General features: G+C 35.2%; 2 protein-coding genes across 2 annotated transcripts; one reads left to right on the top strand and one right to left on the bottom strand.

Annotated features, from left to right (window-relative positions):
• The first annotated feature begins 125,537 nt into the window (after positions 1-125,537).
• Positions 125,538-155,896, top strand: TAFA4 (TAFA chemokine like family member 4). Its single transcript, XM_051980529.1, has 3 exons — positions 125,538-125,717; positions 144,573-144,697; positions 150,515-155,896. The coding sequence occupies exons 1-3, from the start codon at positions 125,540-125,542 to the stop codon at positions 150,524-150,526; spliced, it is 315 nt and encodes a 104-aa protein (XP_051836489.1). The 5' UTR covers positions 125,538-125,539; the 3' UTR covers positions 150,527-155,896.
• A 166,383-nt stretch (positions 155,897-322,279) lies between these two features.
• TAFA1 (TAFA chemokine like family member 1) lies at positions 322,280-846,230 on the bottom strand. The gene is made up of 5 exons (XM_051980516.1): positions 845,686-846,230; positions 843,480-843,600; positions 419,129-419,269; positions 332,059-332,183; positions 322,280-326,026 (listed from the first exon to the last, which is right to left on the bottom strand). Exons 2-5 carry the CDS (start codon positions 843,595-843,597, stop codon positions 326,009-326,011), a joined length of 402 nt encoding a protein of 133 aa, XP_051836476.1. The 5' UTR covers positions 843,598-843,600; positions 845,686-846,230; the 3' UTR covers positions 322,280-326,008.
• Positions 846,231-1,153,433: the final 307,203 nt, after the last annotated feature.

Raw genomic sequence — 1,153,433 nt, 5'->3', positions numbered from 1 at the left:
AATATTTTGTCACTTACATTTGTCATTAAAGAAATTCATAATTTCAGTTTGAGGTTGGTGAAAATAAAAATGCAAGTTTTTTTCCTGTGCAAATTCATGGATCCCCTAAAATCTCTCCCCAGATTCCTGGTTAAAAACCCTTAAATAAAACAATCAACTGAGAAGGGGAGACAAGACATTTATTTGCTTCTATCTTCTTTTTAGGTCACAAAGATGTCACATTAAATTTAGAACTATATATATTTACCATCTTCAAGATAAATTTCATAGGACCCTAGGTGTAAATCAAGAAGGAAACTTATGGACCATCCAATTCAAACCTCTTGTTTTACTTGTGGAAACTGAGGCACATGTTATTAAGACTTATTCAGGGTTACTTAGTCTTGATAGTTGCCATTAATGTCCTCCTTTTTGTTCTTCTGTAGCTTCATCTAAGTAGAATTCTTTTCACTCATAATATTTTAGAGAGAGAGAGAGAGAGACAGAGATACACAGAGAGATCTTGTTTTGAGATTAAAAAAACCAGACCCAAAGAAAGATACAACAAATTATTTATTCTGGATATAATTATATTTGTAAATATGGTCTTCCTGATTGATTTTAAGCTTCTTGATTATAGGGATTATTTCTTTTCTTTCTTTTTTAGATTTTCCTGAAATACTAATTTGATAGTACTTACATATTTAGATTTGTAACCTAAAGATCTATCTAAAGATAGATTTGGGACCTAAGAGAACATCACAAATAACCCTCTCATTTTATAAATGAGATTTCTTGCTCAAGGTTACTTAGATAGTAGGAAGCAGAGCTGGGATTTAAACTGACTCCCTCTGATTCCAAATAGCATCTTGGGTAAATTATATCACTTGGAGGGAGTCGATACTTAGAGTCATATATTTTTGAAAAACAAACATTTTATTAATCTTTTTGTTGTTATTCAGTTGTTTTTCAGTTGTGTATAATTTTTTGTGATTCCATTTAGGGTTTTCTTGGCAGAGATCCTAGAGTTGTTTGCCATTTCCTTTTCCAGCTCACTTTACAGATGAGGAAACTGAGGCAAGCAGGGTTAAATGACTTGCCTAGGGTCACACAGGTAGTAAGTATCTAAGGCCAGATTTGAATTTAGAAAGATGAATCTTCCAGACTTCAGGCCTGGCACTCTATTCACGGTGCTACCTAGTTTCCCTTTCTTTTGTTTTACACTGCTTATATTTCTCATATATCCTTTTCCTTTCTCTCTCTTGGAGCTATGTCTTTTAACAAAATTTTTTTAAAAATCCTCTCAGAGAAGATTAAAAGAAATTCAGCAATACCCATCATCACAGAACACTAGCTAGACTCTTAAGAGTTAATTTTTGGTGGAGAGTCAACTTCTATTTGAAACATGAATTCTCTTTTAAGATCTTTAGTAAGTGATCTCCTGAATTCTTCTTGAAAACCTCTAGTGACAAGAAACTTGGTGCCTTCTGAGTGATCTCAACCTATTTCTTTTTTCAGACAACTCAGATTATTAGAAATTCCTCCTTATATTGGATTGAAATCTGCCTCTCTATAACTTCCCCTTATTTGTCCTGGTTCTTCCCTCTGGGGCATAACTGGATAAGTCTAATCCCTGAGGAAGAATAGATGTTATCCATAATTGATGTTCCATTAAACCAAAAAAAAATTAATCACAGTCCAAGTTAGGGTGTGTGTATGTGTGTGTGTGTGTGTGTGTGTGTGTGTGTGTGTGTGTGTGTGAGAGAGAGAGAGAAGAGAGAGAGAGAGAGAGAGAGAGAGAGAGAGATTAATGGGAGGAGAGAGAAAGAGAAAAGAGAGAGAGAGAGAAAAAAAAAGAAAAAGAAAGAAGAGAGAGAGAGAGAGAGAAGAGAGAGAGAGAGAGAGAGAGAGAGAGAGAGAAAGAGAGACAGAGAGAGACAGAGACAGAGACAGAGACAGAGAGACACAGAGAGAGAATGAGAAAACAAGAAAGAGGGAGGGAGGAGTCATTAGCTTTTTAATTCTTAGGTACCACACTAGTCATCCTTATCCTAATGATTGAATTCAAGGATATTCTTCCACTCCTTCCTCTGGTCTTTTCTTTTTGCAGATGATAGTATTTCAATTTGCATTCAATGAATGCCACTTGCTGTCATTATATAAATCACTTCTTGCTGGATATTTGGGTTCTCACTATGGGACCATAAACAACTGGTATTTTCATTGGATTTTCACTTTAAATCCTGGAAAACCCCATGGAGAACTGTAACAAGCTAGGAGAGCTAATTGGGGCAATTGCACTGGATTGGTAAAATGGATGTGTTGAGTAACAGAAATAGTAAGATGCTTACTTATGTTGTGTGCTTTGTAAAACACATTGGGTCCATGGAAAATGCATTTTCCTTGTACTTCCCGGCATTGAGGTCTGTTGGCTCTGGTGGCCAATCTGGTTCTTTTTTATCATATACACACACTCTCCACATCTGGAGTTGGACCTTAGAAGCCATGTAGTGCAACTTCTTCAATTTACAGATGAAGCAACTGAGTCTCCTAGAAGCGATTCCTCTAATGTCACATAGATAGAAAGTGGCAAAGTTGGGGTTTGAACTTGGTCTCTTGCTCCAAGATCAATGATCTTTTCTTAGCATCCTATTAAGTCCCCAATGATAAACTGAGTCAATGAAATAGGGGATTGAAATGATTATTTAGATTACTTAAAGGAAAAAAAAGTGTGCTTTTGAGGAAATAGACTATCTTGGAATGAAACTTCCATATTGGCTTTTTATTTTTATTCTTATGTTCTGATGGATCTATAATTTCATATTTGTAGATAAGTCTTCCGCTGGTATAGATCAAAAACCATTCCATATCATCCCATTAGTCCATCATCAAGCATTTATTAAGTGTCTACTATATGCCAGGCACTCTAATGAGTTCTGGATCTACAAAGACAGAAATGCAACAGTCTGCCCTTAACGAACTAATTCTGTGTGATTTATATCCATAAATCTTCCAGAGAGGAAGCCAGTAGATACACTAATGATCTTCCTCTTATTCTTTTTTAATTTCTTGGCAGCTAACAAAGTAGCACGTGGGTTTTCCATATATTTTTTCTCTCATTTTCATCCCCTAATAATATTAATAACAGTAATTAACATTTATATATTACTTTTAAGGCTTGTAAGTACTTTCCATACATTTATCTCAGCTGAATCTCACAGCAACCTTGTGAAGGAGGTGCTATTTTTTAAATCTCCATTTTAAAGATGAGAAAACTGAATCAGATCAAGGTGAAATGGAAGATCAAGGTTAAGTGCCCGAGGCAGAATTTGAATCCAGGTCTTTCCCCTTCCAGGTCTAGAGTTTTATCCACTGGGCCTGTACATGACTAGCCTATCTCCTTGTGCAGTTGGACAATAATGTCATTGTTGTTTTCAATGTCACTTCTTATATACAAGTTATTGTTGACATTACGCTGTGGTCTCCCCCCCCACCTCATTGCCCTTTGGGTTATTCATAAATGTCCAATGACATTGACCAAATTCATCAGATAATTGCTCCATCTTTCCACTTCACTTAGTTGGTGCTTCAGGCATAAATCCAGAGATCATTTTGTTGGCTGCTCTAAATTCTATTTCCTTATGTTTGTCTGCTCCGATATTTCAGTCCTTGAAGGGAAGGCACAGGGTTAGCCTTTTCAGTTTCTGGCACCTGTTGCCCCAGAGACGAGAGAGTCTCCATTCTGTTCCCTTCTTTCTTATAGCAGTCTACCAAAAAAATCAATTGACTTTCGTTTTCCTCTGAAAGATAGCCTGACATTGCCCTCCTAGCCCACTGTATTTAGAGCACTGGTTTTTAACATTGCAAGATAGCTTTCAGAAATGCTTCTTTCGAAATAGACTTTTTAAAAGAGCTGTGTAAGAATAATGAAGCCGCTGCCACACTTGTGAGACAGAATACATTACAGTAAGGCACTTGCAAGAGCCAGTGGAAAATGTGGTACTTTCTTTATGGAACAAATTGAGAATTTTTTTTAAACCTTCTAAGAATCATAGTGCATCTTTATGGGCATCCTATTGTGGCACTATTGTGAATAATTTGGTATGCTCAATAGAAAGTCTTCCATAATGTTCCCCCTTTTTTTCTCTCTATCTCCCCCCCAAAAAACAACTTACCATGTCAGCATAGGATGAGTTAATGGACTGCTTATTCTCTTATCATGGGCAGGGGAGGGAGTGGAGGGAGAGGGAGAGGTGAAGGAAGATCAAAACTGCAGTGATATTTCACATCAGGGCCTTTCCACTTGTAAGAGTTGCTAGGATTTCTTTTGAGGTTAATGATTCTACAATAGGGTAAGTCATTTTGGTTGGTGGATGATGTCTTTTCTTTTCTTTTTATCTTTTCTTTTCTTTTTTTATTTTATAATAACTTTTTATTGACAGAGTCCATGCCAGGGTAATTTTTTTTTTAACAACATTATCCCTTGCACTCGCTTCTGTTCCGATTTTTCCCCTCCCTCCCTCCATTCCCTCCCCTAGATGGCAAGCAGTCCTAGATATGTTAAATATATTGCAGTATATCCTAGATACAATATATGTTTGCAGAATCGAACAGTTCTCTTGTTGCACAGGGAGAATTGGATTCAGAAGGTAAAAATAACCCGGGAAGAAAAACAAAAATGCAAATAGTTCACATTCATTTCCCAGTGTTCGTTCTTTGGGTGTAGCTGTTTCTGTCCATCATTTATCCAATGAAACTCAGTTAAGTCTTTGTCAGAGAAATCCACTTCCATCAGAATACATCCTCAAACAGTATCATTGTTGAGGTATATAATGATCTCCTGGTTCTGCTCATTTCACTTAGCATCAGTTCATGTAAGTCTCTCCAAGCCTCTCTATATTCTGGATGATGTGTTTTTCCAGTGGATCTTGGTCAACTTTAATGCCTTCCTACTCAGCCTACTACATGTGGAGGCTTCTCATCCAGGACCTCTTTCTAAGACTGCATTGACAAGAAAAAACATGATGGTGTTTTAGCTTTTGGCCTTCCTTTTTCTCTTTCTTTTGTTAATATCTATATAGTTTTAATATATCACTTTAAGGTGTGCAAATCGCTTTCAGATGTGAACTTATTTAGATAAGTTGTGTTGCTCACAACAATCCTGGGAGGTGGGTGTTATTATTATTTCTATTTTACAGATGGGGAATCTTTGGTATAAATGGCTTAAATCACACAGCTAGGAAATATCTGAGTTAGAATTAGAACTCAGCGCTTTCTTATTCTTGAGCTCTATGTCCTATCTACTGTGCTACCTTGCTTTCCTCATATTATCTCAATAAAACCCAAATAAAAGCTTCCCAATTATAGTGAGATCCTGATTAGAGCAAGCAATGAATTCTGGATCACATGTATTCAAACTTTATTAAAAATTTTTATTTGAAATTTATATATTTGTATTTATAAATTATATTTTTAATAATTATAGTTAAAACATTTAATTTATTTAAAATTTAATTTTATAATTTATTTTAAAATTATAATTATGTAAAATCTATATTTCAATTGATTCAGGCTACTGAATATATATAGTTTGAATATGAATAATATTGCAACTTCATGGGATTTATTATTCACATTAATTGAGACCTAGATATATTATAAAAGTTTCAGTTCATTAGTTCAAAGTATAATAACTTCTCATAGATTTTTAGAGCTGGTAGGGACTTTAGATTCAATCCAATACAAGACTGGTTTGAATTTCCTGCTGTTCGGGGTATAGGATTCCAATAGAAGGGCTCTGGTGGATGTGGTAGAAAAGCCTATCCAGTTACAAACACTAATCCAAAAATAATGCTAGAGATGTGAAAAAACAGAGGTTACAAAATACTTACTAGGTGAAGATCTTATTCTAAGGGCGCTGTAGAGGGTGAGCCCTGCTTTATTTTTGTTGTTCACTCAATTAGTTGTGTCTGATTGTTCATGACCCCATCTGAGCTTTCTTGACAAAGACACTGGAATGGTTTGCCATTTCTTTTTTAAGCTTTTGAAGAAACTGGGGAAAATAGAGTTAAATGACTTGCTCAACATCATGAGTTGCTGTTTAATTGGCTAAAGAGCTGCTGGAGATCCAGGGTTCCTTAACTTATTTTTTGTGTCATTTGTGTTATTTTGGCCCTCTTTGGCAGTCTGGGGAAATCTTTAAAAATAATATACTTAAATCCATAACATAAAATATAAAGTCTTATGAAAGAAATGTGTCATATTAAAATTGAATTATCAAAATCTTAAAAAAAACCTAAATTAATAGATCCATTGAAATTTACTTGCTACTGACCTCAAGTTAAGACTCCTTGATCCAGAAAGAGGGCAGGGAAGGTTGTGAGAGGAGGAGAAATTCAGATTAGTTAATCTCTGAGATCAAAGGCTTGGTGGGAAAGAAGGTCAACCTATTGGCTAAATCGAAGAGTTTAAATATTCTGTAGCTTTTATTTGTTTCTGTTACTTCTGTTTTCCCAATTACCAAGGCTATTGTTTTTAATGGATATCTTTTATTTTTAACATCACATTTAATTTATGGATCTATCACATTTCCCCCTCTTCTACCCAGCAACTCTCTTCTTTTATAACAAAGATTAAAAAAGAAAAAAAAAACCAGCAAAGCCAATGACTGCATTGACTGTTTCATGGGATAGTTAATATTCCAATTATTCATTCATTTACTTTCTCACCTCTGCATCGAAGGGTTGTTACTCTTTAATCATTTCAGTCATGTCCAGCTCTTCATGACCCCATTTAGGGTTTTCTTGGCAAAGATATGGAGTGGTTTGCCATTTCTTTCTCCTCATTTTACAGACCGAGACAAACAGGATTAAATGACTTGTGCAGGGTCACACAGCTAGTAAGTATCTGGGTCAGATTCCAAACCCAGTGCCACCTGGATGCCCACTTTGCCGAGTTTTGTTAGAATTAAAAATTTGTGGCTGAAGAGATCACCTTTTGTTGTCAGAATCTCTTAAATTCTTCCTTTCCTTTCCTTCTTCCTCCTCCATCCCTGATATTTGTAGAGCACTTTAAGGCCAGTGTGCTTAATAGCACCTAATCTAATGGTCTTTCCAACCTCTCATTTGACCCTCACAATAACCTTTTTAGGGAGCTACTTTTATGTTTTATATTAGCTCCATTTAATATTTGAGGAGACTGAGACTTGTCTGAGATCACGTACCTACTATCAGGACAATATTAGAATCCAGTGCCCTTTGGTCCTGACACTATCTGATCAAGAAATCCAGAGGGATCTCAGAGATCTAGCCCAGCTCTCTCATGTTGTAGATGAGGAATTGGAGACCCCCCAAAGTTAAACTATATATTTCAAAGTTGGAATTTGAGCTCAGTTTTTTTTGCTGGTGTTCCTTACTCTATATTATGATAAAACGTAGCAGAAAAATATTGCCTGCCCATTTTCACTCAACACCTTCTTGGACTCATATAATAGTAATTAACTCAGCCATCAAGTCATGAGTGGCTAGCCTTTCCTATCAGCAGCTTGGGTTAGTTTTAGGCAATATTACAAAGGAGGAAAAATTTGCCTTTAGTAAAGGAATGAGTGAATGAATGAAGCATTTATCATATGCTTACTGTGTGTAAGAATTAAGTTGATTTGAGTTGTTCCTGATTGTGTGGTTTAGTGAGTGACACGCTATCATCTGCATTACAGGATCGTCCATTTTTATTTAAAGGTGGATAGACTTTTATTTAGAAATAGGAGGATATTATTTTAAATAGAAAAATCTAGGAAATGACTTTTATCCTTGGAAAAATTGAATTCCTTAGAAGGAATATCTATTATAGTAAGCGCACTGGGGTTACACATAGAAAATTGAAACAGTCTCTGCCTTGTAGAAACTTGTATTCTAAAAGAGTATGACAACCTCTACAGGAGAGTTTTGGTTTAAAAAGTCACTGGATATTAAATAGTGCCATAGGAGACGTAACTGACATGCCCTTTTCGGAAGCAATGACAGTATTCACTTAATTATGGTTCTGTAGCTAGATGAGTATGGAGAGCTTGTGTAAAATATACATGGTGGGAGAATGGCTTTGGATGGATATAGCGGGCCTTGGAAAGCATTCATTGCTTAGGGCTGAGGGGATCCCAGAAGGGGACAGGTCTGAGTCTCCAGGGGATGGTCTCTAGTTGAGCTGAGGATTCAGAAACAGGGCCAAGAAGATGGCCAACTTCTCCTTTTGCTTTGGTCTCCCTCCATTGCATTCATAGTGGTGTCTTCCCCCATCATTGGAACCTTAGAGGCGGATTCTCCTGCACTGTATTCCATGCTTTGCAGCTTGTCTGTATGCTAAATCCCGTGTTCCATTCCCTCTGGGCCCAATCTTCTGCTGGAGAACCGGCAAATGGATTCAGGTGTTAAGGGATACTAATATATGTGGCCTCCCGGTTCACATTTAACCGGCTACATCTGGAGACCATTCAGTCCATTCATTCATGCATGCAGACATTCATTCAATACCCATTCTAGGAATATGTATTAAGTGTCTTCTTATGTATAAAGCAGCAGGCCAGGTGTTGAAGTGGATGTATAGAAAAATAAGGCTGGGGCTCAGTTCTCTAGGAGATTACAATGGGATGGGAGAGAAAATACATGCATACAAATGAATGCAATACATTGTAGACTGTGCAGAGTGCCTGAGAGCAATAAAGGAGGGCTTACAAGAGGCAAGGAGGGTGGGTAGGGGGTGGGGAGACACAGAAGGGTGGGTGGGGGTGGGAAGACACAGAGGGTGGGTGGGGGTGGGCAGGCTGCTTCTGAGAAGGTGGTGTTTGAGCTGAGTCTCTCTGAGGGCAGATATTTTCAAGGTGACTATGATATTTGTAAACCAGAAGTTATGTGAGCAAAGATGTATAAGGAAAATGACAAACCAACCATGTTGCTGAGAATACAAGTTGTGTGAAGGAGGCAGGATGGTTCAGTGGGAAGACTGCTGAATGTGACACTAAATTGTATAGTGAGATAAGGCTAAAAAAAAGAAGCTGGAAACATGTCAGGGGGTTTCTCTCTCTTTCCAGTAAGCTTCAGAAATTGGGTTGTATAGAAGTTGTTAGAGAGAAAAAAAGGCTCTCAGTTCTAGAGTAAACATTTGGGCTACAGTATAGTAAACAAGAGGCAGGCTTTATTTCACCTGACAGAAAATACAAAGCAGGAAGGACTGGTACCTGATGAATAGTCAAAGCTACTCAGGAAGATACTGGGGGCCTCTTCATTTTGTCCTGTCCTTGAGGACCCCTGAAAAAAGGGGAATCATTAGAATTGACCCTTTTCCTTCTAAGGAATTCAATTTTTCCAAGAATCAGAATCATTTCTTGGACTTTTCTACTTAAAATAATATCCTCCTATTTCTAAATGAAATTCTTTCCACCTTTAAATAAATATGGACGGTCATGTAATGCAGATGATCGCATGTCACTCACTAAACCACACAACCAGGAACAACTCAAATCAAAAGGCCCTTTGGGGAACTTACAGGAAGCACCTGATTATTTAATCCACACAGAATAGAGCAGGAGGAATAAATACTTGTTTAAACGCAGTTCTCTTTGCTTTGCATGCTTCAGATGTATTCATCTAGTTGCCTTTTGAAGTCCTGCTTTGAAAGAACAGCTATCATCTATTTGAGCATCTGTGGAGCAAGAGACAGACATAATGTTTGCCCCACAGTAGAAGTTTCAGAAAGGCTTGGTGAATGATGGATCAGTTGGTGGGCCTGAGGAAGGACCTTTGAGAAACCTCTTGGACAAGGGTTTTCTTAAGGTGGGATCCCTCTATTGGTTTAAAAAATATTTTCATGACTATTTCAACATAATTGACATCAGTGGTAATTCTTTGTAGTCCATTTTATGCATTTATAAATATTATTTTGAGGAGGGTGGCCCAAGGGAGCCGTGACAGCAAAAAAGGTGAAGATCTGCTGCAGCAGTGGAGTGCTTTTGGAAGGCACAGACATGGATTGTCTGGGGAGCCAGGTGGCCCAGTGCTTAGGGTGCTGGGTTTGGATTCAGGAAGGCCTGAGCTCAACTCCCATTTCCGATGCCTATTGCCAAGTGACTTGTAAGTAATTTAAACTCTCAGCTTCAGTTTCTTCATTTGTGAAACGAGGGGGTTGTTCTCCATGGCCTTTAAGGTTGCCACCAGTTCTATATCTACTATTCGATCATAGTGCAACTTAAGATCTCCTCTCATGATGGCACAAAGAGTGTCATTAAAGAGATGTTTAGGGGCAGCCAGACGGCACAGTGGATAGAGCAGCAGCTCTGGCGTCTGGAGACCTGAGTTCAAGTCTGGTCACAGATACACACCAACTGTGTGACCCTGAACAAATCACGTAATCCCAATTCCCTTCTCAGAAAAAGTTCAGCTGGAAAAAGGTGTCAGGTCAGTTGTTAAAAGCAAGAAAACCTTGGTTGTTGTCATGGTACCCAAGCCTGTGGAAAGTATCAGAAGAGGAAGGCTACTCCCATAGTGGCTACGTCCCAGTGATGGGATGATTAATGGGAGTAACTGGACATGAATCTCACTGAATGAAAAGAAATGGATAGATTGTTACATGTACAGCGAGGGAGGGAGTGCTACATGTACGATCACCCATCCACTGAAAGGATCTGGACTTTGCTTCTCATCTGCCATGTTTTTAGCTTCCTATGCAATGAAAAGTGACTAATTTTGACAAGCCTAGAAGCTTGTGACCTCTTTGAAGAAGCACACGGATGCCCACAGAACACTCAGCAAATGATATAGTAATAAATAGGATTGCATAACAAGTTCAGAGAAGGTGGAAAATCTTTGAAAGCTGGATGGAGCAGCCTCATGATAGCCATGGATGCTGAGCTAAAAGGGGGTTGATTCCAATCCTCTCATTTAAAGATGAGGAAACCGAGTACTGGAGAGTTGACATGATTTGTCCAGGGTCACAAAGACATTACACACTGGTAGTGCCATCTGAATTCAGGTCTTCCAACTCTGGGTCCCCTGGGATTTCTCACTAATTGGAGAAAGCTTTTTGGAAGGGATGATACTGGAGTCAGGCCAGCTAGGATAGGGACAACAACAATAATAACAAATAACAATTAGGAGTATTAGCAGTGATGGCAATAGCAGTAGCTGCTCATTTTTATTTCAAGATAAATGACTGCTATTTTACAGATGAGTGAATTGAGGCTTGAAAAGGATAAAGTTATTGTCAGTGAATGTCAAAGGTAAGATTTCAACTCTACATTCTAATGCTAAAATCTGTGTTATTTTATTAGGGCAGAGAAAGGGATGACAAAAAGAACAAGGAAAAAAAAGTTGGAAATTAGTGTAGAGCAGGCGTTCTTAATGTTTTTAGGCAGCTAGATGGTATAGTGGAAAGAAAGCTGGACCTGGTGCCAGGAATACCTGAGTCTGAATCCTGACACTTAATAGCGTGATCCTGAGCAAATCATTAACTTCTATCTGCTTCTATAAAATGAGGATCATAACAGCACCTTCTTCCCAGAGGATAAAATGGGTTATGTTTGTAAAGTATTTTGCAAACCTTAAAACATTATATAATTACTAGTTCCTCCTCCTCCTCCTCCTCCTCCTCCTCCTCCTCCTCCTCCTCCTCCTCCTCCTCCTCCTTCTTTTTCTTCTGTTTCATCATCATCATCATCGACCACTCTGGCAATCTGATAAAGTCTACAGTCTCTTTTTTGGAAATTGAAAAAATATTCATTATGGAAAGAAATGTTAAATTTCAATGAGAAGTTAGTGAAAATAAAAATGTTATTTTTTTTCTCATCCAAGTTCATGGAACTCTACTTCCACTTTAAGTACTTTTGGTATAGACAGAGGGCTTCGGAGAGTCTGGTCCAAGGTTAATTTCTTGCTTAGGAAATCATTTTTTAATCAAGTTCCTCCTGGACACACTCTCTAAAGCAGTAATCAAGGGCATAGAATGGTTGATGTTGCCATATGTGGTAGGTGTTATTTCACTTAAACACACAGACACACAAACATATATCTATATGTATATATCTATTCTGTTTATCTGTCTTCTACCTATCTATTTTCTCTCTATCTCTCATCTATATTTCTATATGTCTTTATTTCTCATCTATCTATCTATCTCTCCTTTTTCTATCTCTCAATATATCTTTATCTCTCATCTATCTATCTTCTATCTCTCAGCTATCTTTATCTCATCTATTTATCTATCTACCTATCTTTTATCTCTCACCTATCTCTCATCTATCTATCGATCTATCTATCTCCCAGCTATCTTTATCCCATCTATTTACCTATCTTTTATCACTCCTCTCTCTCTCTCTCTCTCTCTCTTTCTGTCTGTCTCTCTCTTTTTATCTATCTACCTTTTATCTCTCACCTATCTCTCATCTATCTATTTTCTCTCTATCTCTCATCTATTTTTATCTCTCAGCTATCTTTATCTCATCTATCTTTTATCTCTCACCTCTCTCATCTATCTATCTATCTACCTTTTATCTCTCATCTATTTTTATCTCTCAGCTATCGATCTATCTGTCTCCCAGCTATCTTTATCCCATCTATTTACCTATCTTTTATCACTCATCTATCTCTCATTTACCTATCTCTCTCTCTCTCTCTCTCTCTCTCTCTCTCTCTCTCTGCTTGTTTGTCTGTCTCTGTCTCTGTCTCTCTGTGTATGTGTGTGTCTCTCTCTCTTTCTGTCTGTCTGTCTCTGTCTCTATCTCTTACTGAGGCTTTCAAAAAGGTTCAGGGTCAGTTTTGGAGTCCTAGGACCTGGGTTTGAATGTTGTCTCAGGCACTACTTCCTGTGCGATTTGCCCTTGTGGTCCTGGGCAAGGCCCTTCACATTTTTGAGCCTCAGTTTCTTCCTGTATAAAATGAGGAGACTGGTCTAATTCTCCTCGACCCTTCCTTTCTAACGCTCCAGTCCTCTTTGTACCATATTCAATAACAGCTCATTTAAAAGAGGCCATGCTTGCTTAGCCCACAGGAGGGCACTGTTGCCACATGAATGCTTACATCTCCCCTGCTGAAATTTAAGGACAGCGGCTTAAACCAGGGATACGGTAGCACAGAAGATTGTTCAAGAGAAGAATGGGATTTTCCTCTAACACTAAATAAGCTCCAGTTATGGGGTTTTGAGCGTGTGTGGATGCGTGAGCGTGTGTTCACATGCTATGCTGTACATGCTAATCTAATATTTCTTCTATTTCCTGCTTGAAAATATTGTATGACACGAGATGCAGAACAGGGCTGAAAGCTGACCTGGGATCTATAGAATGGCTGTTTTCACAAATATTTGTGATTTCTTGTAGCTGATATTTAGAACAGGAATGAAATTATTGTCCTTCTCTTTTCCTCGCGCCCATAAAGACCCTTTAAGGAAAGTCCAGTTGTTTGGAGCCGGCCAAAGCTCTCTCCCACCCCAAATGTACACTCAGAGTAATTTTCAGTAAAACACTTGTGACACTCTGTTTTGATTACATGAAAAATTAGAAATGAGAGGAAAATTCCAATTAAAAACTGGTCTAATTAAAAAAAAAAAACACCTCACAGTCAGGATAATTGGGCCTTCAGAGATTTATGGCTAAATAGCCATTACAGTTCCCATTTGTTAAGCCCAACAACTGGGCACTTGCATTTGGATAACAAGCTGTGGGGCTACAGTTAGTGTTTCTGAATTCGGTAAGTGTACTTTCATTTTACAGGTACTCCTCTGCTTTTCTCAAAATTTTAGGTTGAACACTTTTCTGAAAACCATGATTTTGTAATGATGATAGCTTTGTCCTCTCTTCAGTTACTCAAAGTCCGGAGTTGGTCTTTGTTATGAAAATGTCGATGGGTTCAGGAACAGCTTCTGCTTCCCTTCCCAAACATTTGTTTAAAAAAGTAATGTTTCACTCCATTTAAATAAAGATGTTCTCTCATTTTCTGTAATCCCGTTCTGAAGATGAGAAATTACGAACCTTATCAGCAAAATGGCACGGCTATTTCATGTATTTCAGAGATCTGAGATTAGAACAGTCTTTTAAGAGATCCACCATCTCACTGAAATGAGACTGGATTGGTTAACACTTGAAATTAAAATGCCACTTATAAAATTCTTTAATATTTAATAGATGCAGTTGTATTCTTTAATAGCTTATTATAAAGCATGTTGTAAAATGCACCAATAGTAAAGTCTTTATAGATGTTTTTAGGCAAGCTGTAAAAATGCATTTTATAATGTGTATATAGTTTATATTGGCAGAAAAATGGGGCTTTCTTTAACATAGGAACATAAGCATGCTGTAAATTACTAAGTAATTGCATACATTATAAAATACTTGTAAATGATAGCCCAGTATAAACGTTGACTACATATCAATGCCGAAAATACAGTCAAACAAGGCACGCTAACCTACTTAATGGTATTTTCCTTGCATCAGCGTTGCCCTTAAGAATAAAAAGCTCACTAAACAACCTGTCTTGTTGCAGGATTGTCATTTGTGAATAGGTTATCTCTGGCTCTGTTATCCTCGGTGGGGAAAGCATTTAAAATGCCAGAAAAGATTTGGGAGTGATTCTATTATTTAGGCCAACTGAAAAAGCCCACATCTCTCCTCATTCCAGGTTAGAGAAATATTGGGTTCTTTTATATAGACAAATCTTGGTTGCTTAATATAGCTACCAGTTATGAGAAAAGATGTCCCTTAGATCACCCGATGGGCACTCGGTGAGGAAATTATTCTGGAAAATAAAAACAACAAAAACCAAAACTATTGTCCCAGATAACCATCTATCTCCCTCCACCAAAACCCCATAAAATCCCCCTTTTTCTGAATATTAAGAATGACACTGATGAGGCAATGTGGAATCTGTATTTAGATATTATCCTATTATTTCTAGTATTACCACAACCAAGTTGTTGTACCAAATTGTTGTTTCCTCATCTGTAAAATGAGAGGATCGAAGTAGATGGCTTCTGAGGTCTTTTTGAGCTCTAATGCTAAAAGGTTTTTTGCCACTTTCTGTCATTTTTATTTTTTAGATGAATTAATTGATGGATTTATGCAGAAGTGAAGGGAATGGTTGGTCATGGCTTTTGACTCTTCAGGGTTTTCTGCTTTTCTCCACTAGGAGTAAATGGTATTATTTACCTGGACTTCCCAGTAGGCTTCAATAGTTTCCCACCTGGGAAGGTCAAATGTGAGTTGACTGTTCGTTAAATCTCTAAATAGCTCATTATCCTGCCATCTCCATTCTAGGAGTGATGCAAGTGAGAGTATGGAAATCGCCAAGGTAAATAGCCATCTGGGAAAAGAAAGATCTATGTCTTGGACTGTGAAAATCTTTTTTTTTTTTTGGAGATAAATTCTTGCTTTCTCTTTTGTATTTTGTTAAAATACTTTTGAATTATGTTTTTTTCAATAATTGTACTACTGAAACATTCATAGAAGAGAACATTTTCTGTCCAAAAGAAGTAAAGTGATTTGCCCAAGATCACACAGGTAGTAAATGTGAGGATTAGATTTAAATCCAAGTTTTATACTCCAGATTTAGTATTCTTTTTTGTTTTCTTCACCTACTATACAGGTTTGAATTATAAAAAGTTATTCTAGTAAAGTAGAATAGTTCATTTTAGAATTTTTTTCTTTTCTTTTTTTCTTGAAAATTTAATATTTTTTTTTGAAAAGTTTGATTTTAAATTCTCTACCTATCTCCCTTCCTCTTCTCTTTTCTTTGCTGTCTCCCCTGCCACCTTGATAATGCAAGCAGTTTGTTATAGATTGTAGGTTATGCAAAACATGTCCATATTAGCCATCTTGTGAAAGAAAATAAAGATCCCAAAACCAAACAAACTAATCAAACTAAACCTAGAACAATAAAGATAATTAACAAAAAAGTATGCTTTAATCTCAATTCAGACTTCATCAAATCTTTCTTTGAAAGTGGATAATATTTTTCATTCTAATTCTCATATAAGCTTAGTATGTACAATGTATTTTTGGTTTTGATTACTTTACCCATAATCAGTCCATGTAAGTCTTCCCACATTTTTCTGAAAGCATCCTGCTCATCATTTCTTACAGCACAATAATATTCTATTACATTCATATACTATAACTTATGCAGCCATTTCCCAATTGATGGGCATCCCCTCAATTTTTAATTTCTTGCCACTACAAAAAGAGGTGCTATAAATATTTTTGCACATATGGATCCTTTCCCCTTTTTTGATGATCTCTTTGGGATACAGATCTAATAGTGGCATTTTTGGGTCTCAAAGGATATGCACAGTTTTATATAGACTTTTGGACGTAGTTCCAAGTTGCTCTCCAGAGTGGTTGGATCAGTTCACATAGCAAACTTATACGAGAATCAATTCAGCAATACAATGATCTAAGACAATTCCAAAGGACTTAGGATGAAAGATGTTATCCACTTCCAAAGAAAGTTGTGCTGGTGCTAGGCTTTGGGGAAGACATTGTCTTAATTGTCTAGGATTAGTTTAATGTCTAGATTAAAATTGTCTAGGAGAGTTTATTATGGATCCCACCAACGGTTGCAGATTTAGATAGAGTTCCGTACTTCAGAGGATGCCTGGTTTTAAGGTCTCTGATTCTAATGCCAACTTTCTCAGTATTATGCTCTGTTTTCTTGTCTTAGAGTATGGTTTCTTCACTGTTGTGAATCATGGATCTCTTTGGCAGTCTGTTGAAGCCTGTGGGCTTTTTTTTTCAGAATCATGTTTTTAAATCATATGATGAAATACCAAAGATTATAAAGGAAATCAAAGAACAGTGAAAATAAAGATATAACTTTTTTTTCTCATCCAAGTTCTCAGACTCCATGAATACTTGTTCATACTTTAAATCACCTTCCATTTGGAGCCTCCACTTCTAAAACCAGCAGTCTTTTCCCTGTTCCATGATACCTCCCATGAACAGTGTGAATAGATGAAGTGGTATCTATGTTGCTGAAGGGAATACCAAAATTGATGAGATCACAAATCTATATAATAATAAAATACTGGAACATGTTACACTCCCATGTCAACTCCAATGGGCCAGAGATAGAAAGGAAATTGTCATAATCCCTCTTTCTATCCCCTGTATTAATTCATCTTTTAAATCATTTTATTTCAAATATCTTGGACTCAACATTTCTGAAAAACCTTTTGTCATGTCTTAGATTTTTAAAGTTTACAGACCTAGGAAACAACAGTCCAATATTTTCTAATGAAAATGACCTGTGTCTACACAAAAGTAAAGCATCAGGTGAGAAGTGTAATCCATCATCCAGTTGTTTGATCTCTATGGCACCAAATATCTGGATGTTTGGAAATGTGCAAAGTTTTCCCACACTCGATGTGATTCGACAAAGGTAATATTTTGCAACATTGAGAATCTCAGGGCTCTATTAGAAAGTGGTAATTTTCTGAAATCAACCTATGGGAACTACTATTCTGAACACTTTATATTGGGAGAAATCCAGAGGTGAAAACAATGAAAAGGCTTTGAGACATCACATGTCATTTAATGACCAGTTTATTAATCATCCATGAGGAATCAGACACATATGATTTCTCAACGAAAAATTGGGGAGCAAGGAGCACATTTTATTTCTCCCTGGCTATTTATACATTGTAAACTGATATAGAAAGCTAGCTATTAAACATATCCGGGATGCTATTATTTTTGTAATCTATATAGAGTCTTCACTTAAGCTAACTGTCATCATCATTATTGTGCTTTAAAACTTGCAAAAGTGTTTTATGAATATTATCTCATTCAATCTTTACAACAACCTAGATGAAAAAACTGAGGAAGGCAGAAGATAAGTGACTGTAAGGTTCTGGTTAGCTTTTGGAGGTCTTGGGACCAGCCTTCGTTTCAGCAGAGTAATCACCACGAGAATAGCCAGGGATAAAGTCCAAATCTTTATTGTCTCCTTCACAGTCTGTCTACTTCACCTGGGGCTCGGCTAACTTTCTGGAGGTTTCTGTGGAGGAAGCAGGAGAGCCACCATGACAGTCTCTGTCTTGAAGTCTTTCTCAGTCCAAGAGCTTGAGCTCCAGCCTCCAGTCCTCTTTCTTCTCCGAGTCTCCTCTGGCTGAGTTTGACCCAGTTTATATGCTCTATTACTATTACATCATCATTGTATCACTACCTACACTCATTGACTTTATTTCCTTTCCCCTCATTCATATCAACAAACATTAAGTGCTTACTTTGGCCAAGGACAGTGCTAAGTAATACATAGGTATCAATCAATCAATTAATTAACTAAATAATAATAAGCAAGGAACACAAAAAAAGTTAAAAAGCAAAAAAAATCTCCCCAAAATCAAAAACCAGTCTCTTCCCTCAGGAGGTTTACATTCTAATGAGGGAGAAAACATACAAAGGACAAGACATATGTAGCATAAATGAAAGACCATCTTAAAAGGAAGGTGCCAATAATGGGGAGTGCAGGGCCAAGGAAGGTCTCCTGTAGAAAATGGGTTTTGAGCTGGATCTTGCAGAAAATTGAGAGATAAAAGTAAGGAAGGACAGATTGCAGGCATTGGGGACAACTTTTGAAAAGGAAGAATTGAGAAATGGAGGAGCTTGTGTGAGGGACAGCAAGAACTATAGAATTTAAGGAGAGAAAAAAATCTACCCCCTAGAAATATTGCACCTAACCTTATGAGTGATCTATTTTTGGTATTAATTAGAAAATGATGATCACAAAGTATTATGTTAGTTCTTCAGAGCTCTGTGATGAATATTCTTTTTTTTTAAAATTTAAAACATTTTAATTTAAAATTTTAAGTTCCAAAGTGTTTCTCTCTTTTCCTCCCTCCTCTTCCTCCTCCCAGAGATAGTAAGTAATCTGATATTGTTTATACATGAGCAATTATGTAAAACATTTTCAAATTAGTTATTTTGTACAAGAAGGCTTAAATAAAAGAAAAAAATGAAAGAAAGTGAAAGATAGCATGCTTCAGTCTGTATTCAATCATCATTTTATTTTTCCTCTGGAGGCAGGTAATGTGCTCATCATCAATTCTTTGGGATTGTCTTGAATCATTATTTTGTGGAGAATACCTAAATCATTCATAGTTCTTCATCAAACAATGTTGCTGTTACTGTGTACAGTGTTCTAGTTTTGTTCACTTCATGCCTCAGTTTGTGTAAGTTTTTCCCGCTATGACTGATATCATCTTGCTTGTCATTTCTTACAGAACAATTATATTCCATTACAGTCATATACCCCAGCCTGTCTAGCCATTCCACATTTATAGGCATCCCTGTGATTTACAATTCACAAACACCAAAAGATCTGCTATAAATCTTTTTGTATAAATACAAAAGTCCTTTTCCTAAATTTTTTTGGTGCCTTTGAGATATAAACCGGGCACTGGTATTGCTGGATCAAAGAGTATGCATAGTTGGTTGTCCTTTGGGCACAGTTCCAAATTGCTTTCCAAAATGGTTGGATCAACCAACCATTACAATTCCACCAACAGTGCATTAGTGTTCCAGTTTTCCTGCATCCCCTCCAAAATGCAACACTTTCCTTTTTTTTGTCATATAGGCCAACCTGATATGTGTGAGGTGGTACCTTAGAGTTGTTTTAATTTCTTTTCTCTGATTAGTAGTAATTTAAAGCATGTTTTCATATGACTATAGAGAGTTTTAATTTCTTTGTTGAAAATTGCCTCTTCAGGAAAGGGACCCAGATGTGCCAAAATGTTTGTGGCAGCCTTGTTTGTAGTGGCTAGAAACTGGAAAATGAGTGGATGCCCATCAGTTGGAGAATGGCTGGGTAAACTGTGGTATATGAATGTTATGGAATATTATTGTTCTGTAAGAAATGACCAACAGGATGAATACAGAGAGGCTTGGAGAGACTTACATGAACTGATGCTGAGTGAAGTGAGCAGAACCAGGAGATCATTATATATGGCAATAATAAGACTATATGACGATCACTTCTGAGGGACATGGCTCTCTTCAACAGTGAGATGATTCAAATCAGTGCCAATTGTTCAGTGATGAAGAGAGCCAGCTACACCCAGAGAGAGGACTGTGGGAACTGAATGTGGACCACAATATAGTATCCTCATTCTCTCTGTTGTTGTTTGCTTACATTTCATTTTCTTTCTCAGTTTGTTTCTTCCTTCTTGATCTGATTTTTTTTTTTATGCAACAAGATAACTGTATCCTGCCAGTTAGGGGAGGGGGTGGGGGGAAGGAGGGAAAATTTGGAGAAAAAGGTTTAGCAAGGGTCAATGTTGAAAAATTACTCCATGCATATGTTTTGTAAATAAAAAACTTTAATTAAAAAAAGGAAACTGCCTCTTTTATCCTTTGACAGCTTATCAATTAGAGAATGATTTGTATTTGTATTTTTATAAATTTGACTCAGTTCCCTATATATTTGAGAAATGAGGCCTTTTATCAGAGATACCTGTTGCAAAATCCCTCCTCCTCCCAGTTTTCTGTTTTTCTTATACCTTTTCTATTTTCTATTTTGGACTGCTGTCTTTGTCTTTTGTGGCCTAAATTCTTTCTTTGTCTAGAGATCTGAAAGACAAACTATTCCACACTCTGTGTGTCACCCTTTATGTATAAATCATGGACCAATTTTTAAAAATAACTTTTTATTGATAGAACCCATGCCAGGGTAATTTTTTACAACATTATCCCTTGCATTCGCTTCTGTTCCGATTTTTCCCCTCCCTCCCTCCACCCCCTCCCCCAAATGGCAAGCAGTCCTTTACATGTTGAATAGGTTCATGTACCAATTTTGACCTTATCTTGGCATAGGGTATGGAATGGTAGTCTATATCCAGTCTCCACCATATTGCTTTCCAGTGTTCCCAACAGTTTTTGTCAAATAATGAGTTTTTGTTCCAAAACCTTGGATTTTTGGCTTTAATGTATACTAAATTACTATGGTCATTAACTATAATGTAATTTGTACCTAATCAATTCCACTGATTTCTTAGCTACTACTAGATTGTTTTGACTGGAGAGTATTCTTGCTGATCACAGGGGTTTTATTTCTAATCAGATGATTTAGTAGCCTGACATAAATAACAACAACAAAAATATCACTTGGTGACCAGGCCTCTGATGATGAGGGTCTGGGAACTGCCATGGTCCTTAGAAGACATACAGTGAGCCGATGAATGCTTTTTGAAATCTTTTCAGCTTGATAGGACTTGCTGAAGCTCTGCAGTATTGTTAGAGTCTTCAAGGACCCAGAGTCACCTCCTTGCCACAACGAGACATTGAAACAGGGCTCGGGGGAGGCATCAGTTACTAAATGTTTAAAAGTGATGTGAAAGAATGAACCTTTCAAAGAAATTGCCTAATAGGCAGACTGGGACAATTTGATTGAATGAGGGTTGGCGAGGGCTGAAATTAAACTGCTGGCACCCCCTAGTCCGAGGTTCAATCCATTTGACCACATTACTTTTCACTGATGGATCCACTCCCACCCATCCCTACAAATTAAAAAAGGAATTCCTAGCGGTTTCCTTAGTTTGATGAAAACAAGACAAATATTAGCAAGAAAAGGTCACTTTAGTCTCTGAGAAGTGAGGAGTTCATTATGGCTGCATCTGATGAATTGTCCTGTGCATTTCATTTTGGGTAGTAGAAGGTCAAATTGTGCTCTTGGGCAGAGAAAGAGACAAACATTGAGAATAAAGGAGGAAGGCCAGGGGATGCAAGTTTCCAGGGTGGTGCTAGCAAAGCCCATGTGGCTCTTTTTTGGTTTGTTTTAAAATTTTAAAGTTATTTTCAATTCTGAATCCTCTCTTTCCTATGGCTCTTAAAGGACATTTTTCTTTTGTTATTTCCAAGCTAATCACTCAAGCTCTTTGAAAGGGGGAGGTTAAGCCTTAATGCTCAGTGGGTTGGTTCTTCTGCAGAAAGTATTCTGTGGGCAAACTTCTTAAATCATCTTCAGGTGTTCTGAAAGAAGAGAAAATCCTAGTTGTTCTTGGGAGTGGATTTGGAATGTGTTCGGTGGGATTCAGAAGTAATTAAAATATGTTTCAAAGGCTAATTCTTGATCACATTTGGAACTTTAATATGCATGGCTGCAAATCATTTTTTCTTTCAAATCTCCACCACTAAAGAGATGTATATAAATTAGTAACAGGAAAAATGAGATGCTTTAATTTTTTATTTTCCGAGGAGTTTACAACAGATGCTATTCGCGTGCTGCTTTAAAAAAAATGTGCTTTATAAATTAGAAAGTTGTTTGAAGCACCATCTATGGATATTTTGTCAGTTGTTAGTATCTATTGGAAAGCAATGTGATAAGGGGCATGAATACTGACCCTGGAAATCAGGTCTGAGTTCAAATCTAACATCAGATATTTACTATCTGTGGATCCTTAAGGAAATCAATTAAATTCCCCAGATCCTGATTTCTTCATCTAAAGTGATGGGTTTGGATGAGTTCTAAGACCCCTGCTGCTATGGATCTGTGAGACAATAGCACCTTTTATATGTCAGATGATTATCAAAGTAAGGATATTTCCCTCTTTCTTCTCTTTTAAAATATTTGTAAGAGAATAATAGAATGCTGGAAACCTTGCTTATTTCACATCTGCTGGACTACGAGTCAGGAGATCTAATTTCTGGATCACTGGACAAAGACTCAGGAAGACAATTTATTTTACTCAGTAACACAACTTGTTTTATTCAGTAAAACTGGGCAAGTTATTTCTCCAAACCTCAATTTTCTTTTCCACAAAAATAATAGTACCTACTCTGTAGGGCTGTTATGAGAATCAAATAAGATGATATAGCAAGCATTTTGTAAACTAAAAAGTGCTTTATAGAAGTAGACTATTATTTCTTGTTTATAAAATTAAGAAGATTAAACTCGATAGCTACAAGGTCATAGGAACGTTGATTTAGAAGGAACCTTAGAAATTATCTAGGCCAACTCTTTTATTTCATAGATGAAGAAAACAAGACAAAGAGGAATTAAAAGATTTGCTTAAACTCAGACTGATAGTAAGTATTGGACCCATGTCCTCTGCCTCTGAGAAAGATACACTTTCTATTGTACCATACTGTTTCCCTTTAACATTATTTGATTCTATGATGGATTATTGTTGTGGTTTGTCCTTCACTCTTGAAGAAGACCATGATATGCAAGCTATGCTGCCTTACTTTTCCTTCCAGAACCATCTGGGTCCAATGGAAAGATATATATCAGGACAACTGGACATGGCTCTGGATCAAAAGGGAAACCTTGACCTTTCTTCAACAGATCTCAGTCTTATTGAGGTGGCACCCATTCGGTGATTAAGGCTGGGTAGCAATTGAGGCAAAGAATCTAAGTTGGCCCCCAAATTGGACTTGGCCAATTGGAAAGTCTCCCTCCCTTCCTTCCTTCCTTCCTTCCTTCCTTCCTTCCTTCCTTCCTTCCTTCCTCCCTCCCTCCCTCCCTTCTTTTCTTCCTTCCTTCCTTCCTTCCTCCCTCCCTCCCTCCCTTCTTTTCTTTCTTCCTTCCTTCCTTCCTCTCTTCCTCCCTCCCTCCCTTTCTTCCTCCCTCCCTTCCTTCGTTCCTTCCTTCCTTCGTTCCTTCCTTCGTTCCTTCCTTCCTTCCTTCCTTCCTTCCTTCCTTCCTTCCTTCCTTCCTTCTTAAAGTGATGGGATTAGATGAGATCCATTTTTCCTTTCTTCCCTCCTTCCTTCCCTCCTTTCCTCTCCCTGTCTATATAGAATATCATACCTTTACCTATAGATGCCCTTAAAAGCATTTCCCCTCTCTTTTTCACCTCTAAACTCTCCCATGATGTCTTGGAGTTTAGTGGCTGGATTTCTTTATTAAGGATCTTGTCTTAAATCAAAACTAATCTGATTCTCATTGACTACTAGAACATCGCAGGCCAAGCCCCATTTGGTCATTGTTTGGGTCCTGATTGACTTAGATGGAGTATAAATAGCAATCATTCTGCTCTGAGGATCTTTCCTTCTCGGATTCATTCATTCATTCATTCTTATGATGGATTGAATAAAAATATGACATAGTATTCATTTTGTTTTGCAAACCCTACAGTGTTACTTATCACTTGTGTTGCCACAATGTTAATATTGTAGGATTCTTTTTCTTTGGTTGGGAGGAATTCAGCTTATTTCATATCATACAATTCTCAAGTAATATTTAGCTAACATAATGTGTTTTTAAAATGCAATTTTACTTCCCTCCCTGTGATAGAACAGCTTAGGCTCCAAGGAGAGCCTTGCTGTCCACAGACTAACCTACTTAGAACAGGAGGTGGCAGCATAAAACAATTACTTTGCTAATAAAAATCTGTTTCATATCAACATTAAAAATTCTAATTGCTGTCTTTCTGGGTTTCCTTAATAGGTAATAGGTCTCCCAAGTGAAGAGGAATTTGTGAATCGTAGCAATGGTTGAGTCTAGCTGCAAATGGAAATTTGGAGCTGTTCTGAAACGCTTTCTGGAATAATTGTGTTTGACTGGAATCCAATTCTTGTGAAGTCCCCAAGGTAAGATGACTTTTAACAGTGACATAGAGATGGCACTTTCTAAAGACTAGAATTTGGCAGATGTGAGTGTTTCTGGGGCTCTGCTCATCTTTTCTAAAGATTTCCCTCTTATCTAGGATTCTAGGGTTTTGAGGCTCATGTTTTTTTTATTTTGAGCTCTAATCTTTTGGACGCCTTTCAGTTTACAAAGAGTTGTACGGAGATATGAGTTGTAAAGACCTTGGATTCTCACTAAACAACATTCATTTTAACCTGGGGAAAGTATAGCCATTTTTGAGAACATTTTTCCCCATCTGAAAATTGAAATCTTGTTTCAGATAAAGTCAAAGGTATCCATCCTAGAACTTGCTTGTATTGGTTTGAGAGAACTGATTGTGAAATTTTCAGTGTGAGCATTTACGCCTTGGAAATCAGCAAATGCTACAAATTGAGACTTGATTTATTGTTTTGTTGATTGTCTAAAATTAATATAGTGATGAAGAAAATGTTAATAATATTTATTAAACTTAAAGGCATATTGTATGTAACCCCACCCCCCCACCCCCCCAAGAATCAGTTTTTAAATACTTACCAGCATACATCTGTATGAGATGGTCTAAGGGACACAAAATAATGAATTTACATTATCCAGAATCATGGAGAGTTGTGAGAGACCTCTGCAGCTATCACATCCAACCCACGCTTGGTAACATCTGAGAAGTTGTCATCCATCCTCTTCTTAAAGATGTCTGAGGAGAGGGAACTCACTGCTTCCTGTTGCAGCCCATTTCACTTTTGAACAGCTCTAATTGTTAGCAAGTTTTTACTGTTATCTAGTCTGTAATGGCTTTTTCACAACTTCTAACCATTGCTCCTGGGGCAAAGCAGAACAAATTTAATCTTTTCTGTATGACAGCCCTTGAAAAACTTGAGCACATTATCATGTTCCCAACCCCATGGTTTTACCATGGCTCACCTTTGACACATACTTCTTTAAAAAAAATAATGAAAGGAGTCTCTAGCCAATGAGCAGCATGGCAACTTTTCAATAAGGTTTCTTTAACTAAATGATAGAAAGCCCAAAGAGAAGTCTGGATTTTTAGTTTGGCATTTCATCGTTTTATGAAGTAGGAATCTCTTTGAATGTTCCCTCAAGCAAAAATGTTACCCTATGATTGTGGTTCTAGATTTCCTGGAGGGAACCCATTGGATATATTTGCAGAGAATCACCCGCAGTGTTGTTCACCATCAGTCAAACCCAGTATGCCATCATTGTAGTGTCCTTCCATGACTGTTTAGAGATTTAGTAATCCTCAAATGCTACTTAAGGGATTAAACAGGGAAAAATATAAAAAATACCAATTCTAAGTCATTTGCCAAAAAAAAGCAGAGTGATACAGTAGAAAGAGCATATTTGCTTTGGTATAAGAAAACCCAAATCTGGAATAATCCCAGTATAGAATCTTAAAGAGATACTTCAACTTTGGTACCACTTGGTCTATATGCCATCTGAGATCACTTCCAGCTCTAGGTTCTGTGATTTTGTTGATTAGTGACTTAGAAACTCCCAATGTGAAATCCCCCTCCAGCCCTCCAAAAAAGATAGATTCCTAACAGTAGTTGTGCTTATGACTTAAGTCCTAAGGAATTGCCAGAGGTATACAGAATTGGAATACATTGGCCAGAATTGCATAGTTAATGATCTTTGAGACTGATTTGGGCCTAAATCTCCCATCTTCAAGGCCTTGCAAGGCCTTATCTATGATCTTCCTCTGCCTCCCAGATTTTGTAAAGCTCAGAGAAGATATCTTTTCTGGGCATTGCATTTGTATTTTTTATTTTTCCTTCAAGTAATGGAATTAGTTAGATCAACACAAATGATTTCTGAAGAGTTTTATCGACTACACTGATCATTTGTAAAGTCTAAATAATTTGATGGCTATAAAAAGACACTTTACAATTCTTGCTCAAGATATCAAATTCTGAACTGTCCTACCAAACCTGGGGGGCCTGTACAATAAAACATATGTCTATATTTTGAGATCAGGGTTTTTTCATTCACAAATGCTTAGTTTTGGGGGGCAGGGAGGGGTATTCAGTATTTCCTCAGTTCTTATATATACAGATATATATATATATGTATATACACACACACAGTGTATTTTAACAAAACTATTTTGAAACATGTAGTTTTCTTAATTCATTGTTTAAAAATAATCCAACCCAAATATAATTATCAGGCCATTGAATTTGATCGCAGAAAAACAGGGTTGATTTTAATACCTAAGTATGGAATTCATTTCTGAAACTCTTAATTTTAAGATAAATTTACAGATTTGATTAATATTACTTTAAAAACAAGCTATCATCTCTGATGATACCCTCTTCCATCCAACAGGTAATTTCGTACTACTGCTTCTTTCTGCATTCTCCCACCTCTGCAGTATTGTCTTTCTCATAGCCCCCTAAAGTATTGCTCCTTCATTGAACTTCTTCTTTTTCTGGCTTTAGGATGAGATTCTCTGCCAAATCAGTGCTACTGTCTCATTGGCTCCTCCTGGTCTCCGTGCTAATGGTATGCAGTAAACTGTTGTCAGCCTCTAGTCATCATCTCCGGGGACACCCAGGTAGGAACTTTAAACTCATTATGCACTACTGAGATCAATTAATCACACTTATTCAACATCAGAGCCCACTTTTTCGCCACTGGTAATTGACCAAACTGTGGACGGTGTCTTAATAACTGGAGCAAAAGATGGCAAAAATAGTGCAATATTTTGATGCATCATGAGTTGATATTCTTGGCATTTTCAGTGATCTGTTTGCACTTTTCTTTTGTTTTTTTTTTAATGCCTGCATTTATATGGTGCCCTTTCCCCAAGGATTCTAGAACAAAAGGCAACCTGTTTTCATTCATTTTCTCAGCATCCCTTTAAAGTGGGTAGAGGTAATCGGCTAGTCTGTATTGAAATCCAATTGAACTGTTGAAAAGTGAATGAAAAAGCATTTATTAAGTGCTTACTGTGTCAAGCACGGTAAGTCAAGCACTAGGGATATAAAGAGAAAAGTTGTAGTGATAACTTGTGTACAAAAGAAAGTTGTTTTAATCCACATTCATGAATAATAATATTAATGATGGTGATGATAACAAAGGTGTGTAGTAAAGTAGAAAGCACAGCCACTCTCAAATCAGAGGATCTGACTTCACGTTGCCCCTCTACGTCATGTTTGGCATCAGTTTCCCGATCTGTAAAATGAGAAGGTTGGATTGCAAGTCAAGATCTTTGATCCGATGAATGATGACAACTCCAGAAAGGGGCAGAGTGAGAACTAAACAATTTGATTAACATTAAGATAAAGTTTGAAACATTTCATTTTGGCTTAATGTAAGGAAAAGCAGTTTTGGACTCTCTGAAAGTGGAATGGGCTGCTTTAGGGGGTTGTGAGCTTCTCATCAGAAGTCTTCAATCAAAATGAGATGTGTTCTTTTTGGGTGTTTGGAAAGGAAAACCCCTTCTGAATATGGGTTAGACCAGATAGATGGTCTCCAAGGGCTGGATTCTTATAGTCTATGTTTCCGAGCAATTCTGATCATTTTCATGGTGGTCTGGATCTGTGATTTTGTTATTTCTGCAGCAAGGTCACTGTCATCAGCGGCTCCTTTATTTTTTCCTTTCCCCCATTTCCCCTCTTTCTTTTGTTTTCCAAATGCACATGTGTGCTCACACACATGCACACACACTCACAAACAACATACGCTACTTTAATCACCACTTAGAGTGACCTACATTGCAAAACTCCCCAAAGAGTCATGCTTTTTTCCTTCATAATTCATGGTTGTCAGCAGACTGACTGTCAAACAATTAATCCAGGTCCTGAGAAACTGCAATTTACAACATGGCAGTCCCAGAAATTCTCAGACTTTTGGATAAAAGACTTTAGCTCGAGTCCTAAGCTGTGCTGTCTGTCAACTTAAAAATTGTAATGTATAACCTGGAAAAGGGTTTTCTTTTGGTTTAGGGATGCTAAACATTTTGATTCTCCATGCACTTGCTGTTTTTCACCACATAACACTTAAATTCGAAGGTCATAAATCATTTTGGACTCAAGTTCATTTTTTTGAAATCCTCTAAAACTCATTTTCCCCCTCGAGCTACACATTTTGATGAAGATCAAGCCAAATCATGATGGAAGTTTGAGCAAATCAGCATAAAATCAATACGGTGCGGCTGTTCCAAAATGCCGACAGCCAGCAGCTTACCCCACGATGTATCTCTAGCTGACTTCCTTCTGGAAAACAAAGTGTTTTAAGTCATTAGCCTTATCTGATTAGTCCACATCGCTTTTCCTGGGTGGAGGTCGAGAGACACGCTTGTCATCAGGCAAGGAAAACATTGCAGCCAGGCAGGTTATTAACAGCAGATTTTTCAGATTTCAGAGGGCTGAGCTCGAGGGACAATGTTGAAAGGTTATTAAAACTTGAAGGAAACGGAGGACAAGGCAGAGCCTTCATTTGATTGGGGTCAAATTCTTGCTTCATTGCTTAGCCCTTTGAATGGGGAAAATGTATCATTTCAGGGACAGATCTGGATGGGGATGACAATGGTTTTGAGTAGTTATATAATAGTAATAAAGGAGGCAGTGTGGGGCAGTGGGAAGAATAAAGGTCTTGGAGTCCAATAATGGGGGTTACAGATCTATTCTGTGATTGTTCCTGGTGAGGTGACTGTGGCCAAACTGTGACTTAGTTTCTTTATCTGCAAAATGGGGGATTTGGACTTGAGGGACTTTGAATTCTTCCCAGTTCTAGTGTTAGGATTCAAAGAAATGATGTAATGATAACTTCCAGTTTTTCTACAGGTAAATGCCTTCTGAGAGGCCTGGATAGCCCCAGCTAAGCATTGAAAGGTGCAATGAAAAGAGGAAGGAAAGAAATCTTCTTAAGAGTGAAGCATTATGCCGAGCAGTTTATCAATATTATCTCATAACAACTCTTGGAAGTAGATGTTATTATTATTGATATTTTATTATTGATTTATTATTGATATTTTACAGTTGAGAAACTGAGGTAAAGATTAACCAACTTGTCAATGGTCATATAGCTAGTATGTGCCTGAAGCTATATTTGAATTCAGGTCTCCCTTCAGTCAGAAGGTCCAATAATCTTTCTATTCTGTCTCCTAGCTACTTCCAAAGCTGTCACTTCTATAGGTTTTTTAAAAATCCCAATTTTTGGTATAATATTCTCATTTTGCGACCTTTTTTTCTCTGTGGAAGAAAATTCCCATCATCACTCTCCTAATTTAGGCCTTGTGGCTTTGTTGTTGTTTGGTTGTGACCCTATTTGGGTCCCAGAAACAGAGAAATGTCAAATAGTCCAGAGTAATTGGAAGCTCTAGGCAAAAACTGGAGTGGTTAGCCATTTCCTTGTCCAGTTCATTTTACAGATGAATAAACTGAGGCAAATAGGGTAAAGTGACTTTCTCCAGGTCACACAGCTAGTAAATGTCTGAGGCAGATTGGAACTCAGGAAGAGGAATCTTACTGATCCCAGAACTGATTTACTATCCGCCATGCCATTTATTTGCCTTTGTTGCTTTAAGTTTAGACTATTAGAATAACCTCTTACCTGTTCACTAATCCTGGCTCTGTAATTTATTACCTGTATAACCTGGAAAGCTCTTTAAACTTCTCTGGGCTTCATTTCTCATCTGTAAAATGAGATTATTGGATTGGGTGGGCTACAGCATCCCTTCCATCTTGACAGCTATGATTCTGAGTCCTCATCCTCCTCACTCCTCCGACTCTCTAGGTCGATCCCAGAGAAGGCCCTTAGCTTAATCTTCCTAAATCACCGCAATGATTGTGCCACTTCCCTGATCCAAACTTGCATTGGTTTCCATTGTCTACTCAATAAAACTGAAGCTCCAAGTTCTCCCTTGGGCTCCTACCTGCTTTATCTCCTCCCAAGCTCCCCATTTCTTCCAATTACTCTGGATTATTTGACATTTCTCTGTTTCTGGGACTTCGAGATATTCCCGCTGCCTGGAATGAGTGTCTTTTTCTTTTTTCTTTCTTTTTCTGCCCTCAAATATATGAACACTGACTGGAGACAGAGGACCTGACTAGGGTTCAAATCCTAGCCTCCTGCTTTCTATCTATATGATCTTAGGCAAACGCCTTTATTTCCCTGAGTCTCTATTTCCTCATCTTGAGAGTAAAGCATTTAGATTAGATATCTCTCACGTCCCTTTCAGTTGTAGAGCTAGGACCTGATACATTCTTTAAGACCCAGCTCAGTTGTATGCCCTACCATGATGTATCCCCTTGTTACCTAGACAGGAATATTTTTTTCCAAGGCACCAATGGTATTTAGTTTGTGCTTCTCATAAGGCACTTATCCCATGGTGCTTTGTATTTAGACATTTACAAATTTCCCAAATCGATTGTAAACTCTGTGAGGGCAGGGACTATATTTTGAATAGCTTTGTGTCTTATGTAGTGGCAAGCCTACTGGTCTAGCCTGTGAATGGTTAACAAGTATTTGTTGAAAGAATGAATAAATAACCATATGATGATTTTTTTAAGTGGTAAAACTGCCTAGGAGTGGCCAAAATGTTGCCCAGTTTGTGGTATGCTGAACTTGGAGTCAGTAAGGTCTAGATTCAAATCCCACCTCAGATACTTACTAGTTGTGCAACTATGGGCAAATACTACAATCTCTCTAAGTATTAGTTTTTTCTCTGGAAAATGAGGGAGTTGGACTCAATTTAACAACGACAACAACAGCAACAACAACAACAACAAGTATTTTTAAGGCTCTTTAAAATTTACAAAATGCTTTACATACAATGTCATTTGAGCTTCAGAACAACCCTTGGATGTAGCTTCTGTTATTTTACCCTTTTTATAAATGATGACACTGAGGTATATGGGGGTTAATTGACTTGCTCATGGTCACACAGCTAGTAAGTGCCAGAGGCCAGATTTGAACTCAGATTGTTTAAGTCCAGTGTTCTAATCACTGCACCACACAGCTGCCTTCAAAGATCCTTTCTGACTATAAACCTGCGATTAAGCTTTAATAGCTTAAAAAACTTAAACTTATGGGGGGGGCAGAATGTTGCAATATTGTCAGTCATGAATTGATATCAGTTGATTTTGCTTTACTCTTTTTCTTTGTTTCAAAGGAAAATTCTTTGGGTTAGGGAGAGGTTTATTTAGAAGTGATTGGGATGCACAAACAAAAGGCAGAAATAAAATTTGAAGGAAGAAGTAACAATGTGGGATATATATATATATGTATATATATATAATATACACATAGATGTGCATACATTTAGATAGATCTATGTATATATACACACATCTGTATATACATACATATATGTGTGTATGTACATACATGCACATAGCCACTTTCTCTCTCCTTCCCCATATCCATCTGTTTCTATCTTCATCTAAATTTTTATTTCCCCAGCTACATATATAGTTATATCTCCTTTCAGAGCATTACAAGGTATGAAATCCCAATTAATTTTGGACATTCATAATGGACAGTTAGGTGGCGCCATAGTATCCACTATGAACAAAGAACAAAGGAGTGGGATCAAGAATATTTGAGTTCAAATCCAGCCTCAGATACTTACTAGCTCTGTGATCCTGGATAACTCCTATAACTCTGTTTGCCTCAGTGTCCTCATCTGTAAAATGAGCTGGAGGAGGAAACTATTTCAGACTATTTCAGTGTCTCTGCCAAGAGAACCTCAAGTAAGATCACAAAGACTAAATGACTGAACAATAATAAAAATAACATCAATTACACTGTAGTCAGTGGGACACTTGACTTCTTCAGTGGATATATCTTTTTATCAGTTGAACTATTGCTTCCTGGATGCTCCCTTGAATGCCCTTCTGCATTGTATGGGTACCAGCTCAGTTTTTAAGGGATCCGTTGATTACTCCTGGCTCTCAGTCCCTTCCCAGACCATCTTTTTCTTTTTTTCTGATCATATATTTCCTCGCTGCTATCTCCTGTGCTCCTTTGGGTGCAGCAATAGTTGGTGGAAAAGAGTGCTATAAATTAGAAATAGAGTGTTATAAAGTGTGCTCAGCACCTGCATCCTAATCCAGAGATCCAAGGAAGGTTTCACCTTCTTGATTATTAGCAAAAACTTTTCCCATATAGTTTCCGATACAATTCTTTGTTAAGCTGATGAGCTGGGACCTATCTACATATTTACATTGATACAACTTAAGTATTTTTTTTTTCTTTCTGATTTCACTGCTCTATAGAAGGAAAGTCAGAATTTCCAGAGTGAGAGCAATTTTGTCAATAAGTATCGAAACAGTCATCACCACCAATTTTGGCTATAATTAAATTCAACATGGATCTAAAAAGTATCCATAACTTGCAAAGCACTGTGGTGGGTACTGGGGATATCAAGGCTATCCTTTGGCATTTAAGGTTCTTTCTTGCATTTCATGTCTTATACTTTCTTCCCTTCCTTGTGTTCTCAGATCCAGGTATACTAGCAATTCCATTTAGCAACATTACCAATAGTTCCTGACCTTGACATCTTCATGACTTTGCCCTGACTATCCCCTATTCCTGAAATCTCTGTCTCTTTACTTTTATCTTTTGGGTTTTCCTTTCTACCTTCAAGACTTAAGCATTTCCCATAGTTCTCTTCTTCTGTCCCTTCTTGGATTACTTTCTATATTTTCTACATATATCTAATATGTATCTAGTTATTTACATATTTTTATTAGATTGTAAGCTTCTTGAGGACAGATAGAGTTTTGAGTTTGTTTTTGCCCATTCTTTATATCTCCAACATTTAGTGCAGTGCTTGATACATCAGTAAACTGCTAATAATCACTTGTTATTGTTGTCATCATTGGATTAGAGATGCAGAATTGACTTGATAATTGACTGACTTTGGAGAATGATGGAAAAGAAAGAATAAAAAAATAACCCAAGTGATCTCACACGAAAGGGGAGACAGTTTAAGGGGGAAGACAATAAGTTTTCTTCTAGACCAGGGGAGAACTTGAGATCTCTAGACCAGGAGGAAATCATCAAGGATTAGTATAAGGGAAATTCATGATAGTATCATTAAGGCCTTGTAATTGGTGGTAGAATTTAAGCCAAACTATGAGAATCAAAGAACTCTCTTTTTTGGGAAAAGATTGCTAAGGGATTTGAGCTGGAAGGTAAGAGCTATAGAATTTTATTTGTGGAAAAGCAGGAATTTTATTTTTTTTTGCTGAGGCAGTTGGGGTTAAATGATTTGTCCAGGATCATATATAAGTGTCTGAGACCAGATTTGAACTCAGGTCCTCTTGACTTCAGGGCTGTTGTTCTATCCACTGTACCACCTAGCTGCCCCAGAAAGCAGAAATTTTTTTTTTTTAACATTTATGCCCAGGGAGATTTATTTTGCAATTACTCCCAAATTAAAGCAAGCAAGGAAGAGACTTATTTATTTATTTTTGGGAAGCTGGTGGTATAATAGTAATAATGATCACAATGAAAATTTGTATATATGCTTTGTGGTTTTCAAAGGGCATATCATACATTTTGTCATTTGATAGGGACACAGGGTATGGTTTTTTTTCATTTAATAGGATAATTGTAATTTGTCCAGCAAGCTGCTGGGGGTGTCTTTCTTAAAAGCATCAGTTCTTAAGAGGAGAATGGCAAATATTCTTTTTGCAAAAGGAAAGCTCTCTCACCCAGGCCTTCATTATTCTACATAAAAATGACAAAACATAAGTCCAGCATTAGGGTATCTTTAACATAAAGCTTCCAGAAAGTGCAGAGGTCAAGGGGCAAGCCTTTTTTGATGGATGCTAGGCCAGTTAGGGTAGGGAGGGCTGAGGCTGACTTCCTAAAGCTTTTTGAATATTGGATCTGTTTTGGGAGTGTATGCAGCACCAGATATCCATCACTAGAGGGAAGCAAACATCACCCAAATCCGAGCATGTATGCCATATGGCAGATTTAAAAGGCTTCTCAGGCTTGCAGAACTGGCCATTTTAGAACCGATATTTTAAAAAAGTGTTCATTTCTGAAGAGATTTAATGAACCCGAGAACCTTCAGAAATCCTTCAGTGATCCCTCCCCATTATTCTGTATTTATTATGTTTATGCTCAGTATATATGGACAAGTTACCTCCCCCATTTGAAAGAAACTCATTGTGGATAGGGATTGTTTTTTGTCTTTGAGTATCTAGGGGATGAAATGGAGTGGGTCCTATAGAAAATATTTGCTGGCTTTTTGATGGAATGATTGATAAGGTCTGAGCAACATCATTTCAAAATCAGAAACTTGGGAGACTTATTTACTAATTCAATTTAGTTATTGACTGTCTTGTGTACACCATTAAGGAAGAGGGAGAGAGACATATTTTTGCTCTCACTTTAAAGAGGGAGCTGTTGAGGCCATGGCAAATTAGTCCAATAGAATTTGAAGGCTTATGTTCAAGTCACCTCTAAACTCTCTGAGCCGCTGGAAAAAGGAGATCAGACCAGATGAATCTTCTTGTTATCTCTCTTTCTCTCTCTCTCTCTCTCTCTCTCTCTCTCTCTCTCTCTCTCTCTCTCTCTCTCTCTCTCTCTCTGTCTTTGCCTCTCTGTCTCTCTCTGTGTCTCTGTCTGTCTCTGTCTGTCTCTGTCTGTCTGTCTCTCTCTCTCTATATATATTTAGAGATACATATTTGATTTTAAGGGAACCTAGGAATAAATCAGACTCACTTGGCTATAAAAAGTTATTCATGCCAATTTTTCACTTTGCAAGTTAGGTTCCTAGAAGGTGACTACTACTTCTCCTCTTTGCATTTTAAGGGTAATTCTGATGAGCTGTAGTTTCTAAACTGTTTCTCAAAAGCCCCACTGATGTGCTCCTTATTAGCAGTCAGAATCAGTTGAACTCCATTAGCTTTTGAAAAAGGGATTTATTGAATAGTGATATCAATAATCAATATAATTTGACATAATTTGTGCTCTCTCCTTGTACACATGTAGTCACTGTGCTCAAACTTACAATGTGCATGTAGAAAGATGGTGGCCACCTGACTTCCAGCTCCTGCAGTCCTTTTCTCTTTTTGTAGAGTTCTCATGAAGTTCCTTTTAAGTATATATAGCTTTCTGTCTACCCAGGGCCCAAGAGTCAGTCCCTCTGTTCAGTCTTTGCAATGCGGGGTCTCATTCTGTAAAAACAGGCTTTTTTTTCCCTATAGAGGCATTTTTCACATATGTGTTTTCCTATTTAGGCTTTTCACCTGTTATCAGTCACTACTACTCTGGAGGCCATTGCTACCATTCTGGTGGCCAGAGACACTTGTTATAGAAGCCTCAGATTTTCCAAATCAGGTCACCTGGAAACTGCTACTCAGAATATTTATTTACTTCATTTGGGAAAGAATAAACCCACTAGAAACAAAGGTGCCATGTGGTCCTTTACAGACTCTCTGTACCCTCCCTATCCCAAAAGCTTAAAGCTTATGGCAACTCTTTTTACTCAAAACCTCCAAGGAAAGCAATTGAGAGATGGAGTCTGGTGTCCTTTTGTTTAGATACTCAGTTTCAGCTCAGTACCTCTTTAGTCATCGGTTCTTTCTCTGAAGTTAATTAGAAGGCTTTGCATCATCACCCAGTAAAAACCCTCCTGTCACTCATGATTGAAAGTAATCTTTTTAAAGTTTTTTTGTGTGCCTAGATTGGAAAGACACAGAGATCAACTGAACATTCTCTAAGGTCTGAGGCCTAATTAACCCATCTTTCCTTTCTCTTTACATGTGAAAAACCCCTTGCCAACTTTAAATGTTATAGAAATATTGTGATTATTATCATATTGGGATAAATAGTATATAAAGAGATAAGTAAATATAACATACACACAAAATAAATATGATTTTTTTTGGAGGGGAGAATGGAGAGAGGGAAGTAACATGAAGAGAAGCAAGAAAGGTCTCTTGCAGAAGGTAACGTCGGAGTTGAGTCTGGAATGGAGCTAGCAATTCCAAGAGGCAAAGATGAGACCAGACACGGGGGCCAGCCTGACCAAAGATGAATGTTATTTCTGGGTATCAGTGAGGAGACCAGTTTGGTTGGATGGTGGAGTATGTGAGGTGGGATCAGGTGTAACCAGTCTGGTCTGATGACTTTCTGGCTCATTGGACATGTCAAGCAAAGATTGGGGTCGTTATAGAAGGATTTCTTCTCTTCAAGTATGGTTTGGACTAACTCAGGGATTTTTAAAAGTTTTTTTTTTTTGTGTATGTATCATGATCCTTTTGACAGTTTGGTGAAACCTAGAGACTCCCCAAGGATAATATCTGTTGCCTATATTCATAAATGAAGCAAATAATATATTTTAGTTAGAAGTTGATGAAACTCAAGATGTAATTTTTTTCCCATACAAGTTCATTCTCCCCTCCTTACATGATTCCAAGGTATAGAGATATACCTTGGAATGTATGTGTATGTGTGGTTTGTGTGTGTGTGTGTGTGAGAGAGAGATCTGTCTGTCTGTCTGTCTCCAGGTATAGAATCTTTAGGTGGCTGTTGAAGACATGGTGATTTTGGGTTATGTTTGACTTAATTTGGCATAGCTTTGTGGCTTAAGTTAACTAGATAATTGCCTAGACCCTTGCCACATAAACCTGTTTTTCTCTTCTAATGCTGAGATATTAAGGGCCATATGAGCTAGACTTTTTTTTTGCAGAAACTTATTAACCTTGTTAAATGGCTTTGTTTTAAAGGAATGTTGTAAAGATTATTTAGAGTAAAACAATTAAATGGGCAACTTGGGATACATTGAAGGGGAAACAAGGACTCTCTTTAATTTGTAGGATCGCTTTGAGATTTTTTTTATTGTGTTTATATCTTTGACTGTCAAGTGGAAGACGAGGCATCAAGGGATCAGCCATTATTTAACTTTCTTTAATGCCCTCCTTGCCTTCTGACACACTCCTCTTCATCCTTTTGTTTACTTGTCTTGGAGCTGTCTTCTTCTCAGTGCTCGAGGTAGGAAAAAAAACAATGTTTATTTTAAAAAAGCTTGTGGCTCAGTCTTGGTTGGCATGTATTCCAGGCATGCATTTTTCTAAGTTTCACTTCTCTTGTTGATCCTAGAGGGAAATTGAATGCACAGAGTAGGTACTCATTCTAGGAGAGGTGCTAAATTCAGTTGCACTAAAGAATGGAAAAAATTGGGAGCAAGGTCGGCTTGAATTTGGCAGTGGTAATGGTAGAGGAAATTTAATCATCATAAAGGAAATCATAGGATCATAGAATTAGACCTAGAATATATGAAAAGGGCCATCAAACCCAATCCTGAAGAAACTGAGACACAGCAAAGTTAATTGATTTGCCCATGGTCAAATATCTATTAAGTATCTGAAGGAGAATTAGAATCCAGATCTTGATTTCATGTCAGGCTCTGTCCATTATATCACTCTGCTCCTTCAGTATTTCAGTGGATTAGTGATGAATTATTTTTCTTCCTTAGGTGCAGCTGATGACCCATATATGTCTTATCATCATGTCCTCAGTCAATAAGCAAGCATTTGTCAAGTGTCTACGGTGTGTGGCCGAGACCCTCTGTGGGATGCTGGGTATACAAAGACAAAATTGAAAAATCCTCCCTTGAAGGAGCTCATATTCTATCAATCAATCAACAGATAAATCAATCATAAGACAAAAATGAAAGTCCCAGCCCTGAGAGAATTTATATTCAGATGAGGAAACTAAGGTCAATCAACTTGTCCAGAAAGTAATTAGAGGCTGAAGTAGAATGAAAAGCCAGATTTTCTTTACTCCGAAGCTATTGTTTTATCCATTTATGATGTCGATATGGAACTCATCAGAATAAGAGTAACATAAATAAATTAAGAAAGGGTTGAGACAAATCTATGAATGACAGAGCCTTTGTTGGCTACTAAGAAAAATGGGGATGTACTTAACCATTAAGAGGGAAATCAAGGTGGATGATCAAGCCTTGTCTCAAAGCCTATGATGGTAATGAAGTCTTGAGTTATAATGATAACAGATTGATTAAAAACAGGGATTCATAGTTCTTTGTATTGGGAGTAAACACCTAGTCACGTCAGTGAAACAGTCTTGATCGCTTATTCTCTTATCAAAGCCAGGTCCCCTTGATATTCTACGAACTATAATCTTGAGATCAGGGACAACGTTACTTATTTAACATCTTCAAAGGGGCCATTTAATGCCTTACAACAAGTAGGTGCTCAATTAATATTTTTCCATGAATATGGATGAAGTTTCTCTAGATGATAAGGTCCTTGAGAGTGGGAACTATTTTTGCTTTTCCTTATATCCCCAGTGCTTTAACACATAGCCGGTGCTTACTAGGTGCCTGTTGAATTGATTTGACAGGAAAGACCCTACCTGGTGTTATAGATTTAGAGCTGTCATCTAGTCTAAATGTGAAAAATGGGGCCTTGGAGAGGTCTTTATCACATGCGAGCTTGACCACAAGGAATCTGAAGCCACTTGGAGGCAGCATCTATTTCACTACTTTCTTTGTAATCCCAGAGCCCAGCGTAATGCCTGGAACCCAGCAGTCCCTTAATCAGTGCTGGCTGATTGGAGACAGATGGAGGGATTTGCTGGAAATTATTCAGGAAAGAAATGACAGAGCTTCTCATTTGAGCCCAGGCTCTTGAATTCCAAATCCACTGCTCTTTTCAGTCCCACTTCAGATACTTATTGATGCTATGACTTTTTTTAAAGCTCCTCCTCACCCCATTTTTATTTCTTTATTTTTTTGTTGTTGAGACAATTGGGATTAATTGACTTGCCCAGGGTCACACAGCTAGGAAGTGTGGGAGTGTTAAGTGTCTGAGGTGAGATTTGAACTCAGGTCCTCTTGACTTCAGGGCTGGTGCTTTATCAACTTATCAACTAGCTGCCCCCTTTATTTTCTTTTAGTTCAGGGATTTTTAGCCTTTTTGTGTGTATCATGGACTTCTTATAATAATGGTTTAAAATATATAACATTAAATAAAAGGATTGCTAAAGAAATCAATCACATAAAAACACATTTATAAAAATGTTAAAAACAATAGTTCTCAGGTTAAGAATCTCTGTCCTAGGTGAACATTCCAGTTCTATTTCTCTAACAAAATATCAGTCCAGCTTGTGTTTTTGTTGGTGTGCAAAGTATTGACAATTTTTTCTTAACTTTTCATTTAATATAGAATCATTAACAAATAGAACCAGGAATTGGAGGATGTTACTTTTCTTTAGGTTAAAAACAAACTAAAAATTGTATCAGGGTGTGGATAACATTTTTTTAAGACAAATTTTACATAGAAAATCAATTGCCTTTTTCTTATAGCCTCAATCCAAATAGACAATGTGTGGCCCATTTATTTGGGTACCAAGGAGACTGATTTACTTTGGAAATGGTCTCCCAAGCTTAGGAAAAGGGATTCAGCTCTTGGGATTGTCGTCCCTCTTTACAGCATCAGCCTCACTGGTCCTTAGATGAGAATGACCATTGTTCTTGGGGAGATGTTTTCCAACAAAAGCTCCCTTCCATACTCCCTGAGTTCCACTAGAGGGCTGTGCAGGGCAAACAATCTGAGTGCCGGAGCTTATTAGACAGTCACGAAGCTTGTTGTCTAATGATGCAAGTCATAACTGTGCATTTTGCTAATTAGAATTATGAGTCCTTTGTCTTTTCCTGGGTCAGACGTGGTTAGTGCACAATATGTTTTATCCCTTTGTTCCACTCAACTCCTTTTATGTCTCGATGTTTTATTCAGTATATTATTTACGCATTTTACAACTTGGTTTCTAAATTTAAGGGGAACCACAGCATAAAGTTCTGTCTGTAATGTCAGGCAGTAAAAAGTGGGGAAGGTAACTCAGATCCAGAAATAGGATTGCTTTCAGAGAAAGAGTCCTCCAAGCAAAAGATTTTTCAACAGAAGGACTATGGGAGGAAACATCATGCCGGTTTGGCGGTAGCTTTGGCCATTAACTCCCAAAGTTTCCAATTGCCAAGCTTGTTTCAACAAATAATTAGATTTGGCACACTCCCACCAGAGTGAATCTGATGTTAATTTGGTATTTTGTGCTGGAAAATGCAGCTCCTGGTGAGATGTGTTTTCTTCCTGCTATGAATGAATGTTCATTTTCACAGTGTAGGATGTGATCACCCAGGAATAGATATTGTTGCTATATTTCAGGAGCAAGAAGCAGGAAAGATTTACGGATTAATTTACAGGGCTTACAGTCCTTTTCAAGCACGATTCTTTATGGGCTAAAAGGGTTTGGCTTTTGAATTCCTAAATTATGTGTGTGTGTGTTTTAAGCCAGTGATGAAACCTCCCTACCGGAGTCTATGCGTTGCATTGTATACTACTCACTTTGAACTCTAGAGTCTTAATATTGATAGCTGGAAGGGACCTTTGAGTTCAAGTCTGACCCTCTCATTTTATAAGGGAGAAAACTGAGACTCAGATTCTCAGCAACTTTCCAAAACTAGTTTATGGAAGAGGCAGAATTGACACTCAGATCCCTTGATATCCAGCCTCATCTGATATCATACTGATATCCAGTACTTTTTCTCCTGACAAGATGGCCACTATCAACTGTGAAACGACTGATTTAAGTATCTTGTGCTGCCATTACCATTCCTTCCTTCCTAACTACCCAGCTCTGGAGGGACTCCAACAGAGTCTTCATTTGTCATTTGCGTTATAGTCCCCCATCCCATCTTTTAAAAAAACACTGATTTTTTTTAAAATTATAGCTTTTTATTGACAGAACATATGCATGGGTAATTTTTCAACATTGACCCTTGCAAAAACTTCTGTTCCAACTTTTCCCCTCCTTCCCTCCACCCCCTCTCCTAGATGGCAGGTAGTCCCATATATGTTAAAATAAAAACATACAATATATGTATAGATAGTTATATACTTATCTTGTTGCACAAGAAAAAAATTAGATTTAGAAAGAAGTTAGAAATAACTTTAAAAAGAAGGTAAAAAAATTAGATTTAGAAAGAAGGAAGAAAAACAAAAATGCAAGCAAACAATAGCAGAAAGAGTGCAAATGCTATGTTGTGGTCCACACTCATTTCCCAGTGTTCTTTTGTTGGGTGTGGCTGGTTCTGTTCATCACTGATTAATTGGAATTGAAAATCACCAAAAATCTTAACTTGGAACATTGGTATGATGACCAAAATTGCTTAGTGACTTCATTTAAATTAAACATTTTGATAAAACATTTAGCTTCTTGAACACAGGGGCAATCTTACTATTGTGCTTGTGTCCCTATTGCCTAGCAATATAATAGCCAAATGGTAATAAATATTTTTTAATAAATTAATTTTAACATATAAAGAATCATATTGATCTTTAGTCATTCCTTCTAAGTCATAAGCTCCTAGATCAGAGTTTTGAGTTGGAAGGGACTTTAAAGTCATTGAGTTCAAACTTTTTATTTTATAGATGAGGAAACTGAAGCACAGGGAGCTTATGGAATTTGTCTGTGGGATCAGTTCCTGAGGAAGTATTTGAACTCAGGGCTTCATTGAACTGAAGTCAGTTGTTATAGCCACAAGGTGGCACTAGGATTCTTTGTTCATTCTGTGGTTAATTCTGTATTTCATTTTCTTGGTTCTGCTTTTAAAAAAAGCTTAAAAGTAAAAGTCTTTCCAAGATTGTTGGTCTTAATTGCATTGTACTATTCCATTGCATTAATAGGCACTACGATATATTTCTCTGACTCCTAATTGTTAGACATTTAGGTTGTTCTTAGTTTCTGTGCTTCAGTGTTATGTTCCTATGAAAATCTGTGAATAGAGTTTCTCTGTCTGTCTCTCTTGGTCTCTTTCCTCTCTCCCCCACTTTCTATTTTCTATTTGCAATTGGAATTGTTAGGTATAATTTTAATTTTTGATAACTTTTATTATATACTGCTGTATCGTTCCTCCCCAAAATTTGCAATTTCAACAGCAATGAATCAATATATCTGTTCATCCACAATATTGTGAAGGTTGAGTTTTGTTGCTTTTAATCATTGTTGTCAATTTGATGGGTGTGAGTTGCTATAATAGAATTGTTTTCTTTTCCATTCCTTTAATGACTATTGACATTGAATATTTATTAATGTGATTATTAATAATTTGCATTTCCTTTTTTGGAAATTGTTCATTCATGTTCTTTTGACCATTATAGATGGTAATTTTCAATGACTTTTGCCTACGGCAGTTGCTGAGACTAAAGGGGCTTCCCAGAAAAAGTAGACAGGTCAGCCGGTAGTGAAAATGCTTTTTATTTGAACGGTTTGAGGAAGGTTCAAAAGAGAAGATCTCATGTGCCTTAATTGGAGATACGCAAAGAAATATTGAGAAGAAAGCAGGGCAATGAAGCATGGGAACTAGTAGCTTATAGACCCTTCAGATTGAGGCTATATGTGATGTTTCCATAGAAGAATTGGGAAGGAGAAGGAATATTCCTTACACCAGAAGACTTCTTCTTGGACATGGTGCATGATTACCTGCAAATCTTCCTGGGATGCCCTGTGATCATAAAATCATCAATTTACTAGGGATCTTAAATGCTGAATAGTCCAAACCCCTTATTAACAATTTGTTGTTTCCTCTTTTGAAAATTGTTCATTATCATTGTATATAGTAACAATAAGAGTATATGATAATCAATTCTGATGGATGTGGCTTTTTTCACCAATGAGATGATTTAGATCAGTTCCAATGATTTTGTGATGAAGGGAGCCATCTACACCCAGAGAGAGACTGTGAGAACTGAGTGTGGTTCACAACATAGCATTTTCACTCTTTTTTTTGTTGTTGTTGTTTGCTTGCATCTTATTTTCTTTCTCATTTTCCAGTTTCATTTGATTTTTCTTGTGCAGCAAGATAATTGTATAAATATGTGTGCATATATTGGATTTAACATATATTTCTACCATGTTTAATATATATTAGACCACTTGTCATCTAGAGAAGTGGGTGAGGGAAAGGAGGAAAATTGGAACATAAGGTTTTTCAAGGGTTAATGTTGAAGTATTATCTATGCATATGTTTTGAAAAATAAAAAGCTTTAATTAAAAAAAAAGAGAATTGATCATTTATAGGTGAGGAAACTGAAGTTTGTGATGTTAAACAACTTTTCCAGAGTCATCTGGGTAGTAAATGCTGGAGGAAAGATAAGACGGCACATTCTCTGTCTTGCCTCTCCAGTGTGTTATTTTAGGGAGTAGATAGTTTAAAGGTCAGAGCAATTCTGATGTCTTATAGATTGGGGTGGGGATTGATTGAGATGAGTTTGATTAGTTTCTTATTTCATGGGTCACCCACAGGGAGATGCTAATCGGTTCAGAAACCCATTTTTCTAGCCTGGAAATTTTCAAGCAAAAGAATTTCTGTGGATGTGGATGTGGATGTGGATGTGGATGTGGATGTGGATGTGGGTGGGTCCAGAAGAAGGGTAGGGGAAAAATTGGCAATTGTGTGTGGGAGAAACAGTGATATCAAATTCAAATAGAAACCTGGCTCACTAAATGGTACATAAGGATTCCAGGACTACATGTAGACTTAGAAAATCACACGAGCATTATGTTTTGTTGTACTTTTATTTATCTTATTTAAATATTTTCCAAATTTTAAATCTTTGTGTAGCTCATGTGGAGTCTTTGGCATTTCCAGGTAAGGCATGGATAAGCCAGGAAGATTGGCTAGAAAAGCCAGAGATTTTTCTAGACTATAACAGCATTGTAATAGTTTCTTATATATTTTAGATGTCAGGACTTCACCTGTCAGATATGCTGTAAATATTTCCCCCAATCTTTTTTTATAATTATATATTTTGTATTGCACAGAAATTTATTTTCATGTAGTCAAGCACATCTGTCATGTGCCTAATAATTCCTCCTTTTTCTTGAATAGAAAACATTAATTTCCCCTCTAAAACTGAGATAGTTTATTTCATTTTCTTATATTGTATATGTTTTTTTTTATGTTTCAGTCTCTCAGATATATTTTACTTCTACAATGCTATCTCAATGCTTTTGTCATAATTATTTATTTATCAAAAAATCAGAGAGGGGATATGTCTTCTTCTCCCTATCTACTTTCAAATTCAAATTAAAATGCTAGTGGGAAGTCAGTTTTTGAGAACAAGGCTTGTAGTGGCTTGTAGGTCTCTTTCAGAATAACTTTGCAATAGAAGGGAGGATTAATTTCCTGAAAGATGTCCAAAGGATTAGAGGTCATTTAAAGACACATGGGAGAGATGCCATTGGATGGTGCATTGGACATTTCACAGAAAAACCTCAATTGCTCATTTTTTGACTCATCAATTGTTGAAGGGACATTTTATCTAATACTGTGCAATGAAAGTTCCTTTCCATCTTTAAGAAATTTTTTCTTAATTATAAACTTAATGTCAATAAACATGAACATTTTAACATACAAAGAATAGAAAAGAAGATTGTAATGAAACAGTAAACTATAACGTACAGTTTAAAAACTATGTATTAAATTTAATCTGGCAATAAAACACCCCATGTGTGTCCCTTTATCTGAACTTTCTTCTGCTCTTCAGTGGTTTTGTGAAATTTTTGTCTCATTGACATTTTCTTCCCCCCTCCATCCATATCATTATGCGACCCTATTTTCACTCAAGTCCCAGCAACAAATAAGTCTAGTTAGGCAAAACAAATGCAACATTGCCTTTGTCTGAAAATGATCATCATGAAGATGTCATGATCCGCCCCTGCTGCCTTGATCAGTCCTGAAGTCTTTCCCAATTATTTTCCTTTATGTTATTGTGGGTATTTTGTAAATTGCTCTCAGAGTTCTAATCATGTTATTTTTCTGTCAGTCTTCCTATGTTATTTTGAATCTGTCATATTTGTCACATTCCCCCCTGTATAATAATATTTTGTTACACTCATCTAACATAATTTGTTCAGTCATTTCCCAATCATCGGGCTCTCCATTTGTTTCCAGTTTTCTTTATTATAAGAAGAACTGACATAAATATTTTAGTGTATGTGGTTCCTTTTCCTTTGTCTTTGACCTCTTTGGGATATATGCCTAGTGGTAGTGTTGCAGAGTCAAAGGATTAGTGACTTTGGGGTATAGTTCCAAATTGTTTTCCAGAGTGGTTGGGCCAATTCAAAGCTTCACTAACAGTACATCAGTACTGTAACTGTCTTCCCACAGTCCCTCCAACCACTATCTTTTTTCCATTCTTATCATCTTACTGATATGATGTTTGACAGATCTCCTCCAATTTGAAGTTTCTTCTGTCCCCCTGCACTCTGATAGCTGAGCTTTGGACTTACTTGCCCTGAACCAGGACTCTAATCACTTCTTGACTATTTTCAAAGTATGTTGATCCATGTACATCTTTCTAATTCCCTTCCCTTTCTAGGTTCTTTGTGTGTTGTCTTCTCCCATTAGAACACATGCTCTTCGAGGGCATTGTATTTATGTTTCTATAGCTTAGCACATTGCCCAACACAGAATAAAGCTTAATAAATATTTTTATCATTCATTCATTGCCAATTGCCCTCTCTAAAACATTTTAGGAATGGTTATTTGAAGTATACAATCTTTGGTAGTTTCATTGTTACCCCTTTTTATATTCCCCTATTATTTACTTTTGGACTCCTTCCCTTTTAATGAGATTTTCTTTGTAGCTAATCTTCAAAATCTTTTCAATTCCCTTTCACTTTTAGCAATAAATGTTTTACTGGCTAAAATCTCTTCCCCAAATGACTTCTTTGAGGACAGAGCTGGGACCACATGAATATTGGGTTCTTTCTCTCAGGCTTAAGGATAGCCACGTGGTATCCTGCTCTAGTTCTCTGTTTCTCAGTTCTCAGGTTGAGCTTTGTGGCAGCACAGAGTATAACTGTCCTAGCTCAGGCTAGCTTTTGCCTTTTGGTTTTCTTTGACTCCAGGAGGAGGGTTGTGGGGTAAGGAAGATTTAGCTGAATTTTGTTGAAAGTTGGTGGATCAGCCCTACTGCTTAGTAGGGGAAAAAGGTGCTGAGGGATGGAGTTAGAGGTTACAGATTAGTCCATCAAATTATTATTTTGTTAAGATTCTTGGTGTTCTGGAACCGAGGTGTCAGATATGCTCTATCCCATTGCCATCCACAACAGAGTGCTGACCCAGATTAAAATGTAATTGGGAAGTGTTTGACAAAATAAACAAAAATGCAGTAGAACATAGGTGTGTTAATATGTGGTTTTTTAAAGTCATTATGCTGCTTTCAGGGATCCATGGGCAAGTTTGGTCAGATCTAGTTTGACCAATGGGGCTTATCCTGGGACCAAATGGTAATCAATCAAATCAGTCATGGTCCTAGCCCATAAATTTCAAGATGTTTTGTGAGGTTTCAGTGATCAAAAATTTATATTTCTTTGGGCAGAGCACTCACAGGTAAGGGCATGATACCCTATGTGGACAGAAAGGAAGGGAAAGAAAGGAACCGAAAGGAGCTATGTTGTCTAACTGGCAAGTTCCACTTGGGTCCCCAGTGGGACAACTCCTGTCCCTTCTCACAGAGATTGTTGTTTGTCCTTCCTTCTGGAAGAAGACCATGACATCGGATACTATTCTGCCAATAAAAGTCAATGAGACGTGTAGCACTTAAAATGGACTCATAAAAAGGAGTCATTACTTTTCATTTATATTGAGTTTAAATAAAGACAAGCAATGATACAAAATAGTCCAATATCTTTATCATTTATTTATTTCAGTAAACTTAGAACTTATATCACCAAGCTCCTAGTAGAGAATTAAACAACCACAACTACAAAAAACCCTCTTTATTAAGTGCCTACTATAATATACGACAGGCACTGGGGACACAAAGAGAGAAATGCATCAATCTCTGTACTCAGGAACTTACATTCTTGGCAGGTGTGGGGAATAAGTGGAAGAAAGCAAGTATTGAAATAATATATAAATATTATCTATATTATTATATAGATTATATATTATACATTATACTATAAATACTACATATCATTATTATGTAAATATTAAATATAAAGAAATGTAATATGATAATATATAAAAGGAAATATAAAGTATATGTATTTATTTGAGAAGGGGGAGGGGAGAAATAGTAATTGAGAGATCTGAGAAGATTTTAAGAAATAAGAAGTTCTCTTGAAGGGAACTAGGAGTTCTAAGAAAAAGGAGACAAAATAAAGTATAGAAGTAGGAGATGAAATATTGTATATTGTTGTTAATCAGTCATTTCTGTAATGCTTGATTCTTCACGATCCCATTTGGTTTTTCTTGGCAAATATACTAGAGTGGGTTTGCCATTTCCTTCTCCAGCTTACTTGCAGAGGAGGAAACTGAGGCATATAGGGTAAAATGACTTGCCCAGGAGTCACATAACTAATAAGTCCCTGAAGTCACATTTGAATTCAGGAAGATGTCTTCCTGATTCCAGGACTTGCACGCTATCCACTATACCACCTAGTTGCCCCAAAAAATTGTGGATAAGGAACAGTAAATATATCATGTAAATTAAAATGTAATGTGGGGGCAGGGTGGGAGGAAAGTCAAGTGAAATTAGTTTAGAAAGATAATTTGGAACTAACTGGATTGATTAAGAGCTTTAAATGACAAAAAAAAAAAAAGGATTTATAGTTTATCAGAGTTAAAGGAAAGTCATCCAAAGCTTCTTGAACAAGAAAATGATTGACAGTAGCAGGGATCTCTCTTTGAAAATTTTGTGGAAGATAGCTTACAAAGCAAACTGGCAGCTGCTAGGCCAATCAGGAAACTTCCACTAATTCAGGGAAGAAGGAATGAGAGTCAAAGGGGTGAGTGTGATAACCATATGAATAAAGAGTAGGGGATAAATATAACTATGAAGGAAGTAGAAGTTTGCAGAAATTGCTTGGTTTTAAGAACATCTACAAATATTCATTCAATAGTTGTAAATTCAAAGTGTGAAATCACTAAGTAGAACCTGACTGAGCTGACATATTACTGAATGAAATCAACACATTCTAGTTATGAATGAAACAGAGCTAACGATACACTAGCTAAATAAAAGGAAGGCTGATTATTTTCATTGGAGATGAGTGGGAATAATAGTTGATTAGAGTTGGTTCCATCATGAGTCCAAAGGCAAAGATAAACATAATTTCATGGTGTACTTGCCCACTTCACCTGTATGGTCATATATCTCATCTCTAAATCTAGGATTTAGATGAATTATCACGTGTGCTAATGGATTATCATGACTGGCTACTCATTGATGTTCATATATGTTCATTATCTGGGCAATTAGTGCTTTTTTTCCCCACAAATTTTACTCTCAGTATGGTGTTAGTACTTTTTTGAATGACCATGAATTTCTCTGAGGTTTTGGATAACTATGGAGCCTGAAAGAAATAAGGAGAAGTTGTGAGGATGCAAGAACATGTCTAGACCCTCATCTTAATGATCAGGTGGACTAGAATCCCTACCTACTTTATTTGTGATCCAAGACAAGTTAATGTCTCTTGATCTCAATTTTCTTACATGAAAAATAAAGGACTGGCTAAATGAGATGTAAAGTCCCATCCAGAATTGGAACTTGGCACAAAGAAAGTGCTTTATAGAATCTTCTTGGTTACTTGATTCATTCTACTCTCTCATTTTGCCCAACTGAAGGTGGTCAAATAAACGAGGGCAACCCAAACGGAAGGGACAACTGACTTGGTTTTCTAGAAAAGTTAAAATAGGAGGAATTCCTGACATGTCTAAAAAGTCCTATGCAATAGTTGAATGAGTAAACAATAAAAAGAGGGAATATTTGAGAAAATAGGGGGAAACAGGAAAAATAATAAAAAAAGGAGCAAAAGGCTGAGATTACCAGAAATACATATTTCAAATAAGTATTCTTAAAATGTTTTATAGGAGAGGAGAGTTGGTAATGAATGAATGATAAAAACATTTGTTAAGCTTTATTATATGCCAAGTAATGTGCTAAATGCATAAATGTGCAAATAAAAATCAGTTTCATTATTAACAGGACATACATATTTTTATGACAGCTTGATGGCAGAAAGAATGGGGCAATGGACTTGGAGTCAGGAAAGCCTGAATTCAAATCCTCCTCATACACTCATTAGCTGTATGACTGAGTAAATCACTTGATCTCTCAGCCTCAATTTCCTAATATATAAAGGGGTATGATAATAAGAGCACACACTTCCTAGGATTGTTATGAAGATCAATTGCAATAATTATATAGCAATCCTAGAGTTGTTACAAGGGTCAATTGAAGCAGTTATTTTTAGTTTTATATAATATATTTTCCTCCCAATTACATGTAAAAACAATTTGCAATGATTTTTGTAAAATGCTTTGCAAACCTTAAAGCACAATGTAAATTCTAGCTAATATCATGGGCTATATAAATTTTTTTTGGCACAGCTGCATGTAAAAGGGTTGAAAATAAATGTTGAACATTAAGGAAATTGATGTGGTCCACGCCTGGGTCAGAGTTAGCCTGAGTGAGACCGGGGGGCTATGTCTTCTTCCCAGCAGATGATCCCAATTATGGACTTGATTATTTTATGAGCTTTCATGAGGGTGAGGAGAGTGCTATTTATTTCAAGTGTTGCTCTTAGAACATCATCTGAACTGGAGCTTGAAAAGCTGAAATGTAGCTGTCGAGTTTTTTAGTTTACTGCAGTCATCTCACATCCTTTGAAGAAAGTGACAACCAATGAAGGGCAGTGAATGCTAAGTGGGGATATTAAACATGTCTTGTTGGTGGTGGCAGGCTAATCTCTTCTCATCAGACTGGAAATGATACCCATCTGCAAAGGAGAAGCAACATCTAACATCCATTATATTCCTTGATAGCAGTCTCTGGGGGAAAAATTATTTGTACAAAATGCGATGATCAACATTTCACTTTTTTTTGACATCTTCTTTAAGAAATCGTTTTGAGAGGGACTTCCCCTCCTCCCTTGCCCCTTTAGTAAAGAGCACAGTTATAGTGTGCAAGATCATAATAAGCATTGTCTCCGTCACTGTCTATTGTCTGAATGCCAACATGGTACAGAAGAGAGTTTTCATTTTTGAGTTAAAGGGCCTTAGTTTGATGCCCAGCTTTGCTACTTAACATTCATGTAACTGTGGCTATTCATGTGACTTTGTGTGACTCAGTTTCCTCATCTGTAAAATGACAGGATGGTACTAGATGGTCTTTAAGATCCCTTCCAACACTCATTCTTTGTGATCTACATCCTAAATTATGCTGGACTTTAGTTCAGGAATTCTTTCCTTGTCTCTGTGTAGAGACTACAAATTTGGATGGGAAAGAGTCACATCATTATTTCATTATAATTGATTTCCTTTGCAATTCTGTATTTAAAAACACTGAGCTGAGAAGTGATCCATCATCTTCACCAGATGGCCATAATGGGCCAGAACCCCAAACAGGATAAGAATAGTTTGATCTTAGCTGACTTTGACAAGTCATAGGTATAACGATGTCAAAGCTTGTGGAATTTCTGTAATTAAAATAAATATTTCAGTTAAAAACTTCTTCATTTGGGGTTTTTGGCAGTTCAGAAAGGGATAGACTTAAATTTATAAGCTGAGAAAAATGATTTTCTAAGCAAATTAGAAGTGCAAACATAGCAATTAGGTAGCTCATTGGATAGAGTGGTGGATTTGTAGTCAGAAAGTTGTTCCGTTGTTTCAGTCTGACTCTCTATGACCCTATTTAGATTTTTTTTTTTTGGCAGAGATGTTAGAGTGCTTTGGCATTTCCTTTTCCAGTTCATTTTGCAGATAGAGAAATGGAAGCAAACAGGATTAAGTGATTTGTCCAGGGTAACATAGTGAGAAGTGTCTGAGACTGGATTTGAAATCGGACCTTCCTGACTCCAGGCCTGGAGCTCTGTCCATTTATTAGCTTGTAAGACCTGAGGCCTCAGAAACTCACTAGCTTTGTGATCCTGGGCACTTATTTTCTGTCTGCTTCTGTTTCTTCATCTATATAATGGGAATAATAACAGCACCTACTTCTTAGGGTTATTACGAAGATAAAGTGAGAAAATATTTGTAAAACATATGCAAACTTTAAGGTCTATATAAATATTATCATTGTTATTGTATAGAATGGAAGGAGAAATGTTTCATTTTTGTCTATTTCAAGTACCTAGTGTACTACCTAGTACATAACAGACTTAATTAAGAATTTGTTCATAGGATCATAGATTTATATGTGGAAAGAAGCTTAAATGTTATTTAGCCATGGCTTCCATTTATAAATAAGGAAACTGAGGCCCAGAGTAGCTAATGACCTTGCCTCAGTTCACACAGATGTTACCAAGAAGTGACATTTCAATCCATGGTCCTCTGACTCCCAATCAGCATTCTTTTTGAGTTGAATTAATTTAAACTAAGAAAATAAAATGTTTTTGGAATATATCAAATCTCATGGTTGCACTATCAGTTAATACTAAAAGAAAGGTTTGATCCACATCTCCTAGGCCAAGGTTAGCACTCTATCCACTAGGCCATGTTGGATCTCCAATTAGTAGCAACTAGTTGATGTGACTATGAATACTTGAAAATGTCCAATTTCTTTCCTTTCAAAAAATGTACAATTCAGTCTTTTTGGTCATTTTGAAGGATAGTCATTCTCCAAATAGTTTGAATTAGAATTTTTGCCATAGGTAATTTTAGTCATACAACTTTTATATTTGTGATTGGACTAGGTCCCAGCCATATAGTGACACATGATTGATATCTGACCAAATCACAGTAGAACGTATCTGTCCACAGTCTTGTAGTTAGTGACAGAGGGATGAATAGGATCTGAGGCTCTGGAAGACTCAAACAGGGGATTCTGCTTCAAAGACCAAGACCATATATGTAATAATGGACAGGTCAATTAACTTGGCTCTATTCCAAGATTCCATCCTAGACCTTTTTGCCTTCAGCCAACTAGGTCACATGAACGATAAGTGATATTAATACAACACATGAAAGTTTGCAAAATACCCTATCTGTATGACCTAATTTGAGATTAATTTGAACAACCCCATGAGGTAGGCAAGTGCTGCAGATATTATCCCCATTTCACAGATGAGGGACCAGGATCAATGAAAAGAAGTGATTTGTTGTGGGAATTTGAATCCAGGGCTTCCTAAGTCTATGGTAGTAGCAAGTCTGTCCAGTGCTATTGTATTCCATTGTGTTATATACTAGATATTGATTGAACAAGAGTGGAGCGGGCTGAATTAACACAGATCCTGTATGCTTACCTGAAAAAATGTCAAATCTATATCTCTATCAATGATCAACAGATCATTATGTCATCCTGATGTACAAAAAACCATATTTTATTGTGTGTGGTGGTATTTCTATCTAGAATGTCTCCTAGTAGAGAAAAGAAAACAAGTGACTTTTTAAAAAGTTGTTTACAAATAGAAGCCTTGATCAGGGTCTTCCTGGTCAAACCCATTGCATTAAATTCTACCTTCTTGACAATATTCTGAGTGCCTCCCTTTCCCTTCCTTAAGGAGGGGGAATGGAGTGATGGAAAGAATAGTAGATTTAGAAATAGGAAAGCCTATTTCAAGTATTATCTCTGACTTTCATGACTATAACTTTATCTTCACGCAGCCTTGGTGGATCTATTTGTAAAAACTGGAATTGCATTATCTCACTTCTAGTGGGGGAGGTGCTCTGTAGCCTCAGAAAACCACCAGAAATCTTCAAAGGCAAGATAGTCGCTTATCGGTGATGTTATGAGTAGGAGTAAGACGAGATAGACTTTAAGTTCTGATTTTATGGAATCATAGAACTAAAGACCTGAAAAGGATTTTATTGATCATCTATTTAATCAATAAAGGAAACCTCACTATCACCTGCTTAATAATTCATCCTCCAGACTCTTCTTAAGGACTAGGAACGTCCTTTCCCTTCAGGTAGTCTCTTTAGGAGCACTCTGATGATTAGGAAGATTCCTCGGATATTAAGTCTAAATCTGCCTCTTGTGATTTCCGCTCATTGCTCTTGACTCTACTCTTTAGGCTTCCGACTTTGCACTGTCTGGAGTTCAACTAGATTACCATTGGAAGACTCTGGCCATATGGACAGAGCATGTGTGAGTAACATATTATGAGACTTTCCTTCGTTGTTTATCTGGAGCCACAGGATTCAACTGAGCAATGTAAAAAGGGCAGTCTCAACAGGGATGCTTTCCTGAGGGTGATATCAACTGTCCCCAGTGTGAAAATTGAGAAAATCATGTCTGGACGGATTCTGCTTTTTAAATGCCAAGAAACAGTCTGTTTACCCAATAGAAGCATATTTCCTTGGATGAAGCATCCTAGCTCAGGGGGTGATTGGAATCCATTTCTTTCTGAATGAGATAAGATAGTGAACCTTCCAACATCCGTGGAAAGGTCATCGGATTTGGCAACACTCGGTAAATCTTGCTTTCAAATGTATGGGCAGTTAGCACCTGCTTTGTCTAGTGTTGGCAATATCTCAGGAATTCTTCTCAACTAGATTACTTGCTTGGCTGACATTTTGGTTGCATTATAGTGTAGTGAATGAAAAATTGCCCTTGAAGCAAGGAAGCTCTGAGTTCTAGTGTCACCTTTGACAGATGGTGGTAGTGGGATTTTGGGTAAATAACTCAATCGCTCTAAGTTACCATGGAGGTGCTGATCTGCAGAGGTTGGAGAAATTTTTTGGAGAGTTCCCTTTACCAATGAAATCACAGATCCAGTTCTTTTCTCTCCTTACTTTGCATGTAGTTTATCAAGAACTATTAAATACCCCAGAATTAAGCTCTTATTTTCTACAGGGAAAGTTTGAAAGAGGATAATTCATCAGTCTAAGAGACCATATAATTGATCAGTCAACAGTGAACAAACATTTATAAAACACCTACTTTGTGCCAAGAGATAGTTGAGGCGTAGTGATGGAGAGTTGATCTTGAAATCATAAGGAAGACCCAGATTCAACATATATTGGCTATGTAATCATGGGCAAAGCATTTCACTCCTGAAATTACAAATTTCAGAGAAGGTGTTAAAATGTATGGGTAAGGAGCAAATTTCCTCATCTTGGAGTTTCTTCTATCACCTAAATGACAATTTTTACTTCTATCCCTATTATGTGCCAGATGACAAGCTAGAAGCTAAGAGTAAAAAAGGACAGAAATGAAACAATTTCTGCCCACAAGTAGCCATTTGATTTTTGGGTTTGTAGTTTGTGGTAAAAACCTCTCCCTCCTTCAATTAAATTTAAGTCAATTCAACAAATCTTTCTGAATCCCTACTCTAGCATTTTTGTAGAGGGGGACACGAATGGGAAAGGGGAACAGAAAGATTAGAAATTTGACAACCTCTGAAATCTACATAAAATTTTCTTTTTTCTTTTGGGCCTAAAATAGAGGTCACCCAGAGAAGTAGTCTGGTATGGGGGGCAGTGCAGTCAATTAATAATTAGTAAGCATTTATTAAGTGCCTACTTTGTACTAAGATGCTACCATTGTGTGAGGACTAAGGAATTTCTTTTGAAGTCTAGATGACCTGGATTTGAGTCCTAACTTGGATAGCTATTGGCTCTTTGATCCTGGGCAAGTCATTTACTGTCTAGTAACATTCTGAGACTCTAATTTACAAGACATCTGTATATTTGGGTTTGTCAAGGAGTTTGCTCACTGGAACTCTCTTTCTATACTAATAATCACTGAAGGTGTCCAAAAAACCCCACATTGGACCATAAGAAATATCCTTCTGTAATAGGAAAGTGCCTTTCAAAACCAAGGTATGGAAGACATTTCATTTTAATTATGAATTGGATGGGGTGTTGACTTTTCTTTATTAAAATTATATGAATGACTATGAGGTCAATTAAATAAAATAATCACTAGTTTGCCCGACTTTACTTTGGTCAGTTTTCATCGTAGTATACCTTGACTACACTATAGCAATTAAATTCAGGTTTGACAAATGCTTGGTAAATTCTCTGACTAAATGTTTCCTGTGCCTCGGTCTATTGCCCAACTTGGTCAAAAAGGCCATGAAAAGAAATGACATTCTTGAAATATTCTCAGCATTTTTTAGTGAGTGTTAACTACTGTCTATTTACAAGTGATTAACTCTTGCTCTGTGTGCTTTATTCCAGATTATGGCAGGGATTTCTAGACCGTGTTCTGTTAAATAATAAATGGTATTAGCAAGGTCATTTTCTGCCTGACCAAGGGAAAACTTTGCAGTATAAAGCCATGAATTAAAAAATGGGATCAATATAAATGAAAAATAGGAGGCGAGTTTTCTAGGGCTTCTTAATCAGGTGTTTCTGATAAAAAAACAAACAAACAAAACCTCCCCACAGGGAATAAAACTAATTGTTGGTTGCTTCTACTTTTACATAATCTTTGGAGAGGTGGAAGGCATTGTGGTACAATGCAAAGTGTGCTGAAGTTGGAGGACTAGGATTCAAATCATTACTACTAGTGACTTTGGGTTTGCTCCATGGCTGGGTTTAAAGTAGAGTTTGGTGCCCTAGTTAGTAAAAAAGAGAGTGCTATGGCATGGTTTTGGATCAGAGCTTGGATATTGCCCCAGACACTAGCTGTACATCTATGGGAAAGTCACTTAACCTTTTTGTGCCTCAGTTTCTTTATTTGTTAATTGGGGACAATAATAGCACCTAACACAGGGTTCTTGTAAGGATCAAGTGAACTAATATTTATTAAGTGCTTTGCAGACCTCAGAGTGCTATCGGTGTTTATTATCATCATCATTATTAACAATAAAGACAAAATGGGTGGATTAATAATCACTGAGATCTTTTCCAACTCAAAGCAGAAAATTCTATTATGCAAAGCCAAATTTGATTGATTATAGGTATATGTTTAAACTTCTAAAAGTAGACACTTTTAGTGTATAAGTATAAGAATTTGTAGTGCTCTTGACATCTGATTGGATAATAAAATAAAAGCTTTAAATTTAAAAAAAGAATAGTTTCTTATGCTATATTGACTGCTCAGAATGGTAACAGATGCTCTACGAGATAAAAATGGAACTGTGGTCCAAGTCTAATCCTTTCATTTTAGAAGTGAAGAAATGGAGATCAAAAGATCTCTGTCCACAGTCTTTGAGATAGTGAGGAACAGTGGCAGGGATCACATTTGTGCCCCCCAGTTCTATTTCTTTTCATGGCCTTTTTGACCAAGTTGGGCAATAGACCGAGGCACAGGACACATTTAGTCAGAGAATTTACCAAGCATTTGTCAACCCTGAATTTAATTGCTATAGTTTAGTCAAGGTATACAAGAAAACAGCCAAAGTTGAATTAGGTAAATTATTTAGAATTTATTTAATTTAATTGACCACAGTCATTCATACAATTTCCATAAGTCCTAATTCAGTCATCCTTGTGTACCAGTCATAACCCTACTTTCCCCAGCTACTTTTCAAGAATACTTTAAAATTTGCAAAATTCCTAATAGACAGTTATCTCATTTAATCCTCATAACAACCCCAATTGATGGAGTCTATTGTTAACCCCATTTTACAGAGGAGAAAACTGAAGTTGAAAGTGGTTAAGTGGCTTGACCAGAATAGGATTGGAACTCAGATTTGCCTGCCTCCAGCTCCAGTTGTCTATCCACAGAATAATCTAATTGCTTTGTGAGATAATCTTAAAAGGATACTGCATCCATCAATTTGTTAATGGCACTCTCATGTGAACAGGAGAACGTAAGAGTGTGCTTCCTAACCAGGAAGCTTTAGAATGTGCCAGATAAGCCCGGGCCACTGAAACCTGGTTGAAATTTCTAAGTTTGTTGAGTATCTATCAAAACTACAAAGAGAGTGAATTTAAACTCTACTTCACTGCCCCCCCTCCCCGCCCCCGCAAAAAAAAAAAAAAAAACCCAGCCCATGAAATTTGATGACTTAAATTTTTCTCTCTGGAAGCAGAGATAATGTCAGATACATTGATAAAAAGACCAGGGACATGTCAGTCTGCAAAAACGGCACTAAAAGCAAGATCATTCATGGTAATTCTGGGGATCTTGTGATATCGTTTTAGTGCTTGGTAAGCAGGCTGATGATCAGAAATCAGATTTTAAGTTGCTGGCTAAAAAAATGAGACGGAGAATTTGGTCTGCTTGAGCCAACGTGTCCCATCTTTACTGGAATCAGAGATTTCAGACTATTGTATTCTTTAGCTAATTTTCTCTCCCTCTCTCACTCTTCCTCCCCTCCCCTCTCTGTGTGTGTATGTGATTACACTGTTGATTACCACGCAGCATAGAATTAAAATGACTTGAAAATATGCCCAAATTCTGATTATCCATTTTCTGTCCCATCTCATTCCTAAGAATATTAATAACCTTTAACTATCCATTTGTTGATTTTTTATTTGGAGATTGATTCTTTGGTCAGGGATAAATGATTGCATATTCAGATGATATAAGAAAAAAATTCTCTAAAATTAAAGTTAGCTGATTCTTGAAGTTATTAAAAATCATTAAGCAAAAAAAGTTTAGGTGATTAGAGGTTGCCTAATTAGCCACATTCTGACATGATTTCCTGTTTATCCTATTTTCCAATTAGCCCAGTTCCTTAGAGGCAGAATCACGGTTTTCCGGTGTTTGTTAAGACCCGTGTATAGGGAGAGTGTTCAGTGAAATGACAGATAAGAATATTGTTGTATTAAGAATTGAAGGTATTTAGCAATGGAGAAAAATAGATATGTTGCAAGCAGGAGAAATGGATAAATCATCATTTGGAATCTATCTGCACTGGGAATGCCATGTGATGTTCCAGTTACCTAACTGGGTACCAAAAAAGGTGTTAGAATAGGAGGTCTCAAGAAAGACAACATCATGGAATGTTGGGTCAGTTTCTTCACTGCTCTGGTCTAAGTCAATATCTATAAAGAAGGAGATTGGGCTAACTGATCTTGAACATCACCTCTAGATCTAGATCCTATGTTTATCAAAGGGACTTGGGGTGAAAGCTGAAGACCGCAACATTTGGCAAGATGGAGAGGCAGTTGAGTGCAGTGGGAAAGATGTTGGACACAGAGGAGGAACACTTTTCTGGATCTATCATGTGCTAAGTGTATGATGCTGGTCAAGTCTCTTTGTCTCTCTGAACCTCAGTTTCTTTACTTATTACATAAGGGGGATGAGATAGATGATCTCCAAACCCTCCATTTGAGGAGGAAGATCAGCTCTGAACACCTCATTTCTTACCTGCTGCACTACTTTGGGATTTCTATGACTCCTTTGCCATGCCCGCCGTGAGGATCTCCACCTTCCCCTTACTTTCCCTACTACTTCCCCGTTCTCCTTTTTTCGGCTTTGTTTGTACATTATCTTCCCCCATTAGGTTGAGAATGGGGAATGTCTTTCTGTTTTCCTATTTTTATTTCCAGCACTTAACACAGTGTCTGGCGCACAGTTGGTGCTTAATAAATGTTTGACTAACCAATTGAAGCAAAAAAAGAGATAATTGTTGTATATGAGAGGAAGTGATACTGTATACCAGTGGTGTCAAACTCAAATAGAAATGGCTATTTAATGTGAACATTCCTAACTCCTTCCCTATTTATTCTAATTACCTTAATTATGTTTATTCAAAAGAAGCTTTTCAATGTCACATTATCAAAATTATCCTCTTTATCATCTCTGATCTTTGAATGCTTTTTATTCTGAGATGGCAGAAGTTGAAAAATATAGGTTAATGAATGTTTAAATTCCTGCATGCTAGATCCATAACAGGATGTATTCAAAGAAGTGGGAGGTAGGTTGATGTCAAATATCCACAGCATATATATTTCTTTTTGTATGAATTTCCTACTTACATACAAGTTTGCCCAGACTGTGTAGTACATGTCCTCCATACCACTACCTTTTGTAATATGTAGTGTGCACACATAGACAGATGCACATGTATACTTTTTCTGTAAGAGAATGTAAACTCTTTAAAGACAGGGACCAATTTTGTTTTTGTTTATCTAATACTAGCACAGAACTGAACTACATTGAATTGAATTAGATTAAATATATTACTTACAGACCAAGTTGCTAAGGATATATAATAAATTGTTGATTACATAATATAGATGGTGAATTAAAAAAAATAGAATTTTAGAATATCAAAGTTGACTGGAATTCTCCTGGAAGGTTTCATGGAAAAAGTGAGACCAGAGTCTTGAAATATGGATGTTATATGGACAGATGGAAAAAAAACCCAATGATGGCTTGCTGTTGGGGGGATGAGAATTAGTGAAGGTACAGAAGTCAGATTAAGCATCTCAAATTTAAACTTTAAGCTGATTAGAAATTTGGGATAATGAGGTTGGATTGGTTTGTTGAATCCTGGAGATGATAACTGTAAATGTCCTTCAGAGATAACAATTATTTTTCTGGTGGTAATTATCCTGCTGTAATAAGAATCATATAATATAAAGAGTACACTTTATTTGATGTTTGTGAGGAGTTGATTTAAAAATAAAACAAACCCCCCCCCCCCCCGTGATTTATTTTTGTGGAGATATACTCTATTTTTAGAAGCAGCTGATAGTGCAGTGGAGTCTAGAGTGCTAGGTCTAGAGCTAGAAAGACCTGAGTTCAAATTTAGTGTCAGATACTTAATGTGTGAAACTGGACAAGTCCCTTAACCTTTGTTTCTCTAAGTGTAAAATAATAATAAAACCTACCTTCTAGGATTGTTGTGAGGATAAAATGAGATTGTATTTATAAAAGCACAGCTATCTATCTATGTCTATCTGTCTATCTGTCCATCTACCATCTCTCTCTCTATCAATTCATCCATCCACTTATCTATCTGTAATCTGCCTATCTTCTCTCTCTCTCTCTCTCTCTCTCTCTCTCTCTCTCTCTCTCTCTCTCTCTTTCTCTCTCTCTCTCTCTCCTTCTCTCACACTAGGTAGTATCCTAGTGCACAGAGTGCTGGATTTAGTCATAAAGACTCATCCTCGAGAGTTCAAAATTGACATTAGACACTTATTTCCTAGCTGTGTGACACTGTGCAAGTCACTTAACCCTATTTGCCTCAGTTTCCTCATCTGTAAAAGGAGCCGAAGAAGAAAATGGCTAACCACTTCAGTATCTTTATCAAGAGAATTCCAAATGGGGTCATGGAGAGTTAGACATGATTGAACAATGGAAAAACAGGTGCTATATAATGCTTTGGTGCTATATAAATGCTTTGTCCCTTTCTCTTCTCTATAGAAATCTGCAATTGGTGCTATATAAATGCTTTGTCCCTTTCTCTTCTCTATAGAAATCTGCCTCAAAGTCCCTGTCATGATTTTGAAGTGACTCAAAAATCAGACAGCAGATTGTTTTTAATAGTTGCTGTTAATTTAGCTTAATTTGAAAAGCATTTATTAAGTGTTTACTATTTGTCAAGATGGTGCTGTTAAAAGATTGGGTCTACAATAGGAGTGCTAGCTTAATTGAGTACATTGTTAGTATGGTGGCCATTGGGCTCATCCATTTGGAGTTGGAATGGACATCAGAGGCCATCTAGTCCTTGAAGATGGGGAAATTGAGCACTGGGGAGATTGAGTGTCTTGCCTCGGTTCACCCAGGAAGAAAGTGGCAAGACTGGGATTGGAAGCAGGTCCTCCATGACTTTACCTCCAGCCCCTTTCCACTGTACATGTTGCACCACTATGGGCTGATATTCTTTGCTTATGCCCACCATTGACAGAGATCTTCATGATCTTAGACTAAGCTGATAAGAAATTTGGACTGCCTTGGGTCTAGTAGCTCTGTCCTAGAGCTAATATCAAATGAACTAACATTTCTAAACTGCTTTGTAAGCTTTAAAGTTTAGCTATTATTATTATTAGTAGTAGAAGTTGTTGTTATTCAGTCATTTTTCAGTCTTCCTGACCCTATTTTTATGGTTTTTCTTGATAAAGATACTGGAGTGATTTATTATTTCCTACTCCAGCTCATTTTACAGATGAGAAATCTAAGATAAAAAGAGTTAAGTGACTTGCTCGGAATCACAAAATTAGTAAGTTTCTGAGGCCAGATTTGGCCTCAGACTCAGGAATATGTCTTCTTTGCTATTTATTTATTTATTATACAGGTCCAGCACTCTATCCACTGCACCACCCAGCCACCCCAACTAGTGGAACTAGTAAGCGTCAGGGATGAGAATTGAAGAGAGGTTCTAACCATTTTTAAGATAAAAATATCCATAATAAAATTTCTGAGAACTAAAGTAATCATGCAATTATATGAACCATCTGAGTAGCTGATGAACACAATTAATCTTGTATGAGAAATGATCCTTCGGGAGAAGTTGCTCAGGTGATAAGAGTGAATGAACAAGTGATAGAAAGAGATGATGTATTTTGGGAAGAGAACTAGTACTGCCTCTAGGAAAAACAGGTAAAAATATTGGCAAAAGGAAATGTCAGAGCTGTCAAAAGAAGAGTATCAGGTCCAACTCTGCATTCATTCATTCATTCATTCAGCATCTCCATGAAATTTTCTGAAGTCAGGTCATGACAACACATACAAAGGCAAAATTAATCTTGTTGACGTTCCTTTCTCAAAAGGGATTCCTCAGCATCTTTCTGAGTAGAATCCTTGACAATAGGTGGAATCTGGAATGTGGCTTTTTTCTAGTTGACATGTTCCATTATTAGAACATCCTGTCAACTGGTCCGAAGTGACCTGTAACCTGTGGATGGCTGGAGCAGAACAGGGCAGGGGAGAAACAGGAGAATTGGCAATCAAACAGAAGTTTAGTTTTGAAGTAAAAGAAATGGCTTGTAAGCAAGGAAGGAAATTAGACACGTGTCAGGACCCTGCCCCTGGTCGGGGGACGCGCTTTAATGTGGTCAGCTCTAAATATTTATACCGGTAGTTGTGCAGTGAGTTGTATCCCTGACAATAGTGGGGGGGGGTCAGGGGCGGGAGCGGGGAAATAGCAACAATGTGATGCTTGATTCATAGCAGGGTTTCTTGACCAGAGCTTGTTTGAACTTGGAGAGCATGTGGTGCTGGTCAAAGCAATACCATAATTATGTAATTTTGCTGGAGGGTGAGATCATCCAGAGAGTGGGTGCAAAGGATTGTGGTTATGCTAAGCTCAGGACACAGCCCACTTGCTGGGTCTTAGCTCTGGAACACAGGGTATCTCCTGATATCTTGACAGTCCCCATGCATCAAAGTTAATGTTCGTCAGATGATCTAATGAGATGGAACAGAATACACTCAGATATGCCGAGTACAGCTCAAGAAGGGAGTGTTTACTGGTGGAAGCGTCCATGCTAGTGAACCATCTGACGTTGCGACTGGCTCTTGGGAGGAATGGGACAGGCTTCATTACTTCTAGTCACCCTGTGGACTAAGAGGAGGCGCTACTTGTTGAGTTTGTGTGGATGTGGAAGGGGGTGTGGAGTGGGGAATGGAAGGGAAAGAGTGTCATCAGGGAAAGGAGACAAGATTTGACCTATTGACCAGCAGTTATCATTAAACTATGTGCACAAGGCAGGTCCTTATCAGGGTGAATGGATTAAAAGTGTTCATGGCATTCAAGTTTCTTCCCCCAATGTGGCTTTTTTTCTATTTTTTAAAAAACATACTATTTCCCCTCATTCAGTTGAATTCAAACCAATACAACAAACATTCAATGACTCCTACCTTGTGCCAGATACTGTAAATACCAAAAAAAAAAAATGAAAAATCTGTCATCAAGGAGCTTATATTATTCTCAGGAGGATTCTGGGGAGATGTACATAGATCTGTAAATGCAAACGGCAGACCCAGTAAATTCAGAGAAGAGCAAAGGGGCTTCTTTTGTTTGTTTTGTTTTGTTTTTGCTAGTCCCAAATACAGCATCAAAGTAACCGGTTGATTTGCTGCTGACAGATATGCATAATGAAAACATCAAAATATGAGGAAAACTGAGTTTGCCTCCTTAGTTTACCTTTCCCCCCATTACTCAGGCTCATTAACTCTCTAAGTCATATGGGATTTTGGGAATAGTTAAGTCTAAATTCTATGAGGAGAGGGCTTTGAGACCTACTGAGACACTAGAGTTGACAAAATAGGACAACTCATTATTTGCTTGTCAGCTTGCCTTCATCAGAACTAGGTTCTAGTCATCATACTATGGCAGGCTGGAGTCTGGTTTCCACTCTAGGAACCAAAATGAATTCTGCCTCTGATCCATATGGACTATATGACCCTCCTCAAACCACTTAACTTGTTAGGTCTCCAGACAACTCTCTTCTTTACCTTTTTTTTGGGTCCTGGACCCCTCTGGCAGTCTGAGGTCATCCATGGACCCCTTTCAGAATAATGTTTTTAAAACATTTAAGATAATATATGCAGGATTATATAAGGACTCAATTACATTGAAATACAATTGAATATATATATAAAGTTCATGGACCTAGGTGAATGACCTTTGCAAAAGACTGCAAGTTACAGAAAAGGTACTGACCTTCAAGAGGTAGAAGGACTTTCTTCACCCAAGAGTTCCCCTTATCAGTGAATTTACAGTTTTAGTACTTCTACCTTATTTGGTATCATCGAATTCTAAAATTTAGTGCTCAGAGGAACATCAGAGCTCACTTCCTAATTGTGTAGCCTTGGACAAGTCATCTCTGTCTGCTTCACTTTTTCCATATGTAAAGTGAGAACAATAGCAACAGGTGATTCCAGGGCAAGAGAGGATAAAATGAGATAATCTTTATATAGTGTTTCACAAACCTTAAAGAACTATGTTAATGCTAGCCATCTCTAACTCTCATTTTACAAAGGAAAAAATTCTGGAGGGGTAAAATAATTTTCCAATAGTCCTGCAGGGATTGTGGGGATCTCTTGATTCTCCTGTGGGTTATTGTCAGTCTTTATTGCCCCTGACTAGATTGTAAGTGGCTTGAGGGTAGCTATTTCTTAACTTTTGAACTTCCCAGCATAGGAGTCTATATGGTTTGCATTGCTTCACCAAATTATGGATTTCAGCCATGATCATGCTGTTTATTAACAGCTGGTCAATTTTCTGAGAATGAATCTCTCTTACCCAACTTAGCATGGCTGAGCCTTGGAAAAGAGCACATCCCTTTTCACTGTACACCAAGCTTTTTCAACTTGATGGGATCTGTTAGAATAGCTATGCAAACTTTCAGAAACCAGTGTCATCTCTGTAACTAGGAGAGGCAGATAATTAGAGTATTATTAATTAATACTAATAATACAATCACCATCATTATTCATCATAATAATGGAAGGAATGTAAGGTTTAGAGATGGAGAGCTTGAGTTCTCTGCCTCTCCTCTGTACTATTTGTGTGACTTTGGAAAGTAATTTAATTTCTCTGGGTTTTTGTTTTCTTACTTTGAAAATGAAGGGACTAGATGGCCCTGAATCTAAAATCTTATGACCTGGGGATGAGTGAATTAATCAGTGCATATCTCAGTTTCCCCATAAATTAGGAGTTGGATTAAATGATTCTTAAGATCTCCTTCAGCTCTAAAGCTATGATCTTGCCATGTGAAAGACAGGTTTGCATGATAGATTTAGAATACCTGTTAACTTGGGAACGGGGTACTAATCCATTTTAGAAAACATGAGATATGTCTCACATACAGCTGTTTTTTGTGTAAGACTTAAAAGTAAGATGAGTTATTTTTCATAAGTTCTCCTTAAACATGGATTGCTATGTATTCTTCTTAGTATATACTAAGAGTCACGAGGTAAAAATATTGAAAATATACTAGGAGAATAGAAGCAGATCTCAAAATGATGGGATCTCCTGATTTTTTACTGGAGAATTCTCCACACACTGACTTAGTGACCTGTGTGAGTCCCTTTTCTCTCCAAATCCAATAATTAATCAGTAGGAGGTGACAGGAGTGAATTCTTTCCTGCCATGTTTGTTTACACCCTCTGATTGAGCTGTGGGGCTTGAGGCCTTCTGCTGTCAGTGAAGGTCTGTGTGAACGAATACAAGAAAATTCAGCAACTAGAGATTTAATGTAATTAAACTGTGGCTTTAGTTTTTTTTTTTTTAAGTACTCAGGATTCAGATGTAAAAAGGAACAAAGAGATCATTAGTGTCGGTGCCATTTTGAAATGTTTCTAATCCTCTTTAGAACAATCCACAGTTCCTATGTGATAAGTGACAGTGGGGTGACTCTCCATAGAGTAGAACATTGCAAGTCATTGCTTTCCATCTCTTGTCTTTACACTTTTTCATGGAACATGTTGGGGAATAGATTTTCTTCTCATTCTTTCCCCTCAGAATCTCTAGCTTCCTTTAAGGTTTAGCTTGAAAGCTACTTTGTACATAAAGTCTTTCCTCTTCATGTAGTCCTTTTAGCCTGAGATAACTTTGTATATATTTTCCATCTGAGAGACTGTGAAGGGTAAGGGAATATAAGTTAAATACAATATATGTATACATGTCCAAATAGTTATTTTGCTGTACAAAAAGAATCAGACTTTGAAATAGTGTACTATTAGCCTATGAAGGAAATCAGAATGCAGGCGGACAAAAATAGAGGAATTGGGAATTCTATGTAGTGGTTCATAGTCATCTCTCAGAGTTCTTTTGCGGGTGTAGCTGGTTCAGTTCATTATTCCTCTATTGGAACTGATTTGGTTCATCTCATTGTTGAAGAGGGCCACGTCCATCAGAATTGATCATCATATAGTATTATTGTTGAAGTATATAATGATCTCATGGTTCTGCTCATTTCACTCAGCATCAGTTCATGTAAGTCTCTCCAGGCCTTTCTGAAATCATCCTGTTGGTCATTTCTTACCGAACAATAATATTCCATAACATCCATATACCACAATTTATTCAGCCATTCTTCAATTGATGGGCATCCACTCAGTTTCCAGTTTCTGGCTACTACAAAGAGACCTGCCACAAACATTCTTGCACATGCAGGTCCCTTTCCCTTCTTTAAGATTTCTTTGGGATATAAGCCCAGTAGTAACACTGCTGGATCAAAGGGTATGAATAGTTTGATAACTTTTTGAGCATAGTTCCAAATTGCTCTCCAGAATGGTTGGATGTATTCACAGTTTCATCAACAATGTATTAGTTGGGACTTTCTTTTCTTAATGGGATCCCAGGTCCAATTCCCATCCTTATCTATCTTTGCTTTGTGTCCATACAATAGCTACTTGAGGGCTGGGACTACAATATTTTTTGTCTCTGTCTTCATAATGCCTAGTATGAATGTCGAAGGTTCTTTTAATTTAATAATAATTCATAGCATTTATGTAATGCTTTGCAGTTTGTAAAGTGCTTTATATATATTAACTCATTTGATCTAAAGGTAAGAGTCCAAGATTGCAGTGTGACAAGGACTTCTGGGAAACAAGACCAGGGGCTAGACTGTCCTGATAGACAGCAGTCATGGTTTGAAGATCTGCCTCAAATTATATATAAACTGGGATATGATATGATTCATATGTCACTTCACTTTTAATTTCCAGTGACTAACAAAGTGATTTGCAGTTAGAAGGTGCTTACATGTTTTTAGAAAACAAATTGTAGATCTTATAATTTAAAAAATTATACTTTTTTTTTACATTAAGGATAATACTATCTAACAGTGGAAGTGAGGTACATGGAAGGCTGTGGGGCAACAAGGTAGGACCAGTAGAAAAGAGGGACAGGCTTTTAATTCAATTCATTCCAATTAACCTTTATTAAGTACCGACTATATGCCAGTCAGTGCATAATGAATTGGTCAAGTGAAGGGTCAGGCTTGTGAAGTATTAAGAATCCCCTGACCTAGAGATTATTATTATGTAGGGGAGTGAAGTGGTCAGGCATGTGTTTTAGGAATATCAGTTTGGTAACTGTGTGGTAGCTGGAGGCAGGGAGACCAGTTAGGAAGTTTTTCATAAAATGTATAACATCCTCTTAAAAGAAGCTGACTCTTTTGTAAAGAGGTCAAAGCTGACTAATTGTTTTGGGTTGTGTAGTCATATGTACAGGAGTTTTACTTCAGGTGTTGAAAGTCTTAGTGGGAGACTTGAAAAGATAGAGCAAGAAAGCCCAGAGGAGAGAAAACTGAGAATTAATTAGAGCAGTGAAAAGTCTATGGATATTGACTCCTAGAGAACTTCTAGGAGCTTGTATCCAGAGACAATGAGCTGAGTGTAAAAAGCTTTCAGTTTTTACTTTTCAGGAAATTCAATGGAAATATTATGCCACAATCTGGTGAATTAGTATTTCTTTTTAAATTTTTAATTTTTTTCATATTTATTTTTAAAAATTGAATTCCAAATTTCCTCTCCATCCTGACCCTCCCCCATCTAATGAAAAGGTAGATAACAATTATACATGTAAAATTAAGTAAAATATATTTCCATATTATCTATGTTACACAAAAAGAATAATAAATATCAACAAAAACAAAGTGAAAATATTCTGCTTTATTCAGCTTTCATCAGTTCTCTTTCTGGAGGTGGGGAATATTTTTCATTGTGTGTTCTTTGGAATTGTCATGGATCATTGTTTTGATCAGAATAGCTGGCTTTCATAGTTGATCACCATTACGCTATTGCTATTGCTGTATATGCTATTCTCCTGGTTCTTTTCACTTTACTTTGTATCAGTTCATATGAGTTTTCCCAGGTTTTTGAGAATGAGTTATTATTTTTAAACTGCTGAAAAGCTCCCATTTCTCTTCACCTCTCTAAATTCCATTCATCTAAGGTAATAGAGAAACAGACACAATAGAAACAAAAGCAATAGCAGATCTGTGTGCTCATGGCTTCAAGTCCACCTCACTGGGTAGATGTAAGAGAGAAATTGGTGGGAGTTCTCTTTCTCTACCTAGAGGCTTCCAGGAATTATTGCCTCCTTACTGGAATTCAGCCAGGGAAGAAAAAAGATAAAACTGGCCTCATGAGAGTCATTTCTGCACACCCAATTTCAGTTAGCAATCAATCAAAAAGACGCAGTAAGGAGATTATAAATAGAGATAGAATACTTGTGCATGTTCTCAAGTGGAACAGAGACCTTCCATTATGTGTTGGAAGCTCACCAGATATTCATGTGGGGATTGATCAGGAACCACACACTGAACATTATTCTAAGCTAGGTTCTCATTACCCACTTCCCTATTAAACGAGCATTAATGAACTCTCAAATGTTGAGAATAGGGCAAAGTGAATTGGTGGAGCCATTGCCCCTGGACTTAAAATAGGAAGCTCTGTTGATATCTGTAGCACATCATAGGGATTCAAATTAATCAATAATACGATTGTGATAATCCAGGTGAGAAATAATAAGTTCCTGAGGTAGGGTAGTAACCATGTGAGCAGAAGGAGATGAGTGAGACAAGTATTGTGGTGGTAGAAGAACAATGCTTAGTAACCCAATTGAATTTTTGAAATAAGGAAGGGAGGCAGGTATGAGAATGATTTCTATGTTTTAAACTTAGATGGCTGGAAGGAATAGGGAATATTCAATAGAAATAGGGAAATTAAGAAGAGGACAAGATTTTTGGGGAAAGATGAATTCTATTTGGGAACTGTTGAGATGTCTATGAGATATCCAGTCAGAAATATTTGAATGGATAATAGAGATAAGGAAAGCAAAGAGTTTGGGATTTGCTAGAATATGAGGAGTACCAAAGAGGCATTCACAGGATGAAGCAGTTCTTTGGTTCTAATTAGAATCTTGGGCTCCTTGGACTTTTACCAATTTCCTCTTCTGGGAGAATCTCAGGGATTTTTATTGCAGCTGGGAATAATCAGTAATAACCCAACAAGTGTTTATTAAGTGCTTGCTCTCTCTACCAGGCACTCTGCTCCATGCAGAGGGGAAAAAGAAAGACAAAACAGTCCCTGCCCCTGAGAAACTTACAGCCTAATGGGGGTGACAGGTTGGCAAAGGGTTGTGTATATATAAAATGTGTGTAGGGTAAATTGGAGATAAAGGGAAACTACTGGCATTTTTGAGGTATGGGAAAAACCTTATTTTGGAAGGTGGGATTGTAGCTAAGACTTGAAGAAAGCCTGGGAATGGTGGCAGATTGTGGTGGCAGGAAGCAGATGGAGGTGTGGGGGGGATCCCAGAGTTACAGAATTGGAGAGTCGGAAGGGATTTCAGAAGGGATCTCCTCAAAGTAGAGAAATAGTATAGATAAAAGAGAGTATTCTTTGGAAATAGAAGAGGAAATAAGTGGAAAGATACTGCAACCATTATATTTTTCATTCTGTTTTCTTTTCAATTTATTGGTATTTATATTTTAGGGACAGTGCTTATTTTTCTAAGATCCTAAAGTTTGAAGAAGTAATCTATACTAATCCCTTACAGGAATCGAGAATCCTCAATAAATGGTCATCCAGTCCATCCTTCAACTATTGAGTATGCATTCGGATTCTTAGTGATAGAGACCATTCTACTTACTGAAATGGTCCACTGAATTTCAAGAGTGGCTGTAATTGCTAGGAACTTCAGCCTTCTTATAACTTCTCATTGGAAAGAAGTTAGATGACCTTGTTTGCCTCTCTGATTTACCCATCAAGTCTTCCTTGCACATATCTCATAAGAGCCAATGCCTTTCTCTAGCTGTAGAGAAGGCTCTGTCAGGTCTCTTAAACTCTGAGCTAAGCCCACGGAGCTGCTTTCTTTAGTCTTTCCCTTTTAATTGTACCCCAAAGACGGAAAAAGCCTTTGAAAAAATGACTCTGCATAGAAAGGATCAACTGATCTCAATGTCAACACTTCTAACAGATATTGGAAAGCAGGGCCTGGGGCCATGGGGAAGAAAAAGGAGAAACCAGAGATGCATTTTAAAAGTTAGGGAAACATATTTTTTTTCAATATGAAAGGGTTATGGTTCAGATTTGGGTATGAATGAGAGCTCGAGTTGGTCTTGACTTTGGAAAATGATTTCACTCTTTTTTAATGTATTTGCATATATTAAGAGAGTCAGTGCATCCTTCAACTAGTGAGTGGTCCATATTCTGCCCCTTTGGGAATGACTTTGCTTGTACTTATGATAAATGATTTTAAATGTCATTAAATATCACTGTGATATTGTTTTATTAATTATGGATGTCATAATTAATGACTGGTTCCAAATGCCATTAGCTAGCATTATACTATTAATAGTTTTTAGTGACATTTGAAATGAGTTGTTAATTATCATATCCATAATTAATGAAATATAGTTAAAATAATATTTTGTCATAATTTAAGATTGACCTATCTTATCTTATTGACCAAAGAATTCATTGTCTGTATTGTAGTCATTTATTTGTCTATTTTATTTTTTCCCCTTCATCCTTGCTACTAGGCTATAACCTCCTAGAAGACAGAAGTCTCTCATTCATCTTTTATCCCTTGTACCTGGTCCAAAAGGGCATCACACAAATGCTACTTGCAATTCAAGCCCAAATTAATTTCTTTGAGAGCAAAGCCAGTATATTCTTTCTTTCTTTGTAAACCTCCTTAGTTCTAACTCCATACTATAAAGAGTTCAGTTCAATAAATATTTGTGATTGATTGGTTGGGTTAGAACACTGACTTCTAGAATCTCCTTTTAGATTGAAGCTATATTACTCTCTCCACAGATTTTGCTTTCTAGCCAACCTGGCAGACTTGGTTTTGTATAGGACATGATTATCCTTTGTCTATATCTTTGGCACAGATCCTCCAAACCCAATATCTATAAATCTCTTCCTCCCCTTTTATACTTATTGGAACTCCTAGCTCTCTCCAGTGCTAAGCTCCATGACTATATACAACCTTTCCTGATTTCAGTTTAATTCAATAGGCACTTATGAAGCACCTACTGTAGGATAGGAACTATGTTTGATGCCTTTCTACTTTTTAATACTTTTCTATCTCACCTTGCATTTATCTTTGTATTTTCTTAACTGTATATATCTTATTTTCTTCCAGTGAATGTAAGCTCTTTGAGGGTAGAGATTGCTTCTTTTTGTTGTCTTTGTATTCCTATGCTTAGCACCTTGGCCAGCACCTAGTAGGTACTTAATAAATGGCTCTAGCATTGAATCGGCAAGAAGTACTTGCACTATGATTATGGACAAATCATTCTATCTAATTGAATCTCAGCCTTCATATAAAATGGTTATAATAATACTGAAAATATCTGCCTTATCCATTTGTTTTGAGGATCAAATGAAATCAGGTATATATGGATGAAAGAATGAAAAAAAGTATTTATTAAACATCTACTATGGGTCAAGCACTTTGCTAGCTGATAGGGGATACAAATAAGATAAAAACAAATGTACAGTTATCTTTTTTTGTTATGCTATGTTAAGTAAATTCTCTATTCCATAAATTAAAAAAATAAATGAATAAAACAAACAAATGAGCAAGACTGACTCTATCCACTATATAAAACTGCATATGTGGAGTTATGTAAAACTTTTCCATAAAAGTCATAACTGTGAAAGAAAACATAGATTTCCCCTTAAAAACCCTCAAGAAAAATAAAGTAAAGAAAGAGACTATACTTCAATCTGTATTCAGAGACAATTGATTTTTTTTTTTTTTTGGCTGAGGCAATTGGGGTTAAGTGACTTGCCCAGGGTCACACAGCCAGGAAGTGTCCGAGGTCAGAGTTGAACTCAGGGCCTCCTGACGTCAGGGCTCTTGCACTATCCACTGTGCCACCTAGCTGCCCCTACAATTGATTCCTTCTGACATTTTTCATAAGTCCTTCAGAGTAGTAGTGGATCACTGTATTGCTGAGAATAGCAAAGTCATTCATTATTATTATTATTTGTCTTTGTATCCCTATTGGCCAACACTAACACAAAATGTAGCAATTTTGCCTGACAGTATGAACTAATTTGCAAAAGATTAACGGGAGATTCTGAAGAATCTTACAAAACAGAACCAAGTAGATGGTACAGTGGATAGAGTGCTGGACTTGGAGTCAGGAAGATGAGTTAAAATCTATCTTTACACACTTAAAAGCTTCATGATCCTGGCAAGATAGCATATAATATCCTTCAGTTTCTGGTTTCCCAAGTATAAAATGGGCAAAATAGTAGCACCTACCTCCCACTATTATTGTAAGGATAAAATAAGATAATAGCTATAGAGTTTTGCAAATTTTAAAGGGTTATGTGAATACGAGCTAAAATGGTCAAAATCAATTGGGTGGGTGGAGAAATTCACACAGTTTTGTGTGAGGCTGGTTTTTCATCCTTAGATCATTTATGGGTTGGACTGGAATAAGGACAACAAACTGGCATAAAATGGAACAGTCTGCTTCTATTTCTGTAATCATCTGTTCTATTTAATGACAATATTGAACCGTCACATCTGAACTTGATGACCTGTGTCCGAGACAATATATTTACTTGCCGAAGTAGTAAAGGCATGTAAGAAAGTGAGCTAGTAAAAACCGTGACTGTCCAAATAGATACTGAAGAAATCTGGGCTGGAAGTATTACAATTTTAGTCAGTGAGGTGCTGAATTTTTAAAGATATTTCAAAAAAGGAATAGATTCCAAAAGAATGGAAAGGCCCACCTATGATTCTTTTTCTAAAAATCTTTCTGAGAATGGTTTATATCTACATCAAGGGTATCCTTGATGAAAACGTGAGAAGGGAAGAGGTAGACTTTTATAATGACCTTCTACAGCAAATTGCATCTTCTGGGTTGCACCACAGACTGAAAAGCCCAGAAAACGTTAAGGTTCCGGTGGCTATCATTTGTCTATTTCAAAAAGGTGTTTGAATCAGTTCTGCAAAATGCAGCTTTCCAGATTCTTTTGTCAAGGTATTTCTGAGCCATCTATTAAATTATATTACCATCTACAATCTATGGAGCCACAGAGATAACTCAGCAGCCTTATGGTTATTAATGTCAAATGATATAGAATAGATAGATGCCCATTAAAGCTATGTCAGCCTGGTTGTGGAACTGCATCCTGCACAGATCCAAAGGGAACTCGATAGGTGATGATAAGTTATAACAGTGCCCTAAGTAATTCTGAAAAGAGAGGAAAATAATATATGTAAACAAGACTTTGAGAAGCCAGATCACATGGTTGCTGGATAAGATAATTTACTAAAATGAGCGCACTACCTAATGTCTCTAAGTCATTCTTTTGAACCTTTAGGAAGCAAGAGGGAAAAGCTGAGCTCTTGAAATCTGGAGAAGTCTAACCTGAGACGCCTTATAGATTTCTTTTTCCATCAGTTCTAAGTATTCTTGCCCCCAGTGACCTCATTATGTCACCTGCGAGCTGTAGCACTTTGTACTTAGGCAACATCGCCATGAGGCATCTGGGCTTTGTAGTGGAAATTCTCACAAATTGGATTTCACTCTCTTGCTCTAGGAGCTAACTTTACCAGTTTACTTAAGGTAGGAAAAAAATAAAAAGGAGATTTCTTTCCATCCTCCCCCATGATGAATTGTGAAATGATAAAACCCACCTGTTTCTGTAATAGGCTCCTGAGAAGGAGAAATGTGAGATTTAATTAATTAGTTTGCTATGGTGTGTGTGTGTGTGTGTGTGTGTACCTTGGAGATGCTGGGTAACAGAAAAGGGATCATAAGAGAAGGGATCTACAGATAAAATGGATCTTAAAGGGCATTTATTCTAACCTCCTGATTTTACAGATGATAAACTTAAGAGTCTAAATTTATGAAGTGACTTCACAAATTGAGAAGTTGGAAGGGTGGAAAGCAGCAGGCAAGAGGGAAAACCTCTTTTTAATTGTAACCTTCCATTAGCTTACTTTTCATCCAGTTATTCCTCTCTTTCACAGCAACATCAGTGTTTTGTTTTTATATAACAACAAACATTTATAGATTACTCTCCCTTTGAGAGAGGTCTCTTATAACAAAGTAAAACAGTTAATTAAAATTAATAATATAGGAAAATCTTTAGAAAGTAAATATATTTCACATCTATAGTATCCCTTCCCATCTATTTTTTTTAAATGAATAGAAATCTGTTCTCTCTCTCTCCTACCCAAAGGACAAAGGAACAAATTTCTTACAATTATGCATAGACAATCAATGCAAATTCTCCCAATGGATCTCTCTCTGTCTCTGTCTCTCTCTTCCTCTCTGTCTCTCTCTTCCTTCCTTCCTTCCTTCCTTCCTTCCTTCCTTCCTTCCTTCCTTCCTTCCTTCCTTCCTTCCTTCCTTCCTTCCATCTCTGGAACCATGATTCCAGAGAAACAATGATGAAATATGGTATTTAAGGTATGATAAGATATATGTATATAAAAATCTATCTGTTTATGTATCTAATCATTTAGGGAAGCTAGGTGATATAGTTGAGTCAAGAAGACGAGTTCAAATTTGGCTTTAGTTATTAGCTATGTGACTCTGGGCAAGTGACTTAATCCTGTTTGCCTCATTTTCCTCATCTGTAAAATGAACTAAAGAAGGAAATGACAAACCACTCTATTATGTTTGCCAAGAAAACCCTAAATGTGGTCATGGAGAATTGGACAACTCAACAACAATGAAATTTATCATTTAAATATTGTCTAGCTTTCTATTTATCTCTCTATCAATCTACCTATTGCCTATTTGTCTACTTTACTCTATCCTATATCCTTACTTGAAATCCTTCATCTTTCTGTAACGAATACTGTATTTCACCATTGCTTCTTTGGAATCTGGTTTTTGTATAGTTTTCATAGTTTTGAAGCTTTCAAAATGGTTCCTGCAGTGTTATATAAATTGTTTTCCTAGTTCTGTTCATTTCATTCTTCATTACTTTCAAAAAATCTTCAAATATTTCAGTTTTATAATATTGATATTATAGCAGAAATTGTTCTTATGGTTCTGCTTACTTCATTCTGTGTCAATTCATGTAAGTCTATGTGCTTTTAAAATAATCCATTTATTTCTTACAGTGCAATAGTACTCCATCATATTCACAGACCACAATTTATTTGGCCATTCCTCAATTTTTGGATCTTTGAAACATCTTAGTTTCCAGTTTTTTTGCCACCATAAAAAGAGCTACTATAAATATTTTTTTTTATGAAAAGGACTTTTTCTTCTTTCTTTGTTGTCTTTTGAGTATAGGTCTATCAGTGGTCTAGCTGGGTTAAAGAGTCCACACTGTTTAGTCATTTTTAAAATATAATTCAAATTGTTTTCTAAAATATTTGAGCTCATTTCCAGGTCTAGCAGTTGAGCATCATTGTGCTCATTCCCCCACATTTTTCATTTTTGTTATAATTCCCACACTGATAGTTATGTAATGGAATCTTAGAATGACTTTTTAATTTGAATTGATTTGGATCATTTTTCATATGGTGACACATATATACACATATATGTATATTTATATGAATAAAAATAAAAATGTTCATATATATATATAGGGGTGTATATATAGTATCTTTCTTTCAGAACGATTTCTTTATAATCCTTAGGGCATTTGAACTAGGGAATGGCTCTTTTCTATAAATTTTAATCAGTTTCATGTAACATAGAAATGAGACCTTTATTAGAGAAACTTGTTGTAAGTGTTTTAAGGGAGAAGAGAGTGGTTAATCTAAATAACCTCTCAACATATGTGATTGTTATAAGGAAAAGCTATTTCATTTTGTTGGGCAAATTCTTTATAGAAATGGACAATAGATTTCAAGAGTCGGTAGGATCTTAGGAAGACAGTACAGTATGGTGGAATTCTGAATTTGGAGTCTGGCTTAGCCTTGATGCTGTTGCCTATGTGATCACGCATAAATTTCCTCATCTCTCTGGATCTTTGTTTTCTCCTTTGTAATATGAGAGGTTTGCCTTGTTGATCTCTAGGGTCCCTGCAAACTCTCATGGATATGATTGCTTTGCTAAACTTTCTAATTTAATACATGATAAAAGGTTAAATGTCTTTTGGAAGGGTGTAGAAGTAGTGAGTTGTAGATTTCATCCTGCCCTTCTAGTGATTCCCAAATTAGGTCCCTTTCCCCCGCTTTTTATAAATAACCTTCATTTCTTTGATAGAATGCTCCTTGAAGGCAGAGAAGGTTTCATTTTTGACATTGAATATTCAGCATCTAGCACAGTGCCTGGCATTTAATAGGTGCTTAATAAATACTTGTGATATGATGGATTGCATTTTACTTTTTCATTGTTAGTGGTCTGAGTTCCCCACCTTTTAAAATTATCTTTGTAGGGCTTATTTTCTGGCATTATGAGAAAAGTTTAGCAGATAGCTAGGGCACAATTAATCTTCTATATTTCAACCAGATTTAGCTGTCTAGCTCTTTAATTGTGTCAGTCAAGAGCAAATCCTAAAACCTAAGGTTTTTGGGAAAAAATGTTTAATATTAACAAAAAAAAAGGTTTAATAGAGGAGAGAACTAAAAAATAGTAAAATTTCCACTCCCAGCCTTTGTGAGTTTTGCATTGTATAGATTCAAACAAGGGAATAAGAATAAGCAGCTGGTTGGCTAGTATGTAGACAACAAGGCAGTTTCCAGAAAAGAACAATTTGCAGGTAAGGTTCCTTGAGATGTACTTCAGCACATAAGTATAAACACTCAATAAAATTTGGGGTTAAGCACAGCCCACACTTTTGGGAAGTGCAGCTAAGACCTGGATGCTTCCCAAAGAAGCACTCTGGCTTCCCTGGAGGATCTCTGAGGTTATCATGACCTCATAGAAAATTTCTAGCTTCACAAAACTAAGTTCAAGCAATATTATTAAATATAAAGTATTTTCCTTAAAATAGTCAACTCTGAACCAATTGGTCATCTGCATATGTCCTTTTGAAGTGATAATACACACACACACACACACACACACACACACACACACACATATAATTGTATTTTTATAAAGTATCAGAAACTTAAAAAAAACTCTGTGAAAATGTAGGGAGTATTAAAGACCATGCCTGGGTGAAGGGGTAGGTTGGTTCTCTGAGAGCCTCTGCAGCTATAGATTATGACACGAGGGAGTTGCGAGGCAGCCTTTGCTGACAGGTATTGTGGACTAGGAATGAAATAAATTGGAGGTAGAGGGAAGAGGAGAGAGGTCAGAGAATGCAACTGCCTCTCAGTCTCCTTGTATCATCATAATCATCCGCTGACATGACAGGTCTGAGTTAGACCTCCAGCAGCCACTGGCAGGTGGCTCCCATATCCCAAAAGGGAGCTATTCTTATATCTTGATTTTAGCATTATAGTATTTTTTTAAAAACCATCTCTTGACTCCCTTTCACTAACACTTTTTTTTCTGAGACAATCAGAGTTAAGTGATTTACCCAGGGTCACACAGCTAGGAAATATTAAGTGTCTGAGATCAGATTTGAACTTGGGTACTCCTGACTTCAGGACTGGTGCTCTATCCACTGCACCACCTAGTTGCCCACTCCTTTTTTAAAGATGAATCCTCACAAGCAGACATTACTTACCCTCTTTCTTCATTTTCAAATTTTATATTTTACATCTCATTCTTTCTCTGTCAAGCAAAGCTAATATAAACAGCAAAGGAATTGATAAGTTGACCAAAGTAGACTTTTTTTTCCTGACTTCTTGAAGTATGTCCCTAAAGAAAAGTTAATGTTGAAATGACAGGATGAAGAGCTCAAGTCAATTCATAGAATTCAATTACACAGACATTTGTTACTCCCCTATCATATGGAGATTACTGTGGCAGAGATTCAGAGTTTTGTTAAGTCATAGTTTCTACCCTCAGAGAATCCACAGTTGAGTTGTGAAATATGACTTGACATCCCCTGCTTTTCCCTCTCCTCTAAATGTGGGACTTTCTGAACACTGCTCTAGCACTGAAGCATATTATAGGTACGGCTCATCATTGTTTTCAAACCAAGGCCAATGAGGACCCTTTAAAGATTTTATCAGTGAAATCTATGAATTTAAGACAAAATACATTTAATTAAATAACAGAGCAAGAGGCTCTCATATGCTCAAGGGTACACTCTCTTACAGGTTACAATATTATCATTAATGAAGGATGGGGGCTACACAAGGCAATATCTGGCACCAGAGAATATAAATGGAGAGTCTCACACATGGAATATATGTGGCCAGGACACACATTTGGTGGGGGGCATTTCTTGCCATCAATGCTACAGAAGGTCTGATATCCTTTGGTGATGTCATCAAACAAGTTGGGATATTCACTGAGCTTGCCAGGTTTGCTCTGACTGCCTTAGTGGGAGACCTACACCACTAAAATCTCTTGCAATTGTATTGGAAAGAGAAAAAGCTAATAGGGGATCACTACTGGAAGGTGGAATTTTCTGCTTGAGTTGGTGTTTTTTGGTAGAAGATTCTTTTTTTCTCAAAAGGAGGAAAACACAGGGAGGAACAAAGTAGGGGGGATTTTTCACTTTTCTTTCCTACACACATGGATTATCAGCATGATCACATCATTAGCAGTGGTGACACTGGAAGTTCCTTTGCTGGTATCTATGCTCCAAGGGAGACCATGAAAGATGAGTGCTAAAAAGCCAGCAGCTTTTTAGGTTATAAGGTTTTAAACCCTGTGAAGTTCACTCAGGTGGACAAGTTGCTAACAAAAAATGACGTGGGGGAATTGGTGATCCTCATTCTCTTACTATGCCTTCCTCTGGGTGGGTCCAATTGATCCTGATTTCTGTGTCCTTTTATTCCATAAAACGTTGCACCTGATTGAGCAGATCTTACAAATTAGCTGGTGCTTAGCTCTGGAAGAGCTAATAAACATATAATTGACCTTGATCTTTGCATCTGGAAGCCATCTAGGAACAAGTAACCTTCCTAGTACAGGTTTGTGATCCTAACCACAACCAGTTGTTAGCTGAGGGAAACATCATGAGCCTTTCAAATGAGTAGGGAAATTGATATTGGAGGGCCTTCGTTCCTTCCTTCCTTCCTTCCTTCCTTCCTTCCTTCCTTCCTTTCTTCCTTTCTTTTTTCTTTCTTTCTTTCCTTCCTTCCTTTTTTCTTTCTTTTTTCTTCTTCTTTATTCTCCTTCTTCTTCTTTCTTCTCTTTCTTCTCCTATTCTTCCTCTCTTCCTGCTCTTCCTCCTCCTTTTTCCTCTTCCTCTTTTCTTTCCAAAGCTTTGGAACACAGTGGACTTTCCACACCCTAGATTAAAGTTCTTTCAAGATTGGGGGAGTATCTGACCAAGATCTAGGAGAATCAGTGCAATCTCATCATCAGTTATATCTTATAAAAGGGGGAGAGTATTTTTTAGTTATTGGTTATTCATAATCATTTCTCAATTTTTCTCTCCTTCTTCTTTTTACCTCTTCCACATAAGCCCTTTATCAGAATAATATTTTAAAATTCATAATATAAAGTAGTTCTGGTTTATCATCTTTCCTTCTCAAAGAGTACAAATGACAATAATTTTAAGTTAATGAATTACAAAGGAAAGCAAATTGAAATAATGATGTAATTTTTTTTCCCCATCCAAGTTTACAGACCCTTTGAAATCTGTTCCTAGACCCTCAGGGCAGCTTGTGAATCCCAGGTTAAGAATCACTGTCTTGGAGAATTGCCCAGAATCCTGAAACCAGTATATATTGAAGGAGGGATTTAAACTCAGGCATTCTAGAGTCCATGCCAGCCTTCTCTCCACAATGCCATGCTGCCTCTTTTTATTACTTTATGTCTCTTCTGAGTGTATTTGTGTGGCTGTGGTTTTCCCTCTTAAGCTCTTTGAAAACAAGGAAAGTTCCTATTTTCTCTTTGTAGCCCTAGTGCCCATCAAATTGCCTGGCAGGGCTTAGTAAATTGAATCTGATTGAATTTCACTTTTAGATTAACCATGTTATGGCAAAGTATGAGGGAAGGATCTTGAGCAAGAAAGGATAGCTCTTATCTCCCAACATTTATTAAGCACCTACTGTGTGCCTGGCACTATGATAGTGCTGGGAAGATATGACTGGGATGCCCTCTTTCCTTTTTACCTTTAAGATTTAGCCCAACTGCTAGCCTTCTATGTCAAACCCTTCCTGAGCCTCCCATCCTTTAGCAATCCCTTCCCCAAACTACCTTGTATTCCTTTTGTCTCTATTTGGTGTCTATTTAGATATATACATGCTGTCTCCTCCATTTGAATGTGAACTCCTTAATATTAAGGATTGTTTCCCTTTGTTTTTGTATTTTCAGTGCTTAGTTATGTGTCCAGTACATAATAGAAGTTTAATAAATGCTTGGAGATTGATTTTTGGAATATAAGATATCCATAAATATCAGCACAAAACAATCCAAGATCAGTGTTCTATAAAGGATCTGGATTTAATCCTTTTCTGTCTTGATGAAAAATAAGCAACTTTAATCAGTGTGTTTATAACAAGTATTTAGAAGCTTAACTGGTAGGATTGTCAGTTTACAGTACTAGTATGCTAGCTACTACCTGTTTATATCTCATTATGTATTTGGAGAGTGTTTTTGCTCACTTTCCAACTGATAATTGAGAAAGACAGTTATAGCAACCACAAATTAACAGGAAGCTTTTCTAGGTTGTCGATAGCTGCCATGTTAAAAAAAATCATGTATGTTTTTTCTTCAACTCGTTAACATGGAAGCTCAATAGAATTGCAGAATTAATTCCAGCAGAAGCTTTCTGCCCTCTGTTTTATTTTTTTTTATCCCAGAGTTACTGTAAGAAGCTCTCCAGAATACCTTGCTAAGTGATGGATTTGACAGCAACATCTTTAAATAGAAGGCAGAATGCTGTTGGCTACTTTTTATGCTTTAGACTTGTCAATATTTTCTTATTTGTGTTGTGGACGGAGATGTTACACAAAAGTAACCCATCTGAATGAAATGTAATTATTTTAAATTGGTCCAACGTGACCTACTATCAGGTTGTTTTTATCTCATAACTCAGGTGAGGAAAAATGGATGGATGTTCTCTGTTTCAAGAAAAGCTTCTACGAGGTTGAGTGAATGTTCTTTGGAAGATGTATCAGGATATGTCAACAAGAGCCACACGGCAGGCATGGAAGGGTTGCTAACTGCAACAGTGAGATCCTAGTTGCATTGGAGTGCTAGACTATTTCAAATTATCAATAATTTCCATCAATGTCCAAATGACAATGATTCATTTCCTATTATGGGAGGAATATTGGATAGGAGGAGGTGAAGAAGGAAAAGGAGAAGGAGGGGCAACGGAATCCAAGTCCTTTTGCTGAACTCAAATTTCATCACAAAGAACATTGTTCAACATGAATTGAAAACACCTTTAATAATTCAGTGTTTCACTACCTGAAAAGATACATGGTTTTATCATTGTGTAAGATGACATTTGCTGCTACAGATCTTTTTCCTTTCCATATCTCATTAGACAGATTTTGTGAGTTGGTGTATCCTACATAATTATCACCTGTTGTTCAGTCATTTCACTTATGTCTGACTCTGTGATTCCATTTGAGCTTTTCTTGGCAAAGATACTGGAGTGGTTTGCCATTTTCTTCTCCAGCTTATTTTATGACCAAGAAAATTGAAGCAAGAAAGGTTAAGTTACTTGTCCAGGGACACATAGCTGATAAATATCTGAGGCTAAATTTGAACTGAAGAAAATGAGTCTTTGTGATTCCAAACCCAGTGCTGTATCCACTGTGCAATATAGCTAATGTTAATCTCCAGGAATATAAAAGAGTGTGTGAGTGTGTGTGTGTGTGTGTGTGTGTGTGTGTGTGTATGTGTGTGTGTGTGTGTGTGTGTGTGTGTGTGTGTGTGAGGGAGAGAGAGAGAGAAAGAGAGAGAGAGAGAGAGAGAGAGAGAGAGAGAGAGAGAGAGAGAGAGAGAGAGAGAGAGAGAGAGAGAGAAAGGGAGAGGGAGAGAGAAAGAGAGAAACAGTCCCTACCATCAAGCAACTTACAGTCTAGTGGGGAAGTTAATTAAAAAAAATAAAAGTTAATAAAAAAAATAATAAAAAAAGGGGTACACAGTAGGGCTTCTTAAACCTTTTCTACTTCTTACCTCTTTTCACCCAAAACTTGACCCCAGCTATATAGGTTTATAAAATATGTACACAAATCAAACATTTACTCACAATAAATCATAATTTTATGACTCCCACATTCAGTTACATGATTCTATTTGGAGTCACAACCCACAGTTTAAAGAAGCTTTGATCTAGAGTACTTATATGGGGTCAAGGTAGAAAAGTTCAGAGACTTAGTTTGGCAGTGCTAGGAGAGAAATATGAATTGGTGACCTAGACCCTTCCTGTAATAGTGGTCCCAGGAATAACTCAGTCAACAAAGAAAGCAGCACCAGGAGCAGAGGCTCTCCAATGAAGGTTGAAATGTCTGAAGAGTTAGCGTCAATGGAAGCATGCATTTGTTCCTTTAATTGTAGCTTGATTGATTCTTCCAAGAGATACAGGCTGGCACTGTGACTTAAGAATTCTAGTTCACCTCAAGGCCTCCATGATGTAATCCAGAAGGCTTTTAATGGAGGAATCATGATTCAAAAGAAAGGCTATCTGTTCCAATTAACTGTGCTTAATTGTATTTACTGTTTTCGGTGGTATAGACTATCCTAAGAAGTAGTCAAGGAATTGGAAAATTTAAAAAAAAATTAAATTTACTTTTAACTCTACAAAGTATTTTTATGCTCATCATCATGACTGGTTATTTATTGAGGCAGCTAATATAGTCTAGGCATTGGAAATTATAGAAAAGAGCCTTGTGATTTTGTCCTTGCCTTGGAAGAGAAAAGAAAAAAAAAGTATCTTGGAGGAGACAGCTAGCCAGCTGGGTGATACAGCAGATAAGACACCTAGCCTGGAGTCTGGAAAGCCTGAATTCAAAGCTGATCTTAGAGACTTATTTATTTGTATGACCCTGAACAAATCACTTAAACTCTGTTTGCCTCAGTTTCCTCATCACCTAGCTCCCAGGATTGTTGCAGCCCAGTATCTGGTATATTAATGCTTATTCCTCATTCTTCTCCCAGGGCATTACACCAAGTATGGATAATCACACAAAGGCAAGTTAATGTCTAGTTCTGGCCAGTAAGAACTAGAGGAGTCTCTAAGGGATATGGAGTGGGAAGGCAAAAAGAACAGGACTTAGAAAGGAGAGGGTACAAACAGAGCCCCAGGGCAGACAATCACATGGTTCATTTCAGACCATCTGCATTCTAAAATAATCCAATTCTGAGCAACCCGTTGGTTGGAACTGAGAGTTTGTAGGCAGAAATATGGGAAAAGGATGATGAGTCTGTTAAAGATCTTGACAAATGAACTAAGAAGTTGGGACTTTGTTACACGGGCAGCTGAAGGTTTTTGAGCACAGAGGAGCACAGAGCTAATGTTAATCTCCACACCTGAAAATGAATTTTAAGAAGATTAATCTGGCTGTAGCACATAGAAATGGAGACTAATTCTGCAACAGCTTTTTTTTTTAATACTCCAAGAGGAAGGGGTGAGATAGAGGAGGAAAGGAACGACAAGGAAAGGACCATTGAGAAACACATTAAGAAGGAAAAATGGGCAAAATTGGGATTGGATGTGCTGGAGAGAGCAGACTCAAAGTGATCTTATTTGTGACTCTGGGTAAGTTACTTATCTCTTTTCACCTCTGTTTCGGCTTCTGTAAAATGAACTGGAGAAGAAAATGGCCAACCATTCCAATATCTTTGCCAAAAAACCCCCCAATGGAGTCACAAAGAATTGGGCGTGATTGAAAGAACTGAACAACAAATGGCAATGACTAGACCTAGAGCATTTCTTTCATTGAGTTGTTATGAAGCTTGGATGAGATAATATATGTAAAGGGCTCTGCAGACTCTCAAGTGCCATATAAGTGTCAATTATTATTGTTTCTTTTCTTAATCTATTGGCAGTGGCCTAAACTTTCCTCAGGGATAATCCAAGGAGCCTTTGTTTCTCTCCCACTTCACTGCTTAATTTTTGTTTTTTCTTCCATAAAATGAATAACCAGAGACAAGAAAAGTATAATTATCTCAAATTTTCCATGATATTTAATTTATTGTGCTCATGTTTTTATTTGTCATCTAGAGCCAGGAAATAAATTCCATTAAGGTCAAGTTCTAATCATCATAATATGTTTGCAAAATTATTTTATATGTCATTGGAAATAATTGTTGGTATTCAATGACAGAATGTGAACATCTAAATATGTGTATGTATGTATGTATCTATATGAATATAGATATGCAAATATCCTATATAGGGCTACCTAACTATCCATATCAGAAAAGAAAGTAGATGAGAAATGCATATTGTGTCAATTATGACATGCAGCTGAATGGACATCTTGTTGAGTTTGTCCATCAGTATTATTACCTTGAATAGTTCTTGAAAATGAACAATTAAATAGGCTCAGAATTGAATAATGAGTCACTTAGCAACCATTTATTAACAATAATAAACCAACATAAGTTTAGAAGGATCTATCACAGGTTTAAGTGTAAACCACAGTTTGATGCATTGTTCTTTGACTCCCACATAGTGGTATCATTTTGGTCCTCTTTCAGAATGGACAACAACTGTAATACCAAGAGAAACTGAGGCTAGTAGAGATTAGTTTTGATTTTTAATATGGAGAGTTTAAGCTAATTGACTGAATGGGTGCAAAGCATTTGGTGCAGATAAACAGAGGCAGAGAGATTATTTAGGGTTTTAGCTAACTAGGGTTTGCAAACAGAATATATAAACTAAGTATACAATTTTTTCCTAACTGCTGTTAACTTTAAGTTGAAACAAAGGTGAATAAAGGGGGCGAGGACATTGGAAAGATGCACAAACCATAATTCCAAGAAAAGGATCATAATTTAAGCCTGACAGGATAGGAGTCAAGATAAGAGAGTCAAGGACAGGAGATAGTGAGGTGTGGGGCAATATTCAAAAGGAGGAGAAGTTATTTTAGCAAGGATCAAGATAATGCACCTGGACGTTTATGATACAATGATATGTAAAGGGAGGTCTGAGCTTTAAGGTTTTAAAAAAAAAAACTAAATTTTCCCAATCCTAATTGCAAGGAAGAGGTGGGAGGGGTATAGTTTATTATCCTGGGCTCAACACAACCAACCAATCATTAAATTACTACTCCATGCTGGAGTGGGCATTGTGCTGAATGCTCTGGATACAAAGAAAGGCAAAAGACTATCCCTGACCTTAAGGAGTTCATAATCTAATGAGGGAGACAATGGGAAAATAGTGTAAATAACTGTCTAAGCAAGATATAGACAGGACCAATTGGAATTAATCAGAAGAGGGAGGTTACTAGGATTAAGAGGGATCGGGAAAAGTTTCTTGAAGAAGGTGGATTTTAACTGAGATGACAGAAACTAGGAAATTTAGGAGGAACAGATATGGAAGGAGAGACAATCAAGGTGGAATGTTTCCAATAAGTCTAAACTTCCCACTATTAAAACATCCTATATATATATAGGAATATATATATATATATATATGCATATATGTATATTATGGATATATGGAAAGCTTCCTACATGTTGAGTAGATTCATTTCTGGTAGAATTTATAAGCACTATACACATATTATTATTTCCTAATATGGGAAGAGAGGAGTGGGTTTTTTCTCCTGGGAATTCACATGGATGATGGAATCATTAGGGAAGTGGATGACATTTTCTACAGGAATGGCAATATTAATTCAATTACTATCTCCAGCACTAGTTTTGGAAGTGGGGAGAAAGGTTGACATGACATGAAAGTAGAGAGGGAACAGAATAAAACTACTATGAATTTTTTCATTATAAAATCTTGGACAGAGTAAGGGTGAATGGCAGAATGGGACCTAAGAGAAGAGAAGAGGTAGATGGCAGTTTGGAGGTAGGAAACACAGGATTGGGAGCCAGAAGACAAAGGTTATATAGTTCTGTGTCAATCTCTTTGGCAAGCCACCCCATCCTTTGGGATTTCAGATTTTTCACTGGTAAAATGGAATTTTGGGGCTGAATTGTCTAGATTATAAAGTCTCTTTCCTGTTTTGAAATTCTAAGATTTATTGGAATTGCTAATAAACATTGGTGTTATGGACCTGGCAGTGATTGTCAGAGGTGGAAGAAAAGCCCCTTTCTATCCTCCTTAAGGGAAAAATAGTTTGCTAGAGGCCTAGAGTCATGAAGACTTAGGTTCTTATGTTCAAATCTGATTCAGACACTTACTAGCTATATGACCCTAGGCATGTCGCCTAATCCTGTTTACCTCAGTTTCCTTATCTGTAAAATGAGCTCGAGAATGAAATGACAAATGTCTCTAGTAGCTTTGCTAAGAAAACCCCAAAAGGGGTCATGAAGAGTTGGACACAACTGAAAAATGACTGAAAAACCAAAAAACCTTCCCTTAACTCGTCCATCCTTTCACTTTAATCTGAAATCATCCTAGGAGAAAGTAAAAAAATAGGAGTGATATTGGGGAGTAGTGAGTGAAAGAGAGAAGAGGGAAAAGGGAGATGGGATTTTTTTATATATAAGGAGATATATAAGTATATGTAAGTGTATATGTATGTATATACATACATGTGGGACTATATACAATTTCTATTCAATTCAATAAACAATAATATTTATTTATATTATATTTATATGACATTTTAAGCTTTGCAAAGCACTTACATATATTCATTCAACAATCTATCCATCTCCATGTTACAGATGAGATAACTGAGGCTGAAAAGTATGGTAATTTGTGATGGTCACGCAAGCTAATAAGTATCAGAGTTGGGATTGGAAACCATTTTCCTCTTGGCTCTATAGTCAGTGCTCTTGCTGTTTTTCTACTGTCCTTATAGAAGGGCTGCATTGTAATAAGCATTGGGAGATACAAAGACCAAAAGGGAAGGAATATTCACTTTCCTCAAGGACTGTTTGATTAGAGCAAACATAAGTTGGGTTGAAGCAAACATCGCCATCCTTTATATGGTTAGTAGAGAATATCTATACATCAAGACATAAATCTCTGAATTAAAATGCTGCCAATTCCCCAGATGGCTCAAAATCTGCATTTTGCAGATTCTCTAATAGATACAAAACACCTTCAGGTGTTCAGATAGCTTTAAATTAGAAACAAAATACATTCAGAATTCTTGTTTTTAACTTATACTTCCTGGTTTGGGGCCAAGTAGAATATTTTCCATAATGAATTCACCAGCACAAAGTATTTGGCAGTTTTTTTTTTTTTTTGTTATAGAATTTCTCTCTATTAAAGGGTAGGCCAGTTGGGTGATAGTCTAGTATGCTTTGGAATCTGAGCACTATGTTCAAATCTAGCTTGGATTACTTATTACCCTCAGTTTAAACTTTGTGGGCCTCAGTCTCTGTATAACAAGGGACTGACTTTCACTAGACAATTTTTGAGACGGATGGTACAGTGGATGGAATGCTATTCTCAGGAAGATTTGAGATTGTAATCCTATTTTAGGCTTTTACCAGCTTTGTGACTCTGGACAATTTAAATCTCTCTCAATTTCAATTTTCTCATATGTAAAATAGAGACAATAAAAGCACCAATTCACTGAGTTGGTTATTGTGAAGATCAAATGAGACAATACCTTTAAAGCTGCTTTATAATCCTTAAAGTGATAAATACATATTTGCAATGAAAAATAGATCTGTTATCTTAAGGCAGCTAGATGACACAGTGGGTAGAGTGCCAGGATTGCATCTTTCTGGGTCCAGATCTGATCTCAGACCTTTAACTAGCAGTATGACCTTGGCCAAATCACTTAACCCTTTTTGCCTCCATTTTCTCATATGTAAAATGAGCTGGAGAAGGAAATGGCAAACCATTCTAGTGTCTTTGCCAAGAAAATTCCAAATGGGGTCATGAAGAAGAGTGGGACATGACAACTGACTAAATAACAACACCAATGATCCAAAGTCTTAATTTTTGTGAGTCCCAGTTGTATCTCTTAAAAAGAAGATGGCCTCTAAAGTTTCTATCAGCTCTCCCTCCATGATTCTAAATCTTGAAATAATAGGTCTTCTTTTTTCTAACTGCATTCTTAATTTCTTGAATATTCCCCAAGAGACCTGCAGAAACTCCTCCATTTTTGTGCTGAGTGCATTTTGCTGGGTGCTAGTCTACAAGTTTGGGAAGTGGTGACTACCAGGTATGACCTTCAGTACTTCTAGAAAGAGATTGCTCATCCACTTAATGTTTGTCTACTAGATGCAACTAATAGCTCTTCTCCATCTTTACAATATGATTTTCTGAGTTACCGTAGGGCAAAATACCTAACCTGAGGACCAATCTTTTGTAGAGGGGCCTCTTCCCAGATGAATTAGAGTGGGGCTCAGACAATAGGCATATAATCTAAGGATTGCCTATTTAATTATAACAATAACAATAAAAAAGAATTAAACAGAACTGCTGTGATTTCACCTGGTAGAATAAACAGTATTTGGTATCTGTTGTCCACCACCTGTTTGTTTATTGAGAAAGAAATGTGTCCCAGCCTTAGCTGTCTGAAACCACTATTGATCACTGTCTCTCTTGTGAATTCTACATTGAGGACTTTTTTTTTGGGTGGGGAGAGGGAGGAAGTTGTAATTTTGTCAGTATATGTTATTCCAGGTATAGAGACTTCCTCCTTCCAATTAGCTAGGCAATACCCTTGTAATATTTAGTTTTAGGGAGTGGTACGATAGAAAAAAGGTTGGGTTTGGAGTTATAGAACCTGGATTCAAATCCTACCGCTTTCTACCTGAAAAGTCTTGACCTAAATCATGTTCCCTTTCAGAGCCTCATCTGTAAAATGAAGGGGTTAGAGTAGATGATCTCTCAGCTCTTTTCTTTCTGCCTCAGGGTGCTGCTAGAGTAGTTATCTAGAGTAGTAGAGAATATCTCTCTCAGATATATTTAATCAGTTAATTAACATGTTATTATTAAAATCCCAATAATAATAACAGATATCATTTATATGGTGCCTTAAAATTCACAAAATGTTTTACAAATTTTTTTAAAAAACCATATGACTTCAAGATAAATGCCATTATTACCCTCATTTTATAAACAGGACAACTGAAGTAGAAAGAGGATAAGTGACATGTCTAAGGTGACCCAGCTATTAAGTATCTGAGACTGCATTTAGACTTGTCTTTTTAACTCTAGGGCTAAAATGATATTCACTTCAACATCTTTAGAGCTAGGGGGAAAAAACTCTTCGAGGTCTTCTAAATATAATGTAAACCCCTTAAAGAGAGGCTTGCTTTCATTTTTGGCTCAGATCATCTCAACTTCAGGTTCAGCCTCTAGCCACTGCCCTATCCTCTTATCTGTCAGAATCAACATATGTTTATCTAATCCATACTATGTGCCAGGTGCCTTTTCTCAGCTTCTCAATTAGTCTATGCAGAGAGGGGGGCAAAATATCCCTCTATTCTAGAGAAATCAAGGCAGAAAACATCATTGTAACAATTCCATTTATTATCTCTATTGTATTCTTCATTCTCATAGCAAGCTTGGATTTTGACAGCAAGTTTCCATGGAAGACGGCACTTGAAGATCCATTTGGAGCTCTAAATTGTGAAAATGTGATAATTTAATAGAAAGAAAAGACTAACTTCCCTGACATATAACCTTTTAAAAATGGCACTGCTGAATTTTTTCATGCCAAGGAAAGAAGCAGATGATTTTTCCTAATTGCTACTATGCTTCCCAAACTCACTTTATGGGGGAAAACACACACACACACACACACACACACACACACACACACACACACACCAAAAAACTTCCTTCTGGCTTTTGCATCAGACATTCTCTCCCACCCCCATCCCAATTGCTCTGCATTGTTCAACATCATTTTTTTTTCTCTTTTGGCTGCATTTCAACCAAGTGCACTTCTACAGCTTACATATTTATGATAACTTCAGGCCATCTGCTGATCTGCTCCTGATCAAGAGAATGAAGAAAAATATGAGCTTTAAACAAAGCTGGGCTTATCACGGGCAAGCACTCACCACAATATTTATCCTCCAGCTCCCCGGACTTGCTCATCCTAAATTCAAATTGAATTATTCTTCACCGTGTTTTTGTTCAGAATTGTTTTCTTACCAGGGAGAGTGGGAGAACATCAGCCCTCGTTTCTTCTGGTTAAGATGCAGTGCATTAAAAAAAAATCACCAAGATTCCTTTTGACCTTCTCAAAGCTCATGTGAATTAGAGGCGCTGCTCCGAGCTTAATGCTCTGACTTCTTTCCAGTTCATGTGTAATACCAACAGATTGGTGTGTATGAAAATGGGACACTTAGAAGCAGATACCATTTATAAAAAGACAACTGGAGTAGACAAAAAAGCCTATAAAAGTTATTTAACCGGTGATTTTAATTAGAACGATGTGGCGTTTGTTGCTTAATGCTGCCGTTATCATTTTGTGCTAGATTAAAAATATCATCTAACCTTCGTTTGGTGTTATATGTTAAATAAAACCCCGGGAGCAGAGACATCCCTTAATATCTTTTGTTGTGTTTGCTTACAAATTTAATAGTGGGAGACACCAATGAGAAGTATAGCCCCTGAAAGTATATCCATTCCTAAGCTCAGAGATTCAAGAGAATGAATTTGCAAGTTAAGATTGTGGTTAGGGGGACTAGTTTAAAATTCATATTATGCACTTGTGGACTCCAGCTTAATCTGTGATCTTGTCAATATGGAGAAATACCAAGAGATATACTGCCTATATAATAGTAGGTGCTTAGAATGATCTTTCCTTCCTTTCACGGAATTATTCACGGAAGGAAGGAACAAGCAATTTAAGCACCTACTATGTGCCAAACACTGTGCTAAGTGCTTTGCAAATATTCCATTTGATCCTCTTTATTTATTTGAATTTGAAAATGAAGAACTGAGGAAAACTGAAATTAATGATTGGTCCAGGGTCCCACAATCATTAAGTGTCTGAGGATGGATTTGAATTCAGTTCTTTCTGACTCCAGGACTAGCATTCTCTACATTGTACTACCTAGAGAGCTAAAAGAAAATATAAAGTCATCTAGCATGCTTTGGAGATATTATAAGTTTGGTCCCAAGCCACTGCAATAAAGCAGATATTGCAATAAATGAGTCACATGAAATTTGTGGTTTCTCGGGGCAGACAAAAATGATGTTACACTATTAAGTGTGAGATAGTGTTATAGCTAAAAAATGTACATACCTTTATTTGAAAATACTTTATTGCTAAAAATTGCTATGCATCGTCTGAGCTTTCAGCAAATTGTAATCTTTTTGCTGGTGGAGGGTCTTGCTTCAAATGATGGTTGCTGATTGATCAGGGGGGTGGTTGCTGAAGGCTGGGGTAGCTGTGGCGATTTCTTTAAAAACCCCCCAGCAATTGAGTCTTTCTTTCTCTTGAGCCCTTAGAGACCACTGCGAGGTCATTAATTGGCCTAATTTAATATTATTGTGTATCGGGAATTGGGGAAGCTGGACAAGAAGGGATAAAATTGGGGAAATGGCCCATCAGAGGAGCAGTCAGAAGATAACTGAACATTTATCAACTAAGTTCATCATCTCTTATCCAAAACAATTACAACTTTAACATCAAAGATTACTGATCCTAGATTAGCACAATCGATATATTAATAATGAAAAATTTTGCGATATTGTGAGAATTACCAAAATGTAACAGACACAATGTAAGCAACTGTTGTTTGAAAAATGGCATCATGAGACTTGTTTAACACAGAGTTGCCACAAAAGTTCAACCTGTAAAAATTGCAATTTCTGCAAAGCACAATATAAGGAGGCATGCCTGTAACATAAGCTTCTTAATTTAGAAGCTTTCATTTTTATTTTTTAGCTTTGTGTCTATAGTGCAGTGCCTGGCATATAGAAGGCACTTAATAAATGCTCATTGATTGATTAATTGATCTAGCTATAGTGAAATGCCTGGCAAATAGAAGGCACTTAATAAATGCTCATTGATTGATTAATTGATCTAGCTAGGCATCCAGAAAGGTAACTTGCCCAAAGTCATACAGGATATTTGTGACAGAGTTTGAATTTAGGTTCTTTGTTTTCAAATCCATCTCCCTTTCTTTTCAAAGAGTTGACTCTGGCACTGAGAAATTAAGTGTTTTATTTGTCCAGGATTGCTTAGCCATTGTTAGATATGGGGTCTAAACCTGGGAATTACTAATTGCAAGTTCCATTGGTCTATCTATTTTCCATTTAAATCCGGGTTATTGGTCCGTTATTCGCATTTACCCAGTAAAGGATATTCAATGTTTTGGAATCATGGCAGGAAGTACTATCTATGAGCAAGGACTGCTTGATGGAATGCAGAAGATGAGTTAGTGGATCCTGTCCATTTACCGTGAACAGATGTTAACAGTAGCAAATGGCCCTCCTGCATTTATGCTCTGATTGGAGTCTTTTCAGAGACTAAGTAGCTTTTTAATCTTGGCCTTTCATGTAAGACATCGAACAGTCATCAGGTGAAATGGGTTTTGGACATTACCAGCCTGACCTATATTTCTTTTCTCCTTGCTTTCTTATCCCCAGGCAGCAGCAACACTACTATTACCAAAACCCTGCTTCCTCCAAGATAGCTAAATGCATGGTGATTCAAGAGATTAATTAATCCTGTAACAAAAAGATGATAAATTAGGCAGTGACCATTCAGAAAATTAAAAAAATGTGGCTATCCTTTGGAAAATTTGGCACTATTTGAGTGGTTTTCTTTGGGAGCACATGCAAGTGGAAAGCCTAGGATGAATAATTTTCAATAGGTGACCACCTCCGGGGAAGGGTAATAAAAGGAGTGACCAGCATATCTGTTCATCTTTTAACACTTGTCAAAAAGAATAATTACTAGATGGGCCTGAGCAAGCCAAGTAGCATGGAGAAGGCAGTCAATCATGGACAAGTTAATGGTGTTTACTGCATTGCCCTAAAGCGGTGCTGTCCACATGGAAGTTCTGATCCAATGTGCCTCTCTTAATGGTGATATCTCCTCTTTGCCTTCCACCCTTTGTTATTTCCTTTACATCAAGGGCTTCCATGACAGAACTGAAAGGTGACCATTTTGATCTTATTACTTTACTCTTTGGCTCATTTTTCATTCTTTGCAAGTTTATGTTGTCATTAAATTGATCAAAAATGGACCTGACCGAGAACCTGGCTTCTTTTCCCCACTCCCACCCTCTTTAAGTTGGACAAACTTTCAAACAAGCTTTAGTGACTGCTTAGGAAGGAGACAGTGACTGATGGACTAGCAGTCCCCTCAGAGCAAAATATCCTCACTGAGTCTGCTGCATCATCTCTAGCATTTATTTAGAACTGTGTGACCATAGGTAAGTCACTTAATTTTGAATCCTCAGTTTCCTTGCCTATAAAATGGGGCAGGTAACATGTATAGTACCTGTACCTATTTCAGTTATTATGAGGCTTAGATGAAATGATAATAATAATAATAATTTACATTTATATAGTTCTTACTATGTGCCAGACACTTCTCTAAATTCAAGTGCTTTACAATTATGATCTCATTAGATCCTTACAACTCTGTGATGGAAGTGCTATTGTTATCATCCTCATTTTACAGATGAGGACACAGACAAATAAAATTTAAATGACTTGTAAAATCATATCCTCAATATGGAAAAAAAATCATATGTGGATCCCTCATGTAGATCGCCTATATGTGGAGCATATGTGGATCATAGCATCATAGACTCACAGCTTGAAGGGACATTGGTAGCCATCAAATTTGACTCTTTCATCTTATACAGGCAAGAAGACAGTCTCACAATAAGCAAGCATCAAAATTGGAACCCTGTCCTTCCTGACTCTTATTCTATTCTTTCATTCATTATTCTATTCTGCCTCTGGAAAGCATGAGCAAGAATGAATTCACAGTAAGAGGATGTTGGGAGATTTTGATCTTTATCAGTGGATGGAATAGCCATGCCACTGAAAGAATTCATCCAAATTCTCAAATACCACAGATATCCACAAAATCATTTCAGTATTCCAAATGCTTTCCTAAATGACTAATGAAGCAAAATCAATTACAGTAGATTTTAAAAATTAGTTAAATGTGTTTCAACTATCATTAGACAAAATTAAAAATATTTAAATATAGACAATATTAGAACAAGACTTCATGTGAAATCTTTTAAAATTTATTTTACATCTCAGCTCTGGTCCCAAGTCCTTTTGTGGTTTGTTTTTCTATGTCTGCCGCTTCCCATTTATGTTCGTGGCCTACCTTTGGTGGAAAACATTAATTATAAAAATAAATTAAATTAAGAATAAGTTGATAGGGCCTATCAGAATATTGAGACTATGGAATTGTTTCTGAATTCTGAAATGTGCCTGTGATAGATATTTTTCCCCTCCTCACATTTGATTGAGGAAATGTAAGTACAATATGAATGTTATAGTGGCAGTTGGATCGTCTCAACTGTCAGTATAAAGAGTGAGGGTTGAAGGCAGAGATAATAGTTGTGTGTCACTAGCAGGAAGACCCAGGCTGAGATAATTGGCCAGTTCAGAATTTTGACCTGGGAAAATGGGTTGGGTAATTGCCATGTAGAGTCTACATTTGTACTTGCTGCCATCCTCATTAGAATAGCCCCTTTTAAGTGGCTCTGCCCTCTTACTACCGGGCTGGCATTTACGCAGACAAATTCCACTCTCAGGAAACTTACATTCTAAAATAGATAATATTAGGTAGAAATTCCTATCCATCCTGGGGAGGAAAAAAGGAGGAAGAGCTGGAAGGAAGGGAGTGAAAGTAAATAAACATTTAGGGAGAGGTGAAGAACAAAAGTGAATTGGGGATAAGAAAGGAATAGGTGATGATCAAGGAGATGGATATTCAAGAAATGAGGGGGAAACATGAAAGTTTATCTGACATTTCACATTTTTAAAACTCTACCAGTGTCCTTTCCACATGGGCTAAGCTGGTTGTTTCCTAAAAAGGCAATGAAACCATCCTTAAAGTAAATCGGTGCAAGAGAATGAGGTCCAAACCATTAGCACAGCTTCCTGGTAGTCTCTTATAAATAGTGTAGCACATGAGCAGTCAGAGATTTTTCAACCTTGACACAGGAAACTGAGTGAGTATCCATTCCATTATGGCAAATATGAAGTCAAGGGATCAGAGCAATTCTCCATCCATGACCCAAATGAATCAATGTTGTATCCTTGCTGAATATCTATGCTATTGTTAAGTAAACTTCCTTTTGTTTAATGTTGTATGGCTTATGAGTATCTCATTTTATTCCATTCCTAAGCCAAATTGCCATATTGGTCTGAATTAATTTGGGCTGAGAATTAATATTTATGTAGTTCTTTCAGGTTTTCAAAAAGTTTTACAAATACTCTTTCCTATGATCCTCACATCAACCCATGTGAGGTAGTGCTATTATCCCCAATGTATAGATAAGGAAATAGAGGCCCAGAGAGATGAAGTATATTGTTCACATGATGTTAGTTATCAACTGTTGAAGGTCAGAGTTGAATCCAGATCTTCTCTGAGTTCCTTGAGAGCAGTGGCCCTTTCATTTTTGCAACATAGTGAGCTATTATTAAATGTTTGTTGATGATTCCTGATTGTAAATCTCCACCCTGCTGTTCTCTCATTCTCTAGTTCTCATATTCTGACATCCAGAAATAAGAACTACAAATCATCAAAGATTTTGTTCAATGCCTGATTGGATATTTTTGCATATAATTCATCACACAGCAGATGCCTAATAAATGAATTTTCTTTCGATTGGTAAATTCTATTCTATTCCACCTTCCTCCTAAACCTGAGCTTCCATTTGATGTGGGAAACTGATAGTGTACATCACTCTATATATCACTGCAGATCTTCCACACACCTACAACTAACCTGGAGTACAGAGAGGTTATGTGATATACCTGGGGTCACATAGCCAAGATATGTCAGTATGTCAGATGTTAAGTTTGAACCCAGATTTTAAGAATAATTCTGAAGCTAGCTCAATGTGGGTCTGGAAGAAAATCTGGATATCATCTAAATCCTGCTTTCTCTTCTTATAGATGAAGAAACTGGGACCCAAAAAGGTAAATTTGTTTGAGTATATACTGTTGGAAAAATCAGTATCTGAACGCAAATCCTTTAAGTTTACCTCTGATACTCTTTCCATTACTAGACTGCTAAATTGCACAATGGCTGAAGTTCTGAGCCTAATGTCGGGAAGATGTGGATTCAAATCCAGCCACAGACATTTATTGTCTGTGTGACCTTAGATAAATTGATTCAAATTTGTCTGCCTTAGTTTCCTCATCTGTAAAAAAGGGGGATAATAATAGTGCTTGCTTCCCATTTGTGAATATCAAGTGAGAAAAGATTTTTAAAGCACCTACTACAGAGCCTGATATAGTAGGCACTTAATAAATGCTCGTTTCTTTCCTTTCTGTACCATGTCTCACTTCAAGAAGTATACACATTTTAAATGCCAGCAAGGGGTAGCACAAACCAAAAAATGAGATCCGTCCCTGTCCTCAAGAAGTTTGAATTTGGGATAGGTAGGTGGTGTAGTGGATAGAGCACCAGCCCTGAAGTCAGGAGGACCTGAGTTCAAATCTGGCTTCAGATATTTAACACTTCCTAGCTGTGTGACCCTGGGCAAGTCACTTAACCCCTATTGCCTCAGGAAAAAAGTAAAACAAAGAGTGGTTTATACCTCATAAAAAGCTTAAATTCTATTTTTTGATATTGTCTCTTTTTCATTACACATGATTTTTAAAGTTCAGAAGTGGGGAGGGCTGTGAAGAACAAAAAGTAGTTGTACTAGGAGAGTTGAGTCCAGTTTATATTAGACAGTAAAAGGGGCATTATTCCCCTCTAAAACACTAACATTAATTAGCACCTTATTCCCAAAGCGTGGAAATGTGGACATCATTTGTAATATACTAAATTTTTTGGTCATGTTAAGGGCAAAATAAAGCCCTTCCATGCTGGTTAGAGCCTAATAAATAATGTTTTAATCCCCAGGCCTACCTTTAGTTCCACAGAAAGTGAGGTTTGGAAAGTAAGGGTTGAGGAGGTCATGATCAAGAACTATTCCAGAGGGAATAGGAAGTGTTTAAGTCCCATCATATTTGAAGGCAACACTTGTCTTGATGAGTTAGTAGTGGATGGAAATGGGGAGAGCCATCCAGTGTCAGAGGTCTGACATCAGTTTTGATTATGCCATTAAACACCGTAAGGTTATATTGTGATTCCAATGGAGGGGGAAATTGAAGTGATGGGTTTTGGGGAATTTCACTTCGTCTGGGACCTTTCTTTCTGCAACTACATTTGATTTATTGTTACCGAGTGGATTACTCTTATGTGCGAGATGCTGCGTTTAAAGCTCATAAGTCAAGGGTGGTTGTAAAGATGGCAGCTCCTTTTTTCCTTATGCTTGTAACCTCTCTCTCTCATTTACAAAAGATCATAATTATTATAGTCTCTGACATTCTACTCAGGGAGTCGCACTACCAAAAACGCCATTGCATACTAAATGTTGCTAATGTTTCTTTCCTCAGATTTAAACTCTGAATTAAAAATGCATTGGGGCCATTTAGCTTTGTGACTGATTAATGAGTGGAATGGCAATACAATCTTTAAAGTAGGCTGAGGATTGTATCTTTAAAAGATTGTCTTTCTTTTCACTTTTATTTTTATTCCCAGTGCCTGACCTGTGACAAGCACTTAATACGTACCTGATGATGATGATGAGGTCATTTCCTTACAGGGAGTTTCCTATAACAAAAGAAACAACATGCCTTCCTTTCCCTAGTGATTTTATTTTTAAATTTACATTTACATTTAAAGTTTGAAATTTAAGATTTTTAGGTTTCAAAATCAGTTTCATAAGCACATCGTAGGAGAGGTGTGTCTGGATAGCACTTCATGTCAATAGATTTGAGAATTTTAATGGATTGGAAGCGCCATATGGGTTAAAAAAAATACCCAATGAGGTCTGAGAGTGCATACAGAAAGCTTCCAGGAAAAGGGAGGTCATAGTCCCTCTCTAGTCCACCCTTTTCTGAATATCTGAAGATTCTGGACACCACATTTTTGGAAAGACATTGATAATCTATGGGTGCCTAGGGAAGCGTGGCTAGTATGGAACGAGAACCAGAGATGACAATACATGAGAATGAGCTGAAAAAGCTGCATATGTTTAGACCAAAGAAGAGAGAAATAAGGCAGCTGTTTTCAAGTATTTGAAGGATGACCATGCTGAAGAGGAATTCAATGCTTGCTGTTTGATTTAGGAGGAAGGAACAAGGAATGAAGGGGAGGTGGAGGACACAGATTTCAGGCTGATGCGAAGAAGACATTCTTAAAGATTAGAGCTCTCTAAAACCAGAATGGGCAGCCCCAGACTGTAGCTGCTTCCCTCTAAATGGAAGCAAAATCTTCAAGCAAAGGTTGAATGACCATTTATCAGACGTCTTGCTGTGGGAATTCCTGCTAAGTTTCAGGTCAGGCTAGATGGCCACTGAAGTCTCTTCCAAATCTGTGGTTGGGTGATTCTCTGCTTCTGTGAGCATCATACTTCAGAAAGAAGCCCAGAAACGAACTATTCAATGATGCTTAAATGGAGGGTGTTTTCCCAGAGCAGTGACCATCAGAGTAAAATTGTTGGCAGAGATAGTTCCATATGCTAACTAGATGCTCCATGAAAAGGTTCACATTAATGCATAATTATGGAATGGAGTTAACCCTGTGTTTTTAGGAAAACTATGCCAAGGGTGCATGAGTTCTTGGAAAGCTCAGGTATCTTGCTGAGCCAGAAAGAATTCAAATATACTTTTCATTGATGAAGGCTATGTGTTTCTCATCCAAGGACCATCCTAGCTAAATGCAGAGAGATTAATCATCAAAAAGATGGCTCCCAGCTGATTGACTGTTCAGCCAAAAGGATTCCTGAAATATAACAGTTACATTGTGGAGGATTGAAGCCTTCTTGCCCCATTTTAGCCTTAATACCTTAATAGAAAAAGAACATGTTTCAACCAATCAGTCTCTCATAGACATTTCCTAAATGCTAAAAATTTAAAAATTGAAATGATGTTAAAAACAAAAATAATGTTTGGATAGGCTAAGAAAATTGGGAAACACTAAGCTCAGGAATCATCTATAAATTATCAAGTGAATTGAGAAGGTTTTGAATTTCAGAAATTGGAATAAGTGTGGTTTTCCAGAATACCTTTTAGGGGGAAGGACAAGGGGATGAAGAGAGAAGATTCCTTAGCCTAGACTTTAGCTATGCTCCTATTAGCGAGAGGATGGCTTTGTAAGTTTTAAAGAGTCTGGAAGATTTGGATTTCCTGTTTTTCCTTTGGTATCCTAGCAGCATCTGTAGGTCATTTGGTGGAAATGCCTTCACTGGGGTTTAAGGCCAGATGGAAATGGATTTGCTAAAGGGAAGATCTTGAGCTGCCTATAAATGGGAGAAAAAGGTTTCTAGCAACTGGAAGTTGTCATTCTTTGCCACATGTGGCATCTAAATTTGAGTCCATTTTCTTCTCTATTCTTTGTGTTTTTAAGAGAAAGTTTCATAGGCTTTTAGGGGGTTGCTTATACTAACTATTCTTACTGTACTACCTTCATAAAAACTCCTTTCTGAAAACTATTAAGGCTGGATGATTAAATTGGTTCTCAGTTCAATTTGATTTAACATTTATTTGTCAAGCATCTACTATGTGCTAGACACTATGTTAAGCACTGTGGGTAAAAAGAAAAACAATGACTGACCTCAAGGATCTCACAATCCAGGTGGGGAAGATAATATACAAAAGGAAGCTAACAAGGAGAGGAAATCTATGGAGCTGAAAATGAACAGATAGTAAGTAAAACTGAAAGTCTGTTTTCTGTCTTCTCTAAAGGAAGATTTTGGGAGTAATTTAGTACTCCTCTAGCCCTCCAATCAAAGGAGAGAAAAACTGAGAGAGGTGGAAAGATGTCTGAATACACAAAATCAAATTAGCAGCATAGTGATGAGATTATATATGATCAGCTTATCCTGGGAAGAGCACCTTGTTCTCTGGAGTGGAGACTGAGCAGAGCTGCTTATCCTGAGGGAAAGCACATTAATAAAGACTTGAGTTTATGGCATTGCAGATTAATTCCTGATCCTTTAAGGGTACCTCTAGGGTCTTGAGGTGAGGTATAGTCAGCTGATCCCTAAAAATCCATGACTGTGAGAGTGGGTATGGAGATGATGATGCTTCCATGCTGACTTGGGCTCATGAAACAATAACTTGTATTTAGAGGTCATTTTGGGACTGCTAATGGCTCAGTGGAGTAGGGAAGACCTGAGTTAAAATCTGGCATCAGACATTTAACTACTATGTGAACCTAGGCAAGTTGCTTCATCCTATTTGCCTAAGTTTGCTCATCTGTAAAATGAGCTGGAGAAGGAAAAGACTAATCCCTCCAGTATCTCTTCCAAGAAAAATCCAAATGGTATCAGACATGCTCCAAACTTCTTAACAACAACATATATCACTTTAAAGTTAGCAAAATACTTTACATAGGCTGTCTTATTTAATTGTGCTAATACCTCTGTGAGGTAAGCACTATTATCATCCCCATTTTACAGATGAGGAAACTGAAGCATAGAAATGACTTGCCTAGAGTCACGTAGCTATTATTTTTTTTCCCCAGTCAGGATAAGACCAGGGCTCTCTGCATCTCTGCACCATTCTGCCTAGCTGCCACATCAATAGGGAACAATAAGGTCTCAATTAAATTGCTATTCAGACTTAATGACTGAATGGGTGCTGCCTCAGTCAAATTGAGATCTGTTGAAGACCTGAACTTAAAAAGATCAAGGTCTTCCATTTCATCCAGGGCCGTCTTCAGTCATCTTGATATATATCTTACCACTGGACCCAGTTGGCTCTGGAGGGGAAATTGAGGCAGTTGACCTTGCCCCGCCCTCACTCACCTAAATCCAACTCATTTGCATGTCATGGCAACACCTCCCTGATGTCATGGTCCTCTTCCAGAACGAAGGACCAACAACAGCAATAAGGAGCAAGAATGAAAAAGAGTACAAGCTAATATGACCCAATGTTCTTTATTACTTCTGCTGGGACCAGATATTAGATTTAATGATCGTAAAAGGGGACAAATGATTCTAGAGGGACATTGTTATCGATAGGAAAGTTTGTCCAATAAGGTTACAGTTAGATTTTATGACTTTATGATAAGGTTTGAGTATAATAGATTAACACATTATGGAACAAAGTTGGTGCAGACACATTATGTACCTTCAACCAACCTAGATGCAGAAATTTCCTAAAATGATCACACATCCCTTTTGTTTCCCTGATTGTTAAATTCTATTTGTGGTTATGATTGCATTCAAAGTTATATAGCAACATATATATGTAAACACACACATACATCTCACTTTAAAGTTCACAAAGTACTTACAATTATTTTCTTATTTTATCTACACAGTAATCTGGAGAAGCAAGTGCTATTATAATCCTTGTTTTACAGATGAGGAAACTGAGGCAGACAGCAATTAAATGACTTGCTCAGGAGGCAGCTAGATGGCAGAGTGAATAATACACTAACCCTGGAATTCAAATTCAGCTTTAAAATTCAACATTTACTATCTCCGTGACTCTGAACAAGTCATTTGGCCCTGTTTGCCTTCCCCCCCCCAAAAAAAAAAACCAACTAATTTGCTCAGGGTCTCATAGGCAGTGATATCTGAGGCCACATTTGAACTCATGTCTTCTTGATTCCATGTCCAGTGCTCTGTTCACTGCTCTTTCTACTGCATCCCTTAGATGTTTCTTTTACTGGTTATGGATGTGGTAGATCAGAGATCAAAAGATGCTTGGAACTTTCTGCTTCAGAAGAGCTGGTCTATGAAATCAAGAATAATACAATTAGAAATTCAGGAAGCAATTTAATCCCACCATCGAGACAATATTCCTTCTGGAGCTCTTCTAAATAGATTTTGCTATAGCTAGATAATGAACAGAATGAATTAGGGTGGATTTTTTCCTCCCTTGTAGACAGCCATCCATTTAACAGATATCTGAAAGTAACAAATTCGTTTCACTTAGCACTTTAGTTTCCTTCTTGGATTTAAGATGAAAGCCCTGATTTTCATTATAAATGAAGGGAAAGTTTTGTTTCTCTCTTCATTGCACATTTTGTTTACTCTAAGTGGCATTCAACTTAATCTAGTTAATTCAAAAATTTCTTAGATGAAAATTATTTCTGCATGAGATACAGTAATTACCAAACTCCATGAATGATATTAGAGCAATTTTTGAAACACAAAAGTTTTGAATCAGCCAAATCAGGACAATAAACTATTCATCTCAACAAATTTGAAAGCCTCCGATGTTGTCTTTAGATTATACAGCATCACATCTTTAATTTTTAGATTAAGATGCAGTCTTAATGTGAGTACAGAGAATCAAGAATGAATACTGTTTCTTAGTAGGCTTCTCATTTGATTTCTAGTTTTATCACTGACTTTAACTTCTCTCTTGTAGCAAAGAATTAGCTTGTTGGAAAAACAAAGTTATAAAAGCAGATGTCATCATTGACATTTGAATTACTACCCATGGTGTTTTCACAAAAATGTTATCTTTAGGACTGTCAGGGGAGGGGTGGGGAGCTACTTGGTCATAGAATTCATATGATATAGAGAAATAACCAACTGAAAGAAGCAATACCTACATCAGAACACACTTTTGGACATTGTAGCAGAGGCTCAAATGTTCCACTGCCTCCAAATCAGTAATTCCTGACTCTAGTTGACTTTTGGTTTATATTCAATTCCTCTTTCTTTCTTTCTTTCTTTCTTTCTTTCTTTCTTTCTTTCTTTCTTTCTTTCTTTCTTTCTTTCTTCTTCTTTCTTTCTTTCTTTCTTCCTTCCTTCCTTCTTCCTTCCTTCCTTCCTTCCTTCCTTCCTTCCTTCCTTCCTTCCTTCCTTCCTTCCTTCCTTCCTTCTTGCTTTCTTTCTTGCTTTCTTGATTTCTCGGAGGCAATTGGGGTTAAGTGACTTGCCCAGGGTTACACAGCCAGGAAGTGTTAAGTGCCTGAGATCAAATTTGAACTCAGGCCTCCTGACTTCAGGGCTAGTGCTCTATCCACCTATCTGCACCCTATATTCAATTTCTTAGGCATCCCTCTGTCACAGAGAAGATTCCAACCAGCATAGCAGAGAATGTTTTTTGATTAAGAACTATCTAATGCCAACAAAATTACAGATTCAATCCTTACTTCTATCCTGTTCGGGAAAATTTTAAAAAGAAGCAATTTTTATTTTGTTCCTCTGTGAATAACCCCCCACAACATCTTCATGAGTATATACACTGTTTGGTCTGGACCTATGATAGATTTGGTTTAGGGAACTTCTAGAGAAAGAAACTCCCTCTTTAATTATAGATTAGAAACTCATCTGTAATCTCAATGAGCCAACATATATAAAACATGTTATAAAACTTAAGGATGTGATATTAAATGTATTATTATTATAACTATTCCCATACCTGGAACTCTCTCCCTCCTTAACTCTGCCTCCTGGTTTTCCTCACTTCCTTCAAGTCCCAGTTACAATTCTACCTTCTATAAGAAACTGTTCCTGATCAACCTTAATTCCAGTGTTTTCCTCAATTGATTATCTCCATTTGTCCTGTATATGTTTTGTTTGAACAAAGCTGTTTGCATATTCTAACCCCCTTTATACTGTGACTTCCTTGAGAAGGATTGTTTTAAATTTTGCCTTTTTTGGGTATTCTCAGTGCTTAGCTCAACTTTGCATAGCACTTAGATGCTTCCTAAATGCCCTGCAACTTGACCATAATTTATGGTCTTAAAGAGTCACTTGAGGGGACAACTAAGATGTTAAGTAATTTCATCATATTTATAGTGCTAATGTGTATTAAAGGCAGAATTCAAAATTAGGTCTTCCTGATGCCAGACGTTTAAGAAGTCCCTTCATGGAGCTACTAGTTTGCAAGTTTGCAAAATAGAGAGAATATCAGACCAGATGTTAATCTACTATTCCATGCTGAGCATATCAATAGAGGGTATTCTTTCCTGCTCCCTCTGCTTCCCTCCTCCCCAATAGTCAGGTACTTGTTAGGAAGAAAGAACAAGGGATACAAGCCTTGAATCAAAAAATAAAAATCAACCATTCCTCCTACAGACATAATTTTCTTTTTAACAGGGCAGAGGAAAAAGAAACAGTTCAGACATCAAGGAAATGTAGTAGCATGAAGGTAGATCTCTCAGCTAATTCCCCAGATACCATATAGTTTTTTCCCCATTCATTTGAACAGAAGTGATCTAGACATGCCCCGACACTGCTAATGATATTGGATTTTGGAGTCCTTCGTTAGCTACTGTGCCTAATGAATAATTTGAATGAGCCAATGCGAGTCTAGCCCTGAGTTTTATGAAAGGGACAGAAAAAATGAAGAGTCTTGATTCCCTGTGGATCAAACTAGAGAAGATGCTGAAATTGTCAAAAAGATCTAAGTTATAAATGTGTTCAGTTTTCAAACCTTCTCAAAACCTCCACTTTTGGAACTGTCCTAAATGGAATACTTCTATAGGGCTGTACTGTGGAGACATTCTCTCCAAATAACACTATCTCCATTCTTCTCAAAGCACCTCAGTTTTTTTTTTTTACATAGTATTTTAAATTTTATTGTGTATTTTTCTCAACACAGACCTTAGAAATAGGTTACATAAGCATTGTGAAACCCATTTTCCAGATGAGAAGATAGACTCCTTAGATTGGGGAGGTGATTTGAATATTACTTAGGATCTAGTAAGTGTCACAGCTGAAATTTAAATCTGGGTTCATTGGCTCCAAGGGCAGAAAAGTTTTTGCTGCCTCAGATGTGGAAGGAATAGGCTTTGCCTTCTGTTCTGGCTAAAATGAAAGCACCTCAATTCTTCAGTTTGATTTCATCCCTACAATGCCTGTGACTAGGGAGTTAGTTGATGTAGAAAGTCCAAACCTGAATGGACCTTGATTCTTTATTTGGCAGGACTAACATCGTCTTCTAAGTAACAGAATGACTCACCTTAATTTCTTCTGGGTCACCCTCCATTTTTTTCTTTTCCTTTCCTCGGACCCATTTTCAGGACCAAGTTCTGTCATAGTTATTTTGATTTATCGACTATTCTATTGTAATGCTATGCTCCTTAATGGAGTCTCAGAGTACGTGTCTACAGAAAGTCCGTTGTTCTATTTTTTGTGGAAGACTTTAATCTCCATACGTGTGACACTCTGACCAAAGAATTCACTATTTGACCTGTACACTTGGCATATACAATGTATTCATCCACCCCCACATGGGAAAGTTTATAGTTCTTCTTTAGCTAAATCTGAGCAATCTCATTATCAAGGTATGAAGGGATGTTCCATGTTTCCAAGGGGTTTCTTTTTGTGTCTCAGGTTGGCGATAAATCACCTTCTCCTATGAGCTAGACTTCATTATAACTTTTATTATAGAAAAGCATCTGGACAGGTTTGAATCTCTACAGTACTGACTGATTACAATTATATAGCCAACAATAAGCTTTTTTGCTTTTTCCTTTTTTCTCTTGCTTTTTCAATACACAGACCATATGCACATTTTATTGCTGAGCTCATAGGCAGTGGTAAAAAACATCATGATAGAAACTTCAGGTTAGGAAGACCCACTTTTGAGTATGCCCTTGGATACATATTAGCTATGTGACCCTGAGCAAGTCCATAATCTCTCATGTTCTATGGTAGCTCTTTTTATAAACTACTATAGAATTGCTGATCTTCACTGCATCTGTGCTTCTCTCTCCAAATAACATTAGCTCCATTCTTCTCAAAGTACCTCTATTCTTCAAAAAGTTCAATTTCACTCCTGAGATGCCAATAAGTACCACAAAATCTTAGGTCAGACCCCTTTCCCTTTACCCTTCCCAATTCCAGAGATACTGAAAAAAGAAAAAAATTCTTTTATTATTTTACTTCAATGAGATACCCTTTTGATTCATATTTTGATGTTGTATAATTTTTACATTGGAAGGTGAAAATACAACCACCTGATTCCCACCCCTTTCTACTCTGACATAAATTGATTCCCCGAATGCTCAATTTTCCAATAATTTTACACATTTACATATAGTTTTTGAATGATTAATGATCTTGATTTCATGCTAGTTAAATAACCTGCTTGCAAAATTGTTTCAAAGGCTTGGAGAATAAAAAATCCAATGAATTTGTCTACATGAAACTTTGAGCCTCTCAGCTGCTTGTGCCTTCCTTTCCCCACCTTCCCCATTATCTTGTTTGGATTTTGAATATACTTATATATGTACATATTTTTTCCTCTGATAGACTGTAAAAAGCCTCAGAATGGGCTGTTTCATATTTTATCTTTGCGTCCTTCATACCTTGGACAGTACTTAGCACATAATAGCCACTGAATGGATGCTTGTTGATGAATTTATTGATTGATTTTTTGATACATATTTGCAGCCTGAACTGTTTTATTATAAGTGCATGCTGGAAACCAGATCACACTAACCCTGACCTTTGTGATAAGCTTACCAAAAATGGATATCACCTAATATCCAGTCTGTTTTTTGAGAAAAAAAAGCTTTTGGTCGGATGGGTGATTGCGTTTGAACTTGAATTTTTTAAGATTGTATGCTTATAAGGACATTTTAAGAATGTATCCATGTCATAAGTCTTCTCCCTTATCATACTTATTCATATCCTCTCTTATTTTCCAGTAATAAAAGAAGCAGATTCAAGCTCACATGCATGGCAAATTGTCATTTTCATAATAAGGACATGGGAGAGACAATATGGTAGAGTAGAGAGGGAGATAGCCTTGTAGTCAAAATCCCTGGTTGCAAATCTCACTGCTTGATGTACACAAGTTGTTTATCTTGGGAGAAGAATCACTTCACTTCTCACTGTCCCCAGGTAGTTTTCTAAGACTACAAATTGCAAACCACAGGTCATTCTGTGTGGATAAAGGAAAGACTTGGGAGGCAAGGAATAATATTTGTCTTCAAAAAGATGAAGGGCTGTCATGTGGAGAAGAGATAAGAATTCCTCTTCTTGGCTGCAGAGGGTGAAACTAATAGCAACAATGGTGGAAATTGAAGAGAGGGTTATTAAAGGTTGGCATTAGAAACTAATAGAACTGTCCCTAAGTGTAATGGGAAGCCTTGAGAACTAGTGAATTCTCTTTTTAGGAGATATTCAAGTATAGGTGGGATAACCACTTGTCACATAATTTAAGATGGGATTCTTTTAAAATATTATTTATGTATTTATTTTAAAGACATTTAAAAAATTGAATTCTATATTCTCTCCTTCCTTTTGTATCCTCATTCTTCCTTAAGAAAGTAAGCATTTGATTTCAATTATACATGTGAAATATACAACATGAATTATACATGTTGAAAAAAAAGCAAGAAACATAAAGAGTAAAAAATTTATACTTCACTCATCACTCACTTCTTCAGTTCTCTTTCTGGACTTGGCTAATATTTTTTCATTATGGATCTTTTGGAATTATCTTGAATCATTGGACTGATGAAAATAAGTCTTTCACAGTTTATCATTATTACAATATTGCCATTACTGTGTACAATGTTCTCCTGATTCTGCTCACTTCACTTTGCATCAGTTCATAAAAGTCTTCCCAGGTTTTGCTGAAATCATGTTCATCAAATCTTACAGCACAATTCCATCATAATCACCTACCACAACTTATCCAGTTATTCCTCAATTGAGTGGTATCCCTTCAATTTCCAATTCTTTGACAGCACAAAAAAGCTGCTATACATATTTGTGCATATAGGTCCTTTCCCCTTTTCTTTGATATAGACTCACTTGTGGGCATTACTGCTGGATCAAAATGTTTGTACAGTTTTATTGCCCTTTGACCATGATTCCAAATCCAAATGCTTTCCAGATTGGTTGGACCAATTCACAACTCCATCAAGAGTGTGTTAGTGTCCTGATTTTTCTATTTCCCTCCAACATTTGTCATTTTCTTTTTCTGTCATATTTGTCAATCAAATAGTTGTTTTAATTTGCATTTTTCTAATGAACAGTGATTTAGAACTTTTGTATATGATAAATAGCTTTGAATTCTTCTGAAAACTGACTGTTCCTATTGTTTGAATATTTATCAGTTGCAGCATGACTCTTATTCTTACAAATTTAACGTTGTTCTCTATATATTTGAGAAATGGCAACCTGCATATTCAGTTTCTTGCTTTTCTTCTAATGCATCTGCATTGAGGGTTTTTTTTTTGCATGTGTATACAAATTCTTTTAAATTTAATGTAATCAAAACAATCCATTTTAAATTGTATAATGTTCTCTATGTCTTGTTTGGTCATAAATTCTTTCCTTATCCAAAGATCTGACATGTAAAGTAATCCATGCTCCTCTCATTTGCTTATGTTATCCTCACTTTTTAGAAGTTATGCACTGATTTTGACCTTAGCTTTGTATACAGTGAGAAATGTGTCACTATCCCTAGTTTCTGCCAGACTGCTTTTCAATTTTCTCAGCATTTTGGTCAAATAATGAATTTTTTTCCTCAAAGCTTGGATTTTGGGATTCATCAAATTCTAGATTTTTATGGTTATTACCACTCTATAAACCTAATTTATTCTATTGATCTTCTACTCTTATTTCTTAGCTAGTACCTTACTGTTTTGATGATTACCACTTTATAATACAATTTGAGATCTGGTACTGCTAGCCCATTTTCCTTTGTATTTTTTCATTGATTCCCTTGATAATCTTGATCTTTTGTTATTCGAAATGAATTTTATTATTTTTTTTTAGCTCTATAAAATAATGTTGGGTTTTTTATATTTTTATTACTATGACACTGAATAAGTTTATTAAGTTTGATAGATAGATAACTCTTAAATTGCCTCTCCCTTTTCCAGATCTGTTGTTTTTTCTATGAGAGATTTGAAATTTTTTTCTTTTTTTGCACTTATTTTTATTATTTCCTAATGTTTCATGAGGTCATAAGCTTTTACTTGCTCAATTCTAATTTTTAAGGATTTTCTTCAGTGAGCTTTTGTTTGTTTCTTTCCCCAACTCCTCCCAATTTGGCTAATTTCATTTAAAAAGTTATTTTCTTCAGGGTTTTTTGTGCCTCTTTACCTACCTATTAATTATCTTTTCATAATTTTTTTGCCTCACTCTAATTTCTTTCCCCAATTTTTCCTCTACTACTGTTATTTTATTTTGAAAATAATTTTTTGATTCTTCCAAAAATTTTCGTTAAGCTTATATCCAATTCACTTTTTTTTTTTTGGTGTAGATTTGCTTGTAACTCTTGTCATTGAATTTGAATCCATATTTTGATCTTCACTGTCACCATCATGATTTCTTATGGATGGGTTGTTTTGTGTGTTTTTAATTAAAAAGAACTCTCTAGCCTATTTCTTGACTTTGAACTTTATGTTCTGTTTCCAGCATGGAGGTGAGAGAGTTTGGGGATTTTTTGTGTTGTTTTCTGTCTCTGGGTCTTTGGAAATTTTTAGAGCTTCCAAGATTATGCTATCTGGGCAGAGATGTGGTAATTGCTTTCTTGCTCTGTGCTTTTGTTCTTTCTTTGGAAGGGTTCTCAAATACTTTATAGTGGCTGATCACACTACTGCTCAGGGTCTCTACTCCCTTCTGAGGAAAAACATATTGCTTTTCAAGTCCCCTGTTCGCTTGAAAGGAAAAAGATGCTATTTTTCAGACCCCTTGCTCCTTAGGGAGTACAAGTGATACTGCTCCTCAGGACTTCTGATCCCTTGTGATTGTTCTAGAACTGTGACTCAAAAATGATAGGCAATAGATTGCTGAACAGTGCCCTGATCTGCATCTAGTCTTAGCTCAAAGGTCTTTTATAATTTCTTTGTAAGCCATTGCCCAATCCCTTTACTGTCTCTGTTTCAAGAGCTTCCCAAACTGAAGGCCACTTTCTAAGTCCCCAGATGGTTTTTGTGGGCTTTGGACCAATAGCATTCTCTTTGTCACGAGATTTTCTCCCACCCCAATCTCCTAAATTGCCTTGGGCTGGAAAATATCATGCTGAAACCGTTTCCCCCCTCCTCTGTCTCTCCAAAATTTGATTTGAGGCATTATTTTAAAGATGTCTGAGAGAAATGTTTGAGAGCTTGGCTTCTGTGCGTCTTCTTACTTTACCCCAAGATGGCATTCTTGTTGAAGTTTGGTTTGTACTCAGTAGCCATTGGGGTCTTTTTCTGAAATTCCTTGGGGAGTCATCCTCTGGAAATGACTTTTTGGAATATAACTTCAAGCCTCCTGATGTGAGAACGTGTTTGACCTGTTTCTGTATGCCTCTGGTGAATTTCCTCATGAGATCATGAAGAAGAGAACTTGAAGCATTAATTTTTTATTACTAGCTTTAATACCAGAGAAGAAAAATCACAGCAAAATCCCCTTTGACTCAGGGTTTCATTTTAATCTCTTAACTCTGGTAGTAGATGCCTTCATGAAATGACCCAACCTGCCAGAAAATATCAGGGATATGAGAGCAGAGATTTTATCCTGCACCAGCATCATTTCCACCTCTTGATAAATTACATCATGCAATTTACTGCTGTAGAATATTTACTTAGAAGGATAATTCTTTTCCTCTGGGAAAAAATGCTACCTATTTTATTTTTACATCTTTAATGTACAGATGGAACATCATTTTTTTTTTAGTTTCTTATAACATGTATATTGATATTTCTGTCTACTGAGGTATTTCTATATACTGAGTTTTTCTTGTGTAAATATTTGGTAAATGAATAAATAAGAAATATATCTAATTATGTATGAAATGATGAAATTATACAGATATTAAAAGAGATATATACATACTTAAAAGGCAGGATCATGGATTTACAGCTGAAAGACAAGCTAGTATAATTTCCTCATTTTAAAGATGGGAAAACTGAGGGTCAGAGATGGGAAATGACAACCAATATCACACAGATAAGATAGGAAAGGAAAGGGGTGGGATTTGTATTTAGATACTGTGACTCTAAATCCTATATGTTTTCCATTTTTTCAGACTCCCTTTTAAGGATATCTATGTGTGTTTTTTAAACTTACATTGGCCCTTTCTTTTTTTAACCAGAAGTTTTTTTTTGTAATGACCACAGAATACACACTATTTTCCATGAAAGTTCTTTTAAAATTCCAAATAATTAATTTTCTTATATGTTTCATTTCTTTTCCCATTTAATCAACACTGAACACAGTTACCTTCCTGTTTCCTAGGAACATATATAGTAGGAGTTCATGTGTGATTGCTTTGAAAAGACAGAGACTCTTCTGATGCCCGCTAACGCACAGCTTAGATGATTCTTGGTCTTGAGTACCTCTGCCTAAATGGAATAATAGTCCAGGATCCACCAATTTAGGAAAACTTGATGCACTTTTCTCAGAAGACCACTCCATCTTCTGGAAGTTTCCAAGCATTCTCTTCTCCAGGCAGTCATAACTCTTATGGAAATAGTAAGGGACTATTCCTTTGTCCTTTTCTTCTCTGTCCTGCAGTTTCAAGGTTGGACTATGTGGTCTAAGATTTCTTCTAGCTTGACATTTAATTAATATCACATTTCTCAAGAAACATTAAGCCCCTATTATGTATAATCTTATATATAGTATTGTATAGCAAAGCTTTTTAAACTTTCTCTACTCATGATCCCCTTTTACCTGAGAATTTTTTGTTATCCTAGATATATAGGTATGTAAAATAAGTATACAAGTCAAGCATTTACTGATAATAAATCATAATTTTGATATCCCCTGCATTCAGTTACATGACTCCACATGGAGCTTTGTTGTATAGTATAGCACTATATAGAGTATAGGACTCTTCTAGGTATTTAGATAAAAAGGCAAAATTATCTTACCTTCATTATCTTATATTCTACTGGAATGGGATGGGGGAGGAAGTGATGGGATTCAACATATACAAGAAAAACATTATCCAAGTAAGTTGATGGAAGAGAAGAGTCAACTAAGAGGATGAGTATGTGCTATGTGGAAGAGATGCATATAAGTTGAGCCTTGATGTAAGACAAGAGTTTGTAGAAGTGAAGATGGAGAGGGAGCATATCCTAGCCATGGGGGACAACTTGTGCAGGTGTCCAGAGAAAGAAATGAAGGGTCAAGTTTGGTGAAGAGCTGGTACTCCATTTTGGCTGCAATGTAGAGTTATAGAAGAGCGGTGTTCCTGAAGGAGAAAATGGTCAATTGGCAACTTCTCAGTGCCAAAAGAACGAGAGGAAGGCTCTCAGTACATTGGGTACACCTCATGTAGGGAACTTTGGGAAGGGCAAGAGTGACACGGAATGGACAGATAAGGAGAGATTGGCTGCAGTCTATTTCAGTGAGGAAAATACAGCTGTTGAAATCACAGATTCATTAGAGAATTGGATTATCCCAATTCATTCCAGTTCAATAACTATACTGAAATATCAGTTTCTGTAGGCATTGCAATGAGTTCTGTTTTAGTTGATTATTTGAATGATTTGGCTTGTGCCCTTCATTTAAAAAGTCTAGAAATTATTTGTTTCGCAGACCCATGTAGATTTAATGCAAACATGAGAGGTGACATTAGGCTTCTTTGGATTATTTAAAAAGCATTTAAATAATTTGCTTTACACAATACTGAACACAAACAAAATCAATTAAACTTGCTTTAAAACTATTTAAATAAATCCCAAGTGGAATAATATATTCAAAATGCTATATAAATGTCAGTTTTTATTATTACTATCATTATTGTTATTATTTGAAAAAAAGAAATTCAGCTATCCAAATGTCATTGCATTTCAATTTCTTCCTCTCATTCTTTATCCAGATTATTTTTTGTTCATTCATTCTCACCCACTTTTCTTTTTAATTGGGTAAATAGGGTTATTCAGTTCTTCTGTTTTTACATTTCCCCTTCTTTATTTTAGAAATGTATTTAATATTTCTTCTATTCAGATGACTTTTCTATATTAATGACTTTGTCATATGCCATTACATTAATCTATCAACATGTAGCCAGTCATACTCCTCCATTGTTAGATATTTAGGTTGCTCTCATTTTTTTTTCATTTATATATAATGCTTCTATGAAATCTTTGAACAGATCACTCTTTTCTTTTGGTTGGTGATAACATTTCCAGGTCACATTTCCAACAATGGAACATTTGGGTTAAAGGCTATGATTATTTTTATAGTCTTTTTAGCCCACTGTCAGGTGGCTCTCTGAAAAGATTCAAGTTTGTAATTCAGCCAGCAATGAATGAGTGTACTTGTTTCTCCACAATCCTAACAGCCTTGAGCTTTGTTGCCTTTATCTCTGTTTGGCCTATTTCTTAACAAACTACATCTTTCCCATGTATTAGCTCACATCTTATATAACATAAACTTTAGGGGGAAGTATTTAACTTTTCAGAACCCTCTCCTCAAATGACTTTATTAGAATGGGGTAAGAATAAACAATTGTGGAGGATTTGGCCCAGTATGAAGTTAAAAATATCTTAGACTGTATTTGAAAATCCACACCCGTTAAGCTAACATTTGTTTGTAACCTGGATTGGTTAAATTTAATTATATGATAGTCGATTATCATGTCAACATCTGTTCTGTGAACATTCAGATAAATGTTAACTTTAATGTTTCAGTACTTTAAAATTTATTCTAAGGTACTATGTATGATCCAAAGCATTTATTTATTTAGTAATCATCTTATTCATTGGTACACATATAAAAAACAGACATTGCCCATATCTGTTAAGAATCAAGCTATATAAAAAGTCTTTAAAATATAGTAGAAAATCTTTAGGGCAGAGCCAAGAGAAAACTGAGTTGACTTCTAAGGGTTGTTGGAAGTTGGTAGCATGAGAAACTGTAGATATTTTTAAAAAGTGAAGATAGCTATCTATAACAGCTGGTTTTGATGTGATCCTGTTGAAAGTTAATGGAAGGAATCAGATACTCTTGAAATGATTTTTTCTCCATGTGCTGGAAGAAACTATTTGGGGATTCCCAAAATGATAGAATTTTGACTTTGGGAACACAGAAGCCATCTCCTCTAACCCATAACTGAATAAAAATCTCATCCATGTTATGTTAATAAGCAGTGATTCAGACTTTGTTGGGAAATATCTAGAGAATGGGAACCTATTCCTCTGGAAAACTATCTCTCTGCTCCTGGTTCTTCTAACCAGGGGAGGGGAGGACAACCAGAGAAATTCGAATCCCTTTTACACGTGGGGGTAACTTGTCAAGTATTCAGTAACAGCTATCATACTCCCTTAAGTCTTCTCTTTTCCAAGCTAAGCATCTCTATTTCTTTAACTTATTTATAAGTCGTTTCTCAACCTGTTTGCCCTTCTCTAGACTCCATTCTAAAATGTGGGCCCCAGAACAAGGCACCATGAGTCAGATGTGGCTGATGGGATATGATGAAACTATTGAAGAATCATTTTGTCTATTCCAAAAAGAATTCTTACTATAACAAATTTGCACTTTAGTTAAAGTCTTCCAATGAAGGTGAAATATAACCCCTCTCCTTATAGGTAGCCCATTTTACTTTTGGTCAATTATTAGAATTTTCTATTAGGAGAGGATTATATTATTAGAATTATTATTATTAGAAAGTTCTGCTTTTCTAAAATCAAGAATTTAATTGAATACTTTTGCTCTCTCTTTTCTTCCTCTTCCACCTTCTTTACTATGTTTTTCTTGTCCTTTGAATATTAGTTTGTCATTCACCATAAAAAACATTAAAAATTACCTTAATCTTTCCTTAAAAAAGCTATCTTCAGTATAAATTACCCTATTGGTGATCATTTTTCTTTATGAGAGTGGTTGTAAACAACAGCAAATGGCTTCCTTCCCAGCAGAAAAAAATCTTATTGTAATCAGAAAATCATAACATTAAGAAATCACCTCTGAAGCAAAACAACTTAGTTCCTTTGAAATGGTATCAAGTTAGCTTATTTAAGGGGAGAAAGTAGCCAATAAGTTTCCTGCTTCTTTTTTCCTCTTGGTCTCTTTCTTTGATCCAGATTCATTTCTTCCCTTCCTCCTGCTCAGTTCTTGACAATTGCCTTGAAGAATTGACCCAGTCACTAGTGATCACTTTGCAGGGTTTCTTTTCTCTCATTGCCTGGGTTTTTCTAAATGCTTGAACAGAAAATGAAAGTGTTAAAATTCAATGACAATGAAAGCAAAGCTGGGAGGGATAGCAGATCTTAGATTTAATTAGTAGCCATCTAGTAGAATCCCTACAATCTCTTGACTAAATCTTTGGCGAGTGATCATCCAGTTTCTGCTTGGCTCTTTGAAATGGAATAAGAGGGCCTCTGGCTTTCTCTTCTTTCTGGAGTGATCTTGTTCTACCATTTTAATTCCATTTTTCTCTGATTTGGCATGCAACAAAATCATATTTTTCATTGTCTTCTTTATGCTGTTCGTGTTGTTCTTCTCACCTGGAATATCAGTTTTTTCCTCCTCTAGATCTCTTATCCTTTAAGATCTTAATCAAGTTCCATCTTCTTCATAAAGTCTTCTCACTACCAAATTATAAGTTTTTTGGAGCCAAAGATTCACACACTCTCAGATTTAGAAAAGAACTTAGAAACTGTGTAGTTCAGTCCATATCCCTCAAAGAATTCTCTTTACAACACACTCAGTAGTTTCTTTGTGAAGATGTCCAAAGAGAGGAAAGCCCATTATTCCTAGAGACAGCCTCTATAGAATTATATAATGGTTATTATAGATAAGAGAGAATATCTAGTCCAAACCCCTCATTTTATAGTTGAGGAAACTGAGATACAGAGAAATAGCTATTTTTCCTAAGTCATGCATGAGTGTAGAATAACATAATGACTAGGGTGCTGGATTTGGAGTCAATAGGAAGAGAGAGGTTCAAACTATACCTCTGATAATTTCTGTTGAGGTCAACCCTATAATAACTCAAAGTTGAAATCATGAAATTACTATGAAGAAATTAAATATTTTAGCAGATTGAATGCTGGACCTGGAGTTAGGACGTTCAAATCCAGGTACTAAGTATATAACTCTAAGCAAGTCACTTAACTACTTTTTGCCTCAATTTTTTCATACATAAAATGTGGATAATTGTAGAAGTTTTGTTGTGAGGATAAAGTGAAATTATACTTGTAAAGTGCTTTACAAACCACAAAATGGTATATGTCATTGTTATTTTTATTTAATATTATTATTATCCTCAATGCCTCACTCTTTCTTATCCCTATATTTAATAATTTACCCAAGTTCTGATGATTGTCCCTAATAGAACACCTCTTATGTTGGTCCTTTATTCTCCAGTTACACATTCATGACTGTATCATTGTTTCTCTGGATGCTTGTGATAATTTCCTTACTTGTCTCTGTCCCTCAAATCTCTCTCTTCTCCATTTTATCCTCCACAAAAATGAGAAATGATCATCTTGAAAGACAGATTTGACTTTGTTACTCCCCCATTTGAAAAAGTTCCAGTGACTTTTCCTATCATATCTAAGATCAGATACCAACTTCTATTTGCCATGAAAATGAATACCACAAAGTCTGGCTCTTAGACATTTCTCCAGGATTTTTTGCCCACATCCTCATTATTTATTCCAGGTTCCAGCCAAATTATCCTTCTTGATCTCAGATACTTAACACTTTCTAGCTGTATGACCCTGGGCAATCTGCTTAACCCTAATTGCCTCAGCAAAAAAAAAAAAAATAAATAAAATAAAAAAGATGGGATAGCCATGTGTAGACAGTAACATGCACAGTTGGAGGTAGCACCGACACTGAAAAAGATTGCAGATATATTTGATTATCTCAATCTCCATAGTTTCTAGGCAAAACAAAATAAAACTCACCACCATTAATAAGAACCAAAAAAACCACAAAGCAAAAAAAAAAAAAACCCAAAAAACAAACCCATAAGGATTTCTTTCCACTAATTCCCCAACATAATAAATGGTTTCAAGGTACTTTCCATGAACCTCTGTTCTTGTAGTGCTCGTTAGAATAGTTGGTTGCCTGAAGTAGTCTGAACCCCCCCCCCCCAAATAACTGTTTATAGGAGCATTGATATAGCACAACAGTTCCAATGAGAAAAATGTACATAGCTATCTTCTAAAAGGTGAGGAATGAGTTCAAAATAACCTCAAAATACTTAAAGGCTATGTGGTATTGGGCAAACCACCCTCCCTTTTTCTCCTTCAATTTCTTCATTTATAAAATGAGGATAATAATAGTTTCCATAGTTGTTTTCAGGATCAAATGTAAAAATGTGTGTAAAGTGTCTGTAAACCTTAAACTACTATATTACAATGATTATTATAGCTCATATTAGTATGATTCTTTTTTTCATGAAAATGGATGTGTTCATTTGGAAGGGGAAAGAAATATCAGAATCATTATTTTCATTTTTAAAAATGGGGAAACTGAGCTTTTAGGAGATTCAGTGATTTGACTAATGTTATCCAGATAGGAAGTGTATGAGATGATTTCTAATTCTAGTCTCTTCATATTATTTTTCTATAATTCCCTATTGTGATGACTATAACTTACAATATGAACAGTTTGTTGATTGGCTCAAGTATTACCTCCTATACTTGCCTTCCCTTATTGTCCCAGATCTTAATACCTTCCCTCACTCTCTGCTCCAAATAATCTATTTATTTTGTATACCTCTTTCTATTCCTAGGCATACACATAATAATTTCCCTTATAGAAAATAAATGGGGATTACCGAATTTTGTCTCTGTAGTCTAATGGCTTAGTACAGTATTTGGCCCATAATAGATGCTTAGTGAATGCTTGTTGATTGATTGATTGACTCCAGCTGACTTTCCATTAGGCTACAACTCTGCCAGTTGAAGTTACTGGATTGATTTTCTGAATGCGACTATACCTGTTTCTCCAAATAGATGGATTGCTTATTCACAGACAGTAGAATTATGGAATCCCAGGATAGTGAATCTGGAAGGGACCTCAGAGATCACATAGCACAACCCTCTCATTTTCTTGATGATGAAGCTGAGAATAGGATGCTCACAGTCAAAATAGGAAATTCTCTCTGAGTTTTCAAATGGAAATTCTCTCTGAATTTTCAGATGGGACACATTAATAGCTCATTTGATAACATTTTCTTCATATTTTAAAAATTATTAGTCCTTCTGAAGAGCCTTTTGTCTGTTACAAGAATTCATTAGAGCATATTTCTCCCATTTTGTGTAACTGGCTCGGCTCAGAGATAACTCTCCCTTCATTTGCTGACCCTCTTGTGTCATTTAGTAATCTAATTAAAGACTAATGGCCAACAGGGAGGGTATTTCCCGACAGATAATTGAGGAGTTAATTCATCTTGGCCCCTCTACACAGTTATTCACTAGTTGCCAGAAAATGCCTGACCTCTAGGTCATTTTTGTTGTTATGAACCTAATCGAGCATTCTGCCTCCCCCCCTCCCATTTCTATGCCCGTTGACAGAAGCACTATTGTAATTTTGCTGCCAACAGGTTTTTTAAATTGTGAACTTGGCCTTTACATTTTGTAAATGTTTTCAAGCTATTGGTAAGCAGTGGGAAATCAAATTCATACAATCATAGGATCTCAGAGGTAGATGTGGTCATCCAGCACAATCTATATTTGATAGAGGATTCCTTTTATAATTTACTCAGTGTTCATCCAACCTTTTCTTCAAGACCTCCACTGAGGGACAAAATCACTGCCTTCTAAGAACAGCTCTCATTTTAATGAATTTTTTCCTGATATCAAGTATAAATCAGATTCTAACAACTTAAACCCATTGCTCCTCTGAATGTTCAGCAGTAATTCATGTCAACTTCTTATTAAATATGTGACCAATGAAAAACCCTGAGATTCAGAATTTCTGGATAATTAATAATCAATAATAATTATTAATAATAATTTTCTGAATGCATTGATTTTTAATAATCAATAATTATTAATTATTGGACATCAATAAACCCATTGAGATCCTAAAAGCTTTAGACATTTTTTAAAAAAGGGAGTGCCAGCGACAAGTGAAAATCAACTTTGATTGGTGGACATTTAATGAGAAGGTGATCTAGAAGTCTTAAGCTTCTTCTGCTGAGACTGTGGCTTGATCAGGAGACTCGGGCTGCCTCTGGATAGATCTATCTCCAACCAGATCATTCTGGTTGGTTTTTCTCCTTTATGACTTGCTCATCCTAAACTTTAATGGAGGTGGATAAAAACAGAGGCTCTTTTTTCCCCAGGTAAGAACTCACCTAAATTGGATTTTTTTTTTTAAATACTCTAAACAGCAGATCTCCTTGTTGGATGGAGTCCTAAGATCAAAGAGCATGTTCCTTGAGGATTAGGGGCAATCTCATGAATCAGTCATGTCCTTCAGAGACTTGACTTTTTTTTTTTTTTTTTACAGAAGAAGGGTATTAATGATAAAATCGATGAGAAAAGCCTGCATTTCAATTTAATAACTTTATGAATATTAGGGAAACAATAATTTCTCTCAACATGGTGTGTATTCTAGACTTTTCCTTGCCTTAACTTTCCTTCTTCAAATACCTGCTGGTTTATTAATGTCTAAATCAGTAGGTTGGGTTTGATCATTGGTGGTTTTGATTTTTTTAAATTCCCATTTGTGTTTTCTGTAGAGTAGTCCCAATTTTCATTTTGTTTGGTTATACCACCTTCATATGAAATAGTAATTAGAGCTTCATTGTTCCAGAGTTCCACGCTACATGTAAACAGATAAAGGAAATACAATAGCATTTCAGGTGGGAGAAAGGACTAACACTTAGATGAAATCAGGAAAGGCTTCCCGTTAGATATGAAACATAATTTGATGTTTCTGGAGGTGAAGAGAAAGTGAATTCTAGACACATGGGACAGATTTTGATAATACCCAAAATCACATGTAGCCCTAAATTCTGTTAGGACCAAATGTGTTCCCTTAATGATAACAGCCAAATGCTATCAGTCATATATCCTACCCCCAACCATGGGCAAACCATTTAATTTGGGACCATTTCCTTAAATGTGAAATGAAGAGGTTAGACTAGATGACCTCTGAAGACTTTTCTAGCTCACAATCCATGATCGCAGCAAGTGTCAGAAGTTAGTTTTCTTTACTGTATAGTATTATTTACTATACCAGGATGCCTTCTAGATAACGGAATACATCTTTAAATGTAATTTTTAATCAATTTATTTTTAAATTATTTAGTTTTAATTAACTAATTTTTAGTTTTAACATATTTATTTATTTTAAATTTAAATATAAAATTAAAAAGGAAAAACATAAAAAGTAAAAAAAGAAAGAAAGAAAGAAATTGTCTTGTGCCCAGCAGCACACCAGGGAAGATTGGAAATACATAACAAAGTTCCACTTTAAGAAAGCACTTATAATAATAGAAGACATAATATTCATGACTGTCCATCTGTTCTTTCTTTTTCTGTTGGTTATTGTTTTGTTTTCTACTGTGTACTTTTTACTTTATTTTTTTTCCTCTTTTATCTCCCTTCTCCACCTCCTCCAAACAGACTACAGTTGAGCATGGATATATTTATATATACATACACACATCTATATATATACATACTCAACTATATATGCACACATATATATATTCATGCATTTAAAACAATATTAATATGGTTGACTATAGTGTAGATTTTTCTCTTGATTGAATCTTTGACTTTGAAAGCATTTGAGTATATCTCTTATTTCCTATTCCTGTTAATTCCTCTACTTCAGTTCTATTTTTTATCTTGCCTTGTTATTACTTAACCTCCCTCTACCCACGAATCCCTTCCTTACCTTTTCTCACAACCTCTTTCTTCCCTCTTTATCCCATTCTTATTAATCTACACATCTTATCCTATTCCCTTTCATCTAAACACCCCTTTTACCCCATCTTATCCTTTGTCACCCTTTTCCTCCCTCTTTATCCTTTTCCCATTAACCTACACACTTTATTCTACTACCATAAATCTACATATTCTTTTCTAACCCATCTTATTTTATCCCCTCCTCTCTTATTTCTTTATGGATTTTGGATGGTTATACCCTTCATGGCACATGCATGCGCATGCCTGCGTGTGTGTGTATATATGTATATATATTTTTCTATTTCCAATGTGAGTTGGTTTTCAGAATTACCAGCCCTCCTTCCCCATTTAATTCCTTCATATTAGTTCTTCCTTTGCACTTTATTCATATAGTATAATCATTATTTTTATCTTTTCTAGATGGTTTTTCTTTTTGCAGTCAGTTCATAATCAGCTTTGTTTTGGACTATTCAATTATTTATTTCAATATGGTTTATAGTTCTACATATAAATTATAAACAATTTGTTCCTATTGATTCTCTTGAAATTAGTTTTTGATGTTGGCTCTTACATGTTAAATTTTCTATTGAATTCAGCTTTGTTTGAGTCAAAATCCTGAAAATATGACAGTTCACTGAATGTTCATTCTTTTGGTTCAACATTATGCTTGATTTTGTTGGATATAATATTTTGGTTACAGATTTAATTCTTTTGATTGTTGATATAAAATATCCAGAATCTTCAGTCTTTTACTGCAGCAGCTGATAAATCCTGTACAACTCTATTTGTAGCTCCAGCATATTTAAATTGTTTTTTGTTGTTGTTCCTTGTAAAATTTTCTCTTGAGATTTATTTGATCTGGAGGTTTTGAAATTTAGTAATAATGCTCCTATGTGCTTTCTTTGTATGATCTCTTTGAAGTGGTGATCAGTGGATTTTGTCTATTTCCCCTAGTGAATGAACACTTTGGGACAATTTTCTTTGTTTTTTTTTTATTATTATGTCAAGGTTCTTTTTTTAGTCACAGATTTCAGGTAGTTCAATTATTTTTGTTTTCTCTTCTTGATCTGTTCTTGTTTTTCTTATAAGATGTTTTACATTCTCTTCTATTTTTCATTATTTTTTTTTGTTATTTCTTGGTCTTTTAGAGGTTTACTAGCTTCCCCTTGCTCATTTCTTATTTTTAAAGAATCATTTTCTTCTTTAAGACTGGATCTCTTTTCTAGTTGGTTGACTATTTTTCATAATCTTGTTTTTTTGAATGGTTCTTATTTTTTTTATTTTTTTCTCAATCACTCTCATTTGATTTTTGAAGTCTTTTTTTGAGTTTTTCTATAAATTCTCTCTGGACAGGGAGCCATTTAATGTTACTCTTTGGGGGTAGAAGCAGCTTTTTTTTTTAATTTTAGTGTCTTCCTCTGAAGATGAAACCCAGTCTTCCCTATTCCCATAGTAAGTTTCTATGACTGCCTTCTTTCTCTTTTGCCTGCTTGTTTTTTAAAAAATAAGAACTTATTAGAGTTATTACTTCTAGTCCTGGAAAAGAGGCAGGGATGGTGCCTTTGGCTTCATTTCAATTCTCTATTCTGTCCTGGAACCCTAAACCAAGAACTCCACCCTTTTGCAAGTGCCCATAGCCAGCAGTGTCTTTGCCCCATTACTTACACACTGTTTCCTTCTCGCCCAGGGCAGTACCTCAGCAGCACAGGTGAGCATGGCATTCCTTGTCAGGGGAGTTTCACTCAGTCTTCTTGGATTTAGATTTCCAGCCATCTATCCTGTTCAAGAGGTGAAAGTTTTGTGTATTTTGGGCTGAGACTCTCTGACAAACCCAGCTAGCTCCAGGGATCCCTGCTGGCTGTTTCTGAAGAGGTAGCTTGGAGTTATTTAAACTTCACATTGGTTAAATCCTGACTTGCTTTGGGTCTTCTTAGGCTATCTCAAGAGGATTCTTGTTTTGCTCAGTGTCATTTGTTTTTCACTGATCTTATGTTCACTCTAAAGGGCAATTTTGTTTTGTTTGTGGGGGAAGTCTGTAGAGCTTGGAATTTTCTTACCTACTCCAGCATCTTTCCTTAGTTGTAATATTTTAAAAGGAATAAAAATCAAAATAGCAACCAGCAAAGTCTTGGATCCCAGGAATTCTTCCTAGAAAAAATCGACGAAACTTTTTTTTTGTCTCTAGGCAATGTGAAAACATGAGTAGAAGGAAAACAGTTTAGATGCCCAGTTTCCCTGGTATACGAGTGGAGAAGACTTACTCATTCAAAGAGTCCAGATGGTTGAATGACAGAGTTTTCAGTGGGATTCTAGCCTGGGAAATCTACCCACTGCTGTTTCTCCTTCATCACTCTAAACATGGCCAGTATAAAGGATGTGGGCTTTCTCTGTTCTCCTTTACTCCAATGAGTGGCAGTTCGGGAATGTCCACAGGCATGATAAAATTGAAACTTTCTGCTCTCGATAGGTGTCTAGAAGGAAAAATGCAGAGGAGCTCCCTAAAGCCATCATGCCCATTTCTTTTTTATGTCTTTTTTACTTCTTGAAAAAACCCATGACAGATGTGCCTTTTTTGTCATTTGTTTCTTTAAAAAATATTTTAATAGTATTTTCCCCAATTATATGTAAAGACAATTTTAAAAATTCATTTAACATTTTTTAGTGCCATATTTTCTCCCTTTCTTATGTTCTCCCCTTTGGGATGGCAAACAATTTTAAATACATTATGTATATGCACTCTTGCACAACATATTTTTGTTTCAGTCATATTACAAAAGAATAAAAAAAAACCAAAAAAAATTTATGAAAAAGTAGAAAAAGATACATTTTGATCTGCATTTAGACTCTATCAGTTTTTTTTCTGGATGTGGATAGTATTTTTCATTATGAGTCCTTTGGGATTGTTTTGGATCATTGTATTCCTGAGAATTGCTAAATGTTTCACCAATTGGTTATTATATCCTATTGCTTTTAATGCTTACAATGTTTTCCTAGTTCTGTTCACTTTACATTGCATCAGTTCATGCAAGTCTTTCCAGGTTTTTCTGAAATCTACCTGCCTGTTATTTCTTAGCATAATAGTATTCTAGCAAGCATGTTTCACAACAGTTCTTGTTGGATTTTTTATTCTTTGGTTCTTTCTCCTTACTCTGTGGAAAGGTGGAATTTTATGGGTGAAATTGGCAGATGTGTAAGACTAGGTAGTTGAAGTTGACCCTTGAGGCTTGCTTCATAGTCCGTATTCCCAAGGCAGAGTGAGGAGGAGTTATTTAAGAATTTTGTTCTCACTGGCATTTTAATTGTCCTCTTCCTCCTCCCCACCATTTGTTCAGATTATTTTTGTGAATAACTTTCAGCCCATCCCCATATGTCAAAGATTTTCAATGAATCGAGTCTGAATGAACAAGGATTTTTTTTTGTTCTGGGACGTGTTTAACAACTGGCTCTGAAACAAATATGTGAACAACAGACTTTTAAGTCTGATCTACAATCTCAGTAATGTCTCTATCAGTTTTCAAATTCTAGACAGAATAAATCAAACCCTGATTTGTAGTATTTGCCATTTTCTGAAGTGTAAATGAAAATTTAGCAATTAGTTCTTGTGAGCTGGTTAAAGCTGGCTCTAGCATATCCTGGTTTATGAATTGATTTTGGTTCTGACCAGTGGTTTCATTGTGGATTGAATTCCTTGTTACTAAATTTCTACTCCAAATGGTGCTTTTCCTCTTCTCCTAATCTTCATGCTCTTTGAGAGGGAGAGGAAGAGGAAGGAAGGGAGAAAGGGAGAAGAGACAGATGGAGAAAGAGGAGAGAAAAAGCTTCAGGTCTGGCACAAATGCCACCTAGCTGTCCTTCTCTTGGCACATAATATATCCATAATAAATGTTTCTTTCCCTCATTTTAAAAATGAAGAAATTGAGGTGAAGTGGCTTCCTCCAAGAGTGAGAGAGAGAGAAGAGAGGTAAAAAGAGAGGAAGAGAGAGAGAGAGAGAGAGAGAGAGAGAGAGAGAGAGAGAGAGAGAGAGAGAGAGAGAGAGAAAGAGAGAGAGAGAGAAGGAGAGGGGAGAAGAAAGACACAAAGAGAGAAAGAAAAAAGAAAGAAAAAAATGTGGATACCACAAGTGACTTCATAGCCTTGTTCTTGTCCGTTGTGAGGCTAAATGCCTTTGTGTATGTTTTTGTCCATGTGTATCTCAGGGCACCAGGTTAAGCAAGGGACGTGTGAAGTGGTCGCTGTGCACCGTTGCTGCAATAAGAACAGGATTGAGGAGCGATCTCAGACTGTCAAGTGCTCTTGCTTCCCGGGGCAGGTGGCTGGTACAACGAGGGCTCAGCCTTCCTGTGTTGAAGGTAAGCAATCTCTAATTGAAGCGACTAACATGTCAGGAAGACTGGCAGAACTTAACCTCCTTCCCCTGTTTGTTGACTTTCTGCTGCCTGGGCTGTGTAATCCTTCCCTTTCTTAGTCACTGTTGGTGGTGATGAATACATCACAGCATAATTAAGCCTCTTAATATATATAACGATGCATCTCGTGTCTTTGCCAGCAGTATTCAAGGTTTGCAGCATTCTTCCTAAGACGAGGGGATTTTGCATGCAGGTCACCAACCAGCTTTACATGTATGGTTGGGCACAGGGCAAAACCATTTGATAATCAGGTTGTCATTTAGGTTAAGAGAGACAGTATGGTGTAGTGGCCAGTGCTGGACTTAGAAGTAGGAATATCTGGCTGTGAATGTCATGTGATGTATTGGTGTAGTAAATCACTTGCATGTCTTTCTGCCTTAGTTTCCTTGCCTGTAAAATGAGGAGATTGAACCTGATGAATGAATGAATAAAGAAATTGATTAAATGCTTCATGGTGTTAAGCACGAGGTAACAAACACAAAAGAGGTGCTAGTCTGTCTCCAAAGAGTGGAAAAAGGCCCTTTGGATTGTCTAGGGTAAGAAAACATGGAGGATCTTGGTGGTCAGAGAGGGACATCCTGGTTTGGAAATTTATAATGATGGTCTTTTAATCATAGAGCTAGAGGTGGGAAGGGCGTCAAAGGCCATCTAACCTGATCCCTTTATGAATGAGGAAACTGAGGCACAAAGAGTGATTGCTCAATATCACATGGCAGTTAGTGTCAGGGTTAAGGATTTGAAATCTGTGTCTTTTGATTGTAGGGCTCTGGAGGTGAAAGAATTTTGGTGTGGGCAACAAGGGCAAGATCATCCTAGTGCAAGGAAGTATGGTCCGTTAATATGACCACAAGTCCAGTGCCTGACACATTTTTTGGTTGTTCAATTATTTCTGTCCTTCACAACCTCATTTGAAGTTTTCTTTGCAAAGGTACTAGAGTAATTTACCATTTCTTTTTCTAGCTTTTTTTTCTTTTTACAGATGAGAAAACTGAGGCAAATCAGGGCAAGTGACTTGCCTAGGATCACACAGCTAGTAAATGATTTGACCTCGGGTCTTCTTAGCTCCAGGTCTGGCACTTTAACCCATTATGCCACCTCGCTGCCCCTTTCTTGGCACATAATGTATATAATACATATATTCATATGTAATAATAAATGTTTCTTTTCCTTATTTTAAAAATGAAGAGATTGAGATGAAGTGGCTTCCTCCAAGACTCATAACTAGGAGCTGATTGTTAAATTGAGGTTTCCTGATTTGAAATTTAGGGTTAGCTCTACTCTTCAAGGTATACAGGTCTTCAAAGCAAAGAGTCTAAAATGAATCGTGGATTAATTAATGGATTCAAATCCTGCTTCTGACATCTACTTGCTGTACTAACTCTCTGAATTTCCATCTTTTTCCTCTAGAAAATGACCAAACCAGAACCTCACTCCAAAGGTTATAGTGGAATCCAAAAGAGATATTGAACCTGAAAGGCTTTGCAGACTTAGAAGAGCTAGACAAATACTAGGAACTGTTTAGTCTCTTAGCAGAACATTATGGCTCCTGGCTTAGTATGCCTCCTGGCCTGGGCAGCTTCCTTTAGGGATTTTAGTTCTCTCTGCTCAGTCATTTATCCTGTAATAATTATGCAGGGCCATGCCATTAGCGGATGTGCAGGAGATTTATTCTTCACTAGATAGAGACATCCTTATCTTATTTGTCAATAAGAATGGGAAGGATCTAAAGTAAAGGAGGTTCATTTGGAATTTACATTTAAATTAAAACAAAGGCCCCTAAAATGATGCAGAGGAGAAGTAATTAATGTCCACAGGAAAATCAGCATGTCTTTATACATTTTGGTTAATCCATAAGGAAGGCTCTTATCTAATGTTTTCCTTGCTTTGCACACAAAATCACGACTTCTTTAAAGTTAAACAGCAGGAATCCCAGCTGCCAGATTTGTTTTTTCTTCCCCTTGTGGGTTATGATAACCTGGTGAAATAGCCACAGGTCCCTGACACGTATCATTTGTTGAGATTCAGTTGTTACCTTGGGGTTCTTTCTGAGGGAAATGATCATTTTCTTTGGGCTGTCAGGGCCTGTGCTAATTTGAGAACATTTTGGTTTGGGAGAATATTTATAATTCAGAAACACACATCAAAAATAAATTCAGCTTCTGAAAATCCTGTAGCCCTCCTTCCCCCTCTTCCCCCCCTCCCCATCATGTATCTTAAATATTCAATGTTTTCAGTCTTCATCCTTCTGGACCATTTTCCTAAATGCATCCCTTTGATTCCTCCCTTTGTGGATTTTTTCTCCTCCTTGACTTCAGAAAACTAACTCTCCTGCTCTGAGGGAGACAAACAGCATGATGGTACAACTGATGGAAATGCATTGGAGACAGGGGCTTGGGTTTAGAATGTAAGCTCCCTGCAAAGAGGGAGGACTTTGAAAATAATTCCAGTCCTTGAACATAGTAGGTGTTTAATGAATGCTCATCAGCTGATTAATTCCATTTCTTTCAGTTACTATCTGTGTATGGACATAGTCTCTCTGGACCTCAGTTTTCTCACATGTCAAATGAGAGGCTGGACTAAATAGCTTCTTAAGTCCTTCCCAACTAGAAATCTATGATTTTATGATTTGTCTGCACTACTGATGATACCACTGTTGACTGCATATTGGAAAGTGAGGGTTTCTCAAAGCTCTATCCTCAGCACTCCCTTCCTCTCTCTTCTCCTTTCTGTCTCCCTTCTCTCCTTGATAATCATCCACCCCCAAACTCTTAGTTTTTGATTCTCTGCAGATGGTCCTTGAATCTGGTTCTTTAAATCTGCCTTTTCTCTTGAATTTCAGTTTTTTACCCTAAATTGTCCACAGGTCATCTCTGCTCTACATCCACTGCTCTCTTTATCTCAAGATTTTTGAATCAAATCAAATAAAGAATCATATATTGATCTCTAGAACTGGAAGGAAACTTTTCAGGCAGTTCCAGCCCCACTTCCCATTTTACAGTTGAGAAAACGAGGTCCAGAGGAGTTAAGTGACTTATTGAGATACACAAGGGAAGTAAATAGTAGAGAAGATCTTTCTCAGTAAATTTATAACTTCTTTTAAATTCACTCTATCTCTTGATGGCATAACTATGTACCCAGATGCCTGTGTTTTAAACTGACACTTCCTTTACTTCTTATACCCAGTCAGTTTCCAAATTTCATCAATTCTGTCTTCATGATAAGACTGTCTCTTCTTCTATTTCAGCTGCTACAGCCTTACTACAGACCACTTACTGAGATTGTTTCAATAGTTTCCTAATAGAGCTTTTGACTTCCATTATATTTCTACTCTAATCTATGCTCATATTACTGCTGGGTTACTCTTCCTTATGGAGATTGGTTCATATTATTGCTGTTTTGCAGTTGTGTCTGATTTTTATGGCCCCATTTGGGAAATTCTTGACAAAGATATTGGAGCGGTTTACCATTTTTTTCTTCAACTCTTTTTATAGATGAGGAAATTGAGGCAGACAGGGTGCAGTGGTCACACAGCTAATAACTGTCTGAGGCCAGATCTGAACTCAGCCCGATAACATTTCTTGACTCCAGACTTGGTGCTTAACTGTGCCATCTTGCTGCCCATTTATTATTCTTTTGCTAAAAATCTTCTGTGAATCTGTATAGTTTACTGAATCAAATATGAATTTCTCAATTTGCCATTTGGGACCCTCTAAGAACTTAGCTCTCTTTGTTTTTTCATCCTTCTCTTGGATTCTGCCATCTGGCTAAACTGGTTATTTCCACTTATGTGTCCAAATAACAATTCTAAATCATCATCCAAAACTATGTTCATTATTTATTCCCCTAAATCTGCTCTTTCCCAGATCTCACTATGTCTTATAGTGGAATTAACCTTCACCCTCCTCTCTGTGTGTGCAAACTGGGAATTTGCTTCCTTTTTTTGTCTTTCTCTTTTTCTTTTCTTTCCCCACCTCATTCCCTATGTCTGCAACATCCTTTCTCTACATTGGATTCTCCATTAAACTTAAAGACCAGTTCAAGCATTCCATTAGCAGAAAGGCCCAGTCTAGGTAGGATTAGCTTCTCCTTGACCTCATTTAGTACTTTGTTTTGTAATTCACCAGTCCATAAATCATAATATTATACTGTTTATTTCTGTTTGTGTTGTATCTCTCAACAGGCAATTATTAATAAGCTCCATGAGTGCAGGGGCCATGGGCTCAGGGGCTATATTTCCTTTAAACTTCATAATACCTTCAGAGACTAATACAGCTCTCCTCACAGAATAGAGAATGAATAAACATCTGTTGTGTTTGATTGGATGTCAAAAAATGTGACATCAGTACTATTCTTTGTGATGGGAAATGCATCCTAGACATTTATTAAAATATGAGTCTACATAGATGACACTGAATGGCCCTCTTGATAAAATGAAATAACTACTGGATGCAAAGTAAGCTTAATTCATTTTCTCAAAGTGAATACTTAATGAAATATGTTGTCTATTGTTATGAGTACTTGAGTTGTTTATAAGAAGAGATTAATAAGGCAGTTCATGGATGTAAGAACTGAAGCATTTTTTAAAACACATTTTTTTCCCTTTCCAATGATAACCAGTTTTTATACTCTGGGGAATTTTTTGATTCATCTTAGTTAGGACTGTAGTTTACCATTTGTAACAAGGATGGTTTGTTGTAGTCATGTCAAATTTACAGATAAACTAAGTTTGGTCAGTATCTTTTTAAACCTTATTATTAATTGTCAAAATTGTAAGTCTGTCTGTCTGTCTGTCTGTCTATCTATCTATCTATCATCTATCTATTCTTTTTATATAATAGATAGGTGGCATAGTGGCCAGAGCCAGGAGGTCTTGATTTCAAATATGGCTTTGGACACTTCCTAACTGTATGACTCTGGGCAAGTTATTTAACCCTGTTTGCCTCAGTTTTCATCTTCTGTAAAATGAGCTGGAGAAGGAAATGGCAAACAGCTTCAGAGCCTCTGTCAAGAAAACCCCAAATGAGGTCATAAAGTATTGAATATCACTGAAACAACTGGACACTTATCAATTCTCAGCATTTTATGTCATTGACTATTCTTTCACTTTGGATATCTACTATTATTTGGTTTTTGTGACATTGCTCTTTCATGATTCTTTTCTTGATTGTCTGACTACTCTTTAATATTATTTGCTAATGGATCACAAGCATCTTAGCCCAACCTATGAGTGTTCCACCAGAGCTCTCTCTTGGGACCTCATCCCTCTCTCTCCACACACACTCTCTTTCTCTTTTAAAGGGTTTTATTTTCAAAACATATGCATAGATCCCCTTCCAAACCTTGTCTCCCCAGTTTTTCTCCTTCTCTTCCCCCCAATTACTCCCCAGATGACAAGTAATCCAATATATGTCAAATATGTGCAACTCCTCTATACATATTTCCACAATTATCTTTCTGCACAAGAAAAATCAGATCAAAAATGAAAAAAAAAAGAGAAAGGAAACAAAATGTAAGCAAGTAACAAAAAAGTGAAAATACTATATTGTGATCCACCATTCCCAAGATCTCTCTCTGGGTGCAGATGTCTCTCTCCATCACAAGACCATTGGAACTGACTTGAATCAACTCCTTGTTAATAAGAGCCACATCCATCATTATATACTCTTGTTGTTGCTATGTTCAATGTTCTCTTGGTTCTACTCACTTCATTTAGCATTAGTTCATGTAAGTCTCTCCAAGCCTCTCTGAAATCATCCTGCTGATCATTTCTTATAGAACAATAATATTCCATACATTCATATACCAAAACTTATTCAGCCATTCTCCACCTGATGGACATCCACTCAGTTTCAAGTTCCTTGCCATTACAAAAAGGCCTGCCACAAACATTTTTGTCCTTTTCCTCTTTTTTATGATCTCTTTGGAATACAGGCCCAGTAGAAACACTGCTGGTTCAAAGGGTAAGCACAGTTTATTAACGCTTTGGTCATAATTCCATATGGCTTTCCAGTATGGTTAAAACAGTTCACAATTCCATCAACAATGTATTAGTGCCCCAGTTTTCCCATATCCCTCCCACATTCATCATTATCATTTCCTGTCATCTTAGCCAATCTGAGAGGTGTGTAGTGATAACTTAAGAATGTTCTTAATTTACATTTTACTGATCAATATTCATTCTCTCTTTTAATTATCTTATCTTCTCACATAGATTTGACGATCATTTTCTTAGTTGATGTCTTCCAGATTTTGATTACCAGGACTAATCTCTCTTATCACTAATAGTCTGCTGGTTAATCTGTAGGTGTCATAAGCTTAAGATTGAAATAGAATTCCATATCTTTTCTTCACAAATGAACCACATTTCTAGACTTTGATATTTATTCCAAGAATACTACCATCCTTTTAATCAACAAGTTCACATCTCAAAGTCCTTCTTGAAGAGTGTTATTTAGAAGGGAACACAGTACTCCAAATATTCTTTGACCAGGGCAAGTGCAGTCTCCATAGTGTTGGCCACTGCTATCTCTCAGTGCCTAAGGATTAATTAGTTTTCTTATTAGTTCCCTAAAGAGTTCAGAAGTTTCCAGCTCTAGAGGGATGTTAGAAGTTATTTAGCCAAACTTTTCATTTTATGGATAAAGATTTATTGGATGAGATCCAACATGACCTTTTGTTATTTTAGTTCACTTGTTTTCAGTTGAGTACAAATCGTCAACATCCCAGGTGGGGTTTTCTTGACAAAGATATTGGAATGGTTTACCATTTCTTTCTTCAGTTCTTTTATAAGTGAGGAAACTGAGGTAAACATGGTTAAGTAACATGCATAGTCACACAACTACTAAGTGCCTAAAGCCAGAATTGAATTCAAATCTACTGGAGGCCAGGTGCTGGCACTCTATCCACTATGCCACTTAGCACTCAATGTCACAGAGTTGTACAATAACAGAGACAGGTAATTTATTCCCAAATTCATAACTATTTCCATGATACTATGTTTGAGACCTCCCACTTCCTGATCCTTTATTAGCTGAACTAAAGTCTAGACATGTCTCTCTCATCTTATACTTGTGAAATTGATTTTTTGTACTTAAGCATACGGTTTTACAATGAAGCCCCTCCCCCTTGAATTCTTCTAATTATATTTAACCACTGTTTTAGTGTGAGCTGCATTGCCTCATTTTCCCATCATTTAAGTAGGACTAGACGGCCCTATTTTCCTTCTTTCCTTGTATGTGTATGAGTATATGTAGACAATTTTGAAAAAAAAATTTTTTTTCTCTTTCTTTTTATACTTTCTCCTTTTTATCCTTCTAACATCTCTGTGAAGTTCCAGCTTCTCATTTTATGGGCAGGGGAGACATACTGAATGATTTGTTCAAGTTCTTATAGCTAGGAAATATCAGCAGAGGAATTTGAACAGAAATCTCCCATGATCCCAGGCTCACATTATATCCATCGCATCACACTGTTTCCCTTTCTTTTCTTATATATGTAACATATGTCTTATAATGTAATGTAGTGGGTAGGTAGTGCCAGAGTGTATAGAGTGCTGTGTCTGAAGTCGGGAAGATTCATCTTTCTTGGTTCAAATCTGGCTCAAACATTTGCCAGTTGTTTGATATGGGTAAATCACTTTTTCCTGTTTGCCTCAGTTTCCTCACTTATAAAATGATCTGGAAAAGGAAATGGCAAATAGTGCCGATGTTTTTATCCAGGAAAACCCCAAATGTGGTCATAAAGAGTTGGGCATGACTGGAAAACAACTGAAAAAAAAACCCTGTAATATAACTTGCAGAACTTTCCCCTACTTGCCTCTACAGTTAATAAATAGCTCAATAGGTCCACAAAAATAATAACATAGAAAATATTATTAACATCTGGGAAACTGTTCTTGTAACAATTTCAATTTCCATGGGAAATATATGCCATTTAGATATCACTTAATCTTCTTGTCTGTATTTCCAGTATAAAAAGGTAATTTTTAGTTAAGCCCCAACTCTATGTAAATATAATTAAGCTAAATCAACATTTGAGAAACTAAATCTCCAGATGTGAGCCTATTCTTATTTAGGCTAATTTAAAAGTATAACAGTCCAAGTACCCCAAGAAATACATATTTTTTTCTTTAATGGACTATATATTTAGAACAAGGGATATAGAAAACTTTGCATAACAAGGAGCAAAGCAAATGGACCAGACCAATGCCTATTAATATTTTACCTGTAAAATAATGCCAAAGATGTCACACCAAGAAATAGGCTCTCCACAAGTTATGTAGAATTCATGAAGTTTTTGGAGTTGGAGGCTTGTAGAAGAGGAAGTTCATTACAATGTGATAGCATGAGTTGCTGATGAAGGCAGACTTTCCTTCCATGCCCCAAATCTTTATGCCAAATAGCTGTAGTGACTTTATAAAATTAAGAACTCCTTTATTGCTAACAAAGGCATATTTAGAACACAACCTAATAGATGTTCTCATTGTGCAGTATTTTGTAAAAAGAAAGAAAAATGTGTCTCTAACACATTAATTTTCTTGTTGAGAAGAGTGTGTTAAGGAGCCATATGTTCTCCATTAGAATAGATTGTTGCTTCTGGTTCTTTGTCTCAGCTCATAGCCCTGCGCTGACTACCATAGTTTAAAGTTCTGTATTCTTAAATTGCCCTCTTTGCTAAAAAAAGGTCAAATAATAAATTCTTCCTCCAGCAGGAAGTGCTAGGTCCAACTCTTACCTGATAAGAAGCATTTATTTTCCCGCATATACTGGTGGTCTTTCTTAGGTCTCCATCTCTCCATGGCAGTTAGGTGGCACTGTACTTATAGTGCTGAGTTTGGAATCAAAAGGACTCATCTTCATGAATTCAAATCTAGTCTTGAATGCTTATGAGCTGTGTGGCTCTGGCCAAGTGACTTTAACCCTGTTGCCTTAGTTTCTCTAAAATGAACTGGAGAAGGAGATGGCAAACTACTCCAATAACTGCTAAGAAAACCCCAAATGAGGCCATAAAAAGTTGGACATGACTGAAATGACAAAATAACAACTCTCTATGGCAATGTTGCTAGTGAAAATTTTCACAAACTAGCTATTTTAAGATGGACAGGCCATAGTGAAGATTTTTTAAAATGAAATTAATTTTTTATGTTGAGTAGTTTATTTTTCAAATGCATGCAAAGATAGTTTTTAACATTCACGTTTGTAAAACATTGCATTCCAATTTTTTTTTCTCCTCCCTCCTTCCGGTCCCATCTCAACAAGCAATTTAACATAGGTTAAACATCTTCACTTCCATGTTTATGATGCTGCAAAAGAAAAATCAGATGAAAAGAGGAGAAAACACAAAAAGAACAAACCCTCAAGTAAAGAAAAACAATAAAATGTGAAAAATACTATGCTTTGATCCACATTCAGTCTTTAGAGTTCTCTCTCTGGATGTGTATAGCGCTTTCCTTCTCAAGTCTATTAGAATTGCCTTGAATCATTGTTGAAAAAAACCACATCCATCACAGTTGATTATCAGGTAATCTTGTTGTTACTACATACAATATTCTCTTGATTCTGTATACTTTATTTAGCATCAGTTCATATAAGTCTTTCAAGGCTTTTTTGAAATCAGCCTCCTCCTCATTTCTCAATGGTATGCCATTATATTCATATATATAACTTATTAAGCCATTCCCCAACTAATGGGCACCCACTCAATTTCCAGTTCCTTGCCACTACAAAAAAGGGCTTCTGTAAACATTTTTGCATATGTGGGCCCTTTTTCTACAGCAGAGAGTTCTGACAAAAGGTGATCTACTGGAGAAGGAAATAAATGGCAAACCACTCCCGTATCTTTATCAAGAAAATCCCATTAAGAATACTAACATAATAAAAGAGATGTCATTGGAAGATGATATTGGAATGAATCCAATATGCTGTTGGGAAAGAGCAGAGGAACAGCTGGAAACTCAGCTGCATTTATGTCTAGTGACTACAGGAAAATCCAATGCTGTAAAGATCAATATTGCATAGGAATTTGAAAGATAAGATCTGTGAACTAAGGTAAGCTGAATATAGTCAAAGAGGAAATGGAAAGATTAAATATTGGCATCTTAGGTGTTAATATCCTTAATTGGATAGGAATGAGTGTATTTAATTCAGAAAATCATGCATATATTATTGTGGGCAAGAATATCTCAGAAGAAATGGAATAGCCCTCATAATCAATAAAAGAATGAGAAAAGAAATACTGTGGGATAATTTCAAAAATGACAATGATATCTATTCAAATCTAAGGTAGACAATTCAACAACACAATAATATAAATAATATAACATTGATGCTGAAGAATCAAAATTCATCAGTCCTGTGAAGACTTACAACATCCTCTAGAAATACATCACAAAAAGTTGCCAATTTATAACAGTGAATTAGAATGATAAAGCAGGAAATCAAAAGATAATTGGAATAACAGGCAAGGTAGGCCTTGGAGTATAAAATGAAGTGGGGCAGAGATTAATAGAGTTTTGTTAAGATATTGCTCAGGTTATAGCAGACACTTTTTTTTCAATAATCTCAAAAGTGACCCTACACATTTTTCAATAACACCAAAATGTGATCTCACACATGGATGTCACCAGATGGTCAGTGTAAAAATCAGATTGATTATATACTTTGCCATCAAAATTCTATACAGTCAGTTAAAGCAAGATCTAGAACTGACGGTAATACAGATCATGAATTCTTATTGCAAAATTCAGACTTATGTTGAAGAAAGTAGGAAAAACCATTAAAGAAATGGCCCAAACATTTTTTTTTTGAATATGAAGTAGAGTTGATGAATAGATTTAAGGGATTAATTTTAGTAGAGTATCTCAAGAACTATGGATAGAGGTTTGCAACATTGTATAAGGGGCAGCAACAAAAAAATTGCAGAAAACAACAAAAAAAGCAAAATGATTCCAGTGAGACTTTAAAAGTAGCTAAGGAAATAAAGAAAGTGAAAGATAAAAGAAAAAGAGGAAGATATATCTGAGTGTAGAATTCCAGAGCATAGCAAGGAGAGATGAGATTTTTATAAATGAGCAATGCAAAGAAATAGAGGAAAATAATAGAATAGAAAAGAGAAGACAATTCAAGGCAATTTGAGGCATCAAGGGAAAGTTTCTTATAAAAATGGACATAATAAAAGAGAAAAATGATAAAAATTTAAAAGAAACACAAGAGTTTAGAAAGAGATAGCAAGAATAAACAAATGAATCATATTAGAAAAACTTTAAAATCAACAACATGATGATTTTAATCATAAATACGGATCATCATTCATTGTAGTGATTACTGATCTAGAGCTAGACATCTTGGATAATGAAGTCAAATTGTCTTTAGGAAGTATTGCTAATAATAAGGTTAGTAGAGGTAATAGAATTCCAACTGAAGTATTTAAAATCCTAAAGATGATGCTATTAAAGTGCTGCACTCATATGACAGTGAATTTGGAAAACAGAACAATGGCTATTGGATTGGAAAAGATTGGTTTATGTATCAGTCCTTAAAAGGGCAGTGCCAAGGAACGTTCAAAGTACCAAAAAAACCTGTACTCATTTCACCTGACAGTAAGATTTTGCTTAAGATTCTGTAAACTAAGCTTCAGCAATATGTGAACCAAGAATGATTTGAAGAACAAAGCTGGTTTTCAAAGAGGCAGAGGAACTAGAGACCAAATTGTCAGCATTTGCTGGAATATGAAGAAATTAAGAGTTTTCCCCCAAAAAAATTCCTCCTCAATAAACAAAACCAATAAAAAACCCCAATTTATCTACTTCAGCTAAAGTCTTTGTGTGAGTCACAATAAAATGCAGCAATTTCTCAAAGGGATGGAAGCACTAGATCTTTACTTGTCTCCCAAGAAACCTGTACATGGGCCCTAAATCAACAGAACAGAACATGGAATGATTGCTTGGTTTAAAATTGGAAAAGGAGTATGATAAGGTGGTACATTGTCCCTTTATTAATTCAACTTATATGCAGAACAGATCACGTGAAAGTTGGAATTAAGGTTTCTGAGAGAGATATCAACAATCTCAGATATATAGATGATTCCATGCTAATGGCAGAAAGTGAAGAGGAATAAGAAGTCTTTTGATGAGGGTAAAAAAAAAACAGTATAAAAGCTGACTTGAAGAAAAACTAAGATCTTGGCAACTGATCCTCTTACTTTCTGGGAAGTATAGGGAGAAGAAATGAAAGAATATTTATATTCTTGGGCTCGCTCAAAAGATCATTTCAGATAGTGACTGCAGTCATGAAATTAAAAGATAACTTGATGCTTGTAAGGAAATGGCAAATCAGAATAGCATACTAAAAAGCAAAGACATCACCTTGCTGACAAAGGTCCATATACTCGAAGCGCTGGTTTATCCAGTAGCAATGTATGGCTATGAGAGTTGGATTACAAAGAAAGCTGAGTGCTACGGAATCGACGCTTTCAGACTGTGATGATGGAGAAGACTTTTGAGAGTTCCTTGAACAGCAAGGAGATCAGCTCAGTTGAGACTTAAAGAAATTAATCTAGGCTATTTACTGGAAGATCAAATGCTGAAGCTGGAACTTAAATCCTTTAGCCATATAATGAGAAGATGGAACTCACTGGAAAAGATCCTTTTGTTGGGAAAGATTGACAGCAAAAGAGAAAGGGAGGACAGAAAATGAGATCACAAAATCAAAGTGTCATGACAACAAAGAACATGAATTTGGACAGACTTTGGAAGATAAAAGATGATAGAAAGGCCTGGGCTTTCTATGTATGTACTGTTCCATGAGGTCATGAAGAGTTGGACATAACAGAATGACTAAATAAGAATAAGGACATTTCCTTGTTTCCCAGGGAAAGGTGAATTTGTTTTATTAGCACTATCCTCTATTAGACTGTAAGCCCCTTAAGGGTAAAGACTTTTGCTTTTTTATGTATCCTCAGGGCTTAGCATAGAATGTTTATTGATTGGTTGATTGATTGATTTTTTTCTCACTGGAAGTCTTCAGGCAAAGACTGGTCCACTGGTTCAGGTTCTTAGACCAGGTAACCTCTAATCACAGACTCATAGGATATAGAGTTGGAAAGAACTGAAAGGACATTTAGTCCAATCCTCTCATTTTACAGAGGAAGAAACCAGGCCCAAGTAGTGACATGCTCAGGGTTACATGGGACTCTGACTCAAAATGACATTCATTTCTATTACATGGCCTCTCAGGTGACTTTCAATTCTGAAAATCTGTACTCCTGAAATAAACCTGTAAATCTAATTTGTGAAAATGAAAATGTCATTTTCTTTTTTAGTTTCATATTTTAAAAATTTTATTTGTTTTCACATTACCTTGACAGCCACTCCCATTCATATTCCTTCTTTTCTCTGTTCTCTGTTCTGAGAAACATTTTTTTAAATAACAGAATTTTAAAAAACCCATGAAAATAAGCATGTTATACATTTCTAATTCCTTCTTTGGGAGGAGGTTGAGGCTGGGAGATTGCCATTCTTTGGCAGTTCAGAGCTAATTGAGTATCTGCAGTAAATCCAACATTAATATGTTAAACTCCTGAGGGTGGAGGTGAGGTCATGCTAGGCTGCCTAAGGAGGAGCAGAGCAGCCTACCTTGGAAAAAGATCAGATCTTTCTATCATATGTGCATTGATCTATTCTCCCACAAATAAATAAACAAATGAATAAAAAAAGTGGAGACTTTTTTTTTTGACAAAACCAATCAACACTTTGAAAAGAAATCTAATTTTTTTATATTGTTCTGATATCAATGCAATTCAGCTGGACAATTTAGAGTCTTAGAAAGACTTGTCCAGGGTCAAACTACTAGTAGGTGTCAAATTCTTCCAGAGGTTAGCTCCTTACCCAATGTACTGGGTTGGCTCTCATAAAAATCAGTATTCACTTCAAATTCATCAATATTCTAAATTTGTTAAAATGTAAGATACTTGAGCCCAGAATTCTAAAGTACAACAATATTCCAGCTGAAGACTTACATTGGAAAAAGGGAGATCCTAAAAGCTTCATGGCATGAAGACAGTGGAAAGGGCCTTTGGCATTGAAACGGTTTGGGCCAAGCTAGGAAATTTAAAAAAGGAAGAGAGAATTATAGCTACTCCTTTAGCTAAGAGTAAGCATTCATATGAGGAAATCTGTCTAGGTAATAGGTCAGTATGAGGGTGATTGCCAGTAGTGTTGGATTGCTAGAGCTTCATAGTTCAGAGCCAATTGAGCGTCTGCACTAAGTACGCCACCAATATGGTGAACTCCTGAAGATGGAAGTGAGATGGTATCAGACTGCCTAAGGAGGGGCAGATCAGCCTAGATTGGAAAAAGATCAGGTGCAAGTTTCTATTATGCTGACCACAGTGCAGTCTGCCTAAATAAGCTGGTTTACCACCTTATCTCACCACTGTTACAGATATATTGCCAAACTCCATTACTTAGAAACAGGATTTCTTTTATGTGGTTACTATTTCTATTGAGGTCCATCCAGAGAACGTGGTATTAAATGTTTAACAATCAGTTGTCTGGAAAAAAATGTAGCCATAACTTACTATTGAATTTAATCTGCATCATGACTTTCTTAAATCTAGATTATCAGTAAAACAGCAAATCAGTTCCTGATTTGTTGCTTTTGCCAATTTCCAAAGTAAAAATGAGCATACTGGAGATTTAATAATCAACCCCATGGGCTGGTTCAAGCATATGTTGATGTGTGTATTCTAGCCTACTTTTTCTTCCTCACAAATTTTCATTTTTTAAGAGTTCTTATAGTTAAAATCTATCCCTTTATGCATCTTCCTGGAAATGAGCCTCTTTAAACCTAAACTGATCTCTGGATGATAAACATCTTTCCAAATATGTAAAATCTACCAGATTTTAGGTTCAAATAGCATAACATTCAGTAACCCAAGGCCACACATCTTCGTAGCACAAAGAAAGCATAAGAGGAGAATTTGAATGGATGATGAAAAATCAAAATTTTTGCATATGTCAGTCAGTGAGTAACTCACTTCTTATGTGTGATGCCCAACAGTATTGGGCTGCATTTTTGATTGAATCGAGTGACTATATTTGCCACTTATATGGATCTAAACATAGTCAAAAAGAACTATCTATCATACCTATGATTTTATCAGTACAGAGGGCTACTGGTAACCAAAACCCTTTACCAATGTAGAGCTGCTGAACTTAACAGCCATGGAGAGATGGGATCACTGAAAAGTTGTGGCTCTCTTAGGTTCATATACTTAGGGAATGGCAGAGGAAAGATTTGGACCAGGCCTTCTTAATGTCAAAGGTAGCTCTATATCCACTGATACACATTGTCTCTCAAACAGGAAGGGGTTATTTCCATTAGACATCCTTTTTGGATGATAATAACAGCTTTTTTTTTTCTTGGACTTGCTGAACCCTGATCTCTAGGTTTAGACTGATATGAATTTAATCAATAAAGAATTTTATCCATGAATTATTATTTATGTGTCTCTATAGTTAGAAAGAAGAGTTGCCCATCATGTCTAGAAGAGCAACACTTTAGTAGTGTATCAAGGACTTTGAGTCAGTGGTTTACAATAAAAAATAGGATTAGACTACTTCTACCTTTATGACCTTGTGTAAATCATCACTGGGTCTCAGTTTCCTACTTTGTAAAATGAGGAGATTGAAATCTTGGCTGTTTCCACTGTTGCTTTTCTTCTGGCTCTAGTTCTAACTTTCTATGATCTTTTACTAACTTTCCCTTTCATTAGACACTATCATCCAACTTAAAAATGTGAAAAACTAAAAATCAACATTTGTAAGAATATGGAACCAAACACAGTTGAGCTGATTTTTGTGTACAAAAAAGTTTGAATCCTTCTAAAACAACAGTTGAAATGAACCAAACTTCTCTATTTTTTTTTCAGGAGTGGGGAAAAAGGAAAAAAAAACCATGGAGAATAATTGACATGACAAAATTTTTCCCTCTCATTGAAGCAATTAGATTGTTCAGAGAATAGGACTTAATGTTGAGATCTGGGTCAAAACCTTCCTGAAACATTCACTAGCTGTGTAACTCTAGGCAAGTCAAATCATCAATTTGTGCCTCAGTTTCTCATCTGTAAAATGGGGATAATAATAACACGTACTTCATGAGTTGTTCGGAAGATCATATGAGTTAATGTCTATAGCTTATTTGTAACCCTCAATTAAATATTTAATATTATTACTCTTAGTGTTATTATTTCAATTGATTCACAGACCATAGATTTAGAGATAAAAGGGTTTTTAGATCCCAGCTTCTTAAACTCTGGTTCATGACCATATGACATTTCATAACTGAATGTGGGGGTCACAAAATTATGATTTATTGTCAGTAAATGTTTGATTTGTAGATCTATTTTATATACCTATGGTCATGTAAAGATTTTTTTTTCAGGTGAAAAAGGGGTTGCAAATGAAAAAAAAAAGATTTAAGAAATCCTGCTTTGGATGTCTTATTTCAACTTCCTTATTTCCAATATGAGGGATTGGGTGGACTCATACTCACAGAAGTTCAGTGATTTGCCCAAAGTTAGAGCTTGTAAAGTTGAGATTTGAACCCTTGTCTCCTGACTTCAAATGCTTCTTTCCACGGTGATTTTTTTTTTTTGGATAGCATCCCATAAATAGTGGCTCACTTGTCCAAGCACTGGGTATCTGGGTGATAAATCTTGCTGTATTTCCTACTTTGTAGGTTGAAAATACAAATCATTTCATTAGCGGGTCTCCTGGCTGCCAGCTGGGTAGTTGGTGAGGCAAGTCGAAGGGAGTATTCTGCAGGTGAGCTAATTAGCACAAGGCAGCTGGAAAGCCAGCCAGTGCCAGCCTTCCCTCTCTCCATTTGTTTGGAGTGTTTCTGTGCAATAATTGACTTCAAGTGGCACCTCAGTGATCAGAATTAGGGCAGAGTGGCTGGATGGGCTCTGTTTTATTCAGATGGCTGAACAGCAAGTGAAACGTGAAGATAGGATGGAATTTTTTAATGTGTTTTTGTCTTTGCACTTCAGAAACGGGTTTGCTGCTGGGCCCAGGTGCTTTGTGGAGTTGACTGTACTCAGCTCACTCTAGAATGTTAATTTTGGTTGGTTTTTATTCAAGCAGATGAATCTTCCCTTTCTCCACGACTAGCTTCAGTGGTTATAGGTGGCAAATGTAAGGAAAGGATGGATGCTCACTCCATTCAGTCTAAAATCTCACTAAACATTGACATTGCTTATCTTTTAACTATGGAATAGCTATGGAAAGAGCTTTCAGAATTGAGTCTGAATACCCATGTTTAAGTTCCAGCTCTGCTACTTTTGAAGAAGGTTACTTGCTGATCATTTTGTCATCCTGAGCCTCCCTCAAATGGGAATGACTTCCCATAATCATAGAGATGGAAGGGAAGTGGCATCTGCTAAAACTCACAACTGGTCAAGGAACACAGCTGCCACATCTCCTTAACACCCCAGTCTACTTTTCTCCTGGATTAATGTGTTGAGTTGCTTCAACCAGTTTGCATCTTTCTAGGGACACTTTCCAGCTTAACAAGATCCTTCCTAAAATGTAGTACCCAGAAGGGATCATAATACTACAGATGACCAGGGTAGGGAGCAGCAGGTCTATTCCCTCATTGGTCCCGACCACTACTTTTTTTCTCTCTTTCTTCCCTCCCTCCCTCCTTTCCTTCCTCCTTCCTTTCTTCTTCCCTCACTCCCTCCCTTCTCCTTCCTTTCTTCTTCCCTCCCTCCTTCCCTCCCTTCCTTTCTTCCTCCCTCCCTCCATCCTCCTTCCTTCCTCCTTCCTTCTCTTTCTTCTTTCCTTCTTCCCTCCCTCTCTGGCTCTTTCCTCCCTCTATCTTTCCCTCCCTTGCTTTCTTTTTCCCTCCCTCCCTCTCTTCCCTTCTTTCTTCCCTCCTTCCCTCTCTTCCCTTATTCCCTCTCTCCTTCCCTCTCTTCCTTTCTTCCTCCCTCCCTCCCTCTTCCTCCCTTCCCTTCTTTTCTCCTTCCTTTCTTCCTTCCATCTTTCCTCCCTCCCTTTCTCCCTCTTTCCCTTCTTCCCTCCCTTTCTCCCTCTTTCCCTTCCTCCCTCCCTTCTCCTCCCTCTCTTTCTCCCTCCCTCCCTTCCTTCCTCCCTTTCTTCTTCCTTCCTCCCTTTCTTCTTCCTTCGTCGCTTCCTTCTTTCCTTCCTTCCTCCCTCTCTCCCTCCTTCCCTCTCTCCCTCCCTCCTTCCCTCCCTTCTTCCTTCCTTCCTTCCTTCTTTCCTTCCTTCTTTCTTCCTTCCTTCCTTCCTTCCTTCCTTCCTTCCTTCCTTCCTTCCTTCCTTCCTTCCTCCTTCCTTCCTTCTTCCTTCCTTCCTTCCTTCCTTCTTTCCTTCTTCCTTCCTTCCTTCCTTCTTTCCTTCCTTCCTTCTTTCCTTCCTTGCTTCCTTCCTTCCTTCCTTCCTCCCTCCCTCCCTCCCTCCCTCCCTCCCTCCCTCCCTCCCTCTCTTCCTTCCTTCCTTCCTTCCTTCCTTCCTTCCTTCCTTCCTTCCTTCCTTCCTTCCTTCCTTCCTTCCTTCCTTCCTTCCTTCCTTCCTTTCCTCCCCTTTCCTCTTTCTCCCTATTTCTTTCCATTCTTCCCTTCCTGGATGGGGGATTAATTATGAATGCAGACACTCCATCATTGTTACAGCTGTATTTATGTAATCTAATCATGAAGGAATATGTTGTTTTTCCCCTCAGATCAATGAAAACAAAGGCCTCTTTAATACTTCTAATTTGGGGTTTTCTCTTCCAGCCTCCATTGTTCTACAAAAATGGTGGTGTCATATGAATCCATGCCTAGATGGAGAAGATTGTAAAGTGCTTCCAGATTATTCTGGCTGGTCTTGCAGCAGTGGCAACAAAGTCAAAACTACTAAGGTAAGCATGAGAAAAAAAACCCACAAACAGAATCAATGTCTATGGCCAGTTATTAATGATGTTTACTTTTCATGGTTTTCTAATTTAGACATCGAGAGAAGTGTATTTCACATTGATCAAGCTGGTTGTTCTCCTGCCACCCCATGGTTTAGTCTTTACTAAAAGGAGATTTCCCAGCATCCTCCTTCATGTCAGGTTTTATGGAGCTGTGATTTGGTAGGCTAGCTCGTTTTTTAGTCAGTGATACTAAATTTAATTCACTTCTTTTGTGGGCCTGATTTAAAGCAGAGGTTCCCTAGATGACAAGCTAATGTATCAAAACACTATGGCAAATATCCCCATACAGATGGATCCCTGAAATAGAAATCCACCTTAAAAAGAAAATCATTGTTTATCTGATAGAAAATGTGATTTGAATGATAGAAGCCAATTTTAAATAGATGGTGGGGGAGACAAATGAAGACATTTGAGAAGTCACCTGTGCAGTCTCTGGCCCTCTGTTTTCCCCATAAAATCAAGCTGTTTAAGGTCTCATTCCAATTCTGAATCTGTTTTCCTATTAATGAATATTATTATCACTATATGCAATTAAATGTTTGATGATGTTAATAAATTAGAAATCTAAAAATAATGTCCTTTAAATGCTCTTCTATGTAGTGTTTTACATTCACTTATCAACACAAAACTTTTCCCTTGCTATGAATTTTGGGGCCATGGAACAGCACTTTTAGTGATCCCTTCATAAAAGTAAAAACAAGACAATGAATACAAGCCAAATGGGCTTGGGATATGAAGATTAATGGGTGTCACTCAGTCTCTTAGCAAATCTGCCCTCTATAATCAGGGATTGCTCTATAGCGCATTGCCATATATATGCCTTAGGGGTATTAGACCCTGTATGCTAGGAAGCGAGGCCTACTCTTACTAAATTTATTTTGTAGTAGTGACATTTCATCGAGCACTTCCAAAAAGTCATAGTCACATCATTCTGCTCTCTAAGTCATTGTGGTACCAAGAATGCTTTGTTGTAGTGGGTCACTGGAGGATCATTCTGAAGTCATAAAACTTTGTTTCCTTTATTAATCCAAGGAAGTGTGACTTAGACTGAATAAAACATTTTATGTCTTTTATAGAACTTATGCACATCTAGGAAATTCATTTGTATAGCCATGTCCACTTCCCAGCCCTGGGTTATCGTACACTGAAGAAAAAAGAAACAATAACTCATGGCCCCTTGTCATCAGCCCAAAGATATTTACTCTGCAGAAAAGAGCAGTGTTGAGTAGTTGATATTTTCAATCAATTAATCAATCAGTTAACATCTATTAAGCACCTACACTGTGTTAATTTGGGGATATAAAAAAGCAGAGGACTATCTTTGATCTTAAAGAGCTTATAATGTAATGGCAGAGAAAACATGAAAACAATTATATACACAATGAACTATATACAGGAAGTAATTAATAGAGGGAAGGTGTTGAGGAAGGTTGCCTGTAGAAGGTGGGGTAAAGTAGGGACATCAATTATCAGAATTGAGGAGGATCAGCATTCTAGGTATAGGAGACAGCCAGAAAAATGCCTGGAGATAAGAGATGGACTGTCTTTGTTTGTGGAACAGCCAGGCAGTGTCACAAGGTCAAAAAATACAATTTAGGGAATAAGAGCAAGAATACAGCAAAGGTAGATATAGACTAGATTATGAAGGGCTTTGAATGCCAAATAAAATATTTTGTTTTTTATCCTGGAAGTGGTAGGGAACCACTGGAGATTATTGAGTAGGGGATGGCATGATCAGACTTGCGCTTTAATAAAATCATTTAAGAGACTGAATAGAGCATGGACTGGGGTAGGAAGAGAATTGAGACAGATGGACTCAGCAACAGGCTTTCAGTAATCTAGGTGCAAAAGATTGAGAGCCTATGTTAGAGTGGTAGCAGTATTAGAGGAGAGAAGGGGCCCTATTGAAGAGAACACTTTTGTAATGTCTTGGATTGGGAGAGAAGAAGTAAGGCAGAGTGAGAAATCCAGGAAAACTTTTAGGTAGGGAGTCTGAGGGTGTGTGTGTGTGTGTGTGTGTGTGTGTGTGTGTGTGTATGTGTGTGTGTGATATTTTAGGATAAAAGGAGGAATAATATGGAATTAATGGAAATAATTTTCTATAGTGAGCTGCACAGGTTGTAACTTGATCCTGAATTTAAGTAGAAATATGAAAAAAGTATGTAACCATTAGGAGATACACAATGGAGTCATAAGATTGCTTTCTTAGAATATTTTTTCTTAAAAAAATTACTTATTTTTTATTCTGGACTTAATAAACATCACATGGAATGTATATATATATATATATAAATTAGGACAGAAAAAGAGAGTTGAAAAAGGTGAATCTCTATTATATAGAACTTCTTTTTACACATATGACAAAGTCAACATAACACTTTCAAAGCTAGCCTGCTTATCTGGGATTCCTTCTGGCTTTCCTGCTGTTCTCTTCTGTGCAAATGCTTTAAAAAGATCTTCATTATTATTTTCTTTCTGACAACTCAATTGCTAGTTCTCCTTTTTTCCTATTTCCTTCAATATTTTTCCCTCCAAAAATTGCAATTTAAAAAGACAAAGAAAAGAAATCTGATATGCATTATCTAGGCAACCAAAACATTTTCATATCAGTCATGGCCACAAATGTGTATCTTCTTCTGTGTCATGAGTCCAGCCTGTTTTATTATCAGTATTATGGGATGCTGGTTTGTCATTGTATCAGTCAGAGTCCTTTAGACTTTCAAAGTGTTTTTTTTTCTTTGCATTGTTGTTATTGGAGAATTAATTTCCCTGCATACTTTGCTTTTTACTAATAGATTAAATTTAAATTTACCCTGTTTTTCTGAAACTATTCATTTTATCACTTCTTAAGGAATGCAGTATGCCATTATATTCCTATATAAGAACTTGTTCATCCTTTTACCAATTGATGGATACATCCTTTACCTTCCAGTTTTTTTTCAGCATATTCATTCCAGTGTTTTGCTCATCTGTTTTTTTTTTTTTCATTCCTCAAAGAATCACACATATACTTTTCCCGAGAATGCAGTTTTGTGGCCTGCAGCTCTCTCAATTGTTTTGAATAGATGATATAACTTTAAAAAAGTGACCCCAGATTTCCCAATGACTTCCTGGGTGACTTTGAGCAAGATACTCACCTTTGACCTCAGTTTCCTCCATTTTAAAATAAAGTCATTGGAATACATGGCCTCTAAGCTTTCTTGAAAATTTCAATTTCAAATCTTGCAAATGTGTGATTCCCAGTTTTGTGCAGACTGAATTCTGTAATTCAGAATAAACTGAATGGTTCTCTTTCTTATTTATTGTCAAGGGGTATAGTCCTGGTATCTTACTGAGCTATGAATCAGTGAAGATTTGGGTCTCTTTAAAATGTAATTCTTTATAAGTAGAGTTTAAAAAGATGACAACAAATTCAACTATATTATTTGGTGCAAAATAGTTGTTTTGCGACATATAATATGTATAGATGATACATTTTTCTGCAGGTAGATGGATTCAAGCAGAAACTTTATTTTTTGCCTTCACTGCCCCCACTGAATAAATCTCTTCATGAATTTTTGCATTAGAAGTGATCTCAATGCTTATCTGTTCATTTTAAACTCAACAAATCATCCTCTAGTTTCTGCTGGAATATCTTTGGTTGGGGGGGGGATCCTATTAGGTGGTACAGTGGATAGAATACTAGGTCTGGAATTAGGAAGATCTGAGTTCAAATTTAAACTCAGACACTTGCTAGATATATGACCATGAACAAATTACTTAACCTTTATTTTAATCAGTATCTTCATCTGTAAAAATGAGGATAATAATAGTACCAACCTTCTGGGATTGTTGTGAGTATCAGAGGAGATAATAATTGTAAGGTTCTTAATGTGGGGCTTGCCTCATGATAAGTACTATATAAATGTTAGCTATTATTATTGTAACTTTTAGAGGAGAACTGCATATAAAATGTACAGATTTTCTGCAATGTTTATTTAAAGTGTAGTTAATTATTCTGAGTAATAAAGGAAAAAACAGCTATTGCCTTTTAACGGTCTTATTTCCCCTGTAAAGCCAGAGGTTTTCTAAAAGTAGCTATTTTGAAAAGTGAACATTGCATTAAGACACTCACACAGAACAACATTATTTTGCTCTATTGAATTATCTATACTTTATAATTTTAACCAATAATTATAAGAACCATTCTTGAAGGAATTTACTTAGATAGCTCAGCATGCATGAAATCACTTGATGGGATATGAGTGTCTGTAATCCAAAGCAACTTAAAGCTTCTTCACAGTATACAAATGCAAAATTGGTAATTTTATTGTGTGAGAGTTTCAGTCTTCTATTAGAATATTCAGACCAAATTATGAACATAAACATTGTTTCATAGAGAGAAGAAATTTGGAGTAATTCCGTCATGTAGCTTCTTATAGAGGCAGGCAATTAATGAACTAGATCTTCTGCCTTACAAAAAGTCAGTTATCTGAATTTGGAATCAAAGGATTGAGTTTAAATCCTGGTTCTTCCCTTACTACCCTTGTGATCTTGGTCAAATGACATCATCTTCTTGGTTCTCAGTTTCCTTGTATGTTAAATGACAGTGGGATTGGATGATTTTTAATAACTTTCAGCTCTAGTGTGATTCTATGACCATCGTGACTATATGATAGGTTTAAAGACTCACAAACTATACAATTTGTGTCTGAACTAGCCTCTTATTAAGGGAAAACAGATTGTACTTTTTTCAGGACTTTGAAAGGTCTGTGATTTCATTAGTGTGTGTATTTTCCTAAATGACAAAGGTGACCATCTATAACCTTGTAATTGTAACAGTAGAATATGAGATCCTTGAGGGCAGACCTGGCACTTAGTAGGCACTTAATAAAATGGCTATTGGAATGGTTTGGATTTATGATTTGCCATGGTCATCTTTCTGGTGAAGGCTGTTTTGAAAATGATGGTCTTTCCATCACCATTACTTTCAAAAGTAATGTTTTCCTTTTTAAATTCTCACAGGCACTTTATTGCCCCTTTCCTGGTTTTACCCTAATTTGTATTAAACCTCTCTGTGTTTTTGCCATGGACTTCCCCATAAATCATAAGCTCCAGGAAAGGAGATGATGTAATTTTTAAACTTTAAATCTCTAGTATCTGGAATAATGTTTATACATAATAAATACTGAATTGAGTTTACTGGATATGAAACTTGCCTGATTTTGTGTATCTTTGGCAGGGTCTTCAGGAACCCAAGCTAACATCTTCTTAATAAATAGCAGAGTAGAAATTTAAAACAATTTTATACAAATTCAAATAAACTGCCTAGAGACATATCTACTCCTTTTGGAATCTACATCAAGATTGTCAAGATTTGACCAGCTCAATCAGCACAAAAAGTGCCCTCAATCCACCTTTTGAAGACATTCAGATGGAGCAAAAAAGACAGAACATGATACTGGTTTTTGTTGACAAAGCTCTTGAGACACAAAAAGGGAAGGGTATCTTGAGGAAGTATTATGAACTGGCTAGTTCCATTTTAATGTTCTACTCTTGCTAAGTGCTACACTCAGGTTATTTTATTGTTTTTACCTAGTAAGTACAATTAGCACACTCTAAAATTTAGTGCCCAGGAGCAAAAGTACACTCTCTCCATCCCAGGTACAATTTAATGCTTTGCATTTGTAACTCTTAATAATTGCTGTGATCTTTCCAAGGTGAACTTTGCATATATGTCTAGTGCAGAAACTCACTGCTTTGTCATTTCCTTTATTGTAGGTCACCCGGTAGCCCAGAATTAGCTGTGCTTTCTTGTTGGTGAGAAGAACACATGTGCCAGCATGCTCATTCAGATGATCACGTAAACCTTCTGAATGAAGATTTTCTTGGACTTGAGGAATTTGAGTCTCCAAAGAGGCATCTTGGATGGCAACATCTCCTGTCCGCTCTAGCACCACTTGCTTTTTAGGATGTCTCCTGTTTGGGATAGTGCAAATTTAAGAAAACTGAATTTGTCTCTTAAATAACACATTCTGGATTCTCACGGATTATAAGTTTTTGAGAAATCCCCTAAAGTGGGTCAAATCTAAGAAAGTTTGAAAGGAAATTGCTTCTTTCATAAAAGTGATTATTTTGATTACCAAGGAGAAATGGTTGAATTTGAAACAACCCACAGCTGTTCTTTATGTGTATATATATATATGTATTTCCCCCCAATATACAGTGCATTGGCTTGGGCTGAAATTTACCAAATATCCAATGGACTTAAAGGAAGATGCAAGGAAAGCATGTTGTCAGTGAGTTTTATGGATATGGATCAATGAAATAGGGGAAGCAAATTTTATGAATCTCTAGCATCAGTGAGCTCTATTTTTTGGTTACAATATGTGTAATTTCCCTCATCATTTCAAATTTTGACTTGTTGGGAATAGATTGACTCTTTTAGTAACTGTTTGTTAGATAGATAAATAATTGAGTTTGAATTATTCTTCAGGTGTTGACTTCTGAATGTGAAATAGTTAGGCGTTAGTGCAACATCTCTCTTCTTAGATTTGTTAATGAGATCCCTATTAAGGGCAGATATATAAAGAGAGGAAGTTTTGTTTAGATTTTCAGGCTTTCAACTATATTGGAAGAAGTTATTTAAAATTCAAAAATATCTCTGTTCTAGATGAAAAAGAATGATCTTCCCTTGATCCAGTTTATGGTAATTATAAGAATTCTGCATTCAGTTCTTTAACAGAACCAATTGTTTAAAATGCCCACTTTTGGGAGGGAGATAATGATTTCATATTACCTTAGATGTTTGTCCCATTGTTTTCCCCATTGGTGCATTATTCATCTTGTTTCTGGAAATGTAACTGTCAAAGGAAGTGAAATTTGAGTTCCTTTTCCCCTAGCTTTATTATTTTGAAATTCAGATGCCTCAAAATAGACCAAAATACAGTGATGCAAATGTGCCGATAAATGGCTGTTGACCCAGATGCCAAGTGCATAGCGTTTATGAATATGTACACACTATTCTAATAATATGGGACTGATTTTTTTATATCTTCAGAAATGCCAAAAACTTATACTTTGTTGCACTAATTTAGTCCATTGTACACATTCTTTCTAGTTTATGAGCAGTAGCACTAATATTGTAATGCTGTTTATAACAGTGACAATTAAAATTTGATTTTGCTCCTGTAGAATGATAAAAGTTGAGTGCAGAAAACCAGTTGTGTGGATCCATTGTTTGTTTTTTAGGCTTTTGTATTTTAATTTTAAACTTTCCTACTCTTAGGTTCCTGGTAGATGTATTTATTGGTCAATAAGTAAAAAACAAAACAAAACAAACAAAATCCTTTTTTGCTGATGTTTGAAAGAGATGTGATTATTCTAGACTGGAGATAAGTGTGCACATTCTCAAACATCATAGACTTTGCATTTAAAAAAAACCTGCATCTCTTGTCTAAGTAGGAAGTGCAGGGTCTACTCATGGGACTGATCCCCTTGTTGATTGGTATAAAAACTTAAATTTTCTCCGTTGGGACTGATTCATCCGTCTTTAGGCAACCTGTGCTTCTTCTCTTCCTGCCTCTTGGGATTTCATCACATTAATGCTAAACTTACTGCAGACATAGCCTGTTGATGCTCAGAATTCTTCAGTTTGAGATCTGACAGCCTCTGACTCCTAGTTAACTGGGATTATAGTCATATGTCACAAGTCCTAGCTTTGGAAATTCAATGAATTAACAAAAAAGAGGGGGCAACCTTAAAATCTAAGTCAGCCATGCTTTTGATAAAGATAAATTTTTTTTTTATTTACCAATGATGTGTCATGAAGAGAAGATTAGTAAAAATTTACAAATGTCACTCCTATGATTTTTCATTGTACAGTTTATTCTTGGTCTCTTCCCTCTCCCTTCAACATAACTCTTTCTTACTATCTTAGGAGAATAAGTAGATTTGGAGCTAAAAGCAGCATGAGCCATTACTTAGTTCACTCACCTCATTTGACATACGAAGAAACTGAGGCAGTGAAATGATTTGTCCAAAGTGATACAGATAATTAATGACAAAAGGAGAATTTTTTTTTCTGTTTCATACCTATATGTAAAGGATCCGTGATTTCTGTGGGAGAGCTTGCTTGACCAGGGCCCATTGTAATGTGTCTATGACTTTAAGACCCAGAGAGCTGCCTGATGTTCAGTTAGGTTTAAGTGAATCTCCTAGCCAGTAAATGTCAAAGATGGGATTTGAGCCTGTGTCTTTATGATTACAAACCCAGCACTATTCAGTTATGCTATCTTGTCATTTATGATTTTAGTATCAATGCCATTAGTTGGAATAACTAAATAACTAAAAATATTACCATGGACAATTTTTTGGTAATTTTTCTTCAGGTAAGAGAGGTCTTAGTATTTCCTACTGTCTCTTCCATATAACATTTTTAAGTGGAAATTTTCTTCTTTTTTTTTTCCATGTCCCAACTTGTTTCTTTTAATTAATGGTTCCTTATGTTCCTATTCAGTCAGAGAATATAGAAAAATACTTCAAGGCCTCTGATTTATATAATTGGTATCAAATTCAAATAGAAACCGGGGCCACTGAAGCATACATAAGAATTGCTGTAAGCAGAATAGTCTTAGAAACTACATGTTAGCATTATCTAGATTCTATTATATTTTTGTTTATTTTATTAAATATTTCCTGATTATTTTTTAATCTCATTGGCATTGAAGAGTGTGGAAGGCAAAAGGCTTGATACTTTTGCTCTCCATTTACAAATCTTATTATTAAAATTTTAAATTAAATGAGTTTAATTGTGCCAATAAATGAGTCAACAAAGGAGTGATAAAATGATAAAGGCATCTCAATCAGGTAATACAGGATATACATGACATCTAGGAATACAATGATACACCCATTGTACACAGCTGTCATTAGGTGACATCAGGAGTATTGCATTTAGTCCTGATGCAATATTTTAAGAAGAACATTGATGAGCTAAAGAATTCCCAATCAGCATGATGAAAGGCTTTGCACTTATGCCATATCAGGATTAGTTGGAAATACTAGGGAAATTTATGTTAGAAAAGAGAAGACTCAGGGACATGTGATATGAGTCTTAAAAAATGGATAAAGGAGACATTTGTTTTGTTTGGTCCCAAAGGTCAAAAGTAGAAATGATAGATGGAAGATGCAAAATGATAAATTTAATCCTGATGCAAAGAAGAAGCTATATGGCTTAATGGATAGAATGCTATATCTGAAGTCAGGAAGACTCATCTTCATGAGTTTGAATATAGCCTTACCCATTTACTAGCTGTGTGACCCTGGGTAAGTCACTTTACCCTGTTTGCCTCAGTTTCCTCATCTGTAAAATGAATGGGAGAAGAGAATGGCCAACTACTACATGATCTTTACCAAGAAAAGCCCAGATGAGTTGATGGAGAGTCATGCATGGCTGAAATAACTGAATAACAAACGGGAAAACTTCTTATCAGGTAGCACTAATCCAGAATGGGAAGGACTACCTTGAATCCTCTTACTGCACATTTTCAACCAAAGGCTATACACTTATTTAGAGGGTATGTTGTGAAAACATTGATGGGATTAGATGCCAGCTTCTTAAACAGTGGGTTGTGACCTCATATGAGATCTTGTAATTGAATATGGGGTTTATGAAATTATGATTTATTATTAGTAAATGTTTGTTTGACTTGTATGCATATTTTATATATCTATATATCTGGAGTTATGTAAAAATTTCTAGGGTGAAAAGGTATCACAAGTGGAAAAAAAGTTTAAGAAGCCCTGGACTAGACAACCCTTGAAATCTTTTCTAATTCTGAGATTCTGTAGTTATTACATTAGTCATTTATTTAGCAGCTATATATACAACACTGTGGATAGAAGTAAGAATTGTTAATTGAAAAGGAAATTGTGTGGATTATGGAAAAGAGATACATGAAAATAATATTGTGAGACATTTAAAGGAAACCACACTTTTGCCTCATTTATTTGTATATTTTGGGCCAAAATATTGATGTTCTACGTCATCTAGAAAACTGTCTCAGTTTTCCCTTGTGTAGCTACAACTCCGGTGCAAATTTCTTGCTTTATGGACTGAGTTAATTCTTTGAAGACAAGTAAAATTCTTTGCTCAGGAAGGGGTAGTCTACTAAGAGGAATCCTGCAGACTTCAAATAGATACTGCTTTCATGTGGGAAAGAATTTACACAAATATAGGAGTATTGACTCACAGAAATCTTATAGCTCATAAAGGACTAGGAAAAATGATAATACTTTACTTTATGGGACTTTTTTGAGGGTGAAAACTACTTCTAGAGAATAAATTGGGCATTTGGGGAAAGTGTCAGATGATTCTGCTGCCATTAAGTGAATTATCTCTTTGGGGTGGGTGTCCCTTTTTATCCAGTTTATTAACTCTCTGGGTCCTATTATGCCTCCATCTTTGAAGAAGCATTTTGTTGCCATCATCCCTATTGTTTTTCTGTTGGGAATTAAGATAGAGATGTATTTCTATAGCTTCACAGAATTGGAAGCTGAGACTGAGACTCATGGATAAAATGCAGCTGGTCATGTGAGCAAGAATAAGTGAGTTCTAAAGTGTCATGATTCTTGGTAATATCTCCTCTTCTCTAGAAACATAAAATCTGTGTAAGATCTTACAAGACTTGCATTTTGAGGCCTGAGAAATAATGGTGGGGCACTGTAGCATAGTTCACTGGGAAGAAGGCCACAATCAGAACATGAAAAGGAAGTTTACAGCTTACTCTCCCATGAAAACTGTGTGAAAGTTGTCGACATCTACCCTTGTTTTCTAACATTCTCCAATTCTAATCCTTTTCTTGGTTGTGTAAATTGTCAATTTCACTTATTTTATGCTAGGTGTTGACTTCTCAGGACAGTTTTAATCCAATTACTATCCAGGTATCCCAACATGTCCAACTTCTGCCCTCAGAACAAAGGCATCCTTTTGATAGCTGACTCTGAGCTCTGGGACAGTGATCAATAGTAAGAGCTCTGCTTCTTGATCTCCTTTTTTTTTGGGGGGGGGGAGACGAGATAGAGTAAGCCTCATAGGATGAACATGTATGAATGTGTTGTGATCTGGATCTCATGTTACATTAAATTATCTTTTTTGTTGAATCTGCTCTTTGTCTGAGCTTCCTTATTTCTGTTAAGAATATCACCAGCCTTCCTGTCATTCAGCTTACAATGAACATGGCATCCTCAGTTTCTTAGGTTTTTTTCTCTTGTGACTCTTACTACCCTAGTTCAGGCCCTAATTATCTCTCACCTGGTCACTCAATAGACATTCCCTAATTGGTTTGCCTTCCTGAAGTTTTTTCCCCTCTCAAATCTATCTTCTAAAGTTGAATTTTCATCTGCCAAAAGTGAAGTTCCTAAGGCAAAGGGATGATCATCACACTTTTCTACTCAGTAAACTTAAAGGATTTCCCATTGAATCTAGAATAAAATATGATTTCATCTTTAGAAATCTTTATTTATTTTAAAATAGAATAAACTATTTTATTAATATCTTCTTTTGTTTTGACATAATCTGTATTACCCCCATGAATTTTTTTCTCTACTCTTTTCCATGGAGCTAAATTTTATAACAAAGAATGAAAAAGGGGGTGGAGCGAAAGGTCAGCAAAGTCAGTCGATAGATTGAAACAGACAAGATATAGGCAGTCCTCCACACTCATTGATCATCCCCTCCAAACTTTGCAAGGGAGTCCATTTTGGGGTGTTTTCTTGTAACTCTTGTTTGTAGCTAAACTTTTTCCAACATAATTTCCCAACACTTTTAATTTCAATTAACAAGAAAGACAACAAACATTTATATAGCACTTTCTATGTTCAGATATCTTAAGAACTCTACAAATATCTAATTTGAAATTCTGGGAGGTAGGTGATTGTTTGGTAGTTGTGTTTTTCCATTTACATTTTTTGTAGTCTTGTTTACATTGTTTTATTTTTTTTTTTTTAACTTGGCTTATTTTGCAGCAAATAGTTCATACATAAGTCTTTCTATGCTTTTCTGGATTTATCATGTTCACTGTTTTTATGCTTATTGTTTCTTATGATTCAAAAATATTTCATTAAATTCATGTACCCCAATTTTTAAGCATTTTCTCATTAATGGGTACTGATGATCACCCTTGTCTTTGCTGTAACAAATTGTGTGGGTCTAAATATTTTGTTTTACTTAGAACCTTGGCACATAATCCTGGTAATGAAAATTCTGAATCAAGAGGAAATTTTAATCATCCTGAGTGAGTAATTCTAAATTGATTTTCAGAATGATTGTATCAATGCTTAACCAGTAATATAATTATCTTTCTAAAACTTCTCCATAATTAAGTATGCCCATCTTTTGTCATCTTTGTTAATTTTCTTTGCATGAAATAAAGTCATAGCATTGTTTTGATTTGCATTTCTTTTTTTGTTAATGATTTGGAGCATTTTTTCATATGATTGTAAATAGCTTTCAATTTTTCTTTTGAGAACTATTTGCTTACATTTATTAGGAATGGCTTTTGGGCTTATATATTTCTTTACACCTTATATGTAATTTATGTTTTATATATTACATTTTGGATATCAGACCTTTAAAAAAGATATTTGTTACAAAGATTTTCCCCCTACATATATTTCTAAATGCATTAATTTTGTTTGCCCAAAATTATCAATCAAAATTATCTGTTTTGTCAGTCATTATCTTTGTACCTTATGGTTAAGGATTCATACCTCACCTGTGACTGTGAAAGATACACAATCTGCTTTCTTCTAACTTTTTTATGATATGATCTTTAATATTTAGGTCATCTATCAATATTGAATGTATTGTGGAACATGATGTAATATCTTGGTCTGATCCTAAGTTCTGCTACACTGCTTTCTAATTTTCCCAGTAGCACTTAGCAAATCAAAAGTTCTTTCTTAGGTAATTATGTTTTGAGGTTTCTTGAATTTTTATTGAATTTAATTATTTCTAATTCTTACATTTTTAGTGTTCAATTGATTTATTTTTCTATTTTTCAACCAATATAAAATGTTTTTGATTATTGTTACTTTATAATGTGGTCTGAGGTCTAGAAAGACTATCCCATCTTAATTCTGATCTTTTTCATCATTTAAATTGCTATCTTAGATTTTTTTCTTCTCTAAAAAAATTCATTATTATTTTGAATACTTTTGTAAAGTACCTCTTGGTAGTTTAGTTATTATACCATTAGATGTGTTAATTAAATTTGCCATTATCCATATGTTTTTATTAGCATATAATATAAACTAATATTTTTCCATTTATCTAAGATTTTTTTTTTCCTTTACATTTTCTTTGGATATATACACATCATAAATATACTTTGGTCAGTTGACTTCCAAATATTTCATATATTGTGTAGTTATTTTGAATGAGATTTCCCTTATAGATTTTGATATTATATAGAAATGCTATCATTTTGGGTTTGAAACTTTTTTAGTGTTATAAATTTCTTTAGTTTATTTGTGGATTCCCTAGATTTTCTAAGTAAATCATCATACCATTAGCAAATATTGCTGCTTATGTCTACTTTTATGTCCTTTCCCTCTTTTAGGCTTTTAATTTATTTCTCTTATCTTTTGCTACTATTAACATTTCTAGAGATGTATAAAATAATAGAAGTGAAAGGGGACACTCTTGTTTATGCCCTTATTTATTGGGAAGGTTTATAGTGTTTTTCTGTAAAATTTTACTCAATACTTGTTTTTTAATCATATTAAAGACATCATTCCATACCTATTGTTTGTAAGATTTTTTTTTAGCATAAATGAACTATAATTAAACACTTTTTCTGTATTGAATGAGAAATTTTTAGTTTTGTTTATTTTCATAGTCTTTTTGATTTCTGAATTATATAGTTCTCTTCTAATCGTCAATAGCTCATCTTTTGTGCTTATTTTGGATTTGTTGAGTTTCTAATTTTAAAAAATTCCTATTCAACTAACTTAACTCTTAGATACAATTCTAAAAACCTTAATGAAATTTTAAGTTTTAATAAGTTCAGAAATTTAAATATTAATATTTTTAAATGAAGCATCATTTGCAAAATTATTTAGATTTTTATACTTATTTTTTGTAAATTTTGAATGATAAATTTTAATTTTAACAAGTTGTGGTACTCTGCCATTTTTTTCAGATGTATAATAGTTTCCAGGTGGCACTTTTTTTTCCAAACAGTGTATTAGTATAGTAGATCTTCTTGTTAGGCCATAATAAAATAATATATATAATAAAATGTAGTAAAAATATTCTCTATATATTTGATTAAATGCTTCTTAGAAGCAAGCTTGTGGAATTTGTTTTCTTATTCATTATGCTATCCTCTTTCACTTTAGAAGACTGTTTATTCCATTCATATTGAATGCTATTAGAGTTAGTTTTTGGTTTCCTTCCTTTGTGTCTCAATTGCTGTTTTTTTTTTTTTTTTTGTTTTGTTTTGTTTTAGAATTTTTTTGGTTGCTATGATTAGTTTTTCTTAGCCTATTTTGATTTAACTCTATTTCAAAAGACTTATTCTCTCTTCTCTTATTGCTTGCCATTCATTTGCTAATTATTGAAATATTAATTTCTTTTCTTTGTTATAAATTTAATTTTTGAATTCTATTTCTTTCCCCTGTTTTCTTTCTCTCCATTTTACTCTGTCAGTAAAGTGGTTAGTTCAAAATCTCCCTTCTCATTTTCCCTAGAACATTATCTTTATTTTCTAAGAAAGATTCTTTCAAAATCCTATTATCTTAACTATCTTTCTTTTGTGTCTTCTGAATTTATTCCTTGATTCAGATTTTATATTTTTTAATCCTTTAATTTTTTTGTATTCCTCAAAAAATTAAATTTTCTGAAATGTCAAGCTTGGGCTTTCTCTTCAAATCAATTCCTAGTTTATTTACTTTTAAATTCTTGCTCCATTGGCACATTATGTGTTGAACCACATTTTAAAAAAAATAGGTAATTTTATTTCTGCAAAAAACAGCTATTTTTACAATTAATATGTACCTCCCAATACCCTTCTATTTTTGTGATCAAATTTTTTAAAAGCCCTCACTTTAAAGCTACAAATTCCCACATTAATCATGTTTGAAAATGTATGTCTTTACCTTCTTCATTCCCTCTCTGTCAGGAGGTTAGTAGTATGTTTCATTGTTATTATTTTGGACTTATTATTTATTATCATGTTTACAAGAGTTTTGAAGTCTTTCAAAGTTGAGTTTTTTTCCTGTATGATGTTGTTATTGTATACATTATTGCTATTATTTTCAATTTGTTCTGCATCAGTTTATACAGGACTTCCTTTTTTTTTTTCTGAAAATGTCCTTTCATAATTTTGTAGTACAGCTCTATTCTATTACATTTCTTACCTCAATTACTTTAGACATTCCCCAGTAAAATACTCTGTTGATTTTGATTGCTGTTGCTGTTGATCCTTTGTTTTTGAAAAGGACAATGACATCATGGGTGATGTCTTTTTTTGCCTGTGACTTGAATGTACATGAGACAGAGTTTACAAAACTCTTAGCCTCATTTTTTAAAAATAATCTTTTTTTTTTATTTTCAAAATATATGCAAAGATAGTTTTCAACATCCCCCTTGCAAAACTTTGTATTCCAAATTTTTCTCCTTCTCTTCCCCTCAGCCCTTCTCTTAAACAGCAAGTAATCCAATATATATTAAACATGCAATTCTTCTACACATATTTTCTTCTTTTTTTTATATATAGCTTTTTATTTACAGGTTATATGCATGGGTAATTTTACAGCATTGACAATTGCCAAACCTTTTATTCCAATTTCCCCCCTCCTTCCTCCCACCCCATCCCCTAGATGGTAGGTTGACCAATACATGTTAAATATGTTAAAGTATAAATTAAATATAATATAAGTATACATGTCCAAACAGTTATTTTGCTGTACAAAAAGAATCGGACTTTGAAATAGTGTACAATTAGCCTGTGAAGGAAATAAAAAATGCCTTCTACACACATTTTCACAATTATCATGCTGCACAAGAAAAATCAGATCAAAAAGGAAAAAATTGAGAAAGAAAACAAAAACAAGTAAACAACAACAAAAAAGTGAAAATACCATGTTGTGATCCGCATTCAGTCCCCACAGTCCTCTTTTTGCAATTAGTGATCTAATCAATAGTGATTTAGAACATTTTTCATATGACTAGAAATGGTTTTAATTTCTTCATCTGAAAATTGTCTGTTCATATCCTTTAATCATTTATCAATTAGAGAATGGCTTGTATTCTAATAAATTTTTTCTTTGTTACAAATTGTTCTCATCTACATATTCTGTTTGGGGAAATCTTCATAGGCTTGAAGTAGATGTTCCCCTAATTCATCAATAGGTTTAAAACCTGTTGGTTACCCTCAACTAGATTTAGGTTATCTGCTGAAAGGGTTTACTAGGATGTGTCCACTGCTTGGAGCTACATGTGGGAATTGGGCTAAAATGGATACCATAAGTGGAAGAGCAGCCCTACCTACCACAAAAAAAGAGCTGTTGTAAATATTTTTGTACAGACAGAGCCTTTTCTCTTTCTTTGATTATTTTGAAGGTACAGACCTGATAGTGATATAACTAGGCTAAAGGGCATACAAAATTGAGAACTTTCTGAGCATAGGCCCAAATTGCTTTTCAAAATGGACACACCAATTCATAGAGCAAACAATGATACACTAGGGTACCTGTTTTCCCATAACTCTTCCAATAATTGTCATTTGATTCTTTTGTCATATTTGCCAATCTGATAAATATGTCATGAAACCTAAAATTTGCTTTATTGTAGTTGTCTAATGACTACTCATTTAGAGAGTTTTTATATGATTATTAATAGCTTTAATTTCTTCATTTGAAAACTACCTGCTCATTTGCAATTGATCATGTAATTTATATAGGGAATGTTTTACATATTTGAAGCATTTCCTTTCATATCTTGAAATAAGAATTTTATCAGAAAAATTTATTGCAAATATTTTTCTCTATTACCTTTTATTTTTTTTCACACAGCATTAGATTTGCTTGTGCAAAGCTTTTTAATTTTATATAATTAAAATTAGCCATTTTATCTTGTATGATTCTTTGTCATTTGATTTCATAAACTCTTCCCACATTCATAGATCTGACATGTAATGTCTTCCTTGTTCCTTTAATATGTTAAGGATGTGATTTTTTGTATTTTAAAAAATATTTATATATTTTAATTATATCTTCATAATGTATCATTTAGAGTTTATTTTGGCGTATGTTGTCGCTTGTTAGTTTTAACCTACATTCTGATTAATTGCTATTCAGTTTTACTAGACATTTTTATTAAATAATGAGTTCTGTCTCCATTAGCTGGGGCTTTTTAGTTTATCAAAAAACTATGCTGCTATGTTTGCTTTCTCCTCTTTGTCGTGTATCTAATTTAATCTAACCTACTTCTTTATTTATTTCTAACATGTATCAAATAGATTTTGCTAATTACATTGTAGTACAGTTTCAGATTTGGAAATTAGAGAATCTTTTCCTTCTCCCTTAAAATGTATCAAGATTTTTCATCTTTTATCTACTTGAATTTCATGTTATTTAAGCTTTATTAATTAGTCTTTTGGGAATTTGCTTACTCAATAAATAAATGAATTTAGGGAGCATTGTCATTTCTGTTATATCAATTTGATCTACCCATGAGCATTGTGTGTTTCTCCAACAACTTAGGTTTATTTTTATTTCTTTAAAGAGTGTTTTATAGTTAGAATCATATAGTCAGTGGGTGAATCTTGGCAGATATACTCTCAAATGTTTTATAGCTCCTGTAGTTATTTTGAATTGAATTTATTTTTCAGGTTCTTCTTGCTTGGTATTGTTAGTTATGTATAAGAATAGTGATGATTTATGTGGATTTAGTGTATATCCTACAGTTTTGCTGAAGTTTTTAATTATTTCATAAAGCTTTCATTTGACTCTTTAGAATTTTCTAACTACATATCATCCACAAAAATGATAATTTTGTGTGTTTTTTTAAATTTATGTGTTTTCTTTCAATTTCTTTTTCACATCAGTTCTATGTGTGGCATTTCTAGCACTATGCTGATTAGTAGCCATGTTAATGGGTATCTTTTCTTCACCTCTAAACTTATTGGAAAGGTCTCTTATCTTTTCTCCATTATTTAGTACATTTATTCTTAGATTTAGATAAGTCCTGCTATTTACAAAATTAAGAAGATGTAAAGTTTTTAATGTGATTTTCTGGAGTCTTCAATAGACATGAATGTTGAATTTTGTCAAAATACTTATCAATATCTATTAGCATAATTCTGTGCTTTTTACTATTTTTATTATCAATATAGTTTATTGTATTTTCTATTTATTGGGTTTTTCTTCCTTATATAGAACTAACTCTTCCTTCATAATATAAATTTAAACTGCTTCTCTATGAATATTATTTCTAATATGCTTTCAGTATCATTTGCTGATCATTTATTTAAATTTTTTGAATATTCATTGGATATATTGGTTGCTTTGTGTCTAACTGGCTTAAATATTAAGACCATATATGTACCATATAAAGAAATTGGAGGGGTGTCTTTATTCCTTAATATTAGAGATAGTATAAACCATTTGGATCGAAATTAATATTGAAATTAATTTTTGTATTAATTGTTCTTTGAATATTTGGTACAATTCATTTGTTAGGTTCATCTGGTTCTGGAGTTTTTTTTTTCTTTGAGAGTTCACTTAAAGCTTGTTCAAGTTTTCCTTCTAATTTGGGGTTAATTAGGTGTTTTCTTCTTTTGTTAATCTGGCCATTTTATATTTTTGTAAGTATCTATTTATCTAATCTAAGTTTTCAGTTTTGTTACCATGTGGTTGGTCAAAATATTCTCTAATAATGTTATTTATTTCTTCTTCAATTGTTATGAGATCATTTTGCTCATTTTTTGACATGAACAAGTTGTTCTTTGTATTTTAAAAATCAAACTAGCTATTTATTTATTCTTTCAAACATCTAATTTTATCAATTCGGTAGTTTTTTGCTTTCAATTTTATTAATGTCTTTAATTTTTGGGATTTCTTCTTTGCTACTTAGTTGGGAATTTTTATTTCTGTTTTTTTTTTTTAAATTACATGCCTAACTCACTGAATTGGTTTAATTTCTTTTGTTTTATATAGAGATGCAAATTCTCCCCAACAAGTGCTTTAGCTGCATCATATATATATATATATATACATATATATATATATGTATATATATATATATATATTTGGTCTCATTTTTGTCCTTCTCTTTAAACCTTTCTCTATAACCATTAAAGATATCATAGTTCTGAGAATATTTTCTTATCCCTTAGTAATAAGTAAAAAATACATCATTATATATTCCATTGAAATAACTGAAATATGTGTACTTTTCTATGTTTCTCTTGGTGCCTGCATTTCCATTTCTAAATGTCTGCTCAGTTCTCATCTTTTTATTAGGAATGCTTGGAAATCCTGTGTTCCATTAAAGTCTATTTCATCCCCTGTAGAATTAAACTTAGTTTTGCTGTGTAGTTTATCTTTGGTTTTATCTTTATATCATATTCCCAACTCTTTTCTTCTTTATAATGGCATTACTATTGCATTATTCTTACTGTGATTTTTTTTTATTTAAACTCATCATTTTGGGGCTGCTTACAGTATTTTCTTTGCTTTGGAAGCTTTGGATTTTGGTTGTGATGTACTGGAAGTTTTCATTTGGAATTTCTTTCTGGAGGACAAATCAATGGATTTATCCCCCTTTCTCATTTTTACTTTATCTTCTAGTTCTATGAGTTCTCCATATTTTCAATTACCATTAGCTAAAAAATAGTATCAAGACTTTTTTGTCTAAGTTTTAAGATTGCCTGATGATTTTTAAAGCTATTTCTCCTTGACTTATTGTTCAGGTGAATTCAAAAATCTTCTTCTCCTTCTCTTCCTCCTCCTCCTCCTCCTCTTCCTCCTCCTCCTTCTCCTCCTCTTCCTCGTCCTCCTCCTCCTCCTCTTCCTCCTCCTTCTCCTCCTTCTTCTTCTTCCTTTATCCACTGTACCACCTAGCTGCCCCAAAATATTCATTTCTTAAACTTTTTTCTCCCCCAAATCTTTTTTGATTTTGTTTAGCTATTCCTTATTGTATCATTGAGTTGTTTTCTATAGGTCACATTCTGATTTTTAGGCCATTCATTTCTTAAGTAATATTTTCTACCATCTGTTCTAAAGTATCATTTTTCCTTGTCTTTGTTTCCTCTGTATCCATTCTGTATCTCTTATTTTCTTTCCTCTTGATACTCCTACAGTTCCCATTAGGACTTTTTTCCCCCTGAGGCATTACCTGGACTTCTTATGGTATTATTATCCTTTTGGGGGTTTGCCTTCTGGGCATCTGTCAAACAAAGGTATTTTGCTCATAGTATTTTAAATTTTACTTAGTTTGCTTTTCTGAGGGGCTGCCCATATATCAAGCTCTACAGCTGAATGGTGTGAGCAGGTCTGCCTTGTACGTGTATAGTGTGCCCTAAGAAGCTACTCTAGGTTGTTTTGGTGTTAAACTCTATATAGGGAGTCTCTCCTGTTAGAGGCTTTAAGGACCTTTATCTGTTCTGCCTAAACCTTTCCCAAAGCTCTCTCCCTCACTATTAGACTTAAGGGCCTTCTTTTATACTGGCTTTCTGCAACTAGACTGTAGAGAACAGTTAGGCTGAATTTTACTTATGGTTTTCTACTCTTTCTGGTGTAGTATGCCCTACTGATGTGACCCAGAATACCTCATCACTGCTCTTTCTCTTAGGCTAGTGACTGCTCTAGCTTTTGGAGACTGTTGGGACTAAGCTAGCCTCAGGTTCTGAATCTCAATTTCCTCTTCTGTAAAATGAGGATGACAATTTCACCTATATCTCAAACTTAGTGAGAGGAACAAACATGATCATATGTGTAATGTGTTACATACCCATTAAAACAATTGCAAATGTGAGAATTTCTCACCACCCAAGTCCATGGCATTGTCAAATGGTTCAACTAACAGTGAAGATGACATTAGAAAAGAGGCATTATCATCAATTTCACTGCTGCAGCCTAAGGAGGACAGGACCTTTCCTTCTGAATTATAACCGAAACTTTCTGTATGTGTCATCACCTCAAATAATATGAGCTCCTTGAGAGTAGGGATTGCCTTAGTTTTCTATATTTGAATGAGAGGTTCTTTGTACATAATCAGCGCTTTTTCATTTGTTTATTCATTCCTTTATTGTTGATGAGGGAATAGAATTAGAAAAGTTAAATAACATCCAGGATCATGTAAATAATTAATGACTGAGCTGTTTAAAATGATTACCTTGGATTCCTGATGCAATGCACTTTTTCTTATACTGCTCTTTCTCTTTCATATATTTCTTTCTACTCTAACATATTTCAAATATTTCTTCTTTCTTCGAATGTCTAAAACAGTGTCTTGAAAATAGCAGATATTCAACAAATGTTTGTTGAATGAATGAATGATGAAGGTGCCATTGATTGGCAAAAGAGAACCAGGGACATTAGCAATGCAAGGCTCCCACAAGCTGCAAAAATGTCAATGTGAACATCAATGAGAGTTTCATCTGTGGGAAAAGTTTTTTCAAGAAAGCATAAAATATGCAAATATTCTCAAGTTCTTTTCAAATTCATCATTTAGTAATTGATCAGTTTTGATTCATTTTATACAACAGTTAAAAAACCTTTTCAACTTTTGTCAATATAAAAGGAAAACTGATTTTGCTTTTTTTTGATGAATTTTGTTATCTTATCAAGTTTTATAAAAGATCCTATTGATAATTTTATTGGTATATAAAAGTAGTAGCACTTTTGCTTTTTATACTGACATGGCTCAGGCATGAGCAATGAAAATTCTGCTACTTATTTAAGCAGCTCACATTGTCTTTTTAAAAAACTTTCAATTTTTAAAACATGTGCATAGTTTTCAGCTTTCACCCCTGCAAAACCCTGTGTTTCAATTTTTTTTTCCCTCTCTATCTCCCACTTCCTCCCCTAGACAGCAACAATCTATGTTAAACATTTGCAATCCTTCAATACATATTTCCACAATTCTCATGCTGCATAAGAAAAATCAGAATAAAAAAGAAAAAAAAATGACAAAAAAAACCCAAAATGCAAACAAATAACAAAAAAGTCAAAATACTATGTTGTGACCCATGCTCAGTCCCCACACTCATCTCTCTAGGCTTTCTCCTCCACAAGACTATTGGAACACTTTGAATCACTTCACTATTGAAGAGTCAAGTCCATCAGAGCTGATCATCATATAATCTTGCTGTTGCTGTGTACACTGTTCTCTTAGTTCCATTCACTTCACTTCACATAAGTTCATGTAAGTCTCTCCAGGCCCTTCTGAAATCCTCCTTCTGATCATTTCTTTTAGAACAATAATATTCCATATCATTAATATACCATAACTTATTCAGCCATCCTCCAACTGATGGGCATCTACTCAGTTTCCAGTTACTTGCTAGTACGAAAAGAGCTGATATTAACATTTTTGCACATGTGGGTCCTAGAAAACTGTTTTTTCCAGGAAATATGTATACACTGACATTTTCCATTATATTGACATTTCTCTTCAATTTATTGTTTAATAAATGACAGAATAGTTCATGGAAATAATACTTGCTTGGGAGTCAGAGGATTTGAATTCAAATTCCATTTCTTTGGTCACTATTTGTGTATCATTAGGCAAGTTATTTAAGCTCTCTCAGCTTTAGTTTCCTTATTTGTAAAATGAAGGGTTATATTAATGACTTTTGTGATCCTTTCCAGTTCTAGAAGTATGATCCCATGGGGGGAAAAGAATATAAGATGCAGGTCTTCAATATTTCTGTAGGGCGGGTTCTGAAGCTCCTTTTCCAGCTGCCACTGAAGTATCCGGAGCATGGTTCCTGCATCTTTTCAGGGCTTTAGGGATAGTCTGAATCTTTAGGAGTGTCTTTCAAATGCAGTTGGCCACAGCCTCCATTCCAGAGTTCTCTCCAATACTATTAGCTGATAATTAGTGAGTAACACTTACCTTTCAGAAAGTAATATTTTACTATAATAATGTGGTTGGTAGTTGGTACAACCATTCCCTCCCAAAGTCTATGACACACTCTCCCACAAGTACAGGGGCCAGAGTACAGGGGACAGTAGGTGGCAACTTGATATATATATGGAAATATTTAAAGAAAATTTAAATATATATACATATTTAAATTTTCTTTAAATATTTCCTAATTAAATTAAAATTTTAATATTAATTTAAAAATTGACTTTTAAATTCTCTCTCTTACTCCACTCCTTTAGAAGAAAAGCAATGGCATATTGATTATATATGTGAAATCATGTAAATCAAATGTCCATATTACAAACTCCAACTTAGAAAGCAAAAGGTACCTTACAATCTCTAGGAGTCCTTTTGATGAAGTCCTTAAAGTGTTCTCCTATGAGATAATATAGCTTTAACACTGTGCCTTTATTAGGACTGTGACACTCTGTCCAATCTGTTTCTGACCCACAATTACATATTGCCATCAGCTGATCAATCATTCTAACAGCATCTTCAGATGCTGCTATCATGGCAATGGGATGATGGGAAGTTTAAAGTCTTCTAGACCCTTTCTTGTAACACTGGAAAAACCCCCAAACCAACCCAGCACACTGACAATATCTGCAAGATTTTACATCATAGTTACACAGATCTATATCTAGAAGAGAGAAATGTATTTCATCATTTCTTCTTTGGGACAAATATTGAACATCACATTTAATCAAAGTTCATCCACCTTCAAACACTGTTTTCATTTACATTTCTGTAGTCAGTGTAGATATAGTTCCCATGGTTCTGTTTACAGCTAGTCATAAAATTTTTCTTTTATATGTTATTTCTCTGAATTTCTTTTGTCCATTGTTTCATATGGTGAAATAATGTTAGTTGATAACTCCAGAAATTTCTTTAGCTGTTCTTCAGTCAATGGATTCCATTTCTAATAAATGTTCCTTTTATTGACATTAGCATTCACCTGGGATTTAGAGCCAATTGAAACCATTATTCCAGTTCCTAATGACCTCCCTATTCATTCTTTTCTGTTACAAACATGCCATAAAATTGTTAAAAATTAATTTTTGGACATCTAAATAGTAAAACTGAATTATAGAAACTTATTAAATCCAAATTGTGATCCACCCTTCAAGATTTATGTATATGAAATCCTAAGTGGGAATATCAAGGAGCTGTAAGCTTTGATTCATTCAGGATTAGAAATGGCCAATTGTTCATCAGTTATTCCATGACATTATTATTTAATTATGATTAAAAATAAATTACAAATATATGGACAGTCGCCATTCAAATGAAGATCCAGTTATTTCAAAAGGCAAAAATCTTTCTATTTTTATGTTTTATAGGGGTTAAAAATCATTTAAAAACATGGCTTCTGTGAATGCATGGGATGAGTATTTAAAAATTTTCACTGGCCAAATGTAGTCTATGATTTATCATGATGGATTTATGGAGAAATCATCTGCACTAAGAACCCTCAGTACCCTTCTGAGGAGCCAATAGGGAAAGACAAAAGTAGAAGGACAGGTTTCGGCCTTGAGATTTCTGGAGTGGTAAGGACTTGCTGAACAGGGATTATATCTTTACCTATAAAGCATGGTATCCCAAAAGACTGAAAAATTTTAAGCTACTAAAGCTTGCTGAATACCCCATAGTAATAATAGCTAGCATTTATAGAATGTTTTTAAGGTTTGCATATGCTATCTTATTTGATCCTCATAACAATTCAATAATAATAATAATAATAATAGCTAACATTTATATAGTATTTATTAAGGGCCAAAGCTGGTGCTAAACCCTTAATGATTAATATTTCATTTGACCTTCATAACAACTCTGGAAGGTAGTTACTATTATTACTTCCATTTTACAGATGAGGCAATTTTGAGAGAGACTTTTCTGAATAAACTGATGATGGGAATCATAAATGGACACATCTATATCTATATCTATGTATTTCTATTACAGGGTAAAAATAAAAGAAAGTGGAAGAAAAATGATCACCATTGGAGATTCAGATAAGATAGATGGACAAATGTAGGAATAGATAATTGCTAACTTGTCTGGAGTTAAGGTCAGTTTGGACCTAGTGCTACAATTTTAAAGAATATATTTCAAGTATGAGTCAAATGTTTGAAAAGTTAAATCATTGCCAAAAATAGGTTTGAATTACAGTGATTAGCTAGATTCTCAGCACCTGGGAAGGCAGTCTTACTGCTCTTCCCTAAAACTGCATCCTTAGCAGAGAGAATTTTAGGTAGTTAAATCTTTGACAGCGTTTAATTTGAGGCTAGATTATTCTTGCTTACCTAGACAAAAAGCCTTTAAGTTAGCAGTGAATCTTGTTTTCCACATGGCCTCAAAAATTTAGAAAGTGTTAATTTGCTAATTTCACTTTGCATGTGGGTCTATTTGAACCATAACCTTTCTATAGTCATGGTTGGTTTTTTGGATCATCTGGTTGTAGCATATATCCAATGCCCTATCCAGCCTTTTCTCAATAGATGACTGATATTATTAGTTGGTTTCTCATTATAGGATTGAGAATGAGATTTATTTAGCAATCTTCTAGAAGGTTGCTGTTATCACACAATGTGCAGCTTGTCTAGTTTGAGTGTTAATAATTATGCTGATTAAGTACTTTAGAAGACACTACCATTATAATGAAGGGAGAAGAGATGAGTTTGGGGTGGACTGTAGGAAAAAAAAAACACAACATGGCTTCCAATTAAAGTTACTTGGAGAAAAAAAAGATTAAAATTATAAGAGGCAGACTTCAAGATCAATGAAATATTCAAGCAACTTCATGAAAATATTTCTTTTATGTAGGAAGAAAATCCCTCTAGATGGGTATTGCATTGGGAGTATCATTATATAATAAATAATAGGTGGATCTAATTCCATGAAGGTGGGCCACAATTCATCACTTAGAAATTATTTCTCCAGGCAGAAATTGGATCCTTGAAGGAACCCACAGCAGTGTTACATGGAACTAAATAAGGAAAAGACTATAACACTGTGGAATTTACATTCTGACAGATGTCTAAAAGAATACTTCTTGATTATTATCAATTGATTGAAATGTATCCAGATGACTGCATTTAGTATCTTTTTTTTGCCCTGAGCCAATTGGGGTTAAGTGACTTGCTCAGTGTCACACAGTGTCTGAGACCAGATTTGAACTCAGGTCCTCCTGACTTCAGGGTTGGTACTCTATCCACTACACCAACTAGCTGCTCCATTTAATACCTATTTTTATTGCTCTTTTTAACACACATACACACACACACACACACAAAATTAAAAAATAATTATTCCCATGATCTCTACCCTAGTTCAGAACCTCATTACCTTTCTCACTTGAATTATTTCAAGACACTCTATTTGGTATTTCTGTTTTCTTACCTCTTCATCTTGAATTTATTCTCTAATCCCTAATTTTTTAAGTTATGGCTTGTGACCAAAATGGGTTGTGCAGGAATGTGGGAGTTGTGAGATTATGATTTATCTACAAATGTTTGACTGAAAAAGAACATGAGAAGGAGTAATGTGAAATTGGATATGGAGGGAAAGGGAATAAGCATGAATGCCTACTAGCACACTGGCATGTGCTATTATAATCCTAATTTTATAATTGAGGAAATTGAGACAAACAGACTTATCCAAGACTTATCCAGTTTTTAAATATTTGAAGCCATATTAGAACTATGATTTTCCTCAGTCTAGCATACTATGTAGTTACCTTTAAAGTCTATAAATGAAAAGTAGAAAGAAGCCAGATTTTGGGAGATCTTATATAGCCAACATGATTTCTTAGCTGGTATCTTAAAAGTCTTTGTTCTTTCATATCTTTAAACTGTAGTAAGACTTTTGGGACACACTATAGCCAGTATCCTAAAAGTCTTTGTACTTTCTGTAGCTTGAAACTGTATTTAAAACTTTTGTGACATACTATATTTTCTTCTAAGTTGCCTAAGTTGCTTTGTATTCAGGAAAATCTGACTGCTATGATACTGAGTCCAATTTTGAGGGGATAGATATATTGAGCATAAAGGCAGAAAGACACATTAGCAGGCAGTAAGACAAGTCGGGTAAGATCCGCCATTATTCTTGGTTCAGCTGTTTCTATGGCACTAAATACGCACTTGAGACTCCTCTGAAGTCCGAGACAGTCGGTGGATGTTCAAAAAACGCTAACCCAGAACACGATTGTGCAAATACTCCCCGGCCCTGTCCAGTGGCCACGTAAAAGGGAAATTCTTACAAAGTAACCTTGTAAACAGAAAGTTTGAACAAAAGAGTCACGTGAATAATTGATGAATGGTAACAGACGCATGTGGGGCTGCCGACTTCCGATTGATTTTTGGATCTGAACAAAGACAGAACTTGGCGTTCCCATACTTCTGTGTGCCACGTGGTCCTATCAATATTCATAGCCTATTTACACGGAAAGAATATAAAACGATGCCCCTTTCATCCTGCTCATCTGGGTTCTGTCTCATTGGAGAAGGTCCCTGACCCTCGCCTTAATTATCAGCTTTGATTCCATTAATGAGGAGTTGCCCAAATAATTCAGAACACTGAATTATTAATTAGATAAATGTAATTAGTGGTCCAGAAATAGAAACAAAAAGATTCACTTTTGGCCTTGCTCTCTCATTTTCAGATGTTTCAGCACTCTGCTCAGTCTTACTGTCTGGTTTTGGAACTAACCTGACACACAGTTCCCTTTGAAGTCTCTTTTCACTATATCTCATGTTAATCGAATTGTTTATAGTCTCATAGGCTATCCAGAGACACTAATAGTTGACATTGATATAGCACTTTTAAAATTTGTGAAGACCATTATGTATAATACTGTGTGTCTCAAAAATCTTCCAGGATCTCCTCTAAGACTTTTGACTCAAAACAGCTCCAAGACTTTTGGGATACCCCATATTTGTCAGGTCTTTGTAAGGGAGGGATTACCCATTTTAGAGGTGAGAAAACCAGATATCAGAGGAGTCAAAATGTCACACAGCTAGTAAAGGTTAGAGGTGGGAAGAGGGGGAGTTTTGTGAGTCAGAGTTTAATGCTCTATCTGATTATTGCCATTTTGTACATAATAATGAAAAAAAAAACCCCATAACATAGCATACATTCTCTCTTTCATATACACAAACTCAGTAGACATAAAAGAATCAATGATATAGAGCTGTAGGGGCTCTTAGAGACTATCCAGTTCAATTATTATTTTGTTTTCAATAAGGAAAGAGAGGCACAGAGCTTTTAAAGGATACATGTTTAGGGATATATAGATGAAAAATGATGGGTAGGATTTGAAATCAAGTCCTCTCTCTCTAAATCTAATGCTCCTTCTGTTCAGATAGATTAGCATGGCACAATAGACTACAATAGCATTTGGGGATTATACAAATTTAAATACTTAAACATTTTAGTGTTATAGCTAATTGAGAATGGAAATGAATATTCAGTGTTTAGCCATTGATCTCAGTAAATTTAAGTAAAATTAAGTTAAGTAAACATCAAATGGGTTCCTAAGTTATTAAGGCATTAGGTTGTGCACCATTATACAATACTTAAAGCATATTCTCAAACCCTACACAGCACACTAGCAGTACCCACTAAGAAGGTTTGGGGAAGATAAACAAAGAGATTTACATGACCATGAATTAGGTAAAACTGGGTAAAAAAAAAGCGAACTGATTTTATTATTGAGCAGATATCATGGAGTAAACAGAATGGTTCTTGTTTATCCCAAACAAGCTATTTACTGTGTCTTTCTGCAATTTTCCATATAGAATCAGACTCAAGCTTTGGCAGAAGCAGCTCGGGCCACAACTGTGATAAATAGAAGAGGGACTGAGTTTGAACAGAGGAGAGTTTGGCCCCTGAGCAGACCTAGGAGAGTATAATTCTCCCAACAAGTTTGAGAGAATGACTTACTGCCTTCTGGCATGCTTGCTAGGCTTTATTTTATTTTTCGTTGATGTCAAGCTAATGTCTCCCTGGGGCCGTTACAGTATGGTTGAGAAGGAAAAGCGACATCAACTCTTCCAATCTGCCCTTTAATGATCACACTAGTCATAACTTAATCAGCAGCCAGAAAGAAATGGCAAAATGTTCATTTGCTCTTAGAGTTTTAAAAATATTTTTTTAGAATTAATTTAATTTTTATTGTATTTATTTTTATACATCACCTTTTTTTCTGGATATATCTCTCCGCCTTTACTCACTGAGCTCTCTCTATTAAAATAATACTAATAACACACTAGCAAAAATGGATACATTAATCAAACCTGACAGTGTATACAAAGTTGCATACCCACAATTCTCTGTCTCTTCAAAGAAGGGTAGAAGGTGTGTTTTGTCAGCTTTTTTTTTCCAGGTTATGTTTGTTTATTATAATTACATAAACTAGGTTTTTGTTTGTTATGTTTTCCATTATACTGTCATTATATTTTCTGTTATATCATCTTGTTTCTGCTTACTTTATATTATATCACTTCATACATCTTCCTATACTTCTCTGGATTCTACATAGTTATCATTTCTTATAATTACAGCTATGCCATTCTTCAGACAATGGGCCATTACATTGTTTTCATTTTTTTGCTACCACAAAATAGCTGCTATAAATATTTGATATTTGACATATCTTTCTCTTTGATCTCCTTGAAATAGAATGCATAGAATTATCAGATGGGTTTTTCTAATCCCTGTGGATCTAAAAATAACTCTAGGAGAAAACAAATTAGGGTGATTAACATGTAAAAGGTTCTGTTCATCTAGTTGCTACAATACAAAGACTATTGAAACTGGTCAATAGACAAGTTCAATGTCTACCAGAGCACTAGTGGTGTGCCCTTAGTCAAGACATTCAACAACCACGAGTCTTAATTTCCTCATCTGTGAAACGAAGGAGTTGGACTACATGGTTTTGAAGGTTCCTTCCAGTTCTAGAACTATATCCAAAATATATTGGATATAGGATCCAATACTACACCTTAAGTGATCTCTGATGTGAAGAAGAACTCAGAGGCTCCCATTTAATCCAATCCATATCTGAGCAAGAATGCCCTCTAAAACATACTTAAGAAATGGTTACCTGCTCTTTGCTTAAAGGTTTGCAATGAAGGCAACCCAATTGAAACTGAAGGCAGCCTTTTCTACTTTGGGAAAGCTGTGATGTCTCTTGACATCAAATCTAAACCTACCTCTTTTCAACTAATGCTCAATTTCTTCCAGTTCTTGGGGCCAAGCAGAATGCTCCCAATCACCCTTTCAAGCAACAATCCTTTAACTACTTGAAGACAACTATTCTATGATGTTCCTTTAATGTCTTCTTTTTTCTGTGCTAAACATGAATAGTCCTGTTACATGCTCTTGATATCCTTTTCCTACCCTGGTTGACTCCTCTGGGGATTTTCTACCTTGCCAAAACCTTGCTAAATTATGACACTTGGGATTGAACACCATACGCTAGTTAGAGTCTTACCAGGACAATGAACAATATATTTTCTCCTTCTGGACTGCTATTAAGAACATCTGAAGGTTGGATTTACTGTTGAAACATCTAGGATTGGGGAACTAATTTCATTGTATCTATGAAACAAAGAAGAGCAATTGAAAAAGAATTCTTTTTGAATTGGTGACATTGCTACTTATACATATTCAGAACCATTTGAAATGTTTCTTGGTTCATCAGATCAGATGTTCAGATACTGCAAAATATCAGCTGAAGTTTACCAGCTGTTCTTATTTGCAAGCATTTCTAAAATGGAGTTTGGGGCCAGACTGCCCCTAAAATAAAGCCTGAGCCAGGTAGTAAATCCACTAAATAAAGGTTGTGGCTCTTGGTAGGTTGGACAGATGGATTTCATGTTGATTAAGAGTGTCTTCCTAATAGTTGATACTGGTCAAATAGAAATAAAATACCTTCTGCCCTTAAAAAGCTTACATTCTATTGAAAGGGGAAAACGCAGACATTAAAAAGTAAAGAAAAAAATATGCTAAGTAGATATGGAATGATTTCTACCTGGGGAAGAGGAATCAGAAAATGCCCATAATATCATTTTTATCTATTATCTTTGGGGGCACACATTGGATAAAAGGAAAATTTGAGTCCTTGAATGTTCATAACTTTTATTTTACAAATTGTAGGAAATTGCCCAGAAATAAGTAGAAGACTTGGATGTGTTTTTTTTTACCCAGTGAAGGACAGTTGATTCTTTTCAGCCTTTGAGAAATGGAAGGAACCTGTGAGATAATCTAGATCAATCTACATCCAAATAAGAATCCCTTCTATAAATTCCCAAAGAGGGTAATTATCCAGTCTTACTCAAAGACTTTTTGTGAGAGTTTACTACCTAGGTAATTAGGAGGCACAGAGGGTAGTGCTCTAGTCCTAGATTCAGGAAAACCTGAGTTCAAATTTTGCCTCAGATACTTACAAATGTGTGGTCCTGAAGAAATTACTTTAGCCTTTTTCTGCCTTAGTTTCATCATCTGTAAAATGAGCATTAAAACAGTTCCTTCCTTACATGATAATTGTTAACATCACAGAAAAACATATGCAATCCTTTGCAAATTTTAAAGCACTCTTCAAATGCTAGTTGTTATTGACTCCCAAAGTGGCCAAAGTGGCCCTATTCTATCTTGGATAGGTCTACTTGTTAGGAAGGTGTAGTGGGAAAAAATGTTGGTTCAAAGTTAGAGAACCAGAATTCAAATCCCATCTCTTCTCCTTATTACATTTGTGACATAGGTCAAGTCAACAATTCTTCTTGGGTGTCATTTCTATCATGTGCAAAATGTGGTTTTAGCACTGATGATCCTCTCCTCTTTAGATTGAGCCTAAATCTATCAGTAATTTCCACACACTCCCAGTGTTTCTAGTTTAATCCATCTTGGTGTGATTCTAAAGTACATACAGTGAAATTTAAAATGGAATTTGTGCAAAATTGCTTTTTAAAGTCAATTTAGTAACTGTCATGGTCCCATGGCAACTGAATGGCTGTGGGCGGTAAAAAGGTTTGTTAATGTGGTTCAAAATCTAGCTCTTCCATTTTGCTATCTAGTAGACACTGGGCAAATCACTTAACCTTTCTGTGCCCTCAGTTTACTCATTTGTAAAGTGAGGAGTTTGAACTAGATGACCTCAAAGGTTACTTCCCCTTCTAAATCCATGATGCTTTGAGCCCTTTTTTTTTTACAGTAGACTTTGAAAACTTGTCACTTCTCTTGAGATACTACCCATGTATCTTTGGGTAAATCATTTGGCCTTTATAGATATCAGTTTCCTCACTTGTATAATGAGGGAGGGATGTGGGCCAGATGGCCCTTGAGGCCCATTTAAAACCTGTATCTGTGATCTTATAATTTTATAAAGTAATGGACTATCAGTGACAGGCTGAAATTTTTCTGTATTCTTTCCTTCTTGCAACAGCTGTAATCTTCAAATAATGATATTTATTCAAAAGAAAAAAAATCATTCCCTTTTGAAGCTCTTCCGTCCTGAATACTGCATACAAAAGCATCGCACAATTTACTTGCCAGCCACTAGTGTGTTACTGGAACCTAAAATCTTGACATTTTCCATTTAATGAAATGGGGACAGCATCGTAATCTTCTCTGAATGGAAATGATCTGACAGGTTGTTCACAATGAGCTACATCTGTGTTTGGGATAGTTTGCTCTTCATCTTTTGCAGATGGTTATTATACGATGTAGACTATTTAGCTCTGGGTGGAAGAAGCCATATATTCTGAGTATTTGGCAAACATGGATCCTATATGATTGAAAGAACATTGCGGAGAGGGCAAAATTACATGGATAGGTAAAAATACATGTCACCTTGTACAGGTGTTACAGATATGGAAATGGAACTCTTAATTGTTGGTTTATTCTAAAACAACCTGGTACATTTTCAATAGTTTAATCTTAGTTACCAAGTAAATAATTTAGAACTAATGGAATAGAAATACAGATCATAACTATAGTAACCAAGTTTGTGGTAGGTAGAACTACTTTTGGACTTTTCAGAGGAAAGAGTTACATATATAAATATACATTATACATCATAATCTGATATATCATATACATGATATATTATAATCTGATATAAATATATTATATGAGGTCTATATCTATCTATATGTATAACATCATTAAGCAACATAAAACCATAATCTTGGTATAGTGCTTAGTATAATACCTAGCACACGGTAAATGCTTAATAAATATAATAGGATGCTTGATCAAATCCTCCCTACATGGGAGATCAAAAGTGGGATGGATTGCGTTGAGAGAGCAGATGGATCTCCTCTTTTCTTCCTCTTTCTCTTCTTCATCTTCCTCTTTTGCAGTGGTCTCTAAGAAGAAACTGGGTGACCAAATATTGGATTTGCCATAGAGGAGATCATTTTTGGTTACAGATTAACCTGGGAGCCTGATGAGGTCTCTTTCACCTCTCAGATTCTGGAAGAAGCTATTTGTTTGAGCAGTGGACAATTTAGTCACTTTCCTTAAGAGAATAATAGAATCTTAGAGGTCCTCCTCTCTCTCTCCCCTCCCTCCTCTTTCTCCCTCTTTCTTTTTTTCTTTCTTTTTTCTTTCTTGAAACGAGACCCACAGAGGTTAAGTGACCAGCTCAAGATTTTGTAGTGACAGAATCTGGAATCGATTCTAGGTCCAGTGATTATCTATCTATCTATCATCATCTATCTATCTTTTAAACTACCTCATTCTGAATTGGATCGGTGAATGAATAAATAAATGAATGAAAAAAACATTTGTTAAGCATTGGGAATACAAATAGAAAAAGTGGGACAGTCCTCCTGCTTTAAAGTGGCTTACTTTCCGATTGGGAGAGATAAGACATGTAAGAGAATTCACTTATAGGGAAGATGGAAAGTTTCAGAAATCCCAAGGTTGACAGTGTGGCCTGTAGCAAAGCTTAGGAGTCCTGAGGCTACATCAGCAGGTGAAATGATAATGCTCAGAGCATCCCAGGAGTTGATCAAAGGGCTCCCATACTAGAGGGAGTTCCCACATCAGGAACTTTCCATACTTCCAAAAGCACAGATTCTCTGTGTAATCATATATTATACTGCAAAGCTTCTTAAACTATGAGTCATGATCCCATATGGGATCACATAACTGAATGTAGGGTCACGATATTATGATTTATTATCATAATAAATGTTTAATGTCCAAGACTCTATTTATTATCATAGTATATGTTTGACTTGCATACTTATTTTATATACCTATATACCGGGGGACACATAAACATTTCTCAGACAATAAAGGGTCATGAATGGAAAAAGTTTAAAAAATTTACAAAACTCTGTCACACAGAGTATATTTTAAGGGAAGTCTCAATAAACTTTCTCACTTGCCTCTGCAACATCTCAGTAAGAAAAGGAATCAGAAGACTAAGGTCTAACATAGTTTAATAATCATAACACCCATTGTTATAGCAATTAAAAGATATTTAAATTGGTTTTCTATGAATGATAAAACTGAACTTTAGAAAGGGTAGTAAAATGATTTATGAATGGTTAAACATCTTAGTAAATGTGTCACTTGGGATTCAACCCAAGTATCCTGACCAGGTCCAAGAGAGCTTTTTATAACTAAGACAGGGTGACTCGGGCTTTGTACAGAGTTCTGAAAATTAGAGGTCACAAAAATTGAAAACATGCTGTTCTTTCAGGAGCAAACAAACTCCTGGTTACTAATGAGGAGCTTGGCACCTTGTTAGTGAGAAAAATAAGTTAAAATAGGAAGCTACCAGATTGTAGAACATGGTTAATTGCACCCACTTGTGAGTTACTATAGCAATTTCTGCTTCTATTCAGCCGAGTTTGTCTTAATTACTTTTTATATTATTTCCACATCATGAATTGCAAAGTCAATTTGAGGACATGTTAAGTGCTCCATGCCCTGGGTGCCAAAATTGCTTATTACAACTCTGAGGTTCAGGACACTTTCTGTGCTGCAGTTCTTAGTGACACACAAGTGAAAATTATCCCTTTCTTGTCTAAATTACCCCTGAAATGGAAATGCCCCAGTTACTAAAGCTCCCAGGATGAAGAGGTGTCAAGTTGGTAACTACTGGTGAAATACTTGCTTTGTGCTCATGACCATTACATATATTTTGAGGGCAAAGCATGAACACATGACTCCATGCTTAAATGAATTTAGAGGTTTGGACAAGCCATATTTGAAACAATTAGCAAACAATTCAGTGGCCTGTGACATTACAAAAATCACATAATTTATGATTTGAAGGGAACTTGAGTAGCCAACTAGTCCAGCTCATACACAGTAGGAATCCCCACTCTAGTGTTCTCCAAAAGCGGTCAGATAACCATCCCTTCCTTGAAGCTTTCTGAGGAAAGGAAACTCACCAGCTCTTGAAGGACACCATTCCCATTTTGGCAGTTGTTAAGAAGTTTTTCCTGACATTAAACTTAAATTTGTCTCTTTGTAACTTCTACCCACAGCTCATGGTTCTACAAACACGACAACAAGTTGACAAAGCAATTCTTCAAACACTTGAGGGCAGCTATCATGTTCCTCTTAAATATTCTTTTTTTCCTTTCAGGTTAACCATAGCTAGGTCTTTTAAGGCAATCCTCATAGATGTCTACCATCTTGATTGCCTTCTTTGGATACTGTCCAGCTTAAACTGTCATACAACTGAAGACCATATTCCAAATGTGGTTTGACCTGGGCAGAATGCAGTGGGACTATCACCAATCCTGGAAGTGATGCCCCTCCTTATATAATCCAAGATTACTTTATCTACCTCTCCATTTTATACTCTTGACTTTTACTGAACAGACCACTACAATATCCTCCCCTTCCCCTAATTTTCTTCAGAAATACTGCTCTCTCTCTCTGCCTACCTAACTTATATTTGTGGAGTTGTCCTTTTCTCTCTTTTTCTTGAGACATATATAATACCTTACATTTATCCCTATTGAATTTCAGCTTATTAGATTCAGTCCAGTGGTCAAGCCTGGTGAGATCCCTTTGCATTCTGATTCCCGACATCCATTGTGTTAGCTATTCCTCTCAGCTTTGTGTCATCTGCAAATTTGATGAGCGTATTATCTATGCTACTATCTAAGTTATTTATAAGAAGGTTAAATAGCATGAAGTCAAGCACAGATCCCTGGGGGTACTCTACTAGAAACCTCCTGCTATGATGGTTCTGAACCATTAACATTTACTCTTTGAGTCTAGCTGCTTCACTAATTCCAAATACATTGGATTGTATTATTATCATACCCATATATTTCTCTATATTCTCCACAAAAATATTACAAAATACTGTACCGTAAGTTAAGGGCAGCTAGGTAGCTCACTGGATAGAACACTGGACTCAGAGCCAGAAGGACCTGAATTCAGATCCAATATGAGACATTTACTGGTTATGTGAGCCTGGATAAGTCACTTAATCTGTTTACCTCAATTTCCTCATCTGTAAAATGATCTGAAGAAGGAAATGGCAAACCACTCCAGTATCTTTTGCTAAGAAAACTCCAAATGCAGTCAAGGAGAATTGGAAATAAGTGGAATGACTAAACAAAAGTATCAAAAGCATGGCTAAATTTTAGGTTATCTATATCCTTGGCATTTTCTTCATCTACTAGTTTAATAATCTTGTTAAAATAAAGAAATCAAGTTGTCTGAAGTAACTTGTTCTTGATGAAGCCATATTTGTTAAGGGACAGGTCAATTCTCTGAGAGCTTCCATAGCCATGAATCATAACATCTGAAGGAGTTGCAAGGCAGCTTTTGCTGACACAGGTATTGTGGACTGGAAATGAGATAAATTGGAGGCAAAGGGAAGAGGAGAGAGGTCAGACAACTCAATGGCCTCTAAGTCAGAGAGATCAGAGAAGAGCAACTGCCTCTCAGTCTCCTTGTATCATCTTCTCACAAGAGGAGTTCCATTCTGCAGGTTTGGGTTGCATCTCCAGCAGCCACTGTCAGTTGGCTCCCCTGTATTCCAGTAGCTCCCAGTAGCACAACACATATTGATTCTTTTTAATGTTTTCCCCTCTCTAGTTATTTTCCAACCATCTCATTCATAATATTGATTCATCTTTGGATCTTCTCCAATCTTGTAGCTCTCCCTTTTTCTATGATATTTCATGTATTACTGACAAATACTCAATAATCACATATGCCATTTTTTAGGAACCAAGGCTGCCATTTATTTAGATCAGGTGACTTGAACTCATCAGGGGCAATCAAGGGTTCTTTTACTATCCTTTCTGTTATCATGGGTCTCAACTTCCTGCTAATCATTATTGTTTTGTCATTCCATTCTCTTTTGTAGAGAATAGAGAAACAAAATAGCCTTTTCTCTCTTGCAGTTATTGTTCCATCCTTCCCAAGGAAAGGTCCTGTCTATTTTTTAATTCTCTTTTCCCCCTGAAATTGAAAATAAAAGGGTTTTTTTGTCCCTAGCCTAACTCCTTGACTTCAGTGCATTTTGAGCTATAGATTTCCTAATATTATTTTTGTAGGATCCTACTATCTTTTGGTAATTTGGTCTTCCTTATATGTTTTTTACATTTCTTTTTAAAATAGAAGTTGATCAGAGTTCCTTATGTATTCACATTGATCTCTTTAGACTAGTCCCATTTCTCTCACTTAGGGAAATTGTTTTCATTTATGGGTCTACTTTTATGCATGCATTTTAGTTCCAGCCTTTTGCTATCAGAAGTAGAATGACAGATTTAGAGCAAAAAGGGACAAGTACAGTCATTTTGTCTAACTTTCTTATTTTAGAGCTGAGAAAACTGAGGATCAGACAATTTGATCGACTGGTTCAAAGTCACACAGCACAAGCAGTCATAATCAGAACTAGAATTCAAGTGGAGGCCTGCAGATTGCAAATCTAAAATTCATTACTTTACACCTGATAATTTTTATGAACATTTGGTACATATGGACCTATTCTTGTCAATAACCTCTTTGGGATATAATCCAAATGGATGAATGTTTGGGCCAAAGGATGTGATCAGGTTAGTGATTTTCCTTGCATATTCCAAAATGCAAGAGATATCAATAGAGTTCTGGAGTTGGACAGTCCTGGGTTTGAATTTTACCACAGACACTTACTAAAAAGTATAACTCTGGCAAATCACTCTTCCAGTCTATTTCCTTATTTGTAAGTGGAGGTAATAATTGCACTTACTTCATGGGGTTATTGTGTGTATCAAATGAGATATAAGCATCATATAAAGTTCTTTGTTTGTGTGTGTGTATGTGTGCATTCATGTGCTAGAGTTATTGTATTATCTTACAGATCCCCCAGGAGATTAATAAGCACAGTTATCTTCCCATGTCCCCGGCAATAATGAGATTCCCATCTTTTATCATCTTCATTAGCTTGATGAATATGAAATAATATCACAGAAGTGTTTTAATTTGTATTTTCTCCTATCATTAAGGATTTTAGACATTTCTTCATGCAGTTATTTATAGTTAGTGTTTCTTCTTTTGAAACCTCTTGGTGACTACTTTGCTCATTTATCTAGTGGAAAATGATTCTTAATTTTACAAAATAGAATTAATTCCCTTAAGATTTTGATTCTCAGATTGTTTATCAGTTATTAAAAGCAGATATTTTGGTAAGTCCGCATCATATTCCTAGCCATATTTTAATTTGTGCAAAATATTCAAAATTTTATGTTAATTGTAAGTGACCATTTTGTCTTTTATGTTTTTGCATAAAGAGATGGGAATAATTCTATTCAGCATATCATTGTGAATTTTCCCCCCATTCATAATGGTGAAAGATGAAAGCTTCCTCTAATTTTTTTATGTTGTACCTTTTTATATACTTCATTTGTCCATTTGGACTCAGTTGTGATATAAAGCATGAGATGCTACTTAAAGCCCAATTTGTGCCAATCCCTTTTCTAGATCTGTCAACTCTTCTTGTTGACTGAAAATTCCCCTCCTGGGAGTTTGTATTCTTAAATTTGTTTCAAGGGTTTTCTTTCAAATTTTTATACTAACCTTTTCTATTTTTAAAATTTAGTACAAGGTGATTTGGATAACAGATACTGGTTTTAGAATTTGAAATCTGAAAGCACCTGAACTTCTTCCTCTCTCCCTTTCTTTTTCATTATCTTCTTTAATATTTTTGACCTCAATCAATAAATAAGCACTTATTAACTTCCTTTTTTAAGTGAACAAGTGAGACTGATGCTTAGTAAATGTGGTACATTGAATAGTGTCACCCTGGAGACAAGAAATCTCATTTCCTGAGTTCAAATCTGGCCTCAGACATCTACTAGTTGTGTGACCCTGAGAGAGAAATTTAATCTTATTTGCCTTAGTTTGCTGGTCTGTAAAGTGAGATGAGAAGGAAATGACAAACTATTCTAGTATCTTTGCCAAGAAAACCTGAAATGTGGTGATAAAGAATTGGACACAACAGAAATGACTAAACAACCCCCACCAACAATAAATACTAATCCAAAAATAAATCAGTACTACTCTTACTCTGCTTACTTTTGATTGAGAGAGAAAACATATAAACCTGTTTATACAAATGAAATTCATATAATATATACAAAATAAATTCTCCTCTTGATGAAGTTGTTGTACTCTATAATTTTGTATTCCTTTGATAATCTTTGATATGGTAGTAATTAATTTGATGATTTCTAGCTGCTTTCTCATTATGCTAGGCCATCACTCCCCTTTTCCTCGCAAGAATCTTGGATTAGGCCTCTGTGCCTCCCAACTCCTTATTGGTGAATTTTTTGCCTTATTTTATCCAGGATTATATTCATTCCACTTACTGGCCTTTTCCTCACAAGGAGTACATCACACAATTCTCTCCTCTTTTTTTCCAGCAATTTTTAAATGTAATATCTTCTCTAATAAAATATTAGTTCCTTGAAGACTAGGACTGAAGTGATTGTATTTAGCATTTAGCACAGTGTCTAGCATATAGACTTTCTCTCCTTGATATTATTTTATTTTTCCAAATGGATATTGGCAAAGACAGTTTTCAACATTCATTTTTGTAAGACTTTGTGCTCCAAATTTTTCTCCTTCACCCAAGACAGCAAGCAATCTGATGTAGAATAAATATGTGTAATCCCATGTTGTTCATGAAATATCAGAGCAGAAAAACAAAAAAAGGTGAAAATGCTAGCCTTCAATCCATTTTAAGTGTTCATTTTTCTCTCTATAGATATAAATGGCATTTTCCTTCCCAAGTCTATTGGAATTGTTTTGAATCACCTCATTGTTGAGAAGAGCCAAATCCATCACAGTTGATCATCACATGGTCTTGAGTTTTTTTTTTTTTTTTTTTTTTGATTCTGCTCACTTCACTCAGCATCAGTTCATGTAAATCTTTCCAGGCTTTTTTCAAATCAACCTGCTCATCATTTCTTATAGAACTATAATGTTCTACTATACTTATATTCTATAACTTATTCAACCACTCCCCAACTAACAAGCATCTACTCGGTTTCCAGTTCCTTGCCACTATAAACAGAGCTACACATGTGGATTCTTTTCTTTCTTTTATGGTCCCTTTGAGATATCAAACCAGTAGTGAGACTACTGGATCAAAGGGTATGCACAGATTGATAGCCTTTTGGATATAGTTCCAAATTGCTCTCCAGAATGGTCAGATCATTTCACATCTCCACCAGTAATGCATTAGCACTCATATCTCCTCCAACATTTACCTTTTTCTGTCATTTTAATGAATTTGAGAGGTTTGAAGTCGTTCCTCAGGGTTGTCTTAATTTGTATTTCTTTAATCAATAGTTACTTGGAATATTTTTTCAAATGACTATAAATGGCTTTAATTTCTTCATCTGAAAATTGTTTGTTCATATCCTTTGACTATTTATCAAGAATGACTTGTATTTTATAAATTTGAGTCATTTCTAGTACATAGTCTTGATGTTTTATCTTCTCTCCCTCCTTCCTTCCTTCCTTCCTTCCTTCCTTCCTTCCTTCCTTCCTTCCTTCCTTCCTTCCTTCCTTCCTTCCTTCCTTCCTTCCTTCCTTCCTTCCTTTTCCTCATTGTTGTATTCTTTTCCTCTCTTCCTCTTGTTTCTCCTCCTTCTTTTTCACCTCTTCTCTACCCTTCTCCCATCTTTCTTTCTTCCTTTTTGTTCTCCTTTTTTTCATCCCATTTTCCCCTTTGTATCTCTAGCACTTACCATAGTGCATGGAATATAGTACATACTTAGTACAAAATTTTTGATTGATTTATGGCTCAGCCAAGAACATGATGTGTCTCTCCATTTATTTAGATCTTTGATTTTTTGCAGCAATAACTTTTATAGCTGCATTTATACAGGACAGTACTTCCCCCTCTCTATTTAATGCATTTCAATGGCCCTGTTTTGTAAATGAGGAGAGAGATCCAGAAAGGTGAAGTGCACAAAGTTCACATAGATTTAGTGATAACAATCGACATTTATTGATTTGGTCCTCATCCCTCTCACATCTTTCCCTTCTTCCCCCTTCCTTCCATGTTGGGAGATGGACAGGGAGGTGCATGACAGTTGCTAGCTTTCAGAGTAATGCTCTTAGCTCATCTTCCAAAAATTGCCTAAATGGTTTTGCTTGGTAGAACAAAAATTGTGCATAGTGAATCCAGTTGGACTTTAGCCTCTCAGAAGACATTTCCAAAAAAGCCTTCTTTCAGTTGATAAAATGTGGACATTTATTAATTTTATTTTTCAAAGCGTTTGGATGCCATTTTGTATTCCTAGATGGTTTTTGAGTTAATTTGTATCTGGGAAAACTATTATCTGATCACATATAGAAATGGGAAAATCAGTCATCTCGCTCTAGCAACTGTGGCCCTATTCGTTTTCTATTAAAAGGAAAACTTACTAAGTTTGATTCCACAAATGAGGGTTTCACGGGCAATTGAAATCCTCAGCTTCATTGTTGTGTTTCTAATTCTGGGGCTTATAATAATCATTTTTGGAGTCAAACATGACATAATTCTGGAACTCCTGGTGCTAACAAAGATGATAAAGTGTTTTAGTCTCAGCAGGTGCTCTCCATAATCCTTTATTAAGGAGAACTGCCACACACATTCCCGAAGTGTGATGGATTGTACACAGATTAAAACTGACATGCTATGAATTTACATCAAAGTTCTTTTTTTTTCCTGTTTCCTAATTAAAGAAATAGGAACTGGCTGCATCGCAGTGAACGATGTTGTGGCCAGACAGAAGTGATTGTACAACATGTGTCCCTTCTGGGCCCCAAAGGCTGTAAACTTAGAAGGGCTCTTGACCTCCTGTACTCACTGAAAATAGGGTGGAATTAAACTCCGAGCTTTTATCAAGAGGGCCCTGACATTGTTTAATTAAAAGCCTCTCTCTCTCTTGTTACACCATGACACCTTATTCTGATACTGATATGTTGACGGTTTCTTCTCTGTCCATAATTAGACTGGGTAATGTGACTGTCTTGTTTATTGAGGGAATTAGACTAATGATAAGGATAAAGGCTTATATAGGGCTTGATAGGACTTCAGAATATGAGAGTGAAGGTTCTTTATAAAAAAATTGATACTTAGAAGAGAACTATCTTTCAAGAAGATTTCTAGGGAATATCTATCCCAATATGCTTTGGCTTCTTTAGCTACCATGAGATGGAGAGAAACAGAAAAGGCTTCTTAGAGAAATAGGATTTCAGTTTTGCTTTATATCATTGACAAAATTTTATCAGGTAATGGGAGAAGGGAAATAAAGTACAAGAAGAGTGTAAATTTCTTGAGGGTAGGAATGATTTTATATTTCTCTTTGCATTTCATTGAGAGACAGAGAAAGAGACACACACACACAGGAACAGAGAGACAGAAAGAGAAACAGAGAAACAAGCAGAGATAGAGAGAAAGAGGGAGAGAAAGAAACAGACACAGAGAGAGACAAAGAGAAAGAGAGAGACACAGAGACAGAGAGAAAGAGAAACAGAGAGACAGACAGAGATAGAGAGATAGAGTGAGAGAAAGAGACAAACACAGAGAGAGACAAAGAGAAAGAAACATCGAGAGAGACAGATGGAGACAGACAGATACACAGAGAGAGAGACAGAGAGACAGAGTGAGACAGAGAGAGAGAAGGGGGAAGGGAGGGAAGGAAGGGTAGAGATAAGGAGATTTATTAACTGTTGCTTACTAGACACTAGACATTGTGCTAGGTTCTGAGTATATAAATGCAAAAAAGATAATACTTGTCCTTAAGGAGCTTATAATATAACAGAAGAAAACAATCTAAAAAGGAACTGGAAAAAGGTTAAGGAGGGTGAGATGTCCTGTTGTGGAGATGATTATTGCAATAGTGCAGAAGCCTGGTCTTAGGCAATATAAAGTGAAAACTTACCTTCCAGTGCCCAAGTAATATATATGGCCATAGTCCAAGGATCAGATATGTGGGGTTTGAGGAAGAGAGGGGTAGTGATGGAGATGAGTGTGGATTTGGGGTGAGCATGCATGACTCTGTCATTTTAACACTCTCTTTGAAGTGCCTAGCACTTAATGTAAATATTGTTCATTCAGCAAGTAATAATGGACTACCTTACCTAACATTATTCAATTTTTTTGGTATTTATGCCTTATTTCCCACTATTATTGTAAGCTCCTTGAGGTATAGAGATGAATTAAGACTCATCACAGGCACAGAAGAAATGTGAGAGGAATCTTTTGGCATTTTCTTATAGTCTTCAACAATAACACATCATAATTTGCATTTATGTAGCATTTAATGAAAAGTGATATGGGTGATCAACAGTATTGAATGTAGAGAGGTCCAGAACTATGAAAAATGAAAAAAGATCATGTGATTTACTCATCAAGAGACCACTGGTAACATTGGTGAGGCTGGTTAGAGTTGAGTAAGGAAGTGAGAAACTAGATTGCAAAAGGGTTGAAGAGTGGTTGAGTAGAAAGAAAATGGAAGTAACGAGGAAAGACAATTTTCCCTAGGAATTTAACTGCAAAAAGGAGGAGGGATAGTCATAGTTTGAGAGGATGATAGAGTCTTGATGTAGAAGATGAGAGGCAAGAGAGAGAGGGAGAGGGGGAAAAGATAGATGCAAAGACAAAGTGAAACAGAAACAGAAATAGATACAGAGATGGAGAGAGATGATTTAAGTTTCAATGTGAAGGAGAAGAAAAGGGATGGGATGGAGGGAACACATAAAGGGGTTAAGGGCCATGTAGGTGGTGCAGAGGTTAGAGCACTAGACCTGAAGTCAAGGACAGCTGAGTAAAAATCTGGCCTTAGACACTTACTAGATGTGTGATAGCCTGATCACTGAACCTTGTTTGCTTCAATTTCCTTATATGTAAAATGAACTGGAAAAGGAAATGATAATCTACTTCAGTATCTTTGCTAAGAATACTTCAAACGGGGTCACAAGGAATGAACATGACTGAAACATGACTCAATAAAGGCAGTGGGAATGATAATCTCTTTGTCAGAGGTTAGTGGAAAGGGAAAAAATGGGGGATGATGTCAGAATGGGGGAAACTCATATCACAGGGCCTCAGTTTCCCAGTTTAAGAGGCAAAGGAGAAAATAAGTTTCAGTTTCCCAGTTACAGGAGAAAGGGAAGGTTATCTTGGGGGAATATTTTGGCCAGAGCTGATTCTTGTCCAAGCTGACCTCACTTATTAATTAATTCACTCCTTTGGTCTTATAATTTCAAAAATCACTCCCAGGGGTTCTACATGATGTAGTAGTGGCAGAACTCAGTCTCTTTCCCTTATAAAACTTCCATTTCTATTTCAACATCATGATCCCACCTCCCAGATCTTTACAACTTGAGACCTGCTCGGTAACTATGTCTTTTTTATAAAATGGGAATGCATTGAATTACACCTAAAAGGCAAAAAAGATTGTGATGACCCTCCAAAGGATAATCTGTCTCATGCTGTGATTTAATTTTCATAGCACAGTACAATTTATTCTACTCTTGAAATCATCAAAAATGACAGACCAGGCTGGCTACAGCTCTTGAAAGAAAGCACATTTTCATAGATCTCTGTAGGAGCTGGGTGTGAACTATACTGGCACTCACGCTCAAGGCTGTCAATGGTGAATCATCACCATGGCAGGAATGGCATTGATGTGGAAGAGGAGGGAAATAACCACAATGATGTAAATGTATCCTCTACCTTCTTCATTATACAATTCCCTTTGTTCTTCATGAGGTCAGAAATGATGAGGACGGGAAGGAAGATGTATCCCATCTTTATGCTCAGGGAGGGCTACAAGCAAGAGTGTGTGTGTGTGTGTGTGTGTGCGTGCGTGTGCGTGTATGTGATGTGTGATGGTATGTGTATATAGTGTGTAGTGTGTGAATGTGTGGTATGTGTGTATGTATGTAGTGTGTGTATGTGTGGTATGTATATAATGCGTGTGTGTGTGTGTATGTGTATGTTTGTGTGTGTATGAGACTCTAAGGACAGGAAGAACTTAGATAAATAAATGTCAATAATGTCATGGAGAATGAAGGAAAGAGGAGTAGAAAATGAATCAAGTTTGATACCTTAGGAACCTTAGCATCTAAGGATTATCAGAGATTTCAAAGGGAATCTCAGAAGACATCTAGTTTATCACCTTACTTTTTACAGATGAGGAAACTGAAGGCCCTTAAAATTAAATGTTCTAGTTTATGTCACACAGGTTGTGAGTCTGAAGCAGGGTTTGAACTCAGACCTTCTGATTGTAGTTAGTTTTCTTTCTATTGTGGTACATTGTCTTTTATGGAAAATCCATGAAGAAGGAACTGGAAGTATAAACATTTTAGGGTTTTAGAACCCTAGAATCTCTCTGATTGCCATAATAATGACCAATTCAAAGAGCATAGGGGACTATTTTAAAAAGTTAAAAGTTTTAACATTGGCTTTCATGCACTGTCCAGAGCTCCGTCCTCTCTTCAAAGACTTATTTCACGGTGTACCTCACTCATGAACTCCATTTTCCAGCCCAACTGGTCCAATTTCTTTCCTATCCTCCTACTGCTATGCCTTTGCATAAGGTGAATAAGATACAGTACCTACCTACGTGGAAATTACAAACTAGCTGGGGGCAAAGGGCACAAGAACATAACATATGAATTGCCCTTATTTGCATTGAATCTTCTCACAATAAGCAAAATAACTCACTAACATTATATTGAAACAAATGGCTGAGTAATAGTTAAGAAATAGAGTGGTGGATCAGTAGAATAGACTTAATAATAGCATTAACAGTTTTTAATTAATTAATGAATTAATTAATGACATTTTATTCCCCCCAGTTACATGTCAAGAACATTTTTAGCATTTTTTTAAACAAGATTTTGAATTCCACATTTTTCTCTCTTTCTCCTTTCCCTCTTTCTCACATTTTTCCCTACCATCCAAAGATGGTAGACAGTTTGATATAGTTTATACATGTTCTATCATGAAAAACATATTAGTCACAGCTGTGAAAAAAGAAAGAGATCACAAGGAAAAAAAGAGAAAGAACAGAGTAAGTGAAAAAGTATTCTTCAATCTTATTTTGAATACATCAGTTCTTTTTCTGCTTATGAATAACATTTGCCTTTGGAAGTCCTTTGCACTTGTCTTGGATGTTGCTGAAAAGAACCGATCAATTATAGTTGACACTCACACAATGTTGCTCATACTATATACAAAACTTTCCTGATTCTAACCATTTCTTTGCATCAGTTCATACAAGTCTTTCTAGATTTTTTTTGGAACTCTTCCTGTTCATCATTTCTTAAAGTACAATATTTCATATATATTACAGCTTGTTTAGTCATTCATCAATTGATGGACATCCCCTCATTTTCTAATATTTTGACCATGAAAAAGGCAGCTATAATAGTTTTGCACATTTAGATCTTTTCCCCTTTTTTAATGACCTCTTTTGGATACAGATTTAGTAGTGGTACTACTGAGTCAAAGAGTATGCACAGTTTTATAGCTCTTTGGACACAATTCTAAATTATTTTCCAGAATGATTGGGTGAGTTCATAACTCTACTAGCAGTGAATTAGCATCCCGATTTTCCTACATCCTCTTCATATTTATCACTTTCCTTTTTGTCTTATTAGCCAATCTGATAGATATGAGGTGGTATTCAGAGTTGCTTTAATTTGAATTTTTCAAATCAAAAGTGATCTAGAGCTCTTCTTCATGATTGTAGATAGCTTTGATTTCTTCTTTGAAAACTGTCTATTCATATCCCTTAAGGATTTATCAATTGGGGAATGGTTTGTGTTCTTAAAATTTTGCATCAGTACTTTATATATTTGAGAAATGAGGTCTTTATCAGAGACTTGTATAGATTGTTTCTCATCTTTCTGCTTTTCTTTTAATCTTGATTACGTCAGTTTTATTTATAAAAAAGCTTTTTATTTAATTTTAAATTTAATACAATCACAATTACCTATTTTGAATTTCATAATGCTCTCTTCTTAAGGACCCTACCTAAGTGAAGGGGCAGGTCAATTCTCAGAGAGCTTTCACAGCTGTGAATCATAACACTTGAAGGAGTAGCAAAGCAGCCATGACTTATGCAGATGTTCCTTGTTTTGGGAATGAAATAAATTGGAGGCAAGAGGGAAGAGGAGGTAGGTCAAAGAACAGCAACTTCCTCTCAGTCTCCTTTCATCATCATCACCATCATCATCATCATCACCATCATCATCATCATCATCATCATCATCATCATCATCATCATCATCATCATCATCATCATCATCATCATCATCATCATCATCATCCCTCCTCCTCTCACATGAAGAGATCCATTCTACAGATCTGAGTTAGACCTCCAGAAGCCACAGGCAGGTGGCTCCTGTAATCATAACACTCTCTATCTTTTGTTTGATCATGAATTTCCCCTTTCTCATAAGTCTAACAAGTAGATTATTTCTTGCTCTTCTATGGTGTTTATGGTGTCACGCTTTATGCCTAAATCACACCTGCTTTTTGACTTTTTTTTGGTATAACATGTGAAATGTTGGTCTATACTTGGTTCATGTCCTATTGTTTTCCAATTTTCCCAATAGTTCTTGTCAAACAGTGGGTTCTTATGGTAAAACTGTGATCCTCTGGGTTTATTAAACACTAGGTTTCTCTTGTCATTGACTACTGTGTCTTGGGTACTAAGTATTTCCACTGATACACCACTCAATTTCTTAGTCATTACTAGATAATTTTGATGATTACTGCTTTATAACATAATCTGAGATCTGGTTTTACTAGGCTACATTCCTTTTTTTCTATTAATTTCCTTAACAATCATAAATTTTTGTTCTTCCGGATGAATTTTGCTGTTATTTTTTCTAGCACTAAAATAGCTTTTATATTGGCTTGACCAATTTGAGCAATTGATATTTTTGCCAGTTTAGATCTGACTTTATTTATGAACAAAGCTAATCTAATAAAAATAAAAATTCTGCCTAAAATAATTTACTTATTCAATGCCATACTAATCAACCTACCAAAAAAAAACTATCTTAGTGCTAGAAAAAATAACAGCAAAATTCATGTTTTGGTCCTCGGTTTGCCAGTTAGACAAACCAAATGTTATAATGTAGTCTCCACCATCATTTTTTCTGGTTTCTTTCTTACCTCTCTTCATATTTTTCATGTCCACTCTTCTAGAGAATTCCTCTTTCTCCATCTTGCTGATTTATCTAACCTTTTCTTTAAAAATTTTACACATTTTAATCAAAGATTTAAAAAAAATCTGTGTCTTTTGGAGTCATAATTGACCTAAACATTTTTAGTGGGAATTTGTTTTACCCAAAGGGCCTGAAACAGGATTTCTCCACATGCCCATGTGTGTCTAGGAAACTTGCTTTCAGAATTGTGATAATATAAATGAACTGTTAAAAAATATGGAGCATTCATAGACATTTTATAATTGGTCCAGTTAGCTCTGTGTGAAATAAGAGGCTTTATGGGAGGGATTTTCAAAGATCTGCCAATTTCAACTGTGGTCTCTTTGCCTTTTGGACAATTTGAATTACTCTTTCCTTCATGGTATCTTGTGAAAAAATGGATTCTCTGATCTCTGAACTTCAAAAGGTTAGGAGAAAAAGGCACATAAATCTGGGAGTCAGAACCCAGAGCAAGCCCTCAGTCAGCCATACATTGATTCCCTGAAGAAGCAGGAGCAATCTTCAGGAGCAACCTTCCTGACTCATGCCTGTGAAAGCCGAATTAAGGACTCATCTAGCATAAATGTCACCATTGGACATAAATTTGATGGAACCAATGCTATGTAGGAGCTGAGCCAAGTTTTGAACCTACTATCTAAGAGATTGAGGTGATATAGGGGATAAATATGCCCCAGATGTATTATGGGAAATGTAATTTCTTTTTGTTGTATCTGTGAAGTAAATATCCCTTTTTAAAGCCATTTGATGTTAAAGAGGTTAAATGGACCTAAGGTGCCAGTCATTAGTCTGTAAATGAGGTTACATAGTGGTAGAGAAACTACATAGGCTTGAATTGATCACAGTAGAGAAGATATTATCCCAAATCTGTGGTATCTTAGGACACTGAAGGGGATATGAAGTTAACCCAGCTCTGGGAAAGAATACCCTTATTACATGATGATCAGGTTTCTTAGGCCTTTTTATACTATTTTCCCTTTGAATTATCATTGACTTAACATTAATCTCTTGATACTCCATAGCATTTTCCTTTACAAATCTCATGTACTGCTAAGCCAATACACAAGATTCTGGTGGCATGTAGTCAAGAAATTCTCTGTTCCAATGCAAGTCTCTCTGGTCTCCAAGGCATTTGTGATAGCATGGGCTCTAGAGAGGCTCCTTAAATAAAAGAGAACATAATAATATTGAATTGTTTTAAGAGAAAGTCTCTATGCACAAATAATATCCAGAGATATTATTATGAAAATAACTTTGCAGTATTATAAATTCTTGCAAGGAAAATAGTATATAGGATTTTAATTTTTTAAACTTTAAGCTAATATAAATCAGACTGTAAAAAATACAAATATAATACACAACAGAACCCAAGTATAATGATAAATCTTGGCAAAGTTTGACGTATAAGCAAATTAGAAATATATAATAAATATGTAGTAAAATAAAAAGAATGCTAGTTTGTTAAGATCTTGAGATAACTAAGCAGCATAGCAGATAGAATAATAAATACATTTGGAATCAGGAAGTCTTGAGGTAGACTCCTTCTGAGACACTTTTTATCCATATGAAAGAGTTGTTTAATTTCTCATTTGTAAAAGAGGATATCACTTATTTCTTAGAGTTGTTGCAAAGATCATATGAAATATATGTAAAATGTTTTGCAAACTTTAAAAGGCTATACAAATGTTAACTATTTTTTTATCCTATAAGAATTTCAACTTTGGGACAAGTCTAAATTGTAAAAGGAGGATCTGAGAGGGAGGATGTTGAGTATCAAATGCATTCTATCACCACAAGGCCCTGGTGAGATTAGATTTATAAGTAGATGATATTAACCACTATTCCCATTAACTTGAATTTAAAGGCATCTTATTTTTCAGACAAACAAGTGAAAGCAAAATACATTGTTCTAGCAATGGTGATTGGTTACCAGGGTAATGCCCAAGACAAATGGACCTTGAGCTTTCAATCAAATCCTTTATTCATTTAATTGCCAAATGTTCCTTTTTCTGTGTGTCTGTCTCAGAGTCTATTACCACTAATCGGCTCATTAGGTGGACATAGTAGGAGCTTGGCAAATGGCTTTAAGGAAACTGTCCCAATTCACAACAGTATTTCCCCTTGAATTACTGAGTCAAGCCTTTAGTCAAATCATTTGTGCCAAGGAAATTGACTATTAATTTGCTGGATCCAAGTCTTGAATAAAGGTTGTCTTTAGTATTCTTCTTATCACCGGAAAAAGAATTAAGGAAATAAACCCACTATGATGCTGTATTTAAAGGGGATTACTCAACTGAGTAAGCAGTAACTCTCCCAAGCCCAATCATAACATAATTCTTCCAGTTCTAGAGGAGCATTTTATTCAGTTCAAGGTGACTTTATGCTTTAGTTCCTGACAATATTTTTGATTCACATTCTCTAGGCTCAAGTCCCAATTCTATCTTTTCTACTCAGGGAGAGACTTCATAGGATCATAGATTTTGAGCTGATAGAAATATTAAAGGAGGAGGATTCTGGGAAGAAGGTGGATTGGTTGGTAAATTTCAAGCTCTCTCTATTTCCCTCACAAATAGAACAAATTTGTGCCTCAGGGCAAACATAGACTGGCGAAAAATCAGGAAGACTTGGGACAGAACTGGGATCCTTCTGATACAAACCCACAGGATTTGAAAAAAGACCCCAGGTTGGGATTAACCTGTCTGAAGTACAAATACCTCTGGGCTAGCTCCATAGAAACATCAAACGGGGACCCTTGGAGCAATCTGGTTGTGGCTGAAACCTCTGCAGGAACCACAGAGATTTTCACTTCCAGGTCTGTTTGTCAAATTGGGGGATTTGAGTCTGGGAAGACAGAATGAACCTCAGCTGAGGTCCAGTTGTGCTACTGAGATTGCAGCCCTGCATGAGAAGGAACTAGTGAGTGCAGAAGCAGCAGGGTTAAGGATATTGCTGGCTGTGGACACTTGTAGGAGGATGGAGCTCTTGGTTTGGGGTTCCTAGTTAGAGTGGAGAGCTGAAGGGAAACTTGAGGCACCATCCCCCTAGTCCATTTTAGAGGTGCTTACATTAATACCTCTTATTTAAAAAAAAGTACCATCAAAGAAGAGAGAAACCCACCACTGAAACATATTATGGGAACAGGGGAGAAAAGAATTCATCTTCAGAGGATACTTTAGTTAAAAAAAAAAAAACCAAAAAACTTCTACCTCAAAGAATAACATGAAATGTCTCCCTGTACACAGAGAATTTATAGAAGAACTCAAAAAATAATTTAAAAATCAAATGAGAAATGTTGAGGAAAATATAAAGAAAAAATTAAAACCATTCAAGAAAAACAATATTATGAAAAAATAACAAAATTAGAAAATGAGATACAGAGTCTCAAAGATGAAAATAACTTTGAAAATTAGAATTGAGCAAGGGGGAGCTAGTGAAGCTATGAGAGACCAAGAAATAACAAAACAGATTATAAAGAATGAGAAAATAGAACAGAATATGAAATATCTCATAAGAAAATCTTCTAGAGAACAGATTAAGAAGAGAAAATGTAATGTCCAGGCTAGCTTTCAGGAGGATCTCTGTATGAGCCTTGGTCTTTAGGTGGAGAAGTGATGAAGGCAGGAGGGACACCACGAGGATGGCCAAAGATGAAGTCCAGAATCTGGAATCTTCTCTGTATCTGTGTCTGAAACTCCCAGTTCCCAGTATTCTCAGACCTTAAATACCTCAGTATGATTGCATCACTACAGCAACTGAGCATGTGCCAACTGTAGCTATTATATCATTATATCACACTAAGTATATGCTTAACTAGAGAACCATTATCCCATCAATCACACTGAGTAAGTGCTTAACTATAAGCACCCTGCTGTCCTACAAGAAAACATAAGAATAATTGGAGTACTAGAAAGTTGTGACCAAAAAGAGAATCTTGACATAATGCAAGAAAAATCCTAAAAAATTGTCCTGGAGGAATAGAACATGAGGGGAAAGTAAAAATAGAAAAAAAAAACTCCACCAATCACCACCTCAGAGATCTTTTGTGGAAAACACATAGAAATATTATTGCCAAATTTCAAAACCCCCAGATCAAAGAGAAATTTTGCAAGAAACAAGAAAAAAAAACCAATTCAAATGTGCTAGAGCTACAATTAGAATTGTATAAGACTTATTAACAGCTATAATAAAAGACCACAGGTCTTGGAATCACATCTCCAGACAAGTAAAATAACTAGGCCTAGGGGCAAAATATCATATCCAACAAAATTATCTATAATTTTCAATGAGAAAAAATGGACATTCAATGAATTTGCAGTTTTTCAGGGCTTTCTATCAACCAAACTTAAACTTAACAGAAAATTTAACATATGAGAACCAGTATCAAAGAGCAATTTTAAGAAACTCAATATGGACAAATTGTTTAAACATGGAAAAAATGTTTATATTTTCTTTACATGGAGAATATATATTTTATATTTAGGATTTACAACAACAATAGGGTGAGATCAAAAGAAAGATTGTCAGAGTAAAGGTAAAAATAGTAATCATATTACACAAATGAGGTGCAGAGGAAGAATAGACCCAGAGGCCTTAAAGGAGGGAGGAAGGCTCATAGTTCTGAAAACCTATTCACATCAGGAATCAATAGGCAACAAAACATCTATACCATAAAGCTTATAGCACCCTCCAAAATGTATGAAGAAATAAGGTAGGGGGTGGTATGGTGGATGAGGAAGCAAAAAGTGATCAAAGAAAAGGAAGTGATCCTTGGGTGGGGGTAGGCTAAGTAATAGGAAACTAAGTTATGGAGCAAAATTTAATGAAAGAGTAAGCAGGGATAGGAAAGATATGTGTATATGTATGTGGGATATTATCAAGGGGAAGGTCAATTCTCTGAGAGCCTCCACATCTGTGGATCATAACATCTGAAGGATCTGCAAGGCAGCCTTTGCTGACACAGGTGTTGCTTGTAGACTGGAAATGGAATAAATTGGAGGCAGAAGGAAGAGGAGAGAGGTTAGACAATGTCAAATGGTCTCTCAGTCAGAGAGATCAGAGAATAGCAACTGCCTTTCAGTTTCCTTGTCATTCTCTCACAAGAGGTGATCCATTCTGGGTAAGATCTCCAGCAGCCATTGTCAGGTGGCTTCTGTGTATTCTAACAGCTCCCTTGAATTCCAACATATGGCACCTGAATGTGCAAGAAGAATAAGCAGCGGTATGCTTAAGAGTTGAGAGAGAGCTTGGTGGTACCATTATCCCCATGATTGAGACAACTCCTGTGAATTCCAACAGGATGTGTGTGTGTGTGTGTGTGTGTGTGTGTGTGTGTGTGTGTGTATATACATAAATATATCTTTTCTTAATGTAGTTTGCTTGGGGGTTGTGGGGAAGGATGAAAGGAAGATAAGTGTATATGTATGTATGTATAAATATATACGTATATATAAATATATCCTTACTTAACTATAGCTTACTTGGGGGTGCTAAGGGAATTAAAAGGGGGGGGGAAGAATAAAATAAAGTAAGAAACATTAAAAATCAATTATTCTAAGCCCTTGTTTTACAAATAAGGAAATTGAGGCCTAGGGAGATAAAATGACATGTCTGAATTCATATAAATAATAAGTAGAGGAGACATGATTTTAATCTAGCTCCCTGACTTCACTGCCAGTGTTCTTTCTACTATGTCTCCTTGCTCTTGGTAAATGTATTTCCTGGCTTGATTTTTGTAAATTTGTAACTATGTCTAATAACCAAATGTAGTTGAGCAGAGAACAATCATCAGAGTGAACTAAAATTCTTCTTTTTGTTTTTTTCTGTGAAGGAAAATTATTTAATAATTTGAAATCTTGTGATTTTGTTAACATGGGTCAATGTGAAAATATTGAATTTGGTCAATATGTCAAGGATGTGTATTTTGTTGTGGTAGATGTTCTTTCTCCCAATAAACTCTGCAATTTAATAGATCAGGTCAAGTCAACAAACATTTATTAAGCACCTAATATATTTCAGCAACTGAAGTGAATGGTAGAAATGCAAATATAAGCTAAAGTAAAGACAATCCCTGCCTGTAGGAGTTTGCTGTAATGAAAAAAAGAAGGAATTGAAAATCTGGGGATGAGAGGGTGAGACATGGTGTGGAGAGTCAGAAAGCCAGGGAAGGTCAAATTTAGAGACTACCAGTGCCAGAGAAAGGATTTCATAATGATAGCTGGCAATTATGTGACATGGTCAGATTGGAAATGCCCTCTACAAATGTCATCTCATTTTATCTTTTAAAACTCTGGGAGGTTGTTGTTTTAGTGATGGTCTACAGAGATGAATGACTTTGTCACTTAATTAATAAATCTGGATTAGAACTGAAGACTTCCTGATACTAGATATAGCATTCTATGCATGTTCTCTACCTGTCCCATAGTAACCAGTTTTTTTTTTTTTTTTGATTTACCATCCAGCATTTGATCTAGGAGGCTACCTCCAACTGAATATGGTATCTGTCCCCATGCAAGATGTGAAATTCTAAATCCATTGCTGTGAAGTCAAGTGCTAACTTGAATCTTTGTGTAATTTTGAATACATTATCTTACACTGACAAGCACCAATGAATTCAATCAATCCAATTAAATGAACAACTGATCAGAATTGACAAATAGAGACTCTAATTAGAAAGTTTGCTAATCTGCCCTCCGCTGTTGTGGCAATGAGAACAGGCTTCACAGAACAGCACAATTCCAGAATGACAAAGATGATTATGGGAGCATCTTGGCACTAAATATAACCCATATTGAAAAATAATTCCCACTATAACCCAGTTGCCAAGAAGTTGTTCTCTTTTTTTATGAAGATTCTTAGTAGAGCAGAGCTGATCATCTTCTGGGGGGTAGCCCATGGTAAGTGATTATTTATGTGTAATGCCATTCCAGGATGTACTGCAGGGGATATTAGGGGAAAATTTCCAGAGGGTGTGTGTGTGTGTGTGTGTGTGTGTGTGTGTGTGTGCGCGCGCGCATGTGTCACTCCTGCCCACATGATTGGACTGGCTTAGAGACTTTTGGAGGGAGCAGGACCCTGGATTACACATGCCCAGAAGCAGAATCAGCAAATCTCCATTTCAGCTGGTACTAGGCAGACCAGATTGTGTGTAATCTAATGGTTGGGCCACCATGAGTCAGTCCCCTACTCTTACTACATATGCTATTTTTTAATTTTTCAAAAGTCCCATTTTAAAAATCTCAAAGGAAAAGTTAAAGTGTAAGAAAAGGGGGAAACATTAATATTCTCCACTTCAAAAAGGAATAAAGAACAAACTACACTTGGGAATCTTGCTTGGTATCTTGAAAATCAGTATAGTTTTAGTAGCTAAACATTTATATAGTGAAGAAGTAGGGAACCTTTTTTTTTTTTTTTTTTTTTTTTTGTCAAAACCCATTTGGATATTTACAACTTTATTCAAGGGCCACACAAAATTATCAACTCAAGTAGTAGATTGTTATACCTAACTTTCAACTCATCATTGCATCTAGCCCTGCCAGGGCAACTACAGGCAATGATGTGGCCCACAGGCCAGATGCTTGCCACCCCGATATAATGAATTATGGTTTGCAAGGTACCTTGCAAGTATTATATTATTTGAGTCACACAACAACACAACACTGTGACATAGTTGCTATTGTTATCATTTTCCTCTTACAGATAAGGAAACTGAGGCAAATAGATGTTAAGTGATTTGTCCAGGTTTACATAGCTAATAAGTGTCTGATGCAGAATTTGTACTTGTGTCTTCTTGTTGTTAAATTTGGGGCTGTATCCATTGGGCTACCTGACTACCATATTGACCACATTTATGACAAAGTAAAAAAGATACAAAGCTTAACAGATCTCAGATAATGCACCTGTTTTGTGATGGTTTTGATAATCAATTACCATAGCTTTAGGATAGCACAAAGACATGTATAGACTTTAGCTGATCAGGCTGTAGAAAAGACAGTTTAATATTGTTTAGTATGAAGTACTCAGTGATTGTTATAGACAGAATACTGAATTTGGCATGAATGACTTGGATTACTTTTTTTCACTTAATAGTATTTTATTTTTTCGTAATTACATGGTTTTCAACACACATCTTTTTAAAATAATGAGTTCCTAATTTTTCCCTCTCTCCCTCCCTTTCCCCCTCTTCAAGATAGCAAGCAATCCAATTTAGGCTATACACGTATAATCATGTTAAGTATATTTTCATATTAGCCATGTTGTACAAAAAAAATCAGAACAAAAGGGAAAAACTACAAGAAAGGGGAAAAAAAACAAATTAAGAAAAACAAAAATACTATTCTTCAATCTGCATACAGTCTCTATAATTCTTTCTCTGAACGTGGTTGGTATTTTCCATCACAAGTCTTTTGGAACTGTCTTGGATCACTGTATTGCTGAGAAGAGCTATATTTATTATTACTATGTACATGTTTTCCAGGTTGCTCACTTCACTCCGCATCAGTACACGTAAGTCTTTCCAGGTTTTTCTGAAATCTACCTTCTCATCATTTCTTATAACACAATAGCATTCCATTATATTCACACAGTGCAACTTGTTCAGTCATTCCCAACTGATGGGCATCCCCTCAAGTTCCAATTCTTTGCCATCACAAAAAGAGCTGCTGTAAATATATTTTTTGGTACATGTGTGTCCTTTTCCATTTTTTTGTGCTCTCTTTGGATCACAGACCTAGTAGTGTTATTGGTGGCTTAAAAGAATGCACAGTCCTTTGGGTACAGTTCCAAACTGTTCTCCAGAATGATTGGATCAGTCCACAGTTTGATCAACAGTGCAGTAGTGCCCCAGTTTTCCAACACCCACTCCAACATTTATTATTTTCTTTTTATGTCATCTTAGCCAATCTGATAAGTGAGAGGTGATACCTCAAAGTTGTTTTAATTTGCAGTTCTCTAACCAATAATGATTTAGATCTTTTTATATGGTTATAGATTTGATTTCTTCATCTGAAAATTGCCTATTCATATACTTTGACCATTTATCAATTGGAGAATGACTCATATTTTAACTTTTACTCAATTTTCTATATATTTTAGAAATGAGGCCTTTATAAGACACACTGACTATAAAAATTGTTTCCCATCTTTCTGCTTTCCTTCTAATCTTGGTTACATTGATTTTATTTGTTCAAAGACATTTTAATTTAATTTAATTAAAATTGTTAATTTTGTTTTATAATGTTCTATATTTCTTGTTTGGCTATAAATTCTTTCTTTTTTTCAAAGATCTGACAGGTAGATCATCCTTTGATCTACTAATTTGCTTATAGTATCATCCTTTATGTTTAAAAATCATGTACCCATCTCAAACTTATTTTGGTATAAGTTGTGAGTTATAAAATGTGAGATGTTGGTTTACGACTAGTTTCTGCCAGACCATTTTCCATTTCACCAAGTAATTTTTGCCAAATATTGAGTTGTTATCCCAGAAGCTGGAGTCATTATCAAGCAGTAGATTACTATAGTCATATACTCTTGTGTATCTAATCTATTTCATTGATCTAACATTCTATTTCTTAGTACCAAATGATTTTGATGACTGCCACTTTATACTATTTTTGATTTTAGGGCTGGTATGACTAAACCACCTTGTGTTTTGTTTTCATCTGAGTGTGAATTCTAGCTCAGATATTTATTAGCTATGTGACCAAGAGCAATTCACTGAGCCTCTCAGCCTCAGTTTCCTCATCTATAAAATGGAGATCATAAAATTTATCTCCCAGAGTTATCATAATCAAATGACATTATATATGTAAAGTCCATTGTAAACCTTATTATATTACATGGATATTAGCTTTTATGAACAATAAACCAATTTGAATTTAGAATGCCAATAATGCTTGTTAAGAGATTGAATGAGTGAATGAAATGGAAGAAAAGATTGGATTATTGGTATTGAGATTTCTTTCCTTCTACGTGTAGCCTAAAATTAGGCTATTGAACAAAATGACCTTGCAGCTCTAAATCTATATTCCTTTAATGAGTATTAATTACAGGGAACTTTTTCTTAATATTATTGTGTACTGCATCTAAAAAAATGAAGAGAGATCCAGAGTAAAAAGCAGAAAGCAAGAATTTCTATCATGTTCTTTAAAAAAATTTGATTGATGTAAGTAGGAAAAATATGGATACATGAAGTGATTCCTAAATGACTTTAATCTTAGCTTTTAAATGTAGTCCATAAGAGAAATCCAATTTACACATAAAAAGGTGGAATTCTGAGGTTTGGATTCCAACTGTAAAGAAGTTAAATGACTGATTGTATTTTATGTGATGATAAAAAATCATCTGAATATTTTGTTAAAAGCCCAAGAGCAAACACTCTTAACATGGGTCCACAGAACTATTCCACACCAAAAGATCTATGAATAAATTTCAAGGAGTCCTTAAACTCTGATGAAAAATTTCCAACGACTATAGCTTTCATTTTCATTAGCCAACAAATGAAATGTATATTTCTGTCAATTAGAAAAGTAGGTAATATATCCTGAAAAAGGGATGCATAGTTTTTATCTTATACTCAAAGGGTAAAAATTCTAGTCCAGAAGTAGACCTTCAACATTTTGGGTAGATCTTAGTAGAGGATTTATGGGAAGACATGAACAAAGTGCACTAGATAGCTACCATCTGTTCCAGTGGAAAAAACCTACATCATGGAAGTGATGGATCCATCCATATGTAAGATAAACTCATGAGCCGTAAATCCAGAAGATTGGATAATGGAAAATTCATTTACTTCCATTTTTCCTCTACCCTATATCGACAGTTGCAAAATTCATTCTTCTTTAATAAAAAAAGATAGTCTTTGCTTTTTCCACATTCACAATGAGAGAAGCTTTGGAACAGGACAGCTTCTCACCCTCAATGCTCTAAAAGTCCCCTATCATTTAGGAAGGCTTATTAAGGGAGCTGAGAATTCAGGGGAAAAAACAACAAAGTCTGAAAAAATCATTAACAATCAACATTTCACTACCAGTGAAAAGGGCACATGAAAACAATGGGGGGATCAAGAAGGAAGCAGAAGGCAGTATTTGGGGATTTATGGATTTGGTTAGCTGAGAGGTACTTCTCTTCCAAGGTCACCCAACACAAACCTCAAGGAGGTGTGAATACTCGTATAGCATAATTATGTTGAGAAATACACCTTTTCAAAATATCGATAAAATGTGCTGTAAACAGAGGGGATGTCAGTTGGGTTATTACTTTCACAGGCTCAAGAGACCAAAGTGCAGGTGTTTCCTAACAACAGCAGATAAAATAAATATGAATTGGCTTTTTGGGCAGCCCAGTTCCCAATCCAAGCTTCCTTTAGGGGACACCTCTTCAAGTAAGTTGGTTCATTGGTTAAATTGATGTAAAAAGTACAGGCAACACTAACTTCTCCCTTTAAAAAACAAAAAGTATAATAACAAAGGCAATGATGATATCCTAGAATATTTGTGAGGAACTCTGAACCCATGATCTATGAACTTAAAAAAAGTATTTTAATAACTATATTTTAGTATAATGAGTTTTCTTGTAATATTATGTATTATATCTTATGTATTTTAAAACATTATTCTGAAATGACCATAGATTATACCAGATAAGCATACAAAAAAAGCACTTAGATGTTATAGTGGATGGAACATTGGGCCTGGTATCAGGAAGACCTGAATGGAAATCTATACTCGGGCATTTACTAGATGTGTGATCTTAAACAATTTATAATCTCTACTTTTGTTCTATTTCCTTATTTGTTCAATGGGAATAATAATAATACCAAGAATCAAATGAGATAATATTTATGAAGTGCTTATCACTTTACTTGGCATATAATAGATACTATATAAATATTACTGTTATTAATTATTATTTAAAAAGTTAAGAACTCATGCTCTAACATAATATTAATAGAAATCATTCAACCAAAGGTCACACAACTAAAATGTGTCAGAGGTTATATCATACTGAAGAAGAATGTCTCTGGTATAAAAGGAACTGAATTCAAATCCCATCTCTGAGAAACACTTTTGTGATCTTTAAAAACAAGTCACTTAACTGGGCTGGATCTTAGCTTCCACTTCTGTAAAGTAAGGGTGTTGAACTTGATAGTCTTTGAGTTCCTTTCAGCTCTAAATCTATCTTTTAATAACAGTGTAGGCCAGTCAATATTTTCCACCATGGAAATCATTTCCATTCCCTTTAATCAAATGCAATTCAATAGAAGCACTTGATTCTAAGATAAAATCACTCAAGTTAGGGGAGAAATAAAATGTTGATGAGAGTTTACATTCTTATATATTTCCAAGACCATTGAGGTAGGAAACAAAAATTAAGTTTTGTTCCCTCTGATTTAAAATCTGGGTCTATTTCTATTCACTCTGAGAGACAACATGAGTAGGTAGAGCCAATTTTGGAGACAGAAAGTTCCAAGTGTCAGCTCTCTTTCTGACATGTGCTAGCTATGTGATGCGAATTACATCACTTAATGTCTCTGTTTCCCAGGAATTCCTTTAACAATAGGAGTTTCAAATGGCATTTTATAGGTTTTTGTTGATGGAGGGAAAATTATACAGAATGAATGGAAACGTATAAATTGGATCACGGGTTCAATAAAACTTAAAGAAATCTAAAGAAGAAAGTAAACTTTGGAACAAGTATATTTTAGAAATTGGATATCATTACCATTATTATTTATATTTGCATATTTTTTCATGAGAGTCAATGTGATAGATTTAACTGACTCTTTAGAGTCAGAAATTCCTGAGTTCAAGTCCTGCCTCTGACATATACTGGCATTTTCTCAGCTCCCCAAACAATTTACAGCTGAGATGTAGCATTGATGGAGGGGATTTTCATATAGGAATCTCAGCTCTGGACCAAATATGCAAAAGCAGAGACTAGAGGAATCTTGTGTTTGACAAGAGTAAAGACATAAGTTTTTAGGAAAAGAATTCACTATTTGATAAAAAATATTGGAAAAACTAGAAAGCAGTCTAGCAGTAATTGGACATAGGCCAATAACTTCCACCATTTACCAAGATAAGTTCAAAATAGTTAATGGTCTAGGTATTAAGAAAGACATAAGAAAACTTGAAGACAATGAAACATACCACCTATCAGACTTGAGGATAGGTGAACAATTTATGAATAAACAAGAGGTAGAAACCTCACAACAGGTTTGTGAGGTGTAAACTAGACAATTTCAATGATATTAAGTTAAAAAAAAGTTTTTGTACACATAAAACAAATGTAATCAAGATAGTTTTTCAGGTAAGGGACTCATATCTCAACTATATAAGGAACTTTATCAAATCTATAAGAATACAATCATTCCCCAATTGATGAATGGCCAAAGAATATGAAGTTTTCCAATGAAGAAATTAAACCATTTTATAGTCTTATAAACATGCTCAAAATCATTATTGATTAGAGAAATGCAAATTGAAACAACCTTGAGATACCATTTTGCGCATATCAAAGTGACTAAAATGATTGAAGCAGAAAGCAACAAATCTTGGAGGAGATGTAGAAAAATTGGGTCTCTAATTTACTGTGGAACTGAAGTGGCCCAATCATTTTAGAGAGCAATCTGAAATTATGCTCAAAGAGTTTTAAATTATCTATACCCTTTGACCCAGCAATACTATTAGGTCTGTTTCCTAGGGGAAAAAAAACTTTATGTTCTAGCATATTTATAGCATCTCTCTTTGTGATGATAAGGATTCAGAAATTGTGGGAAAGTCTGTTGACTGAGGAATAACTGAATAAGTTGTGGTATATGAGCATGATGGAATTTTACTATGCTATAAAAAAGGATGAGTTCAATGATTTTAGAAAAAACATGAGGAGACATGCATAAAATATGGAAAAATGAAATGAACAGAATCAAGAGAACATTGCATATAAAATAAAAAATATTGTTTTAAGAATAATTTAAAGTGATTAAGTAATTTTTATTATTATAAATACCCAAATCAACTACAAAAGACCTAAGAAGGAATATGCTATCTGCAGGTAGAAAACTCGATAAATACAAGTACTTATAGAATGATTTTACATACATGTATATACATATGTACACATATGTATATATATATACATTTTTGTGTATACATAGAGATAATTTCATATAATGGTAGTCATCTCCTGGGTAGTGGGAAGGGAAGAAAAAAAGGAGAAAGTTACCTGATAACTTTATCATATATTTAAAAAGAATAGTAAATTGTAAAGAATAAGTTTGCAGTTTCATAAAAAAGAAGAAAAGACCTACATGCACAAAAATATTTATAGAAGCTTTCTTTGTGATGGCAGAATTGGAATTTGAGGGGATTATCACCAATTGGGGAATGACTGAACAAGCTGTAGTTTATGAATGCAATGGAATACTCTTGTGCTATAAGAAATGATAAATAGGCACATATCAGGAAAAACCTGGAAACAATTACATGAACTTATGCTGAGTGAAGTAAGTAGAATTGGAAGAACATTATACACAGAACAGTAACATTATGTGATGATCAACTATGATAGGCTTAGCTCTTCTTAGCAATAAAACGATCCAAGACAATTCCAAAAGACTAATAATGGAAAATGCTATTTCTATCCACAGAAAGAACTGTAGAATCTAAATGCAGATTGGAACATACTTTTTCACTTTTTTGGGCTTTATTTGTTTTGTGCTTTTTTTGGTTCTGATTCTCCTTTTACAATATGACTAATGTGGAAATATGTTTTAGATGACTGTTCATGTATAACCTATATCAGATTGCTTCCTCTTTTGGAGAGGGAGTAAGGGAAGGGAAGGAAGAAGAAAAATTCAGAACTTAAGATCTTATAAAAATGAATCTTGAAAACTATCTTTTCATGTAAATGGAAAAAATATAATATTCTTAAGTGGAAAAATAAATTTTTTAGCTCAAAATTTAAATTTTGTTTTTAATTTATATAATAAACATGCATTTTCATAGCAGTATGATAAAAAAAGATGATTATACATGACACTACAAATCTATTATGTATCATTTGCTATTCCTTTCAAACATATAACAAAATTACCATGTAATTTTTTTTGTTACTTTTTCTTAACCCTTATCCCCAGTGATGGCTACTGTTACACACACACATGCGTGCGTGTGCGCATGCACGCACACACACACACAATTCTATACATACTTCTATTTCTTAGTTCTCTGGATGCAGACCACATATGATGTAACATTTTCCAATTTTTGAAGTGTAAATATTCATACTAAAAATTTCACAGTTGTTCTTCATCTGGCATAAGTTGGCTCTCGCATACCTCTACTTTTATCTTTCACATATAAACTTTTCTTATATATTTATGAGATCTTCATAGGATCACAAATTTAGAGCTGAAAGGGATCTCATAGGCCAGTGAATACAACCCCCCAATTTCAAAGAAGAGGAAACTTATACACATTACCCATGGTCACATGACTACTAAGTAGCAATGGCAGAATTTTTAGCCAGATCATTTTGAATCCAAGACCAACACTTTAACCATTACACAACACTACCTATATCTTGATTACCTTTATCATCTGAAAAGCAATTCAACCTTTCTTCTTGCCATATTAAAGTTTTTGTTTTCTTTCACATACCATTATCCCTCCATTCACAAAGTTTCTCTTCTCCGTACTAATCATTCTTCAATTCTCAATACTAACTCAATTCTTCAGTTCTTTTACCACTCTGGTTGCTTTGTGTATGTTTTTCAACTTGCTTTTATTTTATTCAGACCACCGATTAAAATGTTGAATATAAACAGATCTTTGTTACACTCCCCTGAAGAGGTCTTTCCAAAATTGACATTGAACTTTCAAAAGGATACTTTTCTTGGATAAAATCATTCAATCAATTCTGAATACATGAAACTGTACATGATACATCTTTCCATTTTGTTTCTGAGCTTTGTTGAAAGTTAACTGTTCATATTCTGAGATATATACCTTTGGTTACAAAACCTCAGTTTTTTGAATTTTAATGAATATTCCCTACTGTTTAAAAGGTGTTAGCCCATTTAAAAAAGTTTTAGTGAAAAGCTTTATTTTTACATTACAAACATTTAAATATTACCCCACTGCATGAGAGATCTCATAATAAAGTGAAAGTGAAAATAATTAGCATAATGACCTCATCTAAAAGTGCATTTAAGAGGCTTCATTTGTGCCATCCCCATCTCTCTATTTCTTAAATTTAAATCTTTTTAAAATCTGCCTCTCATTCCCCTCCACCTCTTTGGAAAAAAAAGAAAAAAATTAAACCAAATTCCATATAATAGATATACAAAGTTAAGGAGTAAAAAGCTTCCCTCATTGTGTGTTTATACACACATGCATATATATATCTATACATGTATATACATGCATATGCATATGTAGATAGGTATGTTTTTTTGTTCAGTTGTTTCAGTCATTTCTGACTCTCTATGAACCAATTTGAGGATTTTAGTAAAGAGTGGTTTGCCATTTCTTTCTCCATCTCATTTTACAGAGGAGGAATTAAAGCAAATACGGTAAAGTAACTTGCCCAGAGTCACAAAGTTAGTAGTGTGTTATACATACATGTGTATAAGTATATATTTGCACATATATGTATTTATTTTTTGTGCCCTACATCCATTACCTGTCTGTTATAGCTAGCATAGATCATCATTGGTCTGCTGAATTAATAGATTCTCATTGTATTGATCTTAATTTTCATTTCATATTATTGTATAAATTATTCTCTTGATTATGCTAATTTTGTTCTTCATAAGTTTATAAGTCCTCTAAAATGTTTATTTTATATTTTACTATAACATAAATTGGTTAGTTTGACTTAATTCATTCTACATATGTTTGTATAAGTCCTTCCACAGGTGTGTGAGATGTTAAGGGAAGGCTAGCACTTGTGGTATAAAGGCTTATTGAGTGCTTTTCAACTCTTACCTGTGGCTCCAAAAAACATATTCTTAGATTTTGCTTTTAAATCTATTCTGCTAAACTCTTCTGTTTCATGGGTGATTCCCTCCCATTCATATTTATGAAGGTTGTTTATGTCTCTTCATACTAATTTCTTATATTTTTTCTTCCTTATAAGCTACCGGCTTTCTGTTCATTTCAAATTAGTTCCCCCTTTTATTCCCTTTTAACCTTTTTACTATTTCCTCTCCAAGCTTAGGTTTTATTCTGCTTATGACTAGTCCTCTCTGAATCTTGCCCCTTTCCCTTTTTCAGTTATCCTTGTCTCTTTTGAGTCTAATGTATTCCTATATCAAACTTTTGACCAGTTCAGATAAAAGTGAATCCAAAAGACATTAGTTCTTCCTATTCTTTTTATGTTTACTTGAACAGCCTTATGTGTGTTAAAAGTTTCTCTATATTTCTTTTATGGGTCATTCTTTTCCCCACCTTATTTTTTTCTTACAGCATCTTCAAAACATAATAGAACTGCAACTATTTTGTCTCCATTGACCACTATGACCTTTTGTGACATTAATATCTTGAAAAAAAACATTTTGCTATCTCTTTCTTTCTTCCCATTAGAATGTAAACAGGTAATCCTTACACAATTTCTTCTGGTTTATTTTTTTTTTTTTTACTTGTTTACCATATTTGTATTTCAAAGTTCCCTTTCAATTTTTTCCATTAGGAATGTTGAAAGTTTTCTATATAATTTTAGTCCCATTTTATTTCTTTTTAGGATAATACTCAGGTTTACTGGTTAAATTATCCTTGGTTGTAGACCTTTATCTATTGTGCTTTGTGATCTCTCATTGCATGTTCTCCTTTAAATGATAACTGCTACATCTTATGTGAACATAATTAAGATTTCCCAATGGTTGAATTCCTACCCCCCCAGTTGTTTGTACGTATTTTTTCTTTTATCTGAAAACTTTGAATTTTGGCAATGATGTCTTTGGGAGTTTTTACTTTTAGAGTTTTTAAGGAGATTAATTTTTTAAAAAAATTTTCTTCTTGTTATAATAAGTTTGAGAAATTTTCTTTAATGGTTTCTTGAAATACAAAATCCAGGTTCTGTTTTTGGCATGTGGATTTCACCTCTATCATTTCTGATTCTTGATATTTAAGCTTGATTTGCCTTCCAGATCTATTATTTTTCATCAGATTGATGACCTTTTCTTTTCATTTCTAATTCTTTTGACTTAGTGATAACAATTTTTATTGTCTTCTGGAGTCATTAATTTCTATTTGGTATTTCTTCAAATTTTTCAAGGGCTAATTTGTATATAATATGTCCTTAGAACAACTGACCATCATAAAATGGACTTTACTTCATGGTCATATTTGCAGTTATTGCATGAAGTTATAGTTCTTATAATCTTATAAATTGTGTTTCTCCCAAATGAAGAAAGTATTATAAATTATTATTCTCTTAGAATTATCTTTTATCTTGTTTAAAAAAGTCATGCCAACTTTTTCAGTAAATAATACCATTTGCACTATTTTAATTGTTTACTTTTGTCTTTATCGACCTTTTCTATTGCTTTTAAATACATTCAAAATTCATTCAATTACATAAAAACTATCAATGGATATTAAAGGAATGTGAACTTTGGGGGTATAGAAAATGTATTCATAGTCATATTGAAATGAACAGTAGTTACATTCATATTCTATGAGAATTTGCCTTATTTAGTGTTTTTCAGTAGTTAGTTGCCTTCAGAAGTTGGAGAGACTATATACTAATATATCTAGTCATCTGGTCTACCAGTTTATTTTTCCTATGAATAAAGAAAATTGGATGATTCTGGCATAACCAAATATTTATTATACCTTGCCAATTGATAAAGATTATTGCTTCCTTTTCTAAGTACTTACCAACTATCCTTTTAAAATTGTCTTCTAGAATTTTCCTAGTAACAAAAGCAAAAAAAATCATATTCATTATCCACATTTGGTTGTCTTCTTAACTTTCAGATTAATTTCAGAGCCCTCCTCTCTAACTCTACTTATGCCCTAAGAATAATTTCCAAGTCACCTCCAGTTTCTTTCAATTGAACAAATTTATCCTTGACTAAATTATTCATCATTTTCCCCAATTTGCCATTTTCTGATTTGACACTTTTATTTTAGCTGATCATTTTCATGGTCCAGAAACAACTGATTTGACTACTGTTACCAGCATCTATGCAAAGATGACTCAAAGGGTTTACTTTGTTGTTCCTAGATGGGTTCATGTAACACATAAAGGTGCATCCTTGTTATTGAAGCCCTAGAGTAGGCAAAGAAGAGAAATATTACCATATATTTGATTTGAAAAAATATCAGCACGTTTCCAAATCATGGACCATGGCTTTATATCTTTTAATAAACCATTTCTAAGCCTGATCATAGTGCTGAAAAGAAATTTGTAATAAAAGGTTGTCTTTTTATCGCTTCCCATTTTTATCTCATTACTATGACAAAAAGTATATTAGTGTCTGAACATCTCATCAATTCTGAAAATTGTAGCTGTAGGCAGTTCATAAAATGGAAATTGGTAACTAGTGGATTCCTTATTTGCATGTAAACCATATACCCAATTGTTTAATTTGCATTGATTTTGCACATATCCCACCTAAATATATATGCATTATATTATTGTGAGAAGTTATTATTGTATCTGATTGCTCATGAGTTTATTGTCTTTTTTTTCATATAATAAGTAGAGAATTTGCATTTATAACATCCCTCCCCTACCAAATTGAAATATGTTTTAATGGACCAATTGTTGAATTTGGACTTTAATTTATGGTATAGCTTTTAAAATATGGTATATGAACACTGTTCAGAATAGTGGATTGTCAGGTCTTCCTGTAGAATGTAAGCTAGGCCTAGCATCTAGCAGCTAGGAGATACTTGATAAATGCGTATTATATGATTTTTGCTTAAATGGCTTGAAGTCAAAATGTGGTAAGTTCAAATGCTACCTTTGAAAATTAATATCTGTGTGACCTTGGGATATGAGGAATAAATGAATGGATCTATTGGAGAGTAACTAGAATGGTGAAGGATCTGGAATTTATGCCATGAAAAGATCTTCACTAGATCAATCCCTATAGTATTTAATCTAGAGAAGATGAGGCTATATGTAAATATTTGTGGAAGAGGGATTTGAGTTATTCAGAGGTCCCCTGGAAAGCAGAAGAATCAATGTGCAGAGATTCCAAAGAAGCAAATTTAATCTTGAATGAAAGGGAAAAGACTCTTCCCCCAAAGCAACAACAACAACAACAACAACTTTCAGAGTTTTCAAAAGTGAAGTTAATTGCATGAGGAGGTATGGGTCCTTTGTATTTGACATCTTCAAGCAAACACTGGAAAACTACTTTTTGTGTATGTTATTATAAGATTTCTTCTTTAGATATGGTTGGAGTCCATAGCTTCTTCTGTATCCAGGATAGGGGAGAATGAGTTCTTTTAAGATGGGAATGGCTTCCCTATCCTATTTAAGTTTTTGAATCATTCAGTCTTCATATGCATGAAGACAGGAAAAAAAAATCACCTCTCAGCTTTCTGTTCTCTGAGAAGATCCAATCCTTTTTTTTAATTCAGGCATAGATTCTGTCTTCATACCTTTTCAGTTCATATGTATTGGGTATGGAGGAATACTTTTCTCCATCAGAAAAAGTTTTCTGAGAATGGTCACAAGAAAAAAAATCATTTGATTTGGGGCATTCCTACAGGATGTCTAGTCTTTAATTTTTAAAAGTGGTTTGTGTTGTAATTGATCAGTGTGACGCCCATTATATCAGTAGGGAGTCAATGAATTACTCTGCATGCAAGCTTTCAGAAATGTAACTGCTGATGTGATTGGCTTCTTATTTTCATACTCATTATAAGTCATCACTTCTCCCTCTCCACTCTTGCCACCTACACAGTGCCCTTCTCTGTGTCCCCTCCATCTTGGTTTAAAATGTTAAATTATACATATTTTTTAAAAAGTGAATTTAGCTCTTTAAGGAACCACAGGGAAAAAAAGAAGAGTCTTCTAAAGGATCAGTTTCCATTTATACTTAACAACTCAGAGAATCAGGTACCTACAAAAATACTCTGTAAGTACTGAAAGACGAGGGAAGCTCGAGTTTTCTATGGCTCGAGTTGGCAAGGGGATGATTAGCTCTGTGGTTACATACTTCAATTGAATTCAATACACATTTATTAAGCACCTACTGTGCAAGAGGCAGCATGCCATAGTAGACGCAGGAAGAGACCTGGATTCATATTATACTGTCTGAATGGTGCATACTGTCTATGTAACCCCAGGCAATTCACATATGGCTACAAATCTGCATTGGCAGGGAGTATTTCTTTCCTGGATATGCCTTACACTTAGAAAAATCCTAGATATGGACCAAAAAAATTCAGAACATTGTGCATTTAAGAAACCACTCTCATGTAAATGCCAATTATTGCTAACCAGACTCTTAACATATTTTCCAATGAATCAGAATTTTCAGACTCGCGAGACATGGGGGAGGAGGAGGAAGCAAGGCAAAAGGAAAGGAAAGATCTGATGGTACCATCAGTGACAGTGGTTTTTGTGAAAGGCATTAATTGTGTAGTAAATAAGAAATTATCTTGAAACTAGTGAGATTTGGATTCCAGTCTTGGATCTGACACATAGTGGATGTCGATTTCATCTCTGTGCACCAGTCCAGGTAATTCTTTAAGATTAAATTACAGAGAAGGGGCTGACCTACATTGATTGAGAAAACTTTCTCACCTGGGAATTCCATAGGCCAGTGAAAGAAATCATGGACCCCTTCCTTATTTTCTTGATAACCATACCTTAGACACTACATAAATGAATGCATCTTATGTGCACAAATCTACACTTTCCTCTTTCCTATGTATAGTTTTAGGCAAATCAGAGTCAATGCACTTCCTTGGAGAGCGTGGTCCTGTAGATAAATTTTGATTTGGAAGATGCAATAAAGGTCTTTGGAAAGTCCAGCCTTACCCTCCTTTTTTTTTTTTTTTAAACAGATGAAGAAATGTGACTCAGGAAAAGTGAAGTCTCTTGCCCAAAGTCACACAGATAGTAAGTTAGCAGAGCTGTTATTCAATCTTAGGTCCTCTGCGTCAAATTTCTTTTCTCTGTTGCCCAAACCTGCTTGGTTCAGACAACTGAGTTTGTTTTGACATCCTCAGCTATCAATTTGATCTTTGTGGAGATTGCCTCCTCATCTCTGAGCCTCACTGCCTGGAGCCATTTTAATAGGACGCATAAACAAATGGGCTTAATTGATCCTGTTGGGCCATCATTCATACAGGGTGTGGGAGAAGCTGCCAACCCTTTTCTCCCTTGAAAATTAGCATTTGGAGAAAAAATACATTTGCCCCTGATTTTTTTTTTTCTTGGCAAATAAATAGTGGCTGATAATGGTTCCTGCAAAGGACATGTGTCCTGATTGAGTCCCTCAAATGTCAGACAATCATCCTGGATATTTTAGGCTTGTTTTTAGAAGCGTTAGTCTTGTTTTCTGCTCTGGGGGTGTTGCAGAACGAATGGGACGTGGAGAAAGACATCCTTTGATTGTGATACCCTGGACAATTAGCTCTTTCTTTCTGTCTCTGACTCTGCTCAAGATAATTCTGTAGTAAGAATCTCAGAACTGAATGCAGAAGACTTGAGTTAGAGGCTCTATGACCAGTTGTGTGGCTATAGACAAATCATTTGATCTCTGACCCCCCACTTTCCTCATTTTTAGAACAAAGTGGTTGTACTACATGAACCCTACAGTCTCTTCCAACTCTAGGATTTATTAAATGGGTACAATAATACCTGTCCTAGTCACCCCCAGGGTTGTTGTTATGCTAAAGAAGAAGGAATGTGGGTACTGGATTCTTCAAATTGAGCATGATTGACCTAGGGCAAGGCTTTTAATCTCCCTGGGTCTCAGTTTCCTTGTTTGTAAAATGAGGGGGCTGGATTCCATGAGATCTTTCCATTTTAAATGTCTAATATACTATCAAATATGAGTTCTTGCTTTTATTGGTATTGTTAGAAATACATGCTTGACGCTGAAAATCAGATATCGAGGAAAATTTATTAAAGAAGAATCTTAAGGAATCAGCTTGACATTTCTGGCCAGAAGCAGGAGCCACTCCTTCTCGGTAAGAGGAAACGTTGAGCACAGAAGCAGTCGAAACTTTATACTTATTAGTTTGACATAGCCCCTTCCTTCAGAAACTGAATTGGTCCATTCCCTTCTGGGTTACAATCTTTCTGATACACCCACTGTATGTTTTCCCCCTAATATGTAGAAACATGCTCCTCTTTCTTTGTCATACATCCCATGTTCAAAATGACTGAAAACTCCTCCTATAGCGTTTGTTGTTTAATATTCAATTAGCCTATTTATCAGTCAATAGTGATTTGACCAAATCAGGTCATTGATTTCAACTAATTTGGGCTGGAACAGCTATTATCTTAAATTTGTGGTTTTGTGAAAACCATAAGTTTCTATCTGATTGGCTGAATCCATCTGTGCCTTCCTAGCTCCCCAATTCTTTGTTTGCTCAAGGCTTCTATTGATCATTTAATTGTTCTGTGGAATCTTAACCTTCCTTAATCTCTCACATTCTGAAAATCTCTTGGTCAGTGGTACCCATTATCCTATACTACCTGGAAGCTTGCAACACTATGGAAACCCAACTTTTCAGTATTTCTCACAGTATTTTTTGCTATATCTGTTTTTAGAATGTTCTTGTGAGGTAAGAGTAAACATATGTTCATTACTGAAACATTTTATGACTAAAGAATCTGAGAAAAACTTAACCATATACAGTTAGGCTCCCCATGCTCTGTATCAATGCCTTCTTCTTCTTTTTTAAATCAGTTTTATTTTCTTTTCAGTTTCAAATTCCCCCACCTCTTGCTCCAAACTACAGAGAAAGCCTGAGTATTTCTTTTAATGTCCCTTCTACCCTACAGAAGGTAGGAAGTTTCCTATTGCTCCAAATGCATTATGATGACTTTACACTCAAGCTGGGTTCTCCTTCTGGTTCTCAGTCTTCTCCCATCTAAATGTATACATTTCTTTAAGGCCTTATAGAGACCTATTATGAACTGTTTTTTTTTATTATAGCTTTTTATTTACAAAATATATGCATTGGTAATTTTGCAAAACCTTCTGTTTCAACTTTTCCCCTTCTTCCCTCCACCCACTCCCATGAACTGGTTTTTTGTAAAGTTGATGACTGCACATGTTCTTATTCCCACCGAATTCTCATTTTTCAAAGAGGAATTTTTTTAGAAAGGGTAAACCAAAAAAGAAGATCTAATAATGGCAATATTAGGTGCCACAGTAGCCAGGTGAATTTAGACAGTTACATGATTTTATGCTATCCCCCAAATCTCCCTGTATAAGATTGCCTATCCATAAAGAGTTCTGTTTGACCATCCAGGAGGTCAGTGAAAGACCAAGGATTAGAATCAAAGAATCTCAGAGTTGGAAATAATCCTTGATGACATTTAATCAGCTTTCTTCCTTGAAGTATTATTGTACTCCAGAATATCCCCAACATTGACTATTGCCTTCTACCTTATATATCATTATCTTTCAAGAAGGCCCCTTCCACTTTTTGGACAGCTCTCTTTTCCCTTATATTGAGCCATAATCTATCTCCTCCCTCCCCAAATCAATATACCCATTGATCACTAATATGCCTTCTGGGGCCAAGGAGAGTAAGCATAATCTCTCTTTCACATGAAAACCTTTTGAATGATCATAGATAGTAATCATATCCACTTACTACCTCCACCCTGTAGGCATCTCTTTCACAGAATAAATATGCTCAATTCTTTCAAATTGAAGTCCCTAAATTTCATGCATGGTTTCAAGACAATTTATATTCCTCATCATTTCCTTATTAATACATTTAACCTATTAATGATCTTCCTAAAATAGGACATACTGTAGAGATGTACCATTTACTAAGTACTGATGAGCATACTGCCTATATTTTTATCTTAGCCATTGATAACAGAAATATTGGAAAGAACAAGGTGAAAAGCAGAGTCTTGAAACATTTTCCTAGAGACATTCAATCAATTTTAAGTTCATTTAATTGTTCTATCAATTATTTTATGTAAGCTCATAGGATAAGAGACTTCAAGCTGGAAGGGACATTAAAAGCCATTTTCTCTAATTATCCCATTTTACTCATGGGGAAACTGAGGCCTAGAGAGCCACTAGTACAAGAGACTTGTTCAAAGTCACACAAACAGTAAGTATAAGAGTTAGGAATCAACCCAGATCCTTTAATTAAAAATCCAGTTCTTTTCCAGGTTAGTATGCCATTTTCCCCATCTGAATAAAGCTCTCCTGAATGATTATCTTTTTGCTGAAGTCCAAGGATGAATACCAAGTAGGTACTACAAAATGATGCAACTCTGGGATGCTTTGTCCTTAAGTACTCATATTGACTAGCAATGATCACAGTTTCACTTTTCAAGTGTTTGTAAAATATTTAATAAAAATAGTTGAGGCAACTGTGTGGTACCATAAAAGAGCTCTAAGTCTGGAGTCAAAAACACATGAATTCAAATCCAATGTCAAATACTAGCTGTGTGATTCTGGCCTGCACTTAACCACTGTCTGCCTCTGTTTCTTCTACTATAAAATGGAGTCAATAATAACACTTGTCTCTGGAATGAGGGACTTACCACATAACAAGTGCTTAATAAATTATGGTTTCCTTCTTTCCTTAATAAGGCTGGATGAGCTTTTAATTGATGTCCTAAGAAAGGAGCACTTAAAATTAATAAGATTTTATTGTGGATAAAAGGGCCCAAAGAAGATCTGGGGCATGTGGTGATGGGCAGCTTGTTTCTTCAGTTTGGGATGGGAAGACTTGAGCATTCAGAAGATTAAATGAAGACAATTTGATAGGGCAAGGCACTGAAATGGAGGAAGGCTGTGTGTGTAGAAAGATAGATGGAGAGACCCTGAAGGCTATCTTCACCTATTTCATGATTTTTCCATGTTTCTCAATTTAGTGCTCAGTACAACTAGACTAGAGAAGCCAATTCTGACCAGCAAAATGGGCCTGTGTCATTAAAATAGATTATGAGTTAAATTTTGAGAACTGTGGAATATCCCAGAGTGCTCTCCTTTTCCTCTCCTTGCGAGACAGTATAGTATAGTTGAAGAGGTACTAACTCTGTAAATGAATATGGGTTCGAGTCCTGTCTCTGACAATTACTAGTTGGCTCTGGAGTCAGGAAGATATGACTTCAAATCCAGCTTGAGACACTAACTGGGCAAGTCATTCAATCCAGTTTGCCTCAGTTTCCTCATATTTAAAATGAGATGCATAAGGAAATGGTAAGACTCCAGCATCTTTCGTCAAGAAAACTCCAAAGGGGGTAACAGAATCAGATACAACTAATTGACTAAACAGCAACAAAAAACTTGAACGAGACACTATTTCTTTGTGTCTTAGTTTCCTTGTCAGTAAAAGAAGTGGTTTGGATAAGATGACCTCTGAGGTCTCTTCCACCTTTGGACCTATAATTCTCTAGAAACTTACAATTTTTAAAATGTTTAAGATCAACTAACCAATTAAAGTGGAGTTAAAAACAAGGAGAACTGGTGAATATTGCATTTAAAATGAGAAGTGTCCTTGCAATATTTGCCATGAGTCTTTTGTTAAAGTTTTAAGAAATGGAAATAGCTTTCACCTTACTAAGGAGACTGGGGAAGAATAGAGGGAATTATCCATTACAGCAGGATAAAAAATCCAATTGCAATTTTGCTTTTAATCTATGCTCACTATGGCCAATTACAATTTTGCTTTTAATGTATGTTAACTATGGTAAGGAGGTATGCTGTACATGGATTCCACGATGGAGCATGGTGTAGAAACATGGTTTAGAACTCCTTGGAGAGGACAATTCTCATTTGCAGCCATTAACAAAAATAATGGTTCCTGGCCCCTCAGGAATGACCTGTGGAGCCCCTTGCTGGGTTCTTCCTAACCTAATTGAGGCAACGTCCTGAGTTGGAACAGATCGCTCTCAAGTTTGTCATGCTTGTCATAACATAGCACTGCAATAGAAGACATCCCTTCCCAGGAGAAATGCCTGCCAAGCAACTGTGCTGTTTAATGGAGTTTAAAGATTCCTTTTAAGTTTCCAGGGCCTGTTTATATGAAAATGGCTTTGGGGGGGAAAAGCCACTGATTGGTGAGTTGCATTTAAACCATAATGAGCATTGACTGAGTGGGCAAAGAAGCAGAGGTTCATTCTCTGAGGCAGTAATTAACTAACGATTGAAAAGGAGAAATCAGATGAAAAAGGGACATTCTATCATTCTGTTTAAGCATCACAGATGGTCTTTTCCAGGACTGTCATTGCCAATACTGATAAATGCCAGAGGGTTAAAAAAATTTTTTTTTTAGAATTATCTCCAAAATAGGGAACTGGACTTGTAGTCAAGCAAACTTGGGTTCAAATCCTATCTCAGACACTCATTAATTCCATGGGCAAATCAGTAAAGCGCTCTGTGACTCAGTCTCCTCACATGTAAAATGAAGCCTTTGGACTTGATGGCCTCTAAGATGCCTTCTAGGTCTATTTGTTTCCCTATGAACAAGGAATGTTGGAGGGAAAGCAGGATGTCATCAACACCTAGTATTTAATAATATTAATAAATAATATGTAAATATGTACTTAATAATATGTTAGTTGATATGCTGAATAAATGTATCTTTAATAGTAATATAAAATGTTAGGTATTAGAAAATTATTTCTTCACTGCCTTCAAGTGAGACAAGTATATAATGTTTTTTTCATTTAGTTAACAAGCATTTAATAATACTTCATCCTACTATAAAAAAGCATAACCTAATATATGCCAGACAGTGGGCAAGGCTCTGGGATTACAAAATCAGAAATGAAATAGCCCCTGTTCTCAATGGGCTTACATCCTATTGGTAGAAATTTATGTTTATTTTGTATATCATAAAACTGTGAAAGCAATGAAGTATAATGGGATAAAAGCACTTTCATGGAAAGGTTTTTGGTTCAAATTCCAACTGTGTTATGTACTACTAATATGGCATGGGAAAAGTCACTAAACCATTTTATGCCTCAGTTTTCTCATTTGTAAAAACAAGGGCCTGGAAGATTTCTAAGCTCCTTACTTATGTAAACACCTTGAGGACAAGAACATTTTTTATTCTTCCCTTTGTATTCCAAGAAGTTAGCACACATATTCCAAGAAAAAGCACTTAACATATGCATATAAATTGACTGATCAGTTGATTCCAGCTATAAACCCATGATCCTATAATACTGAATTTAATGGTGATGGAATATACAATTGTGAATTGTAGGACAAATTTAGCGATGAGATTGTAAGACTGTTTCCCAGGTTAGTTCAAGAGAATGTATTTTTGGCTGTAGCAAGTTTTGAAGATTATTCATTAAGTCATAGATCAGCCACAATATGTGGTTGGAAGTGGAAGTACCTCCCTAACTCTTAAGAAAAGCAGAGATCCCTGAGGAATATTAATAATCTCATAAATGAACTCTGTATTATGGTGATAATGGCTTTCTCTGACATGTTGCTTCCTCTCAGAAAGGTTTTGATTTTCTTAAGCCAACGCAATATCAGATGGAAGGATTTCTATATATTGCAATGCAGGAGATGACATTACAAGACACATAGGCCTTTAGGTACTTCTAAAAATCATACTATATTGTAGTGTGCTTTCTGGAGCCCCCATATTGGTGTGCCAAAATATACCACCTCAACTAGCTCTCTGGAGGATCTCGGGACCAGCCCAAGTCCTTGGTCTTAGTGGAGGAGTGAAGAAGGCAGGACAGTCATGAGAATGGTCAAAGATGAAGTCCTTATTTCAACTCTTCTCAGTCCTTAAATACCTTGGTATGATTACATCATTACAGCACACTAAGTATGTGCCAACTAGATAACCATCATATCATTGCTTCACACTGAGCAAGTGCTAACTATAAGCACCCTGCTATTGATATGTAAATGCCTCTCTTTATTGTGAGTATTCCTTGCTTCAAATAGAACACACGTGGTCACACCCTCCTTGACTTCTCAGGAAGGGTGAGAATACCAAAGGGAGATGGGGAGCCAAACCAGACATTGTCAGCAGGTTCCCTCTGTGCTGAAGGATCTTATACCTTACCCAGAGTTCCCCCATTATCTGCAGCCCTCTATATCTCCCACTTTCTTTTGTTTTAGTTGAAACAGGTATGCATACATGGCAGGTATTACACAAGCAAGTAGGAATGTAACAGACAATATAAATCCATGAATCCTAGAAGGAGGGTCTATAAATAACAATCACACATCCTGAAAAGGTGTCTACTACCAGGTGAGAGTGTTAGCAGGCCTTCAACAGCAGCCCTGACTAAAAAGCTGAAGTACTCATTTGTAATCCTAACTATTGTAAGATGTCTCTTCCCCACAGATTGATGGGGACATTTTTTTTTTTTTTACTTCAAAAGGAGTAAAATCTCCTGTCTTATCTTCAAATTTCCATCTCAAAGGGATAATACTAAGTTCAGCTACTATTAGTGGTACTACTAGTGGAACTAGTGGTTCAGAAGATATATGGTGTTTGCTGTAATCTTTGGTCAATGACTGGGCCAACTGGCACCTTTAATGACTGTACGATCTGCACCCATCTCTATCAATTGTTTCAATGGTATACCATTTACATAGATAGTGAGCATAGGATGGTCAGCTGTAACAGTTACAGTCCAGAATATTACTGGATTCTATAGTCAGGAGTCAAAATCTGGGTAAATATCACCAAATTGCATATCAAGAGACCTGATGCTACCACTTCTCTTGGGTGATATAGTGACTGGGATATTAACTACATATCCCTCAGTTTCTCAAATAGTGTACGATAGACACTGTTTTGTAAGCACTCTCAGGAGGTGAAACTTATTGATCATGCTATGGGGGAAATAATTGTGTTTCCATAAAACAAAAAACAGGGAATTGTTAAGAACCATGCTTAAGTGAAGGGGCAGGTCAATTCTCTGAGAGCCTCCGCAGCTGTGGATCTCACATGAAGAGATCCATTTTACAGGTCTGAGTTAGACCTCCAGCAACCACTGGCAAGTGGCTCCTATATCACAACACTATATGGGTAGTTGTTCTTGATATAGAGTTAGTCATAAGAAAGCAAATGAAGAAACTGATTTTGGATATGAGTTGGCTATAGCCTTGGGGACTCTCTAGTTAAACTTTCTGGTTGTCAGGGACTGTGAGAATGGTCACCAAATGAGTTATTTCTCTGAAACAAAATTTAGCCTCTTTAGAACATTCCAGAATAGTTTTTGGACCAATTTATGGGTGATGACTGTATTAGACCCATAGAAAACAGAAAATAATTACAGTTAAGTGATTCTACAGTTAAGGAATAATTTCACCCAGGCATGTTTTAAAGAAGTGTGATGTTCCCTCTGACATTTGGTTAATCCAAATGGAATGTCAATGGATAGAATTGGAATATTGCTTATAAACCTCTGAGGCAAGAGTTATTTACCATTCTGTGATTTACAACTATGTAATACAATTATTTTGACATATTTAGAAAATTAGAATTGTGACCAAGACAGCATCAATATTCAAGTACAAGACAATGGTCACATTTAGTCATTTAGAGCTAGACTGAATTTAAGATATCACAGAATACTCTTAACAATCTCAATCTCCTCCTGAGACATGCACCCATATTTTCAATGTCTGTAATCTTTTACAGCTGTATGGCTGAGTCTTGAAATGCCATAGTTCAAAAGAATCAAAGTTGGAAATCACTTGAAGAGTCATGGAGAACATATATACTTACTCAGGAGAAGTGGGGTCAAGGATGGCAACAAAAAGGTGTAAGGAAAAGAGGTTGGGAAGTCATGTAATGAGAGCAAGTGCTGTTTATTGGGATGCTCCATTGGAATCTGCTTAAGGAAAATGGATTTAGAGGAAGATCCCCAGAATGCTGGATGGTCTCCCTATGGCAGATCATAAAGAATCCAGGAACAAGAGTTATGCAGGACATGTAGGTGTAGATGGGTTGTGATGGTTAAATTTGGAAAGAAATAATGAAGTAAATGAAATCATCAATCCATCATTCAGCAAGCATTTATTAAGAGCTTATCATGTGCAGGAAATGGGGAGACAAAGACTAAAGTGAACTAGTAAAAAGCCCTCAAGGGCTTTACATTTCATTGGAGAGAAACATGTTCAGTTTGGGGCACTGGAGATAGAGAGTGGTGACTATCTGGCCTTAGATACTCACTAGCTGGCCAAGTCACTTAACCTTTGCCTGCCTCAGTTTCCCTAGCCATAAAAGAATATAACAATAACACCTACTTCCCTACGTTATTTTGAGAATCAAATAAGTTAATTTTGTTTATTGCTTAACACAATACCTGGCACATAGAAAGTGCTTAATAAATTTTTGTCCCTTCCCCTGTTCCTTCTCCATACACACACACACACACACACACACACACACACACACTGACACACACACATTATGCACATATATATGTAAACAAAATACTTAAGTGAAATAAATGTAATTTCATAGAGCAAGGCTATAATAATTTGGGCAATATAAACCTGATGAAGGAGAAGGCATTTTCAGAAATGATGACAGAGAGGGAGGGCATTCCAGGTATTCGTCACATCCTGTGTAAAGGCACAGAGATAAGAGATAGTGTTGAGTGTCAGGAACAATAAGAAGACCAATTTAGTTGGATTGTACATATTCGTGCTAATTAAAGACTGGGAAAAAAAAAAGACTTGGGCTGAAATCAGATGATGAAGGGCTTTAAATTCCAAAGAGACTTTTTATTAAATCCTAAAGATAATAAGGAGACACTGGATTTATTGAGCAAGGGAGTGACATGGTCAGACCTCTTCATTAGGAAAATCACTTTCATAGAAGGTTGAATCAGGAGGAGAAAGTCTAGAGGCAGTAAAACTAATTAGAAGGTTATTACCATAATCAAGAAAAAGACTAATGAGGACCTGAACTATGGTGGTGGCTGGGAGAAAGGAATGGATGAGAGAATTTTTGTGGAGGATTATGTGTGTATATATATATGTATGTGTGTGTGTGTGTGTGTGTGTGTGTGTGAAAGAGAGAGACAGACACACACAGAGAGACAGATAGACAGAGACAGAGACAGAAACAGAGAGATAGAGACAAAGACAGAATTTATGGCATGATAGATAGGAAGTCTGCTATTTTTAACATTTTAAAATATCAATATTTTCAATATTTTTATATTTTATATATTTTAATGTTTTAATATATAGATATATTTTAATATTTTAAAAATATTTATTTAAACAGAATAGAAAAAGAAAAAAAATATTGCCATGTACACAGTTAAATATGAGGATTCAAAATATAAAGCAATGGTTTTCCATTTCAAGAAAGCCTAGATAATAAATAATACACATTCTGTTCAGAGCTGTCCTATTGTTTCTTTGCTTTCTTGTAGATTTTATTATATTTCTGTGTACTTTATTCTTTTTCTGCCTTCCCCCCTCACCCCAAGAAGGTTATAATTAAATGTGAATATATTTATACATACATATCCATGCAGATATCTATAGTCATAAACATACATACATGTATGCATTAATCTGCGACTTTAAGACTGCTTGTTTGTATGTTTTGTTTTTTTCTCTGAAGGTGGCTAACATCTTCCTTCATAAGTCCAAGTCTTGCCATATTTTTCTAAATCTACCAATTCTTCATTTTTCTACACCACAGCAATATTCTGACCTTATATTGTCTAGTTATTTTAAATAATCTAAAGCAATATTGATTAATATAGCTGACATATAATGTGGTTACCCTATTTTTCTCTTTTGATTAAATCTATTTTAGCTTTAACTTTGAGATCATGATTACTACCTTTCTGCTTTTTTTATTCTGATAAATTCTATTCCTGATCTTTATTATTATGCTTGTGTATATCCTGTTTCCTATCCTTCCTGATTTTTCTGCTTTAGTTATATACACGACCTTGTCCTCCTTTACTTAACCTACCTCTCCAATGACACCTCCCTTATTCTCTTCCTCACACTTTCCCCTGTAACTTTTTTTAATATATGAATTTAGAAGGCTTTATAGTCTTCCAAATATATATATTGTTCTTTCTTTAACCCACTCCTGTTTATTGGCATATACTTCTATACCTGTTTCCTTATTCTAATCTCTTACCCTCTTATTTCTTTATCAATTTAGAAGATATATATATGTTATATACATATATAATTCTCTTTTAAACTATCTTTGATATGAGCAGGGTTACTTATAATAATCCCTTCCATATCCTCTCCCTGTTTCATATCCCCTTAGCCTCTTATTTCTTTCTGAACTTAGAAGAGTTTTATATCCTTTTAGATATTTATGTATTTTCCCACTTCAACCCATTCCTAATAGATGTAGGATTCTGGAACGACTAGCTCTTCTCTCCCATCTAATCTTTCTGTGTCAGTTCTTCCTGATTATTTGCATAATAAAATGCAATTTTTTTTCTTACTCTTTTTTGTTACATGGTTTTGTTTTTTAGAAACACATCATACTCAGCTCTACCCCGATTTTTCCTTGCCCCTATCCAATCACTAATGACAATCTTAGACATAAGAGTAACATTTTCATATATAAAAAGTAAACATTTGTTCTTATCAAGACTCTTGTAATCAGTCATTGATGTTTGCCTTTTATTTCTCTTGGATCTTATATATTAAATTTTTTATCAAGTTCAGATCTTATTGCAATAAAATCCTGAAATTCTGAAAATTGATTAAATGTCAATTTTTTTCTTCAGGATTATATTTAACTTTGTTGGGTATGATATTTTTGGCTGCAACTCCAGTTCTTTTGCTCTTCAATATAAAGTACTCCAAGACCTCTGGTCTTGTATGATTCTTCTTGTGGTTCTGTATAATGTTCTTGGTTTCAGAGGAGAAGCTAAAGAGGAGGGCCTGCCATCACAGTGGTGTGAGATGAGTGAATGAATCTGTCTCTGAGTTCCCGGGCTCATGCTTCAGCCTCCACTCCAAGGCTGGCTCTGACTTTGGCTGAGTTTATTCGAGCTTATATGCTCTCTTATAATTACATTATCATAGGTATGAATTTTGTAGAGCTATATTAAGTATTAAGTACATGTACTGAACTAGAGAACTATTAAGCACAATACTAAACTAGATAACCATTTTCTTTATCAATTCCACTGAGTTAGCACCTTGTAAGTATTTTTGTTTCAAGTTCTGGGTTCTGGCCCATAACAGTTCTGCTGTATTTGAATTTTTTTCTTGTTGCTCATATTAATTTCTCCTTGACCCAGGAGTCTCAGAACTTAGCTATGATATTCCTGTAGGTTTTCTTCATTGGATCTCTTTCAGGTGGTGATCAGTGAACTTTTTCTATTTCTATTTTCCCCTCTTGTTTTAACACTTGAAAACATTTTTTTTTAATAATTTCTTATATTATTATATCAAGATTCTTTTTTTTTCATTGTAATTTTCAGGGAGTCCAATTATTCTTATGATTTCTTTTCTTGATTTGTCCTTAAGATGGTTGTTTTTCTTATGAGATGTTTCACATTATCTTCAAATTTTTCATTATTTACATTTTGCTTTATTATTCCTTGGTCTCTTATAACTTTACTGGTTTCCCTTTGTTCAGTTCCAATTTTCAAGAAATCATTTTCTTCCTTAAGATTCTGGATCTCCTTTTCCAATTGGTTGATTTTTTTTCATAATCTTGTTTTTCTTGGATTGTTCTCTTTTTTATTTGATTTGTTAATCAAATAAGTTTAATTTGATTTTTAAAGTCATTTTTGAGTTCTTCTATGAATTATTTTTTGGGCAGATGGCCATTTGACATCATTCTTTTGGGAAGGAGAGACTTTTTTTTTGCTTCAGTGTCCTTCTCTAATGAACTTAAGTCTTCTCTCTTCTAATATCTTTTTATGATTGGGTTCTTTCTTCTTTGCCTATTCAGTTTTTAAATAGGAACTTGTTATTGTAATTCATTAGTCCTAGAGTGTATGGAATGGTGCTTCAGGCTTCAGATCCTCCTTTAGTTCTTTCCTCTGTCCTGGAGCAGAAACCAAGAACTTCACCTTCTTGTAAGTACACACACTCACCATTCCCATCTCACTACTTTTGCACTCATCCAAAGGTATGTGCTAGTCCTTGCACAAGGCTGCATCTTGGTAGCACAGCTAGGCCTGGGGTACCTTATCAGCAGAGGTTCCTTCAGTCTTCCCCTGCTCAGATGTCATACTTCCCACAGTGAAGAGGTAAAGATTCTTGTGGCTGCAGCCCAAGTTACCTCCCAACCCAAATGGTTCCAAGATTCAAATTTTGCTGTTTCATTGGAACTAGTCTGGAGGTGTTTATACTTCACCCAGGCCAAACCTCAATCATGGTATCTTTATTAGAATCTTCTCCAGTTGTCCCAGAAGGACCACTGTTTTGCTTCAATCTTGCTTATTTTTATCATTATATATTATCTCTGAGCTGAATTTATTTTGCCTTGTTTATGGGAGAAATCTAGAGAGCTTGGACTTTTTTTTTACCTGCTCCTCCATCTTATGACAATCCTCTCAGCATCAGAAAGTTTTGAATTCAAGTTCCATCTCTGCAGATACATAATGGCTATATGACCTTGGACAAGTAATTTAACCTCTCACCAAGCCAAGAAGCTCTCTGAAACTCTTAAATTACAGATCTATAATGCAGAGAACTGTCTACACAAATGAAACCACAAGTCTGATCTCTATTTTTTCTGAGGCAATTGGGGTTTAATAATTTGCTCAGGGTCACACAGCTAGGAAATGATAAGTGTCTGAGACCAGATTTGAACTCGGGCCCTCCTGACTTCAGGGCTGGTGCTCTATTCACTTCATTATCTAGCTGCCCCTACTCTCTATTCTTGATTAAAAAATAAATATCCAAAATAAACTCTTTTTCCGCTTTGGCAAGGCAATTGGAGTTAAGTGACTTGTCTGTTGTTGCACAGATAATAAGTGTTAGATGTCTGGGATGTGATTTGAATTCAGGTCCTCCTGACTCCAGGGGCAGTGCTCTATGGACTGCATCATCTAGCTGCCCCACCAAACTAAACTCTTTAATGTTATTTTAAAACATGAAAATTCTGTGAAAGAAATGAGAACAACCTCAAAACTCCCCAATAAATCTTTTCTATTTGGAGACTTGCCTCAGAAAAGCAACAGTTGGATCCTTTGTGGATGGGTGAAATTGAATACAGAGAATAAGTTCTGGGTTTATTCTAAACCATATTAAATGGTCCAATAAAGATTGTGTTGTGCACAGAGGATCCATCACTCTTCTGAAGGGTTCAGCCATAGTGGAGCAGACTGAGGATGGTCTCCCAGAGTAAAACCAGAGACAAGAATATCAATAAAAGTGAATAAGACAGAAACTGATGAGAAACCTTGAATCCATGGTTCCTTTATCTCCCCTGGTGCTAGTGCCTGGACTAAATTCAAGGCAGGCTGTCTGCCCTGAAGCAAAGTCCAACTTGAGATAATGGATCATTTTAGTAGAAACCTGTAAGGAAATGTATCATTTTAAAAGTAGGGATGGAGGACTAGAGAAGTAGAAAATTCCATTCTGCTGAATTTAACAGAACAATATATAAAGCTCTTCAAGTGTGTCTTTAGTTGTTAGGATTCAAAGGAAGAAAAAGAAAGGGAACTTTCCTCAGGGAACTTAAAATGTAGTGGTAGAATGAGTGACTATAGCTGTATATGGAGGAGAAGAAGAAGAAAGTATACCCCAAAGAGCACTTAGATGGTGCAGTGGAGAGAGCACTGTCCCTGGAGTCAGGAGGACCTGAGGTCAAATCCAACCTCAGATGCTTAAGACTATCTAGTTGTGTGACCCTAGGCAAGTCACTTAACCCCAGTTGCCTCACCAAAAGAAGAACTACATATACACCAAAGAAAGAAAGAAAGAAATTATATTCCAAAAGAAAGATATCAAAAAAGAATATGGCCTGGTCATGTGATAAGAACAAGAGATCACCAGTGTATGACTCATGTGCCATGGAGTGTTTTGACATTAAGATAAAGCAGAGAAAGCCTTTATATATATGTATTATTTTATAGTAACTTAATATTGACAGAATCCATGTCAGGGTAATTTTTTTTACAACATTATCCCTTGTACTCGCTTCTGTTCCGATTTTTCCCCTCCCTCCCTCCCTCCACCCCCTCCCCTAGATGGCAAGCAGTCCTATATATGTTAGATATGTTGCAGTATATCCTAGATACAATATATGTTTGCAGAACCGAACAGTTCTCTTGTTGCACAGGGAGAATTGGATTCAGAAGGTATAAATAACCCAGGAATAAAAACAAAAATGCAAATAGTTCACATTCGTTTCCCAGTGTTCTTTCTTTTGGTGTAGCTGCTTCTGTCCATCATTTATCAATTGAAACTGTTAGGTCTCTTTGTCAAAGAAATCCACTTCCATCAGAATACATCCTCATACAGTATCATTGTTGAAGTGTATAATGATCTCCTAGTTCTGCTCATTTCACTTAGCATCAGTTCATGTAAGTCTCTCCAAGCCTCCCTGTATTCATCCTGCTGGTCATTTCTTACAGAACAATAATATTCCATAACATTCATATGCCACAATTTACCCAGCCATTCTCCAATTGATGGGCATCCCTTCAATTTCCAGTTTCTAGCCACTACAAACAGGGCTGCCACAAACATTTTGGCACATACAGGTCCCTTTCCCTTCTTTAGTATCTCTTTGGGGTATAAGCCCAGTAGTAGCACTGCTGGATCAAAGGGGACGCATAGTTTGTTAACTTTTTGGGCATAATTCCAGATTGCTCTCCAGAATGGTTGGATTCGTTCACAACTCCACGAACAGTGCATCAGTGTCCCAGTTTTCCCGCATCCCCTCCAACATTCATCATTTTTTCCCCCTGTCTTCTTAGCCAATCTGACAGGTGTGTAGTGGTATCTCAGAGTTGTCTTAATTTGCATTTCTCTGATCAATAATGATTTGGAACACTTTCATATGAGTGGTAATAGTTTCAATTTCATCATCTGAAAATTGTCTATTCATATCCTTTGACTATTTATCAATTGGAGAATGGCTTGATTTCTTATAAATTAGAATCAGTTCTCTCTATATTTTGGAAATGAGGCCTTTATCAGATCCTTTAACTGTGAAGATGTTTTCCTAGTTTGTTGCTTCCCTTCTAATCTTGTCTGCATTAATTTTGTTTGTACAAAGGCTTTTTAATTTGATATAATCAAAATTTTCTATTTTGTGATCAGTAATGGTCTCTAGTTCATCTTTGGTCACAAATTTCTTTCTCCTCCACAAGTCTGAGAGATAAACTATCCTATGTTCCTCTAATTTATTTATAATCTCGTTCTTTATGCCTAGGTCATGGACCCATTTTGATTTTATCTTGGTATATGGTGTTAAGTGTGGGTCCATGCCTAATTTCTGCCATACTAATTTCCAGTTATCCCAGCAGTTTTTTTAATCAAATAATGAATTCTTATCCCAAAAGTTAGGATCTTTGGGTTTGAGAGAAAGCCTTCTTTAAAACTTTTAGGAAATCATTTTCAAGAGAAGGGCATACTATGTGTGCTATTAGAAAGAGTTTCCTATTGATGAGATTGTAAAACCACTTGAATATTTGAGGATAAAGTACTTTAAACTTATAACTCATTTCATATGGATCTCTTTCTTTGAATCTTATAATAATCCTGTAAGCTGCTTCAGGTATTATCTACATTTCCCTAACAGTTGACTTAACCATGGTCACATAATTGCTAAGTGTCAGAGACAGAATTTGAAGTCAGGTTTTCTTGTCCCAAATTTAGGCATTCTTTACTTCAATCCTATTGCTTCTCATATTAAGAAAATTGACTCAAGTCACATAATACTTACAAGACATTTTTCATATATTCCTAAGAAGCATTTCCAATTGTTTTATATCAAGTGCTCCCCTTTTTCTTTTTAGCATGATTTGCTTTTAGTAGCACAAAAAATAAATTTTAAAATGAGAGCAAAAATGATCAAGGATGCAAAATCCCTAAGGAGATGAGCTGAAGGACACTAGCATTCTCCTCTGAGACTGAAAAGATAAGATGACTGAGGACATTAATGCATTTTTTAGTGCTGAGGAGGAAAGGTGAAGCATCCCTTGTTAAATGGCCTTGCATTGAGTAAAGTATGAGATGATGTCATCTGCTGAGAGAAAGGAAGAAGTACAGTAGAGAATGTAAGACTAGAGGAAAAGGTTTAGAACAGTCACCAGAGGGATTATTAAAAGAATGTAATCAGAAATGAATAAAAGAATAACCACATAACTGAGTATCTTTTTGAGGTTTGAAAATTTAAATCACTGGGTAGTACTGGTAAATGCTATCCTGGTCAAATTGAATAAGAAGGATTAGATTGTCTATAAATATCCCCCCAATTTTTTGCTTGCCTTATGATCTTGACTACATTTGTTTTATTTGTACAACCATTTTTTAATTCAAAATAATCAAAACTATCCTTTTTATACCTCAAACTGCTTGTATCTCTGTCTATTCATAAATTGTTGGTCAATCCATAAGTCAGATAGACAATGTGTTGCACTTTCACAAGATTTTCTTGTAATATTTCTTTTTATATCTTGGTCAATATATCTATTTTGATCTTATCTTGGTAAATGGTTCAAGATATTGACTCATGCCCCGTTTCTGACATATTGCTTTCCAGTTTTTCAAAAAAAATTTTTTATCAAATAGTTACTTCTTATCCTAAAAACTTAAGTCTTTATTCTTGTCAAACCCAAGGTAGTTACTATAGTCATTTACTCCTATAAATTATATTCTACTGATCTACCTTTTTATTTTTTAGCTAGTACAGGTTAGTTCAGATGTATGATGGAGCCAGTTTGAGTTGGCTCACAATTGTTAAATTCTTGCTATGAACATTTATACCTCAGAATTGTCAAGTACTGGGACTTAGAGCTTGATTTATTGTTTTGTTGATTGTTTAGAGTTAAGAAAATGATGGAGAGAATATTTTATATAAAATAATAAATATATAAAATATAATTTGCTTTATTAAGCAAATTAAATTTAAAAGTATAGCATGTATACTTTTTTTGGAGAGCCAGTTATTAAATATTTACCAGCATACAACTAGCTAGTTCCATACTTACTTTTATCTTTCTGATACTCTATCCTGCTATGTGGAAATGATGAGATAATACCAGGCTTTTGATGATCCTCATCCTTTAATTTCTCTGAGAAGTTGAACCATGTCTATTTGCTGCCTGGTTTGTCTGTATTAGTGTAGATTTACCAAATCAGAATAGGCTCTGAGCCCCTATTTATTGTCTTTGTTTTGTTTCTTCCCTGATTTACATTTCCCTCAGCCCTAAGTATGTGATCCTAACTGGAAAAACCAGTAGTGAACCAGGAATAGGATTTTCCATAGAAGCACATTTCATTGGGAACATTGACAATAATAACTTACATTTTTAAGATGCTTTACAGTTTGTAGAGAGTTTATAAAGTGCTTTTTTTGCAACTATAGAGAAGTAAGTACTTCCTACATTATTTATCCCCATTTGATAGAGGGAAATAGTGAGGTTTAATGGAGCTAAAAATTGTTCCTAAACCTAGGTCTTCTTACTCCAAGTCTGGTATTCTTTCCATCCCATCACTGAACCATACAGAAATTCAATATTGACTAAATTTTGGTCAGACCATGTATTCTGATAAAGAAAGGACAGCTGTTATTCACACTGAACAAACCATCTACTTAAATGCATATAACTTTTCCAAGCATCCAACATACTATGCAGTTTACACTGAAGAAGCCACTGAGTATGAGAGTATCAAGTTATTCATTCCTGTGATAGCTCATTTTCCCATCCTATTATTGAAAGTCGATTGACACAATAGATAAAGTTCTGGGCTTGAAGACCTGAGTCTGATCCCAGAAACTTAGTAACTGTATGATCATAGTCAAGTCACTTAATTTCTGTCTGCTTCAGTTTCTTCAACTGTAAAATGGGGATTATAATAGCATCTACTTCCAAATGTTACTGAGGAGCAGATGAAATATTTATAAAGTGCTTCATACATTAGATGACTTATGAGAGCTGCTTAATAAATGCTTATTCTCTGGGGTCATGTAAAATTTTCTTGGGTGAAAAGGAGTCACGAGAGGAAAAACTTTAAGAAGCTCTAGACTAGACTCTTGTTATCAACGCAGAAGAGAGGTATTTTGCATCAGATGGAAATTAGATCCCAAAATCTGGTTTCCATTCTAGCTCTTGATTATGGAAGACTGGGAAGTCTTTGTTATTTCATCGAGATTGTCTTATCTTGTTTCCCCTTCTTATATTATTGTTTAGGGGCACATCATGTGTGTTACTAAACTTATACTTAAATCTTGTCTAGCTTATTAGGACCTACAACAACCTATATTTAATTGTCACAAACTTCAAGAATGCCATGATAAACCTTCCAAGAAAGACTTTTGGGATGGTAATGAATGAATGAAAACACACAAAATGGCATTCCTAAGACTATTATTATCGCCCACAATCAAGAGATTGCCATTTTATTTGACAATAAGGTTAGAAAAGGAGAGTCTGGCATCTGGAAACTTTTGTGTCTCTGAGACTGAGAAATGGGCATGTCCTGTAGGGCAGAGTAAAACTAGGTACACCATACTCCTTTTCCCTGTCTCCAGGCATATTTAATTTGAAAATATCTTGACACTATCTTTGAATCTAGTTCTTTGACTCTATAATCATTTTGAACACATTCCAAATTTAACTTCCCTAGAAAGGAAGAAAAGAACATCCCACTCAATTTGTCAAAATGCCTTCTTAGCATCTAGTAAGAGTAACTAGCTCAAGGTGTAAGATGCCTGGGCTGAGGAGATTAATAACTTGCCTTAGGTTATCAGCTGAGTTTCATCTACCAAAAAATCCTGTTTGATCTCCTCTCACAAGATTTAAGATTACTGCATCTAATTTAGAGGTGAGGATTTTTGCATTGTAATTGAGAATGGGTCTGACTCAAGCAGACTTTCTGGCTGCTTTGTGAATTAGGAATGGGAGAGAATGAAGCTTGCTTCTTGGTATCAGAGAATCTCACAGTTGAGGAAAATATGGTCAGACTCAATCTAATTTATTGAGTGGTATTGTGAGAAATATCCTTCAACCATGAACACACATGACCTGGCCAGCCATCCAACACTGCTAAAATGATGATGATCTCCAGTGATGTCAATGTGCCATTTGCCTCTGAGTATCACCTCTCTGCTGTCTGTGGGGCACCATATTATTTTTGCTCGATGTTTTTGTGGAGATCTAGCTGAAATATTTGTTGAGCTGTTTGCTCTTGGCTTCTGTTTACCCAGAATAGGACAACCAGGGAGCTTCTTTTTGATCAAGGAATAAATACTAAAGATCTTTAATCTACCTAATCAAAAACTAGTTGCTAGCTAGTTGATAGCTAGCAACATCTAGATATCAGTCTCTAAAGGCCAACAAAAGACTTGGAGAAGAATTAAATATACCCCTTTGATCAGTCTTTAGGCTACTCACAGTTTCTGTCCCAGTCAAGTATCTGATCTGGAGTTAGAAAATTCCTTTTCACTATTGTCAAATTCCTGATTATTGGTATGTATATTCTATCAAATCATTTTAGGATTCCATTCAACAAATATATAGTGAAACTGTGTAGGTTAGAGTTAAAGAGTTCCTTTTAACTCACATAAACTTTCTCTTTGGCATGCAAATAAATTTAGGAGGAAGAAAAAAATGGGTTAGCTAAATGCAAGAGAGCTACCAGATTCTGATTTAAATCATCTGTTTGACATTCTTACATTTATTATCTGTCAGCAACAAAATTGCCAAGACAAAAATTAAAATAATTCCTTTCATCTAGAAACTTACATTTTTGGGGCTAAGGGACATAGCTATATACAACATAAATAAGTACTATATTTTTTGTTTATAAACACACACTGCAAATATGAAGTAATTGCATGAAGAAAGAAGGAAATAGTAGCTACATAATATTAGATAGCTCTTTAAAGTTCATAAAATGTTTATAAAAGTTTCATGAAAAAGTTCCTAAAATCTTATTTTCATCTTTACAATTGAGATAGAGTCCAGCCAGAGTTTTTTCTACTATGTCACCTAGATGTTTACTAGGGAAAGGGAATCAAGAAAGACTTTAAATAAGAGGCAGCACTTGAGTTGAACTTTGAAAATACATAAATTTGGGGGGATAGAAAAGATGAAATCCCATTTTTAAGCCATTTCTGGTCATGGGTGTTGTGAAAAGATGGACAAGAAAAAGTGATGGTCTTATCTTAGTCATCAATTTGGTAAGTATTGGGATCATTATCATAGAGCTAAGATGTAAGTCAGTTTGCTATGAATGGTCCCAGGGATGAGTCTGGGCTACATCATCCTAATAAGGCTTCAGTGCATTATTAGTATTAAAGAAAAATCTGACTTGTGACTTGATCATCCTCAGGATACCTTCTTGGAGCTATTATAAAAAGGAAATAAAATAACTCAAGGGAATGCCAACTTCCAGCCATAAGTAAGGTTCTATGAGCCAAAATATTAGGCCCTTTCCTTGTCTATTAAACTGAGTTCCTTGAGATTGGGAACTGTGTTTTTCTTTCTTTCCCTAGTTTTTAGCCTAGCACTAAGCAGATAGTCATCGATGTCATAATGCATAGAGTCCTGGACTTGGAATTGGGAGCACTCATCTTCTTGAGTTTAAATATGCTTTCAAATATACACTTCTTGTGTGACCCAGGGCAAATCACAATCTTGTTTTTCTTAGTCTCCTCATTTGTAAATCAGATGGGGAATGAAGTAGCAAAACTTGCCAGTATCTTCACCAAGAAAATTCTAAATGGGATAATAAAGAGTTGGTCACATGAAATGTTTAAAATAACTGAACAGCAATAACAAAAATTTGTTGTTGAGCATCACACTTCAAGATCTTCCTTTCTTTACCTGAAAGATAATTGGATGCAAAGAATAGGTTTTACCAAAAGGGTAGCTCCAACTTTATTGCCTTTAGAACACTACCATGGTTGACTCTAACCAGTCAATCCCATGTAGAAGGCTACTGAAGGAGCCCTCTAGTCATGTGAGGTCTTGAGCTGATCCTATCTTATCTGGGACTCCCCTAGTGGAGACCTTTCTTCTTGGGATAACATGAATTTCCTGTTCTGCAGATGGAGGCCATTTGCTTCAACAACTGGGGATTAATATAGTCCTCCCAGTGTCTATTTAAAAGAAATTGTTATAAAGAGCATGTTCAACCAGCTCAGATTTTTTTTTTTTGCAAGACAATTGGAATTAAACAATTTGCCGAGGATCAGACAACCAGTAAATGTCTGAGGTTAGATTTAAGTTAATTTATTTTTTATTCTTTTTAAGGTAACTCATTATACATATAAACACATGTACATGTATGTATCTATGTATATATACATGCAAACACATGTATTTATTTTCATAACTTGACTATTTCCACTTATAGAACATGCTGACTCTTATACTATTTCAAGTATAATAATTTCCCTTTTAAAAACTGACCTTTGTTTTCATAAAATATCCAGAAGGAAGGAAACATAGTAGTATCACAAGTTTTTCTCTCATTTTTCTCAGGTTTTTTTTTTTTTTTTTTGTATTTAAACATAAGTTTATATCTAGCTTCAGCTTAACATCAGCAGTTTGGATCCATTCCCATTCCCTCAGAGACTTTCAGTGTTAAATTTTTTTAGCACCTTTGTTTTCCAATGCTATTTAATTATTATTTTGTTTGAATTGCATGCATTTGTGTATGTATGTCTGTGTGTGTGCAGTAGAAATGATTATCCAAGACTAGCATTGTTGTGGGCCAGAACTCTGAAATAAGGATTTTTACAAGGTGTTGTCAGTAGAATTGATAAAGACAATGGATATCTAGTTTAGCATGGTGCTTAATAGTTCTCTAGCTCAGTACATGTACTTAGTACTCACTATAGTTCTACAAAATCCATACCTATGATAATGTGATTATAAGAGAGCATACAAGCTCAGATAAACTCAGCCAGGGTCAGAGCCAGAGAAGACAGAGGACTGGAGGCAGTCGCTCAAGCCCTGGAACTCGGAGAGAATCATTTCCATCTTTATCAGCCTCATGGAGACTGGCCTATCCTCCTGCATTTTCCCTACTGAGACCAAGGACGGTCTGAAAGGCTCTCCAGAAAGCTGGTCTGAGCCCCAGGCAAAGAAAATAAATGATGAAGGAGATAATAAAGGATTTGGACTTTAACACCTGGCTATTTTCGTGGTGATTTTACTCTACTGAAAAGAAGGCTGCTCAAAGACCTCTAGAAAACCCACAAAGAACCTTACACAGAATCATATTTTTCCTGATGTCGTGTCCACATTGTGCCAAGTTGCAAAATGAAGCCTTTTCCAATGAGGGAAAATATCATTATCCTTTACCTGGAATCCCAGTGGGTCCTGGATCAAGAATGATCAACTACAAATAGGAGACAACATACATTTTATTATTCTAGATGGTGACTAGGCCACCAAAAACATATAATAAGCATAAGTGAGGTTGTTATTATCTAATGTGAGTTTTCATTGAAGTCTCTTCCACGTTTCCTAGAAGCTGAGATTATAGTCATTCTCTAGGAGAAAAATGAAAACCACCAGATTTTTAATGTTTAGTTATTTTCTAAATTTCAAAGTTCAAAATCAATAAATTCAACTCTTGCCTTTTGTATGCAGAAGTATATTTGCAAGTCTACCTCATGGGAAGGAGATTAAAGGGGATAAATTGACGCCATTGCTCCCTGGTAGTTTGATACCCAAACATAGGACCAGCTACAGGGTTGGCCCTGGGCAAAATTGTGAGTTTGGCTACATTGGTTTTCAGAACCCATGGCTCCTTTTCAGGTATCCATCTTCTCCCCTTTGCATGATTTTCCTCCATGTTCAGGGTCACTTTATGTTACCCTGGCTTCCTAAGAGTTTCTTATATGTAGTTCAGCCTAAGTATTATCTTGCTGGCTACTCTCTTATCTTAACCTCCCACCACCACCTTCATCATACTTCTGGGTCTCATTAGCATGGGAGAGTGTTAAAACTGAATTCAGAAAGACATGTATCAAAATCTACTTCTGACACTTAAATTGAGTGATTCTGGGCAGGTATTTTTTATATCTTAATTTTCCCCCTTTAAGAAATAATAATAGTATCTTATTATACAACAGTGTTGAGGAGATCTAATGAGATTGTCTCTCCCTCTCTTCCTCCCTCCCTTCCTCTCTTTCTCCCTCCCTCCTTCTCCCCCCTCTATGTATATATATTTATACAAACATACACATATGATATTCATATATACACATATACACATATCTATATATATTTTTAGCAAAGCTTAAAATGATTTATAAAAGCTAACTTTTGTTACTGTGAGACTTTGCTTTCTGAGACTGGCTAATTTGATACATTTTCTTGAGTTTCATAGAATAGACTGAATCTCATTCATAACTAAATGAAATCTTAGAAGTCTATAATTTTATGGATGAAGTCACTGAGTTTTAGATAAATTGATTTTTTCAAGGTTATTCAGATAGTGAGTAACTAAAATAGATTCGAATCAGAGTCTTTGGACTAGAAATTCAGCATTCTTCTCACTGTACCAGGTTGCTTCTACCACAAGGCATCTGTTTACATACTTTGATGTTAGCTGTCATACAACTTGCAAAAAAAGATGAAAGAAAGATATATAGATTTCTGAGTCATTTTCATAGAGATGATAGTTGAACCCATGAGAATTGATCACATTTTTAAAGAGACAGTGAAAACAAAGGAGAGAGAGAGAGAGAGAGAGAGACAGAGACAGAGAGACAGAGAGACACAGAAAGAGACAGGAACAGAGACAGAGAAAGTGAGAGGGGGAGAGAATCTCATTTGATCCTCTCAACACTATTGTATGATAAATGCTATTATTATTTCCATTTTGAAGGGGGAAAATTTAGATATAAAAACATGACTGCCTAGAATCACACAGCGTGTGTGTGTGTGTGTGTGTGTGTGTGTGTGTGTGTGTGTGTGTGTGAGAGAGAGAGAGAGAGAGAGAGAGAGAGAGAGAGAGAGAGAGAGAACGAAACACAGAATCTTGGAGGATAATCATACAAAGGTTATGGTTTAGGAATGTCTAAAACAGATAGAGAAGAAGCACTCACATGAGTAGGAAAACCAGAAGAGAAGTCCAGGAAAACCTGTGTGACCCTTGGCAAATTACTTAACCCCAATTAACTACCATCTTGTTCATCATTTTTTGAAGCACAATAGTATTATTTCACAATCATATAACACAACTTGATGACATTCCTTCAATTTCCAATTCTTTGCTACCACAAAAAGAACCACTATAAATATTTTTGTACAAATAGATCCTTTCCCCTTTTTTTTGATCTCTTTGGGATATAGAATTACTAGTGGTATTGCTGGTCAAAGTGTATGCAGTTTTATAGTCCATTGATTCCAAATTGCTTTCCAAAATGGTTGGGCTAGTTCATAATTCCATCAACAAGCCATTGGTGTCCCAGTTTTTCCGAATCCCCTCCAGCATTTATCATTTTCTTTTTTCCTGCCAGTATCTAGTCTGATAGATATGAGGTGGTATCTCACAGTGATTTAATGCATATTTCTCTAATCAGTGGTAATTTGGAACATTTCTTCATGTGACTATTGATAGCTTTGAATTTTTTTTTTTAATGAAAACTCCCTGTTCACAATACATTGACCATTTATTAATTGGGGAATGGCTCTTATTTTATATAAATTTGGCTCATTTATGTACCTATTTGAGAAATGAGATGTTTAGGAGAGGAACTTGTTGAAATCCCCACCCCAAGTTTTGATGGTCATTTATTACAATATATTATGTACCTAATACATTCCACTGATTTATCAGGCTTTTCTTAGCTAGTCCCAGGTTGTTTTGATGATCACAACTTTGTAACATAGTTGAAAATCTGGAATTGTTATGCTGCCTTCCTTAACATTTTTTCTTCATTCTCTTGATATTCTTGACCTTTTGTTCTTCCAGATGAGTTTTGTTATGTTTTTTCCTAGCTTCATAAAATAATTCTTTAGTAGTTTGATTGGTATGGCACTGAATAAGTGCACTTAAAATGGTCATTTATATTGTATTGTCTCGGTCTCCCCACAAGTTGTTACTTTTTATCAATTAATTTAGAGCTACATAATATATATTTGTATATATATGTGTATATATATATATATACACACACACATATATATATATTTATTTATCTTGTGTGACATTTTGTACTCTTATGACCATGTGTCTTGACTTAATATCTTTATGTACTCTATAGCTAGCTCTTCCAAAATCATTCAGTAAACCTTTATTGAACTGAAGTTTTGCTATCATTATTTGCATTTTTGTTGAAACATTCTTATAGATAGAAAAACCTTCAAGAAAGGAATCTCATGCTAAAATTTCAGCAATCAAGATAGATGGCCACAATAGTGATATATTCAGAAAATAATTCCTGAGATAAAGATAATGGATCCAGAAAAGAAAAAGTGGTTGGCATCAGAGTTAATTGGTGACTACAACACCTCTTTGGCTTGGGCAAATCATTTTCCTTAACTACAAGTGGATTCCTGGTGAGCTTATTAGGATTATAGAGCTTGTAGAGACATCTGATAGGTCACATCTCTTAAGCATCACTACCCTGGATGATGTGATCACACAAGATAAGGAGTCAAAGTCTGAGATTGCTTTCTATATTTCCTATAAATCCAAACTTGACTAGTATTGTCAGAGTGGAAAAGAAATTAATTTTTTGAAGGCAAATATGTTATCAAAGATCTATATTTATTAATTCCTTTTGATAGTGGAGAGTCAGTCAAGAAGCATTTGTTATTTCAGGAGAACTCCTTGGAAATGGAGAAAAAAGGAGAAAGGGATATCAATGAAGAAAGAACATGATTGGAAAGGGTATTTTTTCCTCCAGTGTCCCAGAGAGTGGGAAATAATCAATGTATTTGCCTTAAATAATCTTTATCCTGAGTTTCCTGCCTATTAATTATATATGTGTGGCAATAGTGTGGGATGCCAACTGATTTAGTCAGTCCTATTCCCTTGAAAGAAAGGGTAAACTCTTTCCAAAAAACGTCTCTTTTCTGGTGAATTGAGAAAAGAGTGTCCAAATGGGGAACTAACTGTGAATTAGGAATAAAACTAAGAGTTTTTGAGGGAGGGAAGGAAGGAGGGAGACACACAAAGGCAGAAAGACAGAAAAACAAAGAGAGTGATAGAGAGGGGGGAAGAAGGAGAGGAAGAGGGAGAGAAAAGAAAGAGGGAAGGAAAAGGAGAGGGAGGAAGAAGAGGGGAGGAAGACAGAGGGAGGGGGAAAGAGAGGTGAGGGAGAAGGAAACGGGGAGAGAGAGGGAGAAAGAGAGAGAATATGTGAATTATAATGCTGATACGCTTTTGGGATTGACATTTAATGAATAATGGAAGGCCATAATCTCTAGACTGCTGAATGAGGAGAACTCCAGTATCTCATTACTGGAAAAAAATGCAAAACTTTATAAACATAGAAAAATCACCTCTTGTTACATCTCTAATTCTAAGGTGATCTGATAAAAATATATCCAATGTGTTAAATGTATATTATAAAGGCAGTATTATATAATAGATAGGATAGCAGATACTCCTTAGGATATGTGGATGACTAATAACTGGTTATTTAATTGAAGGCTAGCCCCTTGTAACCTTTATGGTCCTAGTTTACTAATCCTTAAAATGAGAGTTTGAACCTTATCATAATCCTACTCTTTTTTTCTCTGTCAAAGATCCTGAGATAAGGTATCTGATGGCATTTTGAAAAGATTAATATGGTTCTATGGGAAGGACATTCGACTGGGAGACAGTAGACATAGAGTATATTTCCAGCTTTACTACTACATTAGTGTGACTGACCATGGATGTCATTTATCCTCACCAAACTTAGTTTCCTTATCTATATAATGAAAGGTTTGGACTGAAACATCACTAAGGTCTTTCATTTTTGATTATAAATGTGTCTCAGACCTCTTCCCCACTAGCAACTTCTTACTCAACAAGAAAGAAATCACAAGAACATCATGTTCAGGTTTCAAGGTACTTTTTAGGGTAATATCTACTGAAATCTATATGTCATGAATGCTGCACAAGTGCTTCTCTCACATTAGACCATACCACATTGCACATCAATTCAAAACAAATACTTGTTTAATAAATTTTATTGATATTCTCTATTTTTAATATATCACCATAGTATCTCATGTATCTTTCCCTTTCCCTTTCCTTCAGAGCCATCTGATATGACATGTAGTATTTTTTTTAAAGAAAGGAATAAAAGTTAGTATAGCTGATTGATACATTGAGAAAGTCCAAAAACATGTGTGATGTGGAATATCCATGGACTTCTCACATCCATGAAGTAGTAGATTGGTAGTACTTTTTCATATCTTTCTAATCAAGTCCTACTTGATCTTTATACTTTTGTTAAATTTAGTTTTGATTTTTTTTTTTTTGGTGTGTCATTGTTCTTTTCATTTACATTGTTGTGGTTTTTGTTTTTATTATTTCCTTGGCTTTGATTACTTCATTCTGAATTAATTCATATAGAGCTTTCTATGCTTCTCTGCATTCAATATAGAAGTAATTTCTTATTATCCAGAAATATTACATTCATTTATGTACCACAAGTTGTTTAGCTGCCTTCCAATTTATAGATGTTTACTTTATTTCTAATTCTTAGCTATAGTGAAAAGGAATATTTGGGAATGTTATTCTTATTGATGGTTTCCTTGAGATATAAATTAGTAATAAATCTCTGATTCAAGGAATATAAACATTTTAGTTATTTTATTTCCATAATCACAACTTTTCCTCCAAAATGATAGTACTACTTTATAGCTTCACAAACAATAGATTTGCATGCTTATTTTCCACAACCTCTCCAAAACTGACTATTGCTTTTTTGGTCATTTTTTGGGGGCCATTTTTTAGGATATAATTTGCATTTTTTTGATTTTCATTTTTACTCAGAGATTTGGAGCATTTTCCTTATGGTTGTAAGTACTTTGCAATTCTTTTGATAACTTTGTTTATATACTTTGACCATTTATCTATTGAAGAATAGCTATACATGTGGAATTATAATATACATAACAAATAAATACATATGTTCATAATTTTATATTGAGGATATCAAACCCTTATCAGAAAAATGTTCTAAAAAAGTTTTTCACATTCAACCATTTTTTGTCTTATCCTAGATGCATTAATGTTGTTTGTGCATTTCAAGTTATCAAAGTTGCCTATTTTATTCTTTGTAATTGCCTCTATTTCTTGTTTAGTTAAGAATGCATCTCTCATTCATAGTTGTGAATTATGTGATGTGTTTCTATTTTATTTTTTAAATATGATCTGTAATATTAAATGAATATATACCTTTAGAAAATATTGTGAAGCATGGTGTAAGGTGAGTCTAAATTCTGCCACAAGCTTCTTTCCAGTTTTCCCAGTACTTTTTATTAGAGAGTTTTCTACCAAGGTAATTTATATTTTCCATTTTATTTGTTTAGGTTAATGAATTCTATTGTTTCTACTTCTTTCTTGTCCAGTTACTTCTATTGGTCTATTTCTCTCTTATTTAACCAATAGTAAATGGTTTCAATGACAGCTGCTTCATATGGAAAAGCTATCTACTCTTTGTCCTTCTTTTTAATATTTACTCTTTGTTTTTCCAAATAAATTTCGTTGTGATTTTATGAAATTCTGTGAAGCATCCCCTTAGCAATTTGATTTGGTATATGACTAAAAGTGTAAATTACTCTTGGAAGTACTGCCATTTATATTACATTGGCATGACCTAGCCATGAGCACTGAATATTCTTTAAGCTTTTTAAGGTTATTCTTTATTTCTTTAAGGAGTTCTTTGAAATTGAATCTATACAAGTCTTTTGTGAGCTTTGGGAGGTTGATCCCTAGTTATTTTATGCATTTTGTAATTATTTGTAATAGAATTTCACTTTTGAAATTTGTGCTTTTCTATTTGTTAAGTGATTACTTTACAGGCTTCCCTTGGAATATGACACTGGGGACTAATATAAACCCTACTATCCTCACACCCACCTTAACACAGCTTTCCTCCCTTCCCCAAGATTAACTACTATTGCCTATATGTGTTATAATAGAATTATGATGGTATATAATTCTGTTTAAGAGCAATAATTTTGAATTCACAAATTTTGGAGGAAGAGGAAAAGGGGAGGTTTTACTGGTTTCTTAATCTAATGGATAAAGATGTGGTACAAATGACTTTTGTGTCATTTATCCTACATGCATTCCCAGGATTGTGACACTGGTGGGACCTGAAAACAACAACATGATAATTTCTTTCATCTGCCAATGAAACAAACTCTAAGAAAGTAGTCCTGTCCTTGGAGATTTGTGCATGCCATAGGCAAGAAAGGGACTTAAAAAAAACTAGTTTAGGTTACTGTTTTTTGCCAAGCATCACATTTTCCTGTCAAATGTCCTCAGCTTTATTTTAAATAGACTTTCTAAGATAGAGAGAGGGCCCTGAGCCTCCCACAATCCAGCAAAATTAGATTTTGAAGTATCACTGATCCACCATAAAAGCCCTGGAAAAATCACACTCCACTCCAAGCTCTGTACTTTTCGTCAAGGAAAGAGCTGAAAGCGGGCAGCTACTTTCATTGCACCTGGGGTCAGCTTCCCAGAGAGGAGGTCCTGATGGAATAACTCCAGCAGGCAAGGGCTGATTGTTTCTCCATTTTCAAAACAAGTCATGTTAAATAGGGGAAGTGGCCTTTACTAGAAAACAATGAGAAGTCAAGAAAATTCATTGCCTCTGTTTCTACACCATGGGAGTCTGTGAAAATGTGATCTGGTAAGGATGAAAACAGGTTTGTATCTCTACACATCTGCATTTCTAAATGAAGGCAATCAACCAGTTAGAGAGAATGCTTTGAGCATGGGAAATGAGGTTCATGGATAAATTTTTTAAAAGAATCTATTTTTCAAAGACAGAGAAAAGATAAAATAGCTACCCTTTAGGGCAGGAGGCAGGTATGTCAGTGTGGGATATAGCTTAAGGAACTTTGCCTAATTTTGGCCTGGTTGGATCTCTTTTATTCTGGTGGGGGTTTTGTGTCAAATAGAATTATTATTTTTAAAATATTGTCTTTTGTTTTTGTATTGAAGTTATTTTCCCATAACAAGTAATGAAGAAATGTTAAGCACATTTAAAAATAAAACCCCAAAACTTATGGCGTTCATTAAATGCTTACAACAAAGTATAACAAGTAAATCATGGTAATATAAGTACTTTTTGGTTTCTGAATGGAAAGCAGTGAACATCTAAGTAATTCTGTGGTCACCCCCCTCCATGGGTCTTGTATCTCTTATTGGAATATAAACTCCTCAAGAACAAGGGTAGTCTTCCTTTTATAATTATATCACAAGTATTGAGCACATGGCCAGGAACTTTGAGGAGTGCTTAAGAAATGATTTTATTCATTCATTAACTTATTGTTATTGATATTTGGAGCAGTAGCAGCAGCAATGGCAATTGTAGCATGTAAACTCCTTGGGGTTAGGACTGATTATTTTTCTATCTTTGTATCCCTAGCATCCAGACCAAGTAGGAGCCTTATAAGAGTTTGTTGAGTAAACTGGGTTGCTTAAAATATAATTTGAAGAAACCCCAAATCTGAAGGCTATATGCTGATCTCCCCATACTATTATACTTGTTTTCCCAATATATTATTTGATAATTGGAGAATGTAGGTTCAGTATTTGTAAAAGGTAACATAGAAGTTTTATTTTAAGCTGGACTACTCTCTTTGTTTAATATATTCAGGTATGTCATATTATACACCTTCATCTACTTTATAATTCAGCCAGATTGGACTACTAGCTGTTCCTGAAGGTGACCTGCCATTTCTTTCCTCTGCCTTCTTTCTAAGGGAGCTGTCCAACTACTTCTTCTTGAAATACATCCATCTTTCAGAAACTAGCTTTCTCCAAAACTTTATTAGGTTATTATGTCCACATTTTTTTCTAGAAGATTTTATCTAATCTTTCCATTGTCTCCTTAATTTCTTACTCTATCCTTGCTAGTACACTCCCCACTCTTGGGAGAATGTAAACTTCTTGAAGTCAGGAACTATTCCATTTTGCCTTTGTAATACTATCAATAACTAATTAGTCCATTTGGTAGAAACTTTAAAAATGTGCTTTATTGTTGAAGTGAAGGGATAATAAAATATAATTGGACAGAGCATGTGGGAACAATAAAACTCTAAACATGAAGTCAGAAATACAGGTTCAGATCCTGCCTCAGACACTTAGCTCTATGTTCTTGATAATGAAGCAAGTCATTTAACTGGTCTAGGTTTTGGTTTTTTCACCTAAATAAAGAAGGGGTTGTATGTATTTATTTTTGGGCTCCCTTCCAACTAAATCTATGATCCTGTGATAAATGAAGAGGATAATTGATTAATGTTCTTGTCTTGGGTCTTCTCTTCCTTTAGTGAAAAGATGTGTTTGAACTTATGATTTTATTCAGATAGGGAACACCCAGTATGGAAATGCCCTATATTGAAATATGAACAACTGATGTATTAGGTAGTCTTAAAACATTTCCTGAGGTTATCTAGAGATTAAATGATTTGTCCATGGTCACATAACCTGTAATTACCTAAGGCAAGATTTGAACTAGTTTCTTTTACTCTGCATCAATTCATATAATTCTTCCCTACTCCAAGATCCATCTTTTATCTGTTATACTACATTGCATCTTTATCTAAATGATATTAAGGTAGATGTATTCAAGTGAGGAAATGAATCTGTCCCACTAAATATTTGATAAAAATTTGATTTCTATTTGTATTCTAGAGTCAGGAGGGAAGAGCTTAGGCAAAACTGATTATTAGCAGAAATAATAAGAATATTTTTATTCATCTGGTCCAGTCCTGAGCTTTACGAGCAATAAGACAAGTGATAGGTCCAAAGAGAAAAGTTGATAGACTTGGCTACTAGTCTTTATCCTCTATCAGCAAGACAAATGTTAAGATAAAGGAGTTTCAGTTTGTAGAGAAATAAAATTCATAGCTGGAAATATTTGCCTCATGTAGACATGGACTTGATCAAATGATTTCACCATATATCTATCTACAAACCTTTTGTTCAAAAATTTTCAGGAGTCAATGAACAGCTTAGGAATGCTGGATTTTGTTGTGAGTATGACTGGGAAAAACGTGGCAAAATATTTATCAATTGCTACCAATTGTTCTGGGAGAATTGGTTCCCTCATTTCAGAAAATAATTTGGAATCATGACAGAAGTATAATAAGCCAAAAGATCCAACTCTTATGCATATTGTCAAGGAAGTAAAAAAGCTAAATTCACACCTAAATATTCATAATACTATCAACAATAGAGATGGAGTAAGGTAGATGGAAAATGGCTAAAGAAATGATAGAACATAAATACAAGAGAATGTTACTCCATCACAAGAAACGAGGATTATGAAAAAGTCAGAGGATCATAAGAAGAATTATATGAATTGATGTAGAGTAAAAAAAAAACTAGATGGTGCCATACCTCAGTTCAAATCTGGCCTCAGACATTTACAAGCTCTGTGACTTTGGGCAAGCCACTTAACTGTATTTGCCTCAGTTTTCTCATCTGTAAAATGAGCCAGAGAAGGAAATGACAAACCACCTCAGCATCTTTGTCAAGAAAACCTTAAATGGGATCATGAAGAATCAGATATGAGTGAAAAATTACTGAACAGAAACAAACAAACAAACAAAAAACAGAACCAGGAAAATAATATTTGTGATGACTAGATCAATGTCAATGAAAACAAAAAATAAAATTGAATGTTGTGATTATGATGACCAAATTTTGTCATGGAGGAGAGAAAAGACAATGCACTTTCCTCCATTTTTAAAACCTTATCTCTTCCCAAGAGCTGGGGGACTATTGGTATAGAATCTTGCAAATAGTGTCCTTTTCAGTTGATATGGTGACTTTAATTAAATGTTCATTCTATCTATATATTTATGAATCTTATCTGGTTTTCTATTAAATGGAAGGGCTTATTGTGAAGGAGAGGGAACTGAAGGTAGTCTAAGGCATAAGAGAACGATATGGACAACTCAAATAAAAATAAATGGCCTCCTTTTCATTATTACATGATTTTAATAAGACTTAATAAACATTTGTTAATATCCCTGCTATTTGTCAGGTATTATGCCAAGTGATAGAAATTTAAGAAAAATGAAACTCTTTTCTCACCTTCAAAGTGCTTACATTCTACTGGGGTTTATGAGAAAGAGAATATAATATGCATACTGATAAGGAAATACAACAAACATCAAACACAATTTCAAGAGGGACAGGAGCCCACTTGGGGATATTATGACTAATGGATGCAGCCAATGCCGGATATTGACTATTGGGATAGGAAAAGTTGTCAAGGATCAGTGGGATTTTTCCTCATTGGTAGAGAGATGCTATTGCTTCTATACACAGGCTCAATGGTAGGTAATATCCCACACAGTTCAGTTGGGTTTTCCCTTATTATGCTGTACCCTGCAGCAGAGCGTAGTTCGAAGGAATTGATTGACTTTGCTGGTTGGCAAGATACGAAATAACAAACCAGAGTGGTAGGAGACTGACCTGCCACTGTGAATAGCATAGAACAGCTATGGTAACAAGAGCCTCCATGGCTTGCCTTGGGCTTCATCAGCATACCATACTGAGAAGGATTTTATATTGTAGCTCTCTATCAACTTGTGGGAGGGAGGGTGTATTCAATTCTATGTGGTTTCTACATGGCATTTTAGGTAAAGTAAGCTTTCCTGGATTTAGCTGGACACTGAATCCTTCCTCATCCCTTGAGAAGAAGGTTAGACAATAACATGGCAGAAAAAGGAGAAGCTGATTAAGAGACTAAAGGAATGGGACTGACAATGTAGCTTGTTATCTACTTTATTAGAGATGGAGGGGAGGAAAGGATGTAATCTAGAGGAGTCAGTGAAAGGAGACCTACAGGATGTTTTTAATAACAGGAGATAAGATATAAGAAAAAGAAAGAAATCAAAGAAGGATACAAGGTATATGAAGGAGCTTGGGGGAAAATATTCTTGCAACTCTGGTAGAACATAGAAAAAAAAAGAAAGATAAGGTAGCTGACTAAAAAAGCTATGAAAATCAAAGGAAATTTAACTCAAAAATGTTTATTAGGTACCTATGTGCAAGGTTGGAGGCATAAATCTGGAGATTGCCAGGAAGAATGATGATTAATCACTAAAGAAGCATTTATTAATCTCTGCCATGTGCCAGACACTGTGCTAGATGCTGGGAATAAGCAAAATAAACAAACAAAAAAGACTCTTCAGAGAGCTTCGATTCTAATAAGGGAAATACCATTAGATTTGTAGATTCAGACCTAGAAAGACTACAGAGATCATAGTCTCTGGCTTGGACTGAGATGGTTCAAATAACTTGCCTAAAATCACTAGGGTAATAAGTGGCAGATCTTGGATATATAGCTAACATTTACATAGCTAGATGACTCTTGGCAAGTCACTTAACCCTGTTTGCCTCAGTTTCCTCATCGGTGTAATGAGATGGAGATAAACCACTCTCGTATCCTTGACAATAAAATCTCAAATGGGATCATGGGGATTGGTACTCTGCTAAAAAATTCAACAGCATCTGGCATTTTAAGGTTTGTAAAGTATTTACAAATGTTATCTCATTTTATCTTCTCAGTAATCCTAAATTGAGGGAACTGAGGGCAGACAGAGATTGAGTGGCTTGCCCAGAGTGCAACAACCAAGGGGAGGAGTTGTGTGGCTGGGATGAGTATTAATAGTTGGGGGACACATGAAAGAGATCCCTTCAAATGGCACTTGAGGTAGTAGTAAATTATTATTTAATCATGCATTATTTACTGATTTCTTTTTTACTTTTGCAACCTTTTAGATCATTCATCCCCAAATAGTTAAGTTAAGTACATCCAAACAATAAACTATCTTACAACTTTGAATTTAAAAAGGGCTTTGCATACATTATCACATCTGAGTCTCTCACAACTTGGGAGTTGGGTACTATAAGTGTTATTGTACCTTTTTTACAGATGCGAAAATAAAAAGACTCAGATGAAGTGATTTGTACTGATGTTTACCGTTTAGTAAACCCCAGAGGTAGAATTTGAACCCAGTAACAATACTGTGCTCTATCAACAGGAAAACCAGATCTCTAATCTGATCCCAACAATTGAGAAGCAGTGGATAGATGGCTAGAGTTGATGCTTAGATATATTCACTAGTAGATGGGGGGGGGGATGAGGTAAGGTGGGAGGAGGGGGAGTAAGGGGGGGTCTCTATAAGCATATGACCCTTTTGATTCTTTTTCCTCATCCATCAAACAAATTGATTTTACTTACCTCACAGATCTGTTGTGAGAATAAAAAATTGACAATATTTATAAAGCTCTTTGCAGATGTTACTTTGCTATACAAATCTGAAGCATCATTATGTTCACTATTGTTCATAAAATATAATCGTAATAAACCCATCAAGGTTCACAAGAATATCAAGGAGAAAACTGTGGGCATAAAGTCAATAGACTTACTCATATCTTGAAATCAAAGCTGAATAAAAAGGTTTAAACAATTAGCACAATGAAATAGTAGTAGTAGCTTATACTTTTAGAAAATGGACAGTGATAGATCTAGAAAATATCCACATGAATACACAATTAATATTAACAAGCTTCAGGTGGTGTCGTTCTAAGGGACTTCAACATTTGTGTATTCTAAACCATATCTGAAGAAGAATCCTTATTATAATATATACAAAAAGTAATCTTCCAGTTTTTTCTTGAAGATGTTAAATGTACGGGGACCCCCATACCTCTTCAGGCAATTCCCTAAGACTATGAGGAATAAATGAATGGGTCTACTGGAGTACATCTAGAATGGTGAAGGATCAGGAATTTATGTCATGTGAAGATCAATTGATCTTCACTAGATCAATCTGTATCATGTTTGATCAAGAGAAGATGAGGCTATTTGCAAATACTTATGGGAGAGGTATTTCAGTTATTCAGAGACTCCCTGAAAGGCAGAAGGAGAAGTGTGTGGAGATTCGAAAAAAGCACATTCAGTCTTAAACGAAGGGGAAAATATCCTCTAAAACTTTCAAGAAGTTTTCAAAAATTAAGTGAAATGAATACTTCAAAAAGGAGTACTTAGCACAGTTTCTGGCATGCAGTAGGAGCTGTATGAATGCCTTTTCCCTTTCCTCCCTCTCAGTGCCAATGATGAATAAGTTTAAAACTTAAAAGAATTACATTTGGAACAAATCAATGCCACATCCTCAAGAGGTAGCAAAGACTGATGGGAGTTACATATCCCTGGATTTATTAATAGAATTTTATCTTAGATTGTGAATTCTTTGCTTCTACTTAGAGTTTCTCCTGAGAACTTCAAATTTGGAATTTCCAAACCTCTAAAAAGTGGAAAAAAGTGCTTCTGAGTTCCATTTTGCAATTCATTCATTCCTTTTCCCCTCACAAAGAGTCATCCTGTATTCCAAAAAGTGAAAAGGAAGAAAACCCAGGGAAACAAACTGACATATTAAAAAAGTCTAATATAGTTCTATGCATCATGTCTGCCAGGAAGGGCCAGATAGATAGCTTTCTGTATCGCTTCACTCCTGTCTTGTTGTTATAGCTCAAAACTGAGCTCATGTGTCTCATGTGATTTTCCCCTAGAGACAGCTGGATGTCATGTTGGATAGAATATTGGACTTGGAATCAGGAAGATCTGAGTTTGAACCCTGGCTTTGGCAACTTAACTACCTGAATGACACCTAACCTCCTCTGTCAGCTTCAGTTTTCTCATCTGTAAATTGGAATAATAATAGAACTGACTTCAAGTGATTGTTTTGATGATGAAGGGACAAGCTTTTTTTATAGGCTGCTGTTCCTTTATCTTTAAGATGAATAGATTTGATTACATCTTAATATGGGATCTATGAACTTATTTTAAAAATATTTTGATAATTGCATTTCAGTCCATTTGTTTTCTTCTTCAATCCTAATGTACTTTATGTATTTTAATAACATTATTCTTAAAAAGGGTGCATAATCTTTTCAAGATTGCTAAAATGGATCCATGACACACAAAAGGGAAACACTTAACTAGAAGAGAATACCTTGAATTCTGTGATATTATGATTTTAAAGATAAGGAGATTCCTTGTATCTCTGTAGCATAAGGTCACCCTACTTAACTGAAGATGATCATCTTGATGACCCCTACTGGCAAAAAGACTTGGGATCTCTGGCTATACTTACTACCTGTATGATCTTAAGCAAGTCATTTTTTCCCACTAGAGCCTCAGTTTACCCATCTGTAAAATTAGGTTGCTTAGACTGCATGGCCTGTTTTTTTTCTAGTTATATTTTTGTAATCTTACTTTGCCCTAATCTTCACAGAGACTGAGAAGGGAGAAGTTGGGTCCCAGATGGAAAATACCATTCTAATGGGGCACCTCCAGTAGTACTTGGGGGCTACTGGAGAACTGAAAACAATATGAGGACAGCATTGGATATTGGAAAAAAACCCTAAACATCCTCTATCATGTAGACTCTTTGGGACAAAACACAAGTTGCTCGTGCTAGTTAGTTATGGCTTTGTATATAAGAGGAAGAAGAATAACCCATGTTTCTATAGTGTCTGAGGATGCACTATATTAGTACAGTTCTGTCACCTTCCCTTTCTCTCCCTGTTCCTTCAAAAAATGTGAATCTCTGTGTGATCCTAGAAAATCTAAATCATGCTCTTAGGCCTATCATGGATTCCTGATTGTGTAATCTGAATCTCTTTTCGTTAGGACCAAGTTTCTCTGTTTTGCCAGAAGCTCAATTTCTCTAGAGGAGAATTAATTTTTTGAGAAAAAAAATTGGCTTTCTTTTTTTTTTTTTGACATTTAGGTTGTCTTGCAAATCAAGGCAGACTAATGAGAAAGCACTAGTATGTTTTCACTATTAGAAGAGCTTTCCAAAGCTAAGGACCAAATTAAACAAATAGAAAACATTTTAAAGCAGAAATTCTCTTAAATATAGAATTTTCTATTTTCTAAGGCTTTCACTGGAGATTGGTGCATTATTTTCTAAGCCTATTTACTTTTTTTTCTCCCAAATGTGTTTTGTTCTATATTATCAAAAACTTCAAAAGGGTCTCAGGATTTGAGATATATAAGACTGATGGATTTCCCTGCATGAAAGCAGATGAACAGAGAAGGAGCTGCCTTGGTGATATGTGACTTTTCTTGTAACTGAATCCTTTGTGTGTGTGTGTGTGTGTGTGTGTGTGTGTGTGTGATATGTACACATGTGGCATGCATGTACATGCATATATGTATATACTAAACACAATGCATCCATCCATGTGTATACATGTGTGTATCGTGTGAGCATACAGAGAACAGTTAGGTAGCACGATGGATAGAATATTGGACCTGGAGTCAGGAAGACCCATCTTCTTGAATTAAAAGCTTGCCTCAGACCTTTACTAGTCTGATAAGTCATTTAATGCCTCAGTTTCCACATCTGAAAATGAGCTAGAGAAGGAAATGGCAAACTCCTTCAGTATTTTTGTCAAGAAAACTCCAAAAGGAGTCACAAAGAGTAAGACACAAATGAATCATTTTTACAACAAAACAAACCCATATACCAAAATACACTTATAAGCATGTGTATATGGGTGTATTTTGTTGTTGTTCAATCTTATCATATATGCATATGTGTATGTATATATAAACATGTATATATATAACGCAACCAGGAAGGATAAACACAATGATTTTATGCTCTGATAGAATCCCTTTGAAGGAATTTTGGGTAAAAAGTGAATAGGAGCACATAAGAACATGAGGCAGACACAAGGAATTGCTAATATTACATTAGAATAGTATATCTGACAGAGACTGACTTTGGTGAACAGGAAGTAGAATTTAAATAAATAGATGCAAACATGTGGACTCTAGATAGTTGGAGCAATTCTCTTACAAAGAACTTGGCTCCTAGATGAGGATTTATCTTTTTAAGAGGAAATATTCTTTCACAGTCAAGGATCTAGAATAAAAAGACTCTCCTCAAGACAGAAAAATGTAGTTGAAGATTTTCCCTCTATTATGATGAATAGGTAAAAAGACTTTATTGTCTAAAAGAGCTAGTTGCCCATTTTACATTGATATATGCAGGAGGACATACACTATACTGAGGGCTCCAATTCAATCCAGTAGCATAGAGTTCAGTGACCTTCTGCATCGTAGTTTTCCTTCATAATTTAAAACTATTTTTTATTCTAAATCATGTCAGGACTTTGAATTAATTTTCTTTCTGTGATTTAACTATTAATGAATTTTTCTGTTGCAATATGGTTGTGTATGAAAGAGGAAAAATATATATATGGATAAATAAATTTCTCTCTGGGTGTAGAAGCTTTGTTTACCTATTTTAAGGTTATTTTAATCTTGGAGATAGAAGATGAGCTTCTTAGGTATACACTACACATTTTAGTAGAATTAGATCCGTTTTGCCAACATCAAGTAAGAGGAAAGATTGTTTTTTTTTTTTTACCTAGGACTTATTACTATCTTATTGGGGGATCCAATTAGACATTGTTCCAAATGAAGAATTTGCATGTAGATACATTCTTAGCATCATAGAAACTAGAGAGAATCTCAGAAACCATTGAATCCCAATTCTATAATCCTTCATTCTATAAATCAGAAGCTTACAGTCTAGAAAGGCTGGGTGATTTGTCTGAGGTCACACTGGTAGTAAACTGTTGGGTTCTGATTTTAACCCGAGATTTCTTCTTCAAATTGAGTACTAGATAATTATAATACAAGTTTGAATAACAAAAGCTCATGTGTGATAGGAGCAGAGAAAAGGCCTAGAGTGGAATAAGCTGCTTGGAGTGGCAGTGAATTGGTTCTCTTTCCTTGAAAATCTTTAGGCAGAAACTATTGCAAGGAATCTCAGTGAGTAAGAAATCTTAAGTGAGTCTCAGTCATGTTTTTTTGTATAACTTTTTTTTTGCTGAGAACATGAGAAGGTGCTTGCAGTTATCGGATAGAATACCAGGAAAGCACAAAGAAATTAAAAGGCCATTGTTCAAGTGAATTAATTAATAAGTATCCTTTATTGCAAGCCTGTGTTTACCACAGAAATCTGGTCAGTTCCTGGAGTAAGAAATGAAGAATTGAAGTAAAGGAATGAACAAATATTCTCTTGGTCAGCCTCTTGTGAAGGAGTATTCTGTACCTGGGAGACTACTATGTCTGAAGAGTCAATATATCAAATGAAAATACTTAGCATAGTGCCTTCTTTGTGTTCAGCACAAAGTAGTAGAAAGGGACTTTGAGGATTTGGACTAGAAAGTTCTTGCATAGTTTGCTTAGCAATGGCTCCCATTTGAAACTCTGAATCTGTGACCATTCTCCCAATCAAGGAATTCAGATATTGGTACTTCCTCGTAGTGGTGACATATATCAATATGTCGCATATTGTTTGTTTGCTATAGTATCTTTATTGTAATGGCAGCCATTGTTTTTGTTAATTAATTGTGTATCAATTTTATGCTTTGAGTTTTCTCCTTTCTTATGTCTTATTTAAATAAAGGTACTGAGTAGTAATAAACTTGTACCCCATCTCTTTAAAAATTATGCCTTGGTGAAATGTGAATTATGAACTTGGATCAATCTTACAACTATATAATCATTTTTTGGGCATTTCATGATGGTGGTGGTGGTGATGGTGAGTGTGTGTGTGTGTGTGTGTGTGTGTGTGTGTGTGTAGCATGGATTAGACTGGATGGCCACACTGATCCCTTTCAATTAAAAAAGAAAACTGTGATTACTGGAAAGTGCTATGAAATGCGATAGGGGAATTATTGCGAGGTAACACTAATGTAAGACTATCAGGGGAGCTATATTTGGAAGGTTGCACTCCTTATATTTTACTATGTGGGTCACAAGCTCATCTGCCAATGCAAAGACTTGACATCCTGAGTGTGTGTGTGTGTATGAAAAAGAGAGAGAGAGAGAATGAGAGAGAGAGAGAGAGAATGAGAAAGAATATGAAGCAATGCCCGGTCTTTATAGCTACTCTGCATGCTGTAATGTTGCAAAGTAGTTTGGCAAGAAATGTGACAAGGAGTCCTACGCAATGGGCTCTGTGTAGATACTACGTCCCTCCATCCTTGTTCATCACACTTGTTTTCAAAGTGGGACAGATGGAGTTACTGAATTCTTAAACAAGTCGGAGTTGGTAGTAAGTGGGTCAGGCTTTGCTAGCTTCACGCAGGTACAGAAAGCATCTGTGTGTGTGCTGCCTTGCAATGCTAATTCGTCTGTAGCTTGACTACGGAGAACTGAACAAGCTCTTAGCCTTCTAAAAGGAGGAGGAAAAGAGCCCTGGGCTATTGCATCTTTATTTCTGTAATGGCCAGATGAGCAGACATTTACCTACCTACCATACCATGATAATGAACAGCCCATGTTCCAATGGCAACAGTTGACTTCCCCAACATTCCATCGCAAATGTTCTAACATCACTTGTGCATTGTTACTCATTTGCAGAGATATTTCACTGAGCTTGAAAGAGAATTTCAGAACTAAACAAGAAGGCCGCTTCTTACAACTCCCACTGCCGCCACGCCAAATTAATAACATTAACAAGAATGGAGACTGCAGACGGGGATAAAAGGGAAGTAATCACACGAGTAGGTCAGCGATTTTAATCTCCCAAACTCTTCTCCAGATGGTATGGCACGAGTTTCAATTCAGCTTTGCTGAGGTCTGAATACAGAGTATTTTTCATGGATGAAAACAAATGATGGTGTTGAAGAATAATTTGCCACCTCTTCTGGTGCAGTATGACAGCCCCATTCAAAGCCATGCAGCTGATGAATTATTTATTAAGTACAGTAGCAATGCCTTTGTTAAGGGTCTGTCAGCATTTCTAATAGGTCCCTCTTTTTTTTCCCCTTCAGGTGTTGATTGTTCACCTATGCTAAATTGCAACAGCTGGAAGCTTGGCAGAGGAAATGCCATTTTAAAAACAAAATCACAAATAGCCCAGTAGATGTCAAAGTGAATTGTGTTTCCCCTAACCACATTTAAATTCTCAGGGACCATTGTTCAAAGGTGAGTGAGCTGAAGGAAGGTTGCCTTTTCTTAAAATGAGACTCGGACAGTTTGAGTAGAATAGAAAAAACTACATTCACATCATAGTCAAGGATTTTAAGACAGCTGAAGAAGTCTGACCAGAGTAGGCTATTTTCTTAGAGGAGGGAATGGGGAAGGAAATAGGAGAGACAGAAATAGTTGGAGTGACTGATGAATGGCTAAGTGTAACCACTGATCACCGGTTGGCTCAGACCAACCTCTGTGGGATGTCTTACCTAGATTACTCATATTGACATATTCCTAGGGGCCCAGCTGGAGTCCTCTTACCCTAGATTGGCACTTTTGTAAAGAGCTCCAGTTCTTTTTGTATTCACATATAAAATAGTGTGAATTCCATTGTTAAGGTTTGTGATGATCTTTAAAAAAACCTGGGAGATTATTGGACTTCTAGATTTATAAAGATGCCTTTCCTGAGGAAGTTAGGAATACTTTCTTTTCCTTCCCCATTCTGGTATTTTTTTCAAAATGTAAATCTTTTTTAAAAAATTGTTTTTGAACCCCCTTTCTAACAAGAACTGTTACTGGGGTGACAGGACTAGGGTATTATATCCTCACCCTCTCTGGACTTACGCATGTGGTACAGACTAGATTCAATCTTAGGGGAGCTTGGTCTTAATGGTGGGAGATCTAGTTTCCTTTTCTCATACTCTTTATTGAGCTTATTAAACCCTATCCCAACACTGCTCCCGTTAATTAGGAGCTGTACAAATGTCTAGAAGAGAATCTCTCTCTCTCTTCAGTAAAATGATCACCTTGATAGGATCATAGATTGAGAGCTGGAAGGAACATGAGAAATCATTTCAACTGATTCCCTCATTCTAAAGTTAGGGAAACTGAGACCCAGAAAAATTGTTACCTGACGTAGGTAGGTAGTAATAGAGTTGCAATTCAAATGTATTTTAAAAAATTGTTATCCTTTGTTGTGAGGCAGCTTGGTAGTATGGGAAGTAAAAGGCTCAATTTAAAGGAAAACCTAAGTCCAAATCCTCTTTTAGATATTATTGTGCGATTCTGGGCAGTGTTTTTAATCTATCTATAAGATCTATAAGATGGGAATGAAAATAGCACCTACCTTAAGATTGTCATGGAAATAAGATGAAATGGTATTATAAAGACAATATTCATTCATAAATTTTAAAATGCTATATAAATGCTGCATATTATTACAAAGTTTTATTTTTATCCTTTGCTTTAAATCTATAAATTCTATACAGGTATGTTTCTTTTGAGAATGAGCCGTATTTCTCTTTTTTGTAATTCCAGAAAGATCATTACAGTAGACAGTAGATAGATCTCTGGAACCGTATACTTTCTAATCAACTGACACTGTCAGAGATCCCCATCTACACCCTTCAAATCATCCTCCTTCCCTGAATCACACAGTCTTCCATCTACCAGCTGGCTGAACAGCCTAACTACCCTTCTGCAGTGAGCACCTGAAGCTCAGTTTCTCTACTTGCCCTTTCAATGATTTTCCCAGAATGACACTGATCATGTTCAAGTAAGTAAGTAAAATGGGAAAACTGAGAAACCAGCATGTTAAGGACTGGCTCAAAAACTCACAAAGCATTAGGATCAGAGAACCAGGTCCTCTCATTCTGGGGTCATTATTTTCTCTATTGTACAATAAGGCTTCTTATGGAAGAGGGGAGAGATAAGAGACAGAGACACAGAGAGAGGAAGAGAGGTAGTAAGATACATAGACAGAGACACAAATATATACACACAGAGAGACAGACACAGAGACAGAGAGACAAGACACAGAAAAGAGATGCTTATACAGAGATAGAGAGACATAGAGAAAAAGACAGAGGACAGAAAGAGAGAAATACTTAAAGATACACATTTGCATTCAAGATCTGCCTCAGCCACTCACTGACTTTGTGATCTCTAGCATTTCAATCTCTCACCACTCTAAGCTGCTCTCTAAGATTCTAAGTTACTAAAATGATGCAAATCTGCATTCTTGAATTGGTAGAGGGAACTGATAAAGTGACAGGAGTAAAGTAGGGATAGGAGATAGAGGTATGTGACTCTGGGCTAGATCTCAATGTTGGTGCTTGGTTTCAAGATATGAAAAAGCACTAGGATAGTTCCAGAGCTCTATAGGAAGGTTTAAGGTCCTCTAATCCTAAATCCATGACTCTATATCTCTATCTCTATATCTATCTATCTATCTATCTGCCCAAGAGTCTCCCTAAAACAAAGGACCATTTCCCCCCCTACATCCAGATTCTTCTAATAATAGCAGCTTTGAATATGGAAAAAAAAAACATATTTGCCAAAGAGTTAAATTTGCAGGTTAATCAAAGAGCACTGGAGAAGTAGCCAGAAGTATGAATCAACTTCATGAAGAACTGCAGGAGGAAAGCAACTCATCATCAGAGATATTCAAGACCAGGGAAGGAGGTAGGCAGTCAGTCATGTCCTAAAAGTGAGGGATAAAAAGTGAGCAAGCTACATGCCCATGGGCTCCCCTGGTAGTTGTAAATTTCAAGGTATCTAGAGAACAGTCCTTCTCTACCCTCGTGCATTGAGATTATCCCCTGTGATGGATGTAAGGAAACCTGGATAAAAACAAAAGATTAAAAGAAATGGTGTGTTGTGATCTAGGCTTATGGTGTCAAATTCAAATAGAAATGGTGGTCACTAAACCATATGTAAGTATCTCCAAAGGCTTCATGTTAACTTAGAAAACCATGTACATTTACATAGTTATTTTTTTATTAATAGATCAACACATTAAATTTAATCTGGTTCTGGCCACATTAGGGAGTGTTATATCCCAGATGAGGGGTATAGATCTCAGATATGACTCTATTGATGTGCACCACTGGAACAAGTGCCATATCAGTGACATCACAGATCCTTCAAAATATTGAAATATTCATTCAAACTTGCTTTCCTATCTTTAGCAATTTCTTTTTCTTCAAAGTATAATTTAATATGGTCTTAAAATTTTCTTACTAGTATCAATTCTTTCTTTATTTCTTTGAATTTGTCATTTGGTTGTTTGATGATATCTCAAATTATCTGGCTTTGGTTTCTTTTTTAATCTGTGTTGTTTCTTGTATTTTAGTTAGCTTGGTTTCTTTATAGCATTTAAAAACTGTATTGGCACTATTTTTGATAGTTTTATTGCTTGTTTTCTTATATTCTCACTCTTGTGTTTAAAGTCTGCTTCTTTTTCTTGGGTATTTCTTTTTTTTTCTTTCTTTGTTTGTTTTTTTAAAGCACAAGTGAAGAGCCTGGTTCCCTTTAGTCTTCTCAATGCACCTCCTTGATTGGAAAGCCTATCATTGCTTTTATAACACTGATTTCAAAGGAACTGAAGATGTGTATTCTGACAGGAGATAAAAGCATCAGGCTCTATTCACATTTTAGAAAACCTTGAACTTAGTAACAAAATCAACATTTTAAGAACCACTTTGAGTAAGGTGATGCTACCAAATACCATTGAATACTTTAATCTATCCCACAATTCTCTTCTATTTTTAGTTCTGATCTATCATCTATTTTAATGATATATGTCTCACTTTTTCTTTTTCTTTCTTTTCATTTCCTCTATGATTTTTAGATGAAAAAATGAAAAAAAGTATTTTTTCTTCTTTTCAAATCAACTCTCAGACCATCATCATTTACTTTAAATATTGAGTTACAGAGGATTTATATTCTGAAGGTTTTTTTATTGATTTTGTTAAGGTTCAAAGAGAGACCCCAAAAGTTTGCGATCTCCGATTGATGTCACAAAGTATCTCAAAAGAATTTGCAAGCTTGAACCCATGTCCAAGTCAAGGGGCAAAGTCTATCGTAATTGTAATGCTAATTGAAGCAGGCTAAGTTCCAAATGGATTTTTAGCAAAGAACCAAGGGATAGAAGATAAATGTAGAGGACAAAATTAGAGAGATCGGAGCTTCATGTTACTTATTTGCTAATTTTATGGCTTACAGGTAGGTTTGAGGGGTGGTCTATTCACCATTGTCTCAGGAACTTGGTTATCACTGACCAACAGATGCTCTGACAATCAGTAATGTTTGTAGGGCTATTCTAAGACCAGAAGACTTTAGAATCATTGATGGACAGATTGTTGGAATAATAGCATTCTAAGATCAGAGAATCTCAGGATCACAGCTATATCTTCCCTAAAATTTAAGGGAAGGGATATTATATTCTTAAGGCCAGAAGACTTTTAGAATCATTGATGAACAGATTGTTAGAACAATAGCACTTTAAGATCAGAAGACCTCAGGATCCCTTATCCTAAGGCCAGGAGACTTTAGAATCATTTACAGATTATTGGAACAAAAGCACTCTAAGGTCAGGGGATCTCATCACTGCTATGTTTCCCCTAGAAGTTGTACCCATCAATTTTATTAAATGCCTTTATGCTTCAACTAGAGTTTCACTGTCAGGTAGATAGAGAACTGGATTTTGAAAGCTTGTGTTCAGGTTTTATCTCAGACATTACTGGCTATATGACCTATGGTGAGTTGTCAGGTAATTCTTTTAAATGAGAAATTGCTCCTAAGTTGTTGAAATCACAATATTGGTGAAAAAGGAAAAACTAACAAAAACCCAAATCTTCAAGTAGTAGGCAATTATTTAGAAACAAATAATTTTGGTAGGTACTATTCTCTAGGATGGAGCTCTGATAAATTTTGTATTATGGAGGATCCTTGGTCACAAAGTCTTAAGTTTTGCCCAATCTAATTTTGGAATGAGTTAAGTACTTCTTTCCTTTCTACCTGCTAAAATGTTCCTAGTTCCTGACCATTTTTTCTCCTATTTTGTCTTCTAGCAGAAGCTTGGAAGCAAAGAGTTTGTTTCTGTTTGAAATGGATGGTAGGTTAGATCTTCTTATCTTCATAGCAAAGCTTTATTTTTTAAGTTTCACTCTTATGCAGGGGCTATCTCTTTTTCATCTTTGTCTTGCTAGGAAGGCTTTAAAAAGTCAAATTCCAGTAAATGTGTGATTCAACAGTCCTGGATTCAGCTCCTGAATTGAGGGTCTTAATTATCTGTGCAAAATAATTGACAAGTGGAATTAATCAAATGGATGGTCAAGCAACTGAGACAGTCAAACTGCAGTTGGTGGCACTCAAGTAGACAGAAGGCTGGAACATTTTGTGAAGCTAGACTCCTTTTTTTTTGAATTTGGGAAAGATTTATTTCACATTATTGCAGGAATGGGTGCCTAAGTGAGTAGATATACCTTTGAAACTCCAAAGGCAGCATTTTATTTCCTATCCTGATTAGCACAATTCCCTCCCCTGATTCCCCATTAATTGGATATTACAGAAGTTACAGGACCTAAATTCCCATCCTTCATTACATAGCATGTCTCTGCCCCCAAAGAGTTTACATTCTAGAAGTGGAAAGTTAACCTTAGATGACCAGTGGTAAAAAACAAAAGTTTTTTTTTTTTTTTTCAAATCTCAGGCTACCACCCCAGATTACAAAAATCAGTCTCTGCCCCCCGCCCCCTGCCCCAAAGGAGCTCATATTCATTTGGGGGAAGGTAAACTTCACCCTAGATTATTCCTTGATGTCCATGTGGTTTTCAGTTTTCTAATTTACATTTCATTTCTCCAATTTAATTTTCATAACTATGGAAACCCAAGATTTCTATCCATTTCTCACAATTTCATCCTTTTTTTTTTTCTTTTTTAATAATTTGTTTTCCACATCCTTTTCAAACCCATCAAATTTGGCTAATTTTTATATCACACTTCATAAAAGTCTATTACCTTCTGCACAGATCTTATACAGGATGAATAATTGACCCTTGAATTCTCTGCTAATTCTTCTGACAGAAATTTATTAGGAATATCTGCCCTTTCCTGTCAATAGTCTTACTAGAGTCATTCTATTTTCCCATGCCATTCTACTAGTGGCATCTAACTGTTCTGCTATTCCCTGAACTGCTTCTCTGGTGTAACTTATCCAATAATATTTACTCACTAGAGTTGAAATGACCCAAATCCAGAACTAGATTTCTATGTGGAATTCATGAGCTACTATTCTTGACTTAATTCTTCCTGATCAGTCTTTCTTACTTCATCAAATGCCAAAGTAAAAGTGAAGGTGATATAGCAGTAATCCTAAGGTCCCCTGACCTTAGAGAGCTATTGTTCTAACAATCTGTCTATCAATGATTCTAAAGCCTTCTGGGTTTGGGATAATCCAACAAACTATGTTGACTATCAGATAGATAATCTGTTGATCATGATAACCAAGTTTCTGACACAATAGTGAATAGACCACTCCCCAGTTCTATCTCTGGACCATAAAATGAACGTAGCAGTGATATGAAAAACCGGATCTCTTTCTTTTCCTATAAATTTGTCTTCTTGCTCTTGATTCTTTGCTAAATCCTTTTGGAATTTAGCCTCCTTCAACTGGTGTTAGAATTGCAATAAACTTTGCCCCCTGACTTGGAGTCGGATTCAAGTCTGCAACTTCTTTTGAGATACTTAGTGACACCAGTTTGAGACTCCAACCTTTTGGGGCTCCTTCTGAATCTCAACAAAAGGTATAGCCAATTGGATCGGTGCACAGGTGCTCATTCATTTTCTGGGTAAAGCAGTTTTGAGAGTGTTGCCTCTACAATACCACCCAAGGTTTGCTTGGGGGTATGCTCATCCCTGAGAAATTGCCAGAGCTACCCTCAGTACGTGGCATTACAATCCCTAGGTTTTGGAATCTTTCACCTTGCCATGAGAAGCAAGCTGATTGATTTCCAGAGCTAAGGTTTACTCCCTCACAGAAGAGAAAGGTAGAACAAAACATTGCAATTCTCCCCAGGATTGTTATTTTGGGAACAGGAGGAATTCACTCTTATGTTTTTCCATACTCAAAGGAAATGATACAATCTAGTCATGGGGCAACCTGAAGCACAGACATAGAAATTGTGAAGCTAAACTCTTTTGAATGTTTATCCAGGCTACCATGACAATTTTTTTCCTTGAAAAATAATGGTGAGACAGTGGTATTGTGGATAGAGCATAAAACAGGAAGACCTTAGTTTGAACCAAGCCTCATATACTTGATACTTACTAGCTGTGTGATCCTGGGCAAGTCACTTAACTCTGATTGTCTGCCCTTCTCTTACAACAAAAAGAAAAAGAAAAAAAAAGAATGAACTGTTTCTCATTTGAACTGAAAAATATTGAGAATCCATTCTACAATCAAATATGAAGATTATGCTTTAATTAAGACATGCCATGTCAATAAATTAAATCTCGAAAAAATGAGTAATTTACTAGAAATGTGCTCAGAACACAATACTTATGGATAGCAAATCATGAGTAGGAAAGACAAAAGCCATAAATAACTCTTGAGCAAAGGTCTTAGAAACTCAGACAAATACAAAGCTCTTGAATGCTTGCCTAAGTCTCTTACCTTTTTTTGTAATTAATAATTACATTATTAATTTAACTAAGAACTAATAAATAAAGGGAAGCAATAGTGTTGGCTAACTGAAGCAAAGTTTTAAGTCTTGCACAGCATCTGGTATATATTAAATGCCTAATAAATACTTGTTGACAATAAATGCTTGTAGAGCACTGAAAATCATTTTTCTTTCCCTCAATTACATGTTGACTTCTCTGAAAATTTGAGTAACTATGGATTATTTAAAAAATAAAAACAGGAAATGCTCCTTTCTGACATTGTGTTAAATGTGCCATTTGGATGGCTCGTCATTAACCTATTTGGTAAATAAAACAAATGACATTGAGATTACCATTTTTTCCCTGAAAGGATCTTCTCTTTGCTGTTTCTCTCTATTGTTTTGGATATATTCATGATCCTAGTTTATTCGGTTGTGGAAGTTGAGGTTTGGAGAGATCAGATCACATGGTTAATAAATGGCAGAGCTATCCCTTGAACCTCTCACAATCCATAATCACTCTGCATGGACATGTGGATGGCCTCAGATTCATATTGCAGAGGTATTTCAGTGTGATAGAAAGGATGAGGGGCTCATTCATTTCAGGGTCAGAATAAGAGCCAATGGTAGAACTTGAAATCGATTGCAATTTATCCCAGATCAGTTAAAAATATTAAACCATCATCAATTCTCAAATATTTGTGTATGGTTTGGATGTTTATGAGGCAGGCTGGCTCATTTCTATAGCTCAAGATTCATAGACTGATAGAGTATTAGAACTAGAAGAGACTTAGAAATCATCTTTTTTAAGCTCACTTTTCAATGGATGAAACCAAGGTAATGGATTTACTCAAGGTCAAATAGGAAGTTAGTGGCAGAACTAGTAACCTGATTTCCAATTCAATGCTTTTTTCTACTATTTCATGTTTCTCTTTTTGGAATCTTTGGCCTTGGTTATCATTTGGTGTAAGACTGTGCACTATTTTAGGGCAGCTCAAGACTACTTACCAACGCAGGGACATTGTCAAGTTACTTAATCTCCCTTATTCTCAGATTCCTCATCTGAACAATGGGGATACTAATATCACTTGTTTCCTAGACTTCTTTTGAGAATCACATGAATTAACATATGTAAAGCATTTTGTGAAACTTAAAATAGTAAATAAATGCTTGTTATTATTATTTTTATGCTATTTTGAATCCAATGCCTAGCACTCAGCTTGGTACATAGAAGATTTTGTTTTTTTTTTTTTTTTTGTAATGATCATTGACTTGAATTGAATATTAACCAAACTCTAAAAAAAACCTGATTGCTAAACCAGAAAGCTAATTAAAATTTTACAGAGGGATATATATATTTCCGATGCCCATAATGTGTTATCCAGTGCATCCCCTTTCAACTCTCTTAGGAAAAATCAGAATAAAGGCTATTGGTTTATATTAAGGCTTTCAAGAGGACTGTGGTAGACCCTGGATAATTACTCCCATTCCACTGTAAGATTATATATAATATGTACTTCTAAAATGACCAGAATGTTCATATTTTCCACAGATAGCCCTCCAGGGACAGTGGTAGGTAAACAATGTCAAATCCTTATTCTTTGAATCTCATTTTTATTAATAGATTCTATGTGGGATCTGCTGTTGGCATTTGTTTTATTCATTTGCTAAATCCTAAGGTTATATTTCTGTTCCATTTTACTTCCCAGTCTGGATCTATGGTTTCTTTGGTTTAGGAAAATCTGACTTGAAAATTTTCTCCTCCAAGACAGATCTGCAAACTATAGTCTAGTTGCTTGAGTTATTAAAAGGTTAAATGGCTAATCCAAGGCCACACAATTAGCAGTTGTAAGAAGTAATATTTGAATTCAGGTCTTCCTGACTCTAAAGCCCACTCTCTATTCTCTACACTGCTATGCTGCCTTTCATTTCTATGGTTTGTCTTATGTTGTGGGGATTAAATTATGTCTCCTTAATGGTATTTAGAATGCACCATAGTCCCTTGCTATTTGGGAGACACTCCATCTCTTAAAGTGGATTATTTCTACATAGTCTCATTCATTTTATATTCAAATGTAATCAATTTGATTTCAGTGGATGGCATTTTCTTTAAACTGAATTCTCAATTGTTGGGGAGTTTACTGTCATTTCTCATTGTTATTATTTGAAGTTTACTTTGTATTGACTAAAAGTCTGACAGTTCCAGGAAGGAAAGATACTTTGTTGGTATAACACTATGAATTCTTTCCTTATTTACCTCAGAGGTGCCATTATTCTCTTATACATCCTAAATATAGCTTTCATCTTCTTTTCCTTCCCAAATACTATCAATGATATCCTATCACTTGCATTAGACATGTCAAACATAGGCTTGTAGTCCCACAACACTCTTAGGCATGATCCAACCTGATTAAGTTATTAGAAAATATTTCACAAACTAAATCTATTAGTTCAGTTGTTTTCCAGTTGTGTCCAACTCATGACTCCATTTGGTGTTTGTTTATTTGTCTGTTATGATTTTGTTTTTTTGGCAAACATACTGGAGTGTTTTTTTTTTTTTAATTTCCATCTCCAGCTTATTTTATAGGTGAAGAAATTTAGGCAAACAGGGCTAAGTGACTTGCCCAAGATACATAGTTCATAAGTGTCTGAGGCCAGATTTGAACTCAAGAAGATGAATTTTCCCTTCTCCTGGCCTGGCACTCTTTGGTTGCTGTACCATCAGCTTCCCAACAGACTAAAAATAAAGTAAAACAAAGAATATATCACATTTGAAAAACTAAGTCAATATGAGGCCTGCAAAGGTCCCCATGAATGAGTCACCCCATTTTTATTTGAATTTAATACTACTGGCCTAAAAATAAGACTGAAATTCTTCAATATGGAATTTAAAGTCTGAACTAATTTTCCTGTAGTTTCTAGTGGAAGGTCCCAACCAATTGGGGCCAACAGAAAGCCTTGTGGAGTAATTGTGGGAAGATATAGACAAGAGTTTCATAAATTCTGAAGGCATGAATGTGCTTTATCTGTATCACTGGAGGAAGCATCCATATAAGTAATGTTACGAGTCCACTAAAATATTTAAGAATCCCTAGAACTCTGTGCAGGGCCATGAAAATAACAAGTGCTTAATTAATGTTTATTTGCTTGAACCACTATTTATCTGATATATCCATTGCCTGTTATCCAAGACCTCCATAGAATGGCAAAGGTAAAGGATCCAAGAGAGTTAGGTAAGTTAGGACATATACACAAACCTCAATTTTCTAAGAGTCCTCAGTTTCTATTTTGTTCCTCTTGGAGAGATTTTCTGTCATGATCAAAGATCTTTAAGCTTCTCAAGAACAGTGCTTTTCTTCTGTTGTTTTTGGTTCTCCTTGCAGTACCTAGAAGAGTGTTGAATAAACAGTAGTTCCTAGAAATGTTTGTCAAATGATAGTGAAAAGTGAGAAATAAATATTGATAAAATGTTGGCCCCATTACCAATATAGGTCAAGATTACTTTTATAGAATTATTGAAGGCAATGTAGTTTTCAATAATTATAGTCTGGAGAACCTGTTCAATAAGGTAACAAAGTGGTAAGTGGATAGAGCATTGAGCTTGGAATCAAGAAGACTTATCTTCATGAGTTCAAATCCAGCCTCAGACACTTCCTAGCTGTGTGAGTCTGGCCAAGTCATTTAATCCTGTTTGTCTGTTTCCTCATCTATATAATGAGTTGAAGAAGGACGTGGCAAATGATTCCAGCATCCTTGCCAAAAAAACTCTAAATGGGGTCAGGAGTCATACGTGAATGAACTCAATAATAACTAAAATATGCTAGATGGTCAACTCAGCTCTCACTTCCAAATAACTGTCATATATCTACCATATATTAAGGTGCTATGCAGGGAATAGCACTCTTCATGAGTTAAAATTCAGCATTAGACACTAACTAGTTATATGAGCCTAGGTAAGCCACTTAACCTTGTTTGCCTCAATTTTCCTATCTGAAAAATGAAATGGAGAAGGACATGGCAATCCACTCCAGTATCTTTGCCAAGAAAATCCCAAATGGAGTCACAATGAGCATGACAGAAATGACTTAATAATATGAGCAGTAACAAATACCAGGGGATAGTTCTTTTTAGGATTACAGATAAAGAATCCTAAAAGTCTTCTAGTCTAACCTCCTTAACTGAGAAAACAGGCTCAAAGAAGTGAAGAGATTTGGTCAAGATTATAAAGATAATAAATAGTGGTAGTAGAATTTGAACCTGCATCCTTGGGCTCCAATTCCATTACTCTTTCAACTTTCCCATATCCTTTACTAATCTTAGGAACCTAGAGTCATGGTTTTTTATGTTTTTATTTTTTTGGAAATGGCCCAAATCAAACAAAACCTTGTAGGAAGAATGCATTCACTGATTTGCTCCTGGCAAAGAGCAATATTTTAAAACATGTCACAGACACAGTCACAGTTAGAAGTGACTTCATCTTGCATAGGTCAATGGGAAGACTCTCTGGCAGACTGCAATGTCAGATGAGTCACCTGAACATATGCCTGGGAATGTTCATTAGGTCCCAGACCTCAGGTGCAGGCTCACAGCAACCAATTGTGGAGGCTTTTGTGAGCAAAAGTAATTTAAGTTATAATCACCTGGTTGCTCAAAAGAAAAATAAATGGGAAAGAAGCCACCGTTAAAACTGGAGATATGATTCTTTTTGACAATCTCCCTTTTTCTCTTTCTTTGAGGAAATGGAGTTTCAATATCTGATTAAATGTTTTCATCTGCAGGACACTATTCTAATATGCAGAAAACTTTGACTTTAGGTCGGTCCTGGATGTGTTAGAAGAGGGTTATTGTTGACCAGCTTAGATAAAGTAATTGATGAGACTTTTGACAATGGGCTTGCTGTGGAAGGTATACATTATAATACATAGCAGGATTGAGTCACTCAATAGAACAAGATCTCCCTCATTCACTCAAATGATAACAATAACAACCAACAACCAGTTCTTGCTTATGGAATGGTTTAACGAAGACCTTGTTCTTAGTTGCTAGCTTTGTGTGGCCACCTGCTTAAATAATAATCTTTATTGAGAATTTGCCTGGGTATGAGTATCTGTGCACATACACAGTTGGGCAGTCAATAAATATTTAGTGTCCTTGTGCTACGCTAAAAGCTGGGGATACAAAAATAGGTGATCCTTGCTCTTAAAGACCTTACAATCTAACGGGACAAACTAGTACATTTCAGTGGCTCTCCATTGACGCTAAGATAAAACAGCAACGATAACAGATCCCTCTGTTTGGCATTTAAAGCCCTTTACAGGATGGGTGCCATTATTTTTCCAGACTGATTACTGATCATGAACTTTACATTCTAGCCAAGGCAACCTTCCTATTGTTCCATTTCTAAGTGCTAAGTCATTTTCTCTGGCTGTTCTCCTTAACTTTAAGTCTCTTTCTCTTCTCATCTTTGCCTCTTGGATTCCTTGGCATCTGTCTTCTCACAGTGCTTTATAAATATTTTCTCATCTAAACCTCATAATAACTCTGGGAGGCTATCACTCCCCATTTTACAGATGAGTAAATTGAGGCAAAGCATGATTACGTGATTTTCCCGGTCACAAAGCTACTATCTGAGGCTAGATTTCAATTTAAGTGTTCCTGACTCAAGGCCTAGAACTCTATCTACTGCAACCAGTTGCTGTCACAACTACCTCCTGGTTACATGAATTTTATATTTCTTTGAATTCTCTACCATATCCCTCTGCCCTGTATTTTGCTCTCCTTCTCAAACTGCTTTTCAGCTTTCTTTTTAAAAAAAAATATTTTATTTCCCCCCAATTTATGTTAAAACATTTTCTTTTTTTAAAGTTTTGAGTTCAAAATCTCTTTGGCATATTGTCTCTCCCCATTAAATTTTCATAAGCTACTTGGAGGCAAGAGTTATCTTTTTTTCTTATTTGTATCTCTAGTGCTTTGTACAATGCCTGGCACGTGAAGGCACTTTAATCATTGTTTATTGACTATTGGCTTGGATTATGATTGCCAGGAATAAAAGCAGTCATTTGATGGCTTCCTATTTTAATTGGTATCTTTTACAAAATAAATTCTAAGCATAATGATTTTCATATCAACGAGTAAAAACACGATAAAATTGTAAGTGTAGCAAATTTTAAAATGATACATTTCTGAAAAAATGGCATTCGAGATACTTGTACCCTCTGAAATTTGGCTCCTTGGAGGCAAAGTCCTGTTTGCCTAGCCATGGTTGTGGCTCTCATGATAGCAAGGAGTAAAAAATGAGACTTAGAGGCAAGGTCTTTTGAACCAGCCCTGTAATGGGAAGCTTTTGTTCGTGGTTAGGAGTTGATGTGGTATAAAAGCCATGACTGGAACTTTGCATTGTCCATAGCACCCTTCCTCGATTCCATCCACACATACACCCATAGGCTTGTGTTTGCTCACCACTTAGGGTTGCCTCTTAAAGCTGCTTTTTCCTGTGTCAGAATTTAGAGGAGGAGTGAGGAAGCAGCAGCCAAAGTGTGATTTGCCTTGGGCCCTGAGTGTTCTACATGCCACTTACAAAACTTGAGATTTAGTGTGCCATTTTTCCCCCTTACAGAAAATGATGACTGGGCCTGAAGGTTGACATTGTCACTATTGCTGTTGGTTTTTTGTTTGTTTGTTTATGTTTAAACTGTCTGACTGAAACCATGCAAGGCTTTATGGGATATGCTTGCTGCCAGGTAGCCTGTTGATGTATTTGAAGGCTGAATTTCTTGGTTCAGAGGACCAGGAAATTATTGAGTACTTTCACAGCTAATGAAACAATATATTAAGGTTAACATTCACAAAGCAGAACTTGGAAATTTAGTAAAGACAGGGAAGGGACCTTAACCTATTGGATGAGGTAGGGGTAGAGGTGGTGGAAAGATATGAATCAATCCAGAGTGATTTAAGATACCAGAGACTTTTGTCAAAACATCCTTAGCCACACTGGGATTGCCCTGATGGAGACTTATTGAAATGACCGATGGCTTCATTATGTGGCTACCATGTTTATATCAGATTCAGCAAGAAGATTCAAAAACAATGGAGCAGACAATATTGTTCAAACTTTCTAAATTTCTTTAGAATAAGTTTTATTCTAATTAAGACATAAGAGACTTAGTAGTGCTGAAACCAGAAAGATCAAATTTTCAATGTTGTCTCTGGAATTGTGTTGCTGAGCTTTCCTGAATATGACCTAGAATCTCAGTATCTAAACAACTCTTTAATAGGGATTTCTTTCTAAACCAAGATTCTTTACCTTTTTGGGGATCATGGTCCTATCTGATGAAGCTTATGAATTTCTTCACAGAATAGTTTCTGCATGCATAAAATATATTACATAGTATTACAAATTAAATCAATGATATTGAAATATAATTATTAAATTTTTAAAAAAATTAGACTCCAGGCTAAGAACTCTGTCTAAGATTTTAAAAGTGTCAGCCTACATTGGGAGAGAGAGTTTCCTCATCTAGGAATTCTTTCTACCAGGGAAATCACAGATCCAGACCCTATCTCTAAGCTTGGTTTATGATGATGAAAATGTTGAGATGTGAGTTTTCAAAATTTTGAATCCCAGGTACAATGGCCATGATATATCAGGTAGGGGAAGAAGAACCATGGTTCAGTAATCTTATAAATCACTACTTTAATGACTTAGTTTCCCTATCTCAGTTTCTCTGAATTATTCTGCCTCAGTTTCCCTCTTGGCAACCCTCCTTCCTGGTCATTAGGACTGAGATAATTAGGATTGTGGAGCTCTGGAAACTCTGGCATTCCAAAGAGTCATAAAACCCCAGATGGCTTATCTCAAATATTTAGATGGCACTCTCTATCTTTCTGGCTCAGACTTACTGTCTCCTGCTTTCAATCCCCAACCTATCAGAATTAAAAAGTTATGGTCCTTCCTGGAATTTCCACTCAACCAGTGCTCTGTCCCCCCTCTCTTTGTTGCCCTGCTCACTGGAGCCTTATAAAAGTCTCTGGAATTACTTCCTTGGTGCTGGATGCTTTGATACAAGAGTCCCTTCCAAGCCAGTCCAACTTCTTCACTATTAAAATATTAAAAACCACTAATCTCTGTCTTGCCTCAGTTTCTCTGGTATTGCATTACACCATTGGAGAAGTTAGAGAAGGAGAAATTGAGGCAGAGTGAAGTGATTTGTTTCAAGTCATACTTTGGGGTAGAATGGAGACTTAAATCAGGTCATCTGATTCTGACTAGTATTATAGCAGAAAAGTACTTGGATCTGAGTCAAGGATAGATAACTATTTTTCATTAGCCTTAGGGTATGTCTATAATGTCAGCTGTACTAATGAGCAGTGAACAAAGGAAAATCCATGAGAGATGTCAAATCAAGAAAAGACCAGAGTGGGATCTGAGAGGAGACTCTAAGTTTGGGACAGCATTGGTATGGAAAAAAAGGAAGCATTGCATGAAAACCATATGGCCTCCAGAAAGGATTTATAAGCTTTAGAGGTAGAAGGGATTTTTGAAGGGATCTAATCCAATCTTCTCATTTTACAATCTAGGAAGTAAGAGGTTCAATAATTTGGTCAAGATGACAAAGCTATTTAAAGTAATTAATTTGGATTTGAACTCAGTTCCTTTATCTTCAAATACAGTCCCTATTCTATTGTGCTACTGAGACCTTATCTCTAGGTGAAATCTCAGCTTTACTACAGGGTGGCAAATAAGGATAAATGGTTTGCTTCTGGCAAACTAAATGAGAGAAAATTGTTGCTGTCCAGCTGTTTTTCAGCCTTATCTAATTCTTTGTGACCTGATTTGGGGTTTTCTTAGCTAGAGTAATTTGCTATTTCCTTCTCCAGCTCATTTGATAAACAAGGAAACTGAGGCTGACAGAGTTAAGTGACTTAGCCAGAATTATGCAGTTAATTAAATGTCCAAGGCCAGATTAGAGTCCAGTAACAAGAAGAAAGCTGATGATGTACTTAAAGAGTCAATTAACCCACCCTTCTGCTGGAGAGTCCCACCCCATAAAGACCAGGATAGTCTGTCCACTCATCATCCTAATCTGGATTTGATGGAAAGGAATTTCTATTAAAAAATAAAAATGTCTTCAAGGGAACCAGAAAGTTGGCCCTTTTTTGAAGGCTACAGAACTCAACAGAGTTCTTAGAGTACCAGAGATGAACAAATCTGAATCACCTCCTTGATATATTGGCTTTCTCTTTTGCTGCTCCTTAGCTCTACCTTCCTCCTCCTTCCTCCTAAGTCCAGGAATTCCTTCACCAGATTTGAAATTTAGGTTTGGATGAGGAATTCTTCTTATCCAGGAAATGTTCCTGCAGCTCTTGAAGTGGGTCAGAAACTCTATACTACTTCTGAATCAATTTTCTGTCATCTCTTGGGACAGATTTGTAGGTTTCCCTTTGAGTCTTAGCCTCCAATATGGAATCCTCTTCTTTATCTCTCTCAGTCCTGGTTCTCTTTGTTTTCTATATTTCCTGAATAAGGTTTTGGACTTGGGGGTGGGGGAAAGCAATAAGAACTGGATTCAAATTGGGTGATCCTGAGAAAGACATTTTACATCCTTATCTGTTAAATGAGAGGCCTTTAAAGTTTCTTCAAAAAGTAGACCATCATTGCCATAATGATTATCATGTCTAGTAATTATATAGAGCTTTCAAGATGGCAAAGCACTTTAAAATATCTCATATTTTCATCATAGCAAATCTGCTAAGAATAAGCTATTTATTTCCCCCATTTTAACAGACAACAAAACTGAGGTTAAGGAATTTTAAGTGATTTGCTTATGATCATACTTTGTTGTTCATTCATTTCAGAGTCTGATTCTTCATGACTCCATTTGGAGTTTTCTTGGCAAATACTCTAAAATGTTTTGCCATTTCCTTCTCTCATTCATGTTATAGATGAAGAAACTGAGTCAAAACTGAAGCTGGATTTGAATCAAGTCTTCCTGATTCCATGTCAGAGCTCTACCTACTCTGCTGCTTAGTTTCCTTTATGATTTTTTAAAAAGACCAATTGAAGGCTATAGCTTAAGAGGAACAAGATAACCACAGTATGATAACTAATTGGGAAATCCTTTATCAAGGAGGAGTTGAACTCAGTGATATTTAGGAAATAGGACTTCATAATTTCCTAAATTTTATTTTATTTAATTACATTAAAAATTTTATTTTTAAAAAATTAAGTTAAATTGTATTTAAAATTTAATTTAAAATTTTGATTTCTAATTAAATTTTGTTTAATTTTACTTCAAAAGTTTTATTTAAAATTATATTTTATTTTTTCCTTTAACAAGCATTCATCTTCTCTGTCTCCCTCCTCTTACCCAACACCATTGGAAAATAAAAAGAAAATCTTTGTAAACAATATTAAGAGTTGGTTACATATATTCCCATATTGGCCCTGTCCAAAAATGTGTGTCTATATTCACACCTTGTCAAAGCCATAGCCAGTATCCATGTTAACCTTGTTAACAAGGATTAGGGCTTCACAAAGACTTAACTTTGTTAAAGGAATCTTATATTATGAGGGAGACACAAGTGGGATTCAGAAGGGGACTTTTAGGTTTCTCCTGGGCATATCCCTATCTTTTTAAAAGGGTTTTCATGTTCTTTTTTAGAAAGTAGAGCCAGAGAAAATTGAACTGACCAGTCTGCTCTCCTACAGCTTTCTGGGCAGCAGGAACTCAGCCTTAGCAGCCTGAGTGGATGGTATATCTTAGAAGCTTCACAAATGTTTGCTGTCAAGAGCTCCAGGGATTAGTCCATTCCTTGAATGTGAGATGTGTATTACATCACCTAGTCTATGTTTTGAACCATGAAACAAGAGGAGACATGGCAAAATATATAAAGAATTGGCCTTGGAGATTTGCTACAAATTTCCTATGTGACAATGCAACTTTCATTATTTCAATGGAAGACAGTTGCTGACTTCAACTTCCTTCTTGGGCCACTAAGGTGCATAAAGTTCTGGACCTGGAGTCAGGAAACCTCATCTTCCTGAGTTCAAATCCAGTCTCAGACACTTACTAGCAACCCACTGTTTTCCTCAGTTTTCTCATCTGTAAAATAAACAAGAGAAGGGAATGGTCAAGAAAACCCCAAATGGAGTCATGAAGAATTGGCTACAATTGAAAAAAGACTGAAAAACACAAGACAACAATAAAACTAGTTTCCTCTTTGGGAGTTCCTAAACAAGGTTATTATTTTCTCCCCAGAAACAGCAACCCCTAAAACAGCATAGCTAGGTAGACCTATCCTGTGTAAGTACTTGAAATAATGAGGGACTTTTTTTTTCTTCTGAAAAGACTTTAATTCATTAAATTGCTCCCTTGAATTTGTTATAGGAAGGATGGAATCAGACTAAAGTAACATAATGTACTGAATAAAAGAAAGCTATTTTCACTCTTCCCTCCCTCCCCAGAATTAAGAAGTCTGTTGGGCAGTAAAAAAAAAAAAATGTCAAAATCCATTAACGTGGCAGAAGCAGGATGAATCTTAAGAGACTCTTAATTCCGGTTCAGCGCCCTCCAGTCCTTATGAAAAAAAGAATCAAGGAACAAGATGCCTCCAACTTGGTTTTATGAAGAGCTGATCAAAGATAGAGGAGTTAACAACAACCTCCTCCCACTACATCCAAATCCATCTGAATGGAAAATTGAAAAGAGAAGGAACTAACAAGTACATACAGGTAGTTCAGACTTGGAGGGAAAATATAGAGCAGTATAATAGCAGAAACATCTAATGTCAGTTGAAAGGACTAAAGAAAATAGCACAAGGTTTTAGAAATATCTAGGGGAAAGAGATAATGTACTTGCAGGAAAACAGATCTATTCATAAGCAAGGAAAACTGGGGAGGAAGTGTGTGTGTGTGTGTGTGTGTGTGTGTGTGTGTGTGTGTGTGTGTGTATAAACTTGATATCAAAGGAAGGGATGGTTCAGCTTTTGAAAATCTGTATGAAAAATAAAGAAAAATCATTTGGATGACTTTGGCATTGTTTGACCATATCTGATTCTTTGTGATCCCATGGGCCATATCATGTCAATATTATCCATGAGTTTGTTTTGTTTTCTTTTGGCAAAGATACTGCAGTGATTTTTTTCTCCAGGGGATTAAAGCAAAGAAATCAAATGACTTGCCCACGATGGCACAGTTAGTAGAAATCTGTATTTAGATTTAAATTCAGGTCTTTTTTACTCCAGGCTCAGCGCTCTATTCACTGAGGCACTCACCTGCTCTGATTTGGCTAGGGAATCAAATTCTCTTGTAAAAATTAAAAATTAAAAAATTAAAAAGGTAACTGTCCTTAAGAATAATGCTTTTTTGGTTATACTCAACTCGCCCATCAATACCCACATAGCTGCTTTTTAGCTCCTTATATCAAGGGTCTGACAGACTTGAAGCCATTATATGAACATTTGGAATGGGGATGGCAATGACGGTAAGACCTTATTTGTCTTTGAGTAGTACTGAGATATTTGTTAATCTGATCTTGGCTATTTTCTATGATAATATTCCAAGGATCATAAAGTTATAGCTGGAAAATATCTTAGATACCATAAAGTCCAAATTTTCATTTTCAGCAGAGGAAAGTGAGACCTTGAGATTTAAGTAGCTTTTTCAAGATCACACATGGATGGAGTAGAATTTGAACTCAAAAATTTTGGACTCCCTGTCTAGAATTCTACCCACAAGCCACCTAACTACAGGATGAAGCTCAGAAGAAGTAGGACAGGAGGGCCAAAATATTTTCCCATTGTTTTGCTCTAACCATTGGTCTGGCCATGGGCCTTGGTTGGACCCATATCTGAAAGTAGTCTTTAAAAAGGAATAGAGATGTTTGTGCTTTCCTTGGGGATAAATACTTTCAGCAAGCACTTGAAGGGGTGGGCAATAGTTGAAATGAAATCTAACATGAAAAAAAAAATCCCAAGATTGTTATATTTAGGACTGAAAATAATTCTTTGAAATTACTCTCTTTTCCCTTTGGGTACTTTGAAATCTTTTCCCCATTTAAATGAATATCTGGATCTAGACACAGCCATAGGCAAAAAATGGTTGAGTGATTGATGTTTATATTTCTTGGGGCTCTTGGACTTTCCCTTCTGATTTTCTTATTTCTAATCGCCCTTTCCCCAACATGCCTTGTGCTCTCATAATTTCACCGCAAACTGAGCAACTATACAAGTCTTTGCCTTCAAACTCCCAATATGCATCTCCAATTCAGAAACCTCTTTGGGTTTGAATTTTTATGGCCTCTCTGAAGTCTGTCAGTCCATGATCCTTTATAAAACATTGTGTGCCTAGAACTGGGGATATAAATGCAAAGAATGAAGTATTATCTCAATAAAGCTTACATGATTTCAGATATTCAGTAAGTGAGAGATCATTGATTCTATCCTGTTTATTTTAAAGGTGAGTAAAATGGGACTGGAGGGTTAAAAGGCTTGCCTAGGATTATGAAGCTTATGTCTGAGGCTTGTTTTGAATTTAGCTCTCCCTGACTCTAAGTGCAGTACTTTCTTCAGGGAGCCATCTACTTGCCTCTGTAAGTAGTATTGTGACAAGTTCTAGATTCTATCCCCTTCCTTCTACTTGCCCTTCCCATCTCATCCATTTTGAGGAAATATTCATTTCTGATATCTTCTATTTTGAAAACTTCTATCCCCATGAGCAACTCAATCAGACCTCATGCCATGTCCATTGCATTGAGACCCATGATTGTTAAAAGATGGATGACCAACTGGATGTATGTCTCCAAATAAAATTTTGGCCCAAATATTCACCAAAAAGACTCAACCCAAATATGGCAGACAAAACTCAGGTGTCCTGATGGGGAACTAAGAGGAGTGATGAGATCATGACTGAGCCTGAAGGGTATCATCAACCCTTTTCTTTCCCCTGATACATGAAGGTCATCCCAGACAAGGCTTATTAGCAGCCCTGTGTGATCCTGTCTCTTTGGAAACTAAAACTGGGATGTATCTTTTGTCATGAACTGTTTCTCCTATTTTTTCATGCTCCTGGGTGTTTCAAGCTCAGGTCTTTCCTTGAGTGAGATAAAGTATACTGGTCATAATGGCTTACTGTCATTGTCCATCACTGTCTTTTCTGTCTAAACCCCTAAGTGCCAGAGCAGCTGCTATGACCTGGCTCAGGATAGCATCTTTTTTGGTTCTGTTCTCCTTAGGGCACTCTGTCCTCAAACTTTTGCCAGCTTTCTCCCCTTTTGTAAAACCTATCCATACAGTCTTAAATTCCCTCAGAGCCTAGAGTGACAGCTAGCTAATCTGATAAATTAATCAGTGCTAATGACCGAATGTGTAATCCTCCTTGGGTAACATTTACACACAACCAGGGGATGTTTAGAAACAGAATGACTTAACCCAGCGATAGCCCTTGCAGAAGTGTTTCTGACCCTTCTTCTTCCCATGTGCCAACTTGGAAGGTGGGGATGGCAGCCAGGAGATAAGGGGTACAATGCACCTTTCTCCACTACAGCAATTTACTCCCTTATGCATTGTACTAAGTCAAATCTTGCTTAAAATGCTCTCTTTGAAGGGAGCTTGTTCCTAGTTCCCTATCAAGACACCTGAGTTTCATCTGCCATATTTGAGTTGGATTTTTCAATGAATATTTGGGCCAAAGGTTTTATTTGGAGATATACATCCAGTTGGTCATCCATCTTTTACACTTGTCACTAATTCTTGTTAGTGTAAGTGATTTTGAACCCACCATCAGATGATTTGTCTCCATATTCTAGTGAGACAGAACACGAATCTACAATTTGGACCTGAGGAATTTTGTTCCTTTTGCTTATTGCATCTTCTTGACCTCATTTAGGCTTCTCTTGACAAAGATACTGAAGTGCTTTGCTATTTTCTTCTCCAGCTCATTTTATAGATGAGGAAACAGGAAAAAAGAGTTAAAAGACCTAGCCAGGCCACAGCTATTATGTGTCTGAAACAGATTTGAATTCAGTAAGATGGGCTTTAGAGATCTGGGGATCAGCCAAAAAACACAGGGAATCTGAGGCCCTCAAGAGAAAGGGCTTCAGGAGGGAGGACAGGGAATAGAACAAAGGGAGGGGTTCAAATACACTTTCCTAAGATGAATAGTTTTGCTTCAGGGCTCTGATAGAAGCAACTGCTTTTATGAGACTGAATGTAACAATAATCAATAATAGTAATAACTAGCATCTATAAAGCACTTTGAGGTTTGCATAGTGCTTTACATATGTATTTTCATTTGGTCCTTACAACAGTGACATGGTCTCTTCATTTTTCAGGAAACTGACTTTTTTTTAAAGAAAAAAACAAAGAGGTAGAATTCCTCTAACATCTTTCTGACTTAATATCAATTTTTAAAATATTTTCCAAGGCTTTAGCATAATGCCTGACACTTAATAGGCACTATATAAATAATTATTTCTTTCCTTTCTTCTCCCCCAAGTAATCAATGTATTTTGAATGAATAAATCCTTCATCCTTGCAGTGTAACCGCCCAATCTCCTTTTCTAGTCACTCATATCTTTAATTATTATTTTTGGTAAAACTTTCTATATACACTTTCTAGACTATTTAAGCTCACTGTGCAGTTTTCTTTTGCCCTTTTGATTTCTTAGAAAATGAGATGAATTATGATTCATAGTCTTATTCACAGACCAAAATCACTGATAGAATACTGATACTGAAAACATGGATTTTTGTTTCAAGGAATACCTTGACACCATTAAAAAAAACATATAATTCCCCATTTGAAGCCCAGTCTATTCTTTTTTTTTTTTTCTGACTGCATGAACCCAGATTCATTGTCCAACTATGATTTCTGTTCAAGATGTTATTATTAAGGTTATGTGTTTGGGGTAATACTGCACTATTTTGGTGTACTGTTGGTGGAATTATAAACTGATCCAACCATTCTGTAGAGCAAATTGGAACTCTGCCCAAAGGGCTATAACACTGTGTATATCCTTTGACCCAGCAATATCACTACAAAAGAATACCACTACAAGAGGTTTCCAAGAGGAAAAGGACCTCCATGTACAAATGTAACTAAATAGTTCTCTTTGTGGTGGCAAAGAATTGGAAGCTGGAGGGGAATGCTTATCAGTTGAAGAATGACTGAACAAGTTGCATATAATTAAAATGAAATATTATTGTGCTATAAGAAATGATGAACAGGATGGTTTTGGAAGAACTTTGGAGACCGATACAAGATGAATGGAGCAGAACCATAAGAACATTGTACACGGTAATAACAATATTGTAGAATGTCAGCTCTGAATAACTTATTCTGATCAGTACAATTATCCAAGACAATTCCAAATGACTTATGATGAAAAATACTATCCATTTTCAGAAAAAAGAATTTATGAAGTTTGAATGCAGATGGAAGTATGCTTTGAAAATTTAATTTTATTGGGTTTTTTTTTTGGATGGGGAAGTCTGTTTTCTTTTACAAAATGACTAATATCAAAATATGTTTTGCATGATTTCATATGCATAACTTATATCAAGTTGCTTGCTTTCTTAAAGTGGATAAAGGACAAGAAGAAGGGAGGGAGAAAATTTGGAAGTCAAAAATTTTAAAAATGTTTATTTTTTATATATAATTGAGAACTTTTTAATAAAATATATTGGGGGAAAGATAATATTACTGTCTTAACATTAATTTTTAAAAATTGAATTATGTGTGTGTGCATGTGCATGTATATGTATATTTGTATGTATTTTCCAAATTCCTCATTGTTTATTCAAACAACAGAATCAATATGGGAACTAAATTGCAACTGTATAGGGCCATCACACCACAGACTATTAAACTGACCTTCAGAAAGCCAGAAACTTAAGACCAGATCAGATTAGCTACTTTTGTCTAAAATTCAGGGATCCTCAAACTTTTTAAATAGGGGGGCAGTTCACTGTTCCTCAGACTGTTGGAGGGCCAGACTATAGTAAAAACAAAAACTTTGTTTTGTGGGCCTTTAAATAAAGAAACTTCATAGCCCTGGGTGAGGGGGATAAATGTCCTCAGCTACTGCATCTGGCCTGTGGGCCATAGTTTGAGGACCCCTCAATTCGAGTTGTCCTTTCAGTTATGTCCAACTCTTTGTGACACCATTTGGTATTTTATTGGCAGAAATTCTGGAGTGATTTGTTATATTCTTCTCCATCTCATTTTACAGCTGAGGGAACTAAGGCAAACAAAATTAAGTGATTTGCACAGCTAGTAAGTGTCTGGAGCCATATTTAAACTCAGGTAAATGTATCTTCCCGACTCCAGGCCTGATACTCCATCCATTGGGTCACCTAGCTGCTTAAATGCATTTAAATCTCAGCTAGTCATTTAAAATATTTTAATTATGATCTTTGATGATACTTTCTGTGCAATTAACCAAACCACAAATTTAATTGGACAGAAAAAAAAATTTACCCATCGATTCAGAGCTATCCCTCTTAGGTAACGTTGATTGATTATTTTGAACACTGCAAATATCCAGGCAAAAGCCTTTAATATAGCCTTGCCAGCTTCCATATTATAAAATGACAAGGAGTTTTAAGTATGAAAAGTTACCCTGAATCTAGAATTATCTGTCTTAAATTAAAGTTTCCTTGAGAATGGTAGCTTCGTTTCAACCTGTTACCATTATTTAAATGTAGACTTTCCCCCCATTTATTTCTTTCTTTCATTTTAAACTTTTTTTTTGTTCTATTTCTCACACTGCTGCTTTCCAGCTCCTCTGAGAGTGGAAGAAACAGCTGCACTGATAGCAATGGGCTTCATTTGAGCTCTGATGTTCAACTAGGCTGTTGATAGACTTCCCACAACTATCCCTCATGGACTGTTTCCCTTAATTGTGAGTTGCTTTGATGATGAGATGGAGTTTAAACTTCCCCAGCCTCCAAGCATCTCTGTATGATAAAAAGAAAGAAGCAGACCTCTTCTTTCTAACTCTTCTCTTTTGACCCAGAGGAAATGGTAGAGGAAAGGTTATCTTAGAGCCTGGGATAAGCCACCATTATGATTCAAGGATTACCTGTTAGTGTGTGAAAGATCAGAAAATCTTCCAATTCTCAAGTGGAGGGGTGAGAATGAGACATAGAACTAAGATAAGGCTCAAGGGCAGGTGGCAAAGCTCAAAGTCAGTTTTTCTAATACACTGAAGCATTTATTTGGGTATAATCCTAACCCACTTCTGACACACGTGACTTTGGGACCCTGGGAAAGCCTCAGTATTCTGGGCAATAAGTACCAAACTATAAGTTTCAGAGTACATGCCGAATGAGGCTGGGATAATGGGTTCAGTCCCTTTGTTGGCCAGTAGACTTTGTCCTTACAGACTATATCTCTACGTCTGACAGGCAGAGGGGAAATCATGCTGAGAGGTACTTGGGAAAGAATATGGGTTGGATTAGATGAGTGATGGGGTGGGCAATGAAGAGTAATGGCTATGAGCCTACCCTCTCCTTCAGACATGGGAGTTCTTTCAATGCAGTAACAAATGACAAAACATTGTCTATTGTTTTCAGAATCATGCTGATAAATATTTAATAACTGGCTCTCTAAAAACAGCAACAAAAATATAATCCATCTTTAAATTTAATCTGCATTATTAACATTTTCTTCATAACTTTTTAAAGTCTAGAAATCAACTAAACAATAAAGCAACCCTTGATTTTAATATTTACCATTTCCTGTGGATAAAGACTTGTGCTGAAAATATGACAGTTGAATTTCACAAACTGGTTCAAACTAGCTCCAGCACCTTCTGATTTTATTTCTTGTAAGGACTGGCCATTTCATTAATATTAATTTAGATAAATCATTGTGATATGAACTAGTCTGGCATCAGGAGGCCACTGTCTGGTCTCAGGAAGGTCATTGCATATCTTGATCTCTCAGTTTCTTCATGTAGAAAATGGGGATAATAAAGCTGACAGCACTTAACTCCTAGGATTGATTAGAGAAAGCACTTTGTCAATCTCCAAGTATTATATGAAGGCAAATGAAGCTGATTCATGTTTGTACTTTTGCTTGCACCCCTTTCAGATCTGTTTTAGGTCGTAAGTGACTGGAACAGCTGTGGGAAGTCTATCCAATTCAGTCTTGTGTAGGGATAAAAACAGAACAGCTTATGAATTCTTGATTACCTGGCCAATAATTTCATCTTTCAGAAGATAGATGATGTGAAAAAAGGTCTTTTATCATTCAATTGACAAACATTTTTTAAACACCTATTGTGTGTAATGAACTAGGTTACACACCAGAGATAAAAACACAAAAATGAAACATTGTCCCCTTAAAAAACTTACATTCTGTTCATTGGGATGATATGCATACACCTAAATGGATATAAAAAGATTTGGGGGGATGTCCTGTGATTTTTCCCCCTCAACTAGGATAGGGAATTCCCAGAAACTACCTGCCAGTTCACATTAATACTTTTTCTGCAATTCATAGTTTTAGAGAGTCACCTGGATTACTGAGTGGTCTGCTAAAGGTCAAGTAGCCATTTTGTGCCGGAGATGGGATGTTCATAGGGAGGTAGTAGCAACTGGGTAATTAGAAAATTCTAATGAGAAGATGGAATTTGAGTCAAGCTTGGAAGAGAGCATCATTCTAAGAGGTAGAGATCAGGAGGGAGGGTAGGCTAAGCTTGAGCGACAGACAGTCTGTGTGGAAGAATGGAGATAGAAGCTAGAATGTTGCGTGTGAGAAACAGTAAGGAGATCATCTTGGCTAGATTTTAGCCTTGGTTCTGACCACTAAGGACATCCTGCTTGAGGAAGCAGAATCAATCAATCAATCAACAAACACTCAATAGGGACCTATTATGTGCACGTGCTCTGTGTGAAATGCCAAAGAAACAACAAAAGTAAGATAACTGTTGTTCAGTCATTTCAGTCATGTCCAACTCTTCATGACCCTATTTAAGGTGTTCTTGGCAAAGATACCAAAATGGCTTATCATTTTCTTCTCCAGTTCATTTTGCAGATGAGAAATGCAAGGCAAAAGTGGTTGAGGGCAGACTTTAGGCCAACTGTTCTCTCCACAGAGCTTCTCAAAAATATACCTGTGCTCAAGTTGCCTCATCCTAAGAGATGTCAGGAAACCTGTGAGGAACTAACATATTATTTTGGAATTCATTTCAATGAGAATATTACCATAGATTCTGGGCTTTGGGAGTGCAGATTTCAAAGATTTCAAAGAACTCACTGCTTTTCTAAGCTTTCTAGTTTCTGTCAAAGGCTCCATCATTCTTCCATTTCCCAAGTTTGACCTTGGTCTTATCATTGATGTCTCACTCTTTTTATCTGATAGGCTGCTAAATCTTGCTTTTTCTCTACATCCACAGCATCTCTCATATCTTATCCCTTCTCTTGCCTCATAGATCTGCCATTGTAAATAAGTACTCAGTATTTTTCCAGTAAAATTGCTACAGCCTCCTAAGTGGTCTCTCTACTCCAAGTTTCTTAATATACCTTGTAATGCTTCAGAAGTTCTAGTTAATTGATTGATTGATGAGATCCTGCAAAGTAAGACACCTCATGGTATGGGATATATGAGAGACTCTTAAGAATGGAACTTTGAAATGGTTCTGGATTGGGAAGGAAAGGATATAGATTCTCAAGAATCTAATGTGACTGTAGAAATCAATAAATCAACTCAGATTAAAATCAATAGAGTAAATCAACAGATTAAAAAAGACATTAAAAAAGACAAAGATTAAAGAATCTAGAAGGGAAGATAGTTAATTCAGGACAAGTAAGGAAGAATGTCAAGGTCCTAGAAGAATGTCAGTAAAGCTCAGAAAGAGTAGAGGGTTGTGAAAAAAAATTAAAGATAACAAAAAATGACTCTTAGCTGATTTGGGAACATGAGAAATACCAAAGAAAAGGTTAAAGCCATTCCTTCCCTAAGAATAATGTCTAGAGTTTTGGTTACATACATTATGGACTTTCTATTTGATCAAAGTATGAGGCCTTGATGGGCTGGCACATCCTGGAGGAACATTCGTTACAAATGGCATCTACATAGGGCTGGGTAGTCTCTAAATTAACTTCCAATTTCCAGTAGGGTCAACTGAAATCCTTTCTCAAAGTATTCTGTCACTCTTGATTCAGGATCCCCGGTACTCAATCCAGTCTGTAGGACTGGGTCCAAAGCTGGTAAGAGTCCCTGAGTAAAGAGGGATTCAAAGGTCCCTTTCAGCTATTCAGCTGTAATTCAATGATTCTTTATCAAAAGATTTTGAGTTCAGATAATGACATTACTATACCTGTAGGTCCTATGAATTTGTTTTCAGAATAGTAATTTTCTATACATCTGGTCCAAAGTTAGTTGGTGTATGTCATCATCCCATAAACAACCTTATACACTAAGCATGATCAACATGTACAAGTATGATTTCAAAACTCACCAGTAATTTTTGCTTGCCTAGGACATATTAGGGCCTTTTGCTGAGCTCAAATCAGGAAAGTAATCCGAATATAGTGTGAGTTTCAATTTCTGAACTCTTAGCTCCAGCAAGTTTTAGAAGATGACTAATCAATTCACATTCGCTTACCCCTCCCAAGGTTAAGATATCTCCAAGGAATCATCCTGGAGATTCAGATGCAGTTAGGAATTTAGCCGTTATTGTTTCAGGTTAAAAGTTGTATCTAATGGAGTGTGGAATAATATCATATAGGGGGAACTTGCGCACTAATCTCCTTGGAATGAGAAAATGGATAACATCTGACCTTGTCAAACTACATTGAGTTTAACAATGAGCTACAAGACACACCTTTTCCTGCAGAGCAACTAAAATGGATGCTATATATTTCTATGTTCACTCTTTTCGCCTAATAGTTTTAATATAGCTGAGTAACTTCAGGGACTTTGGTACAAATCACCAGTGATACTGTAAGTTGTCAGCCGAAGACTCATGAACGTTGTAGCTCGTTTGACCTTCAAGCAGTGTCTCTATATATACATCTCTGAACAGGATTCCAAGAGGCTCTGGTGGAACCAAACTGTTAACTCCTCCCCATCGTTCTTGCTCTCATCCATGGAGGGCTCTGACAGATGCAGGATGGGCAAGACTTGGGAATTGGTAACATCTGTTTCTTTTAGTAATTCCAGCTTAACAGCTTTGATAAGTAGTCTAATGTAGTATGGCAAGTCAGCATGAAGGTCCTCAGTTCAGAAATTCAGTATAGCTTAGCATGAAAAGGGTAATTCAAAACTGATCATTTCCTTTCCTTCGGTTTGCTGGTTGCTGCCAATAGATGAGAAAGAAATTACTTTTCCTAAAAATTCATGGACAAAATATTTGTAAAAGTTATGAACAAAAAGACCCAAAGCTTACCATAATATTGATGGGCTAGGAAGAAAAGTGAGACAAAATTTAAGGTTTATAACTAGTAATTATTCAATTAATTTAACTGATTATCAATCACACAACATAATTCAAGCAACAAAATGGGTTGGCCTGCACAAATACACTACAGATTCACATTGCTTTAAAATTCAATTGAGTTTGAATAAATAAATTATTTGGTTCTTTTATGCACATACATGTATATATGATTACATATACATATGTCTTCATATGTAATATGTTTATATATAATACATGTTATATATATCAAATATAGATCTCAATAGATCTTAAATAAAGCAAAGTTTTGATTATCAGATATTTAGCTTTAATATTTTAGGAAGATGGTAATGGGTCACAAACTATTAAAAATAATAATTTGACCATAAGCCACCACTGACACATTTTTTAGTCTCAACTATTTATTGACCATTTGCTTACCATCCTTCTAATAATAGCAAAAGGAACCACAACCATCCCCTTGACCACCACTAAAATATGAAATAAATGCATCAGGGAAAGGTTTTCAATGGAATACCTATGGCAGAATTGGTCAAGGTTTAGTTTATATTTAAGAATCTGGTACATGCAGAGAGAGCCATGTATGACTTGTAATTTTTGGACTAATGAATCATATTTTCAAGTCAGTTTTATAACTTATTTGAAAATAGAAAAAGAAATTAAGACAAATCTATCTGGACATATGAGGGGAATAAGTTATTAGTAGTGACTTTGGCTATCACTGAAGGAATGCACATAATAAAATTTTGTATCTGCTACATTTTAATGCTCTGGAATACAACTTCTGTTGTCCTATCCTAGTTATGATTTTGAATACAGAAAGAGTCTAAAATACTAAATAGAAGGAGGCTGAATCAAGATCTTGATCTGGAGTAAGTTAGCATGATAAAATCAATCTGGATAAAAATAAGACTACTTGATGAGGTAAGGAATACTAAGGCCATTTTAATAAAAGAGCAGACTTAGTATAAAATTGAGATATCAACATCCTAGCAGTGAGATGAACAGGACAGAAAAGAGCAAGAACACAGAGTAAAACACCCAAAGGTTTCTTCTCTAGCGTAACCCCAAGCTGGCCATTCATAACTTTTTCTAATGACTGCTTGGTCTAAATTAAAATGGAATTAGTAGATTGAAAATTTCAATTAACTTCTCCCAACTTCAGCGCAATTTCGAATCAGATTCCCATTACCTATATTAAGTCTCTGCATTAGAAATCAAGAACCTATGTCTTTTCTCCCTAGTAGGTGCTCATTAACTATTTTGTTGTTGACTGATGCATAGGTGTGCTGTGTTAAATCAGAAAATTGTCTGCTTTTCCTGACATCTATGTAGAAATAATCTTGGGAACAATCAATTCAATTTGGGAATGATCAATTCTCCTATGTACAAACTCAATCTATAACCTACCTTTATCTCTGATCAATTGCTTATTAGGCACTATACATATCTATTGATACAGTCTAGTTAGGCAAAGTATCACTTTGCCCCCCGAAAGATGAGAGAGAGACATATGGATAGAAACATCTGGTGATACCAGTAAGTATAGCCTCTGACATAATAAGGAATCTTACTAATCTCTGGATTTTTCCTTAGTTGGGTAACCCATGCTTGATTTATTCAAACTTGACTTGGATCTGCTTATCTTGGATTGCTGCATTTGAAAAAAAAAAAAAAAAGGTTCTCCCCTTGCTTATCTAAGTGTAAAACCCTACTAACCCTAACTGCCTACTGAGGTTTGTCTGCAAAGTTCTAGTCGGGATTGGTTACCAAGGACAGTCTCTTGGAACTAGAATCAATATTGACACTTGTATTGGTGAGTTATGTAGGATGTAGATATTCTCACTTTCCTTTCTTTACAATATTGATCTGTATCTTGACAGTAAATGTAATTAAATCAAGACTGTGCCTGGACTCTAAAACCTCAAACTGGAGCACTTCCTTCCCATGTATCTTACTGTCATATATTAAATGATAAGATTTATTTAAGGTAGATACCTTATCTGTTCTTTAGTACCAAACTGGCTGATCTTATGCAAGATTTTAAAATTTTCTGATACTTAAAGTCCTTACCTGTAAGATGAGATTGGTGCAGGTCTCTTTAATAATCTCTATACCTCTAAAATGCTCTGCTTCTAAGTTTCCCAAATGCCAAAGGCTTTATTTTATATACCCCAAGGGTGATTGCTCATGAACAGCACAAAGAACTGGGATCTCACCTCTTTTCTTTGTTAGATAAATGTTAGAGCCCAAGAGCAGAGAATTCTTGATCCTAGTATACATTGTACAAATTTGCTTCAAGTCACAGCTGGCAAAGCCCAAGACAGAATAATCACAGTGGTATTGGTCACCCTTTAGATAAGATTTCCACCCAAATCAATTTGGAGGCCTCAGTGGGGCCATTGTGGGCCCAAGTTAATTTTCACTGCTACATTTGTTCTCTACTTAAATATATGGCCTTGATTTTAGCGTCTGTCGTCTTGGTGTCTTTCCTATCACCGGATTCAATAAAGAAGTCTAACCAAAATAAATCTAATGTTGGCTGGCTAGCCCGTGCTCTTGTTATTAAAGGCTGTGCTCCTGTTGATCATTGTTATGGCTGCTTTCTTGAGAAATGTGAAAGGTTCAGAGGAGGGTCTATTATTTTTTTTTTTTTGAAAGGCACATTCTGTCCTTCAAAGCAAGAAGGCAGATCTGTCTAACCTTCAAATGTCCCTGGAATGGTTTGTTTTGGAAACAGATAGGTCAGGAGTTAGTAGAAATGTCTCACTTTGGGTTAATAGGTTGTATGTGAATTTAAAAAAAGGAATGAAATTGTTTTATGATAAAACGGGCAGCAAAGGCAATAGAGCCTCTCCTGTACTTCTGAAGAATTGGGAAAAGGCAAATACAGAATTTTCAAAAAATAAAAAGGGAGAAGTTGGGGGAAAAGGGAATAAATACAAATCTAACAAAATGTTTAAGTCAAATGACAAGCAAGTCAGGATTTTTTAAGGCTTCATTTTCCCCCCTTTTTTATTAGCATGAAATTTCCATAGATTTTCCCTAGTTGAAGGAACAGGATTCTATATGCTTTGGAGAAAGAAGTAAAACTATGGTTAGCATTGGGAAGAGGCAGTCACAAATGAAAACATGAATTTAGCAGCTGTTAAATTAAAAACAAAATAAAGTTGACATCTCTAGGCAGCAGCATTATCCTCCCTTTTTTTTCCCCTTCCAGCAAATTCTCCCTGTAAGGAGGAGGATTAGATTCTTTTCCAGCATTACTCTGTAGGAGGATTTTTTTTTAATCGACTGGAGGAGTCATACAGGCTGAGAGAAATAGTCCAAGAAAACATTAGCTGATTTGCGTTCTCTCTTGATTAACTGCAGTGATTTTAGATTGGGCTGCAATTATTTCTTTCTGTTAAGTTGTCACACGTTCCTGTCATTGATCCAAGTCAAATTTCTTTTTGTAATTGATTTTCATGTTGCACTACTTTCTGCTAATAGAGGTCTCATTTTTTGAGTACGTGATGTGTTTTACCCACTTCTCCCTTACCCCCTCCCCACCTCAACTGCAAAACATTCAGCCAGTTAAAAACAAGAATAAGTAAGAGGAGGATGCTCTGAATTTATGATGTTGATGAGAATCAAGAATACTAAAATTGAGGGGCAACTAGTTGGTGCAGTGGATAGAGCACCAGCCCTGAACTCAGGAGGACCACAGTCATTATGTGACCCTGGGAAAGTCACTTAATTCCATTTGCCTCAGCCAAAAAAAAAAAGAATACAAAAATTGAGATTTTTTTTTAAAATTTTATAATAATTTTTTAATTGACAGAACCCATGCCAGGGTAATTTTTTTTACAACATTATCTCTTGCACTCACTTCTGTTCCGATTTTTCCCCTCCTTCCCTTCACCCCCTCCCCTAGATGGCAAGCAGTCCTATATATGTTAGATATGTTGCAGTATATCCTAAGTACAATATATGTTTGCAGAACGGAACAGTTCTCTTGTTGCACAGGGAGAATTGGATTCAGAAGGTAAAAATAACCGGGGAAGAAAAACAAAAATGCAAATAGTTTACATTCATTTCCCAGTGTTCTTTCTTTGGGTGTAGCTGCTTCTGTCCATCATTGAGCAATTGAAACTGAGTTAGGTCTCTTTGTCAAAGAAATCCACTTCCATCAGAATACATCCTCATACAGTATCATTGTTGAGGTATATAGTGATCTCCTGGTTCTGCTCATTTCACTTAGCATCAGTTCATGTAAGTGTCTTCAAGCCTCTCTGAAATCCTCCTGCTGGTCATTTCTTACAGAACAATAATATTCCATAACATTCATATACCACAATTTACCCAGCCATTCTCCAATTGATGGGCATCCATTCATTTTCCAGTTTCTAGCCACTACAAAAAGGGCTGCCACAAACATTCTTGCACATACAGGTCCTTTTCCCTTCTTTAGTATCTCTTTGGGGTATAAGCCCAGTAGAAACACTGCTGGATCAAAGGGTATGCACAGTTTGATAACTTTTTGGGCATAGTTCCAAATTGCTCTCCAGAATGGCTGGATGTGTTCACAATTCCACCAACAATGCATCAGTGTCCCCGTTTTCCCACATCCCCTCCAACATTCATCATTATTTTTTCCTGTCATCTTAGCCAATCTGACAGGTGTGTAGTGATATCTCAGAGTTGTCTTAATTTGCATTTCTCTGATCAATAGTGATTTGGAGCACTCTTTCATATGAGTGGTAATAGTTTCAATTTCATCACCTGAAAATTGTCTGTTCATATCCTTTGACCATTTATCAATTGGAGAATGGCTTGATTTCTTATAAATTAGAGTCAATTCTCTCTATATTTTGGAAATTAGGTAAAATTGAGATTTGTAACATGGATTCAGTATCAGAATTTATGAAGCAGGACAAACTGGCAAATATCCTTGATGTCCTTTATGCCAGTCTTTTGAAAGATAGTTTCTACCAAGAACAACCTTTTCAGAGCCTCTACATATATCTCAAGTGGTGAAACTTTTTGCTATATACTCATCAGAGTGTAAGGTCTTTGAGGGCAGAGATTGTCTTTTTGCTTATATTTATATTTCTAATGCTTAGCTCTTTCCTGGTATATAGTCAAGTATGAGTATAGCATCAGGCTAATCCTTACCGGGGAAGATATAGCCTCTCAAAGGCTGTAATGGGTATCTGAGTATCTTCTGAGAACCTTGGGAGTGAAGCAACAGTAGGATGTGTTCCTCCCAGGATATCAAACACTCTCATGGAGAGTTCCGCTCAGTTTGCTGATTCCCAAGGCTACCTATGGCCATACCAGTGGAAAAGGTGATCTAAAGAATAGATTGTATCTGTCCAGTGAAGTTAGGTAGACTTCTTTTGACATCAAAAAATGAAAAGTAGATGGTAGGGAAAGGAAACAATGACTTTTCTTCTCTGGAACAGCTGGTATCGGGGGAACCGGCAGCCCCAGAACCTGCACGTTGCTACCTTGATGGGATGCCAGTTTAAGAATGAACATCTGGTATTCCCTCTCCTTCCCCTTCCTCTGATTCATCCAGGGTGACAGGGGGAAGGGAAATCCCTCTGAGTTATTATGGGTACAGTTGTCAGCTTGCCCAGTGCTTCCCTTGGCATATTTTCATTCCCCCAAATGAGACCAGGAGGAGGCTTGGGTGACCACAAATCGGATATACTCGCAAGACAGAAAACAATCTTGCAGTTTAGGAACATCAATTTGGAGTGAAAAGTGAGCTTGGGAGTCATCTAGTCAACCTCCTTACTTTTATAGATGAGAAAATTGAGGCTGAGTGAGATGAAGTGATTTGTCCAGGGTCACACAACCAGTAAATATCTAAGCCAGGATTTTAGCTCAAGTCTCCTTGTCTCCAAGTCCCTTGTTCTATCCATTAAACTTTCTAGATGCTTATTGTCCGACCTATACAGGACCAGAGAAAAGAACTGTCTTGTCCAGGGCCACACAAGTAGTACATGACAGAGACAGGACTTGTCACCATGTCCACTAACCCAAATCCAGAGCTCTTTTCCCAGGGCCATGATGCCTCCTTTAGCTATCTGTCTATATGGGTGTATGGGGCGAGGAGGAGTGATGGGGCAGGCAGACAAATCCTACCTATCCTTGGGCACAATTTTTAGTGTCCCTTGATCTTATTCTTTAGTCCACTCACTCCAGGGAAGTGTGACTCAGCTCATTACTTGCCTGAGGAATCCACCTCTGTTTGTTACTTTCTAGTTGATGGTTCCCTCTCTCAACCTTGATTTGAAGATCAAACCTAGCTTCCCAGATGATTTCTCAGTGTACTTTAAGCCTTACCATCTCCATTTTATGCACCGTCTTCCCCCATTACAACAAAAGGGCTTTAAGGTCAAGGACCATCTTTTTGCTTATATAATGCTACCTCAACACTCCTCTTCTTTGAAACTCATTTAATTTAGTATTCAGTGCAGTGGGGAAAAAATCACTTCAATACTTGACACTTGCTTGGCACTCGTTGCACTTGGTTGTGACTTGGTGGAGCATTGGGGATGAGAGGTTGGCCAGGTGTTCCGCCCAGCCACCCACAGCCGCTGCTATTGGCCTTGGCAGCTCCTCTGCAGCCAAGGTGGTGGGGCACAAGACTGTCAGGCTGAAGCCTACGAGGCTGGCTTGGCACATCTGTGAGTGGGTCGTGGGGCAGTTCCCGCAGGATGATGTCATGGCAGCATATAATCTCCCAGATCCCCAAACAGTGGTACTGGAAAGGCCACAGAGCCACTGGAGTGCTCAGCAGGAGCAGGAGCACTGGTGTGGTTCTGGGAGGAATCCAGGTGGAGGCAGGGGCAGTGAAGGAGCCAGGATTTCTGGCAGCCCTGAGACCCAGAGCCCTGAGCTATGGAGGGCACAGGGCCATAGCATGGGCTGGGGTGAGAGCATAAAGAGAGGAGCCTCTCTGAGAGTGGGTTGGGTCAAGAAGGAAGGAGCCTGCTGAGCTGGGTTAGGCAGGCTTGTTTCTTCACAGCTGAAGGCCCCACTTGTCCTTTTGGGGATTTGGGTCGGGAGGGATGGTTAAGGTGCAGACTTGGAATTATACTTCTTATGGGAAAAATTTGTTTGGTTCTTTTTTTTTTTTTTTGGTACTTATAGTGCCTTTTGGAACCAATTAAGATGAGTACTAAGGTACCACTGTACTTATAGTCCTCCTCTTAGCACAGTGTCTGGTATGTAGCAAGTACTTCAAGCATATTCCTTCCCTTCCTTCCTTCCTCCTTTCTTTCCTTCTTTCCTTTCTCCCTCCCTCCCTTGTTTCCTCCTTCTTCCCTCTCTCCCTTCTTTCTTTCCTGCCTCTCTCCCTTCTACCTTCCCCTCTCCCTCCCTCTCTTCCATCTTCCCCCCCTCCCTCCATTCCTTCCCCTTTTTCCTTCCTTCCTTTTTTCCTTTCTTCCTTCCTTCCTTTTTTCCTTCCTCCCTCCTTTCCTTCCTTCCTTCTTTCCTTCCTTCCTTCCTTCCTTCCTATCAATCTTTTTATTTATAGATATCATTGATTTAATCCAATACATCTATGTATCTATGTCTATATATCTACATCTGTCTGTCTGTCTATCTATCTTTTATCTCCTTTGCTACTCACCCTGCCAACTGCTCATTGAGCCCATTCCCTCTGCTCTCCCCATGTGCACCATTGAAGTTCCCAAGCTCTGAAATGGGCACTCCTCTCAAGCATGAGAAACCTGCACCTTTCTCCCCCATCGTGTGCACAGCGCACAGAATGGTTTGCAAATAACAAACCAGCCAGACATCTGCTTCTCATTGCTTTTACATCCTTTGTATTACTGTGTGTAATTATAGTTTGGCTTTACTGATCACAGTACATGCCGTTTGCTTCAAGTAGGATGCAAGCTCCAAGACCAGAGGTTCTGTATCTTTCTTTATCTTTTTGATATCAGAGACTACTTTGGAAATCTGGGGAAGCCTATAGTCCCCTAGAACCATAGTACTTAACCCACAAGGTTGTTGTGAGCAACTCATGAGATATTTATAAAGTACTTAGTTCTGTACCTGGCACATAGTAGGTGCTTAAAAAATGTTCTCTCCACTTTCTCAGAATGATAGTTTAAATGTATAAAAATATATAAGATCAAAAGGAAATAATTATATTGAAATGGAGTTGTTAAGATTTTAAAACAAGTAAACAAATTCATGGACTTCAAGATAAGAATTCTGTTTGAGAGGGATAATAATAGCACACATTTAGTGCTACAAAGGAAATCAGAGATAATACAGCCTAACTCTCTTATTTTATAATTGAGGAAACTGATCCAAAGTGTCTTTCCCTTATTAATCATTTTCAGTTTATCCTATGTATAGTTTGTAGCTTGTTTGTTAGCTTTGTTAGCTTGTTTGTACATATTTTTGGTTGTTTTCATCACCATTATATTGTCAGCTCCTTGAAGCCAGTGACTGTTTTTTGTTCCTTCTTTCATATATCCAGTGCTTAGCATAATGCCAGGCCCTAATAGGCATTAATAAATGTTTTTTAATGGATTGATCTAAGATTTAAATTCAGATCCTCTTGCAACAAACCCAATAGTTTAGCAATTCTACCAGACATTTTATGCTGGTTGTTTATATCTCAAGTGCTTTGCACATAATAGGTACTTGCCAAATATTTTGACAAAGTTTGAGATACTCTGGCTTTCTCACATCTATCATTTTTCTCCTCTCCAGATGTGCAGCTCTTGCGCTTTGCAGGCTAGCTCATTTCTATATCGACGTACAACTTTTCTGAGGTCTGCAATTTTCCACTAGCTTGCTTTGAGGAATTAATTCATTGGCTGTCCCAAATGTACAATGATCTCTATGTGGGTCTTGTCATTGCTACTACTCTCTTGAGTCCCTGACTTTCACTGAAATGACTGCATTTGGTTTTCTTGGTCCTATCATCTTCTGATCCCATTCAATTTGGCCAGGACATCTAAAACGTAATCCTTTAATTCCATTTAGCAAATGGGAATGGAAAGGCTGAGAAAGAAGCAGAAATTGAGATAGAGCTCAAGCATGTAGGTTATATACAAAAGTAAATCCCTGGGAACAGAAAATTTGTCTTGATAGAATGCCGCCTATGGCCAAGTGTGTGACATAACGGAAAAGTTTATTTTCATATGCAAGCTGGTAATTCATAATAGACAGGGTTGCATAGTAGTTAGGATGCTAATTCTGGAGTCAGGGAGACATGGTTTCAAAATTTTTGTGATCATAGCCAAGTCATTTGTTTAGTTGACTCTGACTCAGTTTCCTTATCTTTAAAATGGTGATTATAATTAACATTTATACGATATATTAGGCACAGTGCTAAGGACTTTATAATTATTATCTCATTTATTTCCTATAACAACCCGGGGGGATAGGTGCTATTATTCTCAACCTCATTTTTCAGATGAAGAAATTGAGGCAAGCAGAAATAAAGTGACACCCAGGGTCACACAGCTAGCAAGTGTCCAAGACTGAGATTTATGACTCCAAACCCAGATTTTTATCCAATGTGCCATCTAGCTAACAACAACAATAATAACAATAATGACTGGATTAACAACTTCACATGGCTATTGGAAGTTTTCATCAGAAAGGATAAGTAAAAATGCTTCCCAAACTTTAACACACTATATAAATGTCACCTACTGTTGTTGCTTCTTACTGCTGCTTGCCTCAATTTTGTCATCTGTAAAATGAACTGAAGAAAGAAATGGCAAACCCCATTGAGTATCTTTGGTAGGAAAACCCCAATGATTGACAAAGAATTGGAAATGACTAAAATAATTGAATTATAACAACTGTTATTATTACCTATGTATCTGTGAGAACAAGATAGCATTATGGAGAAAGCTCTGGATTTGGAATCAAAAGCAGTTAGAACCCTGATTCAGGCACTTACTAGCCATGTGACTCTGGACAAATGATTTCACCTTGATCAGCCTTAATTTCCTCATCTGTAAAGTTATAACAGTTCCTACCTCATAGGATTGTCATGAGGCTCAAATGAAATAGTATCTGTGACAAAACTTAGTAAATTTAGTGTCATATAAATGAGAGCTGTAAGAAGTTCTAGCTGAGTAACTTCTAAAGCACAGGCAAAGTTGTAACTTCACTGCCTCATTCAGGTTAATACAGTTAATTGGGGTCCAAGGAGGAATTTAAACCCGGGTTTTCCTGCTTCTGAAGGCCAGTTCTTATAGCCATTTTGAAATGCAATTTCTCCACAGAGCACTGACAAATTATTTTCCAGTTTTTCAGTATATCTTTCCCATCCTCTTCTCTAGTCTTTTTCCTTCTGCACCATGTACGTAAGATATGAACATGTGCGTAAACATATACATATATAAATCTTTTGAGTACATAGTTCCACTGTGTGATTGGGTGACAGACAGATCAGTTAGGAGAAAAATACTTTCTTGTGTAACTTTCCCCTAATACAGGTTTGCCCTGTATTATATTATATTAATTTTTAAAAGTCGTGCTTATAAAGTTTATTAGCAAATATATAGAGGAATATCCTTGGGTTAAAACCGAAATTCACTTTACTATTAATATATATTATTAAAACACATTGCCCATAGATTTGCTGTCCCCTTGGCCCTATGTTAAAAAAAATAAAAACAAGGAACAGTATTTTAAATTGCCCTGTATTAAATCATTGGTGCCCATCAGAGTTGGAAAGGTCTCTCCCCACAGGCGCAGATGACCAGATAATTTGGGTAGCTCTCAGCAGTGCCCACTCGTTTGTGAAGTCACCAAATGAATTTAAGATTCTCAGTCTTTTTTCACCTTCTATTCCTGTTATGCCCTTCCCCATCCTCCCCCCCCCCTGCCAACTTCCTCTGAGGATAGCACTCTCCAGGAAATGATGATTAATTTAGCAGATTCAAAGTGTCATACTCCTTTAAGCAAGAATCATGCATTAAAGAAAACAGCCCTCTAGCTAGAGCTGCTCAAATCTTTTTCAAGAAGTCAGAACCCATGACATTGTTAATGGAAAACACTTATACAAAATGCAAAGTGAGCTTTAAAAAAGGAAGGAAAGAAATCCAAGAGTTGTCAGAATTACTATTGAGCTATTGAACTTGGTGGAATGACGCAGGGATCAGCCTTAGAGAATATGGAAGTCCATGGTTAAAGAGTGGGAATTTGCAGGTTGTGGTGAGGAAGAGGGAGTAGCCATGGTCTGCTGGGTAGCAGAGGGCATTGCTAGGAACAATGGGAAAGTTGTAGGGACACAGAATTAGGAAAAAATAAACTTCCTCTTAGAACTATATGAAAATGGAATGGGCTCCCTCATTGTTGGAAAAGAGTCTAGGGAAAGCTCACCCTTTTAATGATAAGGGAACTGAGGCCTAGGGAGAGCTATGTATTCAAAGCCACCCAACTGAGTAAATGGTGAACTTGGAATTTGAACCCAGGGTGACTGACTGCAGAGCCAATGCTCTTTCCTCAAATCACTTGCCCTGCTTTATTGGGGTGCTCTACTGGCGTCTCTGGGCAGGACAGGATTATGGAGCACACTACTCACAGGGCAATGCTAGAGGGACATTAAGGACAGATTAAATCCAAGTTAAGATTTACCCAAGCCAGCTATGGGAGCCACAGGGTTCAATGTCCTTCTCTGGTAAAGGAGCAGATTAGGCCAGATTAAACTCTCAAATTCCTTCCAACTGTGGTATATGAAATTTGAATTTCAAAGTAGAGAGGTATCAGAAGGTGCTGATAACATCTCAGTGGTCAGTTCCATGCAACTGTCCCCTAGAGCTTCAGGAAACACTGACAATTTGAGGGAGTGGAATCTTTTTTAGAAATCATTATTGCCATTAGAGATATCCAGATTTTGCATGAAAATTCTTGAATTATTTTCTTTCTTTCTTTCTTTCTTTCCTCCTCCCATCTTCTCTCTTGTTCTCCCTTCTTCCCGTTTCTTTTCTCCTTTCATCTTCTTTCCTTTCCTTTCATCTCCTCCTCTCTCCTCACCTTTCTGCTTCCTTTATCTCCTTTGTTCTCCTCTCATTTCCTTTTTGTTTTTCTTCTTGCTTCTTTTCTCATTCTTCCTTTTTTCTTTTTCCTCCCTCCTCCCTCCCTCTTTCTTCCCTCCTTCCTTCCTTCTTTTCTTCCTTCCCTTCTTTTCTCCCTCCTTTCTTTTCTTTCCCTCTCCTCCTTCCTTTCCTCTCTTCCCTCTCTTCCTTTCTTCCTTCCTTTCTTTCTTCTTTCCTCTCTTCCTTTCTCCCTCCCTCCTTCCTTCTTTTTTTCCCTCCCTCCCTCCCTCTCTCCCTTCCCTCCTTTCTTCCTTCCCTTCTTCCTCCCTTCCACTTTACCCATGGAGTATATAGAGAACTTAGGACTTAGAAATTTATGTCATGTAATATATGATCTCATAGACAAATATGCTATCTGGATAGATAGTTATGATATAATATTAATTTGTATATGCACTTGAAACAAACTGCTATAGAATGGAGAGAGGAGGGTTGTTGTTGATTGGAAAATTTAAATAATTATTTCTGGGAGAAGGTGGCCTTTGAGTTTTAAATATTTAATAGAATTTAACTACAGTGTCTTTCCACAGGCACATAATTGATCGCCTGAACAAAAACATTCTTGATATTTTCTTGGCATCAGAAAAATTCATACCAGTGATGGGTAGCTGGTTGAAACAGTTCAGAGAAGCCCCCAGGATCTCAATGTTCTCATCTGTAATATGAAGGAGTCAGATGAAGTATTCTCTGTCTCTTCTACCTCCAGTCCTATGAGCCTATGGTCCTAGTGACTTTGTCTATGACTTAACACATTGATAAGCAAATACTACCAGAACTAAGAATAATAAGGCATTAATTTTTGTGGCAAATAGACCTCTAGCCTCAAGTTTACATGCCTTATACATTTTCTCCAAAATTTTTCTTCTCCTTCATTTTTATCTATCTTAACCAGGTTTTTTTCTGGTTTACAAAACTTTACATGTATTATCTTATTTCTTTCTAGAAATAACTCTAAAAGAAGGCATATTATCCCCACTTTACAGATGAGCAAACTGAGGCTGAAAGGGGTTAAGTGATTTTCTCAATATTACTCAACTAACAAATGTCTGAGATAGGATCTGAACTCAAGTATTTCTGACTGTAAACCCAACTTGCCAAGCTGCCTCTCTTAGGAAAGTGTATTTACTTCCGAGTCTGAGTCTCAGTGTTTTCATTTATGAAATGAGGTGGGGGGTTGGTGGACTAAAAGCACTTCCCTGGATTTATAAATATATACAAATTCACTCAACTAGACACTTCCACAAGGAAATAGGAGATAATAGAGCTTCCAGGCTTATTAGGGTAGAACTATCATTTCACAGGTGAAGTTGCTTTATAATGAGATCTTTTTGTATTTCAGGAGCTAAATGGGCCTGAGTGTAATCCAAGAGGGACTCACCTTACACAGACTTCTGCCCTCTAGCAAACAGTATCAGAGCAAGATTCCCCAGGAAGAATTGCTCCATCAACTCCTTCCTAAATCTCACAGTCTTATGTACTGGGGAATATTTAATGGTGGAATTTCTTTATTGCTGCAGATTTATGTCCTCCTCAGCATTTGGTGGGTGAAATAACATCCATTGATGAACCAGTGAAGTGCTACTGATGGAGGCACTCTGGAAATATGACCAATTAAAATCATTGGATAGAAACGAACCCCATCACGGATGTTGTTAGTGTCACTGGCTCCTGTGGTCCTGCCCGGGATAGAAGGGAGATGAATCAGCTTCTACTTTGGCAAAGCATGCTATAAATGAGAGTGGCTTTTTCAGGAAGGGCAGATGGAGGCAGAGTGATTGTCTATAGATGTTCCCTCATTTGGGATAAACTGGGCTAGGATTTGAAAGCAGATCCTCATTTGGGTCTGTAAGCTCTTAGAAGCTGGTTTACATTTTTGTCTTTGTCTCCCCAGGGTCTGGCAAAATGCAGAGCGCATAAAAGGTGTTAAGTAAATGAATATTCAATTGGATCAAATGGAAAGAACACTGGGCTAGGAGTCAGTATCTGGGTTTTCCTTCTGAATTTACCATTACCATTAACTTCTTTTGGGTGGGAGAGAGAGAAAAGTTTGGAAGATGTATGCTATCATCTTCATCATCATCTTCATCATCATCATCATCATCATCATCATCATCATCATCATCAGGAGCTTCTGGTATGAACATTCCATTCCACCTATGCAGTTCTGTACCTAAGATGTCAGCTCTGGTCTTATAGAAGTGCCCTAGACCTTTGAGAGATTAAATGACTTGTCCATGGTAATAAAACTGGTATATCAAAGGAAGAAATTTACTCCAAATGTTTGAGCCTGAATCCCTTATCCACATTGCCTATCACATGTGTGGTACTAGCTAAATAAACTCATTTTTTTCTGAGACTGAGTCTCAGTATTCTCATCTGTGAAATGAGATGATTGGATTACATTTTCCTTAGTGTCCTTTTACTTTAAACAATATAAATATATATCTATCTCCTAAATTTCATTGTTATATTTGATTTTTTTTTATTTTTCTGTTTATTTAAGTCTCCAACCCATTCATATTCACACATCTATGTCACATGCTTGGGCAGTTATTAAGATAGGGCACTTATTTTCAGCAAGAGTATTAACACCTCAGAAAGCCCTACAAATCAGGGTTCAAGTGATCATTTTGTTAAATGCCTAGATTTCAGAAAGTGAAGAAGAAAATGTTAATAATTCACATTAAACTTAAAATTCTGCTGTGTATACACATACGCATATATTCGGAGAGCTGGTTGTTAAACATTTACTAATAGAACCCTCCTAACCTTGATATTGATTTAGGAGATGTCTTTTCTCTACTTCTAATAGAAGAGTAAAGGAAGGCCCAGATATGAGGTGACTTACATAAAACTCATAAAACTATGAGCACAGTTAAGTGGAAGAGGCAGGATTTAATCCCAGGTCATCTGACAGAAAATCTCACTTTTCCCCTTGTTTATACCCTTCCCAATGGTCACAGTAAATGCAGCCTTTCTGATGTTTTTTTCTGAGTGCTGAACAAATAATGTCCCATAGGATTACTTTCTAGAAAAAAAATCATAGCAGGCTCAGTGAATTGTTGTTCCTAGTCTCTTTTGTCTGAAAGAACCATCATGAATGATCTTTTAGAATTCCAGCATTCCATAAGGAAGCAAAGGGTCCTATACAGATGCTGTATAGGAGAAGAGAATTGGAGAACTCTCTGGAAATCTCAAAAGCAGTACTGTTCCTGAAAGCTTATAGCTGAAAGAAATGAGTGATCCTTCTCCTCTCCTTCCCTTCCTTCATGGCTTTCCTTTTACAATTTGCTTTACTAACACATTCTCTCCCTCAGGCTGAGCTATCCTTCGTCCTTTACTAATTCTCCGCTGTTGCAAAATATTTCTGTCAGCAGACCAATGGCTTGTTGTTGGTTGGATTCTTACATCAAACCGAGAGAGCTGTTGTAATCCAATTGCTAGGAGTTTCACATTGAGTTAATGACATGATTTCTTATTCAATACACAAAATACTTCTAGAACGGGTCTTTTACCCTTCCCCTTAGCCTCAATTAATATTTCTCTAAAGACCCCAGTTTTACTTTAGAATTTTTGGTATCAATATGGTGAGATGTTTAGAATGTGGTCTAGTTAGTGTCTTGGATTTGAAGCCCATTTTCCCTATGTACTGGTTGGGTAACAATGGAAAGAATCCCTTTTCCCTCGAGCCTCAATTTCCTCACATAATAAAGGAACACATCCCTTCCAACTCTGTAATCCTTCCCCTTTAGACCTTGGAAATAAAATAATAATTGACAAAACAGCTTTAAAGAGATAAGTATGTTATACAGTATAGAATGAACTATTTTAGAGAGTTTATTCTGTGTCTCTCAGGATTGTTTCCAATCTTGTCTCTATTACAATGTAACACAGAGCAAAGAATGCTAATCTGAATTTAGGGGAACTGGATTCAAATCCTTTGAATCCACCCGCAACCTGTGGGATTTCCAGCAAGTCACTAAACCCACTTGGATAACAGTTTGATGTCTCATTTAGTGTCTTTGTTCACGTTAAGTCACTTTTCCCTACCACGTACTCTCTCCTTACTTACACTTAAATATTTGTTAAGAACTGACTATATTTTAGACACAGAGTAGTCTATTATCAAAGAATCATGCAAGCTGACCAAGATCCCAACTTCTCCCAGTTTGCATGTGTCACTTGAGTTTGGGAATTGTAGAGAAAAAAAATTCTGTAGGTCAGTGCCTTTTAGATTAGACTGATCTCTAGTCGGGTCCCCTCTACAAGTGATCCTTGAGCTAGAGATTGTTGCTGAAGGGAAAAGTTCTTTGCTTCTCATGAGAATCTCTACTCATAAAGAATCATGTTTGATTATATTCTCTTTAGGGCTTTGGACCTTTAGGGTTGAAAAGCAATCACCGATGTTTAGGGCCATATTGAGATTTTGGATCTCAGTCTCTGTGTATCCTTAAATGACTATGGAAGGAAGCTAATTGTGAGTGTTTTCCTTAATCATTGTGAACTAAATCCTGATAACACTAAGGTATAAGCGCTTAATAAAAGCTTATCCAATGTACAATATAAAGGGAGGATAGCTGGATTAGATAGGTTTTTATGACCAAAACCTTAAGAATTTGTGTGACCAACCAAAAAGACTGTTGAGTAGTTATAAAAAGGCTTCTTTGCTTAGGAAGTTGGAGTTTTACCCCCAACCCAGTATAACCTGGACTAGTCAACTACTTCCAAAATTGCTCAAGGGCTGGCTGTATACTCTGGTTCTGCCATATATTTTCTCTTGTCTACTCCATGCCTACCTCAGGCATTTTTCAAGAATCCATGGGGTAGAATTATGCCATATCTGAAACTTGAGAGGGGTAAGGGGAGCGGGGGAAAACAAATTATCCATTAATAATCTCTTCTGAACAGATATAAATAGAAAGATTGTTTTTTTCTCAGTTGCACTGATTTTACAACAAGTCCCACAACTTCCCTTTCAAGCAAACTTATCCTAAGAAGGAATCATTGTTATTAAACAACACATTAACTCAGGCTCTAATGGAATTTAGCCACATAGAGGGTTTGACCTTGGCCATAAAAATTTATTTTCCCAGCCTAATGGCCGACCTGTGCCTTTTGGGGGTAATCTGTAGGTTTAATTTGGAGCACATTTCTATGTATTTTTTTGGGGAAAACTTGCCATTTTATCTGCCCATGGGGCTTAGTTGCTGCCTATCACCAGCTGTCCTTGATTTCGTTTTGCACAGCATGATAATTCTAAAGCATAAAGAGGATGGGGACTTATAATGGAGGACGATGTGAATTTTTCACGTTGAAAAATGCTGCAGAGATTTCTTTTCCAAATGGGTTGAGTCCACAGCTCCAAGGAAGAAGCAGTAAATGAAGGAAGTAGACAAAAGCATGAGTGTGGAGGAAGTCTGATCAATCTGGGGCCTTGGCGTGGCTAATGACCACCTGGAATGTCAGGATCCTGCATTCTGCCTATGGTAACTAGTACACCATGGATATTTCTTGAATAAATAGATGGGCTGCTAAAATGAAGTAGTGAGTTCCTCTCTCCTGGCACTATTCAAGAAGAGAATAGATGATCACCTCTCAAGGAAGGGATACCTGTACTAGGAGGAAGGTTGGAGACAGTTTGAATGTTGGATTCCTCTAGTGTAAGATTTTATGATTTGAAGAAATTCTTCCTTGATTTTCAGTTCAATGGGCCAGATCACTTTAAGCACATCTTATAATAATAACAATAATATGAATAACTGACATTTATTTAGCTTCATTGATGTGGAAACTGAAAGGGACCTTGGAGGCCATTAGATTCCTGTCTTTTCCACAAATCTCTTCTTGGCTGAATATATCAATTCACTGTAATTGATTCTCATAAAGGCCCTTCACTATCCTGGTTATTCTTCTCTGTATGCTCTCTGATCAATATTCTACTAAAATTTAGAAGCCAGATCTTGACACAACATTCCAAACAGGAACTGACCAGAGGGACTTTAGTTCCCTTGTTCTTGAGACTAGCAACTAGGTGGTTGGGGTAGATAGAACTCTGGGCCTGGAGTGAGAGTTCAAATCTGAGTTCAAATCTGGCCTGGCTTTCTTACTATGTGTGTCACCCTGGGCAAGATCTTTAACCTTTACCTGCTTCAGTTTCCTCAGTTGTAAAATGGGAATTGATAATAGCATCTACCTCCCAAGGTTACTGTGAGGATCAAATAATATTTATGAAGTGCTTGGCACAATGCCTAATACATAGCAGGTGGTAAATAAATCCTTCCCTTTCCTCTTTCCTACCAAATTAAAGTAGTATTTTTCATTGCTATCATACATTGGTGACCACTTATGGACTCCTTTTGGAGTCATAGAGTCACAGGATCATATAACTAGTAAAGAAATGAGCCTTAGAAGCTGTCTGACCCAACTCCACTATTTATTTTACAGGTAAAGAGAATTATTTTCAGAAAGGTTAAGTGATTTGCTAAAAGTCACACAGGTAATAAATAGATGACAGAAATGGGATTTGATTCTGGGATTTGCCCAGTTCAGTGTTTTTTCCTCAATTTTTTGGTTTTAATTAAGAAGTATTTATTTATCTTTCTCACCTACTCCCCCACTGAAAAACATTCCATTTTTCTTTCCCTTGAAAACTCCCTCGTGCTGTTTGCTGATAACCTACTTTCTAGTCACACCTCCTCCATTTTATACTTATGAAACTGATTTTTTGGAAGCTAAGTGGAAATCTTCACGTGTATTCCCTGTTAACCCTTTTAAACATACTATTTTGTATGCAGCTTTAAGTAGCTGGGCTAGCCAGAGCATAAGCCATGAGAAGATGATGGAAAGAAAGAGAAACTAGAAATTGGACTACAAGCTCTTGTTTACATATATTTACTATAACCTTGAGCCAGGTTAATAGCATCTGTTTTGTCTATGAATATTTTCTGGGGTTCATGGTGGCATAAACAGAGTAAGGAAGGCAGGCCAGGGTTTCTCAAAACCACTGAACATGTGGATATGTTTCAGAATCTAAGACATTGGCACTTAGAGGGAGATTTCTGGAAGATCCATAAATATGATGATTCTGCATTCTTAAATTCTATTGATTTCAGTTCTGCATTTGTTAATAACCAAAAAAAACCCGTTAAGATGTCAATTCTTTGAATCTAAACAGTTTTAAATGCCATCTTGCAATTTCATTTGCTTTATGTAATGGGTTAATACCAGTAGAAGCTACATTAAGGTTCTTTAGAAGTAAAGAAGCATTGGGTTATGAGATCTGATCTAACTGAATCTACATGATAAAATAAAAGTTGCTTTGTAGGCACATCGAGTCAAAAATTTCATAGGTATCATTTTATGGCAAACTAGAATTTTCAAGTTGTTTGGCAAAAAGGGCCTTTTTTTTTTTGTGAAAAGGTAAAAAATACCACAGAAACCTCCAGACAAAACAAAATAAAAAAAAAAATAGGAACACACAACACACATATCCTTGATTGGATATAGGAGTACCTTTGAAATTCAATAAAAAAATACACCAATATTTAAATTGTTCTGTGATCTTATCAGGATGGATATTCATTCTAATAATGAATATTAGGAATCCAGCTACATTTGCCCTTCCCGCATGACTTTCAGCTCTCCTTCAAGTTCATCATTGCTGGAACCTTCTTCAATTGACATGAAGTTGCCAGCAGAGCACATGGACCCTCTATCATTGTTTTCACCATGTGACTAATCCTTTCTTTTCACTTATATAGTTTTTTGATGACATTTTTTGCTCAAGCTATTTACTGCAATTTCTGATTTATGTTACCTTATAGCCTGCTCACATCCATCTTGTGGTACTCTACTGCCTCTGAAAGAGACTTGTTTTTGATTTTTTTATACACATATACACATTTATATTACTATATATTAATACATGTACATGTGTAAATTTCATTTGTTTAGTCGTAAAATCATTGAAGATTTCCTATTCTTCATTTTCTACAACTGAGATTGGAAGATAGCTGCAATTGTTTTCACAAAAAAAAACCAATTTTTTTTTGTTTTGTGAGTATTTATTTGTCATACTGTCATGCCAGATGACCAGTGTCCCATAAAATGTTCCTTCAAAAAAGGGAAATATATCAAGGATATAGGGCAGCTACGTGGAACAGTGAAAAGAATACCAACTGTAAATTCAGGAGGACCTGGTTTCAAATTTGGCCTCAGATATTCCTTAACTCTGTATTCTCAGGTTTTCTTGTAGAAAATGACTTGGAAAAGAAATGGCAAACCATTCTAGTATCATAACCAAGAAAACCCCAAATAGGGACATGGGGAGCTTGGACTTGACTGAAGCAAATCAGTAAGAATATATCTAGATATCTAGATAGATAGATACAGCAAAGATGTATTGAAATACTATCTAGTCAACTCATATCAGAATTTCCTCTAGCCAATGCAGATCACAGTCTATGATTTAATTGCTAGCTTTAGAGAGCTATCTGGAACTCAGAAAAGTCAAGGGACTTCCCTATATTTGCACAGTTATAAGTTAAGAGTTAGGATTTGTAGCTGTGTTGAGGTTTGGCCCTCGATCTAGCATTTCATCTATTATTCCAGGCTGCCATTCAGCAAGTAAGCACATTTTGATCTGCACTGTAATTTTTGTATAGAGGTGTGAACTGAGGGTTCATCAAATACTTTTGGAAACATTATAGTTCTTCCTGCTAGTCCCCTGTGATTTTATAGCATAGTTTCTTCAACAAGTTTAATAACGAAAGTACCAGGCAGATGCTGTGTTCTAATATGTCAGGAAAAACTAGAATTGTGGAAATTGTTTTCAAACGCGTCATCATGCTTTGCTTTTTGGAAAACTTTCATATTATCACAGATAAGAATTAGTGGAAAGGATGTCAATGTAGAAATGTAAGATTTCCCCCCCTCCACTTTAACCCTCAAATGAGTAAGGAACAAATGAAAAGAGAGGGATAACTTGTTCCTTCCATTAGTATCCACAAAATAGCAGGCCTGCCTCATGAGAGGAGTCACCGGCACTTTGAGTAAAACCCATATCACAGATTTATAGGTGAATCTAAATAAGTCACTCAATTTCCCCAAATTTTAATTGGCATTTAAAACCCTTAATGATAATCTACCTCTAACATATTTTTAAAGCAGATCGCTCTCCTCACTACCGTCCCAATTCTATGTTCCACCAAAGTGCCTGACTTGATGTGTCTTGTATGTGGTATTCCATTTCCTACATCAATGCCAGTGTCCGGAATGCTCTCATTCCTTGAGAATGTTAGTCACTGCTTCCTTTATCACTTTGTATTTCCATCACTTAACATAGGGATGTAGAAACACTGATATTCCTAGTGTAGTCCAAATCAGATGAAAACGTAATTGAAAATACTTAACAAAATAAATAAAAATGCACTAAAACATAGATAACATTACACTTTACAGCTAAGTCAATGTATACATGGGTGAGTCCCTCTCCCATTTCTATTTCTATCAACACCATTGACCTACCATATGCCTTATACATCACTGTCATTTACTTGAATCGAAGACCATCATTGCAAAGAATGCCCACTTGAGATGAAGAACCATTGTAGCAAGGTAACAATTACCTATATGGCCATGTTGGTAGAATTTTTCCACTTCTCCAGCTTTTTACATTAAATTCAATCTATTTGCTAACTTGGTGAGAAAGACACACCATTAGGAATCCAAAAAGATGTTTGGAACAGCAACATTGCTTTTTTGTCTCAGGTGTTTTGCGTGAGAACTCTTGCCTCCGATCGATGCTCTGAAGTTCAAACTCCAGAAAGTCATTGTTTCTAGTGAATACTAAGATACCACCTACCTATCTCTGAGAAACTAACTGTCCTACTACAATATGCAAACCAGGCTATATTTTCTTATCATTCCCCAAAAGTGTGAATTAAATTATAATATGATGAAAAACTCACAGTTTGTAGTCATTCCAAATGTGGCAAACCTTCAGTGGTGCGTAAAATTATTCAGTGAACTGTGGAAAACATCAGAGCAATTCTAGCCTTGAAGCTTTTCTCCGAACAACGAAAAAAGTGCCAAAAACAAGCAAGCATAGCTAAGCATTTCATCTTGGAAGCGGCTTATTGAATTAATAAGACAAGTCAATTAATGTAATGCTCTGTTGCTTCAGGATAAAACATGAAAAGGAAAAATATGGAGCTGTTTACTGTATTGAGATCAAGCGACCATGAAACCTCCAATGTGAGATTCTTCCCTTCTCTAAATCTTCAGGAAACAACAGACATGACTCAGGAGAGTCTAGTGCTGAAATACATTAGGACTCAGACTTGACCCAAAAGAATGGCAGAAGGGTTCTGTCTTCATCAAGACATCGTCAATATGAATTTAGCACTTTTTGGATGTAAAATTCTGTTCTACATTCTGTAGAAGGTATAGACTTTAGCTATGACATGATTCCTGACTTCATGGAGTTTATCATCTGAGCTTGAACTGCAGTTATCTATTTTTCTAAAATTTGAAAGGACATTACTAGGATAGTAGGATCATTGTTGTGGCTGTTCAGTCATTTTGGATTGTATCTGACTCTTTATGACCTCATTTAGAGGTTTTGTTTTTTGTTTTGGTCAAAGATACAGGAAAGGTCTGCCACTTTTTCTCCAGATCATTTTACAAATGGAGAAAATGAGGATCACACAGTTAAGTGTTGAGCTCAGGAAAAAGACTCTGCACTTGGCACCCTGTGGACCATGGTGTCCCCCAGATGCCCTATAGACTCACACATTTAGAATTAGAATGACTCATAGAGGTCAGATAGTCTGTTGCTCTCACTTTACACATAAGAAAACTGATTCCCAAGAACTGATATTATTTGCCTGAAGTTGTGCAGAAGCAGGATTTGAACTCAGGAGTTCTGACTCCAAAGCTAGAACTCTGTTCCTCTTCATCATGTAGTTTAGGAGACTGTGATTCTTATCTGAGAGTAGGCCTAGTGAGGTGACCAAAAATAGGCTTCTAACTCTCTTTCAATACTATCATGGTATTCAGAGCTGTCATCTGTATTCCACCATTCCTTTTCTAAGCTCCTTACTGCATCACTACCATTTTCTGTAGGAGTAAAAGATTAGCTTTCTGGGTAGTGAATTGTCCTCTCTTGTATAATTGTCAGTGGGTAGACCATACTTTTCTCTGATGTTCCCTTCTCCATGATGTCCTCTGTGTGGTAATTTTGTGAAGTCTTCTTGACCCTGAGCCTAACACTATATTTTATGCCATCTCGCTACTGACAGATCTGTGTTCTCATAATTTGGAAATTCAGTGCATACATTATAACCAATTCTCTCCTCTCAATTAATTCTGTGATTCTTATCCACATCCTCCTATCAATTTTCTATAGGGTATCTATCCACAATCTTCCTTTAAATTCTTTGCCATTAGACAAATTCACTTTTTTTCTCAGCTCTGACTACTAACATGTCTATTTTTCTTTAAGTTCCAACTAAAATCTCATTTTTTCCCCTGGAAGCTTTCCTCAGACCAACTTTATTCTTTCCTCAGTCCAACTTTATTCTTTCCTCCTTCAATTATTTTCTATTTATCCCACATATAGTTTATTTGTTCATATTTGTTTGCATGTTGTCTCCTTCATTACACTGTAAACTCCTTGAGGATTTCTTTTGCCATTTCCTATGTACTTAGCACTTAAAACAGTACTTGATATTTAGTGGGTGCCTACTAAAGATTCATCCATTGATCGACTAAGAAAAAATTTAGGCTTATCTTTGGCTCTCCTTTTTTCTTGCTACATGGCCAGCCTACCTTCTTTTCTGGTCATATATCTCTGGGATAACACCATTTCTCCTGTATACTTCTTGCCTGACAATGGATTGCAACTTGCTAATATTTGCATTTACCTGTTTGTTAGCATTTGGATGATCCCCAAATCTTAATTCTTCAGAGATTGTGGTGATCCCTGATTCACAGCTTTGTAGCACCACTAAGAGAAACAAATGATGGGCCTTTTTTATTAGGAAATCTGTTTAAGTTTTGGAGGTTAGCAAATGTACTTAAAAATTTCCCAAAGGAAATTCTGACCATGTTTCATTTCTGGACCCATGTCTCCAAGTTCAATCTGTTCAAGTCATCATGTCTGAATGGTTGAGTGCTTCTTCTGCTATCTATCCACATGTTGGGTGTATGCTAACTTGAGACCTTCTCCATGAGTTATGACTATGATGTTGGTCCCTGTCCAATTTCTTGGGATCATTTAATTCAAGAAAAAATTCCAAGTGAGAGCTGAGGTTACAGACTAATCATAGATGATTGTTTCTTTAGGTACCGCAGTGTACATTTTATTTTCTTAGGCATTTATTTTCTCTCTTGCAGAACAAATTTCTTGCTCAACTTTTAGGCAAACTTTTACTGGACTATCTGTAATAGGAAGCTGCTATAAGAGATAAGCATCATATCATTTAAAAAAATATTCATATCATCACTAATCTACTTGAACCAAGCTTAAAATATTTTGCTCACATTATACCTCAAGCTTGAACAAAAAAGAAAAAGATCTTACTTACTAGACTAAAGCAAATTCCCATGCTGCAGATGTTTGATTGTGTTAAGATTTCTATCTTGGGGCTTAATCCTTTCCTGGGAAAAGCTAGCTTGCCCTGAAAAGGATAATCTTCCTGTATCACTATACTCTTAGTCTCTCTGCCAAGTTAAATAGGTCATCTGTGCATGAGAAGAGATACCAGTCTGTACTCTATTTGTTTTGTTCATTTTCTCATAAAAGTGAGCTTCTTAAAGGAATTATTGGAATGATTAATCTCACCAAAGGAAAATAACTTCCTTTTAGATGGAGGCTCAAACCTCCTGAGTATTCAACGAAAAGCTAGAAGTTTCATTTTAATTCCACAAGCATCTCCTGAGCATCCATGCCATCCCTTAGGGCTGGGCTACCAAAAGATTATCTGACTTCATCCCTTTTTCTAAGTAATGGATTGCAAGAAGTACTGGACAAGTCAAAAAACTTGAATTTTAATTCCAACTTTGTCACTATCAGTGTGAGTTTGAATGAATTACTAAATACTTCCATGACTCAGTTTCCTTAAGTTTAAAGTGGTTTTGAGTCACATGATCTTTAAGTTTCCTTAAAGCTCTGATTCTGTATCAAACCACTGATAGAGCAATACAGAATGATATGACTTTTCTGAGAGTGACTCTGAATTGGATTTACTTCCTTAAGGTAAGGATTTGGAAACTTTTTCTTGATTTGTGCCTGGGAAGTCAGGGAATTCTTGAAGGCTTAGGATGGTTCTAGATTCTGAGAGGTCCTTGTCAAAGATCATAACCTTTTTGTTGGGGGAAGAGTAAAGCACAAGTAGTTCTAAACAAAAGAACTAAGAACACATAGAACAAGGTAGAACAAGTTGGAAAATGAATTGTTATAAGTAAACCTAAGGCTCAATATTTTTTCCTATCTTGATCTTCAGTCAGACAACCTTGAGATACATTCCTGGCCAAGCTAAGACTTCTTGTAGTTATATTTTACTGCCAAAATAATTGTCTGAATTGTATATTTCATCATACTTTTCTACTACTATCTTTATTCCTATATGAATGTCATGAAAATTTGTTAAAAATCATGATTTGTTAAAAATATACCCTTTTGGAAATGTATTTTTCAATATCGCAGACTGACTCACAGATCAAACCTTAGCTGGATCGGGAATCCTTCAGTGGAACAGAGATTTCATCAAATGAATTTCATCAACTTTTTCAAATGAAATTTGACTGGATGAAGTCTCAGTGCTTAAAAGATAGACCTCCTTATCTATATGACCATTAAACCCATCACCACATCACTCAATTAGATGGCTAATTTGGTTGTTTGAATTGAATGCTACAAGAAAGACAACTTCTATATCTGTGGTTTTGAAATGATTCCTCGTTTTAGATGGCTAAATCAGTGGAGGGTAAGCTCTAGAAGGTCTGGTTGCTGTTCTGTCGATCCAGTCATGTCTGATTTTTTGTGACCTATTTAGGGTTTTATTGGTAAAATAATTTGAGATAGTTTGCTATTTCTTTCTCCATCTCATTTTACAGATGAAGAAACTGAGACAAAAAGGTTCACTTGACTTGTTCAGGATCATAGAGCTATTTAAGTATCTGAGCAGAATTTAAACTTATGAAGAGAAGACTTCCTGATTTCAAACCCAGTGTTATATCGATTGCACTACTTAAGGATTCTAAGCAGGTCTTATCAAGTTGTAAAACAACCACAACAAGTATAATGTTAGTAAAGGACTGAATATTTGATATTTAAGGGCTATTGTCTCTTCTGTGAGAATGAGCTTCCTTTGTATCTTCAGGAAATACCACATTTTTGGCATATATTAAGCACTTAATAAATGCTTTATTGATACTATTGAATGATTGAAGTTGATTGAGACTAGCCTAGCTAAATTTGGAATAGCTCCTCCCCAGAAATTTGACTGCAAATGGACTATGGAAATTTTCAGCCATGGAAATTAACAAAAATTGCCAAGGTAAGGAGGAGTCAATACAACTCATATTAATGGAGAAAATACTTATAGTGATGATATCATGAAAACCCAAAATATTTTTGAGTTTATAGCATTGACAGGAAAACATTGAAGAAAAGTACAATTTGTCTCAAATTCCACATTGGGATTTTTAAAGTGCTTGTTGAATTGAGATAGAAAATGACAGTTATAATATAAGAATCAATATCATTCTCTCACTTGAACAAAGGTCATATATCTTAATTAACTAACTTGGCCATCCAAAAATTCAAGAAGGAAAAATGTTCTTTAGAAGGATTCAGCATAAAAGTATTGTTTAGTTAGCAATGTAGTGGCCAAAAAGATCTAGGGGAAAGATTATTTAACCTGAGGATTGTAAATTATTTTTTAAAATTGTGACTTGTATTTCAATATAGTTAGTTTTCTTTGCAAAACTAGGTATTTTATTTTATGCTTTATTAAAGTATTATTTTGAGATGGGCTTGTTAGGCCTTAGCAGATTGCCAAAGGGACCCAAGATACCATAGAAGTTTAGGAACTCTTGATCCAAGGGCTTTGGTGGATTGTAAACTCAATATAAGTCAACACTTCCTTGTCCTTCAGTTCTGGGAATCACATTTGAGAAGACCCTTGAAAAACAGGGAAATGTCTAGTGGAGATAAATCATGATGGTGAAAAAAATTGATACATGTCCAGTGGAAGTAAACCTTGATGGTGAAAAGAATGGAAACTCATACCAGATGGGGAACAAATGAAGAAATTAGGGGTGGTTAGGTTGGAGAAGGGAAAATTTAGGAAGGGCATGACAGCTGTTTCAGGTATCTGTATGGAAGAGGGTTTAGATTTGTGGTATTTGGCTTAGAGGAAAAAATACAGCAATGAGTTTAAGTTGAAATGAAACTCATGTCCAGTGGACATGATTGAAACTCATTTCCTATGGAGGCAAACTATGATAATGAAAAGGATGGAAACTCATATCCATTGGAAGAAAAATGGAAACTTAATTCATATGAGGAACAAATAGAGAAATTAGGGGTGTTTAGACTGGAAAGATTTAGGAGACACATGACAATTGTTTCTGGTATCTATATGGAAGAGGGTTTAGATTTGTGGTATTTGCCTTAGAAGAAAAAAAACTGTAGCAATGAATTCAAGTTGAAAAAAACAACAACAGTGTAGGCTTGGAGCCAATGAAAACTTACTCATATTTAAAACCAATAAAAACTTTCAAATAATTAAAGTAATAAAGTGGACTATACTGCTTCAAGAACTGATAAAATTGTCATCACTGGAACTCTAAGCAAAAGGATGAATGACTTCTTGAGTATATTACAGTAAGGATTCTTTTTATAGGTATGGGTTGGGCTAGATAATAGGTTAGATCTGTCTGTGAGTCGATAAATATTTTTTGAGAACTTTCTATATTCTAGGTTCTGAGAATATAAAAAACCCAATAAGATAGTGTATGCCCTCAAGAAGCTCACCGTCTAACAGCTGTCCCTCCTTTTGTTTGGAAACCCTGTAATTTAAGGATTACCATTCAACTATTTCGATGGACCCAACATGGCCATTTTACACAGGTTGAATTCTATCATGTGCTTTGTGTCATATTTTATTGAAAAAGTTCCAGTAGCCTAAAAATTACTTTTATCTTCTGATTTCTGTTTTAGGCTTCAGCACTTTGAGATCATTTCACAAATAGGATTACAGTTCTCAAACTTAGACCTAAGAAACAATCAAATGTAGTCTCTGGTTATTTTCTCTTTTAATTGGCTAGGGACAAATTCAAGACAAGGAGGGAGGGAGGGAAGGAAGGAGGGGGAGAGAGAGAGAGAGAAAGAGAGAGAGAGAGAGAGGAGAGAGAGAGAGAAAGAGAGAGAGAGAGAGAGAGAGAGAGAGAGAGAGAAGAGAGAGAGAGAGAGAGAGAGAGAGAGAGAGATTAAAAAGCTTTTCCTGACCCATATCTAGGCCATGGTTATTATTATTATTATAATTATTTCTTAAATTCAGCCAACTGTCTACTTCTTGTATCCACAAGTTTTTTTGTGCCTACAGGGTGAGTTGAATGCAATATTAAATGAAAAGGGAGGGAGAGTAGAGGAGGAGAAAAAAAAGAAGCTGTTTGAGGAAGTAAAAAGCACAGAGCCTGATCACTGGTCTTAAACAGCTTTGAAGCTTTGTTTTCCACCTCTGCCTCAAAGCAGCATTGAATTATAAAAATGTTGTAGTCCTCCCTCCTGAGAAATACATTATTGAACTATAAACGGGGGCTGCCAATGCTGAAAATAACTGCACATCCTATCCATATTTATTGGGCTAAGGCAGAGTCCTGCAAATGTTTTATGCATGATTGGATCAAGAGGAGGCTTCTATATCTGGGGCTCAAAAATGGAGATGGAAGAGGCTAGTGCTGGGGCCTAACAGATACAATTCAAAAACACCACTGAAGTGCTGTCCCTGCCCAGGGGGGGAGCAGCTAATTGTCATTTTTGGGATTCAAGAAGGTAGCACATTGCGCTGATACTTTGGAGCTCAGCACGCTTTCAAGTCCAGCCAGTGGGGAGTGTTGTCTATTGATTGGCATCCCAGGCAAATTGGGAGCCCACTTAGAGGGTTACTGTTGGTATGCACTTAGTGGCTACAACAATTCTGAGCCTTAGGATTCTAGAAAGCTGGAAAGATAGACTTGCTTTTTTTTTTCCCCCTAGGGCAGGGAGAGGACTTTTCCCCCCCTAGGGACAAATGTTCTGGACTTGTGGTATTTGACTTGTTTCCCCATCTGGATGGAAGAATCCCTATATGAATTGTTGTTTGATGATAACCCATCTTCCATGCTTATCCTGACCTATTCCCTTGCCCTTAGATATTTTTCCTTCTTACCTCAAAGGCCACCTCCTATGGGAAGTCTTTCTGTATTAGTAATTCTACTTCCCTTTCCATTCCTTGTATTGAATTTTAGATTCATTTATTTATATATGTTTTTGTAGCCACCTTTCCTTTAGCCTATAACTTTCAGGCTTGATGGTAACCAAGCTTGAATTGAATTGAAGAGGCATATTTAATCTTGATGGAAGAAAAACAGTGTCTTTATTAAAAAAGTGTCTTCATAATTTGATCTTAACTTATGACTGATATAGGAAATTACTGAGGAATCTCCTGTCAGTGAAAAAGATCACCAGAGCACCAACTTGCCATTTAGAAGGAGATGCCTGGGGCACTGGGGGACTGATCGATTTGTCCAAATAGCCCAAATCTTCTCACTAAGATCAGTTGTTCTTTATTACATGCTCTCCATTGATAATTAGAACTAAGAGTTGAATATATTGCCTCAGTTGGTAATGGGGTTCCTCTTCCTAGAAATGTTCAAACAAAGACTGGATGAACACTATTTAGGTATGCTATGGGGCATTCCTGGGTATGTACCAATTAGTTGAATGAGATGATCATTGATGTCCCCTCCAACTCTGAAATAATGGTATTATGCTAATGGGAGTAGTAACAGAGGGTAGGAAAAAGGAATGAATTTGATTACAGTGTGGGTAAACAGAGTTCTCTCCCACTGAGTTGAGGGCTTATTTTTGGTGTCTCAGTCATCAATGTGAATGATTATATGAATGAGGGCTATGTGTGCACACATTGGTAAGTGTGCATACTTATGGAAGTGTGCAAAGGAATGGCGCTTTCATTCCATTTGGTCAAGTCCTCAGCAGTTGCCTAATAGCAGATGGATTGGGACATTAGTAATTCTATTTTTGGCTGAACATTCTGAAGCTCGGAGGGGTGTCTTTTCCAATGTGCAACTAATTCTTCCTGCAAAAGACTTTCTTAAAATATGGGTTACATTGACAAGTGTTCCCGTGGCTGGAATACATCAACCAGAGAGCAAACAGCTGAAGATTTCTATAAAATCAAGCTCAGATTTTCCTGTTTCTGAGCTTTCTATTAGATAGGGGAGTTTTAGGCTTTAGAGTTAGTAAACTTGGGCTCAAATCCCACTCCTACCAGTAGGACTTTGTTAGTCACTTAACTTAGCTGAGTCTCATTTTTCTTATCCATAAAGTGAGTGGTTTGTACTATATGATCTTCAAACACTTCTAAACCTCTAATTTAATAATCTCATGATACTAATTATTGGTTTGGGACTCAGCAAGTTTTTTTTTCCCTTGATACCACAAGTGAGTTAGAAATATTTTGGGATTCTACTAAAGGCCACTCTCTCACAGGCTTGAGGCATATATTTAGGAGATGGGGAAAAAGTGGAAGGAATAAAAGAAATGGGAAAAAAGAAAGAATATGACAATGGAAGGAGTGAAAGGAAAAACATCAAGGTAGAAGAGAAGAGAAAAGAGGGTTGTCAATATTTATTTCATTAAGGGTCATGGGAAAAAATCTATTTTGGATTTCCCTTCCCCACTTAATCTTTGTCAAGAGGTCTATGACTTGTGATTTTGTCAGGGTGGGAATAATAACAATAGCTAGAATTTATATAGTGCCTTCTGCTTTACAAAGAACCTAATCTCAACTGATTTTCACAATGGACCAGGGAAGTAAGTGCTGCTACTATGTTACATTTTGCAGTTTAGGAAATGGAGAAGCTAAGTGACTTAGAATTACACAGCTGGAAAATGTCTGAGGCAAGATTTGAATTCAAATTTTCCTCATTCCAAGTCCAGTGTCAAATTCACTATGCAATTTAGTTTTACCTCAAGATTGGAGATGGTGACAACCTATAAATCATCTATTAATTATAGTCTTTAAAAAGTTGATTGAGGCTAGAGATTAAATAACTTGCCATTGTTCACAGAGATGTGATTGAACCCAAGTTTATCCTGTCTCCAAGTTCAGGTGTCTATTCATTAGCCCATTCTATATTTCCTAACATATATTCAGGGCACATCTGGATGACACAAAAATCAGGAGCATCCTTGGAAAGGAAGAAGTGTTATTATAAGGCACCATGGAGTTTGAGAGAGCAGTTATAGATAGAAAGAAGGAAAGAAAGGCTTCTCACAGCTAACCTTAGTAACATCTTGGTTAAATGATCTGAGCCTCAAGCCATTCATTTGGATGAGATGCCTTCTTCACCTTGCTTGATACTTCTTTCAGATCTCCAGCTCCCTGATTCCCTGAGCATTTTAAGCTCTCCTGGTTGGGGTTTGTGGACAATGGTGCTGATTTGCCTTACCCAGAAAAAAGCTCTGACTTGGGGAATCTTCCAGTGACATCTGTGATGTAGATGATTTGCTTTTTGTTTTATTCCACCAGAGAAGTGAAGCAAATGGGTCTTTGTCCCAGGAGGTTACATCTGAGTATGTGCTTCCTTTTCCATGGCAATACTGGCTTTCTGTTCCAGTGCCTTGAATTTCTCCACTGGCCCACATGATATAGGAGAATTATACTTTCTCTCTAACCTATTCCTTGAACACTATCCCCATGCTCTTATTGGCATTGTGATTTCAGGTTCCATTGACTGTGCCATAGAAAAGTGAGATGAACTGGGGCTATTTTGCCCCTTTTTTGCCCCTGACTACACTCAGGCTTGATTGTTCTTTGTGCAACAGATCTTTCCCCCTCTCCCATCCCAAATTCATTTGGCTTAGGTACAAAAATTTTTAGATATGGTGCTGCTGTCCACACAAGCTTGTAAATCTTAAATCTTCTCCTTAATAGCAGGGATTATTATTATTGATGTTGTTGCTGTTATTATTATTAATTTTGGGTCTATTAATAACCTCTGTTGTAATCAATATCTATGTGAATTCATACTTTGTTTAATTACCCTTGAATGTTAGACTTCTATCTAGATTTATTTATTTATTTTTGAAAATGCTGTTCCTCTAATTGCCATTAAGACTTGTTTGGAATAGTCCTCATTCCTCACCAGTGACTTGGATCTCATTTCCTCCTACTGATAACCAAGGTCAAAATCATTAAGACTGAATCCAGGGAGGCTTCTTTTGTTTTGAAAGTAGATAATTGATAGTTTCATGAAGGAAAATATTATATTTCTCTGCTGAAGAAGCTCATAGGGACTTAAGAGAAATTGCTAGAATAGATTAGAAAGATATTGCTATTATGACATGATCATAGATTCAGGAGTTTAGAAATGAGAGGGACATCCAAGATCATCTAGTTCAACTGTACTCATTTTACAAATGAGGGAACTGAGGTCCAGAGTGATTTGTCCAAGAAAAATCTAAGGGATAGCAGTCAGTGAATGTTTGATTCCAAATTGAGCCTTCTTTCCCTAACAATACAGTATCAATTAAGGTGGGGCAACTAGGACTTTACCCTACTGCACCAAAATTTAGATGGTGATGACACTTTTCTTATTTTCAATGTAAATAAATCAAAACCCAAAAACTGAACAAGAAAGAATAAGGAAATCAGAGGTTTAGAGCTGAAAGGGACCTTGTCATCTAGTTCATTATCGAATCTATCATCTAATATATTATTCTATAGCTGACTAAAATGAGGTGACAGAGGATTGGTCCCATTTCACACTTGTAGAAAATGGAATGTATATGTAATTTCTCTTATGCTGAACCATGCTAGTGTTTTATCTATGTAGATACCCACTTCAGAGAGATTAATGGACTTCTCAATGCTAAATATTTTTATGTACTCCTTACCTTACCTATGAATTACAATTCTACTGTGACATAATTGGACCATAAAATTAGTACATTGTATAAGAAAGTTAGAGCCTTTTTGAAATGCAGTGTTCATTTAAATTATATGATGGTTAAACACAGTCTTAATAATTTTTAATAGAAAAATATGAAGTCATAAAGTTCCGAATATTCTTGTAAAGTTCATTAATCTATAATTTCAATAACATGAAAACATCAGTCACCGAAAATTAACTATGAACATCTTTGCCTAGGACACCACACCTACTGACTAGACCAAATTTTCTCATCATTGCTATGATTCCTGCCGAGTAAACTTGTCATTTTTGGGAACAACAATTTAATAGACACAAAATCGTGAAAAATATGTCATTTTGTTAGTCCTGGACCTGCCTTGTGTGGAAACTTCTACCACTGTAGACTGTAATTTATGTCATAATAGATTAAGTTCTAGGGAGTTGCCTGAGGCACCAAAAGGTTAAATGCCTTGTCCAGGTTCACAAAGCAAATAAGTATTTATTAGAAGCGGAATTTGAACCTGGGTCTTCCTTGTTGCATACCCAGTGCTCTATTCACTATGTCAATCTGCCTTCAGTTTTTAAAGGCAGAATTGTCAATGCATTCGGGATAGCTTCCTTTCTGTAACTTATAGTCTTAAAGACTGTTTGCACTGAGAGGTTAAGTGAATGGCCGATGGCCACAGAGCTAATATGTGTCAGAGACAGGACTTGAACTTGGGTCTTTACACAAAAACTGACATCATATAAATACTTAACGAATGCTTGATCAATTGATTGATGCCTCCAAGATTGGCCATTATACCGTGTTCCCCATCACTGAACATATTTTCATTTAATATCATCATATCATTTAACATATTTAATCACACTCTATGTACAATCTCAACATCAGTATTAATTAGACCACACACTGAGCTCTTTATTACCAGAGATATTAGATCAGGTCTTTATACCATAAAATGCTCAGAATTAATAGGCAGATGGTGTTTACTGAATTTTAGATCTTCCCAACTTGTATATGATAAATTGAAGCACAACTTGATGGGTTTGCACAATTATAGAAGAGAGGTAGACAAAAGTAAAGTGAATTTGACTATAGTTACAAATATTTATCTGATGTTTCTCCTGCATTAGAAGGGGACACTTTTTTTAAAACAGTGCAGAATGCAATATGGCCTCCCTGATGAATGGAGACTCTACATTTGTGTGATTCTGGCCTAGGTTCTCTTGTGTTGTCAGTTGAAGGGGATAAGTATACTTGGTGTACGGGGTAAGCTTCATGGAGCACTGAATATGTTACTTTAGTAGAGTGTAAGCTTTCTGAGGGCCCAACCTATTTTATATTTGCTTTTTTTTCTCGTTAGGAATCTAGTACAATTCTTGACACCCAGTTGCTGGTTAATCAACTATTAATTAACTATTAATTGATTAACCAATTTCAATCATATAAATGAAGACATATCAATAGTAATTATCCCCAAGGTCACACAATTCACTTGTGTTTGAGACTAGATTCAGAGGCAGGTCTTCCCATGCAACTTCCTTTCTTTTTCTGTTCATTTAATAAGCCCAATTAATCCATAAATGGTCAGTGAGTATATCCAACCAATTAATGCTCAAGACAAAATTGTAGAGATGATGGACCTTCAACTTCACTGGAGACTGGGTATGACAAACTTGATCATGTACTTGCTAGGTTATTGGTATAATATGAGGCATTGATGACATGAGATAAGAGTCTGGGAATAAACATATAAATCGAAGCAAGCAATATGGAAAGATATCTTTTTTTTAAATGAGAATTTTTATAACAAAATTTATTGAAAAAAACAAAAAGCTAAACTGATATTTTGATTAGAAAAGCAGATGGGATATTCTTTAAAAGAAGGGGATGTTAGCATATTTTTAGAGGGGGCAGAAAAAAAGATTTATAAATTTTTATTTTTGTTATTTTAGATTTTTTTGTTTTTTTTAACAGATTTGTGATTAAATTTGCAAATCATCACTACAAATGAGCAACTCTCTTGTAAGTTAGAGAGTTAACTGGGATGCTGTGCGGTTAAATGATCATCCAACCAGTATGTGACAGAATCAGGGTTAATCTTGAATCAAGAGCTAGTTTCAAAGGGCTCAGGAAAGCCCGTGGATAATTTTCACTATGGGCATTTGTACTTTGGAAATAAGCAAGGTATAGAATGGCCTGATTTATTGTTTTCTCTAGACTTGAGACAGTTATGGAGAAAATGGTAAGAATGCATATTAAATTTAATATGTCACACCTTTTCAGAGAGATATATGTTAAATATTTGCTAGCACACTGAAAAGTGAGACTTGACCCTCAGGTCTTCCTGTCTGTAGGGCTGACCCTCTATCTACTGTTCTATGCTATTTGTCACACATTGGGTACTATTGTTCAAAGCCTCCAGAAAATGCGTTCAGATACTACATTGTACTGATTGGAAGAGTGTTATTATCCGAGGGACTATTGATTTTCAAAATGTGAGGGATAGAAGTGTTTGCGAGGAGGAAGGACAAAACTTTTGGCAGAAGATGTTTACTGATTTTCAGACCTTAAACTGGGCTGTTACCATGACCTAAATTAATGCAGGTTAGGGAGGCCCATAGAGGATAAAGTCAAAACCAACAACATATTTTATAAAAAGGGTTAATTTGAATTCGACAGAAGATACTTTTCATTTTCAGAAGTTTGAGCAATTATTCATGGCATGAATAATGAAGATGGTTTCATTCCCCGACTTTTCCTCGCCTGGAATTATGGCCTATGCCCCAAAACCCTCTGAAGAAAGCTGTCCCAAATATTATCAAAAAGCAGAATGCCACAAAACGATGTGGAACTCAACCACAGTATGGAGTAAATGGCCAACTCTGGAGTTAGAGGAATTTTACTGTAGACGAGGACAGTTCTACAAAGTCTTTAGGCATTGTATTTACACGGCATCACGAAGAAGGGAAACCATGATCCACCCCAACTCTGCCTGAGTCCTAAGAGCATCAAATAGCCACTTCCTTGAGAATCTTCATCGTCTCCTTAGTGGAGTAGCTAATAATTCTAAAAATATTTTCCTCGAAGAGGTTAAGAAGTCATCATATATCAATTGAATACAAAGTATGGTTATGAGAGCAAAGCCAGCATGCTAGTATTGCACAAGGGAGAAAGCCTTCAGAACACAAGAAAAGATAGCCATGGATTTCCTTGAATGATTGAGTAGAAACAGAAGGAAGCTCTTGATGAAGTATCTTGGTGCTTCCTTGAATTCCAGGAGACCATCTACTGTTGACCATGTTGGTGTAATTGCTGAATTTCTCCAAAGGTCTTCCATCCCATTAGAAAAAAAAATGAAGCAAACCAACCAAAAACCCCCAAACAAACAAAGAAAAAAAAACATGGTATGTAAGCTGCACTGGCATGTGGTACTGTTTGTTTCTTGAAGAGAATATGTTATATTTCAAAATATTATATATATATTTTAAATGGTAGAAAGTAAATTGTAGCTCCAAATTATAAGACAGTTGTTCATACTTCATAATCACAAAAACCCCGAAACTTCCATGTTTTCTTCTGCCACGCTGCCAAAACCCTGGGTGTTTTCACCATGGGACATTTCATTACACACAGTGAAAACACTGTGATTAGCTGGTAACCAGTCAGAGTGCAAATAAGAAATCCATTTGGCTTGAAAATGCTTAAGATGGTTTGAATTTTTAAATGTTGTTTCTTATGTAGTGGTGGCTTCCTTTCACTACATCCAAAGAGTGGTTCCATTAGGTTCTTGGATGAATCTGAAATTGATGAAAAAGAATAAATTATTATAAATAATCTATCACTCTATAAGAAAGGAAGACTTTTGTGGTAAGTTGTACTTTAATTTTTAACTTTAAGAACTGCTGTGAAAGTCAAATGAGAAAACATATTAAAGCCTTTTGCAAACCTTAATGTTAACTAGTGTTGTTATTATTGCTCTGCTTCTGGGTAAAAGGACCAAAGAAGAAAGTGTGTGTTAATTTGCAGGCATGACCTATGAAGTTGTCCTTGAATTTTTCATTCATGATTAAAGAAATCTTGACAGATTAGATTATTGGGACAAATATAATATGGAGAAATTTTACAGTAATAAATGGAAAGTTCTCACTTGACTTGAAAAAAATGAACTTCACTGGGGAAAAGGTATGATCAGACACCAATTCATGTGAAAAGCACGCAGGTATTTTAGTTAACTTCAAACCTCATATGACTCAACATGGTTACATAGCAAACACAGGTTGCTTTAAGAGTGGCAAAGAGAAGAGTTTCCAGACTTTTTTTATTCCCCATATCCCTTTGTTTTTAGAATGCTTCCCATATTTCCAGTTCAATATTAAAGACAAAAGATTATAGAGTTTACTATTTATATTCACACAAGAAATAAAAATAGGTTACCATTTAAAATAATCAACAAATGATATATCAAGAGTAATAAAAAGAAAAATAATTTGCCATTTGTATATACGCAAGAGATAAAAATAAAGAGATTAATTAATTTAATGGAGTGATATTATTTACTAAATATTTCTCATAGGCTTGTTGGAGGATTAGTTGAAAAGAAGGAATGAAGAAGAGGGCTTTCTTCAAGTGTTTGAAGGGCTTTCATGTAGTTCTCTATGTCCTTCACAAGAACACTATTAGGATTATTATTAAAAGCTTTGTTAAAGTCTAGAAAAAAAGTATATTACCACATTTCTTCTAGTTTAGCAAACCTGTTAAAAAAAAAAAAGGAAATGAGGAAATGGAGTGATCTTTTCTTAATGATGCCATTTTGGCTCTTTGTCATTCTGCTGAAGTTTGGTGTAAATTTAAGGAGGCCAGTAGGAAAATCATGTGATTATTGGATAATTGAACAGAACAAGATCTTGGGGGCATGTCATCCACCATTCCCTCCTCACCTTTGTCCAATACCTAAGTGTGCAGGAATTACTTGTGTGTTTTGAAGATTTAACTCATTCAGCAACATCCACTGAAAATGTGCTGAGTACCTACTATGTGCAAGAAATTGGTCTGGGTAAAATCTCAGAATTTTTATGGAGTTAGGGAAAGGGAATAAGCATTTATGTATTACCTACTATCCACCAAGTGCAGTGCTGTGTATTTTACAAATATTGTTCCAATTAATCCCCACAACAATCCTTTGAAATACAAGTTGCTAATACCCCTGTTTTATAGTTGAGGAAACAGGTTAAATGACTTATCCAGGATCACATATTTAGTAAGCAACTTAAGCTGGAATTGAAACAGGTTTTCCTGGCTCCAGGCCCATCACTCTATTTACTGTACCACTTACTTAAGAGAGATACCAGAGTTTCAGAACTTAAGAGGTGGAAGGGACCTCAGATGCTTTCTAATTCAACCTATTTTGGAATAATTATCTCTCTACTCAAACAAGTGATCATTCAATCTGTAATCTGTATTGGCAGTAGAGTTTGCTTGAGTGTAGATTTTTTTCCCATCTGGAAGGGGGGACTGAGTAATCATGGGGAGATCTGGAGAAGGTAGGGGTTTCAGGTCCTTGTTCACCAGTGGGGCAAATTCTGAGTGAAAGAGGCTGATGCTCCCCAAGGGCTTCCATAGGAAACATTCCTAGTGTCCTCAAATGATACTCAAATCATCTGATCACCTTATTTTCAATGTTCTTCTGTATGTCATTGTTTCCTGAAATGCTCAGAAATGACATGATTTGCTCTAGATCTCATAAGCAATAAAGAATAGTGTTAGTCTTCAGACTTTGGAACTTTGGTCCAGGGATGGCTTTACAAGGAATTCTACTCAGGTCATGTAAATATAAATCTTTTTATTTATATTGCAAGATGTAAGAAATGTTTCCTTCCCCTCCAAATGACTAATGCAATAGTCTTTCTTTTGTTTAATTGTTTTTAATGGTGCCCAACTCTTCATGATCCCTTTTGGAGTTTTCTTGGCAATTTTCTACACTTTACTACACCATTTATAGTGATTTTCTTTCTCTAGCTCATTTTACAGACTGGCACAAACAAAGGTAAGTGACTTGCCTAGGTTAACACAGTCATTAAATGTCTGAGACTAGATTTCCTTACTAATTAGGTCCAGCACTCTATTCACTATTTTACAGAGTTGCCCAATATCTTTCTGATTACCTTATGTTTAACCATCTTGAATCTCTTTTGTATTTATTCTGTATTTATATATGTACTTGTTGACCCTGATATAATTAAGATCCTTGAGAGAAGGAGTTTGATTATTTTTTTCTCATGGTTCCTGGCACATAGTAGGCCCTTAATAAATTCTTGATTGAATGTTTCAAAGGATACATAATATATCAATAATAATGTATAATTACATATAACATAATGATATAAATATAAAAATTAGCTCAGGTTCTTTTCATTTCTTATCTGTATTTTATCTCAAAGATATTATTATATTTATTTTTAATAATAACTTTTTATTTTCAAAATATGCAAAGACAATTTTCAACATTCATGCTTGCAAAACCTTGTAACAGACAGCAAGTAATCCACTATAGTTTAAATAGGTGTAGCCTATTTAATAAGTCCTTCTAAACTTATTTCCACATTTATCATGCTGCACAATAAAAATCAGATCAAAAAGAAAAAAAAACAAGAAAGAAAAAAAGCAAGGAAATTATAACAAAAGATGAAAATACTATATTGTGATCCACACTCAGTTCCCAGAGTCCTTTTTCTGGATACAGACGGCTCTTTCCATCACAAGTCTATTGGAACTGGCCTGAATCACCTCATTGTTGAAAAGAGCCAGATACTGTGCTATTTAGTGCTTCGGGGAATTTTACTTGTTTCCATTATGAAAAGTATGCACTGATTTGGGCTTTATATTCAACATATAATTATTGAATAGTTATTGTGTGCTGTGCTAGGGGAGATACAAAGTTTAGCTAAAGCATAGTCTGTGGTTTTCTTGGAATTTTTAGCCTAGTGATGAGACCTGAAGGTATTCTAAGTAAGTATAATTATAAAAAGGTCACAAATATTAAAGGTCACAAGAGAAGTATAAACTAGGTAGTAATACCTAAGGGGATGTTGATTAACCTCTAGGATATATAAAAATATTCCTTGAAGGAATTTAAAGTGGATTTAAAAAAAAGATCATATAGACAAGTAGGGATTAAGGTAAACAAAGGGACAAAGATGATTAAAGTGGCATGGATTGGGAATGGTAATGAGTGAAGTTTAGCCCTGTGAAAATTACATCGAAGGGAATAGAATGAGAATGTGGTCCTTGAATGTCATGGAGCTTGAAATTACTATATTCAGTGGGGAAGTATGGAGTTTTCTGCAGAGGTGTACCATAAACAGATTTTTATATATAGAAAATAAATACGGCAGAGCTATTAAGCACGAAAGAGGGAGAGAGAGGAAACAGGAAGATTCATACTACTGATCCCTTCTTAGTTCCCATTGTCACCTCCCAGGTACAGTTCTCATTACTACCCTCTTGAATGACTTCCAAAGTTTCATAGAATCTCAGAATGTTAAAGCTAGGGGTTGTCTTACAAATCTTCTAGTTGAACTCTCTGATTTCACACATAAGAAAAGTGAGGTCCAGTGATGCAATGTTCACAGAGTAAAGACTAGACTCCTGGGTTTTCTGAAGTTTGGGTTAAATGTTCTTTCTACTTCTTGATATATTTATTTTTGAATAAAAATGATATTCCAGTTTTCAAACACAGAAGAAAATTGGCATTGGGCAATAAAAGAGCAACATCGTGGCTACAAAACAAATCAATACTTCCAAGCCCAGTGGGCATTGAGTAGTGGCAAAGAAGTCACAAGTTATGAGAGCTTAAACAAAATCACTTTATAAAAGCATCTTTGATTTTTTAGGAAAATTGTTTCCAAATCAAATGTAACTAAAGGAAGCCCTAGCATCCACCCTACTGCCACTAATTAAAATGGTTCCTGTGGGCCGGTGACAGGAACAATTCTCATTTCTGAGCACTCAGGTCAGTAGGTATCTCATTTAAATGAAATAAAACAATCCATACTGAGCTGCAGGAGAGCCTATAGATGAATATTAATGAGACTGCATTGCCTCTGAAGTCATTTCTGGACAGAGCATCAAGTGAAGTGAAGGTGTGGGAGAGGGGCTACCCAACTGGACAATTGTCTGGAGGCTTTCTCTTGTTCTCTTCCCTTCTGTCCCCAAACAACTCCTGTTGAGTGGAGCTTCATTTGTGTTTTTCTTTTTAGAGTTGATTTAACATTTCTAAGTATAGTAGAGTTGGTTGAATGGAGCATAATCATCTAATTAAGCTTCACAAAAAGTTAGAAAAAATTGGGTATAGGTAATTGTGAGCTACTATTTTGGATGTTAGAGTCAGAGTTGATGCCTCAAAGATGTAGGTTGATATTCTGCATCTGTTATTGGCAGTGCCATGGGTGGGTCACTTAACTTGTTAGAGTTGTAGAGGACTCTATAAATAGACATTGATTAAGTTAGCACTGAAATTAGTTATAAGTTGGTGGAGGAAATCTCTGTATCAGTGGACTCTTAGATCCTTGACATCTTGATATAACCTCGAATTCAATGCAATTGAATTCATTTTAACATGTATTTATTAAGCACATACTATGTAGCAAGCATCAAATGAGCTAGACACTGGATATGGGAAAACCAATAAAACGGTCCCTTTCAGTAAATTAATCAAATGATCAATAAATCAACAAGCATTTATTAAATGCTTATATGCCAGATGTCGTGCTTGGTACTGCAGGCACAAAGACAAGAAACAAACCAATTTCTTTCTCCTAGGAAGATTCCATTCTAAACATGATGTTGGTGGTGGCAGGAGCCCAAACCAATTGGCATTTCTATAGGTTGGTCCTGCTTTAAGAGAATTCAATATATGCAAAAATGTATGAAATATCAGCAATGAAGAAATTAGATTATTACTTTTTTATAACATGCTTTTAAGTTAAAAATTGCAATATAGTTCACTACAATTTTAATAGATTTTCAAAGTGTGGTGATGTTTTGTTGAAGGTCAGGACCATTCTAATTTTTGTTTTTGCACCCACCTCAAGCTCTTTGCATGCCTTGAATTTTGCAGGTACTGTATAAATACTTATTGAATCAGTAATAGTTAGAATTCTCATAGTATTTAAAAGTTTACAAAGGGTTTTTTTTTTTTTTTTGCTTTGGTTGATTTTCATTTGATCTTCACAATAATTATTATCAGCCCAGTTTTACAGATGAGGAAACTCTAGAGTTTATAAAAGCATCTTTGATTTTTTAGGAAAATTGTTTCCAAGTCAAATGTAACTAAAGGAAGCCCTAGCATCAGCCCTGCTGCCACTAGTAAGTGTTCATGGTAGAAGCTGAACCTTGTTCTTGGTTCCTACTTCAACTCTCTGTTCACGCTACACATAGCAGTCCTCAGTGAATGGATGAATGACAAGAATCTGTACTATAATGTTTAAGCCCTCATTTGAAAAATTTAGACCAATCCCCTGTTGTATTATGGACTTTATTTGAACAAAGTATGTTCAAAGATGTGATGGTTGACTTATTTAAATAATTATCTTATCCTTCCACTTTTCATTTTAATTTGGAAGCAAAGATATTTAGCAAGACCATAAATGTTTTTTCTTGTTCAATGTGTTGAGAGATATATGACATGGGACTTCTGGAGTATCAAACTTCTGAGTCATCAACACCCCTCATCCCTGTTTGGGCCTTTCTTGGAACACATATATGGGATATACATATAAGAAATGAACTATCTTGTGTACTTTGGCAAGTAAACTGCTATAAAGTCACTTACTCGCGTGGTCTTGATCTTATTGCCAGTTGCACACATCCATCCAGAATTATCAGGAAGAGTCTTACATTCTTCTCCTTCAAGACATGGCTCCATCTCACACCACCATTTTCCAATCACTATGGAAGCTAGAGAGAGGGAGAGAGAATGAGATAGAGGAAGAGGGGAGAGGGAGAAAGAGACAGATATACAGACACAGAGAAAGATAAAGAGACAGATACAGGAGGAGAGAGAGAGAGAGAGAGAGAGAGAAAGAGAGAGAGAGAGAGAGAGAGAGAGAGAGAGAATATTGCGATTATAACTCATTAGGAACAATTTTCTTTCTTTCCTATGAAAATAGATTCTGAGAACACAGAGATCCTCTTTACTTTTACTGACTGGAAGAGGAAATTCTATTAAGAAATAAACTTTTCATGCACAAGCTGTACAATGCAAATGTAATTATGTTGTCAGACTTCATCAAGCAGTGACAAATCCAGAATCACATTGTTATTGAAAACATGAGACAACATGTGCTTTTCTTTATAAAGTTTGAGGACATTTTTTGGTAATATATATGTGTATATATTTCCATCTATACAGTTGTCTCCCCCCCATCAGAATGTAAACTCTTTGAAAGCAGTGACTATTCTTACTTTTCTTTGTATATCTAGTATTTTGCCTGGCACAGGGTAAGCACTTGATATAATAAATGCCCATTGGTTGGCTGATTGGCTCTTTCTATCTCATGCCTTTTAGTAGTTCTTTCCAGTTATGAGAAAGGACAGTTACTTGTTTTCTCAAGCAGATGAGTTCATCTTCTCCAGGTATGAGTCCCAGGTAGGGAAAGTGCAGTTAATTGCCCACAAATTGAATCTGTCATATTTATGTTCCATGTATTCTTTGAATGATAAACTTTAAAAAGCTTTATCAAAGAACAGAGTGTCAAATCCACAAATGCAAAATGTAATGGCTTCAGACAAGCCATTTCTGCAATTTCAATAAAATCAGGTATGTGGTTTTTTTTGTCTATTAAACCCAGAAGCTCAAAGTCCTGGGAATGCCAGCATTTCTTATTTGTAGGTTTGAAAGGAGACCAGAGCTATGATCCCAGAAAATCATTATTATAGAACATCATCCATTAGTGTGCCTTCCAAATATGTACAAACACATATATGATTGATCTGTTATTTTTGTTAGAGTAAATCTTGATTGGAGAAACTCCCTTCATCAATGAAGATTGCATCCCCTCTGTACCTTAATATATCAGAGATTTAGAGCTGGAAAGGACTTAGTTTGAATCCTTCATTTCAGAAATGTAGAAACTGAGCCTCAAAGAAGGTAAGTGATGTGGCAGAGTTGCCAGAGTCAGGACTTAAAGCAATCCTCTCCTCCAATTCCAAGTCCTGTGACCTTTTCATTTTGGATACATTCTAAGGAGTTGTGTCAGACATTAAGAGAATATAAGAGACTGGGGCCATATACCTACTATGGGTTATAGGTAAGACAAAACTAGATATCTTTGTCCCTAAATCTAATATTTTACCACTATATCATGCTTATATCTATGTATACACAGATGGGTAGCTATAGATATATAAATACAATCTATATATGTTATATATCCATATCTATCCACCTATCTATCTATCTACAAATGCAAATACATTTAAATATATATAAGAATAAACTGGTCTTAGAGGTCAAAGGATTTAGGTTCAAGTCCCATTACTGACATTGTTTGGCATTCCTATCTCAGTGCCCCAGGCTGTAGTATAGAACCATAAATTGCAGATATTGTCAATCTGCATTGATTGAATTGATTCTTCTCACTAAATTATTGATATTAAAAGTCTACAACATTCTCTGCCCTCTCCTCCCCCTACCCCAGTGTAATCCAGATTAAAACAAAATCAAGACTTCTTTTTTGTTCTTTTTTTATATAGGATCTCAAATTCAATTATCCTGCTCAAAACCCCCAGTGATTTCTAATTGGTTACATTGGAGAAAATAAATTCTGTAGCCTGGCATTCAAAGCCATCCTTTATCTCATCGTCCTCATTCTAGCTTTGACTTTCATTCTTCCTTCAGGTTTTTCCTCTATGCTCTACTTAAAAGAATGTTTCACACATATTCTATGTTTACTTACCATACTGTCTTAGATGATGCTAATCCCTCTGTCCAGAGTACCCCATTTAATCTCCTTCTGCCTCTCAAGATGTTACTCATTTATTCTTTAACGTCTGGACAAAATTCTGCCTCCTCCAGGAAGCCTTCAGGGGGAGGATTTTTATCCTTTGCAATTTGATTTACATTCTAACCATACTGGACCTGGAGCTAGAGGACTGGGGTTTAAATCCTAGCTTTCCCATTATGTGACATTTGAAAAATATTTCATTTTTAGCTTCTGTTCCCTCCTCTATAAAATGAATAGATTAAATTAAATTAGATGTCCTCTAATTGCTCTTCCCATTCGATATTTATGTTTCTATGACCGTATGCTTTCCCCCCATCAAAGCTCTTTAATTGTATCTCCAATATGGCGCTTGAACAATTAATCAGAAGGAAGAATCTGATATCAACATACTCCCCCTTTCCCTCCACAGAGCGATAAAGAAAACATTTAATGAAAGTGTTTACTCTAAACCAGGCATTGGTCTAATGGGAGGGATAGAGGGAATCTATCTTCTTTTTTGTAGACTCCACAATGCTTTAGTGGACCTCATACACAGTGGGTACGTGAAATGATTTAAGGAAATAAAAGTCTGAATTCATAGTCAAAGAGACAGAGTTTAAATTCTAGTTTTGCCACTTCATAGCTGTCTTCTGCTGAGCAAGTTATTTGACCTCTCTGGACTTGTTACCTTCTAGGAAAAATGAGAGGATGGATTTGATGTCCTCTAAGGTAGCTATTTCAACTTTATGTTTGTGATCTGGTGAATATTTGCATCCTTTAACCATATTGAAAATGAGATGTCAGAAAAAAATAACTAGAAAAATTTAAAAAATGTTTAAAATTCCTTTAAAAATGAGTAGAGATCCACACATAGGATCAAAAAATGGCAAAAAGAGAAAGCACTAATCATTTAGATAGATGATAATCATGTGCAAAAGAAACTTTTGTATCCTGAGGGTTAAGCATAGCATTTTGCATGTAGAAGTGCTTAATAAATGCTCATTCATTCATTGGTTCTTTCATCCATCCAATAATCCATCCATCCATCCATCCATCCATCCACCTGTTTTTCTTTTGATACATGTGTCAAGAAGGATGAGAATATGGAGATTTAAAAATTTCTGGACAAGTATAAATCTAAACTGGGTTTTGGCAGGATTTAAATGGAGTACACTTTAATCATAACCATATCAGTCTCACTTAATGAAATCACCAGCAATAATGATCTCTGGTCTTGGCTCAAAGGGGTGGTTTGGAGATGGGGGAAGAATTACCTTTGCTAGCAATCCTCCAATGGAAAGCTCTGTCACTGGCTTTCCACTGAGGCACGTGGAAAATGAACTACTCCTGTCAGTGAGGTCAGTTTTTTAAAAAAGTGACTTTACCTTCTTTTGACAGGTACAAAGCCTGTTCTCTTTTCTTGTTACTGCTCCTTGACCTCTCAGATTCAGTTCTCTTTGTTTGAGGCTAACAAAGTAGCCTTTTTCTCTTTTCAACACAACTAGTTACTAAATGGAAATGTAGGTTGAAGGATAGGAAGTTTTGTGAAATCTGTGAGCCACCTTTAATGCAAGGATTTGAAGATTCACTGATTCACAGGGGAGGAAAATCTAATAATAAAAACATTTCAGACCTGTTCATGACCTCCCCAAGAGAATATCAGAAGTGGGTCTTGTAAATGTAATGTGATGATGTGACTCTTGTCTGGAATACATGTGAATTGAGTTCATTTCTAGGATCACAGAGCTGGAAAAGACCCCACAGATCAACTAACCCAACCCCCTCATTTCATTGATGAGAAACTGAGGCTCAGAGGAGTTAAGAGATTTGCTTAAGACTACTCATGTTGTGAGTGGTAGATCCAAGATTCAAATCTAGATGGTCTGACTCCAAATTCAAGCCCTTCTTAGTGCACAATTGTGCCTTCTTTATATATAATCTTTCCCCCCTTATATAATTTCTTTCCATTAGAATAATTCTGATTGTGTTTGGTGAAAAAAGCCACATTTTCATATAGACCAGTTGCATTATCATTATTACATGTGTGTGTGTGTATATATATCTCTCTATATATATATAGATATATATATCTATATATATATATATGTTATATATATACAATAATTGACAATTTGTATTAATTTCCAAATCACCTTAAGTTCTAACCAAGTCAACCTACTTCCCATTCCTTCTATTGGACACCCTGTACTCACAGGTATCTCTAAACATTCAGCTCTGAGTTTTTTCTTCCGCTTCCCTTCCCCCCTTCTTCCCCTGTCTCTCCTCCTTTTTTTTCTCTTCTCCACTCCTCTCTTCTCTTCTCTCCTTCTTTTGACTTTGCTTAGTAATCTCAGCTCCCATGCATGAAATTATAATCTCTATGCTATTGATTTCCAGATCTACCTATTTCCCTTCAAAACACCCTGCTGACTTCCAGTCTTACATCTTTAATTTCCTTTCATACATTTGAAACTAAACGTCCAGTAGTCATCTTGAACTCAATATATCCCAAATGGAATTGTTTTCCTCTACAACCCTTCTCCCTCCTACCTTCCCAATTATTGCAGAGGGCAATATGTTTTTCTCAGTCCTTTCAGGCTCATGAACTGTCATGAGAAGTTAGCCCTGATTCCTCACTATTTCTCACCCACCCCCATAGCCAAGCTGTTGCCAAAGCCTGTCAATGTCACCTTCGCAGCATCTCTTTAACACTCCCCATTCTCTTCTCTGACACTGTCACTGTCCTATTTATCCTGTGGATATGTTTGCTTTCATGTTTTCTCTCTCATTCGATTGCAAGCTCCTTAAAGGCAAAAGCCTTCTTTTGATTTTTTTTTAATGTATCCTCAGTGCTTAGCATGGTGCCTGGCACATAGTTGATTCTTAATAAATGCTGACTGATTGATTGAAGTTCACAGAAATTAAGTGACTTGGCCAAAGTCACAGAAATACTAAGTGATGGATCTCGGATTCAAACTCAGATCTGGTGACTTTAAGTTCAGAAATTTTTTTTATTTTCCTCTACTGATGTGGAATTGGAATGAAAGGACTAAAATTTGTATGTGTCTGTGTGAGTGTGTGAGCCTAGAAACCTATCTGGCCTTAATCTCCTTATTTGCAAAATCAGAGGATTGTGCTAAATCCAGCTTGAAAAATCCCATAATAAAAAAAAAAGAAAAATGCCATATTACTACAAGTACTATAGATATCCAGTACTGAAAGAGAACAGAGGAATAAGACAACAATGTAGAGAAGGTTTTGTGGAAGTAATGGGACTATTAGGACTTGAAAGATACCTGGGATTCAAAGAATTCATTTCAATTCTATTTAAATCAACATTTATTAAATATCTTCTTTGTGACAGAGATTGTCTTAGGTCCTAGAGTCCTTTGTTAGCAAAATGAAACAGTTCCTGCTCTCAAAAAGCTTCATGTTTACTGGGGAAAAGATGGAGAAAGTACTTTGTAGACTGTGGATATAGTGATAGCAATAACAAAAATTTAAGCCCATGATTAATGTTAGGCATTCCAGGAAGAGAATATTTCAAAAACAAAGGGGTGGAGGTACAAATGAACAAGACAGTCACCGTATCCACAGAGAATATAGGGTTTGCCTTGGAATATTAGGAAATTGGGTTAGAGAGGTAAGTTAGGGTCAGAGAATTACAGTAATTCTCCCATGTGGTAGAATGGCATTTTATCCTGTAGACAATCGGGAGACAATGAAAAGTTTTGAGCAGGGAAATTAGATAAAGATGAAATTATTTAGAGAGATGATCTGACAACACTTTACTGAATGTAATGGATGTAAAGATGGCCAGAGAGTATGGAAGAACCCTGGCAGCAGATATGCTGCGTAAGCTGTAATTAGCTACTGTTCAGGTATGAGGAGAAAGGGCATAAAGCAGAAGAGCATTAATATTAATGGGATGGTGAGGAAGGGGGAGGCCCCCAAGATACCATGAGGGAAGAAAGGACAGGATCTAATGATGTTAGATGGGTAAGCCAAGTGAAAGCTTCCAAGATGACTTTGATTTGACTGGGTGCATCTTGAGACTCCTAACCTAAAGGCAAAATGCAGAAGGAACATCTTTTCAGACTTGGCAATGCCCAAAATTGATACAGAACTCACTGGAATCAAAATATCACTTTCTGAATGCCTAATGTAAGGGTCAACTTGAAACTGCATCAGTCAATGAGAATTTTTAAGCTTTTATTATAATTTGCTGTTGCTTTTAAAACAATGGACAGAATTTCTTAGGTGAATGAGAGTTCCCCAATCATAATTTTTATTCAGGCTATTGGAGCAGTTTGGTTTAAGGCTCACTGGGATGTCTTTAGAAAAATCACTCAATCCCTCTTGATCTCAGTTGCCTCACTTTTTAAAGGAGGAAGTTGAACTTCATGATTTCCAGTGTTCCTTCTTTGAATCTTTGATGCAATCATTCATGGAGAATGGATAGAATTCTGGATTTGGGGCCAGGAATTCAAATTCTGACTCATACATTTACTAGCTCTGTGATCCTGGGTAGTCATTTGACTCTCTCTTAGCCTCCCAAGTGAAGATCAGTGTCTAACTCATAAGCATAACTGATGTATTTAGTGTTCTTGGCAAACCTTCAAGCACAATATTAAGTGTTAGTTGTTGTTCTCATATCTTGAGTTAGAATGGACCTTAAAGATCATCTAATCAAATTACAACTGAAGAACCCAAGGGCCTGTGAAACTGGGTGATTTGCTCGAGGTCATACAAGTAATTAATAGTAGAAGTAAGATTTCATTTCAATGCTTATCACAATTCCAGGCATCTAATAAGCTATTTAATAAATGCTTACTGCTTGATTGAATTCACCAGGGACCTATGATGTAAAAGATACTATGCTCTGACTCCAAAGATGGTGTGAATTTCACTGTACCACACTGTTTCACATCAGCCTTTTGTCTTCATTAATTGCATCCAAGGCTGTTGTTTATCCTTTGTTCTTGAAAAGGACCTTGACATCAGGGAGGTGATGCTAACATGCAACATGCAGAATTGGATTTGAATGAGGGAGGGCTGTGCAAAGTCACCAGCTTCAAATTCTCCTCCAAAGCCATCTTGGTCTAGTGACAAGATGTAGATCAGGAGAACTGGAGATGACCTTGGATGCAAAGGAAGACTTTGGCCTTTTTAACTTAAGGTCTTTAACAGGTCTCATTTTGATTGAGACAACATCCATTCAGTGACTAAGGATAGGTAAGAATTGAAGCATAGAATGGCAACCTCTTTTACCCAGTTAAAAATAATTTAAGAGGGATTTCTTACTGAAACAGAAACAATTGCCATTTAGATTCTTGACCAAAAGGAGGAAAATTATTATACAAACAAGTTAATTGAATCCACTGGGGCTTCAAATAATGGTAAAAGTCCAGCATTTGCTTAGTTCAATGGTAGAACTTTCTAGTGGTAGAGATCTTTAAATTTTTTAGTTCCTTGAGGAAGCAGATTCTTGGGCCTACATTGGGTGCAGAAAGGGGAAAGAAAAGGATTTTAGTGCATTGAAAATGTTCCCTCTTTTCTCTCCTTCCATATTGATTAAAAATATTTTAGCTAGATGGCATAGCAACAAACAATATATCCACTCAGCTTCAGAGAAAGGCAAACTGAGAACAAAGTTTGAGAGACATAGACATAAGTGGATACAGAGAGTTGGGCACCTGAGGTAGATAGCAGCTTCAAGAATCAGGACCCATTGTATTGGAGATGAATAATGCTTACAGACTTAACAATAGGGTTTCCCATAACTAGGGTTTATGAGTTGACCATTTGGCCACATATTTTCTACAGTTGGAGCCCACTTTCCCAAGAACTTCTGTATACTTGTAGGAGAGCGTTCCTACTTTGGGAAGGGGACTATTTGCTATTAACTGTTCAAAGTGCTCTTTGTTAAAAAGCTAATTGATATCTGCTGGCCAAATTGAAACAGGAAGCACACCGATAGGGGCTCATAAGCAAGATACTAGAAACCATAGTTATTTTTAGCATTCCCTGATTGAACCCTGAGTCTAGTAGTAGCAGGGTACTGGAAACTACAGTTATTTTGGGGGTTCCTTAATTGAACCCTGAGTCTAGTAGAAGTAGTCACTGTATGACCACCAGCCTGCCAATATAAATGTGTACTGGGGGCCTATACTCATAGGAACCACTACCGTTCCTTACAAAATGCCTTATTATAATCCCTTTTATGAACTTAAAAACAATTGTCTCTGTAGTAACACTTTTGTCAAGGCAAATGGGAAAGATAAGAATCGGATAAGCTTACCCCAGTGGACTAAAGGAGTTAGTTCCTTGGGGTCCTCAGTAGCCAAAATAAATCCTGACCTTTAATCCCTGTTTACTATTTTCTTTGTTGTTGAACGAGCTGCAGTTTCCTTGTAGGCCCCACAGCTGACTTTTCAGACTCCCAAGGAAACCACAGGTGACAATCGAACTGATTAGTGTTAACAATTCCTAGGGCATGTTGAGTTGGAGGATTAAGTGAACTCTGCTTTGCTCAGATGGGTGGGCTATTCAGAGCTTTCTTAAAGTGTAAGGAGGCTCAAACTCTGGGCAAGTGTACTACTCTTTTATAGGAACGACAGGGATTCTCCTTTTAGATACAAAGCCTTACATAGATTGCCCTGGATGCCTTTGATATCAAAATAGGAACAAAGCCAGAAGGAAAAACATTGGATCTTCCTAGGACCTATACATGGCATCTCCTCTGTCACGGGAAAAGTTTAAAAAAAGATATTTATACGATGACTTGGGCAGAACACAGAATCAAAACATTTATTATGTGTTTTGAATCATCTGATCATATACTTTCAGAAAAGAGAAGTCTTTTCCTCAGAGCAATGATTTTGGAATCAAAGAACTGGGTTAGTCTTGACCCTACCAAATCCCACCATGGTGCCATTTTGAGGGCTGGTTGATTTCTCATCAATGAAATGAAGGCATTGGATTAGATGACATCCTAGGGTGCTAATCTATGTTCTTAAGGCCCTACAATCCAAATGTTTGAATCAACCAATCAACAAACATTTATAACATGTGAACTATATATGAGGGAATATTATAAATGCTAGAGAAAAATTGAAATAGACCTTTTCCTCAATTTTTCATAATGGAACTGTTTGTAAGAATTTCTATTTGTAAGAATTTCTAGATGTAAGGGAATGCAGGGTGTATGATTTTTGCCGTTTCTAAATTTACAAAGCAATTACTAAATTCATTCTGTATCTTTAATAAAGATTTATATTTTTCAGTCATCTTTCAATCATGTCTGACTCTTCATGACCCCATTTTCCTGGCAAAGATATTGAAGTATTTGGCATTTCCTTTTCAGGCTCATTTTACATATGAGGAAACTGTGTGATTTGCCTAAGGTCACACAGCTAGAAAGTGTCTAAGGCCAGATTTGAACTCAGGAAGATGAATTTTCCTGATTCTAGGCCTGACTCTATAACCACTTCACCACCCAGCTAATTCAGTTATGGCTTTATATAAATATAAATGCAGAGCCTTTTCAAAAATGATCTCTCATGAGTCAAGTCTGTGAAGTTGACACTAAAGGTATTGTGACCCTCATTTTACAGTTGCGGAAAAGTGCAGTTTCTTGCATATGATCATATAGTTAGTAAGTGTCACAAGTAGTGTAGTATCTACTGTGTTCTGCCATCTTTTTTCTTAAGGTTTTTATTGTAGAATAATGACTCCATGCTACCACTTCTGCCCAGATTTGGTTGAAACAATGATATTGGCTTTCATAGCAGTGACCACAATAGTTTTGAGCAGTTGAGTTATTGTCAGGGGAGAACAGAAACGCTTCTGATTTTACAACATGCCATTGAAAAAACGTAGATTCTTGATAGATAATCTTGCTTCCTAGATAGCTTTTTAGGAACCTTCCTTCTCTGTCAGTGGACTTTGACCCATGTGTGTCCTTATTATACTTTGAGAAATGGTTCTTTGGAGGAATATGAGTAATCAAATTCTTTCTTTTTCGAAAACATAAAAGAGTTTATAAGGATATTCTTAGATTGTATTAGAGACGGTAAGAAGAAAGAAAATCAGAAAACCCAAAGGGATCCATTTCTGGATCTGCAATTCAGTAGCTATATGACTGGGCCAAATAGCTTAATTGTGTTTAACCTCCATTCTTTCATCTAGAAAATATGGTACTTTAGAACCTGGACTCAAATCTTGGCTCTGTCCCTTCTTACTTGTGTGATCTTAGATAGGTGATTTTACTCTTTTGATCTCACTTTTCTCATATGTAAACTGAGAAGGTTGGATTTAATGACTTATAAAATTCTATATTATTTTTTGCATATTATTCTGTGATTTGTAGTGCCTGCCTCAGAAGGTTGTTATGGGACTTAAATGAGATATATGTGTTACTGCACCTCCTCGAGAGATTCCCTTTGTATTCTATCTATACTTATTGAACAAAACTTTTAATTGTTTCTTTTGCAATCACCATTTCCTATTAAAGCTTTTGTATTCACCTGCATATCTTATTGAATCAGAATTCTTCCTGTGGCTATATTTTTTAGGGGGAAAGTACCTCCTATTCACCTCTAATTTTTATGAGATCTTTTACATTTAAGTGGATCATCTATCCAGAACTTGTTATGATATATAGTGGAAGTTGCTGGTCTAAATGTAATTTCTGCCAAACTACTTTGTTCTACATTCTTGATGGAAAGAATTCGAAGAATATAGCAAGAGTTGTGATGTCATCAAGATAGGAAACTCCCACAATGCCAACTGTCTACATAGTAATAGATGAGAAATTATCTTTAAATGTTAAGTCTGGCTGTTTGATGCTTGAGGGAACATTTATATTAAATGACATGCTCAGGGTCACAAAAGCAATAAGTCCAAGGTCTTTCTGAGTCTAAACTCAACATTGTATTCATTTTCCCTGCTACCTTTGAAGTCTTCTATAAATATATATTATTATTATATAATCTACTAGAATTGTTACTGATTTTACAACAACCAAATCATGTCCTTTAAGTACATTTTTCTTCTTTTAATAAATAAAACCATCACCTTTTATAGTTATAGATATGTTAAAATATTACTTACATTTAACTTCTGTTCCTAAATATTAAATTGTGCCCAGAAATAGTTGGTACTGAGTTCATTTGCAAAACTAGTATTCACAATCTTGGCGGTAATGGGAAAGTTGTATAGTGATTGTAAGGTATTTCATTTTAATCTAACTCCTACTAGAGAAGATTGATATAAATAAAATTTAAATAGAAAACACATTTCAGATGCCAGCAGTGAAAAAGACTTTGTCAGCCTAATGAAAAGATATCAATTTTCTCCACTTTATTCAATAAATGGTGAGTCATTTTCTAAATGGATTAGATTAAAGGAAAGTTCAAACTCCCAGTGAGAGGCTCTTGGCACTGATGGAGACTTTAGACTAGGGAGAAAGAACAGAGGCATGTAAAAACCTCTTAGGCAGCTTCAGATCTATAAAAATTGACACAAATTGGGATAGCAGTATCTCTAACCCTGAGCTCACCTATTCCTTAAGAAGCCTAATCTGGTGGAATTGAACAAGTCACGTCGTTTATTTTATTAGGATGTCATGGTTGCTGAGTGAATTACAGAACTGGAGACTTGGGGATGTGTGTAGAGGTGGTAGAGCCTGGAAGTAAAACCCACTAGCTCTGGATATCTGATATATTTGTTTCTGAGACAGACAGGGATAGGTGTTAAGTAGAAGTTTGATAAAGTAGAGAGCTGTGATAAGATGTGTTCATATGGGCTGTGGGGAATTTGTGATAGTGTCAGGGTCCAATGTAGTTCAATTTAATTTCAGAAATCCCAGTCAACCCATTTGTTCAAGGTAGTGTATATGTGCAATTCTCAACAGAAAAACATGAGTGAGACCAAGTGGATTTTCAGTACTTAATAAAGCAAGCCAATTGCACACACACACACACACACACACACACACACACACACACACACACACGACAGTTTAGCAAGAACTGCCTCACATTTTTATAATTATGTTTGTCTTATGCAACCACCAAACAAGTAAAGAATGAAAATATCATTTAAAGCAACTGATTGTTTTATCTTGATGATGTTAAAGTAAAAGTGGACTCCCCCTCTCAAAGTGTTTTAGAGCTGATCCCTATTCAAAATAAGATCTTTGAGATCCTTTCTAATAAAATATGATTCATTTTGGTTAAACTTGAGGTTGTAATTTTCTTTATATGCTTCTTTTCCCTTCTCCATTTCCTTGTCCTCTCTGGTAAAAGGTGGTTCCCCCATCATATATTGACAAATAAAAATATTTTTTTTAAATTTTTCATTTTTATAATGAACTAAATAATCAGAGATACCATCATTTACTATTTGGAGAACTAAAAATGAGTAGAATATAAAACTGTGAACTTCTGTTTTGCCCAGTTTTTGCTATTGAGTTGGCTGATGTTGGTGTACTTCTTGAATTCAGAAGTTCTGAATTATAAAAAGGCTAAACTCTATTGAACAAGTGCCACATTAAGTCTGTCATGGATATGGTGAGTCTCTAAGAGTGGAGGACTCCAGCTTGCTTAAGAAGAGATGAAATAAGCCTAGCTTAGGAAAAAAGAAAAGGATGCAGGCGAATGCTTCCATTTCAATGACTATTGGGGTAAGGCCCTTGTGTGCTTCCAGCCTGGATTAGATAAGGAGGCCCGGTTTCAAAAAAATAATTTTTTTTGCATGTGTATGTCCACTTCTGATTTTTGTGTTCTGTTTACTTTTTTAATCATTTTGTCAATTCTTTCTTCTTCTTTTTTGTATTTTTATTGTCATCTATTAACTCATCTTCAACTACATTTTTTTCTGGTACATTTTTTTCCTTTCCATAATTTTGTTATTCCAGAACATCTAATGAAAAATGAAGAATCCCAACCTCCAGATAGATAGCAAAGCATCTGGATAATGATATTTTTCACTTTTCATTGTAAGGACCTGGTGTCTGATAGACACATCCTAAGGGTACTTTACTTACTTCACTGTGTTTCTCCCTCACTCTGCCTGGATAGCACTCACACTGCCCTTCAAAGAACACCAGATGTGGAGGACAGATACTAGGCTGACATTAGCCATATGCAAATTAGGTATTTTCCCAGAGCACTTCAGTGCCAGTGGTATTGTTGAGATTCCTTAATTACAATCTAGATATATTCATTGCAGATTAAAACTAACTGCCATAGTCCAGGGAAGCAAAATTCAGTTTTTGCTACATTATTAGGATTCATTTGGATGTTTCTGATCAGATTCAAGCAGGGGAAAAAGCATGCAGAAATTGCCCACGTTATGTACTTTCCAAAGCCTGCTACAGCAGTGGGAAGGAAATTTTTTGAGGAATAGAAATTGACTGTGAAAAGAAGAATGGCAAAAATAGCAACTAAAGGAAAGGTTTCTAATATTTATTCACTTGCCATTTAAAACAATTTTCTGTCTGCCCTGAAATTTATCTCAAAATATGAGCTGGGGGGATTGAGTCTGGAAAACTTGTTTGAATTGATGCAATTTGGAGAGAAAGTGAGTCTGGAAGAAACTTTTGTTTTTCCCTGATAGGCTAGGAGTTTTCAAGGTGGCTCAAACCCAAGCTCCAATCTCAAAAACCATTTTCGTTTCACTTTCTAAAATGACAGCTTTTCTCAAGGAAAAAAAAATAGCCTGCCAGTATGGTCAACACAGCTTAAGATGAAATAGCAAGAAATAGGTGAGCTGTCCTTGGCTGGATTTTCCCACTAGGTCCTTAAAGTCTGAACTTAGGAAGAGGAAGACAGAATGGAACATTGTTTCTCATCAAGTAATCAAATGTTGTCAAAGCTGTACCTACTAGAGTTGTTGTGAGAATTAAATGGGATATTTGCAAAGCCCTTTGCAAATCTTAAAGTGCTTTAGAAATGTTAGCAATGATGATGATGATGATGGTGATGATGCCATAATGCATACTCTCATTTCAGTTCAGTTATATTTCACAAATACATTATGTAATATATATATACACAGTAAAAGAAGGTCATCCTAGGAACTAGAAGGGCCTTTAGTTAAATGCTAGTGGTTCTCAAACTTTTGTTCTCAGTATCTTTAAACTATTAAAAATTAATGAGGATCTGTCCAAAGAATTTTTATTTATATAGCATATATATAAGAAATAAAAAATGAATTTTAAGTGGATAGACCCTCTGAAATGGTTTCAAAGACCTTCTCCCCACACACAGATTTTCTGCATCAAACTTGGAGAATCACTGATTTAGTCCACTTCCTTGTCTTAAAGGTGAGTAACCTGATGCTCAGAAAGCTGAAATAGATTTCCCAAGGTCAAACTGCTAATAAGTTAGAGAGCTGAAATTTAATCCTAGATTCTCAGTCTCTATCTCTATTACCTTGCAGGATGCCAAACTATCTCTGGCAAACAAGTCCCTCACAGATAAAGTATGTGCATAGGAAGTGTGATGCAAAAGCGAACAAGAACCTTAGATTTAGAGTCAGTTTCTCTGGATTAAAATCCAGGTGCCATTTCTTAGTACAATTGTATTATATAAAAAAAGTCACAAAATCTATGAATCTCAATGATCTCATATGGAAAATGAAAGGGGTAAGGTTGGATGACTTCTAGAAGACTCTTTTCCAACTCTAAATCTCTAATACAATGATTTTACTAATTTCAAGCTCTTCTTTCTAAGAAAATATCCAACAACACTTGCATTTCTAGAATTAAGCAACATATAAGGACATCGTGTTCCCATTTATTAGCATATTATTTGAATATTTAATATAAAAAATGTAGACTTGGGGTTGGAGGAGGTGATATAGATCACCTAATACATTATCTGACTCAACACAGTAATTTCCTCTACAAATATCCCTGTCAAAGCATCATCTAGTGACTTTATTCTGGGGGATCCAGAACTTAGCACAATGCCAGACACGTATAGATGTTTAATAGGTGGTAATTGTTTGACTGAGGACACTACTTTGGATGCTTTTCATTCATTGAAGCATTTTTCTAGGATCCAAAATCAAAGTCATGGCTTGCAGACTCTTCCCTTTCCTTTTTTGAAAATAAAGGCATTATCCATTTTCTCATTTTGTGGTCTGTCTCCTATTTTCCATGACTTTTTAAAAATTACTGAGAATGGCTCAGCAGTCATGAGCCAGTTCTTTCAGTATCTGAGTATATAATTCTTTGGGAGTCAAATAATTTCTCTGGGCTTTAGTTTCCTCATTTCTTAAGAAAAAGCATATTGGGCCAATTGCTCTGTAAGATCCCTTTATCTTTCTAAATATGGTTTTAAAACACATATTGATGATCTCTTGATTATATACTTTGTATCATTTACATAGAGCACAGAAATCTGATCAGAATCCAAAGGAAGATCAACAGCCTTGGAAAGGATTTTGAGTCCATGACATGTGAAGATTTGTAGAAGAAGCTGAGCACGTTTAGCCTGGTTCAGAAGGATTAAGATATTTCAAATCCAAAAATTTTAAGGTGAGGAAGAACTCAACATTATTTTTAGCTATAGAGAGTTGAATTAGTGAATTAGTGAACATAAAAAAAAGAAATAACTTTAGGTTTACAGTCAGAAGAAAACACAAATAAACTTCCAAACAATTAAGCTAAATGGACTGCCTTGAAATGTGGTAGCATTTTTAAAGAGACCAAACAGTCACTTGTCAAGTATGCCATAGTAGGGACATTTTTAGTGTCTTGGACAGACTATATGGTCACTAAGGACCATTACAATGCCCCAATTCCATTATTCTGTGAAGCTTAGTGATTTATTGATTTTATATTCTAAAAAGTAGCAGAGCCAGTATCTCTGCCTGCAAATCCAGTTCTCTTTACACAACACCATGCTACTACTGAATTTTCAGCAGCTAAATTTTGAAAAGTGGCACTATTGCTCTTTTCTAAGGAAACAAGAAGCAAATATTAAGGGACCAAATCTTTTTTTTTTTTTTTTTTTTTTAGTAAGGAACAATAAAACACTAAATTAAAAGTGACACAAAACCTCTTGGTTACCTGTAATTGCAGGTCTTGTAACCTCCAATGTGACCTAAGAGACCAACTACCTTAAACTCTTAGATTCTAGAGGAAATGTGCTCTGAATATGAATACTTTCCACTGAAAATACCATATCACTATGAAGATTTGAAGGCAATCCTTAATACGACTAGAGACTGAACTAAAGTGTATTTTACTGGTTAAAGGGTGGCTAATAGTCAATGAAGCTTCCTAACTAAAGATGCAATATTCTTGGCTCACATTCATTTTGAAATAATCTTATGGGCACACAGCATCATTTCACATTTCAGTGTGATTCCAACAGTAGCTTTTGTTAATATAATTATCTCTTCCATATCACAAGGGTTAGGGACCCAGAACATGTAAAATTTTTTGCCCCCTTTCCACACAGAGAAGTGTGAATTATTTATTTCATAAATACATTATATGTATTTCTGATTTTCTAAACATTTTCTGTGGTTTCTGCTAGTCTTTGTATGTTTTTGTGTGGCTTTTGCAGCTTCCACAAAACTCTCCCTACATTCCCATTTACTTTCTTATGCTGATCTGCATTATAATAAAATCATGATGGGAAAAGTTGTGATGTAGAAGTGATAACTGTAATTGAATCTGGAGACCTTGATTCTTCTTCAATGGCTTGTTGAGCTTGCTAGTATTGGGCAGCTCCACTATTGATTCTTGCCTATTGTCCATTCTTCTTAAAAATCTTATTTTTTCTCTGAGATACCACTACATACTTGTCAGATTGGCTAGAATGACAAGGAAAGATAATGTGGAATGTTGGAGAGGATGTGGGAAAACAGGGACATTGATACATTGTTGGTGGAATTGTGAATACATCCAACCATTCTGAAGAGCAATTTGGAACTATGCTCAAAAGGTTATCAAACTGTGCATAGCCTTTGATCCATCAGAATTACTACTGGGCTTATATTCCAAAGAGATGTTAAAGAAGGGAAAGGGACCTATATGTGCAAGAATGTGACAGCCCTCTTTGTAGTGGCCAGGAACTGGAAACTGATTAGATGCCCATCAATTGGAGAATGACTGAATAAATTGTGGTATATGAATATTATGTAATATCATTGCTCTGTAAAAAATGACCAGCAGGATGATTTCAGAAAGACCTGGAGAGACATACATGAACTGATCATGACTGAAATGAGCAGGACAAGGAGATCATTACTTATTTCAATAACAATACTATATTATGATCAATTCTGATGGATGTGGCCATCTTTATCAATGAGATGAACCAAATCAGTTCCAATGGAGCAGTAATGAATTGAACCAACTTCACCTAGTAAAAGAACTCTGGGAGATGACTATGAACCACTACATAGAATTTCCATCCCTCTATTTTTATCTATTTCAAAGTCTGATTCTTCTTATGCAGCAAAATAACTATATGAACATGTATACATATATTGTATTTGACTTATACTTTAACATATTTAATATGTATTGGTCAACCTGCCATCTGAGGGAGGGGGTGGGGAGAAAGAGGGGAAAAGTTGGAACAAAAGGTTTTGCAACTATCAATGCTGAAAAATTACCATGCATACATCTTATAAATTAAAAGCTATATAATAAAAAACTAAAAATTTTTTTTATTTTTTATCTTTTATTTATCTTTTTAAAAGGGATATGGTAGAACATAAAATGAATGTGGAGTCAGAGGACCTTGGTCCAAATGCTGGCTACACTATTTATGAGCTTTGTGATCATAGTCAGTCACTTTACCTATCAGGTTTCATTTTACACATAGAAACTTGAGGAAGTTGTTCTTAATGGCTTCAGAAGCTAATTCTATGAGTCTATGACTTTTCATAATCCTTCATAGCTAATTCTTCAAAAGCTAATTCTATGTTGTGAACACATCCAGCCATTCTGGAGAGCAATTTGGAACTATGCTCAAAAAGTTATCAAACTGTGCATACCCTTTGATCCAGCAGTGTTACTACTGGGCTTATATCCCAAAGAGATTTTAAAGAAGGAAAAAAGACCTATATGTGCAAGAATGTTTGTGGCAGATCTCTTTGTAGTGGCCAGAAACTGGAAACTGAGTGGATGCCCATCAATTGGAGAATGGCTGAATAAATTGTGGTGTATGAATATTATGGAATATTATTGTTCTGTAAGAAATGACCAACAGGATGATTTCAGAAAGGCCTGGAGAGACAACTGCAAAACTGATGCTGAGTAAAATGAGTAGGACCAGGAGATCATTACATACTTCAACAGCAATACTGTATGGTCATCAATTCTGATGGACGTGGCTATCTTCGGCAGTGAGATGAACCAAATCAGTTCCAATAGAGCACTAATGAACTGAACCAACTATGGCCAGTGAAAGAACTCTGGGAGATGACTGAACCACTGCATGGAATTCCCCAATGCCTATATTTTTGTCTGCCTGCATTTTTGATTTCTTTCACAAGCTAATTGTACACTATTTTAGGGTTTGATTCTTTTTGTGCAGCAAAGTAACTGGATATATATATATATATATATATATACATATATTGTATTTGATTTATACTTTGACATATTTGACATGTATTGGTTGGCCTGCCATCTGGGGGAGGGGGTGGGGAGAGGAGTGGAAAAATTGGAACAGAGGGTTTGGCAATTGTTGGTGCTGTAAAATTACCCATGCATATGACTTGTGAGTGAAAAGCTATAATAAAAAAAGCTAATTCTATGATTCTATGACTTTTCATAATCCTTCCTAGAGGAGGAAGAAGTCATGCTGAATCCAGGAATGCAAAAGTTACTCAACAGATGAAGATTTGTACAAAGACATTGACAGAACAAAACTTGTTCTTGAACTCACTAGAGACCTCCTAAGACTTTTTATATCCCTGGAAAAATAGTGCAGCACTCTTGAATCTCTTGATATCCCTCCTTGCTCTAAAAGCATCTCACTTCCTTTGTGCGTTCTCCAAGAGCTTAATTGCACTATTCATACTAATTCTTTTGTACACTTTTGAAATGATCCAAGGGTCTGCCAACATCCATTGTATATATCTTTTTATCAGTCTTTGCAACACTCATATTTTTTCTCAGACCATAGTATCCCAATATTTGGGCCTTCATACATTAGTGGGAGGCTGTTAGTGTTGAAAAGAAAGACTTTTTCAGCAACAAGTGCATTGGAACTTGTTATTTGTACCTAGATATTTATATGCTGGATCTCATATTAGAATGTGAGCCCTCTCAAGCTTACTAATGCCCTCTTGGTAGAATTGTGAATTGCTCCAGCATTTCTGAGAAATAATTTGGAACTAGTCTCTCAAAGTTACTAAATATTATGCTATCTAAGTTTTTTGAAAAGAATAAAGCATGATAAGAATTATGCCTAAGATTCAGCAAACTTGGATAATTGTCCCAGATCTTAAGCTTTTTTTTGGGGGGGGTGTTAGGAAACAAGTTGGGGATGATGGGAAGTGTTCTATAGTTACTATAGTAAAAGAAAGGTGGAGCTGATTACCAGGGGGAAAAAATGGTTCATTGCTAGTGCTATAATGTATAACATGTTTTTAACTTCCTGCTATAAAGCATGCACTAGTTAATTAGCAAACATTCTCCTCCATTGGAGGGAAGTACCCATGTCAATGAACTCAGATACATTGAAGTACTGCAAATAATTAGTTGATAGTTTCAACATTATCCTGATGAAACTAAAAGGAACAGGCAATGGTGAATTTATGAGAGAGAATGTATAGAGAAAAGACTTCAACAAATCATAGCTTAATCAATTTGCCTTATCCATAGCTGCAATTGTAAATCAAAAAATGGATGCATTTAAGTGACAGAGTATTGATTCTGGATTCAAGAATCCCTGAGTTCAAATTCACTCTTAGATAATAGTTAAACTATGTTTTAAAGTGACAATCTCAGCCTCAGTTTAGTCATAACATGTAAAATAAGAATGTTAAAAATAGTACCTAACTCCAAAATGGTTGTGAGGATAAAATTAAATATTTGTACAGCACTTTACAAACCTTAAAGCACTCTTTAAGTGATAGCTATTATCATCATATATCTTAAAATATTCTTAAATGGTGAAAATTGGGATTAATTTGAATCGATCATGGACTTTTCTTTTTCATTAGCAGTTTTCTAGATTACTCATTATGTTTACTTACTTAGAGTCACCATGCAGTATGCAAAAGTCATTGTAATGGGTTCTTGAAATTTCATGGTGTTTGCCTAGTGAACATCCCTTTGGCACTATTCAATTAAAGTCAAATTTTTATTGTTTTAGCACAGTCACAACTGGTAACTTTCACAGCATACTTCTAATAGGGGTCTGAAGTTACTAAGTTATTTTAGATTTGCCTGCCAGAAGAAATACATGATTAGAGACTTACCAAAGCTATAAAGATAATTAAGTGAATAACATTTATGGCAACTACATTAACTAATAGCTTCATTATCATTTTTTTCAGTTATATTGCACGGTATTTCAATTTGCCAGTAGCAAGAAACTATTGGATCTGTTCCTATTTATTTCAGAAGAATGTAAGGTCCTTGAAGGTAAGGATTTTTTCTTAGTACCATAATTTCAGGACCTTGGACAGGGTCTTAGTGTTGCAAGCACTTAGTATTGTTAACCTGTTGAATTTATTTCAGCCCAGATTATCTGTTTTTGAATATGGAAGGGGGGATTCTGAATGTGCAAAGATAAAGTAGGATCTTCAAAATCATACTAAAGTTTCCCTCCATTGAGTGTAACAGACAAATTAGCACATAGGATTCTTGGTTATAACTTTATAAACGGTTGTTAGTGATTCCCTTTGTGAAAAATATAGAATTGAGTCCCCTCCTTTGATCTCTCATTGTACTACAATGTTCCCTCCATATGTTATCCTTGAATTATTTTCTATTATAATTATTTGTGTATGTATAATGATACATATTTTACTATATTGTATAGTAATCATAGCTCTAACATACCAAGACTTCTTAATTTTTGTTGTGTAACAGACACTTTGGAAAGCCTGATAAAGCCTATGGATTTCCTTTCTTGAAATAATACTTTTAAATGCCTGGAATCACAATGGAAACTAGTTATATCGAAATATAGCTACTAAAATATAGCCAGTGTAGCTTCAGAAGGGTCTGAAGAACAGTTGACATAATGTTTACTGTCTGATATCTCCAGGAAAAAATGCCAAGAGTAGAACAGAGGTCTGTATACAATATTTGTAACTCTGATCAAGGTCTTTGATATTGCCAGTCATGAGGATTTATAGAAAATTATATCAAAATTTGGTTGCCCAGAGAAGTTCATCAGTAGAATACATCAATTTTCATGATAGCATTAAAGAAACACCAAGTACTTGAATTTCGGGTTGAGAATCCCTCTTGACAAGATTACATAAGGACATTTCTTGTACCATTTGTCCCTAAGGAAAAGGAACCTTTTCCTATAAAAAGGTTTGGGTATAAGTCCATTCTGAGTTTGTCAGATTAAATAAAACCTGTTATGTACTTAATGCCATATTAGTTCTAATGCTTCCAGTAGATCTAAGAGTTTTTTTTTTTTTTTGCAACAAGCATCAGGTGAATTGATACCATAAGATCATAGATTTTGAGTTAGGAGAGACATGAGGAGTATTGACTCAATCTTCCTCATTTTAAGGATGAGGAAACTGAGGTGCTGAGAATTCAGGGATTTTTTTCAAGGTTGTTCATTGAGAATATGTCTAAAGTGGGATTTTAGATATTTTAGATAGATTGATATACTATCTACTATACCATGCTGCTTATGGTGCTCCCAAGGGAAACCTTGAATAGAGGAAAAATGATTCCCCTTAAATACTGATATTCCCAGGGAAATTTCTAAAGTAGGATGGAGTGGAGAGAGATGAATTGGAAAGATTAAGAAATACTCACAAAGTGAACCTGATAAAAAGTATGACATGCCAGGGGTCAGAACCCATATGATCCATATAGTGTGACATAGGAAGAAAGAAAACTAATGTAATTTTAGATTAATTTGAGAGAAGAATCATGTTCAGGAATAAAAAGATGATGCTCCCATCAACCCTTTGACCTCTTCAGAACTCGAGTATTGTGTTGAATGTGGTATACCATATCTTAAGAACAACACTGATAAACCAAAAGCACTAGAAGAAGGGAAGTTAAGATGGTGAAAAGCCTTTCTTGAGATATTGCTATGTGAGGAATAGTTGAAGGAAATAATGTTTAGCTTGAAAAAGAGAAGATTTAGGGAAATAATTGCCACCTTTAGTATTTAATGGGCTGTTAGGAGGAAGAAGGATTAGATATTGTGCTGCTCCTCAAAAAGCAGAGTTAAGAGAGATTATGGAATTTGCAAAGAAATAAATTTGAAGAAAAAGAAAACTTTTCTATTAATGAGTACTTTCCCAAAGTGTGGTAGAATTTTTTATAAGAAACCTTTTCTGATCCATCTCAATGTTAAATCTTTCTCTTTGTTTGGTTACCTACTATTTATCCTGATTATATTTTATTTGCACATACTTGTTTGTAATGTAATCTTCTCCATTAGAATATGGGCTCCATGATAACTCCAAGATATTTTGCTTTTTCTTTGAGCCTCCAGCACTTAATACGGTGCCCAACACACAAACATGCTTAATAAATGGATTGCCTTTCTGGAAATAGTGGTTTTTTTCCTCACTGGAGGTTTTCAAGCAAAAGTTAAATAGCTATTTGCTAGTAATGATATGGTTCAGGTATAGGCTTGGTTAGATTACCTTTGAGGTACCTTTTTCCACTCTCAAATTCTGTGATTTAGTCATGAGTCCAAATAACTCATTTCTACTGCATGATCTCTTGTATTGGTGAACTGTGATTCATTGCTTTCTCTGAAAGTTATAATCACAGCTCTCTTGGTAAATAATTCTATCATCATGCTTGTAGACCCAGGACAGTCTGAGATTCTTTTTCTGGCTTTGTCATAGGTTGTTACGTGAATTTGTTTGGGGAGGCTGGTTATGTCCCCAGCTGACTCATGGGAAGGAAGTGGAAGATCCATAATTAAGTAAAGGTCCAGAATGTGTTCACTGCACAAGAACATTTTGTATGTTTCTAAAATATTTATAAAACTGCTCAGTGGCTTTTCTCAGAATGATATCAAACTAAGAATCTAATTTTATCAGCCAGAGACTTATCTTCATATTCTTTGCTTTTTAAAAATGCTTTCAGCCCTTGGAACAATTTGTTCCCAGGGCATTTCTGTTTGTGTCACCCATTAAGGTACTCTGCTGCTTTTCCAGACTAAAGAGATGTGAGCAATGATGGTGTATCACTGGGAAAGGAAGAATATTTGGCTTTCTAGGAAGACATATCCTTAGTGAAAAAAGAGCCTATTTCCACAGTACTATCAGAAGGATGATTTTTACTGCTTCTAAAACATATCCAATGAGCAAGAATTTATTTGGTGCCTCCTTTCTTTTTTTTTGTTTACCAAATACTGTTGCACTGGGTGCTTGACAAAATTGCCCTAGTTCCTACCTTCAAAGAGTTTACATTCTCCTAGTGAGAATAATGCATAGTAAACATTCAAGGTAAATATATGATAATTTAAATAAGGGGGCACTCAAGAATGATTGTAAGAGTAAGGAAAAAACTTCTTGGAGGTGGAGCATTTTAGGGCCAAAATTCATTCTGGGAAGTCTGGACTCAACCTGGAAGCAACCTGCAGGAAATATTGCCTGATTCAATTTGTTTCTCTAAAGCTTTCATCCTTTCATGGTATTCTACCTCACCCTTCCAATGTGTGGTATCTATCTTTTCTCCTCTTGCTTCAATGTCCCCCATCAGATCATTGAACCATACATGTTGTGATAGCTAATCTAACAAAATCCAAGTATTTATTAAATACATACCACATGCCAGACACAACAGTGAGATAGCTAGAAGTCTCAATAGGTAGAGCATTAGACCTGGCATCAGAAAGGTCTTCGATGCTGACTGTGTGATTTGGGGCAAGTCACTTAACCTCTTCCTTATTCCACTGGAAAAGGAAATGGCAACCCCCTCCTATTATCTTTGCCAGGAAAATCCTATGGACAGTATTGGCAGGTTGTGGACTATGAAGTTATGAAGAGTTGGACACAATTGCATGACCAAACAACAATGTGCCAGGCATTATACTAGGTCCTGAAGATAAAACACACAAATGAAACATTTATTGACCTCAGGGAACTTGTTTACATTCAATCGAGATAATATAAACAAACATAAAGATATACAAAACAAACAAATACAAGCTCATTTCTGGTTTTGACATCCTATGATTAGACAATGCAGTTAGGATGAATTTGTGGCATTTTTTTTTACCAAAATAATTTTGGTTTTGTTTTCCATCTTCTCCTGCTTTCCCTCACTTCCAATCTAGAACTGGGTTCAAGGGAGATGGCAAAACAACAATATGTCTGAATATCTTTAAATATCTTGTCGTTTCTGAGGAAAATTCAATATTTAGATTGTTTCCATGGAAAATACAGCCCAGCCATTTCTTATTCAGTTCACAGCCTCAATCTTGAAGAAGAAAGCTCGTTGCTCTGTATAAATGAACATTGCACACGGATCTCAAAATATATTTTAATACTTGGCCTGGTTCATAAGAGCTGAGAGAAAATGCATCTGTTTGATGATTCTTGCAGTTTTCTTTTAATGAAAAGGATCAGGCTGCTTTTGCTTCTGCTAGAAAAAGGGGGAAAATCTTGTGAAAATAGTAGAGGGAAAATTTAATTCTGGGCTTCAGCCAATACATGTCAAAAATTCAGCTTGCTGGAGACAAGCTTTCAAGGTTCTGCTTCCTGGTAAGTGTGAAAGAAATATATATTGCCTACATGAAAGCCCCCAAGGACCATTTCAAAGTCATTCCCCTCTGGTACCTGCCCCTCCATGCATCCACATGACTTCAGATGCCCCTGCCTTTATTGGACTCACTAAAGATGATTTGCTTTCTCATTTTGCCTTTAAAAAGAGAAAAAAGCAAACTTGTTGAGGCCTTTTGTTAATCCAAAAGAGACACTTTCTGATCCTTCACTGACAATGACATTAGATGGGGAGTCTTCCTTGTAGCATCTAGTTATCTCTCATTTCCAATGATATTCTTGATGCTAGATCTCCTGCAAACTTCAGAAAGAGATGACTGTTAAGTCTTTTTCTCAAGACAGATCCATAGACTGACTTTCAGAAATTCAATTAACACCTGTTTTAACAACTTTGGGATGTATCCCTTGCTTAGGATAGATTCTTTTCCCCAGCCATCTCAATTTTATATGCTATTCTGGAGAGGAGGGAGTCATTCGGCTAAAATTATCTTGGTGGCAGTTCTACTCAGATCCAACCAGTCAGAAACCCTTCTATTATGAACCTTAAAACAATTTTTATGGATGCTAATTGTTTGTGTGTGTGTGTGTGTGTGTGTGTGTGTAAATAAGGAGGAGGGTCCCATGGCACTTTGATGAGAGGGTGGGAATTTGAACCAAAAGACCTTATTTTTAATGCTGGCTCTTCCATTTAGGATCTCTATGATCTTGAGTGATGTATGATCTCTATGAACGATATGACCTTTACTCTCTCCTCCATATTTTCCTCATCTGTAAAATGAGCATTAGACTAAATAAATGACTTCCCCAAAAACTTAATATTATTGATTTGGAGGGGAGCTTATAGGTCATCAAATCAAGCAGTCTTATTTTACAGAAGAGAAAAGTGAGACCAGAAATGTGAATGGATTTATGCAAGAACCATTTTTTTCACTCTATCTCACTACCTATATGGTCCTTTCCCATTCTGATCCTATCATACTGAAGAGTCATGGGATTTCCAAATTGGAAGGAACTCCAGAAGTCATCTAGTTCAATTCATTCCTGAATAAGAATCAGACCTACAAGGTAACAATTAAGTGCTAATTAAGATTTTGCCTGAATAATTTCAGTGATGGGAGCCCATCAATTTCAGAGGCAGCTCAACTTGTTATGCGTTTGTTTTTTCTGATATCAAACTTAAGGTTTCTCTCTTGGTATTACTGTCCATTGCTCCTTGTGTTGCTTCTGGGGCAAAGCAGAACAGTTTTAATTCTTTGTCAGTTGACAGCCTTTCAAATATATAAAATAGCTATACTGTCCCCCTTAATTAAAAAAAAAACACAGGCCCAAATACAATTTCATGGGATGATTCCATTGGGGTGTATGCACTGGAAAAATATAGCACAACTTTTATCAATATCACATATTTAGGAAGCTGTCATATATAGAAAAGTAAAGTAATATTTTCATCCCCAAATCTGATCCTAACTCCCTTCCCCAAGCCAGTTCCCAATTGATAAATCTTAGCTCTCCATTTCAAATATTTTGTCACCACTAAAAGGGCTGTTATAAATATTTTTAAACATATACGTTCTTTCCCATTTGTTATGATCTGTTGGAATACAATTCTAGTAGTGGTATTTCTGAGTCAAGGGGCACACAGTCTGGTTGCCCTTTTGGCATGGTTCTAATTTGCTCTCCAGAATGGTTGGATTAGTTTACAATTTCACCAACAGGGCATTAGTGTACTGATTTTCCCACAATCTCTTAAAAATTTATCACTTTCCTTTTTTTGATCATATTGGCCAATCTCAGAGCTGTTTTAATTTGATGTTTCTAGTCAAAAGTGATTTAGAGTATTTCTTCATATGCCTATATATAACTTTGATTTCTTCATCTGAAAAGTGCCTTGTCCTCTGCTCATTTTTCAGTGGGGGAATGGCTTGTATTGCTATAAGTTTGACACAGTTCTCTATATATTTGAAAAATGAGGCCTTCATAAAAACACTTGCTATAAAGACTGTTTCTCAGCTTTCTGCTTTTCTTCCAACCATGATTACACTGATTTTGTTTGTACAAACTTTTTAAAATTTAAGGTAATCAAAATGATCTATTTTTACTTTTAAAATATTTTTTCTCTCTTCTTTGGACATAAAATTTTCCCCTTCCCATAGATTCCTTGCACTTCTAATTTACTTATGGTGTCACATTTTATGTCTGCATCATACACTAATTTTACCTTATATGAAGTATGTATCCTATCATTTTCAAGGCAATTTTTGTCAAGTAGTGAGTTTTTAATCCCCAAAGCTGGGGTCTTTGGGTTTAGCAAACACTAGGTTACTATGGTCATTGACTACTGTATATTGTATACCAAGTCTATTCCATTGATCTACCACTCTATTTCTTAGCCAGTACCAGATAGTTTTGATGTGTATTACTTTATCTTGACTGATATTTCTTTCTTGAAAGAAGTCAGTTGTTTGGGAAAAGTTGATTAGAAGTCAAAAGATGAGGATTTTTGTTCCCCCTTAACTTGATAGCTATATAACACCTCTATGTGACTCAGTTTCTTTAATAATGAAAAGGAAAGTATTAGAATTGGACAGCCCTTAAAGTCCCTTTGGGTTTTAAATCTATGACCTAATGACCTGTGATTAATGCTCTCAAAGATCCCTTTCACTTCTAATGTATTAGACTTCTATGAAGGGAAATGGGGCCATTGTTTTAGTTCTATTGACAGAATCAAGTGGGTACAATCCACTGACATCCTTTGGAAATCTGCCCTGAATGTCAATGAAACTTCCCTAGGCCAATTTGTTTTTCCCACTTTCTAATCACAGCAAGACTTCAAATGGTAAATGATGGCACCTTATCAAGGAATTTTGCAAGAGAACATAAGCTTCTCAAAGAATGGCCTTTCCCCCTTTTGCATTTGTGTCTCTGTGGCTTATCTCAGCACCTAGAAAATAGTAAGTATAGTATAAATACTTGTTGAATTGTAAATTTTACATTCTCTTTGAAATGGTCCAAAATGCACTAATTAAATATCTGAATGGAAATATTCAGCAATCCAACCAATGTCATTCTCCCATCAATTTATCATTCATCACATTATCTTCTTGGTTGAAAGAACAGTTTGATACTAACAGAAGTTTCAACATTTATAGAAACAAACATACACCTCCACCTTCACAAATAAAGCATGATTTATGAATCATAAGCTGAGGTGCTAATTGATTTCCTGAGAAAAATTAAGAGATAGCATTTCTTTTTTTTTCCTTTTGGGGAGCTTTTTTTTTTTGCTTTTTGTTAAATTCAACAATGTTAAACAATTTAAGAAATCCCATTTCTTAAGATTATTATGACTGATTTTATAATTGTCCAGATTTTTGTCACTTTTTTGTGCAATTGACATATTTTCTTATTTGCAATTATATTGTGAAGTTCTCAAACATTCCCTGACCCCCTGTACCATTCTGTCTTTTCATGAGATTCTGAATGACCTTGTTTCAGTTAATTGGATCCCAACGGGTCTGTAATTCTTGTTACTTAATTCATCTCTTCTTGTCCCTTGTCTGTTGTCAGACTTGAGCATAAAAACATCACAATAAATGATTTACCCAAAGTGGGATTAAAATTGTTTCAGAAGCGAATATACTAACTGCACACAGAGTGGTGTCCAGTTTCCACTGAAATGTTGTCAGAAATATAGGTTGTGGCTGCATGATTATGAACCCTGGTAGTTAATCTGCTTTGTCTAAATAGTTCCAGCCCATGAGTCCCTTTACTCTTGGCCTGGTTCTTGCCAGCTTTCTTGATCTCATGTGCTTAATTCTATTGATACCCCTTCCTCCTTTCCAGATTTAGATCTATATCCATGATTACTGTCTTGGCAATTAGAAATAAGGCACCAATCTACTACTTTATACTCTATTCCCTAATTCCAGTAACTTTCCTAATTGAAATACCCCTCTCTAGTCACCACCCCTATTTTCATTGCCTTTTCCAATTTGAATATAAACACCTTGAGGTTAGGGACTGTCTTTGCTTTATTTATGTCCCTAGTTCAACAGAGTAATTTTTTGATCCATAGTTTTAAAAATTCATTCATGGTGTCAAATGTATAGAAGAAAAATAAAAATGAAGTTATCTCAGCAACTAGATGCCAAACACTGTGAAAGGCCCATAATGAGCTTCACTGAATATTTCATTTGTATCTTGGTTACTGTGTCAGTCAACAAAAACCAAGTCAGTGCCTGACTCAGCAAAAAAAAAAGTCCTATGATCATTTGGCTAGATAATTAGCCCATAGACTTTCCATCTAATTGTTTTTAGTGATCTTTAATCATAATTAAAGCCATTTTTAGCAGGGCATTGTGTGAGGAGCAATGCTATATTAGTAGAATCATAGAATTTTAGAATTGAAGAAAACCTGAGAGATGATTTGACATAATCTTTCATTTTAGAGCTGAGAAAACTGAGTTTCAAAAGACCATGCCCAGGAGGAGTGAAGTTAATTAGCAAAGTACTTATAAGGAGCAAGAGTCCTAATCTTCACTTAAAATGTTGTGGAAAGTAAATGCACTTTGCCTGCTTTGACTCATGTTTTAGGTATTGCAATCAAATCTATGCTAGACATAGCATCTGGAAAAGCTTAGCAGTAGAATGCACTATTGATTCCCTCACCATAATTGTGACTTCCAAGAACATCACCCTACTCTGGCCATCATCCCCTTATGTGTGTTAGCTCTTCCATTAGATTGCAAACACTTTGAGGGTGGGAGTCATCTTTAGTACTTGTATTCCCTAAGGTTTAACATGGTGCTTGACACATAATAAATGTATTTCTAATAAGTGTATTCATTCATTCATTCATCTGTGCAAACTTAAATGACTTGCCAAAGGTTACATAGATAGTGGCTAAAATTGGATTAGAATACAGTCAAATCAATAAACATTTATTAAGCACTCACTACATGCCAGGTGCTATGCTAAGAGCTAGGAATATAAAGACAAAACAGTCCCTGGCCTCAAGGAGGTAATAGTCTAAGAGAGGCAATAGTAAACAAATACTATGTACAAATTATGTACATATATTCAATTCAATAAACATTTATTCAGTGCCTACTTTATCAAAAATAGCACTGGGGATACAAAAAAAGTGGTAAAAAGAGGCAATTCCTGACTTTTAGGAACTTACTATCTAACAGGGGAGATAACATACAAACAAAGCAAACTATATTGCATAAATAGGAAACAAGAGAGAAAAAACATTGGAATTAAGAAGGGTTAAGGAAGGTTTATATAAAAACTACATATTATAGATTGTAAACTGGAAATTATCTCAGAGGTAAGATACTAATTTTAAAGAAGACCTTCCTGTAGAAAGTAGGATTTTAGCTAAGACTTCAAGGAAGCCGGGAGACAGAAATGAGGAAAAAAGAGTCTCAGGCATGGGAGACAGCCATTAAAAACACATGGAATAAAGAAATGGAGTGCTGAGAGAGGAAGAACAGAGGGCCCAGGACAGAAAAATGGGAACACATATAGCTGATGTGCACAAAAAGAACTCCCAAAGGGGACTAAGAAGAAGATGTCATATATGTAGGACCGGAAGTAGGAAAGAGCAACATCACAAAAATCTGGAGAAAAGAGAGTATGAAGGACTAGAAGGTGATCATTATAACTAAAAATAATAAGGAAGTCCAAAAAAATGAGGACTGAGAAAACTGTTAGATATGGTAATCAAATTCATTGGTAACTATGGAAAAAGCAATTTCAATAGAATATAGAATTCAGAAGTCTAGGCAGGTGCTCTTTCTAGCATATTATATCATCTCTTTGTAACTATGAAATAAATTCTAGGTTTAATAAGGCAGGATACAGAGGTTAAAATTCCTAAAGAAGTGACTAGAACTTTCATTTATGCATTTCTTCAATGCTTTTTCGCTACATGGGGATGACCCTGGGTTCTTGAAGTCTTTTTCAGCAGGACACAATTTTACCAAGATGAAAAAACTTCAGGTCTGAGCTCAGTAACAAAATTTAGGTCTGTTATCTACAGACCAGTTTTGCTAAGTTTGGTGGTGCATTTTACTAGATTAGCCACTTGGTTGACCTGTCAAAGAAATCTACTAAAGATTAGAGGATCTGCCATCTATACCAGTAGAGAAAAGAAGTCCATGGAAGAAACCAAAGATGCTTGAGGTATATAACTGTTTAACTATTTTTAAGTATAAGGTCCTTCTCTCTTATGGAATGCTTACAATATCATTAGAGCAAAAATCAACTTTCTACCATATACATTTTCCTCTGTTATCTGTTCATGATGTTAAAAAAGAGAAATTAAAAGCTTTAAAGACAAGTAAGAAATAAGATATTGGGAAAATCCATAGAGTAGGAAAATCCATAGAGTGGACAGAATCCCCCAGATTAATAGTATAACATTTTTTATCATTTGGTCCTCAAACCCTTTACAAATGATTCTTCATTTCTCAGAGAAGCATCATGGAAAAGCTGGGCAGGAGGGAAGAGAAGTTCCTAAGACTTCTTGGTATGCTTAATGAGCACAGATATGGTGGGGAGAATGATGAGTCATTTCATTTCTATCTTGTCCACTCTCATCATTTCGGCATATATCTTACTGATAGGAAAAAAAGTATGGATTGATTGGCTTTTGCAAATACATTTAGGTAGTAAAATAGCACAGCTGAAAATACAATTCATCAGTGGAACATCTATTTTTATCTTCATCTATAAAAGATATACATAGATATTTAGTTGATCAAAATTCATATACATACACATGTGTATGTATGTATGAGCCCATCTACATACATACAAATTAATTTTGGGGGGGGATATTATTTATACAGTTGCTTATCTGGAAAGTAACTGGATTAAACCAGTCAGCTGAAGTAATATAGCTGGCTAATTGGCTGAATTTATATTTTTCCCCTCAATGGACTTAGATGATAAAAGTAATAAGAATGAGGGACCAAGAGACATAGAAGAATATGGAGAATTTTTCTTTAGAAATGTACATTCTGAAATCAGGAAACTGGATCCTTTACTCTCCAGATGTTTCTTCCAAAATTCTTCCCATATATAAATAGCTATATTCAACATTCCCTTACTGTTTCTTTTAAATACAATACCACCTATAAAACAATGCCTTTGCATTTCCATGGAAGGTCACGAAAAGATGGGTCAAAATATCCTTGATACAATTCCTGGCTTGACATTAAGATGTAGCAAGCAAATGGTTCCTTTTCTCCCAGCAAAGATTTTAAATTCAATTTATTTACAGTTTCTATTTAAATCGAAATACTAGAGTATCACATGCAAAGCTAAATCAATCTCTTGGCAGGGAGGGGTATAGGGGTAGTGGGCCAAATATAGATTAAAAAGCTGCCTTTTCAAAGATTTTGAAATATGAGGGCCTCATTCTGCCCATAAGATTAATGACATCTACTTGAGAGATAAAGACCCTACCTGAGTTCTTAGAGAGAAAGTTCTTTTTCAAACTCTGACTCTTATGGCTTGAAGACCTTAATGCCATCTAGTTATAGAATCTGCATGCATTTTTCTTTGTCATTACAAATAACACATAATGAGAATTAAAAAGATAGTGAGGTTTCCAATCAATAGAAAATGATAATGTGCTTGTCTCAGAATGTTCAGTGTTATTGCATGGATTTGGTGTTAGTCAATTTAGAGCAAATTAACCAAGTAAAATTTTATCTTGGTCTCTAGGAAAAAAATAGAATTTGTTCAAGATCAGTCAATATTTGCAATGCTGAGGTTGATATCAGGTATTCTACTGATTCATCCTGGGATCAGCAAAACTGCAGGTATGATAGTATCAGCAGTCATACCTCAATTAGTAAAGACAAAAAACAGAAACAAAACTTGTGAGAGACTAGTGTCACAAGAGGGGAAATAAAGTTCATTAGAATCCTTGAATTTATTATATTTAACTCACACTTAGGGATGACAAAGTGTTTTACAAGTATGGTATCAATCTATTTGATAATATCTCTAACAACCCTGTAAATTATATAAATGTGGGAAGGTCATATTTTATAGAGATGTAAACTGAGGCTTTTGGAAAATGTGTTCTGTCTAAATTTTTGTTAGTCATATTTTTCATTCTTCATTCTCAAAGAATACCAATGACATCAGTGGTGTGTGTGTGTGTGTGTGTGTGTGTGTGTGTGTGAGAGAGAGAGAGAGAGAGAGAGAGAGAGAGAGAGAGAGAGAGAGAGAGAGAGAGAGAGAAACACAGAGAGAGCAGGGAGGAAGGGAGGCAGAGGGAGAGGGGGAAGGGAGAAGGAGAGGGAGGGAGAGGGGGAGGGAGATGTATTGATTTGTCAGTGAATTATATTTAAATGAGGCAGAGCTATTCAAAGTTAGTAGCCTCACTTTTTCCTTCAGTCATTGGAATCCAATGACAAGTCAATGGCCAAGATGACTGGCAATGGCCCCTTTTGCAGTGGATGACCTTAACCTTGTTCAGTTAAGCTCTTTCCCAGGCCTTGATTCATCTGAATCAGTGCCTTTTCAGTAATTAAAGACCAGGTAAGAAATGAGGCTCAAAATGACCTGGTTTCTTTCCCAAAAGAATCAATCTGCGAGGGAAAGGACCTCAGAGTCTCTGGCCAGAAGAGAAACAATTGCTCTTTACACTCACTTTGAACCATCAAAACTCAAACAATGAACAAGTAAGGCACATTGTATTTAGGAATCAAAATTAGATGTTTCAGTTCCAAATTCATTTTTAAACTTCTTCAATTCATTTGAAATTTCCTTGGCTGTTGTTAGGTGCAAGTCAAAATGTAGGCTCAGAGGGACACAAAGAGAGAAATAAAAATGTCTTCCTCTCAATGAATTAACTTTTAACCTGGAAAATAAGCATATTTATTGACAAAAAGTAAATAAAAGTAATAGAAAGTCATTTATAGAGCCAGAGGGCTTGTGGGAGGTCTGTAGGAAATAGTTTTTGAGGAAGCTCATGATCTGAACAATCAGAATTAAGGTGGAGGACATTCCAGGTATGTGTGTGGGAAAGCCTGTACAGAGATGTTGAGGCAGGTTGGTGGGGGGGGGAGTCAGGTTTGAGGAACTGAATTGGTAGATTTCTTTGACTGCAACATAGAGAAGTAATATGAAGTAAGATTTGAATGGTGAATGGGAAGTATATCATTTGTTGTTTGATCATTTCAAACCCCATGTGCGGTTTCTTGGCCAAGATATTGGAGTTAGTTTACCATTTTCTTTTCTAGCTCATTTTACAGATTGAGAAAATGGAGATAAACAGGATTAAGTAATTTATAGCTAATATGTGTCTGAGGCAGATTTGGACTTTGATCTTTCCAACTTCAGATTTAGTGTCTGTCCATTGCTCCACTTACCTGCCCAGGCATATTGTAGTGGGTTTAAAATCCAGGGAGGGGATACACACACACACACACACACACACACACATGCTATATATACTCTATAATAGAGTATATATAGCATGTGTGTGTGTGTATATATATATATACACACACACATACACACACACTATAGAGTATATAGAGTATATATATATATATATATATATATATATATATATATATATATATATATATATATACTATGTGTATACTATATATATATATATATAGTATGTATATATATATACACACACACACACTATATATAGTACACACACACATATGTGTGGGTATATATGTGTCTATTATGTATCTATCCATCTAGGAAGCTACTGATTGATAAATAGGAGAGCAAGGGATGTGTTCAGATCTGGGTTTAAGGAACTCATTTTCCCATCACACCATAGTTTATAAAGAACCTTGATGCTAAGAATAGATTATAGAGACTTGTTCGATCAAATAATTTGGATGTGGATCTATAGACAACAGTGAATCATTTTAGAGGTCTGGAACTCTAATGATGAAAATTTTGTTTTAGGAGTATTAATTTAGAATTCACATGCAGCACAAATTGGTGAAGGAAGAAATTGGGAGTAGAATCAAATGACAACCTAATGTTCTAGATCTGATAGGGAGGAAAGTATCATAGGTATAGTAGAAAAAGTTGTGAACATAGTCAAAAGACCTGAGTTTGAATGTTGTGGGATAATGAGCACATCACTAGTCCTCTCTGAATTTTTTTTCTCATGCATAAAATATGGATAATAGTATTTAGGCAACCTATCTCCTAGGGCTTTTGAGGGGAAAAGAACTTTATAAACTCTAAACCCATGCTAACAAGGGAGTTGATGGTAGAAGTGGAGATCAAAACTCTGAGCAGGGCTCTCTGTTGCATCATTAGGATCAGAATAAAGACATAGCTCCAGATGGCCTGTTCAGGATTTAGAAGTGGCAAGAGAAAACACTTGCCTTAGTAATTTTTTTTTTGGGGGGGGCAATTGGGATTAAGTGGCTTGCTCATTATCACATAGGATTTGAATTCAGGTCCTCTTAATTCCAGTCCAATCCTCTGTCCACTGCACCACCCAGCTGCTTACAGGATCCAAGGGGGGAAAGAGAAACCTCTAGCCCTAGTACTTTTTATGCAAGTGAAATCCTACATAGGTGGAATCACCCAGGGAGTAAAACAAAGTAGGGATTTGGAACCAGATTTCCTGGCTCCAAATACAGGGTATCCAAACCACTCAAATCTCATTAGAATTGGGAAATAGAAGTAGTTCTTAGACATCTAAGTCCAATAAGGATTGAAGAGACAGTGGAGGGAAGTATATGGAAAGTGGAGCTAAGGCTTAGCAATTTTTGTGGTTCTGGACAAGTCATTGTCAATTCCCCAAGTAACTTCCTATAATTATAGATGCAGAGAAGTTGGCAATTTCATTGATTTCTTGGAAAGAAATTGCATACACACTCATTAGAGCTTTGGACCTGGATTCAGGAAGACTGAACAGGAGTCCACTGAGACACAAACCTCAATTTTCTCTTTTGTACTTGGAGATAATAATAGCATTGACCTGCTAGGGCTGTGTTGAGAGCTCAAATAAAATATTTTAAGTACTTTATCAACTTGTTCTTATTTTATTATTAGTTTTAAATCTACATGTTGGGGAGCTATGCATCTTAGGGTGGGTATATGTATGTATGTGTGTGTGTGAGAGAGAGAAAGAAAGAGAAAGGGAGGAAAAGAGAAAAAAGAGGAAAAGGGAGAGAGAGGAAGGAAAAGAGAGAGAGGAAGGAAAAGAGAGAGGTAGGAAGAGAGAGAGAGAGGAAAAGAGAGAAAAAAGGAGGAAAAGAGAGAGAGGAAGACAGAGAGAGAGAAGGAGAGGGAGAAGGAGAGGAAGAGGGAAAAGGAGAGGGAGAGGAAGAGAAAAGGAAGAGGGAGAGGGAGAGGAGAGGAAGAGGAAGAGGAAGAGGGAGAGGAAGAGAAAGAGGAAGAGGGAGAGGAAGAAGAAGAGGGAGAGGAAGAGGGAGAGGAAAAGGAAGAAGAAGAGGAAAAGGGAGAGGGAAAGGGAGAGGGAGAGGGAAAGGGATATTTTCCAAATCATTCTCCAATGAAAATTCTGAAAGAACATCTTGCCTCTTCAACAAGAATGGCTAGATACAGATACATCGGCACAGGTGGCCCAAGCAAATTTTCCATTTCACAGAGAATTTCCCCTGCCTGTTCTGTCAACCTGCTGTGCCATGTTCCGATCTGTTCTACAAAGAGGCAGCAGCAAACTTGGGAGTTTCAAAAAAGGCAGCAAATGTTGCTGCTGTCACCTGCAAGTATTCAGGAAACATAGGAGAATCATTCCAGTTATGCAGAGAGGAACGTCTCCCAGGATCAGGTTGTTTCCTTCTTCATGTATCAGTCACACACAGATAGAGGGATGTCTCCTGAGGACCCACTGACTGAGAGCAAATACGAAACCCATTCTTGAATGAATGGATCCCGGAGATCATCAGTGGTTATATTTATAATGCTGTTGGAGGTCCAAACCACTATTCTATCATACTTCGGAAATGTAAACATTTCACCATCAAGAGACAGTTTTCTATGGAAGCCTTGACATCTTGTGTTGTTAAAGCCCTGTTGGGGATAATCCTGGTGAGATGTTAGGTTAGAGGACGGCATTTGTGTGTAATTGATGAACAGGCTATCGGTAAAAAGCCATGAAAGCATGATAAGGCAAGTGAAGAACACAACATTGACAAGATATTTTTCACAATGTAAAACCAGTGACTATTATACCCTTTCCCTCAGACACAAAGAGGAGAATATGTTTATGATTCAGACCAATTGTATGTAAATCCTTCAATCCACCATATAATCATAATGCTATTACCATGTATGTCAAAAGTATCGAAATAGCTCTTTGAAGACAAACAGGGCAATTTCTAACTAATTTAGATTTGAACTTTGAAACAAAGAGAACCTCTAAATTGAGATCAAATCTCCATTTGAGTTATTTATTATTATGATGTCGTGGAAGCTCATTAACCTCTTTGAGTTACTTTTTATTATGATGTTGAGGAAGCTAGAGGTTTCGGTGGATAAAGCATTAGACTTGGAGTCAGGAAAATCGGGTTTAAATATGTATTGTCATACATACCAGCATACTGGGATAGTCACTTAAATTGTTTGCCTCAGTTTTCTCTACTATAGGATGGGAATTATAATACCAGTTATCTTGAAGGATTGTTGTCAAGATCATATGAGATAATATTTGAAAAAAAAAGTGCTTAGCAAATTACCTGGATCATAGTAGGCATTATAGAGAAAGGCTTATTTTCTTCTCTTTCATAAATGTCACTGTGTACTTGGTTGTTTTCCTTTTAATTTTTAGGTATCTTAAATTTAACTGCTTAAATTTAAGAAATTAACATTTCCGCTTGGCTTTAAAGTAGATAATATTTGTTGAGTGCTTTGCAAATATTAAAGCACTATCTCAATGTTATTGTTACTTTCCCTCTCTTCCTTTTCTTCTTTCTTTTCTTATAACTGTTGTTCAGTGATGTCCAACTTTCCATAACCCCATTTGGGGTTTTCTTGGCAAAAAGATGGGAATGGTTTGTAATTTCCTACTCCAGCTCATTTTACAGATAAGGAAACTGAAGCAAATAGGTTTAAGTGAATTGCCTAGGATCATACAGCTGAAATATCATTTAAATTTAGGAAGAAGAGTCTTCCCAACTCCAAACCTGGCACCCTTATCAGATTCATCACCTAGATGATACCATGAAGTAGTGAAGAACAAAATGAGTAGAATCAAGAGAACATTATATACAGTAACAGCAATATTATTTAAAAATCAACTTTGAATGATTTGATTACTTGACTATTATAAATATCAAATTATCTATGAAAGACATGAAGAAAGATACTATCTGTATTCAGAGAGAGAACTGATTAAAAAATATATATAGAATAATTTTACATATATATAGATATACATATTATATGTGTGTGTGTGTGTGTGTGTGTGTGTGTGTATTGGTAGCCATCTCTAAGGCAGATGGCATAAGGGAAGAAAAAATAAATTTACACACTAATTTTGTTGTATATTTGAAAAGAATTGTAATCTGTACATAGCAAAAAAGAAAGAAGAAACAAAAGTATAACTTTTTTTCTTCTTCTCTGCTCTTTCAAACAGGAATTCTCATTTCACTTTTTCCCAATTTTTAATTTCAAATTTAACAAGTACCAAATAAAATAAGCATTTCCATATACATTTTAGAACAGAAGATTGTCCTTAAAACTGTGAATCTATATTATATAGAGCTTGCTTTTCTTTTTTAGCATATAATAGATTCAACATGAATTTTCAAACCTGCCCTGCTTGTCTGTGATTCCTTTTGTGCTTCCTTCTATTGTCTTTTTCTTTTTTGGAGAAGAATCCATATCCCCCTTCTCTTCTATTTTCCCCAGTAAAAAAGCAAAACCTTCATAACTTGTCCCCTATACCTTTCCCATCTTCTTATACCTTACATTCCTTTCTCCCCACTACATATTCTCTGAGGTCCAGGCAGCTTGTCTCTTCACTGTTTATCCAAAAAGATATTCCTCCAGATTTGGGGCAATTTCACTGGCAGTCCCTAATATCACAAATATTGTTCCTCTTCATCTCTGCCTACTGATTTCTCTTGCTTTCTTCAAGTCCCAACTAAAATACCTTTTCACAGGAAGCCCTTTCTGATTCCCTATAATTCCTGTGATATCTCTCTGCTGAACATTTTCTGTTTATTCTCTCTATGACTTGTTTGTATGTAGTTATTCACATGTTGTCTTCTCTATCAGTTCCTGAGTTCTTTGAAAATAGGGATTATCTTTTATCTGTACTTGTATTCCCAAGTACTTAGAACAATGCCTGATATATGGGTGTTTAATAAATATTTATTGACTGACAGAGAATGTACTTAGTTGAGCAAAACAAATTCTGCATTGACAATGTCAATGTCAAAAACTTATGTTTATCACTTCTCTGTCTAGGGGTGGGTAGCTTGCCTTGTTATTGATCTTCTTGATCATAGTTGGTCACTATCCACAAGGTGGAAAAGTTTCACCTAGTAAGGAATAAAGACCTTGGTTAATGGCCCAGTCTTATTTCATGTCAATTGCAAGATATCTTCTAAATTTCTAACATTCAAAAAGAAAAAAAAAAAAACAGAGCTGGAGATGAGGGAGTAAGGGAAAAGAAAGCTTTATTTATATGATAACTGAGAACTTCACCATAAAATTCAGTTATCTTCATTCCTTTCCCCTGATGCTTGGTGTGATTCCTTGACCAGGAGCCATAGACTGATGATTCACGCCATTCTGTCTTGAATATCTCTGTGTCTGACCCTTAGCTCAATGGGGCTCATTCTAAGTTTGCCTTCAAATTGGTGGTCTTATATCTCCATTAAGCTGATAATGGTCAAGAATTGATGACAAAAACATACACCAGGGAACAGAGGCTTCAAGAAGTTTGTAATCCTTGGCCACTCCTTGGAAGCTTCATTTTACTCCTTCATGTCAGCAAGATGTTAAGTACTCTGAAGGAGCTAATTGAGCTGCTCCAAAGACGTGAAGCAGAATCTAAAAGGTACTTGCTTTATGGTCAGCTGGATTATTCTGCTTCAGAGAATGGGATACAACCACGTTTTCATTATTTGCAGGAATGGGGAACAAATGTATCATGGGAAATTGGAATTCCTTGACAATCCCAAATCTAACTTTAACAGTGAAGGTGTATCTAGAAAGGTATTTTATGCTAATAAGAGCCCAGAAAAAATCACAGGTCATATAATTCCAGAAGACTGAACATGTAGAGGGCCTAAACTTTGAAAAGGTGTACTTGAATCTAAGTCAGATGGTGCTTACAGTTAAGTACCTACTCAGTGTGAGATAATGGTTCTCTATGGTGATGAAATGGTTGTGTGTACTCAGTGTGCTGTAGTGATGTAATCTTACTGGAGTATTTAAGGGAGTCTCACACACAGTAGACGCTCTCAGCCACAGCTCTCAATCACAGACACAGAGAAGCTTCAGGCTCCAGGCTTTAGATACCAGACTCCATCTTTGACCAGCCTCATGGTGGCTGTCCTGTCTCCTTAACTCCCCCACTAAGACCAAGGACTCAGACTGATCCCAAGGTCCTTCAGAGAGCTAGTCTGGACATTACATGAAGATGGAGAACACGCTTATTTCCTGAATCATGAGGGATTCACGATACAGAATGAGGCATCCAAAATGAGGGGACATCATCTGAATTCATCTGAATGTGCATATTTATTTTTAGGATTTTCTTCCCTTTTTTTTTCATTTGGGGAGGGAAAATAAGAAAGAAAAAATAATGCTTGTTAATTGAAAAAAAATTAATTTGTGAACCATAAAAAAATATTCACAGTTTGAGAATGGGTGAGAACTCATAGCAGGACTCAAATACATGCGATGCTCCCAAGTGCCCCGGATGACCCTGTTTGTCTTTCACTAAAATATATTGAATATGAATTGTATTGACTTACAAAGTTAAACAACTAATACCTTTCTTTTTCTCTGTTCATTTTTCCATTGAGATGATGAGCCATAATGGAATAGTCAAATGAAGCAAGAAAGACAAAGAAACACCAGGAAGAGCTGGATAATAACAGCTTACTTATACTGCACAAAGGGAATCTAGGACATTTAATAAATAGTCGAATACACACCTTGGATTCAAATCCTGCGTCTTATATCTAATATCTACTTCCTTCTCTGCACACTTTGATACATCAATCACACAGGCCTTCTAAGCCATGACACTCTTTCTCCCCTTTCCATGTCTTTTCATTGGCTATCCCCTAGGCTCAGAAGTATACTTAAGAATCAGCTTTCTCAGGAAAGATGAATGCATGTCAAACATTAACACCATTTTCTTCATAACTTTCTCAAGTCTTGACAAGTAACAAAACAAAAAATCAGTCACTGATTTATGGTGTCTGATAATTTCTAATTTTTGAAGTGTAAATACACAGACTAAAATTTTAGTATTTAGCTCCAGAACACCTCTGTCTATGCCTGGAATTTATTTTTCCGGAACTTATTAATTTTCTGGAAATTATTTTTCTACCTCTTGTAATCCCATTTCTTTTAGAACTTGGACTAAACACCTCCTACTGGGAGGCAATCTCCAGTCATCCTGATATATATCTTGCCACTGGACCCAGAAGACTCAGAAGGAGAAGGTGAGGCAGGTGACTTTGCACAGCTGTCTCACTTAAATTCAATGCACTTGCATGTCATAGCCTTCCTGATGTCATGGCCTTCTTCAAGAATCAAAGACAACCAACAACAACAAAATCACAGAACTTTTGCATATTACACTTTTCAAAACACTTTCATTATCATTCTCTCATTTGATCCTCATAGGAACTTTTTGAGTGTCATGTTAGGATGAAATGACCCTTGGATTAAAAGATAGAAAGCACAAATTCAAATCTGAGATTTGATACTTAAGCAACATTAACCTTTCAATTCCTAGGTCCCTTCTTTATAACCTAGGATCACAAGTTAAAGAGTCAAAAGGCTGCTTAGAGTTCATCTAGCCTAGCTCCATTAATTTTACATATGAAGCAACTGGGAGTCAGCGTAATGAGGAGATTTGCCTGATAAAACGTGGGTAAATGAAAGGGTTAAGCTTTCTGGTCTAGTTAGAGTGAGGATTTTTAGTCCTTTTTTATGTGAGGAAACTTGAGACTTACAGAAGGTGAGTTCTCCGAGGTCTTAGTGCTAATCAATCAATACGCGTTTATTAAGCACTTTTTATGTATCTTACAGGCCAGTGAGAAAGGAATCACATGAACAACTATTTCTAGATAAGCTACATCCATGATATATTGAGTTGTCTAAGAGGGAAGACACTAGAATTAAGGAAGACTAGGAAAGGCCTCTTAATACCCAAGGAAGCCAAGAGGTGGAAATGAGAAAGGAGAGTTTCAGGCAAGGGAGAAAACCAGTGGGAAATTCTTGACCCAGAGAGAGTTAGAGGCTTTCCCTGGGTTAGACAATTAATGTTTTAGGTAGTATTTGAACCCAGTTCTTCCTAACTCCAAGTTTAGTGCTTTAGTCATTAAGCCATGTTGCCTCTACAACATGATGCCATGACAATCAACCAGCTGGGTTTTATCTGCCTTGAAAAATTAAGAGCCCACTTCTTGTTTAACTAAAGTGTTTCTTAAAAGAAAATCAAAGTATCAAATTTAAAGGATTTATTTCCTTTTTGCTATTTCTCTGATTGCTGATATCCTAGTAATTATGGGATAGTCTGTTTTGTCAAACAGATTTGAGTTATGTCTTACACCTGTAGTGGGCAAGAAGTAGAAATGAAGAAGGAGAATTTCAGGCAGGGGAGACAGCTAGAGAAAGTTCTTGACTTAAAGAGATAAAGAGGCAGTACCTGAGATTTCCATAGGAGTGGGGCTCTATGCAAAATCATTTGTGAAGAGTGCTGTTTTTGCTTTATTTTATAAGGAAATGGAAAACAAAGAAAGAAAACAAAAAAACCCAACTGTTTCTTGCTGACATTTACTTTATAATCATTTTTTTAAGCCCTAGTCATTTCTTTAAAAAAACCCCTTTGCTTGTTCGGCTCAACTGGGCTCTATCTACATGCCCCAAGGGAAGAAATAAGGTGATATTTCCATAACCAATTCAAGCTCTTGCCTGAAACAGCTAGTTCCTTAAGCCTAAATTATAGTCCTTGCTCCTTCCTTCACCTGAGTTTAGAGTATTTGGATAATTGCTTCATTTCTCCATTTCACTCTAAATGTGGAGATACAGCTTTAGAATGAAACAATCTTTTGGGTAAAGTTGTCCACTTGTCTGGCCCAATATGGTGGACAGTTTGAGGATCCTTGGGGCTTAATATCACAGAAAGCCATTAGCTACTTAGCCAACTCAGGTTTGGAAGTAAATTAACCCAATTGACTAGATGGCTATCTGGTTGGTAGATTTGTTTTGAAATTTTGCTGTAGTCTAGTGAAACCACTTGGTTTCTGCTCTCCACTAGGATTGGATTCCAATCTTTGATATAGTGATCAAAGGCAGGCTACCTGGTTGCCCTTCTCTTTATAACTTAATAGCATTTCATAAAAAAGTTTTATCTGTCCTTTCTCTCTTTACAAACCTTTCCTTTCCATCTTTCAAAGGGAGGGTATCAACTGTTGCAAATCATCTGATGCTGGAGACTAAAAGCAGCAAAATCTAGTCACTATTTTGGGAATGGAAAATAATAGGAAAAAAAACCTGATCTTTTCTCTGAAGCTAACATCCACAACACATATGGAACTATAAGAATTATTTTTCTTTCTTTTTAAAATAATGTCAGTAGGAAAATAAGTAATATGGTATACCTGATAAGAGGAAGAGAAGGGAAAAAAGTGAAAGAAAGTTGAAGAAATATTGACAGAGACAAAGAAACAGGGACAGAGAGAACAGATGAAAAGTATAAGAGAGAGAGAGAGAGAGAGAGAGAGAGAGAGAGAGAGAGAGAGAGAGAGAGAGAGAGAGAGAGAGAGAGAGAGAAAAGAAAAGGTGAAAGGAGAATAAAGAGAAAGATAAAGAGACAGACAGAGAAATCAAGTATAGTCTTTTACCATAGCTAATATAATGTGTTGATGGGAAATAGGTTTTATGAATGTTCCTTGGCAAACTACTACCTTTCTTTAACCATTAATGTTAAAAAGAAAATCCTCTGATTTAATTTCCAGACCATTATTCAGTACTTAGTAAAGCATTTTCCAGGACTGTGGCCAGCACTTCCTTGGAAAAGATGTTCATTTTAAAGGAACTGTGGGTAGATTACATTCTTTCTTCATTTCTTTTCCTGCTGTGACTTTCCAGTGAACCAACTGGTTTGACAAGGAATAATTTGACACTGTGTGGAATTCATTTCTGACTAAAAATGACATAACTATTGATGAGTTGGCAGCTTTTAAAGCTGCATAGGCAGCAGGCATATGTCTTTCTTAGATGCTAGATTTGAAGATAATAGAATAGTGCTGATAATATGGAGCCCAATTGTGATGGAACTAACCATGGGAAAAAACCATAATAAATCTTAAAAACATTGCCAAGTCTCAACTATCCAGGGTAACAGGGGTCTAGGGAGCACCAATACAGTAATTGAAATCCACCGATAATCTAAGAACTTCATTTTAGCCAATAGCTTCTGTGCCCTCTTGGGCCAAACACTTGACAGGAACTGATAACAAGTAGCCACATTGATTGATCTGTTTTTTGACTCCTGTTTTTTTTTTTTTTTTCTAGCACCAGGTAGAAGTGCTATGATATTAACATGGCAAAATGTGGGTAGGAAATGATGAAGAAAAGGAAGACAAAGAAGAGAAGAAACCAGGGCTATAATAATCTGAAACTTATGTAATTCCTGATGACCATGAGTTCTCAACATCACACTTCAAAAATCCATTTTCCCAATAACCAAGACAGAATAAGTCAGGTTTGTCTACCAGTTATTATGCAAGTCAAATTATTAGGATTACAGAGTTAGAAGAGGATTTATATAGATTATCTAGTTCAATATCTTTATAGATGAAGAAACTGAGGTTCAAGGTCATGTAGCTAGTAAGTGACAGAGCCAAAATTTGAACTCAGGTCTTCTGGCTTCAAATCTAGTGATCTTATCATTGTTCTACAATCCTTTAATTAGAAAATGAATCCACCTCCTTTTCCAATCATAGACTGCCAAGATGGTATCCCAAATGCTATTCTTGCATATGAGTCATTGTTGGGAATGAGTTATATCCCAGTTGTGACTGTTATCATTATAAAATCTGTTTTCATATTGGTAATCTTGTTTTTGATAAATTGGTTATTATTAGGGAAGTAGGGAGTCAAATGACTCTCAGGGGAAGAAAATCAATTTTATTTTAGTTTGTGGCTAGGTGGCATAGTAAATAGAGCAATGATATTAGAATCAGAAATATTTATCTTCCTAAGTTCAAACCTGGTCTCATATACTTAGTAGGCTGTATGACCCTGGGTAGGTCACTTAACTATGTGCCTCAGTTTCCTCATCTGTAAAATGAGTTGGAGAAGAAAATGGTAAGTCACTCCAGGATCTATGCTGAGAAAATCCCAAATGGAGTTGGATGTGCTTGAAAAAACAACAGTGGCTAGGAAATATTTCAGAGAATCTCTAGTACAAATCATGCTTAAAAATAATAATCTTTAAAACACATATAACATATGATTGTCCAACCTTTGCTTGAAAACTTCTAGTGATGATGAACTCACTACTTCCCGAGCTCACTGGACTTTTAATGGTTAAAAAGTATATTTTGTACTTATATTTAAATTGTCTTCATTGTAATTTTTACCAGTTCCTCCTAATTTTACCAACTGGGGCCAAACAGAATGAGTATAATCATTTTTCCCACACAGAATTCTTCAAATATTTGATGGCCACTGTCATGTTTCCCAAATAGTCTTAGGACTAAAGATCCTTAGATCCTTCAGCAAATTCTTATATGGCTCTTTATCAGTACAAACATTCTCTTTGGGTGCTCTCTGGTTTATCAATGCCCTTTTTGAAATATGATGTCCAGAAATGGAGACAATATATTAAATATAGTCAGAACAGGACAGTGTACAATGATTCTATTGCCTTCCCTTCATCTTTGGGAGCTCTGATTCTCTTAATGTATCCCAAGATCACATTAATACTTTTTTGCTGCTATTTTTCACTGCTTACTTATTTTGAGTATGTAGTGCACCACAATCCCCCAATATTTGGCAGACAAATGGCTCTCTACCTCTCTAGACCTGTATTTGCGTGTTCATAATTTCAACTCAAGTGTAAGGTTTTATATTCACATTTATTAGATTCTAGCCTGTCAAGATCTTTTTGGATCGTGGCTTTGTCATTCAGTGTAATAGCTGTCCCTTCCAATTTTGTGTCATGTGTAAAATTGATATGCATGCTATCTCTGCCTTTATCTAAGGCACTGAGAAAAAATCACAAACAGCAAATAGTCAAGAATATATTCTTAGTGAACATGGAAGGCCCTTTCTTTTTATAAGACTGCCATAATTATAAAGGAAGGGCAGCTGTTACAAAATTTATGGTGAGTCAAATTGGTTTTTACTACCAGCTTCTCTCTACTTCTTCATCTGGAGTTGTCCTGTCTCCTTTTCAATTTGTTTTACAATGTATTAAAAAAATTTAAAGTATAAAATTAAAGAAAACAAAAGAGAAAACTGGTTTCATTTTGCCCTTTGTTTCCCATCTTTTTTGTTCCAGTCCTCCTCCTTAACCCAGGAAAAATAGTTTGGTGCTCCTCACTAAATTAATGGATAATCTGACTCCTCTCTCTACACTATCTTCCTTAGTGATCTCATTTATACTCATGAATGTAAATATCACCCCTATGTTGCTAATTTTCACATCTGTACACCCTACACTGCCACTGTCAATTCTTCCCTTTGCCCCTTCTAACATGAATATATCTGGATAGAATTTCATGAGAATCTGCCTGAGGCCTTACTTATACCATTTAAATACTATTTATAAAGCAAATTCTTCCCCTCCTCGCTCTCTGTCCACCCCTCTCTCTGCCCCCATCTCCCTCCCTCTCTCCCTCAAAATCTGATTATCTTGGACTGGGAACTTCTTTCATTATCATAGATCATTGCTTGAGCCTCAGGGAGGTCAAGAGACTCGTGCAGGTTTGGACAGGTGATAATTGTCAGGCATGAGCTTGACAATTCCAAGAACTTCCCAATTCTAAATCTCTACATTATGGCATCTTGACTCTCACACAAATTTAACACTCAAACAACAAAGACTACAACAAAACCTTGTAATTATTCCCTGAGCATCCTGAAACAAGTTTGTAGTTTGAGAATAAAGTAGCTGAAATACAAAGAAAAAAGAAACAAAACATAAACACCAATGATATGAGAGCTTATTTGAATAGTTAGCGGGCCAAAGACCTCTGGCCCAAAGGAAGTCTTACATGAAGTTGGCTTTTGTAAAAACTTCCACTTTCTCCTACAACCGATAGCTGCCAGACTTGGACAATTTTGTTTGCTTCAATAGATGAGTTCAGACTCCTTTCCTCCATGAGATAGCAATAATAATAATTTCAGTGACAATAGCTAGCATCTATATAGATCTTGAAGCTTTGCAAAGTGCTTCATAAATATCTTTTTATCTTCACAACTTTGGCAAGTAGATGCTCTTATAATCTTCATTTTATATAAGGGTATACACCTGCACACACATGTGTATATAATTATATCTCTCAATATCTATTTATATACACAGTATACACATAATATACTCAGATATACATATGTACATTTTTGTATATATACATAAATATATATACATATACATAATATAATACATATATCCATATATACATGTGTAGCTCTATGTGTGTTTATATATATATATATATATATATACATGTGTATATAATCACATCTCTCAGTATCTAGTTATATACACAATATACATAATACAGTCATATATAGACATATGTACATACCTTTATATACCCACAAACATATATACACCTATAAAACATGTATACATCCATATAAATGAACACGTGTTTCTATATGTGTGCATCTTTATATGTATTCATATATGTACATATGTATATATGTGTCTGTGTGTATATATATACATATATATGTGTATATATATATATATATTATATATATATATATATATATATATATATATATATATATAGAAAAAGAGAGAGAGAGAGAGATACACACACAATGGCCTTTCCTTAATTTCTACCACTCTAATCTCTGAGAAAGGGCTAGCAAATCACCCAAATGGCAATCTCCCAAACAGTGCAAAATACAAATATCTAGACCAACCAACAAGTAATATGGCCTTTGTGCCACCTCATCATGCTCTGCTGACACTAGGTCAAGCCCAACAGTCTTATTTGGTTCCATATTCATCTTCTTCAAATTGTATTCAGAGAATGGCATGAACAAGTCCATGCATGTTTCAAAATTGTCATTTCATAAAGGGATGGAAGATGTGCTTCTGAGCTAGGAATTTGGAGAAGAGAAGCCCCTTCTTGATCAGGCAGCAGTGGGAGAGCTAGAGACAAAGCTAAATTGATTGCGCAAGTAAATCTCCCATTGACTCTCTGAGGGAGGGCGCTAATCAGGACCAACTAAAATGAAGCTTTTTGATAAAATGCTTAAGTAGCCACACTTGTGCAGCAAATTATTTGCATCAACCAGAAGATGAAACAGTAGTTTTCCATTATGCTCCAGGAAATAGATGCTTGCTAAATAACTCCTTTAACTTTCCTCTGGCACCTATTGATTATATCCAATAGAAATTAAGAGTGGAAGGCAATTAAGTTTAAAATTTAATGGTGTTCTGCTGCTGTTAATTTACTGGCTGACCTGATCAATGCCTCACACTGGATAACAATTTATCCCCCCCAGCTTTAAACTCTTTGATGCCCTTTCAGCTAAAATTATAATAATCACATATAACCAAAGGCAAGAGACAGGTAGTAAAATGGGATAAAAAGATAGAGGAGTTTTATTAAGTAAAAAAGTCACAGGCCAAATAAATTCAAAATAGGAATGGGCTATATTTTATCTTTGTACTAACTGATCTTGTTGAGTGCCAAATTCCCAGTGCTGGACAATTAAATTAGCTTATGCATAGAAGGTGTTTAATAAGTATTTACTGAGTTGAATTGAATTACTGCATCTTGAAAAAAATACATTTTCTTTACTTCCAGAATTTGGGAACAAATTTAATAAGATTAAAAAGTAGATCTCTTATACTTGTGCTTTTTGCTTTATGTATACCTTTAGCTGCTGAACTTATTATCATTATTATTATTTGGAAAATGGAGTCACCTTTAATATTAAGTTTAAAACATGTTATTAGAAATATCGTATCAAATCAATGCAGTAATTCAAGTAGCCTAGTATTTATTCTATGATGTTGGTACTAATCCAGTAGTTTTTTGTCATGACATCATTTTGATAAATTAATTATTGACTCTCCAAAGATTATGATTCTTTCATCCAGGAATTTATCTCAAATTTTTGCAAAATCACAGGATGTTAGTGTCATAAGGAATGCTGGAAAGCTATTATCTCAGAAAACAGATGCCTTCCCAAAATGAAATAACTAAACCAGGGTTAGGATTTGAACCCCAGACCCAATATCATTAGTTTACAGCTATAACTTTGAGGTTCTGAGTTCTATGTATAAAGAGAATAGCTAATCCATTCCTGGAAAGAATGAAAAAGAAAAAGTTGGCAGTTTTCCCTGTTTATCCCTCTAATCCTACTAAGTGAAACTCCTTAGTTGGTTTTCTTGAAGTTGGTAGTCACCATCATGATGATAATTGAAAATGTATTCACCATAATTCAAAGGGCAGAAATCAGTCAAGGAGAAGAGACATGAAGAAGGAACAAGGACCTTAAAACATTGTCTAAGCCTAAGGTCTTCTGCTGGCTTGTAGAATGGCTAGGTACAGCCATCACTAAAGAAGACCAATCCCAGTGTGCAACTGAAATTCCATTGAAGGCTATCAGAGGACATCACAAGGTAGCAGAGATCTAGAGAGAGCTGAGGGTGTTTAGCAGAGGGCAGTGATGGCAGAATATCAGCAGCTTGATGACATCCCACTAATAAGAGCAAAGGGAGTTTCATGTGGAATGCATGAGGTTATCTGACTACAGAAATTTCTTGTGCTAATGGTCCCCCCTCCAACTATCCATTTAGTTTTTTCCTATATGTGTGCTGTTGCCATATGTGTTCTCCATGTGTCTGCACCCTCCTACGTATGTTCCCACCTTCACCAATGGTGTAGGGATCTGTAGAAGAGAATACTCCTGTGTGTGTTGTAGGTGGGTGAAGAGGGAATTCTCTTTGTAATTTATTTTGCCATGCTGTTCAATTAAAAACCTTCTGTTTTGAGCTAATGTGTCCTCTGATTGGTCTGGAGAACAAATTGTTGGAGGGGGCTCAGAAATCCTGATTTCCCCTGAATGGCGAAACATGTTCCTTTCATCTGGGACAATTTTTAGAATGCCCATGATTGACTTGGACTACATTACAATTCCTACACAATGAAATATTTCCTGGTTCCCTTATATTATTTACTTTCTTTCCTTTTCTGTGATTGATTAGATGGAAGGAATCAATTCCTATAAAAAACAAGAGAGAATGATTGAATCATTAGTGATTCTAAATTACACTGCCATCCATTCCAGTCTTTTATTCATATCTAATTTCTCCCAATTCTCTTCCCTCTCCCAACTCGCTGTAAATTTTTTTTTCCTGAAAGGAAAGGAGGGAAAGAAGAGGAAGGGAATAACCATTTATTCAGAACTTACTATATGCTAAGCACTGTGCAAAGTGCTTTTTGCAAGTATTGTGTCCTTTGATGCTCAAAAAAACTCTGGGAGATAGTTGATATTATTATCCCTGATTATACAGATGAGGAAATTGAGTCAGCCAAACTTTAAATTCAATTTAATTCAATAAATCTTTGTTAAGTAGCTACTAGATGCCAGGTACTGTGCTAAGTGTAGATTTGCCCCTATTCACACAGTAAGTGTATAAAAGCAGGTTTAAACTCATTAATTCTAAGCCCAGAACTCTATCCATGGTGCCATTTAGTTGCCCCTGAGAATCCAAGGTCAGATAGAGATTGATTAAAACCATCATGGGTTAAGGATAGACACTGAGAAGAAGATAAAGGTTCACCAATCCTGACAAGCCATTCAAGGACCCCAGTCACTTTTCTTCATTCTACTCATGCTGTTAAAAAGAAAAGTTAGCTGCTTTTTTGTGCCTCCAAACTCTCTATTCAAGGCATAAATGAGTGCTACTAGTGTTTGAGACTTTTGAGAACAAGTTTATACTTTGGTTATAAAAGCTGTCTTCTAATTGCACCTGTTTTACCTATATTGGATTGCATGCTGATTAGGGGAGGAGGGTAAGGGAGGGAGAAAAATTTGGAAGACAATGTTTTGCAAGGTTGAATGTTGAAAACCATCTTTGCACGTAGTTTGAAAATAAAAGGCTATTATTAACGATTTTAAAAAGGAAAAAAAAGAAGCAAAAAACGAAAAAGAAATTTGTCTTCTATTTAGGCTGAAGATTTTATTTTTTCGTCTCTGCTATAGAATTCCTCCCATCTTTTGCATCATTTAAGTTCTTCTTCCCTTGATGAGTTCTAGCTCAGTCACAAGAATTTCATGGGGGCAGATAGCAATATTTAATGAGGGAAGGGATAGTAGAGCAACAATAGTGTTTTGCTTTTTTTTTTTTTTTGGATGATGTCCAACATTTTTCTGGCATCTTGGTCCACAGCTATAAATACTACTACTACTACTACTACTACTACTACTACTACTACTACTACTACTACTACTAGCTAACATTTATATAGTGTTTACTGTGTGTCAGGCACTGTGCTAACTGCTTTATAATTATTGTCTTATCTGATCCTCACAAAAACCTGTAAGGTACATGCTATTATTATCCTCCTTTTTATAGCTGAGGAAACTGAGATTAAATGACTTGCCAAGGTTCACACAGCTACTAAATGTTGAACTCAATCTACTCGACTCCCAAGTCCAGTGATTTGTGAATAGTGACACCCAGCTCCTGTGACATGGAGCTCATCTACCTCTGTTTCCTAGGTGGCAGCCAATAGCTTGTAGCTCCTGATCTACGTCCTGTTGATGAGTATGGGAGAAGTTTGCAAGGTCTTCCATCTAAACCCTACACATCCTTCAAAATTCAGCTTAATTCTTTTCTCTTCCCTTACATTAGCCTTAACCATCTTTATCAGAATTGTGAGACTCTCCATATATTTCAATCAATACTGTTATCCATTGCCTTGTAATATAACATCAATCATTGACTTCAGCTATTACAGTATTTTTTACCTTTTAAAAGAAGTGGCACTAGAGAGTTTATAGAGAACTACCCTTATAGCCAATGAAAACTGGGTTCAAATCTCGTCTTTGACATGTCTTGTTTGTGTGATTCAAGGTGAATCACTTAACTTTCCATATCTTTAGTCAATTATCTAAGACAATGTATTGCAGAGAAAGTGTTGAAGTGCATTGGTAGGTAGAGTTCCCTTATCAGAATATTTCCTATACTAAAAACTTATAGGTCAAGCTGATATTCCTGGGTGAATTTTCATTTTCCCCCTTTTTCCTTATTAGAATATGAACTCCTTGGAAACTGAGGGAGTCTTATTTTTCTATTTGTCTCCCCTAAGTTTTGTACAAAGTAAAAACTTTTTTTTACTACTACTAATAAAGTTTTTCCCTTCCTCCCTCTCTTCCTCACTCCCTTTCTCCCTTCCTCCCTCCTTTTCTGCCTCCCTTTCTCTCTCCCTTGTTCCCTCCCTCCCTCCCTTCTTCCTTCTCTCCCTTCCTTCCTTCCTTCCTCCCTCCCTCTTTCCCTCTCTCCCTTTCTTCCTTCCTTCTTTCCTTCCTTCCTTTCTTCCTTCCTTCCCTCCTTCCTTCCTTCCTCCCTCCCTCCTTCCTTTCCTCCTTCCCTCCCTCCTTCTTTCCTTCCTTTCTTCCTTCTTTTCTTCCTTCCTTCCTCCCACTTTTCCTCTCTCCTTCCCTCCTTCCTCTTTGGGGAGATAACACATAGCAGTGTGATGCAATGGAAAGAGCACTGGATTTAGAATAAAAAAACCTAGATTCAAATGTTAGCTCTTGTGGTTCTAACATTGTAATCTTGTACATCACAAGCTCCCTTTGTTTTAGTTCCTGCATCTGTAAGAGGTTGGACTAAAGAGCATCTCAGATTCCTTGGAGCTCTAGATCCATGCTGTCAAACCTAAAATAACTATCTCTATCCCCTCTACCTGGAGGAGATGCTGGAGGTGAATTTTCCCTTTTCTCTGTTACCTCAATAGAAGGGCCAGACTGATCCCAACAAGAATGGGCTTTGGGACTCTTTTTCAACCCTGAGTGACACTGATCGTCTTCCAGTATTTCCATGAAGTAATGGGTAATTACTGTACAGAGAAGACAAAATAAGCTGCCATTTATTCCATTACTCAAGCAGGTTTAGTGAAACATCTTCATTATGTTTCCAAGAGCTTGTGGTTGTTCAAGCTACACATGAGAAATTTATATTATTAATTTACTCATTGATTTGATTTCAGCAGGGATGGCTTACATCATGAGTTTTGAATAGGGGCTTTCCACAAATGTAGATTCTGTCTGGGGAGAATATGGGAATGGGAATTTCATTGCATTGATCTTATTACTTGATAATACCTTCTATCTGCTGCAAATATTTTTGTGCAGTTCTCAGAAAACCAAGACTTGGTTTCATTTATTTAGTTCTCATAACCAGGGCTTAGTGATATTTGTTCAATTCTGTGAACTAAGATTTAACAAAAATGAACATTTTTCAGCTGGAAACATCCCTTCTTTTTTTCCTTTGGCAATGAAATGGGGAGAAACTATCTCTTTAGAAATTAGACAGGGCTTGGGATTATTTTTTAAAGTCCCATTTATTCTGTTAAGAAGTTGTAAATTCTGAACTCTAAGACAAACTAGAATTATCTGAGATTCTCTCCTCCAAGCAATTGAATTATTTTAAGCATTCCAAATCCTATTTTGAACTCCCATTCTAAATCTATGACCAAAAGAATACAAAATAGAAAGAAAAAAAACCAGCCAAATCCTTTACTTAAAATTGAAAGAAAAATCACCAAATGCCTACTTGTAAGAGTTCTATCCCAATATCAAAACAGATCATACAATTTCTATATGGCCTGTTTGTAGACAGAATAATAGGGGATATCTGAAAGACAGGATCAGAAGAACCTAGACTTAGAACTGGACAGAATCCTTTTATCATCTAGTCTGCTGTCCACATAAAGAAACCAAATCAGTTAATCAATTAGGATGTATTAAGTACCTATTGTACACATCAGACATTGTGTTATGTGTTGTGTATACAAAGAAAGGCAAATAACAAAAACACAGAATCAGTTCCTGAAGTCAAGAAACTCATCCACATAATTTATACCAAATCACAAAGCTCATAAGTGTGGGCTTTGAATCCACTTTCTCGGGTACCACTTTTCAATGTTCTATCATGCTCTTTTTTTTCATCTCATTTAACTAGTATGGCTAGGTCTGAATTAGTACAAATAATGAATCCTGCAAAGTGGCTGCATGTTTTCAAAATTGTAATTAGGTAAAATATACTAAGTGGTTCCAGCCCAATAGAAACATGCAATGAATTTGAATAATTTTACCACTTCATTGGTAAAGTCCATTTTTCATACTAAAGACTTGTTATTCATATTAATGTAGAATTGCATAGTATCAAGTATTTTATGGATATCTCCCAGACTCTTTAGGAACAAAATCTCTTTTTTTTCATTCTCCCCCTGCCACACACACACACACACACACACACACACACACACACACACACATTTGACTCGGGTATACAGGACTTAACAATGAAATTGATCTTGTCACAAAATGACGTGATCTTTTAGACATAAAGGCCAGTCTTTGGCCATGGACTTGTATTTGTTTTTCTAGGAGTGGTGAAGGATTTGTACTAATCCATCCATACTCTCTACCCAAGCACATCTGTGATCTGTATCACACAGCTGGAAAGTAGCTGGTTCAGGGACTCATCCATAGTGAAGAAACAGAACACTATGCTAACCGTCCAATAATCAAAACCATTCTCCTGGCTATTGCTTCTAGCCAACTCATGTACTAAGTGTCCAACAATCAAAACCATTGTTCTGGCTATTGCTACCAGCCAACTCATGTACTGAGTGTCCAACAATCAAAACCATTCTCCTGGCTATTGCTACCAGTTAACTTGTGTACTAAGTGTACTAAACTAAGTTTGGTACTAAAAGGATCACTACAGCTAGCAGCTGGTAGTCATAAAAGCTAAATCAATACCACTTACTTTATGTGCATTGTCTCATTTGATCCTTTTGATCACAACTGTGTGAGGTTGACAGAGTAGCCAGTATTATTGTGCTACATTTTAGAGGAGGAAACTAAGATGAAGAGAAGATTTAAATTTAATGCCCCTTCCTCTATACCATAAGGGTCCCCCATATTCCTATCTCATATTCAAGGGGATAGTGAGTGTTAAACCAGTCAAAGCTAGCTTTGACTTTCATAATGTTCCACTTTCTTGGATTTCAAAAGTACCAAAGTGTGGAATATACTGCCATTCCATTTCTCAGCTCCTCCATAATGAAGAATCGAATGGAAATGTTATAGTCATTCTGCAGCCATTCATCTGTAGAATAGCCTGGCTCTCACGCCATGATGCTGCCGGATGTTAGGTTAACAGCGGTATCCTCAGCAACTGCTGTAACTTCTGAAATTGATGTAGCTCTTGGCCGAGAACATCTGTTGCCCTGCTTTGCCTTCCACGCGATGCACAAAAAACTTAATTTCCCATCACAGTCATTCCCATCTAACCTTTATTTACACAGGTCACCCTGTCTGAGATTGGAGTCCACATCTGCAGTGGATACCCGAGGTGAGATGACTTTGAAGCAGCTGGACCTTGGTCCATAAAGCAAGGCATGAAGCAAAGAATGAGACCGAAACATGTACAGCTTTACATTAATTGCCATTTAGATGATGGGGCTGCTGAGTGCGATTTCAGGAATAATGTGTATTCAGCCTGACGAAGAGTTCCTTTTTTATTATTATTATCCAGCACAATTTTGGCACATTGTTGTTGCTTGTCACACTAATTCTTATGCCAGATGCTTACTGGTAGTCTACTGCCCATTGCCAAATGGCCAAAAAGCACATTTTCAAATTTGATAGCGTTTCTGTGCTACACGAAGCATACGATAAAGAAACAATGGTCTGCTGTAGCCTTCCATACCTATGAGGACATCCCCACTGATTCATGCAGATGTGTGAACCATCCATTTCAGAATAGGCAAAAAAATGGAAGGGAGGACCTGTATCAGTTTGGGATTGGTATTTTGATCTGGTGAGAGTGAAAAGTGCCTCAAAGAAGGTTAGAGTTTATATGGTGCACTACTGTCATTCTAAAACTTGCCATATTTTCTGCCAATCTTTAACCCAAATTACACTGGTGGGGATGGGAATCTGGGAAAAGTGACCTTATCATAGCTTTTTGAGTGTTGTCCTTGACACACAGACACACAGAAATTCATATCATTCCCAAGAGAATTCAGAAGTCTAGAGTCAGCTATCTCCAAAAGGTAGCCAGTTCCAATATCTTTTTTCTCCCTTAGAACTGACAAGGGTGGATTCATTTACAGTCTTCATGCAAAGAAGCCAGAGCACAAGAGGGGAGAGAAACTCATATATGCCTACAGAAAGTGCTTCCAATGAATTTGCATTCCCATTCAGAGAAGCAAATGGAAGGGTCCTATGATTGGCAAGTGTAGGATTCAACCTTCGCAGCAGCTCTCCCTCTTCAGGGACATACAGAATCGATTGGACAAGAAAGCTGTATTTAAGAACTACTCAGGGGCACTTCCAGTAAAATGCTTTAAATAATGATCGTCTAGAACAGGTGAGACACTTTGTAAATGTCAGAAACAAGCTAAATATGTTAAATGGGAGCATTCAGTATCTTGAAAACAACATGGGCGATTTACAATCAATTTCACACATGCACAGAATTGTCTGCTTGATGGCTTTTGAAATCTCTGAGACATGAGGACAATTCATTTCTATTCCATTGGTTAAGAATGCCTACTATGCTCTGGGTTAAACACTAGGAATGGTGGTGAAGGGAATAAAGGTTTATATAATGTCCACTATGTGACAGGCACTGTGCTAAGTGGTTTTTTTTTTTTTAAATAAATATTACTTATTTGATCCTCAAAACAACACTGGGAGATAGGTGCTATTATTATTCCCATTTTACAGTGGAGGAAACTGAGGAAAACTAGCCTAAGGTCACACATCTAGTAAAGGACAGAGTGTTCTATTTACAATGCCTAAGCCTTCCCAATTCATTAATGTCTCTCCATATACCTTCCAATTGTGACTACAATCTTTTCCCCAATTTATTGGGTTTAAATACAATATGGTGGTAGAGTGGATAGAATGCTAGGTCTGGCATCAGGAAGACCAGAGTTCAAGTCCTGCCTCAGGTACTTACTACCCAAGTGATCTTGGGCACTCTTTTTGCCTCAGTTTACTCCTCTGTAAAATGAGCTAGAGAAGGGAATGGCAAACCAAACCAGCATCTTTGCCAACAACCTTGCCTCCCCAAAGGATCACAAAGACCCCCGTTTTTTAACGGGGTTTTTTAAACCCCGTTTGTTTTTTAACAAAGTTTTCTTGACTGAAAATGATTAAGCAACAACAATTATTTAGTTTGAACACAGCAACCCCATAAGGCCAATACTATTATTATCCCTGTTTTCTAGATGAGGAAACTGAGACTCAGACTGTTACTGACTTGCCAAGGTTGAACAAGTAGCTGGCAACCAAGCTGTAATTATGGTCCAAGTCCCTCGACTCCAAATCCAACCCTTTCCCCACTGGAATAGTAGTTATTAGCTCCCCCATAGTTTTCTTTTTCAATTTTCTCATTACCTACATGAGGAAAATGAGGGTCACAGACATTACTTACCCTAGATTACACAGAAGTAAAACATGGGTTTTAGACCAAGACTATCTAGTGTTTTTCCCACTGGGTCTGTGCGCTCTCTCTCTCTCTCTCTCTCTCTCTCTCTCTCTCTCTCTCTCTCTCTCTCTCTCTCTCTCTCTCTCTCTCTCCCTCCCTCCTTCTCCCTCTCTCCCTCTCTCCCTCTCTCCTCTGTATATGCATCTCCCTTTCTTCCTTTCCCTTCCTCCTCTCTGTCTCTTTCTGTTCCTGTCTCTGTCCCTCCTCTTTCCTCTATCTCTGTCTCTTTGTCTCTTTCTCCCTCTTCCTCTTCTTTTCCTTCCCCTTCTCCATTTCTCTGCCCCTCTGTCTTTGTCTATCTGTCTTTCCATCTGTGGCATTTGGGGTTAAGTGACTCCAGGGCTAGTGCTCTATCTACTGCATCACCTAATTGCCCTTCTCTTTTCTAATACTTTCATTGAATAGATAAGAAATTTGGGGTTAAGGGGATAATTTGATAGGCCCAAGATCACACATCAATGTATTATTTAAAGGGCAGACTTTTTGGATCTGGAAGGAATTTTAAAAGTAACTTGGTCTTATTCCTTTTTCTTACAGATACATCCAGACAGTATTAAGTGCAGTAAAGAAAAACCACATACTTATATGTACTTTAATATTTTATTGTTAATTATAATGAGCAATCTGAAGAAGACATTTCATAGAAAAGCTTGCCTTGAGTTGGGAATCAACAATTTCTGTTCACCCTCAAATCCTAGAGAGTTAATTCTCTTTTGAATGAAAGTGTGGAGGTGTATATTCTTCCAAGCCATATCATAAAGCCAGTTCCTTCACTTCACCATCATGAATCATGCTTGCCTTAAAAGCAGCATTCCTTGATCTGCCAAACAACTTATTTACCAGAACCACTGCCAAATATTTTTTGGCTGTTTGTAGAAAATTAAATTCACCTTCAAAGGACATGTTGGCCACCAATGAGTTGACTCAAAAGAGTGGGATTCTGCAGGTTCCAATGATGATTCAGAGAAAGAATGTTTTGGCATAAACATTTTGCGGGAAGATAGTTATTGCAACAAGCTTTCTCAGGTGACTACTTTGAAGGGAACTGTATTCCTGTGGATGTAGAAATCCTGGCCTTCTAGCTAGTCTTGACATAGGTCTTGTGTCCACAACTAAATTGTCAGGCTAACGACATAGGTTAGAAACCAGCAGGACTCTGGTAAATGTTTAACAATCAATTTTTTTTAAAAGAAATATGTATGGCACATTCTTAAATTTAATTTGAATGATTAACTTTATTTTCTTAAGTCTAGAAAATCAACAAAATCATAAATCTTAGAAAATGAGATTTGTAGTCTTTGCTGATTTCCAAGGTGTAAATACTTAAACTAAACATTTAATAATTGACCATTCTGAGAAGGGTTCAAAGCATACCCCTTGTAAGAAAGTGATATTTTATTTTTCTTGATTTCTGACCTGGGCCCTCCTCTCCTCTTTCTTAATGAACTCACTAGGTCCCATGAGTTTGATTATCATTTCTACTAAAATAATATGATTTTAGCCATATATTTTATCATATTTTTAATCACATCTTTTCTAAATCATATATGATCAAATTATACATACATGTATACACACACACACACACACACACACATATATATATATATACATCACATACCAATTGTACTCATATTTGCCCATAATCAAGCATTCAAATTTTGTTGCATAGAGTATAATTCCATTGGGTTCCCCACATTTTTCAAATGCCAAATTTATGCTTGCTAAAAAAGACTATTTTATGGAGAATTCACACAGGACAGACATTCACTAGGGAGTCAGAAAAAAAAGGGAGGACATTTTCAAGGTGTCTCTTAAGAACTTTAGAATTGATTGTATGACATGGGAGACACCGGCACAGGACTACCCAGCATGGCGTGCCCACCTCAGAGAAGATACTGTACTCTTTGAGCAAAGCAGAATTGAATTAGCTCAGAAGAAACATGAGAAGTACCAAGTCACAGAAACTACCCTAAATGTTCATAGGGACTATTTACATCCAACCTGTGACAGAACATTTTGAATTCATATTGGTCTAATCAGCCATAGTGGAATATACTAACTGGACGCTAACATAATGATGTTATTTTCGTTTTCAAGAAGCAGAACTACAAACACACACCAGCAATTACCTTTTGCATAGTTTGAATTAGATGTCCTGTAGATGCCTCAAATCAATTCACTGATTTGAAGTCGAAGTGAACTCATTATCTTTTCCCTATGTCCTTAGCGCTTCCCATCTTTCCTATTACTGTAAAAGGTATCACCATCTTTATAGATCCCGGGATTTTCAACTTCAGATTTATCTTCAATTTATAGCTCACTCAATTTACATATCTAATCTTTTGCTTAATCTCATTGTATTTGCCTTCTCAACCTGTCTTGTCTAGATCTCTGCTCAGAAAGTCCTCATACTAATTCAGGTAATCATCACCTCTCATCTTAATCTACTACAATTTGTCTAACTACTGTCCTTTCTCATTCTAGCCCATCCTCCACTTAGCTACCAACTTGATTTTTCTGAAATGTGGGTCTGACCATGTCAGCCAGTGCTCAGTGAAGTCCCATGGCTCCCTCTTATCTCCAAAAGCAAATACAAACTCTTCTGTCAGTCATGTAAAGTTCTTTGGTCCCTTTCTACCTTTTAAGTGTTTTTACATTGGATTCCTCTCCATGGTCTATAATCCCACTACATTGGCTTATTTACTATAGCTCAGAATGACATTTGATTTTCCACCTCTGTGCTTTTGTACAAATTACTCCCCATACTTGGAATTCTCAACTCTTTTTTATCCATCTCTTAATTTCTTTAACTTCCTTTAAAATTTAACTCCAATTCCACACTTTCTACAGGAAGCTTTCACCAATCCCACCAAGATGTTAATATCTTTACTCTCAGATTCCAGCCCATCTACTTTATATATGCTTGTATTTACCTGGTTATTTACAGGACATTCTCTCAACTACTCCCCCAACACAAATTGAGGGCAGGAACTGTGTATTTTTCTTTTTAATTTTCTTTGTAAACCAGGCACACTGAACATAGTAAGTGCTCAATAAAAGTTTTAGCAGAATGAATCACAGTTCTTAGTAGTATATCTTGAACCCAACGGGCCTCTCTTGTATGTTTATTGGTAGAAAAAAAGGAAGCAGAGTGGGAAATCAATATAAACCCTGAAAATTAAGCCCAAGCCTGTTAGTAAGCATTCATTCAATATACCTAAGCTGATTAAAGCCTTCAAGAACTATGTGGTCAAAATGATGAGACATTAAGGAAGGGCGGGCTGCTTGGGGCCAGTGATAAATTCTTAACTGTATATTTTGAAGTTTAAATGTTGGATCTAAGTAGGCATCATACAGAGGATGGCTTGGAGCCCAGGCAATTTTTTGGAAGTCAGTGACTCAAAGGGAAAGTTAAAAGAAAGGAAACAAAATGGAAGTGGAGATAGGGGAGGAGTGAGGAAAAAATTGCAGGAGTCCTGAAGAACTCTGACTTGTGAAGGACCTTGGGGGCAATTTCTATCTCATGTATCCAGTAGCTGTGATTCTAAAAAATCATTTAATCTTTCTTGTCTTGGTTTCTCAACTATAAAATAGGGATGATATATTTTACCTCTACTATTTCAGGGATTAAATGAGATAATATTCATAAAATGCCATGTAAATTGTTTTTTTTTTCCTTCTTCAGAATGGGTAATCAAAAGATTTTTTAAAGAACAAAAAGGAAAATCAGGAAGATAGTGAAAATATTTTCATATCATCAAAAAAAAATCCTCCCAAGATTTCCCCCAATATAACTTCTTGATTCCTCACTAAAATACTATTGTACCCAATTAATCATCCCAAAGAAGAGTTCTTCCTAGTTCCTGAAGATGAAGTCTTTTTCTTCTGAGCTTATTTGAAATTTACCCTGTACATATCTTAATTGTACATACTGATTTGCACTTTATCTTCTCTGTTAAATTGTGTGCCCCATGGGGGCAGGGATGAATTTTGCCCTTCTTTGTAGCCCCAATATTTAGCACCTACAAGGTACTTAATATATGTTTGTTGACTTGACTTAATTGACCAAAGGAGTCAATCCAATGCCTACTGTTTGTTCCCTTGAGATGGCTCTGAATCTGATTACCTCTCGTCCCACTTTAGGAATTCCAGTTAGGCAAGTCTGGTGATTTCAGTATTGGGCCAAAGGCCTGCATGCTTTGTGTTGCTTCTCATAGTTTGGGATTCTGGTGAATGCACTTGTCTAATTAAATGAGTGTGTCCCCCAGCCATTGATCGCATTTAGGGATTCAATGTATTACTTCAAATGGAGTAAATGCTCACTGATTCTATTCAGGAGAGAAGAGTTTAAGGGCTCAACACTGAGCCTCTTTGTAGACATTAGGCTCCTACCATCTAGTAGAAATTGGGTATTGAAGTGTATAATTCAATTCAATTTCATTTTCATTCTTTAATGATGACCTTACATAAAGTATTTGTACTTATAATTGGTTCTACTGCCTGTGAATTATGAGATAGTCCCTAACTCAAGGCAATAAAGAGATAGGGTTTCTTTTTTAATTTTTATCCCTTTGATTCTAGGAGTGTCAAAAACACATGCTTCACTGTCATTGTCAGAAAATATGGAAAGCCTTTCTCTACTCCTTTCCCCTGTGGGGACTTAACTGAGCACATAGAAAGGAGTTGTAGAGAATGAGTAAAAGAGACAGATTGAATGCTATATTGTTAGAATGAATATTTACATTGATGAGATCATAAATCTATTAGAGTTTTAGAGTAGGATATGGATTAAAACTGCATGGTATAGTGGAAAGAGCACTGTCTCTAGAATCCAATGATAGATTCAAGTTTCAGTTCTGATCTTACTATTTGTATGATTTTAACCAAGTCACTTAAGGGACAAAGATTTTAAATGGACCCTAGGGTCTGAATGAAGGATAATGAAAGTCAGTTCCAAATTTATGATCTTATGATCTAAGAGATAGACCAAAGATAGGAAGAGATCAATTAGAATTCTATTTAGATTAGTTGGAAAAAGAGGTAATAATGATCCAAATTCTTTTTATCATTGAGAAAAACAAACATTGATTTTATATTTTACATTTGATTTCCCTCTGAAATTAATTTTGTCCTCAAATTGCCTAAATCTTGGTTCTTTGTCTCAACATAGTTCAGAAATTCAGCTGGCCTGCAATAAGTTAAGTTTAGACATCCAATTCTGCTAATTACTATTCTATTCTTGTCTCAAGCATATCTGCTTTCCTTAGGGATGTGGGTGGACACCAGGAAGTCTGATCTAGTATCTTTAGACCATTGCACTATCCTTCAAGGATGTCTGGTTTGCTATCGAAGAAGTCTAATCTTCCATCTCTAAATCCAAATCTGCAATTGGATTCAAACAATGAACTTTTCTTAGTCTTAGGAAGAAAGAAGGGGCTCTTGCTAGCCCCTCACTCCCTAATTCCAACTAATCATGTTGTCCTCATCACCAATGATGCTGTCAACCCTGTAAGCAATTGTATTATTTCCTCATCTGCCCTATTCTTTATTTATTCTATGCAAAAGAAATTGTCTTTTTTTGGTCTTTGGTTTAAAACTGAGGCAACCGTTGACTCATCTATTAGTAGATTTATATAATGCTAATAAATGATTACCTTGCTTGGATAATACACATCTCAGTCTACCTTTGCTGAATTTCATTCTAAACATCATTAAAGGATTTAAAACAAGGACTTTACAGGTCATCTAGTATAACTCTTTCTTCTTACATATATAGAATTAGGCTTAGAGGAGGGAAGTCATTTGCCTAAAGTTACAAACATAGGTTCTAAGTAGCAGAGTGAAGATTACTTTTTAGATAAGTATAATTAGGGTAAGATTAGGAGGGTGAGAAGCCTGAAGAAAATATAAAAGTGGCCAGAGAAACTAAGAATTCTTTGGACCGAAAAGATAAGACTTTGGAGTACATGTATATATGGCTGCTGCTGCTGGTGATGGCTGTCTCCAACCATCTAAAGGAAAATTTTCTTTGTTCTCCTCATCCATAAAGACTAAATAATGTGATGTAGTAGAGACAAAACAAAACATGTGAACTGGTGACCTGAGAACTAAGTTTGAATCCTGTCTATAACACTTCTTCTGTGTTTTTGGGCCAATTATTTACCTTCTGAAGGATTCAATTTCCTTTTCTCTAGAATGATGGGGTTGAGATAAATGACTTTCAGGGCTCACTCCAGTTCTAAGTTTATGATGCTTGACTAATGACTGGAAATTACTTAAGAGCTAAGTTAGATCGAAAGTAAGGAAATACTCCCTAATAATGAGAGCTAACTCACTGTCAAATGGACAGCTCCAGCTTGTAGTGGTTTGCCGCTCTTTGAAGATCTCAAGCAAAGGCTTTAAAGCCATTTGTAGAATACTTTCTAAGAATTTTTCCCATATAGGTGTGTCTATATTTTACTAGTTGACTTCGAAGATTTCTTTCAAGTCTGATCCCTATATTAAATCATTCCATGCTGTTAGGGCATGGGTCAGCCTCTGGATACATCACTAGGGGGCTCTTTTTCTTTTGATTGAGGACTAGCTATGGAATAAGAAGAGCTGGATTCAAATTCTAACTATTGGGCAAGCTATTTATAAGTTAAATATTTATACTACCTACCTTGAGTGTTTAAGATAGCAAAGCATTATATAATTGCCAGAGGTCATGAGATTTTTCAGTTGAAAGGGATCTCAAAGCTTACATAGTCTACCAGCTTAGAATAAACTTAAGGAAACAGTGTGAGAGAAAGACCAAGATCATATAGCCAGGAATTGGCAAAGCTGCAATTTGTATCTCTATATTTTTGCTCCAAAGCTAATGGTCTTGACACCGTATTATCAGACATTCTGTGAGTTCTTTCAGTAACTATTACTGCATTGGGGATAGTCACCAACATTCTAGTTCAGCAGCCAGGGCGTCTGGGTAGCTCTCAAAATCCTTTTGTAGAAATTCAATTCATGATTCCTGTTTTTTTTTAAATGAAGTATAATTGGCAAAACAAGACTTTTTAACAGCAGTTTGAATTATTTTCTAATTAAGTGTGCAAAATTAGAACAACAGAAATGGAATTGTCTATATTTGCTAATAAGTACCCAAGTGGTGCAAAGAACAGGCATCTGTCTCTTTAAGCACGAGTGGTTATTAATACCAGCCTCCTAGCTGTTCATTTATAGGCAGAGCACTAATGTAATCTCAACTTTCTATAGAGACATCTGTTTGGGCCACATTCATGTTAAATCCGAAGCAAAAGACATGTTTCAAGAAAGTTTAGTGACTATTTTTCTAACATTTTATTGTATAAAGTGCATATCTCATCACTCAAACTTCTTGATGATCACATGGTTAATGATATTTGCTGAATATTTGCTGAACTAGACCCAGAATAGCTAGATAACCAAATGGAGTAGGACCATAGATTGCTAAAGTGACTTTAGAACTTATTGAGGTTGAAAGGTAGTGAAATATATTGGGTAGTCTTTTGAATTTGTAATCAGCAGGACTAAGTTCAAATTCAATCTTCCTCTAGTACTAACAATGTCACCATAGATAAGCAATCTTACTTATCTGACGCTCAGTTTGTTTACATGTAAAATGGGGATTATTATGTCTGAAGGACTACCTTACATGATTATTGTGGAACTATATCATATTATATTACTGTATTGTAATTTTGCAAACCTGTGAGTGCCATCTACATATTGATCATGTTGCCGATAAGAAAATAGAGGTAAAATGACTTGGCTAAGATTATAAAGTTTCAAAACCACATCTAGAACTGAAAACTGGAATTTTCAGATGTTCCTAAAAAGATTCTCTTTTAGCAAGATGAAACTACTCATCTGTCTTAAATGAGATGCATATCTGGGGCAAATTTAAAAAGCATGGAGCATGATGAAATGGATATAACATCTTGGAATCAAAAGTCTTGGGTTTAAATCTTGGATTTTCCACTTACTGGCTATGTGACTGGGAGCCATTAATCTGTAAAGTCATTAATCTGTAAAATGGGGATAATAATGTTTCTGCTACCTGCCTTCCAGGTTTAATGTATGTATTGCATGGATAATGTTTAATACTGGATATTCTTCATGAGAAATGCAGAGTAAGCTCAGCTGATGGGATTCTGATAAGTAGATCTTGGATGGATCTGATTGTATTTTTTTTTAATCTTGTTTTATTTTCATTATTTCTTACTTCATTTCTAGTATTTGCTCTGTAGGCTCTGGAGAAGACCAAGATTTGAACTTGAACTGCTTTTATGAACCTAGCTCTGTATACGTCTGTTGAATATCTCCACTTTTTCCTATATACAGACTATCCTGAAAGTTTTAGTGCATTTTAAATTAATTATGATGTAATTTCTAGAGATAATTTAGCTGTGAAATGCAGTAAGACCTTTGGGACACCTGGTATATCTTGTTGATATATAGTTATTTTTCATGTTGTCTCCTCCCATTAGACCTTCAATACCTCATGGACACAGGCAGTCTTTGACCTTTCTTTTATCCCCAGTGCTTAACATAGAGCCTGGCATCAGGATTACCCCACCATTCTCAGTAATAAGATCTAGCTTTTATATAACACTTTTAGGTTTGTAAAAGTATTTTATAAATATTACAACACTCATATGAGGTAAATGCTATTATTATCACCTTATTTACAGGTTAAAAAAATGAAACAGGTAGATCAAGTGACTTGTCCAGCATCACACAGCTGGTAAGTGTCTAAGTCTGAATTTGAACTCAGGTCTCCCTGACTCTGCTCTATCCTTTGAGAGTATCCCCAATTCACCAGAAATATGTGTCATTTGTATATAGTTGTTTACATTTTCTCTCCTTCCATTATACTATGAGTTTCTTGAAAAGAGAAACTATAAGATTTCAAGGTGAGGCACTCAAAGTGCAATAAGCATGTGCCAGAGTCAGGATTTGTTATTGATCTTCCTGACTCCAAATCTGGATCTCTATCCATTATTCCAGGCTGCCTCTCTTAGTGGGTAGTTAACAAATTGAATGCAGTTTATTTGTTGAATCGTCCCATGATCATATAAGCAAATTCTTTGGAAGTCTCCGTGGAAGTCCCTGTTTAAATAATTCTAGAAATTAAATGAAATTTGAGTTCTTTTCAATGGTTTATAAAAGTTACTTTTGATCTTTCTCCTCTGTGTTTTGATAAACTTGCAATTTTCATCATATTTCCTATTGGAGAGTAGAACAAAGTGTGAGAGTGTGGAATGATAGATGATATTTAGATATTTAGAAATCTGTTGTTTTTAGTCATTTTCAGTTATGTACAACTCTTCATGACCCATTTGAGATTTTCTCGACAAAGATATAGGAGTAACTGCCATTTCCTTCTCCAACTCTTTGAGAATAGAACAAATCATGAGAGGTTGGGAGGGTAGATGACACTATTTAGAAATTTGTTGCTTTTAGTCATTTTCAGTCACATCCAACTCTTCATGACCTGTTAAGGATCATGACTTACTATAAAGTCCAGGTCAATTCTCCAAGAGCCTCCACAGCTGTGATCTGAAGGTGTTGCAAAGCAGCCTTTACTGACACAGGTATTGCTTGTGGACTGGGAAAATAAATTGGAGGCAGAGGGAAGAAGAGAGAGAGGTCAGACAATGCAAAGGCCTTTTAGTGGGGAGATTGGGGAACAACAACTGCCTCTCATTCTCCTTGAATCACCATCATCTTCTCACAAGAAGAGAAGAAAAGGTCTACTAGAGGTAAAGCAAGGTTACATATCGTGTTCCCAACAATAACCCCATTTGGGATTTTCTCAGCAAAGATACAGGGGGATTTGCCATTTCCCTCACCAATTCATTTTTGAGATAAGGAAATGGAGGCAAATGGAGTTAAGTGGAGAGTCTGAGGCCACATTTGAAATCACCAGGAGGAGTCTTCTTGGCTCCAGGGCCAGCACACTATTCATTGCTCCACTTAGTTGCTCTGAAATTTACCAAGCATATTAAAAAAAAAAAACAAAATAAAACAAAACACTGGTATGGCAATTTGCATGATGGAAAAGATGTTGGATTTGGAGTCAAAAGATCTAGATCTGAATCCTGGCTCTACCACTTACTTCCTCATAGTCAAATCAAAAAAAAAAATTATTAAATGCCTCCTATGTGCCAGGGAATGTACTAAGCTCTGGAGTTTCAAAGAAAGGCAAAATAGGAAAAAGACTCCTAAAGCCTCACCTTGAAATTTAAGTCTCTCTTTTCAAGAAACTCATAGTATAATGGAGGGAGAGAAAATGTAAAGAACTATGTACAAGTGATACATATTTCTGGTGAATTGGGAATAATCTCAAAGGGAGCTGTTAGGAAGGTTGGGGATTCCCTCTTGCAGAAAATGGGACTTCAGCTAAGTCTTGAAGGCAGGATAACTCACAGATCAGGAGGAACAAAGTTCCAGGCAAGGAGAGATAGCCAGAAAACATAAAGTTGGCAGATGGAGTCTTTTGCACTAGATGGGTCATGAAGTATATGGAAAGCAATAAAGTATAAGAAGACTGGAATCATGGCAAGGGACACACTATGAAGACTCTAAAAACCAAAGAGAAGATTTTATATTTGATCTTGGAGGCAACAAGGAGCTACTAGAATTTGCTGTCTAATGGATTGGCATTAGCATGGTCAAACCTGCTAATTAGGAAGATTAATTTGACAACTGAGTGGAGGATGGACTGAAGTGGGGGGAGACTTGAGGGAGGGTTAGCAAGCAGCCCTGGGCTATTACAATAAACCAGGTGTCAGATGATGAGGACCTGTGCCATTATCAGCAGTGTGACTGGAAAGAAGACAGGGGTGGATGTTGCAAAGGCAGAAATGACAGGAGCTGACATCTAATCAGATAAGGGGTGGGATGAGAGCTCAAGAAGAGGGAAGGATGATACCTAAGAGCCTGGTTATTTGGGAGGATGATGGGACCCTAAATAGTCATAAGCAAGTTCAGAAAAGGAAAGCTTTTGGGGAAGAGATAATGAGTTTAGTTTGGACCTTGCTGAGTTTAAGATAGGTGTAGGGCATCTGGTAAAATATGTCCATTAGGCAGTTGGAGATGTGAGACTAGAGGTCAGCAGCTAGATGGAGCTGGACAAGTAGATCTGAGGACCATCTCCATAGAGGTGATGTGGAGGTTAACTCAGATGTTCTCTAAATTCCATCCAGCCCTAGATCTATGATTCTGTGAATTCTTTTGTGACTAAGGATCTTTTTTTTTTTTTTTGGAAATGGTCTTAGTAATGGAGTTCCAAGTTTCTTTTATGATTTCACAGCCATTATATTACAAAGCCTTTCAGATTTTATGGAATTAAATATGGAAAGGAACAGAGATTGGAAAGCAATACTTATAAGATGAGAATTTACCTGCCCCTCTAGTTTCAGCAATTATAAGTCAAGCATTCTGTGATCGAATTCTACAAGCATTTTCAAGTACCTACTATGTGCAAAGCTCATGTGCTGGGAACAAAAGCACAAAATCAAAGCAATTCTTGTTCTTAAGGCACTGACACTTTATTAATAGCAACAGCACCATCTCCAATGGAACACATGAGAAAATCACTTGAGCGTTGTTTCCCCAGCTTTACAAATTGTTAAACACTTTACCATATCTATAAGCCAATCTACTTAACAAGGAAGAGTGATGACAGAAGCAGCAGCTTTAACTTGGTGTATTTTTCCCCCCAACAAACATCTGGCTCTTTATCAGCTTCATCAAATACAAGAACTTCCTTATTCCCTTGTGTTCTTCTTGAAGAGAAAAAGATCCACAGCTGTGTATACATATGAAGGCAACAACCCATCTCCCTTGGGCAGTGAGGCTGATCGGATTATTTCTGTCCTTGTTTGCATGGACTGATACCTATGCATTCAAACATCTCCCCTTATCTCACTAACACCCCAGCTCCCCTCTCCCTTCCAAAAAACTTTAAGGGTTTATTGGAGATATCATAAAGCAACCAATTCATATTTAATCTAATAAAAGAAGAATGATTCTTTAGTGTTTCCTAGCTAATATGCTAGCTGGTCATGAATTTGGAACAGAGATATAACTAAGACTGGGCAATGAGAGTTTTGACTCGGGGCATCAAAATTTAGAGAAATGAACTACTACTTCTTCAGTAGTATAGAAACAATGTAATGTAATTTAGCACCTAGTTAGCAAGAACAATTAAATAAACTAGGAAGCAACCAGATGGCATTCTTCCTCCCCCCAGGCAGCTGCATCTTAGGTGAAAAAATTGATTTGAGGGCTCATTTCATTTTTTTTCCCTTCCAGGTGTCAAAATTGCTATTTATAGCTCTGATCTGAAGACTTTGCTTTGAAAATGAAAATATTTTGTTCTTAGGCCCAAGACCCAGTGATACCAATAATAGATCTGTATCCTAAAAACATTAAAGAAAAGGGGAAAAGAATTACTTGTACAAAAATATTTGTGGCTGTTCTTTCTGTGGTAGCAAAGAATTAGAAATTGAGGAGATACTCATCAATTGGGAAATAAGTGAAGAAGTTATGGTATATATGATTATAATGGAAGATATAAAAATGATGAATAATATAGTTTCAGGAAAAACCTGGGAAGTCCTATATAAACTGATGCAGAATGAAATGAACAGAAGCAAGAGCTCAATAACAACAGTGTTGTAAGGATAACTAACTGTGAAAGACTTAGCTACTGCTCATTAAGATAATGATTAAAGACAATTCCAAAGGGCCCATCATGGGCTCACTCCAGAGAGTGAGAGAAATGATAGATTCTGAGTGCAAATTGAAGGAGACTTTTTTTTTTGATAAATTTTCTTTAATAACATGGCTGATACAGAAACAAGATTTGTAAGATTTCACATATATAATTAGTATGAAATTGCTTTCCTTCTCTAAGTAGTAGGGTAGAAAAAAGAGGAAGAGAATTTAGAATTTAAAATTTTCAAAAATGAATGTTCTATATGTATGTGTATATCTATTGTTTTTGATAATGGTGTTTTGACATAATTGGTTCCCCTTATAATCTGCATTTTATTTATTTTATAAAAATTCTGAAAATGTGAAAACGAACTTCACCAGATTACCAAGGAGTCCATGTATTACATTAAAAAAAAAAAAGGTTAATGCAACATATCCAACATATATAGGACTGCTTGCCATCTAGGGGAGGGGGTGGAGGGAGGGAGGGGAAAAATCGGAACAGAAATGAGTGCAAGGGATAATGTTGTAAAAAAATTACCCTGGCATGGATTCTGTCAATATAAAGTAATTATTAAATAAAAATTAAAAAAAAAAAGTTCAGAACCCCAGATCTAGGTGCAATTTGACACAGGAAAGGCACATTAGGGTTTGTACCTTGTTATTCTAGGAAGCTATGATTGTCTTAATACAACTCAAGTATGCATTAGCTTTTTAAAATCTTTCCATGTCATACTGTTTGCCTCACATCGCTTTTACAATCCACTAAAACTGCCAGATATTTTTCAGAAAAAAAAAAAAAAACCAAAACTGCTATCTAATCAATTTGCTCATCTTATGCCCGGGAAGTTGATTTTTGAAGCTAAGATTAAAACATTAAATTTAATTTGATTTAGTTCAGTCCAATTTCCAATTTTCTGGCCTGTCAAGTTTCTTTTTTTTTTTTTTTTTTTTTTTTGGCTCTTCATTCTGTCATCTAATGTATTAGTTAATTCTTTTTAGTGTCACATGCAAATGTAACAAGGAGGCCTTTGTCCAAATCCTTGATAAAATATCAATGGTATAACAACAAATAAAAATTCTAGGAACACTACATTGGTGAACTTCCTTCAAGGTGACATTCAAACAATAATAATTAGACTGAATCTGGGCAATTCGATATCCATCTGATTGTCTTCTCTGAGAATGTCCCAAAATGGAATGACTGCTTTGGGAAGTGGAGTTGATCTTCCTCATGGTGTATCTTCAAAAGTAAGCTAAATGATCACTTTTGAGGTTTATTGTAAGAAGGATTCTTTTTCATTTGTGGATTTGACAATATGGCCTCTGAAGGAGGGATTGGGAACAAGATTTTAGTGGAATAATAGATTGTCAAAATCAAATAAACAGAGGCCACTAAACATATAAGAATGGTTGTGGGCCACATGTTGATTTAGAAAACTACAAAGTAGGTGTTTTAAAAATTATTTATTTTGTTAAATATTTTCTAGTTATATTTTAATTTTGTTCAAGACATACTTGGGAGTGTTTGGGGCTTCATGTGACCTAAAGGACCAAAGGTCTTATACTTCTAGATAGTGGATAGAGCATTAGATAAATATTTTTGAAGTCTGCTTCTCACATTTGTTAGGTATGTTACTCTGGACAAACCACTTATTTTATCCATTTCTCATTTTCCTCATTAAGAAAATGACATAGCTAGACTCAATAGTCTCTAACATCTTTCCCAACTCTAAATCTATATTCCTATATTTTGCCTATTGGTCTTCTGCAATTCTTTCCAACTCTAAATTCCATCAAAGCATCTACAGTAATTTCCATTATAAATGCAATCTGACATCTTCATTCACCTCAAACACTATAAAATGGAATCTCTTTATAAGAGCCTAACTTTTTTTTTTTAAGCTTCTAAAGTCATCTAGTTTTTAACAATAAGGAATAAAGGTAGTCCTTTGGAGTAAGTGAGGATGGCTCAGCTAGTGGAGAATTTCTAGTGAATTGTTCACATTAAATCCTTTGTCTTTGCAATTAAACTGTACTAATGGCATTGGAAAATTGGGGGGCATTTGGAATGGCAGGAAAGGGTAAACAAGACATCACTCATTGGCATTTTAGTGTATTTTCTTTTGTCCCCACTATAAAAGAAAAAAGATAGCTTTGAGAGATACTTCAAATGACATTAACTTTTCAATGGTTCAATTAAATCTCTCAGCCCTTTACAGAGCCATAGCCAGCAATTTGCATGCCAGGGATAGGAAGCACATATGATACCCTTACATCAACAATGTACTTTGTGTCCTGAAAGATATGCAGTGAGACAAATTCAGTTCCTTGGAATGGGGACATCAATTCTATGAAATAACACCCATCTACAACTCCAAAATAATGACACTTTATATCCTTGAAATTTTACTTTCCTTGGATATAGCCCTAATCCTTTAGTCCTAGTTATAACTTTGCTTCTATATTCAGGTGAGTGTCATTATGGATAGGGAGCTCCCCCGAGTTTCCTTTGGACTGTAACGAACCATCCTACTCACCTGATTCCCCAAGATCTCAAAGCACATTTTGACTCATGTAACAAACATGTAACTGAATCATCTTTAGCATCCATGCCCACTGACATTCTCTAGAAAAGGATCAGGGAAGCCTGTTTAGAGTCTCTGTCTGAAGGATGGCATTTTTGCTGAATGAGAAAGCTATGATTCTCTCATCCCCATTTTCATGAGCTGCAATCTTATTCATTAGAATTCTGGTCAGCTTCCTGGGCTCTCAGGAAGGGGTTCATCAGGCAGCCTTTGGTGCAGGTATTACAAAGCCTGCCTTTTGGGATGCATGGACAGCCCAAAAGAAATGAATTGGAGACAAAGGAGGAGATAAACTATTATCAGGAGGAAAATACATTGACATGAAATAACACCTGTCTACAATTCTAAACTCGATCTCATGTTAGCAATTCTCCTCTCCAGAAATCCCTCCTCCCAGAGAAGAATCTAAATCAAGATAGAAAGAAGGGAGTTTTGAGATGGAAAAGGTACTTGAACATTTAAATCAAAACCTTCTTTTAATTTTTTTTTTTTGAATGAGGATCCTCCATAGCAGTTGTGGGGTGGGATGAAATTGTGTTTGGGTGACAGAGAGGAGTGCTGATAACAGCATGTGTGGAAGCTGGCGATATCAAAGAAGGCAATTGGGTTTACTTTTCTTTGCTGTTTTCTGAAGCGTTCACCAAGAGGTTTAAAAATCTGCTGTAGGAAAGTGAATAGGGAGATTTTTGATTGTCTCAATTAATTATTTCCTGGGTCCCTGCCTCAAGAGTAAAGTGAATTGTAGTTATATTAAGTGTTGATTCAAAGAGTATTGCTTTCCCTTTTCATTTATACTCATCTGTTTAAATTTGTTGTAGGGGGAAAAGGTACTGTATATTAATTTTAAATCTTATAAAGGGCACGTATAGTATAGTAAGTGGAATAGTGGTCTAAGCATCAGAGAGATCTGGGTCTTACCCATTATGTGAGAGTAGCTTTGTGACTATAAGACATATTTCTGTGGGATTCAAATTTCCCTATATGGAAAATGAAGGATTGGATGAAATGGTTACCAATATCCCTTCTAGCCCTGGCATTATATCACATAAGCAAAGAGGGAAATTGCCCTCCAAACAAGGAGAAATCAAATGCTCAACAATATGTTATTTATACATATCCTATAAAATCTGTGAACCTGTTGTCTTCCCAACTGGAACAAAAGATCCTTGAGACAAAGGGCTGCCCCATTTTGGTATCTGTATCACCAGTGCCCAGCATAATTCCTGGCACAGAACAGATTGGTGATACATGGTTATCAATTGATCCATTTAAGGACTCATTTGTTGATGAACAGAAGTCCATCTGCAAAATACACTGCTCCCCTTCTACCACCCCTTTCCCTCCAGCTTAAATCAGATATAACAATAGAACTCCCCAAACTCAGAAAACATGTGACTTCTTTGCTCACCTATTTGTAAAAACAACATAACAATTCCTAAAACCCACTATACCACTTTGGGTTCTAGTATTTAAACAAATAATCTTACTTGGTTCCTTTTAGTTATCCATATGGAAACTCAATCAAATATCAGGGAGCAAAATATGCTCAATATATATGCTCAAAATATCCCAGTTAAAAAGCCTGTAAAGAACTTTCTCTATTAATGCTGTATAGTTACAGGGGTCCTCAAACTTTTTAAGTAGGGGGCCAGTTCACTGTCCCTCAGACTGTTGGAGGGCCAGACTATAGTAAAAACAAAAACTTTGTTTTGTGGGCCTTTAAATAAAGAAACTTCATAGCCCTGGGTGAGAGGGATAATCATCCTCAGCAGCTGCATCTGGCCCGCGGGCCATAGTTTGAGGACCCCTGGAATAGACATTGAGCTAGAAAGGACTTAAGAGATCATCTATTTTAGCTGTATCCATCGACAGTTCAGGAAACTGAGACCCAGAGAGATCAAGGAACTTTCCCAGATTTGACACTAAGTATTTTCACCTGTTCTTTGGTAAATAAGTGGTATAGTGGATGGAGTGCTGGGCTGGAGTCAGGAAGATATCTTCCTAAGTTTAAACCTGTCACTTGCTAGCTATGTGACCCTGGGCAAAGTCACTTACCACAGTTTGCCTCAGTTTCCTCATCTGTTAAAAGAGCTGGAGAAGAAAATGGTAAAATGCTTTAGCATCTTTGTCAAGAAAGCCCAAGTTGGGTCTCAGAGAGTTGAACATGACTGAAAAATGACTGAATCTTTGAACACAACAGGGTTATTTACTTTTTATCATGTTGTCCACTTATTATTTAGTGGTTTAGGCTAGGGAGTGGTCAGAAGCATGCTGAAGTTAATGATTTGCTGGGGTCATATAACTAATTAAGTTAATGGCTTTCAACTTAAGTCTTTTTTGATTCCCTGCCCAGGACTCTAAGTATAATGCCAGGTACTTCTCTGGTAAAATAATATATGATAAATGTGAAATTGGCTTAGAAGTAAAATTCACCTAATGAGCTGTGAGCCTTTAAAGCTGAACAAACCATTTGCTTGATTAGTTACCTGGCTTGGTTTATTATATAATCCAAAGGCCAGAGTTCTTGGCCAATAATTAGTCACCTTTTGGGTAGAGCACTTAGTACTATTATTTCTGATGGATGGCTAACATTATAACATCAATAAAATTTGAGTCAATTTAACATTTCCCATATTAGGCATGAGGTAAACTCTTTCTGTTCTATTGGTTGGGGGTCTCTCTTCAGTGCTCCAGGGTGCAGGCCTACCACATCCCATGAATGAATAGTTGATTGAACCATTCCATAATGTTATTAACTTGAGCTACAACATCAACATACAACATTTAGTACTATATTCATTAAAATATTTGATAATCCAGAGAACAGGTCATAAAAAGATGGCAAAGTTCTCATTTTTGCCCTCAAGTTCATATGATTTACCCTTTGTTTTAGGGACTTATAAACAGACTTCAGAGGGGATAACACACATTTTCCCCCAACACTAATGAAGTCATCTGACTCTGCCCATCGAAAAAAATACAAACATCTTGAATAGTTTCTATTGGTGTTGTGGAAGGACAGGGCTATAGATTTTCTTGAGAGTGTGAAATAATTCACAAAGCTTGCTCGTTATTCTTAGAGACAGCACATTAATAACATGGGACTCTGAAATCTTTTCTTATCTATGCCAGTGCACACTAAGAGGGATGAGAAGCTGACTCCTTAGATTTAAAATAACATTTTTTCCCCTTTCTCAAGAAATAAGAATTGATTGAAAGTGCTTTTACTTGGTACCAGAAGATCAGGTTTTTGAAGCCACTTGAGGTGGAAGAGATAAATGGAAGCCACTGGCTTTCTGCTTGTTCCTAGGGGATTCCATTGTTCATGAATATGAGAGAAAGCCTAACAGAATTCTGATTTAGTCTATGACTTCCAAGAGTTTGGTGTTTACAACATCAGGAGGATTGGTAATACACATTTTTTAAAAGCATGTCCCACATCACAGCCAAATCTGTGGGCCTACCTGGGTGCTTGTGAAAAGAAAGAGACATTGATTTGTCATTAATGAATCTGGCATTAACCAGATAAATTCAATATTTTTCTCCGGACATTTTTCTGATGATGGATACTATCAAGATTTGGGTTTCTTCTATCATGAGATAAAGACTAGTAAGCTTGGCTCTTTTTATGGGGAACTCTGAACACTAATAATAGCTCTCATTTTTACAAGGTTTTAAGATTTGTAGGAGAGAAGGTATGGCAGAATGAATAGAAAGCTGACCTCAGAATCCAGAAAAGCCAGATTTGTTATATCTTTGGTTATTACAGGAGATATGAGCCTGAAAAAGCCACTTAACATCTCAGGGGACCAGAAAACACTCTACGATGATACATTGCAGAACAGTTATTGATCTTCATTAGTAGAGTGAATTTCCTCTTTAGGAGTCTCCTACATGACTGAAATTCAAGCTTTGAACAAAAAATAAATAACTAACCTACACAGTGCCTTTCTTAAGCTTTGTGTTTTGGGATAAACCCATGGACTTGGACTCTGGAAGACTAGGTTCACTTACTCAGACATTTACTTGTTTTAAGAGATCCTTAGCAAGTTATAATCTCTGTCTCAATATCCTTATCTATGAAATGGAGTTAATACTAATGAGGCTTTTGCCAGAGGTTTTTCTTAGTTCTTTTATTAATTATTTTTATTTCTTCCCAAATACATATAAAAGCAGTTTTTAACACTTGTTTTTAAATTTTTGAGTTCCAAATTCTCTCTTTCCCTCTCTTTCCACACCTCCTCCCTTTACTCAGAAGGCAAGCAGTTCAGTACAGTTTATACATGTGTAGTTATGAAAATCATTTCTGCAATAATTATGTTTTAAAAGAAAATGTAGACTAGAAAGAAAAAAAACTTCAAGAAAAAGCTTCAAAATGCATTCAGACATCAGTTTTTTCTCTGGTGATAGCAAAAGTCCTTCAGAGTTGTCATTGTATTGATGAGAATAGCTAAGTTATTCATATCTGATCATCTTATAATATTGCTATTACTTTGTATACAGTATATTTCATTTTGCCTCAGCCCAGACAAGTCTTTCCAGGTTTTTTCTGAGAGCATCCTTCTTAACATTTCTTACAACATAATAGTATTCGATCACAATTATATACCAAAACTTGTTCAACCATCCCCAATTGATGGGCATCCGATTCTTTTAAAAAATGGCTATAAATATCTTTGTACATATAGACCTTTTTCTTTTTTGTATTTTATCTCTTTGGGGATATAGACCTAGTAGTGGTAACGCTAAGTGAAAGAATATGCATGGCTATGCATTGGGCATAGTTTTAAATTGCTCTACATAATGGGTGAATCAGTTCACAAGTCCATCAACAGTTTTCCAACATCCCCTTCCCTTATTTTCCTTTTGGATCTTATTAGGCAATCTAATAGGCATGAGGTAGTACCTCAGAATTGTTTTAATTTACAAGTTTCTCATTTATAAAATGAATTACAGCATTTTTTTTCATATGACTACAGATAGCTTTAATTACTTCGCCAGAAAACTGTTCATATCTTTTGATCATTTATCAATTGGAGAATGACTCCCATTTTTATAAATTGGCTTCTGAGTTTGCCAAAGTTTTTGTGAGTCTCAAATGAGAAAATAAATATAAAATACTTTGCAAACTTCAAAGCACTATGTTAATATATATGTATACTAAAGTATATACAAAATACAAAAATGTATACATACAATAAGCTATTGTTATGGTCATGATACTTATTTTTACACAAAATCCTGCAAATATTTGCCAGACTATGCTAAAAGGCCTTTAAGTATAATGTTATGAAACTAATTCCTACCTTGGCCTAACTATTGAGAAAATAATAAAATATTTGATAAAGAATGGACATCGAACACCGTAGAGACAATATAACCGATAGAGAAACATTTACAAATGTTTAATGGTAGATTTTGTCTTAGTATCACCTGTATTCTCAACATATCCCTTCCCTCTCTTCTTCTAATATTAATTAATTTTTCTAGAGGACTTCCTTTAGGACAAAAGAAAAGTTCTGAAAAACTAAGTAAAACATCAATAAAGTCTGACATTATATGTAATATCATATGTCCATAGTCCTTTATCTTTTCCAAGAAAGCTAAAGGAATGCAATGTAGCAACAACAAAAGTCACAATGGTATTGACAACATCTTTTATTTTCAAATGGGGGACAGCTTAGAAAGACAAATGTAATGGAGGTTCTGGCCATTTAGAGAGATACAAGCTATTTTTTCTTTTGAAGGCAGAGATTTAATTCTATGAAAAGAATTAAAAGAAAAAAAAAAGTATATGTGTATATGCCTGCTGAGTAGCAGACAACTAACTGATTTTAAGGAATTAGAGTAAAATAATCTTAGTCCATCAAACTAACTTTTTCTTTTCTTCTTTAAAATTAAATTTGATGTAGACATATAGAGGGTTTTAAATTTGTATATATAAAAGTATTTTTAACTTAGGTTTTAAAGATCTTCCGAAGATCCATAGGTAAATTTCAGGGGTTCCAGGAACTTAGGGGGAAAATACACTTTAATTTTCATTGACCTCTAACTGAAACTTACATTTATCCCAATTATGAATTAAAATAAAATATCTAAGTGTGATTTTGATAAAATATCTAGGGCTTCATCAGACTGCCAAAGTAATTCATAACACAACAAAAATTTAGAACCCATGAATAGGTAGTCTTGAAGCTCAGGGGATTGGATCTGACAGAGTCTAAACTCCAGAACAACTGTCAACCTCCTTGTCACTTTGTGCATTCTGACGGACCAGCGTCCTTAGAAGTGCATCTGAATGCTATATCAGAGTCAGAACTTTTGCTCTGGTGTCAAACCTATAGGCTAGGACCACGAAGCTGGCTTAAGACTTATTTTCCCTTGCCCGATGTTTTTGGTGCTATCTGTTTTGAAGAACAGATGAACAAAGAGTAATTATTTTAATAATCAGAGTGATTATTATTTTCTGTGACTTGGAAGACACTAATGATCTGAAAAACTGTAGAGGAACCTATTCCAAATAAAAATGAGGCAAAAATCTGTGTTGTATGGTAAAAAAATTACAGAACGACTTATTTGCCCCGACTAGGCAGTCTTCAGGAAACTGTAAGATTTGGGAATATCAATGAACTATGTTTCATCATTTGTTCTTCCTCTGGAGACAGATTTTCAGTGACTTGAACAATGTTTCCTTTAGTTGTTCTAAGAATTAAGCAATCTGTAGCTATGAAAGAGCATAACCTTCCAGCCTGCTAAAACCTCAAGATTTCTTCATGGTAGTGCTCGCTTGTCCTATATTTATAAAATTGATGTAAAACATAAATATGGAACTTTTAAATTTTATTGAGTTAGACTTACCCTGCCATTTTAACTGGAAAAAAAGATAGATTTTGTTCATGGTTCCATCTACAAATATAATCACTAGCTATCCTTTGCTGGTCCTTTGCAAAATCAACAATCATTTCTTCATTTTCATTTAAATACTACTTTGGAAAAGAACAAAGACAATAACGGGTTTTTGGAAAGTTCTCTCTAAAATCAACATCAGTCTACTGATGATCACTATATGACACACACATACACACACACACACACACATATAAATATATATATATATATATATATATATATATAATCACTATAGCAACAGCTCTAAATGTACCTATCTCTAAAGTTGCTATCCATTTTTTCCAAACAAGAATTGCCACATATATTTGGAAATAGACTAAGTTTCAGAGGAACTAGACATTCCTTTCCCTATTGATATTTATCAGAGAATCACAAAATTTATTTTGTATAAAAATGTCAGTGAACTAATCAATCAATCAAAAGACAAAACTAAAAGTCTCTGTCCTTAAGAATCTTATGTTCTATCAGGAGAGACAACATGTAGGTATAAAACATGTACAGAATAATACAAAACAGATGCTAAGGGAAATGAGCAGAACCAGGAGATCATTATATACCTCAACAATGATACTGTTTGAGGATGTATTCTGATGGAAGTGGATCTCTTCGATAAAGAGAGCTAATTCAGTTTCAATGGATCAAGGATGGACAGAAACAGCTACACCCAAAGAAAGAACACTGGATAATGAATATAAACTGCTTGCATGTTTGTTTTTTTCCCAGGTTATTTATACCTTTTGAATCCAATTCTCCCTGTGCAACAAGAGAACTGTTCGGTTCTGCACACATATGTTGTATCTGGGATATACTGTAACCTATTCGACATGTAAAGGACTGCTTGCCATCTGGGGGAGGGAGGGGAAAAATCGGAACAGAAGGGAGTGCAAGGAATAATGTTGTAAAAAATTACCCTGGCATGAGTTCTATCAATAAAAAGTTATTAAAAAAATAATAATACAAAATAAATTTAGTGATGGAGAAGAGGAGTCCAAGTATGTTGATGCCAATTTGAAATGCCTCAGTTTACTCATCTAGTACTTAAATGAATCTGTGATTTTATTGATATCAATATTCCTTCTGATGTAGATAAAAACATAGCCACATTTTCCCAAACCACAAAAAGAAAGAAAAATACAAAACAATAATCAGCATAGGAAACTGTCATACAAGAAATGAGGTTAGGAAGGCAAGGCAGGTTTTTAATTAACCTATGCTGGTTCTTAGTGATTACTACTTCCTATTCTAATTAATCACAAACTTGACATTTAAATGACATTTTAACATTGGATGTTTGATATATTTTAAAATCCACATTTCTTAGGATCTTTTAGGTTATGCATACATACACAATACATAAATGTATTGTGTATGTATACATTCATACACACACACACACACACACATACACACACACACATATATTTAGAAGCAACTGGGGCTAGGTGAATTGCCATGGTTCACATAGCTACTCAGTGTCTGAGGTTGAATTTGAACTCAGTCCTTCTGAATCCAAGTCTGGTGGTCTATCTACTGTGTCACCCAGCTACCCCAACTAAAAAAAATCTTCAAAATATTTTTTGCTATTATTTTATGAACTATTTTAATGGCAATAAAGTTTGAAATCACGAGTGATCTAGTTATATAAGGGATGTCCATACATAACTCTAGCACAATTCTTCTTGAACTTATGATCATCAATCTAGGGATGGAAAAAAGCTTAGAGGCCATTCAATCTGACCTCTTCATTTTATAGAGGAGGACACCAGGACAAGAGCTATTAATACTAGCTCAGTGCCACCCAGGTAGTGAGAACCAGAGGCAAGATTTGAAGCCAACTTTTTAGATCCTAGAACAAATATTCTTTGCAAATTTTCATATTGTTTCTCCCCTCCATTTAACCATGTCATTTGCCATCACTTTACTACTATTTTCCAAACTCTATCTGATTTTGATTTTTGTCTCTGAAAAGTAAGGTTATAGGAAGAGTAAGTTATTGGAAGACTATATTTTATTTTTAGTTATTCTCAATCAACGCCATTATCACAGGATGTTTGGGTTTTTTCCCCCTTATTCTTGATAACAGAATAATTGAGCAATAAAACACCACAGGGTGTGAATTCAAGTATAATAATTCATATTGACTCTAGCATGGTGTTAGGCAGAAGTCCAAGGACACAATGCTATCTCCTTCATAACTAATTATAAATGGCTTTCCCACAATTTAAACATTTGAATATATTTTTATGGTTATAGTAGTCTAGCCTGTGTTTCTTTTTAAATAAATGAATGCTGTTTAACATGGTTTACTCTTCTGTTAAATCGAATTTTTAGAAAAAGGAGGTAAGACTGCTTTTAAATTTTCTAGGCTTATTTTAAATGATCTATCCTAATCTTGAATCCTCAAATAATTTAGGTGATGCTTTACTCTGAATCAGTGGTTCTTGAAAATCCTGCAGAAATCTCTTGACCTGCAACTTTGGGAGGAAATATCCATTTCAAGGTTTGTGATCAAAGGCAAATTTCATGAAAATAAATCTGATTAGGAGAAATTGTGTTTTTGGATTGTCTACTGTTTTTATGTGGGATACATGGTTTCTACCAGTTTGTAGTGGATCAAAAAAAGATAAATATCCAGAATTAATGAGAATCTGCTGAAGGCATAAGTAGCAGTTATCTCTAGAAGCAATCATGCTGAACAAGGTCTGGTTTGATTGGAAGAACAAATAAGACTATCAAATTGAGTTTCTATGATAACACATACACAACTGCTCCAGGAAGTATCTGGATGTTTTAAAATTATAGCTTTTTATTTTATATATATATATATATATATATATATATATATATATAATTTTTGACATTCACCCCTACAAAACCTTGTGTTCTAATTTTTCCCTTCCTTCCCCCATCCCCCAGTGGGCAAGTGATCCAGTATATGTTAAACATGTGCACTGAATTTTTTTTTTTAATAATTAAAAACTGGATGTGAAAAGGTAGTACAATCTAAGCAAAAGGGATAGAATGTGCAAACATCTGAGGTGAGAAATGGAATGTTGTTTCCAAATAGTGGTAGATAAGACTTTGGCCATGAGTGCATGAAAGAGAAAATGCATAATAGGCCTAGAAAGGTAGACTGGAGTCAGATTTGGAAGGGCTTTAAATGCCAAACAGAGGAGCCTGCTACATTGGAAACTTTCAAGTGTTCTATCTATTGTTTTATCTAATGAGTATATTGAAGGTCAGGAAGAGCTCAAACGGAAGTATAAAGGATTAGAAATGAATTCCTTTCTCTGTAAACCCAGTGCTCTTTCCCTAATCCACAATACTTTATTCCAGTGTTCTCTGTGATGGTGATCAAAAGCACTTTCTGGTGTGTGAAACTATTTTGAGGTCTGAAAAATCTATTGTCCAAATTTGTAGAACTCTGGATTTTTCATTGAGTCCAAATTTTATTTGAATGTTAATTCTAAGTCTACTTGCCTGTCTCACTCTCTCCAGAGAGTTCACATTTTCTAAAATAAGGTACATATCTTGATGAAGCCCCAAATCCTTCTGTTGGATAAGTTTGCCTCTCCCATTGACTTGGCACCTGGTGCCATGTTTTCTCCTGCCAGGAGAGTTGCAACATTATTGTTTTTTCATCTTGAAGCTTTTTTGATTCCAAGTCATTAAAGGTAAAAAAAAAAAAAGAAAATGGAAATTGAATGAAGATTCATTGCTATAATTGTCTATGCTGCCTCTGGTGATAAGTACAGGGAACTATAATCAGTTTCTAATGCTTATTGCTTCTTAGAGCCAACAAACTCCTCTAGCCACCTTAAAGAAAGTTTTTGCTTCTCTATCCATGTGTCTTTCTCATAAGTGATCCCTTTTGCTAGCCCATTAAAATTATAGCTTCAGAAAAATTGAAATTGGGCAACACCAAAAGGATAATCGAGAGGCTCATGGCAAGCACAAGTGGGTTATAAAATAATATAAAAAACCATGAAAGGGAATCATGATCATATTATTATAGAAATATATGCTAGGTAAAGGACTAGACTCATATTGACTTTTGTCAACAGAGGGATATTTTATTTAATTGTTAAGCTTTAATTATTTAGTTATTAAGCATTTCTTTAATTATTTAGATAAATATAAATGTTTTGAGGGATTAAAAATATAGGATTTCTGATTTGAAAACTGCTTGTCCAATCAAATTGGTCTTCTTGTTCTTTCTCACACACCTTGGTGACTTTGTAGTGGGCATTCCAATCCCATTTATCAATTAGGAGATGGCTCTTATTTAAATTTGTATCAATTCCTTATACATTTAGGATAAATCTCTCATCAGAGACATTTATTGAAATGATATTTTTCCACTTACTAGTATTCCTTCTAATTTTATGTACATTGGTTTTGCTCATGCAAAAATTTTCTTATTTTATGTAAGCAAAGTAATCTATTTTATCTTCTATAGTCCTCTCTGTCATTCTATAGTCTCTCTATTCATAAATCCGAAAGGTGATTTCTTTCTTGCTTCTCTAACTTATTTATAATGTAGTCCTTCATATCTAAGTCATGTAAGAACATAGGTTATCCTGGTATATAGCATGCAATATTTATTTATACCATATTTTTGCTATTGTACCATATTTTTGCTAGTCTCTGCTTGTTTTTCCAACAATTTTGTCTAATAGTGAGTTCTTACGTCCAGTAGTTCCAGTCTCTGGAATGCTCAACTTTTAGCTACCACATTAATTTGCTTTTGTAGATTTTCTAACTAAATGTTTCACTGATAAATCTCTCTCTCTCTCTCTTTTTAACCAATACCAATAGTTTGATGATTGCTGCTTTGTAGTATGTATTGATATCTAGTATTGCTGAAAACCCTTTCTTTATACTTTTTTCCATTACTTCTCTGGAGATTTTTTATCTTTGTTCTTTCAGGTGAATTTAATTATTATTTTTTCTAGCTTTGTGAATTAATCCTTTGGTAGTTTGATTGTTCTGGCACTGAATAATTAAATTATTTTAGGTAGTTTTACTTTTACTATATTGGCTCCTCTGTTTGACATTTAAAGCCTTTCCAAATCTGACTCCAGCCTACCTTTCTAGGCTTATTATGCATTTTCTGTTTCATGCATTATTTCTCCAATTATTTGAATCTGTTTTTGTTTCCACAATGAATGCATGATAGTTGTATTCATATAATGTGTGTGTGCAGGTGTGTGTGTGTTGATAGGTAGATTTTCCCAATCTACCTTTCCAGCCTCATTATATACTATTCCTCTTTCTACATTCATTGATCTAGTCAAATTGGTCTTCTTGCTATTTTTCATACATCTTTGGTGCCTTTGTACTGGGCAATCTAAGACCTGGAATGCATTTCTTTCTCACTTTCTCTTCCATAAAACACCTTATCTCCTTCAAGATATTACAATGGAGTTTGCAAAATTGTGCTAGAAGGAACAAAAATTTCCAGAGCTTTTTCAAGGTCAGTTGATTGAGGACAGATAAAAGTTCAGAACATTTCTTCAAGTGCCACCTGCTACATATTTAAAACCCTTTTTCATCCCCCAACTGCTAGCATCCTCCCTAAATTATTTCATATTTGTTTTGTATTTAGTCAGCTATCATTTACTTTCATTTATTCAGCTTTCATTTCATTCTCATCTGCTGGTTTGTGTACATTACCTTTTCTGTTACATACAATTATCTCTTCTACATCATGACTTTTACCATCACGGTTTCTATATACTGTGCTTGGCATAATAATTTAGTGGGTCTTTTGGGGGGAGCTTTGTGGAAACTGCAAATGACATGGGAAAGCCAGAAGATGAAAGTGAAAAACTTTAGAAACTCAGAAATGCATGAAATATATGCATAGTATTATATAATAACAACTCAAAATTTCCAATAGGCTATTGTAAAACCTCCCAAAAAAGAAAAAGAAAAAAAATGCAGACACTTCTGTTATCAGAGGAGGGCCAAAATTTTTTATGTCAGATTTTCCAGATCGCAGGAATACTGTGCCTCTTAAAATATGGAAGGGATTATTACATAGTAAGGTCCTCAAGGGCAGAGACTGTTATTCAATTTTTGTCTTTGTGTCCCCAGTGGCTAGCATACTTTTTGGTACACAATAAGTACTTAATAAATGTTTCTTGATTGGCTGATCTCTGAAGTAACTTCTATATATGAAATTCTATGCTAAGCCAAAGGAGAGAAGAATTGAAGTTTTTTGAAACTTGGCCTATAATGTTCAATTCTCTACATCTTTCCTAGTGAGAAGGACAAGTTAGATTAGAGTTTAATTTCTATAATAATTTCTAACCATACACTGAGATTTCACATGATGAAGAAACCAACCACTTAGCTTAATCACTTCACAGGTTCTCTTACTGAAAAATAAAAAGCCATCAACAATACTATGAGTCTCAAGGATCTACTTTTTTTTTTTTTGGTGGGGGTCACATTCTGGCTCAAACACATGTCTTCATTTTTGCCATGAAATGTTTTAGAATAAAAGCTGAAAACTCATTAATTAAGAATATAGAAGGAGACACTCAGAGAGATTTGAAAAGGGAGTCAACTACTTGCCATCGACACAGGATGGTCGGTTTCTGGTCGTTCCAGCCACTTTTCCAGGCAGACATGAACATTTTACTGTTTGTGACCTTTCTTCAATGCGGTTCTTATTACAACATCTGTGAGCAGCTATAACTTCACAGGTTCCTCCTTCTGGCAATAAAGAGAGAAGATGTGTTAGAACCACAGAGGCTAATGAAAACATCTAACAAAATGAACATCTAGGATTATGGGGAAAAAAAGGATTAAAATCATCTCTGATTTTAGATAATCTGTTTTTTTTCAATAATATTTTATTTTTTCCAACTACCTGTAAAGCTAGTTTTTGACATTCATTTTTGTAATACTTTGTATTCTAAAATTGTTTTCCTTTTTCTCTTACTACTCCCTCCCTAAGATAGCAAGCAGTTTGATATAGGTTAAATAAGTATAATCTTTCCAAACATATTTTCATATTTGTCATGTTTTGCAAGAAAAATCAGACCAAAGGGAAAAACACAGAAAGAACCAAACAAAAAGGTGAAAATACTATGCTTTGATCCACATTTAGTAAGCCTAGTTGTCTCTCTGCATACAATTGACATTTTCTATCTCTTCTATTGGAATTATCTTGCAATTAAGCAAGATAAAATAGGCATTAAATGTTATACTTTATTGGCCAGAAAGAACACAAATAAACACTTTAGTGAGACCTAGTATAGCCAATTTTTTTTTGTTGTTGTTATTTGAGATCTCATTTGAGGTTTTCTGAGGAAAGATACTGGAGTGATTTGCCATTTTCTTCTTCAGTTTATTATACAAGTGAGAAACTGAGGTAAATAGAGTTATGTGACTTGTCCAGGGTCACACAGTCAGTAAATATTTGAGGTTGGATTTGAACATGGGAAAATGACTCTTTAATTGCAAGCCCATCACTCCATTTACTGTACTAGCTAGCTGCCCCTGGTTTAGGCAATAAATGGAGTCAAATTCTGCTGCTTCTAATGGTTCAAACTCTCAGAACCCTGTCTTGCTAGGTCTTTGTGTGTCTGACTACCTGGGGTCCTTCTAATGACAACTATCTGGAAATTACAGCAAAACAGAATAGATGAGGTGGAGAAATTGACTTGAAATCAATGCTTTCTACCTCCCACCCACTTTCAACAGGGTGCATTTAAAACCCAGTCGTGCAGTGTTGTCCCAGATAGCTTTCCTCAGATCCAGACTGTATCCACATATGAAAGAATAGTTGGAGAGCTAGCATGTGGGCTTTAAGCAATGTTTCAGTTCTCAGCAATTGAGCTATTTCCCACCGTTTGAAATCATCCAGATCTTACTAGGATTGGTGATCCGTTGCCATCCAGAAAAAGGCATCTATGGGAATGTGAGAAGCCTTTCAGATCTTAGGAATACCAATTAAACCTGTTACTTCTCCAATAAAGCAAAAGGTACCCCATTAGGTGGAAGAAAGAAATCAATTCTCCTCCCTACCTCTCTTCCCCTAAATACTTGGTTCAATGCTCAAGATGAATCTCAATCTCTTCATAGGATCTGGCCCTCAGAATGCCAGTGATCTAGCTAATGGATCTGATATATTTTAGCTCACTGGCAACTTGCTTTGCCCATCTACTTAGCACATTACAGGCAGGTTGTTGGTGGTGGAAGAGTGGGGTCAGCCTTCAACTGATCAACCATCTGGGAAGTAGAACTCCTAGCTGCCTGCAAAGTATCATCTCCTGAATGAAGCCTTTCTTTTGCAAACTTTTGTTTTAATGGATTGAAAGATAACACTATGCACACATATTTATTAATCACCTACTATATGCTACTACATATTCTGCTCGGCACCACAGGTCAAAAAGATAAGAAATCTGCCCTCTAAATTCAGAGCTAGAATGATGAATGGAGAGAATCTATTTTAGCCATCTACCTTTTCATAGGAGGAAACTGAGGCCCTAGGACATTAAATGATTTGTCCAAAGTCACATGGCAAATGGTGGTAGGGTTGACAAGATATTTCCTTTCATTCAACTGTAAACTTTTTCAGCGCCAGGGCCATTTTGGTTTTGTTCTTGTATCCTTAAAGAATGGCACATAATCAGGCCTTCTGATAAATACCTGCAGAGTCAAATTACATTTTTCCATTGGTTGTTTGTGTTCCTTGTCTCATTTCCCCAATTACTTTTCCTTCATTTAGTTGTTAATACGTACTGAATTGACCCCAAAGATAATTATCTCCTTGAGTTCAGGGGTTGTTTGGTTTCATCTTTGTTTTTCAAATACCTAGTATACTTTTTAAAATTACTTTTTTGGGGGCAATCTAGAACTGCAGTTTTATTGATGTGAGTAATGTCTGTCATAAAACCATAGGATTCAACTCATCTGGGATTACATGATAGCTAAAATGTATAGAGTTCCTTAACGTTTTCAAAGTACTTTACAAATTTGATTTTAACTACAATAATTTAAAGTCCCATTTTACAGATGAGAAACTGAGACTTGGGATTTTAAATTATTTCTCAGGGTCATTCAGATAGCAAATGCCTGAAGGATCATTCCAACTGAGGATTCCCAGACTCTAAGTCTAGCATAGTCTATGCATTAAGTCAACTAGAAATCATTCACAACTTTAGAGCATTGCCCATGGGCACCGAAATGTTTGGTAAGTTGGCCATGATCATATAGCTTGGATGTGTTGGAGAAATGACTTGAACCCAGTTTTTCAGGAACTGTGAGTTATTATTCTTTCTACAATCACCGCCTCTCATTTCTCACTCAGTAAGTGCATAATTAGTGCTTGTTGAATTGAATGAGTTACATAATTACAGCAAAAACATTATCTTAATGAAGAAGAGGTTTTATTATGCACTAAACTTTAGCCTGGCTGGCCTGCAGTCTGATGCATTTAACTCATAATTATTGGGGTAATAGCATCCCAGACCCAAATTACGACAGCTATTTCTGATATTATGAAACTGTTCCTAAATTTAGTGGCTTTATTTGGGGTTAAGAAAATGACTAGAACAACATTCCTGAGTGAAACTACCAAAATGCCTATTTTCCTGAATTTATTCTGAAATCTGATCTATTATAGGATCCTTCAAGCAGAGCATCAGACATGCCCTGATATCTCTAGATAGAATATTTTGTATTCATATAGAGTATTACCTAACTAGACACTATATTATACTATTAGTTCAATAAGGCATAGAATGCTTATTTATCCAGTTAGCCATCTTAGAGTTAATTACAATTATGATTTGGATATTTGTAATTGAGAACCAATTATAAATATCATTTGGATACGACATTCATTGTAATATACACCTATGGGGATTGAAGGGCAAAGCTAATCTAGTAATCAGTGTGAATTAAATCTATGATATCCCAAGAGAATTTTAAAAGCCAAGTAAGTCTCCATTCCTTCTTTTTAGAGGCAGTACGGGATTGTAGCCAGAATGATGGAGTTAGAGGCAGGAGTTGTATTTCTGACATTCACTAGCTAGTTGACAAAGGTGTTTTACTCCTTTGAGCTTCCATTACTAGAGACTGTTATCCATCACTGACCATAGATAGGTAGAAAATGGTACCAGTGAAGGGAGTACTCACAATGAGAGTCTTCTATGAAATCAGTTCCTTGAGTAATGGTGTATTAATGTATTTGTAGACAGAACTTTCAAGCATGGGGATATCTTAATCAGAAGGATGTTCAATGTAATGTCTTCCACATAAAAAAGGCTCCCTCTCATCATTTATCATGCTTTTCTAAGTATCTTATTGATGTTATTTTGGATGTCATTCATTCATTATCTCACATTGGTACATACATACTAGCATTCGGTTTTCAGAAATCACTGGGAAGTAGAGGGAAGAGATATGTCAGCAGTGCAAGTTTTCATTCCTTTTAGCCTGTCCGAATCCCAGGTGATGTTAAGGAAGAGTCCAACAGGATTGACTCAATGTTGGCCAGCTTTTTGCTTCCATTATACCTTTATTTAAAAGGTAAGTGACCATAGGCTACTTCCTTCTCTAGTTAATGGAATATGGATCTGCATGCTGCGAATCAAGGAGGTGTGACTGTAAATAGCTAACTCTTACAATCATGACAAAATGAATTGTTAAGTCATTTAACCTACAGATAGGTCTGTGTTCACATATCCTGGTGCTGGGTCTATATGGCTATAGAGGAGGCTATTACTACTCTGATATTAGTAATTTCCATTTCCCAGTTTGCTAGAATGGTCTGATGTTCCCAAATCTCCATTGTTAATTTATCTGAAGCAAACTCGAATAAATTATTTTTTATTTGGAAATGGAAGTGGAAAAAATATATTTCCATTCCATTCTATCACCCTGTACTTTAGACCACTGACCAATGTCTGAACATCTCAACGTCAAGGAAATTTACATGAAGTTTCTATTGGTATCTGAATTTCCTTGTTAAATCAACATCCATGGATCACTTCAATAACAAATTTATACATGGAAATTTACACCATGGAGTAATACAGAAACTATTTTTATCCAGAATTTTTGGATTTAAAAAATGCATATATTGCTGATAAATCATGATACCAATAAGACTTACTGAAGTACAGAAGTATTTAAAGGATTTGTGCATAGTGATGAAGTGAATGAGTATCAGAAGGGAGATCTGAACTTAGGTTTTCCTGACACCAAGTCAAATTTTCTAGCCAGTATTCCATACTGCCTTGATCTATCTTGTCATCGTGTTCTAGGAAAACACAGTGTTTGAAGGCTTGGTAAGTCTCAAAGAAACAAATGTTTTATTGGCTGAGTGATGTTAATGTTTCATAACTTTACAGTAGGATTTAGCAATAATGTATTAATAATATTTACAAATTATGTTTGTCAGGAAAACATTCTATAAGGTACAAAGACTATATTATACAATTGTAAGCTACGGCACATTAGGCTATAGTGTACTATGCCATCCCAAACATACAATATTATACCATACTATATCATACTATACAATTAAGACTAAAACTAGTCTTACTATAACATTACTATATTATACTACAAAATTACAGTACTATGTACTACCATACCATATTATACTATAGTAAACATTGCTAAAAATAGTCTTACTATGTAATTATACTATTCAATACTATACCATATTATATCATATACTATTATTCTGGGTATTATTTACTATGTAGAAAAATAATATTGAGACAGTGAAGTGACACAGTGGATAGAAATCAGGAAGACCTGAATTCATATCTAGCCTCTCAAATTTACTAGCTGTGTAACCCTAGGCAAATCACTTCATCCTGTATGCCTCAGTTTCCTCATTTGTAAAATGAGCTAGAAAAAGATAACAAACCACTCCAATATTTTTAGAATGAAATCCTCAGCTGGGACCATGAAAAGTCAGATAAGACTTAACAACAACAAAAATAATAGCAAATAATACTAAATAATATAAGTAGTAAATAATATAAAATAATAGCAAATAATAAAATGTAATATCATATTACTATGGTTTATAGAATAGATAGCATATAGTATATGAAATATACTATAAATATCATTGCTAAATATAGCCTTCTATCTATAATACATATATATAAAATTTTGTACTATTTCTCATTGTATTTACTATATTTATTATATGTATGCATATTATTATAGTAAATAATACACTATATACATATACATAATACAAACATGCATACATAAAATATTATATAATACATATAGTATATATAATATTTATTAAATACTATACATATGTAGTAGACATATACATATATGTATAAGTAGTATATTATTATATACTATTGACCATAGTAGGAGTAGTATAATTAGTAGACTAGTTCTAAGTCTAATAGAACTAGTATTCCTATAATCAATAGTGTATGTATGAATAATATATGTCATTTTCCAATCATGTCCAACTCTTTATTGACCCCCTTTTATATTTTCTTAGAAAAGAGAGAGAAGCGATTTGCCATTTTCTTCTTCGGCTCATTTTACAGATGAGGAAACTGAGGCAAGCAGAGTTAAGTGATTTGTCCCTGGTTACACAATTAGTAAATGAATAAAGCCAACTCAATCATAGTTGATCATCAGCCAAATCTATCACAACTAATCATCACATAATCTTCTTATTGCTGTGTACAATATTCTCCTGGCTCTGTTCACTCAACTCAGCATCAATTCATGTAGGCCTTTTCAGGCTTTTCTGAAACCAGCCTGCTGATTATTTCTCATAGAACAATGATATTCCACTACCTTCATATACTATAACTTATTCAGCCTTTCCCCGATTTTTTTCCCATTATGCCGTGATCTTTACAAATAAATCAAATAAACAAAAAAATCCCAACCCCCAAACAGGTGAATTAAAAATTAAAATTGTGAATTAACAATTAAATTAACAAATTGTTAATATTGTTGCTTATTTTCTACCTCATAGACACCCATGGTTTTCCTTAGCAATATGTACTAAGGTGGTATTTCTCCACAAAAGCCCTATCCAGCTATACAAAGTGAAGAATTGAGGGAATTATTTGGGTAATTAACATTATCTCTAGCCCTGCCTAAAATAGATCCAGAGAGCAGAATATACATATAATTGAGCTCCAGCATTGCCCTCTCAATTTGTTTGGGAAATCATCTTTCTCCTTTTTATTCTACACTTGTAGCTAGAATAAATTTCAGGTGGTGAAGAGATGTAGTTATTTGTTTCAGCAAGAAAAATTGGGTTTTGAAAGGGAAAAAAGACAGTAGTACTGATTTACCCCAAGCATTTTTGCACTGATCAAATTCATACTTCCACTTTCCTTTGCTTGAGCAAAACCCAGACAAAATGAAATATTATTAAGTGGATGCTGTAATGGAAAGAATGTTGAACTTCAATTCTAGAGAGATGAAGGCTCAAATCCTGCCTTTGACATTAATCTCTAGCTGTGGGACAATCAATGGGCAAGACATCGGCCTTTTTCCTTTTCCTTATCTCTGAAATCACGATGATAATGATGGTTGTTATGAGGACTAAAAAGGATTATTGTCATGTGAACCAATTGTGGAATTCAGAGCTTTTTTTTATTCCTCTTCCACAAAAACCAAATGTTTCTTTATTAATTTCTAAAACCAACAGCAAACATAGAAAGTCAGTTATCAGAAGACTTTCTAATTCCCTTGCATGACATGGTGGAAACAACATATGACTGAAAATTAGAAAACCTGGGTTTTCAGTTCTGTCACCACTTCTAATGGGTTGTCTGATTTATGGCATGTTTCATCAGTTCTCTGAGCTTTAATGTTCTAATGTGTAAAATGTTAAAATTGAACTATATAACATCTAAGGTTCTTTGCATGTTCAATGGCTTCCATGACATGGAAGAGACAGGCTATTCCAAATATATTGAATAATAGAGAAATAGTGAAAAAATAAACCCTGGAATACCTTTGTAAATAAGAATAAAAATCAGAAGAGGACAAATTGTAATTCAATTTTAAAAGTTTGTTAGGGGCAGGATTTGAACTCAATTCTCTTGCTTTTGTGGCCCTTTTTATTGATTACATCATGTCACTTCTTACAGCTTTAAATGTATTATCAAAATTATTCTTAAATGACAGAAAAACTATTCAGAGCATCTATATTATTTTTAGATTATTTCTGCCAATTGCAAATTGCTATCAGTGGAGGGAGGGGGTTAAAACAAACTTATATGCCCATTCAGATTTGGAGTCAGCCAGCCGTCTCCTCTTCCCAGAACAATGCAGCATTGTCCTGCACAATTACCAAGAAATAAATATGGAAGATGAGTTGCTAAGCATATTGAGCTTTTTAAAGTCCTTAAGGGAGGACATTATGATGAAAAAGGGAGGTATGGTGCAGAACCAGAATAAGAATCCCATAACTCTTAGCTCCACTTTAGGTTAGTCATAAACTACAAAAAATTTGCATCAATTCCATTGCAATGCTTTGAAATGAATTCAACAAAAATTTATTAAGCATTAGCTATGTTCCAGGCACTGTACTAGGCACTGAGCCTACTGAAAATGGCCCAAAATTAAATTATCTCTAGGATTCACATTAACCTGAATAAATAAAATAATATATACAGAGAGGGATCAGGGAAGGCTTCCTGACATAATTGGTATCTGATGTGAGGTTTGAGGGACATTATGAATTCTATGGATTGGGGGGCCTTTAGATGGGGTAATGGATAAGGTGCAGTTCAGATACTTAATAGCTGTGAAATGCTGGGCAAATCATTTAATTCTGTTTGCCTCTGTTTCCTCATCTGTAAAATGAGCCAGAGAAGGAAATTGCCAACTACTGAAATGACTTAACAACAAAACCAACCACAGGGATTCTAAGAGACAGAAGAGAGCTATAAGTTCATTCTAAAGCATTAGAGCCAACTTTTACAAAGAAAGAGTAAGGAAATGGGATGTTGAATTTAAACAACACTCAGCTTATCCTTTGGTGAAAATTTAGATTGCATGAAGAAGGACAATGAGACATAAGACTGCAAAGCTAGAAAGAAGCCATCTGTGAAGGGCTTTAACTACCAGTTAGCAGAATTCGTATATTCTTTAATTTTTAAAACAATTATTTATTAGTTTTCAATATTTACTTTTATAATATTTTAATTTCCATTTTCTCCCTGTCTCATGCTCTCCCCATGATGGCAATCAATTTGATATGTTATATATTAGACTGTACTTTTTTAAAAATATATTTTCTGCATATCTAGTCTAGTCTACTCTACTCTAGTACTCTTTTTTCATATCACCAATGCATTAGCTATCAAAATCCACAAACAAATACAAATTGGGTAGCAACTTTGGGAATTGTTCTTTTGTCACAGATTTTAATAGCAAAGCTATGTATGTCAAGTATCTTAAAACTGAAATAGTCCAGAATTTTTTTATGGCTCCAAGAAAGGAGGAAAAGAAGGTAAAGGTAAGGTGGCAGACAAAAGGCCTAAGTCATAGGTGATGATACATAATAAAAATGTAAAACTTTTAACTTTTATAATTTAATTCATAACTGTATCCTTCCCCCCTCTTTTGCATCTATAAGTCTGGCCCAAGGCTTAATCAGAGCATCTTTTCAAATGATGGACTTAAATGAGAATGTTTGTGAGAAAGGGAAAGAGTGCCTTGTTATGAAGTAATTCTTATCAGACTAGCTAGAAAAAAATCAATTGGAAATTTTGTTTTCAGAATCAAAACATGCGAAGGAAATGTACTTACTTTGAAGTAGAATGACTTCCATCAGCCTAGCAATTAGAAGTAACTTTGGTAACATACCTCTACTCATTAAGGATTGGGGAAGATAGGTGTGTGTATATATATATATATATATATATATATATATATATATACACACACCTATCTTCCCCAATTAAGGATTGGATATATTCTAAGGATATATATATATATATATATATATACACCTATCTTCCCCAATCCTTAATTATATATATATATATATATATATATATATATATATATATATATATATCTTCCTTTTAAGTTACTGAGACTTTCAGAGCAAATAGGGAAAAGGTGATTAAATAAGTTAAAAAGACTTTTGGTAGAATGATGTTTAATTCCTGAATTCCAGAATTTTAGAGAGGCGAATTCAATCATTTCCGAACCTCTCCACAATGTCCCCCACCATACAAAAAATTCCTTTACAATGTGTCTGACAAGTACTCAGATTGACCACTTAAGACCTTTAATGAGAGAGATTCCACCACCTTTGACCACCTCCCAAGACAATCCATTCTACTCTTAGATAGCTCCATTTATTAGAAAATGTCTCAACAAAATTAGAAAATGTCAAAATTTGCCACTGAGACTTCCTGGTTCTATCCTTTGGGCACAAACAGAATTAGTCTAATCTCTTTTCCATGTGACATCTCCAGAACTGGTTAGTTATAGTCCTCATGTGTCCCTCATAATTGCCCCCATTATATTTGGTTCTCTCCTTCAGGATAACTATACCAAGTTTTCACAATTGATCCTTATTTGGAATGAATTTAAGAACCTTCATCATCTTTGTCATTAGCAGTCATTTCACTCTGTACTTCTAGTTTTCATCATGACATGATTCATTGGCTCAATGAAAAATATGAGATTTTTGTTCCTACTTTGTTTTTATTGCCTTTGGGCACATTGTGGAATTAGGTTGCCCAATTTCTTTATTGGTCTCTCTGAGGAGAAACTGTGGGTCAGACATCTATTTAGCTATAATTTCCCTGTGTCTTTGGGTTCCATTCATGGAAAAAAAAAGTCAATATGAATGTGGTTCAATTGTTCTAGTAGCATATTAATTTGTTGGTCATTGGACAAAAAGCTCAGAACACCAATAATTAAATCGGTTTCAGTGGCTGGTTTTAAATGTTGTGATTCTCAGTGTTTTCTGTCTTCACTATACCATTCTATTACTGTCAACAATGAAGCAAGGAGAAGGGGCCATTCAAGGTTATTTTGCATTTTTTGTTTGTTTTATGAGTTTCATGGCAAAATTTCATCCCAAGAGACAAATTTGATAGTAATGAGTCTATATTTAGTTGGGCTAGTTCACATAATGTATCTGGGACCACATTGACATTAAAGAGATCATTCCAAAAATATATAATTGGAAAACATGACAGATTGGCTGTGTATGAATAGCTAGGGATAAGAATTAGACAACTTGAGATTTATAATGGTGTCATGATAAGATTAAAGTATTTAGAGAAAGCCTCCAGTGTTTTGGATATACCTCTTATTTATGGGAGGACATGACCAAGACTTCATAGATTAAGAAAGTGTACATGGATCATGATCTACTCCATTAAAAGATCCACAATGTCATTATGAGCCCATTGAAGTATTGTTATTATATGTAGGTCCTTAAATTACAACATTACAAATCATGAGATATCATAGTCTTTGATGGATCAAAGCTGAATCAAACAAAAAGCAATAGGAGGTACATGACAGTTGTATACTGGAGACGTGGAGCAAAAGATACCCAAATAGTTGATTGACAAAAGAGGTGATCCAGTCATGTAATGTGAAGTAAGAAGAAGTGATGGATAGCTTGCATGCACCATTCTCATCCATGAACTGTCAAGAAATCTGGAAGACTCTTAGTGTATCAGGCATACCCCATGGGGATTTATGGGAGGATATGAATGATTATTATATGATATTCCAGTCAGATGATGAGAAGTGATAATTGTGCAATATATGTCAGGAATATTATTTAGATTTACTTTAAAATTTAATTAATTTTTAATTTAAATTTATGTATATGTAATTTAATTTTAAAATTTAAATTAAAATACATATAAATTTAAATTCTAGGGATACAAAAAGAGAGGCAAAAGACAATTCAGTCTTTAAGAGGCTAACAATTTAATAGGCAAGACAACAAGCAAAAATAAAAAGTATGCATAAACTATATAAAGAATAAATAAGAAATATTTAAGAGAGGTAAGGTACTTGAATTAAGAGGCATGGTAGAAAGTTTCTTGTAGAAAGTGGTAGTTCTGAAGAAGGCAGGGAAGAAAGAGTATAAAGATAGGAAGGAGAACATTCCAGGCATGAGGAAAAGCTAGAGAGAGTGTTTGTTCAGAGTTGAATATCTTGTTCTTGGACCAGCCAGAAAACCATCATCACTAGATTGAAGAGAACATGGTGGGGTATACAAGTAAGAAGACAGAAAGGGATGCATTGAGTTATGAAAGGCTTTGAATGTGAAAGAGGATTTTTTTATTTAATGTGAGAGGTGAGAGGGAGGCAGTGAAGTTTATTGAGTAGAGTTTATTGGGGAGCAAGAATCAGACTTGCAAGCAATGAATGAGTTGCTATCTCTATTACTGAAAGTAGGTACATTAATATGTGTATTAGCATTTTGGTAAGGAGAAGAGAATGCTAGGTCAGAGGAACCTGAGTTTGAATCTTGATGCTATAACTTTGACTGAGGAAATCTCTTTGGAATTCCATTTCTTCATCTGTAAAATGACTACTCGGTTAACTGACCTCTAAATTTCTTGTCATTAAAATCCATGATCCCACAAATGTGAGATCACAGATGCGTCTAAGTGGGTATAGATAAAGCAGAGATTTCACAATTTACTTTGAGAAAACTTGACTATGAGTTTATGCATAAGTTCCATGAGGCTAATGTAGCCTATATAAGAAATATATATTGAAGGAAAATAGAAAAAAAAATAACCAAATTCATGTGGATAAGAACAAATAATTCTACCTCAGCCAGGGGGTACTTAACTATTTTTTGTGTCATGGATTTCTTCAGCTTCCTGGTGAAGGCAATAGAGCCTTTCACAAAATCATGTTTGTATGAGGTGATTCAGGCCAATTCCAATAGACTTGTGATGGAGAGAACCATCTGCATCCAAAGAGAGGGATCTGGGGAGTGAATGTGCATCATAACACCTTTTTGTTGTCATTTGCTTGGTTTTTTTCTCATTTTTCTCCTTTTTGATCTCATTTTTCTTGTGCAGCATGATAAATGTGAAAATATGTATAGAAGAATTGCACATGTTTAATATATATTGAATTTTTTGCTGTCTAGGGGACAAAATTAACAAGGGAAAAACAAATGAGGCTATAATTCTCTTATTATATATGTGTAAATATGTATTTATATATATACATAAGAGAATATATATAAAAATCTATTATTTATATATATAAAATAAGAGAATATATATGAATATATATGTATGTGTATGTGTGTACGTATGTGTATGTGTATACACACACACACACACACACACACAGAAAAAGAAAGAATATCCTTGGTTCTTGACTATTTTTAATACAGTACTAGTAACAGAGGTTTATGAAGGAGGAAGATTGGAGAAAAGAAGAGCTCTAAAGTCTTAGGCATCAAGCTACTTGGGTTCTATTCTCAGACTTGCCAGCAACTTGGTGGGTAGAACAAGGATACAGCTGACACATCTGAGTTCCTCTAGTCTCCACAAATAGACTGGGACTGATCCAGGCTTACCTCCTTCCTACCCTTCTGAAATCCTGAGCAAATTCACGTACTGATCAGACTTATATACCACACAGTCTGAATCGGCCTGAGTGAGGCATCTGCTGGGAGAGAATGAAGCTACATGTCTAGATAAAACATGTACTCAAATACACACACACACACACACACACACAAATCCATACATACTTTTGCAAATCATTATACTAGCTGTTTGGGATAGATTCAAAGACAAAAAAAAGCTGTCTTGAAGGACTAGACTTTATATTGTACTAGAGAATAAAACAGGTAAAAAGTAATCATTTGAGGAGGGAAGCAGAACTGCCATCTATGAATTAATATTTTTGTCCTTTTTTTTTCTCTCTAACCTAAATAAAAATTCCCCAAGATCTTTGGGAGTGTTTTTACACTTCCCAAAGATAAAATAAAGCTGAAGAGATAGATGTCTGGTGAGGATATAACCATGAGTTATTGTTTTGGAAAGGCAGGCTTATAATGCAACAGCATGAGCCCAGTTTGAGACCTGATAGTATAATGGGATTAGTCCTTCAGACTTTGCTAGAGTTGTAATGGGTTCAATGAAACTGACTTTATTTCCACTCAATGCCATGGCAGCAATCTGAAATGTTCCACTGGGGCAATGTGATCCAGTGAAACTATGCCTGCATCTAGATTCAGAGGCCGTGGATTCAAATGTATCTGGATTTGAGAATGGGATGGGACCTTGGTGACTAACTTAGTCTTCACTCCTTCATTTTACACATGAGGAAGTTGAGTTACAGAGGGACACTACACAAAATACCAAGGGGTATCTAAATGAAATTTCTAACTTAGGTCTTCCTGATTCTAAATCTAGTACTCCATCTTTGGGTCCTGATCGACTCATATTGAATATAAATAGCACTCGTATCTGCTTTGACCAGAAACCCTGAGGGTCTTCCCCCCCTCCCCCCCCCAGAGTCATTCATTCATTCATTTAGATTTTGGGGGGAAGGGGAACTAGATGAAAAAGGAGATTATTTGCCTGAATTGTTACTTAGCCTTTACCACTGAATGGATACAACCACCATCAAACTAAGACCAGTTAAAACAAGGTCTCCCATTTCATCCAGAGCTATCTCCATCTTGCCACTGGACCTGGATGGTTCTGGAGGGGAAAGTGAGGCAGGTGACCTTGCACATCCCTTCCTCCTTTAAATCCAATTCACTTGCATTTCATGGCATCTCCCTTCTGTCATGATCCTCTTCAAGAAGGAAGAACAAACACAAACAAGAAACACCTAACTGCATCAATAAATCAGAGACATAAACCTGGGCTTAGGGTACTGAGGGGTTGGGTCCCTATGGTCTTTGTTAGTCTAGAGAGCTCCCTTCCTCAATTGTTGGATCCCTAATTTCAGAATCTGGCAAACTAACAATTTTAGGCTTGTTGGAGGCTTGCTTTTTTCACATTGGTTTTCAATTTGGGGATAATATGTGGACCCACATTTGGTTTTAGCCACCCTAAATATGGTGGCAACAATATTAAAGGCAATCCCAGAAGCAATGTGGGCTAAAATCCTGCCTGTGGGTTATTGGGCAAGTCATTTAGCATTCTTAGTCCTCTTTTTCTTATCTGTAAAAGCACATAGCTTCCAAAGTTCCTGCACTTCAAAGGTATGATTCTATGATTGGAACACTTTTGGAAAATGACCAAAGAAAAATATACAGCAGGCCCTAAATTTCAGCTGAGTATGGGATATACCCAGCACTTATTAAGAAAAGAGCTGGACATGACTAGGTATATCATTTGAAAGAAAAAAAGTAGAGCACCATTTTATTTGAGAGTTTGCTTTATAAAATAAATGAAGTAAGCAAAATGCCAGGATGAGGAATTTCAGCCCTCTTCATCTTTACAATAATAGTAGCCACATATTTATTCTTCAAAAGTCCAATAATTAAAATGGTCAGGTGGGATTCAAAATGTTGACAGTAGAAGAGGTGCATTTATCACCCCCTATAATGATTCAAATAACTTTTGAAATTGAATGTACTTAAACTTTATGGAGGGCTGCCTTCAAGAGTTCTACTGTGTAAAAATACTTTCATATCTACATCCTGAATGTAGAGTTACAATTCATTAGAGCATAGATTTAAGATGGAGGGGACTGTAAAAAACATCTATATCCCATTTTTTCCTAATTCAGAAACAGGGCCAGAGAATTTAAGTTCCTAATGTCACACAAAGAATATGGAAAAATGAAAATCTAAATCTAGGACTTTTGCCTCCAAATCCACTCCTTTTCCCTTCTACCAATCCCTTTGCTCATATTGACTCAGACATTGACTATAAACATATCATCTGACTAAATCCAGAGAGTATAGACTAGTCATTTTGGTTATTTACAGCAAAGGTGTCAAGCACATAGCCTGCAATGCTTGCCTAAACCAGATTAAAAAGTAATCAGGTAATATTTAACAGAAATAAAATAAAATAAAATGTAGGTAACATTACATTTTAAAATTGTCATGCATCCTGCAGAGATCCTGTAGAGTATGGCTCAGTGACCCCCTTTTCTATCTGGGTTTAACACCATTGGTCTATGGGTTAAAATAAGACATAATAACCAAGGTATATTTTATATTTTAAAAATATGCCTTGTTTCAGAAGCCTAATGGGGTCAGAACTGATTGGTAAACAAACATTAGGGGAAAAAACCAACAGAAGCATAGATCTGTGTTACGCATTGTAGACGTCGTTAAGTATGATTCAGGTAGAAAAACATATAACTTCTCTTTTTGACAGTGATGACAATTTAATAGTATTTGACTCTACCGGAGTTACATGGAGCATCCTGAGGCAATGAAAGGGACTGTTTATCTAGATGATAAACAAGCTTTTATTCTCTTCTTGACTGCCTGGATGTGATCTGACGTCTAAGGCCATCAGAAATTCACTTATGCTGGTCACCAGTCAGACCATTTGGGCTTGAAATGGGAATCACTTAGTGCAACATATTAATGCAGAGCAGTACTAATAATTGTCTATGCAGATGGACACACATGCATAATAAGGAGGGCGAGCTTTCTGTGGTGCTGAAAAGAAAATATTTGGCAAAGGAGAAATACCTTAAATTTGGGATCTTTTATTCTCTGAGTTAGATGTGTAGAACAAGTTACATCTTTAGAGCTGATTAACTCTGAAGAACAGATGGGTAAATTTCAAAATTGTGAAAAGAAAAGAGTTTCTAGGGCTGGAGAGGGGTTGGTACATCAGAATTCCTAAGCCTTCCAAATATCTAAGATACTCTGGAGCATTATACTTAATCCTATTGACTACCCTTTTAGAAGAGCATTGATAAACTAGAAGATATCTAGGAAAAGGAAAATCAGAATCAGGAAGAGCTTTAGTTCTATGTCCCTGAAGACCACTTGGAAGACTACTTGGGGATGTTTAACATAGAGAGTAGAACATTCTAAGGGGAACATGATAATTACCTTTGAGTATTTGAACAGCTGTTGTGAGGAAGAGAGATTCAGATTTGTTCTATATGGCCCCAGAAGACAAAAGTGGACTTAATGGGAGGAGGCTGAATCTAGGTAAATTTATATTTGATATCAGAAAAACTTCCTAAAAATGAGAATATCCAAAAGTGTAATGGGCTGCCTCAGAAGGTCATAAGATCCCAGATCTCAAATTGGACCTGTCCAAAAACATGTGTAAGAGGTGACAGAAAGAGGATCTGACTCTGTGGCCAGTGATCTTTCCAATGGATGATTCTTGCCTTCCATGTTTTACGACCATATGTGAAAATGGAAGAGATGTCAAAAGTAAGAAATCATAAGTTTTTTTGGGTGGGGTATTGAACCTGTAATTTTATCCATGTGAATACTACCTGGGGAGGAAATTCACTCCACGAATGCAAATCAGCAATTCTTTTATAACATCTCTTTTAGGTTCCTGGTTCAAAAGCACAGAGCCAGTATGCACCAGAAGTAGGACTTCATGTCATGTCTTCCAAGGATGGAACTCTATCCCATGTTGCCTTTCAAGAATATACTTATAGTTTAAAAAAAAGAAAAAGAAAATGACTAAATTTCCCAATTATATTTTAATCAGATTTGAGCCCAATTGGGATTTTGAAATCACATGTGACCCGAGTTGCCAATTCTGCTTTAGATAATTTTAATTCTTAATGAAAATTATTTGATAAAGGCATTTTCCTACTTTACTCTAGATTGGGGATTCTTAACTCTTCCCCTTCCCCCCCTCCACTGTCTCCCCTGCCTCTCTTTCTCTCTTATTCTATCCTGTACACTTTTGTAAGTCTAATAAAGCCTTTGTATCCTCCCCCCTAAAATATTTTAAAATATGTAAAATAAAATTATATTGAAATACATTCATCTATCTATATTCCTGTACATATATGTTTACTTAATGTGTATCTATACATGTAGATATGCATGTCTATGTGTATGTGCATATGTGTGTGTGCAAATACACACATATAGTCTCAGATCCCAATTTAAGAACTTCTGTTCTAGGGGAAATTGCTCTCAAGTATTATTAAAGAAATAATATGGATATATCATATCTATATATATCATTTATATACATAGGAGAAGTCAATTCTATGTGAAGATCTAAAGTAATGTCCCTATTTGACATTTGGCCAGAATGGTATCTATACTGAAAAGAGTAAGTGTCAGAGGGTTTTGAAGAATAGAATCTTATTACTGAAAAAAAAATGTGACTTCCCTGAAGGAAAGTACTACATCTATGTAAATTAATGATAATAATGAAATAATGAGTAGGAAAAGCTGGCCCAAAGTACATAAATTTAAACCTCAGGCTAAAATTTTGCTCTTCCCAGCAAATAATATTAAGGTTAATGGGATCAGTATGTGAATTGAGGCCACCAAGGAATGCTGGGTTTATTCATGTGAAATTTCCACTGAGGTCAATAATGCATGGAGTCAATGAGTTGAAATGAGCCTTCAGATAGTATTTGTGAGAATATGAGGTCAATAGGGCCACAGAATCCAAAGGCGGTGCTACATCTTACATAATTTACCCAGTTCCCTCTTCTTGTCTTTGTAGAATGCTACTTGTACCCTTTGGAATGGAAAGGAATGAATTTTCCTTCTCTTGAGCTATTGGGAAGGACTAATGAATTCTTTATCTCTAAGTAGCTGACAATCCTTCTTCAGGTTTGCAATATTCTGATCTCTGATTTTCAAGTTGGAGGATAATTATCTTGAAACCTGTCCAGAATTTTTCAAAGGCTAACTGACCCTCAATTCATGCTGTCAAATTCCAGTCCTTGCAGGTAACACTGAATATCTAGCCATTTTGGGTTGTCTGGGCAGATAGACCATCATAATTTATGGTCATCTGAAGCATTTACACATGGGTAAAAAAAAATCAGAGCTCTTATCCTTATTACAAAAAATCCCCATACAAAAAGTAAAAATAAAATGACTATTTTAACAGTTACAGCAAAATGCTCTTTCCCTGAAATTCAAGTGTAAGTAGCCCTATCACTGATTTCAACTTTTAAAAAAAGTTAAAAACTTAATGATTTGATTTTGAACATGATGTACATATGTACAGTGGAAAGAAAATTGACTCTAGAGGGAAAGGATTGGATTTGGGTCTTGCTTCTGGTGAATGCTATCTCTGTGAACTTGGGCAAATGATTAACATTTTAAGCCTCAGTTCTTCAACTAAAACATGGGTATTGGATATTCAGTGGCCTCTGAGGTCTCTCTAATTTTTTGATCTTATGATATGCCTTAAAACTAAGACTATGATGTCATCACATACAAAGAGCAGAGAATTGATGTCATCACTCCTATTCAGGTCAACACTGCATAGGATTTTGAATAAGTATTGGATATGAGAAAACTAAGAATAATATATGATCATAGGATGTGGGAGGGATCTGAAAGATTGACCTGGAAGGACTTTAGTAAACATCTGGATCAAACACTTCATTTTATTGGTTAAGAATCAATAGTCCATGTAGTTGAAGAAGCTAGTCCAAGGTTATACAGGGAGCAGATGACAAAGTTGGGATTAAAATGTATGTTTCTGCTCATTCAAAAGTTATATTCATACTTTCTCAAGTTGATATTAATAAACAATGAGATAGACAAAAAATCTCAGAAAGAAAACACTGTTTAGTCAGTTAGTCAACTCATCGTGTCTAGACAGATTCATAGAAATGTAGATGCAGCAAACAGCTAACCATCCATGTGGAAATGGTACCTAAAGGATGAATTACAAAAATGGTAGATTTAGAAGAGGAAGGGACTTTAGTTCCCAATCTACACTGAGGTAGCCAGGTGGCCATAAGACTGGTGTTGGAGTCAGGAGGCCCAGAGTTTAAATCCCTCTTTAGACACTAGCTCTGTGACTATGGATGAGACACTTAATCTCTCTCTGGGTCTCAGTTTTCTCACTTGTAAAACGATATTACTAACAGCATCAGTGTCACAGAGTTATTATAAGGATCAAATCAAATGATGTTATCTACACATATATAAATATATAAAGCACTTTACAAGGTCCTATATTCATGTTAGCAATTATTGTCATGCTAATAATGATGCTATCCAATCCTTTTATTCTCAGATAACCCAAGCACACATGGATAGCAGAACTGGGGTTTGTCCTGAGCACCCCTGATTTTGAAATCTGGGCTCTTTTAATGTCAGATATTGCAGTTGGTTGTAAAGGGACTGGGGGAGGGAAGCTATAAAGAGCTGGGATAAAAGCAGGAGAGGAAACAGGCAAATGAACCAGCAGTCAGGTGTCAGAACTAGATTAATGCCCTGACCTCCTGAGTTAAAAACTGGTCCAACTCTACTGCTGAAAGCCTCACTTTGAAGATCTAATGCTATTTGTGACATTGTGTCATGGATTCAGTAAAACTGGACTCTCTCTTATCCCTGATAGGGGCAAGCCCCTTCAATAGTCAGAAAAGTCTCTTATTTTTAAGTTAAAAACCTGTCTTTTGTAGCTTAAGTTCTAGAGCTACTGGTCCTACACTTATCTCTTAAAAACAAATGGCAGTGTTGGCACTTAACATATTCATCATTATTTCTGGAATGGCTCCCTTATTAATCATACATTCATCTGGTAAAGATTGAATGTGAACTTTCTCTGTCCATGCTATGCTAAGAGCTGAGGCAGAAAGTGAGAATGGTGTTTTTTTTTAAACTGGGTATTATTATTACAAATACAAGAATTAAAAAAAAATACTCCTCCCCCAAACAACAACAAATGTCCAGATATAAGGTTTTATTTAAAAACCAGAGTTGAAGCATCACGTTTTATGATTCTGATCTATAACCTTGTCATTGTCAACACAATAACAAACAACAGAGAGGTCGATCTTAGGGAATCCAGATTTATTGATCAATGAAACTTATAGAAAAAATAGTAGAAACTGTATAATATTCTATCATTGTAAGCTCATCTGTAAGCATGTCCTAGATGCCTGGAAAGATATACATCAGGTGGTTTGAATCATAACTCAAAAACCTCAACATCCTTCATAAACTAATAGACAACAAATTCACTTTACAAATATGGATGCCAAAATATTATTGAGATTTCAGTATCACATATTAGATATTATGTAAATAGTAATTATTACTATTTATTATTATTGTTAAACTGTGTTGAACAGGATTGTTATTACAGACAAAAGCATTGTTCACAGTTGCCCAGATATAATGCTTCATAAAAATATAAGAACAATTTTTTGTAGATATCTCCATATTGAATACTAATAATCTCCCTAAAATCCTCTCATGTCTTTTTAAAAAATGAGAAAGTAGACTTTCCAATTAATGAGACCTAGGGAAAGAAATCAAATCTCTGTGGGAATGGGATGGAGAACATATCACCTCTGCCCTTCTGTTTGATACTGGGGTCATTCCCAAAGATGTGTTCAGTAAATCGATACCAAATGAGTTTATACAGTCAAAGAAAAAAAAAAACAACACAACACAAAACAATATTTATTAAGGCTCTGAGGGAGAAGAGTGGATATAAAGTGCAGGATTTTGAGTCAGGAAGACTTGTATTTGAATCCTGTCTTAGACACTGAACGCCTGAGATCCTTGCTCTTGTAATTCAGTTCTTTCAGCCTTTGTGACATCTTTTTGGGCAAAGATACTGCAGTGAGCTGCCATTTGCATTTCCTTCTCCAACACATTTTATAAATAAGGAAACTAAGGCAGAGTTACATGAATTGCTCACTCCCACAGCTAGTTTGTGTTTGGGACAATTTGAACTTAGGTTTTTTTGATTCCATTCCTGGTATTCTATCCATTACACCTCTGTCCATCTTAAAATGGGGATATTAATAGCAGACATCTTGCAGAGTTGTTTCAAGGATCAAATGAGTTAACATAAATAAAGCACTATATAAATGAGAGTGGTTATTATTGTTTTATTTTTATTTTATTTTAAGGTAGAACATTAAATATGAAAGAATAATAGAAATCGAGGGACTTGTTACAGTACCATTTCTATTTGAACTCCATAAAAACAGATTGATGCAATTGGGGAATAGTTGAACAAATTTGGTATATGATTATGATGGAATACTATTGTGTTATAAGAAATAATGAGCAGGATGCTCTCAGAAAAACCTGGAAAGACTTCCAAGAGCTGATGCAAAGTGAAATGTAGTGTGCCCAAAGTAACAGCAATATTGTAAGATGTTTAGATGTGAATGATTTAGCAAATCTCAATAGTTTGGTGATGGAGAACAATTTTGAAGGACTGCTATCCATCCCAGAGAAAGAATGGTTGGTCATATAAAGGACTGCTTGCCATCTAGGGGAGGGGGTGGAGGGAGGGAGGGGGAAAAAATCGGAACAGAAACGAGTGTCAATATAATGTAATTATTAAATAAAAAATTAAAAAAAAAAGAATGGTTGGTGTCTGAATACAGATTGAAGCATATTTTTAAAATTTTAACTTTATTTTTATTATTTTTCTTTTTTTTTGCTTTTAAAAAAGAACATAACTACACATGTATATATTTCCACAACTACACATGTATATTTTCCATGACTACACATATATATTGAATTGCTTACCATCTCAATGAGGATTAGGGAAAAGAATCAGGAAGGAAGATAATTTGGAACTCAAAGTTTTAAAGAAGAATGTCAAAAATTATTTTTCCATGTAAGTGTTAGAAAATAAAATACTTAAAATACCACAAAATAAATATACAGAATTAAGAAAGTCTGGGGACAGGTTCTAAAAACAAACAAAATACAAACAAACAAATGGGAAAATTAAAATGAAAAACAAAATGAATAATACCAAATTATAATAGCTTATGTATATAAAGTTTGTAAAGCACTTTATATTTATTTTCTCATTTGGTCTTCACAACTCTTTGAGGTAGATGCTATGATTATTCCAATTTCACAGATGAGAAAACTGAGTTTCAGAGAGGTTAAGTAGGAACATATTCTTTCAGTCCGTGAAAGCGTTCCCTTATAGTTCTGAGAACAAGATACCTTCATTAAATAGGAAGGAACAATTCAGGACAGCGTGAAAGAAATTAATTTGGGATAATAAAAAGAAAATGAGACTTTCGCCATTAAGGGAGTGAATATTTATAGAAATCATGACACTGACAAAATATACAAGTGATACAAATTGAAAATGTAGATTCAGGAGAAATGCATAGATGATAAATAAACACTATTTTTTTTTCTTACAGAAATCTATGCCTATTTGGAGAATAGCATTAACCTCTCATCAAAACTGTCAGAAATATTTTGATCCAGAGCAATAATTCTTATTTTGAGAAAAGAGCAGAAGACTGAGACTTGAAGGAATTCTATAAGAGGGAGAAGAAATAAAAGGGACTCTGGAAGGTGATAAAGGAGTCTGTCTCTGGCATTATAGGTATTTCAAGTTCTAGGATTTATAATGCTAATGAAATCTTGCCAGGAAATTCCAAACCATTACAATATGTTCTTCAGAGTACACTAGCATGAATGATCATTAATTAGATTAATGATAATTAATTACCACCATTAATAATTAACTGAATTAATTAAAATAATTAACTAGTAATAATTAACAAATTAATAGAATTTCCTAGAGAAACCACTGTTAACTATAACTCAAAGAACATGAACCTCCTTTGAATTCAGAACACATTCCACCTCCAGACTCTGGGAATTTTTGCTTGCCATGCATGGAATGCTCTCCTCCCTAGCTTCACCTCTTGGCTTCCCTGGTCTTTCTTTAAGTCCCAGTTAAAATCTCATCTAAGAGAAGTCTTTCCTGATCCCTTAAAAAAATTAATAGCTTTTTACTAACAAGTTATATGCATGGGTAATTTTATAGCACTGACAATTGCCAAACCCTTTGTTCCAATTTTTCCCCTCCTTCCCCGACCCCTTCCCCTAGATGGCAGGATGACCAATACATGTTAAATATGTTAAAGTATAAATTAAATACAAAATAAGTATACATGTCTAAACCGTTATTTTGCTGTACAAAAAGAACTGGACTCTGAAATATTATACAATTAGCCTGTGAGGGAAATCAAAAATGCAGGCAGGCAAAAATATAGGGATTGGGAATTCAATGTACACAATACATGTACAATGTTACATGTAAGAACATGTAAGATGTTCTTAGTCATCTCCCAGAGTTGTTTTGCTGGGTGTAGCTGGTTCAGTTCATTACTGCTCCATGAGAACTGATTTGGTTCATCTCATTGCTGAAGATGGCCAGGTCCATCAGAATTGATCATCATATATATTGTTGTTGAAGTATATAATGATCTCCTGGTCCTGATCATTTCACTCAGCATGAGTTTGTGTAAGTCTCTCTAGGCCTTCCTGAAATCATCCTGTTGGTCATTTCTTACCGAACAATAATATTCCATAATATTTATATACCACAATTTATTCAGCCATTCTCCAATTGATGGGCATCCACTCAGTTTCCAGTTTCTGGCCACTACAAAGAGGGCTGCCACAAACATTCGTGCACATACAGGTTCCTTTCCCTTCTTTAAAATTTCTTTGGGATATAAGCCCAGTAGTAACACTGCTGGACCTGATCCCTTTTTAATGTTAGTGTCTTTTCTCTGTTGTTTTCTCCAATTTACCTGTACATACTTTGTTCATACACAGTAGTTTGCATGTCTTCTCTCCACTAGAGTGTGAGTTTCTAGAGAGCCAGAACTGTTTTCTGACTTTCTTTTTATCTCTAGCACTTAACATAGTGTCTAGGACATAGGTGGTATTTCATAAATACTTATTGACTGTCTGAAGTCATTTATATAATGAGAAGACTCCAAAAATCATCACTGAGATAAGGAAAGTATTTTTTGATAGTTTTCGAAATGCTCTGATTTTTTAAACTTTCTCACACTGCCATTTTGAGTACAACATAGAGAATGCCAAAACCATGAAGAATCTAATTAGCAATGGGAGCTTAACATTTGTATTTCTGGCTGCAAGAATTTTTGGTAATGATCTAAACCATGAACAAAGGCAGCTTTTGGAAGCAGTAGATTTTGAGATTCATCTAATCACACTTTGCTTAAGGCTTTCATCCAAAAAAAATGTTTTTAAATACCTCTCTCTCTCTCTCTCTCTCTCTCTCTCTCTCTCTCTCTCTCTCTCTCTCTCTCTCCCTCCTCTTCCCTCTTCTCCCTCTCTCCCCCCCTCCCTCTCTCACTCACTGCTCTCTCTGGATGTCTCTGTGTCTCTCTCTGTCTCTTGCTGTCTCTGTGTCTTTGTGAATCTGCCTCTGTGCATGTGTGTGTGTGTGTCTGGTTATGTTTGTGTGTCTGCCTCTCTCATTTTGTCTGTCTCTCTGTATGTCTGTCTTCCTATCGCTCTCTCTCTTCTATCTCTCTCTCTCTCTTTCTGTCTCTGTCTCTCTATGTTGTTTGTCTCTTTCTTTGTGTCTCTCTCTCATCTCTCTATCTCTCTCTCTCTGTCTGTCTCTTTGTGTTTCTTTTTCTCTCTGTGTGTATGTCTCTCTGACTCTCTCTCTCTCTCTTTCTCTCTCTCTCTCTGTATGTCTCTCTGTCTCTCTGTCTCTCTCTCTCTCTCTCTCTCTCTCTCTCTGTCTTTCTGTCTGTCTCTCTCTGTGTCTATCTGCTCTCTGGATGTGTCTGTGTGTCTGTCTCTTTGTGTCGCTCATCTCTCTTTCTCTCTGAGTCTGTGTCCATTTGCCCCCCCCCCTCTCGTAATGTCCGGGATAGCACTGTTGGGGGCCTCAGGATCAGCCCAAGTCCTTGGACTTTAGGTGAAGTGAAGGAGGCAGGAGAGCCACCATGTGGCTGGTCCAAGATGGAGTCTGGAGCCTGATGTCTTCTCTTAGAGCTTAGAGCTGCTGCTGAGATAGCATGGCTGAGAGAGATAGAGTCCTGTGTCTGTGACTCTTTTAAATACTCCAGTACAGTCATGTCACTACCTCACACAGGGCATGCCCAACCACACTTGAGCATGCGCCCTACTTGTCAGGAGAGCCATTACATCACTGCATTACCTTGAATATATATATATACTTGACAAGAGTGAATACATCAATAGCTAGAGAACTATTTTCTCATCAACTATATTGAGTCTTAAGTATACCTTTTGGAGTTGGAGTCCTCTACACTCTCATTTCTCTCTCTCTATCTCTTTCTCTCTGTTGGTCTCTCTCTTTGTGTCTCTCTTATCTCTCTCTCATCTCTGTCTCTCTCTGTGTCAGTCTGTGTATCTCTCTAACTTTTTCTCTGTGTCTCTCTTTCTCTCTCCCTTCCTTCTTCCTCCTTCTTTCTTACCCCCATCTCTTCTCCCTCTCTTCCTTAAACACCCCCCCACCTCACCCCCCCACCTCTACACCCCCCCACCCCACACCACTATGGTAAAGATTCTATGGATTTAATTCCTAAATTTACAAAGAATTTCTTGAGCACACAAGTCAGCCAGATGTAGTGCAAGTGTAGATATTTCCATATCAAACTGCATATACACTGGAGATTGGGTTAAAAAAATACCCCATAAAAACACAAAAAGAATCTTTCAAATTGATCTCATGAGAAATTTATGTAGGATCTAATTCTTATGCAGAGACAAATATTCATCAATGATGAATCAAAAGAAAATGGTACCTCCTCAAACAAAGTAAGCTTCTGGCAGCCAGAGCTTCAGCTATGACCCAGGGCAATGGACTCTGCAGTTGATTTTATTACCTACAGTTGCAGAAAAAGCTTTCCAAAGGTCAATAGAGGAATAAGGACAAACCCCAATCCAACCTAAACCAAAATAAGACACTCTTCTTACCACATTAATTCATCATCTACAACTCTAATTCATACCGACTACAGCTGAAGTGTTAGAGGAAACACTCACTCATAATGAGATTGGATTTCTTTGAGGGAATGAATGCAATTTCCCATGATCCCATTAGCTCTAAAGATGGAAAAGAAGGAGAAGAGACAGGAATATGCATTTATATAAAATTTATTAAGTACCAGGCACTATATTAAACACTTTCCAAATAACATCTTAATTCTTGAAATAGGTAGGTTCCTATTTTTAATCCATATTTTACCTTTTGAGGAAAAATGAAGCAAAGCTTAAGTGAGTTACTCATGGCCATATAGCTAGCAAGTGTCTGAGGTTGCATTTGAACACAGATCTCATTGACGCCACAATCTGATTTAATTTCTTGGGAAACTGTGGTATGCCTATTGTTCAGGGTCATTATATTAGAAGAGGATCCAAGAGAATCATGTGATGAAACAGTCATGGTGGTATATAGCTTAGGAAAAGTGACAATGAGAGTAATAGTTCAGCCCTGTCAACTACCAAGGAAAAGCTGATAAGCACTGAAACAGAAAAAGAGTTACTAAGGCCGTCCCAAATGGGAGTGGGGCAAGAAGAAATATCTAAGCTTCAGGAGATAATCTTCTAAATCTTCAGTCTGATTGGGCAAGGAAGCTTTGGATCTTCCACAGACTGGAATAAGCTTCAGATGTCAATGTTTTCCTCATTATTTGCTTAGAGATGCTATCTTAATCCCTACAATGTGTGTGAGAAACATGTTTTCCCAATTTCTTTGCAATTTGAAAAAAAATGATTAAATACTTTATTTTTAATATGCATCTTTCTTACCTAAGCTGCTAGTGTCATGAAAACAACTCAGATCAGAGGATCTTAGCCATGACTAGAGACACTGAGATGGGGGCCTGAGCCAAATTAGACACACTCATTATCAAATATACCCCACATTAAACAGAACAATTTGTGGAAATCCAGAGTTGAATGATAAATGGACTATATATTTGGAACTATTCCCCAAAAGTAATTCAGTTGTGCATAACTTTTGGCTGGCCACGTTCCTCAAAGAGTTCAAAGACTGAGGGAAAAGACTCATTTGTACAAACTTTCATGCCATCTCTTTCTGTGATGGCAAAGAACAGGAAAGTGAGATGGCTGAATGTCTAAACATATGAAGACATATGAATGTAATGGAATACTATTTAGTCTGGGATGAAAAGGGATGGTTTCAGAAAAACCTGGGAAAGCTTTTATGAACTGATTCAGAGTAAAGTGAGCAGCAGAAGAATAATCTATCAATACAATAATGACAAAATTGTAATGTCAAATTTGAAAGACTTGGGATCTCTTATCAGAGATTTATCAATTCCATGACCAACCATAATGCCAGAAGATTGATGAGAAAGTTCTGTGCTACTCATATTCTGATAAAGAGATAAATGAAATATTCATTTTGGGGTATAGACCATGTGGAAATTTATTTTGTTTGAATAGGAAAAAAATTTTAGGAAGGATTGATTTTACTTTTTTATATTAAAAAAAAGATGGGAGAGACAGAAAACAAATGTTTATTAATTGAAAAAGAAAAGAAAAATGTTCATCAGTTAGGTAAATATACACATGAAGGTTTGCTGGTTAAGCTATAAAATATCTGTCATCATAGATAATGGTACGACTTGGAGGACAAACAGAATTGGAACGATGACAATCCATTCATGATCCTTTTGGATATATTTGAGCTCAAACCTCTTTGCAGAAACCCGTGGTGATCTTTTGGCTGAACTAGACTGATTAGGGATTAGGGTGTCATCCCTGAGCAAACAGTGGGGGAAATACTATGATAAAGACTTAGACTTCAGTGTGTATAGGGACTTAGGGAAGATGTCTTGCTCAAACTGATGATGGAGAGGAAAAACTAGTTCTTCAATCCTGTAGTGTATAATTTGGTAAGGTTTGGGATTTGCCATTTGATACCCACCCAAACTCTTTGTACCATGTCCTTATATCATGAGAATCAAAGTGAAAGAAAACTAACAATGAAAGGTAAATGACGAACCAAAGAGAAATGGATTCATTGCCTTTCTTTGCATCATCTCTAAGTGCTTAGCATAGTCCCTGGCACACAGCAGGTGTTTTGCATATTCCTGATGACTGACTGACTCTATCTTGCAATTCATGCCCACCTTGAATCTCAAAATCCAGTGTATAAAGATGAAGTGATTGATATGAATCCTGGGAATATAAAACAGTAACTTTCAATAATAATGGAGTTTTATGACAAATTGTTGTGAATTCTGGGTAGGCTTGTCCTATTGAACTATGCATGTGCTGTGTAATTTAGGCATGTTGTCCCTCAATACCCTCTCAGATGATTCTCTTGCCATGGTGATTCAATGCATTATGAATGTTCATTTTTTTTTCTTTTGTTTTCAATGATACCATAGTTTGGCTATCTGGGATGCCAGAATAATCATCCTTATTTCCTTGAAGTGCTGATATTTATGTTTGCTCTTTGGATTTACAGATTATTTACTCTGCTAATTTTTACAAAGGATATTGGTCCACTGGAGTAGTGTTATCCTGACTGAGGTTTGCAGAGGGACCACACTATGCTTATAAGGCAGAAAACATGGTTCTTAATTAAGAGAATGCCATGTTTGGGGTTTATACAAGAGACATAGTTCTTACATCAGAGACAAATGACAAAAGGTAGACTTCCTGAACAGCATTCAAAAATAAAGACATTTTGAATTTTGGACTGAAGTCCATCAAATGCAGATGCATTTGGGAACCAGCCTCATATTTTTCTTGACCTCTAGGATTTTTAAATTTTGAGCCTGCTGAGGGCAAAACTTCCTTGAGTGTGATTGTTCTCGCTCTCCAAGTTAGAGCTAAGATGGTTCACTCTCAGCTGAAGACTTCATTTATTCATGCATATTCTCTAGTATATTCGAATCTATAAAGCTCTGATTTCTGTTTGGATAAATGCATATAATATCGATTGCTAACCAGGTGGCACGGTTGTTAGAATATTGGTCCTTCAGTAGCACGATCTGAGTTCAAATTCAGCTTCACTAACTGTGTAGCTTGAGAAAGTTATTTAATCTGTTTCCTCAACTATAGAATTGGGATAACCACAGCATCTGCCTTGCAGGGTTGTTGTGAGTCTCAAATGAAATAATGTTTGTAAAGCAATCAGCACAGTGCCTGGTAAGCCATATGTAAATGCTTATTCATTTTCCCATCCTATTCCTAAGTATGATAGCTTTCTGTGGAAAGTGGAAAGTGTCTAAGCTAGTTATTATTAACTAAGGACTACCCTGCCCCTCAAGTGTGATCAGGGAAGTGGCTTTCTTTCTGAACCCAGAGTCACATCTCTAGACTACAGAGATACCTGAAGGGTGGAAGATAGATATTGCTTCAGCTCAATATCATTCTTGTAGACTTAAAAAGAAATTGCCTTACCCTTGGACTCTGCCTATTTCTTTGTCTAACATGATGGTAGTATAGGTCTCATTCTTCTTCAGCCCTTTGCAAAAATCAGATCATATCTACCCAGGCTACTTCTATCTATCTAAAGAACGCGCATCTACATACCACACAAGTACAATTCTGCTCATAGATGTATTTTCCAGAACAAACTGGATACATAAATGAGGTACTCGCAAGTTACTTAGGTATATATTAGGTGAAGGATACCCAAGGTAAAGAAAGCAGGAGTCTGATTGTGTTCTGCCCCTCATCAGACCATCTCTTGAGTACAGTGTGAAATTTTGGCAGCTGGTGGAAGTGAATAGTCTGGAATCCATCCAGAGAAACATGCCATTTTGGGGAGAAGACAAGATTTTATATGTGAGAATTGGTTGTAGGAAATGTGTTTATTTAACCCAAAGAAGGAAGCTTGATTTGGGGTGGGGAAGGTATAGTAAGAGGATTTAATTATTTGAAATATAGTCATATGGAAAAGGGATTACACCTTTTCTTTGCTCCCAGAATACAAAGGTAGAAGCAGTGGGTAGGAGTCACAAAATTGTAAATTTTGATATGACATTAAGAAATGAATTTCTTGGGGAAATTGTGAGTGCTCTCCCACTCCCACCCACTTGAGATCTTTAAACAAAGGCTAGATGACCCCTATAATTTATTGAGTCAGTATGGTACAGTGGAAAGCATTGTTTGTACTTGGAGGATTTGGGTTCAAATACTGCTTCTTATACTTGCTACATGAGTGATAATCTCTTTGGCCTCCAGTTTCTTTCTTTCTTTCTTTCTTTCTTTTTTTTTTTGTAAATTAAGGGTCATTCTGAGGTCCCTTCCAGCTCTAGAAAATAGGATGATAAACTCTGCAGGGGTGGGATGGGGTGGGATTCATCTCCAGATATAGCCTCCCAAGGTTCTTTCTGATTCTATGATTTTGTCATTGATTTTTTAAGCTCCCCAGTTCTTGGCATAGTGTCTTCCATAGTGAAAATGCTTAATAAATATTTGTTAAATGAATAAATGGATAATGAATGAAGCACTAAATTAATGAATATAAAAGCAAAGTTTCAACAGAAGCAAATAGAATTTCTATATAGATATTTGGTCCTTTCTGGATTTAAGACCAGACTTTTATATATATATATAATATAAATATATATATATATACATATATATATAATATAAATATATAATGTATGTATGTATGTACACACATACACATATATAGTCTCTGGGTGTATTTGCATATATGCATACATATAGATATACAAAACGTATATTCTTTAGAGACTTGTATGGGGGGAATGAAAGGTTGTGACTTGCCCAGGGTGACAGTATTTGTCAGAGGGGGACTCTTTGATACATAAAATATACATAAAAGAAATCAAGCAGTTCTATGGACATGAATGGGAAGGCAAGATAAGCAATGTTTCACAACAACAGCACCGTGTAGAGTTTTTCATCTGACAATAAAACCATTCAAAAAATAAGTTGCTTTAATAGTAAAATTGGCTCAATTTGATTGAACATAATGGGCTTAGGAGACTATTAATTTATGATCATAAAGATTCAAATCAGCTAGGAACATTGACAAACCTGGAAGAACCATACCTTATACAGAAGGGGGTCTTCTATGATGATTCTGTTTTGATAAGATTACCACCTGATAAATTCCTCCTGAGACTCGATTATTCTGTAACGTGATTAGCCCAGGGAGAGTCAATGATGCCATCACCAGAGGGAGGAAAGTAGTTTGAGATAATGCTTTCCTTTTACCTTTTTACTGGAGGGATGATTTTAGAAATGGTGAGATAAGAGGTGATGAAAAGTAATGTGACCCATAAAGAACGGAGAGAGGCAGAGCGCCAATGATGACAGAGGTGCTGTGGGCAAGCTGAGAGACAGAGTTACTACCCATGGAGAAGGGGCATTTACCTCTTAAGAAAGCATAATAGGTCACATAACAACCAGGAGACATGGAACTAAGTGACTTTGATCGATACAAAATTGAAAAGTCAGTGCTCAATGGGGCGCTGGGATATTTTGAAGGTTATAGGATGCTTGGAGCTGTTCACAAATGTCAGTAGGAATTTTTAATAGTCTTCTTATAGGCAAAGAATATTTTATCTGAAAGTGATCAGAATGCCATTTTCTTGTAATAAATAGTACATTTGCATCAATAAAGTCTGTCCTAGTATTTTTTCTTTTGAATTTAATAACATGCAGAGATGCCTTGTGGAAAGAGGAAGTGACTTGGAATCTTTTAGTGAATATACCTTCCTTTTCTTTTTCTATTTCTAACCACAAATTATTTTAAATAATTTTACATGTTAGAATTTTCCCAGGAATTTAAATGAAGCTCATTAGCCTATCGCTTAAAGGATCTATTCTTTTTTTCTGTTTCAGAAATTAGAGCCACATTTGATCATCATCGGCCCTTCAACCTCTCCCTCTCTGCATTGTTTCAATGATCAACAAAAGAAAATGGTTCTTTTTATCACATCTAGAAGTTCATGGAATAGTCTTGGTTATAGATTTCCAGTCTCGATGATTTAATGTCATTGAAAGCATTCAAAAATCTCAGGTTGGATTCCCCTCTGGCTTTGACCAAATTTCTGCTATTTCAGGCAAGTGCTGATACTTACATGACTTAGGGTTACAGTGTTTTTGTTGTTCAGTCATATCACTGGTATCCAGCTCTTTGTGAGCAATTTGGGGTTTCCTTGGCAGAGATATTAAAGTAATTTGCCATTTCTTTATCCATCTCATTTTATAGATGAGAATATCAAAAAGGTGACTTTTCTAAGGTTACATAGCTAATAAGTATCTGATGCCAGATTTGAACTCCTGAAAATGAGTTTTCCTTATTCAAAGCCCAGTGTTCTTATTATGCCACCTAACTTCCCTAAAAGGAAACTTTAAGGATCATCTTATTAAGTTCCATCATTTTATAGGTAGGCAAACTGGGTTAAATGACTTGCTCAGGGTCACATAGCTACTAAGCATCTGAGGCTGGATTTAAACTCATAAACACCCACTTCATCAGGAATTTGACTTTAAGCCTGGTACTCTATCCAGTGTTCCACCTAGCTATCCCTACAGGATTTTAATGAAAGTTAATGGAGATAGTTTATAAGCAAGTATTTCATAAGCTCTAAAGTCCTACATAAATATATACATATGTATACATAAATACATACATATATATACATAAATGTCTACATAAATACATAAAGTTATACATAAATATAAACTATTGTTTTATAATAGGGACTTTTAGTCTATTTTGTTGTTGTTGTTGTTATTTGTTTGTTTCATGGGTTGGAAAAAAGTACTGAATATTTAGAAAGTAGTATGTGTCTTTATATGCTTTTTTGCCTGTCTCTTCTTTTACATAACAAAAAAACTATAGTTTATACAATTTCTTTCTGAGAACAATTTCCTGTCAATTCTTGAACTCAGGTCTTTGTCTATGAACAAATAAAGCATTTAGGTATGTCTTCATTGAATTCTCTGAAGGTACTCGTTGTTTGGCAGATTGAAATTTAGGAATGGGAGGATACTGTGATCTTATTGGTTTAAGAAACATCTAGCTGATGTAACTCCCTCAACCAATACAAGTTGGCATTTTCTTTGCTATTAATTATCTTAAAGAGTTGCCTGAAGGCATATAGAAGTTCAATGACTTGTCCAAGGTCATCTAGACAATGTGTGTCAAAGAGTGGACTTAGAGCCAAGTCCTTCTGATTTTGAGGCTGGCTTTCTATTAACTACATCCCAGAACATTCTGACATCCCTCAGTGAGAATTCCCTATACAATGAAATCACAGATCTAGTTTAAAATGATGTCGAGCATATATTAGACACTTTTACAAGTGTTTATTGATTGGGGAAAATCTCACATTTCTATAGTGTTTTAAGACTTAAAAATCATTTTTATCTGTGTTATATTTAAACTTGACAAAAAACCCTGAGTTATAAGTCCTGTGGGTTCTCATAATTTTCATCTTACAAATGAGGAAACAGAGGCCCAGAATATTGAAATGGTTTGCCTAAAGATATGTAGCTTATAAATTTCAGAGGAAGGTTCAAAGCTAAGTCTCCTTCTTCTCCCAACTTCATTATTTTATCTGCTACGTATGCTGCCTTTGCAAATTAGAGGAGAAAATGGTGCTGAAAATCAGGAAATAAGAAAATTAGACCATAATAGTTTGATTAAAAATAATAACTGAGAAATATCAAAATTAAGACATCATTGAAAAGAGAGTTGGTTTTTGAACTTTTGTTCCCACAATCTATTTTAGAGCACAACTAGTCTTTGTTTTGAAAAATTGATCTGTTTTGCTTCAATGAAGGGGTAAAAGAAAAATTGATGCCTTTATATGTAAAATTCACAGCTAATTAAGCTTTCTACTTCAAAATTGCGGGTTTCCATGACTGGTTATTGGTCTTGAGTGTCTGACATAGAAGAGACAGACAGAACTAATAGACAAGAGAGTGTGATGGGAAATTGATCAATGTGTCCATCCTCATACATTTCCTGTGAACTTATGTCCTATAAGAATACTGCATTTCAGAAGTAAGGGAAGATAGACTCTAGAAGGAAAGAAAAAATATATTTTAAGTCTCCAAGACAAATTCAGCAGAGTTTTCTGTTCCTGGAAATCTCAAGAGTCAGTGAGTTCCCTCCTTACTAAAGCTCCTTAAGTAGAGGTGAAATAAATTCTTGTCAGATATAAAGAAGGGATTCTTGTTTATATGCAAATTGCTCAAAAGGCTCTAAGTTTCCTTTAGGTCTGAGATTCAATGATTTTTGTGATTATAATTCTACAAAGAACCTTGCCTTGGAAATTTCTTGTTGGTTAACAGTAGAAAGACTCTAGGGTTTTTTTTTTTTTAATTTTTTTTAATAAGAGAAAGTTTAGCTTTTCTCCAAAAAGATAATTTTTTTTAAAAAGAATGTTCTGTGATATAATTGGTGGAAAGTCAAAAGACTTAGATTCAAATCTCATTTACTGTGTGACCTTGAATAAGTCTTCATAATGCCCTCAGACAACTCTCTACAATGATTAATGATAAAGGTGTCATGTTGTACTGGTACAAAGAGCTATATTACCTGGAAGTTCCTTAAATCAATAAAATCACAGATAAAGTTCTGTTCTTTATTCCCTATCTGTAGAACAATCAATTCCATCAGGATATTCGATAAAAATTGATATTAGAGCTCTATTAAAGTATATATAAAGTATGACAGTATACATATATAAATTATGAAAGTATATATATATATATATATATATATATATATGAAATTTCCAATTTATCCTATAGTGTGGAAGATCTATACTTTTTCTGAAGCAAACCTTAATGATTACTAACTTGATGGAGTGATAATTTTTTTTTCCTTTCTTTCTTTTTTTCTCCCTGAGGCAATTGGAGTTAAGTGACTTGTCCAGGTTCACATAGTTAGGAAGTGTTATGTGTCTGAGGCAATATTTGTAATCAAATCCTCACTTCAGAGCTGATGCTTTATCCACTGCACCATTTAGCTGCCCCCCTGGAGTGATAATTTTCTAAGGCAGTTATAGTATTAATATTAATATTATAGTGTATTCTTTAACTTATCAACTAAACTATTTTTGACACTCCCACCCTGCTACTTTTCCACTCTTGATAAACAGTACAGTACAAAAAAATCAACTAGTTTCATAACTAGATGGAACCACAGTGGATAGAGATTTGGGCCTAGAGTCAGGAAGATCAGAGTTCAAATGTGACCTCAGACAATTGCTAGATGTGTTAAGCTGGTGAGTCACTTAACCATGCTTGCCTCAGTTTCCTTATCTGAAAATAAGGCCAATAATATCATTTATTTCCAACTGTTGTTGTGAAGATCAAATGAGATAATATTTGTGAAGCACTTGGCACAGTGCCTGGCACACATAGCACATGCTATAGAAAGGTGATTCTTTTCTTTTTGTCCTTCCTTACTTTGGAATTAGGGTTTAAATCTTAATTCCTTTGTTGATACCTAGGTGACTTTGGAGAATCACCTCACCTCTATGCACCTCAGTTTCCTCATTTGTAAATGAAGAGATTGAATGAGATGGACTCACAGAGTCCTTCCACCTTGAAATCTATAGCCTTATGAATTCATCTTTTTATTATTTTTTTCCCCTTTCCCTGAACACACGATGCCATAGTGCTCTCATGCAGGAATTTCTTATGCCTTGATCTCCTTGCTTTAGCATTGGCCATTTAGTATCACCTGCAGGTTCCGTGGATATCACATTTGTCATATCATTTGTAATGAATACAAATGGCATTTGATCACATACTCAGGCAGAGAACCAAAGATTAGCGGCTCATCTCTAGAACCACCTGGTGCTCTTTATCAAGGAAAGCATTAGTTCATAGCAGAGGATGCTATTTTCTCATGCTTGGGGATTGATGATTTTCTATCACAGCCTAGATTGGTTTCTATAACGCACTTGCAATCTCCTTAATAATAATAACTTAGATTTATATACCATTTGACAGTTTACAAAGAGTCTTTGCGTACATTATCTTATTCAAACCTGTGTGAGACAGGGAGTATAATTATTCCTTTTTTTTTCCAAGTGAGGAAACTGAGGCTCATATAGCTAATAAATGGTAAAGCCATTCCATTAAATAAAAAGCTCCTTGAGAGTGAGACTAACTTGCTTTTCTTTGTTTTCACAGTATTTTCCAGTGTCTCTATACAGTAGGCTTTTAATAAGTGGTCACTGTATGACTGATTGACAGTATGCCAAAAATAAACTAAATAATGTAAATAAAATGCTTTGTATTCCTTTAAACATCACATATATTCCTTCCATTATTCTGACATTCAAAAAATGCAGACTAGTCAATGGGGATACATAGTATTATCATATTTTTATCTGTTAGCTCCTCTTCTTTTAATCTTCCCAGCTGTCTTTAATCCTTAAAAAAAATAAGAATTAATCAAACAAACGGCAACAACAACAAACTTTGGCTTGAGCCCGAGACCCACTCCAATTACTGTCTCATATCCTCTCACTGCTTAAACACTTAGAAAAACTGCTTATCTTCATTACCTCTACTTCCTCATTTTCCACTTACTTTCCCAGAATAAAACAGACACTCCCATTTGGCTTTTAAAGCCCTTTCTAGTCTGGTTCTAATCTCTTTTCACACTCGATGATTTTGTGCTCCCAACAAACTGACTTGCTTTTCCCTGTAGATAGTATTCCATTTCCTGGTGTTTTGCTGTACTGTGCCAACTCACCATACCTGGGCTGTTCTCTGCCCTCTCCCCTGTCTTAAGAATTTTTAACTCCCTTTAGAGAACGTCAACTTTGGCACAAGGAATACATTTCCCCCCACTTTGCTGAAATCCCTTTGGGTTTATTTTGTATACAATAGAGATACAGCTTTCTAAGACTGTAAGTGGCAAAACAGGTGCCAGTCTCTACTGGCAGAAGGAGATTCCTCACTGGAAGCTTTCTACATAGCAATGAAAGAACAGGTCTGTTCCAAAATATCTTACTCTTTCCCTTCCTCTCTTTCTTTTCCACCTTTCTTCTTTTCTTCATTCTTTCCTCCCCCCTCCTTTCTTCCCTTCCTTTCCCCATTCCTTCTTTTCTTTCCTTTTCTTCCTTCCTCCCTTCCTCACTCCCTTTTCTTCCTTCCTTTTCCTCCTTCCTTCCCTTTTCAAATTCCTTCTTTCCTTCCTTCTTTTCTTCCCAGATCTAGAAAGACAATCTAGCCACACCCTTGCATTTTTCAGAAACAGCATCATGGTCCAGAGATTTTAAGTGTCTGGCCCATTCAGGTAGTAACTGAAAAGGTAGAAATTGAATAGAGAGATCCTCTGTTTCCAAAGTCAGTATTCTTTCCACTGTGTCAGGGCCGTGTTTTCTGCCATGTCCTTGGCCATACTTTCTGTGTGATGCAACATGATTTGTAATCTCTTGGATAACCTATGGAGGTCCTCGAGAACCACTATGCGCTCTGTGAGACTCCATAAAAATTCATCTCTTGTTTTCCAAATCAAATGCACAGATATTGGCAGCAATAGTGAGAAAACTCAAGCGCCTGCCAGATTTGATGGTCAGGTAGAATACATTGTCAAAGACTATTTCTTCAGTCAGAGATTGGGGGACAGTGTGACATTTCCCCTTGGGATGAGTTGAAATGAAAACTCTAGATGCTGGAGACTAGGTGCACTTTTATACAGTGGTTTGTTTATTTTTCCATGTAATTAGCTGTTGAAGCATTATTGAGATTCAGACAAATGTATGGCCCTAAAAATAATATAATAAATTGTCTGCATTTTTGTTAATTTGCCTCACTACTGCAAAGCTGGAGGCAACTGCAGGAGCACTTTATGTTGAATATGAATCATACAAATGAAAGAAACCCCCTTGGAGCAGATGTCTTTGTTTAGTTCCCTTCCTTCATTAATTCTTGCCTCTGCTCAGAGTTTGATGTTCTGCTTTCTGAGGTCTGAGCAGGTGAGTCCTGAAACCTAAGTAACACACACACTGCCCAGTACATCTCTAGTGGACAGTTCTTTATCTGTTCTTCTCATCCTGTTCTGGGCTCGCTATAAGTAAACCACTAATTAGGTGATGAGTTCCATCAGATGTTAGGGAGATAAGTATGACAAACAGACTCTTCTGCCTACTTAGTTATTCTCACAGGCAAGGGGTTCTTTCATCCACATGGCATTTCTTTGTCTCAAATAGAGAAGAATGGAAAGCAGATGGGCCTGTTGATGAAGATAGAAAGTTGTCTCTGGAGAAAGTTTCCTCATGTGCAAAATAAAAGAGGTAGGCGTGGGGGTTGGAGAGTAGATAATTAGATGGAAAACAAGACATGTGCTTCCAGCATGGCTGGATAGAATGCTGGAACTGGAGTCCAGAAGATTAATCAGCCATTATTTGTTAAATACCAACTATGTGCCAGGCACTGTTTTAAGTGCTGAGGATACAAAGAAAAGCAAAAGAGACAGTCTCTTTTCTCAAGAGATTTGCAGTTCTATAAAACAGGATCATAGGTTCTTAGATTTAGCATTGGAACCTTCAATGTCATCTAGTCCAAGATCATTTCATAGCTAAAGGAGAAAATCTAGAAAAAAATTTCTTTTCTAGGGTCACACATATAATAAGTGCTCAAGTCCTAAGGTGAATCTCTGATTCAGCAACCAGCATTCTTTCCGCTGTGTCTCCCTGTCTCTTGCCTGAGTTTGAATCTGACACCTACTAACTATGTGAGCATGGAGAATTCATACGAGCTCCCTGACTGAGCATCTTCAGCTGTTAAGATGATGATAATAATACTTGGAAACATTGGGTTTGGTGGATCTAATGAATTTGTAATTAGACAACCTGGGTTAGAATCAGTTGTAATCTTTAATCTGTGTCAACTCTAATAAGTCATTGCAGCCTTAGGGACTTAATTTCCTCTTGTGTGAACTGAAGGAATTGAATTGGGGGATCAAAGTGACTTTCAGCTCAAAATCAGTACTTTTGTGGCTTTTTTGTGTATCTTTAACTTAGAGTTTTCCCTTGCGTTTCTTCATCCTTATCTCTTCCCACACTCTACACATATATTATGAAAGCCAAAAATTTTCTCATTGTGCATTTTTAAAGATTTCAGTACCGAATCCAGGAATTATGAGATGCAAATCCACTTGAAATTAGTAAAAGTGCCATCCACAATTCACAAGGAGTCTGCTTTCCAAAGGAAACCAGAATAAGAGATATTCCAAGGCAACTCTACAGCAGAAACACCAATACAAGAGACACAAAATGTGATTTGAATTCAATTATAAATAGAAGATGTAAAAAGGGAAAACTGCTGAAGTTTTCTGAGTCCTTGGTAGGGTGGGGAGAAGGAGGGGAGAGGAAGAAAACAGCAAAGATGAGATCAAAGTTTAGAGCAGCAATAATTGGGGAAAGGGTTAGAATTATGATGTCTTCCTTTTTAAAGAAAATAGAACCATGATCAAAGAAGATGAGTCTATTTAAATCACTATTAATTAGAGAAATGAAAATTAAGACAACTCTGAAGTACCATGCCACACTTTTAAGATTGGCTAAGATGACAGGAAAATATCATGATAAATGTTGGAGTGGACATGGGAAAACTGGAACACTTATGCATTATTGGTGGAGTTGTCAAATGATCCCACCATTCTGGAGAACCATTTGGAACTGTGCCCAAAGGGCTATAAAACTGTGCATGCCTTTTGATCTAGCGGTCTTACTACTGTGTCTTTATCCCAAACAAATAATAAAATCTGAAAAAAATAGTAGTATCTCTTTTTTTAGTGGCAAGGAACTGGAAATTGAATGGATACCTATCAATTGGAGAATGGCTGAATAAGTTATGGTATATGAATGTAATGTGATAATATTGTTTTATAAGAAATTATGAGGCTGATTTTAGAAAAGCCTAGAAAAACCTGCCCGGACTGAGACTGAGTCGAGCGAGCACAGCCAGGAGAACATTGTACTCAGTCACAACAAGATTATGTGATAATCAACTGTGATGGACTTGCCCCTTCTCAACAATTGCAGTGATTCAAGGCAGTTCCAATAGACTTGGAATGGAAAATGCCATTCGCATCCAGAAAGAGAATGTGAATTGAAACAGTATTTTTACCTTTTTCTTTGTTTTTTCTTTATTGTATTTTTGCCTTTTGGTCTTGTTTTTTTGTACAACTTGACAATTATGGAAATATGTTTAAAAAGATAGCACATATTTAACCTATAGCAGAATGCTTGCTGTCTTGGGGAGGTGAGAGGTAAGGGAGGGAGGGAGAAAATATTTAGAACATAAAGTTTTACTAAAATGAATTTTGAAAACTACTTTTACATGTATTTGGGAAAAAACGAGCCTGCTGGGAGTCATTAAGTCCCTTTGCCACATTCTAGTGAAGCAGAGGTAGAAAAAATGGTGGTATCTTTCTTGCCTTTGAGAAATTTATGGGGAATCTGTATATAACAAAGCATGATAACATTCTAAAAAAAGGGCTGTTTCACCTCTATTTTCTCACCTTCCAAAATAGTGAGAGGGTCAAAGAATAATTCATAGAACCAGTTATTAGGAAAGAGTTCTATCCATCCTCATTCATACATTTGAACATTAAGGTTCAAAGCAAAATTTCTGCATAGCAATTCCACAGCAATTAGTGAGGCTGATTCTATGTCTGAAAGGTAATTTATTAATATTATGGAATCAGAGACAGAGGTGAAAGGGATCCTGAAAAAATTTTTTAGTGCAATCACTCTACAGATGGAAAAAATGAGACCCAGAGAAGTGAAGTTATTTCTCCAGTGTTGTGCAAGTGAGAAAAGAAATGATTTTTAATTTAACATTAATAACTTTTTTAGGAATCAAACAAAATTTTGGGATTCATTTAGAATATTTAGGGGATGTGGTAAAGGAGTCTCTCCCCACAATTTTCTCCTTGAAAGAAAAAATCTTTTAAAAGTATTTATTCTTTTTGGTTATATTGTACTGATGGATTAAGGAATAACAATTTCTGAGGAGCCAAAATTTCTGCTCCCCCAAAATGTAATTCATTTCAGGATATTTGAGAGCAAGAAGGAGTAGATATATAATAGGAAGAGTAAATATAGGCAGGCCATATCTTAATTGTATCATGTTTTCTCATGGAGATATTGTGTGTCTTCCATCTCCATGAACCTTCAGTAAATTATGAGCTCTTGGAGGACAGGAACTGTGCCATTTTCGATCTCTGCGTCCTTAGCTAAAGAAATAGTGTTCTCCAAACATCTAAAACATGTTACCAAGGAATAATTGTCCAAGAATCAAAGAAGTGTTTGACTGGCCCATGTAGATGGGCGGCATACTCGTTGCATTGCTATTTGCAGCATTTGGGAGAGGATGCAATACAATGGGGAGAACCATTAAGGAGGATATGTGGAGATTATGAGGGAGACATTGAGAAGGTATAAATGAGTTGAGCTATGTCCCATGGGAGGAAATCTCCTTGTCCATAAGGTCACACATCTGTGAAACTATTCCCTAAAAAATAGTCTTTTCTGTATTCAGTCAGGAAAGCAAGTTAGCAAACAACTTACTTGTGCCAGGGACTGTTGTAGTCACTGTGGATACAGTATCCAAAATGAAACAGTTTCTACTCTCAGGCAGTTTATATTCTTTCACTTCTCTGTACTAAGTGATTACAACTAATTTGGGTTTGTAACAATTTATTTAGCAATCCTCTCATACCTATGATCCTGGGACACCAGCAGAGAGTAACTCTGTTTAGTTACAATGATAATTTCTGACCATGGACAGCTCATCCCAGGCTTCCTCTCACACCTATACACAATGCTGTCCTAACAGGGGACAGTCAATAGACTTGAAATGGAAAATGCCACTCATATCCAGAGAGAGAGCTGAATGTGGAAAGATGGAGAGCATTTTCACCTTTTGTTTGTTTGTTTGTTTGTTTTTTCTTTATTGTATTTTTTCCCTTTTGGTCTGGTTTTTCTTGGGAGGAAAAAGGGGAAAAAAACCAGGAAAGAAAACCGTTAAAGCTTATGAAATGACAGAAATCCTTTTCACACAATGATTCCTACCATCTAACTCTTTGCCTAATAAGGAATTATATATTCAGAAACTTAAAATTCACCAGTCAGCAGGAAAGCAGTGTCAGGAAGAGGCCAGCCCTTTTCAGGCTCCCCAAGAATGCCGATGTAGCCTGCTAGAAGGGGATTTAACGGTATAACAAATCAGAAACTATGTACATACAGCCTTTGAAGTCCAAGGTTAACAAGAGAGGCATTAACAACAACTTTATTAGGAAAGTGCCTCAGAGCAAGAAAACGGCTGTTGATAGAATGGAGAGTTGGAAGGAAACTTAAAATGAGTTGGAACTAGGGCAGGGTGGCAGGGGTAATGTTGCAGGGCACCAAAATTAGGAGAAAAAAATAACACATTTCTACTTTATCATCACAGAAATAACTGAGTTTTAATACTGAATAGTTAAAATAAGCACCCACCAGATATTTGGGCAGCTGGGCAGCTAGGCGGTACAGTGGATAGAGTAATAGAACTGTATTCAGGAGGATTCACCTTCACAAATTCAATCTGGATTTACACATTTATTAACTGTGTAACCCTGGCCAAATCCAGTTTGTCTCAGTTTCCTCATCTATAAAATGAGCTGTAGAAGGAAGTAGCAAATCCCCACAGTACCTTTGTCCAAAAAAAAAAAAAAAAAAGAAACTCTTCAAAAAACAAAACTAAAAAAAAACTCCAAATGGGTTCACAGAATCAACTTTTTAAACTGAAGTGACTCGATACCTACTGATAATGGATTTGTGCATCACTGTAATAACTAATTCTCCTTCAAAAGCAAATAAAAAGGCTTAATTACTCCTTGTGTTATTTTCATATCCATAGACTTACCTCTCACTCATTTCTCAACTTCCTATATTCTGATTTGTGATCTTATCCTTTAAGAAGCCTCTCATTCTGAGACAAAAAATAAATCGCAGTCACTGGAGGTCCTTCTGGATCTCTTAGTATCAATTTGCACTAACCAATGTCCTCTCCTCCATCAACTTTTCTCTTTGTGTAACTGTGTGCCATTTCTCTCTCATTCTTCTTTTCAGTTTCTTCAGTTTTCTGAATCTAAATTATATCCCATCCTGATTCCCTTCTCATAGTTTTCTATCTTCTCTCTCTGTGATATCATTCTCTCACCTAAGTTCAGTTCTCATCTTTATGCAGATGATTCTCAGATCTGCATATCTAGGTTAACTGGTACCACGAATATCAACAACTGATTATTAGACACTTAAAACCAGCTGTCACAACCAATCAAAACTGAGTCAATTGGCACAGTGAATAGAACACTAAACCTGGAATCAGGGAGATGAATTCAAATCTGTCAGATTTTTACTAATCAGATAGTTACTAATTTCATGACTAAGTCACTTAACTAATACCTGCTTCAGTTTCCCTCCTCTCTACAGTGACAATAGTGATCTCACCTATCTTCCAGGGTTATTATTAGGATAAAACAATATAATATTTGCAAATCTTAATGTGTTACATAATGTTCTTTTATTCAACATGCTCAAGACAGAAGCCCTTTTCACAATTTCTGATTTCTATTTTCTTTCCTTCTGCACATGCTCATTTTTGCTTTTTAGTTCATTTTTGCTTCTTTACTTTCTACAATGGAGCCAGATGTAAGGGCTGCTGTCAAATATAGAATTTCACTTCAGGAAGGGTACAAGATATCATCTAGTCCAGCCTAAATTTGTATGGGAATCTCCTCTAGAATACATCCAACAAACCTTTGTTGGAAGATCTTCAATGAAGGCCACTTCTCAAGGTAAGCAGTCCATTCTTCTTTGGGACAATCTGGTTAAAAGTTGTTTTTCTCTGACATTTAAGCCTATATTTGATCGTCATCAAACAAAATGTCTGAACTAAGACATTAAGAAAAGTTACTATGTGGAAACATCAGCTGTAGTAAGAATTCAGTTTTAATGCACTTGAGTTATCAATGTTAGATAACAGGCATGAACATCATCTGAGAGGTCAGGTTATTAAGATCTAAGCAGCATGAATAATGCAACTCCTCTTCTCCACTGTTACAATGGTAGGAGCTTTTTAAAGTAGCTGATCTGGCTTCTCATTCCCTCTCTTCTTGTACACATCTCACCCCACTTCTGCAAAGAGAGATTTCAGATATTTGATAAGGCTGGACAGCAGTAAAGGAAGTTAGAGTTCTTCCTTAGGTGCTTTCCCCACATGACTTTTCCTAAGCAACATTGATTAGGGAACTCAATTCCCTAATTATGAGAAAGCAAGCTGAAAGAAGACTTCTAGATTGCTACAAGCCAGAGTAAACATTCATGTTGGGTAACTGCTGACTGGTCATGGTTTATATTGGAAAGGATGTGCTCTGGCAAGCCCCAGAAAATGCAATTTTAGCCTTCTGCACCTCCTTGCCAATGTGAAGCCCCCTGAACTCTCTGTTCCAGCACTGACTTTGGGTCATACAAGTCTTTAAATAAGGCTAAATTGGGAATCAGAAGGGAGATATAGGAAATTGAAGAGAGAATAGGAAGTCTACGGTCAGAGATTGTTTTTGTTCCTTGGAGAGAAGAGTGTATAGATCTATGGGCCTTCCATGGAACTGAGCACATATTCCCAAAGATGGTAGCAGATGGAGATCCATACCAGCTGCCATTCCATTTCTGGGCTATCTTCATACCATGCAATCATGCATGTAACTATGTTGTTTTTTACTTGTGTATGACTCTTTGTGATCCCAGTTAGGGTTTTCTTGGAAAATGTACTGGAGTGTTTTGCCATTTCCTTCTCCAGTGGATTAAGAAAATATAGGTTAAGGGACTTGACCAGGATCACGTAGCTATTGAAGGTCTGAATTTAACTCAGTCTCCCTGATTCCCAGCCATGTTTTCTATCTGCCTAACTGCCTCTGCATGTAACCTTACTCCCTTCCAACTCTCCTTTCTATACTGTCTTTCCCTATTGGAATGTAAACTCCTTCAAAGCATAAATTATCTTGTTTGCTTATATTTGCACCTCCAGTCCATCCTCCTAAGTGAGGTGCTCTCTGAGCCAACTTTGCCCTCTTCCACCTTCCCAGTCCTAGATTCTGATCTTCCCAGAAGCAGCCTTCTTTCTACAAGACAGTGCCTTAGAGTTTTCTCCTTCAAAAGGGCCTTATGAACTGGAATCTGTCTCCTCATCTGTCCAACTCAATTAAAGAGGTGAAGTTGGGGGTGCCTCTCACATTGAAATCCTCCACAATCTGACTTCAGCCTACCTTTCCAGATATATTTCACATAACTTTGCATCATCTACTCTATATTATAGCCAAAATGGATGATTCATAGTTCCTCAGACTTGGTCAGTCACTTCATGACTTTGTACCTTTCATCACTGATACCTAGAATACACTCCATTTTTCACCTCTGACTCTTTTAATATTTGACTTCTTCAAGGCTCATTTGCTTCTCCACTACTTTGGGAAAAATTTTCTAACTAAAGTGAGGTGATCAAAGCTTTTTACCAGCATCCCAAAATTAGAGACAGTGATGACAGCCCTTAAACCTCTTCAGAAATAGAAATTTAAATTTAAAATTATGAATTAAATCTGTTTAAAATTAAAAATTAAATGTTTAAAATTAAAATTTAAAATTTAATTTAAAAATTTAAATCTAAATGTAGCTTTTTTTTTTTTTTACAAAAATAGCTAAAGTATGAATTTATCAGATAGAATATCCCACACGTGTTGTCTCTTTGGATGAAATGCAAGCTTCTTGAAGACAGAATCTATCTCATTTTTGTCTTTCTCTCTTCGGCACTTAGCATAGTTCCTGGCATAAGTAGGAAATTTAAATAAATGCTTTTTTATTGATTGATAGGCTAATAGGACAAACTCAATTACAATAAACTTTTTATGACTAAGGTTGAATATTGCTGATAGGGTAAAATCATTCCATATTTTCTTCTGTAATAATGATGGGAAAAGCTAGGTGCTGAAGATACTTCTCAGACACATTCAACTTCGTGATTTAAAAGCCTCTCATCAGTGCTGTCCACAATTCAGCAAATAATAACTGAGATTAATAAATTTGGGTTTTCATTAGAGTTCCATAAAACTTTTCCCCTCTTCACATTATGTTGTCAACATGCTAATATATAGCCCTGTGATTTCTGGCCCTGCATAAAATGTGCACATTTCCATATAAATCAGGTATTTTTTTTTAAGCATCGTTGTATCTTAGTGCAATGCCAAGCTGTGAATTTAAATCGTAGCATATGTCATACTTATTTGTGCCGACTGTATTTCAAATGACTAACGACTACAATATTAGTGATATAAAATTTGACAAATTCTCAACCTGCCGAGTGAGCTGTTGTGATAAAAAGCTGGGTTAAACAACATCCTTATTGGGGAACTAATGAGGTGAGTTTTGCTGTTTTCCTGATAACCATGGATGCTTTGTGTTTACTTGATGCCCACAGAAGAAAGCATCCTGTTATGTAAAGGGAGGTTGCATTAGTCTGGGTGGCAATGCCAGTGGGACTCCATGATGGGCTACAACAAAGAGACAAAAAAAAATTCCCATCCGGGAAGATGTGCCTCTACTATGGCCTTGATTAATCATTTAAATTGTTGTCTGTGAAAGCTTGGCATTGTTCAGGTGAATACCCACAATGCATTGATATTAATTTTCCTGTTAAAGGGTTCTTGTAGGAGTTTCCATGATAATATAAGTACACCAAAACATGATGACATTTAGATAGAGAGAGCAGAGAATTGACAAGGTCAGGAAGTTGGCTATTGTTTAAAGGGAAAATTTGGAATCAGGTTGTAATCACCTCAGTGAATAACAGGCAAGCAGAGTGGGAATCCTGATGAAGAGAAATATTTAAGACTTATCAGAATGTTGCTAATTACTTGAATTAAGATGGCATCCCATCATTTTTTAAGGGGTATCAGCCTGATTTTTACAGTTTTTATAAAACTAATGTTAGAGGCTGCACCTGAGATTTCATTGACATAGAGAACTCTTTGATGATGAAACTAATTTTCCCAGGACAGATCAGTTTGTTGTCTTAGAGCACTGAAAGGTTAATTGACTTGCGATATGAACAAAATCGGCCAGAAGTGGGATTGGAATTCACTTAATTTCTTGGTGCCTCAGTTTTCTTATCTGCAAAATGTGATTGATTAGGTGGTTTGTAGGTTCCTTCCATTTCTACACTTAACTTAAAATCCAGTTTCATGAGTTTAAGATATATTAATGACAGCCCAGTGACAATACTTTTTTTCCCCAGTGACAAACTGCAGTGATCAACTTTGGATAAGCTGATTAACTGCCAGGATTTGGGATCTCTTACTTATACAATGAGGGAGATGGACTAGATTAACCAATCAATCAATCAATCAAACTTTAATTGGCACCTACTCTGTTCCATGGGATGGGCTAAGAAATTTGTCTTACTCTAAATTATGATCCTTTGACACTCTGGTAAAAGTAGAAGTAGCTTTGTGATTGCTGAAGTTCATTTCTACAAACCAATCCTTTCATGGTGAAACATATGGGGAATGCATCTTGCATTATAGCAGACAGCTCTTGCTAAGTCTGTTAAAAAAAATATGCCATTATTCCCAAAGAGAATCATTCCAATAGTCATAGGCAATCTGGTGAACCAGCCACGGGAAAAGTTATAGGAGATATAAAAACTTGGTTTCATGTGATCAGTTGGCTTTGTGACCAGGAGGAAGAAATGGATACATTTTGGTAGCGAGTAAGATCTACTTAGAGCTGACATTATAATTCATTTTTAAGGATCTTCCATGCCCCAGGTTCTATGCTATGTAACAGGAGGGTCATACCTGACCCATATGGTCTTGATTAGTATTTTCTCTAAAAGGTATTGAAATCTAATTGGTCCATAGAATTGACCTTAAAGATTGATTTGACTTCATGATTTCTATTGAGAACAAAATCCAGATCAAGAGGCTTGTCACCACCATGGCAAATGGAAATTCAGGAAAGCTGTGTCTAACTGAATCAATGTGACATATTCTATGAATATCCTTTCTATGCAGTTGGTACATAAGTTTCCTTTTCTTAATACTGGCCTTCCCTAAACCCTCTTAATTCCAGTACCTTCCCTCAGTTAAATATCTCCTAATTATCTTATAGCTTGTTTTGTATACATTTGCTTGCATATTGTCTCCCCTATTAGATTGTAAACTCCTTAAGAGCAGATTGTCTTTTGCATTATTTTTGCATCTCCAACATTTAGCACAATACCTAGAACCCAATAGGTGATTAATAAATGTTTATTGATTGATTGATTGGATCAAGTATCATGGAGCTCTTTGATAATATGATGAAGCCAATGGGACCCTTTTCAGAATAATTTTTTGAATAATAAATGATCCATATGAATAACTTTAGTAATAATATTTACTATAAAATCAAATGAATAGGATTACTAAAGAAATCAATTATATTGAAATATAGTTATCAATTAAAATGAATTATAAACCTTAGGTAAAGAGTCACTAATATTTATCTAAATGTCTCAGTTTATTTAATCATGGACAGGCTTACAATTGGGTAGATTTAGGGCTGACTGAATGACCAGATTAGATGGTCAGGGTGTCTCATTTAGTTCTAGTCTTATATCTGAACTACCAAATTGGCTTTAGTTAAGTGTGAATTAGAACACTGGAAAATAAAGCGAAAAAAAGGAACAGTCCTTGACTTCTTGGAGCTCACATTCTCCTGTAGAGAACCACAATACAATACAAAGGAAAGGAAAGTGATTTTAGGTCCAAGAAAGTCATATACAGAAGATGGCCTCTAATCTAAATCTTGAACATCAAGTCTTGAACATCAATGATCAAAGAGATCATTTCCACTTAAAGGGTTACTCTAGTCTCTGATGGGAAGAAAGGGAAATTGAGGTCAGTAGGCAAGAAATGAAGTCATATTCCTCCAGGCAGTTGAAAAAATCAGTGTATGTCATTAATCATCATTGTGTTTTCCAGTAGTATCTACTGGAGTGTTCTTGTATATAAACTTTATAAACTCAGGCAACTTTTAATCAATAAGTAAATAATTCTGATCACAGTATGTGTAGTATGGGGGAAAGAGATAGACTGAGGCAGGTAGTAGAGTTAGTTGTGGGACTTTTACATTTTTCTTTAAATGTTTTTTCTCCTGGCTTTTCTTTTTTCTTTTTTTTTTTTAATAATTTTTTATTGATAGAACGCATGCCAGGGCAATTTTTTACAGCATTATCCCTTGCATTCATTTCTGTTCTGATTTTTCCCCTCCCTCCCTCCACCCCTTCCCCCAAATGGCAAGAGTCCTTTACATGTTGAATGGGTTGCAGTATATCCTAGATACAATATATGTGTGCAGAACCAAACAGTTTTCTTGTTGCACAGGGAGAATTGAATTCAGAAGGTATAAATAACCTGGGAGGAAAAACATAAATGCAAGCAGTTTATATTCATTTCCAGTGTTCTTTCTCTGGGTGTAGCTGCTTCTGTCCATCTTTGATCAATTAAGGCTCTCTTTATCAAAGAGGTCCACTTCCATCAGAATACATCCTCAAACAGTATCGTTGTTGAGGTATATAATGATCTCCTGGTTCTGCTCATTTCACTCAGCATCAGTTCATGTAAGTCTCGCCAGTCCTCTCTGTATTCATCCTGCTGGTCGTTCCTTACAGAACAATAATATTCCATAACGTTCATATGCCACAATTTACTCAACCATTCTCCAATTGATGGACATCCTTTCATTTTCCAGCTTCTAGCCACTACAAACAGGGCTGCCACAAACATTTTGGCACATACAGGTCCCTTTCCTTTCTTTAGTATCTCTTTGGGGTATAAGCCCAGTAGAAACACTGCTGGATCAAAGGGTATGCACAGCTTGATAACTTTTTGAGCATAGTTCCAAACTGCTCTCCAGAATGGCTTCTCCTGGTTTTTCAAAGTAAGTGCCTCCTTCTTCCTAAAGTTTCTGGGATCCATTATTCTGCCTACTGGTCATTTCAAAACTAATTATTTTGGTACTCCAGACAAGCTTGTCCAACCAAGGCAGTGCCCCATCATTCAGAATGAATTCTCTTCTCTGTTCTAACATTATCCCTTTTCTTTTCAAACAGTTCATTAGATTTAGGAGGGATATGAGAGACAATGTAGCATAGCAAATAGAACACAGATCTCATGGTCAAGTCCTGCCCATGAAGCTTTGTGAGCTTGGGCAATCATTGAACCTCTAAGCACTACAGACAACTCTCTGAGATTAGAAATCATGCAGAGGTACCAATAGAGGGAGTTTTATAATCTGGAATTCCAGGTAATTAGTGCAATCATAGGTCTAGGTCCTATCATTTGCAAATTCCTTTACACTGTGAAAAATAGCTCTATTTAACCTATTAACTCTGGAGGATAGTTGATTCAATAAACATTTATGTCTGCAATTAAATGGTTGAGGAAAGAAGGACAGTAAAAGGTAAAGGAGAAAGGGAAAGATACACCCAACTAAATGCAGAATTCTAGAGAGTAGCAAGGAGAGATAAGAAGGCTTTCTTAAATGAGCAATGTAAAAAAAAAATAGAAGAAAACAATAGAATGGGAAAGACAAGAGATCTCTTCAAGGAAATTAGAGATATCAAGGGACTGTTTCATGTAAAAATGGGCGTGATAAAAGACAAAAATGTTAGGGATTTGATAGAAAGAAGAGATTAAGATGAGTTGGCAAATACACACACACAAAAGATCTAAACGTCACCTATGATCACAATGTAGTTATTGATCTAGTATCAGACATCCTGGATAATGATGTCAGGTAAGTAGGCCATAAGAAATATTGCCAACAATAAGGCTCAATAAGTCTAGTGAAGGTGATGGACTTCTGGATAAACTAGTTAAAATTTTTAAAAGATGATGCTATTTAAGAGCTATCTTCAACATATTAGCAAATGTGAAAAACTCAACAGTGACCAAAGAATTGGAAAAGATAAGTTTACATCCCAATCCTACAGAAGGGCAATGCTAAGGAATATTCAAAGTACTTTATAATTATATTCATGTCACACACCAGCAAAGTTATGTTTATGATTCTGTTAGCTAGGCTTCAGTAATATGTGAACTGAGAATTACCCCCCCTCCCCTCAAAAAAAAAAAAAAAACAGGCTAGGTTTTGAAGAGGCAGAGGAACTAGAGACCAAATTGCCAATATTCACCATATGATGGAAAAAGTAAAGGGATTACAACAAAATAAAAGAAAAACATAAGCACTTACTTCTGCTCTATTGTCTACACTACAACCTTTGTGTCTATCATACACAAAAAATGTGGCAAGTTTTCAAAGAGATGGAGGTATCAGATCATCTTGTTTAACTCCTGAGAAATGCAGGCAAGGAACAAAAGTTACAATCATAAGGAAAAATCATTAGGTTAAGATTGGAAAAGAAGTATAGCAAGACTGTATATTGCCATCTTATTTATTTAGCTTATATGCAGAGTACATAATGTGAAATGACAGGCTGGATGAATCAAAAGGCATAATTACAGTTGCCAGGAAAACTATCAACAATCTGAGATATGCAGAGAGACACCACTCTGATTGCAGAAAGTTGGAGGAATTAAAAAGTTTCTTGATGACGATGAAAGAGGAAAGTGTAAAAGTGACTTGAAGCTTAACATCAAATAAACAAACAAGCAAACAAAAACTAAGATCTTGGCAACTGCTCCCATAACTTCCTGGTAAATAGAGGGCAAAAATGGAAGCAGTGTTAGATTTTTTAATATCTCTCCATCTGTCTGTCTCTCTGTCTGTCTCTGTCTGTCTCTGTCTCTGTCTGTCTGTCTGTCTGTCTCTTTCTTTCTCTCCTTCCTCGTCCCTCACTCTCTCTGTCTCTATACTTCTGTTTGTCTGTAGGTGTGTTGATTCTCAAGTACTTCAGGAAGACAGAAATAACATCTTCAAGTGTATTAAAACAGTACAGTACAAAAAACCATGCCCTGGACTTGAAGGAGTCCTGGTTTTCAGTCATAACTCTGGTACCTACTAACATTAAGCATAGGCAAATAATTGTACTCCCAAGAGTCTCAGTTTTCTTATCTGTTACATGGAATCATAATAGTCATACTTCCCACTTCATAGAATGTTAATAAAGAAAGTTTTTTGAAAATTATGAGGCAATAAATAAATGTTTTCTAATATAATTATTGCAGATAAATGATATTATAATTATTTTTTTTCTTGCATACAGGCTAACTTGAATTATATGCCCACGGGATTGTTGATCAACTCGGAGGTCCCATTGTAGAGTCATCATTTTCCCCCCAAGATATTAATGTTAGATAAGATATTTATTGAAGATTCCAAAGAAAGTTATAAAACTTAAAGTACTACTAGATTTCATGATCTCTTATCTTCTAGATGAGATTCTCTTTTCACACAATTGCTATATATGATTGGAGTGACCCCAGTGAATAAATTCAGGAAGCTGGAATTTCTACTTCCTGTTTTCTTTTGAATTCTTTCCCTTCAAAAACTTGAGCAAAAACCCTTTCCTCAAAGCAAACTAAAGCAATATGGTTAGAGGTAGGAGCACCATGGTTTAGTAGTTGAAAGAGCAGACTTTGATCTCAGAAAACTCTGAATTCAAGTGTGTGTGTGTGTGTGTGATATATACAATGTATTTGAGCAGGTGGTGAATAACTTTACCATTCAGGGCCCTGGGATATTTTCAAAACTCTAAATTATCAACTAGTTGCTTATCTGAAGTAATGGAGGGACTTTCCAAACTGACAATTCTCCAAGCCATATGAAATAACAGGTCTGTACTAAACAGACAAAAGGATAATGTCTGGTAGGCAATAGTCAACTACTGAATCTTTTTCACACATATTGGTATACATTCTATTAATCTAAAGACCTCAGGCATTTAGGATACCACTAACATGGCTTCCTTTCCCCCATCCTCTTAAGGGACTCTTTCAGAGCCTAGAAAGCACTGGGGTGGATTACAGTGGCCTATAGCCATTTCCTTCCTATGTTTAGCCTCAATAAAATCTCTTTAACTAAGCAATTGTTTGGCCGGCTGGTGTTTTCTACATGGATGGTTTAACAGGGAATCGGCATATTGATTAGAGTAGGGAAAATTATCCCAGGAACAGAAGGGTTGGAAATTGCTTAAAATGTAAACAGAGCATTTGATTCTGTACAAAACAATAAAGGCCACTGGCAGACCACCCATTCTCATAGTCATCATCCTTCCTTCCCTTACCCAACAACCTTACTTCTATTCCAAACATTTTGAGCAAGTGGAATCTTTCTCTCTGCAAAAGACATCTGCCATCCATGAATTGAAATGGAAGTTCCTGGTGCATTATTCAGTTTAATTCAACAAACATTTGTTAAGCACCTACTTTATGCAAGAGAATGTGTCATGTTCTAGGTAGGTCATGAAGCATAGATGCTAGCCCTCAAGAAGTGTATCTCTTCCTGGAAAGGATGCACCTGGAAATGATGCAGATTAGTAATTGCTCACTAAGTATAAAATAATAATGAGAGAATGAGAGCAAGTGGGGGTAGATTTTAAGAACAGATCTTTCTATAACCAACCAAAAAGCATTCATTAACCACCTATTGTTTGTCAGGTACTGTGCTAAGGACTAATGAAACTGGCTCTATTTTCAATGAGCTTACATTCTATTGGTACTATAGTTATTTATTCTCAATTTGATAATTCTATCAGTAAAGGAAAATAGTTTACAATAAACAATTCTTGTAAACCAAAGTTTTCTTCTAGTGATTGCAGTGAGATCATTAATTCCTTCATACAATAGACCATATTATCATTTCTGTTCTGCGTTAAAAGCTACCTAGAAATGAAGAAAATGTTGGAAGATATACCACAAAGGGATCCTTTTATTTATGGAATCACATTGTAGGTAATATTTTTGAAGAGGTTGCATTATCCCTGTCTGTAAGGGTTCAATTTTCTCAAAAAAGGAAAAGTTCAAAAAGGAAAATTATTCAGACACAATTTCTCACGTATCCTATGATATGGATTTCTCTGCACCACTATACTCCAGTCTCACCTGATTCACTTTCTGCAGTATACCCCATAATAAAATAGTCTTGAATGGTCTAATCAAAGAGACTTCAGCTTAGAATTTCTCCTGGATGCGCTTTATCTGTTATCTGAAGAGAGTCATAAGGGAGGAAGGAAGTTGTAGCCTTTAGGGCTATTTGCTTGTTGCCTTTATAGCTCACTTGTTCTGGCAACCTTAGATTCAATATGGAATGCCAAAAGAAGATTCATCTTGCCCGTGTACATTTCATCGTGTCCAGTAATAGCTCTGAGACAGGAAGGAATTCTGAGCCTGAAAGACTCTTCTAAAATAAGCGCTTTTGACCACATAACATGAATGGTTGAGTGAATGCAGGCAGGCAGTTAGCAACATTAAAGGAGTGAACAGTGTCAGAGTTGTGAAGAAGAAACTACAGAGGGAAGGGAGGTTCAAGAAAACCTTTGGACATTTAATAAAGTCCTCAACAATTCCATTAAGAAAAAATAAATCAACAAATCCCTTTCAAAATACACATTACAAAAAAAAAATGCTAGTGGCCAAATGCCTTGCAAATAGTAGGTGCTTAATGCAAGTTTTTTTTTTTAATGGAATTAAATTATTGAAGGAATCCTCTCATTTTATAGAGCAGAAAATCAAAGTTCACAATGGGTAACTGACTTCTTGAAAGTCATATAATTATTCAGTAGTAGAAGTAGCTAAGTGATTCAATAGATATTACTGGAACTGGAGTCAAGAAGATCTTAATTTGAATCCTGTCTCATCCATTTATTTAACAATCCGTTGGATCCTGGGCAAGTCAATTAATCTCTGTCTACTTTAGTTCCCTCATCTGCAAAATGGGGCTAATGATAGCAGCTACTTTCCAGGTTTGTAGTTAGACTCAAATGAAATAATATTTGCAAAAGGCTTTGAAAACCAAAGTTCTATAAAATGCTAACTGGAGATAATAGGGGCAGCTAGATAGCATGATGAATAGAACAGCAGACCTGAAATCATAAAGATTCATCTTTCTGAATTCAAATATGGACTCAGGTACTTACTGCTTGTATGAACCTTGGTAAGTCATTTAATCCTATTTGCCTCAGTTTCCTCATTTATAAGATGATCTAGGAAAGGAAATTGCAAACCAATCCAGCATGTTAATCAAGAAAACCCCAAGTGAGGACCATAATAGCTCAACGGCAGCAGCAACAGCAGTAATAAATGAGATATTTGTAACATGCTTATTATAGTGTCTGGTATACATTAAGCACTTAATAAATACTTATTTTCTTCATAATAATGATGATGATATCAGGAAACAAGGCAAAGAGAGGCATGGAATAAGAAGAGATTATGATCAGATAAAGTACCTTCAAGGGAGTTAATGATCATGAAAGTAGGGCACTTATAGTTGATGACTCAATCCAGGTGTGACAACCTTTGTGTGCAACTTCATGTGTCACTAAGATGGAGAGGAGAAATTGGCCTAAGGACTGAATAAGTTGAGAAACTTGAAATATTAACATGTATGCTGACAAACTCTATAATGATGACAGGAGTTATAGAGAAATTGATATTGAACTTGTTGAGAAAGAAAAAAAATATCTCGGATCAGCAGAAGTAGTTTCATAATAATTTCAAAATATTGGGAAGGAGACACTTTCTGAGGAGAAGAGGTTGCTGAGAGATGACGTTAGAGGGAGATTTGAAAAGTGTCAATTGGGGAGCAAAGAGTATTCCAACTTTTAAGATTAGTGAATAAAGTACTACAAGAAAAGTTGCAGTCAATATTGGGAAGAAGATCATTATCCAGGCTAAGACACCTCTCAGTGAGGGTCAGAAGCTAGAAGGAGAGGAGTTCATGAGGAAAGGTTCTACAGTGAAGGAGAGTTTTTAAATTATACATATTCTCTTTTCCTCTCCACAGAAACCCTCTAGATTACCTTATGTGCTGTCACCGATATTCCTTCTTAGCAAATCTCAGTTGGTAGGGATCTCAGAAGCTACCGATTCTAATCTATGCCCAAGCTAAAATTCCCTTTGTAATGTCACTGACAAGCAAGAATCTTGGTTCCACTTAAAAGTAGAAAACTTATTATCTCCTGATGCAGCCTATATCTACCTTTTGACAGCTCCAAAGGTCAGAATTGTTTTCATTTCATTAAAATGAAAGTATGCTCCTCTCTGCAACTCTTTCCCCCCAAACCCCATTGCTTTTCTGGGGTCAGCAGAACAAGTCTTGTCTGTCTTATGCTAGACAATCCTTTAAATATTTGAAGACTGCCATTGTTTCCCCATAAATTTCTCTCTTATTCTCTCTAGTTCCTTCAACGAGGTCTTAGATATTCAGGGAGGATTAGCACCACTGGTATGAAGACTTACTGAGCCCTTTTCAGGGCTACTTGTACATTTTTTGGTGTCCAGTTGGCACACAACTCTCACCTGTGGCTCCAAGAAGTGGTAGAGAACATAGCAATTATACCCTTCTAAAATCATCTTGGCAGGTCTAAACTAGGTAACCAATGGGCCTTAAATCAGTCTTTGAATTTGGGGGATGTCTACCCTAGGGATAAGAAAAATGGACAGATGGGAACAATTTGTTTTAAAGGCCATGAAAGCAGCTAAAAGCAGGAGCTATGGAGCACTTAAAAGCTTTGTCAGATATCGAGGTCATCTACTGCATCCTAGACTATTACCAATCATCTTGACTTTTGTCAGCAGGCTTTGATAATCCAGGAAGAGGGAGTGAGGTTGATGACTGTATAAATTCTGTTTCATTTACATTCAATCCATGTATAAGTCAAGATGTTACCATGTGATGTCATTGGTCTTCTTCAAGAACTAAGGACAATAGTCTCAGACCCCTCATTATTTTGGTTTCCCTGCTTTGGACACAGTCTAGATTTATCGGTATCCATCCTAAAATGTGGTAGCCAGAACTCCATATCATATTCCTGGTGTAATTTCAACAAGGTAAAGTATAGCGGGATAGTCTGCTTCTTATTTCTGGATTCTCTCTATGTTGCTCAATGAAGCCTAATGTTGAATTTGCTTCTTTGGCTGCCATATCACACTGTTCATTCGCACTGAGCTTCAAGTCCACTTCTTTTGCTTTAGCTCTTTTCTCTGAATTTTAGGATTTTTCTGCCATTGTTTGACTCCCCAGGAGTCATCATTTCATGAAAAAGCCAGATTACACAGCAAGAAATAACTATAAATGCAAACCAATAGACTTACCCATAAGCCTATTTCAGAAACACCACTTCCATTAAGCATTAAACACTTTTTCAGCCCAACAAAGTAGAATTATTACCTAGCATCTTGGGGCACAATAGACTCTATTAGCATGATATGTTTGTGCAGTGAAGAAAAGAGAAGAGATAAGGTGATTGCCCAATGGATAGCTAATGGGATTTGTCTGCTTTCTGCTAAATCTTAGGAGGCCAGTCCATGCTGACAGTGCACTATATTCAAAGTGGCAAGGACCCTAGGAAAGTAAAGGATAATTAAAAGCCCCTGACTTGGATAATTGTGTGCGTGTGTGTGTGTGTGTGTGTGTGTGTGTGTGTGTGTAAGCTTGAAAATCAGGTAAGAACCAACAAGAAGTTTAGGAGTGAATGGTAATTCTAGGTACTGCAAGTGAACACTGATTTTTTAATCCACCAAGAGTGAGTCAACAAGGAGAGGGATGTTTATCTCTTTTTTTAGAAATGCAACATTTCAGGCCATGTCTAACATGTCTTTTAATTCAGAAGAAGTTATTTCCTCAGTGGAAAGGTGGTAGTAGGGAACAATTAATAAGAATGTTAGACAAGGAGCAAGATCTGGCTTCAAATCTTGTCTCAAACACTTATTATGTGATTCCAGCTTAAGCATTTATCCTTTCTGTGCCTAGAGTTCTCATCAATAAGGGAACATGAAAATAATAGCCTTTGATTCATAGGGTCAATGTGGAGATTAAAGGAGATGCTTGTAAAGCACTTTGAAAGCCTTTGAGTCTTGTCTAAATGTTAGTTATTCATAGATGTAGCAATAATTAGGAGTCACTGACATTTATATATAGTACATTACAATTTAGACAGCACTCTCCTTAGAATAATCTGTTGAGACGAGTAAATGAAGTCACAAAGAAATTAGGGGAATTGCCTATGATTATACTCATTGATAATAGTTTACATAGAGTAAAACACCTTTTTAAATTCTCATCAATCTAATTCAACAAATTTCCTATTATTTATATAGAAGTTAACAGTTTCTGCCTTCATATAGGGCATCTCTTACTTAGAATCACGAATTGTTAGGGTTCAAGCATCTTAGAGATGACCTAGTTCAATTTGCCATTTTTCAGTTGGAGCCATGGTCATGTAGAGTGTAACTGAGAGATCACAACACACACTCTCTCTCTCTCTCTCTCTCTCTCTCTCTCTCTCTCTCTCTGTCCATTGTTCCATTCTGCTTCTTCATTAGATCTTAGATGCATTTTAAAGGCAAAGTTTTGAAAAGGTAACTTGGGAACATCTGAAAGCCCCAAAATACTTTCAGGAGTTCTAGGAAATCAAAACTATTTTGAAAGTAACAGTAAAGTGCTTTAATCTCTAGCACACTTAATATCTATGCATATAACCCACAAAAACAAAAGCTCTTAGAGATCATAACTACATTTGTTGAATGTGAAGGAGTCCAGAGACAAAAATATATGAGAACTACTGCTTAAAAATATTTTTTTTCACTTAGAATCCATAATAGGCTAAAGTTGTCTTCTTAACAATATTCTATGGAATCAGGTCTATCACATGATCAGAAAACTAAATAGACAGACTATTGCTATTTAGTTTAGTTCATATTCTTGGGACATGACATTAAAGTAGGTTAAAAAAAAACACTTGTTATGCCAAATACAGCTAAATACTCTACAATTTGTTCTTTAAGAAAATACAGTAGAATTTGGGTTGGGTTAGAGACAGAGGGCCTCGGTTTCAATCCTAGCTTCTCCATTGTGACCATGAGAAAATTATTTTACCTCTTCAACTTGCATTTTCTTAAGATCCAACTTTCCATATCTATGATCCTAAAATCTTTTCCTCAACATATATTTCAGTGAAGTTCTCTGTCTAAATAGCTATAGAGAAGCTATAGAACTTCTGAGTGAGAATGGACCTCAGAGTCCATCAAGTTCAATCCATAGCTAAAAAAAGAATCCCTTTTACAACATATTCAATAATTGGTCATCCAGTCTTCCTTTGAAGATCACTAAATAAGGAGAAACCTACTACCTCTAGAAATGGCCTTTCCTACTGTTGGATAACTCCATTGATTAGTATGTTTCTACTTTCTAACCCCCCAATAGGAAGCCAACTTAATTCATCAATTAATTAAGCCAAAGCCAAATAGAATAAGTCTAATTTTTCTTCCAATTGTTAGCTCTTCAGATACTTGAAGATAGTTTTGTTTTTCCCCTAAGACTCTGTTTTTGCAAGGATTCATACCCTCAGTTCCCTTAATTAGTTTTCACATAGGAAGAATTTAACACCCTTCACTATCTTGAATGCCCTCCTCTGGTAATTTTCCTGTCTTCAATGCCCTCCCAAAAATGTTATGCCTCTGGCTAAACATACTTCCCCAACTGTGTTCTCATCGGTAGTCTTTTGTTTGAGTAAATACAACAGAATCAACATATTTCTATTGAGCCAATACATTTCATGTGAGCCATAATTTACAATAAAAGCAGCAGCCTCTAACTGAAAAAGTGATGGTTTGGGAGTCAGAACTTTGGCTTTCAATCTTAGCTCTCAAACTTACTATTTTTGTCTATAGCTTCTGTAGACCTCGGTTTTCTCAATATTAAAGTTAGTGAGTTAGGTTGGGAGATCACTAAGATGTTTTTCAATTCCAAAGACATGTTCTTATAAGTAAGGGAGGAATTTTGTTGGGGGGAATAGTAGAGGGTGAGATAGTAGAGAAGTGGGTATGAGTAGAAGGACTTGGTGAAAAGAGTTTCAATATTAATTGCTCTCTCATTCACTTGACTCTCCATCTCACTTTTCTTCACCTATTCAGACTATTTCCATGCTTAGAAGGTACCCCTTACTCACTGCTGTCTCAATAATAATATTAGTTAACATATATAGCACTTTAAGGCATACAAAGTGCTTTATTATTATACATGGTATTTGAATATTTATTATTATATGCGTAATACACAATTATATATATGTATACACACACACACACACACACACACATACATATAGGAGCAGCTAGGTGGCACCATAGTGGTTACAGTGTTAGACCTGGAGTCAGAAAAAATCATCTTCCTGAAATCAAATCTGATATCAGATACTAGCAGTATGTTCCTGGGGAAGTCACTTAATCCTGCTTACTTCTGTTTCCTCATCTATAAAATGAGTCGAAGAAAGAAATTGCAAACTGCCCCACTATCTTTGGTAAGAAAACCCCAAATAAGGTCATGCAGAGTCAGACATGGCACTCAATATAATAACAACAGCAATATATATATATATATATATACATATATATATATATATGTATATATATATACACACACACATATACATACATACATACACACATATGCATATTCATATATGCATATACACACACACATATAGAGATGTACAAACATATTTGTGTATATATCATTTTTATTTGAATATATATTATTCCATTGGATCTTCACAACAATTCACCAAAGCAGGTGCTATTATTATTGTCATTTTACAGATGAGGAAGTAGAGACTTTAAAAAGTTGTTACTGTCCCAGTATCACAACTGACAAATATCTGAGTCTTCCTGACTTCAAACACTAGTAACCTAGCTGCCATATTTATATGTTTTTGTTTTTTTTTCATAGAATGTAAATAGTGATTAGTCTGGTTTGGTCTTAGCAATCTCATAAATTAGCAGGCATATAGTAGGTACTTAATATATGCTTGTCAATTGATTGATGCAGTGGTAAAGTTACATGGGGAAAAAGATCCTGGAATAATCTTCCTTACTTCATCCCTCCCCATCCCTAAAGTTTAGAACCCTGTGACAGGACTGTCTTCTGGGCCAAAGTTTGTGAAGTTAAAATCAGCCTCCTGTGGTGAGCAGGGGTGTCTCTCCTCAAGTCAACCAAGTTCTGACCTCAGAAAGAAGTGGTTGCCTTTGTTGGATTCAGTGCCCACTGCTAAAGGCTTAGGGAGGAGGGAAAAGACCTCCATCACAGCTGAATGACTATGAGATTGTTTATTATCCATTACCCAAGGCAGGAGTCTGCGGGTTAAATTGAGCTAAAATACAGAGTGGCCTTCAAGTAATCCCCCCCACTTTCTTATATATAAAACCCAGTTGAAAATAAGATTTTCATGTCTTAATTGTGACACAGAAAGTGTCTTTTATTCTTAACATGCTTGAGATAGCAAAGTAATTTTGGAGCTGAATATGATTGTCTCCGACATTCATGACTCAAATATTTAATCTAAAGGGAAAATTCCCAGAGTGCTTCTCTCATCATTTCTCAGTTCTGTGGAGAATAAAAGCTTCAACTTTATATGATCTGATATTATTTCCATTATTGGTATTATGCTGTAGGCAAATATCCTTCACGCGGTAAAAATCTACTTCCCTTGTGATTTCAGTGAGTTAAGCATCACAAAGGCCCAATCTGTCCTTTACAATACAGGCGGTGAAGACCTTGTAATCTGTGGAGAATTTAATAACAATAATTTTCCTTGATGCCGGTGTAGCCTTTAAGATTTAATACTAGATTCTTTTAAAACTTAAGAGTATCTCCCCCACCCCCACTTCCTAAATAAGGTTTTTTCTATTAAGGAATTCAATTTCTTATAGGCCAACTGCTATAACAATGCTGGCTGTGTGGCCTGGTGGATGTGGGGAGAATTTATGGGTTGATTACCTGTGGGAATAGGATGAAGGCAGCTCACCTCATATGTGACTACAATCTTCTGGAGTTTTCCCACAACCCATTAGAAAGCAATTCTCATATATGGAATCTTAATGGAGAGCCCATAAATAGCTTCTGTTTCAATGTAATCCTTCCCCCTCCTCCAATCCCTACTTCCCTTAAAAATTGCCTCTCAAGTGCTAGTGATCTTGTCTCATCTAGGGGTAATAAATGCAAGTGATGTGTATAGGTAACCTCTCATTTGTATTTAAACACCAGGATCATATCTGGCTTGTAATGACAAAATTCTTAATCCTTAAAAGGTAATACAGTGCGTGCATATAGTAATAGCTTAATAAGTGTTCCTATATCTATATTTATCTATCACTGATCTATTAATAGTATCGATATATATTTGTATTTTTATTCATCATCATTCTATCATCTATGTATTATATCTGTCATCTATTTTCCTTTCTTCTTCCTTCTCGTCCTCCTCTTCCTCTCCTTCTTCTCTCTCTATGTATCTCTCTCTATTTCTTTCTCTGTTTCTCTGTCTCTGAGTCTCTCTGTCTCTCTCTGCCTCTGTCTGTCTGTCTGTCTCTCACTTTCTCTCTCCATGTCTCTGTCTCTCCTTCCATCTTAATGTAGAGATTTAATTTGCCATGGACAGAAATGGCTGAATATTTTGTGATTTCTTGTTCTGGTTCAACTCAATTCGATTCAATAAGCATTGTGTATTTCCTATGGGTCCAGCACTGTGGCAGAGGCCTGAAGATACAAAGATAAAGATGAAAGTATTCAGTTTTGTTTTCAGAGAGCTTAGTTTGAGAGTGGGAAGGGACAGGGAATAACATGCAGGTAGGTGAGTGACATAAGGTATGCACAAAAAATAAATGTATATATTTTAGAGTTTGGGGGAGCAACAACTACTTAGACAATTGGGAAAGATTTTTGAGGTGACTTTTAAATATGTAATTCCAAGAAGTTATTCACACACACACACACACACACACACACACACACACACACACATATAGACAGAAACTATTTATAGGTCTGATCTTCTTCTTCTCCTCCTCCTCCTCCTCCTCCTCCTCCTCCTCCTCCTCCTCCTCTTCCTCCTTCTTCTTCTCTAAGGCAATTGGGACTAAGTGACTTGCCTGGGTCGCATAGCCAGGAAGTATTAAATGTCTGAAGTCAGATTTGAACTCAGGTCCTCCCGACTTCAGGGCTGATGCTCTACCCACTATACCAATTAACTGTCTCCATCTTTACCTCAATTCCAAATCTTATTTTCAAACTTCTCCATTTCCATCAAAGGCCCAACCATTCTTTCAGTCATAAAGGTTGATAACTTTGGGGCCATGGTTTCTCAAAATTTTTAAATTGAATCATGCCACCCAAAGTTGAGATTGGAAAATGGATAGACCACTGGATCTAGGAACTTTGCATACCATATAAGCAAACCTCTTCACGTTACAGATGAGTATATCTTGTTGCTCAGGTGCAAGATCATAAGGTCTGCCAGAATTTCAAAACGGAAGTCACTTACTTCTGAAGAGTGAGAAGCCCTGAATTAAATTCTGCCCTTCAGTACTTACAAACTGCATGATTCTAGACAAGTCATCCTATCTCTGTCAATTTCCTCATTTGTAAAATGGGAATAATAATAATTTTGCTTACATCTTAGGGTTGTCATGAGGATAAAAATTGGATAATACTTACGAAGTACTTTGTAAATCATCAGGTTCTATATGAATACTATCATCATTATCAACATAATAATAATTATTTTTATTCTCACATTCTTCACTTTCACTTTCTTTATCCAATCACTTTCTAATAACAGTGGATTCTATTTTCATAGTATCTTTTGAATCTACTGTGTCTCCTCATACATATAATTGCCACCAATTTTGCCTAGTCTATTACAATAGCTTCCAAACCTTCACCTAATCAATTGATTGGTATTTCTAAATCACAGGTCTGATGGTATGCTTCCCTACCTCAAGAAACATCAAGAGGTTTCTCATTTCCTTCAGGACCAAATACAAATGCTTTCATTTGGAGTTTGCTACTTCTGAATTAGCCGAATAAAAGAGAAAACACTGAAAACATATGAGCTACAAAATTATTCAGTTATTGGTGCTGAAAAATGACAAATGGATAAATGAAAAGACATTGATAAACAAAACATATTTCCTTTTAGAAGTTGAATTTATGTGAAAGTAATGACTACAAAAAGGTGTCATTTGAATCTTCTCTCTCTGTTACGCTCTAGAATATTACCGCCAAATTTCAGATCTCTCAAGTTAAGGAGCAAATATTGAAATCACCAAGAAGGAAACAATTCAATTACCATGAAGACACAGTCAGGATCACACAAGATTTAGCAGCTTCCACATCAAAAGAAGAGAGGACTTGGAATATGATATTATGAAAGGCAGAGAGTTAGGATTATAACCAAGAATAATCTACTCAGCAAAATTGGGTATTATTCTTCAGGAGAAAGCATTGGATGTTTAATGAAATAAAGGACTTTTAAGTACCCCTGATGAAAAGACCAGAGCTAAATAGAAAATTTGACATTCAAATACAAGACTGAAGAGAAGTATAAAAAGGCAAATATTAAAGAGTGATAAAAATAGATTCAAGTTATACTGTTTACATTCTATATGGACAAATAACATATATAACCCCTGTTATATATAATAAGCTAGAAAGCTAGAAAAAGACTAGAAAGCTAGTCTTTCTAGCTAGAAGTGACCACATAGACTACACAATAAGTGTGAGTTGAGTATATTGAGATGATCTCAAAAATTTCAGGAGTGAGAGAGAGAGGCATAGAAAGAAAAAAGAGAAAAGAGAAGTGAATGAAGACCATTTTCTCGCTAAAAGAAACTAGCAAGGAAAATATTTATAATGGAAGGGAAAATGAAGATGGTTTCAGATAATGCTTAAACCTCTTTATCATTATTGGAATTGGTTTAAAGTGGGATGAATACACACATATTAATTTGAGCATTGACATCTGTCTTACACAATAGGAAAATAAGAGGGGAACAAATATAGGGAAGATAATAAAATGGAGGACAGATTAAGAAGGCAGTAGTCAGCAGAAAAGCAGACTTTTGAGAAGGGACAAGATTTAAAAAGAGTGAAAAGGATGAATAAAAGAAAATTGAATGGAAGGAAATATACAGTTAGTAATCATAACTGTGAATGGGAATGGGATGTGCTCACCCATGAAATGGAAGGAGATGGCATAATAGATTAGATCAGAATCCAGCAATTTGTCTATAAGAGACACATTTGAAAGCAAGAGACACACAGAGACTTAAATTAAAGCACTAAAGGAGAATCTGTTTTGGTCCGGCTAAAGTATAAAAAGAAAGCAGTGGTAGCAATCATGATCTCAGACAAAGGAAAAGCAAAAATAGACATAATTAAAATAGATAATCAGGGAAACTACATTTTGCTAAATGAAATAGCATTAAAGAATTAACAGCTAGTTTCTCTGATAAAGCTCTCGTTTCTCAAATATGTAGGGAATTGAGACAAATTTATAAAAGTAACAGCCATTCTTCAATTGATAAGTGGTTGAGGGATCTGAACAGACAGTTTTCAGAAGAAATCAAAGCTATCTATAATCAAATAAAATGCTCTAAATTATTATTGGTAAGATAATGGTAGATCAAAACAGCTCTGATGTATCACCTAATACCAATCATAAATGGCAAATGTTAGAGGGGATGATTAAAAATAGGTATACTAATACATTGTTGGTACAGTTGTGAAGTGACCCAACCATTCTGGAGAACAATTAAGAACCAGGCCCAAATGGCTATAAAATTGTGCTTTTTGACTCAGAAATATCACTACTAGATCTGGATCCCAATGAAATCAAAGAAATAGGAAAATGATCTATATGTATGACAATATCTACAGCAATTTTCTTTGTGGTGGTAAAGAATTGAAAATTGAGGGGATATTTATCAATAGGGAAATGGTCAAACAAGTAGTGACAAAAGACACTGATGGAGTATTATTTTGCTACAAAATAACTAAGGAGGTGGTTTCATAAAAACCAAAACCAAAAAATATGGAAGGATGTATACGAATTAATGCAAAGTGAAGTGAAAAAAAGCAAGATCATTGTGCAAACTAAAGGCAATGTTTTAAAAATGATCAACTGTGAAAGACTTGGTTACTCTGATCAGTACAATAATCTGAGATAATTCCAAATGACTCATGATGCAAAAAGGCTATCCACATTTAGAGATAGAAAACTGATGTGATTAATTCTGAGTGTAAATTAAAGGATCATTTTCTTTAAAATGGAAAAAATAGGACACATTTTTTAAAAAGAGAAAAACTTTAAATCATTCCTAACCCAGATGTCTATTTTTCTGTTGCTGTAAATTCACACAAAAATGATTTCATTTTGAGGTACCATTAATGAAAATATGAAAAAGTTAAAAGAAGGCTTTGGAAAATTATTTTGTATAGCAGTTCATATCTTTGCAATTACACAGTTGACTGAAATATACAGACTATACAATTTTGCTCTGCTTCCTATTTGTTGATTATTTTTAAAAATGGAAAGCCTTTATCTTTGAAGAATAAAAATCTACTTTAAAACCTCTCCATTAGGGTAGGTTGAACTCATATATAATTCCTTGGTAGATGCAAAATTTTGTTTATTGAATTTTTTGTTTATTTGTTTATTGAATTCCTGATTATCAGTTATCAAGAGGCATAAAATTGGAAGATGTTGATTGGCAAAGGCATTTACTACATCATGGAAGATATGTTAGGAAGAGTCCAAGTAGAATAGAGATGCCTGAAAAATCAGGATTTAACTTTGAAGTCTATCAATTTGATTTAAATATATGTGTGTATATATATGTGTACACATATATAGATACATATATATTCTAACTACTTCCATATTATTGATTTTATTTAAAATTTTAGTAATTTTATGTGTTCAAAAACATGGTCCATAGAGACCACGGACCAGAGAAATGGTCCATAGACTTCCCCAAATTGACCCCAAAAAAAGGTTAATGAAGCAAAATAGAAACTTCATAAGATGATAAGGAACTCATTTGTATTGTATGAATTACATCGTTAACAAGTCGACATATATTTTGTAGCTAAAAATTGTATATTAATAAGTTTTATACAGATAAATTGGGAAAATCATAACAAAAGAATGATCTAACATTCAGAAAGATCAAAAGACTTCTTATAGAAGATAGGATTTTAGTTGTCCTTGAAAAAAAAAAGCCAGGGAAGACATGAAAAGCCATGATTAGTAAGAGAACAATTTGGAACTCAAACTTTAAATACAAATGTTGAAAAATTTAAAAATATAGCCAAAAATATCAATTCATTATGGCAAAAAAGGTATTCAAGGATATGAGAGAAATCAACATTTAAAAAATAGATTATGTATAACTATTATCCATATTTATAACTTGTCATGATTTTCCAACTGTATATCTATATTATCTGTATCATTTCTCCCAACATTCAATAAATAATAATTAAGCAATGCTTAATATTATTATTATTATTATTATTATTATTATTATTATAATTAGGGTACAGGAAAAATAAGTTTTTTTTTATTTGATAGAGTCCTTACAGGACAAGTTACCTCAGTTAGTTTGCAATGAGAAGGCTCCTATTAATGTATTGGGAGCTAACAGATGATAAAGGGCATCTCGTGCCTTTGTCTTTTTATTGCTGTTGTTAAGAGGCTTAATGGACAGAACCTCACTATCTTTTTTTAATTATTAAAACTTTTTATTTACTTAACATATGCATGGGTAATTTTTCAATACTGATCCTTGCAAAACCTTCCATTCCAAATTTTCCTCTCTTTTCCCCCACTCCCTCACTTAGATGGCAGATAGTCCAATATATGTTAACTATGTTAAAATATATGTCAAATCCAATATATGTATACATATTTATACAGTTATCTTGCTGCACAAGAAAAAAATGAATTAAGAGGGGAAAAAAAGCCTGAGAAAGAAAACAAAATGCAAACAACAACAGAAAGAGTGAAAATACTATGTTGTGGTCCACACTAAGTTCCCACAGTCCTCTCTTTGGGTGTAGATAGTTCTATTCATCACTGAATAACTGGAACTGAAAACCTCACTAACTTTGATCAATAGGAGTAATTGATATTTCTGTGAGAGCTTTTGTAAAGCTACCATATTTCATATAATTTTGAATTTATGTGCAAATAACTTGGGTAAGTTACAAAAACACAATAACCTGAAAGACCAAACTATGACTTTAGTAGTCAACAATCATTCATTGAATCTTCATTTGTCAGGGAATATACTAAGCAGTAGGAATATAAAATACAGATACAAAGATAGTCCCTGTCTTCGAGGAACTTACAGTCTAATGAGGGAAACGAAATATAGGCTACAGAGGTGGAAGAAGGTCCCTTCTCTATTGATCCATATTTCACTCCATCCCTAGCTTCCCATCTCAAGCAACTCTTTCATTTTCTCTTATGCATCAAACTATTAGGGAAAGAAAATGAATTCTAACAAGACAGTATGAAATGGCCCATGTGCTACCACACTACTAAAAAGCATTGCTTTTAAACCTAGTGCTTTAAGAAACTAGTCTAAACTAAACATAAAAATAGGGCATTGTCTGATATCTTTTAAAATGATATATATTCATTTTGTTATAATAGTCTATGTTAAGAATAGTACAATTATTCATGGAAAATACTATGCATCATTTCAATAGTATCAAGAATGCTTTTAAAAATCTCAAAATGTACTTTAAGACACAAGATGCAAGACACAACTACTAGGAAATTAAGTATGAGAAGTTAAAAAAAATGATAAGTTCCTTGATGACAGATCATATCTTATCTAAATCTTGTCTCCTGCATACAGGAGAATTAATAAAAGTTTGTTTCATGATTGAATAAAAGTTTTCAAGTAATGAACACATCCCCCCCTCCCTTTGTTGTGTAGCTGCCCACTCAAAGAGAAATGCTTATACAATTATTTTCTTTTTAGGGATTTTGGGACAGGTATTTTTTTCCCCACATACAAAAGCAATGATAAACACAAATCCTTCAAAAGTTTTTGTTGAAGATTTAAAACAGCTAACTAATCAAATGACAGTAATAATGACTACAGTACTCTGTGGGAAGACTGAGACAGAATTTATCAGAACATATAGCAGTTTGTGGATCTAATGGTTTGGTAATTTCACATTTCAACTTGGCTCTGTACTGCTCCTTCAGAATTCATGTGTACTGGCTAGTGAGAACAGAGCTTTAGCTCTTCCTCTCATTTCTCATTGTCTTCACTCTGCAGAAATTTCTCCTTATACCAGTCAGCTCTACTCAGTGGAGGCAGGACACCAGACTTTGAGCTCACAAGCATGGATATGTCCACTTCTAGATCAGTGTTTAGTTTGATTAGACAAAGACTCCCAAATATGAAAGAAATACCCCTCTAACACAGGATCAGGCTTGGCTGATCTAAGGGCATGTCCTTTATTTACCTTGGGGTTTGTAACTTTGCTGAGATTGTGGGGAAGGGCAGCCTCTTTTGGGGGAATTTACTCTATAGAAAGTAAAGGAAAAAGCAAAAATATTTTGTTTAAAACATTTAAACTTCAAAATGCCAAGATGGATGAGACTTTGAAGGAAACCCTTGATTCCTTCTCTGTTGACCATGGTTGCACATGGACTTCATTCTAATGAGATAAATCATTATTATGCTTGGTGCCATTTCAAACCTCTGTCACTAAAAATTTGTTTCAATTCATCTTTAGAGTAAACTCCTTCATGTGAAAAGTTCCACAGTAAAATGATTAAAAACAGCAACAACAACAATCACGCCTGACCAGTTGTGAATTTTCTTTTTATGGTGATTGATATGTCCCTGTTGTCAAAAATTCTCATGGACACACTTGTCCATATGGGAAGGGTTAGAAAAGCAAAATAATCTTATAAATACCTTGAACTTTTCTGCAAGATAATCTAATCGAAATGAGAAATAAAAAAAAAAACAAAACAAGTAATAACCAATTTCTAAGTTATTTTTTGACACCATTCTTCAAAAACAATAACAACACCAATAAAATTCTCTTACAAGGTAAGACATTTGATATTGACCAGAGAATCACCATCCAGATATCCACAGTCACTTGTTTTAGAAACCAAAGTTCTGTTTGAAAGAAGAATTTATTTGGGGTGCTCTGATAAGCAAGCACAGAACATATCAAAATGTCTCTGTAACGTTTGATGGATAGTTTCCATTAGTTAAAGTGAATATGATAGTATGTCCTTATCCAAGTATTGTTAACAAGAGAGCTAAAGATCAATAACAAGTAGCAATGGGTCACTGGGGAGGAGGGCTTTCATTGTATACTGTGAAAGGAACAAAAAACAAATATCCACATCATTAAATGAATGACTTGACAAAGAAACTCATGTTTATTAGTACTTGAAAACAAGTTAATCTCATTTGACAGAAAACCACTAAATGATTAGATAATCAAGCATGTGGACTATGGAAGGCTAAGGAATTTCACTGAGGACTCCAAATCTTAGGCAGCATTATTCCCTCCCCTTTGCTGTCAATTTAATTCAACAAACATTTATTAAATTCCTACTGTGTGCAAGACACTGTATTCAGGACTAGGGGTATAAAAACAGAATGATAGAGTCTGTTCTCAAGAAGCTTACCCTTTTCCAGAAATAAGAATCTGGAAGAGAGAAGGTAGATAAGTAGAAAAGAGGGAGGGGTTAAATATTTATTAAACATCTACTATAAGAGAGGCACTGTGCTAAGTGCTTTCTAAATATTATCTCATTTGGTCTTCACAACAATCCTAGGAGATAGATATTATTATTATTGTATTGACTCAAACAGAGTTTAAATGACTTGCCAAGGGTCATATAACTTCTAAGTGTCTGAGGTCAGATTTGAACATGGGATTTCTGGACACCAGAAATAGTCTCCCATTTAGTTGCATTTAGGTAAGGGGTAAAGGTCATTTTTCCCAATGGCAATCCCTGAAATTAATCCCTGCCTATATTTTCTAATTGTAATTTATTAACTATTTTCAAAAATGATGAACTCAAAAAAAATTCCAAACATTTTGATGAACAATGATTATTGAAAAGGTGAATATATGTTAGAATGGCAAAATATACATTAACAAACATGGATCAGGAGTGAGAAATGAATAGAGTGATAGGTGGATGTTTGAATGAATGAATGAATGAGAAAATGTGTCAACTGCTGTATTTGAAGGGAAAAGACAGGCTATCATGTGCAATATTCCACAGAAGTCCATGGTTTTATAATTAAATAATTGACTGAAAGGTATAGAGAGTTCATATATCTGTTATTACTTTTGGATGTTGACTTTAAAAAAGCATTTTATTATATAGAGAACAATATTGCTTAAAGAATCTCTTCCATTATACTCTCTTCAATGTAATGATAAAAATCATAAAAGATCCCTTGAAAGATGTAGCAGATCATTTTGCTTGTAGGTCCTCTGATTATTAATATCAAGTGAAGCATAAAAATGCAAAGCTCTTGGTCAATGTTATTCACTGTTATCATGTAGGAGGTCCAACACAGAATCTATGGCAAATGGGAGTTTTGGTGGATGATGCAATCTTCCAAATGCTTCTTTTTGCCGATGACTTCACACCAAGCCCTGAAATATTTTAGAGCCTGCTGAATAAGATTTGTAATCACTGAGAAGAGTTTGGTCTAGCTAGCTTCATAAGAAAAAAAAGAGGACGTGGAATTCCCATTGTCTAGAATATGATATGCATTTGGATGGAAAACCTATAGACCTTGCTCATCACTAAACATATCTTGGACAGACAATATAAATGACAACCAGCTGGGTCCAGAATTAAACAGGAATAGGAGAGCAGACCATATTGCCCTTGGGAAATTACAGAATTCTTTCAATTATCCTAAGCTTCTCCTTGAAACAATGGCTCATCTTTTTAGCACTAACATTCTTCCATTGATTTTTTTTCAAATGCTAAAAGTCAGGAATACTACCATATCCCAAGAATAGAAGTTAAGGATCACCCCTACAAAAAAAAAGTGGAAAATATATATGTGTAGATATTTATTTACACAAATTTATATGTGTGTCCATACATAAGTAAATAGGTATATAATGTGCGTATATACATATTATATATATTTGTGTATCTACTTATAGATCTATTTTATAATATACACACACACACATACACATACACACACACATATATACACACACACACACATATTTAAATCGTGAACTGGGTGTGACACATTATAAATAAGAATTATACCAGATAAGCCCTGTTAAGAATATCTTTACCAAAATGGATAGACAGGAATATCGAATGGACAATGAGTTCCACTTCTATTGATGAAATGTCAAGAGATTGAGAGAAGTGTTTCAACATGTGGGATGGACTAGTTCTGGCAAAAGGCATTGTTGTGAAAGAGAAGCCAAAACAGTTAGGTATGATTGAATTGCCAGTTGTGTCCTCGGACATGACAGTATCTTCATTGGTGACATTGTAGAACTATTAGAATAATGGGGTATATTTTTCACTCTTTCATGATTCCCTCTTTTATTTTGTAAATTAAAAAAAAACTTTATATCATCTATTATATGAAAGGGTGAGCCAGACATTGGATGTTAAATGAGGGATATAATTATAGCTCATATTTAATATGACACCCACCCACCCACACACAGACAGAGAGACACAGAAAGAAACAAAGAGAAAGATTATGTAACCCTTTATTTTTCATATAAATTACCTTATTTGATCTATAGGGGGGATTAACTAAAATTATATCTTATGAGAAAGTATGGTTAGGTTGTGAGCTTCATTATTGGAGGGAGTGCCCATGTTGATAGGATCACCATTCTACCACAGTATAAATATTTTTGCATTTATTTGTTACACTTATCAATGTGTCATAAACCTATGATTTCTTCAGTATGGAAACTCCCTCTGCATATTTCACTCTGTCTGTAAATTACAGTCTTCGAAAATTGCCTGAGGCTTAGAGACTATAATTGATTTGTCCATGGTCACACAACTATTAAGTATTCAAAGCAAGATTTGAACCAAAGCTTCTCAGTCTAAGTTCACCGTTGTAGCTATGATACGATGTTGCTTCCCTAAATAACAGATACATTACCCTTATTAGAATGTATATCTTATTCCATCTATTCAACTTGTAACTATTTGGGAAAAATAATTCTATCTTTCCATCTCCTTTGATAGTAGATATTCAATTAAAAATAAGTTAAACTGAATGAATCAAGGATTTTTACAAAATCCACCTTCTGAGGTGGCAGCAATTCTGACAAGAGCAAGTACAGGTATACTCTTTGGGATCTCTGAATCAACATTCCGGAAGGCCACAAAGAAGTTAGAAATATGAAGCCAGGTGGAGGAGACAAGTGAGAGCAAAGATGGTAAGAAAATGAAGGAAAATTCTCAGAAAGAAACAGACTGAGACATTCTGAAGCAAGAAGTCAAAGAGGGAGGGAAAATTCTCAGAAAGAAACAGACTGAGACATTCTGAAGCAAGAAGTCAAAGGGTCGGGGAGGTTGGCTTGGAAGGCTTTACAAGAGTTCAAATAAAAAAATCAGAAAGCACTGCCTGATGGGACAGAGTTGTGAATGCCAGGTCTGAACGTTAGTCTGTAGACAACATGAACCAAGTCAGAGGATATAATAGTAACTGGTGTAATAATTTTAATGAGAAGTGAAGAAAGGACAAAGCAAAGATAGAAATGAAATGGTCGTGGTTTCTGACATCTCAGAGGGATTTCAAAAACTAATCAAGACTTGACAAAGTCATTTAAAAACTGAAATAAGTTGGATTGTTTCCAAAAAAATGTCAGCTTCATCAGGCTTAGGTGTCTCTAGGGCCAAAGTTGCAACATCAATGAGAGATCAGTCCCCAGTTGAGCGCACTACGTCTCCTGATAACATTCAGAAGCAATTTCAACTCAATCCCTCACTCCTTTTTTTCTCCTCCCTCTCTCTTTATGTATTTCCCTCCATTTTCTCTCTTTCCCTCTCCCTGTCCTCTCTCTTTCTGTCATTCTCTCTCTCTCTCTCTCTCTCTCTCTCTCTCTCTCTCTCTCTCTCTCTCTCTCTCTCTCTTTCTCTCTCTTTTTCTTTCTCTCTCTAGCTCCCCTTGTCTCTCTCTGTGTCTTTCTTTGTCTCTTTCTCTGTTTCTGTTTCTCTCTCCCTCTTTCCCTCTCTCTGTTTCTCTTTCTCTTTCTTTTTCTTTCTCTCTAGCTCCCCTTGTCTCTCTCTGTGTCTTTCTTTGTCTCTTTCTCTGTTTCTGTTTCTCTCTCCCTCTTTCCCTCTCTCTGTTTCTCTTTCTCTTTCTGTCTCTATCTCTATTTCTGTCTCTCCCCCTTCCCTCTCCCTTTTCTGTTTTTCTGTCTCAGCTTCTCTCTATTTTTCTAAGTCTCTGTCTTTCAGTCTTTCTCTGTCTCTGTCTTTTTCTTCAGACATATATATATTTCTAAACATATATTTTAGATGTTGTCTATACATAAACAGAAACATGGATTATATTTTGTGTCATTCAATTGTTTCAGTTGCACCCATCTCTTCATGAGCTCATTTGGAATTGTCTTGGCAAAGATACTGGAGTGATTTTCTATTTCCTTTTCCAACTCAATTTTCAGATGAGGAAACTGAGGCAAACAGGATTAAGTGACTTGCCCGGAGTCATACAATAAGGAAATGTTTAAAACTGGATTTTTTTCTTTTTTTTTTGTTGTAGTTAACTTAATTATATTTAATACACCTTGCTTTCTCTATCATGTTGGGAGAGAAAAATCAGAGCAAAAGGGGAAAAAAACCATAGGAGAGAGAAAAAAAAATAGAAAAAAGAAGTGAACGTAGCATGTGCTGATTTACATTTAGTCTCCTTTTTCTGGACGTAGATGGCAATTTTTGTCCAAAGTCTACTGGGATTGCTTTGAATCACTGAACCACCAAGAAGAACCAAGTCTTATAGTTGACCATTGCACATTCTTGCACTATGTATTCCTGGTTCTGCTTGTTTTGCTCAGCATCCATTCATGTAAATCTTTCCTGGCCTTTCTATATTCAGCTTGTTCATCATTTTTATAGAACAATAATATTCCATTACCTTCATGTATCATATTTTGTTCACCCATTCCCCATTTGATGGACATCTACTCATTTTCCAATTCTTTGCTACCACAAAAAAGAGTGGATACAAAGAATTTTGTACGTATGGGTCCTATTCCCTTCTCTATGATTTCCTTGGAATACAGACCCAGTAATGGCACTACTTGGTCAAAGGATATGGCCCTTTGGGCATAATTCCAGATTGCTCTTCAGAATGGTTGGATCATTTCACAACTCCATCAACAATGCATTAGTGTCCCAGTTTTCACACATCTCCTCTAACATTTATTGTTATCTTTTCCTGTCATCTTAGCCAATCTCAAGAGTTGTTTCAATTAGCATTTCTCTAATGAATTAGTGATTTAGAGTAGGTTTTTTTTTTTATATAACTATAAATGGCTTTAATTTCATTATTTGAAAATTGTCTGTTCATATATTTTGACCATTTATCTGAAGCTGGATTTCAAGGTAGAGATTTCTGACATCTAGCCCAGCACTCTGTCTGCTGTGCCATCTGACTGCCCTATGTATACATATACACACACAAATTATCCCCAAAATCTTAGTGTAGCTTTTAAGCTTTACTAGTTTAAAATAATTCTAAGATTATTTGGGATACTCTTTATTTGTACATTTGTATACCACATATGTGCTGTGAATACTGATGTTTATAAATGTGCATTTTTGAGCATCTATTCATTGAAGTGTTAGGTAATGTATAAAGACCTAAATGGAATTGTCCTTGTCCTTGAGGACCTTATCTTCCATTAAGGAAAACAACATGTACATAATTTAGTACAACAGATATAAAGAAGCTCAATTTATTATGGTAGTAGGGATTCTAATACCTGGGATAATCAGGAAAAAACATATTGGCAGTTACCTCAGTGGATAGAGCAATGGACAGGAGGTCAAGAAGACTTGAGTTTAAATCTCGAATCAGACATATATTAGCTATTTGACTCTGACTTTGGCTCATCCTCAGTTGCCTCATCTGTAAAATGAGGATAGCAGCACCTATGTCCCAAGATTGTTGTGAGAATCAAATGAGATAATATTTGCAAAGCCCTCAGCATGATACCTGGCAATTAGTGGGCTGAGTGATTGCTTGTCTCCTTCCTTCCTCTGTGTTGAAGGTGATACTTGAGTTTTGAAGATATATTAATATCTCTATCACCTATAACTACATGTATTTACTTGTATATAGTTCTGTATAACTTTATACATATACATAGATTTATATCTATCTATCTATCTATATACACATAATGGACACATATTAAATATTTGTAAGTATGTATCTATACATAGAGAATTCAGTTTGAGCCAGGAAGTCCTGAGTTCAAATGCAGCCTCAGACACTTAGTAGATGTATGACTCTGAGCATACCTTTATTTGTCATAATCTACTAAAAAAGAAAGTGGCAAACTGCTTGAATATCTTTGCCAATAAAACCCTATGGATGGTATGGTCCATTCACCACTGAATGATTGGAAAATAATGATTATATATAATAACGTACATGCATACACATATACATCTATATAATATATACATATATAAAATGTATATGCAAAGATATAAATATCTATGTATATGTGTACATATATATAAACACATGTACGATATATAAAAAATATGTTTGAATTTAATCAGAAGATTAAAGAGAGACAGGCAGTATAGTAGACAGAGGGCTAATCTTGACAGCAGAACAATGTGGACTCAAATCCTCTCTCTTCCATGCCCAACCTGGCTGTGTGATACTCCTAGGTGACTCAGCTGTAGTGTTCCCACAACTTCTACAATTATCAACTGTAGAAAAGGTGTTGATCTGTATGGGCAGAGGAAGTTTCCCACTGAAAGCTTTCTACAATGATGTAATCACAAGGGCTAAAAAAGCACCTTCCCCCACACCCACCCACAGTATATTCATATGTATAATTTGGAAAGAATTAGGACTGAAATAAAAATCCACTCTGTACAAAAACTATATGAAACATAATTAAATCTGCATAGGAATTCTGAAAAATCCTTCCAGATTTTAGATAATAAAAAAGAATATAATTATAACAATATAAATAAATTTATATATGTAGTTATAAATAGATTAATAAATACAATAAATAAAGCATGATGTTCCTCTCCCCCCATGGCTTCTGCTGTTAATAGCTATAGAACCTGGTCTATCTTTTTAATAGAAGACGTTAATAAATTGCTCTATCTAAAATTATGTCCACAAGGTGCAATCTGTCAAAGTCTGTCAGTAATATTGATGTTACAATGAACTGATCATGCTCATGCCTGAATTATTTGAGGTATTTTTTGAAAATTCTTCCCAATGCAGAATTTCTTTTGAAGATCTCTTGCCCATGAACAATAGGGAACTACTTAAGTGAGCTCTTTTGGAAAAAGAAGATGTTGAAAAACTTTTAATGGACAAATATGACCTGAAATGGTCTGGCAAATCTCAGTCTGATGAGAGCTGAAACAAATGTATTTTAAAGTCCTGACTACTCTGGCACTGAATTAAAAGGCTTGTGAAGTGTGTCTTTACAATCGATTTTATAACAGAATAAACTCTTTCTTAGATAGAGAGAAGGGGATCAATAGAGAAAAAACATTTTAAAAAAATAAATGTACCCCTCAAATTTCCTTAACTCCTATCAATGATCAAAGCAGTCCTGTCCTCAGAATTCCAATTCTGAACATGTTTGTGGATGGACAGATTAACAGAAAGTCAATCAATCAATCACTTAGTAGGATTTAGTAAGTGCTTACTCTGTCAGGCATAGGGCTGGTTGCTGAGAGACAGAGATAAAATGATTACATGCTTGGCTATGAAGGAGTAGGTAGGATAAATAGGGAAAAGCCTATGCATATATATGTGTATAAAAGCAGATGAAGTGATTTGGGGGAAGGGGTACTAGTACTTGTGGGGATTAAGATTTACCTAGACAGTAGCAGTTTATGCTGAGCTTTGAAGGAGAAATAGGGATTCTGAGAAAAGAGATGAGGAACATGGGCAACCCAGGAATATGTGCAAAAGCAAGAACACAGGAAATAATAATAATAATATTAGATAACATATTTATAGCACTTACTACATGCTAGGAAATGTGCTGAGTAATTTATAATTATTACCTCACTTCGTGCTCCAACAATCCTGGGAGGTAGGTGTTACTATGGTTTTCATTTTACATATGGGGAAGTTGCTCTGGTTCACACAGCTAGAAGCTGTCTGAATCTGGATTTGAACTCAAGTCTTCTTTACTCCAAAGCAGTACTCTTATCTGCTGCAGCATCTCCCTGGGTTTAAATGGGAAGGCTGGGGAGTCATTTATGAGTAACTGCAAGAAGACCAATTTGGCTGAACCTTAATGTGTATCAAGGGGTGTAATGTCTACTGGTGCTGGAAAAATTGCTTGGGGCCAGGCTAGAAGAGCTTTAGACAGTGTAGAGAACAATTTATCTTTTATCCTAGAGGTAATGAGGACTCGCTGGAGTTCCTTGAGTCAGCAGTGATGTAGTCAAATTTGAGCTTTTAGAAAATCAGTTGGAGCAATTTGATGGCTATGGAAAGACAGGATTGGAGTGGAAAGAAATTTGAGCCAGGGACATCTCCCCCCATACTTCTCCTCTGTCTCTTCCATCCTCCCTCCTTCTCTCTCTCTCTCTCTCTTCCTTCCTTCCTTCCATTTTTGCTTCCTTCTTCCTTTCTTTTTTCCTTCTTTCCTTCCTCCCTCCCTTCTTTCTTTCCTCCTTCCCTCCCTCCTTCCCTCCCTCTCTCCCTCCCTCCCTTCCTTCCTCCCTTCCTTCCCCCTTCCTCCCTCCCTTCCTTCCTTCCTTCCTTCCTTCTTCCTTCCTTCCTTCCTTCCTTCCTTCCTTCCTTCCTTCCTTCTTCCTTCCTTGTTTCCCTTCTCACTCCCTTCCTTGTTTCCATTCTCCCTCCCTCCCTCCCTTCCTTCCTCCTTCTATCGCTTCTTCCCTCCCTTCTTCCCTCTCTTCTTTCCTCCTTCCCTCCCTCCCTCCTTTCCTCCCTTTCATCCTTCCTTCCAATTGTAAACTCTTCTAGAGTAGGGAGTTTCTTTTTCATATTTGTTTCCCCAACACTTAGTCCAGTGTCTACAACATAGTGGGTGTTTATTCAATGCTTATTGACTCTTGATTTCCTTCTATGCCTTCTATCCTTTAATCCTTTATCCCTTGGCCCATTATTTTGTTTTGTTTCTTTTCTTGAAAGAGCTTTCAAAACTGCAAAGTCATTTATTATATAAATGAAGAAAGAGAAAAGTAAAGACATAATTTTGTAACATGCTATTGCAGAGCCAGCAAAAATCAATCTTAACTGCAAATCGCTCAGGAAAAGTGGTTTCCCAAGTAAATGCCACAATCAAACATGTGAAGATGTCTGTCATGTCATGTCAGTCTAAAACAGGACAAGTATCTCACTGTACCCACAGGAGCCAAGGTAAGCATTGTGATCCCACACCAGCTCTCTTAATGACCCTGGAAAACCCCAAATGTCACCAGCGACTCGATGGCCCAACAGAAGCTTCCCCCAGCAATTTTAGCTCAAGAGTTTCAAGGCTCAGTAATAACCACTTTCCCCAAACACAAATCTAAAGCTAAATAGGATCATCAAGAGGAAGAGACTGTCCTCTAGAAATAGGGCTGGCAATTGCTGTGCTCAATAAAGAGGCAGCATCTTACCTGGCATTAGAGGCAATTTTATGAAATTGGTAATTTTAACACTCGAGCAGGCCAGGCCCAGGCACTGGGGAATCTGTGTGAAAACAGCACAATGCTTCTGTTTGTCATCTGCCAGCTGATTCATGGGAACTCACTAGGGAGGAAATATAGAAGTTGAGGCTAGCATTCCAGTTACCCTAGATGAGGAAAATGAGGGTCTATTCAGTCTTAAGAAATAACCATTTTTATCCTATTAGATTGAGAGTAGCAACATTTTCCAGGGGAAACATCAAAATGTGTCCCATAGATCTATATGCCATAACCTTTTCACTCCATGTGAAAAGTGAATGTTTGTAAAAGTATCCCAAAAGCCCCCAGATGCCACCACTTGGACGATGGGCTCACATTATAAAGAATGTATCATGTATATGAATGAATATCATGTGTGTATACATGTACACGAGTGGACACACACACACAATTTCAATTGTCACAGAGAATAGCCCAACCCTGGAGTCAGAAGGACTTCAAATCTTGCTTCTGGCACATCCTAGATATAGAACCATGGAAAAATCACTTAAATGGCTCGGTGTTGTAGGCGGCTCCCTAATGCTATAGATTATAATTCTTAATCTACAGCAATGGAAAATTTCCATACCAATGAAATAGATATATATATGCACATATGCATATGCACAGATATCGTGTGCTGTATTCTTTATATCTGTCATACATTACACCTTATACATATGTGTTTACCTGTGTTTATATTTACCTGTGTGTAGTTACACACACAACCCTCCAAACAATAATCCAAGAAGTGATTGGTAGCATTTTTCAATTTCTAAGGTGTATTTATTAACACTGAAAATGGAACGATCAGTTCATGTGAGTTGGTTGAAGCTGACTCTAATACACTTCTGACTATGGAAAATCTATTTTTCTCTAACTATTATCTATTCATCTATTTATATATCATCTATCCATCTATCTATTTATCATCTATCCATCTATATATTTATCTATCATCTATCTCACTTCTATCTATCATCTTTCCATGTATCATCTATCTATTCATTTATCTATCTATCATCTCTATCTATCTATCATCTCTCATAGTCAGTACTTGGTTTATTCTTTTGTTGATTCTCCCTCCGTTTCTCTCTCTTTCTCTCTATATATATACACACAACCCCACCCCCCACGAGAAACATACATAGACATATACAATATGTCTACATAAACATGTATAGATATATCTACATATATGTGTTTATATGTAGACATGTGTACATACATCCCAATTAACCCAAAATCTATTAGAGAATTAGGTTTGATTCAAGGTCTAAGGTAGAAAAGACACATTAAATGCAAAAAGCTTCACCGTTTACAATGAAAGTGAATGAAATGTTTCAATCATCCAAAATATTCAACAAATTATTTCTGGAAAAAATACTCTCCATCTAGAAACTAGAAACTTTGTCTACCTTTATTTTCATACAAACACAAAGAAGGTGAGTATAGGGGGAAAAGTATGGAGTATATTGATCCAGGAGTATACTTAACTCTACTCTAACCATGAGTCCATTTCTGTCGGCTCCCTTCTTTCTTCTTCTTTCAGAATGTAAATGCTTTGAGGGCACAGACTATTTATTTATTTATTTTTGTTCTGGTGTTTGCAATGCCTATTATAGTGCTTGGAATCTCTGAGATGTATAATAAAGGCTTGTTTATCAGTTTATTTCCTAACTAGGTTATTTCTTTTGTATCTCAGGCATGCTAGATGCCTAATAATCTACAAGTTTTTCTTCTATTTATTTCCCTGAAATGTGCAACCTGACAAACACATACATCTTTCTACTCTAGCCATGATATTGTACAGATAGAAAAGCTTCCCAGCCAACAGAATGTGACCTGGGAGCAGCCTTCTTCCATCTCAACCAATTCCCTGAAGCTCTTAAGGATTTCCCTTGGGTGGGGAAGGTTAAATATAGCTTCTTGCTGTTTTCCATGAGTGATGTAATCTCTCAATATCTGCTTATTTTATCCTGATTTCCCATCAGCTACTGTTAAAATTATGAAATATCAACTATAGGATAAGATAAGATCTTTACCCTTTCATCAAAGTGAAAACTGAGGGATGAGTAGATAAGTACATAACAGAATTATTGTAATCAAATTATTCGAGCTGAATAAGGAGAATCATTTGAATAGAAGATCAAAACCCTCTTCCCTTCCTATCCAACCAAATCAAATATAGACAGCATTGAATTACTTGGCTTCCCTTCCCTACATTTCTGACTGCTTCCTTGTTAGCCATATTCCCTTCCTCCCTTCCCTATAATTTCCAAGGTGCTTCCACCTTTCTAATCTCCTTTAAAGCACATGATGAACTGATACAGTCTGTTACCAACAGCACAACTTGTTGATTGATTCAATAGCACATTATCCATTTGAATTCTCTGATTTTACAAGTAATGAATCTCTGGACTTGATGACTCTTGGAACTCAGATTTTTTTCTTCTTCACATTTCTCAGCACTGCTGCTCTTTCATAAACTCCTACTTCCAACCATTCCATTTGACTTTGTCTATTTTGTCAGCTTTTGCTTTCTGACTGACCAGCCTGACTCTGGGGTCCTGGCTACTCTGGTCTATTTGTTTCAATACATTTGACACAGCTGGATAGGTTAGCAGGTGGCAGTTAATGCATTGCACAAGAGACTGAATAAATTCTGATTTATTTTTTGTTTAGCTAGAGAGTTTGGAAACAACTCTCACTGGGACCCTAGTTGAGTTTTTCATTTGTTTGATTATTGTTTCCCCTTGTGTGAGCCCAAGATTCTGGACTATTGGTAATCCTAAAGCAAATGTTAAACTGAGAGATTCTCAACTCTAATGACATTGGTCATGTGTATATATTACTCAAAAATATTTTAATATGTGGTTTCAAGCTCCCTACTCAGAGAATCATGGTCATAATTTCACTTAAAAACCATAGATATAGTGTTTTAAGATTTACAAAATTGTTCCTACTATTTTAAACCTCAGTTCTAAAGGTGTCCAGTGGCTCAGAAGTAGCTTTCCTGATAGAATCTAAATTCCTTAAGAGCAGCCTTCATTTCAATTTTATCTTTGTTTCCTCAGTGATTGGTGAAGAGCTGGCAATTAAGAAGTGCTCATTGACTAATTAAAGTAGGAGTCAATTGCAAGTCTTTCTGAGGACAGGTAGGAATAATCCAAGTACGTAGTATTCAATGTCGTTCTCCAACCGGTTAATCAGTGGACTAGGGATGATCAAATGCTTGATGTGTATCAGGACTGTGCTAGTCACTAGGAGACAAAAACAAAATGGTTCCTTCACACAAGAAGCTAATATTTTATCAGAGGAAACATCAGAATACCCCCCAAGTGCATTTTAAATCATTAAAGCTTGAAAGTGGGCTATTTTTTTTGGGGGGGAACATTCTATATAAAGCCATGAATAGTATATACTATATATATATATTATATTCAAAATATATATACAAAAATGGTAATTTTTTTTGGTAGATGAGATCCTAGTATGAAAGGCCATTTGATAAATGTAAACTGTTTAGTCCAGATTTGAAAGAAACTAGGAATTCTAAAAGGTAGACGTGAAGAGAAACTGCACTTGAAGCTTGGGTAATAGCTTGTAGAAATGGGAGATGGAATTTCTGCATGAGAGATAGCCAGAAGGCCATTTTGACCTTACTATACCATGTGTGAACAGTAATAATGTAGAATGAGACTGAGAAGGGAACCACAGTGTATTGAATTTCCTTGTTTACATTGTTTCCTTGTAGTTTCCAAGTGTGAGAAATTTATGAATTTTAGAGACATCTTATTAGTCATTGAAAGAGTCCTACTAGTGAGATGATATGTGGCAGATGAGGGGATTTGGCAGGAAAAAATTTAGTAATCCAAAGGAAACTTTGAAAAGTCTCCAAACTAGGTAAATTTATTTTTATAACAAAATTCTCCAGTTGTGGAAGTTCCTTCATTTAGAGTCTCATTAAGATGACTCTCTCTAGAGGGCCTTAATTTCATGCTTTCACTCACTGGAAGGTCCAAGTTGAAATTTATAGTTTAAGCTTAAAAAGGTGAGGGGTACAGCGGATAGAATGTCAACCCTGGAGTCAGTTATACTACTCTTCCTGACTTCAAATGCAGTCTCAGACTCTTCCTGGGTGTGTGACCCTGTTTGTCTCAGTTTCCTCATTTGTAAAATGAGTTGTAGAAGAAAATGGCAACAATTTCAATACTTTTGCCTAGAAAATTCCAAAGAGGGTCACAAAGAGTCAGACATGACTTAAATGAATGAACTACAATAACATAAAAAAGAAATATGTTTTCCCCAAAATCAGTGAGTCAGAATCTAGTAAGTTGGCCCTGAATCAATATACATTGAAAATATTTTGAAATTTTTGTTTAATATGAAAGACATAGTTGGCTCTGGAGGGAGTGGGCCCTGAACCATAAATAAAATACTGAATATGTTCATAAAGACTATAAATAGATGCAAACTACTACTGTCATCTCTTAGATATTTTGTTTAAAAGTATATGTGTGAGATTGAAAATTAGCAACTCAATTGTTCTTCCCCAATAATGTCTTATCCAGAAGAACTATAAAGACTTTTTAGTGTTCTGAGTTCTACTCCTGGGGCACAATTACTTCTGCCTCCAGAAATGGATGGAGTTCAAATGAAAGGAAAGTTTTTCAACCTTGAGAAGTGTCTTTACATAACACTGAGCAGATAGAGTCAGAAGCAATTACAAGTTCAGGAAGCTTTGAAGAATGCAGTTTCCCCTCCTTGTCTTCTGAAATAGTAAACTGTCTTCCTGTGGTAGGTGCTAGTTATTTTTGAGGTCAGAAAATTAGACTGGTAAAGCTGGAGGTTTGCTGAGAAAGGAGTTCAAACCTGAGGGGAAAGAAGGGAGGATGTGGTAGGTATGGGTCAGTGAGGGGAGGAAACAAGAAGACAGGGAAGGGGAATCCAGGTGGAGAGAGAGAGAGGAATAAAATGTGTTCCTACTGAAAGCCCTCAGCTTCTTGAAAGGGACTAGTTATAGATACTTAAATTTTAGTTGATAATTTTACATCAGCATTATTGGATACTTTTCAGAGAAGCCATTTTTTCTTGTATATATATGACAAAATGATATCCATGATAATGATATACATTTGTATATGTGTATGTTCATGTAGATTGTATGTACATATGTATAGATTTCTATTTAGAAGAAAGCAAAAAAGGTTTCTGCCATATTGGATGAATTCCCCCCTCTGGAAGACTCCACCTAGGTAATTCAGCATGGATGGATGGCATTTGAATCACTGGAGGATCCAGACAAATCTAATGAGATTACAGATCCATTTGGATACTTGAGTATGTATGCTCCAGACCTGTGATTTCCTATATGTAGGGAATTTTTTGCATGGAAACTCCCTCCACGAATATAGAGTATCAACTCATCTATAATATATTTTCAGAAGTTTTCCTGGGATGTTTAGACATTGGTCACACAGTAAGTATCAGAGATAGGACTTGAATCCAGGTTTTTATGACACTAAGGTCAGATATATTATCCCCCTGATCCCTCAGATTGTGTGTTATCAGATAAAATATATATCACCATTTATGTGGTCCAGACAAACACACGATTTCATCAGGGTAGGAAAACCTAGATGTGGAAATTCCTTCCATTGATAGGTCAGCAACTGTTTGGTAACTTAATGCCTTAGAGTGCCACTTGATAATCTAACTGGTGAAAAGATCTGGCCATCATGAATCCAAGGGCAACTTTAAATCTATTACATCAAGCTGCTTCTCAGGCATGTACTATATATACAATATATAATTTTTATATCATTTATCTACAAGTATACATACACATATGTGTGTATATATATATGTATTTGTTTATCTTATTTTGCCATATTTAACCTTGCTCATTCTGAACAACTCAGTGTCCCAGGAAACTTCCTAGGATTTATTTTCATGGTCTGTTAAAATCTTCATTGATGGAGGGAATCCCAGCACTGGAAGATTCCTAGGCTAAAACCATCATTGGTCCTTTGAAAATTCATGTATAAAAATGGCAAGCATAAGGGCTGGATCTATAATTTTATTGGTACAAGGAATTCTCATTTAAGGAAACTGCTTACCCATGTAGGTTATCACTTTCTCTACAAGTTTTTAGTCTTACAGAGTTTGCCTAGGGCACTCAAGGGTTATGTGATGTGATCAGGGTCACTCAGCCAGTATGGAATGGCAGAAAGACTTAAAGGCAGCTCTAATTTATTAGCTTGGGAAAAGGTTTTCTAGACCACAGAATATAAAACAGAAAGAAAAAGAAAGGTCCAGTCCTTTGATGCTTTTAAGACATTTCCTTTTTTGATCAGCTTGGTTTCATGTTATATTTTCTGTTAAGCAGCCTTTATGGACAGCACTGAGTTTTGAACATAGTCCAGAATGTGGACTTACATATGATGCATTAGATTTAATATTGCAAATGAAAGTTTATCTAATTAAGACTTAATTTTAATGGAGAACTATAATGAGGAATATTTAGGTATTAGAGGCCTCCTGGACTCATGATTAGAATATAGGACTTAGACTGAACACTTCTATCTTATTCTACTGCATGGTGTGTCTGGTTCATTACTTTTTTGTTTGTTTGTTTTTGAATGAAAGATAGGCAAAAAATTGTGAAACCCATATGCTATATACTTAGGATTAGAAAATTGTGAATATCACCACATATATTTATACACACATACATACACCCATGTATATATATTAGGTATATGTGTGTAATACACCCACAATATGTAATATGAATATATATACACATATGTACATATACACATGTATATGTGCATATATACACAAAGGTATATATATATTTCCTAATAATGTAGGTCCCGCTGGGCATATGAAGTCAAACTTTTAGCCCAGTCATTGTTCTCAAGAAGCTTATGGTATAAAAGAGTGGTAAAGCAAGTATGTAAATAACTCTGTCTGTCCATATGTCTATATTCTGCAAAGTCAAATGTTAAAGACCTAGATGAAGCACTCTGGGAAAATCTATGGAAGGAGAACTGGTTTTCAGTGAAAATTGTAGAGAGAGTCAGGGAAGGTTAAATAGAAGAGCTCGTGTCTGAGCTTGTACTTAAAATACCAAAAATTGTCATTCATTCATCTGTTGTCTATAGAGAGCTCAATGTAGAAAAATATTCTCTGCCATTGTGTAACAGAAATTGTGTAAAACTGATAATTTTATATGGTGGAATTTGACTCAAGGCTCACTCTAAGTCTGGTTCTTGATCCATTGCTCTATTCAGTCTCCTTGCTTCCTGAGAACATAATAATAGCTCTGTGAGGTCAGTGTTCTTGCCCATTCATTGAGATCACATGACTTCTTTAAGATTAAGCTATTACCAAACTTGAGAGATGGGATCTGAAATAGGTTTAAAATTTATTGGAGTGGGAAAGTATGGAATATTAGAAAAGATCTAAATGACAATTGGTTTGGAATATAGGATGTGTGTGTGTGTGTGTGTGTGTGTGTGTGTGTGTGTGTGTATGTGTATGAAAAGAAATGGGAAGAGATAAGGCTTGGGATGTAATTCTGAGAGAAACTATAACATGCCTAAAATGGCAGGCTGAAAGATGACTTTTAAACTTATAATCATGTAGATATTTGTAAAAGGCAAGCTTTCTGGTCAGACTGCAGTTCAATAGAACCTTATGCATTACAAGTAAGATTTTGTTTTGAAATACAGCAAAATGATGAACAGAATAGTTGGTTGATATCTAACCTTGGAGACATGGGCATGTAACTGAACTATTGCTGATTCTATTGTGTTTATCCAAATGAAAACTATGAATATTTCCCTACTCTCTATAGACCCTGATCTACCTGTGCTCTCCTATGATCATGGAGCCAGAAAACAAGTGAAGTGACATTCTCTGTCAGCAACAAAATTTGTTTGGGAATAATTTTTATATGAGAGATCAAGAGGGATAATCTGTCATGGATTTTGCTGAAAGCTATTTGATGAACAAATTGACAACTGTTTAGTGGAAAACACTTCATTGTTTTACTGACTCACCCATGCTTCTATCACCTGGGTCCTTAATGGATTTTCATTCCTCTTGCCCAAGACCACAGATTATACCACAAGTTGAACCCATTCCAATTAATAAAGACTCCATATAATTTCAATCTAGCCACTGGGTTAGGGATTCTATAACATTATTCACTAACCCTTGATTAATTGAGAACTGATCTGAGTATCTTTCAAATGGTTTCTAATGGGAATTTAATGGATCCACTGTGAGTCAATATCAATAAGACTCAAACCACTACTTAACAACTGTAGGATTTTCAACATTCTCCCACCCTCTTTGTCCTATTTGTAGTTCTTCATGGAATGAGGAAAATTAAGAGTGGAAATGCATTCCTTGAAAAAAAATGCTAAGGCCACAGAGCCTATATTATTAAAATTCAGTAACCTGCAGCGGTGGCCATTATCAAAAATCCCATCCAGCCAGACAGCAAACACCATTATAAACACATTAGTCACTGGGAGATTTAAATATGAGACTACACGAAATGGTATTGTTCCAGGAAAAGTTCTATTTCTTTCTCCCCCGTGGGCACGTCCCTAGATATTTTAGGGCAAGTGAATTCGCCAGCCTACAATAATTTTATTTTACCATTTTAATCACTTCTCCGAGAGGGAGTTTTCTCCAGTGGACTGAACACTACCTTCTTTCTTTCTTTCTTTTTCTTTCTTTCTTTCCCTTTTTTTTTGGCATTGTGCATTATTCAATTCTCCTGAGTTTTTCTGCCACGTAGCAAAAAAAGCATGTGGAAAATGGACTTATTCAAATATGTGCATTAGTCTTGTTTTAGGAAAGAAAATAGTCTTTATTCTTCTTAGATTAGTGCATCTCATTTAATTACAAGTGGAAAGGTTAGAAACTTTTATCATGCCCATGTATTCTGTGGAATTATCTGACTCTGAAATATAATTAATCACTCTCCACCATGCTTTTATTATACCCACTGCTCTCCAGAGTCATCCCTTTCTTCCCTCTTCATTCACATTCCTCTGACCTTCTTCCCTATTCTGTTGCCACAGACCTCAGGTGAATTTCAGCCGACTGTTTGGAATGAGTGGATATTGTTCGACCCATTTGTCAAGCACATTATCAGCTCACTGACATGAGATCGCTGCATATGTTTTGCATTTTCCATGTATAGCAAGTCCAAGCATTAACATGGATGGCATCTGTCAATGTTGACAAAAATTAAATTTCAAAACTACTGTAAATAATAAAGCAGTCATAGAAAGATTATTTCTCTGGAGCATAAGCTACCAGTAAACATGATTTGCATATTGGGCTTACAGCTGTTTCAACATGGGCTGTTTGCTGTGCTTCATTAAAGTGATTTCATTTGTCAGATCCTGGGATAGCTGGAAGTTGGTGGGAAGCCCAGGGAAATGGGAATATGATGAAACAGAAAAATTTAAGAGCAGGACACCTTTTGGGCATGACCAAGAAGATGATCCTAGAACCTCGGACTTACATCCATCTTTGGGGAAAAAAAGAGGTGGTGTTTGGAGGGTTCAGAAGGAAATTATTTTTACCCAAGTCTCAACACATTGCCTGTAGAAGCCACGTTAGCTGGTTGTTCAAGGAAACAGCTGTTTCAAAGACTGAATGCTCTCTGGACTGAGCTGAACCCACTCAGAGAAAAGTGACTCATTGATTTTATTCTCACTTAGATATAGGGCATGAAGGTTAGAACCCAGATTGAGGAACGGGGCCATAGAGCCAATGGTTTGTTTCATTGTTAGCCATGTTCGACTCTTCATGACCCCCATTGGGGGTTTTCTTGTCAGAGATACTGAAGGAGTTTGCTATTTCCTTCTTCAGCTCATTGACAGATGCGGAAACTGAGGCAAACAGCTTAAAATTGAACTGAGGCTGTTGGGACACTCAGTGCACATACAGAACATAAGCTCCTTAAATACACAGTCTGGTCTGATTTCTGTTTTTGTATATCCAGGGCCTGGCACATAGTAAGAAGTTAATATATGTGTTCTTCCTTGAGTCCAGTGGACTGAGGCAAACAGTTAATTGACTAAGTCTATCAATAGCAACATGTCGGCAAGTTTTGGAAGATTTCCCTCTTCTCTCACAGCTTCCCCATCTGAAAATTCTTCATAATCTGGATCCCATTTAGATTTCTAGTCCTGTCCCATGTTCCTCCCCTTAACTCTTTGTTCTGATCAGACTAGCTTGATGGTTGTTACGCCATTATGGCTTTTTTATCTGCTACTTACAAGACTTTGTACTGGTGGTGTCCCTTTGCCAGACAGTGTGGTATGGTGGAGGAAACTTGGATGTAGAATCTCTTATCTTGGGTATCCTGTGATCTGAGGTCTCAGTTCTTTATCTATAAATTGAGGGAGCTGGACACAATGGCCTTTGAGATTCTTCCTTCTCTAGATCTAAGAACCTAGAAACATAACTATTTTCCTGCCTGACTCAAAGCTTCCTTCAAAACACAACTCAGGTACTACCTTTACAACACTTTTCTTGACAATCTCTCTTGAAATTATTTTGTATGTATTTAAATTAAAATAAGCAAATATTTTTAAATTAATTGAATTAAATTTAATTTGATTTAAAAATTAGCTTAAAATTGAACTGAGGCTGTTGGGACACTCAGTGCACATATAGAACATGAGCTCCTTAAATACACAGCCTGGTCTGATTTCTGTTTTTGTATTTCCAGGGCCTGGCACATAGTGAGAAGTTAATATATGTGTTCTTCCTTGAGTCCAGTGGAACAATGGTCACTGCATAGAGAAGTGATTTTCATTGCAGATTCAAAATGTTGTCTCCTTCAAGAGAACTCCTTTCCAAGGAAATATTTACCCAACATTTTCATTTCATTAAAATGTGTGTGTTTGGGTATAGGAAGATATATTTGTAGACAAGCACTGATGGGACATTAATAGAAGAAGACGTGAATGCTGAGCATGGAAGATGTGTCTAGGATGATCATGAGTTAATCCTCTGAATTTAGCTATGATCGTGCTGCAAAATGGCACCTCATAATTTGTATTTATTTATAAAATAATATCCAAATAAAGGCCAGCTGTGAACATAGGAACCCCCTCCCCTGCTCTGTGGGCAGGAACAGGTGTTCCCCATTTGAATTTTAGAAAGGAATAGGCACTTGCTTACTCACTCATGTGTCAAGAATCACACCTAATATTGTACTTTGTCTTTTAAAGACATATTTCAATGGAAAGGGGACCTTGGCAATTGTGGCCCAATGGAAAGAACATCTGGTTTGAGAACCAGCTGGGATACTAAGTTACCTTGGTGGATAAGTGGTACAAAGAATTAAATGTTGAACTTGGAATCAGGAAGAACTGAGTTGAATCTTGCTTGAACACTTCTTAGCTGTATGACCTTTGATATAAGTTATCAACCTCAGTTTTCTCATCTGTCAAATGGGGAGAATAATTACATCTATACCATAGATTTGCTATAAGGATGAAATGACATAATACATGGAAGACACTTTATATATTTTGAAGTGCTAGATATCAGCTTTGTGACTGTGGGGAAATTACTTTACCTCTTTGGAGTTCCATTTCCCTATGTTCATAAAATAGATTTGCTGAAATCTCCCAGGGTTGCTGGGAAGTTTTTTTTTTTATTGTTTAAGATCATAAAGTTGTATGTAATTGTGAATTTGTGCAAGGGCTATTAGCATGTATTCCTCATCTAATGTGGCAAATCTGAAAGCATGATGATTTGGAACAAAGTTTTAGATGTTTAGTTGACAACAGAGCACAGAAGACTTAGGGGAGGACATGAAGACTGTATTCCAACTATTTCATATGGAAGAAGGGTTACATTTATTCTAATGAACCCCAGGGCAGTCCAGGTATTGTGAAGTTGGATTGCAACAATAGGCTGCAAAGAGGGGTGATTTGAGGGGAAACTGTTTTCCTAACAATGAGATCTGTCTAAAAATTGATGGGTACTCCAGGCAATAATAGATTTACCCTCACTGTATATCTTGAAGCAAATGCTGGAAGCCTTTGATGATTATATTGTAGACAGATTTTTGGTCAGGTAGATGTGGATTGTCCCTATCATATCACAGGGATCTGTCTCACATTAAACTAGATTGTAATTGAGACCTCTCTAATTCTTTGATTCCGTGATATAATTTTGACAAAAATTAGGTTCAATTCTCCTTAACTGAATGAATATTTCTTTTTAGCCAAATTCACTATGAGTAAAATTAATTATCAGTACTCAGTGTTATGGATAGCTATTGTGACAAAATTCAGAAGTAAGTAAAAGGAGTCTTTGGAGGCCTCTGCTTCCCTAGTCTATGCCATTTAAAAAATCTCTCAATGTACTTAATATGTAATGTAGTAACTTTAAGTGTTGAATGTTGAGGCAAAGAAACCAAAGATCAAATACTGCTTCATACGGTGCTAGTCACGGGAGCCTGGGCTATGTTTTTCTGTTTTGTTTCCTCATCTGAAAAATAGGCACAATCAAAGTGTATGTATCATAAGTTCTAGTGACAACCAAATGAGAGAATTATATGTAAAGTGATGCCATTATTATGATAATAATTAAATGCCCTTGTTAGCTTCTTTTTGTTAAATGCTCTAGTTCTGCCTGCTTAGGTAAATGGCCTTGTTATAGTCACTTGGACTATATCCTTCATTCACACTAAGATTTTACAAATTAATAGAAGCTTAATATACTAGCATTGTTTTGCTCATTCATTCAGTCCTCCCTGACTCTTTGTGATCAAGGGACCATAGAACTCCTAGGCTGTTCGTGGGGTTTTCTTGGCAAAGAAACTAGGGTGGTTTGCCATTTCCTTCTTCAGTGGATTAGGGTAAATAGAAGTTAAATCACACAGCTAGTAAACTGAGGAGGTCACATTTAAATTCACATCTTCCTAATTCCAGCTCCAATATTGTATCCACTGGGTCACCTACTTAACTCTTAATCCTTACACTAGCTACCCCTCCCCCCCTTATTTCAATAGGTATCCAAACTTTAAAGTAAAGAAATTAATTATTAATAATGTAATTCCTTCATGCATCAAGGGGCAAAAATAGAATTTTGTTGTGCCATTTCTAATCAATCAAACAATTTGCCTAATAAAGGCACATATTATGTGCCATGTACTTGTACTGTTTTAAGCAATGAGAGGGGGAGGGAAGACATTGAAAGATGAAGCAATACTTGTCCTTCAGTATCTTAGCTTCTTTCTTTTAAACCACATAGCATCCTTTGCACTGGACAAAATCCCTTAGGAATCTATTGCTTGACTCCAAGACTTTAATTGCCTTCTGCTATCTCTTGGAATCCCCGATTCCTTCACAGTTCAACCCAAATGCTACTTCCTAATGTAGTCTTTCCTGATTCTTTGAGTGGCTAACATTCTCCTTTTGCCAGTTTTATTTGTATTTATTTTGCACATATCTTTTGATATACTTATTTACTTCTTACAGAATAGAAGCTCTTGGAACTACTTGTTTTGTTTTTGGTTTGTGCATCCCCAAACTGTAGCAAGTGTCTGATCTATAGAAAGATTCTAATAAATCTTTGTTGAATGAATGAATGAGTTTCCATTCTTTTGCTGATTGTCTTACAAAATGAGGCAGAAGTTTTCACCTTTGCCTATTCTCATTTGAATGGGCACATTAAGAAAATGTGATGGCAGGGCTTTGAAGAATGGAAGCAGCAGAAATAGAAATGCATCTCACTCCTGTGAGGAAAAGTGTTGAAGAGTATTTGCCAAGTACAGTTAAGGTAAATATAGGAGCTAAGTAAATGACAACTGCAATTATGGTTTTGTTGGATGAGAATTAGCTCCTTATTATTATGCTTTTTATATATTATCAACCCTGACCCCATGTGGACTCACCCTCTCATATTGAGTTTATTACCTCATTACATTCATTTAGTCCTTCAAATTTCTGTGTCAAGCATCTTTACAGTACCAGTGTCCAAACCAGCTCTCAGGTAGAGGAAATATTTCTGTGTTTCACTCCTCCCTCTATTCGAGTGTTTGCCTCATCTCTCTTGAACCCAGGAACCATTCTATTGAGCTGAGGGAAAGCACTGGTCATTGAAGAGAATTGAATGATTAGAGCTATTTTAAGGAGAATCAAGTTTATTATGAAAGAGCCTAATATGAAATAGGGCAGGTATATATCTGGAAAGGTAGGATTTAATAAGATGTTCTTTCATTTAGGAATAAAACAGTACAAGACAAATTCTGAAACTAAAATTCCAGCTCCAGTTGGGCTTTCTTTGAGCTCTGAAGCAGTGACTTTAACATGCTTGCTTCCATTCTCACCTCCTCCCTCAGTTCATGCTAGGCCATTTACCTGATTTGGAATTGGAGATAGATATTCTCAACTCACCACCTTATTTTGCTTTTTTCATGCTTGTAAGACTATAATTGTTCCTCACTAATGGCTGCCTTGACATGATTAGGGGACCAGAACACAACCAAAAATCTACATAAATGACTTGGTTTTTTTCATCCTTTTTTTCAACATTGAGAATTGCTTTGAAAAATAGAATTAATGGAGGAGGATAAAAAGAAATAGATTAGCCTGAAATACTTAACAGAAAAGAAGAAAATGTCCAATATCAAAATAGTGAATATAGAATCACAGAATCAGAGTATACTGGAGTTGGATGGAGCCCAACAACTACCTAATCCAATCAGTTTTTAACTGTTATCTCCTCTATAATGTATCTAATAAGTGTTATCCAGTTTTCCTATGAGTTTGCAATAAAGGACAAAGGAGACTCACTACTTTCCAAAGAAAACCATTTCATTTTTGGATGGTTATTAAGAATGTGGTTTTCATACATTGAACCTAAATTTGCCTATTTACAATTGAGTCCTGTTGTTTCTATTTCTAAGCTCTGAAGACCAGGAAAATACTTCCTTCTTCCAGGTGACAGTCTGTCAATGAGGCAATGAAGCTGCCAAGTGATGGATTTGTTGAAGGACAATCAGCATACCCAAGTGTATCTGTGACTTGGGTCAAACACATTCATTCAGACTCAAAACTCTAATATGGAACAAAGATTTTAAATCCATTTGGTCCTCCCACAGAAAAGAAGTTTTCATCTATTTAGTATATACAGTCACAATCTTAGTCCTCTCAGTTCTTGTAGTACCCATCCAGCTGTGACTAGACAATACCTAAATTGAAAAATTCATCCAAACTCCGTGTTTGACATCCCACAGATGGAAAAAAAGGAAAAAAAAACCCTGGTAAATGAATTGTTTTGGTGAAGTCAACCAATGTCTGTTGATTTAAATTGAACTCAGCCAAACTGCTCAGGCATGTAGATTGAGATTTCAAAGCACTCAGAGGGAGAAGAGAGAAAAATTAGGGAGATCAAGGAAGGCTTCATGGGAGACGTGAAAGAGACTAGGATGATATGAGAGTTAGAAAAAAGCCATTGAGTTGGACTGCTTTCAAACTGGTTGGCTGGCTGGAACTCCCTACATAGTCCTTAATGATTGTATTTAAACCTGAAAGGAGGCTATGGAGTTTAACGGAAATATGTCTTTGATGCTCTTTTTAATCAATGATATTGTTCAAGGCATATATGTGTGGAAGCCTGCTTGGCTTCAGTATTATAAAACTATCCTTTGTGTGTGTGACTTGATTTCAGATAACAAAAACATAACCAAAAATCATAGTCACGGGGGTCTTTCCTCTTTTCCTCTGCAGTCTCTGGTGACCAGGAAAATGTTTAGCTGTTTAAAACTAGTCCAACTGAAGTAACCTTAGAGAACTCTTAAGGTTATGAGCTTTATTAGTCTGCATTGTATGACAGGATATTTAAATCCAGATACTATAGCAAGTATCCTGAGTGTTCTAGTTCAGAAAGCTTTCTCTTCCTGTTCAGTGATGTACAAAAGCTGCTTGGACTCATTGAAAGAGTGGAAACTATTTCATAAAGAAAGTGTTTTTCCTCAGTTGACCAACTGTTGAATGAAATTCTGGGCAAATCTTATCTGTTCAATTGAGTAAGTAAGTGATTTTAATTCCATTTTATAATGCATGCTTATTGTGTTTACGGATACCACAAAACTGAGAGGAAAGGTTAACATGTGAGATGACAGATTCATAATCCAAAAAGCTCTCAACAGATTGTTGGACTGATTCTAATAAGATAAAACTTGGGATATATATATATATATATTTGAGGTATTATTATAGGTTCTATGCTACAAATCAAAAGAGGCATGTACTTTATCTAAAAAACATTTGGGGGAGAGACAATGAGGTGGGGCAGTGAATACAAGTCTGGAGTCAGGAGAAATGAGTTCAAATCCAGCCTCTAACACTTACTGTGTGACCTGGGCAAGTTACTTAATTCTGATTGCCACCAAAAAACAAAATAACATAAAAAGTTTTAGTGGAAAAGCAAGCTCAATATGAGTCAGAGATGCAAGTGAGCAGCCAAAAAATAGAATGCCATCTCAGGCTATGCTAAGAGAGGATGGTTCACTTTACTGTTTTACTTCTATATTCTATATTCAGACCATGGGTGGAATACTGTAGTTAGTGTCAGGTGCGATATTGTAGGGAAGGAATTGAACATCTGGGCAGTGTTCAGTAGGGGGTGACTAGGATTATAGGGGATGTCAAAATCATGATAGATGAAGCTTGGTGGAAGGAAAAGAGAATACACAGCCTATAGAGGAGAGTACACAATGGTATCATTTATATCACATATATGGAAATATAGCATCATATCTGGAAATGCATTCATATAAATATAGAAATATATATACACTCATATATAGTATCATATATGTGTGTATGTTATATATACACATATATATGTATATATGCATATATATATACACACACATATCTATCCATATATATGCATGTGTATATATCTATACCTACAACTAAATCTATATGTGGAAAATTATCACATGGAAAAGGGATTCACTCTGCTTGATCCCAGAAGGCAAAATTAGGATAAATGTATAATTTGCCAAGAGAGACATTTTGGCTTGCCATAGGGAAAAAATTTCCAACAGAGCAAGATAGATGCTCAGGATTGATGGTTAGAAGCATAGTCTGAGATGATTCAATAGAGATTGTTATCTGGGTCTTCATTCTGTCGCTTACCAATTAAGATAGCCCAGGCCCATAATGGAGTTTATTAGCCAGGGATGTTGAGGCATAGAACATGATCTCAGAAGGTCAATAGCTCTGAATTACTTTCTAATATTCATATATAAGTAGTTTGTCTAGGTTAAAATAAGTAGCAAGGATAGTTCTAAAATACCATCAGAGCATTGCCAAAATATCACCAGAACACTCCCAGAATATTGAAAAATGTGGCCAGTTTGTCCCTAAGAAGATGATCAGAGAGTCAATGAGTACCTTTCTTTCCCAGGCTCATTTGTAGGAGATTACAGTAGTTTAGGATCATGGATTTAGAACTGGAAGGAATCTCCCCTCAGTTGTTTGGTAGTATATGGAAGAGAGGATTTTCCATAACAACCCAATTTCACAATAACCATAGATGTCATCAGAGATGAGACCAATCCTGGCTGGATTTAATGAGGTAGCTCTTGTTTGAAGAATCTGGAGGACCAGAAACTTTGAGGACCTTCAGGGAACATGTATTGACGAGATTTTGGTCAACCATCCACATCTAGCCCAGGTCTGACTTTTCCAAATGAAAGAAAGGAGGACTTTTAGGACCATTCACAAAATATCTGATTGCTTAAGAACTTTGTATTCAAACATGGCAAGTGCAATCTGACAATTAGCTTGTGAATAAAAATGGAAGGAAAAAAATTACCAAGAAAGATATTGTTATATCATATTAGAAATATAAGGAACTTAGATGCCATCTAGTCACCCTCAACTTCATGGAAGTCTTTCCCTTCCCCAATTTGAGACTGGCAAAGGGTAAGATATTTACACAAGGACATATTGGCCTAAGACAAAGCAAACCACACACTTTTTTCCCTTTTGTTAAGATTGCATCTCTGCAATATTCCTTTTAGTACTTTCAGAGAAATGGGGGAAAAAATCTTATGATTTAATCAATGTCTTTCCTAGGAAGATTTCCTGAGCTTTGATCATGGTTTCGTTCTCTGAATAATTTGACAAGGTTTCTTTCTTCCCTGACCTCATGCATAAAAGGACAGCTGGGAGTACTCCCACAATGAGCTGAGGGATGGAAAGCAAACCAATGGCCTTCTCCCCAGCAGAGTCCCTTGACCTTGAAATTGCTCTTAAAATCCCTAAGGAGCCCTAAAGCAGGCCTATTTCCCAGCTCTCTATTCCATCTCCTTTGAACAATTCAGAGTTCTCAAACCTTGCTCCGGAAAAATACAATCTCAATAAAGAAACCCAAATGACCAGATGGAGATAATAGGGAGAGATTTGGGACTAGAGAGAAAATTATCTTCAAATGAACCCTTGAAGCCATTTAAAAAACAAACAAAAATGGCAGATTTTTACTAAAAACCTAAACATTAGGTTCACAGATTTAGGGCTGCAACTAAATTTAGAATTCCTACTACCAATCGCTCATATTACAAATGGTAAAACAAAGGGAAAAAAGATCGAGTGTTCATAAACACACACACACATACACACATACATTATTATTTTATTATGTGTGTGTGTGTGTGTGTGTGTGTGTGTGTGTGTATCTTTCCCTTCTCCCCAACAAAGAAACATGCTTTTTTATACTTACAATTTTGTAGTGATATAATGTTGTAGTTGCTGAATGGGCAGCTAATGATAATGCCAACTAAAAAAGCTGTTGTAACATGAAATATAATTTTTCCTCTTGCCCATGCATCAAGACAAATGATAACTATATGAGACTGTCAACATATTTATTCAAAGACACTTTACACTTTTATTTTCTGATGATAGGAGTCAATGGGACATAAAGTGATGTAGGACTGAAATAAAAGAGTATTGGGTTCAAATCCCAATCCAAAGATCTATGAGCTAAAGGAATCTTTTTTCCCCCCTGAGGCAATTGGGGTTAAGTGACTTGCCATGGGTCACACAGCTAGGAGGTGTTAAATGTCTGAGGCCACATTTGAACTCAGGTCCTCCTGACTTCAGGGCTGATATCCGATCTACTTGCCCACCTAGTTACCCCTAGATGAATCTTTTTGGTTGCCTACTCTCTTTTTATCTCAGGATACTCTTTAGGATTTACCTACTGTGAAATGAAGTGCTCATTCTTTATTGGTGGAGGAAGTTCCTGCATCAAAAGTCTTCTAACAAATCAGAGATCCTTCAACTATCCTACTATTTCCTGGTTACTTTCCATTTGGAGAGTTTTGAAAGTCAAAAGAAGATGATTGTAAATGGAAATTCAGAGGTTACTGAAGCATCACTGTTTGTGGCAACTATCTGATAAGATGAATTTGTATTTGTACTATTTCAAAGGTGCCTGGACTGACCTTTCTTCAGATTCTTACATGTTCAGAAACACAGCTTTGTCCTAACCGTAATTCCCACCAGAAATCCAGAGGGAAAGGATTACCCTAAAATTTCCTTGTCATATACCTTTCCTTTAAATCCCAGTGAATGAGCAAAAAGGGACATAAAAACAAAGAAAATAATGAGGGAAGTGAGAAAATGAAACAGACAGATGTGTCTGTCTTCAAGTCCTTGGGTAGAGAAAACTCTGACTGATTGCAATGTAGCTAGCAAGGATTATATATTCATAGACAAAGTAAATGTGGTCTAAATGTGTTTAATTAGATATTTAAAGAATAGAACATTTAATTTAATGCACTATGTGAAAAAACCCAGCCTGAAGTTGATTTTGGATGAGACAGATAATGATGTTAAGATTGCAGAGAAACTCTTCAAGCACCCGACACAAGTGAAAATCAAAATTACACTTGCTTGAATATATAGAAAGGATATCTAAGGACTTTAAAGGGCAATTTATCTCTTCCCCTCTGAAATTCTTTTAAGAATGATGGTTAGAATTGGGCTTAGAAAGTTACAAACTAAGAGAGGGCAGGGAAAACTGTAAGGGAGTCAAGTCCATCCTGCCAATGATGAAGATTTATAAATTCAGCGTCTTCCTACACATTTTCCTTTGTCTTTCTCCTTCCAACCCACCTACTAATAACCCAACATTGTCTTATCTTGCTTTATCTGCGTCCATGTTGTCTTCTGCTTCTTTTTGATTCTTTCTACTTATATTGATTACCAACCTAGTATTCAGTCCTTCTTTATCTTTGTCCTGGGCTATTATAATAACTTTTTAACTGGTTTCCAGCCCTCCACATCTCTAATCTAGCCTTCTGTTGCAAAAATGATCTTCCAAAGACACAAAAACTGGTTGTGTTATACACTGCTCGAGACTCTTTAGTGGCTCCTTATTTATCTCTACGATGCATGGAATACAAACTCCTCAATTTTGGCATTGCAGAGCTTCCATTACCAGGCTCTGTTTTATCATCTGCAACTTTTCATATTATTTCTTTTTCTGTAACGCTAGCTTATAATCAAAAGAGACCACAAGCTTTTCTCTAAATTTGATATTTCATCATTAAAAGACCCCCACAGAATAGTGGAAAAAATGTGGCACACTGACTCCAAGCTGGGTACTCTAACCATGGAAGGTGGGAGAGAATGAGAAAAGGATGGAAGGAAGAAGGAAAGTAAGAAGAAAGGAAGGAAGAAGGAAGGAAGGAAAGAAGAAAAGAAAGAAGGCAGAAAGGAAGGAAGCAAGCACGAAAGGAAAGAAAAAAGAAAGGAAGGAAGGAAGAAAAGAGGGAGGGAAAAGGGAGGGAGGGAGGAAGAAGGAAGGCAGGGAGGAAGGAAGAAGGAAAAGAAGAAAGAAGAAAGAAAGGAAGAAAAGAAGGAAGGAAGGAAGGGAGGAAGAAAAAAGATGAAAAAAGGGAAGGAGGGAAAGGAAGAACACAAAATCTGAGTTAAAAGTTCATTTTACTTTTAAGTTCTTTGATTATTATTGAAGCAGTATGAAATAGCTTGACAGAGCAAAATCCAGGACATAGCCCTCTCACTCTTATTTCATCTCTCACCCTCCCCTTCCACATATATGTCTTTATTATGCATATCAATCAGCACTAAATCCTAGATCTCCCTTTACTTGGATAGTATAGAGTTTGGTGCTAGAGTAGTGAAGAGAAAGAAGAGACCACAGTTTATAACAAGCTTGCAAGAGAAAATTAATAAGGCACAAGTAGGATTAAAGTTAGAGACTGAAGAAGGCGTAGAATATGATAAAGGTTAAATCACAGTCAAAGTAACCATTTTTTCATTTAACTGTTCTTCCCATCACAATAGTTGATAAGATGACTAATCCTTTTTCTAATAATTTCCCACACAGAGAACAAAAATTATACATTCTTAGTTAAACAAATTCTTACATGTTCAGAAACACAGCTTTGTCCTAACCATAATTCCCACCAGAAATCCAGGGGGAAAGGATTACCCTAAGATTTCCTTGTCATATACCTTTCAGGGAGTGTTCAGTCTTTTAAAAATAACAGCAATATAGGTATCAATTAAAAATAGCAAATTAGTTATACCTTTTGACTTATGTACAAAGAAGAAAATTGCTTTAGTATTAAAGAGTTTTTAACTACTGAGTAGTCTGGTAATTAGGAAACTGTCAAAGCCTGTTATGTTATCTCATAGCAGTTGGTGTTCAGAATATTTCTTGCTATTCCTGGCCTGAATGGGCTGTGCTTAATATGCAGCGTCAGTCTACAAAGGTTCAAAGGGGACAATTTAATTATGACACTGTAAATTCTTAATTTTCAATTATTATGGCACTGGGGAATTGCCCTTGAGAAAGGGCAGATAAAAGACCTTGTGGCTTCGTACAAGTCTGGAGAAATAACGAGTTTGAGCAAGAATAATGTTTGCTGATTTAGGTGCTGGTTGCAATCTTTCCAGAGTAAGGAAATATAAAAACGTCAGCTAACAAAACTGGCCAATGTTAATAGTAAAGGCATGGTGTCAGCTGCTGAAAAAACACAGTACAAGTCATTGAGCTTTTTAGCTGGCCACAGATGCATACAGTAAGCAATCAATAACTGCTTATTTGTTAATCAAAACTAGTCCCTCCTTTCTGTTAATTTATATTCTACTAGTTGAGCAGGAGAAAGGAGCCACCTGAAGTGCTATTGGCCCAGAACAAGAGTTTGGTTCATTTCTGTCTTAATTTCCAAAAAGCATAGATTCCAAACTAGTTGTGTGACCTTAAAGCAATGAAATTCAATCTCTTCATTTTAAAAATAATTCAACTGAGAAATTTAGTGACGTGGCCTAAGATCACACAGTTTGACAATGTCTGAGATAGGATTTGGACCCATTTCTTCCATTTATTACTCTAGATGCTATATAATCTGTCTCTATTTCTTTGTTCCTTCATTGATCTTAACTTAGACCCATGGACAAACTTTAGCTTCTTTTTGATAAATTCACCTTAGCAGATCTCTCAGGTACCCTGTCTCTACTTGATCTTGAATCATTGGGCCCCCTGAATTATGTCTGCTGATCGCCAGGTGGACTTTTCCTTACTGGGATTAAATCTTGGTGGAATCAATGTGAAAGGATTGAGTTAAATGGCTTTCTAAAGTCTTGTCTAACTCTAACTTTGTGATCCCATGCTATTCTATGACACTAGTGAAATTATTAATAAGATGCAGGCTAACTTATTATACCCCATGTGGATATATGAGACAGTCTTGGCCAAAAGAATTGATCCATACCAGCTAATACCCAGAACTTCTTATTTTTGAAATAGATGGCATCCTAGGGGCAAATGGTTAGGGATTTGGCCCAGGAAATGGAAATTTAGAGCACATTGGTAATACTTCTATTACTTCAGCATCACAGAAAGACATGAAAATCTATAAAACCAAAAATCATTTCCTTATCAGGCAAGTGGAACTGAATAGCTCTCAGAACAATTGTAAGTTGTTAATAAACTCATGAATGAATATTCCAAATCATTCCCTCAGGTTTCATCTCACCCCTAACAAACTGGGAAAGATGATCAATATGGTTAAAATTGAAGGGAATATGGAAAGATGGGTATGCTAATATGCCATTGATAGAACTGTGAATTGATAAAACCATTGTAGAAAACAATTTGAAATTATTGCAAAGAGAATGACCAATATATCCATATATTATGACCCATAGATTCTAGCTCTTAGCATATGCCCCAAGGATATCAATGACAGAAAAGTTTCTGTTATTAAGTCATTTATTAATTGACAACTCTGTTATGTGGCAGATACCAAAATATGCAAAACACATTTTTTGTGATAGCAAAGAACATAGATACTCATCAACTAAGGATTGGCTAAACAAATTGTGGTATGGGAATGCAATGTAATGCTATTGTGCTGTAAGAAATGATTAGCATGAAGAAGAGAGGAAAGACTCAATAGGAACTGATGCAAAGTGAAGTAAGCAGAACTAGGCAATCAATAAAATATACATGGAAAGAACATCATCAAAATAATCAGAACTAAGTGTGTTTAAATTAAAATGATCTACATTTGTTCCAAGGAAGAGGTATTAGAAGATACTATACTTTTCTGTCCATGGAGCTTTGTGTCTCAATGTATCTCTCTAATAAGACCTTGGTTTCCAGCACCTGTCTCCCTCCCATTCCAACTAAATTTATCTTTAAGAGTTCATTTTAGGGAACGTTTCATGATTTCCCTAGGCACCAAAACTGCTGCTTATGGCTCTATTCTTTGAGAATGAAAGATACAATCTGGGCTAATAGTAACCTCTTGATTTAGACTTGAAAAAGACCTTAAAAATCATCTTGTTCAATATCTCATTTTTACAGATAAGCAAGTTTTCTCCTAACATAAGGGCTCATTATACAGGGCATATTTCATTTATATCCTTGTAGGGTATGACGAATATGAAATTTTAGAGCAAGTGCTGGAGAATTATCTCAATCTTTTACTCTCAATTAACACCAAGTACTTATTAATAAGTAATGGAATATGCTTATACAGTGGGTAATTGATCTGGATGGAGGGTTTACTTTCATATTCTATACAAGATGAATAAACAACCAATCAAAGAACTAATAGTATTAATATTTTAAATAGAATATCTAATTTGATTTTTAAAAATTCATGAAAAAATAAGTATCTAAGAAGAAAAAGAATAATCAGTGAATTATATTTGGAAGTTACCTCACCTAGTACAATCAGTACTTAAAAAAATCATATTCCTCTCCCTTTCCGGGATTCTCACAACATACATGGGGAAAGGTCATCAGTCCTGCTTGAGACCTTCCATGGAAGGGGAAGTTGCTACTTAGAGAGCTGGTTCGTTCTACTTTGGGACAGGTCTAATTGTTATGGAATTTTTCCTGATATGAAGCCTAAATTTGTCTCTTGGCAATTGCTTCCCATAGCAACTAGATCTAGCCTGCTGAACCAACTGAAGAAATCTAAGCCTTCTTTCCTGTAAAAACCTTTCAATTTCCTGAAGCCAGATATCAAGTTCCCATTCTCTTCACACACCTCCTCCCCCAATCCTGTCATAATCCTGTTTCCTCTGGCCCAAGTCTTTTTCCCCCTCCTCTATGCTAAAAATCTCTAGTTCGTTTTTATCATTGCTCATATGGTATAATGATGAGAGCTGATTTTGCATAGATTATTAAGGTTTGTGAAGCCTTTTGCATATGTCACCTCATTTGATCTAACTGACTACCTTGTAAGGTAAATGCTGTTATCCCCCTCACTTTATAGATAAGAAAACAGATTGAATGACTTGTCTAAGATCACACAGTTGGTATTTGAAATGGAATTTTGAACTCATCCTTCTGATCCTAAATCCACCATTCTTTCTATGATTGATATGATCTTGAGGACACTTACTATTATGGTGAAACCTCTAGATACTCCCCAACTTATCAATCAGAACCAATCCACCCCAATCCATCTAGTAGTCAAGTAAAGGCATTTATTAAGTACCTAGTGTCTATCAGCCACTGTGCTAGTAGGCTTTGTGTATACAAAGACAATGCTTTGACTGAAGGAACTTAGATTCTATTGGGGGAGCTAACATTGGCACATCAGTTCACAGAGAATAAATGGAAGATCATTGTAGGGTGAAGCACTAGCACCTGGTGAATGTTCTGGTGCTTGAATGGTACAGACCAGATATGGTTCAAGTTCCTTCTCTAGTTTTAGTTCTATGAAAAACAGGGAAGTTGTCTCATTAAATGTGATCTAGTAGAGATGGGGAAAAACTGACAAAAAGATAAATGTCCTTTTTCCTCCCCCTCCCCAAACAATGGCACAACCTTCTGATTAGGAACCCCAATTATTTGAGCCAAGAAATCCAATACTGCTTTCATATCAGCCTGTCCTGTTTTGGTCTGGCTTTTGCTTCATTCACTTTCTCTGGCTTCAACATGAACAGGAGCTCAAGGGTAGCTATGGCTCAGCAAAAGCTGCTGAAATAAAATGATGCTCATTTGGTGCCTGTGGCAATGTCAGGGACCGTGTTGTGTGTCTCCAACTACATTCATCTTCACATGGACAGAAGTGAGCAGCAACATATGCTGGAGATGGTTACCAAATGGGCATCTCACTCTCTTTCACTCTCTCTCCTCTCTCCTCTTCTCTCTTCTTTCTTCTCCCCCTCCTTCTTCATTTTCTTTCCTTTTACTTTCAACTCTCTTCCTGTATTTATTTGTCTTTCTATGTATCTGTCTCCTTTCCTCCTCCCCTCCCCTCTATTTCCCTTCTATCTCTCTTTCTGTACTTGTCTCTGTCTCTCCCTTTTTCCTTTCTCTCTCCCTCTCATCTGTCTTTTTGTACCTGTCTCTGTCTCATTGTCTCTCTATCTCCTCTCTCTGTCTCTCTTACACACACACACACACACACACACACACACACACACCTTAAGAAGGAAAGATTTTTCTTTTTGCCTCTGTTTCTGTCATTGTGAGTTCGGATTGGATGATCATAGAGGTAGGGAATCATACAACTGGAAAGAAAGGCATCAGAAATTTGACAGAATGAGGACCTCATAAACCAAGGGAGAGGATGGAGAAAGGTGGTACAATACAGTAAATCGAGTGAGGGGTTCAGTGTGAAAAAGACCTGAGGTCAAGTCCTGCCTCTGACAGTTGCCAGCTACCTAACTTAGGACGTGTAACAATAACAATCTCCCTGAACCTCAATTTTCCTCATTTATAAAATGGAGAAAATAATCACCATGTAACCTCACAAGGTTGTGACAATCATGTGTGATAATATAAGTAAAGTAAAAGTACTAAAAATGTGAATTATTAATAGTTATGATTTTCATTTTTATGTCTTTCCCCCAATCTTCATCTTGTACAATTCTTAATTTCCTTCAAAACTCAACTTGAGACTTTTCTGATCCTCCCCCCCAAAAAAAAAATCCTGTATTTACACATACATTTTTGTGGAACCAAAGATCAGAGATCTTTGAGCTGCAGGGGACCTTAGATGGTAGAATTCAAAACCCTCATTCTACAGATGAGGATACTGAGGAACATAGACATTAAGTGACTTGTCAAGGGGGCTTCAGAGTAGAAACTGTTTCACTTGAGTCTTTTCATCCTACACAATTAGCACAGTGCCTGTTCATTGAATGATGAAGGATAAAGTCAGAAATGTTGAAAGGTGACTAGTCAAGTGGACAATGTCTTGTGGTTTCATTGATCTGGGATCTCTATCTATGGAATTAATAGTAGTGGTGGTGGTGGTGATTATTGTGGTGGTGTTAGTAGGGATGGTAGTAGTAGTAGTAGCAGTAGTAGTATTTATGGTAGTGGTGATAGTAATGGTAGTAGTAGTGGCAGTAGTAGTAGCCGTAGCAGTAGTAAATAGTTAACATTTATGTAGCACTTATTTTATTCTAGACACTGTAAGTACTTTACAACTGTTACTTCACCTCCTCATAATAACCCTGATGTTTAGTCTCATAAAATTAAGTTATTATGTTATAATTATAAATTATAATTATTATTAAATAATTAAATTATTATTTTAATTTTATATTACATTTTACACTTAAGTGACTGGCTCCAGATCATATTGCCAGTACATACCCAAAGTCACATTTGAACTCAGTTCTTCTCACTCTATATAGTAGCTAGATGGCTCAGTGGACAGGACTAATGGCCTTGGAGTTAGGAGCCTCCAAATTCAAATCCAGCCTCAGACACTTACTAGCTGTGTGGCCCTGGTGAGTCACTTCACCCTGTTTGTCTCAGTTTCCTTTTCTATAAAATGAACTGGAGAAAGAAACGGCAAATTACTTCAGATCTTTGCCTTGAAAATCCTAAATGGGGTCCCAGAGAGTGGAAAGCAGCTGAAAACACTCAGCAACCAAAACAACAACTTCTGACTCCAGGCCTAAGGTTCTAGAACCTCTAGAGATACCTAAGGTTCAGAGGGGGTGACCACAGCCAGGGCCATTTATACGGCCCTTCAGAGTTTGTAGAATGCTTTATGTACATTGTCTCATTTCAGCCAAACAACATTATGGAATCAAGGTGTTTATTATTATTCCCATTTTGCAGCTTTAAGAGGCTGTGACTGGCCCTGAGTCACACAGTTGGGAGGTATGTGAGATGTGGGTCCAAACCCAAGTCTCCCTGACCCTGATTATGGCCCTCCATCCATTCTGCCATTCTCCAGTTGCAAGGTAATCAATCACCACTGACCCCTGGATATCGTAGGAGGAGAATTGGTTGCAATAAGAACTCACATGGCTATAGTGGCCTCAGAGGGGAAGGAAAAATTCCAGATCCAAGCAGTCTGCCGAGTGAAAGGTCTCAAAGTGTCTTTCATTGCCATCTAATAAGCAGACGTAATTGGATTTCATGACCGGGCTCTCTTCCAGGTACAGAAGGGGCAAGGATAAATAGTCTTAATTGAAAGTTTACATAGCCAGCTATACTGGCCTAGAATCTTTCCTATTAAAATCATTTCCTACCCTTCCCCCCATGCCATTTTTAAAACATTTAACATCTATAAGGAAACACTAGGAGGCACTTTTAAACCTATTTTGAATGAAAGTTCAATCAAGAGAAAGTTCCTTTCTTAGAACAGCAGGAGAGAAAGCTTTCTGGGGTGTGTGGTTAGCTTGTTCTTCTATTTAGGAACAGAAAGGGCAAAAGCAGCATCGGATGCTCTCTGGGGAAGACAAAGGGAGGAGAGGAGGACCATCATTTTCTCCTCGCTGTGATTGCCATGCACAGGGAAGGAAGTGCAAGCCCAAATGGGTCTTTTCTGTTTGCTAATGAAAGGGGAGCCAGCCAGGTCAGAGGCAGAACAAGAGACAGTGAGAGGAATCACAGTCACAGGGGTTTCTCCAAGTTATTGGGTGATGGATGGAGCCCAGGGAGAAGGCTGCTCTCCATGTAATAGACCGGTGATCACAACCTCATCAGCCCACAACTTTCTGGCTTCTACTTGGTTAGCTTAGCCAATAGAAAACTCTTTTTTTCTCACAGAGTGATATTTCTTGAAGAAGCAAGGCATTAATCAAATCCTGAGTCCAACCAGGGCATTGAATTATTAAATCTCCAGGTAGAAGGCGCCTCAGTAGAGATCTGGTTCAATGCAAGTGCAACAAGTCATCAGTCAGCTTTTGCTTGAAGATCCAGTCCGGTGAGAGGGAACCAGCTAATTCCCACATCAGTCAATTAGTCAGTGAGCATTTACTAAGTGATTACTATGAGTCAGGCAGTGGTTAAGCATTGGGAATATAAATAAAGCCAAAAACATGTTTCCTGCCCTCAAGGAGTCTACAGCCTAACAAGAAACACAATATGCAAATAATCATGCACATATAAAATACACATAGGCACCCTGTTCACTAATCTAGGAAGGTTTTTGTCCTCGGTTTATCTCCTTGACTTTTTTTTTTATTCAGTAGTACCATTTGTTCCTTGTGGGGCAAAGCAACACAAATTGAATCCCCTTTCCAAATATTGTAAAATGTTACCTTAGTGTGGAGGAAAGAGTGTTGGAGGCAGAGGACAGAGATTCAGAGACCAGCTGTGTGATTGAAGTTAGTCTCTGGATCCTGTTTCCTCATCTATAAATGGGTAGATGGGTGGGTGGACTTGATAGCTCCTGAGATTCCCTTCAGTTTTAAAGCTATGATTCTATCATCCTTTGTCCTCTATCCCTTTATTCTTTTCTTCAGGATAAATAATCACTTCCTTCAGAATCCATGTGGTGTAAACAATGCAGTTTGCCTTCTTGGATAACTATCAGTGTTATAAATCATAGTGGAACAAAATGGTCTAGGTGGTCTCTTTGGGGCAGAAAACAATGGGACTATCTCTCATCTTAATTCTAGAAGTAATGACTCTTAGTAGATCAGCTAGGTGGCACAATGGGGTTGAAATAAGGAAAAGTTCCATGATTTCAAATTTGACCTGAAAAACTTACTAGCTGTGTGAACGTGGACAAGTTACTTAACATTATTTGCCTCAGTTTCCTCCTCTGTACAAACCATTCTAAGTAAGATCTTTGCTAAGAGAATCCCAAATGGGATCACAAAGGTTTGGGCATGACTGAAAGGAATGAACAATAAAAAATGCCTCTCATTGCATCCTAGTACTATATTAACTATTCTGAGGGAAAGAAGATCTCAATCTGGGCATGCAGAATACCAAAAAAATATCAAGATGATTGCTTTGAGGTATAATTTTAAATCCCAGATGTGATCATCCCTTTACTTTATTATTGTTGGTTTTTACAAGATAGGATATCAAAACTAGAAAAGCACATTTGACAGATGAGAAGCTAGAAGAAAGAGTGGGACCAATATGGATCTTTTAAGTAGGGAATTCTTCAGCTTCAGCTGTTCCTTTTGCACAGGCAGATGGCAAAGACCATATTTTGTTACTGGCTCTTTTAGCATCCTCACTGACCTGAGAGAGAGGTAGAGGTGAGCAACTTCTTGGATGTGGGCTAGGTTGGTATCCCAAGGATAACACCTCATCTAGCCAGACTATAATTGCTCAGCAAGCATTTATTTAAAATTTTAGACATCTTCTCTAAGTCAAGTTTGTCAATAATAGACACCAGATAAAAACTATAATATTTTCCTTTGAATAACGGTACCAATATCTTATGCACTAGAGTAGATATTGACCCAGTCTTGAAGTTAACAAGATCTGGGTAGTACTGATTTTGGCATAGAGTACCAGTGTAACCAAAGGCAAGTTGTTTCAATCATATTGGACTCTTCATGACCACATTTGGGATTTTCTTGGCAAAGACACTGGAGTGTTTGCTATTTCCTTCTACAGCTCATTTTATACATGAGGAAACTGAGGCAATTTAGATTAAGTGACTTGTTCAAGGTCACCCAACTAGTGGCTGAGGGCAGATTTGAATTCAGAATTTCCTCACTCTAGGCTCAGTGCTCTATCCACTGTGTGAGTGTGAAACTTAATTATATAGACATTATTGATAATCATTGATGGAGATCTGATGAAATCATAGCTCTGCCATAGTCAACAGACAATAAACATTTGTTAAGTGTCTACTATGTGCCAAATACTATGTTAAGTATTATGGAAACACATCAGAAAAAAGAAAACCTGTCTGGCCTCAAGAAGCTTATAATCCAATGGGAAAGACAACATATAAAAGGAATTAGAAAAGGAGCTGGGAGGGAAGGGTGAGGGAAACAAACAGAGCAGCTGGTGAGAAATGAAGACTCTGGACCAAATAATGATCCCCTTAATAACAACACTTTGATAGAAGATGCTGTCCTTTATGTGTAGAGAGGACACTAACTTTACTTTTCTAGATAACAGGCTTTTCACATAAAGTCATTATTTTCCTGTGATCCATCTCCGTTTATCTCATTAAATCTCTTCTAGTACTACAAGTAGGTCATCTATTTTTAATTTCAAAAAGCTCTGGAACAAGTCAAATCCTACTAAAGGGGCTACATAGATACCCTAGTAAGGCAAATGTGTTCAGGGAAGGTTATGACTGAGGTTGGGACTCTGTCCTTCAAAGATATCTTTACTGTGATAACAGAGGTTTTAGATTCAGGATGCTTATTCTTAGTCCAAGCTCAAATGCATTTACTCATCTCACATTCTTTCATCTAGTAGAAAGTTGGCTCCTTGAAAGGGAGGACTATTTTATTTTTAACTTTTGTTTTACCTTCCCAATAAAGCTTAAAATCTCACCAAGGCTTGTGGGTAGCACAATCTATGAAATTTATACTGTACAAAGGACTCGGGATTTGGAATTAGGAAGGTATGGGTTTGAATCTCAGCCTTGCCAGTTACTGCTTATATGACTTACATCTGTACCTCAGTTATATCCTCTGTAAAAGGAGATGTTTTGTCTTGATAATTGCTCATGTTCCTTTCAACTCTAATTTTGTACTAAATGCTGTGATTTCTTCAATGTACCTGGTGAGTCCATAATTAAAACATCTCATAAACCAGTTCTGTTACCCACAAATAGGGATTTCCCCCTGAGTTCTGAAATTTAGAGGGAACAAAAAGTATTTGCAGTCTTGTAGTATAGAAGCAACTGGGTTTAGCAGCTAATTAAATTAGGACTTTCTCCAAAAGTTAATACTCCTTCCCCTTTCCAGGATGAGATCTTTCCTAGTCAGTCCAATACTATTGCACTCACTCTTAATCCCCCATAGCTACCCAATAAGTTTTGAGGCCCCTTTTGTTGTGGCTAACCCCCAAAACAGGTTTTTGCTACTTGACCCCGGCATAAAACTGACTAATTTCCCCTCTACCATTAATAGCTAGGTTGAATCAATGTGAACCATGCTCTCCCTGCCAATCTCCCTCATATTGCTGCATTATATTAACGGGGACATTTCTTAAAAGAAAAACCAAACCAAACCAACTCATCCTTAGCTTCTATCTAGCATCATAGCAATGGTTCCTTTGACTTAATTGACTCACTTAACCTTAAGGAAAGATGCATAACCATTAATCTGGGGCAGGAGTAGCTGTAAATGGTTTGAAAGTTATACAGCTGTATGCATTATAAATAGGAGGTGACCTCAGGTAGATCGAGGGGCTGTTTTCATATAAAAGATGCCTTTTACAAACCACGGAGATGACTCCATCCTGCTTTATAATCCCAGAGCAAATCAAAGCTTTGGGTCGTGGAGGAGACAGAGCACAGTGGATGTCAGGGGACTTGTCTTCAAATCCTGGCTCTGATATTTCCTAGCTGTGTGACTGTGAGCAAATCACAGGACCATTCTGTACTCCAGATCCTTTATCTGTGAAATGATGATACAAATGCATCATATAAGGTTGTTATGTGCATCTGATGAAAAAAATGAGTTACAAAACACATTAGCCCCTCTGCTATTTCCTTCTGATTAGCTCTCCATCAACATAGTTAAACCTCATTAAGGTTGGATATTATTAAGTGGGAAATTGAAATATTTTAGACCTGCTTTGTAGTTTTACATTTTGTATATTTCATGAAAATAAAAGTATATGGAGGGGTGCGAAACAAATTAATTGTTCACACGAGGCTGAGCCTCCTCGGGAAGATGATCACAGGTTTTTTTTTCCATCTATTTTCAGAAATGAAATGTTCTCTAATTAATACTGCAATTCCCCTGATAACTCTACTGCTGTTAACTACTGGTCAATGGTAATTATTGGTAACCACTACGGGCAACCTCTGGCAACTCTAACTACTTTTGTAGCTTTGGGGCAAATCACAATTTTCCTGGGTAGTCTCAGTTTCCTCATCTGTAAAATGAGGAGTTTATATGCTACAGCTCCAACATTCTTTGATTTCTATTCTGAATCCTGGTACTGAATCTATGATCTTATGAACCTAGGATGTTGCCCATCTCACTTGTCCTCCAAGTATCTCAGGCTCCTCTTTTCTAAAAAGAAGGGTTAGACTAGATGGGCTCTGAGTTGCTCTCATTTCTAGACCCTTGATCCAAGACCTTATCATAACACATTATCAATGCATTGCATTCTGTCACAATGTTCCATCATTTAGCCTTTCGATAAGTCAGTATGACCTCTATTCCAATAAGGGCAAATTAGAGCTAGGTATATTATGTTTTGATAACAGTTCTATGCAATACTAAAGGTCCTGCACAGAGTCAAGGGAACCAAACTCTGGTCCCAGCACTACCCTAGACCCATGGACTGACACTGAGCAAATTGCTTAGACCCACCTGGATCTGTTTATTCATATATTATAAAAACAGTATATATGTGTGTATACATAAGAATATTTGTATGTGTATATACATAGGGATATTTTATATATGCATGTGTACATATAAATATATATGTATACATATATAGGGATATTTATGTGTATATGTCTATATATATACACACAGGAATATTTATATGTATGTGTGCATACATAGGAATAGTTTTATACACATAGGAATAGTTTTATACACATAGGAATATTTATATACATGTATATGTATATATATGTATATATATATATAAATATTTATATATGTACAAGAAGAAGAAGAAGAAAGAGGAGGAGGAGGAGAAATATATAAAAAGTGGCAGCCATAGTGCTAGTATTTGTTTTGGAATAGTTAGAAACTGAAGCAGGTGCAGCAAAGGAAAGGATGGGAATGGAGTACCAATGTATTGGTGAAGGAATTTTGAAAAGAGAATGAGAAATGTGATGCATTATATTTAGAAAGCACAAGAATCAAGAAATCATTTGTGTTTGATGCTTGAGATATGAATGGATGGAAAGAGTTGATGACAGTATGAATGAGAAGAAGGATGCCTTTATAGGACAGGACCGAGTGAGGGGAAGGTAGGGGCTACTGGGACTAGCCACTACATCAAGTACAAAGCTGTCCATATCTAACTGCACTGAGGTATGAAACAGGAGGGATTGTTTCTGGAGTCTGTATGAGAACATCCTTTGTACATAGCCTATGTCTCAGGCCAGAAGAGCAGAGATGAGAAGCTATTAATCAGGAGTCGTTTCAGACTGTTCGTCTCAATCAGGCATGCTTGAACTCTTTGTAGTCTTAGTGGGGAGGAAAGTGCCCAGTGAGTGCAGAATAATGGATCCTAGATCTCAAGGTGTGTGTGATCTCAGGAAGAAGGTTCATGAAAAGTTTACAGTAAGAGAGTCTTTGAAGTTAAACAGTTAAGGCACATCACAGATTCCCATAGGTTAATTCATGCTCATCGAGGAGAGAAGACCCATCCTATTAAGGGTATGGAAACATTTGCTTTATTGCAAAGCTTCTTAAATTGTAGGTCATATCCAATGTGGAATCATGTAACTAAAATTATGATTTTTTTCAGGAAATGTTTGATATATATATACATATATATTATATACTTATATACCTAAAAATTTCTCAAGTGAAAAGGGGTTATAAGTGGAAATAATTTAAGAAACCCTGCTTTATAGATGGTTAGATACAATAATGGAACTGCGGTAGCTAAAATATATCTCTCCTTATAAGAATTACAAATAATCTAAACTAGTTTTTCTATTATCATGTTGTACATACTAAGCAACGGATCTATAACTATATATTTAATAATTTGTGTTATTATTGATCTCTCTATCAACATATTTATTGAATGAAATGGGACAATACTATTGGAAATCTAACCATTCTTGCAAAAGTTCAGATAAGGTTAAAGTTCACCCCAATCACTTAATCTATAGATTCAGGCATAGGGAAAAGATTGGTGATTTTGCCAGCATAGGGAATACTCAGGTGAGAAAATTGCCTCCAACAATAAAGATAAGTATCTCCTTTGCAGCATATAACTTTAGAGAATTCCCAGGTATACTCATAATTTAAAAGTTACTATATGCTATGTGGTGGACTTGAACTAGGATCTTTCTGCCTTCAAGACCTCTGGTACTCTATATACTGTGCTATAATTTTCTTAAGAAAAGTTCTAATGATAGGTATTACAATACATACACACATACATACATGTACATATGTATAGATGTTGTATATATCATGACACTGCCACCAGAAATCATACAACTGAATAGGATTTACATGCATTCAAAATCCATTGATTTTTACACATAATATTATGTTGTAAAGAAAAAAAATAATGGATATCACCATTTGTCCTCTTCTTACCCTCATTTAATAGCATTCATTCTATAATTCAATATATACAAAATCTCATGAACATATGTATTTCCTTCATTAAAAACTCGACCACATCTTTTCAATCTATGTTTTTCCAGAGACTATCTATGAAGGTTCTCCTCTTTATGGAGGAAATTTTTTTCCCTTGATAATTTTATGTCTTGTGGCTGCCAGTGCAGCACTTATGTGCTTATTACTAAATCTATCCCTTCTTACCTGTGTGGTTCACTTTTTTTTTTTTGAATGATATCCTATACACCAGTCATATGCTATTCAATAATGGAAATCATCTGTAACCTACTCTTTCCCACAGGGTATCTGTTCATTGCTGTTTGGGTCACTCACAGCTTGACTTTTCAGAAACTATGATATTCCAAGCCTTGAAATCACAAAGTATTGCCATGAGAACTTTGGGGTTAAAAAGATGAGTATTTGTTCTGAGAGGACAATTTCCCAATTGCAACTCAGGCTGTTTTCTTCCTCCCATTCAATTCTGGTCTGAATTTACCATCAATATGCTGTGTCACTCACGTTAATAGCCTGATGGGCCAACTCAGTGGATTGCCCATCCAAGAACGTGTCATAATGAAGACAATGGCCATTTGCATCCATCACAACTGAAACATTCTTATTCCCCAATCTTAAGTTTTGGTTTCAGAGAATTCAGTATCTAAATTTGAAAACTGAAAAGGACTCCTGCAATCCCTTATTCAATTTAATGTATTTGTGAAGAAATTCTCCAAGGATGTCTTACATCACTTATTCCACAATGAGGCACACATTTATACTTAACCATGTTTTGTGCTACTGCTCTTAATCCAAATTTTTTGATTCTTACATCACCTAAGACAAATACGTAGACCCGCCACACCACTACCACAGGAAGCCAAATAAGCTCAAACTATTGGTGGACCGCCATGACTGTAACTTTCAAAGAGTGATTGTCAGCAATGGTTGTTAAAGCAATCGATGGTATTGAAAAAATGAGCTGTGGTGAGCTTAGTATTGACCACATTAAAGAGTGATAGACAATTACAGTGCTCATCCAATATTAATGGTTCAAAGGTCATTGTTGAAAGATTTCTCACTTCTTTTTAAAAGTCTTTTATGCTTGATTACACTTCTTTTTGTTCTCCATTATTATGTTTTTTCAAGCAACTCTGGGAGATTCTTATTGACAAGGAATGACACTATCTGGCAAGTGGTGAATGTACATATCACTGGGATTATTAGCATTTTGTGATTTCTGTATTTGAGCAGACAGCAGAAAGGCAAATGAGTTGTAAAGGATGAGTGAGAATCTGGGCATGAGAAATCTACACAAGCTTGGAACTGGCTTATTTCTTAAAATGCAAAAAAATAAATAGTTATATATCCTACTAACTACAATTGGAAAATCCCCCAAGTCAAGGAAGTGAAAAGTGATGATTCTCTTGATGACATTAATTTATTTAGATTTTACATGCTGGGTAATGAGTAACATGTTATGTTATATTGCAAATCTGGCTAAAAATCTAGAATACAACCTTAGTGACATTCATGTAGCTCTGCACCACATTAAATAACAAACAGCAACTTCTTTATTTCCACGCTTTTATGATACTGCCACTGGGAACTTCAGAGTTTCATTAGAATGACTATTCTAATTTGGCTTCTAGGAAGCTGGAGAGATACAAAGGAAGAAGAGTAAAACAATAAAACATGTTCATAGAACTGTAACTGGGGCAGTGCAGCCTGAGCTTTTTTACAGGCAACAAAAGAAGGAAGGTGCTTTTTCTATGCTTGAGATTCTGTATGAATATGGCTATTTTTTTATTTTTTTTTTTTACCTTTCAGCCCTCTGTCAGCCTCTTATATTAGGATAGAATAGGCAAAAAGTGTGATTTGGAAGGGAGTGAGAATGTGATCATAGCTTGATAAAGGTTGGGGGAGTTAGAGAAAGGGGATGGCCACTCTATTTCCTAGGTACACTATACCTCTAATAAGACTTATTCTTTTAGGTTTGTCTGAACTGTGTCTCTCTTTGCTTTTTCTACAAATAAATTTGCTCCAGATCACACTCCCATTTTACCTCTTTCCATCCTTGAGAACTAGAACCCTCTGGATGTGAAGGAAAAATTATTTCATTGAATATAATAATGTTTCCCTTAATTATAAAAGGGAGCACTGTATACCAATCATGTTTTATAACCTTTAAGGCAGAAATGAAATTTTATGATAATTCCTGTACTTATAATTCTCCAATATTTAAAAAAAGATACATAATGTTGAATTTTTTTTTTTGATTTATGTTATTTCTGTTCATCCAACTGATTTGCTCATCTTGATTATTGGATTTCTAACCAGCAACTCCCTTTATTTTGGATGAGGTCTGGACCTTTATTTTGTATAGAGGGCTCCCACCTAAGGTAACTCCCTCCATCAATGCAATTAGCTCATTCTAAGAAGTCTTGCTGAATTGCCTTGAATTAAGGGACTTGCCCAGGGTCACAAACTAGTATGCTTCAGAAATGGGTCCTTGTAATATCAGGCTATGACATCATGCTACATTTCATTTAACTTTGCTTCTGGGCAAACTTAGTTTATACCTGTTTGTACTTTCATTTGACATCATTAGATATAGAATACAATGTCTGAATAAAATTTTAGGGATCTTTAATCCCAGGCTTCTCATATTTAGTCAAGAAGTAGCCATGATCCTACAGCCAGTTAATTAATTCACTCAAATTAGTATCTGGAGAAGCCAGGCCTTGAACCCAGTTTTGCTATTTCTAAGTTCAGTATTTTTTCCCCTCAAAGTGATATCTCTTCCTCATCTAGATGCAAGGATGTGAAAAAGAGGAATCTCTGGCCTCAGAAACTGATTTTTGAAAGTCCAAACTAATTTATAAAAAAGTCTCTTTATGGAGCGTGCAGTAACATTTCTCATCTTATCTGTTACTCTCCAGAATTTAAACTTTATCATGCCCCTGCAACATAAGATTGGGTGTTGACAACATTAATTTCACAACAGGCCACCAAGCAAAGGGATCTGTAGCCTGACGATGCTTCTTTAAAAAGAAAAATCTAGTGATTTCATTAAAATAGGATAAAAAAAAACCTGGCAAAATCTTGACCCTGGCCAAGAATGAAAGCAGCTACACTCAAACACACACACACACACACACACACACACACACACACACACACAAAAGCATGGATGCTTGCTATTTTTGTGAATTCCTGATGCTATGATTTATGGGAGCTTTAGCTACAAAGCCCCCCAAAGCCCTCCCATTTGAAAATATTGCTTTGCACAGCAATCAGAGTGAACTCCTGGAAGAACCAAATCAGACTGTATCATGTCCTTGAGGACAGTAACTGTGAAACAACTTTTGCAAACTGCACCATGAAGCTTGCATTGATCTATGGGCAGCTTTAAGAATCTATGGACAGAAATGAACTTTGGCTTTTTCTCAAACATATTGGCATCCCAGCCTGTTGGCTCTCCTATTAATTTGGCATTTCTTACATCAACATTGAGAAGAAAGGAAGAGGGGGATGAGGGAAGTAAAGAATCATAGGATAATAAATTTATACCTGGAAAAGACCTTAGAGTCCATTGATTCCAGTCTCATCATTTTTTTTTCAGATGAAGAAACTGAGGTGCAAAGTTCTTAGGTGACTTGGCCTTGGTCATAGAACTAGTAAGTTTCAGAGTAATTTGAACCACATTTGAAGAGAAAGGGAAGGGCTGGGATGGGGTGAAGATAGAGTAAGGTAGGGAAGAGAAAGGAAGGGAAGGGAAGAGAAAAGAAGAAAAGAGAAGAAAAGAGAAGAGAAAGGAAGGAAAGAGATGGGGGAGGAAATGAAGGAATAAGAGCAAATAGGTAAAATAGGAAGGTGGATAAATGAAAGGAAGAAAGAGAAAGGAATAGGAAGGAAAGGGGGAAAGGGTGGGGAAAGGGGAAGAGGAAAGAAAGCAAAAGAACAAAAGAAAGAGGAATAGAAAAAGAAGCAAGAACATCTAGAGGAGGGGATGGGAGGAAGGAGGAGAAAATCCAAAACACAAGACTATGCAAGGGACAATGTTGTCAAATTATCTGTGCATATGTTTCAAAAATAAAAAGCTTTAAAAATTAAAAAAAAAGAAAAAGCAGCAAAGGAGGAAAAAAGGAAAAGGCAAGAAAAAAAGGAGAAAGATTGGCTTGAGGATTTTATATTTTTATTCTTAATTTAATAAATCCATGGCCTTGATGCTTTTTTGGATTTTTCTTGACAGGCTGTCATAAAAGCCAGGAGTTAGACTGTATTCTGGTGTACAGTTGGAGGCAGGATTTTTTTTTTTTTGTTCAGGTCATTGAAGGAAACTGTTCTCAAACCTCCCTATCAGTTAAATGGTGATAATCCCAGCTCCCTGATCAGGACTCATTCAGGATCCCAGGAAGCCAGTCACCATCTTCCCAGTTATATTTCTGCTAATTGTAAGCTCCTTTAGACCTACTGCTGTATCTTCCTTGGCCATAGAGATGAGAAGAGCACTCTAGCTAATCACTATACTACTATATTATTACTAGTTCATTACTATCTAATCCTCTTGATTTGGGGTAAGGCTTGTATCAAATAGAGACCTGCCTGAATTAAGAGCTATTAAGAAACACAAGTTACTTTCAAGAGTCCTTGGTAATTCTAATCATTATAGTGTGGCAAAGTCTATTTCAAGAAATAGATATGATCCCTGAAATTTATCAAATATTAGAGATTTTCAGGCAAATGCTGTTAAAATTTTGTGATCAAAAAGAGCTATGGGGCAGAAAGTAATCTCAGAAATAATTTATTCAATTCTTTCCCTGTGTAATTAATGAAGTCAGGATGCAGTGTGGTAGAGTGGAATATTGGATTTGAGTACAAATCCCACCATTAACATTATCTTTGAGATTTTAGGCAATTCAAAATACTTATCTTTAGGTCTTGGTTTCTTAATCTGTTAAACAAAGATTTGTGGGATGGTATAATAGTTAACCTCTGAGTTCTTTCCAGTTGTAAATCTATTATTCCAAATAATGAGACCAAGATTACTTTCAAACTGGTCTATCAGTTTAAATAGCCCCCTTTGCTCTGAGTCAATACTATTAATTTACTTAGCAAGTCTTTCCCTCCCTTCAGGTGAGTTCTAAGAATAGTGATGCTAAGAAATTATTTGCTGGGACCATACAAAGTGAAGGGTTCTAGGGATATTTAAGAAATATGTATCTCTAATATTGAGGGTACCCATGATATCTCCATGGAGACTCCAGAAGGGAAGAAACATACATTATTTGAAGTACTCTGTAGATGTGTTAACATATCCATTGTATATCGTGAGCCCCTATAAATGTATTTATTTTCTTAAATTTTAGTCAACAACTGAGGCAACATTGTTAGAAGCATTTGCTGCAATAACAGAACATTATTCTATATAAGCCTGGGGCACACCTTCCCACAAATATATACACCATCAGAGTGGGCAATCTTTAGAATTGATTATGTGACTGGTCCAGGACCACACAGCGTGGTGTGCCCTCATGAGAAAAGGTGTGCTCTATGAGCAAAGCAGAATTGAATTAGGGCAGAAGAAATGCAACAAATGCAAAGTTAGAGAGTCCCCCTCAAATGTTCACAGGGACTATTTGTGTCTGACCTATGGTGGAGCATTCTGAACTCATATTAATCTGATTAGCTGCAGGGGGATAAACTGTAACTATTCTAAAGGATAACTCATCAGAAATGTAGGGAACACGGGTACATATTTCTTCCCTTATATGCAATCTATGAGTCTTTTGGATAGGATGGAAGCATAAATCTTACTCAAAATATTACTCAAGAACATGGATGTTTAGTTAAAGGAAACATTTCTTCCTATTATCTTTTTATAATTGCCACTTCTTCAGAATTCTATACTTGTACACTTTGTTAAAAACAATAAATAAACTGTATCTTTCCCAGTCAATCTTTTTCTAAGTCTAGTATCTGATTCATGGATGATCAATGTGGATTTACGTGTCAGGAAGACCACCAAAATGATCAAACTGTTTCTTCTGGCCCTGCACTCTACTAAATGTCATTATATGCTGGTTCGGAGCTTCTTTGCTCAGCATCTTTCTTGGGCAAACTCCTTGCTATCAACTTTTTGTCTTTTGGGGGCCTCTTGATAGACATCTCAGCTCCTGATTGCTCAAGGGAGTTGATGAGAAGTCTCTCCCCATAATGACAGCTGACAATTCATAAGTCATATCTCATCCAGCCAAGAAAAATCAGATAGAATATCCTAAGTTCCTTTCTTCTTGATTACTGGATAGAAACAGTAGTTCTCTGTCTCAGACCACTGTCTAAACTGGAGTTTTAAATTTTCCATGATCCTTTTTGCCTTAGCATAGTGTTTTATCTAAAGGGAAAAAAAGATTGTTATATCTCTGTTGTTCAGTCAACATTTTAGTTATGTCTGAGTTTTTGTGAGTCTACTTAGAGTTTTCTTGGCAAAGATAATGGAGTGGTTTGCCATTTCCTTCTCTAGCTTATTTTACAGACAAGGAAACTGAGGCAAACAGAATTAGATCGCTTGTCCAGAGTTACATCACTATTAAGTATCTGAGACCAGATTTGAACTCGGGAAGATGAGACTTCTTAACTTCAGGTTCTGAGTTCCAACCCTGTGCTACCGAGCTGCCCCTTATTGTATTCCTACAGATCTACTATTCAAAATAAATCATGCCATTGAGATTGGTGGACTTAATTTTATATCCTTACCTCAGACCCAAAGCTAGCTAGTTTGGAATTTTCCAGGTAAAGCAGAGACATCATTTATCCTGGGCTCCTCTGCATTATCACAGATTCAAAATTAGTGAACTTTGAACTAGGGAAATTTTGCCATACTCAAGTGTATCTATCCCAGATATCCTAATGGAATACAAGTTGAAACCATCTCCCTAAGTCTCTTACTTGCATCTAGGCAGCAGCTTTGTACCTTGCAAAAATGTGATTCATTTTGTATGTAAAGTGATTTTTATCTTTTCTAGGAAGAATCTGTAATACAAAGCCATATTTCACTCTGTTCTGAGCATGGTTCTCCACATACATCTCCATAAGTCAATAGGATTGGGAAAAGGAGAATTCTCTCCTGAGCATCTATTTATAGTTACACAGTGTAAATTGCTGTATACTTGAAAATCACTTAACCACATTTCAATCACTTTAGTAAATCCCTCTGGCTGCCTTCGAATCACCATCTCTGAGGTGAATAAGCTTATTGTATACATTTTTTATACTTTAGTGAAGAGGGAAGAAAAATCCAATATCCATGGAAAGTGGCAAGTCAAATACTGATAGCTATTATCCACACCTACCAAACCATTAACTCTTTGAAAGCTGTGAAGTTGATATCAAAATGTAAGCTACAATTTTTTGACAGACAGTCTCAGTATTTTGGGGAGGAGGTAAATAGGAAAGGTAATATGTTGGTGATGTCAAAGATAGTGAGAAACTCCCAACTCTGGACATTCCTTCCATCAATGAGGATTGATAATGACACTTTAATTTGTATTCTTTAGAGATCTGGCTGGTCACTGAGGAATTAAGTCAGCCAATCAGTAAACAAGAATTTATTAAGCATGTATCATGCATCAGGCAGTATCCTGAGTGCTGGAGGTTCAGAACAGTCCCTGCTTTCAAAGAGCTCCCTTGCCAATGGTGGGGGGGGCAGTGTTCAAACTAGTGTATATAGAATATACTGTCTGGGAGGCTACTTCCCAGGGAAGGAACTAGTATCAAGGGGATTGAGAAAAGCTTCTTACAGAAGGTGAAATTGTATCTGGATCTTATAGGAAGCCAGGGAAGGTAGGAGGTATAGGAGAAAAGGGAGAGAATTCTAGGTCTGGGGGCCAGCCTGTGAAAATGAATTGAGTCCAGGCATGGAATCTCATGTGTGAGGGTCCAGTGCCATCATTTTGTGGAGTATGTTGAGTAGAATAAAGTAAAAGAAAACTGGAAAGGTAGAAAAAGGCCAGGTGGCAAGGGCTTTAAAAGCCAAAAAGAGACATATATTAACAGAATCTAGAGTTAGATCTTGAGCTCATCTTTCCAATTCTAAACTATTCCTCTATCTACTCTGACTCACTTGTTTAAAACCACCATGCTGAAATATTTACATACACCACCTTAGGTGATTTGAGGATACCCCCTTTCCCTCTACTTTTCTTTCCATTCAGAGAATCATAATTTCAATGTAGAAGGGGGCCTTAGAGTTAACCTGATCCTGATTTATCTACAATGCTCCCACTCTGTGTACCTTCATCCCACCTACCCATTCTTTAGTTTCCTTTCCTTTACTATCTTTTCCCCATCAGAACATAAGTTCATTACGTGAGTATCTGGACTGGCTTTCTTTCAGTTTATATTTGTACTCTCAGAATTTAAAACAGTGCTTGGCATATAGAAAGCACTTAATATTTCTTTACTTGACTTGATTTAAGTATAGATTCTCTGACTACAGACTCATTTCTCATTTGACTAAACAATGCTACCTCTGAGATTCATATGAATAATAAAATGCCCCTAAGTCTCTCTTACCTATTATTGTTCAGTTATAGTACCTAAGTTTCCTCAAATCAGTTAGAATGCAGAGGTCAAAAAGAACTTACCTAATTCCAGAATATCTGAGAATCAGACTACTAAGATACTCTTAAGACTTTTCTGAATACAAATATAAAAATAATGGACCACTTAAATAACTAGTGAGACACATAGTTCATGATTGAGCTATTCTATTATAGTAAAATGATAGTGTAAATGAATGTCCAGATTCAAAGTCATAGCAATCATATTTTCAAGGATTGACTTTATAGAATTAAACAAAGTAATCACAAAACTCATATGGAGAAACAAAAGGCCAAAAACGTGAAGGAAAAAAAAATAAAGTAGAAATAAAGGATTTTCTGAATGGTTAAGTTTCCAGCCATACTACAAGGCAATAACTGTCTGAGCTATTTGGTACTGGTTCAAAAATAGAAAAGCCGATCAGTGTAACAGATGATAAGAAAGATCCTGAAGCAATTGAATATAGCAGTCTAGTGTTCTTTAAGCCCACATATACCAACTGCTGAAGTCAGAACTTCTTATCTGACAGAACCTCCAGAAACACAGGAAACAGTTTTAGTGGAAATTCAGTTTAGATTAGCATTCGTGACTTTATGGATCTATAATCTTATATCATCTGCCATAATAATTTCTATATAGATATATTGTCTAAATATACCACATCATTAAAAATAAAACAAAAAAAAAAACAAAGCCCAACAACAAAACAATTAGAGGATAGCAGGTGGAATATAATTAAGATTAGGTTAAGAATTTTTTAACTCCAAACAACAAGATCTGATCATGGATAATAAAATAATTTTGATGGTATAAAATTTAAAAATCCGCATGGAAACAAAATGAATTCAACCGAAATAAAAAGAAAACCAATTAATTGAGGAAAGACTTTGTAGCAAATATTCCTGAGAGATGTCTTATATTGAAGATATCTAGAGTATTTGTACAGAAATAAAAGACTTAAGTAAGTGGTCAAAGAGAGTGGGGGAAGGGAACACACATTTGCATACAGCCTATTATGTGCCACACACTATGCTAAGCACTTTCCAATGTTATCTTACCTGATCTTCACAAACCTTGTGAGGGAAGTACTATTATTATCCCTATTTTAAAGTTGCAGAAACTGAAATGTAGAGAAATTAATTGACTTGCCTGGCATGATACAATTAGTAAGTGTCTGAGGCTGGATTTGAACTAAGGACTTCCTGACTTTAACCTGAGCATTTTATTCATGATGCTACCTAGCTGCCTCTATGGCTAGGCAGATATTTTTTTAAACATTCAAACTGTCAATAACCAAATGAAAGAATGATCCAAATCATTTATAATAAGAGAAATGGAAATTAAAACAATTCTGAAATTCTACTCTATACCTATCTAATTGACAAAGATAACAAAAGATAAAATGGCAAATATCTAAAAGGCTATGGGAATTAAAGAACATTAAGGCATCTTTTGGCAGAACTTTCAATTGTCCAACCATTATAGAAAACTACTTGGTATTATTACTAAAATTGTCTCTGGACTCGACATGTGACCTTTCAATTACTGCTATTATGCCTAATCGGGCACCTCAAAGCTGGTAAAACATGATTGTTATCCTTTTTACTTGAAGAGGATCAAAATGACATAACTATGTTAGAGTCGAGTTACTGTGTTTCCAACTGTGGCTGATCAGATCAATATAAGCTCGCCTGCTCTGCCACATATCGGACACAGATAGTCCCTATAAACATTTGGGTAGATTCTCCAATTTTGTGCATCTCATGTTTCTTTTGGGCTAATTCAATTCTGCTTTGCTCATAGAGCACAGCCCCTTCTCTGGTGAGGGTGGTCCAGTGCCAGCATCTCCCATGTCATACAATTTATTCTCAAGTTCTTAAGAGAGACCTTGAGAGTATCCTTGTATTGCTTTTTCTGACCACCTTGTGAGCTTTTGCCCTGTGTGAGTTCTCCATAAAATAAATTTTTTGGCAAGTGTACATTTGGCATTCAAACAATATGACCGGAGCAATGGAGTTCTGCTCTCTGCAGTAGAGCTGGAATTCTTGGCAGTTTAGTTCAAAAATGGATCTCAATGGGTATCTTAACCTGCCGGATGATCTTCAGAATCTTGCTAAGAAAATTCACATGGAAGTGAAACAGTTTCCTGGCATGGTACTAGTAGACTGTCCAGGTTTCTCAGGTATACAATGGGGACAGCCCAATGGCTCTGTAGATTTTCAGTTTGGTAATCAGTCTAATATCTCTCTTTTCCCACATTTTCCTTTGGACTCTCCCAGACACTGAGCTACCAGACAGTGTGTTTATCAATTTCATTTTCAATGTGGATATCATTGGAAAGTATACTGTCAAGGTAAGAGAAATTATCCATAGCATTTAAAAACTTCACTATTTGCTGTAACTGATGGTTCCATATATGGATAATGTGCAAGTCAAAAATAAAGGGAAGGTCTAATATTAAATATAGCAGGACTTATTGTAGCAACAAAAAAAGCAGAAAGAAAGTTGGCACCTACTGGCTAGAGAATAACTGAACAAATAGTAAATTATCACATGAGGAAAAATGACAGGAAGATTTTAGAGAAATTTGGGAAGATTTGTATGAACTGATACAAAGTGAACAGAACCAGAGGAACACAAAGAATCATAATACCATAAGAAAAATAAAATTCAAAGACTTTCAAATTAGACATTGATAAAGGCAGTGTCTAATTCTAATTTCAGAGAACTGTTGATTGAGAATATCTTCTACTTTCCAGCAAAAATGGACCAAGAATATGACTGCTGGTATGAGATATTTTCAGATATGGATAATATGTTTATTTGCTTTACTTGACTGCTTCTTAAAAAGAAAATTTCTGTATTTCTGTTGGAGTAGCAGAGTCATTTGAAAATGATATTGAGATAAAGAGAGAAAAAGAGGGAGAGAATAAAAGAGAGAGGGAGAGAAAAAGGGAGAGAGAGAAAAAGAGAGAGAGGGGGAGAGAGAAAGAGAGAGAGAGAAGTTTTAGATCTGCATTGTTTCCAGAGTAGCTAGGTGGCACAATAGGTAAAGCACCAGTCTTAGAGTCAAGAGAACCTGGGTTCAAGTAAGTTCTAAGTTCTAGACACTTGCTGTGTGACCTTCCCAAGTCATTTAGCACTGATTGCTCCCCCTCTCCTGAAAAAAATCTGCATTGTTGGAGGGAGTGCTCCTCAAGCACTAAAAAGAACTAAATATAGCTTTGTCACATGATATCATCAACATGGTTATTAGGCTGTTTGATTTCATGGAGAGGATGCTGATTTGGAGCCAGTAGATATTGATTCATAGCCCAACTCTGTCATTGGCTACATGTGTGATCCTGGTAAGTCATTTAAACTTTCTAGCCTTAATTTCCTCCTCCATAAAATGAAAAGATAGGAATAAATGGATTCTAAGCCCCCTTCTAACCCTACATCTATTAATCTATAATCATTCTAATCGTGACAATGATAATAATGATAATAGTAAGAACAAGAAGTTACTATAGCCTCATGTCATTTGTAAAGCTCTTTACTCCTGATAACTTGGAGAAATAGGTAGTGCAAGAATTATTATTTCTCTTTTACAGATGGGGAAACTAAGGATCAGAATGGTTAAATGGCTTTGTCCTGGTCACAAAGTAGCTAACATGGAAGGATAAAATTCAAACACAAGTTTACAAATTCTAAGAATGTATCCACCGAGACTAAGCTTAAATGTACGTCATATCTGTCTACTTTGCATTGTAATTAATATTCCTTTGACTTTAGTTGCACGGCTCTACAAAGATTAAAAAAAAAAACACTATCAGATGTCTTGAAATTCTTATCAGCCAGATATAATGGGATATAGAAATTAATGTTAGTTCAGTCAAGCAAGACAGCTTAGTGTAATGACTTAGCGTCAGCTACTTTGAAAGTTTACATCTTTTTTAATTACCATGATTACCCAGCTGACTGGTTTCCTACTAACAGCACAGAAACGCAAGAAGCATCCATGTCAGCAAATGTTAGGAGTCCCATCACCCCATGCATAGGGAATGCATAATGGAGATGTCATTCATTCTGGCAGGGGGCTTTTTTTGGCTCCAGGAAGGAAACCAGAGGTCTTTGTATGACCCATTACTTTCTTGGATGTGTTTGCTGTTCCCTATTCATTTGCTCTCCTTTTTATACTTCTACCTTCCTTTTTTTCACATTTTTCTTTTTTACCTTTACAGTGGAAAAAATTAAAAATAGTGGAACAAGGGTCAAATAGCAAAGAATGACTAAACCTGAAGACCTCTAATATTCAACTAACAATTCATCCCTCCCTGCTTTTCATTTTTTTTTCATTCAGCTGAATCATAACGTCAGGACATTTCTCATCTCTCAGATAGCTTTAGCTTGGTTCTATAAAGCTGTAAAATGCTGAAGTCTCTACTCAGTGCTCTATTTTGGAAAAAAAAATCTTCTTCCTCTTGAAAATGGAAATTTATGCTTTCTCTCTTCTCTCTATTACTTTCTTTCCTTTCTTCCCTTCCTTTCTTCCTCCCTCCTTCCCTTTATCTCTCTTCTTTTTCTTTTATTCTTTTTCTCTTTTACTCTCTCTCCTTCTTTCTGTTGTTCTCTCTCTCTCTTTTCTCCCCCCTCTTGCTCTCTCTCCCCTTCCTTCCCTTTCTACATTTTTACTTCCCTCTCTGTCTTCCTCTCTCCCTCCTCTCTTTCTTCTCCCTCTTATACTCTCTTCTCTTTCTCCCTCCCTTCTCTCCTTTCCTCTCTGTCTCTCCTTCCTTCTATCTCTTTCTTTCTCTGTTTGATTCTCTCTGTTTATAACTCTCTCCCTTTATTTCTGTTTTTCATTTTCCTTTCTTCTCTTCCTCACTCCATCTCGCAATCTCTGCCTCTCTCTGCCTCCCTGTCTTTCTCTTGCTATCTCTTGGATTCTGTATCTCTCTGTCTCCTTATTTGTCTTTCTTTCTCTTTGTCTCTACCTCTGTCTCTCTTCCTCCATCTCTCTTCGTTTTTTCATCCTGATATTCTCAAGGGCATTCTATTTTTTCTTTTTAGAAAATCATAGCCACATAGATCTTACAGTTATGAGAAAACTTTAAGGTAATCTGGTTCACAGACCAGATTCATTTGGTGCCTTGAGTCAGGTCACAGAGATGATAAATGGAAGGGCCAGCATTCGAACCCAGGTCCTCAGCCCCTCTAACTACTGTTCTTTCCAGTGTTGTAAGCCTTCTCATAATGAGGCCATCTCAAAGTGGCAGTAATTATCCTTGAATTTGAATTTTAGCTAGGACCTTGATTCAGAGTTTTTTCCCTTTTTTTGGCAGAGGTATTGCAACAGAGAACATTAGAATGATCCTGGAATAGGCCTCAAACTAAACCCCAGAGGATTGAGGTAGAATTTTCCACCACGAGGAACAGATGAGCTATTCTCTGGCCTGCTAGCAACCAGAGACTAAGGCCCTAATAATGATTTTTTAACTAGGACAAGTTCCCTGTTCAAGTCACTGTTGCCAATTCTTATTTATAGCAGCATCTATGAGCCTTAATTGAGGTGGATGATTGCCTACAGAGCCAAGATTTATAGCATGGGGCCATCTTCCCTTGGAAAGTCATAAACCTCGAGGAAATGAGAACATACAGGAATTCTCAGTATAGAAGCAGACTGAAAGAGGTACCAGGGAGAAAAGGCATGCTTATTGTCATTCAAGGAAAGAAAAAAATGGAAAAAATCAATACCAAATGCACAGGTGGAATGTTACAAATTTAGGGTACAATTTCAGCTTCTAAAACTTCAGAGGCTATCGAGCCAAATTTACAGATATTATAAAATTAAATTAAATTTAAAAAATTAATAAGCAAGTATTTTCACTCCCCCTTCACAACTTTTTACTGAAAAAAAACCCCACAACCAAACCAAAAAGCTTTACAATAAATATATGATCAAACCAAGCAAATCTCCATATAAACCATATTCAAAATTGTGTCTCATTCTGCCTATAAAACCCAACTCCCCATTATCAGGAGGGGGTACCATTCTTTTTCATTAGTCTTCTGGTTTTATGTCAACCCTTTCATTTTGCAAATGATGAACTGAGGCAGAAAGTTTATGGGTCCCAAGGCATTCTGATCCTAGAATAAGTTCTTTTGCTGCTGTAGAAATTCCACTAGTCAAGAGAAAAATCTTCTTAGATCAAGGGATCATTAATATCTTTACCAATAAACAGGGTGGTGTATAAATCTTTTTGAAGTTCATTAAAGGACATTGTTCTTACACCAAGACATTTTGCCAGAGTTGGCTCTTTGGCAAGATTAAGAGAGAATACATCAACAATCTTGACAATGGGGTTTTCCATTTCAAAGTGCTGCAATTTAAGCTTGTGGGCTGATCATGTCTTGTATTCATATAAACAAATGGAAAAGAACTGGAATTATCAGAGCCCATCATAGGATTCAGAACTGGAGAAGATTCTGATGTCATCAAGTCCCATCTCCTTGTTTTATGGATGAGAAAAGTGAGACTGAAAGAAATCAAATCATTTGACCAAAAGGTAAGAGTTACTAAGCAGCTTCCAGTACATAAATTCAGGTTTCTGGTTCCAAATATAGTGATTTTTCCTTTCCACTATATAATATTATCACATTGTAGGGAAATCCAGCATTTCATTCTTCATCAAAATTTCTGCCTTTACACTATGTGGGGAGATTATTTGCATGGATTATACCTATCTCAATCAATTCTTTCTTCAGAAGGATTATGAATTAATTGCATTTCAGTAAGGCTTGCTTGAGTCTTAGAGATTCACACAATCTTAAAATCAGCATGTCAGGGTCTATATAGATCAACCTGTATCTGAACCTGTCCTCCTATATCATCTTTGATAATGAGGACCTTGACTTTGCTAGAACATCTTCAATAAGGGGGAACCTACCACCTCCTCAAGAAGCCCATCCCTATCTTGGACAACGTGAATTGTCAGGAAGGACAAATTCTCAAATTAAGCGACTTTTGCCTCTTTGCAGCTATTGCCCATTGCTCTTACATTAATTCTGTCCTGTGAGCCAGAAAGAATGATCTGAATCTTTGCCTCATAGAGAACCTCTGAAATTTGCCCTCTATGCCATAAAAATGCCTTGTACACCTGGGAAGAAGAAGAGATCTATCACTTATCCATCAATCTATCTCTCCATCTATCTAGCACTATCAATCTCTAGTCTATCATCTCTCTCTGCTTCCTTCCCTATTTATAATCTATCTATAATCTCTCTCTCTCTCTCTCTCTCTCTCTCTCTCTCTCTCTCTCTCTCTCTCTCTCTCTCTCTCTCTCCTCCACCCTCCTGTGTATATGCATCAAATGCTTCCTTTCTCCAGGCATGCTCTTTCAACCTGCTGCCCTCAGTAAAACCTACTCATCCCACCAATATGGTAGAAACAAAAGAGACTTTGATCTTGAAGGGAACTTGGAGGTCATTCCTCTCCCTTTATTGAAAAAGAAGTAAATTGTTCCAAGGTCACCCAGATATAATTGGCTAAACTGGGATTCAAATCCATTACTTCTGAATCACAAATATTGCTTTTTTACCACCCACTTGTGTCAAAGGGACTTCAGAGATAATCTAGTTAATTTTTTATTTCCCAAAGCCTGTTGGTAGAAATCCAAAACTAGGATTAAGTCAACATCATTTAAGTTTTTTTCCATCACTCTCACCAATGACAAGATATCATGACATTCTATTATTGTATTTGTGTGACATTTTATAAATCAGACAATTTTCTCAGTTTCCACATTTGTGAGTGAATAAGTGAATATATAGACTAGATGGCTTCTGACTTTCGATTGTAAATATATTGATGAATTAATATAAATATCCCAGGTTTATATTGCTGACAGATAATATATAAGTGATGGGGAATCAATATGCATTTAAACAAAGTACTTTTTTTTCCTTAAAATTGTTTTATTCATTTCTCCAATCTGTTCTTTTTTTGTTTTTGTTTTTAATTTTATTTTATTTAATAATAACTTTGTATTGACAGAATCCATGCCAGGATAATTTTCTTACAACATTATCCCTTGCACTTGCCTATAAACAAAGTACTTTTAAAAATTGTTGTTTGTTTGGTTTTAGATCAGAGTTATTTTTGAGTATATGACTCACTAATCCTGAAGTCAATAAGACATGAATTCAAATCTAAACTTAGACATTTATTAGCTGTGTGATTCAGAGAAGGTTATTCAACCTTGAGTTGCCTAGTTACTCAACTGGAAAATGAAGATAATAAGAGGACCCATCAAACAAGGCTATTGTGGAGATCAAATGAAATAATATTTGGAAAGGACTTAGTTCAATTCCTGGAACATATGTGATACTAAATCTTATGATAGAAAATTAGTTAAACAAAATAACTGAGCCTTTAAACATCTACAACTTTGAGCTGTAATAGTCCTCAACTTCTTTGGGTGATCAAGGAACTAATATCTTAGTGATTTCATGATCAATCATAATTCCAGAGATCATATAACTTAACATATATGATCTCTGGAATTATTGTTGGTCATGATATCATTAAGATATTAGTTTCTTTTCAATTATAATGGAGACAATGTAGTATAATGTTAAATAATTAGACTTGTAGTCAGAAAGAACCAGATTGAATTTCTGTCTTAGACATTTATTATCTAGGGCAATCTTGGCAATTTGCCTTTTCTAGGTCTTAATTTCTCATTCATAAAATGACCTCTAAAATCCCTTCTTCCTCCATGTCTACAATTATATGAATCAGAAAGACTTGGGTTAGAATTGTGTCCCCTACTGTGGACCTTGAATAAAACAATTAGCCTCCTTGAACCTTAATTTAATTATAAAATGAAGAGATGGATGACTGCTAAGATCCCTCCTAGCTCTAAACTTATGATCATATTCTTTTATTTTGTTATGATGGTCATACATATTGTTCTTTGAGTCAGCTTATTTTATGTTAGTTAAGTATAAGCATATTCACATTTCTCTAAATTAGTTATATTCATAACTTCTTTCTGCACAATCATATTCCAATAAATTTTAGTAGTTCCATTTTGTTATCTATTTGTCAAGCAATGGATACCCACTTATTTTTCATTCTTTGCTACTTGGAAAATCTATTGCTATAGATGTTCTGTATTTGATCTTTTTTGAGGGCACAGCCAAATAGTTACATTTCTGGGTCAAGGGTCATGAGCATTTCTGTCATTTGGGGTTCCTGATTTCAAATTATTTTTCAGAATAAATGACCCAATTCATACTTCACTAAAAGTCAATTCGTATTTCTGTCTCTTCATGGATACCCTAATCCTCTTTCCATTTTTATCATCTTGTCTCATTTTTTCTAGTTTTAATGTCTCTTTCTCAGTCATTCATAGTATTCTTTTATATTAAAGTTAATAGTTGACTTTTTGAGGTAGATTTTATTCTAAATCACTTATTGACTATTAGGGAGTGACTTTATTTTATGTTATATATATTTATGACAATGATCTCAATGGGTGATACTGACAGGGAAAGAAGTCTTAAAGACATCTTATCCAAAGGATTTGAACAATTTGATTGGTGGAAAAAAAAAAGACAGCAATAGGCCGGTACCACAAGTAGGTCTCTTTACATATGGCCTTATCCTGTTTTTGTCTTATGCCTTTGGGTATAATATGGGTATCTTCCCTTTGTGTAATGACAGATATATTTAGTACTTAATATGAATTTGACTCAACAGAAATTGAAAACTATACTTATAATTCTTAAAAAGTGGTGCTCTTCATAGTGTCACTTGCAGTATCTTTTAGTAGTGATATCATACTGGAATCATTTTGAAAACAATTTTACCAAGAAAAAAAAAGTTTGCATGAAAAACTTTGGCAGTCTCACCCAGAGCATAATGATGTCAGAGATTTTAAGTAAACAAAACAATTAAAAACTTTTTTAAGCCCCAGAAAATGCAAGATTTATAATTGCAAGGGAACTTGGAGGTCTTCTAATTCAACTTTCTTGTGTTATACATAAGGAAACTAAGATCCAGAAAAATTGATTTGTCTAAGCTAATACAGTTAGGTGGTACAGTAGATAGAGCATTGAGCTTGGAATCAGAAAGATCTAAGTTCAAATCTGGCCATAGGCATTTGTTAGCTATGAGACCCTGGGCAAGTCCCTTAACCATGTTTGCCTCAGTTTCCACATCTGTAAAATGAACTAGAAAATGAAATGGTAACCCACTCCAGGGTATTTGCCACAAAAAACATATATGAGGTCATGAAGAGTTAGACATGACTAAAACAATTGAAAAACAGTGACAACCAACAGAAATAGTAACTAGCAGAACAAGACCATTTAACCTGATTCTTTGACTCTAGATCCAGCATGCTTATTACCAATTAATATTCCTGAAAAGACTTCTTCCAAATTAAAGAAATGCAAAATTCTTTCATAAATATTTATGTTGAAACCATAAACTTGGCCCAGCAATAAGCAAAATTGATGACCTTCATTCAAAACAAAACAAAACAAAACAAAACACTAATAGAATCTGCAGACTACCTATTTCCTAATTTGTCTAGAATCCTAATTTGATCAATTGACTTTATTTGGAATAGCAAATCAATCACCAAACATTTATTAAGTATCTATTACATATATGCTAACTATTATACTATGCAGCAGGAATACAAAGTTCTTCACTGATAGACAAGTGTAAAAGAATTGATAATACCCTGAGATTCTTCAAAGAACACTTTCAGTAAAATTTTCAATCGTCAGACTAAATTTTGCCAGTGAAAATGTAGGAAACTCTTCACCTTTCAGGAGTATAGTAATTCATCCAGACCATTAGGCCAGCTACTTCTTAATAAATTGGAGACTTCAGTACATTGAATGGTACCCTAGTGTAGCCATTAAATTATTTTAAACTACCTGAAAAAGAACATAGAGCAGGCAAGTGAGATTTAATAAGGATTAAAAATACGCACCTCTGAAGTTTACTTTTTTAGTACAGGTTAATGTCCAAATAGGCTATAAGTGAGGCTGGATTTGGTACTCTTTTCAAACTTGGACTCATTACTGATGCAGATGTCATGCTTAAATCAATTGTCCTTCTATGGTGAGACCACCAAGTTGTTAAATGCAAAGATAAAAATTTGCATAAAACTAACAGCATTAATAAATTGTGGAGAAACAGAAATAAGGTGACAATTTACACAATTCCAACTTGACCCATTTAAACAAGTGTTCATTCCAACGCCATGGGATATGGATAGAAGAATTGACATAGATACATTTAGACACATTACAATACACGAGCACATCATAATAATTTCAGAAGTTTAAATGGCAAATCTCTTGCCATGATAAAAACAAAAGAATCTAAAAACAACAGTAAAATTTAGCTTCTTTGTCAAAGGTTTAATATTTAAACTTGTCTTTAAAATGTTATGGAGAAACATGGAGTTTCAAAGGGAAAGATTTTGAGTATTATTGTTCATAAAGCAAAAAGAAGGAATAGAGAATGAAACTGATTCAAAAAAAGCTTCACAAGAATCCCAACCAAGCAAAGATACCTGAGGTCATTTAGGGATTAAAAACTGTAAAACAACAAACAAAAGAAAAATAGAAAAGAAATATCCTATGATTTTTATAGCAAAACTTTTTTCTACTTCAAGGAAAATAGGGGTGCCATATTTATGCTCAAATATTGCTATCACAGATATGCTTATAGAAAATATAGAAATTACCTAAAAGAGAAGAAAGATGACAAAGACAGCTAGATTGAGCCAAGAGGATTGGTTGTGATGTACAGAGGGATTGATTCTCAGTGTATTTGAAAGAGAAGAAAACATGTGAAGGGGAAAATTCTGTGACATTATAAGCATATCCTTCCTCCCCACCAAAAGGTAATAGAGAGCATATCACCAATAAAAGGAAGCAATATGACATAATGGTGTGAGAAGGAGCCTTTAAGTCTGGAAAACTTAGATTGAAGTTCCTGGAGGCTACATTTCCCAGCAGTGTGACCAGATGTAAATCAGTGCCTGAAGCAAGATCATGTCAGGTTACAAAGTGGTTGCTGATCTGTGAGGATGGAGGGAATTTCCAAACCAGAAAAATTCCACAGCAATGAAATGAGAGGTCTAGACCCTTCCCCTCAGCTCTTTGTCCCTCAAAAGTATCTGCAAATAATGTCATCTTTCTTATACTGGTCTTAGGGCTAGAGAAAAACCCATTTTGTCTTTTAAACCTCTCACTAGACTTTGCTTATAATAGATGAATGATATATTTTAACTTATTTGACTGCTATAGAGCAAAAATAAATGCCTATTTGCATGTATTCCTAGGACATTGATGGTAACAGAAAAATATATATGTTAGTGTATTTTCTTCCTCAGGAGTCTTCTAGAACTGTGTTGAGCAGCTTTATCTGTCCAGGAGTAAGACTAAGAGTTGTCCATCCTATAATCCTTGGGAAGAGTTAATGAATAAAAATGCACCACAGGATCTGCATAGCCACTTTTTTTCTTTCTATTTCTTTCTTTCTTTCTTTTTTTTTTTTTTGATTTAACTGTTTAACCTTAAGTGTAGATAATAAAGGCCAGGTTTCTGATAACAGTTTTTGAGGAGGCACAAAGAAGCTGCCAACCCAAATCTTTATTAGCCAGAATAGTGTTTAAAATTCATAGAATCAAAGATTTTTCATGGAAGGGCTATTTGGGTCTAAGCTGTTTATTTTACAGATGAAAAAATTGAGACCCAAAGAAATGGCTTTCTTAAAAATCAAACAGGAATCTGAATCAAATCCAGGTTGGCCAATGTTCTTTTGATCCACCATTAGCGAGTTTTTCCTATAGATTTTGCTATTGTATCTCAAGGACTTGAGTTGAAATGTTAGGCTATTAGCAAACTCCATAACTTTAGCACAACTTAGATTATCAGATTAATTAGCAAGGTTCTGAGGAAATGTGAAAGGATGAGTCTATTTTGATAGGAAGGAAGGACATGAGCATGGGGAAGGATATGTCTGAGGAGAAAAGGAAAGAATGGGCAGAGGTAAGGGAAGGGAGGAGTAGAAATAGGCAAAATCTAACTTCTTTATATTTTAATGTATGAATTCTATCAATAGAGATTATTTGGAGTAATCAAATGGTACTTTGTGTAAAACTCTCAACACCTCTTATCTACCTTTTAATTGGGCTTCCTGTTTCTAATCTTTCTTTTTTCGAAAACATCTTCTACATCTGTCCTGAATTAATATTCCAAAGCACAATTCCCCTGGTCAAGAAGTTTCACTGAATCTCCCTTTAACGTCTAGGATAAAATGCAACTCAGATATCACTCCTTATGAGAAACCTTTCCTCTTTTTCTTGCTATTCATGCTTCCTCAAATCACCTTATATTTACTGATTTGTAGATAGGTTGTATTTCCCAAATAGAATATAAATTATATTAAGAAAAGAGAATTATCCATTTTCTTTGTTTCCCTAACACCACGTACAGTGAGTGGCACACAGCAGCCCCTTGTTGAGTTATCAATAACAGTGATATTTCTTTTATAAAATATGTGTTTTGTAATTAGCCTCTCTAAGAATCACATTGTGACTTCTAGGGGTAGAGCCAAGATGGAGGAATGAAACCAGGAAGCTGCTCAAGCTCTCCCAGTTTCCCTCAAAAAAACACATGAAACCAAGCCTCTGAAAAGAATGTGATGGAATGAAGTTACTCTCCAGCTCAAAATAGACTGGAAAAACTCAAGAAAGGCCATTTTCACTGGGGTAAAAAGAGTGTTCAGCCCAGCTCAGAAACACTCTGGGAAAACTGGGGAGAGGATCTTAATCACAGCAAATCAGCAACTGAGACCCTCAGTCCTGGATCAGTAGAGCAGATCAGTGGGACAGCCTCCAGTTCCTACTCAGAAGGTTTGCAAACTCTGGGAAACCAGGATGTTTTCTGAAAAGAACAGCAAAGCTACCCCCTGTAAACACAAAGTGCATCTGTGCTCAAAGCCAAGGCTCAGAGCTGCATAGAAAGCATGGGAGAAAGTCCCCTTTAACTCAGGAGCAGACCTCAGCCATAAAAGTTAAAAAAAAAAAAAAGAGGACATACCAAAAGGAAAGAAAACCAGCAAAGATACAAAAAGAACCTTGACCATAGAACGATATCTCAAAAAGTGACATGAATTTGTCTCAAACTTTTCTGGAAGTGCTCACAAAAGACTTTAAAAGGCAAATGAGAGAGCTGGAAAAAATGAGACAGGAATGAGTAGTATGCAAGAAAGAGTCAACAACTTGGAAAAGGAAGGAAAACATTGACTAAAGAGAACAACTCCTTAAAAAATATAATTCTAAGTGTAAAAAAAGTCCATTGGAAAAAAAGATACAAAACCTAACTGAAGAAAATCACACATTAAAAACTATAATGGGGCAAATGGAAGCTAATAACTCTATAAGAGACAGCAGGAATCAGTCAAACACACTAAAAAGCATGAAAAATGGAAGAAAATGTGAAATACCTCATTGGAAAAGCAGCCAACCTGGAAAATAGATCCAGAAGAGAAAATTTTAAAATTATTGGCCTATGACCAGAAAAAGAGCCTGGATAGCATTCTTCAAGAGATCATTAAGCAAAACTGCCCTGATATTCTAGAAAGAGAGGAGGGAATACTTATTGAAAGAATCCATTGATCATTTTTGGAAAGAGATACCGTAAGAGTCATATTAGTAGAGTACAGATTTCCAGAGTTTTTGTCTCCAAGTTCCAATCTTCTGGGACAAGAAATATATTTCTATGGGGCACCTAGTTGGTGTAGTGGATAGAGCACCAGCCCTGAAATCAGGAGGACCCCAGTTAAAATCTGGTCTCAGACACTTAACATTTCCTAGCTATGTGACCCTGAGCAAGTCACTTAACCCCAATTGCCTCAAGGAAAAAATACATTTCAAAAATCCAAGAGTCACCCAGAATTCTTTATAGATGTTATAGATTTAATCCAGTCATTCATTAATTGCCTAATGTGAAAGAATGACCAACAATTAAGTTTTGTCTCTGTCTGGCCTGGTGCTGAGCATTTGGCTTTAAAATTTGCCTTATTACTAATGTTTCCCATTCCCCTATGAAAGAAATATTTTCTGTCAAAAAGTGTGGCAGCTGAGCCATTTCAGGAAGAAAAGACCTTCTGGATTCCCTTGGAATCACCCTGCTCTAATAGGGCAGTGTCAATTTGGAAATGGAAGACGTCAGAATTGGGTGGAATGAATATTTCCCCCTTAATATTCAGAATTCTTCTCCCCAGGCATATCTTGGAGATGACATGTCATAGCTGTGAGGAGTCTCTGAGAATCAGGTGGCAGACAGAGGAGGCCAACACTTTAATTAGTAACAAGATAGCCCCAGAGCTCTAATTTTTAAACACTTGAAGGACCAGACATGTCACTTGATGCAAAAATTTGCTTGGTCCTCCAAGGCATTTTTCAATTCCTGTCCTATTAAGAGGGAGAGAGGCCTGAGAGCCCCTGAATGTCTTAACTGCCTTTTTACCAAGAATGATTAGTTGGTAATGTTGTCTGAAGGGATAGGAGGCAGGGAATATTGAAAACAATGAACTGGGTCTCTAGCAAGACAATATTTCTGTATTGGAAGAGTTTTGAGGAAAATTGTTGGCTCTGAAGTCAAAGAAACTGGGTTCAAATCTCGATTCTGTTCCTTTCTCTCTGTGTAAAATTGGATAAATTATTCAATCTCCTCAGGCTCCAATGTCTTCATCTAAAATTAAACTGATAGGTGAGAAGGTCTTAGAAACTCCTTCAAAATCATGTGATCAATGACTTCATGAAATAAATTACACTTCTAACCTCCCCAAAGGATTTGCATATAAGGTTCCTAAATTGAAGCAGAAATGAAGTCTAGTGGAATTCACATTCAGCCCAGTGACTAGGCTACTGGAAAGCTTTTTTCTTTAGTGGGAGAGATCAAAACAATTTTCTCAGGTTCCATAATTTACAAGAATCATAGCAGGAACATCAAGTAAAGCTTGCAACAATCCTGCAAAGATTCAAAGACTGCTCTGTGCAGAAAGCCATGCTAATATGCTAAACCATCTTTAATTAACTAATGTTCTGTCCTGACTGCCTGTTAGCCATTTTGAAGATAAAAGGATCTCTCAAATTAGGTTGATGTTGAAAGCAGTCCTGCCATGTCCCCCTTAGAATAGACAGAAATGGGGCTTCAGTCAGACTCTGCAGCAAACAAGGATTAAGACAAAGAAAAAAAAGAATCAAAACATTTTAATAAAAGCTGAGCGACATTAAACAGAAATGGAGATCTAAGTGGGAATATGCTCAGAAGTGATATTTAATGAAGCTCTTTTTAGAAGACTTTCTGAGTGTAACAAGATCATCCTTGGGTAAAAATAAAAATGGAATTGGGGAAGCTCTAGTGAGTCTTACATGGCTGGTTAAGGAATGTGCCAGGCAAAGGAAGTTATCAACTTCACTGTTAGATGTGCCAAGGTTCTCATTTATAAAAAGGGAGGCATGGGGAGGTAGGGATGGGCTTGCTTTTTGTAAATATATATTAAGGGATTTTGTGGGAATAAAAAGCAGCTCAGAATAAGGAGACAAATAGCTTTTGTTGCAATCTTGCATTTTCACTATCGATCAGCCATCAATGAACAAGCATTTATTAAGCACCAATAATATATTAGGTACTGTGCTAGATGGAAGAGGGAAAAAAAAACAAAAACAAATATTTCATCAATCCATAAATAAGTGTACCAGGCTATGTGCTAGGCTTTGAGAGTATAAAAACAGAAAGCAATCTAGTAAGAAAGTCGTTTAGCCTTTCTTTATCTCAGTTTCCATTGATGTAACATATCGATCACTATATCTGCCATGACTAACTCACAGAGTTGTTGTGATGATCAAATGACACAAAGGTTGGGGATATAATTTAGGAACTATGAAAACCACTATTTCTTTTTTTTTCATTTTTAAAGATGAGATCTCCCTAAATGAGTGGCTGAATAAGTTATGGTATATGAATGCTATGGAAGGTTATTGTTCTAAAAGAAATGATCAGCAGAATGATTTCAGAGAGGCCTGGAGAAGCTTACATGAATTGATGTTGAGTAAAGTGAGCAGAACCAGGAGATCATTGTACACAGAAACAACAAAATTATGCTACAATCAATTTTGACGGACTTGGCTTTTTTCAACAATGAAGTGATTCAGGCCAATTCTAACAGACTTAAGAAGGAGAGAGCCATTTGCACCCAGAGATAGGATGGTGGGGACTGAGTGTGGATCACAACATAGCATTTTCACCTCTTTGTTGTTTGCTTTTTGTTTTTTTTTCTCATTTTTTCTCTTTTGATCTAATTTTTCTTGTGCAACATGATAATCGTGGAAATATGTATAGAAGAATTGCATGTTTAATATATATTACTTGCTGTCTAGAGGATGGGGAGGGGGAGTATGAGAGGAAGAAAAAATTGGGAACACAAGGTTTTGCAAGGGTAAATTTTAAAAGCTATCTTTGCATATATTTTGAAAAAAGAAAATTATTATTATTTTTTAAAAGATGAAATCTCCGTAATTTGCCCATATTGGAAGTACAAGGGCTATTCATGGACATGATCACACTGCTAATTGGCATGGGAGCTTTGACAGGCTCCATTTCTGACCTGGGCTAACTAACCCACTTCTTTTTTAAGATAGCCCCATTTCTCAGGGCTCACTGTTTTGATGGTTAACCAAGTATCTGCTTAGTTCCTTGTAGCTCAGTACTCCTGACATCTATAGAGACCTCATCCTGAGAGTATAATCATATGATACTATGCTGATAAATGGCTATTCCCATGAGATGAGAAGAAAGGGAAGGGAAGGTAATACACATTTATTAAGCACCAAATTTATGCCAATCATGGTATTAATCACTTTCCAAATATTGCGTCATTCGATCTTCACAACATCCTTGGGAAGTAGGCTCTATTATGATCCACATTTTATATTTGAAGAAACTAAAAGTAGAATAAGTTTAAGGGACTTATCCAACTTGTATTTGAGTCTGAATTTGGACTCAGGACTCTCTGATTCTACATCCAATACTCTATCCACTATGCCTTCCAGCAATACACTCCTCACCCCAATGCTCTTCGGCAGAACTATAATGACAGAGTTTCACACTTAGGCTACAATCAGGGAAGAGTTAAAAGGAGCCGCAGAGACTGCTTAGTCCTTTCCATACTTGAACATAAATCCCTTATATACCCCTGGACAAATAATTATGAGATCGATGATCGGACTTTTGCGTGAAGATCTCCGGCGATGAGACACACATCCTCCCAAACCGCCTACTGCTTTTACTTTCAACATTTGGGGCCAGGTAAAGCAAGATGAAGTCTTCCCCTCTTGATTGCTCTTAGAGACTAAGACATTGGAGAATATTGAACGATAGTGTAAGGATTATTTAAATTTAGCTTCAAAAGCATGCAAACAGTCAAGTTACTTAATGATTTAGAAATTTAGCCAATGTGAGGTTCAGATGAGATTAAAGATCTAGAATCAGGAAAACTTGAGTTCAAATACTGCTTTAGACAGCTGGGTGATGCTGAGCAACTCCTTTCAATGTCTGTCTACTTGTTTCTGCATCTGTAAAATGAGAATAATGATGTTGTTGATGATGATGATGATGATGATGATGAAAGTATCTATCTCACAAGACTGTTGAGAGAATCAAAAGAGATAATATTGGTAAAGGGCTGAGGAAGCCTAAAATTGATATATAAATGCTAATAATTATTATTGTTTGAATAATAATACACATTTTATTATCACCTTGCAAAATTTAAAGGCCCACATACATTTTGGCTATTATTACTATTATGTTTTTAGTAGGAAATTAGAGTGAGGATCTCTAAAATATATAATATTCATTCTCCATGAAATTTTAAGTTTCTGCATTTAATTCTCATTTACTGAAAAACCTATATTTTCCTCCCTGTTGAAGATTCCATTGAGAAGGGCACCTACAAAAGATGCTTCTACTTTTCCTCTTAATCTCTTGGATTCTTGCTTTCAACCTCATTATTCCACTGAAACTGCTGTCTATGAAGCTACTAATATTCTTGTAATTTCCAAATCCAATGGTCTTCTAAAACTTCCATTATTTTTTACTTTTTTTTAGTCTCATTGTCAATAACCTTCTTCTCCTTGATACCCTTGTCTCGTTAGTTTTTTTATCATGCTCTCATCTGTTCACCTTTTTCTCTGAAGTTCTTCTCATTTTTTTCTCTTTGTTGGATCTTCATCTTGGCCATGCCTTCTAACCCCAGGTATCCCTGTGTGTATGCTCTGGACTTTCTTCTTTTCCCCCTTTACACCATTTCCCCCTCTCATCAGCTTCCTTGGTTTTGATTATTATATTTATACAGATCACTCAGATCTACGAGTCCAGCCCTAACTTTCTTCCCAGCCTCTAGTCTTAAATATCTAACTACCAGTTATACTACTTGAACAGGAAACCTTGTAGACATCTTAAACTTAACATCTCCATAACTGATCTCATTATCTTTTCTCTAAAATTGTCCCCTCTTCTGAATTTCCTTATTACTATAGAGGGTTTCATTATCCTCCCACTTGCCCAGCCTCAGAATCTGGTGTCATGCTTGACTCTACACTCTCTTATCTTCTATATCAAAGCAAACGGCTCATCATTTTTACCTTTATAGCATTTTATATTTACACTGCCTTCTCTCCCCTACACTACTACCACCAAAGTGTGGTTCCTTATCACCTAATGATGGTTGATTTCCTTGCCTCAAGCCTCCCTCCACTTCAAATCACTTATTCCCTCTTCCTCTCTATCTGTCTCACTTTTTTCTCTTCCTCTCTTCCTCTTGCTCTCATATATATATATATATATACACACACACATATATATATATATAAACACATCCATATATTTGTATGTATATATACATATATTGTATGCACATAATTGTTTGCATGTTGTCTACTTTAATAAAACTGTGAACTCCTTGAAAAGAAGCATGGAATAGATTCTTCCTTCCTTCCTTCCTTCCTTCCTTCCTTCCTTCCTTCCTTCCTTCCTTCCTTCCTTCCTTCCTTCCTTCTTCCCTTTTTCTCTTCCTATACTTATTGTTTAGAACAGTGTCTGTTACATAGTGGTCAAATTTAATGAATGTTAATTTACTAATATTAGTAAATTTTATTCAGTTGAGGTTAAAATTGGCTCATATTTTAGAATGGTATCCCTTATAATAAAGTTCTAACATCAAGGAACAGAGTTGAAGGAGTCATAATTATGCTCAATATATTATGAAAGCTTGTATTTTATCAGGATATGTAATTATTCAGCTGAATACTACAATTTATTAACCAAACAAATAACATAAAGGTTTTCAATAAAACTGGAGTAAGCCATTAAAAGTTCACCAAAGCTAATGATTTAAAAGATATCCAGTGTATGTAGAACAGCAGGTTCCTTTAAGCTGTTACATTTGCTCATATCATATTCATGAGCAGATTGGATAAATTCTTTGGTGAGTACAAACACCATAGAAAGATCTGGGAGCTGAATAATTAGGGCACCCTAAGAGCTTAAAGTAAACAAAAACACACAGCACATGAAAATGAGCTATGAGACAGGAGGAATAGATGGGGCAATGTCCTCCAAACTAAATTTTTGCAATAAAAAAGATCGCTTAGCTGAAGACAGACAGAGAAGCTAATTTCCTGACTCTCTGCATAACTCATTTGGGCTCCCCTGCTTTTTCTGTGTGTAGAGATGACAAGTGAAATTGAAGCTATTCTTTTACCAATGGATGGCTTAAATGAACATCTCAACAAAAATAAGTCATTTTTTTTTTTTCGCTGTGAGGTGAAGAGAAAAGTTTCTAATGAAATTCAGAGACAGAGTTTTCAGGAGTGAAATGCAAAACTTGGAAGTATGCCATTAGGGCCATCTTAGCATATATGTAGCATTCGATTTAGGAAATAGAGTTTGCTAAAGATTGCTCCAGTGTGCTTCAGGAAGAGAGAGACTATTGATCCTGTCACCTAGGTCACATTCCAAGACATATTATAGACCAGAGCCACCACTGAGTAGCCATAATAATAAAATCTGGATTGCTGATTCGCATTATTAAAAACTAAAGACAGAGTTTTTAAAAAATTGAAATTAAAGGAAATATTCATATAATGCCTCATAAGGCAATGAGGTTTTAACTTTTTGATAAAGACATTCAGTTCTATAATAGAGAGGAAAAAAATTACCTGAGAGATATATGTAATATCCCTATGTATAATCATAATAAAATTATAGCTCGTATTTATAGAGAGAGTTAAGGTTCCCAAATACTTTAATGTTTTAAAAGTGCTTTGCAGGATCAAATAATATTTGAAAAAACACTTGACACACTTCCTGGCACATAGTAGTTGGTTCATAAATGTTTGTTATCTTTCCCTTTCCTCCTTACAGGGAACATGGTAGAATGAAAAGGGACTTGGAATCAAGGGACTTGAGTTTGAATTTTGACTCTATCCTTAGTGGCTTGCAACTTTGGATAAATGAACTAGCAGCTGGGCCTGTGCTTACTTATCTATAAAACGAGAAGGTTGGATGGGATGATTTCCAAGGTCTCTTTCAGCTCTATATCAATGATTTTTTATTTCTATTTTTATTATTTCATTTAAATCATTCAGTAACCCTGTGTTGAGGCTTCTGGCCAGACTGGCTTCAGGGAGGAGAATTCTATTGCATTAAAAAGCATCTATCAAGTTGCTGAGTGTTCTAGTTTGTGACATTGTTGAGAAGATTCCCTCTTCCCCATTCCTGATCAAGACCCAGGATCGTGAAAACTTGAAGGATTGGAGCCAAATTAAAGATGCAAAAGAACAACACATTTCACTTCCCAAAAAATCCCCACAAATGCCCCTGTAACTTTTTGTTGATCTACTCGTCAGTGATTTCCTATAGTGAGTTCCATATCACTATTATCTCTTAGCAACCTTCTATTTTTTCTTACTATACAACTCTTTAAAAAGGTAATTTTAATCCTAGAAACAGATAATAGCAGATATAAGATAAGATATCTTAGACCATTTTTACAGTGCCTTCTATTCAGGAAAATTTCTCTAGAGAGTTGACTTTATTATTAAAAGAACTTTGGTTCCAGTTTGCCTTTTAAAGGGAAGGATATTTGCCCAGGGGTTTGTGGAATAACTGGACACAATCACAGTTTTGAGGGCCTTAAGGAGCAGTGTACAATACTTGGAAACACCCTAGTGGTATGACCTCTTGGGATCGATTTCTTCTCCTTGGAGCTTATTCAAGAAATGTCAAGAATACTAAATATCTTTTGATTTCTCCCTTTATGGGAAGAAAACTCCATAAATGTTCATTTAAATGCAGAAAGAGTAGATGTGATCAAATGGTAGAAATGAAGGATGAGGAAAAAAGTATTTAAAGAACTATTTTATGACTTTGTTATGTAGTATATCACTTTTTGCTAGTGTCAGAAATGAAAATTAGCTGCTTGATTTAAAAGGGTCATGGTTATATGTTTTTGAGCTAAAATCACGTTTGCTTAAATGAGATCTCATTGTATTGTAGTCATTAGTACCTATCACTCAGAGCAAATGAATGAGATGCACAATGCCAGGCTAAGACTCCACTGCCTTTTCAAAGTTTTCAACAAACAATGAACCTCAGGAAGAGAATTACTCTACTGAAGTTTTCTAATCTTAGATATAATGAGTTGTTTCCCTAAGTAAAATATTAGCTCGTTGAGGGCAAAAATGATTATTTTTTCTTTATGAAGCCAGCATTTAATAGAATACCTGGTACACAGAAAATACTTATTTTTAATTGAGCTGAATTGTCTTGACATAGAAATGGCAAATTCACATATGCATGTATGTACATATATATGAAAGATAAAGAGTATTTGAAGAACTTTTTTTTGCTGTGATTGCTATAGAGTATAATAACTTTCATAACAGTAAAAAAAAATGAAAAGTGATTGGTATGACAAGTCTCTGAAGCTTAGAACACTTATTTCTCATGAATAAAGTGTCACCTATCTCATAGGGTAAATGTGATGATTAAGTGAAATAGAATATGTAAATATAGAAATGTTAGTTAATATTACTATTGTTGTAGTGATGATGTTAATGATGATGTAGTATGGTACAGTAGGAAATATGCATGATTTGGAATCAGAGTGACTGGATTTAAAACTGAGATCAGTCAGTGTGACCTGGATAAAGCCATCTAGGATCTTTGACTCATTTTTCCTCATCTGTGAAGCAAAGGAGACTCATCTCGCTAAGGTGTTCTATAGTTTTAAATCTATGAATTGTCGGTTAATAAACATTTACTGATCACCTATTGTATATAAAATATTGTGCTAATACAAAGAAAATACAAAGAAGATTATAAAGAAAATCAAAAGATAGTGTCTGCTCTCAAAGATCTCACAGTTTAATGGGGAAAGAAGTGGCAAAAATTAACTCATAGATGAAGTAGCTGAATAAAGAAGGTACATGCATAGCTTTCCAGAGGACACCTGTTGAGAGAAGAGAAGACTTGGGTTTCCAATTGATGAGTCCTCAAATTCTCAAACTAAGGTTTAAATTCTGTGAGTCAAGGTCCAATCCCTTACACTGTGATTAAAAATCAGGAAAGTTAGAGTAGCAGCTCACATCTTGGTTATAGAAATGATTTTATAGATGAAAGTCCTGGGTTCAAATTCTGAGATATTCCTTCACATCTCTCAAATTGGCAAGATGAAAGGAAAAGAAAACAATAAATGTTGGAGGAGATGTGGGAAAACTGGGACATGTATATATTGTTGGTGGAGTTGGGAACTGATCTAATCATTCTGGAGAGCTTTGGATCTATGACCAAAGGGCTATCAAACTGTGCATGCCCTTTGATTCATCAGCCTTAATACTGGGGGTGCATGCTAAAGAGATCATAAGACAAGAGAAAGGACCCACATGTACAAAAATATTTGTAGCAGCCCTTTCTTCAATGGCAAGGAATTGGAAATTGAATGGATGGCCATAAGTTGTAGGAGAAATGAAAAGTATGATTTCAGAAAAAAAAAATAACTGAGTGAAACAAAGAGAACCCAGAGAACATTATACACAATAACACCAAGATAATGGGATGATCAACTATGATGGTCTTGGTTCTTTTGAACAATGGGATAATTCAAGGCAATTCCAATAGACTTGGGATGGAAAATATCAATAATATCCAGAGAGAGAATTGTAGAGACTCTATATTTATTAAAGCATAGTATTTTCATTTTTTGTTTGTTTTTTCTTTCTCATTTTTTTTCCATTTTGGTCTGATTTTTGTTACACAATATGACAAATATGGAAATACGTTTAAAAGGATTGCACATATTTAACCTATATGAGATTACTTGCTGTCTTTGGGAGAGAGGAAGAAAAATTTAGACCACACAGTCTTACACAAATGAATGTTGAAAACTATTTTTGCATGTATTTGGAAAATAAATACTATTAAAATGAAAAAAAAAAGCTCTGTGTTCAAATCTTGGCTCTGCCTTTCTTTACAGGTATAATTTTGTGTTTCCTCATTTGTAAAATGAAGGGATAGGACTAGATCTGAGGTAGCTTCTTAATCATTTGTGGATGTGTGCCTTACCCCATTTGGCAGTCTGGTAAGACCAATGAGTTTTTCTCAGCTCAAGTGTTTAAATGAATAAAATAAAATACAAGGAAACAAGTTGAGATAAAGATGTACTTTTCTCGTTTAAGTTATTGCTTCTAAAATCTCTCTCTGGAATTTCTTGGAATTCATCTCAAGTGAATAGTCCCTGTACTAGATGATCTCCGAGATCCTTTCTGAATCTAAATCTTTGAATAACCAGAGCAGTCAATAGAGAATATAGGATTCTCCATCAAGAAGTATGGCATCTATGTATAAGAACAGCAGTTGAGAATATAAGGCATAAATTCTGGAAGGGATGATAAAAAGGATAATTCTATATAGACTGCACAAACCACGGGGCTCCCTTCATCTACCAAAGGGCAAAAAGTTGCCACCCACTAATTTGATTTAAACTAAATTTCCAGATGAGTTTTGTATCACCTGGATTTTAAGACTCTTTGTAATTAGTACCAAGTCACCGGGTAGTGCATTACCTTTCTCCATACTGGACACAATGGATTGTCAATGGATGCTTTTAAAAAACTAAACCAATCAAGGGGATAATGTATAGTCAGGTAGTCTGAGAAGAAAACCATTTTTCTCCTTGTTCTCTACTCATTTACACCTCCCAAATGGGAACTTTTCATTTTAATCCAATAGGCTAGAGTTAGTGATCATCCACAGAGGAGTGAATATTCCTCCTCTGTCCAACTAGTACTTTTTTGATATAGTGTTTCCCTTCTGGCAGAATGAAGAGTCTTTGAAATGAGTTTTATCTCCTGTCTGTAAGCCAAGCAAGTCATTACTGTGTTCATTATGCCTTTTTTCAATGAAGCCTCATGTCTACCTGCACTGTGACCTCATTTCATTTGACAGACCCCATCCCCAAATAGACTAGGGCTTTGTGTTCTTCTTTCGACAGAATTAATTTGATATCCTCTGATCAATTAACCTGTCTTATTAATACTTCTGCCTGCCTTATCACTGCAGCCCATGGTTCTGATGAGTCAGGGACAAGAGTTCTCCAAAATCACAAGAAAACCAGGATTTAATTGGAGATTTTTGCAATTGTTTCATGTCATTCACATCTCACACAGGTAGTTATTCAAAAATTGACCTTTATAGTCATGACTCCTCCCATTGAGATAGTAACATAAGGAAAAGAGTTTTAGTTCAGAACTTTCTGCAAATGATGGAAAAAGTGGATAACCTCTAAAAGGATTCATAGGACATAGGTATGAAGACTTTGACCTTTTTAATACAAGACTCCAAGGAGGATTCATCATTTCATTTACATAGTAGAACGTCCACAGTGGAAAGACTTCTGCAAACAGAAATATAGCAACTTATGATCTAGTAGATCAGTCCTAAAGCGTTGCCCTTATTAATGTGAAATATCAATAGTTTATTCAGAGAAGGAAAGAGAATAAAAATTTATATGGTGCCAAAATGCCAAACATTTTGTAATTATTATAATGTTTGATCCTCACAACAGCCCTGCTATGTAGTAGCTATGATTATCCCCATTTTACAGTTGAGGATATTGAGGCAAACAGGGTTAAGGGACTTTTTCAGGGTCACACTGAAAGTAAGGATCTAAGATCCAATTCAAACTCATTTTCCAGGCCTAGTACTCTGTGCAACACATCAGGTGCCCTAAGGTCATACAGATAGTATAAGCCAAATAGTCCTTACATGGATTATTTTCCCTCTTTATCTCTGCTTGAGATCTTTCCTGATCACCTCAGCTAGTAGCATCCCTGAAAGATGGCATTGTATTTACCTATGTACGTGTTACATTCACATATATGTACATGTATTATTTCCAGGATAGAATTTAAGGCCTTTGAAAGAAGAAACTATTCCCATCTTATCTTTTTATTTATCCTCAGTACCTAACATAGGCCTTGCATCATAGCAGATACTAAACCAGTGCTTTCTTGTTAAATTGATTCCTCACTGCAAGTCCAATATTCTGTCCATTACACTGCACTGTCTCCAACATGGAAAATAAACATGCATCTTGAACATTCCCCTTTAGTGGATTCCATATTAATGCAACTAATTTCCCAAACTTTTTCAGAAAACACGTTCTATCTGTTTCCTCCTACCATCCAAAGTGCTTTGAATTCTCCTGCCAGGTATCTTTAAGTTATGAACAAAGATCCAATCTAGCCCATGTCATTTCCCCAATAAGCATCTGCTTTCTGATCTCCAGATGTCCAAGTATTCAGCAAAAATTCTAATCCTTTGGTCTTCTCTGTTTATATAGAGCTGACAGTCAAGCTGACAGCTTCTATAAATCTGGTCCAGAGTTGCTAGAGACTGGATCGTGAAGTAGTTGTCAGATGGAAAGGACTTTTGTTGCTAATCAACCCTTGAGCTGTACTTGAAGGGATAAGAAAGAATATTTCAGACTCTGTCTCCTCATTCCCACTCTTTTCACCTCCCCCATCTCCCCTCAGTAAAAAAAGAATTCTTTCTGGTAGGTATGTCTAAAAATTAATTGCTTGCTTTGATGGTCTTTCCTGCCAATCTCACCCCACAGATCACTCAATCAATAGCTGTTTGGGGCTGTGCTAACTTATCTTAGAAAGCTGAGCAAATTCTCATTAGGTCAGGCTTCCCGATGGATGGAACTTCAACAGATTAGGGATGCCCCATGCCACATTTAATAACTCACTTCACAGGATTCTGAAAACTCCATCAATCAATAAATATTTATCAAGAAGTTAGGTCTCTGCTTGTAAGAGGCTTGCAACTGACATAAGGAGATGAATGAATGAAAATGAATGAATGAATTTTAAAAATGATATTTATTGAATGCTTAGAGTGGGTCAGGTACAGTGTTATGTATAGAGAGTATAGATGTAAGAAAGCAAGACAGTCACTGACCTTAAGTAGTTTACATTTTAATAGGTGAAGATGAATGTTTTGGACAGGGAAGTCAGAGAGAATGGTGACTGGAATAATAGGGTGAAGGACTGACAGGAAAAGTAATATTGATATGATTCTTCTTTTTAGAAGTAGAGTTAGAAATCAAGAGCATAAATAAACATTTAATTCCAGCTATTCAATGCAGCACCTTTAAAAGCCTTGCTTTATACAAGCACCATACTGGTACTTATTCCAAGAGAAAGGTAGATGGGTAGCGTGGTGCTAAAGGTAGCATCTCTAGCAAGTGATGATCCAACTTCTACTTGAATGTCCATTAGATTATAAATTATCATAGATTGAAAAGGCAGTTTTGAGATTGAGGCAAAATCTTTCTCATTGCAAAATTCCCCTCAGTTCTATTCTTTGAAGCCAGGCAAAAAGATTGTGATCTTTTGTCCATGTGACAGAGCTTCGAATATTTGAAATCAGTTATCTTTCAATTATTCTTTTTCCTATGCTAAAAAAACCTGATTTTTTAAAAAACAAAACAAAACAAAAAGCAAAAACAAAGTTCAAGTGGCCTAATTTCCATTTCCTACACCATTCTAATCATTTTCCATTGGATTCGTTCCAGATTATATCAGTCTAAAATGAAATTGAAGCCAAAGAAATAACATGGCAACATAGACAAAGTTATGGATTTAGACTCAAGAAGATCATTTAAATCCCACATATGTTAGTTATCAGCTGTGTGAATCTACATCGTTTATTTATCTTCTCTGGGACTATCTGCTCATCTGTTAAATAATGGGATAGGACCAGATGACCCTTAAGGTTTCTTAGGGACTTTATGGCATTATAAACTCTGATCTCATGAGTTTATGATCCTAAAATAAGTATAAAACTCTGACTGTGCTTAAATAATTGTTTAATAGAAGGCCAAGGAAAGATCTGGGAGCATTTCATTAGAAATCTTTGTCCAAGGTGACATCAAACTATCAATGACTATTAGTTCTTTAACCAGTTATAAGTTCATTTAATGGCTACTATCCATTTTCTGTCTCTATTTTGTTTTCAAGGACTCAGCTAGAGATTTTCCTGAAAAACCAGTTTCTTAGTTGACTCTTTTACCTTTTGAAGGATCGGATTTCTACCAGGGCAAGTTAAGAATTTCTCTGCTGCTCAGTTTTGTTTTGTTTTGTTTTGAATAAGTTGGAAACTCCCCTATTTCTGCTAGAATACACATTGCTCTAAACCTTTAAAGCACTTCCAAATCTGGCTTCAATCTACCTTTCAAGACTTATGAATTTATGGAACACTTATATCATTCCTCTTCCAGCCCTGTACACTCTAGTCAGACTGAACTATTTAATGTTTCTCAGATATGATATTCCATCTACCATTTTTGGGTCTCTTCCAAAGCTGTAACTAATGTATTTATATCAGAGGTTCTTGATTATGTTTGTGTCCTGAATCCCTTAGGAAGTTTGACTAAGTCTATGGCCTCTTCTCAAAGTGATATATTTAAATAGAAAACACAGGTTTACAAAGGGGACTAATTGTAATGAAATATTTTATTAATATTATTTTTTTAGTTAGTATTAAACATAGTCACAGACCTCAGATTAGGAACCCCTAACACATAGTTAGAATCTTAGGATGAGACTAGTGATTTAATTAATAAAGGGGATTTCCAGAAGAGGAAATTCTTTCTGTCAGTGAAAGTCCTACCTCCTTTGCAATTTGTAATATAAGTTACCTAGAACTAGGATTAAGTTTAAGGACACACTCAGGGTCATTTGGCCAATATGTATCAAAGACCTGAACTCAAGTCTTCTTGGCTTTGAGTCTGTCATGTACTCTGTCTCATCTCCATAATATATTAAAAATAAAATAAAAGTAAATGTTGGACACTGGTTGAAGAGCCAATAAGAAAGACTTCATTTGGATAATGGTGCTTGAGCACAGCTTTCAAGGAAACAAGAGATTCAGAGGAACAACTGTATTTTAGGCAGAGAGGTCAATGAAAAGGTGTGGGAGTGAGAGACAGAAGGAGTTTCTTGTGTTAGAGAGATCCAGAAGGTCACACTGAATAGCCTACAGAATGTAGAAAGGGATTTCTGTATATATGAGAAAGTTTGAAAATTGCTTTGAGGCCATGTTGTAACGATCTTTATAATTTATAATATAATATAATATAATGATCTTTATAATTTATAATATAAAAATATACTTTCTATGTTAAGGCAAAAAAAAGGCATAGTAATTTATTGAAATGTAAGTCATGGTTTCTAAATGCAAATTCTCTCACTAAGTTTCCTCACTAAATTCATTTCCTATAAGCTTCCTTTTCTTCTAAAACTTCTATCTTCAGCTAGCCACAGTGATAAAAATAAAAGGAACATCCCTGAAGTCTTTAGTTTCTTTATTCATTTGATACCTAGAAATGATTTCTAGTTTGTTTATTTTTTCTCCCACTTATCCAGGTTTCTTGTCTTACAGAGTTATAGGAGTGAACCCAGCTTCTTGAAGGCTTCACAGTAGGATGCAAGCTCTATAACAGTCATTCAAGGAGAAAGACTCTGACCTTGTCCAGTATCAGATTGTGTCTTTTGGCCAAAGACCAGAAAAGCTAGAGAGAAATCCACCATCAATGGATTGTCCATTGTGTTCAATTGTTTTTTTTTTTTTTTTCCGTAGCAATCCATGAAAGAAAAATATAAAAATATATAAATATAAATAAATAAATAAGAATATAAAAAGGCATAATCAACTTCCATTTCATTCTTGAGGCAGCTAGATGGTACAGTGGATAGAGTGCTAGGTCTGGAATCAGAATGAGTTCAAATTCAGCTTTAGATATATTAAAGCTCCATGACCTGGGCAAATCACTTAACTTTTGCTCCAGTTCTTTATCCACAAAATGGCAGTCATGATTTGACCCACCCAGTAGCTGTGAAGATCAAATGAGAAAATATTTATGAAGTCCTTACTTATTAGCACAATATGTGGTACATAGTAGGTGCTATATAAATTCCAGTTATTATTATCATCTCCATCATCACTCTTGAAGTGTGGTTAAATACAAAGCGGTAGAAACTGCTAAATGTCACATAGATTTTTTTTTCTCAAAAAATAACTTTTGGGGACTCTTATTATGAGATTGTTGTTTGTAATTCTTCATTTTTGAAGAGGGTTAGTGACATCAAGAGTGATGTCTTGACTTGTACATAAATTGGATTTAAATGAGGCAGAGTTGTGAGATCCTTATCCAAAGATCTATAAGCTGATAAGCTAATGGAAGAAATGAATTATGGCAACATAAATATTTGATCTATAAATGAAATCAGAAGAAAGGGGTTGTATTTCAGTAGAAAGGTGGCTCACTGGTTCTGCTTGGAAAGGCAAATAATGTGCTGAGTTGCTTTATAATATATTCCAAAGTAACAAGAAATATAATTTTATAAGATATTAAGCAAATAAACATAATTTTATGAGATATTGGCCATCTTATCTTTTAATGCTTGTGAGGAACACAAGAAAAAAAAAACAAACGACCACCATGATAATACCGAATTACTCACCTCATCATAAAAAGACTGTTTAATTCTTTACATTTATGTCCCTAGCACTGAGCAGTGCCCAGCATGTAGTAGATACCTAATAAATGCTTGTTGATTGACTAGTGTCAGCATCTGTTTACAAAGGGTGAAGAAGCAGAACAATTCTACAAACTATTGATGAAGCTATGAACCTGCAAAGCAATTTGGAACCATGACCCGAGTTATTGAACTGTGTGTACCCTTTCATTCATTCATTCATGTCACTAGTAGGTCTATAATCCAAAAAGTAAGTTAATCAGAGGAAACTGAGAAGACCTCTAAGAATTTATGAAGAACAAAGTGGGCAGAAATAGGAAAACAATTTCTACAATAGCAATAGCACAATAGTATAGCGGAAAATAACTTTTGGAAAACTTTAGAACAAAGTCAGTGTAATAACAATCCATAATTTTAAAGGACCAAAGATGAAGAAATCAACACATTTCTTGCTAGATTTATTAACCACTCCTTATATACCAAGTCTTCTGTGAAATGATAGACTTAAAATTAAGGATCAGATTTTTATTTTTGAACATGGCCAATGTAGCAATTTGTTTTTCTTGACCACATGTATTTGCTATTAAGGGTTCATTTTAAAAATTATTTTATTTTTCAATTATAAGGGGATGGGAAAGAGAAAATACATTTTAATATGCTTAATAAATACTTGGAAAAACTTAATTTTTATGAAAATTTAAGAATATTTTCCAAACCAAATCAAAATATACTTTGATGCTTGGTTATTCCATTGTAGAAAATGATGATAAAAAAATATGGTTGATAATTAAGAAATTGATATGGTCAAAGAATTGGAGGTTACTCAGAGGCTTTATACCTGCAGATTATGAAAGCATTTTCATGATGAAAAGCCAGGAGTAATAAGCAAACACTAGATGCCATCATTAAAATGAAATTGGCTGTCTCTGAACTGTCAGTAAAAATTGTTTATTGATGGCAGTCTGGTCTCAATTAGATGTCTTTGAATACCCAATTAAATCATTAGAGCAAAGGTCAAAATCCACACAAAATGGTGGTGATAGGATAAGAAGGAAAAAAAATAACTTCAAATTGACATATTGAAAAAGATATTGATGTCCCTACCCACCTAAAATATGAAATAGACAAAGAATGACTTGAATTATTACTCTTTTCTACTGAACTTTGGCTTCTGTAAAGCAAAAGCCATGGAGAAAGCCAAGAGACTAAAGAAGAGACCCCAGAGAAAACGTTTGATTTTCTTGCCATACAGTGAAACATAAGGATAAGAAGCAATATCAGTTTAAAATAAATTCATTTGCAACATGTAGAGGAGAATCATGAAAGGTTCTGAATAAATATCATGTCACAAAACAATAAAGAATGACAGAGGAAAAATCAGTTTGCAGAAAGTTGGGCAAAGGCCCAAGCTAGTTTAAACTTACTTAATGGCATTTATAGATGAGACTGGAGAGTGATTAATAAATAAACATATCTCCATGGGAAAATGACCACCATCTTTCTGTTTATTAAAAAGATAGGAGAAAATGTCCCCTTCTCAAGGAACATAAGTTTTCATTCCTGAAGAAATACTAGCCTGTTAAACAAAAAGTTACTTCTTCAATCTAGTTACATAACTCCTACAGAAACCAATTTCTTAGTTCTTGTCTGGCTAAAATTTAGTGGAAATGGGAAAAGTTATCATGCTCCTTATTCCAAATAGATGAAAAATAATTATTTAGCTATCAATGGTTAATTTGTTATTGCAAAGGAGAGCTGAGTAGGCAGGTTTCTAATAATTCATACATTACAAAGGGTGTTAAATTACATAATCTTTAATCATTTTAACACATATATTATTTGAGTTCAATTTGAAGAGATAGAATTTGGAAAGATGGTGATATTTGGAATTTTAGATCTGTAGAGTTTTAGACAATCATAATGTTTAAAAGAACTCTAGAGAAAAAAGGATGGATGAAATATAGATTTGAGATAATAGTTGAAACAATAAGAGAAGGAAATATCAATGCAGTCAACAAGGCGGAAGATCACAAAATATGAGCTGGAAGAAACCTGAGAGACCATCAAATCCCACCCCTTATTTTCAAAATGTGAAAATTGAAGCCTGGGGGAATAAGTGAGTTGACCAAAATTACATAGAAGGAAGAGCTGGGAATCAATCTTTTTTGCCTTACTACATTCTGTATGCAAGTATGCCCATAGCAATTCCTTACAATCTAATTATAATACTACTACCTTACAATTACATAGCGTTTTATAATTTGCAAAGTACTTTTTTCTTTGTCTTTGGATCCTAACAACCTTTAAAAACAGTGCAGAGTAATCCTCAACATACCCTTTTTGTTAATGAGAGTAATAAAAAAAATGTAAGTTTGAATAAGGGTTACAGGTTAGTTTTGAGGGAGATTTAGAACTCAGGACTCTGGGTTCACTATGTTGGGAGTTTGCTTGCTTAGCAATTTTTTAACTTTAACAGTTATCAACTTCTAATTATATGGAATAATGAACATTATTGTTCCCCTTCCCATCTTCCTCTTATATTCCTTCAGAGCAGGGATTATTTTCAGATATTTTATATTTCTTCTGCTTAACATAATGCCTAAAACACATTAGGTGCTTACTAAATGCTAGTTCATTTGTTCACTTTCCTCAGCTCTGGCCAGAATAATAGCTTTTGAGAAATTGGATATAAGTCATATAAATGGTCCAAGGAGGCAGTTTTCCCTTATAAATAAGGCAGCATCTCTTTGTTGTAAAATCAACTTTTTTCCTTTAAAAAGAAAACTCTAAGAGTCGATGCAGAGCTAGATCTCCATTGACCTGCAGAAGATCTGGTATAAGAAGCTTTAGATGTAGCAGATGTGATAGTGTTTCCATCTCCCAGGTAATCCTGAGGGACCATCATAGACCCTAATAAGAATGTTATTAGAGTGTCCCGGAAGGAGTGGGTGGGGCAAGAGTCTGGCTACATCCTTTGAACTTTCTCCTCTTCTTCTCTAGAGATTTTATGAAAAATCTTCCTGGAGGCAGAATGAGTAAGGATGGGTAATACAGTTCCATCCTTTATGAGGTTTAATTTTAGTTTTTTGAGGGGAGAAGGGTTTCGGAAGTGGGAGGTGTTGGACCTATGATTATAAGGAACTTACAGTGGTACTAATTCACCTCGAATTCTGCCCTGGAGCAAATATGATATGATTTGGTTTTGGAGCTAGGTTCTAATATATTATAGGTCTCCAAATTCTATTTCTGTAGCACAAAATCTCAGTGAGTCAGAGTAACATAGTGGATAAAGTATTCTCTCTGTCTTGTCTTTATCCATTCCTATACAGCCTCCAAATAACTGCCAAAGTTATTTCCTGAAGCACTTCTAATGGCATCCTATTACCTCTAGGATAAAATACAAATCCTTCCCTCCAATATTTAAATGTCTTCATGGTATTGACCTTTCCTATCTTTCCAGACTTCGCTCTTCATATCTGGTCTAACTTGCTGTTCCTCATATACAATATATGATCTCCTTACACTGTGTTTTTGCACTAGCTGTCCCCATAACTGGAATGATTTCTTCCCCCATCTCCACCTCTTGGGAGTTCTGGCTTCTTTCAAGATTCAGTTCAAGTGCCACCTTCTACAGGAGGCCGTTCTCAGTCTCCCAATTTCTAGAGCCTTCTGTTCTGAGGTTACTTTCTACTATTTATGTACTGATTGGGATCAAGTTATATTCCTTAGAAGTAAATTATAGAGGTTGAGAATTGTTTGAACTTTTTGTTTATATCCCCAGTGTTTAGCACAATTCCTAGCACGAAGTAAAGGCTTACCAAATGATGGTGGATTCATTGATTGATTGACTGATTATTGATTGAGTGGGGTAAAGAAGATTTTGGTTAAAACATCATCTCTAACACTCTAGTCTAGATGAATATCCCAGGCAATTCAACTAAACCCTGAAGACTTTAGACAAGTACTTGTTAAGACAGCTGCACTTGAGATCTGAAGTAGTTTTTTTTCCTATGCTTAGAGTTCCCTAGTAGACCAAATCACAATTATTTGCCCATCAAAGAAACATTAATACACATGACAATTAAAAGAGGATCTATAGTTAATTTTCTTTTCTTGATCAACTTTTCAATAACAGTGAAAATTTATGTCACATTTTATTTGAGCTTTTCTTAATACAGGTATACACTAAACATTGTTACTCAACTGTATGCTCATTAATGGAGTGTAGTGACTAAAAGGCTGGAGAGAGGTTTGAAAAGTTGCTGTTACTCTTGTTCAATTCTGTCCAATGTTTTGTAACTCCATTGGGGCTTCCTTGGCGAAGATGCTACAGTGCTTTGGCATTTCCTTCTCTAGGAATTTTACAGGTAAGTGGGATTGCAGGACTTGCAGGACTTGCCCAGAATCACACAGCTAGTAGTGTCTGAGGCCAGATTTGAACTCAGGAGATTAATCCTCATGATTCTATGCCCAACACTCTGTTTATGGAGTAAAGAAGAAATTGGTTCAATCTTAATTCAGAAACCTAATATTAACCCTAGTCAAACCATATGATTTTTTTTGAGCCTCAGTTTTCTCATTTATAAAATGAGAATAATAATACTCTATCTCATAGGATTGGTGTAATGATCAAATGAGAAAAGTACTTTCTATACCTTAAAGTCTTATTTAAATATTAACTATGATTTCTAAGATTCCTAGGTAAAAAATTGACAATGGAATCTTGATGAAATCATTTTAGAACTTTGCAAAGTGATCTGTAAATATGCTTGATTTTTTGGATTTAATTATCTTATTTTCTGAAAATCCAAAAAGCAAAATAATTTTAGAAAATCTGACAAATAACAAATTTATCATTATGTGTTGTAGAGAGCCTGAACTCTGGAGAGGTGTACTTGAAACAAAATGTTAACTCAGTGGAATTGATGAGTTAATGGTTCTCTAGTATACATATACTTAGTACTTAGCATGATGATGTACCGGTCCTCTAGGTCACACATACTTAGTATACTGTAATAATGTAATTGTAGTAGGGTATTTAAACTGGAGACAAAGTCAGACTCAGGGGAAGACTGAGACTGACAGACTGGCAGACTGCTGGAAGAGATTGCTCAGAGTGAGACTGGGTCAGACTATGACAGAAAGCTAGCCCGGACATTACAATATGTCTCTTACCTGTAGCATTCTTTGGAGTTCTTCTTGAACAAAACTGAGAATTCTCTGAATTTAAATACAAAAACATCCTAAGAGTATTCATTATTTCATGAATTAACTTTTCATTCAATGCTGCCACTGTATTTAAATTAAGACTATTATGGTTCATATTATAAGTAGTCTTCTATAATGATTTTCAAGTTGCCTTTTCAAGTTTTATTGTTGCCTCTTATTTTTTACTTCCAAATTGCTTCTCAATATTCCTCTAATGTTCATCGAAACCTCACATGTCATCAAGAAAAAATGGCAATCAAAATTGATTGACAAAAGAGAGTATGAAACATTCTATCTCTAGAATTCTAAATCTCTTGAATGAGAAGAAAATGTGTTTTACCATCTGGTCTCTTAAGATCAAGATTGGACATTGCAATTCACTTGAGTTCTGTTTACTTCCCTCTAAATCTGATCATAAAGGTCTTACCTTGTTATTATTTTGAGGAATTCTTTTGTTCTAATTATTTTTTTTACAGCTCAGTAAGATTCCAATCATAGACAGCACATTTTTTCAGTCATTCACAAATCAGTATATTCCTAACTTTTTTTCCTGATGCTTTCATTTTTCAAAATATAATTTTAAAAAGTATTACTAAAATATTTTTGTATATGAGATATGTGAGACTTTTTGGGGGTGTTTTTTGTTCTACTTTTGATTTATACCCAATAATAGGATTGTTTGATCAAAGAGTATGAATAATTTAATTACTTTTCTCATACAATTTCAAAATGTTTTGGAGAACATTTGGACTAATTCACAGCTCCACCAACAGTGTATTAGTGTACTTGTCATCCCACAGCCCTTCCCACAGAAACTATTTCCATCTTTTCTTCATCTTTGCCAATTTTCTGGTGTGAGATAGAATATCAGAGTTATTTTAATTTTCATTTCTCTTATCATTAGTAATTTGGAGCATTTTTTTTTGCTTCAAAGTTGTGGATCATTTACATTTTCTTCTTTTCAAAACTCTTTAAAAAATATCCTTTGACCACTGTAGGGGAGTGGCATTTCTAACCCAATTTCTTTGCATGTCATCTCTGTCTCAGTCTCTGTCCCTCTCTATTTCTATTTCCACATCTATCTCTGTCTCTAAAACTCACAATAGCTAGCTCTCTTTTCTCTCAGAGAATTCATTCTCTCTTCTGTAAGAGTAGGATATGTACTTAGCATAGAATCTGGCACATAGTACTTAATAAATACTTGTTAGCTGGCTGTAGTAAATACCTTTTTAGGATTGCCATAAAGTTCAAATTATATTATTTATGCAAACTTTCTTACATTATTCAAATATCAGTTATTATTATCCATGAAATCTGAATCAGGTTTATTATCCTTTCATTTTGAATGCTTCAAGAGACGAAGTGGAGACTTAGATCCAGTGCCTATACTTTCCATGCCATTAAATTGTTGCATGTCTGGATGAATTATTTGATTTTCTTGGATCATAATTTCAATTTGCATCAAATTGAAATGCTGTATTATACCAACACTATACAATAGACATCAAGAAATGACCCACTTGGGATCATAGTAGGGTTGTTTAATTGTAGCCTTAACAAAGGCAGGAAGTTCCTGGAACAATATTGTAGTCCTAACTAGCCTAGGTCTGGACATCTGGCTATCTACTTTGCCCCTTCATTACCTATAACATCTACCTAAAGATCTTCAAAGACTATAACCCTTCCTTTCTTAGAAGAGTTAATCTACTTCCCTTGGAATCTCTATTCCTTGCATTTAGGGTCCTGCTTGATGAGTTTACACTAAGTCACTAACCAGTTTATTTATAACCAGTTAGTTTACACTAACTTACCTAACCCACTGAATCTATGGAACTACAGACATTGTTTCACATCTCATCCAGCTATCCACCATCTGCCATACTTCCATATGAGTACTACTCAACCCTCCCTACTCCTCTCAGTTTTCTGCTTCTTTTTTTCTGGGAACAGTACCAATATTTCCATTGCCCCTGAGAGAAGTATGGCATTCACAATTCAGGAAGGAAGGAAGGGAGTAAAAAAGAAAGGAGGGGAAAAAATCCTCTTATTTGGCACTTTTGTGGCAGGCACTGTACTAAGCTGAGGGGGTGAAGTTAGGTAGAGGGGGGTAGGCACAAAAACAAAATTAAAACCATGTCTGCCCACAAGGAGCTTATATTCTAATAGAAAAACACAACACTATTTAACATATACTTTGACATATTACATGTATTGGTCAACCTGCCATCTAGGGGAGGGGATGGGAGAGGGAGGGGATGGCAGAAGAAGGGGAAAAATTGGAACAAAAGGTTTTGCAATTATCAATGCTGAAAAATTACCCATGCATATATCTTGTAAATAAAAAGCTATAATAAAAAAAAGAAAAAGAAAAAAAAGAAAAGTACAACACATGGAGTAGTATGAATTCCCAAGGCTGGGAAATTTACTGAAATGGTGAGGATTCAATTAGGCTCCAGTCCACATCCTTCTGATTTCTTACACCAAAGTACCCTTCTCTGGTCCATTTCATTGTTGCTTTGTAACCCAAACAGTCAGCACAATTCCTGGCTCATATTTTTAATTCATCCTTTTATTCATAGGAAATTCACCTTTATATTCAGGTTTCTTAAAGTTTCTTTCTATATCTATCTATCTATCTATCTATCTATCCAAATCCCACATTGTCTATAGTTTTAGAGAGTAATATTAGTTTGCCTTTTCCTTAGATACTGCAGTAAATTGACATTTCTTTCTCCAGACCTATTTACAGATGAGGGAACTCAAGCAAATGGGGTCCAATGACTTGTTCAGAGTAATACAACTAATAAATGTCTGAAGCCAGATTTGAACTTAGGAAGATGAGTTCCTAACTTAAGGTCTGGCATTCAATCCCTGTGCCATCTAGCTACCTCTGATATGAATTCATACAAATCATTTAGATGATCTAGGACTCAGTTTTCTTATATATCAAAGGAGATGATTGCATTGAATTGGCTATGAAGTTTCTTCCAGCTCAAAATCTTTTAAAAAAACAATATATCAGGTACTCAGAACACATTTAGTATACTAGTATACCTGTAGTTCAGAAAGAAATAGTAGCAATAGTAGCATGATTCTAGGGGATAAATTGTGAAATATTTCTGGGTAGCCTACCCTTGGAGACATACCATATTTGATCATTTCAATCTATATGAAATTGAACAAGATTGTTCTCCTTCAGGTCATTCAATTCAATCCGTAGCACCTTGGACTTTGGAACACAAAGGTGCCTCAGGTAAACATCAGAGTGAAGCCAGCAAGCTTCATTAATTTCTCTCTTTCCAGTGGATTTTCTGAAGTTCATTCAAACTAAATTTAGGGCAGATGTTGATTGAAATAATATTTTTAAAACATGGCATTTGTTTATAAGTAGGGGGAGAAAGTAAAGGAATACAATTTAAGCAGCTAATGGAAGAAAGAAAATAAAAATTTCTTCCACAAGAAGATATGTGAACTACATTTCACCCACTAAGTATTTATTAAGTTTTTACTTTATTCCAAACACTGCTCTAGGTATTGACAATACAAATATAATTATTAAATAGTTCTTGCTCTCAAGGGGAGAATGACCTGTTTCCTAAATAAGTCAATAAAAATAATACCTGGATGGGTTTCAGCAGTGGAGGAGAGGGTTAGAGAAGATTAAAAAAAGACTCTTGTAAGAGATGTTCCTAAAATAAGCCTTAGGAGAACTAAGGTTTCCAAGAAATAGAGGTGGAGAAAATATTCTAGAAATGGAGGAAAGCTTATGAAAATGGAGGTAGACAATGATGTGTAAAGCATGTCAGATTGGCTGGAAACAAGATTCCATTAGTTACGAGTTAGATGGGGAAACCGAGGCAAATAGGGTTAAATGACTTGCCTAGGATCACATAGCTGAAATATAAAATATATGAGAAGTATAAAAGAGAGAAAAGCAAAAGCATTTGGGGAAATCACTAGAAAAGACTCTATTCAGGACATTACATTATAGATACACTAATTTTCACATTAATACTCACGGGATCACAAATAGCTTTCTGAGAAAACTCTTTGAGATGAACTAATGGAATATTTGTTGAGGAAGAAATGGAAATAGAAAGCAGAGGATTGTTATTTATGGTAATTTATAGTTATACATTCTTCCTATAGGGAGTGGTGCCAGATCAATCAATCAAGAAGTATTTGTTGGTTTTTACTATATGCTAGACAATTTACTATGTTCTGGGGAAACAAAATAAAACAAATCTTTTTGAGCCCTTGACAAGTTTATATTCTATAAGTAGCATGCCATTAAAAATGAAGGACTTGGTACTGATGTAATCATGACCTCTGAGGCCCTTTTCAAATTTAAATCTAGGACTCAATGAATTTAATAATTATATAACTCTAAGCATATCAGAATATGTACACAATAAGCATATAGCTACAAGGTGATCTGAATAAGAGATGAGATTGGTTGGAGCAGAAAGGATGAGGAAAGGTCTCATTGTGAAGGTGACACTGAATTGAACATTGAAATAAAATCTGGGAATCCTAAGAGAGGAGGAGGTGATAAGGAGATGTATTCCAGGTATAGAAGGTGAAAATGGGTATAGTTTATATAAAGGCAGAGAGATAGGAAATGAGGAAACTGTGGAAAGGAGAGTGTAGTATTAATAAGCCTAGAGAAATTGGTTAGAACCAGGTTGGGAAGGGACTGAAATCAGTCTGTTTATAAAAATTTATTAGATGTCTAATATGTGCTAAACTTTGCTGATCCAAAGGAAAACAAAAGCCAGTCCTTTCCCTTGATGATCTTACAACCTAATGAAGAAGACATTTGCATTGTACCCTTGGAGGAATAGGAGTCAATAGAAATTATTGATTAGGAGAATGATGCTTTCAATTGTGAGTTTTAAGAAAGTAATCTGACCAATGAGCAGAATAAAACAAAACTTCCAGAGCAGGTGGTTGATCTAGGGAGGGAGCACGGAGAGAGTGGAAAGAGATCAGTTGAATCATAGTCCTGCCTTTGATGCTTACAAACTGGATGACTTTGGAAAATAAGCTTCTAAAGGCCTCAACCTCAGTTTATCCCTCTGTAAAAGGAGGTGGTTGAACTATATAACCTCCAAACTCCTATATAATTTTGCATCTATGATCTTATGATCCTATGATATTAAAAAGAAAAATTTAAATTTGTAATGAAACCTCAGTTAAGAAACTTTGACCTAAAGAAAGCATTCTCATAGTCTGTGGCCATACATTATTCATTTAAAAAAAAGAAAAGAAAGAAATTGCCAACATCAAAATTCTGGCATTCAGAGATCTTACCCAAAATAGGAAAAGTCTCCAAATTCATATGAAAAGTGCTGGTTATTCTTACCTTGACTGCAGCCACGAAAATCAGCTACTAGAATTGGTTCCCAAAAAGAAAAGAATGACTAAGGACATTTGCCAGTTCCTGTTCCTGCACCCACACCTTCCTCCTCTGTTTGATATTTCTATTCCCATTTCCACAGAAACTCAGCTTTTAAAATTAGGAAGTTGGCAAAACCTGGCTTCAGCACCATCCCACTCTCCCTCTCAATTGCCATGGTACTTTCTACTTTCTGAGTGAATTCATTATGTTTCCTGGCTACCCTAAGGCCTCAGATGCAACTGCTCTCATGGTTCCATCCTGTCAGATTGTTCCATTCTCTATATCTTCTCTTCATCCTTCTGGCATCCATTAGTGGTCTATAGCATTAATCAATTTGATTCAACACATAGTCATTAAGGGCCTACTGTGTGTAAAGAATTATGCCAGATTCCAGAAGACAGAGAAAAACAATCTCCCCAAACCCTATACCTTGCCTCAAGAAGTTGACATTTTAATGGATCCCTGTTCTGTTTTATTCAATACTCAGTCTTCCGTGTTCAGATTTGCCAGGTAATATATTTCTGGGAAAATACCACTTTCTTGTATTAAAAACATAATGCAAACTCATTTGTTTGGCATTTTGAAAACTTCACAGTTCTAAGCTAATTTCCCTGGTTTATGACATATCATTACTCTTTATATACTTTCCCCTTGAGCCAACTGACCTTCGCACTGTTCCCTAAACTTGTTCCATCATCTCTTACCTTGGTACCTTTGCCCATGTCTCTATCATGTCTACCATGACTCTCTCTTCGGTATTGCATCCTGTAATTCCACCTTTCTTCCAAGCTGAATGAAAACAAGGTTTGCCCTTATATATCCCTTTCTTGTTAATTTTTCTTCCTGCTTGTCAAATGGTCATTTTTACTCTTACCTGTTTACACACTGTATGTTCTTTAAGGCAAGATCTGTTCTTACTTTGTCTTTTTATTCCCGTAACTAGCATGCAGTTGGAGCTTATAAAATGCTTCTTCATTGAATTAGTTGGATTTTGGAAGGTTTCCATAGCTGAGAAATAAGTATGAGGTCATTTTTTCCTTTTCCTCAAATGACCAACTCAGGCAGTTTCTCTAAATGAATCCATAAATATTAACCATGATTTTTTGGTCCGGAGCTGCAAGTTCATTGGTGTGAGAACTCCCAATGAATACATTCATTTTTTCCAATACCGATCAGCAAGTGTTCTGTAATTTACAGTTCCAGAGAATTGCTTATGTCTCTGAGATGTTAAGTGACTCACCTAGGGCCACATGGGTAATATTTCATTTTAGTTGGCTATGATTCTTTTTTTTTTTTTTTGTATTGACAAATTGCTTCTGATTTCTTCTCTGGTTACTATGCTGGTTCTTTTAAAAAGGTGAAAAATATCACATTTTACTGGGCAGAAAAATAGGGGAGAGAGCATTGAAGTTGACATCAGAAAAACTTGGGTTTGAAACCTACCTCCAACACATTATCTATGTGATCATTGGAAAATCTCTTTATTTTTCTCAGCCTTAGTTTCCCCCATTATAAAATGAATATGACCATTGAACTCAAAGGTAAAATCAAATAAGCCTCAAATAAGATGATAAACATTTGGAAACCTGAAAGAACTTTATAATTGTTAGTTATTGTTAGTTGTAATGATAAGAACAGCCATAACAATAATAAAGTAATTTACTAAATATTGAATCCAAATGCAGAAAGTTCATCTTATTTACCTGCTCTTCATACTCAACTTCTAGGCAACATTCCATGAAATGAAAAAAACAAGATGATAGAAAATTATGGAAATTGACTGTGTAACACGTAAATCACAGAGAAATCATTACTCCAGGTTAATGTCCAGGAAAATAGCCAATTGAGATTGCAAGAGAGAATTAGAGACACTATAAATAAAGAAAGCCATCCGTAGTTATGTGACCTTAGCTGTTACCATCACTGGTCCCCAGTCAACCTATTTCAAGTATTTAAAAAAAGGTCATATTGGTCCATTGCTGTCTCTAGGGTGATAAATTGTATTTTTCAAGTGTCTACTATGGGTAACGTACTGTCCTTAATAAAACTGAAATAATGACTTTCTCTACAAGTAACAGAAGGCTCATTGCTATGGGCTAATTAACTCCTAAAATTCCACAACTAGAATTTCTAAGCTGCCAAAAGAATACTAGACAGTTGTAGGATTTGTCTACAAAGGCTAAATTACTAATAGTATGCTAGCTGTTCAGTAACAAGGTCCCACTAGATGGCTCTTTTAGAATACTTCTCATACCTCTTCCTCCCTTCTATTAAAAAAAATAAAAGAGGCAAACCATGCTATATTATTTATTTTTCTTTGGAGGATCTGAGTTTGATATACTTTTGGCCATTCCCTTGTTGGGAGATTGTTTCAATTATTTTGTAATCAATCTATTCTATCTACATGTCCATCTCCTTCCTCACTATTTTGGACTGATTTGCAAATTTTCCTTCTCTCTCAATTATTATCCTTCTTCACTTTGGATCTTGTAAGTCAATTTTGCCTACATCATCCAGCCCCTCATATCATCCAAGTTTTTCACCTCTCCTTAGCTCCTCTTAAAACCCAATCTCTTAAAACTTAGACAGCTGCTAGTTCTGTATCTTATGATTCACATCTGTGTGGCTAAGCATAAGATCTAGTGTTGAACCCCACTTTAGAAATTTCTTAGCTGTGAGGTCTTGGCCAAGTCAATTAGACCCATTGGCTTTAGTGTTATCAATCTGTTTCTAGATCTGTGAAAGTTCTTACACCACATATGATAATTACCCATCATATTCATGATGAAACAGACCTGTTCTCAAAGTGTTTACATTCTATCCAGGAATAGAAAATGCAGTAAGTTGATCAATAAATCCCATTGGATTTATTAAGAATTGATTTGACATAAGGAATGCAAAGATTAAAAAAAGTAAACCATTCTCTCAAAGAGCTTATACAGGACCAAGGGAATAAGATGTCCACATATGAGTATCTAGGCTAAATAGAATGTAAATACAAGATAGTTTAGGGAGAGTACTGGCATGTGGGAATTGAGGAAGACAGGAAAGGAATCACAGAAGATTGTTCTTGAGATCTTGCCAAGAAATCGAGATATTTTAGGAGGCGGAGGCAAGGAGGAAATGCATTCTAGACATTGAGGATAGCTTTAACCCTTTGTGAGCATCCAAAGGAAGGCAATCTGGCTGGATTCTAGATCACAGTTGTCAATCTATAGAGCCCACAAGAAACCTGAGTGCTACCTGAACCTGATTAAAACTTGACTGGGAAATATTTAATAAACAAAAATACAATAAGACAAAGATAATACATGTATGGATGGATCCGTAGCCCCTGTTTCTCTTTGTGTTGGGCACCACTGTTGTAGAGTGTGGAAAAGGAGTAATACATAAGTAATTGTCTATCATATGCAGAGCAGTTACATGGTGCTGGACTTGAAGTTAGCAAGATTCATCTTTCTGAGTTCAAATCTTGTCTCAGATATTTACTACCTATGTGACATTAGGCAATTCATTTAAACCTGTTTGCCTCAGTTTTCTCATCAGTAAAATGAGCTGGAGAAGGGAATGGCAAATTGCTCCTAAATATTGTCAAGAAAACCCCAGAGAAGGTCTCAAAGAATTGGACACGATTGAAATTGAACAACTATATATATCTTTATATCTATATCATAATAGAAAAGTATGTTGGGCCAGGTGCTAAATGGTTTTAAATGCCCATGGAATTTATATTTAATTCCAGAAACAATTTGGAACTACCAAAGTTAATTGAATAGGGGAGCCATGTCATGGTCAGATCTGAGCTAAAGGAAAATTAACAGCAATGTGTAGGAAGAAGTGGAATGGGAAGAAGCTTGAGGCAGTGAGAGTAATTAGGTCATTGCAGTGGTCCAGGTGAGAGGTAATGAAGGCCAGGTCACAATGAGAGAAGAGATGAGGGGATAGATGGATGTGAAGGATGTTGTGGAGATAAAAATAGCAAGTTATAGCAGCTGCTAGGGTTGAAGGAGAGTGGGAGTCAAGGATCACAATCAGGGTGTGAACACTGATAAGTAAAGATAAAATAATTTGAAGAAGACGAGAAAAGTAACTACTGGGGGACTTCCAACAGCTAGCACAGGGATGGTACAAAATAGACACTTGATAAATGCCTTGATAAATGATGATGGGTCAATCAGGAAAGGACTCATGTAGAGCTAGGACTCTACAAATGGATACAAGAGAAGTTTCTTGATTGAATTCCAAGAGGCAAAGGAGAGAATGTATTCTAGGTTAAGAGCAAGTTGTACAATGGCATATGGCAAGATATGGAAATTTAATTATAAGGAACATGTAATACCCATGTGTATTTATAATTATGTAAAACATATCTAAATATGTCACATATATCTATATACATATACATATGTATATACAATACAATATTATGTATGTATTGATTGTGTATAAATGCAAACGTGTGTGTATGTATTTATACATGTGTGTTTATATCAACACATACATATTCATACATTTTTTTCACCACCTATTTTGTCTCCAGGACCTGAAAATATATTTTGAGGACTTAACTTTTTTATGATCAAAATGTCTACCTCAGATTCTCACTCATCTTGACTGGTGATTGTCTCCCTGGGTCTTTTATTTCAGGCTAGTCCCATTTATGCTTTATTAGGCATACTTCCCAAGGCAAACTTCCCACTCACCTTCTTGTGAATTGCTTTACAATACTACCCTATCTTCTTTCTTTTATGTTCTGGGATTCTAATTTACTAGATACTGTCATTACTCCTAGAAGGTATGTCCCCCACCACCAATTTTCCAAATTGCCATTCCCTTCTCTGAACACTATTTCCTGACTAAAACGCAATACTCTAAGACTTTTAGAGCACTCTGTATGTAAAGTCCTTGAGAGGCAGGTAGTTTGTACAATGGATAGAGTGCTAGCCGTGGAATCAAGAAGACCTGAATTCAAATCCAGCTCCAAATATTTGCTAGCTATGCAACCCTGGGCAATTCACTTAACCCTGTCTGTCTCTGGTTCTTCATCTCCAAAATGAGTTGGAGAAAAAAAATGGCAAATCACTCCAGTATTTTTGCCAAGGAAAAAACCCAAAGCCCCAAATTCTTGGGGACAAAAATTTGGACTTGACTGAAACACAAAATAAATGACAACAAAAATCCTTGAGGACAGGAATTATCATCATTTTTGATTTCAAATCTCCAGAGTGAGCACAGAGTTTAGTTTTAAGGACTTGATAGATTTTTCTTCATTAATTCATTCATATGGCTACTTATGTCAAATACAAAGTGTGGTTTTCAGTCAAGAGCCAGGACAACTCCATCTTTAACCAATCTAAAATCCATCAGATCTAATTTGATCTTTGTTCTTTCTCTGTTCTGATAGAAAAATAAATCAACTTTCAATATAGAGTCAAAGAATCTAAGAGTTGGAAGGGATCATGGTGGCCATTAATTCTGGCCTTGACCTGGGTAAGAGTCCTCTCTACAAAATACCTGCAAGCACTCATCTATCTTTTTCTTGAAGATCTCAAGTTTGCATCTTTTCCCTTAAGGCCAGCAACAACGTATCTCCTCTCACCTTTAAGCCATTGCTTCTATGTTGGCCCTTTGAAACTAAGACTAATCTCTTTTCTATATGGTAGATTTTAAATTACTGAAAAGTAGAGGGAGATATAGAATGCAGTGGACTTCATGGCATTTCTTTCCTTTGCCTTTACACACACATTTCTCATTCTTTTTAAAGAGTTAACTGGGTGTCAGATGTTGCAGACAATATCCATCAATAAGAGATTTACCTACACGTAGCATATGTGTAGACTATGATGACTCAAGTTAAAGTGCACAGAAAATCTATTCAGGATTTTCACCTATGAACCATGAGATAGACAATTTTTTTTTTCAGAATGCTCGTTTTCAAGAGTTTTTCTCAGCCTAACACCCTCCCCTAGGAAGCAGGTCAACCATCACTAGAGAGGAGTAATGTACTGAGGAGCCAGTGATCCAGAATCTGTAATAATTCAGCCAAGTTCCAGAAAGAAGACCTTAACCAAACCAGAATGTTTAGAATTTTTTCAGGAGACTATTTAAACAGAAGTAAAAGAAATTCAGGTTTGAACTCTTATTCATTTTTCAGAGCCTAAAGCGCTCTCTCTCTCTCTCTCTTTCTCTCTCTCTCTCTCTTCTCTCTCTCTCTCTCTCTCTCTCTCTCTCTCTCTCTCTCTCACACACACACACACACACACACACACACATACACACATTTCCCTCCATCCTAGGTTAAAATAAGTAACTTGAATTAACTTGGTTTTAGGTAGGCTGGGTTTGAAGTGCAGGTGAGACTTACAAGTAAAGATATCCAATGGAAGATGCCACATGGACACACACAAACATACACAGAAAGAGAAAAACAGAGATAGAGACAGAGACACATAGATAAAGAGTTGGAGACAAAGAGAGTCAGAGAGAGAAAGAGAGAGAGAGAGAGAGAGAGAGAGAGAGAGAGAGAGAGAGAAAGAGAGAGAGAGAGAGAGAGAGAAAGAGAGAGAAAGGAGAGAGAGAGAGAGAGGAATGGAGGGAGAGAGAGGGAGGGAGGGAGAAAGGCAGGGAAGAGATGCAGAGACAGAGACAGAGAAAGATAGAGGCAGAGACAGATAGAGAAAAAGAGAGAGACAGCACCAGAGAGCGCTGGTGATTAAGGTGGTGTAGGGGTCATTTGAAGTGATCACTGAGACTCTCATAGGATGAACCAGACAACCAAGAAAAATGATATATAGAAGAAAGAGCTTCGTGTAAGAACCAACTTTGGGTATTGTAAACATTAAGGATCTGGGAACAAAGAGAAGCCCACATGACTTCTTCACTCACTGTCTTATGCAGAGTAAACTGGTATGTATAAACTGATTGGCCTTGAATGTCAGAGGGATATTTATTCCCGGACTCTCCAAATATAAGCCCCCAACTCATCTCTGGGTTACTCAAATATTAAAGTACTTAAATCAGTGATCTCCACATATCACAATATAGATTTCTCCTTCAGTGAAGCAAATTGCAGGCCATCCATCCAGGCCATCTCTCAAGTATTCATTTAATATCGATTCCCTCACATTGAGAGCAATTCATCCACAATCATTCAGAAAATTTAGAAAAATACTTATTTAAATAATAATAAATCATCATACACAAGTTAAACAATTATAGTGTAAAGTTGTGTCATAGCCCTAATGTATCCATTTCCTTATTATAGGAAACTTAAATGCTTCTAAATTTCATAAGATCTAGGGACTGTGGAAGGACAAAAGGACATCAGAAAAGGATGATTTTTAAGGTGAACAAAAAGAATCATTGAAATGGCATCAAGAACAAGGAAACAATGATAGTAGAAGTGAGGAGCAAACCCTAAGCACAGCTATAGTACCTTTGTTATAGTTCATGGGAGTGGACCTCTCTCCCACTTCCATCTGTTACCTCATAAAGTATCTCCAGCTTTGTAGTCATATTGGAAGTGATTTCATTATTGAAATGGGTTCAAGCAGCATTGTCACAAAATCGACCAGGGCGGGCAAAGTACTCTGCCAAAGACCAAGGAATATTAGCATAAACACAATTAACATGACAAGAGAAAAAAAAACAGAGTTACCCATCCAAACATCACACATTTATGGGCCACCATTGAGAAAATCTGCAAAGCTGCGGGTTTTTTTTTTCCAGTGATTGGGCTTTATATCTTTTCCGGGCTCACAGTTCACCCTACTGGCCTTGCTTAGGCAGGTAATGCCAAAATCAAAGGGACGCACTTGGGCTTTTGGAGCTCCTGCATATGAAAATGAAACCTTTGAACTAGGAATCACAGGAAGCAATGAAGTGTGACAACCACATGCTTAATTTGCCCTCTTCTTTCTCTTTTTCTCCCTCTCCCTTTCCTCTTCTTCTTTCTCCTGTCTTCTTATTACTTTTATTTTATATGTGACACTGTCTCTCACACACACAGAGACACATATATGCGCACATCCAAAGGGGGGAAAAAAGAAATTATATTCATTCTCCTTGGAAGGGTCACAAGGAGGTATTATAATTATCTGGTAGAAGATTCAAATCTAGTGACAGAGCAGCAAAGCCACCACCAGTGAGCTCATTAATACAGCTGACCCAAGTTCAGTGCAACCTATTCTGAGCCCGTGATTCGTGTTTTATGTCCCTCTCCAATGTGCTATTTCTTTTCCTTCTAATTAATTTTTAAACTAAAAGGGAATGTAACCAAAAAAAAAAAAAGGAAGAATTTGACTTTCCAACTGAGGTAAAACCATTTCTCACATCATGTTTTATAAGCTTCAGAAACTTCACACACACACACACACACACACACACACACACACACACAGCATTAGCTCCCATGGTCTCTCCAGAAGGCAATTATAAAATCTTAAGGCATTCAGAAAAATAGCATCTTAGACCACTAAGCAACTGCTGACTTCATTCTTTTCAATTAAATTGGCAATAAATACATATTTTTTCTCTCTTGCCAACAAAATCAAGCTGCAAAGTCTTATACATTAAGAAAATTAATTGGCAATTTGATGAAAAGTGGAAATTGTCCACCTTTTTTATCATTCCAATCTTGCAAACTTATCCTTCTGTAGTTAACCTTCATCACTTTGGAGAATTGCTATCATATAGTAGAATCCACATTTGAGAATTGTTTTGGAATTCTATAATCACAATTTGAGTCATTATATCTTTAGAAGTCTTTCCACAAAAAATAAAAACAAAACAAAATCATAAATCACAAAAATCACATCAATCACAAAAAGAAGTCTGTTAAACATTTATTAAGCATCTCCTATGTGTCGGGCATGGGGGATACAAAAAGAAGCAAAAGTCAATCCCATTCCTCAAGAAATATATAATTAAATGGGGTAGGCAGTAAATAGAATTCAGAACAAGATATACTTAATAGAGTTCTAGACTTGTAGTTGACCAGACTTGAGTTTAAATCCAAGCTCTGACCTTTGTGTTACGTACAACTCACTTGATCTATTTAAGCCTCAGTTTCCTCACCTACACAATAATGGAGTTGAACCTCTAAGGTCATCTTCTAGCTCTAGCTTTTTGACATTATGATTTCTGTGATCCTAATGAGGGCAAATATGTATATAGCACTGTAATGTATGTATATAAGTATATTGTGTATATACATCCATGCAGAAATTGTGATTTTTGTGTGAACGCACATGCACACATGTGTATATACATACAGGTATATGCATATATGTGTTTTACATGTGTGTGCTGTTTTTCCCCCAAAGTCAGCAGTGAGAATAATTTTAGAATGGACCTAGGTAAAATCTTCTTCCCTCAATTTGTTTCCCATTTCCTCCATCATTTGCATAAACTGCATCCCTCCTTTCCCAAAGAAAAAAATTCTTTGTGTTCCTTACCTCCTAGGTTCCCTCTTTTGGAATCTTTAGCTTCAGGTTAATCCTAGTTAAAAACCACCTTCTCCATAAAGCCATTCCTGATTCCTACTTGTCAATGTTTTCCATGCCTCCTGAAATTAATGTATATGTACTTAATATAGGGATAGATAGATATGGTATTATATATATATATACACACACATATATATGTGTGTGTATGCATGAATACATAAATATACATATATGTAAATATATACATATACATACATGCATATTTACTTGTCTATGTAATTATTTTTCCTTAGTAGAATGTATTTCAAAAACAGTAATTATTTTACTTCTGTCTTTTTATTGCCAGAGTCTAGCCTTCTATATAGTAGGCACTAAACAAACCTTGCTATAATATTAACTCAACAGGATAAAAGATTTAGAGAAGAAAAATCTGGGACCCCAGTGAGATTAAATTTGTCCAGAGTCATACAGCTAAGTAATTAAAGGAGCTAGGATTTGAATTCAGAACCATTGCCTTTGAATTCTGCACAAATTCCACCACATCATGTCAGAGACATTTCTCCTCTTTCTTAGAAAGAATGATAAAAGGCTCTGTGTGAGCTCTTTGGAAGAAAAGTACATTATGAATGTAAGAATCTATACTTACTAGAACAAAGCATGCTATGTCTTTAAAAGGCTAGTTCCTAGTTAGTGAAGCTGTCTCCTTGACAACCAGTGTTAGAAATGTCAATGAGACCATGTCCATGGGAAGCATCCACATCTACTGCTTTGACTGAATGACCAATCAATTCAGTCAACTCATCGATTGCTTGGTCTGTGTGACATCAATGGGTGAGTTTGGCTGATTTAAAAAAAAAAAAAACAAAAACAACTAAACCCACTAGTTATTTTGATAGCCTATGGGCAAAGAGTTTGAGAGTTCAAAAGTTTCTTCATTCTTCAAGTATTTAGAAACAAAATACATGCAATTTCAGTGAGTTAAGTATGTATTATAAAAAAATCACCAGTTCCCTGAGGAATTTACCTACATTCTAACTAGAAAAATAATGGCAAAAAAGAGAACATATTGGAAATGAGCTCCCCTATCTTTGGGAAAGATTACTACTCTAAAGGATTTTGGATTCAAATTTACTTGATGTTGACAAAACCTCAAACATCTTTTGTTTATAAAATCCTAATGCTTTCTTACTGGCAAAAAGCCCAAGTTTATTATTCTTAAGCAGAATGTACTTAATTTGAGAAAAGAAACACTTCAAATCAAAGCATGACCTTATTACTCTATGCTTGGATAATCATTGCTTATTACTTGGATCCAAGGAAAGTTTAGCAAAGCATTTCTTCATCTAGCAGTCATACAAAGAAATATTTGAACTGTTCTGCTTGATCCTGAAAGAGAGAACTAGAAGAAATTGAAAAAAAAGATGGTTGACAAGAACAAGGTTTCCCTAACAACGAGAGCTATTTCAACTGAGAATGGATTGCCTGGGAAAGTTAATTCTTTCTCAGTGAAGGCCTTTCAGCAAAGGACAGATGTTCACTTGTTGGCTATGATATGGAAAGGACTCTTGTCCAAGAATAGGTATTCTAGCCAACTTCTGGAGTTCTTTCCAATTATTTTTCACTTAAATGGATCAAGTGAATGAGTAGTTGATTCAACATTACAAGTTTTGTTTTCCAATTAAAATTCATTCAAACAACCTGCAGAATCAGAGACCTAGAATACATCACCATTACATTACTTCTTCAAAAGCATAAGTAAATTTTGGTTTTAATGTTATCAGGTTTCAATGGCTCTTCCCATCCCTTCTTGCACTTCAGATGAGATATCATTTCATATCATATAACATATTTTACCATTTCAACTTTGCATCTCCTGCCCTGGACCCCCCCACATAGAATTCAATGCATGTAGTCTAGATCTAATTATACTTCATTTTATTACCTGGTTATCTTCTCAATAGATACCTTGCAGTTACATATGTATCTTCCAATAATATTTCCTTCTTCCACTCTCTCTTCTCAATCCTTCTCCCCTTGAATTCTAGTTATGGAACCATAATCAAATCAATATTCTAATTGATACTAGAAAAAGAGTGTGTTAACATTATTCCTTGTAGATGTATTCAGCTTTCCTATAACTTTTCAAACTACATGATCTTCCTTGGTCATTTATTTTCCTGCATTGTCTTCTCCTATTAAAATGTAAGTTTCTTGAGGAAAAGGGACAATCTTTTATATTTCTTTTGTGTCTCTATCCCCAGCATTCAGCATAATGCTAGGTACATAGTGAGTGCTTGACGAGAGCATTTTAATCAATTAATTAACTACTGAACAAACCTGAATACCTAGTGAATTGAAGAAGTAATCTTTAGTCTGTGTCCAGCTCAATATTAATGTCAGTGTTCCCAATTTTAACCTGATTTGGAAGGAGGTAAATAATATGATGACATATCTCATATTTCATCAAGTTTTTCTTATTAGAAATCTTAATTCTGGTCCCAGTAATTACAGATAGACAATCCAGATATGAATCAAAATTGTGGGCTTCACAATATTTCTTTCCAGTTAGAATATGTTAATGACAGTTATTTGGTTATAATAGACCAACCTAGAAAAAAAGTTCCTGAAATCGAGATTAAATACATTCTGGAAGATGAAGAATTGGGGCACTGCCTTTAAACACTGTGCCCTGAAGGAACTCCAGGGATCTTTAATTGTCACATATTTCAAAGCTAAACATCTGCTATGGCAAACTAACCTTTCAGTGTGAGTTTAAAGCACCTATTAATTAGCTAACTTTTTCTTTGGCCTAATTTCTTCTTCTTATAAAATTATGTGTATATATGAATGAGTGTGTCAGGGAGCAGGATAAAGCTTAAAGTAAAATAAGGAATGAGGATTATATTTCTAAATAACTTTTTGTCTAGGATTTTTAGATTTCTGCTATCATTGCATAATATTTAGTAATAGTTTATAATAATTTAGCAAAGGAAAGGATTAACAAAAACATTCACTTTTCCCCTTTGGTATTTATTTGCTTTATGCCAGATTTTGATTTAATGATCCTAATTAACCCCCTATCAAGAAATCATACTCAGCTAGATGAGTTTTCTAAAATTAACGGATCACATAATATCTTGCACATGAAGAATTCAGTGCTAATTCATCTTTAAATCCAGTAAAGGAATTTTGTTAATCAGTGCTATGCCAATTTCATGCAACATATGGATAAAAATATAAAAGCATAATATATAATTCAAAATTCTGGCAATCTCACTTGAAATTGAGTGCTGAAATCTTTCTATATCCTAGGGCAAGTTGTCAAATCAAGGGGCCATACTATCAGGGGGAAGGGAATATGTGAGAGTTGTCTCCAATTTTTTAATTTAGATAGAAGGAAAAATGAATTTTTTTCTTTTCATTGAAAATTATTTGAAACTATTTATTCAATGAAGCAGTTGATTTCATGAAAACAGAATATTGGCTATCAAACTCAGCTGATGTTTTGGCTAATTTTCCTTCCTTCCTTCCTTCCTTCCTTCCTTCTTTCCTTCCTTCCTTCCTTCCTTCCTTCCTTCCTTCCTTCCTTCCTTCCTTCCTTCCTTCCTTCCTTCCTTCCTTCCTTCCTTCCTTCCTTCCTTCCTTCCTTCCTTCCTTCCTTTTTGCATTCTTTCCTTCCTGCCTTCCTCCTTAACTCCCTTCTTCCCTCCCTCCTTTCTTCCTTCTTTCCTTTCCAAAAGGATGGTGGGCTCTGCACTGAATGAAATAAAGTGAAACTCACTAATCATAAACCAGGGTCCCAGGAATAGAACTACTAAATTCCAATGGGAGGAAAAGGAGAAATTCAGAGGCAGCATCCCTTGGAGACGATCTGGAAATGGCACATAGAGGATGGATCAAAATTATATAGAAATACTGGAGTACAATGATGTTCAAGAGAGGTAGGATTATTAGAAAGAAAATTCCTAGCTTATCAACTTTTCCTTGAAGTTTTGTAGAAAGGTATGCATCTCATGAGGCATCAATCTGGTTAAATGCACTAATGTTATCTTTTTTTTTTTTTTACACGTATCATGTTTAAGGATTACTCTGTGAATTTCTTACATCACCATCACCCCCACAGTGGAGATAGTTCAAAAATTGTTCATATCATATGAATAACAGTCACAGAGAGTCTAACTACTTTCCCCAAGGTTACATTGCTCATATATTTATCCAGGAATAATCTTTCAAGATTGAAACTTCTCATGTATGAACCTCACTAGGCACTATCCCTTGGTTTATACACAGTCTGGAAGTACCACTTAATTTGTGCACTTATTTGGTTGATTTGAAGGTTGCCAATATAATTCAACGAAATTGATCAAATTGAGAAAAAAAATAATCAAACTGTCACTATTCTCACTAAACTAACTATGGATGCAATAGCAGCTAAATAGAGGTTTTTCATTGATCTGGCCCAATTCAATTTGATTGAATTTAACAGTCACTTGCTGGATCCTTATTACATTATGCACAAGGATATACACACGTACAAGATATTGATCTTGCCCTGATGACGCTTCCAGTTTAGTGGCTTGTCAAATTATTTGCTTGCCTTTGTATTGTGTTATTACAACTTTTAATCATCATGGTTCACATCTTTTGGATTTCTCAAAGACAATAAACATGTTTGCTGGTGAACTTTGAATAGTGTTTGTTTTTTCCAGTGTTCCTTGTGGATTGGCTCTGATGATTGGTATAAAGCATCATTTTGTCCTAGGGAAGATTAGGTTTTTTTTTCAAAGTTCTGAAAAGTTCTAGGTCTACCTTTTAGGGAGATCTACTCTCTCCAAATCTGAAACTGTTCAGGATAGTTTGTCCCAATTCATTTTTTAAGGCAACTGGTTGCTACAGTATGTAGAGCTCTGAAATTAGAATCAAGAAGATTTGGATTCAAATCTGTTCCTAGGTACTTTTTATTTTTGTGATCTTAGGCAATTCACTTAACCTATCTGCCTGGGATCCTTCATCTATACTATGTAGATATAGATATAGATATAGATATAAGGTATAATGATAGTACCTTCCGTCTAAGATTTTTGGGAGGATAAAATGAGATGGTATTTGTGGACCACTTTGCAAAACTTAAAGTGTTATGTAAATACTAGTTACAATTAGTTAGTATAAAATTCACTTATTTTAAGTGTTATTCTTAACACTTAACCTTAACATTGAGGTAGGGGCTCAGAATGTATGTGACTTTAGAATGAACATTCATGATAAGGAATTAAAATTCAAAAGACATGGATATACTATTTGAGTCATTGATTACCTCATGAGAAATCTGAGGAGAGCACCGGAATGATGAAGGGCCATGCTATGTGGCTGGTATGTGGAAGAAGATTGAGATTTGTTTTAAGCAACTAAGAGATACAGCAAATAAAGCAAAGAATGAAGAGACAAGATCTGAGTTTGAATTCCATCTCAGACACATTTACTAGCTATTTGATCCTGGGCAAGTCATTTAATTGCTAATGGCCTCAGTTTCCTCATCTGTAAAATGAGGATAATTTAATAAGAATCCTCCCAGGATTGCTATAAGGATAAAAAGAAAGAATATCCATAAAGTGTTTTCCAAACTTTGAAGTGCTTTATAGAATAATATTGTTGTTGTTAATTTCATTATTCAACCTGGCCCAAGATAGCAGAACTGGAAGCAGTAGGTACAAGTCATAAATGGCATACTTAGACTTGATGTTTGGAAATACTTCCTAACTATTAGAGCTGTCCAAGAGAGAAATAGGCTTCTTTGGAAGGTTATGGTTTCTCTATAATTGGAGATCATCTATCTAAGACCAAATAACAATTGGGTATGTTATTAAGGAATTTCTTTTACCAGGTCTCTTCCTACCCAAACATTCTGAAATCTATGGTATCTGCCAGAGGATCCTTTTTTAAAGTTAAAATTTTGAAGGTTGAAGCAATGGAAGGAAATTTCTGGCTACGACTATAAAGTTGGAAAGGCTAATAACATGGGCTCAGTGATGAACAGCATATTAGTTTTCCATGGCTTGGGAAAATTGCATTTGTTGAGATTTATCACTGGATTGCCTTCAAGGAGATGAATTTATTGATGACAGCAACTCCTCAGCAACATTTAGTAAATTATAGAAATATTTTGATCTATATCAATGGAGTCAATGCTGATTATACATATTCCCCTGAAAGATTAAAATGCACCACTTTAGTCCAAAGAGATCAATTTCCAGTGATGGGATTTCAAGCCAATAACAAATTTGGAGTGGAGACATTTATGGGCAGGAAAAGCTTCTGGATATCCTTCAAGTTACAGTATAAAGTGACCATCCTTTCTATCATTCCACCCACTTGGAGCATTCCATGTATTCTAGGATTGGAGACATGGCAATGTTCTCATTAAAATAATACAAACATCATTAAAACCATGATCATGATAATCTATCAAACTAGTAACATGGGTAATATTTTTTTTTGTCACATAAAAAGAAATTGAACTTTCTTATCAGCTTGGACTCTGTTACTTTTTAAAGTAATATTGTTTGTTTTTATAGATCAATAACTCCCAAAGAAGAAAAGATTTTTTTTTACTATAGCTCCATTTCAGAAGCCTTAATGCATGTTGTAACAGACTCTTCTTCAAATAATAGCTTCATTCCCTCCAGTGTCATTCATGAAAAATATACAATAGGTTCACATGTAGGGTCTATATAAGTAGTAAAGTTCTAAAAAATGAATGGCAAGTCTAATGAGACACAATCAGTGCCATGTTATAGCAAATCTTTTAATGGATGCATACTTTAAGTGATATGGAGATTTTAACCAGCAATATAAATATCAACCTGATGCCTTCCCATTTCTCATATAGGAGATACTCAAAGGCTAAGCTGAAGTAATATCTTTGATTCTTTTGGAATTTTGTAAATAACACAAGAATACTCTTACTCTATGACTGACCCCCATATTATTTTTGGTTTTACATTGTCTCCATGTCATATTTTCCAACACTTTCTTCATGAAGCCATCATTGGAAATGTGCTACAATATACTTATACTCTCTCTAGTTAGCCCATAAAAAAATTGTTGTACTCCAAAGTTGGTAATAAGGTATGAGTGGATGATAAAAGACTGACATTCTGAGTTTTGTACTTATACCCATGAAATGCTAGGTAGCATCTAGGAAATTTGGTAGAATCTTGTAGAGAACTTGTGGAAAGATATGAAAAGTATGATACAGGTAGAGGAGGTAGTCTACAAAACTCTAAGGAATACCTAAACTGATAAAAAACCATGAATCCATCAAGGTGTTATATTATTGTACAAACTTATATAGTTAATATTATGAATTATATAATGTAATATAAAGTGGAATGGCAAGTAATACATTATGTTTTTTCCATCATAATCAATATTATGCTATATGCTGGATTTGTGATTTCACTGGTGATGTTGAAAACATTAAGTTCTTGAGAGCCTCAGTTTAATGTTCTAAAAATAATTTTATTAAAGCCCCAGCTTGGATATAGCAAAGGACTATTATTTTGTCAGTGGTTTGAATAATAAAGAGATTTAGGTATAAATTCCTTCTCCATTGAAGATTCCAATTACTCTACACTTTCTCTCTTATACTACAAAGTTATTTATATAACTATATATCTTCTCTAGTATATTATAAGCTCCCCGAGGGCAGAGATTATGCTTCATACTTCTTTGCATTCCTCATCATGCCCAAGCAATGCTTTACATAGTCTAAAAAGTTATTTAATGATGTTTGTTGTTTCATTCAAATAAAACTGAATTGAGTCAAACCAATTTTTTCCTCTCGGTTTCATTTTCATTCCATTTTCAATGGACTTAATGGCTTATTAAAGAAATTCTAAACAAATTTGCTATAGGCCAAAGCACACCCTCTAGCAAGATGAGTAATAGAAAATGGGGAATGAAAATGAGAGAGATCTGGAGAGGGTGTCTCTGAAAACTGGGGATCATGCAGGTCTTGGTAAGCCAGATTCAATTCCAGTGGGTTGGATAAAAAGTCGTGAGAGGTGATCTATCAGTGATGTCCTAAAAGGAATGAGTCAGAAGTCAATTCTTTAGAAAGAAAGAAGTGGAGGATGTGTTAGAGTACATTGGCAGGACTGGTGACTTTTTATAAATTTTTCCCACTCAAAGTTGATGGTCCCAAAATGTTCCCCTCTAAAGGGAGGGGAGCTGAGTTAGCAATGACAGTTTTATCTTCAAGGAGAAGGTGCCAAACAGCTGAAGGAGGTATTCATGTTGGGTACCCCCCACATTTATTGCTCAAATGTCTTCAGGAGATTTAATGTGAAAGAAACCTAAAACAGTGTGCTTGGAAATCTGCCATGGAAACAACTTCCCTCTGAGAATGAAGTCTACTTTTCTCATCTACCTACAAAGTCAGTTTCTTGCTCCTTTCTGTAGGAGGCCAATTCCAAATTCAGCTTTCAACCACCTGCCACTTCTTTCCTTTTATTTCCACTCTGAAATGTCAAAGCAAGGCATAACCACCATCCAAGCTGATAACCCTCAAGACATGAATTTCTTGTGAATCTAAATATATCCCTCTACCAATCAATTTGCTATGGAGTTGCCCTGGGATGCAGTGAAGGGCTGTTATTGATCAGTAGGCTGAATAATAAACAATAGGACTTCAATTTCATTTCCATTACTATCTCAGATTTGCAAAAAATATATTATTTTTCTTGCCTTGATTTTCTCATCTGCAAAATGGAAATGACAACATGCTCTAAATCCAAGAGGATTTAGACCCAAATTTAGAATGAATAAGATCCAAAAAAAGATAGTATAACAAAAAGTTCTTTCTTTTCTCTTAAAAAAATCCTTCTTTAAATTTCTCTGAGCTGCACTTTTTTAAACATTGCCCACAGAAACAGAATCGTAAGTATTGGACAGGCACTTGTTGATTACAAACTGGTACTATTGTACTATTGTATTTCATTTCAATACATTTGCTAGACTTTTGTCTTGGATACTGTTATGGGTAGCTGGAGATAGCTTCACATAAAGATTCTTGTTTAGTCACTTTGATTAATTAGCCAATCATTGAATTGAATCAGTCAATAAAAATGTATTGAGTACTATATAGTAGACATTGAACTAAACATTGGGGTTACAAAGAAGGTCAAAACCATCTGATCTTAGGAAACTTGCAATCTAAGGGAGGTGGTGATGGGGGAACAATAGGCAAAAATAGAAAACCAGGGCAATACAAGATTTATATAGAGTAGATAAAAGGCAGTCTCAGAAGGGAAAGTACAAATAGTAGGGAGAGAATAGGAAAGTCTTCCCCAAAAGGGTGAGATCTGACCTCATTCTTGAAGGAAGCCAAGAAACCCAGATATAGAAATAAATTATTGAAGAGACATCAAATCAGGGGATGGAATGGCATCTTCAAGAAACAGTGAGTTAGGGTAGGTCTGGGATCAAATGAACAGAAACTACTATAGCAACATCAGATATAATGACCATTGAGAAGCAGCCTAATAGTTGTGGGAAGAGAGCTGACTTGTGAATCAATAATCAATTTAATTTTATCCTATTCCCATCCTCTCCTCACTGGACAAAAAAACAAATTAAAACAAAATACTTATAATAATTAGGATAATCAAGGAAAATAATATATTCCCACATTGATTATGTTCAAAAATAAGCATTTCCTCCTATATATGTAGCCCATCGTCTCTCTTTCCAGACTTAGGGATTTTTCATCATTTGTCTTTTGGAGTAATATTTGGGTCCTTACATTTTATCATTTAATGGCTAAAAGGACTGTGCCATGCTTTTCAGAAGTATTTTGCTTATCTTGGATAAGAAATTGTAGGAAAGATTAGCACTAACATGCCACATGAGTACCTCTAATAGATTTAGCTACAGACAAATAAAAGTAATTTTTCATTATAGAAAAAAATAGGTGAAATGAATATGGGTATATTTTGATGATTATCTGATTATCCCTGCCAACAAAGCAGAGCCAGGTACAGTAGAAAAATTAATTTCAAAATCTTCCAAAGATGTAACTCAAATTAAAAAAAATATATATTATGCTTCCTGGCTCTCAAAATCCAGTTTCAGAAACCCACATTAATCCAATTTGATGAATCCTAAGCCACCTGTTTTATGAAACTTTAATCAAGTACTGTGCTTAAAGTGGGGAAAAGTAAAAGGAATATTCATTTCTTACTATCTTGAATACTCCTGCCTTATTTCTGAAGACATGTATCCCTACTTCCCAATCTATTTATTTCCTTCTATTCTTCTCTTTTTGTCAAGGATCATAGAGCTATTGTCTAGAAGGGACTTTAAATATCATTTTATCCAACTCCTTGCTTGTATTGATTAAGAAAATAAGGTCAGAGTGGATTGTGTGACTTGTCCAGAGTCCCATGGATTGTAGGTAAGAGATGGAATTTGAATTCAATTTTCCGATTAAAAAAACCTGTGTTCTTTCCTATGGACCATGCACTTCCTTTTGTTCTTTATGCTCTCTTCCAAGGCTAATGAAGTAAATGAATTAGAGTGATGGATTAGCCAAAAAACATCTCCTTGGAATCGAATGATAAGTAAAACAAGACTTAATATTCATTTGGATTTGAATTAATCAATTTACCTGTTTGGCATTCACTTGCCCCATATGCAAAATGACTAAATTGGACTGCATGACATTAGATGTCCTTTTCCATTTTCAATCTAGCAATTCTAAAGTAACATTAAAACAGCTTGGGCTCCTTCTGCTATATAGGTCTGGGCAAAGGATAGGAATATCTGTGTAAAGAGAGGAGGTCCCTTTCCCTTCTTATAGTAGTTTACATTTATATAAGTTTTTGGTGTTTACAAAACCAAATACACATTATTAAGCTTATGAGAAAGCTACTAAAGCTTTAACACTGGGGCGATTAGGTAGTACAGTAGATAGAATGTCAGACTGGAGACAAAAAAAAAAACTCATCAAGTCACTCATGCTTGTTTGTCTTAGTTTCCTAATATATAACATGGACTGGAAAATAAAATATCAAATCACTCTAGTATTTTTGGCAAGAATACCCCTAAATTGATTCACAAAGAATAGAATATGAATGAAAGCCACTGAACAACAAGTTTAAAATTCCTCTATTTGGAGCATATTCTATTTTATATCATTTGATTCTCACAATAAGCCAGAGAGGTAAGTGCTATGTATAAATGCCCACAGTAAGAAACCATCTAGTCATGCATTCAGAAATAGCCTAATATATTGAAGACAACAATGGACCTAGAATCATAAAGACTTAGTAGGGAATCCCAAACTTTTATAATTACTTGAGGATGAACTGCCAAACTTCTCTGCCTCTCAGTTATCTCATCACAAAATGGGGAGACTATCTATAACACCAATTTTGTATGGTCTTTGTGAGGTTCAATCATATATTCAAAGCATTGTTCAAATGTTTGATAATAAAAAAGAAGGCAGTGGAAGGTCAGAATGCTTGAGTTTCCTGTTCATTGTCACAAAGCTATTACGTGTTAGAGGTAGTCCACTTCCAGAGTCCCTTCATTTCACCTTCGCTTCATTCATGTCTATACAGTCTCTAATTCTAATGACAAACTCTAAATTAAAATAATTAAATATAGACTGATATTTCCTATTTACTCCTTTCAATTCAACAATGCACATAGTAGAATCATGCCCAGGGTCAAGATCATAGGATTTGACTCACTATGAGAACTCTAGTTGGAGACAATAAGCTATGTTAAACTTAACAGTCCTCTTTTATTCCTCTTTCAAAAATAAAACAATGGATAAATTGTCTTGACCTTTGTCTGTTTTGTTGAATTGTCTGTTGTCTTGAAGCCCAATCCTTTTCTCAAAGGAAGATACCTAATAAAGGTAGCACTCAACTCCAAATGATAGCCAGCTAGAAAAAAGATTTGCTGTTGGTTAATTACTTTTCACTTATAAGACCCAGTTCCTTAGAGCATCATTGTAAGAGAGATCATTTTAATAAAATGGAAGGTCTTAAGTGTTCCAAATAATGAGTGATAAAATCTCGGTCATATTAGGGAAATTCACCAAAGATTCTATGTACACTCTGAGAGGGAAAGGAAATATCTATGACCCACATTACCAAATCTCTGGAGAATGATTCAGATGTGAGAAATTTTATTTCTCCCACACCACCAGTGCTTTCTTCTTAATTTTCTTTGGGCATTAGGCATTTTCTGCCATTTTTTGAATCTTTTATATCTTTCTGTCTGGTCTCCTCTAATTCTAATACTGACTACTTCTGTTACCTTAGGAAACAATGAATCTGTTCCACCATGTTTGTAATGGACAGAATAGTTGTGGAATTATAATCAGGAAGGTCTGGATTCCAATGCTTCCACTGACATGTAATAATTCGGGATCATGCACAAATCACATCATTTCTTTGTTTTTGTTTCCTCTATTGCAAGATGGAGACGATGATAACGGTATGTAGATTTCACAGGGTAACAATCATGAGAGTCAAATCAGATTATGTGTGAAGCATTGTATACAGCTAAAAATGTTGCTTAAATGTCAATCTTCATTATCTATAAAATGAAAGGTTACAACTTGATTTCTTTTTAAATAATATTTTAATTTTTCTAATAATTATTATTATTATTATATAGTACAATTAGGGTTAAGTGATTTGCCCAGGATCACATAACTAGGAAATGTTAAGTGTGTAAGGCAAGATTTGAACTCAAGTCTTCCTGAGTCCAGGGCTGGTGTGCTATCCAATGCATCTTCCAACTTCCTTTTCAACTTGATTTCTAAGGACCTTTCCAGCTATAAAGCTTGAACTAGTATTGCCAATAACTTCATCCTTTTCTAAATTGGAATCTCATTACTGAGATCCAAAGCTGAACTTTCCTACTAGACAGTTTCTTGAGGACAGGAATTGTACAGCTTTGTAATTTCAGGGTCTAGCAAAGGATCTTGCCCATAATAGAAAGGAATGAAAGAAAAAATAAAAAAAAAATGAAGCACCTACTAAGTGTCTAACACTGTGCTAACAGTAGCCACTTGTTAATATATCTATAGAATTGAATAGAGTTCATTAATTTTTCAGGGAACTTTAAAATTTGGGAAATGGTATACGTATGAAAAAATATTTTAGCAAATCAATGAATCAAAACAAATTAGATAAATATAACCTATGTGCCAGGCATTATGTTAAATTGTAGAGATACAAAGAAAAAACAAAAAAGATACAATCTCTACACTTAGGGATACTTAGATTCTATAAAGGGAAACAAATAAATAAATGTGGGTGTATATATATATATATATATATATATATATATATATATATATATGTGTGCATACCGTGTATATGTATAAATGTATATATGTATATGTGTATATATAGGGGTAGCTAAGTGGCACAGAGGAATAACAGAGTTTAAATCCAGTCTCATGCAATCTACTATCTGTATGACTCTTGGCAAGACCCTTAAATTCTTTTTGCCTCAGTTTCCTCAATAAATAATTGAGGATAATGATAGCAACTATCTCAGTGCTATTGTGAGGATCAAATAAGACAATAATTAGAAAACACTCAGTCCAGTGTTTTGTACATAGTAGGTGCTCTCTACATGTCAATTTATTACTATTATTATCATTATTACATACAGAATGAAAATATACAGGATAAATATTAAGTGGTCAAATACAAGGAAAAGACTTTAGTATATGGGAAGATCTAGAAAACTTCATATAGATAAGTTGCATTTTGAAAAAAAAATGAAGGAAGGAAGAAGCAGTGCTTTCTTGGTTATGGGTGATAGTCAGTGCAAAGACCTAGCTAGAGATAGAAGATGGAGTAAATAATAGAAAGGCCAGTTGAGTTGAACTATGAAGGTGACTTAGATATAACAATGCTTTCTGGATAGATGGAGGACCAGATGAAGGGCTTAGAAATCAGGAAGAGGAGGATATGGTTGATCCTAAAGACAATAGAAAGTCCCATGTTTATTGAGAAGGGAACTGATGTGGTCCAGTCCTAAGAAAAAAACATTTTTAGCAGCTATGTGAAGGATGGGTTTAAATAAGAAAAAAAGACTTGAGGCAGGACGGCTATCACAATATACCAGGAAAGATGATCAATGGCTAATCAGAGATGGCAGTGTGTGAGAAGACATAAAGGGTTAGATGTGAGATATATAGAAGTGAAAATGGTAAGATTTGGTAACTGATTGATATTTGAGAAGAAATCAAGGATAACATTGAACATAAAACATCAAGGAGACTAGGGGATGGTGTTGGTTGTGACAAAGACAGTTCTGGTAGATTGAAGAATGGGTTTGTTTGTTTGTTTGTTTGTTTTTGGCAGGGGGGGTTTGTTGGGAATTGTACTGGGAAGAGCAGATAATGAATGAATTGAAAACTGGTTGTTTTCACTCAGTTACAGAATTTCAGAACCTTGGTCATCCTGTCATTCCTTGAAAACCATCTGGTGTAGGGGAACCCACTATGTCTCAAAATAGTTCATTCAGGTTTTGAATCGCCACATGGTAAGGAATGTATGCTTTTTGTTGCCAATCAGAACACGTCTAACTTCTGTTCCACATTAGTGGGGAAACCTTAGCTTCTTCCCCATATATGTTCATTTAGCTTTTGGAGAAGGAACTTTTTCAGATCTTTCAATTGTTCTCTAAATGACATAATCTCAAAACTCCTCCCCATTTTGGCCATCACTATCTATATTCCTTCCAAGTCCTGGAGTTTGCAGTGTAAGTAATTGGTAATATTGTAACTGACAAGGAAATATGTCCTCTCTGGGCAATCTTTGATCACTCCTTTTTCTAATCCTCATGCAATATTTTTGACATGGCCATAACCAAAACTGGGTTGTTTTCCAGAAATGAATGAACTTAATGGTTGAACTGATAGATAAAGAAATTATGATCCATTTCTAACTAGAAAGGATAAAAGCTGAAATGTCAAAAATTTCTATGCCAAAAAATTGGCCAATAAAATAAAAATATTTCCTGTTCAGAAATTTGCCAGTGAATTAGACTTACTAGAAATGTCAGCTTCTTCTTCAGAAACTTTCACTAAAATTTAATCTTTAACTGCTTAATGCTTTGTATTGTTCTCAGGCTGCTGCATAGGTGTTAGTTTTGTTTTCCTCACTAAGTCAAAAAATTAATAAGGTTAGAGATTGTGGCAATTTTTTTTTTTTTTTTGTAATCCGTACCCTCATGGTGCTTAGCACAGTGCTGAATGCAAAGTAGAATTCGAACATGATAGCTGGAACAGTGGAGAGCATGTAGTCAAAAAGTATTTATTAAGCACCTACTGTATACTATGGTAAGTGCTGAGAATAAAAAGAAAGGCAAGGTCACTATGCTCAAGAAGGTTATTATTTAATGGATAAGATAATATGCAAAAATACATATAAGATACAAAATGGTGCTTAATAAATTTGCTTTTAGTTGGATCTTAGCAATCATCCAACAAAAACCCATTTTACAGATGAGAAACATGGGGACCAGAGAAATCAAATGCCTTTTGTAAGGTCATACAGCTAGAGAGTGACAGAGATAGTATTTGGACCCAGGGATCTTGAGTCCAAGGCTAAACCACATTGTGTCCTGCGACTGCTTGGTCCTTTGAAATCCTACATTGTTTGCTTTGTAGAGCTAGTAAAGACCTCAAGCACACTGAAGTTTTCCTCAAGTCTCCTTGAATTCATATCCATCTTCTATGATTTAATTCCTCTGTTTCCTTGTAAAGTGGGGATGCCTGATAACATTTATCTCTCTAGATTGTTTCTTTCTTAATCTTCAAGCACTGTACATGTGATAGTTTATCATTCTCCTCCTCATAATTATCAGCATTCTATTCCTTTGACATATAATAGCTTTATGTGATCTACCCCTAGTTCTGACTGAACGAAAGCAAGTCCATCCACTTCTAACACCCCTGAGTAAGGAAAATGAGTGCCTGGCACATGCTTCTCCATTTTGAACTCTAACCTGACCCCTTGTTTTGAATTGTGTCAGATCTAAAAACTCAGAGGAAGAATGGGAAAAGACGGGACTCCAGAGAAAAATGGATCACAAAGTTTTCCTGTCAATCAAATAGTCTCTCTGTACCCAAGTGAATTACTCAGGAAATGTGGCCAGAATTTTAATTCTGATGATAATCTTGTGATGAAAAATTCTGTTGTGACATTAATATTCCTTTTATGAAAATTAAACATGATCTCAGTGATGTAGTAAATGCCAATAGGAGCAAATGTGTATGTTTATCTTATATTATATACATTTATATATTTATATATAAAACACTCTGTATATATCTATATACACACCTCTTTCTTTGTATTTACACACACACATATGTACATATCTGTGAATATGTATATTATATATGTATACACACAAATCTATATATATTCATATACATTGTGTATATATCCACATATATACATACATGTGTACATGCATGTATACGTATGCATTATATGCCCACAAACATGTGAACACATATGAATCAGCCCAAGGAAAACACAAGATGCACAAAGTTAGAGAATCTACCCCAAATGTTCATAAGGACTATTTGTGTCCAACCCATGGCAGAACAATCTAAGCTCATTGCTCTGATCAGCCACACTCAAACACACTGTAACTCGACTCTCACACAGTGATGTCATTTTGGTCTTCTTTGAGAATGAAAGCCATCAACCATCTGACCAATATGAGTATATTTGTACACAAACATGTATGTATATATACAAATAAATTAAACGTGTGTTGTTCCTTACCTGGGTGAATTCAGTCTGGCTCAGCACAAAGAATTTCCATCCTCAATATTTAGACTTTATTAGAAATAAAAAGATTGTAATATATTTAAATCGGTATATTTGATAACATGGCAGTTAGAATTGATGATGCTGCTTGTAGGCCAGAGATAGAGTGAAGTGACAGACTAGGGAAACTTGGGTAATCTCCCTTTCCCCCAAAGTAAAGGGTAATGAGCTAATGAGGTTGTTGGCAGAGAGGAAGACTATCTGAAAAGAGAGATAAGAGGATTCCTGGGTCCCAGCTCTTCCCAAGAGCAAAGACACATTCTCCCCCTTTAGCCCGAGCTCACTGATGTGAATTCCCATAATTTCTACAGACCTTTCCAAAATATTGTGGATTTTATGTTGGCCGTGCACAGTGAACCAAAAAGCTTCAGAAAAGTAGATAAAGAAATGCCCTAAACTGCATGACGGGCTGTTTTCCAAGAGCCTCATGGTTTGTGTTTAGAAAATATTTGCTTAAGAGATTTTATTTTTTATTAGTGAAAAAAAGAAATGAATGGGTTAAGTCAGCTTAAAGTATTCTATCTGATGTCATAGATAGAGGTGGCCTTGGCAGAGCGAAATGAGCATAATATTTGAAACACTGAAGCTAAAACAAAATATTGCAAATGCTATCGAGAATCCTAACTGCCCACAAATATTCTGATCCAGAATTGCTGTCAACTCCAGTTGTGTCATGAACTGAGTTCACCAAAATTAGTGTCAGCAGGAGGATTGGATGAATAACCTATATCTAATAATAAGCAACTACCACTGATCAGAACCAATTCTCCAGTCAAAGGGTAAAAAGAAAATTCTCTTAGATGGCTCAGGGACTGATTGACATGGCTGTGAACTTGACAGGCTTGGAATGTCTCCAGTTTTGTACTAAGGATCTCAAAAATTCAGCATTGGGTTTAACAAGTTTCTTTGTGGATTGGGTTCTGTCCTGTGGAAATTGAGAAGAAAATTGGGAAGGTAAGAGGTTGCTGTTGTTGCTTTGCCCTTTACTGTAAGATGATGAGTGATTTAGAGATTTTAGAGATGGAAACGGACTTTTATTTCAAAGGTTTGTTTAATAATAACAAACAGACAACATTTACACAGTGCTCTAAACACTTTAAATATATTCGTGTATTTTATATTTATAGTTACCCTTTCCCCATTGTGACTTTCCCCGTTCCAATTTTGATATGTCATGGGTTGTCACAAGAAATTAAGTGGGAATTTTGGAGGAGTTTTGTGGAAGTTGCAAATGACACATGAAGATCAGCAGATGACACAGAACCTATGACCAAATAGCCCTGATTTTATAAGGTATTGTAAACACACTATAAAAGAAAAAGGAAAGAAAATCCAAATTATTCTCTGGAATAAAGACGTCAGATTGTAAAGATCCTCATCATGTAAAAGTAATATATATATATATATATAACTTATTTGTATTTAACTTAGATTTAGAACTTATAGAGACCTTGCAGGTCAACAAGTCTATTGTGCCCTCCCCCACCTAATTTTACTTATGAAGAACAAAAAGGGTAAGTTGTTTTCTTAAGGTCAAACCACTCATAACTGTCTGAAACAGAATTAAAAATAGGCAGGCCTTGTTGCCAACAAGTCCAGTGCTCAAAAGTTGTAAAAATGATTTCCCTACAGAGTCAAGGACCAAGGCAGCATTTAAACTTCAATCTTCCAAATCTAAAGGTTTGGGGAATTATATATTGTCATATGAGATAATGGTGATGACAAAGGGGATAGAACCTTTATAATTGGAACCTATGTAGATTTAGTGACAAAGAATTTTCTGGGGCTTTACTGGAAATTTTAAGGAAGAAGTAGGGATTCTGGCACCAATATGAATTTCTGAATTTCTTGGTTTCTTTGCAAAGCCTTGTTGGTAAAATTCCTTCCACCCAAAGAGATAAAGATCAACAATATATCTACAACCTCAGAATATTCTGGAAACACAGAAAGAATAAGCCATTTGCATAGGGTCACATAGCTAGGTCATGTTAAGATTTAAGCCAAGTTGTAAACCGAGATATTCCTGATTCTAAAGCCATCTATTCACTAAAATGCTCTGCCTCTTTGTTAGATACAATACCTCTGATTTGCCTTTAGAAGATGCTTTTCAATGACTCAAGAAAAACAGTCCCATTGTTTAGTTGCCACCCATTTATTTTTGATCCCCAATCATGTTTTCCAGCTCCATTGTCCACTTTATTCAGACAGTGATATTGAATAATGTTTGGCCATTAAGAAAAAAGCAATATCAAGAATAGAGACTGGCCATCCTAATGGGATAGGTAGTTAGGCCCAGCAGATAATTCCAAAAGAGAGGAAAATTCTTCAAACCATGGCAGCATTGCTGCAATAAGAATAGAGGGCCTTACAATGACGGACACCATAGTAATTTATTATTGTCTAAATTCTGGCATATTTCAATTGAACAAATAATCAATTAATTAATCAAGTTCCTATGTGCAAGGCATATGGTTAAAAATCACATTATTGTAGACTTTGTACATAAAGAGAAATGAGAAAAGGCTTAGTTTTGATAATGTAGTACTTTATTATCATTATGGATATGAAATTTATCTTGTGAAAGGAACCATCCATTATCCCAAAGCAGCTTCTTAAGCCAATGACATTGAATAAATGTTTCTTGAAAAGACAGGATAAACTTTAAAAGTCCTTATTCATCATGACTCAAGACCCCTTTCCCTAACTGAAAATATCCTAAACTTATGATCCAAAAAGTATTTTAAGACTATATGCTCTTTTCTATTTCTCCTTCCCACTCCCCACATAATAGTGTACCCCTCACCCATTAATTCCCCAGGAAAGATATTTACAGTTTTCTTTTCTGTCATTCATTAACTTTGAGGAAGCACCAAGATTTGGAATCATATTTGAAAATTCCTGTTCTCAGAGGCAGCACAATGGAGACAATTAAGGGCTTGTCTTCAAACCTGGAAAACTTAGATTCATTCCTACTACTGATACATATTATAAGTATGACTGTGGGCACATCATTTTATATCTCAGGGCTCCAAGGCATTCTATCAGACTGTAAGTTATAGATAACTAGCTGATCCCTATTTATGGAGCTAGTTTTCACCACAAAATTCCATATCCTGATAAAATCACTATAGGTTCAGTCCAAACAAAAAAAAAAGCACATATATTGTAACACTGCACAAAATCTTGCCTACAAAGGAGTGTGTGGCTTTAAAATAATACAAAGATGTAGACTTTTCTCTACATCATTAGGAAACAGATTTTATCATACTTCATCCTAATATTAATCAGAGGAAACCAAAAATGAGCTTGAAAAAGTATTCAGAATAGGGAATCAAGATGCTCAGAGCTTCTAATTATGCTTTTCTTGAGTTCTTCAATGAGTTGGTTAGGTTTGAAAGTCTCTAATGGACTGAAGAATCTTGAGCTCACGCCATACATTGATTGGGTTGAGGATAAATAAAATACTTTGTTTCTCTAGTGTAGAAAAGAAATGACTTCATGGAGAATCATTCTGATTCTATTCTGATCTGGAAAGTATCTAAAGATCTGTACCTATAAGAGGGACTGGAATTGTTCTTAACGTCTAACAGTACACTTGGAGAAAAGAGGTAAAATTTCAGTTTGAAACTTAATAATTTGTCTTTTTAGAAAAAAAGCAAAGTTCAATTGAATTCAAAAGGGAAAAACAACAAAAACTTAACAGCAATTAAAAATCTTCAAATGAGTTAAGAGACAGAATGGGGTGTCTGACATTGGAGTCTTGAGCAACCTTTCTACTTCCCAAAACTCATGTATAAAACAGAATTCTTCACCTTGGGATTATGAACTTTCAAAACATTTATTGATGACTGTATTTCAGTATAACTGACTTTTAGTGATATTCTACACTTTATTTTGTGCATTCAAAAACATTCTTCTGAGTAGAGGTCCATGGGCTTCAATGTATTGTCAAAAAAGGTCCACGACACAAAAAAGATTAAAGACCTTGTTAAAGAAAGAATATAGGCTCATAGATCTTAAGGGATACTCGAAGTCAACTCATTCAACCTCTCAGTTTTTAAGATGGGACAAATGAGTCTGAGGAGTTGGATGATTCACTTTTACTATATGCCAGGGACTGTGTTAAGCCCTGGGGACAGCAATACAAAAGCAAGACAGTCATGCTCTCAGGGATCTCACAATATAATTGAGAGAAGTGTTCATCTATGGCACAGATTTTTACTTTTACTCTTTGATCCTCAGGAAGTGAAGCAGGGTAGATGGCAAGGTCTAAGCCTTTACAGAGTGTTCACAGATAGTAAATGACAAAGCAAGGATCACTATGTTCTCCTTTGCCTGACTTTTCAAAAAAATACTTCTCAAAGAAGGTAAGACCATAGGAACTGAGGCTTATTTGAGCCCTTTGTCAGGGACTCATCTGTTATTAAGTGTTTCTATAACCCATCAAAGTGAGGGTCTTTAAAAAGAAGGTTTTTTTTTTACCCTGAGACAATAAGTGATGTTGTTATGGGCCCAGCTTTTGACTTAATGACTTAACTAAGTCATTTTAAATTTAAGAACGTTGTAGTACTTTCTGAAAATATTAAAGAATATGAAAAATCTTTCATACTATCCCTGGGAATAGGATATAAAGAAATAGTCTAGAGGACAGGATGGTTAAGGGGATTCAGAAATCTTTGAGTAATCAGACTCAAAGAATGATTATAAATCTGTGTGAAGAAGCAAGGAGGGAATTCTTAGACAATATGCTGCTCTGGTTAAAAAAGTCCTGCTCCCTCTTTTTTATTTTAAATTCCTTATTTTCTAGTGTGATGAGGGATATATTGAAAAATGGAAATGATGATCCCTTCCAATCTAGACCTATGATTCTATGACATCATGAATGGCAAAATGAGGGGATTGATGACTAGATAATCTCAAGGTCCTTTCAGGTACTAAATCTACTATTTACCTTCAGAATCAGATGTGAAATCCTCTTTTGACATTTTCAGTCCTTCATAAGCTGGCCTCTCTATCTTTCTCATTTTTCTATTTCTTTGACACAACAATGGCCTCCTTGCTATTCCTTGGATAAGACACTCCTGATTCCCAAATGTGGATATTTTCTTAGATTGTACCCACTACCTAGGATGTTTTCCTTCCTCATCTCACCTCCTTCTCCCTTTTAATGCTAATGCCTTCCTTTTGTTTATTATTTTCTATTTATCTTATCCATAGCTTGTTTGTACATAACTATTTGTGTTTGGTCTCCCTGTAGACTGGGAGGTTCTTTATGATAGGGACTAATATGCCTTTCTTTTCATCTAGCAGCCTGGCACATAGTAGGTTTTAAACTACATTTTGACAATGCTACCATGTTCTTATTAGTAAATATGTATGGAGGTAGACTTAACTGCACCAAGTCACACTTTACTTGATTCATGTCAAATTAAAATACTTCTTGCAAATGCCTTTTAGGTTATAAGGAAAATGATCCTAGAGGGGAATATCAATGTGTTTCTCCCTGTCAGGCTATGCCTTCGATTTATTTTTTTAAGATATAATAGCTGAAGCCATATTTCCCTAGTGATAAAAAAAATCCCTTTAGTAATCCCTACAAAATCCTAAAGGGCTAAAAAGCAATAAAGAGGATTTCTAATGGTAAGTTATAAATCCTTTTAGAGAACATCTTGGTTTAAAATAATTCAGAAAAGAATGCTTAAGAATGGGGGAGCTCGATTTAGAAATCCTTGAGTGAGATCAAGGGCACTCCAAAGGTTTTTCATATTCTAAGTTTGAAACAGCCACCATATTCAATAGCCATTGGTTTAGGAAGAATTTCAAACAATTAGCCAAATTCATTCATAGCTTCCTTTGTCTGACAAACACTTATTAAGCTTCTACTTTGTCCTACTATGTTCTACTATGCTATGAGACATATAAGGAAAAAAAATAGAATAATTCCTGCCCTCAGAGAGCTTAACAACCAATTGGACAGAAAATACACATATGAGTAACACACAACATAGAAAAATAAATTATTTCCATCTAAATCAAGGTACATATTCTGAACAAACATGTCCATGTGATATTGGGAGAGGACTTAGAAAGCACTGAGATGCGAAAAGGCCTTTTGTAGGAATTAGACCTTAAGTTAGGCCTTAGAAGAAGTCAAGGATGTGAAAGAGAATTACATTCGAAGCATGGAGGAGGCAGGATGGGAGGGAGTTCTCACAGCAATTGCAAAGGCAAGATAGGGTTTGCAAAATGATGTCTGAGGACACTGGCTCCTCTAGAGATACCAGCAGCTTTTCAGTCAGTCTTTAAATAGTCAAATGTTAAATTATTTTCCCTCTAGGCATGGAATGAGCAGTGGGTTTTTTTTTTTTTTCCAAAGATCATTTTTGTAGAATTCTCTATGGATTGATTATGCAGGTACTTATTATGTACTCGTTTTCATAGAATGTAAGCTCTTTGAGAGCAGAGACTTCTTCCTTTTTGTGGACATTGTAGCATAGTATTTGCCAAATAAGTGTTTAAGAAATGCCTGTCAAAGGGAATTTTTAGAAGAAACCAAAGCTATCTAATAGCCATAAAAAATGCTCTAACTCAGTATCAATTAGAGAAATGCAAATTAAAACAACTTTGGAGACCTTTTCATACCTAACAGATTAGCTAAAAAAATGATAAATGTTAGAGAAGACAAGAAAAAGTTGAGACTCTAACACATTGTTGATGGAGTTGTGAACTGATCCAACATTCTAGAGAGCAATTGGAACTATGCCCAAAGGGCTACTGAACTCTGCAAACCTTTTGATCCAGCAATACCACTACTAGGTCTGCTTCCCAAAGAGATTATAAAAAGGGAAAAGGTCCTACACATACAAAAATATTAATAGCAGCTCTTTGTGGGGTGGCAAAAATTGGAAATTGAGGGGATGTCCATCAATTAGGGAATGGCTGAGCAAGTTGTGGTATACAAGCGTAATGTAATACTATTGTGCTATAAAAATACAAAAAGCGATACAATAATCCGGGAAAATTCCAAAAGAAAAATGTTATCAGCATCTAGAGAAAGAACTGTGGAATTGAATATAGATTGAAGCATACTTTTTCCACTTTTTGGGTGGCTCTTCCTTTTTGTTCTGTTTCTTCTTACACAGTATTACTAATGTGGAAACATGTTTACGTGATTATATATCCATAATCCATATAAGATTGATTGCTGTCTTGGGGAAGGGATTTAGGATGAAGAGAGGGAGAAAAATTTGGAATTAAAATTTTACAAAAATAAGTGTTTGAAACTATATATGAAATAGCAAAAAAATAAAATTATACTTACAAAAGAGACTTATTGATTGATTTATATATTCAACCCAAGTTATACTCATGTTTCTCTGACTTTGATAACAAGTCAGCAAAGTCCCTTTATAACCTCTTCATTAATGAGAGAAGAGTGCTAAATTCATTCATTTTCATAAATCTATCTTACCTTTCTGCCTTTGAGGGAAGACACTGAACATGTGTTATTAAAAAGACAAAAACTGGAGATCCTGGTATGAATCCAGTAAATAGTTAAATATATAATGGGACGAACATGAGACTGGTAATAGGTGATGATATTCCAGCAGAGTTGTGAGTGGTGGATATGTACTGAACAAAGGATAAATAAGAAGAAAAATTTACTAAGGAAATTATCTTTATCATTAAGCTTCTATGCTAAGCAAAGGTTTCTGCCTGAATGCAGATGAGCTAGTGATCTCTCATAGCAATTAAAAGTCTGGGCCTGGAAAGATTTTGGAAGACAGGTATCATGCTTGTTCTTGATCTAACCTAACAATCAATCGCAAAGGTTAAGCTAATTCTAAAATTCTTGTAACCAGATATGAATAATTCTTCTTCTTCTTCTTCTTTTTTTTTTTTTTTTGCTTCTGCATGTGATTCTAAGGCCCGTCAAGGAGCATAAGAAAAATAATTAAATCCTTAATCTTAACTGGAGTAGAAGGGAAAGATGAGGGAATCATAATATTTGGATCATCCTAACAGTAGGGACACTGATTAAACAACTCATTTTTATACTCTAAAGTACTGATGGTTATCAACTCGGCTGGGAAAATTATTGTCAATTAGCAGTAATAATAATTAACATCTGTATAGCATTGTAAGTTTTGTAATCCTCACATATATATACATATATATAGAGAGATATAGATATATTATATCAGTTGATGCTTAGAACTATCCAATGGGGAATTATTAATTCTATCTTCCAGATTTGGAAGATGAGCTCCATAGAGACTAGGGAAGATATATATCAGAGGCTTGATTTCAATATAGATCTTTTTGAATTCAGATCCAACACTCTTTCCACTCTCCTGCACTGGCAAGTAATTTATTAAACAAATATCAATGTATCACAGAAGCTTAGTTTCATTTCTCCTAGAATATAATATAGCCCACTGTATTAGCTACTATACATCTGACTTTTTTGCATATGTTCTGTGTGTGTGTGTGTGTGTGTGTGTGTGTGTGTGTGTGTGTTTATTCTAGTTTTCATCTGAATAGCTTAGGCCAGCACCTAATTCCAATCATATAGATTTACCTTACCCTTGTATCTGATTCAGATAGATTTTTGCTAGGAACTAAACTAGATTCAGGCAGAGTTTACCCATTTGGCTATAGTTCCAGAATGACTTCAGCTGGATATTTTATTTCTTACTTTGTTGCCATGTGCAAAAGGATTACTTTTAATATCCCTAATTGTTTGCACCCAAGGATAATCATCTCAATATCCAACAACCAGGAAAAGGTTCCTTTTAATCTATAAAGCAGTATTTCACAAGCACATAATTTATAGTTTGTTGATCTTGAATAAATCTCAGTCAATTGAAAAGAATGTGAAGATAAGAGAAAGAGAGAAGAAATGAGATGGGAGAAGGTTTATATTTGATGTATGGTGACCCTTCAACCCTGGACAGTACACAAAAAGAGAGTGGACAGTTTCAACTATAACCAATGAAAAGAAACTGCTCCTAAATCCCCAGTTAGGCCAACAACTGAATATCCAATATACACTGGGTTCTTTTATCACAAAAACAAACCTTTAGAGTTTGCCACAGGGACCTTCCATCTTAGTCTTGGTATGAATTAAAGCCATATTACAAAAGAAATAGCCCCTTCTTACCTTTATAATCTTTTTTACTCCTACTTCTCTGAGCTTTGATATCCTCATTTGTAAAATGAGAGGATTGGAAGTCATGGTCATCTGAGTTCTCTTCCTCCTCCAAATCTGTGATCCTATAAACTAGGAAGATTGGAAAATTCCCTTCCTTGGATTCCTTAAGGATGAGAATTCCACAATTTCTTTTGACTCTAAATCTATGATATTCCCTTGGACATCATATAGAATTTTTTTGTTACCTCTCTAATGTATGCAAGCATTATTTAGGTTATAATTATTAATGTATTCCTTATTTGACTATGAAGCCTAAGAATTCATATCCTACTTTATCCTCTCTTGCTCCAAGCCTATTACAGGGCCCTTCCTATAATAGGTCCTTTAAAAAAAGGCCAGAAGGAATCCTCCATGTACAAGGGAGGGCTGGAAGAAACAGGATTTGGGACAGTTTTTGTTGTTTTTCTTTTCTCTGATATATGAAGAGATACTTGTCACTCTGGCTTCTAAACTAGATTTCAATTTCATCAGGCTATGATAACTGGGTCGCAGTTCTGAGGTAAAACAAAAGAAAGGTATTAAATAATGGAGGAGTCTTCAAAAAATAGGGCCTTCTGGTAATCTGGGAGACAGCTTGAATAATTCTTTTTCTCTCTCCAACGCACATCTGACTGTATGTGACAAATACAAGGGAGACAAAAGGAAAACACTACACAAATCACAATGGGGCCTAATTCTTTGCATTCATACTAGGCTGTTGGCAAAAAAAAAAAAAAATCAAAAGGCTAAAAAAATCCAAACCATTAAGAAGTGATCCTGGTTTAGAGTTTAAAAAGTAAGCCCCTATTTTCTCAAAAATTAAATTCAAACTCAACATATCTTCCAAGCCCTATTATGTACAAAATACTCATTAGGCACCAGGCAAGTTTTCCAGGAGGACAATGCGGTCCAATAGTGTCACAGGTCTGGGCAGAGGTGTCAAATGCCAACAGATCCAGATTAAAATGTAATTGGGGATGTTCACCAAAATAAATTAAAATACAATATGGCATAGACAATGTTAATTTGTGGTTTTCAAAGTCAATACTCAGCTGGCAGGGATCTCTTTGTAGTTGAGTTTGACAATAGAGACAAATAGGGAACTCTAAGAGAGGAAACCTATATCAATACAGATCAATAGATGTACTCCAATTTAGGATCTTTAGACTGCATGAAGTGCTGGGAAGTAAAGTGATTTTGCAAATACTAGCATAGTCAGTAGGTGTCAAAGGCAGGATTTAATAGCCAGCAATAAAAGTAACTAGCTTATGTAGTATTTTAAGGTTTGCAGGATGCTTTACAGATATTATCTCATTTTATCCATAAAACAAGCCTAGAAGGTATATTCTTGAAGCAACCCAAGACTAGGTGCTGTTAATATCGCTGATTTACAAATGAGAAAACTACAACAGAAAAAAAAACTTAATGAATTGGCTCACATTTGACCAGGTAGGAAGTGTTAGAGCCTGGATTTGATCGCAGGTTATTTTGACTCCATTTTATTTGACATTTATTTTGACAGACTCAACTGTCTTCTTCCCTGGAGCCCCACTGCCTCTTGCACACGTATTAACACTGAGTGAATTTGAATTAATCTCTATGCTACAGCTACGTAATATTATAGATGTTTTTGCTTTCATAGATTTTTATCGATTGAGATGCATTAGAGTCTGTGACAATTCAAAACCTGATGAGAAAAATGAAAAAAATGGACAGTTCTCTCACATAGCAAATGTGATCATTAAGAATTGAATGGCTCAGATAGGCAATAGCGCCTACTGATCTAGTGGAAGTGTCTTGGCAATTCGTGAAATCAAAATACAGTATTGCAATATTCGGGTAAACATCTAAACACGTTGGAGGCCGTGAAATTGTGGGTCTCCACCGTACAAGCAGAAGTAATATGATATTACATTTGGGAGAAGGAGAGTAAACCAGTTAAGAATCATGAAGGGCCAATGGTAATGTGATAAGCAACCCCTCTTAATGTAATTGTGGATGAGATGGCCAGGACAACAACATTTCTGTGCTTTCCATTTTCTTTATAAAGACAGATTATTCATAGTTTGTGTCTGAGAGTAAACAAGTCCACAGAGCAGGAATCTGGCTACAGAATTGTACCTGCAAGGGGTTTGAAAGGTCTTCTGGGACTAGCGAGCGGAGAGTAAGGAGAAATGTACTATCCATTGACTCAGGTGACCTTGAGTTTAACCTCTAGACATTATTGAGTCTTCTCTACTGGAAAATGGGAGTAAGATAGGTTTTATTTCTTTGACCAGGTTTTGAAGAAGGCAATGTTATGAGATGGCATCTGTAGAAACACCTGGGAAAATTAAAAATACTACATAAACCATAGTACACCATTGAGATAAATAGTTGAGAACTTGTAATACTACATGGAATCTATATTTATAGCCCTCTATATATTAGGGATAGGATAAGGATTAAAGCTATGTCATCCTCTGACACAGGGAACTTCAAAAGAGGAAAGTCTTACTCTCACTGAAGGCCAGCATCTTCTCTGACCCCATACTCTTTTTAAAGAGTTCCCAGAAACAGGGAAAAGTCAAATGAAGCCAGAATCACACACCTACAATGTCAGAGGCCAGTTTTGACTCCAGATCTTCCTGCATAAAACCAGGTTAGCCAGCTGGCAAGTTGGATTGAATGTTGGACTTGGAGTACAGAAAATTTGAGTTCAGATTCTGCCGCAGATATTTTTACCTGGATAAAATCATATAACTGCTTGGTTTCCTCATCTGTAAAATGGAGATAATAATTGTATCCATCTCAAGTTTGTTATAAGGACCAAATGAGATAATAACTTTGAAAATCTTAAAATGCTATATGAATGCTAGCAATTATTATTTTTATTATTAATATCAATCTTATTATGTGTTGTTATATCAACATGCATCTCATATATACATCTAAATAGCTCATATATAATATATAAATGGCAGCAATTATCATCTAGCAGTTATTATTAATATCCATCTTATGTGTTAAGATGTATTAACATGCATCTTCTATATATATTCTAAGAATTTAAATTTTATTAAGATTTGTGGGAAGTATATGTATATAAATATACACATATAATTATATATGATGTATATCTATAATGATAACTATTATTCTATGCCATCTGTCATTATTGTTTTCTCAAAAAAGGATCCTTTATTAGAATTCCAAGAGGATTACAGGATTATAAACCTTGAAATGGAATGAGTTGCAGGGGGCATCTAATCCAATCCCTTCATTTTACAGATGGAAAAACTGAGGAAACATCCAAAATTATGCAGGTACTAATTAGAAGAATCGGATTTTAAATCTAAGTTCTCTGAATCCAAATTCAGTGTTCATTCCACTGTATTATGCTAGCCATTAGAGGTTATCCATTCTATTCATCTAAATTACAGATGAAGAAACTGAGGCATAGAAAATTAAATTGAGTAGTTGTTGGTAAATTTGGGATTTGTAATACTATCACTTAGTACAATGCCTAGCCCTTGGCAGTCACTTAATGAATGTTTGTTTATTGCTTGATCAATTGACTGACATGATCTTGTCCTAAAGGCCTATCTACCTCTGCCCAATATAATCAGTTCTGCTGTTATTACAAATTGGGAAGAGTTAAACAGAAACATCCTTTACTTCGAGGAACTCCAGAAAGTTTTTTGAGACAGGTTAAACAGCTTCGCATTTTGTAACTCAAGGTTTCATATACAAGATTATAGTCAGTTGGAAGTGGGTTTAAATCACAATCTATTCAACTTTACCCTAGCATGTAGTGGGGGGAAAACCTGGCGTGTGAGAGAGAATACAACTGACATACTTCCTTTGTACTTTTCTCAAGAGACACCTGAAGGAGGGAAATAAGGAGGAGAAATGGAATCTTTCTAACCTATTGTCCATACCTCCCATACATAGGTAAAGTGGAAACAGCTTGAAGTTAGTCTCAGAACTTGGGTTTGAATCCTGGATATAGCGCATATTAAGTGAGTTATCTTCAATAAGAAACAGACTTTTTGCCCTGAAATTTCATTATTTATAAAAGTGGAAGGAGGAAGGAGGAGCAAACCAGAATAGTTGAACTCTAAGGCTCCTTAGTTGTTTGTATGTTGTCTTCCCAATTAGATTGTGAGCAACTTGAAGGCATCATCTGTTTTTGCCTTTCTTTATACCCCCAGCACTTATAATATTTGGCACATAGTATTATTATGGCAGTTGCTTATTGGTTTCAGTCATGTCCTACTCTTTGTGTTGGTTTTCTTTGGGATTTTTGCTATTTCCTTCTCTAGCTCATTTTATAGATGAAGAAACTGAGGGTAACAGGGTTAAGTTACTTGCCCAGAGTCATACAGCTAGTAAATATCTGAGGCAAGACTTGAACTCATGAAGATGAGTCTTCTTGACTCCAGATTTGACACTCTAAGTATTGTGCCACCCAGCTTCTCTCTAGCATATAATAGGCTTTTATAATAACTGAGATCTAAGTAAAAGAGGTCTTATATAATGAAGTCTGCAATTACATGCATCCTGGAGTTCTTCAAATTGCTTTAAATAAATGAATATTTTTTTCATCTGAATAGATTGTAAATTCTTTGGGAACAGGAAAAAGGTCATATATATGACCTGTCCCCTAGCAGACATCATGAGTGTCAAGCATTTAGATTTAATAAACATTTATGGAATGAATGAAACAAAAAACAAAGCAATCAAAACCGCTGTCTTATGGAATTTCTATTTCTATGGAAATTTGGATAATCTGGTTACTTAGATTATGATTAATGTTTTAAATGAAACAAACAAAAACCAACTGATCAGCTCAGTAAATTCAATTAAAATGGTCAATGCTGCAAGTAAGAAAACAAGCCAAGTCAGTTACTTAGCATTGGCATCATATTTCTGAAAAAGAAAGAAAATGAAAATAAGGGGGAAAGGGAACATAAGCACATTTTGTTATTTTACCAGTTTTACTGATATTCAGAAGCATAGAAATGAAGAGTTGGAAGAAACTCAATAAGTAAGTAGCAAAGCCAGGTTTCAGAGTTAGATTCAACCCAGACCTGAAAAGAATTCCCAGCTGAGCACATGCAACAAAAGGTCAACCTTTTTCTGAGTAAAAACTTCCAGTGAGGTGAATGGCATAAGCTCTGGAAGCTCTCCATATAACAAAGGCATAACATTTGGAGGTTTTTTAATATTTGTTTTATTTGATCATTTTCCTTTTGATCTCAAGCCTATATTCTATCTATTGCTTCATATGTCCTCTGTGGTCACATGAAACCAGTCTATCCATTCCCTCTTTCATCTGACAGTCTTTCAAACAGGAAAATATAGCAATCATTTATTGTCCTTCCCCAAGCCTCTTCTCCAGGCTACACAGTCTTGGTTCCTTCAATCAGTCCTCAGATGGCCTGAAGGTTTGATTGCCCTTCCTTGGACACTTGTCTGCTCCTAGATGTACTTCCTGAAACATGTATTTAGAATTACATACAATACCCCAGGTGTGACTGGATGAGGGCAGAGTACAGAATACAGAGTACAGAGTATTCTCTATTTACTCATGGAAGCATTAATGGCTTTATGTTCTGTAGACCTAGCCCCGATTTTAATAATCACTTACATTAACTTACAGCATTTGATTTTGGAAAAGACTATGGGAATCCCAAGTGGACACAAACATTGCTTCAGAGGCAGAATAGTTCAGATGTCTGTTTTATTCCCTATTTTTGCACGAACCCACCACTGGCAGATGCCCTCAAGAGTCACCCTTAGACAAAGTCATCCTCATTAGCTTCTACTTTCATGTTTAGTCTAGGAAATACATGTTTTCTTTAAAAACTCTTGGCCCTACAGTATTTACTGATGCTCCAGGAAGGCCCTCAGCAACCCTGACTTCAAACTTTTGGTCTTCCCTAACAGAGAATCTCTGGATTTCTTTGCTTTTGATGAATTTTTTACAAACTCCTTTTGGGCACCTTGCTGAGCACACTTGGTTTTATGCATGAATACTTCCTTGGCTTCTAAAAGAGCAAAAACAACAACAAAATCCCCCAAAAGGGCCTCACACTCTTCTGGTCTCCAAATGGCAGATGAGGACACAAAATTGAATGAGAAACCGTTTGGGGAGCATTCCACAGATCCTGAAGGGCTGGGTGGATGAGAGTAACTTTTTATTTCAGGTGATTATTTTGGACATTTGTTTAATAAGTGATGTATGATTTTTTTTAATATTAATGAGTTAGATGTTGCAAGAAGGCTTTGCATAGATCTCTCCTTGAATATCATTCTATGAAGCAGATAAGCTAGGAATTCATTTGTGTCTCCCCCACTCCCATCTTCTCTTGCTTTTTCTTCCAATATACTTTCTTATAATACCCTGTAATACCATTGAGCCTCCTCATTGAATTTATTATAGAACAGATTCACTGAAAATCTAATTATTTCTTTTTCTTTTGCCTATAGCTCAGACATCCCTAATACAGGTTAATTTTAGGCTTTCATGGTAGTAACCAGCTTCTCTATCTCCAAGAAAATCTATTACTGTCAGAAGTTTATTTGCTTAGTAGTAGACTGCTCTTTGAAAGAAACCTGCATGGATTGGTTTAAGAAAAATAGAATCCCATTCCTTTTCTCCTCATTCATGTGAGACTGTCCCCTAGTGGTGATCACATTCTTCCAAATCTTTCTGCAATTTATAAAAATCTGGGGGTCTTAGAATCTTGTAAATATAATATTTTATCTGTTAATACATGAATAAAAAGTTATTCATGACTCATCTTAAACTGACTTTAAACTTTTCCTATGTAATAAAGACAAAGGAACATATATACTTCTGAGTTCAATCAATGATTTTTGGAAATTTGAAAATATAGACTTTAAATCTCTTTGATTTTTATTTTTTATTAAAGCTTTTTATTTTTCAAACCACATGCATGGATAATTCTTCAACATTAATTAACCCTTGCAGGACCTTATGTTCCAATTTCCCCCTTCCCCCACCTTCTTCCCCAGATGGCAGGTAGTCCAATCAATATGCGTTAAACATGGTAGAAATATATGTTAAATCCAATATATGCATACATATTTATACAATTATCTTGCTGGTCAAGAAAAATCAAATCAAACCAGAAAAATGAGAAAGAAAATAAAATGCAAGCAAACAACAACAAAAAGAGTGAAAATACTATGGTGTGAGCCATATTCAGTCCCTACACTCCTCTCTCTGGGTGTAGATGACTCTCTTCATCACAAGGTCATTGGAACTGGCCCAACTCATCTCCTTGTTGAAAAGAGCCATGTCCATCAGAATTGATCATCACATAATCTTCTTGTTGCAAGGTATAATGTTATCTTGGTTCTATTCACTTCATTCAGCATCAGTTCATGTAAGTCTCTCTAGGCCTCTCTGAAATCATCTCTCTTATCATTTCTTACAGAACAATAACATTCCATACCATTCTTATACTATAATTTATTCAGCCATTCTCCAATTGATGGGTATTCACTCAGTTTTGATTCTCTTTGTGTCCATTCCAGTGCTACCTGAAAGCCACATTGTGATTTTTGACTATATTTTTATTTAATGGTGATTTTATACAGTGTGTGCAAATTTAATTCATTAGTAGCTTAGTTTTATACCTTAGCATGATAATGCATTTTGAAATTTGATTTTGGTCAAAGGATATGAACAGATAATTTTCAGATGAAGAAATTGAAACCATTTCTAGTCATATGAAAAGATATTCTAAATCAGTATTGATCAGAGAAATGCAAATTAAGATAACTCTGATAATACCACTACACACTTCTCAACTTGGCTAAGATGACGAGAAAAGATAAAGATAATGATTAATGTTGAAGGAGATGTGGAAAGACTGGGACACCAATACATTGTTGGTGGAGTTGTGAATGGATCCAGCCATTCTGGAGAGCAACTGGGAACTATGTCCAGAGGGCTATCAAACTGTCCCTACTCTTTGATTCAGCAGTCTCTACTGGGCTTACATCCCAAAGAGATTATAAAAAGGGGAAAAGGCCCCACATGTGCAGACATGTTTGTGGCAGCTCTTTTGGTAGTGGCAAGAAACTGGAGACTGAGTGGATATCCATCAGTTGGAGAATTCCTGAATAAGTTATGGTATATGAATGTTATAGAATATTATTGTTCTGAAAGAAACGACCAGCAGGATGATTTCAGAGAGGCCTGGAGAGACTTACATGAACTGATGCTAAATGAAGTGAGCAGAATTAAGAGAACTTTATACATGACAACAGCAAGATTTTACTATAATCAGTTCTGACTGGACATAGCTCTCTTCAACAATGAGATGATTCAGACCAATCCAATGGTCTTGTGATGATGACAACCATTTACACCCAGAGAGAGGATTGTGGAAACTGAGTGTGGTTCACATTTTTTGTTGTTGTTTGCTTGCATTTTGTTTTCTTTCTCATTATTTTGGTTTGATTTGATTTTTCTTGCCCAGCAAGATAATTGTATAAATATTATGCATATATTGGATTTAATGTATATTTCTACTATGTTTAACATATATTGGACTACTTGTCATCTAGCGAAAGGGGTATAGGAAGGGGAGGAAATTGGAATACAAAGTTTTGCCAGTATTAATGTTGAAGAATTATCCATGCATATGTTTCAAAAAATAAAAAAGCTTTAATAAAAAAAAAAAAAAAGAAAAAAAATGATTTCACAATGCTGGAATACATACTTCTACAGCATTGTGACTGAATTCTAAGTGTCCTATTTTTAGGAGTACATTGATAAGCTGGGGGACAAACTGAATAGTGAATGGACTTACTTCTTTATCCTGTAAAGATTAACTTAAGGAAATAGGGACTTAACATAGAGAAGAGAATACTCAGGGAGGTGGGATAGGGCAAGATAATTATGTTCAGGCATTTGAAAGACAGTCCCATAGCAGAGGGAAGAACTAGTCCTCCTTTGTTCAGGAGAGCAGTAGGGAGAAAATGAAGAAAGGCAGATTTCAATTTGAAATGAAGAAAATAATTCTCTATATTTTACAGCTGTTCAGAGAAAGAAAAGATGATTTCTGAAAGCTGTGAGTTCTTTGTACATTTCATTTGTCATTGGGTTAAAAAACCATTTGCCAGTAATGTGGTAGAGGCTGGATTCTTGGTTGGGTTTGAGTTGGTCCACATGGCTTCTGATGTCCTGCCCAACTCTGAGTTTCTTTCTACTAGTGATTTTTTTCTGAGGCACATAATATGTATGTATGGACTAGAACCTTCACTCTCTGTTCAGGGGAATGGTAGTTAAATGAGCCAGAGGATCATAGGCTTGGAGGACAAATATTTCAACAATCTCTTTTTACATATGAGGAAACTGAGACTAAGGAAAAGAAGCATAAACATAAGAAAGTTGGACTGGATTATCACAAAGGTCCTTTCTAGCTCCAAATTTAAGCTCCTATGACTTGCTTAAAACAACTAATAAGAGTTAGATATGAGGTTCAAATCTACATGTTCTCTGACTCCAAATTCAGCATTTTACTTACTATATTTTCAGGTGGTTAGGGAGATCCAGGAGTCAGCTGGCTGTATCAGTTTGGCTATATCAGTTTCTTTCTGCCTATTAGAATGTAACTATACTTATTCTCTGAGGAGATTGAAGGGTACTTATCCTCAAATTTTTGCTGTTGTTATTCGGTTGTTTCAGTTTGTGTCCCCGTTTGCAGTTTTCTTGGCAAAGCTACTGGAGCACTTTGCTATTTTCTTGTCCAGCTCATTTTACAGATGTGGAAACTGAGGCAAACAAGGTTGAGTGGCTTTTCTGGGGTCACAGAGGTAGGAAGTATCTGAAGTTATATTTGAATTCAGGAAGATGAGTCTTCCTGACCATTCCATACATTGTGCCATCTAGTTTCCCTTTCTCCAAATATCTGTTTTTCATTTTCTTGTCAATGTATGAATTTCTTAATCTTTCATCAAGGTTAAAACATTACCTTTTAGAATGTCCTTGTTAAAAGCTAAACCAATTAATTCCACAGTCATTCACAAGCATTTACCAAACACATACTTTGTGCCAGGTACTATATTTAGAGCTGGAGATATAACCATAAGAATAAAAATTGTCCCTGACATAAAAGAATTTGCATTATGCTAAGCCTTACATAGTATATATAAATCCAATTCATTAATAGGTTAGACTAATTTCATTAATCTAATTCAACTTCATCCCTTCCCATCCCATCCCATCCCATCTAATCCAATTAAATGCAACAGGGTTCTATTTTGTTTAAGCTTCTGTGATAGTTTCAGAATGTTACCTTGAGTGGCAATATATTAATATATACTGCCATCCATTCATACAAATGGATTTATTATTTCTCTGTCATTTAATAAAGCCAGGAAGAAGTAAAACTTGGTAGATTTTGGTGAGGAATATTTGAAAAATAAAAGTGTAGAATATGGAACAGTCCTTGGGGAAGACAGATCTTATTTATATACTGACATCTCAGAGCACACAGGTGAAGGAAGGCAGGAAAGAGAACTTCAGACTATCATAGGGTGTCCTGAAAATACAAAGCATGGGATGGGAAAGAAATGGAGAGAGAAAACTAAAGAAAATAATTTGCTTCTTTACCCTTTTACATTTCTCTACACTAGTTAATTTTATTTATATTTCATGGTTTGAAGAATTAATATAGTAGGGTAGATATCTGGCTTCAGAGTAAGAAAACTGAATTCAAATCTCACCTCTAACATATCTTGAGACCACTGTGACTCTGAGCTAGTAACATCTATTGAATGCCCCAGGAAACTACAATTATACATTATAGAGAAGGGAATACTTGTATCTGTGGAAGGAGGTGCCACATTGGGGGCCCATCCACTCATGAAATCATATGGAAGGATGGTAATGAATTATGTAATTATAAGTTGCAAGGTTGGTTCCAATTGCTCAAGTTTTAAATGTATGAACAAGATTTACACCCTTACAAGGTGTGAACTCCTGCTTAATTGGATCAAGAAAGGAATAGCATGATTAACTAATCAAACAAGAGAGCATTCCTCTGGGGACTTAAAATATCAGAGGAATTTCAGCACTTGGCTTAGTCTAGTAAAAAAGCTGGCAATCCAAGAAGTTAATTGATGATTACTGACTGATTGAAAAAAGAAACAAGCCCTAGAGGCTTATGAGTGACAGTTCTAGAAATTCAAACCCACCAGGATTATTGCTAGAATCATGAGGGGAGTGGTAGCCATTTGCACTCTAGCCACCCCAACCTCTGAGTGTGAGGGGGCAGGGAGGAAAGTCCTAGATAAGAGATCCAAATAAAGAGGAAAGGACCATATAGCACAATGAGTAAGGGACTGTTATAGTTGAATCTTCCATCATTGTATACATGAAGATAACTGAGACCAGTGGAAGTTATGTGCTTAGCCTAAGGTCACAGAGGTACTCAATGGTAGAGGTGAGATAAGAAGGCATCATTTAGCAGAAACAATACTATGTCTGCAGTCACATTCTGGGTTGAATCCTACCTCAGTGGTTCCATTACTTGGATTAACCAATTAACTGGTATAGTCAATTCTGTCTTAGATTCTCAACTAAATGGTTGGATCAGATGAACTCTGAACTGATGACAGCTCTGGATCCCTGATCCAATTAGCTCAAGTACACTGACTTCAGAAGTAGACCTCTTTACACTGTACACAAATGGTATCTTTACTTAATTTCTCTGCAATATGATCTCTAAGCCCATCATTAATGCAAACCACTCCCTCCAAAGTTAACAATAATCTTACTTGACAAATCTAATGACTTTTCTCAGTCCTCATCTTCCTTGACCCTTTTTTGTAATACATTGTTCACCTTTGTTCTCTATCCTTTTACTCACTAGATTTCTGGGGTGAAGTTCATTGCTCACTATCCTTCAAATTAGCTGATGGTTTTTTAGCCTCTTTTGTTGGCTCTTCATTGAAGTCATGTTTGCTAACCATGGATATCCCTCTAAGATCTGTCTTGTCCCATCTTCTCATCTGTCTCTTTATTTTCTTCTTTGGTGATCTTATCAGCTACCCTGATTTCAATTATTCATTTCCATAAAGATAATCCCTAGACCTAGAACTAATCTCCATCCTGAGTTCCAACTTCTTCTGGGTAGCTAAAGCTAGCTGGTCCTTAGCCATGTGAAATATCACATGCCTTCTCTCTTCCAAACTTCTTTATTTACCATCAAGGGCACAATGATCCTCCCAGTCATCCAACCTTACAACCTCGATGCCACATTCACTTCCTAATTTGTTTTCACTCCCCCCATAGCTTATCTGTTTCTAAGATTTATCATTTCCAACTTCACACTATTTCTTGTATAGATCTAAGGATTATCTTTATACTTAGACTACAAACAGCCTGCCAGTTGGTCTCCCTTCATCAAGTCTCTCCATTCCAAATGACACTCCACTCAGCTGTCAAAGTGATTTCCCTGAGGTGAAAGTGACCACATCCTTGTCCTACTCCATTAACTCCCCACTAGCTTCCTCTTACCTCCAGGACAAAAGATAAAAATCTATGCAGAAGTTGAGAATAATATGGGATTTCATTTATAAATTTTATAACACCATAGTTTCCGAAGAATCAGATATAAAGCAAGTTATTACACTTAATTCCACCTGGCTCCTTCTATGGTTAACTGTGACATACTATAGGTGAATTCATAATGAAATCCACTGTATTGGCCTGAAGGTACCATGTTTGTTAAGTTGGTTAACGCCAGCTTCTGTTTACTGCTTTGACAAAGATACAATTCTGTACTATCTGATAGCACGTTTCCGTAGGAGATAATTTTGAGTAGTCCCTGTCAAATAAAGTTAGATTTAATCCTACCACACTGCTAGTAATAAAAAGAAAGCATTGACATTTTCTTCTTTGTAATTAGATGTTGCTACGGATAACTTGAGTGAAGACACAGTTGTCCTGAACCGTGATTGCTGCCTGGAATGCTCATTGCATTTTCCTGAAATTTGTATTGTCCCTGTGGGTATAGAGCAACCACCAGAGAATCGTGTTCTACTGATTGAACTGTCATAAATCTATTGGAGAAAAAATGATAGAACTCCATTAGAGAGACCCTACCTGAACACATTGCAAAAATATCCCAGCTCACCCTGGTTATTTCTTACACATTTCACAATCTTAAAAAGAAGAATAATGGAATATACTTCTGTAGATCATTCATTAGTAGAGCAGAAATTCCCTGTCCTCATCTCACAATAATTCACATATATAATATAAAAATTATTCTGAATTAGTTACTTTGATTCTTTGATGGTTTATCAGTATAGAATCTCTTTCCTGTGATATAGGTGACAGCTCTTCCCTCCCTCCCACCTCCACCTCCCCATTCCTGCCCAACCTATATAGTGCTTGTTCATGTCCACCAAATCTAGATAAGCAGCAAGGAACTCTAAAGGAAAGATAGCATGATCCAGGCAAGTCAGATCACAAACTTCACTGAGATTCTTTAAGAAGTAGCCCAGGAAAGTGAGAATAAGAGCCCAGGAAGTAGCAATGTCCCCAAGACCACCAGTTCTACTTTCAGCATTGTCCAGTCAGCCACCATTCAGGGGAATAAATTCTACGAAGATGTGATCTGGTACTTGTTTCTCAAAACAGTCCCAGTTATTGAACCTAGAGAACAAGGTTTTTGCCAATTTGTGACTCTATTAAAAGGTACAGCAACAGCAATATTATTTTAAGAACAACTTTGAGCAATAAAGTCATTTTGACAATTATAAATAACCAAATAAACTACAAAGGATCTATGAAGGAAGGCATGATATACAATTAGAAAAAATATAGATTGACATAAATATGTATAGAATGATTATATCTAATAGATACACACATACATGTCTACATACATGTATGTTTGCACATATATGTATTATTTTGTATGCATTATATGTTTAGCTAGATAAAATATATACATACATATATATGTATAGATAGTAGCCAGGAGGGGCAATAAAGTTATATGATTATTATATATTTAAAAGGAATAGAAAGTTGCAGCTAATAGATTTGTAGCTTCATGTGCAATCAGCTTCCCCTCTCATTCCTCTATATTATGAAAATACTTGTGTTGTTTCTTAATTTTGGAATAAAATAAATAAAACAATTAAAAGGAAATGAGAAAAACTTGAACAATAAGAGTTCAACATCAAGATGTCACCGCCTAAAATTACATTAATGAAGTTATGTTAATATTTATTTTGCTGCTGTACCCTGTGGACTAACTTAATGTTGAAATCTCTTGCATGCATTGTCTCACCATTAGAAAGTGGACTCTGAGTAAGGGGACTCTCTTCTATCTATATCCCCAGCACTTATCATGGTGCCTTTGCATATAGCAAATACTTGACAAATGCCTTTTTATGCTTTAAATACATAATATCAGGGCTCGCTCAAAGTGTAGGCAGAAGTCCTTTAGATCTCTTGACATTATGTAATGACTAACCAGTCATTAATTATTGTTCACTCTCTCTAATAAGCTTATTTTAAATGCAAAGCTAGAAAATTATGGCATGTGTTCATGAATCAACCAATCAGCACATATTTATTAAGTGATTGCTATGTACCACCTGATACAGAGACAAAGAAAAAAAATAATCCTTTCTCTGAAGGTACTTAATAATCAATCTCCATGTATTTATTGAATGATCTTGGGATTCACTGTATTGAACAAGGTATTGAAAGATACCTACTTTAAAAAAAAGTTTTTTGCCCCTAAGAAGTTTATAGGTCAATAGGGGACCAGATGATTTAGCTTGAAATCAACAGAGATGAATATTAAAATTGCCAAGAATCCCTGCTTGGAAGGGATATGGAATTTTAATTATGAAACTTGGATCATAACCATACCTGTAAAATTTAAATAGAGACTGAAGCAAAAAGGCAATGGAGAGAAATGGAGTAGACATGGGTAAACTGCAATATGTTCCCGTTATAGATTTATATGCAATAAGCATTGTGAGAACTCTTATTCTGGAAACGTATGACAAGAGAACAGGGTGGAACAATTGTTTATCCAGAATGGGGATGACAGGAAACAGCTTTCTCATCACCAATAAAAGTCCAAAGATTCCCAGAAGAAAGCCTAAAGATTTCAACTAGAATTTTTGTGGAGGATTCCTGGGAAAATGGGAACAAAATTATGTAAACTGTGTTACCATGGAAATTATGGGATCTAGAATATCTGGATTTAAAAAGTGACTCTGCCTGTGTTGTTATCTGTGTGATCGATAGTCTATAGTCTATAGTAATTCAGCAAGAATTTATCATATTTCTGATATGTGCCAGGCACTGTGTTAAGTACTAGCGATACAAAGAAAGGCAAAAAAAATTTGTTGCTCTCAAAAAAATGCCTCAATTTAATGAGAGAATAAAAAATATGCGAACAAACATGCAAAACTAAAATATAGTCAGGATCAATAAGATCTTCATTTTTTTTTTTTTTTTGAGGAAGGCCACTAATATCATACTGTCTTGACTGTGCATGAATTCTGTTTAAATGAGGCAGATTGCACAAAGTTATAAGCCTCATTATCTCTTCCAGAACAATCAAAGCCTAGCATAAAACAAAAGTCAAGACATCTAGTGATGGCTCAAAAAAGCCAGATTTTTTAAATAATCAAGACAGAACTTCTAAATATATTGTGAAAAATAAAATAAGAAGGTGTTAGAAAGGGATAGTGGAAAGTGAGGTAAAAGACCCAGGTTGCAGTATTGTCAATGACAGTTTTTTGACGTTTCAGTATTTATATCCATGAAAAAGAAAAGAAAAGGAGGGGATAATGTTAGCCATTTGATTAATAGAATAAAAAGACAATAGAACATAAAGAACTATTTTAATATCAAAAATATTTACTAAACACAGAGTCCTAATTATCAATTAATCAATGGAAAGAAAGCCAGATGATTCTTTCAATTAACTTAAATGAGAGAAGTTACCACTATTTCTATAGAAGGAACCATGCATAGTTTCCTTTGAGGATTAGGAGGTGAGCATAGAGTCTAGAATATCAGCTTGCATAAAACTGAGGGAGACTTTGGTACAGCTGGAAGCCATTTTTAGGGATAATGTCCTCCAGGGAAGAGTAGAATCTGGAGAGATTTGTCTGAAAGAGGAATCTGGCCCCTTAAACTTCCTAGAATATTTTCCCCAAAACTTTCGTGGTCTGCTAGACCACAACTCTCTAAGAATCTCTGGCCTCCTGATTCTGAGATAGATGGTGACTTTCAGGATGAGTTAGATCTTGCTCTACCCAGGAAAGAATACAGATAATTGCGAGCTATTAACCCTGTTTCTCACATACATATGAACTGGTTCATCTAACACTCTTTCTTTTTCATTTCCTTGGAGCAGAAATCTTTTTGTGAATCCATACCTCCATATCTTTGCCCCTCTGAAGCCACTATCTTCTCAAAGAAATACATCTTTCCTCCACCTTGACCTTAATCTCTCTGGTCACCTCCAGAGCATCTCATATTGTGTCTTCTTCCAAACATCCACAAATAGAAAGGCGCTGAGCTATGTTTTCTGCCACCATTTGGTGGCGATGACAGGGAGGTAAAGATGAATAATACCAGAACTTCCATGAAATGGAAAAATAAAATCACACTAATAAAAACAAGCAAGCATACAAACAAGCCAACAAAAAAACAACTCAAGTTGTGGAAGAACTCTTTCGATATATATCTACTGGGATGATAGAGTGAAAATAAGAGAAAAGTGCTTAATATGAGAGATTACAATTTAAATTAATTATTTTTATTAGTTTCTACATGCCTGGAGAAACGAAATTATTATAAATATATAAAGCATATGTATATATAAACCTATGGGAAGGACTTTTAGAGGAAAATCTACTCATGTCAGATCTGGATTAAAAAGAGAATAACATAGAGATTTAGAAGAGAATAAAAGTCTGCTAAATTTATAAGGAAATAAGAGGGTGAGGGAATAGGAAAAGGTGGGCCTATAGAAGAATTTGTAGATTAATGGTAATGGGATAAAGAGGAACAACATATATATTTGAAAGGCTATAAAAGTCTTCTAAATTCTGATAGAAACAAAATAGTGGAGGAGAAACTAAGGAAAGATTCCTGGGTAGGACATAAGGGGTGAGTTAAATAATAGGAGGACAAGGTAGGGGGTAAAAGTAAAGTAGAGGAGGCAGGAGGGACAGAAAATAAGTCTCACAGAAATATAATAAATATAAACATAATAATAAAGATCAGGAGTAGATGTCATATTGGTCATTTTTGAAATGAAGGGCAACAATCAACCAAAGAACCAATTATGTAAAAACAAAACAAAACAAAAAAAACAGGGTTAGTAATCATCATCTCAGACAAAATTAAAACTAAAATATATTTAACCAAAAGAGAAAAATAGAAAAACATTATATGTCAACCATTTTAACATTGTTTTAGACTGCTTAAAATAACTAGACAACTTAAATTTGGAATACTACTGTGGTGTAGGGAACAACTGTTGAGTTGGTGGGTTAGAAAATATGGAAAGTTTTGGATTTATGAAGGATGATGTCATCCACCTTCAGAGAAACAGAGCATAGCATAGTATCTTACATACATATATATGACTATATATGTATATGATTATAAATATGTCTATGTATGTGTATATGTATACATATCTTTGTGTACATATATACATATATAATATATCTGTGCTTAATTATAACCTTATTGGGGGAGAGAGGAAAAGAATAAAATAAAAAGTGCACACACATTAGAGAACAAGAAGAAAATGAACAAAGAAGCAAAATAAAAGGTGGACAGGTCTGCAGATAATATTTAGTATTTATTATGTAGGTTTTCTTGAAATAGAAATTTTATTGCTTTACATTTTGAATCTTCTCATGTTCTGCTATGCATATGACAATACTTTTTCCTTTTCAATTTGTTTTAAATTAATTAAAAGAAAAGAAAAGAACCATGTACTAATTTTATACTTAAATTGTAAAGATTAACTGTAGTCAATCTAGATGATGAAGAAAAAAATACAATGAAAGGAAAACTGATTATCATTATTCTAAATAATGGAAGTGATTATTCAACTACTATATTGAAGTCTCCATGCAAAGTTCAATGGGGTAGAAGTGGATAGAAAGAGGCAAAGAACAATGTCATAATTTCCATGCTGAATAAGCTTGTGGTCTAGTTAGAAAAATGAAAAATATAGTTTGTTTATTCATCATTCAGCAAAAATGTATTGTGTAGAATGCACTAGGTATTCAGAATGTGGGCTCTGGAGCAAAAAAGAGCTGAGTTCAAAACCAGCCTGCCTTTAACTTTTATCTGCTTCAGTTTCTTTGTTTTTAAATTGGAAATAATAATGGCATCTATCTTTCCCATGTTGTCTGTGGATTAAATTAGCTCATATTTATAATGTGCTTTTCTAAATGAAAAGAGCTATAAAAATTCAAACTATAATTATAATCTATATGTCAGATATTGTATTGGGTACTAGAAATAGAGACAAAAGGAAAATAGACCATGAATTCAGCATACATGTTAAGCTTGAAACTGTTTTCATATCTTTTTATGGGACATGGCTACCTGTTACTTCTATTTTAATTCTGTATAACTAAAGTCCTGCTTTGCCAAACCCAACAACATGGAATAAGATTCTGCCATAACACTGGTCTTAAGGCAGGCCACTTATCCTAGCTTCCAATGTCGGTGTTAAAAGTGAGCTTTGTTGTACCATGGAGATACATTTTCAGATTCTGGAGGTAGGAGAGGTATTGTTCAACCAAGATCACTCTACCAAAAATATACTCTGATTTCATCATATACACCATGACAACAAATTGGGTCTTGGCTTAAGGCTATGGCTAATTGGAGATTACAAGGTTTGTTGATGAAATCAGAACCTTGTTGTAAAACTGTTTTGGAAATGGATTCATCTCAGATTTTTCATCTCTAACTGATTAATTTCATACTACTAATCTCTGTCACTTAACACATATTCAATTCTGAATGGAAATTATGAAGCAAAAAAATCACAGGATTTGATGATAGATTTTATCAAATCTTTGAACACAATTCTTTGGACTTTAGTCAAGATGACGGAGCACTCAGTCTTTAATCAATCATTAGCACAGCTACATCAAGATGAACATAAAGGTTAAATTAACACTAATCAGCACATTGACTTTTCTCTCTCATTTTGGTGGTCAGTTAATAGATCTTGGGATTATAGATCTACTACTATGACTACTACTACTACTATTTCTACTACTACTACTACTACTACTGCTATCAATAGCAATATTGGTAGCCAATATTACTATTACTTAACATTTACCTTGTGTCAGGTACTATACTACAATTATTGTCAATTATTATCTCATTTGATCCTCACAACAATCCCATGAGGTAGGTGCTATTATTCCTTTGATTTTATAGAATTTTATATATGTAGACCTTGGAGCCCATCTGGTTTCATTTTGAAGATGGGCATACTGAAGCTCAAAGGGGTTAAGTTGACTTAGCCATAGTTGGATATCTGGAAATTAAGTCATAGGGTCCTATGTCTAAGGTTGGAAGTGAGTCACAAGTCATTTAATCCAATCTTTTCATTTTACAAGTAAGGAAACTGAGATTTAATGCCATTAAATTACTTTACTAAGTCACAGAAATGATATCAAGGAAGGATTTGGACCTGGAGCTTCCTAATACCAAATTTCATTCTCAAACCTTTGCATTATATTTCCTTGAATATTCCATTATGTTACATTTCAGGGAGAATCCTCAGCTGCTGAACGTTAATGGAGATACCAAATGAATAAATGAATGAAAAAGTAGTTATTAAATGTTTATTCTGCACAAAGCATTTTGCTAAGCACTTGGGGATATAAATACAAAAGCTAGACAGCCTTTATCCTCAACAGTTCATATCTGTACTTGGGGAAACAAAACATGATGAAAGTCACATACAAAAAAGGGAACTTTGGATTGAAAAATCCTAGGGATAATGAGTAGAGCAATATAGGAGTCAATTGACAACCTTTTCTTAGAAGCAAAGGTACAATACTATAGTATTGATTTGATTACAGTAACAAGTTGAAAGATATCAGGTAGGGATGGGGAGAAGGAAAAGGAGTAGAGAACTTTATTCAAAGGTTCAGATATGGTTTGGCCCGGGAAGAATAAAGCAATATTATCTCCTCCCTAGTACTATGCCTTTCTTCATGGACTCTAACATTTCATTGTTATTCATTACCACATCACAAAAGTTGACTAATATGGAGCTTTCCATTGGCTCAACAGTTTTTGTGTGTGTGTGTGTGTGTGTGTGTGTGTGTGTGTGTGTGTGTGTGAGAGAAAATTTGCAAAGTGGGTAATTTTCTGGCCTACTCCCACCACCTTCCCAGCATCCTCTCCTCTAGTGAGTTATGAAGGCTTTGCCTTTTTAACTCTGATGAGTCTCATCTCTATCTCTTCTCTCCCTTCATAGAGTCCCCATCTTAATCACTCATTATCTCTTGAAAGGAATATTACAATATCTTAGTATATGGACTCCCTGCCTTACAGCCCTCCTCACTCTTAATTCATTTAGCAAATATTTATCAAAGTTTGGCACCATTCAATAAACTAGTGTCTCCAATACTTCCAAGATTCAATAAAACCACCTTTGTCCTTTAAGCCTCTTCACAATTTTACTCCTTTTTATCCTTTCTAGCTCCTTGTACCACGCCACTCCATGTATTTCATCCATATTTCATCCATACCAGCTTCATGTTCTATTCTTCAAATATTTGTAAAGAACTTAGCACTATGCTGGCACATAAGAGGTACTTAATAAATACTTCCCTTCTCACACAAGATGCTCCAACCTCCTGTCTCTGTTTTCCTCTGGCTACCTCCTTTCTCTTCTCCTTGTCTGGACTGATTTTCCAGAATCTTCACATCTATATATCAGAGTCCTTGACTTTCTTCAAGACTCAGTTTTTTTAAAGAAGCATTTCTTGGTTTCTTTTTCTCCATCATTCCCCAGATTACCTTGGTATCTTCTATACAGTTATTTTGTTTCTCATAAGGCAGATAGATGGTATAGTGTATAGAGGAGTGGACATAGAGTCAAGAAGATCTCAGTTAATTTCTATCTCAGACACTTACTGGCTTCACAATACTGGGTAAGTCACTTAACCTCTATCAGCCTCAGTTTTTTTATATGTGAAATGAGGATAATAATAAAACCATCTGTCAGGACTTCTGGGAGGATCAAATGATTCACAGTACATAAAGTAACTTGAAAACCTAAAAATGTTATAGGAATATATGTTATTGTTCTTACCTAATTTCTATATATTTTGTGATGTTATTCCTTTTAGAGTATGAGGTTCTTGAAGGCAGAAACTATTTTTATTTTTTTAATTGAATGACCAGAGTTTCATAGAGTTTCTGGAAGACAATCAAAAACTGTTTAATAAATGCTTGTAGAATGAATAATTGGTTGAGGAATTAAGTTATTATTTTGGGATCATACAGATATTACTGATCAGAGATGAGACTTGAACCCAAGCCCTTTTAAGTTCAGTTACATACATATAGTGAAATGAAATGAAAAGACTCCGTTGGCTTCCAATTGCCTTTTACATAAAATACAATTTGTTTTTAATTTGATATTTAAAACCCTTTATGATCGACTCACAGTTTAGCTTGTCCAGTCTACTGAACTGGTATTTCCAAGACTTTTGAAAAAAGAAAACAAAAAACAAGAGCAATTCTTTCAGCATAATGGCTACTTTATGGAAAAAATTTAAATAGCAATTGCAAAGGACAAGCAGACAGAAGGGTCATGATCAGCATTGGTGGATCCAATATCCACATCAATTAAGCCATCGAATTAACCAGGCAGAATAATGGTCTGACTAGAGTCAAGGCAATAGGGCTATTGACTCAAATGAAAATATGGGCACCTGCCTTTCAGCAAAGGTCCTTGCCTCCTCTCTGTATCAGATATGTCCCCACTGAAAGTTTTCTACTCTAACTCTCATTTGAAGACCGTTAACTTTATTGGATCAGGAGTCAACAGTTTTAAGCTACTTGAACACGCTTAATAAACCCCTCCAAGAAGTGCTAGAGGTCCTCTGGGAAGCCTTTTTATACTCCAAATTAATGATCCAGGATTCATTGGATGTCAATTCCACTGTTTGCTCTGTTGTTGTGGGATCAAATGAATTGAGGGATATTTAAGGACTTAGCAAAGAAGGCATTGTTCTCCAAATATAAGGTAAAGTTGTGAAAGAGAATAAAAAAATTGGCAAATATGGTATCTGAGATTCTTATAGCATCATTATCATGCTATTCGTTATGCCTAAAGTGTACTTTTCTTACCTATTTTTAGAACTTTTTAGAACTCCTATCTTCCTTGAAGATTCAGTTTATGTGCCACCTCCTAAATTCATTATTTTTTAAATTCATGCTCTCTTCCTTCCCCAAACATTTTCACATACTATTTCCCCAATATATCACAAATTCCTAGAGGTCATAGGTAATTTATTTATTTATTTTTATTTTGTTTTTATGACTGTAGTTGGAGTGAGAGGAGAAAGACAAGCTCAGAAAATGCTTTTGTGGAATCCAAGAATTCTTCCTTTGATCAAAATAGAAGTGGTTTTCATCCTTGAATTAGATGACAGTGGAAAGAGTAACCAGTTTGGAATCAGGAAGACTAATCTTCCTTATTTCAAATCTGGCCTCAGACTCTTACTGTCTGTGTAACTCTGTGCAAGTTATTTGACTCTTTTTGCCTCAGTTTCCTCATCTGTAAAATGAACTAGAGAAGGAAATGGCAAACCAGTCTGGTATCTTTGCCAGGAAAGCTTCAAATGGAGCCACTGAGAATTGGACACATCTGAAGATAATTGAACAACAACAATCTCAAAGATTATAAAAGATTAAAACATGGCTCCCTACAAATAATCCCATCATCTGCTCCAAACACAGACTGAGAGTTTTCTAATTTGGAGTAGGCTTTTATCCATCTAGTGCTCACCTGACCCCAAATTAGTATCCACGTAAGGTCAGTATATGGTATGATTTCAAACAATTAATTAAAATAATTTATGTGCTTGTGTGGTTTTCCAAAGGTAATAGTAAAAATATATATATATAACATTTTGAAGCTTGCAAAGCATTTTATTTGAATTATTGCATCTGAGCCTCACAATCATGGGAGACTGGTCCTACAAGTATTTTATGTCCACTTTATATAGAAAAGGCTGAGCTTCAGAGAGTTGAAATGACTTGTTTCTGAGCACACAGCAAGTAAGTTTCAGAAGCAATATTTTACCCAGGTCTTCTTGGCCACAGTTCCAATGTGTTATCCATTAAACCAAGGCTTCTTAAACTTTTTCTACTTATGAGCTCTTTTCGCCCAAGAATTTTTTTATGTGACTTTTTATGTGACCTTATATAAAGGTATATAAAATAGGCATACAAATCAAACAACATTACAAATTATTGATGATAAATCATAAGTTTATGACCCCCTCATTCACTTACAAGATTCCATATGGGATCATGAGTCAAAGTTTAAAAAGCTGGGCATCAGACTATGATGTATCTCAAAACTGTCCTTCATGAGGGTGTAGTGCACTGAGGATTGGACTTAAAATCATCAGATGTGGGTTTGAGTTTTACTTTATATGCTTAGCAAATGTTAAAAAATAAAGTACATCTTCTCAAAACCTCACTTCTTTCCTCTGCAAAACAATAATAATAATGCCAGAAATTCTTTTTGCAAAAGATTGTTATGAGGTGGAAATGTAATAATTGACTTAAGAGTCCTTTGGAAATTGCAAAGGACTCTACACAAGTCAGCAATTATTTTCTTGTTCTCATCTTTTCTGATGAGTTCAGATGGAAATATGTATGGTAATATGTTACTTTCCTGCTATTATGCTTTTATAATTAATATCTTGAATATTATTGCACAGGTGAATAAAATCACTGCTTTCTATAATTGAATATGAGTATTCTATTAGAAGTCTATTGTCTTCAGGCTCATTAAAAGAATTCCCATGGCAAATATCATCCACATCCAGAGAGATGATCACCTTTGTTCTTTTGTTTGCTTGCTTTTTTGATTTCTCATGCTTTTTTCCCTTTTGATCTTATTTTCTTGCACAACATGACAAATAAGGAAATGTTTTTAAAATTGCACATATTTAACCTAAAAAAACTCCCACAGAAGATAGGACACTAGAGATGTTGGATACCTTTTCCTGTAGCATATGGTTTTGATTTCTTCTGCTAAGTCCCTGCATTTTTAAAGTTTATTATTCCATGTTTTTTGAAGATTATGAGTTTTTGGAAAAGCAATATCCATTAAAAAATGCCATCTTAAATTTCTATGGATCAATGTTACGTCCTGACTTTTATGGGCAATAGTTTTTCTAGTGATGATACTTGAGGTCTATATTTTTATATAGGGATTACTAGTATTATAATCAATAAGAAATGACCATTAGAAATCTCAGAGTACACCATTCAGCAATTACAACATCGTGACCGTAACAGAGATGCCAAAGAGAAAGATGTGTCCAATGTATACAGAAACACTTTTGTTGTCATGTTCAATGAGAATGTTGTGTCATTGTGACATTTTGGAAAAAGGCATTTCAGTGCTGCTATTGGGAGAAGCTGTTTTGGTTTTATTAGCCCAGGTTACAGATTAGTTGCAATTACATTAAAGTGTAGTTCCAGCACAGTATCCTTCTGAGTACATTTGTTTTGCTTTGCACAAAACCAAGGTTACCTCATTACACTTCATTGTTGTTATCTCATTCACACATGGCATTATACCTCACATTAGCGCATCTATTTTCCCTGACGTGTTAACTACACTCTCAATGCTTTTATATGCCTAGCTTTCTATTCTCTGAAGGAAATGAAAATTATGGGATGGGATCAAATCTAAATAGGCTGTGTTTATTAGCAAATATGATATCTTAATTCCTTGTTTTGCCAAGACAAACTCAGAACAGAGGCATAGGAGATGAAGGAGTAGAAAGCTATTTAATTTCCAAAGTGATTCATAGTCCCAAAGCATTTCCCTTCCACTCCCTGTGGATTCCACCATCTGTGGAATGAGAGAATGACCTTGGTTCTGTTTTAAAATGAAAGGTTACCTGACCTAGTGTTAACATCCTTTCAAATGAATATTGCACAGAAAACACTCATCCAATCAAAACACATAGAATTTATTCTTAAAATTGGGACTTGACGAGGCTATTGATATGCACAGTACTTGCCACTCCACTAGAGACAAAAATAACCAATCCTAATAAGACAGGAGTGCTAGAGAGAATTATAATTCAGGTCTTTGTGTTTATTATTTTCTGACGTTATAACATTGAACTTCAAGATCTGGACATAATGAGGAACTCTGGATCTTATATTATCCCTTAATGAATCATTAACCTATGGTCTACTTCACATGTTTGATGGACAACGAAGAGTCCTGGGAAAACTGACTAAGGTGAACTTGAGAGAGGTTTGTAAACGACCATTTTGAAGAAGTAAAGTCATCCCTTCAGGTTATTTCTACCTGAATCATCAGAGAGTGTTGAAATAAGGATTGAGTATAGGGTAGTGATGTCAAGTCAGTAGAATGCTTATAGTAAGTAGTTATAAGAACTTGTGGTCATATGTATGGAGAAGTCCCTTGCAAAAAAATCTCATCCACCAATGCAAGCTGACACTTTCTCTAAATTTTTTAGCTGTAGAAAAAACTTGGAGATTAAATGACTTATCTGGAATTACAAAGCCAAAATATTGCAAGAGAAAGTCCTGATAGAAGTTTTCATGGCTTTATGACTAGTTTTGTATGCATTATACCAAATAGCTGTCTAGTACTTAGATGGTAAGAAATTATTAATTTTATAAGAATTTATATATAAATTATTTCTAATTAATTTCTTTTTTGATACAGGTTTTGGGAGAGGAAACTTATTACAAACATAGCAAGTGATTTTGATATTTTATACTTTTTGACAATGTTAATTTCATTTCAGAAACTCTTCCTCTGGCTTCAACATATTCATTTATTCAGATTAGGGCCAAAAGATATTCTTAAAGATTGGATTAACAAAACACAGCTTGTGGATAGTACATTGTAATGTTCTAGTACCAAAATGTAGTGTGTTCTCTTTTGATTTTCTGAAGGTTTTTGAGCAGTCTTCTTTTCAGTAGATTAATCACCACAAGAATAGCCAGATGTTAAAGTCCAAAGTCCAAACTCTTTATTGTCTCCTTGCCTGGGGCCTGGCTAGCTTTCTTAGAGGCTTTCTGGGGAGTCTTGGTTTCAGTGGGGGAAGCAGGAGGCCAGCCACCAGGAGCCTGACTGAAGGTGGAACGAATCTCGAGCAGTCCTTGCTAGCTCCATTATCATAGGTGTGAATCTTGTGGAACTATATTAAGTACTAAGTACATGTATTGAACTAGAGAACTATTAAGCACCATCCTAAACTAGATAACCATTGTCTTTATCAATTCCACTGACTTAACACCTTGTAAGAATCCTTGTTTCAAAGTTCTGACCCATAACAGTAGGTGATCTTAGAAGATATCTCTTCTAACCCCATGGCTTAGAATGTCTGGGATGTGTCCAAAGTCATACAACTATTGTGTAGAAGAGATGACCTTCCAAATCTAGCTTCTTTTCCCTAGTTGTTCTGTAAAATTAATTCTCATCAAGTACGAATTCATAATTCATAATAGAGGTTAATTCTCATGAATAGATGTTGAATTTAAGCTCAGAACTTTATTAGCTGTTTGAAGAATAACATCATAAGATTTTGGGGGGAGTAGATTAAATGTGATTATACACAAACATATATAATACATACATATATATATAAACATATATATATATACCTCTATATACACATACAAACACACATACTCACATATAGGGCAGTTATGTGATGCAGTGGACAGAGAGAATGCCAGCCAAGAATCAAGAGAACCCAAGTTCAAATCTGGCCTCAGACACTTACTAGTTGTGTAATTCAGGGCAAAACATTGAACTATTTGCATCTGCTTCCTCTTCTATAAAATGAACTGGAGAAGGAAATGGCAAACTAGTCCAATATCTTTGCCAAGAAAACCCCAAATGGGGTCAGGAAGAGTTAGACACGACTAAAAAATTAAAGTGATATACATATTTATATAACACATATGTGTGTATATATATACACAATATAAATGGATTTAACTGAATATGTAGTTTGCACATATATGTGCGTGTATACACACATATATATATGCATACATGTATATATAATACTTATTTCAATCCTCAACATTGTGCATTTTAAGTTTCTCAGTTTCAAACATTGACATAATTTTATTAGTAACCTTATTTTCATTTCTGCATTGACAACTACACACAATCATTATGGACAGTCAAGAAAAAAAATCAGGTGTGACATGCGTAAGTTTGTGAAGTATATGACATCTTATTTGATGTTTTGCTTCACTTGTTTCATTCACCTTACTATTATAAAGAATATGCATGCATATATACACATATATAAATATATATTTATATGTGCACATATATACATATACATTTATATCTATCTGCCAATCTATTTATAATTTTTCACCAGACCTTGTGATGTCATAATCACAGAGAACTGGTATTGAGGAAATTCCCTTTTCCAATGTAGATTGACATCTATTCTATAGCTTAAGGTCTTGAAGAATCATTTCCAAGGTATTGAGAAAGTAAGTAATTTGGTCAGTATGTGGCCAAAATGGAGACTTTAACTCCAATCTTTCTAATGTCAAGGCAGGCTTGCTATACATTATGCCATGTTGTATTATGAAATGTAATGAGTTATAATTCAATTAGAATAAAAGAGAAAAATTAATTCCTTCTTTTTGAAATATTTTAAACTTTACTTCACCAAATAATTTTTCTCATAAACTACTGTCATGAATCCTCTTAGATCAATTTTTATATCCTATTCATCTTTTTAGACTCAATTTCGCACTATTCTGAGTTACTTATCTAACAAAGCCTTGGATATGAACCATGGTTGAATAGCACTGAGCAGCCCAAAATAACTGCATTGGATTCTTTTAACTCATATAATCCCTGAAGAATGTAGAAAAGGACCTTAGCTTCTTTCTAAGATACAAAGTTCTAAGCCTGCATTCCTTGTCTGAGTGGTTGCAAAAAAAATAAAATTAAAAAAAAATTGGTAATGTGAGTTTTCTAATTAATGCTCAAACTGGAAATCCTCAGCATCAAAGTCCAAGATATCCCATAATTCTATGGACCAGCCCATCATGTGCCCTGGCCAACTGAACTTTGGAAAGGGTTGTAGTCCCTTTGAGAAACTAGATTGATTTATTCCTTTCTAATTCCCAACCCCATAATATCAATTCAGGAAGCTAGGATCTTTGAATCACAAATCCTGGTCAAAAGCATCCCTTTGAATTCCATTAGAAGATCTGGGCCTGTCCCAGCCCCCACCCGGATCTGAGCCAACTTGGGCTGTCCCAGTCCCCATTCTGATGATCTATTCAGGTTTCCCAACCCCCACCAAGCAAACTCTAGCCTTCACTGAAACCCACTGAGGAGCCAACTTGGGACTCCACCCACAGGCCCTTTAAACCAAATCTCTCATTATAAAAAAGCCAAACTAAAATCCTCTCTCGGCAGAGGGTCGAAACATGTCAGCACCACGCCTGGCACTAAGGACTCTCTGTCCACTGGAACCCTGTTTCCAGTGCTCTCCTCTCTTTATCCTCATCTATTTACATAATTATACTTTAACCTTATTTCCAAACCCCACAATAAACCTCTTTTATCAGTCTAGGTTTTCAGGCCTGTAAATTCCTTTACAGGGGACTCTCGTACCACTACTAGACCTCATTTAACTCCATATCCTTGTGCTCAATCCAAAGGGGTTGCAGGGGAGCTCTATTTGACTCCCTGTACCCAGAACCTGCCACTGGACCTCAATTAAACCCTAATTTCATTTGAGTACCTCATATCTAGACCTCATCAGAGTAATTGACCAAATAGAATATCTTAGCCTCAAACTACTATATGGCTTAATTTTCCATTTAAACATGATCTTTGAAAGCCTTCCTCTAAAAGGAAGTCTTTCTTGATCTTCCTTAATATTTTAATTCTCTTTCTCAAATTATATAATAATAATAGTTAGCATTTATATTTCATTAAAGATTTCATAGTTCTTTACACTTTATCTCATTTGATCTTCATAACAACCCTTTGAAACAGATGCTATTATTATGTCCATTTTATAGATGAAGAAATTAGAATTGGGGCTGGTGAAATGACTTAGTCAACTAAAAAGTATCTCAGGCAAAATTTGAACTAAAGTTTTACTTATCCATTTAAATGTTATTTTCATCTCCTTTCCAGTAGGATGAAGCATTCTGATTAAAATAGGGATTGACTGCATACAGACTGAAAAGAGGGCATTCCGGATGATATATGGAATATAGTAATCAGTTGAAAGAGCTAGGGATGAAAAAGCGATGATGATTATTTGGAGGGTGGGATGGGGAGGAAGATGACAACTGTCTTCCAATGTTGGAAGGGATGCCTGTGGGGAGAACAGATTTGTTCACTGAGGAGTATTAGAAACAATAGCTAGTAGTCCCTAAGAGGCACATTTAGGCTTGATTGTAGGAAAATCTTACGAAAAATTTGAGTTTTCCTAAAGGGAATTGAGCTGCCTCAAGTTTTACTTCTCATTGGAGTTCTTTTAAAGCAGATATTAGAGGACAAGGGAATTCTTCAGATAGTCTGTGAGGTCTCTTCTTATTGTGAGCTTATGTGAGAATAGTGTCTCTATTTAATATGGGTTCATGGAGGAAAGAAAAAAAAAAGTTTAGCCAAGTGACGTTGCAAAACTGCAGAATCATCCCTCAAACTGAAGTTTCCTCACTTCTTATTGAACCCAATTCTAGTGGGAGGTAGTTTCCACTTGAAAAAGGTAAAACACACCTAAATCACTTACTTGAGAGTAAATAAATGGTAGTGTCATACATCAGAATTAGACATAAGGAAGATTAGGGAGCACTTGGAACTGTACAGAGAAAATATTTTCAGTATTCTCAAGAGAAAGGAATGGCAAATAATGAGTCCTTGAATAAAGGCATGGATAAGTGCTTGTTATTGCATTATTATTTAATAATTCAGAGATAAATTAAGCACAAAGAAAGCTCTCAGTTCAATTTTTACAATTTCAATTGCTCTAAAAAAAGGTCGAAGTGAATTTAGCAGGAAAATAAAAAAGCTACTAAATGAGCAATGGGGGGGGGCGGGGGAAACCTCACAGCCAACCTAAAAACCTTAATGAGGGCTTTGCTGAGCTCTGGACTTGCTCAATTCTCCAGAGCAGTCACTGAAGGTCATTTTGTCATATCGGGTTATAGGAAGCCTTAGAATGTGATCCATCTAGCATGGGATCAAATCAGAGGCAAATATGACCTTGAATTCTAAATTTTTGTGATCCTGTTTGGAATTTTCTTGTCAAAGATACTGGAATGGTATTTTACAGATAAGGAAACTGAGGCAAATGGGGTTAGTAACTAGTCTAGGGTCACATAGATAGCAAATGTCTGAGTATCTTAACTCAGGTCTTTCTTACTTTTGACCCAACTCTTTATCTACTGGCTGCTGCTTACTTCTTCCATAGAAAGCACTTAATAAATGCTGATCGAACTGATTCAGGCAGAAATAGAGCAATCAAACACACACCCACACACCCACACACACACACACACACACACACACACACACCTCTATTAGTGGTAATGAAGGTAAAACTAAATAGTGCTGAAATTTAGATTTAATTCAATTATTCATCTTTAAAATAGGGTTGAAGCTCTTCCCTTCTCTTGGTAGAGAGGTGGGGGGTCTATGGGTTTAGAATGTTGAATGTGCTTTGACGTAACCATTTGTCAGCTTTTATTAGATAGTCTTTCTTTTAATAAGGAATTTCAAACAAGATTATGTGATGATCAACTCTGACGGACTTGGCTCTTTTCAACATTGTGATGATTCAGGCCAGTTCCAATAGATTTGTGATGAAGAGGGCCTTCTGCATCCAGAGAGAGAATTATGGAGACTGAATGTGGATCAAAGTATAGTATTGTCACCTTTTTTGTTAGTTTGCTTGCCTTTTTATTTCTCTTTTTTTTCTTTTTGATTTTTTTGTGCAGCATGATAAATGTAAAAATCTGTTTGGAAAAATTTCACATTTAACCTATATTGGATTACTTGCTGTCTGGGGCAGGGGAGGAGGTGGAAAAGGAGAGAGAAAAATTTGCAACTTAAAGTTTTGCAAAAGTGACTGTTGTTCACATGTATTTTGAAAAATAAAAAGTATTAATATAAAAAAGAAAAGAAAAGAAGGAAGTCCATTGGGAATTGAATGAATTGTTGACTCTTGTGGCATACAAAACAAAAACCATCAACAAAATGTTGTCTTGTTATCAAAAAAAAAATACCTTTTTATACAGTTGAATCAGCTAGATGATACAGTGGATGGAGTGGTTCACTTTGAGTCAGGAAGACCTAAATTCAAATCTGGCTCTAGACATTAACTAGCTGTATGAGATTTCTCAGACTCCATTTTCTCTCTGTAAACTCAGACTTGAGGGTCCTTGATTATCCTTCCACTTCTAAATTAATGATACGATAAGTAGTAAAGAAAATGGAACATTGTTTAAGTGTAGATTTAGTACTACTGACTTTTAAACAAAAGGAGAGAAAAACATCTAGATTGGGATGGGTGGACATTCTATTTTTAAGCATAGCTCTAGTTTCTAACCTGAACAAAAGGCCAAAAGTGCATAGCTATCTTCTGTGGATGCTGTTTTTGGTTATTTATATATATATATATATATATATATATATATATATATATTAGTGCTGATTTACCAATTATATGTAAGAAGCTCATGCAAGAGCTCCTTAGTGACTAGTTGGCAAAAAATATATGGGAGACTAAGGAATTCATTGCATCTCACTTTGATGAAATATATTTCCATTTCTTCCTAATTAAAAATACCCATTTATCTATCTAATTGCAGACCTATGCATATTTGTATCCATCTTTGCATTTTAAAAATGTAGTCTCCCAAATTTCATATATATATTATGTAGGTAATTATACATATATAAATACACAAGTACATATATACACACATATTCATACATATGCACACACATATACGCACACACATATACATTTTCTAATGAGGTCAGTGATGAAGGTGTCCCTACATTGTCACCCATAAACAACTGAGGACCAAATACCAGGAAGTATTTGCTGAGAAGCAGAGAGAATCATAAACAACTGAATCAATTTTCCCCCAATTTTGGCAAACAATTTGCTCCCAGGTTGCACTTTTATGCTGAGTTTCATCCCGATGTACAACTTTACAGCAGAGTTATAAGCCCCTAAATTGCTGATGTAACCTTAATTATATCAGCTCTGGTGACAGGATTCTAATGAACCCTCTGCTATTTTATGTGGCCTGGGTATCCCAGTAGTCCCCTGGAAAAAAATAGAAATACATTGGTCAGGGCCTAGGAGAATATTGTAGAAATGTATGTATCAGTGAATAATTTTCTACCACTCAAGATAATATAAGGCTTCTCTTAAAAAACAGAATGAATCTCTTAGTTTTCTTTTGGGTCCCACAGAACAGTGAACAAATCAAGAACATTCTCCTATGACATGGTCCTTGAAGTGATGAAAGATGTGGCTAGGTAGGGACCAGTGATCTGTTTTAATGTGGCATTTGGGGATGCTTAGACAGATCCACACTTTTTCTTTCTAAGAACAACCTAATTTAAGAAAGAAAACAAGCCCATACTCTGAACAGAAAGTTGAAGAGGGAGATGGTGATGCAGTCATTGCAAAAAGCCTCTGGTTTGGGAGTCAAGGATCTGTGTTAAAATTCCAACTCTGCCACATATTACCAGTATAAGAGTAGGGGTCTTAACCTTAATGACTCTCAACTTTTTCTTCTGTAAAACAAAGAGATTGAACTAAATGAATAAATTTCCTTGCAATTCTCAGTGTAGAATCTTATGATATGAGATTCATGATTTCTTCTCCTTTTTCAGATGTGGAAATGGGACATGATGAGCCCCACACCCCCAACTCTCTCTCTCTCTCTCTCTCTCTCTCTCATTCTTTCTCTCTGTCTCTGTCTTTCTTTGTGTCTCTGTCAATGTGTTTCTGTATCTGTCTCTGTCTCTCTCTCTGTCACTGTCTGTCTTTCTGTCTCTCTTCTCTCTTTGTCTCTCTCTCTCTCTCTCTCTCTCTCTCTCTCTCTCTCTCTCTCTCTCTCTCTCTCTCTCTCTCTCTCTCTCTCTCTCTTTCTCCTAACCTCCTCCCTCCACTCCCTCTCTCAATAACATTAAGGTCCATCAATAGAGAGTAAAGTCATTTGTCTGATCATATGGCAAATTAATGTCAAATCAGGAACTAGAATACTAGAATACAAGTCTCCTTCTATCTTGTGCAGTATTCATTTTATTGCTCTATGATGGTAATAGAGGCATAAACAGGATGATATAATGAGTTAAAAGTTAGAGGCTCTGTAATGGTCTCTAACAAACAAATACGACATGCATGGAATAGAAACAACTGAGCTTAGCACTGTTAGCCAGAATAATTAGTTAAAATAGGAAGCAAGCATAAATGATTCCCCTTCTGAATCAATTGATTTTGTCTTAATTACTTTTTATATTTTTTCACATCATTAATTACAAAATTGATTTGAGGGCACATTTTCTGCTGCTTGCCTGAGGCACCAGAATTACTAGTTACGGTTCTGGATGTGGATAAGGATTTCTCAAATAACATGGCCCTCAAGCACAATAAAAAGATGTATTTGCTGGATTGAATTAAATTGAAATAAGTAGGAGACACAATCTGGTTGCACAATGTGACTGCATGACCACATTTTAAATTCTTTTCATGACCTATAATTTCGGTAATATTTCACAACACTTATAACAAGTTCCATAATGTTTGTAGTTATAAAAAAATAAAAGAAACAAACAAAAAAAATAGGAGCAGAAATAATTGCAAAGTCTACTCAAATGCTCTGGCCTTAAGGACATATTCTCTTAATATATTAGGACTACAAAGCCAAGGACTAAAGTTCAGAAGCTTTTCTTATTACTGCTGTTTAAATTAAGTAAAATTCTGTTAGTAAGGTCCATTCATGATGATGAGGTAATGTGTATTTGTGTTGAAATTCTGCCAAACAGGTATAGGCAGTTTGGAAGGAGGAGATACTGACCTCCATCAAGTAAACAGAAATCCATTTCCTTCCTTGGGGTTCATAATATTGAGTGGTGGGTGGGTTCATCCCTCTGTCCATGATAGGAAGTTATACCATAATTCTTTCACCACAGGGGAATATATATGTACTGTCAGGAACTAGGTACAGAAATATGATTTCCTTGAACATCCACACTGGCAAAATCCAAGTGATGTACGAGGTATGATTTGCTATTATCTTTCTATTCAAATAATCAGAATATATCAGATGTTAATGAGTGTGTACCTAGAATGGGAGTAACTAAGGACATTGTTTAAGATAATACCTATTGTGACATTACTAAAGAAAGTGGAAAATTGAGGATATTTTGCAATACTTAAATAGTACATTAATAATGTTCATTATCCTTCTGAAGGCATTGTGAAATATGTAAATGTCCCCATTTCAAAAGCTTTTTTGACCTCCGGATTTTATTCACAAGCTATTTTTACAAATAATTCATTATTACCTTACCTAGTTCTCAAAAATAAATCTACATAAAAGACAGTTTAGAAGTCATCTAGTCCAAATTCTCTTTTTTACAGATGAGAAAATAGAGGCTCACTGTGATGAAGTGATATCTGAAGTTACATAAATGGAAAATGAAAAATATTGGATGTGAACAAAAGCTCTTATCCTTCTGAGTCCTTCTACTCTTCCAGTGTCTCACTTTCCTGAACCAGCCAAATACTCACAACAAAGATCAAGTGGTTTCCATTATATCTCCAAATAAAAATCTCTTCTTCTTGTTTAGAAAATAATTTTTGCTTTATTATTACAACTTTGAATGGACACATATAAAGTTTTGGCTTCATTGTTGGATTCTTCCACTTTTTTCAAACTCCCCCATTAGTATTCATATTGATTGGAAGTAGATTAATTTAATGTTAAATTAAATTAAATTAATGTTAAATGTCAGATATGAAACTAGAATACAAGTCTCCTTCTTTCTTGTGCAGTACTCATTTTGTTGCTCTGGGATGATAAAAGAGACATGAACAAGATGAAATAACGAGTAAAAAGTTATAGGTTCTGTAATGGTCTCTAACACACAAATACATGACATGCATGGAATAGAAACAACTGAGCTTAGCACTGTTAGCCAGAATAATTAGTTAAAATAGGAGGCAAGCAAAAATGATTCCCCTTCTGAATCAATTGATTTTGTCTTAATTACTTTTTGTATCTGAACAAATCTTTAAACACAAGACAACAATAATGAAAATATCTTCATGATGCTATGAAAAATTAACACATCTCATTGTCTATTGGATGGTAAATAATTCTAAACTGGTATTTAGCTCAGGGAGTTTGATAACAAATTCTACTTCCTACCCATTTGACCTCCAGAAAACTTATGCTCCATTGTTCCCTTTACTAATGCTCTCTTGTTTCTTTGTACTTTTCTTTCTTTATACTCTCTCTGTTTTCTTCTCTATAAAAAAGTAAATAAAATGAAAGGATTGAATATGATGATGGCTTCCAGATAGTTGCATACTGATAAATGTTTGACAATTGACTGGAGGGATGTATATGAAACACACTTTTAAGTTTAATTTGCCCTATTAATATTTTTTTTGGTTGTTGAGGCAATTGCAGTTGAGTGACTTGCCCAGGATCACATAGGAAGTGTTAAGCTTCTAAGATCAGATTTGAACTCAGGTCCTCCAGACTTCAGGGCTGGTGCTCCTTTATCCACTGTATCATCTAGCTTCCCCCTTATTAACATTTTTTCTGTCACTTTTTAAAGTTAGGCATCAATCATACTATAATTCAAATTCTAGTTTGTGTTGTTTGATGATTTTTGAGGTGAAAATGCTCACACTGAAAATTTAACAAATTTATTAGTTTGACTTGGTTCCATCACATAATTACTTCCAGATCTAAATCTGTAATCTGAGATATATAAATATGACAAACTAGTCATCTTGCTTTTACGATAATTCATCCAAGAAACAAATAGAGAATACTATCCTTGATAACCTTGGTATCTGGCCACATATATATTTATTAAAGCAATTCATAAAATTATTTACTAAAATAATGGAAATTTCTGCAACATAATAATCCATGCTGCAATTCTAATAATTCATAAAACAATATACATTTCTATTAAACTGCAATTTGACAAAACATTTTCTTCACAACAATTGTGGTAGATAGAACAAGTATTAATTGTCCTGATTTCCAGATTAAGAAATTCATTGGATAAAGGATTTGATCAAATTTACAAATCTAGCAAGCTTCCTAGAGCTGAACAATTGGATTTGAGATGATCCAAATTCATATCATGCTTCACACTTACTAATAGTTTGACCATTGGAAACTCACTTAACATTCTTAACTTCTCTAAGAGTCATTTTTCTCATCTGAAAAGTATGGAGACTTGATAGGGCTATGCAAGAATCCAACAAGGTAATATATGAAAAATGATATACAAACTTAAAGTACTAAATCAATGTTAGCCATTATTTTAATTAAGAAGTAAGGATCCTTATGAATTGGTAAAACTATTCTGGAGGCTAGTGGTTGGCAAATATTGCTACATATCACACATTGAATACATAATATCTCTACTTTGCAAGGAAAGGTACATAACAATTCCTAAAATGACAATGCAATAAAATCAAAAAGTATATTTAAACACTTAAAACTTTTGTAATTACTTCAATTTTGTAAAATGTTTTTAAAATGCATCACATAGTATTTCAAATATGATAAATATTTTAAAATTCATTTCTGAAGTATTTTTAAAGCATTTAATTGTTTTATTTTTCTTTTGGTTCATATGACCAAATTATACAAGAACCAGCATGTTTAGTATGAGTTCACTATTGGAAAAGACTAGGGACTGAATTTATGATTGCATTGATACTTGAAACTTCTGGAAGAAGAAACTTCTTATTCTGAAGTAGATGGGGATTTTATCTAGAACTTATTACCACATGAAATTATCTTTAACACAAATGGGTTAATGATTGACAATCAATATGTGTTAGAAATGGGAGACGTAATGGAAGAGATAAAATTATTTTATATTTTGATAATTTAGAATTGATAATTTTGAAGGATAGGATAGATCAGTTTTGTCTTTGCTTAACAAGCTCTCCAGAATTATCCCAATCAATTAATCAACAAACATGTATTAATTGTTTACTATATCCTTGGCACTGTGATGAGTCTAATGTCTACATGATGAAAGGGGACTGTTGAAGCATACTTGTATATTGTATATGCCCTTCATTCAAACATAATTATATGACAATTACAATAATTTTAACATGTTAATTAAAATAGACCCTTTGAGAAGATCATGAAGCATCATAATCTATTTCTGGTTTAGCATTTTCTGTGATTCTTTTTTTTTTTTTTTTTTTTTACTTGTCACAAACTAAGATCTATGAGAGTAGAGGCTGTTTCATGCTTTGTGTTTGTATTTCCTGTGTCTAACACAGAACTTAGTGTGAGGGATTATGTGGTTTCTCATAAGATCACTAACTAAGGTAGACTGAACCTACCATTAAGATTTTAACGTATGAAGTAAATTGACGGGTATGGGAAATGAAATTCTTTGTATAAATATCATGATAAAGAATTTTAAAAATAATTTAAGTAAAGTATTGTTAATGACATTTAGATTTGGGGAACCCAAATGAAATCAGGGTTTCTGGTGGTCACAGAGTTAAATGAGGTCTAGTGGCAGGTTCAAGGTTCAGGGAATCAAATGGAGCTCCCCTGAAACCCCTTTGGATTCGGCACAAGAGTAGGGAGTTTTGGGGATCCCTTCTGGTGGTGCAGAGGCCCTCTGTAAAGGAATTTATAGACCTGAAAACCTAGATTGATCAAAAGGGTTTATTATGGGAATTGGAAGTAAGGTTAAAGTCTGGTTAGGGATATAGGTGAGGGTAAAGAGAGGATGGCACTGGAAAGAGTATTCCAGTGGATAGATCTATAGAAAATGGAGTTTTGCACTGAAAATGCAGTTCTCAGTGGACAGAAGATACTGGCAGAAAAGGGAACTGCCATGGTCCATCTGCAAAGATTTTAGTTGATGGAAGCTCATTATATTGCTTGTCTTGGTAGGGGTTGGGAAACCTGAGAAGATCAGCAGAATGGGGGCTGGGAGAGCCCAACTTGTCTCAGATCCTATGGGAGCTGGGACAAGCCTGGATCTCCTATTGGAATTCAAAGGGGTGCTTTTGACCAGGATTTGGTGAATCAAAGGCCCTAGCTTCCTGAACTGAAATGCCTCAGCCTGGAGGGGCTGGGAATAATCTGAAAGGAATCACAAATCAATAGGAAATACAGTTTCTTAAAGGAACCACAACCCACTTCATCACCCCCCTCAAGCAGTTAAAACTTAAATTCATTTAAAGGAAAAAGGACTTGGGACAAGGTCTCTTATTGAGGCAGAATTGAAGGAGATTTTCTCCTTCAAGGTTTTTCAGAGCTTCAGGGTCCTCTCTTCATTGTGACCAGCTACAGATTGGAATGTAACAAACATGGTAATATTTTATAACACTTTAACCATGGGTAAAAAGGGAAACTGATGACTTCTCAGAATAATCTCTTGATAATTCCAGACCCAAAAGTCTGTTAATCATTAGGTTTGGGAAGAAGAACAAAGACTTTCCAAGAGAGAACATTTAAGAGATAACTGCTTAGAGAAGTATGTGACTATTTAATGGCCTGGAGATATTTGAAAGGTCTATAAACTGGCTAATTTCTATTTGTTAATTGAGAAAAGCCTGCGGTAAAACCAAAGTCTTCTTAAACCACTTTAAGCAATTATTAATCTTAGAAGCAGAACAAACTCTTTCTTTCTTTTAAAACAAGTCTTGCATAACCAAGACCCTAGTGTCACAAAAGCCCATCTATATTCCCGAGACAAATAAAGGAATAAAGGTTGGGTTTGCCAATGATTTTAGAAAGATTACCTGGAGTGGGTGGGTGAATACTTTCTGTTATTTTTTTTTCTTTCTGACCACTTAAATGACCTTACAAACCTTTGTGAAAGTGACCCTCCTCCTCTGAGATAGACTTCTGTGAGAGGATTGTCCCTTTCTCCCGAGATCCTAATGAAACTTCTATTCTTCACTTTGAGATATCTCTGAGTATTTTTGAATTGGGTTTGCCATACCAAACACTAGCATAAAATAGGCATTTAATACATGCTTAGTAACATTCTTAATTTAGAATAACTTCTCTTAAGTTAAAGTAAATTAGTAGTTTTGCACTAATTAACAATTCCAAAATTCCTCTTCCTTTTCTTTAACTCACTCCTTATATTTTCTGTTTCCCCCAAATAAATAATGATTAACCCTGACACTTATGATTTTCAATTCAGTTCAACTAAATCAATATTTATTAAGTGTTATGTGCAAGGCACTGTGCTAAGGTGGGGATACAAAAAGGGACAAAGAACAATTATTTTTCTCTTGAAAGGTGATGGATTCAGGATATAGATTAAGTCATAGTTTTAGAATTGATCATGTGGGAATTTTTATTTATTTGACTATATATATTATATTAATAACTTTGTTTATATCTGGCATTTATATATTGAAGTTTTGCAAAGTGCTTTGCAAACATTACATATTATAATATTATTATAGAGATGTGGAAATTGAAGTAGAGTTTAAGTGATTTGCCCAAAATCTAAGGATGGATTTGAACTCATATTCCTGATTCCAACTCTGTTCATTCTGACATTTACTTGCCTCCACAAAGATGACACATGTGTGAGAGAGAATGAAATGATGATGATGGAGGAGGAGGAGGAGGAGAGTATAGAAGGGAGAAAGAAAATATTTTTGTTAATTGAAAAAAATTAAAATATAAGTAAATAAACATTGTTTCTCACTGTCTGCATTCTTCCTTCCTTGAGTCAACCTATGTAATGATAGTCACTAGCATTTATGAAGCTTTTGAAGGATTGCAAGGAACTTTACATACATTATCTCATTTACTCCTTACAAAAGCCCTTCACAGAATACTGTTATTACCCCATTTTACAGGTGAGAAAGCTTAGAGGTAAACTAATTTGCCCAAGTTAATATAGCCAGTACATGTCAAACTCAGAATTTAATGTCAAAATCTTCCTGACTCTAGGATTATCATTCTATTCACTGCATCATTTTACCTCTAAGATATCATTTTCCATGATGAAAAGTAACTTTCTCTTTATATATTAGATTTTGAAGGAGATGCTATACAAAATGCTTTTCAATCTTCAGTAATTTATAAATATCAATCATTATCAATATTTTAATTTATTTTTGCTTCTAAATCCAGATGGAGGACCACTTATTTCAGATCTTCATAGACTTAGCAGAATCAATCAGCTAGCATTTATTAAGTGAGTTCTAAGCAAACTCTGAGGACACAATGAATATGAGCCCAGGAATACTTTCTAGCTTGACCTCAACCATGTCATGCAAATATCACAACTGTCACATTGCCAATGGGGACCACAGCATTTTCCCAAACTCCACCAAAATAAATAAGTCAATTATCAACTGCTATAAGCCTGTTTTGGAACTGTTTTTAGGGAATACCTCAGAACTAACTGACCATCATTAGTTTCTTTCCCCTTTATCCCTTGACATGTCTTTTTAAAGAATTTTATATCATGTTTTAGATTAACATTCATATTTCATAGCAGAGCCATGAAATTGGCCATAACCAATATACTATCAATTCAAGGATTAATCAACTCTAAGGATTGTTATATAGTAATATTTGTGGCAACAGGAGTTCCAAGATTTACTTGGACAGTCCTTCAAGGACTCAGATCACTCCAACAAGTATTTATCAAAGGTCTCTGTGTGTCAGATACTATTCTAAGGAATAGAAAAGAAGATATAAAGGAAATAGCACTTGTCCTCAAGGGCATATGGAGAGAGGCACGTTACACATTTAAAATAATTAATTATTTTATATTTATATATAATAATTACATATTATATACACATATATAATTATAAAGGTTAAAAATTTTAAAATGAAGTAGAAATTGGATGTAAAGTAAGTACCAACTAAGTCGTGGTGAGTTGGGGTGGAAGAGAGCATTAAAAGGGATCAAGGAAATCTCTGGGGGCAGGCAGCACCTTTGCTGATCATTGAAGGAAGTTAGAGATTTTGAAGGCTGGAAATAAGGAGGGCAAGTAGTTCCAGTGTAGATGACAAACTGTGAAATATTATGGAAATGGAAAAGGAAAAGAAAGTGTCTATTATCAGTGATCTACAAATATCAATCATTATGGATATTTTTTATTGATTTTCATTTCAAAATCCATATGGAAAACTACTTCTTCCAGAAGACATTCATAGACTAAGCAGAATCAATTTTCTGTTTCAGACCAAAATAATTTTTTCATAAAACACATTCTTAAATCTGTAATCTTTTCCAAGACCCGATTGCAGCAACATTGAACAAATGCATTATCAGAACATAATTCTATCATTAATAAGCCCAGTATTTATTTATTTATTTTTATCATTTTGATGTTGCTTTTCTTCTTATGTGTTTATGGCTACCTACTAACCTAATATCTCCTTAGCAGTAGCCTTACACTATGGTCCTAGTATCTGCTCTTACAGAGGAGGAGAAACAATATTTATGTGATCTGTTTGTCCATCACTGTGTGCCTAGTGTAATTTAGACCACAAGTATTTAGAACTGATAAGAGCAGTAGCAATTCCCTAAATTGTGTTTATGGAAGAGTAGAATTAGCCAGCTTTCCAAATCTCTAGAAAGGACTAGGAGATCATCTAATTACCAATCTTAAGTATTATCTGCGGTTATGATCCTCAAAAATCCAGTGTTCTTTGACATGCAAAGACTATAAATTTTCTTGGACTAAAGAAATGATTATTGAGAGATTACGATAATTAATGAGAGAAAGAGAGTTGTTCTGAATTCCATGGATCTGCCTGAAAATTATAGTATGTCTTTGTTACTAATAGAATTGCAAACCATGGAGGGGTAACTTGGTAGAAACAATGGGGAACCAGCAACCTTAAAGTTAGGAAGACTCCAATCCTAGCTGGGAAATAGTGAAGCACTTTAAGCAACCTTTGAGTGCAGATTAAGTTCTTTCAAGTATTTTTTTGTAACAACAAATCACTTCCTTCTCAGTATTCTGGGTTATTTTCTAAGACTGTTAGCTGCAGAAAAAGCAGCAATCTAAATAGGGAGAAAGTGTTTTGCCTCCAGAGAGTTTCCTAAACCCATGAAACCTTTTGTCCAGTGCTTCAGGATACTATATGTGCATACAATTGGAAAAGTGTGACTTCATTAGTAATAACAATGGGTAACATTTATATAGCACTCACTATATACTAGGCTGTCAACTAGGTGGGTGATTGGTGTTTGTCTTTCTTTCTCAAAGAGCGCCATGATATGAGGAGAGCAATGCTAAATTTGCTAGCCTAGTCTTCAGAAGCTTGATAAAAATGTCTCCCCATAGTTTAAGTTTTCCAGTATGGTGGGACCTACTACAGCATGTACCTCAATGGTACAACCTCTTCTCCCTCTTTTCCCATGATAAGACATTATAGGAGAACCTCGGCATAGGGTATGGATATATTTCTGAGGGGGAACAATTGTTTGTTTGTACTCTGGCTTCTAATCCACAGGTTTGTGTTTTTTCCCCCTAACCTATTGTTCCCAAATATTTTAACTTTTCAGTGTCCCAACAATTGGTTTAAATGTATAATTTACAAAGTTTTAAGTACTAACTGCAGAGCAGTTATAGATTTATGTTTTTAGAAAGAGTTTCATCTTTGAGTGTTCCTCACCACTATGTAATCACAAATCTGGATTTTAAAAAGCGATTTGTTTTTTTACTCTTTCATCATACAATTTAAATAAATACTCTGCTGCATTATTGTTATGAATTTATTGATCAGATTTTATAAGAACATATCCATTCTTGATTTCCTAAGCTTAGATTTGGCCATGAGGGGAACAGAACAAAGAATAATGGGATTTATCTCCCAAAACAGCATGAAAGAAAATAAAAGAGACAAAGAGAGAGAGAGAGAAAGAGAGAGAGAGAGAGAGAGAGAGAGAGAGAGAGAGAGAGAGAGAGAGAGAGAGAGAGAGAGAGAGAGAGAGAGAGAGGTTTTTTTTGCCCAAAGCTAATAATCCAAGCAGACCTCTTAATTGCCTACTTCCAGTAGGGAAGGTGATGGGCAGTGAAGGAAAAGGAGGAAGGGGCCAATTGTCCAGAAGAGCCTGCAAGGTTGGATCATATATTTCACATCATCAAGAAATCTTGAAGTGGATTCTCCCACCTTGTATGATGCTTCCTAAGAGGAAGTGAGGCATTATTCATTGCTTCATTACCTTTATTAGCATCTTAGATCACTTTCTGTTCAGAAGTCTTACTGCTAAGGCATCTTCCAGAGGGGCCCAACTTCCTTCCAGAATCCCATTCATTTGAATCCATTCAGTTAAAGGAACTGAGATGTCTAGGGCAATTATCTTGTAGAACCATGAATTCGAGGGAGATGTGAAAGGTGCAAAGGCACAAATTTATGTCAGATAAAAGGAAGACTTTCTAACAATGACATCCACTATGAATGGTAGTCTTGACTGGTTCAATACCAACCTCTTTTAACTTCCATGGTCTTAGTTTCCTTAATTGTCACATGAGGAGGTTGAATCAGATGGCTTCTGACATTTCTCTCAGTTTTGATCCTATTATATACACATGTACACAGGCACAGATACATATCCCTCTATGGAATTTATGTACTGCACACACATATATGCATACACACACGTGTGTGTGTGTACATAAAAGTGCATACATATATGCTTATAGAGTGTGTAAACAGGTATGTATAAAACCAGAGAAGCAATGGCTTTCCCCCTCCTAGATGGTATAATTTAGGCTAAATGCACCTTGAGGTTCCTTCCAGCTCTGGCTTTCTATGAGATCCTTATGTACAGGGATTGTCTTTGCTGGTATATCTCACGTAGTGAGGACTTCATAAATGCTTTTTCATTCATTCAGATATGCATCATCTACAACCTATGCACTGGGCTCCTTGAGGGATGCAGAGACTTATTACACTCAGTCTGACCCTGTGCCAGTCTCTAAGGGGATAGTGGCCATTAATGAGGAGTCACCTTCTTCCAGCTGCTTCCTATGAATTCTACACTCTTCTCTCCAGCCTATTCCTACCCCCCATATTTTCTACCTCTTTTCAGAGACTAAGTCAGCACCTGGGGGTAGAATTGTTTCCCACCAGTCCCCAGAGAAATGTACAATTACACAATGTGTTTCACAAGAGGAGAGCATTTGGGTTCTTTATTTCTTGCTGCACACACTTAATTTTTAATGTGGGAAGTCGGGCTCTGTTGGCTTCCTTTGTGACATGGAGCTGACTGCCTACATCCTAGCCACCAAACATATAGCCAAACAGCAATTCCAGCCAAGCAGTATTACACCTCTGAGCATCCTTCAGGCCTAAAGATGCTACATGACTTAAGTACTACCTAAGGGAAAGGGAGAGAAGACTGAACTCTCCTTACTGGGCAGACACACAGCTTAGAAGTCTGTAGCAGAAAAGGAAACTCTTGATTAAGGTCAAAAAGGGAAAACAGGAAAAAGAAAAAAATTACATAAACCAGAAAAAAATCATGAATTATACATTTATTAGATTTTAGATCTATAAGGAACTTCTCTGTCCATTCCATTGTGAGCTCTTCTGTCCTCTGTCCCCAAAACTCTAAAGCCATTCTTCTTCTTAGGATATTTTCCTCTCTTCTAAAGCATTTAATCTTAGCAAAATCTCTACTTCCCCAACTTTAGTTATCATCTTTATACAATGGACTTGCAAGCCCACATCTCTAGACAAAATGTCTTGTTTGAACTCAATCAGCATTTATTGACTACCTACCATGTGTCAGGGACTGTGTGTAAATACTGGAAATACAAATATAAAAGGTAGACATTTCCTCCCCTCAAAGAGTTTATAGTCTAGCTGGGGTAAACAACAGATGCATATAGCATACAGGTAGATATAAAATGGATACATGGTGATTTGGAGTGGAAGGCATGAGAGTTGAGGGGATCTCAGAAAAGGCTTCATATGGTGTTGTACCATTTATCTTCAATTTCCTGTGATGCATCTGCCTCCAGATAGTTTCCAAATACTGTGGGTGCAAAAGATCCAAGGTCCAAATTGGTGTGATACAATTCAGTATATTTGACATTAGTTACCCAGAGTTCCTTGCTAGGTACTGTTGATACAAAGACAAAATTGCTCTTGAAGAGTTTACATTCTATTGGGAAAGATACAACCTATATTATCATTAAGGTGACTTTGGGAAGAAGATGGTATTAACACAGTGAATCACTGAAGACTTTATGGGAAAAAGTGACACATGAGCTGAAGCTAGAAGCATGATAAAGGTTCTGACAGGCAGACATTCTCTGTTTCATGGCAGGGGAGTAGTGTAGTGGAAAGAATGATAAATTTAGAGTCAATGGACCAAGATTAAAATCTTCTCTGTTACTATTTGACTTTATAACTCTGGGCAAATCCTTTAACTTCTCCAGAACTCTATCCTTATCAGCCTACATTTTTATTTCTATCTACAATGAACAAAACATTTCCCCTTGGTCAACAGCCCTTTATTTGTGACTTTTGTTCAAGACCAAGCAAAACGCCACCTTCTGTAAGAAGCCTTTCTTGATTGTCCTAGATAGGAGTCTTTCAATTTAGCCTAAATTATTTAGGTTATTGCCTGTTTATACAGTGATTTGCATGTTGTCCTCTCTATTAACCTGTGAACTCCTTGAGAATAGGACGATTTTTTGACTTCCTTTTTATCCTTTGTGCTTAACACAGTCCTGCAATGTAGCAGATGCTTAACAAATGTGTGTTGACTTGATTTGATTGGGATGATAAACTCTTAAAGAGAGAAAATCTATTTCTTTTTAATGTTTTCTTGGGTTGCTAGGTGGCACAGTGCCCCAGCCCTGAAATCAGGAGAACCTGAGTTCAAATATGACCTCAGACACTTAACACTTCCTAGCTGTGTGACCCTGGGTAAGTCACTTAACCCCAATTGCCTCAGTACATATACATACATACACATACACACACACACACTACATTTTGTATAATATATGTTTATATATAAATATATGTTTTTATATATTCTCTCAGTACTCGGGATAGCACCTGGAATAGAGTAAGCATTTAATAAATATTTTCTTTACTCAGTCTTTCACTTAATTCCTTCTTGGCATGTGTGCTCCAATAGTGGGATAGAGATTTTTTTTTTAAAGTTTCACAAAATGAAGAGAATAAGGATTATGTTACAAGTGACCATATAGGGTTGAAGTCCCAGAAAATTTAGGGATTTGAGTCATAACCAAACACTTTAATGGTTGTCTGATGCACATGGTCTCAGTATTCTTAGGGAGATTATATTAAATTCCATAGATAGGATCAGCTAGGGAGGGGAAGTGCTACTTTGAAGAACAAGAAATCTATAAACCCTGAGGCTGTGGGCAATTAGTGGCAAATATATTTAGAGCCTAGAAAATAGCTTGGGGAAATAGGATTCCCAAGTGTAGGCTTGTAGGACCTGAGTTTAGAGCCCTGTGCTTCAAGCCTTAGGACTGGAACCTTGGACAGGCAAAATGGATTCATTGAGTTTTAACTTTTTTGAGGGATTCCACCTTCAGGTCTATTTATATTTGAAATTGGTGGAGTAGTGATGTTAACACAAGTGCATTCTTCTCTTTCTTCCTCATCTCTTTCCTGCTTGCTTCAGGAGTATTTTGAGGCAGCTCTGAAAGATCTGTCAACAACTTAAATTTGCCATTTTTTGGAAAACTTTGCAGATTAAAAAAAGAAAAAAAAGTAAAAAAAAAGTAAATTTATGTCAATTTTCTTGGGGGTGAGGATGAAGGTGAGGTGGGCAGGGAAGCTCTACTCAGAATTTCCAAGGATGAAATGCCAACACTTTGAGCAATAACATGAGTCACAGAGATCTTAAAGCCTCTTCACAATTCTGTTGAATATCTGTAAACTGCACGATCCATTTGATTTTAGACTTTTGTAGTTCTCATGCATTAAACAACTTGTTTAGAAACTCTGTTTTGAAAATATATATATATATATATGCTTTCCAAAAGCGAGACCTCCTATGACAAATTTCCACCCTGAGTGAATTTTTATGGCCAAATTAGAAATCTCAGAAAAGAAAGATTGTGATGGAGGTGCTGATGCAGCGGGAAGAGGCGAATTGCTAAGGGATACTATTTTAATGATGCTAGCTAAAACACATCATTCCTGAGATTAGCATATCTTTGGCAAAACAGTCAGCAACTCAAGCAAAAGCATTCTGTAAATGGTCAGCAGAAACACAACATAAATTTGAGGGGGAACAGAGAAATGAAATGATAAGGGTGTCATCCAATGGGATTGGGTCAGATTCTTGACCCTTAAATTGGAATTTAAAGAAAATTTATCTTGGTTTTCACTTGTTGAATCTAGCCTCCGTGCCCAAACTTCACCAATGGAATGCCTTAATTTAGCTTCCCAAGCAGATTTTCAAAACGTTTACTTTTATTGTGAACTTATCCTCCACAAATACAAACATTTCAAAATCACAAAAAGCAAGAAAGGTTTTATAAGAAATTGTGAAAAATTATGTACAGTACATTTTAAAGATGTATATACATATGGAATTTGATAGGGAAGTAACAAAATCATTTAGGTATTTCCCCCTTTCTACTTTTGTTTACTTCTAAGCATTTAACAATGTGATGCTTTTTTTAAATGAACATATGTTCATGAAAATATTATTACCTACTAACCTTCCTCCACTCCCTACCTCCAGGATAGAATCTTTCCCTTATCACAAATATGTATATCCTGGTAAGCAATTCAATACAGTGGCCACTGGCCATGACAGAGAATGTAAATTGAATTCTGCATCTCAGGTCTATTACCTCTCTGTCAAGAGGTGGGCCATGCATTTCATATATCTGCTGAAGTCACTATTGTTTACTACTTTGGGTGGGAAGTAGAGAGAAAATGATCATAGATTTTTGTTAATTTTTTAAAACTAGAGAGGTGAAGGTAGTGCTATAGCTATGAAATATTGCACCCACTTTCAGATGAGGTCACTGTATTATTATTTTTACTTAGTCACTTTATTTTGTAAAAAGAGAATCCCTCTCTTAAAGCAAAAGTAATTCATAAATATGTGTAATTTTAAAATGTCCCAATACAGATGAATGAGGGAAAAAACAAAACAAAACACTGGATCTTCCTATCTTATCCAGACTGGAAGTGTGGAGATTATTAATAACCCAGATCACATTGATTATCTCTGGAGTTGTAAGTTGCTGTTTTTCTGATCTTGGCTAATTTCTTCTTAGACAAACTGGTAGCCTCTTATTCTCAGGCATTTGACATATAGTTGCCAAATTAGGTAATCCTAAATAGCTCATTATATCTAAGAATTCCCAAATCCAAGAGATCTGACAGCCTCAGCCTCAGCTTCTCTGGTAGCAAGCCTTATAGGTGTGTACCACCACACCTGGCCTGATAGGCTGATTTTGAAGGTCAAATAATTGAGGATTAAAGAGATGAACTGTCTCCCCTATGGCCTCACATGCAGAACTTGGCTTTAGATCTTTGAATGTTGAATCAAGACTTCTCAGCATGATTTACAGCTTGATTAGAAGATATTGGTCCCCATTTGTAAAGATTGCCTACGACTTCAGATTTAATCATGCTATGTCTCCAGCTCTAGCTCCCATTCTGAGTTACTAATATCTATTAAGGTTTTCTTTTCAGCCTGACTGAAATAAAGGCACTTGGAGCACATGTAAGATCTCCCTATGAAATGAGACAGATCACAGAACCAAAAATATAATGCTGGATAAACCTTAGAAGTTTTTATCCCAGGCCCCTTTCATTTTATAAATGAATAAACTAAAATCTGATAAGGTTAAATTACTTAGAATGGTAAGATCACATGTCTAAAGCTGGTAAATAAACTCAGAAGCCACATGGTCCAACCCCGCCCTGGAAGACAGTCATATGCTCAAGGTAGTGTCAAAATTGGATTTGAATCTAGAGCCTCCTTAACCAGTGGATCTTTCACTGGTCACATGGGTAACAGTAGAGAGTCAAATATAAACCCTCTTTCTCCATTATGAAGTGTCTTTCCATTTTACTATGAGCTCTCACTTCTGCAGCTTCTGATCAAAAGAATCTGAATAACTCAGCATCAGGAGGAAGGAAGATGGAAGCATTGCTCCATTTCAGAAAGGTGTGTGTGTGGGGGTGTAGACATTCTTTCCCCTCTTCCATTATGAAGTGTTTTTCTCACTGCAGACTATAGAGAATGACAACAAACAACATTCTAGCCATGTAATATGCCCTGTATTATAGCTTCAGCCAAAGCTCTTTAACTGAACGAGCAAGTGTTATTGATTTCATAAACATGGAGGTTGCGCCCTTTACCTCCGGGCCAGATCCGTTAGTGGAGTCTGGAAGCTCCAGGGAGATGTTGTGATATGTAAACATCAGTTTGTGGTTGGCTGTACCAGGGTACTCTAGAATGTTTCCAAGATGCTGAGGGCTGGAAAGAGAGGGCAGAAACATCCAAAGCTTGTGCTTCTCAAAAGCAGAAAAGTAAGCATTGTTTGTTGGGAAAAAATAGAGCCATCTTCATCACAAATCGGCAATGTGATGGTGGGAGGTGGGAAGCTTGACACAAACCCCTCCCATCTATTAAAAATCAGATGAAACCCTCTTCTGGCCTCTCCATAATGTATAGAATGTCAAAACAAGCTACTGGGTCTATGTTTCAAAAGCAACATGCAGTATTTAGTTATACTTAAATGCGAGAACAAGCTTTGACAATGATGAATGGTGAATGTATTTTATCACTAATGATTGGTATTGGGATTATCCAGGACTTTTTTTTTTTCTAAGAACAAGACAAGGTCAATGCATTCCAGATCATTTTCTTGTTCCTTAATTTTATTGGAAGGTTGCTTTTCAGATTCTTGTGTTTGTCTTTCTCCCACTAGCATATACATGCTTAAGTAGGTAGTGGTCTATCTGGGAATAGAGAAAGAAAATAGAGGTCAAAACAAGGTAACTGTCAAGTACAATCAGAGAATGGTCAAGAGAGAAAGGGATCTCCATTCAGTCAGATCCATGGCAAGGGAAGAGTCTCTTTTTGGGCCAGGCTTTTGGAGCCTATGGGTGTGACACATTGCATATAATATTCAAGTTGGGTTGATGTCTTGGTTAATTTTACTTACTTTCCTCTTATTTCCTTCTTTCCTTCTTTCCTTCCTTCCTTCCTTCCTTCCTTCCTTCCTCCCTCCCTCCCTTCCTTCCTTTCCTCTTCTCCTTCCTTACTTCCCTCCCTCCCTTTCTTCCTTCTTTCCTTCCTCCCTCCCTCCCTCCCTCCTCTTTTTCTTCCTTCCTTCCTTCTTTCCTTCCTTCCTTCCTACCTTTTCTTTCTTTCTTTTTGTCTTTTTCTTCCGTCCTTCCCTCCTTCTTCCCTTTTCGTTCTTCCTTCCTTCCTTTCCTCTTCTCCTTCCTTACTTTTTTTCCTCCCTTCCTCCTTCCTTCCCTCCTTCCTTCCTTCCTTCTTCCTTCCTTCCTTCCTCCCTCCCTCCCTCTTTTTCTTCCTTCCTTCCTTCCTTTCTTCTTTCCTTCCTTCCTTCCTACCTACCTTTTCTTTCTTTCTTTTTGTCTTTTTCTTTCTTCCGTCCTTCCCTCCTTCTTCCCTTTTCATTCTTCCTTCCTTCCTTCCCTCTTCCCCCTTCCTTACTTTTTTTCCTCCCTCCTTCCTTCCTTCCTTCCTTCCTTCCTTCCTTCCTTCCTTCCTTCCTTCCTTCCTTCCTTCCTTCCTTCCTTCCTTCCTTCTTTCCATAATGGAAAACTTGCCATAGAATCCAGAAGACCTAAATTTAAATTCCAAAATAACATTTAGTAGCTTTGTGACCTTTTCAGTTAGTCAATAAACATTTAAGTGCCTACTATGTGCCAGGCACTGTGCACTTGAGATGTAAAGAAAGCCAAGCCCCTTCATTTTATATATGAAGAAAATGAGTCCAAAAGAGGTTCAATGATTTCCTTCCCCTTCCCTAGTCCCTCATCAAAAGATTTTATTGTGTTTTAGTAACAGAGACTAAATTAGGACCCAAGCCACCTTTTTTTTTTTTGTATAATTAGTTTATTTATGCATTCATTCATTTTAATCAGTATTTATTTTTTTTAATTAACTTAATCATTTTGACTAGATTTCTCCAGTAGGACATCTCTCTTCTACATCCCCAAATCAAGGACCCTTCATTCTGCTCAGTGATTTGGATAGAGGGAGTTCTCTGGGACCAAGGTCATGTAGCTAGTTTGTGACAGATGGGACTGGAACTCAGGTTTTGATGACTCCAAAGCTGGTTCTCTACCCCTTAAGCTTCGCTGTTCCTCTCTTTACTATTAAAACATAATAATTACTAGTTTAAGACTCAAACCAAACACTCTGGAGCAGGTGACAAACAGGTAAATGGGACCAATCCTAGTATAGATGATTGAGTAGGAAAGACAAATAAATTGTTTTGCCCTTGAAAGAAAAGTTACTTTCCTATAAGTGAATAAAGCTTTATTTGTTCTCTAGTTGTTAGGTTTATAGAAATTAAAAGTCATGACTATTTGTCTTTTGCCAACATGAATTTAAAAGTGCCTTTAAAAAATCTCATTAACATTGTGGGTTTTTTTTTCCTTCCCCTCCCAAGCAGATTCAATACAAAACAGATTACATCCTGTCTGCACCAGTAAAGTGCACATAAATTTTTCACAAACCAATTTATCTTAAAATTTTGTCTTTCCTTATTCTGATTCTGGACACAGAGCTCACTGGGAAAATACTTCAGGACATTTTTTTTTCAGATAACATAATTCTAGAGGCAATAGTGTATTATATTTTCATCTGTGAACTTGGAGCTCGCTCAAAAATTCATCTTTAAGCATCTTCAGCATGGCATGAAGTCAAGTTGCTTTGCACACAGTTAGTGAGAGAATGACTACCCAATTCATTTTTGATGTGGAATAAAAATCAGAATAGGGATAGGATCCACATTCCACTTTCTAAAGGGAAGGGAAAGCAAGGCCTAACTCTACAAGACAAAAGGGGAAACTGTCTTAACAAATAGGTATCTAGTTTACAAGACCATTGCAAGAGTTGGAGGAGTTCTCTGTATAAAAATTGTATAAACCTTGAATCGCTTTCTTCTTTCCTTCACATACTCTATCCTGTCTGGTCAGGGATATTCTAAAAAGGGTATGAGAAATCTCATATTACCCCTTTCTGGAAGCATAACCAAGGATTTTGTGGTAAAAGTCTAAAAAGTATCATTGACTGATCAAAAGGAAAGTACCAATTCCCAACTCTGTCACTTACTACCTGTGAGACCTCTGAAAAAGCATCAAACCTCTTTGTTCCCTAATTTGAAAAATGAAAGGGCTGGATGATATCATCTCTAAGGACTGCTTTAGCTTCAAATTCTATGAACCATGTTCCTTATGAACCCCACGGATTTCAGCAGGGATTAGAGGACCATGGAGTTAAACGATGGAGTGGCCATAGTAGTTGAGACCCAGTCAAGTGTGACAGAGAGCTTCAAGATGCAAATTCCTGGGTGGTTAGTGGAACAAAGAAGGAAGAAGAGTTGTAAGGTTCAAGATTCACTGATTTTTAGCATCTACCAGAAAAACTGCCTTCCAATTTTATAGAAGAAACTGAACACGAGTTTAGGATGGGATCAAAATCAGATAATTAAATTTAGAAGTCAGGCAGTCAAACGGGTGAGTCACATTCGCATAATGGAAAGGAAGAAGTTTAAAGAGGCTTCCATTGTCAAGAACTGGAGCAAGGAGAAAAATTAGGGATGAGTAACAGGTCAAAAACAGTCACAGGGGATGAACACAATGAATCAAGTGGCCTATTAGGGATTCCTAGGAGAACATTGGGTAAGAAAGTGCACTTTTGAGCATTGGCATGTTGTCAGTAGGGCTTGTGACTCTTGATTCTTGGCGTGTGGTTCTTCAAGTACTCAGACATTTGTGTGGATTCTAGTAGCAATGTGCTTCAGTGACACCATAGTAGCATAGAGTGAATCAATATATGTCAAATCACCTTAATTCCATGAATTACTCATAGCCATAGAGTAGCATATTGTTGACAGTACTAGGGCATAGGAAATATCATGCAAAGGCTATGTGAAAGGAATGGACTGGTTATATAATAACCATTTTCTCTATTGATATCTGTGAAATGTTACAAACCATAGAGAAAGGCAACTATTTCTCTGGGTGGATATTCTAGGGAGACTTAAAGAGACAATATATATGGTATAGCCAAGAGTTACAAAGAATAATAAGGTGGGAATAGTTTGGAATCAGTACCATTGCACACACAGACACACAAAAAAAAAATCAATGATATTATTGATCTAGTACTGGAGTATTACCAAAAATATCAATTATTATGCATTCTAACAGTCTAGGTGTTGATAACTTATAATAAGGGTGACAGTCATCAATATTCAAAGTATATTAGCTATAGTTGGAATTCCTGACTATTTTAGCTTTCTTTTGGGGTTTATTTGACTTGACTTTATTTCTCCCCTGTCATGTAGAAAACAAACCTTGAACCATAGATTTAGGAAAGAAGGTAACAACCATTTACTGAGTACCTCATGTGCTAGGCACTGTGTAAAGCACTTTGCAAATATTAACTCATATGATTCTCACAACAACCTTGGGAAATGGGTGCTGCTTTTATTCACATTTTACAGTTGAGGAAACTGAGGCAGATGGTAGTTAAATGATTTGTCCAGAGTCACATTGTTAGTAAATATCTAAAGTCAGATTTTAATGTAATTTTTCCTGATTTCTACAAAGTGCCTTAGTGGTGATTGAGTCCAATTCTTTCATTTTACTGGAAAGAAAATTAAGTTTGAGAAAGGTTAAACACCTTTCCCAGAGTCCCTCAGCTAGCAATTATCTAAATCAGGTGTTTGAACTCAGGTTTTTCAGATTCGAAGTAGATCACTAAGTATTGCACCATTTCATTTCCCAGGTAGTACATAGAGAGTGTTTTAAGATTGACATAGGTCATCTTATTTCATTCTCATAGGAAACATGTGAAGTAGATGGGTAGAGAGCAGATAGTAATATCTGTACCCCTTTTTGAAAGAGGGAAATTAAGTCTTGAAGATACTGAGGAACTGACTCGTGATTGGACAGCTACTAAGTGCCAGAGACAGGATAGAATGCCTGGTCTCTCCAAACTCTAAGCACCACACTGCCCTGATCATATATGCTGAAAAGCAAGATAATAAAGATCCTGGAGGGACTAGAAATCAGGGCTTTTAGAGCAATTGACCCGGCAGGGTAAAAGAAGCAGGAAAACATATAGGAAGCACTGGACACCAAGAAAACTTTGAATTGGAAGAAAATTTCTAACCTAGGCAGGAATTCCTTCCATCCAGCCAGAACACTTAATATTCTCTTTTCTATAACTCTTGCCTTTTGCCTGCCCTCCATTCCTCCCCAGTGGTTGGAACTGAATAGTATATTAATATTAAATGGTTCTCTTCAATTGTACTTTAATTTAGCATGTGTTTGAAGCAATGGATATTGGGTAACTTTCAAGAAAAGAGGATTCCAGGAGTAGGACATGGAGATAAGCAAGGAAAAAATGGAAAATAGTAGATTTGGTTGGGAGAGAACTAGGAGTGTGCTGGGAAGAAGATGGAGAAGAAAAATAAAATTTTCTTAGCTATTCCTTTAGAAGGATCAGGACCTTTTAGTAAGGTTCATCATATTATCTTCATGCCATATTATCTTCGTCCAGTCTTTTACCCTTATCTACTTGATTTTTCACTTCTAAAATTGTCAGCAAAGCAATGCTGTTATTATTTCTGGAAAGGGTATGTCAATTGCTCCATTCAATATCTCTGTTATTTCCCAAGCTAAAACATTCCTCTGAATGCCTTCTCCCCACTATGTTTTGTCTCTTTTACTTAGGGCAGATATATCTCTCTTTTTTAATTTGTGTTTCCAATACTTAGCAGAAGGTTTGTGAATAGTAAGCAAATAATGGATAAACATTTATTATTTATTAATAAATGGATAAAGATTTATTATTAATAAATAAATTATTAATTATTATTAATAAAGATTTATTAATAAATAATAAATGTTTATCAATAAATGTTTATCCATTCATTTATTCTTTCTTCTTTATTTTCTGCTAGATTAAGACTCAGTCCCAATAAGTGAATGACAGAGTCCCCTGGTAATGAGTGCCGAGTGTACCTGACCAGAAAATTCTGATCCTCCTATGGGAATGTCTAAAACAAATTCTTTCCTGTCCCCATCTTCTTCCAGATCTCCCAACCATATATGCTATTCTCCATTCCTTTCATGCTTTCCACCATAACCTACTCCTGAAATCCTCTTTCTTTAATGATTACCCAGTCTCCATCACTTCAAACACATGCTAAATTAGAATACAAGGATCTTTTCAGCCACCTTTCATCATCTTCTCTTCCTCCTCTTCCATCTTCCTCCTGCATAAAGTGCTGTTATAGAATGTCAATATGGTTTTTGTCCCAGATGTTTAATGATCAAAATCCCATCATTGAATGTTTGAAAAACTTAGGGATCCTGAGAAGGGTATATTTCCATACTTTTAATAGGATGGTGAGTTTTTAATAGGCTTTGCTTATTGATTCACACATCCATTTGTATAATTGCTGGTACAGACAATTTCCTGAAACCCTTTCTAGAGCAGTATGCTCAGTTCTGGGTGCCACATTTCAGGAAGGACACTGGTAAGCTTAAGAATATCAAGAAGAAGGCATACAGGATGGTGAATGGTTTCTGAAGTTTGTGTGATAGTAAGAACCAGGATGAAAGGCTGATGAAAAGAACAATGGGTTTATAGTCCAAGGACCTACATTCAAATCTAAGATCTGCTACTTAATGTCATCTAAGGATGGGGGAATTCACTTAAGCTCTCACTTTCCTCACCTGTAAAATGAGATTTGGACAAAATAACTTTTCATGTCTTGTCAACTTTAAATCTCTGATTTTTTGATGCTATAGAGTATAGACAGAAAAATTCAGAAAAGAGAAACCCAGAAGAGACTTGATAGCTATCTTAAAATATTTAAAGAATCATCACATGGGAGTGGGATTAGACTTGCTATTAGACACCAGAGGGTATAATTAGGAAGTTGCAAACAGGCTTGATGTCAGGGAACTTATCATAGAAATTCAACAATCCCAATATGGAATGGGCTGCTGCTAACGATGATGGTTTTTCCTTCACTTGAAGTAGTTAAGTAAAGCAGGGATCACCATTGGTTGGGGGATGCTGTAGAGGATGTACTTGTTGTGATATGAATAGAAACAGGTAGTCACTGAGGTCCCTTCTAACACTGAGCTCATATGAGGCCTGAAACATTTTCCCTCTTGTTCTAGGCTCAAATAACATTAACCTCTTAGTTAAAACATAAGACCCCGAACAAATGATCTTACATTAGTAAACCCAATGAAGCCTCAGACACTTACTAGCTATGTGAGCCTAGACAATCACTTAACCTCTGTTTGCTTCAGTTTCTTCATCAGCAAAATGGGGATAATATCACCTATCTTCCATGGTGGTTGTAAGCACTAAATAAGATAATAACTGTGAAATGCATAGGACAGTATCTGCCACATAGAAAGAACTATATAAATGTTAGCTATTAATATTAAGTATTTTCTTTCCTAAAATGAATGGAGTTTTCAATCTAAACACCTTCCTGTCTATACAAATAACATTGATGACTATTTGGAGCATTGATGCATTATGATCCCTTGTAGAAGAGAACAATGACAAGTGTCAAGTCCTTTTAAAAAGGCTAATGCATGATACTAGTCCATTTGGAAATGATTAAAAATATCCTATCACTTGTAAATCATCTCAGTTTGCAAAATTACAAACATAAATTGGGGGGGGGATGAGAGGAATAGAATTGATAGATCTTTCATACTGATTAGAAAATGATTGTAAAATACCCTAGAACCATTTTCAATAAACATTCTCCCTTTTCTTTTTCCTTGATTATTTCAAATTATGTCTCCACCTTCTCTCTAAGACAATGGTGGGAAGAAATTAAGAGGCAATGACAAGTCAAGAGAACTCTAATCATTTTTATTGCAGTAATTCTTTAATACCCATCTGAATAAGGACAAGTCTATTTTCTGATTCTGATTCTTTTCCCCTTTAGTTTTAGCAGCCTGGAACTATCAAAGTAGCCTATCCTTACCCTACCACCATTCAATTCACATTGGTCTCAAATTTTAAAGAAATATTTTGGAACCCCCCCCAAAAAAGAATTCATAAAGTGAGCTTTTTCATGGCTCCTATTCAAGAAGATTCCAACAAATGTCATCTTGGACTTGTTCTGAGAATTTTCAAATTTAATTAAAAGTATATAAAAGCTGGGGTGAACTGGGTACCCCATTGAATTAATGTCATATTAGAGGAATCTGTTTTCAATGGAATGAATGCCATCTTAGTTTTATCTTCTATTTTTTTTTTGTTTTAGTTTTCTATCTTCAAGCATTTAAAGAGATGATACATAGAAAGGAGCCTAGCATTTTTTCCCCCCTATTTAGACCTAGATGGCCCATTGGTTAGAGCATTATACTAGGAATGAGGAAGACCTGAATTCAAATCTGGCCTTTAACATTTAAAATCTGGGCAAGTCACTTAACTTTTATCTGCCTCAATTTCCTCCTCATCATATGGTAATCATTCTAGCACCTATCTCCCAGGGTTGTCACAAGGATAATATTAGATAGCATTTGTAAAATCTGCTGCAAAACTTAGTCACATATAAATGCCAGTTATCTTTTTATCATCACCATCACTAGCAACAACAGCAGTATCACTTATCAGGAATAATGATGGAAGATAAAAAGAGGCTAATGTAGGATTCATGTGAGTATCTTTCTAATAATGAGAGCTAGCCATGAGGAAAGGGCAGCCTTAATAGAGACTGGGTCCTGATTTTTCTCCTCCCCACACTATAGAACACATATATTAGAGGACTTCAAGCAAAGAGCATATGAATACATCTTGATGATGATATGGAGGAGATTCTTTTTAAAAGACGAGGTCAATGTGAAATGGCAATTGAGATCCCTTCCAGTGCTAAAGTTCTTGTCCTTACTCAGATGCTGATACCCTCAAGTTATCTCAATCATTCATCTTGTCAAGCTTTGCCTGGCTCCTGAGCTAGATTACTAAAATGAATCTCTTTCAATGGATCAGATATTAATGAGCCAGTGAGAGAAGTTTTTTCAACTCACAGAGGTTTTCTGCCTTACATCTTCTTAGCCCTTCTGCTTTTCCCCCTCATAGCTGGTATTTTGTTAGTATAGGCTTGAATGCAGGCATAAGTTCCCAAAAGGTAAATAGTACCCATCTGTTTTTTCTTGTAGTCTATTTTCTGAACTGTGCTTATCCCCCAGTTACTGAACTGTGCCTGTCTTCCAGTTACTTAGTCGTCCCCCCCCACCCCCCGGAAGAATGACCACAAAGACTTCTATCATTTCACTGTAGCCTAATCTAGGGATAGATTTTTCTTGACTTTTTTTAGTTTTTGAAAAGCAGATTCTTGTAAGTCAGTGGTTTCCAATGTTTCTGAGATCAAAAAATATTGTTCAGCATCAAAAAAATTTTTGACCCTATATGACAATACTGATAATGTTAGAGAAAATGCATGAAGACCAAAATCCACTATGAAGTTAGATATATGATTCATTATTTTTTAAAATGAGCATATATTTCTTAACCAAACAGATATTTGAAAAGAGTAGTTTAACATACATACACACACACACACACACACTTGTGTGTGTATTTATATATATATATATACGTATACATATACATATATATGTACATGTACACACATATATATGTGTATGTATGTATGTGGCATTATGTATTTAGCCTATAGAAAGCAATTAATCACTCAAGGAGATCCATGAATGCCATAATTTATAAGATCCCCAAATACTGCCGCTCATGAACCGTGGACATCTGCCCGTCTTGGGGGTTCTTGTCCAATTTTTCCATACATTTCATAACAAATTCTGGGGACCTTCCTAATTTTCTCCTTATATCACAAGGAAAATATTCAAGCACTTATACTGTCCCTCTTTCTTCCTCAAACTGCTCATGTTCCTACCTTGTCTTCTTTCCTACTACATCTTTTCCCTGACAACATTTTTTCTTTAGTTCTTAATCAAATTTCCCCATTGGTTAGCTATTCCAGTCAGTTGATACTTGCTAAATGCCTTTCAATTGCCCTCTATGTGATTTTCATATTCAATTCTTTAGAAATTGTTGTATTGCATTTCTCTGCCTTATAATGATATGTTGATAGAATGCTTATATTTTTAAAAATAGGTTTTTGTTTCAAGGAGAAATCTGTGGTCATTAAAAGAGCTTTGCAATTCTTTAGGAGGTGTGTCTCCTCATTAATTCTATTGAATCACACTACATATTTTGTTGCTGTTACTATGTGTGTATGTGTGTATGTGTGTGTGTGTGTGTATATACTATATATTTATACACTATATATACTATATTATCTATATATGTACACACATATATATGTGTATATATATATGTATATGTATATGTATGTATGTATAAACATTTCTTTTGCTAGCTCTAGAGACTTGAATGAGGTTAAGATCAGAGAGTTAGAAGTCATGTATTTCAACCTTATGATTTTATAGATTTGGAAACTAAGGCTCATAGAGGTGAAAGGATTTCCCCAAGATTTGTAGTGGATTTTGGCCAAGATGAAGTTCCTTGCCCAAGATTACTCAGCAGCTGGACAGCTAAGTGGCTCTGTAATACACAGAATGCCTCCTGGAATCAATGACTCATCTTCCTGAGTTCAAATCTGGTCTCAGAAGCTTCCTAACTCTGTGATCCTGAGATAGTCACTTCATCCTGTTTGTCTCAGTTTCCTTATATGTAAAATGAATCGGAGAAGGAAATAGCAAACTACCAAGTATTTCTGCCAAGAAAATGCCCATTGGGTTAATGGGTGAATTGTGAGACTAAGTATCAGAAATACTTGAATTCAAATCTTGCTTCAGATATTTGTTAATTTGTGATCTTGGGCAAGTCCCAAAACTTGTCTATGCCTCAGTTTCTTTGTCTATAAAATGAAGGAATTGCACTTGATTGCCCACCCCCTCAAATAATTTCTAGCTTTAAATCTGTGATCCTATACAGAAAATGATTTTCCCTTCCCTCTCCAGAGATGATAAGGGCTGAATCATGTTGAAAAAAGCCATAAAAATTATTTGAAAAGAGATGGGATTCAAAGACAGGTTCACTGACTGTAAATCCATTTATCTTTCTACTTCATTTGACTTAAGGTGAGAACCAATGCTGTAGACCTTTTCCAGCAGAAGCCATGGATTGTCCCTTGTACTAGAGTGTGATGCATTTTCAGTTCTCTGATGACCTAATTACACTCATCAAAGTGCATGCTGGAGCTAAGTCCAACCAACTTCCAATAATCATTCTTAAAGTTTCAGTGTGAATGTATATACACTTTGGAAATTAGCAAACACTACAAATCAGGACTTGATTCATTGTTTTGTTGCTTGTTTAGACAGAGACAGGTAGGGATCACAGTGAGAGCAAGCTGACTCCAGAATCTGGAAGATCATACTTCAAATCTAAGCTCAGATATTGTGTGGCTCTGGACAAACCACTTAACCTGTCATTTCCTTGGTTTCCCTAACTCTAAAATATGGATGACAATAATAATAACTATTTTTCATGTTATTGTGAAAATCAAATATGATATTTGTAAAGTGCTTAGGGAACATAAATGCTTGATTAATAAATGTTTATTTTTTTTCTAGTGTAGATTTAAGAAAGTGATGGAAAAAGTGCTAAATATAGCTTTAAAAAAAAGCATGTTGTAAATATATCTTGTCTCTCTTTCAGCTGGTTGTTAAAGAATTTACCTTTGCTTCTCTGTCCACATCTCATGGAGGTTGTTCTATCATACTATCTAGTATTGCTCATCTTCCCTTCTATTCAGTGTTTCAGGACTGCAGACAGGACACATTTTCCTTGCAACCCTCAATGACAATGGCTAATAGATTAAGTACATTGAGGGAGTATTTAACTTCAGCAAATAACACCGATGCTGGTGTTAAACACTCTGGAACTCCAAAGCAACTGCTCTGTGTAGTTGGGACTCTTTCACCTAGCAGCAATGTCATTGTTGAGACAGCTGTCTCTTCATAAGATCCCAACAGACTTCCCAGAGCTATGCTAGAATCCTAACCACCCCATAAATGAGTACAAGACAGGGTGGAGAGCACAAGCGTTTTGGAGGTTACAAAAAAGCATAGGTACAAAAAAGGAAATACACGTGCTTTTGAGAACTCAATTCTGAAGTCCTTCAAAGCAACATGAGTAATTTTCCAATCAGCTTTTTGGAACACATTCATCATTGTCCTTCACCTGGCAAAGCATTCTCGAACATATTGAGAGCCAAGAGAGCCAGGTCCCTGGCTCCTCACTAACTTTGAACAATGGTCTCCTTGCTATTCACCCAAATTCCAAATAGTATATAGAGATGGTTTAGGGGGAACTGTCCTTGGATAGTGTCACAGATTTCCATGTTTTAAAGACTAGAAGGGATATGAGAGTGGGGAATTAATCTGACTTTTTACAGTGTAGTATCATACTATAGCTTTCCTCAGAGATAACCTTAAAATTTCAAAATAAATAATACAAATAAAAACCACATCTGGTCCTTGGCCTGAATTTGCTTAGTCGCTAAAAATAGAAATATGAATCTGACTCAATTTATTTTAACTAAACCCAATAATCAGTTCCACAGACCTGTAATATTCTACTTTCTCATCTTGCCTCTTGGCTTCCATGGATTCCTTTAAGTCTCAGCTAAACTCTCCCTTTTCTTAGAAGCCATACCTGGCCCCTGCCAATTATCGGTGACTTTGACTGAGATTTTTGCTGTTCAGTCCCTTTGGTTGTGTCCACCTTTTCATGACCCCATCTGGGCAGAGATACTGAAGTAGTTGGCCATTTTCTTTTTCAGCTCCTTCTATAGATGAGGAAACTGAGAAAAACAAGGTGAACTTGATGCTGTTCTAGTGGCAGAGTAGAGAGTTGTGGGAATCCCCTTTTGGAGAGATGCACAGGTCCTTTGTGAAAAAAATTCACAAACCTGAAATATTAATGGCAAAAAGGCAGGTTTATTTTTCAACAAGAGATTTTCTCTTAACAGACAAATCTCTTGAAGAATTTTGCAAAGAATGAGTGAACAGACACCTATGTTATGAGCAGATCTTGGGAGCAGTTTGAGCTGATTATCAGACCAGGATTTCCCAACTGAATGAAAATCACTTTGAAGGCTTTTTCAGCCTGAATGGAGGATCCGGTTTCAATGGGAATTGATTTCCAATCGAATGATACTGGTCTGGAAAATATGCCTCTTTCTAGATTCTCTGGAGCCTGGGAGACACCCCCCACCCCCAATCTCTCATCTTTTGCAGATCAAAGGGTACATAATTTCAGTGATTATTTTACACAAATTTTATAGAGTTTACCCTGGTCATTGTGACTTGCCCAGGATGACATAGGTATAAGTGTCAGAGGTCAAATGAACTCAGAAAGGTGAATCTTGTTGCTCTCTTGTCTAGTTCTCTGAGCATTATGACACTACCTAGCTGAAATTACTTCCCATCTAACCTGTATATACTTTGTACTGGCATAACAATTTGCTTGTGGTCTCCCCTGTTAGACTGAACTTTGGGAGAGCAGAACCTTTTATTATTTCTTATTGCCTTTTATTATCTCCATTTCCATCTTGTTTTATTCTTTATCACAGACAATCTCCTCCATTCAGACTGGCTTCTCTTCCATCCCTGACACTACTAATGCCTTATTATCTCCTTGTTTTACTCACACTATCTTCTCCTCATCCTCAACTGAAATGCCCATCCTACTCTCCTTATCCATCTTCAAACTCCATCCTTAAATCTTAGTTCCATTTATTGTCCTTCTTCCCCAACTCCCACATCACTTTCCATTTGGACTGCATAATTCAGCATTTAATCCTAGATTTACTGATTGTTTGATGTTAATTCACTCTTGAAACATTTATTATTAGATGTTAAGGATGAAAAGAGAGGAAATCATAGTCTCTATTTTCAAAAAGTTCATAGTAGATTGTAAATACAATTTACCTTATAATCCCAATTAGAATCACAATAAGGAAGGAATCAAACTTTTAATGACCAATGACTATGTGCTAGTCACTATGTTAAATGTTTTACAATTATCTCATTTGATTCTCACTGTAGGCTTGGAGGTAAGTATTGTTCTTCCCCTTTTACAGATATGTAAACTGAGGCAGAGATTGTGATTTGCCCAGAGTCACACAGCTAATAAGTATCTGAGGTTAGATTTGAATTTCTTGACTCTAGTTTCAGTGCTGTATTCACTAAATGCAATAAGCTTTGCTAGAATCTAAAGTTCTTGAAAATAGGAATGGCTTCAATTTTGGTCATTTTATCTCTAATGCCTCATATGGAACACTGCAGATAGTTTTACTGAATGTTTGCTGAATTGAATCCATTGGTCTGGCCTCCTTCCCAACATTACTAGTTCTTTGATTTTGATCTCTCCATCTGCCACCAGTGGCTCCACTCAGTTTTGCTTCCACAGATCATTCTGCCTTCCCCAGGATAAATTGATCACTGGAAATTTTGTTATCATTCAGAATGACTCAATTTTGATACCAGCTACCCAGTTATTTCTGCTGTTTCATTGGAGGGCTGAAAGATAAGCCTCAGTAATGATTTAGATAATGCCAATACTGTTGATAAAGTTTTATAGATATTTTTATTGAATAATTATATATGAGATATGTGTCCAAATAATATTACTAATATCAATATTAACAAATAATTGATATTTATTATTTTCCATCTCTAGCTTATTTTCATTAAAAATATCCTAGCAAATATGAAAACATTTCCTCATTTAAGTAAATCAAATAGCTCAATAATTACTCATTCAAAACATATATCTAATAATACATTTTGAGATAGAAATGGAATCTTTTAGAAATGATTTTTACCAAAGCTCTCTGTGGAGAAAAATAAAAAAGATAAACAAATATTATTTCATTCTTACTAGAAATCTTATTAGAAATGCTCTAGAGAAGATTCCTTATGGAGCAAAAGGTTGGAATGGTATGATGGAGTCAAGGAAACTCAGTTCAAATCCTTCCTCAGCTATTTGCTACCTCAGTGACTGGTCTCAGTTTCCTCATCTTTAAAATGAGGGGAGATGGCTCCTCACATCCCTAGAGCTTTTATTCTATAATGCCTCAAAATGATGAGCTTTTGAGAGCTACCCCAATAATCAGCCTACAATTTTGACCCTCATAATTAAGGGCTTTCCTGGGTGGTGGTGGTGGTGGGGAAATGAACATGTTAATTGAGTTAAAGCATTTTTTTGGTCCAATAGCAATAAGACAAGAGCTATTAGCATGTCTAGTTTGACTTAGTGATGTGGGAAAGATTCCTATCTTTGATTCCCCACCCCCACCCCCCAGTTAATGTAATTACCCTTTAACTCATAAATCCTGGTCCCTTTGAATTCCAATAGAAGATCCGGACCTGTCTCAGCCCCACCCGGATCTGAGCCAACTTTGGGGCTACACCCAAAAACCCCTTGAAATAAATCTCCCATTATAAAAGGGAGATGCTGGGACCCCCTTTTTGCAGAGATCCCAAACATGCTAGCCAAGTGAGGATCCTCTGTCCACTGGACCCTCTGTCCGGTGCCTTCCTTATCTCTACCTTCACCTATCTCCTTCCTTCCAAACCTAATAATAAACCTCTTTTATCAATCTAGCTTTCGGGCCAATAAATGCTTTTATTAGGGACTCGCGCCACTCATTTACCACCATACCCTTGAGTCGAATCCAGGGGGGTTGCAGGGGAGCTCTGTTTGACTCCCTGTACCCCAAACCTGCCACTAGACCTCAACTAAAACCTAATTTCATTTAGGTACCCCAAATCTAACATTAGCACCTTTACACCTTGTTTTTCTGCTTAGTTGAAGTCAGAGGTCTGACAGGGTAGACACATTTAAGTGGGGGATGGGAGGTATGCAGAATATGCTGAAATTATAAAACACGTTTTAGTCAAATGGGTGCATCAGACAGGAGAGGGCAGGGAGAGTACCAGAAGGCCCCATCTCCTTTACAATTTCACCTAAGGCCATCTACATCCCTAGTATCCTCTGATTGATCCAGGAGAATTAGAAAATGAAATATCCATTCTGGCCTCAAATAATATACTTTTTAAGTTCTGAAAATCCCAGTACATTAAGTAGCAAAGGCCTAAATCTAGGGCTAGATAAGGTATAGTCACGGTTTCTACATTATAATAGACTATAAAGGAATACATAGTCCACTGGCATGTAATCACTCATTTCATTTATACATCCAGAAGTAGCCTGAAGGAATAGTTAATGTTGGACCCAGAGTTACAAAGTCCCAGGTTCAATTTCTACCTCAGACATTTCTTAGCTTTTCAGTCTTGAGCAAGTGACTTAATTTATGTTTCTTAGTTAACTTAGAATCATAGCTTTAAAATTGGAAGGGAGTTAGATGCTTCCCTTACGAGAAAAGAATATCATCTTCTTTGATCCTCACAATAACCTTGTGAAGGAAGTGTTATTACTATTCCCATTATACACATGGGGAAACTGAGGTTGAGAGATGTTAAATGACTAAGCCACACCCAACAATTAGTTATCAGACTTTCAATGAGTAGTCTTTGAGTCTTCCAACTTTGAGAAGGCTTTGTTAGGAAGGTTTTCTTGCCAATAAACCTAATTCTTTCTCTCTGCAGCTTCCGGCAATTGTTCCTGGCTCTATCCTCTGCAGACAGAGCTGTAAATCCCTTTTGGTTTTTTGCTGATGCAATTGGGGTTAAGTGACTTGCCAAGGGTCATACAGCTAAGAAGTGTTGTGTCGGAGACCAAATTTGAACTCAGGTCCTCCTGACTTTGGGGCCGGTGCTCTATCCACTGTGCCACAGCTGCCTCTATAAATCCCTTTTCAACAGGACAATCTTTGCAAAATATGAAGACTGAATGTCCTGCCCTATAAATACAGATATAGGTGAAAATAGATCTCTCTCTCTCTCTCTGTCTACCTCTACCTATGTATCTATCTATGTATCTATCTATGTATCCATCTATGTATCTATCTATGTATCTAGCTGTATCTCTATAGAGAAAGATAAAGTCTTCCTTGCCTGTAGTACATGGAATTGAATGCAGTACTTCAGATATAGCCTTACCAGAGTATAGTATAATAAGACTAACGTTTCTTCAGCACATAGGACCTAGAATGATTACCTGGACTTATCTACTGAGTTGTAAAGTGGTTTTTGAGGTATTATATGAAGTTTCTACACAAAGGAGCTCTCTATGATGAAAGGAATCACATAGTATTTACCTTTAGGTATGGAATACATAAGTTGGCTTTGATAAGTTGGCTTTGATGTTGAGAGTTGGAAAAAAAAGATGACCTTGGTTTCATCAGTGAAGGGGTTGCGTTAAAGATGACCACTAGGGTTCCTCCAGTTATAAGTCCTTATAATCTTAGGACCCTACTGTCTTATGTTATAGGTTGGTGGATCTTGAATAAAATGACATGGATTCAAATTTCAGCTTTGTCACTCATTACCTATATGGCCTTGAGCTTGGGAATGGACAGTACATTGAATAGAATGTTGGACTTGTAATCAAATTCAAAGGCTCTTTTAGACATTGTGAGTTGTGTGATTCTGTGTTAACAGAAAAATTAACTTTTCTGTGCTTCACTTTCCTAATCTGGAAAATGAGGAATTTGTTCTCAATGACTGCTCTCATTATTGCTTTTTATAAAATGAGAGACTGGACAAGATGACTTCTGGGTACCTGTCTAAGGTCAATAATCCAATGAATTTGGTTGCTTGGTTTCTGGCTGTAAGTACATTTCCAGTCTTTCAGTGGAAGTTTCCCTTGAAACTCTAGGAGTACCACCTTTGAGATGATAGCTTATCTCTTCCCAACTTTCTGAGAGCTCAATCACTGAGAAATAAAGAAATTCAATACAACCCACCCTTACTATTATATGTTAGATGACTGTTTTAAACCACCTATTCCAATTGCTTTCTAAGGGAGGGAAAAAAGAAAAAAAAAAGATTCTTCTTAATATCCAAGCTTTGTATCAGTTTCTTCCTTGTAGACCAGTTTGAGTGTCATAGGTGCAGCTGACAGCAGGGGCAGAACAAAAGCTACCAGGAGCCAATAGTGTTCAAATAGCATCATGGGGGTTTGTAATAGATAGCTTTGGAATTCATTATTTACCGATCTACTACTGCCACAATAACAGCACAAGGATCAATTCTCCAATTTTCTCCTTTTTCAAACTGCCCCCCCAGGCTTTGCCTAATAAAGCAATGATTGAAGTCAATGACTAAGGTGGAAGGTGGATACCAGATACCTCTTTTACTATTTTTTTTCTTTAAAGGATAATCACTAGGTTCCTTCCTTCTTGAGAGCTTGTCTATTTTTAAAGACAATTTCTTAGACACTCAGAGCTGTAATTAAGCACCAAGGTGTGAAGAATCTTAGCATAAATATTGGGGAATGAAATCTGCCTCCTCTCCTCATTAACTTCAGTGGCTTAGGTGACTGCAGGTGCACTTTAATGAATTACACGTTGAGTAAAACACAATTAAAAGCAGCTGTACATGTTTACAAGATGGTAGCAGGGAATTATAAGTATAGGTAGCATCCGTAATTGACAATTTTCCTATTTACTGGAATAAGGAATCAAGTCATGCAGATGATTACAATATTTGCCTCTTAGCACTGGAGACTTTACTTCATCTTTTATGCAGCATCACAAATGAAAGCGATTACAGGCTTTCAGTCTAAGACCAGCCTAAAAGTAAACCAGCAGAGCAACCCAGCTGCAAAGCCTTGCATTCCTGTCATCTATTCACTCTCAATAGAAGTACATGATTGGTTCCAGTCAACATCACTAAGAAGTTTTTGAAAAATTTCAGAATGTCCATGTGGTTCAATAAATTGAGGACCAAAAATTGTGTTTGGGAAGATGTGAGTTAAAATCCTTCTTTGATGTATAATGGCAGTGTGGTCAGGGGCAAGTCCCTTAACATATTTATAACTAGGTAACTTTCTGAGACTACATAAGATATAACAGTAGATAATGTCTCTCAGTGGAGGGCCCCACGATGATAACATAACAGCTTTTACACAGGAGACAGAATATATTGAGCTGGAAACATATTTTAAGGATGTATTTCTATTGGGAATTCTAATGGGCTAATCAATCTAAAGGTACAAATGTTCCATGTAGTCCAACATTTTAATTTTACAGATAAGACTACTTTCAAGGTCACACAGCTAATAAGGCTCAAAGGTAGAATTTCACCATAGGCCTTTAGATGTTGGAATCAATACTTGAGCATATTTTTTTTCTGTTTCTGAATCCCATTTGAATGAAATGAAAAAAAAAAGAAAGACAATATTTATCAGCCATTTATTATGCACCGAGCACAGTGCTAAATCTTGAGGATACAAATTAAAAATCAAGACTGTCCCTGATCTTGAGAAGTTAAAATTCTTATTGGGTGAGACAACAGATACAGCTGTAGTTTCAAAGAAGGCAAGAAAGCCAAATGTTACTTTGGTTCTAACAGGCAATGCAGCAGGGCCATTAGCAAGATACCAGGAAGCTTATGGAAGAAATGGCAAAGCTGTTGGTGCCCAAGCAAAGATTATTGGGAAGCAGGTAGTGCTTTGGCACTTTGGGTTAACTTAGAGATAGAGGAAGGAAGATCAGTAACCTTGTGTAAGTGGGCATCCAGTACCTGGTGGGAAATGGGTAATAACTGTGGTTTGAATTTTTTCACAAAATATTCTTAATACTGAGTGAATTAAATTATCATCATAATGAAAACAACTATTGGGGTACCATGGGATGATTTTTTTTTCAGTAAAGTTATAATGGTGTCCTCTAGTTGACACTTATAGAAAAAAGGACAAGCTGGACACAAAAACAGATGCACATTCACTTCTTGATAAGAAGGAAGAAAAAGTGTTTTCAAAATTAGGCAGGGTTGAGGAAATGAGCCAAGATGTTAGAGAAGAAGAAGTGTTATAGCCCAGATCTCAATACAGTTATTTTTAAGAGAGAATGGTGTACCAAGTAATGATTGGGAAATCAAAGGAGAAATCAACAAATTATTTAGTCCTTACCCAGGACAGTGTCACAGAGGGATGGACAGGGAATATGTCTCCCATAATGTGGGGATTATAGACCCAGTTTTTGGAGTTCCCAAGTAAGTCAACAGTACCAGATTGATAAGAGGACAGCATTAGGAAAATGACCAAACCAAAAAGAACTCTAAGACATAAATTCAGAAGAAGAGAGTAACTGTAAAATAATTACAAATAAAACTTTAATGAAAAACATAGCTTACTCAAAATGAATTAGCAAGTCCTGAATTCTTAAAGAAAAATTTAAATTCCTAAACTAAAAGATGCAAAAATTCAAAAATGAGTTTCAAAATGATACTGTAAATGACACTATAAATGAAATGAGAGCACTAAAGCAAATAATTAAAAAAGAAATGAGACCTATGAAGAAAAGATTTGGAAAGATAATTAGCAAAAAGCATAAGAATCTATAATGGTTAATCACAACAAATAGATTTATATAAATTTTATATTATCTCATTTATTTCTCATAAAAACCTTAGAGGTAGATGATCTTATCTTTGTTTTATAGTTGAGGAAACTGAGGCAAAAAGAAATTAAGCTAATTGCCCAAAATCTGAGTTAATAAGTGTCTGAGGCTAAATAGCTCATCTTTCTGACTACATCTCCAAGGCTACATCCACTGCACACCAAGTATTGTTCAGTAGAAAAGGGTCAGGATTTGGGGTTAAATGATGTAAGTCTGAATCCCAGATGTCTTTGTGACCTTGAGCAAGTACTTTCTCTCTCTTCTACTCATCTGGCAGTGATAGATTTCAAACTATTCTATGAAACAGTAATCATCACATTTTAAAAATTGTTTTTAAAAAATTGAGGAAAAATGGATCAGTGGAGTAGTTTAGGATAAAGAAGCAAATGAACAGAGTAGCATAATGTTAACCCTGAAGATGACCAACTATGAGAAAAAGGACTCATTGTTTGGCAAAAATCTACTGGGAATACTGGAAAATAGTCTGGCAGAAAGTAAGCGTAGATCATCATTGCACATGACATAATATAACAAGATATAATTGGACACATCACAAAGTATCAAAGACTACAGCCCAAACAAATTAAAGGAACAAGGAGGTCTTGACCAAAAAATGTAGAGAGAGGCTCACAGGGCACAATATAAATAATAGTGATTGCTTAAAACTGAAGAGTTTTCACATAAGCAAAATAAATGTTGCTAAAATGAGAAGAGGTAACTAGATGGGACAGTGGATAGAGCATAGGATCTGGAGTTAAGATCTGACTTTAAATCTAGCCTAAGACACTAATTGACTATATTACCCTGTGAAAGTAATTTAACCCTATTTGCCTAAGTTTCTCAATCTTTAAATGATCTGGAGAAGGAAATGACAAATTTCTCCAATATTTTTACCATGAAACTCAAATGAGGTCACAAATGAAATGATTGAACAATGAGAGCAAAATGAGAATGGAAACAACTAGGCAACGTTTTCAGGTGATTTCTCCAATAAAGATCCAACAACAGCTGTGGATATATTTAGGAATCAATTCCCTATACAAATGTTTGTGTAGGACTGTTTCAACTATGTAAGCCATTCCTTACTAGATATAAGAATATGAAGTTTTCAAAAGAAGAACCCTATTAACATCTATATGAAAAAAAAATGCTCCAATCACTGATAAAATGTAAATGTAAACAGCTGAAAACTTTTACCTTAAACCCATTAGCCTGGCCCAAAAAAAGAAAAAAAATAGAAGGGGCAAGTATTGGAGGGGCTTTGGGAGCCTAAATGAATTAATGTCTAATTGGTGGGCAGTTAATTCATCCATTTATTATAGAAAGTAATTAGGCTTCTCTCTGAAAAGTCACTAAGTTATGACACATATCCTTTATTCTTGCAACATACTAAGCAAGGAGTCCAAAGAGATCCCAAAATGAACTTATATGTACATTATCTTCATAGTAGTACTTTTTATCATAACAAAGACATGGAAAGTGACTAGTGCTAGCAATGCAGTTAGAGACAGACAGACAGATAAGCATAATCATCCATCCACAGAGAGACATAGATAGAAGGGATAATGAGAGAAAGAACGAGATAAGAGACATATAGACTACCCATCCAGTCACAGAGAGATAGGCAGACAGACAGACAATCAGACATTTAGTGCAAAGATAGAAAGGACAGAGAGAAACATTTCTGTACACACAGAGAGAGACAGAGACAGACAGAGATATAGAAACAGAGAGAAAAAGAACATTTGGAGATTAAGCTATTTACCCAGGAATTCATATCTGAGGTAAAATTTGAACTCAGATGCTCTGATGGCCAAGTCAGAGCACTATCTATTATATTTAACATAGAAAGAACTACAGCATACACCTCAAACTCTCAGTACAGCATGTACATCAGATGACCACCAAGGAAAACGCTCCCTGGAATTAATTTATCAAACAGAAAAATAATTTTTAAAAAAAGCCTTCCAAGAATTTTTCACACTTCATCAGACATTTTGGTTTTGACAAATGGTTCGTTCTGGGACGTAAGAGCACAGAATGTTATTTTCTGGAACCCTCAAGTTTGATTTTTTTTCCTCTTCTTTTCAAAGCATGTTTCTGCCAAGCTATTTCCAAAAAGTAAAATTCAAAAAAATCTTTGAAAAAAAATTCTTCAGGCTCCTTGCAGATATAAAGAGCATGACACATTCTAGCTGATGGCATTGAGTGTCAGCCATGCTCATTAGTACAGGCCCACAGGTCCAGGGCCAGAAAGTAATTAGGTCAGGATGTTTAAAAACAGAGATAGGCCTAGCATCTTAGGGGCTGGAAGAAATCTTAAGAGATTATGTAACCCAACTCTCTTCCTTTAGCAAGGATTTCCTTCTTCTTGGCCTTCCTCCAGCTGCCATTACTCCTACCCTGTGACCACACACAAACATATACCTATAATACACATATGCATGCATAAAGTACATATATACACATACAACTACCCACACAAATGTACATACACATGTGCACATACACATATCAACCGTAAACACACATGCACACACATAGGTACATACACATATGCATATGCTATTAGCCATCTCAGAGCAGAATTTGCTCTGTTTTTAAAGTACATCACATGAGAATCTCCCAGGAAAATCCACAAATACCCAGTAGTTAAAGCTAACCTAGCTTTCCTTTCTGTCCTAATCAACATGGAAAAGCAGCTGGTTATCATCCTCTGTTTACTGTTCTTAAATGTGATTCTGGCAGAGTGTTGCTAACTATGTGTTGCAGCCAGATTGGTCTATTTGCTCTTCCTTATACTATATACTTATACTTATTCTATACATTACATTCTAGCTCTGGTCTCTATATACACTATATTCCTCTTGGTGGCTTGACTGAACTGCTATATCACTATATGGATATTTTTATCCAAGCCTTATAGGATGTGATATATATACATATAAAACTCCTTTTGTGAACATATCTATATACATTCAATGTATATGTATATACACACATGCATATATTAGTGAACATACATATATCATTCTCCTGCACATACATACAGACATACCTATACTTCCATAATATACATCTTTTGTCATTTTATAAACCAAAACTCCAGTAGAATTTGTAAACTGAGATAAAACATACGGAGAAACCCCTGGAGACTGTTGGTCATGTAGCTGCTCTGGCAATGTGTTTTTGAAATGTCCTCAATGAGCCCACCACTACAGGAATGATTTCACTGGGCTTTACCAAAGACTGTTTGAGTCCATCCTAGAGCAGTGGGAGGCTTTACCCACTTCCCTCATGTTCTAATTGATCACACACAAATCTGTCAACACAGATGGTTGGGCAGGTTACAGTTGAGCCTGAAGTCTAGAGAAAGGAAACCAAACTTCTCACCACAGCAAACAAAAAGGGAGTCACTTGAGCCTTATTTCCTAAGTTGTCAGAATGCCATGGAAACTCAGCTTAAATTGGCCACAAGGACTCTACCGGCCAACTTTAACCAAACCATACCCCCCCCCCCCTTTTTTTTTTTCTCTACTATGTTGAAAGACCAAGCAGGATGCCGCTTTTTAGAATGCCATCTGTTATGTTTTCCCTAAGTTCACATTGGTTTAATCTGTCAAGAAGTAGCTGGTTTGGGCAGAGTTTGGACATATATAGGTTTAACCCTCATCCAGGATTTAAATCTAAATATGATGATAAGTACTAGAGATATAAAACAAAACAAAAAGAAAACAAAATCTATCTTTTTCATACCCAAGCTTGGGTTAAAAAAATGACAAATATCAGCAGATAGGCCTATTCAACAGCTTGCAAGTATAAGAATGAAGACCATTTATAGTTGGCTCTAAGAAGGCCAGGTTAGCTACCATGGATTGAAATGAGATAGAGATGAAAGATTCCAGTTAAAGTTGATCCACTTAGCTCCTTATGATTTTTGCTTTCATATCCAGTCAGATGATGACCTAATAATAGAGGATGATGTAGGGCTGGATAAGATGGCACTGCCCCTTACCTAGTTCTCAAACTAGGTAAAGAGATGTGCCATGATGAAAGGAAGAACTCCAACATGGAATAAAGATAGTGGTGGTCATGATCCCATAGTTGCCAAGTCCAACAAGGACTTGATCAGCAGTCTTTGATACTTGATCATGCTCTTCTCCCAGGTTTTCAGGATACCAGTCTCTCCTGGTTCTCCTACCTATCTGATCACGTCTTCTCTGCCTCCTTTGCTTGATCCTCTTTCCCAGATCATACCCTCCAACTTCACTGGGTGATCTCATTAGCTCCCTTGGATTTAATTACCACTTAATCTCATAATGTTCCCAGGTGACTGTTTAAAACAGGGATTCTTTATTATCCTTTTGACTATCTGATTAAAACTAAAGTACCCTTATCATATATATTTTTTTAATGCATGAGGTAAAATAAAAGATGAGATAATAAGATGAAATGCATGATTACAAAAAAAAGGAAAAAAAAAACATGGTGAAATACAATTGAAATAAAATTAAAAGTTGATAAACCTCTCCTCCCTCTGATCTATCCACTCCTTTAGAGATCTATGGAGGCCTTGGACCTGGTCTGGGACCATAAGAGCAGTTAGTAATACACATTTGTCGAATGTATTTCTACACAAGCCGTTCTCTATATCAGTGGGTTGTGGGTATAGAGCAAAGTGGAAAAAAAATCATCAGCTAGTGCTGGCTATTGAGAGAATTTTGATTTACGGGATGCAGGTAACCAGTCACCATCCTCCAAAGTCTTCTGTACTAGAATTGTCACAAAGACATACAGCCCTGAGACACAAATTCCCTCTAGCAATTTTTTAAGCTTTGATAAAGAAAGATAATATCATCAAGCATCCAAATGATGGGGCTTTGTAATCAGAGAAATCAACTTTTACATTATAAGGAGAAATAATGGAGATTTTCTCATCAAGTTAATTCTACTCTCTCTAGCACAGTTTTAAGGAGAGAAAAACAATGTATCTATCTAGAAAGAAAAACACCTTACAATATTTAACTGGTAAATTTTGGGGGGAGAGTCCCCGGGGATGTTCATTTCAACTCATAATTGAAACACTTTACAGATCCTACTCTGACTTTCTTTAGTGTTTTTCTTTTTTATCCTTACTGCTATTTAAATATGCAATTAATTTTTAAGGTTAACTGACCTGGTATTTGATGTGGCAATGTTTGCATGTGTTAGCATAAATAAATATTACATATATTGACTGAGGCAACTACAGAGGAGAAATTCATTTCCCAATGGATTGGAAAAAATGACTAAGCAATGACAACTTTTGGAACTGCTCTGAATTACAAGGGGATTTTTGCCTGTTTGAGGTAAATCTAAATTGGTAAGAAGATAGACAATTGTCTTTTGTTCTGTCTACCTAGTAAAGGTAAGCACAGTGTGAAGTAAGTGTGCATACATTCTAATCATACTAATGTCCCAGAGTCAAGAATAGGTGTATAAGATTGAGGTGATAACTCACTTAAAGGGTGAATGCAGTAGGTCTAAGTTGTAGTCAGTCACTATTTTTCATTGAGATTATAAATAATATTAAGACAGCTTAGTGGAGAAGAGGCTGCTGGACTCTTAAAGACTTGAGTTTGCATTCTAACTCAGGGATTTACTAGCTTTGGGATCCTGGCACGTCACTCAGACTCTCTGGGCCTCACTTTACTCATCTGTAAAATGCAGTTGGAAGTGAGTGTCTCACTAGTATTTTCCAGCTTGGAATGCATGTAATTATGACCTTCAGCTTAAAATATTCATGTCATGAAGGTAACCAAAATGATTCCAACATCTTCCTAGTAACTTTAAAATGTCTTTGATTTGCAGAGCACTGATTTTACCCCAAGAAGAGTTTAAACACATTAAATTCACAGTTAGATGGAAATTGCACAATGTTGAAAACTAAATAAAGATGGTTTAAGGGGGAACATAACCAGCTTTCATATTTTTATGAAGCTGGAAATGCAAAGGGACAAGCCTTCATTGGACACATATGAGAAAACATTTTCAAATTTTGTGATTCATACTTTGCCCTTATTAAGAGAACAAAAGAATATTTTCACCGTGGGATGTCTCACATTGAATCAATTTATTTTCTTTTTAAGCCTCAGATTATTAATTTGTGCCACCTATCCACATAGTCCTATCCAATAAGAAATTTAGAATGTAGGTTATTCAACACTAACTTAATAAGGGAAAGATTTTCATACAATGGACTTGAGTATTTATTTTTCCTCAGTTTCCTCAAATGTAAAATTAAGATAACAAAAGCACGTGCATTGCAGAATTGTTGGAGGATCAAAGACAATAATTGTTTTTAAAAAGCATTTAGCACAAAATTCTGCCGAATGAGTAGAACCAGTTCATTATACAGCAACAACAAGGTTATACAATGATCAATTTTGATGGATGTAGCTCTTTTCAATGATGAGATGATTCAAACCAATTCCAGTTGTTCAATGATGAAGAGAATTTTTTACACCCAGAAAGAGGACTGTGGGGAATGAATGGATCAACATAGCTTTCTCTTTCTTTTTGTTGTTGTTTGCTTGCATTTTATTTTGTTTCTTTTTTTTTCTTTTTCTTTTTCTTTTTTCTTTTTTTTACTGGTTTGATCTGATTTTTCTTGTGCAGCACAACCATTTTAAAATATGTATGCGTATATTGGATTTAATGTATATTTCTACCATGTTTAACATTGTATTATTGTATTGAACTACTTGCCATCTAGGGGAGGACATGGGGGAAGAGGAGGAATTGGAACACAAGGTTTTGCAAAGGCTAATGTTGAAGAATTGTCCACACATACGTTTTGAAAAATAAAAAGCTTAACAAAAAGCATTTATCACAGTGCATGGCACATAGGTGCTATATAGTTATATCTTTGTCTTTCCCTCCTTTTTGTTCCATCGTGCTTTTTCCTAGGATAACCAGATCCAGTTTTGAATCCTGGTTCTCTCATTTGTCACCTGTGTGACAATAAACTGTGCAAGAACCTGGATTTGACTCAGCCAATTCCCCTAGCAGTTTGGGTCCAAAAGTGGAATCAAATGAGACACTTACAACCCAACTCATTTGACAAAAGTTGTTTCACTGCTCATGGCAGGAGAAGGATGATTAGAGCACAAAAGAGATATTTATCTAGGATGAAACTCTCATTGAGTTGAGCACAATTTTCTAGCCTTATTCATGCTGTTGGCCAATGGCCTGAAGCTTCAGGGAGGGGATCTAGCCCCTCATTTTTTGCCTATTTTGTACCCGAGTGGCCAGGAAACTATCATAATGGCTTAAGCCTTGGTTATATTTTATACAAGCAATAAAATTTCAAGAACAGTAATAGTCGTTAAGGGGGAAAGAATTTCCAATTTGTGAGGGGGTGGGAAGCAGTTTGATTTGAGAGGTGGTAGCTAGAATATTGCTCCTATAATGGCTATTTAATTTCTTGGGCCTCAGTTTCCTCATCTTTATGAGAGTTGAAATAGATGTATCTAAAATTCCTAACAGTTTGAAAACAGAGATGAAATGTTTCTTCCTTTCTTTGTATCTTCAGTATTTAGTCCAGTACCTCTCACCATAGTAAATGATTAGAAAAAGTTTGTTGACTATGAATCTAAGTGCCTGACAACTATGAGTGTATTCTTAGGAACTTATTTAAAGCAATATGTACATATATATTTCAATATATATGCATATCTCAGAAAAAATTATTTATGTTCATAGGAGAGGACTACTCCTCTCCTAGAACCATTTATCATTATCCCACAACTGTGAAAACACCTGTAACTCTATTTCTTTCTTTTTTTTTTTTTTTCTGGAAGCATGTGTCTGTTCCCTTGAACCCAATGATAGCACTTAAAACTGGGAAAACCTTGAAACTCAGAGTATGAATTTCATATTCTCTTTGTGAATCCTGACTATCCATGTTGCATTCAGTTGCTCTTAATTTCTTTATTATCATCCCGGCCTTCCCTCCTAAAAAGACTCCTCTTCACAGTTGAATATTCAGACCTTAGTGTTCCATTGCAATTTCTTTGTTTAAAGGAAAACTAAAGAGATGGATCAACATGGAAATGAGCCTCCCCTCAGAAAAGAATCAGGATGTGACAAGATCATTGAAAAAGGGAGAGTGAACTTGGATAGCTGTTGATAACTTTTTAGGATTAATCCACCTTTTAATTCAACCACAATTAATGAAGTATCTATTTAGGACAGAGAACTTTGTTACAAAATAAAGCAAAGCCCAGGTTTCAATAAAACTTTCTCTTTCCTTTTTGAAATTTAGAGTCTATGTTTCTGATCCAGGAAGCAGAATATGGGTAGGGAGTTCCTGGCCACACTAATAACACATTTAATCATTTGAGATGCAGTTAAAATTGTCCTCATTTTACCAATGAGGAAATGAAAGTCTAAGGAGACCACATGATTTACCTCAAGTCACACAGATAATCATGAGGAGTGCCATAAAAGTATGACATCTAACTTGGAGTCAAAGGAACTGGGTTTGATCTTTAGCTCTCACTCTTACTAATAACTAATTATGAGCAAGTTACTTAATTTCTCTGAATCTCTATGTCTTCCTTAGTAAAGATGGAATGATACTATTTGTCCTAGTAGCTTGTTGTGGGGAAACACATACTGTAACCTACAGCCTAAGCTTCCTGACTCAATGATCAGGACTGGTTCTGATACCAAGATGTCTCTCTCTATATGTGTGCACACATGGATATACATATATGTATGTGTATATTAATGTATAAACAAATATAAGTATCCAAATACATAGACACCTAACTATTCAAAAAAAAAAAACACTTAGAGTCTATTAGAGAGAGCAAATAAGAACTTTTCTTTTAGAAGATCTCTAGACCCCATTCTGCAAGCATGGGGAAAACGTGAAATAATCCTACTTCTAAAAATGGAAAAAGTTTGCCTGTCAGGAATTAAAAAGAATATAGTTCTCTTGCCTCTTTTAAGGGTCTTCCTCCCACCATTCTCTACCTCCCAACTTTCTAACTCTCTGCTCACACACATAGCATCAACACTTTGATTTTTTTTGTTTCACCCTCAGCAAAATCCTGAAGGTACAAGATACTGATGCCAGCTCATTAACAGCCAGTCAAAAAGCAGATTTTTGGTTCCCTTGATATTTCAGTGAAGCAATAGGTCCAAATGTGATAAGCATCAATAGAGATGGAAATTAATTGATTCAGACCATCCATGCATCATCTCAGAGAGTCAGAGAGGAGTGAAAAGGTCCACGATGCATGCGTTATGTGAATAATTCCCTCCTCCCCCCCCCATACAAACTTGAAGGAAGATCATGGATAAGTAGAGAAAAACACTTGATTCCCTGATGCCTGTCTCTCTTGACTTGCTTCCTGTTCTCTTTTTTACAAACTAGAAATATATATATATATATAATATATATATTCCATTTCAGTATATTCTTTTTTCAAAAGAGAGAAGTAATAAATGCACTCTGTGAATGAGTTACCATGGAGAAGCTATTCCAGCCAAAGAAGAAGTCACTAGAGAAAAAGCAACATACAGCTTGTCAGCAAAAATGGTAAGGCAGACCCAGAGCAATCATTATTCCTATGGCTTCTCATTTGAATACACTAGCCTCTCCATGTTAGCTCTAGTAACTGCCCTCCTTTAATTTAGTTCAATCCAACACAATTTTTCAACTCCATTCAAAGTAATCTAATCCAATATTAAGTGCCTGTTCTGTTTAGTACTGTGGTAGCCAATGAATGAAAAAAGGAAACTTGTATGAAATACCATGGCTGCTCTCATGGAGTTTTAAGTGTAATAGAAAGATATGACACATATTTAGTAATCACCCCCAAAAGTCATGTTATGGTAGAAAATAACAATACAAGGTTCAAATGCTGATATTTTTAAAGAACTTTGCAAATAGTGAAGCACTTTATAAATGCTATTTATGATTATGATCATAAATGGACAGAAGAATCACAAACAAAAAATAAATAAATATAGCAAAGTTTAATGATTGAACTTGAATTTTAAAAAAAGAGGTATCATTGCAATTCTCTTCTTTCTTTGCAGATGTGAAAGACTATGGACGTGTAATCAGATTTGAATTATGTGTTAGTTTTACCAAATCTCTGTTTCTCTTTTCTTGTTTTTTACTATAAGAAATGATGGTTATGTGGAGAAGGAGGGATATATTACAAAAAGGAAATGTTCTAAAGATTTAGAAAGCAAAAAATTTAAAAATTTAAAATAATATATAAGTCCATGAGAAGTGGAGAAAAAAGCTTCCGTCTTAAGATCAAGAGAACTTTTTTATTTTTATTTTTACCAGTACATTAGGAAAAGCTTTCTGGAATGCTCCTTCACTCCACTGTTATTTGGCGTAGTTTTAGGAAGGCTACCAACAGCAAGAAGGAGAAACTGAAGTCACAAACATAGGTTAACAGGAGGAAAAACAGTGATTATTGGATGATAACATGAAAATTTACTTAGAAAGCTCAGGGAAGATTTCCTGGAAGAGGAAGCATTTAAGTTTGGCTTTCAAGTTGGGTAGAAATTAAACAAGCAAAATACAAGAGATGGATGTTCTTGTAAAGTGTGAGAAAAAGAATTAAATGGGAAAATGTATAGTATACACATGGAAAAGTAAGCCAATTGTATTACTGTTGTTAATATTTAAATAGCACTTTAAGGTTTTCAGAGTCCTTTACAGACATTACCTCATGTCATCCTCACAAAAACACTGAGAAATAGGTACTTGTTATTCTAAATTTACAAATTTGGAAACTGAGGCAGGCACTGGCTAAGTGACAATAGTCACATAGGTCATAAGGATGACCTTATGTCACACTTAAATGTCTGAGGGCAAGTTTGAAATCAGAGCTTCCCAACTCCAAGTCTAGTTCATTGTAACCAGTGAGGCATTTCAATCCCTGAAGCTTAGATTAAAAGGAGGAAATCAGTAACTGACATAATCTGGACAGATAGGTTAGCACCAGATTGGAAAGGTCCTGAATTCCAGGTAAATGAGTTTGAATTTATTCTGCGGGCAATAGGGAACCATTGAAAGATTTTGTGCTATGTCATGACCAGTTCTGTGCATAAGAAAGGTTAGTTTGGTCATTCTATGAAGGATGGATGGAGAAGGGAAGGAAATAGAACTGAAAAGACTTTGCAGAAAGCAACTGCTTCCTCCAAGTGGTTGGTGATGAAGGATATAATGAAGGTTGAAGGTAGTAATGGGAATGGAAAGGACGGAAAAGATATTTTAAATATAAGATGATAGTAGAAGTAACAGTATGCTCAGAATCACAGATCAGGAGCTGGAAGAGATCTCAGATGCCATCTATTCCTGTACCTTTTTTTTTTCCTCCTCCTATGTAAGAAGAAAGCATATCCAGGAAAGTTAAGTGTTTTGTACAAGGTCACATAAGTATTATCATGTGGGGGATTTAAACCCATGTTTCTGATTGTAGAGCAAGTACTCTTTTTTGGAGCACAGAGGAAGGATGGATGGTGGTGGAAGGGTGACAAAGGCAGTGAAAACAAGAAGAGAAGATTTTGGACATATTGAGTTTGATGTGCCAGCCATCGACATCCAAGTGGAAATGTTCTATAGGCAGATGGAAATGTAGATCTGCAGGTTGGGGGAGAGACATGAGATTGTAACTCTAATTTGGAAGTCATCTGTGCAGAGGTGATATTTGAAATGGATGAGATTACAGAGAGAGAGAGAGAGAGAGAGAGAGAGAGAGAGAGAGAGAGAGAGAGAGAGAGAGAAAGAGAGAGAGTAAAGGGAGAAAAAAGGGGTTCTCTTGCCATATCCAAAGCCTGTATTCTTAAGCACTTAGGTATAAATCAAACCAGATTTGAAATGCACCAGAGAGTCCTGCTAATTAAAGGAGGCTTTGGGTTAATCTTTTTGTAAAGTATTTAAGACATTTAAATCTGAATTTTCATACATTACATTTCATTAAAATAGCAAGGTACAGTGATAAAAGTGAGCAATCTACTTTTGGCTTTCTCTTAGCTAAAGGTGGGGGAATGGAGTCTGTGGTGGGAATTGAGACTCATAAATTTGCTTGATGATACCTTTTCTATCCCTTAAAGACAGATGGCTGCCTAGGCTAGAAGAATATGTCAACAACTTGCTTCTTTTCATAAACAAATCCAAAGAAAAGAGAGACAGTGGAAATATCACTGGATTAGCAAAAGTTTCCAACTCTCACTATATCTCTTATTACCTAGGGGAACCTGGCCAGGTCACTTTATTTCTTTGTTTTTCACTTTCTTTTTCTGTAAAATGGGATTAATAATGAATAAGTAATAATACCTTAACTTCTTCTTTGGGTTGTTGTGAGTATCAAATGGTAAGTGATTCTGGAAATCAGGAGATAGAGATTACAATCTTTTCACTCATACTCATTAGTATGAGGTAATTTAGTGTCACAGTTGATTTAGCCTGGAATCAGGAAGAGTTGAAATCAGACTCAGGCACTTACTAGCTATGTAGTCTTGTGAAAGTCAACTTCTGTTTACCTCAGTCTGTAAAATGGAGATAATAATGGCACTTATCTTGAAGGGCTGTTGTGAGGTTTAGATGAAATAACATTTGTATGGAATCTATTATCACAATGCCTGGCACATGTATACTTATGTATATATTAAATTAAGTGTTACTGTTATTATATTTAATATATTGAATTAATACATTTCATATTTAATGTATTTATATAGCACATGTATAAATACTCATTCCCTTTCCTTATTAGCTGTATATCCTTTACCTCCTTGAGCCTCTGTTTGTTCATCTGCAAAATGGGGGTGGAGCCAGTACTAGTTGCCATTCCTCATGGAATGATTTTGAACATCAAATTATGTTTATTCCATAAACCTCTATTTCAGGAGTCATTCATTTTGGGGTCCATAAATTAGTTTTTTTCTCTTTTAATATTTGGGAGAGAGGAAAGAAGAAGGGGAGGGAATGAGAGAGAGGAGATAGAAAGGGAAAGGAGAGAAAAAGGGAAATAAGTGAGAAGAGGGGAGGGAAGAAGAATAGGGAACAGGAAAGGAGAAGAGTGGACTACAGGAAAACAAAGGAAAGAGAGGTGAGAACAGGACAAGGGAAGGGATGGAGAGAAGAGGGAAAAAGAGGGGAAAGGAGGAGAGGGAGAGGGACAAAGCATTTATATAGTACCTACTATATGCTAAGCACACAAAACACTTCATATTATTAGTGCTGAGCACACAGAAGGCATTTAACATATATGGGTTGATTTGAGATGCTGAGACATTTTATAAGGAATATTAAAAGAAAAATCTGGTTTTTTAGGCTTAAAGAAAGGCTAAGCCCCATCTAAATATTCGAAATCTAAGAAACGCTACTCTGCACAAGTTCCAGCAGGCCTCAGATACTGACAGACGGTAAGAGCCAATGTGTCTCAGTTCAGAAGAGAACAACAGCTCCGAATTAGATTTCTGTCTCTTCCAGTGACAGTGGCTAACAAAGAAATCCTATGAATCTTTAAATTGTACTTGGCAAAGAAACGACAGTGAATTTTTCTTTTTCTTGGCTGTTGTTCTTTAAGGAGCTTGCTAGGGTAAAGACAAGCTTTGTGGCCTAAAATACGAGTTTGTCAGCTCTATAGTCTTCTTCACACTTCTTTTTTATTTTTGAATTCTTTTCCTCTACCAGAAGAGGTTGTAGTTTCTTGACATGGAAGGACCAGGAGATTTCCCAAAGAGGGTGATTAAAGGGCATAAACTTCCAGGGAGCAGCCTGTATGAGCCTCATACTCATGTTCCTGATGCCTCTGCTAGGTTCTTCCTGGCTTGGAATCCCACATATTTATTAGTTCTTAGTCTTCCATTTTAATTTTGACCTTTTAGATTTTGTATTCTTGAGAAATTCTGGCTCTGGCCCTGGTCTGGGCTTTAGTGATTTGGGCCCTGTTCCCACTTTCTCTCCCAGAGAGTTTAGCCCTCTGCTCCATTCTCATGAGTCACCTCTACTAGGTGAGTTGGGGGATGAACGGAGTGGGGGATCCCTCAAGCTGTACATGAGCCTTAGCCTCCCTCAGTAGCAGACATTAAGAATCAGCAGCACCTTGTTGGACTACCTCAATCCCGCCCTTTTTCTCAAGCTTTCCCCTTTACCTTTAGCATCCCTCTCCATTTGTCTTCTCATCCATTTGTCCTTTTCATGCTTTAAAACCCCCAGATTCAAGCTTACCTTATCTGAGTCTCTGCCCTGATAACTATAGCCCAAGGATTTCTTCCCTCTGAATTTCTACTGTACTCAATTCCAAGGCCATTTATTTGGCACTTCATCATCTACTGCTTTGTAGCATTAATTATTGATGCCTACATGTCATGTTTCCCCAAGGACATTGTATATTTCTTGAGGGCAGGAAACATATTGTACTTCTTTGTATCCCTGTCTCATCACCTATTGCAGCTAAACTAACAGTGATAGCTAGCATTTACACAGTGTGTTAAGGTTTATAAAGCACTTTAAACACAATCTTGTTTGATCGCAACAGCTGTGAGAGTAAAGTGCTATTGTTATCCTTATTGAACAGATGAGGAAACTGAGGCAGACAGAGCTTAAGTAACTTCCCAGGGCCAGTCACACAGCTAGTAAATGTGTAAGGTAGAATGTGAACTTGGATTTTCCAGACATCATGCTGGATGTTCCATCCACTGTGTCATTTAGTTTCTCATCTTTATTTCTAGTAGTATCACTGTTTCTTCTAATACATCACTACATAAAGGAATTGTGAGCTCATGGTTGTGAGAAGAAGAAAGAAGAAAGAAGAAAGAAGAAAGAAGAAAGAAGAGGAGGAGGAGGAGGAGGAGGAGGAGGAAGAGGAGAAGGAGATCTAAAAAGAAAGAGAACGAAGCAGCAAACCAGGGCAACCCTTCCATATTCAAGACAACCCACTAAGCTATATTTCAAATAATACCAGCCCTTCATTGGTGGAAGAAGTTAAATTATCAGGAACTTACTATAACAGTGAAACCATAATGATTATTAATATTAATAATTGCCATTTCTATACTGCTTAAAAAAATAGAGGGATAGAGCCAAGATGGCAGAGAGTAGACAGGATTTTGCCTGAGCTTTCCCTGACTTCCTTCAATCAAAACCAGATCAAGTCTCTGAACAGATTTTGAAGGGCCAGAATCCACAAATAGCTAGAGTGTAACAAATTTCCAACAAAAGATATCTGGGAAGAACTTCAGAAAAGTTCTGTCTTAATTGAGCAGGGATGTGCATGGCTCAGTGCTGGTGCAGTGCAGGGAGACCCCATGTGGGGTATTTAGTGGGAGACTCAGCCAAAAAGAGCAGCATTAATACCCTGTCCTGGTTCTGAAACCAATGGATCAGTAGACTAGCTTTGAGACTTCCCATTCAATAATGGAAGGCAGATAGTGAGCCCATGAACCTCAGTATAAAAAAATGAGACTGGGCCAGGTCTACCTAACATGGGAGGAAAGCTCCTGCCCTGGCCCCAGGGCATTGTAAAATCTTGTTGCCCGTAGAGAAAGCTTAGGACAATCTCCTTCGTTGCCCAAGGAGCAGATTTCAACCTTTAAAAAGGAGCAAAAACGCAAAAAGAAGTTTGACCATAGATTGATATGGAATCAGGGAAGAACAGACCTCAAACCCTGAGTACACTAAAGGCAAAATGCTTCCAAATGAAGCCTCAGGGGGTGTTAGGAGTTGGTTTCTCCTCAAAAGTTTCTCTTAGAAGAAATCAAAAAGGATCATAAAGGAGAGAAGAAAAATGGGAAAGGAAATGAGACATTTGCAGGAGAATTTGGAAAAGGAAATGCACAAATTATCCGAAGAAAGGAGCTCCTTATAAATAGATTTGATGAAATGGAAAAAGAGTACAACTCTTTGAAAAAATAGAATTGGTGAAATGCAAAAAGAGAACAACTCCCTAAATTGTGACAGGGTTGAATTGGTGAAATGGGAAAAAATTCAATGAACAAAACAATTCATTTAAAAGTTCAATTGGCTAAATGCAAAAGGTGGTTAAAAAAAACTAATTGAAGAAAATAATTCACTGAAAATCAGAATTGAACAAATGGAATCAGATAACTCAATGAGATATCAAAAACCAGTCAAACAAAACCAAAAAAATGAAAAAATAGAAGCAAATATAAAATATCTCATTGGGAAAAAAACAAACAAACAACTGATATGGAAAATAGAATCAGCAGAGACAATCTAAGAATTATTGAACTACCTGAAAACCACAATGAAAAAAAAGGAGCCTAGACAACATCTTTCAAGAAATCATGAAGGAAAACTACCCTTATATCCTAGAACCATAGGGTAAAATAGCCATTGAAAGAGTCCACCATGTATACATATATTTTATTTAACATATACTTTAACATATTTAACATGTATTGGTCAACCTGCTATCTGGGAGAGGGCATGGGGGGAAGGAAGGGAAAAACTGGAATAAAAGGTTTTGCAGTTGTCAATGCTGAAAAATTACCCATGCATATATCTTGTAAATAAAAAGCTATAATAAAAAATAAATAAATAAAAAGAAAGAATCCACCAATCACCTCCTGAAAGAGACCCAAAATGAAAACTCTAAGGAATATTATAGCTAAATTCCAAAGTTATCAAAACAAGGAAAAAATGCTACAAACAACCAAAAGAAGCACTTCAAATATTGAGAAGTCACAATCAAGATTACCAGGGACCTTGTAGCTTCCACTTTAAAAGATCGAAGGGCCTGGAATATGATATTCCAGAGGGCAAAGGAGATTGGACTATAGCAAAACTAAGCATTAACTTTCTATTTTATTTTTAAAAAATTTTATTAAAGCTTTTTATTTACAAAACATATGCATGTATAATTTTTCAACACTAACCTTTGCAAAGCCTTCTGTTCTAAATTATCCCATCCTTTCCCCCATCTCTTCTCCTGGATGGCAGGTACTTCAATACATGTTAAATATGTTAAAATATGTTAAATCCAATATATGTATACATATTTATATAGTTATCTTGATGCACAAGAAAAATTGGATCAAGAAGGAAAAAATAACTGGTAAAGAACACAAAATGCAAATAAACAACCACAGAAAGAATGGGAATAAGCATTAACTTTCAAAGAAAAAAATGGATATTTAATAAAATAGGGGAATACTCAATTATTTTTGAAGAAAAGATCAGTGCTGAAAAGAAAATTTGATCTTCAAATACAGAACTCAAGAGAAGCATAAGAAAGTAAAAAGAGAAAAGAAAAAGAAAAACTTTAGATACTTGACTGAAACTCAGAAATACCATATGATTTACCCTTGACCATACAGCTACTGAGTACCAAAATCTGGACTTGAATCCAAGTCTTCTGGCTTAAAGATCATTTCTTTCACTTTATATCTCTATAAATGTCCTTGAGCTTTAATTTCCTTTTCTGCATCATGAAGAGCTTGGATTCCAAGACTTTAATTCCTTTCTGTTCCTAGTTCTATGAGCCTCTGATCAATCAGTTGGAGGCATGGTTGCTTATATCTTAATAGAAATGAAGACTCTGGGTAGCTTCTGACAAGTAGAGCATAGGGAGAGGGATCCTAAAGGCACTGGGACTCTAGTGGGACAGTGATGAAATATGGAAGGGAAGTGGGGAAGAAAGCTTGGGGCATCTCAGACAACCTTCCCCACATTTACATTTGGGCCTCTGGCTATCTCTGTTGCCCAACCACAGAAACAGCTAAATCCTATACAATATTTTGAATGAGTTATTAGAATAAAATGGTTTCTTAAACTCCCACATTTTCCTCTACACAGCCTATATAGCACAATCATAATCTGTCCAAAAGTGGATTTCATAGCTCACTGCACCAGCTAACAGTTTACTTAATCTAGAAAGAAGCACAAATAATAAAGGCAGCCGCAGATTGAAATAGAGTGGCCTTGGCACATGGACAAGTCAAAGGCACAACCCCAGATGAACCATGGAGGAGAAAGGAAGGAATTTAACTCTTATTTTCTGAAGGCAAAAAAACCTGAAAGCCATCTATAGTTACAAGGCCAGCTAAAAGCTGGGTTACCTTCTTGAATATGTTCAGGCCTGGGGAGATATGCTTTCCCACACCCCAGGAAGGGTAAAATAAAGTAAACAAGTTTTATGTTTCTTTTCCAGCCCTTCAATTCTGCCCCAACTTACATTGTATTTATTTTATTTATACTTTGCATTTATACATCTAGGTACATAGATACAATGGAAGCTTTTTAAAGGCATGGATTATTTTTTCTTTTCTCCATTTATTTAATTGCTTATTAATTCATTTAGTTACTTCTGTTTGATTATTTATTTATGTATTTAATTGTTTAGCTATCTATCATTTTATCTGATTATTCATTCATTTTTCCTTCTATAATAGAGGGGTCAAGTCTAAAACAAAGTCCCATGTGAAACAGATTTTGTATTCCGTGTTCTTTGCACAGCACAAATAATATGTGTTGACTGTAGAAGTTGATTGATGGATCAGTGATGAAGATGACTATTGAATTGAATTTCAGATCTCAGGTCAAGATTTTGAAAGGATATCATGAATTCTCTTGTCTACTATCACTCAAAGAATAAGCATTAGAAACAAAATCTGAAGTCAGGTCTTCTAAATGCAGAACTGGAATCCTTTCTACTAAAACTATATATTGAGAGCAATAAGTGTATTAAGTTTCTTATAATAATGATTAAGAAGAGCTCAAACTTGTCATACCTATGTGTCCAAGGTCATACAACTAATAATTATCCAAGGCCAGACTTAAACTCAGGAAGATGAATCTTCTTGACTTAAGGCCTGGCACTATCCACTGCGCCACTGAACACTTATAAAAATGAATTAATCTATCAGTATAGGTGGCCAATCATATAGCCAGTTCTGAGGGCCATTAGACTTGGCTAAGGAGTTTAAAGCAGATGTGGAGTGCTGTAGAGTGTCACTCAGAACCTGAGCGCTGAGCATTTAGAGGAGAAAGGCCAGAAGTGGTGAGACAGAAAGGGAGAGGTCAGGGAAGAGGACACAAAAAGATGAATATTCTCTATTGTGCTATTTGGAGGACAGTGGTCTTATTCTTTTGTCATGGAAGCCAAATTCAAAACACAAAACTTCTACCACTGAAAATCTTCCCCTACTCTATAGAACCTACCTTCTTCTGCAACTGAACTTTGGGTAAAAGGAGGCAAATACAGTCTAGAAATACTTGGCTTGGCTCTAACACACCGAGCTTCCCTAAATATAAGGGTAATTGGGATCCAGGTGAGAAAGAACTTAGAGACTGATAGTTATATAAAGTAAATGATCCCCAAGGTGCTATCACTTAGTACAAGAGATTAGCTTCCCTCGTAGAAAAAGTCAGTAGGAAAGTGGGTAAGCAGACATGCAAGAGGAAGAGATAGAGCCCATTTTGAGAATAGCTGAGCAGGAGTTATTAGCTGCTGTCCTGTTGACCAGCACTTATTTATTAAGTTCCTTATATGTATCAGGCACTATGCAAAACTCTAGGGATGAGGAAAAGTGGGGGAATTCAAAATTTTTTTTATGATAGCTTTTTATTTTCTCAAATACATGCAAAGATAGCTTTCAACATTCACTTTTCAAAATTTTGTGTTTCAGTTTTTTAAAAAAAATTTTTTTTAGTTTTTGCTGAGGCAGTTGGGGTTAAGGGACTTGCCCAGGGTCACACAACTAGGAAGTGTTAAGTGTTTGAGGCCAAATTTGAACTCAGGTCCTCTTGACTTCGAGGTTGGTGCTCTATCCACTGCACCAACTAGCAGCCCCCAAACTTTTCTACAGGGCTAATAATTTAATGGGGGAAGCAACATGCAAATGAATATATACAAAACAAGAGGATAAATAGGGAATAATTAAAAGAAGGAAGGCACCAGAACGAAAATGGGTTGGGGAAGATTTCCTGGAGAAGGTAGGCTTTTACTTGGGATTTAAAGGATACCAGTGATGTTGGTAGTCAGAACAGGGGAGCGAGAGCATTCCAGGCATGGGAAATAGAGAAAATGACTAGACTGATATGATAGGTAGAGCTAGATGGTTAATAAGGGATTTGAAAATGTAATAGAGCATTTTGTACCTACTCCTGGAGGCAATAGGGAGCCACTAGAGTTTGTGGTGCAGAACAAGGATTTTGTAGAGAGTGACTGTAGAAACTAAGAAAACCACTCATCTCAGTTAGGGGGCTATTAAAATATGATTTTTTTTCCATACAGAGTGAGCCTCAGATTTGGAGGCAGAGAAATTACATTCGAATCTCCTTCAGTTATATAATACTTGTGCAGTTTTGGTCAAGTCACTACATCTCTCTACTCTAAATCTTAACACATTTTCCACCCTGCTTACTTGAATCCTCTCTGTTAGCTATGAACTGCAAGATTCATAGAATTTCTTATCCATGGAACTGTTTTGACTTCCTTATTTGCAGATTATAAGTTCTTGGCTAGTCCTACATATCTGCCTAGTCTTCCAGTTCTTGATACCCTGAGACCAAAATTGCCACATATTTTAGGTTGATTTCATCAATATCTATATTGTCTATGTCATCTATGTCTGTCTATCTTTATATCTCTATCTTTTCATCTTCCTCTAACCAATATTATCTATCTTTCTATTTACCCATCTTATCTTTCAATCTATCCATCTGTTTACCATCTATATATCTATCTCCTATTTTATCAATTATATCTACCTATAATCATTCATCCATCCATCCATCCAACAATCTACCCATTTGTCAATCCATTCATCTATCTAACTCTATCTCTATAATCTTTATATCTCTCTGTCTCTGTCTGTCTGTCTATCTCTTATTATATAGCATAGTGTTACTCACCTATTCTTCAAGGACTCTCTCAATTGCACCTTCCTTTGTGAAATTTCCCAACTCTTAGTATGTGGTGATTTCTACTTTAAATGTCATGAAAAAAACATTAATTTTTTTTGTTGTTTAGTCATTTTTCAGTTATTTTCAATGTAAGCCTATTTAGGTTTTTCTTGGTAGAGATACTGGAGTGCTTTGTCACATTCTTCTCCAGTTTTCTTTTTTCTAGATGAGGAAACTCATGCAAGCAAACTGAGTTAAGTGCCTTACTACATAGCTAGTGTCTGAGGCTGGATTTGAATTCAGATGTTTTTTGACATTAAAACTAGTATGCTATCTGCTGAGCATTAAGTATCTACCAGATAACAAATGCTATGCTGGAGTTGAGGAAAGAATGGTGAAAAACAAGAGTTCTGGTTCTTAAAGAATTAATATCTGACTGAGAGAAATAAAACATATAGGAATAAGTATCAAATGACTATATATATACACATATATGTATGTGTTTACACACACACACACCCCTATATATATACATACATGTATATGTATGTGTATATATCTATGCTCACACTACAGAGTATATGGTCAGCAGTCCTAAATTCTTAAAGAGTTAATATCTGATTGAGAAAAATAAAATATATGGGGATAAGTATTAAATGAAAATATATACAAAGTTTATATATATATACATATGCATATATATGTATGTGTGTTTATATACCCATATATACACATGCATGTGTATATGTGCCAATCCACACACACACAACAGAGTATAAGCTCAGATTTCCTGCATTCAAGTCCAAGCTTTGTCATTTACTAGCTGTGTGATCTGAATCATTAAGTTATTTTAATTTTTTCCTCCCCATTTTTTAATCTCTAAAATGTAGATGAATTGTCTTTAGGTAAGAGACAACCAAATCAATTCATAGGCAGAGGACCTGGGCTCAAATTCTGGTTCTACTATTTCTACCCATATGACCTCAGTCAACCCTCTCTGGGCCCCAGTTTCTTCATCTATATAATAAGAATCTCTTCCATCTTTAAATCTGTAATCCAAGTTGGAACAACAGTTGCTGATCATCATTGATGGAGAAAGATTTTCCCATGCTGATAGTTTCCTATGCTGATAAAAGCACAAGTACAGACAGAAATAAAGAAGAGGATGGAAGAAGATTTCTATCATCTTTCTCACAGAACTGTATTGGGGAGCAAATAAGGCAACATCCATAAAATGTATTATAAACCATCAAATACTAGACAAATGTCAGCTGTGATAATAAATTGCCTTCCCTTTATTTACCTCTTTACATGTTGTATCTCCTTTAGAATGTAAGCTCCATGAGGACTGAGACTATTTTCACCTTTTATCATGGTATTCCTTGAGTTCCTAACAGTGTCCTCTACAAAGTAGTCACAGATACTTAAAAGGAAGACAGAATGGTACTGTGCAAAGAATACTAATACTGGAATAAAACAAAACAAAACAAAACAAACAAACAAAAAACTAACCCCTGCCATTCATATGGCTTTGCATAAGCTGCTTTAGTTGCTCAGGCCTCAGTTTCCTCATCTGAAAAATGAGATAACTGGTTAACAAGAATTTCTTAAACATTTGTTATGTAGTAAATGCTGTGCTAAGTTCTGAGGGTATAAAGAAAGATAAAAAGGTATTCGCTGTTTTCAATGAGCTCATAGTCTGTTGGAGAAGATAACATACATATAACCAAATATATCCAAGAAACATGTAATCTAGTGATTAGGTTAGATAGCTTCTGAAGTCCTTTCCAGATGCAAACTGATGATCCTACCACCGGAAAGAATGTTCTCTTTAGTAAAATCCTTGGCTCTATAAAGTGTTCAGCATCAGAAAATTATATAGCTGTATTAATAGAAATGACACTAAAGAAGATGTATTACCATTTGCTTTGATTCCATCCTCTAAGGACCTTGGGAACCTTTCCATCAGTCTTGCAGTGGAGTCCTCCATGTGCTTTTTGGTTCTGTTAGTATGGAAGCTCCTTGAGATCAGAGACTGTTTCATTTTTCTAATTATATCCCAAGCGACCAGAACTTTGCTTTTTCCATAGTACTTACTCGGTGCATTTTTATTCATTCATTCACTGATTTATTTATTCATGTTGACAATCAAAGCCTATTAAACTTTATTGATTTCTCCATCAAAACGCTGCTGAATACTTAGTTTTCAGAGAATACTTGTTGAATTGAAAAAGAAAAAAAAAGAATTGAATAAAAACAGGATAACAACCAGCTGTCTTGATTGTTTCAGATGGTGCCTGAAGGTGGGAGTCAATGACCTGGAAACTGTCATTCTTCCTCCTCTTCCATATTAGAGGAAAGGATCATTTCTGTTTAGGAGAAGATTCTTGTACAAGAGAAACTCTTGTACATCATAATCATGGTCTGCAATTTAAAAAGTAAAGCTGTTTCCTTAGTGAAGTATTTCCTAACTAGATTGGATGGAGGGTGTTAGGCTTAACACACACACACACACACACACACACACACACACACACACGGAAGAGAGAGAGAGAGAGAGAAAGAGAGAGAGAGAGAGAGAGACAGAGCCAGAGACAGAGACAGAGACAGAGACACACACAGAGAGAAAGAGATACACACAGAGAAAGACAGAGAGACAGAGAGAGACACACAGACAGAGACAGAATCAGAGAAATAAAAGTCTTGGTGTCTCTATTATGTATACACATAATAGTCACTTAAGAAATATTTATGCAATAGAATTAAGAAAATTCCAAAAGACTCATCATGGAAAATTCTATGTATGTGTAGAGAAAAGAATTAATAGAGTTTGAATGCAGATCAAAGCATGCAATTTTCACTTTTTTCATGTTTTTTTTCCTTTGTTGTTCCTTCTTTTACAACATGACTAATATAGAAATATTTTACATCATTGCACATATATAACCTGTAGTAATTGCTTACAGTCTTAAAAAGAGGAAAGGGAAGAAAATTTAGAATTCAAAATTGTATATAAAATGAATTTTCAAAAGTGTCTTTACATGCAGTTGTAAAAAATAAAATTTTAAAGAAAAATAAATGCTTTTGAAATTGAATTGAAGAGCATTTTAAACAGAAATTTTCCACAGTAAATTTATCAGAAATATTAGAAGGGGAAAGGCTGAATATACTCAGATCAGAGATTTGAAGCTTCTGCAGGGCTAAAGAAACAATAGTAGGCATCTGCTTTACTCTGGATACTACATGAAAGGCAGCCATGTTCAGAAAGGACTCTAATTTGGCATTTGTCTTCTCTTGCTAAGGATTTTGATCCTGCCCATTATAAGGAAGAAGAATGGAAAAGCAACTGGGCTTTGCTGAGAGAGGAAGAAACAGGTTTTTCTTAAAAGTCCTTTATTATACTATGCACAGCCATATTTTGATTTTCACAACTTGTACTAGTATTATTCCCATTTTGCAGTTGAGGAAACTGAGACAGGCTAAGATGGCTTGCTCAGCATCTGACAGCTAGTTAGTGTCTTGGGGCTAATATGAATTGAGGTCTTCCTCGTTTCAAGCTCAGCACTTTGACATTATGGAGCCCCCTAGAGCCCTAAGAGATACTTTGTTGCTTCCTCCAGCTTTTAAACATCACAGGGTAAAATGATTTAGATTGTAAGAGAATTAAAACAAATGAGTCCTTGAATTCAAGGCATTTATATTCTATTTCAGGAGTTCTTAGTCCTTTAAAATTTTTTGCTTATTTATTTTTATTTTGTGGCATTGGCTCCTGTGCCAGTTTGGTAAAATCTATAGTCTCTTCAGTATCTTTTAAAAAATGCATAAAATGCATGGGATCGGAAAGGAAATTAACTATATTGAAATGCAGTTATATATATATATATATATATATGTATGTGTGTGTATGTTTTTACATATGTGTGTGTGTGTGTGTGTGTGTGTGTGTGTATTTTCCGGGGTACAAGAGTAGATTTTCTAGGGCTTATTTATAAGCAACAAAATTCATGTGCAAATTTAGGAATGATATGCCAGTGTAATATAATTAGAATTTCACATAAAATAAACCTTAGCCCCTTCCACAGAATGAATGGTAGCTAAATGTTCTAATTGCATCCTAATTGATATCTGGAGAGGAGGATCTTGTTGTCTTCTGATTCTACGTAATAAATAAACTCTTCATTCTCTAAACATTTCTCTCATTTATGTAAGAAGTTTAGTCCTGGAGCATGACTATTGGCCAATTATCTTAGTGCTTGGCTCAATATTGTCTAATCAAGAAGCCTTCTTATGTCATGATCATGTTTTTGGTTCTCTATTCATGATCATTTAACTCGTTTCCAATACCTTGTTACCAGAGAAAACCAATGAAATATAAAAATTGATTCCAGGTACTCATCCTAAGTATTTCAAAGAGCAATGATTTCACAATTGTAGATAGTCTTTACACACATACTTTCTTTAATTCATTTGTTCATTCAATCACTCACTATGTTAAAGTCATGAACTGAATTGGATGCTGAGATAAGAACATAAATATTTCTAGATATTTTCAGCCTATGCTGCCTCCAATCTGATCATCCAAACTAATCATCTCCCATCAGAATCACCTGGATTCTGTACCATGTAATTCTAGTGATTCTAAGATACTGACAGGTAAGTTTTCACCTTCTCTTGATCAGAACTAAGTATACACCTTATTTGCTTATTTGGCCAAAGTTCCTCTAATGTATTCTGTTCCTTATTGGTAGGGATAACCTTGCTTCCTCATATTTTTATTTCCAGCGCTTGGAACATAGTTACTTTATCTTTAGCACAAATTAACTTATCATTCACTCACTAACCCAGCCAGACATCTGATAAACACATAGAATCATAGATCTACAGCTGGAAGGGACCTTAGAGACCCTCGCCCAATCCTCTGATTTTTACAGATGACTGCAAAGTCCCAAGTAGACATTTTTTAAAAGCTCACCATGAAGATTCTTAGCCTTAGGGAAATTCTGAGACGGAAACATCAAATGGCAAGCGGTATCCCTCCCCACCCCCCACTGACTTCTCCAGTCCATAAATAACACTTTTAGCACCAGACTTTCAGAATAGGAAAAAACTAAAGAAGACACACTCCCAACTTAGAGAGAAGATGATGACCACTTGAAACTTTACAAATAATTGTTGCAAATTTACAAAGAAGCAAACGAAATCAGAACTGAATATGAAAATCCATATGGATATGCATATACAACACATATGTCCCAACCTGTCTAGACTTATACAATAAAAAATTTAGACCTCAGGTCACCTGATCCACCCTGCATTTTCCTTTTTCTTTTGTACGCTTTCTCTCCACCCCACCCCTTTCTCCCTCTCCCTCTATTTCTCTCTGTGTGTCTTCCTCCTTCCTTCCTTCCTTCCTTCCTTCCTTCCTTCCTTCCTTCCTTCCTTCCTTCCTTCCTTCCTTCCTTCCTTCCTTCCTTCCTTCCTTCCTTCCTGAATCTAAGGTCATTAGACATTCCATGATTATAACACAGATAGGAAGGTATCAGAATTGAATTCTGAACTCAGATCAAAGCCTGAACCACTGCACCAAAGTCTTTATTGATCCACAGCACCATTAGCTCTAGCAAGATAAGAGGGCACAAATGTGAACCTGACTATTAATCTTGTTCCTCTTACCTAATGATGAGAAAGGAAAAAGTAAAATGGTTTGTACATTTCCATAGAACAGCAGCTATGTTGACATGGGACTTTATCGAAAGGTAGCATTTAGAATCACATCCCTTGAACAATTTCACTTAGTTGCATTTCTGCCCTGATCAAACCACTGAATCGTGTTGGGTATAGCTACCTGGGGTGCTTTTAGTGCTGGAATCCATGCAATATTTGCTGCTTGACTGAATTCTGTTAATTTCAATGTATGGAGATTTTAAAATAAGTTAACATTGCCTTTGGCTTAATTAATTAAAGTTTGTAATTGAACTGGGTGTTAGCTTCAATATTGATAGGTAATAGTATTTAATTAAAAAAAAAAGATGAACTTTTTATTATTCTCCTCCCCGATAGATATGAAGATGTGTGTACCCATATAGGTGTGTGTATGTGTGTGCGTGTATATATATATATATATACACGCACACACATACATACATACACACACATATATATATACACACCCATATTATATATATATATATATATATATACAAATAATATGTGTCTTTATATATGTGTATGTGTATTTATACATGCATATATTTTGTACATATGTAACTTAAATAAGATTAATAGCCAACAAGTGATGGAGTTTGAATTTGAACCCAAATCTGCAGAAAGATTCCCAATTCTTCTAAGGTAGAATCACTTTTCTGTAACTGAGGTTAAAAAAAAAATAAAACAAAGGCCTTATTTAATATCTTTGCCCCAAAATGGGAGGACAACATTGGGAATACATTTTAAACAATATAGGAATGACTCAATTACCATGTCTTTGCCCAAATCTAAATTTATGGAGCCAGAAAATATGTTATAGCAGTAAGAGTACCTTTGTCTTTCCCATTTTTCTTCTTTCATTAGCCTGGCCCCTCCTTTTTGGTCTCTTTATTGAGAATATCCAGGGAAGAAGATTGGAAGCACAGTCTGAAAAATGGAAGGGGGCTCAGAAATCATCTCATTGATCTCCTTCATTTTTCTTTGGACAGAACTGAAATCGGCCGAGGATCTATGTCAAGGGTCTATGTCAAGGGTCACACAAGTAAGATCACAGAAATTTAGAGCTGAAAGGAACCTTACAAACCATCTAGTCCATTTTATAGATGAAGAAAATGAGGTGGATAAAGGTTAAATTATTTGTGCAAGGTCACACAGGGAAGTAGAAAAGCTGGGATTAAACCCAGAGTCCCTGATTCCGGATTTGACAGTATACATTGCCTCTATGGTACCTGAAAACTTCTTCGTATAGGGAGCTGCCTCTATGTACAAAAGACCTTGTTCTCAACTCTAATGTCCCCTTGGGTCCTAGATTTTTATGTGGTTATGGATAAAGACCGCACTTGTCTTACCATTTTAGCAGGTAAAGCAGGCTGTGAGCATGATTGAGAGACATCAAAGAGAAGAAAGAGCTCACTTTCATTGCCAAGTAAAAAGAAAAAAAAAAAGACACTTTGGTGAGAGAAGTGTCTTAAAGAAAGAAAGAATGTCTGTGAGAGGATTTTTGACACCAAAAGGCCCTGAGTCTTGCTCTCCAATTTATAGTTATTCCTTGTGGGGTTGGCCTACTGAAGAACAGAATAGTTAAGTGCATACATCATACAAACTGAGGGATGATGGGAAAGAGCCACGGCAGACTTACCATAAAAATAAATAAATCTGTCATATATTTTCAAGTCTGCCTATGGGTATGATAAGCAGCAAGTTTTATCCAGGCCCTGAGTTTTACTGGAAAAACACATAAACTATGTCAATGGCAAAAATACTAGCTTTATCTTGACTTTGGGTTTCCTTGTGATACAAGCCTAAATTCATATTTAACCAATTTGCTTTTCTAATACTGCAGTAAACCCTTCTGCAAAGACTTCTTAGGTTGTACATTTTGCTGAGCTCTGTATCATCTTTTCATCCCATTATCATCATTCCATTTATATTTCCCAATCTGTATTATTGCTCAAATGTATGAAATTACTTAATAATGATCATTTAAAATTACACAGGAGAAATATCCCAGTGCTTTTGGAAACACTATAAACTTTATATATCGCAGAGAATGTTTCCTCCAAGGTTGTCCCCAACTTTCATGAGGAAGATGAGGTCATATTCTAATATCAGCACTGAAGGGAAAATGAAAGGGGGGAGTAGAGATTTCATAGAAAAGTTTAATTTAATTCCAAGTACCATAAAATGATGAAGTATAAGTAAAAAAGGTCCCCAAATTCCTATTGTGACATGGAAGGTAATGCCCTATATTTTGAGCCAGAAAAACCTGGGTTCAGATTTGTCTTTGTATGCAGTGTATCTGTGGGACCATAAATAAATTATTTAAATGCTCTCAGCCTTATTTCTTCCATCTGTAAAATGAGAATGATCATTGTGAGGATCAAAAGAGATAATGCATATAGAGGGCTTTATACACCTTAGAGTTATAAATGGAATAATTATAATACAGTAAACACTTTTATAACAAATACTGCTTAGAGTACATGTTCTCCTGAATCTCATATAATTATTTAATCTGATTATTATTGTTTCATTTATAATTCTTCCACAATATCCACTGAGAATTATCATCATCATCATTATTATTATGAACCATGTGATCTTGGACATATCACTTCCCTTTTTTGGAATAATTTTCTTCCTTTAAAAAAAAAAGAATATTTGTTATCTTCCAACTGAATTTTAAGAAATAAAAGTCACCTATACTTTGTAAGGAATATCCACTTTCCCCCTATCAAATGGCTTTTTATTATAGAAAAAAAAGAAAAAAAAACCTTCCACTATAAAATGTTTTGATTGTGTTGAACAAATATATAGAACAAAGAAGTATTAGGAAAAGAAAGAAAAAAGAAAAATGGTCCTAGAACTTAAGGAGTTTACTTCTACTGCATAGATATAGCATTAAAACAATAAGTAGATATGAAAGAGTTTGAGGAGGAACAGAAGATTAAGAGCTAGAAGTGACATGAGTTGAGTCTTGAAAGAAGTTGAGGAATCTCAAAACTGGAGGGAAGAACGCAATTAATTTCAGGCACAGAGGAACATAGCCCATATAAAGACACACAAGAGGAAAATGGGAAACCCATTATAGCAAGGAAGTTATTTGGGGTATTTAAAGTAATTATATACATAAGTCTAGAAAGGCAGATGAGAGCTATTAAATGAAGGATCTTAAAAGTCAAGCCGAAGAATTGGCCTTTTATCCTACAATTTGTTGTTGCTTAATTGTGTCCTTGTGACTTCATGGGCCATGCTATACCAGATTCTTCTGTCTTCCACTATCTCCCAAAGTCTATCAAAACTCATATTCATTGCTTCCCTTGCATTATCTATGCCTCTCATATTCAGCCTTCCTTTCTCCTTTTGTCTTCAACATTGTAGAGGGCTGAAACTCCAAAAAGGTGTGCTTGAATCAGACAACTGAGCACTTAAGACTAATTACCTATTTGATATGAGACAATGACTCTATTAGCATATATTTGCATAAATGGCTCTTCTGACTGTTGGTACTTACTGAATGTTTGGTGTTATGATAATAATAAGCAAGAGTTGGAAGGGGAGGGAGAGAGGCAGAGTCACTTGGCAACAGGACAAGGAGGAGAGAGGTTGGTGACTCTAGAATCCAGGATTTTGCTTGTCTGCCTCCTTTACTTCTCCCCCTAAAGACCAAGGACTTTAATTTATCCTGACTCTGGCTGACCTTGAGGCCCTCCAGGGAGCAAGCCCATACTTTACATCATATTTCTCAGCATCAAAGTCTTTCCCAATGAGTCCTGTCTTCTCATTATGTGGCCAAAGTATTTAAGCTTCATCTTCAATATTTTTCCTTTCAATAAATAATATTTTCTTTAATTAGTTGCTGATTTGACCTCCTTGCTGTTCAAGTCTTGTTCAGCATCACAATTTGAAAATTTTTGATTCTTCAAAGCTGTTTTCTTATAGTCCAACCATCACAACCATATATTGTTATCAGAAAAAAAAAATAAAGCTTTGACTATACAGATCTTTTGTTTTCAGGGTTAATATTTTTGATTTTCAGTATGCTGTCCAGATTTGCCTTAGCTTTCCTTCCAAGAAGGAGTTTAATTTCATGACTGCTGTCACTGTCTATAGTGATCTTTGACCTCAATAATATAAAATCTGACACTGAAATTTCTTCTCCCTCTATTTGCCAGGAAGTAATGAGACAGAATGCCATAGTCTTAGATTTTTTTAAGTTAAATTTCAAGTTAACTTTTACACTCTCCTCTTTTACCTTCATGAAGATACTTCTTACTTCTTAATTTCTGCCACCAGAGTGATATTATTTGCATATCTGAGATTGTCAATATATATCCCAGAAACCTTATTTCTGGTTTTTGATTCATCTAGTCCAACATTTCATATGATGTACTTTGCATGTAAGTTCAACAAATAAGTTGACAACATACAGCTTTTTTATAATCACTTCCCAATCTTGAAATAATCAGTTGTTCCATTTTCTGTTCTGTTGCTTCTTGAACCACCTATGGGTTCTCCAGGAAACAAGTATGATGATCTGGTACACATTTCTCTGAGGATTTGCCCCAATTTGTTGTGCTCCACCTATTCAAAGGTTTTAGTATCATCAATGAAGTAGAAGTAGATGCTTTTCTGCAACTCTCTTACTTTCTCCAGAATCCAGCAAAAGTGGAGTTTAGTGTCTACTTCTTTTGATTCTTCAAATATCAGCCTGCTCTTCTACTAACTCTTGGTCCCCTTGTGGGACCCTACCTTGCATTATTTTAAATATAATCTTGCTGGCCTGTGAAATAAGCATACTTGTTTGACTGATAGATGGACATTCTTTGGCATTGTCCTTTTTAAAGATTGGGACAAAAACAGATCCTTTTCAAAAATTTGCTGGCACACAAATGCAACATTTTAATGGAATCATCTTTTTAGGATTTTAAACAATTCAGCTGATGATCAGCAGGATGGTTTCAGAAAGGCCTGGAGAGACTTATATGAACTAATGCTAAGTGAAATGAGCAGAGCCAGGAGAACATTGTACACAGCAACAGCAAGATTATAGATGATCAATTCTGATAGATGTGGCTCTCATCAACAGTGGAATGATTCAGACTAGTTCTGATGACCTTGTGATAAAGAAAGTCATCTGCACCCAGAAAGAGAACAGTGGGGACTGAATGTGGACCACAACAAAGTATTTTCACTCTTTTGTTGTTGCTTGTTTGCATTTTATTTTCTTTCTAATTTCTTTTTGATCTGATTTTTCTTGTGCAACATGATATTTGTGGAAATATGTATAGAAGAATTGCACATGTTTGATATATATTATATCACTTGCCATCTAGGGGAGGGGGAAAGGGAAGAAAAAAGTTAGACCATGAGGTTTATAAGGGTGAATGTTGAAAATTATCCCTGTGGCGCAGTAGATAGAGCACCAGCCCTGAAATCAGGATGACCTGAGTTCAAATCTGATCTAACACTTCCTAGCTGTGTGACCCCTGGCAAGTCACTCAACCCTAACTGCCTCAGCAAATACATACACACACACACACACACATATATATACATATACATCCATGTATATATTTTGAAAATAAAAAAGCTTTATTAAAAATTCTGTCATTCCATCACTTCCATTATTCTTTTTGTGAACAATTCTTCCTAAGATCCATTGACTTTACTCTCAGGTATGGATCGACATCAATACCAATACTATCATGATTATCAGGGATGTTAAGATTTTTCTTATATATTTCTGTGTATTCTTGCTATCTGTCTTTTGTCACTCAGTTTTTTTTTTTTTTTTGTGTATGTGTGTGTGAAATATTTCCTTGATATCACCAAAATTCCTGAAGAGATCTCTCATCTTTTCCATTCATTTGCTTTCTTCTATTTCTTTGCATTGCTCATTCAAGAAAACTTTCTAACTTATCTTACTTTTCTCTAGAATTCTACAGGGTATATCTTTCCCTTTCTTTTTTGCCTTTTGCTTTCCTTCTTTTCCCAGCTATTTGTAAAGCTTCATCAGACGGCCATTTTGCTTTTCTGCTCATTTATTTTCATTGGATTTTTTTTTTTTTTGTAGTTGCTGTCTTATCTAATATAATTTTTTCAGGTACTCTTTATACCACATCTAATCACTTAAATCTTTTCATCAGCTCCACATCATATTTATAAGGAATATTATTTAGGTCACACCTATATAGTCTGATGGTTTTCTCGACTATTTTCAAAATAAGTCTAAATTTTGCAATAAGAAGCTCATGATCTGAGCCTCAAGGCAATAGAGAGCTGCTAAAGCTTCTTGAAGGCTCTAAATCCTATCTCTCTCCAATTGAGAGGTGTGTACCTCAGAACTTCAAAAGTGTGCTTGATACTCTTACTGTAGAATATCAGAGCTAAGACCTCAAAGCAATAAGCATCACTTGCTGTAGGGACATAGGGATTTTCCTCATTAGTCATGCTAGTATATAGTATATTTCAATTGGCTTGAACCACTTTTATATAATTCAAATGAACAAACATGTTCCAATTAACATCCACTGTAGACAACATTTTGTATTAGTCACAGGGGAGATAATAGACAAAACTCAGAAATTAGTCCAGGTGTGTGCAATCTACCTTGTCCATTGGATGTTGTGGTGAAAAAAAAATCTGTACATTGTAACAAGCTGAACATACACTCACGATTGCCAAGTTTTTATTTTCTTATTGGGGGGGGCAGTAATAAAATAGTATATCTAAGAATTTAGGCTACCATTTAATTCATTTAAGCAACAAATCTCCCTCTAATGCCCTGTTCCCATGGCATTAAATGCCTATGACATGGAAGTGACAGGATTTTCAGCAGGTAAAGTTCAAATTCTGCAAAATATTTATCAATCTGGAAAGCCTCTGCTATAAACCTGTTATTTGCTCCATAATCATCTCTACTCAGGATGCTTCCAGATCTGTTTATCCAGCCATAGTATCTCTTCTGAGTTCTAGTATTATATCAACAACTAACTACATACCTCACAGTTCTTAGTGGATGTCCTATAGGCATCTCAAGTTATTTATGTTCAAAAGTAAGACATTATCCCCTCTCTGTCTGTCTGTCTGTCTCTGTCTCTTTCTATCTCTCTGTCTCTCTATCACACACACACACACACACACACACACACACACTCACTCACCTAAATCAACCATTTTTGAATTTTCCTATTTCTGTCCATCCCTCTAGTCATCTAGTTTCCAGTCCTGATTCTTTCCTCTCTAAAATTATTTAGTATTTGTTTATTATATGTATTTTATATCTATCTATATATCTGTCTATTGATCTTTTAATCTATTTGGCATCTATCTGTTGTTTGCATCATTAGAATGTAAGCTAATTGAGGGCAAAATCCATTTTGCTTTTATCTTTCTATATGCTCAAAACATGCTGGATGCTTAATATCTAATCATTGACTTGTTTGTTTGATTTATTTCTCTCTCTCTCTCACATGCAACTAACTGCTGAGTTTTCTTGATTTCATCTCCACAGCCTCCATGACTATGCTAAGTGAGGCCCTTGTCCCAGTATTCAGAACTGTTCCAGAAGCCTCTTAAGTAGTCCCTTGCCTCTGCCCTTTTATCCTTTCTCCATTTCATTCTTTTTATGGTTATCAAGTAAAAATTCCTAAAACCCAGCTCTGACCATGTCATTCTCCTGCTCACAAACCTGTATTGGCTCCCTATTGTCATTTTTCCATTTAAAGCCCTTCACCAAGTGACTACTAGGGACTGGAATCCCTAGAAGACTCAAGTAATTTCTCTTGCCTGAGGTTCCCCTCCCACTTACTATGCCCCCCTCCCTCTAGCAATTACTTTTCATTTACTTTGCATATAATTTATGCTTTTTTATCCATCTCTATGTTGTTTTTCCCCATTGAAATGAAAGCTGCTTCAAGGCAGAAGCTGATTTCATTTTTGACTTTGCATCCTTAGCACAGAGTACTAAGTTTAAAAATGCTTATGCAATTGTTGAATTGAATTTGATATCTGGTACAACTGTACCATCTCCAGTCATTAGGTTATGCCCTTTTTTGGCCCCAAACAATTTTTTTTTGGGGGGGAGGAAAATGCAATTGCCTCACACAAAGACATCTTTAACTCCAATGAAACCAAGAAGCTTAAAATGATGAAAGTAAAGCAAAGCACCATTTCTTGCTTTGGAAGGGAGTAGTGGGGATGAGCCATGAATATTGAGATAGGACATTCAGAGGAATTTCAGTTTCCCAGCTGGTTTTCTCACATGTTGAAGACACCCTGTTCTTATGCCATAACGACCATACTTTCAGCTCAAGAGTGTTCCGTTGAATCCTTGTTAGCAAACTTCTGATTTCTTGGAACACTAAAAATAAGCTTGCATATTTGAAAGCTTCATGGTAATGGGATAATGAGTACTGCCAGGTTTGGCAAAACAGCATTTTCAAAACTTTATTACATCAACAAGGAAAATGATTCTTTTTTTACTCTAGCATTTTATGTCTCAAGAAAAAAATGTTCGGTGGATAGTGCAGAGTATTTTGGGCAGGGCTTCTGAACGATTGCCCACCCCTTTGGGGCAGCTAGGTTCTATAATGGATAGAGCACCAGCCCTGAGTCAGGAGGACCTGAGTTCAAAGGTGACCTTAGACACTTTAAAGCTTCCTAGCCTGGGCAAGTCACTTAACCCCAATTGCCTCAGCAAAAAAAAAAAAAAAAAAAGAAAACCCTATGTCCCTATAGCCCCCCCCCCCAATTCAAAGGAAAGAGAAATTTGAATTCAAAAAGCCAAATCCTTCTTCTAAATATTTAAGATGAAATGTCTTAGATGAAAAAATAGGTTTATACCCAGACTTGAAATATTATTGAAACATATTAGGAAAGCTGAATTATCTATTTTTCTTCATACTTATAGAATACTGAGCCCTGGATTCTGCATATTGGTTATAAAGACTTTTGACCAACACCTGAGATGAGGTGAAAAGCTAGGTGTATCACAGAGAATAAGAATCTGGAGAGTATAGTTTTAATGTTTCCTAGCAGGACTTGGATTATAATTAAATCTAGAATAGAAGAGATAAATATACAGGATTTCCTTAGACCAAACTCATAAGAATCTTTCAATCAGTTTTCTCTAAGACCTAGTACCAGATTTTGAAAAAATGAATAAACTAATCTCTGATATGGTAGGTATGTTGGAAAGAAAATATATTACCTTTGAACATGTTGCATACCCCTGGCTTGTGTTAGGGTCGTCCTAGCTCTGGATAGTATGTTAAAGGTCATTGACTTCAACTATCTCATATTACATAGGAAACAGATACTCAAGAGTTAAGTGACGTATTCTGGGTCACTGACAGGTGGGAGAGTTGGGATCCAAATTCAGATCTTCTGACTTCAATTCAGTATCAATTTGCCAACCCTGGGCTTTGCATAGGCTGTGTCCTGTGCCTAGAAACCATTCTACCACAGCCTTTTAGAATGTGTAGCTTCTGGCAGGGTTCAGTTCCTTCCCCACTTCTTAGGTGACACCTTCCTTAATTCTCATTTAATGTATCTCTGTCTCTGTCTTTGTCTGTCCCTATCTCTTTTATTCTGTCTGTCTGTCTCTGTCTTTCTCTCTATGCACATTATCATTTCTATATGGATCTGTATATATATTATTACTTCCCTTAGGAGAAGACAAGCTCTTCGAGGACAGGGATTGTTGCTATTGTCTCTTTATTGCCCAGAAAAACACCATGCAAATAGTGGATGCTTCATAAATATTTGTTGAGCACAATTAAATGAAGGACAAAGAAAGGCAGGCTCTGATGAATCCAGTTAATAAAAAAAAATGGCTTGAGGAGACAGATGTGAGAGCTTTTTAATTTTTTATTTATATTCCTAGAATCATCCATAATTTTTTTGCATAATAGAGTAGGTGCTTAATAAATGCTGATTGGATTGTAATGGAATACAAGCCGTGCTTTATTCTAGTAGGTTATATTCTAAGCAGGGTTTGGGGCAACTTCTGACCAGTCATGCATATTGTAAGCATGAGCCTATTAATGGTAATTTCTTCTGTGGGAAACCACAGGAATTTCAAAGTTCAATTAACACACTTATTAATGAATGAACTTCTTGAACAAAAATGCACTGGTAAAAACCACAGCACTGGTGGCAGATTCATTCTCTGCGTGGATGCTTTGTCAGCAGGGGAAGGCTGATACCTTAGTCTCAAAGCTGTTGCTTTTATTCTTTCACAGTTAGCATGTCCTTCGCATTCACACCTGGGAGGGATGTGCATCTTTTAAAATTCTAGTTGGCTTTTGGGTGTTTGTCCATAGTTTTACACTGTCAGTAGTAAGACAACCACACAGACATCACAAGTGGCTTTAAATCAACCCCGTGAACGTGGTAGAAGTCTAAAATTAGAAAAATAAACACTTCTCTTGTCACAAAAATGAGAGATTTGAACCATACATGGAGATGAACTGATAAGTTATAGGTGCTTCCAGGTTTGTATCCTACCATGTTTCTTTCTGACAGCTTCATAAATCTGGCATGACAATGGGATACGCCCTCAGTAAAGCTTGTAGCCATTCTGGAGGCTGAAAAGATAGGGTGCTTTGAGTTGTAGCATGGCTAGGTTGGTTAACAGGCACACAAACTCAAAACACCATTCAATCAATCATGAAGTATTAGCTTAGCGCAATTACTAAAAGCCATACCGTTTGCGGCACAAGGTGCAAATAAAAATCTAATCATAAAAACAAACAAGCCTACCTTACATTTTCAAACTAATTAATTGCATGATTTTTTCATTAGTTTATGGAGTCCATAATTATGTGTGGACTTTAAAATACATGTCTTTCAAAGAGTATTGGGTAGGAATGTAGGGCAAAGAGTGCTAGATTTGGTGTCAAGACTAGACAAGTTTAAAGTTCACTTCTAGTAATACTGTGTTTCAATGGTTAAGCCCATGTCTTCTTTGAGTCTCAATTTTCTCATTTTTAAAATGGAGACAAAAACAGGTGAAATTCCTACCTTCCATGGTAGTTGTGTCCATAAAATAAAAGAACATGATAGGTAGTGAACCCTAAGGTTTGCTGTACCTATCAGATATTATTATCATCCAACCAAATGCTCTGGAAGGATCATCCCAGGATCACAAATGAAGGGACTGTGAGGGACTTCAAAGGTCATTTAGGTCTTTTTCCAGGGATGCATCCATATGGATAACTGCTGGTGTGGAAATCCCTCCATGGAGATTTCAACCAAATTAAGGAGTTTCCTAGGACATGTAGAGATCACTGACTTGCTCATATCCACATGGCAACTGTGCCACAATTAAATTTGAAGCCAGATCTTGCAAAAGCCAAAGCTAGCTTCTACCAACATTTTGTCTCCCCTCTTCTCCTTCCCTTCTCTCTTCTCCAACTCTGCTGACACAAGATTGAAATCTACCAATATAGATAATAACCCTTATAAAGTTGCCCATAACAAGACACACTGTGGAGTTTAAGTGACTAGCTGAGAATCACAACAGTATTAAATATCAGAGGAAGACCAGGAGGTCTCCCTAGTGACCGTATCACAGTCTCTTTGCATTAAAACAAACAAACAAACAACCAACCAAAAAACCCTCTCCCTGTCAGGGAGAACCCTGTCTTATTGTGAAAGCTCAAGAAATGGAGTTTTTAACCCAGATTTTATGGACATTTTTTTAAAAATTGGATAATGGTATTTTAAACAATAGTATTTTATTTTTCCAAATACATGTAAAGATAGTTTTCCACATTCATTTTTGTAAGATTTTGTGGTCTAAATTTTTCTCCCTCTTTTCCTCATTTCCTCTCCCTCCCCAAGGCAGCAAGAAATCTAAGTTAAACATATATTACCCTATAAACTATATTTCCATATTTATTATGTTTCACAAGAAAAATTAGACCAAAAGGGGTAAAATAGTCACAAGAAAGAAAACATGTAAAGAAAAAGATCAAAATATTGCTCTTTGATCCACAATCTGTAGTTCTCTCTCTGGATGTGATTGATATTTTCCATACCAAGTCTATTGGGGATTGCCTTGAGTCACTTCATTGTTGAGAAGAGCCACATCCATCAAAGCTGATCATCACATAATCTTGTTATTATGTACAATGTTCTCCTGGTTCTGCTCATTTCACTCAACATCAGTTCATGTAACTCCACAATTCCCTGAAATGGTTGCTCATCATTTCTTACAGAAAATAATGTTCCATAATCTTCATTCACCATAACTTATTCAGCCATTCCTCAACTAATGAGCATCCACTCAATCTTCAGTTCCTTGTCACTATACAAAGAGTTATTACAAATTTTTTTACACATATGAGTCTTTCCCCTTTTTAATTATGTCTGAGATACAGACCCCAAACTGAGACTGCTGGATCAAAGAATATGTGTAGTTTTATAGCCTTAGGGTATAACTTCAAATTGCTCTTCAAAATGGCTGGATCATTTCACAACTCCACCAACAATGCATTAGTGTTGCAGTTTTCCAACATGCCCTGGAAAATGTATCTAATAATGGCATTTTAATGTAATTTGTATCCTTGTATGGCTATTATTTAATACATTTGAAAATATCATCCTGAGAAAGGACTCAGCATTCACCAGACTGGCAAAGAGATCCTTGTCACCTCAAAAAAAGTTCAAAATCTCTGTTCTTCAGCAAAGCTTCTTAAACTTTTTTCCACTTATGACCCAATACATTTTTATGTGACTTTTATTTGATAGGCATATAAAATAGGGATAAAAATCGAACATTTATTGATAATTAATCATAATTTTATAACTCCCACATTCACTTATGAGAAGTCATATGGGATTGCAAACTTCAGTTTAAGAAGTGGGGTTCTAGAACACCTAACATCAGCATTGCAAAGAATACAAAAGTGAATACTGTCATGTCTCCTCTCCAGTATACTATGTGTTAGAAAATATTGAAGCAAAGTCATAACCAACCACTTCATTCCCTGTGAAGTGTTTTAATCCCCTCCTTAGTGTCCAGTCATGCCCTTTTTGAAAAAAAAATACTTCATCTGAGTGTCTGAAATTTCCTTATTAACAACATTTTTCATGAGTATCTACAAATGCCTTAGCTACCACAAGCTTTGCCTGAGCCTACAACACAAGATAAATGCCTTGAGAACAGAGATAAGATGAAGTCTCCTCTGAAACTTGACTTGTCTACAGTCACCCAACCATAGCTCTCTTGGTTGAAGATCGGCTTTGTTTACATGTAGAAAATATTGTACAACTTGCCTGGAAAGACGATAACCTAACATGATTAAACAAAGAGAAAAATAATAATAATCAGCTTGTCAATCTGGAGACATTCACTACCCATTTCATTACAATGAATTGCTTGAGTCTGGCACAAGTGAGTAATTTAGTGTTTAATAAGCGCTTAACAGAATTAGTACCTTAATGAGCACAGTACAACTGTCCAGTCACTCCTTTAAAAATCAATGAAACCTTCAGGAACTAATTGAAAGGGGCAATAAATTATGTGTCTGAAGACTCTTTCCTCCTCCTTTTTTTTTTCTAAATTTGCTTTAAAAGTAAGCTTGGCTAATTGTTGTCCATTGCCCCAAATTCCAGATATCAAACAAAATCTGGTCATTTCAAGAAACTTGACCAGATGGTAATATCCTGCCAGCTATCCCAGAATTACAAGCTTACCATCATCCATGACTCTTTTTTTTTTCATCTTCCTTCACATCTAATAGTTGCCAATTCTGGATCCTTGATATCTCTCACACATTTCCATTTGGGAGGTCACTCATCTAGCTTAGCTCCTTGTCAATTTTTTACCTGAAGATTCTTCCAGTATCCAGTCCATGTTTGTGGAAGTCAATCAATAAGCATTGATTAAGAGCCTACTATGTGTCAGATATAATGTTAAATTCTAAGGATTCACAAAAAGTCCTCTCCCCTTTCCCACAAATAACCCCAAAATGTTAAACCTACTTGATATCTAGGATATCACAATCTATTGTGGGGAAGGAGGACAACATGGAAACAATTATGTACAAATAAGCTAGAGACAATATGAATTGGAGATAAGAAAAGCGAACAATCCCAGAATTCTTTGAGTTAAAAGGATCCTTGGTAGACAACTAGTCTAGCCTGTATTCCAAAAAAGGGGACTCTTCTACTGTACATTCAGCAGGGACTCATGTAGGCTTTTCTAGAAAATGTCCAATGGAAAGGTATTCCTCAGGCAACACAATTCACTTGGGGATAGTGCTAATTGTTAGGAGTTTTTTTTTTTTTTTTCCCTTGACACCAAGCCTAGATTTGCCTCCTTATAACATTAATTTTTGCTCTCTGGGATGAAGCAGGTCAACTGAACTCTTCTTCCATACAACATCCCTTTAAATACTTGAAGACAGTTATTGTACACAGCCCTTCTCAGGAAGTCTTCTCTTCTCCAAACGCCCTCAGTTCCTTCAGTAAGTCGCTAATGATGTGTTTCTTCAGTCCTTTGTCATCCTGGTTGTTATTTTCAGATGTTTTCTAATAATTTGCTTCCCTAAATGTAGCCAGAACTGAAAGGCAATACTCCAGACAGGGGCAAGGCAGAATTTAATGAATATATCACCTTCTTCAACCTGAGGGCTATTAGCTTCTTATCCAGTTCTCCACTCCCCCCCCCCCAATAGAAAAAAAAATCTTGGGAAACAGAGATAAGAGGGGGTGTTAAACAGAATGCAAGACTTAAAATCTTGCAGTAAAATCAAGCCTATGAAATGGTGAACCTACTCAGCTCTAGTTTCAACTTTTATAACACCTGTGTCCAACAAGTTGCCTACTAGATCCTATAGGAATAAGCTTATTTGAAAAATAGGTTGATTGAATTTGTTTGTAAGATCAGCAGCTGAGATGTGAGGGAAGGAGCTGAGTCTGTAGCGAAGTAGTTTTTCAACTGCAGTCAGGCTAGGGATAAAACACAAACATACACACATTCACACATGCACACACAAAGGTTGGGCCGGAATAGAAGAGGATGGCTAATAGATCAAATATCCCTAAGGCCTGGGTTCAAATCCTGAATCTGCTCTTTACTAACTGTGTTTCAAAGGACAAATCACTTACTCTTATCTCATGTATAAAAATGAACAGCCTGATTCCAGAAAAGTCAGCAATGGCTTATATGAATTGATGCTAAGTGAAATGAGTAGAACCAAGAGAACATTGTGCACAGCAACAGCAAGATTATGTGATGATCAGTTGTTATGGACTTGGCTGTTTTCAATAATGAGGTGATTCAAAGCAATTCCAATAGAATGTGACGGAAGGAGCCATCTGCATCCAGACAGAGGACTATGGAGACTGAAGGTGGATCACAACATAGTATTTTTACCTATTGTTGTAATTGATGTTGGTGTTTGTTTCCTTTGTTGTTGTTGTTTTTTTTTCCCTTTCTCATATTTTCTCCTTTTGATCTGATTTCTCTCATGTAATACGATAAACATGGAAGTATATTTAGAAGAATTGAACCTGTTTAAACTATGTTGCATTATTTGCTGTCTAGAGGAGTGGAGAGGGGGGTAGCGAGGGAGAAAAATTTGGAACACAAAGTTGTGCAAGGGTGAATGTTGAAAACTATCTTTGCATGTATTTGGAAAAATAAAAAGCTATTACTATTTAAAAAGTCTAAAATAAAAAAAAATAGTAGTAGTAAAAACCTAATGTGCATCTGTGTATATATGTATATATACATGTTGTATGTATGCATGTATACATATATAATATGTACTATTATTTGCAAGTATAATTTATACCACTAAAGGTTTTTGCAAATATATATATGTGTGTGTGTATATATACATATATGTATGTGTGTATATACACACACACACACTCACACATATATATTCTCTCATTTGATCCTCACAGCAACCTTGTAAAAGATAAGCTATTATCATTTCTATTTTATAAATAAGAAAACTGAGGCTATAGATAAGGATGCTAAGAAACAGATTAAGTTAGATGACTAGAATCACATAGGTAGATTCAAACGCAGATCTTCCTGAATCCAAGACTAATGGTCTATATGTTGTGTTCATTATTTATATAATATATCATATCATACCATATCATCATATCAGCATTTTACCTCATTTCATAGCATATATTATTACATCATATCATAACATATTATATTATAGATGTCATATATTATATATAAAATGTCATTTATATTATATATGATATTCTATAGATATATAGATAATGATATCTCCTTCATCACGTAATGATAGCAGGTATCATAATCCCATTTTATCCTATTGCCTGTTAACAGATCTAGAGCATGTAGAGTCCTCATCGGTGATTGATTATCTTCAGTTCCTTCCCCCCTTTATACAGAACAGAAAATTGAGGTTCCCATGGGGCCTTTGGCCCCGGGTGCTCTGATTCTGACTCCAGTCTCTCTTCTTTCTCTTGTACCTTACTGAAGTGATGCCAATAATTATAAACACAAATGAGAAGGCTTGTATTTCTTCTCTTTAATTAGTAAATTATATTAAAATACATTCCAAATCAGAGGGTAGCTATAGTAACTTATCTTTCCTTTCAGAGCTTTTTAAAGAAATGTGTAGAGATACATGTTTTAACATGATCACATTATAGGCTGCATCACAAACATAATTTCTCCATTTCCTTAGGTAAAGAAAAGAAACATATTTAGATTTCTCTTAGAAAATGCCCCTTTTACCTGGAATGTGTGGCTGTGGAAGCTATTCTTAATTTGCTGTAAATCAGAGTTAGAACGGGGGATAATTAAAAAAAAAGAGCACAGAATTTAGGATAATTGGGTTTGAATTCAATGTCAGCTCTGATGCTTAACAAAAATAGTAGTTAATGTTTACATAGCACTTTTAAGTTTGCAAAGCCCTTTACATACGCTATCTTATTTGCACCAACTCTGTAGATGCTTTTATTATGCCCATTTTGCAGATAAGACTGAAGATAGGTTAAGTTACTTGTCCTGTTTCACTAGAATAGCATGAATCTGAGGAAGGATTTGAACTCAGTTTTTCCTGTTGCCAAGTTGAGCACTTTAATCTCCTAGATAGTTAGAATGAATTTAGGCAAGTCACTTAATCTCCCTAAATTTCATTTTCCTCATTTATAAAATGAGAAATACCCTTGATAATCTCTGAGGTCCTGTGGCGTCCTAGAAAACTCTTCATCTATGATTCTATAACTAAAAGATTCCTAAATCCTTTTTCTGTCTTAAAGGTTGTGATCTGTTGTCCCAGTATTGTGCTCCAAAGAAATGTTTTGGTGTTGTGTGGTTTTGAAAAAGAAATGAATTCATTTAAATCAAGATAATATTTACTTTACTTCAAGAATGGTTCAGAAAATAACAACTCTCATTTGCCTAGTGCTAAAGACTTTTCTTTTTTTTTTTTTTTTTTTTTTTTTTTTTTTTTTTTTTTTTTTTTTTTTTTTTTTTTTTTTTTTTTTTTTTTTTTTTTTTTTTTTTTTTTTTTTTTTTTTTTTAAGAATTCTAATTTTTTTTTTATTTAATAATTACATTATATTTACACTCATTTCTGTTCCGATTTTTTTTTTCCCCTCCCTCCCTCCACCCCCTCCCCTAGATGGCAAGCAGTCCTTTATATGTTGGATATGTTGCAGTATATCCTAGATACAATATATGTTTGCAGAACCGAACAGTTCTCTTGTTGCATAGGGAGAATTGGATTCAGAAGATATAAATAATCCGGGAAGAGAAACAAAAATGCAGATAGTTCACATTCGTTTCCCAGTGTTCTTTCTTTGGGTGTAGCTGCTTTTGTCCGTCATTTATCAATTGAAACTCAGGTCTCTTTGTCAAAGAAATCCACTTCCATCAAAATATGTCCTCATACAATATCGTTGTCGAAGTGTATAATGATCTCCTGGTTCTGCTCATTTCACTTAGCATCAGTTCATGTAGGTCTCTCCAAGCCTCTCTGTATTCATCCTGCTGGTCATTTCTTACAGAACAATAATATTCCATAACATTCATATACCACAATTTACCCAGCCATTCTCCAATTGATGGGCATCCATTCATTTTCCAGTTTCTAGCCACTACAAACAGGGCTGCTACAAACATTTTGGCACATACAGGTCCCTTTCCCTTCTTTAGTATTTCTTTGGGATATAAGCCCAATAGAAACACTGCTGGATCAAAGGATATGCACATTTTGATAATTTTTTGGGCATAATTCCAGATTGCTCTCCAGAATGGTTGGATTCGTTCACAACTCCACCAACAATGCATTAGTGTCCCAGTTTTCCCGCATCCCCTCCAACATTCATCATTATTTTTTCCTGTCATCTTAGCCAATCTGACAGGTGTGTAGTGGTATCTCAGAGTTGTCTTAATTTGCATTTCTCTGATCAATAATGATTTGGAACACTCTTTCATATGAGTGGTAATAGTTTCAATCTCATCCTCTGAAAATTGTCTGTTCATATCCTTTGACCATTTATCAATTGGAGAATGGCTTGATTTCTTATAAATTTGAGTCAGTTCTCTATATATTTTGGAAATGAGGCCTTTATCAGAACCTTTAACTGTGAAAATGTTTTCCCAGTTTGTCGCTTCCCTTCTAATCTTGTTTGCATTAGTTTTATTTGTACAAAGGCTTTTTAATTTGATGTAATCGAAATTTTCTATTCTGTGATCAGTAATGGTCTCTAGTTCATCTTTGGTCACAAATTTCTTTCTCCTCCACAAGTCTGAGAGATAAACTATTCTATGTTCCTCTAATTTATTTATAGTCTCGTTCTTTATGCCTAGGTCATAGACCCATTTTGATCTTATCTTGGTATATGGTGTTAAGTGTGGGTCCATGCCTAATTTCTGCCATACTAATTTCCAATTATCCCAGCAGTTTTTATCAAATAATGAATTCTTTTCCCAGAAGTTAGGGGCTTTGGGTTTGTCAAACACTAGATTGCTATAGTTGACTATTCTGTCTTGTGAGCCTAGCCTTTTCCACTGATCCACTAATCTATTTCTTAGCCAATACCAAATGGTTTTGGTGACTGCTGCTTTATAATATAATTTTAGATCAGGTACAGCTAGGCCACCTTCATTTGATTTTTTTTTCATTAATTCCCTTGAGATTCTCGACTTTTTATTGTTCCATATGAATTTTGTTGTTATTTTTTCTAGATCAATAAAATATTTTCTTGGAAGTCTGATTGGTATAGCACTAAATAAATAGATTAGTTTAGGGAGTATTGTCATCTTTATTATGTTCGCTCGGCCGATCCAAGAGCACTTAATATTTTTCCAATTATTTAAGTCTGACTTTATTTGTGTGGAGACTTTTTTATAATTTTGCTCATATAATTCCTGACTTTCCTTTGGTAGATAGATTCCCAAATATTTTATGGTATCAACAGTTATTCTGAATGGAATTTCTCTTTGTATCTCTTGCTGTTGGGTTTTGTTGGTGATGTATAAAAATGCTGAGGATTTATGGGGATTTATTTTGTAGCCAGCTACTTTGCTAAAATTATGAATTATTTCCAATAGCTTTTTGGTAGAATCTCTGGGGTTCTCTAGGTATACCATCATGTCATCTGCAAAGAGTGATAGTTTGGTTTCCTCATTGCCTACTCTAATTCCTTTTATATCTTTCTCGACTCTTATTGCCGAGGCTAGTGTTTCTAATACGATATTAAATAATAATGGTGATAGTGGGCAACCTTGCTTCACTCCAGATCTTACTGGGAAAGGTTCCAGTTTTTCCCCATTGCATATGATGCTTACTGATGGTTTTAAATATATGCTCCTGACTATTTTAAGGAAAAGTCCATTTATTCCTATGCTCTCAAGTGTTTTTATTAGGAATGGATGTTGGATTTTATCAAATGCTTTTTCTGCATCTATTGAGATGATCATGTGGTTTTTGTTTGTTTGGTTATTGATATAGTCAATTATGTTAATAGTTTTCCTAATATTGAACCAGCCCTGCATTCCTGGTATAAATCCTACTTGGTCATAGTGTATTATCCTGGTGACAATTTTCTGTAATCTTTTTGCTAATATTTTATTTAAGATTTTAGCATCAATATTCATTAGGGAGATTGGTCTATAATTTTCTTTCTCTGTTTTCAGCCTACCTGGTTTAGGTATCAGTACCATATCTGTGTCATAAAAGGAGTTTGGTAGGACTCCTTCAATCCCTATTTTTTCAAATAGTTTATATAACATTGGAGTTAATTGTTCTTTAAATGTTTGGTAGAATTCACATGTAAATCCATCTGGTCCTGGGGATTTTTTCTTAGGGAGTTGATTGATAGTTTGTTCTATTTCTTTTTCTGAGATGGGACTGTTTAGGATATTTACTTCTTCCTCTGTTAGTTTGGGCAAGCTGTATTTTTGGAGGTATTTTTCTATTTCATTTAAGTTGTCGAATTTATTGGCATAAAGTTGGGCAAAGTAACTCCTAATTATTGCTCTAATTTCCTCTTCGTTAGTGGTGAGTTCTCCCTTTTCATTTTTAAGACTAACAATTTGATTTTCCTCTTTCCTTTTTTTAATCAGATTTACTAAGGGTTTGTCTATTTTGTTGGTTTTTTCATAGAACCAACTCTTAGTTTTATTAATCAGTTCAATAGTTTTTTTACTTTCAATTTTATTGATCTCACCTTTTACTTTTAGAATTTCAAGTTTAGTGTTTGACTGGGGGTTTTTAATTTGTTCCTTTTCTAGCATTTTTAATTGCAAACCCAATTCATTGACCTTCTCTTTCTCTATTTTATACAAATAGGCCTCTAGAGATATGAAATTTCCCCTTATTACCGCTTTGGCTGCATCCCATACATTTTGGTATGATGTCTCATTATTATCGTTTTCTTGGGTGAAGTTATTAATTATGTCTATGATTTGCTGTTTTACCCAATCATTCTTTAGTATGAGATTATTTAGTTTCCAATTATTTTTTGGTCTACTTCCCCCTGCTTTTTTGTTGAATGTAATTTTCATTGCATCGTGGTCTGAAAAGGATGCATTTACTATTTCTGCCTTACTACATTTGAGTTTGAGGTTTTTATGTCCTAATATATGGTCAATTTTTGTATAGGTTCCATGAACTGCTGAAAAGAAAGTGTATTCCTTTCTGTCTCCATTACATTTTCTCCAGAGATCTATCATATCTAGCTTTTCTAGTATTCTGTTTACCTCTTTGACTTCTTTCTTATTTATTTTCTGGTTTGATTTATCTAATTCTGAGAGTGCAAGGTTAAGATCTCCCACTATTATAGTTTTACTGTCTATTTCTTCTTGCAGCTCTCTTAGTTTCTCTTTTAAGAATTTAGATGCTACCCCACTTGGTGCATATATGTTTAATATAGATAGTGCTTCATTATCCATGCTACCCTTTAGCAAGATATAGTGTCCTTCCTTATCTCTTTTAATTAGGTCAATTTTTGCTTTAGCTTGATCTGAGATCAGGATGGCTACCCCTGCTTTTTTGACTTCACCTGAAGCATAGTAGATTTTGCTCCAACCTTTTACCTTTAACCTGCATGTATCTCCCCGCTTCAGGTGTGTTTCCTGTAAACAACATATTGTAGGATTCTGGCTTTTAATCCATTCTGCTAACCGCTTTCTCTTTATGGGGGAGTTTACCCCGTTCACGTTTATGGTTAGAATGACCAATTCTGTATTACTTGCCATCTTGTTAACCCCGGTTTATGCTTTCCTCCCTTCTTTCCCCTTTCCCCCCCTTCCAAGTATTAAGCTTGTGAGCACCCCTTGCTTCTCACAGCCCTCCCTTTTTAGTATCCCTCCCCCCTCCTTAGAGTTCCTCCCCCTATCTTACCCCTTTCCCTCCCAGTTCCCGTATTCCCTTCCGCTTAGCTTATTCCTTCCCTTTCCACTTTTCCCTTCTCACTTTTCAATGAGATGGGAGAAGTTTCACCATAGATTGAATATGTCTTAAGATTTTTCACTTAAAGCCAATTCTGAAGGCAGTAAGATACCCACTATATTCATCCCCCTCCATTCTTTCTCTCAGATATAATAGGTTTCCTATGCCTCTTCATGAGATGTACTACCCCCACTTTACCCTTTTTCTGGTACAATGTCCTTTCCACATCAATTTCTAGAACAAGGTATACATGTATTCTTTATACATCTATATAGTCAAAATATAGTTCCCAAGATTAATCTTTACCTTTTTAGATTTCTCTTGAGTTCTATATTTGTAGATCAAACTTTTTGTTAAGTTCTGGTTTTTTCATCAGAAATAGATGAAATTCGCTTACTTCGTTGAATGTCCATCTTCTTCCCTGGAAAAAGATGCTCATTCTCGCTGGGTAAGTTATTTTTGGTTGCATACCAAGTTCCTTAGCTTTTCGGAATATCATATTCCAGGCCCTTCGATCTTTTAATGTGGATGCTGCCAGATCCTGGGTGATCCTTATTGTGGCTCCTTGATACTTGAATTGGGTTTTTCTAGCCGCTTGCAATATTTTTTCTTTCACCTGAGGGTTCTGGCATTTGGCCACTATATTCCTTGGTGTTTTGATTTTAGGATCCCTTTCAGTGGGTGATCGATGAATCCTTTCAATGTTTATTTTTTCCTCTGTTCCTATGACTTCTGGGCAGTTCTCTTTGATAATTTCCTGGAAGACAGTGTCCAGGCTTTTTTTTTCATCATGTTTTTCTGGAGTCCAATGATTCTCAGATTGTCTCTCCTGGATCTGTTTTCCAGGTCTGTTGTCTTCCCCAGAAGGTATTTCACATTTTTCTCCATTGTTTGATTTTTTTGGATTTGCTTGACTGATTCTTCTTGTCTCCTCGAGTCATTCAATTCCACTTGTTCAATTCTGATTTTCAGTGAAGTATTCTCTTCACTCACTTTTTTAAAATCTTTCTCTAATTGTCCAATTGAGTTCTTTTGTTCTGTGGAATTTTTTTCCATTTCGCCAATTTTGTTTTTTAGAGAGCTGTTTTCTGTTTCCAGTTCACTAATCCTATTTTTCAAGGATTTTACTTCTTTATCCACTCTCTCTTTAACTTTCTCCAGACTCTTTTCCCATTTTTCTTCTAGCTCCCTTGTGAGAGCCTTTTTAATCACTTCTATGAGGTTCATCTGTGCTGAGGAACAGACGCTCTCCTCCTTTGGGGAATCACCTGGGGACTGCTTGTTTTTAGTCTCCTCAGGATTTAGAGTCTGCTCTCTATCTGTATAGAAGCTGTCAAGGGTTAAAGTCCTCTTCAGCTTCTTGCTCATTCTGTCTATTAATCAGAGATAAACTACCAAAGAAAAACAGAAAAAAACTGGAGTCTTTCTTTGGGGGGGGGGCTGGGTGTGTTATCGAGCTTCCTCTACAGACTGCAGGTGGCAGCAGTGAGGCACTAGCAGGACTGTGCTGCGCCTGCGCTCTGAGATCCCAAAGCGTGCTGAGTCACTGAGGGGGGGGAAAGGGGGGGGGGGCCAGGTCCTGAGAGACTTCAGCTGTTTGCGGTTGTATTCTTCAGCCCCGGTGTTTTTAGCTTTTCTGCTGGGCTGTTGACTTGCTGCCGGAGGAAATTATCCAAACCTGTAGCGAAGCTCTCCCCGCAGAAACGGCTACGATCACTCTCCACCCCCTCTCCAGTCTGCTCCCGTGCTCTCACTGCCGCTGCCCGCCGCCTGCGCCCGATCTAAAACCGCCCCAGCCCTCCAGTAAAGACAGACCTTTCTTGGCGGATCTCAAGGATGGCTTCTCTTGGTAACTATTTGTGGGTTTTTTTCAGTCAAGCATTGATTCAGAGGCTTGTAATGAAGTGGATAGTGAGAGAAAGCGCGGAGCTTATGCAACTGTGAGCCTCCTCTCCGCCATCTTAACCGGAAGTCCGTGCTAAAGACTTTTCAAATTGCTTTGACCTCATCATACATTCTTTTCCCCATTTCACAGAAGAGGAAACTGAGAAGTCTCAGAATTATTAATACTTGCTGAACTCACACAACCAATATGCTATGACTTGAACTCACTCTTTAATTCCCAGTTATTTTTTTTCCATCACAACATCCTGTGGGTACTGTTCTTGGTGGACTATATTTCCTTTCAATCTGGACTTTTCTAATTGTAAAAAACCCAGAATTTAAGAAGATTGATGTCTCTCACGTCTCTGTCCCCATCACTTTGTATTTATTTTGTATGTGGCCTTATCTAGAACCATGTTGTTAAACCCTAATAGAAAGTAAGCTCCTTAAGGGTAAGGACAATCTGTTTTTTGTTTTGTTTTGTTTTGTTTTTGTTTTTGTTTTGTTTTGTTCTGTTTCTTACAAAATTGTATCCCTAGAGTTTCATATAGTATATGATACATAGGAGAAGCTTAGTAAATTTCTTGCTGATTGATTAATTGATATTTTCAAGTTCATACTTTTGTCACTACCTCAGTGTTCCTGCTCATTAGTTCCCTTCCGAACACCTAAGTATTTCCTGAAAACTGTGGGAATGAAGCTAAATCATCTTTAAGATTCCTTCCAGCGCTCACATTCAATGAGTCTATGAATCCATATATTACTTTTCTCATTAAAAATGTTTTACTATATGTTTTAATGAAGATTAAATACTTAATTAAGTCTAATTAGAAATGTTAGCGAATATGTCCCTGAATTATTTTATTCAAGTTTATCATCATGATGATTAGCTGAATGATTCACATTAGACCCCACTTTAGACCAAATAACTCTCAAATTTAGAATCTTAAGAATCATCACAATAATTGGAAGAGGAGTAGGCGTAAACCCTACTGTACTTAGCGACTGCTATCAAAGAATGATAAATGAGTTCTGAGACAGTCTAACTTCAGGCTTCAAAGTCCTACAGTGCTTTGGGCAAGATGGACCACATATTAAAAAATTAATAAAGTGGAAGACCTGTTTAGTCTAGCAAAAGAAAAAAATGTTAAAAATCTAAAGCTACCGGGAAGATACCTTTACTGTTGGGGGGAAAATAGTATTAAAATCCCCTTTCCTTTAGAAAAAAGAGAACATTTTTCAGACCTAGAAGTGTTTTAGTTGAGGTTATAAGAGATCTCCAATCTGGTCTAGACTCAATTAATTAAATTAATGAATTTATCAACTAATTAATTAGTTAATTAAATTTTCTGGATCCTGATCTCCCTCAAGTACCTATAGTGATTGAGGACATCCAAAGACTCCTGTACAGTTCTCTTCTTAATACCTATCTCTCCAATGGGCTTCTTTTTTGTGAGTACCTTGTTAAAGGATATGGTAAATTCATATTAAGATGTTGATGATCAGTGGTAGCTTAATGTCAACCCTGCAAGGAATATTAACATTCTAATAGGACCCTACCGGAAACAGTAATTTAACCCAAAAGAATGCTATGTTAATAATGTTACCTGTTGTTATTACCTATTATTTTATTATTATTTCTTAATTTATTACCTGTTTTTCCTGTTAAATTGTTAGAAATCTTTTTATCCAATCAAATCTATATTTTACTCTTAAAATCATAGTATGAAGATTTGCCTATTTTATGCATGTATAAAGATAACTCTATGTGCTGCTAATTCAGCAAGTCTTAGTTTATAGGATCTCTTGAGAGAGAGACTGAAGTTTCTAGAATCAAGATATTAATCAATCAGATGAGTAGGGAGGTATTGAAACATAATGGAAAGACCATAGGATTTGGGTTCTGCCCATCTGGGGTCAAGTCTCAGGTGTGATTAAGGTAGGAAAATAGTTAAGTCACTTCCATTTTCTAAGTCTCAGTTTCCTTATATGCAAAATGGGGGAGAATAACATTTGTGTTTCCTTACATAACTGGTCTGCTTGCTAGGTCAGAGGTAGTGATATTGGTTGTAATCCTTGCTAATCATGACAATGCTGGGAATGGAGGTAGGAATGACAATTGATGCAACAAATAAATATTCAAAACAACCTTTCATTCTGCATTGTCCCCTTCTGTCCCTTTCTGATGGTGGCATAGCATGAAAAAGGACAGATTTTGCCAAAAAGGTTCCCAATTTCTAGACTTGTGTATACTAACTGAGCAGTTGGTTCTCTGATTATGAGATCCATGCTCAGTGACCAATGAGTGGACATGGGTTCCAAGAGTGCAATTGAATGCTATCAATCCTAGCATTTTCACTATAAAAATGAAAAAAAGGAAGTTGCTACTAAATGAGCCATTCTTCATTGGCTCATAGATTTTCCCTTAAAAAAGGCATATAAGGAAGCTAGCAGAATTATTTTTATCATGAGAGCAAAAACAACAAAAAAGACCATCTCACGTGACATTTGGCCCTTTCATAGTGCAGTGCTCATGAGAGACATTGGCCAAAAGACTACTATGAAAAGAATAACATCTCAAGCAGCAGCCAATGTTTGTTTTAGAGGGTGAGGAAATAGAATATATCATGGAACAATAAATATGCCTTTCCAAATTAAATTAGCATATATTTTATCATATGACAACCTAATTGCAAGGGTGTACAAAGGGGAGTGGGAAAAAATATTGCAACAATAACAACAACAACAAAATTCCTAATGTAAGAAATAAGAGAACAAAGGCTTGTATGTTACAGAAATTTCTTATGGCTATACCACAAGACAAGAGTTGGGGATAAAGGTAACTTTGATGAGGACTGACAACTCTCATTTGCCTAGTGCTAAAAACTTTTCAAATTGCTTTTACTCATCAATCCTATTTGTGCATACATTCTTTTCCCCATTTACCAGAAGAGGAAACCACGATACCTCAGAATTATTAATACTTGCTGAACTCACACAACCAATATGCTATGACTTGAGAAATAAATTATTATTTTTTGAAAAGAAACTGCTAGTTATGAATAGTAGAACAATTTCAAAATAAGATATAAATATATGCATATATTTATACCTTATTTTAAATATATTTCAATAAATATACATATATATTTATATATGACCAGGTCATTAACTAGTTATGACAAAGATAAAATCAATCTGTACTCAAAGAACAGAAATGTGAAGATGTGGGATGAAACCAAAGCAAATCAAACGACATAAATGGGATTAATTATTTACACTAATCAGCACCTAAGTTTATTTAAGTAATCAATAGGATTAAAATGGAAAATCATTTATTAAATGCCTACTATATTCTCAGAGACTCTAGTAGGCACTGGATTTATATAGAAAAACAAAATAAAACAAAACTAGACAAAATATGCTCTTAAGGGGCTAATATTCTACCAGGGGGGAAACAATAACTTAAATACATTTAGGAATCCAAAATACATATGAAAATTAAAAATAAATACATTCTGATGAGGGACATTTGCATCTGGAGGTAATTAAATAGACCTTGTGGGATAATGAAAATTGAATGGATCCCTAAAAGAAACCAGGAAGAATGGATAAAAGAACAAACATTGACAAAAACTCTTTCCTAAGTTTAGCTGATGCAAATTAGTCATCGAAACAAAGAGAACAAAAAAATCTAAAAACTAAAGATAGCCAGAAAAACCTTCATTTTCTAATAATGCAAGTCAAGAGAAACATCAAAGGTTTGCTTGTAAAATTTTACAGAGTAATATGGTACAAAACATTGGAGGAAAAAGAAAGTTTATTTTATGCTTGATGGAAGAATCAATTAAGCCAGTTTATCTCAAGAGTATTTATAGAATAAGAATGAGAATAGAATGAAAATAAGACAAAAAGATGGAAAAAAGTAAAAAAAAATATTTCAATCACTTTTCTTTTCTTAATAAATGACAGTGGAACCAATGCATTTGATATTCAACATCCCAATCCCCAACATGGCACTAAAAACAAACAAACAAACAAACAAATAAATAAACAAACAAATAAGAGAGGAAGACTAGTTGGCCAAAAATATAAAAGGAATGTCTGTACTCAAAGTCAAATAATTTTCAGGACTCTTGAGTAATCATTTCTCAAGACATATGAAATAGGAGAAGATTCCAAATACATGTTTTACCATTTTAGTATTTTTTTCTTTTAGTATTTTACCAAATTTTAGTATATATATATTTAGTATTTTAGTATTACCAAAAAGGCCAACTGAAAGTATATCACTAATTACTAACCTGTATAACCAGCTGCCTGACTGCAAATTTTTGAGAAAAAGCAAAACTATGCATGTATTGTGGGTTTGAAGAGAAAGACAGTAGACTGAACTGCCTTTGGGAGATTGTGTAGTGCTGTGGATGACCTCCAAGCTTCCTCTTGAAACAAAGGCCCCAACTTTGTAACATCAATATTCTTTCAGTGCATCTGTGTCATACAATACTCTCCTCTCTGAAGAACAAATGTTGTATGTCACTGAGAGGGCACCAAAGGGGCATATAGTTGTATGAGCAACATATTACCAATAAGAAGTATGCTGGAAAAGTGGCATAAAAGAAATTATCTGAGGGATGTATGATTAGAAAATAAGGAAAACAAGTAATTTAGAAAGAGGAAGGTGGGATAATGCAAAATGGTCCATATGCTCCTTTGGCATCTGCCTATTGTCTACAGCAAAGCTTCTTAAACTGTGGTTGTGACCCCATACGGGGTTACATAATTGAATGTGGGGATCACAAAATTATAATTTATTATTAATAAATGTTTTCATAGTTTATATACTTATACACCCTGTGTCATGTAAAGATTTTTCTGTCAAAAAGGGGTCATGAGTAGACAAAATTTAGGAAGCTTTGGTCCAAAGATTTAGAGGAAGACCACAAAATGCTTGGTTGACTCCATTGGAGGGCTGATGGGTGGTAGAGAATATGAGTAGCATGGTTCAAATAGGTTGTGAATCATTTTCATTACTGGAAACTACTACCTATGTCGATAAGCTCCCAGATCCATGAATATTACACATATATACACATATATGTATATGTGTGTATAAACACACATGCTTAAGAAGTAATGTTGATATGGTCCAGTGGGAAGGGATCTAACTCTTGGAGCCATTAGATCTGGTTTCAAATTCATCTCTGATGTTTGCTAACAATGTGTCATTAGGTAAGGTATTTGACTGACCTCAGCTTTAATTTCTTCATTAAGAGAATGAGGAGGTTGGAGGAATAGGAACCCTACAACGTTTCCAATTGTATATAACAAATTTTAATTAGAAAGCAAAGAAAAATACCAAATAACTCTTGCCATTTCTTTCCCATTAGTGTATCTGCTAGCACAATGGATAGAACTCAGAGTGTAGAGTCAGAAAAAGCTAAATTCAAATCACTTCCTAGCTGTGTGATCCTAAATAAGTTACGCTGTTTGCCTTAGTCTAATCAGCTGTAAAATGGACATAATAGCACTAACTTCCCAAGATTGTTGTGAGGATCAAGTAAGATGATAATCATGAAGCACTTGACCCAGTGTCTGGCAAATAGTGGCGCTACAGAAATGTGAATTCCCCTTTTATGGGCACTTTGTCCAAATTCACTTCTTTACCTAGCAAAAGTTTTGTATTATTCCAGCATAAAAAATAATCATTTTAGGAGTACATTGTAGAGAAGGGGAACAATATTTAAGGTATGAATTGAACTCTGATATTTAAAGACCCTTCCAAATATAAGATTTCATTAATTTACTTATGCATATGGCTGTATGCTTACTTATATATGTGGGCATTACATGAGCTTGCCTTGGCAGTGATACCTTCTGTATTGGGGAGCAAAAGAGATCCTTCAGTAGAGGCATGATAATTTTGTTTTGGGCATATGTCCATCAATACAGATCACAACCTAGCCACCTCACACTTAATAAATGCTTATTGATGGATTGCTTGATTCATACTGTCTTAACTCATGTACCTCTTGACTACAATCACTTATATTTCTCCCACAGATAATCTACTCAAAGTACTGAAGGCCTTCCACTAGGTTTCTATTTTTTTGTGGGTCTTCATGTAGCACTTGGTCTCCCAGCAGTTTGTTATTCATTCTTCATACTGCCTGTGTTACCAAGCTACCACCTGTTCTTATCATTGATTTTATGGTGTCTTTTCTGCTAGAGAGGTAGGTAGCAGTAGCAGATGGATTTCTGAGTCAGGAAGCTGGCTATCTGACTCTGGGTAAATGACTTGACCTTTCATGTTCCTGGTGACTCTTTAGCTCACTGGTCAGATCCAAAAACATGCATCCCATTTGTGACAAGGATTTTGTTTTTCTCCTCCCTGCTCTACCCCGCCTACTGCTAGGACAGGGAAGATAAGAGGGAGAGAAAATTAGTGCTTTGTTAATTTAAAAAAAAATTAAATTGAAATAAAAGAAATTATCTAAGTTGCAATGTAGAGTGCAGCTCAATATAAACAGTGTTTCCTTCCTGGGAGTATCCAACACAAATGATAGATCTAGTAAAAAAAAAATCACTGATGCTATTTTGTATATACAGATCATTATTAGAAATGTGTTGCAAGCACCTTATATCTATTATGCATCTTAACATTGAACTCTGGATCACATGAACATATAATTTTTCATTTATTATAGTGTTCTAAAAATTGTAATCATACTACCTTAAAATTTTATGAAGAGATTTAATGTATGTGCTTCTGCATGTGTGTATTTGTGTACTGATTTTGCAAAACAATTCAGGATCATTTAAGGTGCTCTATTATGTCCCATATACAATTCATTGTTCTCCTTTTCCCATTCAATTCTGAGTCTAGCTCACTGTCCATCTGCAAAGACCATCTATTAAATGGGTTGATTCAATGGATTGACTATCCATCTCTCTCATCTTGATTCTGATATGATGAAAATAATACTCGGTTCAAATCCTGACTTTGATGCTTACTACCTGAGTGTCATAGTGCTAGTTATATAACTTCCCTCAACTTGAGTTTCCCCAGAAGGTCTTTGAATTCCCTTTCAGATATACCCTTAGTTCCCCATTACTTATACCCCCCCACATACTTACATTCATACACACATATAATAGTATTTTTTTACTCACTTGATTTTAGTTATATTGTGGGACTTGATGCAATCAGCACAAAATTCAAAACTGTGATTGGAAGGATTTTCTGTTCAATGAAACTGCAAAAACACCTCCTAAGAATGCCATAATGGGCATATAAAAGAAAGCTGATAATTCCAAAAAAGCAAATATTAAGATGCTTCATCAGGTAGACTGCTATGAAAATATTAAATAATGGCCTTGAAACCAAAACATTAAAAACCAAATACATTCTAGAATAATAAGCAAAGCTTTGTATCTCTGTCTGCCTGAGGGCTAGAAAGGCACAATGCTAAATATCCAAGTGCAAAAACACATGTAGAAAATCTTCTTTTAATGAATTGAAATTGCTGCTTTGTAAAAATAAAAAGTTCACTTAGAAAACCAGATGTTTTCATTTGAATGTAAAGGAAGTATGTGAAATTATCTCCTATGGGACGATATGAAGAAAGATAATATCTATATGCGAAGGGGCTTAGAAGTGAGTGTTATGACAAGTGTATCCCATATAGGTAACAGTAGAACTAAGAGATGCCATTTTAGTCGGATAAAGAAAATCCTAAGTCTCCAACTTGAAGAAAAAGGATCATCATTTCTTATGCTTTAGGTCAGGATGTGGAACTATTGATCTATATCTTTCTGAAGAAACACTACCAACCAATTTGGCTTTTATGCATTATGATGGTTCATGATGTCTATCTCAGTCTGCACATAATTGGGGTTCACCAGAGCTCCAATGGTTAAGCAATTAAAAGCAGTATCTAATTACAGTTTTCAATTCCTTAGATTTTCCAATCAATCCCTTTCACTGTGGTCTTTCATATCATTATAACTCATGTTAGGCAAAAAAGCTAATAAGATGAAATTTAATTGGGATTAATGTAACACTTTATACTTGAGTTAAACTCAACTTCAGAAGTACAACATTAGAGACATATAGATAGATAATAATTTTTTAAAAATCTGTTTGTGTGTGTGTGTGTGTGTGTGTGTGTGTGAGAGAGAGAGAGAGAGAGAGAGAGAGAGAGAGAAAGAGAGAGAGATAATTTTTTAAAAATCCATTTGTGTGTGTGTGTGTGTGCGAGAGAGAGAGAGAGAGAGAGAGAGAGAGAGACAGAGAGAGAAAGAGAGAGAGAGAGAAAGAGAGAGAGAGACATAGAGAGAAAGAGAGAAAGAGAAAAAGAGAGAGAGAGAGAGACAGAGACAGAGACAGAGACAGAGACAGAGAGAGAAAGAGAGAGAGAGAGAGAGAGAGAGAGAGAGAGAGAGAGAGAGAGAGAAAGAGAGAGAATCTCAAAAGTTCTATATGAGTTTGTGATGTAATATAGTGGACAATAAAGCTAAAATGATCTTAGACTATATTAAGAAAACAATCTCTGGGACCAGTATCCAGGGATATTAGCTTTGCTTACTCTCTGCTTTGGACAGATCCCATCTGGAATGCTTTCTTTTGTCCTGTGCTGATTGCTGCAGTTTAGAAAGGGCATTCATAAGCTGGAAAGTGGCCTGAAGAGGAAGACCAGGATGGTAGAAATCTTGAGGATATACTATAGGAAAACTAATAGAAATAAATGGACATTATTTAGCATAGAAAAGAAAAAAATGGATGTGAGAAGAGAAGGCATACCTATGGTCAAGTATCTGAAAGGAAGACACGCAGAAGAACAAGTAGATTTGCTCTGACCGGCTTCAGAGAGAGACAAACTAGGAACAAGAGATTGGAGTAAGAAAATAGGAATCTGGATCTTGTGTTCTGGGTAAGTTTCCTATTATTTAAAGTGACTAGAAGTCTGTAAGAGAACACAGAACATCACTACTTGTTGGCTTTGCTGTGAAAGGGATTATCACTGATTCAGTGATATCCTTTGATCCATTGTAGTTTGAAATATTATCATTCTGTGAGAAGAGCTTAAGAGTTCGGTCCTGAAGCTTGGGCAAGAATTAAACAGGCCAAGTCATCAGAGAGCCTCCTGAGTGGAAATAAATATTTGGGGTGTACTTTTAACAGTCAGAAAATCGTATTTGAGAGTCAAAAAGTCAGTATTTGGAGTCTTAGAGCTAAAGGAGGTAATTAGAGATTCAGTCTGTTTCCAAACCCTTCCAACCGTGATCACTCTAGAGCCCTGTTCTTGGGCTTCTTCCATCCACGTTGGTGATCCAAAAAGATCTGTCTTATTTCTGCTCTGTAGTTTTGTTGTGCTGCATCTCTCACAGTATGCTGCTTAATAAATGTGCATTGAATTTGAATCTAGTACTAAGCTTTCATCTAACAAATGAGGGGATTGTGGCCCTGAGAATAAATGCCATTTTCTGAAAGGGAAATGCTTCAGATGGGTATACCTCATGTAATGGTGTGTGACATTGATCTTTGAACAAAGATCTCACATTAAGAGAGCCAGTGGTAAAATCAATATTTGTAAGTACTCTTAAAAACTCTGTTTCTTGGTAGCTTCTGCTTCCTTTTCCACCCATCTGCCACTCTTTCTGGAGGAAGGGAAGGAAAGCATAAAAGACAGAGATCATATTGTGTTCTATTGATCACCTCCAAAAGTCCAAATTTCTGGTCATAGAGCAAGACTGGTCTTGAACATCAAAAAGTCATCATCTGAAATCTCCTCATCATACTTTTATACTCAGCTTTGAACATTAAATGTATTGCCTCTTCTTCCCTCTGACAGGAGAGGTTGATGGTAGGACACTAAACTTATAGAATTTTTCTTTAGAGTGTTCCGGACCTGGGCTCTCCAGATCTCTTGGTTTGAACTCCAAGGAACATGATAGTCTCCTCCTCTACTCTCCATGCCTTCTTCCAATTTCCTTTTGTGTACTGTTTTCCTCCATTAGATTGTAAGCTTTAAGAAAGCAAGCATTATTTGTTTTCCTTATTCATATCCCTAGCATTTAGCACAGTATCTGACACACAGTGGATATTTAATAAATGTATATTGAATTGTATTGAAACTTCACCTCCATGACAAAGTCTTTGCTATTTTTTCAGCTTGGTAGTGCCTGTCAGAACTTGTATTCTGTAGGTAGAATCCTTGACATCCCAAATTACATTGATGAGACCATATTATAACACATCAAAGGACTATTATGGAAGGTAGGAACATAAATATGGATACTATTTGGCTCTGTCTCCACCCTTACTAGTACACATTCTATGCATCAAATGGCCAGCCAAAGACATAGCACAAAAGAACCTATTTATAAAGTTAACAGAGAAAGGGTTCCTTTAGGCCAAGGGTTCTTTAGTTGATGTCCATGGATCTCTAAGAAATCTGGGAAATTGGAAAAGGAAAAAATAGCATTTTTATTCTAACTAACCCCTAACTGAAAATTATTGTTTTCTTGAATTATGAACATAGGCAACAAGTATTCTTCGAAGAGATCCTTGGGTATTACTAGTATGTTCAAAGGATTTCATGAGACACAAAATCAAGAACTCCTAATCTAATCCAACTTTCCTATTTTACAGATGAGTAAACTGAATACAAACAAGGGAAATTGACTCTAGTCCAAGGTCATTGAATGGTAATATCAGTATTTGGACCCGGATTCCAAATTTAACTCCTGCTCTACAGTAATTCACATAAAGACAAGGTTAACCAGTTTTCACCATCCGCTCTCTATCCTCCCCCCACAAATAATCTAAGGAAAAAATAACTCCTTTTCCACTGTACGCATATTATCATATACTTTCTCAGAGTTCCTAATCAGGGGGTGTTTCTTCATTAACATATTTCCTCTTGATAGCCAGCCAAACTGTTGCAAGTGCTCAATTCCAAATGTTCCATTTTCCCCAGAGAGATGTCCGTGGGTGTTCTGGGTAAGCTCAAGGAGGGAGAAGTGGGAAACATTAGCTTATATTGTCAGTTAATAGGAAAAGGCATTCAGCTAAGATTGTCCAGCTGATTAGAGGAAAATTAGAGAGTGAAAAGCGGCTGTTCTCTGAAATGACTTTCGTTCTTTCCTTCATCAAGAAAGCTATTCTGGAATGGATTGTTTTTTAGAATTGATATCAGGGAGTTTCAGTGCTTCGCTGATTGACATTTAACTCAGATTGGATTGTTTGGAAGAATAATATTTTCCCCCAATTTGTCAGAGAGCAGATGTATTTTTGTATCTTTGGTGGGCGAACCCTTCCTTCTAAACAGGAGTGACTAATAGGCCAGGTGGGTGCAGAGAATCAAAGGTCCCTAGTTAAATAGCACAATAATGCTAGCAGCCTAAGGGTCTGACTTTGGCCTGTTATTGAATGCCTCTCTCTTTGTAGAAGGAGGTCAGATTCAGTACTCTAATATTGGTTGAGACAACTTTAGTCTATGTTGATAAATCAGTGATCTCCAACCTAGATTTTACAATACATCAAGCATGCTGCTGTTCATTCAAGATTGTTGGAAAGTTTTAAAATAAATGATTTATTTTAAACAATAAATTACTATTATTTTATGATATATATATATATATGTATATATACATACATATATATATATACATACATATATATTATTGAGGATCACACTGAAAAATTTTCTCTATTAATGAAGATGGGCATTTTCTGTAACTTAGAAGCTGTGAAAAATTTCCTGGAATATTAAGAGTTTAAGTGACTTATCTAAGATAGTGCAGGATTATCTGAGGACGATCCTGAACCCAGGTCATTCTAATTTCAGATCCTGGTCTCTATCCACTCGATCACATTGATTCTTTATTACTGTTATTGAAGCATCATTCATATAATTCTTCAAATTAATAAGGCACTTTAACAATATACCCTTAATAATGTAACAATTGTGCAAAAGAGGCTATTATTGTTCTCATTTTACAGATTGAGGAAACTCAGGATTTGGTAGGTTAGGCAAATTTCTTGCCCCAGTTAATACAGCCAAAGAGCCATCAGAAGAACCTTTCAAACTCAGGTGCACTTAATTCTAAATTTAGTACCCTGTTATAACCAAAATGTGTTTCTCATTGGATTAAAAAAAATTCACAATACCTTTTTGTGAGAATGGAAGAGAGTCTTATGAAATTAAACTATATGATAAATCTTCACAATTTTTAAAATGTTGGAATCCTTTTCAGGAGGGTTCCTTTTAAAGGCACAGAAGCAACCCTTTGCCATCATCTTCAAAGGTTTCTTGGCACATGACAGATCTGATATAGGACAGGGAGCCAAAGACAAGTAGGATGTTAAAGGAAGTGGAGACTTTTCCATAAGAGAATGTACTGAAGGAACTGGGAATATTCAGTATAGAGAAGAGGACACATACTAGCCATCTTCAAGTATTTGGAAGACTGTTAAGAGGAAACAGGTTTAGTCTTATTTTCCTTGGTCCTATAGGGCAGAAGAACTATGATTAGGGGGTGTACAAGGAAGCATATTTAGAAGCACTGTTGTTTTGAGTTATTTAAGTCATGTCCAACTCTTTGTGACCTCATAATTTTTGTTGTTGTTGTTGTTATTGTTCTCTTGACGAAGATACTGGTGTAGCTTGCCATTTCCTTTTCCAATTCATTTAACAGATAAGGAAACTGATGCAAATAGGATTATGTGACTTACAAGTTAGTAGGCAGCTGATATTTGAATTCAAGAAAATGATGAGATTTGAATTCAAGAAGATAAGTCTTTCTGATTCCAAGTCCTGTGTTCTAGCTATTGTTCTATACAGCTTCCTTTAGACTGAACACAAACATTCTGAAACAACTAATTACCTAAGAGCAGAGTAGATTGCTTTAGGAAATATCAGGTTCCTCCTCACTGGAAGTCTTCAAGTGGTAGCTAAATGACCATTTTTTTCTTCCTAAATAATTTAAAGAAAACTGTTTTTAAGCTTGACTTCTCTTCCTTCCACCTTCTCCTCCTCCTTCAAATAAGAAAACAAGAAATACTGCACTGGTTATGTTACAGATCTGTGTATTTGCACAAACATATGTGTGCACATATATGTATATAGATATCTATCCCAAACCACTTACAATGATGCTATAAATAGTCATATTTATAATTAAGTTGGACTACCTGGCCTTGGAGGTTCTTTCTACTGTAGAAATTCTGTAATTCTGTGAGTATGATTAAATTCTTATTTGAATCCAGGAGACATCTCTTAGAACCTAAAACAGCAAATCTCCATTTCCATGATTATCAATCCAGAAGGTTCTATGAGCCATAGAGAACATTTTTAACAAGAAATTGTAATTCAATGCAAGATTGTTTATATTTCTCTCTTTAATATTTTATTCTATATTCCTAATGTTGTCTCAGTTCAGACAGCTAGGGACCATGTAAATTCAGCTAGCTGAATTATTAACATGCTTCTCTAGGAGCGCCTCAAGGACTAAGCAAGGAATTTGTGCTTAACACTCCCATCTAGGTGAGTCAGGTCAGGTTCACCTGGCTGATGCAGAGATCAGAAGGCAACTGATTATGACAGAATGTCTATGACAAGGGTAAGTGTAACCGAGTTATCTTACTGATCTGTTTATTTTCCTCTCCTGCTATAGAAAACACTTGTTACTTTTGCATTCTAAAGATGCCATATAAACAAGAATAAACATTTATCAGCCTACACATAAACTGTCAAGATTTGCCCTCATAGCCGTTGCACTTGCTCACTCTATCGGGTCCAAGCATTAATATGCTGTCATCTGCCAGCCCACTGGCCTCTGTCCTGGGGAAGGACTTCTATCTTAATAAGGTATATACAGGGATCTCTATGGTGCCAAAATCATCTGTGGGTCTGTTGGGGCCTATTTCCTAGTTCAGTCTTTAAGCATCTCTATTATTACCCCTATTTGTTGCACAAATAATCTTAGGGGGATTCCCCAATTGATAAATGGTCAAAAGATATGAATAGACAATTTTCAGATGATGAAATTAAAGCCATCTATAGTCATATGAAAAGATACTAGAATATCTATTCACTATTGATTAGAAAAATGCAAATTAAAACAACTCTGAGGTACCATCTCATACCTCTTACATTGGTTAAGATGAGAGGAAAAGATAATAATAAATGTTGGAGGGGGTGTATGGGGCATATAAGCAAGAAGCTCTCAGGGCCAGAAGGACAAGCGCACTAGAAATTCTCGGAGCCTCAGCCAGAATTCAGTGGGGGAGATTCAGAAGCCAGAGAAGGCAGGTGGGAGTTCAAGCTCTCGGAAGCAAGACGACAGCAGGCCTTTAAGAAAGCTAACTGGGCCACAGGAAAGGAGACAAGATTTGGAAAGAGACAATAAAGGATTGGGACTACCTGGCTGCATTTGGGATGATTACTGAACTGAAACAAAGGCTGCCTCCAAAGACCCCAAGGAAACCTCAACAGAGAATATTACATTTTAGAGAAGATAGTATAGTATCCCAAGGAAATTGTAAAGGAGGGGAAAAGATCCATCTGTGCATAAATGTTTGTAGCAGCTCTTTTTGTGGTAGCAAAGAATTGGAAAATGCCCATCAGTTGGGGAATGGCTGAACAAATTGTGGTATATAAAGGTAATGGAATATTATTGTTCTGTAAAAATGATGAACAAGCTTATTTTAGAAAAGACCTAGAAAGCTTTATATGAACTGATGCTGAGTGAAAGAATCAGAACAAGGAATACATTGTACACAGTAACAGCAATAATCAACTATGAAAGACTTAGTTCTTAGAGGTTCAGAGATCCAAAGCAATCCCAATAAATTTTGGACAGAAAATGGCATCTGTATCCAGAAAAAGAATTAAGAAGACAATGTAAATCAACACATGTTATACTCATTCTTTTTTTCTGTTTTTTTTTTTTTTAATTTCTCCCATGGTTTTTCTCCCCTTTGCTTTCATTTTCTTTCCCAACATGATTCATAAAATACTGTGTATTAAAAATGAATAAATTTACTAGGAAAAAAAAAGTAATCCTAGGGGGAGATATGGTTAGACTAAGGTTTGTCTAACAAGAGATCTTGAGTTTTAATGGACCACAAACTCCCTATCAGTCAATAGTATCCCATTAGAGTTCAAATTCCTTTTTTGGAGGTAAGGTAATTTCATAATAGTAAGGTAAGTAGTAAGGTAGATTGCATTAGATCTTGCCTTCTTAAACTATGAATCATGACCCCATATAATTGAATGTGGATATCATGAAATTATGATTTATTATCAGTAAATGTTGATTTGTATATCTATTTTATATACCTCTATACTCAGTCACATAAAAATTTCTCAGGTGGAAAGCACTCAAGTGAAAAAAGTTTAACTTAACAGTTTATGAACTTGATTAGATGAGCAATAAAGTTTCTTTCCCCACTCTGTATTTTTTTTTTTAAACACTGTTTTCTCTGGTCATTGTCTTTAGGAAGTATCCAGTACACTAAGGGGGTGAAATAATTCCAAAGCAAAAAAATCACTGCTCCATCAAATATATATATATATATATATTATATATATTATATGAAACCAATAAGGGGATCTCTCTCTCTTTCTCTGATTCTCTCTGTTTCTTTCTCCCTCTCTGTTTGTCTCTTTCTCTCTGTCTCTCTCTTTCTCTCTCTTTCTCTCAGTCTTTGTCTCTGTCTTTCTGTGTGTGTGTGAGAGGGAGACAGAGATAGACAGAGACAGAAACAGAGAATCAGAGACAGAGAGATAGAGAAAGGCAGAAAGACAAAGATGGAAAGAGACAGAGACAGAGACAAACACAGAGAAACATAGAGAGATAGAGAAACATTAAGGAATTAAGGAAGACATCCTTAGGGAAGCGATATTTGTATTCAACAGGGAGAAAGAGGGAAGATGTGCTGGGGAACAATTATCACCAAAGATCTTGTTCTGTGAGAACTCAGGGCATTTCTAGGAAACTTTTAGTTATTCCCTTTAGTTAAAGAGTAGTCCTATGGAGAGGAACACTCTGAGATAAAACTTTAAAAACAGGGAAGGTTGCTGCATTATGTAGGACATTGAATGACAGTCATGGGAGATTAGATAGAGCATTTATTAAGTCAGGCATGGTACAAGATGCTGATGATGCAAAGAGAAAGATAGGCCGTGAATTTGAACTTAGTCTATTTTTTTTTTTTTTTGCCTCATTTCCAGCCTTATTCACTGATTAGGTGTTACATCAGTCAGAGACCTGGGAAGGAACTTAATTTTAAAAAGACCAAAGTCTCCTGTGTTTCCAGGGTCATCTCCAGAGATGCTGATCTCTATCTGGCCACTGGACCCACATAGCCCTGGAGGAGAAAGGGAGGGTGGTAATTTTGAGCAGCCCTCCTTCATTTAAAACTAATTCACTTATCAATCGAAGCATAACCTCACTGATGTCATGATCCACTTTGACAAGGAAGGGCAAACAACAACAACAACATTGTAGTAGAAGAGACCAATACATGGAAAGGAATTGGAAACAGGGAATAAATGTGTGTGTGTGTATGTGTGTGTGTGTGTGTGTGTGTGTGTGTGTGTGTGTGTGTATACAAGAAGGCTATTCAAGCCTGGGATTCGGCAAGATAAGGGTAAAACTAAAGTCCTAAAGCTCAACATGGTTCAGGAGTGACATCCTGGTTTTTGAGGGAGAAGGAACAGAGATGATGACAAGGGGGAGTTGGCATGGTGAGAGTTGTCTAGGAAATTCAAACTGACTCGTTTGAGGGCTCTAAGCTTTTAGGCAAATATAAATTAGTTCTTTCCATGTCCCTCTATATGCCCCTTCTATCTCTGCCTATAATTCACTTCCTTCCCCTTTTTACTTCTTAGAATCCCTGACTCCCTCTAATGCTCAACTCCATGTCATATTCTACTTAAGTTCTTTCTCAGGTTGTTCCCCCACTGTTTTTTTTTTTTTAAATCAATTTATCCATAATTTCATTGATTTAGAGAACTCCTTGCTAGGAACATTCAAGAAACACCTAGCAAACTAGATTGGTACCAATTTTTGCAACTTATAGACTTAAAGAGACATTAAAATCACTGAAAATAGTTACTTATAGACTTAAAGAGACATTAAGATCACTAAAAATACACAGCTATTTTTTGTCAGAAGTGATACATTTGAACCCAGGTCTGTCTTACTCTGAGAAAAGCTCTTTATTCAATGCACTGAGGTTGTCTATTTACCTCCCATGCACCCTTGTCCCATTTTGCTTTGAATTGAACTTTTATTTTTCTTATATTTTCTAGTTACTTTTCTGAGATTATGTTCTTTCTTGCAATAGAATGTAAGTACTCTGAGGGTAAGGAGTACTTTTATCTTTTAGTCTAAAATTCTGAGCACCAGATGTGGAACAAAGTAAGCAACAACAAAAACAAAAATGCTTATGCAATGAAATTCATTCTCCTTTTATCATTAAACCACCCATGATACAAAAACAAAGATACTTTAATTCCCCATTTTACAGATGACAAAGTGAGTGTCCCATGATCATAGAGTGTCCAGTATAGAAAGACAGACTGCAACAAATCAATTCAAACCAAAATAATGGTGTGAATGGGACTGTGGGAGTGCAATCTATTCTACTAGTCCCTTGGAAATGTCTAGTCTGTAACAGGAGAACAATCAATTCTGTCTGAAATGATTCTCACATGGACTGTGTAAGTAGACATGATTGTACCTGAGTGTGCATTACACTGATTTTAAGGTCCCTCAAGAATCAAACATACAAGAATATAAAATTTGGAACTAACACTGATTTTGCCTTGAATCTAATGATTTTTTTTTAAACCTCAAATTTCAAGAGCTCTGATCTTCTTAAGCAGGGCCCAGTTGTGGATTATCTTCCTCTCCTTTCTTAATTGAAGCTGTATGGAAGAGATTTTATTCCATTTTCAGAAAAAAAAATCATTTTTTGCTGATAACAAGGAAGAATAGTGTTTCTTGAGTCCCCCCCCCCCCCATGCTTTCTTATTTCCCAGCATTTTGCAAGGACAGCCCCCTTCACATTTTCAGCCTTCAGTCTAGGCATATAAGGGGTTTATGGATTTTGCAGATCCAATTCAGGGCCATTTTAAATGCAATCCTTGTATAAAAGGAGGCAGCCAATAGTAACTGAGCAGGGCTATTTGAACACATAAATATTTCATGGTGCTCTAAAAGCCACAAATGCCAAACTCTAAAATGTCTGTAAACATCTGAGATTTCCAGTTCCAAGAATGTAATTATAGTCTTGGGATTTGTGGGGTGTCTGGCCGAAGACCCTTTTCATTTGGAGAATTAAGGATAAAATGATGACCTTGCGAAGAGGAAGACTTACTAACATCTTCCTATTTTAACTTTTTTTTTTTTCCCTAATTGGGGACAGAGGCAAACATTACCTTTTTTGTTTTTTCTCTTTTTGTTTCCCTCTCTTTAGACAAGATATTATAAACAAAGCAACATGGGATTTATTTTGTGATCTCTTTGTGTAATCCTATAGCTACAGCTGCAAAGGACCTCAGAAGTCATGATTTCCAATCCCAACTTCTACAAATAAAGAAATGAAATACAAGAAATGTTAAATGATTTGCTCAGTTTCCTCAGACTAAAATCCTGGCAATTATGAAAACAGGTTTTGAACCCTCATCTTTGAACTTCAGAGTGGGTGCTCTTTGCCTTATACTTCCCTGTGCAGCAGCCACAACTGCCTATAAGGGCACTAACAGGGACCTGGCTTAATGATTTTCCTTCTTGGGGCTGATACCAACCTCTCACATAGACAATGAAGTTACCATTGGACCACCTTGAACTAATAATATTCAGCTCTTATCAGGATGTAATTAGTGGACAGAAGAAATGGTAGCCCATTCTTTGACTTTACAACAGAGCAGGCTTCAAGGGGGAAAAAAAAATTAGAAACAACAGGAAAATTTTAGCCACAAATGCATAAGTTTATTATTTTTAAAATTTGGGATTTGTGATTTATTTCATGATTATGAGGAGCCCATTACACCTTTGTTGTCACCTGTAATCTTAGAGAATTATACTTACTTGGGCAGTAGAGCATAACATCATATGTCAGAGGTAATATGGAAACGCAGGTTTTCTTGAGTACAAGCCTGCTCTCTTGTCCTTCTCCCATGCTGCTTGTCTACCAAGAGCCTGTTGTTTCTGAACACTGGAGAAATAGCCACAAGGACAAGTGGAGATATGACACTCTATTCTTTGCATTTCCATTGACTAAAACGATATTTAAGAACAACGCTAGAACTCTGAGACCCTGTATCCAGACTTCAAATGAGTGCTACCTGGATAAATGAAAGACAGTTCTATGAAGAGGTGAACTCCTGAGTTCTGATAATTTACCAGTCATCAAAGTTTGACATCCACATCCATGATAGCAGGTTACCAAAAAGTAGGATGATATACTCTCTAAGAACAGAAATTGTGCACTAGCAGGGGGTGCTGGTGCACACCTATCATCCCTGCTATCATGGAAGCTGAAGCTGGGTGATTGCTTGAGTGTGAGAGTTTTCAGTCCCATTAGAGCAAAGCAAAGTATAAATTGTAAAGGAGATGATGATTTGCATTGGTAGAAAGAGTTTCTCATCAGGAGGAGCTCCCTATGCTGAGGAAAACACAAAAATTATATTAAAAATGAGCCAATTATTCATATTGTTAAGGCATGTGTGTGAGATGTGTATGTATGTGTGTATAACTTAGTCATGGCAACTGACTGACAAATGTTTGAGCATTTCATAGGATCTGTCCTCTCCTGGTTAGGGGTATTTCCTCTGTCAAGACAGATTTTGACTCATTGCCATCTTCTCCTCCTGTGTGAGTCTTGCCCCTGTTCTCCCATGAATCCTCCACCTAACCAACATGCTGCAAGCTTTCCTTTACTTCAGTTATTATCTGTCAGGGCCATCCCAGAACTCTGGTTCACTATTTATCATCTCTTCTTTTCTCAATTCATGTCTGGTCTACCCATCATCTTTTCCAATCATGCATTTCCTAGAAGCTAATAATAATTGATAATAATTGAAGATTTCTCAAGAGGCAGGGGGCATATGCATGTTGTCAAATTAGCTTTCTACTCACCACTCTTTAAAATACCTTACAAAAGAATATTTTTAAAGAAATTCAATACAATCATACATAATGTAATTAATTCATAATCAGATGATATTGTTGTTTTTGCTGTTGTTTGCATTTTATTTTCAAAGAGGACCAATGACATTAGAGGTGATATCACCCCTTCATGTGAATTGGATTTAAGTGAGGCAGAAGTGTACAAAGACCTTAGCTTCACTCTCTCTTCTTGAGTCACTGAAGTCCAGTAGCAAAACAAAAGTCAAGATTGGTGAAACCCTGGATGCAATGGATGACCATTGTGTCTTTTTGTCTGCCCAAACTCTAGGTGCTTCACAGCCCTCTTCATGGCTGGAACCATTTATTCTCACTGCCCATTCCACTGAAGAAAGTCTTCATAAACTTGGGATAGATATCTTCCTAGTTCATTAGTTTCCTCAACTTGGTTTATCCTATCTGACCAAGATGGTGTGATTCCTGTACATGCTACGGTTGTTTTGGAGCCATAGATGAGAGCTGACACAAAAGAATGGTTTGACTTTGGAGTGAGGAAGATGCAGATTTTCCTTGAATACATACTGGCTGGATGATTACAATTAAGCCATGGTTTTTCAGATATATGAATAATTCTCCAAGACTACAGGAGTGGATATTAATGAATCATTTAGAGTATATCTGATATCTTACCTTACTTCATATAGTCATAGACTTAGAGCTGGAAGACAAGTAGCAAGGGGGAAAGAGTTGAGATTTGAACCCATGTTCACTGATTCTGAATGCAGACTTTTTTCTACTGCACCAACCAGAACACTTCCAAATCATACATTGCAGGATTTTCAGAATGAGAAGGGATCTGGTTGGCTATCTAGCCCAAGTTGGAGCTGAACAAAATTCTCTCTCCACCATGCTTGGCAAGCCTCATCAAGATATTGTCTGAGGACCTTCACTAAGGGGATCTGAAACCAGTCCACTCCCCTTTGAGGTAGAGAGAGAGATTTTTGTCCATTCCAAGCTTAAATTTGACTCTGGGACTACCATCTCCTGCTCCTACTTCAGCCCTTTGGGGGCAAATGAGGCAGCCCAACCCTCCTTCCACAATCAGCCTTTCAGATTCTTGAAGAGAACCACCATGCTACTGGAATTGAGATTTAGAACTGGAACTATGGAACTTGGAGGTCAAACCTCTCATTTGACAAACGAGGAATTGGAGGCAATGGGAAATACAGAGTATTACTCAATATTTTATCCTACAATTAGTAAACACCAAAATTGATATTTGAACCCATGTTCTCTGATTCTGAAGCTCATATACCAGACGAGCTAATGCCAAGTATGATTTGTACAGGCTCATATTGCTAAGTTTGTACAGCACTGAAACAGTGATGCAGCCCAAAATAGAAGAAAGGAACTCAGACTCAGAAAGACCCGAATTCAAATCCTGTCTCAGATGCTAAGAGTGTGTCTCTGGATAAGTCACAATATCTCTTCGACTCTGTTTTTCTAATCTGTAAAATGGGGATAATAATAGCACCTACTGTACAGAGTTGTTGTGAACTTCAAATATGATAACATAAAGAACTCTGCAAATTTTAAAGTGCTATTTTCCTGCTAGTTATCATTAATTGTAATTATTAATACAGTGAGTAAGGGGAAGAAATGGAATTTGAACCAGCTCCTCCTTACTCTAAGAAAAGCACTATCTCTATTGCTCCATCTTACCTCCATGCCCCTCCTAATTCTTCTTTTCCTGGTTAAATTTCCCCAGGACCTTCAACTGATGTTTATATAGTATGAAAGGGGGATCTTTCACCATTTTTGCTGCCTTCTTCTCCAGCTTATTCAAAGCTTTCTTTCATTATAGCTTCCAGAACTAAAGACAATATTTCAGATAGGATGTAATTCTGACAGAGGTCAACGAGGCCCTCAGGATCCTCATTCTAGATACTGTGCCTCTCTTAATATAACCCAGAATTCAATTAGCACTCCTGTCTTTGTGATGTCATCTATTCCCCTTCTCCCCCGTAAGTCATCATTTTAACTTACTGAAACCTATTTGCACCCACCATGTGGTTTTCCCATTGCCTTTTGTGTGACCTGAAATTTTAATTCTTCTGAGATTTCAATGTTCTATGATTCACAATCATAAAGCATCGCCTGGAGAATATCGGTGTTAAAAAGATGGGCTTTTGCGGCAGGGAGTAGTTTGGGATCACTAAAGGCCCTTCATGGGTTCCCAAATGTGATTTAGTCTGATCACCTCCTCCTACTCAGTGCTATGCTGAGCTCATTGTCCCTTATCCTCCCTTAAAAATAGAAGTTAAGAGGTTTTTTTCTTTCTTTCTTTTTTTTTTTAAATCATTGGTCTAAGTGTCTGAACCAGACAGCCATGTGCAAATCACAGAGAAGGAGGAAAAGAATAATGAGGATATAAGTCCTGAGCTGTGTGCCCTTGCAACAGACATTATGGATGCCAAATCATCGTCTGGAAGGGAGAATTGGGGGACATTAGTCAGTCAATAAACATTTATTAAGCACCCACTGTGTACCAGGCACTGTGCTAAGTGCTGGGAATAAAGAGAAAGATCCAGGGAAGTAGTGATGATCTGGTTTAGGGGGGAACTTTTGGTGGTTTTCATTTTCTTTACCTCCACCAGCATTCCTATCAATCACTACCATCTCTCAATGCTTCCAATATTTGCAAGATCTAACCCATAATTTATACCATCATTACATGCTGTCTCACATGAGGAATATAGATTTAGAACTTCTCACAATCTGGCTCCAGCCCATCTGAACAGACGTCTTTCATTTTCTTGTCCTTGTGCATTCTGGGCTCTACACACAGTAGATAATCAACCATTTCTCCATCCACAACACCTTGATATAGGCCGTTTCCTTTTCTGGAATGCCATCCTTCTTTCACCCAGTCTATGTAGCACCATTTAAATTCTAAGTTCAGGTCCCGCTCCCAACAAAACAACACCTTTTTACTAATTGTTAATCCGTATCTCATTGTTTTGTATAAATCTTGATTTTATGTTTTTGGATAAGTCTGTTCCTCCTGCATCCTTCACCTGGACCCCACCTCTTGTAGAATGGATGTTCCTTGGGAGAAGAACCTGTTTTAGTCTCTCTAATTTTAGTAGCTGGCATGTAGCAAGATTTTAATAAATGCATATTGAATTAGAGATAGTCATCAATTTTTTTTTTTACATACTGGGAAACTAAGGCTTACAGGAGCAAACTGTCACCAAATGTCACCATTAAAAAATGGCAGACATGGAACCTGAACCTGTCTTATTACTCAAGATTTGGTGTTCTTTCCACTGTACTCTTTCTCTTTTCTTATTTTCTTTATATAAATTGTTTCCCCACCTTAGTGGTTGAGTTATTATAAATTTCTCTTTCTCAGGGACTCTAATCTTCTTTAAAGACACAATATATTTGAGTGAAGATACATTGATATTATAATATTAAATCGATAAAGCAGCATAATAGAAGTCAGAAGGCAATAAGCATTTAAACGTGCTTACTGTATATCAGGGACTGTTCGGGCCTCTTGGGTTACAAAGACAATCTTTCCTTCAGGGATCTTCCATTTTATCAGAGAAGAAACAACAAGGATGTGTATGAGATTATCAAAATATAGACAAAGGACACTGAACAAAGAACAAGAACAAGGGCTTAGTCCTTGGCTCTAACACTTACTTCCTTCTTTTTAAAATTAAGGATTTTAGCATCATAAGATATACAGTGTTCAGAGATCATCTAGTCCAATTGCCTCAATTTATAAATGAGGAAATGGTAGCTTTGAGGTTATGTGATTTGATTAAAGTCACACAGACAATAAACACTGAAGGCTGGATTGGCATCAGACCTTCCTAACTCTGAAACTGGTTCTTTGCACTGTAATTTGTATTTCCTATCTTAGAGGTTTATAATAAAATGAAATCCAGTAAGATGTAAGATTCTTGAGGCTAGAATCCATTGGTTTTTGTTTTGTTTTAGCAGAACACTTTGTATTATGCTCCTTAATAAATGCATGTTGGAATAAAATTGAAAATTGTTCATAAATTGTAAAACACTATAGACATTTGAGCTATGTTTACTCACTATTTTCTTCTTGCCTTCCTATTTCTTCCTGTTTTCTATCAATTCCCTTGTTCACAAAGTAGTATCAGAGAAATAGGGCATTGTAAAAGGAAATCCTTCCTGTTCCTTTGTCCCCAAATCTAAACTAGCTACTCAAATCTAGTCTGGCTCAAAAAGAGAGAAACTTGGCTCAGTGAAATGAGCCTGGCTCACTTTCCTGATTGAAAATAAACAAAAGGAAGAAAAAAGAACATAGGTTTTGTAGGGGTTAATGTTGAAAATTATCAATGTATATGTTTTGAAAATAAAAAAAGCTATAAGTTTTTTTAAAGGGAAGTACATACATGCAAAAAAAAAAAAGAATAGAAACAAAGGAATGTTTCAGTCCTGTTTGAAATTTCATGACCCTATTTGGGGTTTTCTAAGCAAAAATAATGGAACAATTTTCCATTTCATTCTTCAGTTTATGTTACAGGTGAGGAAACTGAGGCAAATGGGGTAAAGTAACTTGCTCAGGATACATAGGTAATAACTTTCTGAGGTTTGATTTGAACTTAGGTCTAACTCCAGCCCAGTACTCTACCCATCCTGCCACCCATCTGCCTACAGTAATAATAAAAATAACTAAAGATGGATGTTGACATCATCAAGAAATATGGAGGTAGTATGTGTTGGGGGGGTGGGGAGAGAACCTTTCATGTTTTCAAAGAGGAAAGTGCCAAATGGGAGGGAAGGGGAAGTGAACAAACAGTGAGATTGTGGTGTAGGCAACTGGCCTCTGCTGATTACATACCTCTTCTTTCCTTCCCTTATCCTGAAACCATCCTGTGCTCCATTTTTCCTCAGCTGCCTTTCAACTAATCCTTGCTAAAGTGTTAAATGATAATACAAGTATAACAATGGAGTTGAACCTGGGATTACCTTGACAGGGTGAGTTTATGGATAAAGATACTTCCTCTTCAAAGCAGCCGAGCTTCTTCTTGGCAATTTTTAGAACCTTGGAGAGAGGGCCAAGGCACTGAGAGGTTGTGACTTACTCAAGCTCCTACAAGTGGTAAGCACTGGAAATTACTTATGAATCCAGGTCTTCTGACTCCTGGCCCAATATCCTTCCCACTCTCAAACCTACCATGCTGTCCCACTGAAGTTGTTATTTTAGTATCCTTCACCTTTGACCCTGCCCTTCCTCACTTTGTTCATTTGGTCTCTTGTTAAAGAACATACCTTTCCTTCAAACACACTAAATAGAAGGACTTAGTGCTTTTACTCACTTGAAGCCTCTTGGAGACCTGGTAATAGTCCCTGATAATAGGTAACATATTTATTATCTTTAGTCCATTTCTAAGAAAGCACAATGGACAACAGCCAGTTAGTCAACTCGACTTCCAACTGGGATGGATTTTCTATGCTAATACTTTGGCAATGGCTTTGTGTTTGATGGTCCTGTTTCAAGTCTCTCCTCATTCCCATCCAAACTTTACTCAGCAGCCAAAGTGATTAATTCTAAAGCTCAGATTTGATCACATCACTCCTTTTATCTCTCCCTCACCTCCAAGCTCTATAAACTCTAGTGACTCCCTATTACCTCTAAGATCAAATATAAAATCATCTATTTGTTATTTATTGATATACACAATCTGACTCCTCCCCACCTTTCTGTCTTTACACTATATTCCCCACCATGAACTCTATGATTTAATGACAGTGGTTTTCTTGCTCATTCTCTCTCCTCACTCCCCCTTCTGACTCCTTACTTTTGCACTGACTTTCTCAATGCTGGGAATGTTTCCACTCCTTACCTCTACTTCCTGGGTTCCCCAGAATCCTTTAAGATCCAATTCAAATGTCTCTTATGCTCTGTCCCACTCCAGTTTCTTGCCTTCTAAAAGTTCCTTCCATATAGATTTTTTTATGTACAGTTATTTGCTTATTGCCTTCTTTCATTACATTAGTTCCTTGAGGACAGAGACTAATTTTGCCTTTCATTGTATTCTCAATACACAGTTCCAGTACATAGACTGAAATTAATGTTTACTTGTGGACTGACTAATGAAGGGCAGCTTTCACTGAGCTGGGAATGGGACAAGAAGGAGGGGACATGGCCGTGAAAAAGCCAGACTCACCCTTGTGGGCATTTTTGTGCCAAGAGAGAATGAGAGGTTTTGGGATATCCCCCAGAATTCTTGGTTCTGGCCACAATAGTGATGCAGGGAAGGAGAGGAAGTGGACCACAAGAGAGTACCACAGTGACGATGAGAGTGCACTTGAGCATGATTACAATGTGCAGTAGTGTGGGTCAGTAGAGGAGCATGAGATGAGATGTATAAATAGAAATCTTATAGAAGAAGCATACTCCTGCAGGTATTATCATCCTGGGGCTAAACCCTATTTGGTTGTAGTTAGATTTGATTAATTATTTACTGTATGCTCCTAGGTAGGTTCCTTGCTAAATCTCTCTCAACTTAGTTTGGATACCAGTCAGATGAGCAGCATAATTATTGTGCTTTCTCTTTTTCTGCTTCTCCATATGAAGAAATAAATGCTGAAGTAATTCAATATTAAATACACAAAAAATGTCTATGCCTCAAAGAACTGAAGCATCTTTAGACAGTTAGAAATATCATCTTTCTGTTGTCCCTACGTGGTGGCAATGTCAGCTTTAAGAAGGAAGACACAGACAGGTCAGGAGAGACTCATATCCAGAGATCCTGAAATAAGAAACAAGAACAAATCCCTCTCATTTCCACCCGATCATGTCTTTCTGGTTCCCTCATCCATTTCCTTGAACCATTCACTTTTTCCATTCTGAGATAGATTCTTAGGCAACAGAGTATAGATACTAAGAAAACACACCTTTCTCAAACTAAGTCAGCACATAAGGAAAGAAAATACCTCTAAGATCAAATATAAAACCATCTGTTTGTTATTTATTGATATACACAATCTGACTCCTGGCACTAATAAAATATCCCTATCTCTTGCCAGTACAAGATATCCAAACAGAAATCTGCCCATATTTAACCCCTATTTCTTGCCAATTACTGACATTCTAGAAGGAGATGGATTTCACTGTTTAAAAAAAAAATATACAAAAGGGTGTCCTCAATGAGTAGAGGAATCTTTTATTCTCTAGTTAACTGTGACGAGAATGGTTTTTAGGTTCTTACCCAAGGACTTTTAAATTCACCCTGTAAAAAAGAGGAAGGAACATTACTTCCCACCCTAGTCTGATTCCCTTGATCAGAGTTACCAGAATGGCCCAGATGGCTCAGCTGATGACTAGCCATTTTATCTTTACAATGAAACTTGTCTCTTGTGGTGAGGAATATTTTCTTCTACGCTAGCAACAATAGCTGTGGACTTTGGTTTCACTTAAGGCTCAGATGTCAGGTTTCTTAAACTATTGAAAAGTCACTTTTCAACTTCTACAATGTCAAAAACACCTACCTAGAGATTCTTGTTCAACTAGTAAGTATTTATAAATGAGATAATCATTATAAAGTAGCACAGTACTTGGCACGTAGTAAGTGCTACATAAATGTTAATTGTCTATTATTGTAGTTGTTGTTAGTCTATTATGTTCCAGAAACAGTGGTGATAAAAGGCAAAACTTTTATCACCACTGCTTTTATCAGATTCGTGATCTGGTAACTGCTGGTTATAAAAGGCAAAAATAAAACAGTCCATGTTCTCAGAGAATTTGCATTCTCTCAAGGATGACACTATTATTGGGTACATATATATCATATTATATATTATTATGCATATTATATAGTATGCACATTATATATCATTATATTATTATGTATAGTATATACTATGCGTATTATATAATATTATGCATATCATATATACACATACATATATACATATATATACACATACAGAAGATATTTGGAATGGAACTTATGTAATTTGGGAGGATAAGGAATGACACCATGTAGAAGATGATCCTAAGTAAGCTTGGAAATTAGGAATTATAAGAAGCCTAAGTATCTAGAGATAGCTTTCCCTGACCCTGGATTGACTACAGCCAAGAGATTAAGCAGAAGAACCAAAGTGTTAAAAGTTAAATGATTTTTAGGGTGATGTCCAAATTCTCAGATTGGTAGAGGAATGGTTCACTCTTTCATATTTATGAAGCTCATAGAGTTCAAATTACATCTCCTAAATTACATAGCTAGTAAGTGTCAGAGATGTGAGTCTTGCTTTCCCTCCTAATTCCAAGTTGAGTATTCTCTCTATGATACCCCATTGCTCCCCAGTTATAAAGTATTAGAAGTGAAAATAACCAGGGAATTGTAGGATGACAGTACTAGAAGGAACATTTGAGAGGATCTTAGTGCAATACCATCATTTTATAGTGAAGAAAATTGAGGTCCATATAATAATTTAAGTGAGTTGTACAAGATTATGCATGATGTTAACTCAAGACCTTTGACTCCAATTCTGGTACTTTTTCTTTAAAATTTCTTTAAAATCTGGTACTTGATCTATGAGGAAACTGACCCCTAGGAAGGAATTGTCCATGGTGACATAGACAGCAAATAGAAACCTGGAGAAGAGAACTGACTTCTCTTGATTCCAGATCCAATGCTTGTTCTGTTCTAACATGCTATTGGGTCATTGTTGAACTGGTGAAATTAACTAGTTGGATATGAAAGGAATATTTATTTGGCTTCCATGAGGCACTTCTAACTAAATCCATTTGAGATTCAAGCTTGGTGTCTTACACCAAAACTATAGCCTCCATCCTCATCTTCATCCACATCATCATCATCATCATCATTATCATCACTATAACCATTATTTGAAAGCTTATGATATGTTGTACTATGTCTCATCTTGTGTGTTTTCGTTTTTCAACAAGCCTTCATTGTAGATTTGGGTCCATTTCCAATGAAGTGATGATAATTATTCTAAATTCTACAGAGACTAAATGATTTTAGAAAAAGTATTTTCTTAACTACATTCCTCTAGTATAGTGAATGAGAGCTTGAAGATATAGATGATTAAGTTGAGACTCTCAGAAATATTGGTGGTTTATTGTAACCATTGGGCTCACCACGAATCATTAGTTCAAGTTTCTCTAATGGGACAACTTGTTTGTATGTAGTTGTTCAGCTATTGGCTTTCCCATTAACCAGTGAGCTACTCAAGTGTAGTTCACAAGTTTTATCCCCAGAATTGGGTACAGTGCTTAACAAATATTTATTGAATGAATGACAAGGAGATGTTAGGGCTACATTCAAAATCATATAGTCACATGTACACATGCAAAGATACAAACCTAATATGGTAATCCATAATGTATTTAAAGTCATTTGCAATAATTTAATGATTGACGTAATATTTTATACTTTGACCAAGTCCTTTTAAACAATATAAAACAGATTATCCAAATTAATTAGTCCTTCTCCAATTCATCTTCCTATTTACCTCATCCATTTAGATAATTAAATAAAATCAGATCTGTTTGGTTAGGTTTATGTATAGGATTACCTTAATTCAGAACCAAACTGAAATTATTTGTGGTTGCAGCAGGATATCTATTTCTAGGACAAGTTGGAATAGGTATCCAGCTGCAAATATATAAAACATGATCTCAAAGTGGAATTTCTTGAGTGTGCTTTTGGAAGATGAAGGGAATAGAAGCAGAAGCTGTTAGGAATGAGTTTAGCTCACTTGGTATACATTGCAAGTGGTAAAGAATGAGAAGTCGATAGGCCATGTGGTAGCTTCTTATTTTAACTGATTCTTCTGGGTAATTAGTTGTTCTCTTCTTTCTCTATTGCTGAAAGTTCCAAAGAGTATTTGGAACCCTGAAGTAAAAACTCTAACTTCCCCACTGTAGCTATACATTTGCTCCAATTTTTGACCTCACTTTAAAATTCTTAACAGCATCTATAATCATTGGCTCTCATTAATGATTTTTCCATGGACAAGGTGCTTGAAAAATATTTGTCAACTTATTCATTTCAAATGTTTGTCAATTGAAGAAGCCATTTCTTCTTTGGCAAACAGAAAGGCTTCATTTGCTGTATAACTTCTTTTGGGACTCTTTTTTGCTGATGAGCATTTTTATAGCTGCAAGTAAATTGTGGAATCACAAATGGGGAACTGCATTAACATGAAATATTAATTCCCATAAATCAGGGTGCAAATGGGTGTTAAATTATTAATACCTTTTCACAACTTCCCTGCAAGGCAGGTAGGGGCAGATCTTGAAAGATGAAGAAATACATAAACAGAGAAGCAAACAGCAAGATAAAAGTGGCCTTTACAAGGCAAAGTATGATAATGAATACATCAATGATTCCAAATATGTACGCTGCCTTTCTCTCTTTTAAAAAAGATTGTTTGATGGCAGTAAAATTATTTTAAACAAGTGACTTAGTTTACAAAGTGTTGATTCACCCCAGTTAGAAGATAATTCTCTCTTCTTATTGGAGGAGAAGTTTCTTTCCATAACAGATGATACTCTTTGCTCTATCCACAGTATTATTGACATTGGCCATTTTCTTATATCCACTAGAGAGAAGGGAAAGATGTCTAAGAGTCAGAGAGCCAATTAACTTCGACATTATCTTAATTTTAGTTCCTACAAAGAAAGTACAGAAGCAAATTTTATCTTTAACAACCCCCTATTAAAGTTCCTGGAATTTAAAAATAAATAAATGAAAGGAAAATAATTTGAATTCCACAGAAGCTAGCCTTTCTTTGTCGAAGTTCATTTAATCCCAAAGTCAATCTTTCAATATTCTGGGCTCAGATAAGGAGTTGGGGTCTGACTCAGCTCATGGAAAAGTGGGAGGGAGACTAGCATGCAGGGACTCCCAGAAGGTGACTAATAGCTTATTAATCCATGAGGGATTCACACAAGTGCCAGGTTTCAGTGGGATGCCAAGAATCAGCTCCTACTTTTATTCATTGTACCAGTGGTTCATATCTATGCACACTAAAAGGCAATTACTACAGCTTTAAATTTTCATTCTTGAAAGAATCACAGCTAATTTTTCAAATGATTCCACAATGATGTGCTTCTGGGCACTGGACTAAGGATTAACTCTTAGTCAGGGAGGCAGTATGGTATAGAAGCAGGGACACTGTTTCTGGGGTCACATTCTGCCTCTGATGCTTACTATTTAAGTGACTCGGGGCAAATCAAGTTAACAAGTATTTATTAAGTGGTATGCCATGATTAAGCTAGAACACTTAGCCTAAGGAAGTCCTGAATGCAAATCCTGTCTCAGATATTTATTAGCTATTTAACCTTAGGTGAGGCACAACCCTATTTGCCTCATTTTCCTCATCAGTAAAATGAGCTGGAGAAGGAAATGGCAAACCACTCCAGTATGGTTTTAAAGACTCAAAGGAGGCACAAGAGTCAAAAATGACAGAAAAGCAACAAAATACGCTAGGCCTTATGCTAAGTTACTACATTCTTTATGCCTCAGTTTCATTACAAGAAGAGGGTATTGAAATAGATGGCCTCTGAAGTAGCCTCTGGCTATAGATATATGACCTCATGATATTTCCTTTTTTCATTCAAGAAATGAGAAGTTCAGTTGCAGCATTGAAAATGAAGGCAACTTTACTGAGGGGACAAAAATCTGTGTATTTGATTTGATTTAAGGGCTAGCAATCTCCCATTACTACTTTAATTACAACCGGGACTACTTATTGATATTACTATTGTTGTTATTTCTATTGGTGCTGCTGCTGCTACTACTACTGCTTCTGTTGCTGTTACTGCTTCTACTACTACTACTACTACTACTGTCACTACTGCTACTACTACTGCTATCATTACTACTACTATTACTACTCCTACTCCTACTACTATTGCTACTACTGCCACTATTACTAGTACTACTACTAGTACTGCCACTACTACTACTACTGCTACTGCTGCTGCTGTCACTACTACTACTATTACTAATACTAATACTACTGCTACTACTGCTACTATTACTATTGCTACTGCTACTGCTGCTGCTGCTGTCACTACTACTACTATTACTAATACTAATACTACTGCTACTACTGCTACTATTACTATTGCTACTGCTACTGCTGCTGCTGCTGTCACTACTACTACTATTACTAATACTAATACTACTGCTACTACTGCTACTATTACTATTGCTACTGCTACTGCTGCTGCTGCTGTCACTATTACTACTACTATTACTACTGCTATTGCTGCTGCTGTCACTACTACTACTATTACTAATACTAATATTACTGGTACTGCTGCCACTACTACTACTACTACTACTACTACTATTACTACTGCTATTGCTACTGCTGCTGCTGCTGCTGTCACTACTACTACTATTACTAATACTGCTGCTACTACTGCCATTACTACTACTACTACTACTATTACTATCTCTGCTGCTGCTGCTACTACTTCTGTCTTTCAAAGATTTAATAAAAGTTAGCTCTTAAAGGTTGGCAAATACTATGATTATATGATATCTGGTACATGATGTTCAGTTCTGAATATCAGTTAAGATTGACTTGAGAAGTTGAGAAAGTTTGGAGAAAAGCAACCAAGGTAAATAAGGGTGTAGGATTCATGCCCCATATGGATCAATGGAAGTGAATGAAGATGTTTAGCATGAAGAAGAGCTAAAAAGCCCATTATTTTCAAATATTTGAATGGCTTTTATGAAAGTCAGTGATCCCTCTCTTTTTGCTTGGCCCCAAAGGATAGAAATTGGAACAAAAGGCAGAAGTTTGAAAGATAAATTTAGTTTTAGTGTCAGGAAAAGGCTTGTTAAAAATCAGGAGAATCCCAAAGGGTAAATAAGATAGCGTACTTAGTCTCTTAGGTGAACTTTGGTAATCCTGTCTGGTTGTTTGGCATGTTGTGTGGAAGGAAATCTTTTGGGGGTATGGGTTAGACTCCACAAAGCTGATAATAGAGGTACCTAACAAGTCTAAAATACTGTAATTCTGTGAAAAGTCACCTTTCCTCCTGATTCTATTTTACCAAGATGCCAAAATATTCGATGTTGCTTCTTTAGGATAGCATAATGTAGGCTAAAGTGCAAAGCCTAGATTCAAGAAGAGCTGAATTCAAATCCTATAACATATTCAAGTTCTGTTACCAAACTCCCTGGACCACAATTCCTTGTTCATAAAATGGGGCTAATAGTACCTACCTCATGGGACTATTGTGAAGTTTCAAACAGATAATTTCTGCAATCTGACACAAAGCAGTTAGGATTATTCCCTTGAAATAAGACACTGAAGAACTCTCCATTGATAGACAAATATTGTTTGAGCATTGAGCCCATACAACATGCCAAAGATCCAGATAGGATTAACCAAAGTTCACCTAAGAGGGTAAGTACCCTATCTTATTTACCGTTTGGGGTTCTTCTGATTGTTAACAAGCTTTTTCCTGACACCAAAACTAAATTTATCTTTCAAACTTCTGCCTTTTGTTCCAATCTTTAATCATTAAGATAACAATCATTTATTAAGCAATTTCTATTGTTCTAAGTGTTGGGGAGATGAAGATCTAAAAGAAATAATGCCTGCTCTCAAGAAACTTACATACTGTGGACAATATTACAATATAAATTCAATTATAATAATATTTGAAAGGGGAGACTGTTGGAATACAAGGAAGAGCTGTTGGAATACACGGGAGCCATCTGACAGTGGCTGCTGAGATCCAACTCAGAATGGACCTCCTCTTGTGAGAGGATGATTCAAGGAGACTGAAAGGCAGTTGCTGTTCTCTGACCTCTCTGACTGAGAGGCTGATGCATTGTCTGACCCACCTCTCTCCTATTCCCTCCGCCTCCACTTTATCTTATTCCTAGTCCACAACATCTGTGTCAGCAAAGGCTGCCCTGCAACTCCCTTGGATGTTATGATCCACAGCTGTGGAGGTTCTAGGAGAATTGACTTGTCCCTTAACAGGAGACAACATTGAAAGGCAGAGGGCCTAAGAGAGGCTTGGGGCAGGTGTTGATGCTTTGTTGTGGATCCTTTGGGCAGCTTAAGGAAGCCTATGGATCTCTTTTCAAATTCCCATTTTTAAATGCATACTAATGAAACAGAGAGGAGTACAAAAAAAAAAAAAGGTTAATGAAAATAAAGGTGTCATGGCCCCTTCCCCTAATCTGACTTCACAGATGCCCCTGAAATCTTAGCTTAGGAGGTGACCACTGACCTGAAGTTTCACAACTTCTCTTGAGTATCCATTAAGACAAAGAGCATTTATAAGAATCTTTGCTTCCTGCCTCTTCCTCTGTTGAACCCATCAGATTGTGAGTAGACATTAAAAGGAACAGAATGCCCCTTTACAAGCAAATCAACACAAATCCTATGATTATCTCAATAGATGCAGAAAAGGCATTTAACAAAATCCAACACCCATTCCTATTAAAAATGTTAGAGAGTATAGGAATAAATGGAATTTTCTTTAAAATGATAAATAGCATCTATTTAAAGCCATCAGCAAACATCAAATGTAATGGGAATAAACAAGAAACATTCCCAATAAGATCAGGAGTGAAACAAGATTGCCCACTTTTACCATTACTATTCAATATTGTATTAGAAGTGTTAACTTTAGCATAAAGGAAAAAAAAATAAAATTAGAGGAGGTAATGAGGAAACTAAATTATCACTCTTTGCAGATGATATGATAGTATATTTAGAGGATACTAAAGATTCGACTCAAAAACTATTAGAAATAATTCAAAACTTTAGTAAAATTGAGGATACAAAATAAATCTACAGAAATATTTTTTTATATATTACCAACAAAGTCCAGCAGCAAGAGATCCAAAGAGAAATTTCATTTAAAATAACTTTAGATAATATAAAATATTGGGGAATCTACCTGCCAAGGCAAAGTCAGGAACTATATAAACACCATTACACAATAGTTTTCACACAAATAAAGTCAGATATAATCTCTTGGAAATATATCAAGTGTTCATGGTTAGGCTGAGCTAATATAATTAAATAAAAAGCTATCTAAATTAATCTACTTTTCCAGTGGCATTCAAATCAATCTCCCAAGAAATTACTTCACAGAGCTAGAAAAATAATAACAAAATTCATCTGAAAGAACAAAAGTTCAAGAATTTCAAGAGAATTAATAAAAATGCAAATGAAGGTGGCCTAGCTATATCAGACCTAAAACTGTATCATAAAGCAGCAGTCATCAAAACTATTTGGAATTGACTAAGAAAGAGAGTCATCAATACTGGAGTAGGTTAGATTCACAGGACAAAATAGTCAATGATTATAGTAATCTAGTGTTTGACAAACCCAAAGACCCCAGCTTTTGGGATAAGAACTCACTATTTGATAAAATGTTCTGGGAAAATTGGAAACTGGTATGGCAGAAACTAGGCACTGACCCACATTTAACACTCTATACCAAGATAAGATCAAAGTGGGTTCATCATTTAGACATAGTGATATCATAAGTAAATTAGAAGAACAAAGGATGGTTAACTGTCAATCTGTAGAAAAAGAAGAAATTTGTCGCCAAAGAAGAACTTAAGTACATTACTGAATAAAAATTGGACAACTTTGATTATATTAATTTAAAAAGTTTTTGTACTAACAAAACCAGTGCAGAGAAGATTAGAAGGGAAGTAATAAACTGGAAAAAATTTTACATGCAAGGATTCTGATAAAGGCCTCATTTTTAAAACATATAAAGAATTGACTCAAATTTATAAGAATCCAAGCCATTCTCCATTTGATAAATGATACAAGCATATGAACAGGAAATTTTCAGATGAAGAAATTGAAACCATTTCTAATCATTTGAAAAGGTGCTCTAAATCACTATTGATCAGAGAAATGCAAATTAAGAAAACTCTGAGATACCACTAGATGCTTCTCAGGTTGGCTAACATGATAGGAAAAGATAACGATGAATGTTGGGGGGAATGTGGGAAAACTGGGACACTGATACATTGTTGGTGGAATTGTGAACTGATTGAAACATTCTGAAGAACAATTTGGAACTATGCCAAAAGGGCTATCAAACTGTGCATATCCTTTAATCTAGTAGTGTTTCTACTGGGCTTTTATACTAAAGAGATCATAGAGGAGGGAAAGGGACCCATATGTGCAAAAATGTTTGTGGCATCCCCTTTTCATAGTGTCAAGAAACTGGAAACTGAATGGATGTTCATCAGTTGGAGAATGGCTGAATAAGTTATGGTTTATGAATGCTATGGAATATCATTGTTCTGTAAGAAAGGATCAGCAGGAGGATTTCAGAGAGACCTGGAGAGACCTACAGGAACTGATACTAAGTGAAATAAGCAGTATTAAGAGAACCTTATGCACAACAACAGCAAGACTATACAATCATCAATTCTGATGGACATGGCTCTCTTCAACACTGAGAAGATTTGGGCCAGTTTCAATGGTCTTGTGATGAAGAGAACCATTTACACCCAAAAAGAGGACAGTGGGAACTGAATGTGGACCACAACATAGTATTTTTACTCTTTTTTATTGTTTGCTTGCATTTTATGTATAGAAGAATTGCACATGTTTAACATATATTGGGTTACTTACCATCTGGGAAGAAGGAGAGGAAGAGAGGGAAAAATCATAACACAAAGTTTTGTAAGGATGAATGTTGAAAATTATCCATTTATATATTTTGAAAATAAAAAAACTTTATCTAAAAAAAATAAAATGATTATCTCCTAGATTTCCCTTCCAAAACAACAACAAACCCTAAACTAAAAACCAAAAAAATGAGCATGAGTATTCCTACTAAGAAACACTAGAGGTTAAAAAAAGAGAAAATAATGTTACCACCTTTCATTTAATCCTACGTATTTTATACCTAACTTTTTAAGGGCTATGAATTTGTGGGCCATAATATTTCCATATGTAGCTAACAATTACCTTTGCTTCTTTCTCTCTTTTTTGGACAGTTCTATTGATATGTTTTGGCTCTACTCCCTCAACACCTGATATGTGTTGGGTGTACCAACTGGATCCAAGTAGTGATCTTCAAATCCTTTTTAAGAATGCTTCCCTCAGTTTCTCTGGCTCTACAAGGGATTAAAACATTTCTCATAGATGCTTTTGATTCATCCCTGAACTTTGCCAGCTGGGATATAGGAAGTTTTCAGGCTCCATTTTCCAGTGCTGAAGCAGTTCCCTTGGATTTTCCTGCTGTCATTCTCATTTGTCTCCTCCTCCATCCTGCCAGCTCTGTGCATTTCTTTTGTCAGCTGTCAGTTTCCAGAGGAAGCCCGATAGCCCTGCTGGGAAAGTACTCAGGGCTGATGAGCCCACAGGGTCAAATTTAAAAACAGAGAAATCCTGGTATAGCACTTTCCAAAGGACAGAGAAAGGAGAAATGTTTTATATCAAAAATCTTCCTGAAATAACAAGAGAGATAGTGCCAGGACAGCTAGGAGGGAAACAAACACAAAACATTCTCTATAAGCAGTAGAACTTAGGCATCTTTTTAAAAGAGATGCTTGCATCTAGAAATATGGACATTAATTTCTTCAAAGTGATATTTTTAATCCCTCCTAACTCTTTCATATAGAGTTCTTAACTCTTTGTTTTGTTTTTTTGTTTCATGACATTTATTTTTCAAACACTTATGGTTCTTTCTCAGTCTAATATTTTCAAATTAAAAATAAAAAAAAATTCAAAATAAAAATAAAAATATACAATTGCAAAGAAAGCCAGTTATATAGAAATAAATTTGTAAGTCTAGTCAACATATATAAACAAATGTACCTGGTTTGGTTCATGAAAATTGTATATCAAAAAATAAGGAGTCTGGAAACTCCATTGAAGTTGGACATTTCCCTTTTCTTGGGTTCTATTTCCTCATCTTTACTTGGTGGATGAAATTTGTGCTTGGATCTTGATTGAATTTAATGGCCTTTGAGATCTCTTCAAACTTGACTAACTGAGTCACAAGTATTCTTCCAAGATATAGGAAATTAAGTGTTTTAGGAGCCACCAGTAGAGTTGCCACAATTCAAAACTGTCTTCTTTGTGTTTTCCTTTAGCATATACAAAGACATTTCCTTGGTTCAATTCCATTCAACAACCATTCAATAAATTTCTATGTGCCAGATACTAGGGAAGCAAAGGCAAAAATAAAACAGTTCTTGCCCTCCAGAGCTTATATGGTTAGAAAATAATATTTTTGCAAAATGTTTTAAGATTTGCAAAGCACATTGTATGCATTATCTTACTTGATCCCCACAACAACCTCAAAATGCAAGTGCTATTGTGTCCACCATTTTGTAGATGAAAAAAACTAAGACAGAGAGATTAAGTGATTTGCCTTGAACAAAACAACTATTTGTATTTGTATATTTGAACGCTAGTTTTTCAGATTCTGAGAGCCAGTTTCCTGCCTCTACTGGGGAGATACGATTGAAATGTATGACTTTCTGTTTACTTACAACTTCTAAAAGAGAGAAACACAAATACACACACACACACACACACACACACACACAGAGACAGATAAAGACAAAGAGACAGAAAAAGAACACTAACATTTTAGGGGAATGAGGAAAGTTCTCATAGAGGAGATGGGACTTGAATTATGTTTGAAAAACATCATGGTTTTTCTTCATTGAAAATAAGGAAAAAGAAGTTCTCTGTGGAGCAGACATTCCTCCCACAGCACCCAAAGAGAATGTATTTATGACATGTATTTATGACATGAATGTATTTATTTCCAGTATTTATGAGCAAGCACAAGATAGCATTGGGAAATTATCTGAGATAATTCCTGAAGAGGGAAAACAAATTAGCTCCGTGATATACCAGGAAGCAAATCAAACCTGATCCATCAGTGGGCTTCCAAAAAGGGGGCTTTCTCATGGCCATTTCTAAGGGTACCTCTCCATGCTTGTTGGATTGCTCATGCTTGGCTGGATTCATTTGAGGGGCTCTGTAATTTGGTTAAAAGATGACAAAAACTAATTGAAAACCCAATCAGCAGGAACCCGTGTTCAAAGCAGAAAATCCATAGCTTGACACGTGTTATTCCTCACCTCAATGGGTCTGGATTTGAGCTTGAAGCCCCAGACTCCATGGTACATCATTATGATGGATGTGTCCCATGCTAGGGGATAATGGGCGATGAAGCACACGTCTGGGCAATTATTTTCCAAAAGCATAGGTATTTCAAAGGAAGATGGAGGGAAATGAGATGAAATTGAGAAAACGGAACTCCCAGAGCTTGAATCTTTGTCTATCTTGTACAATTTATAGGACAGAACAATTTTGACATTAAAATTAGATAATGGTTTAAGTCACAATAGGACACTTCTCCATAATACAAAGGAAAAAATAAGCAATGTTTTCCAGGGAGCTAAGAAGCTTCATTGGACAAGTTATATTACAATGAAATATTAATGCAGGCTCATTTGTCATGTGTTAATTAGCAGAATAAGCTGTAGGAAGTCCAGATTACCATGCAAATGTTAATTAGGTCATAATTTATGTTAAGCATTTCTAAGTATAGGAGTGGAGCATCTCATTTAGCGGCAGTTGAACTTTAAAAATAATTTGCATTTGCAACTGCTAGTTTTCAATGTTAATATGACAGTCACTCCATTTTAATAAAATACAAGAAATTTCATTTAAATAATGGTAAATTTCAGAGTTAATCTGGTCAGAGCCAGTAAATTTCCCTTGGAGATGAAAACCCTGCCCTTTATTCACCCCTTTGACAGACTACAGTGCTTCATAACCTACTCTTCCAAAGAAGGCAAGGTTCTAATTCTTTCCTCATGCAAAGGACAGAACTGAGGCAACTAATGAAACAATCCAGATCCCAAATACTTCCTTCCTTTTTAATAATTTCTAAATTGGTCTTCTTTTCTGGTATTTCATTCATGCCCATCCATCTTACCTAGCTTTAATCACTAATTGGATGTTGCCTCAGTCAAACTGATCTGTTCAACACCTTAGCTTAAAAAGGCCAAGGTGTCCCACTGCATCTAAGACCATCTACTGTCATCCTGATCTATACCTTGCTATTGCACCCAGATGGTTCTGGAAGAGAAAATAAGACTGGTGACTTTGCACAGCCCTCCCTCGCATCAACTCAATTCATTCGTGTGTCATGACATCAACTCCCTGATGTTATGGTCCTTTTTGAGAATGAAGGACAAAAACAGATGGACAGATAATTCCTGATTTTTCTTCCAGTGCTGGATTGAGGAGCCTTTCCTGATTTCCCTCAGATTTTTGGTGCTCTGTCCCTCTCAAATTATCTTCTATTTATTATTTAGTATATAAGAATAGAACCTTCAGGAAAATGTGAGCTCCTTAAAGGTAATAAATACACACATAAATATAGATAGATATATTGATAGATAGATGTAAATATAGATAAATATAGATATCGATACACACAATATAATGAAATATAACATATATACACATAACTAGTATAGTCCTTTGCATCTATATATATATAGTAACACTTAAGAAATATTTATTGAATTTAATATAGTGAAATATAATATACATATACATGCATATACACATAACTAGTATAGTCATTTTCATTTATATATATGCATATATATATATATTAAATACCTAAGAAATGCTTATTGAATTTAATGTTTTTGGAAGAAAGTATGAATAAATGAATCAGATGAACCATCTTCTCAGATAAAATACGCTCAATAACTGCTTCCAATGTTCTGTAGACATAATTACAAAGGCTTCTGCCTCCTGCCCTCTTTTGTCTCCTGGAATTAGGAAATCTATATTATCTTCTTAACTTAATTTCAACTAGGTAGGTTTAAAACCTGTTAACTTTTGTTACCTGATAATTTATATATTTGAATAATATCTCTTTTTGGAAGGGCAATCAGCATGTAATCTAAACAAGATTTTTTTTTTCCTAAGAAAGGAAGAAGTCATTCAAATACGTTTGAATTTGGTAAATTTGTTCTCTGTATTTGCATTTATAGAAGGCACAGTTTCCTACACTTGACCTAATTTTTAAATAGTAGCTTTAGATGTCCTCCATTGTGTTCAGCTTCCTACACACTTTTTGGACCAAACTATTATACGCTTTACCTCTTATGAGATTTTTTTTGAGCTGCCATGTCATTTTCCTGATGTTATCATTCTCATGGAGACCAAAGATCTTGCATCATAATCTCCACCAACAACAAGTGATACTTAGCATTATGGGAATCTGCAATCTCCATTACTTTCCAGCTACATAGAATTCATATCTCAGTTCCAATAACTAAGACCCTGGAATGTCCTTTTCTCACTGCCCTTTCCCCCCTCCCCGCCTCAGTGTACACAGTGCCTCCTTAGTGAATTGCTAATTAAAATAATAATGTATTTTCAAGGATCACATATTTAGTGAATAAAGGAATACATAAAGCATAGAGTTAGATACCACATCATGAAAAACCTCTGAAACATAATCTTGGCAAGTCACTGAATTTCTCAGTGCTCTAGGCCAGGTCATCTTCAACTTTTTCAGTTCACCACCCTTTTTGTCTGTTAAAATTTTATGTGACTCTGGGTATAATTTAATGTCAATAAATCACAATTTCATGATCCCTTACATTCAATTATGAGACCCCATATAGGATTGCAAACCACAATTTAAGAAGTTGGGCTCTCTAGGCAACTCTGTGTCTCTAAGGTATAGAGACAATAACAATATTCATGGTAGAGGGTGTTTCCAGTGAAATAACAGCTCCAGTCTCTAGCCCTGTATTCATTTCTGTCATGATCAATCTATGAGTCATGAAATATAATGGTCTTCAAAAGATTGAAAATAAGTTTCACCTGGAGGTCATGAGAAAGTGGATGTGGGGAGAAGCAAGCTTCAAGACACATAAATAACAAATCATGAAAGAGAATTGAAGGAAGGGGTTTTATCCAAAAAATGTATAAGAGAATAAGAAGGGCAGATCACGTGGTTAAAATGAGAGATAACTAATGGATGTTCTGTATGTTCTTTTGACATCCATGGGAAGTCAAGATAATGTGTGACAAGGAATTTAGGTACAATGGTAAAGGGTTACAGAAACAATGGTTGGGCTACAGTTTCCAATTCCTCTGAGAACTGGTAAAATGGAACTTAAATCTGAGAGTTCTTGAAGTATTTGGAAATTAATAATCAATCATTTATTAATCAGATGTAAATAACAAAATAGTTTCTACCCTCCCCCCAAACAAAAACAAACAAAAAATATATCCTGTAATTGAGGGAGGATATATGTATAAATAAGTACATATAAATATGTAAATATTTATATAAATAGGTAAAATCTTCCAAACCAAAAAGCCCATTGAGAGAGGAAGGATTCTAGGAGCTGTAAGATAAAGTTTAATGAAGAAGGTGGTGTTGGAACTGAACTTTGAAAGAAACAATCATTTGTAGGGAAGAGAGTTGAATAGGGAGTTTATTCCAGGAATAGGGGATTAATCAATTAAAATTAAGGAGAATGGAAAGGGAAAATGGGAAGGCCATCAGAGCAGGAAGTCAGGCACACAGGAATATCAGGTCCCAATTAGTTGGGATGATGTGTGTGATTGCAGAGTGGGGGTGGGGATACTGATGATAGTTTGGTCATGGAGGAAGACAAGACAAGACCAAGAAAGGGCACATAGTCAGGACAGGACTAGAACCCTGGATATCATAGATGGATCTATGTGAGTTCCTCCTACCTTCATGCCTAGGGCTGGACTTGTCTCAAATCAAAAAGGGATTTGAGGCAGGGCACAGGCCAGTCCTCAAACACTTAAAGAGAAAGAGTTGGCTCATTCTTTCAAACAAGATGGTTTGTGACTGGGAGACTTGACTAATCCACATTTTCATAATACAGAGCCTATCAGTTAAAAGAGCAATCAAAAGCCAGCTAATTGAATTATCCATGAGTCCATTTAAAGAAGAAATATTGCTCAATAAAATTATACAGCCTCTCTCCAGCCCTCCCCCTCCAACCCTTTTATCTTTTCTTCAAGGCACAAGTACCTGACTTTCATATCAAAGGGTCTACAGGCTCCAAATAGATCTGACCAGTTGCGCATAATGCACCCAATTCCCTCTGACATTCAAGGGGGAGATTTTGCTTTAAGCATAGGTGCAGACAAAATCTTTCTGCTCTGTGCTATGAGCATGTATCCTAGATTTTCTAGGACAGTTGCTCACTTAACAAAAGAATGTATTCATATGAGAAGGGTAAGATAGCTGAAACTGGAAAGGATTTCAGAATTCATTTACTTTAACCTCAGCATTTTGCAGGAGAGGAAACTGAGGTTCAGAAAAAGTATCTAGGCTAAGGTCACATTTTATGACAAAGGTGCACATTACTAAAGGAAATAAGCATCAGTGGCATGCCCTTAGGAGAGGGCACATTATTTTCTCTGTATCACACCGTACTTTCTGTTGCTACTTGTCCAGATTTGGAATTAAGGACATACAGTGCTGACGGAGACTGTAAAATACTGGGGTTGGACTATGTGCTTCTGAGGTCTCTTCCAAGTCTACATCTCTGACCCTTGTTATAAGAATACTTTATTTTTTTGAATTTGAAAATGTCCCAGAAAGATTAAGATGCATGTGAATTGCAAACTGTAGCAAGACCCTGTCTCAGATTTGGGAGATTCCAGGAAGCTGTTCTTTGCAACCAAATATCTTCCCTGACCACTTGTCAAACTAAATTCCACTAGGAGATGTTTTTTTTCTTAAGGTTAAAGTATCCTTCAAGTATCTTCTGCACATACCCCTGGGAAGGCAACATTAACACATTAATGTGAATTAGTTATTAGGTTGCTTTTTGCTAATGGCTCTCTGAGAAAAAAAAAAAAAAAACAACATTATAAATAAAGATTGTTCCACAAATGATTGCAATTTTTGTAAGGAACTAAAAAATTAAGAATACTAACAATAATAATCACAAACATGCTGCTGCTGATGCTGCTGATCATGTGGGAATAGTTTGAAATATATTCTCATCTTATTGTTCTGTTGGCTGTTGAGCTTGAGCCAAGGATGCTTCCAGTGAGCTTCCAGTTCAAGACTTCTATTCATTGAAAAAAAAAGATGTTAGTTTATCCACCTCTCACTGCCCTTAATATATTAAATACAAAGGCAAAAAATCAAGAGAATAACTTTACCTGAGGACTTTTCTATCAGACCTCCACTTAAAAAAATGTGAACAAAGTATTAGCAATAACAATTGCAACAGATTATGCTTAAGTTGTTCTTGATGGGTTACAAAGCTTTCCTCATGTGAAGCAATGAATGAATTCTACTGCTCATTTTACAAATGAGGAACCAGAGATTTAGCAAATATATATAGATAGATAGAGATAGATAGATGCTTATATCTATCTATCTCTATCTAATCCATATCTATCCATATCTATATCTATCTATTCTATCTATAAACTATTTAAGTGATTATAGCTGGTGACCCAGCTGGGAAATTGGCAGCTCTTTCCACTGCCTCAACACCACATTCAGACATGAAAGTTCATTAGAATTAAGATTGAGAAGAAGAGATCTATCAATTTCTGAAGTAAGTTATCCTAAGAGATGGTTTGGGTGGGGAGGTGATTTTATCACCCAAGTATCCATGATTTAATTGTGCATCAACTTACACTGGGTTGTTCAGAGCGAGATTGTTATATTCCTTCCTCCCCCAACAATCTGTGCAGAAACTTTTGGAATTGCATAGGAGGAAACTTGTTATGATAAAAAAAGAGGTTAATTAGAAATCCAGGGGGAGTGCATTCAAGTACTACTTCTTTTACCAACAATTTCTGGGAAAGCCCCATAACCTCTCTGTATTTAGGGTTTTCTAATTTTAAATGAATGCATTGGAATTCTTGGCCTCTATGGTCTCATTCATAACTAAGTCTATGAAGTCTTTAGTACTTCATTCTCTGACCAGGGAAGGTTGAAGCTGTACCATTGAATTCTCCTTCCTCATCTACAACCTTTGTCAAGTCTGAATCTTGATGTCACTCAGAACTGGAGAATGTTTAGCCCATGATACACAGAGAGGAAACAAGATCCAGTCTGCCCATACTATGGGCAAATGGAAGAGTCACTGAATACACATTGAAATAACACATCCCTGCTCAGCAGCTTTGCTTTTAGAAGCTTTTCCAGACAGGAAAAGTTATGTCTCCAATGAAGTATTCTTGCTAATTATTCCTCACCACTGAATAAGTCAGACAACTGTAACCCTGAAAATGTCATATTTCCTTTCTTTTTCTGTCTCATTACATACTATGCAGATGGGGCCCTCCCTAAAGCAAAAATTCTGCACCTTTTTTAATAGCTTGGGCTCTTTTGGCAGTCTGGTGAAACTTATGGACCCCTTCTCAGAAGAATCATTTTAAAAGTGAGTGTCTGTGGGTATGTATGCATGTATGCATATATATTCATATGTATGTATATATGTAATTAAAAAGGAAAGTTCTTATGTTGAAATAAAGACTAATCTTTTCCCGTGTAAATTCCCAGATCCCCTTCTCAAAATCTATTAATTTATATCCCATAGGCTCCATGTAACCAAGGTTAAGAAGCCCTGCTCTAAACCAAACAGTGGGACATAGAAAGTTAGCATTTAGTACTCTCCTTCCCTTTATGGTGCCTCATTTTACTGAGAACTCTCTCTTTCCCTACTTGGACTCAGAATTTGGCTGTCTCAACTTTCCTCATTGTCTTTGGGCAGCATCTTTTCTTCCTGACCATTTGGACATCCCATAAAAAACTTAGCCATTTTGGTCTCCTTTTCCTCATTCTCTATTTCAAAAAGTCATTGAAAAACAATGATTAATCAACAATGCATGATGGAGTTATTGATAACTGGCTGTGAATTAATACTTTACTGTTTCTTAGAAAGACACCATGGAGTAGTGAATAGAGTACTTCATCTGGGTTCAAATCCTTTCTCAAACAGTTACTAATGGCATGACTTTGGCAAAGACATTTAACCTCTCTGCCTCAGTTGCCTTATCTATAAGATGTGGTTAGTAATTGCAATCTTTTAAGAAAGTTATAATGATAGTCATATATTAATTAATTTAGATAATATCTGATACTCTTTGCAGACTTTAAAGTACTTTATAAATGCTAGTTAAAATTCCTATTTCTAGGGTTTTGGTAGAGAACTGATATTTTCCTATGATACTTCTAGAGCCACTTTTGCTCAAGAGAATAAATGGGTAAAAGTGGGAAATCGAGGGCAATATTTAAACTTGTGGGCAGGATACTTTTGAACACTTGCAATGTGTTATGTGGGGGTTTGGGGGAAGGATTCCCATATGCTTGATTTTCTTATAAGCTTATTTGGGAGGAAGGCCTGCCTTACATGTAAACTGTACAGAATGAAAAAAAAAAGATGACTCAAACAAATGTCAAACTGATTTCTGGGGTGTGTTTGCCCTGCATGGACAAAACCTAAGTCAATCCCATCACAGACTTCCTTGGAATATAAAAATAGTGACATAGAAAAGAAAACTACAGTGTTGTATTCTGAGATAGTTAATTTCACATTTCTATTGGGACTGCCATGATATTTTAGTTCCCAGTGGAAAACTGTGTACTCTCATGGTCCCTTGCATTTATCCAATCATTAGTGTCCCAAATGCCAGATGTTGCTGAAATTCTAGAGGCCAAAAAGTGGTTTTGGTATAGCAACTAGAATACTGGACTTGGGAGGGGGGGCAGGAAAACAATTCCAATCTCACCTTGTATATGATGACTGTGGGATTGTGGTTAAATCACAAAATTCCTCTCTGATTCATTTTCTTTATCTATAAAATTAGATTAATGATCCTATAATTATTTTTTTTCTCAATTTGATAGAATGATAAGATCATAAATGTGGAACTAGATGGAGGAACTTCAAAGATCAGTTAGTTCAGACAGTTCACTTTCTGGCTAAGGAAACTGGATATGAGAGCCACTAAAAGCCTTGACAAAGATGAAGAAATAATGTTGAGGCATGAAGACCACATTGGGATACAAGAAGGCAAAGGGCAGAGAATATGGATATTAATACCTGGATTGCAAAAGAGGAATGAAAGAGATAGACTACATACTAAAAAGAAGGAATTGGGAAATATGGGATGATAGAGGAAATATACTAAACTTGGGAATCAGGTAACATGGAGCCAAATCCCAGAACTTACAGAATCAAGTGAATAAAGAAAAGTAATTATTTTGATTGTATTGTTAATAGTCATGGGGAAAAATAACTAGAAATTAAGGACCATCAAGTCATCTTTTTTTGGCTTTTGTACTTCCAGAGCGAAAACAATTGGCTTGTTTTAATACTGACATTCTGCTAGAGGTATTGTATGTTTGTAAGAAAAATAACTCAAGGGTTTTTGATTACCTGAAAGTGAATATCACACAGACCTGGTGAAGGGCATGGTGGGTGGAATGATCTGCAACATCTAATGTGAAACTGCAAAGAAAATTTTAAATGATGACATTATTATAGAAAAGCCTTTCTTCTCTTTCCAGTTAATGGACTGGTCATGTAAGATGGACTAGAAATAATAAATGGTCAACCTAATATTTCTTGACATCAGGAGAAAGGGGAAAAGCCTTTGCCATGAACTTAAGGGATAGAATGAATGGGAGTTCCACAAAATGGCCAAGTATGAATAGGTTGTCATCTATATCATTGGAAGAAACAAGCAAATGAATGAGATCGTAACCCTATTCGATAATGTTTTACTCTCTAGTGCTTAAAAAAGTGTCTGATATATGGTAAATACTTAAAGAATACAGATTAAAGTGAATGGAAAGTAAGTCTAGAAATAATCCATATCATAAAAATCATACAAAATCCTTTTACTGGGTGATATTCATGTTCAATAATTTGACTTCAGAATGTCTACATTTCTAAATGATACATCAGTACAAAGCTCTAGTAGAGGGTTTATTTGTACATGGAATCATACAAATAGATACGATAGATATCTAGATAGATGCATGTACCACACACTGTCTTAGGAAAAAATACAACCTGAGTTTAGTATTCATTACCTTATACATTTTCAAAACAGCTGGTTCATTGAAGCTCTGTATGTTTGACAAAGATATTATTTTCTATGTTTTAGTAAGTCATATGTAGAGAATCTGTCATAGCAATTGCTGCTGAAATATTGGACTAACCAAGACAATTAGAGGTGTATTTCAACTAAAAAAAGCAAAGGGAGATGGAACATTATTATAAACCTGTCATATTTCAGAAGAGCACACTCTACTCTAAATAGATGCCTAAAAATGTAGAACTATGGAAATAATGGGAAATCCCAGGAACTGAGGCCAGCACTTCAAGAAGTTGGAATAAGCATGGAAAACATTGTGTTAGCAAAGAAAAAAATAATTTAATGATTTCTCTTTGAAAAAAAGTTTTTTTTAATAGATTGCTTCTAAGTTTTAAGAAAAATAATTTCAATTGACCCACCCATCCCATAGTGTATCTTTCAGTCAAAAAACCCTCAGAAATACAGAGATAGAATACAAGTATTTGGGGAAACATGGCACATTAAGAGAAATTCTGGATTTGGAGTGCCAGAACCTGGCTTTATACCCTGACTGTTACTTACTAAGTGTGTTACTTCTGGAAAAATCATTTAACTCCTCTGGACCTCAATTTTCCCATCTGTAAAATATTCTGCCTGACCTGTAAATTCCTTTCTAGGGGACTCACTGGTGAAAATGTAAGGAAAAGTCCTCTAATTAAATATGAAAGATATGTTAAAGCTAATACTGAGAAGAAAAGAAAATCACATTTATGATACAGTATATAAGGCAGATAGGTGGCAGAGTGGTATCATGCTGAGCCTGGAATCAGGAAGACTCATTTTCCTGAGTTCAAATCTGGGCTCAAATACATATTAGCTGTGTGATCATGGGCAAATCATTTGACTCTGTTAGCCTCATTTTCCTTATCTGTAAAATGAGCTCAAGAAGGATATGGTAAATCACTTCAGTATCTTTGCCAGGAAATACCTAAATAAGATGATGAAAAGTCAGAAATGACTGAAAAAAATGACTCAACAAAATAAAATAAAAAAATACATTCATAGGTAATATGGGCAGCATTCACCTCAAAATATATATTAAAATGTAAATAAAGAGACACCTATCTTTTGGAGGGCAGATGAATAAGAGATTCTCACTGACAGAATTTTTTAAAGCATTTTCCCTTAATGTGCACTCTACCCCTGTTTACAGAGACTTGGAATTTATTTTGCTCCAATATCCCATTGCTTTTGAGAAAGAAAATTTCCATACTTTCAGCATATGCTCATAAGGGTTTTCTCATGTAACATGCTTCATATCATTGTAACCATATGTCTTGGATTTTCTGGGTCAGCCTTAGTTTCAGGAAAAAGAAAGAGGTTGTTAATGAAGCTTTGTACAAGGAATATCTCCTGTTAGACCATGTGGCTTAATTTTTGTTTCAGAAAACATGGCTATTGTATTTTTAAAAGTCAGTCTCACCAGAACCTAGCACAGTGACTGGCTCATAGTAAGCACTTAAAAATTGTTGATTGTTTATAATAGAAAGCATACTTAGCTTAGTATCAGAAAATCACTGGCCATATACGGCTGTACATAAATGCATAAATACATACACACAGGCATATGTGTATTTATTTGTACGTATGTGCATGTGTATATGTGTTTTATATATGTATATGTGTACATATTGTGTTCGCTAATATTTCAGTTGCATAAAACATTTGTAACACTAGTGAATGTATATATATCAGACTAGTAGGAGAGTCTTTGGGGCAGGCAGTCATTCAGTCAACTGGGATTCCTTAAATACATACTGTGTATCACTGGGGATAGAAAGACAGGTAAAATAACTCAAGGTTTCATGGCCTTACAGGATGGAGGGAGACCATGCAAGCAACTATGTACTACAAATAAGATATATTCAAGATAAATTGGAAATAATCTCAAAAGTAGGGCAATAAGATTAAGGGAGACAGGGAAACACTTCTGCTACAAGGTGGGACTTTATCTGAGATGTGAAGCAAGCCAAGGATGCTAGGAGACCAAGACAAGGAAGGAGAGAATTCCAAGCTTGGAAGACAGCCAGAGAAAAAACATTTGCAGTCTACACAAGAAGTGAAAGAAAGGAGTTATAGGGAAGAGAGCGGTGGTTGTTAGAAAAACATTTAGTCTCTCTGTGGGCTCAATTTTCTCATGTGTAAAATGGGCATAATAAGATTGCCTAATTACTTTGTAGAATTGTTGGTGGAGAATGCATTATAACAGGATGGAAATGTGAACCTCTGTTATTTTTTTTTAAGTTGTGTTGAATTAGAACTAAAGAGATTGGAGGACCATTAATCTTGAACTTGAAGGGAATTTGAAGCCAATTTAGTTCAACCCTTTCATTTTATAGCTGAGAAAATTGAGGCTAAGAGAGAAGAGACTGACCCAAGGTCACATGGTCATGCTAGGTAGTAGTAGAGAAAGATCATATGTAAGGACTTGTATTTTATGGAGAAGTAAAAAATTCTAGGTTCTTTCCCTCTCCCAAACACCCTCCACCAGCCTGACATCCCATTGAGAATTAGCTTAACAAGATTTAGATAAAAATGGACTAAAAAGGGCTATTATACTACTCATAGGGATATAAAAAATTTTAAAATAATGGTGTATATATAATATGTATATAGGTATTAATTTTAATAGTATTTTATTTTTCCAAATACATGCAAATTTACTTTTCAACATTCACCTCTTCAAATCCTCGTGTTTCAAATTTTGCTCCCTCTCCCCTCTTCCTTCTGCAAGACAGCAAGCAATTTAATATAGCTGAAATATATGCATCTTAAAAATATTTCCATCTTTATTATGCTGTGCAAAAAAAATCAGATCAAGAGAAAAATGAGAAAGGAAAACAAAATGAGCTAACAAAAAACAACAAAAAGGTGAAAATATTGTGTTTTGATTCATATTCAGTCTTTGTAGTTCTCTTCCTGGATGTAGATGGCTCTTTCCTTCACAGGTCTTTTGGAATTGCTTTGAATTACTTCTTTGTTGAAAAGAGTCAAGTGCATCACAGTTGATCATCACATAATCTTGTTGCTGTGTACAATGTTCTCTTAGTTCTACTCATTTCACTTAACTTCAGTTCATGTAAGTCTTTCCAGGCTTTTCTTAAATCAACCTTCTCATTATTTCTTATAGAGCAATAATATTCCATTACATTTAGGTATATAATTGTTTTTTTAAATACGGCATATTCACTGCCCTCAAGGAACTTATTTTCCAGTAGAGAGATATGTGGCATCCCACAATATTTTGCCGTTTAGATAAAGATTGGTTATACCTCTTAAAACCAAGGGTCACTGAGAGAGCAAGTGATGTACCTGGGTCATAGCAATAGTTGGCAGATACAAGATTAAAATCCAGGTTCTGAGACTGGCCCTCTATCTAAACTCTACCCTATTGATTCTCAGATAACCACCACAATTAGAAAAAAATATTTCCTACATAATAGATATCAATAAGATGATCCAAATAGGAATGGAAAGACTCATTTTTTTATTTGTTTGTTTTTCTCAGGGAAATGATTTATTTGGGGGCATGCTGGATTTAAAATACTATTGGGACATTCAGGTAGAAATCATAAATTCAGAATTAAATAAGACTTTGAGAATCAACTTATCAAATGCTCAAATCTAATAGATGAGGAAAGGGAATCAGAAAAGTAAAGTCAAAGGCCCAAGATTAACAACTAATAGGTAGCAGAATCAAGATTTAACTCTGTTCTTCTGGTTCTAAATCAGTTCTCATCTTCATTGGACTACATTAGCTCTTTCTAGTAGTTAGTTGGATATGTGAGACTAAAACTCAGAGAACTCTTTGCCATTAGATAATTTTCAGTCAATAAGGTTGGAATTTAATATCAGTGCAATTAAATATGGAAAGATAATTTAGAAAAGATTTAAAGAGAGAAAGAAAGACCACATAGCAGATCTCAATGAAGCAACTCAGGCTCTCTATAATAACTTGAAAATCTGAGGAACAGACTGGGCTCAAAAGAAGGAAATAGTTTTCAGGGAGGGATGTGTTTCTTGGAGTTGACTTTTAACCAACACCAGACACATAGCTATTAAACTCTTTCTATAGGGCAGACACCATGCTTAGACTCTAGAGATAAAAATAAATAAACAAAATTTATGTTTCTTCAAGAAACTTACATTATATAGGAGACACCATTGATATATGTAGCTACATAGATAGATAGGTAGATATAGATATACATATAGATATAGATCAAAGTCCGTGGATTGTGGAAGATGAATGCAGAAAAGCTTTATGTAGGAAGAGACATCTGAATTGACCATTGAAGAATAGTAAAAGGGAAACAGCTTCTGAAAAAGCATGGAGATGGGCATAACATGTCTGAAGAACAGCAAGAATATTATTTTGGGATAAAATGAAGAGTGACTAAAGAAGAAATTGTAGAATAAGCTTAGAAAGATAGTGAAGCCAGATTGTGAAGAACTTGTAAAATTAAACAGAATTTACATTCAGCAAACTGGAATCTCAGCAGGATAATGACATGGCCAGACCTCTGTTTTAGTCAAAGTCTTTGAAGGACAGATGGAGAACAAAAGGACTTCAAGCAGGAAGATAAATTAGGGAGTCCTTTTAATAATTCAGACAAGAAAGTGGTGAGGACTTGAACTAGGATGGTGGAGATGGCAATGAAGAGAAGTGAATGGAGAATGGGGATATTACATAAAGACTGAATATATGATGCAAATATGGAAAAGGTATCTGTGAGGTCAATAGATAAGATAATTTTCATCTTTCATTTTTGAAGAGGAACAATGACATCTTGAGAGTGATGTCTTGATTTGCATTGGATTGAATTGGATTTAAGTGAGACAGATCTACACAAAGTCATCCTCAATCTTTTCTCCAGAGTCATAGGAGTCCAATAACAATAAGTCACAATGATTGCCATGGCCCAGGATGCAATGTGGGGGGGATGTCCAATTAACTTGTCTGTGGTCACAGAGCTAGTGTGAGAGGTGAAGTTTGAACCCAGGTAATCTTAAATGCAAATGTGGCATTCAGTCCACTACTACAGCACCACATCATGCTTTCTTGTATGGTTTGAAAATGCCGGGAAACAATTCATTTGTGAAATTTCCATAAGCTTACAATATTGAAGAAAAAAATGCAATCACAGGCATCTGTAGAATATTAAGAGTTATTTAAAACCACTCCATATGGTTAACTTCAGGACTGACAGCATGTTGAGCTTGGATGCTCTGTTTTCCAAAGCACATTGTCATAATATTGGGAGTTTTCACAGGTAGAAATTAGAGGCCATTTTTACCTGCAGTAGATCGATTCCTGGGTAATTTATGGAGAATGGCTGCTTTAAATCATAACAAAAGTGACAGCTCTCAGACATTGCTCTTCAAGATCTCTAGTTGTCACTGATTAATAAAAAGAGATGGGAAAAAGAGGACAAACAGCATTTCTATTGTTTAAAAAATGATTCTTCAACACTGTAAATCATTTTATACGAAATACAAATAATCTGATATTGTTGACTCTGAATCCAATGATAATTAAGTGATAACATAAAAGGCTTCATCTTTCCCCCACTCCCAATTATTTAAATTAAAAAAAAATCACAAGTTTATTTTCTGTACTCATCAACCAATTATTTTTTAAAAAAGGAAGTTCTCCAAAATATCCAGCTATAAATATTAAGCAATATCAGACACAAAGCACAGGATAAGATTCACATGAATATAGTATTAACTGGTTTGGGGGTCAGGTCTGGGATTTTTTTGGTACTGAAAACTCCCAGTGGGATAACTTCTACTAATGTAGATCTGCACACTCTTTGTGGATGATAGTCATATAGGGTGGCTTAGGGGGTCTGAGAACTTAAGGAACTTTCTACAAGTCACACAGTATGGTCAAAGTACAATTCTTCATGACTTTAAGGCCAACTTCACCGACTACTCCATATTCCTTTTGTGTTAATTAATCACTTCTAACCTAGATTTAATTTGATTTATGTCCATGTATATCTGAAGCCTTCTTTACTGTTAACATTGCATGACATTTCTTAGACCAGTAAAAGTTCAGAAATAAAAGTGGACCCTTGATACTAACCCAGATTCATGTGTTATTTTTTTAAATAGAAAGCAACAGTTTATCCTGAGCCACTATTTACCCTCCCCACCTCCATTCTTACTATAACAAGGGTGAGCACATTAATAATTGTACAGAAACATATTTAATTAATTCTATAACTGGGATGGCAAGAAAGATACTACAAAAGGTAAAGGACTGAGGATCAGTTGAAATTACTGAACATGTATAGCCTCAAAAAACAAGTTCTAGTAAAAAATGAGTTCTTAATTGGAGATCTGTGAATTCAGTTTTTTTGATAATTAATTTCCTTGGTATCCCTATATTTTATTTTGTGCATTTAAAAACACAATTCTGAGAGGGGATCCATGGGTTTCACCAGCATGTCCAAGAGGATCATGACACAAAAAAGTGAAAATTCCCTATTTTAGAGTATCTACAATAATAGTATTTACATAGCTATTCAATATTTGCAAAGCACTTTGTATATATTGATTCATTTTCTCCAAGTGTCTAAATGGTGATCATGTATAAGAGGGCTATTAGATTTATTCTACTTATGTCCAAAGGGAAGAGCTCATATCAATATATGGAAGTTATAGAGGCCAATTTGGGCTTTTAATCAAGAGAAAATAAGATGCCAAGAGAACTGTCCAAAAATGGAATGAGAGATCTTTAAAGATGGGGGGAGGGGAGGGTTCCTCCCACTAGAGGGCTCAGTGCTTGGGTGATTATTTATAAGGTTTGTTATTAAAAAAAAGAGTCTTTTTCAAGTATGGATTAAACTATAAATGGACACTGAGAATTCTTCTAAATCTGAAATTCTTTGGTTTTATAAGATATGGAAATAAGGATTCAGAGCTTAATAGAAACTGAAAAATCTAGCCTAAGCCTTTATCTTTTTACAGAAGAAGAAACTGAGCCATGAGATAAAATGGAGTAGCTTATAGTCACATAGAACATTTGTGAAAATTGGAAGGATAAAAAAATGATCCCAGGTCTGTATTCTGTTAATTACAAACACATATCCTTGAGGATGAATGAAAACACTTAGCCTACAGAGGATTATGGTCTCTATAATGTCATATGATTTTTAATTTTTTTTCCTAGCCATAGATACAAAGGGGACTTTATAGGTAAAGTGGTTCAATCCCTCCCATTTTGCAGATGAAGAAGTAAGGATTAAGGAGATTAAGCAATTTGGCTGGGCTCAATAGCAGAGTGAAGAACCCTATTCTGACACCTTGAGCAACTACATTTAGGTCAAGTTCCTTTCCTTGTGATTAGCACTAAACAAACAGGTAGATTTTGATAGGAAATTATAATGCATTTAAAGTGGTGTTCTTTATTTTTGTAAAGCTTTTACATAAATTATCTCATTTGGTACTCATAATAACTAGTAAGGTAATTACTATAGGTAATCAATAAGTCAACACTTATTAAGCTCCTACTGTGTACTAGGCTGTGTACTAAGTGTTGGGCATACAACAAAAAAGGCAAAAGGCAGTCTCACCTGAGGGAGCTTGCAGTCTAACGGGGAAGACAATATACAAGCAAATATGTATAAAGCAAGCCACATTACAGGATGGAGAGAAAAATAATATTATTATTTCAATTAAACAAATAAAACTAAGGCAAGTAAGCCCCAAAGGAAGTCTAAGAATCCAGCTCTCCTCCATTCTATGGCAGGAAGACTATTCATTATATCCTGCTATCAGGATGAAGAGAAGCCTTATGGAGGAGAACTTGAGAAAAGACTAAGCACAGAGATGAAGGAAAGAATGGGATCCTGAATAATCCAGTTAAGCCTCTCTCTACTTCAGTTTCCTCAACTGTAAAATGGGGTTAACCATAGCACCACCTCCTAGGGTAGCTACCACTGGGTGGCTCAGTGGGTAGAGTGCTGGGCTTCAAGTCAAGATGATTTGAGTTTAAATTTGGTCTTAGACACTTACTACCTGTGTGATCTTGGGAAAATCACTTAACTCTTTTTTCCCTCAGTTTCCTCATATGTAAAATAAACTAGAAAAGAAAATTGTAAAACACTTTAGTATGCTTCCCAACAAAACTCCAAAATGGGATCCCAAAGAGCCATAAATGACTAAACAGCAACAACTCAACAACACAGAGTTTTTCTAAAGACCAAATGAGATGACATTTGTTAAAGTGCTTTATATTGGCCCTAGCAAATAGTAGGTGCTTGATAAATGCTTCCTTTTTGCACCAACATTCTATTTCTCACCCCCTTATACAAATGATTCACATTTTTTACAGTCAAATAATTAAAGTTTTTTACTTTCTATCTCTTCTCTCCTAAGAAGAACAGAAAGAATTACCACCCTCTCTCTACTTGACAGAATCACACTGAATTCACTTCTCCTTCCCTATTTCCTTTTCCCTCCTCCCCTGAATTGTCAGTAAATATGGGATTATCATTTCCCCAGGTCTTATAATAGATATGTAGCCTGTGCTTGGATTCTATTACATAAAATATTATTACATATAAACCATGTGTATATACATGCACCAATTATTTTCCCAACCTTTCCAATCTGGTAAAAGAAGCAGATAAATGATCATCCATTCCTCTTTCACTTAAGAGATTTTAAAATGCTGGAGTGATAGATAGATCAGCTAACTAATTCTTTTCCCATATAATATGATCATCTCATAATAAGGGCTAGCCATATCTTTTAGCTCTTCATTAGAGAAACAAATTGTGGGGAGGCAAGAGCTATTCATCAAGGGGATAAAAGGCTTTGTATTTCCCTTGAACCTGAGTCTGCCCCCTTAGTCTGTGTACTGACCCTTATGATTTTTATTATTTCCATGTTTCATTCATTCTTTGCAACACATTCAATATTTGCTCATTGCAATGCCAGGAAATATATAAGAATACTCTTAAGTATCCAGAAATGACACGTGCACATTATTCCATTCTATAAAATTTAATATTAATTGTAATACTAATTACATTCATACAATAATAGCAAGAATGATAATAATAGCTCATCTGCCTGTACATAGTAAAGGTCTAATAAATGTTTGCTGACTGATTAAAGTTTACAAACCTTTTCCCATGACTCTGCTGAGATAGCTTGTTCAGTCAAAATTAAGGTGGGTGAATGAGACCTTAGCTCAGGAGATGAAATTTAGCATTCCCTTAGCAGATAGAAACTGACTTTAGCACCTAGCTAGTAAGAATAATGAATTAAAAATGGAGTTGCTGGATGATGTGCTTGCTTCACCTAAGCAATGGCACCAAAGGGGACTCCTTATCCAGCCTGAACAGGCCTGAATCTCACCTTTGCCGATCACTGATAACAAGACCCCAGAGTTTCTATCCTGATAAATTAGTTACTGCCATCTTTACCTCTGGAGGTCTCAAGTCTCTTTCTGAGGTATCTCTCTTTTCTCTCTCTTAACACAATTTATTTTTGAAAAATGATTTAAGGGTGCCATTTACATCTCCTGTCCAAGAGTCAGAACTGATAGCTATGACTCTGGTTGGCATATGATAGTAATTGACATTCATACATTTTTTTTTAAATTTTAAGAAGTACTTTACAAGGGATTTTCAAATGTTAAAGCATCTTATAAATATAATCTATCATCAGCACTAAATAGGAATAGGGATTAGACATGTTATTTCACTGGTGTAGGAAATTCAGATGAGGAAACCTCCCCATCTCATGTAAATTGACATCTCTCATACTTATAGTCTTAGAATTGCCTGGGACATTAAGAGATTAACTGACTTGCTCAACATCATTCAGCTGGAGAAGTCATATTGAGTAGCAAATAGAGGGCCAGTTTTAAAGATAGGAAGACTTAAGTTCACCATCACTATGTTTACTATTATGATTATTTTTTTTGAAGGAGTAGCTAAATGTGTGGTGGATGGAGCACTTGGCTTAGCATCTTCATGATGTACTTGGTTACTTGATATCTGTATGAATGTAGGTAAATCATATAACCCTGTTTGCCTCAATTCCTCATCTGTAAAATGGATTGGAGAAAGAAATGACCAACCACTAATATATCCTTGCCAAAAAAACCCCAAGTGGAGTCACAAATGGAGCTATAACTCAGCAACAATAAAATTTCATTTGATTCTCACAATGACTCTAACATAACTACTATAAGTATTATTACCCCCAAGTAAAGTCAGTTTCCAAGTAAGAACTTTATGGGAAATTTTTAATTTCTTCCTATCATGAGGCAAAAAATGCTACTTTCTTCCTAAAACATCTCACAATTTCTTATTTATATTTCTCCTTTCCCCCATGAAGTTAGAAACTCTATTAAGACAGGAGCAGAGTTTTATTCATCTGCTCAGCAGAATCAGTGCCTTAAACAGAATCAATCCTCACCAAATGCTTGCTCACTGCCACTCTTATTTTTTTTTTCACAGAATGTCAAAGATGAGGTGGGGAGAAGGGGAAGAGGGAAATGTTTTCTGATCTCACTTGCAATTTCCCATCTAGCACTAACATGAAATAAAGACACTTGGTTTATTTCAAATCCAGAAAACCATAGCCAACAAAGATTCTCAAGGTACTCTGCAGTTACAAAAAGCCAGCACCCTCCCTGGGAATATGGCTTATATAAACAAAGGCGATAAACGAGAAAGAAGGAATTACCGTGGGTATAAAGTTAGCTGTAAACCTCTTAGAGGAAATATGCTGCTGGCACTGCAGATGGGATGTGTTCATTAAGATCTGTTATTGGACTTGTGCCCAAAATATGCATAATTTTTTTAGAGTGATACATCTCTAACAAGACATTTCACAATATTTATAGTTTATGACCTGACTTAGCGGCTAAAGCTTTGGATGTGGAATTAGAAAGACAAGGTTCAAATAATAGGATTTAAAGCTGGAAGAAATCTTAAAGGCCATAAAGACTAATTGTCTCATTTAACAGATGCAGAATTCAAGTTCCTGAAAAGTCAAGCTTTGCTCAGGGTCAAACAACCGTGTCCAAGGCAACCTTTGAATCCAGGTCTTCCTAACTTCAAATCAAATATTCAATTGACTATATTATCTCTAATTAGTAAATATAACCTGTTTGAGAATGGGCAAGTTGTTCAATCTTTGAATTTTAAGCCCTTTGCTGGAATAATAACATTGGAAATGTCTACCTCAAAAATTGTTTGAAGTTGAAATGAGAAAAAAAAATATTTAAACATCTTTCAAATTCTCCAAGTGCTATTGAAATATCAGGTTTTTTCCTGGCTATTTGTAGATGATAATTAGTTTCCAGTCATGGGAGGGATATCTTTTTTTTTTTTTTTTTTGTAATTTGGAATGTTGTTGTTTACTCATTTCAGTTATGTACAACTCTTCATGAACTCATTTGGGATTTTCTTGGTAAACATACTAAAGTAGTTTGCCTTGTCCTTTTCTAGTTCATTTTACAGATTCGGAAACTGAAGCAAATAGGGTTAAATGACCCAGGGACACATAACTTGAAAGTGTTTGAGACCAGATTTTCAGTCAGATGTTCCTTACTACAAGGCTCTAGTCATTGTACCATCTAGCTGTCCAAAGTTTGGAATACATCACAATATCCAATCATTAATATAATGTACTCATAAAAATATATTTTCTCCTCAAAATTATTTGCTCTCTAATTATACTGACTACAATTCATTCATGTCTTCTCATCCCAGTAACTCTAAACTTGAATCTCCTAAGTAGCCTTCATCTTCCAGCTCCCAGCAGGTGTTATGGTCGCCCTCTCTTTCTCTGGATAGCTCAAGGACACCTGAAGGGCATAAAGACTGTAATCCTTCACTCTTGTCACATAGCTAGCCCACTTTCGTTTTCAATCAGACATTTCATCAATGACCATCTGACTGGTTCTTTATTTGTTATTTGTCATAACTTACTCACCCTTGTATATCTCCATCGTTCTCTGAGTGACTCAAGTGAATGAATGAATGTGTTAATGACAAACTTGATTCTCCTCCATCTTTAAAGACATTTGTTTTCAAGTTCAATTGTATATACTTATCAAATATTCAAGGTCGAGGAGATCTTAGAATTCATGTAGGTTCAAAAGAGTGTGGTGTTCTTCAGTCAGAGGATCATGGTCCTAATATGTCTTTGCAGATTGCTATTTATGTAACTTTAGGCAAATGTCTGAACATCCTTGTAGCCTATATCCCTCATTTGTAAAATTAAGATGGTGTCTTAGATTCTTTCCTACTCTAATTCTATTAATCTTATTTCATAACTGAGAAAAAGGGAAAAAATGTTCAAGGTCATATTAATTGCTGAGCTAGAAATCAGGTGTTTTGACTACCAATCCAATATTCTTATCCACATATCATTATGCATCTTCCTAAAATTACTGTAGTATATACCTTGGATTTCATACCATTAACAAAACTATGATGGAAATTTAGTTGAAAGGGAACTTAGAAACAAATTAGGAAAACATCCATATTTGATACATTTTGGGATCAGTGAATTAATAATAACTAGTATTTAATTAACAATTTTCATGTTTGCAAAGCATTTTATAAATATTATCTTATTCTCATAAAATTCTGGAAGGTAGAGGCTATCATTATTCCCAATTTAAAGATATGGATACTGAAGCAGACAGGTTAAGTGGCTTTTCCAGGGTTATACAACTAAAAAGTATCTGAGACTGGATTGAACTGGGATGTTCCTGATTCCCTATTCAGGACTCTTACTCATTGTGACATAGGTTTGGGTCTTTAGCTGATTCAAAGCTTCATGGCCCTGAGGCCATCAAATCTAGTACTATCATTTTTACACATTATAGATTTAGAAATGGGAAGGATTGTAGAGATCATCTTGTTTAACCTTTTCATTTTACAGATAAGGAAACTAAGGCCCTAGGAGAATCAGTAACTTGCCTGAGATCACACAGAATATATACATCTGAATAAGGATTTGAATAAAGGTTCTTTAATTTAAGAATGAGTTCTCTTTCTATTATTCTATTCAGAGACACTAGTGATGCCCAAAGCTGTAGACAAACGAACATTCACACATGTCAATAACTGGTGTGGAAATTCCCCTCACAGTTCATCTATTACTAGAACTTTGGAGAGCTCTCTTAGGTTCAGGAAAATTGTGGACTTTCTCAGGCTCACACAGCTAGCATCAGAATCAAAGTTTGAAGAGAGGTCTTTCTGATTCTAAGTCAAGCAATTGATCCCTTAGACCTTCCTGCCTTCCATTTCTACCTCCATACTCACATTTAGATTAGAATTCTAAGAAAAGAGCTCCTAGGGAAAAAAAATCAACAGCTTAACATAATTGTTAGAAATAACCTTCCAAATTTGGTAGCCCAAAATGAGAAATTCTAGCATCCAAGACAGTATCAGAAGCAATGTAATGAACCTGTCTCGCTAAGCCAAAAACAGTAGGATGCATTTCTTTAAATCCATCCATGTGAATCCCTCAGGGATGGTTTATGACCAAGTGGCGGTAAATCTTTGTTTGCGACAGGTTTCAAAATGGCTTTAGAATTGCACGACAATAGGACATCTGGAAGAGAAAGTGAGCTGAAATCCTGCAACCAGGCCCTCCCTCATCCTGAATTCAGAGAAAAATGTCAAAGCTCCAGGCTCACTTTTAGATGCTGGATAGAAAGAACTCATAGAAAATTCTATGAATAATGAACTCAGGGCTTTTTTATTTTTCATGCAGAGATGCAGCTGTTTCTTTGGAAGCAACAGCAAAATCAACCTGTTAGGATGAGATCTGCCAAGGACTCCACCTCATTTCAAGGAGGATAAAACATTTGTTTTAAGAGATCCTAAATGTGCCTAGGTAGAGGTCCAGATACTTTTTTAATTGTGCATACTTTTATTTGAAGTACTGAGAGACAGTGTTTGTAAGGAGAATCCATTATTTGGTAATAAGATAAATGTATACAAAGTTAGGAAATTGTAATAACAATATATTTCACTGGAGCTGTGTTTTCACAAATTTGTTCAGGCCCTCCATTGATGTAGATTACAACCCAACTTTATCATCCTATGTTATTATACTTTTGTTCTGATTTTCTAGAGACTATTCACAAGAGTCTGGGGGGAAGGCATTGGACCTAGTTTCAGATCTCAGAATTTTGGAGTTTAAATCACATGTCTATTTTATATTATCTGTGTGGCCCTGGTCAACTCATTTCATTTCTTTGGATTTTACTTTCTTCATCTATAACATGAAGGAGTTAGAAGATGCTATCTAAATCTTAACCACAATGATGAATCATGAATCTAGAGCTTGAAGAATTTAAGGGAGCACTGATCCTAATTTTATTAAATCTATCATGAAAGTAACTAAGACCCAGCAAAGTACCTTGCCTAATGCAACATTACATAGATAGTCAATGGCAGAATCATTTTTTTTTTTTAAACAAATGTCCTTCTAAGGTAAAATCTAGCTGGGTATTGCCTTATACTATATTCTCTATTTAACTTCTCAATATTTCATCTATAAAACTTGGAAAGGGGGGAAAAGGAGGTATTGGTGAAAAATAAAATCTCTGTGTGGAAAGAAGGATTTTAATTTGAATTCCCACTCTACCACCTCCTAGCTTTGCTATATAAAGTGAATCACTTCAATGCATGGGTGCCAATTGCCTTATGAAAATGAAAGCAGTACTACTGGAAAGTAGTTATTAGTCCAAATGAACTGTGAGGCTGTAGTAAATGTAAGCCTATTAGGTGTTCAAGAGGTAGTGAGTTCCCCATCTTTAAAAGTCTTTAAAAAGTGACTGCATCATCTCTTGTGTATGCTATTGTGGGAATTCCCTTTTTTTTTGGAATGGATTGAATGAGATGGGCCTTGCCAGTTCTTAAATTCTATGATTCAGAGTCTATGATTCTTACATTCCTCAAAGGAACAGTGCAAAAGATGCATGGGAGAATCTTCACTGAAACTTTTCCTTTTTAAGCTCTCCGAATGAAAGGTTACTCAGAACTCAAAGGAATAAGCATATCTCACTGTAAGCAGTTGGTGGTACTCCATAAAAGCATGTAAACTGCATTTTTCTAAGTCAAAATATTTGAAATTCAAGGATCTTGTTATGTAAAGAAACCTATAGGGAAATCCTTTTGGAATATGAAAGGTCACCTGGAAAAAGAGAATAAAAGCAAGATAAGAAAGTTTAGTTTCTCTCTCTCTCTCTCTTTCTCTTTCTTTCTCTCTCTCTCTCTCTCTCTCTCTCTCTCTCTCTCTCTCTCTCTCTCTCTCTCTTTCTCTCTCTCTCTCTCTCTCTTCCCTATGCCTTGACCAGGTTTCCTTATAAGGAATAAACCCATATGGTTATATTATCCCTTTGATTTTCAAATATTGCCTTATAATTCTGAGAGAATCATTTTTAAAAATACAATTGCAAAATTGTAATTAAATTGCATGGTGTTGAAACTGTCCTTGAAGCATATGGTGGCAATAGAGCTCACTGTCTTAATAAGATTTTCAAGATAATGCTGTTGAATGGCTGGCTATTCCAGTGTTTACTATCCATAAAGGTAGGCAGACAGCCATTAGACCCATCACTGGTAATGTCTGCATTATTTAAAGAGAAAAGGATACTGAAGGCAGGAAGAATCTTGTCACCATCCCTTCAGGAAAAATGATTGTGCTTCCCTCTGGAATAAATGAATTGGACTGAAAAAAATAATACATGGAAACTATATCTGACTATGGTGACCATAATGTTCCCACTAAAGTTGAACTGTATTGGCTATTGAAGAGTAATTATTCTGTCATCAGGACATCTACAAAAAATATTTCAGGTTTAGTGTGTCAGTTTGAAAGAGTATATCATTTTCCTGAAGATGCAAAGATGTCTATCACCTTGAAGAATCATTATAAAAGTGAATGCATTTTTTGACTGCAATCACTTTCAACTTAACTGCAAGAAGTCCTGGGAGAAAATGATAGAGCCTAAATAGGATCCCAGATAATGAGAGATGGTTAATGATGATTGGCAGATTTGGTGAGGTGGATGAGGATAAATACATTTTGTGTAGATACATAATGGAGGAAGTGTATCAGATTGTCTTGGAAATATAGTAGATTGAAGAAGAAAAGCAAACTTGTTGTGAGACAGGGATGGGAAGGCAAGAAAGTTAAAGTCACAAATTCACAACCAAGTGAAAGGAAGAGAGCTGATATTACTTCTTCATTAAAGGTAAACCATAACCCTAAACTTGTGCTTATCCAGCATAGTAGCCACTGTATTACAATGAATGAATAAATAAAGTATTATAAAGTGCTTATTGTATTCAGAGCATTAGGCTAAATCCTAAGAATAGAAATTACAAAGTAAGATTGTCCTTTATCTCAAGGAATCCACATTCTAATGATGGAAATAATATGTATGGGAAGTTTTAGCTGTAATTCAGCTGGAAAGGACCCATAGTCCTAAGTGTACAAAAGAAATGAGGCAAAAAAGGCATATGAGTAAGTGACTTAAACTGAATCTCAGTTTCTTCAGTCATAAAATGAGGAGTTAGACTAGTTTAGCCTCTGAAATTTGCTTCTAGATCTAAGAATTCATGACCCATCTTCTCCATTTACCAATCTTCTAAATAAGACTCAGTTTCAAAAGTATATGACCCTTCCATATCCGACCACTAACCTTAATTTTTAGCTTTACAATACGATGCGAATTCTAGGTGTTGGGAATTGTGACACTCCAATTCAACAACAAAATTCAACAGATATTAAGTACCTGCTATATTGAAAACTGCCTCAAATTGTTCCATCAATTTTTTCTATAATGTCATGTAATCTCATTAGCAATTCCCATACTCACCAAATCCCAATTTTTCTCATAATTGTGTATCCCCACACTTTACTAAGCATCATAAACATAAAAGCAAAAACAAAACATTTGAGGATGACAATGCTGCTCTAAAATTATGACAAAACATCATAAAGTGTTCTAAATTGATAAAATAACATTACATTTAGAAAATCATACTTAACATTACAAACATGGGACTGAACAGTATGCTCACCATGTGGACAACAAAGACCTCTGTACAAAGAATGTAAAGGGAGAACAATTATTTATCAAATACTTATTATGTGCCAGATGTTGTGCTAAGTGCTCTACAACTCTTATCTCATTTATAGCAACTCAAATGATAAATGCAAACTGATTCATCATTTCCCGATTTAATTTTTTTTTTCAATCCTTTCCTAAATTGAGGAAAGGCATTCAAATATTCCTGTGATTTCTATAAATAAGCTCTACTGGAATTGAGACTTGATTACAGACAGCCCGATTGTCAATAACCATCCATATACTACATCAATCTATGAAAGTTTAATAACAATGTTTCAATAGTTACCAAGATAATATTCACAATCTCAAAGGACAACGAAGAGCTTTCAAACACAGAGACTTAGAAGAACAATTTAAAATCAAAGGAGAATGGGACAAAGTTGATATTTTCCAAGTCATCCTGTCTGTTACTGGACTGAAACATTCTGTGTGTGAATCAACAGAAGATAGCCTAACCCTCCAATACTTGTTCAATTGCCAAAAAATGTGTGCTTTAATAAACGTCTTAATAATTGTCTTAATAATGTCTACCAAATGGTAAATAGAAAAAAATAGCAGTATAGTAGTTTTCCCTCAATTTATATCCATCTGAATGTCATTTAAAATGATGAGAAATAGGGAAAAAAGTGATAACAATAAAAAATGACAATGATACAATTGCATTGAGAATCCTTATACTTTTAAGTTTTTAGTTCAAAGACAAAAATCACTAGTTTTACTAGTGCAAAAGTTTGTAGAATGTGAAATAAAAATGAATGATGACAAGATGGATACTTGCTTCTAGTTCACTTCCAACAAAAAAGATGAGAAGAATGAGAAAAAATGAGAAGACAGCTCCTAATTTATTTACTAATTTATAATTTATGAAATGCTGTTTCCATATTGCCTTAATTGAGCCAGACAATCACCCTGTGACATATGTGATATGAGTTAATCCATTTTACAAAGTCATAGAAATCAATTATTTTGCCAAGTTTACATACCTAGTAAGGAATGGAGCTGGGTCCTGAATCTAGGTCTCCTGATTCCAAGTCTGAGATTGTTTTCACTACACTACAAGATACGGAAAGAGCAATTGTGGGTCAGATATCTTCATCCTCTTTCTTTTTTGTTCTAGAGCAGAGGGAGATAGGTGAGGGATAGCCAACTCGGTGCCCGGCACAGAGGAAGTGCTTGATGAATGCTCATTGACAGACTGGACACTCTATTCCTATTCTTTTTTTTTTTTTTTTTTGCTTGCAAAATCACTTTTCTCTTTTTGATAAGCAAACTATGCACTATATCCTACTAAAATGGGTGTGATGCTCTCTCCCTTATCTGATAATGGCTGGATAGGAAATTTATATTTTATATTTCACATTTTATAAATGAGTCATAGCCCTTTCTGCTCCTCTCCTCCTCATATTTCTTTAGATTTTTCATAACAGAACAGGTCCATTATCTCACTAATTTATATTTAATAAATTTTATAAGTTGGTCAAAGACAATAAAGCTCTTATAAATGCCATGATATCCTTGATTTTAAAGAGGTAAATTGAAAACACTTTTTATGATAGATATCTTTCTTCCCAATTTGTTACTAAATATTGCCCTTTATTCCACTTTCAGTGATCTTTCAAGTATCATTCTTCTTCTCTACATGTCCATTTGTTTCAAAGTAATGCATATCATCTTCCCTGTTCTGATTTGAAGTGGAGCATAGAAATATAATCTTTAGAGAATTCTAAGCTTCTGACAGAAAGTACCAATAAAAACACAAAAGATCTATTTTTTTTTAAACCACACTCAACTCAGCTTGGATTGGAAGAGAGTTCCAAGTTGCATGAGTCAATGAAGATATCCTCACTGACAGAATTTTTGGCAAAGAAATACATAGACTATCATGTGGCCCGCCAAAAGGGTCTAAACCTTCTTAGACTATGCAATTTTTTATAGTACATGTTATTTTCTCAAAGCTTCCACTGCCACAAATAATGCTCTCCTTAACCTTCTTTTATCCACCTTGGCTCTCTAACAAAATCATAAGCTACATCACATTGACTTTTGTGTCTGTCCAAAACAATGATCTCGGAGAGAGAAATATTTGGGGAAAACTGCCCTTCAAATGGAAATAGCAAAAATGCAATGTGAATTTCAAATGGAAATGATCACATGTTTCCTTAGTGTGTGTCCTTTAAAAAACACACCTTTAAAAAACACACATGTATCCTCAATCCCCTTCCCCCATCTAATGCTTTAAAAAAGGGAAGCTATATAGAGAGAAAGTGACTTTGAGCTAGATTGTTCCAGGTTTGTCAGGTGTTGAAAGCAAAAGTACAGTCCCCAACTGTGAGGACAGAGAGAAGGTGAAGATTGGAATAGCTGAGTAAGTTGGCAGGAAAGGAAGTGGGTATGAGATCATAGAGGTAGAAAAATGCATGTACACCACTTTTATATTATGAAATAGCAACTAGGTCAATGGAAAAATGGAGAAAATTACAAGAAATGCTCTCTGTTTTGCTGAAAATTGAAGGCAATTTAACCATGTTTTGTGATCATCGTTAAAGTGCTCCACAACTAGGTATTACTTTCCCCAAACACACACACACACACACACACACACACACACACACACACACTTTTTTCTATCATCTAACATTTCTATTATAAATACCCCCTACTCCTACTTTCTATGAAGAGAGATATTTGGGGATACTTTATATAGCAAAAGGAAAATGTAAAAAGGAAAGTATTTTGGGAGGAATCTAATAGGAAGGATAGATAAATAGAGGAAAAAAGTAAGCTTGGAAGCAGAGACAAAGAGAAATCTGAACTCTTTTAAAAATTTTACTCAACTTATTTTTTTTTCTTTATTTTATGAGTTACCTTCAGGGAACTGCAAAGTTTTTTATTGACCCCAAACAAAGGACCAAATTTTAACTCAGAAATATGCAGCTCATTCAGACTCCAGGGAACCAATTGTTAATTTTTAATATGATTTACACCTTGTTGTTGTTCAGTCATTTTCAGTCATATCTGACTTTTCCTGACCCTTCCTTTTTTGAGGAGAAGGGGCGATTTCTTGACAAAGATACTGGAGTGGGCTGCCATTTTATTCTCCAGATTATTTTACATTTGAGAAAAATAAAGCAATCAAAGGTAAGTGATTTGCTAGTAAATGTCTGCAGCCAGATTTAAACTCAGTTCTTCTTGACTCCAGACCTAGCACTCTATCCAGTGGGCCAGCTTGAGGCAAATGCTATAAATTAAGCTTTGATTCATTTGTTTTTTATCTAAATTTAAGATGATGGAGAAAGTATTTATTACATAGATCAAACATAAAAGTATCTTGTTTATACATTTTTTTCCAGAGAGCCAGTTGTTAAATATTTACCATCACATTCCTGCCAAAATTCTACCAATGCTTTTGATATTCCTGGGACTCATGGAACACAGTAGTCTTCAAAGAACTGAAAATGAAAATTACTCGGGATGATTATGAAAAAGAGCACATCAGCTGTGATTAGGCTTAACACATTACAGATAAGGAATTAGAAAGGAGATCCAGGGCAGAATCTTATTAGAATTCAAGCTCCTTGAGAAAAAAAGACCATTTCATTTATATTTACTTTTACAGTGCCTATCAGATAGTGAATAGTACTTGTTGATTGGTCAATCAAATATGTTTGATCAAAAATGTATGAATAAAAAAAGAACAATAGGATATTCACACTGTGCTTGTGTGGGAGAGCTTATACACCTCCAGTCCTCTCCACTGAACGTTTCTTAATGTTTAGAGAAGTTAAGGAAGACCATAGTACATTAGATGGATTATAGGATGACAGGCAAAACTTATACAGCATCACTGAAAGAAGCCTTCAAATCTAGGAACTCACACATCCATCTAAACAGGTAAGTAATCTTTGGATCCTTTTCTGCCTTATTCCCTTTCTGTAATTTTATGTAGTCAAATACCCTTTTAGGAAAGAGCTCTCTAATTTGGTTGGAGGTTGATATGTCTGTTGCCATTTACAACTACTATATGTAATGAACATTTAATTCAGACTAGGTTATTATTCTATTTGGACTCTGAAAGGTGTTGAGATTCCAATAAATAAGAGGAAGCAAAGCCATGTGCCTAAAATCTTTTTCTGGAGGCATAAAATTATAGCTGCAATAGGATCTGAGAAGATTATCAAAATATGAGGCCTCTATTATAACACATGCTCCACAAAATATGCAATTTTAGGGAGGAGGGAATTAAAAGAAGATGATGTAGAGAGTAATTATTAAAGAAAGAAAAGCACCCATCAAGTTGGCTTATCCCAATGGTATATGACTGAGGAATTATTTCTATTGGACCTGGAAATAGAGGAGGGCATGAGAAATTAATTAAAGGACACTAGTCATTGGAACTAAGCTTCTGAACAAAAGCAGATTAATGACTTACACATTATTAAGGAGACACTTTTTTCATATGGCCCAAACCCTTTCAAACAATCCAAGAACAAATTTGCTTAAATCATCAAGTGCATGTCTATAACATAGAAATATTTCTAAGCACACATTAGATTTTGAATGAATGAAAAAAATACCAAGAGCTTATCAATCCAAGGGTAGCTAGGTGGTACAGTAGAGAGAATATTGACCCTATAGTCAAGAGGCCCTGAGTTCAAATCTGGCCTCAGACACATAATAGCTGTGTGACCCTAGACAAAGTCACAACCCTAATTGCCTCAAAAACAAAGAGTTTTTTAAGGGCAAAGTACTGGGAATTACAGTATAAAGATTTTTCATCTATGCATCAAATGGAAATAGTTTGTTAAATTTAAAATGAATTGGATAATCTGATGGCAATGAACCTCCTTTAATGTTTTTTCAATTGATAAAACCATTTCTATTTCTGACACTGAATGATTTGACAATATCAAGAAGTTCAGTAGTGAGAACTTTCTTTTCTGAATTCTCAATATTTTTGGCTGCCAAGAATTCAGGGGCTTCGGCAGCTGTAGAGGAAACTTTCAGTTCAACTCTTTGCAAAAGTATTCAGTCTTTGGATTGTGGAGGCAGGATTGGACTAGAAACAGAGTGGACAATTTGGGAAGGAAGGCACTGCCATCCAGTCCACTGATGACAATTGGTGAGCAATGGTGTTTGTTCTGGCAAGGATGGTAGAGTTATAATTTGCAGAAGTTTCTAGAAGCTGGTTGGAGTCTGGGTGCTACCATTCTTAACATTCTTGGACTCAGAGCCCTAAACTGCCTCCAAAATTTTGAGCAGAAGTGGCAGTTGAAGTGGTTGTAGTGGTTTGTCTTGCCTGGTACATGTTGCCTTCTATCTCTTTTTCAAGGAACCTTGAAATTTTCTACAAAAAGTAAAATATACTTCTCTACCCCTTCATTTCCTGGACTGAAGAAATGATTGACTAACTTGGGTCTCTTCATAGTTCTCTCCAATACATCTTAAGCATTATGATAGTCAAGCACTTTTATTTATTTTTCTTGAGATGCTTTTCTTATCTAAATTGCTTCCATCCTTCAGGTCCCCAATCCCTCCTGAAACATTTTTCTGATTAGTTCAGATCTTAGTGAATCACTTTTCTGTTTTAACTTTTGTATCTCCTCTTAACTATGTATAACATTCAGAATCAAAAAATCAAGGCGTTTTCAGCATGAAAAAAGACCTCATCTAATCGAACTCATCACTGGAAAAAAGAATTTCCTTCCATAGTATTGTCTATAAGTAGGAGAGCTGATAATATTTGGAGACTTCCAATGATCAAGAATGTTCAACATCCTGGGGCAATTCACTCATTTGGAATTTCTCACATGTCATGCTTTACTTTGTTCTTTGTTCTATGCATTTTCTTTTCTCAGTCATGCATGCCCTGAGACAACCACCTTCAAAGTATAGAGACCTTGTCTCAGAGGAGATCATATCTTGGGAAGTCAGTGGCCTAGTGGACTCAATTTCTCAAAAATTAGGGTCAATCTTGAGCTGATCTTTCAAAGGAGTCAGAGAGCCTAAAAGGCAAAGATCAGGTCTTCTTTCCAATTCCTCTTAGTAATGAACAAAAATCCTTAGGAATACAATATGTAAGGTAATCCGTGGTTGTTCAAAAGCCATTGTATAGAATAAACATTGCTTTCTAAAATGTATTTGGTGAATACAGAGGATGAAAGTCACTACAAAGAAGACAGATGACTTAAACTCTATTAAATATGTTCTGGTCAAAAAGCATGAACTCGTTTTGTCTTTATAATTCACTCTATAGATTTGACATTACTGTTTGCTATTCTAATAATGATATCTATTTTATTTCTAGTTACAGTAATGCCTTTAATATTTTAAGTGTATTCTCTTATATTCTCCTCTTACAAAACATCATATTAACAGACTAAAAAGAATTTAATTAGAGGAACTTAGAAGGGTTCAGTGGAAAGATGAAAAAGAGTCATCTCTATAGACTGAATATAGGATTGATTCAGACCAAACTGATTTCACCTCTATATACTTTGAGAAGGCTATGCAACTAATAATTGCCTCAGTTTCTCTATCATTAAAAATATAAAAGTTTCGTGGCATAATGGACAGAGAGCTGGTCTCATTGGCTAGAACATCCTGATAAATGTCCTGCTTCTCACACATATTTGTTTTATGGCTCTAAAAAGGGAATTAAATATATCTATGATCCTAGGAAATTCTATTAGATTGCAGATAACTAATCTGCAGTCGTGGAGGGGCTTTTCTTATTAAAAATCAATATATCAATAAAACCATTAATAAAAATTAATATTTAAAAACAAAACATAAATAGAATAAACAAAATCTTTCTTTATGAGCCTCAGAAATTTGGACAAATAAAATGCCAAAATCAATATGAAAATACCTTTGGCCAGTTCAAATTGCTCTGAAGGTGTATACATGTTAATGAGATACACAACGTATGAATAATTGAATACACATAATAAATAGGATATCAGGTGAATACTTCTTAAATGCATGTTGGGCTGTTTTAGGAGATGATGAGTTCCTCTGTATTCAAGATTCTCAAGTTAACAATTGTCAAGATATCAAAAGAAGTCATGTTTTTGTTGAAACCTACTATGTATCAGGTATTTTGCTGAGTACTGAGGATACAAAGACATCAATTATCCTAGATAGTCACTTCATGAGACTGAAGGTTCTGTGCTGCTTTGTGATTTTTCCACTAAAGTGCAAACTTTAAAAAAATCTCTTCCCCAAAATTTATTGACTGTGGCAATGGGCTTATCTATTGTTGTCTCTCCCCTTAGACTATGAGTTCTTTGAGAACAGGGATTATTTTACTTTTTTGGTACCCCTATTGCTTAACACTGTTCCTGGAACATAACAGGTGTTTAATAAATACTTGCTACTTGATTGCTAAGCTCAAAGGGATTCATTGCAGGACTCAATACAAGCAGGTCTAAATGTTATATATTCATATGTAAATATAAAACATAAATAAATATATTTAATATAACTTCTAAAACTATCTTAGAAAATGTTTCCAAATTGGCTTGCAATGTTCCCCTAAAAAGGTGCAATGTAATGGTACAATCCACTAATATTAGGCCTCTTATACAAATTAATTAATCAACTCACTTTTATTAAGTGACTATCATGTGCCAGGCATGGTGCTAGTGATGAAGAATGAAAAAAAAGTCCTTGTCTTAAAGGAACTCACAGTCTAATGGGAACTATGTCAACCAATAGTACTGAAGACATATTTTTCCAATCTAAATATATGATAGATACTGATTGAAATTTGCCCTTACTTGTGCATGTTACATTAAATATGATGAATTCACTAGTTGGAGCAAATTCTCCATGTTAGTCTTTAATTTTGGAATCAATTTGAAATCATGTAAACATGGCAGTATACAGTAGTTGTACTTGAAAGTATCCAAATGTTTCAGCCATTGTCTTATCTTTTACAAGGTAGAGTTGAGCACAATGCTCAGGGACCCTGCACAGATCGGAAAACCTTAATCTAAGGCCAAAAGGAGCGCTGTCAATTTATATACATGGAGGGAATATTCCAACAAGTATTTCACATAATGTGCATGATATACAATAAAATATTGACTGTTAATAGGTATCAATTTCTAGGAGGAGAAAAATTAAGGATTGTTCTTCATAGATTCAGTAGAAAGAGGATTTCAAATTCAGAAGATTAAAAAGTCTCACCTATACTGCTTACTACCTTTGTAATTTTGAGTTATTTTTTAATCTCTTTGAACCTCTGTTTTCCTGTCTTCAAAGGGAGGAGTTTGGAATAGATTGCCTCTGAGGTTTTTCCAGCTCTAAATTTATCATTCAAAGATCACCAATCCATGATCTTTCCAGGAAACACTCTTTATACATGGATTTCTATACAAATAGAAAGATCCTTACTCTAGGATGGCTAGGTACAGCTTTGTACTAACTGTGTAACTTTGGACCTTTAATTTTCAGTTTTCTTATCTAAAAAATTGGAGTGGGGAGAATGAAGAGAATTTGGACTAGGTAAACATTGATATCCCTTTGGGCTTGGGAATGCTTTTATTTTAATATGATATATTTCTAAAAATGTATGAAAAGGACACAAATTTATTTGACCTATATTTTCAAAAAAAATTAATCAACAATTTCTTAATCAATAAGGATTCACAAAGACCCTACCATGTACCTACTATTAAACATAAAAAAGCAAAGGATAACAATTCTTGGCCTCCAGATGGCCATTTTAGGAACCTAGCAATATTCTAGTAGGGAAAAAGTAAGGGAGACAAATGTAAAAGAACAGAAATCTTGCTAATCATTTAAAGTCTTATCAAAATAGTTATATCCACCTTATTTAATTCCAAAGGGGTAGAAGGTAAGACATAAAAAAATCCAGATTTTCAAATTAAAAAATGGAATCCTAAAATCTAACACATGATTGCCACCATCTTAAAATCTCTACTTATGACCAAGAAAACCTGGATAATGAAACTCATGACAAACAGAATTATTGATGGAGTAGTAAGTCCTTTTATTTATTTCTCTTTTCTTCATTAACCCCTCCAGTGGTGTCATAGCTTTTTGTTTGTTTGTTTCTGTCCTTCAACACAGTATGTATCTAAGAGGCTTAAATTATTTTAAATAACAGTTCTCAGAAAGCAAGACTGCTACTCTCTAAGACAACTTTCCCTCAGCAGACATCCCTGTGCATTATGAGAAAGCTTAATTAATGGAAGGGAGAGAGGAACAATATTAACATACTCCTAGGGTTTGAAAATAAGTAATTTAGCACCTAAAATTGCTACCACTGTTCTCTTGGCTTTATTAATTCCTGCTTCCACTGTCATTGACCACTGTTGTAGGCCTTTGTCTCCTACTGTCCTCAAGGCATTTACATGTAGTAATTCACCACAAATGGTTTCATTTGATCCATAACTGATTTCTTTGTCTGTCAGCTAGAAACAGATACAATAGCAGAAATGAAAAGAAAATGGAGGGGAAAAAAGGGAGCTAGGATAATGCCAGAAGATCATTTATTTATTGAACACACTACAGTCAAAAGTTTTTCTTCAAATCCATACACCAATATACCAATGGTTATGTTCTGAAAGCTTTGGCCTTTAATTCAAAATGGTAATTCTTAAAATTGGGAGTCAGCCCACATTTAAGATTGACACAGATCCAAAACATAAATGCACAAAAAGAAACACCAACAAAAGTCTCTCATTATAAATCAGAAGCTTGATGTGGCAGAAAACCAAACAGTGAGAAAGAAGCCATTTTTGCTATCAAGTTTAACTTCAAATTCAAACTAAGACTGTAGTTCCATGACATCCACATCAAGCCATCCACAGCAACATTTGCCCCAAATAAACAAAACCTAAGAGGGCATAGTCATCAGGAACAAAAAGAAAAAAAAATATATCCTGTTGGTTATGTGAGACCAAAAAGTCTCTAGTGTAGTTTGCTGGGAACAGGGACATAATCCAGACCGGCAACCCCTCTCATGTCTTTCCAGAGTCTTTCCCCCCAATAATCTGAACTGAGTCTTCATTCTTGAAGGTGAAAGTTAAGAGTATTCAATATCAATGTTCAGAATCCCAAAGAAGACTAAAGAAGGGAAATGTCTCCTGCTCTTGCAAACTACATCTTGTTCCTCATGCAAGGCAGAGCATTCATCTCCAACAATAAAGAGAGTTATACCAACTGACTTTGCTGCAGTTATATATTATATTATATATTGTTATTATAATCAATATATTATATTAATATAATTATATTAATATATTAATATGATTAATATATATTACATATCACAACATTTCTTGTCGGTCTTCTTTCTAATGCAAGCAGAGTTCCAGAAGAATAGTGCTACATTTTCCCTACAGGGGGATATACTTGTCTCCTATAGATTTAATCCTGGAGACATTATCTCTTGTGAAAAATTCAGTAAAAGAAATCCAGAAATGCCTCACAAAATGAGAACTAACTGTAAACTAACCACTGAAGTACAGAAGGAAGTCACAGAAGGAAGACACAAATGCCCATGTCCTCCAAATACTGCAGATTCAAGATCTTTTCAGGAGGTTCAAGAAGTCTTTACACTGAAGGGGCTTACACTCTTACTTCATTGATTACAAAGCAATCATATTCATAATAATTCAAAAAGTGAATAGAAAAATGGGAGGGGAGAGTCCAAGTAATTCTGCCCTCCAAACCTACCCTGGACCTCAAAGGTTTGAGTGCTCTTATACATGCCCACGATTACTTTTTATTTCTTTTGCATGTATTTTGTTTTTACTTATCTGCATATATGTACTCTCTTACAACTGAATATAAGCTTCTTGAGGGCAGGTATTTTTTATTTTTATTACTGCATCCAGAGTATGATAAGAGCTGAATAAAAGATGAATAAATTAATGAAATTATACATCCAAAATATGTTACTCATATGATATTTCAATTTAGCAGCAATTACTTTCAAAGTACTCTTCTATACATTATGGAGCAAGGAAATCTTTGTGTTCAAGGACGCTTCTGTTCTAACCTTGTTGATTATAAACACTCTCAGACTAGCAAGGCTTCATGAAGCTAGAAAAGATTTTCATACAATGAAACATAATTCAATGATTTCTACTCCATTTTCCTGTTTTTGTTATCACAAAGTAGCAATAGAAACACAGACCTAATCTTATTTTGTACCTTAAAAAATATGTCTAGAGCCTTCTCCATGAAATAAACTATCTATACATGTTTTCAACAATTTAATTAAGTACAATTAACTCTAGTTTGTTTTGGCAACCTATTAATGTCACCATTGGATATAAATAGTCTCATGAAAAGAAGATAATTAATAAGTCCATTACATTACTGTCAAATTGCACTGATGCTTAGCTTGCCTGAAATACTTACTGCATTTTTAAATGCACATTAATCAGAACAGTAAAAGAAGATAATAAGATTTTATCAAGATCCAGAGCTAGCTTTCTCTTTGACTTTTGACCTATTTTGTGTCATTACCTGGCGGCTGCAGTGCTTTTGGACATTATGAGTTGCTGGTTTTAAATTTGTTATTTTTTCAACTGTAGCTTTATTATAAACTAAAGGTTTTAAATACATAGACTATTTTCTGATGTTATCCAAAATTCCCCACTGAGTTTGTAAGAAAAAATTCAACCAATGACATTTCATTATTCTTTTTTTTTTTTTTTGAGTAGCAAAAGTATCAAAAGACATCTTTTGACTTCAACAATTGCTAATAGACAAAGACAATATTCTTATCTTTAGACAGGGGAAAAAAACAATGAAAGGTTCATGAAACACAGAATAAAAATAGTAACATATAACCATCTATATCATGGCACATCAGAATTGGTATAATCTACATTTTTTTTTGGGGGGGAAGAGCATAAAAGCCAGCATTGATACAGGAAAAACATCAGGGTAGTTGGATATGGTTTAAATTGAGGTTCAAATCTTGTTTTTGATACTTAGAATATGTGTGACTGGGCAGATCATTTAATTTCACTGAACCTCCTATGTAAAAGTGGAGGATTTATAATAGTACCTACATTTCAGAGTTGCTATGAGGATTAAATAAGTTTTTAGATTGTCGGTGGGTGAATGTGATTGTGCATGTAGAGAGGGAGGGCAGACAAAGGCAAAGACAGAGACAGAGATAGTGATAGAGGACAAGGATGTATAAGTATACACACACACACACACACATATGTGTATATATATATATATATATATATATATATATATATATGCTATAAAGATAGAGATAAATATCAAGATATAGAAAGTTAGATGAATAGCTAGATAGTGAGATGAAGCATTTTGCAAATCCTAAAGTTCTTAACTTCTTGAAAGCTCAGCTTTAGTGGCACTTTCTATGAAACCTTTCCTGTTCTTCAGTTATTAGATCTGTCTGATTTTTTTTTACCAGTGCCCCCTTTACTTTTTACTTTTATACACAATCTTTTCTCTCACTCCCCCTCTCTCCCTCCCTAGCCCTCTTTTCCTCCTTTCCTTCTTTTCTCTGTCCCTTCCTTCTCTCCCTCCCCTTCCCTTTCCTCCCTCCCTTCCTCCCTTTCCCTACCCCACTCCCTACTATACACACACACATATGTATACATGAACATCATTTATGTTTATAAGTATTGTTTGCCCCCAAGAGACAGTAAACTTCTTAAGAGTAAGGTTGGTTTTGGATTTTTTCTTTCTATCTCCAGCACCAAGTACAGTGCCTGGATAAATGCTTATTAAATTGGACTGAATTTAAAGCACTATAAATGACATGATCATAAGATTTAGAGTGACAGTGTGAATTTAGAGATAATAATGATATAATACTTGAAGGTTAATAAAATATTTACTTCATAAAATCCTTGTGAAGTAAATGCTTTGTCACCCCCATTTTAAAGATAAAAAACTGAGGCTCAGGGAGATTAAGTGCCTTGCCTATGGTCACACAGTATATGTACAGTTTTATTGAGCTTAATAGAGAAGAGATCTTTTGTTTGGATAGCGTCATTTATTTATGTTACATTCCCCTAACATTTATTAAGTGTCTATCAGGTAGAGTTAAGATAATGGGAGAGAGATGGATGGCAAGTAATAACACATAGTAATTCTCTGCCTTCAAATTGTTAACAATAGGGGGAGATCAGATAGGATAGAGATGGGCTCAGGATAAGACAAGGAGATAAGTATTTGAGAGATCATATCTCATGGATGTGATAAGAACATAAAAGGGATAATGGAATATAATGGCCTGTTTTGGGTCTCAGCTATGGCTCTGATAAAGAAGGCATTGAAATCAACCTAGAACATTAAAGAAAAAGAGAGATAGAAATGACAATATGGCATATTATATTATGTTATAGTATGTTACATGGTATAATGTATATTGTGCTATGTACTTATATGTTATGTTATAACTTGTCTTTATGAGTTCTTGGGGAATAAGGAAGAAGGGAGAAAATGAGATAAAAGAAAACTGACAGGATGTGTGGACTGAAGTATCATTCTGGCATAAACCAGATTGATTGTAAATAAGTTTATGGAACTGGACAATTTGTCTTTCAAGGATTCCATGTTTCCACTAATGAGACCATTAGGCTCCAAAGATGTTTGTCTTATTCCATCCATGCCTTTTCACTTGTGTAACTATTCTTATCTTCCAACAAATCCCCATTTTGAATTTACCTAGTAAACTAGAGGCATTTTCTGGTTCTTTTCACATTTCATGGGTCACAATACAATCAGTCACCTGATCATTATCAGGCGCACTGACCTGAAATCAAATTTTGCCTGAGAAGATTACAAGCAGTGAGATTCTGGATAAATCATTTAACATCTCTCAGTTCCAGTTTTTTTTTTCATCTGCAAAATGGAGTGAATAATAATATTTACCTCACAAAGCTTTTGTGAGGATCAAATGAGATAATATTTATAAAGTGTTTTGCAAATTTCATATAAATGCTGTGTATTACTATTCCATTTGTAACCAAGCAAAAGGCTTACTATATGCTAAGTACTACACTAGGTGCTGAGGCTACAAAGATAAAAATGAAACAATCTTTCCATTCAAGGAACTTCTCTTCTCTTTGAGCTAGACAAGAGCTTTTCATCTCTTATCCTTTTCCATCATAATTTGACCAGCCAGGATCTTACTCCATTCAAAAATTTCCTTGACAAAAATCTTTCCCCACACTTCACTCTTATGATTCATCTTCACTGATTCTTTCTTCAGCCTACATGCATCTCTCCCTTCTTTTGATCACCTTTGATTTCAGAGAGTGGTTGATTTATGTTTCTCAGCCAGAAGAATATTAGTGTTAAAAAATGGAAAAGAAAGGGGAAGGAGAGAAGACATCAATACATATTCGAGAATAAAAAATAAAAATATAAGATAAAAATTTGGATAGATCAAAAAGTAAGTATACAGAAAGTTACAAGAGACTTAATTGGGGGATCTCTGGTAAGTGTTTAATAGAGATATGTATTGCTATTTTAAAATCTGGTTTCAGTTGGAAGTTACATGCAATGTATGATGCTTATGTGAAGGTCTTAAAACTTAAGATTTGAACTCTCACCTCTGCTTATATGTAATCTTGGATACTCAGATCTCATAGATAAATAAGCAGAGTCATTTACGGCAAGAGTAAGCATACATCAAGATAATGGATGAATGAAACTCAGTATGTGTGTGTGTGTGTGTGTGTATGTGTGTGTGTGTGTGTGTGTGTTATGAGAATTTCTTTTGATTTTAGATTCTTTATATTCAAAATGAAAAGACTGGTTTAGTTACTTTACTGTCTATATTGGATTCAATATTCCATGATGCTATTCTAGAGTTTAATAAATGAGGGCCCCGCATATTCAGATCTCACAATCTCTTAGTAGCAAAGGGTCAGTGAAGCTTCATTATCTGCACCAAGCCTCAAGGGATCCTTGTATAACAGCATTATTCACAGCTGTGTTTGGTTGGAATAATCAAGGGGCCAGTCAACTACCTTAGGGCCCAGTAACCCCCTTGTGGAATGAAGTTAGAAATCTCAGATGAGTTTGCTCCTCTGTGAAATCCTCAGGGAGAAGAATGACTGCTATTATTCTGACTGTCACTTGCCAAGAGGGACAGGGCCCTTTGAGGGATCCACTGTGCCTATTAGAATCAGGTCAGATCACATACAGGGGTTGACTGAAGAAGGCCCAAACATCAATTCTTAAATTTGTCTCTGAGTCACAGAAGGCCCCAATAGCTCATCCATAAATCCAGAGGAGCACCTCTGTTGGAAAAACCCTTTTTAGGATTTGTACTAACAGTTGTATGTGTAAAAACTCTACTTTATCATGTAATTTAAGAAACAAAAACAAAATCTTTGCTCCAGATGATGCAACCAAAAAGCAGAAACTCATTTGGAAAATTACCATCCCCTCTCCACATCAAGATAATGATATATCTGTATATGGTAAGCTGTTTCTTTCTGGTCAATATTCCTGAAACTTTCCCTAAATAACCTCATCTTGTATATGATGTTTTGAAATAGTCAAATCAAAGCCTGGGTTATATGTTAAGTGACAATTGCATACAAAATGCCATTTAACTTGAAAACTGAAAGATCTCAAAGGAAAGATGAATTCAGCAGTGCTTATTAAAGTACCTAGCATGTATGATACAGGGCAAGTAGATAGCATAGTGGATAGAGCGCCAAGCCTAAAGTCAGAAAAACTCATCTTCCTGAGTTCAAATCTATGTGACTCTGAGCAAGTCAAGTCATTTAAACCTGTTTGCCTCAGCTTCCCCATCTTGTAAAATGAGCTGGAGAAAGAAAAGGCAAACCATTCTAGTATCTTTACCAAGAAAATACCAAATGGGGCCACAAAGAATCAGACAAGACTGAAAAAAAAAAAAAAAAAAACAATAATCACCATAACTATTACCATGTAGCAAGCACTGTCCTAAATTGTGGGGTTACAAAGACAAAAATGACATAATATTTGCCCCCAAAGAGTTTACATTCTGCAAAAAGATACATATACACATACAAATATATTTTAAAAATAAATGCAAGGTAACCTGAAGGAAGATAGTAATAAACAAAGATGGTATGTGAGTCAGGAAAATTCTCGTGGAGAAGATAGAATTTCTTCCCTAAGTGGTACCAGAAACAAGCAGCATAGAGAATAACTTATTCACTCATGAATTAAAATACAGAAAAGAGCAAAGTTTTGTCAAAAAACCCTAAAGATTTTAGATAAGATAGTGACCCCAGAAGTCATTCAGTCCTGGGCATCTTAAACTTTTTCCACTTGTGACCCTTTTTCACTCAAGAAAATTTTACATTATCCCAAGTCATCTATACAGGCATATAGCTATATAAAATAATTATGCAAATCAAACATTTACTGATAATAAATCATAAAGAAATGTATTTTAAACAATTCTTTAATATACATATAATTTTGCCATTTATGAAAGATGAAACCAAATTTACATGCTAAGGTGATGTATATGATTGCTTACTTTTACATAAAGAAAGAAATCTTGGTGGAATTACTACAAGATATAGAGCAATTTTGACATTTTTTAGAATTGATTGATGTGTTTATATTTTATAATCCCCACATTCAGTTATGTAACCCTCCATGGGGTCATAACCCAGAGTTTAAGAAGTCTGCTATAGCTCAGTGCTTTCCTCTTACAGTTCTGAAAGCTAAAGCTTCCAGATGAAAATATCACAGGTAGAAAGTAGTAGGATTCGAATGCTGGTTCTTTGATAAGACATTATCTTACTGTCTCCACACACTAAAAGAAATTGTGAGTAAGCAGTGTTCACAATGGATAGGGCAACGAATTGAGAGAGAACTTATTCAGTCTTGATTGTGCCATTTATTAATTGAGTGAACTTGCATAATAAGGCAGAGAGGAAAAAAAAGCATTAATAGAGAGCCTACTGTGTGCCTGGCACTGTGATAATCATATTTTTACAAATATGACTTCATTTGATCCTTACAAGCAACCCTAAGAAAGAAGTGCTAGCATCCCTCTTTTATAGTTAAAGAAAGTGAATCAGATCAGGATCACTCAGCTGGTAAATTCTGAGATCATATTTGAACTCAGGTACTTTTGACTTTATGCCTAATTCACCCAATTAATAAAGAAATATTAAGCATCATTTTGTGTCAGTCACTGGGGATACAAAAACAAAATCAAATAATCACTACATTTAAAGAGGGAGAAAACATGTAAATGAATATATTCAAGATAAAATTTTTAGAGGGAGAGAATTATCAGTTTAAGGCTATTAATTAATTAAAACAAATAATTAGCCTTAAATAATAATTAATATAAATAATAATGTTATTATTCATATAATGTTTGCAAAGCACTTTTTACATATTATCTTATTTGATCCTCAAACTAACCCTGTGATTTTGGGTGATATTATTATTTCCATTTCCAGATGAAAAAACAAACCGGTTAAATTACTTGATATTTACCTTATTATTACCTTATTCATGTTATTTGTTATATTCAAAGTTATTACTATTCAAATCCTGTTCTCCCTAACTCCAAGTAGTCTTTTTATAGAAGGTATCACTGCCCTGTATCTTAAAATGAACAAGAAATTCTATGAAATGCAAGAGAAACTCTATTATTAGCCTCAGTTTTCCCATCTGTAAGGAGAGGATTATTATCTAAATGATCTAAGTTCTCTTTGAGCTCTAAATCTATGCTTCTGAGTGGGAAAAAAAACAAAAACAAAAATAGAAGTGGTCAATTAAACTAAGTCATCTTTGTCTACCAATGAGTTGCCATCCATAGCTGTATGATTACAGTGGCCCAGTGGCCCGGGAGACTTACTCCCTGCAGAATTGCATTGCTTCCACCATAAGGGGTCCAACAACAGCTGTGTTATCATTACTAGCTGAACTCCTTCCAACTATAGAATGCAAATTCTTCTTGTGTTTGAACAATGGTGGAGCCACAGATGCTCACACATATCTGGTCTGTGATTTCTGTGCTACAGAGAGGAAATGCAGAATTTTCCAAGACAGGAGAAACCCATCATCCTGGTCATATTTGTTGACTCTGATGTTGTATATGTCCATGAGCCTAGACATTAAAAAATGCTTACCACTGACAATAACAAATATCTAAATAACACTTCAAGGTTCACAAAGCTCTTTACATATGTTATCTTGTCCATTTAATAGTCACAACTCAATGAGGTATATATGATTATTATCATCCTTTGACAGATGAAGAAACTGAAGAAGATGAAGGCTGAATCTGTTAAGTGAATTTGCCCAAAGTCACACAACTAGTAAGTTTCTGAAACAGGGTAGAAAAAGCTCTTATGGCCTCTAAACAAAGTACACTGACCTCTCCACCAAGCATGTTGTGAATGGTTGTCTTAAGGGAAAATGTGATTCTTACAGAAGGGGCTTTGTATTTATACTAGTACCATGACTTATTACAGGACTGAACCAAGAAGGAACTAGAATCTAGCAAGGGTTAGTGTGTTGGGAAAATGAAGTTAAATACCACTGGGCTTTCATAAACTACTTGTTTCCATACTCAGGTCTTTCTGATTCCAGATCAGGGCTCCACCCACTGAACAACCTAACCAAATTGAATAGTATATTTTCCTGACATCAAGCTTTAATTGACCTTTTTTCAGTCTCTGCCCATTGATACTGATTCTCTTTTCTTGGATCAAGAAGAACAAGTTCAATCTGTCTTCTATATGGCAGCCTTTGAAATATTTAAAGATTCCATGCCTCCATCTATTTCAAAGTACAGAGAATTGCTGTTCTGCCATTTTCTTGCCCTTCATGGTCGGACAATGACTTAGAAAATACCCTATGAAAGAATATACCTTGAGAGCTAAAAAAAAAAAATTAAAAAAAAAAGAAACAAAAAATCTTGAGCATTGATCAGCATTGAACATAAAGCTCAATACAATCTACCACTACTACTACTACTACTACCACTACTACTACTACTACTATTGTTGCTGCTGCTGCTGCTGCTGCTGCTACTTTTATTGACAACAACAATTCATATTTATATTCAATGAAATGATAGTTCCTATTTATATAGCACTTTAATTTATGAATAGAAAAAGGGCTACACATACACTATCTCTTGGAGAAGTCACTGAAGGGCAAGGTTATTTATGACAACATAGATCAGAGAAAGTTTCAAGAAGGATATAACATTTTAGCTAGTCATTGGGGAAATGGGCAAAATTCAACAGGTTGAGGGAGGATGGGATGAACTTAGAACTATACAGTCTGAACAACTGCAATAGAGTGGGAGGAAAGTACTCGATATGTTCACTTAGAAGTGAGTAATTTAGTTTGGCAGGAAGTTTTGTAAAATTTGGCTAGAAAGGTAGTTTGGAACCAGACTTCTGTTGGCCTTGAATGCCAGGTAAAGAATTTGGAAATCTGTTTTACAGGCATTTTTTTCAATCATGTCTTAAAGGAATAAAAAAAAAAGAAAAGCAACATAATGATGGTGAAATGAAGCATGGAAACTGCTTAAGCTGTCCCAATTTCCCTTGAAACCACATGAAATCAAGTCTCTGAACAGAGTCTGATGCAATGAATCCACTCTCCAGTTCAAGTCTGATTGGAAAAAAACTTGAAAAAAGGTCAGTCTCATGGGGGTGAAAAGGATATTCAGCCATGATCAGACAGACTCTGGGAAAATCAGTGAAAAGGTTTTAATCCCAGCAATTCAGCCACTGAGAACCTCAGTCCTGGCTCAGTAAAGGAGCAGATCAGTGGGGCAGCCTCCAGGTCCAGCTGAAAAGGTAAAGTGAGAAACCAGGCTGTTTCCTGTAAAGGTAAAGTTACCTCCTACAAAAGCCAAGGCTCAAAGCTGCACAGGAAGCTTAGAATAGCACTCCCTTTATCCCAAGAGCAGAGCTTGACCACAAAAATAAATAAAGAGGAATTATCAAAAGAAAAGGAAAGAAACTGAGGAAGAAATGGAAAAGAACTTTCACAATAGAAAGATAGTATGGAGGAGAGAGAAGAACAAAACACCAACTCAGACGAGGACAAAATGTCCAGGGAGAAAGTCTCAAGCAATGATATGAATTGGTTTCAAGCTCAAAGAGGCTTCTTGGAAGTACTCCTAAAACACTTTAAAAGGAAAATAATAGAGAGAGAAGAAAAAATGAGAAAAGAGATGAGAAGTATGTAAGAGAGAATCAACATCATGTCAAAATTTGTAGAATGTCATCAAAACAATACTTTCTATCTCTAAATGCATAATTAATAAGATGGAGACAGAGTAGATTAATGAATTGATAATGCAGCATATGATAGAATACTAAAACCAACTCAAAAACTACTTGGTACAATTAACAACTTGGACAGAGCTGAAGAATATAAAATAAACCTGTATAAATCATCTGCATTTCTATATACTAATCAATAAAACCCTATAGGAAGACAGACAAAGAAAAAATTCACTTAAAAACTGCAGACAATATAAAATATTGGGAGACTATCTGCCAAGACAAACCTAGGGACTTTATGAAACGAATTATAAAGCATTGTTTACTCAAATAAAAGAGATTTAAACCATTAAAAAGAGAGAGAGAATCAACAATATAGAAAAGAAAGGCAATTCCTTAAAAATAGAATTGGCCAAATGCAAAGAAAAAGCCACTGAAGAAAACATCTTCAAAAGTAGAATTAGTCAAATGGAAAAAGAGATCCAAAAGGTAACTGAAGAAAATCATTGAAGGGAAAAAGAGGGCAAATGGAAGTTAATGATACTACGAGACATGAAGAATCAGTCAAGCAAACTAAAAAGAATGGGGAAAAAATGGGAAATGCCTCATTAGAAAAACAGCTGATCTGGAAAACAGATCCAGAAGAGATAATTTAAAACTGATTTGTCTACCTGAAGGCCATGATCAAAAAAAAAAAAAAAAAGCCTAGATAGCATGCTTCAAGAGATAATCTAGGAAAACTTCCTCTGTATTCTTGAAACAGAGAGGGAAATGTTCATTGAAAATATTCATTGATCATCTTTGGAAAGAGATCCCACAAGGAAAACCCCAAGGAACATTGTTGCAAAACTAAAGAACTGCAATCTCAAGGAAAAATACTGCAAATTGTCAGATAAAAACAATTCAAATATTAAGGAGCAATAGTCAGGAGTACCCAGGACCAGACAGTTTCTACAATAAAAGATCAGAGGACCTGAAATATCATATTCTGGAAGGCAAAAAATCAAGTATTACAACCAAGAGTTAACTGCCCAGTGACTGAACATCATCTTTGAGAGGAGGTGTTGAATATTGACACTTTCAATCATTTCTATTGAAAAAACCAGAACTACACAGAAAATTTAATCTACAAATGCAAGACTCAAGAGAAACATAGAAAGGTAAACAGGGGAAATATATATTAATTAAAGGTTAAAATGTTTAGGTTAAAAAGTTAAAATTGTTTCTTAGATGGGAAAACTGTACCCTTTGACCTAGGTTTGTATCCCAGGAAAACCATAAAGGAGGAGGAAGGACACATATTTACAAAGAATGTTTGTAGCAACTCTTTTTGTGGTAACAAAAAAAAAAAAGGAAAATGAGTAGATCCATCTTTGAGGATTGATTAAATAAGCCGGGGTATATGAAGGTAATATAATATTATCTATAAAATTATTGATTTACAAATTGATGCTGAGTAAAACAAAACCAGGAACACAGTGTATACAATAATAGCAAGAATGTGTGAAGATCAACTATGAAAGAAGACTTGTTTCTTCTCAGTGGTTCAATGATCTAAAGCAAGCCCAATAGACTTTGTACAGAAAATGCCATCTGTGTCCAGAAAAAGAACCATGGAGATTGAATGTAAAGCAACACATGCTGTGTTCACTTTTTTTTTCTGTTTTTTTTTCTTTCCCATGGTTTTTCCTTTTTGTTCTGATTTTTCTGTCACAACATAATTCATAAAGCAAGGTGTATTAAACATAAATAAATTTAAATTAGAGGCAAAAAAGAAGCAACATAAAAGGTGGGAATATGAACAGATGAAGCAAATATTAGCAACAATAATTTCTTTTCAGAATTTTCAGCCTTCTTAATAACAATTTTGTTTTGAGATAATCCAGAGTTAGTGACTTAATCAGAATTATAGAGTTAGTAAAGTATCTGAGGTCAGATTGAATTCAAGTTCTCCTGACTTTGAGATAGTGTTCTATCCACTGGCTGCTTTTCAAAATTTTGAAAATACTTCACTTATTAACTTATTGGGTCATAACAACCATATTATGTAGATATTGTTATTATTAATCCCATTTTGTGGGACAGCTAGGGATCAGTTTTATATTTTCTTTTATTTCCTCAGGGTTACATGATTAGTTCATTCAGGTTTTCTTGATTCCAGGTTGAATGATCTATCCACTTTGGCAGCTATTTGCTTCCATGTCCATTGTGGAATGTGAAGAGCATTCTGTTTTGCATTTTTCTTGAGGAAAATTGCTTCTATGGAGTGGTTTTATTAAGTTCAAGATTTGTTTTTGTTATTATTGTTGTGCATTTTTTATTTCTTTAGCCTCCAAGGCCATTTCAAGGTCATTGTCCAATCATGAAGGGCAAGAAAATGACAGAACCCCAATTTTCTGTTAGGTTGCTCACAGGGTAGAGCCTTGACCGAAATCAAGAAGACCTGAATTGAAGTCTAGCCTCTTCCAGTTACTAACTAAATATCCCTGAAGTAATCATTTACTATCTGTCTCAGGTTCCATCTGTGTTATCTGGGATAATAGCACCTACCAAGGTTATTGTGACAATACAATGAGATAACATGTATAAAGTATTTTGGAAATCTTAAAGTGCTATATAAATGGTAGCTAACATTCTCATCCTCATCTTCATCCTCGTTGATGTCCCAAAAGACAATGGACTTCCTTAAGAGAAAAAGGTTTCTCTTTCACTGTAGATCTTTGCAAATAAAGCTAGCTGATTTTTAGTATATGTTCTAGAAGGTATTCATTTTTTATTGTGGAAGAGTTACATGGCCACCAAAGTTGCTTACAATTCTGAAATACTATGATTGATTCTTTGCATCTGCTCATCACTGTTCTCTTTTCTCCTAGAATGAGCAGTTCTTGTTCCCTAGGCCCCAATATAGAGTGAATTAAGATAATAAGTCCCCCAAAAGCCATGCTGCAGAGTTTCGTGTTGCTCCTGGTGAGCTTTGGTCATGATGCATTAATGTTATGCTCATGGAACAGCTTTCTGTAATATATGCCTACACTATATGCCGATGTGCAATGGTTCCAATTCAGCCAGAGGACTGAAATTTCACACTTCAGAATGGACAGGCTGCTGCAAACTAGCAAAGGGCTTATCAGAAAAACCAGGGCATTTCTAAGCCCTCTAGATAATGTTTAAGGTAACAGAATTGAAATTAGGAATTTCAGAAGCATCGGAAATAGCACTCAGAGCAAGCGATATAAAGCTCACCTTCATCTGGAGGAGAGGGAGAGTGGGTTAAGACCCTGAGGCAGGGACCTCACACACCTGCGTGTGGAAAGCTTGGCTACCATTCAGGATAGGGTAGACAAGAACCTCAACTTGCTATGTGTTTTCCATTTAAACATGATTCTCACTAATCAGATAATAAACTCTTGTTTCTATAATACTGAAAAATAATGTGCACGGTCAGCACACTCAAAATTTAGCATTCCAATGGCAAATCCCTGATTATCCACCCTGTTTACAGATTTGAAAACAAAATCTTATCAAAAATCAAGTTCAAGTTTTGGAGACCCCCGTGCAAAGCTGAAGAGTTGATTTATGACCTCATTTTAGGTTGGCTTGAAAATTTACCCTAAGCCGATAGTACTAACTTTAGATTCTTTCTGCTTTGATGCTGTCCAAAATACAAATTCTAATAGGCTTTCTTTTCTTATCTTTCCTTTCCCCTCCTTTTTTTTTTTTTTTTTTTGAAAGTAAACTAGCAGAGATAGAAAGCTGACAGGGTTTCTGGGAGATGAACTTTGCTCTAAGAAATTCTTTTGTCTCTGGAACAAGATCTGATTTTTCTCAGTTTAATGATTAGATTGATTTTTAAAAACGATCCCCATTATTTAAAGTAGGAAAATATTTCAAATTTAAATGGAATGTTACTGAAAATTCCTTTTAAAAAATACCTCCCCCCAAAAAATTACTCAACAACTCTCTAGGAGTTCTCATAGCCTGATCTGCTGACTTTAATATTCTCAATGATGATGGCACTCTCTGTGAGTGATTAACCCCTCTTAAATTGAAAACTACTTAAGAAGAGGGACTTTTTAATTTATTAGGACTTAATACAATGTTTGCCATGTAGTAAATGATTAATAAATTGTATTTTATACATTCATTCATACTTTTATTAATTGATTCATTATCTTTTCTTGATTTTATTACCAAATGAAGGAACATTAATTAATTAATTTTGTTGTTGTTTTTTTTTTTTCAAAACACATGCATAATTTTTGCCATTCATCCTTGTAAAACCTTTTGTTCCAAATTTTATGTTCTTCCTCCCTGCTTCCTCCATCCCCTCCCTAGATGGTAAATAATCCAATATATGTTAAACATGTGCAATAGTTCTATACATATTTCCAAATTTATCGTGCTGCACAAGGAAAAAAAAAACAGATCAAAAAGGAAAAAAAAAACATGAGAAAGAAAACCAAATGCAAGCAAACAACAAAAATGAAAATACTATGTTGTGATACACACTCAGCCCCCACAGTCCTTTCTTGAGTGCAGATGGCTCTCTCCATCACAAGACCAATAGAACTGGCCTGAACCATGTCACTGTGAAGAACCACATCCATCAGAACTGATCATGTTATTATCTTGCTTTGCCATGTATAATGTTCTCTTGATTCTACTCACTTCACTTAGCATCAGTTCAAGCACGTCTCTCCAGGCTTTTCTAAAATCATCCTACTGATCATTTTTTATAGAATAAAAATATTCCATAATATTCATATATCATAATTTATTCAGCAATTCTCCAGCTGAGAGGCATTGACTCAGTTTCCAGTTCTAAAGGAATATCTATTTACTGATTAGTAGGTACCATGTATTTTAGAACAAAACTGAGATTACAAAGCAAGGAAAAATACAATTCCTGCTTTCTCTCTGTCTCTGTCTCTGTCTCTGTCTCTGTGTCTCTCTGTTTCTCTGTCTCTGTCTCTGTCTTTTTCTTTGTATCTCTTTCTCTTTCTTCCTCTCTCTCTCTCTCTCTCTCTCTCTCTCTCTCTCTCTCTGTATATATATATATATACACACACACATATATATGAAGATAAACATTATCAGCAAAGCTTATTGGGAATGATTTCATGTAGAAATTAGAAACTTAAAGGAAGCTAATTCTAATGGATACCAGAAATATTTCACTTAAGTTTTGTATCTTTTTCCATCTTAATATTTCTATGGCATAATATAACATTCATATAGTACCTACTATGTGCTAGGTACTATGCTAAATCCTTTATAATTATTATCTCATTTGATTCTCACAACAACCCTAGGAACTAGCTAGAAAAGAGGGCTTTGAGATATTCATAGCATCCTACTCACATAATCTCATATGCTTTTCTCAATAACCCCATATAAGATAGGTACTATTCCTATTCCCAATTTCGCATCTGAGGAAACTAAAACTAAGACTTACTAAGAGTCACATAGCTAGCAAACATTTAAAGCAGTATTTGAACTAGTGCCTTCCTAATCCTAAATCCAGCACTCTATCCTTTGAACTAACTTTCTTCCTCCTAGGCCTTATGCCTTATGTCAACTTATTAAACTGAAATAGTATGGAGTCAAATGAACTGATACTAAGACTCAGATTGTGTTGCTGCATAGGTTGTGCACCTGAAAAATGGAGGAAAAAACAAACAAACATGTACTGATGTGGGTCTAATTGTAAACAATAGGGCCCAGAGGAAGCTATTGAAGCAGTGAGTGTTCATTTTAATTTAAGAAACATTTTTTTTTCAGATTTTAAGTGAGGCAAAGAATTCCCCCTTTTCAGTTAGTTTTTGTTTTGATCTTTCAAAAATAAAGAAGAAATGTTCACGAATGGAATATGTATATGCATATTTTACATGAACCAAAACTAGTGAGCAATGAATTTTCCAAAAGCTTTTATATGACCAAGTTGCTCCCCTATTCAAAACTCTCCAGTGGCTCCCTATTTTCTTGAAATTAAAATGCAAAATCCTCAGCCTGACATTTAACATTTCCTCCCAGATATGATAACAAACTATTCTTTCATTCCTATTCCTTGTACATGTCAACCTTCATTTTTCAACTTGGTTAGATATCTTTAAACAAGTGGTCTCTCATAGGTGCATTGATCACCCTTATCAACTCTCCTTTTTAGAATCCTTAGCAGTCTTATAAGGGAATCCTAGGTGTCAGCTCTTACACAAAGTTATTACACACTTGTCACTCTCTCCCTCTTGAAATTACTTTAAAAAATGAATTTGTATATCCATTTTTGTTTACCTATTTGCATATATATATATGTATATATATATATATATATATATTTGTTTATCTCTGAATAGTATATAAACTCCTCAAAGGCAGATATTATTTTGTGTTTGTGTATCTCTGGTGCCCAGAGTAATTCTTTGCACATAGTAGGATCCTAATAAATGTTTATTGAAGTTAATTGGCCTGGAAAAGCACTGAGAAATTATTAGAAATATTCAAATGCATAGTCAATGACACTATGGGATATAATGGAAAGGATTCTTTCCTTGGGAGATTGAAATAGATGACTTTGAGATCCTTTTCCAGGATAAGAACCTAATATTCTAAAATAAAATAGGTAGAAGCTGTACTTTATACAGAGAATACATTTCTAGGTATTCCAGAGGACTACCAAGAAATACACATACCTATGTAATTTACAAGTGAATATATACACATATATGAAAAACTATCTATACCTTTTTCTATATATCCATTTTTGAGAGAGAGAGAGAGAGAGAGAGAGAGAGAGAGAGAGAGAGAGAGAGAGAGAGAGAGAGAGAGAGAGAAAGAGAGACAGAGACAGAGACAGAAAGAATGGAAATGGTATTATAAAGTAGTGGAAATATTATTTTTTAACAGCACAGTTCCAATATTATGTAATTCTATCTGCCTCAATGAGCTTATCAATCACTCCTTCCATCTTTTCTTAGTCATACAGCATAGTATTGACTAAACAGTTTTGATAAATAACAAAAGTGAGATTAGAGGATATTTAGGTATTTGTTTGATGGTCACTAGCATCATATATACTTTTCTGAGCACAATAGGGAAACCTAGTGATAATTAGATAACCAGCATGGTGCCATAAGAAAAAAAGAAAAATATTGTATTTGGAGTTAATGAATGAATCTATTTAGATTCCTTGTTTTGGTACTTCCTAATTCTGATTTTTATAATTTTCCTAAGTGGTGCAGGTTTAAAATGTTGGGTTAGAAATTGAGTTAGTAATTCCTGAGTTCAAATCTGACCTTAGACACCTGTGAGGTTTGTGGCCTTGAGCAAATCACTTAATATCTATCTACCTTTATTTCCTTATCAGTAAAAAAATGAATAATGACAGCACCTACCTGCCAATTTTGGTAGAATGATAAAATAACAAAATTTTGAAGGGCTTTGAAAATTTTACAGCACCATTTAGTTTCTAGGATGTAGTAGAAGTAGGAGTAATAGTATCCCTAAAGTCTCTTCTTATTCTTAATGTTTACTTCTACAAATTATCTCAATTCTTTTCCCAAGGTGATATTATTCATAATGTCTTGAGAGTTCAGAAGTCCATTTTCTCAGGTTTCTCTTATTGACTGGGCTGCACAAATTCCTGCCTGTTCTGCCATGATAGAACCATGCTTTTACAGCAGGTAATTAGGTCAGGTGACCAGTTCTCAATTTAACAGGTTATATTTGGAATGCTTCTATAATCCTACATATATATATACATACATATATATATATGTGTATATATATATATAAAATTCTATAATACCATATAATCTATAATTATAATGTATTCATGAAGTGGAAACAATTTAATAAGACTCTAGTCACTATGAACCCAGGAGAGTTTCTTCAGCTCAGTTTTTTTTTTTTTTTTAGCCAAAGAACAAACAAAAGCTTTTACTCCACAACTCATATCTAAAGGAGATTAAGTCAATTTATTGAAAAATGAAGAGGAAATTCATTAAAAATGAAATATTTACCTAAGATTTGCTAAAGCTAATGCATTCTATCCTATGAAAATTTTAAAAATGTACTGAAATCATAAATGACCCCCAAAGGTCTTCCTTTCTCTGCTCAAATTGCTTTTGGTATCCATAGTAAAAGGACAAAATTGATTTTAGTGTCCTCAGCCTCCCCCTTTTGTCACTTTTTCTACTTCATTGGATCTTCCTCTCCTAATTTTTCTCCTCCCTTTCAGATCAAAGCTTCCTCATCTCTGCCTGTCTATGAAGACTGTGATAAACTTTTTTATGATAGGATATATGACTGCAGTGGTTTCAGGTATGAGCTTTCACTAATATATTTACTTTTGTAAAAAGGGAAAGGATATAAATTGGAGGCCACTGTTAGGTTTAAGTCAAAACATTTGGTTTCTTCCAAGTATAAAATCCTCCCATTAATCAATAAATATTTATTGGATATAATCCATAAGTCATTCAGATTCAGGGTGAATTCCACCAGCAGCACTGGCTTTTTATTTCAGTAGTTTTTCTAGACTTCTAACTTTTGTTTGCTTCATCTATGTTTAAATATATTATTGGGAATTAAATCAGAGGACTTTACTTCATTTATTAGAATTTAATCCAATTCCCTTGACAGGTAGGGGAATGAGATAACTCCATTCAATTCAACAACCAAACCAAATATATGTCATAAGTTCCTAGCATGTGCAAAGGGTTATATAGAGAGACGCAAACTGAAATAGTCACTTACCTGCAGGAGTCAGTATTCTAATGGAGCCATTATATGTATAACATTAAGTTTAAAGAATTTGTTGTTTCATTAGATGGAAGGCATGCTTTTGGATACTGTGTTATTTTATCTCTCCCTGGGTATATTAGTATATCATTTGTCCACATGGCAAATACTTAAATGCTTATTGATTTGACATAAATAAAAGAAAATATTTATAATAATTTATTGTAAATTATGCTGAATTAACCAATAATAGAATAAAGAATACTCAAAATAAACAAAACTCACCTACTATACTTAGTTACTAATATAAAAACCTCATTAGACTTTGAAATTAGATATATACACACACTTGACAAAAATTAGTTTATTGAAGGAAAATGGCCATTCACAAATCTCCTAATTGTTTCATGCTGATGACAAGTTAAGGGTTCAGGACTTCATGGTACTTTGTGAAAAAGAAAACCATGTTATGAGAAAAAAATGAGCACCACTATGCACTGATGTGCAGATAAGTAAAAGCAAATACAATAGGGAGGGAGACTGTTACATCTGAAGGGAAGAGCAAATCAGGAAAGTCTCCACCTCGAAGGTAACACCTGAAATACAAACGTTGTGTATTCTCATGTTATTATGGTCTAACCCAACAAAGAGAATTATGCTATGCTTGGTGAAAGTTTATAGTCCCCAAACTGAGTTTCTGCAGGAGTGGGACAATATATGAGTCAATGTGATCTGGACCTTGGTACTTGCACCATGGCCACTTGAGAATCCAGGGGACAGCAGAGAGATGATTGTCACCATTCCAGATTCAGAATAAGGTCTGGTTTTAATCCTCCTGAGCTCAAAGAGAAGAATGAGTTTTAATGAGTAGGGTATAGCTCATCATATTCATCTTCAGTGAGAAGATAGTGGCGATAATGACATTTATCATTTTTTTCCATTGGACCTTTATTATCTTGAGTGGGTGAAGGAGGATAGAATTTGCTACACAAGAGGATTCCCTGAGTGCCCTGGATCCATCATCTTTGGGGATTTCAATTGGTTTGCACAATATTGCTAACAACATCATTTATCTTCCCTTCACCCCAGTGGGGGGAAAAATAACACCAGTCTAGTGTTTTTTTTTTCCAAGATAGAATAGATGAAATGAAAATTTTCCTCTCATAACAAAGGGATCTTAAAGTAAAAGACTTGTTTTCTCTCTTGCAGCTGAAGACTCATTTCTATCCTCCACAAACCAAATCATTTCTCCTAAATCCATGGGGAAAAAAAAAGAGACCAGATTTGGCATGCTGAGAAATTTAAACCCTGCTTTTATTGGACGGCATATTCTTCTTCAGATTATTTTTGACAAATGTGATATTTGTTCCCATAACAACAACCTCAAATATCTGAGTCCAAATATTGCATAGATATGTATGAATTACATTGACAAGGCGAAATTTATTTTATTCATAGTATCATAATAGCATAGATCTAATGCTCAAAGGGAACTGGAAGGTCAACTAATCCCAAATTTTTATTTTACAGTTTAGGAAGCTAAGGTCCTGAAAAGATTAGTCAGTCAATAAGCTTCTACTGAACACATTCTATGTGTCAACCACTATGCTAGTTACTGAAGCAAACAGGGCACTTTGAAGGTATAATTTGAACCTAGGTTTTCAGACTCCAGAGTATTTCTCAGTCCCCTGTATCATACTCAGGGAACATCATATAATGGAAGGTGAATTTACAATCACAAAACCTGAATATGAATCCTGGCTTTGCTTCTCACTTGATGTGAATTTGGGAGTACCTTTCCCTCCCTGAGCCTCAGTTTCCCAAATTATGATGACAGGGATGAATTAGATGAGCACTGAAGCTCATTCTTTCTCTATATCATATGATAACTTCTTAATTTATTAGTAGTTTTTAAGTAATCTTGACAAGTTGAGAAATATGTCATTGATTATATGACATAGAAGATGCCTTAGAAGAAGGAAGATAACAGACATCTTAGAAAAAACTCCCCAAGGGAAAAACTGGATCTTCTCTGCTATTTAGATAACCCTGATGCAATTTTCTTTCTTTCTCCTACCAATAATTTTTTTTAAATGAAGAGCATCATCATTGACATATTTCCAATTCCATCTTTTGTTCCCCAAGTTTTAGATACTCTAGAACTAAAGTCCTAAATGGACATCCTGAACATGGCTTAAGAAACTAAGATTCATGTCTTGGCAACATTTTTGCTTGATAGCATGCTGAAAGAAGCTCTCACTCTCTAAAAATCAACAGCAAGGACATTTGCCTAAGATGACATAAATGTCAATTTACATATTATAAGAGAAGTTGTTTTCTATTATAAAAGTGAAGTTGTTTTTTGTTTGCTTTTTAATAAATCAGGGGCATTGATGGTATAACATTTTGTTAATCCCCATCTTTAAATCTATCTTCTGTTTGGCTATCTTAGTATTTTGCCAAATGTCAGTGTCTGCTTCTTGTCTCTGTGGGACCAAGTCAATACCTTCAATCAGATGATCAATGGACTATCACTTGCACCCAGCTAACTCCGCAAATCACAACCTGTCCACTTTAATCCTTAGACCAATTCAACAACTTTAGCAGTGTTTGTGTTGTAAAGCTCTAACAGGGACCTGCTTCTGGGGCTGTTATCACTTCAAATCTCCCTCTCTCTTTCTCTCTCTCTCCCTCTCTTTCACTCTCTCATTCTCTTTCTCTCTCTCTGTCTCAGTCTCTCTTTCTTTTTGTATATACATACACATATGTTTATATACAATTACACGCATATAAATAGATACATGCATTTATTATATATTTAGAGATATAGATACAGATTATATATTGATATATAATCTGTATCTATATCTAGATAGATATATCAACATCATAGCTATCATATATACATATATCTATATATGTTTATACATGTAATTATAAAAGCATTGGATATATTATTTGCACTAAAGACTTTTTCTTGAATAATAATACTTGAATTACATGCTTAAAAATTAGAGGTTATTCTGAATTATATACTCTATTACATCAAATGTTTGTAGAACACATATATAGTAAAGGCTATTATCAAAGAAAGGTATTTTCCTAATATTACTTTAACAACAACAACAACAACAAAAAGCTATTGCATTTTAAAATGAATAGTAATCAGTATCCAATGAATTTTATAGTGGAAGAAGCACTAACTCTGCAGCCAAAAAACTTGGTTTAAATACGCTTCTTAAGCTTACTTACTGCCTGTATGACCCTAGAAATGTCTTGTGACCTCCGTGAGATTCATTTTCTTTATGTGTTAAATGAAATAGTTGTCTTGAATGGCCTGAGTTTCCTTCCTACTCCAAACGTTGATCTTATTATAGCAATAATATTATAATTACTAATGATATGATATATAAAACTTTAAGGTTTCAAAGTGATATCTCAGTATATTTATTGTCAGTAAGTCGGATATGTGAGAGAAAAACATTTTAATAATCTTTCAATAAGTCTGCTTTATACCATTCTACTAATATGGCAGTACTTGTAAATTCTTGGCCCTTATTGGTTTATTAGACTTTCTTCCCTGTAATTAAAAAAAAAAAACAAGTATAAATAGAAAAAATAATATTTTGGAGGGTGCAGAATTTTTCATGAACAATGTTCCATTGAGAAACATTTAGGGATGATCATTATTGTTATCAAGTTTTAAGGAATTAAAAAAAAAACAGTTTGGGTATTATCATCCTTCGGGCATGATATTCTCCTCCTATAAGTTTATCTATCAAGAAAAGAAACCTTTATTATATCTAACTGTGCAGAGCAAAGGCTGTCTACAAAGTTAAATTCACTCAAGCATTTTGCTTCTCTGCCATCCCATGATGGATGCTTTTGAAAGTCTGACATTCATCAGGTACAAGACAGAGTGGAAACTGTCCATTCTAATTACCCAGAACAAAGGTAATTCTTCTATTGAGTGTTTAATTGTTTGGTATGTCTCTTTTAAATTACACATTCTACCCACAGCCATACAATGAAGAGAGGCATAAGGACTATTCCATTGGTGAACAGTGATTTCTTACACTGCTGCTTCCAAAATAAAAACATGATGTATCTAACTATTCAATTATTGAAATTATAAATTTGTTCATCTACAGCATATTTCCTTCATTTGTGTAATTTTAAAATGCATCCTTATTTGATTGAATGTTTTAATCTCCCTTAAACAGTGAGTAACTGGAAGTAAATGGCGCATTCCTAATAACATAAATATGAAAAATAGAAAGTACTTAGGGACTGCAGCCGAATATATTAAAATCAGTCAGTTTTCTAGTTAACATATTTTCCTTCCTTTTATGTATAAACCCATTCCATGGAGGACACAGCTAGCAAATTCATTCAGTGATGTATATATGCGTGTATACATATACACATATATGTATACACATATGTATGTATATTTAGCTAACCACATCGTCTTGATTTTATGTATGACAGCAAAAATTGTCCAAAATCTCTAATAGTTTCCCCTAAAGAAGCCTCCTGAACTGTGCCATCCAGGTGCGGAACAATCTGAATGAGGTGAACATGCCGTCAAATTCCACTCATCTGTCAATGTAGTGGATTATTTCTTGAGAGACTGAAATTGGCTGCTCAGGACCAGAACACCATCAATCTTACTCATGGAGGGCTGGGGGAAGCTGCCTGCAAGAGAAAGAGCTCTGCTGCTACTGAGCAGGTGATGAGGCAGCTGTAAAACCTTCACTCTCTCTGTAGCCGGGCTCTGAGTGAAAGATTTGTCATTTTTCACATTTCCCTGATACTTGGTATGCACTTGGTGCCTCCTTGTTCTTGCTCCATAAAGGAGGTGATTTTTCAAGCTTAGGCAAATGGAGCAAGTCTCTGGATCTGCTGGATGCTCATTTTTTTCTTATAATGTCACTTGTTTAACTCATTTTAGAAAATGAGATGACATTTTTCCTTTTGCTTATTAATTTATTTATCTGTTCCTTTGGGTCCTGATTGTCTCAGAAAACCAAGGATAGTTCCCGCTTCTGTTTTCAGAAACATTTCATTCCTTTATCTGAAGATTTAAGAGCCAAGTAGAATAACATTCTGACTCTCATTAGCAAAGGAAAAGAAAAAAGCAAACATCCTCCCTTTAAAAAATATACTTATATATTAGAGATTCCTACCAAAATAAATGAGGACATAAGATGTTTCCTAGATTGATGGCCTTAATCTCTGCTGATAGCAATGAAAGCAAAGAAGATTGGTACTTTCTTTCACTGTGAAAGTTGAATAAACTCATCAGAAATAAGCACTGGACATCTAGCCAATAAACTCTTCAACTTCCTCATTTATAATATGGATGAAATGAGCCCTTCCATGTCTGCTTTAAAGGGCTGTTGGCGTCAAACAGGACCAAACTACAGAGAGTTCAAAGGCACTTGGCAGATCATCTAGAGTCTGTATTTGGAGTCATTTGGATTCCACTTTCCTAAGTCTCAATCAAATGAGGAGGTTGGATGCAAAGGATCCTAAGGCTTCCTTTTAGCTCTTAATCTGTGGTCCTATGTCCACATAGGGTCCAGAAAAGTGAGGTAACTTGTCAAGGGTATCCAGTAAGCAAGTCATCGGGCTGAGATTTGCAAGCAACCTGACTACAAAAGCACTTCGGGGCCAGTAACACTTTGAGAACTGAGAAGCCCTACTCAGAAAGGATTATTTGCACGCTAGCAGCCCCTGGCATGCTGGGAAACCTGCTCTATGTATATGAACGGACTCTGAATAAGAGAAAAAAGGTGTTTGGCATTAGTAGGAAACAATCCATTGTGTACGCTCCCAAATGTAGCTTATCCGAAAACTGGGGAGATGGGAAAATCGCACGAAAAAGCTGGCAGAATGAGAGTGTCCACTTTGGGGACAGAGGCCAAATGAAGCCAGCCAGGTTTTTCCTTTTGAGAGAGCGCGGAACCATTCCCATCCTGCAGGGGCGACGCCCCCTCTTTCTGCCCCCCAGCCCACTCCCGCCTCCCGGAGGCAGGCGGCAGTGAGGTGTCAGTTCCGGCTGGGGACAGCCTCTTCCCTAGCGCCCTCTTGCCCAGCTCCTGGCCAGTTCCCTCCCGGGTGCAGCTCGGATCGGGCGTCCCGGGGCGGTGGCGAGAGTGAGTGGGCGGGGACGAGCCCGGCAGGCCACCAGCTGCCAGCCTAGAGCGACCGGCCCCTTGCCAGAAGCTGCGCGCTCTCCCACGCTTGGGGGTCTGAGGCACAAGCCCTAAACGGAGGACAAGGTCAAGTGCCAAGTGGGCAGGATGCCCCCATCTCTGGGCACGCCCGACCCTGAGGGAGCTGCGCCCTCTGCCCAACGCCCGCCCCAGGGGCAGGAAGGATGGCTGCAGCGCCACCCACCCACGGGATGGCAGAAAGGAAGAGCCTGGAAGCTTTGGGGGGCGGGAGGGTGAGGCACCTCAGGCAGAGCAGATGGGGCTGGGGCGGGGATAGGATGGGGGAGATCAGGAGTAGAGGTTATGGTGTTTTTTGGGGATGGGGGAGATACGAGGGGGCAGAATGGAGGTAGGAGCTGGTTTGGGATCTGGGCGTCTGGACCTTTGGGACAAAGGCAGCGGCTTCAGCCAGGTACGGGGTTATTCCGAAGTCCTGAGCTGGGAATAGGAAGTGGGAGGTTGCGAGGGAATGGATTTAAGAATAAAAGGAAGCGTTTAGGAGAAAGAAGAGGGGAGATAAAAGGGGGTGGGGGGTAGGGAGGTGCCGGGAACTAAGCGATGGAAAGCATAGAGGGAAAGAACCGAGAAAAATCAGCATGGGTAGGATGAGTCTGTGGAAGAAAAAAAAAATGACCTATTCAGACAGAAAATGAGAGGCAAACTGCATGCAATTGGGAACGCAAATTCATTACCGAGCTTCCAGGCTAAGGAAAACTTGACCCTGGGAAATCCATCAGGAATAAATTGTCAAGACGTACCAGAAGAATAGAAAGGGGCAAGAAGGCGAAAAAAAATTCAGATACCAAAAAGTTCATTGCTAACTTGACACCAAAGTGCTATGATTCACTCTCAGAGACTCCTTAGTTAGACACAGATATACCAGGGCAGTTACATGTGACTTATACAGCACAAGAAATTAAAGACACATTTTTTTTTTCACTGAAGAAAGAAAGAAAAAAAAAAACACTTCCTTGAGCACCCCGGATCTCCCCGGACTTTGCTCAGTGCTTTCCTTGGGGAGCAGAAAGAAACCCAAACCTTGCCGCACACAATACCAACCAAACCAGCCTTTTAAAAAGGCTTTCTTATGGCAAGCCACACCCCCTCCTTTTTTTTTTTTTTCCCAGAGAAGTTAATGGGAAAGTGTGCCTCAGGGGCATTTCAGCAAACCAGAAAGAGCTTACACATCAGGGCAACCAGAAATAGCCACCGTGATTCAAAGGAAGCAGTGGGGGGAAGAGTGGAGGCCAAGCTGATTTCCATGCCAAGTGCAATTCACCCATCTGTTTATAAAGAAACCAATAGAATTGACAGGAGGCTGCAATAGAACAACCTCCTGTTGTAGCTCATTGTTCCTACCTGGTCTGTGCAGGTGATGCTGTTGGAAAGTGTGATGAAGAGATCCCTGACAGAGGAGCATTGCACAAGCACTTATCCACAAATACAGGACCCAGGACATTGCAGAGACCATAGCCATACTCTAAATAAAACATTAGATATGAGTTATTACCTCTACCCTTAAGCACATCATCACACAGTCAATACTAATGAGGAGGGAAGTTCACAAAGAGACTATCCCTCTGCTGCTTTGACTACAGGCTAGAGGGCAGAGAGATCATACCATATGCAATGTACAACCCTGGTCAAAAGCCCTGAAGAGCACTGAACAACTGAGACTTCCACACCCTCCATGGAACTCTCAACACGTACAGCCTGGAAGGGGGTGGGATTTTCTAATATGTCTATGAAATCATTTCCAATTTCCTTATTGGCTTTAGTCCTGAGTATTTAATTTCAGGATTTCAGAACAAACCTTCTTTTCTTCCCAGGTTGAGCTACTAATGACAGCATTCCCAGTCTTAGATATATTGCCTCCTTTTAAGTACCTCAATCTCCTTCATCCTCACTCCAACTTTTTTTTGAATCTGACATCAGCTGAGGAGGTTACAGATTATTGGGTTCTGTTGGTTTGGTTGTTTGTTTTACTTCTCAAGCGTTAATTATTGATCACTCTGTTGTCTTCTAAACTAAATCCTCATTTCTTCAAGTCACATTGTATGGAAACCATTTCTTCGGTTGGATTTAAACTCTTAAACTATATTAGGCCACAATGAGTTTCAGATGCCATGAAAGTGTGAGTTGGGGTCATGCAGGAAGCCAGAATTTAAAATTAGCTTCTCCTTTTCTGAAAATCTCTCTGCTTCTTTTATTGGCACAGATCACCCAGGCACACTTGTTGTGTGATTGAATCTATGTGACTAGGTGTGCGTGGATATCCAATGGTCAATACCCACCTGTCATTAAACTTTTCTACTTTATCTGTCCTGTGGGTGGGTATCCATGAGCATCCTCAGAACTCAACAGCTTAGCTGCTCCATGTTGTCCAGTTTTCTGAATAGCAACTTGTATTATATTTTACCTGGTCAAATTAATTAAAAGAAGGCACTTTCCCCAGGCAACCAATGGTTGAGAGGGCGGTGTCTGCCTGTCCAGTCAACTATAGATTATTTGTTCCACTATGAGGAGGGAGGGCTGTATATGAGGTATATTTCCCTGAGGAAGAGAAGGCTGCATACTATGTATATTTCCCTTTTTCAAGCTCCCCTATTCAAGAAAAACTTCATATTTAAAACCTGTAAATGACTTCCCAACAGGATCATTCTATATCTGAGATAAACATTTCTCAAAGAGTTTTGACATTCAGTCACAAATACACACCCAAAAATATTCTAGTACACAAGTATGCATAATTGAAGATAATCCATGGCATAAAATCAGAGATAGGGGCTTTAAAAAGGATTCTTAGGGTTCCTGTAGACTCATAATGACAATTGTAATTAAGCACAAAATAGAAAGAAACATTATTTTTGACAGCATGGTGCCATTTATGCTCCTGTTCTCTGAAGGCAATGGACTGTTCAGTTGATAATTAGTTTTGCTGCCCACTGTTTACTTTTGAAATCAGCATACTTTCCTCCATTGTTTTGGACCACTACCAATAAAATACGAAGCATTCTCCTTATTTCAGATAAAATAGCAAGAGCCCCACTGTGAATTTTGAAATGAATGCATGAGTTGGGGGGTTCTCCTAATGTTATGCAAAGGAATATCCGGAGAAAGGTGGTGATAGCATGCATTAAGCTTTCTGGGATTAAGTTAAATGTGCTGTGATTTAATATAAACTTCAAAAAATCCTAATACAAAACTTGTCTACTTTCCCATTCACTCCTTGCTTTTTCTTTTCTATCGTTTCTCTACCCACACAGATCTTAACATAGGGCTAGCTTATTTTCACATCTCACTCACATCAGGCTTTTTTTTTTTTTTTTTTTGGTCTTCCTTTTTTTCAATTAACTTTCTTTAATTCTCAGCATTACTTCTGAGCATCTTTTCACGTCCCTGCATTAGCCAGCACTCTGAGCTTAACCAGCAAGCATACTGTCTCTATGTAAATAGAGCATTCCAAAGAATAATTAATGTGATAGCTAAAGCATATTCCACTAGTTCTTAGCGAGTGTTTCCCAGATCTGCTTTCTGAATCTTAAATTCTAAAGAAGCTTCTTACCTGAGTAATCCAACCAGGAGTAGAATGCTCTATTAGTGTTCATTGGAAAGATCTAACACTTTTTAAAATCCATGTGTACCACAATAAGAGGTTTTCAATAATCTTCTTTATCAGGATTAAAAAAAAATAGATCTTATTTTTCTTTCTTTTTTTTTTTCCCTTGTCACCAATCCTATTTCCAGAATAAAAAAGACATCAGATCTCAGACGGTGTTGTCAGAAAAGTAGCCAAGGTTTGAGGGGTGAAAAGCTTGTCATCTTCACCTTTAAATCATCTCCTAGCGTTCCCTCTGCCTGATGAGCCCTTTGGAGTGATCTTGAGGTAATGTGCAGTTCCTGGGTACTTGCAGATGAAAATCAGCTTCTGTTTTAATGAGGGACCATCCGTGTTCCCCTTCCTTCAGTGCAGTCAGGCAACTCACTATATGTTCGGAGGGAGCTGGACTGCTGCTAGACGGTGCCCTGAAGTATCAGTAGTCTGTTTCGATACATCCCTGCTCTGTAAAGTATCACATGTCTTAAAGTGACATTACCCTCTATTACAGCTCCAGTGAATTTTTATACCTGCCCACTAACTTAAACAACAAGACCAGCATTTTAACACTGTAATGCCTGATTCCTTGTATTAGAAGCTACATTGGAGTAGATACAAAGGAAAGGCAAAGCCTAAGGAAAAAACGGCAGAAGCTGCAGAAAGATACAGGGATTTTTTTAATAGACTAAAAAAAGCCTGAATCATAGGAGAAAAGAAGACAGCCAAACTTATTTCTTTTGTCTGGATCTTGGTTAAACTGACCTCTCTTGGGAAGTTTAGCATGAACTTTGATTGAATGGATATATATATTTAAGGGACTAAAGTTGATTTAAAGCATTGTGATTCTGTGGAAGGAAAGGGAGGATGAGAGATAGGATACTTCATTTCAAGGCAGATCTGCTTATTTTATTTGCTATCTATGTGACCAAGGGCAAGGTATTTAATTCTCTGGGCATTCAATTTCCTGATCTGCAAAATGGGACAAGGGGAAATTGGGGGAGTAGACAGCGTGATTTCTAAAATCCCTTCCCACTTGAACATGCTATATTTCTATGATATTACATTTGCTTTTAAGTATAGTTTAAATATCTCTGGTGTATAATATTTCTACCTTATTCAATGAAGCATATTAAGTTTAATAAATGAAATTCTGACTCTTAAAGAGTCTTTAAGCTTCCTATACTGGGCTTTGACAGGAAGGGAAATGTTCTTTGAAGATGCTTATTCTCACCTCCATCCCCTTTTCACCAACTATTGTTAAAAATGATAATAATAACAACAATATAAATAGCAATTCAGCATTCAAGCATAGCCACCAATGAGATGGGGATGATGATCTTAATATCAAACCTTGATTCTATTTATCTTTGTTAGTTTCATGATTATGGCACACCAGTCAGACTTTCTGAGCCTCAGTTTCCTCATCTAAAATATTAATAATGATTATTTTAGTACCTGCCACAGAAAACTATTATTAGGCTCAGATAAGATCACCAATATAAAGGATTAATGCATTATATAATTAGTGTTATTTATACTATTATCACAATTATTATTATTATTGTTAATTGTTGTTGAAACTGTTTAAAACAATTTTTTGTGATCCCATTTGTGTTTTTTTTTTTCAGTAATGATATTAGAGTTCTTTGCCATCTCCTTCTCCAGCTCTTTTTATTGATGAGGAATCAAAGCAAACATGATTAAACAACTTGTTCAGGGTCTTGCAGCTAATAAATGTCTGAGGTAATATTTGAACTCAAAGAAGATGAATATTCCTAATTCTAAACCCAAAACTCTAATCATTGTGCCACCTAGCTGTCATATTATTGACAATAGCATGCTTCCATTTGTTAATCTTTCTCTAAGTGCAAAATGATTTGATTTTTGACAAGTGTTGTTCTGTTATATAGAAGTGTTCTTTCCTTCCCATTGGAAACAACTAAGAAGTATTATTGCATGTGTATATACATTTATATTTCTATGTATATATACATACAGCACATTAGGAAAATGATCCTTTATATGATTCTTCTCTAATATGAGTCAATAGAACATATCATCCCTTTATTACAGCTCACCTTAGAGAGGAATCTCAAAGCAATAATAAATGCAGGAGAAAAGAAACATCAGTAGGAAAGTTAAAAAAATAATAATAATCCCAAACTACCTAGGTTAACATTGGTATGCCATTTTTCATTTCCTGTTCTGTGGGAACCTTTGACGATGCTTCTGATATATTCAGTGAGGTTACACTGCAACCCCTAGCATAGCGAGATAAAAAGTGGCCAAACATCCTATTAAAGAATGAGTTCTGTGTGGCTTTATTACCTACATATTAAGTCAAATATACAGTAAAAATGCAGTATAGTCTAAAGGATAGAGAGGTATATTCAGAGTCAGGGAGACTATGACTCTGGGTTCAAGTCTCTTGCTGACGTGTCCTGAGCAAGATTGAATCTAGGCAACTGCCTAAGACTATAGAGAGGCAGCTTCATTCAGTGGACATAATTCTAAAAGCAGGTGGCCTGATTTCAAATCTCATTTCTAATATATGCTACCTGTGGAACTTTGGGCAAATTATTTCTCTCTGTGGGTTTTAGTTTAGTTTAGTTCTGTGGTTTTAAATAAGTGGCCTTGGAGATTCTTTATCCTTTTATAGTTCTTATCTGATGACAATGATATAAAGAGCAATAATAATTGCAGAAAGCATTCTGATCTCCATTAATGAAAGGCCTTTCCTCATTTAGAATATCATCTCTCACAGATCTGATCTAAGAAAAAGGAAAAATAAAAACACAAAGTCAAATAACTCTTTTGGGTATATAATATTATGAAAAAAGTCAACAGCTTAGAAGGGGACACCTAGAACAATAGTCTGCACAGATGGCCCAATATTAAATGCTTGTACCTGAGTCAATAGGATGTTAGGAAGATGAATAGTTACTTTACTCCATAAGTAAAAATAAAATAATCCTTAAGAAACAGATAATACTGTCTCATGAACTAAGATAAAAAATTTAAAATTTGATAAAAAATATTACTAGGTGGACAGATTTTCCTCTTATTTATATAATGTTCCAACAAATATACCCAAAAGAGTTATTTGACTTTGTCATTATGCACTAACTCTATGCATAATTCTCAGTTAGACATTGAAGAATATATAAAGAAAAATGAAACATAGTTTCTACCCTGACATATTTTATAGTGTAGTTTTGGGAGTGGTAAAGAGGAAAAGGCATATGTAACACACAGTGTTGCAAAATGTGAATTAGAAAGTTATAAAACAATATTCTGTATCAGTTCTGAGTAGTTAAAGTTATTCCTGATTGGACTAGACAAAGAGAATAATTATGAAAGAATATGGACTTTTAAAATTTTATATTCAAAATATAGAAGCCATCTTTAAAAGAGATTAATTATATGATAGAAATGAAATAACTTTGATTCAATAAACTTTTTGAGAAATCTTGTTATTTCATTGTTTCAGTAATATTCAACTTCTCATGACCTCATTTGAGTTTTTCTTGGCAAAGATACACGAGGGATTTGTATTACCTACTCTAATTCATTGTATAGATGAGGAAACTGAAGCAAATAGTATTAAGTGACTTTCTCAGTGTCATACATTTAGTAAATGAGGCTGTATTTGAATTCATGAAGATGAGTTTTCCTGATTCCAAACTCAGTGCTACATTCACTGTGTTACCTAGCTGGCTACTACGTGTAAATCTCCATGCTGTGGAAGTGTGGAGGCAAATGTCTGAGTTGAATTTTAAGAAATGATGCAGATGAAAGATGGAGACATATGATATAATTACTAAAGCAGACAGTTAAAGAGTTAGGAGAGATGGGAACTTTAGGAAGCAAGATGATGGATTATGTAGTAAACTGCTGTAACTTTCCTAATTACCTCCAAATAACCATAAAATAGTGCCCCAACACAAACCCTGGAACAGCAGAATCAACAAAAGGATAGGATAAAACAATCTGTTAGCCAAAGAAACTTAGATAGTTGTTAAGAAAAGGCTACCTCAAAATGCAAATTAAGACAACTCTGAGACACCACTACACACCTGTCAGATTGGCTAGAATGACAGGGAAAGATAATGCAAAATGTTGGAGGGGATGTGGGAAAACTGGGACACATACATTGTTGGTGGAATTGTGAACACATCCAGCCATTCTGGAGAATGATTTGGAACCTACGCTCAAAAGTTAATAAACTGTGCATATCCTTTAATCCAGCAGTGTTACTACTGGGCTTATATCCCAGAGATTTTAAAGAAGGGAAAGGGAACTGTATGTGCAAGAATGTTTGTGGCAGCCCTCTTTGTAGGGGCCAGAAACTGGAAATTGAGGGATGCCCATCAATTGGAGAATGACTGAATAAATTGTGGTATATGAATATTATGGAATATTATTGTTCTATAAGAAATGACCAACAGGAGGATTTCAGAAAGGCCTGGAGAGACTTACACGAACTGATGCTGAGTGAAATGAGCAGGACTAGGAGATCATTATATACTTTAACAGCAATACTATGATGATCAGTTCTCATGGACGTGGCCCTCTTCCACAATGAGAAGATCCAAATCAGTTTCAATAGACAGTAATAAATTGAACCAGCTACACTCAGTGAAAGAACTCTGGGAGAAGACTATGAATCACTACATAGAATTCCCAATCCCTCTATTTTTGTCCACCTGCATTTTTTATTCCCTTCACAGGCTAATTGTACACTATTTCAAAGTCTGACTCTTTATAGTTTAACATATTTAACATGTATTGTTCAACCTGCCATCTGGGGGAAGGAGTAGGGAGAAGGAGGGGAAAAGTTGGAACAAAAGGTTTTGCAATTGTCAGTGCTGAAAAATTACCCATGCATACATCTTGTAAATAAAAAGCTATAATAAAAAAAAGAAAGAAAAGGCTATCTCACTTGAGTAAAGAGGGGGGTGCTGTTCAAGACAGGAAGCATCCAAGCAAGCCAGTAGCAAGCCTTACCCCAGCAAATGAGCAGGAGATCTTTAGTTCCAATGTGGTGGAGAAAACAGATACCAACATTGTGACCCCAACATGTATTTTAGCATAACTAGAAGAACTGGCAGATTCCAGATCCAAGAATCTCCATGTACTTCACTGTAGTACTGGAAAAACTCCAAAATACCTTACTTCCCTCAATACACAACAGATATCACCACAAAGACCCTAGCTCAGCACCATGTAAACTGCCAGATTTCTACAGCCTCCAGGAGTACCAACCATCCTCACTTTACTCCCTCAACCCAGCACCAGACATAAAGGTTTCCTATGAATTGCAGGGTAACATTGGCACCAGGTAAACAGCCAAGGCCTGTAGCCACTGCCACAAGAAACCTGAGACAACATCCCTTCCACCCTGAATACAGTGCTCAGATTTAAAAGAAAAGAAAAAATACCCTCCTCAAAAAAAAAATAATAAATGAGCAAAAAAGGCATAAAATAAGCTAATCACAGAAAGTAATTATGGTTATAGGGAAGGCCAGGACTCAAACTGAGAAAAGTACAACAGTGTCAAAACATGTATGGGCAAAGCCCAAAAGAAAAACAGGATTGGTCTCAAGCTTAAGAAAACAAAACTAAACAAAACAAAACAAGAACAACAACAACAAAAAACAAAACAAAGCAAACAAAAAAAAAAACCCATAAACTAAAAGGAGTTGAAAAATCACATGAGAGAAGAAGAAACATTGGGAAAAGAAATGAAAATTATGCAAGAGGATTATGGAAAAAAAGTCAACAGCTTAGAAAAAGAAAACAACTGCTTGAAAAGCAGAATTGGCCAAATGGAAAAGATGATACAAAAATCTGGTGAAGAAAACAGCTCCCTAAAAAGTACATTTGGCCAGATGGAAATAGAAATACAAAAGCTAACCAGGAAAATCAACTCCTTAAAAGTTAGAGTGGAATAAATGGAAGCTAATGACTTCATAAGACATCAAAAATCAATCAAATGAATGTAAAACAATAAAAAAAGGTAGAAGAAAATGATACCTCATTCAAAAAACAGTTGATCTAGAAAACAGATTTAGGAAAGACAATGTCAGAATCATTTGCCTACATGAGAACATAATCAAAATGAGGATCTGTACAGCATCTTTAGAGAAATTATCAAGAAAAATTGGCTTGATATTCTGGAACAAGAAGGCAAATGAGACATTGAAAGAAATCACCTCATGAAGGAAGTCTCAAAATAAAAACTTTAAGGAACATTATAATCAAAATACAGAATTGTCATATTAAGGAAAAAAATGCTACAAATGTCCAGAATGGAATAATTCTAACATTGGGGAGTCACAATCAGGATTACACAGAATTTAGTAGCTGCTGAGTCACAGAATATGATTCTAGAATGTAAACGAATGAGGATTACAATCAAGAATCATCTACCTGGTGAAATTTGCATAATATGGTGAGGAAAATGGTTATTCAATGAAATAGAAGGATTTCAAGCTTTCATAAGGAGACCAGAATTGAACAAAACCTATCATTTTCAACATTAAAACTCAACAGAAGCCTAAAAAGGTAAAATGGGAAATGAAAAAAAAAATAAGGAATTCAATGGAGCTGAATTATTTATATCCCTACATGGGAAGATGATACTTGTACTTTTTTTTAAGTTCACCACTAATGAATACTAATAATATAGCTAGAAGGAATAAACACTGACAAAGAATATGGGTATACAGTGATTTTGAGGGAATAACATAAAAATAACTAAAGAAGGAGAAAGAGGAGCACACTGGTTCAGAAGGAAGAGAGAGAAAGAGATGGGATGGGATAAATTATTTTATATGGAGAGCTGCTAAAAGTCCTATTACAATGGAGTGGAAGTTGGGAGGTGGATGATGGATATCACATTATTTGAATCTTGGATCAAAGAGGGATTAATTTACATACTCAGTTGAATATATGTCTTACTAGAGAGGAAAGTAGAAAGGGAAGAGATTACTGGTGAGTTTAGGATGGTAGAGTGAACTGAAAGAAGAGACAACAAATTTGGTGAGGTGGTAGACATAAGCAAAACACTGCTGAAGAAGGAAAGGTTTGAAAGTTGAGAGAGGATAAACAGTAGAAAAAATTGAATTGTGGGAAACACATAGTTAGTAATTGTAACTGAATGTGAATGGGATTAAATTTCCTATAACAAAGGAAATAAAAAGCAGAGTGGATCAAAACCCGGAATCATATAATATGTTGTTTGTAAGAAGCATACTTGAAGTAGAGAGAAATGCACAGAGTAAAAGCAAGGGCCTGGAACAGAATCTATTGTGCTTCAGCTGGAATGAAAAACGATGATGACAACAGGGGTAGCAATTCTGAACTTAGACAAATCAAAAGCAAAAAATAGATCTATTTAAAAGAGATAACAAAAGAAAGCACATTTTGTTTCAAAGGTATGATAGACAAGCAATATCAGTATATCAATATTAAACAAATATCTACCAAATTCTATAGCATTCAGATTCTCAAAGGAGAAGTTAAATGAGTTACAGGTTCATGACCAAACAACAAATAGAATTATGAAATAAAGTTTTTGATCATAATTAATTAAAAAGCTTTTGCACAAAAAAAAAAAAACCCATGTAACCAAGATTAGAAGGAAAACAAAAAGCCAGGGAACAATCTTTTCATCAAGTATCTCTGATGATGCCTCACTGCTCAAATATATAAAGAACAGAGGCAAAATTTTAAGAATATAAGCCATTCCTCAACTGACAAATGGTCAAAAGTTATAGACAAGCAATTTTCAGAGGAAAAAATCAAAGCTATTCATAGACTGTTAAAGACCACACCTAAGTGTGAAGGGGCAGTTCAATTCTCTGAAAGCCCCCACACCTGTGAATCATAATACTCCTGAAGAATTGCAAATCAGACTTTACTGACTCAGATGTTGCTTGTAGATTGGGAATGAAGTAAATTGGAGACAAGAGAGAAGAGAATAGAGGTCAGAGAATGCAACTGCCTCTCAGTCACCTCTCTTCTTACATGAAAGGATCTATTCTGCTGTTCAGAATTAGATCCCCAGCAGCCACTAGTAGGTGGCTCCCTTAACACATTAGCAGGTTGCTCCTGTAACAAATGGCCCCCAAATAGGGACACAAGAAACACAAGAAATAAAGTAGCAGCCATGTTCCAGAGCTATTTATGAGTAGGATCCTTCCAGGAGCATTCCTTCAGGAACCCACAGGGAAAGAAAAGGAGAAGAGACCCAGAAAGACTTTTTCAGTTAGGGTAACTAAAATGGGACAACACTTCAAAGTACTGAGCCAGGAGACTGATGAGAGACTTATGAAAAGTATCTGTTCTGACTACAATCCTTTTCTTCTTTTGTCAGAAAGTTTGCCTCCATAACATCTCCCAAGATTCAATACCTGCGTCTCACCCTGCAATCATCCAGAGGAATAGGACAGAAAGACTTTGACAGTGCTCTTTGCATTCCTTAGCATGTGGACTCAGATGACAGCTGCTTCACAATATTGGATAAACTTATTGACCATGCTGTTGGGGGAAAAATAATTATGTCCCCATAAAATGAAAAAAAAAAAAAAAAAGAAGGGGGAATTGTTAAGCACCACACCTAAGTGTGAAGGGGCAGTTCAGTTCTCTCAAAGCCCCCATAGCTGTTAATCATAACACCACTGAAGGAATTGAAAATCAGACTTTACTGACTCAGATGTTGCTTGTAGATTGGGAATGAAATAAATTGGAGGCAAGAGAGAAGAGGAAAGAGGTCAGAGAATGCACATGCCGCTCAGTCTTCTTGTATTTTTATCAGCCTCTCATGAAGGGATCTATTAAGTTAGTCAAAATTAGATCCCCAGCAGCCAATAGCAGGTTGCTCCCATAACAATAGACACATGAAGAAGTATTCTAAGTTTCCTTTGGAGAAATGCAAATAAAAACAACTTTGAGACACTATCCCACACCCATCAGATTAACTTATATAACAAAAAGAAAAAATGATAAATTTTGGAAGGAATCCACAATAAGAATTACACAGAACTTAGCAGCTGCAATATTAAAGGAGAAGGGGTTATGGATCATGATATTCTAGAAAACTGGTACACTCAGGTAGAGCTGTGAACTGATTCACCAATTTATGAAGAACAATTTGGAACTGTACATAGAGGGATATAAAACTGTTCATACCAATGGGGAAAAACTGCAAGCATTACTATTAAGATTAGGAGTGAAACAAGATTGCCCATTGTCACCATTACTATTCAGTACTGTATTAGAAATGTTATCTTTAGCAGTAAGAGAAGAAAACCAAATAAAAGTAATTAGAGTAGGTAATAAGAAAACACAATTATCACTTTTTGCAGATGATATGATAATGTGCTTAGAGGATCAACTAAAAACTAGTAGAAAGAATTAACAATTTTAGGAAAATTACAGGACACAAAATAAATCTACATAAATCACTAGCATTTCTATGTGTTACCAACAAAGTCCAGCAGCAAGAGATATAAGGAGCAATTCCATTTAAAATAGCTGGAGATAATATAAACTATTTGGGAGTCTACTTGCCAAGACAAAGTCAGAAATGATATGAAAACAGTTACAGAACACTTTCCACTCAATTAAAGTTAGATCTAAACAATTGGAAGAATATCAAGACTCATGGGCAGGCCAAGTGAATATTATAAAAATGATAATTCTATCTTAATTAATTTCCTTGTTTAGTGCCATACCAATCACAGTGCCAAGAAAATACTTTACAGAGGTAGAAAAAAAAAAAGCAAAGTTTTTGTGAAGAACAAAAGGTCAAGAATTTCAAAGGAATTAATAAAAAATAATGCAAATGAAGGTGGGCTAGTCGGCCAGACCTAAACCTATATTATACAGCAGGGGTCATCAAAATCATTTGGTACAGGCTAGAAATAGAGTAGCCTGTTAGGTTAGTTTCATAAACACAAGTTAATGACTACAGTAATCTAGTGTTTCATAAAAGCCAAAGACTCCAGCTTCTTGGATAAGAACTCATATTTCACAAAAATTTCTGGAGAAATTAGAAAATAGCATAGCAGAGACTAAGCACTGACCAATACTTAATACCCTATGCCAAGATAAGATGGGTCTAAATGGGTTCATGACTTATACATAAAGGGTAATACTATAAGCAAATTAGAAGAACAAAGGATAGTCTACCTCTCAGATCTGTGGAGAAGAAAGGAATTTGGATTCAAAAAAGAACTAGAGGACATTATGGAATGCAAAAGTATAATTTTGATTATATTAAATTAAAAAGGTTTTGTACAAACAAAATCAACACAAACAAGATTAGAAGGGAAGCATAAAACTGGGAAAAATCTTTACATTCAAGGGTTCTGTTAAAGGCCTCATTTCAAAAAATATATAGAGAATTCATTCAAATTTATTAGAATTCAAGCCATTCTCCAATTGATAAATGGTGAAAGAATATGAAAAGGCAATTTTCAAATGAAGAAATTAAAACCATTTCTAATCACATGAAAAATGCACTAACTCACTATTGATAGGAAAAATGAAAATTAAAATGACTCTGAGGTATCACTATATACCTCTCAGATTGGCTAAGATGACAGGAAAAGATAATGATGAGTTTTGGAGGGGATACAGGAGAACTGGATCGCTAAGAAATTGGTGGCGGTGTTGCAAATTGATCCAACCATTCTGGAAAGAAATTTGGAACTATGCTCAACGGGCTATCAAACTGTGCATACCCTATTTTCCAGCAGTGCCTATACTGGGTTTATATCCCAAAGAGATGATAAAAATGTTAAAAGGGACCACATGTGCAAAAATGCTTGTAGCAGTCCTTTTTTGTAGTGGCAAGAAACTAGAAACTGAGTGGCTGCCCATCAATTGGAGAATGGCTAAGTAAGACATGGTTATAAACATTATGGAATACTATTGTTCTATAAGAAATGATCAGCAGGATATTTCAGAAAGACCTGGAGAGACATATCTGAACTGATGCTAAGTTAAGTGAGTAGAACCAAGAGAATATTGTACACAGTAACAAAATTATGTGATGATGAACTCTGATGAACCTGGCTTTATTCAGGCCAGTTCCAATAATCTTGTGGTATAAAGAGCCATTTGCATCCCAAAAGAGGATTGTGGGGACTGAATGTGGATCAAAGTATAGTATTTTTTTTTTTTTTACCATTTTTGTTGTTTTTTACTTGCCTTCTTTTCTGTTTCTCATTTTTTTCCGTTGTGATATGATTTTTCTTATGCAGCGTAATAAATGTGGATATGTGTATAGTAGAATTGCCCTTGTTTTATGTGTATTAGATTGCTTGCTGTCTGGGGGAGGAGAGGAAAGGAAGAATAATTTGGAGTATGAGTTTTTGCAGGAGTGAATGTTGAAAGTTATCTTTGCATATGTCTTGGAAATGGAGAACTATTAATTGAAAAAAATTGTTTATACATCTTGATCCAGCAATACCACTATGAGGTCTATATCCCAAGAGTCCATGAAAAAGATAAAAAGACCTATATCTGAACAAATAATTATTTCAGTCATTTTCATGGTAATAAAAGAGTAGAAATTGAGGGGGAGACTATTACTTGAGGGATGGCTTAACAAACTGTGGTATATGAATTTTAAAAATAGGAATAGGATTGTGCTATAAGAAATGATGGCCAGGCAAAAACCAAGAAAGACTTGTATGAACTGATGGAAAGTGAAATGAGCAGAACCAGGAAAATGCTATCCATAGTATTGGTAACATTATGCAATGATCATGTATAAGTGACTCAGTTGTTCTCAAAACACTTGATCCAAGACATATACAAAATATTCATGAAGGAAAATGTTATCCACACACAGATAAAGAATTGGTGGACTCTGAGTTTCAACCATGGCTCACTTTATTTCTCTCTTCAGGGAACAAAGACCTTTGCTCCAAAGGAAGTTATGATCTAGTTGGAAATATGAAAGTAGGGATGCTGAAAACATAAGATAGTAAAAGAACTATAAAAATGGATGATAAATGATGATTTATGTCAAGTGTAGGGGGAATATTCTTCTTAGTAAATAATAGAATTATTTGAAATGAGATATATATGTTCAATACTATCACAATAAAATTTCTGTGTAATAAAACAATATCAATAAGTAGATCAGGGAAATATAATTAACAACAACATCTAAAATATAAATTCAAGTATTAAAATTTTACAGAGCTATGTCCTTGCCCACAATAGATAAATGGAATATGGGACTTCTAGGGTGGAGCCAAGACAGCAGGGTAAATTCAGAAAGTAGCTCAAGTTCTCCCAGTATCCCTTGAAAATAAACCAAAGCCTTTGAATAGAGTCTGATGGAATGAAACTACTCTCTAACTCAAAATAGACTAAAAAACTTCAAGAAAGGTCAGTCTCACTGGGAAAAAGATAGTTCAACCCTGCTCAATAGACAGTGGGAAAACCTGTGAGATGGTCTTAATCACAACAAATCAGAAACTAAGACCCCAAGTCCTGGCTCAGGAGAAAAACAAATCAGTGGGGCAGCTTTTAGTCCCAACTCAGTAGGCAAATTCTGTACCCCAAGGAAATCATAAAGGAGGGACATGTGCAAAAATGTTTATAGCAGCAGATGAATAGATAATCATCAGTTGTGGAATGGCTGAATAAGTTGTCGTATATGAAGACAGTGGAATATTGTTGCTCTATAAAATATGATGAACAAGTTGATTTTAGAAAAGCCTGGGCAGGTTTACATGAACTGATGCTGAGGGAAATAAGCAGAACCAGGAATACATTTTATACAATAACCACAAAATGTGCAGTGATAAACTATGAAAAACTTGGTTCTCAGAACTTCAGTGATCTAAAGCAATTCAAATAGACTTTGGACAGAAAATGTCATCTTTATCCAGAAAAAGAACAAGGAGCCTGATTGTAAATCAATACCTGCTGTGTTCATTTCTTGTTTCCTCTTTTTTTAACTCTCCCATAGTTTTTCCCTTTTGCTCTCATTTTTCTCTCCCAACATGATTCATAAAATAATGTGTGTTAAAATAAATTAATAAATAAATATAATATAAAAAGATGCATGTGAATAGATCATTTTTATTTTTTTTTAATTAAAGCTCTTTATTTACACATCATATGCATGGGGAATCTTTCAACACTGACCCTTGCAAAACCTCCTGTTCCAAATTATCCCCTTCTTTTCCTCACCCCCTCCTCTAGATGGCAGGTAGGCCAATACATGTAAAATATGTTAAAATATATGTTATATCCAATATATGTATACATGTTTATATAGTTATCTTGCTGTATAAGAAAAATCTGATCAAGAAAAAAAACTGGGAAAGAAAACAAAATGAAAGCAAACAACAACAGAAAGAGTGAGAATGCTATGTTGTAGTCCACACTCAATTCCCATGGCTCTCTTTCTGAATGTAGATAGCTCTCTTCATCACTCAACAATTAGAATTGGTTTGAATCATCTCATTATTGAGGAGAGCCAAGTCCATGAGAATTGATCATTGTTATTGCTGTATATAATGATCTCCTGGATTTGCTCATTTCACTTAGTATCAGTTCATGTAAGTCTCGCCAGGCCTCTCTGAAATCATCCTGCTGGTCTTTTCTTACAGACCAATAAAATTCCATAACATTCATATATCATAATTTATTCAGCCATTCTCTAATTGATGGGCATCCATTCAGTTTCCAGTTTCTTGCCACTACCACAAGGGCTGCCGCAAACATATTTTTTTTAATAATAGCTTTTTATTTACAAGTTATATGCATGGATAATTTTACAGCATTGACAATTGCCAAACCTTTTGTTCCATTTTTTCCCCTCCTTCCCCCTCTCCCCCAAATGGCAGATTGACCAATACATGTTGAATATGTTAACGTATAAATTAAATACAATATAAGTATACATGTTCAAACAGTTATTTTGCTGTACAAAAAGAATAGGACTCTGAAATAGTGTATAATTAGCCTGTGAAGGACATAAAAAACGCAGGTGGACAAAAATATAAGGATTGGGAATTCTATATAATGGTTCTTAGTCATCTCCCAGAGCTCTTTCACTGTGTGTAGCTGGTTCAGTTCATTACTGCTCCATTGGAACTGATTGGTTTATCTCATTGCTGAAGATGACCAGGTCCATCAGAATTGATCATCATATAGTATTGTTGTTGAAATATATAATGATCTGCTGGTCCTGGTTATTTCACTCAGCATCAGTTCATGTAAGTCTCTCCAGGCCTTCCTGAAATCATCCTGTTGGTCATTTCTTACAGAACAATAATATTCCATAACATTCATATCCCACAATTTATTCAGCCATTCTCTAATTCATGAGCATCCATTCAGTTTCCAGTTTCTGGCCAATACAAACATTCTTGCATAAACAGGTCCCTTTCCTTTCTTTAAGATCTCTTTGGGATATAAGCCTAGTAGTAACACTTCTGGATCAAAGGGTATGCACAGCTATTTTGAGCATAGTTCCAAATTGCTCTCTAGAATGGCTGCCACAAACATCTTTTCTCTTGTGAATCCCTTTACTTTATGATCTCTGGGATATAAGCCGCATAGAAACACTGCTGGGTCAAAGGGTATGCACAGTTTGATAATTTTTTGAGCATAGTTTTGAGCATAGTTGCTCTCTAGAATGATTGCATCTGTTCAGTTTCATCAACAATGTATCAGTTTTCCCATATCCCCTCCAACAGTCTTCATTATTTTTTTCCTGTCGTCTTAGCCAATATGAGAGATGTGTAGTCGTATCTCAGAGTTGTCTTAATTTTCATTACTCTGATCAATAGTGATTTGGAGCACCTTTTCATATGACTACAAATAGTTTCATTTTCTTCATCTGAAAATTGTCTGTTCATATCCTTTGACCATTTATCAATTGGGAATAGCTTGAATTCTTATAAATTTGAGTCAATTCTCTATATATTTTAGGAATAAGGCCTTCATCAGAACTTTTGAATGTAAAAATGTTTCCCCAGTTTGTTGCTTCACTTCTAATTTTGTCTACAGTTTAGTTTGTACAAAAACTTTTTAATGTAATATAATCAAAATTATCTATTTTGTGATCAATAATGATCTCTAGGTCTTCTTTGGTCACAAATGCCTTTCTCCTCCACAGATCTGAGAGGTAAATTATCGTATCTTCTTCTAATTTGTTTATGATATCATTGTTTATGTCTAGATCATGAACCCATTTTGATCTTGTCTTGGTATATGGTATTATGTTTGGGTCAATGCCTAATTTCTGTCATGGTAATTTCCAATTTTCCCAATGTTTTTTGTCAAATAGTGAATTCTCATTCCCAAAACTGGGGTTTTTCAAATACTAGATTGATATAGTTATTGACTATTTTGTTCTATTAACCTAACCTATTTTAATGATCAACTGCTCTATTTGTTAGCCAGTACCAAATGTTTTTTGCTGGCTTCTACTTTATAATATAGTTTTAGATCTGGTTCAGTTAGGCCACCTTCTTTTTTATTATTCATGAATTTCCTTGAAATTCTTGACCTTTTGCTCTTCCAGATGAATTTTGTTGTTATTTTTTCTAGGTCAGTAAAAATAGTTTCTTAAATAGATTGTTTTAGGTAGCATTGTCATATTTATTATATTTGCTTGACCTATCCAAGAGCACTTGATATTTTTCCAATTGTTCATATCTGATTTTATTTGTGTGGAAAGAATTTTGTAGTTTTGCTTATATAGTTTCTGACTTTCCTTTGGCAGATAGATTCCCAAATACTTTATACTATCGGCAGTTATTTTAAATAGAATTTCTCTTTGTATCTCTTGTTTTTTTTTTTGTTGTTTTATTTTGGTTTTTTTTTTTTTTTGTTAGTGATGTATAAGCATGCTGATGATTTATGTGGATTTATTTTGTATCCTGCAACTATGCCGAAGTTGTGGATTATTTCCAATAGTTTTTCTTATTATCTAGAGTTCTCTAAGCATATATCTCTAAGATGCCTCATATCATCTGCAAATAATGATAATTTGGTTTCCTTATTATCTACTCTAATTCCTTTAATCTCATTTTCTTCTCTTATTGCCAATGTTAGCATTTCTAATACAATATTGAATAGTAATGATGATAGTGGGCAACCTTGTTTCACCCCTGATTTTATTGTGAATGGTTCCAGTTTATCCCCATTACATATGATGCTTGATGATGATTTTGAATAGAAGTTACTGACTATTTTAAGAAAAAGTCTACAGAAGATCATTATATACTTCAACAACAATACTATATCATGATCAATTCTGATGGACATGACCCTTTTCAACAATGAGATGAACCAAATCATTTCCAATAGAACCAACTACATCCAGTGAAAGAACTCTGGGAAATAAGTATGAACCACTATATAGAATTCCCAATCCCTCTATTTTTGTCCACCTGCATTTTTTATTTCCTTCACAGGTTAATTGTACACTATTTCAAAGTCTAATTCTTTTGTACAGCAAAATAACTGTATGGGCATATATACATATATTGTATTTAACTTATACTTTAACGTATTTTAACATGTATTGGTCAACTTGCCATTGGGGGGAAGGGGGAAGGGGCAGGAAGGGAAAAATTGGAACAAAAGATTTTGCAATTGTCAATGCTGAGAAATTACCCATGCATGTATCTTGTAAATAAAAAGCTATAATAAAAAATTTAAAAAAAAAAAAGAAAAAGTCTATTCCTATACTTTTTAGAGTTTTTGCTAGGAATGGGTATAGGATTTTATCAAATGCCTTTTCTGCTTCTTTTGAGATAATCATATGATTTTTGTCAGTTTTGTTATTGAAATAGTCAATTATGTGAGTAATTTTTCTAATATTGAATCAGCCCTGCATTCCTGGTATAAATCCTACTTGGTCATAATGTATTATTGGTTTGGTAAAATTCACATGAAAAGCCATCTGGTCTTGGGGATTTTTTTTTTTTAGGGAGTTGATTAATACCATTTTCTAAAATGGGATTATTTAAGTAATTTATTTCCTCTTCTGTTAATCTGGGCAATCTATATTTTTATAGGTATTCCTCCATTTCACTTAGGTTATAAAATTTATTGCCATAAATTTGGGCAAAATAACTCTCAGTTGTCACTCTAATTACTTCTTCATTGGCGGCAAGTTCTCCCTTTTCATTTTTGAGACTAATAATTTGATTTTCCTAGTTCCTTTTTCTAATGAAATTAACTAAAGCTTTATCTATTTTGTTGTTGTTGTTTTTTTTAATAAAAACAACTCAGTATTATTTATTAATTCAGTTTTTCTTTACTTTCAATTTTGTTAATCTCTCCTGCATTTTTAGAATTTCAACTTTGGTATTTGATTGGGGGGAGGTGGTAATTTGTTCTTTTATAGCTTTTTTAGTTGCAAGCCCAATTCATTAATCTTCTCTATCTCTATTTTATGCAAGTAAGCATCTAGAAATATAAACTTTCCCCTTATTACCACTTTGGCTGTATCCCACAAATTTTGGTATGTTGCCTCATTATTGTTATTCTCTTGGATGAAATTATTGATTGTATTTATCTTTTGCTGTTTCAGCCATTCATTCTTTAGGATGAAGTTATTTAGTTTCCAATTACTTTTTGTTCCATTTTCCCCTGGCCTTTTATTGAATGTAATTTTTATTGCATTGTGACCTGAAAAAATGTATTTACTAATTCCGACTTTCTGCATTTGATTTTGAGTTCTTTGTGTGCTAATATATGGTCAATTTTTGTACAGGTTCCATGAATTGTTGAGAAGAAAGTGTACTCCTTTATGTCTCCATTCAATTTTCTCCAAAGTGCTATCATACCTAATTTTTCTAGTTTTCTATTTACCTTTTTAACTTCTTTCTTATTTGTTTTGTGGTTTCATTTATCTAATTCTGAGACAGCAACACTGAGATCTCCCCCTACTGTAGTTTTGCTATCTATTTCTTTTTGCAGCTCCCTTAACTTCTCCTTTAGGAAATTAGATGCCATACCACTTGGTGGTTTAGTATTTTATGTTTAGTATTGATATTGCTTCATTATCTATGGTACTATTTAGCAAGATATAGTTTCCTTCCTTATCTCTTTTAATTAGATCAATGTTTGCTTTTGCTTGATCTGAGATCAGGATGGCTAACCCTGTTTTTTTTTTTTCCCACTTCATCTGAAGCATCATAGATTCTGTTCCAACCTTTTACTTTTACTCCACATGTATCATTCTGCTTTAAATGTGTTTCTTGTAAACAACATATTGTAGGATTCTGTCTTTTAATCTAGTCTGTTATCTGTTTGCAATGTATGGGAGAATCCACCTCATTCATATTTATAGTTAAAACTACTAATTCTGTATTTCTTGCCATCTTATTAACCCAAAATTATACTTTTCTCTTTCTTTTCCAACTTTCCCTCCTCCCCAGTATTTTCCTTATGAACACTACTTACCTCAAGCAGTCCTCCCCCTTTAGATTCTTTCCACTTCTGTTATACCTTTTCCTATTTCTGTTTTCCCTTCTATTTAGTCTACCCCTTCTCTTTTCCCATTTCCCCTCATTCTATTCTAGAAGGTGAGAGAAATTTCTCAGTGAAACCAAATATGTCTAATATTTTCTCTTTGAGCCAAATCTGATGAAAGTAAAATTCATACCATGTTCATTCCTTTCTTTCCATCAATTATAATAGTTTTGGTTTGCTTTTTACTGAGATGTTATTTCTCTCATTTTACCTTGACTTTCCCTGTTTCTAATACAACCCCCTTTCCACCTCTAGTTTCTTTTTTATATTATAACAGTAAAATCAAATTATACATGCTCTTTCTATGGATACCATAACAGAAATGCATAGCATTTCTAAAAGAAAAGTAAAAGCAAGAGTACTTTTCTTTTTACCTTTTATGCTTCTCTTGATATTTGGAAGTCAATTTTTGTTTAGTTCTTGTATTTTCATCAGAAATAAATGGAATTCATCTGTTTCATTGAATGTCAATCTTCTTCCCCGAAGTAAAATGCTCAGTTTAGCAGGGTAATTTATTCTTGGCTGCATTCCAAGTTCCCTTGCCTTTCAGAATATCAGATTCCAGGCCCTTTGATCCTTTAAGGTGGAAGCTGCTAGGTCCTGGGTAATGTGTATTATGGCTTCTTTGTATTTGGATTGTTTCTTTTTTTTTTGCTTGTAATATTTTTTTTCCTCATTCTAATTTAGCAACCATATTCTTTGGAGTTTTATCTTTGAAGTCTCTTTTAGGAGTTGTATGGTTAATTCTTTCAATGGCTATTTTACCTTCTGATTCTATGTCATCAGAGCAGTTCTCTTTGATGATTTCCTGAAAAATAGTGTCTAAGCTCCTTTTTCATCATGGTTTTCAGGGAGTCCAATAATCCTTAGACTTCTCCTAGGTCTATTTTCCATGGCAGTTGTTTCCCCAAATAGGTATTTTACATTTTTTTCTATTTTTATTTTTTATTTTTTTTGGTTTTGCTTGATTGATTATTGTTTTCTTATTCAGTCATTCATTTTCATTTGTCTGGTTCTAAATTTTAGTGAATTATTTTATTCATTTACTTTTTAAAAAAACTTTATTTTGTATTTGTTCAATTTAATTTTTAAATTTGTTATTTTATTCTATGAAATTTTTTCAATTTCAAAAATTATGTTTTTTAAGGAGTTATTTTCTTTTTATCTTTTCATAAGTTCTTTTTTTCTGGGAGATGTTTTCTTTTTCTATTTTCTCAAGTCTATCTTTTAATGAGCTATATGCTTTTCCCATTTCACTAAGTCTATTTTGTGTTGCCTTTTCTAAACCCTCTTGCAATGTTCTCATTTCCTTCCCTTATTTTTCTTCTAGCTCTCTTTGAAGATCCTTTTTAATTTCTTCTAGGAGAGTGTGTCTTGGGGACCAGTTTATATCACCTTTTGGGGCTTCATCTGGAGACCATCTGCTTTTAGTCTCCTTAGGGTTTGAAATCTGTTATTCTCTCACCATAAAAACTATCTATGGTTAGAGTTCTTTTTGCTTTTTTGTCCATTTTTTTAAAGTTGAGATCTCTTTTTAGGGCAAGGGGGTTTTCCAAGCTTCTTTTACAAGTGGCAACAGCTGTGCTGGGTCAGTTTTTATTGACTTTCGGTGCTGGGTGGGTGTGGGCAGGTCCTGTGAGATTCTGATGTTTCAGGGTTCACTATTTACCTTTTGCATTTGTGTTGATTGTCTTATAACTTCTCTGCTGCTCTACTGGCTTGCCACCAGAGCAGAGTAGCCAACACTGCTGTAAATTCCTCCCAGTAGATTTCCTGCCAGGCAGAACTCCTACTGCCCCTGTCTGCACAGTCAGCGACATCTGTGCTCAATCTGTTTGCTCTTGGCCCACCTTCCTCTATGTCCAATTGAAACAAAACTTTTCTGACAATCTTTGAAATTGTCTTCTGCTGGTAGCTTTTTGCACTCCCAATATTCATGGATTCTGCTGGTCCAGAACTAATTCAGAGGCTGGATTTGCTAATTCGTCTAAGGGTTGTGGGAAAAGATAAGAAAGAAGTGTGTGTCCTCTCCATCATCTTGGTTCTGCCCCCCAAATAGGTCATTAAAAAAAAAAAAAACAGGAACAAGAATTATTTATAATCACTTGAAAAATGCTTGATCTAAATAATCAGAGTAATGAACATTTGATTAGCTTTAAAGTAGGACCTAACAGTGTCACATTGTAAAACACAATTTAAAAAAATAAAATTTGCTTTTGGCAAGATGTGGAGAAATATAGGCTATCATTCCTAGTAGAATTAAGAAGTTGTAAAATCATGTGCCGTAACCTAGAGTTGCATGTTCCCTTGAAAATATATTCTTAAAAAACTATTAGAAAGATCAACAAAAAAATTGTCCAGATCTTTTCAGGGAAGTCCTATAATTTTATAACAATTAAAATAACTTCTAGGATCCAAAATGCCCAATAGTAGGTGAATAGTTAAGTAAGTTATGGTAGTTGTCATGAAATATATCTATATTTATATTTAGATAGATAGATGTTGATATATGTGTATATATCTCTCAGAGTAACAAAAAGAGGGGAGTGTGACATATGTATCTATCTATATACACATATACATACAAACATGCATGCATGCATGTACATATACACTGACACCCCCATACTCCAAATTCAATTTACCAACTTCAGTTTCAAACTTGTTGCTATCTTCAATATCTTACTCCTCTTCTCTCTTCTTGGATATAAGTCTTCATCCCCTTATGCCAGAATTATTGCAGTAGCCCACTGGTGCATCTACCTGTCTCAAAAATTTTTCCTCCTCCTAGCCATCTTCCATTCATTTATTAAATTGACCTTACTGAAGGCTAGCTCAAATCAAGTCAACACCTTCTTCCTACTCAACAAGCTTCAGGGGCTTCCTATCATCTCCAGGAACAAATATAAAATTTCCTGTATGATATTAAAACCTTCATAATCCAAATCCTGCCTATCTTTATTATTTTAAAAATATTTTCAGTTCTGAATTATTTTTTTCTCTTTTCCTTCTCCGCCCATAGAAAAAGGAAATAAATGCAATATCCAATTAGAAATATATGAAGTCATGCAAAACATTCCCACATTGTGGAAAATAAAAGTTGTGAAAAATAAAATTAATAAAAAAGAAAAAAGTGGGCTTCGATCTGCAAACAGCATCCAACAGGTTTCTCTCTCTCTGGAAGTAGATAGTATTTTTCATCCTGAATCTTTTGGAATCATTTAGGGACATTATATCATCCAATCTTGCTAAGTCTTTCACACTTGAACATCATTATAATATTAATATTACCATATACATTGTTAGCCTTAATTTATTTTGTATCAGTTCATATATCTTCCCAGTTGTTTTTAACCATCCCTTCATCATTTCTTACAGCACAATAGTATTCCATCAATATTATATTTTACAATGTCTTCAAAACTCCTCAATTAATGAGTATCCCCTCAATTTCTAGTTCTTTGTCACCACAAAAAGAACTGCTATATATATATATATATATATATATTCTTTTTTCCTTTTAAATTAGTGATGCTAAAGAAGGAGTTAAGAAGGAGGGAATATAACAGGCTGGCATGCTTAATACAGCTTCCTAGAAGGTGGAAACTTTAGCTGAGCCTTAAAGAAAAAAGTCCAATGCATACTTAGGTTCAGTGTTTATGAGCCAGAATGGGAAGTGTGTATGAGCAATAATGACAACAAGATCAGGAAACTTAACTAGGGACAAATTATAGTAGGTTTTTAGTCTAAATGAAGTTTTTTAGACTATTTTGTAAATAATATGAAACTATAAAAATGTTTAAGCAAGAGGATGAGAAAATGTATCATAAGTTAGAACATTTTAAATCTTTAAGTTCTTTATAAATATTTAAATATTGGTGTGAATGTAATCTGTCTGTAATTTCCTAAGTATTGAGAGGCCTTCCATCAGTACAGAGCATCAATTCCTCAGGAATTTTTTTTTTGTCTTAGTTAAATGATTTTCCTACAGGCACATTGTAAATAGATGTCAGGGATATCTTGAATCAAGATCTTCCAGAATTCAAAGGCAACCAAAGGCTATGGCATCCTAGCTTTCCAGATTCTGCTTAGTTGTTAGTATTCTTTCTACCCTCACTGCATGAAATTTAGAATTTCCTTATTTGTGTCCTTGATATTGTTTCATTTTGCCTCAATACAAGTTCTTTAAGAACAGACAGAGAGCAACATGTAATGATAGAAAGTCTCAAAATCAGGGAAGTTCTGGCTTCAAAACCTGTCTTTGACATGTATCTTTTAGGAGATGCTGTATTTTTTCAGTACTTTAGCCATGTCTCTAATACTATAAGCTGCAAAGGAGAAAGTGCAACCTGTATTAATTGAGGGAGTTTCTCAGTGGAGAGTAGAAGCTCTCCATACCAACAAAGTCACAAGCCCATAAACCTTATTCATTTCTGTCTACTACCAAGCCTACTGCTGGAATGTGGATGGCATATAATAAATATTTGCTAAATTAAATTAAACTGATGCAGAGGAAATAGAATAATTTTATTTTATTATAGTCATCATGACTATACTTCTATAAGTCATATCAACTCTAAAATAAAGGATGGTTTGGAATGGGCATAGATTAAGGTAAGGGAAATCCTTTAAGATGTTATTATGGCAATCTAGCCAAGAACATCAGATGAATTGCAATGACCAGTATTATTACTTGAGAACAGATACTCAGATACTACATAATTCTTCATTCTCAGAGAGGTGGAAGATTTCAGGAGCAGCATGTTGCATAAGTTACCTAATGTTATTGCTTTTTGAAGTTTTTTTTTTTTTTTTTTTTTACTTTTTTATTATTATAAGGAGAGTTCAATTACTGCATGCAATTACTGGGAGATATAGGGAGAAACATAAGCAAAAATTATGGAACATGATACAATTTTGCTTTTTTAAAAGTGCTACACAAGTAAAATCAAGTTTGTTTTCCTCGAATTTTAGTCTCATTCCAATTTGCCTTTTTTTTTGTAGGATCTTTCCAAAATTTATGTAGACATGTACCAAATCAATGGGTGATCACTTCACTGCAGAAACAAAAAGAGAATTCTGAATTATATATCTCTGTGTATATTCATGTAGGTAATTATGTTTATGGGGAGGGATACAAACACATTTATGTGTAATAAATCAAAAACATTTATTAAGTATTTATTGTATGCTAAGCACTAGAGTCAGAAAGACATAAGTAAAATAATTTCTGACTTCAAGGAGATTAAATTCTAATAAGTGAGACAAAATATATTTATATAGTCAACAAGTCAAACAAAAAATATGTATTAAGCTCTTAATCAGTCCAGGCATAGAAAACTGAAAATTACATTCCCTAGTTACTCAAAACTTATGTTTCTTTATATTGGACATAACGGTAAAAATTATTTGTAATTCTTTTGAATAAAAATCATTTTATAATTTTAGTTAATTTTATTCCACAGATATCTAGAAAAAAAACATTTTATGCATGTGAGATTTTATGTCTTTGCAGATTTCTAAATTGAAAAATAGCTAAATGAATTTAAATAAATTACATCTGGACTAAGAAATGCATGCCAAGTTTCAATTCACTGCAAACTGAAATGCCTTAAATATAAATCATATGAAATCAATTTTAATTATTACTCTTAGCACATTTTTGATTGTGGCCACATAACAGCAATTTAAAAACTTGTTTTATTTACTCTAATTTCAATTGATCCTTGAAGAGGGGGGGAATCAAAACATCATTTTAATAATGGGGATAATCTACTAAGTTTCATTATCTTTTCCTATATTGTTTCTTAGTGACATGTATTCCCAGGGTAATCTCCCCAGGGTCTAATGTATTCCCTATCAAAATAAAAAAGGCATCTTGTATCAACTCTTTATATTTCTTTGTAATGGTTTTATTATTGTTTTTTTTAGGGGGGGTGGGGCTAAGGTAGGGTCCATTGAGTCAATAAATCAATTACCCCAACCTACTCAAAGTCAGTAATAAGAAACTTTGCCTGACACATTTATTATCTAGATCAGGGGCAAGACCTAAACACCACAAATCAATCCAAAAATCAATCAATCAAAGTACTTCACCTTGATCCCATTTCCCCCTATATTTTATGTACTAATAGAAAAGTGCCACACAGACTTTTGAGAATCTGTTTTACACTAATTGCTATCACTATATCACCTTGGTAAATATCCTTTCTAAAATCTAGTAAAGTCCAGTTGAGTAATTCATATACCCCAATATTTACACAGAAGAAGACACTTGATGAGGCTGATGGACTATAGTTATATCTCACTGTGAATAATGAACCTGCAAAGTATATAATATTTGAAATGTAATTATTTGAAGAATATTTATATAAAATATAATTGGCTCCAATCCATGAAAATGTGTTGTGGTTTCAAATAATGTGACTGTTTCAGAAAATTCTTTATATGATCCTAGTTGACATCAAAATTCTTAATTTTATTTCGATTCTCTCTTTTGATCAGGAACTCTTCATAGCCACAGTTATTATTATTCAGTTGTTCTAGTCCTATCACACTCTTCTTCCTTTCTCCTTTTGAAGTTTCTTAGGAAAAATATTGAGTGGTTTATTATTTTATTTTTAGGCTCATTTTGCAGATGAGGAACTGAGGCAAAAAGGGTTAAGTGATTTACCCAGGGTTGCAAACTAATAAGTATCTAAGGCTGGATTTGAATCCATGATGATGAATCTTTTGGACTACAAACTCAGTACTCTATCCATGGAACCACTTAGCTAGTCATGGTAACTCTACATATTTTGTTTCTTCCAAGGAATCTATATTCTAAAATCTACCTCCAAGCCACTCAGAGCTATTCCTACATTCTGAGGAGGTAAGAAATAAACTCCTTAAAAGCATAGGTTGTTTCAATATTGTCTTTGTATCCACAGCACATAGCACAGCTTTTAATAAGTAAATGCTCATTAGTAGATTGATAGACTAATTATCACCTTTCTACTAATGATTACTAAATCAATAAACTTCCAATTTCTCTCATTTTCAGGCTCAGATTTAAAATTGTGTAATGGATTCTCCATCTAAATAGCTTAACAACACCTTGAACTCAACATGTCTGGATGTGAACTCACATCTTCCTTTAAACATTTTCTTACTTCCTCTATATCTGTTAACAGACACAATTAATAAATGAAAAGCACTTATATGCTTACTATGTGTCAAGCACTGTGCTAAGGCCTAAGGATACAAACACAAAAGCAAGGACCATGTCTGGCTTCAAAAACTTGGCATTTAACAAAAACATTGTGAACCTAAGATCATATTTATTATTATATATGCTTCTATATAAAGGCAGAATTAAAAAAAAGAAGGTGATATGGGAAGTTGCAAATGTATAATATGTGCAGCTTCTTTTTTTAAGTACATAATAAATTTATTATTCTCCAAGCCAGTTCTGCCTGTATGAATTTTCTCTTGACTTAATTCCATTTCCTTCTGTGTATTTTAAAATGATCAACAAATTCCCACATTGGCCATGTCTAAAAATATATGACTCACTCTAGACTCTGAATTCATTACCTCTCTGTGAGAAAGCAAGCAATATGTTTCTTTACCAATTTTTTGAAATTGTAGTAGATCACTCCATTGGTCATACTTATTAACTCTTTTGAAAGTTGTTTTTCTTTATCATCTTATTTTTCTTGTATGAATTATTCTTTGAGTTCTATTCACTTCACTCTGCATCAGTTGATACAAATCTTCCCATATTTTTCTGAAATCATCCCTTCCTTCAGACATTTCTTATGGAACAATGATAATCTGTGGTATTCAAACATCATTTATTCACTCATTCTTCAGATGAACTCTTTCACTTTCCACATTCTTGTCATCATTAAAAGAATGCACACACACACTATATATATATATAGTCTGTGTTTCAATATGTGTGAATTCTTTTATATATGTATATGTATATATATATATATATAATATATATATATATATATATATATAGAGAGAGAGAGAGAGAGAGAGAGAGAGAGAGAGAGAGAGAGAGAGAGAGAGAGATCTGTATACATGGTTACTTTTTCAATTATTTTAATCTCTTTGAAGCATACAAGTAGTAGTGGTATTGCTGGGTTAAAGCTTAATGCAGTTTAGTGACTTTTGGGGAATATTTCCAAATTTCTTTCCAGGATGTCTGGACCAATTTACAATTCCATCATCAGTGAATTAATGTGCGTATGCTTCTGAAACTCTTCCAACAATTGTCAATTTTCTTTTTTTTTAAATTGTCAATCTGATGGATGTAGTGTAGAGTCTTAGACTTTTTAAATCTGTATTTCTCTAATTATAAGTATTTTGGATATTTTTTATCTTTTTTTTTGTTTTCTTGGTTTTTCCCTTTGAGATCTGCCTGTTCATAAACTTTGACCATTTATGTCTTGAGTAATGACTTTTGTACCTATATGTTTGAATTTATATATTAAATGTATTTTTAAAGAAAAGCAGCAAAGGTTTTTTTTTTCCAGTTAACTATTTTCTTTCTAATTTTACTATATTGTTTTTGTTTGGGTAAAATATTCTGAAGTTATAATTATATAAAACAGGACAATTTTTTCTGTTTAAAAAAATATTCAGAATGAATTAAATAATGCGACCATTTCAAAGGATTATGTATACTTTACTGCAATATAAATTGTTGATTTTATCTTCTGTGATCTTCTATGGTTCTTATTTCTTCAGTAACACTTCCATAGCCATAGCTATAGTCATAGCTATGGCTCTTCCAAGAAGTCTACATTCTAATTAAAGGATTAATTTCCCTAATGCACTACTATAATTGTATCACTTTTCTACTCAGTAACATTCAGGTACTTTTTATTTCTAAGAGAATAAAATATAGACTCTCTGAATAGGCACTGAAGATTTTCCAAGGATAAGTGTAGTATAAGATTCATTTTTCTTGTTTGGTTCAGTTTATGATATCATTTCATCAAGAAGAGAACTATCAATGTGGAAAATCTGCTCACTGGCACACTTAGAATCATAGAGAATAGTCTTATATCTCCTTTTCTTCCTGACTGACCTGAAACTTGAATGGCCCCGAATGTTCTGTCTTTGACCATCTCATTATTTTTCTTCTCTACATTTTCTCCCTTGATGATGTCATGTATTCTCATAGGTTCCTTATTATCACCTTTGTACATATCTCTCCAAAATTCATGCTGCTCATATCTTTCCTGAATGTTAATCTTATGCAGACAGTTGAGAGGTGAACATCTCTATCTGAATAGGCCATCAACAATATTAATAAGTTACTTCATTTGGAGGGGTGTTTAGCAGCTAGGGAGAGGGTTTACTGTGGGAATGTATGGCTTCATTTAGACAAAAAGTGTTCAGTTTAGAATAAGAAGTCCTGGATTTAAATGTGCTTCTGCTACTTAATAGCAATGTGAGATTTGGGAAAGTACTTATTTTTTAGGGAGTCATTAGTTTTCCAGTCTGTGGGGTATGGAGATTGGAGTATTTCTAACTATAAATCTGTAAAAATGTCCCTATATATTCCTGAGATGCCTAGATTGATTTAGTCAGTCAAAAAGCATTCACAATGTGTTTCCCATATACAAAAGACTATGCCTGGAATAGAGAGATTATTTTATTCTCTGGCTTTTTTTTGGGCTGTGAAAGAGGACAAACCCAATTTTCTCATGTAAGTTTTGACCTGAAGATTTTTCTCTTAACTTGGTTCTGGGGGCAGATTCGATATGATGGGAAAAAGCCAAAGAGTTGCCAGAGCTCTTCACCACCCATCTCTCTCAGGAACATTAAATTAAGGTTCTAAATGAATTCAGAAGCCAGAATGTGTGAAAAGAGGGAGCAAAATAATTTCCCAACTATGTTGATTTAGAAGGACTTCAGGAAAAGTCTACTTCACTTGGGTAAAAGAGAAAAAAAATAATTCACAATGTTCTGTCTAGCCAGTGGGAGATTCAGTCACAGCACAGATCAGCAACCAAGACTCTTTTATCCTAGTTCAGCAGGCTTGTAGCACCACAGGCCAAATGTAAAGCCTTCAGTCCTGATTTAAAAGGCAAAGTGCCAGAGTGAGAACACTCAGCAGAAGAAGTGTAACTGTGCCAGGCTACCCCAGCACAATGGACAAGTCTGCAGTTCCTGAGACTCTGGCACAATAAAAAGTGACCAGAACCCCATTTCCCAGCACAAGAAGCATGGGAAACTGCTCTCTCTGCTGCAAGTGTAGAGCTCAACTATAAAAATCATGAAATAGGATTAATAAATAAATAAACAAAAAGGGCCCAAATCATGAAAACTTACTATGACAATAGGGAAGATCAAAACACAAACTTTAGAAAAGCTCACCAGTACCAAATGCCTACATGAGAAGCTACAAAGGGGAAGGGGGAATGAATTAGTTTCAGGACAAAGAAGCATTCAAAAGAGATAGTAAAAATAAAATGAGGTAGAAGAAAAATTTGCGGGAAGGGGCACAAATGAGAATTATGCATGAGAGAAACAATAGTTTGGAATATATACTGACCAAATAGAACCATTCCTTTAAAAAGTATAATCAATTAAATAAAAAAAAATGCTGAAGATAACCAATCCTTACAAAGTAGAATTGTTCAAATGGAAAAGGAGGTACAAACACTAAGTGAAAAAAAAACACTTCCTTAAAATTATATTTGGGCAAATAGGAGCTAATGATTCTATGAGACACCAGGAATCATTCAAACAAAATCAAAAGAAAAAAAAAAGTTGAAGAAGCTATAGAATACCTCAGTGATAACAACTAATGTGGAAAATAAATCCAGGAGAGAGAATTTAAGAATTAATCAAATACCTGAAAGACATGCCTAAAAAAAGCCTGAACAGTATTTTCAAGAAACCATCAAGGAAAAGCACCTAAATATCTTAGAATGAGAAGGTAAAAGAGTAATTTAAAGAATTTACCACTTACCTCATGAAGAGATCCAACATGAAAGCTCCAAGGAGTATTATACCCAAATTTTCAACATTATCAGGTCAAGGAGAAAATGCTGCAAGCAGCCAGAAAGAAGCAGTCAAAATAATAAGAAACTAGGCAAAGTCACACAGGATTTATCAGCTTCTACATTAAAGGATCAGAGGGCTTGGAATATTATATTATAGAAGGTAGAGGAGCTTGAATTACAAGAAAAAATTAACTTTCAGAATGAAAGATGGATATTCAATAGAATAGGGAACTTTTAAACTCTCCTGATTAAAGAACCAGAAATGAACAGAAAATTCATTCTTTAAATACAAGTCTCCAGAGATGCCTAAAAAGATAAACAGGAAAGAAAAAAGCATGTTATTCACTAAGATTAAACTGTTTACAACCCTGCAGAGGAACATAATACTTATAACTCTTGAGAACTTTATCTCTAATAGAGCAGTAAGAAGGAATATACATAGACAGAGGTTGTGAGTATAAGTTGACTTTGATATGAAGTTATAAACCCAAATTAAGGGATGAAAGAATTATTTTAGAAGAGAAAAGTGGGAGGCAAAATAGGATAAATTATAGCACATGGAGGGGCATGAACGATCTATTATAGTATATGGAAAGAGGGGAAAGAGTGAGCATTGTTTGAATCTTTCACTGATTTTGGTTCAAAGAGGAAATGACATACACATTCAATTAGGTATAGAAATTTATCTTGCCTTATAGGGAAGTAGGAGGGAAAATGGATGGAAAAGGAAGGAGCTGATGAAAGGGAGGACAGAAGTAGAAGAGGAAAAGGGGAAAAAAAAGCAGAGGGAATGCTGACAAGTGAAAACAGACTGAGGGAAAGAGTAGTCAGAAGTAAACAATGATGAAGAGGGACAGAGTGAAAAGAGATATAAAACTATAAACAGAGGAAAATAGAATAAATGGAAACACACAATTAGTAAACTGTGAATATGAATGGAAAAAATGCTGCCATAAAACAGAAGTGGATAATGGAGTATGATTATAGTTAGAATCCTACAATGTGTTGTTTACCAAAACAAAACAAAACAAAACAAAACAAAACAAAACAACTATTTGAAGCAGAGAGATACATAGAGCAAAGGTGAAAGGTTGGAGCAGAATACATTATGCTTCAGTTGAAGTAAAAAAGAAAAAGCAGTGGTAGCAATCTCACACAAAGCAAAAGCAAAAAAAAAAATAGATCTTGCTAAAAGATACCATGAACAATGAAGTAATATTAATACCAAATTTATGCAGCAAGGGCATAACATCCAAATCCTTAGAGGAGCAGTTAAATAAGTTATAGATAACTTTTCCACTGGATTCAGGATCAGAGGTTTTTCCACTGAGCAGAGTCCTATCAGCCCCACATTGGGCGCCAAATGTGGTGTTCTCTTCTTTAAAATATAATGGTTCTCTCTGGGAGCAGTATATTTAAGGGAGGTTTTCTGGAGGCAGCCTTAGTTTAAATTCAGATTAATAATCACCTCAAATGCAGTCAGCTGATAAAATCCAAATGTTTATTTTCTCCTTTCTTGATTCCAAGAGCTCTTGCAGCTTGTCCTTTGCTTCTGCCTCAGCCTCAACTCCGACTCATGGCTTTCAATCTTCCGAAGTGACTTCTGGCTGTAGCTCAACTCCCACTCGTGGCTTCTTCTGAACTGATGCTCTTCTACTCTGAATCTTTTCAACTCACTCTCCTGACTGAGCTCAGCTGTTTTTATGCTCTCTCAAAGGTTGACTCCTCCTCTGAGAGTGGGGTTATGGGAGGTGTGGACCCAAAGGTTGACTCCTCCTCTGAGAGAGTGGGATTGTAGGCTTCTGACTTGTGAATCTCATACTGAATATTGACTTGTGAATCTCCCAAAAGTATGAACTCCAATGAGTACTTAAATACATTGGTGAGCTAGAGGATTTGCTAAGTACCATGCTAAATTAGGCAACTGACTTATCACTTTGTAAGGATTCTAACATCAATAAGGAGCAAACTATACTATGGGAGGACTGCAACATCTCCCTCTCAGAACTAGATAAATCTTCCCATAAAATAGGTAAGAAAGAAGTTAAGAATGTGAATAGAATCTTAGAAAACTTAGATATGATAGATCTCTGGAGTAAATTGAATGGAAATATAAAGAAATATATTGTTTTCTAAATAGTATATAACACTTACACAAAAATTGACCATATATTAAGGGCCTTAACATCTCACAATCAAATGCAGAAAAATAGAAATATTAAGTCCATCTTCTTCAGATCTTAAGACAAGAAAAGTTACTTGTAATAAAGGGCCATAGAAAGATAAACTAAAAAAATTAAATGGGAACTAAATAATCTAATCCTAAAGAATGAGTGGATCAAATAATCATAGATCCAATCAATAATTCCAACAGAGTGAAAAATACTGAGAGAGCATATCAAAACTTATGAGATACAGCCAAACTATTTGCATAATAAATTTTATGTCTCTAAATGTTTATCTGAATAAAATAGATAAAAAGAAATCAATGAATTGGGCATGTAACTAAAAGATTTAAAAAACAAATTAAAAATCTCCAATTAAGTTGTACATTAGAGATTCTGAAAATCAAAAAAAAAATAATGAAACTTAAAGTCTGAAAACTATTAACTAATAAAAATAAGAGATAATGTTACAAAAATAAATAATAAAATAGAATTTTGGTTGAAGAAAACCAAATTATCAGTATCAAAAAGGAAAAAGATGAATTCATCACCAATGAAGAGACAATTAAAACAATACTTAAGGAGATTTTTTTGTCCAAATGTATGTCAATATATCTGATAATCTAAGAGAAATGGATGACTATTTAAAAAGAAAGTCATTGTCCAAATTAACAGAAGAGGAAATAGAATACTTAAATAACTCTATTTTAGAAAAGAATATTGAACAAACCATCAGTGAATTTCCTAAGAAAAAATCTCCAGGGTCAGATGGATTTCCAGTGAATTCTATCAAACATTTAAAGATCAATTTATTTCAATACTATACAAACTATTTGGGAAAAGAGGTGAAAGATTATTACCAAATTCCTTTTGTGATAAAAAAATATGGTGTTTATACATAAATGAGGCCGAGCCAAAACAAATAAATACAACTATAGATCAATTTTCTTATTGAATATTTCTTCAAAGATTTAAAAAAAAAATTAAGAAAGAGATTATAACAGTTTATCACAAGAAAAATGACCAGATAGGATTTGGGCCAGGATTGTGGTACTAGTACAATGTTAGGAAAACTATCAGCATAATTGACTATATCAGTAATAAAACTCACAGAAAATAATAGAATTATCACAACAAATACAGAAAAAAGCTTTTGACAAAATACAACACTCATTCTTATTGCAAACACTGAGAGCATAGGCATAGATGGAACTCTTCTTAAATTGATAAGAAATCTCTATCTAAAAGCATCAGCAAACATTATATATAATGGAGAGCAGGTAGAAGCTTTTCCAAAAAAGATCAGGGATGAAGCAAATATGCCCATGTAACAACTATTATTTAGTATGGAAATATTAGCTTTGGCATTAAGAGAAGAAGAGGAAAATGAAGGAATTATAACAGGCAATGAGGAAATAAGGCTATTATTCTTTGCACATAATATGATGGTATAATTGGAGAATCATAGAGAATTAACCACAAAACTACCTGAAACAATTGAAACCTCTAGCAAAGTTTCACGACATAAAATAAACCTATATAAATTATGGGTATTTCTCTATATTATCCACAAAGCCCAGCAGGGAGAAATAAAAAGATAAATTCTCATTAAAATACCTGTAGACTTCATATATGCTTTCTTAATGGTGCCTGGGCATAAGAATAAAGGACAGAATGTGGAACTCAAAGTTTTAAAAAAAATGTAAATAATGCTTTAAATGTAACTGGGGAAATATATATATATATGAAACAACTGTAGACAATATAAAATATTTGAGAACCTACCTGCCAAGATGAATTCAGGAACAATGTGAACATAAAGTCAGATCTAAAAAAAACTAGAAAAATATATCAATTGCTCATTGTTAGGTTGAGCTAATATAATATAAATGACTAGTCTACTTAAATTAGTTTACTTATTAAGTGCCATACCAATAAAATCACAAAAAAATTTAGAGAGGAAAAAATAATAATAAAATTTATTTGGAAGTATAAAAGGTCAAGAATATTAAAGCAATTAATGGAGGAAAATGCAAAGTAAAGTGGCCTAGCCATATTGGAGTTATTATAAAGTGTCAAATAGAAAGACTATTTGATACCAGTAAAGAAATAAGAGTAATGGATAAGTGGAATAGGTTAGGTATACAAGACACAGCAGTCATGGATATAATAATCTATTCTTTGATAAACTTTAAAACTCCAGCTTCTAGGGTGAGAACTCACTATTTAACACAAACTGTCCAGAAAACTAGTAAACAATATAGTAGAAAGTAGATAATGACTAATATCTCATACTCTATATCAATATAAGGTCAAAATGCTAACATGTTTTAGACATAAAGAATAATGTTAGAAGCAAATTAGGAGAGTAAAGTATAATTTATTTGTCTGGTATATGGAGAAGGGAAGGGTTAAAGACTAAATGAGAGAAAGAGAACATAATGAATTACAAAATGGATAATTTTGATTACAGTAAATTAAAAGGATTTGGGGGCCAATAAAACGACTGCAACCAAGATTAGAAGGAAAACCAAAGGTTGGGAAACAATTTTTTTAGAGCCAGTGTTTCTGATAAAAGTCCCATTTCTAAAATATATGAAGAACTGAGTCAAAATTATAAGAATATGTCATTCCCCAGTGGACAAATGGTCAAAGTTTATGAATAGGTATTTTTCAAATAAGGAAATGAAAGGTGTTTATAATCACATAGAAAACAGCTCTAAATCACTATTGATTAGAGAAATGTAAGTCAAGTCAACTCTGAGGTACCACCTCATATCTATCAGATTGACTAACATGATAAAAAAGGAAAATGATTAATGTTGGAAATGTGGGAAAATTGAAATGCAGATCAAAGTAAACTATTTTGGGGGGACTTTTTTCTTTCTTTCTTAGATTTTTCTTTTTCTTTTGTTCTGATTCTTCTTCACAACATGACTAATATGGAAATATGTTTAACATGATTGTGTATGTATAACTCATATCAGATTACTTGCTGTTTTAGGGAGGGGAAGAGGCTAAGAATAAGGAGAAATTTGGAATTCAAAATCTTATAAAAATGAATATTGAAAAGTAAAGAAAATAAGTAACATTGGTCCAGGAGTTATATTTTGGAAGTTGAAGAAAAGGGACACACACACAGATACATAGAGAGAAAGATAGGGAGAAACAGAGATAGAGAGACAGAAACACACAAAGATATGGAAAGATAATTATAGAGACCAGAGACAGAGACACATTAAGAGAGAGGAATGAAAGAAAAAAAGAGAAGGAGAGAAAGACAGAAAGAAAGAAAGAAAGGAAGGAAGGAAGGAAGGAAGAAGGAAGAAAGAAAAAAGAAAAAAGAAAAAAGAAAGAAAGAAAAAAGAAAGAAAGAAAGGAAAGAGAGAGAAAGAAAAAAGAAAGAAAGAAAGGAAAGAGAGAGAAAGAAAGAAAGAAAAAAGAAAGGAAAGAGAGAGAAAGAAAGAAGAAAGAAAGAAAGAAAAAAGAAAGAAAGAAAGAAAGAAAAAGGTGGGAGGGAGGGAGAAAGTGAGGGAAAGAAGAAAGAAACAGAGAGAAAGGAGAAAGGAAGGAGGGAAGAGAAGAAAAAGTAAAAAGCAAAAAAGAGAAGAAATATTGAGACAGACAGAGAAAGACAGAGGGAGAGACAAGAAAGATGCACACATACACAGAGAAAGAATGAGACAAGTAGAAAGATAAGAGACAGAGAGGACAGAATCAGAAACAGAGACAGAGAAGGACAGTGAGAGACAGAAAAAGAGGCATAGACAGAGAAAGACAAAGACAGAGACAGACTCACACACACACATACAGAGATCAACAGATAGAGATACCTGCAGAGAGACAGAGGCAAAGGAAAACAGACAGGCTCAGAGACACAAAGAAATAATGAGAGAGACAGATTTTTTAATAAAAAAAGTTTTTTGTTTATTTTTCATAAATAAATTTATAAAATGTATTTTTAATTTATGGAATAAAACCAGTCTTTCCATAATATATTAAAATAATAAAAAAGATTGCATATGAATTTTTAAGTTGAAGCTAAAGGACATCTTAGAGATTATTTTGACCAACTGCTTGTTTTCAAGAAACCTGAGGTTCAGAAAAGGCACGTGACTACTTGCCCAAGGTCAGAGAGCAAGAATGGGTAGAAAGCAATGAGAGGATTCGATGAGATCTCCTGTCTCAATTTCCTGTCTCTTCTACCCTACTCTAGTGACTCTGATAAGGCAGCCTTATATAGCTCCAGTGAAAATGGCCAGTAAATAGATAAGACTTCTTGGTCTGTATGTGTTTAAGAAGCTGTGTTTCCTCATTTAAAAAAAAGTTTCTTGGCCTACTTGTATTTTCCCACTTCTTTGTGAGACCAAAGGTACAGTGATTTTTTTTAATGTCACTGTATATTTTATGTAAAACTTGGGCTGCTTTTAATTTTCTGGCAGAACCTTAGGCTGCTTTATAGCCTTAATCACACTCTCCCAGCATAAGACAGCAATCAAGCAATAAGAATATTTTTTTTTCCCTTTGAGGTACTCCAGCCTGCCAGTAGTTGGCTACAATAGAAAAAAAAAAAAAAAAGATAAATCCCTGCTACCTGGTGGAAGCTTAAATCCCATTAGCTTTGCTTTACTACCTAGGCTGATGCCTGATGTGCCTTCAAGTAAATTTCCCAATATCCCTCTCAGGCATTGTCTCCACTGTGTCTATGGCAAGCTATCTGTCCTCCTTAGAGTCAGGGAGTCTGGTTTATATTTTAATTCTGAGAATGACATAGCCATTCACCAAAAGATTTGAGGTTCTTAAGATGCTTTTCTCACCCAGATTACTCTTTCTTACTTTATGAGCGACTGCATTGAGGCACTGTTACATTTCCAGTTACCTTTTATTTTTCCAGGATGCATGACATTTGTGTTCTGCAACATCCAGGTTTTAGCAAGGGACAGCAAGACAAGCATACAAGTTTTCATGTAGGTGGGCATTTCTATTGGTACCCAAGTGTGAGTCTTTACCTGGACAAGTACTTTGGAGTAAGAATGCTGGCATTAAAAGCAGAAAGCCCATGCCTTAGTCCTGGATTCTGACTTTTACTAGCTCTATGAATGTGAACAAATCACAACTTCTCTGAGTTTTAGTTGCCATTGTGTAAAATGAGGGAATTCATGGATTAGTGAATTTTCTCTTTAACCAATTGGAATCCTGGCTTTCATATAACTTTGGGGCTATCTTCTCAACATGCTTTCTGGATTATGGCTTAATAAGTGTTACCTTAACTGGGCCAGAACCAAATACCTTTCCTAAGTTACATTTTACCTTTTTTTTTTTAATTTAAAAATTATTTATTTATTTATTTACCAGTTACATTTCATTCTATATAAGAGTATATAAAGGTCTTACCTGGAGATATTTTAGTGAGAATTCTCTGTTTTCTCAGTGATGCTTCTTTAATTGGTCTTTAATGGAAAAAAAAAAGTAGATGATCTTGCCTAAGAAATGGCATGAACCTAAGAAATGCTGATACATATTCGGGAACACCATTTTTTTTCCCTTCATGAATAGTTTTCTCATTTTTTTCAATTGCTACAGTAGCTTCCCCGATTCTTATTTTATACTCTATCACTGAATTTCCCATGGGAAAAGATTTCTGGAATTGTTATTTTGGGTCTCTTTCAAAATTGTCTATTCATGTATTTTGATTTTTGCAAAGTACAAAAATATACTTAATTTTTAAGATGATAAAAAAAATCATCATTATTAATAATAACAAACATATAGGTCTTTTAGGCTTGCAAAGTATGTATTAGTCATGATATCATTTTATTAGCACCCCCCCAATATAATTTTAATAGCTCTTTGGTGTCATCTGTGGCAGCTAGTTGGCACAATGGAAAATAATGTTGGTCTTGGGAAAGTTTTCAGATCCAACCTAAGAACACATCCTTCTAGGCAAATAAGTTAACCTCTGCCTGCCTTGGTTCACTCCACTGCAAAATGGGGATAATAAAAACAATATTTCACAGGGTTGTGAAATAATAACAAAGCATTTAGCACAGTTCTATGTGTTTAATAAATGCTTCTTCTGGGGCAGCTAGGTGGTGCTGTGGATAGAACATTAACCCCGAAGTCAGAAGAACCTGAGTTCAAATCTGGTCTCAGACACTTAATACTTCCTAGCTGTGTGACTCTGAATAAGTCACTTAATCCCAATTGCCTCAGCCAAAAAAAAAAAAAGGTTCTTCCCTTCCTCTCTTTTCTGATGTGAAAACTTCTCTTACAAATAAGAACTGAATAAATATGTTCATTCATTCATTCAATCAATTACTAATGCACATCAACAATTTCTCTATAACTGTACGTTATAGTACAGTATAGTATTATAGTTCTGTATTAATGTACAATTACAGAAAGTTGTTTAGGATAGGGAGAGGTGAAGAGAATTGTGGGTGGTCATACTTTTACATTTAACAGGTAGCACTTGAACTCAGATCTTCTTTAAATCTTCTTGATTCGAGTCAGTTTTCTTACTATGCAACATCTGTCCTCAATCAGAAGTTTCTGTGGCTGATGCAGATCAGCTAATGGTCCTAACTTAAAAGTCTTGAAGTTTCTTGGGTCATTGGAGAAGGGAAGTGAATTTTCCATGTGTCAGAGGTTGGAATTGCCAGGTCAGGAAGACCTGCAAAGCCAGTTTTCCTCCCATCATTCCATGTTTTTTCTTACAATTATTATTCCCATTTTGAAGATGAAAAAATAGGAGCTTATGGTACATATGTGAAGCAAGATTCAAACTCAAATCTTCTTAACTTCAAAAGCAATGCTCTACTCACTCTGTTACAATTTCTTGAAAGTACTAAGAAATAGTTCCAGGACAACAATTACAAATATATATCCCATCATTCCCTCTGCACCGCCCCAAAAGAAATAATTAGACCTTAAAAATTAGACCTAGCTAGATAGTTCCACAGAATGATGTTGTTGAATCTATAAAATACATACTTCTAAATTTAAAAATATTCCCCCTCCCCTTGATTATCCAGATTGTCCCCTCCCCTATATATAGGAACATGGTGTGCCTGAGCCCACTTGCCATCTGTCTACATATTTCTCAAACTTCTCTTCCACCCCCTTCTCTTACACAATCTTATCACATAAAAATATTAGATTTCATGAATTTTTGTATAATTTAATCACATTTACTGAGAAAAAGTAAAAATATAGAATGGATTGATGTACCAGTAACAACTGTGTGTTTTAAATAGAAAATATGTAGCTAATGTTTCCCCTTCTAAACTGTGTTTCTGCATTGTCAATATGCCATAGGTATTAGCTTTATTCTAGAAGGGGAACATAAACTGTATATATTTCAGGGTTTTTTTTTTAATAATTTCCAAAATGTGACTTGAGTGGATCATACAAAGTTTTGTGAGTTTCTCAATATCAGTCACACTCAGACTTCTCTACATTACTTCTCTATACAATAGTATGGATAATTGAAAACCCACTTTTTTAAGGGGGAGGAGGAACATTCCATTTTTATTTGCCATACTATTATATGGGATAATATATAAACAGTTCAAATGAGTAGCAACAGCAACCCCTAGAAACCTTGAAGTTTATTTAGTAAATTAATTTAATCAGTCTGTGGTTATTACATTTTGTGTTTTCTAATATTTATCTCTGTAATAAAATCTATAAGATTCATGTTAATCATAATAATGCACAAAAATTAGGAATTTTTACTGGTAGATGTACAATGTAAAATAGGGATATGGCATCAGGCAGAAGTCAATGGTACTTTTAACCTGCCCTTTATTTCTTGTCCTTACCTGGAGCATCATGGTAGCAAGATGAGTTCTATTGTACAGTAACCCACAGTTTCTGTGGCCTTTTGTTAAGACCCACAATAGATCATGGGGTTATACACTAACAAAAAGGAGCTCATTAGGAATTGAGAAATGGTGTCTTAATGCAAGTCAGATAGTTGTCTGGGCCCAGAAATCTTGAGTAGGAATAGGAGTAAAATGTTAAAGATATGGGCTTGAAATTGACTTGGAGTGTATTGATGCTTTTCATTGATTATCTTGCTGAATATCAAAACATATAGTAATCAGTTATTTATTATAATAGCTTTCATTCTTCATGGTCAGGAAAAGATTTGCTACTTGATATAGGCTGGTAGATGATACCAAGGGATGTGAGATAACCCTGAAATGACTGGAAATCAGTTTGTAGTAGCAAACAGACATTTATCAACCAATAGATGAGAGTAGAAACCTAGTGGAAAGTGGAAAGACTACAAACATAAGAAACAATATGATACCTACAATTTAATCAATTAACAAAAAAATCACCATGGGCCTTCCTATTACCAAATACAATGGACAAAAGACCAAGATCAAACTGACTGCTGTTTCAGCCTTTTCTCCCTGTGTGCCTTCCAATGTAACTTTCATTGATTGGGCAACAAGTCCCAGCCAAAATACCACTTGGTTATTATTTGAGCCCTAATAGCTCAGAGTGAATGTAAATAACAATTGTTTCTGTTTTGATAAGAAATCCCCCAAGCATCTTCCCCTCCCAGATTATTTTGTTTGTTTTGTTTTTTGACTAGGTAAGAGAATACATTCTTTGTCTCATTTCTTACCTAAGCCTAATCAATAAATGGGTTCACTTAGTCAAACTGAGACCTGAGAAAGATCTTAACTTTAAAAAGCCAAGTTCTTCCCAAGCTCATTCATGGCCATCTCTAGTCATCCAGTCTATCTCTTATTATTGGACCCAAGTGGCTCTGGTACAGCCTCCCTCACTTAAATCCAATTCATTTGTAATTTATGATATGACTTCGGTGTCGTGGCCCTCATCAAGAATAAAGAACAAACAACAAGTTGTGAGGAGAAGGAAATATTCCAACAAGCACTAACTGGCCAGTTCCAGTTGGGCAATGCAGTTCCCTCCCTACTTTTTTCCTTCCTTCCTTCCTTCCTTCCTTTCTTTTTCTTCCTTTCTTTTTCTTTCTTTCTTTCTTTCTTTCTTTCTTTCTTTCTTTCTTTCTTTCTTTCTTTCTTTCTTTCTTTCTTTCTTTCTTTCTTCCTTCCTTCCTTCTTCCTTCCTTCCTTCCTTCCTTCCTTCCTTCCTTCCTTCCTTCCTTCCTTCCTTCCTTCTTTCTTTCTTTCTTTCTTTCTTTCTTTCTTTCTTTCTTTCTTTCTTTCTTTCTTTCTTATTTTTATTTTCATCAATTACATGTAAAAGATTTTTGCGTTATATATCTATACATTCATTTTTTTTTTTTTTTTTTACATATACCGGTATGTATTATTGTGGTGGAGAAAAATCAGAACAGAAGGGAAAAATGATGAGGGAAAAAAAGGTGAAAATTGTATGTTGATCTATATTTAGTCTGCCTAGTTTTATCTCTGGATGTAGATGATGTCCCATTCAAAACTTTATTGGGACTGCCTTGGATTATTGAACTGCTGAGAAGAACCAAGTCCATCATAGTTGATCATTATATAATCCTGATGTTGCTTCTTGTTTCACTCAGCAGGAGTTTATATAAATCTTTCCAGGCCTTTCTAAAATCAGTCCTGTTTTAATAGAACATTAATATTCCATTACTTTCATATACTATAACTTATTCAGCCATTGTTACCACAAAAAGCTGCTATAAACATTTTTGTACATTCATATTTTTTTCCAAATATTCACCTATTTCAAATAGATTATTTGATTTGTTGGTATAGAGTAGGCAAAATAGCTCCTAATTATTGCTTTAATTTCTTCTTCAATGATGATAAGTTTATCCTTTTCATTTTTGAAGTTGGTAATTTGTTTTTTCTTTCCTTTTCCTGATCAAATTAGTCAAAGGTTTATTTATTTTGTTGTTTTTTCATAAAACTGATTCATAGTTTTACTAATTTGCTCAATAGTTTTCTAACTTTCAATTTTATCAATCATTCCATTGATTTTCAGAATTTCTAATTTGATGTTTAATTGGAGCTTTTAATTTTTTTTTCTGGCTTTCTTAGTTGCCTGTCCAAATCATTGATTCCTTTGTCCTCTATTTTATTCATTTAAGTATTTAGAAATATACATTTTTCCCAGAGAACTATTTTGGTTGCATCTTATAAGTTTTGATGTTGGCTCATTATTGTTTTTATCTTGAATGGAATTATTGTTTCTATGTTTCTTTGAAATCTTTTTTTTAGAATTAGAGATTATTTAGTTTTCAATTCATTTTTAGCCTATCTTCCTGATACTGAATGCAATTTTTGTTGCATTGTGATCTAAAAAGGATGCCTATAAAATTTCTGCCATTCTATATTTGATTATGAGGTTTTTATGCCATAATATATGGTCAATTAGATGCCAAGGTACATTTCTTTCTATGCCCATTCAATTTTCTCCTGATGTCCATCTTATCTAAATGTTCTAAGATTGTATTAACCTCTCCATTATTTTCCTTATTTATTTTGTTGTTAAATTTATCTAATTCTGAGAAAGGGATGCTAAGGTCCTCCATTAGTCTAGTTTTGTTTTCAATTTTTTTCCTATAGCTAGTGTACCTTCTTTTCTAAAAATTTGGATGCTATATCAGTTCATACATATGTGTTTAGTATCAATACCACTTTATTTTCTATAGTACTCTTATCTATTTTAATTATGTCTATTTTTGCTTTTGCTTTATCTGAGATTAGAATTGCTATCCCTGATTTTTTTTCTTCCTCTGAAGTGTAATAAATTCTGTTCCAATCTTTTACCCTTACTCTGTATGTATCTCTTTGCTTTAAATTTATTTCTTGTAAACAACAGATTGTAGGATTCTGGTTTTTAATCCATTCTGCAATCTGCTTCCATTTATGGGAGAGTTCATCCCATTCACATTTACAATTATGATTATTAGCTGCATATTTACATCTATTCTATTTTCTCCCATGTATATATTACTTTTCTGTCTTTCCATTCTGCCTCTTTTTAGTAGTGTTTTATTCTTGACCAACCACTCTCTCATCCTGCCCTTTCTTCCATTACCTCTCCTCCCATATCAACTTTTTCTATTAGTTTTCTTTCTTCTTTCTATCCAGACTCTCTCCCTTTTTCCCTTTTCTCTTCCTGCTTCCCTGTAGGGTAAATAAATTTCTATACCCAACTCAGTGGATATGTTATTCCCTCTTCGAACCCAAACTGATGAGATTAAACTCCACAAAATGCCCATTCCTCTTCTATGTTTCTTTCTACTATAATATGTATTTTTGCCTTTTCATGTGATCAAATTCACCTCATTTTATATCCCCTTTCATTTCCCAGTACAATACTTTTTTTTTTACCCCTTAATATCTTTTTTTAATATCATTACATTCATCAATTTGTGTCCACATGCTCTGTCTATTTATGCCCCATTTAACTGCTTTAATAAAAGATACAGTTCTCAAGAGTTACAAGTATCATTTCCCCATGTAAGGATATAAACAGTTTATTCTTTAAATAATATATATTTTCTTTCTTTGCTGTTTACTTTTTTATGCTTGTCGTGAGTCCTGTATTTGTAAATCAAATTTTATATTTAGTTCTGGTCTTTTCAATAAAAAATTATCAAAAAATCTCCTATTTCATTGAAAACTCATTTTCTCCTCTTAAAGGCGATGCTTAGTTTTGCTGGATAATTGATTCTTGGTTGTGATCCAAGGTCCTTAATTTCCGGAAGATGGGATTTCAGTCCTTTGATTCATTATTATAGATGTAACCAGATCCTGGGTTATCCTTACTGGGACTCCTCAATACTTGATTTTTTTGTTTGTTTGTTTGTTTCTTTTCTGGAAGTCTGAAGTATTTTTATTGAGATTATAATTATGGAGTTTTGCAATGATGTTTTCTTAGAGCTTCCTTGTTGGGATCTCTTTCTGGAGGTGATTGGTGGATTCTTTCAATGACTATTTTGTCCTTTGGTCATAGTATATTACAGCAGTTTTCCTTGATGATTTCTTAAAGAATGCTAGCTAGAATCTTTTTTTGCTTATAGACCTCAAGTAGTTCACAGATTGTTAAAATTTTCTTTGCTAGATCTATTTTCCAGGTCAGCTGTGTTTTTTTTTTAATTACAGCTTTTTATTTACAAGATATTTATATGGATTATTTTTCAGCATTGACAATTGCAAAACCCTTTGTTCCATTTTCCCCTTCCCACTCCCTACCCAAGATGTCAGTTTGACCAATACATGTTAAATATGTTAAAGCAAAAGTTAAATACAATATATGTATACATGTCCATACAATTATTTTGTCAGCTGTTTTCTAAAGAGGTATTTTATATTTCCCCCCAATTTTTCATTCTTTTTAGCTTGTTTGACTGGTGTTTTATATCTTACAGAGTTATTAGCTTCCGTTTGCCTGTTTCTAGTTTTTAATATATGATTTTCTTCAGCAAGGTTTTATATTGCCTTTTCCATTTGATTAAATCTACTTTAAAAGATTGTGTTTTCTTCAGTGGAATTTTTTCTTCTGCATTTGGTCAAGTGTTCTTTTTAAGAAATTGTTTTCTTCAATCATTTTTTGTTCTTTATTTCCTTTATTATGACTTTCTCTTTCATACTTCTCATTTCTTTTCCCATTTTTTTCTACCTCTCTTATTTGACTTGTAAAATCTTTTATGAGTTCTTCCAAGAAGGCTCTTTGGCTTGACACTAATGATACTATTTCCCTTTAAGGTTTCTCATGTCAGAAATTTGTCCTCTTATGAATTGGTGTTTCAGTCTTCCCTGTCACTATAGTGGCTTTCTATATTTATGGATTTTTATTTATTTCTCGCTTATTTTCTTCCTCCTTCCTTACTCATTTCTTTTTCTTTTTTTCCTTCCTTCCGTCCCTCTTTCCTTCCTTCCTTCCTCTTTCCTTCCTTCCTTCCTTCCTTCCTTTCTTCCTTTCTTTCTTCCTTTCTTTCCTTCTTTCCTTCCTTCTTTCCTTTCTTTCTTTCTTTCTTTCTTTCTTTCTTTCTTTCTTTCTTTCTTTCTTTCTTTCTTCCTTCCTTCCTTCCTTCCTTCCTTCCTTCCTTCCTTCCTTCCTTCCTTCCTTCCTTCCTTCCTTCTTTCTTTCTTTTTTCTTTCTTTCTTTTCTTTCTTTCTTTCTTTCTTTCTTTCTTTCTTTCTTTCTTTCTTTCTTTCTTTCTTTCTCCCACTGACTTTGCCAGATGTCATCTGAGGCTGGACTGAGAATCGCTTTTAATCTAGTGAGACTGACTTTTCTTGAAGTTCTTCCAACTTATCTTGAGCTGGAAAAAAATTCATTCCATCTCTTTGTATGATCTGCCATTTTAGACTCTGTTCAGAGAAGCTTTTCATGTGGTTTTTGAAGAAAATCATAAAATCTCAAGAAGCTTGCTAGCTTCACTCTGTCATCTTGGCTCCACCTCCAGAGCTTGCTTCCTTTCTTAGATTAAAAAAGCTAAGGTTTTTCATTAAATCCAGGGTCATTTGCATCCTCATCTATATCTTGCTACTAGATCCAAGTGCCTCAGTAGCAGAGAATGAGGATTGTTTTTTTTAGAGTTCCCCCTCATTTAAATCTAATTCCCTTGGAAGTCATAGCATAACATCACTAATGTCACAATCCTCTTCAAGAACATAAAACAAAACTACTACTAACACCAGAATAACTAAATACAATAATATTTTTTTCTTAAAAAAATAGGCGAAGATAGTTTTCACTATGCAAAACCTTATGTTCCAAATTTTTCTCATTCTTTTCCCTGGTCATAATCAATATATGTTAAACATGTGTAAGTCTTCTATAAATATTTTCCAATTACCTTGCTGCACAAGGAAAATCAGAGCAAAAAGGAGAAAAATGAGAAAGAAAACAAAAGGCAAGCAAACAACAAAAAAGTGAAAATACTGTATTGTGATCCACACTCAGTTCCCACTGAATTTTTGGATACAAATGGCTATCTCCATCACATCTATTGGAACTGGCCTGAATCTTCTCATTGTTGAAAAGAGTTATGTCCATCAGAATTGATCATCTTATAATCTTGTTGCTATGTACAATACTCTCTTGGTTCTACTTGCTTCACTTAGCATCATCTCCAGGTCTTTCTGAAATCTTCTGGGTGTTATTTTTTTATAGAACAAGAATATTCCACAATTCATATAACATCACTTATTCAGCCATTCTCCAACTGATGGGCATTCACTCAGTCTGCAGTTCTTTTCCACAACAAAAGGTCTGCTACAAAAATCTTTGCGCATGTAGACCATTTTCCCTTTTTTATTATCTCTTTGGATTACAGGCTTAGTGGAGACACTGATGAAAAAAAATGGGTATGCACAGTTTGATAGGCCTTTGGGCATAGTTCCAAATTGCTCTCCAGAATGGTTGGATCACTTCACAACTCCACCAACAATATATTAATGTCCCAATTTTCTCACATTCCCTCCAACATTTATCATTATCTTTTCATGTCATCTTAGCCAATCTGAGAAGTGTGTAGTGGTGCCTCTTAATTTGTATTTCTCTAAACAATAGTGATTTAGACCATTTTTTTTCATATTACTAGAAAAGATTTTAATTTCTTCATCTGAAAATTGTCTTTTCATATCCTTTGACCATACAATGACCTTTTTGAATTAGTACTTATCCTTTCTCTCTTGATCTTCTGATATTTTAATCAACTTTCTCTTTTAGTATATACTCTATGTTGGACTCAAGGGACAATATGCTTTTCTACTTTTTCTTTTACCTTTTGAACTGGCACTTCTATTTTTCTTTTGCTGGGTCTTAGTCCTAATCATTCTTAATATGCAAATATTCAAATGAGGGAATTACACCAGATGAGTCCCAAAGTTAATAAATGTCTAACTCCAAATCAGCTATTCATTGGACCTTTAGTCACTGTTAAAAGAATGTCCATGCAAGGCTGATTTCCATCCACGAAAATAGATCAATGAACTCCAGACTATTTCATGGGTATCACAAAATGTAGAAGGCTTGATGTCACATGTCAACTCTGGAGACAGAACTTCCATAGTGGATAGAAAAATATGGGTAAAAATTACATATGATGAAAAGAAATAAAGGAATGGGTTTGAATTTGTACCAATGAAAGAAATACATCAATAAACTTCAAAGACTTCCAACATGTCAACATCATGCACTTCCCCCGGGGCTATTTCAATAATCTTGATTTTTGTCTTTTCACTGAACTTTTAAGACTCTGGAAGAGAGATCGAGGCTAGTAACTGCAAGATTCTGCCTCACTTAAATCCAATTCACACACAAGTGAAGACAGCACATATGATGTCATTGTTTCTTTTTTGAAAATGAAGGAGAAACAACAGCAACATTCAGAAATCTCATCTTCTTTGAGATCCACTTCATCTGTGTTTCACTCATTTCAGACCCTATTGATATAATCTATTGGCTTCCAATTATTCCTTTTTATTTTTAGCAACAAATTCAGTACATAGCCCATAGTCCTTTTTCACAGTTCCTATTTTCTAACTAATTCTAACCAATTCCTGTGGTTATAGTATAGGACTTATCTATTTTCCTGGACATCTCTTTGAAGACACTGGCCTTCCCATTTCATCAACAACCTCAACTTCAATTGTCTATAAATATCCTCTATCTCAATCATCCATAGTATAGTCACATCACATACTTCACTATCTCCTCCAAGACATGCACTTAATCCACAAATATTTCTTAAATATCATGCTAGGTTCTAGAGGTAGAAAGACAACAATGAACTAGTCCCTGCTCTTTGGAAATTTATGCTATGTTATGTTATGTTACATTATATTATATTGAAGAAGAAAGTAACATATATTATGTATTATAACATGTTATATATTTGTTATATATAACATATTATAATATGTATAACATATATTTATATGTAAATATATAGATACATATAAAATAATAAAGGGAATTATAAAGGGAATTGTTTTTTTTTTTCTAATCATGAAATACCCCCTTATCTTTCTCTCTCTGAATTCCTCCTAAATATTCATCTTCTTCTCTGCAAGCTTCAGACCTCCTACTTCTCCTTGTCCTTGCATTCTATAATCTTTAGTGTGATCTCACTTTCCTGACTTTATATTCTTCTCTATATAGTTAATGGGTTCAGTTATATGTTGATTTCTGTCTTTTAATAATTTTCTCTCTGTCTTATTGCCATTTAAGTTCTGCTAATATGCAACTTTTTATTATGCACTCCATCCACCATCTGTCTTCATCATCCTAACTCCTAAACTTCCAAACTCAACTTGAGTATTCTAGGTGAGTGAAATAACATGAATAAAAATGCAGAGGCAACAATTCACAAGGGATGTTGAAAAAGCAGAGAAATGAATGATGGCAAGAACTGGATCTTACCTAAATTTTATATCTTTTCTTTCAACATACACCACTATATTATGCATATCATAATAACTTAATAGATATAAATTGAACCAGATGAGATTTATAATGAGAAGGAATAGAAAACAAGGTTAGATTGTGATTACAGGGCAACTCAGAAACCAAAATTTTGACTTGATGTGCTAAAAAAATAATTGGGAGCCATTGAAGGCTTTTGAGCAAAGAAGTGGTCTCATGAGAGTTGATTTTAAGGGACATTAATCTAGTTTGGAAAGCAGGAAAATGAATAACAGAAGCCAATTAGAATATTGTAGTGTCCATGTACAAAGTGATGAATGTTTTGAGTCTAGACTTGGGTTGGAGAAAAGCAAATATAAAGAAAGTTTTAAAGAGAGTCTATTCCTGTTCTATAGTATCTTAAGTATAATTCTTTCCTAAAAGGTTCAGGTTCAAATATTTATGAGACAGAGTTACTATTCCTTTTAGAGGCTTGTCAAGTGTAAAAAGAGGAGGAAAAATCTGTTTGTCAAGGGAATTTACTGTATACTTAAAGTTTATTTTTAAAATAAATAGGACTTGATAGATAGAGCAATAAACAACAGGTCCCATCAGTAATCTGCCAAAAGGCAGTAACTGGCAGCATCTGTAGACTGCCAAGAGCTAGAAATAAGAATGAACAGCCTTTGCCATCAGCAAGCAAGAGCATCTCTAAGTAACAACTTGAATATTTGGGATTCTACCATTTTAAATATCACTTTTGACTTAAGTAAATCTCAAGTTGATTTTGAGTGTTTCAAAGAAAGAAATACATTTTGGAACATTGGGGTGTCTAATGCTTTGAATTCTTATATTTTAGGTCATGAAAATGCTGTATCTGTGTAATTTGTAGGCTACAATTGAAGGTCTGCCTTCACAATGACTGAGTTCAGTCTTGAAGTTTTCTCGATATTATTCAGTAACCATTTTATGTCACCTTTTGCCCCCATGCAAAAGTACCCTGGGGAACATCAAGTGTAATCTGATTCATTCTTTACAGTCACCTAGTGGTATTAATTTCCTTTACAAACATAAGACTATAAACATAAGCATAGAACAGATTTGATATAACCTGACAAATAATACAGAATGGATTTATATTCCAACTCAAAAGTTATCTGAAGATAATTTTCTATTCCCACTTAATAGGTTCTTTGAAAATCCAGAAATTTTAAGCCTAATTCCTCATGTACACACTGCTTATTCATTCATTCATTGGTCATATAGCTATTAAGTACCTGAAGTAAAATTGAAATCCAAGTCTTCTGGACTTCAGGTCCAGCATCCTTTTCACTATACCCTGCTGTCTCATATAGAAGTTCGTTAAATAAGTGTTACAATGTAATATGTTTGGAGAACTATGAGTCCATCATGCTGTGATGATTGATTAAAAGTTTGAGAAAAAAATGAATTGATGATTTTGGTCCAGAGAATTCAGAAGATAAACAAATTCTGTGAGTACTAATAGGACAAGTCCATGTTATTCAGGACCACTAGGAGAGTTAAATACTATCATTTCAGTATCTCACCTGGAGAGGATGCTGAGTCATGCTCACTCTAGGGAAGTGAAGTTCTATTTAGGATTTAGCTTAAGGGCCAGTTAGCTTTTGTATTGAATGAATTTCTTTTATGTGCTTTTAGATTCCTTTACTCTGACATATTCCTTCTTAATTTTGTGTATTCTCATTTTTCTGGAAGTATTATTGGGGGGAATAGGATGATTGTCTATTGTCTATTGTTGTGAAAATGGAGGGTATAAAGAAAAGGATAGTCCAGCATATCTCTATAGAGAGATGATCACAAGAAGAGGGCAGGTAATTAGAGATTTAGCAAGGAGAGAAAGCCCATAGCTGGCAGTTTTGATTTTCAAAACAATGATGTATCCTTTCATGTAAGAATAAATGCTTATGTTACATTTTTCTTTATTACATAAACCACTTTTAATCTAATTATCCAGTGACTAAGACAGGTGAAAAGGTTTATTGCCCTAAGGGGACTTAGCAATGGGCAATTTCTGTGACTGAGGACTAAACATAGTACACCTGAACAAGTTCTGGTAGAATACTCTGATCTTACACCTGTTAATTTGGCATCCACTGAGACCGTTACTGATGTGTAAGGTCTTGAGCAGAAAATTTAATTCTTTTTAGTTTTACACACACACACACACACACATACACACACACACACACACAAAACCTCCATACATATCATCACACATCTTAAACCAATTGTCTTTAGAAAGATTTATTGTACAATCCAGAAATACAATCCAGAAACTTCTCTCATCTCAAATCCTGATGCAATATAGCCAAAAAAGATATTTTGAGATTTTTATGAAATGTAACATGTAGGCATTAAACTTTAAAGATTAATTAATTAGAGGATATGTCAAGTGGCCAAAAAGAAGAGGGAAGAGATTTTTTTTTCTTTTAGTTTTCACAGATAATATATGACATATATTATGAAATAATTACTAAAATAATCCACATCTAGAGACAAAGATAAGATTCTAAGGTTATAATATGTGATGGGTACCCCTTCAACTGATTTTACTTCAACATGTTTGAACTTTCTAACCCTATAAATTATTGCCAAGAATGGCTTTAAGTGAAATATTCATCTCCCCAGAACCTAGCAAAATACTGTCACTTACATAACAGGTTCTTAGTAATTATTGTTTTAATTGGATAGACTTCCCTAGCTTATCTAATTTGAGGAACACAGAAAGTTCACTTGCAAATAATAAATTACAACAAAGGTGCAAGGGACTTTCTTCTAAAATGCTCTATATATTGTCTGCTCCAGTAATTGTCTTATATTTTATTTTGCGGAACTATTTTTTTTTTTTTTAGATTTTGGCATGGAGAGGCCAATGGAGTATTCCAGAAATAACAATGATATAAAAACAAAAGGCGTAAATAACCCTTTTTGAAAACCTTTGTCCCTAGCTTCTCTCTTATTGCACTATCCTAATAGCCCAAATTGGTACATGAGTCATTTATTCCTGTGAAAACGCTGTGAGATCCTTTCTAATATGCAATTGAATTATCTCAGATCAACAACATATTAAAATGTATCTTAAGAAAGAGGCTTCTGATGATAGTTATTATATCAGTTAACTAGGGATCTAGCAAGCCCCAAGGAAAAGGGGAAAAGAATAGGTAAATTTTGATAGAGGAAAGAATCTAACAGACTAAAAAGCAAATAGATATACTGAAAAAGTTTAATTTGCAACATGAAAAAAAAAAGAATAATGTTAAAAAGCATGTTGCCCAATTACTGGTAACTGAAATGAAACAAAGGGATTTTTAAAATATTCAAATTAACAGGATAAGAAACAGAGAATTTAAGTAGCCAAATTTCTGAGTAAGAAATTGAACAAGTTGCAAGTGAATTCAAAAGAAAAATAATCATATCAGTTCACAAGTAATGGCAGTGGTATTCAATCAGTTTTAATTATGTTCAATTCTCTGTGACCCTATTTAGTTTTTTTTTTTTTTTTTGACAAAGATACTGAAGAGGTTTGCCATTTCCTTTTCCAACTCATTTTATAGTTGAGACAACAGAAGAAAATAGGATTAAGTGACTTGTTCAGGATCAAACAATTATAGGATCTGAGGATAAATTTGAGTACAACTTATACTGCAGGTTGAGCTTTTTATCCACTGCAGCATCTAAGTACCCCAACTTACAAATAAATTCGACCAAACATTGAAAGAAAATTAATTCAGATATGTAAACCACCTATAAAAATACCAGAAAAGGGATCCAATCACTTTTCTACAATGATTCAGATATGATCTGGATACATGTCAGTTAAAATAGAAAAAAAAATCCATTGTAGTCTAAAATCCCTAATGAACATTGATGTAAGAATTTCAAATAAAATATTTGCAAAAAAGGAAAAAAAATAAACATGTATTACTAAGATTATACATTATGAATAGAATGTAAGGAATGCAGGGATGTTTTAACATTACAAAAAAGAAATGGAAGTTGATTTAATATTAGAAAAATATTTTAAAATCTTAATAATAAAATAAATAAAATTCATAGGACTATATTAATAGATTCAGGTGGCAAAATAAAATAAAATATAATTTCTTTTAAAAGATCAGAATAAAGATATTGATTATCTTTTCCTTAAAAGATAAATAATACACAACTAAATCAGAGTCACCATTTATTTGTAATAGAGATAAACTAGAATCTTTTCCAATAAAATCAGGGTGAAACAAGGATGTTCATTATCTTTGTCACAGTTATAGTCATGCTCAGCATGGCAATAAGACAAAAAAAGTGTAGGTAATAAAAATAAAGGGAGAGTAGAATTATTATTCTTTGCAGATGATATGATGGTGGACTTTAATTAACCTAAAAAGTCAACTAAAATCAATTAAAATGTTCTACAAATACTCAAGATATAAAATAAACATACAAATTCAATTTATATACAATACTAATAAGCTCAGGAGGAAAATATAGAATAAAATTCTATTTAAAATTTCTAGAAAATGTATAAAATACAGGAATTCATCTGCCAAGATACATACAAGAACTATACAAATACAACTATAAACTGTTATTTAAATAAATAAAGAAACAAAGCTAAACTAACTGGAAATAGTAATTGCCTATTTTTATCAGAAGTTAATATGCTAAAAATCTCAATGCTGCCTCAATTGATATTGGAATCTTTACAAACTGTTAAGTCATTAGAGTTGATAGAGACAATAATTATCTAATTTAGCATGGTTCAGTATCCTTGATCTAATCTTACAAGATGCTTTGGGCCAGAACCTGAAACAAGGTACTAAGTAGAACTAATTGATACAATGCTTGTGTTCACACCTTTACTCATTGGAGTTCACACATTTGGGAGATTTCAGAGTTTAGTATGAGATATTCGAATTCATACCTCCCTTGAAATTCTTAGGGCCAGAGAGCACTATGGGAGAAAACCCATAATCCCACTCTCTGATATATAAGAAGAAAGCAGAGACCCAGTAAAGGGAGTTACATTGGAGAGGAGCACTCTGGGCCAGACACAAAGCACTCTGGGAGAGCCAGAAGCCTTCTCTTGGAGGCAAGAAAGATTCATTACAACTTTTATCTTGGTGCTGGCTGAAAGCAGAGGGAGAAGCAAAGGACAAAGCTGCAAGAGCTCTTTGGAGGCAAGATAGATTCAACTTGGTGCAGGCTGGAGGCTAAAGGAAGCAGAGGCAGAAGCAAAGGACAAAACTGCAAGAGCTTTTAGAACCAAGGAGAGAGAGAGAGGCCTCTAAGAAAAGCTAACAGGGCTATATTGGAGACAATAAAAGATCTGAACTTATATCATCTGGTTGCGTTTTGGGTTTATTACTCTTAACTGATACTAAGACTGCCTCCAGAAAACCTCCCTGAGAAACCTGCTTTCTCCCAGAGAAAACCACCATTATTTTATTTTAAAAGAAGAAAATCACCACAAATAATTTATTTATTCATTGTCATATTGCAACAAATAACCAAAGAATTATAATTATAATTTTTATCTAGAGAAGAAAAATCAAAAATCTCATGGTAAATAATTAAAAGAGGAGAGAAGAGAGAACAAATAGGTCTCAACAGCATCAACTCTCAAACTATACTACAAACTAGTAATTCTAAAAAATAATTTGGTGCTAGTTAAAAAAAATAGATCAAGTAGAATAATGTAAACAACAAAACAGAAGCAAATATATCTAGTCTCTTTGTATTTTACAAATACAATCATACAAGCTCATGGAATAATAACTTATTTAACAAAGACAACCATATAGGAGAAATTTGTTTTAGAATGTTCCCATCTAATATCAAGATAATCACCAAATAGATTTTAATCATTTGCATTTAAATTTATTTAAAGTTTTAATCATTAGCAAATTTTAGAAATGGGAAAAAATACCTATCAGATAAATGGAAAGAAAAGAACTTTTTGTCTTTTTTAAAAAATTAATTATTTAGTTATTTTTCTCTTTTTATTAGTTTTTTTTCTTTTTCAAAATACATGCAAAGATAGTTTTCAACATTCACCCTTGCAAAATCTTATGCTCCAATTTTTTCTTCCCCCTTCCCCATCTCCATCCTCTCCTATATAGCAAGCAATACAATAATAGATTAAACATGCAATTCTTCTAAACCTATTTCTACATTTATCATTCTGCACAATAAAAATCAGATCAAAAGGGGAAAAGATTAAAAAAAAAACAAGTAAACAGCCACAGCAATGACAAAAAAGTTGAAAATATATTGTGATCCACATTCAGTTCCTATAGTCTCCTCTCTAGATGCAGATGACTCTATCACAAGTCTCCTAAAATTGGCCTAAATTACTCAGTGTTGCAAAGAGCTGTCTATCACAATTGATCATCACATAAACTTGTTGCTCTGTGCAATAGACTCTTCATTCTACTCACTTCATTAGCATCACTTCATGTAAATTGCTCCAGTCCTTTCTGAAATTAACCAGCTGAGAGGAGAAAACTTTTTGACCAAAAGGGGAGAGAATCACAGAAGATAAAATGGATAATTTTTAATTACACAGAAAGTAAAAGGTTTTGCATAAACAAATCCAATAAAGCAACATTAAAAGGAAGAAATTAACTAGGGAAAGATTGTTTGCAACATCTTTTTTTCTGAAAATGATCTCACTTCCAAGAAATATAAGAAACTGATCCAAATTTATGAGACTAGGAATTACATCTCAATTGATAATTGACCTGAGGATATAGACAGGTAATTCTCAAAGGAAAGAACCCAAGCTATCTATAGTCATCATATAAAGATACTTCAAAACACTACTACTTCAGGAAATGTAAATTAAAATGACTCTAAGATTCTAATTCATACCCATTCAGAATGAAAAAAAATACGATAAAAAAAAGGAAAATGACTAATGTTGGAGGGACTGTGGGAAAGTAATCACTTTGATGAATTACTGATAGATGGTTAAAATCATCCTGAAAAGCAGTTTTGAAATTATACTCAAAACAGTTACTAAACAGTACATTTCCTTTTACCCAGTTCAGATACTGCAACGTCTACACATAAGAACAATTAAAGAAATAGGAAAAGGTCCTGTAAGTACAAACATATTCATAGAAGTCTTTTTTTGTAGTAGAAAAAAATCCTATAAATGAAAGGGATGAAAGAATGGTGATTAAGTGGTAGTTTGTCAATTATAACAGAAAGCAGATGAAATAAATATTATTTTAAAAAGACACGGGAAGATTTATTTGAACTGATGTATGGTGAATTCAACAAAAATAATGATTTATACTCCAATGAAATAAAAATGAACTGTTTTGAAGACTCATAAACTGATTAAGAATGACATGAATAGAATCTACTTATACAATAACAGCATTGTGAAGATAAAAAAACCTGTTGCAAGCTGTATTAAATAAAAATTCTTTTTAAATAGTTCATTATCACAAACATTTTGATGGTACTACATTAAAGACTAATAATTTCCTCTATTCAGGGGCTTCCAACTTGGGTATTCTTTCCACAAAAGCAGACTGCACCTCATCTGTAACATATAATCTTGTACAACTGCCTGTGGCTCAAAAATAAATATCCCATGATAATGAAGCAAGTAGGTGGGATGTGACCCCAAGATATCATGACTAGGTCTAGAACTTCATTAACTATATCATGCTGCCCCTAATATTTGGGTATACCAAAGATCAAATATTTTCCCATAAGATAGACGACAGCCATGTACTGAAAGAGGCTGATTTTATTTAATGAAAAAAGAAATACTCATAGCTCAAGGAGATATGAAATTGACACTAAACATCACTGAATTCATTACTGTAGACACAGAGCATGCTATTCTCATGACAGTAATCCTGCACAAAGGTCAGTTAGCAAATGCTTTTTTTCAGCTTGAACAACTTTCCTGCTCTAGGGTAAGCAAGGGCACATCAGCGATCTACTTATAAAAAGCAGCTGCTATGTGCCATCTATAATGCAGACCTACATATCTGACCTAAAAAGGCCATCATTCGGATTTCTCGAATAGAAAATCATATCAAAAACTTTACTGGCAATAGAGGAGGTTTCTGTTTAGTCAGAATTGGGCCAGCAAGCTGATATCTTGACAGCAAGCTGTAGAAGATAGTATGGGCACTAGAAGAAATATGGATTTTTTTGTTCCCTTCCTCGTTTGACATGGCCCATATGAAATCCTCTTCTTTAATCCTCTTCTCCTTTGCATGGCAGGTTTGCCCTATTATAGTCAAAAAGAAGAGCCATTGGTTTCCACTTGACAATTAGATTGGTATTATCTACATAAGTTCATGGTGCTAATGGGTAAGCATGTTCTTTACTAAGATTGACATTCACTGAATGAGTCACCTACAAATGCCCATGGAAAATTTACCAATTCCATTTGAAGAAACAGAAAGGCTAAGATTAAAAGGAGATTACCAATCTTTGGTATTTGAAATCACTCTGCCTGATAAAAAAAATAATTCAAAGGACACCTATATTAAACTTTACAGGCTTATGTTGTATGTGTAAATGTGTGTATGCATATTGTAATGACAGAAAACACTGCCAAAGAGCAGTTTGGTATCGGCAGTGGGTTTTTGTGTGAAATTCAAATAGAAACAGATTCTTGCTTTAAAAAATTATTCCTATCAATGTTCAGTGGGCAGAAATAGCCATAGCAACAGTTTGAATGCTTTATACTCCAAAGGAGACTGGTACGCTGCAAAGGACACTGGGAGGAGGTAGCTAGTTTTCTTAATAGAAAGAACACTGGACTTGGATTCAGGAAGATATGAACGCTCTTGTATTTACCAAGTGTGTGGGGCACACAGTTCAAGCTCAGGCCCATCATTCTAAAAATTAAAATAATAACTACTCATCTCTCATGTTGTTGTTTTTTTTTTTTGAGAAATCAAGTGACATGGCATATCACATGCAAAGTATTTTGCATAATTTGAAGCTCTATATAAATATTATTGCTTTTATTATAGTTATCACCATGTCTAGACTCTGTTGCTTTGGGTTTAAATTCTGATTCTGACTCTTACTATATATATACTTGGACAAGCCATTTCACTATTATTCTGGTACTCAGGTTCTCATTTGTAAAACAAGGGTGATGGACCAGATGGCTTCTAAGGTACCCCATGAGGAACTTTTTGTTACTTGGAGTTGAGACCAGCTAAGGCAGCAGATGCAAGGTAGAGACCCATCTTCCCTGTGCCTCTTTTTCTCTTCATTCAAACATGCTTCCCTTTCTCTCATTTCTCTTACTTCCCACTGACTCCAAAAATTACATTCTTTTCCCACCCCTCACATCAATTTATATTTTTCTTCTATTTGTTAGAGCCAAATCCCCTCCCCCACATTTAAGAAAAGTTTGAAGAGCATTTTTTGCCATTTGCCCTTTCCAAAGAGTGACAAATGATGAGATCTTCCTTCTTGGGAACAACACTACTAAAGCTTTAAACAATGCAACTTTACAATGCAAACCTTTGTAATGTGAAGTTTAAAGTGTGGACATCCAATTAATGGATGATTAAATAGTCTAAATCACATTAGGCTTACTAGCTTAAGAAAAAGGGGGGAAATCAACACCTACAGCAAAAAAAGACTTGATTTACTTTAGGTATCTGGGGTGCTGTGTCGGCTTGGTGCCCAGGGCTCATTTACTAGAACCTTTATTGCCCATGAGTGACTTCAGGTTCCTTTGTAGTCACCTCCAGGGTCTGCCAATTCAGCTATCATGCAGATGACAAAGCCACACATTTTAATGGATCCTTGGGGTTAGCCAGGGGGAGTAATTTTCCAGTTGTTTTTTGACTTCATAGAGGATTCCCTCTAGCTCTGGATCCTGGGATTCTAAGAGACTTCAGTTGGAGCAGTTAATGAGAACTCCAAAGCATGATGGACAAACTCAGTGACATACCAAAGTTCATTCCCAGAGTGACCTTTTCAGGGTCTTGAAATAGAGTACATATTATTGTTAAGGACAAAGCATCTATGGAGGGGACTTTAAAACATAGAAAATAAAACTATATAACATAATTAATGATTTTAATCATAATATCAAATTAAGCTAAGGTAAATTACTCTTATTTATGCCCATTATGATAATTGAAGGTTGATTTCTAGTCTATTAAAGATCCATTTTTTTTCTTTTCTCTCCTTTCATTTCTAATTCACAGCATTCTCTTTCCCCTCTTTCCTGTCTTATTCTCTGTCTCTAGAATTTCTATCTTTTGCAAAGACCTGATAACTGTTACTTCTTACTAACCTTACCAGTATATTTATAGATTGTATAAAAAAGTTCCCATTTTTGGGGGGGTTGAAGTTACCTTGAGAAAGAAATGGGCCCTCTGCCTAAAATCCTTGAGAAAAGATCAATCTTGGACAGGTTTCTGTTTCTTACACTCAATAAATAAAACCTTAATGGGGTCAGTTCTTTCAGTGTCTAAAGTAGGACCAAATACAGGAATTTTGTACTAACCAAAGTCCTAGAAATAGTTGTGAAACAAAGAAAATATGAATAACTTAAATGAGAAAAGGACTGAGAGGAAGTGTGGTATAGTGAGGAAAAGTCTGGATTTGGATTCTCTGTGTTTGAACTCTACCTTTCTCTACTCACTCTCAGCTCCCATCTTTATTCTCCATAATTTTCCCCCTTCCTCCTCATGTCTTATCCCTACATGGGTATCATTTTATATTCTATATGTAGTTTTTCCTAAAATATATGCAACTTGAGGTTAGGCATTGATTTTGTTTAAATTTTCTGTTAATCCTCAGTACTTAGTGTAGAAATTGGCACATAGTAAGCATTTAATAAACACTTACTGATTGGACTGAAGGGATAAAAGGTGAAATTATAGTTCCTGTCTGGTTTCAGAGAACAGAGTTAAATTATAACATGGAGTTGAATTTGTCTTACATGGTAGAGAAATTTCACAGATAATTGCTTAGAAATAGAATCATTTAGCATTGAATTGTTGAATCTTGATATTATATTCCCACTATGATTTTATTTTCCTCCCCTCATTTTTCATGAGGATAAAGTTTCTTGTTTTTTTTTTTTTTAACCCTTTAAATTCAACACAATGCATGTCACTGATTAGGTATCCAAAAAAATGTTTGAACAAAATAGTGAAATGAATGTTGTAATACCATGGTAAATGCAATCAGTCAGTCAATCAATAAACATTTATTAAGTGCTTACTATACCAGACATTAATAGATGGTAAGGCTACAAATAACAAAGCGAGAGAATGCCTGCCCTCAAGAGGCTTACATTTTATGGGTGTGTGGCACTATTAAATAATGGTTGACAGGCCAATGTCAAGGACTTTTATAGAAAGTTTAATGTTATACTGGCCAAAGAGCTCCATTTCTAGTCAGAAGGACTCAGATTAAAATCCTCCACTTCATTATCTGAAACATCTCTTTTAATATTTAATCCTCAAACTCTCTGAGTTTTAAGTAACTTTTAAGATAGTTGGTTCATCTCTGACTTAGTAGAGAAGGTAAGCAAGACACACATGTAAAGAATCCAAGTAAGTCATAACAACCCAGAAAGCACAGCTATGGAATTAAAAGGGTATAATCAATGCCAGAGAAGAAAATAACCATACCAAATAGACCTTTGGACAGCTGTTAAATTTTTAACTCTTTTTTGAAATTACTTTGTATTTACATACTGTATGCATGCTCTATTCCCCTAGTAGAATGTAAGCTCCTTAAGGGCAGAGAACCTCCCACATTTTCTTTGTATTATTCCCTTTGCCTGTGTTCCTTGCGTTGGGAGAAAAAAAAATCAAGGTTGCAGGATACAAAATAAATCCATAGACATAATCAGCAGTAGGTGTGGATCAATGCCTAGTTTTTGCCAGGCTTATTTCCAATTTTCCCAGCAATTTTTGTTAAATAGTGAATTCTTATCATAGAAGAAGGGGTCTTTAGCTTTATCAAAAACTATATTACTATATCATTGTGTCTTGTGAACCTAATCTCTTTCATTGATTGACTACTCTATTTCTTAGCTAGTACAAAATGTTTTGATGACTGGTTCTTTATAATATAGCTTTAGGCCTGATACAGCTAGTCATCTTCAATTGAATTTTTCATTAATACTCTTGAAATTCTTGCCCTTTTTTCTTTCAGATGAGCTTTGTTATTATTTTTTCTAGTTTTGTAAAATAATTTCTTGGGACTTTGATTGGCATAGAACTGAATAAGTAGATTGATTTAGGTAGTATTGTAATTTTTATCATATTAGTTTGCCTATCCATGAGCACTTGATAATATTCCAATTGATTAGATCTGATTTTGTGTGGAAAGTGTTTTGTAATTGTGTTCATATAGTTCCAGACTTTGTCTTGGCAGGTAGGCTCCCAAATATTTTATATTATGTACAATTATTTTAAATGGAATTTCTCTTTGTATCACTTGCTGCTGGACTTTGTTGGTAACTTAGGCTGATTATTTCTGTGAATTTATTTTGTATCCTGCAATCTTGGGAATTTTTTCTAGTAGTTTTTTAGTTGATTCCCTAGAATCAAGTATACCATAATACCATTTGCAAAGAGATAATTCCTCATTACTTTATTTTTTTCTAGTAAATTTATTTTAATACACATAGCTTTCATCATGTTTTTCATCATGTTTTCAATCATGTTGAGAGAGAAAAATCAGAGTAAAAGGGAAAAACCACAGAAGAGATAAAAAACAGAAAAAAAAGAAGTAAACATAGAATATGTTGATTGACATTAAATCTCCTTAGTTCTTTTTCTGAATACAGATGGCATTTTCTGTCCAGTCTATTGGGATCACTGAACCACTGAGAACCAAGTATTTTATGGTTGATCATTCCTCATTCTTGCTATTATTTTGTACAATGTATTCCTGGTCCTGCTTGTTTGGCTCAGCATCAGTTTGTATAAATCTTTCCAGGTCTTTCTAAAATCAGCTTGTTCATCACTTCATATAGACCAAAACTATTCCATTATTTCATATACCACAACTTATTCAGCCATTCCCCAACTGATGGACATCTGCTGATTTTCCAATTCTTTGCTAGCACAAAAAGAACTGCTACAAACATTTTTACACATGGGTCCTTTTCCCTCCTTTATGATGTCTTTGGGATATAGATCTACTAATGGCATTGCTAGGTCAAATAGTATATGGAATTTGATAGCCCTTTTGGCATAGTTCCAAATTACTTTCCACAATGATTGGATCATTTTACAATTCCACCAACAATGCATTACTTACTCTAATTTAAATTTCTTTTTCTTCTCATATTGCTAAAGCTAATATTTCTAATACAATATTGAATAGTAATGGTGATAGTGGGCAACCTTTTTTCATCACTGATCTTATTGGATTCTAGTTTATCACCATTATATATGATGTTTGCTGATGGTTTAAAATAGATGCTACTTATTAGTTTAAAGAAAATTCCATTTATTCCTATATTCCCTAGAGTTTTTAATAAGAATGGAGTTGGATTTTGTCAAATTCTTTTTCTGCATCTATTGAGATAATCATATGATTTCTGTTAGTTTGGTTATTGATATAGTGAATTATGCTAATAGTTTTCCTAATACTGAACTAGTCCTGCATTCCTGGTATAAATCTTACTTGGTCATGTTATTTTAGCCTGCTGATAACTTGCTGTGATTTCTTGGATAATATTTTATTTAAGATTTGTTTGCATCAATATTAATTAGGGAAATTGACCTATAATTTTCTTTCTCTGTTTTGACCCTCTCTGATTTAGGTATCAGCACCATATCTGTATGATAAAGGGAATTTGGTAGAACTCCCTCTTTCCCTATTTTTCCAAATAGTTTGTTAGTATTGAATTAATTGTTCTTTAAATGTTTGGTAAAATTCACATGTAAATCAATCTGGCCCTGGAAATTTTTTTCTTAGGGATTTGATTAACTGCTTGTTCAATTTCTTTTTCTAAAATGAGACTATTTAAGTCATTTATTTCCTCTTCTGTTAATCTGAGTAATCTATATTTTTGCAGGTATTCATCCATTTTACCTAGTTTATCAGATTTAGTAGCATACAGTTTGAAAAACATAACTCCTAATTACTACTCTAATTTCCTCTTTGGTGGAGAGTTCACCTTTTTTTTTTTTTTTCATTTTTGAGACTAACAATTTGATTTTCTTTCCTTTCTCTAATAAAAATAACTTAAGGTTTATCTATTTTGTTATTTTTTTCATAAAACCAACACTTAGTTTTGCTTATTAGATTAATAGTTTCCTTACTTTCAATTTTATTAATCTCCCCTTTATTTTCAGAATAAAATTTTTATTGCATTGCAATCTGAAAAAAGATGTATTTACTATATCTGCCTTCTGTATTTGATTTTGAGGTTTTTATACCCTAATACATGATTAATTTTTGTGTAAGTTCCATGTGCCACAGAGAAAAAAAGTATATTCCTTTATGTCTCTATTCAATTCTCTCTAAAGGTCTATCATACTTAACTTTTCTAAAATTCTATTTACCTCCTTAACTTCTTGCTTATTTAGGCAAAGGAGACAGACTGTGAAGGAGATAATAAAGATTTTGGACTTTATTCCTGACTATTCTCATGGTTATTCTGCTGAAACCAAGACTGGTCCAAAGGCCAGAAAGCTAAGCCAAGCTTTACATTTTTTGTCTTGATTTATCTAGTTCTGATAAGAGCAAGGTTGAGATTTCCCACTAGTATAGTTTTGCTATCTGTTTCTTCTTGCAACTCACTTAACTTCTCTGGGAATTTGGATGCTATTTCACATTTAATATTGATATTACTTCATTATCTATGGTACTCTTTAGCAAGATGTAGTTTTCTTCCTTATCCCTTTAATTAGATCTATTTTTGCTTTTATTTCTGAGATCAGGATCACTGAAGCATAATAGATTCTACTCCAGCCTTTTACCTTCACTTTTCATGTATCACTCTGCTTTAAATATATTGTAGGATTCTGATTTTTAATTCAATCTACTATCCACTTACATTTTATGGGAGAGTTCATCCCATTCACATTTATAGATAAAATTACTATTTCCTACCATCTTATTTTCCTCCACTTTATTTTTCTCTTTCCACCTAACCAATGTTTTCCTTTTGACCACTATCTCCCTCAATCTGCCATTCCCTTTTACAGGCCCTCTCCCTTTCTTATCCCCTTTTCTTTCTACTTTTGTTCTCCTTTCCCCTTTTTTCTTCTACTTCCCTAAAGGCTAAAACAAATTTCTATATTAAAGTAAATATGTCTAATATTTTCCCTTTGAGCTAAATCTGATGAGATTAATGTTCACACAATTCTCATCCCCCTGTCTTCTTTCCCTCAACTGTAATAGATTTTTTTGCCTCTTCATGTAATGTGATTTATCCACTCTTTCCTCTTCTAGTATACCTTTGCTACCTGTAGCTTCTTTTTTTATATCATCACAGTAAAGTCAAATTATACCTGTACTCTCTAAGTACATTCCTAACATATATATATATATATATCTCAGGAGATAAATATGTCATCTTTCCATATAGGCATGTAAACATTTTAACCTTTATTTTTTTCTTCCTTTTCTTCCTTTTAATGCTTATTTTTAGCTTTGTATTTGAAGTTCAAATTTTTTGTTCAGCTCTAGTCTTTTAAAGAAAATATTCTATTTCATTGAATGTCCATCTTTCCCCCTGAAAGATGATGCTTTATTTTGCTGGATAGTTGATTCTTGACTGCAGTCCAAGTACCTTTGCCTGCAGAATATCATATTTTAGATTAATCCTTTAAAGTGGAAGCTTCTAGGTTCTGAGTAATCCTGATTATGACTCCTTGATATTTGAATTGTTTCTTTCTGAATATTTGCAGTATTTTCTCCTTAATCTGATCAATCTGGAGTTTAGCTTCATATTCCTTGGAATTTTCATTTCTGGGTCTCTTTCAGGAGATGATCAGTGGATTCTTTCAATAACTATTTTACCTTTTGGTTCTAGGACATCTGAGCAGTTTCCCTTGATGATTTCTGAAAATACGTTGTTGAAGCTCTTTTTTTTTCATTGTGTTTTTTAGGGAATTCAACAATTCTTAGATGGTCTCCCCTGGATTTATTTTCCAGGTCAGCTGTTTTTCCTATGAGGGATTTTACATTTTCTTCTTTCTTTCTTTTTTTTTTTTTTTTCATTTTTTTGGTTTTGTTTGACTGACTCTTGATGTGTCATTGAATCATTTGCTTCCATTTTTTGAATCTAATTTTTAATGAATTATTTTCTTCACTCAGCTTTATTTATCTCCTTTTGCATTTGACCAATTGAATTTTTAATTGAGCTGTTTTTTTATTGTATTTTTTTTCCATTTTAGAAATTCTGTTTTTCAAGAGTTGATTTTATTTTCCTTTTCACTAAAACTATTCTTTAAGGAGTGATTGTCTTCAAATTTCTGCATTTTCTTTTTCAGAGCTATCATTTCCTTTCCCAATTTTTTTCTAATTCTCCTTTAAGATCTTTTTTTTTTTTTTTTTTTTTTGGTATTCTTCAAAGAGAACTTTGTGAGACTGAGACCAATTTATACCACTCTTTGAGGCTTCATCTAGCTATGTTTTGCTTTTAGAGTGCTCAGAGTTTGAAATCTATTCTCTGTCTCCATTAAAGCTATCTATGGTCAGAACTCTTTTTAGGGGGTGGGAGAGTTTGGTACATTTTTAATGGTTATTTCTGCTCTTAGGGCAAAGGAGACATTGTCCCAAGCTTTCTCTATAGGCAACAATGGCTTCGCATAGCCCTGGGTCTGGTTTCCCTTCCTGTGCTGAGTGGGTGTGGCCAAGTCTCACCTTATGCTGGGGTTCAGGGGCTCACTATTTGCTTTTTTGTAGTTGTGTTGAATGTCTCACAACTAGTCTGCTAATCCACTGGCTTCTGAATCAGGACAGAGTAGCCAATGCTGCTTATTTTGGCTAAGAGCCTTTGAGTAGATTTCCCCACCTGGTGAACACCATTCTGCCCAGCATCTCTACACTGCTTCTATGCATGGCCACCTCCCTTGTACCCCTCTGAAACAGACCTTTTATGAGATTCTTCTAAAATGTTTTTTGATGGAAATGTTACATTCCAAATGCCAAAAACACCCAAATGACAAATGGGTTCTGTCAATCCGAAACCCATTTTGAAGCTTTATCCGGTATTGAATTGAGGGAAGCCAGGAAGAGCTCAAACAAAGACCTTTTTATTCTCTGCCACTGTGGCTCCACTCCACATACCCATTAATTCTCCATACCAGTACTGTCAAACATATAGAAATGGGGCCACTAAACCATATAAAATGATCTCTGCAGGTTTTATTTTTTTTTATTTCCATATTTTTATTATTTCAAATATTCCTAACACCATTTTGATTTGGTTCTGGATGCAATGGGGATTACTATGACATACATTTGGTTCTCAGGTCATATATTTGGCACCTCTACTCTATATCATTGAAACAGATTCAGGTTCTATTGCTATTTGCATACTATAGAATCATTGGAAGACATTGGTATTACAAATGTAGATTTTTATGTTGGGGATTACATTGGGATCATTTAAATTATAGCATATTTCTTAAATGTGACCTACCCCATTCAATTCAATTCTGGATTCAGCTCATTGAGCATATACAACACATATCCATATTTTGGGGTATACAGACAAACTAACTCAATGAATTGACATCAAAAGTGCATATAATAATCTGAACAGACATTTTTCATTTGCTTATTTATTCCTATGAAGATCATTAGGCCAATGTGTTTTTAGACAATGGATATCCTTCATGACAAATCTCATTAATGAGGTCTTATTGTACTCTGAGGCTTAATTACATTGGCAAAGGGTTCTTAGCTCGAGGAACGAACCATGCATCAGTGCCTAAGAATCTTGAATTTGAAGCCAGATGATTTGTATTTATACTCTAAGCATCTCACATTTTAAAAGCATTTATTTACTTATTGTAGTATTTTTTTGATATACATTGCTTTATGAATCATATCAGGAGAGAAAAATCAGAGAAAAAGGGAAAAATCATGGGAGAGATTAAAAAACAGAAAAAAGAAGTGAACATAGCAAGTGTTGATTTATATTCAATTTCTTTATTTCTTTTTCTGGAGGCATATGGCATTGTTCTGCCCAAAGTGTATTGGGATTTCCTGGGATCACTAAACCACTGAGAAGAGCCAAGTCTTTCATAGTTGATCATCACACATTCTTGCTATTATTATGTACCATGTATTCCTGGTTCTGTTTGTTTTGCTCAACATCAGTTCATGTAAATTTTCCCAGGCCTTTCTATAATCAACTTATTCATCATTTTTTATAAAACAATAATATTCTATTGCCTTTATGTGCCACAACTTTTTCAGTCGTTACCCAATTGATGAGTATACATTAATTTTCCAGTTTGTTGCTATCATAGAAAGAGCTGCTAGAAACATTCTTGTACATGTGGGTCCTTTTCCCTCCTTTATGATTTCCTTGAGATACAGACCCAGTAATGGCACTTCTGGATCTAAGAGTGTGCATAGTGTGATAGCTCTTTGGGCATAGTTCCAAATTGCTCTCCAGAATGGTTGGATCAGTTTACAACTCCACCAACAATGCATTAGTGTCCCAGTTTTTCCATATCTCCTCCAACATTTATCATTGTCTTTTTCTGTGATCTTAGCCAATCTGAAAGGCATGAGGTGATACCTCAGAGGTGTTTTAATTTACAATCCTCTAATCAATAGTGACAAAGCTTTTAATTTAACTCTCATATTATACTGGACAATTCATCTAATGCCTTTGGGCTTCAGTTGTTTCTGCTATAGAATGAGATAGTTGGTCAAGCATTCTTAAATTTGGATCATGGTCTTCTTGGATATAGATTTCAAGAGAACTATGGACTTGAATAAGAAAAAAAAATACATCTTTATTTTCATTAATCTCTAATTTTATCACCAAACTACCAAATGGTTCCATAATATAAAATAAGGTTAATGCTGAAAAGACTATGTGTGTCTGGTACTTTGAGCTTATTTTAAATTCTGGAATTTCCTGGAAAAGTTTAGGTTAGATGATTGCTAAGGTCTTGCCCAGATCTAAATGTAGGATCTTGTGATCTGAAGCAACTGTAGTTTCTTATAATATTGAGGTATTAGAAAGATTACTAAGTTTGCAAAACCATTTACTTAAACATAGTTTACAACAAGGTAAGAAAAATTTTTTTTAAAAAAAGCCAGAGTGCTAGGAGTCATTGTTCATAGAAAATCTATCAGAAATGTAGAGAAGCTTCTGTAAAAGGATCATGGAAAGCTTCAAGAAAATAAAATTCCAGTTAAAAGAATTGCATAGTACTAACACATAGACAGTTGTTTATGCAGGTACAGCTACTAAAAGGAGGGAAAATAGAATACTGTACTGAGAATTATTTTTCTAGGAAAACATTTTCCTCTCAGTAAGGATCATCAGCATGAGCCCAACGATACACAAAGGATTATATAATTAATGATCTTGTTACCACCAATTGAACTCCAATGGCTTCTTTGCCCCATGTGGAGACTTTCCTTGTCTTTGTTGGAAACTAATGATCCCCACACATGCCAGTCTCTACCCCCTGATTTCCTAGTTTCCAATACCAGGTTTTGATTTCAAAAGAAATAAACAAGAAAAGGCAAATTGATGAAAATTAATGGGAGAGTGATCTCATGTCACAATGAGCATTCCCTTCCCTCAACCTCTTTCAAGCACATTTAATGAGGGTTCAGGTAGTTAATATTTGTGAATAATGGATGTTCTACAAGACACAGAACTGGTAGGGAAATAATTTTTACAGCTTATAATCAGCCAAAGAAAACTGCTTAAAACTGACTCTGCAATTAAGATTTTGATCTACTTGGATTTGGTGTTACTCTGCTTCTATTCTTGATGATTTTTTCTTCCAGGAATTCATGTTCCATATGTAACTACATGATAGAATTTTTGATAGAGAATATTCTTTTCTATTTGTTAGGTAGTGATTTCCATTTTCTAGGATGTGAATTCATACTGAGCAGCAAATATATACAACTGTCATTAAAATCCTTCTTATATTTCTTTCAAAGATAAAAGTGCAATAAAATTGAGAGAAGAGAAGAAAATAGATTTTTGGAGCCTGCAGACATTAAATGCAACTCACTTCAAGGAGATATAGTTCTAGTTAGATTTTCTGACTTGTTAGTATATTAGAACAATTGAAAGTTAAAATTGGGAAGAGCCCTAGAAATCATCGTAGTATAATCTCTTCATTTTCTAGGTGAGATAACTGAGAGAAATGATTTGGCTATCAAAATTGGGGCTAAGACAACATCTGGCTTCATACCTAAAGAAATAACTGATTGTGTCTGGATACAGACCAAAGCATACTTTTTTAACTTTTTTTTTTCTTCTTGAGGTGGGAGAGAGAGTCTGTTTTATTTTGCAACATGACTTTTATGGAAATGTTTTGTACAACATCACATGGACCTTCTCAATTGGGGGGGGAGGTTAAAGATGAAGAATCTAGAATTCAAAATTTAAGAACAACACATATAAACATTGTTTTACATGTAATTGGGGAAATAAAATATTTAAAATTCAAAGGAAAACACCTGGCTTCAAAATTGAAATTTCTTTAATTCTTTGTACTTCTCTTCAAAACCACATAGTCACATAATTGTTAGACTTACCTATCTTTTCCTCCTCTTTTGTATCCTAAATACAATAATCTTGTTGTCAAAGATACAAATATATTCCAAATAATGGCACACTTTGGGCTATTTTATAAAATAATCAGAGAATATCAGAGACAGGAAGAAACCCAGTAAACAACCTCTATCTGACACAGGATTGTATAATGGTTCAAATCTTTGCTTGAATAACTCAAGTAAGAAGGAATCCAATAATTTCCAGGGTGTCCCCTCTGGGATAACTCTGATTAGTAAAAGTTCATTCCTTATGTCAAGACAATATTTCACACACACACACACACACACACACACACACACACACACACATCTGTGCTTAACTGCAACCTGCTTAGAGGAAGGGTGGGGGATGAAAGGGGAAAAAAAGAATAAAATAAAAATTGTGCAGTAGAGAACAAAAGAACAATCTGTAAGGAAATAAAAATAAGATGGACACTCATGAATATAATTTCTTCTGTTATTACATATGCTTTCTTGAAATGGAACTTTATTGTCATATATTTTGAATCCTCCCTAATGTTCTGCTGGGCACATGTTTTACTTAGTTTTGTTTTTATTTTCCATTTTTCTATGATTCTTTTTCTTATTTTGTATTCAATTCAATAAATATCTTTAAAAGATTATATTTGTCTGATTGTAATTTTCATCCATTGCTAATTATTTTGTGATCTGGGACCAAGCAGAATCATAGTCTGATAGATTATAGACTCTAGACTCAAGAAAACCCAAATTCAAATATTTCCTCAGTCATCTATTAGCCACATATACTTGGGCAAATCACCAAACATTTCTCAGACTCAGTTACTTCATCCATAAAACAGAAATAACATAAACTATCTCACAGGGTTGTTTTGAAGACCAAATTAATTAATGTCTATATAGTGCTATGCAAATCTTGAAGACAGAAATTCTCTCTATGACAATAACACTATTATAATTATCATTTATTATTTTTAGTTCATTCTTTTATGTTATTTATTCTTTTATGTTTTATTTAGTTTATTATTTTAATTATAATGATAATAATAATCATTATTATTTTATGATAGGTCTAGAAAACAGCTCTCATGCCCTCCTTCCTCCAGTATTTAAATAGTCCAAGTTGCTACCAATCCTTTAGTATCATGAACAGAGTCTTTTCTTATCCTGGTTGACCTCCTAGGAATATTCTCCCTCTTATTAATCATTCTCTCCTAGAGCTGAAGCAGCCTTCTCCAAACCTAGTTGTACATGGAATAATTTAGACAATAATCACATTCAGCATAGTACAAGCATGTATTTTGGAGTAAGAAGCTCTGGGTTCCTATCCTGACTCTATCATTTGCTGTTCCTGTGGCCATGGAAAAGTCATCCAACATCTGTAGGTCTCTAATTCAACTGTCAAATGAGGGTACCAAAGTTCCCTCCCCAACTCCAAACCTGTAATCTTTAGTCTATAAGCTATGACTCTCAATGTAGCCCAAAATCATATGATCTGAGATATGAAAGGTCATATAGTCCAATGCCCTCTCTTTTTAGATAAGAAGATTGATTTTCAGAAAGATTAAGTAACATGTTTAATGTCACATAAGTAGTAAATGATAGAAGTGCAATTTTACCTCAGTACCTTTCCTTTGACTCCAACTTCTGTAGTTTTTCAGCTTGCTGCTACTTCTTTTTTCTTTTGTAGAAATGGAAAGGGCCTATTATTGAATAATTTATTCCAAGTAATTCCAAAAGAAGGAAATCATTGACCTTATCAGATTGACTTTTTAAAATAAAAATTTGTTAACTGGAAACATGAGAGCGACTGAACAAAGTCTGACAGATAAATACTTCTATAATTTAGGAGGGGATCCTTGGCAATGGTGGCTTGAGACAAAAAAAAAACAACTATTAAACTTTTAAGAGTACTTGAAACATGTTTTCTTATATATTACTGAAGGAAAGATGAAGGAAATTAACTCACCAGTTGCCTCCTCACATAATTTAAGCTTCATGAAACTTTAATCATCATTTGTACGCTGTTCATATGCCACAAGGAACAAAATATGCCCCCTGTCGAATCCATGGTTTGTAGTAAGGGCACATGTGAGTACAATTCAGAACAACACTGTTACATAACAAATTCAATCTTGATGAGCCATCATGCCCTTAAAATTGGCTCCTCCTCTTCCCCACTGGCACATGGGAGACAGAAGAATGAGGAGCTGTTCTCTCAAATATGAAATTCATGAAATGCTTTAATTCTATGACAGCTAGACACCAAGGAACAGAAAAATCATTTCATCTCATAATGGTATAGAGCCCCCAGGCAAATGTAAACAGGAGATGCTGTTAGACTTTAAGGATTCATTACAAGTGCTAAACAGCCAAGCAGAGCACTCCTGATTTATGTGGAATTCCATGGGATAGGTGGGGTAGGGAGAAAGTTTATTCAATTATTTACTGAACTTCAATAAAAATAATGACTATTTATCAACCCTGAACATAACACAGTTAAGCTTATTTATTTCATAACACACTTTACATTACACTGCAGGGTATGTGGCAAAAGAGCTCTATTCCTAAGCCAGACTTGCTAGTCACTATTCATTCCAATGAAAAACTGTCATGTCTCTTGGACACTTTAAAGTTTACATATTTTTACAATTTTCTAAGAATACTGGTTTATGTGATGTAGCCAGATAGATTTTAGGAATACCCTTGGGTCTATATCTAAAAAATATTCAAATGGACTTGTGATCTTAGGGATTCAAGAGCTCACATCAAAGACACAAATATAACTTCCCAACTTGTGGGACCATTGCCAATATATTCCCAATGTTCACTCCAGGAATTCCAAACAATATGTTAGATGCCCTCCTTGCTTTTCCCTATTATCGCAAGGGTATCCGGTGGAGTATCGTGATTGCCCATCTGTCACCTCTGGTTCTCTGCAAGTGACCAATCCATATTCTCTTCTTGATATTCCTTGATAATTTCCTTGACTGCTGTTTCTCTTTGGAATTTCTCATTGATTTTGTGTGATAATATGCCATGTATTCAATATGTACCTTCCTGTACGATATTTACTTGTAGTTATACCATCAAGATACAAGCTCTGCAGAGTCTCTCTACCTAAACAGGTGTTTATTATGGTTGTAATAATAAAAGAAGTCTGTTTCTTACATAGAAACCTAGTATACTAGTTACTAGTATACCAGTACACTAGTTGCTTCATGAAATAGAAGAAAAAATGGTCTTTGGTCCAAGGCTATCCCTATAATAAAATAATAGATGTTAGCATAAGTATTCATGAATATGGACTTAGTTGGCTGATAGATAATGGGACAAGCCTTTCCATTGATCAAAATCAAGAGTAATGATACCTAGGGAGTATAGGTCCAAGTTATGCTAATTTCATAACTACAAGGTCATTGGAAAAAAATCAGGACTTATACCACATTTGTAAACATGTCAACTATATTTGCATCTGCAATACCATTGCTGTAATGGATACCTGCATCATAACCATTGCTTGAATGACATCAGAGACACTCAGAAATAACAACTATTTCCAGATGAGTCCTCAGGTTGAAACCTGACTAGATTTTTGTTCAGAAAAGATTTATTAAGCACCTACTTTGTATAAGACATGATGCCTGGTGCTGGAGATATGAAAGGGAAAAAAATGAGAAAACAGTTTTGCCCATTAGTATTTTTTTTTCCATTCTGTTGTAGGCAATAGTAGGGGCAATTGGAAACCTGATTAGAGGAACTGCATATAATGTAGTTATATATTACACTACATATAATGCTCTAGTTACTTAATTTGATGGAGAAGGACTGTATAAACTGAAAACTGGGATTGACTGAAGTACAAAGCTTCAGAATATTTAACAAAATACCATTTAACAAAAGAACTGACTAACAAAAAGCTGGGTGATACAGGGGATATTGAACTAGCTTTTCATCCAAGGAGATCTGAAAACACATCCTGCCTCAGATATAGATAAGGTGTGGCCATAGACAAAGCACTTTGATATTTCTAAGTGTTTCCTTATCTGTAAAATGGCTATAATGATAATAGCACCTATTTCCCATAAGTATTGTGATGATTAAATAAGATAACATGTAAAATTCTTTATAAAGCTAAAAACTTTAGGTACTATAAAACAGCACTGGGTAGATTGCTGGGCCTGAATTCTGGAAGGTTCCTCCTCAAGAGTTCAAATCTGGCCTTCTTACTAGGTTTATCGTTCTAGCTTAACCCTGTTTCCCTCAGTTTCCTTATCTGCAAAATGATCTAGAGAAAGAAATGACAAACCACTACAATATTTTTGCCAAGAAAACACCAAATGGGGTCAGGAAGAGTCAGACTAGACTGCAATGGATGAAAAACAATTGCTTTTTTTCCCTATTATTATCCAAGAACTCCCAAAAGCAATGATTTCTATCTTATCTGGAAAATTTGTTCAGATATCTATTTTTAGTGGGCATGGCATACAGGAATGTTCTTCTATTTTGTGAAGGAAAGAAACTTGAGGGTCTCCTTTTAGTATTGGGCTTTAACTTTGGGAATACCATTGTAATATTTTATTTTCAAATAGAAAGTAAAAAAAAAATAATATTCTTTCAATTAGTATTCAGATTCCATCAGTTCTTTATTTTGGGGTACATATTTTGAATTCTTTGTCACTTCAAAAAGAGCCACTACTGATATATTTATATAAATATATCATCTTCCCCACATATATATTTTTCAAAAAAAAATCTCATAAGGCTACAGATCTAGTAGTATTGTTGGATCAAGGGGTATGCATAGTTTAATTGCCCTTTAACATGGTTCCAAATTGTTCTTCAAAATAGTTGGATTAATTCACAACTCCACCAATAGAGTATTTTCACAATTTCCCCACATTTCCTCCCACACTTACTGCTTTCCTTTTCAGTCACATTAGTCAACCTGAGAAGTATGAAGTAGTAACTCGGAATCCTTTTGATTTCTATTTCTCTAATCAATAATGATTTAGAGCATTTTATATGACTATATATAACTTAGATTTCTTCATCTGAAAACTGCCTGTTCTCATCCTTTGATGATTTATCAATTGGGGAATTACTTGAATTTTTATAAATTTGATTCCGCTCTCTCTATATTTGAAAAATGCAGTCTTTAGACACATTTTCAATTAAAAAAAAAGTTTCCCACCTTTCTGCTTTCCTTCTAATTCTGGTTGTATTGGTTTTGTTTGTGCAAAACTTTTAAGATTTAATATAATTAAAATTGCTCTCTCTCTCTCTCTCTCTTTTTTTTTTTTTTTTTTTTTTTTTTTTTTTTTTTTTTTTTGGTTTGGGCACAAATCTTTCCCTCTTTTTTAAGTTTGACAGTAAACTATCCCTTCTTGAATTTTGTTTTATTATAATTGTGGGGCATTTCAAACTTTACTGTTTTTTTATTTTTGTTTTTGTTTCTGTTTTTTAGTTTCCTGGAAAATGCTCCTTTCTTCACTTCCCTCTTTTTGATGGTGGACCCAATATACTTTCACTCACCCATATTCACAGCTTCAGTAATATTCTACCCTTTATCAACCCATCGCATACCAAAGGTTGCTAAGATTTAATAATTCTGTCATCATTTGCACATGAGAGGAAGTTTATTTTATTGAATAGAGAACTGAGTTTGGAACTAAGAACAAGTTTCAAAATATGCTTCTTTCCCATAGTTTCTGGATTGATTCTAAAAAAAAAAAAACTTAACTTCTCAGTGCTCCAATATTATAAGTTGCCAGTAAAGTGCCAAACTACATTCATATAGTGATCTTTCTTATTCAGGGACTTCTACCAGTGTAATCATAAGTTCAGTCCCTCCCCCACTTTTCTATACTTATCTATTGCATACACAAACTTGGGTTGACAAGCATTCTCTCTTGGTCTCCCTATCTCCATTTTCTTTTCTTCTTTAATCTATTCTCCATTCAGCTGTCAAATTGATATTCCCAATCTACATGCATGATACTGTCATTCTCAAGAAGCTTTAGAGGCTCTCTACTAGCTATAAGATAAAATATAAGCCCCTTTCTTTCCTTCATTTTTCCTGTACATCACATTTTACCTCCAACTTCCAGGCTCATAAACATGTCTTTTCTTATGCCTAGAAGGTCTTTTTTCCTTACATAATGCCTTGCTCCCCTTGAGGCTCCACTCAAATACTGGTTTTTGTCCTTCCTATCCAAAGGGGACCAAAATGACATCATCGGTTAAAATCATATACACTCTTTTGAATTGTGGCTGATCAAACCATTAAGCCTCAGAAGACTCTACCACAGGTAAGACACAAATAGTGTTATGAATATTTGGTGTAGAAATGTCCTTAAATTCACACATTTCATTTTTCTGTTCAGCTACTGCAATTCTACTTTGTTCCAGAATACAGTATTTTCTTTAATGTGAGCATACCACGCTGGGTAGTACTGTGCCAGCATTTCCTATACCTCACAGTTGATTCCAAAGTTCCTCAGAGAGACCTTGAGAGTTTCCTTGTATTGCTTCTTCTGTACTCCATGTGAACACTTATCTTGTGCGAGTTCTCCATTAAATAGTCATTTAGATAAACATACTTTTGACATTTAAACAATCAGCCAGCTCATCAGAGTTGTGCTCTCTGCTGTGGAGTTTTAATGCTTGGAACTTCAATTGGAGAAAGGAACCAAGTGTCTGGTAGCTTATTTTGCCATGTGATCTTCAGAATCTTCCAAAGACAATTCAAATGGAAGCAATTCAGTTTCTTGACATGGCGCTGATAAACTGTTCTGGTTTCATAGACATTACACAATGGAGTCATCATAATAGCATCACAGATCTTCACTTTGGTGGGCAGTCTAACAGCTCCTCTCTCTCCTTTTATTTTCCTTCAGAGCCTCTCAAATACTGAGCTAATTCTGGCAAGATGTGCATCAAGCTCATCATTTATGTATACATCTCTAGAAAACATATTGCCAACATAAGTGAACTTATCCACAATGTTCACAATTTCTCCATTCGGTTTAAAGCAATTGTTCTGTGTATATATGGGACATTATGGAGAACCTCTATTTTCTTGGTGTTAATTATCAGTTTAAAATGAACATAAAGACAGAGAATCAATGCATACTGTATTGCTTCTCAGTCTTGGAGGCTGCATTGAGTGCACAATTATCTGTGACCAAAAAGGTACACACTAGCTCTCCTTCCACTTTAATTTTTGTGTGTAACTTTTTCAAGTTTGATAATTTACTATCAAGAAAATAACTAAACTCACTGTCATTGAAGGGATATTACAACTATACAGAAAACATCATGCTAAAAAACATCGACTCAAATATACAACCCTTCTTCACTCCATTGATGACTGGAGAAACAATACTATTGTCCATTATCTGAAATTTGGGTAAAAAACATCACCAGAAAGCTAAAGTATTATTATGTAAGATCTGAAATCTGGGCAAAAACATCATCAGGAAACTAAAGTATTACTATGTAAGATCCTTCTTGATCTCTGTAGTGATTAATACTAACATTGATTTTTTCTTTACTTTGAATAAATTTTTCGTTTACTTATCTCTGGGCATGTTACTTTATACCCAGAAATGTGAATGTTTTTCCTCCCTTCTATCCTTGAAATCCTAGATCTTAGCACCTTGACTATGTTGCAATCAGCAAGTGTTTGAGAAATGATTACTGAATTAAATTAATTTTCAGCACTACATTCACACTCAAGGTTAAGTAAAATTTTGCTTTTTTCATTCAATGACCCAAAGAAAGGCTGTAGTGGAGAAGTTGCCACTATGCTAAAATGAATTTGGGGATTTTCTGCACTACATTTATCTATCACTATCACTCTCTCTTCCAATAGCTGGACAAGAAAACAGTACAACCATCCCTAGCAATAGTATGTCATTTTGTAGTTAAGTTTTCTTATTAATGGATCTTAATTACCAGTCAATGATCTTTGTCCTGATACGGACTTTGCCTCTGGAGCAATTTATATGCAAGAAAGGCTATTTTGAAGAGAGTAGGGAAATAATATTTCATGGGTTAACTGCACATGAAGTGTCAAATGGAAATAAGCCAAATAAAGGCTATAAGATCACTATTAGAATGGTGAAGAAAAAAAAAAGCAAAATCTTTTTGTTTTATGTTGCCCATTCATTGATGTTTACCGAAGTATATTTTCTAAGCATCCATTTATTGCCACCTTACCTAAAATTGATTTTTTAGTTTTACCTTTTGTAGCTTTGAAAAATAGGGCCCTAAAAAGATCTTCATTGTGATATCTGGGTAAAGTTTTAAAAGAAATTTGATCAAGGTAGATAGACAACACAGAAAAATAGCTAAATGACTGAATATACTGTGAAATGGCATGATATCTAAATACAAAATATAGAGAAACTAATTCAATATTACTCCTGAACCTGCAATATTTTATTCTGCTATTTAGTGGATGTTTCCTCATTCAAAATATGGTGGATATGAACTAATGAATGAATGAATGAATGAAAAAAAGATGACAGGTTCTTATACTTCAACATCTCAACGGACTCATCATCACATCATATGTATATTGTGATTTTTCAGTCATTTCAGTCATGTCTGACTCTTCATGAATCCCTTTGGCAGAAATATAGAAATAGTGTGTCATTTCTTTCTCTGGCTCATTTTACATATTAGGAACTGAGGCAAACAGAGTTTAAATGACTTTCACAGGGTCATTTGACTCAAAAGTGTCTGAGGTCAGATTTGAATCATGATGATAAGTCTCCCTGACTTCACATTATCTACTACAGCTGCTTTCCTTCATGAATGTGTGTGTGTATGTGTATGTGTGTATCTATGTATATACAGATAGACATGCAATTATACATATATATATATATATTTATACACATATATCATACGCACATGTATATATAGATATAGATATATACACATGTCTACTAACAAGTAAGATTCTTGAGGATAATGACTATTTCACTTTTTCCTTTATATCCTTCAATCTTAGCACAGTGCCTAGCCCTAGTAAGCATTTTATAAGAGCTTGTTGATTGATTTATTGTTTTCCCTATTTCATTGAAGAACTAAATCTATCCACAGCTATTAATTCTATTCATTTCTTGCCCATGGTCCCCACTGCTAGAAGCCTTCATCTAAGCTCTTTACATTTTGTAGGTATTAATGCAACACTGGAGGAATTGCCCCTTGGTTACACCTACTTCTTACTGCTTAACTGCCCCAGACCCTTTTCTGATCATTCACATCCTTAATAATGTCCCTTATCAATCAGCAATCAATGAATAAGTATCTACTATGGCCAATCACTGAGTTAGAAAATAGCAATTCAAAGATCAAAATGAAAGCAAATATCCTTGCCTTCAAAGAGCTTACTTTCTATTGAGAAAGAAAACAGAATACATAGAAGTGTATACAAAATAGATATTACATGAAGAAAAGGTAATGGCAGGGAGGTGCCAGTAACTGGAGGCATCAAGAAAGAACTTTTGTAGGAAGTAGATTTGGGGTGAGCTGTGAGGAATTCTAGAATACTTTTAATTATGTCACATTTTGTGTATCTAGCAACTCGGGAAAGTGATTGCAATTGATTTTTACTCCATATATGTTTCTCCATTACCTACTGGGTCATCTTCAACTTCTGTTTTATAGGATGACCATGCAGTTTGATCAAGAAAATATGTTCTGTTTCTTTTTAGTTTTCCTTTCAGGATGTGGTTAGAGATGGTTGGAAGTATGGAACAAGTTCCCAAATTCTAGCCCATGTTCACGCTGCTTGTACTCCACATATCTATTATGTCTATATCTATATCTATATAAGTAGATATATCTAAATACAATATTTATATTTTAATCTATTGACTATCAAAATACATGTTATAATCTGTATAACAGATATCTGTCATCTAGTTGTTTCTTATTATTTTTCTATATGAATGATTAGGCTGTTTTGAGGAAATTTTTGAGGAAACTAAAATATTATAGATTGCAAGTTGTACAATGCTATGTGCAAGCAGAGAAATCTGGGGGCTTCACTCTGTGAGGAATGCTTCTTCCACTTTGTCCTTATACATGATGCAGGCTCATAAGATAATATAGACCTAAGTGATCTGTAATGGGCTGAGGCTCGAGTTGATGTGCTGAGGTCCTGAGCACATGAGACTAAATATTAATTGGACCATACTCTATTAATATATAACCTTGGAGAAAGAATGGCCCCCGTCCACTCTTTGTGCAAGTCCTGATGTGTTGTATAGGAAATGACGATTTTGGTGGGTGGAGGCAGGGGAGTTGAAAAGGAAGGGGAAGGGGAGACTGATGGCTGGTGTCTTGACACAGCTGTTCATATTGCCATTGTGATGGCCTTTCAGCTCAGGTCTCTCTCTGCTAGCTGGTTCCCTGTCGCAGCTGCCCATATTGCTATCGCAATCTTTTTTCACTTCTTCACTTCAATAAAGATTGAAGATTTTCCTCTTAACCTGAATTCCTGACTCTGGCTGATTTTAAATACGCGATCATTAAATTGACCATGGAGCTTCATTTTTTCTTTTACTTTTCTACGCTGTTCTCTGCTGAATTCTCCCTTGAAAACAAACAAAAACAAGGAATTTAGTTCTATCTCTCCATGATTGGCAGACACCTTGAATTTCTCTGGTTGATATCTCATATGATATTATCAGAGATTCATTATCCAGAGTTGTCTGTGATTGCAGCTAACAAATCTTATAGGATTTTTAATGCACATCACAGAGATTCACTGTTTGCATAGAAAATCTTGAGCCTTATTTTTCTATTGTCACATTTTAAAATAATTAACAATTTTTAAATTTAAATTTCCCACCCTAATTAACTGTCAAAAAACTTTGTAGCTGCAAAAATATGGCCTGATGAAAAAGAAAAAAAAAGAAAGGAAAAAAATGAAATTTCTAAAAGTTTTCCAGTGATGTTTTCATATTTTTATTAAAAATAATATTGATATATCTACAAGTCATTGCAATAAAAAATTTATAAGGGTGAAAAGTAGACATGAGTTTATAGTTATACTTAATCAATTTTTAAATAATAATTTCATTCATAATTGCCCATGATTTTGGTGCCTTGACTCATGTGAAATATTTTATAATATAATCCTTCAATGTTTTCAATATTATATCACCAATCAATGGTGATTTTTTCAGTGTGTGTTTGGTTTGGTCTAGTCATTATTCTTAGCCTTAATTTTACATAAAATATCTATTTTTTTCATTTAATAGACACTAGATACTTAACTTTTTAATTTCATGTATGCTGCAACTTCTCTTTATGCAACTTCATGATGATGAAAATAGTTAATGATAGAAATATGACCACTTCCATTTTATTTTCTATTTACTGTGCTTCCATTTGCATACATAAATGTTCTTGGGGTACTAGACATTAAGTTGATATCAGATTTTCTGAATTGTTATATTGGCTTTCCCTACTTTTTTTTTTTGGTGTTTTTTATAAAGTGGTGATACTTGTTATATTCATCCTCCTTTTATGCAATGTTTTACAAATGAGTTTCTATTCTAAAAGTGTGGTCCTAGACTTCTCAGTTTACTAAAGAGATTCGCTATTAACTAAGATTTCTCAGCTTGTTTTGGTTTCCTCATTTATGACAACTGATTTGTATTAGTGAAAATTCTATTAGTAAAAAAAAATCATAATCAAGATTTAATATCTTCAAACTTTTATTGTTAGCATCTGTTAACTTCAAAATTTGCAGTTCAATTAGTATTCTTAGACTTGGTTTAAACCCAAGAAAATACTGAACTTGAACTCATGTAAAATATACTTTGTATCCGAACATGAACTTATCATTAGTATTTAACATTCTCTCAAGTATATTATACTTGCTTCTTTTTTCCTCAAATCATCCCTTATGATAATATGGTAATAAACTGTATAGCCTTGGGTAAGCCCCAGTCATTTTGGATTACAATTTTCTACAAAGAGATCATTGGACTAGATAATCTGTAAAATTTCACCTAGGTAACACAGTGAAAACTAAGTGATGCAGAGGGTAGAGCACTTGACCTGGAGTGAGGAAAGTGATAGTTAAAATTCTGATTCAGATACATGGTAGCTTTGTGTTTTTGGACAAAGCGCTTCATCTTTTTTTCAAATTTATAAAATAACATTTACTTTCCAGAGTTTTTGTGAAGATAAAATAAGAGAATATTTGTGAAGCTCTTTAAAAATGTTAAATAACTATATGCAGCTATTAGTTATGATCATTCTAATTATTCTAAAGTTCCATCAAGGAGTAAAAATAATACAAATTGTTAAAAGTTAATTAAAGAAACTACAGTATTCTGAAATGGAAAAGTCAGAGACTTACATTCATTCAAATCTCTAAAGCTTGAAGACCATGAAAGGTGAGATGCACTAAATACTAGAATACACAATCTTGTATAAGTCACTTCTATGTCTTTCTGTGTAACTGGGCTCTTGGTGAGCTATACTTGACTCTCAGTCAGACTAAATCACACAGGTACACAAATAACTAAGACAGGAAGTCTATTTAGTGCTCAATTTTTTTTTCATGTTGCACATTGTATAGTGAATAGGTAGTATTATCATTCCTCCCTACCTCCCCCCTAAACACTCACAGACACCATCTAGAGAACAAAACCTTATAGACATGAGATTTGTCAGCTGCCTCCCAGAGGAACTCTTCCAAAGATTCAGAAGGATAAAGGTACTTTTCACTAAAGTGCTTGGAACTATGAAATGCCTCACCCTCAGAAATGGTTATAGTCTTATCCATTAAAGTATTATTATGGAAGATGCATCATAAATGTTTTGCTATGTAACCTAATAACCCCTAGACCCTTCCATCCAACATAGCTGAAAATTCCTATCTGTGCTCTCTTTGCCTTTTTGAATATAGTCTCCTTGATTGGCTTATTTTTTCTATCTGTTTCCTCAGAACTTTGCATAATTTCTGGCACATAATAAGCACTTAATAACCGCTTTTTCATTCATTCATTCATTTGTTCATTTATAGATGATGAAGTGTTGGACTTGTTATCAGGAAGAAGTTGGTTTTAAAGCTCATTTTCAAAGCTGTGAAACAATTAATAAGAAGGTTAAATTCTCTGATTTTCCTTTTCCTGTTCACTAGAATGATGATAATTGTAGTATCTCTCTTTCCAGGTTCACATAAACAATGAATATGAAACATTTTACAAATCTTACAGTGTATAAAAGCATTATTATTTGTTTTACTGAATAAACATTATTTTATCTACTCTAATTTAATATGGAGGGGCAAAAGTGAGATTATAATTCCATATTAATGGAATGATCTGGAAGAATTCTCTGATGGAACAGCTCACTCAGGAAAATGTGTTAATCCACTGGTTTTTATTCTTTAGACACAAAATGTCACAGGCTAACAGAGTCCAGCTGCTACCTCAGCTGGAGAGCCGAGCTGTGTTAGGTCTAAACCCCAGCTCTTGACAGAAATTTCTCTGGAGAAAGATCTTTGGGGAGAGGGCTGACACAGAAGTGTTTCCATTTCAGATTCATGGCTGATAGCTAGTGGAATGTTTATGGAATTGTGGGAGAACAAATGAGCAAAACAGTGAAGAGGAATTCCACGTTTTAATTAATAGGAAAGAGGAAATCTCACAGTTCTGGGGTCCTTTGATGTCTATTTAAAACATTACTCTGAGCTATTCAGTTTTAGAACCATGGTAGTTTATGGAGTTGTTTTTTTTTCCCCCCTGGATTCTCAACTAGCACTGATTCCAAACAAGAATGATTAACACAAGAATGTTATCATTTGGAAATATGAAAGAAACTTCTTAGCAGAGGTATCTAAGACTTAAAAATCCCATGCACTTGATATTTTAGTTTTCTTATCACATTATTACTTATAATTTTGATTAAAAAATCACTACAGATTAGAAAGCTTTCAGGTTTTTTTTGTTCTAGTTTTGTGATGATATTAATGAAATAACTTGCATTGTGGGAACACCCAGGAGAGAAGCAGATCAGCAATTAGTTTTATAGTTTGAGAGTGTTACCTATGAGCATTGAATAGCAAAGTGATTTACTCATGGTCTATGTGTATGTATCAGAGGCAAGACTTGAGGCCAAGTTATCCACATACTAAGGTTGGTTTTCTATGCATAATTTGAGATGATTCCATAGATTTCTAAGAAGACTTAAGTTGCCCCAGTTAAAGTTAGTGTTAGGAATATAAGAAATATGCAAGTCTTTAAAAAGTGAGAGTCATATTATAATTAGATCTTTCCAATAGGCAAATGTGTAATGAAAGTGAAATCAGTAATTTATAACCAGATTACTTTAGTCAAGAGTGCTACATATCTGCACCAAAAGAATACTAAAGTATGTACCAGCCGCAATAGTGATAAGGAAATTCAATGAGAAACTATTGTACATAATATCTTCTACCAGAAAATTGCACAAAAGGTAAGTTAGAAACTCGAGGGCAAGAAGACTCAATTGCCCCAAATAAAACTGGAGCATTTCAGCACAACCAGAACATGAGATGTATAGCTAGAAGTCTAAATGATAGGGGTGAGAGAATAAGATCAGAGGTTTCCCTGATGAAGTTCTTGGATGGTCAGACAGCCACAGACACTGGAAGGATCGGGGTGTGGCAAAGGGTAGCAACTATCTCCATGCTGTTCAGAATAGTACCAATCAGCACTGAGACCAAATCAGTTCAGGCTCAGAGACTCTGAGTAGCAAGAGCACCTTCAAGAATTAGCATTTTAAAACTCAAACATCAAGACAAATGAATTTTATTTGCCCTAAAGATATTGGAAAGAAAAAAAAAAGAAATCATATAAAGGAAAGAAAAGAGACAGGAGTAATTAGTTAAGAGAAGAAATGAAAGAAAAGTTGAATATAGTTAAATTGGATCATGAGTTGCTTTTTAAAAGACCAAGGAAATTAACTATTAACAAACTTAATTTTTAAAGTAGGATAGAGAACACTAATCAGGAAAATTAAAATGAAATAGGAACAATACTGACAAATATAGAAGAAATTAGGAATGTTATTAGGGAACATTAAACACAGCTATAATCTAAAAACTTAGAAAACTTAAAGAAAAGTGATGATTAGCTACAAAATATAAATTATCCAAACTCACACAAAAGGAAATTATTATTTTAAATAGAATAATTTTGGAAGAAGAAATAAGGAAAGTCATTAAAAATTACTCCTTAAAAAAACACCTGCCCCAGATGGATTCACAGATGGATTCTTTTAAACTCATCAAGCACAAATTGTCCCGATCTTACTTAGATTATTCACAAATACACAGACATAAAAATCCTTTTAATAAACTCTTTAAAAAATCCATGTTCAAGGAAGGAGAGTTTTTTCTGGAAATGTGAGATATAGACTTGTAGAGAACTTAGAAGATATATCTGAGAGCAAAGAAATGGATGAAGCCCGAGGGCATAATGGTCATTCATTTATTATACAGTAATGCTAGTTAAAGCTAGAGAGATTAGCATTGAGCAAATTATGTATGTTTGCATGTAAATAAATAGAAAAATAGATAGATAGATAGATAGATAGATAGAATGATTATTTTTCATCATTCTTGAAAAGAATCAAAATGACATCACTATATCAGAGTCAAGTTAATGTGTCCAACTATGGCTGATCAGACCCATATGAGTTTGTTGTTCTTTGGCACAAGTCAGGTGCCCATGAACATTTGGGGTGGACTCTTTAACTTTGGAAATCCCACATTTCTTCTGAACTATTTCAATTCTGCTTTGCTCACAGAGTACAGCATCTTCTCTGCTGAGAGCACACCATGCTGGGTGGTCTTGTGCCAATATCTCCTGTGTCATACAATCACTTCTAAAGTTCTGAAGAGAGATCTTGAGATTCCTTTTATCATTTTTTCTGATCATTTTGTGAGCCTTGATCTGTGTGAGTCCTCCATAAAAGAGTATTTTTTCAAGCATACTTTTGGCATTTGAATAATGTAGCCACCTGATGGAGTTGTGCTCCCCAGTAGAGTTGGAATGCTTGACAATTTTGTTCAAGAAAGGACCCCAGTGTCTGGTGTTTTATCCCACCAGATGATCTTCAGAATCTTCCTAAGACAATACAAATGGAAACGATTTAGTTTCCTGGCATAGTTCTAGTGGACTGTCCAGATTTCACACTCACACAGCAATGAGATCAGCACAACAGCTCTGTAGACCTTCAGTTTTGAAATCAGTCCAATACCTTTCCTTTCCCACACTTTTCTTCAGAGCCTCCCAAACACCGAGCCAGCCCTGGCAATGTGTATCAATCTCATTATTAATGTGTACATCCCTGGAAAGTAGACTGCCAAGATAAGTTAATTTATCCACAGCATTCAAAACTTCAACATTTGCTGTTACTGATGGTTTCACATATGGATGGTGTGGTACTGGCACATGGAGCACCTGTGTTTTCTGGGTGGTAAGTGTTGGGCCAAATTAGCACCAATAGCAGAGCACTGAACCATTCTTTGTTGCATCTCAGCTTTAGAGGCTGCATGAAGTGCACAATTATCAACAAAAAAAATCATGCACCAACACTCTGTTTACTTTAGTTTTGGCTTGTAGCCTTTTCAAGTTAAAGAACTTACCATCAGTGCAGTACCTGACTCTCATGCCATGTTTGTTCTCATTGTAGGTATTTGACAAAACAGCTGAAAATAACATGTTTAAAAATGTGGGAACAAAAAAGATTAAAAAAAGATATATGCAAAACAATTTTTAGTAGAAAAAGATAATGCTGATTTTAATCCTGGTCACAGACATCATATAAAATTTCTAGCATTTATATGTCACATTAAGATTCGCAAAGCACTTTCTATGTGTTAATTCATATGATCACCAAATAGAGCTATGAGGTTGAAAGCATTATTATTCCTATTTTAAAGATGAGAAAGTTGAGGCTGAGAAGTCATATAGAATTACACAGCTAGTATCAGTGTGAGAAATATTCAAAGTCAGGTCTTCTTGCTTCAAGTCCAAGATTCTATCTCATATTCCATCTAGGTAACTGGAATACAACTATAGGTCCATGTCCTTAAAGAATAAAGAGGGAAAAATCACAAGTAAATATTATCTAAAATATTAGAATACATTAAAAAGCCATCAATAAGCTTAAGCATTTTTCAAGCCCTTATTATATTCCAGACACTATGCTACATTCTTTATAAATATTATTTGATGATATGACCAAATAAGGAATATATAAGGCATGCAAGATTCATTCAATACCAGCAATAACTATCAATAGAATAAAACTTAAATGAAGAAACTTTTAAAATCATGATTATATCAATGGGTGCAGAAAAAACTTTAATAAAATGCAACAATTATTCATGATCAAAGAATAAGAAAAAGGGATATTTTCCCCAACACAATAAATAGAATCAAATTTGAGTTGGTAATCAACCTAACATGCCATATGGAGACATCAGAGAATATGCCTACTAGCAGAAATATTTTTATTACTTTTATCTAACATTATATTAGTAATTCTGGTAGTTGAAAAAAGAAAGGAAAGTGACAGAGAGATTGATGGGAAATGAAGAGGTCAATGTATCATTGTTTGTAGTTAATGTGATTGTGTATATAGAATATCCAATTATCTTGGGGGGAAAAGCAGATGATAAATTAGTTCAGTAAAGTTAAAAGATTAAAAGAAACTGACCATAAAATCACTAACATTTTTATTTACTAGCAATGAAGAGGAAGAAAATTCACGAAAAGACCATAGTTACAACAAAATCTATCCTATACTAGGAATCACCTTTCCTAGAAAGGCCCATAAACTCCATAAAGACCATTGTTGAATATAATGCCTGAAATAAAAGATGGTAGGACCATGGATAGAGAAATGGCAGGGTTCTCAGAAGTCCTCTGATCCAACCCTTCTTTTTGTCAGAGGGGGAAACTAAAGCCTGAGGAAATAAGATGATAAGTAGTAGGGGACCTGAATACAAGCCCTCTGACTTCAATTTTCATATATGATAATCTTAACGTCCTTGAAATCCATTAACTTCAGAAGCAGTGGTCTAAAGATTTAGACAATTGGACGAATATTTAATATTCAAGGATGGATTGGGTTGACAAAGTAAAAACATTATAATATTGCTTGTATATATTTGTGTGTATCTATGCATTGATATATAATTATTTCCTCTATCATAACACCTACTACATGATTACATAAAAGATAAATGTATAGTAATTAATATAATTATATATAATTCTTATATATAATGAAGTAATAATCAAAATATCAAAATTTTCCTCACAAAAACAGGATAATAGCATGCACAAATTTACATGAAAAACTAGTAGCTAAAAATATTAGGGTTATGTTTATATTTTAAAATATATTATGAAACAATTATGAGAAATATATGGCATAGGACAAATGAATACATAAACACAAGTTTAGGGAGTATTCTACTCTGATTCTCTCAGTGTTAGGCTAGCTGTATCTTTCCTGCAATGTTCTAGTATGTTCAAAAGTTGGAGGATATTTTATCTCATTTTGCTGGCAAGACACTGTTATTTTACATTCCCTTAGTATTACCTGTAACTAGTATCACAATTCAATTTAACCAATTAGCATCAATTAATTTAAAGGGATAAATATTTCAGAGATATAGAAAAGACAAACGTATATTTCCCCCTTTTTCCAATACTTCAAAAGTACATGCTCCCTAATACTCTCTGAGAAATCTTTGGGAAGAGTATACTCAGCCCTAAGGCAGTTTCTCCATAAAGTAAGATTATTGCCATGGTGGTTCATGTCTAAGTGTGATATCTCTGCTGCACAAATCTTCATCTCATCACAACTGGACTGGGTGACAAGAAATGCCGCTCCACATTCCTTAAGATGTTAAAAGTAGGCCAGAAGGCTGCAAACTCTGACACAGATTCCATTCTCCCAGCCCAACATCTCCAATCTCCCTCACAAAAATGAAAGAACAGCTACTAAGTCAAAAAATAGAGGCTTATGTCCCTGTAATCATGGATAAACCTCAGATGATGAAGTCCTATGATTTCTTTCCTTATAACATTTTTTCTATTTTTACCAGAATAGCCAGACAAAAAGGGAATAAGAGAATAAAGAGATTCTGCTCAAATTAATGCCTTTTCAATGCTCCCCAATTCTGCTAAGATTTCTTTCAGCAGAATGGAACCAATTATCATATATCTATGTATACTTGAAAGATTTTTGGAGATTACATCAGTCAAGAATCCCAGGCAGGCTTATCAGGATTGAGCTTATTAGATGAGCTTTATTTATCATGATGTTTATTAAAATAACAAATTAGAAAACCTAGACATCTAGCCAATTATATGCAATCATTTAGCTTATCTATAAACATTCATTAAGTATCTACCATGTACCAGACATTAAAAAGACAAAAAAAAAATTAATCAATGACCTTAAGTAGCTTACATTATATCAGTGCAAATACAAGTACAAATATAGTACAAATAAAAGTACAAAAACAAAATAAAATATGAAAATAAATATAAGATAATGTGTGTGAAGAAATCTGGGGAAACTGAGAATGGCCTTAGGAAGAAGATGGCACTTAATCTGAAATTCAAGAGGAGGAGACTTTAAGAGAAAGAAGTAGGAAAGTAGTATATACTAGGCAATAGGTCAATAAACATTTTTAAAACATCTCTTATGTGTCAAACACTATGCTAAGCCCTGGAATGGAGAATATCCTTCAAAAGGCTGGAAATAAATTGATGGCTTGTTTTTGCATCAACTAAAATCATCTTCTATAGGAAGCCTTTCCCAATTTTTTTTTTACTTCTATTACTTTTACTTCTCTTAATTATTCCTTATTTATCTTGCATATAGCCTGTTTTGCACCTGTGTTTTCTTATTTTTTCTCACATTAGATTGTGAGCTTCTTGAGGACAAGAATTGACTTGTATCCTCAATATTAAGCACAGTTCCTAGTACATAGTAGGGACTTAATAAATGTTTGTTGGCTGGCAACAAATAGGACCGGAATGTTGAGTGTATGAAGGGAAGAAGTGTATAATAAACCTGAAAAGCTTATATAGTCAAATATTAAAGAACTTCAAATGCCAAAAAGAAAAATTTACATTTTTAATGGAAGAAATAGGGAATCAATCACTAGAATTTTTTGAAAACTTAAGTGATACCCATACCTGGGTAGTTAAATGAAGGGTGTATTGGACTGGGGAGAGATTGAGTTATAGAGACCCATTAGGTGGCTCTTGAAATAGTCCAGGATTGAAGGTGAATAACCTATCAAAAAAGAAAAACTGCAAAGGATTCATTATTTAACAAATGATCTTGGGAAACTTGGCTATCAATTTGGTGAGAAATCAGTGGAGGCCCACATCTCACATGATGTGCTTCAGTGAACTCCGCTGGGATGATAGATATGGATAGAAAACAGAGGAAAGCATACTTCGATTGTTGTCATTGGACTTGGGTAGGAATCCTGCCTCTGCCACCAAGGTCACCCATATGAACTTCAACAAGAATGTAACCTCTCTCTTTGTCTGGCAGTTATGTGTTTCATCCATGAATGTCCCAAATCTTATGATTAAGAGAAAAATACCTATAAGCAAATGGAAAATAGAATAGCTAATTAATCTCAACTGCAAAGATGAGATGATGTTTTTCTATTAAGCAAATAGTAGAAAAATACAAAAATAGATTCCTTGATTAAGTTAAAAGTAAAAAAAAAATAGATACAAGAAAAAAAAAAGCACATATTCAAAAAAGGACACATTTGGAAAATATTTATGACAAATATGCTAGATTAATAATTGAACTTGTTTGAAATGTACAAAGTTAATTTACTGTTCATAATGATGAATGGTTAAAGAAACATGAAAAGACAATTTTCAAAAAAGAACTTTCAAATTGTTAATAAACACTTGAAAAAATATTCAAACTAATACTCAAAGAGACTCTAATTAAAACCACTTGGATATGACCTCATACATACCAAATAAACAACATATAATTAAAAGCAATGAAAATCAATGTCAGGGTATCTAGAAATGGATATGCTCCTGATTTTTAAATGTGAAAACTTTTTGGAGAGAAATCTATCAATGTGCAATAATAGCTTAAAAAAAACATAACCTATGACTCATTAATTACATTGTGTGAATATTCAAAATAGAAATTCAGAAGAGCTCTTTTTTTTTCAAAGATTTATATTCTTGAATTGTTTTGAATTTCTAAAAACTGGAAAGTTTAGTTGTCAACTATTGGAAAAATGGATTTTTAAAAAGTGCTAATGACTAGTTCAATACATTTTAAATCAATGAGTATGAGGAATTTGAAGGGCTCTGGAAAGACTTTTATAAAATAATGAAAAATGAAAAACAAAGAATCAGTAAAACTCATTGACTCTAACTAGATAAAAGGAAAAATGGATGAGACCAAATGGACAAAGAATTCTGTTGGAGATTTAATGGTAGAATACAAAGTTTTGATATTTTCTGTATAGAAATTCATTTGCTTAAATATAAAAAAGTTGCAAAGCAAATTTAATTATAAATGTCAATGATCAATATTACTTATTATAAGGTTGGTTTTTTTTTGTTTGTTAGCTTCAACATAAATAGGAAAATAATACTATTGTAGTTAATGTTCCACTCTTGGATAATGTCAACAAATAAGGAACAGCTATTATCAGATTCATTAGAATGATGGTTATATATAATTTACAAAATAAATTCTTTTAAAATTGTATCTATAGTTCATGACAGCCATGACTTGATATCATGCATCCTAGGCCTCAGTTTAGCTACCATATGTGAGCTAAAGTTCATTTACATACTCTCATACAACATTTACACAGAATGACAATTGTTAGGAAAATTCAGGGATTTCCTGAAACAGATCATTAGTATTCACAATAGAACTACAAACAGGATCCTAATGAATGAATTTACTAAACAATTGTTCCTGTTCATAGACATTAGCTCAAACTAAGCCATTAGCTGTAACAAATGAGCTATTTCTTCAAATGACAAACATTGGAAGAAAGAAGCTTACGAATGAGGGATGTGTAGGGAACAGTGATGTATGACTGACCAGAAGATAATGGAATTTGAGGATAACTTGTGGACAAAATGGATTGAAATGACAGTTTTAGCATTGTTTTCATTGTATCCACATTAAATGGCAACCAACCTGGTAAATTAGCTGAAAATGACATGAATATAAACTAGTTTATTGTTGAACAGGAAGACTTAGGAAGGGAAAAAAATAACAACAATCAAATTTTGTTTTCTATTATGTAATGGATGTGGATTTATTTTTCTTACAGAAAATGAAATAATCGTAAAAGTAAAAGCTTACCTTACTACAGTACATGGCACATAATACTTGCTATATGAAGATTTTCTTCTTCCTCCTTCCTTTCTTGCATTATTACATCAGAAAGCCAATCATTTAAAAAATAATTCACTAAATACTAAATAAATAAATTCACTGTGTGCTGGTGCTATGCTAAGAGTTAAGAACATAAGTAAAGGCAAAAACAGTCCCAGATTTCAAGGAACTTATACTCCAATGGGGGAGAGATTGAACATCTAAGCTACACACAGCATAAATGAATAGCATTCTCAGAGCAAAATCACTGGCTTCTAGGGGAAAGAAAAGAGAATCAGGGAAGATCTCTTACAGAAGCTAGGATTTAAGCTTTGAACTGAAAGAAATCAGGGGTGCTAAATATTGGAAGTGGGTACAAAGGTGAGGATTTGAGAGACAGTTTTCCAAAAAAAGGAAATCAAGAAGGATGGTGAGCATTGATTGGACAGCTTATGGAGGGGAGCAAAGGGTAAAAATAGGTAATAAGAAAAGGGTAACAATAAGTAATAAGAAGCCAGCTTCTGAGGAGCCTCAATGCCAAACAAACATTAATACTTTTATAATTGTGTGTGTGTATATATATATAAAATTGTTCAGAGTTGCATATGTGAAGGGCAGGATATAAGAAATTTAGGGAAAAAATCAGTTCTTTCCTCTTCCAGGAGTCCTCAAACTATGGCCCGTGGGCCAGATGTGGCAGCTGAGGATGTTTATCCCCCTCACTCAGGGCTATGAAGTTTCTTTATTTAAAGGCCCACAAAACAAAGTTTTTGTTTTTATTATAGTCCAGCCCTCCAACAGTCTGATGGACAGTGCACTGGCCCCCTATTTAAAATGTTTGAGGACCTCTGTAGCCATTTAGTCTCACTTCAGCAGTTATATCACATTGGCTTTACAAACCAGGTAGAAGCTTCCCGCTAATAATTGGAATAATTGTTTTTCTCTCCTTTCTTTTTAATATATTTTCATTAATTTTGTTAATATTTCCCAATTATATGTAAATATTTAAACAATGGTTTTAAGAATTAATTTAAATTATTTTTATGTTATGTATATATCTTTTTATTTGTTATATTTATTTATTTAAAACTAAAATAAAACAAAAAAATAGAAAAAGAAAAAAAAACTTTCCTATACATTAGGGAGAATTCAAATAATGTAACAATAAATTTCCATTTCCATAAAGCATATGTGAAGCAATAAAGAGATTATATTCATGACATGACTGTCCTTTGCTTCTTCATAGGTTGTTCTTTTGCTATGTGTATGTATATGAGTGTACATACATACATGTGTCTATATACACACATATATACTTGCATGCATACATACATGCATATATACATATACACATTTACATATCTATATGAACATACATCTTAACTAATGTTAATATGGCTGACATATAATGTAGTCTTTATTGAATTTTCAAGTTTGATTTTGAGATCAATAATTATTAACTTACTTTTTATTCTAATCAATTCTATTCCTGATCCTTGTTGTAGAGTTTATATCTTAGATGCTATCTCTGCTAACTTTTCTATTTTAATCCTACTCCCTAACTTGCCTTACTATTACTTAACCTCTCCCCACTCATGAATCCCTCTCTTATCTTCTCCCCTCACACTTTCCTTCCCTCTTTGTGCTATACCCATTATTCTACATAGCTTATCACACTCCTCTTAATCTAAATCATTTCCCTCTCTCTTTTTATGCCTTTCCTATTAATGTATATACTTACTTCTACTGCCATAAATATATTCATCCTTCAATACCTTACCTTATCTTATTGTCTCCCTCCTTATTTCTTTATTGATTTTGCAAGGTGTTATACCCTTTATGGTGTGTGCTGGTTTTTTTGGCTTGCCTAGGGCTGATCTCTGAAGTACAGCTGGGCCTGGCATTCCTAATCAGGAGAGACTTTTAATCTTTCCAGACTCAGACTCCTAATTCCCCATGCTGCTCAGGAGATGAAAGTTCAGGTGGTTGTGGCTGAGGCTCCAGCCCAATCCAGCTACCCCCAGAAATTTGGCTGCATTAGTTTTATTTGTGCCAAAAGTTTTTTTTTTTTTTTTTTTTTTTAAATATCAGGTAAACAAAATAATTCTTTTTGATTCCTTTGATCCAATTTATCACTTATTTGGTCATAAAATCTGTTCTTATCCAGACATCCAAGAGATTATATTTTTTCATGCTTGCCTAATTTACTTGTGATAGCACTCCTTATGTCTTAACCAGTAAGACTTTATTGAAATTGTGATCTATGACTTATTTATGATAAGTTGTTTTTGTGTTTTTCTAGAAAATTTGTCAAATTTTTAGTTCTTGTTCTTCAAACCATAGGTCATTAAGTTTATAAAGCATTAGATTACTATGGCCATTTACTATTATGTATCTAATGTGTTCCACTGATTTATCACTCTATTTCTTAGTCAGTACTAGATTGTTTTTCATGATTACCATTTGCAATATAATTTGAAATCTCATGCTGCTAGGTTGTTTTTCTTCAATTTTATTTCATTAAATCCCTTTATATTTTTGACCATTTATACTTCCAAATGACTTATTTCATGATTTTTTCTAGCTCTATTAAATAATTCTTTGGTAATTTGATTAATATTAAGACACTAAGAACATTAATTTAAATGGCATTGTCATTTTCTTTATATTGGTGCACTCTACCTATTAGCATTAATTGTTTCTTAAATGTATGGTAGAGTTTACTTGTAAATTCATCTGCCCTGGAGGACTTTTTTTCAGGGAGCTCACTGATTTGTTTTTCTAAAATAGTTCTCTAAATATTCAATTTCCTCCTCTCTTAATATGCATTATATACATATGTGTATATATATATTATAATTTAGTTAGGATTATTTTTTTTATAAATCTAATGCATTAGGATTATACATCCATTTCAACCACATTGTCACTTTTTCTGGCAAATAATTGGGGAAAACAAAACAAAAAGAAAATCAGCCTCTTGATAATTACTTTAGCTTCATCTTCATTTAGGGTACATTAACCATTTTCATTTTTGATGCTGATAATATTGTTTATTTCTTTTTCAACAAATTTAAGAAATGTCTCTTCTATTTTATTTTTCTCATAAAGCCAGATGTGAGATTCATGTATTAATTATTTTGTTTTGTTTTACTTTTAATTTTATTAATCTCTCCTTTAATTTTCAGGATTTTTATTTAGGTGTTTAATTGAATACTTTAAAAATTCATTCTTTTTCTAGTTTTTTTTTTTTAGTTGCAAACCCAATTCATTGATCTACTCTTTCTCTGTTTTGTTGATTTCTGTGTATAGTAAAATTTTCCCAAATATTGCTTTGGTTCCATCCCACAAATTTTGCAATGTTTTCTCATTATTGTCACTCCTTTTTTTTTTTATTAAATTACTGATTATTTCTGTAATTTATTCTTTGACTTATTATTTGGGATTAGATTGTTTAATTTCCAATTAATTTTAATATGTTTTCATATCCTCTTATTGAGTGTAATCTTTATTGCATTATGATCTGAAAAAGATAAATTTAAATGTCAGCTTTTCTGCATGACAGTAAAATTTCTATGCTTTTTCAATTTTCTCCAAAGTTCTAACATATATCATTTAAAAAAAAAATTCCTTTTAATGCCTTAACCTCCTTCTTACTTATTTTATCATTAGTTTTATCTAGTTTTAAAAGAGGAAGATGAAATTACTAATAGTACTACTGTCTATTTTCACCTGTAATTTTTTTTCCTTTTAAGAATTTAGATACTATTTTTTTGATTCATATATGCTTACTATTATTTCTTCATTGTCTATAGTTCCTTTAAGAAAGATTCAATTTCCCTCTGTCTCTTTTTAATTAGGTCTAGTTTTGCTCATTATTTTATCTGAGTTTTCTATCACTGCCTCTTTTATTTTATCTGAAGCATTTTAAATTCTTTTCCATCTCCTGATTTTAACTCTGTGAATGTTTTTAATGACCATTGTTGGATTCTGGTTTCTAGTCAATTCTGCTTTCTGCTTTCGTTTTATGGATGGTTCATCCTATGCTCAATCACTTTCAGGAGTATTAATTGTTTATTTCCCTCCATTCTTTTTCTTTTTCTTTTCTTTATCCTACTCTCTCATCTTATCCTGTTTTTCCTTAAAATGCTGTTTTACTTTTGTCCACTGATTTCTTTCATCCATCATTCTTTTAATCACCTTTCATATTTTTTATCTCCTTCTCCTATTTCCCTATTAAATAATATTAATTTCTGTGTGAGTATGTTTTTGATTATGTGAGACTCAAATGTTGCCTACTCCCCCACCATTCCCCCTTCAGTATAAGCTCTCCTTTGTACTCCTCTTTTATGTGATATAATTTCTCTATTATTCCTCTCCCTTCCCACTTCTGCCAGTGCACCCCTCATTCTTGGTTATTCATTTTTGCATCATCTTAACAGAATTAATTCATTCCACTATCCTTTTTCTATATAGAATCTTTCTAATTGACATAGTAATTTATATATATATATATATATATATATATATATATATATATATATATATATTATGCATCATCTTGCCACATAAAAATGTAAACAGTTTAACTATTGAATTCTTTAAGATTTTTATTTCTTTTCTACCATTTTATGCTTTTCTTGAACCAAATCTGAAAGTCAGATTTTCTATTCAGCTTTGTTTTTTTTCTTCAGGAATGCTTGGAAATCCTCTATTTCATTAAATATCCATTTTCCCCTGGAAGGATTATACTGTTTTACTAGGTAGGTTATTTTTGTTTATAATCCTTGCTTCTTTGACTTCCAGAATATCATATTTCAATCTTTCTTCTCTTTTAATACAGAAGTTAAATTGATATTGCTCCACAGGGTCCCTGCTTCGTTGGGACCAGAAACATTATCCTTCCTCAGGATCCTTGATCTCTTGAAACTGAAAGTAATACTGTTCTTCAGGAGACCTGTTCCTTTGGAACCACAAATTTTCCTTAATTTTCCTGATCCCTTGTAGCCAAAAGTAATACTGCTGTTCAGGGCTCTACTTCCTTTTGACCAAAAGTGCTCTTCTCTGCCCTTGAAATGTGATCCATTCTTCTCTGCCCTAAAAGTGGAATATAAACAAAGAAGTTGCCAAAAATATATTTTCCTGTGCTCAGTGCTAATGCAAAAATTGTCTTTTAATCTCTTACAGATAAACTGACAGATCTCCTTACTATCACTAGTTTGACAGCTCTCAATATGACTGTTGTTTTTGTAGTATCACCTAGTCCTGCCCCTGCTTTATCCACATGATTTCTTAATCATCCTCCACCCTCATGTCACAGAAGTCTCTTTCTGATTTCCTAATTTGTTTTAGGCTAGGAGAGGTTACAGCCCAATATTTTATTGGCTCCATCACTTTAGAATTAAATATGAGATATTATTTCAAAGTTATTTGGGATATGAATATTGGGACAATTAAACTAAGGGCTTTCTCTACTCCACCATCTTGATTCCATTTCCGGAATTCTGTACTTTATTCTCTTCATTCTTCATTGTAAGACAACCCCTTGACATCTGTAGATACTCTGTTGGAGTTTCTGTCCTAAAAGTTTGTTCAAAAAGAGAAATAACATAGACATGCTATTTGTGAGATGAGTCAATTAATATTTGCTCTTAGAAAGTACATTCATTTTTTGGCACAGTCAGAGCTGAAAGGATTTTTATTCATATTTTTTGATCCAGTGATAATAGGATTGGGCATGTGGTCCACATAAGTCAATGACAGAGGGAAATATTTATAGCAGCATTCTTTGTGAGAGTAAAAGTACTGGGAATAAAAGTGATGTGCATCATTTGGGGAAAAAGCCAAATAAATTCATGTATATTAATACAATGAAGTAAAGAAGCACTAAGCAATAAGAAATGCACTAAGAAATGAGAAAATACCAATTCTTGAGAAACATAGGAAGATTTTTTTCAAACTGATCCAAAGGAAAGAAATGAAGAAAAGAGAACAATAATCATGATGACTGCAATGACATTAAACACTGGAGGTTTTCAGACCATTGTTAGGACTTATTTTGGTAAAAGACCAAAAATAAAATGTATCTTCCTCTTCTATGTAGGGGTATGTTAGACAATTTGTAGACAATGAAGAATACATTGGCCTTTTGAGCAATATGTTGATGGGTTTTTCTTAAGTGTTTTCTTGTAGTGTTCTTCTTTTCTTTAAGATATGATTGTTCTCTGGGAGCAGGTTTCTCAGGGGGCTTCTGGAGTCAGCCTTAATTTCTGTTCAGATCAATAATCACCTCAAATGCAGCCAGGTGTTAAAAATTCAAATCCTTTATTGTCTCCTTCAAAATAGCCCAATTAGTTTTCTTTGGTTCCGAGAGCTCTCATTGTTAGTCTTTTGCCTCTACCAGCTTCAGCCTCCAACTTTCTTTGAATCTCCAGTTCTGAATCTTCTTAACTGACTGACTTCTGGCTCTGTCAATCTCCCAAACTGACTTACTTCACTGACTCTTCCACTGACTCCTCCACTGACTGACTCCTGACTGAGGCTCTAAGAGCTTCCTATATATGATCTCTTAAAGGTGTGAACCCAAAAGTTGACTCCTCCTCTGAGAGAGTGGGATTGTGGGAGGTATAACTTTGTGAATCTCCCGGACTTGTGATCTCTAATGTGTGAGCTAATATGTGAAATCTCAAAGATGTAAACTTAAGCATTGTTTCTATCAATTCCAGTGAGTTAACACTTTGTAAGGATTCTAACAGTTTTTTCTTAAGTTTTCTTTTTATTGCATGAGAAGGTCATATGGAAAATTAAATTAATGTTTTTAAAAGCACCAAACATTGAAATAAAGTAGACATAAAAATAGTTACCAAGAGAAGCCATCCTTGAGATCCGCCAAGAAAGGTCTGTCTTTACTGGAGGGCTGGGGCGGTTTTAGATCGGGCGCAGGCGGCGGGCAGCGGCAGTGAGAGCACGGGAGCAGACAGGAGAGGGGGTGGGGAGTGATCGCAGCCGTCTCTGCGGGGAGAGCTTCGCTACAGGTTTGGAACCTGCAGCAAGTCAACAGCCCAGCAGAGAAGCTAAAAACACCGGGGCTGAAGAATACAACCGCAAACAGCTGGAGTCTCTCAGGACCTGACCGCCCCCCCCTTCCCCCCCCTCAGTGACTCAGCACGCTCTGGGATCTCAGAGCGCAGGCGCAGCACAGTCCTGCTAGTGCCTCACTGCTGCCCCCTGCAGTCTGTAGAGGAAGCTCGATAACACACCCAGCCCCCCCCCAAAGAAAGACTCCAGTTTTTTCTGTTTTTCTTTGGTAGTTTGTCTCTGATTAATAGACAGAATGAGCAAGAAGCTGAAGAGGACTTTAACCCTTGACAGCTTCTATACAGATAGAGAGCAGACTCTAAATCCTGAGGAGACTAAAAACAGGCAGTCCCCAGGTGATTCCCCAAAGGAGGAGATCGTCTGTTCCTCAGCACAGATGAACCTCATAGAAGTGATTAAAAAGGCTCTCACAAAGGAGCTAGAAGAAAAATGGGAAAAGAGTCTGGAGAAAGTTATAGAGAGAGTGGATAAAGAAGTAAAATCCTTGAAAAATAGGATTAGTGAACTGGAAACAGAAAACAGCTCTCTAAAAAACAAAATTGGCGAAATGGAAAAAAATTCCACAGAACAAAAGAACTCAATTGGACAATTAGAGAAAGATTTTAAAAAAGTGAGTGAAGAGAATACTTCACTGAAAATCAGAATTGAACAAGTGGAATTGAATGACTCGAGGAGACAAGAAGAATCAGTCAAGCAAATCCAAAAAAATCAAACAATGGAGAAAAATGTGAAATACCTTCTGGGGAAGACAACAGACCTGGAAAACAGATCCAGGAGAGACAATCTGAGAATCATTGGACTCCCAGAAAAACATGATGAAAAAAAGAGCCTGGACACTGTCTTCCAGGAAATTATCAAAGAGAACTGCCCAGAAGTCATAGGAACAGAGGAAAAAATAAACATTGAAAGGATTCATCGATCACCCACTGAAAGGGATCCTAAAATCAAAACACCAAGGAATATAGTGGCCAAATGCCAGAACCCTCAGATGAAAGAAAAAATATTGCAAGCGGCTAGAAAAACCCAATTCAAGTATCAAGGAGCCACAATAAGGATCACCCAGGATCTGGCAGCATCCACATTAAAAGATCGAAGGGCCTGGAATATGATATTCCGAAAGGCTAAGGAACTTGGTATGCAACCAAAAATAACTTACCCAGCGAGAATGAGCATCTTTTTCCAGGGAAGAAGATGGACATTCAACGAAGTAAGCGAATTTCATCTATTTCTGATGAAAAAACCAGAACTTAACAAAAAGTTTGATCTACAAATATAGAACTCAAGAGAAATCTAAAAAGGTAAAGATTAATCTTGGGAACTATATTTTGACTATATAGATGTATAAAGAATACATGTATACCTTGTTCTAGAAATTGATGTGGAAAGGACATTGTACCAGAAAAAGGGTAAAGTGGGGGTAGTACATCTCATGAAGAGGCATAGGAAACCTATTATATCTGAGAGAAAGAATGGAGGGGGATGAATATAGTGGGTATCTTACTGCCTTCAGAATTGGCTTTAAGTGAAAAATCTTAAGACATATTCAATCTATGGTGAAACTTCTCCCATCTCATTGAAAAGTGAGAAGGGAAAAGTGGAAAGGGAAGGAATAAGCTAAGCGGAAGGGAATACGGGAACTGGGAGGGAAAGGGGTAAGATAGGGGGAGGAACTCTAAGGCGGGGGGAGGGACACTAAAAAGGGAGGGCTGTGAGAAGCAAGGGGTGCTCACAAGCTTAATACTTGGAAGGGGGGGAAAGGGGAAAGAAGGGAGGAAAGCATAAACCGGGGTTAACAAGATGGCAAGTAATACAGAATTGGTCATTCTAACCATAAACGTGAACGGGGTAAACTCCCCCATAAAGAGGAAGCGGTTAGCAGAATGGATTAAAAGCCAGAATCCTACAATATGTTGTTTACAGGAAACACACCTGAAGCGGGGAGATACATGCAGGTTAAAGGTAAAAGGTTGGAGCAAAATCTACTATGCTTCAGGTGAAGTCAAAAAAGCAGGGGTAGCCATCCTGATCTCAGATCAAGCTAAAGCAAAAATTGACTTAATTAAAAGAGATAAGGAAGGACACTATATCTTGCTAAAGGGTAGCATGGATAATGAAGCACTATCTATATTAAACATATATGCACCAAGTGGGGTAGCATCTAAATTCTTAAAAGAGAAACTAAGAGAGCTGCAAGAAGAAATAGACAGTAAAACTATAATAGTGGGAGATCTTAACCTTGCACTCTCAGAATTAGATAAATCAAACCAGAAAATAAATAAGAAAGAAGTCAAAGAGGTAAACAGAATACTAGAAAAGCTAGATATGATAGATCTCTGGAGAAAATGTAATGGAGACAGAAAGGAATACACTTTCTTTTCAGCAGTTCATGGAACCTATACAAAAATTGACCATATATTAGGACATAAAAACCTCAAACTCAAATGCAGTAAGGCAGAAATAGTAAATGCATCCTTTTCAGACCACGATGCAATGAAAATTACATTCAACAAAAAAGCAGGGGGAAGTAGACCAAAAAATAATTGGAAACTAAATAATCTCATACTAAAGAATGATTGGGTAAAACAGCAAATCATAGACATAATTAATAACTTCACCCAAGAAAACGATAATAATGAGACATCATACCAAAATGTATGGGATGCAGCCAAAGCGGTAATAAGGGGAAATTTCATATCTCTAGAGGCCTATTTGTATAAAATAGAGAAAGAGAAGGTCAATGAATTGGGTTTGCAATTAAAAATGCTAGAAAAGGAACAAATTAAAAACCCCCAGTCAAACACTAAACTTGAAATTCTAAAAGTAAAAGGTGAGATCAATAAAATTGAAAGTAAAAAAACTATTGAATTGATTAATAAAACTAAGAGTTGGTTCTATGAAAAAACCAACAAAATAGACAAACCCTTAGTAAATCTGATTAAAAAAAGGAAAGAGGAAAATCAAATTGTTAGTCTTAAAAATGAAAAGGGAGAACTCACCACTAACGAAGAGGAAATTAGAGCAATAATTAGGAGTTACTTTGCCCAACTTTATGCCAATAAATTCGACAACTTAAATGAAATAGAAAAATACCTCCAAAAATACAGCTTGCCCAAACTAACAGAGGAAGAAGTAAATATCCTAAACAGTCCCATCTCAGAAAAAGAAATAGAACAAACTATCAATCAACTCCCTAAGAAAAAATCCCCAGGACCAGATGGATTTACATGTGAATTCTACCAAACATTTAAAGAACAATTAACTCCAATGTTATATAAACTATTTGAAAAAATAGGGATTGAAGGAGTCCTACCAAACTCCTTTTATGACACAGATATGGTACTGATACCTAAACCAGGTAGGCTGAAAACAGAGAAAGAAAATTATAGACCAATCTCCCTAATGAATATTGATGCTAAAATCTTAAATAAAATATTAGCAAAAAGATTACAGAAAATTGTCACCAGGATAATACACTATGACCAAGTAGGATTTATACCAGGAATGCAGGGCTGGTTCAATATTAGGAAAACTATTAGCATAATTGACTATATCAATAACCAACCAAACAAAAACCACATGATCATCTCAATAGATGCAGAAAAAGCATTTGATAAAATCCAACATCCATTCCTAATAAAAACACTTGAGAGCATAGGAATAAATGGACTTTTCCTTAAAATAGTCAGGAGCATATATTTAAAACCATCAGTAAGCATCATATGCAATGGGGAAAAACTGGAACCTTTCCCAGTAAGATCTGGAGTGAAGCAAGGTTGCCCACTATCACCATTATTATTTAATATCGTATTAGAAACACTAGCCTCGGCAATAAGAGTCGAGAAAGATATAAAAGGAATTAGAGTAGGCAATGAGGAAACCAAACTATCACTCTTTGCAGATGATATGATGGTATACCTAGAGAACCCCAGAGATTCTACCAAAAAGCTATTGGAAATAATTCATAATTTTAGCAAAGTAGCTGGCTACAAAATAAATCCCCATAAATCCTCAGCATTTTTATACATCACCAACAAAACCCAACAGCAAGAGATACAAAGAGAAATTCCATTCAGAATAACTGTTGATACCATAAAATATTTGGGAATCTATCTACCAAAGGAAAGTCAGGAATTATATGAGCAAAATTATAAAAAAGTCTCCACACAAATAAAGTCAGACTTAAATAATTGGAAAAATATTAAGTGCTCTTGGATCGGCCGAGCGAACATAATAAAGATGACAATACTCCCTAAACTAATCTATTTATTTAGTGCTATACCAATCAGACTTCCAAGAAAATATTTTATTGATCTAGAAAAAATAACAACAAAATTCATATGGAACAATAAAAAGTCGAGAATCTCAAGGGAATTAATGAAAAAAAAATCAAATGAAGGTGGCCTAGCTGTACCTGATCTAAAATTATATTATAAAGCAGCAGTCACCAAAACCATTTGGTATTGGCTAAGAAATAGATTAGTGGATCAGTGGAAAAGGCTAGGCTCACAAGACAGAATAGTCAATTATAGCAATCTAGTGTTTGACAAACCCAAAGCCCCTAACTTCTGGGAAAAGAATTCATTATTTGATAAAAACTGCTGGGATAATTGGAAATTAGTATGGCAGAAATTAGGCATGGACCCACACTTAACACCATATACCAAGATAAGATCAAAATGGGTCTATGACCTAGGCATAAAGAACGAGATTATAAATAAATTAGAGGAACATAGAATAGTTTATCTCTCAGACTTGTGGAGGAGAAAGAAATTTGTGACCAAAGATGAACTAGAGACCATTACTGATCACAGAATAGAAAATTTCGATTACATCAAATTAAAAAGCCTTTGTACAAATAAAACTAATGCAAACAAGATTAGAAGGGAAGCAACAAACTGGGAAAACATTTTCACAGTTAAAGGTTCTGATAAAGGCCTCATTTCCAAAATATATAGAGAACTGACTCAAATTTATAAGAAATCAAGCCATTCTCCAATTGATAAATGGTCAAAGGATATGAACAGACAATTTTCAGAGGATGAGATTGAAACTATTACCACTCATATGAAAGAGTGTTCCAAATCATTATTGATCAGAGAAATGCAAATTAAGACAACTCTGAGATACCACTACACACCTGTCAGATTGGCTAAGATGACAGGAAAAAATAATGATGAATGTTGGAGGGGATGCGGGAAAACTGGGACACTAATGCATTGTTGGTGGAGTTGTGAACGAATCCAACCATTCTGGAGAGCAATCTGGAATTATGCCCAAAAAATTATCAAAATGTGCATATCCTTTGATCCAGCAGTGTTTCTATTGGGCTTATATCCCAAAGAAATACTAAAGAAGGGAAAGGGACCTGTATGTGCCAAAATGTTTGTAGCAGCCCTGTTTGTAGTGGCTAGAAACTGGAAAATGAATGGATGCCCATCAATTGGAGAATGGCTGGGTAAATTGTGGTATATGAATGTTATGGAATATTATTGTTCTGTAAGAAATGACCAGCAGGATGAATACAGAGAGGCTTGGAGAGACCTACATGAACTGATGCTAAGTGAAATGAGCAGAACCAGGAGATCATTATACACTTCGACAACGATATTGTATGAGGACATATTTTGATGGAAGTGGATTTCTTTGACAAAGAGACCTGAGTTTCAATTGATAAATGACGGACAAAAGCAGCTACACCCAAAGAAAGAACACTGGGAAACGAATGTGAACTATCTGCATTTTTGTTTTTCTTCCGGATTATTTATACCTTCTGAATCCAATTCTCCCTACGCAACAAGAGAACTGTTCGGTTCTGCAAACATATATTGTATCTAGGATATACTGCAACATATCCAACATATAAAGGACTGCTTGCCATCTAGGGGAGGGGGTGGAGGGAGGGAGGGGAAAAAAAATCGGAACAGAATTGAGTGTCAATATAATGTAATTATTAAATAAAATAAAATAAAAAAAAAATACTTCTTGGATTACCCTGCCATAGAATTCTGCCTTGTGGTCTCTTTTATGTCACCTCCTTTCCCAACCCTCATGGTATCTACTCTGTGGACTTAGCCTACTAGTCAATGGCACAATCCTACTTTATGGTGTATTCTCTTTCTCTTGGTTAATTGTGAGTTCCACTGGGGAACTTCTCTTTTTCATTATTAATTGTTAAAACCCATTTCCTTGCTCATTATTTGCTCTCCCAAGTTTATTTCATATTTACTACTCCTGGCATTTATTTTACTTCTTCATTTTGTTCATATCCTCCTATCACGTATGCATGTTTCTTCTGGCAAGAAAAAAAAAAGTCTTACAAAGTTTTCACATGTGAATTGATATTTAGTGCCAATTGTTTGCCCCAAATCTCATCACTATCTTTCCCTTTCTAACTATGAAAAAAAAATAGAATAGCAAAATTGTTGTAGCATATATTTATAATCAAGAAAAACAAATTTCTGAATTGCCCATGCTCATTATAAATAAGCAAACAAATGAATGTCTTCGTCTATATCCTGAGTCCGTCATCTCTCATTCAGGAAGAGATTAGGATATTTCATTATGTTTCTTCTGCAATAATAATGGGTCATTTGTTGTAAAAGTTCTTAAATATTTCAAAGTTGCTTATCTTTGAAATAGTTTTGCAATTTTAGAAATTATTCACCTGGTTCTACTAATTTCAGTCTGTATTGTTTCATAATACTCTTCTTTGATTTCTTAAAAAACCTTCCCCTTTATCATTTCTTGTGGCACAGTCATACCCCATTGCAATCATATTCCATAATTTGTCCATTTATCAATTAATGGGCACCTATTTAATTGCCAGTATTATGTCAACACACACCATACAAACAAGAGTTGCTACAATTTTTTTTTAATAAATGGATTTTTTCCTCTCATTTTTATATCTTTGGTATATGTCTAATGGTGATATCAATGAGTCAAAGAGTTTGCACAAATTACTAACTTTTTTGGTAGCATAGCAAATTGTTTTCCATGTGTTAGATGAAATATTCTATATATGTGTAGACTATTACCTCATGGGCTTAGAGTCAGCAGACTCTATGCCATTTTGTAATTTGAAATCAGGATCTTGGCCTTTCATTAATGCTGTAATATCTCTTGCCATCTCCATGGTCTTTTAGACAAAATCACTGCTGATGGCTCAGGAATTATCCCTCTGATTTATTTTGGTAAGGGATGTACTTTTTTCCTACAAGGATGTATTTCATTGAGATATGATAATTTAAAAGTAATAAACTCCTAGATTCAGCTGAGATTTAATAACAATAAGTTTAATAACAATAAGTTCATAGATTCAGAATGAGGAGATATCTTAGCGATCTTTTAGTCTGACCTCTTTGTTTTATATATGAGAAACTTTGTCTTTAGGTGCTAAGTAATTAGCCCAAGTTATACAACTATTTAAGGACTGATCTAAACTTTGAATTTCTTCACCTACCTCCAAATTTAGCAGTTTCCGAATTGCATTGAAGTCAGGAAGTTTGTTGCTATTCAGTCATGTCCGACTCAATGCCTCCATTTGGTATTTTCTTAGTAAAGGTCGATTTAAACTCTTGCTCCTCATTCCCTCCACCTTCTTTCTCTGAAATATCAATTCACTCTCCTTTGAATTTGACTATCACTTTTGTGTGAACAAATTCCAGACCTATTTTTTCTAGCTCTGGACTTGCTTGATCTCCGTGCATATATTTTTAGTAGACTCCTTGGAAACTTTCCCTGGTCATATTATAACAATATCAACTAAACACATGTGAAAATAGAACTCATCATTTTCCCCTGTAAAATTAGCTCCTTCTTCCCACTTTCCTACTTTTGTTAAGACTGTGTATCCAGTTGTGTTAGTGACACTTCCCTCTTTTTAGAGTCTCTGACAGAAAAAAATGTCAGTTACCTTTAATTTTCCTTAACTTTCTCCAAATACAATAGCCAACTTATATCAATTCTACCTTTTCAATGTGTCATGCCTATAATCCCTTTCAATTTTTACTGTTATGTATTCTTTTATAGGTTTGCTTCTAAAAATAAATTTTAATTGTATTCCATTGTAATTTAATTCCATTCCATTTACATAAATTGTAAATTTAATTGTATTCCATTGGAATTGTAATTCCAAAATTGAATATGCACCATTAAGTCTGTTATATTTTTATAATTACCTTATTTTATGTATATAATAATTTCTACATTTTTGTGTGATTAAATACTACTTAGCAATTTTTCCTTTTAGTTTTATATTTGTTGATTTATTTTTCATTATTGATTACGATTTTTGTTGAATTATATTTTGCACAGGAGAGGCTTAATTTTGTGCTTTTTTACCTTTATTTATAAATTTTTAAATATTAAATTTTGATCACCTTTTAAATATATTTAATGTATGATATAATAAAGTGTTTTCTAAAATTTTATTTTTCTCTCCACACACATCAAATAGCTATTTTCAGTATCCTTTAGTACTTTCCTTTTTTTTTTTTGTTTTTTTTGTTTTTTTTGTTTTTCTGTTCAATTTCCATATTTTACTAAGAGACCTATGGAAGCCTCTCATTCATATACTATTTTTTGAAACTTTTTTTTTTTTGAAAATCAGTTATCCTTTCTTATACAGAGTTCATTGTAAAATAATTAATTCTTATATTTAATATTGTAGTTTTTCATTGTTTGTGATTTCTTCAAATATGATAAATTTCCTCCCTTTATTCACTTTAAATCTTTAAATTGCAGTGCTTTGAATTTAACTGTCCAATATTATGACTGCACAGTTTTGTTTTTTTAGGAATTAGCTGAAGCATCAAAAAATTCAGTTGAATCTTTATGTGTATCTTAAATATGTTGCCTTTCAGCAAATATTCTTGCTTTTAAAAAAATACATACTGTAACACTTTTTCTTTTCAATTCAAAGGGAAGTTAAATGTGTTTATATTTAAAATTTTAATTGGAAGCTTGATTCTCTTTTGTAATTATATTGAATAATAAGGTTTATTTCATTAGTGTAGACTGCAATCTACTTTGTCATTCACATGAATAAAATTTTGGACACTCTTTTCTTTTCCTTTCATACTTTTGCACTTAGCAATTTCATCAGCTCTCCCAGGTTCAATTTTCATCTCTAAATATGCTTAAATATGCTTAGAATGAGTTAATATCCTGAGATATAGCCTCATATTCCCAATAACTTTTTTGGATGTTTCAAATGGAATATTCCATAGACAATCCAAACTTAAAATTTCCAAGGTAGAACTCATTATCATTTCTTTGCAAGCTTTCTCTTCATGAATTTTCTTATTATTGTCAAAGGCAGTTACCTAATTTTGCAATCTCAACATTGCTCTTGATTCCTCAATCTCATGCACCAGAGATATTTGGTGTTTTGTCAGATTCTGTTTCTACCTTCAAAACATGTATGTGTGTTGTATACAAATACAAAATACATCTCCTGATCATAGCCACAAACCTAGTAACTTTGGAAACTAATAATTCACAGTATTTCTCTGAGTTTTATTATCTTCTTTCAATGCTTTTCATCATATAATTATCAGTTCTTCTATTTTTATTGATTCCTGTTCATTAATCCATATCCCCCTGCTGCTTTGTACTCCATCAGAATAATTTTCTTTTTGAGAAAATCCACAATTTTAATAAATTGCTTTATCAAAAGTTCCAAGTTGTGAATTTCATTCTCATCTTGCCACATTTCTCTTTAATTAGTCTAAATTCTTCCTTTAAATATGTCAAATCATTCTTTATTCTTCTCAGCTTATTATCTACATTGTGGAGTCTTGTGAAGGGTTTTTGGTCTTTGTTTCAGTGATCATTATATTGTTATTTGGTTTTCTTTCATTTCTAAAATCTTCCTGTTTTGCTTTTTTCCTTCTTATTTATTTATCTTTTTAAATTCATTTCTTTGAGGAAATTTTCTTATGAGGATTTATGAAGTTATTTTTTTTAAACTTTAGAATAAGCTTTTCTTCTTGAGGGACTGTTAGTCTGCTATTTTCTCATATGACCCTTCACTGCAACATTTCTTTAAAATTACTCTCCTCTGAATTATAATATAATCATTTTCTTTTGATCCTAGACTTCTTTGGGCTATATGCCTAACATTGCGATATATGAGTTAAAGGATTTAGGTGTTTTGTAAAAATAACTCCAAATTGCTTTCCAGAATGTTTAGATCATTTCAAAGCCTCACAGACAGTACATTAAGTTGCTGGTCTTTCCACAAACCCTCCAAAACGAATTCTCCTATTTGCCAATTTGCTGAATATGAGGCAAAACCACAGAGTTGTTTTGATTTGCATCAAATACATACATAAAGAGAAAACATTTTCTCATAATTGTCCAGGAAATAGCCTCCATGCTTGACATTTCTTGGGATATATAGATGTAATCTTCCCACATGCTTGATTTTTGGGGAAAATATAGCAAGGTGGAAAAAACAGAGTGAACATTAAGTATCTTAGTCCAGAAATAAAATGGCCAGTGTTCTTTCCTATCTGCATCACTAGTTTGCTCTTATGCTTAGAAACTATTAATATATCTATTTCCTCACTTATAAATTATAACTCCTCTCTGCTGAATGCTTCACATTCAGAAATATTTTCAGCTTTGTGACTTGCTTTTGAAAACATTCTGTGCTTCTAGTAAGAATGCTGACTATTTCTGGAATGATCATAGGCAGTTCACTGGAAACGATTAATCTACTTTGTGCCCTGTGGGGGATGGGACAGATGACCTCTTGAGGTCTCTTCTGGCACTATGAGTCTATTTTAGTTCTATATGTACCAGACAACACTTGAACAAAGGAACCCAGATCTGATGTTGAAATGCTTGAAGCATCATCATGCTTTAGAAGTTTCACTTTTAGTGTGCAAATTATATGTCCACACAAATCATTGCTGAAGTGATGAAACATAGTTACATGGTAAAAAATTGTCACAATACCAGAAAAAAAAACTTATGCAGCATAGATTCAAATGTGTAATATTAAAGAAATAATTCATCTATATTTACATTTTGAGGAAGCATAGGAGAATGTCATTTTGGACATAAAATTCCAGCAATCTATGTGATTAGAAGTATACATCTATATGTAGATGATATGTGTTGAAATTCAAAAGTATAATTTTAAAATATAGATTAATTTCTTAAACAACAATAATAAATCCATTGCATATTAACATAAGGGACATATTTTATTAAGATAACTATTTTCCAAACAAAATACATTTAGTTAAAAGAGTAACATTGTTTTTACAGATTTTTACAGATCTCTTCAATGTCTGGCTTAATAGGTGACAGCTGGATTTCCATATATGCTTCTGCATTTAATTTATTGCAATATGTTGCTGTGGTTGAACCATATGAAGAAAATTCAGCCTAAAATATTCACATTATATTTGAGAAAGCTGTAGTGTTTGAATAGGCAAATAATGTCAGTATTATTATGAAAATAGATTTGGTCTCACAGATCCTTGAAAAGAATCTCAGAGTCTCTCAAGATTCTTCACAACACATTAAGAACTACGACTCTAATGATAACATGATTTCATAGATATTGATGTTTCCTTCCATAATGTAGATTACAATTTGTTTAGACCAGCCCAAAACATGTGACTCTGGTCCATATTTTCCTTGAAAGGACATAAGAAACTTAAAAAACACTGAAATGAAGGACATAATTTAAAAATGTAGGACTAAGAAGGAAGATGAGCTCATTACATGGAGAGAGAAAGGGATAATTAGTGGATATCAAATGTGCTCCTCCCATCTTCAATGCAGCAGGAGAAAATCGAGGAAGGACAAGAGCAATCGAGGAAGGACAAGAGTAACCAGGGAAGTGTCCTATCTACCACTTATACTTTGTTCTCTCTATATGATGAGACAATCTTCCTATCTCTCTTTTGTGTCCCTTCCTTGATCTGAATGATCAGAAAAATCATCAAGCATGATTATACCTTTTTTGTCTTTCACAGTATCTTCAATATCTTCAATGAATACATAGGATACAACTAGTTGAAAGAGTTATTCTTTTATGTTTGCTCTCCTGAACCAAATCCTCCTAAAAATCAAGAAGCAGCAACTTTAGTGCAATTTTATATCTGCTGGATCTTCCAGGGAACTTTGTGACATTGAAGACTATGTAATCTCTAAAAATAACTGCAAACATTTATATATTTTATACTCATATGTATAAATCTACAACATACAAAATATGTATGTATATATGTATATGTATATATACAAAATACAAACACTACGGCATACAAAAATATAGGATATAGTTCTACATCATATGTGTATATTTCTAGCTTTCTATTTATTTATATATAATAACACAACCACACATATACACATACACACATTGACTGACTCTAGGTTAAGGATCTCTGTTTATAGAGATTGGAAAGTAGGCTGGTAGGCTGACCATATATGATGTGCTCTCAGTCTTCTTTTCCATTTTTCAATAGAAATGAGGCCTGATATTCTGTTTTGCCATGAGTGCTGGGTAGCTTTTATTCATGAGCCAGTGACATATTTTGACTGCTATGACACACTTCAGAAAACACTGCTGTTATTTGAATTTTTATCTGTGGAAGTGATGATGAGTGATGGATCAAACCTGTGTGGTGTTACTATTATTACTTATTGTCTGTTAAAGCTGGAATCATCTTTTCCATGTTGGGAGATAGTGAAAGAGAAGTTGTTGAATTGTGTACTTTACCCTAATCCTTTTTGGTTTGTGTGTAAGTGGTTTTCTTTGAATAGCTTCTTGTAGTTTCATAAATTTGTATGCTACAAGTACATTTTTAACTTTCTTCTAACTTGTACATGTCCCCCATTCTTTCTCTCTATGTATTTGGAGATGAAGCTTGTATAATTTCGTTCTGTTTCTTTTTGTCTCTCTCAGTCTCTGTCTCTCTCTCTCTGTATGTCTTTCTATCTCTGACTCTCTCTCTCTCTCTCTCTCTCTCTCTCTCTCTCTCTCTCTCTCTCTCTCTTCTCTCTCTCTCTCTCCCTCTCCAGTTCTTTGTCTGTGTCTATCTTACTCTGTCTCCTCTGTCTCTCTGTTTTTCTGTCTCGTCTCTTTTTCTCTCTGTCTCTCTCTTTTTCTGTCTATCTCTGTCTCTGTCTCTGTCTCTGTCTCTGTCTCTCTCTCTCTCTCACACACACACACACACACACACACACACACACACACACACACACATTCTTTAAGAAAATAGTACTGTCTCTCAAGGTCATGCTCAGTATATTTATTAGTAGCCAAGCTGAGCTGACTGCCTAATCCTGAGATAACCATCACCAGATCATATATCATCCTTGGGTTAATTATGGGAACCAGTCTATTGGCAGTTTTGCCCCAGACTGTGCATGTCTATATCTGAGGTCTCTGAAGGTCAGAAATCAATCCATAGAATAAAAAGACCATCCATAAACTAGGTCTATGGTCTATGTGTGCTGACCAATTAGTAGGCTGAAAAGACTGTCCTTAAGTTTAAGTACATGCCCTCTGGCTAATTAGTGCTTATAAATCTTCAAGAGTTTAAAGAACAAAGGACCTCTCTATTAAGGACTGACATCAAAAGCATAGTTATTTTGCCATAGAAGCAAAACCCTTCTCATTTCAAGTTGCATTGCTGCTAAAATGTAACCTGTGATCCTCATCTGGAGGTGGCATTTACCTGAGCTAGGTAGTGAAGTAGAGAGAGTGCTGGCTTGGATAATGGGCAATGTTCTTGCATTTTCCCAATCACCCATGTAATGAAACAGGATTATGGGCTTATTCCCAATGCAAATGTTTTCAGAGATGTTGCCAGATGTCTTCAAAGAGTATGAAAATAACATCTGGGTCAGCTACTATCTGGATATTAAATTATTTACTTTAATAAAGGCTACAAACCAAAGAAAAAGTAAAGGAAGAGTTGGTGTACAATATTTTATTTGCAGGTGAGTGTGCACTCAATGAAGCCTCAAAAGCTAAGATGCAAGAGAGTATGGATCAATTCTTTGCATGATGTGTTAATTTGGGCCTGACAATTAACAGCAAAACAGAGACTCTATACCAACCAAGACCACACCACCTGTATGTGGAACCATAGGATACAGAAAATGGAAAAATTTTGAATGCTATGGATGAGTTCACTTGCCTTGGCAATGTATCTTCTAGGGATGTACACACTAATAAGGAGATTGATACATGCATTGTCTGAGCTAGCTCAGTGTTTGGGAATCTCTGAAGGAAAGTGTGGGAGAAAAGACTTACTAGATTGCTTGTCAAATTGAAATTCAATAATGCTGTTGTTCCTATCTAAGCTTCAGTTTTCTTTTTCTGTAAAGTTGGACTATTTCTCTTCAGTTATACTTGATGAACTCAAAAGTCAATTCCAATTGTAAATCCATGACTCTATGATGAATATGGGAAAAGCTCACATAAGAACAGAAGAAACTTGGCAGTCTTGGTGAAGTTTTCCCTTCATCAACATGGCAATGAGTAGCATTAATATGCCAGACTTTCATTATACATTCAATATTTGGCCAAATATATTTTAGCTCTCTAATAATCCATATCTTTCAAAAATGTCCATAGAATACATAATCAATCAATCAGTAAATATTTATGACGTACCAACTATGAGCCAGGCATTATGCTAACCACTTCAAAGAAAGTCAAAAAAATCCTTTCTCTTAAGCAGTTCACAGTCTAATGGAATAGATCACATGAAAATATGTAAAAATATATAAAAAGTTAGAAATAATGGAGTAGATTTGCAGTTTTATGTACAATCTTTTTTATTGTTATGTATTATGTGAAAGCTTGTTTTATTTCATAGATTACAAACAAAATTTAAAAAGTAATCATCCTAAAGATTCACTCTATACCACTTTTCCTACCATTCAGTTACATTTGGTGAATCCCTATCATTTTCAGGATCAAAAAAGGAAATAATAAATGGAGAAAGGGCAATAGAATTTTTAAATAGCTTTTTATTTACAAGTTCGATGCATGGGTAATTTTACAGCATCGACAATTGGCAAACCTTTTGTTCCAATTTTCCCTTCCTTCTCCTCACCCCCTCCCCTAGATGGCAGGATGATCAATACATGTTAAATATATTAAAGTATAAATTAAATACAAAATAAGTACAAAATACATGTCCAAAACATTATTTTGCTGTACAAAAAGAATCAAACTCTGAAATGTTGTACAATTAACCTGTGAAGGAAATAAAAAAAAAATTCAGGCAGGCAAAAATATAGGGATGGGAATGTAATGTAATGGTTTTTAGTCAGTTCCCAGAGTTCTTTCACTGGGTGTAGCTGAAGTTCATTACTGCTCCATTGGAACTGATTTGATTCATCTCATTGCTGAAGATGGCCAGATCCATCAGAATTGATTATCAGATAGTATTGTTGTTGAAGTATATAATGATCTCCTGGTCCTGCTCATTTCACTCAGCATGAGTTCGTGTAAGTCTCTCCAGGCCTTTCTGAAATCATCTTATTGGTCATTTCTTACCGAACAATAATATTCCATAATATTCATATACCACAATTTATTCAGCCATTCTCCAATTGATGGGCATCCATTCAGTTTCCAGTTTCTGGCTACTACAAAGAGGGCTGAAAGGCAATAGACTTAAGGTAGATTAAGGATGACTTTCTGTAGAGAGGGACATTTTTAATTTGGACTTAATGGAAACTAGGGAAACCAAGAGACAGAGATGAGAAGGATAGGAATCCAGATATTTAGAACAGGCCATGAACATGTCCACCTTTGAAAAATGTAGTTCCTCATTTAAAGACCAGTATGGAATAGACTTCTGGAGATGGAGTCAAGATGGCAGAGTAAAATCAGGAAGCTGCTCGAACTTTTCCAGTTTCCCTCACAAACCACATGAAATTAAGCCTCTGAACAGAGTCTGAAGTAATGAAACCCCTCTTTAGCTCAAGATAGAATGGAAAAAAACTTCAAGAAAAGTCAATCTCACTGGGGTAAAAAGGTAGTCAGCCCAACTCATACAGACTTTGAGAAAGCCAGTGAGAGGGTTTTAATCACATTAAATCAGTAACTAAGACCTCCAGTACTCTACTGATCAGATCAGTGGGAAATAAGTCAGATCAATTCAGGCTCATGCTGTGCTCAAAACCAAGACTCAGGGCTGCACAGAAAGCTTGGGATAGTGTCCCCTTTAACCTAGGAGTAAGAGCTCAACTATATTTTTTTCAAAAGAGTAATTATCAAAAGAAAAGGAAAGAAAATGAGCAAGAAACAAAAAAAGAATGTTGACCATAGAAAGGTACTATGATGACAGAGCAGATCAAAATACAAATTCAGACAAGGACAAAATGTGCACAGAAGAAAGCTCAAAAAGTCATATGAATTAATATCAAATCCAAAGAGACTTCTTGGAAGTGCTCATAAAAGACTTTAAAAAGCAAATAAGAGAGGTAGAAGAAAAAATGAGGAAGAAAATTACAAGTAGGGTTGAGAGAGTCAATTGTAGTATGCTTTCTAGAACCCCCACACACGGGTGCTAAAATATACTGTCTGGATTAGCTTTCTGGAGGATCTCAGGACCAGCCTCAATTCTTAGTCTTACTGGAGGAGTGATGAAGGCAGGGATCCAGGAGGATGGTCAAAGATTGAGTCCCTATATTTCAAGTCCTCTCAGCCCCTAAATACCTTAGTAGAATTACATCACTACAGCACACTGAGCATGAGCAGCTATAGTACCATTACATCACCACAAAACACTGTGTAAGTGCTAACAATAAGCACCTTGTTATTAATATGTAAATGTTTCTCTTTATTGTAAGTATTCCTGCTTCAAGTAGAACACAGGTCCTCCCCCTTATTTCTCAGGGAGAGTGAAATGACCCAAAGGGAGATGAGAGCTGAACCAGACATTTTCATCAGGTTCCCTGTAAGCTGAAAGGTCTTATACCTCACTGATAGTTCCCCTAATATCTTACTCTCTACAGTCAACAACTTGGAAAAAGAAGGAAAACAAAAATTATTTGAAGAAAACAACTCCTTAAACAGTTGAATTAGCCAAATGCAAAAACAGATACAAAAGCTACCTGAAGAAATTCACACATTAAAAACTAAAACATGGCAAATAGAAGCTAATGACTTTATGTGACAGCAAGAATCAGTCAATTTAAAAAGAATGAAAAAAATGGAAGAAAATGTTTTTTTTTAATTTTTATTTTTTATTTAATAATTACTTTATATTGACAACATTATTCCTTGCACTCGTTTATTTTCCAATTTTTGTCCCCCTCCCTCCCTCTACCCCCTCCCCTAGATGGCAAGCAGTCCTTTATATGTTGGATATGTTGCAGGATATCCTAGATACAATATATGTTTGCAGAACCGAACAGTTCTCTTGTTGCATAGGGAGAATTGGATTCAGAAGGTATAAATAACCCGGGAAGAAAAACTAAAATGCAGATAGTTCACATTCGTTTCCCAGTGTTCGTTCTTTGGGTGTAGCTGCTTATGTCTGTCATTTATCAATTGAAACTTAGTTAGGTCTCTTTGTCAAAGAAATCCACTTCCATCAAAATATGTCCTCATACAATATCATTGTCGAAGTGTATAATGATCTCCTGGTTCTGCTCATTTCACTTAGCATCAGTTCATGTAAATCTCGCCAGTCCTCTCTGTATTCATCCTGCTGGTCATTTCTTACAGAACAATAATATTCCATAACATTCATATACCACAATTTACCCAGCCATTCTCCAATTGATGGGCATCCATTCATTTTCCAGTTTCTAGCCACTACAAATAGGGCTGCTACAAACATTTTGGCACATACAGGTCCCTTTCCCTTCTTTAGTATTTCTTTGGGATATAAGCCCAATAGAAACACTGCTGGATCAAAGGGTATACACAATTTGATAATTTTTTGGGCATAATTCCAGATTGCTCTCCAGAATGGTTGGATTCGTTCACAACTCCACCAGCAATGCATTAGTGTACCAGTTTTCCCGCATCCCCTCTAACATTCATCATTATTTTTTCCTGTCATCTTAGCCAATCTGACAGGTGTGTAGTGGTATCTCAGAGTTGTCTTAATTTGCATTTCTCTGATCAATAATGATTTGGAACACTCTTTCATATGAGTGGTAATAGTTTCAATTTCATCCTCTGAAAATTGTCTGTTCATATCCTTTGACCATTTATCAATTGGAGAATGGCTTGATTTCTTATAAATTTGAGTCAGTTCTCTATATATTTTAGAAATGAGGCCTTTATCAGAACCTTTAACTGTGAAGATGTTTTCCCAGTTTGTTGCTTCCCTTCTAATCTTGTTTGCATTAGTTTTGTTTGTACAAAGGCTTTTTAATTTGATATAATCAAAATTTTCTATTTTGTGATCAGTAATGGTCTCTAGTTCATCTTTGGTCACAAATTTCTTTCTCCTCCACAAGTCTGAGAGATAAACTATTCTATGTTCCTCTAATTTATTTATAATCTCGTTCTTTATGCCTGGGTCATGGACCCATTTTGATCTTATCTTGGTATATGGTGTTAGGTGTGGGTCCATGCCTAATTTCTGCCATACTAACTTCCAATTGTCCCAGCAGTTTTTATCAAATAATGAATTCTTTTCCCAGAAGTTAGGGACTTTGGGTTTATCAAACACTAGATTGCTATAGTTGACTATTCTGTCTTGTGAACCTAATCTTTTCCACTGATCAACTAATCTATTTCTTAGCCAATACCAAATGGTTTTGGTGACTGCTGCTTTATAATATAATTTTAGATCAGGTACAGCTAGGCCACCTTCATTTGATTTTTTTTTTCATTAATTCCCTTGAGATTCTCGACTTTTTATTGTTCCATATGAATTTTGTTGTTATTTTTTCTAGATCATTAAAATATTTTCTTGGAAGTCTGATTGGTATAGCACTAAATAAATAGATTAGTTTAGGGAGTATTGTCATCTTTATTATGTTCGCTCGGCCGATCCAAGAGCACTTAATATTTTTCCAATTATTTAAGTCTGACTTTATTTGTGTGGAGACTTTTTTATAATTTTGCTCATATGAATTATATGTTCCTGACTTTCCTTTGGTAGATAGATTCCCAAATATTTTATGGTATCAACAGTTATTCTGAATGGAATTTCTCTTTGTATCTCTTGCTGTTGAGTTTTGTTGGAGATGTATAAAAATGCTGAGGATTTATGGGGATTTATTTTGTAGCCAGCTACTTTGCTAAAATTATGAATTATTTCTAATAGCTTTTTAGTAGAATCTCTGGGGTTCTCTAGGTATACCACCATATCATCTGCAAAGAGTGATAGTTTGGTTTCCTCATTGCCTACTCTAATTCCTTTAATATCTTTCTTGACTCTTATTGCCGAGGCTAGTGTTTCTAATACGATATTAAATAATAATGGTGATAGAGGGCAACCTTGCTTCACTCCTGATCTTACTGGGAAAGGTTCCAGTTTTTCTCCATTGCATATGATGCTTACTGATGGTTTTAAATATATGCTCCTGACTATTTTAAGGAAAAGTCCATTTATTCCTATGCTCTCAAGTGTTTTTATTAGGAATGGATGTTGGATTTTATCAAATGCTTTTTCTGCATCTATTGAGATGATCATATGGTTTTTGTTTGTTTGGTTATTGATATAGTCAATTATGCTAATAGTTTTCCTAATATTGAACCAGCCCTGCATTCCTGGTATAAATCCTACTTGGTCATAGTGTATTATCCTGGGGATGATTTTCTGTAATCTTTTTGCTAATATTTTTTTTAAGATTTTAGCATCAATATTAATTAGGGAGATTGGTCTATAATTTTCTTTCTCTGTTTTCAGCCTACCTGGTTTAGGTATCAGTACCATGTCTGTGTCATAAAAGGAGTTTGGTAGGACTCCTTCAATCCCTATTTTTTCAAATAGTTTATTTAGCATTGGAGTTAATTGTTCTTTAAATGTTTGGTAGAATTCACATGTAAATCCATCTGGTCCTGGGGATTTTTTCTTAGGGAGTTGATTGATAGTTTGTTCTATTTCTTTTTCTGAGATGGGACTGTTTAGGATATTTACTTCTTCCTCTGTTAGTTTGGGCAAGCTATATTTTTGGAGGTATTTTTCTATTTCATTTAAGTTGTCGAATTTATTGGCATAAAGTTGAGCAAAGTAACTCCTAATTATTGCTCTAATTTCCTCTTCGTTACTGGTGAGTTCTCCCTTTTCATTTTTAAGACTAACAATTTGATTTTCCTCTTTCCTTTTTTAAATCAGATTTACTAAGGGTTTGTCTATTTTGTTGGTTTTTTTCATAGAACCAACTCTTAGTTTTATTAATCATTTCAATAGTTTTTTTTTACTTTCAATTTTATTGATCTCTCCTTTTATTTTTTGAATTTCAAGTTTAGTGTTTGATTGGGGGTTTTTAATTTGTTTCTTTTCTAGCATTTTTAGTTGCAAGCCCAATTCATTGACCTTCTCTTTCTCTAATTTATACAAATAGGCCTCTAGAGATATGAGATTTCCCCTTATTACCACTTTGGCTGCATCCCATACATTTTGGTATGATGTCTCATTATTATCGTTTTCTTGGGTGAAGTTATTAATTATGTCTATGATTTGCTGTTTCACCCAATCATTCTTTAGTATGAGATTATTTAGTTTCCAATTATTTTTTGGTCTACTTCCCCCTGCTTTTTTGTTGAATGTAATTTTCATTGCATCGTGGTCTGAAAAGGATGCATTTACTATTTCTGCCTTACTGCATTTGAGTTTGAGGTTTTTATGTCCTAATATATGGTCAATTTTTGTATAGGTTCCATGAACTGCTGAAAAGAAAGTGTATTCCTTTCTGTCTCCATTACATTTTCTCCAGAGATCTATCATATCTAACTTTTCTAGTATTCTGTTTACCTCTTTGACTTCTTTCTTATTTATTTTGTGGTTTGATTTATCTAATTCTGAGAGTGCAAGGTTAAGATCTCCCACTATTATAGTTTTACCATCTATTTCTTCTTGCAGCTCTCTTAGTTTCTCTTTTAAGAATTTAGATGCTACCCCACTTGGTGCATATATGTTTAATATAGATAGTGCTTCATTATCCATGCTGCCCTTTAGCAAGATATAGTGCCCTTCCTTATCTCTTTTAATTAGATCAATTTTTGCTTTAGCTTGATCTGAGATCAGGATGGCTACCCCTGCTTTTTTGACTTCACGTGAAGCATAGTAGATTTTGCTCCAGCCTTTTAACTTTAACCTGCATGTATCTCCCCGCTTCAGGTGTGTTTCCTGTAAACAACATATTGTAGGATTCTGGCTTTTAATCCATTCTGCTAACCACTTCCTCTTTATGGGGGAGTTTACCCCGTTCACATTTATGGTTAGAATGACCAATTCTGTATTGCTTGCCATCTTGTTAACCCCGGATTACGCTTTTCTCCCTTCTTTCCCCTTTCCCCCCCTTCCCAGTATTAAGCTTGTGAGCACCACTTGCTTCTCACAGCCTTCCCTTTTTAGTATCCCTCCCCCCGCCTTAGAGTTCCTCCCCCTATCTTACCCCTTTCCCTCCCAGTTCCCGTATTCCCTTCTGCTTAGCTTATTCCTTCCCTTTTCACTTTTCCCTTCTCACTTTTCAATGAGGTGGGAGAAGTTTCACCATAGATTGAATATGTCTTAAGATTTTTCACTTAAAGCCAATTCTGAAGGCAGTAAGATACCCACTATATTCATCCCCCTCCCTTCTTTCTCTCAGATATAATAGGTTTCCTATGCCTCTTCATGAGATGTACTATCCCCACTTTACCCTTTTTCTGGTACAATGTCCTTTCCACATCAATTTCTAGAACAAGGTATACATGTATTCTTTATACATCTATATAGTCAAAATATAGTTCCCAAGATTAATCGTTACCTTTTTAGATTTCTCTTGAGTTCTATATTTGTAGATCAAACTTTTTGTTAAGTTCTGGCTTTTCCATCAGAAATAGATGAAATTCGCTTACTTCGTTGAATGTCCATCTTCTTCCCTGGAAAAAGATGCTCATTCTCACTGGGTAAGTTATTTTTGGTTGCATACCAAGTTCCTTAGCCTTTCGGAATATCATATTCCAGGCCCTTCGATCTTTTAATGTGATGCTGCCAGATCCTGGGTGATCCTTATTGTGGCTCCTTGATACTTGAATTGGGTTTTTCTAGCCGCTTGCAATATTTTTTCCTTCATCTGAGGGTTCTGGCATTTGGCCACTATGTTCCTTGGTGTTTTGATTTTAGGATCCCTTTCAGTGGGTGATCGATGAATCCTTTCAATGTTTATTTTTTCCTCTGTTCCTATGACTTCTGGGCAGTTCTCTTTGATAATTTCCTGGAAAATAGTGTCCAGGCTCTTTTTTTCATCATGTTTTTCTGGAAGTCCAATGATTCTCAGATTGTCTCTCCTGGATCTGTTTTCCAGGTCTGTTGTCTTCCCCAGAAGGTATTTCACATTCTTTTCCATTGTTTGATTTTTTTGATTTTGCTTGACTGATTCTTCTTGTCTCCTCGAGTCATTTAATTCCATTTGTTCGACCCTGATTTTCAGTGAAGTATTTTCTTAGCTCACTTTTTTAAGATCTTTTTCTAACTGTCCAATTGAGTTCTTTTGTTCTGTGGAATTTTTTTCCATTTCGCCAATTTTGTTTTTTAGAGAGCTATTTTCTGTTTCCAGTTCACCAATCCTATTTTTCAAGGATTTTACTTCTTTATCCACTCTCTCTTTAACTAACTTCTCCAGGCTCTTTTGCCAAGCCTCACTCTGCTTTTCCCATTTTTCTTCTAGCTCCCTTGTGAGAGCCTTTTTAATCACTTCTATGAGGTTCATCTGTGCTGACGAACAGATGATCTCCTCCTTTGGGGATTCACCTGGAGACTGTCTGTTTTTAGTGTCCTCAGGATTTTGAGTCTGCTCTCTATCTGTATAGAAGCTGTCAAGGGTTAAAGTTCTCTTCAGCTTCTTGCTCATTCTGTCTAATAATCAGAGACAAACTAGTAAAGAAAAACAGAAAAAACTGGAGTCTTTCTTTGGGCGAGGCTGGGTGTGTTACTGGGCTTCCTCTCCAGACTGCAGGGGGCAGCAGTGAGGCACTAGCAGGACTGTGTGCGCCTGTGCTCTGAGATCCCAGAGCGTGCTGAGTCAATGTGGGGGGGGGGGGAGGGGGAGGCGGCCAGGTCCCGAGAGACTCCAGCTGTTTGGGGTTGTGTTCTTCACCCCCGGTGTTCTTAGCTTCTCTGCTGGGCTGCTGACTTGCTGCTGGAGCAAAGTATCCAAACCTGTAGCGAAGCTCTCCCTGCAGAGACGGCTGCGATCACTCCCCACCCCCTCTCCAGTCTGCTCCCATGCTCTCACTGCCGCTGCCCTCAGCCTGCGCCCGATCTAAAACCATCCCAGCCCTCCAGTAAAGACAGACCTTTCTTGGCGAAAGAAAATGTTAAATATGTCAAATATGTCATTGGAAAAACAGTCAACCTGTAAATTAGATCCAGAAGTGACAATTTAAAAATCATTGGCCTACCTGAAGGCCATGAGCAAAAAAGAATCTGGATAGAATTCTACAAGATATTATTAAGGATAATTGCCCCAATATTTTACAAATAAAAGGGGAAAAGTCATTGAAAGAATCCATCAAATACCTTCATTAAGAGATCATATGAGGAAAACCCCAAGATGCATTGTTGCAAAACTCCAGAACTACAATCTCAAGGAAAAAAATAGTGCAAGCTGCCACACAAAAACAATTCAAATATTAAGGGACAACAGTCAGATTTGCCAAAGATCCGGCAGCTTCTACAATAAAGAATCAGAGGGCCTGGAACACCATATTCTGGAAGGCAAAGAACCTCGGATAAAAAACATGAATTAACTACCTGGTGAAGTTCAGCATTTTCTTTTAGGAATGGAGATGGAGATTCAATGAAGTAAGAGATTTTCAATCATTTCTACTGAAAAAAATTAGAAATAAACAGAAAGTTTAATCTACAAACATACGACTCAAGAAAAACTTAAAAAGGTAAACAGTGAAATATATATTATTTGAAGTTTAAGTGGTTAACATCCCTAGATGCAAGAATGATATCTGTAACTCTTGAGTACTGTATTGGGAACTAGGGCAGACAGAGGGGGACATCACATGGACTGAACAATGGATTCTGATATGATGACATAAGAAAAAAAGATATTAAGCAGTAAAAAAGGGGGGGTTTGTACTGGGAAAAGATAAAAGGAGAAGTATAATGGGGCAAATAGTTCACATGAAAAGCTATAAAAGATCTATTACAATGAAGAGAAAGAAGAGAGCTGGATGAGAATTGTCTGAAGTATGATTTCCTCAGTTTTCACTCTAAGAGGGAATAACTAAATCATTCAATTGGGTATAGGAATTTATTTAACTCTATAAAGAAATAGGAAGACTAAGAGGAAAATAAAATAGAGGGTTAGAATAGAAGAGAAGGCAGAAACACAAGAGAAAAAGAAAAGAGAAGGGTTGAAGGGATGATAGAAGAAAAGGTAGTGGGTGGAATACCTTAAAAATTACAAAGAGAAGGGTGGAGTGCTGATAGGAGACAAAGTGGTGAAATAAACCGAATTACTAAGGACAGGGTAGAAAGAGAACAAAAGTGCACATAAGGGAGAAAATAAAAAATAGAAAAAAGAAATACAGAACTAGTAATCAAAACTATAAATGTGAAAGGGATCAACTCTCCCATAAAATAGAAATGAATAGCAAAGTTTATTAAAAAACAGAATCCTACAATATGTTGTTTACAAGAAACACATTGAATACAGAGAGACACATACAGAGTAAAGGTAAAAAGCTGGAACAGAATTCATTATGCTTCAGCGGAAGTAAAAAAAAAAAATCAGGGATAGCAATTCTGATCACAGATCAAGGAAAAGTAAAAATAAATCTTATTAAAATAGCTAGGAAAGGAAAGCACATCTTGATATAGAGTGCCATAAATAATGAAGTAGTAACAACACTGAATGTTTATGCACCAGTACTAGAGAAGACAAATTCACAAAAAAAAAATTTTAAGCCAGTTACAGGAAGAAATAGATACCAAAACTATTCTAGTGGGGAACCTCAACTTTATCCTCTCAGAATCAGACAAATTTAACCACAAAATAAACAAGAAATATATTAGGGAGGTTAATAGGATCCTAGAAAATCTAGATTTGATAGATCTCTGGACAGAATTTAATAGGGACAGAAAGGAATACACTATTTTCTTGGCAATACATGCTACCTTCACAAAAATTGACCATGTATTAGGTCATTAAAACCTCACAATCAAATGCAGAAAGTCATTAATTGTAAATGCTTCCTTTTCAGAGCACAATGCAATAAAAATATATTACAATACAGTGCCAGGGGAAGATAGACTAAAAACTAAATGGAAATTAAATTATCTAATTTTTAAGAATGAGTGGGTCAAACATCAAATCAAAGAAACAATATGTAATTTCATCCAAGAGAATGAAACTAATGAGGCAACATAACAAAACATATGGGATGCAGCCAAAGCAATTCTTAGAGAAAATTTTATATCTCCAAATAGCTACATGAATAAAATTGAGAAAGTGGAGATCAATGAGTTAGGCATGCAATAAAAAAGAACAAATTTAAACCCCCAAATACCTAATTAGAAATTCTGAAACTCAAAAGAGAGATGAATACAGTAGAAACTAAGAAAATTATTGATACAATAATTAAAACTAAGAGTTGGTTTTATGAAAAAAAAAAAAACAATAGATAAACCTTTGGTTAAAATGATCAAAAAAAGGAAAGAAAAAAATCTAAATTACCAGCATCAAAAACGAAAAAGGTGAATTTACTAACAATGAAAAAGAAACTAAAGCAATAATTAGGAGCTATTTGTCAAACTGTATGGCAGCAAGTCTGACAATCTAACTGAAATGGATAAATATTTATAAAAACATAAATTGTCCAGGTAAACAGAATAGGAAATAATTTACATAAATAGTACTATTTTAATAAAAGAAATTGAACAAGTCATTAATGAACTCCCTAAGAAAAAATCTCCAGGGAGGGATAGATTCACAAGTGAATTCTAGCAAACATTTAAAGAACAATTAATGCCAACACTGTAAATATTTGGGAAAAATAGGTAAAGAAGGAGTCCCGCCAAATTTCTTCTATGACACAAATATAGCACTGATACCTAAACCAGGAAGAGCCAAAACAAAGAAGGAAAATTACAGGCCAATCTCCCAAATGGATATCGATGCAAAAATTTAAATAAAATATTGGCAAAGAGATTAAACTTATTAGCAGAACAATACATTATGACCAAGTAGGATTTATACAGGAATGCAGAGCTGCTTCAATATAAGGAAAATTATTACCATAATCAACCATATCAATAACAAAGCCAACAGAAATCATATGATAATCTCCATAGATATAGAAAAAACTTTTGATAAAATAAGGTACCAATTCTTATTAGAGAACATAGGAATAAAGGAGAATTTCCTTAAAATAATAAGCTGTATCTACCTAAAACCTGCAATAACATTATCTGTAATGTAGAGAAACTAGAAGCATTCCTACTAAGATTAGGGATGAAACAAGGATGGCCATTATTATCACTATTATTCAGCATTATATTAGAAATGTTGTCTTTAGACAACATTTGATACAAAAGAAAAAGAAATTAAAGGAATTGGATTAAGCAATGAAGAAATAAAACCATATATTTTTGAAGATGACATGATGATGTATTTAGAAAATCCTAGAAAATTATCTAAAAACCTATTCAAAACAAATCAAAGCTTTTGCAAAGTTATGGAACATAAAATAAACTGACACAAATCATCAGCATTTCTATATATTACTGAAAAAGTCCATCAACATGAGATAGAAAAAGACCTTCCATTTAAAATTGCTGTAGATAAAATAAAATATTTGGGGCCTATCTGCCAAGACAAACCCAAGAACTTTATGAACACAATTATAAAACACTTCATACAAAGTCAGATCTAAAAAAAAAAATCATTTGTTTCTGGCTGGGCTGAGTTAATATAATGAAAATCACAATTCTGCCTAAATTGGTCTACTTGTATAGTGCCATCCTAACCAAACTGCCAAAATATTATTTTATAGAATTAGAAGGCAATAACAAAATTTATTTGTAAGATGAATATCAAGGGAATTAATGGAAAAAAAATACAAAGAATGGTGACTTAGCAGTACCAAACTCAAAACTATATTATAAAGCAGCACTCATCAAAACCATTCGGTATTATCTAATAGAGTGGTGGATCAGTGAAATAGATTAGATTCATAGGATCCAGTAATCAAAATCTATAACAAACTAATATTTGACAAATCCCCAAACTCCAGCTTCTAGAATAAGAACTCATTATTTGGCAAAAAATACTGGGAAAACTTGAAAATATTGTATTGGAATCTTGACATAGACCTACATCCCAACCTCCATACCAACATAAGATCAAAATGAATACATGATTTGAGTATAAAGGAGGATACCATAAACACATTAGGGGGAAAAAAGGTATAATTTACCTATCAGATCTTTGGAGGAGGAAGAAATGTATGGTCCAAGAAATACTAGAGGACATTACACAAAGCAAACTTGACAAATTTGATTACATTAAATTAAAAAGTTTTTGCACAAATAAAGCCTACAATAGCAAGATTAAAATGGAAATGCAAGGCTGAGAGAGAATCTTTACATCTAATGTTTCTGATAAAGGTCTCATTTCTAAAATATATAAAGAAATTTGTCAAATTTATAAGAATACAAGTTATTCCACAATTGATAAATGGTGAAAGGATATGAATAGATAATTTCCAGATGATGAAATTAAAGCCATTTACATTTATATGAAAAAATGCTCTGAATCACTATTGAATAGAGAAATACAAATTAAAATAACTCTGAGGTACCACCTCATACCTCTCTGATTGGCTAAAATGTCAGGAAAAGACAATGATAAATGTTGGAGGGGATGTTGGAAAATCGGAACACTAAAGCATTGTTGGTGTAATTGTGAAATGATCCAACAATTCTGGAGAGCAATTTGAAACTATGCCCAAAGGACTAAAGCTGTGCATACACTTTGACCCAGCAGTTCTATCTGGATCCCAAGAGTCTTTATTCCAAGGAAATCAGAAAGGAGGGAAAAGGACCCACATGTGCAAAAATGTTTGTAGCAGCTCTTTCTATGGTAGCAAAGGACTGGAAAATGAGTAGATGCTCATCAATTTGGAAATGGCTGAATAAGTTATGATATATAAAAGTAATAGAATATCATTTTTCTATAAAACAATGATGAACAAACTGATGTTAGAAAGGCCTGGGAAGATTTATGTGAACTAATGCTGAGAGAAACAAACAGAACCGTGAATACATTGTATACAATAACAGCAAGAATGTGGGATGAATAACATGAAAGGCTTGTTCACAATAATCCCAATAGACTTTGGACACAAAATGTCATCTGCATCCAGAAAAAGAACTCAGGAGATTGAATATAAATCAACACATGTTTTGTATGTTTTTTTTCTGTTTTTTTTTTTTTTTTGCTCTCTCTCTCATGGTTTTTCCCTTTCTGCTCTGATTTTTCTCTCCTAACATGATTCATAAACCAATGCATATTAAAAATAAAAAGGCCATTACATAGAGCAGTTTCACTATATCATAGAGTATCATATTACTAAAGGCATTAGTTGTTAAAAGTTGGGAATAGGAAAGAAGGCCTCATCACATGCTTTAGCCTTTGAATTAATGCCACAAATTTAGAACACAAAACTGGTACAATCATTTCTTGGATAGTTTATGAATAAATATTGTGATACCATGATAGCTGTGTCATCTGCAGTACATGCCTGTGAGTAGACTTGATCATATCTTGATAAATTTCCTTTCTTTTTTTTCCTCTTGAGTTCCATATTTATCTCCTTTATTTATATATCTGGGATTATGTTTTTTTAAAATCCAAATATAATGACTCTAGTGTTCTCAATGGTTTAAAAAATAATGTTTCAATAACAATAAGCATATTTTTTTCTATTTTCCTAATTGCATTTCTAATACACTCTGTGTATAACTTGCTTAGTTAAATCTCTTGTAAAACTATCTTTAAATGACTTATCTTTTATTACTTATCTCAGTTTCATAAGGTAATGCTGCTCATAATCTCACTTCATCTTTTTTTTTTCAAGATTTGACATGTGAATATTCTATTACTTATGTTGATCATGGCTGCCACATCTTTCAATTTGACAAATATTTTCTGACCAAATTGTTTTATGTTTACGTTAATAATTTTTGCATTGGAATTTCCTTATTTCAGTTAAAATTACGTAAAGATTTGTTGAAATTTGGACTTATGTCATTTCATCAGACAAGGTGTTTTAAAAGGTTAGGAAGTAATTATATAAAATTAAAGGCCATGTTTTTGCCTCATCTTTATTGTTCCTTAAAGTTTTTGTGCTATTTTTAAGTTATGGTCAGTGGTCTAACCCCAAATTGACCAATATAAAAGTAATGTTAAAATTGGAAGCTCTGAAAAACAAAACTATTGAACTTGAAAAGAGACTGCAATGATATAGTCTAAAGATGATATTTATTCCAAAAAAATTGTCATAAAAATCCTGGATTTCATATTTTATCAAATCAAATAGAAAAATTAACAAGAAATAGAGAAACAAACAGTAAAGTAGGAATTAACACAATCCATAAAACACTTAGAGAAAGACTGTAAGTCACAAAGCAATGTCATAGTCAATCATCAGAATTACAAATTTAAATAATAATCATTAAAAAAAATTTTCAAAGAAAATCTATCAGAATAAATGCTCTGATCTAGTAATACCACTGCTAATTCTATTTTCCAATGATATAAAAGGGGGGAGGAGGGAGAACATACCTTTACAAAATTTTAGCAGTCCTCTTTGTGTTGGCTAAGAACTGGACCTCAAAGGAATTTTTATCAATTAGGGAATGGGTAAACAATTTTTACCTTACAATATTATTGGGCTATAAGAAATAAACAATATGATTTCAGAAAAACCTGGAAAGACTTACATGAAATGAAGAACAAAGTATAAAGAACCAGGAGAACACAGTAACTATGATGTTCTACATCGAAGAGTTGTGAATAATTGAATTAGCTATTCTCAGCAACACAATAATCCAAGACAATCCTAAGGAGTAATGTTAAAGTAAACTATCTATTTCCAAAGAAGGAATTTATATTGAACAAATAGAGACTGAAGGACATTATTTTCACATGCTCTCTTTCATTTTTTTTTATTAAAGTCTACTTGTACATAATGACTAATATGTAAATATTTTATGTAATTGCATGTGTATAACATATCTAATTCTTGCTATCCAAAGTGGGAAAGAGGAGAAAAGAATGGATGGATAGAATTTGGAAATCAAAAGGTTAAAAGTGTTTGAAATCTTTTTAAAAAGGAAAACCAATCAGAATAAGTAAGGACAATTCCTTACCTTTACCAAGCAAAAGGAGAGAAGTAATGGATTTCATCTGGACAGTTTGTACATTTCAAGACAGAATATTCCCAAAGTAACAATTATGCTTCTTCAGACTACCTCCTACTTGAGTAGAGGGAGTAGTTGGCAATTTAGATGTTCATGGCTTGAGGAGGATAAGAGAAAGTGATATTCATCCAGAGGGACAATGATATATCATCAAGATGGAGAGATGACAAGAGAAAAGGAAATACCTTAAACTATAGTAATTGAATATTTTCTTACTGCTTCCCTCATGAATAACATTCTGAGAATCAAATCTTTTAGATGATCCTTTATAAAGAAGAGCAAAGAAATGGGAGTAGGAAGGAGTATAGTTAAAATCAAAAGAAAATTTTATTCCCCAGAATGCTTCCTGGATATGAAGGTCAATGAGAAAAATATAAAACTTATGGATGGAAGCTGAGATTCTAAAACATTCAAGAAGGTTTAAAAAGTTTAGAAAATAAATTACAATTAATTGAAAATTTCCTGGAAGGGGATGCTATAAATTAATGTCACTGAAATTAACAAAATTGATGAGATGGAGTAGGGAGGGGATATTTAATACTTATTGCGATTTTATCCAACCTGAGAAAGGGAAGGAACACCTTTCCATATGCTGGAGAGAGAGAACTGAGAGAGAGAGAGAGAGAGAAATAGTGACACTGACAGTGACAAAACTTTAATAAAAGAAAAGAAGGAATTTTTGGACCTGGAAGCCCAGAGGGGGAAGTTGATAGGAGAACAGGAACAAATTAGTGTAAACAAACAAAAAAAAAATGAGAAAGTTGATTCCATATAAAAGAGGAGGAGAATAAAACAATTAGTTTAAAGTAATAATATGCAAACTTAATTAGAAATGTAAATATGAATAAAAAACTAATCACAATTGGCTGCATATAAGATGTATAAACCAATAGACAAATACTGAATGAAAGATATAAAAACAAAAATCTATTATATTTTAGCTGACACTATAAAGGGAGTTTCATAAATGTAAAACTGAAAAGATCTTCAGCAGTCATCCAGTTCATCCTGTTTATTTGATAGAAGAGGAAAATGAGACCATTTAGGTCAAGTGACTTGCCAATGTAAAACAATAAATGGCACTATTAATATTTAAACCTAGATTTTTTCTGATTCAGATGAAATAACTATAAAATTGATCACAGCCCTAAAAATAAACAAGAAACTTACATAATATTTGTAGGCATCATAGAAAATGTAAAAAATAAAGCTTACATGTATGTGTATATGAACACATATATGTGCATATGTGCATACACACATAATAGTAAAATACCAAAGTTCTTAACATCAAAAATGGGAAAAACACTCCCCAAATAAATTCAGAAGACATTAATATTTCTCCTTCAGAACTGAGCAAGCACAACAAAAAATAATAAAGACAAGATAATAGATTTTTTTGGAAATTAGATATGGATTCATTATGACATTTTTTCTTTTAATTTTTTTACTTATGCTTTCCCATTTAAAAATGAGTTCCAAATTCTCTCTCCAGCTTCTCTCCCACTCACTGAGAAAGCAAGCAATGTGATATACTCATTATGCATGTGAAATCATGCAAAATAATAGCTGTGTCAGAAAAAAATAAAAGCAAGAAAAATAAAATGAGAAAATTACACCAATTTATTTCCAGAGTTCATCAGTTCTCTTTCTTAAAGTGGAAAATAATTTTCATGATGAATCATTCTAAATTGTCTTGGATCATCGTAAAAATCAGAGTAGCTAAGTCTTTCACAATTCATCATTATTACATTATTGCCATTACTGTGTCAATTCATATAAATCTTCCCAGATTTTTCTGAAGCCATTTTCCTTGTCATTTCATATAGTCCAATAGTATCCTATCAAAATCATATATCATAATTTGTTTAGCCTTTCCCCAATTGATTAGCATCCTCTCTATTTTTAATTCTTTGATATCACAAAAAGATCTCTAAATATTTTTATCCCATGTAAGTTCTTTTACTTTAATCTCTTTGAGATAGACCTACTGGTGGTAATACTGGGAAAAACTGGTGTGCACAGTTTTACAGCACTTTGAGTATAGTTCTAAATTGTTCTCCATAAAGTTTGGAGAAGTTCACAATTCCACTAATGGTTCAGAAGCATCCCTATTTTCTCCTCCCAGATTTGTTATTTCTTATGTGTGTAAGATGGTAAATCAGAGATGCTTTAATTTAAAATTCCATTAGGATTTTTCTAACCAATGGTGATTTGGAGAATTTTTTTTTCATATTTTCTTCTTCTGAAAACTGTTTATATCCACAGACCATGTGTAAATTGGGGAATACATGTGTGAGAAAATTCCTATATATTTTTTACATTAGTTCATTGTCTGTGGTAATTTTTGGTAAAACATAGTTTCCCTCCTTATCTCTTTTCCTTAGTCTCATATCATGTTTACTATTTCTGACTATCTACTTTACTTCAGATAAAGTATAATGATTTTTTCACACCTTTATTTAAAATGTATATCTTATAAAGAATGTTTCATTGGATTCTAGTTTCAAATCTGTCCTGTTACCTGATTCCATTTAATGATCGTTTATGTTCAGTTATGATCTCTCTCTCTCTCTCTCTCTCTCTCTCTCTCTCTGTCTCCCTCCCCCCTCTCCATTTTCTCCTCAAAAATCTGATTTTCATCTGGCCATTACCTCTCTTAATTCTCCATCCTTTAGATCATTCTCCCTTTTCTTATTCCCTTCTCCTTGCCCTATGTGTTGGGCAAGATTTCTATGCCCAACTGAGTCTGTACATTATGTATATGTATGTATTTATACATATACTTGCCTTTTAAAACCAGTCTTATGATAAGATTCAAAGGTTTCCTGCCCATCTAGTTTTCTTTCCACTTTAAAAATAACTCTTCCTTGAGTGCCTTTTTTTTTTATCAGATTGTTTTTGTCATTATTTCTTTCCTTTCCCCCTTCTTCTAGTGCATCTCTTTTTCTCATCCCTTATTTTTTTTGAGATCATCCAATCATAATTGACTCATGTTCACATTCTCATTGGTGTCCCAATAATGTCCCATAATGATAAAAGTTCTTAGGAGTTAGATTTATTATTTTATTATATAGGATCATAAATAGTTTAACATTATTTAGTCCTTATGATTACTTTTTCATTTTTTTATACTTTTCTTAAGTATTGTATTTGAAATTCACTGTTTCTCTTCAGTTCTGGTCTTTTCATCAGAAATATTTGAAATTCATCTATTTTAATAAATATCTATTTTTTTTCTTCAAAAGATTATATTTAGTTTTACTGGGTAAATTATTCTTGGTTGTACTTCTAGCTCTTTTGCCTTCTCAAATATATGATTCCAAGCTCTCTGCTCCTTTAACCAAGAAGCTAATCAATTTTGTGTGATCCTGAATGTAGCTCCATTGCCACATTTGAATTCTTTCCTTGAATTCTTTCTTTCTGCCTACTTGCAATAATTTCACTGTGAAGTGAAAGCTCTGAATTTTCCCAGAGTTTTCATTTTAGAAAGTCTTTCTAGAGGTGACTGTTGGATTTTGTTACTGTATATATTGCTTTCTTGGTTGTGACAACTTGACTTTGCATCAATTCATATGTCTTTCCAGTTTTTTTTTTTAATCTCCTTGAAATGTAGACTTGGAAGTGGTATTGCTGGGTCAAAGGATAGGCAACGTTTCATTGCTCTTTATGTATGGTTCCAATTGCACTCCAGAATGACTGAATCAGTTCACAACCCCATTAACAGTGAGTATCCCAATTTTCCTATATTCTCTTTAACATTTATCAGTTTCCTTTTCTGTCATATTAGCAAATGTGATAGGTGTGAAGTGATACCATAGAGTTGTATTATTTTTCACTTTTCTAATAAATAGTAATTTAGAATAATTTTTCCTACAGCAAACTCTGATTCTTCATTTGAAAACTGCCTGTTGAGACAATTCTCAGATGAAGAAATTAAAACTATTTATAGATATATGAAAATATGCTTCAAAACATTATTAATCACAGAAATGCAAATTAAGACAACTCTGAGATACCACTACATACTTGTTAGATTGGCTAAAATGACAGGGAAAGATAATGTGGAATGTTGGAGGGGATGTGGGAAAACAGGGACACTGATATATTGTTGGTGGAATTGTGAACACATCCAGCCATTCTGGAGAGCAATTTGGAACTCGGCTCAAAAAGTTATCAAACTGTGCATATCCTTTGATCCAGCAGTGTTTCTACTGGGCTTATACCCCAAAGAGATACTAAAGAAGGGAAAGGGATCTGTATGTGCCAAAATGTTTGTGGCAGCCCTGTTTGTAGTGGCTAGAAGCTGGAAAATGAATGGATGCCCATTAATTGGAGAACGCTTGAGTAAATTGTGGTATATGAACGTTATGGAATATTATTGTTCTGTAAGAAATGGCCAGCAGGATGAATATAGAGAGGCTTAGAGAGACTTACATCAACTGATGCTAAGTGAAATGAGCGGAACCAGGAGATCATTATATACCTCAATAACGATACTGTATGAGGATGTATTCTGATGGAAGTGGATCTCTTCAATAAAGAGATCTAATTCAGTTTCAGTTGATCAAGGATGGACAGAAGCACCTACATCCAAAGAAAGAACACTGGGAAATGAATATAAACTGCTCTCATTTTTGTTTTTCTTCCCTGGTTATTTGTACCTTCTGAATCCAATTCTCCCTGTGCAACAAGAGAACGGTTCAATTCTGCACACATATATTGTATCTAGGATATACTGTGACATATTTAACATGTATAAGACTGCTTGCCATCTGGAGGAGGGGTGGAGGGAGGGAGGGAAAAAGTCGAAAGAGAACTGTTTGGTTCTGCACATGTATATTGTATCTAGGGAAAAAAAGAAAACTGCCTGTTGCTTGCTTTTAATCACTTATCAATTGGGGAATGATTTTTATACTTATAAGTGTGACTCAGTTCTCTGTATATTAGAGAAACAGAAGCTCTATTAAAGAAACTTACTGTAAAAGACTTCTCCTCACCAATAATTTTCTGTTTTGTTTTTTGGTCTTGACAGCATTGGTTGGATTTGTGTGAAACGGTTTTAACATAATCACAATTATCCATTTGGCATCCCATAAGGCTCTCTGTCACTTGTTTTGTCATAGTTTCTTTGTCTATTGAACTGAAAGATAAATTATTCCATGATCCTCTATCATGCTTATATTATCACTCTTTTTGTCTAAATAATGTACCCATTTTTTGTCTTAGTTTGATAATGGAGTGTAAAATTTTGGTCTATATCTAGTTTCTGCCAAACTACTTTCTAGTTTTGTGAGCAATTTTGCCAGATAGTGAATTTTTTCCCAAAAGCCTAGTTCTCTGGGTTTATCAAACATTTGATTACTATCATTATTCATTTCATGTGTATTGTGTAATTAATCTATCTGAAAGATCCATCAGTTTGTTTGTTTAGCTACCACCCAATTGTTTTGATTATTACTTCTTTACAATAGAGTTTGAACTCTGGTATGGTTAGGCTACTTTCACTTTTGTATTGAATTCCTTGATGTTCTTGATTTTTCATTTTTCCAATGAATTTTATTATTTTTTCTAGCTCTATCAAATAAGTTTTGTTAATTTGATTGGTATGATACTGAACAAGAAAATTATTTTAGTTAGAATTTTTATTTTTATCATGTTGGCTTGGCCAACCTATGAATAATTAATATTTCCCAGTTGTTTAGATCTGACTAACATTTGCACAAAAAAAAGTTTTATAATTATGTTCATATGATTCTGAGTTTGTCTTTGCATGTGGAGTTACATGTATTTTATTTCTATGGTTATTATCAATGGAATTTCTCTTTCTTATTGCTGTACTTTGTTGGTAATAGTTAGCAATGCTTATGATTATGTGTATATATTTTATATCCTGCAAATTTGCTAAAGTTGTTCACTGATTTAAATAATTTTTCATTGATTCTCTAAGTTTAACATCATATCATCAGCAAAGAGTGAGTTTTATTTTCTCATTGTCTATTCTAATTCCTTCATTTTTAAAATTCGCTTATTGCTATGCCTAGCATTTTTAGCACAATACTTAATATTAGTAGTGATCATCTCAATTTTATACTGATCTTATTGGGAATACTTTTTGCTTATCTCCATCAAAGATAATGCTTGATATAGCATACTACTTATCAACTTTAAGAACAACTCTAGTCTTATGTTTTCTAATGTTTTTAATAGGAATGAGGGCTGTATTTTGTCAAAAGTTTTTTTGCATCTATTCAAATAATCATGTGATTTTTTGATGTATTCTTGTTAATGTGGTCAGATATGCTGATAATTTTCCTAATATTGAACTATGCCTGCGTTTTTGATATAAATACCACATGACCATAGTGGTAATTAGTCTTTGTGATAAATTGCTGAAATCTCCTTGGTAGAATTTTATCTAAAGTTTTTAACATCAATATTCACTAAAGAAATATGTTCATATTTTATCTCAGTTTTTTTCTACCTCACTTAGTTATGATCCAATTAATTTTTTAAGTTACTTCTCCTCAATATGTTTTCTAGGCTGGTTGATTTATAATGAGGTATTTCATATCTTTTTCTATTTTTCTTTCTTTTGATGTTATTATTTTTTGATATTTCATTGCAAAATTCTATTTTTTAAAGGAAACATTTATTTCAGGGAACTTTTGTAAGTAATTTTCCATTAACCAACTCTCATTTTTAAGTAATTCTTTTCTTCAGTGAATTTTTTGGCTTCTTTTACTATTATGTCAATTGTATTTTTGTTATTATTTTCTTCATTATTTTTTGTGTCTTTTTACTAAGCTATTTTTTTTTCACAGTCTTTTTGCACCTCTCTCATTTCTTTCCCCAGCTTTTCCTTTACTGCTCATCTCATTCTTAAAGTCTTCCAGGAATTCTTCTTGAGTTGGTGTTCAATTAATATCTTCTTTTTTTCATTGAGGCTTTGGTTGTATCTTTTTCCTCACTGTTGTCTTTTTTGGAGTTGGTGTCTAGTTTTTTTTTTTATTATTAAGGTTTTTTTTTCAAGCTGTTCAAGTTGTTGTCAAGTTTTTTTATTGTCAAGTTTTTTGTTGTTGTTGGTTTTGTTTTGTTTTGTTTTGGGCAATTTTGCTTATTTTTCAAAGTGATTGCTTGTGAACTTTATATTAAAGTTTGCTCTGCTCACCAAAGCTTAGGGAAGCGTTGTCTGAAGTTTCAGGGCTTTTTATGCTATTTTAAAAGAGAGAGCTCTGAGATTCTTCAAATTTTTTGTGCTTTCTTGTCGTTGTGAGTCAAGGAGAGGTTTGGTTACTGCATTTTTTTGTCTTCACTTACCAGAAAGGAGAGGTCTGGTCACTGCTTTTTTTTTTTTTTTTTTTTTTTTTTTTTTTTGGTCTTTACTTACTGTTTCCTTGCAGTTGCAAGTGATCTGACAGTATTGACTCTGGGACTGTTACCAAGCTTCTTTTTCTACTGCAGCTGCAGACTCTAGCATCACTTTATACATTGAAATCACAATTAGGGCACTTGCTCCTTGTGACCAACAAAAACTCCCCTCCAATCTAGAACTCTTACCCAGAATTGCTTATGAGCAATATAGTTGTCATACAGTGTCAGACCCTGAATCTAGTGCCAGTAAATGGTGCCCTTTAATCTCTTTTATATCTGTTGTCTGACTCCTTTACCATTTCTGGCCTGAGAGTTCCCAAAGTTACTTGATGCTGTCATAGACATCTTTAAGGCTCACTGCTACTACACCCACAGTTTGTATTTGGGGTTCATCCTGATCCGGATGCATAATGATATTGCAGATCTCTTAAATTGTCTTAACCTGGAAAAATACTGCACCTTAATCTTTCGTTGGTTCTGTACTTAATTTGAAGAATTATATTAAAGTTTTGTGAAGGCACATCTTGGGAGCTAAATATTTAGCTGAGTTGCTACTTCTACTCTGCCATCTTGAATATGCTCCGAACCAGAACAACTTAAGTATTTTTAATTATAATTTTACATATAAACATGCTGTTGAATCTCACAGTATCTTTATAATACAATGTAAATAGCTCATATTTTACAGTATACAGTGCAATAAAATAATAATCAATAAATGCAGTATGAATAAAAGGTATACACTGAAAGGGAGGCTAAATAACAATACCCTAAGTAATAAGTAGATCAAGAAACCAAATCCCATAAAAGTATTATAGTGATAGCAGTGGTACATTAAATTATGAATAATAGTACACTACTAAAATAATTCTTAGAGAAATTTTATGTTAGCAAAATGGTAAAGAAAAGACAGTAGAAAAATTAAGATAGTTTTAAAATCTGAAAACAAATTAAAATTCCTGAAACATGTGAAAACAAAGATATTTTGAAAAAGAGCACATGCTTTAAAAGTCTAATTTCATAAGACCAATGAGCAGCACTAATAGTGATTTTAAGGCAAATTAATAAAAATCCATAAACCATTAGGTAACCTGATTAAAAATAATTTTCTACAAATTTATATTTTTTTAAATTTTATTTTATTTAATAATAACTTTATATTGACAGAATCCATGCCAGGGTGATTTTTTACAACATTATCCCTTGCACTCGCTTCTGTTTCGATTTTTCCCCTTCCTCCCTCCACCCCCTCCCCTAGATGGCAAGCAGTCCTATATATGTTAGATATGCTGCAGTATATCTTAGATACATTATATGTTTGCAGAACTGAACAGTTCTCTTTTTGCACAGGGAGAATTGGATTCAGAAGGTAAAAATAACCCAGGAAGAAAATCAAAAATGCAAATAGTTCATATTCGTTTCCCAGTGTTCTTTCTTTGGATGTAGGTGCTTCTGTCCATCATTTATCCATTGAAACTCAGTTAGGTCTCTTTGTCAAAGAATCCACTTCATCAGAATACATCCTCATACAATATCGTTGTCGAAGTGTATAATGATCTCCTGGTTCTGCTCATTTCACTTAGCATCAGTTCATGTAAGTCTCTCCAAGCCTCTTTGTATTCATCCTGCTGGTCATTCCTTATAGAACAATAATATTCCATAACATTCATATACCACAATTTACCCAGCCATTCTCCAATTGATGGGCATCCATTCACTTTCCAGTTTCTAGCCACTACAAACAGGGCTGCCACAAACATTTTGGCACATATAGGTCCCTTTCCCTTCTTTAGTATTTCTTTGGGATATAAGCCCAATAGAAACACTGCTGGATCAAAGGGTATGCACAATTTGATAACTTTTTGGGCATAATTCCAGATTGCTCTCCAGAATGGTTGGATTTGTTCACAACTCCACCAACAATGCATCAGTGTCCCAGTTTTCCCGCATCCCCTCCAACATTCATCATTATTTTTTCCTGTCATCTTAGTCAATCTGACAGGTGTGTAGTGGTATCTCAGAGTTGTCTTAATTTGCATTTCTCTGATCAATAGTGATTTGGAACACTCTTTCATATGAGTGGTAATAGTTTCAATTTTATCATCTGAAAATTGTCTATTCATATCCTTTGACCATTTATCAATTGGAGAATGGCTTGATTTCTTATAAATTAGGGTCAGTTCTCTATATATTTTGGAAGTGAGGCCTTTATCAGAACCTTTAGCTGTGAAGATGTTTTCCCAGTTTGTTGCTTCCCTTCTAATCTTGTTTGCATTAGTTCTGTTTGTACAAAGGCTTTTTAATTTGATATAATCAAAATTTTCTATTTTGTGATCAGTAATGGTCTTTAGTTCATTTTTGGTCACAAATTTCTTTCTCCTCCACAAGTCTGAGAGATAAACTATCCTATGTTCCTCTAATTTATTTATAATCTTGTTCTTTATGCCTAGGTCATGGACCCATTTTGATCTTATCTTGGTATATGGTGTTACACATTTATTAAAAGTAAACAAGCAAATTATTTTTTACTAAAAATAAATAAGTAAATAAAACAAAAAGTAAATAAAATGAATTTACCATAAAGAAACAAAAATAAAAAAGAATTATCTGAAGCTATTATTTACTTTGCTGTGCCAGGCAAAAATTTCAAAGAGTTTATGATTAATCCACAAAATTTTAAAAATTTTACATAGCAAAAAAGAAATATATTTAAAACTTAGACTGAGAGAAAATAATTGCAAATCTCATTACTGAATTTGAAAAATGATGAAAGACATCATTATAGTTGAATTTTGTAGTGAATTTTAAGAAATTTTTAAAAGATTAAGCAATACTGTAAATGTTATTTATACAGATACAAAGACACTATACAAGACACTCCTGAAATAAATCTGATTCTGATGTACAAACTGAGAAGAGATTAACTAGATTAAAAATAATAGAGCAATCTTACTAATTAATATTGTTGCAAAATATAATAAAGCCTGGGAGACTCAATAAATATATCAAAAAATAAATCGAATTAGAGCTATATCAACGATGCAAGCATGTTTCTACCTTAGAAAAATGAGTATAATTAAAAACATAAACAACATATTTTATTTTACCAATATTTCAGAAAACAAACATTTGACAAAAATACTGTAATTGACCCTGTTTTTATATGATCACAAAGTCTATTCATAATTGAGCTAAAATTATTTAAAATGGAGAAACATATAAGTTTTCTCAGCATAAATCAGAGGTAATAAAGAAAGTAAAGGTGAAAACGAGACACACTTATCTGTTGTGAGATGAGAACCACCTGCCAATGGCTGCTGGAGGTCAAACTCAGACCTGTAGAATGGATCTCTTCATGTGAGAGGATGATGAAGATACAAACTGACTGAGATGCAGTTTCATTCTCTGAATTTTATCTTCTCCCCTTTTGCCTCTAATTTATTCATTCCCAATCCACAAGGAACATCTGCATTAGTAAAGATTGCTTTGCAACTCCTTCAAGTGTTAAGATTCACAACTGTGGAGCTTCTTGAAGAATTGACCTGCCCCTTCATGGAGACATGGTCCTTAACAATTCCCATTTTTTGTTTTATAGGAGTGTGATTATTTCCCCCCCACAGCATGGTCAGTAAGTTTATGCATTAGCATAATGCTAAATCCACATACTAAGATATCTGAGTCCATATGTTTGGGAGTGCAAACAGCACTATAGCAGGTGTTGAATCTTGTGAGATATCATGGAGGTAGACTTTCAAAAGGAGAAAAGGACTATAGTCAGAAAGGCATTTAAGTCTCTCATCAGTCTCCTGGCTCAGCCCTTTGATGTGTTGGCTGATTTAATTACCCCGACTAAAAATGTCTTAGGCAGTCTCTTCTCCCTCGCAGTTTGCTGAAGGAGCTCTGAGAGGATACTACTCATGAACAGCTCTCAAGAGATGCTTTTTCTTTGTTTCTTGTGTTTCTTATGCCCCACATTTGTGTGCCATATGTTGTGACACTGAAGCCACCTGCCAGTGGCTGCTGGAGATCTAACTCAGACATGTAGAATGGATCTCTTCATGTGAGAGAGGATGATGATGACACAAAGAGACTGAGAGGCAGTTGCGCTCTTCTCTTATCTGACCTGTCTCCTCTTCCCTCTTGCCTCTATTTTATTTCATTCCCAATCCACAAGGAGTATCTGCATTAGTAAAGGCTGCTTTGCAACTCCTTCAAGTTTATGATTCACAGCTATGGAGGGTCTCAGAGAATTGATCTGTCCCTTCACTTATGCATGGTCCTTAACACATCCCTTTTTGAAGATGAAATCATAGTTTTTCTTTTAAAACTCTAGAGAATTAATGGGAAAATGATATTGTTAGTAGTTTTCATTGTGTAACAAGAGATAACATATATATATATATGTATATATATATATATACATATATATATATTTAAAAAAAAAAACTACTTCCATGTAGTACTGAAATCCTGAAGAGTAAATGATAAGAGGAATTCCTGCAAAATAACTCTAATATGCAGAAAATATATTAGAGTTAAATTTTGAAGACATATAGAAGATTTATATGAATGCAATTACAATCTGATATTTACATAGAAATATTAAAAACCAAAGAAAAAGATACCAAATAGAATTTGGATCACTCCAACAGAGTAAAAAAAAAATGTTGATTTAGTAATTAGCAAAGTTTATTTGTAGATGTTAAAAATTAAAAAAAAAAAAAAACTAAAAATCTAGACCAGTGATCTTCAAATTATGTTTAGGGAACACCAGAATGTTGCTGAAGACCTGTGGTGTTTGAGAGGTTAAAATATTTTCATAATAAAATTAAGATGTTTAAATTTTTAAGAAGTAGTCTCAATGAATGACATCCACTTAAAAGTCCTTTAAGATTTTTTTATAATTTTGAAAAACATAAATGTTGAAAAGTATAAATTAGTCTTGAAACCAAAATGTTTAAGGACCACTAACAGCACCCTCAAGTACCAAGCTTAAATTCAGAAAAATATCAACTTCTACTAAGAGAACATTAAGTATTTAACAAAACTCAACTGAAGCAATTAATAGATTTAGTTAAGTAGCAGGATAAAAACCACACAATCCACAATAATATCAGGCTGTCTCTATTTTAATAACAAAATGCAAAAGGAAATATAGAGAAATTGCATTCACAATCACTACAAAATGCACACAATATTTATAAATTAATTTTGGAAAAATGTATAGTGCTTTAATATTTATAAAAATTTCTTCATTTCAGTGGAAAAGAACATGGATTTAGAATAATGTAGTTAGAGTGATGTGACACTTAATGAAAATAATTAGATTCAAAACAAAATCTGAAAGGCCTGAAATAAACATAGTAGGTAAGTTTTAGAGGTTTGACTGTGAAAATTAGTGCTGAGATAACTAAAGACAAAAAAAAAAAAAAACAAGTCATGTTTACTAGAGTTTTTTTCCTCTATATACTTAAAACTTAAGAACTATATATATATATATATATATGTCCTTATATTTGCCATATTGCAACTGATCTGTTTTCAATTTTGCAGATAATATGCTATAGAGAAACTACCACCATCATCCTCAAAGCATTTGTGGGAGAGTCTCTAAATGATCTTAGACAAATAATTGTTTAGTTACCTTTGAAAGAAACAAATAATTTAAGATAATTACCACAAAATAACCAACATCGTCTATATAAGTAATTAACCTATAGCCTACTAGAATATGTAAGAAAGGGAATTTGAATAATGATGATATTAATAATAATAATGCTAATTAACACAAACCACATTATTATTAGGCACTGTGCTACGTACTTTTCATTTGATATTTGAAATGCTATTTTTGTAAAATGAAATTTCTCTTTACTTACACTTTCTAGTGAGGAAGTAGTATTGACATTGCTTTTTTAAACAGATGGTCCCAGGTCTCATCCCATCCCAATACTTTTATTTATGAGTATTCACCCCATATTGCCCTCATTTTTAAAAGCTCTCACTTGATCTTTTCATCCACATTATCTTCTCATATATTTTCTACTTTTTGTGGCTAAACTTTTTGAAAAGATCATCAACAATAGATGATTCACTTTCTCTCCTCTCACTCACTTCTTAAATTCCTTTGGATCTCATCATTCCACCAAAACAGCTGTCTTTAAAGTTACCAATTATTTCTTAAACACCAAACTCATTAGCCTTTTCTCTTTCCTCATCCTTCTTGCCCTTTTTGCAGCATTTGTTACTATTGCTCCTCTTCTTTTCCTTGATATTCTCTTCTTTATAGGTTTACAGAACACCATTCTCTCCTTATTCTCCAATCAGATTGCTTCTTCTCTGATGCCTTGGCTGAATTCTCACCCAAGTCAGACTCAGTAAGTATATGTCTTTTAGAGTTCTGTCCAGAACCCTCTTCTTTTCCCCCTATATTACTTCACTTGGTATTCTCATCTGCTTCTATGAATTTAATTATCACCTCTAAACTGACAATTCTCAAAAATTTCTATTTTGTCCTAATTGCTATTGACCTTTGTAATTGCATCTCCGATTTTCTTTCATACATGTCAAACTGGATGTGTAGTAACTATCTTAAACATGTTCAAAGGTGAATTCAATATATTTTAGGGGAAAATATCCCTCCTCCTACTTAATTCTTACTATGAGAGGGTAGCACAACTTTTCTAGTTCTTCAGGTTCACACCTAGATTTCATCCTTGATAACTTATTATATCTCACCCCCCAAAAATGATTCTGTTGCTGAGAATACATCATTTCATCTTTGCAATACCTCTTAATTATCTCTGATATTGCTGATACCCTGGTACCTTATCACCTCATGATTTGATTTTTATAATAGATTTCTGCAATATCTACTTAATTTAAGTCTCTCCCCACTCCAAATCATCCTCCATTCAATGTGATTTTCCTGAAACACATATTTTACCATATTATATCTATATATTCAGTGACCTCCAGTAGTTCCCCATAGCTTTCAGCAACAAATACAAAGTACTCTATTTACCATTCAAAACCCTACAAAACCTTTCATCCACACCCTCAATGTTGGCAGTATTCTAATGATTTGCTCCCTGAGAGATTATTTGGAACACTGACCATTCAGCTGCCCCACTCTCAGCCCTGGGTATTTTCTCTGCATTCCCCATTCTTGGAATGTTCTCCTTCCTCATTTCCATGTAAAGGCTTTCTTCGTGTCCCAGCTAAAATCATATCTTCTATAGGAAGCCTTTCCTAAACGAAATTCCAGTGCCTTCTCTCTTTTAGTTATTTCTTTTTCATCCTATATATAGTTCTATTGCAATATATGTTGCTTATTTTGTGCCCCTTTAGATTATGTGCTTTTTGAGGCTAGCTACTGTCTTTTGCTTCTTTGTGTATCACTGGTACGTAATACAGTGTCTAGTAGATAGTAAAATTTTATTAACTGAATACTGATTGATTAATTAATGCCATAAACTTGTTCTCAGATTTTAGCTTTCCTACATTTTTATACCATCTTTCCTCAAACACATTTTTCAATGTATTTAAGTTGTTATTTTTATTTTTATTTTTTAATTATGGAAAAGTATAACCCTCCACTAGAGGCACATATTTTTATCTGAATATTTAGTTATTTGAATATCTCCAAATATTAATAGAAGTTATACTTACAAATTATTCTTACATCAAGGGGAGACTATATTACTTCGAAATCTGTCCTTACCTTAATAATGAACATAATTCTTATCAACATAAAATAAGAGCTAAGTGAATTAATTAATGTCAGAGAAATAAACCCTTCAATTTAAGCTGATATGTAAAGTTGTGATTTCTTCTTATTGTAACTATTTCCTCCTAAAGACCCATCAATGTAAATGAAAAACATAATTCTAACCTTAATAGTTGCTATCTGAAAATAAAATATTAATTTTCTGGCATGGAATTGAATGTAATCTTCTTAAAGACAAGGACTGGCTTATGTTTGTCTTTTTATCCCCAGTACCTATTCCAGTGTCTGCCTCACAGTGGGCATTTAATAAATGTTCAATGATTGATTCCCCATCACAGATCTGCACATTTACTTGTTAGTATTGTTGAACTGAAAAAAATAGCTAATATTCTTTTAAAACTTTACAAACTATAGTATTTGGATTATCTCATTTGGTCCTTATAGAAACTACTCTGAGGAAGATTGTCTTCATTTTATAATAAAGAAACTGAGTCTCAAAGAAGTTGTACCTTTTCATAACCACCCAACTAGTAAATGAGAAAAGGGAATAATTTGACCACAGATCTACTTGACTTCAGACCATATTGCTCTTTCCATTGTGCCATATTGTTGCTTAAATACTGTACTCTTGATATTTTAAATAAGGTAATGAAAATGCTTTCAGTTTTAATATCACAGTGTAAATATTGTATAATCTATTCCCATGTTAATCTGTTATATATACGTTGTCTCTGCTGATCGAATGGAAGTTTCCAAAGCTTATTATTTGCATCCCTGTCAGCTAGTACATCACTAGGCATAAAAATACATATATACATGGAATACTCTAAAGTTTGGTATGAAAAAAATTAAATATGATTGAGTTAAGTGGCAGTCTTAGAGATTATATGCAAGTGCATTGGCTGATCTATTCATCTATGTTGTTATCGTTTAGTTGTTTTTCAGTTGTGTCTGACCCTTTGCACGCTCATTTAAGGTTTTCTAAAGTGTTAAGTGACTTACTCAGGGTCACATAGCTAACAAGAGACTGTCTTCAGATTTGAACTCAGTAAGATGATTGTTTGTGACTCCATGCCCAGAACTTTTCCCACTTTACCACCTAACTGTTTCTTCCCTTTTTACACATCTTTCATAACTCTAAAATATTTGAGTTTTTCCCTAATTTTTGTGTTTTCTTTATTTTTCTGATTATATATGTGCTTTAGTTTTTTTTTTTTTAATTCACATTTCTTTATGAATCATGCTGGGGGAAAAAAATCAGAACAAAAGGGAAAATCAGAAGAAAAAGGAAAAAAAAAGTAAACATAATATATGTTAATATATAATAAGTTTCCATAGTTCTTTTTTCAAAAAGTTTATTAGGACTACCTTGGATCACTCAACCTCTGAGAAGAACCAAGTTTTTTATAGTTGATCACTGCACATTCTTGCTGTTACTGTGTACAGTGCATTACTAGTTCTACCTGTTTCACTCAGTGTCATTCATAGAAAACTCCCCAGGCCTTTCTAAAATCACCTTGTTCATCATTTTCTGTAGAAAAACAGTATTTTTTTTCATATGCCATTACTTTCATATGCCATAACTTATTCGGCCATTCTCCAATTGATGGATATTGACTCACTTTCCAATTCTTTCCCCCTAGTATTTAATTTCTCATAGAATCTAAAAGCCAACTCTTTTTATTGATTTTTTTTATTTGAAAGCAAACTTTTTGATAGGGTTTATGACATTTTTTCCTGAGTTTTTTACTACTTTATTTAATACATATTAATTGTATGTAACAATTATCTCATGTTTTGTTAGTATATAGAATGTATATTTGAGTAACAGTTTAGCATTATTATTTTTACATGTATACTTACTTTCAGCACTATTTTAAATATAAATATTGATATACTCAATATGTACTATAATGTTTTAAGACCATAAATTCAGAGTCCCCTAATTTTAGAAATGAACCTAAACAAGTAAAATGAAGACATTTTAAGAAAATATATTGAAAACAGTAAATTGAATGATTGTCAGGTAATTTACATAAAGTTCAAGTATTTAAAGTGCTCTCATGGAAGAGGAATTAGTTTTATTTTTCTGGATCCTAAAGGAATAAAATGAGGAACAGAAAAGCAGAATTCTATTTGATGTAAAGCAAACCTTTGCAGTGTTTGGAGCTGACCAAAAATAGAATAGGTTGCTTTGGGAGGAAGTAGATTCTACCTCACTAAATGTCTTCAAACAGAATCCAAATATGATATTGAAGTGATTCTTTGTTAGGTACAGATTTGACTTATGTTTCCAGATCTTTTATCATCCAACATATTCTGCTGCCCAATGAGGCTGACCTCCTTGCTGTTCCTTGAATTCAAGATACTTCATATGACAGCTTCAAGAATTTTCCCTGGTTGTTTCTTATGTATCATGGCTTTCTAGTTTCTTTAGAGACTGAACCAAAGATTCCAACAAAATTCCACCTTCTATGAGAAGCTTTGCTCAATTTTCCTTCCTTTCCTCTTGAAATTATCTCTAATTTATTCTGTTCAGATCTTCTTGGTACATATTAGTTTGCATAGTATCTCCTTCATTAGATTGTGAACTCCTTGAGGGCAAAGACTGTATCCCAGGCTTAGCACATTTTTTTTTTCAAATGGTAGGCACTTAATTAATTAAAGATGACTTCTGGGGTCCCTTCAAATCAAATTATAATAAAAAAGTCTATGATGCTATGATCTTACTGATGAAATTACCAGCTGAAATAAGATCAAAGAAAATATTTAAAAATAAAGTAATACCAATTAAATGTGTGAAGTATCTTGAATTTTTGTTGTCCTAGATGCAGAGCTATCAAACCAATATGAGTGAAATGTACATAATTGCTTTCTAAAATACTGTAACAGCTGTCATGGTGTGGGATACTCAATCAAGTGATTCTCTATAGTGCCTATCCTGCCTGTCAAAACTCTAACTACAGTTTAAATTGATAGGAGTGAATGTCAGAGATATTTGGGGGCTATTCATTAATCCCATATTCATATGATCATAGCTTAAGAGAAAGAAGGAAATTTAAAAGTTGCTGAATTAATTGCTTTAATAATACATGTGAGAAAAGAGAGGTACATAAAGGTAAAGTGAATTAGAGAGTTCATATGCTTAGTGTCATACAGGATTAAAACCTAGTATTTGCTGACTTCAAGTCCATCTCTTAGTCTTGTACACTCACAAGTAATCCAACATCCATTTATGTTAGAAATTAAGGACTGAATTAAGGACTAAAAGAAATAAATTCAGTTTGTTTCAATAAGTATTAATACCTACTATGTGCATCAGTGATTAAAAAAGGAAAAATGAAACACTCTCTGATCTTAAGGAGCTTATATTCTACTATAGAATAAAGGAGGTACAATATAATTAAGTCCAAGATAATTGAAAGAGAGAGTGATAGAGACCACTAGAGAGCAAGAGCAAGGGAGATAGAGAGACAGAAACAGAAAGACAGAGAGACAGAGAGAATCAGGGACAGAGAGGGAGAGAGACAGAGAGAAAATCACAGACACAGAGAGAGACAGAAATAGAGATAGAGAGAGACAGAGACAAGGAAAGAGGGAAAGTGAGATAGAAACAGAAACAAGGGTAAGTAGAAAAGGAGGAGAGAGAGAGAGATATATAATGAGGGTGACTAGGAAAGGAAAGATAGCTTGTGAGTTCCATCAGGATCTATAAAAATGTCAAGAGATCTAGATCAAGCATTTGATTGAACCACTAATAGCAGAAATATTCTAGGCTATAGAAAAGAGTTACATAGAATGGATGGTCAGAGCTTACTTGAGAACACCCTCATTAAAGATAACTCTCACAGTGACAAAATCACAGATCCTTTGCAATATCAAATATTATCATTTTTCTTTGAGGGTTTTTTACATGTAGATAATGGGAAAATGTCCATGTTTCTTTCATCAATACAAAAAACAAGTACAAATTATACTCTCAAAAATTTTATTTCAAAAATGTTTAGAAAGTTTATGAACTCAGTTGAACTATGTAAACAAGAAAAAAAAAACACCAACATTTTGTGACCTGCACAAACAATTCTGTCTTGAGTTACTTAAGTAATATGTTAGCATTTGTTTAAGGTACACGTGTCTGAGAAAACTGTTGCAAATATAGGCAAACACTTCAGGATTTGCTCAGGAATGACCATAGAAAACCTAAGATAGGAGAATTAAATTTCAATTTAAAACTGAATTGAACCTCAGCGGACATCTAGAACATAATATGTCAAAAATATGTTAAAATATTTCCCCCTAGTAAAAACACAGGGGTCGCCCCAGAATAGGGGGGCAAATCCAGAATTTGGACCTTTATAAACCTAAGCATTGCAGTATTCAGGGAAGATTCTAATAATGTCTTTATTCACTATATTCATTATCAGTAGAGAGAAAAGTGCAAAGTCATTTCCTTTTAGTAGCTATTTAAAGTTTGAATCAAATTCCAGAAAATAGAAGTATTCTAGAAAAAAAATACTGAATAGAATGAGAACAGCAGGTTCAAATCCCAGTACATGGAGGGGTAGCTAGATGGTACAGTGGATAAAGCACAGTCCCTGGAGGCAGGAGATCCTGAGTTCAAGTCTGCATTCAAATATTTGACACTTACTAGCTGTATGATCCTGGGGAAGTCACTTAATCCCAATAGCCTCCCCCCACCTCAAAAAAAAAAAAGAAGAAAAAACAACTGCATGGAACAAGTAACAAGCCCTTCTATACCCTACTTTGTTCCTTTATAAAATGAGTACATAGGACTAGATATCCTCTAAACTTCTCTAAGTTTTAAGTGTATGTTTTTATTATTTATTTTGCTACAAAAAGTCCACCAACCACTGGGCTTAGAAAGGAGACTGACTTTTTTTCCTAGAAAAAAACAAAAAGTCTGCTTTTGAAAGATTGAAATGTAAAAAAAAAAAAAAATGTATTTGAGGCTCTACTTTTTTTTTCATCTCTTTGACTTTGAAAACAACTTTGGAATGGAGGATTTATTAGTGTACAGTATGTTCCAGAAACTTTGGATCTTAAATTTACAAAAACGCATAAAAAGTCAGTGATAGGAGAAGCAGAAATGACCTATGAGATAATCAAAGCCATTTCTGGTGCCAGTGTTAGGAAATTCGAAAGTCTCTAGGTAGAGAACATAAACATTCAGTCTTCACCACAAGCCCATTAACATTTAAAAATTGGCAAGGATGGTATTTCACGCACTAACTTTTTTGTGATGTAACAATATACATATTAATGCCAACAGTTCACATTACAGGGTGACCTGGAATGCCTAGGACAATTTGTATACAGCTTAATAATAATCATATTTTAAAAAATGTGCTCTGCCTGGGATTTGTAAACTGAAGAGAAATCTTTATAACAACATTGTTATTCTCCTCTATTCATTAGCATAATTTATAAGAAGTTGTAAATTAGAAGTTCAAGCGATTAATACTCTCCAACAAATGTATACTCTCATATAAATACAATAGGCCATGATTAGGCAGCTGAGAAATATAGGTTTCAGGAGTTTAGGCAATCATTCTTTTTGCTTTGGTTTACAGCAAAATTAATTTTGGAAGGGACTGACAGAAGTACAAAGGGAAATTTATAAAAAAAAAAAAAAAACATGTACCTGGTGCTAAATCAAGAGTGAAGAAAGCCTGAAGTAGAGAAAGCTAGGTGGCTAGATGTGGAATCAGGAAGAAGACTTGAATTCAATTCCTATGCCAAGCTGTGTATCTCTGCAAGTCATTTCTGTCTGCCTCTGCTTTCTCATCTATAAAATGGGGACAAGATTAGCTTCTACCTTCTCGCATTATATGAAATTAACATGAGATAATATTTATAAAGTGCTTTGTAAACTTTAAAGCAACACTAATACATTACCTTATCTTTATTATTGTATTAATAGTAAAACTTCATTCTCTTGTAGGAGTATTTTGAACATATCAGTTCTTTGAATATGTAGCTGCATAGGTACAAATAATAGAGGGAAGAAAAAGTTCTTGAGAACATGTGGGAGGACTGGTTGAAGTAATTAGGAATTCCTGGGTCACAATCAAAATTGGAAAGCAACCTTGGGGGCCTAGTCCAATTCAAAGCTGGACAAGCCTCTGCTCTCTACAACATAACCAATTGTATGCTGGAAAAAATAGCTACTAAAGAAATTCACTCCCATATCTGAAACAGGATTACATAACCCTTAAATGGCAAAACTGAGTCCATGTCTTCCAAACTCCAAATCTAGTATTCTTTCTCCTCGGCCAGACTACCTCTCATAATTCCATGGTTAACATTTATGGGATCTGTGATTTCATTTTTATTGAGAACTTCCATAGAGAAAATTCAGAGCAACCAGGTGGCAGAGTGGGTGAAGTTCTGAGCCTAGAGTCAGGAAAAATCATCTTCCTGAGTTCAAATTTGACCCTGAGTCATTTAATCATGTCTCCTTCAATTCTCTTATCTGAAAAGCAAGTTATAAATGAAAATGACAAACAATTTCAATATCTTGGCCAAGAAAACTCTAAATGAAATCATAAAGAGTTGAATGTGACTGAAACAAATGAAGAACAACAACTAAAAGAGAAAACTTCTTCTACCAATGTAGATAGTTCCTATTCTGCCTCTTATGATCTTAGAAAGTTATCCCTCCAAAGGTTTGAGATAGGCTTACAAATGTATATGACAGGAATTGCAATGTAGGACTTTTGATTTTTCTACTTTTAAGTATCTTAGCAATTATTGATATACAAATCAGAGCAAATGGATAAAATACAGGGGAGTTTGTGTGTATGGGTGTGTAGGTATGTATGTATATTTGTCTTTCTGGAATTTCCCTCTCGAACGTATTTGATTCAGTTCAATTTAAAAAAAAAAAGAATTTATTGGATACCTTCCCTGAGTAAAAAGCTATGTTAGGCTTCCTCTCTTTTATCCACTAGAATGCCAGAAACTGCTTTAGGGTCTTATTTTAATTTGAAAGATCCTTTTTGAACATATGTAGTGATTTTTCAGTAGGCACACCTGAACATTTCCACTAATAGATGCATTTTCATATTAAAAATTACATTGAGCTTGTGCAGTTGATACATTGATAGAAATTGATGTATTAAGAAAAAATGGAACTTCTCAGCTTGGGCCTCAGATAATTATTTTGCATATATATCGTTTCTTGAACTAAGGAGTTTCAGGTATTGGAAGATTTGGGATAATGTAACTAGGGGTATAGAATTGGGAGCCAATCTGAGACTAGACTGAGGGATAATTAGAAACCCAGATTCAGACTAACTACCTCAATATTGTGTAAAGAGATTAATTAAGAGAATTAGCCAGGTTAATCATATTCAAAGACTAATGAATGAATTGAATTCTTGGGCTATTTGAGGGAGTGGAGTGGAAAGAGGGAATAGCTGGAATTTTTTGAAGAGTCGTATCATTTCTCTGTCTTGTTTTACAGTTACAGTCTTAACAGTAAGAGGCTTGAGAAATCCAACATTTTCAAAATTCAGATGTTTAGACAGAAGAAAATCTTGAAACATCAACTCCACATTCTGGTCATGTTTCTGAGATTTTAAGACCCATTGGATGCTAAGAATCACAAATCAATAATATCCTAGCACAGAATAATACTTCATTTTGCCTTGCTCAGGGAAGAATTCATTTGGTTTTGAGTAAGTCAATGAAACAAGGATAACTAATAAAAATTCAGTGTTTCCTTACAATGATTTAGGTTTTTTGCTGAATTTGAGATTTTTATGCCAATACTCTGTGGGTCACTGATTTAGACAAATTAAAGGCATGAATCATATGAAAGCTGTAATTGCCTGAGTATTTTAGTTTTCACTTTATATTGATCAAATCTACTTATTTTACTCTATTTTATGGCTTCTGCTTTACCTGTTTTGTGTTACTATGCTGAACCAGTTTCTTCCTTGAGATAGTCATTTGTCTGCACTCACCTAGAAAGTGTGTTGAGTTATAGCATTACTATGTTGTACTTTAAAGAGTCAGTGTTGTCCAATAAAGTAGATGTCTAGAAAGAGAGCCTTCTTTCACAGAATTATAGAATTCCAACACTGGAAGAGAACTCAGAGTTTATAATCCAACCCACACTTCAACAAAAAACTCTTCCTCAATAAATCAGATAAGTGGACATCCAACCATTGCTCAGAAACCTCCATGGAAAGGAAATGTATTCAATACCTTTTACATAATTCTTATTCCAATTTGGAATAGATCTGATGATAAGAAATTTTTTGTCATTCCCCCTTCAATCAAATCTTTTCAGATTCTCTGGATTGATGCTCATTCTACTTTCTCAGGTCAAGTAAAACATGTCCAATCTCTCTCCTCTCATAAATCTACATATCAATCTTGTAATGAGCTAAAAGTCTCAGATTCCCCATCTCTTAGTCAACTAAGTAGAAAATTTCAGCCAAACTTGTTTCTTATATTCCATAATATACAACTTTTATAACGTTAAGATTTTTTTTGTTGTGGGGAGGGTTCATTTCGTATTGTTGGGGCATACCAACTCTGTAATGATCTAAAAATCTCAGATTCCCAATCTCTTAGTCAACTAAGAAGAACATTACAGTAGCTTTAAGATGATAGTTAGTGCCCTTAAATGTTGAATATCTTGGCAGCACCTCAGAATTACATTTCAGAAGTCATGTGTCCTGGTGTAGAAGTTCATTTCCAATTTAGTGTATATTTATGTATTTTTTCAGGTTCATAGAATATTATTCCATCATTTGCCTCTTGAATCCCAAGTTTGAGGATGCTCTGTCCCACATACAAGTTCTCATCTACGAAGAGTGAAGGAGACAGTGTCTAATGAAGTTAGACTATACCATCACAGTTAAGATTTCCAAGAAATAACTAGGGGTTTACAGCAGTCGAGTTATGGAAAGTTACAATGGCATAGAGGTTGAAGTTTGGAATCTACTACATAAGAAATTTCATGTAGTTAGATTTTTTTTTAATTATAGCTTTTTATTTACAAGATATATGCACAGGTAATTTTTCAGCATTGACAGTTGCAAATCATTTTGTTCCAACTTTTTCCCTCCTTCCCCCTACCCCTTCCCCCAGATGGCGTGTTGACTAATACATATTAAATGTGTTAAAGTATAAGTTAAATACAATATATGTATACATGTCCAAACAGCTAATTTGCTGTATTAAAAAAGTTGGACTTTGAAATAGTGTACTATTAGCCTGTAAAGGAAATCAAAAATTCAGGCAGACAAAAATAGAGGGATTGGAAATCCTATGTAGTGGTTCACAGTCATCTCCCAGAGTTCTTTCCCTGGGTGTAGCTGGTTCAGTTCATTACTGTTCTATTGGAACTGATTTGGTTCATCTTCAATGTTGAAAAGGGCCATGTCCATCAGAATTGATCATCATATAGTATTATTGTTGAAGTATATAATGATCTTCTGGTCCTGCTCATTTAACTCAGTATCAGTTCATGTAAGTCTCTTCAGACCTTTCCAAATCTTCCTGCTGGTCATTTCTTACAGAACAATAATATTCCATAATATTCATATACCACAATTTATTCAGACATTCTCCAATTGATGGGCATCCACTCAGTTTCCAGTTTCTGGCCACTCATGTAGTCAAACTTGAGTGGAACACAAAGCATATGAGGAATATTAAGGGATAATCAACATAAAAAATAGGATAGATACAAATTGTGAAAAGTAAGGAGTATACAGTGTGCATATAATAATATACAATTCACTCCTATCTACCAGTCTCAGCTCTGAGTCACACTTGGATGACTCGGGCTGCCTGCTTACCTTGGGATTTTTACTTCAGAATAAGACAGGGTGCTCTACTTTCCTAATAGTTTCTATGGAAGCATTCTATGGAAACCAGTGTGCAAAGAAGATGCTTCCATGATCCTTTTAAATAAATTCACTCATGAATCTTAATTTTATGGTATATCTAAGGGAAATGGAAGCCTTGGCTGTACTGAGAGCTCTTCTGGGGGATATTAAGGTATCTAAATTTCAGTAGCTTCTGACATTCCCCTGCCTAGTTTAGAATCAAGCTCAGCTTGTCAGCAGACAGATTATAATCAGAGAATTTGAGAACTGAAAAGAACTTTGGAGATCATATGGTCAACCCCTCTCATTTTTCAGATAAGGAAACTGATATTCTTCAACCACAGATGTCAATTCTGCTTATTTTCCCTTTCTCTCTCTCTCTCTCTCTCTCTCTCTCTCTCTCTCTCTCTCTCTCTCTCTCTCTCTCTCCTCTCTCTCTCTCTCCTCTCTCTCTCTCTCTCCTCTCTCTCTCTCTCTCCTCTCTCTCTCTCTCTCTCTCTCTCTCTCTCTCTCTCTCTCTCTCTCTCTCTCTGTTTCTTTATCTCTTTCCCTCTCTCTCAGTGTGTGTGTGTGTGTGTGTGTGATGTGTGCACATTGTGATAGGGAGACTAGGGTATTAATTAGCAATGAAAAGATCAAAAAAGAGGTACCAAAGGGAAGGCATTTTACAGAAACAAAAGAGACTTCACAAACCTCTTTGTGGTAATGAGTAAATAGAGCCCTATGCCAGAAGAGTTAGAGAGAAAACACATTTAGGACAAGGGATAGGATGATCATTAAGGGATAATGGTGGGAGCAGGTGCATGAAATTTTCTGTGGATTGTGAAGGAAAGGCTATTCAGGAGGGACAGGTAATTTTTCCCCTTTAGAATCCCTTTGTTTCAGGAGGAAATACAATGGTCTATTGGAGTCAATATTGCCCTCTCCTGCATAGAATTATCTCTGCCCCTCATGTCTGTCTATTAAAACTCCTATTTACTTTCAAAACTTCTATCAACGAAGGCAATATGGTATAGTTGGATGATAGCTGAATATGAAGTCTGGAGACCTGGTTTCAATTCCTTCACATATCTTGTGGCATTGGGGAAATAAATCACTTAAGTTCAGGACAATTTTTCTTTTTGTAAAATTGAGGAGGGGCAGCTATATTGTGAAGAGTATTGAACAATGACTTTGAAGTCAGTATGACATGAGTTGAAATCTAGCCTGGAACACTTAACACTTACTGTGTGATGCTGGGCAAGTCATTAAACACCAATTGCCATAGATGTGTGTGTGTGTGTTTGTGTATGTATGTATGGCTGTATGTATGTATAAAATGAAGGAGTATGAGGTTAAAAGTCCAAATGAATGCATCAGGTACATGTAAAAGGTATTTTCATAAACAAAAAATGAAAAATAAAATCTTTTTGTACCAGTGGATAGGAAAGAAATCATACTGAAATCAGAAATGAAGTGAATGGATAGTTTGGGTAACATGGAATTAAAACAATTTTTAAAAAGCAAACCTAATGAAGAGAAAATTGAAAGGAAAAAGTTAATTGTTAAAACTATCTTTACAACAAATTTCTCCTATCCAGAATACAAAGAAACCACTTCAATTAAAAAAAAATGAAAAAAAAATCCCTCAACAAATGGTCAAAAGATGGGAAGAAGTAATTTTAAAGGATATGACCTAAGCTATCACCATCCATATAAACATGTTCACTAATAATTAGAAAAATGTAAAATTAAAGCAACTCTGAGGTTTCACTTTGCTCCCATAAGAATGGAATTGAAAAAGAAAAAACAGAAAATGATCATTGTGGTGGGGATTTGGGGAAGGCAGGCACATTAATGCACTTTTGGTGGGACTGTCTATTGATTCAGTATTATGAAAATCAATAGAGAGTTAATCCCCCAAATTACTAAACTGTAAATATTCTTTGATCCAGCAATGCTACTAGTAAACCAATAATTTACAAGGATCAAAGAAAGGAGGAAGAGCCATATTTGCAAAAATATTTAAAGCAATTGTTAGTCCAAAGAATCAAAACATCATTGGACCCGTATGAGCTTATTTATTCCTCACAGGTGACATTCTATCTCATTTCTGTATCTTTGTACTTGTTATACCCATCCTTAGAATTCTCTTCCTCCTTACTTCTATCTCATAAGACTTCTTTAAGATATAACCTTCCTGATAACACTTCAGACAGTCTGAAAACTTGGAACTTTAAATATATTGAAAATAGAACAACATGATGGAGTACAGGCAAAGAAACTGAATGATCGGAGGAATATATTTTTCCAACTTAGAAGGTCTGCAGGACATGTCTGCAATGCCAGAGTTCTGTAAAATCACAAGCCTAAGAGAGGGAAAGAAACATCAATGATAGACTTTGTAAGTGTTCTCAAGAGCAGCAGCTTCAGGATCACACAGCCAAAAAAATGGCAAAGAGTTTGAATAACTGATAAAAATAGAATACATGGGACTTTTTGCTGATATTGGGTGTAGTTGGTACTTATTGGTAACTCTATGAACCATACAAAATTCCAAGTAACAGTTGCAGGATGGAGAAGAAAGCATTTGATCATTCACATGGGGAGAAGGTCCCTGGTCATAGCTACAAAAATGTGCACATACCTAGAACTAGTTCTGATAACTGAACACAAAAAGGACTAAGGTTTCTATTCTCAGGTAAGAGCACAATCTAATTTTATATAAAGTGAAAGGTAAAGAAATAGACTTGGGAAATGAGCAAACAATCTAAAAAGAACTTGACCATAAAATATGACCACAGTGCCAGGGAAGACCAAGATATAAACTTAAAAAAAAGAGCAATATAAAAACAGCCACACACAAAAATTCAAAGAAAAAATGTTAATTGGATGCAAAGGAAATAAGATTTCCCAAGACAATAAGAATATTAAAGAAATATTGTTTAAAATAAGAAAGAAATAAGAATAGTAAAGGAAAATATAGGGAAAGAAATGAGAGTGGTGCAAGAACAATAAAAATTAAATTTTTAGAAATCCATACAATGCCTTAAAAAACAGAATTGGCTTAATGGAAAAAGCAGTACACAAGCTCACAGAATAAAATAATTTCTTAAAAATAGAATTGAACATGTGAAATCTAGTGACCATGAAAAAACAACAAACAATTAAGCAATTAAAAGAATTAAAAATTGGAGAAAATATGAAATATTACATATTTCTGGAAAAATAGACCATAGAAATACAATTTGAGGATTATTGGATATCTGGAAGTCATGACAAAAAAAATGCCTAAACAAATTTCAAGAAACTATCATGGAAAATTCTCCTAATATCTTAGATGCAGAAGGTAAAAAAGAAACTGAAAAAGACTATCAATTACTTCCTGAAAGAAATCCACAAATGAAAATTCCCAGAAATATTATAGCCAAACTTCAAAGCTCACTGGTCAGGAAAGAAACAATTCACATATCATGGAACCATAAACTCATACAAGATTTAGCAGCTTGTTATTAAAAAAAAAATAATGGCAATGAGGGTTTAATAAATGTTCAGCGATCATACATCTCATTATTATTTGTCTTGAGAACATCTAATTTTCCACTTTGCACTATTTTATTTTTTTTTCCAATTGCATATAAAGATAGTTTTCAACAATAAATCTTGTAAGATTTTAAGTTCCAAATTTTCCTCCTTCTCTCCCATACTTCCTCCAAGCAATCTGATCTTATGCATGTTCAATCATTTGAAAGATATTTCCACATTAGTCCTATTGTATAAGAAGAATCAAAACAAAAAAGAAAGAAAAAACACACAAGCAAGAAAAAAATGTAAAAAAGTAAAAATAGTTTGTTTCAATCTGCATGTGTGATCTCTGGATATGTACAACAATTTTCCATGATATGTCTTTTACGATTGTTTTACATAATTGAATTTCTAAAAGGAGCCAAGTCTATCATAGTTGAATATGACACAATGTTGCTGTAATTGTATACAATGTTCTCATGTGTGTTAAAGCAGTTAGGGGAGACAGTAATATGATATCCTGGAAGATCAAGTAAATAGAAATATAACCAAGAATATAAAAACCTAAGACAAACATTGTTAAATGACTTGCCCAGGGTCACACAGCTAGTAAGGAAAAATTTAGATTTGAACTCATAAAGAAGAGTCTTCTTGAATCCTGGTTGAGTACTTTATCTACTATATCACCTAGCTACCCTCTTTATTTCTATCTCTCTTTCTTTTTATCTATTAAATAGATGCCTGGGTGTTTATCTGTCTGTCTGTCTATCTGTCTGTCTATCTATCTATCCACCTATCTGTCTATCTCTATCTATTTATCTCTATCTATATTTACATCTCTATATAGTATGCACACATATTTCAGACTGTCCTAACCCCCAATAAAAAGTTAGCTCCTTATGGGAAAGGCTTGTTTTTGTTTTTTTATCACCAGAACAATATATAGTGCATTGTACATAGTAGGTACTCAAAAACTATATCTCTACTCTACTTTAATTTTAAATCCATGCCTGCTCATAAAAGCAGTATTAAAGAATTAGACTGGAAGCAGCCTCAGAAGCCACTTCATGTTATTCTTTCATTTTACAAATGAGGAAACTGAGACCAATATAGGTTAATTATTTCACCCAGGAATATAGAGTTGTTAATCATAGAGACAAGATTTGAATACCACAGCAATGAATTATAAGTTAGATGTTGGATGGAAGGATTGGAATCCATTATGGTGAGCAAGAATACAGATGTGACAAACAGCCCTGTGAAATTTAGCTTTGCTTTGCAACATGGGGTGGGTAGGTGGGGGTTAGGGAAGGAAATTGTCAATGATACATCTGCTCATAAACTTCCATTTGTTAAATATGAAGCACAATTTTGACAGCCATAAAGCAGAGTGAACAGTTGTGTGTTTGTATTAAAATATCATTTAGATAAGCAATAACCAGCTATCAGAGTAAAGGAACATCTGCGATATTATCAAGCTATTTCTGGCTGAGTCATCTCATGCTGTGAGAAAACACAGGGAAATGAAGTTATCACTTGTGATTTTTTAAATTGAGTTTTGTTAAAGACCCAGCTCTCTCTTTTATCTTCCCAGTGTAGGCCCTAGAGAGGTAACAGGTGCCCCATTTTTTTTAAGGACCATTTATTTTTCATGGATTACTCCTGGAACTTAGCTGGTTTTCAATTTTTAATTCTTCACCTCAAGTTTCAGCACAGGACCAGGATTGTGGAAAGAATTTTGGGTTTAGAATTAAAGGACCTGTCTCCCAAACCTATCACTTTCTGTTCTTTACTGTGTCACCTTGGGCAAGTCACTGAGTATCACTCTTACAATGAATACATTGAACCCAATGACTTCAAAGTTCTCTTCACGCACTGAATCTATAATTCTTTTTAATCTTTATAAATCTTCATCACTTCTCTTGAGAAAATGGCTGTAAATTCCTCCCTTTTTCTTCTATTTCTCTCCCGCAACACTTTGGAGAACAGAAGTCAATATACTATAACTTCTCTGTAAAGTAGCTTTGGCTATCAACCTGAGAAATGAAAAACAAACAAACAAACAAAGAAATAAACTAAGCATCTGTGAATTCTTTAAAGTAGAAAACTATCTCTATTAATAAAAAGTATATTCTATTTATGATTTAAGAGACAAATCCTAGGAAGTTTCATGATGTGCTTTGAGAAATTAGTGATTTATTTCAGGTTGCATAATTAGTGTCAGGGATGGGATCTGAAATCTTAGTCTTTCTAACTCCAAGTCCACCATTCTCTCCACCTGGCCATGTTTCTCCTTTGATAATATTATCTTATTCATGAAAAGACTATTGCACTAACTGCTAATATCCACAAATAATAATAATTATATCTATCTCTCTTTGGGAAACTAGAGTAGATAAGGGAAGAGAGGGAAAGAGAGAGAGAGAGAGAGAGAGAGAGAGAGAGAGAGAGAGAGAGAGAGAGAGAGAAAGAGGCAGAGGGAGAAACAAAGAGACAGAAAGAGAGAGAGAGAGAGACAGAGATAGAAACAGACAAAGATACACACAAAGAAACAGAGAGAGAGAAATAGAGAGACAGAGAGAGACAGAGTTGAGAGAGAGAGAGACAGAGAGAGACAGAGTTGAGAAAGAGAGAGAACAATGAAGGGAGGAAGAGAGAAGAGATAACAGACACAAATACAGAGAGACAGAGAGAGACAGAAAGAGAGAGATAAAGTTACTTCCATTATTATTCCATTATTCTTGAAGAGGACCATGACGTCAGGGAGGTGATGCAAGTGAATTTAAGTGAAGGGGGGCCTGTGAATGATCATGTGTCATTTTCTCCTCTGGAACCATCTAGATGGTGATCAGATATTTATCAGGATAACTAGAGATGGTCCTGGAGTGGGAGTTACTTCCATAATGTATATTCAGTGAAAGTATCACCTAAATATTATTTCACTATTTGGTCCCTATCTATATATTCACACTGGGTACTCCATTTTTACCTTAGCTACTTAGAATCTATGGGCTCCTTTGAGATTCAGCTCACAATATACCCTATTTATAAAGCCTTTTCTGATACCTATCTTTCCCTACCTCCCAACCTCCTTTTTCAAATAAGAACTTTCTTGAATTTTATATACTTATTTAAGTAACTGTCTTTTTGATGGAACATAAACCTCTTTATAACAGGGATTATTCAGCTTCTGACTTTGTATCCCCAACTCTTGGCAAGAACAGACACTGAATAAATGGTTTTTGATTGATTGTAGAGAATTCAAAACAGATTGACCTTATATAAAATTCTACCTTATAATGTTATAGTAAAGTTCAGAGTGCCCTAGAATGTCAGAGTTCTTAGGCCCCTCAGTGATCATGAGATATTACTTCTTCTTTAAATAGATTGGACAAACTCAGGTTGCGTAGTTAGTTCTCAACAGAATTGGCTTTAGAATCTAGTTTCTTTTCTCCCCGGTTAAGTGCTTGTTTCATGATAACAACAAGCCATTCCAGGGTATATAAATGAAATCAAAAAAGAAATCGTAAAGAGAAGATTGCTTGGACATTTTAAATATTTAGTAATTTTTATTGTTTTTGCCCAGTAAAGATAAAGCAAAGTACAATGTGGGCATCCGTCCGTCACATCATCACAAGTGGATAAACTGGGGAGGCAGATTGTTTTTGTCTTAAATGGCTGAAAGAGAAATACTGCATTCATCGGGTAAGATTGCATCTTTACAATGTCTCTGAGAGATATGAGCAGGAATGGGTATTTTTATCCCCATTTTTGATATTGGTAAATCATGCCAGCTGGCACAAGGCTTTGGCACAGAAAACCAGGATCTGCTTTCTGATGGTCTCATTCAATGATACCCTGAACTTCCCCATATGCCCACTTACCTGGAGACTCCCAGAGCCAGAATATTCATGAAGGTGAGCTCAATGTTAGATCTGCAATCATTACCATTTCCTGTCTGATCCAAGTCAGATCCTATGAAAAAATATCCTTGGGTTAAGAACCCAATATTTCTCTTGAAACCCTCAGATTCTTTCAAAGCACCCCTTCCTAGAGATGATCTCTACTTATATCCCATGTGTTAGGGAGCTTCTGACTTCACCACCACCCTATTGAAGAAATATGCAGTATTCACTTTTTACATTTTTTCATTTGTTCTTCTGTACACAAATTGAATCAACTTCTAGCAGACAATAAACTCCTTGAGGTTAAGATCTGTTTTGTTTTCATCTTTGTATTTCAAATGTCTTCCAAAATGTCTGGCAGACATTTGTTGTTTAGTAAAATTTTGTTGAAAAAGGATTAGAAATTTATCATAGAGAAAAGAGACAAAATTGGCTCATACTTCTGAAGCTAGGAGGGCATTTGAAGTTATGTATTTCAACCCCATAATTTAAGGTCAAATGAGATAAGAAAGACTTCATAAACTGTAAGACACTATGTCAATGTTGTTGTAACTGTTACTGTTATTGTAATGATGATGATGATGATGGGGGGAGGAGGAGAAGGAGGAGGAGGAGGAGGAGGAGGAGGAGAAAGAGGAGGAAGAAGAAGAGGAAGAAGAGGAGGAGGAAGAGGAAGAAGAGGAGGAGGAGGAAGAAGAAGAGGAGGAAGACTAAGGTAAGTGATGAGGCCAGAATCATGTCAATAGTAAGATGCAAAATTTTTTGACTAAATCTTGTGATTCCAAATTCATCAATCTTTCCATTGTACCATGCAAAACAAGTTGGAGCAGTGACATCCTTTTATTTAGTTGACTTAATTTTATTCTTTGAACAGGGCTTTTATAAACTGCATGGCAATCATCAACTTAAAGGTTAACATCAGTGAAAACAGTGATTTTTAAAGCCACTGTTGGAAATTATTTATAGTTCGCTCACTAGGCAACAAATTAAAAGCTCAAACTACAGAATAACTCATCAGAAATATTGGAAATTTAAATCATTTAGACTTCCAGTAAATTGTTCCTAATTAAATATAAGCTATTGAATAATACAAATGAAAACACTTTGTTATATATGTGTGCAGTTTTTTTGTCTCCAAGTAGCTCAGAACTTTGAAAACTTTTTTTTTTATTAATTGACCTTTCTGAAATTGTTTCCCTCCCTTCATGAAGCTATGATTAGTTATTTTAATGCTTCACTTTCCTCCATACTTGAATTGAATTCCTTGCTTCCTTGCCCTTCTGTTCTTGTTTAGTCAATCCCCAACCCTCGGTAACTCCCACCATCTGCCTTCTCTGCTCCTACTTCAGGGTAGCTGAGCATGGATGGAAGAATCACAATGACCTGCTGACTAATCTACAATTCATGTGTCCTAAGCCTAACTAGACCCTCAAAGCAACAGATTAGTCTTTTTACTTATTCTTCATAGAATATCTATCTCACTTCCCAGAGTCAGAAAGTCAAGGGATTTATTTTGATTTGAAAATTGTGTTTGGAGCATATTATATTTTTAAACAGCTGTTCCATCATGCTAAACTCCTAATCTCTACTCCTTGCCTGCATTTGCTGATCACTTACTCATAATATCCTAGAAGCTCAGTGCTAAAAGAGGAGCCAAATACTCTAGGTTCATAACCCAGAGCCTATGAACATGTCTTTTTAAATTATGTTGATAATTGTATTTCAATATAATGGTTTTTCATGGTGATCATATGTATTTTATTTTATGTTCAAAATATTACTCTAAGAGGACCATAAATTTCATCAGAGTGCTAAAGGAGTCCACAATACATAAATGATCAAGAATCCCTGGATTAGTTCAAAATGTAACAATGGTAACATCCTGCATAAAGTCTCTAATAAATGATTATCCAATTTAATTTTCTTGTAAAGATTTCCAATGATTAAAAATGCATTATTCCAACATTATTCTGTGCCAGTTTGGGTCAATTCTAGTATGTGTGTGTGTGGGGGGTGTGGGTGGGCATGCGTTTCCCCTCATGCATCAAGTCAGTCTGACTCTAAAACTTTTCCCCAAAGTTCTGAATCCAAAGACTAAGATAAGCATGTTTTGATTCTTCCACGTGACATTCTTGTAAATACTTTAAGTGGGTTGACAAGTTTAATACTATCTTTCTTGGTTTTTCTATCCCCAGCACTTGGCAAGGTAATGGACATATAGTAGATGCTTAATAAATATATCTTTAATTATGTTTATTAATTCTTTTCTTAAAAAGCCAATGCTTTTTTCTTAACCCAGCTAAACATTAACATTTTTAAAACCATCCCCATGTGACTTGATTAAGAATTCCTTCCTTTTTCCCTTATGCCTTCCATTTTATTGTTGACCTTTATGTTAATGTAGTGTTCTTGGTCAGTCAGTCAACTAGCATTCATTGAGCACTTACTATATCACCAGTCAAGCTAACCTTTGCCCTGTCATTTGATTTTGGTGGCTTCAGAAGGTAGAATGAAGATGATGATTTCATATGACTCTAACTCACTTAAACCCAAGTCACCTGCAAGCTAAGACATCACTCCATGATGACATTGGCCCTCCATGGAAATAAAGAACAAATAACAACTATGTACTGGCCAGGCCTAAGGATATAAAGAAAGGAACCATACGCTCTTTTAGATATAGAAGGAATTGGTTGAAATTTATAAGAATGAGAGCAATTCCCCAATTAAGAAATGTTCAAAACATTCAGAGTGAGAAATCTAAGTAATCAACATTCTTGGAAAAGTTATCAAAATCTCAATAAGTAGATAAATGTAAATTAAAACAGTTTTGAAATTCTATCTCACACTTATAAAGTTGGCAAAGTGGATAAAAATGAAAATGACAAATGCTAGAGTCTGTGGGAAAGTTGGCACTTTAATGAATTGTTGACTATAACTGTACTGGAGCTATTCTGGAAAGCAATTGAGAACTTTGCCTCCAAAATTATTAAAGTGAGAATAATCTTTGATTCAACAATGCCACTACTAGATCTGTACCCCAAAGAAGTGAAAAAAAGTAAAAGACCCATGTACACTAGGATATTTATAACAGGTCTGTTTAAAGTTGCAAAGAATTGAAAACTTGGAGGATACGCATAAGTTGAGGAATAGCTGAACAATTCATGGGATATGAATGTAACAAAATACTAGAAGAAATAATGAAAGGAGTGCTTTAAAAACTCTTGGAAGACATGAAATTAATCAGAATAAGATGCACAGAACTAGTACAATTTATAAACTGTTACCATATTGAAATATAATATACTGCACTGCTGTTCATATAGAAATAAAAATATATAACTTATATATTAATAGTCAGATATACAATATACACACATATTATGTATATGTATATAAATGCATATGTTATATATGCACGATATGCCTATGTGAAATAATGTTGAAAATTAATAAATCCCTGAAAGATTTAGAAATTTTAATCAATAAAATGACCAACTGCGATTCTAAAATAATAATGCAGAAACATCCTACACATACCCTGATAGAGAGATGATTGACTCAGAGAATATTTTGAGGCATAAGTTTTTGGACATGACAAGTATAGAATTTGTTGTTCTTATTTTTGCTTGACCATACATGTTTGTAACAGATATTTTCTTTTCCTTTCTCAATTTCGGGAGTGAGAAACTAGAAAGGAGAAAAGGCAGTTTTTTTTTTCATTTATTTTCATTTATTGAAAATATTCATTTAAAGGAAGAGAAAATAATCTACATACATAGCAAAATGCATGGCATGTTTATACCTGTCCTGCTTCCTCATGTCTCAGTTCTCATACATTGTTATAAATGCATAGAAAATAGATGCAGATATAGATGATAAATATAGATTTGTTTAGATATAGTTAGATATAATTATATGTATGAGATACAGTTAAGATAGATGCTCATTAATTATATAGATTGGTATAGGTATTTCTATGTATATGTAGGTAATAGAGGTCAACAAAGATACAAATATAGATTATAGATATAGCTGATGATATAGACATAGCTATAGATTATATAGATGTGAATATAGATTTACATACAGATAAAGATAAGAGATACAGGTATGTGTCTAGATATAGATGGTAAAAATAGATTGATAGATGATATAGACGAAATCAATATAGATTTAGATGTATGTATAGATAAAGGTTTATATATAGGTATAGATGAGATAAATATAGATGATATCTATGTGGAAATAAATATTGATATGGATATTTATATGGTTATGGAGATAGACAAAAAGAGACACAGAGAGACAAAGACAGAAACTGAGAGAGACAGAGTGAAAAAGAGAGAGATAGAGTGACAGAGATAAAAGAGACAGAGAGAGAGAGAGAGATCGAGATCTAGGTAAGGCTTCAGCTAACTCTGAAAGGATCTTCTGTCCTAGGAGCTAAAAGAGCCCTTGGGGAAGATAAAATGGCAGGCATAATTTCTTTGCCAGTGTAGATGTCTCCAATTCCCACCTGAAGACTCTCTTGGGGTCATTTTATCTTTTTAATACCAAGACAGGACATTAAAAGTGTACTCAAACAGGTCATCTTATACATTTAAAATACCAAATTCTGAACATCACAGGATCCACACTTCCTTGTCTCCCTTTCTACCTGCATTTAGCTGCTGAGATCCTCTAGGAGTTAGAGGAAATACTACCACAACCATTCCCTGGAGGCAAGAGCAAACAGCAAGAACCAGCAAACTGGTTCTGGATCAGAGGATCTGGATTCAGTATTTGCTTCTGAAACTTCTACCTATGTGACCATGTTTTTTGTACTTCTTTGAACTTCCATGGCTTATCAATACAGCTGGCACATAGTATTTAATAAATATTATGGATTAAGAGATTATGGTACTTTCCTAAGCAATTGAGTGATTCTGGGAACAAAGGTGAGGGGGACATGTGGGATTGGGGATTAACTGGAAAAAAAAAACTGTGAAGGGATAAAGGATTCAAGTTTGGAGGAGGATTTATGATTGAACTAACAAATTGCAGAGAGGGAATTAAAGAGATAACAAATAATGAAAGATATGTTCTAACTGCCAAAATGAAACTGATGTAGAAAAGAATAAGAGATGATATCAAGCAATAGAGGAGACTTGAACCAAGTCTTGAAGAAAGCAAAGCACTTGTGTTGATGGAAAGGAAGAATGGAAGACATTCTAAGCAATGGAAATCATATTAACAAAAGCTTAGAATAGGGAATTAAAATAGTGAGTTCAACAAAGAGTGACAAAAATCAACATGTCTAAAACAGAGAGAGGGATAATGTCAGAGGCATTTGGTTCGGTGAGGTGACCCAGTGATGAGCTTTTGTGTGTCCAAGATCAGAAGTTTGGATTTTGTGCAATAACATCTCAAGAGATGACACTGCCTATCACTTTACTGCAAAGATTAAGGCCATCTTTCTCTTGAATCCCTCATCTCCCCTTTGCCCACCCATCAAATCCTCCCTAGATCCTCATTCATTTATTCCTCTTTGCTCCATTTGCAGAGAATATGATAGTTCTCCTCTTGCTAAAGCTACATGCTGCACTTGATTCCATTCCCTCTTGCCTACTCTAGGGCTTTGTTCCATCAATCATTCATTGTGTATTTTTCTTTCTTTCATCTTCAATTTCTCTCATCTTCAATCTTTTCCTCTCTACAAGCATGCTCAGGTCATATCTGTTGTTAAAAAAAAATCATTCCCTCGACTCTTCCATCCCTTCGATTTTTCATTCCCTTTTTTTGTTCCCTTCTCATTCATTCCTAAACTTCTAAAATGAGCAACTTCTACTTACTGCCCCAACTTCCACATCACCTGTTCAAAGTTCAAGTCCTGAGAATCCAATTTTTCTCTTCACCATTCTTCTAAAATTGCTCCAAGGTTACCAGGAGGTCTTGACTACTATATTCCTTAGGCTTCCTTGACCTTCCCTTAGAAATTGAATGTATTGGATGCTTCCTCTTTTTCAGCTTGATATTATCTCTTTCCATGATATTATCATCTCCTGGGTGACTTTTTTGATCTATCTTTTTCACAGAATGCTCTTGTTTATATTCTTTGTGTTGGTGTGCCCAAGTTCTTGCCTCAGCTCTCTCCTTTTTATCTACACTATCCCCATGGTGACTCACAAATTCAGATTTAAAAAATATATTAGCCACAATGGTGACATTTTAGCTCTCAGACATATATGTTTCAGTAATAGTTCACCAAAATGAGAATGAAAATAACCTGATAACGACTTAATGCTAGGAATTTAGGATTTACCATTTTAATAATATTCTACTCAACCTATTAGACAAAAAGAAACACAGAAAGGAGACAGACACCAAGTTATATGAGAGAGGGAAGACATATATTAGGGAGAGAGAAAGGTATTTGAGCTAGAAATAAAACCTAAATTGGGCAAGGCGAGTTGCTCCAGCAAAATGATATCTTTTTCAGGTTCCAGGTCAGAGGTGTACTGGACCAACCAGCTCATGAGAACTGGTTGTAAAAATTTCAGTGTGAGTATTTATGCATTGGATATCAGCAAACACTATAAATCAAAATTTGATTTATTATTTTGTTTGTTATCTAGATTTAAGAAAGTGACGGACAAAATTTCAATAATGCAAATTAAATTTAAAAATTTGTCATTCATATATTCCTTCCCCCTTCAAACCAATTACTAAACATTTTTTTCTTTCTTTCTTTTTTTTTTTTTGAGATAATTGGAGTTAAGTAACCTGACTAGCATCACACAGCTAGTAAAGGTCTGAAGCTAGATTTGAATTCAAGTCCTCTTACTCCAAGGACAGGGTTCTATACATTATATAATTGAACTACTCCCAGTGGGGTAGTTGAATGGTTAAACATTTACCAGCACTCCATTGGTCCAGCTGATCCATTTTCAGTTTGCTGCACACATGTTGAAATTCTTGGTTAGAAAGAAATGGTTAAAAAGTATCAATCTCTCAACATTCAATGAAAAAATTAAAGAATTTTGAGAAAAAAAGACATGGAAGCAGAGGGAGGTCCTGGACATCTTTACAAGGTAAGGAGAGAAAACAATAATAACAATAGCAAAATCCCATTTTCAAAAAAAAAAAGAGCCCACCTTAAAAAATAAGCAAACTACCTTCTAGTCTTTGTTGTATATATATATGTTTGTATACTTATATTAATAAATATGTATATATCATATACACAGAAAATAATTGTATACACACATATACACGGAAGTACATTTGTGACACAATAATCAAGACTTATAGTAATCTAGTATTTGATAACCCCCAATCCTAGCTTCTGGAATAAGAACTCAATATTTGACAAAATTGCTGTGAAAACTGGAAAAATAATATGACAGAAACTCACATAGATTCACATTTCACAACCCATACCAAAATAAGGTCAAAATGGGTAAATTATTTGGGCATAAAGGGTGATACCATAAACAAATTAGGAGAACAAGGGATAAAATTTGCCTATCAGATCTTTGGAGAAGGGTAGAATTTATGATTAAAGGAGGACTAGAGAACAACATAAAAGGCAAAAGGGACAACTCTGATTATGTTAAACTAAGAAGTTTTCACACAAACAAAATCAACTGAAAGAAGATTGAAAGGGAAGTACAAATCTGGGGGGAAATCTTTACAGCTAATATTTCTGATAAAGATCACATTTCTAAAATATATAAAAAAACTGTGCCAAATTTATAAAAATACAAATCATTCCCTAATTGATAAATGGTCAAAGGACCATTTTCAGATGTTGAAATTAAAGCTATCTATAGTTATATGAAAAAAGGCTCTAAATCATTACTGATTAGAGAAATGCTAATTAAAACAATTCTGAAGTATTATATCACACCTCCTGATTAATTAAGATGACTGGAAAAGATAAAACAAATGTTGGAGGGGATGTGGGAAAATAGGAACACTAACGCATTGTTGGTGGAGTTGTGAAATGATCCAAGCATTCTGGAGAGCAATCTGGAACTATACCCAAAAGCCATAAAACTGTGCATACACTTTGACTCAGTAATAACAAGGAAATCACAAAGGAAGGAAAGGACCAATATGTGTAAAATGTTTATAGCAGCTCTTTTTTTTGTTTTGTTTTTGTAACAAAGAATTGGAAAATGAGTAGATGCCCATCAATTGGGGAATGACTGAATAAGCTGTGGCATATGAAAGTAATGGAATATTATTTTTCTATAAAAATGAACAAACTGATTTTAAAAAGGCCTAGAAAGATTTACATGAACTGATTCTGAGTGAAATAAACAGAATCATTAATACACTGTACACAGTAACAGCAATAATGTGTAATAATCCACTAGGAAAGACTTGATTCTTCTCAGCAGTTCAGTGATCTAAAGCGTGAAAATACCATCTGCATCCAGAAAAATGAATTACAGAGAATTAGATATAAATTAGCATGTGCTATATTTCCTTCTTTTATCTGTTTTTTTTAAATCTCTCCAATTGTTTTTTTTTTCCTTTTTGTTCTGATTTCTCCCTTCTAACATGATTCATAAAGCAACAAATATTAAAATTAATTAATTAATTAAAAAAAAAAAGAAATACATTCATATTATAATCCCAACTTTTTTTTTTTCCTAAGGTAAGGACAGTCATCTAGATGTCATGATGGATAGAATGCTAAACTTGGAATGAAGAAACCATGAATTCTGATTCTGCCTCAGCTCTTTAATACCTATGTGATCCTGAATTTTTGTAACATTCAGTTCCTTTTTCTGTAAAATAAACATAATAAAGGCTATGTTGTAATGGGCTGAGTCTTGAGTTGATGCGCTGAGGTCCCAAGCACATGAGGCTAAGTGGTAATTGGACCATACTCTATTAATATACAGGCTTGGAGAGGAGATGGCTCAGTGGGTAGAGCACCAGCCCTGAAGTCAAGAGGACCTGAATTCAAATCCAGCCTCAACCACTTAACAATTCCTGGTTGTGTGACCATGGGCAAGTCCCTTAACCCCAACTGCCTCAGCAAAAGCAAAAAGAAGAAGAGAAACAAACAGAAAGGTCGTCGCAATGGCAATCCCAAAAGTCTCTCCTTGCCCTTCCTTTTCCACTCCTCTGCCTCCACCCACCAAAATCGTCATTTCCTATACAACACATCAGGACTTGCACAAAGAGTGGGCGGGGGCCATTCCTTCTCCAAGCCTATATATTAATAGAGTATGGTCCAATTACCACTTAGCCTCATGTGCTTGGGACCTCAGTGCATCAACTCAAGACTCAGCCCATTACACTATGTCACCTCTCTCAGAAGGTTGCCATGAAGGTCAAATTATATATGTAAGATACTTTCTGAAACAAAGTACCACATAAAGGTCATTTTATTATTACTGTCATTATTGCTAATAATAGAAAAAGTAGCTTCTGTAATTATACATATGCATGGCACTGTCATTCTCTGACCAAAAGATGTTAAAGTTTTACTTCAAACAATTCATCATGAAAAGAATTAAATTATGAAAGGGAAGGGGACTCCCTCAGAGCAGATGGACATTGCACTGTTGCCTCCAAATGGATACCAAAGATTCCAATGAAAGGGATGAGGTCTAATTAACCTGAAACTAATGGCTTAACCTCTTTACTCTCCTTTATGCCCCATTTTTAAAATGAAAGGGAGACATATCTACTCAATTGTACTAGGAAGCTTTGAATAAAAATGGTATAATAAGAGAAATTTGCCAGAAAGATAACAAATAACTAACTCTTGGTGATCCATGGCAATATCTGAAATTCAGGTTCAATTTCCTGTATACTTCAGCATCATGCTGGGTTTCCTCCATTCATCTCTATCAGGAAATTTATTTCTACATTAATATTAGCCTTAGCAATCTTCACTTGGTAAAATAAACTATTGCCAAACAGATCATCTGCCACACTTCAGACTCAAATGGAGATTCTGTTATAATTAAAGCTGAATATATAGCCTTGTACTACTATTGAACTTTCCATTGTATGATCTCTGATATTTCCAATAAAATGCCATCTCTTGGTAGGCATAGATCATTTCTTAGTGGCCATGTGTAATAATAGAAGAACATAGTGCCATACTTGGTGTTAGAAAATAAAGTACTAGATTCAAACCTACCTTTCAAATTTCCATAAATTAAACTTTGCAAAGCATAGATTGGAGTAGGCTGTGGTCTGTGGCCCATTTAGGATACAGATAGAAAAGATAATTCCACTTCAAGGGCTGAATTATCCATCTAGCAAAATCAATTTTTGGCAGACCAGCCAGAATTTTAAAACAAAAAGACGCTGGGTATTACAGGGGCAGAATATTAGATTTGGAGTTTAGAAGACCTGAACTGAAGTCCCAACTAGAATCCCACCTTTTATAAGAAGTCTTCCCCAAGTTATTTTAATTTTATTGCCTTCCCCCTATTAATTACTTTCTCTTTTCCTGTATATGGCTCTCTTTGTATATATTAGTTTGTAGATTAATTCCTCCATTCAACTGCAAGCAGGAACTGTCTTTACCTTTCTGTAACACTAATGTTTGGCACAGTGCCTGGCATGTAGTAGGTGATTTTTCTAGTAAATGTATTCATTTTCACTACACATTGCTTTATGGAACCTGTTGGGAGAGAAAATTCAGAGGAAAAGGGAAAAACCATTGGAGAGGTTAAGGAAAAACAGAAAAAAAGTGAACATAGCATGTATTGATTTACACTCTTGTCTCCTTAGTCCTTTTTTTTTTTTTTTGGATGCAGATGACATTTTCTATCCAAAGTTTATTGGGATTGCTTCAGATCACAGAACTGCTAAGAATCATCAAGCCTTTTATATTTAATCATCAACTATTCTTGCTGTTATTGTGTACAATATATTCCTGGTTCTCCTTGTTTCTCTCAGCATCAGTTCATGTAAATCTTTTCAGGCCTTTCTAAAATCATCTTGTTCATCATTTTTATAGAACAACAACATTCTATTACATTGCTATATCTCATATATATATATAATATTATCATTTTGCAATTGATGGGCATCTATGGTCAATGGACAATGATTGTTTATCCATTGGAAATCATGACTTAGAGTCTTATTAGATTTTTGTTGCTCAATCATTTCAGTCATGTCTGACTCTTCATGAATTCTTGCAGTTTCTTGGCAGAGATACTGGAGTAGTTTCCCATTTTTCTTCTCTAACTCATTTTACAGATGAAGATATGGAGGCAGATAGGATTAAATGGCTTGTCCAGATTCACTCAGCTAATAAACATCTGAGGCAAGAATTGAACTCAGAAAGATATCTTCCTGACTCTAGGTCTGGTGCTATATCCCCTGTGTGCCATCTAGCTGCCCCACTTATTAGCTAAGAAATATATAAAAACAAAACAAAACAGTAAGCAATAATAACAGAAAAGAGGGCAAACTTCAACTATAGACTTTACCTCTTCAAGCCTAGTTTAATTATGAATCTGAAAAAGTAGATGAGCCTCTCTTCACCTCAGACTACTCTGTAAGAAGGAGATGATAATGACAGTTCTCTTATAATGCTATTCTATGGACAAAACTAGATGATAATTGTAAGATGCTTTGCAAACCTCAAAGCAAAAGAAGACGGAAGCTTGGGGATAAAGAAAAACAAGGAATGAGAATAATGTGGAGATCCCAAGACAAGGCATGAAGGAAAGAGAAAGGAATTAAGGCATCACAGAACTTGAATGCTGGAAAGAATCTCAGAGACTTTCACATGGAAGGAATTCCCCATTCTAACACATCCAACAAGGGATCTTCAGGCCCTCATTGGAAGACTTCTAAGGAGCAGTAATGCATCCCTTTCTACTGCATTCTGTGACTACCCATTGTTCCTGTTTCTGCTTCTTGGGTGAAAAAGGAAAAAAAAAGAAAAGATTGTCTCTCCTCCCTAAGAAAATTGGTAAATACTTGAAGACAGCTGTCATAGCCTGATCGGATCTTTTCCTCCCCAATCTATATATCACAGTTCCTTCCACTAGTCACCATATAATATAAACTCAAGGCTTTTCTCCATGTTGGTGTCTCCTCTGGATACTCTCCAATATATCCACAATACATGGTCAAGGGGGAAGCTGAAGAGACCTTAAGACTAAGTGAATCAGGGAAAGGGGAAGAGGGAAGAAGAAATAAGTACTCACCAAGGCTAGAGGCTCCTTGAACTCTTATTGAAGACTGAAAAACAGGATTCTGGGGCCAGGGTTACAGGATCCCAACTCTTCAAGGATTGGTACTTGCAAATGACATAAATTTCTCTTGCTCCTACAGAGAATAAAGTATAAGTGTTTTGGAGATGAAAAAGGAGCTCAGAATTGATCTGGTATAACTTGCTGATTTTATAGATGAAATTAAAACCCTGAGGATGACTTGCTAGAGTTCTCAAAAGTGAGATTTGATCCCATTTTCTCTGGATCTAAATACTTTACCAGTTGATATGCAAACCAGGAGAACCAGAGGTAGGAATGACAGTAAAAGCCACTTTATGCCATGAACTAGTGAGCCAGATCTCAGATTGTATGGTAAAGGAGACAGAAGTACTTCCTATTCCTCATACCACCCAAAGTTCCTCAAGTCCAAAACACACTTGGAATAAACATGAGTCCCAAACCTAAATTAACAAGTTAAATCTGATGCAAAGAATAGTTTGGAAGATATAAGAATGAGCTAGTAACAAAGGACGGCAAACCACTCTAATACCTGTGCCAAGAAAAGAATTGGACACAAACTGAACAACCAAACAACAACAATGTAATGAAGACCTTCCTCATTGCTTTTTCTCTGGGCCAGCAAAAATATTCTGTGGTTGTCTGTGTAATCTACTATGACTTTGAAACATTATGCAGAAATAGTTTTCTTGTCAAAAAGAAAATCCCTGCAAAGCAATAAGAAAACATAACAAACATAAATAATGCTTATTTTTTTAGTGTCTGATGTTTGAATATTACTATTCCCTTTTCTAAAATCATACCACTTGTGCATGCTGCATGTATATTAATGATTCAAAAAATCTCTTCAGTTCGCTTGTTTCTTACTATAATTGTGTTGCAGCTTCCAATGCTGTGGGGACTGAGCAAAGCAGGGAAAGGAAGCATAAAAATGATGGGATGTGTGTGTGTGTGTGTGTATATGTGTGTGTGTGTGTGTGTGTGTGTGTGTGTGTACACTACAGGTTTGCATACATAATGATACGTCATTTCTATAATTGACATTCATTTCATGATGCAAGAGTAGATTGAATGCCTTAGTGTGTGTGCTTTGTGTATCCAGTGTTTTCACTGAGATACATTTTAAAGCAAGCATATAAATAAATGAATATTCACATAGAGAAGGTATTCTTTCTGTTTTTGTTTTGTAGTCATACCTATAGGAGAGAAAGAGTGCCTTAGTTTTGGAAATAAAAAGGAGATAACAATTACATGATATGTTATCATTAAACAAAAAAAAAATTAATTTGTTGATTGCATTTATAATTGCCCACAATGTGCTAGACATTGTGTCAGGAGCTGAGGATACAAGTAGAAAGAATAAAACAATCCCCTATGACAAAGAGTTTATATTCTTATAGAGAAGACAAGGACATAAATATATGTGCATATCTACATACATATCTATACACATATGTGTGCATTTACATAGACAGACACACAGACTATATAATGTACCAAATATATATGAATAGTGTAAGTACAAAATAGTTTGAGATGGAGGTCACTACATTTGGGGGCAATAGCTAAGCATCATGTGGAAAATGGTTCTGTAACTATGCCTAGAAGGAAAAGAATAATGGAATGAGTCAACGTTTAAAATGGAGAGTGTTCAAGGCACGGGGTTGGCCCTGTAAAAGCACGGGAATAGGAATTGAAGCATTGTGTATGGGAAATAAAGAGAAAGCCAGTTTGGCTACATCGGGACGTGTGATGGAGAGGAATGTGGGGTGAAACTAAAAAAAACTGGATTGAGGACAGGTTGTGAAGGACACTAAAAGCTAAGCATAGGAGCTGATATTTAAATCTAGAGGCAATAGGAAATCATTGCAGTTTATTGAATAAGGGAATGACATGGTTAGATCTAAGGACACTCATTTTGGCAGCGGTGTGGAGGACAACAGCCAGTGAAAAATGACTGTGTTTGGAGAGAAATGTGGTGCTGTTGAATCAAAATCAAGGATAATATCCAGATTGAGTCCTCCCATTTTGTGTAAAATCACACATGCACACACACATACAACTTATAGCATTGGGAAGTAGCCTAATAAGTATAAATCATTTCTCATTACTCTTTTCTTAAAGCAGGGGCTTTTAAATATTAAAATATATTTTTAAAAAATTGATAACTGTATTTCAACATAATTCATTTCCTTTGTAATTTGGTAATTTCCTATGTATTTTATATCATATAAAGTAAGGGTCCTTAGACTTCATCAAATGCCAAAGAGAACTGTGATATACAAGTTAAGTACTCCTCTGCTAAAGGAAGCAGGCAAATCAGAACCAAGTTATTTCTTGTGACTTTTATATTTTAATTCTAGGTATGATTGTATTAACTAAAATCAAGTTTTTAAAAATTTTATTTTCGTGACAGCCAGATATTTGTTTTTACCAATCATATCACCTAGTTATCTCCAAGATTTTCTTCAAAGGTAAAATAAATTTGAAGAGCATTCTTGTGTGTGTCAAAAACTCTGCTTAAGTTGGTGTTTGAAATGATGTAAAGGAAGCAAAATGAAAGATGTACGTATAGGACAGGATAAGCCTTTCCTAAAAGACAAGATCATCCTGTCCCTCTCTCCTCCATCTAGGTGACTAATATGGCCTTTGATGGGTCTGATCCATAAGACAACCCCTTCCTGTCACCTCCCCCATCTAGGTGACTAATGTGGCCTTCAATCAATGCCCATCTTCTAAGCCAACACAAGGAACAACGGATGGACAATTTGAATTTTCTTCTCAGTCCATCAAAGAGACATTATTAAAACCAGTGAGCCCCAACCCATTAGGACCGCACTCACGTCAGAAACAAGGCGCTGGTCTGCCCGTTCTCCGTTTTTATGCACTGCTCTAGGACTATAAATATTCATCGGAATGTAACTGAAAATTATTGAAGTGAGGAAAAAAGAGAAACAGGGAAGCCATTTGCTTCAATTCATAAACAGCATCTGTTGGGAAGTTATTCATAGATTGCTTCGGGGCCTGCTGAGCAGTGAGCCCGTGGAAAAGGGTGTCGTTGCAAGCAAATTGGCCTAAGCTGCAATGGAGATGCTATTAAACATGAATCACTGACAGCCAGGGAGAATGATCAGGCACTGGGCTGTTTTATGTCTCCTTTTATCACTGGGACACAGAAGTAGCCTCCAGCCAAAGGCTCGGCACAGTTCAAATTAGAAGAACCACCTTCTAAGTCTATTAAGGCCTAACTAGTGGCTGGAGAACATGGCATGAAGCCACAGAGTAGAAGGCTCAGGCTGTTTATTTGTCATCCGCCTGAGGCACAGTAGGCCAATCCCTCGTAGACAACATGACAGGTTTGACCTTTGCTGGGTGTACAGTTTCCATCAAAAGTATTGTTTATATGTTTTTCTTTGAGAGAAGGTAGAAACTGAATCTATGGAGAATTAACACCTAAAGGCTCATGACAGAAACAAATTTAGAGCAATACAACCCCTTCATATTACAAAGGAAGAAATCGAGATCTGGAGATAAGAATACGATCCTAAACTGGGAATGGAAGAGATCTTTGAGGTCATCTAGTCATTATTTTGTTGATGAGGAAATTGAGTCTCACAGTCATCTGTAAAATAATTCCCACTCTCAGGGAATAAGAACAGAGTAGGCAAATGGGATCTTGATCAAAAAAGTTTTGATGGAGAAGGAACAATTAAGGAAATCCAGGAACTGGAAGGGAATAAAAAATAAACTAATCATTTACACTAATTCTTGATAAGGTACAAACATGCTTGGATTAAATTATAATGTTAACACTTATAGAACACTTTAAAGTTTGCAAAGCACTTTGTATATATTATTTCATTTCATCAACACTCCAACACTGGAGGTACTATTCTGAGGAAATGGGCTCAGAAATGTTAAGTGATGTCCCAAAAAGTACACAGCTAATGTCAGAGGCAAAATTTGAACTCATATCTTCCTAACTCCAAGGCCTCTATATCAGACGGGTCTCTTAATCCTTAATTAATCTTACAGATTAATTTGTATCAATAGGAAAACTTAGTTTTTATTATTGCATATATTATATATATATATATGTATTTGTTTGTTTTAATGAGATATTTTAATTTTATTAAAAAGATTCTTGTATACTTATGCTTTTTGGAGTTTTTACTGTAAATCATCATTGAACTTCATCAAAAATTTTTTTGCAACTATTGAGGAAAACATTAGAATAGGATTAACTATATTAATTACTTTATTAATTTTGAAATATTGGTATGAATCTCACTTGATCATAGTGATTGACTTTGGGGGGGGGAATATGTTCTAGGCCTTTTTATCATCCAAAATTTTTGAATTGATATTCATTAATGATGTTAGTCTTTTATTTCACTTCTCTGGTTTCAGGATCTATGTCTCATAAAATGAGTTTGGAATAGTATTTTCTCAGGTGTGTGTGTGTGTGTGTGTGTGTGTGTGTAATAGAGTTTTTTTTAATTATAAAATCTGATAGAATTTGGTAAATTCATCTGGATGAGGCTATTTTATTTTGGAAATTACATTACCATTAGTTTAATTTCCTCTTCTAAGACAGGATCATTTAAAATCTCAACTGAGTGTTCGGTTAACTTAATTATTTTGTGTTTTTATAAATTATTGTCCCTTTTGAATTCTCAGTTTTGTTGGAATACGCTCTTATGGTAAATTCTGATATTTATTCTTCACTGTGATCTCATTTATCCATTTTAAAAAATTTGGTCCATTTTATTTCCCTTTCTTTTCTTTGTAATTATGTTGGCTAAAGGATTATTAGGGTTTTCTCTTTTTTAGCCTTTTCAAAGAACCCCCTTGTGGGTTTTATCAATCTATATCTTTTTGGGTTTGTAATTTATCATTTTTTCTTATTTTTCAGGGTTTCCTCTTCTGTAATCATTTTTGGGTTTGGGCTTTCTTTTTTTTTAAATATACATTTAATTTATTAATCCACTCACCATCCATTGGTGAGTCCCTCAGAGATCTCTATTTAGACAGTGGCACAGGCTACTCAACCTTTATTTACCTACTTGATATTCTTTTGATTTTTCAGATCTCAACACCATGTCCCTACATATATGCCTTCATCTCTACTTTATCCTTATTTTTCAACAGGCTTTTATAAGTTATTTTCTACTCAGAGAATGTAAAGTACTTGCAGGTAGAATATCTTTTTCCTCGTATTTGCATCTGTAGCACTTAGAATGTTATCTATTGCTTTTAAGTACTTAACACATGCTCACCTCTTTTTTATATTTTGTGAATTATGTTTTAGATACTTTTTTTTTTTTGATCAGCAGGATGATTTCAGAGAGACTGGAGAGACTTACATTAACTGGTGCTAAATGAAGTGACTAGAACCAGGACAATATTGTACTCAGCAACAGCAAGATTATATGATGATCAATTCTGTTGGACATGGCCCTTTTCAACAGCGAGGTGATTCAGGTCAGTTCCAATAGTATTGTGATGGAGAGAGCTATCTGTCCCCAGAGAGAAGACTGTGGGGATTAAGTGTACATTAAAACATTGTATTTTCACTTGTTTAGTTGTTTGTTTGCATGTTGTTTTCTTTCTCATTTTTTTCCCTTTTTGATCAGATTTTTCTTGAACAGCATTGTTAATTGTGGAAATATGTATAGAATAATTGTGCATTTAACATATATTGGATTACTTGCTGTCTGGAGGGGTGGGGAGAAGGGAGGGAGAAAATTTGGAATACTAGGGTTTTGCAAGGGTAAATGCTGAAAACTATGTTTTGAAAATAAAAAATTTATATATTAAAATAGATATATGGTTTTCCTGTAAGGCTAACTTTAGTTGTATCTCAGAAATTGTGGTAAATTAAAATATTTGTTGTTTCTATAATTTAATCTTTGAGACATTTATTATTTAGGATTTTGTTATTATATCTTTACTTACATCTACATTTTTGTTTGTGCTCCTTATACTACTATTTTTATTTTGTTAGCAACAATAAGGGGGATCTTTCATATTTTTGTTTTTATATTTATTCATAATTCCTCCATAATGTCTATTTTTGCAAATGTGCCATTGGTTGCTAGGAAATATGTGATTCCTTAGTGATCCCATTTAGAAGACATCATAAATACCATAGCTTTAAAGTCTAACAATTTTGGGGAGGTCATATAGCAGTTAGAAAGCCAGACTAAGGATGAAAAAGTGAATAAATTGTCACTCAGAAGATGTGGGTACCTTTTAATGAAACTGACCCAGGGCAAGTCACTTGACCTCTCAGTATCTCAAGCAGTTCTCTAAGATTTTATTTATATAGGGAATTACAAAATCTCATAGCTGTGTGGAATCTGTGATCATACCTTCCTTCTACATTTGAGAAAACAGTCTCTGAGACAACACATGATTTTCCCATGGTCACATAGCTATTCATTGGCAAAGCTAAGAACAGAATCTGAGTCTTCTGACCCCACTATCATTTGACTGACCTTAATTATGTGATACCTTTGTATAGTCTTCACTCTTGCATATTTATTATTTTTCTGGACCTTCACAATAGCCTTATAAGTTTGGTCATCATCAGTTCTAGAAAAATGTATGCTGCTTAGAAGATGTGTCCTACCAATGTCAAATTGTAAAATAAGCGTCCGAGAGAGAATTTGAATATTGATCTTCCAACATGCTATTCCATATAGTAACCTTTCAGAAAACTATGGATCAAAAAGGTTAAATGATTTGCTCAATATTATACAGTTGATTAATGATAGATTTTGGACTGGAATCCACAGCCCAGTCCTATAATCCTTATCTAGTGGTCTTTCAGTTAAATCATGCTGCTTTAAAAGAACATTTCCCATTGTGGAACAATTGATTTGCTTTGCTTGAAAAATCAGCAAGGACTGACTGTGAGCAGATGTTATATGGGTCCTGAACCTGTTTTAAACCAACTAACTAGTTAAGTTAATTGAGCAAGTATTTACTGAGTACTTACAATGTGCCAACACAGTGCTATGTATGATCAGGAAAACAAAACATCCTGGGGTTCAGAAAAGAATAAGTAATTGGCAACCAACTCAAATTCTTTGATAGTTCCAATAGGTTGCCAAGAGGAGGTGTATTGTTTGAAAGATGGTGATTTGCAAAGTAATATTGGTTGTTATTATAGGGTTTCATGACAGATTCCAGCAGGTTTGTTCCAGCCTCACCCCATCCCACACAATAGACTCCACTTTCTTGCCTCATTAATGTGAGCTTATTGAAATTGCTGATTAGTATAGTTAGATGAATAAAACGACCTTCAAATGTTTTGTGTACTTCCTTCAGATTTTTTTTCTTTGTTATTCAGAGCTCTTTGGATATTAATCTTGCACCTATTCCTCATTTGGGAAAATGAGAGGGGAAGAGAATGGTGTAGTTTGGTGGTTGGAAGAGAGGGAAGAGACAGTTATTGTCTCAATTATTAAGTGAAGGAAGTCCAGCAACAATAACAAAAGATTGCCCCCACTCTCATAAGCAACAGAGAAATGACTAGTAGTAAAAGGGATTAAGAAAGGAGAGTAGAGATTAAAAAAAAAAAAAACTTCTATGTAGAAAGAATGATCAGATGAGCTGTAAATGAGCTTCCTCAAAGTAGAATAAGAAGAGAAAATTTATCATCATCCAAATTGATTCAGTTTTTGATATTTTGATATTTGATATTCAACCTTTCTAAACTCTCTGTTTTGCCTTGTCCTTTTGATTGGACTTTGTAGTGTGGAACAATAAACTCTCAAAGCCTTCCTTTGTAGAAGGTTCAGAACTTTTCATGTAACTCTCCATTTTCCATTAGCAGCATTGTTTGTTTTCTACTTTATGGAAAATCATGTCCTTATGGAGCAGGTACTTCCTCAGCATAATCTGTCTTTCATTTTCTTTTTTTTTATCCCTAGCTTTAATGATAAATGTTTATTTACTAATTTAATAAATGGTATATAAATCTAAACATAAGAAAATACTGCTTAAGAAATAAAGAATGAATAATTAGAGCAAATAGTCATTACTTCTAATTATATAGCCCCAAATGATAAAAGTTATACCATCTCATTTATAGATTTAGTATAATAACAATCAAATCTCTAAAATGCTCCTTTATAACATTACATAAAATAGTAACAACATTTTTGAGAGGATCCAAAGGTCTAGAACCTTATGGGGAATAAAATAAAAACGTAATTGAAGTGGCATAAAATTACATGATCAAAAAATAGTATAAGGCACTAATCACCAAAATTATGTGCTAATAATTTAAAAATAGGCATGTAAAGTAGAATGGGATAACTTCCTGTAAGAGAGCTTGATCACAGAAGTGAATTGCAAGATCTACCTATTCAATTTGATGGGCCCCTTTCACAATCTGATGAGCTAGTACTTGCTTGTTTATATATTTAATGTTTAATGATTGCCCTTAGCAAGAACATGAGAGTTACATGTGCTTACCCACAGTTTCTTGAAAACAGATTAACTCTACCTGCAGAAATATAATGAATAATTCCTGTTCTCTATAACCTTACAGTTGAATAGAGGCATCTTATCAAATCTTATCAGAAAGGATGATATATCCAATGATGACAATAATCTAAATATAAATAACACTCAACAGTATCTAGACTTCTGGTTAATTGAAATAGCTGATTGCAGTTACCTATAACTCTCCTTGAATGTTGCATAACTATCAGAGGTAGTGCCTCTATTGGTTATTTTCTCTTTTTCTTGTGCCACAAAGAAAGTTTCAATGGGATTGCTGTTTTGGAAATGACTGTGAGATTAACACAAATGGAACTGGTAAAGTTTTTAAATAAATAGAAATATTTAGATATAAAAGAATTGGTCTAGATAAGTTGTTTAAAAAGTATAGTCTAGGCCTACTTTGGATCTTTGAAGATTTTTCAAGGGATTTAGAAGTCAAGATTATTTTGTAATGATACATAAATGTTTTTCATTTTTAACATGTTAAATATCAATAAATAAAATCTACCATGACAAAAGCTCTTTGATGGATTCTCAGTTAGAATATTAAGGTTTCCTGAGATACCTTGCAAAAATTTTGAAAACTTTTGGACTGATTGACTTGTAAGTCCCTAATCTTTTGTGTGACTCTATGAGAAGTTAGAGCTCAAAGCATGGCCAAAAGATGTAGTCAAAGAAGAGTGTATATGACATGCTTAGCAGTGGGGACAGAGAAAGCAAAGGTCTAGTGGTAAAATAGATGAGAGAGAGAGAGAGAGAGAGAGAGAGAGAGAGAGAGAGAGAGAGAGAGAGAGAGAGCGCTATATGAAGTATCCTGGCAAATGGTGATGGCAAGTTTGGCTTGAATGGAATCTTTGGAAAATGGATAACTCACTTTTATTTTCACTTCTTTCTGTGTTTCAATTTCCTCACCTAAAAAATGAGTGAGGTAGACTTGACAGTTGACTTCACAATCCCTTCTGTCTTCTACTTGGATCATCTCTTGTTTTGGGTCGTTTCTTAACTTTCCTAATTTTCTCTTCTTCCTCTGCAATTTTCTTGTCTAGCCAAGATCAACCAAAACTTATTTCAGTCACATATCCTTTTGGCCAACTCACACTTTGGAACATATTAAAAACAAGCAGTTAAGCTAATCCCCAGTAATAACTGACAATAACTTAATATGTAGCCCCTGGAGTGAATATTTGCATTTTAATGGAAGTTTCATGAAGATGCCCACCTCCAGGGGAATTTTTCCCAATAATAAGGGATAGAGATCAGTCATGGATCAATCTGTACAAGTTGTCATTGCTCAGATTACCCATAAATAGAAAAGTTTTTTTTTTTCTAAGATGAGGAAAGGACAGGATGTATAACAATGAACACACACAGATACCCAGTGCAAAACAAATATCACTGATATATGTAGAATAGACTCTTATTCAAGTAATACCAGTTTGTGTTGACAAGGTACAGTTTGTTATATCTTGGTTTTAGACAGAAGGATTGTTACAATGCTATTGGCATTAGTATGCCATTCTGATGACATTTTCCCAAATGCTAATCACTAGTAAATATATATATGCTATATTATTATATATAGTCTTTCATTATCAGTATCTCCCCAATATCACTGATAACCCCTTACTTAAGTCAATTACCTTTTACAGGATACTTACCACTTCTTTTTTTAACCTCTTCATTTTTTTCTGTTACTTCTCTTGAATAAATGTATGTTTTGTCAAAGAGAATTTCCTTCTGAACTCATCACTTATGCCTTGTTTTCTAAACTAGGAGTTGCTACTCTGACCCCATCAGGTAGTACAAATGTTATTATACATATTTTACAGATCATTATTAAAGAAATAAATTGAATTGATCAGGGTCACTCAGCCATGAAATAAAGAAATTGAAGAAACAGCACTTTGACAATTTGAGTCTTCCTTCTTTACTTTTATGAAGTATTAATTACTGAGAACATATAGAAGAAAAATAGAAGTACAAACAGAATTTCATAAAACTAGGTGATTTCATCCTCTACTACTTTGCTCCTTAGAGATGGCAGATTCACCTGTAAAAGAAGTTACTATAAAACTTTTGTCCACCAAATTCACTTTCAAATGTGGCATTGGCAATGAACAAAATCTCATTTTGCTTGCAGAAGACAATATGTCAGTTATTAGATTGATTCACTGTAGGCTGGAGTGGCCCCACAAGTCACTTCTTGGATATGTATTGGTGCCTCCCTTAACTTAATTGTCTCTTACACAGACGCTCATCACTGGACCTCAAAAACTCTTCTGAGCTTGTGAATTGTGTCAGGTCATGTCTCCAATGTTCCTTCACTTGGAACTACTCTAAATTGGAGAGCTAAGCCCCTTCATTCTAAAATACTTCCAGAAGAAGGCTAACACATCTACATTGCATGGCAATCAAGCAAAGATACGTTCCTATGGTAGAGGAATTAGAGAAAATGGAAAGGGAAATCTGACTCAATCGACTCAAACACATGCTAGTTTCTCTATTTCTTTCTTGGTCATTCAATTCTAAATTATCTTATGCTCAGCAATGTGAATGTCAAAAGATGGTTCTCTCTGACAACGGTAAACTAGTACTGAAAGTTACTGAAAGTACCTTGAAATCAATTTAAATGTTGTCTGTCCATTCCTCAAAATTGATACAGATGGAATTTGTAAAGCCTATCTCTGGTCTAAATATTCAAATATATTTTGACACTCTTCACTAACCAGGAAAGACAAAAGGGTAGCTAGGATATCAGGAAACAACACATTTTTTAAAAATGTGAAATGTAGAAATTGATCTAGATGATATTGAATGTGCTTGATAGATAGTGATGATGGTGATGGGATGGTGGAATCTACATAGTACTACAATGTGGTAGGAACTATGGTAAATGCTTTACAGATATCTCATTTGATTCTCATAACCACCCAAGAAGGAAGGCTTTATTATTATTATCATTATTATGATGTTATAGTTGGGAAAATATAGCAGAAAGAATTGTTGCTTGTCCAAAAATGATGGAGCTTTTAAGTATCCGAGGCTGGATTTGAACTCAGATCTTTTTTATTCTTATTTTTTTAGAAAACACAATTCTTTATTAAAACAGGGAAGTTTTCCCCAAGAAATTATCTTTTTTAAAAATAATAATAGCTTTTTACTTTTCAGAATGCACACAAAGATAGTTTCCAACATTCAACCTTGAAAAACCTTATTTTCCAAATTTTTCTCCCTCTATCCCACTTATCTCCTCCCCTAGACAGCAAGCAATCCAACATAGGTTAAACATGCACAGTTCCTCTAAATTTATTTCCACATATGTCATATTACAAAAGAAAAATCAGATCAAGAGGGGAAAAATAAGAAAGAAAAAAAAAGAAAGCAAACAATAAACAAATAAAAAATACTATGTTGTGATCCACATTTAATTCCCATAGTCTTCTTTCTGGATAGATAGCTTTCTCCATAACAAATCTACTGGAATTCCCCTGAATCACCCCATTGTTGAAAAGTGCCAAGTCCATCTCAGTTGATCATCAAATAATCTTCTTGTTGCTGTTTGATGTTTTTCTGTGAACTCAGTTCTTGACTGTAGGTTCAGAGCACTATCCTCTGTACCACTTCATTGCTTGCATGTATTGAAAGTTTCCTACTTCTGAATATAACTTCTGAACCCAATATAATGAATATATAAACTTTGTGACACTTCAGTTACCAAGGCCTGTCTGTCAAGAATATAATTTATAGTAAGAGCGCCAGTTCTTCTCTATCAACATTGTAAGCAACCATCTATTGCAGGTTTGGTTAGGATTGGCCCTGGAAAGATCTTTATTATGCTTTGTTACATTAAAAGCCAATAAGCCTCCCCACCCCCCCTTTTTTTTTTATAAATTAAGTCAACAACCAACCCCTGGAAATTATGTAACCCTCTGAAAATTTCTCTAAGCAATATTCCAGCCATTACAAGTTTCCCCCAGGCATATTCTACTCTGCCTGAGGCTTACGGCATCCAAGAACTACCACAAATGTCCAAAAACCGAAACTGAGTAGTAGAAAACAGTTGCCTAATTTTTTCACTAAACTGCTCATTCAGAGTCACAAATCTGCTACCTAACTGTGGAAAAGGTGAAATGACCAAGAAAACTATAAGTTCGAGCCTCTGAACAACATATTGATTTACTAAACAATATATGCCAATTGTCCAACAAATCAGAACTGTTTGCATTCATAAGCTTAGACACTGAACCTCAAATACAGGGGGGCTTAGATTTTTATGCATTAAAAAAAACATCAATAATGCCAATTAATTGAAAGGAACCTAGTTATCAGGATACAACATTAGGCAATCAGATTTATAATTGGAGGAAAGATTAGTGACTTTTCAAGTTTGGAGGGGAAGAGGGGTAGGTACAATTACCTTAAATCAGAAAAAAAAATGCCCCACTCATCTCAAATATCTGTATATAATCAATGCCATATGGAAAGAAAAAATGATCGATCAGTATCGGGCCAGTTTTTAGATAAGACATATAAATTGCTTGTGATATATAATTGTGAGAAAACTCCTTGTGTCAACCTTGGGCTGTGACTGGCTTTCTAATTGGCACACTCTAGGTCCTTAGTTCAGGGTCTCTAAGCAACAGATAGAGGTGGTCCAGATTCTCAGCCACTCAGCATTAAGATAAACAACGCAATGTTTTCTCATGAATCCCAGTTTTGAATAAAGTTTTCTCACAAGGCAGAATTTGGACTACACCCACTATTGAATAGGAAAGGAACTAAGCTAGCTCCAGAATTGAGTCACAAGATGGAGCCAATGTAATTCATTCAATTACCACCACCACTTGGTGTTCCAATCTGCTCGATTCTCTCAGCAACTTCCAATCAGAACCCTGAGAAAGATCTACTACTTTAAGACCTTGAATGTATCCATACCATTGGAGATCATGAAAGCTTTAAGGAACCTACACTAATCAACTAGCCGGACTAAATACATCAAAATTTAGGTCCATAAAATTTAAATGAATTGGAATGTCACATCACTAAGTGCTCAGGACACTATAATTCTGATCTCATAGTTCCTAAAACAGTACTTTCCTCCTAAAAAAAATTGAATTTGTTCATTAAGCAACTATTAAACTGCTACTATGTGCAAAGCACTGTTGGGATACTAGGGATACAAAATGAGAGGACACCAATCCTTTAATCTCAAAGAAACCATAAAAGAGGGAAAAGAAGCCATATGTACAAAATGTTTGTGACAGCTCTTTTTTTGTAGTGGCAAGGAATTAAAATTTGTGTGGATGCCCATCAGTAGGAAAATGGCTGAATAAGTTTTGGTATTACACAGAGATAATGAAATGTTATTGTTTTATAAGAAATAATGAGCAGGATAATTTCAGTAAAGCCTAGAAAGAGCTACATGAATTGATGCTAAGTGAAGTGAGCAGAACCAGGACAACATCATATATAGTAATATTAAGATCACATGATAATCAACTGTTATGGACTTGGCTCTTCTCAACAATGTGTTGATTCAAACAATTCTAATAGACTGCAGATGGAAAATGCCGTCTGCATCCAGAGAGAACTATGGAGACCGAATGTGGATCGAAGCATAGTATCTTTATCATTTTTATTTCTTTGCTTGCTATTGCTTTTTCATGGTTTTTTTTTCACTTTTGGTCTGATTTTTCTTTTTAAAATAATAATAGATTTTTATTTGTTAAAATACATACAAAGAATTTTTGCTATCTACCCTTGCCAAACCTTTTATTAACAATTTTATGAGATACAATGAGAGCCTGAATCAGGTTAGTGTCAATAAGAATGGGAAAAAGAGAACAAACACAAGATAAATCTATTCTAGATATATAATTCTAAAATATAATGGATGAGACTTGGTAACTGGCCAGACATGCTGGAGGAGTGTGAGATTATGGGGTTAGAAAGAAAAAAAATCAAGAATTATGGAAGTTATGAAGTTAATAAATGAGGATGGTGATTTAGTACACTTAGAGGGCACGGCTTTGAAGGGAAATTAAGGAAAATAAGGAATCAAAGTTTTTCAACATGAAGGTCCAGATATTAATAATGGAGGCCATACTTAGTAAAGTATGCTAAACTAATAAGCAATATCGTGCTGGAGAAAGATTATTTAGAGAGGTAAAAAAAAAAAAAAACAGGGAAGAAGTGTAGTCTCTCTTTGACTTCCTATCTATTCATCCATCTTTCCGCTAGAGCTACTTGACTCTCTCCTGCAGATTTGTCTTTATCTCATTCATTGAGACTGATCCTCTTCCTAGGCTAATAGTTTAGATACTCAAAATAAAGCCAGTTTTGTTACTAATCTTTTAAGATCTTGTCACCAAGTTTCATCAGCTATATTCTTGCTTTGTTCTATGAGACTAAGCATTTCTTCCTGATAAAGAAACATAGCCCAGTTTCAGTAAATGAGTTTTTGTTTTGGCTCTATGTTTCAGATATCAACTTGGTTCCCTATCTAGTTACTCAGGTACTAGAGCTATTGCCCCACAAATGCCCTAGAGAATGGCATCCTAGATCCCAAATGCACTATGTATTGCAATCTATATATTGTTGCTAAGTATCCACAATGCTGAGTGCTCCTTCTTTTAATCCCAATCTGTCTTTTATTTCCCCTATCTTTTATATTATTTGAATGAGTCTTTCTACATTCTGGGTCTAAACTAAAGATTTCTGACCTTTACAGTAATTAAGTAGGCGCCACATGATACCTTTCTGATTTCTGAATGAAACATCCAATCTCCAATTTTCATGCCTTTACAAAAGCTGTTCATCAATTTATGGGAAATATACTACTTCCTTGATCTGAGAGATAACCCTGTTTAGCTTTCTTCAAAGCTCACTCCCACATAGCATTTCTTGAGTTCTCCCAGATCTCTCTCTGTTAACCATATTTTACATATTTATTTATGTGTTAGATTTGTCCCCCAGTAGAATCTAAGTCTCCTGAGGACAGGGAAGTGGTTTTTTTTTTTTTTTGTCTTTGCATGGCCCACACTTAGCACATCCTTATGCCCATATTAGATACTAATAGATGGTTATGAAATGAATTAATGAATAAATGCTCAAGTAAGTTACTGTTCAAATTATGTATGATGGATATATTTGATGACTGAGTTGATATAACTGTCTGAACTCCTTGCCATAACCCTATGTTGGAGACATGACATTAGAAATTGTTTGCTAGCAATTAGTAAAAGGCTGTAGTCTAGAGCAGGAACATCAAACATCAGACCCATGGTTTAGGATCCTGATGGAAGGTTTAGTGGCTTTCATTTCTATTTGAGTTCACCATTGCTCTAAAGAGATTCTGATATGGTGCCTGTCTGTTACCTTGGTCATTATTTCAGATGTATGGCTCTCAGTTTAGAGTCTAATCATTTCTCGAGTTAGCTGGTTCTCTTTCTAAGAATTTCTTTAATATCTTTGGTATAATGATTGGGGGAAGGGGAGAAAAGAAGCTTTAAATCTCTTTTCCTTTCAAAAGATGCCTTCTTTTTCCACAAGTTACTAAAATGTTTACTCAAAAGCATTTTCTGTGATTGCCAAGCAGCTACTCAACTTCCACCTTCATTGATATATGGGGCATAGTAGTAACTGAAAGATGCAAAGAAGGAGAATCTAATAAGGGCACTGAAAATATGTACAGGAAAGAAAACATAAATGATCCTCATTGTGAGCAATCATTTCTGCAACACATTGCAAGCCATCTGTGGGAGTAATCCTTCAGGTCTCATGGTGGCTTTTCCCTAGCTTTATACATATTTGAAACTCAGAAGACCAAAACTGTATTTGTTTTACTTAATAGTATTTTTACAATTACATGTAAAGATAGTTTTTGACATTTTTTATTATTATGGCTTTTTATTTACAAGATATATACATAGATAATTTTTCAGCATTGACAGTTGCAAATCCTTTTTGTCCAATTTTTTTCCCTCCTTCCCCCCACCCCTTCCCCAGATGGCAGGTTGACCAATACATGTTAAATATGTTAAAGTATAAGTTAAATATAATAATATATATACATATCCATAATTACATTGCTGTATAAAAAGAGTCAGACTTTGAAATAGTGTACAATTAGCCTGTGAAGGAAATCAAAAATGCAGATGGACAAAAATATAGGGATTGGGAATTCTATGTAATGGTTCATAGTCATCACCCAGAGTGCTTTCACTGGCTGTAGCTGGTTCAATTCATTACTGCTCCATTGGAACTGATTTGGTTTATCTCCTTGCTGAAGATGGCCAGGTCCATCAGAATTGATCATCATATAGTATTGTTGTTGAAGTACATAATGATCTGCTGGTCCTGGTCATTTCACTCAGCATCAGTTCATATAAGTCTCCCCAGGCCTTTCTGAAATCATCCTGCTGGTCATTTCTTATAGAACAATAATATTCCACAACATTTATATACCACAATTTATTCAGCCATTCTCCACTTGATAGGCATCCACTCAGTTTCCAGTTTCTGGCCACTACAAACAGGGCTGCCACAAACATTCTGCACATACAGGTCCCTTTCCCTTCTTTAAAATCTCTTTGGGATATAAGCCCATGTAAGCATTTAGGTATATTAAATTTTCTTTAAGAACTGTTTTGGTTGCATCCCATAAGTTTAGGTATGTTGTCATATTACTGTCATTCTCTTTGATGAGATTAATGATTGGTTCTATGATTTGTTGTTTATCTCACTCATTCATTAGGATTATTCATTTTCCATTGGATTTTGTAATGTATTTTTTCATGACACTTTATTACATATAATTTTTATTGCAATTATAATGCCATACCCCTTGGATCACATATATTTAATGTTGATGTCACTTCATTGTCTGTAGAATCTCTGAATAACATGTAATTTCCTTTCTTATCTTTTTTAATTAGATATATTCTTGCTTTTACTTTGAGATCAGGATTGTTATTGCTTTGTTTGATTTTTTTTTTAACCTCTGCTGAAGCATAATATATTTTGTTCCAGCCTTTTACCTATACTCTGTGTATCTTTCTGTTTCAAATGTATTTTCTGTAAACAATATGTTGTAGGAGTCTGATTTTTAATCCATTCTGCTATCTGTTTCCATTTCATAGGAAATTTCATCCTATTCACATTCACTGTCATGATTACTCACTGTGTATTTCCCCCCTTCCTATTTTCTCCCATTTATCATTTTTTCCCCTCTCAATCCCTGTCCCTCCTCACCAAACTTTTATTTCTGACTACAGTCACCTTCAATCTGCCCTTCTTTCTATCTCTTTTCTGCCCTTTATTTTCCCCTACTACTTATATTCTCCTTTTTACTCACTTGTTCCTTTTTCTTTCCTGGTTATCTTATTTTCTTGTAATGTAAGACAAATCTCTATGTGTATATTATCCCCAATTTGAAACAAATCTGATGAGAGTAAGATTCAAACAATTCTCATTCCCCTTCCTTTTTTTCCTTTATATATCATATAAAGATATAAAGATATAATTTACTCCATTTTCTTTCCCCTTTTCTCTTCTCCTGTTCCATCCCTGAATATTTTTTTTTAAATATCATCACATCAAAGTTAACTTAGACCCATATCCTCTGTCTATGAATATCCCTTCTAACTGTCCTAATAAAGATACAGATCTCAAGAGATACAAGTACTTTCTTTCTTTGTAGAAATGCAAATAGTATGTTCTTAGTAACTAACATTTTTCCTTCCTGTTTATCTCTTTTTGCCTCTTTTAAGTTTTGTATTTGAAGATGAATTTTTTGCTTAGTTGATATTTTCATCAGAATGATTGGAAGTCCCCTATTTCATGGAATGTCTATCTTTTCCCCTGAAAAATTATGCTTAATTTTACTGAGTAGTTAATACTTGGTTGTAATCCAAGATCCCACTGCCTTGCAGAATATCACATTCAGGCCTTAATGTGGAAGCTGCTGTAATACTGACTGTGGCTCCTCAATATTTGAATTGTTTCTTTCTGGAGGCTTTCAGTATTTTCTCCTTGGCTTGATAACTGTGCAATTTGGCTATACTATTCTTTGAAGTTTTCATTTGGGAATCTCAGATAATTGGTTTATTCTTGCAATAATTATTTTACCTTTTTGGTTCTAGGATATTAGGGCAGTTTTTTTCTTAATATTTTCTGGAAAGATGTTTTTTGATCACAGCTTTTTAAGTAGCCCAATTATTAAAATTATCTCTAATGGATTTATTTCTAAGTTTTATATTTATCAAATGAAGTATTTTACTTTTTCTATTTTCGTATTCTTTTGATTTTGTTGGAATGATTCCTGATGTCTCACAGTGTCACTAGCTTTCTTTTGCCTGATTTTAACTTTCAATTAAATGAGCTATTTTCTTCAATGGATTTTATTAAAATTTTGACCAATTGCATTTTTTAAGGAATTTTTCCTTCAATTTTTGTCCTTCCTTTTTCCTAGCTACTATCTCTTTTTCATGCCTCTCATTTACTTTCCCATTTTTTTCCTTCCTACTTCTCTTATTGGACTTTTAAAATCCTTTATAATCTCTTTCAAGATTTTTTTGAGCTTCAGGTAACTTCATATTCCACTTTGAGGTTTTACATATAAACATTTTCCTTTTCTGAGATGCTCTTCTGATATTGCTTGTCACAATAGTAGCTATCTATATGCAAGGCTCTTTTTTGTTGCCTTTTTTTTTTTTTTTTTGCTTATTTCATGACATTAAAAATTAAGCTCTACTTCTGGGTAAAGGGTCACTGTCCCAAGCTTTTTCTGTAAGGAGATATGGGCAGAGTCACTGGTTTGAACTCTATTCAGTTTTATAATGACTTGCTCTTTGGACTGAGGTATCCTGATCTATTTGTATCTGTTGTTGTATGGGATTAGGAATTTGCATTCTGGGTAGGGACTAGAGGTTCTACTACTGGTTTGCTAAGCCAATGATTTATTGAACCAAGACTAGGGTGTCTCTGAGGCTGATTTATGTGGTGGCTAAGAGCCTCCTGCTGGTTTGCTTGGATACTCTGTGCTTGGTTGTATTTCTCTCTTACCAAAGTGACACCTTTCCTAAAACCTTTTCAAGGTATCTTAAACTGGAAAAGTGTTTCATTCCAACTTTTTGTAGGTTCTGTCATTCTGGAATCTGTTCAGAGGCTTGATTTAACATTGTTTCTGAGGGAAACTTTCTTTCTGTGCCAATTCTTAAGATTATTTTGACTGGGTAGAAAATGTTTAACCATTAAGATTGAGGGGTCACATCTATGTTACAATGAGCATGAATAGAGGGATTTTCTAGAAGAGGAGATATTGGTAGCCATTAAAATGTATTGTGCTTTGGATCAACACTGTTACTTTTTTTTTTTTTATTAATATAAGTCTTGGCAGAAGCAAGATGGCAAAGAAAAGCAAGGAAGCTACCTGAGCTCTCCTCAGATTCCCTCAAAAAGAACATTAAGTTAAGACTATAAATGGGTTTCAAGTGACAGAACACATAAAAAGATGAATTGAAACAGTGTTCCAACTTAAGATAACTTAGGAGGTCTTCAGGAAGATCTGTCTCACTTAAGTAAAAGGGGAATGGAGCTCAGGACAGATGGTAACTGGGCAAGGCAGCAAGAGGCTGTTAGCCAAAACACAAATCAGCAACTGAAATAGCCCAGTCCTGGATCAGCAAGCCAGTGGCACAGTAGGGAGGATTCCAGACCCAATGCATAAAGTAAATCATGAGCTCCAGAGCTCCAACACAATGGATTTCAATAGGTTGGACCACCACAATGTAGTAAGCAAACCACAAGCACCTGAAGCCTTTTTATGGAGAGTCTCTAGCATTAAAATGACAACAACAACAACAACAACAAACAAACAAAAACAAACAAACAAACAAAAAAAAACTTGGGACACTGCCCTATGTGCCTCAGGAACAGAGCTAAACTTTAAAACTCATGAAATAGAATGAAAAGGAATAATAAATTAAAAGAGCCATGACAATAGATAGGTGCTATGGCAACAAGAAAGATCAAAATACAAACTCATAAGTGGACAAAATGCAAACATGTGAAGCCTGAAAAGGAAACATGAATCAGTCTCCAGATTGGGAAATCTTTGAAGAGCTCAAAAAGGATTTGGGAAATCAACTAAGAAAATTTAAAGAAAAACTGAGGAAAAATGAGAGATGTGCAGGAGAATTATGAAAAAGTAATGAAGAATTTGAAAAAAGGAAATACAAAATTTAACTAAAGGAAACAATTCCTTAAAGTAGAATTGGCTAAATGAAGAAAAAGTACACTGAAGGAAATATCTTTTTTTAAAGTAGATTTGATGAAATAAAAAAAAGAGATACAAAAATTAGATCCTTAAAAATTAGAACTGGGCAAGTAGAAGCTAATGACATTATGAGACATCAAGAATTGGTCAAAAAAGTCAAAAGAATGAAAAAAATGGAAGAAAATGTGAAACACTTCATTAGAAAAGCAACTGGCCTTGAGAATAGATTCAGGAAAGATAATTTAAAAATTACTGTACTACTTGAAGGCCATGATTTAAAAAAAAATCCTTGAACAGATTTTTTTCAAGAAATTATCAGAGAAAACTTCCCTCATATCACAGAACCAGAAGGCAAAATAGTCATTGAAAGATTCCACACATCATATCCTGAAAGATATCCTCAAATGAAAATTCCAGGAAATCTGTAGCCAAATTCCAGAATTATCAGATCAAAAAGAAAATACTACAAGTAGTCAGAAATAAATTATACAAATATCAAGGAACCAGAGTCAGGGTTACACAGAATCTAGCACCTAGTACATTAAAACCTCAGAGAGCTTGAAATACAATATTCTGGAAGGCAAAGATGCCTAGATTACAACCAAGAATAAACTACTCAATAAAATTGAGCATAATCTTTCTGAGGAAAATCTGGACATTCAGTGAAATAGAGAATTTTCAGACTTTCTTGATGGGATGACCAGAGCTGAATAGAAAATTCATTATTCAAATATGAAATTCAAGAAAAACATAAAAACATAAATAGGAAACAGGATAACATTATTCATTAAGATTAAAATTTTAAATCCCTACATGGAAAGTTGATTATTATAGCTCTTGAGAATTTTAGCAGTTAGAAAAGATATACATAAAGGATGTGGGTATGTTGACTTTTGTGGTGTTTTCTTCTTTTCTAAAATATGATGGTTCTCTGGAAGTGGGTTTCTCGGGGGGCTGCTTCTGGAGGAGGCAGCCTTAGTTTCAGTTCAAAGTAATAATCACCAGCCAGATGTTAAAAGTTTAAGTCCTTTATTGTCCCCTTCAAAATAGCCTGGTTAATTTTCTTAGAGGCCTATCTCATTCCTTGGTTGCAAGAGCTCTTGCAGCTTATCTGCCAGCTTCAGCCTCCAGCTCTCTCTGAATCTTGGTTCTTCTACTCTTCCCAACTGATTTCAGGAGCTCCTTATATATGATCTCTTAAAGGTGTGAACCCAAAGGTTGACTCCTCCTCTGAGAGAGTGGGATTGTGGGTTTCTGACTTGCTAACTTGTGAATCTCCGGAACTTGTGAACTCTAAAGTGTGAGCTAATGTGTAAACTCTCTTAAAGATGTGAGCTCTAATGTGTGAACCAATTACATAAGCATTGTTTCTATCAATGCTAGTGAGTTGCATAATGAAAATGCATAATTAGTTATTATAATGGTGAATGTAAATAGGATAAACTCTCCGATAAAATAAGAGCAGATAATCATGTGGATTAGAAACTAGAATCCTACAATATGTTATTTATAAGAAACATATTTGAAACAGAAAAATGCACATAGAGCAAGGGTAAAAGGCTGAAACAGAATATACTGTGTTTTAGATGAAGCAAAATAAACAGGGGTAGCAATCATTTATCAGTTTTGACCTTATTTTTGTATGGGTTGTGCCATGTAGGTCTATGCCAAGTTTCTGACATATTATTTTCCAGTTTTCCTAGAACTTTTCTGTCAAATAGTGAGTCATTATTCCAGAAGCTGAAGTTTGGTGGTTTATCAAATATTAGATCACTACATACCTTGATTATTATGTTTTGTGCATCTAATCTGTTCCACTGTTACACTAGTCTATTTCTTAGCCAGTACCAAATGGTTTTGATAACTACTGCTTTATAATATATTTTTACATTTGGTACTGTTAAGGCACTATCCTTTGCATTTTAAAAATTAATTCCCTTGATATTCTTGACTTTTATTCTTCCAGCTGAATTTTGTTAGTATTTATTCTAGTTCCATAAAATAATGTTTGGGTAGTTTGATTGGTATAGCATTGAGCAAATAAACCAATTTAGGTAGAATCATCATTTTTATTATATTAGCTTGGCCTAGCCATGAATAATTAATATATTTTCTTCAATTGTTTAGATCTGACTTTATTTGTATGAACAGTGTTTAGTAATTGTGTTCATATAATTCTTGGGTTTGTCTTGGCGGTAAACATCCAGGTATTTTATATTGTCTATAGTAATTTTTAAAATGGGATTTCTCTTTTTAATCTTTTACTGATTGGCTTTGTCAGTAATATATAGAAATGCTGATGATTTTTGTAGAATTATTTTATATCCTGCAACTTTCTTAAAGCTGTGAATTGTTTCCAGTATGTTTTTTGATGATCTTCTTAGGTTATCTAAGTATATCATCATGCCATCTGCAAAGAGTTATAGTTTTACTTCCTCATTGCCTATTCTAATTCCTTTAATTTCTTTCTTTTCTTACTGCTAAAGCCAATATTTCCAGTACAATATTGAATAATAGTGGTGATTATAGGCATCCTTGTTTCACCCCTGATCTTATTGGGAATGCATCCAGCTTCTCTCCAATACAAATAATGCTTGCTGTAGATTTTAGATAGATTATGCTCATTATTTAAGAATAGCTTCTAATTATTGTTTAATTTTTTTTTCATTGGTGGTAAGTTCACCCTTTTCATTTTTGATGCCAGTGTTTTTTTTTTTTTTTTCCTTTCTTTCTCTATTCTTATCAAGTTACCCAAAGGTTTATCTATTGTGTTAATTTTTTTTCACAAAGCCAACTCTTGGTTTTAATGATTAACTCAATAGTTTTCTTAGTTTCAGTTTTATTAATCTCTCCTTTTAGTTTCAGAATTTCTAATTTAGTTTTTAATTGGAGGCTTTTAAATTGTTCTTTTTGTAGCTTTGTTACTTGCATGTCCAATTCAATGATCTCCTCTTTCTCTTCTTTAATCATGTAGCTATTTAGAGATATAAAAGTTTCCATAAGAACTATTTTGGCTGTGTCCCATAGGTTTTGGTATGTTGTCTCATTATTGTCAGTCTCTTGAATGAAATTATCGATTGTTTCTGTGATGTGTTGCTTGACCCATTTTTTTTAGAGTGAGATTATTAAATTCCCAATTAGTATTTAGTCTATCTTTTCCTGCCCCTTTATTGAATGTAATTTTTATTGCACTGTGGTCTGACAAGGAAATATTTGCTATTTTTGGTTTTTGCACTTGATATTTTGAAGGTTTTTATGCCCTATTTTTTTATTTATTTATTTTTTTATGTTATTTTTTTTAATTTTTTATTTAATAATTACATTATATTGACACTCGTTTCTGTTCCGATTTTTTCCCCCTCCCTCCCTCCACCCCCTCCCCTAGATGGCAAGCAGTCCTTTATATGTTGGATATGTTACAGTATATCCTAGATACAATATATGTTTGCAGAACCGAACAGTTCTCTTGTTGCGTAGGGAGAATTGGATTCAGAAGGTATAAATAATCCGGGAAGAAAAACAAAAATGCAGATAGTTTACATTCGTTTCCCAGTGTTCTTTCTTTGGGTGTAGCTGCTTTTGTCCGTCATTTATCAATTGAAACTCAGGTCTCTTTGTCAAAGAAATCCACTTCCATCAAAATATGTCCTCATACAATATCGTTGTCGAAGTGTATAATGATCTCCTGGTTCTGCTCATTTCACTTAGCATCAGTTCATGTAAGTCTCGCCAGTCCTCTCTGTATTCATCCTGCTGGTCATTTCTTACAGAACAATAATATTCCATAACATTCATATACCACAATTTACCCAGCCATTCTCCAATTGATGGGCATCCATTCATTTTCCAGTTTCTAGCCACTACAAACAGGGCTGCTACAAACATTTTGGCACATACAGGTCCCTTTCCCTTCTTTAGTATTTCTTTGGGATATAAGCCCAATAGAAACACTGCTGGATCAAAGGGTATGCACAATTTGATAATTTTTGGGGCATAATTCCAGATTGCTCTCCAGAATGGTTGGATTCGTTCACAACTCCACCAACAATGCATTAGTGTCCCAGTTTTCCCGCATCCCCTCCAACATTCATCATTATTTTTTCCTGTCATCTTAGCCAATCTGACAGGTGTGTAGTGGTATCTCAGAGTTGTCTTAATTTGCATTTCTCTGATTAATAATGATTTGGAGCATATTTTCATATGGTTAGAAATAGTTTCAATTTCTTCATCTGAGAATTGTCTGTTCATATCCTTTGACCATTTATCAATTGGAGAATGGCTTGATTTCTTATAAATTTGAGTCAGTTCTCTATATATTTTGGAAATGAGGCCTTTATCAGAACCTTTAACTGTGAAAATGTTTTCCAGTTTGTTGCTTCCCTTCTAATCTTGTTTGCATTAGTTTTATTTGTACAAAGGCTTTTTAATTTGATGTAATCGAAATTTTCTATTCTGTGATCAGTAATGGTCTCTAGTTCATCTTTGGTCACAAATTTCTTTCTCCTCCACAAGTCTGAGAGATAAACTATTCTATGTTCCTCTAATTTATTTATAATCTCGTTCTTTATGCCTAGGTCATAGACCCATTTTGATCTTATCTTGGTATATGGTGTTAAGTGTGGGTCCATGCCTAATTTCTGCCATACTAATTTCCAATTATCCCAGCAGTTTTTATCAAATAATGAATTCTTTTCCCAGAAGTTAGGGGCTTTGGATTTGTCAAACACTAGATTGCTATAATTGACTATTCTGTCTTGTGAGCCTAGCCTTTTCCACTGATCCACTAATCTATTTCTTAGCCAATACCAAATGGTTTTGGTGACTGCTGCTTTATAATATAATTTTAGATCAGGTAAGCTAGGCCACCTTCATTTGATTTTTTTTTTCATTAATTCCCTTGAGATTCTCGACTTTTTATTGTTCCATATGAATTTTGTTGTTATTTTTTCTAGATCAATAAAATATTTTCTTGGAAGTCTGATTGGTATAGCACTAAATAAATAGATTAGTTTAGGGAGTATTGTCATCTTTATTATGTTCGCTCGGCCAATCCAAGAGCACTTAATATTTTTCCAATTATTTAAGTCTGACTTTATTTGTGTGGAGACTTTTTTATAATTTTGCTCATATAATTCCTGACTTTCCTTTGGTAGATAGATTCCCAAATATTTTATGGTATCAACAGTTATTCTGAATGGAATTTCTTAAGCAGATCCTCTTCCCCAAGCAATTAATCTAATTCCCTTCTATTTACCAAATTTGGGATTTCTCCTCATCATCTGGTAATTACATTGGAGCTGTTTGCATTGGATATTGTCTTGTTGTCTTAAAAGGCCTGTATTCTTCCCAACTGTAATCCTGATTGCTTTTCTGTTGGTTGATGACATCAGAGTTCTGAATTTCTAAAGTCTCTCTGGGTGTAACCTCAGCTGCTATCATGCCCCACCTGTCCTTTGATTGATACTTTAGAGCTGGGCCCTGCCTCTCATTCCTCTGGGTCAATATACATTTAGAGGCCCAGTGAAAGCCTCGGTTACATTTTGGACATGGGGTTTTGGGTTTTCTCTCACCCTGTCTTCTCACTCTATCTCCATATCTACAATGAGCTCTCAAATGTCCAATTTTTCCGCACTGAAAACATCGACGAATTTCTCTAGAATTCCTCTGCCAAGAAGGACCTTGTCTTTCCATGTTCATCATAGTCTGGGCATAATAAGCATTTGTGCCCACTGTGGCACAGTGTCTTATGATTTCCTCTAAAGGAGCATCTTTGTCTAGCCCCCATATAATTCTTCTGCAAACCTCATTGGCATTTTCCTTAGCCAAATGTCTAGTCATTATTTCTGTTGCTGCATTGTCTCCAATGGTTCTTATTACAGCTGTTTGTAAACGTCCCACAAAATCTGCAAAAGGTTCATTGGGACCTTGCTCTATTTTTGTGAAAGCATTATTTCCATCTTTCTGTCCAGGGAGAGAATTCCAAGCTTTTATTGCAGCCTTAGAAATTTGCTCATACACTGTTATGGGATAATAAATCTGTTCTGAACTCTCTGCATACTGACCTTCTCCAGTTAGTTGGTCAAAAGCAACTTGTACAATAGCTCCTGTTTGCCTATTGCGTTGGGCTTGAATCCTACATAATTCACGAAACTCTGAAAGCCACAATAAATTTTGTCCCGGTTCTAGACAAGTTTTCACTATGGATTTCCAGTCATTCGGGGTTAAGATTTCATAAGACAAATTATCCAGTAACATCTTCACATAAGATGATGTAGCCCCATAAAGAGTGCAACCCTTTTTCAAATCTTTAATTTTTCCCAAATTAAAAGGAGTGTATTTTCTCTCTTTTTGACCTGAGGAGTTGAGCTCTTCAATCACAGGATATGCATTTATAAAATCAGATATATCTTCTCCTTCATTTTTTGCCTTAATTAATGCTTTTTCTAATCTTGTTAAATTCTGCTTTACAGGAGAAGCTGACTGTGTTTCTGTCTCTCTCCCTCCCCCTTGTTCCACCCATGAAGGGTTAATTGTGGGGGGAGGGTCATGAGATGTGGAATCACCTAATTCCTCCTGCTGTGAAGTATCATACTCAGAATTGTAATTAATTCCATTCTCATCTGATTCATCCTCCTTTTCACCTAGTAAAGTTGGCATTTCTTCCTCCTGTACTTTCCTTTTCATCATTCTATCACTTAAATAACTTCTTATAGCCAATTGTATTACATTATATGTATTAATTATTGAGTTAGGCCCATTTTTATCATAGAATTGACAAAGATCCTCTCCAACCAATTTCCATTCATTTAAATCTAATTCCTTATCAAGAGAGAAACAAGGACATATATCCTTTACAGTTTGTAAAAGTTCAATGATTTGCTGTAAACTTATAATTAAACCTTGGCTTTCCATAACTTTGACAATGCTCTCTAAACATTTTCCTTGAACAGAAACAGGCTGTTTTCTAAATATCTGTCCCATCTTAGATGAAATTCTACTTTAACTCTTTTAGCAAAATTTCTTTGTTGCACTCACCCTAATTTCTGGGTTGAAGTTTTTTCCACTGGATCAGGATCAGAGGCTTTTCCACTTGAATCAGGATCGGAGCTTTTCCACTGAAATCCACTGAGGGGTCTGTTTGTCCCACGTTCAGGGCGCCAAAATGTGGTGAGCTTTTTCTTCTCAAAACGCAGTCAGGTGATAAAAGTTCAGATCTTTTATTGTTTCCAATATAGCCCGGTTAGCTTAGAGGCCTATCTCTCTGCTTGGTTCCAAGAGCTCTCTCCAAATGTCTTTAAATCCAAAGGTCTGGTCCTTCAGCCTCTGCTTCTGCTTTCTTCAGCCTCCCCAGCTCCAGTCTTCATGTCATTCCGGTGAAATCTCGACTTGTAGCGTCTTCCTCTCTCCGAAGAACACTTCTGCCACCAGCCAGCCAAGTGGAAAATATTCTGCCTTGCCTCGGAGAGAGGGCTTCTGGCGTAACTCTACTGAAATCTGACCGAGAGCTTCTGTCTGTTTCTTTTATCCAAGAGGGAGGAATTGTGGGATACGAGAGAGAGGGATTATGGGTTTTCTCCCATAGTGCTCTCTGGCCCAACGAGCTTCAAGGGAGGTGTGAACTCATTGAACTTAGTTCTACTTAGTACCTTGTTTCAGGTTCTGCCCAAAACATCTTCTTGTAAGATTAGATCAACTCTAATTAGTTAGCAGTTAGTAAGGATTCCAACAATTTCTCTTTGTATCTCTTGCTGTTGGGTTTTGTTGGTGATGTATAAAAATGCTGCGGATTTATGGGGATTTATTTTGTAGCCAGCTACTTTGCTAAAATTATGAATTATTTCCAATAGCTTTTTGGTAGAATCTCTGGGGTTCTCTAGGTATACCATCATATCATCTGCAAAGAGTGATAGTTTGGTTTCCTCATTGCCTACTCTAATTCCTTTTATATCTTTCTCGACTCTTATTGCCGAGGCTAGTGTTTCTAATACGATATTAAATAATAATGGTGATAGTGGGCAACCTTGCTTCACTCCAGATCTTACTGGGAAAGGTTCCAGTTTTTCCCCATTGCATATGATGCTTACTGATGGTTTTAAATAGATGCTCCTGACTATTTTAAGGAAAAGTCCATTTATTCCTATGCTCTCAAGTGTTTTTATTAGGAATGGATGTTGGATTTTATCAAATGCTTTTTCTGCATCTATTGAGATGATCATGTGGTTTTTGTTTGTTTGGTTATTGACATAGTCAATTATGCTAATAGTTTTCCTAATATTGAACCAGCCCTGCATTCCTGGTATAAATCCTACTTGGTCATAGAGTATTATCCTGGTGACAATTTTCTGTAATCTTTTTGCTAATATTTTATTTAAGATTTTAGCATCAATATTCATTAGGGAGATTGGTCTATAATTTTCTTTCTCTGTTTTCAGCCTACCTGGTTTAGGTATCAGTACCATATCTGTGTCATAAAAGGAGTTTGGTAGGACTCCTTCAATCCCTATTTTTTCAAATAGTTTATATAACATTGGAGTTAATTGTTCTTTAAATGTTTGGTAGAATTCACATGTAAATCCATCTGGTCCTGGGGATTTTTTCTTAGGGAGTTGATTGATAGTTTGTTCTATTTCTTTTTCTGAGATGGGACTGTTTAGGATATTTACTTCTTCCTCTGTTAGTTTGGGCAAGCTGTATTTTTGGAGGTATTTTTCTATTTCATTTAAGTTGTCTAATTTATTGGCATAAAGTTGGGCAAAGTAACTCCTAATTATTGCTCTAATTTCCTCTTCATTAGTGGTGAGTTCTCCCTTTTCATTTTTAAGACTAACAATTTGATTTTCCTCTTTCCTTTTTTTAATCAGATTTACTAATGGTTTGTCTATTTTGTTGGTTTTTTCATAGAACCAACTCTTAGTTTTATTAATCAATTCAATAGTTTTTTTACTTTCAATTTTATTGATCTCACCTTTTACTTTTAGAATTTCAAGTTTAGTGTTTGACTGGGGGTTTTTAATTTGTTCCTTTTCTAGCATTTTTAATTGCAAACCCAATTCATTGACCTTCTCTTTCTCTATTTTATACAAATAGGCCTCTAGAGATATGAAATTTCCCCTTATTACCGCTTTGGCTGCATCCCATACATTTTGGTATGATGTCTCATTATTATCGTTTTCTTGGGTGAAGTTATTAATTATGTCTATGATTTGCTGTTTCACCCAATCATTCTTTAGTATGAGATTATTTAGTTTCCAATTATTTTTTGGTCTACTTCCCCCTGCTTTTTTGTTGAATGTAATTTTCATTGCATCGTGGTCTGAAAAGGATGCATTTACTATTTCTGCCTTACTACATTTGAGTTTGAGATTTTTATGTCCTAATATATGGTCAATTTTTGTATAGGTTCCATGAACTGCTGAAAAGAAAGTGTATTCCTTTCTGTCTCCATTACATTTTCTCCAGAGATCTATCATATCTAACTTTTCTACTATTCTATTTACCTCTTTGACTTCTTTCTTATTTATTTTGTGGTTTGATTTATCTAATTCTGAGAGTGCAAGGTTAAGATCTCCCACTATTATAGTTTTACTGTCTATTTCTTCTTGCAGCTCTCTTAGTTTCTCTTTTAAGAATTTAGATGCTACCCCACTTGGTGCATATATGTTTAATATAGATAGTGCTTCATTATCCATGCTACCCTTTAGCAAGATATAGTGTCCTTCCTTATCTCTTTTAATTAGGTCAATTTTTGCTTTAGCTTGATCTGAGATCAGGATGGCTACCCCTGCTTTTTTGACTTCACCTGAAGCATAGTAGATTTTGCTCCAACCTTTTACCTTTAACCTGCATGTATCTCCCCGCTTCAGGTGTGTTTCCTGTAAACAACATATTGTAGGATTCTGGCTTTTAATCCATTCTGCTAACCGCTTCCTCTTTATGGGGGAGTTTACCCCGTTCACGTTTATGGTTAGAATGGCCAATTCTGTATTACTTGCCATCTTGTTAACCCCGGTTTATGCTTTCCTCCCTTCTTTCCCCGTTCCCCCCCTTCCAAGTATTAAGCTTGTGAGCACCCCTTTTTCTCACAGCCCTCCCTTTTTAGTGTCCCTCCTCCCGCCTTAGAGTTCCTCCCCCTATCTTACCCCTTTCCCTCCCAGTTCCCGTATTCCCTTCCGCTTAGCTTATTCCTTCCCTTTCCACTTTTCCCTTCTCACTTTTCAATGAGATGGGAGAAGTTTCACCATAGATTGAATATGTCTTAAGATTTTTCACTTAAAGCCAATTCTGAAGGCAGTAAGATACCCACTATATTCATCCCCCTCCATTCTTTCTCTCAGATATAATAGGTTTCCTATGCCTCTTCATGAGATGTACTACCCCCACTTCACCCTTTTTCTGGTACAATGTCCTTTCCACATCAATTTCTAGAACAAGGTATACATGTATTCTTTATACATCTATATAGTCAAAATATAGTTCCCAAGATTAATCTTTACCTTTTTAGATTTCTCTTGAGTTCTATATTTGTAGATCAAACTTTTTGTTAAGTTCTGGTTTTTTCATCAGAAATAGATGAAATTCGCTTACTTCGTTGAATGTCCATCTTCTTCCCTGGAAAAAGATGCTCATTCTCGCTGGGTAAGTTATTTTTGGTTGCATACCAAGTTCCTTAGCCTTTCGGAATATCATATTCCAGGCCCTTCGATCTTTTAATGTGGATGCTGCCAGATCCTGGGTGATCCTTATTGTGGCTCCTTGATACTTGAATTGGGTTTTTCTAGCCGCTTGCAATATTTTTTCCTTCATCTGAGGGTTCTGGCATTTGGCCACTATATTCCTTGGTGTTTTGATTTTAGGATCCCTTTCAGTGGGTGATCGATGAATCCTTTCAATGTTTATTTTTTCCTCTGTTCCTATGACTTCTGGGCAGTTCTCTTTGATAATTTCCTGGAAGACAGTGTTCAGGCTCTTTTTTTCATCATGTTTTTCTGGGAGTCCAATGATTCTCAGATTGTCTCTCCTGGATCTGTTTTCCAGGTCTGTTGTCTTCCCCAGAAGGTATTTCACATTTTTCTCCATTGTTTGATTTTTTTGGATTTGCTTGACTGATTCTTCTTGTCTCCTCGAGTCATTCAATTCCACTTGTTCAATTCTGATTTTCAGTGAAGTATTCTCTTCACTCACTTTTTTAAAATCTTTTTCTAATTGTCCAATTGAGTTCTTTTGTTCTGTGGAATTTTTTTCCATTTCGCCAATTTTGTTTTTTAGAGAGCTGTTTTCTGTTTCCAGTTCACTAATCCTATTTTTCAAGGATTTTACTTCTTTATCCACTCTCTCTTTAACTTTCTCCAGGCTCTTTTGCCAAGCTTCCCTCTCCTTTTCCCAAGCTTCCCTCTCCTTTTGCCAAGCCTCACTCTGCTTTCCCCATTTTTCTTCTAGCTCCCTTGTGAGAGCCTTTTTAATCACTTCTATGAGGTTCATCTGTGCTGAGGAACAGACGATCTCCTCCTTTGGGGATTCACCTGGGGACTGCCTGTTTTTAGTCTCCTCAGGATTTAGAGTCTGCTCTCTATCTGTATAGAAGCTGTCAAGGGTTAAAGTCCTCTTCAGCTTCTTGCTCATTCTGTCTATTAATCAGAGACAAACTACCAAAGAAAAACAGAAAAAACTGGAGTCTTTCTTTGGGGGGGGGGGGGGGGGGGCTGGGTGTGTTATCGAGCTTCCTCTACAGACTGCAGGGGGCAGCAGTGAGGCACTAGCAGGACTGTGCTGCGCCTGCGCTCTGAGATCCCAAAGCGTGCTGAGTCACTGAGGGGGGGAAAGGGGTGGGTGGCCAGGTCCTGAGAGACTCCAGCTGTTTGGGGTTGTATTCTTCAGCCCCGGTGTTTTTAGCTTTTCTGCTGGGCTGTTGACATGCTGCCGGAGGAAAGTATCCAAACCTGTAGCGAAGCTCTCCCCGCAGAGACGGCTACGATCACTCTCCACCCCCTCTCCAGTCTGCTCCTGTGCCCTCACTGCCGCTGCCCGCCGCCTGTGCCTGATCTAAAACCGCCCCAGCCCTCCAGTAAAGACAGACCTTTCTTGGCGGATCTCAAGGATGGCTTCTCTTGGTAACTATTTGTGGGTTTTTTTCAGTCAAGCATTGATTCAGAGGCTTGTAATGAAATGGATAGTGAGAGAAAGCGTGGAGCTTATGCAGCTGTGAGCCTCCTCTCCGCCATCTTAACCGCTTTATGCCCTATTTATATGGTTATTTTTTTTTGTGTGTAAGTGCCATGTATTGCCAAGAAAAAGGTGCATTCCCTTCTTTCTCTATTCAATTTTCTCCAGAAGTCTATCATATGTAGGTTTTTCTAGGATTTTCTTAACCTCCATAGTTTTGTTCTTGTTTATTTTGTAGTTAGATTAGTCTGAATTTGAGAGGTGAAGTTTGATTTCTCCCACTAGTATAGATTTGCTGTCTATTTCTTTTTGTAACTGTCTTAATATATTCTCTAGGAATTCTCTACCACTTGGTGCATATGTAATTAATATTGTTACTACTTCATTGTTTACAGTACCCTTTATCAAGATGTACATTTTTCCTTATCTCTTTTAATTAGATCTATTTTTACTTTTGCTTTATCTGAGATCACAATTTCTTTTTTTTTAAATAACTTTTTATTGACAGAACCCATGCCAGGGTAATTTTTTTACAACATTATCCCTTGCACTCACTTTTGTCCCGATTTTTGCCCTCCCTCCCTCCACCCCCGCACCCAGATGGCAAGCAGTTCTTTACATGTTAAATAGGTTACAGTATATCTTAGAGACAATATATGAACTGAACAGTTCTCGTGCTGCAAAAGAAGAATTGGATTCAGAAGGTATAAATAACCCAGGAAGAAAAACAAAAATGCAAGTAGTTTGTATTCATTTCCCAGTGTTGCTTCTTTGGGTATAGCTGCTTCTGTCCATCCTTGATCAACTGAAACTGAGTTAGATCTCTTTGTCAAAGAAATCCACTTCCTTCAGAATACATCCTCATACAGTATTGTTGTTGAAGTATATAATGATCTCTTGGTTCTGCTCATTTCACTTAGCATCAGTCCATGTAATTCTTGCCAGTCCTCTCTGAATTCATTCTGCTGGCCATTTCTTACAGAACAATAATATTCCATAATGTTCATATACCACAATTTACTCAACCATTCTCCAATTGATGGGCATCCATTCAATTTTCAACTTCTAGCCACTACAAACAGGGCTGCCACAAACATTTTGGCACATACAGGTCCCTTTCCCTTCTTTAGTATCTCTTTGGGGTATAAGCCCAGTAGAAACACTGGGTTAAAGGGTGTGCCCAATTTGATAACTTTTTGAGCATAGTTCTAAATTGCTTTCCAGAATGTCTGGATGTGTTCACAATTCCACCAACAATATATCAGTGTCCTTGTTTTCCCACATCCCCTCCAACATTCTGCATTATCTTTCCCTGCCATTCTAGCCAATCTGACAGGTATGTAGTGGTATCTCAGAGTTGTATCTTAATTTGCATTTCTCAGATTAATAATGATTTGGAGCATATTTTCATATGGTTAGAAATAGTTTCAATTTCTTTATCTGAGAATTGTCTGTTCATATCCTTTGACCATTTATCAATTGGAGAATGGCTTGATTTCTTATAAATTAGAGTCAATTCTCTATATATTTTGGAAATGAGGCCTTTATCAGAACCTTTGACTGTAAAAATGTTTTCCCAGTTTATTGTTTCCCTTCTAGTCTTGTCTGCATTAGTTTTGTTTGTACGAAAACTTTTCAATTTGATATAATCAAAATTTTCTATTTTCTGGTCAATAGTGATCTCTAGTTCCTCTTTGGCCATAAATTCCTTCCTCATGCAGGGTCTGAGAGGTAAACTATCCTATGCTCTTCCAATATATTTATAATCTTAATCTTTATGCCTAGGTCATGAACCCATTTTGACCTTATCTTGGTGTACGGTGTTAAGTGTGGGTCAATGCCTAGTTTCTGCCATACTAACTTCCAATTTTCCCAGCAATTTTTGTCAAATAATACATTATTATCCCCAAAACTGGGGTCTTTAAGTTTGCCAAACACTAGATTATTAAAGTTATTGGCTGTTTTGTCCTTTGAACCTAACCTATTCCATTGATCAAGTAGTCTATTTCTTAGCCAATACCAGATGGTTTTAATAACTGCTGCTTTATAAAACAATTTTAGATCTGGTACAGCTAGGCCACCTTCATTTGATCTTTTTTTTTTTTCATTAATTCCCTTGAAATTCTTGACTTTTTATTTTTCCATATGAACTTTGTTGTTATTTTTTCTAGTTTTTTTGGGAGTCTGATTGGTATAGCACTAAATAAATAGATTAGTTTAGGTAGTATTGTCATTTTTATTATATTTGCTAGCCCAATCAAAGAGCATTTAATATTTTCCCAGTTGATTAGATCAGACTTAATTTGTGTAGAAAGTGTTTTTTTTTTTTTTTTTTGATTTTGCTCATAAAGTTTCTGATTTTCCCTTGGTAGATAGATTCCTAAATATTTTATACAATCAGTACTTACTTTAAATGGAATTTCTCTTTGTAACTCTAACTGTTGGGTTTTGTTAGTGATAATATAAGAATGCTGATGACTTATGTGGATTTATTTTGTATACTGCAACTTTGCTAATGGTGTATATTGTTTCTAATAACTTTTTAGTAGAATCCCTGGGGTTCTCTTAAGTATACCATCATATCATCAGTAAAGAGTGATAATTTGGTTTCCTCATTGCCTATTCTTATTCCTTTAATCTCTTTCTCAACTCTTATTGCCAAAGCTAGCATTTCTAATTGAATAGTAAATAGTAAAGGTGATAGTGGACAACCTTGTTTCACTCCTGATCTTATTGGGAATGGTTGCAGTTTGTCCCCATTACATATGATGCTTACTGCTAGTTTTAAATAGATGCTACTGATTATTTTAAGGAAAAGTCCATTTATTCCTATACTCTCAAGAGTTTTTAATAGGAATAGATGTTGGATTTTATCAAATGCTTTTTCTGCATCTATTAAGATGATCATATGGTTTTTGTTAATTTGATTATTAATATGGCCAATTATACTGATAGTTTTCCTAATATTGAACCAGCCCTACATTCCTGGTATAAATCCTACTTGATCGTGGTGTATTATCCTGGGGATGATTTTCTGTAGTCTTTTTGCCAATATCTTATTTAAGATTTTAGCATCAATATTCATTAGGGAGATTGGTCTATAATTTTCTTTCTCTGTTTTCAACCTACCTGGTTTAGATATCAGTACCATGTCTGTGTCACAAAAGGAATTTGGTAGCACTCCTTCATTCCCTATTTTTTTCAAATAGTTTATAAAGCATTGGGGCTAATTGTTCTTTGAATGTTTGGTAGAATTCACATGTAAATCCATTTGGTCCCAGGGATTTTTTTTTTTTTTTTTAGGAAGTTGATTAATAGCTTGTTCTATTTCTTTTTTCTGAAACAAGACTATGTAAGCAATTTACTTCCTCCTCTGATAATCTGCAAAGCCTATATTTTTGGAGGTAGTCATCCATTTCACTTAGGTTATCAAATTTATGAGCATTAAATTGGGCAAAGTAACCCCTTATTATTTCTTTAATTTCCTCTTCATTTGGGGAAAGTTTTCCCTTTTCATTTTTAAGACTACTAAGTTGATTTTCCTTTCTCCTTTTTCTAATCAGAGTTACCAAAGGTTTATAAATTTTATTGTTTTTTTCATAAAACCAACTCTTAGTTTTATTTATTAGTTCAATAGTTTTTTTTTTTTTTTACTTTCTATATTATTAATTTCTCCTTTTAATTTTAGAATTTCAAGTTTAGTAATTGATTGGGGTTTTTAATTTGGTCTTTTTCTAGCTTTTTAAGTTGCAGGCCCAATTCATTGATCTTCTCTTTCTCTATTTTATTCAAGTAAGACTCTAAGAATATAAAATTTCCCCTTATTACCGCTTTGGCTGCATCCCATAAATTTTGGTATGATGTCTCACCGTTGTCATTATCGTGAGTGAAATTATTAATTGTGTCTATAATTTGCTGTTCACCCAATCATTCTTTAAGATGAGATTATTTAGTTTCCAATTACTTTTTGGTCTATTTACACCTACCTTTTTGTTGAATGTAGTTTTTATTGCATTGTGATCTGAAAAGAAAGCATTTACTATTTCTGCCTTCCTGCACTTAGTTTTGAGGTCTTTATGTCCTAATATATGGTCAGTTTTTGTGTAGGTTCCATGAACTGCTGAGAAGAAAGTATACTCCTTTCTGTCACCATTCAGTTTTCTCCAGAGATCTATCATACCTAATTTTTCTAATATTCTATTTACCTCTTTAATTTCTTTCTTATTTTTTTGTGATTTGAGTTATCTAAATCTAAGAGTGCAAGATTGAGATCTCCCCCTATTATAGTTTTGCTGTCTATTTTTTCTTACAATTCTCTTAACTTCTCATTTAGGAAGTTAGATGCTATACCACTTGGTGCATATATATTTAATACTGATATTGCTTCATTGTCTATAGTACCCTTTAGCAAGATCTCGTTTCCTTCCTTATTTCTTTTAATTAGATCAATTTTTGCTTTTGCTTGATCTGAGATAAAGATGGCTACCCCTGCTTTTTTGACTTCACCTGAAGCATAATAGATTCTGCTCCAGCCTTTTACCTTTACTCTGTATGTATCTCCCCATTTTAAATGTGTTTCCTGTAAACAACAGATTGTAGGGTTCTAACTTTTGATCCAGTCTGCTATCTGCCTCCTCTTTATAGGAGAGTTCATCCCATTCACATTTACGGTTAAAATTACTAATTCTTTATTTCCTGCCATCCTAATATCCCCAGATTATACTTTTCTTTTTCATGCCATCCTTCCCTTCTTCCCTAGTATTAAACTTATTGGTCCCACTTGCGTCACACAGCTCTTCCTCTTTAGTACCTCTCCCTCCTCCCTTTGACTCCCTTCCCCTTTCTTTTACCCTTCCCTTATTACCTTTTTTCCTTTTTCTCTTCCACTTTTTAATGAAGTGAGAGAAGAATATCTGTAAAACAAATATGTCAACTTTCTCTTCTTTCAATACAAACCTTTTCCCACTTCTTAATGTCTTTTCTTTGATATTATCACATCTGAGTCCATTCACAATCACACTTTCCATCCATGTAATATCCCTCTCTGTCTTTCTCAGTAATAAATACAGTTCTCAAGACTTACAAATACATTTTTCCCATCTTGGTATGTAAACTATTTAACCCCTTACCATCTCTGAACCATACACTATTACCTCTTGGTAAGGGAAAAATGGGCACAGAAATGTGTAATGGGCTGAGGCTTGAGTTGATGCACTGAGGTCCCAAGCACATGAGGCTAAATAGTAATTGGACCATACTCTATTAATATGTAAGCTTGGAGAAAGAATGGCCCCCACCCACTCTTTGTGCAAGTCCTGATGTGTTGTATAGGAAATGACGATTTTGGTGGGTGGAGGCAGGGGAGTGGAAAAGGAAGGGGAGGAGAGACTTTTGGGGACGGCCATTGCCACGGTTGCCTCCACGTTTGGCTCGGCTCGCGTCGCTCTCTCTTAGCTGGCTTCCTGTTGCAACTGCCTATATTTGCTATCGCAATCTTTCTTGCCTATATTTGCTATAGCAATCTTTATTCACCTCTTCACTTCAATAAATATTGAAGATTTTTCCCTTAACCTGAATTCCTGACTCTGGCTGACTTTAAATACGTGGTCATTACAGAAATGGATTATGTATCTATTATCTGAAGATGAACTGAGATTTTGAGAATCTTGTCATGAGATGGGGTTGATGATTTTTTTGTAGTAATTCTCAAAGATGTACAAAGAAAAATGAAGAAGACAAGGAGGAAGAGTAGTAAAGGAAGGAAGGAGAAAAGAGGATAAAGACAAAGACAATGAGAAATATGAGAGTGAAAAGAAAGAAGAAAGTAAATGAGCAAGAAAGAAAAATGGAAGAGAGAGAAAGGACAGAAAAAGAATGATGGAATGAGGGAAAAGAAAAAAAATAGAAAGAAACATATAAAGACAGAAAGAATGAAAGAAAGAAGGAAGCACTCAGATCCAAGATTTATAATTCAGACTTTGTGAATTTGTTATCTCTAGGCTTTCCTCCAAAAAGCATTTTCTCTGTTTCCTCTTGCTTGTTTGGGAGAAGATGCCCCTATTTATATTGTGATAATCAGAGGGCCATAAAAGTCAAGTTGGAAGGATATTGAAGTTAATCTAGAGGAATATTCTTCTTTTAGAGATAAGCCAGAGAGATAAGTCAAGAGAGGTCAAATAAGTGAATCATATGACTTTATGGGACTTAAATCATGAAGTAGAAAACTAAGCAACTAAACAGTCCAGAGATGGACTCCCCTGTGTAGATTGCTTAAAGTGGATGAGTCTCCTTTTCAAGCAAGAAGAGTTGAAAATTTTTAGCCTATCTTCTCATTTAAATCTCCACCAATCAGGGTCAATTTCTCCTATTAGGAGCATAGCCTTTTAAAAAATATTTAAGGTGTTCATTATTTCCATTAGTTGTTTTTGTTTCCTATGAGAAACCATTGATCATCATTTGATTGATTATTAGATAGTCTTGTTAAAAACATGATTATCAATTACCCAGAAAGTCTGTATGTTGGGTTTTTCATTAGCCACACTAAAAAGATCTCATCGTAAGCCAAAAATTACACATGGCAAGTACTTTAACTTTCACAGGCTCCATTTTCCTATCTGAAAAATGAATAACATAATACACCTACCTTTAACTCGATAGGGCTTTCTTGAGGTGCAAATGGAAAAATTAATGTAAATCATTTGAAGAACTTAAAGAGCTATTGTAATGCTAATTAATATTAAATTTATGGCACAGTGATCATAAACATTATAGTTAAAGCCACTGCCAGAATATGTATCAGAAATGTTCAATTCTTGTGATTTGGGAATATGTGGTAAAGTCTTGTCCCAGCTAATCCTATACCCCTCTAATACTCTCACAGTTAGGTCAAGTATAGCTGGAAGTCCAAATGCAGGTTTTCAGCTTTTTTATCTTTTCCTGAGACTATTGTCAGATTGCAGAACTACATTTATCTCACTTTCTTCACTGACTATACAGATAGAAACAGCAGCAACAACACCCACTGTTCCTGTGGGATCTTTTCTAGCCCCTATCTTGAATCAAAGGGCCTTGGTAGCATCATTGAGACATCCTAATACTTCTGGTCTCCCAGAATATAGTCAGATGCTTGAAAACCTGTCATAGAGACATTAAAAACTCAAGGACTTGTCTATGCACTGACTGTCACTACCTTGAAATTGTGAACATCTGCTTGTAAATACATCTATTTCTAAGCTCACAAAAGTAAAGAAAGAATGATTATCCCTGGAGCTGAAAAAACAGTGCATTGGGAATCTCATTTCTGAGGATGATAGGGTCTGTTATGCTGAATTCAGAGCAAAGCATGGCCTATTTCCATGCTTCATCTTATGCTTTGCAAAGTGTTTTTTCATGATCAAAATACAGCAAGTTATTGGCTGTTTCCAAAATGAAAACAATGGCATGTCCTCAGGCAACAGGATTCCCCTGAGGAGTGATGAGTAACTTCTGGGAGAGGAATAAAAAGTACTACAAATTACATGGTGTTTTTAGGATTTATAAGGTATATTGCAAACCCTACCCCTTTTGATCCTTACAACCCCTTAAGGTAGAGGTTTTGATTATATCTTATTTTGCACAACAGGAAAATAAGTCTTAGAAGTTGTGACTTTCCTAGAGTCAAAAAGCTAGTGATTACCTGAGGCAGAATTTGAACCCAGATCTTATTTATTCCAAGTTCAGCATTTTATTCATCTCAACATACTTCTCTTGAAAACAGTGTTCATGTGCAAAAAGAATTTTTACAGTAGTCCTTATTGTGATGGCAAGAAGATGAAAACTGAATGGATGCCCAACATTTGGTGAATGGCTGAATAAGTTATGGTATATGAATGTAATGGAATATTATTTTTCTATAAGAAACCATCAGCATTTGATTTCAAAGAGGCCTGGAGAGACTTACATGAATCGATGCTGAGTGAAACGAGCAGAACGAGGAGATCATTATACACTTCAACAATACTACATGATGATCAATTCTGATGGACATGGCTCTTTCCAACAATGAAGTGATGCAGGCCAATCCCAATAGACTTGTGATAGAGACTTTTGCATCTAGTAGGGACTGAATGTGAATCACAACATTGTATTTTCACCTTTTTTGTTGTTGTTTGCTTGCTTTTTTTTTCTTCCTCATTTTTCCCCTTTTTGATCTGATTTTTCTTGTGCAGCATCATAAATGTGGGAATATATTCAGAAGAATTACACATTTAACTATATTGGTTGATTTGATGTTTAGAGAAGAAGGGTGGGGAAAAGAAGGGAGAAAAAAAAAATTGCAATACAAGGTTTTTCCAAGGGTGAATGTTGAAAACTGTCTTTGCATTATTTTGAAAAAAAAACTATTAAAATTTTAAAAAAAGAAAACTGAATATTGATTTCCTTAGATTATTTCCAGGATCTGAGGTTTCTTAGGTGGGGGTTCATTATACATTCCCCATGAGGGATATTCCAATAGTAGAGGCCATTATTTGTTTCAACATAACACAGTGGAAAGTTAAATGAGATGGCCTCTTGGCTCCCCTCCAAATCTAAGATGCTATGATCTTTTAAAACTATTAGGGTCTGAGCCAAACACATTGACAAAATTTAGTACTTTTGTGAAAATTGTCTTCTCCATGAAAGAAATGATTATTACTCTCTCTATTAATAACCAATTATTGAATTAGGACCAAAGTTTTCTGGCAGCCTTTGAAGTAAAAGGCTGATAATGAAAGGGAAAAGTCATATTTGCTCAAAAGGTAAAGACAGTTTAAGTGACAGATGGATTCCAGCCCATTGTATTTTTTTTTTATCAAAAAGTTCTGGGACAATGTGGATTCTCCCATTTGTCTAGATTATCCTATGGGCATATATAAATCTCTTTGACCAAGATGGAGGGATCACAGTCACATCCCTGAGTACCTGGTTAGAATAAGCCCAACTTTCATTACAATATGTATTGCCTCATTGTTAATCAATCAGAATTGATTGTCATATGCAGGAAAATTTACTTTTCCAAAAGCATTGAATGAGTCTGGATCTTTGGCAGTAAACATTGCCATTGACTCTTTTCTTAATATATGCTAACATAATTAACAGAATGATTAATTACCCAGAAACCATGCCTCTCTAACTTTATATACATTATATTCAGTTTTCTCATTTTCATTATGTAAGCCTTACTTTTACAAGGATATTGTAAAAGGAGTGTTGGAAGGCAGAAACTCTTATTTGCCTGCTTCATATCATACCAATAGCTGAGCAAATATTAAATATAGCATAGTTGAGGAAGCAACATGGCCCAATGAAGAACATATGCAGTCAATAAGACATTTGTTCTAGTCCTGTCTCCAACATATAACTATCACTTATGTGAACCCAGGGAAATGGTTTAAGCTATCAATGCTCACAGTTCATCAGTGCTCGAAGTCTTAATAAGATAACCAGTGAGAGACCTACCTAATGAGTGAAGGCATGGACATGCCTTTCTGAAAGATACATACAGGTATATGCTATTGTATTTTTAAATGGCTTTGCATTTTAATTATTCACATATATTAATGCTTTTAAAATTTTAATTTATGGACTTTCATATTAAATATTAAATCAGATCAAATCAGTTGACATAGCTGGAAAAATGTACAGAAAGCATATTTACACTCATATCATGTGTTCCTACAATTGCAGTGCCACAGGCCCTTGCTTAAATCCTTTCTCTCCAGTGGCTGTTCTAGAAAATCTTAATTGACTTATACAACCAACTTCATCAGACATGTCCAGTACAGTATGGTATTTATTATTTTTGTTGTATGCATTCTATTGAAATAGCATAATAAATCCATGTCTTTGTGTTGTAAATTCAATTGTATGATAACTCTCTTTTAATTTAAAAGTATGGATTGGCTCATTTTTAAGAAAAGAAAAGAAGACAAATTGCATTATAATGAATGTGCTGGTAATAATGCAAATATCTAAGCTCCTATATTCAATTACTTTTAGTTCTTGTTTACCTTATCTATTCCATTGATTTACTTTTCTATATTTTAGCCAATTGCATTATCCCTTATTGCTATATATTATAGTTTGAAATCTGATACTGCTAAGACCCTTTCATTGTTACTTTTTTCATTTTTTCCTAAAAATCTTTGCTTTTTTGTCCCTCCAGATACAATTTGTTATGATTTGTCTAATTCTATAAAATAATTTGTTTGTATTTAGATTGATATACCATGAAATATGTCAGAAATTAAGTAATATAAGCATGTTATTATAGAATATTATCATGACTAACTATGGGAAATTAATGTTTTCAATTATTTTAAATGTATAAAAATATTTTGTAATTATATCCATATGTTCATTCTTCTCAATGAGGCTGAAGTTCTTCAGACATTCATGGCAAAGTTCTTTGAAGTCCTTCTAGTTGTGAGGTACTTCTCCTTTGTTAAAATTCCATCACTCACATTAAAGTAATTCCCAGTCTACCTAAGAGGGTGAACTACCAAAGTGGTCTTGTTAGATTGACTCCTACATAAGAGGTAAATATTGTAATTATTTTGAATATTTCCCTCCATGTTTCCCTGATGAAATGTGTTGCTAATATTTAGAAACAATGTAGATTTTGTGGCTTGATTTATATCCTACTAGCTTGCTGAAGTTAATAAACAGTTATTAAGCATCTGCTCTGTGACAGTTACTGTCTTAAGCATTGAATATTTGAACAAAGACAAAAGACATTCTTTGATCTCACAGAGCTTAGATTCTAATGGGAGATACAATAAGATAGATAGATGGATAGTAAGATAAATAGTTGGATGGATGGATAAATAGATATTTAGATAGATGGATGTATAAATAGATCTGATGTTTGGATGGATAGATAGATATTTAGATAGATAGATAGATAGACAGACAGACAGACAAATAGATAGATGGATTAATGGATAGATAGATGGATGGATGGGTGGTTAGATAGATTAGATAGGTGGATGGATGAATGAATGAATAGATGGAGGGAGAGAGAGAGAAACAGAAAGAGAAAGAGGGAGAGAGAGAGAGAGAGAGAGAGAGAGAGAGAGACAGACAGACAGACAGATAAGATCCAAACTATAAAAAAGTAAACAGGAAATAACTCAAAAAAGAAAGTCACTGGAGGACTTCCGGTTAAGATGGCGGAGAGGAGGCACACAGCTGTGTAAGCTCCACACTTTCTCTCACTATCCATTTCATTACAAGCCTCTGAATTAATGCTTGACTGAAAAAAAACCCACAAATAGTTACCAAGAGAAGCCATCCTTGAGATTCGCCAAGAAAGGTCTGTCTTTACTGGAGGGCTGGGACGGTTTTAGATCGGGCGCAGGTGGCGGGCAGCGGCAGTGAGAGCACGGGAGCAGACTGGAGACGGGGTGGGGAGTGATCGCAGCCGTCTCTGCGGGGAGAGCTTTGCTACAGGACTGGATACTTTGCTCCAGCAGCAAGTCAGCAGCCCAGCAGATAAGCTAAAAACACCGGGACTGAAGAATACAACCCCAAACAGCTGGAGTCTCCTGGGACCTGGCCGCCCCCCATTCCCCCCCACAGTGACTCAGCATGCTCTGGGATCTCAGAGTGCAGGCGCAGCACAGTCCTGCTAGTGCCTCACTGCTGCCACCCTCAGTCTGTAGAGGAAGCTCGGTAACATGCCCAGCCTCTTCCCCAAAGAAAGACTCCAGTTTTTTCTGTTTTTCTTTGCTAGTTTGTCTTTGATTATTAGACAGAATGAGCAAGAAACTGAAGAGGACTTTAACCCTTGACAGCTTCTATACAGATAGAGAGCATACTCTAAATCCTGAGGAGACTAAAAAAGACAGTCCCCAGGTGAATCCCCAAAGGAGGAGATCATCTGTTCCTCAGCACAGATGAACCTCATAGAAGTAATTAAAAAGGCTCTCACAAGGGAGCTAGAAGAAAAATGGGAAAAGCAGAGTGAGGCTTGGCAAAAGGAGAGGGAAGCTTGGGAAAAGGAGAGGGAGGCTTGGCAAAAGAGCCTGCAGAAAGTTAAAGAGAGAGTAGATAAAGAAGTAAAATCCTTGAAAAATTGGATTGGTGAACTGGAAAACAAAATTGGCGAAATGGAAAAAAATTCCACAGAACAAAAGAACTCAATGGGACAATTAGAAAAAGATTTTTAAAAAGTGAGTGAAGTAAATACTTCACTGAAAATCAGAATTGAACAAGTGGAATTGAATGACTCGAGGAGACAAGAAGAATCAGTCAAGCAAATCCAAAAAAATCAAACAATGGAGAAAAATGTGAAATACCTTCTGGGGAAGACAACAGACCTGGAAAACAGATCCAGGAGAGACAATCTGAGAATCATTGGACTTCCAGAAAAACATGATGAAAAAAAGAGCCTGGACACTATTTTCCAGGAAATTATCAAAGAGAACTGCCCAGAAGTCATAGGAACAGAGGAAAAAATAAACATTGAAAGGATTCATCGATCACCCACTGAAAGGGATCCTAAAATCAAAACACCAAGGAATATAGTGGCCAAATGCCAGAACCCTCAGATGAAGGAAAAAATATTGCAAGCGGCTAGAAAAACCCAATTCAAGTATCAAGGAGCCACAATAAGGATCACCCAGGATCTGGCAGCATCCACATTAAAAGATCGAAGGGCCTGGAATATGATATTCCGAAAGGCTAAGGAACTTGGTATGCAACCAAAAATAACTTACCCAGCGAGAATGAGCATCTTTTTCCAGGGAAGAAGATGGACATTCAACGAAGTAAGCGAATTTCATCTATTTCTGATGAAAAAACCAGAACTTAACAAAAAGTTTGATCTACAAATATAGAACTCAAGAGAAATCTAAAAAGGTAAAGATTAATCTTGGGAACTATATTTTGACTATATAGATGTATAAAGAATACATGTATACCTTGTTCTAGAAATTGATGTGGAAAGGACATTGTATCAGAAAAAGGGTGAAGTGGGGGTAGTACATCTCATGAAGAGGCATAGGAAACCTATTATATCTGAGAGAAAGAATGGAGGGGGATGAATATAGTGGGTATCTTACTGCCTTCAGAATTGGCTTTAAGTGAAAAATCTTAAGACATATTCAATCTATGGTGAAACTTCTCCCACCTCATTGAAAAGTGAGAAGGGAAAAGTGAAAAGGGAAGGAATAAGCTAAGCGGAAGGGAATACGGGAACTGGGAGGGAAAGGGGTAAGATAGGGGGAGAAACTCTAAGGTGGGGAGAGGGATACTAAAAAGGGAGGGCTGTGAGAAGCAAGTGGTGCTCACAAGCTTAATACTGGGAAGGGGGGGAAAGGGGAAAGAAGAGAGAAAAGCATAAACCAGGATTAACAAGATGGCAAGTAATACAGAATTGGTCATTCTAACCATAAACGTGAACGGGGTAAACTCCCCCGTAAAGAGGAAGTGGATTAAAGAATGGATTAAAAGCCAGAATCCTACAATATGTTGTTTACAGGAAACACACCTGAAGCGGGGAGATACGTGCAGGTTAAAGGTAAAAGGTTGGAGCAAAATCTACTATGCTTCAGGTGAAGTCAAAAAAGCAGGGGTAGCCATCCTGATCTCAGATCAAGCTAAAGCAAAAATTGATCTAATTAAAAGAGATAAGGAAGGGCACTATATCTTGCTAAAGGGTAGCATGGATAATGAAGCACTATCTATATTAAACATATATGCACCAAGTGGGGTAGCATCTAAATTCTTAAAAGAGAAACTAAGAGAGCTGCAAGAAGAAATAGACAGTAAAACTATAATAGTGGGAGATCTTAACCTTGCACTCTCAGAATTAGATAAATCAAATCACAAAATAAGAAAGAAGTCAAAGAGGTAAATAGAATAGTAGAAAAGTTAGATATGATAGATCTCTGGAGAAAATGTAATGGAGACAGAAAGGAATACACTTTCTTTTCAGCAGTTCATGGAACCTATACAAAAATTGACCATATATTAGGACATAAAAACCTCAAACTCAAATGCAGTAAGGCAGAAATAGTAAATGCATCCTTTTCAGACCACGATGCAATGAAAATTACATTCAACAAAAAGCCAGGGGGAAGTAGACCAAAAAATAATTGGAAACTAAATAATCTCATACTAAAGAATGATTGGGTGAAACAGCAAATCATAGACATAATTAATAACTTCACCCAAGAAAACGATAATAATGAGACATCATACCAAAATGTATGGGATGCAGCCAAAGCGGTAATAAGGGGAAATTTCATATCTCTAGAGGCCTATTTGTATAAAATAGAGAAAGAGAAGGTCAATGAATTGGGTTTGCAACTAAAAATGCTAGAAAAGGAACAAATTAAAAACCCCCAGTCAAACACTAAACTTGAAATTCTAAAAATAAAAGGTGAGATCAATAAAATTGAAAGTAAAAAAACTATTGAATTGATTAATAAAACTAAGAGTTGGTTTTATGAAAAAAACCAACAAAATAGACAAACCCTTAGTAAATCTGATTAAAAAAAGGAAAGAGGAAAATCAAATTGTTAGTCTTAAAAATGAAAAGGGAGAACTCACCACTAACGAAGAGGAAATTAGAGCAATAATTAGGAGTTACTTTGCCCAACTTTAAGCCAATAAATTCAACAACTTAAATGAAATAGAAAAATACCTTCAAAAATATAGCTTACCCAAACTAACAGAGGAAGAAGGAAATATCCTAAACAGTCCCATCTCAGAAAAAGAAATAGAACAAACTATCAATCAACTCCCTAAGAAAAAATCCCCAGGACCAGATGGATTTACATGTGAATTCTACCAAACATTTAAAGAACAATTAACTCCAATGCTAAATAAACTATTTGAAAAAATAGGGATTGAAGGAGTCCTACCAAACTCCTTTTATGACACAGACATGGTACTGATACCTAAACCAGGTAGGCTGAAAACAGAGAAAGAAAACTATAGACCAATCTCCCTAATGAATATTGACACTAAAATCTTAAATAAAATATTAGCAAAAAGATTACAAAAAATCATCCCCAGGATAATACACTATGACCAAGTAGGATTTATACCAGGAATGCAGGGTTGGTTCAATATTACGAAACCTATTAGCGTAATTGACTATATCAATAACCAACCAAACAAAAACCATATGATCATCTCAATAGATGCAGAAAAAGCATTTGATAAAATCCAACATCCATTCCTAATAAAAACACTTGAGAGCATAGGAATAAATGGACTTTTCCTTAAAATAGTCAGGAGCATATATTTAAAACCATCAGTAAGCATCATATGCAATGGGGAAAAACTGGAACCTTTCCCAGTAAGATCTGGAGTGAAGCAAGGTTGCCCACTATCACCATTATTATTTAATATCGTATTAGAAACACTAGCCTCGGCAATAAGAGTCGAGAAAGATATTAAAGGAATTAGAGTAGGCAATAAGGAAACCAAACTATCACTCTTTGCAGATGATATGATGGTATACCTAGAGAACCCCAGAGATTCTACTAAAAAGCTATTAGAAATAATTCATAATTTTAGCAAAGTAGCTGACTACAAAATAAATCCCCATAAATCCTCAGCATTTTTATACATCACCAACAAAACCCAACAGCAAGAGATACAAAGAGAAATTCCATTCAGAATAACTGTTGATACCATAAAATATTTGGGAATCTATCTACCAAAGGAAAGTCAGGAATTATATGAGCAAAATTATAAAAAAGTCTCCACACAAATAAAGTCAGACTTAAATAATTGGAAAAATATTAAGTGCTCTTGGATCGGCTGAGCAAACATAATAAAGATGACAATACTCCCTAAACTAATCTATTTATTTAGTGCTATACCAATCAGACTTCCAAGAAAATATTTTAATGATCTAGAAAAAATAACAACAAAATTCATATGGAACAATAAAATGTCGAGAATCTCAAGGGAATTAATGAAAAAAAAGTCAAATGAAGGTGGCCTAGCTGTACCTGATCTAAAATTATATTATAAAGCAGCAGTCACCAAAACCATTTGGTATTGGCTAAGAAATAGATTAGTGGATCAGTGGAAAAGGTTAGGTTCACAAAACAGAATAGTCAACTATAGCAATCTAGTGTTTGACAAACCCAAAGCCCCTAACTTCTGGGAAAAGAATTCATTATTTGATAAAAACTGCTTGGATAATTGGAAATTAGTATGGCAGAAATTAGGCATGGACCCACGCTTAACACCATATACCAAGATAACATCAAAATGGGTCTATGACCTAGGCATAAAGAACGAGATTATAAATAAATTAGAGGAACATAGAATAGTTTATCTCTCAGACTTGTGGAGGAGAAAGAAATTTGTGACCAAAGATGAACTAGAGACCATTACTGATCACAAAATAGAAAATTTTGATTACATCACATTAAAAAGCCTTTGTACAAACAAAACTAATGCAAACAAGATTAGAAGGGAAGCAACAAACTGGGAAAACATCTTCACAGTTAAAGGTTCTGATAAAGGCCTCATTTCCAAAATATATAGAGAACTGATTCTAATTTATAAGAAATCAAGCCATTCTCCAATTGATAAATGGTCAAAGGATATGAACAGACAATTCTCAGATGAAGAAATTGAAACTATTTCTAACCATATGAAAATATGCTCCAAATCATTATTAATCAGAGAAATGCAAATTAAGACAACTCTGAGATACCACTACACACCTGTCAGATTGGCTAAGATGACAGGAAAAAATAATGATGAATTTTGGAGGGGATGCGGGAAAACTGGGATACTCATGCATTGTTGGTGGAGTTGTGAACGAATCCAACCATTCTGGAGAGCAATCTGGAATTATGCCCCAAAAATTATCAAATCGTGCATACCCTTTGATCCAGCAGTGTTTCTATTGGGCTTATATCCCAAAGAAATACTAAAGAAGGGAAAGGGACCTGTATGTGCCAAAATGTTTGTAGCAGCCCTATTTGTAGTGGCTAGAAACTGGAAAATGAATGGATGCCCATCAATTGGAGAATGGCTGGGTAAATTGTGGTATATGAATGTTATGGAATATTATTGTTCTGTAAGAAATGACCAGCAGGATGAATACAGAGAGGACTGGCGAGACTTACATGAACTGATGCTAAGTGAAATGAGCAGAACCAGGAGATCATTATACACTTTGACAACGATATTGTATGAGGACATATTTTGATGGAAGTGGATTTCTTTGACAAAGAGACCTGAGTTTCAATTGATAAATGACGGATAAAAGTAGCTACACCCAAAGAAAGAACACTGGGAAACGAATGTGAACTATCTGCATTTTTGTTTTTCTTCCCGGGATATTTATACCTTCTGAATCCAATTCTCTCTATGCAACAAGAGAACTGTTCGGTTCTGCAAACATATATTGTATCTAGGATATACTGCAACATATCCAACATATAAAGGACTGCTTGCCATCTAGGGGAGGGGGGGGGGAAGGAGGTAGGGGAAAAAATTGGAACAGAAAAGAGTGCAAAGGACAATGTTGTAAAAAAAAAAAATTACCCTGGCATGGATTCTGTCAATATAAAGTAATTATTAAATAAAAATTAAAAAAAAAAAAGAAAGTCACTGGAAGTAAGATGGAGGGAAAAGGCTTCCTGAAAGATATGGGCTTTAAGTGAAGTCAATAAAAATTAGAGAATACCTGGAGGTGGGAGATGGAATGTCTTGTTTATGAGAAGGAAGAAATTTGGATTAAAGAATAGATAGAGGGAATAAAATATGAGGACAATGACAAGATAGAAGGGGGTTAAATTATGAAGTGTTTTGAATATCAAGCAGATTTTGTTCTTGATCCTAGAAGCCAGTGGGAGCTACTGGAATTTGTTGAGTAAGAGGGAATTTATTGAGAAAGATTGGTTCTGCACATTAGGAAAATAACTTTGATGGCTAAATAGAAGGTGGATTGGAATGTATTAATGTTAGTTGAAAATTAAGGTTCTCTAAGAAAGCTATTATACCATCTACAAATAATTATAATCTTGTTTCTTTTTGTATGTATATATTTCCTCAATTTCTAGTTGTAGAATTTTGTTAATACAATTTAGTATTTTAAGATAAATTATATTTCTTCCTTTCAATTGTAGTGGGGTTTTTTTCTTTATGTAAATGAGTATTGTTTCATTGGGATTTGTTCTTGTTATAATATGTTTATAATTTTCTTAATGTGAACACTTCCTATATTTCATATATAAATCCAAGCTGATCATAATGAACAATTTGGGGCACATACTACTGTAGTCTTTTTGACAATATTTTATTACCTATATTGAATTAGTATTCATTATATTTTTTGTGTTTTACTGATTCCTTTTTTAGCCATCATGGTCATTTTTGTTTACTCCTTCTTGATTTTTCCAGATATGTTCATTAATATTAGAATTAATTATTTTTTCCATATACTGATAGAATTCATTTTTATATCCATTTTGTCCTAATTTTCTTTTTCCCTTTGAATTGTCTCTAATGAGTTGTTCAATTTCTTTTTTCAGAGATTACTTGCTTAAATTATCTATTTCTTGTTTTATTTTAGTTTAAGAATTTCATATGTTAATTGTACATTATTTCAAAGTCCAATTCTTCTTGTGCAGTATAATAACTGTATGGATATTTATATATATATTGTATTTAACATATATTTTAACATATTTAACATGTATTGGTCTACCTGCAATCTAAGGGAGGAGGTGGGAGAAGATGGAGAAAAATTGGAGCAAAAGGTTTTGCAATTGTCAATGCTGAAAAATCACCCATGCACATATCTTGTAAATAAAAAGCTATAATAAAAAAATTCATATGTTTGTAAGCATACATCTTTTTCATTCAAATGATCAATTTTATTAGTATATAATAGGACAAAACATTTTCTAACAATTTTCTTTATTTCTTTTACACATGCTGTGATTTCTCATTTTTCATTTTTATTGGCGATTTTAACTTCTTTAAATGTTCTTGTAATATGCCGTGCAGATTTGTTTCTTTTCCTCATGGTTTTCTTAGAGTTCAGAGATATTGTCTTAGTATCAACTACTTGAGAAATATTGTCGATTCTTTTTAGACTATTTATTCTTTTTTTTCCCCCAAGTGATTTAATTTCATCTTAAAGATATCGTCCTGTTCTTTTTCATGTAGAATTGAAGCAATGACTGCCATAAAATTAAATAACTTCATGTTTGACCATGAATAATAACAAAATTTGTTTTGCATTACTTCATATGTATAATATATTATAATTCTTGCCTTCTCAATGCTTGGGGAAGGGGAGAAGGAGGACATAATTTGGAACTAAAAATAAAACTGACTTAGATATATCTTCCTTTGTTTCTTCCATCGAGATCCTATAGACAATCACTTTGGAAGAGGAGTTCCTACTTGTGATTACAGCTTTATATTTACTTGAGGAATTTTTTTCAGATCTTTTTAATGTATAGCAATTATTATGTAAGATGTTTCCCCCTATAAATTTGTAAATTCATGTTTATTTCTTCAGTTTTTAACATAGGATTTTTCCAGTATCAGAATTTGCTATTTTCTACATTGCTAGTTGGGTATGGCTAGGCCCAGGTGTGATAGTGCAATTTGTTTTGGGAAAAGAAAGTTGCTGCACTGGGGCTGCATTTTGTCTCCTTTAACATCTGAAAAATTCCCTTTAATACCTAGGTGGGATAATGTCTAGATTCAGGACTCACCTATTTTTCACAGCCCTGGAAAAAGGCCAAATACAAAAATTCACCATTTGACTTATTTTATAGCTCTCATAGATTTAGAAACTTATTTTAACCATAGTCATTCTGTTCTGATCCATTCCCTTGTGCAGTAATCCACTGTAGGTTCCTGGCTTCAGATTATATTCACAAAGTAGTTCCATAGAAGATGTTGTTAGTTCCTGAAAATTAAAAACAACACTATATTAGTCATGGTGTAAAATGTACATCTGTTGCATTCTTCACTTTGAATCCATCACCTCTTTCATAAGATAGTTAGCTTGCTTAATTATCATTCTTCAGGAATTGTGATTGATCATTACATTGATCAGAATTCTTTAATCTCTCAACACTGTTATTTTCTAGTGTTATAATATGTAAAATATATAGGCTCTACCCATTTTATACTACATCAGCTCCCACATTTCTTCTAAGGTTCCTCTGAAAGTATTTCTTTCCCTACTTCTTATACTGTATTAATATAATTCTATTAATTTACTAAATTAATCCAGCCATGCCCCAATTGTTGAGTACCCTTATTCTTTCCAGTTTTTTTTTTTTTTGCTAAGAGAAAAAGTGTTGCTATAAATATGTTTGTACATGTAGAGTATTTTCCCCTTTCTTTGATTTCTTTTAGGTATACCTCTAGCTATGGCATTCCTGAAACAAAAGGTGTAATGTAATGATTTTGGAGGGCATAGTTCTGAATTGATTTCCAGGAAAGCTGGATAAATCAAGAGTGGATTAGTGCATCTCTCTTCCTTCAGCCCCTCCAAAAACTGTCATTTTTGGTTTTTATTATCATTCACAAGCTTATGGGTATAGAAAATTCAGAGTTCTTCAATTTTTATTTCTTTAATCATTAGTGATTTGGAACTTTTTTTTCACATGACTTTTTATAGCATGGATTTATTCCTTTGAGAAGTGTGAATAACTTCTTTTAAAATCATGTCAATATGCACTAAAATATCATCTCATTATGGCAACACATATGCAGTAAACTCCTCAAAATACTACTTTTTGAGTTAATAAATTCAAAATTATTCATTTGTGGCTTTGCACAACACTGTTCAACAGAAGACTCTGTCTTCACTAAATAGAAAAATTGATTTCAGTAATTGTGAACCAAGCAATTATCTGGGGAAACACTAGGAAAATGGTCATGCAATATTTTAATAATGAAAAATGGCCATTTAAACTTTTTTGATATTATCTACTTTGACCAGTTAAAAACAATGTCACTGACATTCTTAAAATTGATTGGTCAGTTCTGAGATGGTCACTTTCATGACCTGTCCATAATATTTGATTGTACTGAAAAAGATCAAATGAAAGATGAAGAAACTCTGAGTGCATTGTTTGAATCTCATCTTTGAAGATGAATGCACTCTAAGTAAACAAAATAGCTGGGTTTGTTTTGATATTTTGATAATTCAGACCCTTTTATACCTCCAAGAAGAAAGTCTTATGTGACATCCAGTGATGATTTTACAAGATGTTGGATGTCACTTGAAAATTTTGAAGTCATTGTCAAAATGGTCATGTAGAATTGAAGCAATGACTACCATAAAACTAAATAACTTCATCTGTAATGGGCTGAGGCTTGAGTTGGTGCACTGAGGTCCCAAGCACATGAGGCTAAATAGTAATTGGACCATACTCTATTAATATATAAGCTTGGAGAAAGAATGGCCCCCGTCCACTCTTTGTGCAAGTCCTGATGTGTTGTATAGGAAATAATGATTCTGGTGGGTGGAGGCAGGGGAGTGAAAAAGGAAGGGGAGAAGAGCTCAGATCTCTCGGTCTCTCTCTGCTAGCTGGCTTCCTGTCGCAGCTGCCTGTATTGCTATCACAATCCTTCTTGCCCATATTGCTATCGCAATCTTTTTTCACCTCTTCACTTCAATAAAGACTGAAGATTTTTCCCTTAATCTGAGTTCCTGACTCCGGATGATTTTAAATACGCGGTCATTACATCATCATTTTACAAGAAATTACTAAAACAGCTTTCTTTACTAATACAAAAAAATGATAGAGAGGGGTTTCATCTGTGGGTCAAATTTATAGAAATTTTCCTTTGCCCTTCTTTAGATTGGATAGTCTAAGAATCAGAGAGTAATAGATTTAGAATTTAAAAGGACCATGAGAGATTTATTTCAATGTATGTCATAGATAGGCAATTGAGACCAAAAGAAAAGTTACTTATTTAATGTTATATGGACAGTAAATGGCAGAAATAGAATTTAACTCAGATACTGTGATCCCAATGTCTACTTCTTCTGTATCCCAATTCATACAAGTAGTTACAGTGAGTTAGATGTTCAAACTCTATATCTAAACTTATTGTAAAGGCAACAGTGAAGAATTTGCATTAACTCTTTTGTTTGCCATGAGAAGCAGCTAGAAACATTTTCAGTGATAATGGGGAAATGGACATAAAGAACTATATGATGATTCCTGTACTTTAGAAGACAAAAACTTTTATCCCCATTGATGATTCATTTGAGTACCAGAATCACTTTAATACATGACTAGAGACAGTTTCCCTAGTTAAAATAATGGGATTGGTCTTACACATTCTAGGTCTTGTATCCATCTCTTGGTAATGCTGCATTTAGGAACAGAGCTACTATGACCCTGAAGCAATCTGACTTCAACTCCCACTTCCTCCAAGAACACTTTAATTTGTTTCAAGATAATTACCACTGTCCAAACTCAGTACAGTGCCCACTGCCATGACCAATTTTCAAGTTTCTTCAAATAATTGCTAGTAATCATTGAGTACATAAAATTAAATTGTTCTTTCCTCCTCTTCTTTTATTATTTTAATTATAGAAATTCATTTTTCTCATCTTATTTGAAGTTCAAGTAAGAATTTTTCTGGCACAAGTTTATATTTTATTTTTTAATAAAGAAGAGGTCCAAAAGTCCAAGTGCAGTTTTAAGCTACCAAAGCTAAAGATGTGATTAAGCACAGTATCAATCATACTTAACATTATCATGTGGCCAGTCTGGGATAAATGGAGGACAGTTTTCCATGTCAATATCAAATGATTATAGGATTTCACTGTCTATTACTATTTTAATCTACTAAAGCTTAAAGTTGCTCTGAAACTTTTTTGAGCACGCTATAACGCCCTATTTAATATTTCATTAAAGGAAAAAAGCACCATTTTTTGGTAATATTAATGGCTAAGTTAATCTTCTATAGATACATTGAAAGGGTCCTAAGTATAACTCCAATTGGATAGACTGGATATGCACCATATCTACTTACCATTTTACTTTGATCTATTTTTGCCTAAATAATATATTTTGAAAGCCTTTTTGCTATTTATAACTTTGAACATATAAAGATTAGGTAGGATGACATCAGCTTAAAATATCATTCTTAAAATTAGAAATTGAGGGGATTCCCAGCAATTGGGAAATGACTGAATTGAGGCATGTAATTATGATGGAATAGTATTGTGCTATAAGAAATGATGAGCAGGATGTCCTCAGAAAAACATGGAAAGAATTTCATGAGCTGATGCAAAGTGAAATTTACTATATACAAAGTGAATGATCAGTCATGGATATCTTAGCTATTCTCAGAAATACAGTGATCCATGATAACTCTGAAGGATATTGGATAAAAAATTCTATCAATATGCACAGAAAGAACTGATTGTTAGAATACAGATTGAAATATAGTTTTGTTTTGTTTTGTTTTGTTTTTTTTACTTTGTTTTGTGGGGATATTTATTTTCTTTCACAATCTGACTTTCATGGAAATGTTTTGCATGGCTTTCACATGTACCCTCTCAATGAAGGATATAGAGATGAAAGAAGGGGGAGAAAATGGAACCCCATCTACCATCTGTCTCTTAGACAGTTTTGTAGCAACCTATGACTAATTCCTTATCTACTATACTATTTCATCACTTGTACTTTATGAGCATCACCAGAAGACTATTGATGTTTAAAAAGATAAAAAGATAGATTGTTGTTTCAAGGAAAAGCTTAGGAGCATTAAAAAGATTAAAAAGATAAAAAGGTAAAAAAAAATGTCATTCTTAAGTTTCTATGGATCAATGTCATGTCTGGGCAATTATTGGCAACAATTTGGTCTATGATAATTCTTCAGGTATATTGCAGCTTATTAGTTGGATTCTCAACAATATTCTGTATGATGGGAACTTGACTATCTATTAGTTTATAAAAGAAAGCAAGGTTCTGCTGTGCAATTCCAAATACCAAGGCATTTTTTAATAGACAATCATTTGGTGCTACAATTTTGTAGTAGCATAGTTGCTACTATCTCTTTACCTTTCTGCCTTGATTATTGATTCTCCCATTAGATTGCAAGTTCCTTGAGGACAGAATTGTCTTTTGTTTCTTTTCCTTTCTTAGAAATGTTCTTTATTGCATCATATATATACATATGTATATATATATATATGTATATATATATACATATATGTATATATATACACACACATATAATATGATTTATATCATAATAAATTATTGTTGATTGATTAATAAATTGAAGCTCCTTAATGATAATCATTCTATAATTTCTCCAAATTTATATGTTGTAGTTGGAACAACTTAGCCCTGAATTGCCATCATAAAACCCTTTATCTTGATAGCCAATTTTTTAAGAGTCAGACATTTTTTCAAAACTTTTTAAATCAATACATTGTTGGCTGAATTCTTGTGTATATCAGTCTTAGAGTGCTTTTTATTTCATTTTTGGATCTTAGGAATTTTCGAAGCTCTATCCAGATGTAATCCTCTTTCAGTTTCAAAGTTATGCAACTGTTATGAGCTTCAAATATTTCAGAGATATATTTGCTTGTTCCACATTTCTTTAGGTTTCTGTTTAATTTATTATGTGTTCTCAAATTTTTTTTTTTTCATTAAGAAAGTGATAATAGTTCTATCTGTACTTTGGGTTGGCTGGGCCAATATTTCACTGATAACAAAATAAATTTTTTAAAGGATACTTTGCAAATTTTAAATAGTGTATTTTCTAGTTTTAAATGTGGACATTAAGATTAATATTTCATGGCTATTGTTTAAAATAGAAATTGATTAATTTGTATTTATTATGTATTTGTATTTAATATGTATTTAAATATGAGTTTTAAATTATTGAATTAAAATATTGAATACTGAATATTAAAAACTGAGTTTTGATTTCAAGATTCAATTTTCTATGACTGTTTTCCCTTTCTCTTTGATACTTTTTGATTGATAATTAGCATATGTTAATAATTTTCCCTTTATAGGTCCAAGACTTAAAGTCAGGAAGACCTGAGTATCTGTAACCAGGGACAAGTCACATAAATTCTCTTAACCTCAGTTTCCTCATTTGTAAAAATGAGGATAATAATAATAATAACTATGTTATAGAGTTTTTGTGAGGACTGAATTATTTAAAACATATAAAAGCACTTAAAAACTTTAAAGCACTATGTAAATGCTGGACATTATTATTGAAGAAAGATTCCATAAAGTAAAATAAGTTTAAAATGCATTTAAAATGCATACATTAAACTGTATGAAGTCATCCATACATGTCAAGTGATTAAAAAGATATTTGTTATCATATTTTAATTTTAATTTGGGAGCCAAACTTATTTAATTAGGATAGAGATGGATTTAATGCTGGGGAACCATAATGTATTTAAACTATTCCTTTAAAAGATTTGATTAAGACCAATATTAATTATATTTAATAATATTGTATGAGGTCAATAAGAGAACAGTTCTCTACATCAATATCAAATGATTTTATCATTATACATGAGTCTCTTTTATATATTTGATTGTGTAATGTGTAATACTGGACATAATAGAGAACTTCAAGGCACAAAAAAATTAAATCATCCTCCTCCATTTCCTGAGACACATATTAGCTGAGTGACACTAGATCTTACCTTATTTCCCCATTTGTAAAAAGGGGAGAATAGTAGAACTCATCTTGCAGGTTTGTGTGCATGTCTATGTGTATGTGTGTGTTGGTAAGTCAATCAGGGTTGAGGGACTTACTCAGTGTCATACAACTAATAGTGTCAGATTTTAATTAAAATCTTCCTGACTTCAGGACTAGTATTCTAACCATGGTCCAACCTAGCTGCTCCTTATAGATTGTTTAGATAATTAAATAAAATAACAAATGTAAAGCACTTTGCAAACCCTAAAATGCTATAGAAATATTAAATTATTATTGATGTTTTTGTTCATTCTCCATGAATAAGCCATGAGTTCAGAATTGAACCAAAGGCTTTGAAATAATAAAAGCATATAAATGGCATAATGCTTTTAGGTAGCTTGTTCAATAATTTTCAGATTAGTAATGAGATGCTCTTTATGTCCACTGGGACTTTTCTATGTACCCTTTTGCTCTTTTTTTATCAAATGTGCTTATACTTTTTGAAAGTTATATATTTGTAAATGCTTTGTATAAAGCATGAAAACATAATCTATGCCTATTTGGATGAGTTACTGAATGGGTTAATTTCTGACTATGCTGCCTTCTATTGAGAAAGGTGGGATCAATGATCAGTTTTGTTCATTTTTGTTCTCTGCTTCCTCTTTTTCATTTCTCTTTTTATATGTCTTTGTTTTATAGGATGGTTTTTCACAGGGGCTTTTCCTTTCAGGGGGATGTAGGCATATGGGGATATAGAAGGCAATTTTAGGCAATGCAAAATGAAAAGCTATCAATAAAATTTTATTTTAAAATTGAATAATGGAATTTTTTTCCTATTAGTTCGTTTCATAGTGATCCTTTGAGTGAATAATTATCTATAACTATTTAAATCAGTACTGAAGTTTTCTAAGTTTTTTGTTTGTTTGTTTATTTTGTAATTCTGGAGTTTCATTATGTCCCTTGATGAAATCATTCTGTTGTTCATCATACAAGGTATTCGTCAGACTCCATATCATTGATATTCCCCTACTTTGACACTGTCAACTTTCATAACATGATTTTGAAAAGACTTATTTTTATTATTACTCAATAAATTCTCATTAAATTGACATGAATTCTTTGTGAAATTCAACCTCATCCTTATATTAACCATTATATTGACAGAGTTCCTAGAAAACTTGGAATGAAAAAAAAGATTACAATTGCCCAAGAAATTGTCTCCTAAAATTTTTACTCTATTATCTGGCTTGATGTCTATGTTTATACACAGTTAAATTTCATAGAATGACAAGAATAAAAGTAACATTTACAAAACCACTTAAAGGAATTCAAGACATCTCCCCAAAATGTGAATCATCAGGGGTAGTAGATGAATTGAACTGAATTGAATTTATAGACAAATTATAATTATTTTTCAGGACTAAATGAAACATTTCCATATGAATGCATAGAATCTCTTTTCTGGAAGACACCAGGGGTCATCTCATTCAATCTGCACCTCTACAAGCATTCCCCCTACACATTTTTTCAAGGACAACGTGGCAGTCCTCCAATTTGTAATTACCTCTCTCTGGTTTACTTCCGCATTTCATCTCTCTCTCTCTCTCTCTCTCTCTCTCTCTCTCTCTCTCTCTCTCTCTCTCTCTCTTTCTCTCTCTCTCTTTCTCTCTCATACACATACACACACACACACACACACACACACACACACACACTCACAAACATACACACACATTCCTCACAAATTTTTGATTGGATCTCAATGAGAGTAGCACTGAGACTCTGTAAAAGGAAATAATTTTCCACATAATTTTGTTTTCCCCTCTACCTACAAATATACTGGTCATTTAAAAAAGAATCCCATAATCAACAGAGCTCCTGACACAAGACTTTGTTGTTTAACCATTTTCTCATTCTGTCCAACTTTTCAATACCCCATTTGGGGATTTTTCTTGGCAAAAATGCTGAATTAATTTTTCATTTTCTTCTGTAGCTGAGGAAATTGAAGAAGTTAAGGCAAATAGGGTTAAGTGACATGCCCAGGGTGATGCGGTTAGTAAATATCTGAAGCTGGATATGAAAAAAAAAAGTTTTCATGAAGAGTCATCTTTGTGACTTCAAGGCTGGTGCTGTATCCATGTTCCATCTAGGCACTCTACTACATAGTAAGTACTTAATGAATGCTGTGTATATACCTATGGTAGCTATTTCATAATTAGAAAAAAAAAAACAGCTTAACACAGAATAGTGAAAAAAGAGTCAGTGTTGGGATCAGCTAGACCTTGGTTCAAGTTTCACCTCAGTCATAAACTGATTTCATTACCCTAGGCAAAACATTTAACCTTTCATGATCTAGTACTTTCTGTTAGATGCAAAGCAGATGCAGACTCTCACTGGTAGAAAAAAGTTTCTACAAGAATTCTTAATACTAGAGATATCATAGTTTCAGTACATATATATATATGTGTGTGTGTGTGTGTGTGTGTGTGTGTTGTGTGTGTGTGTGTGTGTGTGTATGTGTGTATTTCCTTAGTGATTATCATTTATTGTTTCCACAATGTGCTTAGTATATAATATACAGGCTACTAACTTCTGTGAAGATAAAATGGGTAGGAATAAGAAGAAAGAGGAGGAGGAAGAGGAGGAAGAAGAAATGGAAGAGAAAGAGGAGGAAGGGGAGGGGAAAGAGAAAAAGGAAAAGGAGGAGGAAGAAGAGGAAGGTGAAGAAGGAGTTTTGATGATTCCTGCATACCATTTGGAGGACAAAGACAAGTCACATAGGATGAGAAAACATGGAAGGAATATTTTCTTAAATTATCTAGACACTTAAGTGTCAGAATAACACAAATTGAACACTGGAATGGATCTTAAAAGATATCCAAGCAAGCCTCTCTCAGAAATATGAATACCTTTCCCATTTTTATAGGCTTCTATAACTTACATTTCTGCCTGTAATATCCTGTTCCTTATTTTTACTACTATCAAGCAAGATAAAGCTTCATAGGAAGTCTTTTCAGATCACTCCAGCCATAGTGTGATTCCTTCCTTTACCTAGACTCCTATGGAACTTGCAAGCATTATAAAATAATTGCATCAGATTTAATTGGTTAGTCTTTCCACCTTCACATAGAGAAGAATCTAAGTGCTTTGAGGGCAGGGATCATCATGTACTTTTGTATACTCTTAACACCTGAAATCTTACTAAATATATCTTAATTGTACAATTTCATCCTATAAACAGAAAATAACATGCTTACAATTAAGCAAAAATTTAAAAACATTAAAAATACATACATAGAGTAAATACAGAGAAATTTCAGTGCTAGAGCTAGGAAAGAAATATGTTTAAGTGTTTACTGTGCACAAGGCTTTGCGAATGGCTAGGTAGATGGATGGATGGATGGGTGGATAGAGGGAAGGAAGGAGGGAGGGAGGGAGGGAGGGATAGGTTACTGGAAAATGGGTGCATGGAAAATATGTATTACATTTTTAATATGTGGAGTTACAGTCAACTGTAAAATAGCACCTGCTCTCAAGGAATTTATATTCTACTGTGTACTAAGATAGGAAGGGGAGAGGATACAACACACACACACAATAAATAAATACAAAGTAATATTAAATAATTTCAAGTCAAAGAGACATTAAAACATTTAGGACAATTAGAAGTAACAGTAGATACAACACTAGAGCTAGAATTAGGAACAACTGAATTCAAATCCAGCCTCAGAAATTGTGTGACCAGGTAAATCACTTACCCACTGTCTCAGTTTCCTCAACTGTGAAATGGAGAAAATAATAGATTCTATCTCATACTGTCACTGTAAATCAAACAAAATATTTACAAAGCTTCTGGTGTAATGCTGGAGAAACTGAGGCAAGATAGAGATTAGAGAGTTTTAAATATTTTATTAATTGGAGAGTATAATTGACTGGACAGGGACTCTCGTCTCAAAGTATCCAGTGGTGAATGTGAGTTCTCAATGACATATATACTCACATGGCTCAGCTACAGGGGTAGATCAAGGTAGGGGTGGAGTCAGAACATTGAGAGTGGGAAGTTTCAGGACCATAAATTTGGTTCTAGCAGGATGGTGGGGAGGGAGGAACTGGAAGCCAGAGTTAGGATTTCTGAATATACAGAAGTAAAGAGGTCAATGAGTTATCTGGGATAGTATTATCTTTTGGAATATTTAGAGGGGGATAGTGCCATAAATTCTTGAGGACAGAAGGAGTTAGGAGCCAGGAAGTCTGAACTCCCCCTGTCTTGAGTCTTACATTAACAATTTATAACCTTAGAACAAGTGGCTCTCATTCTTAATGAACCAGAGGGGGGGTTTGCCACTAAGGGGATTGAAGCAGAATAGTTAAGAAAACTGAGGCAGAACAATTTAAAGAAACTGAGGCAAAACCCACTAGGGAAACTGAGTCAGGACAATTAAAAAGAACTATGGCATGACACTGGCACACAGTAGGTTTTTAATAACTGTTTGCTCCTCCCATCCTAATGACTAAAAGAGGTCATCAGGAAAAGCTACATGTAAGCGGTAGACTAGAAGTTGTTCTCTGATGGAAGTTCAGGATCCTATAAAGCAGAGAAAAGGAAATACTTTCTAGACATGGGAGTCATATGTGTTCAGGGGCAGAGATGCGATGCGTGTATGGGGAGGAGTTAACAAGTCATTTTGACTGGAAAGTAGAGTGCATAAAGTGGAAAAATATGGAATAATAAATATATGCTTGCTTAAATGTCTGGCTTATGCCTCATCTCTCACCTTAATGATATGTTACTGGGCCCCAAGTAGTAGTATATGTAATAGTGATGTTGACAGCCCTTTGAAGGTAACATAATTATATCTAAAAAATAATAATTTTTCTTTAAAATCCCCACTCATTTAAATGTCAATCCATTCAGTCTCTTTTAATAGCTGAATTTGCATTATTCACAATGATGCCTTCCAAAACATATATCTTCACAGCTGTGTAGTCATTATATATATGTATATGTGTGTGTATATATATATATACATGTATACATACATATATATGCATAGATATATATAGATACATATAATTCCCAGTCTTACCTCCCACTCTGCAAACTGAACCTTGGCTGCAGCCCCAGATGATTTTGAGAGGGAACACATGAACATAAAAAAATACTATGAGTCGATGCTGGGAGGAGGGATAGAAAGCATAGTAACTGACATCACTCCAGATATGTAACCAAGAAAACTGTCATCCAACTGCCCATTTTTTAAAGTGATCTATGCTGATCTGGCACTTTTTTGATGGTTTTACTAAAGCTAACCAAAATCTATTGAAACTGACTCCATAAAATAAAAATCCCAACATTCTCTTTTTTCTGGCTTTCTTCCTAAGCAAAAAGTACAGGAGGCCAGTGGTTGAAAAGTATAGATTGAATATAAGTAACCTGTGAAGGCTGTATGAATTTCCATGTGTTCTGTGTATACTGGCTGCATATCAGAGATAATAAAATAAGAAAACATGCATTTTTAATTAACACATTCAAAAATGAAGAGGTAAAGTACAGCTTATTAAACAGTTGACCTTTGGGTCCTCCTCATCCCTTCTTTATTTTCATGGTAGTTTTGTAGAAACATTTCTGTGAGGAATTCTACATTGAGACAACTGGGAGAGATTTTTTAAAAGGGCAGTTTGACAATCATCCTAATAAAGAATGATTTCAGAATAAAAAAGAAATGGGAGCATCCTTCCCGAGGCTGTTTCAAACTCTGAGGAATATTGTAGAAATTAATCCACAGTTGTGTGTGTGGGGAAATGGACAAGTGAGCCCAATAATTCTTTTCTCTCTGGACTGAAAACATATCACTCATGTAATAGAATGGGTATTTATTGCTGAAAGTGTCCATCAGGGTTGGTTGCTGACAGGATAAGGAGGTTGTGGTATTCATTTAATGATGGAGAATGCTGCTTCAGCCTGATGGCAGAGATTTGAAATGTCTCTAAGGCTCACTGTATTCGCCTCTCTCTCTCTCTCTCTCTCTCTCTCTCTCTCTCTCTCTCTCTCTCTCTCTCTCTCTCCCCTTTCCCTTCCTTGCTCCCTCCCTCTCTTTCTCTTTCTCTCTTCCTCATTTTTTTTGTTTCTCAATCACTGTTTCTGTCTGTTTCTCTCTCCACTCACACTTTATTCTTTGTCCATATCTGTCCGTATCTGTCTCTTGCTTCCCCCTTCTTCTCTTCTCTTCTCTTTCTGTCTACCTCTCTTCTTATTGTTTTTCTCTGTGTGTCTCAGTCTTTCTTTCTCAAAATCTAGTCTAAGTATAAGCACAAATGTACATAATGGGAAAAGATATCCTGATAGATATGACTTCCATTACAGTTTCCTGTATAGCTCTCCATGTATTTATTTCTTCAGAAGAAGAATTACAGAAGAATTCTTTGGGATTTTTTCCATTGATGAGTAGAGGAAAGACATTGGGCTTTTTCGAGCTGCATCCTCTCATTACTAGTCTTGTCCATTCTAGTATCTCTTGAGCCCCTCTTGTGTGGTACCTGGTTTCTCACGGTATGCAGTGACCCCCTGCCTCTGAGGCACTTGTCTACCTGACTAAAGAAGAAAGTCACAATTAAGAAGTGGTTTGGGCTTTGTTCCAGTGTTGTAATTTAGAATATAAAGATCTTCTACTGTTATCTTCAACCACCCCATACTATAGGGTACAGTTTTACTTTGACTTCAGCACAGTGGCAAAGGAAACCACCATTACAATGCATTATTCTATCAATGTTCTCCAACATACAGACTCTCCTTTATTTCTTCCTGAAAATATGGGAGTTGGGGTCAAAAGCTGGACTTTATGAATGCAGGCTAGAACTTTTAAGTGACCTTGATGTGTTGTTCTCTCAGGATGACAATATCTGCTGATGGTTTGTTCATTGAAAGGACTGAGTTCAGATCTTGACTTTGCCTTTTTACAGTAATATGTAAATGATCTCAGATAAGTCACTTGATTTCCCTGAGTCCTCGTCTTCTGCTTTATTAAATGTTCCATGGTGCACACACAAAGCTTTGCAGTTCTAGATCTAAATTCCTTTGATCTTGCTCTTGAGGTAATTTGCTTGACTTTCTCAAATCCCTTCTTGGCCTAGTTCCATGATTCTCCTCTCTGGGAAGTAACCTGACCAGAACCAGTCTTGGTCTCTCCCTAAGATGTATCTTCAAGGTTTCCCACTCTTTGCTTGCTTCTTGTCCCACTATACACACCTCAGATATGAATTTTTATTTATGATTATTTCCTAAAAGGTAAAACATAAAGACAAATTAATTAGAGAACTCAAGTAACATATGATTAAGTCCATACTGTGAGATATAGTCTGGAAATTCTGCGGTAATTCTATGAGAGGAAAGGTTATGGTGGTAGTACATAATCCTTTGCATCATTCTCCTTGATAGGTATAGAATTTTAAGAATTTATTTTCTCTTCCCAGTTCCTGTGATATGATGAGCCTAAGTCTCTCTAGATATAGTGTAAGGAGAATATAACTTTACCATATTAAGCTGGCCTGAGATTATGCACATTTTTCCTTCCCTTCTGCTTACATTCTTAAGGTCCAGGAGCTTTTCTCCCTCCCAAGTTAATTTAGGAGATGGCATAAATTCAAGAGTGTGAGAACTGAGGTCTTTTTACCTTTCTATTAAGAAAAAGTTATAGCAGGTCAGAGAAGTGGATGGTGAGTTGTTTTCAGTGAGGAATGTTTGGGGAATACAAATCATCAGTGGCTTCTCTCAAAAGAGCTCTCTTTCTTCTTTGTTCCATGGTGCACACACAAAGCTTTGCAAGCTTCAAGTGGAGTAATTACTTCTCTAAATATGAGCTGGAAGGTAGGTGTACAGGACCACATAATCCAACTGCATTGTACTTTTAATTCTAGTGACAGTTAAAAGGCCATTAACCTGTGCTTCAAGTCTTTGAAGCAATAAAATGTTCAGGTGAAATCTTATATTGTCATTTATCCAACTTAATAGCTACCACAGTTAGTTTTTTTCCTCTCTCTTCTTTTCTCTTCTCTTCTCTCTGTCAATCTCTCTCTCTCTCTCTCTCTCTCTCTCTCTCTCTCTCTCTCTCTCTCTCTCTCTCTCTTCTTTCTCCCTCATCTATCTCTGTCTCTCTGTGTATGTCTTTGGGTTTCTCTTTTTTCACTATTTTTGCCTCACTTTCTCTGTCTCCCTGTCTCTCTGTCTCTCTGTCTCCCTGTCTCAGTCTGTCTGTCTGTCTGTCTCTCTTCTCTGTAAGCATCATAAGATCATGGATATAAATATGGAAGGCACTCCCAATGTCTGTCTCAGATAACAACACTGAAACATAAGGAAGCTCAATGGGCTGTTCAAGTCACAGAGAGATTGTCAGAAGCAGGATGTGAATCATGATCCTCTGACTCCACAGTTGTTGCTTTTCCCATTGTCTCACACTACCTTGTTTTACTCAAGCTTTTTGAGAGATTCTTGTTCAGACCAAATTCAGTCAGTAGTAGATATCTTCATCAACCCTCCCAAGATATCTTGGGGTTTACCATCTAGATTTCTTTTTTAAGGACCAGAATCTGATTCTGATTGGCCATCAAGAGTTTGTAGGCTAAACCCCATTCTGTTATTGTTTGAGGACAGATTAACATAGATTGAATGTAAATACCAATGATTTCTGCTTTGGCCAGAAATCCTGAGAGTCTTCTCCATCCAGATTCATTCATTCATTCTTATTTATTTATTTAGTTTTTTTTTTTTTTTTTTTTTTTTTTTTTTGTATAGGTAAAAGAGATTATTTGCCTCAAATGCTACCTAGCTTAGTCACTGAATGGGTATGGCTATAGTCAAACTGAGACCCGTGGAAGACCTTAGCTTAAAAAAGGTCGAGGTCTCCCACAGCATCCAGGACCATCACCAGAAATTTTGATCTATATCTTGCTACTCGACTCAGCTGGCTCTTGAGGGGAAATTGAGGCAGCTGATCTTGCACAGCCCTCCCTCATTTAAATCCACTTGCATGTCACAGCATCACCTCCCTGATGCCATGGTCCTCTGCCTGAAGAGAGAAGGACAAACAACAATAAAAGCTACAGGAAACCAATAAAGGACATATTCAGGTAACAGAGTATTGGTGAATTATTACTTTAGTAAGTATATGTGTCTATTACTCAAAAACTAAGTTAGTTAAAATTAAGAGGATAACCATCAATTTAGAGAATATGTGATAAAATTTTCAGCCACATTGACTCTCTGAGACCATTTACCAAGTTGGACAGGGAAAATTCTATGTGAGAAAATATCTATTACTAATGAAATCATGAGTATTGTACTTAATTGTTTTTGGCTAGACTTGGAGTTATGCAAATTTTCAATTGTTCAGACATGACCTTTATTTGGTCATGGATAAGTGTCTCCAGTCATTTTTGTTCTTCCCTTTGGATCTATGCAAACGCCAATTCTTTGTGCAGATAGCAGCTTTTTAAATTTTGAAATCTTTTTTTCCCCTCTCCAATCTAAACATCTTTAGGTTCATTAGCTATTCTTCATCTGTCTTGTCATCTAAATCCCTTAACATTTCAGTCAGCCTCCTTTGAACATTCTCTATATGATCAATGCCCTTCTAAAGATGTAGTGCCTAGAAAGGAACACCATTAAACTGGCATTCAGATCTTCTTCACAATCCCTTCTAGATATAAACCCTTCTAAGTTTGTTATTGTTTGTTTGTTTTTACTATATAGGACTATGAACTAATGCCTTGTTATGAATATGAAGTTGAAGCATCTTTGAAAAGAAAAAAAAATAAAACCAGATTTATCATTAGCTCATCTGAATCAGCTACAATCAAGTACTAGGCAAACCTTCCTTTATCATTAATACATTTTCCATTTCCTCTTTCTTGAGCTTTACATGTCCCTTTAAAATAAATTGAAACATATGAAAGTACATCAAGCCAGCAAGATCCTCGTATTCTATTTTCAGTGCCCAGCACAGCACTTTGCATACAATAAGAGCTTAACAAAAATGTACAGAATTGAATTGTCAACATTTTAAGTTGGCCATCATGGACTTTTGTTCACTGTCCCCCATCAAAAGGATGTAGGATTCAATTCAATTCAATTCAACACCCAGCTCTAAGCTCCTACGATGTGCCAGCACTATACTACACATTGAGAATATAAATACAAAATTGAAATAGTCTTTGACTTCAAGGATATTGTATTCAACTCTGGGAAAGAAGAAACAAAATTTGCATAGTAAAAGTACATGCTGAGGAAATACAAAGTAGTTTCAGAAGAAGAGTATTAAAAAGTGGGAGATGGGCGTCTGGCAAGTTTTGCTAAAAAGGTTTTACTTCAGTTGAGCTTTGAAGTGAATCAGGGATTTCTGAGAGTTTGCTGATTGCTTAGAGATAATTGAGAGGCGGAGTTGAAGGGGAAGAGCACTCCAGATATAGGGACAAGCTGGCCAGAAGCACAGAATGGAGAGAGTGATAATAGATTTAAAGCTCTGAGGCATTAGAAGCCATGTAGCGTGTCCCCTCATTTTATAAGTGAGAAAACAAGGTTCAAGGAACTTTAATGACATACCCAGGATCACAAGAGTAGGAAATAACCAACCCAATATTCATTGCTGTCCTATGGTAGACTTATGTCTCTAAACCTCAACTAAGTTTTTCCTTGATAAGGTTTGAGACCAAAGACCAAGAATCCCTTTAGACTAGCCCTCTTCCTCAGAGGGGTGGGGACTTGCCAGTAGAGCTATCTAAAATAAATGAGAGATACCCAAAAGTGAAGCTGCTTAAAATCTAAGAAATAAGTACATCACTAGACTTAATTTTATCTGTTTCCTGTAATATTAGTACGTTTACATTTACAGTGGTTCTGGTGAGCCACCCAGAACTTACGTTTCCTTAACCAATCTGACTTCCTGAGACTTTCCTACTTTTGCATATGTTGCCTGTTCTGTCTGCATTTGGACATTTGTATAACTGACTGTATAAATAAAAGAGAAAGGAACTTAATCTACCACATCTGCCTTTTCTTCATAACAATGAGAAAGACTCAAAAGAACAAAAGCTCTGTCCTCCTTCACTCCTCAACCTTTTCCACTTTAAAGCTTGTATTAAAATGAATAAATCACTATCTCTTTCTCTTGTGATTCACAAGTCTTTACTTGGTATCCATGCAAACTGTCAAATCACTTTCATCCCGATACCAAGACCAATCACTATTCCTTAGTTTTTTCAACTCTAAATACATAAATAATAAAACAAAAAATAAAAACAATTATTTTCAATGATATTGTATCTTGGGCAAGCCCCCATTAAAGCATGTTTTAAATTGGATATATCTCTGATAATCCTTGTCTCATTTCCTACCCTCATAGATCATCCCAATCTTATAGCAAGTTTATATCTTCCCCACAGAGTTCTAGGGCCATCCTTGAGAATCCTCCCCAAGCAGGAAACAAAACAAAACAAAACAAAAAAAGAACTAAAAAATATCAGCATAAATATATACTGTCTTGGACATTTAGAGAAGGGGGAAGAAGCCATTATTATCTGCATCTGCATGAATTCTGAATTAAGGGAATTTCATTATCTCTCATTCCAGTCTCAGTTGGTCATCCTTCTTTACTCTGTCTCCCCAGAAATCATATTTCACTTCCTCTTATGTGACTAATTTTTATTTACTGCCCAATGAACCCAGCTCATCCCAATGTTCCCTAGCATAGAAGGATTTATAGAGTTGTCCAATATCATCTGGTTCCTCTACTTCCCCTTTATGGTCCAATTTCAGCCGTGGAGAAGCCTCATCAAAGCTCCATGTGTTTGTTCTTTTATTGCTCTCAGAGCTACTCACCACATCTTCTCTCAGCTTCTCTTCTAGGTGAAAACAAGTAGTATTAGAACCTTCAAATTCAGTTCCTTAAGTCATAGCAAGACAATCAATTCCATCCCAGTCAGCAGAACTTTTATTCCCAGATTCATATGTCATTTATGTAAATAACAAAGGCAACATATGTGACATTACTTCCTAACATTATGCCATTACCATTTGTAACTTGTAACTGGATTTGGCCATAAATTAGAAAATCCATATGTTTTGTCCTTTTTTGTATTCGGTTATTTCAGTTCTGTTCAATTCTTTGTAACCTCATTTGGAGTTTTCTTGGCAAAGATATTGAAATAATTTGTCATTTCCTTCTCCAGCTCATTTTTTAGATGAGGAAACAGAAGTAAACAGTGTTAAATGATTTACCCAGGATCACACAGCTAGTAAGTGTGTAAGGTCAGATTTGAACTTGTGTTTTTCTGACACTAAGCCCAGAGCTCTATTCACTAAGCTATCTAGCTTCCTCCTCAAATTTGACTAAAATAGAATAATGAAGAAGAAGAAGGAGAAGAAGAAGAAGAAAAAGAAGAAGAAGAAGAACAACAACAACAACAACAACAAAAATAAAAAAGAAGAACAACAAGATGAACAAGAATAAGAACAACAACAACAAGAACAAGAACAACGAGACAAACAAGGAGAACAAGAAGAAAAGGAGGAAGAGGAGGAAGAAAAGGAGGAGGAGCAAGATAACATTGAGTAAAGATATAGAAAAATAGACATAAATATATATTCACATATATTTAGGTATGTGTGTATACATATACATATGTGTGTGTGTGTTCTTTTACCATCATAAGTTAACAGTAAAACATAAAGTATAAAAATGAATAATGAGGCACTGGACTTCATCTGGAGGGCTGCTGTATGGTGCTCTGTATCAAAGTTTTTAATACATAGTTTCTTTCAGTCTCACTTTATGTTTTTCCTATTTCAAGAAGCAACTAAGACGTTAACCTGTATAGGGGAACTGGCATATAATCCATGTTTGCCTCTTTGGTAGAATCTTTTGATGTTTAGAAACCTGGTGCTTTTAATTTTTATTTTCTTCATGTAAAGTTATAATCAATATGGGATCAATCAGGTTTTGTCCAAAGATTCCACCACAGGGATGGTAGGTTTAGTCCCTGAAGGGGACACCTTTTCTGTCTTCAGTGGCTATTAATTCTCTGTTTCCCTATATTGCCCCCTGGTGGACCTTATTAGCCTATAGCACAGTTATTTTTCCCAGACTACCACTCCCAAGGACCAATCAATGACACACTTTTTTCAGAGCCAACCTCCTCCCCTCAACTTCCATGTGGAAATGAACCAGATTCTTGGACAAATTACCAGTCTTTTTTTCTAGAGTGAATGCGCTCAGTGTCACATAGGTATGATCCCCATCTCCACCCCAGAATGAATTTGCCTTGGGCTCCAAAATTTCTTAGTACAGTTCTGGTAAATTTAATATTCCTATGGAGAGGGAAAAAGGACAAGACATATCTTGAAGATAGCAAGTATTCAATAGTTGTTGAATGTCTGATTAAATTTAACAAAACAAAAAGTAATCTCATTTAGTGATCAAAAAGAAACATCAGATTGTTTTGGAGGTGGCTAAGTAATGCAACTCATGTACTGGCTCTTTCAGTCACTTAGTGGAAGGATTGACCTTCCACGAAGAATTTGGTTGTCTTTACTTGTTTCTGTGTTTCAAAAATCCTTAATCAAAAGCATGGCAATTGGTGTGCTACTGTGAAATTATGCCTCATTCCTGGCAAAATTTTAGCTTGTATCATTAGTGACTATATGTTGATGTGACCAGATGCACCTTTGATGTAAAATACAATTCCCTATTCCTACTCTTAGATAAACAAAACAAAAGCAAAGGAAAAACAAATTTGACTCAGGTTTTGGTATGAGAGATAGATGGATAGATAAATAGATAGAAAGAAAGAAAGATAGAAAACGAAAAAAACAGAAGAAAAAAGAGAAAGAAAGGAAGGAAGAAAGGAAAGAAAGAAAGAAAGAAAGAAAGAAAGAAAGAAAGAAAGAAAGAAAGAAAGAAAGAAAGAAAGAAAGAAAGAAAGAAAGAAAGAAAGAAAGAAAGAAAGAAAGATAAAGACAGATGGTTATATGGTGGTTAATATTATGTCTATCTATATGTTTACTTGTGAACCATATCAAATCAGTGAAATATATATTGATGAAAAGAAAAGTTGATGTACCTGGGGAGGAGTCTATTTTCCCCATGTGTTTGTTTTGAGTTTTGAAAGCTTATTTTTGGTTTTCAATCTTTTCCTGGATCTTTCTTTTGACAAAATACAAAGGTAGCTAGTCACCATCTAGATCCCAAGAGGAAAAGGCAAACACTCTTTCAGAGAACACTGTGCAAATCCCTAAGCACCCTGATTCTTCTTTAGTTCTAAGATCTTACTAGTATGAGTTTTCCCTTAAGGACCATAGATTTTGATCCATCTATGTTTCTTCATCCTTTGCTGCTCTTTTCTATGTCCTTCCATAAAGGCTCCCCCAAGGATCTGTACAGCACTCTAGGCACCATTTCTAAATATGTTGACATTGTGTGGGTACCAACACTGCATATAGTTGTCTATCATTTTTTTCTTACTCCCAATGTATGAGCTGTCCACATTCTTTTCTATTCATAAACCTCCAGATAACACCCTTTTATATTGTTTCTCCTCTTCAGTTCTCTAATGAGAGGAACTTAAAGGGAGGAAATTTTTCACAAAATGGAGAAGTGGCCATCAGGAGCCTCAGAAGTATGGAAAGATTGAATCTTAAGCATTGGAAAAAGAAAAGTTGTAGGAAAATTCAAGGGTAGTAAGGGATGAGCAAAGTTATCAGTCCAGTGTAGCTCATAGACTATTCACAGACAGATGTTCACTATTTGATCATTCATCTGTAATTTTCTCTAATATCTTGATAATTACCATTATCCAATTCAATGTGTCATTCAATTACTAATCATTGACATGTCTATTAACTTTTTACATTTTCAGTCAATTTTTCTTTATGTAGATATACCACTATTTTTCGAAAAACCTTGCTTTTTAATCTCCTTTCTCTTTCAATTTCTATTTTTCATAATGTTTGAACCTAGAAGAAATGGATTTTTAGAGATCACCTAACTTTTATTTTACAGATGATAAAAGAATGTCACCAGTAAATGTTAACCAAAAGGCACTGTGGTATATGTTAGAGAGGTGGTCTCAAAGCTAAGATAATAATACTCATATGCAACATACAAACACTGGGGATATATCTAAAGTATACTCATAACTTGGACAAGTCCTTTAACCAGTCAGTGCTCTAGACAACTCTTTAAAATGCTAAATTTTAAAGAAAGTGCTAACTTGGATTAGTAGAAAGAGTTTCTCATTTGGGGGCTTCCCTTTATCAAGTAAATCATAAGGTAGGTTCTTATCCCCTATGTCTAAGTGAATAAAAATAAAGCTATATTTGAACACAGATCCTCTTTACTTTATCGTTAACAATATTTCCAAAGGTCCACTTGACTTCATTCTGCAGGATATCAGATTAGATGAGTAATAACACTTTCATGGCTATCAATGTTGTAAAAAATCTTTCTCATATAGTCCTTTTTGTTTATTTTGACCACTTTTTCTTAATCTCTCCTGGTTCAATGGAGTCCTAACCATTTTTATCTGTTATCATTCCTATTTTTTCATAAACTATTCATTTGGTATCTCTAATTTTCTGGAATAAAGCTCTTATTTTTTCCATTCTATTGTTGTCTCCTATTTGTTTGCATTGAACATTTAAGAAAATCTTTTTTTTTTAATCTCTTTGGATTATTCTCTGGAATTTTGCAGTCATTTGTATATCTCTTCTTCCTCCTTTGCTTTTCACCTTCCTTCTTTCCACAGATAATTGTAAACCTTCCTCATGCAGCCATTTTGCTTTTTTTCTTCTATTTTTTTCTTTGGAATGTTATGTTATTTTTGTTGTTACTACCTCCTATATAATACTGCAAATCTCTGTTTACATATCTCCAGGCACTCTATTAGGTCTAATCTCTTACATCTAATCATTACTTCTGCCTGATACTCCATTTGGGAACTTCTTGGTTTTAAGATTAGATTTGATCTCAGGAAAATGAGTCTTCCTGGTTCAAAACCTGATATTCTATCCACTGCATCATGAACCTACTTATAAACCAATCTTAAATTGCTCCAGTCCCCTTAAACCCAACAAGAAATGAAATTCTCCAAGCTATTACTTGTAACCTTTCTTTAATGATCATTCATGATTGCATCTTTATTTTGTGAAGATACGTTTTTGGATACTTTGTCGGACAACACAAGTATATCGGGTTTCAACAGATTTGGAGTAAAGCAGGCCCAATTAGCAAATTACCAACTTTTTTTTTTTTTTTGAAACCATTTTTTTTTAATTTTGAAAAAAAAATTCTTTACAACATTATCCCTTGCACTCACTTCTGTTCCGACTTTTTCCCTCCCTCCCTCTACCCCCTTCCCCAGATGGCAAGCAGTCCTATACATGTTAAATATGTCACAGTGTATCCTAGATACAATATATGTGTGCAGAATCGAACAGTTTTCTTGTTGCACCAGAAGAATTGGATTCAGAAGGTAAAAATAACCCGGGAAGAAAAACAAAAATGCAAACAGTTTACATTTATTTCCCAGTGTTCTTTCTTTGGGTGTCGCTGCTTCTGTCCATCATTGATCAATTGGAACTGAGTTAGAGCTTCTCTTTGTTGAAGAAATCCACTTCCATCAGAATACATCCTCATACAGTATCGTTGTTGAGGTATATAATGATCTCCTGGTTCTGCTCATTTCACTTAGCATCAGCTCACATAAGTCTCTCCAAGCCTCTCTGTATTCATTTTGCTGGTCATTTCTTACAGAACAATAATATTCCATAACATTTATATACCATAATTTACCCAACCATTCTCCAATTGATGGGTATCCATTCATTTTCCAGTTTCTAGCCACTACAAACAGGGCTGCTACAAACATTTTGGCACATACAGGTCCCTTTCCTTTCTTTAGTATCTCTTTGGGGTATAAGCCCAGTAGTAGCACTGCTGGATCAAAATGTATGCACATTTTGATAACTTTTTGGGCATAATTTCAGATTGCTCTTCAAAGTGGTTGGATTCATTCACAACTCCACCAACAATGCATCAGTTTCCCGCATCCTCTCCAACATTCATCATTTTTTTTTTCCTGTCATCTTAGATAATCTGACAGGTGTGTAGTGGTATCTCAGAGTTGTCTTAATTTGCATTTTTCTGATCAATAGTGATTTGGAACACTTTCATATGAGTGGTAATAGTTTCAATTTCATCATCTGAAAATTGTCTGTTCATATCCTTTGACCATTTATCAATTGGAGAATGGCTTGACTTCTTATAAATTAGAGTCAATTCTCTCTCTATATATATCTGAATATATATATACATATATATACATATATTCAGATATATATATTCAGATACCTTCTGAATTCAATTCTTCCTGTGCAACAAGAAAATGAGGCCTTTATCAGAACCTTTAATTGTGAAAACATTTTCCCAGTTTATTGCTTCCCTTCTAATCTTGTTTGCATTAGTTTTGTTTGTACAAAGGCTTTTTAATTTGACATAATCAAAATTTTCTATTTTGTGATCAATAATGTGTAGTTCAGTTTTGGTGACAAATTTCTTCTTCCTCCACAAGTCTGAGAGGTAAACTATCCTATGTTCCTCTAATTTATTGATGATCTCATTGTTTATGCCTAAATCATGGACCCATTTTGAGCTTATCTTAGTATACGGGCAAGTTGCCAACTTTTAAGGGACATGTTCTGCTTCATGAAAGACAAGGAGAGCATTAGTTCAAAGCAAAATACATTTAATTAAAAAATAGGCCAAAATACGATTTCCTTAGTGATCACAGTAAGTATTTAGCAACAGCCTACCATAATAACAGTGGAGTTAGGCAGACTTGGGAACAAGCATAGCAGTGATGAAGATAGATAATTTATTAATTACATGTTCATTACATTATATTACATTACAAGATATGAATACAAACACTGGAAATATCTTTATCTAAAGTATACTCATGAAGGGCATAGGTGCAAGGACACAGGTGGCCAGAACATATAGGTAGATAGGACCACTAATGTCTTTGGTGTTCCAGAGCAACTGGTATCACTGATGATGTAATTATGATACCCTCATCTGGCAATCTTTGACTCAGGTAGAGATGACATTTCTTCATCTGCTAGTAGTTATACTTTCTCCCTCTACTACTCATTTTATCTCCCATATATATCTCTGGCCACCATCTGCTAGGGTGCACCTGCTAGGAAGCCTCTCCTTTGCAAGAAAGAGCTCAGCTCATTGCATAACCTGAAACTATGAACTATTACACAAAGAAAGAAAGTCAACAGAAGTTTCTAGTTATTATATAAGTATACTGTCATATATCCTATAAGCATATTATTTTATGATTTTCATTCTACTGTAATAAAAATCCTTGGATCTACATAACTGGTTGGTTGGTTGGTTATTGTTCTTTATTCTTAAAAAGAACCAAGATGATATTACTATGTTGGAGTAAAATTAGTGTATCCGATTGTGGTCCCTGAGACCAATATGAGCTTAGAATACTTTGCCACATGTCAGACATAAATAGCCCCCATAAACATTTGGGGTGGACTCTCTAATTTTGCACATCTTAGATTTCTTCTGAGCTAATTCAATTCTGCTTTGTTCTTGGAGCACAAGTCTGATGTCAAGTCAATGTTCTTTTATCATCAGCACCTGCATTAAAAATCTAGGCATTGACTACACATCTCTTAGATTGACTAAAATGACAGGAAAAGATAAAGATGAATGTTAGAGGGGATGTGGGAAAACTGGGACACTGATGTATTGTTGGTAGAATTGTGAACTGATCCAACCATTCCGGAGAGCAAAATGGAACTATGATCAAAGGACTATCAAATTGCACATACCTTTTGCAGTGTTATCCCAAAGAGATCATAAAAAAGGGAAAAGGATCCACATGTGCAAAAATATTTGTGGCAACCCTTTTTATAGTGACGAGGCATTGGAAACAGAGTGAATGCCCATCAGTTGGAGAATGGCTGAAGATGTTATGTTATATGAATGTTATGGGATATTATTTTTCTGTAAGAAATGATCAGCAGAATGATTTCAGAGAGATCTGGAGAGACTTACATGAACTGATGCTGAGTGAAGTGAGTAGAACCAGGAGATCATTGTACATGGCAACAAGATTATATGATGATCAATTCTGATGGATGTGATTCTTTTCAACAATGATGTGATTCAGGGCAGTCCCAATGGTGATGAAAAGAACCATCTACACCCAGAAAGAGGACTGTGGGGACTGAATGTGGATCACAGCATAGCATTTTCATCTTTTTATTGCTGTTTGCTTGCATTTTATTTTCTTCATCATTTTATTTTTGGTTTGATCTTATTTTTCTACTGCAACATGATAATTTTGGAAATATGTATAGAAGAATTGCACATGTTCAATATATTGTATCACTTGCATTTTAGGGGATGGGATGGGGGAAGGAAAGGAAAAATGGAACACAAGATTTGCAAAGGTGAATGTTGAAAATAATCTTTCCATATGTTTTGAAAACAAACAGCTTTAATTAAAAAAAAAAAAAAACTAGGAATTGAATTGTGTCTTAAAATTTCCTACAGGATGCTGTTTTTATCATCTTCCCTGCCTCTTCCATACCCACTCCAGCCCCCAACTTAGACTTGCCAACACGCTATTCTACCACCTAGCTAGGGAACACAATATACCTTAAAGCTTCAGAGTTCAGCACCAGGGTGCTGAAATTGAACTAAAGGGGATATGACAAGCTCCTCCATGCTCCTGTCTCTCCCAGGCATTTGCAGATGAAAGCCCCAATGCCTTTGATCACCAGAAAATTTGGCTATCCCCCTCGCCTAATGTTATTAATCTTTAATGCCTTTTCGTTCCATCTCTCCTCACACTTAAGGTACCCCTTTCTTCATTAATTCTGACATCAGCCGGATGAATTCCTGCGAGGCCCGAGGCGCTGCAGACTCTCTTCAAATACCAAAGGCCAGATTTTTAAAAGACAGGCATAATTTTTTTGCCCACATGAATTTGTGTAACAATATTGCCAATTAGCCCCTTGTACCAGCCAAATAAATTGCCTGCGAGTCAGCACTGGGGAGGGGGTGGAGGTTGGCAGTGTGTGTAATTGACCATGCAAATACTGGGAGGGCCCAAACTCCTGCCTGTCAAAAATAGACCTTGTTAAGACCTCTTTCAACATTTCTCCTTGAAAACTAACTCCCTAGCAATTTAACTCTTAATATTATTTTATATGCATACATATACATATTTTAATAAATACCTATATATGTATATAGAATATCTATTATATATTTGTTTTATATATATAAATATATATCAATGTGTGTATGTGTATATATATGTGTGTGTGTATGTATCTCACAAACTTCAAATATTTCTCTAATAAAAGAAATAAGGCTAGGAGAAAGGTAAATGTTAAAAGTCAGGGCTGATATCTCATTTCTCCTGCTTCATAGAGAAATCATTGCTGAATTTCTTTTTCCTTCAAAGGGAAGCTCACTCTTGATTGACCTAATAGTTGTGGAAGTAAGAAAGCCTGAAATGATGGAGTAAACTTATATTAATCAGTCGGTTCATTCTTAGGCTGCTAGGTGCTACAGTGGGTAGAATGCTAAACTCGGAAGAAAGAAGACCTTAATTCAAAAGTTCTCTTAGACACTTATTTCTGTGATATGGGTTAAATAATTTAACTTCTCTATAACTCAATCTCCTTATCTATGAAGTGGAACTTAAAATATTATCCATTTCACATAGTTGGTGTGATCACCAAATGAAATAGCACTTTAACTCACTTTTCAAAACTTAAAGAGCATAAAAATGCTAGCTATAATCACAAATAGGATCCAGAGGATCAAGCATATTCACCAATTTCTTTTAGTTTGGCTCTCCCAACCTTCTGAAGTTGCACCTCCTATAATTTACAAAGCAATGGATTGATTGAAAAGTTCCATTCAATTCCATTATCTTTCTTGCATTAAGCATTTATGAAGGGCTTATTATGATTAGGGAACTGTCTTAGGGATTGGAAATGCAAAGACAAAAATGGCTTTATCCACCAGAAACTGATTTTCTAATGATAACATGTAACACGTATTGACAAGAAAATACAAAATACATTAAAGAAGCAATTTAATAGAAGGCAATGTTCCTGATAGATCAAAGACAGAGAAGACATCATTTAGGAAGTTGCATTTGAACTGAATCTCAAGAAGAGGTAAAGATTCTATTATGTAAAGGTTAAGAGTGAGTGCATCTGAGACATTGGAGACAACTTGGTGAAAGGAATGGAGAAAGAGAATAGAATATCATATACTATAGAGATGTCAGGAAGAGGGCAGTTTGCTAGATAGGTAAAGGATACATAGAAACATATGGTGAAGTCTAAAAAGGCAGATTGAGACTAGACTTGAATTAAATACCAAACTAAGAAAGTTTGAAGTTTATTCTAATGGCAATAGTGAATCACTGAAGCTTTTTGAGCAGAAGAGTAGCACCATCATACCTTTGTTTCACAACTGATTATGTGGAATATGAATTAAAGAGAGTAAAGATGGATGGAAAAGAGACCAATTAGGAGCCTATTGTCACAGGAGAAAAGATGATCAGGGTGAATATAGGAGTGGGGGCCTTTGTCCTTGGAATGTAATGAAGGCTTTGATGAGCCAGAAGAAGAATAAAAATATCTCTCTTGGGGGAAACAGCATGTAATGATCATCAATGACAGACAAAATACTAGTCATTCCCTTTTACATTTTTATTTTCTTTAAAATAAGGAGCTTTGAACTGAAAATTGTGTACATTTATTATTTTTTAGTGTTTATTAAGCTCTAAATGTATTCTAGACAGAATGCTAATGTTAGAGATATGAAAGAAAAAAGAATACCTCATTCTAAAGAAGCTTACATTATATTGGGGGAGACATCATTTACAAATCAGCATAAACAAGATAAATTTAGAGGAGACTGAATGTGCCATTGGAAACTAACATTGTAGCCAAATCTCAGAAAGTAGAATAAGATGGTAAATAACTAGCTACTTTAAATAATTTCAAAGGATAATATTCCAAGCGATTGATATAACTTGAAGATACAGGGTCAAAAGACCACAGAAGTTCAGTTCTGATATCTGAAGGAATTAGGGGACATGTCACCTAATACCTCCTAAATTTATAAATAAGGAGACTGGTGTGAAGAAAACTGAAGGGAACCACCCACAATCACATAGGTAGGAAATACTCTCAGGAGTCCTTGAACTATCATGGGACATTATGCTTATTTCTATTTACTTAAATTATTATTTTTATTGTGTTTTCCCATTAGAGGAAAAGAGAAGGGAGCTGGTGGCTAAAATACTGGAGATTATCAAATGTTACTATGGTGTTCAAAAATGGAAATGATAGGTATTGTATCAGTTGTAGACTGGTGAGCATAATGTATGGGCAGGTAAAGGATAGGGCAGGAACTGACCTAATAATAGTAACTATGAAGGCATACAATACAATACACACACACACACACACACACACACACACACATACACACACACACAAAGGAAGGGCTTTAGCTGTCTACAAACTCAATAAAAGGCATTGATGTAACATTAGAGTACCTAGAAGATAAAGTGAAAAAAGTACCAAGCATGGAGTCAAAAAGACTCCTCTTCTGAAATTCACATCAGGTCTCAGAATCTTACTAGCTGGGTAAGTCACCTTCTTTGCCTCAGTTTCCTCATTTGTAAACTGAATTGGAGAAGCAAATGACAAGCCATTCCAGAATCTTTGCCAAGAAAATCCTGAATAGGTTCATGAGGAGTCAAACATGACTGAAAATGATTGAAAAATAGCAAATTGTAATGTTGAAGGGGGAGGGAACTATCCAAGTCTGTATTAATAGGATAAGGTAGAGAAAAGGTGTGACAGTGGACATCCAATAGTCTTCTCTGGTCATGTAGATTATTGTGGTCCATTCTGGATGCCACACATCAAGAGAGCTCTTGATTGATTGAGAGAAGATGATAAAGGGTATTCAATAGAATGTGAGCTTCTTGAAGGTAGGGAATATTTCATTTTTATCTCCAGTGTCTTCTTGTAGACTAAGCACTTAAACAATATTTGTTGAATTGAATTGAATAATAGCCAAGATTTTAGGAAAGTTTTCAAAGGATTCATGGGGATGTAAAGGCCTTTTATGAAGCAAAAGAAAAGGAGAGATTGTATAAAGGTGGATGAACAGCAATCAATCAATTTAGATTTTGTATATATTTGGGTTCATGATGTCTCCTCCCTTATATTGTAAGCTCCTTGAGAGCAAGGATTGCATTTTGCCTCTTTCATTTTAATTTAATGAATTCCATTATCAGTTAGAGGTGGACCATTCTTGCATTTGTAGGTATCCAAACTAGATGATCACTTCTAAGATTCCTTCCTGTCCTATAATCCAGCTGGTAAAGAATGACAAAAGATAAGAGTAGATGTGAGCAAGAGAATCAAGGACTTAATCAAATAGCAGGACACTTCTCAAAAATGAAGAGTGGCATATCCCTTTATGTTCTCTTTTATGTCAACAGGCAACAACCCTCAACTCTCATCATATCTTGAGAAAATAATATCTTGAAAAGAAGTTAGTTTTCAAAGCCCCCACCTGTGTGGTTGTCTAATGGCACCTGTGCAGCTCTTGCTACCTTAAAACAAAGCATTTTTAAGAGAACAGTCACAGCAGGAGAGAAGGTCATGGGGAAAAAGTACAATGAATTATCAGAATAAGTTTCCCCAACAAGGGTGAAAAACGGTCTCTTAAATGTGAGCATAAGTTTTGTGATGGGAAGCTGTAAACCTCCAGCTGTGGATAACCTTGCTGGTTCCAACTCAGCCTTTATAAATGTTAAAAACTCATCAAATTTCACACATATCAAATTAACAAGGAAGAACAAAATTGGTCATGATTGAGTGTGTGCTTATGTGTGTTTGTGTTTGTGTGTGCATGAACACACATGCTTGAGGGCACATTGGAGTAAGGAAATCTGTGTATAAGCTTGTTAGAAAAAGATAAAGCATTATTTTTATGCCACTATATTTACCTGGATTTTGATAATGCTAAAAATTAGGTGTACTAGAAAGCCCCCAAAAGCAAGTTTTCAGAATAGCCAACTGAATTTTTGATTGCTGATTCAAAACATACTACTCCGTGTCATCACCAAAAGACTCATTTGTCTTGGTAACAAAAAGTAACTCCCCTGGCATATAGAAAGAACTGCTCCTGGGTGCTAAGGCCCTCCCACCATTTTTATTTTTCTTTTTGATGAGGCAATTGGGGTTAAGTGATTTTCCCAGGGTCACACAGCCAGGGAGTGTTAAGAGTCTGAGGCCAGATTTGAATTTAGATCCTCCTGAATTATGGGGTGGTGCTTTATCCTCTGTTCTACCTAGCTGTCCAACCTCCCACCATTTTTCAATTCAGAAGCTGACTGCTTTTATCCCCTGACCTCTGTACCTCATCCAGCATCTGGGATCCAGTAAGATCCATCTGATGGCCTTTGCTGTTATGGCAAGAAACTATAAAATTGAGTGGATGCCTATTAGTTTGGGAACGGCTGTATACGTTAGGCTATATGAATATAATAGAATATTATTGTTCTATAGGAAATAACGAGCAGGGTGATTTCAGAAAAGCCTGAAAAGACTTACATGAATTGATGCTAAATGAATTGAACAGAACCAAAGAAAATTATACAAAGTAACAAGATTATGTGATGACCAATTGTGATGGACTTGGATCTTTTCAACAATGAGGTGAATCAGGGCTATTCCAATAGACTTGTGATGGAAAGTATCATCCTTACTTAGCCAGAGAGAGCTATGGTGACTTAATGTGGATCATAGCCTTTTGTCACTTTTTGTTATTGTTTGTTTGTTTGCTTGTTATTTTTGCTTTCATTTTTTTTCACTTTTAATCTGATAATTTTTTGTCCAGGATGATGAATGTAGAAATACATTTAGAAGAGTTGCACAAGTTTAACCTATATCATGTTGCTAGCTGTAATGGAGTGGGAGAGGAAAGGGAGAAAAAATTGGCACTCAAAGTTTTGCAAAGGTGAATTTTGAAAATTATGTTTGCATGTAGTTGGAAAAATAAAAATATTCTTAAAAAAGAAAAAAAAATCCAACTGCTGTTGGATCCATATCAAAATGAAGTCAGCCAATTGAACTCTGTATCTTTTCAGCATTTTAATCAACTATGTGTATATGACACTGCAAATGGGGGATAACTATGAAGTTACAAATAGGAAAAGGTATGAGTGCTCATTTGTATTTACAACTACTGTTCATTCCTTCCCTGGATGATGCAAGGGAAGGAAGAGAGAATCCCAAGAATGGTTATTTTCATGTGCTAAAGAACTAACACAGATTGATGATATCTTAATTTTAAATCTTCTACTTTCTTACTAGAAACCTCATAGCTAACAATTTGTTTTTAGGAAAACAAAGAAACACAAAAGGTAGCATGTTATAATGGATGCCAGGCTGACCTTGTAATCAGAAAGAAATGGGTTCAAGTATGTCCATACACATTGATTGTATGATTATGATCAAGTCATTTAACTTTTTAGCGAACTAGATAGTTCTCTCAAATAAGGATTCCTATCTTTGCTGTGTCATGACTCTTTTGTCAGCTTGGCAAATCCAATGAACTACTCAGAATAATGTTTTTAAATGCATAAGATAAAATACACAGGATTAAAAAGAATCTAATTATATTAAAATTGTATTGTGCGTGAGTTATTTTTGCAATTTTTGCATTTTGCAGTTGTGACCAACTCTCTGTGACCCTATTTGGATTATTCTTGACAAAGATTTGGTTTGATTTCCTTCTCCATGTCCTTTTCCATATGAAGGAACTGAGGCAAACAGGGTGAGATGACTTTCCCATGGATATACTGCCAGTAAGTACCTGAGAATAGACATGAACTCAAAAAGATGAGTTCCTGACTCTCAGTCCAGTATTTCATCTACTGTGTCATCACAGTGAAATAATATAGACTATGCTATAGAATAATCTAGAATAAAATTTATATTATGGAATAATATAGAATAAAATTTTAAAAATACGTTCATATTGATGCTGAGTGAAGTGAACAGAATAAAAAAAAAATTGTACACAGGAACAAGATTATGTGATGATCAACTCTGACAGACCTGACTCTTCTCAACAATGTGGTGATTCAAAGTACTTCCAATAGATTGGGATGGAAAATGCCAATTACACCCAGAAACAGAGATTGAAGTATAGTATTTTCAACTTTTTGTTTGGTTTTCTTTCTCATGTTTTTTTCCCTTTTGGTCTGATTTTTTCTTGCACAACATGACCAATATAGAATTGTTTTAAAGGATTGCAAATATTTAACCTATATTAGATTGCTTGCTGTCTTGGGGAGGGAAAAGAGAAAAGAGAGAAGAAAAATTTAGAGCACAAGATTTTCCAACAATAAATGTTGAAAATTATTTTATGTATATTTGAAAAATAAATTATTAAAAAATAAGTTCATAGATCAAAGATCAAAGATTCTCAGTGATACTATAAATTGTGGAAAGTTTCCATATCTGGAATTCTCTAACAATATCTGGTGGAGAAAAGGAGAAGGAGGCCTAAATACCCTTCACTGGATTGTCACAAAATTCTTTTCAGCTAATATACAACTTCAGTTTCTTAGATAATAAAAGAGAATATGGAGCACAGGATAAAAAAAAATTAGACTTGGAGTAGAGCAAAGTGTTTATATCCAGGTCTTCCCTCTGAGACATTCTTGCTCTGTGACCCAGGGAAAATTACTTAAACTCTCAGTATTTGAGAAAATCACACACACACACACACACACACACACACACACACACACACATATATATATATATATATATATACACATACATACACATAGATAGATAGATAGTTGGAAGTTACTAAGAGTTATAAAAGCAAAAATCACATTGAACACTTTCCAGAAAACTTTTAATCTGAAAAGAGGGTAAGGATATGCCATATTGTGCAGATGAGGAAGTCAAGATAGGACGAGGTTAAATGTGGCCAAGATCAAGGAGTAAGTGCCAGCTCCCATGATTAGGACCTATGTGCTCTCCCTCTAATTTGTACTGTTTGCCATCATCATAAATATGTCTAAAATACAATCAAATACAATTGTTCATGATACGTGAGAAAGGGAATTCTCTAGACCTGGTCTCAGAAAATCTGCATTCAAGTCATAGTTTTCCTGCCACTGAGTGAGATGACTTTGGAAAAATCACTGTTTCTCTCTGGTTTTGCTTAAAATTTAGGTTGTCTAGGTTTCCTTTTGGTACTAGATTTCTTTTCTGCTGTAATTCTGTTTCAGAAGAAAGCACTTGAAAGAGAGTTCTCAATTTCTGAAACCAGGAAGACTTTGTGAAAGATATAGAATGTGGGAAACTATACAGACATGATGGTAACTAGTTAAGGATTTGGCTGAGGGTGGGAAATACTATTTCATACACAATGCACTCTTTGGAAAAGGCTCAAAGACAGGGGATGAACTGCTTAGAGGAAAGGATTTTACTATGGTGCCTGATGCTGGCAGAAGATGTAGACTAGGGTATAGAAAGAGACAAGCAAAGGTAATTCATCTCAAGCATCTTTGTCCAAAACTTTGGAACTGAGACTATTAGAACTGATGTGTAGTATGTCAGGAAGCCAACACAGGGCTTTAGTGAGGGAGACAATGGTATAATTCTCTGGAAGGTCCAAAGATATAATATGGAAGGGCATGGAAGTTTTAAAACTGGGAAACCAGTTAAGGAGAAGGCTAATCTAGGTAATTTAGTAATCTAAGAATAATCTAGTAGTAATTAAGGTGAGAGTTTCCTAATATATAGACAAGATCTGCAGCAATAGAATCAAATAATTTCCACCCTGGGAATTTATAAAACTGATGAAATTTCAAGTCCCAAAAGCAAAGATTGTTGGAAGTTACTTATAAACAGTTACTCATAGAAAGTCCCAAAATTATAAGGCATCTTAAAGCAAGAATCTTTTCTTAATTTTCATTTTACAAATGGAGAAACTGAAGTCTAAAAGAAACTAAATGACTAGCCAAGACAACAGATGTGAGAAGCAATACATTAAGGATTCTTTTTTTATTTTATTTTTTTATTAAGCTTCTTATATACAAAACATATGCATGGGTAATTTTTCAACATTGACCCTTGCAAAAACTTCTGTTCCAATTTTCCCCTCTTTCCCCCCACTCTCTCCCCTAGATGGCAGGTAGTCCCATACATGTTAAATATGTTAAAGTATATGTTAAATACAATATAGGTATACATTTTATATATGTATACAGTTATCTTGTTGCCCAGGAAAGAACGGATTTAGAAAAAAGGTAAAAATAACCTGAGAAGAAAAAAAAAAAACAAAAATGCACCAAAAAGTAATAGAAAGAGTAGAAATGCTATGTTGTGGTCCATGCTCATTTCCCAGTTTTCTTTTACTAGGTGTAGTTGGTTCTGTTCATTACTGATCAATTGGAATTGATTTGGATCCTCTCATTGTTGAAGAGAGCCACGTCCATCAGAATTGATTATTATGTAGTATTGTTGTTGAAGTATATAATGATCTCCTGGTTATGTTAAGGATTCTAACCTAATCCTCTGACTTCAAACATGTCATTTGTCAGGAAAATATAGAAAACCACGTGGAGAAAGAAGTAACACAGTTAGTCCACTATATGATATAGAGAAGAGACATTAGAAATTGAGTCCAACCCTATAAGTGACTTGTCCACAAGTGGTAAATGACACAGCCTGGAGTTGAATCTTGGTCCTCTCATTCCAAAGCTAGTATTCTTTCCATTATATCACATATATCTAATAACTAATTGGCAACTAGGAAATGACAATGGTAGTTTGATGATTATTCCAAATTTATTTACCTGAGATGATGAGTCTTTATGGTTAGCCATATGGTAGATCATTGAGAAGAGAAGATTATTCTTAAAGATAAGCAAATCCATTTTTGCCAAGGCCAACATTATTATATGATAGTAGACCTAGTTTGTGGCATCTTATAGACAAAAGGTTTGTGTAAATTAACCAATTACATGAATTTGGCTACTCAATCTTTCCATTGGGTCATTAATTCTAATCAAAGAAGTCAACAGTGTCAAAAAATCCATTTTTCTTCCAAAAATCAGCATCATTTCTGATATTCTCCATGAAAAGTTCTATAGCTGAAAAATGTTTCTTAAATAGATCCTTTCATCACAGGTACACTATATGATTTTTGTGGTCTTACTTTCAGTAAATTTTCTTAAATAATTATGGATTAAACTCATCAAAATCTTATGACATAATTCCATCTGCTTTTTGTTCATTGTATAAGCTAGGATGTGAACTTATGATCAATAAATTATCAGATGTAAAATACCACATATATTTTGGAACAAGGCTTAGGATATAGAATCATTATTTCCTACCCATTCCTTAATATTCTATCATCCAATTAGTTGTATAGGTGTGGTGATTCTTCCTATATATATCTGAGATGTATACTTTTCTCTCTACTTGCATGACTCAAATGACCTGTTCAATAAGTGTCATAACATAATCCTAAGTCCCTTTCTTCCAGAAATAAAGCCATGTAGCTCTTTGTAGTCATCATTTTCTAAAAAAAAAAAAAAAAAGTTTTCTAGTCATTACTTTAATGATCAGTTTAAGAATTTTCCAGGGATATAAATCAAGCTCATTAAGCTAGAGGTTACAGATTCTGCTTTTTTTTTTCCTTTTCTATTCCTTCCTTCCTTCCTACCTTTCTTCCTTCTTTCCTCCCTCCCTCCCTCATTTCCTTCCTTCCTCCACCCCCCCTTTTTTTTTAAATTGGAGCAGTATTTGACCTTCTTCAGAATTGGGATTCCTATTAGGTTTTCTCTGGCTGCTCCAGGGTGCCAGAGGATAATTGGGAGAAGATCTAGGATTTGAACCCAAGTCTTCAGTGATTCAGTGATTCCAGAATGCTCCTTTTTTCATTATCATTTCAATTTTGATCCATCTTATCAAATGAAATTACATTTTAATAAATTTACCATAGTGCTAACACATAGTAAGTGGTATAGAAAGGGATCTTCCTCCCTTTTGTTTGCTTCCTTTCCCCTCTTACCTTCTCCTTTGTCTATGTGCCATGCTGATTTTTCTGCCTGCTGACCTGGCCTGGTTTCTATTGCTAATTCATCACTGCCTGCCATGTTCAAAGGCCATATATAACCTTGTACCAGTGGATATTAGATGGCATTTAAGTTGAGAATTAAGGGAAAAAGGAACTTTAGTGGGTGTATCGAGGAGGAGGGGAATGTTTCAGAAAGATCAAAACAGCAGAGGCACAAAATTACTGGATAAGTTTGAGAAGCAAAGAAATGTCCAACTTGGCTGAAGTGTAGAGTACAAGTAGGAGAATACTTTGAAATAAATCTGAAAGAGTTTGTTTTCAATATGATATTAAATATATTCACCCAGACTAGAATATATTGACATACCAATTTCTTGTCTGTCTCTGCGTCGTCCATATTCATAGACTGAAGCAAAATCATAAACAGGCATGGACTTTCTCCACTGTTGACTAGACAGCTCTAGTAAGCCCTGAAGAGTGCTTTGGGTTCCCGTACTTTTTCTCAGAGCCACGTCTATTATTAATGTTGTTTTATTTATTCTATTAAGAAAAAAGTAAAGAGCCTTCTACTCTAAATGTTTACATCATACCAGAGTTGGCAGGTATGCCTACTGAGCTGGGGGATGCAGGATTTGACACAAGATTTCAGACCTTGATTAGGAAGGACTGAATAAGAGCTATGTTTTAAGCAGGAGCCATGAGGATGGAGAAGTAATTCTTATAGTTTTGATCCCCCTCTTCCATTGCCCCATCTCCAAAGTAGTTCAGTTCTGTCCAAAACAAGCAGGGAAATTTTTCAAAATCTCCTTTCCTTTTCCCAACACCTTAAAAAATTCAACAATTTCAATTAATCAGATATTAAGTATCTATCATATGCTTGTATACAGATGCTAGATGAGTATAATGGATAGCTAGGTGGCATACAGTGGATAGAATAGATAGAAGTCAGCTTCCTGACTCATCATTTTGAGTTTAAATTTGGCCTTAGACATTTACTAACTGTGTGACTCTGCTAAAGCCTTTCTCAATTCCTCATCTGTAAAGTGAGCTGAAGAAGGAAACAGCTCCAGTATCTTTTCTTTTCATAAAACTTGAAATGGAGCCATGAAAAGTCAGGCATGACTGAAATGACTGGACAAAAGAAAGATGTTAGCAACTACAAAATAAATCAAGGAAAATCAAGAAGAGAGAGAATACTAACATTTGGGGAAACTTTGATTATTGGAAAGAAAGAGGGAGAATGAAGAGAAAAAGAATAAGAGAAAGAGAAAAACAGAAAGACAAGAGGGAGGGAAATACAGGCAGAGGGGAAAAGGGATATATGGAGAGAAAGAGGCAGAAGGACAAAGGAGGAAAAAGCATATATTAAATGTTTACAATTACAAAAACAGTCTGTAATAAGTGGTGAGATGAATATAAACAAGCAAGATAATCTCTACCCTTAAGAATCTTTACAGAGGAGGGAGAAGAGATGGGGGGCTGATGGTACTAATCACATAGGTAGGAACCAATGGGTAGAAGGTGAGATGAAATCTCCCCTATTATAAACTAGGGTGACATTCTGAAGAATCCAAGTTTCTGATGGTAAATGATGACAAATGAATACTGAAGTGGTTACAGCATAATTCAGAAACTAGATTTCTATTGAGAAAGAGGTAGAGATGATGGCCAGATTAAAAATAGAATTTTTGAAGTTTCATGCTTGAAAAATGCTTACCTTCATAGTAAGGGACGGCAGGTCAATTTTAAAGGTCACCTAGAAGTCAAAGTTGACATTCTCCTGCAGTTAATGAAGGAAAAGATTATTGTGGAAATAAGACTAGACAAATAGTTTTTCCACAAATATGGGGTACCTCAAATAAAAGACAAAGTTAAAAAATGTATTATATTAGAGAGAGAATGGTTTTGCCTAAAATGTGTGAGCCAGAGAGTAATATGGTCAAACATATAGTTTTAGGGAGCTGTGTATAAGGAAGAGACTGAAAGTAGAAAGTGCAATTAGCTGTGCATACCCTTTGACCCAGCAGTGTTACTACAGGGCCTATATCCCAAAGAGAGCTTAAAGAAGAGAAAGGGACCTATATATGCAAAAATGTTTGTGACACTCTCTTTGTAGTGGCCAGAAACTGGAAACTGAGGGGATCCCCATCAAATGGAGAATGCCTGAAGAAATTGTGATATATGAATATTATGGAATATTATTGTTCTGTAAGAAATGACCAGCAGGATGATTTCAGAAAGGCCTGGAGAGACTTACATGAACTGATGCTGAGTGGAATGAGAAGGACCAGGAGGTCATTATATACTTCAACAACAATACTATATGAGGATCAATTCTGATGGACGTGGCCCTCTTCAACAATGAGATGAACCAAATCAGTTCCAATAGAGCAATAATGAACTGAACCAGCTATACCCAGTGAAAGAACTCTGGGAGATGACTATGAACCACTACATAGAATTCCCAATCCCCCTATTTTTGTCCATCTGCATTTTTAATTTCCTTCACAGGCTTATTGTATACTATTTCAAAGTCTATTTTTTTTTTTTGTACAGCAAAATAACTGTTTGGACATGTATACATATATTGAATTTAACTTATACTTTTATTTACATTTAACATGTATTGATCAACCTGCCATCTGGGGGAAGGGGTGGGGGGAAGGAGGGGAAAAGTTGGAACAAAAGGTTTTGCAATTGTCAATGTTGAAAAATTACCCATGCATACATCTTGTAAATAAAAAGCTATAATAATAAAAAAGAAGAAAATGTAATTAGGAGGCAATAGTACAAAGAACAGAGCCTTTGAAATCATTTTACTTTTCTACTTCACACTATCCTACTTACCATTACCCCCTTAATTTCAGCCTTATCTCACAAGTGAAGTTTGAAATGATACCCTTCCTTTATATAAGTATCATCTAGCATAACTAAACTTTAGAAAATTACCCAAACACCCACCAAATTCATTAGTTTAGTTTTTTTTTTTTTTTTTTTTTTTTTTTGCCTTGAAACCACACCACCATAAAACCACATTTTTTCTTCAGACCATATAATGTTATATCTACTTAACGTTTTCCATGTGGGAAGGCAAGGTATCAATTGCCATTGATTGATAGTGAGTAAAAGAGAGATCAAATTAGCTAGTAAATAGAACTGAATTAAAATCATCTAGCATTTATTAAGTGTCTCAAAGAGTTTAAATTTTGCTGAGAAGAAGAGCAGCTAGGTGACACAGTGAATAGAGTAGTAAGCCTGAAATCAGGAGTTCAAATATGGCCTCTGATATTAGCTGAGTGACCCTAGGCAAGTCACTTAATCCTATTTGCCTCAGTCATTCATTTGTAAAATGACCTGGGGAAAGAAATGACAATACACTCCAGTATCTTTGTACAGAAAACTCCAAATAGATTCAAATTCAGACACCAATGTCATTTGACTGAACAACAAACAATAAAGAATTTTATGCTTTGCAGATTCAATCCAGTAAGTATTCATTAACCATCTAGGTTTACTTCAGATTTCAGTTATTGGAGGAACTCCAAAAGAATGGAGATAGATTCCATATCCACCTGAGTATTTTAATCACATAGGAATAAATAGAGTGAAGACAGCATTATAGTTCAACTTGGAAGAAACCTGAAAGATCACAGTCTAAGAATTTTAAAAAATAGGGATATGAAGTCAAAGAAGTATAAATGATTTGGCCAAATTGATACAAAAAGTAACCAGCAATTACTCAATAAACATTTATTAAATCCCTACTATATGCTAAGTATTGTGCTAAGCTCTTGGGATACAAAGAAAGACAAAAAATAATCATTACTCTCAGAGTTTGTAGAATGGGAAAGACAGTAGGAAAACAATGATATAAAAAGAAAACTAGAATAGGTTAAATTGGATATATTAAAGAAAGGGAATGTCTAATTCTATCATGCTACAATTTTGTCTTTGTCTTCACTCTGTATTTCCCCCTATGTTACTCAAATACTCAGAAAGATCTAGGATCTATCTCAGTGATTCAAGAGTTCCTTCAATAACTCAGATCACAAATAGGTGGTTAAGAAACATTTGCTGAACTGAAGCTGTTAAGCCTTGAATTCTTTGTTGTTGTTTAACCCATTGCAATTGTGTCTGATTCTGAACCCATTTGGGGCTTTCTTGGCAATAATCCTGGAGTGGTTTGCCATTATTTTAGGAAAGACAACTATGAGAAGACAGGAGAAGAGAGGGGAGGAAAAGAACAGAAGGAGAAAGGGGGAGGGAAAGGAAAGTAGGAGAGAGGCATGGAAAAGGGAGAGAAAGGGAGGGACAAAGGGGAAGAAAAGAGAGGGAAGAAGAGGAGAGGAAGGAAGAAAGGAGGAAAGAAAGCAGGAGAGGGGTGGATAGGGAAAGAAGAGGGAGAGTGATAATGTTCCTTTACAAAGGCAGGAAAGTTAGAAATGTCATATTTGGATAACAGCAAGCAAACCTGGCAAGAACATAAAATGAATGAAAAATATCCACAAGAAATAAAGATTATTCTTTCTGAATACATTGTAATCATTTCTACAATTCAGAAAGGCAAATAGTTGGATACTTCCAGTTTTCTCTATCCGATGCCATTTAGCAAGCATTCATTTACATCTAATATGTGCTATATCTTAAGAATAAAGAAGCGAAATATAAAATATATATATTTTGGCCCAAGGGAGTTTGCACTCTACATGGAGATGCAACATTTGTAAGGTAATTAAGTACAATCATTAACTGTTTATTAAGTATCTATTATGTGGTAAACCCTGAGTTAGATATTATAGATATAGAGGCAAAAATGAAAGAGTCCATAACCTTAAGGAGCTGCCTTTCTTATATTATGTGTTCTCATAAAGTAGAATGTACTTTTGTATTCCTGAGAAGAAAGCAAACATATATTTGGAAAGAAACTAGGGGGAGAGAAAAAAAGCTTAAATCTTTTTGGGATGGGCAACATGTTTGATCACAGGGGAAAAAGCAATATTTTATGTAACCATAAAATGTTAACATGTATAAAATATTAATACAGTGTTTATATCCTGCTTTCTTCCAGGAACTGAAAGAATTTAATAGAGCTCATTAATTCTTTCACTTTTTCATTGAGGGAGAGAGCCAGAATGATCATCCTTGTTTTAAGCATAAGGAAATGTGAACAGAACCCAGAAAGCTTGTCAGAGTGGAAATCCTGCTTCCAAATCCTATCCAAGTCATATCTCCTGTAACTTTAAGAAGAGCTTTTGTAGAATGGCTAACCTAACTCAAGTCATCTATGTGAGACTTAAACATCAATAGGTCTGGAGCTAGAAAGGACATTAGGGACATTTAGTCCAAATTTCTCATTTTTATAAATCAGGAAACTGAAGCCCAGAGACCTAAAAGGCTTTAAAATCAGGCAGGAAATAAATGACAGAATGTAATTCCAAATTGATGTCATAGGATTATAAATTTAGGCCTAGAAGTGGCCTCAGAGGCTATATAGTATTTTGGACTATATAGTCCAATTCCCCTCCTTTTTCTTGTAAGGAAATCATGGTCCAGGGAATTCCAATGCTTGCCAGATGTCAGGCAGGTGATCAACTCCATTGCTGGTGTTCTTCTTCTCATTGTACCCCATTAAGATTTATTAAATTGCTACTTAATAATTTGAAAATATATCAAAGTAAGTGCCTCTGCCCTAGAAAATGAGTCTTTTTCAATAGCCCATCCCATTGTATACATGCCACTTTTCATTATAAAGTGGCAGCCCATCCACTAGATAGAGCAAAGACCTGAATTCAAATCCAGCTTCAGACACTTGTTAATTGTGTGACTCTGGGCCAGTCACTCAACCACTGCTTGTCTAAATCGACTGGAGAAGGAAATGACAAAACCCTCCAGTAGATTTTTCAGGAAAACCTCATAAACAGCACGGTCCATGGTATCATGAAGAGGAAGACACAAGTCAATGACTGAATAACAACAAAAGCCCACTAATGACCTCCATCTTCAATAAGGGCTTATGATAATGTCATAATATTAAGATAAAAAGGTTCATCATGTAGAGCTGAGATAGACCTCAGGGACAATATAACCATTTTATTTTATAATTGGGGAAACTGAGGCTTAGAGAGCTATAGATTTGCCTGAAGAGGATATATATATATATATATATATACTAAGTATGAGAAGTGGGATTTGAAATCACATCCTTTTACTTCAGAGCCACAGTCCTCTTATAAGAAAAATGGCTCCCAATAAAGTTTGGGGACAGGATACCATGGACAGCACCTCATGGTCAAGTGGGTGTGTCTCTGCTTTGCAGCTTTCCCTTGTATAGGCACCTATAAAAAAATAATTACAAATTAGGAAAACCCCCTTCTGGGAAAGGAAGGCAGCTCTACAGAGTTGGTGCTTAAAATAGCTAATAGAGGGATGATAGTGAAACTGTCAAAAACTGGTGCTTTAATCAACCTGGCCTCTAGTTCTAGCCCCCAAGCTCCCAAGGAATGTTTTAAAAGACCTATTTTCCAGGGTGGAGACCCTAATTTTGATACATTTCCAGAGTGTTAAGTAGCAAATTAACAAATTTTAAAGATGCTGAAATGGGCACCTGTGGTTGATAGAGCTTCATTCAGTGAAACTCAGGCTGAATTTCAAAGGCTGTTTTTCTTCATGGAGGTTGCAATGAAACTTACTTAAAATGCATCTATATCACTGCATACATGTTGAAAGATTAATTATAAATGTTGAATTCTTACTCAAGCCCTGACATTTCTTCCAGGGCAATGGAGGGTTCTTAAGAACTATAAACTTAAATCAAACCCTGCTTTCCAATGAGAGGGGGAAAAAAAATCTCTGATCCTCAGAGAGGATCCTGAGGGTATGACTTCAGTACTTCCATAATTTTGTTCATATGAGCGTTCCCTAGGAATCTTAGTGAATGGTCTTCAAGAACTACTGTGGACCAAAAAAAAAAAAAAAGCCAGAACTAAAAGTTGAAAAGAGATTTTAGTGGCCATCTAATTTAACCCTATCATATCATATCATATTCCAGGTGCAGAAACAGCAACTTAGTGAAATAAGTCACAAGAATATAGGCTCTTGGTCAGAGCTGAACAGAACCTTAGAAGTTATGTAAGGATCAGCTAGATGGCACAATTGTTACTGACTTAAGTCAGGAGGACCCGAGTTCAAATCCAGACTCAGCTACTTGACACTTAACTAACTAAAAGATCATGGGCAAATCACTCAACCCCAATTATCTCAAAACAATAGTAATAATAATAGAAATCATCTAAGATAATGACAGTTTTATAAAGGAAGAACTAAGGGCCAGAAAGGTGAATGTCATAGAATAAAAGGCTCATGAATTTAGAGGTAGAAAAAAAATTCATGGGTCATGTAGTTGAGCACCTTCATTATCTATAGGAAGAAAGTAAGACTAAGAGAAAGGAAGTGATTTATTCAGCATCAACCAGATAACAAATGATAGAGGAAGGATTTGAAAGCAGATTCTCTAGCTTTAAATTCAGTACTTAATTCACTAAATCACATTGACTTTATGTTTCTTTGCCTTGCTGAATATATCCATCATCCATTGTTTATTCATTTATTTGGTTTTTGGTTTTGTGGGGCAATTAGGTTAAGTGACTTGCACAGGGTCATACAGCTAATTAAATGTCAAATGTTTGAAGCTGGATTTGAATTCAGGTTCTCTGACTCCAGGGCTCGTATTCTATGAACTATGTGAACTAACTGCCCCTCTATCATCTTTTTTTTACCCTTTCAGTCTTTTTTAAAATTTTATTTTCAAAAAAATAGATTATACAGGTACATTTGTTTTTTTACATATTTTCATATGCGTTGTGTTGAGAGAGAAAAGTCAGAACAAAAGGAAAAAAAATGAGGAAAAAAAAAGAAGCAAAAAATGGTGAAAATAGTATGTATTGATCTATGTTCAGCCTTCATAATTCTCTCTCTGAATGAGGATGATTTTTTTTCCCATCCAAAGTTTTTTGGGATTGCCTTGGATCATGGGATTGTTGAGAAGAATCAAGTCTATCATAGTTGATCATCACATAATCTTGTTGCTGTGTAATTTTTTTTTCTGGTTCTACTTGCTTCACACGATATCAGTTCATGTAAATCTTTCCAGGTTTTTCTAAAATCAGCCTCTTCAGCATTTTTTTAAATAGAACAATACTCTTCTATTATTTTCACATATCACAACTTATTCAGCCATTTCCACCATACTTTGTGAACAGAGCATCATTGATCTAGTATTTGAAGGAACCTTAGAGGTCATTTAGACCAGTCCCCTCAATTAATAGAGGACCAGGGGAGATGAATCATTTGCCTATGGGTCACACAGGTTAAGTATCAGAGATGAGATTTAAACCTAATACCTCTGACTCTTTTCCCCTATAGAAGGGAAAGCTGGAACAGGATGTGATTATTTCAATCAGCTCATGTGTTTCCCCCATTCATATGCAAAACAATCCTTAATGCTTCCTGTTTCATTTAAGGATGAAGGAATTACCTTGAGGTAATATAAACTGCTAGATCAGATATAAACTACTCTGTTTTCAACATTTAAAGTTCTTCATATCCTGCCCCTTCCTACCTTTTACACTTACATTTGATTCCCTTCCCTATTTTCTGTGATTCAAAACTATGTGCTGTTCCTTGAATACAACCCTGTGTCTCACGGCTTTTTGCTTTTGTATTTGCCATCTTTAGGAGGTCTTTCCCAGGACACAAAATGCTACTATCATCCTCTCTAATGTTAGTTTCCTCTCTTTGATATATACCATATCTTCTATATACATAAATGCAAATGTGTGCATAATAAATAATACTATTGCGAAATTTCCCAAAAGTCTTAAAGCAGATTTTAACCTTAATAGCTCACTTCTGCACAAGACTTAAAAGCATATATACACACACACACATATATATATATATATATATATATATATATATATATATATATATATATATAAGCTCACTTCTGCACAAGACTTAAAAGAACACACACATATGTATATATGTATGTGTGTATGTATATATATATATATAATATATAATAGCTCACTTCTGCACAAGACTTAAAAGCATATATATATATATATATATATATATACACACATATATAAAGCTTGTATAAAAACACACTCGTGCACACATGTATATAAATATGTGTATGTGTACATATATGTATACATATATAATATATTCCTTTATTAATACATATGTTTATTTTATATATTTAACTTATGTGTGTTTCACTTCTCCCATTATAATATAAGCTCATTAAGGCTGTTTGTTTTTGTAAATTCAGAGTTTAGCACAAGGCCTAAGGTTACACTGTAAGAGTATAACATAGCAATCAGCCAATCAATAAATACCTTTAAAGAATTACTATGAGAAATAAAAGCAAGATTAAAAGGGAAATACAAAGCTGGGAAAAAATCTTTACAGCCAATGTTTCTGATAAAGATCTCATTTCTAAAATATATAAAGAACTGTGTCAAAATTTATAAGAATACAAGTCATTCCCAGTTGATAGTCAACTGATATGAACAACTTTCAGATAATGAAATTAAAGCTATCTATAATCATATGAAAAATACTCTAAATCACTATTGATTAGAAAAATACAAATCAAAATATCTCTGACTTGGCTTAAGAAGACAGGAAAAGAGCATGCTAAATGCTGGAAGAGATCTGAGAAAACTGGAACACTAATGCATTGTTGGTGGAGTTGTGAAATGATCTAACCATTTTGGAGAGCAATCTGGAACTATTCCAAAAGGTCTAGGTATAAAACTGTGCATAAACTTTGACTCAGCAGTGCCACTACTGGGTCTGTATCCCAAAGAGATCATAAAGGAGGGGAAAGGACCCACATGTGTAAAAATGTTTGTAGCAGCTCTTTTTGTGGTAGCAAAGATTTGGAAAATGAATAGATGCCCACAAGAGGGGAATGGCTGAATAAGCTTTGGTAGATGAAAGTAATGGAATATTATTGTTCTATAAAAAATGCTGAACAAGCTGATTTCATAAAGGCCTGGAAAGATTTACATGAACTGATGCTGAATGAAACAAGCAGAACAAGGAATACACTGTACACAATAATAGCAAGAATGTTTGATGATCAACTATAAAAGAATTGGTTCTTCTCAGTGCTTCAGTGATCCAAAACAATTCAAATAACTTTGGACAGAAAATGCCATCTGCATCCAGAAAACAAACTGTGGAAATTGAATACATATCAACACATGCTATTTTCACTTCTTTTTTTTTTTTTTTCTCTAGCATGTTCTTCCCTTTTGGGTAATTTTTATTTCCTAACACAATTCTTAAAGCAATGTGCATTAAAATAAATAAATGTTTAAAAAAGAACTGCTATGTGTCAGGTACTGTGCAAAGCATTGGGGAAACAAAAAGAGGCCAAAAACAGTCCCTATCCTCAAGGACTTTATAAGCTAATGGGTAAGGTACGCAAATATATCTGTGTATATATAGTTATATATGTATATACATGTGTATGTGTACTATCTGCTACCTAGGAAATAATTAGAAAAACATTAAAAATGATTGGGGATGATGGGGTTTTACTTGGATTTTTAAGGAATTCTGGAAGATCAGTAGTAAGCAAAAAGAAGAGAGAGTCTTCCAGATATGGGTGATAGTTAAAGAAAATTCCAGAAGACAGCCTAGTAGAGGAAGAAACTAAGATTTTCCCAAAGTTATACATCTAGAAGGCAAGCAATCATTTAACATACTTAATAATCAACCACCATCTATGAGACACTAGCTTATACCTTAGGTTCTGGTAACCTCAGACGGAATTTGAATCCAGTTCTTCCTACCTCCCACTTTACTACACATCCTTTTATACCTGCTCCCCTTCAGTGGACAGTTGGATAGGAGTTTGGAAATTTTTATTATTAAAAAAAGAAAACAATTCTCATAATACCGCAGCTATAACTAGAATATGCCCTGTTCTTGGTAGGATACTCTCTCTCCTCAGGATAAATGCACATTCCTTTCCTAATAACTGTGGCACAGCTTCAATTTCACAACCCAGTAGCCTGCACACCACCTGCATTCTAAGAGAGAATTGAATAATTGATCCAAAGTAATGAGTGGAGACAGAGAGCTAGATAAAACCAGTAGCATGATACCACTTAAACAAGCATCATTGGGGTGACCAAAGATGTGTGCTTGGTATGATTAAAAATTCATTTAAATACAGCCTTAACTAGCTCTGCTTTTATATTCTGAAGTCCTTGGGAGCACATCACCTTACAGCAATCATCCCCGGGTGCATGCTAAGTATCGTTTCTAATTCAATTCAATTTACCGTACATTTACTAAGTTCTTGCTATGTGTAATGCATGGAAGATACAAATACAGAAACAAAATAGTTTCTGACCTCAAGAGGTTGATATTCAATTGAAAACTGCATTTTAGTTAGGTAGCAAAAAGTTGAATAAAACTGTTTACATTTGTGCTGATTCTGACAATCTCAAATCTACATTGGATTCTTAAGGGTGTCTTGTTATCCTTATCTGAGAAAAAAATAACAGTCAAGTATAGAACAATAAAGACCAGAATGAATCAAGATACACTGTAAAGTGAGTGGGGAGAGGAGGAAACTAGTTATGCTAGCTTTTGTGTTAGTGACAGCATTGATATTAAACAAGCTATAACTAGCATTTTTTGTTGTTGTTGTTGTTCTTGTTGTTGTTCTTGTTCTTGTTGTTGTCTGTCTGTCTGTCTGTTTGTTTTTGCCTAAGACCAATATCCTCTACTCAACTTGTTAATTCATGCCGGGAACATGTAAAAAGGAATTAAGCAAATTAGTTGAACAGGAGGGGAGACCCTGGCACAGCAAGAAACCATTTTAGGCAAGGACAGCCCATGGAGGAGGACCAGAGAAGAGAAAGTGGGACATGTGGTAGTCTCCTATTTTAATGAATTATTCTTGCTAACTAGGGACTCAGCTCAGCTGTTTCTATGCCGCTCAAAGAAGGACAGGTTTTTGCTAATATGTAAATGGACCAAATGTTTGAATTGCACAGTATTTAAAAATCATTATTTTAAATTTTGTGCCCTCTAAATGTCAGTGCCCTGGAATAAATCCCCAGTTACTTTATTCTACTTATAGTTTTGGATACTTGAAGATATGTATCAAAGATTCTGCCTGATAATGCCATATTTTATATTTGCAAATGAAATCACTATATATCTATCCATCTATCAATCTAACAGAGACAGAGCAACAGACACACAGAAAGACAGAGACAGAGACATAGAGAGACATACACATACAGAGAATCTTCATTATTCAAAATTATATACTGAGACTAATGTTATTTCATTAATCCATAAGTCAGTGGTAGAGACAGAAAATTATAGGGGAAAAACACAATTCTAATTACAAACTTTTCAAATAGTCATTTACTTGTTTACCCCAGGTTAGTGATACTTTATACCAAGCTAACAACAAAAAATATCACTTTAATTCTTTCCATTCTTTATGGATTGCTTAAAGTGAGAAATAGCTAGAAGAAAAATTCTGTGTAGCTTGATAAATGTTCAATCACTTGATGTTATTTTGATTTTAATTTTAATTTTTAAGTCCAACTTTGAAGTATGTGAAATGATCCTCAGAGACAAAACCTGAAAACTCTAATCTATTCTTCCTTAATTGAAGAAACATGAAAAGTCTCAGCTTGACTGGTATCAGTGTCTATCTTCCCTAAGAATATAAGTTTCCAGGAAGGACTTAACATATTGTCTCATCTCCTCTGAATTGGCTTTTTAATCCATTTAGAAACTGATAATTCCTTGAACTTTCTTCCTATCCCAAAATTCTTAAGGCTTCTAATGGATGGAATTCCTCAATCAATCTGGTTCTTTCTGCTTTTTGCCATCTATGTTCTGCATGCCAGTCATCTGAATTAGGCAACATCAGGGTCCAGAAACATTAAATGGAGTTTTTATTATTGTTGTTTAATTCCATAAAGACTCTTCTGGGCTGAAGGATTCCAATGACCTAGCCTTGCAGATTCACAAGGGGTTTTTGCAAGGATTTTTACTAAAAATCTACTCACTGTCTCGTTAAATAAAGTAGTTTGGGACTGATTCAGTGAGGAAAGTGGTCTTGCATTTGACAGTCTTGATTCACAGAGAAATAATTCATTCATTAGATGTTCATTGGAGATCATACACATTCCTATCTCCAGAGGGAAATGAGCTCTTTTGTCCAAAAAGGCAGTAGTGTTCCATCTGGCTGAATGTGAGCCAAGGATTAACCAGAGTTCATAAGGAAACCTCAGTAGCTGACACTAACAAGAAAGGGAATGATTGATAGTGGATGAGACACAACTAATAATTAAGCCTTCTTTTTAACACTTCTCCTGTCTTTGGCTTAAGCAAATGACCTAATATCTATGAATGTCAGTTTCTTTATCCACAAAATAGGAAGCATATGTCTACTTCCTCCCTATGGTCAAAATAAAAATCAAATTTGTATGTCTGTATGTACCTAAACAATTATATATGTAACAAAGTGGTTTGCAAATAAGGAATTATAATTATTATGCCTTTGATCTATTGAGGTCCTTTCAATAAAATATCCCTAACTACTAAAGAATACTTTGAAGATTTCATCTATTCATTTACTTCATTTTCCCTTCAGAAATTATGCTTTTGTATGGTTCTTATTCTTTCATAAAAGTCCTCCTTTAATGCTTCATAATGGCATGAAAATGACTCTGAGTCCTCAAAGTTTGTGTCAACAGAGCTCTAACAGGTTGGGTCTACCATATTGAAAAATCTTTAAGTACAGTCCCAGTGATAAATTATGTCTGCTTTCTGAGGGGAGAAATCAGGGTGCAGTAGAAAAACTGCTGGATTTGGGGTCTAAGGAGCTGGATTCAAATCCTGACCTTGATGCTTTCTACTTATGTGATCTTAAGCAAATCAGTTAATTTGCCTTGCCCTCAATATTCACATTGGTAAAAGAAAGGAATTATATATAAAATGATGTCTGAGGCTTTTACCAGTTTTAAATCCAAGATCCATATTAAGTACAACGTGATTATACTTCACTTTTCCTTGCAGGATGGAAATTTGGTGATGTAATCTTGGGTTCTAAAGGTTCATAAAATGAAGAAAAATCCCAAGCTCTCAATAGTTCTCACTTATCATTTCCTACATCTGCAAAGAGGTTGGCAAGGGACAAGGAAGCTCTAAACATCATATTCAACAGTGCTTTGAAACAACTAATCAGATGGCATTATACAGGATAAATTAAAATATGAAGGACTTCCGGTTAAGATGGCGGAGAGGAGGCTCACAGTTGCATAAGCTCCGCGCTTTCTCTCACTATCCACTTCATTACAAGCCTCTGAATCAATGCTTGACTGAAAAAAACCCACAAATAGTTACCAAGAGAAGCCATCCTTGAGATCCGCCAAGAAAGGTCTGTCTTTACTGGAGGGCTGGGGCGGTTTTAGATCGGGCGCAGGCGGCGGGCAGCAGCAGTGAGAGCACGGGAGCAGACTGGAGAGGGGGTGGAGAGTGATCGTAGCCGTTTCTGCGGGGAGAGCTTCGCTACAGGTTTGGATAATTTCCTCCGGCAGCAAGTCAACAGCCCAGCAGAGAAGCTAAAAACACCGGGGCTGAAGAATACAACCGCAAACAGCTGGAGTCTCTCAGGACCTGGCCCCCCCCCCTTCCCCCCCCTCAGTGACTCAGCACGCTTTGGGATCTCAGAGCGCAGGCGCAGCACAGTCCTGCTAGTGCCTCACTGCTGCCACCTGCAGTCTGTAGAGGAAGCTCGATAACACACCCAGCCCCCCCCCCCCAAAGAAAGACTCCAGTTTTTTCTGTTTTTCTTTGGTAGTTTATCTCTGATTAATAGACAGAATGAGCAAGAAGCTGAAGAGGACTTTAACCCTTGACAGCTTCTATACAGATAGAGAGCAGACTCTAAATCCTGAGGAGACTAAAAACAGGCAGTCCCCAGGTGATTCCCCAAAGGAGGAAATCATCTGTTCCTCAGCACAGATGAACCTCATAGAAGTGATTAAAAAGGCTCTCACAAGGGAGCTAGAAGAAAAATGGGGAAAGCAGAGTGAGGCTTGGCAAAAGGAGAGGGAGGCTTGGCAAAAGAGCCTGGAGAAAGTTAAAGAGAGAGTGGATAAAGAAGTAAAATCCTTGAAAAATAGGATTAGTGAACTGGAAACAGAAAACAGCTCTCTAAAAAACAAAATTGGCGAAATGGAAAAAAATTCCACAGAACAAAAGAACTCAATTGGACAATTAGAGAAAGATTTTAAAAAAGTGAGTGAAGAGAATACTTCACTGAAAATCAGAATTGAACAAGTGGAATTGAATGACTCGAGGAGACAAGAAGAATCAGTCAAGCAAATCCAAAAAAATCAAACAATGGAGAAAAATGTGAAATACCTTCTGGGGAAGACAACAGACCTGGAAAACAGATCCAGGAGAGACAATCTGAGAATCATTGGACTCCCAGAAAAACATGATGAAAAAAAGAGCCTGGACACTGTCTTCCAGGAAATTATCAAAGAGAACTGCCCAGAAGTCATAGGAACAGAGGAAAAAATAAACATTGAAAGGATTCATCGATCACCCACTAAAAGGGATCCTAAAATCAAAACACCAAGGAATATAGTGGCCAAATGCCAGAACCCTCAGGTGAAAGAAAAAATATTGCAAGCGGCTAGAAAAACCCAATTCAAGTATCAAGGAGCCACAATAAGGATCACCCAGGATCTGGCAGCATCCACATTAAAAGATCGAAGGGCCTGGAATATGATATTCCGAAAGGCTAAGGAACTTGGTATGCAACCAAAAATAACTTACCCAGCGAGAATGAGCATCTTTTTCCAGGGAAGAAGATGGACATTCAACGAAGTAAGCGAATTTCATCTATTTCTGATGAAAAAACCAGAACTTAACAAAAAGTTTGATCTACAAATATAGAACTCAAGAGAAATCTAAAAAGGTAAAGATTAATCTTGGGAACTATATTTTGACTATATAGATGTATAAAGAATACATGTATACCTTGTTCTAGAAATTGATATAGAAAGGACATTGTACCAGAAAAAGGGTAAAGTGGGGGTAGTACATCTCATGAAGAGGCATAGGAAACCTATTATATCTGAGAGAAAGAATGGAGGGGGATGAATATAGTGGGTATCTTACTGCCTTCAGAATTGGCTTTAAGTGAAAAATCTTAAGACATATTCAATCTATGGTGAAACTTCTCCCATCTCATTGAAAAGTGAGAAGGGAAAAGTGGAAAGGGAAGGAATAAGCTAAGGGGAAGGGAATACGGGAACTGGGAGGGAAAGGGGTAAGATAGGGGGAGGAACTCTAAGGAGGGGGGAGGGATACTAAAAAGGGAGGGCTGTGAGAAGCAAGGGGTGCTCACAAGCTTAATACTTGGAAGGGGGGGAAAGGGGAAAGAAGGGAGGAAAGCATAAACCGGGGTTAACAAGATGGCAAGTAATACAGAATTGGTCATTCTAACCATAAACGTGAACGGGGTAAACTCCCCCATAAATTGAAAGCGGTTAGCAGAATGGATTAAAAGCCAGAATCCTACAATATGTTGTTTACAGGAAACACACCTGAAGCGGGGAGATACATGCAGGTTAAAGGTAAAAGGTTGGAGCAAAATCTACTATGCTTCAGGTGAAGTCAAAAAAGCAGGGGTAGCCATCCTGATCTCAGATCAAGCTAAAGCAAAAATTGACCTAATTAAAAGAGATAAGGAAGGACACTATATCTTGCTAAAGGGTAGCATGGATAATGAAGCACTATCTATATTAAACATATATGCACCAAGTGGGGTAGCATCTAAATTCTTAAAAGAGAAACTAAGAGAGCTGCAAGAAGAAATAGACAGTAAAACTATAATAGTGGGAGATCTTAACCTTGCACTCTCAGAATTAGATAAATCAAACCAGAAAATAAATAAGAAAGAAGTCAAAGAGGTAAACAGAATACTAGAAAAGCTAGATATGATAGATCTCTGGAGAAAATGTAATGGAGACAGAAAGGAATACACTTTCTTTTCAGCAGTTCATGGAACCTATACAAAAATTGACCATATATTAGGACATAAAAACCTCAAACTCAAATGTAGTAAGGCAGAAATAGTAAATGCATCCTTTTCAGACCACGATGCAATGAAAATTACATTCAACAAAAAAGCAGGGGGAAGTAGACCAAAAAATAATTGGAAACTAAATAATCTCATACTAAAGAATGATTGGGTGAAACAGCAAATCATAGACATAATTAATAACTTCACCCAAGAAAACGATAATAATGAGACATCATACCAAAATGTATGGGATGCAGCCAAAGCGGTAATAAGGGGAAATTTCATATCTCTAGAGGCCTATTTGTATAAAATAGAGAAAGAGAAGGTCAATGAATTGGGTTTGCAATTAAAAATGCTAGAAAAGGAACAAATTAAAAACCCCCAGTCAAACACTAAACTTGAAATTCTAAAAGTAAAAGGTGAGATCAATAAAATTGAAAGTAAAAAAACTATTGAATTGATTAATAAAACTAAGAGTTGGTTCTATGAAAAAACCAACAAAATAGACAAACCCTTAGTAAATCTGATTAAAAAAAGGAAAGAGGAAAATCAAATTGTTAGTCTTAAAAATGAAAAGGGAGAACTCACCACTAACGAAGAGGAAATTAGAGCAATAATTAGGAGTTACTTTGCCCAACTTTATGCCAATAAATTCGACAACTTAAATGAAATAGAAAAATACCTCCAAAAATACAGCTTGCCCAAACTAACAGAGGAAGAAGTAAATATCCTAAACAGTCCCATCTCAGAAAAAGAAATAGAACAAACTATCAATCAACTCCCTAAGAAAAAATCCCCAGGACCAGATGGATTTACATGTGAATTCTACCAAACATTTAAAGAACAATTAACTCCAATGTTATATAAACTATTTGAAAAAATAGGGATTGAAGGAGTCCTACCAAACTCCTTTTATGACACAGATATGGTACTGATACCTAAACCAGGTAGGCTGAAAACAGAGAAAGAAAATTATAGACCAATCTCCCTAATGAATATTGATGCTAAAATCTTAAATAAAATATTAGCAAAAAGATTACAGAAAATTGTCACCAGGATAATACACTATGACCAAGTAGGATTTATACCAGGAATGCAGGGCTGGTTCAATATTAGGAAAACTATTAACATAATTGACTATATCAATAACCAAACAAACAAAAACCACATGATCATCTCAATAGATGCAGAAAAAGCATTTGATAAAATCCAACATCCATTCCTAATAAAAACACTTGAGAGCATAGGAATAAATGGACTTTTCCTTAAAATAGTCAGGAGCATATATTTAAAACCATCAGTAAGCATCATATGCAATGGGGAAAAACTGGAACCTTTCCCAGTAAGATCTGGAGTGAAGCAAGGTTGCCCACTATCACCATTATTATTTAATATCGTATTAGAAACACTAGCCTCGGCAATAAGAGTCGAGAAAAATATAAAAGGAATTAGAGTAGGCAATGAGGAAACCAAACTATCACTCTTTGCAGATGATATGATGGTATACCTAGAGAACCCCAGAGATTCTACCAAAAAGCTATTGGAAATAATTCATAATTTTAGCAAAGTAGCTGGCTACAAAATAAATCCCCATAAATCCTCAGCATTTTTATACATCACCAACAAAACCCAACAGCAAGAGATACAAAGAGAAATTCCATTCAGAATAACTGTTGATACCATAAAATATTTGGGAATCTATCTACCAAAGGAAAGTCAAGAATTATATGAGCAAAATTATAAAAAAGTCTCCACACAAATAAAGTCAGACTTAAATAATTGGAAAAATATTAAGTGCTCTTGGATCGGCCGAGCGAACATAATAAAGATGACAATACTCCCTAAACTAATCTATTTATTTAGTGCTATACCAATCAGACTTCCAAGAAAATATTTTATTGATCTAGAAAAAATAACAACAAAATTCATATGGAACAATAAAAAGTCGAGAATCTCAAGGGAATTAATGAAAAAAAAATCAAATGAAGGTGGCCTAGCTGTACCTGATCTAAAATTATATTATAAAGCAGCAGTCACCAAAACCATTTGGTATTGGCTAAGAAATAGATTAGTGGATCAGTGGAAAAGGCTAGGCTCACAAGACAGAATAGTCAACTATAGCAATCTAGTGTTTGACAAACCCAAAGCCCCTAACTTCTGGGAAAATAATTCATTATTTGATAAAAACTGCTGGGATAATTGGAAATTAGTATGGCAGAAATTAGGCATGGACCCACACTTAACACCATATACCAAGATAAGATCAAAATGGGTCTATGACCTAGGCTTTAAGAACGAGACTATAAATAAATTAGAGGAACATAGAATAGTTTATCTCTCAGACTTGTGGAGGAGAAAGAAATTTGTGACCAAAGATGAACTAGAGACCAATACTGATCACAGAATAGAAAATTTCGATTACATCAAATTAAAAAGCCTTTGTACAAATAAAACTAATGCAAACAAGATTAGAAGGGAAGCGACAAACTGGGAAAACATTTTCACAGTTAAAGGTTCTGATAAAGGCCTCATTTCCAAAATATATAGAGAACTGACTCAAATTTATAAGAAATCAAGCCATTCTCCAATTGATAAATGGTCAAAGGATATGAACAGACAATTTTCAGAGGATGAGATTGAAACTATTACCACTCATATGAAAGAGTGTTCCAAATCATTATTGATCAGAGAAATGCAAATTAAGACAACTCTGAGATACCACTACACACCTGTCAGATTGGCTAAGATGACAGGAAAAAATAATGATGAATGTTGGAGGGGATGCGGGAAAACTGGGACACTGATGCATTGTTGGTGGAGTTGTGAACGAATCCAACCATTCTGGAGAGCAATCTGGAATTATGCCCAAAAAATTATCAAAATGTGCATATCCTTTGATCCAGCAGTGTTTCTATTGGGCTTATATCCCAAAGAAATACTAAAGAAGGGAAAGGGACCTGTATGTGCCAAAATGTTTGTAGCAGCCCTGTTTGTAGTGGCTAGAAACTGGAAAATGAATGGATGCCCATCAATTGGAGAATGGCTGGGTAAATTGTGGTATATGAATGTTATGGAATATTATTGTTCTGTAAGAAACGACCAGCAGGAGGAATACAGAGATGCTTGGAGAGACCTACATGAACTGATGCTAAGTGAAATGAGCAGAACCAGGAGATCATTATACACTTCGACAACGATATTGTATGAGGACATATTTTGATGGAAGTGGATTTCTTTGACAAAGAGACCTGAGTTTCAATTGATAAATGACGGACAAAAGCAGCTACACCCAAAGAAAGAACACTGGGAAACGAATGTGAACTATCTGCATTTTTGTTTCTCTTCCCGGATTATTTATACCTTCTGAATCCAATTCTCCCTATGCAACAAGAGAACTGTTCGGTTCTGCAAACATATATTGTATCTAGGATATACTGCAACATATCCAACATATAAAGGACTGCTTGCCATCTAGGGGAGGGGGTGGAGGGAGGGAGGGGAAAAAAAAATCGGAACAGAAATGAGTGTAAATATAATGTAATTATTAAATAAAAAAATTAAAAAAAAATTAAAATATGAAGAGAGATTGGAGTCAAAAGTCCAATTAAACAAAACCCCTTTCTTATGGGGTAGCTGGATAGTGCAATGGATAGAGTACCATCCCTGGAAACAGGAGGACCTGAGTTCAAATCAGGCCTCAGGCACTTGACACTTACTAGCTATGTGACTGTAGGCAAGTCACTTAACCCCAGTTGTCCCTTTAAAAGCCAAAAAAAAAAAAAAAAAAAAAAAAACCTTCATTGCAGTCCAGAAATAAGGTGGTGAAGACCTGAATGAGGATGGCAATAGAGGGAAAGGAAGAGATTGAGCAATTTTGAACTTGAACAGGAAATCAATGAAACTGAATAAATGTAGAGACAAAGAAGCAAATAGAATGCCAACATAACTACTTTTAAAGAATAAAGATAGCATATCATAGAAGTTGTTCTGCAAAACATGTCAAGTTACTACATCACACAGGTACCATTGAGGAACTTCTGGCCTAAAACAGTCAATAATAACACAAGCAGACAGAGTCAATCAAGACGTACAATCCCAAGGCCCAAGAGAGATAATTAGGACAAGAGCTCTGGCTAATAATAAACAAGCATTTGCATATACTCAGCCCTTCAGATCAGTCTTAATAAATCTAGATTTGAAAAGATCTTGTCTTCTGGTCCAGAAGTATTCTTCAATACGGTACTAAACATCTGTCTTCATGCTTTTAAAAAAGAGTCATTCTTTATGTCAAAAGAAAAGGTCAATTTCGAAGTTAATGAATGATTGTGATTTGTGATTTCTTGTACCTCCTTACTCAAAAGCCCTTATTGGCTCCTTTTTGCCTCTGAGATAAATTTCAATCCCCTGAGGTTCATCTTTAAAGTTCTTTGCAATCTGGCTCCAACATACCTTTACAATTTTGTTTCATGTTGTCGCTTAGTCATTTTAGTTGTAGATGGCTCTTTGTGACTCTAAGGGTTTTCTTGGAAGATTCTTTAGTGATTTATCATTTTTTTCTCTTCCTCATTTTGAAAATAATGAGGCAAACAGGGTTAAGTGACTTCCCCAGAGTCATATAACTAATAAATTTCTGAGGCCAAAGTTGAACTTAGGGAAATGAGTTTTCCTGAGTATAAGCCCATGATTCTCTATCCACTGCACTGCATAGATACTGAACCTTCTCCATTTTCCCCCACACTCTTTTGCAAGCATACTAGCTGGCTCACATGTCATTCCCCAAATTCACTGATAGTGACCTGAGTTTATGTGGGTTTAATCATCATATCTATATTGATGAATCTCATAGCTATATGCAGTCCTAGTCTCTGCTTCTTTCAATAGTGTTCCATGGGAATCTTAAGCAAAATATAGCTAATGTGTTAGTTTTTATTTTTATTAGTCCACACCTAAACCCACTGTATCTTCCCTATTTCCTTAATTTTGTTGAAGACACCAGCATCATTTCCTGAAAATTGAGGTTTTCAAGTTCAGTATTATTCTTAAAACTTTATGCTCACTCGACTCACATATCTAACCACTCATCAAATCTTGTTACTTCTATTTCCACAACATCTCTCATATCTGTTCTCTTTTCCCCTTTGACCCAATCACAACTATAGTCCAGATGCTCATCATCTCTTGACTAGGTTATTATATTAGCCTGCTAATTGCTCTTTCCACATTGAATCTCCCCCCCCCAATTATAATCCATCCTCACATAACTGTCAAAGAAATGGTTCTATAACACTTGTTTGACCATATCAATCTCCATACTTAATAAATTCTGGCAGTTTTTTTTTAAATTTTATTTTCAAGATCAAATATGTCATCTCTTTATGGCATTAAAAGTCCTTTCCAACCTATCCTCAACCTATTCTTGCAGTGTTATCATATATTACTCCTCTTCGTGCTCTTCACACTCCACCAAATTGGCTCTCTCTCTCCTCCTCACAAACCACATTCTGTCTCACATTTCCATGCCTTTGTACTACTGGCCCTTATACTTTGAGTGCTCTACTTCCTCAATCACTTGTGAAAATGTCTACTTTCCTCTAGGGTTTCTTTCCTGATCTCCTAAGATATTAGTGCCTTCTTTCCAAAATTTCATATAGATATATATCTGTGCATGTATGTATATGCACATATATTATCTCCCTTTGGTAAAGTGTAAGTTCCTCAAGGGCAGAGATTCTTGTACTTCAGTCTTTCTAATCACAGAATCTAGAACAATACCTGACATATATTGAGGACTTGATAAATGCTCAATAATTGGAATATTGATTGACATGACAGCTCATAGTTCCATATCTTTTCACATATCTGTGAAATTTTACAGCTCTGAAATTGTCCTCCCCTTGCATTGTCTCTTTGACCCTTCATCTCACCTCAAGTCTTAGGTCATTTGACAACTCCTTCAGAAAGCGTCTCCTTATGCCTTTAGCTGCTAGTGTTCTTACTCTTCAAATAATCATGAGTACACATTAGGGACTTCTCTGTTTATATATTAAATTGTAGAATGTAAGTCCCTTAAGTTCATTTTCTTTTCCGTTTGTCTTTTATCTTCAGCATGTAGCACATTAAGTATTTAATGAATTCTTGTTGAACTGGATTGGATATTCTGTTATCCTACTATGTTCTAGAGTTAATGTTAAAAATATTTATTGAAATCAAAATGGGAGATTTTTGCAGTACAGAACACAAAGATGAATGCATTTCTATAACCATTCAGTTGGGTTTCTGTATAGTAATATAAGAAAGTAGCATGGTGTAAGGAAGACATGGCCAATAAGATAAGTTTTTAAGCCTGCACAGAGTGAAGCAGAATGCTCATTTGTGATACTCATGTGAGTACCTTGAAGAGGATTTTTGTAGATAATTTATAACTGACTGTAGTCTTTGAACCATATCATGAATAGCATGATTGATGCAATGGTTGATGTTGTGGAGCTGGAACTAGTGATGCCCCTAAAGAGCTTGAATCATCTTCTTTATCTCTTTCTTAGTTGAAATTCTTATCTTGGCTTGGCTCTTTCACTGGTGGTAACCAGCGAAAAACAACGCCTTTGTGCTTGGACTAGCATTTGTTCTTTCATTTCAGATGAAGGGATTAAAATCGATGAACCTGGGAGAGAGCTATATTAAAAGTTCAATAGAGGGAGCAGCTAAGTGATGCAGTGGATAGAGCACCAGCCCTGAAATCAGGAGAACCTGAGTTCAAATGTGGCTTCAGATATTTAACACTTCCTAGCTGTGTGACCTTGGGCAAGTCACTTAACCCCAATTGTCTTGGCAAATAAATAAAAATAATAATTAAAAAAAAAACCTTCAGTAGAGCAAACCATCTAAGTTTTAGAGTTCAGGATCTGAATCCACTCTAGTTTTTTGTTTGTTTATTTTGTTTTGTTTTGTTTTGTTTTGTTTTTTTCTCAGCCAGCCTAGTATGGATGCTCCATGAAGCAAGGAATGAGTAATGGGACCTAGACAAAGTGTAGTGAAGATAAGAAGTCATCAAGAAGACTCATTTGGAAGAGAGCTTGGTGGGACTGATGATGTATAGAAATTTCATTCAATTTAATATTCTCTTCCCCTGGTTATCATAGTGAAGAGTACTACAGAGGAGCTTAAGGGGTATGGTTATATATATTTTTTCTTTCTCTATCTTCAAAATAAATATTCTTTTGTAAAAACTAGTTGCTGTTCATTGGAACTGGAGTACTACTCACTGATCCCTAACAGTGAAAAGAGCACACCTAGGGCAACTCAGACCAAGCACATTAGAGAAGAAATATCCCAAGTGCCTTAGAGGCAGGTGCCATGGTAGATAGTGTGCAAGGCTTAAAGTGATGAAGACTTGAATTCAAATCTATTCCCAACCGTTTACTGACTGAGGCAACAGCCTCTGTTTGCCTTTGTTGCCTCAAATATAAAATAGGAATAATAACAACACCGGTCTCTCCAAGCTACTGTGAGGATTGAGTGAGATAATTGTAAGGCACTTAGCTTAGGACCTAGCACATAATAAGTACTATATAAATGTTAACCATTTCTGATGTTTTTGTTGTTGTTACTCCAGGGACCTCAAGGGGGAGATATAACAAACCTACCATTTGGAAAAGGAAGCAAGAGCATCCTTGCTACACTATCACGATACAAATAGTAAAAGTAGTAACATTGTTTAAAATAGTCAATCAATCAAGGTTCTCCTTTCCTCTTGGGAGCTTTTGCAACTCCATACCACATCACAGCCTATATGTATTGCTTTATTTTCAATAAGGTATTTTTCCACCAGAAAATACTGAAATGTAATACAAATAATCCTCTGATTCCATCTTAAGTAGAAACACTAATAGATATCATTTGTTTGATGTTTAGATCTAGAGAATATTTTATTATAGGAAAAGAATGACCCTCTGTGGGGTCATTTGCCTAAAATGATTTCCCCTTCGTAGGAAAGACAGTTCCCTTCACTGGACTATTAGAAGGCAAAGATATTTTCCATGGACTTCAATGGTATCCACCAGAAGAAGGACCTTGGACTTAGATGCTAGGTAGCTCTGCTTCGATTAACCAGGGTTATGGTACAATGTAGGTCAAACATTTGGAGATCAAATTAGGGAATCATCTAGAATTAGAATCAGGCACAAGCCCAGATTTAGAAATGCTAAAATCAGACTTTAAAGTGAAGCAGAAGGAACTGATACCAAGTCAGATATGAAATCCCTCAAGTCAAAATTAATAGGGAAGGGAGAATGGACAAGGTTTTATTAGGCTAGGACTGGAAAAGGAAGTATACCAGTGCCTTAAAATTGCATTTATTCCTATGTATCTCCTCTTTCTCCTGCCTCAGCTCACAGGTGAACTTCAAAGTTGTCAGTTCACCTGCTTCCCTATGGTTTATCAAACACAGTTGTATGCAAGAAAAGATAATTAGTAAAGATGGAGATGCTATTATTTAATTCTCCTTGTAGTGATAATTGATGTTCCCATCTTGGTCACATGTCAATTGTCAATAGAGAAGCACTCTAGCAATTAAAGGTTGTTTTTTGCCATTGTTCAGCTTGGAAAATGATCTTCATTCCTCTTGAAATTTTTTTATTATTATTATCTGATGGCATTCTAATAAATTCAATTCTTGTTATTATTTTATTCCTGTATACAGAAAAGCTGAGACACATAGTAGGTACTTAATTAAATTGAACTGAATTAAACTGGTGGTTAGAAAAAGGTGCACAGAAAACTATTGACTGTAATAAAAGAAAGAAAAATACTCAGTTGTCAGATTAGTTAATGTCTAGATTTATGGTTTGGTCACAATATAGGAGTTGAGGCTTCTGAATAAGATTTTAAACAATTAAAGATTTAAACTATGTATTAGAAATAAAGTATTATGAGAGATTCAGAGATGCATATGCATATTCCCTGCCCTTGAGAAGATTATAGTCTAATTTGGGAGACAAAACTTGTGTTAAAAAAAAAAAAAAACTAAGAAAAATGTACATTAAATGTTTCAGGTGTTCAGAGAAGAAAGAGATCATTGTGAGAATGGGCGAGCAAGGAAGGCTTCAAAAATAAAAATGGCCTTGAATGATGATTCAGAATAATCCATATGTTCCATAATTAAATTGGTTTTCTCAAATAGTGCTAACCATAACCCATCTATAACAGCCAATCCTATGAGATTCTTGTCTATACCCTCTTAAATATTCTTTACAGATTACCTATCAATTTAGCATCAACGTTCAAGACTTTCCCCTCTTTTTTATGGTATTGACAGAATACCAGTTAGAATATAGGACTTTCTGCTTGCTTTTCCTAACCTTGTTCATTTGATATTTTCTATCACTATCATACAAATTTCTGATATCTTTACTCCTGTTTTTCTTTGGAAGTTCTCAATCATATATTGCAGCTTCTTATAGCTACCATGAGTTTCTCCATTGCATTTCCCTGTGTGATATTCATTCTCTAGTTTTCAGATACTATTAATTTTCATGCCTCAGCTATACAGTTAGATCGCTACAATATTGGTGTTAAAAAGAAGTGTAGGATTGTAAAGGGGGTTTTGTGATTTCCTAAAAGCAATCTAGGTTTTTCTACATTTATTTAATTCTGAATGCAACTGTATATCCATTTTCTGCCTGTCCTAGAAATAAATAATAATGAATGAGTTCTAAACTTTGCTCATTCAACAGTATGTCATTATCTGTCCATTAGACAGTTTTCATCTATTTGGGCTTTCTCGTGTAGAATATCAGCACAGCCACCATCAAGTGGTTATTTACATCTTTCATGAGATTGTGAAATGTTAAAGGGTTGATGCTATAAGGTGATTTGCAATAACAACCTTCTGGGTGACTTCACTTTTAACAAAAAAATCCCTCTCTTACTTATATGCTGTGTTGGACTTCCTCTATCAAAATGATGAATAACTTTGTCATGCACTCATACCAGTGCTTTGTTCCTTCTCTGAAGTTTATGGTCAGAGGGCATTTAACAGAGTTTTTTTTTCTATTTTTAGAGGTAACAAGTAATAATAGGTGGAGATCTAGCTTTGAAATCCAGAAGGCCTGAGCTCACATAACCCTTTTGACAAAGTTTGGCTATGTGACCCTAGTCTTCACTTAACCTCTCAATGTCCTAGGATACTTGGTGAGAAAGGAAATTGAACCTGTATTGATAAAATGATTTTCCTTACCTGGGAATTCATTATACCAATGAAATCATGATTCTAATCCTGATCCCTGTATCTTTTAAGAAATCTTGAAAAGAATCCCAAAGTAGATTTAATAGATAGAAAAATAACCAAAATATTATGAATGAGTTTGATCAGGGCAGGAAGCAGGATGTGAATTGAAATCTAAGTGACTGGTGTCAAGATTCACTTAATTGGGAGAATATTCAAGGCATGATCATTGATGGTGAAAATATAGTGACATGTGTCTTTGCTACTATTTTACCCTACAGCTACAAGGAAAAAAAGATTGAGACATAGTATGTGCTTAATAAATATGAATTGAATTGGATACTAGACTTTAAAAAAAATGTGGATAACATGCCAAGAGATAGTGATAAAATCAAAAAAAAAATACTCACTTCTCAGATAACTAAGTTCATTTAACCACCTTGATTCCCTTTATAGGATGCACCAGAGTATGGCTCCAAATCACCTCTATGATAAAATACACACTTATCTTTTTGACATTTAAAGCCTTTCACAATCTGGTCTCTATCTACCTCTCTGCATTTATTGCACATCCCTTCCCTTCATGTACTCAATTATAGACAAACTGGTCACCTTGTTATTTCTTGTTCATAGAATTGCATCTCCAGTCTATATGACCTTATATAGGCTCATTCTTGTGCCTTGGGATATGCCCTCTCATTATCTCAACTTATTTCAATTTTTACCTTTCAGCTTAAATATTATCTTTTTTCATAAGTTTATAAGATCTTGTCCTAATGTCTCCAGTTATCTGTTCTTCTCTCCCCTGTCCTATTACTTTGTATATATTACATATATAACTTCATATTTACTTTGTATGTATCTTTGAAGGCAGTAACTTTTATACTCATCTGGTACCATAATTGTTAAAGTTTTTAATCTCACAAGTCTCTAATGAATTAAAAAATGTATAAGTAAGTTGCAGCTATATTATAAGGAACATAATAATTTAAGAATGAGAAAATCGATAAAGTATTCAGAGATGGAAAGGAGAGAATAGAAGTGAGACAAACCATGAAGATTCATGACTATTTTGTGACAATACACATGGAACTCAAGAGAGTTGAATGATAAATAACAATATGTGTTCATTGTGATATGGGTCATTTGAAGAATGATTATGATTTCATTGAGTTGAACAAGAAAAGAAGAAGAAGAAGAGAAGAAGAAGAAGAAGAAGAAGAAGAAGAAGAAGAAGAAGAAGAAGAAGAAGAAGAAGAAGAAGAAAAAGAAGAAGAAGAAGAAGAAGAAAGAGGAGGAGGAGGAGGAGGAATCACAAGTGGATTCTTTTTTTGTGGGAGTGGTAATGCTTTAAGGTTTGTAAAACATTTGCAGATTTTATTTCATCTGTCCCCCATAACGATCCTATAAGAAAGTTACTGGTTTTGAAAAATAGGCAGTATTAGTTGAGGGACTGGTGCTTGGGAAAAATTAAAGCTAATATATATACTTCAATCCTCAAAAAACCAACTTCTAAATATATGCATATATATATATAAATCCAGCCAAAATATATACATTCAGCTTAAATATATATGTATATATTCAGCTTATAAATATATATGTGTGTGTGTATATATATATATAAACATATATATACACACTCAGCTAATATATATATTCAAAAGTTGTTTTTCAAGAATTGAAATAACTAAGAGTTAAATGTATTTCATGTTGCTTCCACATTTACACTTTGCCTCCACCCCCATCCTTTTTGCTTTTAATAACAATATTCCTTTCTGGTCATTCCTGATTTTGTTTCTTTGTTATGTTTATTTTCAGACTTGCTTTGCCTTCACAAAGTTATTAATGCTTTTGAATAATTATAGTGAATGACAATCTAAATTATTGTTTATTCCTTTGTTAGATATTTCCTGTGCACATGATAAGTAGGACAATTCTTGTTGAACTATTAGGGATCTCATTGAAGTGGGAGTTGAATAAATGAATGAATCAAATTGATGGTTGGATGAGAAATGATTTATTAGGCAGTTACTTTGTGCCATTCACTCTGCCAATTGTGGAAGATGCAACTATTGATACTAGTTAGATACTTCCTTAAAATAGTTTACACTGAAATGGAAGGAAATAATATTTGTAAGACACCATATTAAGTAAGGGTTTTTTGTTTTTGAAAGTCTTGAGGATGGTATCTAGAAAAGGAATATTGTTAACTGACATGTCATTTCTAAAGACAATAATGATGTGAATGTGAAGATAGATGCCACAGAAATTAGAGTTCCCATAGCATCAGTATTCTATTCATTAACATGATTGTTTCATAATTTTAGATAGAATGTGTTGGGAGAAACAGTCCACAAAAACTAATTTTACAGAATGTAGGCCTTGGGAATCCTTAGATCCATGGGTAGTCATGTACCCCCACTTACATGTAAGGCCAGCGCCAAGAGAGAGTTTCAAAGCCCAGAACATTCAGCTTTCATTCATCTGTCCCTTTAAACAGTGCCATCTCAGAACTGTATAAAACTACTGAGGATAGTATCAATGAGTTTTTAGTCATCTCTCTGCTGTAGGTCTCTGAGAGCTGTCAGAAAGCATGCCTTCTCCCCTGATCTTTGCATAAATCTTTTCCTCCATTGAATCTTGCCTCTCCCCATAATTCAGTTGTCTAGAGGAGTGAAGTTCCACATATTTTATTCCTTTCCCTATTTATATAGTTCTGTACCTTCTTCCCTCTTTCCTCTTTTTGGTTAGGATTGAAAACACATGCACATACTCAACATAAATCAATAACAAGTGTTTTGAGACCCTTACTGAGATTAAGGCATCTTAGAACATATAGCTGCCCACTAACCAGGAAAAAAAAAGATAGAGTTTCATCTGGGTTGGCAGAGCTGGTTGCTTCACTTTGGTGTGATGAATTTTACCTTTCCCAAAGAGGCATCTTTGGAGATATCTTTTGGCAAGTTGTAGAAGTGAAAATACTCTTCTCATTGAGGGACATTTTGCTCACTGTTCACTAGAGAAGACTGAACAAAAGTCCAGAGCATCATGTACAATTAACTTAGGAATATATTAAAATGTAATTAGGTTATAATGGTGGAACAGAGTCTGTGATGTCATTTATAGACAGACTTCCCAGAGGAGTAAGTTCTTTTCTTAATGCACCTTTTCTGTACTGAGATGTTAGGGCACTTTTTCAGGTTTACAAAGTCACTGTGTGTCAGAGGCAACAGTTAGACCCCCGTACACCCCATTTTCATACTAATTCTTGTGCTAAGCTGGCAGACAATTAAAGCTGCATACTAGCTAGACAGGGAAGGAAGGAGGAAAAGTGGAGACAGAAGAAAAGAGCAAGAATATTGGTATAATCAGATATCTAACAAGCATTTAGCAAATGTTTATTTTATGGTAGAATGTGCTTAAGTGCTGGGGATACAGAGAAGGACAAAAACAGTCTCTTTCCTGAAAGAATCTCCTTAGTTTAATGATATAATGCAACTATATTTCAGTGGCCCTAGAGGCAGGAAGACCTGAATTCAAATCCAGACTCACATATTTGCTAGCTATGTGATGCTAGGCAAGTCACTTGACTTCCATCTGCCTCAGTTTCCTTAGTTTCATCTTCATATAATCATTAACATCAATTCCACACAAAAATAATTGTACCTAATGATGGTTGTTTTAAAGGTTAAAAAAAGTAATATTTGTAAATATTATCTGGTTCATTGTAAATGCTTGATAAATGTTTATTTTCTTCTTCCCTCCCTCCCTCCCTTGCTCCCTCCTTTCCTTCCTTCCTTCCTTCCTTCCTTCCTTCCTTCCTTCCTTCCTTCCTTCCTTCCTTCCTTCCTTCCTTCCTTCCTTCCTTCCTTCCTTCCTTCTTTCCTTCCTTCCTTCCTTTCTTCCTTTCTTCCTTCCTTCCTTTTTTACAGTAATTTGAGAGCTGATTCTTCACACATACACACATAAACACACACCCACTGCCCCCAAAACAGTTAGTGCATTTTAAAGCTATTAAAGTTTAAAGCTACTAACAATGAATGTGTATCAGAGGTAGGATGTCATATTCCCTTCTTCTATCTTCCTCTCCCTCTCCTCTCTTCTTCTCTTCCCTCTTTTCCTCTCTTCTCCTCTGCTCTCCTTTTTCTCTTTGTTTCTCTGGCAGGAAAACCAAAGGCAAATCTTTAAAAATAAAGACCTGATGAATGGTGTGAATGAATTTTATATACATTGCCCAGTGCTGAACATAAGTTCCAAATGCAAATTTGCATCCCCCAAACAGTAAAAATAAAGGCCTGATGGATGGTGTGAATGAATTTTGTATACATTGCCCAGTCCTGACACAAGTTCCAAATCAGGGCAGAGCGAAGTAGATCTATAAGTCATCCCTTGTGCTTGATGCTTGTTAAAATTAGAGTTAGGAAACTGCTTTTTTGTGTTCTCCTATAATCTCATAGTAGGGAAGCTCCTAAAATGCCAACAGGGTGACCTTCAGCAACACATTAAAGGCCCCAAAAGACAACATTTCCTGTGTCTACCTCATCTACCTTTGGAGGTCAGGGAAGATATGGCTGCAATAGCTCTACATGATATATTTCTGCCTTTATGTCTGCCCATCAGGATGCCACCCTCATTTCTGCAAATTCAGCTCAAGTGTAGCTATTGGACATCACCACATTCACTCACTTGATTTTCATCTGATCCAACCTGCCTGTGACCAGAACCTTTACAATTGTTATGTGGCGGTAGCCACTGACTAAAAGTCATTCCTGGAGGGCAGCGTGGGCATTCAGGCATCATTAGCTGATGGAAGCCATCGAGTAGTTCACATGGAAACCTCTGCCTGTTATTCATGGCTAGTTTCACAGCAAACAATGTTGATATTAGCTAAGTCTTTCTGAAAAATGAACCTCAGTTCTGGGGAAATTCACTGTAAATTGCAGGAACTCAGCTCAGTGGTAACAGAAGATGTTTACTAGGCCGGGGGAAAAAAAAGCTTAAATTCTGGAGAAATATAAATTATATGAATGTTAAAAAAAAAGGCTCCCAATGCATATATCAAATCCACCTAAGGAAGACTGTTGAATCAGTGAGGGGGAAGAAAAAAACTCTCCCTGACATCAGATTGCTAGCTAGAGAAAGGCCACCTGCTGAGAATGAGCCATTTGTTGATTGCTTTTCTGAATTTATTCCAGTGGTCTTACTAAATAATACCCCTAGATGTCTGTGCTCTGCTGAATGTTAACTTTTCCAAATTCTTCTCAAAATATGATAATGGAACTGACATCACCCAGCTGATTCCACTCATCCTCCATATCCTACATATACCAATACAAAAAGAAAAATGAGGGCCCCACATTATGTCTCAGTGCCTAGAGTAGCCAGCAGCAGTATACATGCAACTAGCCCTAATGCCCACACACTGCCCATCATATGGGATCACACAATGAAATAGCTGTTGTTCATCCATGGTTTTGAATTGGACCAATGGAGTAACACCTTGACTTACACATGAATTGGATTTCAGTGAGGCAGAATTCACAAAGTCTTATTCTTTCTCCCAGAATCCTTGCCGTGCAGTAGCAAGACAAAAATCAAGACTACTGGTGAGGCCCTGGGATGCAATGCATGACCTTGGAGTCTTTGATGTGTGACCAATCTCTAAATGCTCCATATATCTGCTTCAGTTGGAACAAATTGTTTTCATCTGCCCATCCCCTCAACTCACTGACTGTTGGTTACCCTCAATCAGTTTTAGACCCTCTGCTAAGATACTTGATGGAGCAGCAGTGGGGATGTTCATGGAAAATTTGCATGCCCAATTGCTTGGATTAACAGGTGAGAGTTGCATAAAGATGGCAAGCAAAGGTGTCCCTGTAAAGGGCTCAGCAAGTTGTTAAGTACAGGGATACAAAGAAGGGCAAAAACAGTTCTTTATCTGAAAGAATCTCACAATCTAATACTTTAAGGCAACTATATATCAGTGGCTCTAGAGTCAGGAACACTAGTTCTCCCTGAACACTCCCTAATGACATATCTGTAGCTGGGAGGGAGCTCAGAAGCCATCTAACCAACCCTCTAATTGGGCAAATGAAGAGAGAGGCCCGGAGCTTCAGAAACTTGCCCAAATTCACAAAACATTTGGGGAATGATATTTGAGCTGGTAAGTGTGAATGGAATGGAGAATTTGTAGACAGATGAATAACAAGGGATATCTAGGTAGTTTAGAGAGCCAGAGGCTTATACTCAGAAAGATTAAGCTTCCCAAGTTCAAATATGGTCTCTGATACTTTTGAGCTGTATGTCCCTGGGCAAGTCATTTAACCCAATTTTTCTCACAAAGGTAGTGATTAATGAGGATTTTAATCCAAAGTCTTCAGCTTCTAAAACTATAGGAGATAATTATCCCACATTGCCATTATTCAATTTCTAGTCACTAAATTCTGACCCAGACACTAATGATGACCAAAGGAGGGAAGGAGATTTTAGGCCATGAAAAGTGCTATGATATCCAAAGTTTTCCCAATGCAGTTTGTCTATTCAAATTATAGGATTCTAGATTTAGAACATAAAAAGAGCTGAAAGGCCATCAAGTACAGCCACTCAAGTACAGCCACTGAATTTTATAGATTAAAAAAGGGTCAAAATGAAGGCTCTTGGGAGGGAATAATGTCAAACTGGGTCTTAGTATTTAAAATGGACCACTAGGTTAGTATAACAGATAGGGCCCTGGTATTGGGGGCAGGAAGACATCTTCCCTGAGTTCTAATCAGACTTCAGAGGCTGACCATATGACCCTGGACAAGTCACTAAATCTCCTTTGTTTCAATTTTCTCAATTGTAAAATGAGCTGGAGAGGAAAAAAATAGAAAATCACTCCAATATTTTTGCCTAGAAAACCTCAAATTGAGGTCATGAACATAAATGGAGTGAGATATGAGTAAAGCATGAAAATTCTTTGGAATAAGATTATTTGATTTGATCAAATGTAGAAGAATATATTTACATTTCATTTGGATCCAACATTTATTAAGTACTTGCTGCATTCAAAATATTGTGATAGATCCCAGAATCACAGAGAGAAAACAAAGCACTTCTCATTCTTCAGGGGCTTACAACTCTACTAGACTAGAGGTTGCTTGCTCCAATAGGTGGGCTACCATGAGGGACTATGAGGTCTCATTATTATAGCCTGATAAAACTGGGCAGATTTTGAAAAGGTAAAATAGCATACCAGCATAGACTCCCCCAAAAAACCCCGAGCTAAATCTGCCATATTTTGGCTCCTCAAAAGCCAGTTAAGAAATAAAAATGAGAGAAAAGGGATCTTTGGGAGTTAAATGCCATTGGATGATAACAATGCTGCTGTTAGCATTTGTCATTTAATGGACCCAAACCACTTAAATTAAGTCCTTAAATAATCACAAACACATCTTTTCAGAGCTATTGTGAATAATGCACCTGGAATGGGAGTTATGAGAAAAAAAATCCTGTGTCTCTAATTACTTTATTTTATAAGTGGTTTAGTACAATGATGAGCCAGATTTTTTTTTGAATAAGCATAAACTAACATTAGCAATATATGCTGAATAGTCTCCATAAACAGGCTAAAGTGGAACTATCAACTATTAGAGAAAAACTAGGATTTGTATTTTTTCTTGGGAACTGTATTCAACAACATGTGATTATTTTGTCATTAAAGAAATAAACAGCCACAAATAAATAATGAAGTGGGGACACAAAAGAAATGGGGGAAACTTTTAAGGTAGAAACAGATTGGGTCTCTTGTTAATAGATACCAAGAAAGGGATGGACAGTGTAGATAAGGAAAGTAGTGTTGTGATACTAAAAAAGGAGGAAGGTGGATACATGAAGGCTTGAGATGGAGGCAGCAAGAAAGATTTCAGGAGTCATCCATCAGATATATCAGTACTAAAGGGGATGGATGAAATTCTAAGGAAGAAAAACCATTTCAAAATGGATTAAGTTAGAAGGTCAGCCAAGAGAGGCTTGTGCTAATGTCTCCCCTGTAATAATTGGGAGAATAGAGTACTGAAAGATGAAGGATCTTTCATCGTTCTGGCTTAGAATACAAAGAAATAGGCAAAGACATACTCTGCCTTTGAGGAGCATACATAATAAAAGAAAAAGATGGGAGAGCTAGATGATACAGTGGATAAACCTCACCTTTCCAGGTTTATCCCAGCTCACTGGCCCTGAAGTCAGGAGGACCTGAGTTCAAATCCAGCCTCAGACTCCAATACTTCTTAGCTGTGTGATGCTGGGAAAGTCACTTAACCCCAATTGCCACAACAACAACAACAAGACAGAGACAACATACAAAGGAAACTTAAAACTGACTAAGAAGAAACATATGATTTATAAAGTGAATGGATGGTGAGCAGAGTCATATCAGAAGGAGATTGACACATATTTTGCAGTAGCAATGATGGCTTTGATTTACAGTTATTATGGCTTGAGAACTATACATTGACATAAAAGTGGCTGAGACAGAATGGTTGCCAAAAGGATGTCTAGGGCTTAAGGTGAAGCATAACTAAACTATCAAGATATACAGGACCATATAAGGCACTTGCTGAACTTTGAGGTCTACAGATAGAGTTTCATAGATGAAAGGGTTATGGTTATCAGGGCATCTGGTTCCTCCCCAAAAAAGTCACAAGGTGATTTGTCTCTTTCATTTCCAAACCTACGATCATAAGAAAGAAAATGTCTTCTTTTGTAGGGGATGGAAGAGTGAAAGAGAATTTTATGCCCTCTTTGGACAGAGAAAAGGTTTGATTTGAGGGTGAAAGAATTTGCTACTGAAGTAGTATTTCATGAGTTAATGCTTGGGGATCTATTTCAAGAGGCAAGGTGGCACCATGGACAGAGCAAGGGACTCAGAGCCAGGGAGACTGGATTCAAATTTTACTTTTTCCACTTACTATCTGTTTAGCCTTGTGTATGTCACTCTATTTCTTATATGATCAAGTTCCTTATCTATAAAGAGGGATAAATTCAATTATTATCTCCCAGCTCTCCATATATAATCCTATAATTTCTGCTAATAATAAAAACCACCACTCAAAGATAAGAATGAGCTCTGCCATAGGGGAGCCTAATCATTAAAAAAGGGGGAAGAAAACAAATCCACTTCTCCCACCCTCTCTTTGCATCTTTGAATGCCAAACCCAACACTTTGGTGAAAAAAATATTTAAAATTCATATTTGGTTCATTTCTGTGCACTATGAATCAGGTATGGAATTTTTTTTATTTCCTTAAATACAAAAAGAACACTTAACAACAGTTACACAAGCCCATTCACATAGAAGTTTAAAAGAAAATAAAGCAACTTGATAATTATGGTTGTATTCACCCATGAGATTGAAATTTAAAACTATAACAATATGAGGCATTTTTAGGCACTGCTTAATAAACATATGTGTAATTTCAGCTCTGCACTATCCAAACACTGTCCAAAGAAACAGATCTTTTGGGAAGCATGTGAGAACTTGGATATATCTTCTTGTTGGTAATTACCCTCTCCATGCACAAACTCTCTTTGCTTCCAGCCGCCTCCAAATGAGGGACTCAGGATTTCTAATATCATTCATATACTAAGGAATTTGCCTGCAAACCTGGACACATCTATTTCAAGTTTGGTATTCAATCATCTGTGCTCATGGCAGGAACATAAAGCAAAAAAGAATCTAGAGTCTCCAAGACCCAGGCCTGGTTCAACTAGTCAAACACATACTCTAGCTATCATGTGAGTGTAATTGCCTCATGACTGGGCTAAAGAGAAAGGACCACCATCATTGACCCTTTAGATTGGATTAATGCTGGTCCAATTCACAGCCAAGCAACTGAGAGTGGACATACTCCTTTCCAAAAGGCTATTAAATAAGTAACTCTTTGTGCTGCAGTATGATCAATAATAGGAGGGGGTATTTCTTTATCATCTCAAAATGCCCAAGTCCTTTCAGTATCTTGAAACATCTCTTACTTTTCCCTGCTATAGTCTGAGATAGATGCATCCAGATATCAAAGTAGTATCTATTCCATAGGAACAGAGTTTTAGCTAAAGATGTTTCCTATGGAAAAAAAAAAGAAAGAAAGAAATGATCCAGAAGGAAGATGAAAGAAAAAAAAAACTCAGGCATATTTTCATTTGCTGTCAATATGTCATTCAGATAACAATCTGTCAAGCTGGTTGAATCAAGCTGGTTTTGAAATAGTATCATAAAGCTTCAAGGGCTAAGAGTTTGGCTTCCTATTAGCTGGCTATTCTTTGATCATTCTTACATGTACCGTGCAATATTTTGGGCACCCAAACACATATACAGAAACATGAGAATACATTTATATATGCATATATACATCATATATATACATTTTACCCCTCTCCCTAATAGTGATATGAAATGTGACATGAAACTAGATTATTCCTGAATGAGAAAGTTTTCCCCAACCAGCAGAAGGGAAAAATGATAGGTTAAAAGGGAAGCGAACTTTAGGAGGAAGCTTAACAAGAGGAAGAGAAGGGAAGTTTGCATGAGATGTCAAAGAAAGTGAACTCAGGGGAAGAAAGGGAGCCTTCAGAGGCAAATGAGCTAACTGAGACAGGGATTTGAAATCTATTCTTGCTGCTGGTAAAATTTCACTTTTTTTTTTCTTTCAGAAGGAAGTGAAGTCTTTTCCGTGGTCTTGCCTCAAACTTTTTTTTTTTTCCTTATGGCCAGGAAAATAAAAAGCTGTTTTGACAAGTAAAAACCCAACAGTTCCCACAAAATGGCAAAATGCTTTATGAGACAGCATCACTAACCTGCCCCTGGTGTAATTTAAGAAGGAGTGCAACTATTCAGTGGTAGCATATTTTTTGAGCAACCAATTTTGCAAATATGTCTGAGGAAATATCTTGGGTTAGCCAATGCATATTCATAAAATGAAAACAAGTTGTTGGGCAGAGCTTCTGGGTCTGGAAGCAGATGGGGCTTGAGGGTAGGACCCTCTGGGTTTAGGGGGAAAACATGATAGAATAGGAAAAAGCAAAGGTAGAGAGGTAGAGAAATAAACCAATGTGGGGCTGAGGAGAGTTGGAAGAAAGAAAGCACAGATGTTCTCAGTGATGATATACTTGAGGGAAAACTCAGCTCTTCTTCATTTTCAGATATTGTAATATCTATTTGAGAACAAGTAAAAAACAACCCAGCCCCCTGACCCAGATGGTGCTGTCTCTTAACTCTGCCAGTACAGAGAGATGTCTATGTGAATGTAAAATGGGCGAGGACTAAAATCAGGGGAAATAGAAGTGGTTCTGGTACATGAGGACAAAAGCCTGTTGAATTTCCTTAGTTGGAGTACCCTTTACCACTGATGTAGTTCAGACCCTTAGACAGAGTGGGCAGCAGCCTACTAGGCAAGCTTTTTGCCATTTTAAGATGTACTTTGGAGGGAAAGGAAAATGAGAGAGGTAGGATATATCCTACCACAGAAATTGAGGCCACGAAAGGAATTCCATGAAAGAAAGGATACTGGTGGCAACTAAAAAGTCTCTAAAAACATTAGTTTTAAGTTGAGGACTACTTGGGGATTTGAAAATATATTGATAAGTAAGTTTCAATGTAATGGTTTCCTTTTATAATAATAAATATTTAAATTATAATTATTTCCCCCTATTTAATAGTGTTTTATTTTTCCCAGTTGTATAAAAAAAGTTTTTAATATGCATTTTGGTAAGATTTTTGAGTACCAAATTTCCTCCCTTCCTCAAGACAGCAAATAATGTGATATAGGTTATCATGTAATTCATTTAAACATATTTCCATATTAGTCATGTTATGGGAGAAAAGATCAAAACAAAAGGAAAAAAAAAACACAAGAAACAAGCAAACAATCAAAGGTGAAAATTATGTGCTTCAATTCCACATTGGATTTCCATAGTTCTTGCTTTGAATTGTGGTGGCATTTTCCATCACAATTATCTTAGAATTCTCTCTCTCTCTCTCTCTCTCTCTCTCTCTCTCTCTCTCTCTCTCTCTCTCTCTCTGTCTCTTGCTTGGAAGAGCTAAGTCTATCATAGCTGATCATCATACAATCTTATTGTTACTTTGCAAAATGTTCTCTTAGTTCACTCAGCATCAGTTCATATAATCTTTCCAGGTTTTTCTGAAATCAGCTTGCTCCTCATTTATTTTAGTACTATGGTGTTCCATAACATTCATATAACCATAATTTACTCACCCATTATACAGTTGATGGGCATCAACTCAGTTTCCTATTTCTTGCCACACAATAAAGAGCTGCTATGAACATTTTTTTGGTAAATGTTGATCCTTTTTTCCCCTTCTTTTATGATTTCTTTGACATATAGAGTCAATAGCAGCACAGCTGGACCAAGAAGCACGCAGTTTTCTAGTGCTTTGGGCACAGTTCCAAATTGCCCTCCTTTAAAAAAAAAAAAAAAAACATTATTCTGAGAAAGGGTTCCATACTTCACTAGACTGTTCATGTAGTTGATCATATACAAAAGATTAAATACGCATGACCTATTCTAATGGAAGTTTTAGCATCTTAATTGTCCCTTAGGTTATGTGTATTATTAGCTGTCTAAGCCAGTGGTTTCAAATAAATAGAAAAGTGGATCTCCATGGGCATTAGAGTGACTTAGGAAATCATAAATTAACAACATCTCTATTGTATTATACTTTTATTTCTTTTGTTAAATGTTCCTTAATTATAGTTTAATTTGGTTTTGGTACTGGGAGTTTTGCAGGAAGCTACAGGTAGCAGGCTGTGAATTTGATACTTCTATATGTTCCTCATACAGCTACCAAGCATCTGAAGTAAGCTTCAAACTCAGGTCTTCAAGATTCTAAGTATAGTATTTCAACCATTAAATCATACTGCTTCAAATTCTGTTATGCTTCACTTTTTAATTCTCAAAAAAATGGTACCCTTTAAGGAATTATATCTAGATTCTACATCATAAAACAATGATGTCTGAAAAATGGAGCTGTTGAAGAAAGCCATCACTTTTAGTTTACTGGAGAAAACAAATAAAGGTTTTTATACATGCATATAATGAGCACAGAGATAATAGATGAAAAGTAAAGTACTTTGTAAAAGTATTCATTCACTTCAGCCATGTCTGATTTTGGTGACACCATTTGGAATTTTCTTAGCAAAGATACTTGAGTAGTATGCCATTACTTCTACAGCTTATTTTAAGAATGAGAAAACTGAGGCACACAGGATTAAGTGTTTTGTCAAGCATGCTATAGCTAATAATTGTCTGGCATTAGATTTGAACTTAGGAAAATAATTCTTCCTGATTGCAGTGCCTGGTACTCTAGATACTTCTTCACCTAGTTTCCCCTCATTATGACATTGTTACAGTATAATTCTAGTATATATAAGATATGGCAAGGTTTTAAGACTGTCTTACATAATTTATAAATATCTCATTTTATTCTCTTTTTATTTTATTGCAATATTCTTTTTATTGAGGTAGTGTGAATTAACTACGAGGTATGCCTGTACAAATAGAAGACATTACTTTTAAGTAGAAGAAAGATGGCTTAAAATAAAACTTTTTTTTTAAATTCCAAACTTTACAAACACAAGAAAGAATGTTTCTATGTGCAAAGTAGAGCATAAAAGAGAACAACATATAAAACTGAATTACTGCTTTTTAAAAAATATATATGTTCAACCCATTATTTTTAAATGTTTATGCTTTCTTTTGAATTTCTGTCTACATGCCTTTTTCACATTTTATTTACTGTTTTATTGAAGTTTTTTATTTTCAAAACATATGCAAGGATAATTTTTTACCACTGACCCTTGCAAAACCTTGTGTTCCAATTTCCCTCTCCACTCCCCACACTCTGTGATCTAGATGGTAAATAACTCAATATATGTTAAACATGGTAAAATAAATGTTAAATCCAATATAGGCATACAAATTTATATAATTATCTTGCTGCACAAGAAAAAATCAGATCAAAAAGAAAAAAAAAGTGAGAAAGGAAATAAAATTCAAGCAAACGACAACAAAAAGAGTAAAAATGCTGTGTTGTCATCTACCTTCAGTTCCCACTTTCCCAGTTCTCTATCTGGGTATAGATAGCTCTCATTATCACAAGATCATTGGAAATGGTCTGAATCATCTCACTATTAAAAAGAGCCATGTCCATCATCAGAATTGATCATTGTATAATCTTCTTGTTGTCATATACAATGATTTCCTGGTTCTGCTCATTACACTTAGCATCAATTCATGTAAGTCTCTCCAAGCCTCTCTGAAATCATCCTGCTGATCATTTCTTATAGAGCAATAATATTTCATAACAGTCATATGCCATAACTTATTCAGCCATTCTCCAACAGAAGGGCATTCACTCAGTTTCCAGTTTCTTGCCACTACAAAAAGGGCTGCCACAAACATTTTTGCACATATGGGTCCCTTTCCCTCCTTTAAGATCTCTTTGGGATATAAGCCCAGGAGAAATACTCCTGGATCAAAGAGTATGCACATTTTGATAACTTTTTGAGCATAGTTCCAAATTGCTCTCTAGAATGGCTGGATCCATTCACAATTCCACCAACAATGTACTAGAGTCCCAATTTTCCCACATCATCTCAAACATTCATCATCTTTTCTTGTCATCTTAGCCAATATGAGAGGTAGGTAGTGGTACCTCAGAGTTGTCTTAATTTTCATTTCTCTGATCAATAGTGATTTAGAGCACCTTTTCATATGACTAGAAATAATTTCAATTTCTTCATCTGAAAATTGTCTATTCATATCCTTGACTATTTATCAATTGGAGAATGGCTTGAATTCTTATAGATTTCAGGCAATTCTCTTTATATTTTAGAAATAAGACTTTTATCAGAACCTTTGGATGTAAAAAATGTTTTCCAGTTTCCCTTCTAATCTTGTCTGCCTTTGTTTTGTTTGTACAAAACCTTTTTAAATTAGTATAATCAAAATTATCTATTTTTTGTTCAATAATGAATTCCAGTTCTTCTTTGGCCACAAATTCCTTCCTTCTCCACAATGTAAGAGGTAAACTATCTTTTCTTTCTTTAATTTGCTTATAATGTCACTCTTTATGTTTAAATCATGAAACCATTTTGATCTTATCTTGGTATGTGGTATTAGGAATGGGTCAATGTCTAGTTTCTGCCATACTAGTTACTAATTTTCCCAGCAGTTTTTGTCAAATAGGGAGTTCTTATCCTAAAAGCTGTGGTCTCTATTTGTCAAACACTTGGTTATTAGAGTTATTGACTATTTTGTCCTGTAAACTCAACCTACTCCACTGATTGATTCTTTTATTATTTAGTGACTACCAAATAGTTTTGAAGACCACTCCTTTAGAACATAGTTTTAGGTCTGGCACAGCTAAACCACATTCATTTGCATTTTTCTTCATTAATTCCCTTGAAATTCTTGGCCTTTTGTTCTTCAAGATAAACTTTGTTATTATTTTTTTCTAGCTCTATAAAATAATTTCTTGGGAGATTGTTATGGCACTGAATAAGTAGATTAATCTAGGAAGTGTTATCATTTTTATTATGTTTGTTTGGTCTACCCATGAGCACTTGATATTTTTCCAATAGATTAGATTTGACTTTATTACTGGTTCCAGTGATCTAGTGATGATGAGAGGTATCTATCAGTTTTTAGCTGATTCTCTAGGGTTCTCCCAAGTATACCACCATATCATCTGCAAAGAATGACAATCCGGTTTCCTCATTAACTATTCTGATTCCTTTTATCTATTTTTCTTCTTTTATTGCCAAAGCTAATATTTCTAATACAATATTTAATAGTAATGGTGATAGTAGGGAGCCTTGTTTCACTCTTGATCTCACTGGGGATGGTTCTACTTTGTCCCCATTATATATGATGCTTGCTGGTGGTTTACAGCTATTTTAAGAAATGTTCTATTTATTCCTATACTCTCTAGTGTTTTTAATAAGAATGGGTATTGGGTTTTATCAAATGCTTTTTCGGCATATAATGAAATAATCATATGATTTTTTTTTTAGTTTGGTTATTGATATAGTCAATTATGCTAATAGTTTTTTTTTTTTTTTTAAATATTGAATGAACCCTGTGTTCCTGGTATAAATTTTACTTGGTCATGGTATATTATCTTGGGTAGGACATTCTGTATTCTCTTTGCTAATATTTAATTTAAGAATTTTGCATCAATATTCATTAAGGAAATTGGTCTACAATTTTCTTTCTCTGTTTTCACACTATCTGATTTAGGTATCATCACTATATCTGTGTCATAAAAGGAATTTGGTAAGATTCCTTCTTTCCCGATTTGTTTCAAATAGTTTGCATAGTATTGGAATTAATTGTTCTTTAAATGTTTAGTAGAATTTACATGTAAATTCTGGCCTTGGAGATTTTTTTAGGGAGTTGACTAATAGTTTGTTCTATTTCATTTTTTTAAATGGGACTACTTAAGTGATTAATTTCCTCTCCTTTTAATCTGGGTAATCTATATTATTGTAGGTTTTCCTCCTACAGGATTATCAAATTTATTGATATAAGGTTGGGTAAAATAATTCCTAATTATTAATTTAATTTCTTCTTCATTGGTAGAAAGTTCTCCCTTTTCATTTTTCAGACTAACAATTTGATTTTTTCTTTCCTTTTTTCTAATTAAATTAACTAAAGATTTATCTATTTTTGTTGTTTTTTTTAAATAAATAACCAACTCTCAGTTTTATTTATTTATGCAATAGTTTTCTTACTTTCAACTTTTTAATCTCCCCTTTTATTTTCAGAATTTTGAAAGTAGTATTTAAATGGAAATTTTTAGTTTGTTCTTTATCTAGGTTTTTTAGTTGCAAGGCCAATTCATTGATATTCTGTTTCACTATTTTATGTAAGTAGGCATCTAGAGATATAAAATTTCCCCTAATAATTTATTTGGCTGCATCACACAAATTTTGGTATGTTGTCTCATTATTGTCATTCTCTTGGATAAAATTAATAATGTCTATGATTTTCTGTTTCACCCATTCATTCTTTAGGATTAGATTATTTAGTTTCCAATTGATTTTTGGTCTATTTTCTCCTAGACTTTTATTGCATGTAATTTTTATTTCATCATGATCTGAAAAAATGCATTTAGTATTTCTGCCTTTATGAATCTGATTTCAAAGTTTTTATACCCTAATATGGGGTCACTTTTTGTATAGGTTCCATGCACCACTGAGAAAAGTATACTCCTTTCTGTCTCCATTCAATTTTCTAAAATTCTATTTACCTCCTTAACTTATTTATTTATTTATTATTTTGTGTTTCAATTTATCTAATTCCAAGAGATCAAGGTTGAAGTTCCCCACTAGTATAGTTTTGCTGTCTATTTCTTCTTGCAGCTCTCTTAACTTCTCCTCTAGGAATTTAGATACTATACCACTTGGTGCATATATGTTATGTGTTGATATTGCTTCATTATCCATTATCCTTTAGTAAAATATAGTTTCCTTCCTTATATCTTGTAATTAGATCTATCTCTGCTTTTAGTTCATCTGAGATCAGGATTGCTACCCCTACTTTTTTTTTTTTTTTTTTTTTTTGCTTCACTTAAAGTATAATAGATTCTGCTCCAGCTCTTTACTTTTGTTCTCTATGTATCACTATGCTTTAAATGTATTTCTTGTAAACAGCATATTATTGGATTTTGGCTTTTAATCCAGTCCACTATCTGCTTCCATTTTATATTCCAATTCACAATCACAGTTAAAAACAAACAAACAAACAAACAAACAAACAAAAAAAAACAAACTAATTTTGTATTCCCTACCATCTCATTTACCTTATGGTTTTCTCTTCCCTTTCCCTCTTCCCTGCTCCCCAGTATTTTTCTTTTGTCCACAAACTCCCTCAAACAGG

Source organism: Antechinus flavipes, chromosome 1, assembly GCF_016432865.1.
Source record: "Antechinus flavipes isolate AdamAnt ecotype Samford, QLD, Australia chromosome 1, AdamAnt_v2, whole genome shotgun sequence".
In the NCBI taxonomy this organism is placed as follows: domain Eukaryota; kingdom Metazoa; phylum Chordata; class Mammalia; order Dasyuromorphia; family Dasyuridae; genus Antechinus; species Antechinus flavipes.
This window is presented reverse-complemented; position numbering and strand designations above follow the sequence as displayed.

What these genes read in the sequence shown, in the direction of transcription:
- TAFA4 (XM_051980529.1), top strand. Translation starts at nt 125,540, where the DNA reads ATGTTTTTGTCCATGTGTATCTCAGGGCACCAGGTTAAGCAAGGGACG. An exon ending in TCAGCCTTCCTGTGTTGAAG is followed by an intron (nt 125,718 to 144,572) that starts GTAAGCAATCTC and finishes TTTCTCTTCCAG; the next exon opens with CCTCCATTGTTCTACAAAAA.
- TAFA1 (XM_051980516.1), bottom strand. Translation starts at nt 843,597, where the DNA reads ATGGCTATGGTCTCTGCAATGTCCTGGGTCCTGTATTTGTGGATAAGT. An exon ending in GCATCACCTGCACAGACCAG is followed by an intron (nt 419,270 to 843,479) that starts GTAGGAACAATG and finishes CTTTATTGCCAG; the next exon opens with AAGGAGGAACCTGTGAAGTT. An exon ending in CCGACCATCCTGTGTCGATG is followed by an intron (nt 332,184 to 419,128) that starts GCAAGTAGTTGA and finishes CCCTCTCTCTAG; the next exon opens with CTTCCATAGTGATTGGAAAA.